The 1,153,433-nt window shown below is 43.9% G+C and overlaps 9 protein-coding genes, 1 long non-coding RNA gene and 4 pseudogenes across 58 annotated transcripts; 7 read left to right on the top strand and 7 right to left on the bottom strand.

Moving 5' to 3' along the window:
* Positions 1 to 40,587: 40,587 nt before the first annotated feature.
* On the top strand, positions 40,588 to 90,321 carry DCP1B (decapping mRNA 1B). 5 transcript variants are annotated; one of them, XR_009702490.1, is made up of 10 exons: positions 40,588 to 40,762; positions 44,559 to 44,599; positions 47,863 to 47,990; positions 75,903 to 75,969; positions 78,054 to 78,189; positions 83,473 to 83,601; positions 85,090 to 85,782; positions 87,781 to 88,029; positions 88,413 to 88,728; positions 90,119 to 90,193. XR_009702490.1 is itself a non-coding variant. In XM_061204719.1 (9 exons), the coding sequence occupies exons 1-9, from the start codon at positions 40,613 to 40,615 to the stop codon at positions 90,197 to 90,199; spliced, it is 1,674 nt and encodes a 557-aa protein (XP_061060702.1). In that variant the 5' UTR covers positions 40,588 to 40,612; the 3' UTR covers positions 90,200 to 90,321. The 5 variants fall into 5 exon arrangements, 3 of the variants coding, with proteins under 3 accessions (XP_061060702.1, XP_061060704.1, XP_061060703.1); XR_009702491.1 differs by lacking the exons at positions 88,413 to 88,728; positions 90,119 to 90,193 and adding an exon at positions 87,041 to 87,195 and having other exon boundaries at positions 87,781 to 87,858; XM_061204719.1 differs by lacking the exon at positions 88,413 to 88,728 and having other exon boundaries at positions 90,119 to 90,321.
* Positions 90,322 to 110,812: 20,491 nt separating this feature from the next.
* On the top strand, positions 110,813 to 195,170 carry CACNA2D4 (calcium voltage-gated channel auxiliary subunit alpha2delta 4). The gene is made up of 40 exons (XM_061206696.1): positions 110,813 to 110,840; positions 111,149 to 111,303; positions 111,489 to 111,682; positions 115,610 to 115,691; positions 116,982 to 117,098; positions 120,021 to 120,080; positions 120,706 to 120,868; positions 121,071 to 121,202; positions 125,100 to 125,160; positions 125,772 to 125,922; positions 126,701 to 126,775; positions 127,040 to 127,129; positions 127,205 to 127,318; positions 127,657 to 127,735; positions 129,114 to 129,263; positions 130,343 to 130,419; positions 131,183 to 131,263; positions 131,964 to 132,038; positions 135,344 to 135,430; positions 135,927 to 135,998; positions 145,772 to 145,833; positions 146,853 to 146,920; positions 148,792 to 148,837; positions 148,912 to 149,009; positions 150,366 to 150,459; positions 158,414 to 158,509; positions 160,446 to 160,573; positions 164,138 to 164,218; positions 185,662 to 185,723; positions 186,103 to 186,147; positions 186,338 to 186,400; positions 189,957 to 190,027; positions 190,425 to 190,500; positions 190,918 to 190,970; positions 191,237 to 191,292; positions 191,629 to 191,649; positions 192,459 to 192,576; positions 193,852 to 193,964; positions 194,271 to 194,353; positions 195,066 to 195,170. The coding sequence occupies exons 1-40, from the start codon at positions 110,813 to 110,815 to the stop codon at positions 195,168 to 195,170; spliced, it is 3,582 nt and encodes a 1,193-aa protein (XP_061062679.1).
* On the bottom strand, positions 168,494 to 174,288 carry LRTM2 (leucine rich repeats and transmembrane domains 2). Its single transcript, XM_061204696.1, has 3 exons — positions 174,222 to 174,288; positions 171,456 to 172,046; positions 168,494 to 169,081 (listed from the first exon to the last, which is right to left on the bottom strand). The coding sequence occupies exons 1-3, from the start codon at positions 174,286 to 174,288 to the stop codon at positions 168,627 to 168,629; spliced, it is 1,113 nt and encodes a 370-aa protein (XP_061060679.1). The 3' UTR covers positions 168,494 to 168,626.
* Positions 195,171 to 200,055: 4,885 nt separating the features above from the next.
* Positions 200,056 to 251,862, bottom strand: ADIPOR2 (adiponectin receptor 2). Its single transcript, XM_061206064.1, has 8 exons — positions 251,672 to 251,862; positions 229,976 to 230,228; positions 215,413 to 215,532; positions 211,591 to 211,762; positions 208,616 to 208,802; positions 208,257 to 208,444; positions 205,146 to 205,339; positions 200,056 to 202,780 (listed from the first exon to the last, which is right to left on the bottom strand). The coding sequence occupies exons 2-8, from the start codon at positions 230,144 to 230,146 to the stop codon at positions 202,652 to 202,654; spliced, it is 1,161 nt and encodes a 386-aa protein (XP_061062047.1). The 5' UTR covers positions 230,147 to 230,228; positions 251,672 to 251,862; the 3' UTR covers positions 200,056 to 202,651.
* On the top strand, positions 246,939 to 248,611 carry LOC133101776 (protein SDA1 homolog; annotated as a pseudogene).
* A 34,651-nt stretch (positions 251,863 to 286,513) lies between the features above and the next one.
* On the bottom strand, positions 286,514 to 378,036 carry WNT5B (Wnt family member 5B). The gene is made up of 5 exons (XM_061205058.1): positions 378,021 to 378,036; positions 298,520 to 298,673; positions 297,212 to 297,459; positions 292,479 to 292,771; positions 286,514 to 287,886 (listed from the first exon to the last, which is right to left on the bottom strand). Exons 2-5 carry the CDS (start codon positions 298,603 to 298,605, stop codon positions 287,428 to 287,430), a joined length of 1,086 nt encoding a protein of 361 aa, XP_061061041.1. The 5' UTR covers positions 298,606 to 298,673; positions 378,021 to 378,036; the 3' UTR covers positions 286,514 to 287,427.
* On the top strand, positions 315,353 to 315,481 carry LOC133101809 (U6 spliceosomal RNA; annotated as a pseudogene).
* On the top strand, positions 329,004 to 332,039 carry FBXL14 (F-box and leucine rich repeat protein 14). Its single transcript, XM_061204936.1, has one exon. It carries the CDS (start codon positions 329,235 to 329,237, stop codon positions 330,435 to 330,437), a length of 1,203 nt encoding a protein of 400 aa, XP_061060919.1. The 5' UTR covers positions 329,004 to 329,234; the 3' UTR covers positions 330,438 to 332,039.
* Positions 378,037 to 399,838: 21,802 nt separating the features above from the next.
* Positions 399,839 to 821,487, bottom strand: ERC1 (ELKS/RAB6-interacting/CAST family member 1). 10 transcript variants are annotated; one of them, XM_061206045.1, is made up of 19 exons: positions 821,215 to 821,486; positions 784,530 to 785,355; positions 733,703 to 734,119; positions 722,149 to 722,223; positions 716,768 to 716,923; positions 715,440 to 715,532; positions 712,263 to 712,430; positions 698,690 to 698,857; positions 671,526 to 671,663; positions 670,125 to 670,265; positions 669,040 to 669,180; positions 663,102 to 663,295; positions 647,524 to 647,659; positions 628,663 to 628,794; positions 588,584 to 588,744; positions 485,865 to 486,009; positions 457,300 to 457,398; positions 431,566 to 431,754; positions 399,839 to 403,374 (listed from the first exon to the last, which is right to left on the bottom strand). In XM_061206045.1, exons 2-19 carry the CDS (start codon positions 785,196 to 785,198, stop codon positions 403,237 to 403,239), a joined length of 3,360 nt encoding a protein of 1,119 aa, XP_061062028.1. In that variant the 5' UTR covers positions 785,199 to 785,355; positions 821,215 to 821,486; the 3' UTR covers positions 399,839 to 403,236. The 10 variants fall into 10 exon arrangements, with proteins under 10 accessions (XP_061062028.1, XP_061062027.1, XP_061062030.1 ...); XM_061206044.1 differs by having other exon boundaries at positions 821,371 to 821,486; XM_061206047.1 differs by having other exon boundaries at positions 715,449 to 715,532; positions 821,371 to 821,485.
* Positions 513,576 to 529,655, bottom strand: LOC133101315 (small ribosomal subunit protein uS13-like; annotated as a pseudogene).
* Positions 695,097 to 695,876, top strand: LOC133101313 (5-hydroxytryptamine receptor 1D-like; annotated as a pseudogene).
* A 370-nt stretch (positions 821,488 to 821,857) lies between the features above and the next one.
* On the top strand, positions 821,858 to 897,967 carry RAD52 (RAD52 homolog, DNA repair protein). 15 transcript variants are annotated; one of them, XM_061206041.1, is made up of 14 exons: positions 821,858 to 822,188; positions 828,767 to 828,909; positions 877,815 to 877,939; positions 878,308 to 878,406; positions 879,497 to 879,598; positions 879,986 to 880,079; positions 880,262 to 880,389; positions 881,937 to 882,055; positions 882,915 to 882,990; positions 894,141 to 894,364; positions 894,504 to 894,649; positions 896,055 to 896,123; positions 896,474 to 896,689; positions 897,143 to 897,967. In XM_061206041.1, the coding sequence occupies exons 4-14, from the start codon at positions 878,326 to 878,328 to the stop codon at positions 897,202 to 897,204; spliced, it is 1,317 nt and encodes a 438-aa protein (XP_061062024.1). In that variant the 5' UTR covers positions 821,858 to 822,188; positions 828,767 to 828,909; positions 877,815 to 877,939; positions 878,308 to 878,325; the 3' UTR covers positions 897,205 to 897,967. The 15 variants fall into 15 exon arrangements, with proteins under 15 accessions (XP_061062024.1, XP_061062021.1, XP_061062014.1 ...); XM_061206031.1 differs by having other exon boundaries at positions 821,859 to 822,188; positions 828,836 to 828,909; positions 896,052 to 896,123; XM_061206027.1 differs by having other exon boundaries at positions 821,859 to 822,188; positions 896,052 to 896,123.
* Positions 897,968 to 898,892: 925 nt separating this feature from the next.
* Positions 898,893 to 1,031,543, bottom strand: WNK1 (WNK lysine deficient protein kinase 1). 19 transcript variants are annotated; one of them, XM_061205990.1, is made up of 30 exons: positions 1,030,680 to 1,031,543; positions 972,035 to 972,207; positions 965,661 to 965,881; positions 963,180 to 963,337; positions 946,621 to 946,709; positions 944,723 to 944,942; positions 943,018 to 943,351; positions 942,055 to 942,242; positions 936,339 to 937,580; positions 934,033 to 934,116; positions 927,231 to 927,380; positions 925,808 to 925,895; positions 925,455 to 925,642; positions 924,431 to 924,709; positions 923,644 to 923,741; positions 923,370 to 923,532; positions 922,843 to 922,959; positions 922,342 to 922,515; positions 922,084 to 922,141; positions 921,825 to 921,947; positions 919,887 to 921,304; positions 918,665 to 918,748; positions 916,973 to 917,056; positions 916,402 to 916,462; positions 912,773 to 912,846; positions 910,914 to 911,560; positions 910,131 to 910,330; positions 908,540 to 908,734; positions 902,237 to 902,424; positions 898,893 to 901,815 (listed from the first exon to the last, which is right to left on the bottom strand). In XM_061205990.1, the coding sequence occupies exons 1-30, from the start codon at positions 1,031,448 to 1,031,450 to the stop codon at positions 901,498 to 901,500; spliced, it is 8,187 nt and encodes a 2,728-aa protein (XP_061061973.1). In that variant the 5' UTR covers positions 1,031,451 to 1,031,543; the 3' UTR covers positions 898,893 to 901,497. The 19 variants fall into 19 exon arrangements, with proteins under 19 accessions (XP_061061973.1, XP_061061975.1, XP_061061967.1 ...); XM_061205992.1 differs by having other exon boundaries at positions 925,862 to 925,895; XM_061205984.1 differs by having other exon boundaries at positions 925,455 to 925,895.
* A 41,906-nt stretch (positions 1,031,544 to 1,073,449) lies between these two features.
* On the bottom strand, positions 1,073,450 to 1,106,644 carry LOC133101330 (uncharacterized). 4 transcript variants are annotated; one of them, XR_009702617.1, is made up of 3 exons: positions 1,106,595 to 1,106,644; positions 1,105,550 to 1,105,688; positions 1,073,450 to 1,073,475 (listed from the first exon to the last, which is right to left on the bottom strand). It is a non-coding gene; the product is annotated as an uncharacterized LOC133101330 (long non-coding RNA). The 4 variants fall into 4 exon arrangements; XR_009702614.1 differs by lacking the exon at positions 1,073,450 to 1,073,475 and adding an exon at positions 1,093,329 to 1,093,593; XR_009702615.1 differs by lacking the exons at positions 1,073,450 to 1,073,475; positions 1,106,595 to 1,106,644 and adding exons at positions 1,093,329 to 1,093,593; positions 1,106,101 to 1,106,145.
* Positions 1,106,645 to 1,153,433: the final 46,789 nt, after the last annotated feature.

Here is a 1,153,433-nt window from a genome sequence, read left to right as displayed (position 1 = left end):
ACTACTTATTCATTCATTGTATTGTTTATTGTCTGTATTCCCCACTAAAATGTAAATCCCATGAGGGCAGGGATCTCTGTCCTTTTTGTTCACCAGTTTATCTCAAGTGTATAGAACAATGTCTGGCAGAGGGTAGTTAATAAATATGTGTGGAATGAGTGTATGAGTACCTGAGATGCCACCATTCACTGCATCAAAATGCCTCCATCGGCACCCTCGTTCATGTCTGAAACCTCACTGCTCCAGCCCCATTTCTTTGGCCAAGGGTTTGGGCCCCAGCTTAAAATGCAAAGGCGCCTGTGAGACGCATTAAGCTTTATACGTTGTCTTCAGTATACTGTGAACGGTGGTCTAGAGAAATCTGGCCTCTTTACCATTCTGGTGTGTTCATCCTCAATTTTAAGCTAAGAGAGAAAATCAGAAATGACACAAATCCGAATATCACTTCCATTTAGCTTTAGGGTGCATTATAGGCCTGTGTCTCAGAGACCCGTGCGCCTGTTTGTTTAAACTAATATTAAAATCAGTTTGCCCCCCTTTACACACTGCAGTACAGGAATAATAACAGTAGCTAACACTGCTGAGTGCCCCGGGCTGTGATAGGTGTTTTACCGGCGTTATCTCCCTTAATCCTCGTTGCAAGGATAAGGCTGGTATTACTGTTGTGATTACTATCCCCATTTTACAGATGTGGAAACTGAGACTTAGAAATTTTACGTGTCCAGAATCATCCAACTGATAAACTGCAGAGCCTGGACTTAGCCCAGGAGGGTCTGACTCCAAACACGTGTTGGTACTGTGATCCTACGCTCAAAGGGGTGACCGAGGGTCAGCTGGGGCAGGGCAGGGGACCGAGCAGTTTAAAGTGACAGTAAAATGATTGCAAAGTGTGACCGAGGGAATTCACAGGGAGCCCGGTAACTGAGAGCGGGTGCCCTGTGTCAGGGGCACAGATGGGATTTGCAGCCAGGCTTTTCTCAGGGTAGGCACCGTGTAAATCTAGCAAGTAAATATTACCTTCATGCCTCTCTAGTTTCGTTTTTCACTTCTCTTTCCAGCTGTGAAACGTGTTCTTTCCCTTCCAGAGAAAGGTACTTCCTAAATATTTGGTCTTGCAATGAGCACCCATATCTTGGCTTCTAACTTTGGAACACAGCCTTCAGTGCTCCCTTTCCAGGGAACAGATTCTCAACGTGACATACGGAAACCATCCTGAATTCCGAGTGGGGGTTTGGGAGATGGTGGGAGCCGAGGAGGAGGATCTTCCTATCTTTCGTGGAGTGATTTGACTCTCTGGTGAAGGCGCTCTCCCCTCTGCCCTCCCTGGGCGCTGTGTGTGTGCACTCTTCCCGCGTGGTGTGTGGTGTAATGTCTGGATGCAGATGTGCCTTTTCTCCACCCCCCTTCCCGCTACATCTTAAATGTCTTCAGAGAGAGAAATGTTTCATTTTTCTTTGTGCAAAGCATAATGCTTGGTATATAGGGACACTCACTGTATGTTGAGTGCCTGATTCACTCTGGAAAAGATTCCTTAAATGACCACAAATATTTCCTTTGGAAGCAATTAAGACTGTAATGAATTTGTTAATTACAGTTCATTTGTAAGACTGAAAAACTTGGAAACAATCTAAATATCCAAAAAAAAGGTAGTTTAAATGATAACAGTAAGAGATTATTACAGCAGCCACTATGGAAAACAGTATGGAGTTTCCTTAAAAAACTAAAAATAGAGTTACCATATAATCCAGCAATCTGACTCCTGGGCATATATCCAGAAAACTCTAATTCGAAAAGATACATGCACCCCAGTGTTCATAGCAGCATTATTCACAATAGCCAAGACATGCAAGCAACCTAAATGTCCATTGACAGATGAATAGATAAAGAAGATGTGGTATATTTATACAATTTCTACAATGGAATATTACTCAGCCATAAAAAAGACTGAAATAATGCCATTTGCAGCAACATGGATGGACCTAGAGATTATCATACTAAGTGAAGTAAGTCAGACAGAGAAGGATAAATATCATATGATATCACTCATATGTGGAATCTAAAATATGATACAAATGAACTTGTTTATGAAACAGAAACAGACTCACAGACAAAGAAAACAAACTTATGCTTACCAAAGGAGAAGGGAGGGAAAGATAAGTTAGGAGTTTGGGATTAATATATACACACTACTACATATAAAATAGGTAAACAACAAGGACCTACTGTATAGCACAGGGAACTATACTCAATATCCTGTAATAAACCATAATGGAAAAGAATTCAAAAAAGAGTAGATACATATATATGTATGTATAACCAAATCACTTTTTTGTACACCTGAAACTAACACAATATTGTAAATCAACTATATTTCAATTTAAAAAAGATTATTACAGTCATTTGCTCCCCAGAACATCCCTATGAGGGAAGTGTAATTATCCGCCCTTTACAGACACCCGTGGATATGGAGGGCCAACTCTACTACCCCATGTTATATAAGGGTCATTTCACAGAAGGCTCAACTAGCTGGCGGGAGTCTTCACAGCTGATGAATTTTGGAAAACCTGGGATTTGAACCCAGGCACCTGTCCTCAGACACCGAGGCAGCAGCCTCCATAGACTCGTCCCCTGGGCAAGGTCGAAGTCCTGTACTCAGCCGCCACTCGACGTGCTCCCTCCATCAAACCTAAGGACACACCCGAGCGGTACTCCCAACTTTTACTAGGCTACTTGCTTAGATGCTTTCATGAGTCAGTAGTTAGTGCCAGCACATAGGTGCCCTCAGCATATACCTGTTGAATTCACACTAATCACCGTCATTGAATAACACCTGCGGTTCAGAGCCTGGTCTTTGGAGATGGGCCAGGCACAGGGCCAGGCTCTCCCTGCTCTCAACCGTGGGAGCTTGGACGCCTGACTTCACTTCCTGATGCCCAGTTTCTAGGAAATGGAGCTAACAGTGGTACCTCCCTCTCCGGGCAGGGGCAAAAATTAAATCAAATAATCCAGGTGAAGCATGTGGAACGTGTGTGCTGGCTGTTACCATCCTTCACCCCCACAAGAAAACCATGTCGAGGGGCTACTCTGGGCCCCAACCTCTCCCCAGCCCGGCCAAAGAGCCTGACCAGCCCCATTCTGCAGGTGTGAAATGGCAGCTAAGAGGTTATCTTTCTTCCCCAAGATTGCTTGGTCAGTAAGTGATAGAATTGGAATTTGAGCCTGGGTCTATGCAGATCCCCTCTACACGAGACATTTCAGGCTCGGAACTAAAATGGAGGGGAGGAAGGGGAAAACTCTCCCAGCTCACGATTCAGAGAGCAGGGCTGACGAGGGTGCAGACTGACCCCGACATCAAACTGAATCTCTCCTCCTCACCTACTTGTCCAGAGGCCACAGGACAGACCAGATCCCTGCAAACCCGCCGGGGTGTCTGTACGTGTTGCATTTAAGGAAAAGGCTCCTGGCATCCTACCCCACCTGAAGCCCAAGGGGAGGCCATAGTGTTTGGAGGTGAGGGGGGCTCAGCCGAAGCATTCTCAGATCACAGGGGTGACAACGGGGGATCACGCCCACCTTTGTGATCTCCAGCAACTTAATCACCCAAGACAGGCAGCGGCAAGACGGTGGCCAGCCTGCCCTGGCGACTGGCTCTCCCTGTGGGAGAATTCATACCGGATGTGTGGGTGCAAATTGTGGGTCTCTCTCTGGGTCAGCAAGACACCAGTCCAGGCCAAGTCATGCAGCTGGCCAGTACCCCTCCTCTGCAAAACGGGGCCACAGGGTCCCATGGCCCACAGCTCTTTGCAAAGAGAAGCTGATGCAAGAAAAGAGCTGAATGGTTGAAATGATTTTCTTAGCATCTTGTCAAGGCCCCGGAGAAGTTCATTTCCTGTGGGTGACCTGCTGACCCCTTCAGACCCAGCTGCCCACTTCTGAGGGGCTCAAAGGCCACCACGGACACACGTTCCAACACGTCTTACTGTCCCTAGGGCTGCCCAAACAATGACCACACACTGGGTGGTTTAAGACAACACACATATTTTGTCTCTCAGTTTTGGAGGCTAAAAGTCTGAAATCCGGCAGGGTCCCACTCCCTTCAGGGGCCCCAGGGGACCGGTCCATTGGCCTCTTCCATCTTCTGGTGGCCACAGACACCCCTTGGCTTTTTTTTTTTTTAATACAAATTTATTTATTTATTTATGTTTGGCTGTGTTGGGTCTTCATTGCTGCACACGGGCTTTCTCTAGTTGTGGCGAGCGGGGGCTACTCTTCGTTGCGGTGGCTTCTCTTGTTGCAGAGCACGGGCTCTAAGCCCACGGGCTTCAGTAGTTGTGGCACTCGGGCTTCAATAGCTGTGGCTCGCGGGCTCTAGAGCGCAGGCTCAGTAGTTGTGGCACACGGGCTCAGTAGTTGTGGCATGTGGACTCAGTAGTTGCAGCACGCAGGCTCTAGAGCACAGGCTCAGTAGTTGTGGCGCACGGGCTTAGTTGCTCCGCGGCGTGTGGGACCTTCCCGGACTAGGGCTCGAACCCGTGTCCCCTGCATTGGCAGGCGGATTCTCAACCACTGCGCCACCGGGAAGCACCCCCCTTGGCCTTTGACCACATCCCTCCTGGCTCTGTCTCTTTGTCCCTTTGCCTCCTCCTCATGGCCTGTCAAGTCTCTCGAGGACACTGGTCATTGGATTTAGGGCTCCTGGATAAGCCAAGATGACATCTCCCTCTCGAGATCCTTAAGGTAACTAAGTATGGTCACCGTCAAGGTTCTGGGCATCAGACGCGGACGCACATGTTGAGGGGCCACCATTCAACCCGTGACACGGCCTTAACGCGCCCTAAGTCTCTTCACCACATCCTTTGAATCCCACGTCCAACCGTTACTAGTTACGGAACTTTGGCTAACTCCCTCTGGCTCTCTCTCTCTCTCTCTGATTTATAAAATGGAAGTGATGGGTGTATGTCAAGACTTAGTGAGTGGTAAATAAGTCCAGTATTGCCGCCTACGTTGAAGGCACCCCTTTCCCTCAGTGCTCAATCCCACACTTAAAACAACTCTGTGGGGAAACATTACCCCCCAGTTTCTAAATTAGAGAAACTGAACTCCTGGGAAGTTAAGTAACTTGGCCACACAGCTCAGCGGCTAGGAGTGGACCTGACTTTTTTAAAAGTTTATTTTATTGACGTATAGTTGATCTACAATGTTGTGTTAATTTCTGCTGTACAGCAAAGTGATTCAGTTATACGTATATGCACATACTTTTTTATATACTTTTCCAGTATGGTTTATCACAGGATATTGAATATAGTTCCCTGCGCTATCCAGCAGGACCTTGTGGTTTATCCATCCTATATCTAATCGTTTGCATCTACCAACCCCAAGTTCCCAGTCCATCCCTCCCCCACCTCCTCCCCCTTGGCAACCACAAGTCTGTTCTCTGTGGGAGTGGACTTGACTTTAAACCCAGAGCTCATCCTGCTATCCAGCCTCCCTACCCCTTTACCTTCCTCACTATTCCAGGCTGGGGAGAAACTGTTTTCTTAACGTAATCCAGAAGGTGCCCCCTTCAGCAGGCCTTCCAGAACCTTTCTCCTCTAACCAGCTTTTACAAACGTTCTCTCCTCTCCTTCTATCTTTCTGGATGCATCCTGAGTTCTTGGTTATCTTCCAAACATGGTCCTGAGAGTAAACACCTTTCTCTGGCCATCAGAAGTCAGCTGTTAACTCTTGTTCAATTCACAGCCCTCCTATTAATATAACTCTTGGTCATTTCACCTTTCCCTTGATAGTTCAGCTGGCTTTCAATCTATAATGTCTTCTCTCTCTGACCCTGGTTTTTCCCCTTCTTGCCCATGGAAGAAGAATAAATGATGGCTCGGTTCATATTTGTGCTCTGGATTATTCCTTCCTGAAGGGTCACTTTGCATGCATCTCTCTTAGAATTCCACGGCATTAATTTCCAGCTTGCTTTCCTACAATATCAGAAATTATGTTAGACTAGAAAATTTCTGCTTCCTGATCTGACATAGGTCAGGTAATGCTTTGCCTGACATTTGGGCAAGGGCACCTCATTAAACAAAAAAGGATATTTGTTCCCTAAGCCTCTTTTTTAAAGAGATGTTCTGTTCTTTTTCTTTTTTTTTAATACAGCAGGTTCTTATTAGTTATCTATTTTATACATATTAGTGTATATATGTCAATCCCAATCTCCCAATTCATCCCACCACCACCCCTCCCCCACTTTCCCTGCTTGGATGTTCTGTTCTGATTGTAGACTCTAGGGCTCTGTTAGAGGGATACCCTTGGGTCAAACTACAGCAGTCTCTTCCCCGTATCAAATCTACAGGAATAGTAATACAGACCACGCAGATTGGAGTCATTCCAAATATTTACATTCTCAGGAAGAAAACCCAAATGCCCTCTGACTAATTCCACCTTGGTACCAGACCTGGCTTAGTCACTCTATCTTCTGAGCTGTTGAAAGGCAATTTTCCAAGACCCGGGGGTAGAGAAGTTATCACTAATCATCACCACCTCACAGTGAGTTCAGTGCCCCATAATACAACTGGATAGCAACTCAGACAAAGCCAAGTCCAGGGGCTTACACAAAAAGGGTGCCTCCTGAGAGGTGACCGTCGTTAACTTGCCAAATGACTTCCATTCAACAGCCAGGTGGAGCCCAGTGCAACCAAGATCTTGGCAGCTTTCAGGCATGGCAGGTCACTCCCAACCATCTCCTCATACTACCCTGCAGAGCTAGCTCTGCCCCTGGAGAGGCCTTAGGTCAAGGTCATACTTGAAGACAAGCGTCATTCCTGCAAAGTTTACCAGTTTTGCCATATTCCGTTTCAGATTCAAATTTTCTGCCCTTCTCATGTTCCGCCCTGTTTCTATAATCACTGTTGGCAATGAATATAACCTCATTATTTTATTATTAATCACCAAACCTTGGGAATCACTTTTTTCCAAACTGACTAAGGCTGCTTATAAAGTGACACCTAAATAAACTTCTACTACAGTTTAGTTCCAAGAACATTCTGTTTGGCCACACGGAAGCGTTCACGTCTCACCTGTATTTGGACACACTATTGGGCTGGTTCTGACCAGTGATACGCGAGTAGAGTGAGGTGTGTCACTTTCAGGTTGGGATAATGAGAGGCCTGTTGGGAGGCTCCTTTTCTCTCTTCTGCCACGAAGTTCAGACGGAGCAGCTACAAGATAAAGAAGGCTCCATCGGCCGGGATCCCAGAGTGGCTTTGTGAAGCAGAGCTTCTCCCACTGACCCCGTCTGGACATGCAGCACAGGCCAGAAATAAGCTTTTATTATACTAAAGCCCCAAGAATTTGGAAGTCATCGCCAACGTATACCATTGCGTATCCTGACTAGCACACCGATGTAAGCCAGCAACTCCGTGTGTGCCCCACGTGTGCTTAGAGGTGCACCAAGTTCCGATGAGTTGAACTGGTTTCCATTCCAGTCATCATAAAAATCAGTCAATGATTCTAATTCATAAGAGGGAAGGTTGTAACCATAAAGATCTTGTGACGGAGGAATGCTGAGAGCGTTTATAATTTATGTAGCATACCATTGTTTTTGTTTGTTCTAGATAAATCAGTGACAGTATCCATTTCAATTGATTTTACAGACAAAATACCCCCAAACACATTTCCTTCTTTAAGTCTGCTGAAAGTACAGGTGTATTTATGCCTATATTTTTTTATTCCTCTCTCAATATGTTTTCTTAAATTTATTTTTATTGGAGTACATTTGCTTTACAATGTTGTTAGTTTCTACTGTACAGCAAAGTGAATCAGCTATATGTATACATATATACATCTTATGCCTATATTTATATTGAATAACTTATGAAAACTATTCTTATGTGGGTGAATCAGCACACGTTGACACTTTCCCAAATGGGCTCAGAAAGTGTTTGGAGTAGTTTTGGGCATCTTCAAACTTGTACGAGGAACCCATGTGGTACCTGGAAGGGTTTTAATAGAATCAGTTTCCAGAGCCTCAAATTTCCTACATACCCAATCTTAACACTGGTCTGAGGACAACCTGGGGCGGCCAGGACAGCCATCCATCTCCCATGCTACAGAGGAGAGACATACCTGTCACACACACCCCCATCCATCCATGTCCATCTCCCTGTGATGTGAGTCTCTCCAGGCACCAAAGATGGAGGCATTTGAAACATCCGTGTCTAGAAAGCCTCCTTTTATCAGGGCCCACACCCCTCCAACCATCCGTCTCTTTAAGAGATACATTTCTAACACCATTTAAATTTTATATTGATAATTACTTTTAAAGCTCATCATGTAATTGTGTTGTTTTGCTCAGTTGTAACACTAATGATATTTTTAATGATAGTTGAACCCAGAAGAAATTGGTGGCACCGAGCCTTATAGTCACAGGAATTTTATTTTAATTTAAATATCAATTTATATCTCTTTTTGTGGCAGAGCAGTGTGATAGTGTGATCAATGAAAGACTTTCAAGCATAAAAATATCTTGTATCGGGGTAAAACTTTATGGAGGGAATGGAATGGAACAATGTTTCCAAGGAGAAAAAGAAATGATGCGAAATATTTGTTTTTAAAAAAAAGAGCTTTTATATATTTTTGAACAGATAATAGAAGGTTTCAAATAGCTCGGGTGTTTATATTTCATTGGAAACTTTTTAAAGAGTGATGCAACAATTTTATTTTACTTTAAACTGTCAAGATCTACAAAGCACCAGAAATTGCATCACTTATAACCATTTAAACTTATCATGAAAATTTGGCAATGTCACTTGAAAAGCATTATGAGGCACGTACTTTTTCAAAACTCTTTTTGTGGGCTATGCAAGCAAAGCGGTGTGGAGACTCCCGATTGGGCACAGCCCGAGGCCCTGGGAGGCCGCAGCCGGCCCGGCCTCTGAGCCTGTATTTATATGGAATAAAGGCAGGCGACAGGCGACATGTGAACAGCCCTGGTTCCTGTTCTCACTCTGCCTTCCATCCCCAACACGGTGTTGAAGGATTTGCCTCCCTTCCCAAGGTTTTTACCCTGAGCTCCTTGGAGAAAGAAATGCAGTGTCACGCGGTCACGTTATCCCAGAGGGGGCACGGCCCCGCAAACCCTCCCAAGGGGTCTTTTTGACCCCAGATTATTTGCATTTTACTCCATGACAGAATCGTTCCATCTGTAAGTATGGTTTTCATCAGTAAACGCCAAACAGAACAGGCCCTGGGACTTCACTGCTTGTATTTATCCTTTCAATGATATGAGACTGAATTCTGCCAGCCTCAGAAGCCATACTCTCCATTCTGGACTCCAGTCGGGATTCATCGGGTGGATGTGAATCTGTTGTGCTTTCGGTCACCGTCAAGGAGCCACGAGGGTTAGGTATTGGAATGAACTCTGGGTTCAAAGCCTGCTCCTGCTCCTGCCCAGCTGTGTGACTTTGGCCAAGCCTCTCATGGCCTGTGAGTATCAGCTCTCTCAACCACCAACTGGCAGACCCCCCAGGAGAGGGGTCTGAGCGCAAGATGACGTATTAGTATGAAAATGTGAGGTAAGTAGAAGTATAGACACAGCGGGGTATTTATTACCGGGAAGATGGGATTTTACAACATCTCTGACCATTGATAGCAGGACCCAGTGATCACGCCTGGCCCAACCTAAACATCATTAACCACAGTTCCAGCCCTTTTCTTTTCGTCTTTTTTCCCTCTTTGGAAAAAGAGAACAGTTGGCCTCCATCTCTTACATAAGAGCCTGTTATCTATTCAAACCAATTCTTCAGAAAGTCAAGAGCACTTAGCATCTCCACGTCACCCGGCCTACACTAGACCTTGATAACCAAATCCTGCCAAATTTCTCAGGCAATAAAATTTCAATAATTTCATCTAAGTAACCATTTTCTGCCTGGAAATTTCCCTTCAAACTCTGAAAGCAAATCCTGGAGGGGTAGGAGTTGGATTAACTAAATTGTTTGCTGTCAAGTCTATGCATTTAGCTAAGGCCCCATCAAGATGGATTGTTCTGCAGAGGGCAGAGCAAGCTCCATTTCCAGGGGCTCATCAATGTTACTCCAGTTTGGTAAGTGCGGGGCTAAAGCATTTCCCATCATACAAAGACCTGTGCCATTGTCAATACTTTTTAAAATGCCCAAATTATGAATGTTTTTTTAAAAAAAACAAAAAACAGATAGAGTTTTACTGTCCAACCTCAAAAATCTGCTGGCTACCCTTCTCACAGCTGAGGTCATGGGTGAGCCTCCACTGGGCAGGAAAGCAGCACCTGGGCGGAGGGGCAAAAAGTTGAATGAAGAGGGGATGACTTGAAAGAAAAACGTGGTGCTGTCATGCTTTCAACAAAGTGGCCAAGCAGACAAATGGATCTCTGCCATCCTGCATCTCTTTGCATAAACCCTGCCCCCCATCTCCAGAAGCATCTCTCAACAGCTACAAGATGTTCCATGGAAACCCAAGGCCTGTAACCCCTGCCCCGACACAGGGATGTTCTCTGCTACCCTGAGGGCCCCATGGTCCAAGATCATCCCTCCTTTCTTCTCTCCTTCATCCTGGCTTCCAGCCCCCACCCTTGGCACCTGTCTGGCATCCTTTGCTTCCTGTAAGTCGCAGCTCCATCACGTCCCAAAGCCTGCTCAGGTGGGTGAGACTCCCCTTCCTCTGTCCCCCATAGAGCCTTGTAGTCATCTGTCTCAAGCACCAGTTATACTGCTTATTATTTATTATTTGTTTATTTGGTCATTTCTTTACCTCCTGTCTCTTCAACTAGACTTTGAGCATCTCAAGGGCAAGAACCATGTTCTACTTGCCTTTAAATTTCCTTTCCCAAGGATAGTGTTTGGCTCCTAGTAAATGCTTAAGAAACATTTGATAAATGAATGATGTCCTATAATCCTGAAGGTGGTGAGGAGTTGATCCAAAGGAACCATCGCCGGCCTGTTGCAGGCTGGTAGAGGAGATATTTCGGGACCAGGAGACCTGCCCTCCTTCTCCCAAACATTTCACAACAGTATATACATGAAAGGCTGGCCTTGGTAGCTCATGTTCCTAAAAGTGTTCCTCTCTGGTAGTTCCCCAGGGAGATTATTTTAGAGAGAGGTTGCTTCCTTTGTTCTCACATCATTATGTAGTGGGCTACCTAGCTAAAAAGACCCTCTTCTGGGGGGCTGAGGCTCTTTGTGAGAGTTTCGGCTCTTATTTGTCTAGTAAGAGGCCTGTGTCATGTATTAGAGACAGATGTTGCCCACAGCCCATCACTCACAGCGTCTGCCTTTTGCAATTTCCCACCTATACAAGCTGCGTTTACTTACCTAACGTGTGTCATCCCTGCATTTGCCAGTGTCCCATCTGTAACACCTGATTTATCCACTTCTTCTCCCCAGCATCTGTCTTACAAGCTCTTATTGACAAAATTCATGTTTAGGGATTTCACCTCTGAAAACACCTGAGCCCAGGACAGGCAGGGATTGGATCTCTGGGAGGTGACCTGAATGAGAGAAAAATCACATCCAGCAAGAAAAAGTAGAAATTCCACCCAGGCCAGATCTGTTCCCACAATGACTGGAAAGGAAAAGGACACTTGAAGACCTGTGAGTGCTCCTCATGTGTCAGAACACCGGCCCCTTTGAGCATGGGTCCAACTATCTCCAGGAATAGTTCCGGAATCACATCTCAGCAGTCCTCTTCTCAGGGCTTCCCTGGTGGCGCAGTGGTTAAGAATCCGCCTGCCAACGCAGGGGACACGGGTTCGAGCCCTGGTCAGGGAAGATCCCACATGCCACGGAGCAGCTAAGCCCGTGCACCACAACTACTGAGCCTGTGCTCTAGAGCCTGCAAGCCACAACTACTGAAGCCCACGCACCTAGAGCCTGTGCTCCGCAACAAGAGAAGCCACCGCAATGAGAACCCGCGCACCACAACGAAGAGTAGTCCCCGCTCGCTGCAACTAGCGAAAGCCTGCACGCAGCAATGGAGACCCAACACAGCCAAACATAAATAAATTAATTTTTTTAAAAAAACAATCCTCTTCTTTTACATTTCTTTGGCTTATGAAAAACCTTTCAAAACCCATTACTTATTTTAAAATCTGGACTCTGTGTCTTAAGTGGCCAAGAATTCCCAAGTAACACAGATAAGAATAAAGTATCTGTGATGCAGCGCTAAGAACTCAGTAGTGTCTGTGAGCACTAATGAGGATTTAGGGGTCTGAGAAGCTTAGGGGTCACCCTTTCCAGAAGGGCCAGCCCGCGATGGCGTGAGGTTAAGTGTTCGCCCACAGAGTGTGAGATGAGTGTGTAAGGAAGCCAGCCTGTCCCCCAGACACTGACAGTGTGTCCCCCAGGCTCCATCAAAATGCCACAGGGACTCGATCTCTATGAGCAGAAATGCAATCTTTGGGTTACACGGTGATTCATTAAGTGTCCTGTTTTAGAGTACAGTAGCCCTACGGGAAAGAACTCCTCCAGCTTCTAAGTCACTGACAAGTCAACAGGAATGATTTTCTCAGGTCTCTTTTCTCCTGCATGGAAGGGAGACTCCATGGGGGCGTGGCGTGCTCTGCCCTTTCTTTCCCCTTCGGGGGCCCAGGGCAATTTCTGCTGTTCCCAACAACTGTCTTTTGTTGTTTTCTTTTGCTTTATTTTGGTTTTTTAAGGACTTTGTTTTTTAGGACAATTTAAGGTTTACAATAAAATCGAGAGGCAGGAGCAGAGATTTCCCCCACGCCCCTCTCCCATTAGCAACATCTCCCACCAGAGTGGTACATGTTTTAACAAGGGTGAACCTATACTGACACATCATAATCACGCAGGGTCCATCGTCTGCCTAAGAGCTCCTTCTCAGTATTGTACTTTCAGTGGGTTTGGGCAAATGTGTGATGACGTTACCCACCATCACAGTATCATGGAGAGTATTTTCACTGCCCTAAAAACCCTCTCTGTTCCATCCACCACCCCCCCTTGCCCCCAGTCAACCGCTGATCTTTGTACTGTCTCTGCAGTTTTGCCTTTTCCGGAATGTCATATAGTTGGAATCATACAGTGTGTAGCCTTCTCAGTACCCTACAACTTTTAACAAACAATTTCAAGAGTGAGCTGGGTCCCGAATACACTTTAACTCCCAGCTACCTCGGACAGCTGTCAGCAGACAGCGAGCCCAGGGCAGTGTCTGATGATCCAAGTAATAAGAGCAAGAGAAATTCTACAGTCTCACATTTACATGTACAGAGGATTAAAATGCCTCGCATGCCTGCCCAACAACGGATTCTTTATTTCTGTCTCCTTTTAAGCGCTTGAGGAGGTAAGGGTATCCAAGAGAAGGGCAGGTCAATCTGTCCCAGGATGGGATCCAGTCACTGGCTGAAGCTGTGTTCACAGGTGAGGCCGGATGTTGGGCGAGCTTGGCTGGTGGAAGCCGGCCTCAGATGATCTGCGTGGGCAACCGTCCTCGACAGCAAGGTGACTGATGCTGGCCCGGAGTGAGCTGGTCCCTGGGGGTACGCATGCCAAAGGCAGCAGACAAGAACGTGCTTAAAAAACTGGGAAATAAGCATACTTTGTCTTCAGTATCCTCTTGCTTCTTGTGTGGAGACTTTGTCTCTGTTCCTGGCAAACTGCCATCCTCAGGGTCCCACGTCCTTCAGAGCCAGGGGCTACTGTGACGGCCCCCTTCTCGGGTCACTACCAAGTTCTGTGAAAATGCCTCGAGGTATTCCCCTCCCTGGGGCAACGGCCGGCGAGGTAGCGAAGGGTGGGGAGCCCCCCGCGCCAGGGCCCTCCTCTGGGTCGCCTTCTCGGCTGCCAGGAGCTGGAGCCTGGGCCTGTCACTTCTCTGCAGTGACTCTGAAACGTTTAGCTTTGAGTGACCCCAGCCCTCCTCTGCTCTTCCTCCCCAGAAGAAGGGAAAGATGGTTTTCCAGGCTCGGTCTCTGTGGCATCATTTCAAATTTCAGCTACAAGCTTGCCATGTGACAAAGCATGATTATTTCCACGGGGTACTGAATTGCCTGGGATACCTAGGCAGCACTTTTTTAATTTGAGAAGTCACAGCTTTTAGAGCTGGAGGAGTCCTTGGGAATCATGCCTAGCTCAGCCCCCATGTTTACCAATAAAGGAAATAAACTCCAAGAAGAAGGGTGTCAAAATAGAGTAGATGATTCCCAAAGGCAGCAAAATTAGGACCAGAGCCCTCCCCTCACCCGACGCAGAAGACCACAGCATCTACTGTCAGGAACAAGACTCAAGTCACAACCAAAGAGATTTAGATGCGGCCTAAAGGAGACCTTGCTGGCGATGAAGATGATTAAATACTAGAACAGACAGCCACAGGGATTGTGAAATCGTCCTCCTTGGAGATCTTTTAAAATAGGACAGTTAACCATCTGTCTGAAATGGTTTAAGTACAGCCCTGCCTCGGAGGTAGGAAAATAACGGATGACCCTCCTCACCGTCACGTTTTGGGTTCTGTGATCACACCTGGACGAAGGCGCACCATGGGGACCCAGGTGGGTCTGAGTTGCCCCCCACTGGGATTCAGATGCCGGAGCTGCCGAGAGGGTGGGAGACGCAGTGCTCTGGGTGGATGAGGGGCGACTGGGGCTACACAGCGGAGGCTTGTGCCGGAGCTTCCGGGGGAAGAAGGTGCTGCAAGAACCAGAGATGTCTATTTCCCGGGACCCTCCCTGGCCTCCGACCGCTCCTAACCCCCCGGGCACTCCCTGCCACGCGAGTCCAGGGCTCTGCAGCCCACGCCAGCGGGACCAAGGGACCCCCGAGAAACGCAGGGATGCAGCAGCCTTGCTTTGTTTCCAAGTGGCAAAGCGTAATACCCCGGGGACAAAAGAGCAGTCTCCCCATTTCTTTTTAAACATCCAGAACTACGCTGGACTCATGAAAATTCCAGGGGAAACGGCTCCCACTCAGGACTTCCACGGGGAAGTTTTGGAGCAGCAGAAGCCTCCCGGCGGCGGGGGGCTCACCCTGCGGCGGGGCCAGGGCCAAGCGGGGACTCCGCCCTGTAGGGGCGCCCGGTCCTCCTGTGCCAGCAGGCAGCCTGACACTTGCGCTGCACGACGGGGCTGCTGGAGCCTCGGGTCTGGGCCCCCAGGGCTCCCCCACGGGCCGTCTCCTCTGCCCCTTCTCCTCGCCAGCTCCTGAGTCTTTCCCCCTTTCCGCAAAGCTGCGTTGGGCATGTCAGCGCCCTGCACCTTCTTAATTATTCCCACCTGTTCACACATCTCTGGGCCCTGCTGGTCTACAGACTCCTGGAAGGCAGGGACTGTGTCCCTCACCACTGTCTCCAAGGCCTGGCACATAGCGAGCACTCAGAAACATCCTTGTCGAATAAGTGAATGAATGAATGAATGAATGAGAAACCATGACCTCTAACACACTGGAGGGCACCATTCGCCCTCGAATGTTTCCGAAGTGATCGGGTACCGGCCCCACGAGTTCCTTTGCCCTTCTCCCTGAGCTGTGTGCTGGGGTTACTTTGCATAGAGCAATGAAGCAGGAAGGCTCACTGGGGTCGTCTGGTGGCCCCGGTGACGGTAGACGACCCCACTGCACCCTCACCCTTAGCGCCTCCGCCCCTGCCTGGAGACCTCGGGGGACAGGACACTCAGGTCCAGCTGGCTTGTTCCTTCCATCTCTGGACGGCTCTGGCAGGGAGCGAGTTCTCCGTTACGCTGAGTTCAGTCTCTTCCTTTGATGTCTTCCCTGTGGTTCTGACTCAGCCCCCAGCTTCACACGGAGGTCATGCACTCTCTTCCACGCTCCAGGGGGACACGGGAGATGGAACGTGGCCTTTGGACCTCGAAGGACTTGGAGGTGAGCCTTACTCTGACACTTGCTAAGTGTGAGTTTGGGCGAGTCACTGAACCTCTCCAGGCCTCAGTTTCGTCATCTGTGTAATGGGAATAATGATCCCACCCCACGGGGGTGTTGTGGGGACTAAAGTGAGTTAACATGTTCCAAATGTCTAAGACACAGCAGATATTCACGGTGTGATGCTTACTATTAAATAAATGTTCTGATAGAGATAATATATTTCAATTCCTCCTCTCTGCTCCACGAATCTTTTCTTCTCCAGGCGGAAGTGTGAGCTACTGTCGCCTCCTCTGGCATCCTCATCCCTTTGTCCATCAGCGTTCCTCGCAAAAGGATTGAGCTGCCTCCCAGGGGGTGTGACTAGCTCGGTACAGCCAACACCACCTTCGTTTTGGACGCTGTGCTTCTGTTAATGGAGCCTAAGGTGACTTTAGCTCCATTGTTGGCAGCTGCATCTGCTGTGGTTCCTGTTCCTCTTGTCTCCATAGTGAGATAGTTGCTGGAGATCTGACTTTGGGGGTGATTCGGTGAGGACAAGCTGGGGATTGTTGCTGGTTTTTTTCTCGTCTGTTTTAGTGTGAGATTGCCAGAGAATCTTTGCCCTCGGGATTATAGTAGGAGTCATATCCAAGGCCCTGAAGGCAATGTCCTCAACCCCACGAGGACAGTGAAAGGCCCTGGGAGACATTTGGCACAGAAGAATGGGGGTGAGGCCGATTTTCGGGGAAAGAAGGTAGGGTTAGACATTTGTGTTTTGAAGGTGTAAAAGCAGCCTGAGGGGAGGGATAAATTGGGAGATTGGGATGGACATAGACACACTACTATATATGAAATAGATAACTAATAAGAACCTACTGTACAGCACAGGGAACTCTATTCCGTACTCTGTAATGACCTACATGGGAAAAGAATCTTTAAAAGAGTGGATATTTGCATACGTATAACTGATTCACTTTACTGTACAGCAGAAACTAACACAACATTGTAAATCAACTATACTCCAATTTAAAAAAATGAATTAAAAAAATAAAAACAACAAAAATCAAAGCACCTGGGTTTGGAGGAGAAAGAGGACCCGTGTTCCGGGTTCCTGAGCCCCGTGCACCACCCCAGGGTGGCCTGTGGCCCAGGCAGAGCTGCACGTGTGAGGGGGCCAAGGACCACTGGGAGCAGGCATCACGCGGCAGCCGCTCAGGAGCCAGAAGGAGGGGGTCAGCTGGACACAGCGATGGCACTCCACGTGGTGGGGCACTTCTGCCCACACTTGCCCTGGGGTTCCCTGTGAGTCCAGGAGCGGGCAGCCCACGCCCCCTCCAGGCCAGCGGGACACCAGGGACGGTTCAGCTGAGCCTGTCACTGCATTTCCCTGCAGCCCACCCATCTTTAGTTTAAAACCCTTTGGATCAGATGGGCCAAGCCTTAGTTTTTCACGAAGCAGGCGCCCCAGGAGCCAACATTGTGGAGGTGTTTCTGGGGAGGAAGATTCTCTCTTTCCTGATGTGTGTTATTATTTCCACCGCCAGGGCTTCAGCAACTGTTAAATCAGAACCTAGTTCTGTAAATACTCCTGATTTGAAAAGCCACGTTCCCTCTCTCTACTTCAAAATCCGAGCCCGAGATGGCAGCAGCAAGTCACCACCAGCAGCACGGCAGCAGACACGGCACCATGGTCAGCACATCTCCTGACGTCCCGCTCGTAATTCAGAGGATGAGGCAAGGTCGTTAATAAACACCACCGAACCGTGTCTCCTTTCACGCATTCTGCATGAAAATATTGCAGCCCCAGTGAACAGCAAACAAGTGTAAGGGATTGGTCTGGTTCACGTCTGAACGCCCGCAAACACCGCCCTGTAACATGGCTGTTTCCAGCAGCTTTCATCTGAAACATCAATTGTCCTGACTTTGACTTCAGCCAAAGTAAAGATGCATTAGGGAGGTTTAGTCAGTAAAGGAAGGAAGACCCAGACGCTAACTCCATTCTTTAAAAAAATCCTTTTTGAAAGCAGCAGAGCCTATTCTCAGCATGTGTCACCAGTGAGCACGGGCTGAGCCTCCTGGCTGGAGGGGACCCGAAATGAGGCAGGTGACAGGCTGGTGTCCTTGCTGGGAACTGTCTATGACACTGAGCCCGGCAGAGGTCACGATGATATAAACACTCAGATAAAACCCACAACCAGGAAGGACCTCCAGCAGAGATGGGTGAAGGGTGGGACCACAGGAATGCCCAAGCTGTGCTCCAGGCATGCCCTCCATCTCCAGGGGCCAGGCCTCCGACGGGCACTTGTCCCCCCAACTCACGTCGCGTCAACCTGCGTGGAGGTTCGGATGGGAGCGTGGGCCGCCCCCTTCCTATCCGCCAGCGCACACACGCGGAAGGAGCAAACATCTGTCTCAGGACAGAGAAAAAGCGCAAACCTGCGGGTGACACACTCACGGTCAGACTGACCACAGGCCGTCCCCCGTGGGACTTCCGCTGCTCGGGGGGCGCCACTCTCCGAGCGTCCCGGGAAGGGCCAAGCAGGACTCGGAGAGCTCTTCGGGGAAACAGAAACAAAGGCACCAAAGAAAGCCCCTGGGCCCTTCTTGTGCGCGGAGCCCCGGAGATGTGAGAGCTGGCGCCCCACACACACAGAATCGGCCTCCGCGTGCCCCGGAGCCCGCGACACATGGGAGAGGGCAAGAGGCCAGCGGGCACCTTCATGGGGAAACGGACGCTAAGACAGAAGAGAAACCAGCTGAAGTTTACTCCAGCAAGGAGGCTGTGTGAAAACAAAGCATCCTGTAACAGGTAACAAGCCTCAGCCACCCTGCCGTGGGCAGCTTCTCCCTTCAGTCTTTCCCACAATCACTCGAGGGACCCCTGTCACCTTCCTCACCTGCGGATGTGGAAATGGGGCACAGGGAGGGGCAGAGTCACGCTCCAGTGGTCATGGTCTCCTCACCGCTGTGCAGCCTCAAGTACAGAGCTGACTCTGCACTGGAGCCTGTCCCGGTGACCCCGACCAGCAAGGCAGGGCGGGAGGCCGGCTCAGCCCAGGCTGGCCCATTGCCGGTGAGTTTCACCAGGGTGGTCCCGACCGGGGCTGTGTGCGGGGGGAGCTTAAACACATACCTGGAACCCGGTCCGGAGGGGCCCACTCAGCCAGCCGGGAGCACAGCCTGGCTTTGGGGCTTTAAGTCACCCCAGAACCTTTGCTGTAGAATAAGGGGGAAGCAGGAGAGGAGAAGAGACAGGGACCCAAGCTGACCAACTTTCCAACTTCACTTCCAGAGAAAATAAGGGTGGAAATAAAAACAGAACTTTCTTCAGGCCCTGACATGGAACCAGGAAGCGGGGAAGAGACAGGGAAGCACCGTCCTCTGCGTGGCTGAGCCTGGAGGACTCACACCTGGCCCGGCAGGGAGCAGCCCAAGCCCACCGGGACGGCAGGATGCTCAGGGAAGGGGAGAAGGACGAGCCCTTGAGTTTCCTGCACTGAGACCACACTGATGAGAAAGCCAGGATCCAGGCTGGACCCCTAGGAGAGTGAGGGTGTCTGACCCTTTGGATATTCCAGTTTTGAGGATGAGGAGAGGATCTGCCTGGTGGGGAGGACCAAGGTCACCGCAGGCAGGTAAGCAGCGGGGCTCCAGATGCCTGTGTGACAACAGAACCAAGTCTGCTGCTGGCAACTCACGTTAGGTGACCTCTGAAAGGTCTAAGCCACTCTATCCTCAATCAGGGCTGAGATGCACTGTGGGACCTGGCTTGCCTTCTGGCAGCCAACACACACCTGTGGGTCCTTGCCTGACACAGGGACCAAAAGGGAAGGTGTAAGCACAAAGCTCGCCTCTGCCTTTGGACCTAGTGTCACGGGGAGTGTCCCCATCCTGCTGTCCTCTCGCTGGTGGTCCAGCTGCTACCGACCTCCCGTCTGGTACAAAAGGCCACGTCGGATCCTTTCTGCCTCGGCTACTCTCATTCAAGCTCATGCTGCCTGGGCGTCCAGCACTGCCTCTCCACAGTGCCAGCCCTGTGCACCGCAGCCTCATGCCCGCCGGAGCCCCGCTCCCGTCAGACCCCCGGCTGTCTGCCCTGACCCCGTGCAGATGGCTCTGCCCCGCTGTGGCCCGTGCCTGGGCTCTGGAAAGATCAGCACAAATAACCCCATCAACAGGACAGACACAGCTTCACAAGCACCCCAGGAACCAGGACTCAGGCCCCTGCATGTAGACAAAATGCAGCCCCTGGGGACGGCCAGCACAGTACAGCCACCCAGCGTAGGATCACCGCCCAAATAAAGACCGAACCCGTAAAATCCGGCTTTAAAAATACGTTTTTGGCGAAATAATCTATGAAGTTCTTGGTTTGCGAGAGTAAGGAAATTAAACCCCCCAGCCAAAAAAAATCTATGTTGGGCAAGAGTTTATCTTGACAATGTTCCTTTAACTGATGTAAAATGTGAAGAAATTGACTGTAATTGATTCCAAGGGACGATGCCAGAGATTCCTCAGCAGTAGATCCTAGCTTAAAATAGGGATGACTGGGCCTGATGAGTATGTGGATGCTATTTTTTTAAATCTCTCCTCTGCAGTTCAGACATCCTTACAGCCCAGGAACTCACCCATTAGCAAACGGGTCGCCCCAGCGTAGGGCCACGACGCCGACTCAGGACCCCATAATCTGCTTTGTGCCATTGTCGCCGAGACCCGGTGAGGCTCCCCTTCCAGGCCGGGCGTGTGACAACCAGCTGGCAGGGGTGGTGTTGACACAAGTGAGACTCTCCACTTCCCGGTGGGTCTGTACAAAACCCAGGGACCATCCAGGGGCTGAACTGTCCCCTCCCTTCTTCCTGCCGTAGCGGTCGGTTCACAAACACCTGGACACCCACATGGTCTGAGCGGCAGGCAGGGGCTCCCTCTGTCCTTGGTCTCCTGCCCCGAGAGATGGGGACAGGTTTGTAGTAAGAAATGGAGCCGCGGTGGGGCCCCTCATCACGACTGGAGTGGAAGGAGGGAGAAACGGTGACCAGAAAACTGTGTGGCGGTCAGCTCGCCCCACGTCACGGGGTGAAGGGAGATGGTGGGTGGGGGGAGGATGGAATCCTTTCAGCAAGAGGCGACATAAAGTGCACGAAAAGGAGTGAGGTGCTGCTCCGAGCTACAGTTGGATGAACCTGCAAACGTCACCCTTGGTGAACAAGCTGGACACAGAGGTCCACACACTGCATGATGCCACTGGTACAAAAAATCCAGAATAGGTAGATCTACAGAGACAGAAGGCAGTTTAGTGGATGACAGGGGCTGGGGCACAGGGGCATGGAGAGTGGCTGCTAAAGGCACAGTGGTCCCTCTGGGAGGGACGAGAGCACCTTGGGTCTAGAGAGAAGTGGCGGCCACGCATCGTGAGTGTCCTTAATGCCACTGAATTGGACACTGTAAACTGTCTAATTTTATATTCAGTGAATTTCACCTCAATAAAGTAATGAAATGTTGTAAATGCAACACGAACATATAGTCCAGTGAACAAGAAGTGGTGTCCAGATAGACTGTGCCCCGCAGCACTGTGTTTGGTGTCTCTCCTTCCTGCCCTGTGTTCGGAAAACTCCCTAAAACTGAGCAAGCCATTTCCAATCTCGGGGTCTTAGCTCCATAACGAAAGACAACAGCCTGGGATCCTGCCCCTCCCGCCACACGATGACGGCTCTGAAGACGCACAGGAACACACCGCGAACGTGCCCACCCTCAGCCCCAAACGGCACAGGATCGACAGGCGGCAGTGCGTCCAAGGGCGAGTTACAGAAAGCTGGAGTTCAAGAGGCCTGATGTACACACTTTTAAACAAAAGCTCATGCTCACTGGGTATTTACCTCCTGCCATGCTGTTGGCAGTGCTCGTGTTTGCCTTGATTTATTTCACCACCGTAACAACCCCTTTACGGATGGGGAAGCAGAGTGCTGGGAAGGCGGCAGGGCTCACACAAGGTCCAACAGCTGATGAGGTGGACCAGAGGCTGGAACCCAGACCGGCCAAGTCCAGACCCTACACCTCTCACCTCTGAGCCCCTCAGCTTCTCCACAGACGGCATCCACTTTCTTTTAGGTTCTGTTTTAGTTCTAAGGTTGGCGCTGATATAGGCCCGTGCTGGTCCTGGCCACACGGAGGGATCCAATGGTCACTGGGAAAAGTTAAGAGCACTGGACTGATAGACAAGAGGTCAGTGTTCTAGATCCATCTTGGTCATTGGTATTGTGACTTTGGGCAGATCATAAAACCTCGCTGGCCCTCAGTATCCTCTTCTGTAAAAACGAAAAGTTGGACTAGATCAATGCTTTTCCAACTATCTAAGTAGCAGAATTCATTCTTTTTAAAAAAATTTATTTTATTATTTATTATTATATTATACTATTTTATTTTATTTTATTATATATTTATTATTTTTTTATTAATAGAGTTGATTTACAATGTTGTGTTAATTTCTACCGTACAGCAAAGTGATTCGGTTATACATATATATACATTCTTTTCCGTATTCTTCTCCATGATGGTTTATCCCAGAATATTGAATATAGTTCCCCGTGCTCTGCCGTAGGACCTTGTTGTTTATCCACTCTCTATATAATCGTTTGCATCTGCTCATCCCAGACTCCCAATCCATCCCTCCCCCTCCCCACCTCCTTGGTAACCACAAGTCTGTTCTCTATGTCTGTGAGTCTGTTTCTGTTTGGTAGATATATTCATTTGTACCATTTTTTTTTTTTAGATTCCACATGTAAGTGATTTCATAAGATATTTGTCTTTGTCTGACTTACTTCACTTAGTATGATAATCTCTAGGTCCATCCATGTTGCTGCAAATGGCATTATTTCAGTCTTTTTTATGGCTGAGTAATATTCCATTGTATACATGCATCACATCTTCTTTATCCATTCATCTGTCGATGGACATTTAGGTTGTCTCCATGTCATGGCTATTGTAACATTCTTAAAATTAAACTTGACTCAGAAGCCCAATCTATAAAACAGATGAAAGCGTGGAGCAGTTCTGGCTTCAGGTGGAGGAGGGAGAATGCAAAACCTCTCTCCACGGCCCAAGCAGCTCCCTGGAACCCCTGTGACTCTGGGGAACACAGTTTGAAAACCGCTTGAACAGACATTCATATAGTCCTTTTGAAATTGAAACCCGAACGCCTTAATGTCAAGTGCTGCTCCTTAGGCATCCTTTAACACTGAGGGAAAACTTAGAACGTTCTAGTCCCTTTGCTCAAAGATGCTCCTTTGTCTTGGTGGCCTTGTGCTGAGTTGGCGAAGGTTTCAGGGAAGAATCCCTCTAAACTAAAGGCTGAAGGCCACCAGCCCAGCAAAGCCCTCTCAGGAGACAAGCTACCCAATTCTGAACATGTATGTTTTCTCTAAAGAGCCCTGAAATGATGAAGCTGGATGATTTATTAGGGTTTTCCATCAACCACGGTAGCATCACTTCATAACTTGATGCTGTTATCTTGCTGGGTCCCTGTAATTAAAAGTGGTCAGTGAATAATTGGGCAAGAAATGTCAGGGAGAATAGGAGTCTCTCGTACTTGCTCTGGAAAGATCAACCGACAGAGGCCCCCAGGGAAGGAAACCTCTGTTTCAAACATCTGTGCTCAGGTCAGCACCATCCTCCCAGCTCGCTCCTCAGGCATTTAGAAGTTCAAGTTTGCTGCAGTGCTTGGAAGATGTTATACAACTATTATGATGCAGTGTTCAAGGCAGACAGCAACCGGTAACTCAGAGGCCAAGACAAACAGGAATATATTAATAGTGGCCATAACATAAAGATAATTTATTTTCAGTATCTGGGAGCTGAGGGGATCCGCAGATAGGCTGTGAAGAATTTAGGCATTAAAGCCAAGGTGCTTAACAAATAGGGGAAACACAGGAGAAAGATGGAGAGGAGACAAATAGATCTCCTTCAGAGGTGATGGAGCATCTGAACCAATTAACTTAAAAGCAATTATGTGGTTCGGGCAACACCAGACAAAAAGGAAAAGACGAATGTCTCCCCAGCCCCTCGCTCTGCCATTCGGGTGGCGTGTACCGCCCAGCAGGCAGAGCATTTCTCTCGGGCTGGTCTCGAGCTGGAAGAGAGATTATACAGGAAACACTGTCCTTTCCTTCACCGCCAGCCCCCAGCATCATTTTCCAGATTGCTGGCCTGACGGCAGTAAACAAACAAAAAACCGCAGTTTGAATTTAGTCAAACATCACAGTACCTTTCTCTGGGGAATGGCAAGAAAGCATTAGAAAGCTATTCCTCTGCTTTTTTTTTTTAAACCCATAAAACCTGAAGGAAAAGAATCACTTGGCAGTTTTAGTTTTTCTTTTAAAACGTAGCAGGGAACACATTTTGATGGTGTTCTCCCAGAATGTATATTGTGCACGCCCCCAAATGTCACAAGTAGTCCTTTTTTTCACTTTTAATTGATTCCAGTCAGAAAAGTTAAAAACAGTGTTTTGATGTAGGAACCAAAAAAGTTACTGAAGAACCTCAGTTTGTAAGTAACGAAAAATAAAATATATTGATGTCATATCTGTATTAGTATTTTCTGATAAACATACTTTTTTCCTTGATCTTTGTTTTGTTTTCTTCCTCTTTTAACCAGACTATCTTTTGTGGTATGGGAGAGTTACATATTGAGATCATTCATGACCGAATCAAGAGGGAATATGGACTAGGGCCCCTCCAGGTGGCACACCGAGAGATCATCCGAAACTCAATTCCAGCCACAGGCAAAAAATAAAACAATAAATAGTCCTTAATAAGAAAATAGTCTTGAGCACCACGTAGGCTGCTTGTCAACATTGCAAAATCTTGTACTGGGCAGTAAACTCTCATGTGAAGCTTTATGATCAACTTTTGAAAATAGTAACAACCCTAACAACCAACATTGTTTAAATCTTACAAGTTAACATCCAACGTTCACGGAAGTATACATCCTTGGTTCACAGTGTTTAAAATCACAGTGGAGATTTATCAGATACGAGGTGGGACATGGCCTCAGGCAAAGGAGCCGCGGCTCCACGGTGTCTGTAGCTTCTTGCCCGTCCAAGTAGCCGTGTGCTGGGCATCTCAGACAAGCTCCTTTGTGCATTCCCACCACGGCCTTTCTGTGGCCCTCACTGCGCTGGTGTCCCAGTCTCACTCCCCAACCCCATCAGCCTGTTTTTCATGCTGAATCCAACATCACCATCCTAAAACGCAGCTGTGATCACGCTGCTCCCTCCCTAAGAAACTCAAAGGCTCCCTATCACCTGTGGGATAATCCAAAGCCTGTAGCAGAGCCTCTAAGGGCTACAGCATCTCGCCCACCTCACCTTTTCGGCCCCGCGTCCTGCTCCTCTTCCCCTTTCCCACCAGAACGCACACAGATCTCCACCCCCCCCCTCCCTCAAACCACAGACACGACGCTCTGGCTCCCTGGTCCCTTCCACCCACTAGGCCGTTAGCAATGTCAGCTCCTTCATGAAATTTTCCAACGTTCCCAGGCAGCCGGTTTCCTTCTGGTCTCTCAAGATGTTTGCACAGGTGTCTCCCAGCAGAGTGAGCCTTTGTTCTGTTGTTTCCAGGAATGTCCTTCCCTCTCCGGTTACCTTAGGGAGGCACGGGACAGGGGAATGGCTGTCTTGTGAGCCTGCGTCCCGCATGGTAAGCACAGGCCCAGGAGGTGAGTGATAAATGTGGGGAAAAACGAAGTCAGGCATTTACAACCTAACTGATAAAGGAAGACAGAAGTATGTGAAGTTAAATACTTAACAACAGAGATCAGTAATCATTCAGCTCAACCAAGGAAAGACCCACAAGGGAGAATCTACACGTGTCGGAAACGTTCTGAGGCAGGTGTCTGGGGCAGTCTCCCACGGATGAGGAAGGAGGGTTGGAATCAGAACACAGACGACAGAACTGCATCCCAGGAGGTGGGAATGAGAGGGAGAAAAGGGAGGCAGGGAGGCTCAAGCCTCGTTTGGAGGCTAAATATAAGGCAACCCCAGAACTGTGTTTGGAGGCTGAGAGTGAACTAGTCCTCAGCCAGGAAAAGCACAGTGAGGAGGAAACGCGCACCCCACGTTCGCAGCCAGAGGCCCTCAGGCCCCCCCCACCGGCGTCCCCACTGCCCACCCGGCAGATGTGGCCTTGGGGGGGATCAGACAGCACCGCCCCTGCCCTGCTGCCTGGAACCAGCCCTTATACGTGGTGCAGGGGACAGGGAACCACAGACCACGCTTCCCTGCCACTGGAGGTCATTTTTCTGCTCTAAGTAGGAAGTAACTCTTCCCACCAAAAGGGGGCCCTTCCCTTCCCTCCGAGCACAGAAGCAGAGAAGCAGAGAATTCAGGTTAGCGGAACGGGAAGCCACAGCGCTTCGCAGAGGGTGTTAGAAGGAGGCTAAGCCGCCTTCCATAGAAACCTGTGGCGAGGGACCACACTTTGACCTGATGAAGTCTAAGGCCTGGTCAGACGCATTGTAAAGAAAGACGCTGACATCCCAGCACCGTCCAAACGAGACCCTGCGGGGTGTCCGGAGAGGCCCACCCTGGCCAGCTCAGAGTCACACCACAGCCACACGGGCTCGGAGGAGGGGTGGGCAGTCGGGGCCGTGACCCGCCTCGGTCTTCCCACTTCGTTGCGTGGGAGTTCACACGCTCAAGTACACAGAGGTCTGCTGGCCGGTCAGGAGAGCACATGCTCCCAGCAGACCTTTTGTTCGCCTTAGTCACATCCCGACACGAGAACCCGTGTGAGCGGCTGCTGCTCGCCCCCAGCATGCTCTGGCTCGCACCCCGCGGTGCTGCCCAGAGTCAGGGTAAGCTTCCCCTCTTCCCGAGGCCCGTGTGCCGGCCATGGGGCTGAGAGCGAGGGGCGGTGCAGCCTGCCTCCTGCTCCCCTCTTTCGTCCTGTTGCCTGGCCCGTGAACACGGCCGGGAGCCGTCTGGGGCCACACGGTGAAGACAGCAGTTCAGGGGCAGAGGGGCAGCAGGGAAGAAGGGGGCTGGGGGCCTGACCCCAGGAAACCCCAGGTGGATCCCACCTGACAGTCAGAGCCCAGGCTCCAGGCCCTAAGTGGGAAGCCAGGAAATCAACCCCTTCTGGAACCTTCTCCTAACTCGCCCCCCGCTTGCCTGGGCAGGCTTCTCAGCTCTGGGATTCGGCCCTCAAGGTGCAGTAAAGATCCACGAAAACACCTCTTCGTGGATGGAAACCTGTGCGCTTTGGGCCAAGCGAAGGGCACTCAGGCTCAAAGGCTGTCCATTCCCAAAATACGAAGCCTCGTAAAACCCCTGAGCTGGATACGAAGTGAGGGCTCGAAAGTCGCCGACTTCAATCCCTCTCTAAACTGGGGCAAGATTAAGCTCCCAGGAGCCCAGCATTTCTGATTCTCAGCCCAGTGATCTTTCCAAGACACCTCCCGCCACTCGGAAGGAATCCACCATCTAACAGGCAGGGAAATGTCATTCAGGCACTGATGTCACAGAGGAGGTGTTGGTGGATGCGTGTCATTACATGTCATCTGGCCTTTTTCTCACCTGGTAGCCCTGGGCTGAGCCACATGTACTCAGAAAGGCACACGTTTGTTCAACTGGATTTCCTAAGACAACTGGAAGCGGACATAGGGGGAGCACGGCCATGACCTCTCCCGGCTGCTTTTCCCGGGACGGTCTCGGAGAGCCACACCCCTGGCACCCGCCACAGGCCCAGCCAGGAAGGCGCCGTCGGCTCCCAAGGAAGCTCTCGCTCGGCAGGTACAGATTCCTCTGAGGAAACCCTGGAGGCTTGTCCTCCCTGTCAACTGCTATAATGTGTCCATAAATTTCATGTGACTGAACACACAGTGTCAAAGGAGTAGAAAGTAACAAAACCCTGAAATGGAAAAATATCCCTGCCGGAACACAGCACATGCCCCAAGCATAATATTGAAGATACAAGGAAGGAGCTGGCCCCGAAGCCCCACCCTGGCCGCCGGCTGCCCGCTGGGCTTTCCGGGTGGTGAGATTGGGAGCCCCCGACGGGAGCGGCTTCTACAGGTTACCCCGAAACACACTGACTGTCAGACGCACGGAGCACTGCATGCACCCGCCCCCAAAATACACGGCTTATTCGTCAGCTGGATCGTTTGTTTTCCATGCTAGACCCAGAACCAGTTAATAATTCTCAGGGCTCCGTGCAACATGAAAATGCAGGGCTCCCTGTTCAAAATGCATAAAGAATTTCAAGACGGGGTCTGCAGAGCATTAAACCAAGCTCAGAGCCCTTCTAGGTGGGGGATTGTACAAGTTACACGTCCTCGAAGCCAGCCCCAGGTGGACCCTACCTTCCTTCTGTAACGGTCTCTTCCTTACCAGGTAGAGTGGGTTATTTGTTAGGTTCTCTAGCTCTGGATCCAAGCCACCTGCATGCAAAGCCCAACTCCTCCATCTATAACCTGGGTGACCCTGAGCACGTGGTAAGCACCTATTATCAGCTATTATTGGTGCTACCTGGTGGAAGCCAGCTGATTAAGGACGCACTGGGTGATAATCAGTGATTAGGGAGCGTCTGTGAGCTCAGTGTCCAGGAATAATTTCACTACTGGGGAAAAACAGTCAATGTGTGGCTATCTGTGTACTTAGCCTTGGAACTATTCTGTGAAAGACTTGGGGGTGGGCCCGAGAAGTCAGATCCCAGTAGGCAAATTTGGATTTTATACAAGGAAAAACTTTCTAATACACCATCTGCTGAGATGGTGTAATGAGTCCTCCGTCTCCAAGGGCATCCGAGGAGGCTGAACAAGCACCTTGTCAAGATGCAGAGCAGATTTATGTATTAGGTAGATGGCGTTCAAGTTCCCTTCCATTCTCGAGGTGCTGTGGATTCAGGGGGTTTCAGTGTTTCTATTCTGCAGCCACAATGTCTAATTGTATTCCCTCCATGGCCTTCCACCAGATCAGCCCTTCCTTCTTCCCTTCTCTCCCATTCAACCACTCGCACTAAAAAGGAAAAAATCTGTGAGCAAATCAGTCAGCGCTCTGGTTAACGGGTCCCCTCGCACAAAGAACACGTCACCTAGCGGCCACCCCGCTCCACCACCATCCTCAAGCATCTCAACCTCAGCATCTCCCCTTCCTCCTTCCTTCCTACCCAACCCTCCACCCACTCCATTTAGACTCACACAGTTTGAAGCCAAAATAACGACCCAGGGACTCACAGTCTAGCCTCTACTTTTGTCCCTTCGGTAATCGGGAATCACATCTGTCAGTGGAGGGGACAGATTTTACTCCCCCCTTAGGCAATGTTCCAGGGAGGGTTAAGCGTTTTTTAAAATGAGGGACTTGGGACCACTGCTTGCGTGTTGGTAAGAGAGCTAGGTTAGGACAGAAACCCCAGCGTGATGGCTAGGGAAAGGCTCTGCCTTTGTCTTACCTGGTAGTTCTACTCACATGGACATTCGAGCACAGTGTGTTTAAAATCAGATTTGCCACATCTAAGTCAAGTTCTCTATCCCTGCCTGGTATGGGTCAAACTGAACTGAGTTTTCTTCCCAAATTAGTCGAGTCACGCTTGTTAAGACAGACGGCCCGAATTCCCTCTGCAACAGCACCACTGTCTGTGCAACGCCAGGCCTGGCTCCATCCCAACTGACGGCGTGGCTGTTTGTCCACGGCCTCGAATGTCATGGTTCGTGGCCCCTTCGCTTTAATCCCCAAACGCCTCTCCACACCCTGACTTCCCTTTTCCTAGAAAAGGTGTGCAGGGGCCGACTTGAACCAGCTCAGAGAGGAGATTGTTAAATTTTCAGCAATTGTGTGAACCGATTGTCAAGTAGAGCCAGCATTAAAATCAAATTCTGGGGGCTTCCCTGGTGGCTCAGTGGTTAAGAATCCGCCTACCAATGCAGGGGGCGTGGGTTCGATCCCTGGTCAGGGAACTAAGATCCCACACGCCACGGGGCAACTAAGCCTGTGTGCTCTGGAGCCCACACGCCGCAAGGAAGATCCTGCGTGCCACAACTAAGACCTGACGCAGCCAAATTAATTAATTAAAAAAACAAGAGTATAAAAATTGAATTCTGTAAGCTTACGATGAAATAGATTACATTAAAAACTCAGGGAAGAAATACTCAAAAGCTCATCACTCCTCAACCGTTTTACTGCGTTTTACTGTCACCTCTGTTCTCTGTTTAGTCCATCGCATCTTTGTGGTGGAAACACCTCCCCACGCTGGACCCCCGGTCTCCCCGCAATCCCACGTACGGCCAGGTTCGTGTCGCTATTTGAAATCAAGTCACAGCGAGAGTATTTACAGCAGGGAAATCAGCAAATGCTACCCATCTGCCCTTGATGTGTTGTTTTGTTAATTGTTTAGGCCAGGCGTCTGCAGACTGGCCGGTGGCTTGGTTTTGCAGACCCTCGAGCCCAGAATGGTCTTTACACGTTAAAGGGCCGTGAAAAGTACTTGGAACCTCACTCTTGGTGGGACGTGAATGTTGTGTTGTGTCCGTTTGGAAGGTGACCGATGGTTTGTGTAAGTTGTGCTGAGCCTTCCGGCCGAGACGGCAGCGCCAGCCAGGCTCGTCCGAAGAGCCTCCTTCTCCCCCGGAGTGGGTCGGCATCAGGACTCGACTGACAACTGAATCTGATGGAGCTCAAGGCGAATGAATCCTACCGTCTCGCCACCAGACTCACGTCAGCTCCACAGACCTAACAACAGTAAAATTATGTTTGATGACTAGAAGCATTAGGTAAGGGGAAAAAAACCCAGAAACAGCCATCTCCACATCACAGTGTTAAGTGGATATTTGGCCATTATCCAGGTAATTGGATCCATGTAAGCAGCCACGCCACCCCTTCTCTGCCCTCCCTCTGAAAGTCTATTTGGAAGCGTAATGATCCGCTTTGCCAAAATTAACCAAGTAATTACGAAATCTGACTGTGTCCTCTTATTTTTGTAAGGGTGGTAATTCATCTCTGTATCATTCTGAAACCCATACATGCTGGAGAGCTCTTGAACGAGCCACCCTCATTTAAAGACCGACCTCGTGAGTATCAGCAGAATTCCTTAGATATTTACGGAGAAGGCAGTAATTAAATCTCAAGGCCGAAAACCAGCAGAAGCAAACATCTCAGTTGCCGAGACTCCTTTTCTCCGCGCCACCCACCACCATGTGCCTGGGTTTCCGCTGGTACTGAGCATCAGGGTCCCACCACCCATCCTGTTCAGGCCTCGGGATCATCCCTTCTCCTGACAGATGACTCTGTCTCCGGCCCTACCCATTCCCACATTGCAGCCAGAATAGTCTTTCTGAAACTTCCACGTCACTTCTCCTTTAAAAACCTTCAAGTGAACCCCATTGTCAAATCCCAAAAGGCGAAGCCAGATGCCGGCTCCAGTCTGTCTTTCCCAAGTTCTATCCTTAATGAGCAGGAAGCCTCTATAATACATCAGTGGTTCCTACACTTTGATGCACATTAAAATCACCCGGGAGCTTGAAAAATCCCCACACTCAGGTCACGTCCCATCTCAATTAAATCAGAAGGTCATAGGGTAAGCCAGAGTATGACACCTTAGTCAACACCAAAACTGAAATAATTTTTTGGTCTCCCAGATTGCCTGGAGAACCAGAAACTGTTCTTAGAAATTTTTTTTTTTTTTTTACAAACCTACTGTCATAATAAGTACACGGTACAATCATTTGTTTTAGTGCTTCTCCTCCATTAAACTTTAAGGTCCTGGAAGGCAGGGTCTATATTTAATTTTTTTGTTATATTGATGATATTTAGGTAGTACTTGGCACCTAATAGACACCCAACAGATGTTTGTCAACTCAAAGAACAAATGAATGAGCAGATAAGCAAATGAATTATATCAAGCAGGAAACACTGAAATAGAGTGAAGCTTAAGAGGTCTTGAAAATAAGGAATAAGGAACAAGGCCACTGATGTCATTTTAAAGGACAAAGCACCCATTTTACACCGAATTCATCACCATAGGCCTTGATAAATGTCCATGCTGGAAGGAGCACTGCCCGGAAATCAGGAGGCCTGATGTCTTATCCTGTTCTGCTATTAACAAATAACATCTCAGTCATTTATTTTTATTAAGTACTTGATACATTTCAGATGTTTGTATTTTTTGTCTGATTCTCAACAACAATCCTACAAAGTCGGTATCATTAATAACCTCATTTCACAGGGAAGGAAGCTGAGGTCTACACGGGATACGTAAATTGCCCAAGTTCCCACCCCAGCTGAGCCAGATTCGAACCCAGGGGGGCTCGGCCTTGGCACAGAGGCTGCAGTGAGAACCACTTGGAGGAGACTCCCAGGCCCGACCTCACGGCTGCATGCAGGAGTCTGGCTGGGCCCCGGCCACGGCTAGTCCTGTTTAAATGCCCTCCAGCAATCCTGAGGCGCCGGGATGGAGGATCTGCCTAGGCTGTCTCTCCTCTGACCGGGGTTGACCTCAGCCCTCCAGCTCTGCTCCTTCATACAAAGAGGTGGCTGAAACCGCTTTTCTGCGTGACGATTCTAACTGTAATACCTAGGAATTACCCCTGCCTCTCCTCCACCCCCAACATCAAGCCCAGGAAAAAAGGGGGCTCCTGGAATCTCCATACGTGGACACCCAGCCAGCTACTCCTGGACTTTTCAGCCCCCACTAAAGGGAAATTGGGGCTGGGATGGGCGACCACCATGGCTTTCTTTGTGAGATGCAGGGAAGGACATAAAAGCTCCTTAGAAAGAATAAGGAGGGGACTTCCCTTGTGGCGCAGTGGTTAAGAATCCACCTGCCAACGCAGGGGACACGGGTTCGAGCCCTGGTCCGGGAAGATCCCACATGCCGCGGAGCAACTAAGCCCGTGCGCCACACCTACTGAGCCTGCGCTCTAGAGCCCACGAGTCACAACTACGGAAGCCCATGCGCCTAGAGCCCGTGCTCCGCAACAAGAGAAGCCACCGCAATGAGAAGCCCGTGCACCGCAAGGAAGAGTAGCCCCCGCTCGCCACAACTAGAGAAAGCCCGCGCACAGCAACGGAGACCCAACGCAGCCCCCCGCAAAATTAATTAATTAATTATTTTAATAAAAGAAAGAAAGAATAAGGAGGAATCAATGTAGCCCAGTGAGTTAGCCCTGCCTGAGGACGGTCTCCCAGCCCTGGGGAGGGGCAGAGTACAGGAGGGTCCACAGACGGATAAACCAGCCTCCCCCGGGGACTGACGTGGTCGTTCCTGCCCTGCCTCAGAGTGACAAGACAGAGAGGGCCCAGCCTGTCCTCTTGGGAAGGGAAACCCCAAGGAGCAGACGAGAGAGGGCTGAGCAGTGAGACCACTGGTGGTTCAAGTTCACGTGGGAGACCTGGGCCACAGCCCCTGGGAGGGTCTCACTCAGTCTGCTGAGCTCCACGGCCAGAGGGGATCGAGGTGGCTACGGGATGCCGCCGACAGCGCCACTCAGACCAGGCTCAAGATCCTCTCTAAGGTCAGAGGCTCAAACCACCCAAGAAAAGCCTCAAGGTCTAAGAGCAAAGGGGCCCAGCCGCTACCCGACAGGGCTGGTCCCCCATCTGGGCACAATCACAGGACATGCAAGGCCTTCATTCTGTCACACTTGGCAGTTCATTTACAGACACAGAAGCCTTTCTGGCGCCTCTGCCGTGTGTTCCCACAGCTCTCCGAACCTCCACGCAGCGCTGGCCCCGCTTTCTCGTCCTGACCTGTTTGTGCGGCCATTTCCCGGTCAGACTGTGGACGCCAGAGGGCCTGGCGTGCCCGTCTTGGTCTCCGCAGCATTCAGTGCCTGTCCTGTTACAGAGCGTAACAAATGTTCATCAAGTGAATAAGCAACTACCTGTAAAGGTTTTCAGACAGACAAGTGTAGAGACACTTACTACCCACTTCTTGGGTGCTCTCGGGGCACAGACATGAACTGCTCTACTTATTATCAGAGCTCTCCCAGTTTAGGCTAAACATGGCTTATTTGGGTTAAATAAAGGTGTTTGCTTTCCTGACAGTTTCTAGTTTTCTTATCAAGCCAATGTCATTCTTAATAAGAGCAAACAAAACCAAAAAGTGACTTCAGTGTTTGCAGTTCTTAAAAAATGTACTTAGAATAGATAAACAGCAAGGACCTACTATATAGCACAGGGAACTATATTCAATACCTTGTAATAATGTATAACGGAAGAGAATCTGAAAAAGAATAGATACATACGTATAACTGAATCACTTTGCTGTACACCTGAAACTAACACAACACAGTAAATCAACTATATTTCAATTAAAAAAAATTTTTTTTAATATATTAACGCTATAGGCCTCAGAGGCAGCCCCCGCGTCGTCATGCCGTGAGCGGGCTCCCCAAGTCTGCACGTCAGCGGAGAAGGTCGAGCACTGGAGAAGCCATTTGTCACCAACAGGAAACGTAGAAAACACCCTGCGCTTTAATCTTCGAATGACCTCCAGGGAAACAAGTAAGGCTGTCGTCAGGCTTTGTCCATAGGGGAAGCAGAGCCCGCCCTGGACACTCAGACCCGGTTTAAAGCCTCGTGTTCTATGATGACATCAAAACACAGAGTGTTCCAAAGAGCTCGTTCAGCAATACTCACACAGTCACAAAAATGTGTTACTATCTCCTTATTGCAAACCAGGAAAACTGGTCTGGTTTTGATTCACCCACAACCGCTGAAATGGGTGAGAGCATAGGAAAGCCTCTCCCCATCAACAAGGCCATCCCACCGCCAACCTGCCTGACCTCCAGAGGGAGTGGGTACAGTCCCCAGGAACACCCGTGATTCCTGCAGGTGTAGACCCGAGGCCCTGTTCCAAGATCCCCAAGACACCACAGAAATAGCTGGTGGCCTGGCAGTGGCTGTTATGTGAAAATTAAGACTCCGGGCTATTAGTAAACAGCAGGCAGCAGTCATGTTGCACTTGGCGTTAGAGTATTCTGTGCTCTACACAAATTGTCTTTATAAACAATAAAGAACTAACTTTTGTTCTGGAAGTGAGGATGGCTCCCTGGAACAGGACACATACCCTGCTGTTATGCAGGGCAGTGGTCAGTGGCTGACCATCCACACAGCCCTGCCTTGTACAGTCTGAGCCCTTCACATGACTTTGTTATCCAGTTCTCACGACCACGCAGACAGGCAGACGTTATCCTTATCCCTACTTTTCAGATGAAGAAACTGAGACCCAGAGTGTTCCAGAGCCCCTGAGGCTCCACAGTGCAGAGGGGATTCAGATCCAGGCCTCTGACCCCAAGCTCATTACACTATATTGTCTCCAAAATAGAACGACACCCTGCCACCGTGACTAGATTAAATTCTCTGCAGTTTAGGGAGATGGAAGGAATCCCAAATCCTAGGAAAATCAGTCAGCTAAAGTTACTCAGAAATATTTCTGGTCATTAAGGCATCCCCTAAACAGCAGGCCAGAAATATCAGTGACTTAAATGACATGAGTAGGAATAGAGGTCAAATCCAATCATAGAGGATCCCAAGGGGCATCCCAGCTCTCGTGTGTCCTGGGACTTTATTCCATTCAACGTCGCTGTCTCCAGCTACTGGGGCTCTCGCCGGCCCTCCCTCCCTTTCTGCAAACCCTAGTGCTTGTCTATACGTCACAACTTAACCCTTGATTATATGTCGCCTTTTATTGTCCCCATCTTTTCACATAAGCCAATCTTCGTCTCCTCGACCAGATTATAACTCCTTGAGCACAGTACCGAGGCTTCATCCTTGTCCCCTTTCCAATCCATCGTGTGCTTATGACGGACACAAACAGGTGCCTACTGGCGTGTAGAGGGTCCCTGACGCAAGTTACTCACTGATTTGTTAAATAACATAGATCAGGGATCAGCAAACCTTGTCAAGGAGCAGAGAGCAACCGTTTCAGGTATCGAAGCCCAGGCCGTCTGGTTTCATCACCTCCGCTGTTGCCGGGTGAAAGTGCCACGGACAATGCGGTGGGCGTGGCTGTGCCCCAATAAAACTTTATTTACAAACCAGGCATAGGGCCAGACTTGGCCTGTGGGCTGCAGTCTGTGGGCTCATCAGAGACTATTTATGCCGGACCTGCAGGATGAGACACCACAGCGGCAGGTTCTGTCCCCAACTCCGGCCTCCAGCCCCTCCCAGGGTCCCAGCTCCTGACCAAGCCAAGTGTCTTTCCAGAGCCTCTCACCTTGGACTTAAGTGTAGTTCAGCACAATATCGTGCAGTTCATTTTCCTCTGGGGCTTCATACATCAGTTTAGAAAGAGAAAAGTCAATCACAAAGTGAAGAGCTGACATGGTCGGTTGTAACAATAACAAGTAATTAGAAAATTCTTCAAACGCATTCCACCCGGGGGTCCCTGACACCTTTTCCAGACCGCTTCTCATAGACCTCCATGGAAGTCATCACAGATAGGTTGAAATCTGCATTTCACCTAGATTAAAAATCTGCAGCGAGGGGCTTCCCTGGTGGCGCAGTGGTTAGGGATCCGCCTGCCAGTGCAGGGGACATGGGTTCGAGCCCTGGTCCGGGAAGACTCCACATGCCGCGGAGCAACTAAGCCTGCGAGCCACAACTACTGAGCCCGTGTGCTACAACTACTGAAGCCCGCGCGCCTAGGGCCCGTGCTCCGCAACGAGAAGCCACCGCAATGAGAAGCCCATGCACCACAACGAAGAGTAGCCCCCACTCGCCGCAACTAGAGAATGCCTGTGCGCGGCAACGAAGACCCAATGCAGCCAAAAAAAAAAAAAAAAAAAAACCTACAGCGAGGGCCAATCACTCTGGCAGGAGGCCATGTGAAGGAGGGCGAGGATAAACATTCCTTTCTCCCAACACGACTGCTTTCCTCTGAGAACAAGAAACAACCAAGGAAAGAAGAAAACCCTTTCTCTTTCTTGGCTAAAGCATTCAGCCCTCAGCTTTGATATAACATTTCAAAGTCCTTAACAGGCTGCTCCTTTGACCTAATTTCAAGACCTATTAAATAGATTATTCATTATTGTTTCCAGGCTTAGCTCCGTGTTTGTTAAGATGGCTGCATCTGACATGCACAGGGGTGGTCCGATAAAGCAGCGCAGAATCTGGAGCTGGGAAGCATCCTTCCAACTCAGTCCCTATGTTCCACAGAAGCGAGGTGACTTGCCCAGAACTGCGGACTCTGCTAGAATCAGATGGCCATCAGGCCATCCCTAGACGACTTAGCACCACTGCGATGAAGGACTAGATTTCACGGGACTTGCAGAGAGAGGCAAACAGGGATCAGAAGAGAACATGCAAGAATGGTCCCCGCTCTGAAGAGCTCTGAAGAGATCCGGGCCCTTTCCGGGTCAGGTGAGCAGAGGGTCAGTCCAGGCAGCTGCTGGGCCCAGACCGGAGACGTTCTAACCCTTTCTCCAGGCTACCTCCTATCCCCACCCATCGGGCCTCATTCTGTTCCAAGTCCCTCTGATGAGTGTTTCACATCTTAACCCTTGTGCAATCTCGTGGAACATCGACCTGTATTTCCTACATCATTTCTTCCTCTAATTGTGGAGCTCCTGATAAATATGTCTTAGCTCACATCCTCCACCACATAAAAATATTGGGAATGAACCGCCATGGGATTTAACGTGTTCCTTGTCGCTTACGCAGAACTCCGCTGAGATGATTTGAGCTCTGGCTGGGTACTTAGACACGAAGAATCCCTTCCGGGCTTCTATGAGAAATAATAATAATGATGATGATGATAATTATAACAGTAACAGCTTTTTCATTTGCAGAACATTTTACACATTGCAAATCTTTTATGGGTACATTTTCTCCTCATTTGATCTCATTTACCCTGTGAAGTTGTGATATTATGATCCCCAAGTTCCAGCTGAGGTAAAAATAAGTTTAACCAGTTTCCCTTTCCAAGGGGGTGCCCTTTCTGCTGTGCTCTGCTGCTTCAAAAAGAAACAAACCGTGCATTGAAAACAATTGATAACACACAGCTTCAAACCGTTTTCCTCCACTGGGAGAAAGAGGGCATTAACTGCCCACTTCTGTCACCATTTGGTATAAAATTCCCAGCATGAAGGACAATTCATACAGGCAGCACCAGCAGGGCATCAGAGGCTGTGTTAGCCATTTTAGAATCATAAACTCTTAGGTGCATCCTGGAAGCTCCTCTTTCCCCTCCATTCCAATACATTCTACTACCGGACAAATGCAAAACTTAGAGGTCCTTTACACAGTAAAGAAAAGAGTACTAATAAAGCAGACTGTGTATTTACATTTCTAGACAATCATGCCATAAAAAGTCAGTTTATATTTGTATACAAACATCCATACATGGCTACAAAACCAAACATTTTCCAGTTCTATATCTATTTCCAAACAATTTAAACATACTGTGTTCTTACAATTACCTTAAGTGGTAAATTTTATCTTAGTCATTGCAATGGCATAAACATCCTGGACCCAGACACTATTTTTTAAATCATACTATAACTTGTTTTAAATTGTGGTATACAACTTTGTAACACCAACTGTTAGCACATATTTTATCTCATTATGACAATTATAAAATAATCATGAAACCCAAAGACTCCAATATTTGTTCAAGGTATCATGATGAGGCTTCTGGAAACACAGGGTAAGTATGACCACACTGTGGAAGCCTGTGGAAATTGAAGTTATATGGATTTTAAAAGAATTTGCTCATTTTAAATGGCCTTTTAGAAGATGTGGTACATATATGCAATGGAATATCACTCAGCCATAAAAAGGAACGAAATTGGGTCATTTGTAGAGACATGGATGGACCTAGAGACTGTCATACAGAGTGAAGTAAGTCAGAAAGGGAAAAACAAATATCATATATTAACGCATATATGTGGAATCTAGAAAAATGGTACAGATGAACCAGTTTGCAAGGCAGAAATAGAGACACAGATGTAGAGAACAAATGTATGGACACCAAGGGGGGAAAGGGGGTGGGTGGGATGAATTGAGAGATTGGGATTGACATATATACACTAATATGTATAAAATAGATAATTAATGAGAACCTGCTGTATAGCACAGGGAACTCCACTTCGCTGTACAGTAGAAACTAACACAACATTGTAAAACAACTATACCCCAATTTTAAAAAAATGGCCTTTTACTAATAAAGAGCCTGTAACTTAGTATATTTGGATAAGTGATGATGCCCTGATTTTACAAACACAGATTATTCAAGTAGAAATTAGGCAGAACTCTGTCTTCATCCTAGAAGGTTAGATCTTTAAGAACTTGGGGGAAAAAAAGAATTTTAAGAGAACAAAGCTCTGGGGCCAGGAGATAAACAACATTGCAATGCTGAAGCCATTGCAGCATTATACATCATCTTTTTCTGAGTGTGATCTCTAATCTTCAAGGTCTTTTCCCTTTTCTTTCTTGTTTTCTTTGTAACATGGAAAATTAAACAAACCTTTCCATTTTTTTCTCTTTTTTAGAACGTAAACTCTGAAAGATCAGGACTTGTTATTGTACGCTCTTTCATGCCAACTTGGATCTCAGTATTCTGTAAATCATGAGCTCTTTTAAAAAGCTGATATTTAATGAGTAAATTCGACTAACTCATGGTTGAGTTCAATAGAATTGGCATGTAACAATTTCTATTCAGCACAAGGCATTGGACCAAGTACTAGAGAGACAACTAGGGTGTGTCTATGCTCCCTGAAATTATCAAAAGGGAGACTTGGCCTATAGACTCCAAGCCTCAAAGATATAAAAGAAATTTTAAAGCTTTATTGAAATATTTTAACAAAAATGTACATCCAGGTATGCATGTACCAGAGTGATCAACGTTCACCTTTCTCCCAAGTTTTAAAGAGGAACTCCCTCATCACAGGCTTTCCAAATACCCAGCAATCTCATCAGAAAAGACTTTAAGTATTGAGAAGCTGCCAAGCTCATGGCGGTGGATACACATTTTGTAAACTTCTCATTCTCGCTTGAAAGCTCAAAAATTATCATTGGTGACAATAATTACCCCTTGTTTTCCTGGAAGTGACAGGTGCACGTTATTTATTTTCTAAAAAAATGTCTGTCAAATGCCTGTCTGAATACCCATAGTTTGTCCATCTTTCTTTCAAGTAAAAATAGTGTTCCGTGAAAATAAAAATAAAAACACTAGCTCAGCTTGCGACTTAAGCACTCAAGTGTTTTCCTGGAGGCAAATATGGCAGCTCCGTGTTCAGGGCACGTGCTCTGTGTTTTCTTCCTCTTTTTTTCACACAGAATTTTTAAAAGTGTACCAAAAGGTTGAAATGTAATAAAATTAATAATTTTTCTGCCTTATCACTGGCCTGGACAGCGTGGCTCCTGCCTGGATTCCTGCTAAGACACCTGCACTTTCTCCCACCATTGTTTTTGCAGCATTCGTGCAAAAGTCAGCACAGGGCACGAGTCAGGTGAGTTTTAGGATTGTCACGAAAACGGTTCTGACCCTCAGACCCCCTGAAAGGGTCTCGGAGCCGCCACCCGGCGTCCGCGCACGAGAAATCGCAGTTCCCTCCCTGTTCAGTTACGCACGCTCGAGGCGTGTTTATCACTACAGGTCTGACCGCGGAGCGCCGAGGAGCAGACGTGCGCGGCGTCCAGCGATGGTCCGGTACCCGGGACGCTCGCAGGACCACGCGGGGGCCGCCTTGCGGTTGCCGTGGCAACGATCGCGGGCGGGCGCGGCGCGGCCATCGACCAGTGACGCCTGCGCGCTCTGCGCTCTGCCGAGAGGGCTGCGGCGCCCCGCGGGCCGGCGGGAAGATGGCGGCGGCGGCGGCGGGCGGCCCAGCTGGGAAGGGGCGCGACATTAGCCTGGCGGCCCTGCGGCGCCACGACCCCTACATCAGCCGCATCGTGGACGTGGCCAGCCAGGTGGCCCTGTACACCTTCGGCCACCGGGCCAACGAGTGGGTGCGTGCGGGCAGGCGGGGCCGGGGACGGGCTGCGAGCGGGCGGGGAGGTCCCCCCCCGCGGTCACTAGGGTCCGGCGTCCGCGGGCACCTCCCGCCGCGTTGAACTGAGTCGCGGAGCGCGGGCAGGACTCAGCCCCGCGGAGCGGGTCAGACACCCTGCTCCGGCACGTCCCGGCGGTCAGCTAGGAGAGCCCCCCGACGGGACACAGCCCCAGTAGTTCACGTGGCCTCCCTACCTCCTTCCGCAGCCGGTCATGAAAGTTTACCCGAAAACCACTCACAGAAGCGAAGACACTAAGAAGTAGGTCCTAACATGGGAGAGAAGAGAATAGCTTTGCCCTAAGTTCGTAACCGAGGAAATTCACCGAAAAGAGGCAGGAATGGAGGGACGTGGGGACACCTGCCCCGCGAGGTCCCGGGGGAGGAAGCGCGCCGCTTCCTAGCGATGTCTCCCTAGTTTTCGGGGCATGTGTCGCCTGGGTCTTCGTATCAAGGACGTTGAGTGACGAGGTGGACAAGTTTCAACGGCAACTTTTAAAATGTAGATATTCTACGTGCGGCTGTATACTGCTCTGTAGAAAAGCGCCAAAGGCATGATGTCCTAATTCTGCTGAGGAAATTCCGTAGTAGAGATGAGGATCGGGGGTGTGTCGTTCTCTGGACTGACTTGACACCCGACCGAGAGTCTGGGGAATTCTGAGAAGTTAACGGGCACAGGAGAGGTTCCCCTTGAGTAGCGGTTGTTTCCTACGGGCGTTGGACAGGGTCTCTGAGACACGTGTTACCATAGTTACAGAGGCGGCCCTTCTACAGCCTCATCAGAAGTCACAAGTGGCACAATGCATTACTTACAGGAGTTATGTTTTTATGCTTCCTGGACTTGTTGCTTTCAGACAGCGCATAGTTCATCCCTTAGAAGGTCATTCTTTCAAAGTACTCATATTCGAGGCTGTGGTAGCCGCGAAGAAAAAAGACAGAGACCTAGTTTAGCTGCAGGGCAGTTGCTGGGGGCAAACAGATTGATGCCGCGTCTCCATATGCCACCACAATGGGAGCTTTTGAACATAAGCCTAATAGAAGTGTACAGGACAGAAGAGAAGAGAAAGTATATGTAGGTGGGACGTAAAGGAGGGGAATTCTTATTACACTGAATATGGATGAAGGCTAACTTAAGGCATTCAGCAGGAGGAATAGGAATGAAGCGGGGACAGAAAATGAGCTGCTTTAAGGAAGCTTCGGAACGATTATGTCAGGACTGGAGTAGGAATTTTGGAACTAGACCTACTTCCCATTGCCAGGAAAGCCCACTCCCCCAAAACACCAGTGTGTCTTAACGCTGGTGGTATTTTCACCTCTCAGCCCTTAGAGCAGTTGTTCTTAACTGGAGTCGATTTTGCTTCCAGGCAGCACTGGCAGGGTCTTGAGAAAATTTTTAGTTGTCGCTTGGAGAGGGACCACGTTACTGGCATCCAGAGGGTAGATGCCAGGGATTCTGCTAAACATCCTGCAGTGCGTGGGACAGGCGCCCACGACACAGGTTAATCTGGCCCCAAATGTCAAAAGTGCTGGGCTTGAGAAGCTGCCTGATAGTGGGAGTGCTCCCTTTGTTTCTAGCTAGTGATTGTCTGAGTTCTGTGAGTCAAGATCATTTGGAGTTTTAAAAAGTGCATCCCACCAAATCAAAAATCTCAGGGTATGAGGCCCAAGCATTTGATATTTGTTGAAAGCTTGTTAGGTGACTCAGATGCTACATATATGATTGAGAAAGGCAGATTTAAAGGGTAAATGGAGATTTACTTTTTCATTATTTTGACAGAATAATCAGATGTAGATTGTGTTGTTTTTAAAGTGTCAGGTAGTCTGCCAAGTCTCAATAGCTTGCAAACTAGCACTATTTTACATTCTACTTCATTATTTTAAATTTTGAACTGCTTAATTTTTTAGCACTTGTTAGTTTTTATAAGAGTGTAATATTAAATCATTAAATTGTACTTCTAAAATTTAAGCTAAAATCCCCCAGAACTGTGAACTAATACTTTAACATAAAAGTCTTCTTTAGGGACTTCCCTGGTGGTCTAAGTGCTAAGACTCTGCACTCCCAATGCAGGGGGCCCGGGTTCAATCCCTGGTCAGGGAACTAGATCCCACATGATGCAACTAAGAGTTCCCATGCCACAACTAAAAGATCCCACGTGCTGCATCTAAGACCTGGCACAGCCAAATAAATAAATATTTAAAAAAAAAAAAAAAAGTCTTCTTTACTTGCAGGACCTAAGGAGGAGCTAATAGAATCTTGCTTTGACTGTTGCCCAAAACCCCAAACCTGGGCTTTGCCCAGAAAGAAAAAAAAAAATCTGGTTACCCCTGGATAACTGTGGAGCGAGGGAGAAAGTGCGTGAATTTGAGCTGTTTCAGCCAGAATAGACCAGAATTTACATTTCCAAAGACCTTTTTATCTAGGTGTCATAGAGCCTTAGATGAAAAATATGTTTTTAATCCAAAGATCTGCGTGGTGTAGGTTTGTTATCCCTTTTCAGTGGAGAAACTGAGACACAGAACAATAAACTAATTAAGAATTGCAAATTTGGAGTTAGAGAATGATTTCAGGAGAAGCATGCCTTTTACATTTCTGATTCTGGATTTTCCTTAAGGAACAGGTAATTTCTGTTACTACTTCATTAAAGAAGGAAGGAAACAAGTCAAAGGCTATTAGGTTTCTGTGTGCTGATCCGCAGAAACATCCTGACTAGGATGTCTGAGATGAAACAGTCCGGGGTCAAATACTGGAAGACAGAAAAGTGTTCTGTCCTCGTAGCAAGTGGTCACTTAATAGTAAATCCAGTTTAGGGATGATGAAATTACTCAAGCATGGAAAGGATCATGCTTGCAATTTTTTGTGTGCCTTTTCAGAATCATCATTTTAATATACCTTTGTTTCTTAAAGAGAGTATTTTTCACCAAAATTACAGCGTACTTAAATTTTGAATGACTTTGCTAATGGATATATAAATAACAAAATATTGAGAGGTTAAATAGAATGCTGAAATTAAACCACGTAAATAGCAAAGATAAATTCTAAATTCTGAGTTATAATAGTCTGATTACTAGTTAATCAGACAAATGGGTACTTAAATTTTTTTTTTAGTAAGCTGAACATTTTCATCAGGGCCTGGGGAGATGGAAAAGAGCCTTTCCCAGTGAACTGAAATGATAGTTTATCATTTTAAGTTTACAATTTTCCCAGTCCCTCTCAGGCAGAGTTCTTGAGTCCTAGCTTGGTAATGTTTCTGTCTAGTTGTATTTCAAAAATCAGACTTGACTCTGAATATTCCACATCAAATAGGCGATTAAGTTGTCTGAAAACTACAGCAGCATGGCTGTCTTCTGTGTAGTAGTCAGAGTAGAGTTATCGGCAGGTCCGCTGCTCTCCTAGGTGACAGTATACGACAAGAGAAAAGGGAACCAGAAAACAGAGGAGGAGAAGGAAGTACAGACAGCGGTGGTTTCTGCGGCTGGCCGTGTCCCCAGGTCAGAGGGGAGGACAGCACTCTGGTTTAGTTTGTAAATGACGGTAGGAGGATGCTTCCCACTGCTTAAGCAGCAGAGTCACAATGGGCAGAAAACCTGCTTTTCCTTCCCTAAGAGTTACCCCTCCGTTACGTAGGTTTGACCCCGCTTGGAACTGATCGAATTCCTGTTCTCTAAGGTGCTTATGTTCTCTGACCTCTCTGAGTGTTTCCTGTTAGTGAACAGAATATACATGTTTTGCTGTTTGTTTTGTTTTTATTTTTTAGGAAAAGACTGATGTGGAAGGAACCTTATTTGTTTACACAAGGTAAGAGTACTTCACTTTCATAAAGAAACTGATGGTCTTTCACTCATGTCTTAGCTCTGTTGTGTCACCCTTCAAGTGTAGTTGTATTTCAGAGAAGTGAAAGAACTTAGTTTGAAGTTATTAGTTTGAAGTTATTAGTTGACATAAAGAAGGGAATACTGAATAATGTCATCTGTGTGGTGTGATGAATACTAATTTCAGAATATAATGTAAACTTCAGTATAGATGAACTTCAATCTTTGTGTTCTTATAAAAGCAGTATTAACTATTTATTCTTTAATTCAAATGAATGGTACAAAGTGCTTGAGTATAATGGATTGGCAAGGAGCTAGAAGTACACTGGTAAGAATGTTAGATTATTTAACCAGCATTTGGAGGAGAGCATTATTGGTCACGCCCACCTCTTGACTCTTTGGAGAAGCGTGATCCGAAATTAAAGATGTCTCTTAGTCCTCCATTGTATAGCTAATGGAATATGTTTCAGGATAGATTTAATAAATTCATGATTTTTGGTAATTTTTATCAGCTGTTGTTAATATCACACACGCACACAGAGATGTGTAGTATGTATATTGTCTTCACAGCTAAGCTGTTTATTCACATAAACATCCACGTAAGATCTCATAGCGGAGGCCCATCACCATCGGTGGGTTACAGAGATGTAATACAGAGGCCTGGTACAAACCCTTCCCACCCCACCCATGCTCATCTGTTTTACACACACATTCACCTTTGAAGGTAAACCACAGTGTGGATAGACTACCCCCGTGCCAGTTGGCCCGTGACAAGCAGTGAGTGGGCGGGTGTGGCCTTGGGAGGCTTTACAGAGCTGCCAGGTGCGGGAGGAGGAGCTGAACCTCACGGAGGCAGAGGCAGGGGCCCCGTATCACAGCACAGTGAGGGCAGCGATCCGGGGCGGAGAGTGTGTACCGGTTGGCATGAGTTAGAAGCTGACAGTGAGAGTAAAGAGATTTTGCTGGCTTGGAATATCAGACTGAAGGTGCTGAAATCTGTTTCCTGAGCAGTAGGGAGCCACTGAAGGTTTACGAGTGGGGGAGTAAAGGAGTGATGACAGACATGCGGGAAAGTCGGTGTGCTAGCATTATGCGGACACGGAGAAGACGGTGGTGGCGGAGCAGGTGTGAGGTGAAGTGGGGAGGGCTTATTGGGAGACTGCATGCAGGGGGTGGTGACATTTTAAAGCACTGGTGAGATTTTGAAATGGAAAACAGAGAGGATGACAGACTCATTGGCGGAATGGAAAGATGGGAGGTTGAGAACCTGGCTTGAGGATAGTTTTAGTTTTATTTTGAAATAGTGATTCTGGGGTGATGGCAGGGCGTTCCAGTGGTGGCACCAGGCACTCGGGACGGGGCAGGGACAGAGGCACAGAGTGTGGAGGCGTCGGCATCGTTAGTTTGGTCGTTGGAACCAGCAGAGAAGCTGAGGGGCTAATGGCTGGGTTTCAGGGCCAGCAGGATGCAGAGGAGAGTCACCACGGAGACAGGCAGAACTAGAGCAGCACACACAGGCCCCTGCGGCCCAGGGCAAGTTCGGCGTGGAGGGTGGGCAGGAGGCAACGGTGGGAGTGGAAGGAGAGCATTTTTAGTGGGTCTTCTTTTGTTGATGCAGAGGAGTAACAGATTATGCAAGTATTTTCTGTTTTGTACCAAAGCCAAACGTAGGTTGGTATTTTCAAGTACTTCTTAATATACTCTTGAGTTGCTCATGGAGCTGTCAGTTAAACAAACCTTTAAACTGAGAAGCAAATCCTTCCCTAGTCCTTAATCTCTTCCTCACATCTAACTCCTTAAGAGCAGGACCCTCTCTCCCATCCCTCTCCCCCACCCCAGCCGCACCATCCGATCCCAGTAGAGATCCCATCCTCGGTAGAGGATGACAGACAGCTCATGGAAATCACAAGGGAGTTTTGGGTACAGGTGATGGAACTGCCAGTGATGTATTTTGACTTATAGATGTTGCTTTAGAGCAGTTGGCACATGTATCCCCTGAGTCTATTTTATAAATTGTGAGATGGTGTAGTAACCGTACCATTAGAGGGGTGAAAGCCTGTTGTAATAATGAAACACTGGAAGAATCAAATTCTGATTCTGTATAAAAACACCTAATCCCATTTTAAAAATTATGTCTTTGTTTCCTCCCGTGTCTTTCTGTAATAGAGTTACACCCCCTGGTGATTTCCTGGGGATCCTCTGACAGGGATCTTTGGAAGTCACTCTTCATTCTTCCCCAGAATTTAAGTTGAAATGATCGTCATGACTATTTATGGTATTCATTATATGCCCAGCACCACTTTACCACTTAGTAAAATAAGTTAGGCAAGGATTGCCTTCCATCAGTTTTAAAATTAGAAGTCTCATAAGAAAACTGTAGGTAGTAAATCAAGTGGTTAGAGGTGAAATAAAACTGAGCTATAAACCCCTTTTCTTCCTGTTGCTCACAGCATTTCTGTGGGCGTGTTACCCTGTGCCCCAGATTAAATCAGTGGCCCTGCCTGTTTCCGTTTCAGTGTGTGAGCATGTGTGTTCCAGTTTGTCAGCAGAAGTTGCACAGTTGGTTTGGTATCTGGCCTGTCCCCCAAGGGTAGACAGATGCACTTGTAGTTGTTAGTTTCTGTTTGATGTGGGTTCTTCCTGCCTGACAGAGACTAGGCACTGAAGGTTTATTGAATGAAATTAAAAGTAAAAAGTTACTAAAGGCACAGTTTTGTGGATAAAAATTTTTGTAGTAGCTTATCTATGAAGCTATTTGCCTTACACTGAAGAATACTAAATATCTGCTCTTTGCTTTAAATTGTATAAACTTTTAATTATACTATATCTCCTCATAAGTTCATTGACCAGAGTTACATCATTTCTCTAAGAAATTACACAGCTTTCAATTTCAGACCAACACTAACATTTTCTGTAATTGTGATGTACGCTCTGTATTAACGGGCAAGATTGTTTAAAGGTGTCTGTCGATAATTTTTTTATCAGTAGTTACCATCTCTGCCTTAAAGGAACTTACAGCGTAGGTAGGGAAACAAGCTGTGTATATGTACATACGCACACAGTTAAATAAGTAGGGCTGAACTTTACCAAAGCACCAGCATGGCCGGCGTGCCGTATGCGTCCCGCACATTGGTGCAGCCCACGGTGAAGGGGCGGAAAGGTTGAAGGCGTGTCCGGATGCCCCTGTCCTGGAAGTGCTCTGCTCTGAACGGCATGTCTCTGTGTCCCCCTGCCCCCGGCGACCTTTAGGTCTGCTTCTCCGAAACACGGCTTCACCATCATGAACAGGCTGAGCATGGAGAATAGGACAGAGCCCATCACGAAAGACCTGGATTTCCAGCTCCAGGACCCCTTCCTTCTCTACAGAAATGCCAGATGTGAGTCTGAACGCGTGTTTGAGACTGTGTGTGACTGTTGTGTTTAGTGTCAGTGACTGTAGGGGTCAGCACGGGTGGCCTGGGAGACACGCCTCGGTGCGGGATAGCTTCTTCCTCGGGGGAGTTTACACGGAAACTGTGTGAATGTGATGACGTGAGCATTTAAACCTCGTCCTCTGCAGCTGGACCACTTTGTGCTGTGAGCCTGAGCGGGGCCTGGGGGAGGCGAGTCCTTGGCCAGGAGACCGCAGAGGGCACCTCGGTGGTGCTGCAGGACCTAGACTAGCCATTCAGCTCGTGTGTCGCTTCGGCTGAGCATCCGATGAGATGCTTGAGGGCGGGGGCCTGTCTTCCAGAAGCACCACCTTTTGAATACGTAGTAAATGAAAACCAAAGTCCAAAGAGTTTTGGTCCTTAAGAATTTCATAGCACTTGGTAAAGCTGAAGTTCTATTAGGTAACTAAATGGTCCTTGTCAGGTTTGAAATGAGGTAGCAGTCACCTGCCCAGAATTCTGTCCCCATTTCTCTCTTGCATCCCATCTGACCACTCGTGCTGGACTGTTGGGCGGCCGACAGAAAAGTGGATGAGAGCGTTAGGAACTGCAGGAGCATCTCCACACAGAACACAAGAGCACGCTATAGCTGCTTAAACGTGTGTGCACGTGCTCCGTGCTGGCTTTCAAAAAGACCTTGCAGTTAAGAAATGGTTACCATACATTTTCCACCCCATTCTTTGAGCTCAAGATACAAGAATTTGCCTTCTGTGTACTACTCAGTGTTATCTTAACAATGTAATACAAGTAATATATAATGTTTCAACCCCACTGAATTGTTCTGAAGTAAATATAGCATCATTTTAATGCTATATTTACTTATATTCACATGTAACTAAGTTGTCGTGATAGGTGGTCATCCTATTTAGAAAATACAGTTAAATTTTTATGAGAAAAAAATTATAAGAAAGCTATTAAAACTATATAACATGACTTTCTAATGGCAGGTCCTATGAAATGAAAAATTTAGTAATACAGAGAAATATTTTGTTTACTATGCCTATTTCTTTGCCAGAAGGTGTAGTTTAATCAATTGTAGCTTGTAGTTGTTTGAATTTTTTTGTGTGCTTGTTATGTCAGGTTATATTTTCTTTTTTGGGGATTATTAGATTCTATGTCAGATTAATATGTAACTCAAATCCTAATAAACAAAATAACCACAAAATTAAATATAAAATGAATGAATATTAGTGGCTTATAATAATTTTTGGTTGCCCTTATTTTGGATAAATACTGAGTCTAGTTGGTATAGATAATATTTTAAATTCTTATTACAATATTACATATTATATATTATATTATGTACTGTACCGAAGATATGAAAATACAAACTCTCTTTAATGTGGTCGATTTTAAAAATAACCTTCCTCAGTCCCACAGGGTTTAGCTGCTAGGATCTAGTAAACGTGCTCAGCCCCACCTGGGTTCCAGGCTGTGCTGTCCAGTACCGCCCCGCGGGCTAGGGCGGCTGGTCTGAATTTTACACTCCGAGCTATGAATGTCAAAGACACACCGATTTTCACAGACTTGGTACAAAACAAAGGAATGTGAAAAAATCTCAGTAGTCTTATATTGATTTACCTGTTGAAATGGTAATATTTTGAATATATTGAGTTAAATAAAAAGTATTATTAAAATTAATTTCACCTGCTTCTTTTTATTTTTTTATTTAAAAATTCCATTTGTGGCTCACGTTTGTGGTTCACCATATGTTTCTACTGGACGGCGCTGTTCCAGGCGTTTTCATTCATCTTCCCACACTTCCTCATCACAGCTTTGAGGGGCAGACACTCTCCCTGCTGTTTTGCAGATGAGAAAACTGAGTCTCAGGGAGGCGGCAGCCCTGACAGACCCACACATTCTGATTTCAGGTCCGTTGCTTTTTCTACACCAGCCTGTACTGCTCTCTCCACTGTTGAACATGAGTGCAAATTGAAGGCAGCCTTTGGGCTGCGTATTAAAATGTTTCTAATGAGCTTCCATAAGACAAATGACATCAGTTGAACAACAAAGAGGGGAAGGGAATGGATCTATTTACCTTCCTGAGTTTATTTTGCTTCTTTTCTCCTTAATATTTGGCACATCTTGACTTTGCAGCCATAGTCATTTGGATTTCGTTTATTTACAAAAGCCTTTTCAGTCTCTGACATCAGAGGTTCCCAGAAGGTTTTGCTCCAGGTGCTTTCAGCATGTCAGATGCCTCTCAAATGTTTTTAAATAATTCTGATACTCTATGGAATAATTGCATCTGGTTTGCATATTCTCTGATGATGTATAGATTCATTCATCATCCTTTGAACAATGAACCCAGCTTCACTCAGGACTGGTCTTCAAGACTCTCTACCTCTCGAGATCTGTCGAGTCAAGGATCTCCCTGTTTTAGTCCTGACATTTCACTTTGGCCAATATATGTCATAGGCCAGGTTGGGACATGTCAAGAGGCAGAGCTGATACAGGTTTGTGGTGAGTTTTTTAGATTCACTAGGTTCAAAAAATTGGTACGTGAGGAGATAACTATCCCTTTCTAGAATTGTATGGATTCAGAAGAGCAAAATAAAGAAGTGAAAACTCAAACTTTCTTCATTTAACTAAAAAAAAAAAAAAGATGTATAATAAGTAACTGAATTTCGTCCAAACACAAAATGTATGGTTTTATTACAGAAAAGGATTTATAGTGTTTAAACCTGGTTGTCATAGAATTTGACCTCTGTAAGCTTTATAGGTAAATAAGGCGCCTGTTGAATTAGGACAGAAAATATTTACCCAACAAACATTTACTGAGTGCTTACTGTCTCCCAGGCACTGTGTCAAGGCTCTGTACGGGTTATTTAATTCTCATCACTTTTCCTTAGAAATCCTATTATTCCTATTTTGTAAATGAGGAAACTGAGGTTAAAGGGATTACATAATTTACCAAGGTCTGTGACTGTTTTGAGATGGAAAGAGCATTTGAACTGAGAAAGCCTAGCTCCAGAAGTCTAGGCCCAAGCAGTGGAAGTGCCAACACATGAGTGATGGGTCTGAGCAAGGTTTACCTTTTAAGAAATGCTTAGTCTTGTAGTGTACACTCCAGAGTTAAAAAGCGAGTTTCTTTTTTTTTTTAAGTTGAGAATCTACTGTATCTCCATTATTAGAAAGGAGAATATCAAACAAAAACTAATGTAACAAAAAGCCGAATTTGACTGTTTCTTGTGTATTATTACCCTCTAGCAGCTGTTTGCTGTATTTGCCATTTCAGAACTAAATAAGATTTTGGTATAGGGAGGTACAGTTTAGAACTGTACTTTCCCGAGTAGATCATAATATTTAAGATAAGTTACAGACAGCAGTGACAGGTAGATTTCAGAGCTAGGCCAACATGTTGAATATATTATTGTCTGTGATTACAGAATTAGAATGAAATTCTTTTGGGCTGCTTGATTTCATTGCAGACATAAGCTTGGAGCTTAGCGCAAATCAGAAAAGGCAAAAATCAAGACACCTAGATCAAAGCTGTTTTAGAAAACTCCTCAGTTTTAAAGTGAATTTACCATATTGGGTAGTTTTGTATTCATAAAGAAATACGATTTAAATTCTTTATTGACATTTGTAGGATCTGAGAAAAACTGCTATAAATAATGAAAAATGGTACACTGAATGAAAATTGTAATTACAGACAGTCCTCATCTTTCAAATAGACCATGACTTAGAAGTTCCCTTTTAAAGTGATTGGTTGGTAGACTTTTGGCTCAACATGGCAGATGGAACACACTCCTGAAACTGTTGAAATGACAGTAACGGAGTAAAAAAAGACATAAACCCACAAGGGTGGAGGGTGGATTTCATGAAAAAAATGGCATAAACGAGAAAGAGGAAGACATGCCATGACAGCTTCGTTGTTCACAATTGTTAACCTTACTGCCCTGCAGAAGACTCTCTCTGACCTGTTGATGTCGGACTTGACAGTGCGATTTGGTTCTTCCCCCACTGACCCTTCCGGGAGGATATTGTGTAGTTGCCCTTTGGACTCAAGTATGGTTGTGTGGATTGATCTGGCCAGTGAGATGTGGGTAGAAGTGGTACGTGTGACTTCTGAGCAGATAAATGTTCGACCACGTCTCTTTCCCTTCTGCCGTGATGACTCGCGGTGTTCAGGCAGAGGCTGCTCTATCAGCCTGGTCCTGGAATGAAGGCACAGAGGTGACCCATGATGGACTTGTAATGTCTATGAGAAGTAAACCTTTGTCATTGTAAGCCATTGAGATTTGGGGGTCATTTGTTACTCCAGCATAACTTGGGCTGTTATGACAGATACACAAGCCATCCAGGAAAAGGGGGATCCAAGCACAAGTTGGAGGTAAAGGAGTTCTGAGAAGAGTGGTAAAGAGGAGTCCCGTCATGATCCCTATGCAACTGAACTAAAGATGAGTCAGTCTAAAAGTAGGGAGATGGAAGGCTTCAGGAAGCATGTCCAAGAAGAAATTTACACCTGAGAGTTTGAATCTCTTGGGACATTTACAGTTCCGTTTGCAGTGATTTTGGTAATGATATAAGAACATTAAAAACTGAGAGGGTAAAAAAAAAACAAAAACAAAAGGAGGCAATTCTTAATTCCTGGGAAAGCAAAATACTGTACAAGAAAGGAAATATAATCATAGTACACTATTTGGCTCTGCTGATCATAAATGATAACACTAAATGTGAAATGGTGTTATACTTACATTGGAAGGAAGGGGGAAAGTGTGTGTGTGTGTTTGTGTGTGAGAGTGTGTGTATTGTCAGAGAACTAAATCCTCTTCAATGGATTTTTCTTAAGAATCGAGGTAGTGTATACATGATATATAGGAAAAGAGGTTTACATACTAGAAAAATAATTGGATGAGAAATAAATGGAGAGCAGAAATAACTGTCATGGAAAAGGTTGCTTTTAGGGAGTGGTAATCAGGATTATAATGGCTAGAGAATTGATCTGCTATTTGTTATAAAACCTTACAGTATTTGATATTTAAAATTATAGGTATGTTTTATTTTGATAAAAATATCATTGGATATCAGAATACATTCATAAAAACAATATTTTAGTTGGTGGTTAAGTTTCTAAGTCAACTGATAATAGCACACTGACATTATAATGATGTGCATATGAAATACAGCACCAGTTTGGATAGCATTATTTCTGTAGGAAAATCAATTCAAGAGTAAAACCTCCTTAGCAGTGAGGCAGAGGACTTCTAGTGCCCATGTATATTCGCAGATCGTTTGTAATGCTAGGTCTTCCTGGGACTTCCCTGGCGGTCCAGTGGTTAAGACTCCGTGCTTCCACTGCAGGGGGCACAGGTTCCATCCCTGTTTGGGGAACTAAGATCTCACACGCTGGGTGGCACAGCCAAAAATAATAATAATAAAGGCGTTATTACTAAAAAGAAAAAATGCTAGGTCTTGTATGAAATGCATTTTAGCGTGTGGTAACGGTAAAGTGAAGCTTGAGGCCTTCCCAGCCCGTTGCCAGGTCTCAGCTCCGTACTGTTGGCACAGCCCTTTTCTCCTTCTAGTCCCACATCCGTTCCAGCCCAGGCTTCCATTACCTGTTATCTGGGCTGGCTCATAGCTCCTGAGAACGAGAGCATAAGCTTCCAGCACCAGCCAAAGTAGCGTAAGTTCACAACGACATACCTCTCCCACTGGTTACAACGAAAAGTTCTGGACAGAATACAAAACAAAAAACCAAAAAGCCTGAGAATTCTGAAAGTAAACAGTAACAGGCATATTGGTGAGGGAAGTCAGAACTTGAAGAATAACCAGAATGGTGGCTAGTCTCCTGACTTATTCTTCCCTTCTTTGTCTCCTGACTTTGACTCGAGAGTGAACCACGTCACAGAACTATGGACAAAAACAACAAAAACCAAGAGCAACATCTCTGTGGACTGAGGACTGGAGAAATGGACTCCCTCTTTCCCTCCCAGCCCTACTTGAAGCCAGCTGCGTCGCTAACCTGAGCTGCCACTGCGGCAGTGACAGGCCCATGAGGATCCCAAGAAAAGCCTGTGTCTGCCAGAGGAACTGCAAACAAGGGCTCCTGTGGTCTCAAGAGTGTAGTTGGTATTTCTTTGCTTCACCCAGTGAGTAGCCCAAGCTACACAGACCGTCTGACAGTGTGAGAAGCTAAACTCTGAGAGAAACCCTGACTTTGTGGCCTGAAGACTGGGGAGAAGGACCCCCGTGAGCTGGAGAGAGAGCTGGATGAGGAGATCCCCTAATTCTGTATGGGAACTGACATGGGTGCTGGCCTCACCCGTGAGTATCACATACATGTAACAGAGCCAAAGAAGCATAGCCAAGGCTTTGAGAACTAACCCACGGTGTAGACAACCACCCAGCTCCAGACCAACACCTGAGTGGTGTATGCACGGGGCAGACACAGCTCTGAAAATGGAGCTGACATGGGAACCATTGCCCACAAAAGGCAGGATGGAGCGTCCTGTCTAAATCTGAACAAATCGATTGCCTTCTAAACAAAATCAACACTCTTCGGTGGGTTTTCAGAAGACTCAGAGTCTTACAACATCATCAAGATGTCCAAGATACAACACAGAATTACTGCTCATACAAAGAACTGGGAAAATCTGACAACTCTCACTGGGAAAGTCAGTCAGCAGATGGCCACCCAGAGATGACCCACATGCTGGAGTTATAGGACAGTGGCTTTAAGGCTGTTACTATTACTGTACCCTGTGAGATAGAATGGAGTCCTCAGAAATGAATGGAAAGATGGAAATTCTCAGCAGAGAAATAGTGTAAAAAAACCAAAGGGAACATTCGGAACTGAATAATAGAGTACCCAGTGAGTGGCTTTGATAGCAGAATAGAGATGGCAGGGGAAAGAAGAGTCAGTGAACTTGAAGACCCATCAATAGATATTATCCAACCTGAAGAATGTACAGGAAAAAGATTAAAAAAAAAAAAAAAAACAACGGCCTCACAAACCTGTGGGGCTGTACCAAAAGGTCTGAATTTGTGTCACTGGAGTCCCATAAAAGGAGAAAAAGACCGGTGTAAAAAAAATATTTGAAGAAATAATAGCTGGAAGCTTTCCAAATTTGGTGAGACACAAATGTATGGATTCAAGAAACTCAGTAAACCCCAAACAGGATAAACCCAAAGAAAACTATGCCCATAAATATCATAATCAAACTGCTGAAAAACAGATTTTAAAAAACAAACAAAAAACCTTGAAAGCAACCAGAAATGATACATATAGGAGAACAATGCCTTGAATGACTACAGATTTCTCTTGGAGTCTGGAAGACAGTGCCGAATCAACCTAGAATTCTGTCTCCAGTGAAAATGTTCCTTAGGAAGGGAGGTAAAATAAAGGTACTCTCAGATAAAGGAAAATTTACAGTCCTTTTTTGTCAGCAGACCTGCTCTAAAGCAAATGCTAAAAGAAATTCTTCAGACTGAAGGGAAGTGATACCAAAGGGAGGTCGGGGCCTCGGGATAAAGGAGGAGCAACAGAAGTAGTAAAAACATGGGTCAGGAGAGTAGATTTATTTTTTCTACCCTCAGATTCTTTAAAACACAAGTGACGATCGAAGGCAAAAGTTATAGGAGGGGTTCATTGTAGGTAGATGGGACATGTGACAACTGAAAGGTTAAGGGGAAGAGGACAGGGACCTATATAGTTGTAAAGCCTTTACATTTTGCTTGAAGTGGTAAAATAAAAACTGTAGTAAACTGTGAAAAGTTAGATATGTATAGTGTGATTCCTAGAGCAGCCACTTAAAAAGAAAACAGAGAAAGAACCAATAGATAAATGAAAATTGAGTACTAAAAAAAATTTAAATAATCCAAAAGAAGGCAAGGAAGGAGGTACCAACAGAGCAAAAAACAGGGGAGACAAACCATGGAAATGCTAATTAAAAGAAAGCCATTTGGGAGTAACATACACACACTACTATATATAAAATAGATAAGCAACAAGGACCTGCTGTATATAGCACAGGGAACTATACTCAATATTCTGTAATAACCTATAATGGAAAAGAATCTGAAAAAGAATATACATATGTGTGTGTGTGCGTGTGTATATTCCACTTTCTATAATTGGTAGAATAAACAAAACAGCAAGGCTGTGGAAGACTTGAACAAGACTGTCAACTCACTTGATGTATGGACATTTATCGAACATTCCACCCAGCCACAGCAGAACAGAGCCTCTTTGTAAGCGCTCATGGGACAGCACCCAAGGTCAACTTTATCATGGGTCATAGGAAAAACCTTAAAATTTTTAAAGAAATGGAAATCAAACAAAGTATGCTCTCTGACCACAAAGGAATTGAACTAGAAATCAGTAACAGGAAGATACCTGGAACATCCCCAAATATTTTGAAATTAAACAACACACTGCTAAAATAACCCATGTGTCAAAGAGGGAGGAAAATTAGAAAATGAGCTGAATAAAGATGAAAATACATGTCAGATGCAACTGAAGTTGGGCTTAGGGGGACATTTATAGCGTCAAATACTTAGGAAAGGGGAAAGGTCTCAGACGAGTAATTCAGGTTCCACCTTAAGAAACTAGAAAGAGAAGAGCAAAGTAAACCCAAAGCAAGCAGAAGGAAGGAAATCAAAAATAAGAGCAGAAATCAGTGAAATAAAAGAGAGAGTAGAGAAAATCGGTGAAACCCAAAAGTGGTTCTTTGAAAAGAGTAAAACTGATAAACCTAAACCCCTGGCCAGACTGATCAAGGGAAAAAAAGAGAGAGAGAGGGGATGCAAATGAGCGGTGTCAGGAATGAGAGCGGGGTCTCCATGGACACTGAAAGGACGAGGGAAATACTGTGAACCACCCCATGCCCATAAGTTTGACAACTTAGATGAAATGGACTAATTCCTTGAAAAACACAAATCACCAAACCGTACTCAGGAATAAATAACCTGAATAGTCCCATATCTATCAAAGAAATCAAATTTGTAGTTAAAAGCTTTCTAACAAAGAGAACTCCAGGCCCAGACAATTTCACTGGTGAATTCTACCAGACATTCAAGGAAGAAATAATACCAATTCTGCAGTCTCTTCCAGAAAATAGGAGTGGGAAGAACCCAACTCATTTTATGAGAGCAACATTATCCTGAGACCAAAACAAGGCAAAGACATTACAAGAAAATTAAAGACCAATATCCCTGGTGAATATAAATATAGAAAATCCTCAACAAAATACTAGCAAAATAATGTTCATAGCAGCATTATTCACGAGAGCCAAAAGGTGGAAACAACTCAAATTCATTGATAGATGATTGGATGAACAAAATATGGTATATACATACATTGGAGTATTATTCAACCTTAAGAAAGAAGGGAATTCTGATACATGCTACAGCATAGATGAACCTTTAAGGTATCATGCTAAGTGAAATAAGCCAGTCACAAAAGGACAAATATTGTATGGTCCACTTACATGAGGTACCTAGAATAGTCAAATTCATAAAGACAAAATGTAGAATAGTGATTACCAGGGACTGGAGGAGGGGAGAATGGGGAGTTCTTGTTTAATGGGTACAGAGTTTTAAGTCTGGGGTGATGGAAAAAGTTCTGGAGTTGGTGGTGATGGTTGTGCAACATTGTGAATATACTTAAAGCCACAGAACTGTACACTTAGAAATAGTTAAAATAGTAAATTTCATGCTATTTAAAATTTTACCACAATAAAAGAAATACTAACAAATTGAACCACTTGCCATATAATTTGCATCCGGCTTATCCCTTCCGTACAAACCCGCTGCTAGATTTATCTTCCTAAAGCACAAGTCTGATTGTCATTTTTCTGCTCAGAATCTTAAATGCCCACCAGGTAGACTTTCTCACCTGACAGTTAAGCTTGCTGTAGTCGGGTCCCAGTTTACCTGTCTAGACAGGTCGACGTGACTGCTGTATACTTACCTCTGTTCTAACCAAACACAAATATGTGCTTTCCTAAAATACTTTTAAATTTTTTATCTCTGTGCTTTTAAACGTGGTCCTTTTTTTCCCTTGAATTCTTTTCCTCACCCTAACCAGTCTCTACCAGATACATTCTACTCATATTTCAAAAGCAACCGAAACTTGACATCTCCCTGGTGTTGTCATCCTCTCTCTCTAGTTCTGATTTCTCACTGCAGCATATACCTCTCCCATGTTGACTTTCCTAGTGTTTATTGACCACTTGCCTATTGATACTGATTCTGTGCTGGGTTGGGGGAGTTCAGTAATGAATAAGACGCATCCCTTCCCTCTGATAGTTTGCTATCCTAGCACAAAAGACAGATTTACAAATATATATGTTCACAATAATATGCTAAATGCTGAGCTAGAACAACAGGCACTTAATAGTACTTATGTTTTACCATATATATAATATTTGTCCTAGTTTCTCTATCAGAGCACAAGCCCCTTCAAGGCAAGGTATCTCTCTACTTCCCTTCAGCACTTAAATCCTTGCATTAAGTGTGTACAGTTAAATATTTGCAATGAGTTGTTTTTTATTAGGTTTCTTTATTCAAGGCAACCAATAAAGCTTAACCAAAATTTTCACTACTGTATCTTCAGTCTTTTTTCTTTGGGGACATAAGCCAACCAACAATAAGCAAAACCTTAAACACCGTGTGGTTCCTGGGTAGAAAAATACTAAATAATTTTAGCAGCTTACAGAGGAATTACTCTGCTCCTCAAGGCTGATTTTATACAGATATTAGTTGCATTTACCTAAAAGTTCCTAGAAACATAATAATTGCAAGTTGTGAGAATACCATATATCCTCATCCTGAGAAATTTAATAGTTCTAGGAAAGGATATATAATGTGGGAAAACGTCAATTTCATCTGTGTGAAAACTTTATAAAACTAAGTTCTACAAAACATTTTATAGAATATTTCTTTCAAATTGATTTACTTTTATCGAGCTATTCTGATTTGATATTTAAGAAGTTTGTTTACTACTACCAAGTTGGTATTTTAATTATGTTACAGGAACAGAGATCATGTCCCTGTTTTGCAGTGGCCCTGCTAAACCATGGCCGTGTGGTTTAAACAGTAAAGCTTATGCTATAGTTATTTTATCTGAGAATTAAATAATAAATCCTTTTTCTTCATTTTTTGTAGAAGCAACTAAAATATAACTCCTTATTGAAAATGTTTAAAAACAGGTAGTATCACCAAACACTAGATTTGAATAGAATCTTAGGAACATTTACTGTAAAAGAAAAAAAAATGATAAATTGTACCTCATCAAAAGTAAACTTCCAGACTTCCCTGGTGGCTCAGTGGTTAAGAATCCACCTGCCATGCCATGGAGCAACTAAGCCTGTGCGCCACAACTACTGAGCCTGCTAGAGCCTGCAAGCCACAGCTACTGAGCCTGCACGCCCCAACTACTGAATTCCGAGTGCCTAGAGCCCGTGCTCTGCAACAAGAGAAGCCACCGCAATGAGAAGCCCATGCACCACAACAAAGAGTAGCCCCCGCTCGCCGCAACTAGAGAAAGCCGTGAGCAGCAATGAAGACCCAACACAGCCAAAATAAATAAATAAATTTATTTTTAAAAAAAAGTAAACTTCCATCAAATTAAAAACGTCTGTTCTATACCTAAAGGTGTATTACCTTTAGGAAAATGAAAATGCAAGCCACAGACTGGGAAAAAACATTCACTGTACACACACACGCGCACACACACACATCTGACATAGTACTTATATCCAGAATATATAAATAACTCTTAGAACTCAATAATAGGAAGATAAACAGTCCAGTTTAAAGATTGGCAAAATATTTAACAGATGCTTTACAAAAGAAGATACACAGATAGCCAATAAAGAGATGTTCAGTGTACTCATCAGGGACTTCCACGTTGTCGTGTCCAGCAGAAGTTATCCGTGTGTATTGTGCAGTACACCATAGGATCAGTACATTGCAGTCTACTAATCCATTCTCCATTGATGGTATCTGAGTTATTTCAGGTCTTGAACTATCGTGAGTAAAGTTGCCATGAACATTCTGGCTCATGTGTTTTGGTGGATATATGCACTTATTTGTTTGGGGTTTATACAAACACCTCATGTACAGTGTAGGGGTTTGTATAGCTCTGTGGATACTGCTGGACAGTTTTCTAAAGTTGTGCCCATTTATACTCCCTGCAGTGATGTATGAAAATCCATTGTTCCATATCCTTGTCAACACTGGATATTGTTACTCCTTTTAATTTGAGCTGTTCTGGGAGTTCTGAAGTGATATCTCACTGTGGTTTTAATTTGCATTTTGCCGTAACTGAGTTGAGCACTTTCTCATGTGCTTATTGGACACTGGAGGGATATGTAAATTAAAACAAGCATGAGAACACCACGTAATTTACTAGAATGGTTAAATTAAAAAGACTGACATTACTGGGGACTTCCCTGGTAGTGCAGTGGTTGGGACTCGCGCTCCCAACGCAGGGGGCCCGGTTCGATCCCTGGCTGGGGAACTGGGTCCCACATGCATGCCGCAACTGAGAGTTCGCATGCCGCCACTAAGGAGCCCATGAGCTGCAACTAAGGAGCCTGCCTGCCCCAACTAAGGAGCCCGCCTGCCACAACTAAGGAACCAGCAAGCCTCAACTAAGGAGCTCGTGAGCCACAACTAAAGGAGCCCGCCTGCTGCAACTAAGATCTGGTGCAACCAAATAAATAAATAAGTAAAAGACTGGCATTACCAAGTTTTAATGAGGATGTGGAGCATCTGAAGCTCTCACACATTGCTGGTAGGAGGAAAACATGGTGCAGCCCCTTTGGAGAATTGTTTGGCAATTTCTTATATACTTAAACATAATTATCATATGACCCAGCAAGTTCCACTTACAGGTATTTACTTAAGAGAAGTGAAAACATATGTTCACACAAATACTTTTACGCAAATTCTCATTGTAATTTTATTCATAATAGGATAATAGCAGTGAGAAAATCAAATTTGCAAATAAAGATAGGTCATAATTTGGAAGCAACACTGCTCACTAAGAATGCATTTTGTGAGACGTTTGCTCTTGCATTATGCTACCATTAATGAGTTGGTTATTGATTACCTAGACTATGCAGAAAGCAGTGGCATGAGTAATAGATTACAGGCCCCTTGTGGGCAGAGACCACATATTATATTTTATTTGTATTCTGTGGTACCAAATAAACACAGAAAATGAACAGATCTGGATAAGAAATAGAGAGGTACAATGTACTTAAAGTAAATCCCCAATTCTTCAATTTGTTACTGAGGTGTATCACATTGATTTGACTCGTAGAAATTGAAGAATAAAATCATTATGGTCGGGACTTCCCTGGTGGCACAGTGGTTAAGAATCCACCTGCCAATGCAGGGGACACGGGTTCAATCCCTGGTTTGGGAAGATCCCACAGGCCACAGAGCAACTAAGCCCATGAGCCACAACTGCTGAGCCCACGTGCCACAACTACTGAAGCCCTCAAGCCTAGAGCCCATGCTCCGCAACAAGAGAAGCCACTGCAATGAGAAGCCTGCACACCGCAACAAAGAGTAGCCCCCGCTCACCACAACTAAAGAAAGCCCACATGCAGCAACAAAGACCCAACACAGCCAAAAATAAATAAATAAATAAATTTATTTTTAGACAAAAACATTACAGTCATCTCAATAGATGCAGAAAAGGCTTTTGACAAAATTCAACATCCATTTGTGATAAAGACTTTCCAGAAAGTTGGTATAGAGAGAACTGAACAGAATAAAGACCATATATGATAAGCCCACAGCCAACGTCATACTCAGCAGTGAAAAGCTGAAAGCATTTCCTTTACGATCAGGAACACAACAAGGATGCCCACTCTCACCACTTTTATTCAACATAGTATCGGAAGTCCTGGCCATAGCAATCAGACAAGAAAAAGAAATAAAGGGAATCCAAACGGGAAAGGAAGAAGTAAAACTGTCACTGCAGATGACGTGATACTATACACAGAAAATCCTAAAGACACCACCAAAAAAAACTACTAGAGTCCATCAGTGAATTCAGTAAAGTTGCAGAATAAGATACAAAATTAATATACAGAAATCTGTTGCACTATACACTAACAACAAACTGTCAGAAAGAGAAATTAAGGAAACAATCACATCAAAAAGAATAAAATACCTAGGAATAAACCTCCTAAGGAGGTAAAAGAACTGTACTCGGAAAACTGTAAGACACTGATGAAAGAAATTGAAAACAACAGAAACAGATGGCAAGATATGCTGTGTTCGTGTATTGGAAAAAATAATATTGTTAAAATGCCCATACTACCCAAGGCAGTCTACAGATTCAATGCAGTCCCTATCAAAATACATGGCATTTTTACAGAACTAGAAGAAATAATTTTTAAATTTGTATGGAAATACAAAAGACCCCAAATAGCCAAAACAATCTTGAGAAAGAAGAACAGAGCTGGAGGAATCATGCTCCCTGGCTTCAGACTTTACTACAAAGCTACAGTAATCAAAACATTATGGTGCTGGCTGGCACAAAGACAGACACATAGATCAATGGAACAGGATAGAAATCTCAGAAATAAACCCAAGCACTTACAGTCAATTAATCTATGACAAAGGAGGTGAGAATATACAATGGAGAAAAGACAGTCTCTTTAATAAGTGGTCCTGGGAAAACTGGACAGCTACATGTAAAAGAATGAAATTAGAACATTCTCTAACATCATATACAAAAGTAAACTCAAAATGGATTAAAGACCTAAATGTAAGACTAGAAACCTTAAAACTCCTAGAGAAAAATAATGGGCAGAACACTCTTTGGCATAAATCATAGCAACATTTTTTTGGATCTGTTTCCTAAGGCAAAGGAAACAAAAGCAAAAATAAACAAATGGAACCTAATTCAACTTAAAAGCTTTTGCACAGGAAAAGAAACCATCAACAAAACAAAAAGGCAGACTACTGAATGGGAGAAAATATTCGCAAATGGTATGGCTAATAAGGGGTTAATATCTAAAATATATAAACAGCTCATACAACTTTTCTTGATAGAAAACCAACAACTTGATTAAAAATGGGCAGAAGACCTGAACAGACATTTTTCCGAAGAAGACATACGGATGGCCAAGATGTACATGAAAAGATGCTCAACATTGTTACTCGTCAGAGAAATGCAAATCAAAACCATGGTGAGATATCACCTCACACCTGTCTGAATGGCTATTATCAAAAAGACAAGAGATAAGTGTTGGTGAGGATGTGGAGAAAAGGGAACCCTTTGTGCACTATTGGTGGGAATGTAAATTGGTGCAGCCAATGTGGAAAATATTATGGAGGTTTCTCAAAAAACTAAAAAATAAACTATGGTATGACCCAGCAATTCCACCTCTGGGTATATATCTAAAGGAAACAAAAACACTAATTGGAAACGATACACACACCCCCAGTGTTCATGGCAGCATTACTTACAGTAGCCAAGATACAGAGGCAACCCAAGTGTTCATCAGCAGATGACTGGATAAAGAAGATGTGGTGTTTTATATATGTGTATACATATAAATATATATATATATATATACACACACACACACACACACACACCACACACACACAATGGACTATTACTCAGCCTTAAAAAAGAATGAAATCTTGCCATTTGCAGCAACATGGATGGATTTAGAGGGCATTTTGCTAAGTGAAATAAGTCAGACAGAGAAAGAAAAATACTGTATGATATCACTTACATTTGGAATCTACAAAATAAAACTAGTGAGTATAACAAAACAGAAACCGACTCACAGATACAGAGAACAAACTAGTGGTTACCAGTGGGGAGAGGGAAAGGGGGAGGGGCAAGATAGGAGTAGGGGATTAAGAGGTACAAACTACTATGTATAAAATAAATAAGCCATAAGGATATATGATACAGTGCAGGGCATATGCCAATATTTTATAATAAGTATAAATGGAGTATAACCTTTAAAAATTGTGAATCAGTATGTTGTACACCTGAAACTTATGTAATATTATAAATCAACTATACCCCAATTTTAAAAAGTGGAACCATCCTGTAAGTACTCACTTCTAAAAAAAATTTTATTGGAGTATAGTTGATTTACAATGTTGTGTTAGTTTTAGGTGTACAGCAAAGTGAGTCAGTTATACATATACATATATCCACTCCTTTAGATTCTTTTCCCATATAGGCCATTACAGAGTATTGAGTAGAGTTCCCTGTGCTAGACAGTAGGTCCTTATTAGTTATCTATTTTGTATATAGTAGTGTGTATATGTCAGTCCCAATCTCCCAATTTATCTCTCCCCCCCTTACCCTCTGGTAGCCATAAGTTTGTTTTCTACATCTGTTACTCTATTTCTGTTTTGTAGATAAGATCATTTGTACCCTTTCTTTAGATTCCACATATAAGCAATATCAGATGATATTTGTCTTTCTCTGAGTCAAGTACTCACTTTTTGTCTCTCACTCAGTGTAACAACCTTGAGATTCATTCATGTTTATATATCAATAGTTCTTTCCTTTTTATTAATGAGTAATATTTCATGGTTGTTTACTCATTCACCTGTTGATGGCATTTTGTGTTGTTTCCAGCTTGGGGCTATTATAAGTAGAGCTGCTATGAACATTTATTTTAAAACGCGGGTAATAAAATGTAAAATAGATAGCTAGTGGGAAGCAGCCACATAGCACAGGGAGATCAGCTCGGTGCTTTGTGACCACCTAGAGGGGTGGGATAGGGAGGGTGGGAGGGAGACGCAAGAGGGAGGGGGTATGGGGATGTATGTATATGTATAGCTGATTCACTTTGTTATACTCCAATAAAGATGTTAAAAAAAAAAAAAGCTGGTAATAACCCGAATGTCCATGGTGAGTAAATGGATGAACAAATTTGGTGGATTCATACAGTGGAATACTACTTAGCAATAAGAAGGAATGAGCTCCTGACGTGTTCAACAACATGAATCTCAAAACATTATGCTGAGCAGAAGCCGTTCACCAAAAACGTATGCGCCGTTTGGTCCCATTTCTGTGAAGTCTAAGAACACACAAAACTAATCTATCCTGATAGAAGTCAGAAAATGGTTGTCTCTGCTGGAGCTGGTGGTAGAAGTGGTGCAGGTGTTGACTGAAAAAGGGTGTTGAAAATATTTTATATCTTGTTTTGGGTGGTTGGTTATGTGAGAGTTTACTGTCAGAGCTCATTGAACACAATGCTTTAAGTTCTGTTAAATATTACTATATTTAAATATATTATTTAAGCAGTACTATATAAAGTACTTCTCAGTTTTGAAAAGTAGGCATAATTGAGCCTTATAAAAGAAGACGTTAAGGAAATCAGTACTCAAGTATAATTTGTTACTCTCTTCTTTATCCTGGCGTTTCTTAACTACTCTTTCATCTAACCCTGATCTCCTCTTCTAAGTTGATGAGGTGTGATGCTAACTTTTCTCACATTTGTATCTTGCTTCCTCAAATTAAAATACAACAACCTTAATAAAACACATCTTCAGGACTTTAAACCAACATGATACCAAAGCCTACTGTGTAACTTGACTTCAGCTGAAAGTTTTAAGTAATCTGAGGTGATGGGAATGGTTTATTTTGCATTTCTAGTTTTCAGATTGTTAGAAAGACCCTGCCCCCTTTCCTCTGGCCTGGGACATCTGCTTTCTCCACGTGTTTCTGAGAGGAAAGGTTTCCTTTTGCTGCAAATATGAAAACCGACACAACTTAATCTTTTCCTGAGTAGAAGGATTTAACTTTCCACTTCTTTCTTAAGAGTCCATTTTTTTTAAAAGTCAATTTTCCTTTCCTTAGTCTACAGTCCTTTCCCTAGAGCAATATGTATAGGAAACAGTAAGATTTAAAATATAACCATAGGTCTCTTCTTGACGGCTCTTACAGAACATATTAGGAGGTGTATGCTTTAATTTCTTCCAAAGCTCCAGTTGAAATGTACCTCTACATACCCATAAAAAATAATAGCAGTGAGAAAGTCAAATCTGCAAACAAAGAGGTCATAATTTGGAAGCAGCATTACTCACTAAGAATGCATTTTGTGAAACTTTTGCTCTTGCATTATGCTACCGTTAATGAGTTGGTTATTGATTACCTAGACTATGCAGAAAGCAGTGGCGTGAGTAATACATTACAGGCCCCTCGTGGGCAGAGACCACATCTTACATTTTATTTGTATTCTGTGGTACCAAATAAACACAGAAAATGAACAGATCTGCATAAGAAACAGATAGGTACAATGTACTTAAAGTAATTCCCAAATCATTTATGTATTCATTCTAGAGTTGTTATTTATGTACATAGGTCTGATGTTTTTGTCCAGCTTTGAAGATGTTCTGCTTGGGGTGATCGAGAAAGAGCCACAAAGTTGCCCAGCTTTCCCAAAATTCCTCCCTCTCCCCGAGTTCATGATAGAGACTGAAACAAAAATGCCACCTCAAGCTTCTGGAGCTGTGGCCGAAGCTGAGCGCGTGGCCAAGGACGCGGAGGGTTCCCTGTGCTGTCACCCTCTCCTTGGCTTCAGGCCGCCGGGAGGAGTAAAAGCTCTTGCAGTCCAACAAATTCTAAGACCTTGAGACTTTATCCTCTGTAATCTTAACCTTGGAATCAGTTCAAGCAATTATTACAAAAGCAATTTGAAAGGTTAAAAGTGTCCCCTGTGTAAATTTATTACTAAGGAAATGAAAGCCAAGTTATCTGCCCACAGATAATTGCGAGTTTATTTTTCTATTTCGAGATATTTGCTGGTATGTTGATAGCCTCAAATAGTCGTTCTTAACCTTTTGGGGTCACAAACCCCTTTGAGAATCTGATAAGCTTCCTGCCTGCCTGCCCCCCTTCCCCACTCCCTCAAATATGTCTTCTTTTCCTGCTGTGTGCCAGGCATTGTTTTGGGGGGGCTATGCTTTGTACCGCCCCACCTCCAAAAACGTCTGTCTGCACATGTGCACACCATTTCACATACAATTTTAGGGTTTGTAGATTGAACTCCTGAAGCTCTCCTAGAGTCCAAAAATATCTTAAAAGTAATTGTATGGCTAAAAATACTTGACACTCTTACTAGACAGAATCTTAGTATTTGCAGGAATAACAACAGAGTGTCCTTCAGTTCAGGACCTGCCCAGGGAGACAAGATCCTTAAACTCCTTCAGATCACATGGGTGTGGGGTAGGAGACAAGGAATTTCACATTTCACTCCAATCAGAATAGGTGACCTGTGCCTGATCGGCAGGCTGGTTCCTGTGTGTGAGAGCAGCGGCTAGGGGCGGCCTTCAAGGATGCTCTACCACCTCAGTCTGTGCTTCTTAGAAAGGAGGAATTTTAAAATTATATTGTGGTCACCGAATCTGTGTCTGTAAGCCTCCTTTGCCATTCTAACTGAAAAATTGACCTATTTTCTACAAACCATTGCTCAGGAGCTGATGTGTTTTCATATGTGATAAAGGGCTGCACATCTGCGGGGACGTGAGTGATGACACCTGTCACTCTGACCTTAAACCCAGAATTGCTTTTCTGTTCTCTCATCAGTATTCAGCTCATGCTGAAAGGAAGAGATCTAAACTCAAAAGGAGACTGTTTATCTAAAGAACTGGCATTCTGGCAATTCAAGAAGGCTCTGAAAAGCCTCATGGAAAGCAAACTCTCACTTTGGGTTTTTGTGTTTCTGTGTGTTGCGTTGTGATACCTGACAGCTCCTTGGAGCACACACGCTCTCCGGGTCCACAGTGCCGCCCTCGCCCGGACCGCCCGGTCCACACGGCCTTCACACGTCACCCTTTAGGGTTAGGGGACTCACTGCAGATAGGACCTTCACACGGAAAAGCTGTCATCTCGGAACTTATTTAACTTAGCGATCTGGCATGCGTAGATGAGGAGGACCATGTGACAGCGTCACATAAGGTGATGTACAGACATGATGTGAGAGTGAAATTAAGGAGAGGTCACTTTTATTTTATCCTGAACCATAGAGACTTAACGTTCTCGACTTTACCGAGGAAACATCTGCATAGTAATGCTATTTGGATTCATGCACTTCATTTGTGGCTTGGAGATGACTGTATTTTATCATTTGTTTTTGAGAGCCCAGCTTGACATGCTGGAAGTCTAAATCTTGGCAGAGAAAAACTGGATTCCAAACATTTTCTGAAATGCTTAACGAGTGAAGCATCTTTTAGTTTCCCTAACACAGTGCCTTGCGTGTGGCTACATTGAGTGTTCATGTCTGTTCTCTTAGAGTCTATTTTTTATGTTACTGATTTTTGTCCAGAAATCACTTAGTAGTTTCAAATAATCGATTTAAAACTATTGGGTTATTACTTCTTAACCCACAGAAGGACAAATTATAATTTTTTTCATGTTCTTATGGGTTTTGGAGAAAGAAAACAATTTTAGGCAAGAACTGGTGTTAGAATTATCCTCTATTCAGCCTTAGAGCTCTAATTTAATAGTAGAACAAACCATGATTCAACTATTTATAACAGAAAGGCCTTTGGGAAAAGTGGGGTCTGCTACTTCCACAATTATAGATTAAGGTCAAAATGAAAAAAGTACAGAAACTTGGGCTTCCCTGGTGGCACAGTGGTTGAGAGTCTGCCTGCCAATGCAGGGGACATGGGTTCGAGCCCTGGTCTGGGAAGATCCCACATCCCGCGGAGCGGCTGGGCCCGTGAGCCACAATAACTGAGCCTGCGCGTCTGGAGCCTGTGCTCCGCAACAAGAGAGGCCGCGATGGTGAGAGGTCCAGGCACCGCGATGAAGAGTGGCCCCCGCTTGCCACAACTAGAGAAAGCCCTCGCACAGAAACGAAGACCCAACACAGCCATAAAAATAAATTAATTAATTAATTAATTTAAAAAAAAAAAAAGTACAGAAAGTCCGGCTCACTTTCTCCCAATCACAAAGTAGCATTAGGGTCCCTTTTGCTAAACCACCACCGTGTAAAATCTTAGAAATTTTTCAGTGATCATGTATTTTTATAGTTAGTGTACTTCAGCGAAGCTATTCCTATAACTAGTAAACACTTGATTAAATAACCTGATTCAAATATGAGGAAGTCTGTTTTTCATTGGAACAAGTTTTTTACCTATAGAAATACTCTGTTTTATGTTTACCTTAAACATATATTTCTCAGAAACTACAATTCTCTGAGACAAGACTTATTTTGCTCTATTGAGATTCACTCCAGGTAACACATTTTCAGTGTGTTGCTGGAATAATTGACATTGTATATCAGTCTTACGTTTTTAAGATAATTTAGGTACTTGTATATGTAAGCTTCAGAGTACTATCATCAGACATGACTGGAATACAAATAAGTGTGTTTTCTGCCAGATCAAAGTACTGTTACTCATACTCTGAGGAGAAATGCACGTGATTTTTGCAGATTAATTGCATTCTTTGAGCTCTTAGTTGCCAGTGCCTGACAGGTACTCCATCAGGAAGACTGGTCTATGGTAGCATTGTTATAATAATAAACACACAGAAAATGAGAACGTCAGTGCCTACGCAGTGCTGGATCAATAGAATATACAGTCCTAGGGAGCAGATGACAAAATCCCATCAACATAACTTATGCCTAAGATTATCAGATGTTTGAAGCAAATTCTGAGTGAGGTCAGGAGAATAGAAGGGATGATGTGAGGAAACCCTGTGCTGTGAGCCCCAGGCAAGTTGTAGTCGGTCCCTGGGGAGGACCTAGCACATCTAGACTGTGACGTTTAGTTAAGCCAGAATAGTGGCAACCATCATGTAAGGTGGTACAAGATCTTGACGTCTTGGATTTCAGCTCAACTCAGCAAATACCTGTTGAACGTGCCACTTGCTGGTCATTATGCATTCAAGTCCCGCCCTCCAGGAGCTCAGGTCTAGTGGGGGAGCAGTTCGGTAAACACTTAGTTATGACACATGCTTTTCTTTTTTTTTTTTTAAGTCCAAGGATGTGTGAAAAAGTATGGGAGCAAAGAAACACTTGAGACTGTTTCCCCCTAGAGGAGTCTTGAAGGACAAGGGCTCAGGGAGGGAAGACACCTCAGGAGCCCACGCTTGTTATTTGACTCCTGGGAGATTTGGGGATTAACCAGCAAGATATGGGCAAATGAAAATATAAGTTTAAATGACCAACAAAACGGAATCAGTTGTTCCTATTTATTTTTATTATTACCTGCGACTTTTTCTGCTTCCTAATTTTTTTTTAATGTTTATTCACTCTGTTAAATCTCCTAGACTAAAGCAACTTTCCCCTGAAATAAATAAAATTAGGGAGTTAGTATATAATGGAGAAGATCCCACGTGACCTTTCATGAACCTGAGGGCAGTAGCAGACTTTAAGATTTCCATTTTGGGAGGATAAAGCCCTCTGTGGAGACTTGGACGGTCTAATGACATAACATGCATTTGTTAGAAATGAAAACTTTTTTGAAAGATAAATCCATCTTTTTCTTTGGAGATAATAAATTCTCATTTATAGTTGGAGATTAATATTAATTTGATCCAAATTAGTGCTATGCTCTAATACAGAGGCTGCTTCTGTTACTGTTTATGGCATTAACTTTGTAAGGAAGTTAATTTATTTAGCAAAAGGGAGGCTGTTCTTACTTCACAGTATTTGTTTAGGTTTTCTACTGTTTCCCCCAAAATGTTCATGAGTATTAGTCACGCATAAAAGAGAAGCTGCTTCCCATCTGCTGTGAACCTTCCAGTATTTGGAGATCATGGGACCACTGATTTGTGAGATGCAGTTAAACTATGTCACATGAAAAGAACCAGACCAGGGGCCAAAGATAACAGTGCTATGTAGACTCTCGGGGGCCAGCGAAGGTTTTGTTTTACAAGATCGTGTCCGTGTTTGGTCAGTGAAGCTGAGGCAGAAGGTGAATGAAAGAACGTTACTTTAAAGGCATTAAAGAACATGCCGGAGGAATGCATTTTTAGTGCAAAGCGTTCCGAATGGGGTAGAAGTACCGGGTCAGCACAGAGCAGCCAAGCGCAGCCTGTTTCCCTCCCAGCTGTGGATGCCAAAGCTGGCCTCGCATCCCCTGCCCTCAGATACCCCGCTTCTCGCATGCCCTTCCTCCTTCCTCCCTCCCTCCCTTCCATCCTTCCTTGGGACCTTTTGAGAGTTCACATGAACCTTAGGTTAAACAAGATGGATTCGCATCTCTTGTAACCAAGCCTACAAATCATTCAAACATGAAAATTGTTTTCACACTTTATGTATTTCGTTTGTAAGGCTGGGGGAGGGGCGTATTTTATGGAAACAGATTGAACCAGGAAACATGACTGTGGCCATGAGAGAGAGACCACCCTCCTCACTAGTGAAGAAAGTGTTTGAACCACACACCTGTGCCTAACCTCCAGCTCTGACATTTCATGCCTTTCACCGTCTAATTGCTTAACTATCTTGCGATCTTTCGGTAGGATAGTAGCTGTGTGTATGTGCTTACAACCAAATGCCAGTCACCAGTCACCATCCGTGGGTTCGAGCTACAAAAACTGGAGCGGGGTAAATGGCAAAAGGAATTCTGTATTCGAGCAAAGTCTCAAAAACAAGTGTCTACACCAAACATGTGATCACGTGTTCTTGGTCCTTCCACTGGGATTATTATTCCACTCGTTTGAGAAAGACTTCATGAAAAGAATGGGGTTTGAAGGAATTTGGAGATTTTTGGCTTATCCTTAAGTGCCCAGAAGAGGTTTGTGTAATTTACACTGCCAGGTTTCCATGGCTTTCCTAGTGAACAGAGAGAACTTAAATGCCTTCTTTGCTGCCTACTGACTAAAAAAAATATATTTCCTATCCTTCTGAGAGAAATTACTGAGATTATTTTTAAAGAGAGTGAGGGCGGGATGGGTTGGGGAGCGGGGAAGAGAGCATTACCGAGTCAGACACCCTTATCCTGCCTACATAACTTCACCTATGCAGTCATGTCTCATCTGCTTCCTAACTGTATGGAGATAGGCCTTGTATTTTAAAGTTGCACAAATAGTAGCATGAGTGTTGTTAAAAGATTTCAAGCCGAGGCTTCCCTGGTGGTACAGTGGTTAAGAATCCACCTGCCAATGCAGGGGACACGGGTTCGAGCCCTGGTCCGGGAAGATCCCACATGCCGCGGAGCAACTAAGCCCGTGCGCCACAACTACTGAGCCTGAGCTCTAGAGCCCGCGAGCCACAACTACTGAGACCATGTGCTGCAACTACTGAAGCCCGCACGCCTAGAGCCCGTGCTCCGCAACAAGAGAAGCCACCGCAATGAGAAGCCCGTGCACCTCAACAAAAAGTAGCCCCCACTCACCACAACTAGAGAAAGCCCGCGCCCAGCAACGAAGACCCAACGCAGGCAAAAATAAAATAAATAAATAAAATAATTTTTTTAAAAAAATTATAGTAATAAAAAAAAAAGATTGCAAGCCACCTTCATGATTTGGAGTTGAAAGGTATTTGAAGTCAAATATGGAACAAATGACAAATGTCTTAAAAGAAGAGATTTATAGAAATATTTGTTAAAACATAAACTAGAGAGGTAAATCCCCAGAGAACTTCCAGAATGAACTCATACACCATGCTAACGAGAATCAGAGGTTTCCTAATGAAGGCGCATCAAGGACATTTGCCGTTCCTTCTGTGACCCTCTCAACTAGCCTCTTAAAATTTGATCAACTTTGGATTTTGCTGCTAGAGACATTCAAAAAGAAGAAAATATTTGTATCGAATACCATCAGCTTGCTCTCTCTCATGTCTGTTGTACCTACAATATTCAGACATGAAATCTAACATGGAAAATTTGCTTTCCTAATCTTTCTTGCAGAATTAAGAGGGAAATAGAAGATGTTAATAGACGGTGTTTTAACAGATATGACCAGGCGATGGTACATTGCCTGTTGCCTCAAACATTGCTTTTTTCAACCCCAAATCTCCAAAGCATGACGTAAACCAGGACAGGGCAATTTTAGGCAGAATTTCACAGCTCTGCTATTGAAGTCCTGTGTTCATCAACAGGAAGAAGATTGCCCCCAAATGTGTTCTTAGCGTGGGGAGTCGCATGTGGGCATCATTAGGCGGTTCAGGGTCTTCCTATTCTTTGCTCCACTGTGGGGTTTCTTACCTCCAAGAGTGATGTAGGAACAGCTGAGCTGAGCTTCACGCACCACAGTGCCCTTAAAGCCCACCTGGATCTCGGCGGGGCGGCTGGGCAGCGGCCGGTACCCAGGCGTGGTGGGTGGGAGGAAGGCTCGCAGCATGGCGGGTCCCAGAGCACTCAGAGCATCTCTGCTGGTCCCGTCTCGGCGCTCCGCGAGGCTGTGCCCCGTGTCAGGTGACGGCGATCCCTCCAAGTTTGAGAATGCCAGAACCACACCACCTTCTCCGGTCCTTTTCAACCTGGTCTTCTTCTTTCTTCCCTGCGGCGCCCGCTGCCCGCCCAGGCCGGCCTCGCCCCGTGGCCGTCCAGGAAAACTGGGGGTGAGACGTGAGGGTTCTGTCCGCCCATCAGCACCTCACCTCCCTGACGGTGACAGGCTCTGGTTTGCATGGGTCACCACCAGCTGCTCCAGTGCCCCTCGTTCAGGACAGAGATAGGCTTGTCCCGGCTGGAAACGTGCGCCTGACAGGCGGGAGCTGCGGTGGAATGTGGCTCTCTCTGTGAAACTATTTTAAGGAGAAAAAGTTAGGCCCAGTTCTACTCGTTATCTTGCCTTGCTCTCAGGAGCCAGGACTGTTGGTAAATCTGTTTCTCCTCCTTGACTATTTAAATTGTACATTCAAACTGCATATTAACTGGGGTGAAAAGAACTGTTTCTAAATGACCCCATTTTAATTTTAAAGTCACGTCGCTTTAGAGATAAATGGTCAGGTCCTAAGGAAATCTCCACAATGTCTCAGTGAGGCTTCAGACCCAGCCTTCCCTTCCTCCCCTTCAACACCTGAAAGATGTGTTCACAGCATCTTCCCCCTCCATCTGCATTTCAGTTTCTCGTAGTAATAACATCGTCAAACCGCTTTTCTATTTTTATCAACAGTTTCCTTGGCATCCAGTCCTTATGAGAACCTAGTTCCTTATGTCAAATGCCACAAATGTGTAACATCCCCCAAAAATGGCACCCAAAATATTTCTACTTATATGTTCTACTGAAGAGACACAAATGGCTGTTCTTCCCCTGCTAGTGGGCTTCGAATTTCTTAGTTGTGTGTTTCTCTCCCCTGTTACCTCTTTCCTGCTTTGATAGTTTTGGAAAATTCCATCTCCAAGGAAAGGAAGTTTTCACTCTAACCAAAGAATAGAGCAGGATCCTGGTTTTGTAACGAGGATTAAAGCCTCCAAAACATACAACGTCTTCAGATTTTTTAGTCGCTGAATGTCGGTGATCCGATCCCCTCTCGCTCAGGGGAGCACAGAGCAGGTGGGTCGGCGTGTGGGAAGCTGTTGGGGCAGCTGGCGCTGGGGATTAGGGTTGATGGACCGGGAACAGCCTGGAATCAAGTTCTCAGAGACTCACTTAATGATCTTGAGATGAAAGAATTTCTTTTTGATATTAAGGCTCTCAGCGCATAGGCTTTAGAACTCAGACGTTCTTTTTTCCAGAGTATCCATGTATCAAAGAGGAGTATGTGTGTGTATTTCTAAGAGGACACAATGGTTCCATCAAGAAAAAGCTGCCCCCCTCCCCCCACACACGCAGGTAAGATAAAGATTCCTGGTGCACGCATCACACAAGGAGTTGACGCCATTGCCCCCTTTTGGCAAGTTGATAGTTCAAACTTATAGGGTCCTTTTAAAGACATCTGCTTAACACAGCACTAAAACGACATCTCCTGTACCCTTTGATTTCTGAATCTTGACTAACAAGAAGCAGAAACGCCCACCAAGTCATTGGTCAGGTGAGTGGGGGGGAAAAGTTGTCAAAATATCACAGCTGTTTTAATGACCAAATTATATTCATATAATTAAATATTTTGTAAGTTTAAATTTTAAAAATAATTTCTTTTAAAAATATGTTGGTTTTCATCGCCCTATCATAACATGGCAGCTATTTCAGTGAAGTTTTTTTTAACATGTATATATAGTTAGTGTATTATTTATATGATTAATACCACCAGATCCTCAACTAGATATTTATAAATGTATTTTGGACCTGTTTAGCCTTTGCTATAAAAATGACCTAGACAGGCACATATTAAGGTATACAATTTGTTTGAAAATTGTTAAATGAATCAATAGCAGCTATATTATGCCACATTGTTCTTTCACTACTAAATCATTCAGTCAGAGTTGTACCTCATCTTTCAACAGTTGTAAACATTACGTGCAGACACTTTGGAGTCGGAGATTTATTACTGAATTTTGTTTTTCCTCCACCGTGTCCTCACTTAGGGCTTTCAAAGCCAATCTTTCAGTTACTAACACCTTCCTGGGAGAAGGGGAAGGGAGGGAGGCTTCCAGGCCTAATTTGTGCTTCAGGTTTCCGATACTTAACAAAGAAGACGGAGTGTGTGTGAGTGTGTGCCGGGCCTGTGGCGGCAGTGATGTTTCAGAGCTGGAGCTTAGAGTCGAGGCTTGTTTTCAGTCTGTTCATCCATTTAAGAAGCATTCGCCACGTGCCTGTTGTGTTCAGGTGCTGTATTTTTAAGGACAACATACTTCAGTGTGTGTCTGTGTGTGCGCGTGTGTGTGTGCACATGTGTGTGTTCTCTGTGGGCCTAAAAAGCCCCAGTGCGAGGTTTTCAAGCTTGAACTCCAGTGGCTGGTTTCATTTATTCAACAAGTATGTATTTCCCTCAAGATGGAAACTGAATTTCTTTCCATTTTGTAGTTTTGAAGATGCTCATAATTGGTTTGATATGTTTTTTGCAGTGTCCATTTATGGAATTTGGTTTTACGACAAGGAAGAATGCCAAAGAATTGCAGAGCTTATGAAAAAGTAAGTGCTGCGGGCTGAGTATTTGTCAGGACCTGGTGCTTTGTATTTCTAAGTGTACGTAGCTACACTGTAATCTAAACAGAGCACGTCTCTGACTGCAGTCCTTTTCACCATGGTTAGGAACACATTCACTATTACTTAATAAATGAAAAATAAACATAAATGACAATGTTTTACATTTCCACTAGGTAAGATTTATTATGTAGAAGGGTTCCCCTCATTTCTTTTCTGCACGTGTGAAGAATCTGTAATATGAATTTTTCCAGACGGCAGTTTTCCTTAATATCATCCTCCTTTGTAAATTAGCAGCTTTTTCCCTTGAAAAGTTATCAGTATATCTCAGTGAAGAGAACATTCAGAGCCCTTCTAAAAGGCTGCCCCAGATTCTCTGGGGTGCCCACATCCTTCCTGCCCTGAAGTCTGCCCGTGGGGCTCAGACCTCCCTCCCTTCTGACCCTGCGAGGGCTTCGGAGAGTCTGTATTTTCAGTTCCTTTGGGAGTATCTGAGCTAATACTAGTTTAGTGAGCAGTAGACAGCCCCTCTCTGTCTCTCTCTCTCTCTCTCTCTGTTACTAGGCTCTTTTTTTATTAATCTCACGAGGCCTTGCGATTCACCCCAGTCTGCACTGGGGGAAACTGAAATGACTGTCTGCCTGTCCCGCTCTTGCCCCCCTGAGGACCCTGAGAGGAGGCCCGGGTCAGCATGCTGTCTCCTCTGGGATCCATCAACCCCTTTCACCGGTTCTTGAGCCCCAGGCCTGCTCACTGGGAGGCAGTTATTTCCCTGCGCTTATGCAGATGGTTTAGAGCCTCAGAAGGAAATGAGTTTCCTGCACGTGCTGGATCTGACCCAGGACTGGACTCGGCCGAACACAGGGTCTGGCTGCCACCAGCGCAGACTCGACAGAGCAGCTCCGTCTGCAAAAGAACCATTTTTCAATTTTAAATCCCGGGTCAAGGAAATGGCTAAAAAGTGACCCCAAAATATGGAATGTGGGGAGTACTTTTTTATAAGTAAGACTGCTTTCTGGAAAGCCTGGCTGGTGAGAGCCAATTTCAGGCAACCAGCTCCAGCTGCAGGTGGTGATTAAGTGTGTTCAAACTGGTATTTACCACCATAACAGCGAGTTCCTCGAACACCCATGTGATTGTGAACTGTGCAATGGATGATAATCGCAGGATTTCATGCAGATTAAAAAATACCCTGTTGCCCAGCCAAGAGGCCGCGTGAAGATTGTCAGATTCCCCGGCGATTCCTTCACAGCTGGGGCTGGGAACTGATCGCTGGTGAGCAACAAGCCGCCAATGTGTGTGGATTCCCTACCTGTCCTCACTTAGAACTGAACGTCTCACTGAGTCCTCAGGTCTCCTTCCCCGTAAACTTCGCGGCAATTATGAAGGCGCGTGAGCTGCGGTCAGAGCCCACGCGGGGGGCCTCGCTGTAGCGCGGAGGAGCGCTCTGGCCTCCCTTCTGTGTTGTTTTCAGGAAGACAGACGGCGCTGCTTGCTGCTCTGTTTTCGTACCCCTCTCCTGGGGTGGAACCTTCGCTCTGTTTCTAAACCACAGGATTCGAGGGGCTGGAATCAGCCGCGCTTTGACTTCAAGGCCCTTTGGAACCAGGGGCAGATGCCCGATTTGCCGTGCGGTTTGCCCAGGGTTTGAGAACCCTAAATTGGGTTTCCTCGGCGACACATGAGTCCTTTCTACTGCTCTCAGTGAGGAGTTGGCACACTTTTTCTGAGAAAGACCAGTAGTGAATACTTTCGGCCTTGCAAGGCCAACCGGTCTCCATCCCAGCTGCTCAGCCCTGCCCTGGCTGTGTGACCAGCTGCCACAGGCCATGCGTCATTAACTTTCTGTACAGAACAGGCCTGGGCGGGGGTGGCCCACCCCACTCTAGAGGTGTACGTGTGGTCAGCGTACTCAGGACCTCAGCTCCCATTTTTCTTCTTTCAGTTCCAGCAGTCTTATGTCTAACATGGTTATAACAAGATAAAGACAACTGGGTGAGAACTGGGTAGTTTCAAAAACCGGTTGTGTTGACTTGGCTTTTCTGGTGTGGATTTCCCTTCTGATTCTCCAGCCTCGCTCAGCACGAGCAGTTGAAAGCCCACCACGGAGCGGCAGTGGGCGCGTCGCCCGTGAGCCTCAGCTCGGGAGAGGGCAAGGAGGCGGACATCTTGCGGATGCTCACCAAGGCCAAAGACGAATACACAAAGGTGAGTCCTGTCTCCCTGTGATGCATACTTAAGTTCCACGGGGGGGACCTGCGCACCGAGACGGACTTGGTGCCGTTCCTTCCGTCAAACAGAAGTGCAGGAGAAATACAATCTTTATTGGCTTTTAGTAGGCTGAAGACTGTTTGCTTATTTAAGTGGATTCAAAGGCAGCCCGAGAAATCAGTAACCTTCGTATATACAAATAGTCTCCAATAAGAAGACCCCATTGACAGTAGCAACAAATTAATATAAAATTCTTTGGGATAAAATTAACAAGAAATGAGCATAACCTGTGTGGAATAATCATGGCTATCCTCGGTGGTACTAGGGCACTAGCAGTAGGAAGGACGGCCGACCCCCTTCCTCTGAAAATTGGCGGTCGGTGGAAAGAATTAAGCATTTATCCTGCCTGGCCAGGGGCACCGGATAATCCAGGTTGATGCGGGAAAGGCCTTCTCCACCACAGAGCTCCAGCTGTTAAATGTGGACGGAATGACAGAGCCTAAAGCCCTGGTGGAGTAACTGAGTCAGGCACGGATCATCAGTAATATTAGTGCTGTGAGAAAGGCGGACGGAAACGTGACCACGGGCGGGTCGGGCGGCCGCGCACAGCGGCTGAACGTCAAGTACGCGGCACGCCTGGAAGTGTTCCTGCCAGAAGAGCTGATCCTGAACCTAAGTCTTGAGCACTAACAGAAAATGACAGGGGAGGGGAACAGGGCAGGTAGAAACAAGTTAAATGACACCAGGAAGCAGTCAGAAAGGCCGTGTGCAGCGTGGGTTCCTCGGGGACAGCCTGCCAGGCTTCTGCACGTGCCTTGGAGGCGGGGCCCGAGGCTGCACTACTGGAGACAGACACCCCCGCGGGCGTCTCTGTGCGAGTCCCGCAGGTGGTCAGCGCTGCCCGCCCGAGGGCTTGTTGAACGAATGTGAACAAAGCACGGTTTCACCCGCCCGCCCTGTCACGGCCCCGACCCAGTTGCTTTCTCCCCAGCTTCGGCCAGTAACAGCGAGCTCTGGATCCGCTTTTCATTTTGTTTGATTCTTCAACAGCCGTGAAAAAATGTCCCAGTGACTTAATTATACTTTACTAATTGTACTATGTCAGGCACAGTGAAGATTCACCTTAAAGGCGCCATTTTTGCCCTCGAGGAACTTAGGTTCTGTGACGACGGCATAACAGTGGCCAGTACAGATAAGAAATGCAAACGCTGAAGAAAAATTATTTTCTTTCTTCTCCCTCCCTCCTCCCAACACACAGACACATATGCAAACACACATACTGTATTGTTTCTATTTTATGATGTTTTGACTTGTTAAAAGTCTGGCTGGGGAGAGACTGTCCCTCCCCAACCAGCCAATTCTCGGAGATACCAGAGGCCTAGCCAGGAGGGTGCCTGTGACCGGGAGACCCAGCCCTGTCTGCCCGCCTACCCCGGGGCGAGAGTCCTCCGCCCCTGTCGTATCAGGGCCACTCCTGTCATCTGGAGCCCCTGAAATGATTCAAACACACCAGTCCTAAAGTGCAGAGACCCCGGCAAAGGCTGCAGCCTTGGCTCTGCCCTCACTCCTGCTGCCTGCCCGCCCGTCACGAGGCACCCCCTGCAGCAGGGGGCCCTGCGGGGCTGCTGAGCCTCTGTCTCCAGGCCCGGGGGTGGGAGCGGGTGATGCACTGCTCCCTGAGCCTCTGAACGCAGAGCTCACGCACACTCAGAAGCACCGGTGCCCGGTCCTGGGGACTGGCCTCAGGCCATCACTTTGTACTGTACCCACAACTTGCAGTGTTTCCCTATTTTGTTTGCCCTTCAGAATCTACATCTCCTTCGAGGCCCAGGAAAAATGCCACTTCTTACATGGAGTTTTCCCAGATCTCTTCATTCAAATTGATTGTCCCTTCCACTGCACTCACCAGTGTGTTACTCTTTAGAATGTATTTTGTTCTTCCTCATTTGTTACGCTCACAGCAGCCTCTCCCGCTGCGCATAAACTTGTTGAGGTCGAAACAACGTTCTATCCGGTTGTGACAGTGTTGACATGAAGGGAAGACAGAGGTCTAATCAGTGTGCAGACTCTGCTTTTCTGTAAATTCAAATACATGTCACATGCATAATGTTCATCGCTCCAACTGTGCGAGAAATAACAGAAGAAGCTCTTCCTTCTGCCGTCACAGGCCAGGTACCGTCACATCCCGTCCAGAAGCGCCTGCACGGTCCTGTGACCCCTGGTCCACATCCTGCTCGGTTTCTCACCGCCCAGCGTGGAAACCCCGGGCCCCTCCGAGCGCCCTGCCACGCGGGCTCGGGTGACCCTCCCAGCCTCGCTGCGTTGTGGTCCCGCTGCCCCTGCAGGCGCTGGGAACTCCTCCCAGACAGAGTGACCGCGTTGCTCCCTGAAAGCCCCTTCCCGCCTCTCCGAGGCTGGCCCTCTCCTCCCGTGCTTACCTGGCAACAGGTGACGCCTCTGGAGGCTTACTTCCCGCGTTCCTTGTCCCTCGTGTGGCTTCTGATCTGCCCACCGGGTGTATTTGCCCCCGAGGAGTCCCCTTGTGTGAGGAAGCCCTGCTTTATCCTTGCCTTACGCTGTGTCATCTGCTCTCCCAACACATACGGACACGCCAGACAGTGTGGGGATCAGGAGTGGACCGGGCCCCAGGTGCAGGAAAGGGACATGGAAACACAGTCTTTCCTCAGGATTCTTGCTGCGAGGAAGTGGATTTCCTGTTACCGGAGGTTTTCAAGAAGAGACAGAATGATGAATACCAGGCATGTTACAGAAGAACTTCACGGCTCTGGATGCGTATTAACCGAATGACCTCTGAGGGCCTCTCCAACTCTAAACCTCGTAAATGTGTGAAAATCCCGAAAAGTAAGAGGAGGAAACATTTTGAGCTGGAGGAAGATGATATTGATAAAGTGAAGCCTGGCGACACCAGACGCGACTTTTTACGCAAAGTTAATAAAGTAATTTAAAAACCTTGTTTTGGCCAATATTTTATGTTTTCTCCCCGAAGAAACAACTTTCTGTGAATCTGCTGTGAAGCAGCAGTGCTGTGGCTCTGAGCGTCCTCCTCCCGGTTAGGCTCGGGGCTGGGGTGCCGGTGAGCGGGGGAGCAGCCGGGCCAGAGCGGTCTTGGGCCGCGGGGCTACGTGCTGAGCCTTCAGAAGTGGACTGTTTTGAAGAATACGTTTATACATGTGTAACTGAATCACTTTGCTGTACACCTAAAGCTAACACAACATTGCAAGTCAACGATACTGCAAAAAGAAAAAGAAAAGAGAAGAATAAGTGGACTGTTTCATATTTAAGACTGTTTTGTGTTTTGTGGCCTAAGGCAAGAATGAATAGTTGTCCTCTAGCTATGGCTCTGACTTATTTATGAAATTAAAGAAATTACTGTGTCTTTTGATGTTCACTGAGAAAATTCAAGAGTACAAGAAAGAAAATAAAACTACCCATAATCCTACCACTCAAAGATGTCTACTTTTAGCACTTCTAGTGTATTTTCCCCCAGACTTTTCTCCCCTCGTGGACACATGTGTTTGTGTGATAAAACGGGCTCATGTGACATTGTTGTTAAGGCCTTGGGTACTCTGTCAAGAATCCATTATACTTTCTCCAACTCTGCATGTTTTTCCAAGTAGTTTAAAGTGTTTGGGTCGAGAGAGGCATAGAAACTTAAACAAGTGGAAGACGAGCTGCAGACTGTCGAGATCAGTGGTGTTTCGTTCTGGGCACTTTTTACATGACAGTGAAGCCTCATTGGTAGGTCGCCCGTCCTAGTGACGCAGAAAGCAGCTTCTGGCCATTTTCCTCGGAGGGAGCTGTCTGCGGCCCACATGAGTGGGTACACAGTGAAGCAGTTTGCAACCCAGGGTCCCTGCGCACAGACAGGGCCACTCGCGGAAGTGAGCCGAGCGGCCACTTTCTCTGCGCGGCCAGCCGGCGGTAAAGGCTTTTCACGCCAACATTTTATCAGTGACTGTATGAGGCTACACTCTTGTCTTGCGTGGGTGATCCACATCTTAGAATCCAGGCCAGTGGGTCCTGCAGCCATCATTCGCCCAAGAAGAATTAGAAATGACATTTGGACTTCCCTGGTGGTGAAGTGGTTGGAAATCCGCCTGCCAATGCAGGGGACACGGGTTTGATCCCTGGTCTGGGAAGATCCCACAAAAAAAAAAAAAAAAAAAAAAGAAATGACATTTTATGACTCATAAAGTGATTTCACGTGCCATTCAATACTAGTGCCAAATATACAAATTATTGGCAGAAAATAATTAGTCCTTTGTGCAGTTAACTTTACGAACCTAAGTGAGCGTGGTGGTAATCAGCCCCAGGCCCCTACATCCTTGAGTAGAAAATACAGCCAATAGCCATAAAGCACACCGGGAACCGTGGGACCCCAGGGACAAGGTTGCATTTGCAGCCACTCCACCTCGGGATGGTGAGGTGTGTCCTGGCCCGAGGGCGCAACTCTGCAGCTGAAACTAACAATGCCACGGGGTCCATAGTGCGGAAGGCCGCGTTTTACAGTGAGTTTTATTTGGTGTTTCAACAAGGGAAACCCAGACATCACTGCTGTGCCCTCTCTGTCATGAATCCTACTGTGTGAGTGATCGCATGGTTGGTTAGATTAATGTGTGATAATGACTCAGGGTTTGAAACGATGAGGCTTGTCTCTCGTCTCTCTCTCTGTGAAATTCTAATTTGTAGCGAGCGGCTCCGGGCACTGGGATTTGAATTACTCTGTTTGTGCAAAAAGCCATTTGTTAAATAAAGATGACGTTAGTAATTTTTAAATCAGCGGTTTGGGTCGGCTTGACTTTTTGGTTTGTCGACTAAAAAGGGCTGGTCACTGTGAGGACGCAGTGCTGCAGCCTTCAGTCAACTGCCAGCCGCGCGCAGAACCCTCCCGCGGCCAGACAAGGCACCGAGGGGGCGCTTCCTCCACCGTTTATCCCGGAAGGGCAGGCGGGAGGCTGCGGCTGCTTCCCGGCGACCCGCGGCCTTTCAGGCATCCGGGCGTCTCAGGGCCTCCAGGTCCTGCAGGCCGACCTAATACTTTAGGGCACGGAATTGCGCAAACTAAGAAAAATTCGACCTGAATTTGACTTATACTCAAACGTAGCTTATATCAGAGGAGAGTAAGGGATTTTCCTTTGTACATGGAGATCTATTTTTTTTAAGTACCAACTAGATAAAATAAAGAGCAAGAAGATGTGTTCTTTTTAAAAGATTAAAGCTTCTTTTACACCAAAAATGAGGTTCTTTTTTCCATTTCAGTGTAAAGCCTGTCCTGAGCCCAAACAGATCAGCAGCTCGTCCGCCATCTACGACAACCCCAATCTCATCAAGCCGATTCCAGTGAAGCCCAGTGGGAGCCGGCAGCAGCGCGGCCCTCGGCCCGGCCAGGTGCACAGCCCTCTCTCTCCGCCCGGGCCTCTGTGGGGCTCCTGAGGGACCTTGGCCCGGAGCACGGTCAAGGCGGGGCCGATGCTCTGCAGGTGCCCTAAGGTCAATCCAGGAAAGAGAGATTTCAAAGTAGAGGTTTTGTCATTATTAATAATTTACTCTTCCTAGAAAGGGGTTGCAGTTTTTCCTTTTGGCATTTCCCTTACTCTGTGCTAATCCCTTGTGGACTTGAACTCCTTAGAGGATAACGTATTCTAAAAAGACAGCAACCTAATATCATGTCAGAGCTGACAGGACTGTTACACATCAGGCTGTATTCTTCCGAGGTGGAAAGCTGGTGTGCCACGGCCCCTGAGGGAGCCACAGCCCACGCGCCCCCGTGGTGCCAGGTCCGGGGCCAGGCGCTGTGTGTGTATATGGGATTCCTGGTCTAAGGACTGGTGTCAAACCCCCCTTTAGAGCCCATGGCTTGTCATTGTTTTTGCATCTAAGATGTCAGCATGACAGCAGTTTCTGTATGAGCATATATATTTTTCAGAAGAGTCCAGCATTAGCAAAATTGCTAATCTGCAAGTCCCATCACTGAATGTGGCTGCCTCCGGTTCTTATGGTTATTCCTCACTAAAGGTTTTTTATAAAGGGAATTGGTTTCAATCAATTTCAAAAAAGTGAACATGGAGACCAAAAACATAAAGACTGTCTAATGCAAGTCTTATATTGAATTTTGTAAAAAATAAGTCTTTTCTAATTATCTTTTAGCTTTTATTATAAGTTTGCTTTTCATGGACATTTTTTATTTTAAGAGAGAAACCGGAATATGTTGACTTTAGGAGAATCTCATGTTTTCTTAGCCCAGCAAGAGAGAAAGCAGCAGGGAGACGCCAGATGACAAGGGCGGGAAGGAAGCGGGTTGGTTACCAGCCACGGCGGCGCAGGCGGGGCAGGGATTGGGGTGTTACGCATCTGACGGGTTGTTATCGCTACTGTTACGTAGTTGGAAGGATCAAGTTAGACTAAATGACTTAGGTTTCTTTCAGCCCTCAATTTCTATAGTTCTGTGGAATACTGCCAGGAATTCTGAAAACCTCACATTTCTGCGTATCCTCAGTGTCTTCCTGTACTTTGCAGGGATAGATGGGCTTCCTGTTGAAGAGATCATTTGCCTTTTAGTGTCTGTAGCTTTGTGCCACAGTGGTCCCCAGCCTGTGAACCCCAGGCCCAGCAAGGATCATGTGCCTGTTTATCAATCAGCAGATACTGATCGTATAACAGCCGTCTTGGGGGTGGGAGGGAGAAGGCTGTGAAAATTTTTGACATTGAAAAGGAGGTCCCAAATGTGTAGAGTTTGTTGTGACTAAGCTTCTTCATCCTTTCTAATTGACTCTTTGTAAATAGAAGAAATCATCGGGTAGGTAAGTTATGTTTCACTGCCCCCCATATAACCCAATTACATGTGGCCCCATTTTCAGACGTGGTTATTTGTTCCAGACCTTAGACCCTGAACCCCAACACCTGTCCTTGACGGCTCTCTTCGGGAAGCAGGACAAAGCTACGTGTCAGGAAGCCGCGGGGCCTCCAAAGACCCTCCACCAGCAGCAGCAAGAGAAGCTTCCGATCCGGCAGGGGGTCGTCCGCTCCCTGTCCTACGAGGAACCCCGCAAACGCTCGCCCCCGGTCGACAAGCAGCTCTGTCCCGCCATTCAGAAGCTCCTGGTCGGGAGCGCAGACCTGCAGCCGCTGGCAGAGCTGCCCGAGAGCTGGCCCTGCAGAGACGCCGCCCGGCCAGGGTCTCCCCGCGGCCCCGAGGTCTCCCGCCGCGCGCACGGTGCCCCCAGGACTCAGAACGCGCCGGACCAGCTCCAGAGCATCCCCGGGGCGCCGGCACCAGCCGCCTCGGCCGCCACCCTCCCGCCGCAGACGCCGGGGCCCCGGGCACTCCCGAGGCCAGCGCCCCCCGGCCCTGGGCCCGGCCGTCGGCCCCCGGGGCCCAGCGAGGTCTCCCCGCGGGAGCTGCTGTGGAAGCTCCAGGCGGTGCAGCAGGCGCAGCAGTTGCCGGCGCCCGGCCGCCCCGCCCTGGCGGCCAAGTTCCCCGTGGCCACCCCGAGCGCCCGAGCACAGGACCCCCTGGAGTCCTGGAGGGGCCAGACCCCCAGCGCGGAGCAGCAGGTTCCCCTCCATCAGGTAGGCGCTGCCGGCCGGGAGGTGCTGCCGGGGCGCGGGGTTGGCGGGACGTTCGCGTGCAGGCCGCGGGCCTCAGCCCCGCCCCGGCTGCGCATCGCGTCCCCGCCTTCGCCGCCTGCCTGCAAGGGAGTCTGGCCTTGGCCCAGCAATCTGGGAGCTCCTCCCTTCAGAGAGGCTTCATTCCTACAGTTGAGCCTTCATGCGACGAGGGTTGACGTGGCCGTGGGAAAAACCCAAATCTTTGACCTCGGAAACCTAGGGTCTGAAATCATTTGAAATCATTCCGGGGATGCCAGACACCTGACCTCGTCTGGTTATTTCGGTCCACAGCAAATTATTGTGTGTTCATTATCCAGGCCGTGCTTACAAGCACTGACTGCGTGCCCCGCCCCTGCTGCACGTGGTACGTGGAGATGAGGAGCTGGGTGCCCTGCCCCTGCGGACGCCGCAGCCCGTGGGCGCTTGAGGTCAGCAGAAAAGCAGGTCACTGACCCCGGAAGGTGCAGCCTCCTTGTCTGTCTGAGCGGGTGTAGCTTAATGAGGGTCAGGAGAGGTAGAAGGCTCTCTCCCTGCCCGCGACATACACACTGGTTGGCAGAGAGGGGAAATGTTGTAATTCTTAGAAATGTTCTGTCCTCCCAGGGAAGACGGTTCTCTATAGTCACTAATAACTTAGAACAGTGAGAAAACCGAAAGCTTTTCCATTTTTTCACTGCCTGTGGGTAACATCTGGAGATGAGATGGATTTTTTTTTTTTCCATTTGGATTGGTACAAATTCACTGAAAATGCACTGGGTTTAAAAATTAAGAAGTTCTCCCTATTCATGACGTTGGTCCTTCTGTCGTGTTTTGGCAAGTAGCTTACGACAGTGCCTCAGAAATCTCTCACTTTTTGGAACAAAGACCATCGGTGTGGAGCACAGTCTTCGTGTATGTAAGACTGTGGGTCAGAGTGTTCTTGCCTGTTACTGATGAAAATCTCAGATCTGAGTTCCTGCTGCCCTGGAGACACGGCTGTTCCCTGCCCTCGTTCTCACTTCACTGTCACATTGCCCCCCTTCTTCTGCTTTTTCCCCTGCGGATCTAGATTAGACCCTAGGAAGTCGGGGCTAATCGTTGGCCATCCCCCTCTGCAGGCAGGTCCCCTTCCACTGCTCGCGGGGTGCGGGGCCGCAGTGCTCTTCTGACTGCCCGCGAAGCCACCGCTCCTCGCGACGGCACACAGGGACAGTTAAGCAGACCACCCGCCCTCCTCCAGGCTACTTGGTGCCCAAGACGACGCCCAGGGAGCTTCTGAAACCGCGGCTGGCCCTGTGCCTGTTCTCATGAGCCCCTGGGCCTCAGGAGGCTAACAGTAGCGCCCTTCCCTCTCACCTGAGCTGGGGATAAGTGAGAGGTGGCTGTAAGCGTCAGGTGGGTCAGCTGTCACCTGCACAACTGGAAACACTATTGGGACCCCTGGTTTTAGGCCTGGTGGCCAAGACAGGCGGACAGACCCGCCCAGACAGATGGCCACCTGCACGCCTGCAGGAGTGGCCCCAGGGCTGCCCCCGAGACCCGAGCGTGGAGAGTCAGGAGGTGGGGTGGACGGTGACCCCGCCGCCTGCCCGCCCCGCCGCACCAGGCGAGGGGGCAGGCAGCGGCCGGTGGGTCCCTCACGGCGGAAGCTCAGGGCCGCAGCCGGGCAGGGACGCAGACGGACAGCCCCGGCGGAAAGGCTGGGGTCCTGGCCTGTGTCCCCAGGCAATGACAGGAAGCCGGAGAAAGGAGGTGCTGCTCAGAGCGCGAGCTTTGCCTGCCATGGGGAGCATAGTCAGGACAGAGGCGCCGGCCGCCGGTGCCCTGGAGGGAGGAGCGGGCAGATGGAGGCTGGCCTCCCGTCGCCCGCAGCCATGGACGGTTAGCACTGAACCCGCTGTGTCCTCCGCGCCCTCTGCACCCGCCCTGTGCGCGAGCTGCCCTCACCCGCCCGCCCGTCGGCCCGTTTCCCACCCGCAGGTCCTCTCGCCCCGGCGCGCCCCGCCCGCCGTGGGCCTATCTCCGCTCATGTCGCCACTGGTGTTCGCGCAGCCCCCCTGGGCCCCGCCGCCAGAGAGGGGCAGCGGGCTCTTGCCCCCGGGAAGCCAGGACCCAGCGGCCACCCCCAGCGGCCCCCTCCTGCCTCTGCGGACGCCGGAGCCCCCCAGGACGCCGGGCAGTGCCCTGACCAAGCCGCAGCTCCAGGAGGCCCTGCTGCACCTCGTCCAGGTAGGAGGGCGCCGCCTCCCTCCTCATCGGCCTTTGCCAGCGGCCTGCTGCCCTGCTGGTGCCTGTGCCCGCTCCCCGCTCCCCAAGGGTAAGAGAGCGCTGCAACAGCTCACCCCGAGACCAGCACTTCTGCATGCGTCTCAGAGACCCAGCGTGGCTCTGGGCGTTGTGATTTGGAGGCCTAAGTCCTCAAGTGCCACCCGGCAGAAGAGGCGGAGGTTAAGCCGCCCCTGGGAGGGTCCCAGGTCTGTGGGGCCGTCGGGAGCCAGAGGGGAGTGGAGGGGAGGGCTGCCCTGAGCCCGTGGCAGCGTCCAGGCCGTTCCTCGGGGAGGATGCAGCTGGGGTGGCAGGAGTGGCCGTGACAACCGTGGCATGTTTTATAGATGACCTTGAGACCTGCCAGTGAGGAGAGGCTGGAATGGCTTCCTCGTGCCCCTATGAAGTAATAAGGGTGATGACGCTTGTACAGAGCTCTGGGCCGGGCACGGTGTTAGAGACCAGGACGCCGAGGCTGAGGGCCCGGCTTGAGGTCGCCAGCCAGTAAATAGCAGAGCCGGGGCCGCAGCCTGGCTGCCGCGCCCCTCCCCACTGCGCGACGGGCCAGGAGATGGCAAAGCCCACCCCAAACGCGAGACAGGCCTTGCAAAGTGCAGGGCGCTCACCCAGGCGGACCGCAGCCTCCTCTGCTCACGTACCGAGGTACCTTTTTCGCAGACAGTCCGTAGGGTTTTTGTGGTACTTTGCTTGAGTGTCAGGCAACCTTGAGAGCGGCCGGCACTTTTGCTCTGTCTCATCTTACTCAAAAAGACAGTAGTCGCCGTTGGTAAGAATGTTTTTTTAAAGGTAACAAATTTTAGAGAGAAGGAACGGAATGGGGCCAGAAATCAGCATCTGAGTGTGAAAGCAGAGTAGCAATCTGCCAAAGACGGACGAGAAATGACCGCACCTTACTAATTCATAAATAAGGGTCTTTTCCACCTTTTCTAGAAGCCATTCATGAGAAGTTCGTGAGGACTTAGGTAGGACATCTGTAAGCTCCTTTTCTGTGAGCAATAAACAAAAACCTTGAATGTAAAAGTTCCACATTTTTTTTCTGGCTTATTCCATTTAATAACACTGTTCCAAAGATCTCTGTGCAGTAATGGGGACCCCTAAAGTCTGGAACAGCCCCTGGACCTCGCTCGTTAGAGACCATATGTCCGTTCCCTCCACCCGGCCTGCGTTTCACGTTCCCCGTGCTCTAGACGGCATCTTCCCCATGAGCTGCTGGGAGTCACTCAGGCATTCAGCTTTGCTCTCTGCCTGCTGTTAGGACACAGACTCGTGCTCGGAGCCTTTACAGGAAAGCCAGGGTAACCTGGCTCCAGGCCAAGCGGGAGTGTGAAACGCGGGTGAATCGCCAGAGCGATAAAGGACGGGGTGGGAGGGAGCCGTCTCCAACATCAGAAACAGAGAAAACCACCGATGGGACTGTGGCTCCCTCGGCCCTGAGAGTGGCAGGAGGGGCCCAGAGCCCGCAGTCTCACCGCTGCCGGCTTGCCAAGGCCAGAGCTTTCCGTAGCTAATGGGGGTGGTGCAGGGGGGTGGAGATGCACTGGCTCTGGCAGGGTACCAGCCAAGCACATTGCCAGTGAAGTCTTAACTTACGCCCAACAACAAAGGCACCCCTTGTGGGCGACTCGGGGGCCTCTCAGAGCCACCAGTGACCTCCCAGCCAGGCTCAGAGGACTGAGCTGGGTTATGTCCTCCCCGTGCAGCCTCCCGGGGACCCCAGGTCTCTCCACACAGGAGGCCAGGCTTCTCAGGAGCCGGCCCGCTCTGTGCTGCCCCGAGGCTGGTGCCCGCCTGAGCTGCAGGCCACGAGCACCTGCTGTGTCCCGGGCTGGCCACCGAGGACCGGCAGCTGACCCTTCTGGCCTGGCCTGCAGCCCCACTGACTGTTCAGCTTAAAAACTGGCCGCTGTGAGCACGCGCAGGTGGAGGGGAACATCTTAGGATCAGGTGCCAGTTCAGCCCCAAGACACAGAAAGCCTCTCGTTTCTGCCAACCAAATCACATCCCCCTGGGGCTTTTGATTTTTGTTTTCCAGAATGACGACAACTTCTTAAATATAATCTACGAAGCTTATCTCTTCAGCATGACACAAGCGGCCATGAAAAAGACTCTGTGAAAGCAAAACATTTTAAGACTGATCTCCAAGGCCCTCCGGCTCAAGGTTCTTTCATGTCAAATGTTGTTTCCCTAAATGTTTCTGCCTTTTTTAAAAAGTATGTATTATATGAAGTAAAATGCTTCAGGCTTTTTTCAGTCGCGCAGTTTTTTCATTACATTCTTCAGTGCACCTGGTACCAAGAATTGAGTGGGTAGGAAAAGTCCTTTGCTCATATCACATGGTAAACACGCAGCTGAAATGATTTTTTCTTACATGTACTGGGCCATTTCTAGATGAGTTGCCTCTCTGTGGGAAGGGCTGTTCTGGGAACGTGGTTATTAGCAGCCCCGGTTATTTCTGGAACTCGGAGAACGCGCCGACCGCCAGGTGGCAGTGTCAGCCCGTGACCACTGACGCGCCCCGCCAGCCTCTTCCAGGCAAAGTAAACCTTTCCTTTGTAAACATCCGTTGGGCCTTCGAAGGGAAATGATCTCTAAAGATGTTTATCGCCAGTCTCCAGGGGGGAGTTGTTTAGGGGTCCACAAATGGCCCAGATTTCCAGCAACACCGCGTCTGTCCGCTCCTTCCGGCAGAAGCCTGCCTGCTTCCAAAGGAACGTTTCATCATTTTCAGCAAGACGTGCTGAGAGGAAGGTCACAGAAGATTTTGAGGCCGGTCCTTAGCCTCTATGGGGAGGCAGCGGAGTGCGGGCACGACAGCAAGGATTCTTGAGGTCGTGGAGCAGACTGACGACTGGTGTTCACAGAGACGAGGGCCTGCTCTCCCCCCAGCCCGCCCCCGGCTTGAGTCGGCCCCGGAATTGGTCCCTGCTGCGCACTGGAGATAAAGTGAGCTTTGTGTTTCTATAGCCCTGTTTATTCCTGGACCATAAAAAGATCTCTAGAGGCCCACACAGGAGCCGGGCCTCGTTCTCCTTCCAGGGGTCACAAAGGAGGCGGGGAAGGAGGTTTCCTCACAGCTTCTGATGCCCAGACCTGAACTGGAAGCTCAGACCTGGGGTAGGCGCGTAACCAGGCGAGGGCGTGCAGGGAGCGCCTCCCCTCCGCCCGCCCGCAGAAGAGCGCCTTCCCTTCGAGGAGGGGCCCACCCTGCCGGGCCGCCCTGAGGCCGGGGTGCGGGGCTGCTGTTCCCTCCTGAGTCAGGAAGGGAGGCTTCCCTCTGCTTCTCCGTCTCCTACAGCGCCTAACGCCCTGACAGACCACAGAATCCCCGAAGCTCGTCATTGCGTGTGCAGCGTTTCAGGGCTCTTACGGGGAGTGTGGGGCAAGGGGAGACACACGGCCCCGTTGCCCCGCATCGGTGACGCTCACCTCGGCGGCACACACTCAAACCCAGACCGCGGGCGACCTTGAAAACCCGCGGGCACGTCTTTGATCTGAATTACACGTTGAGGGTGGCTTCCCCAGCTGGGGAGAAATGAATCCCACTGCAAATTCTTCTCATATATTTGTGGTAGCAAGTGGCTAATTTCTGAAATATGTATTTCTTTACTTGATTGTTATATAAATAAAATAGAAATCTCAGTTGCAGCATCTACTGTGAAAAGGGGGCTGTGCCCTGTGGCTGGAGGGGCCCCCGGTGCCCGGTGTGGTCAGCCCCACACCGCAGGCTTCACTGGGCCTTTCTAGGTCAGCACCACAGTGGTCTGTTTTGAAAACAAATTCTCCATCCTTTACTGGAATCAACCACTTTGAAAGTGACAGGCCCAGTTTGTTCAGACCAAAGACTGAGCCCCCTTTCAAAAGGCTCGGAGATGAAGAGCTGATTTCCTCTGTGTGGGAAGCAGGTGGGAGCTGCTTTGTCCAAAGACCTTTCTCTGGAGGGTCCGGAAAATGGATTGCAGTGTTATCTAAGCACCCAGGACTAGATCTCACATGTAAACTCACTTTGCTTTTTCCCACCTCACCCCAAATTCTGAGACCATCCTGTATGCCCACCTCCATGTCGCTGGCTTCCGGCAGCAGCTTGAAGCCAATTGAATTCCAAGGGGAAGGAAGCCTGAGATGGGTCCCTGGGCAGTGTTATCCCAGGCACTGGATTTCAACCCTGGAGAAGTGACCGAAGTCGGTTCTGCCTGGTGCAGGGACAGAACACGGGGCCTTGGTCAGGCGGACTTGCCCTCACGTCCTGGACGAGGGACCTCGTCTGAGATGCTGTTCTTTCATCTGTAAACGAAAGCAGTACGCAGCTCTCAGGTCCTCACAGGGATTAGATGGGAGCGATGTAGGGAAATGGCTCCTCGGGCTGAGAGGCACAGGCTCCATCCTGCCCGACGGGGCTCCCACTGGGGCGAGGCCCACGGTGGCCGGAGCGCCCTCGCCTGCCGCCCACAGGACACCGCTGCACTCTCTTCTCCCTCACTCCTTTATGGATGATGGGGGACAGTGCCCCTCACCCCTTCCCTCCAAGGGAGGCGCCCTGACCTCCTCAAGACACATACGTTAGTCCGAGTAACCCAGGGCCTTGCCCTCCGCCGGAGGAGGAGGTGCTGTCAGGCCCTGCAGTCCTGGATGGTCCCTGCAGAGACACGCGGTCTCATCTCCCCATTCAGAGGGTGAGAACCCTCGTCAGCACCCTCAGGAACCTCCCGATCCCCAAGCCTGCGACTCCCACCCACCCTTTCCCCAGGCGGCTGGCGGAGACTCCAGGCTGGGTGCCGCGTCGCTTGCATCCCAGGTGTCCCTTCTTCCTCAGACACTGGTCACAGCCCGCGGGTCCTGGCCCAGGACGGGCAGAACTGTGGTCTCTTCTCCTGAAGGGGACGTGCACGTCGGAGGACACACGTCCTGCAGAGGAAGTTCCAGCCGCTGACCGGCCCCAGCCAGAGGACACGTCAGCGGACACCATGAAGACCGGTGTCCCTGGCGTGTGGCCCCAGGGACGGGAGCTGTCACGTCAGGTCCAGGCCTCTGAATGCCAGGCTGCACGTGTCCGGCAGGATGTCACCCAGACTCAGGCGGGAGAGGAGCCTAGGACTGACCCCCGCCCCCCGCCCCGGGTACAGCGTCAGGCACGACGTCTCCACAGCCCAGCTGCTCGCTCACACCAACTAAATAGCCACCTGCCTTTCCACCTGCTGCTCCGTTCAGACCCGTGCCTCCTTCTCTCTTTTCAAAGAAATCAGGTGCTTCCAGGCTTTGGAGCTTGGAGCCGTCTTTGAGGTCACACGTGTCGTCTGCAGCCAGCAGGCGGGAGCAGCTCTGCATCGTGGAAAGTTGCCGGCTACAGATGGGTGCATCTCTGGATGCTTGGTTTTCACGTGTCAACTCCTCAGCACCCACCTCTCGTACAATTAGCGGGGTGAGAGAGGCGGTTACAAATACTTGGTATATTTAACTCAACCTTGAGTATCTCAATAGATTTCCACCAAACTGAGTTATGAGTAATGCCTCCTAACAGAGCCTTGAGAAAAGCACACAAATAAAACCTGTGTGTGCAGACTGTGGTCTTACAACACCGCGGGGCGGTTGAAAGCAGAGCACTGCCGACCGTTCCCCTGGCGGCGGCTCTGAGCACTGGCACAGCTGGCCTCCTGGGCGAGGTAACTGGGGGCACAGCAGGGAGGAAGTAGAGAATGTTCTAGACGGCAAGAGAGAGGTGGGTGACCGGCAGGTGTGAGCCAGAGTCTAAAAGACTGGGAGCACCAACCTCCTGGGTGCAAGTCAAGGTGGGGCTTCCCCGAGGTTGGCAGGTGCTGGACGGACACTGGAGCGGGTGGCGGGACCTCCGGGCTCAGGATGTTGGGCTGTGAGCCCCGGGCCTGGAGGACGAGGTCCCAGCCAGCTGTGCCCACACACGAGTCTGGAAGGCGTAACCCGACACCTGGCTGGGAGGCGATGCCTGCCGTGGCGTTTCTCAGCACAACCCATCTACCGGCTCCACGGACCAGGACAGCGCCCAGGCGGCCACGCTCTGTCTCCTGTGACGACGAGCCCTCGGAGTCAAGGAGATCTGGGCTCTGCTCCCAGCCCCCGTGTCCTCCCTCGACTGTAAGCCCCGGGGAAAAGCCGTTCCCCGTGTGTCTGTCGCGAGAACGGAGAAGTCGTCGCTGGGCCAGAGCCCGCCAGTGTCCCGGGGGCGTCTCCTGCTGGATGGCGGCCTGGGTGTGCCATGGGCGGGAGGGGGGTGCCCTTCGCGCCAGCAGCTGGGGTGGGGCCTCCCAGCCCGTCTTGGTTGCCGTTCTGGCTCTGCCATAGATCCGTGCAGAAATCTCTTTTCTATGTTGTGCCCACAGCGCTTTCCAGGGTTGTAAGCTCCTTAAGTTTCGTTCTCCTGCTGTGTACGTGTCAGTCGGCCCTGCGTGCCCAGAGGCCTGACAGCTGAGTGGACAGGCTGCGCTGCCAGTGAGAGGCCCAGCCCAGAGCGGGCGTCTGCATCCTGCCGGAGCCGCGTCTCTTCCAGGCCCCTCCGGCCGGACCCCCACCTCCCACCCATCACTGCAGGGCGGGGCGGGGGGGGGGACTCGGGGAGAAGATGGGCAGCGGAGCGGAGGCTCCTTTGAAGGACCAGGGCCTGGTCCAAGGCAATGGAAGCTGAGATTTAAACACAGAGAGAGGACGCGGACTGAAGAAATATTTAGGAAGCAAAGTCCGTAAGACCTGGTTATTGCTCATGTGTGGATGAGTCGTGACGGAGCCGCCAGGGCTGGTTCCTGGCTCGGGCGGCGGTGACAATGAGGTTCAGTGAGCAAGTGCTGGGAGTTAGTAATGATAATAACAGTACTAACGAGAGCAGGCAGCCCCTACTCAGCCCCCCCGCGCCCAGCACCGCTCTCCCCACTCGGGGCCGCACCTCGTGTGTCCCTCCCTGGAACCTGCCAGGCTCGGCGGCTGAGGCGCCTGAAGCTCAGCGTTGGTTTCTTCGTGCTGCTGCCCTTCCCTCCGTCCACTCAGAGGCAGAGCTGTTCTGTCCCCACCCGGCCGAGCTGCCCACGGGCTGGCGCGCAGGGGCGGTGCAGCCGCGATCGCAGGCCGGCCCGGGCTGGGGGAAGGAGAGCCCACGCTGGTACCTGTACTTCCCAAACCCGGCGCCCTGGGGCGCTGATGACAGCAGGGCAGGGTCAGTCTCAGGAGTGAGGTCCTGGGTGCCCTGGGCCCCAGGCCGACGCCTCCGGGGTCGGATCCTGATGCTCCGTGGACGTCCGGCCTCTTGTGTCCCTGGGGGTCGGTGTGTGGCCTTCAGCAGCGTCTCTCCTGAGGGCTCCCCCTCCTCGGGGTCGGTGTGTGGCCTTCAGCAACGTCTCTCCTGAGGGCTCCCCCTCCTCGGGCAGAGCGGCTGTGTCTCTGCGTGCTTCCCAGACGGGCCCCCTGGCGGGCCTGGCCCCCGCCCACCCAGCTGTCACCCCCCCCCACCCTGTCCTCCCAAGGGAATGTGCTCCCAGCAGCACTTCGCACTGGGCCCCGCAGATGTTCGCCTGGCTGACTAGATTGCAACGGGGTGGCGAGCGGCCAGGGACCGCCCCCCACTTCTCCGGCTGCCAGCGGGACCTGCCCGACGTGAGCGCCCAGAGCCAGAGCGGCGGAGGACGGAGCAGGGCCCAGGAGACCGGCTACACGACCTCTCCCCGCTCTGGACGTCCGTGTCCCCGGCGAGAAGACGCGGGGTGGTGGGCTTGCTAACAGAAGGTAACGCCTCGCCCAGGGAGCTCTTTGCTGTTCCAGGCCCAGAAACCCGGAGACCCAGGCGCCGCTGTGGCCGTTTTGTGCACGAGTGCTGGCCGGTGGGGACCGCCCCTGACTTGGGGTGCGGGCCCTTTTCTCACAGGCCCTGGGGTACCTCCCTTCTCTCCCTCACACCCCACCCCCGGGGGCAGAGTGAACCTCTCCGCTCAGCACGACATCAGCTGAAGCCCAGAACCTTTGGGACGGGTTTTGCGTTGGACAGAGGTCCTCTCCGACCTGAGGCCAAGGGTCCTGGGCCTTCAGCCTCATTCTCGTGCCACCCAGGTGCCCGTCAGCAGGGTGACCACGTAAGCAGTCACCCAAGCCAGGCTGCCCTGAGCATGAGCTGTTAGTAAGCGCGCCGGCCAGAGGCCCGGATGCGGGCGGCCTGGGCCCACGGGAAGGGCGGTCCCCACCTGCGTCCCCTCCCCAGTCCCCGTGTACCCAAGCCAGACGGCCACGCAGGAGGCCCCGGCTCGGCCGTGCAGCGAACACTGGTCTGGACTTGGCCTGAAGGGAGTCGGGCTGTGGGCGAGCGGCACGCCGGGTCGGGAGGCCAAGCTCGGGGCCTGGCTCCGGGGCTCATCTTTCGTGTGGAACATAAGCCAGGCCCCAGCCACGGCCTCCTTGTCATCGAAGGGTTTGAACTGAACGTGGCCTCTTTCAGCCCTGACAGCCAGCTTGCTTTGTCCTTTGAGGTCCTTCCTTTCTGGTTAAGATGTAAGTTCAGGGAAGGCCACCACCAAAGCCGGCCAGGGTGCTGCAGGGTGTGAAATGGCCACCGCTTCCTCTGCCTCCGCGCCCAGGACAGGGGTCTTCGAAGGACACCGAGTGGCTTTGCTGTCTGTGTTGCCTCCACGGGGTCACTGGGCAAGTGGCGTGCCTTTCATGGGCCTCCCTCAGGGATCCAGTGTCCCGGTGGCCACATCACTGTTGTGGGCCAGGCTGGCCACGTGGCCCCCGCCTGCTTCCCCCAAACCCCTTGGAGCTGAGCTGCAGCCCAGGCTGTGACCTTGGCCAGAGGCGCCGATGGTAGAGGAGCGTGAAGATGAAGATCCAGCCTTGATTTTACTGCTGCAGAGGGGCGGAGTCCTGACCTGGCCCCGTGCACCTCGTCGTTCTCCGTGGACCAGGGAGGGTCCCAGCCTCAGCTCCTCTGCCGCCCCTCCCCCAGCCCCGCACCACGCTCCCCTCCCCCGAGGGCTCAGGCATTAGTCAACCTTCAGAAGTCTGGGTTTATTTATAAAGCTGCTGTTGCTGCTTCCAGCGTCTGAAAGCATTTTACAGGCATTAATTAAAGAAGGTTCCCAGCAAGCCCAGGAGGGAAGCGAGGGAAGCGGCCCGGGGTTCTCAGAGGACCAGTTTCCCTGCTGGTGCCTCTCCCTGTGTTTCCCTGTAACTTCTCAGTCTCCTCAGGACATGCACACGGGTGCACGCAAACGCACACGCGCGTGCGTGCACTGGCCCCCTTCACCCGCCCCCTGGCATCCTTCCTAACTGCCTACCTGCCCTGATCGCCCTGCCACGCCTCCCTGACCCGTGCTGCCCCGGGGGGTGCCCCGCAGTCACCCCACACCCCTTCCAAAATCCACCCCCGGGTGTCCCCACCCTTCAACTCAAGCCCCCTCCCGCGCAGTGGGGCAATCATCCTTGATTCCCTCCCATTAGGTGGGAGGGTCCAGGACCCAGAGGGAGGGATTCAGACCCTGGTGGCCCGCCTGCACCGGGTTCCTTGGGCCGCAGAGCAAAGCGCCACAGGCTTAAACAACAGAGATGGATTGTCCTGCGGTCTGGAGGCCAGAAGTCAGACCGCGATGCCGGCAGGGCTGGTTCCTTCTGGGGGCCGCAAGGAAGAGCCTGGTCCGCGCCCCTGCTCACTCGCCGTGGTTTCTGGCCATCGGCAGGGCTCCTCGATGCTCAGAAGCATCGCACCGGCTCTGCTTCACCCTCACGCGGGATACCTGCCTCTGCCTCCAATGTCCCCTTCGTAAGGGCGCCTGTCGTGTGGGATTAGGGCCCTCCCTGCTCCAGCAAGACCCGAGCTCCAAATGAGGTCACGTTCGCAGGTCCTGGGGGTTAGGACTTCAACATACACATCTGGGGGGGCACAGTTCAACCCAAACCACTATGTTCCTGAAACACCACAAATCAGGGGGTCCTCCCAGACCAAGAGTTGTCACTGGTGGCCTGAGTGACTCACACAGAAGTGTTCCTTCTCAGACACCAAGGTGAGCACTGCTGACCGGTGGCCGGGAGTTCTTAGCTGGGACCTTTATTTTCACGATGTCTCTCTCAGTCCCTGACTTGGGCTAATTAGTCATACGCCTTAGTGTATATAACCCTCCATTATCGGTTTGAACAAGAGCGCTTCTCATTCTGGTCGTCTCTTCCTGTGCCTGTCCTGACCCCGAGTCCAGTCCCTTCCTTCCCAACAACCCACAGCCCTTCTGTTGGGCCGACATGTGCCCTGCTGTTTGCATGTGTGCTTCCAAAGCGTGTGTTGTTCTGTGCGTGTGAATGCATTTCATTTGCGTGGAGCTGTCACACGTACACATCCACTGTGCAGACTCTTCACCGGACGGCTCAGTGAGCCTTACACACACCTGTACGTGCATGTCTGGGCGCGTGTGGTGACCCACGCCAGGCTGAGCTGTAGAACATGTCCTGCCCGGCCTCCACCAAGATCAGCCCCTGGAGAGTTCAGGCTTCTGACTCCTGTCATGGTAGATTCCTTTCCCGAATTTCACAGGCATAGGTAACGCAGCCTGCAGTCTCTGTGGCTTTCCCATCCGCCTCCTGCACGCAGCTCTGCCCTCACTTCTTGTCTGAGGCATCGGTCTCAAGAGCCTCTGACCTGCCGGACCTGTGGGTGGGCCTTCGAGGGCATCTGGCCAGGGCTGCCGTGAACATTTCTGTGCACGGCTCCTGGCACACGTCTGGGCTTGTCCCCGTGGACGGAGGGGTCTCAGGGAAGCAGGTCCCCCGACGGGCTGCACGTCATGCCCTGTGACCCTCCCCGCCAGCAGCACAGCCAGTTCTAACAGGTCCCCTCTGGCGGGGTGTACGGTGTCTGGTGGTCTAGTCTGTGTTTCCCAGGTGACCCCAGGTGTGGAGCACGGATGCTGCATGTGTGGTCCTGGCCGCTCATGTGTGGTCTTGGGGACGCACCCGAGCACTTTCTAGCCCGTTTTTCAGTGTGGATTTGTCTTCATCCGCTATGTGTCCCCGTGGAGTCTCTCTTACTGGAAAGAGAACCACGCCTTCTCAGTGGGCTGTTGCCTTTCGATCGTCTAATGGTGCGTTTTGACACAATTATAAATGCTCTTAATCTTCATGAAGCCTAAGTTATTAATTTTTCTCTTACAATTAGTGCTTTTTGTGTTTTAAGAAATCCGCCAAGCCCTGGGCATATATTTTTAATTTACGTCAGGGCTCTCGTGTTATAAACCTCCCTTCTTCCCACTAGGGCTGTCTTCACTCCTCCTCCTGTGCCGTCCACACGTCGAATCTGCCCTTTCTAGTCACTCTTGACTCTCCACCATGTGACTGTTTGTCCCCGTGCCCTGCACTCCCTGCGCGGTCACCCCTGTGTCGCACTGGATGATGCTGCTGGGGACGGAAGGTGCTCGGTACAGGGAACCTTTGTCCTCACACTGGATGGCTGTGCAGAACCTGGTCCCCCGCTGACCACCCGCTTCCCTCTGCTGAGTGACTTTCCCGCGTCTGTGCAGGACGGCCGAGGAGGGGCTCCAGGCGCTGGGCCCGCAACACGAGACCTGGATCCGCAGGCCTGGGAGGCGGCCTGGGAACCTGCTTTTCCCGCAGGCTCCCTGGGGGATTCTGATCTGCCACCAGGGAGGAGCATTGATTGAGCATTTACTGTATGCCGGTACTGATCTAGGCGCTGGGAATAGCGAGCAAAGCAAACAGGATTCCTCCCGCGAGAAGAAGATGGATAATTAGCAAGAGAGACAAGTGACCGACATACGTCCAGCAGAGACGCTGAGGAGGATGCTCAGCGGGAAGGAGGACAGCAGGTGCCGTGAGGGCTGCCGGGCAGCTGAGGAAGGCCTCGCTGGGAGGGAAACGACTGAACAAAGAGCCAACGGGCCTCGGGGAACGAGCTGCGTGGGCGTCGGGGAAGCGTGGGCAGGCGGAGGCCACGCCGCTCCCCACCCGCTGATGCTCTGCAGCTTCCTTGCGGACTGGCTGCGCCTGGAGCATCGCTTGCTGTGCCCAGACCGTCCTGAAACCCTGAAGGGGACATTCACTGGCCGGAGACGGCCTGCCGCCCACCGTGCTGGTTGATCACACAACTGCCGTCCCCCCACCCCCGGTTCCAGCAGGCCTCAGGTTTGGGGACACTTTCTGCCACCACATTCTTGGGGGAGGTGGGCCCGGCCACAGCCAGGAGGGGAGTTGTGATTGGTTTGAGCTTATCATGGCTGCATGTCCTTCAGGCGTGGCATAGAGTGCAGTCTGGCCACTGCAGAATGAGGGAGTCTGCTAGGTGATGTCTACAGGGAGGGGTCCTCACGGATGAGAGAAGCACAGGTAAAATCAGTCCCCCTTCTCCTCAAAGATCTTACCACATCTGAGTGCAATGCCTGGAACAGTGGCAGCCATCCTGTGACCATGACGGGAGCTAGCTTGAGGACAACCCCAAATACTGAGGATTCCAGGGAAAAAAGATGGAGGAAATGGGATCTTTGGTGACACCCTTCAGCTGCTGTGTTAATCAACCCTGGAACCACCTAGACTTCCTATGTGAGATACTGAATTGTCATTATCTAAGTCAGCTGAGTAGAGGTTTTTCTGTTACTTTCAGCCCAAAGCACTAACTGAGACCCACTCCTTTCCCACACCCTTGGCATATTTAGGATGCTCCTCTGACAGCTCCCTGAAGATGCAGGTCAGGAAGAGTCTACTTTCTACTCCTAGGACCTGGGGCCCACAGTGCTGGGGACTCTCAGGCTGCTGTCAGACTTGTCCTCCTTCGTGGGGCACAGAGCCGGGGCGAAGGCCGGGGCACACTGCTCCGGCCCTGGGTACCCACACTCCCCTCAGGTCGGAAGGGTCTCTTGTGTAGAAGGTTCCCCAGGGGTAGAAACCACCGTCATCCTGGTGGCCCTAAGCCCCAGCCCGCTCAGAGCTGGTGCATGGCAGGGGCTCGAGAAACGGCAAAACAGGAAGAGAAAATGAGCAGAGAAATGTGGAGGGGGGAAGCAGGGGGGGAAAGTGAGGAGGGGCCCGGGGACGGCTCGCAGGCAAAGCTACACGGAATGTGGCTTCCCCGGGGCACCGGCAGAGGCCCCACGAGGGGAGAGGTCAAGGCTGTGAGCCAGAAGGACAGAGACCAAGGGACCCAGAGGCCAGTGGTCACAGCTAAGTGAGCCTGCCAGCACCTGATACCAGAGGCCCCTGGTGCCCCCTCCCTGCCCTCTGCCTCCCGCCCCCGTGCTCTCCCCTCCGCTGCCGGGAAATGAGGGCACGGCTTAGGCTTAGGCGGATGAGCCTCCAGCTGTGCTTCCCTAAACTGCCGTGCGCCCCCCCAGCGCCAGTAGCTGCCTGTGTTCGCTCACCTCCACCACTCAAGCCGCGGCTCGGCACAGCTGCTGACGCAGGCGGAGGAGCTGCACAGACGTCCCCGGGGATGCTGCTGCCGCACACGCTTCTCAGGGGCCCGCCCTCCTTCGCGGGCGACCGGGGGGAGGACAGTGACAGGCCGGGGGGGGGGCCACAGGCCCGAGGGGCGAGTGGGCGCCGCCCAGCGCGGTCAGTGAGTGGGGACGAACCGCGCACCGTCCCAGGCTCCCAGCCCCGCGGGACAGGCGCCACTGCCTCGTCCTGTCGGGGAACCGAGAGTGAAAAAAACCGAGGGGCTCGACTCTCGTTTCCCACCTGACCTTCTGTGACTCTGCTCCCAAGGCAGAGCTAGGGGCCGCTTCCCCAGCCCTCTGAGGCGCTCAAGGGCATCGTGGATGGAACTCCAGCCCACCCCACCCGAGGCAAGACCCGGGACGTCCCACTGGAGGACGCCGGCCGGTGAATGAGCATCCTCCCTGCCCCTCCTGGCGTACCTGTGTTTCCTCCTCTGAAAAAGAGGGGCACACCAGCTCCCCTGAAGGTGTCCTGGGGGTAGAGGTTTGCCCATCAATCCTTGCACAGGAAGAGAACTTACTTGTGACTAATAATAGGGAACGTTTCTGAGTGCCAGGTCCTGAGCTGAGAACTTAGGCAGAATCTCATCCATACTCAGGGCATGAGGCAGGCATGCTGCCTGCGTGACACCCAGCCCCTGCTCTTCCTTGATAACAATGCCCAGCCCCGGGCGAGACACCGGGACTCGTTAGACGGGGTGGGGCCATCCCCCTCCCATCTCTCCAGCCTACCTTGCAGCTCCTGGTAACTGTGCATCTCACTTCTGGCCAGTGGGTCAGAGCTTAATCTGCCAGCAGAGGGGGCCAGTGAGATTCTTGGGAGACTGTTTGCCTGCCTGCTAAAAAAAAAAAAAGAACAGAAGCATCTGGCAAGGCCCTTCTTTTTTCCCCTGCCTTGAACTCAGGCGTGATGTCTGGAAGGACAGCAGCCATCTTGTGGCAATGAGGTGACAGGCATGAGGATGAACGCAGCATGCAAAAGAGGGAAAGGTGGAGAGAGGGAGCACCCAGACCCTGGCTCTGTGCTGACAAGTCCTCATTTGTTAGGTGGGCTTCCTGTTACTTGCACTAAATACACCCCTGCCTGACACAGACAGGAAATGTCATATCTGTTCCACAGACAATAAAAACGGGGTGCCCTGGACAACAGAATGAGGAAGAAATGGAGCTAGAGTTCAGACCCAGAGCCCGGACACCAGAGCCTGAGCTCTTATTGCCTATAAAGTGTGCTAAACAAACGACTCATATAAATAAGATTGCAAGGAAAACATTTATCTTATTTAAAAGGGTAATTACAGGCTAATTACAAATGAGTCCTGCCTTCCTATTAAATCCAGTGCAGTGGCCCCGGCTCTCAGGGCCACTGTGTCCTTCCCTGGCCATGGTCACTTGGATGGCCCCTCACGGCAGATCTGGGACTCACCAGGCTGAGCAAGTGCAAACCCTGTTCTGATCCAGGCCGTCTGCAGCGGGGTGGGGCCTTAGGCAGCCCGCAAGGACGCCACACCCCAGCCCAGCCTGAGCTGTCCAGCCCGCGAGGGAGCCTCTGCCCTGAGCCCCGCCTCCAGTTACAGGCACTTTCGGAGCCCCTCCCCGAGCTGCCACTCCAAGCCCACTTGGTCAAGACTTGACCGCAGCCTGAAGGACAGAGCCTTTGGGTTCCCTCTGTGTCCCCCAAGTGAAGCTGCTGTCCTGTCCTGTCCCCGCGGGTGCTGCTCGACCTCTGGCCTGGACCATGTCACATTGCCAATGCCCCATGTCCCACCCACAGCGTGTCAGATGGGGCACACGGCCTGGCTCAGAGCAAGCCCTCACTTGTGGGTCAGGGGAGGGACGCGCTGGCTGGTAGCTTGAACTTCCCCTTGTGCGCTGTTCCTGGGGCTGAGAGAGCGTGGAAGTTCACCAAGTGCTTTACCACAAGTCCCCCAGCTCCCCAGGCCCCTCGGGCCTCCTTCCCTCCCCCTCCCAAGCACACTCACTTCCTCCAACTGTCCTCTTCCTGGTATTTAGAGACCCAGCAGGTCCCCAAGGGGCCTGGCCAGCCTGTAATTAGCCCGCGCTCTCTGCCCCCGGGCTTCGAGGGGCCTGAGACTCTGCAGGCAGAAGTCGGGGGCCTGGTGTCCTGCGGCGAAGGCACCAGCAAATCTAGGCTGACGCCAGGCTGATGCTGACACTGTCACCTGTATCCCAGCCGCGTTTCCTGTGACCGGTAGGGAGGATGCCTGTGGGACTAGAGGAGGCGCGTGTGAGTTAGACACACAGCATCCTGGCCTTGCTTCTCCGCCAGTCCTCCAGGTTAAGAGCAGGGTTGGCTGAGTGTGATTAAAGGCATTGGGAATCTGAGCACTTACTCTCCCCTCAGATCTCTAGAAGCCAGAACCAGCACTTTGTAGCAGTGGATGTTTTAAAATGAGAAGCAGTCTCTGGGGCACCGAGCAGGGGGTCCAAACTCTGGCTCTGCCCAGGGCAGCTGTAGATGCCTCTCCCTTTTCCCCCACTTTTTAAAAAATTGTGATTTAAAAAAAAACCCACGTGACATAAAATTTACCACCTTAATCATTTCTAAGTGTACAGTTCAATACAGTTAAGTACATTCACATCATTGTGCGACCATCTCCAGGACTCTACATCTTACAGAACTGAAGCTCTGTCCCCACTAAACATGAACTCCCCGTCCCCTCCCCCAGCCCCTGGCCTCACCCTTCTAATTCTCTATGATTTTTCACCTCCTCCAGGGACCTCATATGAGTGGAATCACCCAGCACTTGTCCTCTGTGACTGGCTTATTTCATCGAGCACAACGTCCTCAGGTCCATCCACGGCGCAGCAGGTGTCAGAAGCTCCTTCCTCTTTAAGGCCGAGCCATATTCCACGGTGTGCAAAGACCACAGTGTGTTTATCCATCATCTGTCAGTGGGCACTCGGGCCCTTCCAGCTTGTGCTAATTGTGGGTGATGCTGCTCTGAGTGGGTGCAGGTATCCGTGACATCCTCTGGGTCATCGGAAGATGATGGGGAGACGGTTGCCCCTGTGTGGCTGCCCGGTGGTTTCCAGGCTGGGCAAGAGCCCTGGGGGAGCTCCTCAGAGGCCCTGGAAGGGAGGGAGGAAGAGCCCTCACCCTCTCCTCCTCCCAAAGTGACCCCAGTCCCAGCCGTACTCCTTCCCCACAAATCCACCTCCCTGAGCTGGACACTGTTTCAGGGGGTGGCAGGAGCACAGCAGGGACAGATCAGACCGCAGTCCCTGCCCCCACGGAGGTCACACTGCCGCGGAGGAAACGCCGTGAACACGAGACATGGGGAAAATCCCGTACGTGCTGTTTGACGGCAGCCACTAAGGAGAAGGTGCTGGAAGAGGGATGAGAGATGTCAGGCGCGGGTGATGTTTCAGACCCTACGGCCGGGACGGCGTCGTCATTGAAAAGGGGGCTCATTACAGTTGAAATGTAATTCCCACGCCATAGACTGCACCACGTTAAAGCAGAGAGCCTGGCGGGTTCATTGTGTTCACGAAGCTGTGCACCACCCCATGGGATTCCAGAACGTTCTCATTATGGAGGGCGAGGTTTTGAGTCAAGATCTCGTGCTGCACGTCTCGTCTCCTCTCAGCCCTGGGGGGCGGGCTGGTGGGCTCCCCGGGGGTCTTTGGCTGAGCGGCGGGCGAGAGAGCAGGGCGTTGCCTCCTGCGGCTCCTCCGGTGGGTCACCGTGGGCGGCTGCTCCCCCCGCCCCACCGCGGGCCCACTTCCTTTAGGACAGCTCACTCCGTCCAGGTTCTCAGGCCCGGGGATCGGCTCCCGCTGTTTCCTGCCCAGGAGTCTGCGGTGCCCAGGGTTTCCCTAATACACTGTCCACACCTCTGTAAAGACTCCCTTTATTAAACTCTTCCCAAGTCAACTCAAATGTGCCGTCCCTCCTGCCAAGGCCCGACCGACCGAGTCCTGATGGGAACAGGGACAGAGGCCAGGCAGAGCCACAGAGGGGACTCAGGCCCCCGGTGGAGCCGCTGTGGGCCGGTAGTGAGGGCAGGCAGCAGGTGATAGGCCAGGGAGGAAGGCAGGTCCGGCTCATGATGGGTCTGGGGCTGCAGTACAAGCTTTGGCTTTTACTCTCAGTAAGGTGGGCAGCTGCTGGGGCTTCTGAGCAGAGTGACGTGGGCTGACTTTAAAAGGACTCTCGGTGGCTGGGTTTAGAATGCACGGAAGAGGGGTAAGGGCAGAGTCGGGAGGCCAGCTGTCAGAGGCCCTGCAGGAAACAGGCGGGACACTCATAGTGGGATAATTGGGGAAAAGTTTCTTCACAAACGTATGAATGGAGAGGGCACGCAGAGTAACCCAGGGCTTAGGAGCAGCTGAGCTGTAACTTCCTTCCGAGTCATGGGAAGGAAGCAGTTACTCCTGGAGTCTAAAGGGGGTGTGATGGGCAATTCCATGTGTCAACTTGACTGGGCCACAGGCACCAAATGTTTGGTCAAACATCACGCTGGCTGTGACCATGAGGGTGTGCTCTGGATGAGAGGAAGAGTCTATAGTCTACAAATCTATAGACTTGGGACTTCCCTGGCGGTCCAGTAGTTAAAACTCTGCTTTCCCACTGCAGGGGGCACAGGTTCGATCCCTAGTCAGGGAACATGGTGTGCAGTGTGGCAAAAAAAAAGAAGAAGAAGAAGAAGAAAGAAAGAAAGAAAGAAATCTATAGACTCAAGGAAAGCAGATTGCCCTCCCTGGTGTGAGTGGGCCACGTCCAATCAGTTGAGGGTCTCAATGGAACAAAGGCTGACCCCTCCTGCAAGTAAGACAGACTCCTGCCTGACAGCCTTTCAGCTGGCATATCGCTTTTTCCTTCCTTTGGACTTGAATTGAAACATGGCAGCTCTCGGAGGTCTCCAGCTGTCAGGTCTTTGGACCCCAATGACACCAGCGCTCTCCGCGTCCCCGGGTACAGAGCCTGAGGCTTGGTCGGCTCCACAGTCGTGAGAGCGCATTCCCTGTAATAAATCTGTTTCCCTCGCTATACACACCCAACCGGTTCTGGTTCCCTGTAGAATCCTGACTAGCGCAGGGAGGAAGCCACGCAGGGGCGGCAGCGAAGAGGAGCAGTAGCGCTGGGCCAGCCTGGACCACCCCGGCTCTCTCCAGGCTCCTGCTGGCTCCCCGCTGGACTCGGCTGAGTGGTCCGTACAGACGACCCCCGTGGGCGGGGCAGGAGCCTGGACACCAAACCGAAGGCGCGAACGTGCGCAGAGGGCAGGACGCTGCTGTGAGCCAGGGAAGGAGCCGGGCTGGCCGGGGCCCGGGGGGCCTGGGCTGGGCAGCAGTGGGCGGGCTCTGGATGTAGTCACAAGGTAGAGCCGGTACGAGAAAGAGGAGTCACGGCTGGCCCCAAGGGTGGTGCGGGGCAGCCAGAGGATGGGGTTGCCAGTGGCCGAAATAGCCTTCTTTGACGTCTGCAAAGATTTCTTTGGAAGAAAGGACTCAATTGCTAAAGAAAATGTTATGAAACCCCTGATGTGATAGTTGACGTTTTGTCGACACACATCCCTCTATCGCCACCTGGAGCACGGAGGGGAGGGATTCAGTGATCGGGGAAACTGAGCCTGGGTACAGGGCCTCCAGTACAGCTGTGTGTGTTCATAGTTGCTGGATGAAGGAAGGAAAATTGACGTGGAATAATGGGAACTACTGACCTTTCCTCCTCTGCTGTGGAACTAAGCCTGGAGCCCTTATTCCTTCCATCTGTCTGTCCTTCCATTGCTCAGAGGATATGTGGGTGCTCACCAAGCATTGCAGTGCAAGGGTGTGTGCAGGGGGGGGTGTGCAGGGGAGTGTGTGCAGGGGTGTGTGTGCAGGGAAATGTGTGCAGGAGGGGTGTGTGCAGGAGGGGTGTGTGCAGGGGAGTGTGTGCACAGGGAGGGCAGGGCTGGGGGCACACACTTCTCTCCCGCAGCACAGGCCCGGGAACACCTCACTAGCCAACGCTCTCTGGGCAAAGGTGGGAATGTGTGGTCTGTGCGCACAGGAGCTTAGCTTGGGTTACAGACTCTTTTACATCTTTTGTGACCCTGTTCTTCTTCCTTCCTGCCCCCCTGCCTCCCTGTTCTGCCAAACTTGTAAATCACTATTGTCCCATGGATGCAGGGTTGCAGCGGGTGAGATTTAAGTTTGATTTTGGAGAGAGATAATATAACCACTGCCCAGTCTAGGAACAGACTGACTTCCCCCAGCGTCCTCTCCCCCCTGTTCCGTTCTCTGCACCCCTAACCCCCCCCGAACCCTCACACCCTCCCCGGCTCCCACCCCACTACCCTCGACGTGGCGGTTTTAAGACAAGTGTGCAAGTGTTTGCTGTTCTTCCCATTGAGAGGGGGGACCCGCATCTGCGCCCTCGGAGCCCGGCCCAACCTGGCTACCAACTGGTAGCCCGTGGAATACATGAGGCGAGGCTCCGTGACTTCCAAGGCAGACCACAAGGCAAAGGGTTCCACTGCGTTCTCTTGGGATCTAACTCTCAGAGCCCAGCCACTGTGTTGTGAGGAAACCCAAGCAGCCCCTGAAGAGGGAAAGTGAGTCTCCCAACCCTTGGCCCCTGCTGAGGTCCCAGCCAACAGACAGCATCAACCTGCCAGCCGTGTGAGCACACCATCCTGCAGGGGGATCCTCCAGGGCCCGTTAAGCTGCCCCAGCTGACGCTGTATGGGATAGAGATGAGCCTTTCCTGCTGAGCCTTGCCTAAAATACCCATTTGGGAGCTAAATAGATAATTGCTTTTATTTTTAAGCCACTAAGTATAACTTAGTATGCAGTAATAACAACTGATATCTCACTATTTCCTAAAAAGTGTACACAACATAGTATGCCCATGGTTTCCTACTTTTGTTCCTTCTGTTTCTTATACCCTATCTGTTCCTTAAAATGACCCCTTCAAGAGGCTCCTATTGGTGAACTCCTATTCATCCTTTAAAGCCCAATTCAAATGTCCCTTTCACTATGAAGCCTTCCCTAAAATTTCTCTCCCTCTTTTTCCCACCATAAGGAGAAAATGATTGTCCCTTCCACTATGGTGACAAATGTTTCACTTATGCATCACAGCACTCAGCTTGATTTAGCTGACTGGTGGGTTTGAGACCAGCCTCCATGGATAGACTCTAAGTATGTATATCAAGCATCATGTCCAGTCTTCCTTCCAACACTGTGTCTCTCATCTCCAGTGCCTGGTGAGGGGCCGACACCAGGAAGATGCCCTAGGAAAGTGGGTTAAATTTATGGGGGTTGAGATGAAAGACTGACCAAGGAAAAGCTGGGATACTCTTCCCCTCATAGCCCTTAAGAATAAAGCCGCATGTAAGTTCCCTCCTCCCTGGCATGAGTGATATGCCTTCCTGGCCGACAGGTGAGGGGTGAGCCCTGAGGTCTGAGGGCCAGAGGGCTCTCTGAGGTTGGTGATGCCCTTAGCTCTTGCTCTGGTCCCACCCTTCATTTTATTCCTGCTAAGAAATCCCTCCTCTGAAGGATTCAGCTCTGAAGTCCTCTGCCCTCCCCACTGCACCCCACAGCCCCTGGGGTTTCACAAGATGCTGCAGTAAGAGGGGCCCAGTGGCTGGAGTGGGCCACAGTCGGCAACGCATACACAACAAGATATATTTTAGAGCTACTGGAAAGGCGTCTTTCTCTGCACAGCTGGTAGGGGCAGCACCTCGTGCTTTACCCACCACCCTAGTTTCTCTGCAGGAACTCTGAGGGCTTCCCAGCAGGCTGGGTAGACCCAGGCCACCACCATGCCTGTAAAATGAGCCATGTGACATTGACAGAGATTTCTAGCAGCTCCCAGGCTTAGACTGTTAGAGTTGGTCATGGCCGCGGTCAGCAGGTGCTAGAACAGGGAGGGCCCGTTCCGGGGGTCACAGCACCCGTCATGTGGGGATGGTCACCCACAGTAGAGACAGAACACAGATACAGAAGTGGAGAGGAAAGTGAGCATTTATTTAAAATGGAAGAGTCCGGAGGAGGGATAAATTAGGAGTTTGAGATTAACAGATACCCACTACTAGATAAAATAAACAACAAGGACCTACTGTATAGCACAGGGAACTATATTCAATACCTTGGAATAACCTATCATGGAAAAGAATCTGAAAAATATATATATGTATATCTATAACTGAATCACCTTGCTGTACACCAGAAACATTGTAAATCAACTCTACTTCATTTTTTTAATTTGAAAAATTTAAAATTTTTAAATTAAAAAAATAAAAGAGTCACTCCATATCACAAATTTTAAGAAGTTGATGAATACCGCAAAAATCACAAAACCTAGAAAAATTACACATTCTTTTTATTTATTAATTGACCAACATGCCTCTATGGTAATTTTTCTAATCTTGGTATGATTCATAATGAAAGATACGCAGAATCCATCTGAAATTCAGCATTCCTAGGAACAATTCAAGTGCCTGTAGAAATCGCTGCCCTGCCGAGCTGAGCCTGGGAACAGCCCCCCACCCACAGCGCTGACGCCCCGCTGGGGACACACAGGAGTTCGTCATGGGAACACTTGCTTCTCCAGGCATTCCCCTGCGTCGGTGGCAGCCCTGCGTGCCGTTCTGCTGGAACCAGCAGGTTTTGTCAGGACAAGATACACCAGGAAGCCCTCTGACCTGTGGAAGGCGTGGACTGTGGCCTCACGTGGTGCTATCACCAGTTTGGACCCACAGACATAAGAATTTTGATCAAATTCTGTCACGTGTAATTCCCGTCGGAAGAGGAGACAGCGTATGGCCTGTTTATGATTATGGCCATTCAACATCAACCCCTTCCTAACAGGACAGCCAGGCCCTAATGAGAACCAGGCCCTCTGCTGGCAGCTTTCGTCTTTGGAAGAATCTTCCGTGGACCGGCTTGTGGCCTTTTTTCCGTCCCCTCCCGCGCGCTGCCGGCGGGGCACTGCGGGGCGGTCACGCGGCCGCTGGGTGTCCTGTCACGAGGCCAGCAGCCCCGCAGGCAGGCAGGGAGTGTCCCTGGAGCCGCCCTGCCCTGGATGGCTGCACACAACTGTCTAGGTGGCTACGCAAGCCAAACCGTTTCCCCATTGGCTTCCTCTAAGCTGGACCCCCAAGGCCCAGGGCCCCTCTGGCATCACCCGGCAGAGGGGACATCGGTCGGAGGAGAAGCTGAAATGCAGACGGACGGAGGCGTTGAGCAGCGGGCCTTGCACTATCTTCCTTTCACGTGCATTAGGTGCTCATTCCATACAAGGGTTGGGGGCAGGGGAGGGGCCTGGAGCTTCCCGGAAAATGGGTCCCCAGCCTAGAACCGGGGCAGGTGAGACGTGGGGGAGGGGAGGCCACAGGCTGTGGACGTTACCTCTGACCTGGCCGAAGTCAGCGGCCTGGACACAGGAGCCAGCACAGGGCCCCCTCTGTCCCCTAGCCTCCCCGAACCAACACGGATGCTGACACTGACCCCCCAGGATCGTTCTGAGGTTTAAGGAGAGCGTTTGTCGCAGCTCCTGGTAAGTCAGAGCGCTGGACACATCCAGGGCCAGTGTCACTGTGGAAGGGTGCTCTCCGGGGACGGCTCTGCCTCTTTAACGCAGGAGGCTGTGCTCTGACCCTCGTGGGGTGAGCCAGCCCTGCCTTCTGAAACCCGGGTAATCCCGCCGCCGTCGCCGCCGCCGCCCTCCTCCTGCTGTCAGGCGGGGATTAGAGAGGAGGCCGGTGGATTAACCAGTTCATTCCGTCACACCTTCTCCCACCAGCCGCTCTCCTGGAAACCTGCTGCTGAGGTAGGGCGGCCCCTCTGCAGGGCAGAGAAGGGACCCCCACACACGCCGGGCATCGAAGCCAGGACCTGACTGGAGGCTGGGGAACACCAGGCTTGCCCCGACCCGGAAGGCAGAAGGCTCAGGGCCGTGCCAGGGATCTGGGCAGACAGAGCTCGGGGTCGGAGGCTGCTCCGTCCTCTCCCCAGCCTGACCGCAGCAGGGGCACCTTGCCCAGACCCCCCAGGGTCCACCCAGATCCCAGCTCCACCCACGGCAGGATGCCCTCGCACCCGTGGCCAGAGGCCTGGGCCTCCCTGCAGAAGACGGTGGTCACCCTGTGCCTGCTGTGCAGCACGTCCCTGTCCCCCACGCGGGGGCAGGCCAGGATTCCTCTGGAAACGTAAGCCTCAAGAGCACCCGCACCCATAAACCCTTCCCTCCCTCCCCTCCGCAGCCGACCTCAATCCTCGCCTCCCCCAGCCTCCAGGCTCTCCCAGGGCTCGGCTGCCCGCTCCCCCTGTCTGGCTGTGAAGATCTTTTCTTCTCTTCCCCAAATCTCTGCCACATGGGGCCCTACCCTCACCCCCTGCCCAGACACCTGACAGTCCTAGGAGAACTGAACCCAGGGGCCCACACTCCTCCTGGGATGGCAGGCAGTGTCCCCAGCACCTGAGGGCGAGGCTCCTTCCAGGGTGATCACACGATGAGGCAGCTGGAGTGGGAGCTGAGTTGCTGGACGTGACCATCTCGGCTCCGCAAGGATTCGTTAGAAAACATTCTGAGAGGGTAAAGCGGTCCTAAACCGACCAACAGCTCGTGCAGCCAGGAGCCAGGTGGATGTGCACGGCGGGGGCCGGGGGGTGTCTCCATTCCCTTTCTACACCTGCCTGCCTGCCTCCAGGCCCCAGTCCTACATCCTGTCACTAAGACCAGCTCCAGGGAAGCTCTCGGTCATTCACACTTTGGTATAATTTAACTTGTGAGACTCTCCGGGGGTGTCTGGTCTTTAGTCCTTAGTTCTGGCGTTTCCGTTAAAGACAGTTCCGATCCGTGTGGGAGCAGAACATTCTGGACTAAAGGGGCTACCTGCTCATCACACCTGAGCCCAGGAGGACAGTCAGGCTATTGCCAGCCTCGTGTCTCACAGAGGGGGGCCTGCAGCCCCACGAACGCCTGGGGTTTGTGTGGAGCTGAGCTGAGCGCGGGGTTTGAGCGGCTCTGTCCCCATCGAGGGGTCCCACCTCCAGCTGTTACAGGCCTGGTGCTGCCAGGTCTCCACAGAAGACCCTCCAGTCCGCACAGTGAGGTGGGGAACCGTCTCCTGACTCTGCAGTAGAGGAAACGAGCTCAGAGAGGTTAGACGGCCACCCCACGCTCACGCAGCCAGCAAATGGCAGTGCCAGACTTGAACTCTAGTCGGCCTGGCTGGGACCTCACCTCCACACCCACTGCCAGCCTGAACTCTTCATCGTGGAGGGAGGTATTGAGAATAACCTTCGTCCCCGGAGCACAGCCCAGCTAATAGCACAGGCAAGCTCCAGGGACAGGCTGAGCGCCGGCTAGAGATGGCCGGAGCCCAGGCCTGCGGAGAGGGGACCGGCCACACCGGGAGCCCAAGCGTCCGCCGAGAGGAGGGCCCACAGCCACGCCCGTGTCTGCACGCGCCCACCACCCTGGAGCCGGACCTCCCCCGGGCTCCTGATCCCTGCCCCCCAGTGAATCCTTCCCAGTCTTCCCCCCCCAGCGACCAGCATCTCCCCCATGCCTTCCCCTCCCACTCAGCGCTCAGCCTCCTCTGCCTGCCCGGCTTCTGCCGCCTCCCAAATCTGTCCCCACCAGGATCCCCAGAGATCTCCCTGCCCAACCCAGTACACACGCCTGGCTTCACCTCCTGGCCTGCTCTGGACACCCGGCTCTCCCTTCTTCTTGAGTCTCAACGCTCTCCCGGGTCTGCTCGGGCGCCCACGTTAACCTTTGTCTTCCTCTAACGCCCCTTCCCCCCCACCCCCCGTCTGCCCCGGGAGTGTTGCTGCTCCCCCGGGTCTGTCGTCCACTCACAGACCTTCTCAGCCAACACCACCCCCTTGTGAGCCCGTCTGCCTCAGAATCCCAGCTCCCACCCACCAACCAGTAACCCTCAGCCCTGACTCCACCTGCTAGACCCACATACCGTTGCCACGGGCTGCTCTTCCTGAACATCACTCGAGCTTTTAAATTCAAGTTTGTGTCTTTCCAGATACAATACGAGGGACTTACCTGGCGGTCCAGTGGTTAAGACCTCACCTTCCAGGGCAGGGGGTGTGGGTTCGATCCCTGGTCAGGGAACTAAGCTTCCACATGCCTCGCAGCCAAAAAACTGAAACATAAAACAGAAGCAATATTATAACAAGTTCAATAAAGACTTAAAAAATGGTCCACATCCCCCCCCCCGAAAAAAAAAGATGCAATGTGTTGGGCGCCTTCTGGAGCTGGGCAGTTCACAGCTGCCCAACGGCACCCAGTAGCCCTGCCGCAGGGACCTCACCTCCTGCCTCTCCCAAGCTGCACGCATCACCTTCTGCCCTCCCCAACTTGTTCCCCAATCGTCCTGATAGTCTTAATTTTATTCAATTATACCACCATCGGCTCAACCACCCAAGCTGGAGACCTGGAAGTCATTTTGTTACCGAGTCCAAGCTCGTACAGCTCACCACACAACAGGCCAATCAATGGAGAGACAAGTCGTTGGGGCAAAGAAATAGTGACTCTATTTGGAAAGCCAGCAGACCGAGAGAGTGGTGGACCAGTGTCCCAAAGAACCATCTCACCCGGGTTAGAATTCAGGCTTCTTTTATACTAAAAGGGGAGGCAGTGTGTTTGGTTGTTGCCAACATCTTGGTGCCGGAATCCTTTGTTCTTACAGCTGCCCACATAGGTCAGGTCATGCTGTTCCTATAAACCTCCAACAAGGAAATTCCCTGGTGGTCCAGTGGTTAGGACTTGGTGCTTTCACTGCTGTGGCCTGGGTTCAACACCCTGGTGGGGGAACTAAGTTCCCCCAAGCGGTGCCTCTCAGCCAAAAAGAGAAAAAAAGAAAAACCTCCAAAAAGGCAAATGTTACTCTCTCTTCTGCAACTTTTTATCTCTATATGCATGAAAAGTGTTACACCTTTAAAGGTCAGAGTCTTGAGAATGGGCTGTCCTGTATATTTCAGGCTGTAGGCAACATTCTTAACTTGTAGCAAAAGCAATAGAATACAAAGGTTAAAATAAAAGAAACAGATCCACTGTGGAGTCAGGTTTGTTCATCCCTGTTGCAGTTTTTGACCCCTCCAAGCTCCTCTATCCTCTCTACCTAGAGTTCTCTGCCAAGTCTCTCTGATGGGGGAGACTCTCCCAGACTTCAACACTGAGTCAGAGCCCACCTCTGCCAGGAAGCCTTCCCTCACCACCACCACCCCTCCCCCAGCTTCGACGGCGCCCCTTCAAACGTGGATGGCGCCCTCCGTACATGGAGGGGTGTTGCTCTAACTAACGGTTCCGCAAAGGCGAGGACTGGGTATGGCTCATGCCCGTGCACAATGCCCAGCACATAGTAGGGCCTCGGTAATTGTCGGTTGAGTGACCGAATGAATGCTGACCTTGGCGTGATCACACGCGGAAACTCCTCTTGCTCCATCTCGAGAGGCTCAGGCACAGCCCCGCGTGGCCTCCCCCCCAACCAAGGGCGGGATCTCGGGGCACTTGTGGGGACGGGTCTCCCCGTGAGGCTGCCTCACCCTCCCTGCCCGCCGGCCCCGGCCTCTCAGACTCGGCTCAGAGCCTCGGCCTCCCTGCCTCACGCTGCCTGCGCAGGGCAACTGGGGGACGACTGGCCGAGGAGCTGCAGCTGTGTGAGTCCTCGCCGTCCCCCACCCTGCCTGGTCAACCCCGACCTCGTCCCTTCTTCTCCAGCCCTCTGGGGGCGGGGGGGTAGGCTTGGCTCCGGGCGGACAGCCCCTGCCCCCCAGCCAGGGGTGTTGGGATCACAGTGTAGCTGCCAAGCCTGATGGGTCCTCTGGGTCCCTGCCCTGGCCGGTAGGGACCACAGCTGCTGGTGTGTTTTCCTGGGTGTACGTCAGTGTGTGTGATTGCGTGTGGGCCTGTGCGTGTGTGCATCTGTGTATATGTGTGTGTGTTATGTGTGTCCCTGCATGTTTGTGCGGGTTTGTACATGTGCATCGGTGGGTGTCTCTGCATGTAGACACTTGCCTCCTGTGTGTGCGCATGTCTGTGTGCATCTCTGCATGTGTCTCCTCGTGTGTGCTCATGCGTGAGTGCACACACCCGTACTCCCCCCGTCCTGCAGAGTGAAGCTGTGGGCAGACACCTTCGGCGGGGACCTGTATGACACTGTCACCAAGTACTCGGGCTCCCTCCTGCTGCAGAAGGTCAGTGACCGCCCCCCCCTCACCCTGGGGCTCCCAGGGCAGCTGGGCGTTAAGCCGTCCTGGTGGAGAAGCAGGATGTCTGAGTGTGAGGGCTCTTGGGGGTCATCTAATCCAATCCCCATTTCAGATAGGGAAACTGAGGCCCAGGGAAGGGAATGATTTGCCCAAGACACAGAGCAAGTCGGGGGGGCAGTACGGTCGGGTGGCCAAGAGCGTAGTGTCAGCTCAGGAGCCCGGGAAGCCCGGGCCTAGACGGGATCGGGGGAAGAGATGGCGGGGTGAGGAACAAAGGGGAGAAAGAGCAGGGGCAGGCGGGCCGGACACAGGCCTGCTGCCTGGGGGCGGAGAGAGCTCGGTGCGAAGACCCTCGGACGGAGAGCCGCCCACCCAGTGCTCAACCTGCCGCCACGTCTCCGGGCACTGGAGAGCCACCGGGGCCCGGCGAGTCCAGTCCGGCCCTGCCTGGCCCCTGGGCAGGAGCTGAGCTGCCTGTGCACGGGCTGACAGCCGGCTTCTCACTCAGCTCCCACAAGCTCCCGTCCCGCTGGTATCCCGACTCCCAGGCCAGTGCTGAGGACGGCGCTGCCGTCCTGCTGCGAGCCGCTGAGAATCCATATTCACCATCTAAGCCTCACTGCAGCTTCAGCACCATTTTCTAAGTGCTGTGGAAAGGGGAGCCTCCGGCTTTTATGGCTGTGCTTGTTCCCTCCCCCAGGCTGGGGGCCGCTGTCCTGACCGCAGGGCCGCAGCAGCAATGCCGGGTCCCCTCGCCACCCCACACCTGCTCCCCCAACCCTGTGGCCGTTCTGGGTAAAAGCCTTGCACGTGACGCATCTTACAGTTTGGGGGACTGCGTAACTCGTGCCCAGGTGGCACTCAGGACACACGGTGAGGGAGTGCCTCCCGGGGGCCCAGATGGTGACTCAGCGGCCCTCTTAATGCCCCCAGGCCCACTGGCCGAGAGTCAGGCAGCACCCACCCCTGCAGCACATGGGGGGCACAGACACCACGAGCCTCACAGCCCCTGAGAGCAGCCCCTGCGCTGGCTGTGTGACCTCGGTCGAGTTCACGACCTCTCTGGGCCTCAGCCTCCCTCTGAAGGATGTGAATCAGAGGACATCTGATAAGAGGCGTCTCTTGTCGGTTGTTGGGGGAGGTTTTACGAGGACAGAGGGCGGTCCTGGCCCCAGTGTGAATGCACCAGTGGGGAGGGCGGAGGCCGCCGGCAGCCGGGGGTGGACGTCCGGGTACAAGACGACAGGCGTGTGTCTCTCCACGTCCCCTGAATAGAAATACAAGGACGTGGAGCCCAGTCTGAAGATCAAGGAGGTGGATGGCTTGGAGCTGGTGAGGAAGTTCTCGGAGGCCATGGAGACCATGCTCCGCAGGAAAGTGGCGGCCATCCAGGTGCTCAGGCCTGCGGGCTGGGGATCTGCCCGCCCCGGACACGGAACCCCCTCCCTGAGCCCCCCTACACCACCTTCTCCTGCCTTGTAGCCCGTGAGCCACAAGACCCTTGTAAAGGAGGGGGTGGGGGGCAAGGGGAGAGAGGGGAGGGCCGGGCGGGCACCCTGCCTTAGGGAGCAGCGTCCAGGGCTGGAGGGTCAACCCACGGTGTTAAGAAGGACCCTGCGTCAGGACCTCCGGTTCGGTGATGGGACAGAGCAGAGTGAGGGCGTAGGAGTCACGGGCTGAGTGAATGGTGGGGGGCGTGGAGGGTGGGAGCGCAGCGGGGTGAGAGCGGGTGACGTGAACTCCCTCTCTCCTCCCCTTCCCTCCTCTCCTCCTCCTCCCCCAGCCTCTCCCCTCCTGCCACACAGACCCGCCCTTCGTGGCACCCAAGTGCTGCCCTGATGGGGGCCCAGGGACCAGGCGTTTCGTCACTGCACAGCCACCTGGCTTGGCCTGGTAGAAACGGGACGTGTCACTTCCCTGGCATGAAGTGCTTCCCTGACCCCTGTGGGGACCTGGCTGGCGTAAACCAGCAGGTGCCGTGTGCCAGGAATTGGCCACCCCAGACCAGCGTTATCCCCAAAGGAACTCCTCTTGGGGGTCCAGGAGAACAAGGAGGGAGGAGAGGGTCTGGGCTGGTGGACCCGCAGGAGAGGCCGAGGCTGCACAGAGGATGGGCGAGGGTGGCCATGGTGGGGGGACAGGCTGCAGCCCCAGCGGTGTCCGCCCATCTCCCCACCTCCCCGCAGGCTGCCGGGGCCCCCTTTCCCACCTGTGACGATTTGCAGCCTCTTCTCTGCAGGCTTAGGGCGGGGGCTCTTAGCGTCAGGAAGCAATGAGGGATACCTGGGGACCGCCCACAGCAGGCGAGGCTGACCCCCCGGGAAGCCACACAGCAGTAACACCCGCCTCCTTCAGTCGGCTGGTCTGGGCGGAGTGCAGACACCGGGGCACAGGGATGCCCCTCTTTAGGTGCCGGCCCTCCTGGCGCCAGAGCACAAGAGGTCCTGAGACACCTCCAGAGCCCAGGGCGCTGGGCTCCGGTGGCTCCAGGGGCACCGCGTCCTTCCCACGGCCTCAACATGGAAAACCAACCCAGGGGGCACTTGCTCTGTGGACCTTCTCCAAGCTTGAGGCCCTGCTCCCTGCTGGGGGTGCCCCCAGGGCCACAGCTGCGGACCCTCCTATGAGGGTGCCCGTGGGGAAATTGCCTGCAGAGCGGCACTAAAATAATCTTTGCCGCATGGAATTTCTTCATCACATCTCGGCATTGGGGGTCGGGAGTAGGGAAGCAAGGAGGGCCCTCCCTCCTTGTTGGGGATAACGCTGGTTCTGCCCAGTTTACAGGAGTATAAATAGAGACCCAGAGGGCAGCGGCTCCCCCTGGCAAAGCCAGGATAGGAGCTCCGGTCTCCTTTCCCCCACCCCCAGGTTTACTGAGGTATAATTGACAATCAAAAGTTGTGTATACTAAGATGTGCAACCTGATGACCCGATATACACATCCATTGTGAAATAGTCACCCCAACCAAGCCAAACACCTTATCCATCACTCACAAATGGTAATTGTATTAAGGATACAATGCATTAAGGATAAATGGTATTTTCCTCCCTCCCTTCCTTCTTCCCTCCCTCCCCACCCCTTTCTTTTTGTATGAGAGGTGAGAACACCCAAGAACTACCCTCTTAGCAAAGGTCAAGCACACCCTACAATATTGTCACCTAAGCCACCTTGCTGTACATCAGTTCTCCACAATTCACTCATCTTGCACAACGGAAACTCTGTACCCCTTGACCAGCACCCATTTCACCCTCCCTCAGACCCTGGCAACCACCATTCTACCCTCTGTTTCTAGGAGTTTGACTAGTTTAGATCCACACATAAGTAACTTTATGCAATATTTGCCTTTCTGCATCCAGCTGATTTCACTTGGCCTGATGTCTTCCAGGTTCATCCAGGTTGTCACAAATGGAGGAATTTCCATTTGGAAATAGCCCAAATGTCCACCAACTGATGAATAGATAAACAAAATGTGGGATAGCCATAAAATGGAATATTATTCAGAAATAAAAAGAAATGAATACATGTTAAACATGTCTGATACATGTTAAAGTATGGATGAACCTTGAAAACATTGTGCTAAGTGAAAGACTCCAGATACAAAAGGTCAAATATTGGCTGATTCCACCTTTTGGCTGTTGAATATGTACAGATTGAATACAGAGAGAGAGATAGATACACATACACACATTTTAATAGACTTTATTTTTTAAAGCAGTTTCAGGTTGACAGCAAAATTGTGAAGAAAGTACAGAGAGTTCCCATTTACCCCCCGCCTCTACAAACACAGCCTCCCCAAAACTATCCACACGCCCACCAGACGGTGTGTTTGTACAATTAACGAACCTACACTGACACGTCATTGTCACCCAAAGTCCGCAGTCTGCATGAGGGTTCACTCTTGGTGGTGTACGTTCCGGGCGTTTGGACAAGTGTATAACGACGTGTCTCCATCATCAGAGATCATATAGAGTAGTTTCACTGCCCTAAGAAATCCTGTTTGCCGGCTACTCATCCTTCCCTCTCCACAAACCCCTGGCAACCACTGACCTTTGTGCTGTGTCCCTAGCCTCACCTTCCCCACAAAGTCACGTAGCGGGAAGGACTCAGTGTGTCACCTTTCAGACTGGCTTCCTGTCCCTGTGACGTGCACCTGCCTTCGGGCTACTGTGACTAGTGCCGCTGTGCGCGTTCGTGCGCAGGTGCTGGTCCGAGAGTCTGTCCCCAGTTCTCGCGGGTGGACCCTGGGAGTGGACCTTACGGGGCCTCTGGCCTCCTTCCCCCACTGACTCTCCCCTTCCCGTCCCCGCCCGCAGAATCTGGTCGAGGCTGCTGAGGAGGCCGACCTGAACCACGAATTCAACGAATCCCTGGTGGTGAGTCCTCCCACTCCCACAGCCCTGGGAGGTACGGTGACTAATGTCCCAACGCCCCGGGGGCTGGGGTCACCTGAGGATGGGACATGGGGTGGGAATTGCATAGGCCCGGCTCTATCTTTCAATGTGCACAGGTTTGTACGAAGCTGTAGAGGTTTGATTCTGAACCACTGTGAGTATTTGAGGAGACATTTATGGCTGGCCGGAGGCCAGGCTGCAGGCCTTCTCTTCAGAGGGAACCCCCCCTGCAGGGACCCCCATTTTGGTCCCCCAGGAGCCCTCCCCCTCCTGCAAGATCTCGGGGTGCTGGCCAGGCTGCCTCCGTCTGTCCCCCTCCCCCTGAATCTGTGTCCGCCTGTCAGTCTCCAACGCTGGCTGCGTCCACACACGCCGAAGTGGGGACTGAAGCCGTAATCTAGACAGTTTACACCAAAACCCAGAAGAATCAACCATCCGATCCAATGTCTGGATGGATATTTGCCCCGAATCAGTGATCGTGGCCGGAATCCTCCACCAGTGTGGACGTGGCAGTCAGTCTGTCTGATATCCATCCCATGTGACGCTCTCTCTCTCCCCTTCCCCTCCCTGGGCCCCCTGCCCTCCCATCTCCTCGGTGTCGCCCTAGTTTGACTATTACAACTCCGTCCTCATCAATGAGAAGGACGCAAGCGGCGCCTACGTGGAGCTGGGGGCCGAGTTCGTCCTGGAGGCCAACGCGCACTTCAGCGACCTGCTGGTGAACACGTCTCTGAGCAGCGTGCAGCTGCCCACCAACGTCTACAACAAAGGTGCCCGCCGGACCCCCGCCCGCAGCCCCGCCCGGAGCAAGCGGGGGTCCCCGGGGAGGGGGAGGGGGAGTGCGGGTGTGGACAGCAGTCGTGGGTGGCGTCGCTGCAGGCTGTGTGCACACGAGTGTGTGTGCATGCGTGTTCAGCGGGGGAGGACTGATCTCGTTTCCCCTGCACTTCCTCCTATAATCTTACCCTTCAGACCCGGATATTTTGAATGGAATCTACATGTCCGAAGCCTTGAACCCTGTCTTTGTGGAGAACTTCCAGAGAGACCCGACGCTGACCTGGCAGTACTTTGGCAGCTCGGCTGGGTTCTTCCGCATCTACCCAGGTGAGGCTGCTGGGAGGCATCTCCACGGTCCTCGGGGCTCCGTCTCTGGGAACAAGGCGACGGAGGCACTGGAGATGGACCCTGGTCCAAAAGCACCTCCAGCCCCACCTGCATCCCCTTCACAACCTGATAAGCACACTTTCAAGCTGATGAAGGAATGAACAAACGACGCCTCGGTAACCAGCCAATAAATGCCCACCTGGACTCTTGTCCTGTGAGAAGCACGTGGGAGGTGGAAAGGAGGGCAAAGCAATTCCGATCTTCAGAAGGCTGCATCCTCACTGGAGAAGTGGGGCAAAGTCACTCGTTCAACAGCAGGGAAGGAAGTGTCACAGGCTAGCGGCCAACCCAGCAGGCAGCGGGGAAAGCTCCCTTGTCTACCAGCGAACAGAAGACAGAAGCCCTTCCACGGGGCCTTCAAGAGCTCTGCCTTCTTTTATTTCTCATTTAAAATAATTCACCACCATAGCTCATGCCCACTCTTCTTATTTTAGCCCCCTGTCCAGAAAGCCTTAATATTGCCCTGTTTTCTGAGATGGGGACCGGAAAGTGTTACTGGCCAGGGTTCTTGGCCTTCCCCAGTCAATAGAAATTGATAAGAGGCCAGACAAGAAATTCAGGCAAGGCTTTACTGGGGCCCCTGCTGCGCAGGGAGAGTGAGAACAAACAACAGGTTCCCTCGCTCACTCCCTGGGGGGTATAGGGGCGGGGCGAGCTGGTTCCTTATATGGGGTGAGGGCAGGGGTGTGTCCAGGGGTCGGGCTGGAGCGGCGGCTTAGGTGTTTTGCCCACCCCTTTCTGGTGTTGAGTGCAGGGGGCATGCCCAGTACCTTGCTTTTGCTCCCGGCCCTTCAGAAGTGGCAGTTGGGTTTTTTTGGTCTTTTTGTATCGTGTTGTCCATAATTTGCCCCAGCTCTGCAGGCACGCAGGTATTTTTAGTCCCTCATAGTTTCTTTGTATTCTGTTGCTGGAGGAGATGTCTGTCCAGGTGCAAGCACTGCAGCAAAGGATCCCAGGTGCCAGGTCCCAGCCTGTCTCAAAGGGTCCTGAGGACAGCCATGTGTGTCCCCTGGGCCTCTCTTAGGAGGAGTACAAAGCGACCTCAGGGCTCACCGGTTCCCTCAGTGGTACCTCTTGTCTCTGCCCAAATCCACAACAAGCCATTTGGTTCTTTTTCTGTTCTCTGGAGTCTTGATGAACAAGTTCATCCCTCTTCCATGGAAAGCCCTTCAAAGGCTTGAAGACAACGCCCATGTCCCTCAAGCCTCCCCCAGGGCGGAAATCCCGCCACCTCAGGGCGTCCAGAGCCGTCAGCTTGTGTGCAAACACAAAACGTGCCCATTTCTAAACGAGGTTGTCACTGTTGTTGCTGAGTCGCAGGAGTTCTCTATACATTCTGGATATTTCCTCCCATTCTATGGGTTCCCTTTGCACTCTGTTGACTGTGTCCTTTGATACACAGAAGTTATTGCCTGTGCTTTCTGGTGTCAGGGTAGTGTTTTAGTTATTGTTTGCTTCTAAATATTTTTGTATTCCCCTGTGATTTCTTCTTTGACCTTTCAGTTATTTAACAGTGTGCTTTTTTAATTTCCAAATACATAGGGATTTTATATTTATCTTTTTATTATAAATTCCTAGCTCGGTTGCTTTGAAGTCAGAGGACACAGTGTGTGTGGTACTGATTATATGAAATTAGCTGGGATTTAGTTTAATAGCTAGTATGTCATCAAGTTTTGTAAATATTCTATGTGTGCTTCAGCAGAATATGTGTGCTTTAACTGTTGGATGAAAAATTCTGCTTACGTCATTAGATCAGGCTTGTTAATCGTATTGTTTAGATTTTCTATGTCTTTGCTGATTTTATGTCTGCTTGACCCTTGTTGGCCCTTATGACACTTTTTATTTTAAGTCTGTTTTGTCTGGTATTCATAGAGTGATACCAGTATGCTCTCAGTTGGTATTTGCCAGAGATATAGATATATATATTTTTTCCATCCTTTTACTTCCAATCTTCTATGTCATTTTGTTTTAGCCATATCTCTTGAAAATAGCTTATAGCTTTTTAATTTTTATGCAAACTGACAATCTCTTTTACTGTTTCGCAAGTTAAGCACATTTCCATGTATGATGTTGATATATTCGGACATGCTATTATCTTATTTTTTAAATTTCTGCTCGTCCCTCTAGTTTTATGTTTCCTTTTTTCTTCTTTTCTGTCTTTTTAAAAGATTTATCTTTTTTGATAAATCTCCCCTACCCCCTTACTTCTCTTTTTTCTGTCAGTTTGGAACTTATTCCTCTGTTCCCTTTCTTTTAGTAATTAGCCCTGCTATTTTATCAAGCATTTTTGAGATATAACAATTAAAATAATATTTTCACCCTCCTTGCAGTCAAAAAAGGACTTTAGAACTCTCCCACTTGCACCTCCGCCTCCCCACCCTGACTTATTTTCATCTAATGTTTCCCTGTTTTTATCCCCGCAAATTAGATACTCTCACTGTTATTTGATACAAACATCCCTTGTTTGTGTTCCCAGGCGCTCTCTCTAGATTCTGGGAAAGCAAGACCATAGAAATGAACATCACTCCCACAAGACTCCTAGGCGAGCAAAGCTTTTTTATCGAAAGGAGAGCCGGTGCACCAGGGAGAAGGAGGGCAAGGGCTCCAGCTCCCTGCGGACGTCTAGGGAAGGGGTTAAAGGCCGTGTCGGGGAGGGGTGCAGGGGCCTGATCAGTTCGTGCGCAATTCTCGGATTGGCTGGCATCAAAGTGAGGTTTCAAGCCTCATCCGCCTGGTTTCATCCGTCTGGGGTCCATGTGCCTGCGGTCAGCAGTTTTCATCGGTGGTGTCTGCTTCCTGCAGAAACAACTCAGGAACGTGCTTAGGCCTTTCTCTGTGTCTCTCAGGGAACTGGGGGTTCGGTGGCTCTGCTAGGTGGGGGATTATCGCCCGCTTTGTCCTTTGCAAACCACGTACTTAACATCAGTGGAGCAGAGACAGAGCTCATTTCCTACTCCTGTGGGTCTCCGTTCACCGAGCGCTTTGCTTCACGGGGCCTGCGGAGCCCTCTTGCTCGAGGCCACCCCTCGGTCCTTTTCCACAATGGCCACGCTCTCGTCTGCCCGTCTCAGCAGCGCCCGTCATCCTGGGAGGACGCATCTCACGGTTCCTGCCTCGGCTGCCTCTCACCCACAGGGGCCTCTTTCTAACGCACGTGGTGACCTTGGCTTGTGAGGCCCGACTTGAGAAAGCTTCCCTCGAGAGGGTTGACCTCTGTTTCTGCTCGGGGTTGAGGGCACCCCACCCGGGACCACCAAAGCCCTCTTCTAAGGTTTTGGTTCAGAGCCAAGAACTTCCGCCTCAGCTGCCCCTCTCCGTTGCTGTACCGGGAGTCCCTGCAGACCCGCCGGGCACCGGGAGGGCCTGACCTTGAGGAGCTTAGTCTTGTAGCCAGACCACCTCCCCCGGAAGCTAACAGGAAGGGCGTGGGCACCAGCAGCGGATCCTGCCTGGAGGCAGGTGGGCTGCAGCTCAGAGCCCTGGCTCGCGCCGCTCTGTCCACACTCTGCTGGGTGGCAATGACGCTAAATACAAGTCACACCCCTGTGCCTCCCCGTCTAGTTTGATGGGAAGTTTAGCCTCACCGATGAGTCCCAGGAACCACATGGCTGGGCGGGGGGTCGGGGTCCTACCTATGAAATGAACCCGACTCTGGATCAGGGCCGCTGGGAGGTGAGTGTCCCTCCAAGAGCCGGCCTCCCTCCGTGCTGCAGCCTCAGTTCGCAGGGGCTGACCTACTGCCCTGGGGGTCCTGGCCATGCGGGGTGTCAGCACCCAGCCAGAAGCTCTGGAGCAGCCTCTCTGAGCTAGCGAAAAAACCAGACTTTCTTTCCCCAGGCATCAAATGGACGCCTGATGAGAGCGGAGTCATCACCTTCGACTGCCGGAACCGCGGCTGGTAAGCATCCCCGAGGCGAGGCCTCTGGGGCCGGCATCTTTCTGTAGCCTCGGGTTTTGCCTCATTCTCCTCCAGGGCCTGCCCCGAGCCCACCCCAGGGCCGCAGGTGTGTAGAACTAATCCAACACAGGAGAAGAAGGGTGTCCTTCTGCATCCCTCTCCCCCCACCCCGTCCCCCTACAGCTGCTCTGCTCCAGCCCTGACCACATCTGTCTTCCCCGCCCCAGACCTCCTCCCAGGGCTCTGAGCTGTCTTCGCACCAACCCTCAGCCAGGCTCTCCCCTCCTTCCTCACCCCTTCTCTGGCAGATCTGTAACCCAGTCTGAGGGGGCATCCAGCTCCCTCCCTTCCCACTGCCAGCACCCCGGGACCAGGGCTGGTCCGAAACAAAGAGGACAAGGGTCACCGTGAGCACTTGACCATTCGATGGGCACAGTCCCAACTACTGCACCCGAAGCGGCTTCAGAACGGAGTGGTTCCGGGCCTGAGAAACCCTGGGCGTTGACCTGAACTTTCAGCCAGAGTCTGAATGGAAATCAGGGAGACCCGGTCGGCGGCGGTTTTGGCTCTGGCTCTCCCACCGTCAGCCTGTCCCTTCCTTTCTGCTAAAGGTACATACAAGCCGCCACGTCCCCGAAGGACATCGTGATCCTGGTGGACACGAGCGGCAGCATGAAGGGGCTGCGGATGACCATCGCCAAGCACACGGTCTCCACCATCCTGGACACGCTGGGGGAAAACGACTTCGTGAACATCATCTCGGTAAACTCGGCTTCCTGTTCCAGAAGACCCGTCCTCTGCCTGCACCAGAATGACCTGTACTTACGGTCACCTGATGCTTCGTGCTGTGAAGGACCCTGTCCCCTGAAGCTGGGGCTTCCCACCCAAGACAGGCTTCCAGGGGTCCACAGTTTCTGAAATTACGTGGGAAACGCGTATGTCCACTTCTCGGAGTTAGTAGATTTACTCAGGTTCTCAGACGAGGCTGGGGTCCAGTCCAGATGAAGGGGTATCTGAGTAGATCCCTAACTCAGCCCCGCCCGTGTGCCCTTGCCTGGCGCCACCGAGGGAGGAGCCTCCTCCATCTGCAGGATGGGTGATCCCAGGGTCCTACTTCCTTCCTCCCCAAATCCAGACAGGTCCGGAGGAGGGGCCAGCAGCCCCTGGTCCTGCTACCACAGCGACTCTCCTGAGGGTCGCTCCACCTGCCCCCAAAAGGTGATGAAGTGGGGGGACAAACAGAAGGAAATGGGAGAGGAGAGTTAGGTAACTCCCGGTCTCCGTGAGCCCCAGGGATGGACGGCACCCAGCTGGCCTCCTGGGAAGATGCCAAGGGCCAGGATTTGAGAGAGAACGTTTAGAGTTAAGGCCCTACTGTTCCCTCCCCTCTACTCAGAGAAAATTGCCAGAAACCTGGGGTCCCCCAAGATCATATTACACAGGAGCCCGGGTGACCCCACCCCTGGCCCGCCGTGAGTTGCGAGCTCTGTCACGGGGCCCTGACTTTCCAAACTGATCTTGTGTGTTCTGCCCTCTGCAGTACAACGACTACATCCACTACGTCGAGCCTTGTTTTAAAGGGATCCTGGTCCAGGCGGATCGGGACAACCGAGAGGTGAGTGTACCTGGCGCTGGTCCAGCATCTCCATCCAGCGGTGAGGGTGGCCTTGCACCCGGCCACTCACACCCTCTCGGCTTATCCCGGGGGCATGTGAGAAACATCCGCTGCAGGGGTCCAGCCGTGAAAGTAGGGGATGGGTCCTGCAATCTCGTTCTTCTGGGCAAATAGCTCTGCGCAGCCTCTGAAAGTACGACCAAAGGGGAAGGCTCCCTGGTCCACTGACCGGCTGACCCTCCCCTGTCTTCTTACCCGGGACAGCACTTCAAACAGCTGGTGGACAAGCTGATGGTCAAAGGCGTGGGGGCCGTGGGCCAAGCCCTCAGTGAGGCCTTCCAGATCCTGCAGCAGGTACGGTAGCTGGCGGAGCAGGGGCGCCGGGGCGGTGAGGGGAGATGGGGAGTCATGGCCACGTCTTCCCCGCAGTTCCAAGAGGCCGGGCAAGGAAGCCTGTGCAACCAGGCCATCATGCTGATCACCGATGGGGCCGTGGAGGAGTACGAGCCAGTGCTGGAGAAATACAACTGGCCGGACCGCAAGGTTCCTCCCTGGGCAGGGGGCCTGGGGCCGGGGGAGCGCCTCCTTCTGCCGTGTCCATGCGCCCCACCCCGTGAGCCCCAGGATGATGTTCCCACATCAGGGTGACCCCAGAGGCCCCGAGCGAGGGCACGGTAGAGATGGAAGACTGCCAGCTGTGAGCCCCGCCGGGCAAGCCTCCACGCCGGGCGGGCATCCCCGCGAGCCTGGGCCCCGGGCCCTTCCTGACGCAAAGGGGTGAAAGTGCAGAATCCACAGACCCGGCCCCAGATTCAGACGCAGACACGGTCAGGCCCCTCGCGGCCGGGACTCTGCTGAGTCCGCCGTGTCTTGTCCACCAGGTCCGGGTCTTCACTTACCTGATCGGGAAGGAAGTAAGTTTTGCCGACCGCTTGAAGTGGATCGCGTGCAACAACAAAGGTGGGTGACGTCACGTGAGGCAGGGCGTCCGGCGGCCTCAGCTGAGCGCAGGTGGGAGGGCATCCCCGGACCCCGCAGGTGCTGAGCCAGGCCTCCCACAAAGGGGCCCAGAGCAAAGGTGACAGCATCCGCCCCCTTCCTGCTGAGACAAAGCAAGACCCATGTCGATTGCTCCCTGCGGGGCTCTCACCCCCATGACACCTCCCGCAGAGCGCCTGGAGGTGGTGACTCCAGTTCGGCTGTCTCTTCAAATAAGCCTTATCCAAACCGCCACACGGAAAACCATGTAGACATGGGCCCGACCTTTCAATGTCAGTCGTCCCTGATGTCCAGCCTCCATTCCTGCTGCTGCAGATGAAGCCCGTGTGCCCTGTTTCTGCTCCAGACAAAAGGCAGAGGCCGTCATTTTCTTTAGATTAATGTTTTGTGTGTGTGGCAGCCCTCATCTGTCTCTGGCCAGAACCCAAGACCCGGGCCTCGAGGTGCCAACTCAGGCTCCTCGATCCCAGCAGGACGTCCGAGTGCCTGCTGGGGGCTGCTGACTCTCCCGGCCCTAGGGGGTCGACGTGGTCAGGAAGGCCCGGTCCAGTCGGGGCGGCGCACACATGAGCATCCATGACGGGACCATCTGCACCGCACTGAGGGGCAGAGGGGCACAGGCTGCCCAGGGTGCTGGGTGAGGGGAGAGCCCTCCCGCGTTTGGGGGGTCCAGGCGGGCCTCCTGAAGGACGGGGTTCTAAGGTGAGACAGAAAGAAGTGGTAGGAGTGAGTCAGATGCAGAGAGCGGGGAAGGGTGTTCTGGGCCGAGGGAAGAGCATGGTCAAAGTGTCCGAGACAAGAGGCACCCTGGGAATGAAAGCTGTCCCATTCCCCAGAGCTGGCAACAGTGTCCTGTGGGAGGTGACGAGCGGTCACGTGATAAATTGTCACAGCCTTGTAAGGCATTTGTTCTTTTAAATACCACCTCGGCTGCAGCCCCCTCCCTGTAACTGAGGGACGACAGCAGTCAGGAAAACGAGGAGGTGGGGCTCTCAGAAAACAGACCTGGGACAGAGCTGCCTGCAGGCACCCCTGAGGACAGCCCTGCGGGGAGTGAGGGGTGGCCTCGCGCCCTGAGTTGAGGCCCTGCTGCTCCTGGTACAGCTCTGGTGCTTGGGCTGGGGGGGACCTCAAGGTTCTCCCAAGTCCAGGCAGGGCCAGGTCTTCGTGTCCCCGCAGCACCACTGGCCTCCGGCTGCCCCGGGAGAGGGCAGCCTTGGGAAAAGTGGTGCCTAGTGGCCCAGGGCAGCTCCCAGCCAGGGGCCCGGCTGAGAGCCGTCGGCAGCTGGGGGGTGTGCAGGCCCTGCATCCACAGCCGTACGCCCCCTCCCCTCCACAGGCTACTACACGCAGATCTCCACGCTGGCGGATGCCCAGGAGAATGTGATGGAATACCTACACGTGCTCAGCCGGCCCATGGTCATCAACCACGACCATGACATCACCTGGACGGAAGCCTACATGGACAGCAAGGTGGGGCCCCCAGGGAGTGAGAGATGACTCCTGGGTTGGGAATGGGGTGGGCAGAGCACTTCCTGGGGAGACACTGGGGGAGCGACATCTTGGCCCGGGAGCCCTGGGAGCAGACCCCCCACCCAGGGCCGCCCCCCGTGGACAGAGCCATCTGCCCCAGACTCATCCCTCCCTTTTCCCATCATCCTCACCTGCTCTGGGAAGAAAGGGGACCAACCAGTGGTTCAGGACACTACAGCTTAACCGGCGGCCTCCCTCAGGGCCCGAGTTTCCAAGAAGACCTCCTGTAGTTCTCCCCCATGCAGGACCAGACATGGAAGGTAGACAGTCAGATGAGATGTCGGGGAAGGGGACCTTCCTGACACTCCTCAAACCCAACACAGACGCAGACCCCTGCTCCAGCAGCGTCGTAGCAGGCTGGGATTAAGAGAGATCTGGAAATAGTGGCTTCGATAGGAGAGAAGTGTGTTTCCCCCTCACGTAAAAGAAGCCTAGAGGTGGATGACGAGCCCCCTGGCCCCTTCCCGCTGCCCCCTGCCCCCTGCCATCCCTGAGGTCCACATAGTCCAAGCGGCTAGTGGGGCTCAGGACGACTGCGGCCGAATTCCAGGCTTCAGGTGGAGGAAGGGAGGGGGGCACACCCCACCTTTAAGAGAAATGTCCAGGGAGTCTTACCTGACAATCTGGCATCTCAGTGACCAGAACTTGTCCCCTGTTGACTCCTCAGCCTGTCCTCTTGCTGTCTGAGCCTTTGTTTCTGGGCTCATGCACAGATGGGCTGGTCCCATGGGTGCACCCTCATCCTTGGCATGGCTGAGACCAGAGGCCTGGGTGAGCGTGCTCAGGGGCTGGGCTGCATACTCGGGGGCTCTGGGACCCGCTCCGGCTTAGCGCTTCATTCGCTAAGTGATGTCAGCCCGGTCCCCTGTCCGGCCTTCCCCCCTCCAGCCTTTCCCCCAGCTGTCTTCATGCAGAGAAAGGAAGCCTCCTTGGGGATTTCTTCCTCCCCTTGGAAGGCGCCCCTGAGTTGTGGTTGAAGTGGTGACTTGGGTCCCCAGTCTGTGGACGCTGCCCTTCGCTCGTCCCCCCTGACAGCTCTCTACCCGCAGGCACAGAGCCTGGCGCTGCTGACCACCGTGGCCATGCCTGTCTTCAGCAAGAAGAACGAGACAGTAAGTGGCTGCTCATGAGCGGCTGCCCGGCTTAGAGCTCCGGCCGCTGCCTGGCGTCTTTAGACCTGTGGTTCTTGACGTGGCATCAGAGCCGCCTTGGGAAGGTTTAAGTTCAGGTTCCAGGCCCTGTGCCCAAGTAGCCACGTCGGAATCTCTGGGTCGGGAGGGGCTGGGGCAGGGTCCGCACTTCCCGAAGCTGCCCCGTGATTCTGTTCATCCAGCCTGGCGCTGACCCACTGCTCTGGACTTGGGACCCTGGCTTGCGGATCAGGGCCAGAGGGGTCACCTGCCAGGCTTCCAGCAAAAGCGCATTGAACCTTCCAGTGTGGGCAGGCTGTGGCTTGTTCGTAAAGGCTCTGGTGGGGGAGTGTGAGAGCCGTCCATCCTCCACCTGGCCAGGGAATATTTCCTCGCGGGCCCTGGGTGTTTCAGGGTCCCCCTAGATTAGGGGCCCTTGGGTCCCAGTACTTCAGCCTCTCCTATGAAAGTTCATATTTCATTCAACTTTGTATTTCATTTAAATATTACAACTTAAATATTAATACTGGACATTAATCTTCCCAGTGGCTGAGATTACTCCTGGGGCCTCTTCTAGTAGGTTCTAGATTTTTATTCCAGGGAACTCTGCCTAAAATCTAACTGCAGAGGAAAGACCACCTTAGGTCCAAGTGGCTTCCTCTTCCGGCTCTGGAAAGGCCGTGGGTTCAGTTTGGCCTCGTGCATGGGAAGCCTGGTCCCCCCTGAAGCTGGCATTTCCTTCCAGCGATCCCACGGCATCCTCCTGGGTGTGGTGGGCTCTGACGTGGCCCTGAGAGAGCTGATGAAGCTGGCGCCCCAGTACAAGGTGAGCCTGGATCAGTCCCCCAGGTAGGGTCACAGGCCCCCCGGGAGCCACCCCACCAGGCTCCGGAGGCTCCCTGCAGGCAGTGCAGCCAAGCCCACAGCTGGGACGGGGACTGCGGCCCCCTCTCACCCCCGCCCCGATGTCACACCCCCAGACGTCCTATTCCCCCTCCCCAGATACCCCACCCCCCGGATATCCTCCCCCCATCCTGCCCCCCACATCCCCCTTCGCCAGACACCCCACCCCCAGACATCCCCCCATCCTGCCCCCCACATCCCACCCCCGGACATCCCGCCCTTAGAGACGTTTGGGCACAGAGCAGGGGAACCGAAACTTGGGCCCCTGGGACGCTTGGTCACAGCAGCTGCGACGTGCTCTGTGGCCTTCGGCACCTCTGTCCTGTCCTGGTCCTCCTGCCGGCCACGCAGCCCCATCCGGGGAGGAGCGAGGTTGTGTAATCAAAGCCCCAGAGCAGTGGCGGGAAGGACGCGGGTGGTGACGTGCATTGTTAGGGTCACTGCCAACTGTAGCATCTGGCGCAGATTTCAGAGTGAGCGGCTGGAAGCTGCCCAGCGCGTTCATATCGCGGCCGAGAAACGCGGCTGTGAGAGGCCGTCTTCCCGCCCGGGGCCCCGCCCCCTGCCCGGCCCCGTCCTCCTGCACAAATACCCTCTGACCCCCTCCATCCCTGTCTTCCTAGCTCGGGGTGCATGGCTATGCCTTTTTGAACACTAACAATGGCTACATCCTCTCACATCCTGACCTTCGACCCCTGGTAGGTACCGATCCTATTTGCCTTGGGGGTCTTAACTGTACGGGATTTGGGGGTAGTTCATAAAGACAGTTAAAACAATGAACACGCATTCAGCTCCATTTAAGAACCCGATGGACTACAAGAAAAAAATTGTCATGGTCCCTGTTTTCACATTGTTTATGATCTAGCAGGAGAGACAAGGCAGAAATACACGAACTGGTAGCAGCCAGTCTCCAGGGAGCCTGTCATGAGTGTGCAGTGTCCCTGGAGGACCCGTCCCCTTCCCCGTTGTCACCCCCTCAGTCGCCCCACGCTCCGTCTTGGAGTCTGACCATGTGTCCCCAGATCGCCAGGGGCCACCCAAAGGGTGTGGGTGCCGAGTTAACACTACAAATGGCAGGAGGCGTCTCCCAAGAGGTGGGGAGAGAGCTGAGGCTGCCCTGAGGTGGTCTCCCTGAGGATGTGTTCCCGAGGGCTCCTGCCCCCTTCCAGCTCCCTCCATCCCAAGGCGGGGGCTCATGGCATTTTCACCTGCGTTCAGGTGAGCAGCCGAGGCCAGGAGAGAAAGCAGCAGCCTTTTATCTAAGGTTCTGCCTCCCCGGCCGGGGGGCTCCCCGAGGCCTCCATCCGTGGCAGTAGTGGCCACACCTCCCAGTGTGGTTGTTGGGAAGCGGGGAGGGGAGTTGGGGTCCCAGCGGCGTCGTGACCCTTCCCCTCCACGAGTCTCCTCTGGAGTCAAGGTTGGCACTGAGGACAGCAGCACTGAGGGCGCCTTTCCGAGCGCTCACCTGCCCAGGTGCCATGGAGAGACCAGCCTAAGCCACACTGCTGTCCGTTCGGGTCAGACAGACGCTGAGTGACCAAAGGCACTGATTGAGCTATTTAAGGAAACGCTAGGGGTTTGGAGTTGAGAGAGAGCAAGGAACACTGGAGACCACTCCTTCTTCCCAGTTCGGACTCTGCTGAGCAAGCATCTGAACCCATAATGGGTCACTGACCGATACCAGCAGGTCCGGGGGGGGGCAGCCCCAGGGCCAAGAAAATGACTCATTAGGGAAAGAACAAAAATGTTGACCCTGGAGGTGACTTTAAGGATTAAGGGCCACCAGTCCGAAACCTGTCTGTCAGCATCTATGTAGTGTGGATGAATATAAGGTCTCAAGCAACCAACGCGTACTGTGGGCCCGTCGCACACCCGACCTAATCATGCTCCGAGAACGCTATCAACAGACATTTATGGTCCAGTTAAGGAAACAGACTTACACAAATGAAACGATTAGAGAGCTATACCACGCAGAACATTATCCCATACGGCAAAGCCAATGCAATGAGATTCCTGCGGAGAGAGCGATCCATTCATGACAGGTGTCGAGGAGAACAACAGCTGAGTTTAAAAAAGAAAAATAATAGAGGATACGCCTAGTAATAAATTAAAAGAGGGGCCAGAGCCATACCTTTGGCCTGAAATCTTTCCATGTCAGTGCCCAAAATATGAGTAATGGAAGCGGAATTATGGTTTTCCTATGAGGAGCCCAGGATGACCTTTCAGGTACCCTCAGGGATTAGGAGATGGCAATGAACCAGGAGGGTCACTTCTTACTCAAAAGGAGCACAGCCCGTGAACAGGAGGGCAGAGCAGGGCTGTTTGTCATGAGAATAGACTTTCAACAGGCCAAGAATGGGAACATCATTCGAGCACAGGCAAGAAACTGGAGACACTTTCTTGAGCAAAGAGGAAACTTGCTGAAGCAAAATACACAGTGATGGGGGACTTCAGCCATTCAAGCATCTGTGGGGGGCCTCGTCCTGCTAAATAGAGACGCTCTGCTTAATTCCTAATGACCCTGATGATAAACTATCCTCTTTCCTTTTTTGATCTATCACCAAATTAAACCTGGGGAATGCTGCACACCTAACAGCAGATGACTTGACGATATCTCTCTTGGTGTCAGAGAGAGAGAAGTCAGGGCCAGAAAATGATAATAACACTCAAAGAATGTTGATGAATGTTCCTGTCAAGCTGGATGGAGGGCTTTATTGGGCTCTGCGGAATCTGTCTGTCCTTGGCTCTGTCTCTCTCAAAAATTCTATCAACAAGGACTTCCCTGGTGGCGCAGTGGTTAAGAATCCGCCTGCCAGTGCAGGGCACACGGGTTCGATCCCTGGCCTGGGAAGATCCCACATGCCACAGAGCAACTAAGCCCGTGCACCACAACTACTGAGCCTGCGCTCTAGAGCCCGCGCGCCACAACTACTGAGCCCGTGTGCCTAGAGCTTGTGCTCCACAACAAAAGAAGCCACCGCAATGAGAAGCCTGCGCACCACAACGAAGAGTAGCCCCCGCTCGCCGCAACTAGAGAAAGCCCGCGCACAGCAACAAAGACCCAACGCAGCCAAAAATTTTTAAATAAATAAATAAATAAACTGCACACAAAAAAATTCTATCAACAAGATGAAAACACAGAAGGAGATGCCACGAGGTCTGGAAGGTATGGCTAATACATGAAGGGAGAAAATTAGTATTCAGAAAGTATTCTTCTAAAACAATGGGCTGGAACTAAGAAGATGAAATATATTAGGAATGCATGGAAAGTTGTGCAAAATACTCAATGCTCAAGCATAAGATGGAAAAGCTGTGATTTAACAGTGCATCACGAGGAAGGTCAAGGAAATCCAATGGGCTGTAAACTCGGTTTGACCTGTCGGGCGAGGTAGCTGTCCTGGATTAACAGAATCAGAGGCAGCGGTCAGAGCCGTACGATATTCTGGTCTGCACGGGTCACACCCCACCCCACACTGGTCAGACCCCATCTGAAATAGCGATTGTCCCAGGCACTCTGCTTCGAGAGTGACATTGACAAAACAGAAGAGAATCAGAGGAAACTGAGGCATCTGCAAACCGGGAATGTTTAGCTTGGGGAGGTGACGTCTTAGCAGTGACGAGCATCCCCGAAAACCCTCAGGGTTGTCGGGTGGAAGCTCTCTGTGTAGCTCTGTGTAGGGAGAGGCCTAGGACCCACGGGTAAAGTCACAAGGAGGCAGATTTCAGCTCTGCATGAGGAAGAGCTTTCTAACAACGAGAGTCCAAAACTAGGACAAGCGTACTCACAATGGGAGCTCCTTGGTGTGTGAGATGCTCTCCCCGAGGTCGGGAGACCATCTGACTCAAATGTTGGCAAGCGCTGCTCTGCCTTGGGGGGAACGTGGCCCAGACGACCACGAGGAATCGCTGAGGTTCTCTGGGTTATGACTGCACCAGACAGGCTTTCTGGAAGGGCTGGGGCTTGTGTTAACCTCCTGTCTCTCCCCTTGACTGGCCCACTCAGTACAGAGAGGGGAAGAAACTGAAGCCCAAGCCCAACTACAACAGCGTGGACCTCTCGGAAGTGGAGTGGGAGGACCGGGCCGGCACCGTGAGTGGGCGGCCGGGAGGGGGTTGGTTGGCTGGACGGTGGGTCCCAGGGCCACAGGCGCTGAGCTCAGCCCGCTCCCTCAGCCCAAAGCAGAAGCAGTGCCTCTAACGGGCAGTCCTCCCACCGTCCACAGAGAGAACAGTCTCTTCCTCTGGGGCTGAAGGAGCACATGTCTGTGAGCCACAGAGTTTGGGTGTGAGGGCGTTGTAGGCTGGCCTGGGTGTGGGAAAGCTTGTGTCTCAGAGCCCGGCCACTGTGTTCCCTCGCCCATCAGCCCACTGGGAGCATCCTCTGAGTGAATTCCAGAATTCCAGCTAAAGGGAACCTGGCAGCAGGTCTGTATTCCCACCTGTACCCTGCTTGCAGGAGGAAGGGGAAAACACAGCGTGTCCCCAGGGGCCACCTCCAAGCCAGCGCTCGTTGCCTTCATGATCCAGTGTGAGCCAAGATTCTATCATCTATTCTATTACTAATTCTGTTATCTTTCCCCCTGAAGCTGAGAACAGCCATGATCAACAGGGAGACAGGGTCTCTCTCCATGGACGTGAAGGTTCCGCTGGACAGAGGGGTAAGGCGCTCGCGGGAAAGACTGGGGTCTGCTCCCAGGAAGCGGCATCGTGGTTAACTGGGGTTGGCAGTGGTGACCAAAGACCTGGCTGAATTCGAGCTAAAGCCTTGAGAGCTTGCTGGAGCCTGGAGGGCCCTCGTGGGGGGTCTGGCCCAGCGGGCATCGGCCCCACGGAGCACCGGCCGGGGAGCTACCGCTCTCCCGGGCCTGGTTCTTGGGGCTGCAGAGTGAGGCAGCGGCCAGCCCAGCCCTTCGCAAGTCTTCCTTCTGCCCTACGCTGCCTGCCATCTGGCCCTTTTGTTGTTCATGGTGGAAAGGGGGAAAGTGACAGTTAATTTTGCCAATTGTTAGCAGCTCTTGTAAAACATGTTATATGGGAAGAGGTTGAAAAGAATTGCTACTCCGTAGAGCGATTTCCACCCATGGCAACCACAGATAATCAGGACGGGTCCCCACAGCTACGCCATTCCTGTCCCCACAGACCCGCGCATCACTTACAAAAGACCACTTCGTCTTCTCGTTGAAAAGGTCCCACTGCGTTTGCACTGACGCTGCTTTGTCCCTTGACATATGTGCAAATGTCACCTCCTCCCTCGCGGCCACCCCGCATCCCCCTCCCGCTGCCGATCGGCCTCTGCGGGGAGAACGCGGGCATCGGTCGGCAACAGTTAGACCCAAGTTCTTCCACAAACACGGACCTCCGTGGAAGCCTAACAGGAAAGAGCTGGGAAGGAAAGCAACTCTGCATTCCTCTTAGATGCATGGGCTGGTTTTCACTGGGACGCGTCTCATTTCTGTGGCATCTGCCTGCTGTTTATAAGCTCCGGGCTGAGAGGGGCCTCCCTCGGGCAGGCTGGGCAACATCCCTGATGTCCCACCAGGCCCAGCAGGTCCTTCTCTTGATCCAAAAAGGCAGCGGTTTCTTCCACGCGCCTCCACCCTTATCCCAACCGGACTCCTGCTCACGGGTACCAGGGAGCTCGCACCCACCCGGCGCTGCCAGAGCACATCAGGTGGGACCTGTTTCCAGGCTACAATGTGAGTTCCATGCACAGGGCGAGGTCTCACTCAGACCAGCTCAGGAAGGGCTGTGGTTCGTCCTCCATTCTTTGCTCCCAGCGCCATGTCCTCATGTGGCCTTCACGCTTCTCAAAGCCACCGAGGGATGGTCCTAACCAGATCCAGGCAGTCTGAACGTCTCCTGAAACTGCTGTCTATCCCTTCAAAATGTGTTCATTGCTGTTAATAAACCGTCCAGGTGAAATTTGCAATTTGACAAAGGCTTCCTGGCACGAGGTGCTCTGACATGAAGAAATAGGGTGATGCTGACCGTGGTCATGACCGTGGTGGACAATTTCCCAGCACATCGTGTTCACGCCTTACCTCTACTACAACAAATCATGATGATGATGCCAGCTCACATTTATTAGAAGCTGGACTAAGCACTTCATAAGCCTTCACTCACTTCCCACAACCCTGTGATGTACGTCCTGTCCTATCCCCATTTTACCGATGAGGAAATTCAGAGAGCAAAAACTTGCCAGGGTGACGTAGACCAGAGGTCCCCAACCTTTTTTACACCAGGGACCGGTTTCGTGGAAGACAATTTTTCCACGGATCGAGGCGGGAGGAGGATGGTTCAGGCGGTAATGCGAGTGATGGGGAGCGAGGGGTACTGCAGATGAAGCTTCGCTCACTCGCCCGCCTGCCACTCACCTCCTGCTGTGCAGCCCACTTCCTAACAGGCCATGGACCGGTACTGGTCCACGGCGCAGGGGCTGGGGACCCCTGACGTAGACAATCAATCTCCAAGCCTGTGTGTTTGGGTCTGATTCTGACCACACACTCCCGACCACGGCTGTGCAAGGCCTTCCTGTAGGACAGGCCCTGACTTCTTCACTCACTCTCCAGACTTAAAGATTTCCCGAGTCTCTTTAGAGATGCCTTTCTGTCCCGTCTTTAAATTCACTGTCTTCTCCTCTCCCTCCACCCATTACATCATGACTCAGCCCTCTTTAATCAGTCGTTCCTCTCTTTACTCTCATGCCCGGAAGCTACCGTGCCTGCCCGTGTAGGCGGGACACTTTGCTGGTACGAAGGACGCCGTGGTGGAATCCAGCCTCTCACTGCTGTGGTGACGGTGCCCCTCCCTCAGCTCAGCCTATGTCTACCTTACGGGGTCCTCAGCAGAAACACTCTTCAGGTCTAGGCCCAGGGAGGCTTTCTTAGAGCATTGTGGGAATATCCGTTATCATTCAAGCCATTCTCCTGGCAGGCCATGACCTGCTTGGTCATTTTCTCCAGGGGATTTTGCATGCGTCCTTATTTCCCAGGGATTAATTCAGACCTTTCTCCAGCTCCCCTAAACTCCAGACAGGCAACTATGGTGGTGCTGCTGAGGACAGTGGTAGCAACCCAGCATGATTAGAGCAGGACTCACAGACTCAAAAACCTGCGGGGCCAGATAAGCCGAGTTCAGGAATGCAAATGAGAGAAGCAGACAAGCCTCAGTGCTGGGGAGCCTGGGAGCCACGGCAGGCTGCAGAGTGTGGGCCCCTCGGAAGGATTCGGCTAGGAATCCATGCTGTTGAATGTGTGCAACTAATTCCAAAAATGTTAGAAACACAGTCTGGCCCAGTATCTAGGGTCTCCAACTTGTGAGGAGCCCACGTGGCCTGCAGGCCTCCTATCTGCTGCTTTGACAGTAGGCTGTTTGCCCCGAAATGTGGGCCAGCGGCAGGTGTCATGATTTCTAAGCCATCAGTAGCATCCTCATCAGATACCCTGGGACATGTTTAAAAGAACAAACCAGAAAAACAAAGTATCCTAGGGACCCTTTTGCTCATTCTCATGTTGTTTTGACAGTTTGGAGCAAATAATTAGCAGTGGGGGGAGGGAGACAGGCAGGCAGACGTAGTGTCTTTACCAGCCTTTGGGTTGTTCCAAGGACCCTGCTCACTCAGGCGCGTGTGTCCACACACCTGCCAGCAGCTGGCAAGGCGCTGAGGGCAGCTTCACCCCACGTTCCTCCACTGCCTTCTAACCCCTGTGCGCTGGCTTCAGGGAGATGGGGTTAAAGTGCTCCGGGGCCCCCCCGCCTCACACTCTCACACACACACACACTCTTTCTCTCTCTCTTTCTCTCTCTCTCTCTTTTTCCAGCAAAGGGAGGCAGTCTATTAAAGGAGGAGATCGTCAGACACCTCTTTACTCCCAAACCTCTCCAGCTCTCTTCCTGTTAACAGGATTCAGGAACCACCACCCCCCCCTTCTCGCTTCCTTTTGCTTCATCCTTAAAAGATGATCTCAAAGCTCTGATTCTAGCCATAAGAGAGTAGCTTGCATTAGACTAACCTTCCCATGGATAATTATAAATCTGGACAAAATATTAAAAAAAAAAAATTCACAGACACTTGAAAGTGACCCAAAGCAGGCAGAAACAGAGATAAAGAGGCTTCAACCCTTGAATCAAGAGAAGTACACTGGGTGAGATGTACGCTTATATGGCTTTTTCCCCAAAGGGCATACCCCAGTCCATTTGGAATGGAACAGCTAGAATTCAAGCAGAAATCTGTTGTTATCATCTTGAAGTGTCAAGAGAACAGAATTTGGGCTCCCAGAGTATCAGAAAATGAGGGGAGGTACCCCAGAAATGAGGGATTCACAGGTGGGCTGGCCCTAACATATGTATGCAAGTTCCTCTCAAATTCCTGGCTGACCTTGAAGCTACACATCTCCAGGGAGACTCTAGGCAACAGCTGGAGAGCTGAAAGTCAGAGCAGGGACTTCACTGCTTCCTGTGGTCGTGGGGAAAATTTGGAGTCACACCAGGGTGAAGAGGCTCAGTAAACACCTCAGAATTTTCTTTGAAAGCACAGAAGAACTACACCTTGGGAGTAAAGACTATGTCCCAAGACCAAGGGATTCACCCGAGACCTAAAGACAAAGTTGAAACAGACCCACCCTAACGAAAATGTAATCAAGTCTCTGCAAGCTCAAGGTGGTCAGCCATCATTTATCTGCTGAGTAAAATAGAAATCAACACTCCCTGGAGGAAGACAGAGTATCTACAACCTATTCTCCACAACAGCCAGTAGACAAAAGTTATCAGACACATGAAGAAACAAGATGATGTTTCCTTTATTAACAAAGAGTTAAAAGAAAAAGCAGTCTTATGTGTGATCCATAGATGACCCAGCTATTGAAATTAGAAGAAGGACCTTCAAGCAGATACGATAAATATGCACAAGGAATTACAGGAAAAGATGGTCATCATGAGTGAACAGATGGAGAATCTCAGCAGAGAAATGTTTAGGATTTAATCAAAGAAGCAGAACCACTGCAAGTGATATGAATATAGGGTTTTATTGTAGGGGGTAGACCTAATGAAATGGTGGGCGCTGGTAAAAATGTCTACAGAAGGCAGGTGTCTCTGCCTCTAGTCATGAGCTTGAAGTCATCGTAGGTTGGCAGGGCCAGCGATTGGGAAGGAAAACTGGATGAGATGTGGGGGAAAGCAAGAACAAACTGGAACCCATGAGGAAGAACAGGAACCCATGAGGACAAACTAAAACCAGCATCTGTCTCTATCTCCAGCCACAAGGATGGTGGGACCTGGAGAAGGAGCTCGTGCCCTTCACCTGGGCCTGCATGCTCACTGGCTCAGATCTCAGAGAGGCTGAAGGAGGAGGCCCAGTGGCAGCTGCCCGTCCCAAGAAGGGATGCCAGCAGCAGAGAGTGAGCTGCCGCAGGGCCCGACGTGCCGTAGCCACCTCCAGCGCGTAACACGGCCGCGGCTCTGCTCTCCCTTACAAATCTCATGCAGACTCCTCATCTGGCCAGCCCTAATTTGGAACCATACAGGGAAGTGAGTCTGAAAAAAATGTAATTCCAGCTTAGCTGATTTGACACAGTGTAAAACCAGCACAAGAACCAAGTGGAAATCCTAAAACTGAAGAGTACAACATCTGAAAGGAAATTTCTACAGGGTGGAATTAACAGCAGATTGGAGGGGAAAAGGGCAGTGAATGTGAAGACAGATAGAAATTATCCAATGTAAAGAACAGAAAGAAAAGTTTTTAAAAAATTATTCCTCAGTTACCTGTGGGGTAATATCAAGTGGTCTAACATATGTCCTTAGAGTCCCAGAAGGAAGGAGAAGGGATGGAACAGAAAAAAGTATTTGAAAAACTAATGCCCCAAATGTCCTGGGTTTAGTGAAAAACATCAACCAATAGATGCAAGATTCTCAGCAAAACCAAGCAGAATTAAAAAAAAAAATCCACACCTAAACACACCATAGTCTACCTGCTGTGAATCAAAGATAAGGGAAAATCTTTTTTTTAAAAGAAATTTATTTATTTATTTATTTATTTTTGGCTGCGTTGTGTCTTTGTTGCTGTGCGCGGGCTTTTCTCTAGTTGCGGCAAGTGGGAGCTGCTCTTCGTTGCAGTGCAAGGGCTTCTCACTCTCTCGTTACGGAGCACGGGCTCTAGGTGCGAGGGCTTCAGTAGTTGTGACACGCGGGCTCTAGAGCACAGGCTCAGTAGTTGTGGCACACGGGCTTAGTTGCTACGCGACATGTGGGATCTTCCCGGGCCAGGGCTCGAACCCGTGTCCCTTGCATTGACAGGTGGATTCCTAACCACTGTGCCACCAGGGAAGTCCTGGGAAAATCTTTTTTAAAAGCTAGGGGAAAACAATAGTAAGAATGATGGCTGACTTCTCATCAAAAACAATAACATATGTTTTTAAATACCAAAAGAAAAAACTGTCAACCCAAATTTCCATATATAGAGGAAATATCCTTCCAAAAAGAGGTGAAATAAAGACAGTTTCAGATAAAAGAGATCAGAGTTCATCACTAGGAGAAATGCTTAAGGAATTCTTCAGGCAGAAGAAAAATGACACAGATGGAAACTCAGATCAACACAAGGAAATGAACAGCATTGGAAATGGTAAATACGTGGGTGAAGTTAAAACTTCATTCATTTTTTAACTTCTCAAAAAGACAACTGACTATTTAAAGCAAAAATGTTGACATTGTATTGTAGGGTTTGTAACTTGTAAGATACATGGCAACAACTGCACACAGAGGAGTTATCCCCTTACATGAACAGATTAAAGGAAAACACCACATGGTCATCCCAATTGATACTGAAAGAGCATCTGACAAAATTTAACTGGGAACAGAAGGAAACTTCCTCAATCTGATAAAAGCCATCTGTGAAAAAGCTCACTTTTAATGATGAAAGATTGAACACTTTCTCCCTAAGGTTCTGAACAAGGTAAGGGTATCTGGTTTCACCACTTCTGTTAACACTGTACTGGACTTTCCAGGACCTATCTTTGCAATAAGGCAAAGAAACAAAATAAAAGGCACAAAAATCAGAAAGGAAGAAGTAAAACTCTCTTCGTTCACAGTAAGATGATTGTTTACATAGAAAATCCCAAGAATCTGCAAAACAACTGCTGGAACTAACAGGTAATTAAGCAAGTTCACAGAATACAAAGTCAATATTATAAAAATCAATTGTATTTTTATATATAGGAGCAAACATTTGGAAAATGAAATTATTTTTAAGTTCCAACTTCAATAGCATCAAACAATATAAAATACTTAGGAATCAATTTAACAAAGACATATACAACCTCTACATTGAAAATGACATAACACTGCAGAAAACATGTCAAAGAAAAAAATTAAATAAATAGAAAGATATAACCATGTGTATGGGTTGTAAGATCAATACTTCTAAGATGTCCGTTCTCCCCAAATTGATCTATAGATCCAACACAATCCCAACAAAAAGTTGAACAGACTTCTTCTAGACATAGAAGACGGTGATTCTAAAATTTATATGAATATGCAAAGGACCTAAAATGGTCAAAACTGTCTTGAAAAAAAGAACAAATTTGGATGATTCACACTACCTGATTTCAAAATTTACTACAAAGCTGCAGTAACCAAGCAGAATGGTATTGACATACGAATAGACAGATGGATTGATGGAATAAACTCCAGAAATAAACTCACATGTCATCAGTAGATTTTCAGTAAAGACACTTTGGCAAATCAATGGAGAAAGGAAAATCTTTTCAACAAATGGTGCTGGAACAACTGAATAAATGTATGAAAAAAATAAACGTTGAGACACACTCACACCGTACACAAAAATATTTGAGATGTACCGTAGCTCTCAATGTAAATGCTAAAACTGTAAGCCTCCTACAAGAAAATGTAACTGAAAAGTCTTCACCACCTGAGGTTATGCAAAGATTTCTTAGACAGAACACCAAAAGCACTAAACATTAAATAACATTTGATAAATTGAACTTCATCGAAAGGCACAATTAAGAAAATGAAAAAGCAAGGCACAGACTGTGTCCAGACTATAAAGAACTTCTCCAAATCATCAACAAAAAGACTAACAACCCAACAAAAATGGGCAAAATACTTGAGCAGACATTTCACGAATGAAGAAACAGACATGACCCACAAGCCCACAGAAAGATGCTCAGCAACTTTAGTCATCAGGAAGATGCAAATTAAAATTACTTTCATACCCTCTATCATGGCTAAAATTTAAAAGACTGGGAACACCAAATTCTGGCAAAGATGTGCGGAAACTGGAACTCGTACATTGCTAGTGAAAGTACAATAAAATAACTTTGGGAAATTGGCAGTGTTTTATAAAGGCAAACATAATTCACCATATGACCCAGCAATTCCATTCCTGGTATTTACCAAGAGAAATGAAAACACATGTCCACAAGAAGAACGTTCACAGCAGCTTTATTCATAATAGCCCCAAACTGGAAACACCACAGATGACCACCCAGGGGGGAACATAGAAGCAAACCGTGGTGTGTCCACACTGGAGTACTTACTACTTGGCAGAGGGAAAGAACACACTGCTGACACACTCAACAGCACGGATGGGTCTTAAGGACATTACGTTGAACAGAAGAAACCGAGAAACCGACACAAAAGGATATGTGATGCGAAAACAGGGACACCTAACCTGCGGGGATGGAGCTCAGAACAGAGCGCGCCCATGGAAGGTGCGGGGATTGAAACTGAAGGAAGCAAAGAGATTGCAAGGGAAGCAAACATTCTGCACCTCCACCACGGAGGTAATTACATGGCTGTGTACATTTATCAGACTAATGGAATGACACACTTAGATGTGTGCATTTCACCTTTTTCTTCCATTAAAAAAAAAAAGAGAGAGAGGATGAAAACAATTTTTAAATGCTCTCCAGTTCCAGACTCAAGCCAGCCGCACTTGGAGCCCATCTCCGCCCTTGCTGGGCCCCAGCTGCCCCATAGCTCCCAGGGCCTCCCCCAACTGCCAGAAGGTCTGCCTGAAGCAGCGGGGGCAGGGGGGCGTCATGGAGGAGGAGGCCCGTGCTGGGAACTGATCTTTTGGGTTTGGTCCACAGCTGGTTTCCTATAGAAGCAAAACTTTTTTGTCACCTTCTCCTACCACGTCCCCTGCAACATCTCACTCCAGTTTCCAACATGGAAGTAAAAAAGCCAGAAAGAGGTGAAGGGAATAAGAACAGCTCCCGAGCCCAGTACAGTGTATAGCTTTCCTGGAAGCATCCGCTGTGTCTGCGGACGGCACAGCCGCAGGGCTTCGGAGCCCGGCGTGAACACTGCTCTTCCCGTACCGGCCCGCTAGAAACACCCTCACCACCTCCCAGTGGCCTGTGCAGGGGATGCTCCCGTTACTCCTGACTTACAAGCAAGAACTGCGATGCCCAGGTGAAGCCACTTACCCAAGCGTACACAGCCTGTGAGTGGCCAGCTTGGCTTAGACCGGGTCTGTCTGATGCCCTTGCCTGTCCTTAGCCACTGTGCCCCCCTCCCCACGCCCTGACTTGTGCAAATTCAACTAAACCTAAAAATGGCAGCTTTGAAAGGAAAGAGCTGTCAAGGGCACCGTGGCCTGAGGGGTCTGGACTCCAGAGCCGGGGTGGCTGTAGGTGGGGCGTGCAGGTGGCTCGTACAGGTGTGAGCTCCAGCCAGCAGCCTTCTCTGGTCCCACCTGAACCACAGTCGCTGCCCAGCACAGGGACTACCAGCCACCGAGGCTCTCTAGTTAACTGACATTTACTAAAATTTGAAACTTCTATTCCTGAGTCGCACATGTGGTGGCTTGTGGCCCCGTAAGGGACAACGCAGGTCTGGACCGTGGCCCTGCAGTCAGACACCCCCCCAGGGGCTGCAGCGTGCTGGTGGGAGAGGCTCTGCCTGTGGCGTCACTGAGAGGAGATGTGAGGGGGCGGGGTTGGGGGGGATGTAAGAAGTGGTGGAGAAGCACCAGGTGTCAGGTAGGAGGGAGGAAGGGGATGGTCGGGAGGGAGGGGAGGGAAGGGAGGGAGGGGCATGGGAGGGAGGGAAGGGGATGGGAGGGAGGGAGGGGGATGGTTGGGAGGGAAGGGGATGGTCAGGAGGGAGGGGGTGGGAGAGAGGGAGGGGGATGGGAGGGAGGGAAGGGGATGGTCAGGAGGGAGGGGGATGGGAGGGAGGGAGGGAGAGGGGTGGTCGGGAGGGAGGGGGTGGGAGGAGGGAGGGGGAGGGGGTGGGAGGAGGGAGGGGGAGGGGGTGGTCGGGAGGGAGGGGAGGGAAGGGAGGGAGGGGAGGGGAGGGAGGGAGGGGGAGGGGAGGGAGGGAGGGGAGGGGAGGGAGGGAGGGGGAGGGGAGGGAGGGGAGGGATGGTTGGCGCTCCCTCCCCAGCAAGCACCTTTCCTGGTGCCTCTTTCAGAAGCGAGTTCTTTTCCTGACCAACGACTACTTCTTCACGGACATCAGTGACACGCCTTTCAGGTGAGGGGCCGGGTCTTGTTTGCAGGGAAGGGATGGGTGCAACATGAACGCCAACAGCTCAGGTGGGACTTTCAGGTCTGGGGGTGGATTTACTTATAGGTAATTGGCAATTTTGTGGTAACAGAAAAAGATTCAGGTCTGCATTCTGAGGTCTACACCTGCTTTGCCAGTGCAGCCCGGTATGCAGTATAGCCTGGTGTGCAGGGCCTGGAGCTAAACTGTCTGGGTTGGAATCCCAATTCCACCACTCACAGGCTGTGTGGCCTTAGTCAAGTTTCTTAACCTCTGTGCTTTAGGCTCCTCATCTGTAAAATAGGGGTAATAACAGCTGTCTTTTGGCGGTACTGGGTGGATTAAATGACATGATCTACCTAGAGATTTAAAGCAATGCAGTCATAAGCAATTGTAAGATGAAAGATGGGATTTGAAGATCTCTCAGGTTCCCTCCCACCACATAAATATTCACTCTAGTATCATACAGTTTAGGGAACAAATGGGGCTTCTCTCTGAATTACCCATTTCTCAGTGAAGGGTGGTTCCCAGCCCTGACTGAGCCTGGAGCACCTGTGGGTCCTTGTAACATTGCCAGCGTCCAGGCCCTCCTCCTTACCTTACTGGGAATTCCTGGGGTGGGCCCGGCGCTTGTACCCTGTAAAGCCCCCCGACCCAAGTGGTTCAGGTATCCAGGCAAGGTTCAGGCAGGAAGGGCCTCCCGACTGCGGGACGCGTGGGACACAGAGACCCCTCCCCGTCCCTGGGGGCCCCGATAGGTCCAGGGTGAATCTGACAAAATGAGAGTGGAGGGGGCCCTTCTCCCATCGTGTCAGGGTCCTTCCCAGGAAAGAGGCTGATGACAAAACAGAAGTGCTGCCTGGGTTTTGGAGGGGACGCCGAGGGCCAGGGCAGGAGGGGGCTGGCTGTGCGCCCTGTCGTGGGTGTGGGAGGCTTGGAAGGTCAGAGGACGAGGCTGGGCGGGGCACCAGCTGGTGGTGAGCCGGCGTCCTTCACTCTGCCAACAGTTTGGGAGTGGTGCTGACCCGCGGCCACGGCGAATACGTCCTCCTGGGGAACACGTCTGTGGAAGAAGGTGGGTCGGCCGGCGCCCAGGACTGGCGGACAGTTCGGAGGAAAACTGGCTTCTCCGGGAACACGGGGCAGGGCCATCCCGGCAGGGGCTCTGCGGGCAGGGCTACGTGGCCAGAGGGGCCTGGCATCCCACGTTCCAGGGCCCGCAGGGTCTGCTGGACAGTCGCCACAACCCGCGGCGTCTAAGACCTGCCAGACAGGTGGTCAGATTCCGGGCGGCCTTGCTGGACGGGGCGGGCCACGGGGCGGGGGTTACCTGTCAGGCCATCCAGAGGGAAAGAAGAGGGCTGGGAGGGTGAGTGGGCAAATCCGTAGCCGTTCGCTGGGGCTGCCCCCCAAAACTGGCCGGCTTCTCTGTTTTGGGAGCACTGCTCCACCCAGCGCCTCCAGGGCAGGGTCCCTCCTGCCCCTCCCGGCTCCCACAGGCCCTGGGTTTGCGGTTGCCACTCTCCCATCTCTGCCTCGGTCATCACACAGCTTCTCCCCTCGTGCGTCTCAATTTTCCCTTCTTATCAGGACACCAGTGACCTCATCTTAACTTGGTTACATCTGCCACAATCCTATTTCCAGATAAGGTCACGTCCACAGGGACTGCGGTTGACACTTCACACGTCTTTGGGGGACACAATTCCACCCATAACAGGGAGCCTGTGGGATGTGAATGGGGATGGGGGGAGGGGCGCTGCAGGAGGATGGGAGAGAGGCCCTCCACCCCGACCCGCCCTGACTTGCAGCTGCCTGGGCGCCCTGGGAGAACAAAACCCATGTGGGCCCTGGGACATGTCAGGAGGTCCTTGGACGAAGCGGCCACAGTCCTTGAACCTCACATTCTGTCTGGTCTTCCATTTCCGACCCTTGAATCATTGCATCCCCCCGTCTTTCCCCTCCGTCCTGCTCACTCTCACGCTCTCCTGGAAACCACACCCGCAGGTCTTCCTTGCTCTGACCTTCTCCAGAGGGATCTTTCTATAAATCCAAACTGGAGAGTGCCGCTGCTAAAGACCTTCCGTGACCTCCGGCCCCTTTTCGTCTCTCCTCGCCCGAAGCTTCAGGGTCTGCCCTGGGCTGTGCTGCCCCACCCTCTGACCCCAGCCCACCCAGACGCATCTGCGGGTCACTTTGCCGGGAGCTGTCCCAGGAGGAGCCTCCCCCAGGCTCCTCTCACGGCTCGTGTCCATGACGCCAGGACACTGTCCTTCCCTGTCTCCCACTGTCCCCCCAACAACCAAACTCCCTGGGCCGCCTCCTTCCTTCCTCTTCCTCTCTTCCTCTTCCCAGACGTGCCCAGATGTCACCACTGCAGGACAGAGGGTACATCCCTTACCCTCTCTGTGGTGAGACCCACCAGGCGTCCAGGGGCTTCCGGTGGGGAAGGCCGTCGCCCCTGAACTGTCCGCCTGTGTCTGTCTGTCCAGCACCACGTTCAGTGACTCCACAGAGGCCCTCGACATGTCCATCATCCTTTCCGTCCATTAACAGACCTTAACTGAGCACCAGCTTATCTCTGAGCGCCAGTGGGCGCACAGGAGGGCATTCGTCCATCCAGTCGGTCGACAAACACGTGCTGAGCACGCCGCCGCAGACACGCAGGGCCCCGCGGCTCGGCTGGGTTCAGTGAAGCCAGGGGAGCCGAAGCCTCCTTGAGGGCGATCCCATCGGGCGGGGTACAGGAGGCAGTGGGGAGGAAAGCGTTTCGGAAGCAACGTGACAGTGACAACGGCGGGATCTGTGCTGACCCAGCCGTCCTGTGGGTTGAGATTCCGCTCTGCCCGAGAACAAGGCAGAACACGGCCCGGCCCTTCCCCGACGCTGCTTCTAGAGCACTCGGTACGCAAACTCCGGGCAGTGGGTGAGCGTGGACTTTGCTTTCAGGCCTGCACGACCTGCTTCACCCGGACCTGAGCCTGGCCAGTGACTGGTGAGGACGGGGGCTCGGGGCGGGGGGAACCGAGCAGGGTGTGGGCTCGGGGTAACGGGCTCCGTGGGTTCCAGGATCTACTGCGTCACGGACATCGACCCCGAACACCGCAAGCTCAGCCAGCTGGAGGCCGTGGTCCGCTTCCTGACCGGGCGGGACCCAGCCCTGGAGTGTGAGTGCCTCTCCGGCCCCGAAGCTCGGGACTCCGTGGGGACAGTGGGCTGGGCGGCGGGCGGGGGTGGGGGTGGGAAGAGGGGCCCCGTTTGCAGACCTCACGATGGCTTAGGGAGAACAGGGAGTCCCCGAAGGAGAGGACAGAGCCAGCCTCACTGGGGCCACGTCGGTGACTGAGAGCGCTGGGACCTGCAGGGGCACAGGTGTGTCCCCACAGCAGGGAGCGGGGTCTCTTTAAGCGTCTGTCACCCAGGCACTGTTAAGGCTCCCACAGTGAAGGATGCTGGCCTGCCCATCAGGTCCGTCCCCGCCCCCAGCCAGTAGCTGTCGCTCCGTTCCCTCAAGTCCTGTCTCTTGGACGCTGTGTCTGTTGAGTGTTTCCTAAGCCGGGTTCCCAGGTGACCGCAAGTCCCTGCACTAATGCAGCTGGGGAGCCACAGGGCCACCCTCCACGTGGTCCCTCTTCTTCCTCTTTGGAAGGAGGCACGGGTCATCCTGTCCCATCAGTGTCCCACCCGGGAGAAGACTCCGCTTCCCGTGCCAGCCTGACAAGGCCTCATTCATTCATTCATTCATTCCACCCACAAGTCTGCACCAGGCCTGGGGGGGCAGAGGGGCAGTGAAGCTACCAATGACCCACAGGCCAGGCCCTTGTGCCCACGGGGCCTGTGCTGTAGGGGAGAAGACAGGGAACCGGGAAGCGGCACGTGTGTCGATGCAGGGGGTGTAAGGCCGTGAGTAGGTGCCATAGGGGGAGAGGGGGCTGCTCTAACCGTGGTCGGGGGCCCCTCGTCAGGAGGCGTCACTGCAGCTGAGGACAGAAAGGAGCCACCGAGTGGATCTCCTCGGGGGTCATGAAAACGTGCTGTGGAGGTGAGGGCTGCCCGTCTCTGTGCAAGTGTAAATGCCCAGACTGCACACTCTCGGTCGGGTGTGTGCTGTGTGGATTTCACCGCAGTGAACATAAAGAATCGTGTTAGAGAGGCGGAGGGAAAAGAAAGGGCCATCCGCGCAAGTAGGAGGCGGGAGCATCCGGACCAGGGTGTGCACAGGCCCCGAGGCAGGTTTAGGCGCTCGGGGAGGCGAGGCCACGAAGGAGCCCAATGGCGAGAGGGAGGGGAGGGCGGCTGGCGGGTGGGCCTCCTGGTTTCATGGAGCCCGAGCTGGAAAGGCCTGGCGGTCCCTTGGTTCTGCCCGCACGGCGGAGGCTGAGGACGCGGCCTCTGACCCCCTAAGCTGACCTCCTCCAGCTCAAAGCACGGCTCGTGCCTGAAGTTCAGGGCCCCTGGGTGGGGGTGAGCTGAGCTCCCGACCACGGGGGGAGTAAGAGGGTGGTCTCCGTATTTTGCCCCAGGCGACGAGGAACTGTTGCAGGAGCTGCTGTTTGACGCGGTGGTGACGGCCCCCATGGAGGCACACTGGACCGCACTGTCCCTCAACACCTCCGAGTACGTCCGGGTGGGGCTGAGGGTCCCGCCCCTGGGGTCCCTGGGCTGAGGCAGGGCCTCCCGCTGTGTCCTTTGTCCTGAGAGGAGGATGGGAAGGTGTGGGAGTGACGGCCCCGGGACAGCAGGGACTTGGCAAAGCTTCCACGAGGCCCCTGCTGCTGCCGCCTCCCCTCCCATTAGCCAAAGAGCCCGGAGAGAGCGGTTCAAGCCGACTGGGGCCTCGTTTCCAGCAGGGAAGGTCGAGGCCCCGTGCAGTACAAACGTGAGTCCTAGCCCCGTGGGTTTCCTCTCTCCCTCATGCTCTTCTTCACCTGGGGCTCTGGTGCTTAGCAGGAAGGTAGAAAGAAGAGATGAATGGACGTGAGTGTGTGAGCACGTGTGTGCATGTGAGTGCCAGGAGGGTGTAAGGTACTAATGAGGGGAAGGATGCAGGGGCCACACCTGTTCCTGAACAGTAAGAGTCGACTTCGACATCAGGACGACGTCAGACCTCTCCTAGTGCTGTCCTCGTGAAAACACCGACAGAATCTTGTAGGAACAAACACCTGTTTAAAAAGCAAGATGCAGAACAGTGCCTGGTGGTACGCTACCATTTCTGTTAAAGGGGGAAAAACATAATATAGGGGGGTGTGTATGTATAAAATATCTATGGAAGGCTATATAGGAAACAGTTCTCACTGGTTGCTTCTGGTTAGAAGAATGGGTAACTAAAACAGGGATGGAGGGACACTTTTCACTATATAACTTTTTGATACCAATTTGAGCCATGTGACTGTATTATCTATTCAAAATTAAATAAAACTAAAGAATGAAGAAGAATACAGAGGGCCAGGCACTGTTCCAAGTACTTAGTGTACATTAAGCCTTTTGATCCTCACAACAACCCTACAATATAGGTCCTATCATTATCCCCACTTTACAGATGAGGAAACCAAGGCAGAATGAGATAAGTAACTTGCCCAAGGTCATCTGCCTCATAAGTGGCCGAGCTGGAGTCAAAACCAGGCAGCCTGTTTCCAGGGTCCAGACTCTTGGCCCCTGTACTGTCCTGCCTTCTACAGTGGGGGCTGGCTCACTAGGTTTGGAGAGAAGACACAATCTTTATCTTTCCAAGTTCAGAAATTAGCTGAGTTTTTAATGTTGGGAAACATTGAGAACACATATTCTTGACCAGGGAAAGAATATTTCAGGAAAGATGACCTGGGGTCATCAAAACAGCATGGTACTGGCAGAAAAACAGAGACATAGATCAATGGAACAGAACTGAGAGCAGAGAAATAAACCCACACATATGTGGACAACTGCTGTTTGACAAAGGAGCAAAGAATATACACTGGAGAAAGGATAGTCTCTTTAACAAATGGTGTCAGGAAAACTGGACAGCCATATGCAAAACAAAAAAAAAAAAAAAAGAAAGAAAAGAAACTAGACCACTGTCTCACACCATACACAAAAATCAGCCTAAATGGATTAAAGACTTTAATGTAAGACCTGAAATCATAAAACTCCTAGAAGAAAACATAGGCAGTATGAAGTTCATTTGGAAGAACAGGCAAGAATAGCCAGGAATCCCTGGTGGCGCAGTGGTTGAGAATCTGCCTGCCAATGCAGGGGACACGGGTTCGAGCCCTGGTCTGGGAAGATCCCACATGCCGCGGAGCAACTGGACCCGCGAGCCACAATTACTGAGCCTGCGCGTCTGGAGCCTGTGCTCCGCAACAAGAGAGGCCGTGATAGTGAGAGGCCCGCGCACCGCGATGAAGAGTGGCCCCTGCTCACCGCAACTAGAGAAAGCCCTCGCACAGAAACGAAGACCCAGCACAGCCAAAAATAATAAAATAAATAAATTTAAAAAAAAGAAAAAAAAAAGAATAGCCAGGAAAATGCTGAAAAAGAAAGGCAACGAAGGAAGGCTGGTCCCACAAGATAGTAAAACGTTACAGAACCTCTGCAATTTATAAAGTGTGGTTTTGACACAGGAATAGACAGGCAGACCAAGGGAATGGAAAAGAAAATCCAGAAATTCATCTAAATGCATGTGGAAATTTAGTGTATGACAAGGGCATTGTGTCAGACCAGGGAGGGAAAGATGGACTATGTAATACTAACCGGTTTGAGAGCCATCTGCAGAGCAATAATGCTGTATTCTTTCCTCACACCGTATACCTGGATAAAGTCCAAATGACTCAGAGATTTAAATGTAGAAAATGAAACCATATAAGCGCTAGAAGAAAACATGAGCCAGTTGCTCTACAATCTAGGAGTGGGGAAAGCTTTCCCAACGATGGCTCAGAATTCAGAAGCAATAACGGAATGACTGATAAATTTAACAACATAAAATGTTTATTTGGCAAAAAAAAAAAAAAAAAAAAAAAACATGAGCAAGGTGAAAAGAGAAATGACAAACTGGAAAAATGTTGGCAACTTAAAAAAACAAAAAGTGACTGTCCCTATATTATATATTCGTGATAGATAACTTCAACAGTAGAGAAGTGAAAGACCAACCACTTACAGGGAAAACGACCAAGAGACAGTTCAGAGACTTCATGCAGCTAGTCCTCAGTTGTATGAAGAAGTGCTCAATCCAGCTCATAATAAAAGGATTGCAAACTGAAGGTAGACTGAGGTTGTACTTGTCATTTAGACTGACAACCATTTACGTTTGTTGACGGGCATTGTTACGAGACTGTGGGGAATCAGACACTCTTGTGCGCTGTTGGTGGGAATGCAAAATGTTTCAAAGCCTGTGGAGGGGAATCTGACAGTATCTACCAAAGTGACATACGCATGTACACTCTGGCCAACGATCCTGCTCCTGGGAATGAATCCCAAAGACATACATGTGAGCTATTCGTTACAGCACTGTTTGTAACAGTAAAAGATTGGAAATAACCTAAATGTCCATCAGTAGGAGCCTAGTTAAATAAACCCTGGTGGATCCACCTAATGGAATACTATGTAGCCTTGAAAATTGAGAACTATATATATTGCCATGGAAGGTCTCAGCAATGGAGAAAATTGTGTATAATAATACCCTGCTGTTTATCTAAAAGAGAAAATGCAAATATATCTTCATTGTTACTTACACGTATATAAACATATATATGTATGTACATATATATCTACATATTTTAATGGAAAAATAAACAAGCAAACAAAAAAGGTTACTTGTAGGAAGAGTGAAGGAACAGAGGGATGGAGACAGAAACAGACTTCTGAATATGCCTTATTTTGCATATTTGACTTTGGAACCATGTAAATGCTTTATATCATTATAAAGCAAAATTAAATTTTAAGAAATAAGCTCTAAAAATCTGAAAGCAAATGAAACAAATAAACCAGGCTGTGTATCAAGCTCGTGCAATAACCACACATCGGAGACTTCTTTCAAGGGACTTGGAAACACAGAACTGTAAACACTAAACAAATAAAATCTTAAAACCTGTGTTCAATAAGCACATTTCTAGAAACTATATTTATTGGCACTGTTATTCTCAAACTACATGGACAGACAGAGCACATAGTATTGTTCATGTCATTAGGAACAAGATTTTCAACAAACGAGAAAAGAGTTGCAAATTTTTTAAATCAAAGAAGTTTAGATGGGACCCTAAATATGAGTTGGAAATATCAATAACTCATGCATTTTCCCTGAAAGAAACAAAGAGGGGATCCTCGTCCACTGAAAGGACCAACCTCAGTGAGCACCCCAGACCCAGCTTGTGGACTTCCAATGCCCGCTTTAAGAAGTTCTCACTAAAATGACTCAGTGATCCCTGGAGAAGTGTCTGATTCCAGGTCAGAGGCAGGGGGTGGACAGAATGAGCTGGGGGCATCTTGTCACCCCAGGAGCAAGTCACCAAAGACTAAGGAGGTTTTGCCAACAGGACGTCAGAGCCACACTGAAGGGGCTCTCACCGGCCAGACGAGGGGCAGTCAGAGCAGGACCACTGGTAACAACTGCAGTGGGTAAGAGCACATTAAACGTGCTAAAATCCTGTGTGCAAAGTAATACTGAAGGAAAAATCTTCTTGCTTATCTTTGGAAGATGTTAGGAAACCAATTCATACTTGTACAAACTGGTGAAGAAACAGAGACACAATTCTTTATCCTGCCTCTTCTTAAAAATTATGCCTCAGGATAAACAGATATTGAGGAGAAGTTTTTCTTTAGTCAAGTATAAATAGAATAAAGAAGAAACCAAGGGGACTTCCCTGGTGGCACAGTGGTTAAGAATCCGCCTGCCAATGCAGGGGACACAGGTTCGAGCCCTGGTCCGGGAAGATCCCACATGCCGTGGAGCAGCTAAGCCCGTGCACCACAACTACTGAGCCTGTGCTCTAGAGCCCGCAAGCCACAACTACTGAGACCGCAAGCCACAACTACTGAGCCCACGTGCTACAACTACTGAAGCCCATGTTCCTAGAGCCCATGCTCCGCAACAGGAGAAGCCACCGCAATGAGAAGCCTGCGCACCGCAATGAAGAGTAGACCCCACTTGCCGCAACTAAAGAAAGCCCGCGCGCAGCAACAAAGACCCAACGCAGCCAAAAATATAAATAAATAAATAAATAAAATTTACTAAATAATCTAGTGGAGGGTCTGGGGGTGCTGTAGATGACAGAGGATTGGCAAGGATGGTAATTGTTGAAGCCGAGTTATGGGTGCAGTGTTCTCATTAGCTATTCTCTCTACTTTTGAACAGAGAATTGCATAGGGAAGCTTGTCAGAGATGCACAGGGGCATAGGTCCCACCCCCAGGGACTCTGGTCTCTACACCACCGGAGGGGGGCAGCCCCGCCCACACCCCATACCCTTTCCTCAGTGATTTTCCAGACTGTGGACCAGGCGTTCCAGTCCAGCTCCAGGTACTGTCAGTTGACAGTGCACTGTGCAGCCTCCAACACAGAGTCCTTAGGCGACCCCAGCAGCCACAACATCTGAGCCTCGAGGAAGAAGTACTTCCCCTTGGCAATGCTTTGGATATTGCCTACCTTATACACTCACTAAAAAACACCGATCTAGACACTGAGAGAAATCGGGTAATAGCCTGCAATGAATTGGGCTGGGGCGAGAATATGAAAAAAGTTAGAAGTGATGAAATAAAAGCCATATATAATAAGCCCACAGCTACTGGTGAAATGGTGAAAAGTTGAAAGTTTTTTCTCTAAGATCAGGGACAAGACAAGGATGCCCACTTTCACCACTTCTATTCAACCTAATAGTGGAAGTCCTAGACATAGCAGTCAAGCAAGAGAAAGAGATGAAAGACATCCAAATTGGAAAGGAAGAAGCAAAACTAACTCTATTTGCAGATGACATGATATTATAAATAGAAAACCCTAAGGACTCCACACAAAAAAACTGTTAGAACTAATAAACAAATTCAGTAAAATTGCAAGATACAATTTCAATTTCAATATACAAAAATCAGTTGTGTTTCTGTACACTAATAACAAATTATCAGAAACAGAAATTAAGAAAACAATCCCATTTACAATCACATCAAAATAATAAAATAATTAGGGATAAATTTAACTGAGTTGAAAGATTTATACACTGGAAACTATAAGACATTGATAAAAGAAATTGAATGTCAATTGGATTGAAATAATTAATATTGTTAAGATAGCCATACTACCCAAAGCCATCTACAGATTCAATGCAACCTCTATCAAAATTCCAATAGTATTTTTTCACAGAAATAGAAAAACCAATCCTAAAATTTGTATGGAACCACAAAAGACCCTGAATAGCCAAAACAATCTTGAGAAAAAGAATAGAGCTGTAGGCGTCGTGTGCCTTGATTTCAAACTATATTGCAAAGCCACAGTAATCAAAACAGTATGTTATTGGAAAAACAAAAACATAGATCAATGGAACAGAATAGTCAGAAATAAACCCAGGTAGATATGGTCAATTAATTACAGCAAAGGAATCAAGAATATACAATGGGGAAAGGATAGTTTATGCAATAAATGGTGTTGGGGAAACTGGACAGCCACATGCAAAAGGATGTATTTGCAAATCATATATCTGACAGGGGGTTAATATCCACTATATATAAAAGAACTCACACAACTCATTAGCAACACAACAATCTGATTTTTTTTTAAGGGCAGAGGAACTGAATAGACATTTTTCCAAAGAAGATCTACAAATGGCCAATAGGGACATGAAAAGGTGCTAAACATCACTAATCATGAAGGAAATGCAAGTCAAAACCACAGTGAGGAACTTCCCTCGTGGCGCAGTGGTTAAGAATCTGCCTGCCAATGCAGGGGACACGGGTTTGAGCCCTGGTCCAGGAAGATCCCACATGCCGCGGAGCAACTAAGCCTGTGTACCACAACTACTGAACCTGCACTCTAGAGCCCGTGAGCCACAACTACTGAGGCCTGCGTGCCTAGAGCCCATGCTCCGCAACAAGAGAAGCCACGGCAAGGAGAAGCCCGTGCACCGCAACAAAGAGTAGCCCCTGCTCTCCACAACTAGAGAAAGCCTGTGTGCAGCAACGAAGACCCAACACAGCCAAAAATAAATTTTAAAAAAAACACAAAAACCACCGTGAGATGTCATTTTATACCTGTTGGAATGACTATTATCAAAAAGACAAGCAATGACAAGTGTTGGCGAGGATGTGGAGAAAGGGGAACACTTGTGCACTGTTGGTGGGAATGTAAACTGATTTTGACACTATGGAAAACCGTATGGAGATTCCTCAAAAAATTAAAAATAGAACTATCATGACCCAGCAATCCCACTTCTGGGTGTTTATCCAAAGAAAACAAAAGCAGACTATTGAAGAGATATCTGTACCCTCCTGTTCACTGCAGCATTATTCACAGTAGCCAAGATATGGAAACAACCCAAGTGTCCACTGATGGATGAATGGATAAAGAAGGTGTGGTGTGTATATTCAACGGAATATTACTCAGCCTTTAAAAAGAAGAAAATCCTGCCATTTGCAACAACATGGATGAACCTAGAGGGCATTATGTTAAGTGAAATAAGTCAGACAGAAAAAGATGAATACTGCGCGGTATCATTTATATGTGGGACCTAAAAAAAAAAGTGCAACTCATAGAAACATGGAGTAGAAAAATGGTTTCTGGGGCTGGTGGTGGGATACATGGGGAGAGGCTGGTGAAGGGCACGGACTTCCAGCTGTAAAATGAGTAAGGCCTGAGGCTGGTGATTCTAGTTGGAACACTTGATTGTGTAACTGAGATTAGCTAAGGGAGTAGAACTTAAATGTTCACATGCACGCACCGTGTGCACACACGCGCACCCGCAATGGAGGGAATCCTCTCACAATGTGTACCTGTATCAAATCACCATAATGTACGCTTCAACTATCTTACAGTTTTATGTCCGTTATACCTCATTAAGGTTGAAATTTCAAAAAAGGTGACTCTCCCGGGTGGGTCATGGTCCTCACAGGGCCGCTCGGGGACCGTGAGAAGGATCAGCGCCCTCCAGCCCGCGGGCTCTCCCAAGTCTTGTTGGCAAAGGCGTGAGGTCTGCCCAGACTCCTCTTGGTGGATGTGGACAGTCTTCTCCTTCCCCATCTCAGGAATCAGGCAAACATTTGAAAAGGGCTTCACATGGCGAGGTACTAAGTGTGTGCTGGTCACAAGGAGTTACTTTCCTTAGGTCCCGGGACAAAATCTCTCTTCCTGGGTTCCTTCTGTCTTCCAGAGCTAACTCCCCGCAAAGCTGCATGCACGCAGAGGGGCAGAGGCCCAGGGGACCCACGAACGAGGGCAGGTGCAGCCCAGGGATGCTCACAGCGGACGGCCAGCGTGCAGCATCCCCCCGAGAGACCAACCCACCTGCCCCCACCCACCCCAGTCGGAGGGCCCGGCGCTGGGAGAGGCCTGCAGGTCCCCCCGGCCCCCCCATCCCTCCTCCCCGGGCCCGCGGTGATGACTTCTGCTCTGTCTGCCCGCAGTGGGTCCGAGCATGTGGTGGACATGGCCTTCCTGGGCACCCGGGCCGGCCTCCTCAGAAGCAGCCTGTTCGTGGGCTCCGAGAAGGTCTCTGACAAGTGAGTCCTGCCGGAGGCCAGGGAGCGGGGTCCCTGGGGTGCCCCTGTGGTTTGCGGGCAGACCTGTGCTGGACTCCAAGAGTACGGGGGGAGGAAGGGTTCGGGTTTACAGACTGGGACAGCCGGAGAAGCACCCCTTCCAGTCAGGCTTGGTCCCATCCTGGGCTCATCCCCATTCACTCCCAAGAGGGGAACCAGATGCGGTCTTCCCGCCGGGACAGATCTCTGAGCGATGGGCTGAATCTTCCGGCCGCGCCCGTCCTTCGTCGACAACTTTCCCCTCCCCCAAGCCCGAAATTCTCAGATGGGGGTGATTCTGCCCCCCACCCTGGAGACAGTTCTGGACGTCACAAGTGGGGGAGGGCAGGGGGTTGCTACTGGCATCCAGTGGGTAGAGGTCAGGGATGCTGCTGCACAGCCCACAGTGCACCGGACGCCCCCCAGCGGTTGCCGGGCCCAAAACATCAGCGGTGCTGAGGCTGAGAAGCCCCGCTCCCAGCAAAGCCACCCGGGACCAGCCCACCAGGGTGTCCCACCCGGCACTGCAGCAAAGGGGGTGCCCGGGGGAGCGTGCTGTGGGTAGGGGAGCGAAGCCACCTGCCACTCTGCAGACCACGAGACTCAAGTAGGTGGGCCCGCCGGGCACCTGGGGGGAACAGCCAAGAGGTCTCCTGCACAGACCTGACCCCAGTGTCCTTGCCTCCTGCCCACCCACGGCCCCAAGAGGGCGCCATCCGGGGGGGGGGTCTTCCTCACGGACTCCAAGACAGACCCGCCATTTCCAGGAAGCAGAGGCTTCTAGGAAGAGGCATTAAGTGGCCCTCACCCTCCCCACTCCCTCCCTGAGAGGTGGAAACCCAGGAAGCATCCTGCCTGGCCAGCCCTTCCTCCGCCGGTTAGAGACACGACAGGTGACCCAGGTGGACCAGATCCAGTGGGAGAACTGCAGACTCGCCCGAAGGCCTCGAGCCACCTGGGAACTTTCCTCCCCAAGCTCAGCACCCTCATCCCCTTAAACTTCCTCCCCCAGTAGGAAAAACGTACATCCACGTCTTCCTGTGGCCCAGGCTGGACCAGGGACCACACCGGGCAGTGTGAGGGGAGGGTCTCGGATACCCCTGCACCCTCTCCAAAAGGCTTCCGAGAACGGAGGAGGGAAGTCGGTAGAGACAGACCCTCCTGAGTCATGAACCAGCCCCACGAACGGCTGCGTGTGCACTGCACACCTCCAGGGGGCTCCCCTTGCCTGGCCCCTGGCGTCGGTGCAGCCCAGGACAATGCAGCCAGGCAGGTGGGCTTCTGAGAGCCCTGAGCCAAGCACGCCCAGAATCAAACCTCAGTTGTCCACCTGCAGGTTATCCACAGTCACTCTTTTAATCCCTACTAGATTCTCCCTGCTTCCCTCCCAGTCTGCTCTGGGCCAAAACTCCCTTCTGTCGGCGGGCTGAGCCCAGCAGTGCAAAACCATAATTAGCAAGGTAGAGCTGCCCCCCAAAAGAAGACTCTACTGCCTGTGGCAGTAGCTGTTGCAGTAACCATTTGGGGGAATTTATGCCCCACTATGACTATACAGTTCCCTCCTGTAGACATGCTAATCAGCTTGACAAAGAGAAATTAGGCTGTACCCCAAAGAAATAAACCCTGCAGGCAAGGAGTGTACAGAAAGGTGGAAAGGCTCTTTCATCACACAGGCCCTCCACTCTTCCTACGATGTGCCCTCAGATGCACCAGCATTTGATTCTGGAAAAGGCAGGAACTGCTGGGGAGCATCCTCTGTGGCAACACCCATTCAGGGGTTAATCTTTTCTTCTGCAACCCCACCAAGGCAGAGGGGAGTCGCTCCCCTGGCCCAGCCAAGTTGACCTCGTAGGAACGAGGAGATAGGGAATACCGTGCTCCTGGATCTGGGGGAGGTGCCAGAGCCTTCTCCTTGCAGGAGGTTCCTGACGCCGGCGGACGAGGCCAGCATGTTCACCCTGGACCGCTTCCCTCTGTGGTACCGCCAGGCCGCCGAGCAGCCTCCGGGCAGCATGGTCTTCAACCTCTACTCGGCAGAGGGACCAGGTAATCCACACCCCAAGCTCCAGGGCAAGGGGCCAGGGCATCCCTCCTCCCGCCGCGCTTGGGGTGGGAAACCGCAACGAGATACAGCACCGAACGTCCAGACCTCGGCGTCCCCTCACCCCGCTGGCCTCCACCTGCACCCTGGGTGGATCATTTCATTCCCTGGCCGGCAATCAACGATGCAGTTTAAAAGTTCAACCGTGGGCTTCCCTGGTGGTGCAGTGGTTAAGAATCTGCCTGCCAATGCAGGGGACACGGGTTCGAGCCCTGGTCTGGGAAGATCCCACATGCCACGGAGCGACTAGGCCCGTGAGCCACAACTCCTGAGCCTGTGCGTCTGGAGCCTGTGCTCCGCAACAAGAGAGGCCGCGATAGTGAGAGGCCCGTGCACCGCGATGGAGAGTGGCCCCCGCTTGCCGCAACTAGAGAAAGCCCTCGCACAGAAACGAAGACCCAACACAGCCAAACATAAATAAATAAATAAATAAATAAAATTAAAAAAAAAACACAATTGATTTAAAAAAAAAAAAAAAAAAGTTCAACCGTAACAAAGGAAAGGGGTTTGACCCGAAAGTCAGGAAGAGCTGGATTCTAGCCCAAATTCCGCATAGGAGGACATTGGGACAGTTGGTCTCTGGAGAGTCTTGTATTTCCAAACATCTGAGTGTTTCTGAGAGTTGCTCAAACCATGAAAGGAACAGACTTTATTCTGTGGGGGGCTGCTCTGCTGTCTGGAACAGACTACATCCCAGGAGGGTGGCTGAGCCCTGGCCTGCTCCCCGGCAGCTCCTGGTAATAACGGGGCACCTCCCGGCCGCCAGGCCTCTGGGGGCTGCAGGGCGTGAGGTGATGGCTGATGGGGCCTCAGGCACCCAGCCAGCACAGGCCTGCTAGTCCAAGGGCCAGGGGGGCTCAGAGCTGGAGCCCCCAACTCCCAGCCCGGCCCCCACGCTGAGAAATAACCCGAACAGGAAACGGTGAGTGGCCTTAACAGAGCGCCGAGAAAGCCACACAACGTTTAGGACACAAAGGACCTTGGAGCTGCAAAGCCTCACCCTCTCAATTCGCACTTGAAGTGACCACGGCCCAGAGAGGGTCCCAGAGTCACGTCTGGGGGTCCTGACCTCAGCACCGTGGGGTGAGGGGGCCTGCAGGTATCCTCGTCGTCCTGGCCGAGCGAGCCAAGGTTGGGGGTGAGGAGGGGAGACGTGGGGAAGAGGGCGGCCGGGTGCCGACTTGGGATGAAGCCGTGTCCTCCCTCCAGGCCGCCCGTCCGCCAATAGCCTCCTGCCACCGCCGCCACCAAAACCACCCTCAAGCCGCCCGACGGGAACCTCCCCGAGCTGAGCTGCCGGCTGGGGAGGCCCAGGCCCCGGGGCCCCGCCCGCGGCTGCAGGCAGCACCTGCCCTCTGGATGCCCTACCTCTGCATCCTCCGCCCGGCGTGTCGCTGACGTGCTTTACAGAACGCTTCTCCACGTGCCGCTCATCCCGTGTGCGCGCCCTCTTCTTACACAGGGAGAGTCTGGGGTTCAGAGAGTGCTGTGGCTCGCCCGGACCACACAGCGGGGGGACACCGGGGGTCTCTCCGCACTTCACTGTGTGCTGCGACCCCAGGGCGCGCCCGCGAGGGGCCCCTTCCCGCACCGGCAGCGGAACCACAGAGGCAGCTTCCCCTTCCGGCGCCACCCGGAACAGGAGGGCCCACGGGGTCCCGGGGGGTTCTGGGGTGAGGCCCTGCACTCCTCCACGGTGACGGGCTCCCTCCTGCCCCAGTGTCGCCGGGATGGGCCTGCGGGCTGCCGGGGGCTCTCTGGGGCGGGGGCAGGAGGGTGGTGGGCGGGAGCAGAGAGCGAGATGAGGAGGGGCGGCTGGGGGCCGGGCGGGGGGACCCTGCACACTCCCATCCTCCCCCAAAGGGAGAAACCGACAATTTTAATGGGGGGGTAACCCTGAGGAGGTGGAGGGGCGGCTGCAGGGTGAGGGGAGGGCCCCGCCTGCCCAGGCTGACTGCAGCCCTCCGCCTGGGCCCGGTGGGCGAGCTCTGCCCACGCGGAGCTGCCTTTTGCAGTCGGTGCTGAGAAACCTGCCAGCACAGAGCAGAGTCTCGGCGAAGCCCCGACGGCTCAGGCCTGGTGCCCCTGCATCCACAGCCCTGCTTCCTGGGCCAGCCCCTGGGCCTGTCCCCCTACCACCTGGTAGCCGGCTCATTCACCCGGGTGCCCGGTGACGCAGGCCCTGAGATCCCTGATATCCACAGAAACCGCGTCATTAGCGCCCCACACCTTCGCTTGGGTGTCTCCTCTGAGCCCGTGGAGCACACACAACGGGTCTGTCCTGAAAGCAGCTTGCGGCTGGGAACGGCGCAGGGGTCACCCCATCAGGATCTTCCAGACATTTCTAGAAGCAAGGTGGGGAAGCCAGCTTCTGCGGCTGTTGTGGTCTCTTGTGTCTTCGTCATGGCCAATTCCTAGAGCCAAGGGCGACCTTACATCGTGTCAGTTCCTAGAATCAGAGTAATTTCTGATTTCTGTGAGATCCTTGGTTCCAGCGAGGTGGGATGGGTAATCCTGGCAAAACAGCAGATACAAGAAACCGGTGGTGGATTTAAGTTTCACTACAACTGACACTGTAAGAATCTCACGACCTGTTGGTTTCAAGCAACGTTTGATGTAAAGACATTCTAATAAGCGAGCACGTGGTAAAACTGTGCCCCTTTCTCGGGGTTTTTAGTGACGCACTTGATCCGTAGACAAGAGTGCCTTTTCCAGGGCTGTAAAATCCAGAAGCCATGGGCATGCACTCGTCCGCGCCCCTTCAGAGCCAGAAAGCTCTGTGCTGATGCAGAGCTGAAGCTGCCACCTGAATTCTGCGCCTGGCGGCCTGGCTCTCCTAAGAGGTGGGGAAGTACCTCCAGGCAGGTCCCGGAGCCTGGCTGTGTCCCGGACATGCAGCGACCAGCCGGGCAGTGGCATGCAGGCCACCAGGATTCACAGGGCACCTCGGACGTGTCAGATGCCAGCCAGCCTTATGTGCCCATCGCAGCCCTGGCGTCTGGCTTCCCGAAGGGGCTGTCATTGTCACCTTGACTCATGTAACTGATGAAGGACAACGCAGGGTCAGCCAGCACTGCGTCCAGGAGCGCAGCCCGTCCCCTGCTCGAAAGGGCCCCTTGACGCCACGCAAGTCTCCTGGGTGGGGCCCCGCAGGGTCCCCTAGCTCCAGTGGGGCAGCTGCATGCAGATAGCTTTGCGGCCCTGAGACAGAGCAGGCCCGCAGCATCAGGGACCAGATGGTGCGGTGCTGTCCAGGCGGCCAGGGGCCACCACACACTGACCTGGCAGCTTCGGAGCTGCATGGAGAGGTGGGCGGCAGCCAGCACATCGGAGGCAAGCACGAGGTGCTCCGCAAAGACCCGAGGTGGTGGTAGCAGGCAACCTCCCGGGCAGCCCCTCGCTCGCTCAGGGAATGTCCTAGCCTGCTGTTTACTGGGCTTCCCAGCCCACACCACCACCCCGGCTCCTCCTCAGGCGCGGAGAAAGTGAGTGGACAATTTTTCCCCCAGAAAATGCAGGCAAGCCGATGGTGGTGACCGTGAGCACAGCTGTAGCCGTGACCATGGACAACAAGACAGCCATCGCTGCAGGTAGGAGCTGCCCCTGGGCCGTGAGGCCGGGCAGTTGTGAGTCCGAGTCGAGAACGAGGCACAAGTGATGGAGGCGGCCCTGCGTGTGGTTTGCGGGGCCACAGTCTGTATGTTTTCCCAGATGAAATGTGGGGCTGAGGGGAGGCGGAGTCTTCCTGAGCCATTTTGTTTATACAGCTGTGAGGCCTTAGATCTAACAGAATTCATGCGGTAAACTGAAGCCCAGAGAGGTTGAGAGATCTGCTCAAGGTCACACAGGACAGAGACTGCCCAGACCTCCTTCCCACCCTCTTCGCGTCGCTTCCGCCTCCACTGCCCACTGAGGGGAGGAGTGGGCTTGTGACTCAGACGCTGAAGTCCGAGCCTGTACGTGAGTCCAGTGCTCCCGTGCACGTTCTCATCCAGCCCTGGGGTGACCTGGTTTGGCTCCATTTTACAGATGAGGAAACTGAGGCCCAGAAATGTTATTTGCCCAAAGTCCCACAGCTAATAGTCAATGAAGCTAGAATTTAAGCTCAGATCGCCTCTCTTGAAGGCCCAGGATCACGACCCTTTGTTGCAATTGGCCACAGAAGCCATGAGAGTACCCGGGGAGCCTCACGAGCTGCCCCGGCTTTGTAGCTTTTTGGAGCCTAGAAGGGCCTTGGCACCTCTGCCCACTCGTCTGAGAGCCCTGAGGATCCTGCCCTCGGTCTCCGCGTCTCAGATCCCACCGTGTTCTGAGAAGCTGTGATTTCCTCACAGCTCTCAGCCATCCTGGGCACTGGGGTCGGGCGCCTGCATTGTGGGGGACCCCGCAGCTGCCAGGGGCAGGCGAGCGGGCCCCTCGTGTCTTCTCCCCCAGGCTGAGTGCAGGGCAAAGGGCAGGGAGGAGCGGCCCAGCAGGCAGGCTGCCCCTTTGTCCGCCCGCCCCAGCAAGGGCACGGCCGTCCACGCTGGGATGGATGAGGGAGGGAAGGGTTTGGTCTGGTTGCTCGGAGCCTCGTTTGGAAACACGTGTGTCACGGGTCCTGAGGCTGCGCCGCCGGGCACTTTGGGGGGACCCGTGCCTTCCCAGCCGCCTTTCTGTCCTTCGCCTGGCCTGCTAATCCCAGACCCTAAAGACTGTCCCGTAGCCCCCGCTCCCTCCATGACGTGGCCTTCTCAGCTCCCGCACACCCGAAAGCCCAGCAAATAGAAGGCACGCGGGGTCAGCCTGCTGGCTGCGCTCCCCTGCACTCTCCAATTATTTGACATCATTTTTAACTCAGCGCTGCATTAGAGCCAGGAGGGGTTGCCATGGAAACCGTGTCCGGGTGCCTCTGGTTTAACTCACTGCAGACAATCGCTCTGACGCTCGGGGGGCACGGATGGGATAGGACAGGGATGAGGCACTGGAGACCTTTATGCTTCAATTATTTTTTTTCAGTCTCCTTTTGTAATTTCCTCCTCCTAGCCTGTGGCTCAGCCTCCCTGACCCTGGACCAGCTAGCCTGCGTGTGCTGTGCTGGCAGTTCCTTTCCTCGTGTGTTCTGTGACGGACAGGCTGCACATTCGATGTTTGTGCCCTGGGCTGGGGAGAAGGAGGAAGGGCAGCTAGGGGGACAGCCAAGGGCCAGGCAGATGCATGAGGAGGCGTCGTTTAACCTCTAAGCAGGTATTTCTCAATGGTTCACACAACATTTCTAGGACTCTACTGTTTAGATCAGGATCCACTTTCAGGTCTCTGTGCCCTCCAGGCCCCGCTTGGGAAACATTGCCAAGTGTCATGGTGGTGCCACAACCTGCAAGTGTGTTTCCCCAGCCCAGCGGCCTCTGTGCAGAGGGCCTGCTGTCTGGAGCTGCCTGATGGCTCCCCTCCTTGGAGTTCCGCCCGCGTGCGCACGGCCCAGCCTTCAGACCGCGGGGCGCACTCAGAACAGTGCATCTGTGCGTCCCCCACACCCGTGCAGGCTGTGCAGGCGGGGCTCTGCCCCCAAGGGGCCTGGTCTCCCAGCTCCGCTGTACCAGTCAGGGCCGCAGGAGGGCACCTCTCCCCAGTTACCCCCACCCAGGAGGGGGTCCAGCCGAACTCCTGGAACAGGGACCTGCTGGTTCCCGTCTCCCCGGGGTTAGCTCCTGGCTCGCTGGGGTGTCACCCCAGGGAGGGCTCCTGGCTAGAAGAGAATCCCATCTTGGTCTGAAGACTGTGACCCGTGTAGCCCAGGCCCGGCCAGTCAGGCGAGGTGGGGCACGCGGGCCTCAGGTGGGCGAACAGCCGGAGGCCTTGCCGTCCGCTCACTCCTCCCCCGCCCCCGCCCCAGCCCTCCGGTCCATAATTCTGATACCGCGCCTGCTGAGCCCTGAGGAGGGGTCGTCTGTACGTCAGCCTCAAAAGCACAGGACATTAAACGGGGCTCGTCCTGCAAACCCAGCGACACCCCTCCAAGGCTGGTGAAACCTAGTCCCCTAAACTGCTCTCGGGGAGCTGCCCCTCCCGGCAGGCAGCAGGGTCCCCAGGGCCAAGGCGCGCCTCCTACCCCGTGGCCGTCTGCCCTTGACCGCAGGGCAGGCTCGCTCGGAGCAGGGCTGGGAGCAGGCCCGGGGCTTCGCGCTCCCCCGCTGCCCTTCCAGGGGCGCCCCAAGGCCAGGCCTCGGTCGGGAGCTGCCGTCCTCCTTAGGGGCCTGGGGACACTCTGTGCACCTATCTGGGGAGGTCAGGGGGCAGGAGCCACCATCCCGGCTCCTGGCTCCTGCGTCCCCTCCCGCCCAAGGAAACCAGGAAGTAGATAGGAAAATACAGTCTTTATTGGTCATCTGAAACAACAAACCAGAAATATAATTTTGCCTTTAAAAATCTTCTGTCTTAGGCTGAAGACACCACCACTGACAACGTCCAGCCTTCCCTGACTCCCTTTAGAAAATCCCCAGGTCTGGTGTTGGCTGGCACCCCAAAAGAAGGAAGACTGCAGGCCAGCCCGGTGGGCAGCCTGCACCCAGCCCCCCCCACCCCTGTCCTGCCTCAGACCATGTTCTGACGGCCTCCCCCGGGCCACTCCCTAGACTCCCGGCCGTTGCAGAGCCAGAAACCGGCCTGCTGGCACCTGACCCTCCGTAAGCAGCGGGGAGGCTGATGTCCGGCAGAGGGAGGCCCAGGACTCACCGGGATCACACTCCCCAGGAGGGCAGACCTCGGAAAGGGGACCGGTGGACCCCACCCTGCACTGCCCCCTCCCACGCCCACCCCCAGCCTCTGTCCCTTTGTGGGGGGGGGTTACAGGTAACGAGCAGATGGGCCCCTGGGCCCTTGCTCTGGTTTGGGCCCCAGTCCAGGTGCCACGAGGTCTCTGGGAAGCCAGACTGAGCTGACAGAACGCTGGAAAAAGGACCCCATTACTGAGACCTCTGAGCAGAACGGGGGGGTCCTTTCCCTGCTCCTGGGGTCTGTTTGGTATATGCTGGCAGGAGGGTCACGGAGGAGGAGCCAGTCCCCGCCCTGAGGTCACGGGCCCAGAGATGCTGAGGGTGGGGCATGGCAGTGAGAGGTGCAGAGCAACGGTTCTCGGGCCGCAGGCTGTGGGAGTGGGAGTGGTGCGGGTCCCCACGGGGCCTGGCAGGGACGTACTACGGCAGCGCTGAGGATGAGTCCGGTGGTGCGTGGCCGGGCTCTGGGGAGGCCACCGTCCACACACGCCGCAGCTTCCAGGCCTCTGGGCAGGCGTCCCTGGAAATCCCAGCAGGAGAGGTGTGAGCGGGTTACCATGGTGACGGGCAGTCTCATCCGGCAGCACCACCTTGGCCTCTTGAGAGGCTCTGGCAGGAACCCTTGTGCCGTGGCTTTGGGTTTCTCCCCATCCGCTGCAGGAGGCTGCGTGGCCCGAGGGCTGAGACCACGGGGGACGCCTGGCTCTGCCCCCCGAGGTCCCATGACCTCTGTCCCTATGTGACTGCGTGTGTGATGCCGAACTTGAGTGAGAATGATTAGTGACCCGGAGCTGGGTGGCTGGTGATGCAGGGACAGATGGCTTTGGCGAGGGCGTGGTGCTGGGTTGCCAAGTGCTGGTCCAGATGGCTGGGCTGGTCTGAATGCACAGTGGTACCAGCCATCGGGAGCTGGGCCCAACATCTTCCTGGCTTAGAAGAGAGTCGCAGAAACCGGCTCCGCACCCCCTGGATGCAGATAAGGTGGGGGGCGTCACCGGCTGTGACTGTACCGGGAGCCGCAGGGGCACAGGGGCGCTGGGTCCAGGAGCCTTTGCTCGCACACACGTCTTTTCTGCCCATGGTCCAGAGCGTCGGTGGTCCAGCGAGGAGCGTCAGCATACTGGTATCTTCCGGACGCTCCGGAGTCCGTGGAGACACGGGCCCGTTTGCTGGCAGGCTGGGAGGAAGGTGGAAAGGGGGCGGGAGAGGCAGGGCTGGCGTGCTCCCCCGGCCCCTCCCCGGGCTCTCAGGCCACAGAGGAGATCTGCTTCCGGTCCTCGTGCTCGCCCTCCGGGTCACCCATCAGGGGCTGGCGCTTCTTGAGCTCCCGATGGTACTTGGCCATGAGGGAGGCGTAGATGCAGCCGTAGGCAGCGGCCACCACCATCATGATGCAGACCACACCACAGACCACCCCCGCGATGATCACGGTGCCGATGGCCCGCCGCACGCTCACGGGCCGCGGCCTCTGCTTCTGGGGGCAGGCGGTGCTGGGCTCAGGCTCGGGCTCAGGGCCCGGCTTGGGCTTGGGAGGCTCCGGGCTGGCCTTGGTGCAGGGCGGCCCGGGGACCTCCAGCCCGGCTGAGCTCTTGTGGCCGTCCAGCTGGGAGCAGTAGTTGAACATCTCCATGGGGACCGCGCGCATGTCCTTCCCCCTGAGCTCCTTGGGCAGGGTGCAGGTCAGCTGATCCAGGCGCCCCCCTGCATCAGGAGAGAGAAAAGGGGGGCTGAGGCCGGCACGCCCTCCCCCAGCCCCAGGTCCCCACACGAGGCCCGGGAGGCCGAGTTTCCATCCGCAGCACTACCAATCCTGGAGTCACGGCGACAGGAGAGGAAGGGGGGAGGTTAGGGGGACTGGCGTACGGCGCCCAGTGACAGGGAGGCGGGGACACGTGTCACGGCGTTTAACCCGCGCAGAAGCCTCATAAAATGGACAGTGTCCCTGATCCCATTTGATAGAGAAGCAAACATGTCCACCTCTCCTGCTCCCCAGAGTCAAGCTGGCCCCGGGTGCTCAGGAAAGAGGGGCCAGGAGCCCTGCCAGACAGCAGCCCGTGCCTCTCCTAACTGACCTCTCCACTGACCGCCGTCCGTGACCCCCGGCTCTGTTCTCCCCAGCGACTCCGCCCCCCGCGCTCCTCCCGCCCCCACAAAGGACAGAAGTCAGAGCCTCGGCCCTGCTTCTCCACGCGGGCGGGACCTTGGTTCCTAAGGCTCCTCCTTGGAAGAGGGAGAGGAGGGCCCAGGGATGGCAGTTTCCTCCTTGAGGGCAGCGGTGGCCCCCTCAGCAGCCCGGCCACAGCACCTGTGAGCGCAGGGGCATCTTGGGAGGGCACCCTGAGGACCCCCGAGGGCAGAGGAGGGCGTGCGGGCAGTGCAGGCTCACCCCGCGACCGGGGTGGGGGGAGGGTGCAGAGCACAGGTGGGGCGAGAGGAGGAGGAGCTGCCCAGACGCCCCCCTTTTGGCCTCTTCCGGCAGCCCGAGATCTAGACGCAGGCGCGGCCCCCATGGAAGTGCCTGGGCTCCTGCAGCCCCGTCGCCGCAGCCTCCTCACACAATAGACATCAATTTTTCCCGGGTGCGGAGGAAAAGAGCCCAGGTTTTTTGTTTTGGTTTGGTCTGGATTTTTTTGGAGGAGTGCGTGGCGGGAAATAACTCTACTAGTGAAAAGTTCCTAAGATGTACATTCCCCCTCCGTGCTCTTTAGCTCCCGATGACCGATGACTGTCTGAGGGGCAAGGACGTCCCCTCCAGATCACACATCGCTCTGGCTCTCCAGACCCCTGTCCAAGGCTTACATCCCGTGAACTGTGTCCAGGGCCTTTGCACGGGCGGGGGCTGGGCGTGGAGATGCGGCCACCTTACATCCCTGCTCCAAAAACCTGAGGCTGACTCCCTCCCGGCCAGGTCATCTTGTGCAAATCACTTTACTTATTTAATTGCTTATGAGTCTCGATTTTCTTGGCTGTCAATAAGAATGGCCATCTCAGCTGCAGTTAGGGTTCAAGTAGGTCATGTACATGGTAAGATATTTGGAAACTGGAAACCATGCAAGTGTTATTATTTCTCCTCTCACAAAAATGGGAGAAATTATCACAGTGACTAACATTTTATGGCACTTTATCGTTTGTAAAATGTTTTTAATTAACACGTGAGAATATCATGCAAATAATTAAATTGTGGAAACACTATGAAACAAAAGGAGTAAGACTTTGACGAAAGCATTAGCGTTCTTTCCACATCGATTCACTCATTCAGCAAATATTCATGGAGCCCTACTTCGTGCTGGACACCAAATTGTATCTAATTAAGCCCGGTTAATATTATGACTTCCACCAGCAAGTGGACATATAAATGAGTAAGTTTTATTGCGGACTCACTTTATGCTGAGTACTTTTCCAGACGCTTTCCATGCGTTACCTACCTAATCTGCACAGTGGTTCTCTGAGATAGATATTGTTGTTTGCCCCATTTCTCAGACGAGGGTACAGCCACAGAGAGGTCAATCAACTCTCTCAAGATCACACAGCTAGTAAGTGGCAGAGCCACGAGGCAAACCCAGATCTGGCGCTTTTAGCCAGTAGGCTTACTTCTTTGCCCTCGTTGTCCATTTCATTTAATCATTTCGAAGGTCATTCTAGAACTTTCCCAGGTCACCGAAAGGGGGAGCATTTGGCTTCTTAGTAAAAGCTTTGATAACAGAACTTCTAGGGAGAAGGAGTTGAGATCATCATCAAAAAGAAAATGTGACTGCATTTGTGGCTTTGAACTCTATTCCACCCTCCCGACACTGTGGGTACTTAAGAGGTGGCTGCATTATTCAGAGGAGCGAGGGTGGTTTCATCCCTCCTCCTCCGGGGCCAGGGAAGCCTAGAGGCAGAGGACAATGACACTGTGTGTTTAAGTCCATCCCGAAACCTACAGAAGTGAGAGCAAGTTACAGAGAGTCAGCCTGAGGAGAGAGGGCAGAGAAAGGCGGCTGGGAGCGGAGGGGATGGAAGGAGGGGGCCGCGGAACCCCTCTGCCCGCCGGTGGCCAGGCTGGGCCACTCCTCCCGACCTGACCCGTGCTCACCTCGGTAGGAGAACCACTCTAGCCAGTGCTTGAAGTCCCGCAGGTGGCAGTCGCACTCCCAGGGGTTGTCCCCCACCTGCAGCAGCTGCAGGCCGGCCAGGGGCTCGAAGGTCCGCCGGTCCAGGCTCTGCAGGCGGTTGGCGCGCAGGAACAGGGAGCGCAGGGCGGGGAGCCCGTCGAAGAGGCCGGGCGGGAGCCGGGCCAGGCCGTTGAGGGACAGGTCGAGGTGGCGCAGGCGCGGCAGGGGCCGCAGCAGCTCGGGGTCCAGGGCGCGGAGGCTGTTATTGCGCAGCTGCAGCTCCGTCAGGTTGGCCAGCTCCCCGAAGGCGGTGCGCGGCAGCCCGTCCAGGAAGTTGTTGGAGAGGTCCAGCCGCTGCAGGCCCGACAGGCTGGCGAAGGCCCCGCCGGGCAGGAAGCTGAGCCTGTTGTTCAGGAGCAGGAGGGTGCGGGTGGTGGCCGGCAGGTCCGGGGGCAGCGCGGTGAGGCCCCGGCCGCTGCAGTCCACCTGCAGGCCGTGGCCGTCACACGTGCAGGGCAAGGGGCAGGCGGGGAGGGCCTCCGCCGTGCACAGGGCAATCCAGCAGGTGAGCCCTGGGGGACAGACGGGGGATGGAAGGACAGCGGGGCGCCAGCTCCCGCCGCCTTCCCCTCCCATCCAATTCCCAGCACGCGGCCTTGCGCTGATCCCCTCTGCTCCAACCACGAGCGGTGCCTTAGCGCTTGCTGACCACGTAAAAACAGAACTAACCCCTCGCAGCACGTCCATGTGGACGGACACCGCCGGGCACCCGGGGTCCCCACACGGTGGATCCCCTCGGGAGCCTGCCCCCCGCCCTGACACCACAGACGCTGACGCGACAGAGGATGTGAGGATGTCAGAGAGCCGCCCCATGTTCCTCTCCCAGGGCCACTGCCATGGAAGGATTCTGTCCAGAGAAAACGACTCTGCTTCCTTCCCCTCTGCGCCGCCCCCCGCCACCTGGAGCTGCATGGGGCTGACGGCGTGCACGCACGAAGGGGCACACTGACCCCTGCCACCACTTCCCTGGTCTGCGTGAGTCCCACCTCCAAGGTGGGCCAGTGACTCAGGGTGAGGGGGGAGCCCGGGCCCGCCCGGGACCCACCCCAGAGACCACTGTGGAAACGGCGGGGTGAGACGCCGAGTTCCACGTCCACGTGGAGGACGCTGGGGCGTGAGCCCCGAAAGTTGTGGGCCCGGGGCAAGTCCCACGTCTGTTCTCACTCTACAGCCGCCTTGCCCTTAGCCTGGGCTCCTGTCCCCAATTTCCGCAGGACAGATCTGTTGACAGCATTCCTTTCACGGTCCCATGTTTTGCCCAGGGCCCCTGTGGCAGGGCTGCAGGGGGACGGGTGCTCAGAGAACAGTCCCGCAGGGCAGCTCGTTCCGTGGCCCACCCTTCTAAGAGTGGCTGCAAAGCCCCCAACTGTCCCCAGGGTGTCCCTGTGGAAGGGGAAGGGAGGATCCCACCGGGCCAGGAGGAAAGGGCCCAGCCGAGGAGTGATGGCCGCTTGCCTCCACCTGGAGGGGCAGCAGCTGCCCTGACCAGGGGTCTGGAGGGGACGGTCCTGAGTCTGTGTCTAGTAGGGGTCTGGTGTCTGGTGTCCCAAAGGGCAGACCCTGAAGGAACAGGGTGGGACTGTACCCCCCTTTCCTGGAGGATCAGTGACTCCTGAGAGGCACCTGCCAGGCTGACACCTGAGCGTCTTTGTTCTCGGGGGGGGAATGAGCACAGGCACGGCCATGGACGCCAACTGGAAGCCCTTCCGGCCACCTGAGGTCACCTGCTGGGCCGCTGACCCTCTCGCTGTCTGAGCTGTCTGCGGCCAGGTCAGCCTGTCAGACTACGCCCGCCGTGCCTTCTGGAAGTCACCTGAATTCCTCAGACCTCACTTTCCCCAGAAAAACATTCAACCCATCCAGCCTCCCTCTCAAAAGGACCAGCATAACTACGGGTCACTGCCCACCCACCTCCAAGAAATTCAGGCTGGCGTAAAAGCTCTAGTGACAAGAAAACAGAGCCCTGTGTTGCAAGGTGTTGAGTGATTCAAAAGGAGGTTGAAAGGGGAGCTGGGTCCCTCGGGATCAGCTGCTCTGCGTGGTGAATAATTCAGGCCGCTGTGTCTTGGGGCGGCAGCGTCACAGGGCTGACCGTGCGAGGGCAGAAGTCAGGCTGAGGGACGTCCCTCGAGACCATTCTTACCTCTTACCCTGTAGCCTTGACCCTTTACCTCGTGAAGAGAATTCCCAGGGCTTCCTTCACCTGACAGCTCACGAGGTTCCCTTGTGGGAAGTGGGCAGCCTCGGTTTCCCCATGTGCAGGAGGAGGGGCTGGACCCCCTCCCTAAGGTCCCTTCCAGTGTCACGTCCCCAGAGCCCACTGGTTCCCTCCGTCTCGGAGCTACGGGGGCTGAGCCCTAAGAGAGGCCTCCAGGCCCACGCAGCTGATGGCCAAGCAGGGAGAGGGAGGTTTGCCATTAGAGCACCAGACGCGCAGGGGCTGGGGCCACTGGGGGCAGGAGCAGACCCACCTGGGGGGACAGAACTGCCTGTGGAGCCCCTGCTCCCGACCCGCCCACCACAGAGCTCAGAAGCAGCTCTTCCCCCGGCACCGTGGGCAGGGCTGCGGGGACTGGGCCCTGCTTCCCAGACCCAGGCCATGGACGCCTGGGAAGAGCATCCCCGCATCGCCGCAGCTGGGAAGAGCATCCCTGCATCGCCGCTAAGCCGACCCCCCCTCCACTCACAAGAGATCTGCCTCCACAGCGGGGCAAACCAGGTCCTCAGCTCGGGGCCGCTGCCCGGGGCCAGCATGGTGGCTGCACGCTGTCAGGCCCTGCACCTCGAGGGGGAGAGGATCCCCTTGTCCGCTCGGTCAGTCCTGAGAGAGAGGGAGAGAGAGCTGAGCGGAAGCAGGTGTCAGGCCGCTCTGGCCCGGGGTTAGGCAGGGGGCCCGGTGTCTCTTTACCCTGCCCTCCTGTTCGTCTCGGCTCTGATTCCCTGGGCGGGGGTGGGGGTGGGGGGGTGGGAAGAGGAGCCGCCAGGGGGCCGAGAAGCGTCAGCCTCCCTCGACAGCGGGGGGCGCGTGGAGGGGCAGGCGGGCATCCCAGGAGCCCCGGGGCCGGAGACAGTGCTGAGGCCAGTGCTGGGCGAGGCAGGAGCCGTCCACCCCCCGCCCCGCACCCCTCACCTCCCGCCCAGCCTCTCCCCGCCTCTTCTTCTTGTCTCCCTGGATGATCTCCTAAATGTGTTTGGAGCCACGTGGCCTCCTCTTCCTCCGGGCTTCCCCCACGTCCCAGGCGTGGAAATCATCAGGGCCAGCTGGCTCCCCAGCCCCACTGCACTCTTACCATGGCCCCCGAGGAGGCAGAGACCAGGCCCCGCGCAGGGGCAGGCGTCGGCTCGCGGGTGAGGCCCAGGCCCGGCTCTTGCCACGCGGAAGCCCCCTGCTTGCCCTCCGCCGTCTCCTGGGGGGTGAGCGGCCCTGCTCTGTCTTCCGCCACTGGCAGGTCGGGGATAAACCTCATCAGCTCAGGGGCTCTGCTGCAGCCGCTGCCGTCGGGGGACAGGGGAGGGAGAGGGCGAGGCTGCAGCGCAGAGAGCGGCTCCTCTTCCCGAGGGGCGAGGGGCCTCCCCCTGCCCAGGTGACCTGCCCTGCCCCAGCCCAATGGCACAGGCCCTGTCCCGGTCCCACTCCCTTCCAGGGCCCCGTCACAGGGGCGGGAAAGGGGACTGCGGGCCCCCTGCAGCCGGCCCAGCGCGAGGTGGCGAACGGACAGCGATGGGCCGGCAGCCTCCCCTGCTCGGTGGCCACGCTGGACCCGGGGGCTCCAGGCTGCAGCCTCCCGCTCCCCTCCCACAGCCGCCTTAATTCTGGGAGCCCGACGGGCCAATGGCAGAGCAGAGCGGAGCTGAGGGGTGGGAGGAGCCGCTGGGACCTCAGCATCTGAGCAGGGTCTCCCTCAGGCACTGGGGGCCTCTCCCGTCTCCTCCCCGCCTTACCGCTGCCAAGCAGCCTCCTGGCCCCATGAGCCCAGGAGCGCCGCAGCCCCGGGGGCCCTCAACTGGGCCCCGGCAAGGGCGCCCGCTCAGGATGGGGGCCCGCCGGGGAGGGGGACCGCTGGGGGGGCCTGTCTGTCGCTCTGGGCTTCACCCCCCCGGGGGGCTCGCAGCCTCTCAGGGGCTGCAGAGCAAGTCGCACTGGGCAGATGTGGGGCGAGGGGTGCAGACCCACGTGCCTACAGGATGGATCCGGGGCCCTGGCTGGGGGCGGAGGAGATGCCCGGAGCAGCTGAGCGGTCTTTTCCAGCTACCCTCCCAGGGCCAGGTCCCCCGGGCTCCTGGCTCAGACTCCCAGGTCAGGGAGGGCTCTGGGTTCGAATCCCTGCCGGCCGCTCCCTTGCTGTGTAACTTAAACAAACCACGGAAACCCTCTGGGCCTCGGTTTCCTTATCTCTAAAGGTGATGACCAGAACACACTGTCCTCCGTGACGGTCAATCTAATCAGGGGAGGAGAGTTAACATTTGCTGAATTCAGGACACATTATCTTGCAAGACAGTCTCGGGGACTCCAAGCTTGGACTTGAGCCCCAGGTAGACGTAGGGAGACGTCAGTGCCCTGTATCCGCGGGGAGGGGCGGCGGCTTACAGCGCGTCTGCAGGACCTCTCTTTCTTGGCCCCCCAGTCTCACACCTGGGTCTCCTTCTCTGTGCCTGGGCCCGTGCCAGGCCAGCAGCCATCACATGGCGGTCACCGTGGGCTGCGCTCACACGCAGCCTCCCAGGCCTCCATCACTGAGGACGCTGCCCACCCTCTCCATGAGCCTCGGCCCCGACCCCTGGAAAAATCCCGCACTCCTCTCGCCAGCGAGGACCCGCAGGTCAGCAGCTCACAGCGCCCACACGGTGTCAGGCAGGTCAGCAGCCAGCCAGGCTCAGAGATGGAGACCAGCATGCCTGGTCACACGGCCGGTCAGGGACGGAGGCCCGCTCCCTGGTGACTGTCCCCCAGCAGTGGCCCCTGGGGGGAGACACGTGTGTGCACTGAGCGGGGTGCACACACGGGCTCCCAACACAGCATGTGATGCAGACCACCCCCCCAGAGAGCGTGCAGCCCGGCACGTGCTGACACACACATGCACATGGGTGCACTCACGCACATGCTGGCAGCCCTCCAGCATCCTCAGATGCTATCACTCCCGCAGTTCCTGCGTGCCCCGGGCAGACAGATGCACGGGGGGACCTCCAGCCTAGAAGCAGGGTCTAGAGAAGCCCCCCGAGGGCCACCCTCAACCCAGGACCCTTTCCACACTCAGACCCACGCCCTGGGATCTCTGGAGAAACGTGACGAGAACAAGGCCCCCCAGGTCCATGGGGATGTAGCCTGTGCTCCCTGGGGACCACAGAAGCATCCCTCAGGCGCTGTGGGGTCCAGCACCCTGCCCTCCAGCCCACCTCCAACCCAGGACCCCTTCCGGCCCCCAGAAGCATCTACCTCGTCAGGAAAGGGGTGACCTACATTAGGATGCTAGGAGCACAGCGGCTCAGGCAGGCGTGGCCACTGCGGAATAAATTCACACCGTCTGGGAGGGAAGTCCCCACCCAGGTGGGAGAACGACGGGCAACGGAAACGAATGAGGTGGCGGTCTCGGGGCTCCAAGCCCCACAGCCTGTGGGCATTTCTGTCCCAGTGCCAGGGACAGGGACACAGAGAGGAGGGTGGACCCAGCGGGGTCCCCAGCCTCCTTCACTGGGCTCTGCTGAGAGAATCAGGATAGAGGATGGGGCTGAGGAGCTGCAGGCCGAGTGACCCCGCCCCCAGCATAGAAGCATGGGCTCTGCGCCCCAGCCCTCTGCTACTCAAGCGTGGTCCACGGACTATCGGCACCCGCCTCGCCAGGAACTTCCTAGACCCAGCCCAGGCCGACTGGGTCGGGACCTGCCTCTTAGAAAGATCTCAGGCCATTCACGTACCTGGTCATGTTTGAGAAGCACTGGGCTAGGTCACTTCTCTCCTGGCAGGGCAGACCCCGGCACCTCCCGGGAGGCCCCGGCAGGGGACGGCGGGGCCCGGGCAGCGGGGGGCGGCGGTGATGGGGGATGCTGACGGTAACAGCTCCTGCAGGAGGACTCCGCATGGGGAGAAACCATGCCCGCAGGGAAGCACCTGTGTACGGGCTCTCTGGGGTTACAAGCGCTGTTAACGCCATTCTGCGGATGGGGACACTGAGGCTCGGGTCATGTAGTAACTTGCCTCCGGGCAGGCAGTGGAAGAGTGCAGCCTCGGGCCCAAGCGGCCCGGCGACAGAGCCACCAGCCAGCGGCCTCACAAGCCTGGAGGCCGGCTCTGCCTGACCCGCCTGCGCGCGGAGGCTCCTGGAGCTGGAGCAGGGAGAGGGCTGCACCCTCTGGTTTGTGCCGCCCTTCACGGCCCACCGGCCTTTCCTCGCCCTTCCGCTGCCTCTCTGCGCCCTACGCGGGTGCTGTCATCAAGCCGGGTCGCCCCCTCCCCGCCAGCCTTCTTCCCGGGGGCGTCACAGATGCAGTGGGGAGAGGGAGGCAGGGGTCTTGCTGGGGAGCGGGGGACGCGCTGAGGTGAGGAGGTGGGCTGGGAGCTCCGCGGGGGGGGCAGCAGGAGCACAAGGGCGCACGGGCTCCTGCGGAGTCGCATGGGGTGCGGCAGCCCCCGGAGACTGGGGTGGGGGTGGCAGGGACAGCTTCCCTGCCCCACGGGAGGAGCAGCCTGCCTCGCTCCCACCCCCGCAGACGCCCAGCTTAGGGTGGGAGCCCTGACCCCTCTGTGCTTCTGCCCCCCACTCCTCCTCCGGGCAGGGTTGGCTCAGTCTCCAGCCAGAAACCTCCAGCAAACCCACGTGGGCCTGGTGTCCACGCCCTTCCTCTGGTGCTGCGTGGTCACGTCCACCCCCCAAGTCAGCGTCCAAGCCGCACAGCCATCAGCGCCCACTGTGCCTTGACCTGGGGCTCCTGCCCCCTGGGACGTCTTGCTGGCCTGCCGTGTCCCCCCTCCCCAGGGACCTCCCTTTGGCCAAGGTTCCCCAACCCGGAACAAGGCCTCTGCGCCCCTTCATCGTGCAGACAGGTGAAGGTCACGGGCTAGCGAGAGGCAGGGCCGGGACGGAGGCCACGCCTGGGGCTTCAAGGGCAGCATCTTCCCGCCCACCCAGCCGGGCTGAGAGGCACCCGGACAGCGGACAGGGGGACAGCGGGCGCCCGCGCTGAGCCCTGGAGGTGCTGCCCAGGCTGCGCGCTCCACCTGCAGCCGCCGGTCTGGCCTTCCGGGCCCTTCCCACCTCTTCCCTGCCTGGCATCCCCGTAACACACGCGGCTCAGGCAGCGCGGAAGCTGGTTTTTTTAAATCTCTAAATTTGTACTTGGAACAGACAAACCCCCTGGTGCATTTTTAAACGCGTGCCCCGTTCTCATGCCCGCCTTCCTGCAGCCTCGTTTCCTTGTCATCCTTCCTTGTCAGACATTCCCAATCCCAACCAGACCCTCTGGGAAGTGGAACAGAAAAGCCCCCATCACCCCTCGCAGGAGCTGCTCTTGGGCCCGCGGGCCTGGCTCGGGAGGTGGACCCGGGCAGGCAGGGTGGAGAGGCCTGATCTGTGTAGGAGGAGGGGGGAGGCCTCCCCAGGCACCCCAGCCCTAAAACACCCCCCTCCCCGTGCCCCTCAGTTTTAGGGGGCTGGAAATGGGAGCAGGGTTTGCTTGTCCCAGGCGCAGCTTCCAGCCAAACCTCAAAGGAACCTGATCGGTTGCTGAAGAAGCTCCTCGTCCTCCTCCTGCCACCCCCAGCTGGCTTCCCTGGTCTCCCTCTCTTGGCAAAGCTGGATGGAGCCTGTGCCGGTGTGGAGGGGGACACGGCCGCGGGTCCCCTCCCGGCTGCGCTCCCCAGCCCATCTCCACACGCTCAGCCCGCCCCCCGGCCCTGTAGTTAGCTAAGCTGCCGGGTGTCAATCTGAGCCAGACCAGGCAATGCCCCAGGCGGCCTGACAGCCAGGTGCCAGTGTCCCCACCAGCCACCCCAGACAGGCGGACAGCAGCTCAGGGAGAGGACAAAGGGCCCCGAGAGTGAGCGGGGAGGCTGGGACTCCCGGTCAGACGGCCTCTATCCTGTGTTGTCCTGCCCCGGCCACGTACCACCCACCCCTAAGCTGAGTCCACCCCGCCCCCCAAGGCCTCCTGAGCTGTTCGTAGGTAGAGAGGGTGTGCAGCTGGGGGACCCCAGCCCCACCGGGCCTGGGCGGGCTGGGGGCAGAGCTGGAGCCTCGAGGAAGGGCCGGAGGAAGGGCTCCGAGGCTCCTCTCCCGCATCCACTCCTGGCCACGCCCCCCATATGAGCCGGGGACTCAGGTCCAGCTGGGGGGGCCCTCTGCACCCCTGTCCAAGGACAGCCTCCTAGAGGCCAGCGCCCCTCGCTGAGGGTGTCCTGTAGAGGCCGGTCAGCACCCCTGGTCCCTCCCCACGCTTCGGCGCCAGCCCTCCAGCCTGCCATCACACAGACGTCCTCTGTGCCGGCCCTGTCACCAGCGCCCCCTTTCCCCTGGCACCCAAGTCCCTGGGGCTGGCTGCCGAGCTGGGCACGCAGGCGGCACAGGGCTCCTGGCTGGCGCCCCCCATGCTGCAGGGACCGGTTTCTATGCCACCGGGCCTGTCATCTGGCACTGGCAATGCCTCCTCCTCCTCCTTCCCCAGCAGAATCCCACCTCCTGTCCCCAGCACTGGGAGGTCAGAGTTCCCTGTGTCCTTTGGCTGCCCAGGGGTCCGGTCCTGAGCATCGCCCCAGCCCCAGCCACTGCCGCCAGGCAGGAGGCAAAGCAGCTGTCCGTGTAGGCAAGGAACCCAGCGGAGATGGGCTCGGGCCCCAAGCCTGGCCCCTGCACCCCCCACGCCCCTGCCCAGCGCACGGCACTCACCTTCCGCACCCCAACGAGCGCCCTGAATCAAGCGGTCTGAGCCGTCCAGTGAGCCCCTCCTGGGATTCCTGGAGAAAGGAGACAGCGGGCGCAGCGGTACCAGCCTGATCCCCCAGCAGGACCTGGCACGCAGAGCCCCGGCGGGAGGAACGCCTGAGGCCGTCTCCCAGGGCAGGCAGCCGGGTCAATAACACACGGCGGAGGAGAGGGAGGGACGCGGGAGCCGTGAAGAGGGGCAGGCGGGGAGGGGGAGCGCGTGTGCGGAGCAGAGAGCAGCGGAGTGACAGCGGGGGAATATCCGTGATGACAGCGACAGGCGCGCACACGGGAAGGCGGGCCCACGGAAGGCGGGCACACGGGCGCACACACACCGGAGGCGCTCACCCCTGAAACGCTCCCGTTTCAGGGGGAGACGCGGCCATGAACTCCAGCGGGAGGAGGACTGTTTACCAGGCCCCTCTATTTTCCTTCCCCACCTCCGCAGGCTCTCCCTGCCCTGGCTGCCGCCCCCTCTGGCTTTGTCCCCCCTCCCCTTGCCTTTGGGGACACAGGGGCAGGACCCAGGGGACAAAGGCCCCAGGAAGCTGGGTCTGAATCCTGTTCGGAGGTGGGGGCAGTATCTCCCACCCTGCCTGTAGGAAGGGAAAGCTGATCCGGGTCTCTGTCAAGGGGCGGCTTATTCCAGAGGGGGTAGCTGGAGGGGTGCACGGGGACCCATCTGTCTGGTGGTCCTTCGGAAAGGGGCCCCAGGCCACACAGCCGGTGGCACACGGTCACGCAGAGGTCACTGAGCCTTGTGACCCCAGACCGGGGCTATTTGGGGAGGGAAATGCAGGCAGGCTGGGCCGGGGGCCTGCGGTCAGGTTGTCTGGAGCACCCTGGGGTGAGCCCTGAGGAGGGGGCCAAACCCACCCCGCCTCCCCGGCCTGGGCTTCTGCTCCTGGCTCTCGGCTGGATGGGAAGAGACTGGTATCAAGAACTCAGAGACGTCTTTACCAGCCAATCAGAACAAAGGAGTTGGAGAAATTGATATTCCAAGGGAAGGCAAGTGTTGATCCAAAGGAAAGGAAGCCAGGGACCAAGTCAGGGGAGGAGCCGCCGGCCAGAGCTGGACACGTGGCATGTTTCTGGCGTCCCTTTTCCATTTTGCCTGCTTTCTGGGGGGTCCACTGTCAGCCCTGGGTGCAGGTTGAGAGACCCCCTTGACTCAGGACGCTCCCACACCCTCTTCTGTCTGCTCCGCTGTTCAACACAGCAGGGATTCCCTGTCTCCCACCCCACGCCCATGTCACACGCACCTCACCTGCCCCCAAACACGCTTCCTGTCCCCCAGCTGCAGGAGAGTGTGTCCTTCCTGGAGTCTGGGACCCTCTCCTCACCCATGGGGTACATCCCGCTCCTTGAAAACTCAACCAGAACTCACGTCCTGGTGCACCGTCCCAGGCTAGTGCCCGCGGGACCTTCTCCTCTGACCCGTATCAGAGGACGCGTGGCAGCTTTCTGTGGGTGGTTCACCCCCTCTCCTAAACTGGGGGCTCTCCCGGAAGAGGGGTCCACCTCGCCAGGCTGAGTGAGGAATGAGCTGGAGGAAAGAGCCCAGCCGGGTGTCAGGGCCCAGAGTCTGGGCTGTGTTGCTCACTGACCAGCCGTCAGCTGCCTGTTAGCCCCACAGCCCGGGGCCGCCCTGCAGTGAGCAGGAGGGGTAACCAGGTCTCCAGGGTCCCTGGGCACCGGCTCCCCAGCTGGTACCTAAAAGGTGGGCCCCCGCTGACCCCGCAGCCCTCGTACAGGTCAGCACAGCCTGCAGCTGGGTTTCAAGGACCAAGTGGATGGGAGGGCGAGGGGGAAGATGGAGTTTCTGGCCCCCCCGGGGCATGACCCCCCCAGGGAGGGTTTCTGTGTGTGCAGCACAGCTGTTCTGTTTTGCCGTCTGTGATGACAAAGCAGCAAGGAGGTGACAGCCAGGACGCAGAGCAAAGAGGTGCATCTTGATAAGCCGTCTGCCGCCTGTGGCCTTATTGAGGCTCTTTGTCTGCCAGTCAAGCGGCATGGGTCTTAAAGAAAAGCTGCTTTGCAGGAAGGCAGGCAGAGGGAAGGTGGGACTCAGCCCCGGATGGGGGACAGGCCGGGCTGGGGCAGGAGGAAGGGGGTCCAATCGCTCCTCCTCCATCAGATTGCGGTAGGTCCCCCTGGGGACCGAGGTCGGGCTCTAACACAAGGACCGCCAAGCACAGGCCTGGAGGGGGAAGCAGCCTGGAAGGATGGAGGCCTCGCCTGCCCTCGGCCCGGGCCTGGCTCTCTCCTCACCATGCGCTCTGCCCTGTCTGCAAAGCCCAGCACCAAGGGCTATTCTCTGCTGCACACAGCAGGCTTCCAGGAGGTGCCGGGGGCAGGGTGGCCAGCCTGGGGTCCACTGGAGCGAGGGAACGGGGGCCGAGGGCCGCCCTGGAGTCTCTCAGGAGAAGGCTGGGCTCTCGCGGTGTCTGGGGTGGAAAAGCACGATTTGGGTTGTGAGGCAGGCGTTGAACAGAAGGATGTGAAACAATTCGAGCCCCGAGGTAAAGCCGTCAGGCGTGGCAGAGCACGGCTAACAGTTCTCCCTGGAGGAGGTTCTTCTTGTGTCTCACCTGAATTCCCCATCTCTTTGTGGGTTCCCTCCTGGGTCCTCGAGGGCACCAGAGCCCAGCTACATCGCGAGCATCCCGTCCCGCATCTATAGAAGGGCGGGGCTCCACGTGGATGAAGGAGTTCAGCAATGTGCCCACACCGGAGGTAAGGGGAAGGCTTGCAGAACTGGCTTCCCAGCCAAGCGGCTGACTCAGTGGAATTCACAAGCATTTACTTATTTAGCTCGAAAAATATTAATTGAGCCCCGATGCGTGCTAGGTGCTATCCTAGGTGCTAGGTATCGGAACTCAACCCCCCACCCTCCTGCCTGCTCTTAGCCCCCATTCTAATGGGGCAAGACAGACTATAAATGAGAATAAAGTAAATAAGTCATGCATCTTAGAAAACAAAAAGAGTGATGAGATAGAGGGTGAACGGCCGGCCGCAGGGAGGACTGCGTTATCTGGGAAGTCAGGACGCCGCCCCAGGAGAGGCTGTTTGGGCCGAGATCCAGCCATGAGAAGGAGCCTCCTCCTAAAGTTCTAGGGAAGAGCATTCCCAGGGGAAGAAGGCAGCTGGTGCAAATGCCCCGGGGTGGGAACAGGCTTGGCCTGATTGAGGGAGAAAGGGATTTGGGCTGAAGTCAGAGGTAGGGCAGTGGGGCCAGCTCCCTTGGGGGCTTGGACACCAAATTACAAAGGCATTTCAATTTTGTTCTAAGGGCAGCGGGAAGGCCTTGGAAGGTTTTGAGCAAGCGAGAGACGTGATTTGATCTTCAGGAAGGTCACTCTCGTGGTTCTGTGGGGAGCGACCTGCTCAGGGGTCTGTGGCATTAATCCAAGTGGCTCTGGGGGGTAGCAGTAGGGGTGGAGAGAGTGGGCAGATGCGTGACGTTTCGGAACAAAGGCGGCAGCACTTGGGTGGGACGCGGGAAAATGATAACAATTAGGTAGAAGGTGTGTCCCCACGTGGGGAGGTTTGGGGAGGAAAAGCCAGAGTTAGGTCTTGAACTTGTGAAGTTTGAGATGCCTACTGGTGAGCCAAGGGGACTGGCACCAGGCAGGTGGAAGCCCTAAATCCTAGGAGCGGGGCTTGCCTTGGAGGAGCCCGAGGTCCCACTGACATGGAGCCTGGTTCCGGGGAACAGGCTTGAGGTCTCACTCCTCCCATCTCTACCCACAAGCCTCAAAATCCTGCTTCATTAGAGAAGCACTAACCCCGCTCTCTCAAGACTCCCTGTGGTGGAATCACAGAATTTCTCCCAGCTCAGAGATGCCGGGACTCCAGGAGACTTGGCGGCAAGACATCGAGAGGCCAAGTCTCGCTCCAGAAAGAGTCTGAGAGCTTTGACCCAGAGGCCAAGGTCGGGGTAAATAAGCGTTCCTAAATCCCAGAGGTTCGAACATCCTAAGCTTTCATGTGACTCCCCTCTGACAATTGTTAGGCGGTTCCACTCTTTCATGCAGCCTTTTTCTACAGGTGAGAGAAATCTGTCTAAAGTGAACATCAAGGGTGGTCCTAACAGGAAGAACGAGGGGCCTCCCGCAGCCTTAGAGAGAAATGGGGGAGGGGAGCACGCCTCACCTGCTGCTCAGGTGCTGCACCTGGGTCTGTCCTCTTTGTCATGAACCGAGATGTGGGCCTACCCGTCCCCTTCAGGCCCACGCCTTTTACCCGCCCCCCGGACCTTGCAGCAACAAAGCCGCCCCCGACTGTGATGGAAAGTCTCTCCAGTGAGCCGTCACTGGGGTGACTGCAGAATGTCTCGTGAACATGACATAGCGGCTGGAACCCCGACCCATCCCCACGTCACAGACAAGGGGACCGGGCCCTGAGCGGGGAGCTTGCCCAGGCCTGTCAGCCCCCTCCCGACGGGGGCTCAAGTCAGGCCAGAGGAGAGAGGTGAGGTGCCTTAGAGACACCGGGCGCGTGGGTCCTGCTTCTGTGTTCAGGGGCCAGGCGGCTCGGGCGAGGCTTCCCCAGCCGTGAAGCCCCAGCGATAGCAGAGCCGGCCTGCTGTGTGGACACGAGCTCAGGACGCAGGGTGCCTGGCACTCAGCACACTTTCTATATTCTTGTCTCTGATGATAGGAGGCCGGCCTCGTTTCTTTGTTCTTTTTCTTTCACTATAACCTGCCTTTCTTTCTATTCTCTGGCCCCAGATTTCTCTTGGCATCTGGGCACTGGCTTGCGTTCTCCAAGCGTTTGGGGACCAGAGAGGCGTGGCGGCCCTTGTGAGCGGCGGCATCAAAGCCTGGTTTTCTGGGGCTGGGAGCCTCCTGCAGGCCTGGGCGACAGGGTCTCGACTTGCGAGGAAGGAGCCTTCTTACAGATCGGGGTGGGGGGCCGGAGCGGAGCGGGTGGAGGGGCTGTAACTACCCACGGAGGCCCTGAAATCCAGCCTCGGTCTCTGTGGGAAAGGGGAGAGCGGCCTTCCCGGGGCGCCTGCCTCGAGCTTCAGGGATGGAGAGACAGAGCCACCGGTGCCCCCCACCAGGAAGCTAGTCTGCAGGCTGCCTAGTGGCCCCCCACCCCCTGCTGATGGGCCTCCTCCCTCTGACTCAGATCTGACGTCTTCTCTTGCCATCCCCCCCAACCCCGTCCCCAAACACCCCCATGGCCTTGCCTTCCCCGCTCCTGGCAGCCGTGGGCGTGCAGATGAGGATGGAGTTCCTGCAGCGTACGTTCTGGGTGGCCACCCGGCAGGTGGGTGCCAGGGGTCGGGGGTGGGGGGCGGTGGACGCTCAGGGTGAGGACCCCCGACCTGTGCACCTGGCTGCTGCCACCAGCAAGGCCCTGCCTGCACCTCAGCGCCCGGGCCCCCCAGCAAACACTCCCCACGCATACACGCAAGGCACACACGCCAGGCACGCGCCACGGGCGCACCACACAAGCACACACACACATCACACAGTGCACACGCCCCTTGAGTGCACACCACATTCACCAAACGGGTATGGGACACACCCCTGCACACACATCACAGGTGTGCTGTGGACTCCATCCCCACACGGATGCATCACACACACGCACACACACCACACACACACACGTGCACAGCTCATGGTTCCCCTCTTCCCTCCAGTGCGGCGCTGCGGAGGGTCCGTGCCCGGAGAGCTGCCAGGACAGTGTGAGCTCCCCACGGGGGGAACACGGTGGGAGAGGGAAGCAGCCCCCAACCCGCGTCCTCCCGATGGGCCAGCCCCTCCTTCCCTGCAGCCCGGGCTCCACACAGAGGGCCTCCCTATGCGGTCGGGTGGGCAGGGACCAGGGGTCAGCAGCAGGGCCTGGCCTTGACCTCCTTCTGGGTTTCTTCCCAGGACCTGGACTGCTTCGTCATCGACAACAACGGATTCATCCTGATCTCAGAGAGGCCCCAGGAGGTAAGGCACGCGGGAGGCCCAGCGGCCTCGATGGTTGGAGAAAGCTCAGAAGCAATCCCGGCCCAGGGCCAACTAGAGGAAAAGGTCTGATGAAAACGGAGTCTCTTCCTAGAACCACAGCCAGCTCCGCAAGACCCCAAAATCCAGACTTCTAAACTCAGACGCCCAGAGGAAATCTTACGTCTCTGGTCTTCTCCCACGATTGTTGGTAGGGAGTTGTCCACATGATGAGGCCCCGGCTTTTCTGTCTGCAGCCTTGCCCTGGGGGTCCTCCCCCAGAGTCCTACACCCCCTCCTGCTGCCCACCCCCTACCCCCCTCTGCCTCTCCCCTCTCCCATCAGGCCGTTCAGGCGGCTGTAACAAAACCCACAGACTGGGCGGCTTACAAACCACAGTTCTGGGGGCGGGAGGTGAGAGACCAGGGTGTCAGGGGCCGGGGTGGGCCCCGTCCAGGTTGCAGCGTTCTCACTGTGCCCCCTCCTGGCGCGAGGGACAGGGAGGCCTCTGGGGTCTCTTTTCTAAGGGCACCAACCCCACTGTGAGGGCTCTGCCCTGGGGGGTATGTTTCAGCATGTGAATCTGGGGGACACACAGGCCATGGCGCCCACCCTTCTATCTCCTTGGGGCCGGGTCCAGGCCTTCCCGCTTCATGCGCGCTTCCCGTCTGGACCTCCCTTGTGGGAAATTCTGTCCTAACCCCCCAACCTGGCTTTGCTGCGAAGGGGAGTGAAGGGTGACACTCCCCATCACACGGCATGGCTGTGCACCCAGGAACCCCACGTGCCCAGAACGGCCGAGGAGAAGGGACAGCCACAACCTTGTCTTAGCTGAACCCCAGGTTGTTTATTTAGCCAGGAATTACACCTGAACCGACCCTGAACACATTCACCTAAAGTGATGCCTTGAAATGAGCCAGAAGCATCAAGGGGCCTCCAGCCTCAGGGACACGGTGTGTGGTCCAGCAGGAGCTTTGCCACTAATCAGACGTGTGGTTGGGTGGCCTGGGCCCATCTCCCCCTGTTGGAATAAGGGCCTGGGCTGCGTGATTTCTCAGGTCTGGGTGCCCGGGTGCCGGCAGAGCCGCGGGGAGCGAGCCAATCTATGACAGCAACGTTACTCAGATGTCTATTTCTCTCAGTACTTGTCTACTCAGCGTATTTACCCTTATTTTCTCAGCCATTACATTATCTTATCACCCCGTGTGTAGTTTTAAAAGCCACCTCACATCCTTTGTAAAACAGAGGGCGTAAATGAAATCTAATTTTCATCACAGGGTTGGGACCTTCCAGGGGCCTCCACACAGCCCCCTCTCCCCCCCCACCAACCAGGCCCCATCAGGGGTGGGACGTCCCTCCATCATCTCTGGTGACATTATTAGGCTCATTTTATACCCGAGGGACAAACTGAGGCTCTGCCAGTTTAGGTTACTAACCCAAAAGCTCATGGCTGCAGAAAAGCCAAACTTTGAACCTAGAGATACAAGTAGAGAGCCGTGACTGAGGGGAGGTTCTAGAAAAGCCCTCCTGGGAGGGAGACCAGGCTGGGGGAGCAGTGGCTTTGATGGGACCGAGAATTTGTAGGGCGGGGCTGGTGTCCTCGCTGGGCTCCTGGGGGTCATCCTCCCGCCGAGCCCCTGCCCCAGGTCACCTGCTGCCACTCAGGGCAGAGTCCACTCCCCTGCTGCCTCGGCGGAGTCTTAGGAATTAGGACCCAGAACGCCTGCGTCAGTCTCCAGGTCTGGTGCCCGGGCTCTGGGGGCGGCGGTCTCCGCCCCCTGGACGGCTCTGACCCCAGACCCAGGCTGTGAGGCTCTGAGAGGGCTCGAGGGGTAACACAGCGTGTGCGGGCAGCCCTGTGTCAGGAGTCACGACGCCTGTGCCCGGTGGACACTGGAGACTAGAGTGAGGCTTGGCCTGAAGGTCCGCGGAGGACGGAGCTGGAAGCCGGGCGCTGACTGTCCAGCCATCCAGCCATTTCTGCTTTTTTTAAACTCATTCACTCCACAGCCCTGCAGCACTTACCTGTTGCTCTGTAACAAATCACCCCCAGCGGGAGGGCTTACACCCCAAGACCCACGATCTCCCAGCCTCTGTGGTGAGGAGCCCGGTGTGCTCGGCGGGCGGCCCAGGCTCGGGGTCTCCATGAGACATCAGCGGGGCCTGACCTGCGAAGGGCCAGCCTCCGCCCCAGATCCCGCTGCCCCGGGGGCCTCCTGGAGGGTGGCTCGCCCCACCAAAGCGCAAGGCTGAGGAGAGCCAACGAGTGTCAGCTGCATGAGGCCACGGTCCCCTGCGACCGGCTCTCGGAAGGGACAGCGCCACCTGGACCATGTTCCGTTCACTAGAAGCAGGTCGCTGGGTCCAGCCTACACGCAGGGGAAGGGTACAGAGCCGTGAGGCCCAGGAGGCCGGGCGACTGTGACCCGTCCAGACTCTCCCACCACAGACTCCTACCCGCTCCCCAGACACACCCAAGAGCCTCAAGGGCCCGTGACCTGGCCCCTCCCCCCTCATTAGCCCCTCCCCCTTTCATCCCTGGGCCTCAGAGTGCCGTAGGGGGACAAGTAGCCTCTGGGGGCTTGATAGAAATGCAAGTTCTCAGGCCCCACCCCAGACCGAGCGAATCAGAAACTGGGAGTGGGCGACCACCTGCCCTGCAAGCTCCCCCCACCCCCGAATGTAATGAGGTCCGAGGACCACTGCCCGGGCCTCAGCGCTGGCTGCTGGTGGTCTGGATGCACCTTGCCGCCTGGGCTCACGTGCCAGAAGGCCCAGGTGACACTCCCTGTCCTGCCAGGTCCATCCCGGGGCCCAGGGAGGGAGGCCTGTTGCTTCCATGGTGCCGGGGGGGCTGCCCTCCTGAAGAAGAGGTGGGTGCTCTCTGCCAGGGCAGCCTGTCCTCGAGGTCACGTTGAACGGGGGACACCTTTCTCCAGGGTCCAGGAGCTTGTCTTACTCTCAGGAAACTCCCCTTCCAGAATCAGGGGTCTGGACAGTGGGGATATCGGTGAATAAGCCTGGAGTCAAGACAGACTGGGGGGACAGGCTCGTGGGGAGGGAGCCAGCCTCACCAGGAGCCTCGGTTCCACCGGATCAGGAGACTCAGATCACTCAGCCTCACCCTGGTCGCTTCACTCACTCTGCCCATCAGCAAATGCGCAAACAATCACCATGGCCTCTGGGGATCCGCCTGCCAGGATCTCGCTGTCTGGTAACACAGACACACACACATGCCACGCACATGCAGGTGCATGAAACACACACGACAAATCAAGTTTCACCTTCCTGCACGCGATTCACCCGGAAGTGTTCAAAGAATTCTGCACCTTTTAAAAAACAAATCTGATTGCAACGCCTAGATTGATTTCACCCCAACTTAGAATTTAAAAGCACTGAGAGGCGTGGCTGGTGCCGGCCCAGGAGAGGGGGCCCGTGGAGTGGAGTCACAGGGACCACGATTCGAGGGCGTCTGGAGGGGAAACCCAAACACAGGTAAAGCCTGGCACTCGGAGCAATGTCCTCACTCATCCTGCTGTCCCCCCTCCTCCCCTCACAGACGGGACGATTCCTGGGGGAGGTGGACGGCGCCCTCATGACCCAGCTGCTCCGCATGGGGGTGCTCAGCCGGTAAGTAGGGCAGGCGCCACACCCACCCCCCCGAATACACACTGAGGAGGGGGGATCGGATGCTAAATGGGCCAGACAGATTTCAGAGCCCGACCTCAGAACCCACAGTGAGCCCCACAGGGCTCCAAAAGCAGCCTTTCTGAAGCCCGGAACTTGATGGGGGCGGGGAGGGCGGGGAGGGGGGAGAGGGGCTGAGGTCATGTGACCCTTAGCAGGAAAACCAGATTTGCTGTTCGTTGTCTTTGAAGCAGCGCAAGAACAGAAATGTCATTTTCTGACCTGCCGATCACGCACCGCCCCGGATCTGGGTGACCAAAAACCTGGCTGCAAACTCCCCCAGGGTGGGGGTGGGGCAGGGGATGGGGTCCAGACTGCCATGCCCTGCTTCTGGTTTCAGAGTGACCATGTACGACTACCAGGCCATGTGCAAACCTCCGACCCACCACCACAGCGCCTCCCAGCCCCTGGTCAGCGTGAGTGTCACCCCATACCCCGCCCTGCCGGACGCCAGCCTGTCCCTTTCTCTCCAGGGCCCCAGGGCCACTCTCAGTCCTCTCCCAGTGCCCCCGGAACGCAGCCCGCTCCCCCGCACCAGGGTCTCATCTGGGGGCCCTCAGGGCGATTGCTCTGGCAAAGGAACAGGTTGCAGCCCCTTTCTTGCCTGGTTCCCACCTTCACCCCCAGTGCTGTCCACACATCATCAGGGACCCCAGAGATGCCACCCAGTGTGATGACGGGCATCGTCCGCCCTACAGTAGGAATTTCCCAGAAAACGCAGCTTTCCGCTGCTTCCGCTGCTGGGAAGGGGTGGAGGAGAGCCCGGGGTGTGGTCTCTGATGGCGCAGAGCGAGGGGGCCCTGGGGCTCACAGTGTGTTCCCTCTCCTCCCAGCCCATCTCTGCCCTCCTGACTGCTACCAGGTGGCTGGTGAACGAGCTCTTGCTGTGAGTGAGGGGCTGGGGGGCTTCGTGCAGGGGTGGTTTATGAGGGAGCCCTTTGAGGGGAGCTGCCGACGTCCCCACGACCCCAAAGGAGGAGGGTGAGGTCCCCAGGTGGAACCAGCCAGGCCTGTATGGGACGCCCCTCCTACATGCGGCTGCCACCAGGAGCCTCCAGCAGGGACAAGGGTGTCCTGGGGGCGAGGGGCAGACAGCTTGGGGGCCCACTGGAGAGGGCAAGCAGGTCTCTGAGATTCACCTGTGCCTGACAGGCTCCTGCTGGAGTGGAGCGCCTGGGGCTCCTGGCGTGGGGACAGCGGGGCCGAGGGTGAGTGTCGTTCCAGCCTCCACCTGGAAACCGTCCCCTCAGGGGGAGGGGCAGGGGGGCTCCGGAGAGTCCACCGCTCACATCCATCCTGTCGGCTTCTCTTATCACCTTCCCTCACCCCTGTGTGACGTCACCCCATCCCGGGGCACCACCGATCCACGTGACATCATCCATCCCGTGTGATGTCATTCACCCCGTGTAACATCATCCATCTCGTGTGACATCATCCATCCCATGTGATGTCATTCATCCCGTGTGACATCACGCCCACACCATGTGACATCAACACCTGTGTGACATCATCACCACCCCATGCCGTGCGCGGGTCCTGGGCAGCCAAGGCCGTCTTCCATCACTGTAAGTAGGGCAGCCAAGGAGCTGGGTGCTGTCCCAGGAAGCTCTCTCTATCTGGACCCCCTGACTCCAAAGGCCCCTCCCAACTTGCAGCCCTGCTCCTTCGGGGTGTGGGTGTAGCCCAGAGCTCAATCCCACACAAGTGCAGCTCTGCCCCGGGGAAACGGAGCCCCCCAGCCCTCTCCTGGGCTGAGAGCGCTTACAGCACCAGGAGGAAATCTGTGTGGTCCCGAGGCTGTGGCCCCTCGCGGGCGAGCGGGGTCTGCTCCCCCAGGGGTGGACGTGGGCCCTCCGGGGCGGCTGCCAGGCCTTTGCCCTGTGTTTGCTGAGTCCTTTCTAAGCCGACTCTAGTGACCACACAGGCCCCACTGAGGAGCCCGGGAGGCTGGGCGCGGGGCCCCCGCCTGGCTCTCCAAGTAGCCACGGGGGCAGGGGGCGGGGGCGGACCCAGGGCTTGTCCAGGAGCTGCCCGTGCAGGGTGCCCGCTGGGCCCCCCGCAGGGAGGAAGGGGGGAGAGGACGAAGGGCTGCCGTCTCCCAGCGCCCCCCCCCCCAGCCCCTGCCCTCCTCTCAGCCCCTGGATGTCACTGCTGACGGTGAGGAGAGAGACGGGTATCCCCAGGGTACCCAAGTGTGTCACCCACACGCGGCCACTCCCCTCCCCCGGCCCCAAGTCCTGACCGGAGAGCCACCTGCCAGTGGACGGACGTCTCACTCCTGGCGCGGTGACCGCACTGCCCGGGGCGTCAAAGCCCATCCCCGCAGCTGTGGCCGAGGCGCCCCTGAGTCCACGCCCTTTCCGTGTCCCCGCAGCCCACAAGCACAAGAAGCAGGACGTGCTGCAGCCCTGCGACACCACCTACCCCGTGTTCGTGCACCAGACGGCCATCCGGGGGGCCAACGGCATCGTGGAGTGTGGGGGCTGCCAGAAGTGAGCGGGGCTGAGCGGGACGGGGGAGGGATACCCGCAGGCGAGGCTCAGCGGAGGGACCACAGGCTGGGCGCCCAGGGAGCCAAGTGCGGGGCTGGCCGGGGACGGGAGAGGCCCCAGGATGCTTCTGGGAGTGGCTAGGGCACCTGGCACTTCCGTCTCTGGGTCCCACTCCCGAGGGGAGGTGGCTGGTCCCCCAGCTCCGCCAGGCCCTGACCCAGGGAGGAAGGGAGGCCTGGCTGAAAGTTCTGACTCTCACCTGGACCCCGGGCCGCCCCACCCCCAGGAGGTTCTGTCCTGACCCCGAGGCTATGGTCTTCCCTAGGCTGTGCCCCTGGCCAGCATGCCACTCCCCCGGGGCTTCCCGGGATGTCCCTGAGACCCAGGCCTCAAGCAAACTACCTTCTAGTGTGGTGCCTCAGACTTTGGCATCAGAGTCAGGCCCATCTCGTGCGGGCGTGTGCTGGAGGGAGGGATTCTACCCTCACCGCAGCCAGTTTCTCGGGAATATTGTTATTTGTACACTTGTCTCAGAGGCTGGCAGTGCGGATACACGAACAGTGCGGGTAAAGAGAAGTCCTCAGAGCAGACGGACTTGATTTAAGAGGAGCTGTGTGACCTCGGGCGCATTACTTAACCCTCTTCTGGCTTCAGTTTTCCCACCTGCAAAACAGGGATAATACCAACCTCATACGGCGCGGTGAAGGTTAAATATATACGTGTGCCTGTGTGCACGTGTGTATGTATGCATGTGCGTGTACACGTGTGTGTGTGTGCACGTGCATGTAGGAAGTCCTCCACCCCATAGCAGACGCCGGGCAGTGGCTGTCGCCAACGCACTGGCCAAGCGAGGGACCACGACCGGCTCGCACCTGCTCTCCCTCCCCTCCAGGCGGCGTGTGGGACTGTGGGACCCCCTCACGGCCAAGCGCGAGCACTGCATCCCCGCCCGGAGCAGAGGCGGCCATGCAGCCCTGTTTGCTTGGGACAGTCCTGACTTGCTGTCCCCATGTGTGTCAACAGCAGCTCCTGTCCCCTCCCCCGCAGATGTTTGGGCTTCCTCACTTCCAATCTGCTAGGAAAGGAGCAGAGCAGCTGCGAAGGCTCGTGGGGAAAATAAGCCAGGCAGCCCATCGGTTGCTGGGACGGTTCCCGGGCTGCCCCCCCGGGCTGACCTGGCCCCGAGTCCTCACACCCGTCTCCAAAAGAGCCTCCCCTACAAGCCCAGGGTCCAGCTGCCACAGGAACCTCCACAAGCCAACCTCTCTGCCGCAGGACATTCGTGATGCAACAGATTCCCACCAGCAACCTTCTCCTCCTGGTGACGGAGCCCGCCTGTGACTGCAGCATCTTCCCGCCAGTCCTGCAGGAGGCTACGGAAGTCAAATATATCCTCCCGACCCTCCAGCGTGTACGGGCGAGGGAGGGGTGGCGGGTAGGACATGACACTGAGGGGCTCAGACTTTGAGAGGCAGGGGCCAGCCTCCCTTTTGCCATCAACACCTCCCCTCCCCCAAGAGCATCGCTACCAGTTCTCCCACCCTCCCCGGGGCCCCGGTGCTGCTCCTGACCCCGGAAGCCGCTTCCAAGGCAGCTGGTCCCACCAGAGGTAAGTTCTTCCAGAGCTCGGTCCCCAGAGTCTCCAGAATTAGCTCCGTCGGCAGGTGTGTTCACCTTAACAGTGAATTCTGCACATAACGCCACAGTCAAGTGTGACAAGATGCGCTCCCGGAAGCTCCGCCGGCGACCGGATGCCTGCCACGCCTTCCATCCAGAGGTAGGGGCTTGGGGGGGGGCTCCATCCCCAAACCCTCAGCCCTGAGCTTGTGCCCTTCAGATTTGAGAGCGTCTGGACACGTGGATGCAGCTGTGAGGGCACCTGCGTGGATGACTGGAATCACCCATACGTGTGCATTCACGCTGGGCCCCGTGTCATTCAGATACTAAGTCAGCAGGAGGGACCCAGGGGTGTTTTACAAGGAGAGCCGCATCTCCCAGGGTCGGGGCCCTCCGTGCATTATAACACAGCCTCTCCACACGGCCCTCATTGCACTCAGCTCCACGTGGTCCAAGCAAGTAGGAGGAAACCGTTAGGCACATAATACCGCTGGTGACCGGCCCTGTGCACCCACCACGTAGCTGGGCTCCTTGTACATGGGGCCGTCCTTGCTGGACATGGCTGCCTCCACACCCAAGATGCTCCCACAGTCCAGGGCTTCTCTGAAGTCCTTCTAAGAGGATGAGCCCACAGCCCCTCCAAGGCTGGGGCCAGCGAGAAGGCTCGAGCCCAGCTCTGGGGCTGAGTGAGCAGCCTCTGCCTTCCCCTAGAAGGCAGGGGTCTAACAAAGGGGGCAGTGTTCCCTCCGCTTGCTGGAACTTCCCTCTCTCCCCAGCCCCTTGGCCCCTATTAGTCCCAGCGATCCCTCTCCAGACTCCTGGCCACCTCTGCCTGGGGCGGTCGCCCCATCGTGAGTGCTCTGGGTTCACAGGAGAACGCCCAGGACTGCGGCGGCGCCTCGGACACCTCAGCCTCGCTGCCCCTGCTCCTGCTGCCCCTGGGTGCCTGGGTCCTGCTGCCCCGGCTGCTGCGGTGACACCTGCTCCGGCCGGCCGGTTTTGACAAGGTGACCCTTCCAGAGACATTGTAAAGAGTCAGCAGCTGAAGTGGGGTCCAGCGCTCTACAGTTGGGTTCTCACCCAGGTCCAGGCTCATCCAGTCTTGGGCTGATGGTCCCCCCTCCTGAGATTGCTGGACGGAACCAGAAATCACTCCCAGAGACCTTCCGGGCGCCTGGTACCATCCACCCCGCGTCTCAATGGGCGGCCTCCCTCCCCTCCTACCTTCTCTTTGGAGTCCAGCGTGAACTCAATTTGGACCAAGACAAAAGAGTTTTGTTCTGTCTATTCCCCAGAAGTTCAGACCCAGCCAAAGCAAGGGGCAGCTCTTTCTAATGAATCTGGTTGGTCTTCAGTAGAATCCAAGGACTTAAATGTACTGAGAAAGAGGAGAGGAATGAGGGCCACAGCAGAAAGGGGAGGAGGGCAGGAACGGGCCCCACGGGAAACGCAGCTTCCCCAGGGTGAGATGCCTGATGGGGGATCAGCTCAGTCTCCCAGCTGCAGCTCAAAAAATGTGTGTGTGTGTGTGTGTGTGCGCGCGTGCGCGAGAGAGAGACAGAGACAGAGAGAGACAGAGGAAAGGCAGGGTCCTTTACATGAACATGGCCACGCATGATGTCCACAAACTGTTGCTATTAAAATTTTTTTTCTAAAAACGTCTTTGCAAAGCCCTAACTTAGTGTTTGCATCTTTCTAAGAAAAAGCCAGTAGGATGAGCTATACAGCTGCTGCCTCGGAAGAGGATGCGAATTCAGGGGAGGTGGCAGGAACAGCTGCAGCCAAGCAGAGGGGTCCCAGGAAAAAGAGGGGTCTTCACAGTGGCATGGCCAGGGGGCTCCTGAGAGCTCCAGGCCCCCAGGAGGTCCAGGTCCCAGGCTGGTCTTTTTCTGGCCACTGATCTACAAGAGAGACTACCTGACTCTGTCCCTGGGGTTGGAACTTTGGGGAACACTGCAATTTGCAAAGCGGAATCCAGTGGGAAGGGAGATGCATCTGGGTACCCCTCCCTCAGGGTCTCGGTGCCGGGGCTTCCTCCCCCGTAGACCCGGCTCCCCAGGGACCACAGTCCCCACTGTGGGAGCAACACTGAAGGCGGAACAGTGTAGAAACTCTGGGGGTGGCCTCCGATCTCTGAGCTTAACCGGCCTCCCAGGAGGAGGTCCAGCCCAGCCCCATGACGGGCAAGGACCATGCGCGCCGGGCCTCTGGGGACCCCTCCCAGCCCCCCACACTCGCACATGCAAGCTTCCCACCAGCAAACAGCCTCGCCAACTCCTTCAAACACATGATGTTCATGAAGCGCCTGCCACGCGAGGACACGTTACTCTCACTGCTGTCACGCTCCCCGTATCTACCTGTGAGGTGGGCACCAGTGGCCCAGTAACAGCTGAACTCGAGCCTCAGAGAAGATGAGGGACAAGCCGAGCTCGCTCGGCAGCCCGTCTGCGAGGCAGAACAATGCTTGGAGAGCCGAACGCACCGTGGAAGTAACAGGCACCAACTCATCCAACCCGTACAACCACCCTCTGCCGTAGGGCCTACTATCCGCTCCTAGACCAGGAAACCCAGGCTCGGAGGTGAAACCTGGCTCCAAGTCATCCGCAGAGTATTGTGAGGCGTGAACGGGAGGCTCACGTACTGAGCCTGAAACGGCGTGGCCTGCAGTCGGCACTAGTTACATGTCACCTACTCGCATCTATCAGAGCATCTTGTTTCGTGGCGGAGGGCCTGGAGAAATGACCATTTGGAGGTCAAGAACAACAGGCGAGGTCACAGGTGCCCGCCTGGCGCAGGTGGGCGAGGAGGCAGCGGGGGGCCCGTCTCCCGCCCCCTCGGCTGCTGCAGCCCAGCTCCCCACTTGGTGTCCCAGAGAGCTCGTGGCAACAGCCCCTCCCTGCTGGGGCCCTTAGCGACCCTGCGCCCTTCTGCAGCAACAGTACGAGCCCAGACCCCGACCGCCAGCCTCTCTCCAGGACAGCGTCCCGTTCCCCACCCAACCAGGGAGAGCCTTTTCAGGCAAATTTATCAACTATCTTGGCCACGTAATTTTTTAAAATATTTATTTATGTAGGCTGCGCCAGGTCTTAGTCGCAGCACACGGGATCTTTAGTGGTGGCCTGCGGACTTCTTAGCTGTGGCATGCGAACTCTTAGTTGCAGCATGCATGCAGGATCTAGTTCCCCAATCAGGGATCGAACCCAGGCCCCCTGCATTGGGAACACAGAGTCTTATCCATTGGACCACCAGGGAAGTCCCGGCCACATAATTTAAAAACCAAGCTTAGGCATGCCCTAGAGCCCTCGCGCTGCAACTACTGAGCCCGCGTGCCACAACTACTGAAGCCTGCGTGGCTACAGCCCGTGCTCCACAACAAAAGAAGCCACCACAATGAGAAGCCCGCGCACCAAAACGAAGAGTAGCCCCAGCTCGCCGCAACTAGAGAAAGCCTGCGCGCCGCAACGAACACCCAATGCAGCCAAAAATTTTAAAAATGAGGGACTTCCCCGGTGGCACAGTGGTTAAGAATCCGCCTACCAATGCAGAGGACATGGGTTCGAGCCCTGGTCTGAGAAGATCCCACATGCCGCTGAGCAAATAAGCCCGTGCTCCACAACTACTGAGCCTGAGCTCTAGAGCCCGCGAGCCACAACTACCGAAGCCCACGCGCCTAGAGCCTGTGCTCTGAAACGAGAAGCCACTGCAATGAGAAGCCCGCACACAGCAAAGAAGAGTAGCCCCCACTCGCCGCAATTAGAGAAAGCCCGTGTGCAGCAGTGAAGACCCAATGCAGCCAAAAATAAATAAACTTAAAAAAATAAATAATTTATTTTAATGTAAAAATTAAATAAATGAAATCCAAACTTAGGAAGTGCTGGGGCAGCTCCTGGCCTCGTCTGCTTCACCCCCGTCTCTGCATGGCCAGGAGTGGACTGTAAGGCCTGAACTCCCTTTCAGAACCAACGGAAGCAAAAACCTTTTGATACACTATGGTTCTAACCGCCCCCAAAGGACAGCAGGGGGCAGCCTGGCTCAAGCTAAAGAGCCATCACCTTGATTTCAGAGGATGACAGGATTCTGGGGACAGAGTCCTGAAATCCCTTTTCCTATAAACACCGTCACCTCTTGGGTGACCGAGAGCGCAAGGTGCTGCCAGCGCCTTCCTCAGGGCAGGGATATACTAACTCCTAAGCCTGCCTAGTAATGTGTGTATTTTAATGGAAGTGCTGCTATCAGGTAAAAGGCTCCAACCACCGCTTCACAATGCCACGTGGAGTTTCGGTTTGGGAGGGCAAGGGAGCAGACACCTCTCGAAGTCAAAGCAGCAAACACGGGGGAGGAATGAGAGCAAGAGGTTGGCAATCCCTGCGGCTCATCTGAGGGATGCTGACCTCGGGGAGCTGGGGTCACAGGCGAGAAAGCGGGGCCGGGTCCCAGCAGGCCCGGGCGCTGTCCCCAGGCCAGGGCAGCAGTGAGAGGCCTTCCCTCCCGCGTGGCTGGACATCTGCCATCCCTGCGGAAGGCAGGGCTGGCCTGGACTTGTTTGCCCCAAGTCAGGCAGCTGAAGGTGGGGAAATCCCTGCAGCGGGACCCAGGGACTGGGGCAGTGCTCCGTGCTGAGCAGAACACTCTGGAGACCAGGGATTATTCCTGGGGTGATTCGGAAGCAACGGCACCTGGATCCTTCTCCAGGCCGCAGAGCCCTAGCAACCGGCGGCCCAGATTCAGACACATCCCTATCCACTCCCTTTCCGACGCCACGGACGTCGCTGAGAAAGCCTTCCAGCTCAGCAAAGGACTAGGGAAAACCAGGGGGTGTCTGTAGGCCTCGAGGACTGTCACCAAGAACAGGGCGCCGGCAGTTCCCATTCCCGGGTGACCTGCGCAAAAACCCGCCAAGTTATTTCTACACTTAAAATGAGAATTCATCCAAACACTGGAAATTCCCCTGAAAAAACGAAATTGACCTAAGGCAAAAGGGTTGGGATTTCCTCTCTTTTCTCACGTTACATAGAAGGACTAACAAACGCCCAACCTTTGGGTCAATATACATGAGACCCTTTAATCTGGGTTTTCTTCTTAGTGTGAAGAATGCTGGCATGGGCGTCAGACCTCCCCCTGGTAGCCTCCTCACCTACAAAACAAGAGTGAAATAACACAGACGTGTTCGGTGGGTGCTGCTTCCAGTTAGATGAGGCATTGAGTCCTTTAACAGACCCCTCTGCATGAGGCACTCCTTAGGTAGTATTTTTGTAACTTTAACAATAAATTAAGAACTGCCCCTTAGAGCTAGCTCTCCCCTCCATTCTACACCTGGTACCCCCAGTTATGATGAAAGTGTGAAGGCTGGGAAAACCTGAGTTGGGCGTAGGCACTTTGTTTTTTAAACTGCACCATCTTTATTAACTCATTACTATCCTGCCTGCCATTGTAACACATTACGAAAATTAAATGGAAACTCAAAATACACAAATTACAAGACTATCTAAAATTGCAAGAGAATAAATTTTCAACTTCCGCAAACTCTCAACATTATATGTGGAAGTGACAGTATACGATATAACTTTCAAACAATTGGTAGCCCAATTGAGTACACACACCCCTAAATGTCCTCAGATACTCTATTCAGTACAGAAAATACCCCTAGTGGCCAAAGAATTCTATTAATAATTCCACAAGATCTTAACTTGTTGAAAAGTTAGTCCACAGAGAGCTTTTTCAGAATGGTCTTCAGCACTCAGACTGGGACGTTTCCGAAAATTTAAGCTTCAGTGTCTAAGTTAAGGCTTCAAGTAAGAAGTACCAAAAGCTATGGAAAGGAAAGCTGAAGCAGTAAAAAAAAAAAAAAAACCAACAAAAAAGTTCATATTCCATTTGGTTCTTTTTATTAGAAGGTGAGCAATACAGCAAGTAGGGAAATCCCATGATGAATGGAACCATCACATAAATGCCTTTCTGGAATCCCAACCCTCTACGATCCCCAAAAATGTGCTTTGTGGCTTCAGCAACTTATAAACGGGAAGGGGGAAAATACTGAAAAGGCCACTATTTAATGGTGAAAGGATGAAGCTGTAGCGGTCCTAACCAGCCTAGGACCCAAAAAGAAAGTTAAAATCTGCACAGAGCAAGCAAGCCTCTGCCTGCTGAGAGTAAGGCATCCAGGCGCCAACCTGTGAGAGTTCTCAGCGAGCTGAGACGTGCGCGAACGGCGGGGTAGGAGCTGCAGACACACCCGTGGATGGGCGCACACGCCGCCACGCTCCCCAGAGCGGGGGCTGCTACTGGAGGACGTCTGGGTGGTGGTAGCTTCATTTTCCTAAGGGTTTGTGCTATGTTGAGCCAGATTCCGCTCCTCCTTTGGAGTGTGGGGCGACCGGGCCCGGGACTGCCGCTTCTGTTGGTGGTGTCACAGGGCTGTGCAGACACACGCCCTGTACCCCGAGGTGCGTGACCGAAGAGCAAGTGTGGCTTCTGATATGTGCTGCTGCTTCATGAAGCGAGGTGTGCTTCCTCCCAGCTGGGCCTGTCCTGCTGGGCTGGGCTTCCCCATGGGAGTGACAGCGCTCGTCCTTCTGCCGGCACGGCACCAGCTCACCCACTGAGTCTTTCGCTGAGCCCACCCGGCACCCAGGGCAGTGACCTCACTCAGAATCAAAACACTCCTAAGTTCTTCGCAAGTTCTACAATGGATTTTCTTCCTGGCTCCCAGCTTTTGCTGGAGATTGGAAGGGGCGAGAACGGAGAAATATAACCAAGGAAAAACCCCACACTGAATAAATAGGAGAGCCTTCCCATATTCCCAAACAGCCCCTGGAGGCTGCCGGCCCCCATGCTCAGGGCCTCAATGTTCAAGTCTAGTCCCTGCCACCCCGAGGATGTAATCTAACCCCCTGCAATCTTGGCTGAGTAAGTAACTGGACTCAAGGGCTATGCTGATGGTCCTCCCATGAGCCCGGGTCAGGGTTCCGTGAACCAGACCCTCCCCTACTGCCCCCTGACACCCTAACAGGGCACCTCTGGGACATGAGCAGCCTTTTTCACTTCGAGCAGCTCTTCAAAGACGTGACAGCTTCCAGAATCTGGCCAGACCCCATGGCAATAACACAGCATTTCCTTGTAAGACTCGCCACCACACTAGCCCTGAAAAGTGGGGTCCTGTGGTGCTGGCCACTCAGGCACTGGCGGGGCAGTGGGCTCTGCTTTAGGGGCATGCCGCTGGCTTTCCCGTTCGTGGAGAGGTGATGCACCTGCCACCCGGGGTCACCAGGACAGCACCGTAGGCAAACGCTCTCTCACCCACGTAAATGTGTCAGGGGCACCTGGAATCCCTCTGTGGCTGGCTCCATGCCAGGAACTATGATGCCAGGAAAGGTCGATTTTTATTCCCGAGGGGAGGAAGGGTAGTTAGTTAGGGCAGTGATTTTCATGGAGGAAAACGTACGGGGCGGTCCAGAGCTCCACAGCAAACACACGGAACGCTCTCACGCCCGCCCCACCCCTGGCAGCCAGCCAAGTCACCACCAAGTTGAAGAGGACGCCAGGAAGCACTGCGATGGGCCCCTGTGCCAACAGTGCCCCCCTCCACCGCCCCTCTGCCAGCCTAAGTGATTTTCCCTAGTAGGTGGCTCTCTCTAACGACACAGTCACTAGAGCCTTGATCTAACACATCCCGTTAGCCTTTCACGCGCTGTTTCCACTGAGAAAACGCACGCTGCTCCGTCCACCTCGGGGCTCCCGAGGGCTCTCAGGTGCGAGAGCGGCCATGCGACTGCCGGGCTGGGCCGTAGGCTCTGCCCCACCAGGGCCCAAGGTATGCCAGCCTTTAGAAGGCACCCTGGTGCACAAGGCATTATACATTCTGGGGCTGTCACCTGATCATCCTGCAGTCACTTGTGCAAAATTGAAACAGTGTGTGGTACTTGCATGTTTCATTCTATACAAAAATCGTCCCTCCCTCCCCTACCCCTATGTTTTAAACATTTATATAAATTTTTATTTAAACAGTAAGTTAGAAATCTTATTTACATTAATTTCTTTGTTCTCCCAAAAGCACACCCCACCCCTTATAGGATATAAATGTTCACCGAAACTGGTTGCGTTATTGTTTTCAGGAGAGAGGAGGGAGAAGAATGAGCCTCCAGCTAAACTGTCCCGACACCTACAAAGAAGCAGGACACGGATCAGAAGCCAGTCTGCCCGGGTCTCACAGTGTCCTCACTCAGCAGACCCAAGAACAAGGCAGGGTTTGGGTCGTCTCTCCTCTTCTCCACCTCTGAGGTGTGATTTATTTTTGTTTTCTCTTCCCAGTCGCGGACCACCTGGAGCCCTGGGGCGTCACAAAGCCCACGAGCCTGCCAGGGTTTGGGGCTCCTCCGGTACTGGCGTCACCGGCCAGTGAGGGAGGCCTGCAGGCACCGCAGGCTCTGGGTAAGGGTCAGTCCCCGGCCACCGGCAGGTATCACAGTGCATCTTCTTCACTGCAGCCTCCGCCGATCATGAAGCGGAACTCCTGGAGGTTCGAGACACCGTGGAAGTGAACGAAAGCGCCAGCCACCACGAAGATGTGGAAGAGCTGATGGGAGTGAAACTGGAGCGGGGCAGGTGGGGGGCGGGTAGAGAGACACATGATTAAACGTTGGCAGAAGGTCCTGAAGATCATTTACGCTGAGCAGGGGGCGGGAGTGGATGTGACAGCTCAGACTCCAGGCACCCACAGACCTCGGAGCATCCAGCATGCATATCACATTCTGCTGAGTTGAAGGCCAGCTGTCCCCACAGAAATCAAGCTGCGGCCCTAAGCTCGAGACATGAACACATGCACGCCTGACACTGGGGACCTGGCGGACTCGGGGCAGGTGCTGCCAACAGGCCACAAAGCCCTGAGGACCCCGTGACGCCGAGCAGCAGGCGATGGTTAGACACGGGGGTGTTTTCCTCACTGCTGTCATGGACTAGAACATCATTTAAATGCTGCTCTCCTGGGAAACAAAGGGACTTCCAGGATGGGGTAGAGGGTCAAAATACCTGGTGGCTAGAGTTTCCTTCAGCTCTAAGACGCCACAATTACATGAAGATACGACATCAAAAGACTAGGAAAGGGGGACTTCCCTGCTGGCGCAGTGGTTAAGAATCCACCTGCCAATGCAGGGGACACGGGTTCGAGCCCTGGTCCGGGAAGATACCACATGCCACGGAGCAACTAAGCCCGCGTGCCACAGCTACCAAAGCCCGCATGCCTAGAGACCGTGCTCCGCAACAAGAGAAGCCACCGCAATGAGAAGCCCGCGCACTGCAACCAAGAGTAGCCCCCGCTTGCCGCTACTAGAGAAAGCCCGTGTGCAGCAATGAAGACCCAACGCAGCCAAAACTAAATAAATAAAATAAATTAATTTATTTTTTAAAAAAAGACTAGGAAAGGGGGACTTCCCTGCTGGCGCAGTGGTTAAGAATCCACCCGCCAATGCAGGGGACACGGGTTCGAGCCCTGGTCCGGGAAGATGCCACATGCCGCGGAGCAACTAGGCCCATGTGCCACAGCTACTGAGCCCGCACATGCCACAACTACTGAAGCCCACGCTCCTAGAGCCTGTGCTCTGCAACAAGAGAAGCCACTGTAATGAGAAGCCCGTGCACTGCAACTAAGAGTAGCCCCGCTCGCCGCAACTAGAGAAAGCCCACGCGCAGCAACGAAGACCCAACGCAGCCAAAAATAAATAATTTTTTTTTTTTTTTTTTTTTTAAAAAGGACTAGGAAAGCAGGGCCTTTTACTTCCTTCTCAAGTCAGAAGCTGGTCTACAAGCATGTGATGGTTCTGATTTAACTTGTTCTGTTGAATGCTAGTTCACATCAAAGGGGGTTATTGCTCAGTGTACCAAATATCACTTCAAAACTTACACTGTTCTCTCATTATAGTCTCAACATGAAAAATGGCAAAACTAATTATCAAGGGAAAGACATTGATTTTAGAAGTGTAAACTAGAGGGATCCATAAGTCACTTCCCAAGAGATACTTCCTAGGAAACCAAAGGGGGTTCATTTTCCAAAAAGGCGGGGAGGGGTGTGAAAATTTCTCCATATCAATGTCAAAACCATGATGAGGCAATCTCAGAAAGATAAATTTGATCATCTGAAGTTCCAAAGATGACCTAAGTTAGCATTTTCTTCTATATGAATAGCTAATCTTTGAAGAGACTAGAGGACCAGCTCAGTCTGTGATAATCAGTAGCTGGATGAGGAGCAGAATCCTGGAAGGTCAGATTCCACGTCAGACAGCACCGCACTGTTGACATGCCTCAGGCCACCTTCAGTTACAAGAGTGGTCTGTCTACTGGTCCCTTGTATTTTCTGCCCCCTCTCTCCTCCTTTCTTACCATTAACCACATCTAGTTCCGACCTCCTCTTCCAGCCAAACACGTATATCAGTCCCTCATTACAAATCACTGAATTTTGGTATCAAAAAGGACCTTCGTAAAAACCTGGTCTGTCAGCCTGATCTCATACACGAGGAAACCAGACAAAGAAGGACTAGAAGACCTGCCACACAGCGTAGGGCACAGCAGCACAGACTGAAATTCCACTCCTGCCACCTAATAGGCAGGGGTGCTGGATAAGGAGTTACCTAATCTCCCAAAGCCTCATTTCCCAAGCTGTCAAGTGAAGGCACTGATAACAGCTGTTACACTTTATGGGGCCAGTGAATCTAACGAGGCCGTCCCTGTAAAGTGCTCCCTCAGCTTTCTGCCAGGCACCAACACATGTCAGTTACCAATAAACGCTAGTCAATACTGTACTTACTGTCCAGAGAGATACAAATCATGAGGGAGACTGAGGGCTAGGATACACATCTCTGGATTCTGAGTCTGAAACTTCCTCAACTATTCCACTTCCCCGTCTGCCAATAACCCACTAACAGATGGACGGACAGACACTGACCACCCCTGACCATACTCACCCAGATGTCACACTTGCCGGGAAAGAAGCGCTCGGGGATGCGGGCAGCATACAGGGCTGCTCCCGTGATATACAGGCTGGCCATCAGCATCAACCAGCCAATCTGCCCTATGGTGGCAGCCTTCAGGAAGCCCTCCGAGATGACATAATGCAAGGTGGGAATGACACCACTCAGGCCAAGGCCCAAGAACACTCCTGGGAATTGTAAGAACACAGTGAAAATGAGGAAGAAGAACTTTGGCACGGTACCAGTGATTGTGTAAACTGAATATTTCACAGCAGGATGCAACAACATCAGCTTTTTGGTCAAAAGGAAAAAGAAGGTTCTTCAAACTCTGTGATTCTGACATGCAAGACAGCACATCTAAGTTCTAAAAAGGAGATCTATTTACACATGCAAAGAGCCTCCTGCTGAGAAAGGCTTAGCTTAACAAGTCAGCAGTCTTCAAGGGGTTTGGAATTATGTTGCTGAGTGTTTTAGAAACAGACAGCTCTAGGGGTTTGCTCAAAGCACCCCTAAATGCTGCTTCTTTAAAGACACAGATTACAGTACAGAGCAGTTTTACATATTTCATCTTCCCTTTGAGGCACCAGACATTCCTGGGGTGAGAGTAGGGTGGAAAGGACGGAGGTGGGGATGAGGAAGGGAGAGGGCCCCAGAGCACCAGTCGACTCCACCACAGCCGACTGCCCTCAGCCGGCTGTCCGACTGCAGTGTTTTTCAAACTTCTCGATATGACCTAGGTTATGAGACAAACTGAGTCTGGATGAGCATTTTTTTTTTTTTTAATGAACTAGACTAAAATAAAAAATATCAAAAATAAAAATCAGACTGTGTCAAGTGGAGGATTAAGTGCCATTTTGTCCAAGTTTTATAATTTATATATATATATATATATATACACATAAAATAAGACATGTTTAGGGTTGTAACAGAAAATGTCACGATCAAAAAAAGTTTAAAGGTAACGCGGATCTAAAACCACTGTGAAGGGTGTGGGTCAACAAAGCACCACAGGGACGTCCCCCCAGCAGCCAGGAGCTGCTCCCACGTCTGACACACAGGTAAGAATGACCTTTGCCAAACAAACCACCATCTGGTAATAAGCTTTCTCAAAATCAAGGTGCCTATTACTTGCTTTGGATGTTACAAGCAAGCGCCCACCGATGTGCACCAATACCTGTGCACCAATGCCGAGTGCACACTCGTAGATGACACGGGCGTCCCCGAGGGCGGAACAAGGGCAGTGCTGTCTCAAGAAGAAAGGAGTCAAGAGGGCCTATTTCCTACCCCACCCCCCGAAAACATCGTGCTCCTGTCTCTTCACTGCGCTTTTCCTCCACGTGCTAAGCAGAGGCTGCTCATGGTCGTGCCCATCACTCCCAAAGCCAGAGGCTCAGGAACGTGGTCCCTCTGATGCGCACAGACCGCAGGCCGTGCAGCTCCACTCAGCCGGAGCGTTCCCATCGCTCGTGCTCCGGGCTGAACACCACAGCTGAGCACCGCTGGGGAAACCGAGTTCTCTGCGAGTTCATGATCAGCCTCTCTATTCAAAACGTTGTTTTCTTGTCCAATACCCGTTCCCCCCAAGATTGAGGCATATCACAGGAAAGGGGGGTACTCAAACCCAGCAGGACCCGGTGGGGCCCTCCCGGGCACAAAAGCCCTTCCGTGTCCCCCATTTCTTATTCGCAGGAAAAAGGTTTCAGCCTCCTAGACCTTTCCTGAGTTCCAAAGGGCAGATTCCAACAGTTACTAACGAGAGAAGTGAGGGAACGCAGAAGCAAAGGCGGAGCAGTCGAGAACCACAGGGCAGGAAAGGGGCGCGGTCCCGTTCCTCCTCAAGGGACCCAACCTGATGCATGTCTCAGAGCTCTTCTACAGGAACTGGGGCCCCGCCCGGTGGAGGATGGTGACGTCAGGCTGAGCACAAGCACAGGCACCCCAGACGGGTCGGAACCAGAAGGCCAACGATTGAGGCTCCTGGAACACCACCCCGTTACCCCCCCCAACAATCAATCAGAGGGAGGTCACACATCATGCAGACCTCCCCCAAATTTTGCCTATAAAAACTGTTCCCCCAAAACCATCGGGCAGTTCAAGTTTTCTGAGCACTAGCCGCCCCAGACTCCGTGTCTGGCGCCTTACAACATAAATGCTGCACTGTCCTCCACCACAAGCCGGGGTCGGCAGGCTGGCACGGCAAGCACACCCAGGTTTGGTTCAGTAACACTGGGAGCCAACCCTGACCACTGCTCATGTGCTCAAAGAAATCCTCAAAAGGAAAGAGGACAGAGTTACAACAGTGCTCATTAACATGACGTTAATCCTAACTTCTAACCTTCCAGGTAACTGCAGATAAACTGTGGCTTGGAGTTTGATACAAAATGGTTTAAAACAAAAAGGTTGAAAGGAAAAGTACTCCTTCTAATACTTCCTGTTCATTCTCAGGAGATACTGGGTTTGACACTGGGGGGTAGAAAACTGAAGACACAGCCCTGGCTCCAAGGGGTCAGTCGCCAGTCCAGGCCCTCACACAGGAAGAACTCACACAGGAAGGGGCTTTTGGCTTTCCACTGATCTCCAACTAAACAGGCATTATCCTAAATACAAAAAGCTTCTTTATCTCTACATCAGAAAAGGTGTGTGGTGCCTCTTTAGAACACAATCAGTTGGGAGTGAAGACTTTTTTTTTTTTACACATCATAAAATGAAAATACATAGGAAAAAAAAATTTTTTAAATAAAATGAAAATACATAACAAAACAAAAAAATGATAACAAAAAAAGAACTAATCACTATAAAAAGTACACCTTGAGCTGAGAAAGAGGAATCATGATTTTAACAAAGGTTACGGAGCCACAGCCATAAGGACAGTGCACGGGCCTAAACTCACGTACACTGTATTGCCCCAAATACGTCAACTGCGATAGCTCAGCACCCACTCCACTCTGACACCCCTACTACTTTACGAGGCCCTCGAGAACGGGAACTGTGATTTCTCCATCTCTGCATCACAAGTACCTCGCGTAACGCTTGGGCAACGGTGACCCTTTAACAAAGCCTGGCAAATAGACGCGCGCCCAGTGTGGGCCCTCTGCGAGCTCTTACCTGCTCTCACCCCCCGGTACTGCGGGGTAGCGAACATATCCCACTGGGAGACGATAATGGCTGCGATGCCCAGCCCACAGATGACAATCAAGTAGATGAAGCACGGTTGTGGGTTACAGTAGAAAGAATAATAAAGCCAAGGGACAAAGCTTCCCATAATCAGAAGAGCAATACCAGAGTAATCCAGTCTAGGACAGAAAAAAAAAAATCCATTTAATGTTAAATATTACTGCCTGCTACAGGTTCCGATCAAAGTGCCCAGCGGATGGTATCAAGGGTTCTGCCACCTCTGCTGGAAGTTCTCCCCTAGCCCATGGACTCTCCATCACTGATCAAATATGGACTTTGCAGATACTTACTTAGAGAAGACACGGGAGACCCCTTCTGAGTGGCAGTAGACCGTGTGGAACAGCCACGAAAAAGAAAGGCAGAGAATGGCCCCCAAGAAGAATAATCCAAAGACCACCTTCTCTTGCACGGGGGCCACAAAGGAGATGTTTGGACGAAACATATAAAAGATCCCCAGGCACAGGAAGAATACACAACCTAGGAAAGAGTACGGGAAGAGAGAAAGGATTATCCTTTTGAAGATATACTGAAGTGTTATATACTGATTATGTTTTCAATCCTGACATCCAAATCGAAAGTTCCATGAGAACTTTCCAAATTTTTCCAAATAACTGAACCTTATCCAAAATGTTGGTCTACTCCAAACACTGTTGGTATCATATGCTCCTCAGTTTCACAAACTCAGTATACAGAATAACTTACTACTAATCCAAAAAAGAAAACAGACAATGCCTGCTACTTCTTAAAAAACCAGAAGAGAGTGGCATGGACTTATATATACTACCAAATGTAAAATAGCTAGCTAGTGGGAAGCAGCCGCATAGCACAGGGAGATCAGCTCGGTGCTTTGTGACCACCTAGAGGGGTGGGATAGGGAGGGTGGGATGGAGACGCAAGAGGGAAGAGATATGGGGATATATGTATATGTATAGCTGATTCACTGTGTTATAAAGCAGAAACTAACACACCATTGTAAAGCAATTATACACCAATAAAGATGTTAAAAAAAAAAAAAGATTAAACTAAAAAAGTAGAAAAACCCACTTCTACCTCTAGATCCCATGTGAAATTTCATTTATAAAGTTTTTGGCATATATGTTGTAGCCCAGGTTTCAAAGGCCCATTCTGCATTTTCTTCTGCAGTGAATGCTGATACCTCCAAACTCTGCTAGGAAATACAGCTTCTCTCCACCAATAGCTGTCAAGGAACCTTATGCTTCTCTGGTCCTCACCCGTTGGCCCAACAGATTCGGGAGTTAAGGACAGTGAAATGCCCATTTGGGCCATTTCATAACCAGTTTTTAAACTGTTCTTCACAGTGAGATACCATGTTCTTATTGCCTAGGGAAAGGCCACTTAACACAAGACAGGCACAGAAATTAAGAAGTTAAACATTTACTAAGTGATTCTGTTTGATCCATTTAATAAAGCATTTACCCTCGAGTAGAAGTCAGCAACAAACTTGACTGTCTATTCTACTCTCACTGCACTAGCAGTCTGGAACTTGCAGTCATAGTGGAAATCAAATGCGGGATAAGAAATGTACATCAAATCGGGTAAGGCCAGACTATTCAGTATATTCACAAGGTTGTGCACATCACCACTATTTAATTCTAGAACATTTTCATTACCCCAAAAAGAAGTCCTATACCTGTTCAGCCATCTCCCATTCCCCACTAGACAACCCTAGGCAACCACTAATTTACTTTCTGTCTCTATGGATTTTCCCCATTCTGGGTATTTCATGTATATGGATCATACAATACTTGGCCTTTGTGTCCGGCTCCTTCCATTTCACATGTTTTCAAGGCTCACCCATGTTGTAGCACATTATCAGCAGCTCACCCCTTCTATGGCCATTATATGGATATACCACATTTTATTCACCCTCAGCTGATACATGGGTTGTTTCCACTTTCAGCATTATTATGACTAATGCTAAGAACATTTATGTACACATTTTTGTGTGAACATGTTTTCAATTCTCTTGGGTATATACCTAGAATTAAAATTGCCGGTAACTCTGTTTAACTTTCTGAGGAACTGCCAAACTATTTTCTGTGGGCTGCACCATTTTACATTCCACCAGCAATGCACGTGAGTCCTAACCTTTCCACACCCTGGCAAAGACTTGTTATTTTCCATTTTCTTGATAACAGCCATTCTAGTGATTGTGAAGTGGTATCTCACTGCACCTCCTCAAATGACTCAGGATGTTGAGCATCTTTTCGTGTGTTCCCTGGCCACTTGTATGTCTATTCCGATGCTTTCCCCATTTTTAAAACTGAGTTGTCTTTTTGTTGTTTAGTTGTAAGAGTTCTTTACTAGACCCTTACCAGATATATGATTTGCAAATATTCTCTCCCATTCTGTGGGTTATCTTTTTACTTTCTTGATAATGTCCTTTGACATACAAAAGTTTTTATTTTTATTTTTTTTAATTTTTTGGTCACGCTGCACAGCATGTGGGATCTTAGTTCCCCAAACAGGGATTGAACCTGTGTCCCCTGCATTGGAAGGCGGATTCTTAATCACTGGACCACCAGGGAAGTCCCAAGTTTTTAATTTCGATCAAGTACAATTTATTTTTTCTTTGGTTGCTTATGCTTTAGGTGTCAATTCTAAGAAACTGTCACTTAATCCAAGGTCATAAAGATTTACATCTATGTTCTCTCCTAATGGGTTCATAGTTTTAGCTCTTATGTTTGGGTCTTTGATCCATCTTAATTTTTCTATATTGTGTGAATTAGGAGTCCAGCTTCATTCTTTTGCATACTAGTTACTCAGTTTTCCCCAACACCATTTGTTGAAAAGACTGTTCTCTCCCCCACTGCATTCTTTCTTTAATGTGCAATCATGATGGAAAGAAATATCATAGATCACATTCTACTTCAAGCCAAACTGAAATTGAATTGTGAATATTCTAAGTAATGACTTTCAAAAATCAGCTTACTTCTATTAAATAACTACCGTCCTCTCCATGCTCATTAAAATATTATACCCCATTCTGTACAGTGCCTTTTCCTTTGCCTGGTTTAAGGACATGTCTGAAAATCTAGTAGACAGAAATACAACCTAGCTATAATAAAATCATCGTGTCAACGAGGACTACCACAGAGACAACCACTGAGAAACTTCATCATTAGAAATCCAGAAAACAAAAACGGCAAATCCAAAATACATCTTTTAAGTTCCGTCCTTACCCTCAAATACACTGGTGAGGGGAGAAACAGAATGATCACATTATATCACTGCTGTTACATACCTAAGAGATGTGTCCAGATGTTGCCTGTCTCAGTGTGTATTCTGAAAATGCTCTTAAAACAGGCCCGGAAAGAAGGCATAGGGGGCCGGTGTCCATGCAAGAGGAAGTCGTTATCCTTGAGCCAGTCGGGTAACACATCATGAGGGATTACTCGCCACCGACCTTCCCAGACCTAGAAGAATATTAGCAAATACGTCTGAGTTTAATGTCAACTGAGCAATACTGACAGCTATCTCTTACCACACTGGCTTATAATGAGAAAAAATACCTTATCTTTAGAAAGACAAATAACATTCAAAGGTATAATGTCCTATATTCTGAGGTTTTAAAAACTTGATTGAGGAAAAACATTTTTTTAAAGGCAGGGGATGGGGGAGTGGGGACAGGACTTTTCTTAGGAAAAGGGAAGAGCAAATGAAATGAAGTTATAGAAAATACCCAAAAAGAGTGCTTTCAAGCTCTGTTTCAGTCTGGCTAAAGGTAGGGTGAGGAGGCTGAAGTCCCACCCATACAGACGCCCCCTCCTTCATCCTCCACCACAGACTCTACCTCTGAAAAATCCCTGTCGTGTTAAATAAGACCATTTTTATACTTAATATTCCTGTTGGTGAAAAAAGAACATAGAATCACACTTGTGTACCTTCCGCTGAAGTCTCTCCCTCTCCCTCACTCTTTCTCTTCCCATCACAGCAAATGCGGCAAGTAGAGAAGAGCACAGGGGTCAGAAGATCTTGAATCTCTGCCGTTAACTAGTTGAATGAGCTTTAATTAATTACAAAATCCTCAAGCCTCAGCGTCCGCATTTATAAAACGAGGACACGAGTGCTTCGATCACTTGGTGAGGAAGCTGTGAGGATCACAGGAAATGACCCAAAGCACCTCATAAATGAGGCGGCAAACCCCAGCATCCACCCCACAGGTGATGCGCAGTCCTGCCGTCCCCACAGGCTGCCACCTGAGAGCTCAGGACCAATGCTGGGGAGCCGGCAAAGGGGCTCAGCCCTCCTGCCGTCCGGGTCCCCTCTTTCCTCGCCGTCAGGCCCCCATCAGACTCTAAAGGAAAGGGGTCAGGAGTGTGGAAGCCCCTCCTAAAAAGGGTGTGTCTTCACTCTGCTCCTAATCACGTCTCTCAGCCCAGTGAGCTCACACCACAAAATCACTTAAGCCTAAACTAACCTGCTTCTGCTGAGCCAAAAAGATGCAAGGAAGGATGTAGGAACATGTCTACCTGTGGCTTCCACTCTGACATCGACGTCCCTGTGACCAGCAGCACGGCTGAACCCCACACTGGCCAGCCACCATGCCCACCCTTTCCCTCCACAAGAGTCTGCTGTTCTCTGCTCCCCCTAATCCTTCCTTAGGGGCATTTTCAGAGAACTGATCCTCTGTGGATCTCCAAAGGGAGTGGACACAAACAACTGAAGAATAGCAGTGACACTCTTCATACTCAAACTCACTCTCCCTTCTCTCCCTACCCTCCCCGCTGGCCCTTTCACCTTCTAACTCAAAACCTGAGGCCTGGGCTAATCTGGTCATTCCCTGCTTGTTCCTAACATACAACAAAATAAAATAATTTGTTACAAGATGCTGCTACTCTGTTTTATTTTGGTAGCATTTTATTTTCTAAGATAGAAATCAATCCTCACCTCCCTCAAGGCAGTTCACAACATGGAAACAGCTCTGCTGTGATCATATGAAAAGTGCTACTGTGTCATCCATCACACAGCCAAAATAGTCAAAAAGAATGCCGAGTTTCTTACTAGTTACATATGCTTACAATGTCAGAGTGACTTTCCCCATTGTTTCTAAACAAACATTCTGGTGTCTAAAGACTGGACCAAGGAGCTGTGCTTTCATAATTATACTGTAATAGTGTCATTTTCAGACACTGCACCCGCGTGGTTCAACTTGCAGTGTAGCCAAATGCCAACCCAAACAGGTATTCTCTTTCCCCTCCTGGGGAAGAATAAGGTCACAGCTTAGTCAAACACACATTTATTTATAAGCTTGACAAGGACAATGCCTAACTCAAACATCTTAGCAACGGTCCACTAGGTTTGTATTAGACCATATAATGCACAAAACTTAATTTACAAAAGTGACCCACAGAACACCTCCTATCCCACATGGGCCTGACAATGCTCGTAAACAGCAACTACTGAAGGCTGGGAAAGAGACACCAAGATCAAACTTGGATACTCTGTAAGCCTAAACGGTTTTATTCCCTATCCCTACAAGAAAAGCTTTTCCAAAAGGGAAAGTACCTGGACCAGCAAGGTGACAGGACACTTACTTCATTTTAAACTGTCTGTTTACTTGTTTCCAATCCAAGAAAGAACCCTGTGTCACTAGGTTTATCAAGGACAGTCAGGTGCTGGGCCGCGGTGTGTGGGGCGACCCAGGAAGCCTCTCCCTCTGATCACAGACACACTGCTAGCGGATGATAAAGGGCTGGTAATAATCACTACTTTTCCTTCAGTAAATTATAGTCTGTAGCAAAAAAGTGCCCATTTATTCACCCATTAGCTCTTAAACTGGAAAGTTTTATCTGCTTTATTCTCTACTCTTGGTTCAGAAGGGAGAACAAAAAGACAGTCAAGTTAGCTACAGGACCCCACGGATCCATTAATATAAAAATCCCTAATGGCCGGACACTGAATATTGAACTTTGAGATTTAACACCAAACTTGCTTTTTGAAAAACAAAATATATCTTTTGTATCCCTTTGTGCCAATTCTCCAGAGACACTGATTACTAGAATGGGTCTATTGTTTTGCTTGGCTTTTTCTTCACCAGTTTTCAAACACCGATTCAAATTTCCGAGGCTCTACAAGTAGATCCATAAATGTTTAGACCCTCCCACCACTCCTCCCCGCCCCCTACTCCCCCCACCCCCCAATCCCTCTGTCTTGGAAGAGATGTCTATATCCAGATTATAACATTCTCTTCTCAGCTCTGGTCCAAAGTATAGGACTCTAAGTCAACTGGCCCCAATTATTTCTAGAATCATTGTGAATGTAGGAAAACCTAAATTTAGTTTTCAGGATCTACGACTACATGCATAAAAAGTCTTGGTTTCATAAAACTCATGAAAAAGCTAAGTGTCAGAAAAATTTTTCTCTAAATGATCAAGAGTCCTTCAAAAATGTTTAATAAATGAATTTACACACACACACACACACACACACACACACACACACGCACACTGAACTGTGCTGACCTGAGGTCATGCCTGCCAGGGCTCCTATGGATCAGATGGCCCGAGCGGCTATACCCGTACCAGGGTCCCTGACCATCTTCTCTAAACAAGCAACCCCAATTCCAGTTACCATTTTAGGGGGGAAAAAATCCCCACATGGATCCTAATGAATCAGAAAACACAGCTACACTGAAGATACTAGATGTGTGTGAAAACTGGGCAGCTCCTATCTGAAGAGGAGTCTGATTAGCCACACAAGCCCTAGGAGAGTAGCACATTTGCTATCACAGTAGAACAGATTCAAGGGACTTGGAGATGGCACTTCAGTATCTCCAGGCATCGAACACCCCCAATTTTTTTCATTCTGTTTGTCTAAATGGTCAACAAGACATCTACTCTGTGAACCTATTTTCAGGAAAGCCTTGTTTCCCAGCTGGATAATGTAGTGTTAGCAAACCTTTATCACGGCTGTGCAGGCAAACAAAGAACTTGTGCCATGAACAGGGTTAAAGTCTTGACCCTGCTTCTGCCCCCCACACCGCCACACGCCTCTCTCCTTAAAGGTTCCTGTTTGGGAAGGACTAAACATACAGCATGGAAACAACAAGAAAGGGCCACCTTACCTTACACACAAACTCTTCCATTCTCTCCATGGCGTGGTGGGCTTGTAAGAGGGGGGACATGCCCATAAACCCCTCGTCCTCCTGAGACGCTCCATCATCGCACCGACGTTCCTCCAAGCTCTGCAAGGCAATCACAGAAACAGTGAGGGACAGAGACCAGGAGCCAAAGGAACCAAACAATACCTTTTCCTTGAAGAATTACAATGAGATTCTCTTAAGGTCAAAACAAGGCTCAGACACGTAACAATATAGGAAGTAAGGTCTGTTTATTATAGAATTGTTATGAGTACTGAAAATGAACAAGAGGTGCCTGATTCTTCTCTGACAGACAACTGAACTATGGCAGCAGCATTCCTATTCAAGGAGTAGCCTTGAATGCTTTGTTTTTCGTTTTAAGAATTATACCCATAGACCACATAATACTATTACACATATAAAGTTGAGAGATTATTGAGGGGAAATCTCCAAGAATCCCACCTGGCACATGTAAAATAAATACAATGTGGTAAGTGCTCTAGCGGAAAAGAAAGAAAGGAGGAAAAAAACTACATTTACTAAATTCTTAAAATACACCAAGCACAAAGGAAAGGCCATCTAACTTAATCCTGACAACCACCTTACTAGATTAGTATTCTTATCTAAACACATAAAGAACATTAGGCAAAGAGGTTAAATAAATGGCCCAAGGTTAAAACTAACAAAGTGGAAAAGTAAAAAAAGACGAAACCCCTCGTCTTTGCACACAGGTGAGGAAATGATCACTGTGTCTGGGGAAATGCAGGAAGACGTGACAACCTGCAGTCTTCAGGTCCAGGTGCCTGCTGGTTTAGACGAAGTGAAGCTGTAAGAAGGGCAATGAACTAGAACTCAGGAGACGCCAGGAGTGAGCCTGGTTTAACCGCCAACGTCGATGGTCTTCTAGACAGGTCTCTCAACCTTTCTGAGCCTCAATTTTCTCATTTCCATCTAAAAGGAGAAGTTAACATCTCTCCAGTCTTCTCCATTCTCTACAATTTGGTGGTTCTGTCACTCAGTGAATAATGACACCACAGGAAACTACTTCCTAAGCTAAGTGTCTGCCAGGTGAACAGCGCTGCTCACATAACTGCCTGCCTGAGGGAGTGAACTGATCCTCTCCCTGCAATCAGAAAACCAGCCGGGGAGGCTGAGCGCACGCAGGTCATCTACCACAAAACTTGAATTTGAACATGTTTCAAAAGAAATCCTAAGATTTTACTTTCTTTTCTTCACTTTTCAAGATAACTAGAGGCTATTAAGCAGCATGTGAGACATGCTATGCACCCAATCTCAATTTTTTAAAAATTATGCTCTCCAAGAAAACTATCTTGAATCTGCTTCTCTACTATTCTCACCAATAAAACACCCTTCCCTTCTCTACTTACCTAAAACTTACCTCCCTGCCCCTCCATGCCAGCCCATCACCATCATGCTCCTGTTTAAACCTCTTAACTACTCTCGCATAGTGTTTCTCTACCTTTCCTCCAAGAAGGTTCCACGTTTCCCTCCCACACCCCTCCACCTTTCTAGGAACATTTTTTAGATTGCTTCCCCCAATCCTGTGAAATTTCAATGACACAGATATTAACACAGCTGTCTGGAGGGCTACAAACCATTGTAACATTTCAATGTGTTTCACTCCCCGCAAACAAGAAGCCATTTTCACCAGAAAATGTAGGCTCCACCTAACCCATAACATGCCTTCTCTTCTGAATTTCTTCAGCACTTCAAGTCCAGACTGCTCATTTGACAACTAATATACAGCTCTTGTTCACTGGCTTACACTGTTTTATTTCATATTTGATAGAATGTTACTTTTTCACTGTAACGCTTCCTAAACTAGATTTTAGTGTATGTTTGTCTTCTTCCATTGCTCCCAGAACAGCTCTGTGCCAATATTTTATATACTTACAAAGTTGCTAGATTAATTAATGCTTTAAAAGATTTAAGGATTGTGCCTTATTAAACAAAATAAAAGTGATAAAATTCCATTAAATCATCAATTATATGAAAACTGAAAATAGACAACAGCTTGAAATGATTAGCGGACTGATTTTTTAAAGTATAAAATGTAAATTTATATAAAACATAAAATAGGTCCAATATTTATGCATGTTTAACATGTTCATTCTTTACAAAGAGAAACAGAAACATGGATTCAATCTTGATTCTCAGACAAATAAATCATGCCAGCAGTTTCCAATAAAACTACAAATAAGCACATAGAACACAGTTAAATGTTTCCTGTACTATCAAAAGTAAAACCTGACTAAGTTGCAGACAGTCTGAGATACCAATGGGATCAAGTGCACTTGGCTTCATGGAGGACCACTGATAGGGAAAGGCAAGGCAGCCTCACTGGCAGAAGCAAAGGCACTTCACATAGGTAACCTTCACTATAGACTGAGGTAAGGAAGATGAGGAGAGGGTGCCTCTCTGGGTGGGCACCCACCACTGTCCACGTCTACAGGAAAGAGAGATGAATGCTTCAACTCCCCGTCACAGGGAGGGAGGAGAACAATGGCACTGCTATGGGGAAGGACAGCTTTGCTTCTCAGCAGTGCTTAACACATGTTTATTACAAGAAAACAGAAAACATTGAGAATGCAAGATGTATGGTCTCGGTTGAACACCAGAGGAAAAAATTGTTCATTCACTTAAACAGTTTTTAGGAAAAGTTGGCTTCCCAATGGATAAAAGTGAGTCTGAAGCCAGATAAACCTTGACTAATGATAAATTGTATAATCTTTGACAAAACTATATACAATCTCACTAAGCATCAGTTTCCTCATCTGCAAAATGATTTTAACAACACTGCACTACACTGCACATCTGTTTAAGGAACAAAGATAATGAATAAAAGAAACTATCCCAGGGCCTAGGACTCGGGCAATAAATAAGTGATGGTCTTTCTCATGATGATGGGCTATGTACTGAGAACACTGAAGTAGGTGCCACAGCCTAGTGGCGAAGGCACCCATGTAAGTAAAAAAAAAAAAAAAAAAAAACCACAGCAATGAGCTAGTCTATAGTATGGACAAGGTCTGATGCAAACAGAAAAGAGAAAAGTTAACTCTGGCACTGCTAGAAAGTTTTCCAGAAAGGTAACATCTGAAGCAAGCCCTGGAAAATGTGTTAAGAGTTCACCAGTCAGGGCTTCCCTGGTGGCGCAGTGGTTGAGAATCTGCCTGCCAATGCAGGGGACATGGGTTCGAGCCCTGGTCTGGGAGGATCCCACACGCCGCAGAGCAACTAGGCCCGTGAGCCACAATTACTGAGCTTGCGCGTCTGGAGCCTGTGCTCTGCTACAAGAGAGGCCACGATAATGAGAGGCCCGTGCACCGTGATGAAGAGTGGCCCCCACTTGCGGCAACTAGAGAAAGCCCTCGCACAGAAACGAAGACCCAACACAGCCATAAATAAATAAATAAATAAACCCAAAGTTTAAAAAAAAAAAAAAGAGTTCACCAGTCAGACATGACAGGGAAAGGTAACAGCCCGAATCCAAAAACACAGAGGGAAGAAAAAGCTCCATACAAAGAGTACAGAGTTTAGCACAGCTGTGGCAACAAAGTAAACGTGATGTGAGGTCAAAGGAGGTGAGTAAGGAAACAATCCAAATGCCTGTGGATGACGGAAGAGACCCAGCCTAGCTAACAACAGAATACTAGTCAGTCATACAAAGGAATGAAGAGTGGATACAGAAGATGTGGTGCACATATACAATGGAATATTACTCAGCCATTAAAAAGAATGAAATAATGCCATCTGCAACAACATGGATGGACCTAGAGATTGTCATACTGGGTGAAATAAGTCAGACAAAGAGAAATATCGTATGCTCACATGCAGAATCTAAAAAAAAAAAAAAAGATACAAATGAACTTATTTACAAAACAGAAACAGACTCACAGACTTAGAGAACAAACTTACGGTTACAGTGCGGGGGGGGGGATAGTTAGGGAGTTTGGGATTGACATGTACACAAGGCTATATTTAAAATAGATAACCAACAGGGACCTACTGTATAGCACAGGGAACTGTGCTCAATATTCTGTAACAACCTAACTGGGAAAAGAGTTTGAAAAAGAATAGATACATGTGTATGTATAATTGAATCACTTTGTTGTATACCTGAAACTAACACGTTGTTAATCAACGATACTACAACATAAAATAAAAAGTTTAAAAAAAAAAAAAAAAGGAATGAAGTTCTGGCGCAGGCCACCACAGGGATAAACTTTGAGAACATCATGCTCAGTGAAATGCACCCCACACAACAATTCCACTTACATGAAATACCTAGAATAACCAAATTCACAGAGACAGAAAGTAAACTAGAGGTTCCCAAACACTGGGCTGCGGGGAGGAAGGAATGAAGAGTTACTCCTTAAGTCTTTCTGGGGCGATGAAAAACTTTGGAAGTAACAGTAATGGTTGCACAACATTGTGAATACAATTAGTGTCACTGAATTGTATACTTTAAAGGGGTTAGAATGGCAAATTTTACATTATAAATTTTGCCACAATAAAAAATTTTTAAAGAAGGAAAAGACGCACAATGTAGCTTTATTCATAATAGTGAAAAACCAGAAATAACCCAATTGTCTAACAATAAGCAACTGGATAAACAAGTGTGATATATTTATATAACAGAATACTCTTTCGTAATAAATAACTGACACAAAACAATATGGGTGAGTAGCAGAAACATGCCAAGTGAAAGAAGCCAATTATTAAGACAGTGTGTATCACATGATTCCATTTATATCAAGGTCAGCAACAAGCAAAACAAATCTACTGTGGCAGAAGTCACAATAATGGCAACCACTGGGAATGGGGGTGAGGGAGGGGTTACTGACTGGAAGGGCATAAGGGAAGTTTCTGAATGATGGAAATAACCTGCATCTTGATCTGCATGGTTGTCACACGTATGTAGTGTCACTGTGCTGTATATCTAAGATTTGGGCATTTTACTGTGTTTAAATTACCCCATAATACAATGTTTGTGTAAATCATCCCTCAATAAAATGCTTAAAAAAAAAAAAAAAAGGAGGGAGAGGAATGGAGGTGAAGTTAGGTAGGAATCAGCTCCTTAAAAGCTTCTGATGCTACTGGGCTTCAGGCTTTATCCTGCAGGCAAAGCTGAGCATTTAATGGATATGAGAGCAGAGCAAGCTGAGCACTAGACTTGCATTTGGAAACTATCACTTTGGCAACAGAGAGAAGGTCCGGTTGAAGAAGGGAAACAGGAAAGGAGAGAAATAAATTAGAAAATACTTTAAAAGTCTAAAGCAGTTTGATCTCAGCTAGGGGGAATTTTACCCCCACCCCCTCCCAGGGGACATCTGGCAATAACTGGATTCACTTTTACATGTCACAAGTGGTGGGAATGCTACTGGCATCCAGTAGGTAGGGGCCAGAATACTGTTAAACATCCTACAATGGCAAAATGTCACCAGGGAGTGAGAAACTCTGATCTAAAGAAATAATGAGAGGGTCTATACACCTCAAATTATGTATGTCACAGTTCAATACTGTGTTCACATCAGAAAAAAAAAAAAAACAACTTATCAGATCCTTCACTGTGAAAGATGCTAATAAGTGAGCTACTTACTAATAAGTGGTTACTAGTGCCGGGGCTAAACGGTAAGCATTCATTCAAAAAACTCAAGAAGTATTCACTGAGCAGCTACCACTTTAGAGATGAGAAACCTGAGGTTAAATGATGTGTTCAAGGTAACACACCTAGAGTCAGAAATTCAACTCAGGTCCACAGAGTTCCTGCTCTGTTCATTCCCCTCACGCAGTTTTCTAGTTATGAAACGGCCTGTTTCTGTGGGTAACAGACATTGGGCCAAAAGGCCACGACACATACAGACAGCCCTCGTTCCGCGTGGTAGCTCAGCATGTAAAAACTGTGCAAGCCAAAATCACACACGGCAATCTTAATGACCAGTGGGGACTATTCCATGACCTTAACAAAATGCTGTCAAAACATTAAAATCTCTGTCAGTTTTACATGTACAAAGAAACAGACTAGTAAAAACCAGTATTTATTTAGCATGCTATATTTTAGAACAGAAACACTGAGAATTAAGTGTTTATTGGTTAAAAAAAGTTACCAAGAGTGATGTGAGCAGTGTGTGCCTTCTTGTTTAACTTGTAACACACAGTGAGCATATTCTCTATGCCTTGGCAAACTGTCGTACTTTCTAAGTTTGGATCAGGGTTTCAACGTTTTATTCTTTGCACTTTCAAAGTCATGAAACATCCTTAGGCATTCCTTTCATCTGACCTTTCTGTCTGCCACTGGCCATCCACATCCTCTGTCACACGATACTCCTTTATGGCGACAAGCCTGCCCTCACTAAGATCCTCTGGCTGCAGATCTAGAATCTCTTAAGTGGCGGCAGGCAGTGCCAACATTCCCACAGTCAGCTATTGCTTCTCTAACTCCTATTTATGTTTGACTTGATCTTCACGCTCGCCATTATCACCTTCATTTCTTTGCTTCACTTTTATCTTTGTCATCCAATTCCCTCTTTTGATTATCCATTTTTATAAAGGGTCACATGGGTTTATCACTGGGAAGCAACACACTTTGCTGTTTCATGGATTAAGTGAGTAACAGATGTACACTGACCAGTCACTGACAGACTTTCAAAGAAGTCATCAATACAATGGACATCTACTATTTGCACCATCATCTGTGGACTGGAGAGACAGCAGAGAGTTGGTACTTTAAGAATTACTTCACAGTAAATATACCACAGTAACTAAAATTTGAACCATACTGTGGAGGGACTGGTATTATTTAACAAACGCATGGTAGCTGAAACTCATGCATGCCGGAAACTTGCAAAGCATTAGGACTGCCTGTATGCATTTCTCTTCTCATCTTTTACAACTGCCCTTCTATCCAAAATGGTGCTTCTAAAAAGCTAACCTCAATTCAAAGAATGCGATCCTATATGTAAGGCAAGAATTTCACTGTAGATTACATTACTAAGATATGTAGCTTCATCCAGGTTTTTTTTTGGGGGGGGGGGAGTCAGTTTTTTATTAATAAATACCACCAACGGTAATATTTCCACCTCCCATGGTCCAGTGTATGTGTTATGAAGCAGAATGTGGTCAGTGGTCAAATACACACCCCAGTAAAGATAAATACTTCCACCCATCCCAACATGTCAGCAAGATTTCTGAATTTTTATAAAAGAACATTTCCTTCAGAAGAGCAAAGTATTAATAAGTCTGCTGATCTACCAAACATTATCCCCACTTCTCACCCTCCTATTACAGAATACTCACCAACATGTCCTCAAAAAACAAATGTCTAAAACACTAGACCATAAATAGTTACTTGTTGTGTTCAAGCATTGTGGAGTTGCTAATTAGGGATCTACACAGAGTGGGTGGTGGTAAATATAGTTCCCCTGGTTAAACAGAGGATAACATGTAGGAATTAAGTGGTAGAGTCAAGCAGTGGCTAGAACACAGGACAAAAAAGTTTTCTCTGGGGCACACAGGCAAGTTTATAGCTCTGCCACATAATGAAGGTTTGGAAAGTCTGTGCTGAGCACTATATATATAAAAGTCTCTGTCTTCCAATATTAATTCTAAAGAACTACCTTGTCATGAGTGGAAATTACTTTTAATTTCCCTTCTAGTAGCCACTAAACCACAGCACCCAAAGATCTGTTTCAATACTAAACTGCATCTATACTAAGATGATCACATACAAGGGTTAAACATTTGCTCTGCTCTGCTCCTGTTGTCATATCTCTGTTATCAAAACAAATTTTGAAGAGAAACAGGACATTGTAAATGATAAACAATTAAAACCAAAGCTGCCTAAAATAAAGGCATAAACCTTAATTCTCTAAGGTTTTCTATGAATAAATCACTATATTTAAACTTAAAGAGAGGTCAATGCTCTGAAGTGAGTACAAAGACACTTCCAAATCTTTTTCTCCTGCTATCTTCAGTGAAGTCCATCTGTGAGAAGAGTTAAAGTGGGTTATATCTCAAAACACAACAATATCCAACTCTGATGATCCATACAAACTGCAACCTAAAATGTTAATTCTCTGGAGTGTATTTTACCTTTGGAAAGAGAGAACCAGAGTGATAAAGATGAAAGTCCTTAAAGATAAGTCTAATATGAAAATAATTCATCAGTCTATTGGGCATTTATCTGCTTTAGCCCAACTCAGTTCAACATAGTAATTCAGTTTAATAAATATTTATTAAGAGGATTTTTAAAAAGATGAGTAAAATATAGTCTCTGTCTTCCATGGGCATACAATCTAATAAAGGGCTGAATTAGCTACATAAATGACTAAGAAATAAGGTACAGCCAGTTTAAAGGCAGGGAGTGTGGAGCTCGGGAAAGGCTGCATGAGGAATAGAATTTTGGAAAGACGAAATAAAAGAACTGTCAAGAGGGAAAAGCAAAAGTACCATTTTGAAGAAAAGAGACTAGTTCAGTTCAGCTGAAACTTAGGGTGCATTTAGTGGAGTGGCAAGACATAAATTATATATTTAAGTACTAGTTGAAGTCAGTAGACAAAGTGCCACAGAGATCTACAATCATAACACCATCCACAATTAGAAGATAAAGGTCAAGGAAATGTAAGATACCCAGGGCCAGGACAGCAAATTTTGATTAAAATGTATATGCCCCTACAGAGGTCAATGAGAACTGAGGCTCCTGCATTCACATAATTATGAGGACTAAGATCTAAGGCCCCTATACAACATGACTTCATTTGTTCAGGAAATCCTTGCCCAGGAAGGTTAAGAATACAAACCAGTAGGTAACTTTGCTGTTAGCTTTAGGAACTTCTCAGAAATTCACTTAACATTAGACTGCTCAACCAGATCCTTAGTATAATAAATTGCTGAACTGGGCAAACCTACTCATTTATCAAGCAAGAACTTGCTCACTAGACTTGCTCCAACTGTCCTAATCTATCACAAACTCTGCGCAAGGTTAATGTGATCTTTGTATTGAAAGACCTGCTTTAAACCACTAGAAGTCAGACCCCACACCCTACACACAGCCACCCATGGCCTCTCCTTTCTAAAGCAAGACCCTTTAGAGTGATGCTCACTCTCACTGCAGTAAATAAGAGACTTCGCTTAGTCTCATCAACAGGTTATTTTTCGTTTGTTTGCTTTTTTTATTAACCATTTTTTAAACTGAAGTACAGTTAATTTACAACGTTGTGTTAGTTTCAGGTGTACAGCAAAGTGATTCAGTTATATAAATCAACAGGTTATTTTGATGGTCTTTTTGGAAAGTTGACAGGTTGAATCCAGCCTTAAATTTAGAAATCTGCAATGTGTAGTAAGGGCATTAGCAAGCTGATATAGCTAACATACAAACACAGGGATTAGTAGAAATTAAGGTGTCTTCAAAAAATGATAGCTGAAAGAGTAAGCACTGATGACTGCATCTCTGGTGTCGTCCAACAGAGGAGGTACAACAGCCAGTCTATCTGAACACTCACTTTGGCCAGCCTAGAAACATACAGACTCACCCTGTAAAGACTAGTTATCTCTATCAAAGATTGATGGAAAAGACCTTTAAAATCATCCAAGTTTTTTTTAAAATTCTCACAAAGCAACTGCCTCTAATCTTAACTGAATTTCCTAAGTAGACCTCCTCAAGAAAAAATGAAGTGACTGGCAGACGGGAGTCTAATTACAAGTTAGCTTTCTTATGATAAACTAATATACAGTGGCATTCTTATAAGTTTGGTTAAAGCAAATCAGTTCAAGAAAATAATTCCTAGGTTGAATGAATGAAAAGTTGGCTCCAGTCCCCATTTATGAAGAAGAATTTGGAGCAGAGGAAAAGTAGGACAACCATAAAGGCTGCTCTCTTTATTCAACTTAATACCTTAAAAACTCAGAGATACGAAATAAAGCCATAAAACTAAAGATCAAGGGTAACCTGGTTTGAAATGCCTCTTTTGTGTTTTTATCTATAGACGGTTACAAAACACAAACTATGAAGTTCAGCAAATACAGTTAAAAGAGCTGATGCTTTAGAGCCAGAGGCCTAGAAGTAATGGTCTATCTACTTCAACCAATACACAACACTACACATTTCAGAAAGAACTTTGGAGGGTGGAAGAACACTGGACTGGGAGGCTAAAGATCTGGATTTTAGGCCCCGATCGTCTAGGCTCACTTGCTAACAAACCGACTCCCTTGTACCCTTCACTCTAGCTATACCAGACATTTTGCAGGTTCACACATCAATATACACCAATGTATACTCAAAACACGTTAGCTATTATCATTATTACTATTCCCTAAAAGCATCATGCTATTTCTTACTTCTGAGTCTTCACATCTGCTATTCCCTTTGCCTGGAATGCCTTTTAGTCCTTCAATAACCAAGTCAAGCCTCATCCAATTCTGCTTATTACATTTCCACTTCCTTTTAGATAACCCCAGTCATAGAAAAAACAATCCTAAAATTCATATGGAATGACAAAGGACTCTGAATAGTCCAAACAGTCCTGAGAAAGAACAGCAAAGCTGGAGGCATCACACTTCCTGACTTCGAGACATATTACAAAGCTACAGTAATCAAAGCAGTATGGTACTGGCATAAAGACAGCCATATAGACCAATGCAACAGAACAGAGGGCACAGAAATAAACCCACACATATACAGATCTTCGGCAAGAGTGGTAAGACTACACAATGGGGAAAGGATAGTCTCTTCAACAAATGGTGTTGGAAAAACTGGATATCCACATGCAAAAGAATGAAACTGGACCCTTAGCTTACACCATACACAAAAACAAATTCAAAATGACTTAACTAAAAATAAGTTAAATGAGTGAATTCCCCGGCAGTCCAGTGGTTAGGACTCTATGCTTTCACTGCCAAGGGCCCTGGTTTGATCTGGTCGGGGATCTAAGATCCCACAAGCCACGCAGCACAGCCAAAAAATAAAAAGTTAAATGTGAGACCTGAAACTATAAATATCCTAGAAGAAAATGTAGAGGAAAAGCTTCATGACACAGTCAATTTTAAAACATTTTCATCACCCCAAAAGAAACCCCATACCCATTAGCAGTGACTCCCCATTTCCCCATCCCCCCAGCACTTGACAACCACAAATCTACTTTCTGTCTCCATAGATTTGCCTATTCTAGACATTTCAAATAAACAGAATCATTAAATATGTCGTCTTTGAGACTGGCTTCCTTCATTTAGCAGAATATTTTCAAGGTTTATCCGTGTGGTAGTATGTAACAGTATTTCTTTTTTTTTTTTTTTGCCAAAAATATTCCATTTTATGGATATATCTCATTTAATATATCTATTCATCAAGTAAGTGATGGACATTTGAGTTGTTTCTACTTTTTGACTCATAAATAGTGCTGTTAGGCACATACATATAAAGTTTTTGTTTTGATGTATATTTTTATTTCTCTTGGGTACAAACCTAAAAGTGGTATTGCTGGGTTATATGATAACTCTGTTTAACTTTTTGAAGAACTGATGACAGTTTTTCTAGAGCAGCTATACCATTTATATTACCCTCAGCATATATGAGGGTTTGCATCTTCTGAATGCTTGTAATTGTCCCCCTTGCAAAAAAATTTTAACCATTCTTGTGCATGTAAAGTGGTATCACATTGAGGTTTTGACTTGAGTTTCCCTAATGATTAAAGATGTTGACCATTTCCTAAAAAAAAAAGAAAAAAAAAAAAGCTTCGTGACACTGGGCATGAAGAAATATGACACCGATATCACAACAAAAGCAAAATTAGAAAAGTAGGACTATGTCATACCACAAAGCTCCTGCATAGCAAAGAAGACAATTGAGAGTGAAAAGGTAACCTAAGGACAGGAGAAAATATCTGCAAACCATGGATCTGATAAGGGGTTAATATTCAAGATATATAAGGAACTCCTATAACTGAATAGCAAAAAACAAACAAAAACAAAACAAAAACAAACCCAACTTAAAAATGCGCAAAGGACTTGAATAGACATATCTCCAAAAGACATATAAATGGCCAATAGGTATATGAAAAGGATGCTCAACGTCACTAGTCATCAGAGAAACACAAATCAAAACTACAATGAGATACCACAGTCACATCTGTTAGGATAGCCATTATCAAAAAAGAAAATAAAGTGTTGATGAGGATATGGAGAAATTAGAACCCTTGTACACTGCTGATGGGAATGTAAAATGGTTCGGCTACTATGGAAAGCAGTATGGAAGCTCCTAAAAAATTAAAAACAGAACTACCATATGACCCAGTAATCCCACTGCTGGATATTAATCCAAAAGAACTAAAAACAGTACCTTGAAGAGATATTTGCAGCATTACTCACAATAGCCAAGAGGTGGAAACAACCTAAACAACCATCAGCAGATGAATGGATAAAGACAGAGTGATATATACATATCAATAAAATATCACTCAGCCTTAGGAAAAAAAGGCTTGTCTTATGCTACAACATGAACAGACGTTGACGACACTGTGCTCAGTGAAATAAGACAGTCACAAAAGGACAAATACTACATGATTCCGTTTATATGAGGTATCTAAAGCTGTCAAACTCATAGAAGCAGAAAGTAGGATGGTGGTTGCCGAGGGCTGGCGGGGTGGAGAAAATGGGGAGTTGCTATTCAATGGGTAGACGTTTCGCTCACGCAAGATGGAAAAGCTCTAGAGACCTGCGGCACAACAAAGTGCATACGGTTAGCAATAACGTATGTGCAGTGTTTACTACAATAAAAAAGAAAAGATAACCCAGTCCTCATCCCCACCTAGCTACAGTTCTTACTACTTGGATGACTGCTTAGGCCTAAGTAGCAGCGGAGGGAAAGTCAAGTTGCTCAGCCTGACTAGGGAAGTCTTAGCTGCTAGTACATGTTATTGTAAAACATCAACAAGAAAGCAAAGCTGTAAGCAAGGAAGACAGTTCTTACCCCAGATATCTGTCAAACTTCTTTTAAAAGCGTCATGGTAGGGCTTCCCTGGTGGCACAGTGGTCGGGAGTCCACCTGCCAATGCAGGGGCCACAGGTTTGATCCCTGCCTGGTCCAGGAAGATCCCACATGCCACGGAGCAACCAAACCCGTGCGCCACAACTGCTGAGCCTGCGCTCTAGAGCCCACGTGCCACAACTACTGAAGCCCGTGTACCTGGAGCCCGTGCTCTGCGACAAGAGAGGCCACCGTGATGAGAGGCCCGCACACCGCAGCGAGGAGTAGCCCCTGCTCACCGCAACTAGAGAAAGCCCACGCGCAGCAACAAAGATCCAATGCAGCCAAAAATAAACAGATAAAATGAATTAAAAAAAAAAAAAAAGAGTAATGGTAGTTTGAAGGCCAAATTACACTATACTCATAGTAAGCAAATCTTGTTTTTAATCCTGCCCTGTGTATGCAGGGGCACATGCACACACAGGGACACAAATAGTCTTTCAATGTAGCACAACTAGCCAAGAGTATGAAGCTGGCTTACAAAGTATTACCAAGGGTAAAAGAAGAAATAACCTTAAATTTCCTGCCACAGTAGCCTGTATTTCTACAGTGCTCTGGTGAAATTCTTATAAAAGACCTGAAAAGACAAGACAATCCTCTCGAGTTCCAACCAGCACCACTATTACTCACACAATAAGCTTATCTCTTACGATGGTAAAGATGCAGTTCCAAATAGAGGCTTTCAATATGTTTCTAACTACAACCCACAGTAAGAAATGTATATATTATTCATATCTATAAACACATACATATCTAAATAAAGCTAAACAATTTCATCAAATAACACAGTTTAAATGTATATTACTACATACATGCACCTTAATATCTTTATTTGCTGTCTAATTAACACTGCTTGTAGTACCAAAATAAATTTCACAAACTACTAATGGGCATAACCTACAGTCTGAGAAACACTGTACTAGGAGCACAACGCTGAACGTGCTACACAATTGCAAGGCTCCAAAGCACACGGCAAACTGTCTATTAACAATGACACTGGGACCTGCTCACAGATATTTACACCTTTGCGCTCTCGGTATAGCTGCTTGAATCATTTAAAAGCTGCTCTTTTCTCTGCGAGGTAAAAGGAAAAATTAGATTATTTTCCCAGAATTCTACTGGCTCCCAAGGTATGCACTGGAGATAAACTCTATCTGAGAAGTAGTTCCAGCATGCAATTAGGATTTCTCCAAAAATATAAACGATAATGTCATTGCTAAATCATGGCTGAATTATAAAGGATATATGGTAACTACAAAAACCCATTTCCTTTCTTAAATAAGATAGAGCAGCTTAAGTACGGTTTTACGTGTCAACAGAAAGGGCATAACTAATTCCTAGCTACCTTAAGAATAAGAGACTTCAAAATCTTACAAATGTGCTCAGGGTTCCTTTTCAAAACGCCATCTTCTCTCCAGCAGAGTCCCCCTACTCTTTCTTTTTAATATCCTTCCTCCAGCTACATTCCCATAAATTTGTTTTACTTACCATCCTTCCACTTAAACTTACTTTTTTATGATAGGAAGAAAGGACAGATGCCTCTACAAGAGGCTCCAAATCTCCTTGGTGGATGTCATTGTCACCTCTCCTTGTACCATCAAGTTGGTGCCCTTTTCTGAGCCTTATATCTGGCTCTGGAGTCCTGCTGTACTCCAGTCGGTTTTCTGCTGTCTCGTTCATGGGATACCCGCGCCTTTCTTACAAAGAGGTCTTTCTGTTCCTTCTTCTTGGGAGGATGGACTTTTAGGATAGTGAGTTGACCCTAAGGAGAGAAAGTTTTGAATTAACATATTTGAATGAGTGATGGGGGAAGACATATGTCGTATTATTTATTATACACTAAAACTAGAATTTTCTGCAATCATTAAGAATAAAATAATAATGTATTAAAAATACCTACATTTGTTGATAAAGAGGACTGCCAAAATCGACTTTTAAATGAAAAAAGCAGGATACCAAAGACGACATGTATAATGTTCCCACTTATACATTATAAAAGTATAAAATCGTGAATAAGTATACATGTGTACATAGAATACCTACTTATTTGAAATTGTGCTCTTGGTCCAGAGGCACACAGGGAAGAACCTAGGGTCTGGAGTGAGAAGGCTTACTCTTCATTTTGTTCTGCCTGCATTGTTTTTACCACATGCCATCTAATATTTTTTCAATTAAAAACATACCTAACTGTAGAAAGAATATATGTGGATTTTATGTACTACAACTAGGTTTTACATATCCAATCTCATTTAAATCATCACAATGACCCTTCAGGGTATTTTGAGTTCTACTTCACAGGTGAGGAAACCAAAATTCACCATACTTTTATGAAATAAGACAACGTCTCTGACTGACATGGCACATATTATTGGTTATGTTTTGCATTTAAGTTGCTTAATGTCTGAAATTTCAGTATTTTTGAGCTGCTTTGAACTCCAAGTAGATTACTCTGGAAGGCAAGAGCACACTCCTATTATATCCCTGAGTTCCCAGAAAGTGCTACACACATAAATGTTTAATGAACATGACAGATGATATTTAAATGTCCTTAAGTGGTAAAAACACATTCAGAGATCATCAATATTTCTCTAAACTGGATCACATAAGTTTCCTAGGAGTTCAATAATTTCAAGTCCTTGGCCCTCTACCTCATAACTCACAGGACAAAAGCTTATTTTAGAGATTTAAGTTACATATCCAAATAAGGTGATTATCACAGCCAATCCAACTAGAAAGACAAAAACAGGAAGAAGCCAAGGTACATGTTATGCTCATAAATCCTATGGGATTCAAAATTTTTACTGCGGCAGAGGAGGAGTGGGGCAATGTGGGAGGGCCTGGATAGTATGAAGAGAGGGTAAAAGATGCACTTAGTGTTCATATGTGGATACACAAAACTAAGAATTAGCTCAACAGTTTGAATTAGACTAAGAATTAGCCAACTGTTAGTTTCATAAATCATCTGAGTTTGTTGTAGGAGTTCTCTCAAGTTTTTAGAACAAGAACAAACACAGTCTTTAAGGATCACCAAATCTGGGCCTGTGCCTATCACATAAGGGCCTGAGCCAGCATATTCTAATAATGAGATTATATACTATGCTATTAATACCCAATGCTGAAAGAGGAAACAATGCTAGTGATTTATATTTATTTACAAAGCTGTTTCACACCCACCATTTCACTTTGTTTCAGGGAAGAGGGAGCTAACATTTACTGTGGATTGACAAAATTAAATTCTGTACCAGAGAATTTACAGACGGTATCTCACATAATTCTTACATATGGCCCTCTGAGGTATCTTATCCCCATTTTACAGATGTGGAAACTGAGGCTCAGAGATTAGGCAACTTATCCAAGGCCATTAATCTCTAAGAGTAGCTGGAACAATGAACTGTCCAGCTGTACTTGAATAAATTATTTTCTTGCTAAGAAGAATAAAAAACAGGGAAAGTATTCGGAACTAGGCTTTAACTTGCTCTGATTCTTAACAGTAAAAGGAAGTGAGATGGGAGATGGAAATTAAGCCTTCAGAGTACCATTATCTGTTAACCAGAAGAGTTCATCTCTATTCTACTTCCTCAGAAATTTTTCGTTGGTCAGGATTCTAAGAATACTACGCTATATTACATAGAACTAAGATTAAAAAAAAAGAGAAAAGAAAGGAATCCAATACAAACAGCTGGCAGGAAGGAACAAGTAACTGAGAGGTGCTCTGAATTTATCAATAGACATAGAAGTCCAACACAAACCCAACCGGGTGCATTTTCAGCAAGTAGGGCAGATCTAAGGTCTTTTAAAATCTCTGAGTGGCCAGTGGGGATGAGGAAAGAAAGAAAATACTAACGTGAGTTTTTCAATTCCTACACCTCCTCTACAGGTTGCAAAGCCTCTTGCCCCCAATATCTAGATTAAATATACTTTTATTGAATGAATTATTATACCTGCAGGGTCTGTTGGAAAAGAGACTCATTTTTTGTATAAAATTGCTTAACATGCACCCTATTACTTTTTTTAAATGTTTTCACAAACTAATTTAAGTATTGGCATAAATAACTTATTTTTAAATTTGCTAAGGCTTCTTCCCAGTAGACAGAGTCTGTTCTACATATGATCAAATATGAAACTATAAAACAAAAGAAGTAAAATGGAAACTTGACCTCACACGCTCTAGGAGCAGAGACACAGGCGTCACTAACTCTGCCCAAAAGCAATGGGGATTTGCCAAGCAGAGTAGAGGAAAGGTATTCTGTACAGAGAAAACAGCATATGCAAGGCAAGGACTCCAGGGTCTGTTCAGAAATCAGAGAACAGGGATAAGAAAGAACTCAGATGACGCAGGCTTTTTGCTCAAGCAGCCGAGCATATAGAGGATGCCATTCACTGATGATCCAGGGGAGAAGCAAATTCACAGCAGAAGAAGAATGAATTTGTTTTCAGAAATGGTGTCTGAAGTGAAAGAAATGTTCACTTGGCACCAGGAAACATAAATCTGGAATTCAGAGGAGAGAATAAGCTTGAAAACAGAACTAGGGATTACTAGGATTAAAAGTGATAATACTAGGGACTTCCCTGGTGGCGCAGTGGTTAAGAATCTGTCTGCCAATACAGGGGACATAGGTTCAAGCCCTGGTCCGGGAAGATCCCACATGCCGCGGAGCAACTAAGCCCGTGTGCCACAACTACTGAGCCTGCGCTCTAGAGCCCACGAGCCACAACTGCTGAAGCCCACGCACCTAGAGCCTGTGCTTCACAACAAGAGAAGCCATCGCAATGAGAAGCCCGCGCACCACAACAAAGAGTAGCCCCCGCTCGCTGCAACTAGAGAAAGCCCGCGTGCAGCAACAAAGACCCAACGCAGCCAAAAATAAATAAATTTATTTTTAAAAAAGAAAAGTGACACTAGCATAATAATAGTTAACACAGGACAAAATCCTTTAAAAAAAAAAAAGTTATATAAAGAACTGAGGAGGGGTAAGGATCAAAGTAAAAAAAACCCAGGAGAATACCAAATATTAGATGTTAAAGTCAGGACTGGACCCTCATCTGTTGACTCCCAGTCAAATGTACTCACACCAAGTTTCCTTCCCAGTGGGAAAGCAATGGAAAATTTAAAACTCACACTTCTTAGACTTCACTTTCCCTTCAAATAATACTGCATAAGGTAAATTATTATGTTGCTTAAAAGCACCAAGGTTGCTTAAATGGTACCTCAAAAGCAATTTTCTCTACCTGAACAAACTGCTAACTTAATGGTTTGATACTTCTGGTCTAGAAATTTAGCTCTATCCCAGGAAAGGTGTTTTCTAAAAACCAGTACTTGTCTGCATGTTCCATGAGGCAAGGGTTTCTGTTTGCTCACTGCTGAGAACCAAACTGCAACAGATACACAGTAGACATTCAGTAAAGGTTTCTTGTATGAATGAATAAATGTCTTATTCTCCAGGGGAAAAACAGAAGAAAAGGAATTAATATTATTTATGTCATATTTAATCAGTTATATTGGGCTTCCCGCCAAAGGTAGACTATATTATAGTACAATGTATTACTTCACCTATTTCATAATTTTAATTTTTATGTTGCCCCCAATTTTAAAAGAGCAGGCAAGCTGTGGAAAATAGTACGGCAGTTCCTCAAATAAATTAAAAATACGTTTACTATATGACCCAGCCAGTTCCACTTCTGGGTATGTACTCACAAGAACTGAAAGCAGGGGGCTTCCCTGGTGGCGCAGTGGTTGAGAGTCTGCCTGCCAATGCAGGGGACACGGGTTCGAGCCCTGGTCTGGGAGGATCCCACATGCCGCAGAGCAACTAGGCCCGTGAGCCACAACTGCTGAGCCTGTGCGTCTGGAGCCTGTGCTCCACAGCAAGAGAGGCCGTGATAGTGAGAGGCCTGCGCACCGCGATGAAGAGTGGCCCCCACTTGCCACAACTAGAGAAAGCCCTCGCACAGAAATGAAGACCCAACACAGCCAAAAATAAATAAATAATAAATAAAATAAAATAAAAAACAATGAACAGGTTTGAGAAAGCATAATTCTCAATAACCTGATTAAAAAAAAAAAGAATTGAAAGCAGGGTCTTGAAGAGACATTTATACACTCATGTTCATAACAGCGTTATTCACAATAGGTAAAATGTGGAGCAGCCCAAGTGGATAAAGCAGCCCAATGGATAAACAAATAAACAAAATGTGGTCTATACATACAAGAAAATATTCAGCCTCAAAAAAAGAAGAAAATTCTGACACAAGCTACAACCTGAGTGAACCTGAGGACCTTATGATTCCACTCACCATAGGTTATTTAAAGTAGTCAAATTCATAGAAAGTACAATGGTGGTTGCCAGGGGCTGGGGCAAAGAGGGAATGGAGAGTTACCGTTTAACGGGTATAGCTTCTGTTTTGCAAGATGAAAAGAAGAGTTCTGTAGATGAATGGTGGTGATGGCTGCAACAACATGGATATACAACATGACACTTAAAAATGGTGATGATAGTAAATTTTATGTTATGTATATTCTGCACATTTTTTAATGGGGGGGTGGAAATATACTATAGTACTATATGGCCTCTTTGTCTAGTAAACTTTTTACTGATGTAAAAAATACATTCAGAAAAGCACACAAAGGACACAAAGTTGACAAAGTATAAATGCTGTGTAACCAGCAACAAACAACATTCTAGCACCCAGAGGGCCTCTCTCCCTCATCACTGTAAAGCTTTTTAAGGTGTTAATTTTAAGAGGTCCAACCCCTTTCCTTGCCAGTTAATGTGATACAATCTTCCAGCAAGGTTCTCTAAAGACTTGCCAACTGCCATGGACCTTAAGTCTTCAAATTCTAAGGGCCAGTGGTATAATGTCCCTTTGTATTAACTGGGACACAGCAAGTAGGGTGCAGTAAGTAGTCTGAGTCTAGTGGCATCGCTTTCTAGTTCTATAATTAGATTATTCAGTGGTAGAGGACAGGCTGCAAAATATGTCCCATGATTTTGTTGGCTTCCTCTAAGTTGAAAGTAGCCAATTTCAAAGTGACTTGAAAGTTGTATACTGAAATTATTCCAGTGTGGTCTGTCATTCCACACTGAAGTATGTGTTTGAAGTTAGTGCATGGTTAATAAGACTTTTGGTATCAAGTTCATGCTCTTCCTTGATTGGAAACCTGAGTGGCACAGAATGTTCTACGTGGAAGTATCAGTATGTTATGCCCCTCATGACCTCTTCTTTCAGACTTCAATGTGAAGTAAAATATGTGATGCAAATCTGAACTACTAATAATGAAACGAGATTATTTTTTTAGGATGGAATAGTTTATTTCAACAATGGGACCAGCAGGGATATTAAAGGCAGCAGATTTTCTTTTGAATACTAGCCATTTTTTCTCTTTACAAATCATTATTAAAAATAAGTACTAGATGTGTTACCCTGATTGGCTTATAAATCTTTAGAGAACCTTGCTGGCAGATTTCTATCACATTAACTGGCAAGGAAAGGGGCTGGACCTCTTAAACTTAACACTTCAAAAAGCTTTACCTTCTGTTCTGGGTGGGAGGTTGGAATAAAAGTCACCACCTAACTCTTTAAAAAAAAAAAAAAAAAAAGCTTTACCGTGGGAATTCCCTGGCGGTCCAGTGGTTAGGACTCGGTGCTTTCACTGCCAGGACCCAGGTTCAAGCCCTGGTCAGGGAACTAAGATCCCACGAGCCGCTCGGCGCAGCCAAAAACAAAAAAGAACATAAAAAGCTTTACAGTGATGGGGGAAGAGGGGTCCACACCACACAGCCCAAATCTACCTGTTTCCCTCCACTCTTACTTTCTGGTTCAAGCCACCAGCATCTCTCACCTGTCCTAATACAACAGCCAGTAAAGTCTCCTGGGTTCCACTTCTGTTACCCACCCACCCACCCCACCCCTTATCCTCCAAATCCAGTCCTCACACAGCGGTCACAGCAGATCTTTCTCAAAACACACTCCCTTACTTTTTGAGCCCTCCAATGGCTTTCCTTTACATCTAAGGGACCTCTTACCCTGGCTTACAAAACCTTAAATGACTTAGCCCCTAACTCTGGCCTCATTCTGTACCACTCTCCCCCTTGCCCACTACATTCCAGCCACAGTGACTTCCCATCTACTCCCCAAACACTCCAAAGGCTCAAATGGCTCTATGTCACCTGGTTCCCAAGGCCTGGAATGCTCATCGCCCAGATCTTCCCATGGCTGGGCTCCTTCTTCACATGCGGGTCTCAACTTAAGGGTCACTTACTCAAAGAATCCTTCTCTGACCACATAATCTCAGTCACTCCTTATCACATCACCTTTTAATCTCTTCCACAGCACTTGTCTCTGGTATTTTTATTTCTTTGTTTACTTACTACTGGTCTTTTCTCACTAGACTGAAAACTCCTGAAAGAAGAGACACTATATTGGGTTGGCCAAAAAGTGCCTTTGGTTTTTAAGTAAAAATAAAAAACACATTTTTCATTTTCACCAAGCACTTTATTGAACAACATATTCACCCTTTTGTTCCACTACCTTCCGCCATTTTTCAGGCAACTTCATAATTCCATCTTCCCAAAACTTTTTATCTTTTTGAGCAAGGAACTGGTCCAGGTGCCTTTTACAGTCTTCCAGGGAATTGAATTTTTTTCCTTTAAGAGAATTTTGTAAAGACCGAAATAAATGGAAATCTGAAGGTGCAAAGTCTGGTGAATACGGCGGATGAATCAGAACTTCCCAGCCAAGCTGTAACAGTTTTTGTCTGGTCACCAAGAAACAGGCGGTCTTGCGTTATCCTGATGGAAGATTACACGTTTTCTGTTGACTAATTCCAGATGCTTTTCATCAAGTGCTGCTTTCAGTTGGTCTAACTGGGAGCAGTACTTGTTGGAATTAATCGTTTGGTTTTCCGGAAGGAGCTCATGGTAGAGGACTCCTTTCCAATCCCACCATACACAAAACATCACCTTCTCTGGATGAAGACCAGCCTTTGGTGTGGTTGGTGGTGGTTCATTTCGCTTGCCCCACGATCTCTTCTGTTCCACATTATTGGACAGTATCCACTTTGCATCTCCCATCACAATTTGTTTTAAAAATGGAACATTTTCATTACGTTTTAGTAGAGAATCGCATGTGGAAATATGGTCAAGAAGGTTTTTTGCATTTAACTTATGTGGAAACCAAACATCAAAGCAATCAACATAACCAAGCTGGTGCAAATGATTTTCAGCACTTGATTTGGATATTTTGAGTATGTCGGCTATCTCCCGCGTGATATAATGTTGATTGTTCTCAATTAATGTCTCGATATGATCACTTTTAACTTCAACTGGTCTACCCAACAGTGGAGCATCGTCCAGTGAGAAATCTCCAGCACAAAACTTCGCAAACCACTTTGGACACATTCAATCAGTCAGAGCACCCTCTCCATACACTGCAAAAATCTTTTTTTGCGTTTCAGTTGTGTTTTTACCTTTCTTGAAATAATAAAGCATAATATGCCAAAAATGTTGCTTTTTTCTTCCATCTTCAATATTAAAATGGCTACACAAAAATTCACCAATTTGGGTTTTTTTTTTTTTAATGCACACTGATATGTCAGCTGTCACAATACAATCTAACAAAATTGTTTCGAATGAAGTTAAAGACAACTAAGTGCTATTAGAGCCACCGAACGGAAAAAAACGAATGAACCTTTTGGCCAACCCAATATATCTTCTTTACACCTATATCCCCAGTACCTAAAATAGCTTCTGGCACACAGTAGGTGTATTCACTAAATATCTGGTGAATAAATATCTGGTGAATAAATAAATATTCACTTCAAGAATAAGTTCATAGGCAGAAACTAATTTCCCTGACTTCCCCAGGCACCTGACACTAACTCCTTTATTCTTCTCATTTACTAATGTTTCTATTATAGTACTTGTCAGAATTTATTGCACTTCTTTGTTTACGTGCCTGTCTTCCCCTCCTGCAATGCAAAACTTCTCAAGGTCAGGGAGCCTTTTTTGGAACCCATTTTTGTATCCACAACACCAAGCTTGGTCTGGGATGCAAAGGAGCTTAAAAATCTTTGCTGTATGATGAGGAGGAGGAGGGAGAGTGACAGGAACAGCTAACATGCAATGAGTGCTAACTACATGCAAAGAACATTTCCCATGGATTATCTCTTTAAATCCTTGCAACAATCCTGGAGGATAGGTACAATTATTTCCTCCATTTTGGAAATGACAAAACACCCAGAGAAGTTATAAATAACATGCCTGAGATAACTACAGTAATAAGTGGCAATCTAATCTATCTAATCAATCTAACACCCTAGTTAATGCTCTTATCCCCAACCTTCGATGTTAGCATGAACCATAAGCTGTTCTCAAATAAATGCATGATAGCACTTAAGTGACAAAACCAGGAGTTAACACTGACAGTACACTGTACTTTACAGCGATGTTGAAAATATTAAGAAACAATCAAGAAATAGGGAGGAGGGCTTCCCTGGTGGCGCAGTGGTTGAGACTCTGCCTGCCAATGCAGGGGACACAGGTTCGAGCCCTGGTCCGGGAAGATCCCACATGCTGCGGAGCAACTAAGCCTGTGCGCCACAACTACTGAGCCTGTGCTCTAGAGCCCACAAGCCACAACTACTGAGCCCGCGTGCCACAACTACTGAAGCCCGCGCGCCTAGAGCCCATGCTCTGCAACAACAGAAGCCACCGCAATGAGAAGCCTGTGCACCTCAACAAAGAGTAGCCCCCACTCGCCGCAGCTAGAGAAAGCCCGTGCGCAGCAACGAAGACCCAACGCAGCCAAAAATAAATTAATTAAATAAATAAATTTATTAAAAAAAAAAAAAGAAATGGGGAGGATCATGGAGCCTTGCCACATACCAGAAGCAATAAAATGATTGGTTAAAATTGGAATTCTTCCCAAACACTCAAAACATTTCTGAGTAGAAAAATGTCAATAAAAAAACCTGATAACTGGGAAAAGAATAACTGATAAAATGGGAAAAGTTCCCAACATATGTTACTAACTGATACAGCTCTTCCAAAAATGATACACTTGATAACTGAGAAGGAGCAACACCTACGTTTCTAAGACAGGCAGTACCACGCGTTCATGTTCATAAAGTCTTAACTGATGTAAGTGCAGAGAAACATTTCAAATCAAATGCAGTTTATTTTGAAGCTATAAAGACAGGCAACACTCTGTATCATTTACACTACTTTCTTTCCTAGCATGAAGTAGGGCAACTTTTAAGTACAATCACCAGGAACTTCTTCTAACTTACTGCCCAACCCCACTGACCAACTTTCCTGAGAAGAAATCAGGCAAACCTTATGCTGTGAAGTAGAGTTGGGGGAAAAGCCAGTGAAAGCCTACCTCTCTCAGTCTTGAGACCTGCTTCAGAAGCACAGTATTACTGCCTATCACTATAAAAGTTTAGAGGCTAATTTAGAGGTTACCAAGTGCCAGATAAAGTGAGCTTTTATACATACTCACCAAGTGCCAGATAAAATGAGCTTTTATACATACTCTCATTTAACTTTAAAACCCTGCCTGTTACAGATAGTATGATCTCTGTTTACAAACGAGAGGACTGAGGGTAAGACTATTCAAGGTTATACAAGTTACAAAATAGAGAAGCAAGAAGTACCCAGATTAGGCCCTCTCCATTATACAACACTGCCTCCCACAAAGGTAAGTGGTTCCATTTTTCCTGGTCATGGTCATGATGTTATCTCTTTGAAGGGAGGTGAATTGCTGCTTAACACTTACCGGAGCCAACTTTGAACCAGGCTAAGTAGCTGGACTTTCACCCATCATCTCATTTAATCCTCCAGCTATCCTTATGAAACGGGGTCCCATTTTACAGATGAAAAAACTGACACTAAAGGAGATCAAATAAGTCATCAATGACACAAACTTAAGTGGAGACTATGAATTCAAATCTGTATCTAACTCCAAAGACCATACCTTACCACCATGTTACAGGGCTTCATTAAAGGCACAAATAGTCCATTAAAGCCCCTGGTCATGGTCACGGATAAAAAACACCCTTATAAAAAGGATTTGAGGACCTGGTGGCACAGTGGTTAAGAATCCACCTGCCAATACAGGGGACACGGGTTCAAGCCTTGGTCCGGGAAGATCCCACATGCCGTGGAGCAACTAAGCCCGTGTGCCACAACTACTGAGCCTGTGCTCTAGAGCCCGCGAGCCACAACTACTGAGCCCTCGCGCCACAACTACTGAAGCCCGCGGCCTAGAGCCTGTGCTCCACAACAACAGAAGCCACCTCAATGAGAAGCCCGCACACCGCAACGAAGAGTAGCCCCCACTCGCCACAACTAGAGAAAGCCCGCGCGCAACGAAGACCCAATGTAGCCAAAAATAAATTAATTAATTAAAGAAAAAAAGGATTTGATACAACTCTTATAGCCATGTTACAATGGTTTCCATTTCCCAAGATCTATAAGTAACCCTGAGTTTCTAAAACAAAGAACAGTACACAAAAATGCAAACGTACATGATAGGAACAACAGTCCTGAATGTTATAGTCAGAGAAATCCTGACAAGCCCATGATATATAAATTGTCATATCTACACTAAACCAAAATATGTAAATTATGCAAAGGCTTCCTTTCATAAATCATCTGCACTATAATACCATATAACCACACTCTTGCTCCAACTATTTCAGAAATAAAATCTGTCCAGGTAAAATATCTGATCTGTACAGTCAATGTTTCAGGCAAAATCAAAAACCCTACTTTGGCAAAGACCTGTCTCCATAAGTAAATAACAGTCATTCAGGGCCCTATCTCATCCTGCATAATACCCTCCACAACATAAGTTTCTTTTTTGTTTTTTGTTTCTACAATGCTGCAGATGGAGAAACCAAGAAGTGATTAGTTACCTTTCTCAATAGCACAATCAGAAATCTACAAATAAAACTGGTGTCTACAACCTTTCCCAATATCACTAAATTCCACTAAACCACAAGGTCTTCTTTCAACCACAAGTGTAAAAGAAAAGGAATGGGAAAAAAAAAAAACAAACCTAGAATATATAACTATCTGCAGACCTCACAGCAACTCTTCTCAGACTAAAAACCCTTTTCAAGCGGAAACAAAAATAGTTTTCATTCTTAAATTAAGAGATTTGTAGCGATTTCTATCAGACATTTCAGAAAGATCCAAATTTACATGTATAATTCTAAAATCAAAACTGAAAGTCTCGGACTTCCCTGGTGGCACAGTGGTTAAGAATCTGCCTGCCGATGCAGGGGACACGAGTTCGAGCCCTGGTCCGGGACGACCCCACACGCCATGGAGCAACTAAGCCTGTGCACCACAACTACTGAAGCCCATGCACCTAGAGCCTGTGCTCCGCAACAAGAGAAACCACTGCAATGAGAAGCCCACGCGCAGCAACAAAGACCCAATGCAGCCAAAAATAAATAGATAAATAAATAAAATTTAAAAACAATTTTTTTTAAAAAGACCCAACGCAGCCAAATAAACAAATTTATTTAAAAAAAAAGTTTATCCTCAAACCGTCTGAAACCTAGCTTCTATTTAAAAAGTGGTTGAGAGCTTCCCTGGTGGCGCAGTGGTTAAGAATCCACCTGCCAAAGCAGGGGACACGGGTCCGAGCCCTGGTCCGGGAAGATCCCACATGCCACAGAACAACTAAGCACGTGAGTCACAACTACTGAGCCTGCACTCTAGAGCCTGCGAGCCACAACTACTGAAGCCCGTGCGCCTAGAGCCCGTGCTCTGCAATAAGAGAAGCCACCGCAATGAGAAGCCTGCGCACCGCAAGGAAGAACAGCCCCCGCTCGCCGCAACTAGAGAAAGCCATGCACAGCAACAGAGAACCAAAGCAGCCAAAAATAAATAAACAGAATAAATTTATTTTATAAATAAATAAATAAATAAATAAAAAGTGGTTGAGAGAAATGACATTTGGATGAGATCTACAAAATGTGCTATATTTATCTACTCCTCTAGGTTCTGTTTCTGGATCAAGTAATCCACCAATCAATTACTCTGGCCCAGAAGTCACAAACTTGAACATTTGAAGCAACCTGATGAACGGCAAAAAGGCTGTTATTGTGTTGAACCAGAAACTGCTCAAAAGATTTACAATTCAAATTTAAAAACACAGTGTTAAACAGTGCTGTGGTAACTGGCTATGCATATAAAAAATTAGATCCCTGACTCACATCATATACAAAAAAAATTTTTTCAGGCAAAAATCAAGATCTAAATATAAAATACCAAATTTCTAAAAAAAAAAAAAAAAACCAAATTTCTAAAACGTTTAGAAAGAAATGCAGAGACCTAAATGACACTGGAGTATGGAATAGATTTCTTAAATAAGGCACCAAGGACACAAACCAATAGGAAAAATGATGATAGATTTGACAATCCTTTCTATTCAACAAACCATATAAACAGTTAACAGATAAGCCACACAGACTAGAAAATACCTACAATTCATTTCACAGACATAACCAGGATATGCAATAAACTCCTAAAAGCAATTTTAAAAGGACAACCCAATTGCGGGGGGAGAGACAGAGGGACAGACAGCTAAGAAACAGAAATCTGAATATTCACTCAACATTTCAACATGCTCAATCTCATAATTAATCAAGAAAAATTTTAAGATAATATCATTTCACACTCATCTGACTTGTAAACATGTAATAAATCTGACAATGCCATGGATCTATAAGGATTTAGATACAGCAAGTCTCATATTCTCATGCTAAAAAAACACAAAGTGACTCAATTCTGAAAAGCAATTTGGCAATATCTGATAGAACTTTAAATTCCCATAATCTCCATAACCTCAAACCCAGTAATTCCACTTCTGGGTAATTTACACCAGAGAATTCATTTCAAACTTAGTAACCACACACACACACACAAATTTCACAAAACATTTAATCCTTACTGCAAAACAACCTGATATTTCTCTAAACTATTTTAATTCCTAAAGTGGTTTCATAACCGATTAATGGTTCCCAACATGCAGTTTGAAAAACTTGCCAAAGATCTTAAGTATGTGCACAAGGATTTCTAACCAGGAATGTTTAATGTAGCATTGTTTTTAAAACAGGAAAAATGGAAACAACCTAAATACCTATCAACACGAAAATAAATTTAAACTGGCTGTATTCGCATAATAATACAACTATACAGCAGATAAAAGTGATGACTATAGGATGAACCATATGAAACTACCATTTTTGTAGGTCAAAAATGGTAAAAATATCAGCAATTTCATGAGCCTAAAAAAACTTGTTTCATGAAAAACAAGTTACAGAGTAGATAAAATATTGCTTATATAAAGTTTGAAAATACCCAAAACATAATACTGATTTGTTTCTGAATATACTCCTATGTAGTAATTATATAAAAACAGGTATTAGAAACATCAAATTCAAGATATCATTACTTCTGGGAAGAAAGTGAAACGTAACCCAAGAAGGTGCTTCAACTGTACGTGAAAGGTTTTTCTTTAAAAAAAAAAAAAAAAAAACAGGGAAGTGTGGGAAAACGTTGAGATCTGATATAACTGTATGATGGATGTGTGAAGATTAATTATATTGGTCTCTGTATTCTCCCGTATGTTTGAAATACGTTAAGAAAAAATAAAAAAATCTGTATTAGCCAACTAAAACACACATCTGCAGCCTAAATTCAAACCAACTGCTCCATATAAAATTTCTTTCATTGGCTTGAAACGTTAATGCATCATCCTCACCTTTTTTTTAACAAGGGCCTCTAGCCAAGAAAATAATAAATAAATAAAATAAAGCTTTATGTAACACCCAATTTAAATAGTTCCTTAAAATCCATCAAGGGAAGATTTATCCCTGGAAAATTGGTCTTGTTCCTCCTTCCAGTTCAGTGCTATATATTTTACCATATTTCCATTTTTATCTCAGCTGCCAAGAAAATTCAAATCCAAATTTTATTCTTAGTCATTGAATTATGCTGCCACTTGGAAAAAGAATATATGCCTTCTCCTTTTCCTCATTTTTCTTTAATATATATATATAATTATTATATTTTTGGCTCTTTTAAGTTACAGAAATTCTGCAATGAAATAAAATGTAAATAAATTCCAAGAAAATAAAAATAAACTTTCTGTTCCACCATGCTAAGGAGTTTTCACCACCATTGCTTCTTCCTGGACCAGAGGAATGGGTATGCAAATACAACTACGCATACATGTTCACGACACTAAAATTTCAGGACATACAGGATTAAAGTCAATATGCTACCAGTGAAAAATAATTAGCTAATATACTAACAAAAAAATGTATACAAAAGAAAACGTGAAGTTGGTCAAAATTTAATAAGCTAATTATTTCTTTCTCTTCAAGATCATTTTGCTTTGTATGCTTTGTTTTCCTGTGCATGGATATTGTGGAAAATTCATAAATCCAATAAGAATATGTAACATTACAAGTCATATATAAAGAAAGTTCTGTGTTTTTTGTGTGTGTATGCGGTCTTCTATTTAAAAACTTGAAGTGTCCTTTCCCACAGGTACTTTCCCCATGCCTAAAGATATTCTGGCAGTTTCCTGAATTTGGCTTCCCTTCTCCTTCTGTCTGGAGCCTCACAATGTCTACTGAAGCCAAGCATACCATTTAGGCAGCACACATCCTCTCTAACACATGGTATACCCCAATACAGCAAATTCAAAACCATGGGTTACATGAAACAAATCCCCTAATTAATCCATTCCTTAACTTCCACAACTGAATACCAAATGTTCTTATTAAATAGGTTTAGTTAATTATTTCCTTACAAACAGGGCCTAGGATGTCAATCGCTCTTATTTATCTCATTTTAGAAATAAAGGATAATACAGAGGGACTTCTCTGGCAGTCCAGTGGTTAACACTTTGCCTTCCAATGCAGGGGATGCGGGTTCGATCCCTGGTCAGCAAGCTAAGATTCCCACATGCCTCGCAGCCAAAAAAACCAAAACATAAAACAGAAGCAATATTGTAACAAATTCAATAAGGACTTTAAAAATGGTCCACATCAAAAAAATCTTTTTAAAAAAAAGGGATAACATAGAGAATATACACCAAGATGACAATTCTGTGCTGCAATTTTTCAAGTTTACATTTCACAAAGACTTTGAAAAGGTTATTTTTAACAAAGTTAAAGCACTTTACTCAGCAGTAAGCCCAAAACAACATAATCCAATTTAGGTTTTGAAAAGAATATAACATTTACTCACCACCAGGATTACAACAGATATGAATAAAGTTATATGCTCCTCATCTTCAAGAAATATATAGTCTACTGGGCAGTCGCCCAGATTCTTTTAACAGGGATGGCAAAATCACGCTGCTTTCCAGGACTAGATAGGGAATCTAAACAGGTGAGCAGCTCTGTCTAAGGGGTAAGTACTAGAAAGAACAACTACAGAATGTAGATTTTGCCTACAGTAATTCTAAATCAACTTCAAAAGAATGCTATCAAAACAAAACACATCTCCCAGTGAGACAGAACACATCATTTCAAGATATGTTTAACTGGGGCTTCCCTAGGGGCACAGTGGTTAAGAATCCGCCTGCCAATGCAGGGGACACGCGTTCGAGCCCTGGTCCGGGAAGATCCCACATGCCACGGAGCAACGAAGCCCGTGCGCCACAACTACTGAGCCTGTGCTCTAGAGCCCGGGCTCCGCAACAAGAGGAGCCACTGCAGTGAGAAGCCCGTGCACCGCAAAGAAGAGTAGCCCCTGCTCGCTGCAACTAGAGAAAGCCCGTGTGCAGCAACGAAGACCCAACACAGCCATAAATAAATAAATAAATAAATTTATAACATAAAAATAAAATAAAATACAGACTGTTTTAAAAAAAAAAGATATGTTTAACTGCCAATCAGATACAGACTGAAAAAAAAGTTGGAAATGGCATGGAGAAGCTAGACCTCGGCCACATTTCTGGTTAAGAGTTTACATTGCTGTGGCTTTTCTGGATGGCAGTCTGGCAATATACATCAAAAAGAAAAACATGCATTTCCTTCAACCCAGTAACTAGACTCTTAGAGAGCTACTCTAAAGAGCCATCAGCCTGCAACAATTGTACATACAATGCATATGCATAATATACAATAAATTTAAACAATCTAAACATCCAGCAATAGGAACACTATTAAATTATGGTGCACACATTCAATAAAATACTAACAAACGATTTAAAGAACAGAGTAGACACAAATGTATTGACCTGGAAAGCCATCATGAGTGTTGGTTTTTAAAGCACACTACTATGAGCCAAGATGGCGCCACGTGCCAAGCTCCCTAGTGCTACTTCCGGTCACACCTGGAAGCAAGATTCCAAGCCACAGCCTGAGAAGGGTTGGCTGGTGTCAGTGGTGTAGCTCTTCTGAGAACTGCTCAAGGAGAGCCAGTCTGCAGCCAACTTGTCCAGCAGAAATAAACACTAGCTGCCCAGCAACCTGCAAGCAGTTACAGAATTAATAAAGTAGACCCTCTGGCCTACACTGAGGAGTTTCCACAGCAGAATATTCACTACAAACCCAACGTGGGAGATTTTCAAGTTGCAACCAAATAAACCCAGCAAAGAACTGGCAAAGCTGGTGATGTTTATGGCACAGATTGGTCACTGCCACCCAGAACATCTAGATAACTTTCCTCAAGAACGGAAAGATCTGCCCTCCTACAGCTACACTGTTTTGAATGTAGGTCTTCCAATAACATTTTGCAATACTCTGATCTTGCTGAGAACCTCATCTATCCATCAAGGTTGCCAGAGATCTTCTTTGAACCTCGACGCTGCCATGTAAGTTTCTACGACTCTGTACACTCATTTTGTGACCGATGAGAATAAAAGTGCAAAAACAAGAATAAGGTGAATATAGTATTGCAGAATTACACATGCACATGTTAAGGGACAGCAATGCAACTGCACCCAAGATATCTTTGGAAGTGATGACTAAACTACAGAAGAAGCATCTGAAATGACGCCAAGACCGTCAATGTTATCACAACCGTATGCTTCTGTCTCTTTTTTCTGTAATCTTTTGGCTGTGCCATGCAGCACGTGGGATCTTATTCCCCAACCAGGGATCGAACCCTCTCACTCTGCATTGGAACCGCGAAGTCTTAACCACTGGGCCGCCAGGGAAGTCCCACAACTGTGTGGTTCTCTAAGGTCACCAAGGTATTAGTCGCTGCCTTGACCTTCTTACAAGGGCAAGATGAACAAGAGGAAGAGGACAACGACTCAGAATGCTAATGCAGCGTGCCCTGGGGGAGAGGCCCTAAACACAAGAAAAGATGCTTACCAAAGTACTTCAGAAACAAAAGAAGAAAAAAGTTACAAGTGTTTAACTTTTCAGCTATCCATTTGATTCATGAGCCCCAAGAATTTGCACAAAAACTACTAAAGCAGCTGAAGAGTTATAAGGAGACATCTGAAGTGAAGTTAGTGCTTCTGAACCTTATCTCCAGATTGGCAGGAATTCACATGCTTTTTCTATCCCCTTGTGCAAAGGTTTCTGCAGCAGCACCAAAGAGAAGTAACAAGATCCTTCGGTCTGCTGTATACGCTTCTCAGCACCTGGGAGTCCCAGAGCGCATGCCGGTGTTGCTCATGACCATGCCACCCATTCTGTTATGACAAGAACTCTGGGGAAGTCATGACAGTAGGAAACAAAGCTCTGAAAGAGATAACAGCTCAATGACTAAAAAAATTCCTCAAAACCTGGCCCAGTATAAAACACAAAGAAAGAATGTGATGATGTCTCCTAGGACTCTGATTCAGTTCTTCCAAAAACTGAATCCTCAGATACTGCAGAAGGAATTCCAGGGTAAGACTACAGAGGCCTCAATAAAATCAAAGGTACAAGAATATGGAGAATTAGATGCTAACGATTACATTCCGGGAACAGATGTTCTGGAAGTTGAGGAAGAGAATGCTGAGAACGAGCAAGATGGGTGGGGAAATACCAGTCTCAGTGAGGAGGAAGCTGATGCTAAGTGGGGTGATGGGCACCACTCTTCCGATGAAAAACAGCAAGAAATCTCCGAGAAGCTGAACCGCTTCACAGAGGAGCCAGAATGTCCCATCAAAAAATAAGATTTTCTTCAGAGAAAAGCAGCTGGTGCTACAAGATAAACTTTTGAAAAAGAGAAAACGAAGTAACTTCCAGGCAAGTTTTCCACTCCAAGGAAAAGGCTAAATTTGTGTCATTAATCTGAATGTTAGTGAATAAAGACTGTTTATTTCCATTAAAAAGTCCAGAAGCACTATATTTTGAAAATCACCCAAAAAAAGCACACTGCTGAACAATGGTTGGTTTGATCCCATTTTAGAAACTCTGCAACAGGAAAAATGAGCCCTAATATGTAGATTTTAATTAACAATGTAGCAATATTGGTTTATCAATTGTAACAAATACAGCATGTTAATGCAAGGTGTTATCAACAAGGGAAAATGGAGGGTGGGTTATATGAGAACTTTCTTTACTATCCACACAAACTTCTGTAAATCTAAAACTGCTCTAATGAAGTCTATTAATTTTTTAAAAACCTACATGTGTACACAGATTTGCAAATAAACATTTGCATATACAGACAAAGAGAGCGGGAAAGCTCTGTATCAAACTTATTAACAGTGGTTTTCTACAGAGAGTGAAGAGCTCAAGGAAGACTTTTCACATTATATATCTCTGGACTGTCTAAAAACTTGCTACACTGAGCAATACTCTAAGAGGCTCTGCAGCACATGGAGAGCCTGGGTCCTGAAACCAGACTGCATGGATTCAAATCCCAGCTCCACCATTAACTAGCTGACAAACTCGGGCAGTTAATCTCTCTGTGCCTCAGTTTCCTCATCTGGAACTAGGGATAATAGTTTGCGTACCCACACAAAACTGCTGCAGGTATTAAGTTACTTACTACATGGTAAGTATTGGAAAACTACCTAGTCCATAGTAAGTGCTCAATAAATAGTGTCCTCCACTGCCACCAAGCATCCACTGTGCCTCAGTTTTTTTTTAAATCTTGACTGGTAAGACAAATCAGGAAAACTTGGCTCATCAAGCCCTTTCTAGTGAGATCACAATCCAGAGAATACAATGTATTCAACAGCCAAATAAAAATAATCTGAGTTTTTAACATTACAAGTCAACACTAAGCAATATAAGCCCATTTATATGAAAACAATCACTAATAGATTCTATAAGGATAATCACAAAAACAAACCCCTCTAAGTGCTGTGATTCTGGATATTTACTTTCTCCTTTATACTTTACTGAGTCATTTTAATTTTCCACATTGAATATGCATCATTTTTAATGAAATAAAGTAGGAGTCGGCAAACTTTTTCTATTGAAGCCCACAGAGTAAATATTTTACCCTTTACAGGCCATAAGAGTCTCTGTCCGAACTATTCAACTCTACTGTTGCACCACAAAAGCAACCAGACAATACCTAAATGAACGCATACGGCTATGTCCCATTGAAAATTTAATTTACAAAAACAGGAAGCTGGCAGGACACTGCCCACACTTGCCCACGGCAAGCTGTCAAGTTTGCCGACCCTGAAATAAAGAAGGAAACAAAATTGTTTTCATTTTGGAAAACAAAATATAATTTACAACAAAGAAAGTGCATGAGCTAAATTGACACTATTGATGGGGAAAAAAAACCCTATTCACTTATTAATATATGTGAATGTACGGACAGAAAAACACAAACTCTTTCATTTAGGCTCTGGAAATCCTCCTCTCATCCTTAGTGCCCCAGTAAGAGAAAACTTCCTGAGGAGCCTAAAGTCTAGATAGGAACATACACTAGTGGGTAGGCAATCACAAACAGAAACTAAAAGAAGTATGTCTTTCATATTTAAATCAACTTGAAATTTCTTCAAATTTCATAATAATTCACCAAGCAGCAGCCACCACAGGCGTGGAAGTCCCAACTACTGATGAAAGGATTTTAGTCGTGGATAATCACAATCAACACCGACAAATTTGTAAAAGGAGATGAAAACATCTATGGACATCTAACAGCATTAGAAGTGAAATTTCTATGAAATAAACATTAGAAATGAAAAAGTCAGGAATGAAAAATCTATGAAATTCTAACGGAATTAGAGTCAGAGGGTGGTTAAGATGAGACATGCAAGTGGCCTTTGATAGGACACTTCAAACTTCAAAACTGACAAAGTTTCTGATCTCTGCCCCAAAAATAAAGCTTTGGGTTGAAGGAAACTATTCTTAACATTTCACTTGGAACATGGTTTGAAATATTATGACATTTCTTGGAGTTTTCAATGGTTTCTTTGGAGGAAGGAAGAAGGACTGTTTGGGGAAGAGCTACGAAGGCTGCGAAGTCGAGTCTAAACCTAAAGACGTTAGAGGACCACTCTGCTAAAAAGACGCCAACACCCTGCAACGCAGCCAGCGTGCCCGGTACAACCGCAGCGGGACCTCTCAAGCTTTCTGCTGGGCGACCTCGCCAAGTTGTCAAACCCCAGAGGAGACGGTAAACAAGACCCGGAGCCAGCGGTGCCCAATGCGAGCTCTCGCACAGACGCCCAGACCCACCGAAGCCGGCGAGCAGCAGCCTCAAGGGGCGACACCGACACACGGCAGCCCGACGCCCGGGACACCAGGCCCAGAACGCGGTCCAGCCGGCCGCCTGCGCGCGGGCAAGCACCGGTGAGGGGTCTCCCCGCCGCAGGAGCCGGACGGGGGCCCAAGCGGAGCCCACCCAGGAGTGCGGCCAGCGGAGACGCGGAGGGGCGCTAGGGCCTGGGGGACTCGGGGTGGGGGGGTGGGCCCGGGCCGAAGAAAGCCGGGGCCGAGGGACCCGGGGCTGGGGGGACCGGTACCAAAGGGAGCTGGGGCCGAAAGGAGCCGGGGCTGAGAGGACCCGGGATGGAAGGAAGCCGGGGACCCGGAGCTGAAGGGACTCGGGACTGAGGGGACCCAGGGCTGGGGGGGCCGGAAGGGAGCCGGGGCTGAGAGGCCCGGGGCGGAGGAAACCCGGCCCTGAGGGGCGCCGGCCCGGGGGTCGGGCGGACCGAGCAGGGGATGGAGGAGCGCGCTCCCCGCCCGCCGCGCTGCCGGGACACCCGCCCTCAACCCTCGCCCCCGCCGGCCTGGCCCGTGCTCCCACTCGAGAAACTCACCAGAGTTCGCCGCCGCCTCGCCACGCTTCTCGGGCTCCTCGGAACCGCAGCCGCCGGGACCCCAAACCAGCGGAGGGGCCGCCCGCTGCCGCCGCCGCGACCCAGCGTCCGGGAGGGTCCTCACACCGCCGCCGCCGTGACGCGAATCGCAAGAGGCGGCTCTGGCCAATGAGAGCGCTCCTCGTGCGCAGCCGCACTGGCCCAAGCCGGAAGCGCCCCGCCAGGCCGCTCCCGGGCCTGGAGCGGCTTGGTAGCCGCCGGGGGGTCCGCAACACGAGCCGGCGGCGCCGAGCGCCCCGGGACACGGAAGTCCTTTCGCTTCCCTGCCGCCGGAGGCGGGAGCGTGTGCAGCGGAAGAGGCGGGGCCGCCCGGCTCGGGAAGCTTCCCGGTCACTATGGATACAGCTCACACGCCTTGGGCGGAACCGAAACTGAGGGATGGCTAGGCGTAGTCTGTGGAGGCTTCGGACCTAAATCCGAAACATCTTGCCCAAAACAACAGCGTTTGCCTTTTATTACCTCCCGAAGACGCTACCATTTGTGCCCCACGACTTTCAGAAAACGAATGTGAGCCCGCTCCTCTTAAAATATATGTAATTCAGAGCGATTTTTAAAATGTTTTAGCGTAATAGCAGGTCGGAAACTAATTCAGCAATAAATACCGTGTCGTTTTCTACTTGTGAGTTTCAATTGAGCTCTAACTTCTTAGACCCCAAGATCGGGTTTCGCTACATATTCTACAAGAAAAGGAAGTGTAGGAGTTGGCCGGTGTAGAAAATGTTTTCTTCACATTCAGTTCTAAGAGGGATTTATCACGCTCCAAAGAGGTTATATTGCCTTAACTGTCAAAAATCTTGTTACACTGATTAAAGGAAACCCATAAGCTTTCAAGGCCATCCATGCCCCAGGCCTGTCCCTCCCTGGAACCACACCAACCGAAAACGAAGGAGGCTGGAAAAAGTGTCACAGATCTATCAAAAGACCGAAGATCCGATACACAATATAAGGAAAAATGTTTAAAATAGAGAACTCTCCAGTCTGGAAATGTAAAATCTAAGAAGTGATTAAAGTTACTAAAATCAGAAAGAGCATGAATAAGATGGTCTTAATACTAGTATTTTAGAACTAAGTCCACCCAGTTAAGCTTGAAAGATAAATCAAAGCAGACAAACTTACACTTCCACAGCACCTCAGAAACAACACCAGTGTATTTGCAGAGCGAATCTGACCCGTGTACCGACTCACACAGGGCACAGATGAGAACAAGGGCCTCAGGCTTAATAAGAGGTCTCCTAAAGAGGACAGAGATACATAAAAGACCATTAAATAAGAGAGTGTTCAAAGACCTCAAACCTTTTCTGCAACCTTCTCTCAATATTTTGCTTTGACAAAACAAAGTGCTTTCCTCTGGAACAGTCCTTCGTGGGCTGAAACATGTGAGAAAGATCCTTATAATTTTCCCACCAAGATTCTTCCTCTCATTCTCTGTCATCTTGTTCCCAGTCCCAGATCACAACTGCCAATTCCTGATGCTCCCAGTGATGAAACAAACCCCATCATTTCCTCAGAATGCTCACACCTTCTCAGCCAGTGAAGACACTGACACCATCCCTGACCTGAAGGACCATCCCCTGAGTCCCACATCCACAGATGGCTTCATCCATATCTCTTACCTAAAGGTCACCATTAAATGTCCCAAAGCAGATATTTCAGGTCTCTCTCCCCAACTGTGCTTCAGTTCATAATCTTTATATATTGTCTTCTAACTAGCAGTCCAAAAACCAAGGGGAATTCAGTAAAATTCTGTATCCTCCAGCACCTCAGAAACAACTGTGTCAGCTGTGGATTTTTAGAATGTCTGTTCCCTCCATCCTAAATGTGTCACACTTCTCCAAAGGAGGGTGGAGTACTTCTTCTTCTGCAGCACCCAGGAAAGAGTCCCTTCCACTCCTACTCCCCATCCTAGTCACGAGTGACCCAACAGTGCCCTGAGGCACAGCTAGTCTGATGTGGTCATCTCTACAATGATCAGATGTTGTTGACAGAGAAGCGCATCACTGGGTAAGTGACATTCATAATCCGGTTTTGGAAACCCCAGAATGAGGCGTCAGTGGCGCTACAGTATGCTGCAGAAATGGTGATGATGGCCTTGCTCTGGGGACAGACTCAGCCTGCATTGTGATCTGCAGGTCAACAGCCAATGAGAACTGAAGAGGTAACCAGAGCGACCAGCAAATGAAGGTGCAGCTTTCAAATGCTAAAGGACAAAGAAAATGCTCCAGACCCCATTGTGAATTTAAGCTTGGAGTTCCAACTGGTTTGTTTTGTTTTGTTTTGTTTTCCTTCTCCAATAAAGGAAAGAGAAATTATATTATTTTTCTAATCAGAACAATTGCTATTTTTAAGGAGAAAAAAGAGACAAATTATTCTACTAGTGACAATCAAAGTTAGCAGTCTTCTTTGAAAGAATTGTCTACTGCTTTTCAAAGAAAAAAAAATTACAAAGGGAGATTAACATCTTCATCATTACAAAATACCTAAAACCAACCTAAACTCTTCTCTTCTCCCGCAGTATCTATAAGCTTCTGAAATATAAACATTAGAATTGAGGGGAAAAAATCTGGACAAAGTGAAAGATGGACCATAAAAAAAGAGAAACCAAGAAAAAAGAGCAAGAAATGTCAAACCAGTCCTTGTGTTTATCTCATACATATGTTGTAGGAGAGGAAAAATTTCTTTCTACCCCCTTAGGTTCTGCAGCTGGCCTAAGAAGTAAACTGAGATAAAACATTACTAACAAGAGAAAAGCTTATAAATTGAATGTTTTTACATGCACACAGGAGTCTTCAGAAGGAAAATGAAGACCTGAGGAGGACATTAGAGCCAAAAGCTTACACACCTTTTTACATAAAGAACAAAAAATTGTGGGGATGTGGCGAGACAAAGTGGCTTGGACTAGGGACAGTAAATTGGGGGACAATGCCTAGGAAATATATGGGGAGGGGGGAACTCATGGAATATCAGGCTACTTTAGTAGGGTTCTTAGCACAGGTCCATTTTGGTTTAGGTCAACTCCCAGTCTAAGAATGTTCTACAGAATCATCATGTTGCACACCTGAAACTTATACAATGTTAAATGTCAATTATATCTCAATAAAACTGGTAGAAAAAAAATAAAGAATGCTCTCTTCCTGGTACAGGGAGGTACCTTTTTCATGGGAAATGTTATGACCTGGTTTTAGGTAGAAAGGGGGAGGTAGGACAGAGAACCCTTCCTGTATCTGCTATTTCCCAAGTGCCCTCAGCTCAGAATAATCAGTATGCCAAAGTAGAGTATTTTGGGGTTGTGTGTTCTGTACCCCTTCAATGTAAAACAAACTGTGAAATGCAGCCAGCTAATTGGATTTTTTCTTTAACACAAGCTTTTTATTATTTATTTTATTTTATTTTATTTTTATTTTTGGCTGTGTTGGGTCTTCGTTGCTTCGCGCGGGCTTTCTCTAGTTGCTGCGAGTGGGGCTACTCCTCGTTGCAGTGCGTGGGCGACTCATTGCGGTGGCTTCTCTGGTTGCGGAGCACGGGCTCTAGGCGCACAGGCTTCCATAGTTGTGGCGCACAGGCTCGGTAGTTGTGGCACACGGGCTTAGTTGCTCCGCGGCATGTGGGATCTTCCTGGACCAGGGCTCGAACCCGTGCCCTCTGCATTGGCAGGCAGATTCTTAACCACTGCGCCACCAGGGAAGTCCAAACTAATTGGATTTTGAAGCATTGGGATTCCATGGTATTAGCTGCTTTGAAACTAATCTAGTAATGTCTATGGCAAATTTAGAGGGAAACACATAAATATCTGTATTCTGGCTTGTCATTAAACTGATATCAAATAGCTATAGTGATAGAAATCACATTCATCTTGGATTTGAAAGTTTCCAAGCAGTCCATTTTAAACACTTGGAGAAACGTCACAACACACTAAATTCCCATTTGTGCCCGGTAGTAGTCACGTTTCAAACCGAGGATAAAGAGCGGTGTAAACATTCTCGTAGTTATGTAAATTACATGAGCAGCTCCTGAAACACAAGTTAGGTAACATAGCTCTGGGGAAAGAGCATCATTACCAGCTGTGCTACTGACTCACTGTTTAACTATGGCCTGTGCATTAGTTCTCGCTAAGCTTCAGTATCTTCAACAATGAAATGAAGGCGTTTGTTAATACATTTTTTTTTTAATGGACAGAAAGGAAACACACAACGTTATGAACGTGCTTGACAGTGGGGAGAGGTAGGAAATAGGTCTGCGAACTAAGAAAACTTCACCTTTATCAGTAATATTTCATTTCTTCTATGTGAGAAAAGCTAAAGCAAAAGACAAAAATGTTTAACATTTATTAATCCTGGGTGATGTGTATGTGGGTGTGGATTAGCGTCTTTTCGGAACATCTTTTGTAGTTTATAAAAATAGGCTTTATTGAAGTATACTTTACATACAATAAGATGCACGAATTTTTTGTGTACAAAAGGATTCCCCCCATCAAGTTAATTAACATATCAATACCTCATATATTTACTTTTTTTTTCTTTTTTTGGTGAGAACATTTATCTTCTACTCTCTTAGAAAATTTCAATTATTCAATCAGCTGTTACCAACTATAGTCACCATGTTTTACATAAGATCCTCAAACTGATTCACCTTATACCTGAAAGTTTGTACCTTTTTACCAATCTCTCCCTACCCCCTACCCCCAGCCCCTGGCAAACACTTTTCTATGGCCTGTATTATGTTGAAGTACATTCCCCCTATACCAAGTTTGTTGAAAGTTTTTATCATAAAAGGATCTGAATTTTGCCAGTTGCTTCTTCTGCATCCATTGAGATGATCATACGATTTTTATCCTTCATTGTGTTAATGTGGTCTATCACATTGGTTAAATTTGTGAATGCTGAACCATCCTTGCATTCTTGGAATAAATCCCACTTGATCATGGAATATGATCCTTTTAAATGTACCGCTGAATTTGATAGTATTTTGTTGAGGGTTTTTTGCAGCTATGTTCATCAGGGATATTGGCCTATAATTTTCTTTTCTTGGAGTGTCCTTGTCTTATTTGGTATCAGGTGATGCTGGCTTCTTGAAATGAGTTTGGAAGTGTTCCCTCTTCTATTTTTTGGAAGAGTTTAAGCATTGGTATTAATTCTTCTTTAAATGTTTGGTGGAATTAACCAGTGAAGCCATCTGGTTTGTTGGGAGGTTTTTGATTACTGATTCAATCTCCTTACTAAAAATTGATCTGTTCAGATTTTTCTTTTTCTTCATGATTCATTCTTGGTAGATTGTTATGTTTCTAGGACTATATCCATTTCTTCTAGGTTGTCCAATAGCTTGGTGTATAATTGTTCATAGAAGTTTCATGATCCTCTTTTATTTATAATTTAATTTGAGTCCACTCTCTTTTTTCTCTTGGAAAGTCTAGCTAAAAGTTTGTCTATTTTGTTTCTCTTTTCAAAAAAATAGCTCTTAGTTTCTTTGATCTTTTCTATTGTCTTTTAATCTCTATTTCATTGATTTTTTTCACTCTGACCTTTGTGATTTTCTTCCTTCAACTAACTTTGGGCTTAGTTTGTTCTTCTTTTTCTAGTTCCTTTACATATAAAGTTAGGTGATTCATATGAATTCTTTCTTTTTTCTTAATATAGGTGTTTATTGCTATAAACTTCCCTCTTAGAACTGCTTTTGCTGCATTGAGTAAGTTTTGGTATGTTTTGTTTCCATTTTCATTTGTCTCCAGGTATTTTTAAACTTCTCTTTTGATTTCATCCTTGACCCATTGGTCGCTCATTAGCGTGTTGTTTACTATCCACTGAAAGCTTTGGACTTAACTATTGCCATTTTGTTAATTGTTTTCTGGCTGTTTTGTAATTCCTTTGTTCCTCTCTTGTCTCCTCCTTTGTGATTTGATGATTTTCTATGGTGGTGTGCTTTGATTTGTTTCTCTTTATCTTTTTTGTTTTGTGGTTACCATGTGACTTACATAAAGCTTTTATAAAAATAGTCTGTTTTCAGGACTTCCCTGGTGGCGCACTGGTTAAGAAGCTGCTTGCCAATGCAGGGCACACAGGTTCAATCCCCGCTCTGGGAAGATCCCACATGCCGAGGAGCCACAAAGCCTGTGGGCCACAACTACTGAAGCCACGTGCCTAGAGCCCGTGCTCCGCAACAAGGGAAGCCACCACAATGAGAAGCCTGCGCACCGCAACAAAGAGTAGCCCCCGCTCGCCACAACTAGAGAAAGCCCACGTGCAGCAACAAAGACCCAACGCAGCCAAAAATAAAAATATGATAAAATAAAAAAAATAATCTTGTGCTCAGCCTGAAGTTACCATCCTCCACTTCCATCCTCTTAGTTCCTACAGAAAGACTCAAAGGTATTATTAAGTATATTCCTTGAGGGGGTGATGGTGGAGGAACCAGGACCTGCTCCCCCACCACCCCCCACCCCCCCACCCCCCCCACCCGGCTGCACTATTGTTTCTTGACTGCTCCTCATTTGTTTCCGCATTCCTTCCCTTCCCTGATTAGCTACTGTCAATTCTGCCCTTTGGAACTCAGGGAAGGTCAAGGAGGCTGAATGAAGCCTATTTCCTATGAACAAGAAACAGGGGTCACAGAAAGGATTTGTACCCGAGAGGTCCCCATAGGGTCCTGCTCCATTTCAGTTTAATTAATACAGGCATGCCTTTAGAGTCATCGACATTAAGTACATTATTTTTATTGTAGGTTTACTAGGAATCAAACTACATCTTTTTATTCCTGTTACAAAGTTTGTCAACAAGAAAAATAACTTGGTATGATGAAACTTTTAGATAAATAAAATAGAACTAAATGAGATAAGAGCTTTTAGATAAACTCTTTAGGAATAATTACGTTTGGGAATGTCTATCTAAAATAGTCTCTTCAGGGACTTCCCTGGTGGCGCAGTTGTTGGGAGTCTGCCTGCCAATTCAGGGGACACGGGTTCGAGCCCTGGTCCGGGAAGATCCCACATGCTGCGGAGCAACTAAGCCCGTGCACGACAACTACTGAGCCTGCGCTCTAGAGCCCATGAGCCACAACTACTGAGCCTGTGTGCCACAACTACTGAGCCCGCACGCCTAGAGCCCATGCTCCACAGCAAGAGAAGCCACCGCAATGAGAAGCCAGCACACTGCAACGAAGAGTAGCCCCCGCTCGCCGCAACTAGAGAAAGCCTGTGTGCAGCAACCCAATGCAGCCAAAAATAAATAAAATAAATAAATAAATAAATAAATAAAAAGAAATGGGGGACACAAGCCCGACAAGGTCCTTCTCGGTTTCAAGGGTAATTTGATAAGAATTCTCTCACCAACATATGGGAATGAACCCGGAGCCCTGGGGCTTGCAATTCGGTAAAGTGACAATTTGCAGAAATAAGTTCCAAGAACTGGCATTTACTGTGGAGGGAACAGGACTGATCCAGAATTGAATTCTGATGCATGTGACCAGAGAGTCACTGAGGAGGGGGCTATGGGGTTGGGGTGGTTTTCAGAGCTTGTTTCACTGGCGCTTTGTCCTGTTCTGTTGCTTTAGGTTAGAAGTAAAAGCAAACCGGGAGGAGAAGGGGGCTCTGGGAAAGACGTGATTCCTGCAGAACAAGTGCCCAGACCATCCAGAGTCTCCCCCTCCCCTCCAACTTTCTGTCTGATGGTTTTATCAGCCCTGCCAGGGCGTGCTCTGACAGGCCCAATCAGAGCAGAACAGAAGAGGAAAAGGAGAAAGTTGAAGGACGTCCTCACTCCCTGTTAACACAATCGCTGTTTCTTCTTCCCAAGAAAATGAGGAAAAGAGGCGGAACTTTCCAAACTTTTGTGTACAAAATCAACACCTGGAGGGCGTGTTAAGAATGTCGATTCCCAGGAGGGATACATGAGGAGTTTGGGATTAACAGATACACACCACTATATATAAAATAGATGATCAACAAGGACCTGCTGTAGAGTACAGGGAACTGTACCCAGTATGCTGTAATAACCTATATGGGAAAAGAATCTGAAAAAGAATGGAAATATTTAAATATATATGTATAACTGATTCACTTTGCTGTATACCTGAAAGTAACACAACATTGTAAATCAACTGTACTCCAATATAAAATAAAAATTAAATTTAAAAAATTTAAGAAAATCACAAGAATACCAGGTGAAAATGGCTTATATACCTCTAGAAACTATAAAAGCAAAAATGTATGACCATTGCCAATTTCTTAAATGTACCCAGTCTTTTTTTTTTTAATTTATTTATTGTATTTATTTATTTTTGGCTGCATTGGGTCTTCATTGCTGCACGCAGGCATTCTCTAGTTGCGGCGAGCGGGGGCTACTCTTCATTGCGGTGCAGGCTTCTCACTGCAGTGGCTTCTCTTGTTGCAGAGCATGGGCTCCAGGCACGCGGGCTTCAGTAGTTGTGGCATGCAGTCTCAGTAGTTGTGGCTCGCGGGCTCTAGGGCGGAGGCTCAGTAGTTGTGGAGCATGGGCTTAGTTGCTCCGCGGCATGTGGGATCTTCCCGGACCAGGGCTCGAACGCGTGTCCCCTGCATTGGCAGGCGGATTCTTAACCACTGCACCACCAGGGAAGCCCAATGTACCTAGTCTTAATAAAAAAAAATAAATAAATAGAAAATAGAAAGTGAAATAAAAAAGCAAAGTTTTGGGGGTATTTTTTTCCAGGCATAGGTTTATTTTATTACGTCAGGGGTCAACAAACTTTCTCTAAAGGACCAAGGAATAAATAGGTTTTGTTGACTACAGAGTTTCAATCCTAGCTATTTAACTACGATTATAGTGAAAAAGTGGCCATAAACAATATGAAAACAAATGAGCATGATTATGTTCCACTAAAATTTTACTTATAAACACTGGGGGAAAAAAAAGGATATCGATTCCCAAACACTGTCCCCAGAGATTCCGATTCATTAACCCTGTTAGGCCTCAGAAATCAGATTTTGTTTGTTTGTTAGTTAGTTTGTTTGTTTAAATTTATTTATTTATTTTTGGCTGCGTTGGGTCTTCGTTGCTGCACATGGGCTTTCTCTGGTTGTAGTGAGTGGGGGCTACTCTTCGTAGCGGTGTGGGCTTCTCATTGCGGTGGCTTCTCTTGTTGTGGAGCACGGGCTGTAGGCGCGCGGGCTTCAGTTATTGTGGCACGCGGGCTCAGTAGTTGTGGCACACAAGCTTAGTTGCTCCGCGGCATGTGGGATCTTCCTGGACCAGGGCTCGAACCCGTGTCCCCTGCATTGGCAGGCAGATTCCCAACCACTGTGCCACCAAGGAAGTCCCAGATTTAAAAAAAAATTTTTTTTTTTGGCCTCACCGCATGGCATGCGGGATCTTAATTCCCCGACCAGGGATCGATCCTGGGCCCCCTACAGTGGAAGTGTGGAGCCCTAACCACTTGACTGCTGGGGAAGTCCCAGAAACCAGTTTTTTACCAGTCGCATTCTAGCGACTCTGATACCATGGGCTCCATGCAGGCTCAGCTTCCTGGCCATCCCTCCTGCACACTGGCACAGGGCCCTGTACTCAAAAGGACACACACGTGGTTTAGTGTTCTCTTGTCCCTGTCCTGAAATTCTGAACAAGAGGCCCTGGGCTTCCATTTGATGCTGGGTCTTGCAAATTACATAGCTGGTGCTTTCTGTCCCCATGGACCACATTTTGAAAAACACAGCAGTGGGGGTTAGATCTTAGCCTTCAGTCTTCCACTCCTGAATATATTCAGGCATTTATCTATAGATCTATTGGACTTTAGGTGTGATGGACAGCCAGCAACCGAATAAAATCACTTTGCACAATTTCTACTTGACACTCTAGGATCAGGGTTTCCCCGAGTGTTTGTTTCCAAAGGGAGAGCTCAGGGAGATATGCAGCCATTGCTAGAGGGGTTGTGGCCGGGATTGGGAATTACTTGTGCAAGGAAGGGATAAAGAAAAAAGGTAGAGACCTCAGGTCTATATCGCTCTCAGGTATTTGGGGGAAGGCCAATTCAGCCCAACAAAGGTAAATAGATAACCCTGAAATTCAACTCTCCTTTTTTTTTTTGGCCGCCCCACACGGCATGTGAGATCTTAGTTCCCCGACCAGGGATCGAACCCGTGCCCCCTGCAGTGGAAGTGCAGAGTCTTAGCTGCTGGACCACCAGGGAAGTCCCTGAAATTCAATTCTCTAAAGAAAACTTCGGTCACTGAAAGCTGGACAAAGTTAAAGACCTTTGGAACAAATTCTAATCTAATCTAATTCGAGGAACCCGTTTAGCAGTTGACATCGGCGGCTGGAGGTGTGGGCTTAAGGAAAATGTTAGATTGTCACAGTATTTTGTGGGAGGACCGGAAGAGAGGAGCTTTAGGACAGCTAATCAAAAGTTCACGCTTCCCCATCCGTCCTTTATCACTGGTGGAGCGTCAGCAATGCTCATTCCACGGGGTGAGAAACCAGAACCGTGGCAATGAGTCAGCTCCATCCCAGACTGAAAAATAGAATCAGTATACATTTTAGTTAAGTCTAAAAACCAAATTGCTTTTTCCACTTTAATTGTCGTTATAATTGAACATACTTATCTCCACAGTCAAGTCAGATTGCCCGGGCTTAAGAGTCTGGCTGGCCGTCAAGGGAGAAGCTGTGTTAGCTTTATCCGGAAGAGTCAGCTGGTTATTCAGCATTTCTTGCGGCTGTTCCTTCTCATTCAACTCAAGTGGCTTCAGGAAGGTATCAGTCATCATGATTTTTACCATCATTATCATCAGTGACACGTCTATGTAATAATTATAGTAACAATAGCTGATATATATATAGAATATTTACCATGTGCTAAGCATTTTCTGAGTTATGTATATACTCATGTAATCCTCAGCACAACCTCATGACATAGTACTATTGCTATCTCCATTTTACAGATGAAGAAATTGAGGCACAGAGAGTTTCGGTGACTTGTTTAAGGTCACACAGCTATTAAATAGCAGAGCCAGGATTCAGACGCAGGGGCTATGACTATATTACCCAAGCACTTAACCAGCAGACTATGTAGCAAAGGGCACTATGCAGGGAGCTTAATGAAGCAAGGAAAACAGAGTTGCTCTTAACATTTTTGGCGTTACAGACTCCTTTGAGAATCTATAACCCTCAGAAAACTAAATATATACACACATATTTACAAATTGCCAGAGGACTGTCCCTGCTCCTCCAAGACCTCACGTCGAACTTTATGACTCAATCCCAGGTTAAGAAAGCCTGCTCCAGGCACTAGTTGCTTAAAAGTGTAAAATGGTTACCGCTGCCAAAAGACAAAAGGATTGTTTAAAAGCTAATGGCTCTGTGAAGGGTAGACTCAGAGCAATAGTCAAACTGTAAGCCTTACACTCGCACCACATCACCAAGTCCAAGAACTGGCTAATTTTTTTTTTTTTAATATTTGCCATTTAAGTTTTTTTTTGGCTGTGTTGGGTCTCTGTTGCTGCATGTGGGCTTTCTCTAGCTGTGGCGAGCAGGGGCTACTCTTCATTGCAGTGTGCGGGCTTCTTATAGCGGTGGCTTCTCTTATTGCGGAGCACAGGCTCTAGGCGCACGGGCTTCAGTAGTTGTGGCACGTGGGCTCAGTAGTTGTGGCTCGAGGGCTCTAGAGCACAGGCTCAGTAGTTGTGGCACATGGGCTTAGTTGCTCCTCGGCATGTGGGATCTTCCCGGATCAGGGATCGAATCTGTGTCCCCTGCATTGGCAGGCGGATTCTTAACCACTGCACCACCAGGGAAGTCCTAGAACTGGCTAATTTTAAATAACAAACTTTAAAGCTTTTCATCAACTGCCAAAGTATTTCAAGATGGAAGAGCAAATCACTGTAATTTTCAGCATAGAACACGGTGCTTGGCCTGCGCTGAGTCCTTAGTAAATGTGAATAGGGAGAAGGAAAGCAGACAAAGAAGACACAGGGATCTTGATACTTGTTAATGGTGAATGCAATGTGATCTAAAAAATATCATTCAACTTCTCTTATTTTTTTTTCTTTTTCTTTTCCTTCATTCCACTTCTTTTTAATGGCATTCACTCGTTTGTTCACTTATTCAACTAGATTTGTTGAGTATATCCTATGGAACAACAATGCTAGGGCATCAAGTGTGTGAATTTAAAAGTTACTGTGGGGAATTCCCTGGCGGTCCAGTGGTTAGGACTTGGTGCTCTCACTGCCGAGGGCCTGGGTTTGATACCTGGTCGAGGAACTAAGATCCCACAGTCCACCTGGCACGGCCAAAAAAATAAAAATAAAATAAAATAAAATAAAAAGTTACTGTGGAACAAACACACCAAAAACATGAAATAGGAGGAATGCCAGTTGTCGTGTAATAAACAAAACCAGCTATTAGAGAAGCACATAAGGGAGTATAAGGAGGTTAAAGCAAAATCTATAAGGATGTTGCAGGTTTGGTGAGGAAAAGGCAGGTAGTATTTGCCTTACTTCCCTGATGACTCCTCCTCCCCACGCCCACATCATGGTCACTCATTCTCAGATCAAGTTATTCGAGTTCTTTTCCAACAAACTTCTTATCTTCCTAGTCCTACTGTTTTTCAGTTCACTCTTCAATTAAATAAGCAATGTGGCATCTCTAACTGGCTGGTGTTCCTTTAAATTTAGCCAATTAAGAAAAAAGCTATAATCTAATCCACAACAATTTGGGAAAGGGAAACTCACACACAGCACATGGATGAAAATAACCTGAGAACACGCCAGGGTAATGTTGAAAGCAAGTGCAAACCCAGCTGGGTTACCACCGTGCCAACTGGATATATGACCCAGGAGGGACCAGTGATTAAATTGGCCCTCTAGAAAATCTGGAGATGGAAAGTCCAGAGCAATGATTTTAGAAGATCTTGTTAACAACAGAAGCAGACAGCAGGAAATCCCCCTAGAACTGTGCTGATGCTAAGGAGAGCTGTTTGTACTCTGTAGAGCTTTGGCTCTCTCTGTTATACTCTACTTTCCCTGTTTTAAAAACCATTCTGCAAACCATGCGGACACGTGCTTTTCAAGCCTGGGTGCAATCACAGGAGAACTCTGAAATATACAATAAAAAAATATACAGTGAAAAAATATTTATATAGTGAATGCATAAATCTAGATACGCATTCACTGTATACTGTATATTATATTGATGATGGCTATATATAAAAAAGTGGAACTAAAGTACCTCACAAACTAGCATGCAAGATAGGGTGGTGTGTACAGACTTAAAGGATGCTAAGGGGCTTGTATTTTTCAGGAGGAGGGGAGGGTTGCTGAGTGACAGGCTGATGAGCAGACGGTCCATAAACAGCATGTCTAAGAGTTCATAATGCCACTCCATTGGGAAGCAAATTAGCTCTAGAGAATGCTGTCATATGCCTACATGGGCATCTTCTCTTGGCCCCAATTTGGTTAATAACTACAACTATGCTTTGGTCATTTCAGCAGCTCTGAGCCTTTATCAGACCTCACCCCTATTAAGGGGCACCTTCTTCTTGGGCTCCTGCAATAAGTTGCTAATTGGTCTCCCTGCCACCAATCTCACCACAATCCAAACCATTCTATAAACTGCTGCCCAGATTACCTTCCAAACGAATTAAAAAGAAATGAAGTACTAATAAATGCTACAGCATGGATGAACCTTGAAAACATTACACTAAGTGAAAGAAGCCGGTCATAAAAGGCCGCATATGCTATAATTCCATGTATATGAAATGTCCAGAATAGGTGAGTCCATAGAGACAGAAAGTATTATAGATTAGTGGATGCCAGGGTCTGGGGTAAGAGAACGGAGAGTGACTGCCAGCCGGTATCAGATTCCTTTTTGGAGTGATGAACAAGTTCTATAATTAGCTGGTGAAGATGGTTGCACAAACTTGTGAACAGACTAAGAACCACTGAACTGTACACCTTAAAATGGTGAATTATGTGGCATGTACATTATATCTCAATGAAAAACAGAAACAGCAACAAAAAGCCCTGTGATATCTCTTACCATGTCAAAGCAGGAAGGGGTCTTAAATATCATATGATCCAACTTGATCATTCTAAAGAGAAGGAAATTGAGGCCCAGAGGACGGAAGTGACTTGCAAAAAGTGACAGAGCTAAACCACTGCTGGGTGAGCTTGGGGAGGGGGGAAAGGACCCCTGCTGCCAGTATGGTGCCTTTTCTTTTTTTCTCGATTCTTTAACATGTATGAAAATTTTTAATCACGTACAAAAATAGAGCAAATGGTATAAGCTCCCTGTATCCATACCCAGCTTTAATAATTACCAGTATACAACCAACTCTATTTCATCTATGCCCTCACCCACTTCCTATCCTCCCAGATTATCTTGAAGTATATCTCAGACATCATATTATTCATACATAAATACTGTAGTATGTGCATGTTTTTATGTATTTTACCTATATGATCTACTTCTCACACACATATATGTGAATATACACAAAACTAAATAAATAAATGACCCCTCCAAAAAAAAATAGAAAGATAGAAAGAATCATGACCAAAGAAACAGGTAAAACTTTATTTTTTTTTTTTTTGGTTGGTTGTTTGTTCTTTTGGCCACACGGCAGCTTTTGGGATCTTAGTTCCCCGACCAGGGATTGAACCCGGGACCTTGGCAGTGAGAGCGTGGAGCCCTAACCACTAGACCATCAGGGAATTCCCAGAAATAGGTAAAACTTTAAATAAATCTAAATATGCATTCACTGTATAACTGCATATTATATTGATGATGAATCTATATTAAAAAGTGGAACTAAAGTACCTCACAAAATAGCATGTAAGAGAGGGTGGTGTGTATAGACTTAAAGGATGCTAAGGTGCTTGTATTTTTCAGGAAGAGGGGAAGGATGCTGAGTAACGTGATACTGCATGGTGCACTGGAAAACTTGTACAGCAATGTTCATGGACCAGCCTTTGTAATGGCAAGAGAACTGGAAACAACCAAACAATGCATCAGTAGAGGAATGGATATATAAATATGATATGTGCATCAAAGATGACATAAACAGATGGAGAAATATACCATGTTCTTGGATTGGAAAAATCAATGCTGTGAAAATGACTATACTACCCAAAGCAATCTACAGATTCAATGCAATCCCTATCAAACTCAAACTACCAATGGCATTCTTCACAGAATTAGAACAAAAAAATTTTACAATTTGTATGGAAACACAAAAGACACCAGATAGCCAAAGCCATCTTGAGAAAGAAAAACGGAGCTGGAGGAATCAGGCTCCCTGACTTCAAACTATACTACAAAGTTACAGTAATCAAGACAGTATGGTACTGGCACAAAAACAGAAATATAGATCAATGGAACAGGATAGAAAGCCCAGAGATAAACCCATGCACATATAGTCACCTAATTTATGACAAAGGAGGCAAGAACATACAATGGAGAAAAGACAGCCTCTTCAGTAAGTGGTGCTGGGAAAACTGGACAGCTACATGTAAAAGAATGAAATTAGAACACTACCTAACACCATACACAAAAATAAACTCCAAATGGATTAAAGACCTAAATGTAGGACGAGACACTATAAAACTCTTAGAGGAAAACATAGGAAAAACACTCTTTGACATAAACCACAGCAAGATCTTTTTTGACCCACCTACTAGAGTAATGGAAATAGAAACAAAAATAAACAAATGGGACCTAATTAAACTTAAAAGCTTTTGCACAGTGAAGGAAACCATAAACAAGACGAAAAGACAACCCTCACAATGGGAGAAAATATTTGCAAATGAAGCAATGGACAAAGGATTAATCTCCCAAATATACAAGCAGCTCATGGAGCTCAATATCAAAAAAACAGACAACCCAATTAAAAAATGGACAGAAGACCTAAACAGACATTTCACCAAAGAAGACATACAGATGGCCAAGAGGCACATGAAAAGATGTTCAACATCACTAATTGTTAGAGAAATGCAAATCAAAACTACAATGAGGGACTTCCCTGGTGGCACAGTGGTTAAGAATCCGCCTGCCAATGCAGAGGACACAGGTTCGAGCCCTGGTATGGGAATATCCCACATGCCACGGAGCAACTAAGCCCGTGCACCACAACTACTGAGCCTGCTCTCTAAAGCCCGTGCTCCGCAGCAAAATCCACTGCAATGAGTAGCCCACGCACTGCAACAAAGTGTAGCCCCCGCTCTCTGCAGCTAGAGAAAGCCCACGCACAGCAACAAAGACCCAGTGCAGCCAAAAATAAATAAAAATAAAATAAATTTAAAAACAAACAAACAAAACTACAATGAGGTATCACCTCACACCGGTCAGAATGGCCATCATCAAAAAATCTACAAACAATAAATGCTGGAGACGGTGTGGAGAAAAGGGAACCCTTTTGCGCTGTTGGTGGGAATGTAAATTGATACAGCCACTATGGAGAACAGTATGGAGGTTCCTTAAAAATCTAAAACTAGAACTACCATATGACCCAGCTATTCTACTATTGGGCTTATACCCTGAGAAAACCATAATTTAAAAGGACACGTGTACCACAATGTTCACTGCAGCACTATTTACAATAGCCGGGACATAGAAACAACGTAAATGTCCAACGATAGATGAATGAATAAAGAAGAGGTGGTACATGTATACAATGGAATATTACTCAGCCGTATAAAGGAACGAAATTGGGTCATTTGTAGAGATGTGAATGGACCTAGAGTCTGTCATACAGAGTGAAGTTAGCCAGAAAGAGGAAAAGAAATATCGTACATTAACGCATATGTGTGGAATCTAGAAAAATGGTACAGATGAACCTATTTGTAGGGCAGGAATAGAGATATAGACGTAGAAAATGGACATGTGGACAGAGGGTGGGGGGAAGGGGGGCTGGGATGAATTGGGAGATTGGGATTGACATAAATACACTACCATGTGTAAAATAGGTAGCTAGTGGGAACCTGCTGTATAGCACAGGGAGCTCAGCTCGGTGCTCTGTGACGACCTAGATGGGTGGGATGGGGGAGGAGGGAGGTTGGTCCAAGAGGGAGGGGATATAGGTATACATATAGCTGATTCACTTCATTGTACAGCAGAAACTAACACAACATTGTAAAGCAATTATACTCCAATAAAAATTTAAAAAAAGCAAAACAAAAAACAGGACTGGAAACGACCAAACAATGCACCGGTGGAGGAATGGATATATAAATGCGTGTGTGCATACGTTGCAATACTACGTATCATTAAAAAGGATAAACTGCATCCATGCAGAACAGTGTGCACAGATCTCAAGAACACAGGGGACTAACACCGAGTTGCAAAACAACATGAAGTGTAAAATGGCATTGATTTGAATTAAAAAGAAAAACGTACCAGCTTGTAGAATGGAGAGAGAAAGGGAATAGGGCTGAGAGCCCTGGTTAAAGGGGTTTTTAGCGACATTCACAATGTTTTATTTCCTTGGAAGAAAAAAAGATGATGCGCATGTAGCAAGAGTATAACCATTATAAATCTAGCGTTGTGAGACTAGCGGTGGTGGTTATGTTGTTTGTGTTTTATATGTTATTATCTGTGCTTAAATTATTAAAATATCTTATAAATTTCTGAAAATTTTAAACCTATATATATTTTAAGAAGAATTATGGAGTCTGAAGAGCAATCTAAAATTTTGGCCTGATATCATCTGTATTGTGTAAATAATCCCTCTAAGACGTGGGTTTTATTGGCGCTGCACACCAGCTCCACGGAAGGATACCCACCATGTTTGCTCTGCATTCCCCCATCTCTAGATTCTGACAAATTGATGCACGTATTCAGCTTTTCTATCCTCATGAATTTAACTCCAGCATGGAATTCAGGGTAAGTTAGAAAGGAGCATTCTGTTTGAAGTAACGTCAAAGATAATGTCATGAATTAAGGAGAAATGTTTCTCTTGCATTCATTTTTTTTTTTAATTTGCATTTTTAAAGTATTTTGTTTTATTTATTTATTTTTGGCTGTGTTGGGTCTTCGTTTCTGTGCGAGGGCTTTCTCTAGTTGTGGCAAGCGGGGGCCACTCTTCATCGCGGTGCCTGGACCTCTCACCATCGCGGCCTCTCTTGTTGCGGAGCACAGGCTCCAGACGCGCAGGCTCAGTAATTGTGGCTCACAGGCCCAGCTGCTCCGCGGCACGTGGGATCTTCCCAGACCAGGGCTCGAACCCGTGTCCCCTGCATTGGCAGGCAGATTCTCAACCACTGCGCCACCAGGGAAGCCCTTGCATTCATTTTTGATATTTACCATATTAACAGTGTCATAGTAGGAGTGGCTGCTGTTTGAGAGATTTGTGGGTGAGGGCGCAGCCAGATACCAAGTGGACCTTTCACCAGGCACCACGTGTAGTGGCCATCGTGGACTCATGACTCAGAACACTGTACCCCAGTGGAGTACATCAGGTAACACACCAACTTCATACGGAAAGAAAAAAATACAACACAGTCAAAGTGAGAAAACTAAATGAGTAGTCTTTTCAAGTGAGATGTAAATTATGTCATCTCTTCAGGGAAACGTGGCAGGGGAGGGATAAATTAGGAGTTTGGGATTAACATACACACACTACTATATATAAAATAGGTAAACAGCAACTGTATAGCACAGGTAACTCTACTCAGTATTCGGTAATAACCTATATGGGAAAGGAATCTGAAAAAGAATGGATATATGTGTATGTATAACTGAATCACTTTGCTGTACACCTGAAACGAACACAACATTGTAAATCAACTATACTCGAATATAAAATAAAAGTTAAATTTAACAAATAAAAAATAAATTATGTCATCTCTTCAATTAATGGAAGTCCAAACCTTTAGTGATTTTTAAATTTTATGCTCCGAATATATATGGTGAATCAATGAATAAATTTTTGGTATTTCCTCCATTGACTAATTTTTTGTTTTGTTTTGTTTTGGCCGCACTTGCAGGATCTTAGTTCCCCGACCAGGATTGAACCCGTGTCCCCTGCAATGGAAGCACAGAGTCTGAACACTGGACCGCCAGGGAATTTTCTCCATTGACTAGTTTTGTAAGACGTGTACTGCTGATGTGAGGAGGGAGGGTGAAAACAGGAGAGTGAATGGGGGAGAGGGCGCCAGCCTGCTGGGCCGTGCAGACAGCTGCCCGCAGTGACACGAGGGCAGACCCTCAGAGCCGAAAGCCAGTGAAGAGAAGGTGATGGCACAGCACCTCCAAGGTGAAGACCCTTCTGCCTCCAAGCAATGTCCTGTCAAGGGGCCGGCACCCCTTCTGTCTTGTTTAACTCTCGCTCCCGGGAGCTGGTTCTCCTCTGCCCTCAGATTCTCCGCCCTCAGAAAGGGACGTGATGTTAGCACCTGCCTGTCTATGTTCTTCCAGAAAGAGGGTCAGATTGGAGTGTGGGAGAGGCCAAATGTCCCTTCCAGCCTGAGTTTTGGAGATAATGTGAGACTGTAGAATGAGCCCTGCTTTTTCTGACACCAGAAAAAACAAGCTGTGTCGAGGGGTTCTTTGGTCTGGGAAAGGGCAGTATCCCAACAAAAGCTTGAGATGTTCCTGACAAATTATTAGAGATCATTTGATACAAAAAACAAAAACTAAAACAAAAACGTGTCGAGGATTGAAATTTTTAGTGTTGTCTACTTTTCCCAGCTTCTGTATGGTAGCCAAATAAACCGCAACTGAAGGAAAAGGTCTTTGAGGCCGAGGATCAGCCAGATTAGAACTAGTTTAACTGTTTCCCGAGCGGCATCAGGTGTTTCCATTTCTCCCCGCTCTGAGTCCGATGGCAATGACGTTTCCACGTCATCAGGCCCATGCTGATCCCATGGCACCAAGTGGGAGGCTCAGGGTCCAGAGGACAGGCCTCAGCGGGCACCCCCAGGGGTCCTCTCATTGGTGGAGGCAGTGTGGGGTGACAAGCCACAGCCACCTGGGCTCCCATTCAGACGGTTATTTCAAAAGCGAAAACAGAGCAAAATGGTCTGATGAACCCTGAGGCCATCAGGGTTGGGCCATCGCTGCAGAAAGTTACAAAACCAAGGTTGGGCTGGCGTCAGGCGACCGACCATGGTATCTCTTCCAGACGCCAGACTCCCTCTGCCCCAGTTCTGCTCCGTGTCCAAAGATCAGGACTCGCCCTAAAGCCCGAAGCAGCAGATAGGCTTGCGCACATAGACTATGACACCGTCTTTGGAAAGAAAGCCAGCTGGGCACTGGTGGAAAGGTCACAGAGCAGGGGAACGCCAGCCACCTGCCCCGGAGTGAGGGCAGCTTTGCGGGGATGCACGTGGGGGGAAGGGCTTTCAGCTGCAGCTCTGCTCTCTGGGCCCAGAAAACAGGTGGGCTGTTGGGATGTTTCCACCCCGTGCTAGGGAGTCTGCGGAAGACTCACTGCCTTTGTCACTTGAGTGTTGTTTGCTGTTTTTAGTTTGGTTTTGTTGTTTTGTTTATTTTACATGTATATGTTATGTTACATATGTGTCACAGTAACATACATTTGTGTGTCTATATATATGTGTATATATATATATTTGTATATGAATGTCAAAGTTGTATTTCACACTCTTGTCAGGAAATGTGTAGGAAAAAAATATAAGCTGGTTTGGTTAAAGATCGTGAGGCAGTTCAAGACTGGTAAAGCCCTGTACCTTTGAAAGTCCATCAGCTGGATGGGCAACTTTTTAAAAAATTGTGCTCAAATAAGATAACATTTACCATTTTAACCATTTTTTAAGTGCACAACTCAGTGGCATTAAGAACATTCACACTGTTGTGTAACCGTCACCACCATCCGCCTCCAGAATTTTTTCATCTTCAACTGAAACTGTCCGCATTAAACACCAGCTTCCCCTCCCCCTCCCCCAGCCCCGGGCACCCACCACCCTACTTCCTGTCTCTGTGACTCTCTTTTGGGGACCTTGTAGAAGTGGAATCACACAGCATCTGTCCTGCTGTGACTGACTTCTTTCCCTCAGCACAATAGCTTCAAGGTTCCTCCATGTTTGTTAGATGTTACAGTTTGTTTTCCATCGATCGGACGGTTTGTTTTTGTTTTCTTGCTGAGAACTCTGACGTTGAGAACAGGACAACCACATGAATGTTTGCCTGGCCAAGGGGCTTCTCTCTCACCACCCTAAAATATACTTACCTTTGCCACAGTGGACATTTTTCAGTGTTTTTTCCTGCCCATCCACTACATAACTGGCGTGTTAATAGCTGCTCACGGGAATTCCCTGATGGTCCAGTGGTTAGGACACTGTGCTTCCACTGAAGGGGTCATGGGTTTGATCCCTGGTCAGGGAACTAAGATCCCACATGCCACACGGTACGGACAAAATACAAAAGAAAAAAATTTTTTTTAATTAAAAAAAACAAAAAAACCCAGCTGCTCACCACTCTCAGTACAGTCCGCACTGCAAGGGTGAGGTTGGAGGGCGTGCAACCCCTGCCTGCTTGGGCAAAGTCTCCGAGAACCCACAGAAGTCCTTTCTTTCTCCAGGAACATGAGGCCTCTTGATCTGGAGGGCAGGCCTGTGCTCACCTTCCTCTCCAAGTAAAACAGGCTCTTAAAACATGCTTCTTGTTTGCTTGTTCTTTTTTTTTTTTATTATTATTATTTTTAAAATAAATTTATTTATTTATTTATTTTTGGCTGCATTGGGTCTTCATTGCTGCGCGTGGGCTTTCTCTAGTTGTGGCGAGCAGGGGCTCTAGGAGCACGGGCTCAGTAGCTGTGGTATGTGGGCTCAGTAGTTGTGGCTCACAGGATCTAGGTGCGCAGGCTTCAGTAGTTGTGACACGTGGGCTCAGTAGTCGTAGCTCGCGGGCTCTAGAGCGCAGGCTCAGTAGTTGCGGCACGCAGGCTCAGTAGTTGTGGCATGCGGGTTCAGTAGTTGTGGCTTGTGGGCTCTAGAGCGCAGGCTCAGTAGTTGTGGCGCACGGGCTTAGTTGCTCCGCGGCATGTGGGATCTTCCCGGATCAGGGCTCGAACCCGTGTCCCCTGCATTGGCAGGCGGATTCTTGACCACTGCACCACCAGGGAAGCCCTGCTTGCTCTTTATAATTATTATTTTTAAGCAGTATGTTCAGATGGTTAAACATACACACAGTAAGAACGTGCAGTGAAAATTCATCTCCCACACTGACCCGACTTCCTGGTCTCCTCCCCAGCTGCCCAGAGACGGTTCATGGGTAGCAAGCACATGGGTGCTTTTTTACACAAAAGATTTCATCTCATGCTCGCTGATCTAGATAGTGCTTTCTGAAAAAATACATAGAAGTCAGAGTGTAATATGAAAGGTTCCCACCACCCAGAGCTGATAAAAACTAATCTTTGCTGTTTCTTTTTTTCCTTACATAAAAGAAGTAAAATGTTACAGATAAAGTTGAAACATTCTATGACATTAACAGACAATCCTATTCCCTTCCTTCTCTCCCCAGAGCTGAGTACTGTCACTAATTTGTTATTCCTTTAGTAATTTTGTATATTTTCACATGCATACATATATATGTCTGTGAACAACACACAGTATTGAAACGGAGCAGGACCCTGTGGTCCTTGTCCCCCATGTCCTGCGCCTGCCTTCTGTCTGTGGAAAAACTTTAGCCAAAGAATAAGTTCAATTGGAGACGTGAGAAAATGCAGAAACAAAGGAAAACAGTCAAAGGAGACCAAATAATAATAGTTTAGTCATTAAGCATAGCCAAGGACATTTAGTTCCTCCTCAAGGGCTATAGATAATATTCTGAGCCATATCCTGTGAGCTGTCTTATAGATACTGAAACCTCCACCAGGTGGAAGAAGTTAACTACATGATGACTAGACTCTAGCCATGACATAAGCTGCCACAATTCCAAGAACTGGCCTCAAAGAAATGGAAACAAACCAACCCTGGAACTGAAGATTAATTGTACCTAAAACAATCAAGATGGTGCTGGTCAGACCACCGATGACCAACTTCAAGATGACTATCAGAGAACTTCCTTGGTGGCGCAGTGGTTAAGAATCCACCTGCCAATGCAGGGGACACGGGTTCGAGCCCTGGTCCGGGAAGATCCCACATGCCGCGGAGCAACTAAGCCCGTGTGCCACAACTACTGAGCCTGCGCTCTAGAGCCCACGAGCTACAACTACTGAGCCCACGTGCTGCAACTACTGAAGCCCGTGTGCCTAGAGCCCGTGCTCCACAACAAGAGAAACCACCTCAATGAGAAGCCTGTGCACCGCAACGAAGAGTAGCCCCCGCTCGCTGCAACTAGAGAAAGTCCACGTGCAGCAACGAAGACCCAACGCAGCCAAATATAAATAAAAATAAAAATTAAAAAATTTATTTAAAAAAATAAAGAAATAACGTCTCTATGAGGTGATGGACTTTTTTTTCTGACTTGCGGGATCTTTGTTCCATGACCAGGGATTGAACCCAGGCCCCAGCAGTGAGAGCGTGGAGTCCTAACCACTGTATCGCCCGGGAAGCCCCTGGATGATGGATTTAACTAAACTCATCGTGGTCATCATCTCACAATATGTGTAAGTCAGGTCATCATGCTGTTCCCCTAAAACTTAGCGCTGTGTGTCAATTATATTTCAAAAAAAAACTGAAAGAAAAAAATAAAGCACTTCTCTACATGCAAAGCAAAAAAAAAAAACCCAAAATGAAAACCTCAGTGTTCTGATTTCCAAACAATTTCCCTCCCCGTTTTTTGTTTTTTTAATAAATTTATTTATTTATTTATTTTGGCTATGTTGGGTCTTCGTTGCTGCGCGTGGACTTTCTCTAGTTGCAGTGAGCGGGGGCTACTCTTCATTGTGGTGGCTTCTCTTGTTGCAGAGCACAGGCTCTAGGCGCGCGGGCTTCAGTAGTTGTGGCTCACGGGCTCTAGAGCGCAGGCTCAGTAGTTGTGGCGCACGGGCTGTAGAGCTCAGGCTCAGTAGTTGTGGCTCACGGGCTCTAGAGTGCAGGCTCAGTAGTTATGGCGTCTGGGCTTAGTTGCTCCACGGCATGTGGGATCTTCCCGGACCAGGGCTCGAACCCGTGTCTCCTGCATTGGCAGGCGGATTCCTAACCACCGTGCCACCAGGGAATTCCGGAGTGAAGTCTTTTCTTAACATTTCTGACCTGGATGATTTCTGAAGGTGTGGACTGTGACGTTAGCAGAGGACACAGTTACCCAATATTCTTCAGCTCAGGGAGAGGGGCAGGTGGTACGTGAGCAGGACATGCCACTGCCACGTGCACAGGGTGTGTTCCTCTGGGCAGATTCCGACCAGGTCGGCCCTGTGTGCTCATGTTCTGAGCAAACACTGGGACACAGCCGGCTTTGTAGGGGTGACACCCCACCCACCTCCCTCTCCCGAGAGAGCTGTAACTGCCCAGCCGGGAGTCACCAGAACAGAATGTCCCCGTCTTATGAATGGGCATCGTTCTCAGAAAGAGAGCTCGTAAGTCAATTGTTCAGAATCGGGAGGCATTTCCCCAGATAAACAAGGGTATGTGTAAGCTTTACTATTCAGGACAGGCCCAAAGAACTGCTTGCTCCCTGAAATCAAGGCCGGGCCGATGGTAGCTGAATCCCTGCCCGGAGTAGAGACGTGCTGCTCAGAAAATGCCTTCCAACTTGTACCCTCTGTGACTGGGGAGCAGGGGTCTCCCCAGTTCTTGGCCCTCGATGTGGCTGCCATGGCCTGGGGTGCAGGCCAGCGAGGAGAAAGAGCTGCACCCTGCGGAGGGCGGAGTAAAGCCCTGGCTCCTTGTCCACATCTTCTGGAGGCCCCGGTACGGCCTGCTTCCCTTCTGCTTCTGGTCAAGGTTTCTCTGTCCTCTTGAAGTTCCCTAAGGTCTGGAAACAATGGTAAACAGACTTTAAAAATGGCTTCCTTGGGCTTCCCTGGTGGCGCAGTGGTTGCGAATCTGCCTGCCAATGCAGGGGACACGGGTTCGAGCCCTGGTCTGGGAAGATCCCACATGCCGCGGAGCAACTAAGCCCGTGCGCCACAACTACTGAGCCTGTGCGTCTGGAGCTTGTGCTCCGCAACAAGAGAGGCCGCGATAGTGAGAGGCCCGCGCACCGCGATGAAGAGTGGCCCCCACTCGCCGAACTAGAGAAAGTCCTTGCACAGAAATGAAGACCCAACACAGCCAAAAATAAATAAATAAAATAAATTAAAAAAAAATTAAAAAAAAAGGCTTCCTTTGGAGGAGCACAGTGGTCATCTTCTCAGGAAAGACCAAGGTTGACCTAGGGAAGAACAGTGCATTTCTAGGTGTACGAAAGGCCAAAGAAATCCGGGTTAGATTCCTTGCATTTGTGGTTGGCTTTGATCAAGGGATGATTCCGAAGATCTTATGTGTCATAATCACGTGCTTTTTAAAAAATCATGTTTCCTTTGATCTTTCTTGCCATGATACAAGTTCGATGTACCAATATCTCAGTCTCTAAAAAGACTTTACGTTTTACAAAAGGCTTTCGCATCCTGTATCTTATTTGAGGGAAAGATGTTATGATCCCTGTTTTATTGCTAAGCAAACTGCCTGAGATCACTTAGCTGGGAAGCCGGGCCCTTGGCACCCATTCCAAGCCCTTGCTGATGTTAATTCCCGAAGGGAGACAGGACCCACAGTCCTGTAGCTGAAACGAGTCTCCAGGGAATATCTGGTTTTCTCCATGTCTCCAGACTCTTCCAAATTACCCCAGACATCTAAATATCCCTTCTTTTCTTAAACTTCTCTAGGGAGTGAAATCTATAACTCTCGCTTACCCGTCCTGGTGACAAATAGCCTCTCTCTGATTAGAAAGATATCCTTTATTTCCACCTTGGTTCTTTTTGTTACCAAAAAATCTGTTTGGCCGAGAGAGCGTTGTTTTTTTATTTTTTCTGCTTTGTTGGGAACATACAGTAAGGGGCTCAGAAAACAAGCCTGGGATTACTGGGTCCGTCCACAGCAGACCTGAAATGACAGCTAACGCAAGAGTGTGATCGGGTACATGTTCCAAAGCACTTGCCCAACTTCTGTTGCAGCCGAGCCTTACCAAGCCCCTGAGGGGCAGGTGGCACTGGATCACCCAAGGCCTGGCAGCCTGGTGCTGCGTCCGGGGCTCTTGCACAAGCCGACAGCAGAGCCAGACCGGAATTCTGGTCTCTGACTCCGGGATTAAGGAGCAAGTGTTTATGCCCGTCACAAAGTCGTCTGACTTGATAGCTTAACAAAGTTCTTATCTGGGTGAGCTCTCAATTCGTGCCCAAGTCCAAATTCAGGACTCTGGAGGCAGAAGCAGAGGTGACCCTGGGGACTCTCTTTAGAGAGAACACAAAGCCCCCGTTGGCTTCTGCCGGCGGGTCCCAGGACAGTGGCTGGCGGAGGGTGCGCAGTGGCCGGCTCTGCCCTGAGCAGACCTGCGTGGGAACCGGCAGCAGCAAAGGCTCCTCTTGGGCTGTTGTCCACGTGGTCTGGGACAGTCTGAGCACAGGGCCGCTCTGGTGCATGCCGTGTCCTGTGCGTCTCTCCAAAGCCAGAGGAGACAGACCAAGACACAGCCAAGGTCAGGGCTCAGGTCTGCCTCCAACAGACGCTCTCCTCATCTGGTCAGACAATGTGGTCCATGGACCACAGCAGAGATTAGAAACACGTCCAGGAAGTTATGTCCACACATCTTACTATGGAGGAGAGTTTGGGGACAGACTCTACTGATGTTAGACTTTTGGGGAGACGCTAATTCAGGATGGCCCACCGTCCCCTAGTCCAGGGTCAATCTTGAGGATGTAGGCACTGACCTCTAGCAGCCTGATGCCCTGCACATGCTACCTCTAAACCCAGCTCCTCTGCAAACAGCCGTCTCACTTGTGTGCAAGGCTTGCTTGGTCAGACCTAATAACCTGTCAGCAAGTCTCAAACTAGCCGCAGAGCAGAATCGCCCAAGGCATCTTTTGAAAACACAGATTCCCAGACCTGACCCCAGATTCACTCAATCAGCGTCTCCAGGTCTGGGTCCTGGAAGTCTGAATTCTTATTTTTTATTTTATTTTATTATTTTTTCGGCCGCACCGCACGGCATGCAGGATCCTAGTTCCCTGAGCAGGGATCGAACCCGCGCCCCCTGCAGTGGAAGCATGGAGTCCTAACCACTGGACGGCCAGGGAAGTCCCATGAATTCTTTTTTTTTTTTTTTTAATGTTTATTTATTTATTTGGTTGCGCTGGGTCTTAGCTGCGGCAGGCGGGCTCTTTAGTTGTGGCATGCATGCGGGATCCTAGGTCCGCGAGCAGGGATCGAACCCGGGCCCTCTGCATTGGGAGCACAGAGTCTTAACCACTGGACCACCAGGGAAGTCCCATGAATTCTTAAATCTCCCCAGATTTTAACAGCCAGATGGAGGACAAGCTCGGGCCCTGCAATTATCCAAGCTCCACTCAACGTCCAGTTCGAGCTTCCTCTCCCGGGATCCATGGACAGCATCTTGCTTGCTCCTGGGCTCCCTTCTCTCCAAACAGATAGAGGATGGGGGCCCAGAAGTGCAAGCGAGGCTCTGAGTCTGCAGCAGGAGCTGCCCTTCCTGCTCTTGCCCCCGCGGTGGACACGGCCTGGGAAGCGCTCGCACTTGGACACCCCCCCACCCCACCCCCATGCCGCAGCCCCTCGGTCCAGCGCAGCAGGAGATTCCCAAGGCGTCCTGGTCCTACTCGGCCGCCAGCACATCTGAGCCCAAGAGTGGACTGAGCAGAGGGGGGAGGGCTCTCCAGGGCTGAAAATATGCACGTAATTCGGAAGTATTTTAGGGCGTCTCGTTCTCTGTGGTAGAAGGTACTTATCTGTGATGGAGAGGCGGGTCCTGGCGTGGAGGCTGAGAGCTGGAGGAGCAGCTTAGAAGAGGGCTTTCCAGAGCTCGGCTCACGGCCTGGTCTGCTGACGTCACACATTCTCAGGGCCCTTCTGAATGTTGAAGAGCACCATTATTCCAAACCTCAGACTCATCAGACCCGGGAAAGGCAATGGGGTTTGTGTAAATTCAGGGAAGTGCCCAGTGGAGACCACCTGTCCTCCATCTCTGCTGGGGGCCTCGGGCCCCTCCTGAGGGCCGCATGTCCCCATCTCCCTGGGTAGATGAGCTCTGGCCCTGGGGCTGAAGTCCAAGCCCATGTTTGACTTGAGGACCCAGGGGATGTGTAACCTCGTCCCCCCCACCCCGTCCCCCTCCAGATGATTCCACTCTTGTCCTCTGCGCTCAGATCTACAACCTTCCCATGGTCATCCCTGCGGCTCAGGCCTCTCCCACCAAGAGGCCATCTTATCGCTCCTGCCGGGGGCCTCCTCCAAGGGCCGCTGTCTCGCCTCATCTGACGGCTGAAGTCCTTCTTCTGTGTTAGTTACATCACCAGAGCAAATTAAAAATTTCAGAGAATCAAAAACAAAAAACGCAAAAACGAAACAACAACAACTGTCTTGTGTAAAACGAACCGTGAGGCAGCTCTGTAATTCACCCGTAAGGCGAGTGACCTAGTCAGTTCCGCTGTCCTGGGCACACAGCAAGCGCCAAGCTCAGCACCCACCATCCGTCTTTGCTTCAACATGTCTTTCAACACCCTCTCTTCCCTTTGTGCAGATTCTCTGTGTCCTCAGCTCTGCACACCGTGTCCTCTTCCCTTAGATTCAGGATGGCCAAGTTCCCTCGGCCACGTGCCTCTATCAGAAAAAATTTCCCTACTCACCCTTCTCATTCAAAATTCATGGTAGCGGGACCTCCCTGGTGGTCCAGTGGGTAAGACTCTGTGCTCCCAATGCAGGGCGTCCGGGTTCGATCTCTGGTCGGGGAACTAGATCCTGCATGTGTGCCGCAACTAAGAGTCCGCACGCTGAAACTATGAGCCCTCGTGCCACAACTAAGACCCGGCACGGCCAAAATAAAAATACATAAATAAATAAATAAATAAAACATGCATATATATTACAAAATTCATGGTGGCAAGATGGGGAAGATTATTGTACACACCTGAGGCTCAGAAGGAAATGGGCACCTCTTACTTCAGGTGACTACATCCTGTGATCACCCAGAAATCCACTGAGGAACCGGAAGGGCCTCTGGAGTTGTTCGGCATCAATTAGCAGCTGTGTGAGTCAGAGGATGTTACTTGACCTCTCTGAGTTATAGTCTTCCCATCTGTAACATGTGGATAATAACACAGACCTTGCAGAGGTACTGAGAGAATTATACATAATATATGCAAAGCAGCTGGTACAGTCAGCCAGCCCTCTGAATGGTAGCTATAGTTACTCCCCACCTCTGCAATGATGACCTTCAAGCAAGCAGAGTATTCGGCTGCCTGGAAACTATTTAGGGGCAGGGGATCAGCTCCCAGCCCGAGCTCCACTGCTGTCACGGATGTCTCGGTGGCCCATCCCAGCAGGACTAGGCACTCCCCTCATCTTCCTTGCACACTCAATCTTTAAAAAATTAGTAAAATATGGGAATTCCCTGGTGGTCCAGTGGTTAGGACTCTGAGTTCTCACTGCTGAGGGCCCGGGTTCGATCCCTGGTTGGGGAACCAAGATCCCACAGGCCATGTGGCGTGGCCAAAAAAAAATTAGTAAAATTACACTGACCTAATTCTTCCCAAATTCGTCCAAACGAAACATCTGAAACTCAGCCGTGCTGCTGTCCAGAGTCTGTTTCTGGCATCAACCCGCAAAGACCCCACGCCCAGCTTTTGAGCTAAGGTGCGAGCCACAGATGCTGGGCTGGAGCTGGGGAAACAGCGACACTGTGTGGCCAGGCGGAAGGGGAGTCCAGCGCAGAGTGGGAGAGGAGAGGCCCCGACAGTCAGGAAGTAGAAAGAGGAGGGAACACAGCACCTTACACGTTCGAGTGGACCCACTTCCTACTCAATGCTCCTCCCGTCCCCAGCCTAAGACTAGAAGGCAGGGCAGTGCACACTCTCAGATCAGAAGGGACAAAAGCAGGCTGCCCGCAGGGCATTTGTAAAGTTTCCAGTGTTTGCTGCCTTTGCTCCCGGGAGCCGTGGGAGATTTACAGAAACATCGGGCCATCTTCGTCCCTCTCAGATATTTCTTTTTTGGTGAGGACTCGGACCTTGCAGAACTGAGGAAAGTGTGAAGGAAGCCGTTGGTGCTGTAGAGTTATTACTGTCAAAGGGAAGTATCTTTATTTTTTGTTCTTTGTTTCTTTTTCTTTAAAAATATTTTTTGTCTTCTTTTTCAAGGGGAAGTATCTTTATAATTGTTTTTTGGGGGGGGGTTTTGGCCACAAGGCATGCAGGATCTAATCCCCAACCAGGGCTTGAACCCTTGTCCCCTATATTGGCAGGCAGATTCTTAACCGCTGTGCCACCAGGGAAGCCCTCAGATCAATTTCTGTCACTTGGAACTTTGAGAGAACAAACTACACTGTTTCCTCATCTGTTGAGTGAGAATCATCATTCCTCCAGCAATTATGTATGGAACCGTCTCTCTGAAAGGCACTATTTGAGATTCTGGGAGACAGAGCTGGGAACAAAAGAGATTTTTTAAAAGTCCTTCCTTTATGAAACTTCCCTTCTACTAAAAAGGTCTCTGGAAAACCAGTAAATCTAAGGGAGACGACAACGTCAAATCAGAGACTAGCCAAAGGGCTGGTTGACCCAACAGACAGAGCACAGCCCCCAGTCCTAGAAAGCATGCTAGAGGGCCGGGGCCCTTGAAACAATCACATCCTTTTTGGCTTTAAAATAAAATTGGTTTAAAGGATGCAACTTTCTTTTTTATATATTTTTAAAAAGTATTTATTTATTTAGGCTGCACCACGTCTTCATTGCAGCACACGGGATCTTTCTTTTAGTTGCAGCACACGGGCTTCTTAGTTGCAGCATGCAGGCTCTTAGTGGTGACATGTGGGATCTAGTTCCCTGACCAGGGATCAAACCTGGGCCCCGTGCTTTGGGAGAGCAGAGTCTTATCCACTGTGCCACCAGGGAAGTCCCTAAAGGGTGCAACTTTCTATAGTGTCTTTCCTTTTACATCTTAGAGCAGCTGCTGCGGCCCCTTCTGATGGTTTGCTGACAGGGCCCACACTCGGGCCAGCTCTGTCTGTACTGCGGTTTCCTACCTGCTTTGGGCGTGGCAGCTTTAAGGCTATTTCCAGTTATCCTGGGAGCAGTAGAAATACACCTAAGTGACAAGTTAAATTTGCAGATCATTTAAAAACCTAATTTCAGCCACCTCTTCTCCCACTCCGTTATTTATGAAAAATACTCAGGAAGCCCAAGTTAACTGATTTGGTTCTATCTTCTGTTGCCACCTCGGGCAGAGCCGCAAATGGACAGAGCTGCAAATGGACAGAGCAAAGAGCAAAGGGCAGGCGGCAGGGGAGAAAGCAGAGTGTGGACAATCTATGTGAAAATCAACTGTGTGAAGGCTCTTCCACGCACCGAACATCTGACCCTCATTCCTGGGCCAAACCTTCTTACTTAGGGGCAAATTACCTGGCATTCTATGTAAAATCAGGAATTAAAGCACCTTTCCTTATTGTTTGGGTATAACTACAGTGCAGATTCTTACATAACAAAGGACTCACAATAATACTTAGCAACCACGGCTAGGGGGGCCCTTCTCAGCCCCCCAGCCTTCTTCCAGAGACGTGAAGCTTGTCCTCCCAACCAGAGGGCAGGGGTTTCCAATAAAGACAGACAATCCATGTTCTGCAGCGTCTCAGCCAGAAGCGGTGACAGTTACTTTTATTTATTTTTTTTACATATTCCATGTCTCCAGTGCCTCTCTAACTCCCCTCCAAAATTAATGAAAGCGTTCATTCCTGTGTACATGGTGGGCATGGGCGTGTACAAGCGCACGCACACGCACACATACCCCATGCACGCGCACGCACACACTAAGGTCCCAAAATACATGTGACCAGGGTCAGTGGGGTCTGGCAATGCGTCAGAGCCTGTTTTAAGATGGAAATGAGGACTTTTCCCACCTTCTTGGGACAGTGCGGCTCTCCTCCCAAGAAATGGGCTTCTTTCTTGATAAATCACTGGAGCTGTAAGATCACTGTCTCATGGAGCAATTTCAACCACAGATGTCTTGCTATGGGCCCAGAGCTCCAGGGATAACAAAGCTTAAATAAAATTATATATATATATATATATATATTTTTTTGGCCGCATGGCATGCGAGATCCTAGTTCCCCGACCAGGGATTGAACCCATGCCCGCTGCAGTGGAAGTGCAGAGTCCTAACCACTGGACCACCAGGGAAGTCCCTAAAATAATAATGATTTAAGGGAAGAAGCAGGGCAGAATTTCAGAGGAAATAACCAACTTGGGGATTTAATACAAGTAGCAAGTTTTGTTTCTCAGCTCAAAGGATGGAGCGTGGATGACAACGAAATGCATTCTCCAAACTAGGACTTCGAATTCAGTTCCTGAGACTCTGGTCACAAAGCCTTTGTGAGTGGAGGCCTGGCCTCATCTTGACCCCAGCTGTGGCTGTCTTCCCACCCTCCCATCTACTTTAAGTGGAGGCAGTCAGGCATGCCTTTCTCCGAATTTCATCTTGAAGGCAAGGTGAATGCCTGCACACAGAGCTAAGTAAATAACACCTTATTATATTCATAGTGGATCTGTAGGCTTCCCCACCCCCGTCCCGGGTGGAACATCCCAGGGCAGATCGGTTCTTTCCCCTCTCATCAAAAAGGCTCTCTGGGGAATTCCCTGGCGGTCCAGTGGTTAGGACTTGGTGCTTTCACTGCCATGGCCCAGGTTCAATCCCTGGTCAGGGAACTAAGATCCCACAAGCTGCGTGACACAGCCAAAAAAAGAAAAAAAAGAAAGGCTCCCCAGGATGGCTGCTTGGTCCAGGCATTTCATTAATTCAATTAGGCTACAAGTTAATACATTTCAGGTGCCAGGGAATTCTGCACAGTGTTGCCAAGAGCACCAGGTTGGGAATTAGGGCCCAGCTGCCTGTCTCCCTGTGGGTCCTGGGCTAGCTCTCAATGACTGTAGGTGCAGTAGAGTCTCTGGACCACCAGCGCAGGGTTCCCTCAGGTCCTTGATGAGGACAGTGTTCCTAGCTCCACCCCAGACCAAGTGAATAAAAATTTCTGGCGTTGCAGGTCTAGGACTCTGCATTTTCACAGCACACTAAGGTTTAGGACCTGCTCATGATTTGGAGGTCCTTATCTGGACACACAGGAGCTGGGGGTCTGACTGCCACACTCTCTGCTCAAACAGTCTACGGTTCTGAGCAGAAGCTTTTTTTTTTTTTTGCTTCGCCACACAAGCTTGTGGGATCTTAGTTCCCCGACCAGAGATCGAACCCTGGCCCCTGGCAGTGGAAGTGCGGGGTCCTAACCACTGGACCGCCGGGGAAGTGCCCAGAAGCTCAGTTTTCTAGGGCGGTCTCCATATTCTCCACCCACTTCCCACCGCCTCACCGGCCGCATCACAGGCAGCTGCCAATTCACCAGGATCCCACAAGCGTGTGACAATAACTCTAACTTCATCCCAACCCATTTTGAACATTAAATAATCCTGAGACCTGGTTGTCAGCGGCTGCAACAATCACATGGGTGTTTGAACATACAACCTTCTCCCCAGTTGGAAGGAAAACATTGACTATTCGCCCATTCCCTTGCCAGGACTCTGCAGGAATAAGCTCGGCATGACAGGGGTGATCCATCTCCCTTTGTGAACACGGGGCCACTTTTTGGGATTGTGGGCGAGTCACTCCCAACTAACTTTCTGAAGTGTCTGAGGATGAACTGGGTCTCAGCTCTTAAACACTTTGAGCACCTGATACAAGGTAACTCTCGGGGTCTGTGGACCAGTGATGTAGGCAAGGGCAATGAAGCCAGCCAGTGTTTCAAAACCCTGACCGTCACGGTTGATTTGGGTGACTGGTTGGTTTATTTGGTTAAATGCCAGCGATTGAAGCCAAGGACGTGGTTTTGATCTTTTGTAGACCAGTTGGTTTAAACACTTTCTCTCATGGACCATTCCTCTTGAAAATGTCAACCAATCTGGGTAACCGTGCGAGGAACAGTTACAGGGAACACAGCCCTACTTCGGATGTTCCTCGGTGTCGGGTCAGGAGGTTCTTCTTTAGGCACTAAAGACACAGCAGGATATGGGACCGTGGATACCCTCAGGCAGAATCTCTTTTACACTGTTCTGCAGCATCATTTGCTCATTATAACCAAGTTAATTCCGTAATCCCATCACTTCCCCAGAAACAAACTTTTCTAACATAAAACTGGTGTCTTTTGTGGCTTCTGGCTCGCTGGACAGCCTGTCTCAGTGTCTCTCCCAGAAACTCCCGCCTTTTCTAGGGTGCCTGAGCTCTGCCTTATTCTCTCCTGTCCCAGATACTCCAAAACTGAAGTTCTGGCCCCCAAACCGGCCATGGCAACACAGAGAAGCCAGCAGAGGGCATCCCCAACGCCTGTGGTCACCAAGAGCCCAAGAGGACTGGTGGGAGGTAAAATGGGGAAGATGGGGAGGAGGAGGTAAATGTGAGGTCTAACCCTAACTCTGAATTCTGTTCAGAGCAGTGATATTAACGGCCATCATTTAACTCTGTGCTGCCCTTGGGGAGAAGGCGTGCACGCACGCGTCACCTTATGAATTCTCACGATGTCCCCCTGTCCCTGTAACACCAGACTAGGGCTCTGAAACGTCTCCATTCTCTTGCCCTCTTCCGTGCGTGCACCCTGTAGCAGGGTTCCAAGGATCAGATCGAAAATAAAAGGACCCATGAAACATAACCGTGTGTCCAAGTAAGGAAAGAGAAAGTTCAGTGGAGGGTGTTTAATGTCAGAGGGAAACTACATCTGGGGCACAAGAGAAGAGCCCGCAACAGGCCGGCCGAGCAGGGCCGCGCCTGCCCCAGCTTCCCGCAGCGGGGCGGGCCGGCAGCAGCCTCAGAGCGTCCGCTCCCTGCGCGGGGGCACGGCGCCATCCGCCCTCGCCAGTCACCACCTGGCTTTCTGCAGCTCGGGCACAGAGAGGCCATGTCTTTCCTGACACGTCAGGTCAAACGACCCCTCCCTCCTGGTGCAGGAGCCAGTGCATCGGAAGGAAAAGTAGTTCTCGCTGGAAAGGCAGGACCCGGAGTCTGGGGAGGAGTTGCTTAGGGCGGATGTCTTGGAAAACAAATCCCCTGTGGTCCCCAGAGACGGCGTGGGGCCGGTCCTCTTTCCTGTAACTGTGGATTCTGCAAGTACGCACACGGACGAAAGTGCAAGGAGGCACTGGGCCTCTCATGGAACCAGTCGGTGTCCTGGACGAGACCCAGAAGATGCCAGGCGTGAGGCGGGGTTCCCGCCACTCCACGGGGCCGCCCGGCCCAGAGGCCAGGGTCGCAGGGCAGTCACCCACCCAGCAAAGACTCCAGACATCATCAAGTTCCCCCTCCAAGCACCACCTCTGTCCTCAAGGCCGCGGTGGGTAGACAGGGAACAGTCCCAAGTCCCTACCTCTTGAGAGGCCCCACCAGAGGCGGGGACAGAGCCCTTTCCCCACCCACTGGGAGCAGAGAACCAGCAAAATCCAATCCTCCAAGGTTTCCAGCGCCTCTTAAATAGGCTTTTCCTTTCCGTTTTCTTCCTTCAGTTATTTACCATCCATCCTTTTCTTTATACAAATATAAAATAGATTTATATAGATTTATATCCTATAGACTCTGTGCGGCAGTGCGGAGGAGCACCGGAGAGCGGCCCTGGCTACTTGCAGACGAACTGGTCCACGACCTGCGTGCACTTCTTGCAGCGGACGAAGCAGCACCAGTGGAACTTGCAGTGGCAGCGCTCGGTCTGCACGCTCTTGAACTGGTCGTAGCCGCGGCCGCAGCACATGAGCGCGCAGCCGTCGAGGCCCTCGGACGTCTTGTTGCACAGGCGGCCCTGCGTGCCCAGCGAGCCCGTGCTCTGGTCGCGCAGGCAGTAGTCCGGGCTGGGGTCCACGTAGACCAGGTCCTCGGGGGTGGGCTGCTTGAAGCGGCTGTTGACCAGCTCCAGCTTGCCCCGGCGGGTGATGCGCATGGCAGCCGCGCTATCGTACTTCTCCTTCAGCTGGTCCCCCACCTTGCGGAACTCCGCCAGCTGCAGCCAGCAGGTCTTGAGGCTGCAGGACCCCGAGACGCCGTGGCATTTGCAGGCCACGTCTGCCGTCTTATACACAGCCTGCGGGGAGAGGGGGAGGAGAGAGAAGGGGATGAGAAGGAGCATCCCTGACGGAAGATGCCCGGAGGCCGGCGAGGGCGAGCGCAGGAGAGGGCCGGCGGGGTGCGAGTGCGGAGGGGCGGTTTTCCAACCGTGTCCAAAGGTCTTTCCAGGTTGAAAGTGGATAAAAGGAACAGCACATAGAAAACTTCTGGGGAGGTGACGGCCATGTCTGAGTCACTACCAGGATGGCACACTTGCCCTTTTTGTTACCCATTTATTATCACTTGAAATTTGTCACAAGAAATGTGTCATCGTTACCAGCAGGAAAAAAAAAAAAAAAAAAAAGGCTATTTCTATCTTGATCAAAGTCTCAAACAAATAAAAACCAGCAACATGAGTCTAGATTTTACACAATATGGAGCCCAGTCCAGAAAAAAGAATCAGCCGTACCAGGAGCCTGTAACAGAGACTGCTGGCACGGCCCTGGCTAGCCGAAAGCTATCCCCAATCCTGTCAAGTCCCCTAAGAATTAAACGGTCCCTTTTTCTGTGTTAACAGTTGTCACTAGCTCCACAGAGCCATCGGAGCCTCACCATAAACCACAGCACATCTGTGACAAGACACCCCCTGGGAGTGGCTGTGATGCAGGGGAGGGGCAGGCCCTCTGCGATGGGAGAGCAGACTGGTGGGTCCATCTTAGGGCGGATGTCTTGGAAAACAAATCCACCCAGAAGTCACTGAACCACAAAAATGGGAGGGGACCTGAACGTGGGCTACCCCAAATCCAAATGGAACAGCAACAGCAGACCAGAAAGCTGCTTACAAAGTGCCTTTCAGCGAAAGCATACGGATGCATTGTGTCAACTAGCCCTGGCAGCCGGCCCAGAAGTGCAGATGGCAGGATAAAGATGCAGGTCTGCCGCCCAACATTTTCTTCTGCCACAGCTATTGTCACCGACGCAGGCAGGACTCATTTGTCAAGGGTTTCTCTCGGCTTTCTTTTCAAGAGTCCCCAGATTGTGTCTTTATTCAGCACTGCGGCCGGGACCACTGCAGGTGCAAGAGGGAGCTTCAGCTGCATCAGCTCACATTACTCCTGTCCAAACTCTTCCTGATTTTTTTCTGGTACAGAACTATTCCCACTATTTTAGGGTGGAGAAACTGTCGCTCTACATGAGGCTCAATAAGCTGTGCAAGGGCCACCCAGGAAGGCTTGCTCACCAAACTTGGGGCTTAAAAAAGGATTAGGGTGGAGAAGTCAGGCAGCCCCCTCCCCAAGGTTAAAGGCACCAGCACTTGGCTGGCAGCTCCAGGCCAAAGGCAGAAAGGAACTGATACCCCATTCCGACAGGGACTTCAAAGACGGGGCCCGCAATCGTCCCCTGGCGCAAATCCCCCGGGTCTGAGCTGGAGCCTGACATTCCTTGGAAATGGTCCTCGGTTTAGAGAGGGATGTCAGGCAGCTGGCGCTGTTAGAAGAAGGAGGAAACATTAAGGGCCTAAAACTGTGTACCCGACACTGAGTGACTGGGGGTGAGGGGCGGATAAGCATCTCCAACGGGGAGCAAACACTTCAGGAGATTTGGGAGGGACAGGAATTTTAGTAAAACAAATCCAGAAGGGAGAGCGTCACTGACCCTCACTATTTAGACGTCCATTCTACCTTCTTCTAGGAAGAAAGACACCATAGAGACGGTAATGTTTGTATTTTAAATATTTTACTGTTGCTAATATATAGATGCTCCTCTTGCAAGAGAAGGAGGTTGGTAATTTTGGCCCTTGCTGCGAACTGAAAAAGCAAGAGAATGTTTTAAAATTTTTCTTAGGTCTACATCTCGCCCCCTGGCAGAGCCCCTGGCCCCTCTTCCGCATCTAACGGTGTGACAGAGCTTGGTCACTGGCAGGAGTGTCACAAGGACGAGGCAGCTTTCATCTGGAAAATGCTCAGAGGCCCTTGAGTGACAAGGCAGTATCAACCCACCGCCCCTGGCTTCAGTATTGTAAAACAAGGTCATTAGAGGCTCTCAAAGGCCAAGAGAAATTTCTTGCAAAGTATGCCCAAGATTTACTCTGTGGTCAAGATGTCAGATCCTAGATATCCTACCCTTTAAAAAGATCTGGTTGTGTAATACCGGTCCGGGGCATTTTCAATCCCGGCCACCGCTTAGTCCTTCCTGAGGAAGGTTCTGTGTAGGTGTGAGGAGGTGGGAGGTGATTGATGGCGAGGCCTGCTCCTTGGAGGGGGGATAAGACATAGAGAGGGACAGAGATTCCCCACCTGGAGCAGGTGGAGGCTGGGGAGAGATAAAGGGCTGTGCAGAGGTGAGGAGGCTGCAGGGAGGAGACAGAGGAAGCCGGGGAGGGGGTCGGACAGGCTGATGGAAGGCGCAGCCGAGATAAGGGCTGGAAAAAGCAAACAAACAATTAAGGGTGAAGAAATGAGGAGCCAGCAGAAGTGGGGCCCGGATGAGGATGAGCGCCTGGTCACCTCCGCATCTGCCCCGGGGCCCCAAGCGCGGCTCCAAGCAGAGACAGGAAAGCCTTCCTGAATTTGACCTCTTGCTAGGAGGCCACGGGGAATTTTCCCTGCACTGTCACGTGCACACCGCCCCCGCCCCCAACCAAGAGCACAGCAGAGGTCCCAGGGCACCCCGGTCCTCAGGAGCTGGAGGAAGCAAAGTCTCACACCTCAGCCAAGTCCGCAAGGCTCCAGTGCGCCTCAGATGCAGAGACGGCTAGCCATGGGGAATGGGAAAGACTGTGGGAGTATGTGGTATTTGAACTGAGATCTCGAAAAATGGGTAGAATTTGGGCGTTCAGGAGATAAAGTGGAGACCTTAACCTTTTTTTTTCCAATCAGTCTTTCACGGTTAGACTCCCAAAGACTGGCAAACAGGAAGTCGTGGGAGACTGAGGCAGCTCCACAGATGCCCTCAGAGCAGAAGAGTTCTGGTCTCTCCACCCGGATTTATAGCACAATAGCCACGGATCAGAGCGACGGCCCGAACTCCTGACACGCCACAGCTAAACACCCATATCTGGCTAAACAAAACTAGCCTCTGGACGTGGGCTCTGCAAGGAAGATGCTGGGCAATAACCAATTCTAATTCTGATTTGATGTCACGCCAGTGATGGCGCTAGGTTTACACACGGGTACCATGTTCTACCAGCACCACAGGATGCTAAGTCATAGAAAAGGCATTTCCAATCCCCTTTGTTTGATATGTGCTCCTATGAAACGAGTTAATTTAAAAAAAAAATTAATATATTAACACTTTTTAGAAGTATATCCATATCCTGTTACTGAATCACCAATGAACCAACATTAAATTTCTGCATTTATTTCTCTTCCAGAAACTGCTGCTCCTGTTTTTTCGTTAGATCATCTTTGGCCTCACTAAGTACCTTGCTGGGCCCCGAGCCCGGGCTTGACACAGACCTGAGTGTGGACAGCTCTCCCAGAGAGAGGTCTGTGTAGTTTCCTGAGAGGTCCGTGGCCCCGGCCCTTCGCCAGGAGGGCCTCCTGCCACCCAGCACTCGGGCCTCAGACCTCTCTCCAGGGAGATCTGGACGCACATCCACAGTGGACGCCTGAAGAGTGGAAGACAGAGCTTGTGGCTGAGAGAGGCCTCCAGTCGGTAGCAGAGGCAGACCCCGCTCAGGAGAGAGGAGCAGGCCGTGTGCTCAGATGTGGGGGCTTCCTGAGCAGGTGCCGGCAGATGAGGCCCAAGCTCTCCAGCACCCGTGCAGGAAGCCCAGAGCCCTGGCCCAGGTGTGCTCTGCACAGACAATAAACCCAGCTCTCCCCAAACCTACATTTTAGTCTCCACTGAAACTGAGGCTCAGAAGACCCTCGCCTCTTACATGAGATTGATGAGACTGGGCCTTCAAAGGATGGTTGCCTTCCACACTGCCACTTAGGTTAAAGCACCCAAGTGTGTTTGCCATCGGTACTGAAGTGTGCTTTTGGACTGGGTCTCGGGATATGCATGATGGCAGCCCTGAAAAGTCAGTTCTGCTTTACCTGAGCCTCTAACAAACCATAAACCCTAGACGAGGTCTGATGGCCGAAACTTCCAATCATCCTAGCTGTTCAAATGACACAGGAGGGGCAGCCAAGACAAGAGGTGTCTGGGATTCTGATGATGAGACTGCACCTAAGTCCTACAGGCACGGATGTCCTGTGGAGAAACAGATAAGGCTAAAAGAGTGACAACTGCGTGTGTCTTGTGGGAAATGGAGCCTTTGGAAATCAAGGATGAGTTCCACAGTGTGGGAATCTAGGTCAGCATCATAAGAACCTCTGTGGTCAGACTCACCCCCCTTCCTGGACCAGCCGCCATCACACAGCAGAGCCGAGGAACAGCCGATGGTCTAGGTGTGTGTGTGGGCGGGCCCTCTGTCCATGTGTGTGCGTGGGCGGGGCCCTCTGTCCAGGTGTGTGTGTGGGGGGCCCCCTGTCTAGGTGTGTGTGGGGCGGGGTCCCCTGTCCAGGTGTGTGTGGGGGGCGGGGCCCTCTGTCCGGGTGTGTGTGTGGGCGGGGCCCCCTGTCCAGCTGTGTGTGTGGGCGGGGCCCGCCGTCCAGGTGCGCGTGGGGCGGGGTCGCTTACCCTCCGGCCGGCCTCGTTGTTCTGCAGGTTCATGAGCACGCGGCCCTGCTCCTCCGAGCCCTTGGCGAAGTTCTTCTCGCGCTCGCGGGCGTCCACGAACTCCTTGGCGAAGCGGTAGCCGTAGTCCACGTTGTCGCCGCAGCCGCCCCACAGCCAGTCCCGGGGCAGGTCCTTGGGCCGCGCGGCCCGGCTGCAGCCGCACGTGGACAGCTCCCCCTCGCGGCAGGCGCGGCTGATGGCGTTGACCACCCCGGCCGCGCTCACGGCGTAGGTGAAGGCCGTCTCCCGGCTCCCTGCGGGTGGAAGGGAGACGGGTGAGGCCCCTGCCCCCTGCCGCCCCGCCAGCCCGCACGCCCGGAGGGGGCACCTCTCCCTGCCGAGGCCCCCGGGGTTAGAAAGCGCCCGGGACCAGGAACCGAAGTTGACTCGTCTGCCCGTGAGTCCCTTCAGCCCCGGCCTGCACCTCATCCCTTCCGGAGAGGTTTCCCCGGCTGTGCCTTCCTAGGAGGCCGGCCTGAGTGGACGGGAGCGGGGGGCATGGAGGCATTGGTGGACCAGGTGGGACGGCCGGAACGAGACTGGGCACAAATCATGGGACCCACAGTGCAGCTCTATCCTGGCAAACACCTCTCCCTCACAGGCCTGTTTCTCATCCTCCACGAGTCACACATCTGTCTTTTTACGCCTGCATTATCTAGCTGGACAGCGGCCGAGACCAGGAGTAGAAATGAACTAGGATGACAACATCCAGAACCGTCTGAGCCGTTTCCCTCTGTCCCCTGAGGTCCACACTGCCACCCAGCCCGATGGTACTGGGGCACCACCTCCACGGACACTCAGCACGGTCTTTCTAAATATCCAGATCATTTCCTGTAAGAAACCCAAACTGTGTACTTTATTGCTATAGTGAACCGCTTAAGAACCCATATGATGGATGTTCTACTTCAATAAAAACGTTGATAAAAAATAATACTCAGCCACCAGGGACATGCAAATCAAAATCACGAGACATCACTTCACACCCACGAGGATGGCTATAATCAAAAAGGCAACTAATGACAAGTTGATGAGGATATGGAAAAACCGGAACCCTCATGTGTTGCTGGTGGGAACGTTTTAAGGCACAGCTGCTTTGGAAAACAGTCTGGCAGCTCCTCAAAAGGTTAAATGTAGAACTACCATATGACCCAGGAATTCCACTCCTAAGAATATATCCAAGATAAATGAAAACATATGTCCACAGAAAAACTAGTACGTGAATGTTCGTCACAGCATTATTCATAATACCCAAAAAGTGGAAACAACTCATATTGTCCATCAGCGAATGAATGGGTGAGCAAAAGGTGGCATTATCCACGCAATGGAATATTATTCAGCCATAAAAAGTAATGAAGTGCTGCAGACAGGCTACAACATGGTTGAACCTTGAGTTATTATGATAAGTGAGCCACTTGGCATTTTGTGTCTGTATTGAACAGACACAAAAGGCCATGTATTGTATGATCCCGTTTATATGAAATGTCCACAATATGAAAATTCATAGAGACAGAAAGATTAGTGCTGTCTAGGGTTTGGGGAAGAGGAAGAAGAGGTGGAGAGTGACCACTTGTGGGTATGCAGTGTCTTTACAGGGCTGTGAAAATGTCCTGAGATTAGAGGGTGGTGATGGTTGCACAATCTGGTGAATATACACTGAACTGTACACTTCAAAATGCTGAATTGTACCATACGTGATTTACATTCAGTAAAATAATACTTGTATGGACTCAGGTATGGAGGGAGGGGAGGCGTTCTTAGCAGGGAACTGAGATTCAGTCCTGATCTCAGCGACTAAACCAGGCAGGATCTTCTGCTCCCCACGCCCCCCCTCTTCTGAGCCTCCAAGGTCAGGGGTAGCCATCCCACGATCCTGTCTTGGCAGGTGGTGAGGAAGGCAGTCTGCAGTCACTGCACCTGGCCCTACTTCTGGATGGTCTAGGCACAACACAGTGAAGTTTGCAACCAGGACAGACAGGGCAAGTCAGTTTTTCTCCAGTAACCAGGGGTCAGCTTCTGGTCAGGTGTGGAGCAGGAGAGGCACCAGGAAAAACCAGGTGATGTGGGAAGCCACACTCATGATTCAGCCCTTGGGACTGATGTTTGAGCCAGTGTGAACCACAGCCAGAGACAGGATCTATGGGTCTAGGGAGTTAGACTATGTGAGCTCCCAGGACGGTAAGATGGCCAAGGGGTCTTAGGGAGGAGGGCCTGGGCACCCCTTTGAAGGAGTCATGCCTGAGAAGTCTCCCTAAAACAGTTCCTCAACCCCCAACCTGGCATCCAGGGACAGGAAGGAGAGTCTGAAGCTGGGCCCAGATCTACACTCCATCCGCTGTGAGCATCGCTTTTACAACATGCCTTGGAGAATCGGGTTGGATTCCCAAGGCCACCCACTCCATCTTTTTAAAATGACTCTAATCACCAGAATGTTCTTTCTTAGAGTAAGCTGAAAGATGCCTCCCTATAACTTCCCTCTTCTGGAGCTAATCCCTCTTCCATTTGACAGCCCTTCAGGATTTGAAAACAACGAATATGCCTTTTATGTTTTCTCTTTTCCAAGCTACATATGTCTGATTTCTTCCACCACCGTTCTTTAGCAAACATGCTTTGCAGAGCTGAGTCACCCCTCTCAGAATTGCCTTTTAAAATAACGTTCCTGCAGCTGAGCGTAATCCTGCAGACGTCAGGGCTCTGAGGGTCCAGCCCACCATGTAGTTGGATCCCGGTCTGTCCCGGTGAATCCCCTCAGGATCTCCCGTGGTCACTCTGTCTCCTTTGGTTGGGGGCATCATTCGGCCCTGAGTGCAGGCAGCTCTGCCTTCCTGGGGCAGCACGTGGGCCTCAGGGAAGCCTAAGGACAGACCTCGTGCTGCTCTCAACAGCAGAGAACTGGGGGCGTCTCTATATGTGAAACAATACAGAGAGGACAAAGGCTGATAAACCAGCAGCCAGGGAGCTCCTGAGAGGTCATGCATCTTCCCGGGACACAGAGACAGCAGGACAATATCACGTCCTCTGTTCCACAGCTGCCCAGCTACCCGTAGGAACCTCCCACCTCCCTGGCCTCCCTGGCCTCCAGGCGAGGGGCCTGGTGCCCTCCAGGCCGCTCTGCTGCCCTCTGGTGGTGGACTCTTGCAGTGACTCAAAGGAAGGCATCTCAGAAGCCACCCGCCAGACACAGGGAGAGGACTCGCCAGAATGCCTGGGCCCAGCGGGAGGCGGGAGGACAGCTTCCCAGGCAGCATAAGCCTGCAGGGAAGCTGCGAAAGGGGACGGTGAGGATAAGGCAAACAGAGGGGTTCCATTTGTAACAGAATAGGGCAGAGACTGGTAGCGTCTGCTTTCACTGGTCACTCCACCACGCAGACCTGCACCCCACGGAGTCTCTATTCCCGACACGCCTTCTTCCCTAAAGCAAAGCCGTGCTTTTGGGCCTTCACGCAACAAAATTACATGAAAAGGATCTGGCCAACGTCAGGCATTCACTAGGTCCCAAAGAAATATTAGTTCCCTGACAGTGATTAGGGGATGCCTCTCTCTGCACCTGGGCCATCCTAGTTCCCTCACCTGAAACCCAGCAGGCAGGGAGAGTGGCTAACCAAGACCCTCACCAGGAAGAAGGGACGGACACTAAGCGCATTTGAGAAGAACTGATCAACTATGAATGAATCCCATTTGACCCCCAGGCCTATTGTTTTGGGAAAGTTGCCCAGCAGGACTGTTGCAGGAACTCATGAGCATTCCTTTCAAGGACCTTGAGTTGATGCTGAAGGAAGAAGAGAGAAGCAAGTTTCAAAGTGTAATTTCCCTGGACCTCACTTCTCAATGTGGGGCAGGGAGGGAGGGGAAAGGGGTCAGGAGAGGGCGGGGCCTTCGCAAAAGAGGCGCAGAATCCCTAACTCCCCTGGTCCTGGCCTGCTAGAAACCGCAGCCTCAGGGAACTCCAGAATGTTGCCTTTGGGGGGAAGCTGTTGGGGGAGAATGTGAGCTGGGACGTGGTGCTCTAACACCTTCCTTTTATGGCCCTGGGGATAAGAACCAGTAGAATAGGGCCGGATTTCTCAATTTCTTGCCAGGGAGGGAAGGACTGCATTTCAAAAGGACCTAAAACAATTAGACCCCAGATCACACCTCCATCTAAGCAATAGGGTAGCCAAAGAATCCTCGGCCAGGAGTGGGAGAGGGGACAGGACAGGAATACAGGCAGGGGTGGCCCTCTCATCTTCCTCCTTCAGTCTGCCCCTCCCCGCCCTCACTTTCACACACATCCCCTTTCAAATGAAAAAGCTGGGACTGGATCTGGGTCGGGTTAATGACAGCCATCGCCAATTTGGCCCAAAGTTTCTCTCTCTCTCAGTGTCCAAGTGGAAGAGGCAAAACTCTCCAGACACTCAGGGCTGCAATTTTCAGCTCTCTGCCCACAGCTCTAGAGGAGGCCCTGGAGCTGAGACAGGGGTCAGTCGTGGTGGGCGGGCTTCCCGATCCGCTCTAACTCAGCTTAGACCCCTGCCCCCTGCCCAGAGGGAGCGCCTCTAGGCTGCCTGCTCGGGGCCGGGCGGGAAGCAGAGGGCCAGCTGACCCCGGGGCTGGGCGCCAGTACGCCACCCAAGACCACCCCCTTGCACGCCGGTCCCCGTGGAGCCCTGGCTCCCAGGCCGGGAAGCACAGCTGCTCCAGCCCCACCCCCCGCTCACCTATCTGCATGACTCTCCCAAAGACGGAGGCATCGTCCACGGTGCTGCAGTTCCACCGCCGCTGCCGGAACTGGTGCTGGCACTCCCTGATGCCCGTCCTGGCCCCCTCGCCTATGTAGGCCATGTGCTCCTGGTACAGCTGGCACAGCTTCCGCTGGCCGGCGGAGAGCCCGGGGAGCTGGCTGCACACGGGCTGCGCCCCGATGATGAACATCTCAGGCCTCTGCACCGGGTTCATAGCCAAAGACCTGCAGCAAGAGGGCTGGGAGTGAGCGCGGCCCAGGGGCAGCGGCAGGCCTCGCACCTGACCCCCTCCCAGGGGAGTTTTCCGCGGGCAGGCCCTGAGCCGGGGGCTTGGGAAGGAAAGTCACCCAAAACCGAGTTCCTGCCTTCAAAGGGAAACTGAGGCACGAACGCAGGCGACGTGTGAGATGTCGAATGCCCGAGACCACCTTGGGCGTCTGGATCCACAGTGATCAGACAGGGAGGAGCGCTCAGAGCTGGGAGAAGGCTTCAGGGGGGATGGCCGGAGTGGTCTGCAGGGTGGGCGCGCTGTGCGTGAGGCCGCTTCTCTGCAGGAGGAGGGTTAGGCCACTGTGGCCCAAGGGCAGGATGTGTGCGGAAAGCAGTCCATTCCTTTCAAGAAAACTCCCCTTAGGCCTTTAAAATCGAAACCAGTTTACATACATGGCCATATATTCTAAAAGTCTGCACTTCCTTCTCCGCCACACGGCCCCTGCCCCTGCCCTGTAGGGCTCTCCTGCTCATCTAGCAGATATAATAAGGTGCTAAGTCACAGCAGAAAGCTGTGGTTTTGCCATCTGATCAAAAATGAGAGCAGAGCACAGACCATGCCAAACAGGGGGCGGGGGGCATGCCTGCCATTCCCCTGTCCACCCGGCAGTGACAGTAATCTTAACAACACAAAAGGAAGCCACACACGCTCCTGCAAATCCCTCATCTGGTCTTCAGACTTAGAAACCGGGAATCCTACTCTCCTTGCCCTCGCCAGCAGGAAAAAAAAAAAAAAAAAAAATCAATATTCGTATTGATCCGATAGCAACAAAAGAGCTATTTCTAACAACCCATGGAGATGGAGGAGGTCCAGGGAAAGGGGATTTGGACAGGATCAGAGAAAAAGCCAAATGAACTAATCCTTTCTCTTCAGGGAACCTTTACATAACTCTGGGGGCTCGGGAGAGAAAGAGCGGTCCCCGTTCTCCTGGGGTTGCTGAAAAGGGAATGGCCCCTTCTCCCCTCTTCTATGGCCCAGGTGGCCAGGCTGGGAGGGCTTCAGCCTGCACTCACCACCAGGAGCTGGCCGCGGCCCGAAGCGGGGCCCAGCAGGCAAATAGCGCAGCAGCAGCAGCGAGCAGGGCAGGCGGGCTGGGCATGGTCCGCCTGCGCCCCCCCCAGGGCCCGGGGAAGACCCCGGGGACTGACGGCTTCCGAGACGGGCTCCCTGGAGAGAAGAGACCAAAGGGAGCAGTCAGTGTGCGACGCAGACCAGGGGGACCAGGAGGGCCTGCTTCCCAGGGAAGGTCCATCTCTCCCCAGCCTCCCGTCCCACCCTCCCCTTCTCACCCTGAGGGTCGCTCCAGCCTGGGGAGCCCTGCTCGGGACCCACTGCTTAAGGAAACAGGGGACTGAGAGACCAGGAAAGGGAGGAAAGCAAGGCATTTCCAGAGCAGAGCCGCTCCTGGCGGCATTTAGGGAGATGCTTTGGCTGCTGCTATGCACACCTGCCCTCCTTCCAGAACGTCCAAAGAGACAGGACCATCCCACCGGCTCCTCCCAGGGATGCATCTGTTGTGTGGAGCTAAAAACACCTGGCGAGTTGATTGCCTACAGCCAAACAGGAGCCTCCGCTCTCCATCTGCACCCTTCTCCCGCTAAACGCGCTAAACGCGTTTTCCAAATCCCAACCCGAGTCCGCCAGGACAGACAGTAGGCGAAGGGAGGGACTTTTCACTTTCTCGAGCCAGCTCCTCTGGGAAATGTAAAAGCTGCCCCCAGGATGTGCCAGCGGTGTGCCCTCGGTGGCCCATGCCTCCTCTGTGCCCTCCAGGAGGGATGGGTTTGCCACCCTCGCATCAGACTGCCTGTTCCCAGAGAACAGCTTTCCCAGAGCCCCTGGAGACAGACGGACCCTGAAGCAAGCCTCTGGCAACGCAACCCCACCTCCTCTCCTCCCTGAGCCCCCATCCAGGGCGTGACCACACCCCCAGGGCCCCTCAGCACCCCACCTCAATGAAACACCCGCTCCCACACTCCGAGACCACCCCCATCTCACCGAGCAGCACAGGGCCTCCTGGCTCTCCGGGAGGGGCTCTGGGTCATCAGCCTGGGAGATATATCTGTCCCGGGGCCACCAGGAGAGGAAGGTGGCCGAGCAGGGCCCGGGGGAGCTGGGGCACAGCTGTCCCCACCCCCTCCGGGCTTTTCTTCGGGAGGTCTCCGTCGGGGCGGGGGCACCCGCGGGCAGGTGTGTCGGGCTGGTGGGGGGCAGATCAAAGCCCCTTTGTCATGCAGAGCCAGCTCGGAAATGATCCGGCCTGGCGGCCGCCGGCAGCTCCCCACACCCTGCTTTCCTAACAGACCTCGCCTCCTCTGAAGAGGCCCTCCCCCCCATAAATCCTCCCCGTCCCCCAGGGCAGGAGGTCTGTGAATGCACCGACAGGGCCCAGAGATGGAGCAGAGATAGGGCTGGCACCAGAAGCTAATGGCTTTATGGAGGGGAGGGGACCAGGGCCAGAGTGGGAGGACAGGAGAGAAGCTTCAAAGCGCTTCCTTGTGCAAACACCCTCCACCCCACCACCGGCCCTTCTCGGGGACTGGAGGGCCGGGGCCACTCCCTGTGGTCCCCTCCCTCCCCACACCCGCGCCCCGCCGGCCCATCCCCACCACTGCGGAGCTGAGTTCTCTCTCCCAACTGGTGCCACTTCTCATCCCCAGGTCCCTCTCTCTCATTTCTGTCCCACCCTCTCATCGGGCTCCTGTGAAGCCTCTCCTGCAAGTCCCAGGTTCACCGGAGGCCACGCTGGGCCCGTTTCCGAGGACAGGAGTCAGAGCGGCTCTGACCGCCCAGCTCCAGCACAGGCGCTAAGGCCAAACTTCCCCGAGCCGCTAATCCCGCCCTCGTAAACATCATCCAAGGTGGGAATCACTCGGGCAGCTGTTCCTACCGCCCTGTGCTTTCCAGCAAACCCTCGGCTCATTAAAAAATATATGTTTTAAAAACGTAGAAAAGGAAAACAAAAGACCCTAGCATGTGTGGTGGCTTCTTTCTCTGCTTTCCAGATGTCCGGCACCTGAAATTGAACACGTGTCCCCAAAACACACACACAGCAGCCCTCAGGACCCGCTCTCTCCCACGGACAGACGTGACCCACCCCCCTCCCCCACCAGCGACTGGCCTCATTGGCATGGGCAGAATGGAAACGTCTTGCCCCACCCGGCTGGGGAGGAAGGAGGCTGTGAGGCCCATGGTTTGGCCGAACGAGCCAGCGGACAGGGCAGGATTAAGCAGGGGGGGTCCAGGGTCTCTCTCTTCCGGACCAGGGGAGGATGCCACATTCTCACTCAGGACCCCTCCTGAGGGCCAGAACGAGCTGGTCAGACATCTACTCTGCCCTCCGGCCGCATTATTTCATTCATTCAAAATAGTCGTTCGCCAAATGTGTCTTGGGGGCCTGGTATGTGCCAGAGATACAGCCATGAACAAATAAGTACGTAATATGTCAGGTCCAGTGAACCTCGAGGAAAAATCAAGGGGGGACAAGGATCCAAAATGAGGGTGATGGTTTACCCTGTTTCGGGTTCTTGGGGGGAGCATCCCCCAAACCACTGAGTGGCCAGGTTGGGTGCAGCCCTGCTGTACCCGGGCCCCTCTGCGCACGTCCAGGGTCCTTACTGAGACCACTTTACTGTCACAGCCAAAGGGGTGCATGTTTGAATTGGGACTTTTCCAGCCACAAGTTTTCATTCCCTAAGAGGCCGTGTCCACCCCAGCAGCCGGCAGACCGGGAGAGGGGCTTGGGGACTGAGGCCGACGCAGCAGCTCCGCCCTTGAAGGGGCGTCTCCTTGCTGTCCACACACCAGAGCAGTGACGCCACAGAAAACCCCACCCGCGGGACAAGCGCCCGCCAAGATCACTGGCTGTTCACAAAACCACCCCTGGCTGCTCAGGACTGGCCTCCCCCAGAGCCCGAGGACTCAAGCAGCTTAGGTGTCCCCTAGGAAGTGATGTCACCTCCCACACCTGCCCCCTGGCCCCAGGTGGGCCCCCTCCCCACCTGGAAACCTACCCAGAATGAACAGCCTGCAGGGACCCTTTTCCAGGTCGCCACTGGCTACTTCTTACTCTTTTACCCAGCGAGGAGCTGCTGCCTTGTAATTCAAAGGTCATTTGCAATTTTGTTAACAGTCCTGGCACAGCAGGTAGACAAGCTCGGTCCCTGTGTGAACTCCCGGCTGCTGTCCAAGTGCTGCCCTTGGTCCCAGGAGCTCTGCAGGGGGGGGGTGGGGGGGGTGGGGGGGGGGAGGGGGGAAGGGAGGGGGTACCAGAGCTGCAGGCCTGTGCCTTCCCTCCCCTCCCCGCTATCCACCCCCCCACCCCCACCCCCCCCTCCCCCCCCATCAACCCGGCCACTCCATTTCCACCTCTGTAGAGAAAGGCTCCTCATGGACCTCAGGACACCCGACAACACCTCCTGAGATGCAGGTGCCTTCATCCCCCTTCCCTGCTTTCCAGGAAGTGCTGTCTGCTGTCTAATCCATGGGGCTCCAACACCAGCTTTCCTGCAGCACTGACTGTGCATCATAACGTTTCCCCGGTTGAAAATTCACGGTGGCTCCCAGCCCTTGCACCCCCGAAACTTCCCAACCTGGCCTCATTCTACCCCCCAACTCTTTGCCTGAAGTTCCCGCCACGGGGTCCCTATTCCTGTCTCCTCCTGCTCTGAGAACAAGCCCTGCTTCCCCGCCCAAGACCTCATCCTGATCCTCTGCCTCTCCGGCAATCAAACAATCAAACCTCAAATGACTCGCAAGTCCACCACCAAGGTTCACTTCCTCCGTAAAGCTGCCTTTGATTAATCCAATGCCAGGAGGCTCTTTCCCCTGACTTGGCGTTTCCTTAGCCCCTGGAGGATGGTGTCCAGCCTGCACCACCACGCCTGCACACGCTGCCTTGGAACTGTGTATGTTCCTACTTCTCCGGTAGGTCCAGCGTTTGCTGAAGGTCGGATGTGCCCCCCTCCTTCTCCTGGGTGCCCCATCCTGCCTGCTGTACGTACACCTGTCAATAAACAGCTCCTGATTGATGACCAGTGACAATACCTAATACTAGTGAGCATTTATTAAACACCTTCTACATGCACTGAGCCAAATGTTTTACACCCATTTTCCTCATTTAACTGTCACTAAAATTCTATGGTACAGGCTATTTTTATCCTCACTTGGAGCAGGGAAACCACAGGGAACTAAGGCGTGGAGGGGCCCGGTAACTCGGTCCTACAGCGATTGAATGGGAGACCCTGGCTTGGAATCGAGACATTTCCCCTCTTCCCCAAACACATCACGTACCATCCCTGGAGCAAAGGGCTTCTCTGCTCTGCTTCCCTGCTTTTCACCACTGCCCTCTTACCAAGAGGAAGGCTGTCCGAGGACAACATCCTGATTTGTAGGAAGTAGCCCCAAAAGCAATGTTTATAAAAAACAGGCTGATTACAAAGTGACTAGTATAAACACACACACACACACACACACTCACACACACAGCCTTGTGGGTGAAAAAAAGCAGACTTTCCCCCAAACAGAATGATACATGGATTGAGAACAGGTCAGGCTGTTTAAAGCTGGAGAAATTAAAATAGAATAATAGGATTTTTTTTTCACTTTTATTTGAAGGATAGTTGATGTATAAGAAATAGAATGATGGTTTTAAAGAGCTGGTGTTTATGTTGAGATGGGAGATCCCAACCAGGCTGAGAGATGAGGGTCGGGAGACAGACCCTGTGAGGTGTGAGGGGCGCAGAGGCGAGGAGCAGTGTGGTTACGGGAAGAATGCAAGGTTCGGGGAGAACGTGGAAAGAAGTTTCAGATAGCTTGTAACAGGGACTGACCAAGGGACTGTGTCTTCGGGAGGAGAAGGCCCTACACCGATGGTGGAAAACTGCATTGCCTTTCAACGAATACGGCTGCCATGGAGCTCTTTCTATTTTATGTATTTATTTTTAATTAATTAATTTTTTTTGGCCACCCTACACGGCGTGTGGGATCTTAGTTCCCCGACCAGGGATCAAACCCGTGCGCCCTGCAGTGGAAGCGTGGAGTCTTAACCACTGGACCGCCAGGGAAGTCCCGAAGGAGCTCTTTTTAAAACTCAAAATCGACAAGAGACTTCTCTGCTTTTTTAAGAAAGGCTCCCCGTCTCCTAAAGGATGAAGTCGGAGCTCCCCAACACGTACGCGAGGCCTTTCAAGAGGCCCCCCCCCCGGCCGGGCCTCCCACCCTCTCCTGGTTTCCACTCTGCTGGAGGAACCCCCGGCTGTCTGAGGCCTGCCTCCGCCCGTCCCCACGGTTTCTCCCTTTGCACTTGGCTGACCTCAGGACCAGCTTCTCCTCTCTCTGTGCAGGGCAGGCTCCTCTGGCCTTGAGGTCACATCTTCAACTGACCGCCCGCTCCAGAGAAGGCCCCTCCGTCCTCCTCATCTCCAGCTTCCTGTGAGTGTCTGCAGCAGCACTGAATGTAATGCGCAAGAAGCTGGCCTGCTAATCTGTTTATTCGTGGTTTTGTGTCTTTGCTCTGGAAACGATCTTGTTCACCATCTCCTCCCCGTCATTAGGACAGAACCCAACTGAAAGGAAAGAAAAGCCTTCCTTTGCTCTCAAGGAAACAGGAGGCGGGACACTAAGGCCCCCACACGCGGCAGCCCACCGACCAGCGAGAAGCTGCTTCGGTTCCTTATCCTCTTATTTGGGAACCACTGTCGGCTGCAGATGGAGATTTCAGAGACGCCAGCCGTGTCTCTACCTTCTCCTCAGAGACTCGAGCACCATCCGGCGTCTGGAAATGTGTAAGGTGCTGCTCCCCCAAGGCGCCGTGGTCCAGCAGGGATGACAAGCCTACTGGAAAGGCAGGACGGATCAGCCCAAGGACGACCACGTCAGGATGTAGACTTGGAGAGGGACAGAGCAAGCAGCAAGGCACATAGCAATGCGCTTTCGTCAGAAAGAAAACTTCAAGTTGCTTTTGGAAGGGTCCGAGAGATATTGCAATAAAGAAGGAGTGCGAGACTCCCCTGGTGGCGCAATGGTTAAGAATCCGCCTGCCAATGCAGGGGACACGGGTTCGAGCCCTGGTCCGGGAAGATCCCACATGCCGCGGAGCAACTAGGCCCGTGCGCCACAGCTACTGAGCCTGAGCTCTAAAGCCCGTGAGCCACAACTACTGAGCCCACGTGCCACAACTACTGAAGCCCATGCGCCTAGAGCCTGTGCTCCACAACAAAGAGAAGCCACCGTGATGAGAAGCCCGCGCACCGCAACGAAGAGTAGCCCCCGCTCGCCACAACTAGTGAAAGCCTGCGCGCAGCAACGGAGACCCAACGCAGCCAAAAATAAATAAATAAATAAATAAAAAGGAGTGCAATAATTTCCAATGTACTCAGAACAATTCTTGTTTGTTAAAGTTACAAGTCCCTCTGAAATCTGATATTGAATCCCCACTGAGCATGTAACATCCGTGGTCCAGGGAAACTCCCATGATCACATGCTTCTAGTTTCTTAGGGGGGTCAGTCACCTTTTGACCACGAAATGATGGTTGAGTAAGTCTTCTTAGAGAGCCAAGAAGTACAGACATGAAGATACTGATTGGCTACACCTCTTCCTTGCAATCCTGCCTGTTCTCTGTCCTCCAATTCTCCTCCTGGATCCAGGCCTGAAATCTTGGTGTCCTTCTTGACCCCTCCCTCACCCATACCCTCCGTGTCAAAGCAACTGTCAAGGCCTCTTGACTGTGACTCCCTAATTACTTTAAAAATGTATTCCTGACTCTCCATTGCTACTGCCATACTCTGAGCTACTACAAGAGCCTGCTAACTGCCCTTTTCCCTCCAACAAATTGTGTCTCATACCCCATCTCATCTACTGAATGATTGAATGAATTCCTTCCGCACGCAGTCCTCCAACTTCCAAGGTAACAGCCGGCTACAAGTGTCTCGAAATATGGTCCCCCACTAACAGCATGAGCATCACTTGAAAACCGATTAGGTACAGAGATTCTCAAGCTCCACCCAGACCTACTGAACCTGAAACTCTGAGGGTGGTGCCTAGCAATCCGTTTTTTGTTTGTTTGTTTTTTTTTGTTTTTTTTGTTTTTGCAATCTGTTTTAACAAGGCATCCGGTGGGTCTGATGCCCAAGAAAATGTGAGAGCCACTGTCATAGAACCATCCATAGTAATACGCAGCGAATTAAAGCATGAAGTCTTTCAAATAACATATATATGTATGTATGGATGGATGGATGGATGGATGGATTTTAATGGCAAATTTCTACATGAAATGCCTGGAACCAGTGGCTCCTCCCCTGGGGGCTAAAGACATCTGGAGACCACAGAACCACAGAACATGCAGACCAAGCATTGTCTCCACAATGAGTAAATATGTCCACGTACTTCCACTCTGACAGTCTACGTATATGTACATCCTTGTAATTAATAAAATACTAATTCACTTAAAAGTGCTACTGATGACTGTGGTGATGCTAGTATATTACAAGTCAAGGAATATATTAAAACCATTGGATGATACACTTTGAATGGGTGAATTATATGGTATGTGAGTTATATCTCAATAAAGCTGTGACATTTTTAAAACATGTTCCTGAAGACACAGCAGTTCCACTCTCCTGGAGGAATCTGCCACGTGCACACCAGAACATGTGTCAAGACTAGAAGAGCCTCAAACTGGAAATAACACGCATGTCCGTTATAGTTTATTACAAGGTACTGAGTAGAGTTCCCTGTGCTCTACAGTAAATCCTTGTTGTTTATCTATTTTATATACGGTGGTAGGCATCTGTTAACCCCATACTCCCAATTTATCCCTCCCCACCACCTTTCCCCTTTGGTAACCAGAAGTTTATTTTCTAAGTCGGTGCGTCTGTTTCTGTTTTGTAAATAAGTTCATTTGTACTATTTTCTAGATTCCACATGTAAATGATGTCATATAATATCTGTCTTTCTCAACACAGATATTTTTAAATGGGAAAATACCTAATGATTTGAGGGAATCTTTACATACTATCTCAGTGGAAAATATAACTATTTTGTCTCCTGGGGCACATAACTTTTTTTTCTTGCTTAAAAAAGGGTCCTCACACTTAAAAAGAAACCTCTGCTTTCAGTGAACGTTGGAAAATTTAGGTACAGAGACAGCTGGCTGGAGGGCAGGTGGAGCTGGCAGGGAGGGAGGGGCTCAGGGGGTTCAATGCAAACCACGTGGGCTGGTTACACAAGCGCAAGGCCTGGCCCAGCCATGCAAGAAACAGCAGCTACCTCGACCACTCGCTCCAGGAAAGAGGACCTGGCAAAACCTCCTCTGTCTCCCCTTTTTTTTGGGGGGGGGTCAATAATTGCTGTTTAGTCCTGTAGCTAGCTGTTTCTCCGGCGTGCGTTTCTCTCCATAGACACTTTTCTCTTTAAAATATTTTCTTAAGGAGAGACCAGAGATTAATGCAATGATGAACCCAGACTTTATCAGAAAGTCCCATAACCTTCTACAGAATCCCCTGGTGACTGTTCTCCTTCTCAGCTCAGTTAAGGCAGCCTCAGCAAGTTCCCCCACGGGTCCCTCTCTGTCCCTGGGTCCCTCTCTGTCCCTGGGTCTCTCTCTAGTTCTTCCTTCTAAGCTTTGCCCAATGGACCCTCTCAGCCTTAAGGCATATAGCATTCCTTTGTGTGATATTTCTCAACAGTTGGTGGAGATGAAAATAAGTAAGTTTTGGGTTTTTTTGGAGGGGGAATCCCAGCTCCACCACCTTACTCTTTGCAGCCCCTTGGGAAGCCTTATCTCGCAAACACTGTGTCGTTTCTCCTGTGTCTCTAGCTTGCAGGACAAATCACGTCTTGGGGGTGAGGTGAAGGGTAGAGAGTGGGTAGGAGTGGTGAGGTTTTAATTGTGGCCTTTTAGAGAAATGCAAAACTGCCCTTCCCCAGAAATGAGTTTGTCCTTCACAGTGGTAAGTTTGCCAGTGACAAACTTCCCACTGTTTGGGAAGGAGAGAGCAAACCCGCCCCAACTGTGGCGCAGGGTGTCAGCACACACAACCGGATCCTGAGACCACCCCGCTAAAGACTAATTCTTTTTTTTTTTTTCTCTCTTTTTTTTTTATGGCTGCGTTGGGTCTTCGTTGCTGAGCCGGCTTTCTCTAGCTGCGGTGAGCGGGGGCTACTCTTCGTTGCGGTGCGCAGGCTTCTCATCACGGTGGCTTCTCTTGTTGTGGAGCACAGGCTCTAGGCACGCGGGCTTCAGTAGTTGCAGCACGTGGGCTCAGTAGTTGAGGCTCGTGGGCTCTAGAGCGCAGGCTCAGTAGTTGCGGTGCACGGGCTTAGTTGCTCCGCGGCATATGGGATCTTCCCGGACCAGGGCTTGAACCCGTGTCCCCTGCATTGTCAGGCGGATTCTTAACCACTGCGCCACCAGGGAAGCCCTAAAGACTAATTCTTGATGTTTCAGGGAACCATGATTCCCCAGGTCCCAGGACCTCAGGAAGTGTAAACGTGTCCTCTGTATCTGCTGCAATGCGATCCAAGGAGCAGGCGGTGCAAGTCCCCAGACTCCGGTCCCTGCAAGTTTCCCAGAGGGGCCGATCCCTGCTGACTCCCCCTCACCTCACTTGGAAAAGCAGAGTTTTCTCCCTGGGTACCAAGCAAAAGTCCATTGGAAGATGAGAAAGAGGAATTTTTCCTCCTCACGAATCCTGATAAATTAATTTAAAAAGATGCTCTAGAAAAGAATGGCCAGAGGTAATTGTGGTACAGGAAGCATGGCAGCCACACTTGTGGACTTCGTTTTCAGGGGAGCGGGGAGGGGAAGGGAGAGATGTCTGGGTGCTCCCACCTTTCTCCCGTCATCTGCTTTCACTGGGTCTGTTGGTCTGGGGAAAAGCATTTACCTGGGCAAGTGTCATCCACTTCTGCACATTCCTTGGTTGGGATAGAGTGAACAAAGCAATAAATGGAGCTCTGGATCCCCATCACCTGCAGGCCAATGACCTCTCTCTAAGCCATGGGCTAACTAGAATTTAAATGTTTATCTATGTTACCAAGTAAATGTGTTCCTGTTTTTGCAAACCAAAGCGTATTTTAAAAGGACCTGGGGAAATCATACTATTTAAAAAAGCAGGAATCACCAACTGTCAGCCAATCAAATCTCTTTGACTAACATAAAGTTTCAAAATTTTTGAAATATAAATGCCTCATGGATGGGGGAGGGTACACACAGGCTAATTTTCCAAACTCCCCACCGCTCTCTATCACCTCTCTCCTGGCTGCTTCACACATTCATTTTGCTTGTCAGGTTCCCAAAGGCTTTTAAGTAAGTGACTCTCTTATTTAAAAGAACATTACTATATGTATTATATATTTTTATATATTACATATAATAGTCATTTTACCATGTGAACAATCATTCTGAACTATTTATAAATCTGGATTTGCACATATGGGGTTTTCTGGAAGCAGTTACATATACTGGTTCTTTTTTCTAAACAATTCCATCGTTCCATCCCAGAAACAGAGAGTTTGGTTAAGTCACTGCCTCATCTCACTCCAGTCTTCTTGTGCTCTTACACTCTTACTGAAGTTGCCAACCTTCTGCTCCCAAAATGGGCAATTTCCATTTGCAAAAACAGGATAGTTACTTCATTCATTTTTATAAACAAGCAGGAGATGCCTACTGCAGTGAAAAGAATAGTGGAAGCAGCAGCCTGGATCCACAGGGCTGGAATGGTGATGCCAGACACCTGGGCCTCCACCTCCACCAGCCAGGTACCAGGGACACGGCTGAGGAAGGACCGGCCGGAGGGGCTCCAACCCAGAGCAGGAGAGGAGGGGGCATCTGACTGTCCCGGGACTGACAGCCCACGCGGACGTGGCCCCCTGGTTGCCAGCAACTCTAGGTGATGCAGTCTGCCCACTGCCGCCTCTAGCTGGTCCCCCGGTTCAGACTGACCCTTAGACTGTGCTGCGGGAGAGGTAGGTCCTCAGAGGGAAGAGGTGTCGAGCATCCTTCTAATGGGACCAGAGGCATAAAGTGCTCACCCCTACAGGGGCCCTCACTTCCTTCCTCACGGGGAGAACATCACAGCCAGGCGGCCCCCTTCTTCCCTCCCTTCGCTAGCACAATACCCACATCTCCTTTCCCCAGACCAGAGTCACCCTGGAGTCCTTCAGGTCAGGTCCCGGGGCCTCACAGGTTCTGGGTTTTGGAATTAAATGACTTGTGCGGTTGCCTCTGGAAAAAGCAGGATCACCCAATTCAAGCCTGGGCAGGTTGAGGGTCTCAGTTCACCACCGAGATTCTTCTGTTTCTTTTACGGCTCTGCCAGGCCCCTTTCACAGGCTCCCAGCCCTCCTGCTAAATTGCTCCCTGGTGGCCTGCTGGCCTGGCGAAGGCTGCAAGGACAGAGGCCGAGCCGGGTGGCCATGTGGCCTGGGCCGCCTCATGGGGGCTGCAGAGAAGGCAGGTGACACACAGACGCCGGCAGGTGACACACAGACGCCGGCAGGCTCCTTGAATTCTGTGGCCCCTGGTGACTGTTCAGTGCCCATCACTCGACGGATACTGACTGTGGGCCACTGAGCGCCTAGCACCGCACAGGAGAGGACAACAGGCCCGTAAGATGTCACTCCCCTAGGAATGCAGCATCGCCGTCCCTCCACTGCGGTAGCCACTGGCCACTCGTGACTACTGAAAGTTAAAATGACTCAGGACTTCCCTGGTCGTCCAGTGGTTAGGACTCGGCGCTTTCACTGCCGTGGGCCCGGGTTCAATCCCTGGTCGGGGAACTAAGATCCCGCATGCTGTGGGGAGTGGCCAAAAAAAAGCTAAAATGACTTGAAGTTAAGCATTCCGGTCTTCAGTGGCAGTGGCCACATTTCAAAGGCTCAGTACCCTCGTGTGTCTTGTGGCTGTTTTTTTTGTTTTTTGGGTTTTTTTGCCACATCGCACAGCATGCGAGATCTTAGTTCCCCAACCAGGGATCAAACCTGCGCCCCCTGCAGTAGAAGCGTGGAGTCCTAACCACTGGACCGCCAGGGAATTCCGTGGGTCTTGTGGCTTTTGTTGGGGACAGCTCAGGTCACAGCACGTTTCCATCATCACAGGGACTTTACGGACTGAGCTGGTCTAGAGTGGCAGCCAGGCAAGAAAAACAAATCATCACCCCCATCATCAAAACCACAAGTTCCATCTGAAATCTGTGAGTTAGTTACGTTTCGTGTAGTAAGGGCTATAACAGAGGTAACACGCAAGATACTACAGGCACATGGGTAGTAAAGGCAGCCAACCTAACCCACGGCCCAGGGTCACCCACCTACCAGCCAGGGAGATAAACTTTCTATTCCAGTAACTTCTCATCCTTACAGTTAATCACTAGGAAAAGCAGATGCAGTAATGACATGGGGAGTAATTTCCCATCATCAGAACTAAATGACTAGCTATTTCGTATTTGCTACTCAGTATAGGAAAAAGGTCAGACCCAGCGAAAATGCCAGAGAGTAATTCAAAGGAAATTCTTTCTGTGACTCCAAATCAATAAATTTTATCAAGCATCTACTACGTCTTGGTCAAAGATGAGTGAAATTGTTCTCATCATTCAGGGGCGGGGCAACGGGCCAGATTACAATACTGAGCAGAGTAACACGTCACAGTGGACGTACCAAATGGCTGTTCAGCTGTCATCCTAGTAAGTGTGTCCGATTATTAATCCTAAGAAAGACAGATTAACTCCTAAGGAGGGGATGCTTCATGATGGAGGTGGTGGTTTTTTTTTTTAATTCTTTAAATAATTAATTAATTAATTTTTGGCTGTGTTGGGTCTTCGTTGCTGTGCGCGGGCTTTTCTTTAGTTGTGGTGAGCGGGGGCTACTCTTCCTTGTGGTGCGCGGGCTTCTCACTGCGGTGGCTTCTCTTGTTGCGGAGCACCGGCTCTAGGCATGCGGGCTTCAGTAGTTGTGGCACGTGGGCTCAGTAGTTGTGTCATGCGGGCTCAGTAGTTGTGGCGCACGGGCTTAGTTGCTCCGCGGCGTGTGGGATCTTCCCAGACCAGGGCTCGAACCTGTGTCCCCTGCGTTGGCAGGCGGATTCTCAACCACTGTGCCACCAGGGAAGCTCTGATGGAGGTGGTGTTTGAACTTGTCCCTCAGAGGACGGGCAGGATTCCCACGGGTGGACATGGGAGGGGAAGGCCTTCCCACTGGACCAAGGTCAGAAACACGTAACACATTTTGAGAATGACAAGAACATCATATAACAATTTCACGTCCAAAATTCAACTTTAGAAAACACAGAATGAGAAAGAGAGAGAGAGAGAGAAAACCAAAATTCAAAGAAAAACAAAAGTCATCAATTCCTGGCAAGGCGGGCTCCCTCATCCTGGGACCACCTGATTGAAGACCCCAGGACACCCCCCCCACTCCAGGAGTCTGGGCCTCCGTCTGCAATCTGCAGGACGCCCAAGACACTCCAGCAGGAGAGAGGCAACATCAGATCTGCACTCAGGAAGGCCGGCGATGTTTGCTGTTCGTGGAGTGACAGCCCAGAGCTTGGGGCCCAGCTGGGAGGGCCGACCCCGCAGGAGCACAATGAGGGCAGAAGGAGAAGCTTGTCAGCCCGCGTGGGCAGGTCTGTGTTACACAGCCGTGAGGGTGACAAATGTCAGGAGTGGGGACCAGCCACCAGCACAGGCCCTCAGACCGCTTGCCTTCGGTCACGGCTGAACTGAAATTGAGAATACTGATGGGAGAGGACTTCCCTGGCGGTCCAGTGGCTAAGACTCTGCGCTCCCAGTGCAGGGGGCTGGGGTTTGATCCCTGGTCAGGGAACTAGATCCCGCATGACGCAACTGAAAAAAAAAAAAGATCCTGTGTGCTGCAGCTAAGACCCGGTGCAGCCAAATAAATAAATAAAAATTTAAAAAAATACTGATGGGACCATGTCTGCATGTGGCTTTGGGGAGAGTTCACGATTTTCATGCTCCTCTCCAAGGCTACATAGGGTGGTTGGGGAAGGTTTGATCTCCACTGGATCCGGCCAGCTTGCAAACATGTCCTCGACCCGAGAGAGGCACCACAACTGAAAACACAAACGGCCTGAAGTGTGTATACACCTACGAGGAGTCAGCAGAGATGCATTTATTAAAATCAACAAAAATGATAGTTAATCGTAGAAATAAGTATTAATAACTTCTGCAACCCTGGGTACCTATGCATTTATTTTCTGAGATGTTACTTCACCCCATAGACATCTTCCCACTTGGGACCCTCACAGCTATTCGTGGCAGAGCTCACGGGCTGGTCACATGGCTCAATCACATTTTCCAGCGCTCAGATGTCCTAAAATGGTCATAGGACTGAGCTCTTCCTCGTGGAATGTCAGAAGAAATGATGTCGGCAACTCCCGAGTCTGGCCCGTGAAAACCCCCCACAAGCTGCACCCCATGCTCCCTGCTTCTTTCAGCTTCATGTGCACAAGCACGGCGGGTTCAAGGAAGACTAAAGCCAGAGTCACAGACAGAAGAAGCCCAGGTCCTGGAGTTGCTGCCTGGAGAGCTGCTGGCCGATAAGGAGCATGCATTTTGGTTTTCACAGGGGCTAGAAATGAACTTCTACAATTTTAGAGCCGATTTACAGCTGGCACTTGTTCATGACAGGAGCTAGTATGAGCTTGACTAACACCAGCTCTCACAGCCTATCCTACTTTGTATTAGACTCATGTATAGACTTTTAAAAATCCCCTTTCAGACTGTAAACACCTCTGTGTATTTGGAGTTGCTCAAATGGTTGCTAAGTAAGTCTACCGAAGAGACGGCAACTGTGGTCAGGTGGTAATCCTCATTAAAAATACAGAGGGGGGAGGGATAAAGTGGGAGACTGGCACTGACATACACACACTGCTATATATGAGATAGGTAACTAATGGGAACCTACTGTCCAGCACAGGGAACTCTACTCAACACTCTGTGATGACCTATGTGGGAAAAGAATCTAAAGGAGTGGATACATGTATATGTATAACTGATTCACTTTGCTGTACACCTGAAACTAACCCAACACTGTAAATCAACTCTAACAAAAATTTTTAAAAAATACAGAGAGGCATCCAGACACACAGTCGTATAAGGACAGAGAGTGGACGGGAAAACAGGCCTGAATTCCTGTTTTTTGAGGCCTATGACATTTTGTCTGTCTGGAAAGACAGTAAAGCACAACATCCTAGAGATATTAAAAAAGAAAAGAAAGCATAATCCTATATTAAGCTATTCACCTACAGCAAGACCTAAGCAACAGCACATTGTGTTTTACTAACGCAGGTCTAGCCCTTCATACTTGGGACTGCAGACACACCTGCTCTACATCCCTGATTCCTCACGGAGATGACGAAGGGCTGAACCACATAAGCCCTAAAGTCCTTTCCAGCCCTCACAGCCCTGGCATCTACTGACCAGTCCACCAGTCCAGTTAAATTGGCTTATTAAGTCTATTAGGCAATTTATTATGCTTTCAAAATAAATTGTCTAAAAAATTTCCAACCTTTCATGAAGGTAAAGCCTAATAAAACACTAAAGTAATTTTTAGTTCTGAATAACAAAAGTTAATTAAGATGATTGGATAGTGTCATTTAAAAAAAAATCTCATCTTGTGATAGGTAAAAAGTATTATCTCATTTTGGGCTTCCCTAGTGGCACAGTGGTTAAGAATCCGCCTGCCAATGCAGGGGACACAGTTTCGAGCCCTGGTCCGGGAAGATCCCACATGCCGCGGAGCAACTAAGCCCGTGCGTCACAACTACTGAGCCTGCGCTCTAGAGCCTGCGCGCCACAACTACTGAGCCCGCGAGCCACAACTACTGAGCCCGTGTGCCACAACTACTGAAGCCCACGCGCCTAGAGCCCGTGCTCCACAACAAGAGAAGTCACTGCGATGAGAACCCCACGCACCGCAACGAAGAGTAGCCCCCGCTTGCTGCAACTAGAGAAAGCCTGCGCGCAGCAACGAAGACCCAACATAGCCAAAAATAAATAAATAAATAAATTTATTTATTTAAAAAAATACAATCTCATTTTAAACTGCATTTCTTTGATTATTCACAAGGGCAGACGTGTTTAGATGATTCTTAGGCATTTTTATTTCCTCTTTCATATGTCATTTAGTTTTAAGATGAGAACACTTCAGCAGGACCACATCTTTCAGCCAGCGGCCAAATGAGGGAGGCCAGAGGATCCTGCCCAGAACTGTCACCAGCTCTGGGGACAGAAGTGTAGGACTCCTCGCCTTGGTTCAGCTCTGCATCTCTGAGCACACACCTGACTTTCATTATGTGTTAAATGCAATGGAAGCACAGCATTGGCGGCGACCAGGGGTCCATATTTATTCTCTTTCTGTGACAGCCACATCCAATGAAAGAAAAAAACAGGGTTACAAATTCCACCCAGGATCTGGAAAGCCAGCTGGGCTGCTGGAGCTTCTTTCTACTTCTCCATGAATAAACATTCTACAGAGGAGCCCTGAACAAACAGTGCCTCTAATCACGTGTGAGGCAGACTGGGCCCCCAAACTCCACTAGCCAGGTGACGCTGGCTTTGCCTGGCGAACTCTAGCGCAAAAACGTGTTTTTGCCAAAGAAAGCCTGTGACTCTGTAACTGGATATGGGCTGAAGTCACTCAGAGGGCGGAAGTGTTGAACCAGGGGGCATTTTTTGGCTCCGCTGCTTTCCCAAAGCTAACCATGCTCTGTGGCCACAGCCCTATCCCAACATCACCCGCTGGGTTCCACCAGCAAAATAAAACAACATTGTGGGTTTCAAAAGCAGTTAGAAATTTCGTTTACAAAAACGGATTGAAGTGCCCACCGCCGCTGCAGCAGCAGATCTACTAAAATTGGAAAGACACAGAGAAGATCTATATCCTCTGTACGTACCTTCGATACTAGCATGGCCTCAGCAAGGGTGATGCAGGTTTGTGACAAGGTCCCTAATTTTATATGTCGGTTACACCTCAGTAACAAAACAGATTTAAAAAACGGCCAGAGGGCTTCCCTGGTGGCGCAGTGGTTAAGAATCCGCCTGCCAATGCAGGGGACACAGGTTCGAGCCCTGGCCCGGGCAGATCCCACATGCCGCGGAGCAACTAAGCCCGTGCGTCACAACTACTGAAGCCTGCGCGCTGTGCTCCGCAATAAGAGAAGCCACTGCAGTGAGAAGCCCGCGCACCGCAACGAAGACCCAATGCAGCCAAAAATAAAAATAAATTAAAAAAACAAAAAACAAAAAAAACTGCCAGAGAGGAAAATTCTAATGAGGACCCTCATTAAATGGGTCTAATGCCCAGTAGCCAGTGCCCCCAAGTTCAAGTCAAGGACACATTAGCAGGCGCAAGAACAAGGCAGGAGCGTTCTTGCTCTTCTGCAAAGGGCCTCACCCTTGCGGATGCCACCATGTGGGGTGTCAGGCACTGGCAGGCCAGCTGTGTCTGGCGCTCTGACGTGTGCCACGGCTTTCCTGTGGTGCCCTTGTCCTCCTGGTGGCACAGAGCGGCTGCATCCCCTGCCCCGCAGAAAGGCCTGTGTTTTTCACCCATAGGAACGCGAACACGAATCCCGATGACAATTTCCAGCTTACAATGGCCGGACCCCTAGGAAAATCTCAGTGATAAAAGGTACTCGTGTTTGTGTCAAGAGAAACCGCACACCCAACCTGAAAAGCCAGTATCAACAACCAAAATGACAATGGAAAACTGCACAGCAGAACCCAGCAAGTATAATGTGACCCAACAGGGCTCCATAGGGAACAGCATGGAGCGGGGTACAGCAACGATGAAACGAGTGTATTTTTCCAACATTAAGGAAACGTCCTCAAAGACGGAGGCAGATCCAGAAAGGTCTGTGCGTTCTCTGTCCCAGCTCCTGGCCCGTCCCGGGATGCTCCCCATGACACAGAGTCTCTGATTTAGGCTTTAAAAAAAGCTTCCTTTTCCCTCTCTCTCCCACTCTACTCCCCACCTGCAACACAGATTAACCAAAGAAAAGTGATCAGACTGAAAGAATATTTATCGAGTGCCAACTGCATACACTGTACCAGGGGCTGCAGGATGTGGGTGAGCAGAAATGCAAACTCCCTGCCCTAGTTCAGCGAGCGCAGCCAGGCCAGAAAGGTCCAGGGAGGGTGTGGCAGTCACTGGGCAAGGGCGGCCGCAGGGCTGCGGGTTAGGGTTAAGGCACAGTGCCCGGCCCTTTGCAGCTGCCGCAGAACCTCTACCCGTTTGATTGGCCCGTTGAATAAACAGAACTTGTGATCATTTGTACGCATAGAAGTAAACCTCCCTTGACCTGTTAAGCCCCCTCTGACTTAAACAAACAAACAGCTTAAAAAAAAAAAAAAAACGTAAACAAAATATACATAGAGTAAAATACACAAATCTTAAATACACAGCTTGATGAATTTTGACATTTGTCTACACCCATGAAACCACCACCCAGATCCAGGTGCAACTAACCATGAAGCAAACCAAACTGGTATGCTGCAGAAAAATGCAGAATAGAATCTGGTGGATCTCTGATACGCCTTTTTAACGTTGTTTTATTGCTGATCTTGATTTTATTTTGATGTTTAGAGATAGTTTACTCTTTTTTTGGGAGGGGAGGGAGTGGGGGAGGTCCACTCAAGCAGGAGCTAGGAAACATTCTCCTAACAGGCACTAGGTGACACTCACCCAGGATGGAATATTCTGCTTGTTTAATCTTTCAGGATCCCTAACATCTAAGAAATGTTTAAGAAAACATTCAGGCTCCAACCTAATGCTGCCATATATTTGCATCCTTCCTGTTTAGAAAGGGGTGTGAAGCAGCTCAACTTTCATATGGAATCTGGGTGCTTTCTCACGTATAACACCGCAGACTTAATCCCTCCAACTTTTATTTTTTAATTTTTTTGCGGGCCATTGCTTTTCCTGGGAGAATAGCAAATGATAGACAATGTTATTTTCAGGTCTTTTTTTTTTCAAATTGAAGTATAGTTGATTTACAATATTGCATTAGTTTCAGGTGTACAGTATAGTGACTGAGTATTTTTGCAGATTATACTCTATTATACATTATTACAAGATAACGGGTATAATTCCCTGTGCTGTACAATATATCCTTGCTGCTTCTCTAGTTTATATTGGGTTGGCCAAAAAGTTCGCTCGGGTTTTTCCATAAGATGTTACAGAAAAACCCAAACAAATTCTTTGGCTAATCAATATACAGTAGTTTGTTAATCCCATACCTCTAATTTGTTCCCTCCCCTCTTCAACCATGAGATTCTTTATGGTGGTTAAGGATTAACAAATGCTCAAATCTTAAGCACTTCCTATCTTATACTATATAACACAGAAAAATATTAGCATATTAATTCACACAGTAGCCACGGCTTTCCGTCGGTGTATGACCCCTTACAGGGTGTTTGTAGTAAATGCTACGTTTATATGGAACATTATGATGGTCGGGTAGTAGCCTAAGGAAGCAGATGCGCCGTTTCTAACAGGAAGCGTAACACAGGCTGCTGCTGAGGTCACAGGGCAGCGCACTCACTTCCACTCTGCCTGCTAGGGCAGCTTCTTAGCTTACATATGATTTTTCAAAGTATGTCAAACTTTTAACATCTATATATAAAATTGGGAGAATGGAGAACCAGGCAAAAAGGGGATCCCAAAGGTGGGGATTCCCGTTTCCCCACAGCACTTTTTCTTTTAGGATATTTTGTAATTTATTTATTATTTATTTATTTATCCGCCCTCCGCCCAGCACCTTTAACGGCCACTCCCACCGTCACTCTGTTTGGAGTGGCTGCTTTTCCTCGCCTGCTGCGGTTTATCAATTAGCATCCCCCTCACTTAGTGCCACAAGTGAGCCCACGTCTGTGGACTTCTGCCCACGTCTGATTATCCTTCCAGATGCACAGAGCTTTAGTGAAACATCGCGTACAAAGGCAAGCCTGTGTGCGGGGTTCCCAGAAGCTGTGCGGGCCCAGGAAAGACCCCATGACTTTGACAAGGTCACTTCTCATTCTCCGCCTTGTTTTCTCCACTTGTAAAACCCAGTGCTGTCCTCACACGTCCTCACGGCGCCCTTGAAGCTTCAAAGGGAAGCATCGTCCAATCTCTAGGTTTCCCTCTTCTGCCCAAATGCTGACGGCTTAGTCCCCGCAACCAACTAAATCAAGGAATTCTTGATGGTTCACAGCAGGCACGGACAACTTGAAAGAGTTACCTGAACTTTTTGGCTTTAAACAGTACGTGAAGTTTAAAAATAAACAGCAAACAACAGACAAAGAACCTCACTGAGTTCAGGGCTGAGACGAATTTTTCCAGCTTTAGGGACAGTGTGGACAGAGTTTCTGTGCTGTTTTCATGCCCTGACACAGGGGGAAGCCATGCTTGGAGTTAGTGGCCTCTTTGGGAACGATGGCAATCAGGAAAGCTGCGGATCCCATGATGTAAAGATGCGATTTTTATCTCCAACCATCTTTTCTGGGGTGTGAAGGGTTAAAACCAGCAAGGCGAGATTGTGCTTTTGTACCCCTTGAGCTTCTGGCTTTTTTAAAACCTTTAACCCTATCCTCTTGGCAGAAAAGGGGACCTGGCTGTGAACTCGGCATCAGGGCCGACCCTTAGTCCTCCTCTGGGTCTAACATGATGTAAGAAATGTAAATGCTCTGGTTCATCCAAATAGGGCTTTCCAGCAAAGCCTGGCTCAGTGCCAGCACCCTTCCAGAAGGGAATAACCTTCAAACTCCGGCCCCATAAGGCTGCAGACAGCAGAGTCCCAGGCCCGATATGGAGTTACAAATCAGTTCTGAGTTGATGGATCTTAATCCCCTCCCTGCCTTTGAAATATTTATCAAGATATGACAGACCTACGAGGATCCTGACAAAAATGACCTTTCCCGGCAGAGAGAACATAGCCTCAGGCCGGGGAGAAGCAGTCAAGCCAGCTGTCCACCCAGGTGGTGAGAGTTTGGAATTTACTCAGCCCTTGTGAGTCCCGCGGCCTGTGCCTACTTCCCTTGGAAAAGAGAACTGAAACTGGTTAAAAATAGTTCTTCTCCGACCCCACCAGCCCTCTGCACTGAAGCTCCGGAGAGAGCCCGGGGTGCAGTACCCATGCCCACAAACAAGAAACAGCGCTCGATAAAGATGGATACGCGCTCTGTTTCTGTAAATAAGTTCATTTATATCATTTTTTTAGATTCCACATATAAGTGATATCATACAATATTTGTCTTTCTCTTTCTGACTTACTTCACTTAATATGATAACCTCTAGGTCCATCCATGTTGCTGCGGAAATAGACTCACAGACACAGAAAACAAACATAGGGTTACCAGAGGGGATGGGGGGGAGGATAAATTAGGAGCTTGGGATGAACAGATACACACTACTATGTATAAAATAGATAAACAACAGAGACCTGCTCTATAGCACAGGGAGCTATATTCAATGTCTTGTAATAACTTATAATGGAAAAGAATCTGAAAAAGAATAGATACATATGGTGTACATATATGTGTATGTATATGCATAGATATGTGTGTGTATGTATATATAGCTGAATCACTTTGCTGTACACCTGAAACTATATTGTAAATCAACTATACCTCAATTAAAAATAAAAGGTTAGAAAAATTGATGCGTAGGAACTCCTCCTCTCTCCAGATGTTCTGCCTTTCCCACCTCCCCCTTCTCTGCAGGAGTAAACTAATCCTTATTCCCGGAGCACTTTGCCCTCTCCCGATCGTGCCCCTCTCTCCTTGCCCTTGGCCACACTCCTCTTTTCCCAGCACTGCCTCCCTGCAGCCCCCCCAAGCTCCCCGAGGGTCTGCTCACCCAGAGGTCACCTGCACCTAGAGGGAGGGGCTGCTCCGCGGATAAAGGGCTAATAGGGAAGTAACCACTAGAGGGTGACATAATTACACACAAGCGGCTTCCTGGGGCCTGAGCGAGGCCAGAGTCGGCCGGGCGTCCCGCTGGAGGCCCGGAGATGGAGCCTGGCGTCAGCACGTCACCCCAGGGAGCACACTCACAGCGGTGCCCGCAGGCTCCGCCCTCGCAGTCTCTGTCTGTGTCTCATACACACACACACACACAGACCCACTTTGGCAGTCTACCAACCAGGGCCTTAGGTGTTGCACACGAAAGCCACCCCTTGTCATGGCCCATGACCGTTCATGGCGGGGTCAGCATCTCAGTCACCGGCAGCGGCTGCTTTCATGGACCCTCCTCGTTTGGTGTCGCACAGAAACTGCACCCTAGCCAGGTGGGCTGACAAACTTACATACATCCTCAGGGCAGCGGAGCAGTGATTTAGAAAGTGGCTCTAGGTCTAGACCATGGCGTTGAAATCCCAGTTCTGTGGGCCGGATTGTCTCGAGCACTTACCTCTGTGCCGTGGTTTCCCCACCAGGAAACAGAGGTAGTAATGGAACCTACTTCACAGTCATGTAGGTGGACCTATGGGAGGAACAGCTGAGTCATACTCGTAAAGACCTTCAAAGAATGTCTAACACACAATAAATGCGCAATAAATACCAGGTGTTCTGGGGACTTCCCTGGTGGTCCAGTGGCTAAGACTCCGCGCTTCCACTGCAAGGGGCCTGGGTTTGATCCCTGGCTGCGGAGCTAAGATTCTGCATGCTGCGTGGTGCAGCCAAAAAAAAAAAAAAAAAACTAGCTATTTTCACGACGGCCAGAGGCCGTACTAGGGGGTTCCGTGCATTATCCCGCTCAATCCTCACAAAGCTCCCAAGATAAGAAAATCACTAGTCCTATTTTACAGACGAGAAAACCAAGTCTCCAAGTGATGAAATAGCTCGTCCAAAGTCACAGAGCTGATACGTGATAAAGTCAAGGTTTTGACCCAGAATCTGTCTGACTAAAAACCCACGTTCTATCAGTACATCACGGGGAAAACTTTGGACTTCACACCAGAGACTCAAAGGCAAAAGATGGTAGGGGGGGGACATAATTATTTTAAATATTATTTGTATTTTACTAAAAAAGGAGAGACTTCAAGAAGTATAATTTCACAAAGTTTTAAATCAGGAGAAGGAAAACCGGGGGGTGGGAGGTTCTGGCAGCACCTGGGAAACCCGCTGGACGTGCAAATTCTCAGCACCACCCCCCCCCCCCAGACCTCTGACTCAGAGACCTTCGAAGTTACTCTGATACACATGCAAGTCGGAGAAGCCCAAGAAAGCATGAGAGTTGGTGATGAAAACCTAGGTCGGACGAAAAAGGATGGATGTGTGTCTGGCAGAGTCTGGGACTGTCTCCTGGTTTTCTGAACGGAGCACGACTCTTCCCGGCTCAGGGAGGAGAGAAGGAGGGGCACAGAGACAGGGGGCTCCCCCCATGTGAAGGGCCGTCTCACCACGCTCTTGCGAGTTTGCTGTTTCCGCTCCTTTAACCTGCGCATTTCTTAAAAACAGGAAATAGCATTTTTAAAATGTTTAACTGTCAGTAAGGATGTATCTGTACAATTTGGGGGCACATCCATGTGGGGCTTTTTTTGATGGTTCATTTATAAAAGAAAAAACCAGAACAGTGTTTATTAGCTCCCTCCTAAGGGCCAGGTTCCCACGAGGGCCCTCCCTTTCCCCTGCGTGGTTTTTCTCAATGAGTTCTCACCACAGTTCTGTGACAAGGAGTGACTTTTCATTTTACAGATGAGGAAATTGAGGCTCAAAGCACTGAAGCCACGCTGCCGGAGGGCACGCAGCCATAATGGAAAAGCCGGGACTCCAGTGCACAACTTGGGCTGCAAGTCTGGGGGACACTTAACTCCTCAGGACACTGCCTGGGGAACAGCCCTGTGTCAAGGGGCCTCGAGTCACGGGCACCTAGGGGAGCCCCCCTCAGACCTGGGCCATCCCAGGGGTCAGTCAATGTCTCAGTGGTCCCCTTTCACCCCCCCCCCCCGCAGTGTGTGAGGCACCAAGCTCTATTGTCGGGCAAAATGAGGAGAAAGACAGCTGATTTAAAATAATTTTTTCCCAAGGCAATCTCTGTTCTAAAAACAGTAGCAAAGTCCAAACCATGAACTAAGAATTTCTGACTTCAGATGCCAAATTCCAGTTCCGGATAGACAACAGTTAAAATAAAGTTTCTTATTCTTGAAAGAGAATAAAGAGAAAAAGCTAAGAATTCTTTGAAAAGGTGACTCTTTTTGGGGGGTCATGTCGCACGGCTTGTGGGATCTTGGTTACCCAACCAGGGATTGAACCCGGGCGCTCAGCAGTGAAAGTGCCGAGTCCTAACCACTGGGGCGCCAGGGAATTCCCTGAAAAGGAAATTTTCAATATTCTTCAATACTGAAGAATCAGAACAATGTATGACAATGTATGTTTGCTATTATGGCATTATTTTTTCCTAAACTAGTAAAGTAAAGCCAGCCTGTTCTCTAAATAAATTTCCACCCTATGTAATGACTTGCCTCTCATCAACACTATTCAAATTCGAGGCTTCTCTGTAGTGGTCCTCTAAACTGAGAACATTTTATTTATAACCATCACTCCATTGGCACTTACCCCACTGATAATACGGAAACTATTTCGTAGCGCGTTGCCGGGTCCTGAGTCCTAAGAAGCAGACATACCCTCTGCATCTTTGTCTACTCCAGGGCACAGAGCCGTGCACACCAGCTGTAGGAACATTTCCTGAACCATCACATGATTGAAAACCCACCTTCTCAAGTGTTCAGTGCTTGGAAATGGCTACATTTACAAGATGGCTTGTTTTATTTTAGGGTTGTCATAGCTACCTGCTTGGTAACAAGTACCTAAGGTGTTTGTTAATATTAACAACTAATAACTGATACTTGGGGTTATTCGATCAAAGTATTTCTAATCCTTTCGTCGGGCGCCTGAAAATACGAAGATATATGTTAGGCTTCCCTGGTGGCGCAGTGGTTAAGAATCTGCCTGCCAATGCAGGGGACACATATTCAAGCCCTGGTCTGGGAAGATCCCACATGCTGCGGAGCAACTAAGCCTGTGCACCACAACTACTGAGCCTGCGCTCTAGAGCCTGCGAGCCACAACTAGTGAAGCCCGCGCGCCTAGAGCCGGTGCTCCGCAACAAGAGAAGCCACCGCACCGCAACGATGAGTAGCCCCCGCTTGCCGCAACTAGAGAAAGCCTGTGCACAGCAACGAAGCCCCAACGCAGCCAAAATAAATAAATAAATAAATTTTAACAAATAAAATAATAAAATAAATAAATTTAAAAAAAAAGAAAATATATGGTACGGTTAACACTCAAAAGTTGCAAACAACAAATTTCAAATGCAGCCGCATTTCCAGTGTAAAAGGAGGGGGTGTCCATTCATCCGGGGGCGATTATTAATAGCACCCCGTCTCTTTCGCATGAGTTTTTCCAGTTTGTACATGAAAGGGCCCAGTCATCCTCAGGAGAGGGCGCCAGCTACCCAGACCTCAAGCCCTTATTTTTATTGGGGTGGATAAAGCCCTTGTTTACAGGATAGAACGAACTAAAAATCTGGGAGAGAGTAAACAAATATTTCGGGGTGTTCCAGGAATTTGTTGACGTGAGGACAATTTTCACCTATTTTTCCTATTTATTTACATCTTCATTTCACAGTGTTGGTTCTGTTTAAATCTTTTCATTTTTAATTGTGGTAAAATATATATAACGTAAAACTTACCATCTTAACCATTTTAAGGTGTACAATTCAATAGTGTTAAGTACATTCACATTGTGCAACAAATTTCCAGAACGTGTTCATTTTGCAAAACTGAAACTCTGTGCCCCGAAACAGCTCCCCTCCCTCAGCCTCTGGCAGCCACCCTTCTACTTTCTGTTTCTGTGATTTTGACTATTCTACATACCTCTTATAAGCGAAATAATACAGTATTTGTCTTTTTGTGACTGGCTTACTTCACTCAGCATGATGTCTTCAAGCCCCCTCCATGCTGTGGTGTGTGACAGGATTTCCTTCCTTTTTTAAGGCTGAATAATATTCCATCGTATGGATAGACTGCCTTGTGTTTATCCATGATCTGTGAGGGACACTTGGGTTGCTCCTACCTTTTGGCTGTTGCAGATAATGCTATGAACTTGGGTGTACAAATGGTGCGTCTAGACTCTGCTTTTATTTATTTTTGGTATACGCCCAGAAGTGGAATTGCTGGATCATAAGGTAGTTCTATTTTTAAGTTTTTGAGGAGCCTCCATACTGTTTCCCACAGCAGCCGTACCATTTCACATTCCCATCAACAGCACACCAGGGTTCCAATATCTCTACCTCCTCACCAACACTTGTTATTTTCTGTTTTATTCATTGCAGCCATCCTAACGGGTATGAGATAATATCTTATTGTACTTTTGATTAGCATTTCCCTAATGCTTAATGATGTTGAGCATCTTTTCACCTGCTTGTTGGCCACCTGTATGTCTTCTTTGGAGAACTGTCTGTTCAAGTCCTTTGCGCATTATTCAGTCACGTTGTTCTGTTGTTGTTTCTAGTTAAATCTTCTCTTTGCAGTCAGTGAATCAAGTCCTCACTACGTCTTACCTTTTCTCTAATCAAGAGGTGCCCCAGGATACTCTCCTGCTAAGAATTACTTAGGAATAGAGAGAATGTGGCCTTGAAGTGGGGAAGTAGTTGGAAAGGCACGATTTTATAAACCTCAGATATCCATTGTTACTGGTGGTCCAGAAAAGTTTTGACATGTATGAAGTCTTTCGTAAAGAGATTATATAATTGTTATCGTTCTCATTCACTTCAGTTCAACCGCATTTACAGAGCGCCTACTGCGAGGCATCCATTGTGCCATGGATACATTAGAGTTAACATAAAACACACACAACATGTTTTAACTCCTCTGATCCAACGCCCACCAGCTAGACTCTGGGTCACTGTTTCTGGACACCTACATTCTTTTTTTTTTTTTTAAATAAATCTATTTTATTTTATTTATTTTTATTTTTGGCTGCGTTGGGTCTTCGTTGCTGCGCACGGGCTTTCGCTAGTTGTGGTGAGCGGGGGCTACTCTTCGTTGCAGTGCGCGGGTTTCTCATTGCGGTGGCTTCTCGTTGCGGAGCACAGGCTCTAGGCACGCAGGCTTCACTAGTTGTGGCACGTGGGCTCAGTAGTTGTGGCTCGCGGGCTCTAGAGCACAGGCTCAGTAGTTGCGGCACACGGGCTTAGTTGCTCTGTGGCAGGTGGGATATTCCTGGACCAGGGTTCGAACCCGTGTCCCCTGCCTTGGCAGGCGGATTCTTAACCACTGTGCCACCAGGGAAGCCCTGGACACATATATTCTTGAATGAGGAGTTTAAAAGCTACGGATCTCTTCTGATCTTTCCTGCCTCTCTGTGTGAGGAAGCATACATCTTTTTTTTTTTTTTTTTAATATTTATTTATTTGGTCGTGCCAGGTCTTAGTTGTGGCTCGTGGGCTCCTTAGTTGAGACATGCGGGCTCCCTAGCTGTGGCATGAGAGCTCTTAGTTGCGACATGCATATGGGATCTAGTTCCTGACCAGGGATTGAACCCAGGCCCACGGCATGGGCAGCGTGGAGTCCCAACCACTGCGCCACCAGGGAAGTCCCAGGAAGCATACATCCTTAAGTAAGCCTGATCTTTGGGTTGGGCCTCACAATTTTCCCAGGCCCTACCCAGATGAAAAACACACCCTATCTGAAAAACCAGTGTCTTTAAAATTCTTGGTAAAGTTTTAGAGACTCTGTACACAGGGCTATCACCTCTGCTTCTAAACAGAATTTCAGAGCTCATTCAGAAAAAAACTTCACCTTGGTTGCAAGCTGTTGAATCATATACAAAAGTCTCAACCTGGGCTCAAAATATGAGTAGCTGTCCACAGGACCCTCTACATTGATATACATCTTCTCCAGACCACCAGTCTCTGGTCCATAATTCCCTCCACCTATTTTTGTGTCCTAAATCACAGCCTAAACTGAAACCCCCAAGAAGCCAGTGCACGTGAAACTATCCCTACTCTCGGGGTTGCATTAGGAACAATGCAAAATGTCGGGCTGAGACAGGACTCAGAGAGGCTCATGGTTTCCCAGAGGGTAACTGTTGAGAAGATCCCTGGAGATTATCCAGTCAATCTGCCCTAGTGAAACACAAGGAAACTGAGCCTCGGAAAGGGGAGACACTTCCTCCATGCCCCAGACTCAGCAGAGGGCTAACCTGATGCCACTCTGTTTCCCCACTAATGTGCATTTTCTAAGATACCTCTTGATGTTTATTCTCCTGTTTATTGAACGTGAACACAATCATATCGCTGAAAATCCTTGTCATATATGTTTGAACGCCTTACATAAAAGGTCCTGAATTAATACCATTCTAGAGTTAAACTCAAGAAAAAACTTCGCGAAAGCTAGGAGCAGGTGGTCCACTTCTCGAGAAAGTGCTTCCGGGCACCTCTGAACTACTTTTCAGACTTGAGAGCAGCAGCGAGTCTGGAGGAGGGACACGGCTAACTAAGCTCCTTCTCTTCAGGTCAGCCCCCCCGCCCCCCACTGGTGGTCTAGCACTTTGTTTTGTGATAAGGAGGATTAAGGTGTTGTGGATTAAGACCTTGATATCAACACAAACACATCTACATCCACAGAACAACAAAAAAAGTCACTTCACGTAGCGTGTAAGGTAAAAGTTTGGGCAGCAGTGACTGAGACCAGTGTATGCCTAGATACAGCCCAGGAGAAGAGTGCCAACCCAGGTGCAGCCCAGAATTGAGACTCTCACTGCACAGCACATTTGGAATCCTCTAGATGACCAACACAACCCTACATGATTCCAGGAGGGTTATAAAAATCTCTGGGCCTTGCACCACGTGCATGTGGGTGAAGGATTTTGCTTGTGCATTTCCTGATTTAGGAACAGGGGAGGTGGGTGGCAGTCTAAAAAGGTATTATGTCTATTACCTATCTGTATGTACTTGGCCCGCTACTGGTCTCCTGGGCAAAAGAGAAGTAAGTGGCCAAAAGGAAACCTCATATACTGAATATGGAACCCAGTCAAAACCTTGTTCAGGTTCTCAAAGAATCAATGAAACCATTCTCCTTTTTTGATAGCTGAACCAGATTGTCTTGCATCTTGTTGTGTGGATCCACAAATTCCTTAAAAACACAGAGGGTCATTTTTCTGGTTCCAAAATTCTTGGTTTGAAGGTAGTTAAAATGAAACTCTTTTGAAACCCTATCCTCTGAGTGGGCATTTAAGACCCAGGAGCCACGCTCTAGACTGGAGCATTCCATGGTTCCAGAGAACACAGTTTGTAAACGAACAGACATTTGCTGGAGCACCTTAAACCAAGCCCAATCGTCACTCTGTTTTGTCAAAAAATAAAATTGTATCGGCACATACGAACACACTGACTGTCGGCACAACTGGGCCCTTCATCGTCTAAGAGGTTGACAAGAAAGAAAGCGGTGGCGGTAAGGGTTGAGGGGAGGCTGCTCCCTCCGGGCGCGAAGCAGGCGGAGGCGACGCGGCGCAGCCCAGGGCTGCCGGCCGAGTGCGGAAGCGGACGGAGTTGTGATGGAGAAGGAGCCGAGGGAGCGCACTGGCGGCGGTGTCTGGAAACACCCGGAACATGCTAGAAGGAAGTGGTAATGGCTAGATTCAGAGCGCGCAGTGGGGGAGGCCGTGCTCGGCTAAGGGACGCGCGGGTAGTCCTGAGTTTCTCCCCAGTTTAGGGCACAAGACTGGAGAGAAAAGAACCGTGGGAAGCCGCCCACTGGGGAGGACCGAGGAGGTGGCTGCACAGACGCGCGGCGGGGCCCCGGGGACGGAGGCGGGGAGGAGAGCGGGGCGGTCACCGAGCAGCGGTCCGGGGAGGAGTGTCTTGCGGGAGGATAAAGGGAGCGGGCGGGAGGCTGGGCCGGGAGCGCGCGGGGAGGCCTCGGACCCGGCGGCGCGGAGCCTAGACGCGGGCCGGGCGTGGCCGGCGGCTCCTTGCGGGCGGTGGAGGCGGCGGAAGCGTTGGCGGCGGCGGGCCCGGCCGGCGCCCCGACGGCGCGCACAGGGTTAACCCGCGGCGGGCCGGCGCTCGGTTTCCAGGACAACGCCGGCAGTTCCGGCGCGCAGGCTCGTACCATCGCGCGCGCGCGGGGGAGCGCGGGGGGCGGGGGCGCGGAGGCGCGGAGAGCAGCGGGTCCGGCCCGGACGCCCCCGGCGCGGCCGCCGCTCGCCCCGGGTCGGCTCCGCGCGCGCGCTCCGTGCCGGCCGGCGCTGCCCCGCGCGCGGACGCGGGGGCCGAGCGCGCGCCGGCCCGAGGTCCCCCCGCCGGGGCGGCCGAGTGCGGGCGGCCCGCTGGCAGCTTTGAAAAGCGGGCGAGGACAAAGGCGGCCGCAGCCTCCCGGCGCCCAGCCCGAGCGCGCAGCCCGGCCCGCGCGGCGCCGGAGGATGCGGCCGGGGGCGCGGCGGCGGCGGCGGCGGCGGGGCGCGCGGGGCGGCGCGGGCCGGGCGCGGTAGGGCTGAGCCCAGCGAGGGCCGGGCTGCGGGGGCGCCCGCCCGGGATGTGAGCGCCGAGCGCGCCGGGCGGGGAGGGCGGGCAGGGCGGCAGGAAGGACGCGCGGACGGGAGGAGGAGCGGCGCCGAGCCGGAAGGCGGGAGGCGCGTCCGTTGGGCCCGCGGCGCGGCCGGCCAGCCGCCTCGTCGCTCGGGCGGGAGCGGGGCCCGCGCCTCCTCCCGGGCGCCGCGGGGAGGAAGATGGAGACGCACATCTCGTGCCTGTTCCCCGAGCTGCTGGCCATGATCTTCGGCTACCTGGACGTGCGCGACAAGGGGCGCGCGGCGCAGGTGTGCACGGCCTGGCGGGACGCCGCCTACCACAAGTCGGTGTGGCGGGGGGTGGAGGCCAAGCTGCACCTGCGCCGGGCCAACCCGTCGCTGTTCCCCAGCCTGCAGGCCCGGGGCATCCGCCGGGTGCAGATCCTGAGCCTGCGCCGCAGCCTCAGCTACGTGATCCAGGGCATGGCCAACATCGAGAGCCTCAACCTCAGCGGCTGCTACAACCTCACCGACAACGGACTGGGCCACGCGTTCGTGCAGGAGATCGGCTCGCTGCGCGCCCTCAACCTGAGCCTCTGCAAGCAGATCACCGACAGCAGCCTGGGCCGCATAGCCCAGTACCTCAAGGGCCTGGAGGTGCTGGAGCTGGGCGGCTGCAGCAACATCACCAACACCGGCCTCCTGCTCATCGCCTGGGGCCTGCAGCGCCTCAAGAGCCTTAATCTCCGCAGCTGCCGCCACCTCTCGGACGTGGGCATCGGGCACCTGGCCGGCATGACGCGCAGCGCGGCCGAGGGCTGCCTGGGCCTGGAGCAGCTCACGCTGCAGGACTGCCAGAAGCTCACGGATCTGTCCCTGAAGCACATCTCCCGGGGGCTGACGGGCCTGAGGCTCCTCAACCTCAGCTTCTGCGGAGGCATCTCGGACGCAGGCCTCCTGCACCTGTCGCACATGGGCAGCCTGCGCAGCCTTAACCTGCGCTCCTGCGACAACATCAGTGACACGGGCATCATGCATCTGGCCATGGGCAGCCTGCGCCTCTCGGGGCTGGATGTGTCCTTCTGTGACAAGGTGGGGGACCAGAGCCTGGCTTACATAGCGCAGGGGCTGGACGGCCTCAAGTCCCTTTCCCTCTGCTCCTGCCACATCAGCGACGACGGCATCAACCGCATGGTGCGGCAGATGCACGGGCTGCGCACACTCAACATCGGGCAGTGTGTACGCATCACGGACAAGGGCCTGGAGCTGATCGCCGAGCACCTGAGCCAGCTCACCGGCATCGACCTGTACGGCTGCACCCGCATCACCAAGCGCGGCCTGGAGCGCATCACGCAGCTGCCCTGCCTCAAGGTACTCAACCTGGGCCTCTGGCAGATGACGGACAGTGAGAAGGTCAGGTGAGGGCGGCAGCACCAACTCCCCCGGCCCCGCCCTGTTCGTCCTCCTGCCACTGCCGCGGCCCCCCGCGCTCACTCGACACGCACACGTAGACCCAGAGCATTGCCGCGGACGCGGTGGGGGCCGTGACGCGGAGCCCCAGGCTCGTCCTCCCCTCCCCCTCCCCCCCGTTGCGTCCGGGGTCCCTCCGCCACCCACACCCACACCCTCTCCTTTTCCCCGAGGATGCGGAGATGGACTCGCCACCCACCAGCCACTCCTCCCAGCAGGGGTTTGGAGAACGGATTGAGCTACTGTATCCCCGCCGCGCTGCATTTGGAAACGGGGGGTGGGGAGTGACCAGTCCTTTCAGCCCTGGGGAGTTGGGGAAAATGTCTGCCTTCACTTAAGCTTTCATTTGAATACTGTGATCTGGTTTTTATTTCGAAACGTATAAAAGCAAACCCAACTACAACGGCCTTTTCACCCTTCTTCCACTTCGTAACTAATCGCAGTCTCTCCTCATCAGTCCTTTGACAGTACTCTGCCACTCACGCTCATTTCATTTGTATTGTCTTTCTTTTTTTATTTTTTGAAGAAAGTTGACATCATGGTCTCTTTTTTTTTTTCTGCTGAGTATAGTCTATATATTATATATATATAAATTATATATATATATGTGTGTGTGTACATATATATACATATATATATATATGGGTGTGTGTGTGTGTGTGTATGTCTGGCTACCTCGTTTTAGTTTACTTTTTTCTCTGAAGCCCTGGAGTTCTACAAGAGAGATATTTTGAGACTGAAACATTTTTGTGCCTAGACTGGAAAGATGCCCATCGGGTTTGTACATCTTTTTTGTTTTGGCTTCTTCCCAAACCCCATCCACCCCGTGTATCCCACTTCACATTCTGGCTCTGCTTTCCTTTTTCTCCTTGTCCATAGGGATTTGAGGGCCCAGCCGTGATCCTAAATCTTGACTTAATTTATAGCACACATGTGTGGGAGACATGAGAGTTGGACTGTTTTGTTTTTTGGGTTTTTTTTTGTCTGTTTGTTTGAGATGCAGATTGTGTCTTGAAAATGATGATTAAATATGCAGATTCTGCCCTGCCCTCACCCTCTTGCAAGTTTCCCCACGAAAAGGTCACACAGCGAGGGTTCCTGTTGGGAGCAGAGGAGCCGAGTTGGCTTCCAGAGCCCCCGGGGCTGTAATGTGAAGGGAAGGAGACTGAAATTCATGTCTTATCTCTGTTCTGTTAATAAAACGGGAGTTTGTGGGTTTTTAAAAATTCTGTTTCTAAATGGAGGAGTAGATGCCTTTCTTTATTTTGATGGGGGTTGGGACTTGTGGCTTTAAAAAAAAAAAATCACTTTTGTGTAGGATGTACATTTTTGTTGGATTTTTTTTGGTTTATTTTTTTTTAGAATCCTCCACAGCAACATGCGAGACCATGGAGTTAAAGAAACCCAGAGACCTTTATCAGTTAATTGTACTGTTTGTGAATTTGTATAAATAATAACAAAGATCCTCTTAAAACATTTATATTCTTACAGTAAAAGGTTAAACTGATATTTATATAATAAAAGAGGAAATATGAAGTATGTTTTTGAAAAAAAAAAAAACCAAAAACAAAAGCCTTGTATCTGTGCATTATTTTGAAGGCAGTGTGTGTTTGGGTCCAGGCCACAGTAGGAGGTGCTGTTTTGCGTGTCTGAAGTAAAAGTATAAGATGCAGAGTTCCGTGCAGCCTGTGTGGTGCGAGCTCATGGTGAAAAATTTATCCTGTATAAGGTTCACCACTGACATCTACATGTTTTGTTGCTAGAAATGTGATTGGAATGGAGATTTATATAATTTCTGGTTCTGAACTGTCAACAACATGGAAATTTAAAGAAACTGAACAAAATGAAACTTCTTCTTAAACCAGATTTGTAAGAGTCACAGTTTCACCAGGGTGGCCAGTTTTTCTCTACATGGATATGAGATCTAGGGGTGATGTTCAAGAAATGCGTCCTGAGATGTGGAAGTGGGAAGAAAGATGGGTTTCTTGACCCTGAGGGGGTGTGGGGAGGCTGCGAGGGGGCGGGGAGGGCGCCAGGGCCATTGTTGGGAAAGTGAAGGGCGCTCAGTCACGCGGACTGAGGCTCAGTGTGAGCCGTGGGGCAGGGCGGGGGCGGGGGCGGGGGCCCCTCCTTAGCATTCCCCGCCAGCCCCGCCAGCCCCGCCAGCGCCGCCGGCTTGGAGCACTTTCCTGGGGGCGGGGAGGTCGGCCTGGAGTTCTTGCACATTTGCATTTTAAGAAGGCGGCCACTCGAACCCTGGTGAGGGTTCTTAGACTGAATTGGGGCTGAATACCAACAATTCCAGCAAAGAGCGCCCTTTGGTAGACAATAACTAAATCATCTGACAGCCTGTGGTTGGGCTGTGGAAACGGAAGTGTATAAATGCTCCAGCAGTGGGGTTTTTCATATTCCTGTTTCGCAGAGGTCTGTCTGTCTTGTTTCTGAGGTTTTTTTTTTTAAAAAATACTGATCCCAGGAAGAGCCGATAAGAATAGCACAGAACTTTCCTGGATCAACACCTCTTTCCAGGAAGAGAGCTAGAACCAGGTTTCTCTTGGGTAAGACTGTTTTGTAAAGTTTCCAAGCTTGCTGTACGGGCCTGTCACAAAAGCTGCATTGTTCCTTCTTGGAGAGCCATCACAAGTGGGTTTAATGGAGCCTGACACTAGATCCATCTTCCTTTTCTTTGGGGAAGGTGTGGATCTCTTTCTTCCCTCTTACGTTACAGTGCTTACTGCCTGGAAAAAAAAAAGAAATGTGTGAACCCCAGTAAGAAGGGACTCTGAATCAGGGTCAGCTTTCTGATTTAGCATTTGCCTCTACAGCGCGTGAAGCTTCCACAAGCTGTGAGTTCTTAGGCTGTTTTTCTTCTTCCAAGAGATCGTGTGGCTGTGCAGATTCAGTCAATAAGAATCTGGGCAGCTCCTAAGTCTTAGGCTCTGTGCTCACCTCCTTCATTTAATACGAAAAGTAATCGTACCAACTATAACTAGAAGGTTTTCTGCTTCTCTGCTTTGTCTTGGTTTTTACTTTAAAGGTTAAATATAAGCTTGACTCAAGGCTAGTAAATTACTGTTTGGAAGTTAAGATCACGGGCCTGGTGTCCTCATCCTGAACTGGGCCTAGTTGAGAATGTATCTGGAGTGTCTCGGGAAAGATGAATAAACCTCCTTGCATCAGTCAGAGGTGACCGCTTATCCCTCAACCTTTTTTGACAGAAAGAAAGGAATCAGGGTTGAGAACCAATGGTGTGCTCTGCCTGGTACTTGAAAATTTCTCCTAGTCCTCAAAGCAACCTGCTGAAAGGTACCTTCTTTTCCAGATAAGAATACTGCTCGCCTAAAGTCAGCCAGCCACTAAGTCCAGCCCCCTTCCACTCCAGGAGAAGGATCAGCTACTGATCGCACCTTGGTTTCCAGGAAGGCGACCTCCCAGAAGCGAGTGGTGGCTGTCTGAACCCAGGATGGACAAGCTCAGGCCAAGGGCACCACTTGGAAGGGAGTAAAAGTGGATTTGGCCTCACCATACCTACAGGAATGGAAGGAAATGCTTTTAAAGAATAGAGGCACTAAGAACATGAGTGGATATGTAATATGTGGGTGGTGCACAAGTTAAGAGGCACTTCAGGGCAATTTTTAGAATAACAGAAAAAACCTGGCTCAGGTACTTGCCAAAACTTCAGAACTGAAAAAACAAAATAGGAACTTAGTGTAAACTTTATCATCTAGAAGCAATAAACCTCCGTAGGAACTGTGTTGGTGGCAGTCAGGAAAGGGTTCCACGTACTTGTCCAAGACTCATGGGGCAAAAGCCATGAAACATCTGCTGAAAAGATGATGTGTAAGTGAACGGCGGGGTTCAGTGTCTGCAGCCCCCTCAGGACCACGACAGGCCTCTAGCTAAGAGCGCTGGGTGTTGCCGAATAATTCTCCCTGCCATAGACGCCTTCCTGCCCAATTCCTCCGTCCTAAGGCGTGGAGGGCCCACTTGATTTATCCCACCTCTGGCAGCAGTGACAAGGATGCTTGCCTAACTTACGGTACATCCTTAAACAGTTAAGAAAATTCAAACTGATCGTATTCTTTCATGATTCAAGTCAACAGCAAAGATCTGAAAAAGCCAATGTTCCTTTTATGGCAGTTTCTTCTTAAAGGTAAGAGCCTTCTCTTAAACGGAGACATACGATACGTAAATTGAAGCATGGCTTATGCCCCAAATCCAGGTGCTTTCCCGCAGTGGTTATTAGACAGATGCTGATCTTGCAATATAAGTAAAACCCTTCCCTTCCGACTTAGAGAATCTGAACTCAAGTTTTCAAAGGGGAGAGGGGAGTGGCCCCCAGGGACCACCGTGTTTCCAAAGGATAAGACCCTCTTATTAAGAGATCAGATTGGTAAAACAAAACCAAGACCTCATGCAGCTTCTGACAACCGTTCCTCTGCTCCCAGGGCTCTGCTGCGGCCAGGGGGCCAGTGAGTCAACCCGTCGTTGCCCCCTCTGCTGCCCTTCCCCCCCTGCATCAGACGTCACCCCCTTTTAAAAGTTAATTCTGTCCCTTTAATAGAGGGCAAGACCTAAATTGTGTGCCACCGTGACCCCTGAGGAGTCAGGGGCGAGGCTTTTGGTGAAATCATGTGGGTCCTGGGCAAAGCGTAGGATTAGAAATCGGAAAGCTGCATCAAATCCCGAGCCAGTGCCCAGGCCACACCTCCGTCTCATCTTGTCAAGGTGCTTGCTCAAACGGTACGGAGCCAGTTAAGTTTTTTGAAAAGTGAATGTTGTCAGACAGAGGAGACCTCATATTTGGATCAATGCCAACTATTAAGACTTTAGAACGTCTCCAAGGTGAGTGCACAGCTGGGAAAAGAGCGAACACTCAGGTCTCGGACAGAAAAGGGGTATTTCCAGACATCTGTACCTTTAAATGTCCACAACTGATCAGTTTCAGCCTCTTCCTCTTTTGCAGGGGTGGCTCTGACGTGGCCTGGTGGAGCTGCCTGTACCACCTGGCGCGCTGGGTACCATGGACAAAGCTGCTCCTCCCGTTTAGGGCAAGAGGAAGTCGGCATGAGAGCAGAAGTAACGGCACGAGACGGGGTACGCTGACATCCCCCCCAAACAAAACAATCCAAGTGGAATTCCTCCATCTCCTGTTCGTTAACCCAGGAAAGTGCACACATTTTCTTCAAAGAAGACTTAAGTTTTTTATTGTCTCATCACTCTTGCACTTCGTGTAAAGGACGAATGCCCCATGTCCTGTGCGTGCGCTTTCATCTGTGAGAGCGGACAGCATCCTGGTCACACAGGCGGGGTGTGGCTGCGGCCCGCGGACGCACGGAGTCTCGACCGTGTTTGGCTTCCCTGTCTCCGGATTTGTGTTTCCCCAAAGCTGGTGGATTCCGGACATTTAATTTTATAAATGGGGAAAGAGGCTTGGTGAGGGTGAAAGACTGTGCCCGGGTGACCGCCCCAGACTCTACCCATCACCGGGGAGGCGGGTCCCCAGCAGGAGGGAGCCGGGGGTCCTTCCCTGAGCTGCTGTCAAGCAACACCCGACCCCCTGCTTCTGAAGAGAGCTGAGCTAGAGCACATTATTTTCATCTGGAGTAAACACCCCGAATGCTGAAAGTTACTATTATTATTTAATAAGCATTACTTATGCAAACTCAGACGTGTACGTTACTTATGCAAACTCCTTTTTCAAGGAGCCGGAAAGCTAGTGCGAGGAGTTGGTAAACGGGCTTAGGGTACCGGGTGGCCCGAGCACGAGTGAGGGTCCAGTCGGTCCCCTGTCGTCCTCAAGCACCTGGGCCAGCTCTCCAGCACTGCTCCGTCACGGACAGTGACAAACAGTGACAAACAGACTACGCAAACGCCCGCATGCTGAGAAGTCACAACTCCACACGCCCAGGGCCGCCTGTCACAAAGGAGAACTGAGCTGTGGGAGCACGAGGTGTTTTCTCATCACTCAAGGATAAAACGTCCTGACTTTACAGATGTTTTACCTACAAATCCCTCCCGTCCCGAAAGAGTAAAAGGGTCTAGTCTAGTGTGTTCACATCAGCACCGCTTCTGTTCCCTGCTCTCCGGGGGATGTAACCCGCCCTCCAGAGGCTCAGGCCCGCTCATGGCACCAGCGGTGAGCCCCTGCCAGACCAGGGCCTGAGCGACAGGAACGGCACAGACACAGCGGGGAAACAGCCCAGTCCAGATTCATTTCTTATAAATAGTGTGGAATTACTCCACATGGTTTGGAAAGCATTGTTTTCCTCATCTAAAAAGATGATGCCAATATTTACTACAAATGTTTGTTGGTAAGAGTGTTTCTCCTTAGCAAAGGTTTACCCCAAACTGGCATTTTTATGCACACGCTTGTGTACGTTTGTGTAGGAACAGCTACCGGCTTCCATTTTGCTTTTTGAGAAGTGGTCTCTAAATAGAGAGGAGCCCCCAAAACTCGTCTTCATATTCCTTAGAATCTTCAGTAAAATCACCGAGGCCAAAACTGGACAGATGGGTGAAATAAGGGGGCAACTGGAACAGCTAAACCCCTCAAATTCTTAGCCTTCTTAGATGCAAGATACACTAACCAGGGCCTTCCATTTTTACCTCAGTGCTTTAAACCTTAGCTTCCCAGCTTCAAAGCCCACTGCTATGAACTACCAAAAAGAAAAAGAAAAAAGGCCAGTAGGTGTGCCTTGAGCAAACTATATGAAAATACAGCATTAAAGTGACAACTTTGAGCTCTTCTAGTTCATTTCGAATGCACAAAATTTAGCGTCTTTCAGGGATCTACGGTACGGCCAGGTTCTGTGGCCTGAACGTTGTGGAGCTCCCAGCGCAGCTTCCTGACATAGCGGGCAGAGAAGCTCTTCGGGTTTTCTGAGCCTGGACTGGATAGACGACTGGCCTTCCCAGCCTCCCTGACGTCCAGACGCCTGGCCATTGTGCTCGGAGTCAAAGGGCGACAGGACAGTGACCCATAGCAAGACAGCTGGCCTGTCTTTTCCCCACACGCCAGGGTCTAGTGCTCAACGGAATCACAGGAGGACCCGCGGAAATTCACTCCAGTAGAGCAGGGCACAGGGTTTCGCAGTGACAGCCTCACCCCTGCTGGCGTCGGAAGCTAAGCTGCGTCTCTGTAAGTTAGGAGACAGGTCGCACGGCACCTCGTGAAAGGCAGGGGTGGAAAGTCAATCTTGCCTCTTGCTGCGTTGTTCCTCGACCTTCCCATCCCCCGCATACCCTCTCCCACCTTCTCCCACCCATTCACCCTCCCCGCGGGGATGCAGCCCTGCATCGTGGCCACACCAGTGTCAGAGCCGGGCGTCTGGCCTCGTGCTTTCCTTTACCCCAAGTGCACTAAGACGATTTTAGGATCCGCTGTGGGGCAGAAAAGTAAAGTACGGTTCATGCAAAACTCCACGTATTTGTTTTCCACGTGGAAAGACGGACTGTCTTTATCCACGGCGCCTGCTAGCCCCGAGACCCGTCAGCAGGTGGCAGCATTGCCTGTGAGCTGGATGCCCTCCGGCAGGTGCCCCCGGTCGCCTCCCCACAAAGACCTTCCCGGTGTGAGTGAGAGCTGGCGAGACAAATCTCATGTCGCCAAGAAGATGAAATGGAATTTTTAAGTATTGGTGGAGTCAGGGACCCCGTGCTGGGCACTCGTTTTGGGAACAGGTATCAGATGTGCCCTCGGGACGGTTCCCTGATGTAGCTGGCGGGAATCAAACATCAACTCCTAACTTTTCTTTAAGACCATCTCATACAGATCCTGTTAGATTGCCATATTCGGGGAGTTTGGGAGACCAACTTGGGAAAAAGTTTACACTCATACATGGAAACATCCATTTTAACAGGAGGAGCAAAAGTGCTGGCTTTTTTTTATTACACACACACACACAAACAAAAATATTAAAAAAATTTTAGGAGTATCAATTTTTAGTTTTTTATTATCAACATGAGTATCTTCTAAAGGAGCCCATGAAAGTGAGAATGATTAAGAGCCCTGATAAAGCAGTGAGGTTGCTCACATACCTAAATTCCTCCCCTGGAAAACAGACATTAGGAACAGGAAGCAGAAATTAAGACAAGGAGAAAGAACTGAGCCAACTTGGCCAGATTCCGTAAAATGCCACAACGAGGGGCAGGCTGGGGTCTCCGGCCCTCTTGGCCCCGATTGTCTGGCCTCGGGGAATGAAAGCAAGGATCTGAAGGGCAGTTGGTGCAGATGTGGAATAAAAGTGTGGAAAGTGGAGGTGGCCGTGTCCCATGGCTGCTCCTGCCACGCCGTGACATCCCAATGAGGCTCAGCCACCAGCACGGTGACACAAAGGTCATTTTTGGTTAGAAAATGGGAGAAGAGAAAGGAGAAGCTTCTGGAACTCAGGGCCCAGGCACGAAGCAGATCACCGCTCCTGCCAGCAACCAAGAAGGACGTAGGAAACCAGAAAACCTCCCGGCAGCTTCGTGGACTCCCAGGCTGAAATACACTGTTGTCAGTGACACACGGAACGAATACAGATTCAGGGAAACAACCTGGATAAAGAAAAGAGGTGGCAGAGGAGAGAAAAGAGGACACGGATCGCTCACGTCAAGCGGAGGGGACCAGGGCAATAAACGGAGACCAGGTGAGGTGAGTGCAGGGGAGGCCAACGGCCAGCATGCCCAGCCTGGTCCCCAGGAGGAGCTGGGAGGCGTGCTTGGGGCCACCATCTCCGGGAGCAGCGTTCCTGGGCTGCTCGTGTTTTCAGGAAGATAGTCCTTCTTCCTCTGGTTGTGTGAATCGGACACGAGACAAAAATTCCGACTACCAGGTCCCCGGGCTGGCCTGAGGAGCTGGCAGTAGGGTGTTGGGCCCCCCGGTAAGGCGATGGGTCCCACTCCCAGAGCCGTCACCGTCAGGACAAAGGTTCTGTGCTACCCACTCTCCCCATCCTGCAGAGAAAACCACCCAGAAGGACAGCGTCCCAGGGCTGTCGTCTGACACCTCCCGTGTCGTGAGGCTCCCCTGGCCTGGACTCTGTCCCTCGATCCCCAGGAGTCGGGCCTCTGCGCTCTGTCCTGGCCAGCACTCGAGTCACCCCAAGGAGACAGCTTGTGCTTTAGGTAACGTGCCCAGCCCCAGCCCCAGAGGCCCCGGCACAGTGACAAAGCCAGGCCAGCACCGCACGTGCACTCACCCCTCACCTTCCTCTGTCCGCTCCGTCCTCCCCACAAAAATACAGGGGCCACGCGGCCATCACTGGCCCTCTGGAGTGGTCCGGCCGGGCCACCCGGTCCCCGAGTCAATGGAGACCACGACGGGGGTGCAGGCTGGCCTGCGGTGGGAGCCAGGCACGCGGTGGGCACGACCTGGAGCAGACAGGCCCCTCCGCGCAGGCCCCAAGCCCCTGACCCGGCGCCTTCTGCCTGATGCCCGGAGGGAAAGCCCCACGAGCACCCCGTGCCTGGGGGTCCCCGCGCTCTCGGCCGCTCCTGCCTCTGCACCTGCCGTGAACTCGCGGGGCCGCCGAGGCCCTGTGGGCAAGTGGCCGCCGACACCTTCCCGCCTTCCCAGAGCCCAGACAGGCCGGCTGGTGCTAATCCACCCGCCGCGCAGCTCAGCAGCTCCGCTCCCCTAAGCCCCTGATAACGGTTTTACTAAAATCCTCTTTTGATGGAAAAAAATCCCAGCTGGACATTTCAGGCCTCGCACAATGTACAGGCCTGCGGGTCCCTTTCCCACCTCACAAAGGCCTCTAATCAAGTGGAAAATGTGCTGGAGGCCAGAGGTTGGGTCTGCAATTATTTTTTAAGGGATTACGGAGAAGAATAGGGGCAACGAGGCCCTCCCCCGCTTTGTTTTCCATTTGGTCCTGCTCGAGATGCCTGGGGCTGGGGGAAGCCACCCAGATCTCCGCGCACCAGGCCTCACCTCTCCCTACCCCGTGCAAGGATGGCATCTTTGAACACCATCGCTTCAGGAAGATTGAGAGAGTCTGGAAGCAACATGCAGGCCCTATTCTGACCCCGTTTAAGCCCCTATTTATAAAACCACTATGGAGCGGGCTCCCGTGTGTGGGGAGAGCCCTCATTCATTAACCTCTGACCCCGCTCTGTATGCAGAGGGGAGGGTCCATACGCTGCTGGGGCTGGGAGCATTCACTGGGGCTTCCCAGGCTTTGGAGGGCAAGAGGTCGTGTTCCCAATGTCGCCAGAGCCCCTCCTCCTTATTTATATACATTGACCCTTCCCCTCACACTGAGCAAATATCCAGGAAACAACTAAGGCAAAACATGGATAAAAATACAAGACACCAACCATTTTTATCAGCCTATTTGGAATCTTCATTTTAAAATGCACACTACAGAAGGGAGTCTGTCTTCCCTGTACATTGGGAAGGACCTTTTCTGATGTCATTCGTACAGGAACGTTCATTAAAGATCAACTGATAAAAGGTGAACATCTCAGGTTGGCCCTCTGTTCTCATCCTTCTAAACCAGCTGGTTAGTGATGTATGCAGATCCCCAGTAAAAAGGACATGGTCACAAATTCCTAAACTCATTCTGGGATGATCAAGGATTAGGCTGTTTGGCTCTGAAAGTTAGAGGTCAGCGTATATTTCAAAATAAATACCAGGCTGAGTGATAATTTTCAGGTCCTTTCTTCAAAGTCCCTAAAATAAAAGCAACTACCAAAAGCAAAACAATACCTCTGGCCTGTTTTCATCAGTATTTATGACTTACTGACATGTTTTGCCTCATTGATTTTGCAGTTCTCCCTCAGAAGGACCCTAAACAATCAAGAAGTAGATGGAGAGAAACACAATTATTACATTTAATATCTTACACGAAACACGATGCAGATATCATACTAGTATTTTATGTTGGCCTTCATAGTTCCTTTGGTGGGTATTACAGGAGGAGAGGACCACATAGTTCCCCTAAAGAAAGCAAGTCAGGATGGACCCTGTGGGGTCCTCTCCCCAAACAGTGACAAACACGTTTGCTGAATCACTTCTGCTGGTTTTCAAAGCATGACAGCTTTCTCCAGGAATGAGTAATCTTCACCCTGCTGTAGAAGAAGATGAGCTTCTCTGGAAAGGTGAAGTGATACATTTAAGGGCATCGCAGGAGACAGTGGACCATCTCTAAAGTATAGCCTGAGGGGGCCTGGCTCCTGAAATAAGGGCAACTCATGAGATAAGCCTGCCTTACAGGGGAGGGGTCCCAAAGCCTCCTCTCCCAATATACTTCCTGAGTCACCACTCAGAATGCTGGCTTACCTCTGTCCTGGGCTTACCACCATTATTTTGGTATTCGTCATTATTCTTATACTTCTCCATCCTTTTAACATACTCTGTTGAACAGAATATCAGTTGTTTTCAAAGCCACTCTTCTTACCAAAACCAGTTTGGGGGAGAGTAAAATAGTAATTTGGAAACAATAATCTGATAAAATAGGGACAGCAACGCATCTCAGATTTCTCAGGGCAGATGAAACTTTTCGTACTTTGGAATGTAAACCTCTTTCAGACTCTCATCAGATCACAAATGTTTCTAAAAATCAACTTAAGACCAACTCTCTTAATTTTCCATTCAAAATACAAGATGAACATACTTAGAATTAAGAAGTACAAACTATGGGCTTTCAAATTAACTACGAGAAAGTTTTGTTCAAGGTCTAAAGAGAGAAGGAAATTATCTCTTGAGGTTGAAATGTTATCAGTCCAGGAATGAATAGTCTTCATCCTGCTTTAGGAGAAGATGAACTTCTTCTCCTAAAAGTGAAGTGATACATTCAAGGGCATCACAGGAGACAGTGGACCATCTCTATCCCGAAGAAGATATGAAACAGTGCTTCTCCCGATCACACTGGGTGGGGAACTACAGGAGAAACGGAGCCTCATTTCTCCACAGTATTTTCTTCAGCTCTTCCTATCCTGCTCTTGATGAACCAGGTGACATCTCACTCTTGCCCCAACTGTCTCCGCGGGAATTGCTTCATATTTCTGAAATTCTCCCGTTCACTCGTTTTCCATCGTTACGGGCGCACTCATATTCTGACTCACCCAATTCTCTAAACCACCATCTCCATGCCTAACAATCTCAATTCAGCATCCGCAGGCCCTGCGGGGACCACTGCATTCCTGACTCTGAGGCCCTCGGCTTCCCTGCCCTGCCCTACAAGCCCATCCCCAGCACCTCCCAACAGCCACGGAGCTTCCCAGAAACATCCAGACTGTGGTGGCCAGAGAGTGATGGCTGCCATTCCTGTAGTTGACTGGCAATCTCTACACCGAAGCTTTTAAATATTATTATTTCTACAATATGCCTGCCTATTTAAGGCTGTTCTTAAAAGTGATACATAAATCTTTATTTCAAAAATCTGTGGACTTCCCTGGTGGTCCAGTGGTTAAGACTCCACACTCCCAATGCAGGGGGCCCAGGTTCGATCCCTGGTCGGGGAACTAGATCACGCATGCCCCAACGAAGATCCCGCATACTGCAACTAAGACCCAGCGCAGCCAAATGAATAAATAAGTATATTTTTTAAAAAGACCCAAAAATCTGTATTAAAAAAAATCATCCAGAATAGAAAAATCTGGACGGCAAAGCTGCCTTTTGATCTTCATCTGATGCCACTTCCCTCCCCTGAGGGGCCCCGTGACAGTGGACCGTATACTTTTGGACCCAACTCCAGCGTTCAGAGTTGACAACAGTGGTGAGGTGACAAATGCCCCCAATTTGGGGCTGATGATCTTATTCTTGATCTGTATAAGATCTTGACATTAACCATCTGTCAGCACAGGTTAGGCCCCCAGAGGGTCCACGGTAATCGGGCAACTGAGGCTACTTCCCCCTGGGTCTCCAGCTTCAGAACCTCTTCCAGGTCTTCCCTGGGACGATGATGAGTTTGTCTACGTGGTGCTGACAGTCACGCGGCAGGGCTGATAGCGCTTGAGCCCGGCTTTATCAGTTATGGAGCTAAAACCGCTTTCAGAGCCTATAAAAACGCTGACAAGTATTCCTTCTGACCAACCCATATGACGGTGGCTTCACATCACAAGAGCCTGCCGGTTTATTGGGATTAATTCCTAATTAATAGTTAAAATGCTCGAGTTTATGAATGACTTTTTAAAAATACAAATTAGTGTGGGCTCAAGGCTATCTTTCACTTGGTAAATGTTTATTTGGCAGTGATCATGGCAGAGGCCCTGCTCGGGCTTCCTTGCAGACCCCCTTCTCGGTGCCCAGAGGAGTGTCTCCTGTGTGTTTCAGGGGGAAACACAGTGGGGGGGGGTCCTGCTTCCCAGAGCGCTCGGTGCAGGAGGCCGGGCCGCGGCCCAGGAGGCGGAGCTGAGGTTCACGCCATCCAAGGCCAAGTTCCCTCCAGCCCAGACCCCTGGCTCGGGTCAGCCAGGCCGGCCCGGACTTTGTCAGTGACGCACAAGCTAAAGAGCCTCGAGGGAGGCCAGGATGGCCCAGGTCCCTGATGTCCAGGATGGTTTGAGTTGTCCCTGCATCCCCTCCGGTCACTCTGTTCTATTAGAGAAAGGGTTTGTGAGAAGGAAAGGAGTGATTTAACGGTTCCTCCTGCCCTTCGAAGTCAGTGAAATGTAGACAGAAACCCCGCTGGGCTGTGCGGGGAGGGGAGAGGCACACCTCTGTGGGCATCTCCGGGTAGACACGAGCCCAGGGCGCAGGCCCCCGGGTCGGGGGCTCCCCTGCGGCCGGGACCCCGTTGCCCCAAGATCCCACAGAGGGAGAAGGTTGGGGGCTCGAGCCCAGCCTGCACGCTGGGCTCGGTGAGCCCCAGGACACAAGACGCTGCCCTGAGGGCGGCACCTGCCCTCACCCTCCCTCCACGAGTGTGAAAACCCAGCACACGCTCCGCTCACCGTGGCTCCCTGGAGGCTGCCAGGCACCTCCGTGGGCTCCCAGGACCATCAGCTCTGATGCAGACACAGCTGGACAGAAGCCAACAGCAGCTCCGGGGGCAAGGACCCCGGTGCTGGGGGTGGAGAGGGTCCACCGGATCCCAGAGCATCCTGCGTGAGCTTCACATGTGGGCTTCTGGGGCGAGCGGGAGCTGGGAGACCAACAAGGAGGGGGACGTGGTCCCAGGGCCCCTGTCAGTGTTTATTTAAAGTGCCTTTAACCCCAGTCCTGCACAAAGCGCTGTGCTCATGGCTGGAATACTCAGGGCCAGAGACAGGGAGGTAGGTAGGTACCTACTAGGTAGATAGTCTGTCTAGCCTGACTTTCTTTTTGTTCAGCTTTTAATCAGCATCTCCTGAGAAACTGAACTACTTTTATCTCAAAGTGGAAGAAACGAACCCCAGTGAGCAAAGGAGGATAAAGCTGTGGAGGATCTTCATTTTTATTTTAATAGAAGGTTTTTTTCTCCCTCAGGGTTTTGCTTATCTGTCCATATACGTCCATAGGAAATATTATTCTTAGAGTCCAGAGTCTGTTCACATTTGTTTGTATAGATTTTTAAGGGCAAATGAAAGACAAGCAGAGTATGCTTTGATTCTAAGTGTTGTACTTAGATGGTGTGTTTAGATCTTTCTCATCTAGCTCAGGAGCAATTTGTCCATCATGACTGACCTAAAATTACTTTTGAAACACACTATCGAGTTCATCAAAGACCGCTTGTAAAAGAAGGCCCCTAACTTTTCCAACAAACTCCTACCAACCTCTCGATGACCTTGACGATGCTGGAATTGTACTGAAGTGCTCAGCGGAACACTTGGGGCTGTGACCAGCCAGGTCCCTAGGGAAGGCAGGCTCCTGCCTGCTGCCCACACCCGACCTTTAAAGCAGGCACAAGGCAGGCCTGCAAAACTTCGTGGGGTTTATTATCGCCGAGGCCCCAGATTTGGAACCCTCAGAGGAAGGGTCTGGAGATCGCCCCGGCCAAGCCGGCCGCGTGGCCCTCATCAGCTCCTGGGTGCGTGCGCTGGCCCCGCTCCGCCACCAGCCTGCACGCACCCCGCCTCTGGTTCACACGCCGCTTCTCCAGGTGTGGTCTCTGGATGACCTTTACACGGGAGTCACCTGGGTGCTTGCCAACAATGCATTTTTCAGGGGGAAGGGTTCACAACCTCTCTATCCCCAGAGATGTCTTCTAAAAATGGATACCGATCACATTGCTATCCTGCTTAAACACCTCCACTAGCTTCCTGTCGGTAAAGAATAAAGTCCCAGCTCCTCACTAAGGTCCTGAAAGCCGTCAGGGCCCCAGTCACACCTTGAGGCTAACCCCCCACCAGCCCTCATCCTCCTCAACTCCAGTGCATGCTATGCCCCAGGCCTAGAATGTTCTTCCCCTCCGTCTGATTGGAGAGCGCTTCTCACCCTCCAAGGCCGGGCTCACGTGAACTTTGTGAAGCCCCCCGTTTCTGTGTCCCCACGTTGTCTGAGGCTCCAGTATCAGCACTTCTGACACTGCATCGTGTGTCTTCTTTGCATTTCTCCCTCGCCCTAGAAGGCTCTCCCAGTCATGGGCAGCCGGATGGCATTCAACTAATAAGTATGAGAGTCTGTATCCAGTGTCCACCCGGTGCCGGCTCTGTACCAGGGGCTGAGGGTACAGCAATGAACCAAGCTTCGTTCCAGACCCACAGTGCTTACAGCCTTTGTGGGAAGAGAAACAATTAGTAATTACCAGAATATGCGATGAATGTCTTGACTGGAAAGGTACCTGGTCCAGCTGGGGGCGAGGAAGCCACATCGAGAGGCTCTGACCTGGTCCAGGGGTCAGAGGATGCCTCCCCGACCACGCCAGGCCCTACTTTGCACCCCTGGCACTGCTGCTGGCACACTGGGAGGTTCTGAACAAAATGTATTAACTGAAGTGTCAATAAGCCGCAATACTCAGCCCCAGGCCGCTGGACCCACAGGCTCCACTATTAGCCATCTCTACTCATGTATCCACGGACAGCTCGACCCAACACTCGGAAAACTAAGAATCTTCCCTCCCAAACCTACTCTACCCACCCGAATAATCTACAGCCTCCATAAAAGGCACCCCCGGGTTAACCAAACAATAAGCCTGGAGTGTTATGTGATTCCTCTCTCTCGTATTGGACCCTGTGCTGGACCAGAGCATCCCGGCCCGTCAACCTGCTTCACCCTCTTCTCCGTCCCCACCACCATGGCCCAAAGTCAATCCTCATCACTTGTAACTTTGACCCAGCTTCCAAGAGTGATTTTTCTAATGTACGAACCTGGTTCTGTCACTTCCTCGGTCACAGTTCTCCAATGGTTCCTTCTTGCCTTAAGGTTAAAACCTGAACTCTGCCACACACTGCCTGAGGCACTGGGGGATCTGGCCCACACCCTCTCTCTCCACGGCTGCTGCCAGCACCTGTGCCAGCCCGCAGCTCTGAGCCCCTGCCGTCCTGTTCTTCCGACACACGCATCCTCTCACGCCCGGCCTGTGTGCCCTGTGACCTCCTCGGGGGACGGGGCAGGACCCCTGGTCCCAGTGGTCCAGTGCAAGGGACTTTTTGAGGCACCAGATGGGCTGAGACCTGAGGGCAGTGGAGGTGCCTGGTGCATCTTACTGGTAACTGAAAAAACCAAAATATAGTTTTGTTTTGTTTTTTTTGAAGATAAAATAATGTTCACCAATGTGAACTTTTAATATTATAAAGATATTATCCCCCCCCCCCAAGTGAATGTATTAATTCAATGCAATCCCAATGAAATTCCCAGCTTTTGTTTCACAGGTAGGGATTCATGGAACTTTAGAAATCAACTTGGCTGTATTGAGTAAAGATGCACATTTCATGAAACTTAAATTTTTACTTCTAGGAGTATGTTCCAAGGAAAAGGCTTATTCTTATGCACAAAAAGACATGTACAAGAATGACCACTGCCCCATGCTTCTAAAAACACCAATAAACACATAAGTTGCTTTTAATTATTTCTGATTGCTGAACTGTTTCTTCATAGTAGGAGAACTGGTCTGAATGAAGTTGATTCTTTAGAATTTAATGATAAATCCCTTGTGGCCTAATTTGATGGCCAATTATTTTAAGTAATCTTTTTTACTCGAAATGATATGCATTCTGTGTGGAATAGCGTTTTTTGATCAGACGAAAATGTTCCTACGTTAAAAGGGGCACATCGTTTGCATTAAAGTATTCCCTGAATCTGATTGCAAAGGGGCAGGAGGAAACATTTGGGGATGAAGCAAAGTTCTGTATCTTGATCGTGGTGGTGACTCCATGGGGGTATAAATCTGTCAAAACTCACCATATTGTATACTTCAAATGAGTGTAATCTGTTGTACATAAATTATATGTCAATAAGGTTGTTACAAAAAATGTTCCCTCCATCAAAACTAACCTTTGCATGAATTGTCATACTCTCCCCTAAAATGCTCTATCCTGCTGACCTGCCTGCCTTTCCTGACTCCCCCAGGCAAAAAGCTTGGGTGTCTTCTCTTGTGCCCTCAGTTTTGGTCACTCCTCCCCATCCTTGCTGATGAATCTCTGAAGTCCCCTGGGTGGAAGAATTTGCAGTTATGGAACTTACGACTTTATAGAAATACTAGGCTTCGGTGGCAAGGTCTCGAATGACCGAAGCACAGAACTGCCTTCGTTTTGGTAACCGCTGCACTCAGGAAAGCGCTCGGGATACAGCAGGCGTTCAACAGATACCCGGGGAACAAGCGGAGGAGAGATACACACTCTGCACACAGGCTCAGGTGACTCTTACTTGAGGAAGACAAATGGGACAGGGACAATCTTGCACTAACCTTGCTAATGAGAAACCTACTAAAAACCCAGGTTTTTAAAAAGTCACTCTGATAACTGCTGTGTTCCTGTCCCAAGGTAACCATTTCAAAGTCAAGGAAACAACATACATGATTAGAATATTTCAAGAATCTTTTTAAAGCATGATTTCGGTTTATGCCATTGATGAGCTCTGTTGCTTAAGCTTTGCAAATTGAACAAGTCATCTCCTGGAGAGACGACAGGCGATCACCAAGAGTGGAATAACCTCGGCTCTGCGAGCACGTCCTGCGGTGCAGAGCCCGCGGTGGGAGCCCTCTCCCGCGCGCTCAGGGCACAGAAGCCTGCCTTCTAATTCCAGAGCCTGCATTTCTGGGCAGAGGCCTCCTTGCCCATCCTGGTGGGGATGAGTGCTCCCTGGGAAAGCCCCCACTCCAGCCCCTGGGGCGTGTGTCCCATCCAGGTGGAGTTCCCCAGCGGCCTCCGTCCGGCAGCCCAGGGAACCGGCTTGGTAGCCCTCCAGGATCTGATGGCAAGGACTACGTCTAGTATTTTGTCTGGTTTTACAGGTGAAAAAGTGAGGCAGGGGCAGGCCAGTCAAGCTGAGCTGTGGACTAAGTGAGCAAAGCAGAACAGAACCCAAGTTTCTTCACCATTTTGCCCATTTTGGTCCGGGCATACACTAAATATTCAATACATCTTTGATGATATGATCGTGGGGACCAAACGGTATTAACTTTCCTCTGCTGCTCTTGATTTTTATCCCCTTGGAGATCTCCCAAGTGGCCATGGTAACGGTGGCCAAAGGACAGACCACCAGTGCCGACACGTGGCCCTGCTCCTCTTACCCAGGTCTGCTGAGTCTGGGGTCAGAGGCTACTAAAACACAAGGACAAGTTAAGTCTGCCGTTATGGTCAATAGTCCTCATGCCGTGTGGCATTTGTTTGTCAATGGCAGTCAGTCATTGCTGTGACCGGCCACCTTCCCTTCCTTGTCTCACTCTCCCTGATCTCACAAATAATCTACCCAAACAACCACCACCTTTCTCCACCTTAGAAAGGGAAGGAAAAAGAAAAGGAGGAAAAAAAATAAGGCAAGACAAAGAGACAGGCTGGATTTAGGCTACCCCATTCCTTTGACTTATATACAGTCTCCATTACTACAACACTGATTATGTTCACTTGCATAGAGTTGAAGAGGCACCCATCTTTTCCTTTTAGTTCTGTAAATTTCAATGCATTCTTTACACCCCACCCTTATGAAAATGTTTTTAAGATGATTATTATTACATTATTAAGGATAATTATTCTGGGTTTTTTTTTTTTTTTTGCTGCACCACGTGGCTTGCAAGATCTCAGTTCCCCGACCAGGGATTGAACCCGTGCCCCCTGCACTGGAAGTGCAGAGTCTTAACCACTGGACTGCCAGGGAATTCCCAACTCTGGGTTATTCTTAATGTCTCAGGACTATACTTTGTGTTGCCCAAAGTGACCTCAAGGAAGCACACTTTCATTATAGACATGTGTATGTATATGTGTGGATATATGTATACGTGTGTCTACGTATGTATGTAAATCTATATACATAAGATGATGATATATGTAATAATGATATATGTTTCTGAGAAAGCAAACTATGATTACACAGTGATAGCTGGACACACAAGGAATTCACAACTCCCCAAGGAAAGCACACCTGGATGACCTGCCTAGCAATTCCCCCCAGGATATAGAAATGTCTCCGTATTTCATTCCCCTGGTCCTTCCCTGAAACAGTTTCAATCACTTGACAAATCATTATCATTCATTAGTAATGTTTCTGAGTGTCCCTATGTGAAAGAATTCCGCCACACATTTCACACAGATGCAATTTCTCTCCCTGTGGAGTTTTCCTGTTAATGGAAACAATGTAGAATATATACATCTTCCATTTACATCTTCTGTTTGTGTTTGTTGTTGCTTCTGGTTTTGTCTTTCTCTCTCTCTGGTCCCAAGGAATAATTTCCTGGTTTTATAAACCAAGGTGCTCACTTCCATGAGTGAGGGGATGCTTTGTGAAAGAATACAGATTTAAAGAGGGCTGGGGTAAGCGACGGAAGAGAGCCAAGGAGAGGTGAACTAAGCGGGCTGCCCTCCCTCCCGGCATGGAGAACACCCCTGGTGGGGGCCCCCTCCTGCAGGGACCAAGGAGAATCGCTGGGGACAAAAGGAGGGAAAACTGATAACTAGCAAGCTGTGTTCCACCATCACAGTTGTCACTGCCTCTTCTCAAATTACCTGGTCAATTTGATTCATCAAATTCTCCTGGTCCACATTTCCTAGCCACAGGGCCTGGATTCCACAGGACACAGCTGAGGAAGCCCAGAGAGGCTCAACGTTCACTAACATTCTCTTCCAAAGCTCTCTACCAGCTGTTAGTCCAGCTCTGACAGCCACGGGGTTGGAGAACTTTGTCTCTTTTGATTGTTCTAGAAACTGCTGCCTATACCCCGTCTAAGGACACTGATAAGAATCCCCTTCCTGCTGCCCAGTGGGCCTTCAGGTTTGGACTCTGGTGTAAGGGTCCCAGGGCATGAGCTTCCCTACATGTGAACCTGGCAGGCTTAGACCTGTGGTGTAGGGAGCCTTCCTAAAAACGTGAGAGTAGCATCCAGGGGTGTGGACAATTTGAGGGTAGACCTCGTATTGAATCACAAAGATTTAGAGGCAGTGATTATCTAGTCCTGTGGCTTTAAACTTATTTTTTTTTTTTTTAAGAAATAGAAGTCTGCTTTTCTACTGATATCATATGTTGAAGCAAAAGAAATAAAGACATGCGTGTAGTTGATATCTGGGGAGGGGAAGGGACCTCCAGACTGGCCCCTAATTAAGAACTGTCTCAAAAACATCTTGTCTAGCCCACTCAACCCATTTTACAGACGAGGAAATGGGTACACAGGGAGATCAGGTCAATTTCCAGGTCACAGAGCTAGAGACCAGTCCAAGTTCCCTGATGCTTAATCTCTGCTCTTTCCACTATAACACCCTGTCTTTGAGAATCTATTCTGAACCTACGGAATTACATGTGGCAATATTAAGCCACAAAAATTACTAACTCAGTGCTTTCATTAGAGACTCCCTCCTGTTCATTTCCTCAGAATAAGTTTTTAGTTCTTTGTACCACATTAACTCCAATCAGTAATTTTGAATTCCTCTTGGCAGAGGTAATATAGGTCAGATTCCATTAAACACGTATCACTACAGTAAAAAAAAAACTTCAAACCCAGCTCGTGGTCTACAGACTCCAGTCAAATTTAATCAGCGAGAGTTTAGTACTAAACTATAAAAGAATTTGAATAGTGTTTTGAATTTTACTGTAAAGAGATCTGCCTATAGTATATCCGTTGGCCTCGTGTTGGAAGATTTGATCATTCAGACAGCAGTGGGCTTCCAAGCCCTCCACCATCAAAGTGGCTGCATGTTACAGAATCTGACACTAGGACATCCTGGCCAGGACCCCTGAGGAATTTACCCCCCTCCACTTAGCTCCCCAGGTAGTCAGACATGATATGCAATTTGCTGCCCTGGCTCAGAGAGAACAACCGCCAGCCTTCCCCAAGCCCCCCATGGTCCCCCATGGCCCCTGCCGCACCCTCTGGGATGGGCTCTGTAATCCCAGCTTCGTCAGTAAGGAGCTGGGTTATTTACAAGACCGGAGGGCTTGTTAAAGCAATAATGTCCAAGGCAGTTTAAAAGAAGGGAAGATGAGTGAGAACTGGAAAGAAATGTATTTGCATATTTGAAAACTAGGGGCAGGGCAGAGGCAGGCTGGGGCGGGTATGGGATGGGGGGCTGGCGACTCTGTGAATGTGCCTGGGAGCGGGGGTCCCTCGGACTCAGCCCTGTACCCTTGGGGTCGTCGGGTGGGGTGATGCTGCAGTGTCAAGAAGGATTGGTCATGGAAGGAACAGCAACGAGAGGGAGGCCGCAGGAACGAGGAACTCGTCTACACGGAGTATAAATTCAAGGCCGAGATCCAAGTCAAACATCGTATTGGAAAGAAGAAAAATAACAGAAACATTTCAGATGACAAAGCTGAAACTCTGAGATGAGGCTCCTTAGATCTGCCTCTTGTGCCTGACGGCTAGAATCAGAACCCTGTCATCTCCAGACACCGAGTCCCGGACACTCGAGGCCCCGGGGGCAGAGGGATCCCTCCCGCCACGCAGGGGATCCGGGCAGGGGACGAGGTGTACGGGGCCAGCGCACCCCCTACTCAGGTTTCTCAACCATTAGCTTGTACTTGGAACCTGGTATTAGAACAGTTCACGCTGGGACGCTCTCTGAACTCTTGCCCTGTCTGGCACTTCTTGCCATGCAAAGGGAGGAGAATTTTAACAGCACTGAAAAAACAAGGGAGAGAGGATGAAACACTTGTAAAAGCTTTTGCTAGCATTGAGTCATGCACGCACAAGCCTGTAAGTGGTAAGCGGACTATATGTTCTATAACACGTCTGACCTCACGGGGCAGCCAGGCTAAGTTAGGGCTGAGAACCAAGCTGAAGTTCTAAACATCAGGGGCTTTTAAGTACCTCTGAACTACATGTACGCAGGGGCTACAGCTTTCTGAGGGGGGCTGAGCTCTGGGAGCACGTAAAGTCTGCAGCACAGAGGACAAGAGCACTGGGGTTGAAAACTCAGTTACATCGGCGGCTTCCCTGGTGGTGCAGTGGTTAAGAATCCGCCTGCCAATGCAGGGGACACGGGTTCGAGCCCTGGTCCGGGAAGATCCCACATTCCGCAGAGCAACTAAGCCCACGCGCCACAACAACTGAGCCTGCACTCTAGAGCCCGCGAGCCACAACTACTGAAGCCCACGCGCCTAGAGCCCGTGCTCCGCAACAAGAGAAGCCACTTCAATGAAGAAGCCCACGGACCGCAGCAAAGAGTAGTCCCAGCTCGCTGCAACTAGAGAAAGCCCACGCGCAGCAATAAAGACCCAACACGGCCAAAAAAAACAAAAAAGAAAAAGAAAAAAAAAGAAAAAGAAAACTCAGTTACATCAACTGTTCGCTACATGACCCTAAGCAAGTGAGCTACCTTCTGGTCCTCAGTTTCCTCATCTGTAAAATGGGAATATTAAGACCTACTTCATAGGGTTATGGTTGGAATCAGTGAAATGAGGTGATGTATGCACAGCATCTACCACAGTGCCTGGTACCCACCAGATGCTTCATCCATTCAACCAGTATCAACTGAGCATCTCACTATGTGCTGGACACTGGAAAGAAGAGTCAGGAGAGATGGACTGGTACCTGTCGCCTTGGAGCTTTCAGGATGGCCACTGGTCTAGGCACCAAATAGCACTTTCTGTGAACTGTCTTGACTGAGGTGTGCCGGGGGTACCAAGTAGGTAACAGAGACAAGGGAGATGCAGACTCTGTTCCTCAGCTGCTTAAATCTGATTGAAAACGTAACAGAACCACATCACTGATGGCTCTGCCACCAATCACGGCCCTTGCGGAAGTCACTGTGGCTCAGCTTCTGTGTGAGTAGGACAAAGAGGCTGGAAAGGATTTGGGGCTCACAAGCCTGGCTGTGCATCAGAATCTCCCGGAGGAGCTTTTAACACTCCAGGTTCCAGGGCCCCTCCCCAGACCTGCCGGATCAGAATCCCTAAGGGTAGGGGCTCAGGGATCTGCCATGATTCTTAAAATGTCCCAAGGAATCAAATGCAGGTATCTTGGTCTCGGTCCATCTGTGAGACACTTCTTAACAGTAAGGTTCTGCGATAAATTGCTGTAACGCAAGTTGAAGCTAGGGGTGCCACAGAAAAGGCCTAGGAAAGTGTCATGAGGGTTAGGAGAAGGGGAGGTGGTAGCGTCATGGAAGTGGAGCTGAGCAGGGCCTTGGGGAGGTGGCTGGAACCCAAACTTGAGGTCTAGAAGGGAAACAGAAGCCAAATGTCTGGCCGGAGGACAAAGCCCTTGAATGGGAATAATCGGACGGAGGTTGGAGAGGGAGGTTGAGACCAATTTCACACACTCACTCATTCATTTATTCATTCATTCACTGTGTGACCTTATTTGGAAATAGCGTCTTTATAGAGGTAATCAAGTTAAAATGAGGTCATTAGGGTGGGCCCTAATCCAGTATGACTGAAGTCCTTATAAAAAGGGGAAATTTGGAGACAGACAGACATGCACGGGGGGGTTGCGGGGGAAGACGATGTGAAGACACAGGGAGAATGCCAGGTGAAGGTGGGGGGATGGGAGCGTGAGTCTACAAGCCAAGGACCCAAAGATTGCTGCAAACCACCAGGAGCTGGGCCAGAGGGCTAGAGCAGATCCCCCCTCACGGCCTCGGGAGGAGCCAATCCTGCAGACGCCTTGATCTCAGACTTCCAGCCTCCGGACTGTGAGACAATAGGTTTCTGTCATTTTAAGCCCCCCAGCTTGTGGTTGGTGCTTTGTTGCTGCAGCCCCTGGAAAGTGATACGCGATGGAACAGCAAAGGGAACAGGGGCCAAAGAACCGTCAGAGGCTGTACAGTACAGCCCTGACTGCTCCTTTTTGCTAATTGTGCACCCAGGGGTGCCTGGGACCCCCTCACTGAGTATAACCAGCGTCTGTAAGTATTTGCTGAGTAATTAAGGAGATGTCGGGGGAAAAGGGGGCATAAAGAGGGGTGCTCGGGGAGCGTGATGGGACGCAGAGGAAACGTACACTCAGTCCCAGACGCGCGAAGTTCTCCAGGAGAAGCTGACGCGGGAGGGGACTTGGGGGAGAAGTCTGGGCAGAAATGAAGTTTCAGGAATCGCCCATCTAGAGAGAATAGACCAGATGCACTTAGGAAAATATATAGGAGAAGAAAAGAGTGTAATTTAGGGTCTCAGAAAAGAACAGAGGAAGTGGAGAGGGAAAGGAGATGGACAAGCCGGTGGCCCAAGTACAAGAAGGATGCAGCTGCGGGACCCTGGACGGGGATGTGGGCTTGACACGTGTCAAGTCATTTCCTGTCCAGGTAACTATGGGTCTGTTTTCCTTCCTTCTTTCCTTCCTTCCTTCCTTCCTTCCCTCCCTCCCTTCCTTCCCTCCCTCCCTTCCTTCCCTTCTTCCTTCCTTCCTTCCTCCCTTCCTTCCTTCCTTCCCTCCCTCCCTTCCTTCCTTCCTTTTTTTAAACATAAATCCATGGCAGGTCTTGAATGGTTTTAAATGAAGTGGCTTTTTTTTTTTTTTTTTAATTTATTTTTGGCTGTGTTGGGTCTTCGTTGCTGCGCACAGGCTTTCTCTAGTTGCGGCGAGCGGGGGCTACTCTTCGTTGCGGTGCGTGGGCTTCTCACTGCGGCGGCTTCTCTTGTTGCGGAGCACGGGCTCTAGGCGTGCAGGCTTCAGTAGTTGTGGCACACGGGCTCAGTAGTTGTGGCACACGGGCTCAGTAGTTGTGGTTTTCGGGCTCTAGAGCGCAGGCTTGGTAGTTGTGGTGCACGGGCTTAGCTGCTCCGCGGCATGTGGGATCTTCCCGGACCAGGGCTCGAACCCGTGTCCCCTGCATTGGCAGGCGGATTCTTTTTTTTTTTGGGCTGTGTTGGGTCTTCGTTTCTGCATGAGGGCTCTCTCCAGGTGTAGCAAGCGGGGGCCACTCTTCATCACGGTGCGCGGGCCTCTTCACTATCACGGCCTCTCGTTGCGGAGCACAGGCTCCAGACGCGCAGGCTCAGCAATTGTGGCTCACGGGCCTAGTTGCTCCGCGGCATGTGGGATCTTCCCAGACCAGGGCTCGAACCCGTGTCCCCTGCATTGGCAGGCACACTCTCAACCACTGCGCCACCAGGGAAGCCCGGCAGGCGGATTCTTAACCACTGCGCCACCAGGGAAGCCCAAATGAAGTGGGTTTTGAATTTCTTAAATTCACAAAAAGGTTCTGCAGGGGGGGAAAAGTGTTATTGCTAATCTTGAGTGTTTCAACAGCAACCTTAACCTGAAAAGCTCAAAGAGCATAGGATCAGGCAAATAATCGAGTAGCAAAGATTACCTCCCTCATGTCACAGATAAGAATGTTCAGGAAGTACAGATTTGTAGCTCAGTTTAACCCAGAAAATCAGGTTCAGGTGAAGAGCTGGGTTCTGACTCCTGGGCAAATATTCAAATCAAAGCACCAGCCGGTTTATTCATTCATTCGACCCATTACTGATCAGTTGGCACCTGCCCTAGAGGCACAGAGATGAACCGAATCATCCAGGCACTTCAGACAGGCACATTGTCAGGTAGTTTTAAAAAAATGTTAAAGACCTTAACTAGAGAAACTTTAAAAAACAATAATGTTCCATTGATGACTGACTGGGTAAACAATATATGGACTCATGCATGAACCTTGAGGATCTTGTGCTGAATGAAACAAGCCAGGCACAAAAGGACAAACACGATGAGCCACTTATCTGAGGTGCCGAGAACTGGCAAATTCAGAGAGACAGCAAGTAGGACGGTGGTTACCATGGGCTGGGGGAAGGGATGGGGACCGAGCTAACGGGGACTGAGTCTCAGTTTGGGAAGATGAAAACATTCTGGAGATGGATGGTGGTGATGGTTGCACAGCAATGGGATTGTCCTCAAAGTCACAGAACTGAACACTCAGGAACAGTTACAACGGTAAATTTTACGGTATGTACATTTTACCACAATTAAAAAAACCCACAATAATGTTTGTGAACCTATCAGGTAACTGAACAAATTGAAGCTCTTTTTCCAGGAGCCGCTATCTGAACACAAAGCCTTTCAGCTCAGTGAATTGCTAAGTTGTTATGCTTCCAGATTCTACGCTGAAAGGAAAGTATTCCACTTTCTCTCGCCCAATTTGAGAGCTAGCAGTGCCCCATGGATCAAAAGCCACATGGAGGCCTTTGTGCCTGTGAGTCATGTGTGACAAGTTCTTACCCTGCACAATTAGGCAGCCGATGATGCTGACACAGAGTTCCACCACCAGGGAGAACGGAGGCTCCCTCCGCCCTGCTGCCACAGAAGGGAAACTGCTCCAGGGCCCACGCAGAAAGAGACCAATTCCCACCCCGACCAGGGAAGCTGTCCTTTCATTTAAATTGCGTGTCACCACCGACAGTAACTATCAACATTGGTCTAATAACTGGCATTTGAAGCTTCCTTTTAATACACAGAGAAGGTGTAATTGACCTTACTCAAGTAAAGAGGCCAGGTCTAAGCTGCTATTCCAGGACACGCTACATATTTTACAGCTTTTATCACAATTAATTAGCATTTGCATGGTTAAAAGTAACTTTTGGCTTTTACTTTATTACATGTTTGCTTCCAGAAATGTTAGAAAGTAAGAATAAGAAAGGGGAAGAGATAGCACTTAAAACTGTCACCTAGAAACTAACGCAACTTTGTAAATCAACTATACTTCACTTAAAGCAAACAAAAAGACCCTCTATCAGCTAGAGAGAACCACAGCTAACACTTTGCCACAGCACTTTTAGCTGGAGCTTGCCCTCTATTCCATTTTCTGAAGTTCAACCCCTTGTACGGAATTTACCACCCTCCCAGTTACAAATGGCAAGTGTGATCCAGAAGGAAGGCGGGGGTGACTTTCGCAGCAGCTCACAGTCTGGAGGAAGGGGAGTCAGAGTCAGAATTCAATTCTCCTTTGGCCGTCCACGCCTCCTGCCACTCCAGTAACCATGTGGACAGTTAAAGCCACCGCCAACCACAGCCAGAGCTGCTGGCTGAAAACACAACCTCCTCTGAGATGGTTTCCGTTATTTGGATGTTTGAGAGCCGGCCAGAGCCTGGCCTGGGCGCTGAGTGAACATCTGCGTGAGAGACCGGCCAGAGAGCCACCCGGCAGCTGGGGGCCATATGGGCAAGGAGCCTCCCAGCCAGCAAGGCTTCCCTGCACCCCCTCCTCCCTGTACCCCTCCTCCCCCTGCACCTCCCTGCTCCTCCCCCTCCTCCTCCCTGCTCCTCCCTGCTCCCCCTCCTCCCTGCTCCTCCTCCTCCTCCCTGCTCCTCCTCCTCTCTGCTCTCCCTCCTCCTCTCTGCTCTCCCTCCTCCTCTCTGCTCTCCCTCCTCCTCCCTCCTCCTCCCTCCTCCTCCCTCCTCCTCCCTGCTCTCCCTCCCCCTCCCTCCCCTTCCCTCCCCCTCCCTGCTCTCCCTCCCCCTCCCTCCCCTTCCCTCCCCCTCCCTCCTCCTCTCTGCTCTCCCTCCTCCTCCCTCCTCCTCCCTCCTCCTCCCTGTTCTCCCTCCCCCTCCCTCCCTTTCCCTCCCCCTCCCTCCTCCTCCCTGCTCCCCCTCCTCCTCCCTCCTCCTCTCTGCTCTCCCTCCTCCTCCCTCCTCCTCCCTCCTCCTCCCTGCTCTCCCTCCTCCTCTCTGCTCTCCCTCCTCCTCCCTCCTCCTCCCTCCTCCTCCCTGCTCCCCCTCCTCCTCCCTCCTCCTCTCTGCTCTCCCTCCTCCTCCCTCCTCCTCCCTCCTCCTCCCTGCTCTCCCTCCTCCTCTCTGCTCTCCCTCCTCCTCCCTCCTCCTCCCTCCTCCTCTCTGCTCTCCCTCCTCCTCCCTGCTCTCCCTCCCCCTCCCTCCCCCTCCCTCCTCCTCCCTCCTCCTCCCTCCTCCTCCCTGCTCTCCCTCCTCCTCCCTGCTCCCCCTCCTCCTCCCTGCTCTCCCTCCTCCTCCCTCCTCCTCTCTCCTCCTCCCTGCTCTCCCTCCTCCTCCCTCCTCCTCCCTCCTCCTCCCTGCTCTCCCTCCCCCTCCTTGCTCTCCCTCCTCCCCCCTCCTCCTCCCTCCTCCTCCCTGCTCCCCCTCCTCCCCCCTGCACCCACTCCGTGGATGGAGAGTAGTGCCTGGGCCTTCACAGTCCTTCACAAAGCACAAAGTCCTAGGAAGCCACCATGCATCAAAGTCGACACTCCAGAACGTTCTATCACAGTTTAACAACTCTGAAATCAAATGCAAATTTCAATGCTGTCAGCCAAACACATTTCAGTGACAGAACTGTCATTGCCGCTGAATGAGAGAAACTGGTCACAGTTGTTCATACTGTTGTCGCTTCAGCTGAGCAATGGCCACTGTTGGTACCACACACACTGAGTTTAACTGCAATTTAAAATGTCTTCAAAAAGATGACGCCAGGATTCAGCATTGAAACACAAAGTTCTTACAAACACTGACACTGCAAAGCAGGAGGGCTGTTGTAAATTCACTGTTTCATGGGACTGTCTGAAAGGCCCTGTATCATAGGCAATTGGCACTGTTTTTCTCTCTTTGCCACAAAGAAGCACAGCATAAAACCGAAGGAGTCCAAGAACGCTTGGTTCATGTCAAGCTTAGCATCTCAGTAATTTTCTCGCGGAGCCCCCGGGCCTCCAGAAATAGCTGATCATTCCATTGAGTGAGTAGTTAAGTCCAAACAATGCAATAAGCGTTTATGTTCCAACAACTTAGAGCCATTTGAGAAGATGAAACACATAATTTGAGAGAAAACTATTTTCATCTCATTCTTAAACAACCTCACAATAACCCCTCAAGGTGAGCTCTCAACCCCCTTCAGAGATGAAGAAGTTGAAGGTCAGAGAAGTTCAATGCCTTTCCCAAGGCATCAGAGCTAATAAATGCTTCTGCCTTGTAATATGTGTCTTTCGGTTTTTTTGTTTCTCCTTTGAGGCAAGGACTGTCTTAGCCGTGTCTGCTTCAGCGGAACCTAGCACAGCATCTTGCCACAAAATAAAATAAATAGTTCTTGAATTAAATAATCTCTTCCAAAGAACTCCTCCGGTTACAGCATCTTTGGCATTTTGAGTAGCTAACTCTGCACTTGCCACATTGAAGAGGATGATGAGAAAAAGATGAAGGGAAGAAAGGAAGTGAAGGGAAGAAAGCACGGTTGGTTGCAGAGCCCGGACAGAGGTGGCCGAGAGTCACCAAGTGGAGACCCTCATGGGTCTGTGAATTCGTTTCACTCGGCACTTCTCCTCACGTGCCCTCCCCACATCCTGAGCCTGAGCGCGAGATGTATGGTTACCATGGCGCTGGCAGAAACTGTCCCCGGGAGAAAGCCTGGGCGGATTGGTGGATGTGACACAAGATGTGCCCACAGGCCCCTGTGGCTCTGAAATGACAGCAATGTGGAGAAGCGGGGGCCAGAGAGCTCCTGAGACCTCAGGACCCATCCACTGGGAGCCACGTGTGGACAGAAAGCTCAGTAAACAGGACTGAACGGAAACAATCTGGGAGCCACCATGAGCCCTAGAGTGAGCAGTCCCCACACCCCTTCTCCCAGGCCCTGGGTCTCCCCCTGCCCCCCCCGATGGGGGGCAAAACGAAAGCAGCCTGGCAGTGCCTGCTGTGACCTGGGCCTCTGTGGACACGAGTGTCCTCACATGTCACTCCCTCGGCAAGTGGCAGGGCACACAGCGGTCACGAAGGCAGGTGCTGGCCTGAGGTCGGACAGCCTGGTCTCCAACCCAGAGCCTCCGAGTCAGGACTGTCCCCCTCACCTCTAATCCTCAAAGCCTTCTCACCCCCATAAAGAGGGGCATGCGGCACAGTGGATCGATTGTCCTAGAATACGAAGCATCAACCTATTCCCACCTGCTCTCGGCAAGTGATTCCCATGAACGACAGGGCTGCCAGTGGACGGAAAGAACTGCCTGGCATGGAGAGCTGCCTGACCCCCAGTGACAGTCATGCCACTAAAATACGACAAACACTTCTCAGGATATTTAATATCCAATTAGAATTTCATGTTATCTCTAATCAGCTCCAATTATCTTAAGAGGCATCATGAACACACAACTCCATGAATTTCAATTCACATTTATATAAAAGGCATAAACCGGGTAGTATTTTGGGAGAAGGGAGAGAAGAGTTGTCACAACACATAATGATACATGTTGCCTTTCCAAAAAGTCTACTTTTATTTTCAGAGGGCTTTCATTCACCTCTAAACTTCTAAAATTGTGCAAGACACAAAGGGCGTGAAGCTCAGGTGACTGTGGAGTTTGAACATCCCTAAGATCCCCGAGCTCCAATGGCAGGTGCCTCACTTGGTCAGCGTTCCCCTTCCACAAGCCAACTGTCAAAGGGGCTTTGGTGCAAAAGCCATCTGCCCCAAAGGAAAGTCCCCAGGCTTCTGAGATCCTGCAACCCTCAGGATACCAGGTAGTGACAATTACAGGATTTCCTACTTATTATCTAAGAAAACAACATTAAGTACTCCAAATAATATGAAGATTTCTATTTTGTCAATCTGTCACGGCTGGACTGGATCTTCTAAAGATGCTCAGGTTACTTTCTCTATCGATAACTAATGCAGGATGTCTCAGAGACCTGTATTAACTACTCAAAATATTTCTTCTTCAGTGACACAATGCACCCAAAAGTAAGGAACCCACAAAACAGGAGAAAGGATTTGCAAATCATATATCTGATAAGCTACCATATACTAATAACACAACTCAATTAATTAAAAGACAAAAAATCTAATTTTGGGGGGCTTCCCTGGTGGCGCAGTGGTTGAGAATCTGCCTGCTAATGCAGGGGACACGGGTTCGAGCCCTGGTCTGGGAAGATCCCACATGCCGCGGGGCAACTAGGCCCGTGAGCCACAATTACTGAGCCTGCGCGTCTGGAGCCTGTGCTCCGCAACAAGAGAGGCCGCGATAGTGAGAGGCCCGCGCACCGCGATGAAGAGTGGCCCCCGCTTGCCACAACTAGAAAGCCCTCGCACAGAAACGAAGACCCAACACAGCCAAAAATTAATTAATTAATTAATTTAAAAAAAAAAATCTAATTTTTTAAATGGGCAAAGGATCTGAATAGACATTTCTCCAAAAAAGATACACAAGTAGCCAATAAGCATGAAAAGATGCTCAACATCACTAGACATCAGGGAAATGCAGATCAAAACCACAGTGAAATACTTCATACCCGTCTTAAGTCTGTCATAACCAAATACCATAGACTGGGGGCTTAAACAACAGAAACATATTTTCTCACAGTTCTGGAGGCTGGAAGTCCAAGATCAACGTGCAAACACAGCTGAGTTCTGGTGAAGGCTCTCCTCCTAGTTTGCAGATGGCCGCCTTCCCACTGTGTCCTCACATGGCAGAGGGAGGAGAAGCAAGCTCTGGTGTCTCTTGCTCTTATCAGGGCACTAATCCTCATCATGACGGCCCCACCCTCATGACCTCATCTAACCCCAGCTGACTCCGAAAGGCCCCACCTCCTAATATCACCACACTGGGAGGAAGGACTGCAACATGGCAATTTGGGGGGAAATAATTCAGCCCATGGCCTTACCTATTAGGATGGCTATAATAAAAAGACAGATAATAACAAGTATTGACGAGGTGTGGAGAAATCAGAACCCTCATACGCTGCTGGTGGCATTTTACAATGGTACAGCCACTTTGAAAAACAGTCTGCCACCTCCTCAAAGGGTTAAACATAGAGTTACCAAATGACCCAAATTCTAAATTTCACTCCTTGGTATCTGCCCCAAAGAAACGAAAACTTATTTCCACACAAAAGCTCATGCACAAATGTTGACAGCGACGTTATTCATAATAGCCAAAAAGTAGAAACAACCTTAATATCCATCAACTGATGAAAGAATAAATAAAAGGTGGCCTATCCATAGGCCACAAAAGAAACGAAGTACTACGACATGGATTAACCTTGAAAACATTATGTTAAGTGAAAGAAGCTAGTACAAAACACCACATATTGCATGATCCCATTTTTATGAAAAGTCCAGAATAGGCAAATCTATAGTGATAGAAAGTGGATCAGTGTTTGCCTAGGGCTGGTAGGGGAGTTGGGAGAAAATGAAGTGACTGCTAATGGGTGTGGGATTTCTTCTGGGGGATGAAAATGTTCTAAAATTGATTGTGATGATGGTTGCTCAACACGGTGAACATACTAAAGACCACTGAATTATACACTTAAAATGAGTGAATTGTATGGTATATGAATTATATCTCAATATCTTTAAAAAGTAAGTAGTAGTTAACACCCCTGGAGTCCAGCTGAGATATGCCTTAGGAGTAAGGACCTTGCCCTTGAGTAAGACCTCTTCTAAACACAGTCTAATAAAATCTCAAACCAAGCCCTAACAAGATCTACAGGAAAGACGGAGTTAGAGTTTGAGCCCTGCCAAGTTAAAGTCTGGGCTGCTGACAGATCTGTACTAAAGAGTACCTAAGTACCTAAAGAGTACTTAGAAGAGTACCTAAAATGGTAAATAAGCATGTAAGTATAAAAGACTCTTTTCTTTCTTCAAATAATTTACTTAAAGGACAACTGACTTTGTAAAGCAAAAGTTCGAATTCCATAAGGAGGGGTTTATAACATATGTAAAAGTAAAAGATGTGACAATATACGAAGGGTTAGGAGCAGGTAAGTAGAATTATGCTGTTGTAAGTTTATCATATCTGCAAAGTATGCTCTGTGAAGAGGTACTCTAAATAGACCTGATTATTTAAGGATGCTACAGTTAGCTCTAGAGCAACACACACACCCCTTGCAAAAAAAAGCAGGGAGGGGATGAATGGAAAACAAATATCAACGTGGCAGACTTTAACCAAACCATAACAAAAGTTGCATTAAATGATCCAAAGTTAACATCCTCAGTGGTAGGAATGCCGACATCATGTGCCCCAGAGAAGATGCACTGAGGGGACAGAGCGTCCCTTCTGTAGTATTCCTGCCCAAAATGTACAACCAGACCTGCTCGTGAGGAAACACCAGGCAACCCAAACTGAGGGAGGGACAGTCTGCACGTGTACACATCCAAGTGTCAAGGTCAAGGAAGACAACAGAAACACCAGGCAGTGTCACTGACTGGAGGAGACTGACGTGACATGACAACTAAATTTAATGCGAGACTCAGGACTGTATTGGACTGGGGGCCAGAAAAAGACATTAGGGAAAAGCTGGTGAAATTGGAAGAAGATCTGTGAAATACTTAATAATACTGTAGCAATGTTAACTTCCTGTTGTTGGTACCTGTGCTATGGTTATGGAAAAATGTTAACATTAGGGGAAACGAAACTATTTTTTGCAACACTTCTGTAAAAAAGCTCAAATAATTTCAAAACAGAAAGTTGAAAGATGGTACTAAATGTAAATAGACTAAACAGGACAATTAAAAGACAGAGACTATCATATTAACCAAAATCTAGAATAACCTAAATGTCCATCCAAAGTGAATTCAATGGTATATACACAGCAATTAAAAGGAATGAACTACTAATACCTCAACAACATGGAAAAATCTCACAGATACTATGCTGAGCAAAAGAAGCCAGACAGCAAAGAGCTGAAACAAAAACCCTGAGAATTCTGGTACAATTCTGCTTATGTGAAATTCTAGAACAGGCAAGACTAATCTAGAACGACATCAATCAGATCAGTGGTTGCCTGAGTTGCAGTGGGTGTTGGCATGGAGAGACTGTAAGGGGACCAGGGGACTTTCCAGGGGAATGGAAATATCTTGATTCGGGAGGCAGTTGCATGGGTTTGTCCAAATATATTGAACTGTACACTTAACAATGGATGAACTTTATTGTATGCAAATTATACTTCAATAAAGTTGATCAAAAAGAAAAAGTAAGGGAAATCCCTGGTGGTCCAGTGGTTAAGACTCCAAGCTTCCACTGCAGAGGGCACGGGTTTGATCCCTGGTCGGGCAACTAAGATCCTGCATGTTGCGTGGTTTGGCCAATAAATAAATAAATAAAAAGAAAAATGGAAAAGAAAAAATTGCACACACACCCCCTCCCCCATTCAGCTGTGGCAATACAGGGCAGCACGTGAAGAAACTGAGGGCAGAATGCATGAAGCTTATGAGTTTTGAGGCCACCAAGATTTCCCCCAGCCTCCAGATGCAAACAGCGTGTGGAAGGAAGCTCAGCACGTTTCTTCAGAAGCAGGCCTCCCAGGTTGCACCCATAAAAGCTAGACGTCACTTAAGGCTCTTTCTTAAGGACGATTAGCAGTGCACCTCAACAATCTCACTCGAAAGAAAACAGTTCAAAACTGTCTGGCAAAGTTGAGACCAGGATTCTCCTGATTTAGTTACAGTATAACACTGTATCTGAAAATGCAAAGTCGCTGAGGTCACATTACTGTGCAATTGACAGGTTTGTGCAGTTTATTAATGCCACGCCTAAATGTGAAAATAACACCAAGGTGACCCCTTCTCTCCAGACGTAACCCAGCCTCGGATGATGTAGGCAGAGCTAGTCACTGGCTTTTGCACAAGAGTGGCTTGCGAGGTTGTTTAGAAGCATAATTAGAGTGAACACCTGCTGGGCACGGCTTTCTACGGGCAAGGCCCTGCTAAGTGCTTTCCATGTGTTTCCTTTAATCCTCTCAACGGCCTCGAACAGATGAGGAAACAGAGGGCAAGAGGGTTTGGGTGGCTGTTCAAGAGCACCTCTGTGTGTGGTCACACTGCTGGTGATTTTGTGTTGTTTTGTTTGTTTGTTTTTTGTTTTTGTTTTTGTTTTTTTGGCTGCATGGCTTGCGGGATCTTAGTTTTCTGACCAGGGAATCGAACCCGAACCCTCAGGAGTGAAAGCGCCGAGTCCTAACCACTGGACCGCCAGGGAATTCTCACTGCTGGTGAGTTTCGGGGCCGGGACCGGCCTCCTACTGAGCTGCAGAAGTTGATTTTTCAAGCACTGCACATGGAGACTAGACTTCCTCTTTCATGATAAACACATTTGTGTTCATGTTGATGATATTTTTTCTGACATACTTTCCAATGCCAAGGCAGTGAAACAGGAAAATATAAAATGGAAAAAACAAAAAGCCCGGCGCTCTAGTTATAGGATGTAACTTCCTTTTGATCCTTTGGGATAGGATTTTGCCTCACCAGACAAGCTTCCACAAAGTTTTCAAAGACTCTCTCCTAGAAATAGAGAAATGAGAGGACAGGTGCCACGTAGGAATCACTGTTGAGTCACCAGGGGCTGTGTCTCGTCAGTGGATTTAAAAAGTCTCTGGGTCACCTATCCACTCTGCCCATCCTGCAGGGATGAACGGTGCCTCCCAGTGGTTATACGCCACTTTCACACACATCTTCTCACTTAATTCTACAGCTTGGTGAGGTAGGCATTGGGGGGTACACTGTGAACCCCAACAAACAAATTACAAATGAGGACAGGGAGGCTTGTCCAAGGTCCCTGGGAACACAGGGGCAGTGACCCTGGACTTCTGATTCACAGGTGACCACAGGGGGCCGACCGTCCTCAAGCATCTGGGTCCAAGGTCTGTGGGACATCTGGTCTTTGCCTAGAATTTCCCACCTCAGTTCTAACTCTTAGTCAATAGATGGTCAGCATGGAGGTGACACTCTGAATACTCTATTTGGCAAACAACAGAAGCACATTTCCTAGGGAACACCAAGGCAGGCACCAGGAAATGACAACAGGTCATCTTCGTAAACAGTGATCAATGACATTGACTTATGTCACCAAATCTAAGATTCCATTTATCTTAAAATGCACCATTATTCCATCCCACTAAGAGAGAAAAGTACTCCCAATTAAACACATTGATTTTAAGATGAATCTTACAACAAGGTCCTACTGGATAGTGCAGAGAACTATTCAATATCCTAAGATAAACCCAAATGGAAAAGAATATTTTTATTTTCTTAATTTTTTTCTTATTTTTTAAAAATTATTTTATTTATTTTTTGGCTGCGTTGGGTCTTTGTTGCTGTGCGCGGGCTTTCTCTAGTTGCGGTGAGCAGGGGCTACTCTTCGTTGCGGTGCACAGGCTTCTCATTGTGGTGGCTTCTCTTGTTGCGGAGCACGGGCTCTAGGCACACAGGCTTCAGTAGTTGTGCCTCACAGGCTCTAGAGCGCAGGCTCAGTAGTTGTGGTGCACGGGCTTAGTTGCTCCGTGGCATGTGGGATCTTCCCAGACCAGGGCTCGAACCCATTTTCCCCTGCATTGGCAGGCGGATTCTCAACCACTGCGCCACCAGAGAAGTCCCAAGAATGTGTGTGTGTGTGTATATATATATATATATATATATATATATATATATCTGAGTCACTTTACTGTACAGCAGTAATTAACACAACATTGTAAATCAACTATACTTCAATAAAATAAATTTTAAAAGATTATTAAGCTAGCTTTATGTTAAATTTCAAATGAATCCCTTAAGATGCATCCTGACCTCAGATATGTTAAAATGTGTCTTAGCATAGAGAACAGACTTGTGGTTGCCAAAGGGGAGGGGGTGGGGAAGGGATGGATTTCGAGTTTGGGATTAGAAGATGCAAACTATTATATAGAGAATGGATAAACAACAAGGTCCTACTGTAGAGCACAGGGAACTATAGTCAATATCCTGTGATAAACCACCATGGAAAAGAATATATATATATATATATATATATATATACACACACACATATGTATAACTGAGTCACTTTGCTGTACAGCAGAAATTAACACGATTTTGTAAATCAACTATACAGCAATAAAATAAATTTTTACAATGTGTCTTAGTATGGATGAAATATGGTAATCCATGACCAGCTTTCTCCAACCGGGGTGATAACCTTCTGAGGCGTCACTGGCTCATTAGTTTATCAATACTACTGAGTAGTCACGATGCTGAGTGCTGGGACTACTCCTGGGACCCACTCAGGTTGGGTCCTTCAAGGAAAATTCCAAGAGCCTGGAGCCGTGAGCCCACAACAGCTCCTTGTGAGAGCAGCTGTCATAGAGGTGAACTTTCAGATTTCCTTTGTCTCCTCACTGTCAAAACCAGCCAAGTTACAAACACTCAGTTCTTCTGGACCAAACTGAGCAGGCACTGAGCATCTGGGTGACGGCTCCTTGACGCCTTCAATTTCTTCAGCAGAGAGTTAAGGAAGGGGGCTGACACTCACCACGTGCAGGAATTGCCCTAATTCACACGAACCATCCCAGTGGATCCTCAGAATAAACCTGTGAGCTGGCCGCTATTACCCCTGCTTAAAAGATGAAGAACAGGGAGCTCAGAAAAGCTCAGCAACCAGGGTGAGGTCCATCAGGTGCGAATGGCTGAGTGGGGATTCAAACCCACGTCCATCCACTTGCCCCCAAAGGCCATGCGCTTTCCACTACACGGGGGACAGAAAGCAGGGAGGGCAAAGGCCTTTACAAGCCTGAAAATCACAGCCGTGCTAACCTGAAGCCTGGAAGGCTTAAGCTATCTAAACAACTGCACAGCAGACAACAACCCTTCTGCTGCAGAACGCCCCACTCTCAGGGGACCTGCCGGTCAGCAGGAAGGCCGGTCACCCCCCTGAGGTGGTTCCCTGCACAGCCCCAGCTGCACGTAGGGCCTCCCCTAAGATCTGCTGAGAACACGGCGTAACCAGCCACGTGCCTGGTAGGGAGGATGAGACGTGAACACAAATGATCACGATGTACGACAAAGTGTGAAAAGGGCCACACGGATGACCTCTGAACTGCAGCGGCCTGCAAGCCAGCTCCCAGCCAGAGAGGTCATTTCTGACAGGGGCGGGCAGGGGGTGGCATCTGAGGGGCACCTTGAAGAACAGGCGGGTTCCCACAGGAAGAGGGGAGGGGGAGGGTGCCTGGCTCGAGCAGACATCGGGGAGCAGGACTCCGGTTTGGCTGCAACACAGAGAAGCAGAGGAGAGAAGCCTGGGAAGGTCGGTAGGGTGAGGACTGAAGGCTACCGAACACCAGAGTCAAGATATTCTATCAATTCAGTAGGGTCACGAGGAGTCACTCAAGAATGCTGAGCAGGGGACGGACCCAGGGTGGCAGGGTGACCGTCCGGGAGCAGGTGAGCGATGTCCCTGGGGAGTGGAGCAGGGACCAACAGCTGGTGGGAGAGCTGGGGCCGTAATCCACATCCCTCCCATAAGGGCTCACACCCGGGCAAGAGCCCCCAAACAGGATGCAAAATGGATAATAATTCCAAAGGATTTAAGGGAAACGGAAATAAGGAAAGATTCTCAGGAAAGGAATAGACACACTTTAGAACAGTGGTTCTCAACCAGGGGCAGTTTTGCCCCCAGGGGATAACGGGCAACGTCTGGAGACATTTTTGGTTGTCATCACACCGGAGGGCAGGTACTGCTGGCATCTAGTGGGTAGGGGTCAGGGATGCTGCTAAACACCCCACAATGGACAGAACAGCCCCTACTACAAAGAATCATTGGGTCCAAAATGATCAACAGTGTCAAGGTTTAGAAACATGGTTTGGGGACCATAAGGAGAGGAAAGTGGCACCCATGTTCCACTCAGCAGGCAGCTCATGAGCCCAAAGGCAGAGGAACCATGGGGCCTTCTCTGCAGAGACACAGCTACTCACGGGGACCAGTACACACCTCTCCCCACGCCTTTCCTCTACATTCCTGGGCACGTGCTACGGCCAGGCCCGACAGGCACCGAGGGTGAGGACAGGAGCAGCCCCTGCCCTCAAGGCATCACCTTCCAGAAGGGGGACAAGCACATAAGAAGCACACACATGTGTCTGAAAATGCTTACGTGCTTGCACATGTCTGTGTGGTAAAGACCGAAAAGGGACGCCTTTTTCCTGCACGAGCCGGGAGGCCAGCAGAGCACTCAGAGCAAAACAGTGACACGATCCGACCTGTCTGAGCAGGACGGCTGCGGCTGCAGCAGGGAGACCAGTTGGGAGGCTGCTGGTGGTGGACTGAGCCAGGAGGAGGGGGTGGAGGGGGTGAGGAGAGGCCGGGGATCTGGGGATCTTCTGGGAAATTAGACATGTCAAGATCCACTGCTGGACTGGATGTGGGCCGTGAGAGGAGAGAAACCAAGAAGGATCCAGGGCTTACGGCGCGAGCGACTTGGAGGGTGAGATGGAGCAGGCAGTGCGAAGAGCAGGTCTAAGGGGAAAGGTCAGAAGGTCAGGCTGGGATGCCCCTCAGACCTTCTAGAGAAGGTGCTGCTTGAACAATCAAGATACCAGTCTGAAGGTCAAGGGAGAGGGGCCAGCAGGAGATGACGGTGTGAGATTAGCAAGAGGGCGGACAGTACTTACAGCCATCGCAGTGTGTAGAGAAGAGACGAGGTCCAGGGAGAGGAAGAAAACCCAGAAAGCCTCAGCCAGTGAGGGAGGAGGGAGCCTGGGTGAGTGAGGCATCTGGGGGCCAAGCCAAGACCGAGCATCAAGGACGGGGCGATGGTGTAGCCGCCCGAGGCAAACAGAGACCCTTCTTATAAGGTCTTCTCAAATTATATTCAGTGGGGCTTTACTGGACACTGGCTGGGCAACCTGGGACCAAAGACATGCGTGCTAGTAACTTCTAGATGGTGCCAGTCGTCTGGAATGACAGCCTAGCGAGGTAGATGGCTGTGTGCCTGCAATGCACTCATGGAACTCCGAACCCAGTTCCTTCCCCACCTCTCCATCTGGTCACACATGGGTGGAAGATGTCCTGCTAGCAATGGCACAGGGAGGAATGTTCCAGGTCCCCCTGGGAGCAGCTGAGCATCCAGCCTGAGCAGAGGTCAGGTCAGCGCTTCCTCTCTCGGATCTCCTGCTGGCCTGGACCGCTCCTGTGGCTTCCTGTTCTTCTGTGTTTCCACTGTCTGCTGCACCCCCAAACCACCCGCCATGTGTGTGCATCGTCACAGATGGGTCTTAAGCACAGGGTGCGGGAGAATAAAAGACTCAAGAGGTTTTGGAATTCTGCACACTTGCTGTCTGTACATAGAAGGAGTTCCTAGAACAAAAGCTGCTGAGGTTCAGGGACTGTATCTTATATCCCCAGCGCCTGGGACTTGCCTGGACCAATATTTGTTATATGAATAATTCAATCCACAGAAAAATCATTAAGGATGCCATTCTTTTTAGGCAAAATAGGCCTTTTTCTAGCAAAGAACATGCTATAAAATTACAAAGCTCACTGCCCTAAGATCAACAATCACAGCTATTTTGGGAGCACCTTTAAGCTCAGGCGCCGTCAGCACTGTTTCAGCCCCGAGGACGCAGTGGAGAGCAGGACAGACACAGGGTGGCTGACGTTTAACAAGAACTAACACGAAAGAGAGTTCGAGACGGTGATGGGTGCTCTAGAGCAAAGAGCCAGGAATAGAGAATGTGTGTGTGTGGGGGGCAATTCTGCCGCTGGGGCCTGAGGGTAGGGATCCATCCAGCACAGAGAGGATCGCCCACAGCATCACGTGCGCCACGTGGACGGGAGGGCGGGACCGGCCACAGGGAGCTTGGCAGACCATGGTGTGTGGTCTGGGTTATGTTTAACTGCAGCGGAGCTAAGGAGGGTGTTTTCTGGGAAGCGTGCAAACTCCCTGTTAATCCAGTAAGTCCCCTACATACGAACGAGTTTCGTTCCAAGAACACGTTCCTAAGTCCCATTTGTTCGTAAATCCAACAGAGTTAGCCTAGGTACCCAACGAACACAATCGGCTATATAGTGCTGTACAGTGATAGGTTTATCATACTTCTCACACAAATAATACATAAAAAACAAACAGAAAATAAAGAAAACATTTTTAATCTTACAGTACAGTACCTTGAAAAGTACAGCAGTCCAGCACAACAGCTGGCACACAGGGGCTGGCATCGAGTGAACAGGCAGGAAGAGTTACTGACTGGAGGAGGGGGAGGAGGTGGGAGATGGTAGAGCTGAAGGGTCGTCAGCAACAGGAGACGGAGGGCAAGCTGCAATTTCACTCACGCCTGACATTGATGGCACAGGTTCTGGGCTGGAAATAAAGACGCTGTACTACTGGACTCTGTACAGTACTGTACAAAGTACACAAAAGCACAACCACTTGTAGGGGATGCACACACGTGACAACGTACTCCAGACACGTGAACTAACTTACGTGATTGGACATGCGAACGCACGTCCGCATCTTTGACAGTTTGTAACTTGAAGGTGCGTATGCAGGGGACTTACTGTATCCGGAAAGATACACAAAATCTGCAGGAAAGCCCATGTGTGATGGCCCCGAACCTGGCACTCTGAGAGGTGGGGCTCTGGGAGCAGCTGGACACTAGGTTAGGGGCAGGGCTGGGGACGGCAGCCTCTGGGCTTTGACAAGTTAAAGGACTTGACCCAACCCCCTAGGTGAGGCCTGACCTCCACCCTGGAGAAGGGCCTGTCGCCTGGAAAGCCAGTGGGTCCCCGCTTGTCAGCGCGAGGTCCCCCGTGGTCACAAGGAAAGTCTGGGACAACGTCCAGCCAGCAGAGGCGTTTGGTGGGCGGAGTCAGTGGATTTGAACACCTCTAGGTGGGCAAGCCTCTCCAGTGTGCACTCGAGCCCTGCCCCACCGCTGGCTACCACCACCGCCCTCCCCTCCATCCCGCCGTTTGGCCCTGCCGGCTCCTGGGCGCACCTGAGGGCGAGGCCCTTCACAGGTGCTCTGCGGCTTGTCTCAAGGGTGGACGGACCTGGCCTGGGGAAAAGGAAGACGCCCTCGGGGGATCTCCCCCTGTGTATTTAAAGCGTACTTCAGATTTGATTTTGCAGAGGTTACCTTTTTAAGCACAAGAAAAGACAACGTGTCAAGATCTTGAGTGGTTTCCAAACGCAGGGACTTGCCCGGCATCTGCTTAGTTAAAAGGATAGACTCGTGTGAGACGGGGCCCTGCTCGACCCCCAACCCCACAGGCCCCATCAGCATCCTGAGAGCGTCCACTTTTCCTTCCCTTCGTAACAGCCAACGCTGAACACCTATCCCCTCCCGTCGGTGGCCGCTCCACAAACCGGGACCCTCCATCCCACGGACGTCACACCGGATGGGATGCGGCTGACGCCCACGAGAGTCATTCCCTTCCAGGAATGGCGGGCACACGCCGACACGGGCAGCTCTGCTAACAGGAGCGGGGGGGGGCTCCAGGCTCCTCCCTCACAGCTCGCAGCCAACGACGCCCAGCCCTGCACAGCCTAGTGCCCTGCACACCCAGATCCTCACCACCAACTGCCTCTCGGCAACCAGAGGAGAGGAACAGACAGTTACTGTTTCCACTTACAAGTGAGGAAACCGAGGTACAGAGAAGCCAGGTTACGTGGCTGGTTTCTGAGGGCCGGGCCACAGCCGCAGTGCCACCGAGGCCCAGCCTCTAGCGTCTTAGCTTCCCGCAGCCTGCGGACTCGGGGCATAAGCCACAGGGCCACCCAGGACCCTCGCCCCGTCCGCCAGCTCCTGCCCCCCAGCGGGACAGGACATTTCTAGCCCTACACTTAAATACAAAATCTCTTTAAAGGTTTAATTACTTTGATTGCAGGTCTTATACGCCAAACAAGAGCTGTATGAAGTATTTAGTAATTCATTACTCAGAGTTTCCCAGGAGAAACTTCCCAACGAGCATGGGTGAGGTATATAATCTTAGAGACGATTCCACAAAGGGAATCAACTTCCTTCAACCTCCCTCAGCGACAGGAACGCCAGCATCTCTGGGTATCTGCTGGGAAGAGGAAGGGGGGGCCCAGCAGGAACAGAGCCCAGGGCTGCTCTGAGGCTTCTCCCCCAAAGTCCCCTCCAAAAGGAGGACAGGGTGAGACTCGGCAGCGAACAGGGTCACCCCGAGCCCGTGTCAGAAAAGCTTTGTTCTCATTTCTTTGGCTCTCCCAGCAGGGCTCAGAGCAGATCTACTGACTGGACATTCCAGATAACTCGGATGTGACCTTCGGGGGCTAAAGTTTGTAAACCAAGAACTTCTCAAACTGAAGCCAAGACCTCGGGAAATCCACCCCTGACCCTTTATCAGTTAGTGAGACACGAGTGACCCTGGAGGGGTTAGCATTTCTGGGGCTCAGGGACCCTGGGTGCCCCCCAGGAACTCAGGCCCTGGCCCCTAAGTCACCAGCGGCTGGAGACAGGGCCTCGAGCCATCCTTGGGAGGCCGACTAACCACAGGGGCCCCTCCGGGCTGGAGCCCAAAGCCAGGAGCACAGCCTGAGCCTCCAGCTGGCCCACAAGCCCTGCCTGCAGGCCTGCAGGGGGTGAAACAGTAACTCTGCGAACGCAGCCCCGCTGCCCCTCCGTCGCTGCCCCTCCGTCAGAACGGACGCCTTTGATTGGCTGCCTCCCCACCCCCAGGCCTGGTCCACAGCAGAGGGATTTCCAAAACGGAACCAGCTAGAGCTATTTGAAACAACAGACTGTTAGAACTGGAAGGGCCTCCAGGGCAATCTAATCCCACGCCCCACATGACGGGAGAGACAACTGAGCCCCCCAGAGGAGATGCTACCATGCACCCCTCCCCCCAGTACACCTCCCCTCGAAACCTCACACGAGAACAGGACATACAGGCGGGCTGGGTTCTCCTGGGCTTTGGAGGGTCGGGGTGCAAAAAGAAACACCCCTGTGTCTGAGAAAACACCCCTGTGTCTTTAGGGCCTGCACTTGCTCCCAAGGGGGCCCTGGGGCCCTGGGCTGGGCTGGCGACAATTACAGTCAGCATGAGGGTCTCCGTGGCAAGGCTTGAGCTCCCTCCCTGAAACTTCTGTGCCTGCTATTTGGAGGGCTCAGGGGAGAGCTTCCCCCAGTACCAACCAGCTTCCAAAAAGAGTTGGGAAGAAAGCCTCGTGGGCAGAAGCCGGGAGGAGAGAGGCCAGCTTTAGAAAGTGTGGAGGAGAACTCAGGCTGCACAGTTGGGAAAGTCCCAGCTGCAACCACAGGGGCAAGAAAGTCTGGAAACGCTGCCCAGCGGCCAGGAGGGCGAGACCAAGAGCCAGTGGGTCAAGCTGGGATGAGGGGGTGGAGGCTTAAATTTACCCAGGTAAACAGAGCCGACTGGGGGGCTGGGAGGAGCGGGCTGTCACTGCCAAGGCTGGCCAGACTGGACCAAACTGCAGGTCCGCTTTCCCAGCTCTGCCAACTCGCTGCCTGGGGGAGTGGACGGTCGCCCCTCAGAGATGGGGAGAAGGTGACTTTTTTTTTTTAACATCTTTATTGGAGTATAATTGCTTCACAATGGTGTGTTAGTTTCTGCTGTATCACAAAGTAAATCAGCTATACATATACATATATCCCCATATCCCCTCCCTCTTGCGTCTCCCTCCCACCCTCCCTATCCCACCCCTCTAGGTGGACACAAAGCACCGAGCTGATCTCCCTGTGCCATGCGGCTGCTTCCCACTAGCTATCTATTTTACATTTGGTAGTGTATATATGTCCATGCCACTCTCTCACTTCGTCCCAGCTAAGCTGGGAGAAGGTGACTTTTACCATGAAAGGTGCTTCAGACGAAAAACGATAGGGCCTTTCATCTTCATCACAGTGTCCGTTCCCAACCCCTCTGCTGGATTTCTCTGGACTGCTGGAAGCAGTTTGAAGACACTTAATAGAAACCAGCCAGGGATGCCCCTGGGGTGAGGACAGGGAGCCCCCATGTCCTCTCCTCACTCGGGAGACTTGAAGGGGCTACAAAAACAGCACCAACCAACCAACCACTGAAAACTCTGAGGACCATGTTCAGGTGTGGGGATGGAGCACGGGTGGCGTCTAAGGACCTGTTCGGAAGATGAAGGGGATGAATGACAGGCAGGTTGGAAAGGAGCTTGGGAGCACAGACCAGAGCAGCGAACAGGAAAGCTTTGTGGGCTTACTGGCGCTTACTTCGGAGGCGGCGAGGACTAGCGCTTCATGTAAAGCCCTCCTCCCCTGCTAGACATGCCGGCCGTGGCCGTCCAGGACCCGCAGAACCATCCCAGGAGTGAAAATTAGAACAGCCTCGGCTGGGCTCCTGTCCTTCTTGAAGAAGAGCCAACAAAAAATCTTCCAGCTGCCGCTAGAGCAAGACCAGGGTGAAATACGCAGGTGAAGAACAATCCCAGATTTTTTTCTTTTCACAGCATATGGCTCCCAGCAATTTGGCTTAAGCTTTGGGCATAGAAAATTTTTTTTCAGAAAACAGTTGTTTCAAGCCAACGAGACACGCTTGGAGACATTAGCACGACCGAAGGACATGAAGAGGGCTGCTTTCAGGCACACTGGGCAGACGCCTGCTCACACATTCATACTGGAATACACGAGAAGTCGGAGCCTGGGAAAGCAGGGCTGGCTCCTGCTCCCCGGCAGGCAGACCCCAGCGGGTCCCACGCCTGAGGGCTGGTTTTCTTTAGGAAAGGAAGGGGGGCTGCCCTTAGGTCCTTATCCACATGTCACCTCGGTAGGTCCTTTGCTCCATGAACCTCCTTCCCTGCGCCTGCTACACCTGCGCCTTTTGGGGCAGAGACCTGGCCCCAGTCTGCCTCTGGCCTTGGGATCCAGACTGGACCTCCCCACAAAAAGCCCAGCCACATCACTCCTCCCGCAAGCGTGCAGAGGGCTCTGAGCACTGCCCTTCCTTCCCAGGAGACGCACCTCCTTCCTCCTGCTATTTATAACCACAAATCTTCTGTGTGAAGAGAGAACAGATGCTATTTTGAAACAGAGGAAACCACCACTCAGCCTTCCACGTTCCACAGGTCGGCGGGTCTGCCGGGGGACGCGCGTGTGATCCTGGCGGGCGTGTGGGCACAAGCTCGGGGCCGGGCCTCACTCACCCATGCCTGAGATTGGAGCCTTGCCTTTGATAAGTAAACTGCACATCTGAATCAGCAGCAGGAGGGCCGGGGTCCAGGAAAGGGTCCTCGGCTTTCCCAGGGTGTGCCCACTGCTCCCGGCCCCTATGTTGCCTTAGGGCCAGCCTCAGGAGGGGTCACCCTAAGCTTCCAGCCCTGTGCCTGCCTGGGTGCTGGTGTTTGGCCAGGAGCGTGACTCTGCCCCACTGGAGTTTTCTGCACCCATGCAGATGGCATGGCATCACAGCTCTGGCAAGCGGGCACTTCCTTGGCCGCTAGACTGGTAACACGATCCTGGCCTTTCTCCTCCAGGTACCAGGCTGAAACTCTGCCCAGGGTGGTAGCAACTGAAAGCTGTTGCCAAGCAGCCAGGTGGCAAAAGCAGTGAAGAAGGCCCGGGGGAAAGTGGAGAGCAAGCTCCCCAGAAAAGCTGGGTCACCACTCAGCTCCCCTCTCTGTAAAACAGAAGCAGTCCCGCCCCAAGCAAGTGGAATGGTCTCTCACGAAGACTTGCAGGATGAGAACATCTAGGAACGGGGGCTCTAACTAGAGTGCGTGGCCAAATATCCCCCGAGGCTCCACGAGGAGGTGGAGAATGGCCACCCCGCACCTCTCCCGGCTGGGATGGAAGAGGCAGGGCGAGCGGAGGCGCAATTAAAGAAAACAGAAAACTGGGAAGACCAGCCGGAGACCTGCTCGGGCTTAGGCAGGAATCCAGGCACCAAACTAGCACTGCTCGCGGGGGTTAAAAGAATCCAGATGCAGCTCTCGCCACAGTCTGGCGGGCGCGGGGCGCAGACCCCACCGCGGACCCCAGCTGGGCCCGAGCGAGCCGGGAAAAGCGCGCGGGAAGCTCGGGGGCTCGCGGCGCGCGGACGGGCCGGGGCCGAGCCTGCGCGCCCGGGGGCGGCTCCCCGCGGCTCCGTGGTCGCCGCCCGGGGACGGAAAGCGGCGACACCCGCCCGCCGGGAGGGCGGGGACCCTCGCTACCTGCCGGCTGGGGGCGGCCCGGGCGCGGCGAGAGCCCGCGGCCCCAGCTTTGTTCGGCGGCGGGGACCCCTTTCCCTGCGCGCCCCCCGCGCCGCCGGGCCCCGGCCCCGCAGACCCGTCCGGGCCAGGCTCGCGGTCCCCGGGCGCGGGGGGTGGAGGGGAGGCCCCTCCCGGACCGCACCTCCCCGCTCCCGATCCGGTCGCCCCGACCGGCCCGCGGGCGCGGGGAAGTTGGGCGGCGGGGCGCGGGCTTCCCTTTCCCGGCCGCCGCCAGGCTTACCTGCGCGTCCGCGGCTTGTCAGGCCCGCGGGCTCCGGCTCGCTCTCCGCCCGGCCCGGCCCTTCTAGCGCCCGCGGGGCCGGGGCGGCCGGGGGCGCCGACTCTCCGCGCTGCGCTCCGGTCCCGCCGAGTGTCCGCCCGGCCCCGGGGGTCGGCCGGTCGCCCCCGCGGAGCCCGCGCTCCTTGCCCCGAGGGCTCCCGCGCGGCGCCCGGTCCGAGCCGATGGGCGGAGGCGGGGCGCGGGCAGCGGCCGAGCGGAGGAGGCCGGGCCCTGCGCGGGGCTCGGGCCGCCGGCTGCGCACTCCTCTCCGCCGCGGCCGGGAACTTGGGCCCGAGTTGGCTGCGGCGGTGGCGGCCGCGGCTCCGAGTGCAGGGCCGGCGCCGGCCGGCGGGTCCCGGGCCCCGCGCTCCGCCCCGCGCCTCCTCCCCGCCCCCGCCCCGCCGCGCCGCGCCAACCCGCCCCCGGGGCTCCTCGCGGGCGGCACCCGGCCTCGCACCTGCCTCCGCTCCTCCGCGGGCCCCAACCCCCGGGCGCGCGTGGGGAGCCCCCCCGGACCCTCCGCACACCCACCGGCCCCTTCGCCGGAACTCGACCCGGTCCTCCGGGAGCACCTGGGGCCTCACGCGCCAGCAGCCCCCAGGGCGTCCAGCGCTCCTGCGGGGAGCCCCCAGCTCAGGAACTGCGGGGCTGGAGGCTCTGGGACTCACGTAGTAGCTTTTCTACTCACATCAAACACTCACACGCGCTTTATCCTCCTTGAATCTCCCCAAGGAGAGGAGTGATCTGTTATTTCTGCCTCACAAACCCCAGCCATTCCCTCTGGCCCTGGACCCCTTTCGACAGCACCCAGCAGAGCCATCCCTGGGACAAGGAAAGCTGACGCGGCGCGGGTACACCAAAAAGAGTGCTTCCACATGGGAAAGGCGCGCTCCCATCGCTTCTGGGACAGCGTCCGGCCTGAATTAATCCATAGTCACTGACGGGATTTGGTGCCTGAAAAGTCACTAGAGCCTCGGCTGGGACCGATGTCCCAAGTCTGGGTAGTGCACCCTGGGTGAGCTGCCCCAGAGGGAGTAGCCAAGGTCCCACGGAGGCAGAGCTCCAGCTCCAGCCCCAGCCCCGGACCCTATTCCAGACCCCAGTAACAGGGCACCAACCAATGGGGCCAGCATGGTTTGAGGCCGGCCCTCCAACTGCTTTTTTTTTTTTAAAGTTCTGAACCCCCCTTCTCTTCCCTGAGTGAGTAGGAGGTCGCTCTGCTAAAGAAATTGCCTTTGAATGCAGTACAGTGAGAAGAAAAAAAAAAAACAATAGCAGTAATCGAAGGCTTGGCCTTTTTTAATTAGTAACCGAACAGGGTGACAACCTTCCCCTTTCAGTGGGGGAAGGGACCGCGGCGGGCGGGCGGTGGTCAGGGAACGAGGGACCAGGAACCCACCGTGCTGGGCTGGCAATAAGGAGCTATTGTCCTCTGGGTTTATAATAAGGAAAGTAAGAGCAGTTGTAGCAAATACCAGACTAATTAGAGGGAAAGTCTTCCTTGGAATTGTGCCGTCTTGGCCGGAGGTGCCTGACGACTCTTCTCACCTTGCAGTGAACGGGGTTTATGAGACCAGGTCCAGCAACCTGAGGTGAATGGCCTATAATTGCCATGCCCCCCCCCCCCGCTCCCCTCACGGAGGGGAACTAGTTCAAGGCTTTATCTTTGGGGACAGATGAAACACAGAGGGTAGCTGGCCTCATGCAGGATGAAAGCTTTGAATCCACCTTGTCAGATTACAAATAGGCTCAGTTCCTCTCCTCCAGAGAAGAAAGCATTGGCTCTGGGGTTAGGGTCTTTGTGGGAGGGCAAGGGAAGACCTCATGCAGGAGGCCCTGATCATTCCAGAATGCAAACTGGGAGAATTTGGGGATTCACTTCACACTCACATTTCTTGAGCCCTAAACACACAGAGATGGCTGACAGCAGTTCCCAGCCACAGGAAGTTTAAAGTCTAAAGGAAGGAGCACAAGAACGGGCCACTTTGCTTGCCCCCCCACAGCTGACCACCCAGGGGGAGGGCAGGTGACAGATGACAGCAAACCCAGCTGAGTGTCCCTGGAGTGGTCCTGAACCTCCCACCTCCATCTCGGTCCAAGATGAGTCAACAGTTGTGGTCCAGCGAGGGGGGCTGCAGCGCCCCCCCAGGAAAGGAGCGTGTGGCTGAGTAGCTGGGAAAGCATTCACACGAGGAACCCCGAGTCCTGGGCTGGATTCCCAAGGGAAGTGGTGAGCGCCCCACTGCCTGAGTCAGCCCGGAGATGAGAGCCGATGGGACCGTGGACAGATCTTGCCCATGTTTTGTCTGTGATTGCTGGGTGGGGTCTCTTGCCTTCTCCCCCAGATAAAACATACCCTGACTTGGCATTTGTGGTTTAAACAGAGAAAGAGAAAGCAAGTATTTGGACACATGGAAATTAGTAAAGACTCTGGCTCTTTATTGGAGACCGTATTCCCCCGTCCTGGTCATGCCCTCACAGGCCACCAGCCACATTGAGAGGCCCCTTCCAAGCCAAAACAGCTAACGAAACCGCATCAGAAAGAGACAGGAGGAGCCAGCCTCCTCCGTTTCCTTAGCTCCTGTGGCTCTCCTGTCGGGGCACTAGGTCTAGGGCTGACCTCTGCCCCTTGGGCTGTGCACGCTGAGGGCAACCGTTCCCTTTCCATCCCAGCACTGGGAGGAAGCACTTCGGGGAGCACAGCTGCTCCAGACGGAGGAGGAGAAAAGCGCCCTGATGTGGGAAAGTCCTCCCCCCCACCCCAGTCTGCTTCCCTAGCCCTTTCTAAGGGTTTATAGGGATGCACAGAAAATTTCTTGGGGGCACCAGCCTGATGAGCCTTTGAAGCGAGAAGACAGAGAGGCAAAACTAGTAACCGCTCTCCCAACAGCTACTTCATAGGCACATTGCCTGTGCCATTCGGTGTTCATTTTGTGCTTCTTATCTGGATGCCTTTCTGAGAACGAGGGCTGAAAAAAATGGTAGATTCGGACCCAAATGTCCAGATACCATCCATAGATTCCCCCACGGACTCACGGTAGCTGAGACATTCTGGGACGTGTGGGTCAGGGGGATTCTAAGCACTGAAGGCAGCAGGTAAGAAGAAAACTCTGCTGTCATGAGCTCGAATCTGGTTCTGCAGTTGACTTCTTGGGAAAAAGTTCACCCCAAGAGGCCAGCAGCCCAAGGAATCTGTATAAAGGCAGAAGGAGGCTAAAGTATTGGCAGTTTCAACCGCTGATACGTGCAGAGTTACGTTTTATCTTGCTTGAGATCCATCAAATGAGGACAGCCCCGCTCACCGCACTTGGAGGGGTCTCCTGTAACCAATTCTCCCCAAAGAGAGGCCAAGTGCCCTCCAGGGCGAGATCTAACGAGGGTGCTGAGCAGGGGGCTCCACGTCAGCCCCCCCGGGAAGTCCGGACTCACTGCCTGTGTGATCTTGGGCAAGACGCCACTGCTGTCTCTCAGCCCCGGTTTCCTCATCTGCAAGGGAGTAAGACGGCAGCCTGCCTGGGGGAACCTGAGGACTAAGTCAGGCAATGCAGGTGAGGAAACCGAGAACCACGTCTTGTATGTGGTACACACTCAATAAAGACTAGTAACAGTATTACTACTCCAAAGTAGACAGGGCCTGAGTTCGTTCCCATTTGGACAATCTGCTGTGGCTCTCAGCCCTTGAACTCCTGGATCTTCATCCCCATTTTTCTCCTACGAGAAGACATACAGGGTCCTAAATTGTTCCTTGAATGAATTACTGCTTCACAAATATGTAGAATGAGGCAGCTGAAGTTGTCACTAAAAACTGGCAAAATCCGGAGACCCCAGCCCCTGTCAGCATCACCTGCCAAGGCCCCAGGGTGCGCAGACAGGAAGCCCTCGCGGGCGGGGCCCCAGGAATAAACTGCTCCAGAGTATGGCCCACAGGGAGGCCCTGTTTGGAGTCGCCAGGGACACGAAATGCTACATCCCTTTTGAGATGCCAGTGTCCCCATGTCCCTCCTGTTTCCCCTTCTCAGCTTTGACTGAAATCCTTTCGTGTGTTCTGTACGGACGGATGTCAGGAGGGCACAGGGACACGGTGCCCGTGTCAGGAGGTCTGCCCTCACGGTGGGGCTGGGGGCCGCAGAGGGGCACACAGCCAGGTCAGGTGCCCCGCTGTAGATCCCGGTGCCCTCAGGACGGGGTGGACCCTGCGCGGGTCACCTCCTCTCTTGGGGCCGCAGTGTCCTCGCAGTAACCTCACAAAGCCAAGATTGGGTCAAAGGGAAAGGGAAGCGGCTGGAGGTGTGGGTGGGAGACGAGACTCTGACCCCACGTCCATCTCGTTTTGAGGGTCAGTGGGGCGGTCAAGTGTTGATGGCAGGAAACAGCGACCCGGAGCGGGGTTAGAGGTCAGCGTGGCTGGAGACGCAGCTCCAGCAAACTGAACTGATAACTATGAAAGCCAGACGGCCAGGGTCGAGGTGGGAGGGGATGGAGCCTCAGCACGGTTAACTGGGAGGAGAGCCGGGCCGGCAGGGGCCCTGGGGTCAAGTGATGTGCTCTTCACAATACGGGCCCCTGGACACGCTTGAAATCAGAAGAAAAGTGAGGCGGGTGAGAAATTCCTGGTGTTGGAGGAGGGGGCCAGGAGCTCTGCGGGGTGGTTAGCAGTCCACGCCCTGAGGCGCCTTCCTCCCTCCTCTCCAGAGGATGTTGAGTCTTGTGACCAGAGGGTGTCTCACCATCCTCGGGCTCCGAAATTGCTGCTTGGGAGCCTTCCTAGGGCCCTGGTGGGTTGGATTGCCGGTTTATCAGAATCTCCCAGGAAAGACTGTTACAAACACAGACTCCCAGGCTTGCACCTCAGGCCTTCTGAGCAGGTGTGTCTGTGGTCTGTGCTTTTAAGGCCCCACAGGTGATTCTGGTCCTCAGCTCAGTCTGAGACTCGGCCACAGGGTCCCATAGGTCCACACCCAGCAAGCCTGAGAGGAGAGGAGAGGCGCCCTGGCTCCCAGAGGCCCAGGCGGACGGCAGGGCGGAGGGGAGCCCACCTGGTTCCCCAGCCCGACTCCAGCCCACCTTGGCCTTGGCGATGCATCAGCCGAGACTGGGCTCCAGGTCCGCCATCACCATAGTGTTTGAGAGTTAACTTTCGCTAAATGGTACTAATGAGGATGATAAAGGAAATCCACAGGTAATCCAAACATCTCACGGTAAGTAATGGTTTGTCCCCCGACCTATAATTATCATCAAAAGCATTTATAAACTCCTGAATTCCACCTTCTGAGCTGGGAAGCTTTGCTGGCAGTTTCCTGGCTGGAGCTTTTGTTTGGCTTGAGAAAAAATGGTTGTACCACAAGAGGTGAAGAGTGACACATGGGAATGTATCATCGTAATGGACAAGAGTTACATTGGACAATGTGAAATTTTAAGCACTGAGCCCAACACCCTCCCCTGTTCTCTGATATTTTTCACTCTGTCTACAAGCCTCTGGGTCCTAACACATAACTAAATTCAGCACCTGCCCTAACCCTGGACGCCCTTAAACAGGCTGATCAATGAAAACAACTCACAGAAACAGCAATCAGCTTCAACGCGAATTAGGCTCTGAGGAGTCTGCCTTCCTAGAAGCCCTTCTTGAGACTTCATGCTCTGGCCGTGAAGACAGTGAGAGAGAAAGATGATGAGCAAAGAGACTGAAATTATACTCAGTGTTTCCTTTCACGCTTCAAACATGGGCCTTAAACACCTTCGATTCTAAGAGAAGAAACATATAAATGCCATTGGCTTTGAGAGACTTGCTGGTGGGCTGGAGGGGCTGACCCGTGTTTCCCAAACCTGAGTGGGTGGGAGGGAAACTGATAAGGAGAGAACAGGGTGGGAGGTGACTGCCCAGGAGGGGTAAGTGCTGGCTAGTGACCTCACCCCCTCCTTCATCAAACTCCTAACCGCCCCCCTCCCCCCAGCCCTGCTTCATTTCCTTTTTGCCTTTCTTGTAGCCTGGTAACCACACCTGTATCCCGTTGGCTGATTTCATTCGTGGGCTGTCATCTGGGGTGCATTTTAAGCAGGAATTTCTGGAAACAGAAGAGCTATCAGACCCACAGCAGATTCTCCAGTGGTGGAATTTCAGGCACCGCGGCATCTGGATGGAGGAGACGCTTCAGGGCCCCGGGGGTAGGCGGGACGCTGGGAGCCTTCCCAGCACCTTTAGATCTCAACACCCAGGCGGCTGTCTACCTCCAGTTCGCTCCCCAAGGCACCATCAGGGCTCCCCCCGGCCCAGCTGGTGGCAGGCAGCCAGGAGATGCTCGCTCAGCTTTTCAGTTTAAATGTCCACCTGGGTGTGCAGTGAGTGACAGGGACAGGGTCTCCGGAAGCTGACAGAGAAGGCCCAGGTCATCGAAACCCAGGCCTGGCAATCCAGGGTCCCCAGGAATTTCACTCGCTGGGATGGGTTTTGAGTGTGTGTTTCAAAGATGCCTTCATTCTAACAGTTAAAGGTTCAGACCCGACCCGGTCACTATCAATATTTTAAAAGCCTCTCCCTTTGCACTTAGAGAACCCTGCGCATGGCCGCTGTGACAGTGACCCGGACAGACAGAGGACACTCTTGCTTCAGCTATGGAGCACGTACGATTTGACTTAGGGCCAAGCCCTGGCCCGAGAGCCTTTGATGTGGGGAGACAGAGATGAATCAGGCGGGCGGGCGGTTGGGCCGGAGAGAGGGAGGAAGGGGAGTCTCTCTGGGGAGGAGCTGCCGGAGGAGGGCAGGGAGGGCCGGAGCTGGGGGCCCGGGCAGGGGCGGCCCGAGAGCGGCAGGAGTGGGTGGCCGGCGGGCTTGCTGGGAGGGCCTTGGGTCAGCCGCTCAGCAGCCAACGCCACGGGCTGGAGGGTCCCCACCAGCTGAGTGGAGTCCTCACTGCTTGAAACAAAAGAGTGAACTCTCAGCCTTGGCCCCTGGGGGCCGAGGGAAGAGAGTCGCCCCCAGTGAGGGAGGGGTGACAAGGAGGCCCCTCACTGCCCAGGACTGGGCTCCAGATTCCCCGCTACCGAGAGGTGGTCCTGAGACCGACGGTGCCGAGATGGTGCATCCTGTCCTGTTCTGCACGGGCGGCCCCATCGCCCCAGCCCAGCCCCACGCCGAGGCCCAGCTTTAACCGCAGAGCCCACTCTGACTTTCTTTCCCGTCTCAGTGGGCTCGGGAGGGGCTAGCGGGCTGGTAGCAATAAGCTCGGCTACGGACAAGCTGTGGGGCAGCCCCAGGGCACCACGCCTCTGCTCATTGCCCAGGGCAGCCAACAGGAGGAAGGAACCACCTGGGCCGTGTTCCTAACCAAGGGAGATGTTCACCTGCTTGCAGACCTGGCCCGGCCAGCCCTCATCGCCCTCCAGTAGCCCCCTGGGTGTCCCTCCACCTTCTTCGGGGCCCTGGTGCGGTGGTCGGGTGGGGCTGCCGGTTCTGGAGTCAGGGAGGGAACACCCTCTCCAGCACAAGAACCACTGTTTGGGAAGCGCAGACCCTGGAGCCCGGCTCTTGGGAAAATCTTGCAGATTAGGATAGTTTCCATGGCAACGAGTGAGGGTGCTCTGTCAGTTACACCGTGTCACAGGGATAACTGTTAGCTTTTATGGATTTTCCACTAGTATGTGGTGCCAGGAAGTGTGTGGAGGGACACCTGGTCGGTCCAGAGATTATATTGTAACAGCGTCAGGACAGCACTGACCAGTCCTAACGGCGTGAACCACGAGCTGAGGAATGTGACCCTCCCAACAGCACTCTGAGGACAGCACCCTTGTCATCCCATCTTGCAGGTGAGAACGCTGAGACCCAGCGAGGCCAGGGGGACCCAGGTCAGGCCTCACCTGTCCCCAGGTGTACAAGAGCCAATGTGGAGACAGAGGCTTCTCCAAACTCCGCCCCAAACACCCCAGGTCTCCATCCCACGCCCACCATCACTCAGGGGCGGGAGTCACGCTGGCCCAGTTCTATAAATAGCGGTGGGAGGGGGGGCGGGCTGGGCTGGAGACCGTGGGAGAAATGCAGAAGATAAAGTGCTTTTCTGCGTAATCTGTTCAAGCTCACAAGGAGGCAGGAAACCAATTTCCCCCAAACTAAGAAAAAGGGCAGTTCTCTGGCACCTGGGGCCGGAGACATGATGCTTTTAATAAAACAATTCTGGGGCGGTACCTGGAGCTCCGGGGAATGACCCCTACCCAACAAGCCGCTCAGGCCGGGTCAGGCCCTAAGCAGCGGGAGGCTGCTGCTTCCTGTGTGCTGGGTCCCCTCCTGCCCCCACCAGCCAGAGGCTGCAAATAAAGCAAAGACCCACTGGATCCCAGGGAGGGAGGCTCCCCCTGGTGGCCCCGTGGACCCCCTTGCTGGTGGCCCCTGGGGTTTCGACGGGAGGAGGGAAGGAAGCAGAGGTTTGAACAAGTCCAGAGTCTGCCATAGGAGAGGCCGGTCCCCTCCTGGGCGTGAACCCAGGAATTGAGAAGATGCATCGGGACCCCGAGTTCATGAGAGCAGAGGGGTGGAAACAGCTCAGACATCCACTGACTGATGGATGGATAAACACAATGTGTAGAAACACACAGTGGAACATTATTCAGTCTTAAAAAGGAAAGAAAATTTGACTCAAGCTACAGCATGGATGAAACTTGAAGTCATTGTGCTCAGTGACATAAGCCAGACACAAAAGGACAAATATTGTGTGACTCCACTTATATGAAGGCACCGAGAAGAGTCAAATACATAGAGACAGAAAGTAGAACAGTGCTTACCAGGGGCTGGGGGCGGGGCGGCAGGAGTCTGTACTGTTTAATGGGAGCGGAGCTTCAGTTGGGAAAGATGAAAAAGTTCTGGAGACGGATGATTGCACAGCAGTGTGAACGCACTTTACACTATTGAACTGGACACTTAAAAATGGTTAAAATGGTAAATTTCATGTTATTTATATTTTACCATAATAAGAAAAAACACAAGAAAAGAAAAAGAGGAAATGTGTCCATCTATTCTTGTGGGGAAAAACACACCTTCTTCCAGAGTCCTAAAAAATTTCCCAAATCACCCAATTTGTGTTGAAATTTCCTGAGCTTGTCTCAGCCTAGAATGGAATCTAGGGGGAATATTGTCTTAAAATCTACTCAGTTTGGAAGAATAAATTGGGAGGAATTACTGTACCTGATGTGAAAACTTACAATATAGTTGGAGTAATCAAGGAAGCATGGCTTAATGGAAGGACAGACAAACCAGTAGAACAGGGTACGGAGCCTGGGAACAGACCCACACAAACACCCCCAAATGCTGTTGACAAAGCTGCAAAAGCAGTTCAATGGGGGAACGGTTGTCCCCAGCAGTTCAGTCTTTTCTTTCTTTCTTTTTTTCCCCCAACATCTTTATTGGAGTATAATTGCTCTACAATGGTGCGTTAGCTTCTGCTGTATAACAAAGTGAATCAGCCATACGTATACACATATGCCCATATCTCCTCCGTCTTGCGTCTGCCTCCCACCCTCCCTATCCCACCCCTCTAGGTGGTCACAAAGCACCGAGCCGATCTCCCTGTGCTATGCGGCTGCTTCCCACCAGCCATCCATTCTACATGTGGTAGTGGGACAAACAGTCTTTTCAGCAAGGGGTGCTGGGGCCACTGGGCACCCATAGGTTGAAATGTGAGCCTCAATGTCATACAGAAATCAATGTGCTCGTCACCAGCCACTAGGAACACGCCAGTGAAATCCATGGTGAGGTGTCCCCCCAGACCCACGAGAACAGCTAAAGTGCACAGAGCGACAATACCAAACACTGGTGAGGCTGTGGGAAGCTGGCTCTTTCAGAAGTTGCCAGTGGGAATGCAAAATGGTGCAGCCACTCTGGAAAAGAGTCTGGCAGTTTCTTTAAAAACTAAACATACGCGCACCGTACAATCCGGCATACGCACACCTGGGCATTTATCCCAGAAAAATGAAAACGTGCGCTCCCACAGAACCTGTACCTGGAAGTTCACAGCAGCTCTATTTGTAACAGCCCAGACTTGGAAACGGCCCACATGTCCTTCAACAGGTCAGTGTGTGAACAAAACGTGGCCCGTCCATACCACTCGGCGACCAAAAGGAACCAACACTGATCCGTGCAACAATCTGGGTGGATCTCAAAGACAATCTGCTGAGAAAAGCCATTCTCAAAGGTTACAGACCGTGTGATTCCATTTATGTGACAGTCTTGAAACGATGAGGTGGGAGCAGGTGGGTGATCTTTGCGGCCAAGGAGCTATTCCGTATCTTGACCGACTACACATCAGATGAAATTGCAGGAGCACACACGCACGCACACAGCCCGCGTAAACCGCTGACACCCGAGGAAGGAAGGTCTGTAGGCTGTACTGTCAGTTTCCTGGTTTTGATCTGCTATGTGAGATGTGACCATTGGCACAAACTGGATGAAGGGTATGAGGACCTTTCTGTACTATTTTTCTAACTTCCTGTGACTCCATAATCATTATTTTTAAAAAGACTAGGAAAAAACATCCACTCACCTCAAGGGACAAGGGACAAAGGGAAGTGCGTGCAGTGGGGCGTTGATGCCAGCCGGGCTCTGTCCATGGATCGTCTGGTCCAGCCACCCCTGTGGTCCCATGAAGTCTGTCTTGTCCCATTTTAGGGACAAGGACACCAGGGCCCAAAGTGGAGGAACTGTGCTTCAGACCAAGTCTGTGTGCCGTCTCTGGGGAGCGGAAGCATCGTCGGGCAGCCTTTAAGACGGAAGAGGACCAAGGAAGTGGCGGGTTTGCCACAGTGGCCGTCACCCCGGAAACAAGCTCCATCTCGGACTGAGCAGTTCATCCCCTTGGGTTCCTGTTCGACGTCATCGTGTGAGCTGGCCAGTGTCCCTGCCTCCTGAAGTCTCGTGTCCTCTAAACGCCCCCTTTGCCACCACGCTCTCCAGCCATCAGCCCATGGGGCCCTGACTGAAGGCTGATCTCGGCCTGGTGCTCGGCTGTCCCCTCAAGGAATGTCCCTGTTTCTTCCCGCTGCTCCAAATGCCCTCTCGCTGAAAGAGCTGGCGGTCCCACGCGGACGCCCACAGTCCTTTCACAGCTCTCAGCTCATCTAGGCTCCATCCTCTTCCCTGACCTGCCTCCCAAGCACCCAGGGTGTCCCCGTGCTTCACCCTCAAGAATGCGCGTCTCCCTGGCACAGGGCGGGTGGTCTGGGTGGGCTCGTCCGACGAGTGATTGTGAACTTGCCACGGTGGCCTCGTGCTGACAGTAACCGCGTGTCTATAGGTTGGTCTTACCTTTGCCACCCGATGGCGGGTCCCTCAGCCGCCCAGTTCCTGCTCTCCCAGCCCCAAGCCCAGGACGTAGCTTTAAAGCAGCCACGAACCATGAGCCCCCCTCGCCCCCTTGCTGGACGCGCACCTTCGCCCCTGGGTTCAGGCCTGACCTCCCGCGCCCCTGACACAGCACCCGCTGCATGCAGTGTAGACGCACAGCTCCGTCACTGGTAACACCCACTCCTGCACCCACACTGCAGGTGGCACTTGGGCACCACCCGTACAGAGCAAGCCCTATCAACCCCTGAACCCGGCCCCGGTCCAGAATTGTGACAAGAGGAAAATTCCGGCATGCCCTGGTCGGGGGTCAGCAGACCACACCTCAGGGGCCAAATCCAGCCCACTGCCTGTTTTTGCATGACCTGCAAGCTAAGAACGGCTTCTACATTTTTAAGTGGTTGGAAAAAATTTTTTTAAAGAATACTATTACATGACACGTGAAAATTAGATGAAATTTGAATTTCAGCGTCTACAAATAGAGTTTCATCAGAAGACACACTTTTATCCACAGCCAAGCAGAGACTGTATGGATGGCAAAGCCTACCATCAAGACTTCCTACAAAATGAAAGCACGGGGCCCTCGTTTAAAAAAGTGGTTAAGGGGCTTCCCTGGTGGCGCAGTGGTTAAGAATCCGCCTGCCAATGCAGGGGACACGGGTTCGAGCCCTGGTCCGGGATGATCCCATATGCCACGGAGCAACTAAGCCCGTGCACCACAACTACTGAGCCTGCGCTCTAGAGCCTGCGCGCCACAACTACTGAGCCCGTGTGCCTAGAGCCCGTGCTTCGCAACAAGAGAAGCCACCGCAATGAGAAGCCCGCGCACCGCAACGAAGAGTAGCCCCCGCTCGCCGCAACTAGAGAAAGCCCGCACGCAGCAACGAAGACCCAACGCAGCCAAAAATAAATAAATAAGATAAATAAATTTATAAAAAAAAAAGTGGTTAAGAATCCCATGATGGTCATAGTAGAGCAGAGGACGAGTGTGGTGGCCCCTCTAAACCCAGGGTCCTGAGTGACACCTGTGAAGCTGGCCTGTCTGTCTTACTACAGAGGAACATTGCCAACATCTGCTCTGGGGGGTCAAACATCAACTGCTTTTTTTTAATTTTTATTTTTTAATTAATGTTAATCTTCCAGCAAAACATTTAGAGGCGGTTATTAAAGTGTTTCTGGACACACTTTGAACAGAAATTATTCAATACGAGGACACAACATGGGTTCACTAAAAATAAATCATCCCAGATTAGACTCATTTTCCTTTTTGGTGGGATATCTGTTGGGGGTGGGAGGTGCCATGCATGCGTGGGTGCCCCAGCCCTTCCGCTCAGGCAGTCACCCCACACTCACCCCAGAGTATCAGGGACAGTCTGTGACATTCCTTCTCTTCATGCAGGAAGTCAAAATTTTAAAGTGTAGTTTTGAGTTTTCTCATTTCTCAGATATCTTGATAGCTCCTTTGAAAGTCTGCTCCATAAGCCTTGTAGTTGGGTTGAGAAGTTCTGTTTGAAAGCTACTTCCAAGTTATTTGGGGTTTTTCTCAAGCCGTTTCAGAGGCCGTGCGTGAAGTTGAGTATGTGTTGGTGTTTTTGTCGGATACAGCAATTAAATTTGGTACAAATGTAGGTAGCAGCTATAGTTTCTGGCTCCACAGTGGGGAGTGGGTGAACCCCCATCTCATCCCCAAGGTTCACATCTACACTTTGCAGTTGCTGGCAATTTGAGAATCCCAGTGAGCGCTATAGTTTGGAAGCATCAACCGCCTTCTGCTGTCTCCGCCGGACCCTGGATTTATTTATTAAACAAAATGTGAGATGCTGCCTCCATGGGTGGCATCAGTGGGGTACCCGTGCCTGGTCGGAGTAAACAGCATTGACCTTTGCTGCTTCTGGTAGCGCAGACCGATTCTTGCTGAAGTAGGAAGGGCTGGCGATGGATCCAGGTTCAGCCTGTGCCTGGCCTCCAGTCAACCGGCTCTCAGGCGGACCTTGGGGAAGACACGCCCCGAGCTGGGGCCACGGCGGGAAAGAGCTGTAGCTGCCGTGTGATTCAGGCGGGGCTGGGGCCCCAGCGCAGGGGGCTCGAGTGCGGTGCTGGAGGGGGCCCGGCCTGCAGGGTGGGGATCTGGGGCTGCCCCCGAGTGGCCATGGGGCCACGACCACCGTGCTTAGTGTTTCCAGACCTCCTTCTGTTTAAAATGAAGACACCGGACAGGATTGTTTTTAAGATCCTTTCCAGCTCTCATCACCCACAAGTCTACAAGGAAGAACTTCCTAACATAAAAATCTGTTCAGAGATAGAACTGGTGGCCTCAGAGAGTGCGAGGGGCTGTGTGTAGTCCAGGGCATCCTGTAATAAGAGGGGAGTTTGGGCAACCCCTTAATAGAAAGCAGCTTCTCTCTACTTCCGATATAAAGTGAATTCCTCACAGGGTTTCTGCTCTAAACCAAACAAATCTAATAAAAGGTAGTTTACTCAACCTCCTTATGCCCTGTTCCCTGTTTGGAAAGCAGAGGAAGCATGCAGGTGTCCTTTTAGGGCAGACCAGAGGGAGGCAAAAGAATGACTGGACAGCCTGGGGCTACAGGGAGGGTGCGTCTGGGATGGGCCAGCAAGGAGCTGCCAGGACACTGTCAATGTTTCAGGGACACTGGCCCTGAACCGGGGTCGGGGCTGAGCAAGGGAGAGGGGAGGCCCCGGGGAGGCTGGTGCGGGGGAGCCGAGGAGCAGTGCCCGGGCAGTGGACAGGCCTTGGTGCCGGGCGGACCGGTTCAGGCTTCATCCTGGGCTAAGAGGAACCTTGAGAGATTCTAGGCAAGGGAGCAACAGTGACCAAAGCAGTGCCCAAGACTGCAGGGATGTGGTGTGGAGCAGCCTTTAAAATTAAAAAAATGTCTGTGTGTGTGATAAAAAACATATAACATAACATTTATGATTTTAACTATTGGTAAGTACACAATGCAGTGACACTGAATTCACAATGTTGAATCATCATCACCACAATCTACACTCAAAAGTTTCATGTCATCCCCAACAAAAACTCCATTCTACATTCTGTTTGCATTTATTTTTTAATTATTTTTTTTATTGTGATAAAATTTACATAACATAAATATTACCATTTTAACCGTTTTTTAGTGCATAATTCAGTGGCATTAAGTACATTCACATTGTTGTGCGACCATCACCACGGTTCACATCCAGAACTTTTTCATCTTCCCAAACTGAGACTGTCCCCGGTCAACGCTAACTTCCCATCCGCCTCCTCCCGCCGCTGACAACCACGCTCCTACTTTCTGTCCCTGTGAATTTGCCTATTCTAGGGACCTCCGTAAGAGGAATCACACAATATTTGTCCTTTTGGGTCTGGCTTAATCACTTAGCATAATGTCTTCAAGTTTCCTCCATGTTGTATCCTGTGTCAGGATTTGTTTTGTTTTGTTTTTTTCTTAAGGCTGAATAACATTCCATCTTATGGATACTTTGTTTCATCTGTTCATCCATCGGTGGACACTTGGATTGCTTCTACCTTTTGGCTTTTGTGAATATGCTGCCATGAACGTGCGTGTACAGGCATCTCTTTTAAGACCCTCAGTTCTCTGGGGTATAGACCCAGAAGTGGAGCTGCCAGGTCATCTGGTAGTTAGTTCAGTTTAATTTGGAGGGAATCACCATATCACTTGCCGGTAGCCTTTGAAAGAGCCCCACAAGCTATACCCAGAGAAGAGGCAGAAGAGCCTGGAAGGCAGGAGAGGTGGAGCCAAGCCGGGGGCCGGGTAGCCTGGGGGTCTACCCAGCGGGCCACAGCCGGGCTGCGTGAGCCCGTGTATGCGGCATCCCGCTCTGAGCTCTGTTTCCTTCCCATCCATTCGTGGAGATGCTCCGGACGCTCTTGTATGCAGAGGGTACACTGATGAGAGAACAGATGTGAGCCGCATCCGTCTGAAACGCAGACGGGACCCCGGTCCGTCGCGCGGGCAGGGCTGGCTTGGCGTCCAGCTCATCGCAGGCACTTAATTAGCAGCCCCTTCCTGCCCTCCGCTTGCAGCCGGGCGACCGAGGGCACTGCATGTGCTCTACAAGTAACTCCCTTCTCAGTCTTGTTTCTTAAACCCACGGGGGCCACCCGGCAGGACGACCACGATCCCTAGGGCGCTTTGGTGGTGGGGGGAGCTGGTGGGCCGGGGGGCCGCCCCGGGGACGCGAGTCACCCCCGGCCACGGCGACTGACGCAAACCTGGACGCAGACCTCACAGGGGCCCCTGGAAGGGCTGGTGAGACACAGACGTGAACCCCGGCGTCGGGCCAGGAGAGTGCCCAGCAAGCTGCCCGGCTGCCAACAGCTGGGGTTCGGAGTCCGGGAGGCCGAGGAGGGAGCGTGAGGGCGCGCGGAGGGGAGAATCCCGGCACGCAAGCCGCCCCGCGCTCCTGCCGGGCCGCGGCCTCCCCCTCTGATGCCTTCTGGATCAGCTCAGGAGCCTCGCCCCAGACACGGTCCAAGTTGGCAACAGCTACACGTTGGGCTGTTTGGCTTTTAATAAAGTTTATGATTTAAATCTTGCGCTCTTAACACCTTCTTTGCAAGCCTCCGAGGGGAACAAAAATGTGGAAGTTGTTTACTCATTTCCTTCATGGCAGGGAGACCCTCTGGGCCAAAGCCTGCGGGTACGTGTGCGTGTGAACACGCAGTTCGGTTGTGTGGCTGTCCGTACACACATGCACACACATCCACATGCACACGCTCGGGGGAGGGGAGGAACCTTCAGAGAGACTGGCTGCCACCGCAGTCCCTGGCAACTTCCCCGAACATCAAACGAGCCTTCGGCACGAAGACCCACCTCTGAAGAAGCAACACCTGCCTTAGGCTCTGGGTCTCTGCTCCCCGCGGTCGGCGACGTAGGAAGGAGCCTCGTCAGACTGCTCGGAAGCTGCTGGAAAGAAAGGAAAGTCCCAAGGCCCCAGAGGACCCGATCCCAGGGGAGCCGACGGTGAGGCCACGGCAAGACCCTCAGCAGGGTCCCGGGCTCCGGGCTCAGTCCCAGCTGCCCCCCTCCCAGCCTGGAGGCAGGATTGTGACCGGGCGGGGGGCAGACAGGGTCCCCCCAGGCTGGCTCTGACGTCCGGCCCTCCGGGGAGGTCTCCTCCTGACAGCCACCCGGCCAGTGCACTTCCAGCGACACGGGCCGGAACCGGGCCCGCTGTGGGACGGTCCTGGCGTCAAGGCTCGTGGGAGGCCGACGCGCGCACAGCAGTCCCAGTGTGAGTGCGAGTATGCGCCCCTGCACGCAGGGGCCCCAGGGAAGGAGCAGCCGCACGCCTGCCCTCGGGGGCCTTCCAGCCGCAGGCCTGGGCGGGGGGGCAGGGGTCAGCGGTCCCCCCGCCCACCGAGCTGGGCTTGGATGGGGACACTGCACCGCCTGCAGGTTCCGGCCCACGTCGGGGGCTGCGGGCTGGACCCCACGGCGTGACGTCCTGGCTCAAGGACCCGGCATCAGGCTCCAGTCTCCCAGGTCCCTTTTGCCACTGTGACTAACAGGCTGGGCAGACAAAGTCCGCATTCAGGACCCATCCCCGTGGGAGGATAGCACGGCCACGGCTGATGAGGCAGGCGCGTTGGCATCTGGGTTTTTCCCTCTACAGCGGAAGCAACATGACAGTTGGCATCTGACGCCCCTGGGGGAGGGCACTGCAGCCAGGATGGGGGGCCTGGAACAGGGCAGGTGAAGAGGCCCGTGACCCCCCGCAGGAGACTTCCCACTCCAGGTCCCGTGTCCCCCATCTGTGGGAGTGGGCATCCTTATCTCTATTTTAAAAAAGAGGAAACTGAAGGTGAGAGAAGCCAGGTGGACTCTCCAGGGCCACACACCCGACGGGGACCCCGTCTTCCGACTCCTGGCCCACTGGCCTTCCCGTTCATGGCCAAGGGCCCCAAGGGCCAAGCCCTACTTTGCCCTGGTTGCCTGCCCGTCCAGCAGGGTGGGTATCCTGCTCCCCGCACCTCCGCAGGCCCCGCAGAGGCCAAGCGTGGGGAGGGGCCGGGCAGCCTGGAGACTCGGTCCGTCGATGGCCCCCCGGACAGGAAGGCTGAGTGGCTTCTCGAGTTTTCTTTTCCCCTAAAGCATCAGGTGGCTCATCCTGACGTCCACACTATGGTGACAACCCAAGGAGAGCCTGACCGAGCCCTCCAGCCGCCCTCCTCCTCGAGCTGGCCGGGCGTGGAGGCCCTGCCGTCGTGCTCGGGAGGCCGCCCGCTGCCCACCCAAGCTCCGGGCAGGGATGCCGCAGCTTCCCGCCAAAGCCCGACGGGAATCCTGAGAAATAAATTCATGGGTGGATGCTGTCCTCGCCCTCCCAGGACCGCGGAGCACGTCCCTCCAGGCACAGGCAGCCTGGGGACGCCCAGGATGGGCAGCGGGTGCCAGGCGCCGCGTGGATGGCGGCGGGAAGGCAGGGCGTCCCTCTGGGCCCAGGCCCCTGGGGGAGCCCCCGCCCGGTTCCTGCTGGTGAGAGCGTGGCTCCCCTCTACCCTCTGAACCCCCGCTGTCCTCGATGCCCCAAACCCTCCGGCCAGGGGAGGTGTCCCCACATCCTCAGCCCCTCCCTGGCTCTGAACCCTGGACTGGCCACTGGCCACTCAGAGAACAGGGAGGGAGGCTGGGGACACCGACGGGGGTCAACCCCCAGGCCCCTCACTCCCTGCTGTGTAACTGGGACCGGCCCCAGCCTCCTCCCAGCGCGTCCCACAGCCTCGGGCTGGCGGACCGCTCCCTCCCAGCCCGGACACCCAGCTGCCTTTCCCTGGTCAGTTCCCCGCGGTGGCTGCAGGGGGAACTTGGGTGCGTGTGCCACGCTCCCTAGCAGGCCTTCCTCTCCAGGGCATCGCAGGCCTCCGGGCACTGACCTTGGGCCCCGCCGTGCCCTCCAGCCGAGCGAGTGACCTTGCCCTGGGGACACCAGACCACTCGCCCGTGTCCCTTCCTGCCTCCCCCTCATCCTTGAACCCCTGTGCTGGCAAAACTGTCTTCTAAGGTCAAACTTGAGGCCTGTGAAGAGCACAGCCTGACCTCCTCTGCCCACCTGCCCTCCCCAACCCGCCCCCGTGGACCCCGCGCGCCCAGAGAGGTGGCCACTGAGGGGGGTGGAGAGCACAGCTCTGGAGACAGAGCCCCACCGTGGACGAGGGCGCGGCCCTGGGAAAGCTGTGTGGCCGCCCTGGGCTCATCTGTGAAATGGGGCAAGAGGACCTACCGCACGCGACGGCCACGAAGGTGCCACGAGACAAACACGTGATGTGCCGAGTCCTGAACTGGCGCCCAGGCCACGGTCCCGATGCTGGAGCCGTTGAGTGTGGTGAGGGAGCCGGGGGTCTTGGGGGAAGGCCCGTGTGGGATCCCCGGCAAGCACAGCTGCAGGGTGTGAACGTTTAATAAGACACACACGGTAGACAGCAGTGTGAAGAGCTGGGTGCCCAACGCCCGGCTTGGACAGACTCACAGCCAGTCTCCATGTGTCCACGTCTTGCTCGTCACTGCCTCCGCGGCACACGGGCTGGATGATCTTAAAGCAAGTCGCGGACGTGAAGAAAGCAATTCTATGCTTCACACTCTTAAAGCAGCTTTCAAACAGGTGAAACATGATCATCCATTGTCCCCGTTATGGCTTGTGACCTAGAGAAGGCTGGGAGATGAGGTCGAGGGCGGCCGAGGCTCCGGGCTGCGAGTCCAGGGTCCCCCCGGACACCTGGGAAAGCGTGTGGATCTCAAGCCAGCGTCCTCAGAATGGTCCCTCACCCCAGGGTCTAACCAGCTCCTAACGTCTTTGGGCCAGCCCGAGATGCTCCAAATAATTGCAATCTTCTCCGGATCCAGAGAAAAAACCAAGTTAATGGATGGAATTCTCCACTGAAACTTCTCCTCTCACGTATTTTCCTTAAACCTTGGGGTCTCTGCATCCCTTTGTCTGCAGCTGAGCTGGTGACCACGGGGTGCATCAACAAGCAGTGAGACAGGATGAATGGAAAACCCTGGGACAGCGACCACCGCCACCTGACGGCTGGCTGTGGACACATCTGCTCGTGCTGGTGATTTCGTGCAGCAAAATCCACGTCCTGCCAGCGAAATGGTTCCCGCTTTACAAGGGAAGGACGGGCAGCAGCTGGTCTTCAGTCCTGGGAGCAGCGCTGCGTCCCAGGCTGGAGGGGGTGAGGCCGGGCAGAGCCGGGCGTGGCAGGGCTACGGGGTGGTGGCACTCGGCCCCCAGTGCCAACGCCCGGGTAGGGGGGCAGCAGGACCTGCACGAGAGCAGGCCAGCCCCGCCGTGGGGGACACACAGAAACAAGCGAAGCAGAAAACCAACTCTCACCAGAGTGCCCAGAATAATTTCTCCCTGAGCATCAGGCCCAAGACAAATGCCAAAGCTGGAGATTTTCTGAGCAGATGCTCTCGGCAGCCTGGTACTCCTGGTACCTGCCTTCTGTCGGCTGACGCAGCTCACACCTCTGAGTCTACACGCGGGCGCACGCCCCAGGGGAGCTCCAGCACCCCCTGAACCAGACCCTCTGAAGCCGCGCCCGCCCTGTGGGCACTTGTTCTAAGCTCTGGACCCGTCGGAGCTGAAACGGGGCCTGGGGCTTGGGCCTTGGTGTGCGGACTGTGAAACACAATGAGGGGGTTGCCAAGCTGGAGTCCAGGTGGGCACCCAGAGGGGTGCCCCCTTCTCCATGTCAGGGCCAGGGTGCTGTCCACTCTTCCTCCCTCCCCTGACCCGGGCACCCCTGCATCCCTGGTACCCCAAGTGGGGCTGACCTCATGGGGACCGCGGGCCTCTCCTGCTGTGCAAGCATCTGAGGACACATTCCACTTGGATGAGCAGACTGCATGAGGCTCAAAGAAAGACACAGCACGTGATTTTTAAATAACTTTATAATTTCCTGCTGGATTTAGTTTGTGAATAAAAAAGAAAAAAAATGAACAGAGTGTTTACAATAATTATCAAGGCAAATTCGACTCTAACTCAGTTTCTCTGCTGCGTCGTGGTCGTGTCAGCCACACGACGGGGCAGGTGCACAGCTGAAGGCAGTGGCGCGTTCGCTCACAGACCCCACCCCTCGGCCGCTACTGTTGCCAGAAGGAACTCAAGCTACAGGGGGTCAGTGCCCGGCGCCCTGGGGCCTCACCAAAGGGCAGCTCTCCCTCTGGAGCGGGGAGCCGTCCCAGGAGGCCCGAGTCCACCCGCTGCACGCCCGCTGGGCTCGAAGGCCCCGGGCCGCCCCCGGGGGTCCACCGTGCCAAGGTGGAGCACAATACTGCTGTGGGAGGGTGGGGGGCTGCCCCAGCCCGGGGAGGGGCTCGCTGGCTTCGGCAGGGGCCACCTCCCTTCCTGGCCAGGCCACTGCTAGGGCCCAGACGGACGGCCTGCGCCTGGGAGACCTGGGGTCTAAAAAGCTTTCAGGGAAAGGATCCAGGGACTGAAGCCAGAGGAACTGGGCTCTGAGGAGGACTCACCCACCCAGATCGTAGGCTCCAGGCTGGCCGGGGCTCGGCCCGTCTTGGACGGGCCACGGGATGATATAGCACCAAGTGGGCAGGAAGAGGTCCAGCGCCAGGCCCAGGTGACCACACGGCGTCCGGCACACGGGGCTGCGGCCAGTGTGGGCTCACAGATCTGGAAACCTCACGCAGAGGTCCTGAAGATGGACGGGCAAACCGGGGCCCAGGAGCGGCTAACTCAGCGGCTGCCTCCTTCCCTGGGTGGTCGCCTGCCTGGACCACGGCCACCGTGTTTCCCCAGCGGCTGGCTCAGCTGCCATCTCAGCCAACTAGGGGGACAGAAGGAGCCTGGCTGCCCCAGAGCTTGAATTCCTTTATTAACATGATATTGGTGGGATTTTTTAAAACACAGCTCTTTAATTTTTCAGTTCTACAACTACTTTGTAATATCTTAATAATCTCAACAATAGACACAATGTAACCGCCCCAATTCTCTGAACCACACAGACAACACCGACAAGCAGAGAAACAAAAGGGGAGGTGGGTGTGGGACAAAAACCCACTCCCCCAAATCAATTCCTAAAACCATCTCTCCCCCAAGAGTCAGGAGGAGAAATACCTACAATAGGGTCACAGCACTCGCCAAACACATTGGAAGAAACCAGGAGACACTTGGTTACAGTTTTGACACTAAAAAGTTTGGAAAGTTTTGCTTAAAAAGAGTAAGACAGCCACTTTGTTCAGAAGGATTCCCCTGGATGTTTTCTTCTTGCCCAAATGTTCCCTTAGTTCAAGTGGGGGAAACACCAGATTCCTCTGAAGACACTTGACGGTGCGTCCCTGCCAAGAAGCCGGGGCCGGCAGTGCGGGTGGGCCCAGGTCTGCTCGGTCCAGCTGCCCACCCCCACCCCCAGGCCCCCCGCACCCTCCCCTCTCCTCCCGCAGCCCTCGGCTCCCAGCGGTGGGAGATGAAGCTGCGGGGGCAGGACGCAGGGTTCGTGGGGACTCGGGAAAAACCACTCGAGGGCCACATCTGCATGGCCACTCCCTCCTCCCCTGCTCTTGCCTCAAAGGCCCCGAGGCCACCCGTGGGCCTGTGCTTACACAGTGGGCTCCACAGGAGGGCGCGCGGGTGGGAACAGCAGGACTCCAGCAGCAAATCCCGATCCTGACCACCAGCCATCGGCCAAAACTTGGAGACGCCTTCCTCTTCTCCCCTCCCTCTGAGGAGCGGGTGAGCCAGTGGCTCCTGCGGAAAACCCAACAGACCTTTATGGACACAAAGGGCCGAGCCCCGTTGCCGCCATCCACACTGGAGGTGCCTCGGGTTCCGTCTGCTTCACTAGTATTTCTAAAGCCCAAGTGTCAGGAAGAGAGGAGCCTTCAGGTGGTAAGGTACAAGGTCAAGGTTAGAGCTGAGATGGATTTGGGGATTCCCATTCACATTTCTTCACATGTTAAAGCCCACTTAAAATCTTTTCCATTTCAAACGGTATCCAAGTCCTTGCAAATCTCAATCCAGACGCTGCATCAAGAGCTCAGTGAATGCCTGGGATGGAGGTACATGGGAAGAGGAGACGGTCGCATTGTCCTTCTTCTGTCCTGAGCCCCAGGGCGGATGCCACCCACCCCCCTCTTGCTTCCCCCTTCATGATGACTTTGATCTGGGTACAGATCTTCAGGTGCTAAGGGGAACGAGACTTGCCAATGGGATGGAGGAGTTTGGTGAACATCACAGGTAACCCGCAGTGAGTTTTCAAGGTTACAGATCTTCGGTAGCAGCTGCATGAACTTGTGAAACCACGAATATCAGAAGAGGTCACGGAACGACAGATCTCGTGTGGTGGGAATTGTGCATTTAGCAAATGTTGGCTCAATGAACGACCTAAACTTAGTAAGACACTCTAAATGCTAGAAACTATGTTAACTTTGCCTGTGGTGTAAAGGCAGGTCCTTGTTCACTCTTAAACTTTAGCCAGAGCCGACTTTCATCCAGGACCAAACAGCCCCTAGAACCATTTGAGATGCTAGGATGACCACCCAAGATGCACCGAGGAGAGTCCCGCTGTGGTTCAGAGACAGACAGATGGCGTCTGCCCAGAAACTGTCCTTCTCAGAAGCACTTGCCCAGAGGAATCCCATAAGGCTCTGGAGGGGAAGCACAGGAAGGAGAGCAGGCAGGAGGGCAGGTGGCAGGGATGGTATCTGACGGGTAACGTGGAGGCAGCAGGACCCGGGACAGCAGCTGGAGAAAAGCCGGCCAGGCCCACCGCTGCTCTGCACGGGGCCTCTGCTCCCGCCCCCCGTCTGCTGTGGTCCCGGGGAGGGTGTCGTTCTACCGCAGGTCTTGCACTGTGGTGGACAGCGTGAGATTCCGAGACTCCAGCCCTAAAGTACTGGGGGCTTTCTACATGATTTATGGGCCGTGCCATAAATAAACGGGATTGAGGTAATTGACCACAAACGGCCACCACTTACTGTCTAACCTCCGCTGCACCCCCTCTCCGGCCAGCCTGGCTGTCAGGAAGCATCTCAGTAAGAAATTTATGAGCAGAGTCCATTTAAACCTTCGATAAGGAGCACTCCACAGCTTCTCACAGGCAGAGCTTGTTTTACGGCAGGGCGTCAGGGCAGCTGGAGATGTGACCATATAGGTTAATGGCAGAGTCACAGGCTGCTGGCGGGAAGATACAGGACTGACGGCTGTGAGGACCTAACAGGCAGCATCGGAGAACTTGGGGGGAGAAAGGAGAGAACGCAAGACAGACCCATCTAGCCCAGCAACTCTTATCAGGATGTGAGTGTCTGGTGGTTGTCTGGCCAGAGAGGTGGTCAAAGGGCTACAGAGCTGGGTGAAGTGGTCTACTTCTCGGTGCCTGATACTTAAGACTGCCATTATCTACGCTCGGGGAAGATGTCAATACCTTCCACAGGATTTGCAACTTTGGGGTCAATTTTCTGATTTGCAACATGGACCTGGCCGAGTTCGACAAGGTGCACCTGGACGTGTAGAGAAAACACCATCCACTGTTGCGCAGCCCATTAAACAGTCCACTCTCTCAGGGGACAAAACCCCGAATCCCGAGTCACCAGATGGGATCCTGCAGGCGAGTAAGTGACTCAGCCCTCTGCCCCCCACGACCCATAAATTCCATTATAACGAGAAATGCTGATTTGTGGAAGATTTTTCTGGAAAAGATACCTTCTATTAAGATGGGGGAGGGGAAGGGTATGCCTTGTACTGTTCTGACTTGACCAGGTGGGTCTCACAGAATCCTCGACTGCCCTCCCTCCCTGCAGAGAGGCTTTCTTCCAGGATGGGTGCCCGACAGCGACTTGCACACAGTAGGCACTTCATAACGATTATCCGAATGAAAGAAAGGGGGAAGGAATGCGTGCGGGATGAGAAACACGCATCCGAAGCAGAAGCTCTGGGCCAGGAGGAAAGCTGAAGGGGGGAGGCTGGGCCGCTGAGCGTGGCGCACGGGCGCTGGGGCGAGGCAGACGCATGCTTTGGGGCCTAGCCTGCTGACGAGGGAGGGGTTTGGGAGAAGCCGGCCCGACCCCGAGGACCGGTCGCCTTCCACAGAAGCAGAGCTGCAGGGGTGACCACACTGCCCTCTTCTCTGTCAGTGACAGATGTGATCTGACACACCAAGCCAAAGGTCCTCAACAAGAGGGACTCGCCCCAGAGGCTAGGAGAAGCGCAGGGACCGGTGAGGCCCGGAGGCCAGGATCTCCGAGCCCCGGCGCAGCCCGCCCGCAGCCCCGCACAGGCGGCCCTCGTGGAGAGCAACCGGGACGGATGGGAAAGAGAAGAGTTGGTCGGCTCTCTGTCCCTGTTCTCTCTCCCCACCGTCTCTTCTTTTAACACTCTTTTTGAGATTGCTTTTTGTCTTTTTTACCCTTTTACGAGAAAGCACCTGTTGGGACATTAGAACACGCGGCACCCTGGTTTGCAGGGAAGGCGTCTCTCAGTGAGCTGAGCTCTGCAGAGTCCAGACTTAGTCCTCACGCCACAGACAGAAGGGAGGAGGGCTCTCCCCCGTGTCCCTCTGTCAGGGCACAGCCGCCCGCGTCCACGGTGTCACTGCTGATGGCTGGATGGCAGCTCTCCACGGAGGCTCGGCCACTCACCCACCCTGGACAGCAGGACAATTAGCGCAGAGACAACAGCGGAAGATAGGAAGACAGACGCAGAAACGGTGCTGGAGCCACACTCGCGGGACTAACCAAGACAGGGCAGAGTCTGGAGTGTGTGTTTGCTGCCAAGAGCCGTCTGAGCGCCCCCTCCTCGTACTTCTCCCTTCTCGGCTCCTGGGCTCATCGAGCGGGCTACTGGGCTGGCCGCTCCCCACGGAGACGGTCATGATGACTCTTCCAGGGCGCTGACCACCTGCTCCAGGATGTCGGGGCAGTGGTCTGCTATCTGCTGCAGGATGGCGTTGGCAAACTCCTGTAGCTCTGAGTTGTCCCGCTCACCCTTCTCTAACTCGTTTTGAAGCTGCAAGGAGAGATGGATTCAGATAAAATAAAACAACCCTGTTGGCACTGAGTTAAGAATTATTGTTCACCAATAAAGAGATGACATCTGCAACATCGGGGATGAAACGGGAGGGCATTGTGCTCAGTGAAATAAGCCAGACAGACAAAGATACATACTGCGTGGTGTCACTTATATGTGGAACATGGGGAAAAAAATGTCAAATCAAATTCAGAGGAACAGAGAGTAGAACAGCAGTTGCCAGGGGCTGGGGGTGTGAGAAGTGGCAGCGGGTGGTGAAAGGGCACCGGTTATGAGGTGAATGAGGTCTGAGGCCTAAGGTACAACACCATGACTAGACTGCATGACACTGTGCTGCAGACTTGAGATCCGCTCAGGGAGCAGGACTTAAGTGTTCTCATACAGAAACAAAGGAAATCGTGAGATGACGTATGTGTTAATAACGCGACCGCAAGGATGGAGAATCCCTTCATGATGTCTGTGTACATCACACCATCAGGGTGTATACCTTGAATATATTACAATCTTGTCAATTTTAGCTCAATAAAGCTAAAAAAGAAAAGAGAAGTGACAAAAAAGAGGCAGTTTCTATGTGAAGTCTTCCTGTGTCAAAATTAACAATCAGGAAAGTGTAAAAGTAAACATCAAATGTCTCTTCCTGAAAACGAAGGTTAGTGACTGGTCCAAGGCCCCGAGAGGGTGACTTGCAGAGCTGGGCTCCCACCCCAGGGCTCGCACTCCGGGAGTATCCTCCCACTGGGCGACACCATCACTCACAGGCCCAGGAGAGGGAGGGGTACACGTGTGATCAGGCAGGATCTTCATCTTGCACCCTGGTCCCCACCTGAGGGAGGCTTCCCCCACCGGCCACGTGCCACTCCCTTGCTGACTGAGCCAAAGAGAGACGCTCTAGTCCTCTGTTTGTTTACAAGTATATTTCCTACTGTTTTAAACACTCTCTCTGACATTCCTTGAGGCACCAAACCAGCATGTACTGAGGGCCTACTATGTGCTAGGTGCTGAAAGATGAATGGATCTGCACGTACACTGATGATTATGACCCAGCAGGGAAAGGGCCATGACCGAGGCCTGAACACGCTTCGGGGGAGACAGGAGGATGCCCGCTTCACCCTGGAGGGGTCCGAGATGTTCCCGAACAGGAGTGTGTCCAGGAGGTCAGAGACAGAAGAGGCGGTCAAGCAATAGCAAGTGCAGACGCGCAGAGCCACCTTGGGGCTTGGTGCAGACCTAGGGCGAGGGAGCCTTCCCTGCGGCTGAAGCATCAGGTAGGGGGCTGGGTGCAGAACGACAGAGGTGAAGCTGAAGGGACAGACTGGGGCCAGACAGCATACACAGAGCTATGGGGTTCAGATTTCATCTGGTTAAAACAACAAGGACGACAACAACAGCAGCAAGTCCGAGACCTTTAAAACAGCACAGTGACACGATCAGCTTCATTTTCTCAGAAGACACTAGGAAGATAAAGCACGTCAGCCTGAGTGGAAGGAGGGACATGTCGAGGGAGGTTACTGTCACGAGCCCGGGGAGAGTGAAGCAGGACTAAACCTAAGGTGGGCCCAGGAACGTGGGGGGACCAGGTGGGTGGGAGATTTTCCAAAGGCAGGACTGGCAGGAGGCAGGGTTACGTGAGAGAGAACAGAGAGTCAGACAACTAAGACTGAATATACAGGAGGCAGAGCAGGTTTTAGGAGAGGAAGTAAATTAAAAATTGAGTTTAGGGGCTTCCCTGGTGGCGCTGGTTCGAGCCCTGGTCCGGGAAGATCCCACATGCTGCGGAGCAACTAAACCCGCGAGCCACAACTACTGAAGCCCGTGAGCCACAATTACTGAAGCCCACGCACCTAGAGCCCGCGCTCTGCAACAAAAGAAGCCACCGCAATGAGAAGCCCGCGCACCGCAACAAAGAGTAGCCCCCGCTCGCCGCAACTAGAGAAAGCCCACACGCAGCAACGAAGACCCAACACAGCCAAAACTAAAATATATATTAAAAAAATTTGAGTTTAAAGTGTAGTTAAAAACGTAGGCTCTGGAGTTAGGCTGCCTGGGACTCAATGCCAGCTCTGCCAATTATTAGTCTGTATGACCTGGACCCCTCGGAGCCTCAGTTTCCTCATCTGTAAAAAGAGGCAATAATATTTATAGGGTTGTTTTAATGACTTAATGAGATATTCATATAAAGTACAGTACAATGCCAGACACACAGAAAATGCTTGGGAAATGTTAGATGTTGTTGTCATTATTGTTACTCTTGTTTTTATTAAACAGATAAGATTACCCAGAAAAGAGCATGTAGATTAAAATGCAAAAAGAACCCAAGTTTCAATTACACTGTTGACAGAATCTAGATGCTCTGAGCCAAGAATGACTATGCTGCTTTTTCAAACATCAATATAGCAAAGAGCTGGGAACAGATTTGGCAATCTTCTTTCTGCTAAATGTTGCTAAAAGACCAGGACGTGCAAGGGCCAGATTCAGACCACACGAAGTCTTGGTGTACCTCAAGCTCTGGCTGCATCATATGAATAAGAGTCTCTGAAACGGGGAAACCAGAGAGGCAAGGGGCCTTGTGAACACGGCTGCACAGGCCAGAAACCAGAAATACTGCTCGGTGAAAATGCTGCTGCTCTCAGGTCTCTTCAACCAGCTGAAGTAAGTGAGGAGGTTATGAGGTTGTACTGCTTCAGTTTCTTACCTTAATCCTTCCCAGGAATTCTCTGGACAACTTTGGTTTATATTCTGAGCCAGGAATCTTCACAAGTCATGTAGTTATTGCCCATGAAATATTTTTTATTCTAATTTGGGTTCTGTTAAGTTGATAATCATGAAGTTACTAATGAATATATTTTAGTTTAACAACATTTTTTCAAGGGTTTTATTTTTCTGATTTAAAAAGTATTACACGTGCATTGTAGAAAATTTAGAAAAAAAAGGCACCCCCCAAAATCACCTATAATATTAGCATCAGGAGATAACCACTTCTATATATAGTCATATATTCCTTAAGACTTTGTTTTATTATACATACATGTAATTTTAGAAACAAAATGGCAATGATATTATATAGATTATTTATAAGCTGATTTTGTTTTCACCTAAAAATATACTCTAAACACATTTCCAAACCAAATCCCAAAGGCTCTTTTTGAACCTTGGTAACTGATTCTAAAATTTATCCTGAAGTGTAAATATATAAAAAGAGCCAAGAAAACATTTTAAAGGAAGAAAAATGATGTAGGACTTGCCCTACCAGATTATAAAACAGTATAAAAGAACACTAATTAGAAGAGCATTGTATCGATAAGATTAGGTCAGTGGGATTTAGAATATGATCAAGATGCATTTGAAATCAATGAACTGTATCAGGAAAACTGGGCCCAGTTGTGGCTAGATTCCTACTCATGTCATACGTAAACGTAAATTTAAAACTGGCTAAAGATCTAAATTTAAAAATTACAAGAGGGAAGAGATATCGGAACATATGTATATGTATAACTGATTCACTTTGTTATAAAGCAGAAACTAACACACCATTGTAAAGCAATTATACTTCAATAAAGATGTTTAAAAAAAAAAAATTATACTGGGGTTCGCTGGTGGCGCAGTGGTTAAGAATCCACCTGCCAATGCAGGGGACATGGGTTTGAGCACTGGTCCAGGAAGATCCCACATGCCGCGGAGCAGCTAAGCCTGTGCGCCACAACTACTGAGCCCGCGTGCCACAACTACTGAGCCCACACGCCTAGAGCCTGTGCTCTGCAACAGGAGAAGCCACCGCAACGAGAAGCCCGCACACCACAACGAGAAGCCCGTGCACCACAACGAAGAGTAGCCCCCGCTCACCACAACCAGAGACAAGCCTGCGCGCAGCAACGAAGACCCAGCGCAGCCAAAAATAAATAAATAAATAAAATAAATTTATGTAAAAACATTCATTCAAAAAGTATTGACTGATTCGCCCATGAAAAGGAAGGCAGTTCTGATACATGCTACAACATGAACCATGAACACATTATCTGGACTGAAAGAAGCCAGTCACAGAAGACCACACTGTACTATTCCATTTTTATGAAATGTCCAGACAAGGCAAATCCAGAGTTAGAAAGTGGATCAGTGGTTGCCCAGGGCTAGGGTGGGATGGGGTGATCAGAGGGAATGATGAAAATGTTAGAAAGCTGATTGTGGTAATGGTCGCACAATTCTGAGAACATACTAAACCTATTACATTGTACGTTGTAAACGGGTGGATTGTATGATGTGTGAATTATATCTCAAAAAACTGTAAAAGCATACAGAGTCCTGCATGCAAAGCGCTGTAAAGGCCACAGAGAGGAATGAATGAGTGCTATGGCCTTCAGCTTGGGTAGAAAGGGGGGTTGGCAGTAGATGTTAGAGGACAGAAAAAAGGGTCATTCCAAACAGACAAACAGTAAGAGCTGACCAGGCGCGGAGGAGGAGGAGATGCGCTTGGCTGGTCCCCGAGGTCTGGGTCTCTGCAGAAGCAACGCCAGGTCTCCCCAGGCCGGCCAGGCGCAGGCACTGCCCCCAGGACCCCCCAGGCCACTCCATGCTCTCAGTGAAGCGAGCACCTCTTTACCAGAACAGCGGAGACAAACTGGCGTAAGTTAAGAGAACGATGGCAGGTACGGCTAAGACGCAGGGTTAGAGGAAATAAACAGGCGACCTGGAGGAGCGGAGACTGAGAGTGGGAATGTGATTATGACCCACAAACATCAGGGGTGAAGCAGAAGTGGGAAGGGTGACAGCACTGGAGGAGGACGCAGAGCCAGAAGTGATGGAAGAAGACCAGGGGAAAAAAGCAGAGGTCGACCATAAGGCTACGCTTTTTCCAACATCTAATGAATGGTCTGCCTGGGAAAAGGTGTTTAAACACAGAGAGGGTCAGAAGAATCAAAAGTTTAGAGAAGGCAGTGTTCCTTCATTGGTGGGAGCTGCTCTCCATCCCGCAGGCCTTCCTCTGTCTCCAGGGGTTACTTTATCTGGAAGCAGCATTAAACGTGGGCGTGGCTGAGCAGGGAGAGACTTCACCGGCACTTGATCCATTATATGCTAAAATTTCCTGTCTTGAAAAGAACTCTCAAAGATCAACCTTTCTTGTGGAACTGGAATTACTTTTTAAACGAGGATTTTTGTTTTGACTTTGAAATGCAAAGCTTTAGTCATCCTGAAGTCCAAGGAGCACAGAATGTGTCGGGAACATGTGGTTAAAACTTCAGACCACTTACGAAAGAAAGGCAATGTGAAGAAACCAAACGAGCAGCTTTAGACAGCTGTATTATACAGCACAGGTGGGAAAACAAATCTTGAGATGGATTAGTACCTCGTGATTTTAAAATATTTCATTAGCACGCGCAGTGTGTGTAAAAAAGGAAGTTTCTGCATGGTTTCAGATGTGGCAGGTCCCGTGGATGAACTGGGAAAGGTATATTCCAGCTTCTGAAACTTATCAGATCTCACTCAAGATATTCCTGTCCCCACCCCTGCTCCCACCCCTCAGGTCTGCCTATCCATCCCTCACCACCTCCCCAAAGAAAGGGCCCCTTAGACTTCACACCAGGAAAGAATTTCCCAAAATGAACACACATGTGATATTTGGGATTTAATGAAAATGCTTATTACATCTTAGCCACAGTGAATTATATCCTTCTCTGTCCCTCCCCTCTTCCCTTCCTTGTTAAAGCTACAAATCCAAATTTGGTGGATATAAATATGAGTGAATAATCCAACAAGATCTTCCATATCCTACTGTCTTCTTGTTTACTTTCTTAAAAACATTGTAGGGCTTCCCTGGTGGCGCAGTGGTTGAGAATCTGCCTGCCAGTGCAGGGGACACGGGTTCGAGCCCTGGTCTGGGAAGATCCCACATGCCGCGGAGCAACTGGGCCCGTGAGCCACAATTACTGAGCCTGCGCGTCTGGAGCCTGTGCTCCGCTACAAGAGAGGCCGCGATAGTGAGAGGCCCGCGCACCGCGATGAAGAGTGGCCCCCGCTTGCCACAACTAGAGAAAGCCCTCGCACAGAAACGAAGACCCAACACAGTCATAAATAAATAAATTAAAAAAAAAAAAAGTATAATGACATTTAACTACAGAATAGTCTCACTGCCCTAAAAGTCCTCTCGTTATTAAAAAAAAACAAAAAACAAAAAACAAAAAAACATTGTAATTATACATAGCACGCAGGTTTACACAATCTCCCTGCTAGATATAGAGATGCAATTTTCCCTGTATGTATTGAAAGCTTTGCATCTAAAGACAAACAACAACAACCCTAAAAACATCTCCAAGTAAATTAATTTCCACTAAACTGCAAAACAAACTTGTTCCCACGAATCCCGCAAGCTCCTTCTGTAACGTAAGCATTAAATCCCGTACCTCAGCATCTTCGTTTCCTCCATATATAGAATATCTAACACAAAACCTTCCTCAAGTGTCTTGGGCCTCTTTCTACTTAACCTTAAGTGAATTAAGATGCTCTGGAGGAAGGGACTCTTGTAGTAAGAGGTGTACAGGTATGTGCCTCCAATAGAGAAAACAGAATACAGGCTCTGCTAAAAGAAACAGGGGCTTGGAAATGTGGGTCAGGATGACCGGGAGGGCAGCGTCCTGCACGTGGGCCTGCTGCTGTCAGTGGCAAAGGGCACAGCCCAGGACAGCTCAGGACGGCTCACGGTGCCAGCAGCCACGAGCCTGAGGACTCATTACTACGGTAACGCAGGCCTGACACAGCCTACCTCAAAACGACCCCACGACACTGCTGTTCCTCCTCCTTCTCCAGGCTACCTTGACCACCTCCCACGTCTCTGTGCCGTCAACTAACTCTGTTTCCAACCTCTTCCCTCCCCGGTCTTCGACCACAGCCTCAGAGGGCACTCTCACCCCAAACTTTCTAAGTCTGCATCTCACAGGCTAGACCAATTTTCCTCTCCTTCACCATCAAACATCTAAAACAACAGTCTACATTTGCTACCTCTGTTTCTCATTTCCCTCCTTAACATCTAAGAATTTAGTTTTTGCCATTTCACCAAAATTGCTCTCTCCAAAGTTTGCTAAACTAAGACTTCCACGCTGAAAACCACACGGCATTATTTGGAGAAGTAACACAGCTCTGAAGTGTAGGGATACGACATGATGACAGATTGGAAGACTCAATACTGTAAAAGTGTTAGTTCTGCCCAAACTGCCTATAGATTCAGCGTAATTCAAATCACAACCGCGGCAGGTGTGTGTGTGTGTGTAACTGACACGCTGACTCAGAGTGTGAGAGGAAATGCAGAGCCCAGAACAGCCCGAGCAATCTTGGAGAACGATCATGGAGAAATCTTGCTACCACACAAAGCTCTCGTTATTAACACAGCTTGCGACTGGCACAAGAACAGACGTAGAGACCAAAGGAACAGAACAGAGAATCCAGAGAACGAGCCAATCCTGGGAGTAACACGAATGTCCATCAACAACTGAATGATAAACTGTGGATATTCACGCGATGGAGTGTCAGCGGTGAGAATGGATGAACCACACCCACGCACAACGTGGATCTGAACAGCAGATGCCAGACAGCAGAGTTCACACCGGGTGATTCTGGGCATGCAAAGCTTAGAAACAGGCAAAACCAGCCTGTGGTGCTGAAGGCAGGCTGCTCTGGGAGGGGGCAGTTGTGGCTGGAAAGCGGCTCTGCCTCTTGTGCCCGGTGCTCGTTCCACGAGCGTGTAAATTCACAGACCTGTACACATATGACTCATGTAGTATTCCGCGTGGGTGTCATACCTCAAAACCTAAGACTCCAAACCAAACCGAACCTCAAGGATCCCCTAACAGCACAACCTGTCGGTCGCCGGCCTTCGTCCAACACAAGCCCCCCTGGACACCTGGCCCTGGGGACACCTGCTCTGGACTCCCTCCCGGGCTGCCTGGCTCTCCTCTACCTGTCCGTTAGCCCATCTGTGTGTTTCTTCCCTGTCCTGCGGCTGCTCCTCCCCGTTCTGCTTCCTGCCCGACACGCAGGGGTTCCCTGAGGCCTAAGGAGACCGTCCTCTGCTGCCCTCGGGTCACCCTGTCCGTCCTCGCTCCATGAAGTTCAATAGTCACAGCAACTAACCTACTGGACACGGATCCCGGCCGGGTCTGCTCTACGTGCTTTAGTGAACCAGCACATTTAATCTACTTTCTTTGCCAACTTAATTATTTCTTTTCAGGTGGGTTTTGTAAGAGTTTTTTATTTAGCAGAGAACTGCACACATATACAAAACAGTGTAATAACCCTCATATGACCTAAATTTAACCATTTTCAAGGTATGTATGAGTATAACTGTAGCTCCCTTCTTTCTCTCGAGCTTCAGACTAACATTCAAATGCCTGATAAACACTTTTTTGTGAATGTTTCACTTATACATCAAATCATAGTGTTTATACTGTTTAATAAACTGTTCTTTTCACTTAATAATGACTAAAAATAGTTTTTCATGTGATTAAGTATTCTTCTAAAACCCAATTTTTAAATGGGTTGCACTGTAATCCTTTTAATGGATGTATTATAATTTATTTAACTAATTCCATTATTAGAAATGTAGTTTGTTTTCAGTTTTTCACTACTATAAATATTAATGTGTTGAAATTTTCTGTACATAAATCTTTGCACGTCTATGACTGTTTTCTTAGAATTCCTGGGTCAAAGGATATACACCTTTTTAAAGTTTTTGACCTGTTACCAAACTGTTCAGAACAGTTGTACTAATTTTCAGTCAACAAATAAGGGTGACCATTTCCCAGCCTCCCGGTCCACTGGGGTCACACACACACCCCAACCTTGCCAATATGACAGGGTTGCTTTCGTTTGCAGTTCTTTGTAGTTCTTTTCATTTGTGGTGAAGCCAAAAATAGAGGCGAAACATTTAAAAATATATTTATTGGCCATTTCGTCTTCTGTGAAATTCCTGTTAACGCCCTTTCCAGGCCATGTTTCTTTCGGTTTAGTTTCTTCCTTGCTGATCTCCTGGTCACAACCCTAACACAGGCTCTCATATCGTAGCATCTTTTGCTTATTGCAATAGCTTCACAATCATTTCAACCTTGGTTTGTAGGAGTAATCTTTCTAAAACAGGTTGGATTAGGTTCACTCCTCTTCCAAGATCTTAAGCGATTTCCTACCTACAACAGAGTCCAATCTCTTTGGCATGGCAGCCACCCTCCAGCCCCATCCTACTTTTCCAGTTTCATCTCCTGGTATGTCCGTGCCACCCTCTGTCTTTGCTTTCACTCTGATGTGGTTCCCTCACCCTGGGGTGTGGACAATCTTACCTCCTACACCTCCCTCTTCCCCATCTAACTTATTCTTCCTGGTGGAGATCACTCGCCCCCTTTGTCTGTGGAGACATCCCTTTTCAGAGGTGAACACTGCTGAAGTATTCATTTTGTCTCCTGTTTCAAGAGTTCGCTACATGTGCAATTCCCCAACTCTTCAGCAAGCTCCTCGATGAATTCTTCTTTACATACCAAGTCTGCCTAGCAAGACAACCTGCACGTAGCAGACAATCGAAAAACAACTGGAGAATGAACTAAAGGAAGAGATGCTAATCCTGGGGGAAAACACCCATAACTTTCCCAAGAGCTTTTTAAGATAAATCTGAAGCATCTCCAAATCAAGACTGCCTGATGGTGCAGGCCTTGTAGCAGGACACAGCAACTATCCATGGTAACACCCACGGTGCTGAAGTTCTCAAAGGACAGGATGTGGCGCAAGCACAGGATACCAAGGTGGCCTCTGGCAGGGACTTCCTGGCTTTGTCTGCTGAATATGTTATGATCATGCATTCTGTTCTTAGTAGCTCTTCCAGCCCTCAGGGTAGTAATATGATTTCTAGAGGGACTCCAGCCAAGAATCACAAATGCAACAGCAACCCAATCTGGATGCTCAAAGCAACACACATGGGGAGGGTGTGTGGCAGAAAGGCAGGGGGGGGGGCGTGTCAGCCTCCACCGCTGCCCAGGGAAGAAGGCATTTCAGAGAGGATACCTCACCACCTCACACTCCACAAAAACACGTCATGAAAGGCTGACTGTGAGAGAGACCACTGCAGCTCCCTTCCTGCTTTCCACGTCAGGACAGCTGTCAGACAGCAGAGCTGACAGTGGAAGGATGATCAGGACACAGCCGGGTGGGACGGAGGGGCAGAGGCACAGCGGAGGACGGGCTGGCAGACCTGAAACTGCCCAGAACATCCACCTCCAGCACAGGCCAGGGTTTCAGGGCAGGGGCGGCCTCTCTCCACAGCCGAGTCAAGGCCAAGGGAGAGCGAACAGAAACCCGTGAAAAAGGGAAGGCTTAAAAGAGAGAAAAAGCTTTATTTCAAGGCACATAGTTCTCTATTCACAGACACAGGATGAGGTGAAAGAGGAGGATGGAGGGATGGGTTTAAAGGAGGGATGGTTACAAGAAACCTGACTGAACAGATTCAGTCGTGCTTGGCAGTGACTCAGATTAATTCGTTTCTGCAGCTGGTTTGGTGGTGGGTGGGAAATTATACAACAGATGCTCAGTTTGGTTTAATCAGACAAGAATCTGAACTTGAAGTTTTTGACAGCTAGGTCCCAGGATGCAGAGGCCATGAGGTCTGAGCTGTAAATGGACATGATGACTGGAGCCTTCCAGAGGTGACGGTCAAGCCGAAGTCGTCCTCTATCCTGGCCAGATCTGGGCTACAGTCCCCAGCTCCAATTAGCAGGCTGCTTAACTACATTTACCCAGGAGATATGAAGACACGAAATAACCCGAGTTTGGATTTTCGAACAACTAGAATAAATTGCAATGTATTTTGTCATAATTATCTGCTGAATAAAACATAAAACTTACATGGTCAGAGGGACCTGACAGCATGGTGGATATTTCATGCCCAGGTAGTAAATATTTCATTTACTTTTCTACAGGAATTGGGTCACTTTTTTGCTCTGTAGAATCTCTCTAGCATTTAGTAACAGGGAAAATGAAAGTTGCCCTTGAAGAATCTGTCCTACGATTACTCCCCACAGATTACGATAAACTCCAAGGCCCTCCCTTCTTGTATTTCAAGTCCGAGCTTGCAGCTTGAATCCCCCAGTTTCCTTCCCAAGGTCTCCCCCAACCCCAGCTGCTTACTGTTAAGAGCCTGAAGCAGCTGCCGCCCCGCCCCGGACTCTGCAGGATGACCGGATGCGGTGGTGACCGTGAAGTTGCCGCTGGGCCTTCCCCTCCCCCTTCCCTGCCTTGCAATGAACCCCTCTGCCCGGCAGCGTCTGGATTTGTCTTCCTAAAGAAGGAAAGACTGTTGTTGCTTAGGCCAGAAGTAAACAAGGTGTCATTGCTCCTCCAGGACGAATCTGGAACAAAACGATGCAATAAAAACGAGAGTCCTTTCCACCAAGGGGATCCACAGTCAGTTCCACTGATGACAACAGGCCACTGCACGGCGATTTCCTCAAGATTCACTTGGTGAAATAAAGGAACTTCCTCCTCTCCTTCCCTCACCTCACGACAGGTAGCAAGGTAGGAGGAAAGCCCTGGCACTAAGGCCTCCCGAAGCATGAAAATCATAAATGACTTCCCAGTAATGCCAAGAGCACGTTAAGCCTGGCACGTAGGGGGTGCTCCCTAAACAGTTACTGAATGAATGCTTGCCATGTGCCTTAGGGGAGCTAGATTTTTCAATGGTTAAAAACTAAACAAAGGTAAAAACAAACCAAGAGCTTCTCTGCTTCCCGGCTACGGCACTGAAAATCCTGCAGTGTGGTACTGGCAACCCCCGAGCCCCGAAGGAAATAAGGCAGAGAGGGTTTTTCGTGACTCTGTATTAGTACAAAGCACACAATTTAGTTTCTACACTAACCCCCTCCCCTACAAAATATCAAACAGTGGAACTACCAGACCTAAAAGCAGGCCGATTCCAAAACTGAGAATCAAAAGCCTGGAAGAGAGCTAACAGAACCCGCAGTTCAATTCTCTAACCTTAAAGTGAGGCGAGCAAGGCCTCAAGAGGTGACGGGCCTGCTGCAGTTTAGGCTGATGGAGCGTGCACCCCAGGAAACCTGGGGCTCGTCCTTCACGCCCTGCCAGCAAGCGGTCAGGGACCAAACTGCTGTCTCCAGACGCACAAGTGCTCCGGAGAGAAAAAGAGGGTATCTCTCCTGCCTCAGAGGCAAGTTTTACAAGAAAGCTGGTCTTGCTGGCTAACCACCGGACCTCTTAGAGTCGGCATGTCACTGCTGCTTATCATCTTTTGAAGGTTAGTGTCAGTCACGGTTTTGTGAGAGTCAACAACCTGGAGTCAAGTGACCCAGGTGAACTGGGGTCAACGGATCTAGGGACCAAAACACAGGTTGCTAACACCTGGATACAGCAGGAGCTGGAACCAGGCACAGACAGTGATGCAACAGTCCAGGTTTAGACAGTTATCTGTACATAAACCAGCACAAACTTTTGCTTGCCGATAATTCCGTTTTGTACTTGCAGATGTCACTAACATACTAATGTCTTAATTTCTAACCTACTTGGGTCTAGACACTTCTAAAATGCTGGATGCATTCCTGCCTGAAGTATTCTTCCCTGGCTGAGATAATCTGAGTTCTTCTTCCTGATATTCAACCTCCCAGGTTACTCTCTTTCCAGAAAGGTTCTGTCTTGATATAGGTGTTATACCTTCTCTGAACTAGTTAGGGAAGGGAGTGAACAGAGGAGGAGACAGAAGACATGGCTACAAAAGATAAAAGTGGGAAGAGACCACACCCCCCAAACCCAGTAGGAGGTTTACATTGGGCTGATTGGCCTCCTATACATTAAATTTCAAGAATCAAGAGAATGGTGGGGGGGGCGGGGAGGGAAAAGAGAATGGGGAATCCTCTCTTGTGTAAAAACCTTCCAGAACACCAAAGGAATCTGATGTATCATCCCGTTCAAACAACAAGCCAGTTGTGACTACAGTTGATAACACGGTATTGTGTAACTGAAATTTGCTAAGCAGAACCTTAAAAAAGGTAAGTAATGTGAGATGATAAATGTGTTAATTAACTTGATGAGGGGAATCCTTTCACAATGTATACGTATAGCAATCATCACATTGCCCACTTTGAACATCTTACAATTTTATCTGTCAGTCGTATCCCAATAAAGCTGAAAAGAGCAAGCCAGGTACCCATGTGGGTGGGGCGTTTAGATGCAGTGCGTCCTGAGGCAGAGACGGACCGCTTCCCAGTCCAGACTTGCTGGGACAGCACTGGAGGCTGGAGAAAGTACGGAGGTTTAAATGGGGAAGCAGAATTCCTGCCAGGCAGAATTTTAACTGGTAACACCTCACACCACCTCTTACAAACCTGTTAAGTGACGTGAGTAGAGACATTCACTTTAAGAGCCTGTAGTTATCCACACGGGGAAGAATGTCCCTCTCTGTCAAAGGGACCATCAGAGCACCAGCAGGGTTCTGAGAATCTCGGACATGGCCAGGCCAGGCCAGCCAGGCCAGCGTGTTTGGTTTGGCTTTCAGAAACGGAACGTGTCAAAGGGAGAGGATTAAAAACAGAAAACAAACCACCCAAACAACTAAGAAATCTAATGCTGAGGCCATCAGGACGATAAGACCAAGGCTTTGCTGCAGCTGAGATTTAAGTGCTAAACCAGCACACAGCTAATCCACGCCTATGAATCACTGCGGCTGAGCAGGACCAGAGAGGGAAGCGGCCTCCACTGCAGTGGCACGTGCTCAGTGCACGTTCCACGTCCAGCATGGGGCACCCGACTCTAGGGCCAGCGTGACGGGGAGAGACTGGCAAGGCTCCCTCAGGGAACCATGGATCTTGTTTGATTTTTGCTTGTTTTTAGTGCCAACCTGACATTCCCTGGGTGGTGTCTCCCAACTCCCTGGTGAGATGACAAAATGACCTTTTACAAGCTCCTGGCCCAGCAATTCAGAAGGGCCATGGAAGGGGTGCCACTACCGCCTAAGGCTCCGGGGCCGTGTGGGCTGTTCTGAGTGACCCTCGGGTACACACGACCATCGTCTGGAGGACCATGCACGGTGATGGGGTGGGCACAACGCGAGGATAGGCACCTGTGCTGACGTGGAGAAGGCTGGCGGGGCGGGGCCTGGACGGTTACTAATTTTGGGTGCTAAAGGGAAGAGGATGTGATGTGATTTGAAAGCTCTGGGGGAAAGCTGGATTTGAAAGAAAAATATTCCCATGGCCCCCTAAAGCTCAGGACTTCTGCAGTCGTGTATCCTTAGGTGAAGAAGGGTGAGAGGAGAGACCCAGGGACCTTCCAGGCCCGTCTGGCTCAGCGGATGCTCAAGGCTCAGCACACGGGAAGCACAGTCCCCTGGAAAGCGTGGGCGAAGCCACGGTGCCGCAGGGCCCGAGCGGCCTGGCACAGCGTGGTTTCCACGCGGCAGGAACGGCCGCGGTGAGAAGGGAAGTGCACAGCACTCCCGGGAAGCTTCTCCCAGCCCCTGCAGAGGGGATCCCCGAGCTTCGTGAAGCAGCAGCTGGAGAGGGAGGCGGGCTCAACCTTCAGCAGCGGCCCAGTGAGCCAGGATGCTCTGCGCGGGCAAGAGGAGACGGGGATGACGGGGTGGGCGCGGACCGCCCCCGGCACACGGCCCGGCGGCCCCTGCGTGCGGCTCTCCGGCCACCCCGCGGCCCGTGTCACCAGACAGGACAGCGCTTAGGAGCCGACCGCGCGGGCAGCAGGCCAGGGCTGGCAAAGCCGCAGCCCCGAGGGAGGCTAAAGAAATCTCCGGACGGGCATTTTAATGACCTACAATTCACGTTTCTCCCCGAAGAAAGTCCCGGTACTTGGTCGGCACACGGGGCCTGGGACAGACAGGCGTCCATCCCTCCACACACGCGGCCTGAGCCCGACGGCGACGCCCGGCAGCCGTGTAACGCGACCACCGAGAACACGCCTGTCTCGGGGGCGTCCTCTGCCAGGCGGAGGGGGTTTTCTCCCCCGGGGACTACAGGGGGATGGGGTGGGGACAGGTCTGGGACGGAGAGGAACGTCCAGGCCCCATCTGGCCACTCGGCTTCATCTTCCCAGGCAAGTCCCGTCGTGCCCGCCTCAGCTCCCTCACATGCAAAGAGCCAGGGGCAGGGGATGAGGCTGAGTAAATGCAGCTGCTCCTGACGGAACAACACGGGACCCAGCTGAGCTCCCGAGGCCGGAGGGTCGGCAGGGTCTCCTCTCCTGGCTCCTTGTCTGGCTCTTATCACAGGCCGCTCCAGAAAACTCGATACCCTGTCTTTTCGGTGACACCCTGTCTTTTCGGTGACTCCCTGCCTTCCCACGAGGTGCATCCTGACGCCCATCTGTGCTAAACTTAATCTTATGAATAAATATCTGTGGACTCAAATTTAGGCTAAACACTTGCAGAGGGCTGGTGTGGACTTCAGCTGTGCGACAGGCCGACATCAGCGAGCCCAAAGGACGATGATGCTTTATCACCAGGCCTGGGTCACAGTGGAGACTAAGCTGGTTTTTAACATGGCAGCGTTGTCCCCTTCTGAACTCTCCTCTTCCCAGTCACTCACCGTTCCTATCAGCCTAGTGTTCAGGAGCCTTGGGCAGGCTAATGTGAGAGACACCGTGCTGCCCTTCCTAGAAACGCCTGCATTTAAAAAGGTACTACCTCAGAGAGATGCTTGATTCAAAGGAATAAACTGAACCAGTGACCATCAGGCAGGGGCTCCATCAAACACCCCATCCCCCTGCCACCATAGCCTGCTTTTCTGTTAAGTTGGCAGTAAGATCTTAGCATTTAAGTTTGGCTGAAGGTTTCTATTAGAAAAAGTTCTCTTTCTTTTTTTTTAGTTTGATAACATTAAAACAACTATTTATCTTTAAAAAGAACCCCATGAAAAATCCTGTCCATCAAAACCTGATTTTTAGGGCGACTTGAGTATCCCTTCAATTTACGGCAAGATCTGTTATCTTCAGTGTTAAAATTACAGGCTCCCTTTCACCAGGAGCACACGCTAGGTGGGGGGCATGTTCTCTTGTGCCGCAGTGGTCTTTAAAAAGAGGTAGACAAAGCAGTAAGATAGCATTTATATGGTGCAGAAGAATGCCACTATCTTATCTCCAGAAAATTCCTGATTTCATTCATTCACTAAGCAAGTATCTGCTTCATACTTTATGCCTTTGTGTCTATTACACGGCTTTTAAAGAAAGGTCCAGTTTCTAAGTTGTGTCACAGGGCACTCTGGACTGACATCACCAGCAGGCCCTGCATCCCCACCTCCCCCCACCCGAGGGAGGATTCTGTAATTAGTGGATGTGAGCAAGTCTCTCCAGCACCCCCTGCCTCTTAATAGGCGGGCCCCGTGATTTATGTGGAAGGCCGTTTCCAGAGTTTGCTTGGAAGTTGGTTGTTTGAAACGCTGAAACAATTACTTAAGTGGTAGTTAGGGCACCAGGAGGCCCCATGGGCTACTGGCCATAATGTTATGGGCTGAGTCACGTCCCCTCCCCCAACTCACATGTTGAAGCTCTAACCCCCAAACCTTAGAATGTGACTGTATTTGGAGAAGTGATTTAAAGTGGTTAAGTTCAGATAAGGCTGTTAGGGTGGGTCCCACTCCAATCTTACTGGTGTCCTTGTGAAAAAGAGGAAACTTGGACACATACAGAGACACCGGGGATGTACCTGCATGGAAGAAGGACCACGTGAGGACACAGCAAGAAGGCGGCTGTCTGCAAGCCAAGGAGAGAGGCCTCAGGAGAAACCAACCCTGCTGACACCTTGATCTTGGACTTCTACCTTCTACCTTCTGTTGTTTAAGTTACCCAGTCTGTGGTACTTTGTTATGGCGGCCTTACAAACTAATACAGTATTGTTGGTGAGCAGTGTCACCTAACCATCACAAAACCTAACCATCACTCGTAACATTTTATATATTGGAAGATGCCTTCTGAGTCCCAACTCCTGCATCAGAAACACATCTTCACTTGCCCCAGTGGCAAGTGAGTGTGGCCTGGTCCCATCTTTCCCACTTAGCACTGGAAGGGGTTCAGGGAGAAAACCTCACTGCTCCAGCGGCCCTGATGTTCTTACGAGGGGCGCAGGAGAGTTGCTTAGAGGCTCAGTGAGTAATAGGGACAACAGCCAGAACAGCAGCGAGCGCGGACTGGGTCACTGGGAAGAGGGGACACCTGGAGGGAGGCTGTGGCAGTATTTCCCCCCTCCCTGGGGGAAGCAGCGCTTTAGGTCAGGGGGCACAGGGGGTCCAGTGGGGAAAAGCAGCACTGTCTGTAAACTGGGAGAAGGGTGTGGTCCAACACCTTCTCCTTTTTTGAAGCTCACACAGGTCTCCCCTAAGAATTCTGCTGCACATACATACGGCCAGCGTGACGATGGAGCTTGGCATTGTGCAGGTGCACTGGGGCAGAGGTGTGGCTGGGGCCATGCTGGACGCTGCCCACTAGACGTTCAAGTGACTTCTGTTTCTAGACTGTCCCACCAAACCTTTGGTAAACAATTAAATAGTGGTTTGAGGAAAGCTAAGGACAATTTATTTCAAAGTTCTGACGAGATGGGAAAACTGCCGTTTCCAAGGTTTCTCCGCTCCACGGGCTTTGGGTGGCAGTGCCTGCCCCGGGCCAGTTTCTGGACGTTCGCAAGGATAAATTTCCTTGCATTATCTCTGGAAGTCAATGTGCTGGACTGCAGTAGTTGTCAAGACTCATGAAAACTCCAAGATGGTAACTAACTGCTCCTGCAGGAGCTCCGGGGAATCACAAGTGCTGACCTCCTCCTTCCGTGGGAATACTCTCAACACAAAGGAAAAACACAGGGCAGCTAAAAAATATTAATATCTCTATAAATACAGAGCTTCATAATTAAAAAATGTTCCATATTCCTATTTCAGAGCTCTAAAGGGTCCAGTGCAAGATCAAGCTTATGGAAACAAAATTAAAGGTTCCTGCCCTCTTTGCTGCGAAGCTGAGGGCACAGGAGACCTGAATTCAGAGTAGGTGTTTCACGTTCATGTTTATTTAGTCCAGGCCAGCTGGGGGCAGGCCCTGGTGATGAGGGTCAGGATGGGGAGGGAGAGACTGTGGACAAGAGAGAAACAGCAGAATCCCCTTCTCTGAGATAAGTTAAGGGAGGAGATGGTCTGGAGGGATCTTTTGTATCAAAAAAGTTCTGGTCTAGTTCTGATCTTTTGTATCAAAAAAGTCTCTTAATACAGTATTCTCTCTCTCCACAAACAAGATGATGTAGCACGTTTAGCACAAAGCCTTTAAGTTTGCTCCTATTTAGGTGTATCCTTTCACATGTCCACCATTCAGCTGCCCTCAGGTCGGGAGTGATTTGCAAAGAAGGATTAGCATCTGTGTCATTTCAACTGTGTGAGAGAGTTCCTCACCTCCTCTATATTCAAATCCTGACTTCCTCTTCCTCCCCGCAACCTTGTTTTAGGGGATTTTACCAGAAGTCAGGCAGCAGGCTCAGGGTCTCAGGGCCCAAGCCAGCAGCTGGCCAGGCCCTGTCCTCTCTCGTGGGGTCTCCCAGCGCTTCTACCTCTTTTTTTTTTTTCTTTTTAGAACAATCTCTTCTCTGCCAGATTTTCAACATCCAGCTGGCAAGATACTCTGCTCTTTGCATGAAAAGGTTAATGGAAGCTGTCAGAAGGAGGGGAGAGTGCCAGACTGTGAGAGCAGAAGGGAGAGAAAGAGTGAGGCTGCCCCACAGGGTTTTCTCATAAACGTAAGACAGACAGACAGACACACACACACACACACACACACACTCCATTCCCGAGCCCAGTCAGGCACAGACACCCGTCTGTCTTCAGGGCCTGCAGTTCTTGTTGCTGGATCGCTGGTCGCCTCTCTCAGCCTCTCATGCTCCGCTGCTCTTAGTCTTTTTGGACAAGAGTTCAATGTCGGAGCCGAGGAAACAAGTTCAAACATCGCAAAGAGAAGAAAACCAGATCAGAAACATGCAGGCTGGGAACCAGGAAAGAGTTTGCTGCCCATAAATAACCCATTCTTCTCTTTTCTCTCTTGTTTTCTCTCCCTGTTGCCCCCAAAAGCTCCCGTGTCCACGTGGCCCACTTGGGGGCTACGACGATCTGCGCAGACGCATTCACGAGAGAAGAGTGTCATGCCGTGACTGATGGCCCACGACCTCCCAGAGTGAGGGCCCAGTGCCACCCCGGCATCGACAACCCCAGACTCACCGCCCTGAAGAGAGAGGGTACAAGCCAAGCAGCCACTGATCAAAATCGAGAAAACAAACGGAAGAAGGACTCCGAGGAGACGAGGTCTGAGCCAAGTTGTGCAACAATACTTCCCTAAAGGTCAAAACTGGACTGGGTGCTGGGAAAGGGGCTGGAGTCCACAGCCGTGACCCACGGAGCGAGCTGGCTAGTGAGGGCTCATGCCAGCGTAGTCGGCCGTCAGGGGGCTGGCATTCGTGGTGGAAAAAGGACGTGTGCTCCAGGGAGAAATTCCACTTTCAGCTTTTCAGCAGAATCTGCCTATCAGCTGAACTGCTTCGAAAAGTTCGAGAGGAGACTGGAAATGGGGTGTGACTTTTCTGTTTTTGTTTTGAATTAAACTATCATTGACATACAGCAAGATGCACAGATCTCTGTACATCAGAGTGTACAATTTGATGAATTCTGATCAATATATACGCCCACATGACCAACCAAAACACAGAACATTTCCATCGTCCCAGAAAGATTCCTGGGACCCCTTTCAGTCAATTCCCATAGGCGTCCAGTGTTCTAGTTTCTGTCACCACAGATGAGTTCTTCCTGTTCTGGAAATGCCATACAAAGGGAATCAGACATTAATCAGATATTCTTTTGCATCTGGCTTCTTTTGCTTAACAGTGTTTTGAGACCCATTCATAAAGTTGCTTGTATCAGTAGTTCGTTCTTTTTCGTTGCTGAGAAGTACGCCATTATATGATATATGGTAATTTAAAAAAGATCTCTTCTGTTAGTGAACATTTGGGTTGTTTCCAGTTTGGTGCTTTTACGAATAAAGCTGCTCTGAACAATTTTGTACACGTGTTTTCATTTTTCTTGAGTAAATAAGGAAGAGTGGGATTGTTGGGTTATAGGACAGGTGTGTATCTAACTTAATGAGAAACTGCCTAACAGCTCCTCAAAGCCTTGGACCATTTTAACTCCTCACCACTGCGCGCAGAGTTCCAGCTGCTCCACATCCTCGTGGACATTTGGTGAATTTTAGCCGTTTTCTTGGAATTGCACTGCTATCTCACTGTGGCTTTCGTTTATGTGAGCACTGTTTTCATGTGCTTGGTTTGTGTATTTTCTCTTGTGAACTGTCTGGTTCAAGTCTTCTGCCCATTTTAAAATTATGTTGTTTTGTCTTTTTGTTTCTGATTTTAAAAATATCTTCTCAATAGAAGTCCTTTGTTCAATATATACATTGTGAATATTTCCTCCCAGTCTTCTGATGAACAAAAGTTTAAAGTTTTAAAAAAGTACAATTTTTCATTTTTTCCTCTCATGTTTAGTGTTTTATGTCTCTGTGCTTTCTGAATTGGGGGAAGTTTCAGCAACATATGTGCCATTAGGCTAATGCCTAGAATTAAGACACAACGTTCATTTATCCCACTACAGGTGACGTTACCTTCAGTCATTTGGGTTTAGATGGTGTCTGCCAAGTTTTTCCAACGTAGATCAACTAAAAGGATTTTGTGCTAATTAACTGAAATAATTTTTTGTGTGCGTGAAGAGACACTTTTAGACTATGCAAATATCCTGTTCCTCAACCAACTTTCACCCGCTGGTTTTCACGTTCATTGATGATTCCAGTTCAAATCAGTTATTACTCTGATGGTTGCCAAGTGGTGATTCTCTAACTCCACCACTCTTTCTCTATGTGTTAGGTGGCATTCTACTACAGGGCATGGCCCCTGCCCCACCATGTATTTGCTTATTGATTTCTCTACACTAGTATAGACTCATAGATTCCTGTTCTACTCAGTGGGCTGTAATTTGTTACTATTATTAATTTTGCTGCTCAAATTCCTGAAGATTTTGCTACTGGGAGCCCCCCATGTCCTTCTTCTTCTTCTTTTTTAAAAAATAAATTTATTTATTTATTTATTTGGCTGTGTTGGGTCTCTGTTGCTGTGCGCGGGCTTTCTCTAACTGCGGTGAGCGGGGGCTAATCTTCGTTGCGGTGCGGGAGCTTCTCATTGCGGTGGCTTCTCTTGTTGTGGAGCACGGGCTCTAGGCACGAAGGCTTCAGTAGTTGTGGTGCACGGGCTTAGTTGCTCCGTGGCATGTGGGATCTTCCTGGACCAGCACTCGAACCCATGTCCCCTGCATTGGCAGGCAGATTCTTAACCACTGCGTCACCAGGAAAGTCCCCCCCATGTCCTTCTGACATACCCCCACCACTCTTGGAACACTCTGTTACTTTCTGGTATGAGATGCTCTGGATTTATGTTGTACTTTGCCACACACAGTCCTAGGCTGAGGCATGTCTCCAAGGAGCCCTGGTTCCTTTCGGTGAGAAAAGGCATCTATAAACCAAGAGCTGGGAGCTAGGTGAGCTCCTTGTTACCGGTGTGTCACTGCTTCTAGGTGTTTCAGCAGATAAAACTAGGAAATACACACATGTATACATGTAGATGAGCACACAAATGTACACACAGAGAAAGTTAAATCTATTATTTGTCAAAAACCCTGAGTCCATATGGACACCTCCAACAGCAACTGAACACCACTGGACTTGCCTTCACCCTTCTGTATTTGTTACTTCCTCCTCCTGGAGTAACAAGCCTGCTCCCATGAGCTTCAATATACTTACTCATTTGTTCAGTCTCCTTGTATGTGGCCAGTCTCCCAACCATCTGCACCATCATCTTGGTCCTTGCCTCCAAATGCCACCATGCCAGCTGAATCCTCAGCCCTGGCCCTGCCAAAAATGCTGGCCATGTGGGCCGAATCCTTGATCCCAGCCTGCCAAACACACCAGAATCTTTGGTCCCACCAAATATACAGGCCAGTGTTAGTGCCAGATTTATGGAAACACTAACAAGGTTTCCTGCCCAGGAGCTGGCAAGAGGGCCTGGCAAAGAAAAGAAGACACCTTCTGTAGAAGGTGTTTGGTGTGGGAAACGTGGACCTGGAATTTCAATTATGAGCTGTGATTCTGGAAGATAACAGACAGTGGTCAAATATGGGGCTGTCCTAGAATCAACAGAGAAGATGTTTAAATCTAAAACTGAACCTAATAAAACCTTTTTCTTCATTCTAGCCACCTTGTACCACTACAGCATTCTACTTTGACACGACCTCAATCTACTTTTTCAAAGAAAGTTTCTCTAGGGCTCCAGAACCATACTTAAAATGGTATAAGACTTACATTTATCTGAAAAATTTCAGCAACATCTTTTCTTCCAATAGCAAGTGACTAGAAGGCTCAGGTTCAGTAAACACTAATGAACAGAAAGACAGCCTGAGTAGTATGATGTCATTTATTTCAAATTTATATCACACTGAACAATACTGCACATCGTTCGTGTAAACAAATATGTATATTAAAAAGGTAAAAACGTGGACTGTAAAAATGCAAACCAGTTTAGTACAGTGGTTGCCACTGCAGATGAAAAAAGAAAAATGCAACTGGGTACAAAGAAGACTTTAACTATATTTAGCATTAACAGGTAAGAGCAGCCTGCACTGGGAGAGGACAAGAGTGTGAAGGGGGAGCCCTGTGGTGTAGGCATGAGGGAACTACTGAAATCCAGGAAAAATCAGCACTCAAGAATTTGCACTAAATGTACAATTCACCACTGGAAAATTTAAAGCCTGTGGAGCGATGAAGGTAACTCAAACCCAGCTCAGTTACTGACTTACTTGACTCAGTTCCCAAATGCTAATGGTCTGACAGAAGAAGAGGAATTGCCTATTTCCAGACATAAATGTTATTAATCTCAGTTTCTACTCTTCTTTTACATATAATATTTACCACTTAATAAAAAATAATGAGACACAAAAAAAGCAAATGAACTTAAAGACATATCCATAGAAATTATCCAAACAGATAGTAGGAAACTCCAAACATAACATGAAAAAAAATCCCCAAAAGAAACAAACAAAAGCCCCCAGACATCGAAGAGATGTGGAATGATATCAGATGGTCTAACAAATACATAATTGTAGATATAGAAAGGGAAGAGAGAAAGGGATGAAAGACATATCTGAAGAGATAAGGGCAAAGAATCTTCCAAAATTAATGAAAGACAACAAAACATAAGCCCAAGGGACACAGAGATCTCAAAAAGGATTGTAGCCCAGACAGGAAATATAACGTAAAATACAAATAGGCACATTATTTTCAAATGGTTGAAAACAAAAGTTAAAAAAAATCTTGAAAGCAGTCAGAGAAAAAAGAAACATGAGAGGGTGGGGGGAGCACACATAAATACAGCTGACTTTTCAATAGAAACTATGGAAGCCAGAAGAAAATGGAACAGCATCTTTAAAATATTTAAAAAACAGGAAGTCAACCTAGAATTCTATACCCAGAGAAGAATATCTTTCAAAAACAAGGTATTAGCTTGCAGGGGCTGCCATAAGAAAATACCACAGACTGGGTGGCTTAACAACAGAAATTTATTTCTCACAGTTCTGGAGGCTAGATGTCCAAGAGCAAGGTGTTGGCAGGGTTGGTTTTTTATAAGGCCTCTCCTTATCTTACAGACGGTTGTGTTCTTGCTGTGTCCTCACGCTTTTTTTTTTCTCTGTGAGCACACAGCCCTGGTGTCTCTGTATGTCCCAATCTCCTCTTTTTACAGGGACACCAATCAGATTGGATTAAGGCCCACCTATCAGCCTCTTCTTAACTTAATTACCTTTAAAGGCTCTATCTCCAAATATAGTCACATTCTTGGAGTCAGGGATTCAATATATAAATTTTGCAGGGGACACAATTCAGCCCATAACACCCTGCCTTCTGTACCCCACAAACTCATGTTCTTCCCACACACAAAACACATTCACCCTCATCCCAACAGCCCAAAAGTCTTAACCCACTGCAGCATCAACTTTAAATCCCAAATCTCATGTAAATATCATCTAAATCAAGTGTGGGTGAGACTTAAAAAACATGATTCATCCTGAGGCAAAATTTAAACGTGGACCTGCTGAAACCAGACAAGTTATCTGCTCTAAAATACAATGGTGGGACAGGCATAGGCTAGACATTCCCATTCCAAAAGGGAGACCCTGGAAAGAAGAGAAAGGGATCGTGGGTCCCAAACAAGTCCAAAACCTAGCAGGTCAAATTCCATTAGATTAAAAAAAAAAAAATTTATTTATTTATTTGGCTGCGTCGGGTCTTTGTTGCGGCAGGCGGGACCTTTTGCTGCAGCGCTCGTTGTGGCTTGCGGGCTTCTCTCTACTTGTGGCATGCAGGTTTTCTCTTCTCTAGTTGTGGCGCGTGGGCTCCAGAGAGCGTGGGCTCTGTAGTTTGCGGCACGTGGGCTCTCTTGTTGAGGCGCGTGAGCTCAGTAGTTGTGGCGCACGGGCTTAGTTGCCCTGCAGCATGTGGGATCTTAGCTCCCCGACCAGGGATCGAACCCACGTCCCCTGCATTGGAAGGCGTATTCTTTACCACTGGACCACCAGGGAAGTCCCTCATCAGATTTTAAGGCTTGAGAATAAGGCTCTTTGGCTGGATGCTGTCCTCCAGGCCCACTGGGGTGGCAGCTCCAGCCCTCTGGCCCTGGGTGGCAGCCTGGCCTATTGAAATCAAGGAGGAAGAGACAGCCTTGCCCCCTAGACCTGTGTCCTCTAGGCTGGTGAATATATGTTATCAACAAGAAACTCACTGTAGATATAAACACATCGACAGCTTAAAGGCAAATATATGAAAAAAGGTTTATCGTGCACTCACAATTCTAAAGAAAGCTGGAATGGTTACATTAATGTTAGACAAAACAGACTTCAGAGCATGGAGTATTACCAGCTTTGAAAAGAGATATTACATCATGATAAAAGAGTCAAGTCATCAAGAAGATAAAACAATCCTTAATGTGTATGCACTCAATAACAGAGCTTCAAGATACATAAAGCAAAAACCGATAAGGTAAGAAAAATAAACAAACCCATAAATTTAGTTGAAAAGACAGCCAGCCTCTAAGAGGGCAAAGGAAACAAAACAATTCTGGGAAATCTTCAGATGTAAAGTAATATTTCTGTAGGCCAGGCAGTTGCAGATAATAGGGTCATAACTCAGGATGGAGTCTGAGTGGTTCTCCTGACATCAATAGTCAGATTATCCAAAGCTACTGAATGGCACTGAGGAAACTGTCTTGGGTCACCAAATAAACAATCAGCAAGGTATATACTAAGCATTCTTTACATGTACAGTACTGTGCCAGGCACTTTAGAAATATAAGACATGGTTCTGGCAGTGAAGAAACTCATCTAGTTAGGAAATAAGAATCATAACTATGAAATACAGAATAATAAACTATGCAGAACTCACTAGAATTCACTCACTCATCTGAGTTAGTAAGCAAGTACCAAGTACCTGATGTGGTGCGAATTTTAAGATGAAAATGATATGGTTCATGTCCTCAGCTGACAGAAAGCCTAGACTAACGGGAAGACAGATATGAAAACTAGTAAGTACGAGTGTCACAGGTCCTACAGAAGCCCTAAGGAGGGAGCGGCACATTGGGCCTGGGGTTTCAGGAAAGAACTCATAAAAGAAATGATGTCTGAGCTGAGTTTAAAAACTCAGATTCCTATTTAGGTATTCCCTAGGGAGACAAGGCAGGAAAGGGCAGAGCAGGCAGAGGGACCATTATGAGCAAAAGGACACAAATGTGAAAACTGTAAGTCAATCACCAGTTTAAAAGACTGTCAGTTGTTGTATGCTTCAGGGATAGGGTGAGAAGAGATGTGCATTTAAGAATTAGGCCAAATGAAAGGAGGCCTTGTGCGCTTTGATAAGAAGTATGGACTGTATCCTGCCTGCCTTTCTCCTTCACTTTCTCTCATTCCTTCAACAAACCTTTACTGAGCAGATACTATGTGCTAGGCATTATTCTTCGTACAGAGAACAGTGTTGAAAAAGACAGACAAGGCTCTTGTCCTGTCCTCGTGGGGGTGTGTGACCGAGGGGAGCATGGTGGCAGTGAAATGCACGGGACATACAGAGTTGAGTAACACAAATGTCAGGTGCAGAAGGCTCTATATCCCCAAAGAAAACACACACACAAAATAAACCAACATGCATATTTAGCGGTGATATCTATCTAATGTTTCTTGGGCTTCAAAAACTGAAGTCAAACCTTGCTCACAATAGGCAAGTCATTTTGTATTATCACAGGTCATCTTTCTCAACAGCCTGCACCACTCCCTTAAAATCTTACTTGGAGAGAGGTGGCAGAAAATGGGTTGGTTTCTCCACCAAACGCTAGCTGCTCTGGAGAAGCTGATGGAAGGTGTGGTTAGTTGCTGTGTCCCTTTACAGATGACCCTAGTCACCTGCTCCACAGGTTTTCCAGGGATGCTGCTGAAGATACAGTTTCATACACCTCATGCAACAACTTCAGTAACTGAAGCAGGTTCTCAGCCAAGGGGAAACGTGACAATATTAACATGATTCATGTATGTGAGCAAAACTGCTTGGATGATAACATGTGGGATGGCATGCCTTCTATTGAATTCCTGGTTTTTCACTCAAAACTTTCTGAAAAACTCTTAGCTTGAGATTTTCTACCTTGGCCTCACCCTGAAGGTATTTTTTTTTCCCCTTAGAAAGACTGATTACTTCCATTCAGGCATATTTGGAAAACAGGACTGAGCCAAAATACGTTTTTTCATTTCAAAGACAAGTTGTTTCACAAAGAAATAATTTAATGCCAGTTAAACTTTGATACATCACTGTTCGTGCTTTAAGATGCCCTGTCTCTCTGCAAAATTTTGAAGTGGAGTTTCTAAAATTAACTGGCCGTGTGCTCTGTTTCCAGCGGGCTTCCAGTGGCATGTTAACTTCATGGTTATTAATATCAAAAGGAGCTACTAGAAATTCGATTTAATTCTGTCCTTTAAATTTCTCCCTCTTTTGAAAAGAAAGAAATTAAAATTTCCAAGGCAACACGCTAAATTTGAGAGGTCGGCCTTACCTTTTCCATCACACAAATCAGGTGGGTGACTGACAGGCCGTTAAATGGGTCTGTTTTTAGGCAATGTCCACACCCGGGAGTCAGTCCTGCCCTGACCCCAGCGTGCAATTCTCGACCCGCGGCTGTCACTGTTCCCTGCAACCTCCCACCACAGGAGGTGTCCTATTCGACACAGCCTCTGCTCACGCATTATGGGTGAACAAATAGGAGGCATTCAGCTGGAAGACAGTGCACAGCTTCGACACTCTGGTGCAGAGCTTTAGCAGATTGATGGCACAATCACATCTACCAGGGGCTGGGACACCATCAACCCCGTTCTGTAGCCGGGAACAAAAGCAGCTTAGGATTAATGTTCTAAAGCTGCTCGATTTCTTTTTTTCTATTTTTATTTCTCAGTGTTTATTCAATTTTTCTTTTACTTTCCATGTCTGCCCTCATCCCGTTTTCTCCTTGTTTCTTTTATTCGTGGTTTTTGTCTCCTTTTAGCCTTCTCATTTTCTCTATTGAACTAAAAAAACCACGACATGGAAAAAAGGGAACCGATGGATTTTACAGGCAACAGTAACAGAAAGTGGAGCAGAGGAGGGTAACCTAAGCTCATGCATCTAATGGTCCTTTTACTGAAAAACTTAGTAGGCTGTGACCCACAGTTCCCTAGAGACAGCTGACTTGTCAAGGATCCTCATCCAAATATCCCCACTCAGAATTCCTTTCCGTGGTCACAAGCATGAGTGGCCATCAGTTCTGTGAAATAACAGATTCCCCTTAACCCTCTCCCTTCCGAACCAGCCCTTTCTGATTCTTTGGCAAGTTACACTGAGGGAAGAATGAAGTGGGGCTCACTTCAAATGGTAGCTCCTAATATCTACTGAAGAACCAACCACTGTTAAGAATCTTGACTCTGAATCCTGAATTCTCCAAGGCAGCTTCTATTGCGTCAACCTAAAGAGCAGCTGAATTTTGTGAGGGTGTCGCCAGAGCTCAGGTGAGAGACTTACCTGTTCCTGGGTCATCTTCTGCAGCTCATTCTCCCATGCTGCCTGGTCATCGTCCAAGTTATAGGAAGCTGGTGGAGTGAGTCCTTGAAGGATCAGGGGGTCTCGGTCATGGCAGAGGGCTGTCAGGTGTCCAATGTACAACTTTAGTTTGCTTCTGTTTTGGTCAAGTTCTAAGAGGGGCTGGATGATCTGAGGTGAAAAAAAATGAGGAAAGTCAAGGTCAATCTGAAACAAGAAGTTCCAGTCTTTTTATGCCTCCCAAGGCAAAGAAACAGAGCAAGACTAGAGCTCCTGTATTCACTACCACAATCCTCGGGACTGTAAAGAGAAGCAGGTCCATACACCTGCACGTGTACACGGTCACACCCACCCACTGCTCTGGGGGCCGCGTGGGGACCGCTGCATGTACATCAACGCGAGATGCAGTTCTGACTTTGGGCTGGAGATCAAGTACAGGGTGAGCTTGTTTCTGCAGAGGTGACATTCCTGATACAGAAAGACTCCAGTTACTTCACAATTGCTCATCCCATCTATTTACAAGGAGGTTACAAAAAACTGCTAGTGATTCATTTTGTTATGAAGCAGAAACTAACACACCATTGTAAGGCAATTATACTCCAATAAAGATGTTAAAAAAAAAACCAGAACCTGCTAGTGAAAGGTGCCCATCTGAAAGCCTGATGCCACATGCTGCGTGTGTCCCTTCACCTCCTGCAATGGAAGGAAGGTTCTGCCTCTGGAGAAAGTGTGTGTTTTTCTCGGCCACGAGATGTGGTGAGTGAACTCATGACTAGCTCTGCCTCCTGGCTGGAGCTCCCTCGTTCACTGGGCCGAGGCCATCGATCCTCCTTTTAATGGGTGACAGATAAATCCTTACACAACGCCAGACCCCTGAGCCTGAGCCCGGGCCCAGTGTGACGCTGGGTCTCTTCTCGTGAGTAGCAGTCCTGCGCTAACTCTGCTTTGCGTTCCCTTTACCCTGGATGAATAACTATCACCTCGGATCCCTCTGAAAGCACATCAAAGGACAGATGACTTCATCGGGCAGCTCTTGGGCCCGATGACACTCTGGCCAGGCACTCGGTACTGGCGAGCCTGAGGGGCTGAGGCGGAGCTGGGCCGGCTCTCCAACGCTGAAACGCTGGCACAGCATCTGCCTGACACACAGCAGCTGGGGGAGCCGCCAACCCACCAGATGCTGGCAGGCCCCAAACGTTCCCAGGGCTCACAGGCAGGGTCTGCACCTGCTGTGTGTCACCGGGCTGGCACTTTTCACCAACAGGACACCTCTGACCCACCTAATGAACAAGGAGCTCACTAATCTTCAAGTCAACAGAAACAAGGCCTGGTATTACTTTCAACAGTGACGCTGATTTCTTCCTGGCCTCCTCAGAGGACTCCCCTGCTGCTTTCCTTTATTTCCTTTTAAGAGTTTCTAAAATAAAGTTTTATGTTTTTTATTGCAAAATCAATGCATATTTTACTCTGAAAAGTATGGGGGAAAATATAAAAGAAATAATAAATAGCCTATAGGTATTCCATCAAGAATACCACTTGCAACATTTTGCTGATTTTCTTCCAAGTCTTTTTATAAACTTACATAAATCAACCTTTAACAGTATCATACTTCACGTTTCGCTTAATACCCTGTTTATCCATTTAGTGTTATATTGTGAGTACTATTCACATTACGTATTCCTGGAAAACATGATTTTTAATGGTTGCTTTATAAATATATCACATTTCCTCTGTTTCTAATACTATTTCCATAAAATAGTTAAGAGAGGGAAGAGCCAGGGCTTACTGTCTAGAACAATCTTTAACTTACTAGAGAGATCAGAGTTCAGAGTTTAGGCCTACGTGGTATAATACAATATAGAAATTGGAGCCTGTCTAGACAAACCAGAGAAAGTGAATAAATTCAGCATTATTATTGTTTTTAAAACACACACACACACACACACACACACACACAATTCTCTAAGGATAAAGGTTACACATTCAGGGGCTGGGGTGGAAGGCTCTGGGCTCTGTAAGGGACCCTTAATCAGCAGGTTCGTGGTGCGAGTCCTGTGTTACCCGTGGTATCAACACTGCCAACCACAGAAGGACCAGACTGTTTTGCAGAGGATTTGGAGAGTGGGGAAGTTGGATAGGTTTCCACAAACAACACTAATCTCTCAAAAAAGACTTGTATTTTATTCCTGGCCACAAATGCACATTCAGTGTAGAAGATTTAGAAAGAGTTCCAAAGCAGAATCCTTAAAGGCAAGTTCAAGGCAACTCTCCTTTAAATGCATGTTCACCTTGCACATCAATATCCCAACTGTCTAGTCATGGCTCTCCTACCACACCCCTCATGCCTCCGAGCACTGCAGCCCTATTTCATTTCCCATGTTTTTAGCTTGGCCTCCTCTAGCTTCTTTCATGGACACATTGATTTAAAAAAATCACTTTGGGGATTTTCATTGGATTTGTGCAACTTACTCCCATTCTTTGTGTGTGTGTCTGTGTATAGTTGCCATCACATCTGGGCTGCAAGGCTGAAAGAGCTGGTATCTTAGGTAATTACTGTTTGAGTTGGAAAACTGACATAAAAAAGCACGAGCACTGAGGAAGAAGACAATGTGATAAATGGTGGTAGTGGAGAGGTCAAATTTTTCACAGTAAAATGGAATCTGGAAAGATACTAGCTCACTGCTGTATGACTGGGAATGAAAAAGTGGACTTTTTAGGTCCCTGTTCTTAATCAGAGATGAATCTCAAACTGATTTCAATGTATCTCATGCTGAGGTGCTGACAGATTACAAAATATGTAGTGTTTTGCACTCTGAAATTTTTCAAAGTCCAATTGAAAAGTTAAAAAATGATGGAATTTGAAAAATTTTTCAAGGATAAAAATTCATTCCATGCAATGACCAAGATGCCTTTTCTTCTCATGTCAAAAGGAGTCGCTTTTTTAAAACAAAACAAAAGAACTATAGAGCTTACTCAGTGAAAGTGTATGAAACTGCCCAACCAGCAGAGTTCTCAAATCTATCCATCAAGAAAAAAAAAAAAAAAAGTCACCATGGCCTCTCTGGGACACATTTAACCATGTCAATCATGTGGGAAATGTCCTTATCTCTTCCTTCTCCCCATCTAACTTGGGCAGGCCACTCAGAAAAGAAACTGCATTTCCCACAAGGTAGAACTGCCACTGCCTAATCTCAAGAGGGAAGAGGGACATTTGCCAAGTAGGAAGAGGATGCCTTACAGGATCCAGAGGTTATGTCTTTTGTCCACATACAACCTCAGTACATTGGCAAGAAGTCCTACCAAAAGCTGTCAGTAAGGCGGTCAGACCACATTAGTTCTACAGCTATGCAGAATTAGAATTACCTATCTTTTTTTTGGCATAAAGAATTTAAAAAATGAACTTGTCAAGATAACCTCTGCTTTTATCAAATATAATGCCAAAATGTCAATATCCCCCCAGTCCTACATTTACCGAGCTGTTAAGGAAAATAATTTAAATTATAAAAGGGAATGAGCGCTTTCTGGTTGACGTACTGAAAGCTTTGTTTCTTCTTGCAAGGATTTATTTATGTATCAGACCCTCAAATTGGCTTCAGAGGCCAGCATTTGATGACACATGGTGATGGAAGACAGTGACCTCCGGAAGGTGTTTATTTTAACCTCCCTTCCACTTGAGCAGGTTAGATGGCTAGAGATCTTTTGGAAGACAGACCAGCTGCTCCTCTATTGTTCGATACAGATTGCAACTGAAAATTCTACAGCATCCCGTTTCTGCAACCCATTTATCTAAGACATGGGAACACATGTTCTTGGACCAGGATGGGACGTTCAGTGAAAGGCCCCTCCAGTCAATTCCATGGCCTGCCCCCTTCTCCCCACTCCACTGTTTCTGTACCAGATCTTTAATCTAAGTATAGGTGGGTTGGTTACGGCACATTCTGGGAGCTCATTCTGAGAGGAAAGGTATACCTTGTACTGAATATCACTTGGGACTTAAGGCATTTGCCCTCGCAGTACTAATATTTTATTGTTTGGAAGATGCCACTGTTTTTTCAAGCTAACGTTTATTGATCGTTTACTGTGTTCCTGGCAAATTATTTTTATATTTACTATGGTTCCTCTGTCACTCCAAAATCCTCTTACTCTTCTTTCTATCTGCGGAAGTCCTCGGAGGCAGGTTCAGCTGTCCCTGGATTACTGCGTAAACGCCGGTAGCAGTTCTCACTTCTCACTGGGTCACCATTACACCACTGTCCCCCAGTGTAGGTTCACCAAAGAAGTTCCAGAACAACTAACGTATTAACTTCCCAGAAACATTATTCTTTTAATGACATTCTTGTCCAGAGGCCCCAGCAGAGAGCTAAACTCTGAAAAGTAAAAAAGGAAGCAAGGGAATAAAATTCAATGGTCTAGCCTCAAAGTCTTTTCTCTCAAGAACTGACTTTACCTTCTTGGTCACAGTGTACGTCAGGATCAGGAAGATGAAGGACGGTACTAGGTCTCTTCACAAAGTTTTGGACCTTTGTGTTACTTTCTCACTTAAATGCAGCTACTTTGTGCAAGAATGTGGTTCTTTGAACAAACATAGTAAACTGTCATGATATTTTTGCTACATTAACTAGATATACTGCATATCAAATCACACACAGTGACACCAAAAAAATTATGCAATTCACTTAACAAACATTCAGTGAATGCCTTTGTGCCACGCCATAGCCAGCCAGCTTTTGCTGGCAGGAGTATTAAGAATGAGATGTGGTCCTGTTCTGCATTAAAAAAAAATCATGAAATAATGGAACTAATGTGTTGAGTGTATATAAGAATTAAAATGCGTATATTCAGGATTTCTCTTTGTTTTAACTTTAGTTTTGAAGTTTACTTTAGGCAGAGCCTTAAATTGCTAAATCAACCTCTTTACCTTGATTTGAGGCTTAGTTTGACTTTGTCTTCACATATAAGGTTATAAAATTCAACAACCTGTTTATTCTTGGTGGTCTCTGAGATCCCACCTTTTAATTTAGCCTTCCCATTTGGAGCACAAACAGAAGGGTACTCAGTGGATCCCCTACATGTTTTTGGTGTTATGGTCCTTACTCATCTGTAATCCTAGCAAGCTGAAAACAAACGTGCCTTCAAGAATAGCCCTCTATCTTATACTTCTCCTGCAAGAGAGACACTGGATAAACATATGCCTCTGAGGTCACACCCTCATAATAACTGATATAAAGCCAGGCTACAGAAGGGTTCATGAGATACACCTGCATGACCTTCATCAAAAAACAAACCTTATTGTTAACAATGGGAATCTGGAAAGTTTCAGTAGCTTTAGCCTGAGTTTGTGCTTAGTGAGAGGGCTACAGTCTTTGAAAAAAAAAATCTCTTTTAGGGGGAAGTCAATTTCTAAAGTTTCATGAAAAGTTAAAAAGATAACCTAAAGCTAAAGGCAAGAAAGTTCAGAGCTCCAAATCCTGAGCCCCACTTCATAACCATTTTTCATGTGTGTCTATTTGACTCCTCAAACAAACTTTATAGAATGGGACTGTCTTACATTTATCTTCCAAAACAAAAAGTCACGACAAATACAAAACCCAGAATGACATTTCTTATGCTATAAATATTTACTAAGTACTTAGAATATTAGTTCTGTACTAAGCAGGGTCCCTTCCTCAGCATCTCTTACAGATAATCTACTATTACCACTTGTTTAGTTAATGGAATAACTAACCAGGCAATCACTTAGGCTCAATTAACTTTCTCATTCCCCTCATCTACATCCTGGGGACAAAGGTCTTCTCGTTGACCAAATGTGGGTCAGGCTCCCCTGACCTCTCTTCTCAACTGGGCCCTGACTTTTGGGCATTCATGTTCATCTCTATATTGTCCAATTCCCCCAGGAATTCTAAGTTGGTTTGCATCTGATGGGGTCCCTCATCGCCCACTATCCCCAGGGCAATGTCTCATTACTCTGCCTGCCTTAGGCAAGAGTCCAGTTAGGTTGGTTTAGCCAGAATCTCCCCCTATCCCTGATGTTTCCTCCTTAGGAAGTGTCCATCCACTGACCCCCACCTGCTCCTTGGCTGTAAATTCCCACTTTTCCTTGTTGTATTCAGAGTTGGGCACTGTCTCTCTCTCCCTCACTGCAAAACCCCACTGCATTGGCCCCTAAACCCATCATGATGGTCCTGAATGAAGTCTGCCTCACTGTTCTTTAACAAGTGAGTAAGTACCACTAGGAGTTCATATCCAGGGCCACTAGTGAAACCGAGTACCCCTAAAACTGACCTCCTCTGCCGACAGTTTGTGATTAACCTCTCTAGGGGAAACTTTATCCCGTTTCTCGTCCTGAAACTGTTCCCCTAAGAGTGAGGAGCATCAAAGAAAAGGGGGTACTGAAACCATGTGCAAGCCCCTGTGTCCATGTCCTTCGAAGTAAAAGCCTTTTGCTTTAGTCTCTCAGCCCTCTCCTGAGTCTCAGGAGGCTGACTCCAGAGTGAATGACCAGGAAATGTGAAGACGTAGAAGCAAAGAAGAGCTCTGGGTCAGGAACCTGGTAACAATTCAGACTGCACACCAGCCACACAGCAGAGCCACCAAACTCCCTGTTCCCTGGAAGATACGGATAAAGGCCTGACACACGTTCCTAAGCTGTTTTTAGAGGAAGCAGACACCCACAGATGAAAACTACTGACCATCAGAGAATGTAGACCCCAGGCTGGTTGAAACCGGAAGACTGGTGATGCTCGAAACTTCACCTTGTTGCCAACCAATCTGAGAACTGCACACGAGCTGATCATGCATCCTGCGACCCTCTCCCTCACACACACTGCCTTTAAAACTCCTTCCCTGAAAGCCATCGGGGAGTGTGGGTTTTCAGCACGAGCTGCCCGTTCTCCCTGCCTGGCCCTGCAATAAACGCTGCACTTTCCTTCACCACAACCTGGTGTCAGTAGACTGGCTTTGCTGCGTGTGGGTGAGCAGATCCAAGTTTGGTGTGGTGACACTAGGTGACTGAGATCAATAAACATTAATCAGAAATCTTACCACATATAGAAATGCTGGGTTCTAAAAGTAAAAACTCTCTCCAAAGGTTTCAGATTTAAAGAGCTTTATGGTTTGTTAAAGTTAAATGTGTCTTTGAAAACGGCAAAAGGTTTGAAACATGAAAAAAACAGTGGGAATCATTTAAAAAATAAAATGTGATCATCTCCTCTTAGTTTTACAACTCAGAAATCTGTTGTCAATTTTCCTTTAAGCATGCATTACCACTCCAGCAAAACAAAACATCCCCTATTTCTTGACCCAGATATGGAGACAAATATTCTGTACTCAAAGTTGTAAGGAGATAGGAAACAGAGTTTAGAATAAAATGAATCTTGAAATCTGAACTACAGAGCTGCTAACTGCATTTTACCTATTTACTCCTTATTCAGTTAAAACCTATCCTATTGTATACGGTACAAGGAATCCTACTCGAATAGAGAGCAGAGTGTGTGGCCCTGCCAGTGAGGGAAGAAGCCTTCTGCTGAGCCCACCTCTTCACGGCCATGAGAGCAGCTTAAGGCTGGAGGTATTGCAAGGACTTGCTTCAGTATCTGGAAACTTGTAAAATAGAGGAAAATAAGGTCATTCACCAACAAGAAGGCAGACAAGTGAGTACAGACGAAGACAGTGCACATCAATGGGCAGTAAGTGGAGAAAATGCTGCATGAGGCACCGAAGCCATCACGCGCTGACTAGTGGAGGGGACAGGAGGGGACGCATAGTGTGCACCCTGGGGGGGTGGGCAGACGAGGCACAGGGAGGTGACTATCAGCGCGACTAGACTCAGAGATGCCAGTGGCGCGTGTCCCGCAGCTCTTCTTCCCTGCTCTTTCAATAGAGATGGGAAAGCACCTTCGATTTAGTTCTTGGCTTGAGGCTTGCCTTTCCACAATAAATCATTTACTGTACTTTAGTAAACAATGTAGTGGGTTAAATATTTGTGTGTGTATGTGTGTATATATTTTACAGGACTTCCCCACAGTACAGTGAAGTTCCAGGGCTATACACTAATGAATTACAAATTATGGGGAAAAAAGTCTGGGCATGGGAAAGAAAATAAGGCAAAAGAGGGAGAAGAGAGGTTCACACTTTTTGAACAGGCCAGGCAACTGAAGGCTGATGCTGAATTTCAAAGGAAAAACCAGGTAGGCAGTTGGCCACAGGTGAAAACGGTGGCCTCCACCCTCCCGTGCCCGTGCACACACCCGCATGCTGCGGCTGACGACACCTGCTCCGCCTGGTCCTCTGAGCTCCGGCGCCTGAAGGGCTCCTGCTGTGCTAGTGCTGCAGTCAAGCACTTCTCAGCATTATTACACCTTCACAAGACAGAGAGATGGATGTGAAAAGCAGTAACACGCTTGTTGCCTCCTGCGTGGAACACAGTAATGACCTTAACAGGACAGTTCATTTTCTTCTCTCTCTAGCCAGTGGGAGTAGAAGGAAGGCCAACCTGAGCTGTGCCGGGTGCACAAAAGGAACCTCCTGACCTGGCTAGGGTCTCGATAAGTAACCAAGGATGCTAGATTACAAGGAGTCTAGATTACAAGGAGTCTAGGTTACAGGGAGCCCACCCAATCGCTCCGCCTTGCGGGCCACAGGAAGACAGAGGGGCAAAGAGCCAAGTACGCTTATCTGGTGACTAGGAGATTTGATAGCTTATCTGTACAAGGGCTCCCAAGCAGAGGCCAGTCTCTGGAGGAGACTCCCCTGTGATTGGCAGTTACTTCAAGGCTGGGTTAAAAGCAGGTGTATGTGCGTGTACACACAGAGAAGCTGGAGGAGCAGACACGGGGCAACGGGCCATTAGTCACAGCATGACTGCAGCTCCAGCATCACATCCCACAGCACAGACCGCAGACACGCAGCGTCTCCAGCTGAAAGCTTGCGACGGCTGCAGCTCCAGAGAGTCACTGTGCGTCCGCAGGCTTTGGCTTCTCATCACACAGTGCTTCACAGGAACCTGGCTTCACAGGAACCTGGCCTTGGGGGTACAGGTGGGAGGGAGGGGTTCCCTATCACCTGGAAGGCAGGGGAAGATAGACATGTACCTGTAGCTGTGTGTACACATCAGAGACGGGTATCTGTGCTACTAGAGAAAGACAGGCTACACACAGGAATTGAATCTCTTAATGCTGAAGTCAGAAACAGCCAGGACACGACCTGTGACAGGCTGAAACACCTGTGAGTCGGTGTGTATAAGGAGGCACATGTATACACCTGCAGTGGCGAGAGGAGGCCGGCAGGATGGGAAGAAAGATCTGTGCAAAATGGCCCTTAGCCCGGAATTCAGCTTTAGGATAGCTTAGCACTCTGCTTAACTGGGAGGATGGAAATGTTTCAGAATATCGTAAAAGAGCCCTTCAAGAACAGAAACCAGTACCAGGGCAGGGGGCACCAAGGGCATCTCCTTCACTCACTCTGGGCTGAACTAGTGCTGGGTTCTGGGGGCTGGCCTGGTGCGCCCCACCTCCACCCGCTGCTCTGCTTGTGCCCACGCCCCCCCTTCTCCATCTCTCCTCCTGACCCACCTACAAGAAGAATCTTCATTTCCACTCCACACACACACACCAGAACTGTCATATATCTGAGAATCTAAGAGGGATCTTGGCTGCTCTGACAGAGCTGTCCTTGCTGGATTTATGTCTGCCACAGTCAATCAGGAAATCATATTGCAAAAGCAAATTCCTTCTGAAAATTTTATACACCATGAACAAAACCCATGGATTAACGATTTCCAGACATCACCCCTTCCACCTTGGGAGTAATCCAGGCTTTGGGTGGAAGAAAAAGATTTGGGAAAAACAAAAATTAGGAAGACTGTTTTTCTCTACCCATTTTCTTTATTTGGGAATAAAACCTCCACACAATCACTGAATTAATCTCTCCTCCCCCTACTTCTGAAAGTTAAAATTCCTTAGCGTGACACAAACTCTGATAGACATCACCATTTCAATGTTTCTAGTTGCTGAGGTTTAAGCAAAGCTTTATTACTGGAGGATATAACAGTGACTATGACAAAAGAGGTTCAGCTCAGAAATACCAGAAGTCCTACAAATTGTGGCTGATATTATATAAGGTAACAGCCAGGGTAATTCAAGATTAAATAATCTGGGGCACTCCAAGCCCTTCTCCGGAAGAAGGGCCCCTGTGCCCTGATTCCCCGGATCCCCCTGATCCAACACAGGGCTCAGTAAGTGCTGACTGAAGATCAATTCTGAAGTGTAGGGTCAGAGCAGGGCGGCCCCACTGGGATGCGAGATATGGAATGGTGAGAAAGAGCAAACCCACACATTCCGATTGAGCCGAGAGACCCTGAGGGAAAAACCGCCGAGTACGGCAAGTAAAAAAATGGGGTGCGGGCAGTCCAAGGGGAAAGTTCCAAGGAACTAGAAATGGGGGTACATCTAGACTGAAGCATGTGAGGCTACCTGATGTAACAAAGAATAAGCAGCTTCTGGTATAGTTGTAAAGTGACCTGATAGCGGGGGAAAAAAGTTAAGTTTGTGCAGAATCTTTGTATTGGTTTTACCTGCCAGGCTCTAGCCCCACCTTTTAGTACTCATAAAAAACCTATCATGCACATGGACCCACATCCAAATTTTGTAGCAATTTTAGTGAGGGAATACAAAGGATAGAGACCATGTTTCTGATAGAATCAGAGGACCTAACACTTTATGGGTGTTTAGAAAACAGAAAACACCGGACAAGTGAAACAGAAACTCCCAACTCTAGAAAGCAAGCAAAGAAGAAAAGGGAGAGGAGAACGCAGAAACACCTTTCTTCACTATGTTAATCTGTCCATGTTATTAGTGCTTTCCCTGGCTTCCTTCCAGGGAGTATACTTTTGGTGTTGTGGACTTGAACAGCAACGAACAGGAGGAAAAGCTCTCTCTGTGCTTTAAGCAAACTGCCCAAATGTATGCATCACACAATTCTGGGGGATTCTTCATACTCAGTTGCCTTGTGGGCTCTAGCAGCTATAACCTTCTTATATGTGAGATGCTACTGCTGACAAGAAATAGAAACATGGGGAGCAAAGTCTCTGCCATCTTATTCATCTAAGCAGTAAAAGCTCATGACACTTGGTCTGATACATTTCTGTCATTTGTCTAACAAGCCATCCACATATCATTTCCCAGATGTGCCATTTCAAAGAACAGTGCAGAGTCATCCTATAGTGGGCACGTGTGTTTCAGACTATCCTGTGAGTCCAGTGCTGCACGTTCTATGCACCTGGAGGTGTTCAGCTTTCCCTGACTCCATTACCATGCCTGTCTCAATGATCATACATTTCTGTGCACGAGAATAAAGCAACAGGTTCACGTGTTAAGACACACTCGTACGTTTATGTGCGCGCGCGCACACACACACACACACGGAATGTGGTCTGACTGGGAGGGCCCAGGCTCCTCTGAACTGGAACTCCTGCATCTTAGCATCTCTTGCATCAACGACAACTTGTATGTTCCAGGGAAGCACGGTTGTTTGCCCAGCTGCTTCTCTTACCTATGATTAGGTTAGTTGCTTCCCTCATGGAAAATTTTTGTTAATTAGCCGTGGAATTCACTGAGGTGGTCCTCAGCATCTCATGATCTTAACTAGGAATTTTATCTACTTGAACACTTCTCTGGCAAGAGCAGCTGTGGCATCTCACACCTTACAGCACCACATGTTAAGCAGACACAGTGGTGTCACTCTTTAGTGCCAGGGAAGGCAATGTGACTGGCTGTGGCCAGGGCAACGGCCACGGCCATTAACACGACCATTCAAACACCGCAGCCATATGCATGCAGGCCCTTGGCTGGTGATTATGTTAATTACTGGGCATCTAGTTTCAGAAACTGTGGTGAAAAAAGGTTTTTTTACCCAGAGGCTACCCTTACCAGAGACAGATTTGTATCACTCATGTTGTGTGCTACAATATCTTTGCACTGCATTGATGACTCTGTGAAACACTGCAAAGCCACAAAGCAGTTAACAGCATGGGCTCTGGAGACAGACTGGCTTACCTCTGGGGCCTGCAACCTTCTAGCTATGAGACCTGGGACAAATTACTCTGAGGACAGTATACTTTATGAGACTGTAATAATCCACGTGTCCATCACATGGTAAGCTTCTTCAATAATTATTCACCATTATTATTTCCAAGAACCTGTTTTACCATCTGTAAAATGGGAATGACAATTCTCATCCGTGTGAGGATTTGAGCACATGTAAAATGCAAGGTACTCTTGATAACTCCAGCTGACATTCTGACCCCGAGGACACCTTAACCCTATCATTTGCACTGAGCTCCACCAATGACCGGATGGCTACAAAATAGCACATGAAGAGATGAGAAGCACAAAGAAGAACTGGAAAAGCAACACAATAGACCAGAGGTCGGTAAATAAATGACAGTCCATGGACCAAATCCAGCATCACTGCCTGCTTTTGTACAGTCCATCACTAAGAATGGTTTTTCAAATGGTTGGGAAAAAAATCAAAAGGGTATTTGGTGACATGTGGAGATTATCTGAAAATCAAATTTCAGAGCCCATGAATAAAGTTATATTAATCATAGTCATATTAACCTTCACTCATTTACATATTGTCTGAGGCTGCTTTCCCACTGCAAGAGCAGAGCTGAATAGTTTTGACAAAGAGTAAAGTTCACAAAGTATAAAACATTTACTATCTGGACCTTTATAAAAAGGTTTGCCAATCTCTACAGTAGACCTATTCCAGGTAACAGGGTAACTATAATATTAGGGAGGAAATGCTTATAATTTTCTTACAGATTACTTAAGAAATAAATAATAATTACTGTTCAAAAATTCAATTCACAATGAATAGTACTTGTATTAATAGTAATATCAACACAAAACAAAACATTGGCTAAATAGAAAACTGGATTTGGCAATGGGCATAAAAAGAAAATTCACGGTTGCAGAAAGTTCTAATTAGTAAAATTTGATCTGGACAAAATCCCTGATTGATAAATAAAGTCATTATAAAGTTTAAATATGGAAAAGAATTGATACTAAAATGATTCAGTCAAATAAGAATATGGAAAAAGATGGACATTTTCAACCGCATGCATGGAAAACTGATAAAGAAACTGAATTAACTTAGTTTCAGCTCCAGCAAATATTCAGTGAAAATCCCTTGACATTGGTATAACCTGATTTAGATGTTTGTGAACAGATTAAATGTTTCTATTGAGTCAAACATTCTCAAGGTTAAACAAGGATAAAACACTAAGTATATCGTTCTGAGCACAGAGAAAGTTATTTTAGCGATCATTGAGGTCATCGACACCTGCCTCCTTGCCCCACTTTCTAAACGAAAAATTCAATGCCCGGGGAGGTGACCCGGGCCGTGAATGTGGCTGGACCGAAGTCACTCGGCGTCCAAGCGCCATAGCCACCATGGAACACGTGGGCTTGTGCAGGGCTGTTTATGTGAACAGTGCCTGTAGGCAAGTTACCTTTCTGAACCACAGTGGGGCTTTCGGGCTGTGTTCCCTGTCTGGGATGTTTCTGAGAACCAAGCTTCCCGGTGATGAGCACACTGGCGATCCTCCATCCCTTCCACCGCCGCGGCATCCAGGCCGCATGGCCTCCTCCAGGACAGAACCAGAAGCTCTGACATCCCTCCTGGCCACCCTCCACAGGTCGCCACGGCACACAAAGGTCATCGTGATCCACCCGCGCTGGCAGCACCAGCCATGTGGCTTGTCACCCTGCCCCAACGCCTGTGGAGGTTGGCAGTAAGTCCACACGTGCTTTGACATGCCTCCCCTCAAAAAGTAAAGCCTAAGACGCTCTGGCCCATTCAGCACAGATGGTCTCAGTGCCTTGCGCTGAAGGAACAGAACACAGTAGAGGTGGTGGTGTGTGACTTCCGATAATGGGTCATAAAAGTCACTGTGGCTTCCTCCTTGCTCCCTTCTCTTGAATCACTCATTTTGGGTCCGGATGGTGAGGAACTGAAGGTTCCTGCCGGTATGAGCTGTGGGTGAGCATCCTGGAACGGATGCTCCGTCCCCACCAAGCTTTGGACAACTACAGACCCAGCTGACATCCTGACTGCAACCCCGGAGACACTCATGCAAGAGCTACCCAGCCAAGCTGCTTCCGAATTCATGACCTGCAGAAACTACTGACCTAACAGGGGTGTATTGCTTTCAATGCTGCCAAGTTTTGGGGTAATGCGTTATGCAGAAATAGAGAATTAATTCACACCCTAAGCAGTATCCACAGGGAGCTACTGAGAGTTCAACAGATTTACAGTATATCTGCTTGGCAATCGCCTACTGCTCCTTCAAGATGCGGCACAAGTGTTACCTCCTCTGTGAGCCCTTGAGTCTCTGGTGCAGACTTGGGTTTTCCTACGGCACCTCGTATAATTTTTTCTGTTGGAGAAAATCTGTCCTTTAGTATTTGTTTTTATAGTCTTGAAACATGTATTTCAACCCATGTACCTAGTGCAGTGTAGGTACATAGGAGACTCCCAATAAATATTTTTGAGTTAATTTTCTCATTTCAGTCAGTTTTAAACCAAACAATAAAAACTTCAAACCGCACTTACGGACTTATTCTGTATGACCTCAGGACCCAGGTGTCAGTAACAGACTGTGGAGAACGTGCATTTTAGTTTGTAAAAATATGAAGTCAGGGATAAACACTCCGGTTTAATTCTGGAGGATGTAACAGTGCGAATACTAGATTTCAAATAGTGACCCACCAACAAAATGACTATGAGAATTTAAATATTTAAGATTTTTTCATTTAATACCCAAAATGCCAAAAGAAAAATCTGAATAACTTGTTTTATATTCACATGAAAAGGAACCCAGACAGTGTAACAGCTTTTGGGGTTTGCCAAATCCCTCCTCATGCAGAAAGTGTGTGATTCTAGTCTTGAAGAAGAGAGAGAGGTATATGTTCAGTGTTGACTATCTTTCAATGAAAAGAAATGAAGTCTTGCTAACAAGTGGTTTGCCTTAAAACCTGAATTTTCACCACAAAGAACTAGCCATCTGTTTTGAATATTTTAAAGACTAAGCCTCTATTTGTGCTCAGCTTTGATCTCCTAGGATAATAGGAAGACAGTGATACAGTCCAGCTACACCTCAATCAAGTGTGCTCACTTAATTTACCCCAGAAATGCTGACTGACAGATCCAGCTGGAAACTTTAGTCTCGTCATCCCAGGATCAGGAAGAAGGAGGCAGACACATCAAGGGAGAATAGCTTTTTTGTTTTGGTTGATGATGCACTTTTGTGTCCAAGAAAATATTCCTTTAACCCAAAACAGATAGTAACCCTAAAGACAGAGAGAATGTAGAGAAAATAACAAATTAGGGAGAAGCTGAGGACAAGTTAATGAAAGAAATACTGTAGAACCCTATTGTAACAAGACTGTTGTTAAATAGTTCAGATAAAATGTGAGTCAAATCATATCCTCCAAAACATAACTCTATAAAATAAAAATGTGATATAATAGGCAAGTGTTAGGCCTATCTTCCAAAACTGGTATTAAAAGGGGTCCCACCACATGTTACCTGAGGGGTGGCTGATAAACCTGACAATGTATTCTAGAAGGTGGACTGGGAAACCGGCAGTCCACGTCATAACCATGTCAGACCACAGGGTAACCTGTTAGGGTACAGAGCAAATTAAAAGATTACAATATCTACTACAAATGCATAAAACTTTAAATAAAATACGTGCAACTTTTCTTTAGGGTAAAAGCTCACCAGTTTTTTATTTCAAAAACTATTTATTGAGCTCCGTAGGGTCCCCCCATTTTCAGAGGACTGTGAAAAACAATTAGGATGTGAAGAATTTTATTTTGCATGAAGTACAAGGATATTTTTATTGTCCAGGAAGAACGTCTGAGTCACGAATGATACCACAAACAGGAGGAAGACGGCACTTCCTTATTAGTCAAATGCTGGTAATTGTTAAGGTAAGAACCCATGCATCTGAGAGCTTATGTTCCAGAGATGTTTAAAACACTGCAATTTTCAGTCTAAGAAATACATCAAGTGAGTCACAGGACAATATCACCTTAAATCATTCAGCAGAAACTACAAAAATGTAGGATGTACCTGTGGAACACTGTAAACTCTGTCTTAAAAATACATTGAGAGAAAGGTCTCTCCCCCGGATTACTCACAACTCACTCACGTGGCCTAAGAAGAGGTCCCTGCCTCACTGAGCTCACGTGATCACCAAGCCTGTCAAGAATCACTTACAGCCACCGTGCAGGGGTGGTGCTCCTGCTTCTTTCTACGGCCTGAAAATAACCCTCAGGTCAGAAAACTTCAGAAGAAAGTGTCACCTGCCGCCAAGGGTGGCAGGGTGCTTCTTAAAGGTGATTAGGTCTGACAACGTCTGTGGCTGACCTCCCGCACAGATACCTGGGAGAGGTGTCTACACTGTTGCTCAGGCAGTACTGGTGACATCATTGACGATTCAGTAAAGAAGACATTTCTTTTGCTGCAGGAAAAATTAATTACTAGGATTGTGGGTTACTTGTGCAATGGGAGGAATGTTACTATATTAGGAGAGAGGAGAAATCTAAAAAGGGAAGAGGAGCATCAAAGAATCTTGTAAATATTTGACGATTTTTACCACAATCACTATCAATGTCACACAGTCCTTTACTGAGCACTTCCTGTGTGCCAGGCAGAGGGCTAAGTGCACTGAATACATTATTACATGTAATCCTTCCAAGAACCTTCACTATAGGTTTTATTACTGCCATTTAACAAATGAGGAACCTGATGCTTAGAGAACAGGTTGAGTGACCTGTGGGAAATTACACAGCTACCGAGCTGGACTCAAATCAGATCTGGAGCCAAAGCATGTTATTTACCACCAAACTAAACGCCATAAAGTAATATAACTGCCGTACAGGGGACACAGGAGAAAACATGCTTTGTCAGTTTCACAGGTAGGACGTGATAGGAGAAAATAAAAGAGACAGGATAAATAAAATCAGAAACGAAAGAGGAGACGTTACAACTGATACCAGACAAATACAAAGAATCATGAGGCTACTACGAACAGCTATATGCCAACAATTTGGACAGCCTAGAAGAACTGGATTAATTCCTAGAAACATACAACCTACCAAGACTGAATCATGAAGAAATAGAAAATTTGAACAGACCAATAACAAGTAAGGGAACCGAATCAGTAATTAAAAACCTCCCAAGAAAGGAAAGCTGAGGACCAGCTGGTTTCATTAGTGAATTCTACCAAACATTTAAAGAATTAACAACAATCTTTTAAAAACTCTTCCAAAAAAATACAAGAGGAGAGAACTCTTCCAAATTCATTTTACAATGCCAGCATTACCTGATACCAAAACCAGAAAAAGATGCCACAAGAAAAGAAAATTACATGCCAATATCTCTGATGAACATAGATGGAAAAATTCTCGACAAAATATTAGCAAACCAAATTCAACAATACATTAAAAGGATCATATACCATGATCAAGTGGGGTTTATTCCAGGGATGCAAGGATGGTTCAACATCTGCAAATCAATCAATGTGACATACCACATTAACAAAATGAAGGACAAAAATCACATAATCATCTCAATAGGTGCAGAAAAAGCATCTGACAAAATTTAACATCCACTTATTAAAAAAAAAAAATCTCAACAAAGCAGAAACAGAGGGAACATTCCTCAACATAAAAAAGGCCATATAATGACAAGTCCACAGCTAACATAATACTCAATGGTGAAAAGCTGAGAGCTTTTCCTCTAAGATCAGGAACAAGACAAAGATGCCCACTCTCACCACTCTTATTCAACATGGTATTGGGAGTCCTAGCCAGAGCAGTTAGACAAGAAAAAGAAATAAAAGGCATCCAAATAGAAATGGAAGAAGTAAAACTATCACTGTTTGCAGATGACATGATATTATATGCAAAAAACCATAAAGACTCTGTCAAAAAAACTGTTAGAACTTATAAAAGAATTCAGTAATATTGCAGGATACAAAATTAATACACAGAATCAGTTGCATTTCTATACACTAATAACACACTATCAAAAAGAGAAATTAAGAAAACAATCTCATTTACAATTGTATCAGAAAGAATAAAATATCTAGGAATAAATGTAACCAAGGAGGTAAAAGACTTGTTCCTTGAAAACTGTAAGACACTGACAAAAGAAATTGAAGAAGACACAAATAAATGGATAGTCTGTGCTCATGGATTTAAGGAATTAATACTGTTAAAATGTTCATACTACCCAAAGCAATATAGAGATTCAATGCAATCTCTATCAAAATTCCAATGGCATTTTTCACAGAAATAGAACAAAGAATCCTAAAATTTGTATGAAACCATAAAAGACCCCCAAATAGCCAAAGAAATCTTCAGAAAGAAGAACAAAGCTGGAGGCATTATGCTCCCTGATTTCAAACATATTTCAAAGCTATAGTAATTAAAACAGTATGGTACTGGCATAAAAAGAGACATATAGATCAATAGAACAGAATAGAGAGCCCAGAAATAAACCCATGGATATATTGGTCAATTAATTCATGACAAAGGAGCCAAGAATATACAATGGGGAAAGGACAGTCTCTTCAATAAATGGTACTGGAAAACTGGACAGTTACATGCAAAAGAATAAAACTGGACCAAAATCTTACACCATACACAAAAATTAACTCAAAAAGGATGAAAGCCTTGAATGTGAGACCTGAAACCATAAAACTCCTATAAGAAAACATAGGTGGTAAGCTCCTTGACATAGATCTTGGGGATGAATTTTTGAATCTGACACCAAAAGCACAAGCAACAAAAGCAAAAATAAACTAGTGGGACTACATCAAACTAAAAAGCTTCTTCACAGCAAAGGAAACCATCAACAAAACGAAGACAACCTAGTGAATGGGAGAAAATATTTGCAAATCATATATCTGATAAGGGGCTAATATCCAAAATTTATAAAGAAGTCATACAACTCAATAGCAAAAAATTCAACTAAAAGTGGGCAGAAGATCTAAATAGACGTTTTTCTAAAAAGACATACAGATGGCCAACAGGTACGTGAAAAGGCACTCAACATAACTAATCATCAGGGAAATGCAAATCAAAACCACAATGAAATATCACCTCACACTTGTTGGTTACTACCAAAAAGACAAGTGATAAGTGTTGGTGAGGATGTGGAGAAAAGGGAACCCTTATGCACTGTTGGTGGGAATGTAAATTGATGCAGCCACTATGGAAAACAGCATGGAGATTCCTCAAAAAATTCAAAATAGAACTACCATATGATCCTGCAATTCCACTTCTGAGTATATATCCAAAGGAAATAAAATCACTATCTTGAAAAGATATATGCACGCCTGTGTTCCTTGCAGTGTTATTTATAATAGCGAAGACACACAGACAACCTAACTGTCCACTGATGGATAAAGAAAAATGTGGTGTATATACAGCTACCCTTGAACAATGCAGGGGTTAGGGGCACTGACCCTCTGAAGAGTCAAAAATCTGTGTGTAACTTATAGTTGGCCTTTTGTTCTGTGGTGCCTCTGTATCCATTGTTCCATAACTGCAGATTCAACCAACTCTTGATTGTGTAGTACTATACTATTTACTATTGCAAAAAAAAAAATCTATGTATAAGTGGACCTGTGCAGTTCAAACCTGTGTTGTTCAAGGGCCAACTGTACACACACACACACACACAGAGTAATATTATTCAGCCAATAAAAAAGAAGAAAATCCTACCATTTGTGACAACATGGATGGACCTTGAGGGTATTATGCTTAGTGAAATAAGTCAGACAAAGAAAAAGACAAATACTCTACAATCTCACTTACATGTGGAACCTAGAAAAACCAAACTCATAGATACAGGGAACAGATTTGGCAGTTGCCTGTGATGGGGTTTGGGGGTGGGTGAAACGGTTGAGGGGGTCAAAAGGTGTAAACTTCCAGTTATATGATAAATATGCCCTGGGGATATAAGGCATGGTGTCTATTGTATATTTGAAAGTTATTAAAAGAGTAGACCTTAAAGTTCTCATCACAAGAAAAAAAACTGTAATCATGTGAGGTGATAGATGTTAACTAAACTTACTGTGGTGATCATTTGGCAATATATACATCTACCAAATCATTATGTTGTGCACCTTGGATTAATACAATGCTATTTGTCACTTATATCTCAAGAAAATGGGGAGGAGGGGGTTGCGATGTAGAGAATGAGCTTTGGTTTAAATAAACGTCAGGAGAATAGTCAAAATGTAGGCAAAGATCATTAAAGTCAGGTGCTTATAAAGCTCCCATTCTTCCATTACCTTTCTACTGAAACCATTCTACACTGTGTGTGCAACCAGATTATTATTTTCTCCTATGATTTAACTTAGAGTACCTCCTCATTATAGTATTATAAGGTTCTTTTTCTTTTTCTTCCTTCAGTGTTAAATATCACAAGGCTAGGGCCAATGCACAGTTAACCTGGGAGGTTACTAACTTCCTAAAGTAAATACCTTTTTATCCATAGCATCTCATCCTCTATGACAGGGGTCCCCAACCCCCAGGCCACGGACCGCTACTGGTCATGGCCTGTTAGGAATCGCGCTGCACAGCAGGAGGGGAGCGGCGGGCAAGCGAGCGAAGCTTCATCTGTATTTACAGTCGCTCCCCATCGCTTGCATTACCGCCTGAGCTCCACCTCGGGTCAGATCAGCGGCGGCCATTAGATTCTCACAGGAGCGTGAACTCTACTGTGAACTGCGCATGCGAGGGATCTAGGTTGCGTGCTCCTTATGAGAATCTAATGCCTGATGACCTGAGGTGGAGCTGAAGTGGTGATGCTAGCGCTGTGGAGCGGCTGCAAATGCAGATCATCATTAGCAGAGAGGTTTGACTGCACAGAGACCATAATAAATCAATTATTTGCAGACTCATTTCAAAACCCTATCAGTGAGCGGCAAGTGACAACAAGCTCCCACTGACTCTGCATTATGGTGAGTTGCATAATTATTTCATAATATAGTACAATGTAATCATAATAGAAATAAAGTGCACAATAAATGTAATGTGCTTGAATCATCCCGAAACCATCCCCCCAACCCCTCAACCCCCAACCCCTGGTCTGGGGAAAAACTGTCTTCCACGAAACCATGGGGTGCCATGGGGACCACTGCTCTACGAGATGTCTAAAATAACAGCATAAAAAAGAAACATATACTTTTATATATAAAGGAAATGACGTTATCTGGCAATTTGTTCTCCAGAAAACACTAGAAAGTCAATATTCAATAAGTATTCATTGAACGCCTGTTATTGCCAGACAAGACAGAGTGACTTTTCGTGTTAGTTTACACTGCTCCTTGTTGACTTAAGACTAATCAAGTAGATATGAAGACAAAGAATATTCCTGGAAAATAAAGAGGGATATTTCATAATGACAAGGAGGTCAGTTTATCAAGAGTATGCAACAATCAAAAATGGGTGTGCAAATAATAACAGAGCTTCAAAATACATGAAGCAAAAATTGAGAATTCAAAGGACAAATAGAATAATTCCAATTATACCTGGAGATTTTAATACTCCTCTCTCAGCATTTAATAGACTGCCCCCCACCCCCCCGGCAATTTTTAGTAAAGTCATAGAAGATATGAACAACCCTGTCAGCCACCTAGATCTATCAATATTTATAGAACACTATATGCAATAACTAAAGAATATCATTCTTTTCAAGAGCACATGGTAAGTTCACCAAGACGATCATTTTCTGGGCCATAAAGCATAAGTCTGAGAAATGATTACATCTAGTAAGGCTCATACTTTGCTGGTACACATGGTGTTTTTAAAAATTTTTACACACAAAACATTATTTATGTTCTTAAGTTTGATAAGGCAAATCATCAACTTCAAAAGCTTGAAATTTTGTTAAGAATATCTGTTCTCTGTAGAATTAGCAAGTAAAGTGGATAGCAAGTCAAGACTTGGGCAATGTTTTAGGGATCACTCATGCATTTCTTTAGGTAAAACCTTTATAATATAATTATAATCACAGCACATTTTAGAAAACTTGAAATACTCTACCATAGAAACTCCGGCTGCGGCCAGCTAATTGCAACTGCACTTTGTTAAACCAACGACTGTTAATATTTTAGTGCAGTAAGATCAATAGTGCAATAATTTTTAAAAAAATCGGTAGCATTTGAACACTTGTTAGGAGTTAGATTCTATTGTGGGAGAAGAGAAAGGAGAACGGAGACTCAGGAACAAGGTCATGTGAAGGTGGCTCATTTCTCAGTCTCCTGGTGAGGTTACCTATGGGCCGTGTTTCCTATGACACCAACGGGGCTGGGCTTCCTGCTAAGGCCTGCACAGAAGCTCCTGTGTTCTGCCAGAACAGACAAGGCAGCTTCACTTTGGGGGAGGAGCCTGCTGAACTACATTCAACTCCTGCGTGGCCCCCACAGGCTCCATGATGACCAACTCCACCCACCCCCCGTAGGGTGTAGTGTAGATAAAGAGAATTAGCACACAGACTTTCTCAGCTTCAGCTTTGTCTGGCGTGCAGGGTTCAAAGAGCTTTTTTTAAAAAATTGGAGTATAATTGCTTTACAACGTTGCGTTAGTTTCTGCTGCACAACGAAGTGAATCAGCTATAGGTATACATATATCCCCTCCCCCTTGGACCTCCCTCCCTCCCACGCCCTCCATCCCACCCATCTAGTCACCACTGAGCACCAAGCTGAGCTCCCCGTGCTATACAGCAGGTTCCCACTAGCTATCTGTTTTACACATGGTAGTGTATTTATGTCAATCCTAATCTCCCAATTCATCCCACAACCCCTTCCCCACCCACTGTGTCCACACGCCCGTCCTCTACTTCTGTGCAGACGGACCTAGAGTCTGTCATACAGAGTGAAGTAAGTCAGAAAGAGAAAAACAAATACTGTATATTAATGCACGTATGTGGAATCTAGAAAAATGGTACGGATGAACCTCTTTGCAGGGCAGGAATAGAGACTCAAAGAGCTTTGTGGTTGGCATCACGCATTTCAGCTTCTTTCACAGCCTCAGGATAAAGCCACGTGGAAAGTTTCCCGTCTTCACAATGCCCGCCTCTTTCCACAACTTACCTCATTGTTCTCCTCGGCTGTGTTTGCAGCGAGAGGTCTACATGACCCTCATCATTTTAAGGAGGGTAACACCAAGACACAGACTTTTCAGGAAGAACCAACTCCAGCAGAGTGAGATCGCCAAAAAGCACGGGCAGTGAATCCAGGGGTGCAAGGCCACCAATACGTGTGAACTTACTCATCATAATTATTATTTTTTCTAAGGAAAGGATTTCCTCAGTCAAACCTCCAGGGCATCGGATCAAAGATAGATACTGACACAGCTGGACTATATTTTCTAGCCAATTGGCCTGGAAAGGAGAATCTAGACAGTGTCCTGGCAACCGTTTAACACAGCAGCAATCCATAAAAGAGGGAAAAAGAGCTCTGTAGACCGACTTTTTAAAAAGTCTTCTTTTGCTTGTTTATTCCTCTTTATTTATAAGGACAGTTTGGGGTAATACCCAGGCTCTAGGGGTTGCCCAGGGTAGGCACTCTGGAAGAATGACTGGCCCCGAGGATGCAGAGCGTTCTTCTATAAACAGAAACTCAAGGTTTTAGCCCACAGTACAGGTTTTTTTTTTTTTTTTTTAAGACTATATACTTTAACTTATCATAAACAGTATATCCCAAACCTACTGGCAGAGTATCTGATCAATTTTCTACTTCCAGTTTGATGTAAGTCACTATAAACCTTACCAGGACACTGTAAAATCATGCTAGACAGGGTAGTTCATAAATAAAATAACAACAGGAGAAATTTATCAATAGTTACATGCCCTGGAAGTTCTCCCAAAAATGCATGAAAGAAATTATAAAAGTGACTATTAACACACAACAAGAAAAAAAGCCACAAACCCCAAACCCCACTATGTCAGAAGCATAGCAATACACACAGGAATCAGGTGAAATGAGAAGGCAGAGAGCACACCAAGGATTTGGTGAATTACAGAGAAACAAGACGTGAGATGATCGTGTGAAAAAAAGTGACGGCAAACAAACAGAACGCATGTCTGTAGTTAAGGAGAGCCGTTTCTCACCGTGCTGAACAAATGGCTGCCCTAGGAGCACGTGGACGGCTATGCCCATATGCCCTCCTCCTCGTCCTACGGGACGGCAGAGACCCCAGAGCAGCGTGGGAACGAAAAGAGCTGGTTAGTATTCAAAACAGAGACACAAGCACACTGTAGCAGCAGCAAACGGTCTCTAATCTCCTGACCCTTTTTACATCAGGCTCTGACTCGTAATTAGCTTGTCACTGTACTTCAGCCTTCCGACCTCTCCGAGACGCTCTCTCTATCCACTGCTGGATCTGGGCAACATTATCAAGTGGGAGGCTTTTCTTTATTTTTTGCCTTTTCCTCAACCTTTCCCCATTCCTGTTTGCCTCCCACTACTGCGAGGTATCCAATTCCTTGTATGTATCAGCGAAACCTGTTTCAAGGAAAGGATCTAATACTCATCTGATATACACTGGCGTAAACTTAATTCCAGGTATCAAGAAGCAGGCAGAACAAGCAAAATGATGTCTTGGCAGGGACAGACTGCTGACATCAAGGCAGACAGTTCTCCATTCTGCCTGTGTCAAAGATTGCACTGTTTTCCCTCTAAAATATAAGGCCTGCCTCAACTGGCTAAGAAAATGTCATCAAACCATGACTATACCTTCTGAATCTTAGAAAAAAATTGCATTTTCCATATTATTGCTGCTTTCACCTGCAATATTTCTTCTTCTTCTCCTAAGACAAAGCTATGCTATCATTTGGAGGAGATGCTCAGTGGGGGAGTTTTCCTTGACTCTTTAGTCATATGGATGTAATTACTTAACTATTATTTTTCTCCCTTAGCTGTATATTTTAAGATTGAGTGTGATGGAGATGTTGAAATCTGACTTTTGGCAATGGGATATGAGGTAATCTGTTCACTACTCTCCCCCATCCATCATATTCAAGATCTTGGGAGAGTTTCCTTCTTCCAAAAAAACTGGCATTGAATATGGTTCCCCTTCAGGCTGACTCATCACTGCCTCTTTTGCACTGATGAGAAGTTGAAGGCAACAATTTAAGAATGACATAGATGGAGGGATCCACCAAGGAAATGGGAGCGAAGAAACTAAGTTTCAATCTTCACATCTATTAGGTGATGAGCAGAGATTTTAAAATTTGCAATTAAATAATATTCAATAGTTAGCGTTACCCTGCACTGTGCGTGCCTCACTGAGCTTACAGGGAAAGTTTTGTTTTTCTACTGAGGCACTGTCTCTTAAATAAGAAAAGCAGGACAGTTACAAATTAGTGAGTATCTCTGAGAAGATTAAATTTTTTTCTCATCTCAAGGATTCTTTAGTGTCCTCAAATCTGCTGAGTATCTCCTCTTAAAATATTCAGAATCAGGTACCACCTTCCTCTACAGAAACTGACTCTGTGTTAAAAAAAAGAGTTTTCAGAAACTGATTATTTTTATTTTTCTAACTTGTACCCCAGAATCTGTAATGTGCTAGTACAAAAGACATCAAAATAAAAGCATACTGGTTTTCACAAGACAATCAAAAGCAGTCTTACCTGGTCTGGGGAGGGTTTATGATTGGTTTGACTGGAATGGGAGGATCTGAAGTGGTCATCCTCATAATTGTCGGCCATGAGCTTCATTCGATTTTGTGTCTAAGAGGAAATGATGCATAAGGTTAAAGTTAGGTAAAATTTCTGTGACACACTGCAAAGTAACAAGGCCTTAAGAATGTCCTAACAAAGGATAAAACGAATCCTGTCTGGAATAAAATAAATTAAACATAGGATTTCTGAGGATATTGGGGGAAGAAAGTTTGGACACTGTTATGGACTGAACTGGGTCCCCTCAAAATTCATGTTGAGGCCCTAACCCCCAAGGCGACTGTGTCTGCAGACAGCCTTTAGGAGATAAGTTAGGGTTCAGTGGGGTCATAAGGTGGGGCCCTAATCTGATGGGACTGTGGCCCTGTAAGAAGAGGAAGGGGGAGATGAGTCCCCCTGCCGCATGGGGACACAGTGAGGAGGAGGCCTCCGTGAGCCAGGAAGAGGGCTCTCACAGGAACCAAGGCAGCTGGCACCTTGATCTTGGACTTCCCAGCCTCCAGAATGGTGAGAAAATAAATTTGTTGTTTAAGTCACTCAGTCTATGGTATTTTGTTACGGCAGCCCAAGCAGGCTAAGACAAGCACCTAAATTTCCACAGGAATTTTGGAGGAAGGAGTAATCTCCCTAAATTAAGCACTTTATTGCAGTGCTTGTTTTTATTTTTTAAAATAAAGACTGGATTATACTACATATAGGATAGAACTCTGCTAACTCTATTTTTTCACTTCGTGATATCAATATATAGGACCCATCTTTCCAGGTTACCATAAAATTACTCACCCTTTTTAACAACTATTCCATTTGAGGGAGATGTTATATAACATAAAGACCATAAATACTGGGGGGAAAAGTTACCATTATCTGTAAATGAAATGATTATATACCTAGAAAATCCAAGAGAATCAATTGAAAAACGATTACAATTTACAATAAAGTTCAGCAAGGTGATCAGACAGAAGCTATATATTAAAATTCAATAGCTTTTCTTTACACCACCAATAAACAATTCAGGTTTTGGAAATGAGTTGAAGATTCTGAAATCCTTCTCTTCAACCCTAGACCAGAAGAGGATTATTATCCCACTGCCTCTTCTCCACGTTCACCAAAATGGAGGACTGGATTGGTAATTCTGTGTGCTTGGTTAATTTAAAACCCAGGTGAATGTAATATATATATATACATATAAAACATTTTAGAGAATTCCCTTTGCAGAGCAAGCAATTCAGAAAATGCACGGTACAAACACTATGCATAAAATCAAACAGCAATATTGTTAAAACCTGAAGTTTTAAAAGCATTAAAAATACATTTGCTAATATTATATGATTCAAAAATGTTCACTGTAGATAATCTAAAACACAAAAAGAAAAAAAAGAAAAATTACCTGTAAATCCCTCTAACCAGTGATAATCATTGTTAATATTTAGGTGCACCTGTTCAGCCTCTTCCCTAGGAACATTAAAAAGCATGCTTTTCTGCTTTATTCTCTATTTCTGCTACGACATGGTATTTTTTAAATTGCTATATCTTATGGTATATTTTGATATCTGGTCGGACATGTTGTCCTTCTCCACCAATTCTGCTTTGTCAAAATCTGATTGGGTATCTTTGACACATTTTCTTTTCTAGATGAATTTAAGACATTTTGTCTAGTTCCATAAAAAAGTTTAGAGAGGTTTTTCTTCGGTATTTTTTCACATAATGGTGTCTGAGCAAGTGTCGGGCCGAAGTGCCTGGGCCTCAATTCTAGTTCTGCCTCTTACCAGCTAGCTCAGCTGGGGCAAGCCACTCAAATGCTCGGAGCCTCAACTTCCTCACCTTTAAAATGAGAATAACAATACCTTCTCCCCATAAGACTGTTGTTATGATTAACCGAGTTAATACAAGCTCTTAGAAAGGTGCGTCGCATACAATCAACACCCAATAAATTTCAGCTATCACCATCATTATGAACATTTCTTTTCATGTCATTAAGTATTATTCTAAAACCTAATTTTAACTGGCTGCATAGTATTCAGTTGAATAGATGTTTGACGAGTCCCATATTGCTGGGCATTTGGGCTCTTTACATTTTCACCTAGTAATATATGCACATTTCTAAGCCAGTTCCTCCCTCCAGGATATAATGAGAGCAGAGAAAATACTTATCAAGAAATTGTCTGTGATATCAAATTTCTCTTTTCTGAGATGACGTACAGGGACCTTGAAAATATATAGGGCACTGTTTCTTATGTCAAGCTGTACTTATGACAAACGGAGAGTCGTCTGCAAGGCAGCTCTGGGGAAGCAGGCGAGAGAGAGCAAAGGGCAAAGGGGCGCACCGGAAAGTGACAACATGCTGCACCTCATTCACTTTCACGTGGGTAAGAAACATTTCCCCGTGGACTTTAATAGGACCCTGCAGCAAAGGTACACTTGGATAGTTACTATCTTAGAACATGACATGCAGTCTTTAATGCCTGATACCTAGTGTGAGTTTAAAAACTTAGAGAAGAACTAATAAAGCACATGCAAATCCACTTTCAAGGCAGGATGTATCTCAAGTATTTCTCAGGAATGAGAATGAAAGCCTCGCACAAGAACTGATCACGGGAGACAGATAAGACCACAGGTTACTTATTTGATCCATGTAAGCGAATGAAGAAATAGTCCTAAGAACTGCTCCATTTCTGAAAGACGTGAGGCTTATCAAAGTTTAGCTAGTGTCCCCAGGTCAAATACTCATTAATTTGGTGTGAAGTCTGTCTCCTGCAGAGTCAGAAGTTGAGCACCAAGTATCTGACAGCTCACAGAGCAGTAGACATTATACAGATCATATAAACGACCCTCTGCTCAAGAACCTCTTGTTCTACGCTCTTCTTAAGATTAAGACCAGCAAGCATGAAAGGTACTTTATACCCAAATATTTTCCCTCTTGAACCATGCCATGTGCACGTGCAGAGAGCCGAACTCCCATGGTCCCATGACATGAAGAATAAAGTTGTTTGAAGGAAGGAAGGAGAAAAAAAAAAAAGGACAGGAAGAAGCTTGCTGAGATAAACTTTTTGAGCTGTAAATGCATATCTGTGTATATAGGTATACATACCCTCCCAGAGGAAAAGTTCATCATTTATTCTGTTAATCTTTTCTTTTAGGACTAAGATGTCAATGCTCAAAAAAGGTGGTACAGAAACTATATATTTCACAGAAAAATAGTTAGGCTAAGAAACAGTATATGTTGGTTATTCAAACCCAGGTATTAAAAGAAAAGGTTTGAATTCTGATCAGAGTTACCTGTTTGTTCACTAATCTTTCCTTTTTGGTTTCTGATAACGCTATTAACCTACCTAAATGAGTTTTAGAAATACTACTACTTAGAAATATTCTGAGATATTTTAGAAAACATATCATAAATAAGTCTTAACCTAACTAGCATTATTTCCAATTATAATTATCTTTAAGAAAGCATTAAAATTATTTCTGCCTACATTTGTTAAACCTTGGAAATCATTTTATTATAGTGAATTTTAATTAAACTTTAATTTGCTATTTTGGTATTTGATATACAAAATGAGAAAAGCATAATCTTCATCGTTTTCAGGTGGGTCGGCCTCTGTTGGTTATAAACTTAGCAAAATTTCAACAAATTACCTATGAGCTTTATTTTAAACTTCATTTCATGAAAAAGTATAAGTTAGTCATTAATTATTCTTGAGTTGTTCATTTTATACACACTTGACTGAAGATTATCCTTCTAGCTGGGAAAGCTCCTTTTCCACTGGTTGGACAGTTCTGGGGGGACTCCCGTGAAGCAGTGTGGTGGGCAGGGGATGGCAACTAGATTAGAGGAGACAACTGTGCTGAATTTAGCCCGACAGCAGTCATGGTCAGACTACCTTCACATCCTATTTATTTTCTCAGCTGGAGTGCAAGGTCTAATAGAAAAGTGTGTTTCCTACTGCTTTTGTTTTGCTTTTTAAAGAAATCAGTTAGATAGTTTAATTTTGGTCCTGATTAGGACCAAAATGTGGAAGGAATAACCATCCTGTGTATTCTGTGTATGGTAGCAGACTTTCTGTGTCCTTCTGACACGACATTACTCTTGCGTTCTGGCAAACATGCGCTAAGCTCGTCTTGTACATTTCTTGCCCCAGATCTGGAGTCAGCTGGTTTACCAAAGAGCTCATTCATTCAGTGGGACAGGAGCGGGTGCTGGGTGCTCAGTGCTGCTGGATTACTGCTTTCTGGTTGTTTCAGTTGAGAGCTAGGAAAAACTTTCTTTCTTTTTAAGAGGAGAAAATTATAAATTAACAGTGATATTTTCAATTTAGATTTAAGATTCTAGATCTGCATCTTAAAGAATAAGTTTTTACTTAACTTCTTTGATTTTATACTTTATATATCTTTTTTCCGCTTATGCTGAAAAACCTTGGTTCCTAACAATAATGACATAACTACTTTTTATTTGCTTTTTCCATCAATTTAATTCTTGGAAAATACCAATACCAATGTAATCACTATCGATATGCCTTCAGGATGAACTTTAAAATTTCTTTGCATTATTTTTTCTTCTCATTGGAGTATATCTTACTGAGAATGTACATAGAAAAATCTGTAATATATAAGGTTAGTTGAAATAATTCTCTGCTGTATGTGGCTATGCAACAATTTAATAAATAACTAGATTCATTTGTTTCAGTTTGTTTACAAAATTCAGGAATTGCTTGCCCCTCTTTCTGATGTAATTTTATTTTTGATTATGTAAAAACATCCATATGATTCTAGAGTCAAAACTATGTAACTAGGTACTCTCAGAGAAGACTTGCTTTCAATCCTGCCTTCTCTATCCTATTCCCTTCCTCTTTTCATAGGAAATTTTTGGGGTAAATTTAAAATTTACCTTTAAATTGTTCTTTACGTAACTGTAAGCAAGCATACACTCTCACAAAATTTATGAATTTACCCACTTTTCTCACATAAGAAGTAGAATATTAAATACACTATTCTGCATCTTGCTTTTTCATTTAACAACATATTCAAGTAGTCACTTCATAACAATAGAGATGTTTCCCACTCCCTTCTACAGCTGCACAGTACTCTACTCTGTTGGATGTATTGTAATTGATTCAACCAGTATCCCACTGTTGGGTATCTGACTTATTTCTAATCTATTGCTACTACAAATACTGTAGCAAACACTATCGTAGCACACACAGAATTACCTTGTATATGTGTTATTTTGTAATTTTGAAAACGTATCTTTGGGACAGATTCCTAGAAGTGAAGCTTCTGGGTCAAAAAGTGAAAACATAGGTAAGTAATTTTATTACATGTTGCCAAATTCCCTCCACAGGAGGCGTACATTTTGCGCTCCCACCAGTAGAGTTTTAAGAGTGTGTGACATGCGCAGCCCTGTCAACTGAATATGCTGTTAAACCCTTCCTTGATTTTGGCCAAATAGCACCTCAGTTTGCCTTTATCTTAATATGAGTGAGGTTGGGCATGTATTCATGTTTAGAGACTATCTACATTTCTTCCCTATGATCTTCCGTTCCTATCTTTTGACTATTCCCCCCATCCCCCATTAAATTGTTATTTCTTCTCCATTTTTAGGAATGCTCTTTTTTGGGATATTAGCTCTTGGTGATGTAAGCTACAATTTCTCTTCTGAAGTCTGACATCTGTCTTAATTTTCAGAGCCCACTCTCAACTACGACACTATCCTGTATCCACTCTTCTTCCTTCTGGTACTTATACTTCCTCTCTTTAGTTATTTTAAAATCTTCAAGAAAATATTGCGCGTCTAGGATCTTAAGTCTTCAGAGAAGTAATCTCCTCTGTTACATCCTCCTCGTTGTGGACTGACTGTGAGCTCATCCTAAGGGTCACCTGTTTTTTTCCATGGGAATATTGTGAAGTCTGGGCTGTTGAAGGATCCCAGCAGTGATACTGTAATTGCTTCTGCTAGGCTCTAATGGGGCATACATTTTTATTCTAATATTTCAGGTAGGAGCTTCCCACACCCAGTGGCGGTATCAATTTGTACTCTAAATCTGCTGGAGATACAGGCTTCAGAATTCTGACATCTTATAAGGGACCTGGGGTTCCTTCCCAAGGTCACGGCAGAGAAAAGCTTTTCTCATCTACCGGTGGTAAAGGTTTGACTCAATTAGTCTTACTTCCTTTCCCTTTAATGGCACTCGTCTGACTGTCCCACCTCGCGGCAGAAGTTCAGTTCCAGGTCCCCAGTTCATGTCATCCTAAAGTCCCATCTTCTTTCCCTGTGCGGGCACTAAAACCCAGCCCCAGCCCTAACTGGTCACGACTGGTCATAATGCCCAGGGCTGCTGCTGCTTTAGTTCACACCCCTCTTTGCTTCTGACACCTACAGATTTTTTCTGTCAATGAGCTCAATCATGCATCACAAATTCTGAGAGGGGGTTAAAGCTTATCCAGTATCTTTAGGTTTAGAACAAAAGGATTTCAGTGTTATCTGGAACCTCTGTCAGATTCTAATAATCTGTCTACATGTCTTTTCTTCCCATGGATTGTGAGTCTGTGAGGGCTGGGACAAAGACTCATTCACACCCGTGTATCAACCTAGTAACTAGTAAAATTGCCAGTATATATATGTATTCCTTAACATATGTTTGTCAAATTCAAGAATCTGTTTTCCGTGGTTGTTACATTTGGGATTATATTTTATTATTGTTCCAGCAATGAGCTTCATATTTTGAAAGCTTTTTCTATGAAATTACCTTTATTAAATAATGCTCTTTTCCATTTGTATTAATTAAAAATAGATATACTTACCAAACACAATTTCTCAGAACTATGAAAAATTACCACAATGAGTTATCTCAGCCAAAAGAAAAGAAAATAGACATTTTAACTAACTAGCAGAGTTTTATCTCAAATAAAAACATAACCGCTGTTACTTATAATAGGTTCAAAAAGAACCCCAGCATCCAGGCACTCTGGTTTATAAGCACTTATAAGGTTCTTTTCTTTGATTTCCTCATATACAAATTGATTTATGTGTGAAAAGGAGAACTTCTGACTATAGATATTCAGGTATTTATTTTGTTACTCAGTGGATTTTTTTTTCTTAAGGTTTCATGTAATCTCTTATCTAAAGGATATACTTGGATACATCACCATTTATGGCATTAAGCTCATAGGATATCTGTTCTTTCTACATATTCTGTATTTCCTAGCAAAACTCTACTTTTTTTTCCCCCTCTTGGTAGAAAGCAAAGAAAACAAATACACAGCAAATTTTCTGATTTTTTTTTTTTTAAAGGAGCCTAGGTTTTTCCATCTCATTATAATCATTCCTTAGTTCTTAAAAAGGTTTGTGTGGGATTCCTTGCTTCCCTAACTCAGAGACGCACATATTCCTTCCTTCTCAGCCTCCAGAAAGTATTTATCAATCTTAATGCTTAGTCCTGATTATTATGTACGTCTAACACTTTCCTATATGCCATGCAGACTGTAACTTTGAACTCTGAAGGACGGAAGCTTATTCTTTCTCTCTTTCAACAAATATTAACATGAGAATAAAGACATATTCAGTGTTTTAAAACTAAAAAATACTTTATAAGAATTTCTATTCTATTTCTAAATTTTGAGAGCTGTCCTGTTTCTGGCAGGCCCGTGGTGTGTATCTGCAGTATACTGGGGTGAAAAATCAGAGGCAGATCCACAAAGTTATAGGAATGAAATACCCTGTAGGTCAACTTGTTTATACTGACCCAAACCAATGCCTGAAATGAGACTGTTTAAAACAAAGTGCGATTGAAACTTTCTTCCTGATCACTGCCTCAACTTTCTAGCACATACTTCTCATCCTTGCAATAAACCTAAAGTAACCCTTTAGGTTTACTTTTTTACTTGCAATAAACCCAGTTTTAATGTTATAAGGATCATTTCTTCCAGTTGTATCTGTTCTCAAAGAAACAGAAGCCCTACATTCTGCAAAATAACCAGAATGTTATTTAGGGGGAGTGTTAGCCAGATCCAGTGAGACTCACCATCATATCTAAGAAAAGAACAAAATGTAGGTAGATGTTTTCTGTTATTCTAGAAACCAGTGAACAAAGGTCAGGATCCGAGAGCATTTACCACAGTTTTGTTTATGGATTATGCGATCTAGGTGGCTAAGTATACAGTTAAAATTTTACAGATACAGAGGCCACGAAAAAGAGAAGTGACACTAAATTTCTTCACATGTAACAGAAAAGACAGACCTCTCCCCCATTTAAAAAAAACTTAGATTGTGTTAAACACAAATTTAAAAAAATCATTTTCTCAAGGATGGTGGCACAAACTATAGGTGTCAATTACAATGCATTCCAACCCAACGATTTAGTGCTGCAAAGCAGGAAAGTTTAGCATTCTCGCTTCAAACAGGACACCCTTTCCTTAGTAAATACACAGAAATTAACTTTAAGTTATTTGATGCTTTTTATATAAAAAAAAGTAAAAACATTTTCCCCTGTTTGAGGAATAGCTGAGCAGGCAAAGGGGTAATCTTCAAGAATTTGAAGCACTTTTAAGCACACACACACAGAAAAAAGGTGCCTTTTAGATAAGAAGGATCAAAATTCTTAAAGTAAGAAGTTTTGAGGGAATTTTATGCTTCCTTTTTACAAAATCATGGTCCATGTGTGGAAAAGGAATGAATGGAATTGACTCAAAATAAAGTTAACTATAAATTGTACACTCATGAGCACGTACACTGAAGTATCTTTAAACAAACCCAGGGATGTGAGGGCATTTGGGTTCTGACTGGAAACCATCCATACGGAGAGCAACTGACAGAAGGCCAGACTCTGCAATACCACCTGTTCTTCCTGTTCTGTGAGGCTTCATTATAAAAGGATTTCTCTGTACATATGTGCGTTCACAAACCTTCATACGTGGCTACGCTGGTAAAATCAGCAAATAACGACCAATGCATTCTAGGTGTCTTCTCTAGTCTCCAAAGTTACTTCTTTTTTTGTGAAATCGAGCTAAGTGGCTTTCAGTCTTTTGTGTAAAGGAAAAAAACCCCTGATGTTTATTAGAATCAGGCCTTTCTAAGACAAAACCAAAAAAAGATTAAATTTTAAAAAGTATCTTAAACGATCTCATATTTAAGGTTGTGGAAATACTTCACTGATCATTTCAATAAACTCAAGTATTTGAAAAACTCTGATTTCTAGAAATAAACAAGAAGCACCAGGCATAGATAGGTTCTAATAAGGAATGAATACCCATTAAGGATCATTTAAAAGGCATCAGTGGCTGAATAAATTAGCGAAACTAGACAGCAAAACTTGTCTGCTACCAGAGGTATCATTTTCTAAAACACATCAATAAGTGACTGGGGCTGGCGGGTAGGGTAGTGATGAAAATTGTGATTTCAAAAAAACTGGGTTATCTGAATACTGGCACTAAAGTTCAACCTCTACTGAGGTCACTTAGATATCTAAACCTAGAACATAACTATTGTCTTACTAAAGAGAAAAGGTAGTTTTGCCTAAGTCTTCCTTCAAAAATAAAGGTTAGCTTTAACTTCTGCTTCTAGAAGATGGAGCAGACATACTTTTCCCCATACCTCTGATAAGTACCAAAGTAAAACTAAAAACTATCTGTAAGCTATACATACAAACGTAAAACTACAGCCACACCAACATAAAAAAGGTGGAGAGAAGACAGACTGGTTAAGGACACTGGGACCCAAAGAATGTCACAGGTGGTAAGTTCCCTGGATTTTCTTCTTGCCTCATATATCAGACCTGGAGCTGGAAACCAGCGACCTGGAAGCATCAACAGTCACAGACAACAAAAGCCTGAGCTCTCTAGCCCAGGAGGCCTAGAGGGGAAAGGGGCAGCCTAGCAAGATAAGAACATTTTAGACAAAAATCAATCTACTCTATACCCCACGATCAATCCCTAAAAGAGAAGAGCAGCATTAGAAGCCCATGCATTGTTTAAACCCAGTCTTCAATGCATTTCAATACAGATACAAGAGATACAGAGCCATTCACTTATTACTTTATGTTGGATGACCCTGCATACTATTCAGAAGTAACATCAAGGACAAACTCACCTTGTTTTACACTGCTTGCCATTTAAAAGAATATTAAAACACTGGCGAATATAAAGGTCAAGGTTACAACATGTTTCAGAGGAGCAAGTGAACAGTCATTTTAAATAAAAATACACCACACTGTCAATCAGTAGGTGTTTGAAGAAAAAAAAAAAAAAAAGGTCACAGGAAAAACTGCCACCCGTGGCAGCAAAGCTAAATGGTGAGCTGGGGTCTGTACCCCACAGCCTCTCCTCCCCCTGGGCAGGTGTCAGAGGAAGCCAAGGAGGGGGCATTAACCAAGCCCCCTCAGTGGCAGCGGGGACAGGCTGGGCAGAGCGGTGAGTCCCACCCTGGGAAGTGTCAGAGGAGGCCCAGTGCTGCACAGCAGGAAGGAGGCCACCCCGAAGTGCTTATGGAGGGAGTCCTACACATCCCGGCAGGGATTAGTCATGGGAGGCCTAGCAGGGGTACAATTCATACCTCTGCCCGGAGTGACGGGGAGTCCCACTCCCTGGGTGTCAACAGAGGCAGAGGGGAGCCTGGATTTGCCTCCACCGGGCAGTAATGAGGCCCCACCACCCTCTCCTCTCTGGAGTGCACCAACGAAAACCAGCTGGCAGAGATGGTTTAAACAAGATCCAGAGTCACAGGGCGTGACCCAGACCCCAAATGTCCAGGCGCCGATAAAAAATCACTCATACTGAGAACCAGGAAAATCTCCAACTGAATGAAAAAAGACAACTATGGTTAAAGGCACAGGGGAAGCGAAACCTTCTTCTTGACAACAGACTCAGGTATTTGGGCAGCAGCCTGATTAGCTACCGCAGCTGGACTGTGAGGGGCCAGAAGCAGCCAGAAGCTGCCCCGAAGGCCTGCCCACAGAGTACCCCCCTCCCCAGCAAGCCTTGGTTCACCTCCTCCCAACCCTGGGACAGGTCGGGGAGTCAGGCAGTGGGGGGCTGCTATGTCTGCAGTAGACCTAACTCTTAGCAGCCGCTTCTGGGAAAGTTCTAGGTCAGGAGAGCCTATCCAGTCCAGGTCTCTGTAGCCATGTGACCACAAGTTAGTGTGCAACTGGGTTCATCTAATCACCCAAAGCTACAGCTTTATCTTGGTGGTCAGGACACCCCAGCCCCGAGAACCAACAGCACCCCTGCACTTCCCAGGCACGTGCAGGCAGGTCCTTTCGACTAGCCTCCCTGTTTTCAGGTTAAAAAAGATTCCTTCTTTCTCACACACGTAGCTCCTTCCATTTAGATAAACAATAATAGTAAATATTAATTTTATCAACTCATAAGTTATCAATATATTTTTACTTTTATTGATTTGAAAATTACTTTATTAATTTTGAAACATTGATTTATTAATCAATATTAATGGACAGCTGGTGTTTATAATATAATTGATTTTTTAAAATTCTTAGTTTATGTCACTGAGGATTATACTGTCCTAGAAATACACAGAAATTTACTGGCTAAGGATCAGTTCTAATTATATCAAGATGTGAAGTACAATTTATTACCCAACTATATGAAAGACTAGTTAATGAAATAACTGTGGCACTTAAAGTGAATAGGTTAACCTAACCAAGAGTTAAAAAAAGAAAAGGTACTAGATATTTTTGCTAAGGGATCAAATGCAGAAAGATTTAAAACTTTAGGTTCTTTAAGGAAAATAGAGAAAATAACCTGAAATCGATAGCATTTAGACTGAATTGTTTTCGGTAAGGAATTTTTTTACCCTACATTTATTTTACCTCTTCAAAATACGGCTGTAGCATTTTTACCTCCCATCCTCCTTGTTTCCAGGAACATATCTTTAATTTAAAATGTCAAAACAGCAAAAAGCCTGTGGGGTACATAATATCACAATTACCTGTGATACACTGTGCCATAAATGCTCAAAGCATTCTCAACACATGCAAATCATCGAAAAAAGATCTTAAAAGCCCTGAAACCTTATAAAAAACTTCCAGCAGTTCTTATCCAATAAAGCCAATTCTGAACTTTTAACAATAGGGTGGTGTACAGAGGGCATCTGTTTGCTGAGTTATATTATGTAAGGATTAAAAGAATGGCATGTGTTAATATTTTCACGCAAGGATCAGAAAACAGTAAAAAGTAAACATAACGCCTATATTCTCTCTTGAGTAAGCAAATACATTTTTTATGGCTTTAACTGGTACTTCTATTTTGATGACTCCAGAAATCAGTATTTCTAGCTCTCACCTCTATCTGCAGTCTAACTGCCTTCTTGATTATTTCCACCTAGGTGTATACACAGATACCTCGTCACATTCCAAATATGGCCTTTCCTCTGGACCATTGGTCCCAACTAGCAAAGCCACCTCCACTTACGTGCCTCAGACATTCCACGCTGGCCAGCGGTGTGTGGGTGGGAGTGACCTCAGGGCCCAAGTGCGGAAGCAGCAGCACCCAACCCGCCAGCTCTCCCTTCCTCTGCTGCAGTGACTAAGGAGGCCTCACGCTGAGAGATTAGCTACAAAAACTGAAGCAGGCCTGGATCACGGAACTGCTGCACGCAGAGACCCGCAGTGGACCCCACATGACTGAGATGCATTAAACCACAGTGATGAGCCTAGACTAGGCACCACCCCCCATCTCAACTGCCCTCTATCTTAAAATTTTTAATTAATTTTTCCTCTTTTTTTTTTATTGTGGTAAAACATATATAAAATCTGCTGTTTTAACCACCTTAGGTATACAGTTCAGCAGTATTAAATACATTTTCACTGTTGTGCAGCCATCACCACCATCCATCCCCACAACCCCTCATCCCGTAAAACTGAAACTCTATACCCTTCAGACGATAACTCCCTATTCTCCCCTGCCCCACCCCTGGCAGCTACCATTCCACTGTCTTTACGATTTCGATTACTCTAAGTACCTAGCATATGTGGACTCATACAGTATTTGATTTTTTGTGATTGGCTATTTTCACTGAGCATAACATCCTGAAGTTTCATCCATGTTGTAGCATTCTGCAAATTTTTTAAGTCTGAATAATGTTGCCTTGTATGTATATACATTTTGCTTATCCGTATTCTTTGACTGATGGACACTATGCTTGCTTCCACATCTTAGCTATTGTGAATAATGCTGTTCTGAATATAAGTGTACAAATATCTTGTCAAGATCCTGCCTTCAATTCTTTGGATAAACACCCAGAAGTGGAATTGCTGGATCATATGGTAATTCCATTTTAAATTTTTTGAGGAACTGCCATATTGTTTTCCACAGCAACCATACCACCTTATATTCTAATACTGCACAAGGATTCCAATTTCTCTGCATCTTAGCTAACACTTGTTTTCTGTTTTGATAATAGCCATCCTAATGGGTGTGACATGGTATCTCATTACAGTTTGATTTGCATTTCCCTAAGATTAGTGGTGTCGAGCATATTTTCACATTCTTATTGGCCATTTGTATGTCTTTGGAGAAATGTCTATGCAAGTCCTTTGCCTACTTTTGAATTGGGTTTTTTTTTTGTTTGTTTGTTAGGTTTTAAAAGTTCTCTATATATTCTGCATATTAATCCCTTATCAGATACATGATTTGCAAATATTTTCTCCCATCTGCTGGTTTCCTTTTTATTCTGTTGTGTCTTTTTGATACACAAAATTTTAAAATTTTCAGAAGTCCAATTTGCCTATTTCTTTTGTGACCTGTGCCTTTAGTATCACATCCAAGAAATCACTGCCAAATCCAATGTCATGAAGTTTTTATACTGCTTTCTTCTAAAAATTTTATTGTTTTAGGTCTCATGCTCTGGTCCTTGATTCAATTGGATTTAATTTTTGTATATGGTGTTAGGTTAAGGGTCCAAAGTCATTCTTTAGCATGTGGATATCCAGTTTTCCCAGCACCATTTGTTGAATTGACTGTCCTTTTCCCATTGAATGGTACTGGCACCCTTGTCAAAAATCATCTGACCATGTTAAGGGTTTACTTCTGGGCTCTCTATTCTATTCCACTGGTCTATACATCTGTCTTCATGCTAATAGCACGCTGTTTTGATGCTTTTAGATTTGTAGTAAGTTTTGAAATCAGGAACTGTGAGTTCTCCAGTTTTGTTCTTTTTCAAGATTGTTCTGGCTTATTCAGGCTCCCTTGAGAGTGATTCCATATAGATATTAGGATGGGTTTTCTATTTCTGAAAAAAAGCATCTCTGGAATTTATATGTGACTGCCTTAATCTGTAGATTGCTTTGGGCAGTAGTGATATTTTAACAATTTTAAGTCTTCCAAAACCATGAACCAGGAATATGTTTCCATTAATTTATGTCTTCTTTAAATTCTTTCAGCAATGTTTTGTATTTTTCATTGTACAAGTCTATCACCTCCTTGGTTAAGTTAATTCCTCAGTATTTTAATCTTTTTAATGCTATTGTGTGTGAAATTGCTTTTGTAATTTCTTTCTCAGGTTGTTCATTGTTAGTGTATAAAAACGCAAACAAATTTTTATATGTTGACTTTTAAAAAATTTTTTTTTGAAGATTACTATTATTCTATTTTATTTATTTATTTATTGGCTGCACTGGGTCTTAGCTGTGGCATGTGGGATCTTCCATTGCGGCACGCAGGCTCTTCGTTGCAGTGGGCGGGCTTCTCTCTAATTGTGGCATGTGGGCTCATCAGTTGCGGCACGCATGCTCTCTAGTTGTGGCACGTAGGCTCCAGGGCGTGCGGGCTCAGTAGTTGCAGCACGTGGGCTCCGAAGTGTGTGGGCTCTGTTGTTGTGGTGTGCAGGCTTCAGAGTGAGTGGTTTCTGTAGTTGTGGCACGCAGGCTCTCTAGCTGTGGCATGCGAGTTCAGTAGCTGCAGTGTGCGGGCTTACTTGCCCCATTGCATGTGGGATCTTAGTTCCCCAACCAGGGATCAAACCAGCGTCCCCTGCATTGCAAGACAGATTCTTAACCACTGGACCACCAGGGAAGTCCTGTATGTTGACTCTTTGCATCCTACTTTGCTGAATTCATTTACTAGTTCTAACAGCTTTTTTTTCTGTGAGAAATCCTTAGGGTTTTCTACATATAAGTTCATACCACCTGCAAACAGAGATAATTCTACTTCTTCCTGTCCAAACTGGAGTTCTTTTATTTATTTATTTATTTATTTTTCCCTAACTGCTCTGGATAGAACTCCCAGTACTATGTTGAAAAGAAGTGGTAAGGGACTTCCCTGGCAGTCCAGTGGTTGAGACTTTGCCTTCCAATGCAGGGGGTGTGGTTTCGATCCTTGGCTGGGGAGCTAAGATCCCACATGCCTTGCGGCGAAAAAACCAAAGCTTGAAGCAGAAGCAATATTGTAACAAATTCAATAAAGACTTTAAAAATGGTCCACATAAAAAAAAAAAAGGCAAAGAAGTGGTGAAAGCAGGTATTCTTGCCTTGTTCCTGATCTCAGAGGAAAAGGTTTCATTTCAGTCTTTCACTATTGAGAATGATGTTTGCTGTGGGATTTTCATATATGGATTTTATTATGTGGAGGTAGTTGAGTGTTTTTATCATAAAAGGGTGTTGAATTTTGTCAAATCAATTGAGATGATTGTGTGATTTTTTTCCCCTTTATTCTGCAGATGTGGTTTATTACATTGAATAATTTTTTATGTTGAACCAGCCTTGCACTCTGGGAACAAATCCCTCTTAGTCATGATATATGATGTTTTAATATGCTGTTGAACTCTGTATGCTAGTATTTTGCTGAGGATTTCTGCAACAATGTTCATAAAGGATACTGGTTTGTAGTTTTGTTTTTTTGTAGTCTCTTTGCCTGGCTTTGTTTTCAGGGTAATGCTGGCCTCACAGAATGAATTAGGAAGTATTCCTTTGCCTTCAATTTTTGGGAAACATCTGAGGAGGATAGGTATTAGTTCTCCTTTAAATGTTCTACTTCAAAGAATTCAGGAATGAAGTCATCAGGTCTAGGGCTTTTCTTTGTTGGGAGATTTTTGATTACTGATTCAATCTTCTTACTAGGTCTAACTCAGATTTTCTATTTCTTCATGATTTAGTCTTGGTAGTTTTTTTGCTTCTAGGAATTTGTCTGTTTCATCTAGGTTATCCCATTTTTTGGCTTACAATTGTTCACAGTACTCTCTTATAATCCTTTTTATTTGTGGAGAATCAGTAGTAACGTCTCCATTTTCATTTCTGATTTTAGTAATTGAGATTTCCTTTTTTTCCCTTAGTCCATATAGCTAAAAGTTTATCAATTTTGTTGACTTTTTCAAAGCAAAAGTTTCATTGGTTTTACTGATTTTTCTCTACTGTTTTTCTATTCTCTATTTTATTGATCGCTGCTTAAATCTTTATTATTTCCTTTCTTCTGCTGGCTTTGGGTTAGTTTGCTTTCCTTCTTCTACTTCCATAAATTATAAAGTTATATTGTTGATTTGAGATCTTTCTTGTTTTTTAATGTAAGCATTTGCAGCTACAAATTTCCCACAGCACTGCTTTCACTGTGTCCCAGAAGTTTTGGTAAGTTGTATTTTCATTTTCATTCACCGCTAAGTATTTTCTAATTTCCCTAGTGATTTCTTCTTTCATCTGTTGGTTGTTTAAATGTGTATTGTTCAATTTCCACAACTTTGTAAATTTTTAGGTTTCACTTTCATTACTAATTTCTAACTTCAGCCTGTTGTGGTCAGAGAAGATACTCTGTATGATATCTATCTTTTAAAATCTATTGTGGTCTAACATATGGTCCATCCTGGAAAACACCCCAGGTGCATGTGAGAAGACTGTGTACAGGCATACCTTGGAGATACTAAGCGTCAGTTCCAGACCCATGCGATAAAGCAAATACTGCAATAAGTGAGTCACTTATTGTGACTGTGAATTTTAAAGTGAATTTTTTTCTTTCCCAGTGCATAAAAAGTTATGTTTACACTATACTGTAGCCTATTAAATGTGTAATAAAAAATTACAGACTTTAATTAAAAAACATTGCTTAAAACTGCTAACTATCATCTGAGCCTTCAGTGAGTTGTAGTAGTAAAATCAAAGATCACTGATCGCAGATCACTGTAACAAATATGATAATAATGGGAAAATCTGAAATATTGTGAGAATTACCAAAATGTGACATAGAGACACAAAGTGAGCAAATGGTGTCAGAAAAGTGTCACCTACAGACTTGCTTGATGCAAGGTTGTCACAAACCTTCAATTTGTAAAAAAAAAAAAAAAAAAAACAACCAAAAAACCCCCAACAACAACAACAAAACATAGTATCTGTGAAGCACAATAAAATGAAGTGCAATAAAATGAGGTATGCCTGTCTGCTGTTACTGCTGGGTAGAGTGTTTTGTATATGTCTGTAATGTCTAGTTGTTTTACTGTGTTGTTTAAATCTGTTATTTCCTTACTTATGTTCTGTCTGGTTGTTCTATCCGTTACTGTCAATGGGGTACTGAAGTCTCCAACTATTACTGTAGAACTGTCTACTTGTTCCTTCAATTATGTCAGGTTTTGCTTCATATATTTTGATGGTCTGTCCATTGGTGAGTAAATGTTTATATCTGTTTCACTGTCCTGCTGTATTGAACCTTTCATTAATATATAACATCCTTCTTTGTCTTTTGTAAACTTTTTCAATTTAAAGTCTGTTTTCTTATGTTAGTAGAGCCACTTATGCTCTCTTATGGTCACCATTTGCATGGAGTATCTTTTTCCATCCTTTCATTTTTAAACTTTTTTGTGTCTTTGGACATCAAGTGGGCCTCCTGATGACAGCATGTAGTTGGTTTATCTGTTTTTATCCAATCTGTCAATCTCTGTCTTTTGATTGGAGAGTTTAACCAATTTACATTTAAAGTAATTACTCATAAGGAGGGGCTTACTTCTGCCATTGCGCTATTTATTTTCTACAGGCCCTATAGTTTTTTGTCCCTCACTTCCTGCATTACTGTCTTCTCTTCTATTTAGTTGATTTTTTTTTGTAGCAAAATGTTTAAATTCCTTTCTTACTTCCTTTTGTGTATATTCTATATCTATTTTCTTTGTGGCTACCGTGGGGATTATACCTAACATTCTAAAGTTATAACTGTCTAATCTGAATTTACACCAGCTTAACTTCAATAACATATAAAAACTCCGCTCCTTTACAGCTCTGTCCCCACCCTTTCTAGCTGTTGATGTCACAAAACTACATGTTTATACAATGTGTAACCCAAAACATAAAAGTAATTCTTTTTAATGCACCAGTCTCCTAAGTTATGTAGAAAACAAGATGTGGAGTTACATACCAAAGTTATAGTAATATGAGCTTTTACACATAATTTTTTTCCCTTAAATCTATTAGTCTCTTAAATGATGCATAAAACAAAAACTACAGTTACAAACCATTGCTACAATACTAGCTTTTATAATTGCCCATGTATTTACCTTTACTGAGATCTTTATTTCTCCATGCAGCTTCATGCTACTGTCTAGTGTCCTTTCACTTCACCCTGCAGGACTCCTGTGAGCATTTCTTGCAGGGCAGATCTAGTAGTCATGATCTCCTGCAGCTTTTGTTTAACTCAGACTGTCTTAATTTCTCCCTCATTTTTCAAGGATAGTTTTACTGGATATAGGATTCTTGGTTTTTTTCTTTTAGCTCTTTGAATATATCAGCCTCCCCAAAAAAGTCTTCTGGCCTCCAAAGATTCCGATGAGAAATCTGCTGAAAATCCTATTGAGGATCCCTTGTATGTGATGATTCTCTCTTCATCTTTTGAAAGTTTGATTATAATATGTCTCACTTTGAATTCATCTTACTTAGAGTTTGTTGAGATTCATGCATGTTTATATTTATGTCTTTCAGCAAATTTGGGAAGTTTTCACCATTATTTCTTCAGATATTCTCCCTGCCCCTTTCCCTCTCTCTTCTTCTGGGATTCCCATGATGCGTACGTTGGTCCACTTAATGCTGTCCCATAGGTCCCTAGGCTCTATTCACTTTTCTTAAACCATTTTTCTTTCTGTTCCTCAGCCTTGATAATTTCCATTATCCTATCCTCAAGTGCATCGATTCTTTCTTCTGCCTGCTCAAATTTGCCTCAGAATCCCTCTAAGTGAATATTTCATTTCAGTTAATGCACTTTTCAGCTCCAGAATTTCTTTTTACTTTCTTTTTAGGTTTTCTGTCTCTTTATTGATATTTCCACTTATTCACACATCATTTTCTTGACATCCTCATTCCAAAAGGGAGAAGTTGGAAGGAGTAAAGGGGTTGTCAGTTCCAAGCACGTTTGAAATCCAGCAGAACACATTCCATTAGGCTTCAAGGCCTGTGAACAAGGCCTCTGTGGCTCAAGGCTGTGCCCTCTGGCCACGTGGTGGCTTCACTGGCCTCTGCCTCCGGGCACCCAGCAGCTCCGCTGACACAAAATCTTAAATTTAAAGTCTTGATTTTAAGGTAAAACTAATCAATACTATCAGAATTCAGGCAAGCAGTTACTTGCAGGACTGAGCAGGGTATAGAGCCTGAACGGGAGCATGAGGGCTTGGTTTTGGGGTGCTGGTAATGATCTGCTTCTTGGATGTGTATGCTGGTTATATGAGAGTGTTTCCTTGTGAACATTCACTGACATGTACGCTTAGATGTGTACTTTTCTATGTGTATATTTCAATAAAAAAGATTTTTTTAAAAAGGTTGTATAACAAGAAGATTTCAGCAATAGAGGAAATTATCTCTGGACAGAGAGAGTTATTTCCTTTAATTTAGCTCATGTTTTGTCATTTTCTACAGTTAAAACATTATGGTAATGAAAAGAAGATGTTAAGTTATGGCTGCTCCTACCAGCTGACATAAAAGTGAGAGACCTATTTTAGTCTCAGAGTATTAAAAGATATAATTTAGCTATTTTAATATTATATAGTAAGAGAAATAGTTATTTCAGTGCATGGCCATAAGAACAGTTGTAAGCCAGTGGCTAGTAATATCATTACCATTCAGGAAGATAATCCAGGATTAGGAAATACTGCTATAAACAGTGAATGTCTAAATACAGTTAAAGATGGCAATCAGCTGAATTAGAACCAGCCTTGAAAACTGCTTTCCTGTAGCATATAGCTCTGCCTGGTTATTTTTTCTAAACAATAAGGTGGATAGGGAGGCAACCGTTAGGAAAACTGTTGCAGAGGTAACTTGATCTTACGAGTCTTCCATTTAGCAGAGACTGGGACAGAGCTGACTAGAGGGATAGCACACAGTGCGTCCTTTCTCGGGATCCAGGCCAGTGACTGAGAGCCGATGAAGAAGTCAACCAGGCTCTTACAGGTGTTTAATGTGAGTCTTAATATACAGCTAGGTATTGGTTTCAGGCCTGCAAGGTGGATACATTTGCGAAGAGCACATACATATTTAAACATAGTTCAATCTCTTTGGATATTTCTGATGAACTGGCTCATTAAAGTGCTAGGGAGGCCTGAAAGGTGCATGTTCAAACCTATTTTCAGAGACCCCCTAATTTTAGAGTTGACTACTATTAGGCTGCAATTTCATACAAGTCCAGGAAAAACACCATACCCAATTCAGAATGCCATATTGAGGAACATGACTGGCAATACCACAAACTTTATTTTAAGCATTCTCTACCTTGAAAAACAGCTACCACAAATCCTGTTTTAGTACTAAAGCTCATCAATTTATTTAGTTAATTAAATTCTTACACTGTATAAAATCTTTGAAATACAGGGGGAAAAGCTCTTGAACCTCAGGTATAATAGATGTTCATTCTTTGGCAGTCACTATTTTCTAGGCGCTTCTAACAGCTTTTCAATCTCTATTTGCTCTTCTTAAGAATGCAAATTTACTGATTCTTAAAAAATTCTGCTGTTCAAAAGATATCTTAATAAATGATGTGTAATATTTTGGGGCCAGATTTCCATATATCTGCCCATGTGCATATATATGATAGTAACAGTACTTTCACGCCAGAATCATTTGTGATGGTAATTTAGGATTATGACCACACAGGTTTTCAAACTTGGCTGCTTAAAAATGGGTCTATCTGATTTCAGATGCTCTCTGAGTTCTCAATCAGAACTCTCTCTCATTAATTCAGTCAACAATTTCTAAGATGACTGTTGAAAATGAGAAGGTATCTGTTGACGTAAGATGGGGAATAGATTTTGGCCTGTCAAGATTCTGACTTTTTAAACTGAGCACAGTCCATTATGGTAATTTATTTTCACTGTAATTTAGAAAAGAGCTTATTAAAGTACTATTTATCACAAGAGAGAATTACTGCGTCATTAATAATACAGCTAAAGGCTACTGAAATCTCTAACCAAAAGCCCACAATGATGGCAACACATTTCAGTGTAGTGACCAGCAGTGTTCGCAATGGAGTGACATGATTTGTTCTGAATCCCAGCTCCATCACTTACTAGCTATGTGACTTTGGGCAAATTACTCACTGTCTCTCTCTTAGCATCTCCTCTGTACAATAAGGATAACTGTACTTCACAGGGTTGTTGTGAAGAGTATATGAGTTAATTCATGTGAAGCACTCAAAACAAGAGTTAGCTCATAAATTTTAGATATTCTTATCTTTGAATAATGTTTTCAAGAAAGCCAGATAGTACGGGTGATTTAATTTGGTCATGTACATTGTCCATGGGAAGGGCATTCTGTAACAGGTAATGTTATAGTTTAATATCACTCCTCTCGTCCTTGAATACAAATATCATTTAATTCCATATTCACTTTTAATAAGTATCCACATTGGTTCAAAAGGGACCAAAAGAGGCAGTAGGAATAGATCCTGTGGAGTACATTGGTCTGAACTGATTCCTGCCAAGAGCAGTTTAGTGGGGGAAAGGGGAACCACCCTAAACCAGCCTTCCTTTTACTCATGTTTAATGAGATCCTCAGACCAAGGTCAAGGAGCACAGGAAACAGTTATAAATCATGCCACCTGACAGGAGAAGGAATAGGAGGGGCACGTGCACTGGGGCAGGAAATCTAGGTTGATTTATTTGCATTGAGACAATTCAAGAGGGATCAGGAGACTCAGAAGGTTTATAAATTCCCTGTGGCATCATAAAAGGCAGCGGTCTGACAATAGGAAGGGCAAGCTAGATTTGATGCTAGAAAAGAAGGGAAGAGTCTTATCAAATTTTTGTGAAGAATTTTTCTACATCTGGAATTGATGACAAAAAAGATGGAAGAGATGGAAGAAAGGAGGCTGGGAGGATTCCAGATTTCCCCACATCTCCCAACCTCTGGACTGCACTTAACTCCAAGCAAGCAGAACTCATCAAAATATGATCTATTTCTTTGTAGGATACAAAAACGGTTTCAAGGGGATAGTGAGTAACCAGGATTTTTTCTTAACTTTAAAATGCAATACTTACTACTTTCATAAAGTAAGGAAATTTCTATAGACAGATTTAAACAATCCGTACATATGTGTTTTCTTATGCTTTACAATTCCTTCTTTTAAAACTGTTCCCAATGTCAGCAATTACCAGGTAACATAGCTATAGGTAAATATATTGACTTGTCAAAAACTGGAAAATACAGAACTTTAGACCTCAAAATTAATTTTATCTATCCATCTAATATTATAGATGAGGAAGGTAAGACCAGAGAGCTAAGTTAGGAAGCTTGTGACCTGATTCATTAAAAAAACCGAAAGAATAAATTAGTGGCCAACACTTAGATATCGAGAGATTTGTAAGTGAAGGGGGTCAGAAAGTACAAACTTCCAGTTATAAGATTAAGTCCTGGGAATGTGATGTACAGCATGGTGACGAGAATGAACAATACTGTGTTGTACATTTGAAGGTTATTGAGAGTCAAGATCTTAAAAGTTTTCATCACAAGAAAGAAAAAATGTAACTGTGTGGTGATGGATGTAAACTAAACTTACTGCGGTGATTGTTTCACCATATACACACATATCAACATCATTATGTTGCACACCTAAAACCAATATAATGCTGTATGTCACTTACACCTCAATTTAAAAAGAGAGATTTATATATATGGATTCTGTGTGTGTGGGGGATAACGCAGGGCTCTCGTCTTGCACGGTCACAACGAGCTGGAATTAAAAGCGGCGGCCTCTCTGGACAAAGCACGTGGCCCCCAGTTCATCATGGTCTCTCCTCTCGTCTTACATGCGTCCCTCCCCTCTTGAGTTATGGCATCTGCCTGGCCCACACAGCCCTCGGGCTCGGGGTTATAAGGCATCTGAATAGTACTCTGTAGGTTGTGAAGTGTATTAGTTGATGGGGCTATTACTGCTCCAGATGATACACTTAGTTTATCAACAGAGTTGGAGCTGGAGCTGAGGTCTGGAGCTGGAGCAACAGTTACCGGTGGGGATTCCTACATTTGAAGAGGACACTGTGGCTCAGAGTAAATAAGCAACAACTCGTAGGACAGCAAGTGAACAGTGCTGCTGCTTCTTTCCTCCTCCCTCTCGCATTTCAGCTTCTGCCCAAAGGAGGACGAATGTGTGAATGAAGAAAAGCAAAGAATGGCTTTGCTAATGTAAGGAAAAAAACCAATTCCATGGCTAGGAAATTCCAAACTACAAAAATGAGTCTTGAAGTGAAGATTAAAGCAGAGATTAAGCTGAGGAAGTGGAAGACAATTCCAGAGGTGAGGGCAGTGAACAGAAAATGCTTTGCATCCAGTTCCTTTCAAATAAATCTGGATACCATCGGCAGGAAACATGTAGCTGATGCTAATGTCTGTGGTGGTTTAGAGGAAGAAGTATGTATATTGAATACTTAATATGTGAGAATCTAGAACTGAAGGGAGGTAGGATAATTAAAACGAGACGAGCACGTTTATCTGACCAAGTCAATACGGGCTGTCAAGTCATGAAATAAGGATTGAACTGTAATCGTCTACTCTGTCAACTTCTGGATATTGGATATTCTAACCAGCAGAAGGTTTTCACTCTCTATGATCACCACGTACCAGTCACCTTCAGGGGATAACGCCACACAGATGGCGGAGAGGCTGGCTCGTGGACACGGCAAGTACAGGACAGAGAGGCAGGCCAGCACGACACACAGGGGAGGGGTCCTCCGGCAGCACCAGACGCCCGTGTGTCCTCTGAGAGATGCCTGCTGCGTCCCAGCACCTGGCATCGTGGGGGCGTGCTGAGTGGATGCGCGGACGCTGCCCTCACCACCAAGAAGGCAGGCGCTTGGCAAGGCGGCCAGACGCCTCCGGCTCTGCCCCCCACGAGCAGCCTCTGCAGCACTCCCAATACCTCAACACTTGCTGTTTATTTTTTCCTTTGTTCACTGACAACTCAGGAGCGCTCTGTAGCTTTACCCTATTGCTGTTCTCTTTTCATAGAACGGAAAATCGTTTTGTTTTTCTCTCTCCAATGTTAGATGTCACTTTTAAACTAGTTTTAATGCTACGATGAATGGCTTTTCCCAGCTGTTCCAGAACTGGTGGCCCGGGCCCAACGCCGGGGACAAAGGAGAGCTCAGCAGGTCCCGTTCTAGAGAGCCCACAAAGGGGGTGGGGGGTCAGAAAAGGCACCACTGTGCACCAGGCCAGCCCCTCACAGCACATGCCTTTTCTGGGTTGAGACTGGTGTGCGGTGACGCTAAGTCTGGCAGAAGGAGTCTTGACGTCACGGGGAGCAGACAGTCATGCACAAGGGGGGCCCCTGTGCTCAGTGAGAGAGGCTCAAAGAGAATTCAGCCCTAAATCTTAGAGTCTTCAATCTTGAAGACGGGGTGTGAGTAGAAGAAAAGGAAACAGGCTTCTCCTTCCTTTGTTTGGTACCTACTCAGGCATCGGACTTGTTGGTTTGCCTTGTGCTTATCTGAGGAGGAGAAGGGACACCTAGAGACAGAGGGCAGGATGGACAGAGGAGCACGTGGCAGCCGACACGCTCCCACTCTTCAGCCCAGCAAGGAGCAGCCAGGTCCGCGTCTTCCGGGCACTGCTCACCCCTCGGGGGTCAACGCTGGCCAGAGAAGCAGCATCAAAGTGCTGCAATGGCATCAGAGGACCCCAACGCCAAAGGAAGAGGGAGAAAGGCATGAAGAGGACAGAACCTGTCCCTTCCTGCTGCAGGCCCCTCTTGGGGGCGGAGGCAGGCAAGAGAAGATGAAGCGAGCTCTGCTCTGATGCCTCATCTGCCTTCTGAGGTCAGAGAGTAAAGTGGCCTTTTCTAGAGCTGCACATACACATGGAATCACACAGCACGTTCTCCTCTACATCTGAGCAGTGTCTCACCACAGGAGGACACCACTGTTTGCTTGTTCACTCACTGCTCGCAGCAGCCAGCCTTCTAGGCCGCCTGCACTGGTCCCCCCACGTTGTAGGCGGCTGGTGTACGTGGTCAACAGGACAAGGGGAAGTGATCGTGTGCCCCTTCCGAGACAGGTTATAAGGACATTGTGGCTGCTCTCTTCCCCTCCCCTGGATCATGTGCTTAGGGGAAGCCAGCCTCATGTCCTAAGTAACCCCATGGAGAAGCCTAAAAGGTGCAGAGCCCCGGGCCATGCGAGTGACCCTGGAAGTGAGCCCTGTAGCCCCAGCCAAGCGTCAGGTAACTGCAGGCCTGGCCAAGAGCCTGACTGCAAACTCATGGGGACCCTGAGTGAGAACGACCAGCTTGGGCCGGTGTCCTGGGCCTGCTGAGCGGCTGTCAGAACCCTTAGTTCTACCCGATGAAGCAACAAGTCACGGGAGAAGTATCATGCAGGTACCCCGTGTGTCACGGGCAGCTCCCTGGAGACTAACCAACTGGTAACAGGAGAGCGGGCAGAACTTAGTGAAAGACAATTACTGAAAGCAAGATTCACTTAATTCAGATATTTTTTCATACTGGACCTACTGAAAATACTTGGGGCAACAGTGAAGTCCCCCCTTTTCCATTAAGAACTTAGGGATTAGGGAAATTAAGTGGTCTTGTGAGGCTAAAGAAGTAAAATACACAAAACACAACAGAAAACTAAGGAAGTCTGTGAAAATGCTTGTCTGAAGAGGACAGGATCCCCCCACTGCTGCCAGGACCACCCGGGGGTCACGCAAGGAAGGAGAGGGGGGATTGCTGGGAAAAGACTGCAGGGACAGAAGGGCGGTGTTTGGTCTGGGACAGTGAAACAGAAGACCAGAGACCCTGTGAGCAGGCTCGGCCAGGTGAGCAGGTGACAGCATGTCTGTCTGACATCAGCTCACTTCCCCAGTGACAGACACGTTTCCACAGAACATGCACCAGGAGACCTCAGCTCATGGCGCAGCTCTGCACGGACACGCTACTCGTCTCAAGATCTTGGTCCTCTCTGAAGACACTGACTGATCCTCACTAACTGCTCCCTAGTGGAACAGGAGATAGCATCCACTTCCTAGCTGGGAGGATGAAGCACAGACCCAGGGCAGCCCACCCGAGTTTTCTGCGCCCACTACACAAGCACAGATGCATTGTTTACGACCCCTCCAGCCTCCTCAGTCAGCTGAGCTAGCCTTACCCATTCATAATTCTCCTATTGAACATAACGGAAACTGATAATTTGTTCAGAAAATATGAAATAAGGGCCAATTAGAATTAGTTACAGTTCTTAAAATGAGACAGATTGAGCAATGTGAGCCGGGGTGACAGACTGCTGATAAATTTTTTTGCTCAGTTCTTCTGTAATATGAAAGAAGTCTATCTCTCTCTCTCTTTTTTTTTTTTTTTGTCAAGCTAGGTGACCTGAAAATGTTTATGTGGCAGAATTCCCACAAATGATGGATAAAGTGGTTGAACTTGCAATAAAGGGAGGCCCCCAGAGCACCTTTGTTTTGCTTTCCCTTGTGTCACTGGCACCCAGGAGAGGGTGAAAGTTCACAGTGAATTCCAACTCTTAAAGGGATGAACGTCTAGGGGTCCCAGAGCTTAAGTGGGTAAAAGTTTTCTTTCACTTGCAAATGAGCACTGGGTTATTTTTGCTGGTCATCTATCTATCTTGCAGTAGGGAACATCTTCTGGTGTTTTCTCAGCAAAGTCAGCCACATAAATAAAGTCTATTTATAAGCAGTTTTATTAGTCTTTAAAATAGAGAAAATATCTTTACTGTGTAAATAGTGATTCTTGTTTATTTGAACATTTAATATGATGCTAGGACTTCCCTGGTGGCGCAGTGGTTAAGAACCCGCCTGCCAATGCAGGGGACATGGGTTCCATCCCTGGTCCGGGAGGATCCCACATGCCGTGGAGCAACTAAGTTGGTGCGCCACAACTATTGAGCCCTCATGCCTAGAGCTGGTGCTCCGCAACAAGAGAAGCCACCGCACCGCAACGAAGAGTAGCCCCCGCTCGCCGCAACTAGAGAAAGCCTGCGCATAGCAACAAAGACCCAACACAGCCAAAAATAAATAAATGAAAAATGATGCTATCAATTGATGACTGATCCTCTAAAGTAGAAAAAAAGAAATTCCTTCACGTGAAAACTCTTTCCTACTCTGATTACTTCAGGCAGAAGGGCAAATGTGGGCAGCCCAAATGTACAGAAAAGTGGCGGAGGATGCAGGGGATGACCTGGAAGGCAGGAGGCGGACACTCATGTAGAACAGGAATGGCAGGAACAGCATTAGAGATGAAGAGGACTCAGACTCTGAAATTCAGCTTTCTCCTTGTCTTCAAAGGGGAAAAAGATTTGCCCCAGTTTTAAAATTGTGGTAAAGTATACACAACATAAAATTTACCATTTTAACCATTTTTAAGTGTGCAGTTCTGTCCATTAAGTACATTTACATTGTTGTGCAACCATCATCAATGAGGAAATTTCTAGCTTTTATTTTCACAGATGAAAGGTCTCATGTAAGTATTAAGCATTAAATTTGGGGAAGGTTTTGGGTGGAAAAGAAAAGGGCAAAACTTTGCTCTTACCATCAGAGCTTACCCAGCCTTGAATACCAGGAAATCACTTAAATGAAAATATCCTTAGTGCCTTCTGTAGCGGGAATCTGACTGGACGTAAGGAATAAGACTTTTCACCCGCTGGTGGTATGTGCACACCACCACCAGCTCCACACCACTGCTGCCTGCCCTTACATGTGGCCTCTGCCCCTGGAGGCACCACTGAGGACCCCAACAGCCCTTGCAGATACCCCACAGCGCTCGCCAAGGACCACGCAGTTGTCAGTGCTGTGGACGACCCCTGCGGCCTGACCCCGAGAGACATGCAAAAAAAACCCAAAAAAACCTTTTTCATTTCAAATGGGCAGAATTTCACTAATTTCATCCAGCCATTGCAAAAGTTAAAAAAGTTCTCCTAAGACGTGTGACACCTTCTAAACCAGTCCTCTTACCAAGAATGCTCTGCGCTTCCTAGACAAAGCAGAGATTTGAAGGCTGAAGTCTCTGCTGGTGAAGATCAATTAGATAAAGATCAGACATCTGGCCCGAGATGGGAGAGCTGAGTGCATGAGCTGGCACGGACGCGGGCAGCCTCCCCCCAGCCCCACTAGTCATACCTGCTGCTTGAGCTGCTGCACGAGCCGGTCCTTCTCCCGCTTCAGGGCAGCCACTTCTTCCTGGGTCTTTTTCTTCGAGGATGAAAGCTCCAAAAGAGCTATATTGGCGTCTTTTTCACTGATGGCGGCCAGAAGGGCTTCCTGCCTGCAAAAGAAAGAAAACATCCAGATTTCCATCTAGTCCTCACAGCAATCCTCAAGTTACTATTACCATTACCCCCATTTTATGGGTGATGAAACTAAGGCTTAGAGAGTGTATGCGGCTGCCCAAGTTCACACTTGAAGCAAATGGTCCGGGCAGGAATCCCATTCAGGGCTTCTCGACTCTAAATGTCTTTATCAGGTCGTTATACTGACATCTTAATAAAGAGTTCCCAGATCTAGTTGTAGTTAAACTTGGAAAGTAAACGAAGTTAATGACTTTTTTTTAAAGTAAGAATTATCCTGTCATCTATACATTTTACCCATTTGACTCATTCTTTTGATAAGTATTCTGTGGCTTCCAGGCAAACGAGGCACCACTAAAACTGAAAACATTTTTATGTACAGAATGTATAACAAACTGTAAACATTAGTAAATAGGATTCAGGAAATCAGCCAGCTGTTCCCGGGGCACTCTGAACATCTATGAATCTTTTTATCTCATCAATGCAAATAAGTTTCCAGTCAAGGCTTTACTTGGCAATGATCTGCACATTTTGAAACAACAATTTAAACTTCACTGATTCCTTGTGGTTTACCTAACAACTATTTTTGGGTTCATATCCAGAAGGAAAAGAAGGTGGGACTTTAGGGGAGGGGCGTTGAACTGAGAAATTTACAAAATAATCAGAATGAAGTTGGTGAACAATTAGTCTCATAGTCCAAATGCATTCCTCTATAGCTCATCTTTTATGTAATAAGTCATCTGGAAGAAGACAGATTTGATTTACAGGAACTATAAAAGTGGCCTGAGCTTTTGACCTGAGGAAATGCTGGATCTGAGAATGCACTGCCCAAGTTTAACCTTGCTTCTGTCTCTTGTTAAGATAATTACGTTTCAACAGCAGTCATATGGAAGAGTTTTAGTTCAGCCACAAACTGGAAGACTATCTTTTGCACATTCTGACAAGGATATTCCGTACTCAGATGGGTAGGTCTGGGGAACTCTGAACAAGCAGTGCTAACAAATGGAAGACGTAGATCAGTTTACATCATGGAAATGAAGATTTGTTTAACTAGTCTTTGCTGTTGGAAGGGAAGATTCATTGACCTCAGTATAACTTTCCACTGTCCTCACTCTATATGAGTCTAAGAAATGGCAGATGGCTTATCCCATGAAGTCAACACCAAAGGGATAATGACAGTCTAAATATATCCACTGACCACTTGAAAAAAATATGTTAAGTGGTGAAATGAGCTTAAAGGTGAAGGAGTTCAAGATGGTCTCACTCTGCGGTTTCCTGTTAATTGCTGTCATCTGTTCCCTTTTGGGGAGCCCAGAGACTGAGAAGCTGGAACAAGAAATGTGCCTTCTCAATAAGGGGGCTGCATTTCTGTGCATCAATAGTCAGAATGACACATTTAGCAGCAGGCAAATAACAGAAGACGAATGAAAGATAAGTTACTCTGTCCAGTTAGACCAAGTCATGAGAACTTCTGCCGAGTGCAAGATACAAGGCGATAGGACCTGAGTTCCATTCTGTACTTAAGGAAAGAAGCATCATAATACGAAATGGTAAAAATTATCCTATAGTGTTGAAACATCTTGACTGAATTCCAAATTCTTTTATAAATGATATACTTGGCCAGCTAGTGTGGTACAGTTAATCTCTGGGGTAAAATGTCACATTCCCCAAATGCAATATGATATAACAGGTGCCAATTCATATTCTAAATTTTAAAATAAAGGATGTGGCACTGGAGTCTGTGCCATTGGAATGGTGCCTTTTTTAATAAGATATATATTTTGAAGTCTTTTTTTCTTTTTCTATACGATTCAAATAGAATTTTTATTATGTCACTGATGCTATTTACTTTTTATTGAGCACTGATAATATACTGTGAACTGCACAGAATCAAATTTTCTCTCCCATACCCAAGGCTCTCACCCTCTAAAAATTCCCTAGCAGATTAACATACCACTGTCCTTTCCATTTTAAAACTATACTCTTGATATTGACTTCTACATGTGTATGTGCCTAAAAAGGGCAATTCACAGTCAAGAGAATGAAATGTTTTGATTACATATTGCACATATGATCATGTAAACTCTGGGTAATGTTAGTATCTTTTGTGGGTTTATTAGCTTTCAGGTTTTTCTCTTGTTTTTGGAAGTGGACAGAGATTGTACTGTTTCGCCTATAATTTTGGTAAATTTGCAACGGACACCATGGGAAGAACAACTTCTTGAACACAATTTGGAGGACAGGAACAAAACTAAAGCTAATAAATAGTAACAGCCATCTAATTTTTTGGGAATAAGAAAAACTCTTGTTCCCTCAATACATGTGATAGTAAAGACCATATTTGCAGTTGAGCTTATGTGGTTAAGTTTTACAAAGAACATTCAAGTGTCCAAACTAAAAAATTTTAAGAATACCCTGCTTGTCAGAGGGAATGGAATTTAGAGTGAAAAAAAAGCAAAGAGCAAAAAGGATTTTATTTTAGTAGCCACCTATTCTTAATATACCTGCTTCTTTGAAAAAAAGGTATTTGCTGATAACAAAGTAATGTTCATTCATTGGCGAAAAATGCAAAGATACAGAAAAGTGTGAAGAAGGAAATAAAAATACCTGAAATAATTCCCTTCTAATCAGAGTCAATTACTTGAGAGCTGAAAGTCAGCTATTCTAACGCTAATATGGCTATTTCAAAGAAAATGAACCTTGCTGGGGATTAATAATCAACTTCAAAAGCTTTACCAATCCAAGGCTCTCCACAGAAAAGGAACACTTGCTGGTGGAACACTTCCTGACTTCATTTCCCATGAGCCCATAGGGAGTAACACAAGCACATGAAACACAAAAGGGAACATACATAGGCCACAAGCCCAGAGAAAAGAAGAACTAAAATGCTCTTCCTGCCAAATCACTCTCCTTGTTCTGTTAGTGGCTTTTCCTCAGTTAAAAATTAAAAAAATTGAAAATGTGGACACAGAACCTTTCAAAGTGATTAGTAATTCCCTACTGCACGACTAACAGGCCCCCTGACTTGCATAATGAGTAGGTAGTAACAGAAATCCAACTTTAAGTCATTAGTCTAGTCACGCCATCCCTGGTGCTGTAAACTACCAGAACAGTTGAACCTGCCCTTTGACCTGCGAATTCTAATAGAATCAAGATGTCTCTAAAAGTTCTGCTGTGGCATTTGAGCTTCAAGAAATGGTAAGACCACCTTCTCTGTCCCCCTCCCCCTTCCAGCAAATTTCAGAAACAAGAGGCAAATAAATACCCAAGGCAAGTGGAGCACAAAATCCTGCTGGTAACTCCTGAATCCTTAAGGACAACACACGAGCCCTCTCTTACTAGTAAACGACGGTGGTTAGCAATTTAAGAGTGAGTCCTAGGTAAGCGTGTGTTTAACAGAAATGCAAGACAGAAAAGGAGTATGAATGAAGGGATATTACAACAGTTTATTTTTCCCTCTTCCTCCAACTGGGTATTCCAAACGGAATGATTAAATAATCGTGTTTCATAAGTTTTATAATCCAAAAAACACGAGGAAAGAGAGCAGATGAAGGCAACAATGAGATCAGTAGCTTTGGACATATTACTGTCCAAGACATGTAGGCACAGTTTACTCCAATTTTAAGATGAATCTGAAATCCAGATTCTCTTACTGATGCCTCCTTTACTTGTAGTTTAACCGGTTAACTTTCCGGAGTGAAATCTCTTTCACCCCTTCATTTCCCTTGGCGAGGAGGTCCTCCAGCCTCCCTCACGGAGGCCTCAGAGAGTGTGGCAGATACGCCACCTTACGAAAGCTCAGTGGGTGAGCTTGGCTGAAATACCTGAACTTCCAAATCTGGTCCCTGAACATCTCCTTATGTCCTCTCTAGGTAGCCTTTACTTAGATACTCAGCATTATCTTTAATATAAAATGTCTACACTAAGTCAGGTTTTCCATCCATCATAACGAATCTCCCATTCAATGTTAACTGAATCACCACATTTCTAGGCCCACAGCCTGAGAACACTGAAAAAATTTGATTTCCTCTTTGTTCCCCAGAACCAATATGCAAGTTTTGTTGATTCTTCCTTTCTGATAGTTTTTAATGAACCCACCACTTTGTACCTGCATGTTCACTATCATGGTCCCCACCATCCTTTTACCACGGGCCTGCATGATTCTTAAAACGCCTTCTCCGACCTCACTGCTGTTCTCACCGTCCTGCTTCCAGCGTCACTTTCATCAGGTTTCTTAATGTATTAAACACTTGGGCCTAACATCTGACCAGCTACAATTTTCTATCTACTTCTTCCTCACTGTCTTCCAAGGACTGTGTGTCACCGAGACACGACTTGTTTTCACTTAGTTTTATGCTACACGCTCTACCTGAAAGGCCTGAGCTTTCTCCTCACCGGCTGCTAACTTTTCTCTGTTCAGCATTTCCTTCCAGCACTTTCACAGTTTAGATTAATAGGCATCTGCTCTGTGAATGTCCTTCAATTCTTCTACATGGGTCTGCTTCCCCAACTATACTACGCTTATGGCTATGTCTTTAAAGTTTTCTTTTTATGTTGAGTTTATTGGTCTTTCAGTTTGTTGGCTTGCTAATTTAAAAAATTTTTTTCTTTTTAATTGTGGTAAAATACACATAAAATTTACCATCTTAACCGTTTTTTAACCAAGACCAGGGACAGGAGGCTGTCACCTGAAGCGGGGGTGGGGTGGGCGCGCCCCCAGGACGGGAAAGCGAGTGGTGCCAGGCCTCTGCCGCCCGCTGCCTTGCTGCAAAGTGCTCCCTGGGCTCCCAGTGGCCAGGGTACAGCCCAGGTCCCATCTGCTTAAGCACCATCCATTCTCCCTGAGTCAAGAACTTGACCACAAGGGCCACGTTGGCCAGTGGCACAAGGTTCCAAATGCTGTTTCCCAAGCTGGCTGATCAGAGGCTGCAGCTAGGATTCCCTGCCAGGGGTCTGTGGGTCCCCAGGGACCTGAAACAGATTTTTCCAGGGTTTAAACATTTGTAAAAAATGTTTGTTTTCATTTTGATTACTCTAAAAAAGGACCCCCTTACCAGTCACAAGGACAGAACTATTTTGTGACAATTAGAAATGAAAAGGTTTTCACAGATAAAAAAAAAAATACACATAACATTGACCATCTTAACCGTGTTTAAGGGTACAGTGCAGCAGTGTTAAGGACATTCATACTGCTGTGCAACCATCTCCAGAACTCTTTGTCTTGCGCAACTTAAACTATGTATTAAACAATCCCCATCCTCCTTCCCAAAGTCCCTGGCAAACCACCCTTTACTTGTCTCTATGAACCAGGCTACTCTAGAGCCTCACGTAAAGGCAGCCACACAGTATTTGTCCTTTTGTGACTGGCTTATGTCACTTAACATAAAGTCCTCAAGGTTCATCCCTTGGGCAGCATGTGTCAGAATCTCCCTCTTTTTCAAAGCTGAGTAATATGCCACTGTACGCAGCCATCACACTTTGTCCATTCATCAGACGATGGACATTTGGGTTGCTTCCACCTTTTGGCTATTGTGAATGCTCTTATCTTTAATTTTTAAAATGTATTATTTTCCTTCTAGAGTCTTGGTTCACGACTGTGAACACCAAAAGCTTGCACATATTGTTAATTTTCTACATTGCATGTGCCTAAACCATTTACACTTTTTTCTCTTCTTTTCTTTTGGCTGCAGTTACTCTGTACTCTGATATTATCTGCCAGTCTTCCTTTTTTTTTTTTTTGCCTAAAGTCTTTGCTCAGAAACAGCTGGAATACAAGCTCCACGAAGGCAGGGTGTCTGTCTATTGTGCTCACTATGTGTCCCAAGCACCAAGAACGGCTCCTGGCACCAGCAGGCACTTCATACACACACCCTGAACCAGCAGCTCCTCCAGTTCTGACTCCATTCCCGTCTGCTGTAGTGGTTCCCAACTGCTCCAATGTTTTCACTTATTCTGAAGCTGGGCTTCACTGTATTTTTAAGGCTTTTTTTTTTTCCAGTCCAGTAGCATGGAAAGCAACTGAGCAGAAGGTTGGAGGAGGGGATATCAAAATGTGAAAACATGAAAAAACCAAGACTAGAAAGAGACCACTAGCTCTGGCCAATTCACATTTCATTCAAAGAAGAGTTTTGCTTTTCTCTAACTAGACAGAGGACAACTGGAGAAGTAGGTTCAATTCTGGCGGCCATTATTTAAGAGGCAATTAAAAGTAGAGGGATCCAAAGGAAGGTGACAGGATGGGGTTATACAAGGGCATATTAATCCAAAAAGATTTACCCACAGAGCATGACTGATACCTAGAATAGCAAAAACAGGAAAGGCAGAAATAGGATTTTAATCTGTGTCTCTCTAGAAAGCACATATGACACTAAAGGGAGGACAGTCACAAAGATACAGATTTCAGTTTATAAAGTGATCATCTAACGTATTATCTCCTGTTAATAAGTAGAACTGGGGAGCCTAAAAAATGACAGGGCTTCTCCTGACTAGGTGTGTAAAGAGGTTACCAGAGGTATTGTATAAATGATTTTGCTTTGAGTGGTAAGTCTATTCTTTTTAACTGTAAGATTTCAGCACAACGAATGAGATGAAACAAAAATGCTAAGTGCCAATAAATCGTATGGGCCATACGTGCTGAAGTAAGTGATACAGCAGACAAAGAAAATCACCTGGGGCCGAGGACATGGGAAGTCAGTGGGCCTTATTTTGACAGAGATAATAAGAAAGACAGAGAAAGTGATATGTATAAAAGCACAGGTCGTGTGAGGACACACGGCATGACTGGATTAGAGGGTTTCTATAGGGAAAGGACAGAGCGAGGGGGATGCTGAAAAGGTAGCTTTGAATCGGAGCACGGATGGTCTGGAATGGCAGGAAGGAGTAAACACAGACTGTGACACCCTTGAGGGTTCTAACCTGAACCCGGCAGACAGAGGGTACTCAAAATGCTGAATAAGGAATGATTTGATTTTGAATATAATATAGAAGCATCAAAAGTTCCAGAAAAGTAAAGCAAGGTCTTAGAAAGACTGACTTACAGGCAAAGAGGAGAGATGAAATGATTCTGGAAGCAGAAGGGTCAGGAGGCTCCTGCTAGAGATGTATCATGAGCAGAATTCTTACATTACAAAAAAAGTTGTTAAAGAACTAAGAATAGAATGCTGCTGTCTGACTCCGGATTCCAGAGTCACAGGAGGACTGTGATAAATCGCTACACTATTCAGAGAATATGAAACACACCATCAGTATTGGATATTTGTTTTGATGCTGGAAAGAAACTTTCAAATGTCACCAAACATAGACTATCTGAGGGCATTTGATCCAGCAGCACGAGCTGGGGTCCTGCCTCATGTGACCTTCTCACAGCAAGGGGCCAGCCCTCTGCACACGATCCTGCTGCCTGTTTCGTCTCCACCTCCTGAAACAGGGGAAAGAGACACACTGGCAAGAGAATGGGTAGAGAAGTTATCCTGGTATGGACGAACTTGTATATTTCAGAAGTCCTTGAAAAGAATCAAAATTAACATAAAGGCAGAAACTGCTGGTAGTTACAGCTCAGTAAAGGAGGCTGAACAAAATTTTGTGCAGAAAAGCTGTATTCAGTTTTTCTCCTCACTTTTTCTGAAAAATGAGCATTTTGATATATCCAACCCACCACAGGCTATGACAAGTTTGGAAAACGGAGTTTTACTGTGATATTGATACTTCTGCTATAAAGCTTCTGCCTGCTTCTCAGACGGGCAAAAACTTGATGACTGTATTCCATGTGTTAGGAAAAAAAAAACAAGAGCCTATATCTTTTCCATTTGTTTAAATATAAAAATTGTAATCTACTCCACAGAGAGGTAGAAAGCAGATCAGTGGCTGCCTGGGACCGGGGGCGGGGCTGCAGAATAACTAGGAAGGGCCACGAGAGCTTTTGGAAGTGGATTATAGCTCGACTGTGGTGGCAGTTACAAGTGCATACAGTTGTCCAAGCTCACCATACTGTGCACATGGGCACCATAAATACGGCATAAACTACATTCCATGACTAAATCGGCTTGCCCCAAAGTAAATGTCCTCAATTCCAGCTCCCTTGGGACTACTGAAAGTTTAATATTACCAGTATATAAAGATGATTCTTCTTATCCTATGTTTCCTTAAAATATAGCAAACATCCGGTTGCTTCCCTCATAAAATATACCTGTACTTATACTTCAAATGAAAGATAAGTTTTTCAAAGAATTCATTTTAGGAAGTTACATAAAAACATTTATTCAATAATGCTGCCAAATTTATCTTTAAAACTGACTTCAAAATCTATTACATTATTTAAGTATTTGGAATTATGACAAACATCCTTTTTATTAAACTGAATTTAAGTTCTGACATCAAGTCTGGGCATTGAAGTTAGACAACCAATCAAGATGGTATGCTTTTAGGACCACAAGTGAGGTATAAGAATATATTTATTTTCAGGGGCACCTCGTTAACCAGCTCTGGAAGCAACTGCCAAGAAAAGGATTACAAACATATTTTTAGCAATGACAGCACCAAGGGAATACGTGTAAAACTGTCTAGGTGACTATTTTGAGACCAGTCGGATCCTCAGTTCCTACATTCGTATTTAAGAAAAAATCCTTACCACTTCATAGACAAACCTTATCTTCATGATAGATCAGGACAACACAATCTCCTCTAAACAATATTGTATCTAGAGATCCCCTTCTGCTGAGTATGACTTCCAGACTCTTGTTTTTGATACTCTAAGTTCCTTTCCTTTTGAATTATACTTAATCAAAGTAGCTTATTCCTTGTGTAGCTCAGTGTGCCCTCCCCTCCCCACTCCTGCTTCTAGGGTGCCATGCGTCAGTGAGCCACCGTGGATGACGTGAATGGGGGTTAGGGTTATTAAATGTTTTAAATCCACTTAGCATTTTGTATACAAGAGGGAAAAATCTATGAAAAGTCTACAAATAGCAAAATGACAATATAACTGGAATCTAAAAATTAGAAGAGAAATTGAGATAGGAATTAACCGCACAATACATTCTTTAAAAAAAAAAAAAGAAGCTAGAAGAGAAAGGCATACCTTGTTAAGATAATGTCTGCTCATTTAATATGTCATTTTACTTACTGATTAGAATAAGATCCACTAAAAATTTAGAGGATACAAATTCAGTTGGAAAATACTGGCACACAGTACCTTTCTTTAAAAGAAACCTAGAACTATAAAATTAGTCAACTATCAAATTGTATGTAAAATGTATCTCTACATTCTCCATGTTAGAGGATTCGATTGATGATGTATCTTTTGTGATACCCAAAGATGTGGAGACCAACAGTCCCTTCAACATGTTAAGCAGGAATTACAATTTATGGTGAAACATTACACCAGGAAGGAAAACAGTATCATTCAGATGAGTGTCTCAGGCTTTGTTCTCTATACAATCACAGCTCACTAGTGATTTGTCTCTATCTCTGGTTTAGTGTAGAAGTGATTACTGAATTCTACCTAATGTCCACCTGTTTCCAGAGAGAACTCATAAAAAGGAAGAACGTGTTTTATTTGATCTAAAATGATTTATTGTTCATACCACAATTACTGATGCTCATCTTAAAAGGAAAAAAGCTTCCACTGACTTACTTTCCCCTAAAGCTGCTATGCCTTCTCTTTCCCCCTTCTGGTCAAAAATTTGGGGACTCCAATACAGTATTGGATTCCTGATTTCAAGATGGCAGAACAAAGACCTAGCAGCTCCCATTTCCTCTGGAAAATCACCCCCAAACACCAGAACAGCAAAAACCAGAAACAAACCCTATCTTTGAAGATACAAGATTTATGTTATGCTGAAGTGTAATATATAAAGAGAAAATGGACATGGAAATTCTTAGCACAAGAAAGTCAATCCAAAGTGCCTACAGAGGGAAGGACTTATGAGAGGGAAGTAGATTTACCTGCAGAACCAAGAAGAGCTCAAGAATGCTTAAGTCCACCACTGTGGAAAGGTGTGTAACTCAAAGAAGTATATCAGACTTGCTTTACAAGCAGTGGTTCTCAAACATAACAGAAATTATTACAAATGGAAGGCTGTTCTCTACTCCTGACCTACCGAATCTGAATTTCAGGGGACAGCCAAGCCACCTATACTTTTAAGAAGCTTTGCAGGCACTTTTGGAACCCACTACTTTACAGAAACAATTGATCGATTGATTGATTTTTTAATAAATTTATTTATTGATTGATTGATTTTTGGCTGCGTTGGGTCTTTGTTGCTGCACGTGGGCTTTCTCTAGTTGCGGCGAGCGGGGGCTACTCTTCGTTGTGGTGCGCGGGCTTCTCATTGCGGTGGCTTCTCCTCTTGCTGAGCATGGGCTCTAGGCGCACAGGCTCTAGAGTGCAGGCTCAGTAGTTGTGGCGCACACGCTTAGTTGCTCTGTGGCATGTGGGATCTTCCCAGACCAGGGCTCGAACCCGTGTCCCCCTGCATTGGCAGGTGGATTCTTAAACACTGCGCCACCAGGGAAATCCGAAACAACTGATTTAAAAGACCAACAGTAAGGTGTTAGGTTTCCCTGATTCCCCACATCCTTGCCAAGACTGGGTTTTTAATATTTGTATTTACTTTTCCAAATTCACTAAGTACATACAAAATCTTCCAATTCCACTGTAAAAATGATCAGCTTTTCAAACTCTTAAATTCTGACGACACTGCAGATACTCATAAGACTGACCATCACTGAACTTAGAGATATCATGCAGAGATGACTCCTGTGGTGTGGTTCTACCCAACAGACTGTCTGAAAGGCGAGCATTTCATGATGTATTTATAGGCAAATTTCCTCCTATCTTCATGGCAAGGGCCATCACAAGATAGACAGGTGAATGTAGGATCTTCTGCTTTCTAAATTCTGCCTTTAAAAATAGCTGGCAAGCCAAGGGAGTTTTTGTTGGGGATTTACTCAAATCCTACCAAAATCCCTAGTGAATTATGTCTTAAACCCAATGATTTGTGTTGGAAATCCGGGGGGGTAAAAACCGCTTAGCATGAGCCTCAAGAGATGAAGTTAAGTAGTGGGTTCACAGTAACATCTGGGGATGATGTGTACAGAAAGATTTATATGGCCTTTTCTTTCATTTTGTCTTTACTATTTCATAATAGTATGTCCTTTATGCCTCATGTTTGATAGTATAATATGAACAGAACACTTCAGCATATGAACTTCCCTTATAAAGATACAGTCCCTTCAAAATAATGGTCTGCTGGTTATTGCTATATTCACACTTTGGGCTGCATCATTTACTGTGTCTTCTTTTCTTAGTAAGTTTCTGTTTCCAAAGGAAAATAAAGTTTTCTTACATTGTTTCTCAGAACTCAAACACCAGAATCCCTCCATTTATTTAGATGTCTGTTTTAAGAATCATTGAATGCTTTAAGCAATTAATCTCTGCACTTTGTCACTGTCCCACTGTTTACTTAACCTTTTCCAGTTGTAGATAGATAACATGTCCATACCAGCTGTCCACATGGTGCTACCATGGGGACTGTCTGCCTTGCCTTTAGCTTGCACTGCATTCCGAGTCTGTTTGCTATGACATCTGCTAGAAGAATGCCAGTGTATCATGGCACTCATTCTCCACCTTCTAGCACAATCAAGAGCTCAGTGTGCCTTGATTTCACAAAATAGCCAACATTATACAGAACATCTAATGTCTGGATTTGTGGTACACTGCCTGAAATAAAAAGTAGGAACAGTTCCAATGAGTAAATATCCCAGATACTCTTCACGCTGTCTATGAAGCCTATGAGAGCTGTAGGGATACATATGCGTGACTGCTGGGGTGCTGGGAGGGGCCTGAAGATGCTGGGCTGCTGAGATGCTGAAGGTCACCAAGGTACTTGCTGGACAAAACAGCTGAAAGCAAACTCTGCAATGTATTAATGATTCAACAATTCCATCATTCACCTCCTATCAGTTTGTTGGCAAAAACTGTAAGAACAACTCCTCTCCTACGCAGGTTTCCAACGAAACATCTGGTGGGGAAATTCTATAGGAATACACAAGTGACTATGCTTGCATTCGGTAGATGAATTGTTACTATTGTCAGCTGGGATCCCGTGTTCTCTGCATCCTCCCTTAGGTTCCAGCTGCTTGTCAAGTGACAGACATAAATTAGAAAGCAGGGCCTCTACACCTGTTTTTCCATTTTACATATAAGGGGCACATGGTGATGGTAGGCATACAAGGAGGGGAGATGTAGAATCTTCTGATAAAAGTGTTTTTTTTTAATTTTGAAGTTTTTCTGCATTAGCAATTGTATTATTTTTAATAGGGAAAATATGTTCAAAAATAGTAAAGCAATAACCATCGCTTTACTTCTCAAAGATATAGGAAAAGGGCAATTGAAAATATTTCAAAATAAGTTTTAGAATTTACTGTATGTAAACTAAAAAAGCTTTTCAACTTTAAAAATTTTGCTTATTTTAACACGAGTAGTAAACAGTTTAAAACCATCAAAAATGATAACTATTACTGCTCGTATTTTGTTATGGCCTCTGGATCGCTTCCTCCTCAACTGAGTATTTTCTCTCTTACAGCACCTCTGTTTGCCTTATGTTATAGCAACCTATACACTTTTCCCACTTCTGAAAGCTGATCAATGACATGAAATTTACCATGTCCACTTCAACTCAGCCAATCTTTGAACCAGCTGTAGTGAGTGCCTAACTGGTACCTTCCTCGCAGGGGTAATCCCATTTTACTAGTCACTCTGTGACTAGTTAGCTCAGCTGATCAGAGCAAGAGTAATAAAGACAAGATACTTTCTCTTATTTCCGGTCTGTTCCACAACCAAAATTTTTACCTCTAGCACACATTTCTCAAAAGTGTTCTCCACAGAAGTAAGGCAAGAGATATTAACAAATGTCCCGTAAAAAAAGATTTCCATAGTCAAACAAATAGGAGAAACACTGGACCTAACAGGACACTGGCGCAGACCTTATAAGAGCTTTTTATGATGTAAGTTACATATCTTTAATCGGAGGCCATGTTTTAAAGCACGGTTCCCCCAATTACTGCCCACAGGCCAAGTCTGTCCACCACTTGTTTATGCACAGTCCATGAGCAAAGAATGGCTTTTACATTTTTATATGGTTGAAAATTTAAGGAAAAGAATATTTTTGTGATATAATATAAAATAATATTTTGTGAAAATGATGTGAAATTCAAGTTTCAGTGTCTATAAATAAAATTTTAATGGAACGCAAACATACTCATTTGTTTATGTATTTTCTATGGCTGCTTCAGCATTACAACAGGAAATCTGGGTGGTTTGACAGAGACCAAATGGCTCTTAAAATCCAATATATTTAGAAAAGGTTTGCCAATCCTATTACAGACCATTTCCAAACTTACTTGAATGGAACCCTACTTCCTTCCTTCCTTCCATGTCTCAAGTAACACCTTGAGACGTAGTATTCCAAGAAAACAGTTTGGAAAGTGGTGATTTAAGGATAAGCCAATGGTTCCCCAAGAGAATAAATAAAGAGTCTTAATGAACTGGGTAAAAGTTTACCATGATCAACACTGCCATGATTAGTACACAGCTAGACGCTTTGCTAAGCACTTTACGTGGATTAAGTAGTAAATCCTTACAACTACCCTACGAACTTGAGAGAGGAGACATCTAGTAGGCAGTTGTACTGATGGGCCTGAGTTAAAGATGGGTGTGGAAATGGTCAGCATAGAAGGTAGCTGAAATAATACACAGGTCCACCAAGATCAGGAGGGGCACATAGCACTGGTGGAAGAAAAGCCTGTAAAGAACTGAGGGCAAAAGTCTTAGTTAGAAAACAAGGTGTGAGTGAGTGGTATCTTGGAAGCCAAAGAAAGTTTCAAGAAATAAGAAGTGATCAAACACTTTAAAGTGCTTATGGACAAGTCAAGACAAAGAATGCAAAATCTCCTTTGGGTTTAGCTTTTAGAATGTTACTGGTTAGTTTGGAAAGCAGTTTCAGTGCTGGGAGCAGAAGCCACACTGAACAGGGTTGAGGAGTAAACAGCAGGAAAGAAGTGGAAAGAGACCATAAGTTAGTCTTTCAAGATCACAGAGAGCAAAACTAGAATCACAGACTCTTAGAACAGCAAAAGACCTTACAGACCATCAAATCCATCCACGAAAATCATTGCTTGATTTTGTTCCATTACATTCCTGTCAAGTAACCCTCCAGCTTACGCTTAGCCACATTTAAAGACATGGAATTCTAGCTATCCCAAAGCGGCCTACACTAGCTTTGATAACCCCGCTCTTAGAAATTACTTTATAAAATCAATCCTGAAAGCTTCTCTTCTAAATTCCTTAATTCTATCCCTTTAGGCCACATTAAAGAAATTGAATCACTCTTCCACATAACTGTCTTTTTAATATTTAGAAATGCTATTCTTTCTCCTTAGTGCTAAACAATTGTTTGCCAAAAGTTTGTCCAAGGTGCCGTGGCCTAATTTAGCTCTTCCTTAAGCCCAAGTACACTGAATACAAGTCTTACAGAGCCAGGTGATCTGTATGAACTGGCATTTGATGGGCTAATAGGCTGATGAATTTCTAAGATAAGCAAATATGTCTAGATATTTTATTTAAAGCAATCTGTAAGCTGAATCATGTGTAAAGTCTACTCCTTAAATCTCAGTTAAGCAAAGAGCTGATAAATGTTGGACCTCTTGCCTCGATTATCTTGGAGAACAAAGTAAGACTTATAACCAGAGAAAACCATTCGAAAAGATATACATGCCCCCTCTCTTTGTTCATGGCAGCACTATTTATAATAGCCAAGACATGGAAGCAAGCAAAATGTCCCTCAACAGATAAATACAGAAGATGTGCTGTATATATATATACACACACACACACATACGCACACACAATGTGTATATGTATATGTATATATACATACATACATGCGCACACACACACACATACACACACACACAATGGAATATTACTCAGTCATAAAAAAGAATGGAACAATGCCGTCTGCAGCAACATGGATGGACCTAGAGATTATCATACTAAGTGAAATAAGTCAGAAAAAGTAAGACAAATACCATATGATATCACTTATATGTGGAATCTAAAAAAAATGATACAAATGAACTTACTTACAAAGTAGAAACAGACTCACAGACTTCGAAAACAAACTCATGGTTACCAAAGGGGAAAGGTTGGGGGGAGGGATAACTTAGGAGTTTGGGATTAATATATACACACTACTATATATAAAATAGATAATCAACAAGGACCTACTGTACAGGCAACTCTACTCAATATTCTGTAATAACCTATATTACCTATATTCCTGTTATTACCTATATTCTGTAATAACCTAATATTGGGAAAAGAATCTGAAAAAGAATATATATATACATATGTATGTATAACTGAATCACTTTGCTGTACACCTGAAACTAACACAACATTGTAAATCAACTATACTCCAATATAAAATAAAAATTAAATTAGAAAAAGAAATTAGTATAAAGAGTACAAATAAAATGTGGATTTTCAATGGCTCTTTCATGATCAGACTGATATTAGGAAACTTTACAGGGATTAAAATACAACATTACTGGGGAATGTTCCTGCTTGAGCCATATGAGGCAAAATGAAATGACCTCCTGTGAACTGTATCAAAGCTGACAAAGGGCCTTATTATCTTTTACTGATTGGCTAAGAGTTCAGATATCTTCTCTATGTTAGTTTCTACAGCAACCTCGGCAGAGCAGGAATCCTTAATGTACCATACCTCTGCAACTACCCTAGGAAGTTAAGAAAATTAAAAGACTTTTGCAAAGAAAAAACAACAACATAACATTATATCTTAGTTTATGAAGTTCATTATTTGATTTGCCCAAATACACCTCTGGGTGAGATGACCCATTGCTTCTCATACCCTAGAATTTTATCACAATGAGAACTAAGAGATCGGGTTGAGTACACATGCTTAGATGGCATACAAGACAACATTTTAAAAAGAAAAAAGATATTTCAAACAAAGTAGTCCTGTTCTAGAGTAAATACGCATTGTCTTACACAGGAGATCATGAATATAAGATTTATTTGTACATACTTTGAAAGAAACCAAAAGAGAGAGAGCAACAGAAAGTAAAAGTAAAACTCCCCAGATAATCTCTACTATGTGTTTTATTTTAATTTTCACAAATTTCTGTGACTACTCTGTGCATGTCCCATCATACTTGAGGGTAACTGCTTTAAGAGCCTAAGACCGAAGGTGCAGGGAATGAGAGATTATTTGAGGATCTACTGACAGATCTCAATTTGATGTTTTCTTGATTAAGATTATGAATTCGAAGAACATTCTAGCCACAAAAATTCACGATTCTATGTAAAAGATAATTATACAAATTCACAAACTACACATGATAACATTCAAACCATTTGCAGTTTGGCTCCCAACCAATTTTCCCAGCCCGATGCTTAAGTATTTGGAAAATTATTATGTTCCCCAAATATATGCTTCCCTTTCTTAGTGCCTTTTAAATTCTTTTCACTTAAAATGCAATCTTCTAATCCCTCTTGCCTCTGCTGGTTCAGGTCAGTTCAGTACACATTTATTAAATGTCTTCTATGTAACGAGGTCACACTAAGCATTGAGCCAAGATAAGAACTCAATCCAAAGGTGTTATCCTGAGAAACCGTCTAGGTGAGTGGAGTGGGGAGGCATGATGCAGTCTTGGGTGGATGGAGTCCGGTGAGCCCTAAGAGCCCCGGGAAGCAAGGAGGTGGGTGAAGCCTTAGGCCTTCTGAAGCTCCAGGGAGAGCAGGGGATTTCCATATATTGTGTTGGATGGAAAGGAGGCCGAATGGATCTTTGGGCCTTTTGAGGCAGTATATACTAAGTAGTGATTTATTTATCAACTGTTTAACCACATGAGAAAAGGAACTGGTTGTTTTCTTCTAGAAAGTTATTTGTAAATGACACTTGTAAAACTGGAAAATAAACCTTTTCCGATTTGACTGGTTAATCACATACACCTAGAAATTATTTCCCCCTGCATTTCATTAATAATGTCTCTGCATTAAAATAAGAGAATCTTAAATTCTTTAAGCACATAAATCTTTATATTCTGGATACTTTTGCTGAGAAGCACGTACCATTATTTTATTTTAAAAAAAATGTTTAAAAATTTCAAATATCAAGAGACTGAGAAGTCCAGTCACAGACTGGGAGAAAATATTTGCAAAAGACACATCTGATAAAGGACTGTTACCCAAAATACGCAAACAGTTCTTAAGACTCAACAATGAGAACCTGATTAAAAAATGGGCAGAACTCCTGGGCACGTCACCAAAGACGATGCACCCATGAAAGATGCTCCATATCATCAGGGAAATGCAAACTGAAATGATGAGACACCACTACACACCTATTAAAATGGCCAAAATCTGAACACTAACAACACCAATGCTGGTGAGGATATGGAGAAACAGGGACTCTCGTTCACTGCTGGTGGAAACGCAAAAACATACAGCCACTTTGGAAGACAGTTTGGCAGTTTCGTACTCACAAAACTAACCCTACTCTGACCACATGATCCAGCAAACACACTGCTTTGTATTTACCCAAGTGAACTAAAAACTATCTCACACAGAAACCTGGACAGGGATGTTTACAGCAGCCTTATTCATAATTGCCAAAACTTAGAAAATCCTTCAGTGGGTGAGTGGATAAACTGTGGCACATCCAGACAATAAAATATTATTTGGTGCTAAAAAGAAATGAGCTATAAAGCCATGAAAAGACATGAAAGGAACTTAAATTCGTATTACTAAGTGAAAGAGGCCATTTGACAAGGCTACATACTATATAATTCCAACTATATGACATTTTGGAAAAGGCAAAATCATGGAGACTGTGAAAAGATTAGTGGTTGCCAGGGGTTGGGGGGAGGAAGGGATAAGGAGATAATAAGGAGAGCACAGAGGACTCCTGGGGCAGTGAAAATACTCTGTATGATACTACGATGGTGAGTACATGTCACTGTACATCTGTCAAAACCCACAGAACATGCAAAACTATGAGCGAACCCTAATGTAAACTATGGACTTTGGGTGACAGTGATGCACCAATGTAGGGTCAATGATTATGATAAATGTGCCCACAGTTGTCACTGGGGGAGACTGTGCGTGTACAGGGATGGGAGGAATGGGAACTCTCTGTCCTTCTGCCCAATTTTGCTGTGAACCTAAAAAATAAAGTTTATTAATTAAAAAAAAAAAAAGTCCAACAACTAAAGCCAGAGTTAGTTAAAAGTCTCTGTTGAGAGGATGAAAAGATAAGGTACAGACTGGGAGAAAATATTTGCAAACCACATATCTGACAAAAGACTACTATTCAGAATAAAGAACTCTCAAAACTCAACAGTAAAAAAAAAAAATCTCATTAGAAAATGGGAAGAAGGCTGCAAAGCATATAGAGGGCAAATAAGCACATGAAGAAGATATTCAACATCATTCTCCTTTAGGGAAATGCAAATTAAAACCACAGTGAGAGGGCTTCCCTGGTGGCGCAGTGGTTAAGAATCCGCCTGCCAGGGCAGGGCACACGGGTTCGAGCCCTGGTCCGGGAAGATACCACATGCCCCGGAGCAACTAAGCCCGGGCGCCGCAACTACTGACCCTGCGCTCTAGAGCCCGCCAGCCACAACTACTGAAGCCCGTGTGCCTAGAGCCCGTGCTCCGCAACAAGAGAAGCCATGACAATGAGAAGCCCACACACTGCAACCAAGAGTAGCCCCCGCACGCCGCAACTAGAGACAGCCCGCGCACAGCTACGAAGACCCAACACAGCCAAATATAAACACAAATAAATAAATTTATATATAAAAAAACAAAACACAATGAGATATCACTATACAACTATCAAACTTGCTAAAATAAGAATAGCGACAACGGCAAATGCTGGTGAAGATGGAGAATAACAGGATCATTTGTACAGTGCTGCTGAGAACATAATATGGCGCTGCCAGTCTGGAAAACTGTTTGGCAATTTCCTAAAATATTAAACGTGCAACTACCGTATGATCCAGCAACTGTATACCTGGGCATTTATTCCAGAAAAGTGAAAACTTGAGTTCACACAAAAATCTGTACACAAATGCTTATAGCAGGTTTATTCATGATGGCCAAAACTGGAAACAACCCAGGAAAATTAAACAAACTGTATTACATCCACACTATGCAGTATCACTCGGTAATAAAAAGGAAGGAACTGCTGTAGACACAACAATCTCGATGAATCTCCAGGTAATTACGCAGAGTGAAAAAAAATCTGAGAAGATTACATACGGTATGGTTCCATTTAGATAACATTCTTGAAATGACAGAATTATGGAAATGGAAAACAGATCAGCGTCTGCCAAGAGATGAGGAGGGGGCAGGGATGAGAGGGAAGTAGGTGTGGTTATAAAAGGGAATCTCCGTGGTGTATCTTGACGACATTAGCATCTGTGGTTGTGATACTGTGCACAAAATCACATCGTGGTTTTGCAAGACGTTACCATTGGGGAAACTGCCTTAAGAGTACAGGGGATCTCTCTGTATTATTTCTTACAAATACATGGGAATCTACAATAATCTCAAAATAAACAGTTTAACTAAAACAACAAGACTATTTCATTCAGGTTAAAATGAAAAAATATCATGCTGTCTGTATCTGGCTCAGTATTTGGCTACCCATATAAATCCTAAGTGCAATTCTAACAGATCTCTTTATTAGAGCTGGGGAATCAAATGAAGCTCAAAAAGCGAGGTAGAACTCTAAGCTTATTGCAACACTGGCAATCATAAATTTAGGTACAAAAGAGGATGACTGATCGTGGCTTAGTAGTCCAGTGAAGAATTTTCCAAACAAAAATTTCTTGAAAAGCCTATGAGTGACAATCTAAAATATTCAAGTCAGTTCTACTTTATAGAAGTAAATTCAAGAGAAAATATTAGTGACAACTACATTTCAGAGCTATTTTTTAGGTCTGTAAGCAACAAATCGAAGATTGGGTAGACTGAAACAGCACACAAAAAGCCTGAGGACACATTCCGAGAAGGATGCTGAACTTAACCAGTTCTGGACATCCCTATGAAACAGGAAGAGATCTCTTGGACATGACGTGAGCTGCGGCTGGCTCTGCCCTATCTCACTTCATGGATTTATGGCACTTCCCCCGTCAAATACCCATCCCAGAAACCATGTGTGGCTTACACGACTGTCATTCCTACTATGGTATGGCATAAATAAATCACGGGGTTGGGTCAGTACAGCCAGCCTGGAAAGTGACTCAAGGAGTCAGCAGTACCGTCCCTAGGGCTGTGTGCTTTATCACAGTAAACCTCGGAACAAGATACGACTTCCGGACTCAAGAAGCAGCCTTTAAGTCAGGACACCTGGGCAGCCCTGGAATCACTTAAAAAATACAATAGGTCTCAGTCCACTGCAGTTCCTCAGTGCTGGCCTGCACTCGCCCCAGGCCAGTTGCTTTTAACACTATTCAAAATGAATCCTTTCTGAGTGAATTATTATGGTGACAGAACTATAGAACAAACCTAAATGCATCCCATCCTCTGATCTCCTTTCCTTTGTCCTCCGTTTTTCCCTGACTTTATTTACCCATTCAAGAAAATAATATTCCCCAAGTCAAATTTCCCTCTTGAGCCTTTTCCCAGACTTTAAAACTCATAAACCAAGAAGGCCACCTTTCGGTGCTTAAAATAAAACAGCAAGGGACCGTGAGCTTGGTTTCCCCCTACGTAAGGCAATAAGGAGCACGAGTGGAGTAATGCTGGGGACGGACCTGCCAGGGCGTCGCTGGGCTTGGAGACCTGCACTGCCATCAGCGCGACCTGTGCAGACAGTATAGATACTTCAAACCAGGACTGGCAATAGGGCCAACCTCTCGTCCAGGAGAACAGGAAATATAACCAGCTGTAAAGGTTATGTGTTGGTTGAAAAGGGCTTTTGACATTAAGCTCTAAGTATAATCACCAAGCTATCTTTTATGTTCTCAACTGTTTGAATAAAATGCTTAATGCCACTAAGACAAACAAAAACCACATTCCTAGTTATCAAAAAGAACTACTTTTAAGCCAAGATGCCAAACAGTTTTTAGCTAGACAAAAAAACTACTAATCCTAGACAGCTAGTGGGAAGCTAGAGATCAGCTCTGTGCTTTGTGACCAGCTAGAGGGGTGGGATAGGGAGGGTGGGAGGGAGGGAGATGCAAGAGGGAAGAGATATGGGAACATATGTATATGTATAACTGATTCACTTTGTTATAAAGCAGAAACTAACACACCATTGTAAAGCAATTATACTCCAGTAAAGATATTAAAAAAAAAAACAACTACTAATCCGAATCAATCTCACTTTACAGATTTACTGAAGCCTCCAAGCCAAAGGCCAGTCACATACTAATATTAACTTATGCTTCCCCTTGTAGAAACCCTGTATCATGACCATAGAGCTGACTCCAATGCCCCGATCCTTTGGGGGTACACTGAGACAAATTTACTTTAATTCAGTAAAGACCTACTTGATTGTATATATTTGGGAACGACAGGTACAAAACAGTAAGAGACAGGCCGAGTGAAAACATGGAGTCTGGCTCATGAGCCCCGCCACACTGTCCCCTGTCACGGAGATGACTGGACTGTACACATGCCTCAGGTGTTCAAACCCTTAGCGTGAAACTGGAGGCCCAGGGGAACCACGATTAAATCGCAAACGTATCAAGGCTCAAGGCTTTCCAGTGAATCAAAAAGACAGAAAAGAAATGACATTTTGATGGCAATGTGATTGCTCATATCTCAAGGGACAAGGTCTTCCTAAGTCCTGATAGGAAGTCTTGTCACATTATATTGTAAGATATTATACATTTTTTTCCCTTAAGCTGATTCTTCATCATTGACCACACAGTCCAACAAGTTTCCTAAAAAGAACTCAGTAATGTAAGTTCTTTAATTAATGAATACTAAAACTTCTGGAAGCAAGAGACACAGACATTTCCTTCTTAATGACCTCTGGCTGTGTCCTGCTAAAGAAGACATCCAGGGCTTCCCTGGTGGCGCAGTGGTTGAGAATCTGCCTGCCAATGCAGGGGACACGGGTTCGAGCCCTGGTCTGGGAAGATCCCACATGCCGCGGAGCAACTAAGCCCATGCGCCAGAACTACTGAGCCTGCGCGTCTGGAGCCTGTGCTCCGCAACAAGAGAGGCTGCGACAGTGAGAGGCCCGCGCACCACGATGAAGAGTGGCCCCCACTTGCCGCAACTAGAGAAAGCCCTCGCACGGAAACGAAGACCCAACACAGCCATAAATAAATAAATAAATAAAAATTAAACTTTAAAAAAAAAAAAAAAGAAGACATCCAAACCTGGAAGAGGCAGTGGCAGGTCATCTGCCCTGGTCATGGAGTGTTCTTCACTAGGAAGGGCCACACGCCTTTGCAGCCCGCCAGGCAGCGTAAAACACACTGCAAAATGAATCACACTCTAGAGAATCAACTAATTGGAGAGATACATGAGAAACTGGCATTTAAAAAAATAACGTTCCCTTCTAGATAAGCCTTGAATTCTTAACCTGGAAGCAAAAAGGATGATTTTTGTGGCGTATGTGAAAATTGATACCAATCACAAAATTCATTTAGTAGTTTGTAGGAAATAATATCTTAAGGACCATCAAAATGTCAGTAGATAGGTTTAAGTTGTATATAATTTCTCTACATAGCAATTACTACATTATCTCAACTTCCCTCTTCAAAGCAATTAATTTTTATTTGGGTGCATTTTAAACTGACTAGTAAGTTAAGCACACTTTGAAAAAGGAAAAAGTTCCTGGCATTAAAATGTATCTTAGTATTTTGATGACGTATTTCAAGAAGATACATTTGAAAACTGCAAACAGTACGTCTTGACAAAGATGAATAACTGTTTGTCTCATTTCTATTACTATTTAAACACTGGGCTACAAAATACCATAGTCAATCGATCCTAGCCCCAAGTCTAACCACCCCCCAAAAACAAAAAAACCTCAAGATTAAATAAACACGTCACCACACAGTTTCCCGGACACTACAGTAACTAGGTATAGTACAGTTAACCAATCCAGGACCCATGTGGACACCAAACCCAGAGATGCTCAAGTCCCGCACCTAAAATGGTGCGCTGCAGCCGGCCCCCGCATCTCCCGGCTCCGCATCTCAGGATTCAACCAACAACACCTGAGCTGCTTCCGCCCTTTGGCTACTGTGAACTGTGCTGCTGTGAGCATATGTGTACAAGTATCTGTTTGAGTGTTTGTTTTCAGTTCTTTGGGGCATATACCTAGGAGTGGAACCGCTGTGCCACGTGTAATTGTAAATACAGTTGTACTGGAGCACAGCCGCATTTATTTATTCACATGCTGGCCACGGCTGCTTTCACACCTCAGTGGAGAGTGAGCGGTTGTGAAAGAGACCGTGTGTCCTACGAAGCCTAACACGTGTTCTCTCTGGGCCTCAACAGGGAAAGTCTGCTGGCTCCTGTTGCAGTGCATTCGAGTAAGATGCAGAAGGGGGGAGAAGCAGCTGGTTTCGCCTCATAAAGTTAGGAGGCCTCTGTGTGTGTGTGTGTGTGTGTGTGTGTGTGTGTGTGTGTGTGTGTGTGTATTCTGAAGGGGGCAGTGGGAAGGGGATCATTAGGTCCTAACAATACTACCTTGGAAAAAATCATTCATATTCTGTTTTGACTTTGAGGTGAGGGTCATCATGCTAACCCACTACATTAAAGCATTTGCTGTGTGCTTTTCAAAGGAGGCTTCAGAGCGAGACTGAGCTTTACATTTTATGACTACAGGTTAACTACAGTTCCTCATTTTCTCGACACTGTATTCTCCCTTGACTATTTATTTATTTATTTATTCATTCATTCATTTATTTATTTATGGCTGTGTTGGGTCTTCGTTTCCGTGCGAGGGCTTTCTCTAGTTGCGGCAAGTGGGGGCCACTCTTCATCGTGGTGCGCGGGCCTCTCACTGTCGCAGCCTCTCTTGTTGCGGAGCACAGGCTCCAGACGCGCAGGCTCAGTAGTTCTGGCGCATGGGCTTAGTTGCTCCGCGGCATGTGGGATCTTCCCAGACCAGGGCTCGAACCCGTGTCCCCTGCATTGGCAGGCACATTCTCAACCACTGCGCCACCAGGGAAGCCCAAGAGACAAGTAATTTCTTGAATCTCATTTTCCTATCCATAAAATGGTAATACAAATGCCTAAATTTCCCAGAGTAGCTGTTAAGATTTTGACAGCTTAAAATACGACACCTCTATTATAGCTGTGAATCTGGCACGAGGAAGGCACTTAACAAATTTTAGTTTTCCTAGAGAGCTCAGGTTGTGACAACAGATGTAGAAAGAAGAAACCCACTTATACTCTTGGTCTTATATTTCTCTCCAATTATATCTTTTAACCTTTAGTCAATAGTCAAATGGATATGAGTTGGTTTTTTTTTAAAAATTTATTTGTTATTTTTATTTATTTATTTTTGGCTGTGTTTGGTCTTCGTTGCAGTGCGTGGGCTTCTCATTGCAGTGGCTTCTCTCGTTGTGGAGCACGGGCTCTAGGCGTGTGGGCTTCAGTAGTTGTGGCACATGGGCTCAGTAGCTGTGGCTCACGGGCTCTAGAGCACAGGCTCAGTAGTTGTGGCACACGGGCTTAGTTGCTCCGTGGCATATGGGATCTTCCCAGACCAGGGATTGAAGTCGTGTCCCCTGCATTGGCAGGCGGATTCTCAACCACTGCGCCACCAGGGAAGCCCTGGATATGAGTTTTATATCCCAAGATTAGTGTGCCTAAGGGCTGTTAGTTTTGTTACAACATGATGATGAAAATGTACCAGAAGGAGTTTTCAATATAAACTTCCATGTGGTTCCCGAGTCTTTCCTTTCCTCCTCTTGAGAAATCAGTCTCTTCTGGACTCAATGCAAAGAGAATATCACATTTAAAGTGCATTAAAAATATCTTTTCCTCCACTGAGATTTTGACAGAATCTACTGAATTCCGAGAGCAAAGGTCATGATTAGCAAAGAAAAACAAGCAGCACAAAACCGATCAAGTTATCTTAAAAAAAAAAAAAAAAAAGCTCCTCCCCAAAAGGGGACAACCCCCTCCTCTTCAGGCCCATAAAACGATTTTAACATAGTTAGATGTTTTATTTATAGATAAAGATGAAAATGTTTTAACACATGAAGTCCGTAATTTAAAAGAGAAGCCTCTCACCGCAGCTCATTTCAGCACATCAGCACGTAGCTCGGAAGCACTAGGACAGGGAGGCCCAGCACTAAACGGGAACCAGGGCCGTGCGGAAGGAAAGGGAAGCAGCTGAGACCCAAGACAGAAGGGAGAGAGCCAAGAAGATTCAGGACACACGTGGTCAGAGGGGTAGAAAGGGTAGTTAAGTGATTGAGGGATGAGTTAGTAACAGCTACATAACTTCCTTTAAAAATGGCTCCAAATCAATACCAACATAACTAAACTCCAAAGTGACAACACACAGTCTTCTTCAAGGAAGAATAGACACATAGTTTTTATAGTAGATATAGTTTTCCTGATGTAGCTTATAGAAACCTTTTAAATTAAAAGTAGCATGGGGACTTCCCTGGTGGCGCAGTGGTTAAGAATCCGCCTGCCAGTGCAGGGGACACGGGTTCGAGCCCTGGTCTGGGAAGATCCCACGTGCAGTGGAGCAACTAAGCCCGTGCGCCACAACTACTGAGCCTGCGCACTACAGCCCATGAGCCACAACTACTGAAGCCCGCGCGCCGAGAGCCCGTGCTCCGCAACAAGAGAAGCCACTGCAATGAGAAGCCCGCGCACTGCAACGAAGAGTAGCCCCCGCTCGCCGCAACTAGAGAAAGCCCGCGTGCAGCAATGAAGATCCAATGCAGCCATAAATAAATAAGTTAGTAAGTAAGTTAAGTAGGTAGGTAAATAATAAAAAAATAAAAGTAGCATGATGACTGAATGGAATGTTTTCATGCCAAAATAATGAGAAGCAGAGTTCCCAAACTGTAAATTACAAAGATTAATACCAAAACTGCTATCATTTGAATGTGCCATGAAATATTTTAAAATCAATGATACAGGTTAACTAGTTGCAACAAATGGTACTCTCCTTGGTGTGATGGAGTCTATAACGGAAAAAAACAGTCCTTTGCTTCGGAAGCTTGTCTGCACAGGGCTCTGCTGGTCTCATGGTGCCGACACAAGAAATCCCAGAAGAGCTGCAACATCTGCTTTAAGCCCAGGAACTCCCACACCTGTCTGTACAAACAGGGACGTTTCTGGATAAACACTTCAAAGCTGCCGAGTGCCAGGACTGGTCAGTTCAGGGGCTGTCAGGAGTTGTGGACAGCATGAGTGACAGGCAAAAAGATCACCTAGGTATTTCTCTCATTACTCTTCGAGTGTGCTTAATTCTTAAGTTTAGAGAGTATTCCTGTCTGGACTCATCCAACGGATTCCTTACTGGCCTTCTGCTCTGGTCTCTCCCCATTCCAACCCATCCTTAATAGAACCAGCACTATTTTCCTGAAATATGGATCGGATTGTGTCACTTCCCTGTTGCCTGTGTCTACAGAATAAAAATTTTAATTAGTGGCATAGCATACAAGGCTCTTCCAGCATCCTCCTTCAGAATTTGCCTCAAATGTTCTTTGCTCCAGCAATACTAAATTTCTGATAGTTCCTCAAATACACCTTAGTATTTCATACCTCTATGACTTCATTTTCTACTTTATTTGGTCTATTAGTACTTTCAAAGCTCTCTTCTCTTATTCCTCCTAAGAGACAGCTAGGGGGTCTGTGACGCCTGCCTTAACCATCCCAGGTAGACTTGGTTCCCTCGCTTGCTTCAAGCTCCCATTGAACCCAGCTCATATGTCTTTTATATCTATCAACACAATATATCATGATTTCCTGCCTTCCATGCCTTTCATACATGAATTCCCAAGACAGACCAGTAACTGGCACAAACTGTTTATCTCTCTATGAAATACAAGAAAAAATTCTGATAAATACTTTTCCAAAGTTCAAACAAAGATTTGAATAGCCACTCAGTGATTCAGAAAGAAACCTGTCCACAGAATTACCTTAAGTATGCCAGGCTGATCTTGGAGCCTCAAATTAATCCTGACACATGCTACAACATGGATGAAACCTGAGTTCATCATGCTATGTGATAAAAGCCAGTCAAAAAAAGACATACTGTATGATTCCACTTAGAAGACTTATCTAAATTAGTCAAATTCATAGAAACAGAAAGTAGAATGGTGGTGACCAGGGGCTGGGGCAAGGGGGAAAGGACGAGCTCTTTAATGCAAGATGCAATGTTCTGGAGATTGGTTTTACAACAATGTGAATATATGTAACACTATGGAACTGCATTTAAAAATGATTAAGATGGTAAATTTTATGTTATGTGTTTTCTTTAACTGTATAAACTATTAACAGACAATGCCCACAAATTTATTTCTTCTTGGGCACACCTGCAGTACGGCCATGGCGGCCCGTGGTCTTGGTGTGCTGGCCTGGACACCAAGTCCCCAGAAGTGGCACAGCCTCTGTGGGTCCAAGTCTTCTCCGGTCGCTCCAGGTCTTCCCGGAGCTTGTTGTCCAGACCCTTGCCAGGACCTGGCTGTGTTTTCCATCCTTCAGGTCCTCTGTCTGTCTAGAACCAGTCTGGGGTCCTGTACTGGTGTGGATTCTGCATGATGGTGACCACACGTTGCACCTCATCCTCAGTGGGCTGTCCTGGTCAGGTCCACGTCTGCTTTCCTCAACACCACAAGGGCGGATCTTCGCCCCACACCCTTAATTGCAGCGATGGCAAAGGCAATCTTCCATCGCCCACCGATGTGGGTGCTGAGTGCTTGCGAATGTGGTGGACCTTCTCAGGGATCGCTAGGGAAATGGTGGCAGTGTCAGCGGTGGCGTGCAAGCCTCCAGTGAAAGAGCTATGTTTTTTTTATTTCAATAAAAAATTTGAATTTGGGACTACCCTGGTGGTCCAGTGGTTAAGAACCCACCTTCCAATGCAGGGGACGCGGGTTTGATCCCTGGTCGGGGAACTAAGATCCCACGTGCTGCGGGGCAACTAAGCCCGCATTCTGCAGCTACAGAGCTCACACGCTCTGGAGCCCATGCGCCACTACTGAGCCCATGCACTCTGGAGCCTGCACACCACAACTAGAGAAGCCCGCACACCGCAACAAAAGATCCTGCATGCCGCAACAAAGATCCCGCGTGCCACAACTAAGACCCGACGCAGCCAAATAAATAATTAATTTTTAAAATTTGAATTAAAGAAAGGCAACTGCAAGTTAAAAAATATAACTACAACGCCTAGGAAAGCCTATTCTAGAGCAATGCCTAAACACATGGTAGACACACAACAGTTTTCATGACTGAATATGTTAAGTAACTAAATTTCTCTAGTAGATGATACGTATTTCTCGGATATAGTTTATATCTCTGGGAATCCTCATTTAATCCCCCAATTCTGTCACGTATTTCCTATAGTATAGAATGAATGGAATTTCATGGGAAAATAGAAATGTTAATATCCAATGTTTTAAATCAGTATTTATTTGTTTCTCTGGAAGAACAGTAAAAACAGAGGTGGAATGAAGTGGCAATATACCACTTAGAGTTAAAATAACAGGAACTGGAAAACACTATCTTTAACAAAAGGAGACCAGAAAAATAGCTTGTGGTGTATCATTCAGTGGAATATTATGATATTTAAAATAATGATATACATCATTAACTGATTTAGAAAGATTTTCATATTTATTGCTAGGTGGTAAAAATATATGGAGATACAAACAGAATGAAGAATAGTCATACAACAAATAATTAGTTAGCTCTAGGGTAGGATTACAAGTGATTTTAATTCCCCTCTCTAAATGTTTATGAAATATCTGGATTTAAACATATTAGCATGTACTCTTTTATAACAAGAAAAAAATAAAACCTTTCCACTCTGATTCAAGTCCAGTGTTTCCTTGTTGATTTTCTGTCTAGAAGACTCATCCACTGTTTAAAGTGGGGTGCTGAAGTACCTGCTTTTATGCTGTATTCTCTACTGCTGCCTTCAGATCTGTTTGTATTTGCTTAACATTTTCAGGTGTTCCAATGTTGGAAACATATAAAATTATGACTATTCTGTCTTCTTGATGAACTGACCCCTTAATCATTACATAATGATCTTTTTGTCTCTAGTTACTGTTTTTGGCTTAAAGTCCATTTTGTCTATGTAACTATACCTGCTCTCGTTTTGTTTCTACTTTCAGGGAATATCTTTCTCCAATCTTTCACTTTGAGCCTATGTGTTTCTTTAAAGCCAAAGTGAGTCTCTCGTAGGCAGCATATGGTTGGGTCTTGTTATTTTATCCATACAGCTAATCTATGTGTTTTGATTAGAGAATTCAACCCGTTTGCATTTAGAGCAATTATTGTAGGTAAGCACTTCCTAATATGCCATCTTATTGATAGTTTTCTGGCTGTTTTCTAGTTCCCTTGTTTCTTTCTTCCTCTCTTACTGCCTTCCTTTGTGAAATGGTGATTTTCCACAGTGCTATGCTTTGATTCCCTTCTCTTTATCTTCTGTGAATCTACTGTAGGTTTCTGCTTTGCCGTTACCATGAGGCTGAAATAAAACATTTTATAGCTCTAATAGTCTATTTCAAGGTAGTAACAACTTAGATCATACATAAAAACTCTACCCCTTTACCCACTCCCTTTTATGGTTTTTGATGTCACATTTTATCTAATACTGTGTATTAATTAACAAATTACAGCAGTTACAGTTATTTTTAATACTCTTATCCTTTAACTCCAAAATTTTAAAACTCTTGTTTTATACCAGAGTTAAAGCGCCACCATTTTACAGTATTAGAATATTCTGAATTTGATTATATATTTCCCTTTACCAGTGTGCTGTATATTTTCATGTCTTCAAGTCACTAATTAGTGACCTTTCACTTCAGCTTGAAAAACTCCTTTCAGCATTTCTGATAAGGCAGGTCCGGTGATGATGAGCTCCCTCAGCTTTTGTTTGTCTGGGAAACTCTTTATCTCTCCTTCCTTTCTCAAGGACAGCTTTGCCAGGTAAAGTATTCTTGGTTGGCAGTTTTTTTCTTTCAGCGGCTTGAATGTATCATCCCACTCTCCCCTGGGGGTAAGGTTTCTGCTGATAAAGCAACTAACAGCCTTATAGGGATTCCCTTGTAAGTTATTTAAGCTTTTTTCCCTCCTGCTTTTAAGATGCTCTGCTTGTCTTTGGTTTTTGACAACTTTATTACAAAGTTTCTTGGAGAGATTTCTTTTTTCTTTATCAGTTTTATGGAAACAGAATCAACATAGAACACTGTATAAGTTTAAGGTACATGACATAATGACATATAGAGAAATGATTACCACAATAAGTCTAGTTAACATCCATCACCTCACATAGTACCGAACATTTTTTTCCCTCGTGATGAGAACTTTTAGGGTTTACTCTCTTAGCAGCTTTCAACTATACCACAGACCAGTGTTAACTGCAGACTCCATGTTGTACATTACACCCGTGGTGCTTATTAATCTTATAACAGGAAGTTTGTACATCTTGACCACCCTCACCCAATTCCTCCACTGCCCACCTCCAGTAACCACATATCTAACCCTTTTTGATGTTTTTTTTTTGTGCAGATTCCACACGTTAAGTAAGATCTTTCAATATTTGTCTTTCTTTGACTTATTTTACTTAGCATAATGTCCTCTAAGTCTATCCCATGTATTGCAAATGACAAGATTTCCTTCCTTTTTCATGGCTGAATAATATTCCTGTGTGAGACATTTTCTTTAACCATTCATCTGTTGATGGACACTTAGGTTGTTTCCATGTCTTGGTTATTGTAAATAATGCCGCAATGAACATGGGGATGCAGCAGATATCTTTTCGAGATAGTGATTTTATTTTCTTACAATATATACCCAGAAGCAGGGTTGTTGGATCATATGATAGTTCTATTTTTAATTTTTTGAGGAAACTCTGTCTTCCATGGTGGTTGTACCAATTTACATTCCCACCAACGGTACACAAGGGTTCCCTTTTCTCCACATCCTCACCAACACTTGTTATTTCTTTCTTTTTTTTTTTTATTATAGTCATTCTAACAGGTGGGAGGTGATATCTCATTGCGGTTTTCATTTGCATTTCCCTGATGATTAGTCATGCTGAACACCTTCCCACATACCTGTTGGCCATGTGAGTATCTTCTTTGGAAAAATGACTATTCAGGTACTTTGTCTATTTTTAATTGGATTATTTAGTTTTTTTTGCTATTGAGTTGTATGAGTTCATATATACTGGTATCAACCCCTTATCAGACATGACTTAAAAATATTTTCTCCCATTTGGTAGACTGCCTTTTCATTTTCTTGATGGTTACCTTTGCTGTGCAGAAGTTTTTCAGTTTGATGTAGTCCCACATATTGGTTTTTGCTTTTGTGGCCTTTACTTTTGGTATCAAATCCAAAAAATCATTGCCAAGACCAATATCAAGAGCTTAACCCCTATGTTTTCTTCTAGGAGCTTTATGGTTTCAGGTTTTATGTTCAAGTCTTTAATCTATTTTGAGTTGATTTTTGACTTTTTGTGTATGGTGTAAGACAGGGGTCCAGTTTCATTCTTTTGCATGTAGTGGTCCAGTTTTCCCAACATGATTTATTGAGAGACTTTCCTTTTCCCACTGAGTATCTTGGCTCTTTTTGTCATAAACTAATTGACCATATATGTATGGGTTTCTTTCAGGGCTTTCAATTCTGTTCCATTGGTCTATGTGTCTGTTTTTATGCCAGCACCATAGTCTTTTGATCACTATAGCTTTATATATAGTTTGAAATCAGGAAGAGTGATGCCTCCAGCTTTGTTCTTCTTTCTCAGGATTGCTTTGGCTACTTGAGGTCTTTTGTGGTTCCATACAAATTTTACAATTGTTTTTTCTACTTCCGTAAGAAATGCCATTGGAATCTTAGGAGAGATAAGGTGTCTATAGATAGCTTTGGATAGTATAGACATTTAACATAATGTCCACATGTTAATTAATATTGAATATTAATTCTTCTAATCCATAAACACAGGATATCTTTCCATTTATTTGTGTCTTCTTCAATTTCTTTCACCAAAGTCTTCGAGTTTTCCATATACAGATCTTTTACCTCCTCGGTTAAATTTATTTTTAGTATTTCATTGTTTTGATATTATTATAAATAGGATCATTGTCTTTAACTCTTTTTCAGATAATTTGTTGTCAGTGTATAGAAATGCAACTGATTTTTGTATGTTGATTCTGTCCTGCAACTTCACTGACTTTGTTAATTAGATCTAAGTTTTTTGGTCATATCTTTAGGATTTTCTATATATAAAATCATGTTATGTACAAATAGAGACAATTTTACTTCTTCCTTTTCACCTCTGATGCCTTTTATTTCTATTCCTTGTTTAATTGTGCTGGCAAGGAATATCAGTACTATGCTGGATAGGAAGGAGAGGATTTCTTTAAGTTGTTTTGTTTGGTGACTTATGAGGTTCATGTACTTCAATATCCAAATCTCTCCCCAGATTTGGCAAGTTCTCAGTTATTATTTCTTTAACTAAGCTTTCTGCCCCCTTCTCACTCTCTTCTCCTTTTGGAACCCCAATAATTCACAAATTGGTCTCCTGATGGTAACCCACAGATCATGTGGGTGTTCCTCACTCTTGTGTTATTGTTGTTCTCCTTTGACTGGGTAATTTCAAAGTTCCTGTCTTCATTCTCACTGATTCTTTACTCTGCTTGACCAAGTCTGCTGTTGATGCAGCAGACTTTTCATTACACTCAATGAAATGAATGAAATTCACTGATCCTCAAATGGATCAATCTGGCCTCTCTTAGCCTGTCTAAGTCTGCATCTCAACCTTTCTCCCTTCATGATGCAAGAGACACAGTAACTTCCAGGAGGCGAAGAGCCCACACACAAGGAATCCTTCAGTTAGAGAAGGGGAAAGAGAGGAATTTCTGTTTGGTTCTTTTTCATGATTTCTTATCTCATTAAACTTCTCATTTTGTCCCTATATTATTTTCCTGATTTCACCAAATTGTCTTTCTGTTTTCTTGCAGTTCACTGAGTTTCCTTGAAACAGATATTTTGAATTCTTTACTGAGTAAATCATGGATCTCCACATCTTTAGGCTCAGTACGGAAGGTTACTGTGATCCTTCAGTGGTTTCATGCTTCCTTGATTTTCGATGTTCCTTTGAGTTTTGATTGCTGCCTTCACTTTTGAAGGTGCAGCCACCACCAGGCTTTACTAACTGCCTGCTTCAGTGCATCCTAACTCACTTTTTTTTACTCCAATGGAGTGCTAGATCCTCTGTAAACCTGGACTTCCACAAAGGCTCTCTTCTCTGTGGGTGACTGTTTAAATCAGTGTTCTCCAGGGGCTCCCAGACTTCGGTCAAGAGGACCTGGAGCTGGTTCACGAGTCACTTCAGGGTCTACAGCAGGGAATGAGGTCTGTCTGCCTATTACATACACAATGCATGGGTGGGCGATATTCCTTCCAGATCTCTTTGTGTATGATGACAGATCCTACAGCTCCCATAAAGACACTTTTATTCCTAGATGGATGCTGAATATTTGGGGGGGAGTGTAGGTGGGACAAAAACAGGAAACGTCTTATGCCTCCACAATGCTGATGTCACTTGTCTTTCCACTTTGAAAAATAAAAATTTACTGCTCCCCCACAAAGAACTGTGGACAAGATTAGAGAGATACCAGAAATTGCTTCCCGCAGTCTATATATGGTTTACACAAGTGTTTCATCTGCATGGCATTTTGTTTTTAAGTGATCATGAATGCTTTGACACTGTCCCACTTTAATCATTTATATTATTTTCCATTTCAATAATTTACATTATCTGCTTAGCCTTTGAATACATCTGAATTTGCTACTACAGGCTTTTAAGATTGAAAAACTGGACCAAGCAACCGTGGCAGAATCTTCTCACTTATGTAAATTGAACAGTGCACTCCTCACATTCAGGTGGCTGCTTTAAAACGTAGAGTTATCTCAAATTCAAAAGCATGACAGTTTGGTGGGAGAGGACTACTTCCAGCACAGCATACTGCTAAGCCTGGAAGTCCCTCTGGTTCCATCCATCCTGGCTAAGCTGAATAAATGTCTGAGCACTTGAGTGTAAACTAGAAATCTTGCAACCTAAGTAAGGGTCACCACTGTGGCCAGTGCTAAAATCTGGGCCACCCAGGGCACATCACCAGAGCAGAATAAAAATATCCATAGAACTATACAGGATCAATTATTCAAGCCAAAACAAAATGAGCAATCCTTGATTCCTCCATTTCCTTCATCCCCAATATCCAATCCATCAGAATGCCAAAGGCTCAACTTACAAAATATATTATAGATCTATAAACTTTAAAAACATAAATTACACCATGCCACTACCCTGGTCAAAATTCTCTGACGGTTTCCCACTCTATTTAGAATAAAATTCAAACTCCTTTAAGACCTTAAATGACCTGGGTCTTGCCTACATCTTTGGGCACATTTCCTATGAATCCCCTCATTTATTATACTCAATGGTTTTGTTTCTATTTTTCTAACAGACCAAGTTCAATCCTGCATCAGGGCCTCTGTATTTGCACCAATTTATGCCTGGAATGCTCTTACCCCAGACAGTCACATGGCTAACTTCTTTACAACATTAAGGAGATAAAGTTCAAGGAAGACCTAAAAGAAGCATTCTTAGACCTCTTAATCTAAAATTTTCCCCAACCCCAACATACTATAAAATCCCTCCAGCAGTCAATTTCTATGAAAGATCTCTTATATTTTCTTCCCGTTACTTAATCCTTGTCTGAAACTATCTTATTTGTTTACTTATTGTATGTCTAAAATACACTAAAATGTATCCTCCACCTCCATAAAGGCAGGGCTCTTATCTGTCTTGATCACTTGTGTATCTCTTGATATTAGAGTACTTTCTAGCACATAATGCTATTTAATCAATGTCTGGTGAATGAATGAATTAACTGATCTTCAATAACTGTATCACTTGTCAGTAGCAATATGAACTTCCCATTATCCCTTTCAGCTTGGTGTCTGAAAGCTCCTCCAATTCAATGGAGACTCCATTAAAATGATACTGAAGAAAGATAAACAGGAAATAACTTCTGTTATGGGTTTATTTCCTATCTGTACTTCTTTAGTATCAATATCAGATGGGAGCATTCAAAGAATTTCTAAAAGAAATAAAAAGAAGCAAGTGTGCTGCCAGATGAACAGGAGTTGAGGAGTACCCTGCAGCCCAGGGAAATGCAGTAGGAGGCTAACGGTGAGATGGGAGCAAGTGCTCCCTGAAAGACTCCAAAGAAATTCAGGACTCAAACCAGCCTGTGGGTGGGACAGAAAGGAGGAGCCAAAAATAAGGGAATTCATTCAAACTCTAACTACTGAATCACTGCAACAGCTGCCCCTCCTCACTTTCGTATCTTCTTATACAGGACATGCGGCTTATTATTTTCCCCAGCTATAACAAGCAAGCAAGCAAGCAAAGAAATATGATTGGGTCCTCTATGATACTAAATAAACTACTTAGGGAGATGTAAAGCTCTCATGTCAGAATTGGTGCCCCCGAGTAAATTCTTCATTCTAGACTGGGGGGACCCTCCAACCTGGATCTATGCCCATCCATCCCAACGAGATGTCGACAGTTAACAAGTTCTGTTTATGTAAATAAAACTACTTGCCAGCTGCCTCATTCAGAGGAGAGGCCTAGCAGGAAAGTAAACCTATAAACACCACTAAAGGAATCTCAATCCAGCCACCTACTGCAATCAACTCAGTTCTTAAATATGGATGGACCATTAAGGATCATCAGACGTATGTGGAAAACCTCCAAAATGAAAGAGAAAATAAATAGTAACTGAGGTAGAAGGAAACACAACTCAGGAAACAGATGCAAGTTCTTAAAAAGGTCTAATTACTATTCTCAGAGAAATTCAAGAAGATATTAAAGCTACAAAACAAAATCTAGGAGGTCATGAAAAAAGAACATTCAGATTATAAGACAGTTAAAACACTCATTACTAAAATAAAAAAAATTCAAAAGGACTGAGAGAAAGTCAAGAAAATACCCCCAAAACTGAAGAAATAAAACCCAAAGAGTTAAAAATGTAAGAGAAATTGAGGATTAATCTAGGAAGGCCCCAAATCCAACTACTAGAGGTTTTAAAAGGTGAGACCAGTTGAAAATGAAGGAAAGGAAATGGCCAAAGAACTAATATAAGAACTTTTCTGAGCTTAAGCAAAGATATGGATATACCCTCAGGTGCAGAAGTCTTCAAAGACTTATGGTCAAAGTGTTTTAGTAAGTTCATACTTTGAGGCACAAAATACACAGCAATGGCAAATAAAATAAAGAGCAATCTAGAAAGCCATACCTGAGCTCAAAACAATTTAAACAAACGTGTGGACCAGAAACGGAGAAGCACAAAGTGATATGCAGGGCTGAAACCACGCCTGCCAGGAATCTGGATTAGCAAGAAGGCAGAGGTGACGAGGAATCTGACTTCTACTGGATGTTGGGGACTAAAAGCACTTTATAGGACATACAGGCTCGTTACTTAAAACCAGGAGCCAAAATTCCCTGTGTCTCACCCATCCCAATTGTCAACTGCTCTCTAGAATGAGGACACAGAAATCAAGACGACAGCCTCAAGAACACAGATAGAACCAAAATATTTACCGGCTCTGTGACTTGATCTTTGTGAAAGCTTCAATATTACCCTGGGTCAGAAACCACTATTATAGTGGACATGTTTGTGGTACCACTATTAATTTTTAAGTGCCCCAAACTAAATAATCCATGTCTCCATCAACACTGAATAAATTATTAGATAGTTGCTAGATAAATAATATGTTACACAATATAATACTAGATAGCATGAGATTGAAAGAACTATTAACTACATGTAACAACTTGAATAAAAAAATGTAAAGTGAAAGAACCCAGACACAAAAGAGTATTTACTCTGTAATTCCATCTACAGATAATAAGAAACAGGTAAATTAATATATGCTTTCAGAAGTCACAAAGCTGGTTTCTCAAAGTAGGTGTTACTAATGGGAGGGGAGCACAAAGACGGCTTCTGGAGCACTGGTAATACTCTGTGTATTTAACTTGGGCCAGATTACAAAGGTTTTTCAATTTGTCAAAATGTAGCAAACTGAACAGACAGTACATACATTCTTCTGTAAGTGTGGTATACTTCAATAAAGAGTTTCACAAATAAGTTATTGAAATTTAAAAAAAAACTAAACAAGTGAGAGACATCATTGGACACAGCTGAAGATGAAATCCAATGAACTAGAAGACAGTAACAGGAATTCACTTGGTACACAGAACAGGGAGATAAAAGATTAAAATAGACAAGAGAAATTAAGAGACATGGAAGAAAGGTTAAGAGACTCTAGGAGTTGCAAAAGAAAAGAACTCTAGAGAGAATAGGGAAAGAATAATATTTGAACACATAATTGTTGCTAATTTTCTAAAATAGAAGAAAAAGTTGAGTCTTCTTCTTGAAAGCATTGATGTACGTCTTTTACAAAATGAGTGAAAATAAAAGTTCAACTGTGAGAATTTAGGAGCTGAAGGCCAGAAGTGGAAGGAAGCGTAGAGGTTCTGATAACCTTATTCTGCATAGTGCTAGTCAAAGAGAGCCTGTGAGAAGTTGATGGAACACAAATTAGAGTTTTAAGTGTATGATTTACAGTCAGAAAGGAAACAAATAATAAAGCCTATTACTAAAATAATGCTAATACTAGTATGAAAATCAGGAGAGTGAGGGAAGGCAAGCAGTAGTTTAAGTGAGCTAAATCTTAACCTTCTGTAGAGCCAGCAATCAACAGAAATAACAGTATGAGCTTGAAGTCCAGAGTGACAAAAAATCTTCAAAAAGAATAAACACTTCACTCTAGAAGGTGGAACTGGGGGCAGGAAAGGTAGTACTGAGGCTTTTCTTTATAAGTCCGTCTACGTTATTTGGTATTTCACACGGTCCTGCAGTATGTTAATTATATATCTCACAAAAGAAAATAATGGAAAACGTTTGTCCTATGAAAAGTGAAGTTGCTGTTCTTGGTCACATACCAGGGGCTTCTGGTTCTCAGTCATAAAGCAAGGGTATTACTTGAAACCCAAGCACTGGGTCCACTGTTGCTGGTTCTAGGAGTTAACTATCCTCATCTCAGCTCTTATAATCTGCTTCCATTGGGAACTGTTAAACTATTCTCCAGAATCTCCTTAAGGAGAAACCAAGCATACTAGAAAACTGAGGTCAGAAGTCTTGGGAGCTTTTAGCTTAAATCATCTTTGATCCTCCCTTTCCTTCAAACTCCATGCATCCTCGTCATGATGGATCTGTTCCTTCTGTTCTTTCTACCTCCAGTTTTCCTCATCCTCCACCTCTAACATAACACTAATTCATTATTTCTTGCCTGACTTACTTTAACACATCCTCTTTTAGTTTGTTTATTTCTTTATTTACGGCTGCGTTGGGTCTTTGTTGCGGTGCGTGGGCTTCGCATTGTGGTGGCTTCTCTTGTTGGGAGCATGGGCTCTAGGTGCGTGGGCTTCAGTAGTTGTGGCACATGGGCTTCAGTAGTTGTGGTACGTGGGTTCAGTAGTTGTGGCTCACAGGCTCTAAAGCGCAGGTTCAGTAGTTGTGGCGCAAGGGCTTAGTTGCTCCGCAGCATGTGGGATCTTCCCGGACCAGGGTTGGAACCCGTGTCCCCTGCGTTGGCAGGCGGATTCTTAACCACTGTGCCACCAGGGAAGTCCCCTCTTTTAGTGTCTTAATTATCCATACACTTTCCCCATTCTTCAACTAGGTAAGATTTAGAAGAGCAGCATTAGCTGACAAAAGGAAAAGAAGGTGTTAGATCTGTTCTTTTCCATTTATTAGTATAACTGGTAAAATTACTCACTTTATTATGGCCTTGGTCTTCTCAACTATATAATGAGTACACTGAAGGCAGCTCTCTCATAGGTTGCTGTGAGGGTTCCATAAATTTACTCAACACAATACGTACTTGCAAAATGTGAAACGATATAACAATTTATTATTACTGTATTTATTACATCTTTTTACATACCAAATAGGATTTCACTTACAAGAGAGCTATCATTAAATATTTGTGATGGGGACTTCCCTGGTGGCCTGCCAATGCAGGGGACACGGGTTCAAGCCCTGGTCCAGGAAGATCCCACATGCCGCGGAGCAACTAAGCCCGTGCGCTGCCAACTACTGAGCCTGCGCTCTAGAGCCCGAGAACCGTAACTACTGAGCCTCCGTGCCATAACTACTGAAGCCTGCGCGCCTAGAGCCCGTGCTCCGCAACAAGAGAAGCCACCGCAATGAGAAGCCCGTGCACCGCAATGAAGAGTAGCCCCCGCTCACCGCAACTAGAGAAAGCCTACGTGCAGCAACGAAGGCCCAATGCAGCCAAAAATAAATAAATAAATTAAAAAAAATTTGTGATGTATTGGCTCATTTGGTTTAGGCTTCTATAAAATTATTTTTGAGATATTTAATGAGTCTATACTGAAAAACTGAGAAAAAAATACGACTTTTTTTTCTAAGATTAAAAAAACCTGTAACTTTTAAACAGATATTCATTCATTTATGAAATGAACTATTTAGGAGTTCCTAGAATGAAAAACACAAGAAACCCTCCCTTCCTCCTTAAGATCAGAGACCGTGTCTTATTTCATATTTATACTGCCAGGATGTAGAACAGCTCCTAACACTGACTCAAGATGCTAATAACTTAATAGAAAAGAAAACATGCACACAGATCACTTCAATCCATGGTAGGAAATGGTAGGAAATAAGAGAGGTTTGTGTCAAACTCAGAGAAAGTGGTGACTACTTCCTGCTGTGGTAGGTATCAACCTGACAGAAAACGGGGTCGGAGGAGAGAAAAGAACAACAGCGGGGGAAGTGAGGGAGGAAAGGAAGATACAGAAAGAATGAAGTGGTACTAAGGGCCAGGGAGTGTGAACAAAAGGGAGGGGACAGATCAGAACCTTGAACAACATGCCAAGGAGCCTGAATTTTATCCTGAAAGCAAAGTCTTTGGAAAAGTTTAAGGGGATATAACATGACCATGTATGTGTTTTAAAAAGTATTCATTTAGAAGTAACAGAGAAAAAAGGACTAGCAGAAAAAGTAAAACTAGTTAAACGATCAATTAATTAAGATGCTCTTGAAAATATAAAAGTGATAAAATATGAGAAACACTGTTATGGGGAGAAATAGAACAACATGGAGATATAATTCAGAGGTTGGATCTCTAGGATACATGACTGAAAAAGCTGCGGGGGGAAAGGAGAAAGTAAGTAGTTAGGAATTATTTACTAGTGTCTGCCTGAAACAGCTGAGTGAATGGATTACATTTACTGATGCCGAAGATACGGAAGAAGAGCGTTTTTGTGAAGTAAATGGTGGGCATAATTTTAGACATGTTAAGATTGTTTGTGGAGTGTTTAAGAGGTCACTTACAGTTGGCAGCTGACTCTGAGGTCCAAAACTTGGATGTGAGATATGGAATAGAGCATCAATGTACCTGTGTCTATTTGTACTTGGAAGTCATCAGCACTTATAGATGACAGCTGCAGCCAATCAGGTAGCTAAAATTACTTGGAGGGGGTGGGCGGGATAGAGGTGGAGGAAGTACAGAAAGACAAGCGAGCTGACAATGGGGAATGCTGCTCGCGGGGAGCAGCAACCATCATGGGAAGAAAAAGGGGTCCTCTGAGGAATTGCCGAAGAGATGGGAGGGAAACCACGTTCAGTAATTAGAAGAACCAAAGATCAATTTTCCAGCAACGTAAAGAATTTTCAATAGAAGAATCTATTTGGGGGCTGGCTATCATTTAATGCTTTATACTCATTAGGGTAAAAAGCCTCTAAATGTTACTCTAAGTAAATAAAATGCCTATGTAAATATATATTTATTCTGCTAAAAGAAATTTATAAGAAGTTCATTGTTAGAACATAAAGATACGAGAAATCACTCTGAAGGGACAGGTCCACAAAGACCTATGAAAATCATTCTTGTTACTTTAATAGGAACGTGTTATACTTTCCTCCAGACTAACTGGCCCTTAAAACATAAAGGGCTTATAAATTCAAGTTAATGTAGGGATTGGTAAACTGAGGACACAAGATTTAAAAGTAAAGCCAGGCCATAAAGATATGAAATAATTTTAAATTGTGTGGATTTTCAATATTAGATATAAAAGGTGAAAAAAACAAAACCTCCCAGCACTCGTAGACCACTATACATGAGTTAACATGCTACGTGCTATACATTTACTATCAACTGAAACACTTTAGTTCTACTAAAATGTAGGTCATCTTATAATAGCGCATCCACAGACCTTTGAAATGATTATTTTTTAAATAGCAGAGTAAAAGATTACCTAAAATTGACCCTTTAGTAATGTGATTGTGCCACACTCTTCATTTTGGTGAAAGACATGTAGAAACAGGAAGTTCTACTTTCTGTTGGCCGTCTCTAACCTTTCCAAGATTGAGAAATAATGAATTTTAAATAACTGAAGAAATCACCCTATGAACTATTTATAAACAGGAAACAACAATAAAAAATACTTAGTTTTTAATCTAAAGCATTTGGCCTTATAAGCAGTTCCTATTAAAATTAAAGGGAAAGCTTTTCCTTTATGTCTAAAGAATCACCTTTCAAACACAAAGAATGATGGCACCTAATCTGTCCAAGTTCTTCTTGCATATAACCTTTCTGGCTTTGATAAAGAATGTTTAACCAAGTTCAATTTGGAAAGAGTACTGTCATGTAGGATCAAAACTGAGTTTGCATTCTTTTGAGAAACAGACTAACTGCTTTTCTGCATCAGAGGCATGATACTAATGAAGAGCTTCAGCTGCAGGATTATCCAAGACTGGCTAGAACTCAGCACCTGATGGGCAGGGAATTTAGATGGAATAATGGGACGTAATGCAGTTAGTTATTCAATCTAATTTGTGAGGTCAAGGACTGTTTGGCCAGACTCTGGCTTACCCCTTTTCAATTAATGGGCTTTGAGAAAAAAGTCTTGCTTCTAACCTTGCTGCACTTTGCAATAGGCTGCAAATCAGTATCGTGAGGATTCTCCTACCTTACCTTCACAAAGTAAGGATTCAGGTACAAACTTGTAAAAGATTTAGAAAAGAAATCAAAAAGTATTTTTAGGACTACTGACCGACACATTCACGTTGGCTCATTTTCTCCAAAAGAATGAGAAGTTTTCAGATCATGAATATCAAAGAAGAAGATGGATGGTTTCATATTACAAGCAGGTCCCTAAAACCAATATAGGGTTTATCTGACTTCCATATGAGTTTGTATATTATGAAATCAAAGCAAATGTCAAATTGAAGTAACTGTATACAGTGATAACAATTAATGACCAAATAAAGAAATAAGACACAATCAAAGAAGCAAGCAGAAAAAAAAAAAAAAAAAAAAAGAAGCAAGCAGGCATGGGCAAGTGGAGAGGAATGACCCATGATCCGTACCTTGTGTCACGAAAGAGATAAAAGATAAGCTACCCTCTTGAAAGAGGAAATGCTGGTCTGTAACCCTTAGATTATTCTTTAATGTCTACATATTTTTACTTATCATTTTATTTTCCTCAAGAAAGAGGGATGAGTGATTAGTGTGGTCAATTATAAGAATTGCAATCCTTAAAAATCTAATCTGAAAAGCAAATGGAGTCAAAAAAAGTTTATATATATATATATATGTGTGTGTGTATATATATATATATTACTCCCTTTACTTAACTGTCTTCTCCAACTTCTGTCCTTCTGATGTTAAATTTACAAAATTTTATGAAACGTGCCCTCATTTACATACTTAACGATAAAATCAGTTGCCTTGGCTTCTGAGGGTTGTTTTACTACAGCAGAGAAAATGCTATTATATAGAATAAGAAACAAAGCCAAACTCAACGGTCACTGGACAAGATCAGCAAATCTGACTAAACCTGTGGATACATAATCACTTGGCACTTTTCAACCTCTAATCTAGTTAAAAACAGCACACTATGGGTCCTTTGAATTTATTAAGGGAAGCTAAACAAGAAAGGCCCTGAGAGTTTAGTGATGCACATTAATATACAAACTGCTTTTACTTGTAAAATTTTCTTCTTTAACATGTGGTTTTCTGTTTTTTCCTTATCATGCCTCCTAAAATGCTGGACCACTACTGAAGATTAAAGACAAAGGGAAACCTTGATGGAAATAATAAAATAATTATCTTAAACTTCCCAAAGTGAGGTGCGGGATTCCGGACTGGGCGACCACCAGTGCGGACTGTGCGCGCCAGTCGGGAGCCAGCCCGCTGGCCGGCTGAGTCAAATGATACATCAGAACGGGAAGCAAGAGAGCACTCGGCAGAGGGCGGAGTCACCATGGCCACTGGGAGGACGTGGAATTCGCATCTCTGCACAACTAGGGCACCTACCAGGCCCCAGTGGGGGACCACGGACAGCTAAGGGGACGGGAGGAACCCGCAGCGACCGGGGAGGACGTGGGACGTGGGGGGAGTGAAGGGGGAGGAGAGGTGGAGGCTGGACGGAACCGGCGCCCCTGAGGGGAAGGGATCCCACGCCCGAAGGGGGAAACTGGGGAACCACTGGGAGGACAGAGGACCAAAAGGGGGCGTGGGAAGATTTTCCCTACCCACTTGGGCCCCCGGGAGCCTGCTGAGATCCCTGGCCTGATCCTCTGCCCACCGAGGCCCCCTCCAGCTACGCAGGTCCTGAGGGAGTGGGAGGGAGGGAAGGTGGAGCAAAAGTAAAGGCCAGACCTCTGGGACCGGCACCCCTGAGGGGCGGCTGGGGGAGGGGAGGAGTTCCTACACCCAGCGGGACCCACCCACGGTTAGGGGTCCAGCGGCGACTGGGGAGACCCTGGGGGAGATGGTGGGGGAGGGGCGCGAAGGAACCGACGGGAACGGGGCCAGCGCTTTCCCTGTCCACTCAGGCACCGGGGAGCCTGTTGGGCTCCGGGCCTAATCCTCTGCCCTCGGAGCCTCCCTCCTGCCGCGCAGAGCCCAAGCCCCGCCCGTGCACCCCCAGCCAGGGCCCCACCCACACACGCTCACTCAGGGCCCTACTTCCAGACTCCAGAACCCCACACTCCAGAGGCCCTCCTTTCCACGTGCTGCCACTCCCCTTCTGGGCAGGTCCTAAGCAGAGGCCCCGCCCCATGCTGAACGTCGCCCCCCCCCCCACGTCACCCCCCACCCCCACCCGCCTCGGTCCTGCCCCACCCTAAACCCCACCCATGCCTAAGTTCCACCACCCCACCTAAACTCCGCCCCAGAGCCAATGCTTTTTGTTTTTTCTTTTTTCCTCTTTTAGATCGGGGTTCTGTTTTACCTTGTAGATTCATTTATATTTTTATTTTTCCTAATAAATCTTTTATTTTTCTAATTTTATTTTATTCTTTATACTTCGTTATTATTCTCTCCTTTTGGCTTGTTCCCCCGGGCCCCCCCCTTCTTTTACTTTTTTCTGTTGTGGTTTTATTTTCTAATTTTATTTTGTTTTTTATTCTTTGATATTGCACTGCTTTTCTTCTTTCTCTCTCTTTTTTTTTTTTTTTGCCACGCCATGCAGCTTGCAGGATCTTGGTTCCCAGGTCGGAGGTCGGGCCCGAGCTCCTGTGGTGGGAGCTCCGAGTCCAAACCACTGGACTAACAGAGAACCTCAGACCCCAGGGAATATCAATCAGAGTGAGGCCTCCCTGAGGTCCTAATCTCAGCACCAAGACCTGGCTCTATCCAACTGCCTACAAACTCCAGTGCTGGACGTCTCAGACCAAACAACCAGTAAGACAGGAATACAGCCCCACCCATGAAGAAAAAAAAAAAAAAAAAAGAAATGACAAAAAATTTTTTACAGACAAAGGAGCAAGGTAAAAACCCACAAGACCAAATAAATGGAGACAAAATAGGCAACCTACCTGAAAAAGAATTCAGAGTAATGACAGTAAAGATGATCCAAAATCTTGGAAACAGAATGTAGAAAATACAAGAAACATTTATCAAGGATCTAGAGGAACTAAAGAGCAAACAAAGAGTGACAAACAACACAATAACGGAAATTAAAAATACTCTAGAAGGAATCAATAGCAGAATAACTGAGGCAGAAGAACGGATAAGTGAGCTGGAAGATAAAATGGTGGAAATCTGCCAGGGAGCAGAATAAAGAAAAAAGAATGAAAAGAATTGAGGACAGTATCAGAGACCTCTGGGACACCATTAAACGCACCAACATTCGAATTACAGGGATCCCAGAAGAAGAAGAGAAAGACAAAGGGTCTGAGAAAATATTTGAAGAGATTATAGTCGAAAACTTCCCTAATATGGGAAAAGAAATAGTCAATCAAGTCCAGGAAGCACAGAGAGTCCCATGCAGGATAAACCCAAAGAGAAACAGGCCGAGACATATATTAATCAAACTATCAAAAATTAAATACAAAGAAAACATTTTAAAAGCAGCAAGGGAAAAGCAACAAATAACATACAAGGAAATCCCCATAAGGTTAACAGCTGATCTTTCAGTAGAAACTCTGCAAGCCAGAAGGGAGCGGCGGGACATATTTAAAGTGATGAAAGGGAAAAACCTACAACCAAGATTACTCTACCCAGCAAGGATCTCATTCAGATTCGATGGAGAAATTAAAACCTTTACAGACAAGCAAAAGTTAAGAGAATTCAGCACCACAAAACCAGCTTTACAACAAATGCTAAAGGAACTTCTCTAGGCAGGAAACATAAGAGAAGGAAAAGACCTACAAAAAAAAACCCCAAACAATTAAGAAAATGGTAATAGGAACATACATATCGATAATTACCTTAAATGTAAATGGATTAAATGCTCCCACCAAAAGACACAGACTGGCTGAATGGATACAAAAACAAGACCTTTATATATGCTGTCTACAAGAGATCCACTTCAGACCTAGGGACACATACAGACTGAAAGTGAAGGGATGGAAATAGACATTCCATGCAAATGGAAATCAAGAGAAAGCTGGAGTAGCAATTCTCGTATCAGAAAAAAACGATTTTAAAATAAAGACTATAACAAGAGACAAAGAAGGACACTACATAATGATCAAGGGATCGATCCAAGAAGGAGATATAACAATTGTAAATATTTATGCACCCAACATAGGAGCACCTCAATACATAAAGCAAATGCTAACAGCCATAAAAGGGGAAATTGACAGTAACACAATAATAGCAGGGGACTTTAACACCCCACTCTCACCAATGGACAGATCATCCAAAATGAAAATAAATAAGCAAACACAAGCTTTAAATGACACATTAAACAAGATGGACTTAATTGATATTTATAGGACATTCCATCCAAAAACAACAGAATACACTTTCTTCTCAAGTGCTCATGAACATTCTCCAGGATAGACCATAACTTGGGTCACAAATCAAGCCTTGGTAAATTTAAGAAAATTGAAAGCGTATCAAGTATCTTTTCCAACCACAACGCTACGAGACTAGATATCAATTACAGGAAAAAATCTGTAAAAAATACAAACACATGGAGGCTAAACAATACACTACTTAATAACCTGAAGAAATCAAAGAGGAAATCAAAAAATACCTAGAAACAAATGACAGTGAAAACACGACCACCCAAAACCTATGGGATGCAGCAAAAGCAGTTCTAAGAGGGAATGTTTTAGCAATACAATCCTACCTCAAGAAACAAAAAAAATCTCAAATAAAAAACCTAACCGGGGGGGTCTGGGCAAGATGGCGGAAGAGTAAGACACGGAGATCACCTTCCTTCCCACAGATACAGTAGAAATACATCTACACGTGGAACTGCTCCTACAGAACACCCACTGAACGCTGGCAGAAGACGTCAGACCTCCCAAAAGGCAAGAAAATCCCCACGTACTTCGGTAGGGCAAAAGAAAAAAGAAATAACAGAGACAAAAGAATAGGGACGGGACCTGCACCAGTGGGAGGGAGCTGTGAAGGAGGAAAGGTTTCCACACACTAGGAAGCCCCCTCGCGGGCGGAGACTGCGGGTGGCAGAGGGGGGAAGCTTCGGAGCCACGGAGGAGAGCGCAGCCACAGGGGTGCGGAGGGCAAAGCGGAGAGATTCCCGCACGGAGGATCGGTGCCGAGTAGCACTCACCAGCCCGAGAGGCTTGTCTGCTCACCCGCCGGGATGGGCGGGGGCTGGGAGCTGAGGCTCGGGCTTCGGTCGGATCGCAGGGAGAGGACTGGGGCTGACGGCGTGAACACAGCCTGAAGGGGTTAGCGCACCACAGCTAGCCGGGAGGGAGTCCGGGAAAAAGTCTGCAGCTGCCGAAGAGGCAAGAGACTTTTTCTTGCCTCTTTGTTTCCTGGTGCGGGGATTCAGAGCGCCGCCTAAACGAGCTCCAGAGACGGGCGCGAGCCGCGGCTATCAGCGCGGACCCCAGAGACAGGCATGAGACGCTAAGGCTGCTGCTGCCGCCACCAAGAAGCCTGTGTGCGAGCACAGGTCACTCTCCACACCTCCCCTCCCTGGAGCCAGTGCAGCCCGCCACTGCCAGGTTCCCGTGATCCAGGGACAACTTCCCCGGGAGAACGCACGGCACGCCTCGGGCTGGTGCAACGTCATGCCGGCCTCTGCTGCCGCAGGCTCTCCCCGCATCCGTACCGCTCCCTCCCCCCGGCCTGACTGAGCCAGAGCCCCCGAAGCAGCTGCTCCTTTAACCCCGTTCTGTCTGGGCGGGGAACAGACGCCCTCAGGCGACCTACATGCAGAGGCGGGACCAAATCCAAAGCTAAACCCCGGGAGCTGTACGAACAAAGAAGAGAAAGGGAAATCTCTCCCAGCAGCCTCAGAAGCAGCGGATTAAAGCTCCACAAACAACTTGATGTGCCTGCATCTGTTGAATACCTGAATAGACAACGAATCATCCCAAATTTAGGAGGTGGACTTTGGGAGCAGGATATATTAATATTTCCCCTTTTCCTTTTTTTGTGAGTGTATATGTGTATGCTTCTGGGTGAGATTTTGTCTGTATAGCTTTGCTTTCACCATTAGTCCTAGGGTTAGGTCCGTCCGTTTTTTGTTTTTTTTTTTCTTTTACTTAAAAAAATTTTTTTCCCTAATAAATGTTTTCTTAATAATTTTTTCCTTATTTTCTATTTTTAAAAATTAAAAAAATTTTTAAATAAGTTTTTTCATATTTATTTTAAAAAATTAAAAAAATTTTTTCTTAATAAATTTATTCTTAATAATTTTTTTCTTATTTTTTATTTTAATAGCTTTATTTTATTTTATTTTATCCTCTTTCTTTCTATTTTTTCTCCCTTTTATTCTGAGCCGTGTGGATGAAAGGCTCTTGGTGCTCCAGCCAGGCATCAGGGCTGTGCCTCTGAGGTGGGAGAGCCAACTTCAGGACACTGGTCCACAAGAGACCTCCCAGCTCCACGTAATACCAAATGGCGAAAATCTCTCAGAGATCTCCATCTCAACATCAAGACCCAGCTTCACTCAACGACCAGCAAGCTACAGTGCTGGACACCCTATGCCAAACAACTAGCAAGACAGGAACACAGCCCCATCCATTAGCAGAGAGGCAGCCTAAAATCATAATAAGGCTACAGACACCCCAAAACACACCACCAGACGTGGACGTGCCCACCAGAAACAGAAGATCCAACCTCATCCACCAGAACACAGGCACTAGTCCCCTCCACCAGGAAGCCTACACAACCCACTGAACCAACATTAGCTACTGGGGACAGATACCAAAAACAACGGGAACTACGAACCTGCAGCCTGTGAAAAGGAGACCCCAAACACAGTAAGATAAGCAAAATGAGAAGACAAAAAAACACACAGCAGGTGAAGGAGCAGGGTCAAAACACACCAGACCTAACAAATGAAGAGGAAATAGGCAGTCTACCTGAAAAAGAATTCAGAATAATGATAGTAAAGATGATCCAAAATCTTGGAAATAGAATAGACAAAATGCAAGAAACATTTAACAAGGACATAGAAGAACTAAAGAGGAACCAAGCAACGATGAAAAAGACAACAAATGAAATTAAAAATACTCTAGACGGGATCAATAGCAGAATAACTGAGGCAGAAGAACGGATAAGTGACCTGGAAGATAAAATAGTGGAAATAACTACTGCAGAGCAGAATAAAGAAAAAAGAATGAAAAGAACTGAGGACAGTCTCAGAGACCTCTGGGACAACATTAAACGCACCAACATTCGAATTATAGGGGTCCCAGAAGAAGAAGAGAAAAAGAAAGGGACTGAGAAAATATTTGAAGAGATTATAGTTGAAAACTTCCCTAATATGGGAAAGGAAATAGTTAATCAAGTCCTGGAAGCACAGAGAGTCCCATACAGGATAAATCCAAGGAGAAACACGCCAAGACACATATTAATCAAACTATCAAAAATTAAATATAAAGAAAACATATTAAAAGCAGCAAGGGGAAAACAACAAATAACACACAAGGGAATCCCCATAAGGTTAACAGCTGATCTTTCAGCAGAAACTCTGCAAGCCAGAAGGGAATGGCAGGATATACTTAAAGTGATGAAGGAGAAAAACCCACAACCAAGGTTACTCTACCCAGCAAGGATCTCATTCAGATTTGATGGAGAAATTAAAACCTTTACAGACAAGCAAAAGCTGAGAGAGTTCAGCACCACCAAACCAGCTTTACAACAAATGCTAAAGGAACTTCTCTAGGCAAGAAACACAAGAGAAGGAAAACACCTACAATAACAAACCCAAAATATTTAAGAAAATGGGAATAGGAACAGACATATCGAAAATTACCTTAAATGTAAATGGATTAAATGCTCCCACCAAAAGACACAGACTGGCTGAATGGATACAAAAACAAGACCCATATATATGCTGTCTACAAGAGACCCACTTCAGACCTAGAGACACATACAGACTGAAAGTGAGGGGATGGAAAAAGATATTCCATGCAAATGGAAATCAAAAGAAAGCTGGAGTAGCAATTCTCATATCAGACAAAATAGACTTTAAAATAAAGACTATTACAAGAGACAAAGAAGGACACTATATAATGATCAAGGGATTGATCCAAGAGGAAGGTATAACAATTGTAAATATTTATGCACCCAACATAGGAGCACCTCAATACATAAGGCAAATGCTAACAGCCATAAAAGGGGAAATCGACAGTAACACAATCATAGTAGGGGACTTTAACACCCCACTTCCACCAATGGACAGATCATCCAAAATGAAAATAAATAAGGAAACACAAGCTTTAAATGATACATTAAACAAGATGGACTTAATTGATATTTATAGGACATTCCATCCAAAAACAACAGAATACACATTTTTCTCAAGTGCTCATGGAACATTCTCCAGGATAGATCATATCTTGGGTCACAAATCAAGCCTTGGTAAATTTAAGAAAATTGAAATCGTATCAAGTATCTTTTCCGACCACAATGCTATGAGACTAGATATCAATTACAGGAAAAGATCTGTAAAAAATACAAACACATGGAGGCTACACAATACACTACTTAATAACGAAGTGATCACTGAAGAAATCAAAGGGGGAATCAAAAAATACCTAGAAACAAATGACAATGCAGACACGACCACCCAAAACCTATGGGATGCAGCAAAAGCAGTTCTACGAGGGAAGTTTATAGCAATACAAGCCTACATCAAGAAACAGGAAACATCTCGAATAAACAACCTAACCTTGCACCTAAAGCAATTAGAGAAAGAAGAACAAAAACACCCCAAAGCTAGCAGAAGGAAAGAAATCATAAAGATCAGATCAGAAATAAATGAAAAAGAAATGAAGGAAACAATAGCAAAAATCAATGAAACTAAAAGCTGGTTCTTTGAGAAGATAAACAAAATTGATAAACCATTAGCCAGACTCATCAAGAGAAAAAGGGAGAAGACTCAAATCAATAGAATTAGAAATGAAAAAGGAGAAGTAACCACTGACACTGCAGAAATACAAATGATCATGAGAGATTACTACAAGCAACTCTATGCCAATAAAATGGACAATCTGGAAGAAATGGACAGATTCTTAGAAATGCACAACCTGCCGAGACTGAACCAGGAAGAAATAGAAAATATGAACAGACCAATCACAAGCACTGATATTGAAACTGTGATTAAAAATCTTCCAACAAACAAAAGCCCAGGACCAGATGGCTTCACAGGTGAATTCTATCAAACATTTAGAGAAGAGCTAACACCTATCCTTCTCAAACTCTTCCAAAATATTGCAGAGGGAGGAACACTCCCCAACTCATTCTACGAGGCCACCATCACCCTGATACCAAAACCAGACAAAGATGTCACAAAGAAAGAAAACTACAGGCCAATATCACTGATGAACATAGATGCAAAAATCCTCAACAAAATACTAGCAAACAGAATCCAACAGCACATTAAAAGGATTATACACCATGATCAAGTGGGGTTTATTCCAGGAATGCAAGGATTCTTCAATATACGCAAATCAATCAACGTGATACATCATATTAACAAATTGAAGGAGAAAAACCATATGATCATCTCAATAGATGCAGAGAAAGCTTTCGACAAAATTCAACACCCATTTACGATAAAAACTCTCCAGAAAGTAGGCATAGAGGGAACCTACCTCAACATAATAAAGGCCATATATGACAAACACACAGGCAACATCGTTCTCAATGGTGAAAAAGTGAAACCATTTCCTCTAAGATCAGGAACAAGACAAGGTTGCCCACTCTCACTGCTATTATTCAACATACTTTTGGAAGTTCTAGCCACAGCAATCAGAGAAAAAAAAGAAATAAAAGGAATCCAAATCAGAAAAGAAGAAGTAAAACTGTCACTGTTTGCAGATGACATGATACTATACATAGAGAAACCTAAAGATGCTACCAGAAGACTACTAGAGCTAATCAATGAATTTGGTTAAGTAGCAGGATACAAAATTAATGCACAGAAATCTCTTGTATTCCTATACACTAATGATGAAAAATCTGAAAGAGAAATTAAGGAAACACTCCCATTTACCACTGCAACAAAAAGAATAAAATACCTAGGAATAAACCTACCTAAGGAGACAAAAGACCTGTATGCAAAAAACTATAAGACACTGATGAAAGAAATTAAAGATGATACAAACAGATGGAGAGATATACCATGTTCTTGGATTGGAAGAATCAACATTGTGAAAATGACTATACTACCCAAAGCAATCTACAGAGTGAATGCAATCCCTATCAAACTACCAATGGCATTTTTCACAGAACTAGAACAAAAAAATTTCACAATTCGTATGGAAACACAAAAGACCCCAAATAGCCAAAGCAATCTTCAGAAAGAAAAATGGAGTTGGAGGAATCAGGCTCCCTGGCTTCAGACTATAATACAAAGCTACAGTAATCAAGAGAGTATGGTATTGGCACAAAAACAGAAATATCGAGCAATGAACAGGATGGAAAGCCCAGAGATAAACCCATGCACATATGGTCACCTTATCTTTGATAAAGGAGGCCAGAATATATAATGGAGAAAAGACAGCCTCTACAATAAGTGGTGCTGGGAAAACCGGACAGCTATATGTAAAAGAATGAAATTAGAACACTTCCTAACACCATACACAAAAATAAACTCAAAATGGATTAAAGACCTAAATGTAAGGCCAGACACTATAAAACTCTTAGAGGAAAACATAGGCAGAACACTCTATGACATAAATCACCGCAAGACCCCTTCTGACCCACTTTCTAGAGAAATGGAAATAAAAACAAAAATAAATAAATGGGACCTAATGAAACTTAAAAGCTTTTGCACAACTAAGGAAACCATAAACAAGATGAAAAGACAACGCTCAGAATGGGAGAAAATATTTGCAAACGAATCAACGGACAAAGGATTAATCTGCAAAATTTATAAGCAGCTCATGCAGCTCCATATCAAAAAAACAAACAACCCAATCCAAAAATGGGCAGAAGACCTAAACAGACATTTCTCCAAAGAAGATATACATATTGCCAACAAACACGTGAAAGGATGCTCAACATCACTAATCATTAGGGAAATGCAAATCAAAACTACAATGAGATATTATCTCACACCAGTCAGAATGGCCATTATCAAAAAATCTACAAACAATAAATGCTGGAGAGGGTGTGGAGAAAAGGGAACCTTCTTGCACTGTTGGTGGGAATGTAAATTGATACAGCCGCTATGGAGAACAGTATGGAGGTTCCTTAAAAAACTAAAAATAGAACTACCATATGACCCAGCAATCCCACTACTGGGCATATACCCTGAGAAAACCGTCATTCAAAAAGAGTCATGTACCACAATGTTCATTGGAACACTATTTACAATAGCCAGGACATGGAAACAATCTAAGTGTCCATCGACAGATGAATGGATACAGAAGATGCGGCACATATATACAATGGAATATTATTCAGCCATAAAAAGAAATGAAATTGAATTATTTGTAGTGAGGTGGATGGACCTAGAGTCTGTCATACAGAGTGAAGTCAGTCAGAAAGAAAAAATCACATACCGTACGCTAACACATATATAGAATCAAAAAATTAAATGGTTCTGATGACCCTAGGGGCAGGACAGGAATAAAGACGCAGACGTAGAGAATGGACTTGAGGACATGGGGAGGGGGAAGGGTAAGCTGGGACTAAGTGAGAGAGTAGCATTGACATATACACACTACCAAATGTAAAATAGCTAGCTAGTGGGAAGCAGCTGCATAGCACATGGAGATCAGCTCGGTGCTCTGTGACCACCTAGAGGGGTGGGGTAGGGAGGGTGGGAGGGAGGGAGACGTAAGAAGAGGGGATATGGGGATATATGTATGCATATGACTGATTCACTTTGTTGTGCAGCGCAAACTAGTACAACATTGAGAAGCAATTACACTCCAATAAAGATGTTAAAAAAATTTTTTTAAATAAAAAAAAAGTAAAAGAACTGACACTATATATAAAAAAAAACTTCCCTAAGTTCATATTCCGCCTAAAGCCAAGAAAGGAAAGAGGAGGAGCCTCTCTGTGAATATCAAAAAGACAAGTGTTTCATCACATAATAAGTAGGAAATGACCTATCAAATATTTCCTGAAATCAGAGGACCAATTTTAAGCCATTGATACACCTTTTGATTACTATGATCACAACCATGACTGATAACAATGTTGATTGAATTCTCACAACAACCCAAAGAGGCGCTATAATTATTTTCATTTCAGAGATGGGAGAGACACAGATAAATTAATTAACTTATTTGAATTCACACAGCTAAAAAATGGCTGAGATTCTAACTCTAATTTTGACCTATATGATTAAATAGCAACATTACCAACAAGAATATGATTACTGAAAACATTTTAATCTGACAAGCCTGTAAATCTAAGAATCAATTTATAATAAAAAATTCTACTAATGGAAAAATGTTAAATGTCTCCATAGTGATGCAATTAGCCAAACCCAGAATGCAGGGCTAAGAACTTGGTTTTTTTCAACAAATATACTGAAAGGGGTAAAAGAGATGGAAGGGAACTTAAAATAGACTTAAGAGACATATAAAGCAGCTTCAACATAGACATTGGTTTGGATGCTGAGTTCCACAAGCTACAAATAATCAAAAGTACAAACCATTTAGAAACAGCCTGGTAAATGTTTACACTAACTTCGATGAAAATAAAGAATTACTGTTAAGTTTTTTCAGCTGTGATAATGGTACTGCTGCCATGTTTTAAACAGAACTCTCATCTTCTAGAAATATATACTGAATGACTTAGGATAAAATAATATGTCTACAATTTGCTTCAAAATAAAACAGAATGGGGGAAGTAAGAATACAGATAAAATAAAATTAGTCATAAGTTGATCACTGTTAAAGATGAATGACAAACACCAAAGTTCACTGTTCTACTTGTTCTACTTTTAAATATGTTTAAAATTTTCCATAAAAAAACCCACCCCATATCTTGAATCTGGAATCACACAAAATGTCATTACTTGAATTATAGACTGAGTATCAGAAACTGAAAAACCATCTTATTGCATTTGATTGACTTATTAAAAAAGAAAAATCACAAGACACAAAGCAACGAGTTGCCAAAGTAACGGAAGAGGCGCACAGCTCTTCTCGCCTAGTACACGGTGACATTCCAACTCATCATGTAAAGGTTTGCTGTTCACAAGTAAAGATTTTTGGTTACAGGAGTGTTTATGAAAGGAACATTGAGCAATGCAGAGGGTATCACACATTACAAAAATAATAAATTTTTTTGCTACACATAATTGATTATTTTTAAATTTTAGAGACTTTCAGAGCCCAGCAATATGGCATGTTTAGTAAGCATTCATTAATTAAACAGCGTTTGCCTGCTCACACTGAGCTGCCACTGTGTGGGGCAGAGTGTGTGCCCGCAGTGCCGCTGCCCGCAGGGGCGCAGTATGTGAGGTGGGGAGGGGTGCACAGACGGAAGAGGGAGCAAATGCTTCACTGTTGTGAGACCTGGAGAACAATGGTCAGCGGAAGCATAATCTCCATTTAGAATAATGAGAGATTCACCAGCATCTGAAACTGAAAACAACACTGGAAGGTTTAAGTACTGACACTGTTTTCAGTTGCGTTTGAGATGGTTCGAAAACATTCCCAGAAATCAAATAAACAGGTGTAGCTAATAATTCTGGGATGTGTAATTTGGCATACTATATGCAGTATCAGATAGTTTTAAAATATATTTATCTCCCTCATCCTCACCCTGGGTAAAATGTGGCCACAGTTAGTTCTCTGCACATAATTCATTCTCATTCTCTCTCTCTCTCTCACACACACACACACACACACACACACAGTCCTTCCAATGTTTCCTCTTTGCCTGGATTACAGTGACTGGGCCTATAACCTCTGACTTGCTATGTTGAGAGTAACACGATGTATACTCTTCTTTGGTCTCCATGAGTGACAGGTACCCTGGCAAGTCCACCTGTTAATCTTCTCGAGATGCATTCTAGGAAGAAGTAAAAATCTTGGCAGGCTCCAGAGCGAGGCAAGTGCACTGTCTGGGTTCCCCTCCCACTCGGCCAGGAGGGCAGACTTTCAGGTTCATTATCACCTCATCAGTATGCCTGTCAGCTGCCAAGGGTGAGAGAAGGCTGAGCTTCTTAAGGAGTCCTGGACTTTCTGACTTCTCTAAAGTAAAAGCAAATCCATAATAGACAGATATGTTTTAAACCTACTGCACCCATTTATCCACTTTAATTTATTGGATCGATTAGCTCAGAGTAGGAAATGCCTAACACTGGATTTGCCATTACATGGGCACCATTCGAATACCCTATTATCAGGACTAAGGGTGGGAAAGTGGACATGTGAGTTTGGGGGAGACAGGAGCACTGACTCACCTCTGATATGACCCTAACAACGTGGGCTCAAGTCTGACTGAGACGCAGAGCTTAGAAGGTAACACAGCAGAACTGAAATCCTGGTAAAGAGAGTGAAGCACAGTGGGAGGGAGAAACAGCTAACAATGGTCTCAAGAAGTACTTTCGTGTTGCACATTTAAAAGAAGAAACACGTGGGGTTTTTCGTTTTTTTGTTTTGTTTTTTAAAGCAGACAAAAACAAAAAGCAATCATTCCTTCTAAGCAAAATATTTTCCCAACGTCTTTTCTATTTTGGAATGTGGGTTTAAGTCTTTAATTTTTCTCTGGGTGAAACGTGGCCACACAATTTCTCTACAACTGATGTACTATTCTTTCTGCCCACACTCAGACTTTAAAATTAGAATTATTCAGGTTTCAGACACTACATACTTATGCCCAACTTTATTGTCAAAAGTATATAGAATATTCACATTCCTCACAAAACATATACTGTATACCAACTTGGACCCTCTTTTTTAAGATATAAGATTACTTTACAAATGTAATTTTTCCTATTGTGATGTTGAAGAAGCCTAGCAATAAAAAGAGAGATGGAAGAAAAAGAAGGTTTCTCAATTCCTAGACTAGAATTCTCTTTATTAATCCACTGTTGAGGCACACGAACTCTTACTAATTTTTAATCAGCAAGAGTAAGGAAAATCACATGTGGAAAAGAAAGTCAGAGGTAATTGAATTAATCCAACAAAACCTGAAATGGACAAATTGAGGTTGGCAAACTGGAACACCAAGTTGGAAATGAAAGTTTAGCAAATACAAACAGGCTCAAAATGGGAAAATGACTACTGAGGCAAGTTACAGCAATTTTCAATAAAGATAAAAGTTCAGAATTGGAGAACTGTACCAGTTGAGAAAAGGTGGACCTAAAAGAAACTGCTGAGAACTGTGGAATTATCATCACTGAAGATGTTCATATGCTGGAATCCAACACCCGCCTTTCTGGAATGGGGTCAGTGTATGAATGCTTAATTCACAGCAATTTCTATAAGCCCCAGATCTTATCAAGATAGAAAGAAAAGATGAACCAATAGTTTTTTTTTTCTCATTGAAAACTGTACACATGAGAATAAATGAATATGGATGTTTCTTGGAATAGTGGAAAGAATCCAGTGGCAATCAAAGTGGGACCTGGCACCAGTTCTGTCACTAAGTTGGCTTCTGACTGTGCATGAATCACTTGGCCATTCCGAATGCCAGTTCCCTTACATGTAAAGTAAGAGAAAGGAAAGGAAGGAAGGAGACCAAAGTGCATCGGGAGCTGGTCCACACCATGCTCTCTTCTCATGGCAAGATGCTGACAGCATCCCTGTGGGTAGTTACTGCTCTGTTCATTCTCCTAAGTGATGGAAGTTGGTTCACAGAGGCTAACTTGCCCAAGGTCACACCTACAGAGTAGGCAGCAGAGACAGGGTTTGTGTCCAGCCCTGTTTGACTCTGAAGTCTGTAATGTAAAAAAAACTGTACTGCCTTCTCAGGAGTCTCAAAAGGTACCAGTGACCTAAATTCTCTATGTTTTACTCTTGAGAGACTCGCCACCCCTTCTGCCATTTCCTGACTGAAGTCGCTTCTTCGGGCTCCCGTACCCACTCCCGACAGGCTCTCGTTGCCCGGTCCCCATCCTCATCTACAGCCCACATAGTGACCAGAGGGTATTCCTAAGAGATACAAACTTGTTATTTTTATATCCTTACAATAAAGGCTCGAAATACAGGAAAAATGCCCAAAGCTTGGGAAACACATACTGATGTCTTCACAGTGTGCTCCCAACTTTGTGCCTGCTGCTGCCCGAACACAGCCATGCCTTTAGCGCTGCAGACTGACCGGGATCACTCTTCCTTTCATTCGCACAGAAGACTTCCCCAGCCTTCAAGTACAGTCTGTCTCCACCGAGCAGCTCCCTCCGTCCACGCAGCTCCAGTGCTGACCAGCCCAGAATGAGTCTCCCCCTCCTCCTCCTCCTTCCCTCTGTGACGAAAATCTTAATCTTTAAACCATAACTCATTTGTCATCATCTCCTCTGTGATCTCCTCCCCATCAAATTCCCTGTGAGCTGGTTCTTCCTTTGAGCTTCCATACCTTTACCAGATACCATCTTACATTCGTTTTGAGCCTGTCTTCTCTATTGTGAACTCTCGGGGTTTTATTTACCTTTGTATTATTGCCCCCCCTCTTATCACCTATCAGTGTCTGACCAATAGTAATGACCAGACTTAATAATTTAAGTTTGTTAAATGAATTAATAAATCTGAAGAGGGGAATGCCTTCCTCAAAAGTAAACATCACTGCTTCCTAACGGACACTGCAGTGGCCCCATTTCCAGCAAACCAACAAACCACAAGAGGTCAAAAATCATTGTGTTTAGGATGTTTGCGTGTATGGTGCAAGGGTAAGGGGCAGGAGAGGAGGAGAGAAGAGAGGGTAGGAGAAGGAGCTAGGAAGACAGCTTAGACTAGATTGCGCAGGGCTCTGTAAGAAGTTGAGGTTTATCCTCCCGGAGATGGGTGCTACTGAAAGAATTTTAAGTTGGGCAACGATACCGCCATATTTACTGCGTGAAAAGCTGTTTAGCAGCGAGTGAAGTCGGAATTCAAAGGTGAAAACAGGCTGAAGACAGAGGACTCAGGAGGCAGTCTGGTTCCAGAGCTCCCCTTCTTCAACACAACCTCTCAGTAGTAAAGGGAGGGAAGCCTGCCCAGAGTGAGTGCGGACGGCAGACGGGCAAGCTCAGGCCGAAGGGAGCACCAACACCCAAGGAGTGCAAACAGTTCACGTCCATAATTACTTACTATCTACTATATATGATAATAATCAATGTGTGCTAGGTATTGCGATGGAGAGAGATAAATGAGAAACGATTCACAGTCAAGTGGGGAACACAGATTTACAAACAAATAACTAAAATACAGAATTACGGTTCAAAACAAAAAAAAAAGGTCATTACCAGAGATAAATAAGAAGTATGAGAAAAGGGTACCACAGAGTCAAAGGGAGGAAACAGTTTCGAGGGAAAAAAAAAAGGAGGGGGTTAACTAGTAGGGTACAAAATATTATAGAGCATCCACATACAATGAGGACAGAAAAGATAACAGTTTGCTTCTTAACTTTTGTTAAGTAAATAAATTCTGAAATTTCATATTGAAAAAGGTGGTGTCTCCAATTAGGTATTTTCCCCCAGGTGTGGATTAGAAATTCCCATAGTTCTAAACACTGCGTAAGACTAATTCAATGTCAAATACTTTAACAGTGGGGGATCTAAGTCCCTTACTGTATCAAGCAGGTAGATATCAACGCAAGTATATAGTCCTATGTGAGCACAAGGGCATTTATGCAATCTCCTACTAGAAACTGGCAAGCGTATGACTGACTACTCCTCAAAGCATTAAAACACAGAAGATGATCTGATCACTGGTTCTAAAAGGACTGGTATGGAAAGAAGTAATTCCTTATTTCTAGGAATATGCTATTAACATGGGAGCGATTATGTATTTATTTAATTTTATTAGCACGAAAGGCGAGAAATGCTCCACACTATGTAGTTGGGTACAATGAATTCAATAAACTTACGGAAGCAGGAAACAGTAAAGGAAGACAAACACTTATTATATAAGCACCCAAGTGTTATTTATAAAGATTTCTAAACCAACTGCCTGCTTTCCCAGTATAGTACCTAAAACCACGGGTAAAAGATACTCCATCTGAAGTGCCCATAGAGAATCTTCATCAGGAGTAGAACAAACTTTAAAAGTCTCAAGTTTCTAGGAATGAAGCCAGTTTGCCTTTAAATTACACTCAGAAGTAAAAGAGATAATTCAAAGCAGAAGCTACATTTTCTATGCTGATAATTCAATGTATAAATTGATGACTTAAAAACATCATTGACAATCAGGCTCCATGGTGTATGAGCAGCAGGCAACTGCCACTTTCACAAGAGGTACTTGTGTCTCATGAGAATATGCAGTAAAAAAAATTTAATCCTGAGATAAAGTTACAAATATGTGTAGCAAAGTGAAGGTCAATTGATTTGTAATAGGTGCTGGAGGGAAAAGACTGAGAAAATAGGAGTAAATGCAGCTTGTTAACAGCAGGAGTAAAAGGCAATCAAGCACAGACAATGCTCCTTACTCGTGGTAGTGATGCTCTATGAAGTGGCTGTGAACACTGAACTCACAAGTGCTGACCCGCTGCTCCTAAGGGAAATACAGGATGAGGTTCCTGCGAGCTTCTGGGTACAACGTTTACACCAACCAGTCAATACCTAACCATGTTTTATGTGTGTTTTTGTTAAAGACACCATATTTAACACATACTGTTGACTCATTAACACTGGACTCCAGGCCAAGAACACGACTTACTGCTCACGCCTGAATGGAGCTTCACCAGCACACGTGTTTCCTCCGTAAGGCACACCAGAGGTACGCCAGGCAGCCCTTCGTGCAAAGAAGGGAAACAAGTGGCCTCCACAGGCCGTGAAGAGGACCCTGTGTGGAGTGTGAGAGCCGGACGAGAAGGCAGACAGCATGTGGCTCAGCCCCAGCCGGATGTGCACGGACGTGAGTCACAAAGCCCGGCCACCCTGCCCACGTCCACGAATGGCTGTGAGAGTGTCTGAGTGCTGCGTCTGGAGTTACAAATAAGTGTTAGCAACAGGTGAATTGGCACATACGGAACCCACAAATAATGAGGGGTGACTTTACTTCTCTCTCAAATGTATTAAAAGAAAACAAACCTTTATTTTCCACCCCATTAATCAATCCTGCTTCCTATTAGAGTGACTGTGAACTGACAAGGGCCACCTCTCTTTGCGTCAGTTTTGCTTCCAGTTTAGAAAAGACACAATGTAGCTGCATATCAAGAAACTAAGTTAAATCCAGGACAAAATCCTGAGGGATTCCCTATGCTTCAATCACAATATTGTAACTTCTTGAATAAGAACATGTAAGGAAAATTCTGGATGAACTCAGTAAAGACTGAGTTCATGAATGGATCTGAACAACAAACTGGAATTCTTAATTCTGTATCTCCTCAGATTACACTTTACATGATAAGGATTCCCTTTTTCAAATTCTAAGGTTAATCTCATTCCTAGTGGATTCCTGGCATGGAAAGGTTCGGAAAGGTACAGGTCTGATTCCATTTGACATCAGTATTCTTCCACCAACTGTGAGAGCTTAATTTTATATATGAACACTCTACCACTGATTTCACGTAGACAACTTTGTTTCTAAGAGAAATAAAAATGTGCTCCATAGTCATGGGAGTGGAATACTAAGTAGAGATAATGGGAAAGTCACAGCTTAATAAATCCCTACATTTTAAAAAGAGGTGCTGAGAATTCACTTTTCCATTACAAAGGCCTATGAGTGAACACAGCTGCAGGAAGCAGCCTGAGAAATATATGGCAGATTTTGTTTTTTTAATGACCATTCTAGGGCTTCCCTGGCGGCGCAGTGGTTAAGAATCCGCCTGCCAATGCAGGGGACACGGGTTCGAGTCCTGGTCCGGGAAGATCCCACATGCCACGGAGCAACTAAGCCCGTGCGTCACAACTACTGAGGCCTGCGCTCTACAGCCCGCGAGCCACAACTACAGAGCCCGCGAGCCACAACTACTGAAGCCCGCGCGCCTAGAGCCCGTGCTCCACAATAAGAGAAGCCACCGCAATGAGAAGCCCGCACAAACAAAGAGTAGCCCCCGCTCGCCACAACTAGAGAAAGACTGTGCGCAGCAACGAAGACCCAACGCAGCCAAAAATAAATAAATTTATAAAGAAAAAAAATTACCATTCTACGAATGGTGATGGATATTGTCTAATTCATTCTACAATAATAGAATAACCTTCCTCCTCCCTCTCTCCATTCTTTCAAAAAACACTCACAGGCCATGTAATGTACTAGAAGGTACAAGATGAAAACAATCTGGCCTCAATAAATAGTGAACCTATTGGAAGAGACTATAAGTAAAGAGGTAAATAAAATCTAGTGTGGTCTTTCTGTAAGATATCCAAACAAGTTTTGATCTACAGTTGAATGGATAAATAAGCTAAGGTACAGTCATAGACTGGACTACTACACAGCAACAAGAATACACGAACTACAAACACATGTACGGGCGGCAGAAAGCAGGAGAGGGATCACGGAGAGCTACACACACCATACTAAGAAAAGTAAGTTTTCTTGTGGAGGATGTAAAGGGAGGAGATAGTGACGCTGAAAAATTTTAAGGAGAAGACTCAGCAGATCTGAATTTTATACCAATCATTACGTCAGGCAATGTGAAGCATGCATTACAGTGAGACAAGAAGACCACTTAGGAGGCAATTAAGGAAATCCAAGCAAAAATCACCATGAAGGTACAAATTATGGTACAGAGAGGACAAGAGAAATCAAGTATTTAGAAACAAAATGTTTGTGAGCAGGAGAGTCAAAGAGGAGTCCCAGAATCATTCTAGAAGGAGCATGTGGCATTTTTGTTCTATGCAATATTTTTTTGTAATAATAAGACTCTTTAAGGGTTAGCTAAGCTTTGCGGCCACAGAAAAAAATTGTAAAATGGAAATTGCAAAAGTTACCCCCCCAAATATTTTTGAATGTTGTATACATTGGCTAGTTATTCTATATTATATAGGTAGAACAGAATACAAACTGCAGACCTGATGCGTAATTGTGTATGTTGTAGTCCGCACGTAGAAACTGTCATGTTTATAGATAAGGTAGCCCATGTGGAAGCTGACCTTCTGAGGAAAATATGTGAAAACCTTGAGGTTTTGTAACATCTTCAAAGAGTTAGAAATGGTGGACACCAGAACTCTTGATAAACAAAGTAAAGAACACAGTAGTATCCGTTATTTTAGTGCTGTTCTAACTGTACTGAAATAAGTGAAACAGTATAAAATATCAAAATGTTCTACATGTAGAAAGGAAAGTATTATTAAGTGAAACTTCCTTCAGTAACACAGAATGCAGTATGTGTGTGTATACATATTACATGTTTAGATATTTTAGTGAATTTAAGCAGAGGTCATCCAAAGACTTATAGGCAAAGAAGTAGATAGTATATTAACATAAGAATGAGTTACAGCATTTGAGTATGCTTCTGAATATGAATTCTTGTAACATTTCAGAAGAAAGTCTGGACAGTAATTAGATTAATATCCTATGAAGTCCATTTAAATCACCTAAAATCACTTTCTGTTCTCTTAAGTAGTAAATATAAAAAGAAGGACTTTCATAGCTACACCTTTATTTGTGTCAGTGAATAATTTATCTTTTATAATTGCTGACCATCTGAAGTGGTGAAGAGACTGGAGTGGGTAATCTAAAGCACTCCCAACCAAACTGACGTAGAGAAAAAGGATAAAAGTCATATGCAAGATGCAAAATTTTGGGAAGAGAATAAAAGAAAAAAGAAACAAAACAAAACAAAAAGAATTGCACTTAGGATCTCTTCGGTTCTTTGGAGTTGGAGACCAATACTCAAGGCAGCTTGGATGTTTATAGAAACCACTGGTTTCTATAAAGTTTTATAGAAACTTGCCAAGAGTCTTTTCTAATTTGATATTCTTGACAAGGAAAGTTTTATGAAGTCCTTGAGGTACAAATGACTTGGGAGGGAAAACTAATGGAGTAAATTTGGAAGAAACACAGGACATTTTAATATATCATAGTGATAACATGTACTTGTTATTTTCAAAAGCTGATATTCTTCCGCTATGCGTATATACACAACACTAATTCAAAATTTATTTCTTTGCAGGAATTACCCAGAAGCTATCACTGGCTAAATTATAGTGGCTTATAAGTAGATCCAGCTTACACACACACACAAACACACACACACACACACATCAATACAAGACTACAACATACATGCCTGATAACATATGAGCCTGGCTTAAGGGTTGCTCATGTCAGCTTCTGAATAAATGTTTTACTCACTGTAACAGCTCTATTCTCTCTGCGTGTGTGTGTATATATATAAAACTAATAAATATATATTAGTTTCCCACTCGTATTCATTTTTCCATTGTCTGGTAACATAAAAGAAGTCACCGTCACAAAGATCAAGCCTGGGTAATGGCCTCCTTCTGAGAAAGATAAATGGTTCAATTCTGCCTCTATATTCACATTTAAATAGAGTGCAATAGACAACAGACATTCTCTGATTAAGCTTTATCCCTCTAAATACTACCTCTCAGGATTTCATATTACAGAAATATCTTTGGCTGAAAGAATGGAAGGAATCCAAAAGAACTTACTCTCTGCTCAAATGCAGCATGAGCTGGCTACTGTGTTATCCACTTTCCCACAGTTTCTCATTGAATTACGCAACTCCGCAAGACAAGCATCTACTAGTTTCATTTACATACATGAGAAAACAGAGATTCAGAGTAAATTAAATGTTTATGCTGAAGGTCACACAGTGCACATTTAAATTTAGTTCTAATTTGAAAGCTCATGCTTTTACTACTATGTTAAAGAAATATTTAAAATATTACATAGGTAATACATTCACATGGTTAAAAATTTTTTAAATGATTGAAAATTATATATTTATGCATGTGTGCTTGTCTGACCTTTGTCCGTCATTTCCCTCCCACTGACCCAGATGATAACACATAAGCATGTGTGTGCCTGCATACGCATATGCTTTTGCCTCCCCCTTGAAAACACTTTGCACACTGCTTTCCGTCCTGCTTTTTCATTCAACAATATTAGCTAGAATTACAGATGCATATGCTGTCTTACCCTACAATTCCACTGCTGGGGTTTTATGCTACAGAAATACTCACACATCGGTTGAAATACCTTTTATACAAGTTATTCTTATATTTATGAAAATTCTGTCTTATTATGAATGTGTTAATATTTTGCAGCAGTGTGTGTAAAATAGCTAAGTGTCAGAAGTAACTTAAATGGCCATCGGTGGAGGACTAAGTAAGTACAGTACTGTGGAATACCATACTGCTGAAGGAGGACGAGAGGGAGTAACGGAAGGCATCCCAAATACAGAAATGGGTCAGCAAAAACTTAAAAGCCAGATAATACACAGTACACGCAGGAGTCTGTGGTAGAGCCTTTTGTTAAGAGGAGTTTAGCAACGGGAATCAAAATAAAATTTGCTTCACGTTTTGACTCAGTAATCCCATTAATGAATCTCTCCCAGAGAATATGCTTAAATATGTGACAAGACGCAAGTATAACAATGTTCTTTGCAGTACTGTTTGTAATTTTGCAAAACTGGAAAAAAAATCTGTATGACCTTGAGCAGAAAAATGATAGAAAAAACATTGGGACATCTATACAAGGGAACACCAAGCAGCTGTTAAACAGAATATGCAGATCTTTATGTTGACATTAATAAGTACACACGACACTTTTCAGTTAAAATACTAACTGCAGAACAATGTGTCTAACATTTTGTTTACATATGTAAAGTCAGAAAGACAATATGTCAAAGAAAATGAACCGAGAGGCCTCCTCCCACCATAAACACACAAGAGTCGCACGAGTGTTCTCTATGCTTTCCCAGTCCTACCAGAGCTTTAGCCACTCTGAAAATTAAACCTTTTTACAGGTTAAGTAAAGAAATCCAGGATTTAAACATGCCAGGTACATCTCTGTGATGGCCACAAGTGTGAAACAGAAGTCAAATTATGTAAACTTCTAACGATAAACTCAACTCACAATGCTTCGGCAATGATACCAAAAGGTAATATAGAAGAACTTAAATGGAAAGACAAAGTCTGAAGTGATACCTCATCACAATGAAGTCCTGCCATCAACCCAAGCGACACTTTTAGCAACGCAGGTTTATGGGACTGACCAGCAATGTGTGCATGGACACCGGACACTGCCCTGTATCCAGAGGGCTTAGCACATCAACAGCAAAAATCAATGTGAGGAACGGAAACTCAATGAGTCATGTGATTACAACAATCACCTGTTTTGGGGCTTTCAAATCAGTTACCAAATCCAAGATGGGGCAAGGATTAAGAATTTTCTTATTTGCTATGTGAGCAAAGCAGAAAGCTAATCAACAGAGGCAAGTGCTAGCCTTAAACCACACGTGCAAAAACATACCACGTGTAATATCAACAGTAAGGATGAATTAAACATCAAAACTGATTCTTAAATTATACTCTCAGCATACCTGGGTAATAAAACTGACACTGACTTGACACGAAGGAATGAAAAATGAAGAAATGATCACTGCGGACTATAACGTAGCAGAAATAACAAGAGCTATCATCAAGCAAGCATCAGTAAGGTCAAAAGTCAGGAGCATGGAAGAAATATGGGCTGAAAGTTCTCTTCTTTGGGAACTCTTCCCTCTTTTTGTTGGGTATAACATGTTCTAACACTTAATTACTCCCACAGAGGAAATGCTTTTCTAGAAAGTCTTCTTCACAATTACAAAGAGCTGAGAATCACACAGTAAATTTTTGGTAGTTAACCTGGGCGAGACTGTTGCTTGGAGCTGCTACCTCCAAACACTAAGCTTCCCAGCGAACAGGGCTGCTGTGGCCCGTGAACTCATCTCTGTGGATGGCCCCATCGAGAGCCCTGCGTGTTCTACAGCTCGTGCCAACACCCCTTTCAACTCTCCAAAGGCTCACTTGCAACTCTGCATAAATTGCCAGTGTCTCTTGGCTCCAGAGACAGCTTCACCTGCAGGGCTTCATTTTTCTGTTTGACACCTACTGTTGATTTTCCTGCATACTACAAAAGAGCCCTCTTCAGTGTTTCTCACACAATGACACAATCACTCCTCTGTAACTCAGAGGAGGATTAATGATTGGGTTTTATTTGATTGTAGTTTTGATTAATCCTGACTTTGTTCAATTTGTGACCTTTGCTGGAATCCCAAGGGCTGGGAATTAGAAAATGCACACTGTACCACTGTACTCCGAGCAGCCTGAGCTTGCCAATTTACTTCATGCCTCATTCGCCACAAAAGCTATGAAATTGTCGTCCAAAACAGCTTCACATTTTTTCAGGGTATGGGTACAAAATTCTGTATGAGCTTTTCTTTCTGATTTAAATATAGTAAGCCAATAATTAAGTCTATCCTGGTTAAGCTCATAGGGTCCTAATTGCAATTGGCAGTTACCTCAGTAAATTATCAAACCCAGGCAAGTCATATCATGATGTAGCTGTCCTGACTTCCTGAGGCTTGGAATTATTAATAGTTTTTGTGAAAGGGTGGGAAAAAAATCCAACTTTTTGGATTGCAAACAATTACAATATTCTTTAATAAGTTTGTCTTTGGCATTAAACCGAATTTATACGACTAAATTTATCCTAGTTTGTGTTAAATCTTAAAGATATCACACTGTGGAAAAGTTGCTGTAGTTTTTCATTATTTACTATTCGAGAATCAGCTATTTATAATGTTTTTATAAATAATTTATAATACACAACATTCTACATAAAAGTGTTACCTTTTGGAGCTCCCAGAATCAACGAATTATTTATAAGAAACTGTAGAAGATGCCCCTTTCTGTAATAATTCTGCTATGGATTAACTAAAAAAAAAGCTCATTAAAGAATGGAGAAATTATACATATAAATGTACACTGCTTCACCAATTTTTGATGCAGGAGAGGTCCAAAGCTCACCATGTGATACAATGCCTTAAATTCTGCATTGTACAAAAAGGACCCCTCAAGTTCCAGTTTTGTTAAAGTAGGGCTACTACTTAAAGACATTTGAAAGTAATTTCAGTTTAAAACACTTTTAGATTAAAGAAATTTCCCCCCATAGTCAATGATTACCTCACTTTTACCTAATTCAGAAATGATTTTTAAACAATGATTTTTACTCTTATCTTCTTTCCAAAACATTCAGCTTTAGTTTCACAGAAATATTTTTTTTCTTACAAGTATGTCATTGGTTCCATATAAGATAAAAACACATAATTACAATATCCTGAATAACTGGAATAAACAAGTGTGGAAAAAACCATAACTAACTTTCAGTAATCACTCAACACGTTAGCTGAGATGTGTGGGGTATATTTCAGGATCTGGATTGTGAATGGGACAGTACAAGTAAAATGTTTAAAATCAAACTCAATTTGTGTGAAAGAATGGACCAACTCACAAATAGAGTGGATGATTCAAGCCTAAAAATCAATGTGATTTAACAGAGAGTGGTCTTTTTTTTTAGGAGTAAGGGAAGAATCAACCAAAGTTAATATATTAAATTATATATTTAAGTATATTAAAATATATTTTAAAAACAACTGCTTTTCTTCTCTGAGAAGCAAATGCATTTTAGAATCACCCTCAATGGGTTAAGAGATCACAAGCAAACATACTACCCTCTTTTACTTGTTTCTGTCTATCACCCTTCATGCTTAAGACCAGAGGTCAAGCTAAAGGTACTGAAGGGGCATTCAGCAGTACTAAATTCAGAACAAAAACTCTAATGGTGTATGCAATCACACCCCTGTCACAGATAAACAGCCCCACTTATTCCCACTTATTTCCTTGTATGAGGAAATCATACAAATAGTAGCCACAAGCAGGAGAAAATGCACTGTTAAGAGAAGAAATTATGCTATCCAACCCCCAAACTGAGAAGCAAAAGACAAAATGATGTTCTTGGGGGAAAGGGGGGTTATACTGTTTTCAAACAATGCAATTATGTAACCCTGGATAGCATAAACAAGAATTGGAAAAAAAAAAAAAAGAATTGGTTTAGTTTTCCATACTACAAATTCAATCATAGAAAGCCAATGGAAAAGTTTTTATATTACTCAAACTTAATTAAATTCCATTCCATTCAGCTGTTGAAAACACTTATTTTTGGCTATATAACGTATCTCCACAGGAAGAAAGAAAAGCATGACTAGTTCAAGAGAAACAGCCAGAAAGATAATTGATAACTCTATGTAATAAAGCAACTGCTCTTTTTTTTGAGCAAAAAAATAGAATAGTGCTTATAAAGTTCCACTCCAAGAAATTTCTAGTCTAAAATAAGTTGTACAAGTTAAGTCCTGGTAACCCAGAACCTAGACAGAAAAAAAATTCTGACTGTGATGCTTGCAGGCAATAAAGCAACAATGGATCTAGGTTAGAAGTGACAATAAAAATTGTATTGATAAATTATTTTCCCAGACATATGTAGAAACACCAAAGGCACATCTCTCTCTCTTGTTCTCTAAGTTCATAAGGCCTTTCGTATCTCACTACCAGAAAAAAATTCCTTACACTTGATCACCCCAGTTCTACTATTTTAGGTTTTTGCAATTGATTCTATTAACCAACAACCACCGCCACATTAGATTTTTAATGACACTTATCAACCTACTCCACATTATGTAACTGAAGCAGTAACCTGAAGAATCTGGTTCATTACAAATGAAACCAAAGACTCTGCATTGTGTTTCTTAAAGAACAAAGTCTCAATGGGAAAATGGAAAAGGAAATAAGAAGAAGACATTCAAAAACAGTATATCCATGTCAGTCAATACATTATATTAAATCATAATTTAAAAGTTCTACATGAAAGATGGAGAAGATTAAAATTCAAGCAAATTACCTCAGGATTTATGTATAAAATCCGTGACATGGGCTCAAAGGCCCTGCATGATGTAAATCTTGTCCTTTTCACACGTTCTGAATACCTAACCCCATTTTCTACACTTGACCACACTAGCTCTTCTTCAGATCCTTGAACACCCTAAGCCCTTCCCATCACTGGACCTCTCTTTATGCTAATTCCTCTGCCTGGAATGTTCTGCTCTTCCTCCAGTTCCTTACTGGCTTCTCAATCAGATGGCACTCCTACTCATTCCTCAGGTCTTTTTTCTATCTAAATCTTTAAATACTTCCAATATTTTTTTTCAGCTTATTGAGACATTATTGATGTATAACATATACAAGTTTAAGGTGTACCACATGATGATTTGATACACAGTGATGCACAGCTTGCTTCTTTTAATGGTATCTCATAATTCATGTTGGCTTTCTTCACTCCTTTTTATTCCTTTTGCTCCTCTGACTGGACGATTTCAAGTGACCTGTGTTCTAGTTAACTAATTCTTTCTTCTGCTTGGTCAGGTCTGCTATTGAAACTCTCTAGTAAATTCTTCAGTTCAATCAATATATTTTTCAACTCTAGGATTTCTGTTTGGTTTTCTTCAATGGTTTCTCTTTCTTTATTGAACTTCTCATTTGTTCATGCATTGTTTTCTTAATTTCATTTAGTTGTCCAGCTGTTTTTTTAAATTGAAGTATAATTGATTTACAATGCTGTGTTAGTTTCAGGTGTACAGCAAAGTAATTTAGATATATATATTTTTTATATATATAATTCATATATATATACATTCTGTGTGTGTGTGTGTGTGTGTGTGTGTGAATATATATATTCTTTTTCAGATTCTTTTCTCTTCTGGGTTATTACAAAATATTGAGTATAGTTCCCTGTGCTATACAGTAGGTCCCTGTTAGTTATCTATATTACATATAATAAAATTTATATATTTGTTAATCCCAAACTCCTAATTTATCCCTCCTCCTCTTTCCCCTTTGGTAAACATAAGTTTGTTTTCTATGTCTGTGGGTCTATTTCTGTTTTGTATGCAAGTTTGGTTGTATCTTTTTTTTTTTTTTTTAAGATTCCACATATAAGCAATATCATATGATATTTTATCTTTTTCTGTCTGGCTTACTTTACTTAGTATGATAATCTCTAGGTCCATCCATGTTGCTGCAAATGGCATTATTTCATTCTTTTTTATGGCTGAGTAATATTCCATTGTATATATATACCACATCTTCTTTATCCATTCATCTATCAATGGACATTTAGGTTGCTTCCATGTCTTGGCTATTGTAAACAGTGCTGCAATGAACATTGGGGTGCATGTATCTTTTCAAATTATGGGCTTTTTTGTAGTTCACTGAATTTTTTAAAGAGGATTATTATTCTAAATTCTTTCCCAGACAATTCATAGATCTCCACTTCTTTAGGGTCGATCATCGGAGGTGAATTAGTTTTCTTTGGTGGAATCATGCTTCCTTGATTATTCATGATCCTTTTGGCCTTGCTTCGGTGCTGTGCATTTGAGAAAGTAGGCACTTCTTCCAGTTTTTACAAACTGGCTTTGGCAAGCAAAGCCCTTCATTGGTCAGCCCATCCAGAGATTCTGGGTAGGCCGTCTGGCGGTATCTGCAGGCAGACTGGCTAATGGAGTCCCTGAACAAACAGATCAGGTACCTGGGTCAGTGGAGATGAGCCTGGTGCTTGAGTCTGTGCTGATGGGCTGGGACCTGCATCTGCATGGGAAGATGTGGATCCTGGGTCCACTGGGGTGGACCTGGTATTTGGGTCTGCAGGTATTTGCATCTGCAGGAGCCAGCCCAGTGCTGGGAAGGGCCAAGAGCCTGGTTTTACAGGAGCCAACCTGAAAGCTGTGGCCACAGGAGCTGGCTGTAGATTAGGTCTACAGGGGCCAGTCTGGGAGTCTGGATCTGTGGGAATCGGCCTCGAAGATGGGGCAGCTGTGGTAGCAGGGGGTCCGTCTTGGTCCTGGAATGAGCTGGGAACCTGTGTATGCAGGAGCTGGTCTGGAGTCTAGACCCACAGAGACCAGCCTGGCACTGGAGTAGCTGGGGGTCTGGAGCCATGGGAGCTGGCCTGGTGCTGGGGTGGGTCAAAAGCATGGGTCTGTGGTAGTTGGCCTGGCACTAGGTCTAGGTAGGACCTGGGTATGCAGGTGCCCCCCTGGAACCTAGGTTCAAGAGGGATGATTCTAAGCCTGGGGCCACAGGAACCACCCAAGGCTTCAGGAGCAACCTGGTGCTAGGATGTGCTGGGGGCCCAGGTTCACTGGAGCCAGAAGGCACTGGGACCTGGGTCTGCAGGAACACACAGGGAGCCACTCAAGGCTGCAGGAGTTGGCCTGGTGCCAGAGTGGACCAACTCTGGGGGTCCATGGTAAAGTTGGTCACTTTCCTTTCCCCACAGGGTGGGTGTCTGCACTATGCTGTCTGGGCTTGGGGGAAAGGTAATGGGAATAGTGTAAATCTATCTTTCCTACCCTCCTCAATGTACCTTTATTTCTGTGCTTCATGCAGGGTTGGAATCCCTCACATGAATCCTTGGCTCTTATAAAGGTATTTTTGTGCAGGGACAGCTGTTCCAACTGATGTTTCTGGCAGGGGCAAGAGTGCTAGGGAGCCTTATGCCACCATTTTGCTGACATCACTCTCATTCCTCAGGTCTTAAATGCCACCTCATACGGAAGATCATTGCACATTAGCTCAGACCCCTTATTATAAATTTTAATTTACTACTATACTTTTTGTTAATTAGACATTATAATCATAACTAAATTATTATTTGCTTAACATGTCATCTTACCACTAGACTATTAGATAAAGGGACTGAATACATCTTCTTCAAAATCACATTAATGTCCAGTACGGTTCCTGAAACACAGGTACTACTACAGACACTTATTAAAAGACAGAAAAAAGAAACAAAGAATAGGAAGGAAGAAGAGAGAGGGAGGAAGAGTAGAGGATGAGAGAAGTGGGAGCCAACTGAAACACTTACTTGGAAAACTTTTCCTATGTTGAGTATGTTTATAAAAAATAAGCCAAGATATTGCACCACTTTTTGTAATGAAAAAGATGGGTTGTATATATATTAACATAGCGTAATTTAATAACCTGGACCAAGCATTATATACTACTCTACCAGCTACAAGTTCACAGAAATCATCAATTAGAATTGAATGTAGAGACAGACTGATGGAAACATGCTGTTAGAATAACTACTGGTCAACCAAGGTAAGTCTCATGCTTCTAACTCTACTGCCGTTTGATAAAAGCAAACACTAATACATTTAACACTGTACGAATGGAACAGGGAAGAGAAGCTAGTGGTCCCTTTTTCTTGGAATGTAGTTGTGTCTGTTTTAGGGCTCCTGGAAATTCTAGGTTGCCCTAGCGAGCGCAGTTAAGTAAGACAGGCAGGATTCAGATCCCGGTATATCTATCCTTAAAGTTCATATCAGAAAAGACAGCTAACTGCTGCAAGTTATGAAACATGAACTTGATTACAGGCCTCCTGTACCCCTGAGAAATGTTCCCACTCTTCGGGTAACATTCCTCATTCTCCACATTTCTATGCCTCTGTTCCCAGTCTCACTCCCTTGAGAGTTATCTGATTGGCAAGTTTTGAAGAAAGAGATAAACACGCTCATTTTAGCCCTTCTGCTCTCCTGTCTTCAGATTCGTCTGTCTGTGCAGAACGTACACCCTGTTCTGCTCTCTGCATGGAGTAAAATGCCCGCAGTTATCTAGCTGTGCTCTACTTCACGAGTGAGATCGTAGGAAGGCTCCTTGGCTGCAAATATAAAGTCGTGTACTCTAATCAGCTTTATCAGTATAAAGATAATAATACTTTTATCTCCCTTTTTCTGATTCCTCTGTTTATCCAGAAAATCTTTGGCAAGGGATACAAAACATACCTGCCCAGGAGTAAAAATCCAAAAGAAAATTCATCCTTTTTACTATATATAGTAGCACTTTTAGAGGTTGAAACTGTTGTTTCTTTCCAATCCCCAAATGTTCTAACCTCTGATTATTCATTAAGATTCTAGTAATAAGTAATACAGCAGTAATTAACAGCCAAGGACTGTTTTAAGTGTTTCACATGTAGTAACTTATTTATTCCCCTCAACACCATGTATTATTATTAATCCCCATTTGATAGATGAGGAAACTGAGTAACTGAGAGGTTAAATAATCTTGCGTGTGGTCACACAGATAGGAAATGGTGATGGCTATTTTAAAACCAAATTGGGCCCCAGAGTCTATGCCCTTAACTAGTCCTCCTCAGTTTAGTGGGTCTTGAGGGTCTTTACTTTGTTTTAAAAACAAAGTAAACAAGAATAAAAAGGAACAGAAAATATCAGTGCACAGCAAGTGGAAGTCCTGTTTTGTTTGGTACTTGTTTCAGTTATTTGCGTGTGTTTGTGTGTATATGAGTGAAAGAGAGACAGGAGAAAGGAGGGGAGGGGGAGAGAGAGCGGGAGAGAGAGGAGATGTAAAAAGCTCTTCCTCCTGGGGTCAGAGTCTCTGTTCTTAATTAAGATGCCCGCTGTCTCCCCACAGGCTGGTGAAGAGTCCTGGGTCCTCTGGTAACAGCCTGGGACACACTTTACCCTCCTCCCCTAGAGTCTGGCATAGCAGCCATTTTTCCTGAACTAGGGTGCCATCGAGTCTTATTAGCTAATATCATTCCACAATACTACCACGGTTCCCACCCTGCCCCAGGGAACTCAAAGGGGCACTGAAGAATATTTTCAATTTGGGGCAGAAACAGTGACATCTGTTGGACAACATATGAATCACTAGCTTGAGGTGGTTTCAACACTTGCATCACACACAGATACATGTGTCAAGACAGTCTCCGTCTGTGAACCTGAGTTCCGATGTTTGCTGTGATGAAGAGCCCAGCACAGGAATGCACAGAAATCAAGGTAGAACAAGAAATGAAGGTGGCAGTGGCCAATCTGATCCCAAGATCTGAAAACTGTGCAGTGTCCAATAAGCACACACTCCATTAGTAAGTTACTGTGGTGATTAGAGAACAAAACTAAAATATTTTTGTCTTTCAATTTATATATTATTTTTGAAGTGATCAGCAAATCGTTAGGACATAAATACTTAAACTGTACAAGTATAATTATTATTAAGAACTGTTAGGTATTTATTTTGGCCTGGAGGCCATGAAAAATTGACTGACTGCACTGAAACCAAGAAAACTTTGGGGACCTCTGCCCTATGATAAATAAACACTTCCCTTAAGAAGCTGTAAGACAAAGTCTAGCATTCAAGTTGGAAGAAATTTCAAGTACTCCTTCATTTTGTGCATGTGGAACAACATAAATGGCTTTTGTTTTTCATTAAAGAGTCCTCATTTAATATAACTGAATATGAGCTCTCAGGTCTTTCTCTGCTTCTAATCTGCTGCAATACTCGGGATCCAACAGAAAAGTGCCTATGGAGTCATCACTATTATTCATGCAAAAAACTTACTGCTAAAAAAGAATAAAAATATCAACTGTAAAAATATGACAATTCAGCAGCCATTCACCTCTCATCTTATCCCTGTCCCTGGCAGAGCTAGGACTCTGCCCTACCTGACAAGCAATTCTATTTTCAATAATGAAGTAAGGTCTTCCGTATGCATGATGAGTGTTCACACAAACATGAGCTTTGGGATTTAACTCCTGATGTTTTGAACCATGTTGTCAGTATCCAAATGGGATTTACAGTGGAGCAAAGCCACCACTGTTCACACTGCATTACAGCTACACTAGAACACAACAAGATACCACAATATCTTCATCTGGAACTTTTTATTAGCCTACAGTTCAGTTCAGTTCGAGCCCATGAAATGCGCAGTGCTTTCTAAGTTGAAAGCCTCTATTTACAGTACTTCTTTAAGTAGCTGAGATGGAGGAGGAATACCACACAGGATATGATCCCTCTGACATAAAGAGCAAGTAAAAATGTTCAATTTTAAATAAAAACTCTTGGGTAGCATAAAGGAATCATCAACTTAACAGTGACTGGTGACTAAAAGACTGCTCTGGTCTTAGTTTAAAGTAAAAAACAAAATACAGCTCTTGAGTCTTCTTACGCTTTAAATGTGAAAACAAAGATGGGATAGGGAAGCACCCAAAGCTAAAAAGTGGTAGGATGAGAAGAAGCTGCTATGGCAAAGAAATGCCTTCACACTAACGACACCCCAGGGTGAACTGAAGGGAAGAGTCAATTCATTCAAAATTCAATGTGCAATTTCTACTCAATGCGAAGCTCTAAATAACAACCGACACCCTATCTAACATGGTTCTAGAGCCTGCAGACTCATTAAAGCATCTGTTCAAAACTGCAGAGCAGAGGTATGGAGGTGGGGGTAGGGTGGGGTCTCATTTTATGCACCACTTATTAAACTGAACTATTCCTTCTTTCTTTACTGGCCCAAAATTAAGTGACATGATTAACTATCTTCAGGGAAAAAAACAAATTTAGTTTATCTTCATTTTCAATTCAAAGACACTGACAACAGCTGACATTTGCTAAAATAGCCCTCATCTTAGTGACAAAAGAAGTGGGATACGAATGAGCACTGGCGGGTAATGGATGGGCTCTGGGGCCGTTCCTGCTCTGGGGCCCATCGGCACTTCCCAGAATGGTGACTGGGAAGAAGAAAGGATCTGCCCGCTGTCCCCAAATGAACCTTCCTGAAAAGAACTATGCTAAAGTATTTCTATTGTTTGCATGTGATGGATACATCATCATTTGTATGTGTTGTGCAATTATCTGAATACTTTCTAACAGATGGAGTAACAATAAAATGAGAGGAAAACACTCTCTTAATTAGCACAGGCCCAAGATATGCACATCTGTCCTGGTGAAGAAACCCTCTGATGAGGCCCTCTTCCACATGTGGAACCACTGACAGCTTTGAGCCTTATTACACTTCATCGCAGTAGGGCTTCATCCCCAGAAAGAAGGGCTGGAGGATCCACTTAATAACACAACAACTTAACCCTGGTGTCTCAGAATTTTCGTACCGAGGGGTTTAGTCACATTAAGCCCGCCTATAAAATAAAAATAAAACAAATAAAAAATCAGAGTGAGAAATAATAAGAAATGTCCTCAAGCACAATTTTACATGGAGAAATGGAAAAACACAAGCACGTGTGACTGTCTTATCTCTCCAGGAAATTAGTAGCCAAAAAGCTTCACTCCTCCAGTTTCTACTTCAATACTAATAGGTTCTGCAATTACTACATGGAACAAGCCCCCTGAATACCACCTGGTCTACTTCCCAGCTGTAAATTCCACTCCCATGCTTGTCATGGCTCATTTAGATAGCACAGTGAGTTTCCTCTGTGAGGCTGCTCCCAGAGCTCAGAGTTGAAGATATAATGAGATACGAAGGTGTTTATCATGAAGTAGAATGGAACTCTGAGCCAAAGCAACAGGAGATGGATATCATGAGCAGGCTGAGAACAGAAAGGTTTTTTTCTTTAAAGTATATTGGAAAAATAAACTATTCCATAAGACACAAAGTTTGGGTGAAGATGAAAATTTTTAAGCAGAAGTAACTCTCCACCTTACAGAAACTTAAGAGAACAAAATAACATTTCAGAAACAAAGTAGGGCCAGCACATCTTTCATCATTGCTTCTTGCTACCTTTCCACATAAAATTTTGGTTCAACAGAGTTGTAATTTACCCCATCCCACAAGAAATGGCAAAAATTTTGCAACAGATGTTCTGTCTAAAAAGTAGCCATCAAAATCCTTGTTATGGATTTTGAAGACTTCAAGAAGGAAAAGTATGCATATAAAAATAAAGCCCAAAAAAATAAATTAAGAGAAGGAAAAAAACCTAAATTCTGAAAACCAATTTGGTTTAAATTGAAACTTACACTTCTGATGAACACTATGAACTAAGCCAACATATAAGGACCCTTCCCTCTTGCTGCAAACTCATGAAACACTGCATAAAACAGAAAATAACAATGAGGTATCAAGCATGAGCTAAAATAAACTGGAAGTGCCAATAATGAAGATACAACTCAAAGTCAAAGCACTGATGAGAGATAAAGTAGAAATGGCTCGTAAGGGGTAAAACACTGGGCTATAGGCCTTAATAACTAAGGGCTAGGGAAGAGGTTCCTGGATTCAGGCTCCGCAGGAGACAGAAATAACCTATGCATTACAGCTAAAGAAAGTCACAAAGGTTGGCTCCATCTGTAAAACAGGGACCAGAAAAACTCTGCCTACCAGCCCAGTGGGGCAGTGAAGAGTCCAGAGCTTTGGGTGTGAAAAGAATCACCCATGAGAAATCACTAGTAAATGAGATAAACAAAATTCCAAGCACAGAAACTCACATAAAAACTGGTCCAGAAACAGTGAAACTCACTGTTTCAGACAAACTCAAAGCTGATCTGAAGGAATAAGACTCCCAAGGTTAAGTAGCCCCACAGAAGATGAGCTCATAGTCAAAGATTACAAACCATATAAGAAAACAAATCCTCATGAGGAAAGTTAAGAGTTACAAGAGACTTCACATTGTAAAAACTAGAAATAACTGAACTGTGTTAAAGGGCATTTAAATAGATATGAGAAGCTCTCCTAACAGAATGCCATGTATCAGACTCTCCAGATTAATCAGTATCCTTTCTCCCTTCCAATAAATTCACTGATGTCCATATTGACATAGGGCATCTAGGAGGCAACTGCAGAAGACTGTATCGGGCTGCCTTCCAACTTTGTTCATGGATCCACCCCTTCTTCAGCATGACTCAAAGACAAACACCCTCTTTCCAGACCTCAGAGGTAGGTACTAATAGAGTAAGACAAAAAAGGTGCACTTTTCCCTTCCCAGTGACTTGGCATGTGACTCAGTCTGGCCAAACGGATGATGAAGGTTAGTTAGTCTGCTGTGGAAGGAGGCTGTGAAGGACTTCTGGGAAAGTTTTTCTTACATGTAAGAAAGAGACCTAGGAATACCTGGAAATGATGTCATCATCCTGATTCCAGCCTGAGGGTAAAATCAACATACCATCTAATGCCAGGATACCTGGTCAATTGATAATTTTAAACATTTCTACTGTAGCTGTATTCATGCCTCTTTTGCTTACCTTTTATAGACTATTTTTTCTCACTACAATGTATTCAATAATAATATTGTGAAATCAACGCTGAATACACCCCCCTAATTTTATGAAATTAAACCACCACACCCTGGATAAAACATGAATGAACGGGAAAAGCTCAGGAAACCAAAAGACCTAAAATACACAAGAAGAAATTTCTACATATCAAAATTTGGATATAGCTAATGGGAGGCTTAGAGAAAAATTTATAGCCTTCCATAATAACTGACAATATTCAAGTAATTTGGAAAAAAATAAACATGGTAAATGTAAAGAAAATAGAAGGAAATGATAATAGACCAGAAACTAGTAGAGTAAAAACAAACATAAAATAGAGTTGAACAAAATCCCAATCTAGCTCCTGAAAAAAAAGTATAAAGCACACAAACTTCTAGTAACACTAAACAAGAAAAAAAAAATACAAAAGTCACAAAGCATATGAATTAAACAGGGCATATACACAGTACAGATTTAAAAAGCACCACCAATCAGAAATAATAGCATTGGCCCATTAGATCCACTGAGAAATAAACTTTTACTGTGTTAAGTCACAGAAAATTTTCAGCAGGCTGTGCTACTCTAACTAACAAAGCTAATAAGGGGTAACAGGATATATATAGAACAGCAGTATTTTTTTAAAGATAGCTTTTTACATACCAGGAATAAAAAAGTAGAGAATTTAATTGAAAAAATATATCATTCATGATAGCAGCAAATGAGGTATCTAGAAATAAATCTAATGTAGATGTGTGAGAATTTTGCTGAGAAAATGCACAAAATACTAATGAAGGTCATAAAAGAAAACTTAAATAGATGGATAAATAGGCTATGTCAGTGGATGACAAGACTTACTGTTATAATAAATATCTAATTTTGCCTAAATTAGTGTATTAATAAATGCAAATTCTTATCAAAGTCCCAAAAGGGTTTTTTGTTTTTTTTTTAAGAACCTAGTCAGTATCATTATAAAATTTCTATGAAAGAGTGAAGTTCCAGGTGATGCTGACTGAAGCACACTGAGGAAACTTCTGTCCTGCAGTACACCAGAACTTAAAAGTAGAACAGTATATAAAACAGTAATGATCTAGCACGGCCATAACAGGTGAATGGAAAACTGTACAGAGCCCAGGAACAGACTCAGGCACATATGGGCACTTATCATATTATATAGGGGATATTACAACTGGCTTTCCATAGAGAAAAACTAGAATAAAGAACTTTCCTCACACAATACATTTCAGGTATCTCAAGGATTTACATGTGGAAACAAAACTTTAACACACATAAAAACAGTCTATAAAAAATATAACACCCCTTCCAGGATGTTTTATCTAACGATGCACCCCTCTCATATGGCCGTTTATGTTTATCTTCACCCACAGAAATCGTGTGTGCATAAGTCTATGAGCTCTGTGATGTGAGGAAAAATACATCATCTCAGTGAATATTTTCTCCACGGTGCTTAGCACAGTTTTGGAGCACACAGTCTAGAAACAAGGTGTAAATGGTGTAAAAATGCTCTAAAAAACAAAACAAAGAGCAAAGTGATGGGGGCACCAGTGTTGACTGGGAAGATTTAAGCTGGTTTCTTTACAGGCAATGTGATTTGGTGTCAGCCTTGAGAAAAGGGTGGAACCATAAAAGACAGAATATGGAGAAAGCATTTAAGACAGAAGAATGGTTTTAGCAAAAGTATTAAGGAGGGAGAATGTAAGTTTGAACAGATCTGGGATAATGGAGATAAGAACCAGAGAGGGAAATAAAGCCAGAAATGCACCAAGGGACAAAATTATGGAGAGTTGATTGAAATATGGAGCTTTTGAAGGTTTGTAAACGTAAGTGCAACATAATTAGATTTATGTTCCCAGTGAAAGTAAGAAACTTCTTATTTCCATTGAGCAACTGGTTAGAAAAAAAATGTTTTGAATATACGCCTATATATCAGAAAGGTCATGACTACTTTTATCCAGTTCATATTCAACTCAGTGATGTGGACTACACTGCCCAAAGATTAAAAAAAGAAAATAAAAGCAAATGAAAACAGTAATATAAGACTTTATTATATTTCATGTGATGGGAGAGAGAACCACGATATGAAATGAGTATTTCTAATATATGCCTTTCACAAAAGAAAAAAGAGACAGTGAAGAGGTCTTGATTCTTTTTTTAAAAAGTTAATGAATAATATCCATACGCATGTCTGAATCAATCACACTTCCCCCCCTTCCAATGTATAGCCTTTATTTTATCTAACTCTAAGAGTAATACACCCTCATTATGGAAAATTAGAAAATGCAACAAGTATGACAAAGAAAAAAAACACCCATATTTCCACCATTCAAAGATAAGTACTTTTAACATTTTGGTGATTATTCTTCCCAGCTTTTATTTTTTTGTTAAAAAATGCATCTACATATACACACAGAAAAATCAGTTTTATGCTTTTTTTTTCTCACTTAACATTGTATCATAAATGTTTCCCCAATTTGTCAGATATTCTTTGAATGAATCGATCACACTTTTATGAGAGAACTACCCTATTTTTACTGTCTCTTTTTATAATGTTAACCCTCAACTCCAGATTTTGATCATTGGATAAAGGCAATTAGACACATTCTCAAATTATGAATACTTTATAAATGAGCTAAGAAAATGTAAGCAAAAAGAAAATATAAACAAGCAAGACAGTATGATAAAAACAAGAAATGATGAAAGAAAACGAAGATATGCAGGGTAGATGTGGCTGAAGATAAAGGAACACCAATTGGATGACTATATGTCTGGGGTACTGTGAGCTTGAGAGACAACACCGACGTTGAGGCCACAGCCCAAGAGGGCACATGTATTCTGATAGGTTCACTCCAGATGTGTACGTTGCCCCCCTGTGAAACTAAGCTTAATTTCAAGATCAAACTGTTTGCTATCTCTGCTAGGTAGTAACCACCTTGCTCTAAAAAGCAACAGTATCTCTAACAGAAAATGCATGGCCACAAACACTAAAAAGAAATAACTTAATTCTGGGTGGAAAATTATACCAATGTCCATGGATGCTGTAAGAATGTCATTATGTGGAAGAAAAGGCAACGAAGAAAAAGAATAAATCCAGTCATAACTTCTTTCACATGCATAGCAAAGACATCCTCTGCTAAAAGGAGGGGTTCATCTGTTTCCCCCCGACAGTGACTCCTATATAAAACTGATGTGTGCATCACAGATATTTCCCTTAGCAAATATTCCTAAACAAACAGGCATCCTAACCAAATAGCTTCCTAGAATATTAAACCACAGAGAAAAGAAGAACTCTGGATCTGAACAATGTTCAATCTGTCTTGAAGATCTAACTTGTAGAAATGACAAACAACATAAAGGCTGTTTAAAACCATCAGTAATTTGGTTATACATCCTCTTAGAACACTTAATGTGAAAATAATTCAGTACAATTCAAAGAATATTTCCTGAGTGCCAATGTGTTGGGTACTGTGCTTGTTTTTTAGGATTCAAGAGAGGAACACTTCTGAATGTCACGAGTCTGGAGGAAGATGATAAAGCTTGCAAATAAATGACTGTAACACGATGGGGTAAATCCTATAGAAACAGACATAATAGAGATTTAACTGTCATCTGCAAAGTTACATACAAAATCCTTTACACATAAATATCTTTCACCTTTATCATTCAATTATTTTCATTTTCTTAATGGTGTCTTTTGAAGAAAAGCCTTTAATTTTGATGAAGTACAACTTACCAATTTTTTCTTTTATGGTTAGTATATTATGTGTACTAAAATAATCTTTGCTTATTCCAAAGTTTCCAACTTTCTTCCAGAAGTTTATGGTTTTTCCTTTTATGTTTAGGTCTATGATCCACTTTGAACTAATTTCTGCATATAGTATGAGGTCCCTACCTCACTTTACCCTACAGACATCCAGTTGTAGCTGCATCATTTATTGAAAACACAAGTGTTTCCCCATTAAATTACACTGGTGCCTGTGACTGTGTATCTATGAGTCTATTCGGTACTCTTCATTCTGTTCCATTATTCATGCCCTAACCATACTTTTAATTACTGTCGTTGTATACCAAGACTACACAACTGGAAGTGAAAGTCTTCCGACTCTGTTCTTTTTCTTTCTTTCTTTCTTCTTTTAAATTTATTTTTTATACAGCAGGTTCTTATTAGTTATCTATTTTATGCATATTAGTGTATATATGTCAATCCCAATCTCCCAATTCATCCCCCCCTACACTTTCCCCTCATGGTGCCCATACGTTTGTTCTTTACATCTGTATCTCTATTTCTGCCTTACAAACCAGTTCATCTGTACTATTTTTCTATATTCCACATATATGCGTTAATATACAATATTTGTTTTTCCCTTTCTGACTTACCTCACTCAGCATGACGGTCTCTAGGTCCATCCACGTCTCTACAAATGACGCAATTTTGTTCCTTTTTATGGCTAATATTCCATTGCATATAGGTACCACATCTTCTTTATCCATTCGTCTGTTGATGGGCATTTAGGTTGCTTCCTTGACGTGCCTTTGTAAATAGAGCTGCAATGAACATTGGGGTGCATGTGTCTTTTTGAACTATGGTTTTCTCTGGGTATATGACCAGTAGTGGGATTTCTGGGTCATATGGTAATTCTATTTTCAGTGTTTTAAGGAACCTCCATACTGTTGTCCATAGTGGATGTATAGATTTACATTCCTACCAACAGTGCAAGAGGGTTCCCTTTTCTCCACACCCTCTTCAGCATTTGTTGTTTGTAGATTTTGTGATCATGCCCATTCCAACTGTTGAGCCCATTCTAATTAGTGATGTTGAGCAGCTTTTCATGTGCCTCTTGGCCATCTGTATGTCTTCTTTGGAGAGATGTCTATTTAGGTCTTCTGCCCATTTGTTGATTGGGCTGTTTGTTTTTTTAATATTGAGCTTCATGAGCTGTTTATATATTTTGGAGATTAATCCTTTGTCTGTTGATTTGTTTGTAAATATTTTCTCCCATTCTGAGGGTTGTCTTTTCGTCTTATACAGGTTTCCTTCACTGTGCAAAAGCTTTTAAGTTTAATTAGGTCCCATTTGTTTATTTTTGTTTTTATTTCCATTACTCTAGGAGGTGGGTCAAATATGATCTTGCTGTGATTTATGTCAAAGAGTGTTCTTCCTATGTTTTCCTCAAAGAGTTTTATAGTGTCCGGTTTTACATGTAGGTCTTTAATCCATTTTGAGTTTATTTTTTTGTGTGGTATTAGGGAATGTTCTAATTTCATTCTTTTACATGTAGCTGTCCAGTTTTCCCAGCACCACTTATTATTATTATTTTAAAATTTTATTTATTTTTGGCTGCATTGGGTCTTTGTTGCTGTGTGCGGGCTTTCTCTAGTTGTGGTGAGCAGGGGCTACTCTTTGTTGCGGTGCGCGGGCTTCTCATTGCGGTGGCCTCTCCTGTTGCGGAGCCTGGGCTCTAGGTGCACAGGCTTCTGTAGTTGTGGCACGTGGGCTCAGCAGTTGTGGCTCGTGGGCTCTAGAGCGCAGGCTCAGTAGTTGTGGCACCCGGGCTTAGTTGCTCCGTGGCATGTGGGATCTTCCCGGACCAGGGCTCGAACCCACGTCCCCTGCATTGGCAGGTGGATTCTCAACCACTGTGCCACCTGGGAAGTTCCCCCAGCACCACTTATTGAAGAGACTGTCTTCTCCATTGTATATCCTTGCCTCCTTTGTCATAGATTAGTTGACCACAGGTGCGTGGGTTTACCTCTGGGCTTTCTATCCTGTTCCACTGATTGATAATTCTGTTTTTGTGCCTGTACCATATTGTCTTGATTACTGCAGCTTTGTAGTATAGTATGAAGTCAGGGAGTCTGATTCCTCCAGCTCCGTTTTTTTCCCTTAAGATTGCTTTGGCTATGCAGGGTCTTTTGTGTCTCCACACAAATTTTCAGATTTTTTGTTCTAGTTCTCTAAAAAAGGCCATTGGTAATTTGATAGGGAGTGCACTGAATCTGTAGATTGCTTTGGGTAGTATAGTCATTTTCACAATATTGATTCTTCCAATCCAAGAACATGGTCTATCTCTCCATCCGTTTGTGTCATCTTTGATTTCTTTCATCAGTGTCTTATAGTTTTCTGAATACAGGTCTTTGACCTCCTTAGGTAGGTTTATTCCTAGGTATTATATTCTTTTTGTTGCAATGGTGAATGGGATTGTTTCCTTAATTTCTCTTTCTGATCTTTCATTGTTAGTGTATAGGAATGAAGAGATTTCTGTGCATTAGTTTTGTATCCTGCAACTTTACCAAATTCATTGATTAGCTCTAGTAGTTTTCTGGTGGCATCTTTAGGATTTTCTATGTATAGTATCATGTCATCTGCAAACAGTGACAGTTTGACTTCTTCTTTTCCAATTTGTATTCCTTTTATTCCTTTTTCTTCTCTGATTGCTGTGGCTAAAACTTCCAAAACTATGTTGAATAATAGTGGTGAGAGTGGACATCCTCGTCTTGTTCCTGATCTTAGAGGAAATGCTTTCAGTTTTTCACCATTGAGAATGATGTTTGCTGTGGGTTTGCTGTATATGGCCTTTATTATGTTGAAGTAAGTTCCCTCTATGCCCACTTTCTGGAGAGTTTTTATCATAAATGGGTGTTGAATTTTGTCAAAAGCTTTCTCTGCATCTATTGAGATGATCATATGGTTTTCATCCTTCAATTTGTTAATATGGTTTATCACATTGATTGATTTGTGTATAGTGAAGAATCCTTGCATCCCTGGGATAAATCCCACTTGATCGTGGTGTATGATCCTTTTAATGTGTTGTTGGATTCTGTTTGCTAGTATTTTGTTGAGGATTTTTGCATCTATGTTCATCAGTGATATTGGCTTGTAGTTTTCTTTCTTTGTGACATCTTTGTCTGGTTTTGGTATCAGGGTGATGGTGGCCTCGTAGAATGAGTTTGGGAGTGTTCCTTCCTCTGCAGTTTTTTGGAAGAGTTTGAGAAGGATGGGTTTTAGCTCTTCTTTAAATGTTTGATAGAATTCACCTGTGAAGCCGTCTTCACAGGCTAGACTTCACAGTCTTGGACTTTTGTTTGTTGGAAGATTTTTAATAACAGTTTCAATTTCATTACTTGTGATTGGTCTTTTCATATTTTCTATTTCTTCCTGGTTCAGTCTTGAAAGGTTGTACCTTTCTAAGAATTTGTCCATTTCTTCCAGGTTGTCCATTTTATTGGCATAGAGTTGCTTGCAGTAGTCTCCTATGATGCTTTGTATTTCTGTGGTGTCCATTGTAACTTCTCCTTTTTCACTTCTAATTTTATTGATTTGAGTCCTCTCCCTCTTTTCCTTGATGATTCTGGCTAGAGGTCTACCAATTTTGTTTATGTTCTCAAAGAACCAGCTTTTAGTTTTATTGATCTTTGCTACTGTTTTGTTTCTGTTTCATTTATTTCTGCTCTGATCTTTATGATTTCTTTCCTTCTACTGACTTTGAATTTTGTTTGCTCTTCTTTCTCTAGTTGCTTTAGGTGTAAGGTTACATTGGCTTTTAAAATTTATTTATTTATTTTGGCTGCGTTGGGTTTTTGTTGATGCACACGGGCTTTCTCTAGTTGTGGCAAGCAGGGGTTGCTTTTCGTTGCAGTGCACAGGCTTCTCACTGTGGTGGCTTCTCTTGTTGCAGAGCACGGGCTCTAGGCACACGGGCTTCAGTAGCTGTGGCTTGTGGGTTCTAGAGCGCAGGCTCAGTAGTTGTGGTGCACAGGCTTAGTTGCTCCGTGACATGTGGGATCTTCCTACAGCAGGGCTTGAACCTGTGTCCCATGCATTGGCAGGCGGATTCTTAACCACAGAGCCACCAGGGAAGTTCCAGGTTAGACTGTTTGAGATTTTTCTTGTTTCTTGAGGTAGGACTGTACTGCTATAAACTTCCCTCTTAGAACTGCTTTTGCTGCATCCCATAGGTTTTGCATTGTCGTGTTTTTGTTGTCATTTGTCTCTAGGGATTTTCTGATTTCCTCTTTGATTTCTTCAGTAATCTCTTGGTTATTTAGCAACGTATTGTTTAGCCTCCATGTGTTTGTTTTTTACGTTTTATTCCCTGTAATTTATTTCTAATCTCATAGCGTTGTGGTCAGAAAAGATGCTTGATATGATTTCAATTTTCTTAAATTTACTGAGGCTTGATTTGTGACCCAAGGTGTGATCTATCCTGGAGAATGTTCCATGTGCACTTGAGAAGAAAGTGTAACACACTGTTTTCGGATGGAATGTCCTATAAATATCAATTAAATCTATCTGGTCTATTGTGTCATTTAATGCTTGTGTTTCCTTATTAATTTTCTGTTTGGATGATCTGTCCATTGGTGTAAGTGAGGTGTTAAAGTCCCCCATTATTATTGTGTTACTGTCGACTTCCTCTTTTATAGCTGTTAGCAGTTGCCTTATGTATTGAAGTGCTTCTATGTTGGGTGCATATATATTTATAATTGTTATATCTTCTTCTTGGATTGATCCCTTGATCATTAGGTAGTGTCCTTCCTTTAGGACAGCGTCCATTAGGTAGTGTCTCTTGTAACATTCTTTATTTTAAAGTCTGTTTTATCTGATATGAGTATTACTACTCCAGCTTTCTTTTGATTTCTATTTGCATGGAATATCTTTTTCCATCCCTTCACTTTCAGTCTGTATGTGTCCCTAGGTCTGAAGTGGGTCTCTTGTAGACAGCATATATATGGGTCTTGCTTCTGTATCCATTCAGTGAGCCGGGGTCTTTTGGTTGGATCATTTAATCCATTCACATTTAAGGTAATTATCGATATGTATGTTCCTATGACCATTTTCTTAATTGTTATGGGTTTGTTTTTGTAGGTCCTTTTCTTCTCTTGTGTTTCCCACTTAGAGAAGTTCCTTTAGCATTTGTTGTAGAGCTGGTTTGGTGGTGCTGAATTCTCTTAGCTTTTGCTTGTCTGTAAGGCTTTTGATTTCTCCATCGAATCTGAATGAGATCCTTGCTGGGTAGAGTAATCTTGGTTGTAGGTTTTTCCCTTTCATCACTTTAAATATGTCATGCCACTCCCTACTGGCTTGTACAGTTTCTGCTGAGAAATCAGCTGTTAACATTATGGGAGTTCCCTTGTATGTTATTTGTCGTTTTTCCCTTGTTGCTTTCAATAATTTTCCTTTGTCTTTAATTTTGCCAATTTGATTACTATGTGTCTCGGCGTGTTTCTCCTTGGGTTTATCCTGCCTGGGACTCTCTGCACTTCCTGGACTTGGGTGGCTATTTCCTTTCCCATGTTAGGGAAGTTTTCAACTATAATCTCTTCAAATATTTTCTCTGGTCCTTTCTCTCTCTCTTCTCCTTCTGGGACCCCTATAATGCGAATGTTGGTGCGTGTAATGTTGTCCCATAGGCTGTCTTCATTTCTTTTCATTCTTTTTTCTTTATTCTGTTCCATGGCAGTGAATTCCACCATTCTGTCTTCCAGGTCACTTATCCGTTCTTCTGCCTCAGTTATTCTGCTATTGATTCCTTCTAGTGTAGTCTTCATTTCAGTTATTGTATTGTTCGTCTCTGTTTGTTTGTTCTTTAATTCTTCTAGGTGTTTGTTCTTTAATTCTTCTAGGTCTTTGTTAAACATTTCTTGCATCTTCTCGATCCTTGCCTCCATTCCTTTTCCAAGGTCCTGGATCATCTTCACTATCATTATTCTGAATTCTTTTTCAGAAAGGTTGCCTATCTCCACTTCATTTAGTTGCTTTTCCTGGGGTTTTATCTTGTTCCTTCATCTGGTATATAGCCCTCTGCCTTTTCATTTAGTCTATCTTTTTGTAAATGTGGTTTTTGTTCCGCAGGCTGCAGAACTGTAGTTCTTCTTGCTTCTGCTGTCTGCCCTCTGGTAGATGAGGCTAAGAGGCTTGTGCAAGCTTCCTGATGGGAGGGACTGCTGGTGGGTAGAGCTGGCTGTTGCTCTGGTGGGCAGAGCTCAGTAAAACTTGAATCCGCTTGTCGGCTGATGGGTGGGACTGGGTTCCCTCCCTGTTGGTCGTTTGGCCTGAGGCAACCCAGCACTGGAGCCTACCCGGCTCTTTGGTGGGGCTAATGGCAGACTCTGGGAGGGTTCATGCCAAGGAGTACTTCCCAGAACTTCTGCTGCCAGTGCCCTTGTCCCTGAGGCGAGCTACAGCCACCCCTGACTCTGCAGGAGATCCTCCAACACTAGCAGGTAGGTATGGTTCAGTCTCCTATGGGGTCACTGCTCCCTCCCCTGGATCCTGATGCGCACACTACTTTGTGTGTGCCCTCCAAGAGTGGAGTCTCTGCTTCCCCTAGTCCTGTCAAAGTCCTACAATCAAATCCTGCTAGCCTTCAAAGTCTGATTCTCTAGGAATTCCTCCTCCCGTTGCCGGACCCCCAGGTTGGGAAGCCTGACGTGGGGCTCAGAACCTTCACTCCAGTGGGTGGACTTCTGTGGTATAAGTGTTCTCCAGTTTGTGAGTCACGCACCCAGCAGTTATGGGATTTGACTTTATTGTGATTGTGCCCCCCCTACTGTCTCATTGCAGCTTCTCCTTTGTCTTTGGATTTGGGGTCTCTTTTTTGGTGAGTTCCAGTGTCTTCCTGTCAATGATTGTTCAGCAGTTAGCTGTGATTCCGTTGCTCTCGCAAGAGGGAGTGAGTGCACCTCCTTCTCCTCCGCCATCTTGCTCTCCTCTGCTCTTTTTCAAAATGGTTTAACTCTGCTAGGTCCACTGAAATTCAATGTAAATTTAAAATTCCAAGTATAAGTTTCTACAGAAAGCTCCCTGTGATTTTGGCTGGGATTGTGTTGCAATAATAACTGAATTTGGGGGAAATGGCTAGCTTAAAGTTTGAATAATCAAATCATGAACTAGATATATCCCTATTTTTGTTAAGATATTTTTTATTTTCTCTCAGTAGTATGGTTTTCTGTGTAGAGATCTTGTACAATTTTTCTTAAACTTATTCTGAAGTACTTTATGCATTTTGCTGTCACTGTAAATAACATTTTCTAAAATTTCAGTTTCTATTTGCTTGTTGTTAACATATAGAACTACAACTGATTTTTATGTGTTGCCCTACTTAGACGATCATACTGTCTGTGAGTAAAGACAATGCTACTACTTCCTTATCAATTTTATTATCTCTTGACATATTGCATAACTAGGACCTCCAAATATAATAATGAACAAGGGATTGAAGTGGATGTCTTTGTGTCCTTTGCAATCTCATGGGAAAAGTGTTCACCTTTCATCATTTGGTATGACCTTACCTATAAAGTTTTCATAGGTGCTTTTTTTTGAGCTGAAGAAATTGCCTTCTCTTCCTAGTCAGCTGAGAGTTATTATCATAACTGATAATATGGATGATAATAATATGAATGGATGTTAATGATTGATAATATGAATGGATGTTAAAAACATTTTCTGAATATCTGAGATAATTATATGATTTTTTCTTTATTGTTAATGTAGCTGAAATTAGCTAATTCATTTTTGAATAGTGAACAACCCTTGCATTCCAGAAATAAGCCTAACTTGGTTATGACATATTAGTTTCTTATTTACATTAGATTCAATTTGCTAAGACTTTTTGTGGGAATTTTATGTCAATGTTCATAAGGGAGTTTCTCTTTATATAATGTGTTTTTCAGGTTTAAGTGTGAGAGTAATTCTAGTCTCATAAGATGAATTAGGAAGTATTTCCTTCTTCTCTATTTTCTGAAAGAGTTTCAGTAAGGTTGATATTATTTCATATTTAGACATTTAGTAGAATTCACCAGTAAACTAACCTGTGCCTGGAGTTTTCCTTGTGGAAATATTTTTTATTACAAATTCAATTCCTTTAATAGATACAGGCCTGGTCAACTTTCTATTCCTTTTTTATCCAGTTTTGATACACCATATTTTTCAAGGAATTTGTCTATTATATCTAAATTATCGAATTTATTGGCATAAAGTTGTTCAAAATATTCTCTTTTTAAATGCTATTAGAGGGACTTCCCTGGTGGTCCAGTGGGTAAGAATCTGCGCTCCCAATGCAGGGGCCCGGGTCCGATCCCTGGTTGGGGAACCAGATCCCGCATGCATGCCGCAACTAAGAGTCCCCATGCCACAACTAAGAAGCCCGCATGCTGCAACTAAGATCCGGCACAGCCTAAATAAATAAATATTTTTTAAAATGATTCTACTTAAAAAAAAATAAATAAATGCCATTAGAACCTCAAGTGATATCCACTCTTGCCCTCTTTCATTACAAAAATTTGGTAATTTATGAGTCTTCATTTTTCCCTTGATCAGTCTTGAAAGGGGCCTACCAATTCCATTGCTTCTTTGAAGAACCCACGGTTGACTGTAAATTTTCTGTGTTGTCAGTTTTCTATTTCCTTGATTTCTGCTCTTATCCATATTATTTCCTTCATTCTATTTACTGTCATTTACTTTACTCTTTTTTTTAAATTTTCTTAGTGTGGAAACAGGTCACTGAATTAAACTTTCTTATTTTGTAATATAGGCATTTAAAGGTATAAATTTCACTCTAAGCACTACTTGAGCTGCATGACACAAAATTTCACATTTGTGTTTTCATTTTCATTCAGTTCAAAATGACTTCTCGTATTCCTTATGACTTCTTCTCTGAGCCATGGTATTTAGAATTGTATTATTTAATTTCCGAACATTGGGGGATTTTTCCAAAAATCTTATTATTACCTTCTAATTTAATCCCACTGTGGTCAGAGAACAATTCTGACATATTTTAGTCTTCTGAAACTTATTAAGATTTGTTTTTATGGCCCAGCATATGGTCCTCATTGGTGAACATTCCATACATATTTGAAAAACATATATATTCTTCAGTTGTTGGGTGTACTACTCTATAAATATTAAATAGATCAAGTTGACAGTCTTCAGAGCTTCTATATTTTTACTGCTTGTTTTTGGTTCACTTATTCTATCACTTTCTGAGAAATCGGGGTTATAAGCTCCAGCAATGCCTGATGAGTATGGATCTGTCTGGTTTTCCCTTTAGTTCTGTCAGTTGGCTCTTCATGAATTTTGAAGCTCTGTACTAGGTGCATGCATATGAAGGATTGTTATGTCCTTCTGGTTAATTATCTGCTTCATCATTATGACATGTACTTCTTTATCTCCAGGAATACTCTCTGGAAGTCTCTTTTACCTGATACTAATATAGCCATACCAGATTTCTTATGATGACTATTTACAAGGACTATCTTTGTACATTCTTTAAATTTCAACCTACTTGTGTTTATTACACTGTATGTCTTGTAGACAGCAGTTTCTTTTTTAATCAATTCTAATAATGTCTGTCCGTTAACTAGAGTGTTTAGTCCATTTGATTTTGACCTAACTACTGATATGCTGAATTTATATCTATCATCCATTTACCCCTCTCTGCTTCACTCCTCTCTCGTTCCTTTGCTGTCCTTTTTCTTCTGGGTAAATGAAGTAATTTTTAGTGTATTTTATTTCCTCTATTGGATTTTGAGCTTTTTGTTTTTGGTTTTGCTTTTGGTAGTTGCTCTACAGCTAACAATATGCACCTTTAACTTATCAAAGTCTACCTAGATTAGAAATTATAAAACTTTGGGACTTCCCTGGTGGTCCAGTGGTTAAGAATCCACCTTCCAATGCAGGGGATATGGGTTCAATCCCATATCTTAGGTCAGGGAACTAAGATCCCACATGCCACAGGGCAACTAAGCCCGCGCACTCTAGAGCCCGCGTACCACAACTAGAGAGCCTGCACACTGCAACGAAGATCCCGCATGCCGCAACTAAGACCAAATGCAGCCAAATAAATAAATATTTTTTTAAAAAAAGAAAATGACTTAAAAAGAAATTCAAAACTGATAGTTTGTATTTTCTACTTCACAAAGTTAACAACCTGACAACCATATGTTTCTACCCCCCCAATCTTTTGTGCTATTGTTGTCATATCTTTCAATTTTACACCTATTATAAACTCCACCATACAATGATATTATTTTTGCTTTAGAGTCAGTTGTCTATACATATCAGCTTATTTACCACGTGTGTTCTTTATTCCTTCCTGTAGATTCATGCTTCCATCTGGTTTCATTTCCTTTCAGCTGGAAGAACATCCTTTAGCATTTCTTACAGAATGTGCTTTTTTAGAAATGAATTTTTTTTAAATTGAAGTATAGTTGATGTACAATATTATATTAGTTACAGGTGTACAATATAGTGATTCACAATTTTTAAAGGTTATACTCCATTTATAGTTATTATAAAATATTGGCTATAATCCTGTGCTGTACAATATATCTCCATAGCTTACTGTATTTTTCTTTCTTTTAATTTTTTAATTTTTTTAAATTAATTTTTTAATTGGAGTATATTTGATTTACAATGTTGTGTTAGTTTCTGCTATACAGCAAAGCGAATCAGCCATCACGTAGACATATCTCCACTTACAGATGAATTCTTTTCATATTTATTTATCTGAAAAATGTCTATATTTAACCCTAGTTTTTGGAGTTTGTTTGTTTGTCTTTTGGTCCTAGAATTCTAGGCTGACAATTTTTCTTTCAGTACTTTAAAAGAAGTTCCATTTTATTCTGATCTCCGATGTTTTGGATAAGAACTCAGCTATCATAGTTTCCCTTTACATACTGTGTTTCTTTCTTCCCTTGCTGCGTCTGTTTTTCTCTTTATATTTTGTTTCTAGCAATTAAATTATAATGTTTATAGGTGTGGTTTTCTTTGTATTTATCCAGCGTGGTTTCACTAAGTTTCTAGGATCTGTAAATATACACGCTTTTTAAAAAGACTATTTTTTAGAGCACTTTTAGGTTAACAAAAAAACTGAGAGGGATGCACAGAGATTTCCCATACACCTTCTTAAATCAATGTATTTTAAATCAAAGAAATATTTCAGCCATTATTTTTACAGACTTTTTTCTACCCCCTTCTCACTCTTTTACCCTTCTGGAATTCCAGTTACATGTAATATTAGCCCATTTGGTAATGTCCAACATGTCATGGAGGCTCTATTCATTTTGTAAAAACCCTTTTTCTCACAGTTGTTCACACTGGATAATTTCTATTGATCTGTTTTAAAATTTATGGACTCTTTCTTTTGAAAGCTCTAATCTGTCATTAAGACCATCCACTGAATTTTTTCATTTAAATTTCAGTTTTCAAATTTCCATTTTTAAAATGTTTTCCTTTCTCAGCTGAGATTTCCTATCTGTTCTATCATCAACATTACATTTTCTTTAAGACTTTGAAGCACACTTATAGGAGTGACTTTAAAATCACCGTTAAATCCAATATCTAGGACTTCTCTGAGTTGCTTTCTACTGCATGTTTTTGTTCACTATGGGTTACATGTTACTGTTCTTTGAATGTCTGGTGATATTTTTTAATTGAATATAGAATACTGTAGATGATACACTACAAAGACTCTGGATTCTGTTATTTTCTTCTGAAAAGCAATGATTTTTATTCTAGTAGATAATTCAGTTAATAGCTGATCTCCTTGACCTTGTATAGGCTTGGATTTATCCTTTGTTGGGCTGATCTGTTGAAAGCTCAGGGTATTTCCCAGACCTCTCTATCTTGATGGGACTCATCCTCCAAATTCTACTGTCCCTGTAGACTGCCTTGGGGCTTTCAGTTTTGTTACACTACATCTATAGTTAGCTTTATTGTAGGTCATGATCCCTACTCCTAAAACCCAGACTTTCTGTTATCTCAGCAAGATGCCTGAAGTTTTAACAAGACTTTTGCCACTGACTGGGTTGGAACTGAAACTTCCCCAGCACTGCTGCTCTAACTCCAGCATCACAATTCCACTTCCATCCCCAGAGCAGCTTATCTCTGATAGGCCTTGGGTAGTCTGATCCAGTGAACGTGAGGCTTAGTCCTCAGCCAAGGAATTATGGACATCTGACCCCCAACTTCTGCTCAGTATACTGTTTATATATAAATTACTTCTCTGATTTACTCAGAGCATTTGCAACTATAGAATCAAGGATGTCAGAAGGTCACCTAGTCAAAGAATCATATGATTTTTAAAATGACAGGAATCTTAGAGATGTAGGAAACCCTTTTGTTTCAGAATGAGAAAACTGCCAACCTGAAAAGTTAAGTGCAAACTTAACAATTTTCAGTTGTGAGTATCATGCTTTGCAAATATTCAGCTTGACCAATTTCAAAGTGTTTTTATCACGTTATCTCATTTAATCCTCACAACAACCTCATGAGGTGGGTCTAAGTATTATAACCCCGGTTTATAACTAGCTCAAAATGTAAACACATTCTTTGCTACAAAGAGCATCTTATAATACTCTTTTACTCAGAATCTTCAGCCAGGAAAAGCTTATGATTAAATAAATGGATTACTATTTCTACATACAAAGCTTGAGGGAAGTTTTATCCATTTACAGAATGAGTAAATACCTTTATGGTACTCTGAGGGACACAGAGAATGAAGATCCTAAAAGGAAAAGATTTTTTTTTTTAAATCCCAAACTAAAAAAACCTCTCATAATGGTATATTATGTAAAAAATTTTCTTAAAATGAGTATTGCAGTTAGCTTAAGGCATTAGGTTATCTACCTGGAATAGTTGTCCCTTTAACTGTTTCAACTGTATTAAACAGAGGGACTAGGGTTCATCCTACACCTCCAGTAGAGAAAAAAATAAAAAGATAAGTAAGAAGTAGGACAATAATCCCACTCCTTTCCCCTTTAGGAAAAAGAGGATGACCTATATTCTTAATTTCATCCCTGCACAAGCGAGGACATTCTTGCACACAAACCATATACTGATGGGGGAAAGACAGAAATATAAAAACTGGAAAAGAGAGGGACTTTGGGGCCTTTATCTGAAAAGTTCCGCTCTTTACTTAGAGATTACCACAGCCATTTAGGACATTTTAAATGAAAAAAATGATTAGGAAGCATGATTTCTTCAGGAAAGTGGTTTTTTCTGTTTGGAATTTACATTTGACCTTAAATGGCTAAAAGGTGGAATGGATTTAGGATTAAGGGAGGAGAACGGCAAGGGATATTAGGGTTGTTTGTAAATGATTCTAATTCAGGTCACAAGAAAATAAAACGATTTGAGAAAAACATTTGAAATACTCGTGCCTCATCTTGTGAGAAGCTGAGCATCATGGTCACCATTTAGGAGCAGGGAGAGGTAAGGAACTCAAATACTGTACTGTAAATACTGTAATTACTGTACTTAATTAACCCATCTCCATCACTGTCCTGTAACAACTCAGAGCCCCACCTAAACTCTTAGTTCTGATGAGAAAAGATGTTTGACAGTTGATACCACACATTCTGTGAAGTAGGAAGCATGAGAGAGCTGGATGTGAGGGTAGAAAAAGAGGGGACAGAATTAAAGAGTTAACCAAGGCTAGTATGGAAGTCCCCAAGTCAAGAGTTAGAAACTTTTCTTTATAATTTTAATTAGGACCAGTCCCACTAGTGTTATTTATTGCTATACTATACAGCATACTTTGTTTTCTTTTTCAACTCAAGTGTAGGAAATTTTCATAAGAATTTATGTGATTTCCCACAAAATATTTAAAGCTCAGTATTTCAGGCCACTGTGAAAAATGCTTCCAACTCCACTAAAAGTCCTTTGTCATATGTCCAATGACTCAAATAAAGGCATTCGGTGGAAGTATACATAAGTGTGGCTTTGCAAAGAGTATACATGTTCTAATTCTTATGTATCTTAAAAGGCATTTCAATTTGTTACTCGTATATAATTTGCACAACTATTATCAATTTTGTGGTAATTTGGAAGACTGTCATAGATTCCCCAAGTGGGATTTTACTTTTTAATGTCAGCAACTCTACAATAAATTTTAAAATGAAATTCTACAGAATATTAGGAGATAAAATAATTTAAAATACCGTCTCATTTTAATTATTCAAAGTATAACAGATTGATCACCTAACTATACTAACCCCAAATAGCCTGAACTTTTCCCAGTAACCATTTTCTACAGCTTCCTTAATTCCAAGCATACTGCATTTTTCTCTCAAATTAAAAGGCAAGTATTTTTTAAATGCCAGAATTCAGATTATATTACTGAACTCTTCTTAGGTACATATGAAAATTTATTTTACGTGGGTGGGAAGTTAGATCTTTCTGTAGGCAGAAGTCATCTCACGAGTATATAATGTGGCCCACAGCGCTTTGGACTTCTCTTAGCAACTTTATTAATGGGATGCTATTTATCACACAGCTCTAGATTCTCAAAGAAACAAAAGAGCGATTCCACCACCACCTTCCGAAACAAACCAATTCTCAGTATAGTCAAATGCGTAGTTTGATAAAAGTTTACTCAAAATGAAATGTGAGTCTTTTGAGCTGTATTCATAATGCTAACATAGGGTGACACTGCAGTAGGACTCTGAATGCAGGGCAGTGGAGAATGAATCAGCTCATCTAGAAATCTTGATAGTGAAGCTTGTGACCTGAACTGATACTCAGAATTTATTATGGTTGTTATTTTATTATTTTCCTCCCTCCCCCGTTCATCCTTTCTTTCTTAGTCAAAGAGGTTAACATAAAAGTGAAGTGAAAAAACAGTGATTAACAAAACCACAGCATAAGGAGAAGAACCAATATGAGATATGCCAATGAAAATGTCCCTTCTCCCCAGGGCTAGCCAAGCAACTCCAGTGCTTCTCCTGAGACACTGGCAGGCTACCAGGCGAACAGTTCCACATCTTCCCAAACGCACGGCCGTCTGTCTGTAACAGACACTCAAAAATTATAATCATAAATACTAGGGATAAAAGAGAACTATCAGGGCATTCCTTTTGGTTTGACTAGTTCAGGATTATCCCAGAAAACTAGACTATTCTGGTGCTTTGCTGAAGGACTGTCTCTACAAATAGGCCAACTATCCTTTCTTCAGGGAAGACTTTTCTTATTCCAGATTCAGAGTCACACATGTGCATGTTTCAGGCTCTTGTGTACATTGCATTCCCTTCATATTTCTTCTACATTTCAAGTTCTCTGGTTATAGTAAACAAGTCCTTTTAACTTGTTCAGTTATTATTAATAAAACAACGAAAACATTTAAACTATGGTGGGTCCTGCCATAACTACAGAAGGAAGAATCTTTTTGTCACTGCCAACAGCCACAGATAGGATATTACCTTTCTTCTTTTAAATTTTGCTTAAATACTTTTCTGTTTTCCTGCAAATCGTTGCCAGTAAATACATGCAGCAAGCCAACAATACCCACTACTAAGGGCTTCCTATGCCAGGCACTGCTCTCAATCCCATATATTAACAATTTCTTATTCTACTGTCATGAAAATGCTATGAAGCAGGGACAGTCATTATTGCCATTTAACAAATAAGGAGACTGAAGCACAAGAAGGCTAAATAACTTGCTGAAGTCACAGAGCTAATAAGTGGCAGAGTTAGAATCCAGATTCAGGCTCTTTCATTCCAGGAAGTATGCTCTCACTATTTGCCATAAGTAATTAGATGCAGATATCATGCAGAACTACTTGGGGGGAGTGAACTCCTTGCAAACTGACAATGAACGAAGCAAATTCTGAGCAAAGTTGTAGAACTGAGACACTCCCAACCCAGGACAGATGATTAGCAGAAAGTGTTCAACATATGGAGAGGAGTCCAGAACATAGCAGATGAAAGTCTATTCCCTTGGTCAGCTATGCAGTGAAAAGGAATCAAAAGTTTACTGTATCAGAACCCGCAATATGTCATTCATAGTGTTTTGTGTATAATGATTAGGTTAACTGTACAGCTTTTGATTGAGGTTTTATGAATTATTACTTAATATTTGTATGCCAAACTTTAAAAAATTAAACTATAGTTGATTTACAATATTATGTTAGTTTCTGGTGTACAGCATAGTGATTCAATATTTTTATACATTATACTCTGTTTAAAAGTTTTACAAAATAATGGCTATATTTCCCTGTGCTGTACAATAAACTGCTGTAGCTAATCTCCAAAATATACAAACAGCTCATACAGCTCAATGTCAAAAAACAAACCACCCAATCAAAAAATGGGCAGAAGATCTAAATAGACATTTCTCCAAAGAAGACATATAGATGGCCAAAAGGCACATGAAAAGATGCTCAACATTGCTAATTATTAGAGAAATGCAAATCAAAACAACAATGAGATATCACCTCACATCAGTAAGAATGGCCATCATCAAAAAAATCTACAAACAATAAATGCTGGAGAGGGCATGGAGAAAAGAGAACCTTCTTACACTGATGGTGGGAATGTAAATTGGTGCACCCACTATGGAGAATAGTATGGAGGTTCCTTAAGAAACTAAAAACAGAGTTACCATATGATCCAGCAATCCCACTCCTGGGCATATATCCCGAGAAAAACATAATTCAAAAAGATACATGCAACCCAGTGTTCATTGCAGCTCTATTACAATAGTCAAGACATGGAAGTAACCTAAATGTCCATCAATAGATGAATGGATAAAGAAGATGTGTTTTATATATTTATACATATATATGTATACACACACACACACACACACACACACACACACACAGGAATATTATTCAGCCATAAAAAGGAATGAAATAATGCCATTTGCAGCAACATGCATGGACCTAGAGATTATCATACTAAGTGAAGTAATCCAGATAGAGAAAGACAAATATCATGATATCGCTTATATGTGGAACCTAAAAAAAAAAAGATACAAATGAACTTATATACAAAACAGAAATAGACCCACAGACATAGAAAACAAACTTATGGTTACCAAAGGAGAAAAGAGTGTGGAGGAGGGATACATTAGGAGTTTGGGATTAGCCACCACTCTCAACAGCATGTTTGGATAGACGATTAGGCCTGAAGTGCTTAATTTGTTAAAAGAAAGGTATTAAACAACCATTTTATTAAGATATGAAAATGAGAGACAACAACAAGGAGAAATTTAAGTGCAAATTAAAGCAAAGACTACTTTAAAAACTTTAAGTCAGTAAATCTGCATGACAAAAAACTTGTAGAAAATCTAAGAACAGCATGATGCTGTAGCAGTATCTCCTGAGCAAATGAGGAAGGTGATTTAAGAGACAGGTCACCTGTCAGAGCCAGGTTTTAACACCTTATTTCTAGAACTTTTATTTAATGTTTATTCATCAAATTTCTATACCACTTATAAATTCTCTGAATACTTCAATTACTTATCCCATGCCTTAGTGTGTGAGTGCTTGATCTTACCAAAAACAGTTTTGCAAATCACAGTATTTTTCTGAAATGTAATCTCTAACCTGGGCTGGCAAGGGAAGTCCATAAGAAAGTTTAGTACTGTGGTTCCAAAAATAATAACAATAATAAAACAAAAAAAAAATCACACGCAATTCCCTTTTAATGGTTTAAAGTGAAGCATTCTTTAAAAAATTCTTTCATATCTTTTCAAAGTCCTAATAATAAAGGAAAATTCCTTTACAAATCCACCACTGTTTTGCTATAGACACTTGAACTGAGTGGGAAAGATGTGACAAGTCAAGTCAAGATACTGGTACACAGAGAAAACGAAACAATACTCCTATACCGTTGCTTTAGCAGGGCCTGTTTGTGCTTAGGAGTATCACATCGATACCTTGTATTCCCGAATACTATATCCATCCTTCTTCTATGTTCTTATCATCAGTGATAAAACCTTGTCTTAAACTACTTCTACTAACCTGCTCATAAGAAGCAAACTTTCTCATCATGATACTCAGAACCCTAAATTCTCCCCGTTCTCCCTGCGTATCAACCTATTTCTGGCTCCAGTATCTGTCACTTCCGAGAGCACATCACCTGTAATTCTTTTCTAAAAGATCAGGCTCTCTTAACCTCCCACTGTGTCCTAATAATCCATAAGCACAGGGGACACTCCGACATTTGTTTCCTCAACTCCTGGGCTGCCGTCCTGATATCAAAACAATCATGCCCCATGAAAATTCATGCTGAGGTGTCATGGCAAGATCCTCTGCTACTTTGTAATTCTCATATTCAACATTTATTGATAGTTCAAAGTAGCAGAAAAGAAGAGGGGATGTTAGCTTCAAGCACTGGCTGGGCTCAGAAAGACTTTACTTTAGGTCAGAGAGAGTGCGTATTTATTGCAGAGAAGAAGGAACTAACAGAAAGTGAGCAAAGATTATGTGAAAGAAAATTAAGGTAGACAGATTGCAGAGGAGGGAACCAGAGCTTAAATCTGTGATAGAAATAAGAAGCGAGCTTGGTGAGGGAGAGACAGTATCTCCTCTGAGTCAGAAGAGAAGACGACAAAAACACAGGTAACTGCTGAGGTGATGAAGGTAATTGAGGGGTCCCAGCATAGACTTGGTTTCAGTAAAATGAGAGCAGGACAATTACATAGGGGTGGGGAATGGAGTGACGGAGAAAGTACTAAGGGACTTAAAAAAGAGACATACTTGTTCTGAAGAGAAGGAAACCAGAACTTTTCAAAGTCACAGAGGAGAAAAAGAAGCAGCTGTATTATGCACAGCAGATATATACAGCCTTCACAACAGATTATCTCAAGGAAGCTGCAAGATGCCTGGAAAGTAGGAAAATGATGTAAAGAAAGGTTCTGCTAAAAGTGACAATTTTGTAAAAACTGACTGGAGAGTGTGGCAAATGTTAATGGTTAAATATGGGGGATGGGTATAAGGAGGTTCACTATGCTATTCTCTACTTTTGTGTACCTTTGGAAATGTTTATAATAAAAAATGTTTTTAAAAATTGCCTAGCCATCGTATGACCTCAGGAGCAATGGTTATCTTCCTCAGAAAGCTCAACAACTTGACAGAGCTTTCCAGAAGGTTTTAGGAATTTCAGAGACACAATTGCATACGGATACATACACTCTAGAGGACTGCAAAATTCAATGACAGGGAGGCAAAAAAAGTTTCTATTTGACGAGGATTTGTCCCAAATTTGTTCTAAGGAGTGAGAAAGACAAGTGAGCATTAAAATTAGGCTAAGTGTGTCAGGCGTGACAAACAGGGCCAGAAGATGAAAGCGATGAGGACAAGTATTTCTACTAAGCATATGCCTGAAGAACAATATTATAAAACTTACTTCATCTCCAGAACTTCCTCTAAGTGTTTTCTTCTCTCGGCCCGAAGGTTGGTCAAATGAGTTTCCTTCTCTGCCAGTGACTGCTGAGTGCAGGACAGCTTCGCCTTCATGGACTCCAGCTCCTGTTTTACCTTCTCCATGGCCATCAGTAACTCCTCCACCTACGATCAATACAGAAAAGACAGAAACTGAGCATCTGGGTCAGGTATAGTCAGAGGAGCTGGGCAGTGGGCAACGCCTGGGTCCACAAAATTGAACACACACTCATCAAAAATTCTGTACTCTCGCAGGATCAGACATAAATGGCAGTTAAAGAAATACATCTCTCATCTTCCCTCCACTATAATTCTTCTCAGTTTAGGTCCGAAAAACCCTCATTTTCTTTTTGACAAATGTAAGGGCATCAGAAGTTAACAGTGTGCCAGAAACAATCCCTTCTAAGGAATTTATTTGGAAACAGTCCAGAAACTTCCATGGAAATAACAATATAATGCAGATAAAAATATAAGGAACAAAATCATAATAAATATTTCTAGAAGGATTTTAGGAAATAAAAGCCATAAACCTGACTAATACCAGATGCAGAATAAACATAAATGAGTCATTTTTATTTGTTCAAACTAAGATTCTTCTGTTTATACCATTACAAAGAATTTCTTGTTAAAGAAACAGCTGGAATTCAATCGGATAATTTCCTGCTCTAAAGCTAGGTAGGTAGAGATTTTTTGAGGAAGGCAGGAAGAAAAGAAAAAAAATATATGACCAGATAGAGAAGAGACAGAATGCTTTTAAAAGACCTGTAAAGGACTTCCCTGGTGGCGCAGTGGTTAAGAATCTGCCTGCCAATGCAGGGGACACAGGTTCGAGCCCTGGTCCAGGAAGATCCCACATGCCGTGGAGCAACTAAGCCCGTGCACCACAACTACTGAGCCTGTGCTCTAGAGCCTGCGAGCCACAACTGCTGAGCCCGTGTGCCACAACTACGGAAGCCCGCATGCCTAGAGCCCATACTCTACAACAAGAAAAGCCACTGCAATGAGAAGCCCGCGCACCGCAACGAAGAGTAGCCCCCGCTCGCCGCAACTAGAGAAAGCCCACGTGTAGCAATGGAGACCCAACGCAGCCAAAAATATAAATAAATAAATAAATAAATAAGTTTATTTTAAAATAACTAAATAAAATAAAAGACCTGTAAAAACAAGAGAGAAAGAAGACAGAATGCTAAAACACAAGAAACTAAGAGAGCAAGGTCTGTACTTCATCAGTTATTTCCACTTACTCTGGGTGGTTCCAAAATCAGATTTAAATAAACATGTTCATCTTAATTCAGAGGCAAAAATATGCTGCCAAAATATCTGTTATTACCTAAAAACAACCTCAACCAGATAACCAAACAGCCAAGTATACCAATCACAAGAGTTTACAGTCAGTTTGCTACCTGACAAGAAATAATCTTGGTTATAATCCTTTCCAGAGGTAGAAGTGAGTGTAGGTAGATGGATTAGTGTTAAAAACAGTTACATTTAGTTTTTTGGCACTTGAATTATTTTACTTTGGGTATCTTCTCAGAAGTGATCAAGTTAATGCTCTCAGCTAAACAGCACCCTGACAGTCCCAGTTGCTGTGAGACTTTTTCTTATTATGCAGATCTCTTTGGATACGTATTCACATATCAGCAAGCTTTACAAGAACATATAACTGCCTGCCTTTTTGAAAACTGTCAATAAGGATGATTCTACATTATCAGTTTAATTCATATAAAATCTTAGCAAAAACGAGATTAAATTATGCCCCAAGGTATACTCTTATAACACAAAATCAGCCATCAACAGCATCATTCATAGAAGGTCTAATAAGTAGTGAGATGTGTCCATCTTTTATGAACTTAAGCGTATCTCACAAAATCTCCCTCCCATCCTGTCCTTCACTGCTCCAGGCAAGCAATGGTATCAGTTTCTTATATAACTTGAAGAGATATCTTATACATACACAAGCAAGCATGTATAAACTATTCCTCCTTCTCCTATACAAAGGTAAGCCCACTCTATACATACTCTTTTGCATCTAAAATTTTTAGTAAACTTTTATTGAAATACAACATAAATACAGAAAAATACACAAAAATTATAAATGTACAACCTGAAGAATTCTAAGTGAACAAACCTATACAAAGAGCACACAGACCAATAACCAGAACATTACCATCACCCCAACCCCCCCATATCCCTTTTCTAGATTAAGAGTAACCATTATTCTAACACTCTAGATTAGTTTCGTCTATTCGTTTTAACTTTATACAAATGGAATTACATAGTATATAATTTTAAGCACAGATTTTTTTTTTCCCCCACTGGTGTTATATCTGTGAGATTCATCTACACTGCTGGGTAAAACTGTAGTTCTGTAATTCTCATAACTGTATGATATTCCACTGTGCGAAAATAGCAAAATTTACTGAAGGCACTTTTGATAAACAGAAGTTTTAAATTTTAATGGCGTTTAACAAAATTTTTCCTTTATACATGTTTATGTTCAGAGCTTTTTTTTTGACATTGCTCCAAGTTCTTTTATTCATTCATCTAATCTCTCAACAACTCTTTTTTTTTTTTTTTTTCACACACACTGTATTTTATTTTTACAAGAGATAAATAGACTGACACCAAGCATTGTACATGGATGACCACAACAGAGCTTTTTGTATAATGAATATGACAATTTTGTTAACCTCAAGGCCATGAGGATATTATTCTTTCTTCTAAATCCTTTATTGGACTATACATTCACATTTAAATATACAACATATATGCAATTGATTTTTTAATATGGTATGATGGTCAGACTCATTTTTATCAACATGGATATGCAACAGACTGAGTGCTGCAAACAGCAGAAGGACGTCACAGTCACGGGAGGAAGGTACTTTGGCCTACTTGGCAAAAGATCAGAAATTACTTAAAGACAACTTATAGAAAAAATAATTTAACAATGTTTTATATTGCACATAACCACCTTTAAATTTCATAAATGATCAATCTGAAATATCACATGCACTGATAAAAGGTATATGTATATATTCCAGAGCTAAGAGCAAGACACACACTTATATACTCACGACCCAGTAGCTTTTGCTAAGTGCAATTATCCAACTGTACCCTCTGACTCTTCTGTGATAGGTAATCACTATTCTTAATTTGTGTACTTATTTCCTTGCATTTCTTTATTTTTACCTCTGATGCATATATTCCAAAATAAATCACTACTCAGTTTTATCAGTTTATGAACACTGAAAAAATGGTATCTACTGACTTTATTTCATCCAAAATTATGTTTATTCATGCAGATAAAAAAAGGGCCCACCATAGGAGTATAACCCGGATCTAAGAGCAAAACGCACACCTACGTACTCACCACTCCAGAGTTAAAAGCAATGACAGTCAACAGCACTAAGGACCACAGCGCTAAGATTACGGTTTCTCACTAAACTGAATGGGCTCCTTGGAAAAATTATTGATTCCAGATTAGGAGGCAGAAATATACAAAAGACGGACTTTGCACATGTAGTGCCAAAAAAACAAGAGAAAATAAGGATCATGACACAGAAACTCTGATAAAACCAGAAAAAACACAGCCGAAGAAAGAAAAAAAGAAAGCTTAGAAGAATACCCCTTATGACTATAGATGCAAAAAATACTATAAAATCAAAGCCAGCAAGATATAAAAATTGAGATTTATCCCAAGAATGCAAGGTTGGTTTAACATATAAAATAAATGTAATAAATCATATTAATAAAATACACAACAAAAACCACATGATCATTTCAAAAGATGTAGAAAAAGCATTTGACAATTTCCAAAACCCTTTCATGATAAAAATATTCAAGAAACTAGGAATAGAGGAGAACTTCCTCAAGCCAATAAATGGCATCTATGAAAAACTTTTAATGATGAAAGACTGCTTGCTTTCCCTCTAAGACCAAGAACAAGACCAGGATGTCTGTTCTCACCACTTCTGTTTAATATTGTACTAGAGATGATAGCCTGTAAAAAGTAAGCTGCAAAAAATTTAAAGGCATCCATATTGGAATGGAAGACATACAGTTTTCTCTAGCTGAAGATGATATAATCTTATAAAGAGAAATCCTAAGGAATCCAGTTTAAAAAGTAAACAAATAGGGGCTTCACTGGTGGTACAGTGGTTGAGAATCCGCCTGCCAATGCAGGGGACACGGGTTCGAGCCCTGGTCCGGGAAGATCCCACATGCTGTGGAGCAACTAAGCCCGTGCACCACAACTACTGAGCCTGCACTCTAGAGCCCGCGAGCCACAACTACTGAGCCTGTGTGCTGCAATTACTGAAGCCTGCATGCCTAGAGCCCATGCTCCACGAGAAAAGCCACCGCAATGAGAAGCCCGTGCACCACAACAAAGAGTAGCCCCCACTCACTGCAACTACAGAAAGCTCACGCACAGCAACAAAGACCCAACACAGCCAAAAATAAATAAATTAAAATAAAATTTTAAAAAAGTAAACAAATAAGTATACAAAGGTTACAGGATACAAGATCAATATACAAAAATCAACTGTATATCGATACATAGACAATGAACATTCCAAAAGTGAAAGTAAGAAAACAATTCCATTTAATATAGCATAAAAAAGAAGGAAATACCTAGGTATAAATTTAGCCAAAAAAAGCAAGATTTCTGTTGAAAACTATAAAAGATTGTTAAAAGAAATTAAAGATTTAAATAAAAGGAAAGACAACACGTTCATGGATTGAAAGACGTAATATTAAGATGGCAATACTCTCCAAACTGATCTACAGGTTCAACAAAATACCTATAAAAGCTCTTTTTTTCCCAGAAACTGACAAGCTGATCCTAAAACTCATATGGAAATGAAAGACAGCTAAAATAAGTAATCTGGGTGGGCGGGGGGGTGGGGGGAGAGGACTCATACTTCTTGACTTCAAAACTTACTACAGAGTTTCAGGATGGTACTGGCATAAGGATGGACAAAGAGACCAATGGAAAAGAATTGAGAATCCAGAGATAAACCCTAACGTTTATGGTAAACTGATTTTTGACAAGAGTGTCAAGGCAATTCAATGAGGGAAGAATATTCTTTTGATTGAAAGGTGCTTGGACAACTGCCCTATTGCTTTCCATTTTAAAGTTCCCATGCCATTAACTTCTTAGCGAAAATGAGTCACTTGTTTTATAGAATGACCCACATTTTGGATTCAGTTGACTGTTTTTTTGTTTTTGTTTTTAATGATACTATTTATGGTGTTGCTCTGATCCTCATGTTTCTTGTAAACTGAAAGTAATAGGTAAAGGCTTCATGAGATTTGGGTTTGTTTTGTCTTTCTGACAACAGTACTCCATAGGCAAGGTGTGTACATCATATTATATCACATAATGACTGTCTGTCTCACTTTTAGCAATAACACTGATCATTGTCTCAGTACCATTTATTGAAAAATCCATTCTATCTTCACCTTTGACATCCATCCAGTATCCCCGGAAGCATGGATATGTTTCTATGCTTTCTATTATGATCCACTGGTTTGCCTATTCCTACACCAAAACCACATTATTTTAATTATTATAGCTTTATAAGGTTTGACATCTAAGAGAAATGGTGTTCTCTTTTCAAGAGCATCTTAGCTATTTTTGAATTTCTGCAAAAAATATTTCCTGAGTCTAGCATAGTCCAGGCACTGTTCTACAACAGTTCATGGAAGAGATATATATTTAGGACTTCAATATCTTTCAGAAAAGATTTATAATTTTCCCCATAATGATCTTGAACATTCTAATAATATTTATTCCTTGGAACTTTATACTTTTTTAAATGCTATATTAAATAGTATCTTTTTTAAAAAATGTAATTTTCATTTTGGTGCAGGCTATAGAAATGCAACTGATTTCTATAAACTTATACTGTATCTAGTGTCTACTTAAATACTCTTTATGGACTTTTTATGTAAACAACCATTCATATCTTAATGATAGTTTTCTCTCTTACCTTCCAATCCTTATACTATTTACTTCTTTTACTTGCCTTACTGCAGAGCCCAGAAAGTCTACAAAGATGTTGACAGCATGCACTCTGTCTCATTCCTGATCATAAATAGAATACTTTAAAAGTTTTATCCATAAGTTAAGTAGTATAATTTTTAATAGCTGTCCTTTGACAGGTTAAGGAAATTCCCGTCTACTACTAGCTAGTTAAGAATTTTTTAAAATTATAAATTAATGTAAAGTTTCTGCATTTCTTGAGATGATTATATGACTTTTCTCCTATCATATTTTAATGTGGTAGACTACAGTAATTAGTCTTCTAATGAAACCAATATTAAAATCCTGGAATAAACTTAACTTCTTCAAGCATATCTTTCTTTTTCACATACACTCATTTTGGATTGGCAATATTTTGTTTAGGAATTTTTGTATTTATGTTCGTGCTTGAGACAGGCCTAAACTTTTACTTTCCCGTATTAACTTTGTCAAGTTTTGATATGAAGTTATGCTGGCCTTATAAAATATGTCCCTCTTTTTTATTTTTCTGGAATTGTTTCTATAAGACTGAAATGATTTGTTCCTTGTAAGCTTATTAAAAATCACCAATATAACTCTCTGGGCTTGAAATTTGTGGGAAAAAATTTTATTACCAATTCTTTTTTTTTTTTCAGGTTTTCTTTTTCATATTTAGCTAGCTTTGCTAAGTTTCATTTTCCTTGGCATTTGCTCATTTAGGCTAAATCTTCAAATGTACTGGCAAAGATATCCTTGTATCTTTTCAATACTGGCAGGACTTGTAGTTAGGAGCCCTTTATCATTCCAAAAGTTGCTTGCTCACTGTGCCTTCTTTCTTTTTCTCTTTTAGTCTCACCAAAGGCCAGTCAATTTTCTTAGTGTTTTCAAAGGACCAATTCTGGGTGTTATGGATCCTTTTTATAAAAAGGGGGGAGGTTTGTCTCTTAGACTCTCTACCTTGGGCTGCCATGGACATTTTCTTTTGTCCTGCCAAGATACAAAAACCAACGTTCAAGTTCAACAGCTTACCAAGTACTTATCTTTGAATTCCCTCTCTATTCATCCCCTGGCCTGAGAATTTTCTACATTCTTGACAACTTATGAATGCATATTTTATCAGCCACCTTCAATTGTTTCTGTGGAAGTTATTTTCCCAGCATCTAGTCTGCCATGGTTACAGATATGTTTTATCTTTCATTCCAAACTTGAACTTACAGAATTTTGCCTGTTAGTAAAACATAATTTTCTTAAAGATTGCTTAATTTTCCCATCCATTTGAGTGCCAGATCAAGGTATCAAGGTATTTCTACCTCAGATCATACATACATCCAAATAAGCTTTAAAGCACTTTAGCATTTAAGGCAAGAATGGTGCCATAAACCAGGATTTCCAACTAATCACCTGATTTGTGCTCTGGTTCCAAGCCAGGGAAACAGCTTCAAAGCCAGATGGAAATTCTTCACTTTCTGTTGCTTTCCCACAGTCCCAGAGAACACATTCAGCTGTCTCCACTCGGACACCCACCCCGCTCTGTGCCCACCACACAGCAGTCGTTGTGTAGTTTTGGGTACAGACACTGAGAAATGAAGGTAGTGAAAGCCGAGTAGAAGAAGAGATACATACCACACCGAACAATGAAGAAATTCTCCACAGTTTTAAAATGTGCTCCAGGTCACAGTATGATTTTCAAAAGCACACGCTATAAGACATTTAAAAAAAAACAGAGCTGGGATTCAAGTATGTAACCTAACTGCCTCCACTAAAATATTAAGGAGAAAGTTCAGGGCTGACAGTGTGCAGTGCCAGCAGGACCAGATGGTTTGCTTAAATCACAAGCTAATAAACTTTTACTCAGAATAAGAAGGGAACAAATTATGGCTTTACCACAGACCCATTTTCCCTAAGAGAGCAAAGCAACTGGGCGCTTCAGGTAGGTGCTGGCAGAGCCCGCACCTTCAAGTTTCCCGCCTTCTTCTGTTCCACAACGAAGAGCAAAATACTTTTTGTAGTTTCCAAGATGCTTACGGAAAATCTTGTTACAGTTTCTTGGGAGGATAAGACGCATACGTCTCCAAAGGAAAAAAAAATGATTAGAAGAAAAAAGGAGGGGTACAAAAAGATTATCTAGAGGTTAAGCCTTCATTGTGTAAGTCAGATTTTCATATGATAAGTCCCCTAGTTTTCCTGATTTCAATGAAATTCTAGATTAAGACCCACTCTGTTACACAAGCCCCCCCCCAAAAAAAGTTATCTAGCTCTTGAGTTGAAAAGCATGTTTGAAGTATTGATGAGAACTTACATACATACCTACATACATATATTCCCCTACCTTCTCCTAACAAACTGCTTTAGGTACCTCACAACCACTACTAATGAGAATTTGAATTCACAGAATTCCCGAGAGATTTATGCTAATATTTATACTAGAAATCTTCTCTTTATCCCCATATGTTCTCTTTGCCAAAGCATGGTAATTCTTTGACCAGATATATACCAATAGTGTAGTATTTTATGAATATGGAATACCTATAGTTATTACAATAATAATAGCAACTTACATTATTTGAATACTTTGAATGCGCTAAGCCTTTTACATACGTTGTCTCATCATCCTCGCAAGGATCCTATGAGGTGGCATTATTGTTAGCGTCAGTTTTACAGAAGAGGAAGCAGGTTCAGAGAGTTTAAGTGCCTTACCCCAGGTCACACAGCCGGAGGAGGCAGAGCTAGGGTTCCAACCAGGCGGTGGGACTCCACTGCTGGTCACAGTTAATGCAGCTTTGCTACAATGTATCAGTGTTCAAAAAGTCCTAAAACAGCCTCCCACAACTGTATCTAACGAATCCCTCTGGCGAGTGTGCCCATGCCCACTTTTGCATCTTTCTATCCCTCCTTTCTCTCCCTTCTCTCCCATCCGCTCCCCTCCCCCCCAGGTACTTAACTCCCTCCATGTGCCAGGCACTGCGTATTATACCACCAGGGCTTAATAGAAATACACGTGCTTCCCTAGTGCTCCATGTAGAGATACAGTCATTAACTAATAATATTTGTAAATGTATAATCATAAATCATGAATAGTTTTATGTAAGGAAGAACAGGATGCCATGAGAATAAGTAACATGAGGCTTTGATCTATGTTTTGGGGGCCTAGAGAAAGTTTCCCCAAGAAAGTCAAGGAGCAGATGGGGAGGAAAAGAGCATTCCAGCTCCAGGGCCCAGCAAGTTTAGAAACCCTGAAGTGGGAATGCATATACCTACAAGAGAAGATGAAAAAGATGAAAGTATCACAAGCCCTGAGAGCAAGGGGAAGAAGAGTGCACACCTGGCAGGAAAGGAGGAAGCGGGCAGATGCAGGGCTGTGCAGGCCATACGAGGGGTTTTTGGCTTTTCTCCCCAGAGCAACAGAGGTACCAAAGGATGTGACCAAACAGAGGAGCGAGATGATTTAGAATGTTAAAATCAGAATGACTAAAATAATGGGCCAAGGAATCTAAGCTGAACAGAGAGGGACGCAAAGCCAAGGCCAGTGGATTGGTCTAAAGCAAAAAGAGACAAAGAAACTCAAGAAAGATAGTTGCAGTGGAAACCTGAAAGCTCAAATGACAGGAAAGTGTGATCTGAGAGGACGACGCTATAATGAGTGGGCTGGAGGTGGACTGGGTCAGCAAGGTCTAGGATGCCAGATATGGAATGAAGAAAGGCGGCGACCTCTCGGGCCAGGAAGCAGAGAGGACAGACAAGTGCGTTATCCACACAGATGCTGAAGCCGCCGAGGCAGCAAAAGTCTGCAGCAAAAAGCTTCGCACTACAGCTGAACAGCATGAGCCCTGAGGAAGCAGAGGCTCTTACATGGGTGTGATGGACCAGTGGTCTGAAGGGTAACAGGAAGCAAGACGGAATTAACATTTACTGACCACCAGGAAGGGCTGTGGGGAGTTTCCAGGGGAGAGGCCAGATTACACTTCGGGCAAAGAAGGTGAACGTGGTCCAAGAAGTAAAGTAAGAATGTATGTGCCAGGGCCAGGCACAGAGCAGATACTCAATGAATATTTGTTGAATGGGTGAATAAATGGAGATAGATGAATCTGTGAATTCTGGTGACCTAGCAGAAAATGTAAAAGGGATGAGAAGAGTGGAAGAGCTGGGTTAGGGCAAGAAAGCACTGAACAATATGGGGACGAAGGTGCAGAGCACAGATGCTTGGGGGCTTTCGGGGGTGGGGGGCAACGTCTGCTAAAATGCAGGATGAGAGGCACAGCAAAATTAACTCCAATAGGTTCTCTGAAGAGAGTGGGCACTTCAAAATGAATCAGATGCCCCTAAAATAAGAATTTAAATATTTTGGTTTTTTTAGTCCCCATTTGAATGCATATGACTTATATGATAGTGTTGATTATAACTCCCTGTTTATTGAAAATAAGATATAAGTGATTCTTGAGGTAACCTAATGGTAACAGATACCACTGAATTCAGCAGAATGTTAGACTTAGGGACTGTCAGCCACTACTACTATCTTTTATTCTGGACTTTATAAAGAAGAACCCAAATATGAGTAGAAGTCACAGATAACAGTACTGAAGAAAAAAACCGCAGAAACCACAGTTCAACTTTGGGAGTCACTAGATTCCTTGACTTTTTATACATAGTTGGATTTCTCCACTATTCGACAATGCCAAATAAAATCAGCAAATGACACTTTTAATAATTAATGTGCTCCATGGGTGAAGAATTTACAAAGTGTTTTTACCGTCCCTCGAAATATGCTTCACATTCCCTTAGGACACTTAATAATGCTTAACAATGCATGTGGCTCACAAGTACCCACACAGTTAAGGCTGACATGCAGGGGAGCTAAATTCACACTGCCTGGCTGTATTCCTTCACTGGTAGCTGCCTTTAAGTTTCCAGTAACATTACGCTGTGGTAACAAATCTTCAACTGAAGATCAATTTTAAAAGAGTGGAAACACAATAATGTGAAAGAAATGCTTCTTTTTCAAACCATCTCAATTTTCTTTTTTTTTTTTAAACCAACGCAGAGGGCTTGGGTAGACAAACCCTATGATAAGCACTCATCACTCCAAAGTGGGGCTTGAAAAATCAGACATCAATAAAATGCGGGTGCACATTTTCAAAGCAAAGCAAATGTCCCCCTACTGGTAGGACTCTCATCATCTGAGTGACTGAGGGTGGAAAGAGGCTTTGGAAGGGCCAATGTTTATCTCACTGCCAATTCTCCTTAGGTGATTTCTTGGTAACACAGCATCAAAACTAAAAGGTAAAAATCTGAATTAAGCACTGAAAACTATTTTTTCCAGAGACTGTTACTTGATTAATGTCTGCTATAATTTGCTTATCTTAGCAACAAACAGGTTGTACCAGAATCAAGTAAAATACAAAATTAATAATTTCCTAGGTCCACATAAACTCCACGGCTCCTATTCTATGCCTATAAGAAAGAAGGACAGAAATAATCTAAATAACATCACATTTTCTTTCTCCAGCAAAGAAGATGGGATAACTATCATTTTGCACTCTTCTGCATCTGGGTAACTCAGGAAAAGAAATACAAAAAGAGGAGGAATGACAAGACTTTCCCTTGAACTTCAAGCTCTGGTAAGTTCTCTCCTGAAAAAAAACTTTTTCTGCATTGCTGGGAAGTCAAGGTAACAGGATACAGTACATGATAGGAGGGCTGTATAAGCTGCCTAGGTTTTGGAAAGAAATTTCCTTAGTTAAAATTATGTATTTGGTTATTTCACATGGAGAAAACCTTAATTCACCTTTATTACAGGAAACAGCAGTCCTCTCACTAGCATGAAGTCACCAGCAGGGAACAGAGCATTTACAGCTCAAGTCCTTCCTCTAAGGTCAACTGAACAATTTGAATAAAACAGCTTCAGACTGTTTCCTTAATTTTTCAACAATGAAACCAAAAACTTACTGGCATTTTAACTGGAAATGTTAATCCTCATTTGCATTGCTAAAAAAAATCAAATAGCTACCTAAAAGTAAAAAAGTGACATTTCATTAATTAGAGATACATTTTGTGGGGAAAACATATTTGAATATAACCCCTGAAAAATGGTTACAAAGAAAATATTGACCAATGACAGTTATTTGACCTTATCAAAAGTATATTATTAGCCAAAGGAGTAAAGTAAAAGTGTGGGATTTAATGTCTGGCAACCCAAGGATACCAAGAGGGAACTCATAAGTATCTCACACACACACACACACAGGATTATTCTGGTCTGGCCATAATAAATGAGGCTCAACGTCTGTGTACTGCCTTTAGAGGCTGCCAAAACACTTGTGGGGGAATAAGTTACTCCACACAGGTGAGAGTACAGAGCCCTAGAAAGACTAGAAACTCGCCCTACATCACAGTTAATAAACAGAAGAAACCGAACCCATGTCACTTGATGCTGGCTCAAAGCCCTTCACACCCACCCTCGCTGCCTCTTCATTAATTCACTAAAAAGGGTGGAGGTCAGAGGAAGGGACACAGGAGCACCGACGCAGAGCTCGGGCCACGCCACACACGAGAACTATCTGCTGTGTAGGGTAAGTGCCGCTGTGTAGATTTCTCTAGGAAAATATGTTTCACTGAAAACATCCAGGAAGGCACAGCCAAGGAGAACATAAACTGCATATAAAGATCAGCAGGAAGCCATCTGGCTCCCACGATTTCACCTTCAGCCGTATCCTGGATGACTGCCTCTATCATCAATAACTTGGTTTCTCAAACTGCACAGCAGGAGGTAACAGAATAAGGGCCAGACACCCCAAGAACCATTACAAGCAAACTAAACATCATCTGTTACAGATCTGCCACAAAGATTCCAAAAGCACTTCCCAGTGTGGCAGTGGTTACACAGTTTAGACACAAGTATAAAAACACGCCTACTTTGAAAACCAGCATCTACAGACTCCGGCACTCAACTGTGTGGTTCATTTTGGGGTGTGCCAAGGTTTTATTTCTTCTCCACTGCAGTTAATTTTTTCATCTGATTTTCACTTTTGAAAACACAGATGTGGTCCTTTTGTTGAATAAAAAGAAAAAATCAACCTGAAATTCAGAGACACAGATATTTCCTGAAGTTCCAGGATGACATAATGATGTACTATTTTTTCAAAACTTTTCAAAAGTAAGAAACTAACCACAAAGACAACCAGAAGTGTACTATTTTAAGAACTACTTTACGAACTACTGATGAATATAGGGGTTTTGTTTTGTTTTGTTTTGCTTTTTTGTCATAACCATTGCATGTGGTTACTTCCTGGAGGCTTCAGTTTTCCTTCAGACTTTCTTTAGCTGTTGTCTAGTGACCCCATCTGGCAAAATTATAGAGGAAGTTATATTGGCCCAAGCTTCTGGCAAGTCAAACTTTTTAAATTTTATGTAAGAAGGAAATAAGAAAATAGAAGTTCAGGGTGAAAGAATTTTAAGGATTTTTAGCTTCATCCTTCTATAATACATAGGATAAGAGGAAAACCATGTAATTAAGAAAAGGTCATGCCATTCTAACTGAAGGAATTCATGTTGCTGCCTTTTCCTTGTTATTCTTGAAGATGCTTGTTTAGTATTCTGATCTTCTATTAAAGGTTGTATTAAAACTCTGAGATTTCTGCTTGCTTGTTTAATACAAAGATGAAGTAATTAATTCAAAAGTGTATCCAGCGTAACTGGATGAATAAGATTTTGAATAGCACAAAGTTGTTTAAATTTTTAAGTACAGAGTTACTAAAAGTAGAGAAATGTCAGTTTAAACCATGAAAATCGGCCTTGAGATGATAGGCTTTAGTTGTCTCTCATTCTAACTATCAACATTCAGAGCTTGATTTTACTAAACGGGGTAAAAATTACAAGCAGAAACTGAAGGAGCGCTTTTAAAACACTGAGAGTTTCATTTTAATTCACCATCTGACTTATTCCGCACTTGTGAAGGTGGCTACAACATTCACACAGTTTCAACTCTTCTTTTGAACATTCGCTGTCTGAGACAGTTTTTAGACATGCTGTTATTTGAACATATTTGGGTAATTTCCGTTAATAAGTGGATTGAAATGCAGAATAATATTGGGTCTCTATTACCGCAGACTGTATCATTCCTTTAACTTGAAGCCCATTTCATACATCTCTCTAAGATCAAAAGGAGGAGAAGTCTAAACATGGAGATTTCTGCTATGGCCGGGTACAGCCATTTAACTTCTTCTTTCAACAAGCCAGAGATGGCAGAACTCTCTTTGAAGTGGCAGCCCTGTTGGCCTTTGAAGTCCCTTGTCAATTGCAGAAAGGCTCTGGTGGGGTTTGTTTTGTAGCCAGCTGTCACCGTGAAGGCAGACATGACGTATTTCCAGCAGTCTCACTTCAGGGTCTGTCAAGTGACTGATCTCATAACCAGTCACCATAACAAAGGAGATTCAAACTCACTGACATGAGAGCAAGAGTCCACAGTGAAACTTACTAGGTTCCTCTTGACAGAGCCTGATTTAAATACTCAAGTGATTACACAATGGCAAAGAGATGACGGCTGTGAAGTTAACTGTCACATCTCCTCGGATCCTTGAATATTAAAAATGTACTTTCCATATGTTTATCAATAAAATGTTTCATAACAACAGTATCTTCAATCTTTGCACTGATGAAAAATGATGACTTCTGCAGAAATCAGTAAACTGCTTTAAAAGCACAGTTTACATTGCTAACTTACAACTAGACTTTCTTATATAAGACAATGATTCTCTATAGTTCTGAGACACATGTTTCCATTTGTAATGCTTTTAGACTGCTCAGCTACTCAATTCAAAAATCCCCACCACTCCTGACACAGAAATCAGTTTAAGACTTAAAAGGATAAGACAAACAATTTAACATGTGTTGAGAAACTTCTATAAGCTATAAATATAGCCCATGATAGCACTATATAAAAGGAAACAATCTTAATAATATTACAAATCTATTTTTAAGGTGGGGAGAGATGATACCAATCTTGAAAAATCAAATGTTAAATTTACCAATGATGATCAGAAGTATTAACCCCACTGGAAGGAAAACAGGAACAAAAAGATTTTCACACTAATCTGACCATAGTTTATATCTGTTACGTAGAATGTTTTGAGCTTTCACATGTTTTTATGAACATGGCTTGCTGCTATCAGAGCAGAAGACTAGATGTACACAAGACGTTTAGCTCCCAGGGGCTCTCAGACCAACCTCAGTGTGGCTAGTGTTGCACGTTCGTCCCAGGAAACACAAGTCCTCTATTTCCCACTGAAGAACAGGTCACAGGAATCCCAAGGATGATTCCTAAATTTTACTTTTCCATTCTGGCTACCATGCTTTAAACTCAAGCAACAAAAAAAAGGTAAATTACGCTCAAATAACGATATCTATTCTAAGTCTTTAAATCTACAATTCTGAAATCTTTTTTGAGTTTTTCTGATCAGATGACAAAGCGCTTCATTAAATCCCATGGAAAGGAACTGCAGCAAAGAATAAAAACATGTATTAATTTAAAAAAATGTTTGGTAATGTCTGTAAAAATCATAAACTTACCATGAAACTTTAAATTGTTTAGTAAATAAAGTGATGCTGCTGTTATTAGGGGTATAGACACTCAGGTGGTCAGAATTAAATTTCATTCACTGACTCATGCACTCAAAAAATATTCATTGATTGCCACTATGTACCAGACGTGACGGTAGGTATCAAAGATACAACAGTAAACAAGACATAGCCTGGCCCTCACGGAGCTTTCATTCTACTAGAGAAGACAGAGAGTCTCTTCGGTGACAGTAAATAAATCATAACAACACAATAAAACAAACAGTGAAGGATGCTGCTGCAAAACATGGGGGAGACACACAACTCAGACTTGGAAGGTCAGAGAGGGCTGTATGGAAGGAGAAGTGGGATTTATGCAGACAAGAGAAAAGGGCAAAGATGAAGACACTGCTTCATACAGAGGGAAATGTAGTTTCATAAATGCAAACCAGTCTTCACCCTTCTGAAAAAGGACCCAATGAGCACTGGTGCTCTTTTTCTATCCAAGAAATATTAAATACATCCAAGATTTTATTATTGAAATGATTAAACAAGACTACTGAGAAAGCATTATCGTGGTGACTGGCAGTTAACAGGTAATCAGTAAAGGCAGTACCCCAAGCAGTAGTTGTATTAAGAGAAAGATGCTATGTACGCTTCCTGTGTGTCACATTTTCTGGTAATAAGCCAGTCACATATTTATGGAGTCATCAAAAGCTTACTTTGCAGAAATATACAGAGTAAACAGGTACTTTCTCAGTTTATGTGCATTTGAGGTTAACTGGAAGAGGCTTGTATGTTGTGAATGGCAAACACAAAGCTAAAGTGAAGAAAGAAAAGCCAGCCATACCTCATCGCCCGACTTTATATTCTGAGCTCAGAGCACTCTTCTGAGCTAAACCTGTATATCCAACTGCCTGCTTGACATCATGAGAAACAGAACACAGGCACCTCCAATCTAATATGTACAAAGCTGAACCCCTACCTTAAACTCCTCCTCCTCCAGCTTCCGCAGAGTCGAATGAACACCACCGCCCTCCACTTACACCCTCACGGCAGAAAAGGTGGGCGTCGGCCCCGCCACATCCTCCTCCCTAACCTGCCACACACAGACCATCAGCAGATCCTGCTCATCCCACCTCCAAGCAGCCAACACCCTCCCACGCCCCTGCATCATGCAGTATCTTCCTGACAGGTACGGCCCTCCTACCCTTGCTCTCTCTCTATTTATTCTTCAGATAACTGCCAGAATAGTCTCTCAAAACCTAAAATGGATTTTCATCACTCTTCTGTTTAAAACGATTTAAACCGCAATCCGGTTTCTTCCTACCTCTCCAGTTTCATGTCAGACCATCTGTTCTCACTTGTTTATTTACCCACTCGCCTGCCTACCCGCTCAGCCACCAGCTCGCTTCTACTCACTCCTCTCCACTAACTGGTTTTCCTTTGGTTCTCTGACTGCACCTCGCTCTTCCATCAGGGTGTCCACACACCGTGGTTCCCTCGGAGGTAAACCTCTGGCCATTCTTAATCTCACTAAGTCCTGTACACTTTTCCATGTCTCAGTTTAAGCATCAATGCCTTTGTGATGCCTTCCCTGACCATTCATTCTAAATAAGGTCCTCTTGTTATACTCTTTCATAAAACCCTATACAGGACTATTATTTGTTTGTGTCACAACTTTAAAGAATATGTTTAAATCTGTGATCACCAGATCTCCCTAACATATAAACGCCATTAGGAGAAGGGACCATTTTGTCTGGCTCACAAAAATAGTCACAGCTTCTAGAACATAGCAGCCTCTCAATAAAATTAATTAAATGAACAATGGAATAAATGAAATAGGTGATATCTCTGAGGCCATTAAACTCTTAACAATGCTGGGGTGGCACATACTCCTGGTGGACAGACATCTCCTTCTCACTTGTATAACTATTCTACTCCTTTTTCTGACACTAACTCCAATGCTCATGCTATAAATTTAAGTGTCTAGTTATATGAATATGGGGAAACACACATGATTATGACATCTCATATTTCCCCATTATTTCTTAAAGGAAAAATTACTTTTGACAAACATGTAGACCACGGACGTTTTCCCAAAAACAAAAGTGAAAAAAGGACCAAGGACGAGCAAAAAAGTGCATGTACTTGTATATTTCATTTCTACAACTCTGACAGGCTCAGGAGAAAAAAACTAAGTAGTAGCTGCTAAGTACATGTGTGTCTATGTATTTATCCGTTCATCTAACACATCAGAGAATCCAGCTGTCTGATAGACTGACCACTGGACAGATTAATTAAATAACTATAAAAACTCAGTCCTGCCGGGGCTCCAGCCACAGTTGAGGTATTCAGCTGGAACACGTGGCTGGGCTGTCATCCTACTCACATCTTATAAGACATACCCAGTGTCTCCAGGTTCTACTGGATAGTGCTCCTATAAAGACTTCGGAGGCTTCAGCAACCATCAAGCACTTGTAATGAAAAATGTATATCCACAGAATTTATGTCAAACGTGAAAAAGCAACCTCTGTTTAGAATTCAAATCCTTTTAATAGGGAATGGGATTTGGATACCACATGTGAGCACCAAGAGTGTACACTGCTACTGAAAAAAAAATCTGTTTTCTAGGTACTTTCAGTACACAGGAAGTGCATGTGTGTACATCTATGTGTTTAAGGGGAAAAAAGTCATGAAACTTCAAACAGATATTTCCAATTGTAATTTAAGGTTATGAGGATCAAACACAAATATTTTAAATCCTAAATATTTTGTTTCTTCTTATTTCTAGGAATAAGATATAAGCATAATGTTCTAAAATCCATATTTTGCTTTAAATAGTGCTAAAAAAGTATTCTTTTCTTTCCCTTTCTCCTTCCTAAAGGAACCCACAGAATACATGACTTTGTAAAACTGAAAAATATTTAGCATTAGGATAGGATTTCACAGTACACATTTCTAGTCCTTTACTAAAGCTACCCAAACTATCTTCATGAGGAAAACCTAAAAGTAAACTGGAAAATAATGCACAGACTACGATCCTGCACTGACTTAAGACACACTCTCAGAGAATGAACAACCCAATGACCAAAACCATGCCCACCTGAGCAACCTGTTAGCTGGCTGTGGCATCCTCAGTTGATATAGATACTACAAATTCTAGGCCAGGAAGGGGAGAGGACAAGGATTTCCTCAATTCACAGGAATTAAAACTTCACATATATGTAACTGGGAACTTTTAACAATAAGCGTGTCATCACTGGTACCGAAACAACCAGGTATGGTCTACAGATAGCAAGTTTCTCTGGGGCCTAGCCAGGTTGGACCAGTCCTCCCCTTGGAGCTATCGAGGGCAGTGGTGGTAACGAGAAGTATCAGTAGTAGCTAATGTTGACTGACTACTTCTCTCTTTACACATACAACAACCTCTCTTCATGTGGCAGATATACCACATTATGCCAGCACCTTTATAGCACTATATACCAGTACGAAGTTTCTTTGACAGCTCAAGAACTGACACAGAAATAACTCGCCCAAGATCACAATTTGTAAGTGATGGAACCATAATTCCAACCAAGGCTTCTAACTCGAGAACCCACTTTTCTAGGTACTATAGTTTCCCTGAAGTTCTGGAGTGGCCTTCTGAACTAGAGGGTCACAGTATAAAATCTCTGCACCTAACATGTCACTTCTGCCTTTCTTGGACTTGATTCTCCTAACACTGATGATGCCTAATTTCAGCTTTGTAGGATAAGAGTATTTTCTCAGATGAGATGAAAAAGCCTGAGGGAGAAACTGGTTTGAGGGTAAGAAATAAAGAGTTCTGAATTTGGATGGTTTCAGGTTGAGATTTCAATGAAATACTGGAGTAAAGATAAAAATTAGATATGAAGTAGACTTAGTTTGGATCTCAGAAGAGAGAACTGGGCTGAAAGTACAAACCTGACGTGGTAGCAATTCTACTACTACTACTACTAATACAGCTAACATTCTTCAGCACAATTTCTTAGTTCTTATCCTTGAACAAGTTTTGTGCTAGGGCATTCTCATCTCAGAAAATGGAACCACCACCTCTCAGGCATCCTATCAGAAATCGGACGATCATTTTTGTTTCTTTTTCACCCTTACCCATACATGCAATTCATCAAATCTTTTTAGCTCTGCTTCCATTCTAAACCCGTTCACTTTTCTCCACCTCCGCTGCCAGTATATGAGGTACTCAGCCTAATCTGCCCGCCCTCCCCTAGACCAGGAGTCTTCCACAATGACTGTGTTTGTATACATCTTAAAGAGTTTATATAACTAGGATCTTAACTTGATATATGATTTTTTTGCATCATAAGTTAAAGAGTTGGTATCGCATCATAAGTTAAAGAGTTGGTAGACATCGAGGGAATTTACCTCAACATAATAAAAGCCATATATGACAAACCCACAGCCAGCATCGTTCTCCATGGTGGAAACCTGAAACCATTTCCACTAAGATCAGGAACAAGACAAGGTTGCCCACTCTCACCACTATTGCTCACATAGTTTTGGAAGTTTTAGCCACAGCAGTCAGAGAAGAAAAAGAAAAGGAATCCAAATCAGAAAAGAAGAAGTAAAACTGTCACTGTGTGCAGATGACATGATACTATACGTAGAGAATCCTAAAGATACTACCAGAAAACTACTAGAGCTAATCAATGAATTTGGTAAAGTAGCAGGATACAAAATTAATGCACAGAAATCTGTTGCATTCCTATACACTAATGATGAAAAATCTGGAAGAGAAATTAAGGAAACACTCCCATTTACCACTGCAACAAAAAGAATAAAATACCTAGGAATAAACCTACCTAAGGAGACAAAAGACCTGTATGCAGAAAACTATAAGACACTGATGAAAGAAATCAAAGACGATACAAACAGATGGGGAGATATACCATGTTCTTGGATTGGCAGAATCAACACTGTGAAAATGACTTGACTACCCAAAGCAATCTACAGATTCAATGCAATCCCTATCAAACAACCAATGGCATTTTTCACAGAACTAGAACAAAAAAATTTCACAATTTGTATGGAAACACAAAAGACCCCAAATAGCCAAAGCAATCTTGAGAAAGAAAAATGGAGCTGGAGGAATGAGGCTCCCTGATTTCAGACTATGCTACAAAGCTACAGTTATCAAGACAGTATGGTACTGGCACAAAAACAGAAATGTAGATCAACGGAACAGGATAGAAAGCCCAGAGATAAACCCATGCACATATGGTCACCTTATCTTTGATGAAGGAGGCCAGAATACACAGTGGAGAAAAGACAGCCTCTTCAATAAGTAGTGCTGGGAAAACTGGACAGCTCTATGTAACAGAATGAAATTAGAACACTCCCTAACACCATACACAAAAATAAACTCAAAATGGATTAAAGACCTAAATGTAAGGCCAGACACTATAAAACTCTTAGAGGAAAGCATAGGCAGAACACTCTGTGATAAAATCACAGCAAGATCCTTTTGACCCACCTCCTAGAGAAATGGAAATAAAAACAAAAATAAACAAATGGGACCTAATGAAACTTAGAAGCTTTTGCACAGCAAAGGAGACCATAAACAAGACGAAAGACAACCCTCTGAATGGGAGAAAATATTTGCAAACGAAGCAACTGACAAAGAATTAATCTCCAAAATATACAAGCAGCTCATGCAGCTCAATATCAAAAAAACAAACAACCCAATCCAAAAATGGGCAGAAGACCTAAATAGATACTTCTCCAAAGAAGATATACAGATTGCCAACAAACACGTGAAAGGATGCTCAACATCACTAATCATTAGAGAAATGCAAATCCAAACTACAATGAGGTATCACCTCACACCAGTCAGAATGGCCATCATCAAAAAATCTACAAACAATAAATGCTGGAGAGGGTGTGGAGAAAAGGGAACCCTTTTGCACTGTTGGTGGGAACGTAAATTGATACAGCCACTATGGAGAACAGTATGGAGGTTCCCTAAAAAACTAAAAATAGAACTACCATATGACCCAGCAATCCCACTACTGGGCATATACCCTGAGAAGACCATAATTCAAAAAGAGTCTTGTACCGCAATGTTCATTGCAGCTCTGTTTACAATAGCCAGGACGTGGAAGCAACCTAAGTGTCCATCGACAGATGAATGGATAAAGAAGATGTGGCACATATATACAATGGAATATTACTCAGCCATATAATAAATGAAATTGAGTTATTTGTTGTGAGGTGGATGGACCTAGAGACTGTCATACAGAGTGAAGTAAGTTAGAAGGAGAAGAACAACTACCGTATGCTAACACATATATATGGAATCAAAAAAGAAAATGATTCTGAAGAACCTAGGGGCAGGACAGGAATAAAGACGCAGACATAGAGAATGGACCTGAGGACACGGGGAGGGGGAAGGGTAAGGTGGGACGAAATGAGAGAGTGGCATGGACATATATACACTACCAAGTGTAAGATAGATAGCTAGTGGGAAGCAGCCGCATAGCACAGGGAGATCAGCTCAGTGCTTTGTGACCACCAAAAGGGGTGGGATAGGGAAGGTGGGAGGGGGACTTAAGAGGGAGGGGATATGGGGATATATGTACACATATAGCTGATTCACTTTTTTATACAGCAGGAACTAACACACCATTGTGAAGCAATTATACTCCAGTAAAGATGTTTAAAAAGAAAAAAAAATGATCTGTGGGAGGGAAGGGGGCGCGGGGAATAAGTGCACGCAGTCAGATGTGCCGAATCTTGTTTAGTCTTAGACTCTGGAATTTTGACTTTGTATTCAAGGCAGTGGAGAACTGTTGAAGCATTTTAAGCAGGGAACAGTATTTATGAGATTTCTGGTTCATTCATTCATTCGGCAGATCTTTATTGAATATCCGACGGTGCTGTGGTAGCCTGAGTAACACACCTTGATGAGCAAAGCAGCAGTGGTGTCTCCAGTAAGAGAGCTTGCAGTCCACAGCGGGACACAGACACCAGCCTGAAAAATGACACTTAATTACAGGTTATCACCAAGTACTGTAAAGGGTAAGAACAGGTTTTCTGGGATAGACGATAACTGGATGGAGGTTGGAGAGGGTAGAACCTATTTTTGACTCAATGCACAGAGAGGGTCCTCTGAGAAAGTGCCTGAAGGGTGAGAAGCCTGCCTGTGACGAGTGGGGAGGACCTGGCAGCAGTAGGTGGGGACAAGCTGACCTGCGTGAGGACAACCAGCACGACTGGGGCAGGGGCACTGCAGGGTACGCAGAGGTGAGTGGAGGCAAGCAGTTCGTGTTTTTCTAAGCATGTTGGATGCCACTGTGGAGGTTTAAGTCGGGCATGACATCCTCTGATTTGTGTTTTGAAAAGATCATTGTGGCTGTGGGTTGGAAAACAGATTCAGCGGAGCTGAGTGGAAGCAAGAAGGTCCGCTGGGTAACTAGAGTAGCCTAGGCCAGAGATCTTCAAGCTGAGGCACCCACGCACCTGGAACTGCACCAGCCTTTTCCCCAGGGATCCGTGGGTCCAGCTCCTCTGCTTCTAAGCATACTTTTCCCTCAAATCGCTCTGCCTACGTAGGCATCTGACACATGCAGATTCTCTTGTTTCATTTCCCCCTTCGCAGTTGTGCATCCCTCACTCTGCGGTGGGCACTCCTCTCCTAGGTCTTACTCTTCTGTGTTCCTCCGGGGAGGGGAGAAAACCTCTCGAACAACAACAAAGGGATAATTCTAAAGGTTTGTATTGAGAAACTGGATGAGGAAAGTCAGATTGTTTACAATTCTTTGTTTTCAACAGAATCAAAGGACACCTGATTGAGATGCTGGCTGATAGATAATTATCCGTGATTTTTGATGATAGGCTACTCTGTGATTTGGGGCATATAATTCTGAAGGAGTGCCAAAAGTCAAGTTACAATACCATAACAAAACTCCTCTTCCTATTTGTTTTCATAAAAGTTTGTTAGTGCTTATGCCTGTGAAAATGAAACATATCATAGAATTGATACTGAACCCTGAGTTTTTCTCTCAGTAATATTCATCAGGAGATATCTCACCTAATAAGAGTAAAAGTTCCATTAATCTCATTGAGATAAGTATGCTTAAAGATAAGTTGTTGATAAAATTTTGTACTCTTCATGTTTTATAGTTATTCTCTCAAAATATCTACTATTTATATTGATTTTAATTGATCATGTTACTAGTAATGATAACTCAATCCAAAAGAATTTTTTAACAGAGTTATGACCATAGGAAACTTTGTGAATATCAAATTTAAATTTATATACATAGTTTTATTGCAGAAAAGTATGAGAGAGGATCCATACAAAAAAATCTAACATAAAATAAATTTCATTAGTATAAAATTTTAGGGAGAAGTGGAATTGAAACCCAAGGTCAAAGAGCAAATATAAAAAATAAAAATTTTAATCATTAAAGCACAGTTTGTCCTTATAGTTTTTAAATAGATAGTAATGGATATCAAGTCACCATGGTATTTATATTTCATCAAATACTTTCTGTTTTAAAAAGAAGTGGTGCTTTATTTTTTGAAAACAATTTAAAAAATACCTAAGAAATTACAGTCTTTGCAACTCTTTAACACATTGTGGTATAAGACTCTTTTTGAATTATGGGCTTCTCAGGGTATATGCCCAGTAGTGGGATTGCTGGGTCATATGGTAGTTCTATTTTTAGTTTTTTAGGGAACCTCCATACTGTTCTCCATAGTGGCTGTATCAATTTACATTCCCACCAACAGTGCAAAAGGGTTCCCTTTTCTCCACACCCTCTCCAGCATTTATTGTTTGTAGATTTTTTGATGATGGCCATTCTGACTGGTGTGAGGTGATACCTCATTGTAGTTTGGATTTGCATTTCTCTAATGATTAGTGATGTTGAGCATCCTTTCACGTGTTTGTTGGCAATCTGTATATCTTCTTTGGAGAAGTATCTATTTAGGTCTTCTGCCCATTTTTGGATTGGGTTGTTTGTTTTTTTGATATTGAGCTGCATGAGCTGCTTGTATATTTTGGAGATTAATTCTTTGTCAGTTGCTTCGTTTGCAAATATTTTCTCCCATTCAGAGGCTTGTCTTTCGTCTTGTTTATGGTCTCCTTTGCTGTGCAAAAGCTTCTAAGTTTCATTAGGTCCCATTTGTTTATTTTTGTTTTTATTTCCATTTCTCTAGGAGGTGGGTCAAAAAGGATCTTGCTGTGATTTTATCACAGAGTGTTCTGCCTATGCTTTTCTCTAAGAGTTTTATAGTGTCTGGCCTTACATTTAGGTCTTTAATCCATTTTGAGTTTATTTTTGTGTATGGTGTTAGGGAGTGTTCTAATTTCATTCTGTTACATAGAGCTGTCCAGTTTTCCCAGCACTACTTATTGAAGAGGCTGTCTTTTCTCCACTGTGTATTCTGGCCTCCTTCATCAAAGATAAGGTGACCATATGTGCATGGGTTTATCTCTGGGCTTTCTATCCTGTTCCGTTGATCTACATTTCTGTTTTTGTGCCAGTACCATACTGTCTTGATTACTGTAGCTTTGTAGCATAGTCTGAAATCAGGGAGCCTCATTCCTCCAGCTCCATTTTTCTTTCTCAAGATTGCTTTGGCTATTCGGGGTCTTTTGTGTTTCCATACAGATTGTAAAAATTTTTTGTTCTAGTTCTGTGAAAAATGCCATTGGTAGGGATTGCACTGAATCTGTAGATGGCTTTGGGTAGTATAGTCATTTTCATAATGTTGATTCTGCCAATCCAAGAACATGGTATATCTCCCCATCTGTTTGTATAGTCTTTGATTTCTTTCATCAGTGTCTTATAGTTTTCTGCATACAGGTCTTTTGTCTCCTTAGGTAGGTTTATTCCTAGGTATTTTATTCTTTTTGTTGCAGTGGTAAATGGGAGTGTTTCCTTAATTTCTCTTCCAGATTTTTCATCATTAGTGTATAGGAATGCAACAGATTTCTGTGCACTAATTTTGTATCCTGCTACTTTACCAAATTCATTGATTAGCTCTAGTAGTTTTCTGGTAGTATCTTTAGGATTCTCTACGTATAGTATCATGTCATCTGCACACAGTGACAGTTTTACTTCTTCTTTTCTGATTTGGATTCCTTTTCTTTTTCTTCTCTGACTGCTGTGGCTAAAACTTCCAAAACTACGTGAGCAATAGTGGTGAGAGTGGGCAACCTTGTCTTGTTCCTGATCTTAGTGGAAATGGTTTCAGGTTTTCACCATGGAGTACGATGCTGGCTGTGGGTTTGTCATATATGGCCTTTATTATGTTGAGGTAAATTCCCTCGATGCCTACTTTCTGGAGGGTTTTTATCATAAATCGGTGTTGAATTTTGTCAAAAGCTTTTTCTGCATCTGAGATGACCATATGGTTTTTCTCCTTCAATTTGTTAATATGGTGTATCACATTGATTGATTTGTGTATATGCAAGAATCCTTGCATTCCTGGGATAAACCCCACTTGATCATGGTGTATAATCCTTTTAATATGCTGTTGGATTCTGTTCGTATTTTCTTGAGGATTTTTGCATTTATGTTCATCAGTGATAATGGCCTGTAGTTTTCTTTTTTTGTGTCATCTTTGTCTGCTTTTGGTATCAGGGTGGTGGTGACCTCGTAGAATGAGTTGGGGAGTGTTCCTCCCTCTGCTATATTTTGGAAGAGTTTGAGAAGGATAGGTGTTAGCTCTTCTCTAAATATGTTTGGTAGAATTCGCCCGTGAAGCCATCTGGTCCTGGACTTGTTTGTTGGAAGATTATTAATAACAGTTTCAATTTCAGTGCTTGTGATTGGTCTGTTCATATTTTCTATTTCTTCCTGGTTCAGTCTCGGAAGGTGTGTTTTTCTAAGATTTTGTCCATTTCTTCCAGGTTGTCCATTTTGTTGGCATATAGTTGCTTGTAGTAATCTGTCATGATCCTTTGTATTTCTGCAATGTCAGTTGTTACTTCTCCTTTTTCATTTCTAAATCCATTGATTTGAGTCTTCTCTTTTTCTTGATGAGTCTGGCTTATGGTTTATCAATTTTTTTAATCTTCTCAAAGAACCAGCTTTTAGTTTTATTGATCTTTGCCACTGTTTCCTTCATTTCTTAGCCTCCATGTGTTTGTATTTTTTAGTTTTTTTTCTTGTAATTGATATCTAGTCTCATAGTGTTGTGCTCAGAAAAGATACTTCATACGATTTCAAGTTTCTTAAATTTACCAAGGCTTGATTTGTGACCCAAGATATGATGTATCCTGGAGAATGTTCTGTGAGCACTTGAGAAGAAAGTGTATTCTGTTGCTTTTGGATGGAATGTCCTGTAAATATCAATTAAGTCCATCTTGTTTAATGCATCATTTAAAGCTTGTGTTTCCTTATTTATTTTCATTTCGGATGATCTGTCCATTGGTGAAAGTGGGGTGATAAAGTCCCCTACTATGATCATGTTGCTGTTGATTTCCCCTTTTATGGCTGTTAGCATTTGCCTTATGTACTGAGGTGTTCCTATGTTGGGTGCATAAATATTTACAGTTGTTATATCTTCTTCTTGGATTGATCCCTTGATCATTACGTAGTGTCCTTCTTTGCCCCTTGTAATAGTCCTTATTTTAAAGTCTATTTTGTCTGATATGAGAATTGCTACTCCAGCTTTCTCTTGATTTCCATTTGCATGGAATGTCTTTATCCATCCCCTCACTTTCAGTCTGTATGTGTCTCTAGATCTGAAGTGGGGCTCTGGTAGACAGCATATATACGGGTCTTGTTTTTGTATCCATTCAGCCAGTCTATGTCTTTTGGTGGGAGCATTTAATCCATTTACATTTAAGGTAGTTATCGATATGTATGTTTCTATTACCATTTTCTTAATTGTTTGGGGTTTTTTTTTGTAGGTCTTTCCCTTCTCTTGTGTTTCCTGCCTAGAGAAGTTCCTTGAGCATTTGTTGTAAAGCTGGTTTTGTGGTGCTGAATTCTCTTAACTTTTGCTTGTCTGTAAAGGTTTTAATTTCTCTGTCGAATCTGAATGAGATCCTTGCTGGGTAGAGTAATCTTGGTTGTAGGTTCTTCCCTTTGATCACTTTAAATATGTCCTGCCACTCCCTTCTGGCTTGCAGAGTCTCTGCTGAAAGATCAGCTGTTAATCTTACGGGGATTCCCTTGTATGGTATTTGTTGCTTTTCCCTTTCTGTTTTTAGTATTTTTTCTTTGTATTTTATTTTTGATAGTTTGATTAATATGTGTCTTAGCATGTTTCTCCCTGGATTTATCCTACCTGGGACTCACTGTGCTGCCTGGACTTGACTATTTCTTTTCCCATGTTAGGGTACTTTTCAACTATAATCTCTTCGAATATTTTCTCAGTCCCTTTCTTTTTCTCTTCTTCTGGGACCCTTATAATTTGAATGTTGGTGCATTTAATGTTGTCCCAGAGGTCTCTGAGACTGTCCTCAATTCTTTTCATTCTTTTTTCTTTATTCTGCTCTGCAGTAGTTATTTCTACTATTTTATCTTCCAGGTCACTTATCCGTTTTTCTGCCTCAGTTATTCTGCTCTTGATTCCTTCCAGAAAATTTTACATTTCATTTATTGTGTTGTTCATCATTGTTTGTTTGCCCTTTAGTTCTTCTAGGTACTTGTTAAACGTTTCTTGTATTTTCTCCATTCTATTTCCAAGATTTTGGATCATCTTTACTATCATTATTCTGAATTCTTTTTCAGGTAGACTGCCTATTTCCTCTTCATTTCTTATGGGTTCTTACCTTGCTCCTTCATCTGCTGTGTATTTCTCTGTCTTCTCATTTTGCTTAACTTACTGTGTTTGGGGTCTCCTTTTCACAGGCTGAAGGTTCATAGTTCCCGTTGTTTTTGGTGCCTGCTCCCAGTGGGTAAGGTTGATTCAGTGGGTTGTGGAGGCTTCCCGGTGGAGGGGACTGGTGCCTGTGTTCTGGTGGATGAGGCTGGATCTTGTCTTTCTGGTGGGCAGGACCGCATCCGGTGGTGTGTTTTGGGGTGTCTGTGACCTTATTATGATTTTAGGTAGCCTCTCTGTTAATGGGTGGGGTTGTGTTCCTATCTTGCTAGTTGTTTGGCATAGGGTGTCCAGCACTGTAGCTTGCTGGTCATTGAGTGGAGCTGGGCCTTAGCGTTGAGGTGGAGATCTCTGGCAGAGCTTTTGCCGTTTGATATTACATGGGGCCGGGAGGTCTCTGGTGGACCAATGTCCTGAACTCGGCTCTCCCACCTCAGAGGCTCAGGCCTGACTCCTGGCCGGAGCTCCAAGACCCTGTCAGCCACACAGCTCAGAAGAAAAGACTCCCACTGATCTTGACGTTCATGTGGAACCTAAGCCGTAACTACTAACCGCTACCTAAAATTCCCCAATGCTTCCAACTTCTACCTATGCTGGTCCATTCACATGTAGTACGTCGAACATCCTTCACCTCTTTGCCTAACTCTAAGACTGAGCTCGTGCATAAGCCACCTCCTCCAGGAAGCCTTCTACGGACCCCTCCAAACTGGATTACATAGAAAGCAGGTTGATGTAGAGAGAGATACACACTCCACAGGGAGAACGTTGTCTGTCTCAGAAGGTGAGAGCAGCCCTACCTGTTCTACTCTTAAAGCTCTCTATGCAGATCCCTGCCAATGGAAGTTATCAAACTGAACCATAATTATAGGTTCATTCTCCAGGCTTTCCCAATAAACGTGTTCTTGAGGCAGAGGCTGTATCTATTACCTTTTTATTTTCAATCCTTAGTGTGGTATCTGGAAAAATTCATGGCATTCAATAAACGTCTATGGAAAAGGTAGTGTAAGTAAAGGTATTTTATTTTCTGAGCATTACTGCCACTTAATTAAAAACTGAGGAAAATATCATTTGCTATAAATATTCAGATCAGTACAGGATTCTGTTTATAAGACCAAATAATAAATTGTCCATTTTGGGAACAGCTGAAAGTAGAAGGCAATGGGAAGGCCTGGGGAGTCCAATTACAGTCCTGTCACCATACACCATCTTCTCTAGGCTGCCCAGCTACCAGTGCTGCTTCGCCGTGGTAACTGTTCCATTTGAACAAGTATTTACTCAGGTATCATGGTGATAACTGCTGTGTAATTGGCTGGGTAGATTTGCAGCTAATAGGGGATTTAATAAACCTTTAAGAACAAAAACAGATAGGACACTCGGCAGCAGCCACTGGGCAGGCCCCACTGTCCTGTGTCCAGCGCCACCTCCTCTGCAGCCACCTCGACACAGCAGGTGTGGCTGAGATTCAGTCAGAAGTGAGGAAGACAGAAATATGGAGAAAAACCCACCACCTGCAAAAGAAACAATGGAACAGGAGAAGCAAGCAGGCGAGGCGCAGTGAGGCGTGTGCTCCCAATATGCACCAGACTTCCCACAAAAAGATGGATCAAGTTTAAATGACTGTGCTGCCCACTTTCACATCAAAGAACCAAAAACTACTGACAAGGAAGCATGCCTGCCTCTCCCGTCTGCCTGCCTGGCTGACAGGGAAGGGAGAGGCCTTGCAAGTTGAAGGAAGCACCTGGGTGGGATGACAGAGAAACCTGGAGTGAAGGCCACACTGGTCCAGGGTGTCCTGCAGGTTGTAAAATGAACTTTAATTAAGTGTCACTTTTTGTTCAAATGATTTTAATTAGATTGCACAATTTTTAATATGCAAAGAAAAAGTTTTAAAACCTGAATTAAAAAAGAATAAGAAAAGATGTAATCCTTAAAAATGCTCATTCATCTATAACTATCTAGCAAATCATTGGTAAAACACTACGATCTTCTAGGTCAAGAATTTACACTTAACATACACACCAGATAATGGCAAAATGGCAATTTGAAAAAAATGAGTATCACTATTAAAAATGAGCTTTGAAATGAGAACTCGTGCAAATGTTAGTCATATTGACAGGATATATCTTTTTCATTGCTCAAAACGTTAAAAAATATACTTTAGGGACAGATATAAATCCACCTTATTGAGTGACAAGAAAAGGTCTTATTACTTTAGAGGCGTTTTTGAAACATTTAGCTAGCAATCTGCAAATGGCTCCTTCAAAAAATAAATTTATTCTCAAAGAATACCAGTGAAGATATTTAAAACATTCTTTTCAAGTGCTAAAAACCAAAGCAAAAACACAATCATGTCAAAAATGTTAAGTTCACAGCAACACTGCTGAACAAAAGACACTGCTCCCAGCCCCTTGGCAATTCTGTGACCTATTTAAGGGAACAATCTTTACTCTATGTTCATATAGACGCTTAAATTGAACACAACACAAAACCTCTCAAAAGTTGAGCAGAGAGAAGTTTCCAAAGAAGAAAACCCATATGGAAAGGAACAAAGCAAAGGTAAAAGGAGCCCTTGAGGGCTTCCCTGGTGGCTCAGGGGTTAAGAATCCACCTGCCAATGCAGGGGACATGGGTTTGAGCCCTGGTCCAGGAAGATCCCACATGCCGCGGAGCAACTAAGCCCGTGCACCACAACTACCGAGCCTGGATTCTAGAGCCCACGAGCCACAACTACTGAGCCCGTGTGCCACAACTACTAAAGCCCGTGCACCTAGAGCCCATGCTTCGCAACGAGAAGCCACCGCAATGAGAAGCCCGTGTACCACAACGAAGAGTAATCCCTGCTCACCGCAACTAGAGAAAGCCTGCGCACAGCAACGAAGACCCAACAGAGCCAAAAATAAAAATAAATAAATTTATATAAAAAAAAAAAAAAGCCCTTGAGTCTTCCCCCACAGAATTATTCACTTTATTCTCTCCATTTGCCAACACAGGTTAGAGGAGGTCTTCCTTCATTAGATCATTGGACAACTTCTTTAAATTTGGGGCATTGGCTCAGTGTAGAGCAGCACATATTAGGAATAAAGACATGTAAGGGGATCCTGTAAGAATACAAGAAAGGCATCAAGAGTCATTTTCCTTTGAGAGTTTTTCTCTGCTCAAACTTTAAAAGGTTCTGTATTTTATTTTAATAAGAGAAATGGTTCCCAAACAATTTTACGTTGCTCCTTGAGAAATTCAGAGATGCAGCTACCCTTCTTCTATCAGAGGGAGGCATTTCTTCTCAGAGGCTAAATTTAGGCAAGAGACATAAATTTTGGACCTGAGCAAGATAATAAGTATAATGTCCCTAGCCATTAGGGACATTAAAAGCCATTTAAGATATTTCAAACAAATATTTGTAGATTACTTTGGTGCATACAATTAATACATATAAGCAAAATTAACAGTAGGGTTAGAAGACAGAAAAAGATACAATAAAAGAATAGAAGATGGAAGCTGGAGAGGACAGTGAATGACGGGTACACAGCCTCAGAAGTACAAACATAAAAGCAGTTTCTTCATACCTTAAACCACTTAAAGCCCAAATGACTGGTCTCATGCAATATTTCACTCAACAGCTTCAGACAGGCAGTGAGTAGCAGAATGGACGAAAAAAGATAAACAGGAAAGAGAGAAAGAAAAAGGCATGCAATTAAAAGCAAATTATTTACAGCCACTTCAAAAGATACTTTTTTCAGTTTCTTACAAAGCTCAATACAACCTAGCAATCACACTCCCAGACATTTACCTAAATGAGTTGAAAACTGATGCCCATACAGAAACCTGCACATGAATGTTTACAGCAGCTTTATTGACAACTGCCAAAAACTGGAAGCAACCAAGGTGTTATTCAATAGGTAATGGAATAAACAAACCATGGTACGTCCATTCAGTGGAATATTTTCAGAGATAAAACAAGATAAACTCTCAGGCCACAAAAAGACATGGGATTACCTTAAACGCAGAGGCTAAAGGAAAGAAGCCAGTCTGAAAAGGCTACAGGAAAAAGATCAGGGATTGGGGAGATGGGGGAGGGATGAAAAGGAGGAGCATGGGGAATTTTCAGGGACTGAAACTACTTTGTATGATACTGTAATGGTAGATACATGCCATCATACATTTGGCAAAACCCATAATATGTGTAACATGAGAGCGATCCAAACTGTAAACTATGGACTAGTTAATAATGTGTCAATACTGGCCCATTAATTTTAACAACTGTATCACACCAATGCAAGATGTTAACAAGGGAAACTGAGGTCTAGGAAGGCGTATATGGGAACTCTCTGTACTTTCTCCTCAACTTTTCTGTGAACTAAAAAACTGATCTAAAAATAGCCTATTAAGATAGACTCATCCACCAGAGGGCAGACAGCAGAAGCAAGAAGAACTACAATCCTGCAGCCTGTGGAACAAAAACCACATTCACAGAAAGATAGACAAGATGAAAAGGCAGAGGGCTCTATATCAGATGAAGGAACAAGATAAAACCCCAGAAAAACAACTAAATGAAGTGGAGATGGGCAACCTTCCAGAAAAAGAATTCAGAATAATGATAGTGAAGATGATCCAGGACCTCGGAAAAAGAATGGAGGCAAAGATCGAGAAGATGCAAGAAATGTTTAACAAAGACCTAGAAGAATTAAAGAACAAACAAACAGAGATGAACAATAACTGAAATGAAAACTACACTAGAAGGAATCAATAACAGAATAACTGAGGCAGAAGAACGGATAAATGACCTGGAAGACAGAATGGTGGAATTCACTGCTGCTGAACAAAATAAAGAAAAAAGAATGAAAAGAAATGAAGACAGCCTAAGAGACTTCTGGGACATTAAACACAACAACATTCGCATTATAGGGGTCCCAGAAGGAGAAGAGAGAGAGGAAGGACCAGAGAAAATATTTGAAGAGATTATAGTCGAAAACTTCCCTAATGTGGGAAAGGAAATAGCCACCCAAGTCCAGGAAGCGCACTGAGTCCCATACAGGATAAACCCAAGGAGAAACACACCGAGACACATAGTAATCAAAGTGGCAAAAATTAAAGACAAAGAAAAATTATTGAAAGCAGCAAGGGAAAAACAACAAATAACATACAAGGGAACTCCCATAAGGTTAACAGCTGATTTCTCAGCAGAAACTCTAAAGGCAGAAGGGAGTGGCATGATATACTTAAGGTGATGAAAGGGAAGAACCTACAACCAAGATTACTCTACCCAGCAAGGATCTCATTCAGATTCGATGGAGAAATCAAAAGATTTACAGACAAGCAAAAGCTAAGAGAATGCAGCACCACCAAACCAGCTTTACAACAAATGCTAAAGGAACTTCTCTAAGTGGGAAACACAAGAGAAGAAAAGGACCTACAAAAACAAACCCATAACAATTAAGAAAATGGTCACAGGAACATACATATCGATAATTACCTTAAACATGAATGGATTAAATGATCCAACCAAAAGACACAGGCTTGCTGAATGGATACAAAAAGAAGATCCATATATATGCTGTCTACAAGAGACCCACTTCAGACCTAGAGACACATACAGACTGAAAGTGAGGGGATGGAAAAAGATATTCCATGCAAATGGAAATCAAAAGAAAGCTGGAGTAGCTATACTCATATCAGATAAAATAGACTTTAAAATAAAGAATGTTACAAGAGACAAGGAAGGACACTACATAATGATCGAGGGATCAATCCAAGAAGATATAACAATTATAAATATATATGCACCCAACATAGGAGCACCTCAATACATAAGGCAACTGCTAACAGCTATAAAAGAGGAAATTGACAGTAACACAATAATAGTGGGGGACTTTAACACCTCACTTACACCAATGGACAGATCATCCAAAATGAAAATAAATAAGGAAACAGAAGCTTTAAATGACACAACAGACCAGATAGATTTAATTGATATTTATAGGACATTCCATCCAAAAACAGCAGACTACACATTCTTCTCAAGTGCGTATGGAACATTCTCCAGGATAGATCACATCTTGGGTCACAAATCAAGCCTCAGTAAATTTAAGAAAATTGAAATCATATCAAGCATCTTTTCTGACCACAACGCTATGAGATTAGAAATGAATTACAGGGGAAAAAACGTAAAAACACAAACACATGGAGGCTAAACAATACGTTACTAAATAACCAAGAGATCACTGAAGAAATCAAAGAGGAAATCAAAAAATACCTAGAGACAAATGACAATGAAAACACGATGATCCAAAACCTATGGGATGCAGCAAAAGCAGTTCTATAGCTATACAAGCCTACCTCAAGAAACAAGAAACATCTCAAGTAAACAATCTAACCTTACACCTAAAGGAACTAGAGAAAGAAGAACAAACAAAACCCAGAGTTAGCAGAAGGAAAGAAATCATAAATATCAGAGCAGAAATAAATGAAATAGAAACAAAAGAAAACAATAGCAAAGATCAATAAAACTAAAAGCTGGTTCTTTGAGAAGATAAACAAAATTGATAAACCATTAGCCAGACTCATCAAGAAAAAGAGGGAGAGGACTCAAATCAATAAAATTAGAAATGAAAAAGGAGAAGTTACAACAGACACCGCAGAAATACAAAGCATCCTAAGAGACTACTACAAGCAACTCTATGCCAATAAAATGGACAACCTGCAAGAAATGGACAAATTCTTAGAAAGGTATAACTTTCCAAGACTGAACCAGGAAGAAACAGAAAATATGAACAGACCAATCACAAGTAATGAAATTGAAACTGTGATTAAAAATCTTCCAACAAAGAAAAGTCCAGGACCAGATGGCTTCACAGGTGAATTCTATCAAACATTAGAGAAGAGCTAACACCCATCCTTCTCAAACTCTTCCAAAAAATTGCAGAGGAAGGAACACTCCCAAACTTATTCTATGAGGCCACCATCACCCTGATACCAAAACCAGACAAAGATACTACAAAAAAAGAAAATGACAGACCAATATCACTGATGAATATAGATGCAAAAATCCTCAACAAAATACTAGCAAACAGAATCCAACAACACATTAAAAGGATCATACACCACGATCAAGTGGGATTTATCCCAGGGATGCAAGGATTCTTCAATATACACAAATCAATCAATGTGATACACCATATTAACAAATTGAAGGAGAAAAACCATATGATCATCTCAACAGATGCAGAAAAAGCTTTTGACAAAATTCAACACCCATTTATGATAAAAACTCTCCAGAAAGTGGGCATAGAGGGAACCTACCTCAACATAATAAAGGTCATATATGACAAACCCACAGCAAACATCATTCTCAATGGTGAAAAACTGAAAGCATTTCCTCTAAGATCAGGAACAAGACAAGGATGTCCACGCTCACCACTATTATTCAACATAGTTTGGGAAGTCCTAGCCACAGCAATCAGAGAAGAAAAAGAAATAAAAGGAATACAAATTGGAAAAGAAGAAGTAAAACTGTCACTGTTTGCAGATGACATGATACTATACATAGAGAATCCTAAAAATGCCACCAGAAAACTACTAGAGCTAATCAATGAATTTGGTAAAGTTGCAGGATACAAAATTAATGCACAGAAATCTCTTGCATTCCTATACACTAATGATGAAGAATCTGAAAGAGAAATTATGGAAACACTCCCATTTACCATTGCAACAAAAATAATAAAATACCTAGGAATAAACCTACCTAGGGAGACAAAAGACCTGTATGCAGAAAACTATAAGACACTGATGAAAGATATTACAGATGATACCAACAGATGGAGAGATATACCATGTTCTTGGATTGGAAGAATCAATATTGTGAAAATGACTATACTACCCAAAGCAATCTACAGATTCAGTGCAATCCCTATCAAATTACCAATGGCATTTTTTACGGAACTGGAACAAATCATCTTAAAATTTGTATGGAGACACAAAAGACCTCGAATAGCCAAAGCAGTCTTGAGGGAAAAAAACGGAGCTGGAAGAATCAGACTCCCTGACTTCAGACCATACTACAAAGTTACAGTAATCAAGACAATATGGTACTGGCACAAAAACAGAAACATAGATCAATGGAACAAGATAGAAAGCCCAGAGATAAACCCACGCACCTATGGTCAACTAATCTATGACAAAGGAGGCAAAGATATACAATGGAGAAAAGACAGTCTCTTCAATAAGCGGTGCTGGGAAAACTGGACAGCTACACGTAAAAGAATGATATTAGAACATTCCCTAACACCATACACAAAAATAAACTCAAAATGGATTTGAGACCTAAATGTAAGACCGGACACTATAAAACTCTTAGAGGAAAACATAGGAAGAACACTCTTTGACATAAATCACAGCAAGATCTTTTTTGATCCACCTCCTAGAGTAATGGAAATAAAAACAAAAATAAACAAATGGGACCTAATGAAACTTAGAAGCTTTTGCACAGCAAAGGAAACCATAAACAAGACGAGAAGACAACCCTCAGAATGGGAGAAAATATTTGCAAATGAATCAACGGACAAAGGATTAATCTCCAAAATATATAAACAGCTCATGCAGCTCAATATTCAAGAAACAAACAACCCAATCCAAAAATGGGCAGAAGACCTAAATAGACATTTCTCCAAAGAAGACATACAGATGGCCAAGAAGCACATGAAAAGATGCTCAACATCACTAATTATTAGAGAAATGCAAATCAAAACTACAATGAGGTATCACCTCACAGCAGTTAGAATAGGCATCATCAGAAAAGCTACAAACAACAAATGCTGGAGAGGGTGTGGAGAAAAGGGAACCCTCTTGCACTGTTGGTGGGAATGTAAATTGATACAGCCACTATGGAGAACAGTATGGAGGCTCCTTAAAAAACTAAAAATAGAATTACCATATGATCCAGCAATCCCACCACTGGGCATATACCCAGAGAAAACCATAGTTTAAAAAGACACATGCATCCGAATGTTCATTGCAGCACTATTTACAATAGCCAGGTCATGGAAGCAACCTAAATGCCCATTGACAGACGAATGGATAAAGAAGATGTGGCACATACATACAATGGAATATTACTCAGCCATAAAAAGGAACGAAATTGAGTCACTTGTTGAGACGTGGACGGATCTAGAGACTGTCATACAGAGTGAAGTAAGTCAGAAAGAGGAAAACAAATATCGTATATTAATGCATGTATGTGGAACCTAGAAAAATGGTACAGATGAACCAGTTTGCAGGGCAGAAGTTGAGACACAGATGTAGAGAACAGACGTGTGGACATCAACGGGGGAAAACCGCAGTGGGGTGGGGATGGTGGTGTGCTGAATTGGGTGATTGGGATTGACACGTATACACTGATGTGTATAAAATTGATGACTAATAAGAACCTGCAGTATAAACAAACAAACAAACAAAACAACTAATACTAAACTTTCTTTGGGTTATTTGTATGGAAATACGTTAATATAAATGTTTCAGACATTACATGAAATTCCTAAAAATCTTATATGTTCTGGTATAATGTTATAAGTCATAATTCTAGTTATTACTTTAAAATTTATATCTCAGAAATAACTAAATTTCCTTGTCAATTGCATTACTATGAACTTTCATCAAATCTTTCACTGTGGTCATTTTTAAGTCTTTTGTCATTTATAGACAGTTCTGGGTGTACTCTGATGCTTTTGCAAAAATGTTCCTATAAAAGGGTTTCATCTTCAAGGAATTCATGGCAAAGACTCTGACAAGCACAGGTTTCTGGTAACTGACTATACTGCTGAACTGAATGAATAAGCACTTTCAGAACTCTAATGGAAAACTGATGAATTCATAAAAGTGCTAACAAAAGATCAAGATGAAAAAAAAATTAATTACATGGGACCGAGTGAACTGATGAGGATGATTATAAGTTTTGTGACTTTCTGTTTGAATAAAAAAAAAAAAATCCCACAAGGACTCAGAGGCAAAAAATATACAAATCAATTTTCTCTGCAAAGTAAAGGATCTGTTACAGTGGAGGATTACTGGACTGAATGTCAATATTATGACATAGTATCAGTGTGTTTCGTGTTTGGTAGTTGCAATCATTGTTGCTTTTGTTGTGGTCATCCATTTAACAATGCTTGGTGTCAGTCTATCTCTTGTAAAAATAAAATACAGTGTGTGTGGGGGAAAAAAAAAAAGAAAGTACAAGAAATAAATAAATAAATAAAATAAAAATAAAAATAGCCATTAATATCAATCAATCAGCCCCAGAAAGCAAATTATAACCAGTTCACACTATAGCTTAAAAAAGAACATGTAACAGCAGTCTATATACCATGACATGATTTATTATTAATTGCCAAAATGTCTACATGATGTCTGGTATGTAAGACTTGTCACTAAACAATGATCCCAAAGCAGAAAAAAAATCTTTACAGAAAGACAAAATGGGGAACATTTTGAAAACAGAGGGAAGAATGTAAGAAAGGTAAAATCAAGATACAAAAAAATCCCTCCTCACCCTGGAACAATGGCTGACACTACCCCTTCTCTGAGGCTCTCCACTACCCAAGCTCTGTTTAACTGTACATTAATAAATATTCAAATAGAAACTGGACCGAGGCATTTATCTAAGAATAGGGCACTGAAAGAAACTCATTCTGGAAAGATCAATTTTCCTTCAGCTTTGCTAATAAATGTCAGTTTCTCTTTCTACACTTGACACTAAAGAAACCAGATCCTTGTATCTAAGTTATGAGGGGACTCCCTGGTGGTACACACCATGACACGTCTGCTATGAAAGGTACCCTTCTTCCTTGCTATGGAGCTACCCTAGCTCACAAGAGCTCTGGTGGTATGACCAAAGGGCTCCCCAAAAGATTCATGTCACCCTCTCACTGAACACTTTTTACCTGTTTGGCACTTATATTTCTCCAACAAAGAGATGGAAACAACGCTGGAAAAACGGCACTCTCGTAATGGGAACTGAGATTACAGCCTTCACTTGTTGAAACTATTTCTTCCATTCAGACCTCCCACCTTTAGTTATTCTTCCTAATAAAAAGTTTAAAGCAAGGGTAGAGAATCTAAAAAGACATATAAAAACATAGAAAACAAACAGAAACAGCAGAATTCTTTAACAAGTCACCTCCGGGTTGAGATGCTGATCTGGGACTCCCAGGTGTCATGACATGTATGTCCTTCATACCTCTTACCAACCTCAACTTGTTATAACTTTAACGGCTCTTGTGAACAAGACGGGCTATAAAATAAATAAACCTTTTGCTATTTAAATCAACATCTTTGACTCAGAAGTGTTTGTGTTTTCCCATTCAACTTAAAAGCAGGGTTGTGCTCAGTCTGGTGACAGACAGGCAAGTTAAATTTCATCTCATCAGATGTGTCAGCATATACAACATCAATATATACAAGTCAGCCCCAAATATGTAACGCACAGACGACTGCATTAACATGAATCAATTCTTAATACGGCTATGTTTTAATTCGTATTTAACTCTAAATACTTACACTCGGTGAAGTGCTTTGAAACCCTGCAAACATACATTATGTACTGTTCACCTAAGCCATACTGGCTGGGCTTCACCCTCCTTTAACCAGCAGCACTGCCGTAACTGTAAAAAATCGCAGACCTGTTTTTCAGCACTGGTCCTGGCTGACTCCTCCTGTGCCAGCACCATCTCTCGCTCTGCAGTTATCTGTACACTTTCTCTTAGTGCTTCTTCCAGCTCTTCAATCCTGTCATCCTTCTTACGGAGACTGTCCTGGAAAACGACGGAAGACCAGGTGAAGGAGACTAATTAACTCAAGGAGAGCCCACTTATCAAGAAAGGGCTATGTGCTTATAAAATGTTCTTCCCTTCAGAAGTACATCTAGGCCAAAAAGATATGGACACAAAGGAAAGAATAAAACAGGGGAAGAAAGATGTAAAGAGGTTGAAGAAGTATATTATTAAGAGCAAAGGGTCAAGTTAGTTAAGCAAGAGAAACCTGTGATGGACTTTCTCCATAACACACAGAAGAAAATTGTTTGTGTTAGGCAGATAGGCAGCAGGGGCTTGATTATTTAAAAATGCAAAGCTGTTTTTGAACTACTCTCTAAACTGGGCTTAAAGCCAGCTTTGATGAAGCCTAAGTCACAAGACTCAATAGCTAAACATTCTCTCCCTACAAAGTTAAGCCTAGATGAAAAAGTTAAGTAAACAGCATGATCAGTCAGATTATATGCTACATATAGACAACTGTTGGCAAATTCATTTTTTAAAAAAGAAATGCAAAAGGAGATTTTTCCTAATGAATTCAAGAGAGTAAAGTTTTCTCTCAATCTCATATAAGAAAACTAAAAATAACTGGTGATAAGTAACTGGTCTGGCTAAGGATGAGTAATTTGGTTAGACAACCAAAACCCACTAGGCCTAATATTCTACACAAGTCTAAGAAGTAACTTTTGGGGAGGTAAATATGGATTTCTACCAGAAAGACAAACAAAATCCTACAGGACTTTAAAATCATGTAAGATAGACGATCTTAAAATAAGAAGAATAAATGAAACAGTTTTCAAGTAGTATGAAGAACTGGATTCATCAGATTATTCTAAGCATTTCTTCTTTAAATTCTTATAGAACCAGAAGACTAAGAATAAAGTGCTGCCTTTTATTAATAGATGAAACAAAGAACAAGATTTGTCCATTCATTCTCCAACTTTCTGAACACTCATACCAGCAAAAGATACCAAAGGATTTTGTCTTTTATCTATGCAACTCTTATTTGATCTTATTGTAGTTCAGTTTTCATAAGTACAAAGTACAAGAAAGTCCTTTTTTGACAACTCTGTCTTCAGAAATCTAGAACTGAAATCTCTCAAAGGTAAGTCAGATTTTTCTCCCAACTTTGATGGAATGGCATCTATTATTTAACATCCTTCCTAATAAAAAGTTGTTATATCTTTTGCTCTCTCCCATTTTGCTCAATTAAAAAAAAGAGATTTAGGAAAAAGAATATTCACATTTTGATGATGTATGTTCATTTTTTTTTTTTGTAAGTTTTCATTCTTCTCAGAGATAATGTTATAAAATACTCTGAGTTAGTCCCTAAGTAAGGTTCTGTTTTATGCAGGGCAGTTTAGCTACATCAAAAAATGCTCTTTGTTGAAATCTAAATGCTTCCAGTTTGCTTGCCATTAACAGCGGAGTACAATAAGGGTTTCTACAACGAGGCCAAGCAGAGAGAGACAAGGAATGACTCCCGTGAAAACAAAGTCCAACATAGTTTCTCTTGATTCAAAGAAAATGAAATGTAACAGAAGGATTAAGTGGAAAGGAATGGATGCAATGATCGGCGCAGTCCTGTCAAATCCTCTAATGAATAACTACATCTGTAGTAATACGGGATTCTGAATTACAGATTCCTGTAAGCAAATAGAAACACAAATGTTTCCCGTTATCAATTAGCTGTGAATAGCTCAGTATTATGTTTATGTCCAGGCTACTGCATCCTTCACCCTTAAACTGTCTTCTGGAGATCTCCTGAGAGGCTTCTGGTATCCTAACCTAAAATGAGGCTGAAAAAGTTATTCCAAATAACCTCCCAGGAACCCAATTTCAAGCAAACAGGTTTACTTGCTCTTCTGCACGGGCCAAAAAACGGCTTTGAGGCTTTATCAGTAAAACTTTTTTTTAGAGCGAGAATAATTAGTAATTTGTCATAAGGCAGATGATCAGTGCAGGTTTTCATACTGAAAGTTTCCCTGAAACCAGTGTTAAAACCAGACGAGCTATGTGTGCAAGGTCATTTATTTAAAAGTTTTCTGGACCTAATGGCAAAGCCGGGTTCAAAATCTTTCTCCATGACAAAAACGAAAAACAGAAGCCAAGTGAAACCACAAATAAAAAGAAAAGGAGAAGACTGTTGAATAATTTTTATGAGATACTGTAAGTCATGTTACATCTCAGTATAAAACTAAGTATGGGACCATCTGCTCTAAGGAAATCATATTAAACCAGGGCAGTAACGAGAAAAATGAAGATAGCAAATCAAATACCCCCCACCATCTTTAACAAAGTCCAACTACTGAAACCATATAGTGAATAAAATTTGGCTCCAGTTTTGTTTTTGGAATCTTAACAGATATCTGCTAAGGCAAACCAAGGAAGTTTCCTTTGTACTGAACAAAACCTTGAATCTGTTTCATTTAATAAAATATTGAGCCAATGCCAGAAATAAATAGAACCTTTTAGTTCTACAAATATTGGAGCCCTAACCACACTGCTAGGTCATATTTATAATTATTCTTTCTTGTCCTCACTGTTTCTTCAAGATTAAATACATTTTTCTGCACTTAGATTACAATATGGGTACTTTTTTGTAACGTTTAGAATACTAGAGAAAAGAAAAGATCTTAAAAAGTTTAGAAAGGCCAAAAATGATCACCCACAAAGAATAAAAAAATGGAAGGCAGTGGAATTTTTAATGGCAACACAGAAAACTAGAAGGCAATTGAGGTGATGCCTTTAAAACTCCGAGGGAAAGATGACTTCTGATATAGAATTCTACATCCAAACTATCAATCTAATGTGAGGGTGGAATGCAAAGTCTGAAAAACTTTACCCCACATCACAGACTCTCAGAGAGCTACCAGGTCTGTGCTCTGTCTCAAATGCATGGTGAAGGGAACTGTGGAGGTGACAACAAGCCTGGAGAATAAGTACAGTTTGGAGTAGAGGACAGAAACTCCAGGAAAGATGTTTCCAAGAAAAAAGTGCATGTAGAGATTACCTGAGGTTAATTAATAAGGGATGATGTATTTTACAACAGTAACAATATTGGGAGGAATGTCATGGTTGGAGAAAGGAATCTGGGAATAAACTGGTGATATGTATATAAATAACTAATAAAACAAACAAACCAATTACCACCACCAGGAAAAACTACAAGTCCAATAAAGGAAATGAAGTCGTAATACGCTACGTGCCTTGGTCACAATAATGCAAAACTTGATATAACTATATTGGAAAGACAGAGAGGGAAGAGTGTGGGGTGACTTGTGTAAAAAAGCCAATTCCTCATCACTCAGGATAAGAAGTCAGTATATAACTAATGTCCAAATGAGAAAAATAATCAAATAATGATAAAAAAGTGGAAGTAAACAGCAGAAGAAACAACCCAAAGAGGTGAAAGTGGTCGTCTCCGAGGGGCAGGAATCAAGGTTAGACAAGAACGAGGCAGATGAGCCGTGCAGTACTGCCTTGCTTTGTATACGATATAAATATATATTGTTCTGAAAAAAATCAAAATGAAATTAAAAATGTTAAAAGAATAGCGCACACTGCCAAGTAAATTAATAAGAATATAGAGAACTTTTGGAAATAGTTATAAATGCGGTGACTATTTCAGATACTGATACTCTAAACATATTAACTATTTATCATGGAAAGAGAAGAGCTGACCGGACAAATGTGTCACAAGTCAGTGCTAACGGCAAAAAGGAATAAAAGTTTAAAAAAAAAACATGTATGAATTTTAAGCCACTGTACTCTTCAGTTTTCTCTTCAAAAGTCCTGTGAAGACACAGAGAACAGACTTGTGGTTGCCAAGGGGGTGGGGGGACGGGAGACGGAGGGATGGGGAGTCTGGGATGAGCAGATGCAAACTATTATACACAGAATGGATAAACAATAAGCTCCTACTGTATAGCACAGGGAACTATATTCAATGTCCTCTGATAAACCATAATGGAAAAGAATATGAAAAAGAATGTACATGTATAACTGAGTCACTGTTGTACAGCAGAAATTGACACATTGTAAATCAACTAGACTTGAATAAAATAAAATTTTTTAAAAGTCCTGTGAATTTCTTCATGCCAATAATTTGCATGAGTGGGTCAAAATGATGATGATAAATTCCTTTCCAGTCTTTAGGTAACTGTGGGATACTCCAAATAATAACATTTTTCAAAGGAATGATAATGTTGCCATAAGTTCTGCTATTAACCCAAAGATTCTGAAGATATCTAAAGCTTAAACATCTCAACAGCCGAGGTCTGAGGCACCAAGCCAAGAGCTTTCAAAACTGTCCCCCGTCCCCTTTTCTGTGCAAACGGTTTCATATACACACACACACATATATACATACACATACCTACAAAAATAGTAGTGAGTAGATTTCGGTAATAGAGTTTGACACAGAATTCTGGTGATAAAACTGCTCGTCTATACGATACTTAACAGTGTGTTTTGGTTTGAAGAGAAAAATCTCTCATCTGTTCACTGCCCTGACTTTGAGCAGAAGTGACAGTGACCACCAGCTTCTCTGAATGTGTGGGACGCAATAAAATGTCACTTGGTAAAGTGGTGGACTTCAGAAACTGTGAAACACAACAGACTCGGTACACTCCTGCTCTCAGGCCCAGGCTCGAGGAAGTAGGGGCTGTGCTGAGCCCCCGGCAAGTACTCCTTGGTGGCTCTGAGAGTGATTGTACCAAGTACAGCCTAAGGCCTTGAATGTGCTTTACAGTCTTAACTAGACTTTCTCTTTCAAAAAGTCCACATTCACCCATCTTCAACATATACCATGAGGCAGCCACGCCACTCAAGTCTGTAATCCTGGAGAAATCTACACAGAACCTCCGAGATCCCTAATCCCTTCTATCCCTGGGATGCTCCACAGGCTTGAAGGCTCTGAGGCATCCAGAAAGCAGAAAGATGACTTAGTGGAACTAAATGTAGACAGAGATTAAAGTTAAGTTTGAGAACTTCATTCCTGTTGTTTATACGCATTATTGATTTGCAGCTAGCCTGGAATAAAGTCATAACTTCTCATTTGTCTTGTCCAATGCAACACAGCCACTAGCCACATGTAGCTAATGAGCACTTACAATGTGTCCAAACTAAGATGTGCTATAAATTCTAAAGACTTACTACCTCCCCAAAAAAGGAATGTAAAATATTTCATTAATAATCTTCACATTGATTATATGTTGAAATGGTAATATTTTGGATATACTGGATTAAGTACATTATTAAAATTAAAGTCATCTGTTTCCTTTTAGTTTTTTTTAATGATGCTATTAGAAAATGCAAAATTATACGTGTGCTCACATTGTATTTCTACTGGACACCGCTCAAGTTTTTACATATGAAATGCATCTATAAAAGGCTATACAACACACCATGTTTTACATAAATTCATAACTCTTCTCTTAGTTCATAGCCTGTTAGCACATAAATATGAGGTACTAGGTGAGAATCCTTACGGAAAACACTGTCAAAAGCTCTAACAAGTGATTGAAAATTACTGCAGTGATAACATGAGTAAAAGAAATTCAAATAGCACTTACTGTTCTATCAACAGAGAAAACCAAACTGTGAATTGAAAGGAAAAAGAAAAATTCAGGCATGTGGCAGATCACTTTAGTACCTAGGATATAAAGTGCCTATGTTAGCTATTTATTATATCAATATAACAAGTTACCTCAATACTTAGCAGCTTAAAAGAACAGTGAACATTTTTTGTCTCACACAGTTTCTGTGGGTCAGAAACTCAAGAGCAGCTTAACCTAACAGTCTGGTTCCAGGTTCTCTCACTGGGGGACAGCTGAGATGTCGGCCAGGATTCAGTCCTCTGCTTCCTGTTACATGGTTGGCAAGTTGGTGATGACCACTGGCAAGGGGCCTCTGCTCCTCTCCACATGGCACCTGGCATTCCTCAGAGCAGGTGACCCTGGAGAGCAAGGCAGGGCGTCCATGTCTCTTGTGATCCAACTTCAGAAGTGACATGTCATCACATCTGACACTTTCTACTGTGCACAAAGACTAACCCTGCCACAAGACTACACAAGGCCACAAATACCAAGAGGTAAGGATGCTCTGGGGCCATCTTGGAAGATGGTTTTCATAGTACCCGAGGATATAGCTCCAGTACAAGAAAACTGGATTATCAACGAAGCAATGAAGAATGAAAACAGTGATTAACAAAACTGCTTCTGAGAGAAAAATAACTGTTAGGATAACAGAGCTTTTACTACAAAGACACAGCTTTTGTTATGAGATTATATTAAAGTGGAACCCAAATGATACTAAATTAAAACGAAATCCAAACATACCTAAAATGTAAAAGGCAGACATTCAGAAGTCATCACAAAATTGGGTTATGGATCAGCATATCATTGGATATGAGATCAGCAAAATATGCATTCTGTCAGGAATTATTTAGAAGAAAGTCTGCAACCGGACTGAGTTCTAATGAGAGATGTTTTCTTGTGATTATGGTAAACATTAGAGTAACCCAACCTAATTCAATGACAGTTCAGTCCTAAGAATACACAACAATATGCCAGTCAATCAAAGTTTAACTGAAAAAAATTACTGGGTCAATGTTTAGAGAGCTATACAATAGAGGTTTATTAATACGTTTAGCCTCCACATTTTTGGGGAATCAAGCCAGTTTTTTAAGAAAATATGAGAATGAAATATTCAGAGTCTTGCTGGCTCCCACTGAGTAAAGCCCTCTATAAACTCCTGATCCCTCATGAATTTTGATGATAATTAAGTCTACTCTTTACGCCAACTCTACTTATTAGCTGGGGTCCAATGAGACCACTTCATTCACAGAGGAAAGGGTTCAACGCAGGTGGTTTTTGTGACTAGTTTCAGGGGAATGGTAGAGGGAGAACGAGAGGAAAGGGGAAGCTACCAAAGAATTCCTCATATCTTTAAACAAGAAGCCTCCTATACTCAAACAAGATTAGGGCAAAAGCTGTGACAGCTGTAACTTCACTCAGGCAACTGAAGAAGAAGACTGGACCTGACCCTTTAGCAAATCCCATAATCCCACTCCCCTAAAACACTCCTCTGAACTTTACTTCTTGACATCAGCTCTGTCAACATCAGCTATAAACCAGCTGTAAGACTCTACTCCCCACTGCCTTGCCTTCAGATCAAACGTTCAATAAGGAAAGCTAAGGCAAAAGGCAAAAAGGAACAACAGCAATTAAAAATTAATTTTTTGTTCTCTTCAAATAGCTCCCTCAAAATTAAAAGAAAAAAATAAAGGCTCACTATACAGTAACATAAAAAGAAATCGCTTGATATGGACAGATCTCATTAAGCTTTTCTCAGCAGCAGAAGGAAGGTCACTGCAGATTTCATGAATAACTGAGGGAACAGCCCCCCACGTCCACGCATCCCCCTGCCCTGGCCCTGCCAGTGGAGGTCATTCCCTCAACTTAACATTAAGAGCCACTTCCTCTGGGGTAAACACCACTTACCAGAGTTTAACATGCTCTGAAAGATATTAATGTTAACTGCTATCCATTATCCTTACTGTGAAGATACCATGCTTCCTTCTTCATCACCCTCAACCCCACCGCTACACCTCCTCCCCATCCCCCAAACATAAATACACATGCGGAAGATTTCATTAAAATCATTCAACAGGTCAGAATTCAATTACCAACTGCTCAGATGCTTAGTAGGGGGGAAAAGTTGAAGCCAGATGCATTGATGAAGTCAATTTTAAGAAAAGAAAGCTAGCCTAACACAGAGACAGAATTTGGTTACACACCAACCACTTTTTGGTTTAAGGAAATGTTTTGGGTTCAAATGTAAAGATATTTTCTCCCCCTGTTCTCTTTAAAGTCCCTCAAACATCTCCCACAGTTCAAATTGTTAAAAATCAAAGTCAAAACAAAAGCAGATGCATTTCATTAAGGAAATGGAAACATATACATATAAAATGATGCTTTATATAAATAACTTTTATGGAGCATCGAGTACAAATATCCCACATATATTGGCCAGGTTCTCATCTTGAAAATTCTGGTAGCTGGTAACAGAAGCTCAGGCAAGGACATAGGGTTTACCTAATCGTAGGACACGTCTCCTCTGATCAGTAATGCTTATTAAAAAGAACAAGCACAAATTTTCAAAGTCTTCCCGCAAAACCCCAAAGATAGTCTTTTACTTAATATAATAAACAACTGATGTGGTCCATAAGAGGCTGTTTCTTGCCTTTGAGGTCTTGGCAAAGGTGCTATATATACACCTGTTTCTGCTCTCTCTTAAAAATAAAAGGTATCTCTTTGGAGATTCTACTTTCCAAATGCAAAGGAGGAGTTTCCACAATAACACAAAGGAAAGGATTAAACCATATGTTTCACTGAAGTGAGACCCTAGTACTTGTGAGAAATTTCATGACAAATGTAACTTTAACCACTTACTGTTTTATGGGGAGCATTCCTGAAATAAGCTCAAATGATGTGATTAAAAGTTCCCATAGAAGAGGGCTAAACTTAACTGCAGGTAATAGCTTAGTAGGCTACACAATCGTACTATCAATAAACATTCTTTCAGTAAATTTTATTGGCTATCAAATGGAACTGAATTTTGTCCAGAGGAAAACATGTCTATTGAGGACATTTCAAACATGGCAGAATTTCTTAAAGTCATTTTAAGACTTGTTTTGCTTTTTTCCTAAATGGTAAGATGTGGCACAGTTTGAGCCAAAAGCTTTAAAAATTTGCACATGTGCCAACAATATGAGTAGGTGCTTTACCTGCAGGAAAACACAATTTTCAAGTTAATTTCAGCAACTATCCACAGGGTTGTAAAAACAGATGCTGATTTGTATGTACACTTTTCCTATATAATCCCTAACTCCATTTAATATTTGTTGAGAACCCCATAAAAACCCACTTATGCTCATATGCTAGATAGAAAAAGCCCTAAGAAAAAAACTAATCCAAAGGGAAGAAAGGATATAGAATTAAATCTTTAAATAGGTCAAGAAGGTCTGTTAAGAAGAAATCAAATTTTATTTTTACAAAAACAAGAAGAACATTAATACATCAGAGGTATCTTGCATGTGACACATCACATACTATTTCTGGAAGGATGTCAGATAATCAATTTTTTAAAAGTCAATTTTTTAAACCATTATCCCCATGGTCAATGGAAAAAGCAAGGATAAGTGGTCTTCATTTCAGAAAGAAAGAAAAAAAAAATCTCTTACCAAAATGGAAGAAAAAAAATTTTTGTAGGTAGAGCAAATAAAATACAACTGTAAAGAAAAACACAAATGTTTCACTGATTCTGCATCTAAGAGGAGAATATGCCTAAATACATGTAAAGCTGCTTTCCCCTATCTCTATTTCTACTGTTTTCACTTTCTTTGAACTTTATTCTTAATAGTCATTGGTCTCAGGAGAGCTGGCTCACAGTGTTCTTTCAGCAGTCCCATTAATCTCCCTGACAGTCCTTTCTCTCAAGGTTAAATTCAGATACTTATCTTTGTCATAAATAAAAACAAAGCACCAAACCACTACTGATATGAGCCACCATCCCCAGTTCAGTCTGCTTTGCCATATTAGAACCTGCAGTTCTGTCAAAAGACAAAGTGTCACTGCTGAAAGAATAAAAATATAAAAGGTAAACATCCTGAACCAAGGGAAGATGGCATTTCCTTTGTTAAAATATGTGAGGCCCTTAGAGGGTAACCTGTGAAATTTTAAAGAATATTAGGGTGCTAAATATAATATCATTATACAAAATTTTTTATATTTGTAACTAAATTTTTAATTTTTATTACTTATAACAATAATTGTAGCTGTAATTAATGAACAGCTGCCTCTGTAAAAGATTAAGAAAGGCTAAAAAGAAATTTTAAAAATAGCACTTAACCTAAGGCAGATATAAATTAGTCGGGGGGCGGGGTGGAGAAAAATGATTAAATCACATAGGAACAATTCTAAAACAATGTATTGAAAAATATAAAACAATAAAATATAATTAAACGTACAGGCTGAGGAACAACAGATAAGACAATAACAAGAACAGGGTAGAGTTCATCAACAAAAGTTAATTTTAAGCCAGAATCTTCAGGCAGTAAAACTGGATATCCACAGGAAGAAGACTGCATAAGTAGAAGAGCATAAATTAGAAAACCAATAAACTATATTTAAGGAACACCAACACTATCAGGTTGTATAGAATAGAGTAGCTATGCTAGTGAGTATCTCACCTAAAAATGAGGCTAGAAATACTTAAAGGATCTGGTTGACAGGAAGCTCCCAAGGGCAGGCTAAGATGCTTGTGAATGAGAGGTCTTGACATCTATTGATGCAACTGAAATCAATAAACAATTTTATAGAGAACCAACAATGGGCAAAGTACCAAGACAGGGTTCCCAAACTCAAATATACGGGGAAACAACACACAAACTAACAGCATATAATACAAGGTAAGAAAATAAGCCTTGAAATCAAAGCAGAAACAAGCTGTAATGGAACTGCAACACAGAGTGTGATTAATTCCCACTGCAAGGATTTAGGCAGGCTTTACACGGGAGGGAACATTTGATCTGAACCTTAAAAGATGGATAGGCTTTCAGTACAAAGCTTTTCTAATCCCAAAATGACCATCAGTCAAATCAGCTAAGATTATGCTTCCATATAATGCTTGTTTGGGAGGCTCTTGTTGCTGGGATTTACCTAACTCCAGCTCTCCACACAGCAATTACTTATGAATTCCACTACAGCACATCTTTTCACATATCCAGCACAAAAAAATGTTTTAATAAGCATATCTAATGTTCACAGGGGGAAAAAAAGTCTTATTTATCTCTATATCCTCACAGCACTCAGCAGAATGACAATTCCACAACGGGCACTCAATAAATGTTTACTGAGGATAACCACAGATTATTCTGAAATCTGATGTAGCCAATTGCAGTGAAACATGGCTTACAGAAAATGTAAATGAAACAACTCAGCTCTAAATGTAACTAATACAGAGCTAAGTTCTTGAGTAGTGGAAACAGAAAGCCTGGCAAAATTCAATGCAGACTGTCAACAGAAGAGGCGCTATAATCGAAAAACATTATAGTAGGAAAAACATGATAGTAGGAAAGGCCTGTCACCAATCTGTGCCTCATTGCTTTTATCATTCATGTCCTTTATTTGTGAATATCAACTGAAATTGTAAAATAGTTTAAATGTTAGTATGCAAGGACCATGGCAGAAACTCTTTAAATACCCATTGTATAACCACGTCTTAGAATAGTCACACATATACCTAAGATATTCCAAAGATCTTGCGAGGGGCAGTGAATTTTGGTGAGCGTGTGACAGAAATACTGGCCAAGGCAAGTATCTGGATTGATGTGGGACCATCTACTATGCCCAAGGTCAACAGGGCAGAATGTAAGGCACCCCTTTCCCCAGACCAGGGGGGATCGCTGGGTACTTTCTCTCTTGACCATCCTGGATACACTGGATCAGACCACACACGGATGCTGTCCTCTTTCTCAGCCTCTCAGCAGCATTAACAATCCTCTCCTGCCTTCAGTGATGCTATACTCTCCTTTTTCTCTCCTGCTTCAACTGGCCTCTTCATTTTAGTTTCCTTTCGAGCACCACCCTCTCCTACTCTGTCCCAGCTCTAAACCGTGAGGATCCTAAGGGTTCAGCTCTAACTCCATTTTCTTCTGTCAATATTTTATCTCTAGACGGTATCTGATTCATATGGATTAAAATACGATTTTTAAGCTCAAGTCTCCAAAATTAATTTAACTACACCAGACTTCTCTAAACTTCAAATCTGCACTTCCAACTGCTGGCTTGACATCTCCATTAGGATATCTCTCAGATACAGTCACATGTTGAAAATGGACTTGTTCTCTTTCCCTGGAAACCTGTTGACCTCACCCTCAGGGTTCGCCCATCTCATCACTGAGCATCGCCACACACCCAGTTCCACATGCCAGGAAACCTAGGAGCCATCCCCCTTCCTTCCTCTCCTTTAGTGCCCACATTCCAACCCACGAGAAATTCTTGCCTGTTCTACCTAAATGTAACAAATCTCAAATCCACTTTTTCTCTCTTTTTTTTTCTCTTCTGAGCCTCCAAAAAGCTCTGTCATCACCTCTCATCCTCATTATTACTACAGGGCCTCCTACTATGACCTGAGCGCCTTTGGAGGAGGGACGTTGTTCATCATCACTATTTACACAAAGCAGGTGTGCAAGACATATTTACTGACATACACTTTCTTCATAACCACTTTTATCCCATTCTAATCCGTTGTCCAAATACTGCAAAAAAAACAGTACTCTCAAAATGCAAATCAAATCCTGTCCATCTTTACTTAAGGTGTTTCGCTACTTATAAAATTTAAACTTCATACATGGCCTACAAGGTCCGGCATGACTAACACACACGGGTGCCTGTGTTCTACCTCACTCACCACACTCTGGTCCTCGAACAACCTAAGGTAAGGTTTTTCTTACCTTAGGGATGCCCTCCACTTTAAACCCTGTTTCCTCTGCTTTGCTTTTTAAGACCTCATCTTCATGTCATACCCTCAGAAGGGACATCTCTGATGGCTCTACCTAAATTTGCTGCCCACCATCTTTCCCTCCCCCACTATCTTTCACATGCCTGGTTTATTTCCTTACAGCACTTACCATAATTTCTACTTACTTGTTCACTTAGTTTTATCATTATATTCTCCTCCATGAGACAATATGCTCCAGAGGGCAGGGAACATGTCTTTTCGTAACCGCATAACCAAAGTTTAGCAACAGAGTTCTACACTTAGACAGCATTCAATAAATTTATATTGAATAAATGCAAGACATCAAGTATGGCTAAAGAAAATGAGCAAAATTAAACCTGATATCTTGGAGGGATAGAGACTTGTCAAGACATATCAACTCTAATAATAACAGCCTATTATTGATATCATCATGGCTTTGAAATTTGGGTCAAATCTTTGGAATAGTCAACTTGCTAAACTGAATTCTAAATTAAATGATGGCTTTAGGATGTCAAACAATATGGAGAACACAATAATATCTGCACTGCAAATTTAGAGAGGGTATATGAAAAAAGCCCAAGATATCTATCCGATATCTATCCTGTATCATTACGTTTGGTGGTAAGATGTTTCTGAAATTCATAACCCACTTGCTTAAAGGAGATGGGAAAGTGAAGTGGGTGATTAAAAGTGCTGAGGAAATATAGAGTCAATGACTATTTTTAATAAAATTTTAATTCTGAACTATTTACAGACATACAGAAAAGTTGCAAAAATAGTACAGCGTTCCCATACACCCCTCACCTAGCCTCCTGTAAAGAGCTTACATAACCACAGCACAATGATCAAAGCTAGGAAATTCACATTGGCACAATACTATTAAACAAACTACAGATCTTATTCTAATTTCATCAGTTTTTCCCTAATGTCCTTTATCTGTTCCAGGATTTAACCCAGGATCCCACATGTCATTTAGTTGACATTTCTTCTAAGTGTCCTCCAATCCATCCAGAACAGTGCTCAGTCTGTCTTTCCCTGTCTTTCAAATTCTTGACATTTTAAAATATACTGCTCAGTTATTTTGTAAAAAGTCCCAGAATTTGGATTTGTCTGGTATTTTCTCACGATGGGAATGAGGTTATGCATTTTGCAGACACACATCAGCATCTCTATACCTCCCTGTCTGCATATAAATTGAACACCATGAGTTCTTACTAGTATTTGATTCCAGTCTAGCACCCCAGGTGCTTTTTCATTATTCTTTCTTGAATAATGAAAAAACTCAACCTTCATTATCTACAATATATTTATTATTACAACATTTATGTACAGTTCTTCTGTCTTTAGCTTCACAGTATTCAAGAAAATGGCTTCCAAAGCTCCTTAGGTCCGTTCCCTTCTTTCCCACCCCTCTGAGGGCAGTTATGTTACTCATTTATAAAACTGGTTCACCTGTTAGGGTCTGCACTCCTTCTGGGGTTCCCCCAACTCCACACCTTGACTGGTTTTGTTTATCTAGTTTTTGGGAAGGGTAAAGAGAAGAGTCACTTTCTCCTCAAACCTACCAGCCCCATCCCCTTCCCCCTTCTTTCTACTAATTCCCTCCCAACCACTCCCTTAGATAACTGGTCTCTTTCGTTTCTAGCTTATTGTTCCTGTTTTCTTTGGCAAAAACGATCAGATATATGTGTGTTCTCTCATAATGAGCAGCAGACTACCGAGAGTCTTTTGTGTACCCCTCACCCCCCGCCCCGGCTTGACAAGATGTCCTGGAAATCACTCCACATCAGTTCGTTAGAGATCTCCCTCATTCCTTTTTGGAGCTGCCAGTCTCCAATGTGGACGCACCACAGTGGATTCAAGCACTCCCCTATCTATAAGCAATTAGGTTGTCTGCAATACTTTGCAATTAGTACAATACTGCAAATAACCTTGTGTACATGACCTGCGAACAACACGGGGCTTAATCTGAGTATAATTATAGTCAGCCCTCCGCATAGGAGGTTCCTCTGCATCCATGGCTTCAAACCACAGACCGTGTGGTACTGTAGTATTTACTACGGAAAACTGTCCGTGTGTAAGTGGGTCCTCGAGTTCAAAACTGTGTTGTTCAAGGGTCAGCTGTATATGTATCTTTATACTGTTGGAGATGTGTCTTCAGATACATCTAGACATTGGAGAGCTGGGGCAGTAAGTACCTGCATATGTATATGAGAATTACAACCCACATAAAAAAATCGCTCTGGGGACTTCACAAATTATTAAGAGCACAAAAGGGCTTCTAAAACCAAAAAGTTTGAGACTAGTTAATGTAGATCATAGTAATAACTGTTCAAAACACAAAAGTACAAACAGGATGCAGTCGAGTGCCTTCACAACTAAGGCCATGCTAAACAGCAGCAGTGTTGAGAGCCTGTGAGATCCCGCGATTCCCTCTGTTCTCAGGCAGCATTTTCATTTCATATGTAAGGAATCTGTTTAATCTCTTCAGGACACTTTTAATGTGTTGAGCCAAGAACAAAGTAACAGCTTATCTCGAAACTCACTTTATGCCAAAAAGAAATACTTTTATTTCCACCTGAAGTATTTTAAAAAATGGAAAATTAGAACAAAATGAAGATACCTTTTCAGAACACTTTCAAAATAAAACATGGAATTTTGAATTAAAGAAAAAACACACAGAAGAGCAAGGACAACGAATGCACAAATGCTACGCACAACTGTCAAGGATAAGCCTCACACATGATGCTGAACAAAAGAAGCCACAAAAGAATAAATATGATCACTCTGTTTACGTAAAGCAAAAATATGCAAAATGAATCCATACTTTTTAAAAATATATACACAGGTTGTAAAGAAAAGCAAAGAACAATAAAAGTCACAATAATGAAGGAAGGGAAGAAATGATGATTGGGAAGGAATATATAAATGATTTCTGGGATGCCAGCAGTATTCCAATTCCTTGAGACAATCACTCTAAATGTATTATTCACACCGTGCATGTGAGTGTGTGTGTGTGTGCTTTATGTACTTTTTAAAATGTATATTATGGGGGCTTCCCTGGTGGCGCAGTGGTTGAGAATCTGCCTGCCAATGCAGGGGACACGGGTTCGAGCCCTGGTCTGGGAAGACCCCACATGCCGCAGAGCAACTAAGCCTGTGAGCCACAACTACTGAGCCTGCGCGTCTGGAGCCTGTGCTCCGCAACAAGAGAGGCCGCGATAATGAGAGGCCCGCGCACCGCGATGAAGAGTGGTCCCCACTTGCCACAACTAGAGAAAGCCCTCGCACAGAAACGAAGACCCAACACAGACATAAATAAAATAAATAAATAAATAAATATTTTAAAAAAATGTATATTATTCTTCAGAATAAAGAAAGTTAAATGAAAAAGTAATACCACTGCTTTGTGACCAACTGTAACCAGAAAGAGTGAGGTCACCAATGAACTTAACACCATAACTGGCAGTCACTGAATAACAAAAGGCAAAAACGAACCTTTTCGTTTAAATCAAGCTTTACTCTTCACAAACAAAAGAAAATACACTGTGTGTTTATTAACATGATAAGCATAATTAATCTTTGGAAGCCAAGGTGGCATCTGATAAAGATTAAATATTCATTACTCATCAAAGTTCAAAACATTAGTTATAAAGCATTTGTTTTTAACATGATAAAAAATATTTTTTAATCCTTGAATTACTATTTTGCCCATACTGGAAATACTACAATAATTCCTTCCCTTCACTTCACCTATTTCATGAAAACATCAGTAATGGACCCATATGTATATTCAGAAATTTAAAACAAAAACAAATTCAGATAATGAGAACTTTTAAAAATACAAATCCTCAAACAATTGCTTTTCTACTCCCCTACTCCCCCATGGAGTCTACCATTAGCCATTTCTCCAAGAATCCCTAGTGTCTTTCAGTGGAGACTCATATTTAGAGATCACAGTAGGGTCCTAGGGATACTCACCACCACTGGGTTGTCATTTGCAATGACACAGTTAAGAAACAAGTAGCAGAGCTAGTGAGTAAAAGAGCTGAGATATCAGATCCAAAGCGTCCCGCTTGTAGTCCAGTGCTCTTTTCACATATTTGAATGAATTGCATCCATGTGTATCTTGCATATGGCCGCCAGCTATCATTTTTCATAAACTGAATATCTGTCACTTACTGAGACACCTTGGAAAAGTCACTCATCCACTCTAAATTCGTTTTGTCTACATGTAATATATAAACAAATAATCTGATTCACTTATCTGTTGGGTTATATAAAGAGGAAACAAGAGATGACCTATGAAAGCACTTTTGGTGTTACTGTAACACCTGACAGAAGATTAAAAGGGCACGCTTCGGTTTACAAAGACAGACTGGTAGCAGAAACCATTATCTGGCGGGGGTGGGGGGAATGAGACAGATGAAATGGGTAAGGCGCTGCCATAAAGAAGGGCTTGTCTTATAAAACAAATAAATATCCTCTATAATTAAAAACAATGCGATCCTAGTCCAGAAAGCAGGTTGAACTGAAATCCTAGAAACAGCCTAATGATTAAACAATTTCATAAATCATAAAGATGTCAATTCAAACTTATGAGCAGTGAAATAATTTTCTATAAATACTCTAGTGAAATTGTTAGCAATGAAGAAAAAAATAAGACCCTCACAACACAAACTACCCTAAGATTATTTAAATTAAAAAGTAAAGGTTAAAAATGAAAGCCCAAAACAACTTAAAAATATTTACAGGTAAATATTTATATGTTCTCAAAATGGGGATAAACTAAGCAAAAAATCCACAGGGAAAAAGCCACCGTGGAAGACAGAGATAGATTTAATTACATTAATAAACAAATGAAAATATAAGACATGAAAAAATACTCTGCCTCACTGGTAATCAGAGAAATATAAATTAAAACAAAAATTAAATATTTTCCACCCATCAGGCTGGCACTGAAAAATAAAAACGGAGGAAGAAAATTTATAGTTATCAACCGTTATTGGCAAGGGTGAGGGAAAACTGGTATGCTGCTTTTTGCAAAAGTTGGTAGATTTGAGGAAATTTATACTGTTTCTATAAGGAGTATGTATTTTATAATCAAAGTTATATAAAAGAGGAATGAAAAAGGGAATTAAAAAGTCAGATTTTCAGGTCAGAAATGAATTTGTTATAAAGCCTAAAAATGGTTTCTACTTAACAGATAACTCCTCCAAATCTCTCCAGTAAAGATTTCTGTGGCTATGCAATGTGGCATAAACACTATCATACCAGTTAGAAACTATAATGAGAGAAAAACAACCTGGCAGTGGCTAGCAGTCTTGGCAGGAGTTTTAGAGATTTCCACCACGTCTATGGCATTCTCTAAACTTAAACTTGCATTCAGACAGGCGAGAGATCCAGGGAGTCTCAGTTAAAATCACAGCTGAGCCACTAAGGAAGCTGTGTGCACGTAGGTAAGTAATTCAATTTCTCTGAGACCATTTCCTCATCTGTAAAATGTGCAAAACCCATCTGCCCCTCTGGACTAGTGAAGGTTAGAAACAGTGAATGACCAGGCCCTGGTTTCAAGCTCTGGGCACACAGCTGGCACTTACATGGTCACTGCTACTCTTGTTACTGAGTCTGGTTTAACTTAGTCTTGTGAATAATTAGGTCCAAACATCGATTATGTCTCCAGTGAAGTAAAAAAGTATGTTTTAATACATCCTGTATGACTGAAATACACTCTCTAAACTGAACTTTTTTAAAAGTAAGGAAAGAAAGAGGGAGGGGGGAAAAGGTAAGAAAGGTGGGGGGGAAAAAGGAAAGGAAGATGGAACAAAGAAGGAAGCCAGGCACAAACCAAGACTGGCAATGCACTTTAATGAAGGAAAATGGCCAAGCGTTACGCTGACCACCTGAAGCTCAACAGACCCCACTCATCACACAGACACTGAACTTACCAAGGAGGCGGGATCCCCTTGAGGAGACGGACTTTCTCCTTTGCTGAGGTTTCCTCACAAAGCTGTGGAATAAAACTTGCCTTTTCTATTTAAAGCCATCCCTTCACTGCTAAACAGTTGGTCTGAGAGGAAGGTAGCGGGCAGGGTTAGAAAGAGAGGAGGAGGAGGATGGCGAGTGAGCCACGTGCAAGCGGGGAGGGAACCTGCTCGCCCAGGGCCCGGGCCCCCTGCCCACCTGCAGCTGCTGGGAGCTGTCGCTGAGGGTGTCCTCCCTGCGCCGGGCCTCCTCCAGCATCTGCGCGCTTTTCTTCTTCTCCACCTGCTCCTTGTGCTTCAGGTTTGCTACCTTCTTATTCTGGTCTTTCACTTGCCTGTGGATAAGGGGAGAAAAATCAAGCTCTTCATATATACGCACAGGAAAGAATGTTTATTCACTGACTTACACCACTGACCTCCAAAGACACCTGAGAACCAGCAAGAGTTCCTGCTGCAAAAAAATCCCCCCAACATTGCCAAGCTCTTTCCCATCAATGGCAGCAAGCTGTTAACCAGGATGTTTCGGGAGCACGTATTTAACTTTATGAAGCACAATGAAATCATAAAACAAAAAAAAGGCATGGGATAGTGTGAAATGGCAGAAAAAGGAAATAAAATTCAGAGATTTTTGTTGGAAATATGAAAACAGGCTCTTGACATCAATGCTATGAAACTGTAGAATGGTTATTTAAGAAAGGTTTGTAATACAACTCTAATTTTACTGTTATTAAATATTTGAAACTTTCAAAAAGCTATATATAACATATATGTATATAAAACAGTCACATAAAGATCCAGGGCCCCAGCTTAAGCAACAGATCATCCTATCTACTTCTGAAGCTCCCTATCCAACTCCACTGCCTCCACAGTAAGATAAGAAAACTAGACCAAATGCTAGGTCACAGGTAAAGAAGACTAATTTCACCAGACTGGAATCATGATTACCAATCAAAAAATATGTTTAAGGCACTGCCCAGGAGAACATGGGCTCTGGAATGCAAGAGGATCTACATTTGTCTATGCTTTGACAGTCTGTGAAGGTCTTTACATTCTCCTTACTCATTAGGTAGACAAGTATTTGTTTAAACACCTCGCTCATGTACCAAGCATGAGAAATACCAATCCACGAATAAAAATAGTTCCTGCTCTCAAACACCTCCCAGGCGTCCAAGCACATACAGGGTATACTAAGTGCTATAAGAAAGTGCCCAGAAAAGGGGTCAGGGGTGGTCGTGATGATCGGGAAAAACTTCCTGGAAAATGATCTACCTCGGAACTTTCCTAAGGGATTAGTCCAAAGGTTACTAGGTGAGAGAACAGCAGGACTAAAGCCCTGATAAAAGGAGAACGTGTCCCGTTGGGAGAAGCCACATTCACTATGACTGCAGCTTAAAGCTGGAGCAGAACAAAGGAAAAGGAAGCCAAAGGTAAACGAAAGCCACATAATTATATCATGCTGAGCAAGGAAGTTGCAGTTTATTCTAAGTGTGTAAGACTTTATGTAGGGAGATGATATAATCAGATTTCCAAACTTTTGGAAACAAATCGAAGGGGATTCATGGAAACAAATCAAAGGGAGGATGCAACAATTAGAAAAGAATTCATTCAACTCTGCCTGAGAGTTGCATCAATAAACTGAACTAATAATGAGACCATATAAGCCACCATGGTCTATATTTAATTAACATCCTTTAAATCAGGTAATGACAGCCTGTGGTGAGGTCTCCTCTCAACACATTCTATAAAAGTTGCTTTGTCTGCAAACCACATCATCATGGTTTGTCAGATAAAATACAGGACATCCAGTCAAATTCATATTTCAGATAAACGACAAATAATGTTTTAGTATAAGTATGTCCCAATATTTATGACATATTAATACAAAAAATTACTCAGTACATATCTGAAATTCAATTTTAACTGGGCATCTCATTTTTTTTTTGCTAAATCTGACAACCCTACAGAAACGCAAATCTTGACTAATTGTAAAGTTAGTCGTTCCTCCCTTCTCTATTGAATTTGCCATCTTTAGCTCATCTACAGAATACCAGGTAGTTATCTACAACTGCTCTCTAGAAAAGCAACATTTACCACTTCTCAATGCATAATGGCGTAAAATTCAATACTCTTCAGTGGAAGAGTTAGGTAGATCAGCACAAGTCTGTGTTCACACACTTATTTCTACCAACGAATCATCCAAAACAGTAACACTATTTTATTTTAGGAGAAGTTAGTTAACAGAGGTGTGGCTACACTGTGCTTATGTGGCCTACTACAAAAAACTCCAGGCAATATTATTGCTTGAAAGGAAAATAAATTAGCAAATATACTCTTGAACAATAAAGGTATTTAAGAACGCCAAAAGAATGACAAATGGAAGCAAAAAATGCAATTAACAACAGATCATTCTCTCAGATGATAAACTCTTGCCCATACGTCGAACTCCTTGTAAATAGATCCCACAGGGTCAGAAATGCTCTTGGCCTATAGAGCCCTGAACACTTTGGCTAAAAAGTAAGAAAATAACTAAGCCCTCACAATTCTACTAGACTTCTTTTTGTAAATGACATCTTATGAGGTTTTAGTGACTAGCATCAGTCAATAATGAAAAAAATTTTCTAAAATGTGCAGAGAAATGGTTGTATGACCCAGTTTGATTTTAGAAATCAATGTAGCACTCTTTCAACAAACTAGATGAAACAGACTATAACAACAGGAATGTACTTGAGCAAGTCATAAAGTATTTAAATTTTATTACATAACAATACAGGGACTCTGGTCTTAACACAGTTAGTAGGAAGCATCCCACAGATTCCAAACATTTGTCATGAAGACAGGTCTGCAAAGGCCACTGCTAAATAAAACATGGGTAATAATAATATTGTGCTTAATCTGTTTAGATCTAAGAGTGAAAGAGATGACATTTATAGGCCTCACTTCCTGAATGTCTTGCCTTTAGCCAAAGGTGCTGCTATATAATAAAAAGCAAAGATGAATTATGGACTGAATCATGTCTTTTCATCTAAACATGGAATTCGTTCTTTGTATTCATTCTCTGGGGCTAATGTCACTGAACAGGAACTAAAGAGATGTGTGTTTAAGTATACAGAATGTGAATCTTTAGTCATCGTCACTCTAAATAAAATCTCTGCTCTGTACTGAATGGAAAGGCGGACAGAGGAGGGCAGGGGAGGAAGAGCAGAAACAAATCCATTCAAAATGGAAAAGCTCAGTGGAGACACGAAAATACAACACTACAGGTAATTGTCACTATTAACACAAAACAGGCTAAAACAAACACTGAATGATTAAGTACCCTGCCCAAAGTCATACAATGAAGTCGTCTAAACATCCAATCCAATCTCAAACCATCAATAAATTATATTCTCTTGATGACTTATTCAACTAGTCTTGGCAAAACCGTAATTAAAATGGTGAAATGCTTCTATATTAAAAAAAAAAAAAGTGCACTAAATTCCAATCTGGAATGACAAGAGGGTTTTTTATATATTACAGCCAAAATGATCCTTGCCACTGGAAAAACAAAACTTGTTTTATTTTTTATTACTTGAAAAATAAACTTATTTAGAAATAAGTATAGTTTAATGGCATTTACTGTTAACTAAAAATGAATCAGCTAAGAATATTATAATTAACCTAACTTGTAACTCAGAGAATTATGTCTACACCAATGACTTCCGTGGACAAATTCTTCTGGAGCCTTTCATAAGGTTTTGTTTAGAGACATTTAGATCAAAATCTGTCCTGCAAAAATCAAAATACACAACAAAGTGATAAAACTTCCCAATAAAACTATGAGAGCACTTGAAGCTTAAGTTAGAGAGGAAAGTCCTCCAAATACAAGGCAAAAACCTTCATGATATTTTTCTCCTAAAGCTGAATTGTGGTCGGACTTGGAATTACTTAAGTGGTACCCTAACTGTTTTACTACAATGTGGAGAAAATATTTAGAGTAGAAAATTGGAAAATCACTTTTTAAAATGCAGTATTTGTGCTTGCTACTTTTATTGCAAATACTGTAAGATTTCTTCCATAATGAATATGGTTTATTCAAAGTAGAGTTCCATAAAAATGTTTAAAAAACAAAACAAAACTGAGTCTTTGGTAGTAACAAGTCAGGTGACCAATAATGGAGATGAAAAAAGGAATTTTTTAAAAGAACATGAGAAACATCAAGAATTAAGAAACATGTAAAAGAAGAAAAGCAAAACAGGCCAATAACTGTCAACAAGGTGGTAAGAGAGCTAGCAGAAAACAATGTCACATAAACTATTAAAAAGCAGAGCTCCAAAAAGAAGAGAGAGAGTCAAAAATCTAACACCCCAGAAAGGCCGGTAGGCCCGAGACAGACAAGTCCACTAAATTTGGCAGAGAGTACCACTGAAGCAATTTTAGCACAGCACTGAGAGAAGATTCCAAATTATATTGCTTTGGAAAATAAATGGGAAGTGTGAACGTGGAGGCATCAAGCATAAATGATTCTTTCAGAAACTGTGCAAATAAATAGAAAAGAAAAAGTAAAAGATAAAAGTAAGATACTGTAGTGAACTGAAAGCAACGAAAAGACACTGGAAGGATTGCTTCCATGTCTTTTTAAGAATGGGGAAAACCAGGATATGTTTTATGTTTGGGAGAGTCAGTGGGAAGAAAGAGAAGAGAAACAGGGAAATAAGGAGAAGGAGGATTCAATTTATGGAACAAGGTTTTGAAAACTGGTCAGAGGGAAGGAATGAACAGGAAGTTTAGCCTCGGAACAGAGCTGGGACATTAGTCCCACTGACAAATGTAAGGTAAGGATGAGCGAAGAGCGTCATTCTGAGACTGCTGATACGTAGAGAGAAGGAAGAGGATGGTTAAGAACCCCTTCATGAATTAGATTCGTATAAGTAATTATGAAACAAAGATTTATTTTTTTAACATACTCACTCACACCCCAAACAAACTGCTTATTTTTAAAGAGTCAAAGGTAAGAAGACTTTTTCAGAAATATCGTTAAGCACTGAGAAGAAATATCAGGGAGAGAGATTTGGGAAAGAGAACCTTTTTCCCAAAAAAAGCCTCAACTTCATCTTTCTACCTATAATAGAAGTTTCAGCACCTGAAAAATAGAGTCTGAAAATGTCATTACGGAAGGGACACAGCTGCTTTTATCATCTTCTACACATAACATACACAGCTTTGCACTTTCTATTAATACTGACAGGAGTCAAGAGCACAGTGTAGTGTTTTAAAGACCCTGAAACGTATGGCACCGTACTATGGTATCCTGGACCAAACAGGACTCCATGAAAAAAGCAAAAAGGAGTAATCATAACAGCTCCATTTACTGACTGCTCACCCGGTGCCAGACGCTGTTCCAAGTGCTATCTGCATTAACTCATTCAAAGTTTACGACAACCCTTCAGATATTAGAGAACTACTCCAATTTTACAGATGGGAAAATTACAGATGAGAAATCTACCTAAGAACACCTGAGCAATCTGGGACTCCAATTCCTAGGCTACACTGCATATCATATAAAAAGCCCTGAGGCTGAAATGAGAATATCTGGCTTCAAATCTAAGTACCACCACTAACTAGTTGGTTCACCCTAGATGTAGAAATCATGTTCCCTAATGTTATCAGAGTAACAATCTGTCCTGTGTAACCCACATGCTGACAAGTACTTTTATAAACAGTAAACACATATGATGTCGTTATTATTAGAAAACAGCTGCTAGGTAAAACGCATGTGGTATTAACAATATTTTCTGAACCCTATCAGAAATTCTCACACCTTAATTTACATTGCCATGGCTCATATGCAAAATAAATAACTTTTAAAATGCAGGTTTCTGATTGTTTTCTGCCAGCTTCCCTTACTAATTTACTTACTAATGAAGATGGATGAGTTACTTAATGGACTCGGTACTTGTGATACCTGCCTAAAAAATGGAAATTCACGAACCTCTCTACATACTTGCTGGGAAGATCAACTGAAATAAAACCTGTAAAGCTTCTCCCATAGAGCCTCTGACACATGAACAGCAGGACTGGTGGTTGTTTTTGTCACCACCAGTTCTACCATTCAGCAGAGTCACAAAACAAACCCCAAACTGAAAGGGTATGTGTAGGTTTGTGTACGTGAAATAATTCAAAGGTTCTTATAAAAATCCACAGACTGTGGCAATTTTCCCTCCCTCCTTCATGCTGCACTTTACCTACTAATATAACAGCCAGAATGTCTCTGGATGAAAATATAATAAAATTAAAGCAATATTTTTCACCTCCTCATTCCTCTAGTGGCTTCCTTTCATCTTCGTTTCTCTCTCAGTCCAAACCTGGTCAGTCTGATTCTCGCTTTCTGACCACTCTCACTATCTTTTGAAGCACAGAACCGTGAATCCACTCTTCCGATAAATCTAAGATTCATGACATTTTCTGCACTCATAACTGAATTTCTAGACAACTCTTTCCTGGGATAAGTTCCATCATTTCAGTTGCTTATAGGAATTCAAGACAACGTTAGTATACAATGTTCTGTTACATATCTTTGTTTTAGGACAAGCATACTGACCTTGAGGTGAGACTGAAGGAAACAGCAAATCCAGGAAGAAAGTGTGAAAGAGAAAGTTAGAAAAAATTAGTGAGGGCGATATTCAGAAATAATATTATTCACAGACATAGACAAAATATAAAGCACAGGATCAGAGAAGGGAAAGGAGTCACACAGATTCTGCACCGGCAACAAAAATTAGTAATTTCAGATTTTCAACAAGTGTATTTTCATATTAGATTATACCACTGTACCTTAATGTAAGTTTCTAAAGGAACAAATTTTGTCTAAAATTTACCATTTCCTAGAGCAGGAAAAAAAGTAGTTTCTTAAACACAAAGGAAAAGAAAAGAAGGCTAGCTGCTCCCCTTCTCGCTTAAGTAGCTAACTGTGATCCTACAACGTCAGTCAGCTTAGTTCTATACACACCCATCTTAGAACTGACAATGCCTTTACCCACCCCAGTCCATTTCTTAGACCCAAGTTATCCAGGAGCAAAAGCAGAAAAACACTGACAGCTTCAGTTATTCTGTAGAATACAGAACTCTAATTCATTTGGAAAATTTTGAAATGATCTTCTCAAATGTGAAAATAATGTTTTCCTAATTACACCCATCGTTTCTCATTCCAAATCTATCAAATCCACCCCCAAAGGCGCAATCTAAAAGCAATAGTGAAGACTATACGGCTCTATAAACACCAATTCATTTCCAATACTGCTCAGCAGAAAGAGGTGCGAAGTAGCCATGCTTCCTATTCCCACCCTAGCACGAAGCCCCCGAGGTTCATTACTGCTTTTCATAACAACAGGCAGTTTTCCCTTTTTAAAAATTTATCAATTTCATTGACAGTAGTATCGATATTATCCTCCAAATACTTAAGACTTCTAACAGCCAGTGCCATCCAGCTTACCTTCAGGACCTAAATTTTACTTTAAGAATCTAAAACAAGAAGTTTATTTCTTGAATGCAAGCACCATTTCAACTTGCACTTTAATGTTTTCTAATATTTCAGTACTAAAACGAGAGTTTTTTAAAACTCATTGTCAGAATAATGAAAGGCAAGGATAACAAGATTTATGATCGCCATTATATAAGATAAATAGATGAAAAACAGAGAAACAAAATGACAAACAAAACTCCTCACAACCACACAGCGAATACGTGGTGGATCCGTGAGAGGAATGTAGGTCTGCTGACACACCTCCTGGACATACTTTATATGTCCTATGATGCTTACAGATTCCTGAAGGGATCTACAAAAATCCATGGATCTTTGGCATATGGAAAACAGTGTAGAATGCAGAGGCCAATCATTTATCTAAATGACTGTTCCCAATGATCTTTTTTATTTTTGTTGGTTATGACACATTACGTTAGAATAATTTTAGATCAATGATGACACTCACTGAAATCTCATATAGATGCAAAGCTTTATATGAGACACGAGAAAATCCCTGAAAAAAGAAAAATTAAGCTTATTCCTGCCGAGAGTGAGCAAGCTTAAGGATCTTTTTAACTATCTTACAGTTCAGGAGTCATATTTCACTTCGGCATCCAACTTTAGCTCTTGGGAAATAAATTTAGGAGAAAAAAAATCTGCATATAGAATAACTATATATAATTCTAATGTTTCCAGTGTAAAGTAAAAACTTGAGGTAACCATCAAAATTTCTATCAAGACTGTAATAAATTACAAGGTGCTGTGCCCACAAGAAACTTTAGGAAGATGGCCTAATAGAACTGCCTATGTAAAGCGGTGTGATTTATTCTTCTTTTAAATGAAATCAGTGAAATTCATCTAGGAGGAAGAAGGAAGAAACAAGCGGCCCTCCCCAGAAAGCAAGCTGAAGCCAGCAGGATCCGATAAAGAACCAGTCGCCTTCCGTTACAACACTCGCAGCATCTCGTTTTCCCTTTTTCTTTTCATTTTTTTAAACACAACCCATTCTCCCTCAAGAAAGCACACACAATCACCACACTCATTTCTCCTCTATTCCAACTACGTCAAGACCACATTCACCAACACTGTCCTTCGTGGATCAAAGATACATGACTATAAATTTAAAAGTAAGGAAATGCTTTAAGGAACCATTTTCCTCATGAATTGTATACTAGTTTACGCCAAATCTATATACAGCTTAATATTAATTTCCCTATGGGAGATTTCTGAAGACATTAAGCTGAATGATCAATTCGGGATTTCTTTACAGAAAAAATATTTACAAATATGAAGATTAAATATGTAGGTTTATATTCTCAGGTTATACTGTGCCTGAATATACTGTGATACCAATATAAAATCACAAACATAAAACCCACTTTCCAAATGAAAATGTCAAAAAAAATTTTAGGTCAACCTAAGCAAATAAACTTTCAGGATGCAGTTAAAACAGTCAAATATCTAATTATAATAGTAAACATATTCATCTGGTTACACACATTTAAAATGGAATACATGAGAGATAATGTTAATTTGGAAATACTTCCTTCCACCCCCAGTCACTGAAATAATTTTATTCACTCTCTTTGCGCACATCTTCAATATCAATTCACCAAAGGAAGAAGATGCCTTCTTCCTTTGTATTACCAAGAAATAAAAAAAAATACCTATTAAATCACGCCATTATTTATTCACGTATCCCAGTTTCAGTGATGTTAAAATGTAAAAATACAAGTTAGAATTGGTATTTCACTGTGACAGAAGAGGAGAGAGGTTATCTATACTTTTGTTTAACCTGCAGATAGAAAAGTAATCCTACTGAATTATATTAAATAAGAATATTTAATGCATATGCGTTTACTTATATTTTTATAGAAAGAAAAGTATATGTGCAATGGTAAACATATTACAAACATATAGAAGAAACAAATATAAAAATATATTCAATACAACAAACAAGGGTATAAGGGACTATTAAATCTCCATCTGTTTGATGAACGGTCTGAATGTGCGGGGGATGGAAAGATAAAAGTGAAGAAATGTGGGATGATTAGACAGTAAAATGAGAAAGGAGCTGTGTCTCTATGTTTTAACGTATGTATTTATTGGGCCCACAACAATGTACAGTCCTGGGACAGAATGTGATAGATACTATAACAAAAGCACAAAAAAAATAAAAGGAAAGAGAAATTACTACCTAAGAGAGGTCAGTAAAGTTTTTTTTTCCCCCCAAAAAAGATAACAATTAAAAGGGGTCAAATTCCCACAAATGAATAAGGGGAAAGAAAATTTTAGTCAAAGAGAAAATACTTAGAAAAAGCAGATAACAAAAAAGCATTCATCTCCTAATTCTAAAGCCCAGTTTTAAAGAAAACAAAGAGTTAAATCTACTAATATCAGAAAGTTGGAAATATCCTGTAAACTCTAAGTTTGCCAACACATTTTGAAAGATTTATAAAAAATAAAAATAACTCCATTTTCATTACATAAAATTTCAGGTACTAGTAAGCTTTAAAAGCAAATAAAAAAACTTAAAAGGTCATATCCTCCAGCCATGAGGATTTAAGCCTAGCAACTATCTTTCCTAAATTCTCCAAATACCACCAGAGAAGTACTTTCTCTTACACATGCACGCATGCAAATAACACCACAGACTAAATCTCACTCCCGGCATGATGGGAAAACGACCCCATTCTTTGTGTTCAAGCTCAGTTCATTATGTTGATCTTGAACTACAGAAGTATAGATTGCTCTCACTTACCGAAATGAGGTTAACAGTTACTGCTTTAGCAATTTAGACAGTTAATTCAGGGGCTAACTACCTTGAGCCTGAATTCTGAGCAAACTGGGAACACCCTTGCTTTAAAAAAAAAAATCAAGCAGCTCCAAATCTTATGAATACATCATATACCAGTTTTTTAATAGAGCCAGTTGTTTATAAACCAGAATGTAGTTCCCTTGGAAACATTATAAACACAGGTTAAGTTTTCTTGCTAGTCCACAAAATTTAAGTTTAATCATGATGTAAAAGCCTAGAACTAATAGCTCTAGATGAGGTCTGGAAAAGACAGCAAAGAAAATGAAAGCAACCATCACAAAGCAGAAAAACGAAGTTTCCACCTAATAAAAACCGAATATAAATCTACTTACGAGACTGGCCCCAAAATGTGCTTATGTACCTATACATATATGTGTGTGTGTGTGTGTGTGTGTGTGTGTGTGTGTGTAAATAACAACACTGATTCCTGGTTCTCTTGCCTTTGTCAGAATAGTACCAGTAGCAGCACACTATCCTGGCTTTCCCTCTCCATTTTACATCTCCTTCTACGCTACAGTTCTAGGACCTAAAATTAGGAGCCTAGGATCCAAAACAACCTGCTAGCCTTCTATCCAAACAACCTCTCAAGCCATTATCATTTAATACTGGTCACAAAAATTAGAAGACCAGACTTAAGAGTCTGAAGTTCAACAAGAAGCCCCTTTTCTATAATAATTCTGTACCCTGGGGCACACATTAATTGAGTATGTTAAGTATTACTTCCCAGGAGAGCTCAACCAGACCGCAAATGGAAACCTCCTCACTGAAATTTCTAGGTACCGGCAAGCTGTGGAAGAACGCCTCTGCCAGCATCGCCTACAGAGGAAAAGTCCGCTCCTTGCTGGAGCTTTCGTCTTCTGAGGCTAGATGATAAACTCCTTGAAGGCAGAGATTTTGTTTGCTTTGTTCCCTGTTGTGTCCCCAGAGCCCAGAATAGTGACCAGCAAATAAGAGCCTTCATAAGTAGAAAAATTAATTCATTAATTAATGAAGAAGGAAAGGGTATATTTTGTGGCAAAGAGGAGAGTGAGTTATGGAGAGAAAAACTAAACTCACAGATTGGCTATTATTCTCAAGAGCTTGATAACTACAAATCTTACTAACAGTAGTGTTTTTAGAGATGCATATTTAAAGGGAGAGTAACCAGGTAAAAGGAATAAGGAATAAAAAGAACTTTAGGGTTTTCAAAGATTAAACATGTCTAAGAAAACATGTCCTTTCTTCTCATCTTTTAATCCCTCTTATAAATTTCAAAACACAACCCCAAATGAAATCTACATCCATTAAAATTCCAGTTTTTATATTCCCACAAATCAGGAAATATAGTAAATCCAAATTTCTTATAAATTATTTAAGTTACACAATAATATTCTATTATTCTTTACATCACTGAAAATTCCTAACTTTCATAAACCAAAGGCAATCCTTGATACCTAAATTATGTGAAAAATCAGAAGATGGGTGTCATTCTCCAAACATAAAAATTTGTAAGTGGGATGCTGAATGTAATTTAAATAAACCTCACATTAGAGTAAATTGAGGATTTCTAGTGCAAACACCAAACTCTGCAGATTCATTAGTGCTTCTGTATCAGAAAAAAAAATGTAATAAAGCAAATACAGAAGCAAAATTATGCACGGGGGATAATGCTCCCAGTATACTGCCATGGCATGGGTATTTAGCTAAAGGGACATGAGTGAAAGAGCAGACAACAAGCAATTCTTTCAGGAGTCTGAAAAGATACTACTATCAGAATTTCATCAGCCTACATTACTAAACATTTTAAACATTATGCCAAAGAAAAGGCTATTCATCATGCATCTAAATAGAAACTATAATATGCTCACTTTAGAAGAGAAATATTCAATTTACATTTTGGGTTCCTCATGCTAATCTAAATCAATCTACTTATATAACATGTCAATCTTTAGGTTTGTTTTTACTATTATTTTCTCCCTTAAAATCATCTGTGGAGACTATCCAGAACCACCAGGTGATGACTTTCTTGAAGTGTCAACCTGGGTAGGCTACAGCACCCAGTTAACTTAATCCAACACTAATCTAGATGTTGCTATGAAGGTATTTTGCGGATATAAGTAAAGCCTATAATCCATTTAAGTAAAGGAGATTACTATCCCAGATAATCGAAGTGGGCATATCTCAATTCTTTGGAAGGCCCTAAAAGCAGGTTTCCCAAGGAAAGAAAAGAAATTTTGCCTGCGGACCACAGTTCTGGCCCATGCCCACGGGAGTTCTATCCTGCAGGTGATCTCCTCCTGACAGCTTTCCCATACACATTTCAGACTTGCTTAGCCAGCTGCTGACAATCATGCAAGACAATTCCTTGTAATAAAACTGATATATATGTATCATATATATATAAATACATGTATGTATCTCTCTTACTGGTTCTGCCTCTCTGGTTGAATTCCAACTGATACACACCACAGTACGGAATATAAATTTAGAAATAGTACTTCTTAGATTTAATTGGAAAAAATATTTTGTATTTGCAGATGTATGGGTAGGCCTACATAATCCTCGTTTTAAAATTGCAGTAGCTCAAGACACAGGTACAACACTAAATCATCTGACAGGAACTACTGTTGTTCTGTAAGAGCAGTGTAAGGGACTATTTGTTTTTCTCAAGACCACAAAGAATAAGTCTGGGAATTCTTCATGATTTAATCTAAACCTATTAATACTGGAGAATCTTACATAAGTACTAGGAAATTTTTAAAGAATAATAAGAATTTTCTTTAGCCCAATGATAACATTCCGCTGTCATTTTTGCACTTAGAAGGTTGCTGAACACCCAGTAAAAATGCATGCTACTTCCTGAATTAGGGTGTGGCACTACAGCTGCATCGCCTGAGAGGCTACTACTTAAAGGGCACTCCAGCAAAAGAACCACCACATAAAAGATGGGCTAGAAACCAAGAATAAGACAATTATATCCAACAATATCAGAATCTTACCAGAGAGAACACATACTTTATCCACAAGCAATGGACCTAAGAGGCACTGTTCAACTGGATATATAACCGGCTGGTCTTTAATTCTGATCAAGCAAAAGCCCCAGCAAGCCCCAGCAGCAGCAAGAGTGGCAGCAGCAACTCCTCTAGTACAGAACTGTAGCCTTACTTAACACTCACTTTCCCAGGAAGTCCCAAACAAACCCCCCTGACGGTGCAGGGACAGAAACGTGGCGTGGAAGGTACAAAGTGCAGGAGGCTGGCTTTCTGAGAAACAGCACGGCCTCTTGGATATGAACACAGACAGACACAGAGACCAAAACCCCAATGGAATAGGACCAGGATAAGACAAGCCAAAAGAAAGGTGAAGAAACTCAGATGATAAATGACAGGGAGCCAGACACCCACACCCAGGAAATAGTGGAATAGCAACATAAGAAGCAAATGGTTAGTAAGAAACACAGCAGCCACGCACACGCAGCTCAGTACTAAAACTCTGGGAAGAAAAGGCATAAAATAATTCCAATCATCTTTTATTCCCATCTTAAACTATGCTGCTCAGTAACAAATTACAAAGCCAGTAGCAATTGAGTTTTTAAAACTGTTTCTTTTCTTGGTAGCCAAGAAACTGTGCGACGAATCTTAAAATAAGATTACAATGTTACATGACCAGAGGACAAAATTCTATAGTACTTTTTCAAATTTATAAGTAATATTCTGTGGAAAGAACAGATCATTTACAACTCTTTCCCAAAATGTGAGAAATATAGTGGCTAATAAAAGCTATCTGGTGTGCTTTGGATATCAAATATAGATTTAATTCTATTTCTTACTCTCGTTCAAATCACGTCCATCTCCCAAAATCAGTATTGGGTCCAAAAATGAATTGAAACATTTTTCAAGCAAGGTATCTGGAATAGCAAGCAATAATTTCAATGCAGAGTTCTAATACAAAAAAATCAAACTGAAAAATAAAACTTTATCAAGAAATTTCTTTTCTGAAATACTGAAATACATTTAGTGGGAAGTCACTAATCCATCAGAAGTATCGTATTTTAAAATCTATGAAATTAAGATTTGAATAAAAGTCTGATTTCAAAAAAAAATAAAAAAATAAAAAAATAAAAATAAATTAAATCTATGAAGTACTGCTGTTGATTTCAGGGTGACACAAAAGCAAAGACAGGCATGTAGTTATGTAAGTATGTAAGGAGAGAGTGTGTGTGTGTGTGCACGTGCACGTGTGCTGGGGGTAAAGATGCAGTGCAAACAGGGAAGACATACAAAAAACATACATAATCTAATCTTGAGACTCTGATAATTTGTTAATTCTGACTTAAAGAACTTTATCCACCCATCTTATCCAGAACCAGACCAGAAAACATGAATAGAGTTAATATCAAAATAAGAGGAAACAAATGAGTAGGTGATCAGCTCATTTATTCACACTTTCAACTTAGTGAAGAAGAATTGTGAGGGCTGGACTTTATCCTTTTAGTTTTTTGAAAATCAAAATTCTATGGGTACAGAACAAGAGGAAAAAATTACTTCTAGGGGAAAATATCAAGTCTACCAATATCCTAAAAATTTTAAACTTAGTAAACAACTTATGAAAGTAGTCTACTACTTCCCAACATTCAAGAGCATGAAAATAAAATACTTCTTTGAATCAGGCTCAAAGGAGTCACACGGATTAATGACTTCATTCTGTCACTGCCAGTCTCTCTGACTGTTCAGAATACAGTGATTAATGCAGTTCTACTGGAAGAACTATTTCTATGCACTTGTGAATTTATGTTAAATACATGGTGTAAAGGAAGAGGCCAAGAGGCATACGCTTTATCTTTAGTACAAAATACCCTAACAAGAAAAAAAGGCAAAGAAAATTCCAAGAGAGCTATCTGGCTGGTTCTGTTTAAGCAAAGCTCATTTTGAAGAAGTCAAAGTCAGAGCTCAATAAAAAATCACATCCAAGTCTCCTAAATTGTCCTCAAAGTGTCCCTCCTTCTAAATTTGACCTATGTACCAATGTAATAGCTTGCTTCTCCACAATACAGAGTCTAAAAATTCACAGCCCAAAAGAGCAACGGCTCAACATAAAAGGTCTAAACCAATTAAAAATTTTAACTCCTTGAACTTGAGGTTCATTTGTTCCTTAAACAGATAAATAAATAATGAGAGAGCAAGTGGCTATCTGCACTCTCTTGATTAGCCAGTAGAAAACTTTAACTTCTTAATCAATGAATACTTTCTCTTTCCAGTCAATGATGCTGAAGTCCATAGCTTCCCAATCTATTCCCACTCTGTGTTGCCATTCAGAGACTGCAACAGTGAAGTTACACTGACTTAGAATAAAAAGTAGGTAATAAAGTAAATTCAGAGAGGCAGATATATTGGAAAAATATGTCCCGAAAAGTACATAGTTTTAAAACCATCCTTCAACCTCTCTAACATAGAGAGTTCCTCTTCAGCTTCCCCTTCCTTACCTTTCCAACTCAGCAATCTTCTTATCTTTGTCATTCTTCTCATTTTCCACCTCCTTCAAGATTTCCAAGAGGCGGTCAACTTCTGCCTGGGCCTTGCTAGAGTCATCTTTGTACCCGGCAATCTCTCTCTCCAATTGCTGTATTCGATCACTCATCTCTGGACTGGCTCTGGCTTCCAATGCTGCCTCGTGTGCCTACAAAGAAAATGTCCAAATTCTATCAGATATACATACAGTGGCAGTGGGCAAACCATGTCCCCAAAAGCCACCTATACTCCAATTTCAACAGGGTATTATCAAACATCTAATAGCTAGTCTTCAATTTATAAGGTTCTTCTCTGCTTAAATATTACATAGACAAAATATCACTACACAGTTACATTTTTTTTTTTATAACTGGAAGTTTGTACCTTTTGACCACCTCCACCCATTATACAAACACACACACACACACACACACACACACACACACACACATAGCCCTCCATTTCTGACAACTACCAATCTGGTCTCTGTATCTATGAGTTCAGTTTTTGGTTGGTTTTTGGTTTTTACATTCCACATATAAGTGAGATCATACAGTATTTGTCTTTCTCTGCCTGACTTATTTCACTGCCCTGCTTTCAAAATGTAATAATGCTAGGGAAGCACTTATCTACTAGAATGGGATAAAATCCGAAATATGATATTTAACAATTATTCTGGGTCTTACATTTTATTACTAGACTCTTATCTCAATCTTACATTAGGAAATATGCTCTCATTTATTTTAAGACATTTTTTTAAAGTCAAAGGTTTTTTTCTTTTCAATAAGGCAATTTCCAATATAAATTAAGTTTAGAAACAGATATGATAAAATAGTCAAATTCATTCAACATCTAGCAGAACTGAAAAAGCTGTATAAGACAGGTATATTGTTAATTAAGATCTCTGTGATCTACTTTCAAATTCCTGGGCATAGGTTAACTTATTGCGTCCATAAACAGTTACGTGTTAATGAATAAAACTAAAGCTGATTCCCAAATATAATTAATAAATTGTTTTTATTATATTATTATTTTAGATTTTATTCTAAACAGCAAAATTCATACAAATACCTTCATAAAACAAGAATGAGTAGGCCTGTTCCATACGGGAAGCTACTGGAACTTCAGTTCCAACATGTAAAAAACTCAGAAGTCATCACTACTATTCTCACAAGAAAAAGTTGTAAAACAGAAAATCAATGACTTTTCTAGGACCTATCAGAGAACTGAGGTCACAGGAAAAATTACCCCTCCAACATCAAGAGACACTGGCAAACCCACAGAGCTGAAGCTGAGATCTGCTCACCTGGAGCAGAAGCTGTGAGCAGAAACACTTAAGTGGTAATTTTAAGGAACTGCTGGGGGCTGTGTGGACGTACAAGCAAAAGAGTGAGGAAAGTCCCAGGGCCGGCGGTTTTAGGGGGGCCCATACTTTCATGGGCTTTAATCCAGGAACCACACCAGGGTCTCACAGTGAAGAGCCAACAAAAATCCCCTTCTGGTTCTGGCTGCAGGAGGGGAAGAGTAACAATTGTGAAATATGCCCAAAGTGTACTCTATCCAAAGACAGACCCTCAGGAGTAAAAATTTTAACAGAGCTTTATCCTACCTGGGGAAAGGGCATTTCTCCCACTGTAGCCCCTGCTAGTAAAAAATAAGACTCATATATTTGACACAGATGTTGGAATTATCAGACAGGGAATTTAAAGTAACTATGATAAATAGCTAAAGGCACAGGACTTCCCTGGTGGTCCAGCGGTTAAGAATCCGCCTTCCAGTGCGGGGGACACGGGTTTGATCCCTGGTCAGAGAACTAAGATCCCACATGCCGCAGGGCAACTAAGCCCGCGCGCCACCACTACTGAGCCTCCACGCCTCAACTAGAGAGGCTGCATCCCACAAATGACAGAGCCCATGCGCTCTGGAGCCCGTGCGCCACAACTAGAGAGCCCGCACATCACAATGAAGATCCCACGTGCCACAACTAAGACCCAACGCAGACAAAAAAATAAATAAATAAAATAAATAAATATTTTTTAAAAATAGTTAAAGGCGCTAAGGGGAAAAGGAGACAACACCCAAGAATAGAGGGGCAATGTAAGCAGAAAAATGGACACTCCAAGGAAGAATGAGAAGGAAATGCCACATATTAAAAACATGTAAGATCTTGCTTATAATGCGGAATCTGAAAAAGGTGAACTCATAAAAGCAGAGGGTAGAAGGGTGGTTGCCAGGGGCTGGGGGTGGGGGAAATGGGAAGATGTTGGTCAAAGTGTACAAATTGTCAGTTATGAGATGAATAAGTCCTGGGGATCTAACGTATAGGATATTGACTCTAGTTAACAATGCTGTGTTGCATACTTGAAATCTGCTAAGAGAATACACCTTAAAAAGTGTTCTCAACAACCTAAGTGTCCATCAGTGGATGAATGGATAAGAAAATGTGGTATGTACGTATGTATGTATGTATGTATACACACACAGGAATATTACTCAGCCATAAAAAAGGGGGAAAGTCTTTTCATTTGCCACAATATGGATGGACCTTGAGAACATGCTAAGTGAGATAAGCCAGACAGAGTAGATAAATATCATTATGATTGTACTTATATATGGAATCTAAAACAAAAACAAAAAGACCAAGCTCATAGATAGAAAAGACCGGTAGCCTGCCAGAAGTGGGGAGTCAGAGGTGGGCGACATGGGTGAAGGTGACCAGAAGGTACACATTTCCAGTTACAAAACAGTAAGTCCTGGGGATGTGATGTACAGCATGGTGACTATAAATATGTGCTGCATGTGTCAAAGTTGCTAAGAGAATAAATATTAAAAGTTCTCATCACAAGAAAAAAAATTTATAACTATGTATATTGATGGATGTTCAATAGATTTACTGTGGTGATGATTTTGCAATATATACAAATATTGAGTTGTTACGTTGTACACCAGAAACTAATAAGATGATATATGTCAATTATACTACAATTTTTAAAAAGTGTTCTCACCACACACACGAAAAAAGGTAACTACTTAAGGTTGATGAATGTGTTAATTAGCTTGACTGTGGTAACCATTTCACAATGCATACATAGATTAAAGCATCATGTTGTACACCTTAAATATATACAATTTTTGGCATTGAAAAAGCTGAGGAAAAAGAAAAGAGTGAAAATGTATATTGCAAACTCTAGAGCAACCTATATTTAGGTTGGAGGAGGGCATTGTGGGAGCAGTGTAATAGGGAAACATCACTAATTAATTAAAATGAAAAGTTACAGTTGTCCAGAATGAAAGAAGGGAAAATACGAAAAGTAAAATGGCAATTAGCAGAAAAACAAGTAATAAATCAGAGTAGGGGGAAGCCACCAAGTCCTCTACCCAAAGATAACTTTATTTTTTCTCATGAACCTAAACACAAAGTTTAAGAGATCATAAAAATGACCAGCTATAGAAGTATCATAACAAGGAGATTAAAAATAAACAAAGAGAAAATGTGGGATTGTCATAAATAGGCGAGTTTGGAATATTAGTGAATAACATTTATTACTCTTGACAGTTACTGCTCAGTTTCATAATCCTAAATACATCTAACAGTCTTACCTTCAATATTCCAGTATTAAATAGAAAATTACCTCCATTTATTTAGTGAGGGGGAAAGAAGTCAATTACCAAATCTGAATTAGTTAATCTCAAAAAAAGTATTTTCCTACTTATTCACAAGTAACTTTAAGCTACTGGATTTTCTTCCTTTCCTTAGCTTAAGAATATGACTTCATTTCTGGCATACCCTAAATAATGATTCATCACGAGGTGTTCATGCTGAACACACCCAATATATGTCAAAAGAACACCACCAAGTCTCTAGACTAGGCTGGGCCCCCTTCTCATCAGTAATCACATGAACTGGACCCAGTTAATAAGAGTTGGTAACTCAGAGATAATAAGTATGAAAGTGCTTTGAAAACTACAAACTGCCATATAAATATTAGAGAGGTATAAATCAGTGAAATGGATAGTAAATACCTGTACCAAATTCTAATATTCACCGGTATGGGTGACTATCACTGTTAAATTATCTCTTTCCAGGAAGCCTAATGCTAACAGAAGAAAAATATCAGATAATTGAGATTTTTACATTGTGGTCTTACATTTCATCTATAAAGGAGCTGCATATTTTAATCTTACTCTGAATTGCCAATTTTCTAAGAGTTTGGGGACTCTCAGGAGTAAAGTAAAATAGGATAAGAATGCCAAGAGAATTAATCAAGGTATAAATGGTATTTTGAATTTCAGGAGATTATTACTCCACTGGTAAGTTACTCCATATGGACACTATAGAGTTTTCTACTATGCTGTTATTTAAAGCAAAGCAAGAACAGTCATCAAGACAGTATGGGACTGGCACAAAAACAGAAATACAGATCAATGGAACAGGATAAAAAGCCCAGAGATAAACCCACTCACATATGGTCACCTTATTCTTGATAAAGGAGGCAAGAATATACAATGGAGAAAAGACAGCCTCTTCAATAAATGGTGCTGGGAAAACTGGACAGCTACATGTAAAAGAATGAAAGCAGAACACTCCCTAACACCATACACAAAAATAGACTCAAAATGGGTTAAAGACCTAAATGTAAGGCCAGACACTATAAAACTCTTAGAGGAAAACATAGGCAGAACACTCTCTGACATAAACCGCAGCAAGATCCTTTTTGACCCACCTCCTAGAGAAATGGAAATAAAAACAAAAATAAACAAATGGGACCTAGAAACTTAGAAGCTTTTGCACAGCAAAGGAAACCATAAACAAGACGAAAAGACAACCCTCAGAATGGGAGAAAATATTTGCAAATGAAGCAACTGACAAAGGATTAATCTCCAAAATACACAAGCAGCTCATGCAGTTCAATATCAAAAAAACAAACAACCCAATCCAAAAATGGGCAGAAGACCTAAATAGACATTTCTCCAAAGAAGATATACAGATCGCCAACAAACACATGAAAGGATGCTCAACATCACTAATCATTAGAGAAATGCAAATCCAAACTACAATGAGGTATCACCTCACACCAGTCAGAATGGTCATCATCAAAAAATCTACAAACAATAAATGCTGGAGAGGGTGTGGAGAAAAGGGGCCCCTCTTGCACTGTTGGTGGGAATGTAAATTGATACAACCACTATGGAGAACAGTATGGAGGGTCCTTAAGAAACTATAAATAGAACTACCATACAACCCAGCAATCCCACTACTGGGCATATACCCTGAGGAAACCATAATTCAAAAAGAGTCATGTACCACAACGTTCATTACAGCTCTATTTACAATAGCCAGGACATGGAAGCAACCTAAGTGTCCATCAACAGATGAATGGATAAAGAAGATGTTGCACATATATACAATAGAATATTACTCAGCCATAAAAAGAAACGAAATTGAGTTATTTGTAGTGAGGTGGATGGACCTAGAGTCTGTCATACAGAGTGAAGTAAGTCAGAAAGAGAAAAACAAATACCATATGCTAACACATATATATGGAATCTTAAAAAAAAAAAAGTTCTGAAGAACCTAGGGGCAGGACAGGAATAAAGACGCAGACGTAGAGAATGGACTTGAGGACATGGGATGGGGGAAGGGTAAGCTGGGACGAAGTGAGAGAGTGACATGGACTTATATACACTACCAAATGTAAAATAGATAACTAGTGGGAAGCAGCCGCATAGCACAGGGAGATCAGCTCGGTGCTTTGTGACCACCTAGAGGGGTGGGATAGGGAGGATGGGAGGGAGACGCAAGAGGGAGGGGATATGGGGATATATGTATATGTATAGCTGATTCACTTTGTTATAAAGCAGAAACTTAAAAAAAAAAAAGCAAAGCAAGAAATTGGAAAAGTTTTCTTTAACCTTTTTCAACTGCGAGTCCATCTTCAGACACTCTTCCTTCTTCTGCTCCAAAGCAATTTCTAGTGTCTTAAGCCGTGAGTCCTTTTTCAGTCCTGCGGAAGCCAGGGAAGAAGCATGCTCTTTCAGATCCAAGAGTGAAGCCTAAAAGAAGCAACATACATCTAGAATAAATACTATTTATTAACAAAATGGAGATTTAAATTCTTAAATTTATTTTCCTGGTGGTTTGTAGTTTCTTTCCATTAGCATATACTGACATATTTCCATTTCAAGAACATGAAATACAGAACAACAACATTAGCTCTGGCTTTCAAGTTCTAACTAAAACAGAATGAATTCCCAAGAAATACCAACTGAATAGTGATTTAAAGAGTTGTACCAGTACATATCCATTCCCACAAAATAAATGGAAGTAGATCAAGCTTTGTGAATGTAAGCAGTCAACCTTAGTAGCTACACTGACTTTTTTCTTCTCTTCTAATTTTGGAAGAAACATTCTATTAGAAACTTAAATTCCCATAAATTTTCCTAAAGATATTAGAAAGAAAACCCTGAGAATGTCCCTAAAGCTCATTATTATCTGATCACAAGGCATTAGGCATTTCTGCTATTTAGGTGACATCGACAAGATTCTTCAAAAGTAAAATCAAAGTATATTAAGTCACCTGATTGGTCAACAATCATTTAAGATTTCTCTGCCAATGTTGAGGTGATCGTTAAGAGCTGATGTAAATAAACTCTCCTCCTTGTGCATATTCCGTTCGTCTATCAGCTTTCTCACCATTAGCACAATATTTCTCCAAATGTAACTGGAGAAATACTGTTATTTTAGGATCTGTAAAACGTCATTAACAAGTAAGAAGCCAACTCATAACAGTTGGAAAAGGTAAGAGGTAAGACTTAGGAAATAAATGATTCAATCTACTATATCTCTGCCAAGCTTCCTGAAATAATTCCTGCTATAAGAAGATTCTTTAAATCTTCCAACAGACCCTTTTTTTATATGCATTATGTAAACACCAACAACATATACACACAATGCACTGGCTAAGCAAACCAAATAATTCCATTTTGGTGATCTTGACCTCTTTCTCTGAGAGGTCGCCTTGCAATAGGCTGACTTTTTCTTTCAGGTCTTTAAGATCTTTTTTGTAGTTATCAATTTCCTCCTGCTTTTCTCGCTCATCTCGGTCCCGCTGGTCCTTTAAGCGTTCGATTGTCCGCTCCTGATAAGAGAGCACATCAATACATGAGGAAATTCCTTTCATACTTCTATCATATGACTGCAATTCAACTTCTAGCTGATAAAATTTCACACTTCCATCCTCCATTCAAAAGACAGTGATAGGTCGTTAATAATTTACCTTTTAAAGAATTCAACCTTCCAACCTATCTTGCCCTAACATACATCTGGTTTTATTCTTTTGATTTCCCTAGGTTTCTTTTCCTATAACCTTGATTAGTATTAGATGTCCCTAGAGTATTCTTTTGGAATAATCTCATTTATTCAAATCCCAAGCAACAAAAAACTTATACATATACCCTAAGGTCAATAAGTAGCAAATATTTCTTTTCTATATATAATTCACATGTTGCCTACAAAGCAATGGAAACAACTCACAACTCACACAGCAAACAGGAGGAGGTTGGAGAGATTATGATTTGTTGAGCTTAAAGCATAAAGAAGGATAAAGAAAAGAGAAACCATTAAAACTTCTGTCAACAGATACTCAGGAAGTTTGAAAGTTGAAGCAATTTAAGTATATTTATGGGTATTATTTCTGAATATATTCGGGGATCAAGCCTTGATCCCTGGGCAGGAAGCCCGAAACATTCTGAGTCCAAAAGGCTTAAGGAACAGTAACCCTATCCCTTAAAGAAAAAATAATAAGAAGAAGAATCCAATTAAAATGCCCCACCAAGAGTCCTTAAACCTCCTCCAAGACATTAACACTTGTCATGTTGGGCCACTTCTTTATTTAGTCAACCATTCCTGAAAAAACTAGGTTTGCTCATGAAGGCAAAATGAAGTGGCAAGGCCACGACTAGAAAAACAGCAAGTACACTGTATTAATAACTAAAACCCACGAATATATTAGATCCCAATGCGGCACAGTAAAAGAGAACTAATGTTGCCTCCTGATGGTCAGTGTCTGACATTCCCACATCACCGAATTCTAGCTGACCATACACATAAAAAGAAGATAGTAAACAGGGAGCACATGGCTGATTCTTTAGAAACTTCAGCCACTGCCCTCCAGTACGGAATCCATCCTGCCTAGCAACAGATGCTTAAATTGGCAACAACAAAACGAATCTTCTTTCCCTTACACTGGGTACATCAGCAACAGTACAGGCAGCTCTTTTCCCTTTTGCCAAAGCGACTTCTTTTGTCTTCTCTAACAAGTCTCATCACTAAAGTGACTTTCAGATTAATGAGAATGCAGAAGAAATGTGCCTGTGAGGAGTCTGGGCCAGTCACCCACCTTCTCGGCAAGGGCCTCCTCCAAAGTAGTCAAGGCGGTGTCAGTGTTGGTGGTGTCAGCCTGCAAGGATTTGACTCGCTCCTTCAAGCTGCTCATCTGCTTTTCCTTATCTCTAAGTTGCTCTTGGAGATTTTCAATCTGAGTTGTGCACACACATTTAAGGGGGAAAAAAAAAAGGAAATTAAGAGAAATACAAACAATCACAATAAAAATCATTTTAAGTTGGAAACAGGTAGGTCAGGGTTGTCAGTGTGTGCTCTGTAGAAGTAATTTAACCCTAAGGGTCTTAGAACTTCATGCAAAGCTTTAAACTGAGAACTTATAGCCAGAAGAGAGAAAAGACATACACATGGGTATGGTCATACATGCAGAGTCATAAATCTCTATAAAGAAATAAGGAAAGTAGCTAGGGAGAAAAGACCCAACATATAGGGATGGGGATAAAGGGAAGACCTACAGAGAGGAAAGCCATGAGAAACTGGATTACTTCCAAAGCAACAGTGTAAATGCCCAGAGAGATTCCTTTAAAAAATGCTGAGGGAGGACAGCAAATTGAACAGCTGGATGCTAAGAAAAACAAATCAGCTGTAAAAAGGAAAAACTGTTCTTAAATGCTAGTGTTCAAGTTAGGTTTTTATATCATCTTTTATTTCAACAGCAAGCATTTTCAATGAAATTTATTATTATAGTTATTCATTCCTTCATATACACTAGTACGCATTCATTTACTCAAAAAACTATTGGTGAATTCTCTATTATATGTCAGGCACTAGTGACACAAGGAAAAATGAACAGACCCATTTTCATTATAAGATGGGAAGGGGACTTTATGTAGCTGAATCCAAGCTATGGATGGGCTCCCGTGCCATCCTAACGAGCACACATTTTACTCTAGACAGATGGGCACTATTAGGGACTTTTAAGCAAAGAAACGGTCCGGTCAGTTCTGTATTTCAGACTGATAATTCTGATAGCTGTGGAGAAGATATTCAATATCTAAGGGGAGTTACGTAGAGACATGAAAACAGCTAGGAGATCGTATCAATTCAGGTAAGAGAGTTTGGAAACTAAATGAGCTAAGAGAGATGGAAAATAGGGGATGGGTTTGTGAAATAGTGTGGAAACAGCATATTATCACTAGGGAGACTCCCGTACACACAATGAAAAATAGTAAGCAAAAATATGGAGGAACTGTAGAGAGATATTCTTAATAAGCAAAAGGAAAATAAGTAAGACAACTATTCTAAAACTCACAAACTTCATTCTTTCATTCAGCTACGTGCCAGGCAGTTTTCTAGGTGTTGAGGATATAGAATTAATCCAAAGAGACAAAAATCCCTACCCTCAAAGAGCTTAATCCTAATACAATAGACAAGGAATGAATGAATGAAATGAACATAGTATGTAGGATGGTGATAAGTCCTACAGAGAAAAATGAAGCAGGAGAATATAATATCATCGTCTACTCTTGAACTAGCTGGTTTACTTCACATGGCTTTCAAAAAGCAACATAAATGTTATCTGCTTTGGGACGACTTTCTTGCTCTTACCCCCATGACAATAAGATGACCACAGTCTGTATGCCATCACACATGAACAAAGTATTGATCTACATACATACATATACACATCCCCCATTCTTTTCTCTATCTATACATTTATCTCCATTCTTCCATCTATCCATACATTATAACACGAATCTCCAACCATATTGTTATTACTCATTCTATACACATCTCCACAAATAGACTGGATCTTACTCCTCTACCCCAGCTTTGTATCTTCATATCTGGCACACATCAGGTCTATAATAAATACTGGTTCATTAGTCTGTAAATAATACATAAGCTTGGACTTTTATAAACTGTATTTAGGCATACACATAAACTTCTGCCAAGAAAAGAACTACAAAAGAACCTAAATCCAACCTTCAAATAATTCCTGCATCAATCAATTTAATATAAGCTCTTTAAGGGTCTGCTTCATTCCAAGCAGACCCTTCCAAGGGGAAGAAAAAAAGGTCCCTCTCTACAGTCCCTGAGAATTCCACAGCAGAACAAATAAGCTAAGCAAAGAGATTCAGCGAACTCAGAATAGGGAACCATGAGTACTGTCAGGCTTGGATTTTCACTCTTTAACGAAGGAAGAATCCTACAGGTGAACCACTGAAACTGGCCCCAGTCTTTTCCATGCCAATAAAGTCCAAAGCATTCTGTGAGAGAAAAGACCATCACATATGAAAAGCATTAGTTTCCTTTAGTTTAATCAGACACTCCTATTGGAATCTCATATGGATCAATACTTAGGTAAATTCACAACCACTAAAGAGATTTTGCCACTTAAAAATCTAGTACTCCATAACATACAGAAGGCAATGCCCTGGTGTTTACATATTTAACCAGCTGTGCAGGTCATCCTAGTTGCTGACATATAAACCTTACACACACAAAAAAGATATGATCATTCTGTTGATTAGACTTTTTTTACCAAGAAAGAGCAGTACAACCACCTTTTTTTAAAAATAAAACTTCATAGAACCAACCAAGTTTTACATACAAGAAAACAGATTTGTTTTATGAGCCCACCTAATATACAAACAGCCCTTACATGCATAATAAGGATTATACCCTTCTTTCTCCTCCATCATCAGCATCTAAGAAATAATTAAGACGTTAACTGTTAACAATTCCACTTGTATAATCTGTATGTAGTCCAACTATTAAAGGGATCCATTATTCTTTGCCAGCAAAAACAAACAAACAAACCAACAAACAAAGACTTTTCCTGATATACTCAGGTGCAGAAGCTGCTAAACCAGGTAAAATCCCCATTAACAAGTTCTCCCTAAGCTACTTTCTTATCCAATTACCCAGCTGTCTAAACTGTTGAGTTGGAGGGGAGGAAAAGGATGGCTATTCCTGGAGAGCAGAAATAGCCATTCCACGGTGAAGAAAGGGCAGCGCTCACTAGAGCTGTCTCCTTTGGGCAAGCTGCTATCGGCAAGGAAGACTTGCAGTAGATGCAGATATGTGCAAACCAGCTGCAAGAGCATTAACCCAAAAGAGGCTCTGTGTGGTGTGTGGGAGGATGGGTGTGTACAAAGCACTTTCCATTTACCCAGCATCATGATGGACAGCAGCTGAATCCTACTGAAAACTCCTTTTATATATCCTCACTTTGGTTGTGACTCAAAATCGTGATTTTGTGATCAAGGCTCTCTGGGTTCAGACTTTGCTAACCAAGGGGTGTATGAATGCTATCATATTAATCTTGCCATTATTCTCTTCTTTTAACTAATCCAATATAGAGGCTGTGAAAACTGTTCACCCTAATAGTCCCATATCACACCATTTCAGTATTTACTATGCAATTTCTATAAAATATATAGTGGAAATCCCATTCTATACCAAGTTCAATTATCCACAGGATCTAAAATATACTATTTACAAAAGCTTTGAATATAACAGCTAAGAGAAAAACTGGATCAGTTATGCACATACTCGACTATTAATGATAAAGATGACTGTTTCAGAATCATGCTAAGTGGAAAAATACTCCTTTAAATATGCTCAGAATATCTACCCAAGAAAAAGAGGAAAACTTTCCATTTTGTAGAAACAGAAACCACAGAATCCCTAAAATGGCAATATGATAAAAACAACAAAAAATTACTCGTGATGGGGGTGGTGGAGGAGGCGGCGGCAGTGGTGACAAGAGGGACCACTAACACAGAGTGTGGTATGTGTCAGGCACTGTTTTCAGAAATCTATGTATAACAACTATTGAAGCTCCACCACAAGACTATAATTATTAGGCAATCTAGCTCCAGAATTCTACTCTTAATCACTGTGCTATAAATAATATGTTCTATGATGGGGGGAAAATAAAAAAGAAGAATCACACAAAGATGTCTCAAGCATCTTTCCATAAATGATTCCTTGTTATTAAGTAGTGTTTATCAATAAACACAATGTTATTACTACGGTCACATATGAAAATATTCTCCCCTACAGAAGCGAAGAAGGAAGGGTTGGAGGTACCAAACCACTGCCAATGCAGAAGAGCAACTTCCATGTACTTCCGTGTATAGTCAAACATAACACACTAAAGCTGGTGGGCAGAACCAAAGGTACTTGATATCAGGATCAAAATCATGACAGTATTAAGACAGTCTGTTTAGCCTTTCAAGGGGTAGAAGGAGGCTAGTTTATTTATACACACGGACTAAGGAGCACTTAACAATAGCTAAAAAAGCTTTTCTTCTTTTACTTGAATAACTTATACTTAATAATATTGAAAATTAATAAAAAATTGTTGCAGAAAATAATGTATTTTATAATTCTATGGGCTCTTCCTACTTTATGCATAACCAATCTGTATTAAGAAGAAATCATTAAGCAGCTATTAACATGTATTCAATTTCTGCATGAGTAAAATTGTGTAGAGATCGAAGGAATTGGTGTTTATTCTATATTATGTGTCCCTGGTGATAAATAGGGAGGGGAAGGGTCAATCAGGTTTATACATACAGCCTAAAATCACAGAGAAGAAATAAGAGTGAAGAATTCAAGAAGGAAACACTTTTTAAACAACTATTTAGAGAAGGAAGGCGTTTTCCTTAAAATGACCTCTCTAATTAGAGTATAACTCTGTTAACTGGGCTAGAAAGAAAATAGAAATAATTATTATATTATATAGAGCCTTTCTTCTCCTCGTACAATTTTTATTTTACAAAGAGAAAAAAACCGATGAAAGAGGAGGAAGACTAATGCAGAATGCATGCTGCACGTGAATCCATCAAATCTGCACACCAGCTCCACACTGGCACAGATTTCTTAACATCTTTTGTTTTGGTTTTTATCAGCATTGCCAGTTGTCAGAAACTATCATGGTTCAACGTGGGTGATTTATTCCTAGTCAAGTGGAACTGATTACTCTGCTGCTGAGGCCCTAATCACTGAGCAAACGTAGAAGGGACTTCCTATAGGATGTAGTTCTAAGGACAAGAAATCCCAAAATACTTCTTGCAGTCACCTAGCTACCTGGAACATCATTTAAAGGAAAGAATATTTTTGATGATGCCTCCACACTTGTTCTAAGCAGCCATCAGCGTCAAATGTATTGTGGAAAGCAAGTTACTCAGAAAGGCTCTGACCTTTACCTTCTTGGTTAATAATACCTCTCAGTATCAGTGGTAAAAGTACAGTCTGGATGAACCGGTCATAATCAGCTGGCAAAAGAGATCTACAGTAATCAATGGAATCTAAAAAGGAAAAATTCACTAAGTCCCCTGATCTACGCAATTGTTTGTCTACCATCCTGCAGGCCTGTGAAATGTACTAACAAGGCACAACTATACTTTACCAAAATGATCAGGGTTTGCCCAGACTGTACTGGCCTCTAAATTTTACTTGTCCAGTTATGTGTTTCCAACGATTAGAGGATACAAGAGCAACAAAGTCATGTGGAACTCTAAGCAGTGTTTTAAACACAATTTAGGTTGTTAAAACTCCCATATCTATATTCTCAATTACTGTTTAGGGTCTTTAATAAGCCCAGCAAAGATTCTGGCTGACAACCAATTATTTCTTTGGTTGAGTTTCCCTCCCAATTGTGCTATTCTCTCATCATGTAAGTAATGGACGGATTACGGTGATGAATAAATAGCTAGCTATGTCCCACTGGGCAAGTTACTTGTTCTTTCTAATTACCTACCTACAAGACAAAGACCACTAATATTCCTTTCAATTCTAAAATACAACTGTATTCTTATGATGGGAAAGACGAGAACATTTAAAAAGTAATAAACTTCAGCAGAGTACTACTGTATTTTATCTTAAAAACTGTTCAAATTGAACTATACAGGAAGTATAGGTATGACCTTTAGGAAAATACAGAGTCCATTGCTCTGGTTAGATTTTATTAATTGCTGGGAGGGAAAGTAAGTTCCTTGATAGACTTGCTCATGGTACAGATAATGGAACTAGGGACCTCTTGAATTAAAATAACTGGATAGTATGAAGCAAAAGTTGGTGAGACCAAAGGTCACACTGCTAGTCAAGATCTGCTTGGTAGACAATTAAGGAAATGGCTCAAATACTTCTTTTTATATCTGGCAGGCATATATAAAACCTTGACGGATATTCATATGCTAAAATTGCTCAAAAAAAAAAAAAAAGAGGACCCATAAATCCATGGTGGCTATCCTTGTGAAGCAGCGGCAATGATGAGACTGTACCTAGGACCTCAATTCACACCTATACGAATGGCATCCCTTGAAGCTGTACGATAACAATAGATAGAACACTCTTAGATCTAATAGTTCACTACATTTTAGTGATGAAAGAACTCAGTATTTTTAAGTAACTAATTAAAGCAGACACACTAGGCTTAGATTCTGCCCATCCCCCCACAAAGAACCACTATTCTTTGTATTACTTATTACCAATAACAAAGTCAGGAAAAATCAAGTACATAACAATAGAAGGCTAGCTAAATTAAATATGCTCTATCAACCATTACAGTTCATATACTTGATGATTAATTAAGGATATGCAAACTTCTTTATTATATAATATTACATGAAAAAGAAAAGTTATCAAAATGTACATTATCCCAATTTGAAGGAAAAGTTTATTTTTACATAGAATTTTCCTTGTTATACCTTTTCCACATTTTTCAAATATTCAGAATGGACATACATCATTTCAATGATAATGACAAAAGCAATAATTTTCTAACTCCTATCTGAGAAATCTTAGGATTTACAAGAAATATGATTAGGATCATGATAAGAGAGATTCTCCTAACATATGCACTTACCAACATGGGAAATCTCTAGGGGTTTCTGTGGGACATGTGAGCATTTCTATTTAACCCACACCTTCCACAGGTTCATACTGTGGGACCAAACCAAGCTGTCAGAGACTTGGGGGGTTTTCCGCAATGCCAAAGGAAGACTGAGAGATAACAAATGAATCCAGAGAAACCAAGACTTTCAAAACCTATTTGAAATATAAGGTCCAAAGGAAACAGCAATAGGATGCTTCACATATTTTAAGTCTAAATTCAAGTTCATCTCACTCAATTTTTATTTTAGCCAGGCCTACTTTTATGGCCTGAAGTAAGCTAACTTGTACCAAAAGTCAATCCTAGTGTGACAAGGCTGGGTTTCCCAAGAAGCAGACCTTGAGACAGATTTTATTGTTCAAGAAATTAGAGGGTGCGCTTGGGATCAATACCAGTGGAAAGGAAGTGGGGGGGGGGAGCATGATGGTGCAGAGGGAGAAATTAGGCTGCCACGAAGTCCCAAAGGATTCAGACAACCCCATGGGGAGCTCTGAATCTGCGATGACCTTTCAGAGTTGCCCCAAGTCAGGGCAATGGATTCAAGCCCTTGTACCCTACAAGGATCAATCATTGGATACCAATGGGAAGGGATGTGGCCTTGTACAAGGTAGGTCTCTTTAGCCAAAGCAATCTACACAGGGGATACTTCCAGCACCTGGGGGAATACATCCTTCAACCCTCAGGGGGGATCTGGGTCACTCATCACAGCATCCATTATACCCAGCAGCTATGTATGCTCCTTATAGTTAAATAATATTTAACATGAAATTGTAAATGCCCTCAATTTATGCTGTATTTGAACCATATACATAATTTTATGGCTTTGTAAAACCTAGAGACCCTTGTATCCCAACTTGATTGTTTCACCAATGGTGGGCATTTTGAAGCAGGAGTTCAGGGATGGCCTTTAAGGTGTGTCTGACATCCCAGTCCACACAAATGAGCCATGTGCATTTTTACATGAAGAGCACCCACAGCTTTCATCAGATTGTCAAAAGGGTAGGAGAAAAGTTAAAAATCATTAATTAGTGGCATTCTTTTCAAATACCCACAATATTTTCTAAAACGAATAGCCACTTCACTTAAAATTGCTTGCTTAGCTGTTTTACAAAGATACTGTGTTACCAAATTTGCTGTGTAACATTGTCTCTGACTTTACGGCTCTTTTGTAAGTGGCTTTGCCACTCCTCCAGTAAGATGTGGAGTATTTTCCTTGACGCCCCCGCCACCAAATCAAGTTAGGTCCTGTGACTACTGTGACCAAAAGAGTATAGACAAAAGTTTGGCCTGGTTGGGATGCAGGGAGAACAGATCCAAACAACAGTTCCTCACCTATATGCAATGGAAGCCCAAGAATCTTATTAAATTTAGTAAATTCTCCTTGGTCAACTTGAATGATTTTTCTAATCTCAAAAACCCCTGTAGGAAAAAAAAAGTGTTAGGAGAAAAAAGTAAGGAGGTCTGGCAATTACAGGAAGATAAAACAGATAAAGGACAAAATACATGTCTGATGCTGGAAGCTATTTTCTGGTGAGGGTGTACATATCGGTATGGCAGAGAGAAGGAAGAGCACAAAAAGCTACTTCATCAAAGTTTGATTTAATAATTTCTTCAGGAGGTTAATTATTTCAACTTCTCAACTAGAGTTGACAGGCACCTAGGCGTCTATCCAAACAGGCATTCCCACAGGTGAGAACGCAATGCAAGTTAATTCATGCCAAATTATAAGCAGTTTTAAGCAGAAGAAAATATTAACTGTGCTTCAAAACTTTGATCAAGCATTTTTTTTCCAAATCCTTTGCCTCTTTCTAGATACTTATCTATGTAATATTTATACTCTGACAAGTTCCTGCTACAAGGTCTCCTGAGAGACTACTAAGAACAACCTTTGTTCCAAAAGGAATCTGACCCTTCCATATTGACTTGTTAATTACCATTTTTCAAGTTTAAAATATGTTTTCAGTCAAAACAGAAGTCAGGGCACTCCAAACTAGAGCTTGCAAGACTCTGAGAATATTAATATGGCATACAATCAATAGAAAATGGACACATTACATAAATCCTCAAATTATTCACGAAGCTACTTAGAAGTCCAAAGAAATGATGTTTTAATAAGAGTCAAAATTAATTGTGTTGTACAAAGCATTACACTATAAGCCTTTGAATGCTTCTTGTTTATATTATACCCTAGCACTTGAAAATAAAGCATTTATCCAAAGGCTATGTTCTCTCAGGTCCATTCCTATTGCCTCCATGATAATGGTGGTAGAACAAGTTTCTACCTCTCTCCAGGTGAAAAATACAAGGCTCTTTAAAAACACATCCACTCTTATCCCAGGAATGCAAGATTGATTCACCATATAAAAATCAATCAATATAATATACCATATTAATAAAGAACAGAAACCACATGATCATCCCAATAACTTCAGAAAAAGCATTTGACAAAATCCAACACTTCTTCATGATAAAAAACACTCAATAAACTAGGAATAGAAGGGAACTTCCTCAACTGGATAAAAGGCATCTGTAAAAAACCCAGTTAACATCATACTTAAGGTGAAAAATGAAAACCTTTCCCCTAAGATAAAGAACAAGACAAGGATGTCCACTCTCACCACCTCTATTCATCATTATACTGGACAATTAGGGAAGGGCAATTAGGGAAGAAAAAGAAATAAAAGGCAGCCACATTGGAAAGAAAAGGTACAGCTACCTCTATTTGCAGATGGCTTTATCTTATACATAGAAAATACTAAAGAATCCACTAAAACATCATTAAAGATAATAAACCAATTTAGCCAAGTTTCAAAACCCAAGACCAATAAACAAAAATCACTTGTATGTCTTTACACTAAAAATAAATAATCTAAAAATGAAGTAAAGAAAATTCCATTTACAGTAGCATCAAAAATAATAAAATATTTAGGAATAAATTTAAAGAAGTGCAAGGCTTGTAAACTGAAAACTACAAAACATCAATGAAAGAAACTAAAAACAACCTAAATAAGTTAAAAGACATCCTGCGTTGATCAACTGAAAGACCTGATGTTGGGGGGAGGGGGTTACTTCTTTTTTTGGACTCCCAAAAGCCAAAATGATCTTGAAAAGGAACAAAGGTAGAGGATTCACAGTGTCCAATATCAAAACCTACTACAAAGCTACAGTAACCAAGACAGTGTGATGTGGGAAACAAACAGACATATAAATTGATGGAACAGAACTTAAAGTTCAGAAATGAACATGTGTGTCCATGTACAACTGATTTTTAGCAATGGTCCCAAGACCATTCAGCGGAAAAAGAACAGTCTTTTCAACAAATGGTGCTGGGACAAATGGATATCCACATGCAAAATAATGAAGTTGGATCCCTACCTTACACCACATACAAAAATTAACTAGGAATGGACCAAAGACCTAGATGTAAAAGCTAAAACTATAAAACTCTTAGAAGAAAACACAGGAGGAAATCTTTGTGACCTTCAATTAGGCAATGGTTTCTTAGATATGACGTCAAAAACATAAGCAACTAAGGAAAAAACAGATAAATTGGACTTCATCAAATTTAAAACTTTTGTGCATCAAAGGATGCTATCAAGACAGTGAAGAGATAACCCAGAGAATGGGAGAAATATGTACAAATCACTTATCTGATATGGATGGAATCTCCCGAATAAAGACTTTCTAGAACTCAATAAAAAGACAAATAACTCAATTTAAAAATGGGCAAAGGATCTGAATAGACATTTCTCCAAGGAAGATACACAGATGGCCAGCAATTACATGAAAAGACATTCAACATCATTAGTCATTATGGAAATAGAAGTCAAAACCACAACCACATACCACTGCACACCCATTAGAATGGCTATTTGAAAAAGAAAAATAACTAGTGTTGGCAGAAATGTAAAATGGTTCAGCCGCTTTAGAAACAGTTTGACAGTTCCTCAAAAAGTTACAGGTAAAGTTAACATCAATTCCATCCCCAGATATAAACTCAAGAGAAATGAAAAACATATGTTCATACAAAAACTTGTACATAGATGTAACATAATCATTATTCAAGTGGAAACCACCCAAACGTCCAGAAACTGATGGATGGATAAAAAAAAATGTGCTGTATTCATTACAATGGAATATTATTCAGCCATAAAAAGGAATAAAGTACTGACACTTGCTACAACATAATGAACCTTGAAAACATTAAGTTAAAGAAGCAAGACATAAAAAGCTACATATTATATGATTACATTTATATGAAATGTCTAGAATAGGCAAATTGATAAAGACAAAAAGTAGGCAGTGGATGCAGAGTACAGGGGTTGTGACAGGTACGGGTTTCTTTTTAGGGTCATGAAAATGTTCTGGAACTGGACAAAACTGATGGTTGCACAACCTTGTAAGTATACCAAAAACAACTGAATTATATAGTTTAAATTAGTAAAGTTTATGGTATGTGAATTATATCTCAATTAGGGAGGAAAAAAAAGCATCAATCCAATTAACCCCATGGTGCTAGCTTTCAAAGTCAAGGTTCCCCCCTCCCCCCCTCCACCCAGGGGTTTTTACAACCAAAAAATGTTTCTAGACCTTGTACAATGCCCCTTTTGAGACAAAACTGTCCCTCCCTTCCCAATTAAGAAACACTGATATAAATGGAATGAAATTATAATCTATTAATTTGAAGCATCAATCTTTAAAAAGCATAGTTTCTGTGACAGAATATGAAAACAGAAAAAAAAAAAAAGTCAAGGTTCCCAATATCCATCAACGAAGCGTGAAACTACTCTAGTAGTGAGATTTATCTGGCGTTATTCCCCAAATAACACAAATACAAATAACAGTTTAGTCAAGTTTCTCTGTTCTTAATGGACTTAAAAATTCTCTTGCAATCACTGTGTCATCCACGCACACACTCAGTCTGACGCGCTTCTGGACGGCATCTCTTCCACGTTAGATCACTCATACGCAAAAGTTTTCATCTAGACGGCTGTGCTGCTCACCTATGATGATCTCCAAATTGAATACGTAGCATTAATTCACCTTCTGCTGTCAGCCTGCCCTTTCCACACACCTTATTCCTCTGTACCCTTTTCCTATCAATTATTTTCATACCCAGTGATAATGCCTCAATTGGGTAAAACAATTTAAAACTGTTTAGAATTCCTTCTGGTTTGAAGTGACTTCTGTTGACAGCAATGGATGATAGTAGAAGTCCTATGAATAAGAGATTAAAACACTGAGCAGAACAGGGAAATATACAAAAAAGTCATACGACAACAGAAAAGAAATTGAGAGCTTTGTTACCATACCACACAAACAAAATCTCGCCCTCATGTTCTCAATCCTTTATCCAACATTTTTATTCAGCTGGAGCAGATATTTTGCACAGACGGCCGCAACAATGTCTCTGACTTTACGGCTCTTTTGTAAGTGGCTTTGCCACTCCTCCAGTAAGACGTGGAGCATTTTCCTTGACGCCCCCGCCACCAAATCAAGTTAGGTCCTGTGACTACTGTGACCAAAAGAGTACAGACAAAAGGAATCCCCTGTTGCTTCCAAACCAACTCCTAGCGTAACCCTTAACTGGCCACGGAGCCACAGAGCCAGAGGCCAAGGAATACCCAGGCAGGATGTACGCAAATGAAGAAACCATCCTGGTAGTGGGTCACCCAGCTGCAGACACCCCCAGCTGTCACCAAACAAATCAGGGACAAACTACGGAAGAGAGCCCTTCCTGAATTCCTGATTCACAAATAAAATGACTGTTTACTCCACTAAGCTTCAGCGATAGCTTATTATGCAGCGAGAGGTTTTCCTCCCCCGTCTATCTTTACAATGCTATTGCTCTTTCTGTTTTAATCACTGATATCGAAAGTGTATTGTTTCTAGATAATCAGAAGATAGGGATGAGGCATGTTGTGTTTTCTTTTATTGTTTTTATTTTTTGGAGAGGGGTGTTCTGGAAGAGGAGGGATGGTGAGGAGGAACATATCATAATGAAAAGATATTTTGTAACAAAGTAAACTAAGATCCTCCCTTTTTTAGGGAATAATTCTTCAATCATTGTAAGATGTCACTTGTATAATACCAGCATCATTTAAAAACAGTTATCTACTGACAAATGGAAGTTAAATCAGACTTTGCAAGTTCAACTATCTACCCTCCTTAAGGTTTACTTGAAAAAGTGAGGGGAGAAAAGTTATATGAAGCAAAGTAAATCCATACGGAGCATATTCCCCAGCAGAAAAGTTATCATCAGTCAGACTTCATTTACTATGCATTGTTTTTTCAATAAAATATTTCAAGAATTTAGCTATACATATTTTCCACTGAGGAAAAAATTTTTTAATTAAACTGAGTTCTATTAAAAAATAATAAAGAAAGAAAGAAAAGGGAAAATTCTAATGCCTAAGTATATTAAGTTTCCAACTTAAAATCCAATTAGGGCCTGACCTGCTCTTCTTTCAACTTAGCTTCATTAACAGCTGGCTTGCGATTTAAAAATAATATTTAGAAAACATTACAATTAATCCTTATTAAAAATAAAGGCACAATTTTTAAAATATTAATTTTCTCAGAATAAATTAGTAAATATTGTTTTCAATGATAAAATATATTCTTTCCATTTTATGATATGGAAAAAGTGAAGAAACTAACATGTCCTTAAGTCAAGACTCTACAGCAAACAAATAGAGTATATAAAGAACCTATTCTTTCTGACTTCCTACCGAAAACAAAATAACAGGAGACTTAAAGAACCAATCTAGGACCACAAAAAGGGAAAACTTTCTAATTCAATTATCAGTTAGCTTTCTGCTACTGATAAATCTAAACTCTAAATACCAAAACCTAGGAAACTGGAGATGCAGGCAAGGTGAAATAAAGAGAAGTTACAGAAGCATAGAAGGGAAAGATGATAACGTCTGCGTCAGCAAATTAAACTCCAAGCTACATTACCATTTATAATCAATCAAGCAAGAAGCTGTACAATTTTAACACAGATTCTGAATGCAGCTCAGATTCAAATGCTCAATTACATTTTCCAGGTCAGTGATTTATTATAAAGATTAAGAAATTTACTGTAACACAAAACTACTTTAAACCATAGGGGAGAGCCCTGGAAAGGAGAGGCCAGTGCTAATCCCATTGTACTGCATGCTTGGCCATCTGCTATTGTCTCATTTCATTCTCTGAGCACAGGGCTATCCCCGTGCATACAAATACATATACTACCTAGAAAGCTGGAAGCCTATGGGCAGGCAGCAGTGGCCCAGACAGAGCCATAATCGGTCCAGAGTACGTGATTCACAATCCAGCCATTATCAGAGCTGCTACTATTTTCAGAAAACAAGGATTTTTAATGCACATTTAATACGCCAAAGTAATGCCAAAGTAATACATTGTTTCCTGGTATTCTCCTTAAATATTAAAATAGTTAAATATTACTTAAATTTACAATTATAAGTAATATTTGTGAGAAAAATGATAGAGAATGCAGATGCCAAGAACAAGGAAAGGATGAAAGCAGAGTTACCATCTGCTCTTCCTTATGGAATAAGTGTCTAAATCAAGAAGCAAACTAGGGACCTCCCTGGTGGCGTAGTGGTTAAGAATCCGACTGCCAATGCAGAGGACACGGGTTCGAGCCCCAGGAAGATCCTACGTGCCACGGAGCAAATAAGCCCGTGCACCACAACTACTGAGCCCGCATGCCACAGCTACTGAAGCCCGCGAGCCTAGAGCCCATGCTCCACAACGAGAGAAGCCACCGCAATGAGAAGCCCGCGCATCGCAACGAAGAGTAGCCCTCGCTTGCTGCAACTAGAGAAAGCCTGCACGTAGCAATGAAGACCCAACACAGCCAAAAATAAATAAATTAAAAAAAAAAAAGAAGAAGAAGCAAAGTAGGTTAAGTGTTGGATAGAATTAAGACATGTCTCCAGGGACTTCCCTCCTGGTCCAGAGGTAAAGAATCCGCCTTACAATGCAGGGGATGCTGGTTCGATCCCTGGTCAGGGAACTAAGATCCCACATGCCGCAGGGATAACTAAGCCCATGCACCACAACTGCTGAGCCCGCGTGCCACAAACTATAGAGCCCATGAGCTCTGGAACCTGCGCGTCACAACTACAGAGCCCATGCGCCCTGGAGCCTGCACACCACAGCTAGAGAAGAGAAAACCTGCTGCCACAACTACAGAGAAGCCCACGCGCTGCAACGAAAGACCCTGCGTGCCTCAATGAAGATCCCGCATGCTGCACCTAAGACTTGATGCAACCAAAAGTAAATTTAATTAATTAATTAAAAAATAAAAAGACATGTCTCCAGGAAAATCTCAAGATCCACCTGTAAGGTTATACTTCAATATACCACCGCAGGTAAATTTCTAAAGTTTCTGATGGAAAATCTTCAGGGCCAGGGGAAAGAAAAACTGAATTCTATTTATCAGTTTCCTAAATAAACCAATAGGACAATAAAGATGAGTATATTCTCTGAAAACCTTCTCATTATGTAAGAAATGGGAATAATTTTCCCAGAGACCAGGTAATATGAGAGATCATAATAAGAAAGAAAAGGCATTGAGAGACAGAGCTCTACCAAAAATTTTTAGGAATCCGTATTACAAATGTATGAAGTACAGAGGTGAAATTCCAGGGCATGACCCTCTGGAAAGGACACTATTCCCCTTTTTCATTCACACCGCTCTCTCAGCTTGGGATGTCTTACCCCTTCCCCATCTGCCTAGCAAACTTTCACACACCTTTCAAGACTCGACTGCTAAGACTTCTCTTAGACTCCTTTCACACAAGGTCGAATCTGGAATGCCTTGCTTTGTGCCCACTGTACACCATTTGTATGGTAACTTCTTTAACTGCTACAACTCCGAGACTCTGAGAGCAGAAACCATCCTCTCTGTGTACTTAGCACAGTGCCAGGTGCACAGCAGAGGGCAATGTTGACTGCATGAATGAGACAGCTGAGGACGCCTGGGAAGACTGGGATGCCCACAAGAACATAAAGTGACTGTGCAACTATAAATGTACTCAGTAAGGGGGGAAAGGAGAGAAGCCAAGAAGATTCCAGTGTATAGAAATAGACACACTGCTTAGAAAGCTAGGCCAACGTGTACATCATCATGTGGCTCACATCACTCTAAGAAGGAATTATACAGAATGATAATGAGTCCAATGGACTCAGATTTTCAAGACAGATTTCTTCTGGATGAAGAACAGAGGAGAAAATGGATTTACAAAGGAACTATACTGTATAGCACAGGGAACTCTGCTCGATATTCGGTAATAACTGAAATGGGAAAAGAACCTGAAAAAGATTAGTTACATATATATGTATAATTGAATCACTTTGCTGTACACCTGAAACTAACACAACATTGTAAATCAACTATACTCCCATATAAAATAAAAATTTTAAAAAAATAAAAAATAAATTAGACCTGCAAACAAACTGGGATTACCAAAAAAAAAAAAAAAAAAAAAATCCTACAGACAGCAAAAGGAGGTCTTAGAATTGTTTGGATAAACATATCAACCTGATAGAGTTTTCCTACAATATACCACAAAAGTCTTTTCTGCGCCTATGCAACATTTTATCACCTACATGGACGTATAAAGAATATATTCATGGGCATCCCTGGTGGCGCAGTGGTTAAGAATCCGCCTGCTAATGCAGGGGACACGGGTTTGAGCCCTGGTCCGGGAAGATCCCACATGCCGCGGAGCAACTAAGCCTGTGCGCCACAACTACTGAGCCTGCGCTCTAGAGCCCGTGAGCCACAACTACTGAGCCCGCGCTCTACAGCCCGCGAGCCACAACTACTGAGGCCGCATGCTGCAACTACTGAAGCCCGCACACCACAACTACTGAAGCCCGTGCGCCTAGAGCCCATGCTCCACAACAAGAGAAGCCACCGCAACGAGAAGCCTGTGCACAGCAACAAAGAGTAGCCCCCGCTCGCCGCAACTAGAGAAAGCCCACGTGCAGCAACAAAGACCCAACACAGCCAAAAATAAATAAATAAATATACTTTTTTAAAAAAAAGAATATATTCATAAGGGTTGAAGGCATAAAACTGAAGGAGATAAACAGACTAAATAAATCAAGTTTCAAAAGATTCTCAAAGATTAGAGTCATTGGCTGAATTTAGCAAAGTAAAATGTAATAAGAACAAACAATATTAACACCTATTAATATATGCATGGTATATAACACTTCATGGGTTCCAAGGTGCTTTTATACACATTACATCATTTAACAACCCCCCCAAAGTAACTATTATACCCTGTCTACAGATGAGGAAACTGAGGGTTAGTGAGTTTTCCCAATACCACATTTCAGGGAGGGCCAAGAACAGATCATCTTCTAATCATCTCTCTTGCAACTAGATCCAAAATTCCAAAGAGTACAAGTATGGAGAAAAAATGAGTGTAGAAAAACAACTGCCATCAGAAAAATTAATCAGGGCAAGTAAGAATAATGGGAGGAACAGCAATATTTCACCAAGGAAAATAAGATTTGGGGGCTGTCAAATATAGGCTCCCAATATCTAAAAAATCATCCTGCTGAAGGAGGATTACACTTGTTCAATACGGCCCAAGTTAATCTTAACCAGCAAATACGATAAGTAGCCAAATTCTGGTTCAAGGAAAGAGGTTCAAAACTGTCCAAGCCATTCATTCATCTTAATTGGACATATCTGACCATAAGCTGAATAAATCCATTTGCCAGATTTTGTAGGAAATTTTAATCAAACGAACAGCTGGGCTTTATCAAATGAGACTCTACATCTGCATCAGACATTGTTTCAAAATATACAAATAAACTTCTAGAGAAAGGTGGTTCTAATTTCACAATTATAAAATTAGGAATAAATTTAAAGTAAAACATAGGAAAAATTCTTTCTCAATGAAGATAGATATGTAGGTACAGAGAAGGTTTTTTCTAGGCATTTTTATTATTCATATTCAAACAAAAGGAAACATATAAAGTATATAATAAGCACCCATGTACCAGCAAATTAAACAGAAGTAAATCTGCCTCCAGGTATTTTAAATATATTTCTAATATAAATACGTATCTATATGTTATGAAGTATGTTAAATTACACACAAACGCATTACCCATCGTAAGAATGAGAATTACCTAAACTACTTAAGATACTCATATATTCTTCCTTATCCCAACCCTCCTCCCTTCCCTACCTCCAGAAGAAATACCTTTGCTGAATTTTTATCCTAAATATTCCCTTGCCCTAAAATGAAAAGAATAATATATTCCACTGTGTGACTATACCACAACTTACTAACTCAATCATTCTGTCAATAAACGTTTGCAAAGTATTTCCTCAGTTCTGTTTTGGTTTTTTCCTTAATCCAAACAAGGTTACTATGAGCATCCTGGAGTTCATCTACAGTATATGTATCTGGCAGGGTACCCTTATGTTTAGTAATTGCTTTCCAAAATAGTTGTACCTATTTAAAAACCCAACAGCACTGTGTGAGAAATTCAGTTGCCATATTTACCAACACCTGATACTGTCAGACTTCTTAATTTTTGCGAACACAGCTTACAATGCTAAGTATAAAATGGTTTCTTAATCTGGTCTTATTTTACATTCCACTGATTACAGTGAGGGTACATAACTTTTCATATTTATTTGCCATGTATATTTCCTCTTATATAAATTTTATTAACACATACACAGGTTGTACAAAAACATGCATCCTGACCCAAGATACGGGTGCATGCATAAACACCAAAGCAAGCGTGTATTTCTGGGAGAGAATGGAGGGGAATACTCTCAAGAAAAGATATGCCAAAGAACTTTGACTCTGTTTGAAATTTTACTTCCTAAGTTGAGTAATTACCATTACTTATTATGTTATTCTCTATGCTTTTTGAATCTCACAAATAATTAAATTATAAAATGTAAAAAGATAATATAAATGCATGGTCAACAAGCAAGCACCCAGCGGACTTCCCTGGCTGTCCCGTGGTTAAGACTATACTTTCCAATGCAGGAGGTACAGGTTCAATCCCTGGTCAGGGAGCTAAAATCCCACATGCCTCGCAGCCAAAAAACCAAAACATCAAACAGAAGCAATACTGTAACAAATTCAATAAAGACTTTAAAAATGGTCCACATTCAAAAAAAAAAAAACAAAAAATCTTAAATAAAAAGGTACACTTTAAAAAAAACCAAACAAGCAAGCAGCCAGGACCACTCTTGAAAAAGTGTTCAAAGGAGTTCTTGGGGAACCAAGAATTAAATGAAATGTAAACCTTGGGAACAGGTAAGCCATGGTGCTACAAACAGTGGTAAACATTAAATTCACTTAAACACAGAAATAAAGGCTAAACAATATGAATCACGATTACAGAAAAGACTTTTTCCCCTTCAAAAAGCAACACAATGTAAATATGAAAAGCACTGTGGACTCAGCAAAAGACAACAAAGCTTACCAACAAAAATCAGGAAGGGCGATTATAAACAAACTAAGTATTTTTCATAAAAAGCAGTCAAAGAAACAGAGGCAGATAAATGGAACAGACCAGAAACAGGCCCAGATTTAAACGACAATTTATTTTTGGCATTTCAAATCAGGAGGAAAAATGTAGATTATTTAATAAATATTATAATGATGACTGGCCACATATAAGAAGAAAAAGCTGAAATCATTAAAGCCAATATATAAATTTTATAAAACAATTTTTAGGTATAAAGAAAAAAGAAACTTTAAATGTACCAGAAGAAAGCATGCGTGAATTACTTAATAACCTTGGTGGGCATAAGGACTTTCTGAGCATGATCGAAAATTGAGAGGACACAGAGGAAAGGACAACTAAATTTGACACATAAATTCTAAAACAAATACTATAAAGGAAGTAAAAAAGGAAATGACAAACAAGAAAATATATTTGTAAAACATGAGGAAAGAGGCCAATTCACTTACTAGGGAACCCCTATAAATCAATAAGGGAAAAAAATAAACCATCTAATAGAAAAACGTAGAAATGACATGAATATGTAGCTTCAAAATGAAGAAAACCCTATGAAAAAATGCTCAACATGCACTCAAATTTAAGTAAATATTAAGCAAGAAAGTAGATATTTTTGGAACTTCCCTGGTGGCGCAGTGGTTAAGAATCCACCTGCCAATGCAGGGGACACGGGTTCGAGCCCTGTTCCGGGAAGATCCCACATGCCGCGGAGCAACTAAGCCTGTGTGCCACAACAACTGAGCCTGCGCTCTAGAGCCCGCAAGCCACAACTACTGAGCCTGCGCGCCTAGAGCCTGTGCTCCACAACAAGAGAAGCCACTGCAATGAGAAGCCTGTGCACCGCAACGAAGAGTAGCCCCTGCTCGCTGCACCTAGAGAAAACCCACGCACAGCAACAAAGACCCAATGCAGCCATAAATAAATAAATAAATAAATAAATGGGGGGGCGGAGAGAGAGGAAGGAAGGAAGGAAGGAAGAAAGGGAGGGAGGGAGGGAGGAAAGGAGGGAGGAAGGAAGGAAGGAAGAAAAGGTATTTTAAAATTATCTACCAGGTCAGTGGAAATTTTTAAAGGTTTGGCAACAAATGTCTGATGAAGCTGTGCAGAAACTCATCTTAATATATAAAAGCACAAGCTTTTTAGAGAACTGGGCATCCATCAATTTTTTTAGATGCATACAATATCAATTCATGAATGAGGTATGTTTATGTCATTAATTGTTATGCTACTAGAACAAACATATAAACAAGAAGAAAACCCTATAAATATCTACTCATACAGCTATAGGACATCAGTTAATTATGGTGCAAGTAAGACACCGAAAACTAAGCAGACATTAAAAACAATGAGATAAAGCTACGTATAAAAAGATACAAAAATACGTTTATTTTTAAACGAATAAAAAAGTATGACCCCACTTGTCTTTTTTTAAAAAAAGGTGTGCAACATACGTATGCCTATATATGAATAGATATTTTATAGAAGAGTATACAAATAATTATTAACAAGTTACATCTCTAAGGAGCTGCACTGAGAGGGTCAAAGGATGAGAAAAGATAAGTTCATTTCATATGTTTTTGTACTTCTTGAACTTTTTTTTACCTTGAACATATATTACTTTCATAATTTAAAACTAGCTAATTTTTTAATCCACATTGTCATTTCTTAGTGTCTTTTCTTTAATTGAGGTGTAACTGACATGTAACATTGTGTAGTTTCAGGTGTACAACATAATGATTCAGTATTTGTATATACTGCAAAATATCACCACAATTAAGTCTAGTTAACATCTGTTACCATATATAGTTATGAAATTTCTTTTCCTGTGATGAGAACTTCTAAGATCTACTCTCTTAGCAACTTTCAAACATGCAGCACAGTACCGTTAACTATAGTCACCATGCCATACGTAACATCACCAGGACTTATTTATTTTATAACTGCAAGTTTGCACCCTTTGACCCCCTTCTTAGTGCATTAAAATCTAGATTTTAAAACAGTTGAGTACATTTACTCAATATTTCAAATATTTCAAAACAAATATATTTCAAATATACTAGTGATTCTACATTATGCATAAAAATTAGACGAAAAAAGTTTCAGAGGCTAAACTTTTACAATGATTGTACAACTCTCTCCCCCAAAGTATACTTCAGAATTATTTTTTCTATTAAAAAAATAATTGTGGGCACACTAGAAGTTAGTAGCAAAGTTACAGCAACAATCTACAGTGGGAATAACCCAGGGATTTACAGCAAGCCAAAACATTAATACACACTGACCAAGAAAAAAAAGAATACTCAAGTGTATAACACGTTTTGCAAAGCTAATGTGTTTCAAAGTTCCCAATTAAAAAGCAATATAGGGACTTCCCTGGTGGTCCACTGGTTAAGAATCCACCTTCCAGTGCAGGGGACATGGGTTCGATCCCTGGTCGGGGGAATAAGATCCCACATGCCACGGGGCAACTAAGCCCACGCACCTCAACTAGAGAGCCCATGTGCTGCAAACTACAGAGCCCATGCGCTCTGGAGCCCATGCGCCACAACTAGAGAGAGAAAACCCACATGCCACAACTAGAGAGAAGCCCGCGCGCTGCAACGAAAAGCTTGTGCGCCGCAACGAAAGATCCCATATGCTGCAACTAAGACCTGACGCAGTCAAAAACAAACAAACAAACAAAAAGCAATATAGGGGAAGTTTCTACAAGCTAAACATAGTCTAACCATATATCCAGCCATCATGCTCCTAGGTATTTACCCAAATGAGTTAAAAACTTGTGCCCACACAAAAACCTGTATGTGAATGTTTATAGCAGCTTTATTCATAATTGATAAAAATTGGAAGCAACCAAGATGTCCTTCTGCAGGTAATTACATAAACAAACTATAGTACATCAGACAGCAGGATATTATTCAGCGATAAAAAGAAGTGAGTTATCAAGCCATGAAATGAAATGGAGGAATTTTAAATGCATATAGTAAGTAAAAGAAACAAGTCCTGGAAAGGGTGCATACTGTATGATTCCAAATACATGACATTCTGGAAAAGGCAAAACTATAAACAGTAAAAACATCCGTGGTAGCGAGCTGGGAGAGAGATGAATAGGTAGAACACAGAGAGCTTTAGGGCAGTGAAGATAACTCTGTATGACGCTGTAATGGTGGATTCATGTCATTATACATTCGGCAAAACCCACAGAACTGTACAAGACAAAGAGTGAAACCTACCGTAAGCTACAGACTTCAGTTAATAATAATGTACCAATATCGGTTCATCAATTTTAACACATGTACCACACCAATGCAAGACGTTAATAACGGGAAACTGTGGGCAGGGAGTAAATGGGAAAATGCCCTAAAAGTAAAGCCTGTTAATTTAACAACAACAAGAAAGCAATGGGGGCATCTCAAAGGCATAGGGACGGGAAGAGCCCAGCGGAAGGTGCTCGGCTGGGGGTTGTAGTTAAGGTGGGACACAACCAGGTGACAAGCAAGGAGGAAGGGGGAAGGGCCGCACCACAGCACACACAGCACTCGTGTGGCCAGGGAGGGGCTGCTGACCCCGTGCTCCTCTTGGGGAACTCACAGCGAGCCATTTGTTTGTGTTCTCCGCACTCACGCATTCTTCAAGTCTTGGTAACTGGAACATTTCTCTCTCCCAGCTCAGAAATGATCAGTGGAAAAGGAACCAAAACAAGTACCTCATTATGTGTCAAGATTAACCTGGGAGAACTGTGGGCTGTTGACTGAACTGCTTCTCTTAATCGGCTGGTGCTCTAGATTTAAAAGTTCCCAGGAGACAACCTGAAATCCAGAATCTTCTCAAAATAGAAAAGAGTGGGGGAAATTCTGAATACATCACCAAACAGTAAGAGCCTCAAGCCTTTGGAAAGAGCCCAAAGGCCAAAAGCAAGACCTGTAGAGCTCTGTCCACACTGGTGGGTAACCTGATGATTATCTAACAAATTCAGCATGTGTCTACCAGAGTTCCAGAAGAGTGAGAAACCTTGGAATTCGTCTGAGTTAGAACAATCCTTGATTACAGCTGAGTCACCTCCGTGTTCTTAATACAAGTAAGACCTGCGGTCTTTTCACTGTGTCTATTCATGTGATAAATGTCGCCCTCCAGTGTGAAATGGAAGGACGCCCTTGTTCTGTGGGGAAGACGGAGCTATGAGTATGGAGAGAGCCACCTAGAATGCCCCCTCCAAACCCGTCAGCAGAAGGCCTCTTCCTGGGGGCCTCTAACAGATCCTGAATGCTGCAGAAACCCCAGAGGCTTGGGATCTGGGACCTTCCAGGAACTCAAGATCTCTCTTGCTGAGGTCCTTCCCATCATCACATGGACCAAAGTCCTCACCGAAGCCTTTGTGCTTCTCACCGTCTTCCTTACCAGGAAGCTCCACACACCAGCCAACTATCTCACTGGCTCCCTGGCCAAGACCAATCTCTTGGCTTTCATCTTGGTCATAGCCATCTGCATCACATATACCATCACCCACACCTGGAACTTTGGCCAAATCCTATGTGACATCTGGCTGTCTTCTGGAATCATGTGCTGTGTGCATCTCTGCATCACTGCTGTGGACATGTACTGGCCATCACCAACATCCTGTAGTACAATAAACGCCAGATATGCGGCCTCCACAGTCACCATTGTCTGGGCCATTTCATCTCCATCCTGTCGCTCTTCTCCCAGATCTCCTACATGATCTACTCCACAGATGGTGCCTTCTACATCCTGTCCGTGTGGCTCATCACCTTTCACACAGCCTCCTGAAGCCACCATATCACCACAGCCCAGCTCATCAGAGTTCACTCTACTCCCTCAACCCCCAGTCTCGCACTCAGCCAGCTCCCCTCTGTCAACCACCTGAAAATCAAGCTTGCTCATAGAATCCTGGAGCAAGAGGATGTTTGCACCTCAAGAAAGGAAAGCCATAATAAAAATAACTATAGCTCTCTTGAGAACCTTTAACTGCCTCTAAACTTACTGTGTTTTTTTGTTTATTTTATGTGGATCCAAAAATTAAAGCTATTTCTATTTTATCAGCAAACAATGGTCCAGGAAACACATCACAAACGCTGAGTCTAATGATGTTAGTACAGCAACTTCTACAACAAAGTAAGTAGGCAGAACAGAAAGGCTCTAAGCACTGAAAGTGACAGGTAGAGAGGCATTATCTTAAAAGAAGCAGTAATAATCTAAACCAGTTTTGAAAGTACCTGTGCTACCTATTTGATAACTGTTTTAAGACAAATCAAAGTCTATAACATGACAAATTAGTGAGGCAGCTAGTGTACTAAAAAGAGCACAATTACCGGCCCTCTAGAGCCTACTCCACTGGCCCTCCACGGCGAAAGGCAAAGAGACTAGACAAAGCATAATACGTGTCATATTTGTATAGTGTCAAAAAGCTTGAACACATACTACTGCCTAATCCTCCCAACAGGAAAGTTGTTGTCATGGGAAAAGCTGCATTTTGGAATAAGACCAACCTTGTGACAAAACCTGAAGGTACCACTTTTTTAGCTAAACAAATTTGTACAAATTTGAACCTCCCTTATTATGTAATATGTCTCGGACTTTGTTGGTTTGGGGCTTGTTTTTGTTTTGGGGGCAGGAAAGGGGAGCATGGGAGAATGGATACCAAGGTATAAAAGTGTTTTATTAGTGAGTACTGAAATAACTTAATGGATTGGGACTAACATTTTTCTATTTCCTTTAAGAAATGGGAGAAGATAGTTCAGAGTACATTTTGTGAAAATTTTGTTTTAGCTGTATCTCTAAGCATGTATACTATACACTGATACAGATTAACGTAACATATATTTCTTATTATGTGTCATGGCCTAAGAATTTAGCCACTGATTATAACAGAGCAATCAAGATCTAAAATCCACTACCAAAAAGTTGCAAGGATTAAACAAGATTACAGATATAAAGTGGCTAACATAAGTGCTGCCACTCTATTTTTACAAACTATGATTATTCCAGGATAATGAGGTGTTATTTCTAACTTCAAACCCCTGTTCACAGTTATTAAAAACTTTTTTTAATGTTTATCTAGTTAAAAATAAGACGTGCATTAGTTTGAAACAACCTTTGGGTTCTAACCAATGTACTTGTGACTTGGCAAAATCCACCAACATTACAAATGCATATCCTTTCACCCAGCAATTCTACTTTAAGTACTTTACCTAGAAATATACTTCACATATGAATAAATTAAATATGCACATTTTTTAAATGCAGCATCATTTTACATAACAGCAGAAACTTTAAGCAGACTGTCCATCAGTGGAAACCTTGTAATAAACCGTAGCGCATCCACACAGGTGCTATTGGTAACAATGAAGAAGCCCCGGAAGAAGTTTCAAAATTCATTAATGGGAAAAAAGGAAAGGAAAGGGAAATAAAGGAATGGTAACATTTGTGTTTAGAGAAACATTTTTGCTTTATATGGATTATGCATAAAATGTTTATGGAAGAACACAGAAAGAGGTAAACAGAAAAAAAGAGAATACGTATTTGCCTGTGTATATGTAAACTGTGCCTGGAAGCGTATACAAGAAACGGGTAAGGGGAAGTGAGCAGTTGGGGGTAAGGTGAGAAAAACATATGTATAAAAATGTAAAACAAAGTAGCATCCACTAACAAGATACTACAGTCACCTATCTAGAGTGATCAAATTTTTATGCTTACTCATTGAAAGCAAATGAAAACCAAATTAACAGAGGACAAATATTGAACATGGTCCTCTGTACACAAAAGAAAAGCTGAATTTGAGGCTTAGTGAAGAGAGTTTTATTCCTGGGCTATTGTTAGAGGTTAAAAATAAACTGGGACAATGTCAAATATTTCTGATCTATCCCCTCAGCGGAGAAGAACAATAAATACCAGTGTCTACTATAACTATTATCTCAAAGGTACCCTTTAATTTAGCTAAAAGGGGGAAGGGAAGACAATTATTAGTACTTTCCTTATTTATTACAGTGTTAGCCTCTTTCCAGTTATGATTAAGGTAAAATAGGAAAGAAAGTCTTCCTTTCCTTGACATATGTAGATTAGATGTCATTATAGTAGCATGTGTTTCTATTCAAAATTGCAGTCTTGGGCTTCCCTGGTGGCGCAGTGGTTGAGAATCTGCCTGCCAATGCAGGGGACATGGGTTCGAGCCCTGGTCTGAGAAGATCCCATATGCCGCGGAGCAACTAGGCCCGTGAGCCACAACTACTGAGCCTGCGCGTCTGGAGCCCGTGCTCCGCAACAAGAGAGGCCGCGATAGTGAGAGGCCCGCGCACCGCGATGAAGAGTGGCCCCCAATTGCCACAACTAGAGAAAGCCCTCGCACAGAAACAAAGACCCAACACACCCAAAAATAAATAAATAAATTAAAAAAAAAAAAAAAATTGCAGTCTTGCAAGAATCCTGGCCCACGTACTACACTAATTCATGGCCCTACAGTTGCCATACAAGACAGAAGATTAGGAGAGGTAGAAGAATGCCAATGCAAATACTCTGGCAATTTACAAGGCACTTTTCAGAGACAGTAGCATGGAAAATACTACTGAAGATACCAACAGTGTTTACTTCGAAAGTTTAAAAACTGAATATACAGAACAGTTTTCACAATCTACCTCCTGCAGCAATGGTTTCAATTACGACCTGCAAAAATATAAACAGAGGAATGAGAGAGAAACTCTGATAACACTTAGGTACAACTCAGTGGTAGGAATGAGGACGTGGGTCTGATGCGGGGCCCTGGGCTCAGAACACGTGCACCTCACCTTCTTCTGAAGGACATTAACTTTCCGCTCCTTCACATCCAGCATGTCCTTGAGGTCATGGATCTCTCCAGCTTGTGTCCCCTTCTCCTCAGCCATGTCCTGGATTTGTTTTGTCTTCTTATTCAGCATGGTTTCCTTCTCTTCCAAACGCAACCGCAGAGCATCCACCTAAGAATATAACATTTTTACAAATGATTAATTGAAAAGAAAGGAACGTAATTCCTTCCAAATAGATGTGTACAGTTGCCTAAATGATACTTTTATAGTAAACTTTCATTAGAATCAAATAAAATACCACTCTAAATACAACTGTGACTATTTAGAAATGAAACCCTAAAATTTTGTGAGCACTTCCATAATAAAATAAAATTTACATCCGTTAAATTACGGTGTAATCAAAATAAACAGATCTGAATAAAGGGGACAAAATTGGAGAATTTATATAAAGGGGTTGAGCTTTGCTACCTCTATAAAAGTGGTATAATCTATTATGTTTCTCAAATTTAGAATCATTTGGAGGATTTAAACAGAATGCCAGGCCAAGCCACCAGTTTCTAATTTGGCAGGGTTGGGGCTCAAGAATCAGTATTTCTAACAAGTTCCCAAGTGATGCTACACTGCTTTAGAAAATCTAAAATTAGAAAGAAAACCGTAAGCGTCACCAAACATGACACTTGCTGTATCAGAGAATACAATCTAGCTGCAGCTGACAATCCCATAATGCACTTAGAGATCTGTAAGGCAAAGCAAGGTCTACTTTCAGATCTCAAGACTAGTCAGCTAAAGCTTGGTATCCAGGTACCTTTATCACCAAAGTTTAATACCATCCATTAGATATAACTTTAAAATAATTAGAAATCTAATATAAGTACTTATGTTTTCTTCCAGTTTTGAGATATAACTGACATACGGCACTGTGTAAGTTTAAAGTGTACAGCATAATTATTTGACTTCCATGCGTCATGAAGTGATTATCACAGTAAGCTTTATGAACATCCATTGTCTCATACAGATACAAAATTAAAGAAATAGAAAACAACCTTTTCCTCATGACGAGAACTCTTAGGATTTTCTCTCTTAATGACTTTCACATACAACACACAGCCGTGCTGATTATCTTTATCCTGTTGTGCACCGCACCCCTAGTACTTATTTACCTGATATCTGGACGTTTGTACCTTTTGACTGTCTTCATCCCATCTCCCCTCCCCTGATTCCTCACCTCTGGTAACCACATATCTGGTTTCTTGTTCTGTTTGTTTTTCAAGTATAACTGACCTACAGCCCTATGTTACTTCCTGAAACACAACAGTGTTAAGTTGATTTTACTACACATTTCAAAAAGTCTATTACAATACGTCACCACACAATAATATTCCATAGTTACTGACTGTATTCCCCACACTGTACATTTCATCCCCTTGACTCATTTATTTTTGTAACTGGAAGTTTGTCCCTCTTAATCTCCCTCACCTATTTCTTTCCTCTCCCCATCCTCCTCTCCTCTGGCAACTACCTGTTTGTTCTCTATATCTATAATTCTGTTTCAGTTTTGCTATGTTTGTTCATTTGCTTTTTAAGATCCCACATATATGCGAAATCACACAGTATTTGGCTTTCTCTGTCTGGCTTACTTCACTTAGCATAATGTCCTCAAGGCCCATCCATGTTGTCACAAACAGTAGGATTTCCTTCTTTCTCATGGCTGAATAATAATATACACATACACAGACAACATCTTCTTTATCCATTCATCCACTGATGGACACTTAGGTTGCTTCCATATCTTGGTTCATTAATGCTGTAATGAACATAGGGGTGTATGTATCTCTTATAATTAGTGTTTTTGTTTTCTTCAGATAAATACCCCAGAGTGAACTGCTGGATCATACAGCAGTTCTACTTTTAATTTTTTGAGGAATCTCCATACTGTTGTCCATAGTGGCTGCACCAACTTACATTCCTACCAACAGTGCACAAGGATTCCCTTTTCTCCACAGACCACAGACTCACCAGCACTTGTTATTTGCTGTCTTTTGGATAATAGCCACTCTGACAGGTGTGAGGTGATATCTCATTGCAGTTTTGATTTGCATTTCCCTGATGATTAGTGATGTTGAGCATCTTTTCATGTGCCTGGTGGCCATCTGTATGTCTTCTTTGGAAAAATGTCTACTCAGATCCTCTGCCCATTTTTTAATCAAGTATTTTTTTTTTGATGTTGAATTGTATGAGTTCTTTGTATATTTTGGACCCCTTATTGAATATATTATCTGCAAATATCTTCTCCAATTCAGTAGGTGGTCTTTTTGTTTTGTTAAGAGTTTCCTTTGCTGTGCAAAAACTATGTAGTTTGATGTGGTCCCACTTGTTTAGTTTTGCCTATTTCCCTTGCCTGAGGAGACATATCCAAAAAAAATTACTAAGACCGATATTGAAGAGGGTACTGCCTATGTTTTCTTCTAGAAGTTTTATGGTTTCAGGTCTCACATTTAAGTCTTTAATCCATTTTGGTTTTTTGGTTATTTTCTTAAATTAATTAATTTATTTTTGACTGCGTTGGGTCTTCGTTGCTGCACGCAGGCTTTCTCTAGTTGCGGCGAGCTGGGGCTACTCTTTGTTGTGGTGCGCGGGCTTCTCATTGTGGCAGCTTCTCTTGTTGTGGAGCACGCGCTCTAGGCACACGGGCTTCAGCAGTTGTGGCACACGGGCTCTAGAGCGCAGGCTCAGTAGTTGTGGCGCACGGGCTTAGTTGCTCCGTGGCATGTGGGATCTTCCTGGACCAGCGGTCAAACCTGTGTCCCCTGCATTGGCAGGAGGATTCTTATCCACTGTGCCACTAAGAAAGTCCTTTTAATCCATTTTGAACTTGTTTTTGTGCATGGTGTGAGAGAGCAATCCAGTTTCATTATTTTTCATGTAGCTGCCCAGTTTTCCCAACACCGTTTGTTGAAGAAGCTGTCTTTTCCCCACTGTATATTCTTGGCCCTTTGTCATAGATTAATTGCCCATATAAATGTGGATGCATTTATGGGCTCTCTATTATGTGCCACTGATCCATGTATCCATTTTTGTGCCAGTACCACACTGTTTTGATTACTGTAGCTTTATAATATAGTTTGAAATCAGGGAGCATGATACCTCCAGCTTTGTTCTTCTTTCTCAAGACTGTTTTGGCTATTTAGGGTCTTTTGTGTTTCCATACAAACTTTAGAATTATTCTAGTTCTATTAAGAATGCCATTGGCATTTTGTACTTATTTTAAAATCTATTCACAGCAAATTTCATTAAACATACTCACACACCAAATTCTTTTGTTTTTTTGCTTTCCCACTAAGGATTTATAATTCAGCAAATAGTTACACATTTGATTACAGAAAAACAGGGAGGTGGGTTTCTTTCTGTTCAACAAAAATATAACATGAGTCATACATGCAAGCCACTTCTGAAATTTTTAATTTTCTAGCAGCCACATTAAAAAGTGATAAAGGAACAGGTAAAATTAATTTTAATAATATATTTTATTTAATCTAATATATATACACATTATTGTCATTTCAAACCTGTAGTCTATATAAAAAAACTATTAACAAGCTATTTTACATTTCTGTTTTGTACTAAGTCTTCAAAGCCCAATGCATATTGTAATTGACACTTATGTCACATCTCAATTTGGACTTGCCATGTTTCAAGTGCTCAATAGCCACATGTGGCTGGTGGCTACACACTGACAGTGCACATCTAAGATAACAAGTATGTTTCTACAAAACATCTTTAATCTTGAACTTGTCCTATATTATTTTTCCTGTCTGAATGTAGAATAACCCACAAATTAAAAATAGGTCAGACTTCCCTGGTGGCGCAGTGGTTAAGAATCTGCCTGCCAATGCAGGGGACACGGGTTCGAGCCCTGGTCCAGGAAATTCCCACATGCCGCGGAGCAACTAAGCCCATGCGCCACAACTACTGAGCCTGCGCTCTAGAGCCCATAAGCCACAGCTACTGAGCCCGTGTGCCACAACTACTGAAGCCTGTGTGCCTAGAGCCCGTGCTCCGCAACGAGAAGCCACTGCAATAAGAAGCCTGTGCACCGCAACAAAGTAGCCCCCGCTCGCCGCAACTAGAGAAAGCCCACATGCAGCAACGAAGACCCAACACAGCCCAAAAATTAATTAATTAATTAATTTTTTAAAAAAAATAGGTAATATGGGTAATGACTCACAGAGAGAATACCAAAACATCAGGAAATATTATTACCTTATATCATAACTATATTATTACATCAATAACATATCGAAACTATATTATATCAAAACAGTAAGGTATCTGAGAACCAGTACTGTATGTTTAGTGGCACTTACTGCTCAATAAGTATTGTGGAAAATTTCCTAGGAGACCAGTCTCATTTGAGACTGATATAGATAAGCCATCATTTACTTACAAATTATGTTGGACCACACTGGAGAGGAAAAACATGTAAATAAACAACATTTCACTCTGCTAAACTGTATTTCTCTCAACCACTTCAATGCCACCAGTCTCACCGAGCCAGAAATTGGGGAAGCCGTCGTTTCAGGTCCCATTTATAATTCATCAGCACAAGTTCCACTGCCCCCTCAATAAACACTCTTGCACCTGTAATTTTCCTCTATTCTACTTTAATTAATGATACAGGGTAAACCTTATTACATTCTGGAAAGGTCCACCTAAGAACTTTCAAACTCTGAAAATCTTATTTCTGAAACACGGTTCTTTCCTTTCTTCTATGCCTACTAAATCTACTCTTTGTCCATAGTATAACCTCTGATCTATCATTCCTAACTTTTTGTTATTCACCTCCATTCTGGTTTCATTTGTTTTTCTCCCAGCCTGAGCAATCATTTCAAATACAGCCTCACATCATCTTTTTTTTTCCAGTCATGTTTATTTTTACAAACCTTTACTTCTGTATTAAACAGTTTTCTTCATTCTACCCTCAGACTTCTGAACCTTCCTGCACGTGGTCATGTATATGCTTGCCAAGCACATACACAGTATATCAAAAGTCCTCAGAATTCTATTCTCAAGCATCGAATTTTCTTCCCTTGTATTTTCCCTGTGGAAAATTTCAATTTCCCATGGTAACCGGCAAAACTGGTACTTTGAGAAGAAAGCAGACCCAAGATCTCAAAGCTAAAAATAAGTGATAGAGCATGGATTTAAGATTAAATGGTCTGTCTTCAGATCCTAAGCTCTTAACCACTAATTCTGTAAGATTTCATATATGTAAAATTCTAGAAAATGCAAACTAATTACAGTAACAGAAAGCAGACCAAGGGTTGCCTGGATATGAGGGAGGAAGTGGGGAGGAGAGAAGAATATCAGGGAGAGGCAGAAGAAAGGGGTTACAAAGAGGTACAAGAAAACTTTGGGGACAGGTGTTCTTTATCTTGACCGTGCCATTGGTTTCAGAGGTATATGTGCCGAAACTTACCAAACTGTACATTTTGAATATATGCAGTTTATTTGATGTCAATAAATTTGATTTTTTTAAGTAAGCAAAATTAGAAAGCATGGTATTAGAACAGGAATAAACCAACAGACGTTTGCCACAGAAATGCAAGCCCAGACACACACACTCACACCATTTAGTGACCCATACACATATAAACAGAGGTGACACTGTAATCAGTGAGGAAAGGACAGAGTATCTGATAAACTGCTTTTAGACAACTGGCTACCCATACTGAGGGAGGGGGGAAGAACCCTGACTCGTATCATACACAAAAATGAATTCTAGATGAATTAAAGCTTTATATATAGAAAGCAAATCCTTAAAACTTTTAGAAAGAAAGATACTTTTTAAGTATCTTTTAAGACAGGGCAGCATGGAAGGATTTTTTTTTTTAAAGACCCAGAAAGGATACATCATAAAGAAAAAATACTGGTAAAGCCAACTACGTTAAAATTCAAAACTCCTGGGCTTCCCTGGTGGCGCAGTGGTTGAGAATCTGCCTGCCAATGCAGGGGGCACGGGTTCGAGCCCTGGTCTGGGAAGATCCCACATGCCGCGGAGCAACTACGCCCATGAGCCACAACTACTGAGCCTGCGCGTCTGGAGCCTGTGCTCCGCAACAAGAGAGGCCGCGACAGTGAGAGGCCCACGCACCGCGATGAAGAGTGGCCCCCGCTTGCCACAACTAGAGAAAGCCCTCGCACAGAAACGAGGACCCAACACAGCCAAAAATAAATAAATAAATAAATTAATTTAAAAAAAAAAATTTCGGGCTTCCCTGGTGGCGCAGTGGTTGAGAATCTGCCTGCTAATGCAGGGGACATAGGTTCGAGCCCTGGTCTGGGAAGATCCCACATGCCGCGGAGCAGCTGGGCCCGTGAGCCACAATTACTGAGCCTGCGCGTCTGGAGCCTGTGCTCCGCAACAAGAGAGGCCGCGATAGTGAGAGGCCCGCGCACCGCGATGAAGAGTGGCCCCCGCTTGCCACAACTAGAGAAAGCCCTCGCACAGAAACGAAGACCCAACACAGCCATAAATAAATAAATAAACAAATACTTTAAAAAAAATTTAAAAAAAAAAAAAATTTCAAAACTCCTACACGTCATTTACCATCTTACAATGTTTTAGTATTTTACCTATATTTTAAGTGCCTGAAATAGTTCTTAGTAAAAATACTACTAAGGAAAATAGAGGCATATTTATACTAGCTTTTTTTTTTTTAATTTATTTTATTTTATTTATTTTTATTTTTGGCTGTGTTGGGTCTTCGCTGCTGTGCACGGGCTTTCTCTAGTTACGGCGAGCAGGGGCTACTCTTCATCGCAGTGTGTGGGCTTTTCATTGTAGTGGCTTCTCTTGTTGCAGAGCATGGGCTCCAGGCGCACGGGATTCAGCAGTTTTGGCACGCAGGCTCAGTAGCTGTGGCTCGTGAGTTCTAGAGCGCAGGCTCAGTAGTTGTGGCGCACAGACTTTGTTGCTCCACGGCATGTGGGATCTTCCTGGACCAGGGATCGAACCCGTGTCCCCTGTATTGGCAGGCGGATTCTTAACCACTGCGCCACCAGGGAAGTCCCTACATTAGCTTTTTAAAATGTTGATATTTTGTGAACTGGTCAAAATAAATATGATGCAATACTGAACTTCAATTTTCAAAATGTATGACCATTTACAATCACTCCAGAAAAATTAAATACCTAGGTATAAATCTAACAAAACATGTATAGGCTCTGTATGCTGAAAATTACAAACGGCTAATGAAAGCAACTGAAGAAGATCTAAATGAGTTCTTCCCATGAATAGTATATGAAATGGAAACTTGACATGTGTAAAGATAGCCAATCTACTTAAATTTTTCCTCAAAGATGAGGAAAAAGAAAAGATTACTCAGCAGTGACCAAAAAAAACAAGTGTTTTACTGACAAACAGTAGAACTACAATAAGCCAAGCCCAGCGAATCCAAAAGATGTTACATTACAAATTTCCAGTTTTGGTGCCTGAATTCAGCACTAGAGAGCTCAGAGCAAGAATTAAAATCCAATGCAGAACAAACATGGAATACATGATCACCACTGAGTTCTCCAATGGTCCTTTCTAAAGTGCAAGGTGACAAAATTCCTTAAGTTACCCCCAGTTTTCCTTCATCTCCCTATTAAAATCAGAAACACTCCACTATGCAAAGAAGGAAAAAAGGTCCAGAAGGGAAATGTCAGAACAGACTGAATATTTATTCAACAGGGAGAAAAGAACTGCCACCACAGAGCAAAGATTCTTGTGAATAGGAAATTCAACGACCAGGCTGTCGAGATGCCAGAAGAACTCACTGACCCTTATCCACCTGGCGTTTGTTGAGGCTCAGCTCCAGCCGGCCTACATGGCTACTAGTCCCATCTGACAGCATCAGATGTGGCTCCTATTAGTGAACCCATTACAGGGCATCCATCAGTCAGGGCGAGTCAAGAGGGAGCTCCTTGAACCCTCTGACCCGCTGCACAGTTAAAGAGGTCAAAGTCTTAGAAAGTACACATGCCAGAAATCTAAAAATAAATAAATCTCATGCCAAGTCATTTCTACCTAATTCTTACATTCTCATTTGTATTCTGTAGCCTATATATTCCACCTCTAATATGTATTCTATATATTCCAATAACCACAAGCAAAAGAACAAAGCAACTCACCTTAAAAACATTTTACCCAATACCCCTGAAATACACTATTAAATTCTTATTGCAGAAGTCAAAAGCCCAGACATTTAAACCTGTAGATAAGCCTGAACTGCCTTGTCTCTCAGTTCTTCTCAGCATTAATTTCAGAAAAATGAAAGGCTTTCCATCTGTGGGTCAGGAATCAGAATACAGCAGGAAAACGTCCCTCATCACTTCGAAGTGTTTCTCATTCTGATGGGACCAATGTCTCAGGATAATAACTGTGAGGCCTCATATTGCTGCTTCTTTACCAAAAGTACCCAGATGCCCCCGCTGCACTTTTACGTTAGATCCCTGACTCTGCTAAGTGACCTGGAAATGGGCCTGCACTAACCACTCATAAATACCCGCATGCTGATTTGAGGGAATGTCAGGTATGAGACCCACAAGAATTGGTGACTGAAAAAGGTAAAGAATGAAAACTCCTGTTATAAACATACAAACCTTTGGTGTTACTGCAGTGGGAAATGCAGGTTTTGATATTAAAAATATTTCATATCACAAATATTAGCCACAGAAACTACCCAAGCTCACAGCCTAATTACTAAGTGATCTTTTCAATTCAAATCACCTGTGTACACTTTTTCTTGACCTGCTTTTTCATGCAATGCAGAATTTAAATGGGCTGGTCTGGAGAGCTGAGATAAAAATAACCACAAAAACCACTTTGCTACTACTAGATTAATTGCTCTGAATTCTACACTGATCTTTTGGTTTGGTGTGAACTAAATTCATAGTATAATTTTGCGTGAGGTCCGTATTTTGCAAACCACAAAAAACATATTCAGGAAAACCCCTCAGAGACTAGCAGGACACACAGTCATCACCCTAACACCATTCTTGGCAGGAGGAATAAGACCTTTTTTATTCACATCAACTGAGCTGGAGGAACAGCATCTAACCAGCTTGCCAAGCATCAAGGTCTGTGGCAAACAGGTTATGCCAACTTCAACAAAATCAGAAGGTTTTTCCTCCACAAGACTTTCTCTACCAAAGGACATGAACAGAAAAATGGCTACCTTGCTGTTTTGGCCTTTTACTTCTGATCACAAAAGTATTAATTATCTCAACCCATCTTAACCTTCTTTTGTTTTACATCAATAAACAGATCTACCTAAGAGCACATTAGCACTAGTAACTGCATGCCAGTAACAATGGCATGTTTCCTATAATTCCTCTTTTGCAGTTATATGACTCACTGCCTTTCTAACTCTCTGACCACACCTTTCAGTTTTCTTCACTGGATCCTCTGTCATTTCCCCCTCTTTACATCTCACTCGATACAACCTTCCTCTGGAGAAACCAATTCATCCCTAAGGCTTTAGCCACTACCCCCATAATGACAGCTTCCGAATATTTATTCCTAGCCTATTCCTAGCCCCAACCAGTTCTAGAAACCTGAGATTCTAACAAAAGTTTCTGCTTTCACTGAATATTTAGTTTAGAATGAGTGCTTTTTTTTTAATCTTTTCTTTTAAAGGACCTTTAAAGATCACCTAATGTGGTCAAACATAAATGTAAGTTAAATCTGAGTACTGTCTACTATATTATTTTCTGCATTTTTCCTGTATTTCATAAATTTTTTTTAATTTATGTATTTATTTATTTGGCTGTGTTGGGTCTTCGTTGTTGCACGCGGGCTTTTTTTAGTTGCAGCGAGCGGGGGCTACTCTTAGTTGCGGTACGCGGGCTTCTCATTGCGGTGGATTCTCTTGTTGCGGAGCACGGGCTCTAGGTGTGCGGGCTTCAGTGGTTGTGGCACATGGGCTCAGTAGTTGTGGCACACGGGCTTAGTTGCTCTGCGGCATGTGGGATCTTCCTGGACCAGGGCTCAAACTCATGTCCCCTGCTTTGGCAGGCGGATTCTTAACCACTGCGCCACCAGGGAAGTCCCCATAAATTTTTAAAAAATTAAATAATCTAAACTACTCCTAATTTTAAAGCTGAGGAAATCAAAGCCGAAACTAAGTGACTTGCCCAAGATCACTAAGTATAATTTCCTATCACCACATCTCCCACTGTTCCCATCTAGAAAGGAGGATGATTGAAGGGCGTTGGGTCATGAGACTGAGAGTGTACACAAGCAGACCTTTTTAAAAGGCTATTTCAACTGCACTGAGTTCTGTTTGACATCCCAACAAAAGGTTGAAGAGCTCAGAGAAACTTGCAAAAGGCCACAGGCAGAGATGTGTCATTCAACAGTGCACAGTTTATCTGTACAAAGGTGGGAAGGGGGCTACAAAGTTATCATCTAAAAAAACCAGTGGTGATATTTTAAACCCACTGATATTTAATATTCACCTCCAAATTCAGATAAGAACTTCATAATTAAAAAAATCTATTCTAGCCACATTAAACATCTATTCTAACCTTAGGAAGTTGGTATTATTATTATTCTCAGTGACAGATGAGAAAATGGAGGATTACAGAAGTAAAATAACTCATCCAAGGTCACATAACTAATAAATGTAGAAGGCTATTTCAAGCCTAGGTCTGACTCCAAAGCCCATGCTTTGACCACAGTGCTACTAAATCCAGACCACCTCTGTGAAGGTCAACCGATTAAAGGAGATGTTTATAAAACTGGAGCAATTCCATAGATACTATATACTGTACACTGCCCAACACAAAAGGACCTCATTCCATGGACCTGAACAGGAAAAAAAACAGGTCTTTTCCCACATCCCGTTTTTCCTTCAAGAATTTTAAAATTAAAAAAAAAACCAAAAAACTCCTGAATCCATGTTCTTTTTCATATGTGCTTAATTTTGTGATTTGAGAGCTGGATGAAAGTCTAGGGTAGCTTCAGAGAGGAGGATGAGATCGATAAAGAGCAATGATAGGGGGCCTCCCTGGTGGCACAGTGGTTAAGAATCCTCCTGCCAATGCAGGGGACACAGGATCGAGCCCTGGTCTGGGAAGATCCCACATGCCGTGGAGCAACTAAGCCCGTGTGCCACAACTACTGAGCCTGCGCTCTAGAGCCTGCGAGCCACAACTAATGAGCCCGCGTACCACAACTACTGAAACCTGCAAGCCTAGAGCCTGTGCTCTGCAACAAGAGAAGCCACCGCAATGAGAAGCCTGTGCACCACAACAAAGAGTAGCGCTCGCTCGCCGCAACTAGAGAAAGCCCACACACAGCAACGAAGACCCAACGCAGCCAAAAATAAATAAATAAATTTATTTTTTAAAAAAAGAGCAATTATAGGAACAGAAAGATAGCAATTATAGAAATAGGTGAGAACTTTCAAAGAGCTGGTTCAAACTGTCTTTTATGAGATCCAACAGGAGAAAGCTGCTTTGCAAAAAGTGAGCCTTGTCAAGTGTCACCAGAGTAATTTAAGAAAAAATAGCAAATCCTGATAAACAGGCATATAACATTCATATAATCACCCCAAATTCAAAAGGAAGTTAGCTTTTCTACTGTTATCTTTTAGAATGAGACCCTTATATTTGAGCAGTTGTCCTAATAACTTACAGGGGTAATTGCTGAAACTCAGTTAGTCCTAAAAACAAATATAAAAACCATCCAAGAATGACCACAAATACAGTCTTTGTTCTCTATGGTACAAGAAACCAATCACAAGCCCATCTGTGTGAGACCTAGCTAATAAGAACACTATTTCAGAGGGGGGTACAAAGAGAAGGATGGATTGCCAAGGGGAAGAAGTCATCTATTAGACTGTGACAAGCTTTTAAGTGTTTGCATTATCATTAACCAACTGCCTGGTTCCCTGGTTCCCACACCTGCCACCTCCATCCAAAACTATCACAGCAGCACTTGGCAACAGGCTCAGCTCCAAAACACTGGCGCCCTCTTCTGACCCTTTTGTAGTACTGCATTCATACCAGGCATTGATGTGAAAATCTCTAATAAAGCCACAAATTAATAAATTTGCAGGTAACATTTTTCAGATAATTCTATATTTGCAATTCCCTGAATAAACCTTAATTTAGCTTGATAAAAATGTTAAATAGCAGACCTTCTACATAAAATTTATGCCAATGAAAAGAAAAGCAACAATGTTCTCTTACCGTTTTAACAGTTTACATATATTAGCTGATAGTATTACAAGAATTAGAATGATGCCAATAACTGACAGACAAAGACCTTACTATGTGCCAGGCACTAGGAGTGAATAAATTAGTTTAATGCTAACAACCTAATGAGGCAGGAACTCCTCTTCATCTTACAGATGTAAAACGAGGCACAATGAACTTAAGTAATGTGCCCAGGACCCTGGACCTGGTAGCAAGTGGTAAAACTGAAGTTCACACTCAGTAACTGTGACTCCAGAGCCAGAGCCTTATTTACCCCAAAATATCCCTCTGAGGTATCATGATAAAATGAAACGTGATCAAAATAAAAAAAGTATAAGTTGTAAGGAAAATTATAAATACATCATCCAAATCTCTCATTTTCAACAAAATCCCAAACTGTAAAAAAATAAAATACTACATGAAACATTTTGGTCATTTTCCCATTCCTCCTCGCTTGAAGATTCTGAACTTCTGGGTCTAAGATGTTTTTATGCATTCTTTTTACTACCCATTCTTTTTTTCATTACACTATGCCTTTATTTATCTATTATCTTGTTATTTAAAAGAAAAGAAAAAATTAATCCATACTATACGCTTCATTTTTCTTCTATACAGCAGAACTGCTTACCTATTCCTACCTAAATTCTCTATTTCATTGAGATCTTTAGAAAATATTTTCCTTAAGACAGTAAATCCAAATAGCATCATCAATTCCTTCTCATTGCAAATATGAGAGATTCTCATCTGCCTGGAATTATTTAGTGTGTTCCTACCTCTAATCAAGGCTGGCAGACTAGATAATCTTCTAATATTTCTAAAAATGCTAACTTTATTTTCAAACAGGCCATGAAGGCACGTGTCTAATAATCTGCAGTTCAAAACAAGGTTTATCGCAAACATTTCTAGATTCCACAGTTTGCCTACTTAAAGCTATTCGTAATACCAAAAATTAAGGACACTTAATAACCCAACACAGGCTGACCAAGCTCACTCCCATTCATGACTGAAACATTTACCACGGGTGAAAACAAATGCTTTTACAACTATCGTTTCATTTCATAACATTAGTTTAAAGTCTACTTAGAAGCACAGACTTAGTCAAAGTCTGAAGTATCAAAAACATATATTAACTGCACCGGTTTAATTTGTTAGATACGAGAACAACAGAAACAAGATGGTTATAGTTTAGTACTGTAACTGACCACATGGCTAAAGAATCCCTCATAACATTATTCATAGCTCCCGTGTCTCAACACAACAAGAAGTGCACAGGTAATACACAAGAAAAGGGGCCAAGGAATGGGCTCCGTGCAAATCCCACAACTCCTTTTACCTCGGTCTGCAGGATGGCAGCCCTCTGCTCCTTAGCAGTCAAGGACTCCTTCAGCACTTCAATGTGTTGCTTGCTGTCTGAGAACTGGTTGGTGAGTGTTTCTAGCTTTGTCTGTAGGGCTAGTAGTTCTGTGTCCTTTCTGGACAGCTCCTGCTTCACCTGACCAATCTAGAGGAGAAGAAAAAGCAGTGTAAGGAAAAAAGAAATAAAAGCACCACCTCTGATCTGGATCTTTGACAGATCCACGTCAAGATATACAGCATTAACTTTATGACAGGACACAATTCATCTTTTTGCACCATCTAATCTTAGCTGACCGCCCCCCCCAAAAAAAAAACAAAGCTTATTCAACTAATAGCAAAATTTCCAGTTTTCATTTATTGTCTCCCCTAAACTTTTGAAATCCATTAGAAAAGGAATGGAAGAAGAAAAATCCCAATTCACTTAGATGACTATGAGACAGCAGTAAGCATCTGAACACAACTAAAGCAGTTTTCATCTTATTAAGTCATGAGAAACTTCAAATCATACAGCAGGATTAGTGTAGATGGAATACAGAAAGAAAAAAGAAACTTCCTATTATTGCTATTTAAACTCAAAAGCTGCACATTTATTTTTTCATTGTTTTTTTTCATTCTCAAATGAAAGTATACATAAAGTCCTTCTTAAAAAGCCACTTTAGTGTTATAAGGCATTATAAACATGTGCTTTCTAAAAATTATATAATTTTGAGGAGTTAGGGGTACTGACCTAAAAAAAAGATTCCACCTACAAAGTTATATTACCTACAACATGTCATATCAACTAAATGGATAAAAGCATATAACCTAAATAAAGAACACATAAAATCTCATTCTGTAAGAATCTACATGTGTAATCAAATTTGAATTACTCTGACAGAGTAATCCATAAATCAACAGGTGCCACTCACTCCCCCATAAATTTTTCTCATCTTAACTTAGAAAACATTTAACATCAAACATCTTTACATTTCTACTGTGTTTCTAAGAATTTTTACTCTTTTATTCTAAATGTAAGCCAAATTAACAGAAATCATATCTGTTTTTACATTGTATCTACTGCCTAAGCAAGGTAGCTATGCACTAAAATATAGACTCTTGGAAGTATAAATTTGACAAGAAGTCAGTAATCTCAGTATCACTGATGAAACAAAAAATACTTTTTAAAAAGTTGAATGTATCTAAAGTATTTTGACTGTAATAATCTTAGGCCCTTAGGGACAAAGTTTTTGAGAACAATTTCCCATGAGAAAGTATGAAATAAATTTTACAGTAATTACTTTTAAGGAGCACTAAAAATAAACTTATAATTTACTGTTCTGTTTCATCAGGAAGACAAGCATTTTTCTCATATGCATGAAATCTCTACTTACAAATATAATATTCATTCATTCAACAAACATTTCTGTGTGCTCACTGTATGCAAAATACTCGCAGCTGCTAAGGACATCAGTGGAAGATAGCTGTAAACAGCAGCTACTTCCATCCTGTAACACAGATACGTACCCAGGAGCCGCCACATACTGCAATGGTGTAGCATCCTTCATGACATCCCTTTACCAACATCCCACCCCTAACAAACAGAATGCACTAAAAACGCACTTGTGGTATGAATGAATAGTCAGGAGAAACGTTCAAAATGTTCTCACCTCATCAGCTAAAGAACTATGGCTTAAAGATTACTCAAATTTCCAGCTACCTCTAGACCATGTGATCAAAAATAAATAGAAAATCTCAGTTTCCTCATCATCTGCATTACTAAATAATCCTCAAATAATGCTATACTGACCATAAAGACTGAGAAAAAGAAGAAAATATCCTAAATAGAAGAGTTTAGAAGCACAAATTTTCCTTAAAAGTTAGAAGCATAAGGCTTTTGCAGTCAATCCCATGTGAGAACGAACGAGTGTATCTTCTTGGGTAACTACCTCTCTAAGCCTTGGTTTCCTAATCAGTAAGATGGAGAAAGCAAACCAGTGCCACTGTATTGCGTACAGATTAAACCAAAAAAATGTATAGAATGCTTAGCCTGTTGTTTGACACAAAAAGAAATTAATAATACTAGCTGAGGAAAAAAAAGTTATAGATCAACTTCTCCTCTAGACAATACATGGTTACAACAAACCAAATTGGACCCTTTTAGACAAAATATCTCACTTTTCTATCTATACTATAAAGTGGTCCATAAATAGCAAACACACTAAATTAGCACAAGTGGTTTTGTTTTTTTTTTTCTTTTAATGCTGCATTCCAGTCTTATCCTACCGTAATTTTCAGAAGCAGTTTTTTTCCTGACACTTGTGAGACAAATGTGTGCACAGCCTACTATAGGGCAGTGGAGTGCAGAGCTTACCAGCACAGGTTCTGGAACCAAATGGCTTGTGTAAAAATCAAACTCTGCCTCTTACTAACTGTGCTTCCTGAGCACCACTGTGTTACCTCAGCTTCCTTATCCATAAATTGGGTTGAGAATATACCTACCTTAGTAGGTTATAAAATGCTTATAATAAGTACTCAAGTGTTAGCTATTTTATTATAATCATTTTATCACAGTTTGAAATGGAATTTCAAGTTCTCTAGACAGATGATTGAGCTACTGAACAGATTTAGAGACTTTAAGTTTCATGCTACTTCTAACTGACTAGATAACTAAATAAGCTAATCACTTCTATACATCTGTTCCAAAGAAAGTAAAATTTGTTGCAAAATCACCTATCGGGGACTTAAAGATGATGTCTACATATGAAGGTAAAGCACTTCACTCAAGAAATCAGATTCAAATAAACCCTGGGTGATGGACCTAGAACATCTGCACATTCTTTGTACCTAAGAAGAGAAAGAGACCATTCACATAAATCAACAAGTTTCTGGTTAACAGGAAAGGAGTCGAGAAAAAGCAGCTTTGAAGCACCATCCACACAGTGACAAAGCAACAATAAAAAACCAGGGACAGGGCTTCCAGAGCACATGAGGGCTTGCTGCACACAGGGTGGCACGTGGGTCAAACCGGTGAACAGGAGTCAGTTAAAGAGCAGAGCAGGCTGGTTAGTGCTAGTCCCGGGCAAAGCTGCCAACCACAGAGTGAAAGTGTGAGCACCCAGAGCCAGAGCAGCAGGGTCCCACTGTGGGATCACTGCACGCAAAGGGTAAATCTTACGGCAAAGACCTCGGCCTGAAGACCAGCCGCTCTCTTTTTCAGCTCCTCCCCTTGAGCCTCTTTCGAATTTAGCTCCTCCTTCAGTTGCTCTACCTGTCACGACATTGTTATTCTTTTTCACTCATGTGTCAACTTAGGTCTTCTTATTATCTGCTTTTGAGCCAGAGCAGTAACTGGAAATAACAATAACTCATATAACACAATCAAATCTGTTCCCCTAATTTCCTCTTCAAAGGACCCTAGATGGGCTCACTATTTTCACAGGGTAATGGACTGAAATGTGCTAATCAGCAAATGGGAAGCAGAGATGACATTTTATTTTGTTCTCAAGTTAGAATGATAAATCAAAACTAACAGAAAGTTGGATATGTGAATTTTTAAGTTCTAAAAGTTACATGAAATTGGCCGTAGTCATTGTTAACAGATTCTTAAAATAACAGAGGAATATTCTACTGATTTATATGCAGGTATGGGTATCACAGAAAGAAGCCAGAAACTGTATCATTAAAGGAACAGTTTTCACTTCTGAGAAATTAGGGAACTAACACAATTGGGATATGGGGGGCAGGGGGAGGGGAGGAACACTTATTTTCTAGCTAATATTTTATAATTGAAATTATGATCTTTAAAACACCACAGACCTGATAAACTGATAACTGTAATAAACTAAATCCTCCAATTTGCCTAAAATAGTTTATAGGATCAAAATAAATGCCTTTGGCTCTAAAGAAGGAATACTGTGACTGAGGTTATAATACAGACTGATATGTCTCAGCAATGCCTATCCTACTGTACATACACCCCAAGTGCACGTGGGAAACAATAAACCTGATACACATGGGTCTTCTCCAAGGGAGAGCGCAAAGGGCTTTCCTTTAGGGAACTGTGTTTGAAGGGAAAACACGATTTTATTTAAGCCATTTCAGGAAAAAAAAGGGGAGGTGGATTCAGTCTCTTAGGCTGAATTTGACTTCTAAATTTGTTCACAAGACATAGAGAACGTGATGTTTCATATAGTGAGAAAAACTCATCTGGATGTAATCCTACTAATTGCCTCAGAAGTACTGGTAGACATGAAATGTTAAACTGTAATAATACACACTTAGCCTCATACAAGTAATTTTCTTTTAAGTGAAATTTGAAATAACTATACAACATCAGTAATTCTGACTTTAATTCTGGGAAAGTTCTATCTGAAAGAATTACGGTACAAGTATTCTTCCCTGAAGCCTGATAAAACAGCATGAAGTCCATCATCACTAAAGAAGTAGGAACATGCATCAATTTTTCAAACCCCATTTAAAAATTACAGTATCACACACCATTACCTTGTTTTTCATAAATTTAGAATGGCTCCGATAGACCTCCATTTGCTTCATTTCTTCCTCTCGTTCTTCAGTACTCAAAGCCCCGTTCGATTTCAGCATCTGAATCTCCTCTTCCAAGTCTCGGAGCCCACGCTCCATAGAGGAAATTTTTGAATCCTGAGGACAAAGGAAGATTTAGACATTAAAGTATTCGCAAAAAGTCAGAGAGGTTGCACAAGCCTGTCTTTACAGATGTGAAATTTAATAAAGATAAACAAATATGTAGAAATATTGCAACTGGTGCCTTGCTTCTAAAATATATCCTTCATGGCCATGTGGTGGAGAGGAGGAGGACTGAGATCTATAGTATGATTTTTCCTCTATCCTTTCCTCTGCACCCTTTTGATTAAAGTTGAGAGTATTAACTAAAGAAGTAGAAGCAATGGAAAACTAGTTAAAGTTTCTAAGTACTTTACGGTCAACAAACTTCTAGTGAAAACATCTGTAATATTAACAGTAAAACCTTTTCTAGCTATAATATTTTATCGTTTTACTTGACCCCTAAAAGGCTTATTTCTGCCCCCAAAGGAGTGGGGAAAAGAGTAAGAAGGTTTCAAAGATTTACACAATAATGCGTATAACCGTATCTACAATAAGAAAGATCTGATAACCTCCCACTGCAGAAAAACAAAGGGATGAATAATTACGTTAACAGTTACACTTTATCACACAGTGGTCCCGCCTTTTCCACAGTTTTACTTTCCGTGGTTCTGCTTTCTGTGGTTTCAGTTACCTGAGGTCAACTGCGGTCAGAAAATATCAAATGGAAAATTCCAGAAAAAAACAATTCAGAGGTTTTAAACTGTGCACCGCTGTTCCAATCAACATGATGAAATCTCACACCACCCCATTCTGTCCCACCGGAACGTGAATCATCCCTTTGTCCAGTGTACCCGCGCCCGTTAGTCACTCACAGCAGCCATCTCGGTTATCAGACGGACAGTCCTGGCATCACAGTGCTTGTGTTCAAGTGACCATTTTTATGTGACAGTATTTTATTTAATACCGTCCCCAAAGCACAAGAGTAGTATGCTGGCAATTCAGATTTGACAAAGAGAAGCCGTAAGGTGTTTCTTTTAAGTGAAAAGGTGGAAGTTCTCACTAAGAGAAAAAATCATATGCTGAGGTTGCTAAGATCTACAGTCAGAACGAATCTTCCAGCAGTGAAATTGGGATGAAGGAAAAAGAAATTCGTGCTAGTTTTGCTGTTGCACCTCAAACTGCAAAAGTTACGGCTACAGTGCATGACAAGTGCTTAGTTTAGATGAAGAAGGCATTAGATTTGTGCAGTAAGATACTGAGAGAGAGAGAGAGAATGAGACCTATTCACATAACTTCCATTACAGCATACTGTTATAACTGTTCTATTTTACTATTAATTACTGTTGTTAATCCCTTACACACTGTGCCTAATTTATAAAATTAATCATAGGTATGTATAGGAAAAAACATAGTATATATAGGGTTTGGTACCATCTGTGGTTTCAGGCATCCACTGAGGGTCGTGGAACCTATCCCCTGCAGATAAGGGGAGGCTACTTACTGCATTAGTAATCTTACTTATTCGCTATACTTCACCATGCATTTCAAATATCTCATAATGATTTCTAAAGAGAAACGTCACTGTCCTTGTAAATCAGCATCACCACGAATATCACCTCCTAGTACAACATCCGTCTATACGCATTTTCTTGGTTTTGTCTGTCACAGTATCTAGTTTATCCACAGATAACTTTAGATGTCATCAATTACAGAAAAACTCCTACAAAGAATAGATACTTTTACACCTATAGTTGAGTATGCTTATTCACCTAAGAAGTAAAGACCTTAAAGAGCATAAATTCAGTATAGCTTTATTTTATTTGGAATTTTAGAGAAACCATTCCTTTAGGAAGAAATTTTGAGACTGACTTCCTCTTTTCACTTTACCTCAAGCCTGTCTCGACTGACTTTCCTTGTTATCTGAGAGTATGCCGATAAGAGTTAAAGGATTTATCATGAGACAATTACAGCTAGCTATTTTTAGGTTCGGGGGAGAGGCGAGGGCTGTACTCCTCTGACTTGCATTGCATTACCTTTAAAAATAACACAACAAAAATTTTCTTTTACAAATCTATTCAAATGAAACTTACATTTGGTTCAAAATTAAACATATTAAATTAACACAATCAGAGACATTCTAAACCTAAACCAGGATTTTGATTTACTCGTTTAAAACTATCCCGGCCCATGAAGAATAAATAAATAAACGGCTTCAAATGCACTATCTGAAAATCCCAACACAGAGAGAGAGGCAGCTCTTGACCAAATCAGACACTCATTATCAAATCATGCACCATAAAATCTGCACCTAAAAAGGGACCATAACTGCAGCTCTGAAAGCCATGAGGCAGAAAAAGAACCTGCCAGGCTACTTTCTGGGATGAGGCCAGAAAATTAACGCCTGATATGTTGGACTAGTTGTAGCACCGACCAGTACTCAGGCTGGGTTTATTTGAGGACAGCCCTTTCCAAGGAGGTTTCTTACTCCTAGAATGTATAATAACTAAATAAATAAATTCTTTATCATCTTACTACTCTATATACTTCCCCAGCCCTGGGTCTCCCATCATTAATCAACCAACCCCACTGAGTCCACTGAAATCCTCTTTTCCTTGTTAAATTTCCCAAATGCTCAACTTTTTTTCAAAAGTTGTCTCCCTGCTCTAAGTAAACCCAGGCTTTCCCAAAGGATATAATTTCCCCGAACGCTCTCCAGTGAAGTTCACTAATCCACCAGCACCACAGAGTGGCAGGGAGAAGTGTGGGCACCCTCCAGGTTCCTCCATGCTGCTCCCATTTAAAGCTCACACTCCTCTTCACTCTCCCTCCGCACGGCTGCCATCTAGGGGCTTCCCCGTCACTCCCGCCCGCTGAAGAAGTCTTCAGCACCCGGCTGACAATAGATCTCTCCTTCAAATGCCACTCTTGCCATAATCCTAGGATTTCAATGTCCGAATTCCTTGACATCCGTAACGCCAACGCCCTCATCCTCCGGTCCATTTTAGCTATCCAGTTTACAAGACCACATCACCCAGGCCTCTCCTCCCAGGCCTGACACACCGTCACTCACATTAACTGCTGCTCTTGCATCTCACAGAGTCCTCCACCTCCCTAACTTCTACATTTTCTCCCAACCTGTCCATCCATTCTGAATTCTCTTCCTTCCTATCCAGGCTACATTCCTGGACTCATCATCCCAACTGCTCCTTCACCTCCACCCTCAATTCACCTGCATCCCAGTAATTCTGCCATATCTACCCAGCAAAACTCTAACCCTAGAGCAGTCCAGTAATTCCTCCCTGCTCCTCCACTGCTAAAGGGAAAAGAAAAAGTTAGAGAAGGGAGAAGGAAGCAGAGGGAAGAAAGTGGGAGAAAGGAGGAGGGAGAGGAGGAGGAGAGAGAAAAGAGTATTACGTCACCTTGAAGACAGCTGGGCTCTTTTATAGTCCACCATCACCTCCTTTCCCATTTCCCCCAAAGACCAGTCTAGGTCTTCATGATCCTCTCAAGCTCATGCCACACTCTCAGCATCTCAGCTATTTCATCTGCAATTTCAGCATAACATCCACCTGACCCTACTGGGCCACCAGAATCTCAGTCTCTTGCTTCTTAGCAGAATGGCTGGAGGTTAACACAACTTAAAATAGATCTATTGCCAGTTAAAACCAGTACACTTCCCTGTGCCATCAAAAGGCAAGCAAAATAATTCTGTGAACACAGGTACACTCGTGTGTTTTTAGGTTCCAACAGGGATCAGGAAATAACATGTACAAATAAACTTGTGGGAAATGTGAATATGCAATTAAACCTTTCTAGAGGCTGTTTACAAGATTATGTTCAAGACTATGAATTGTCTAACTATAAAGAACCAGAATCCACTAATTTGGTATTTGTTTGGTAAACCCTTTCCCCAGTGAGAATAAAGATGTATACAACAATAAAAACAAAGTTTTAAGAAGAAATCATCTAAATTAAGAGAACCATTCTGATAACTGTACTTGAGAAGCATCTATTTACATAAAACTATTTATATACCAAAAACTAAAGGTTCTTGTCACATCAACAAATATTAAACAAAGGCACATGATGCAAAACACCGTGTCAAACTTTTTAGGGGATACAAAGAAGTTAAAAAAAGAGACAGAGAGGGAAGGAGGGGGAGAGGGAGGGGTCCCTATCTGTAAGAGTCTTCTAGCTCTTGCAAGAAAGAATATGTTGTTAATAAAAATAATAATAGCATAGCAGCTAACACTGACTGAATGTTTACTATGTGCCAGGTCCTGTTTAAAGTGTTTTACTTGTTTTAACTAATTTAAACCACAAAAGAACCCATGGGATAGGTACTATTGTTATCACCATTTATCAATAAAGAAATTAAGGCATGGAGAGGTTAGGTTACTTGTTTTATGTCATACAACTGGTTAAATAAAGCCAGGTTTTGAATCCAGGGAATTTAACATAGAAGGCAAGTGCTTAGTCACCAATCACCATAACGTTCAGCCTAAAGATTTCTAACTACTCAGTAACTTAAAGCAGAAGTTTTCAAAGTATAGTCCGTGAAAACCTGGGGGTGCCTCCTAGCCCTTTTGAGAAGTCAAAACTATTTTCATAATAATACTATGACTTTATGTGCCTTTTCCACTGTGTCAACACGTGCACTAAAGGTATAAAGGACAGGCAAAAGCGCTCGTGCCTCTGGACGACAGCGCCAAACCGTGCCAGCGGTCGGTGTAGTCTTCAGTGTCAGCACTCTCAGACAGAAACGAAAAATAAGAAAGAACATTTTTGAAACACTGGCTCACTTAGGAATGTCCCTGGTGACTCTTCACATGCTCAGCCCTTGAGTATGTACCTCTGTACCATGCTGTGTGACGACACAGGAAGGGGCCAGGCCCGGCTGCTGCGTCCTGGGTGTGACGCCGCTCCCAGGACAGCACTGGGTGCTCTGTGAGCTGCACGCTCAATCAGGTACTTTTTTCACGGAACCCTATTCTTAACTCGAGAGAAGAACTGACACACACACTTGGTATTTGGCAGACATTTTCTTAAAAACAAATGAAATGAGTCATTTTAAGAGAATAAGGGGCCCTGATATCAAAAGGTCTGAGAACAGCTGACTCCAAGAAATGCTGGACAAGAGGAAACGAAACTGAAGTTCTTTTAATGTGTCATTTTCATTAAGTCTTACTATTTCTTCTCAGTCTACAAAATGAGTGAACTATTATTACATACCACTTTCTTAAACTCACACATTAAAGTGTGAAATGACACATAAGATTCCTTAGGAAGTTCTCACTTACCTTCATTTCGATAACAGTTTGCAGAGCTTTAGTTTTGGCAGAATCGGGGGCATTCTCAAATCTCCGATGCATCTCCTATACAAGAGAAGCAAAAAAGAGAGTAAGTGTCCTCCTTTTCACTCTCATTTTTTCAAGAGGGGAGTGGAGAGGCGAGGGAGTAGTAGTTACATGCAAAGATGACTACCCCGGCCTTGTAAGACACTCTGATCCACTTTCTGTCTTCCTGACCTTTCCCTGTGGACCAGGGAGCACACAGACTGCATTCAGGCTAAGGGGTACAGGAGGGTCCCCGTCTCTGCACACCTGGTTATACACGGTAAGTCACACAGACCCCAGCCACCACAAGAGGTGAAGCTCTGGCACATCCCCAGGTTGTGTGTCACTCTTCCACAAGACTCCAAGACATATTATCAGAACTCCAAACAATCCAAAAAGGGGATTAGAAATAGTCCCTTTTTAAAAGGAGAAATCAGGACTTCCCTGGTGGCGCAGTGGTTAGGAATCCACCTGCCAATGCAGGGGACACTGGTTCGAGCCCTGGTCCGGGAAGATCCCACATGCCGTGGAGCAACTAAGCCCGTGCGCCACAACTAGTGAGCCTGCGCTCTAGAGCCCAGGAGCCACAACTACTGAAGCCCGCGCGCCTAGAGCCCGTGCTCCGCAACAAGAAAGGCCACCGCAATGAGAAGCCCGCGCACTGCAACGAAGACCCAACACAGCCAAAAATAAATAAATTTATTAAAAAAAAAGAAAAAGGAGAAATCAAAGTAGCCACAGTCCGCACTGCACAAAACAACTGAAAGCATTTGTGTTGACAACCTCCTTTGCATAGCATCCTCCCCCAGAGCAACAACCACCGGGCTACCTACGATGGAAATCTCTCTCCGGAGGGGCTACAATCAGAAAAAAAAAGAAGGTAAGACTGCTGAACAAGTTTCCTAAACAGTCTACAGGTAGCAAATGGCAGAAAAACATAGCTATTTTTTTCAATCCAAATGTCAGTGCGTTCAGGATCAGAAAGGAAGGAAGGAGATGGCAGAATATCACAGTTAGGGTCTTCAAGGATCACCCTGAAGTTACCAGACCTCCTCAGGCTATTTTCTTGTCAGATTCTGTGAATGTCTCTGAGTCAGCCAGTACTTCCAGAGTACCCTGGTACAGCCCCTAGTGATGGCAGAGAATACAGATGGATATTTTCCATCTGAACAGTGCTGGTGAAATTCTAGCCCTGCCCTCTGCTCTGCCCATTTGACATGTATATAGATGTTTACTAGGTCACTCAAACTTATTTCATCCAAAACAAAACTCGTGATTTTCTCCTCTTTAACCTAGCCCCTCCTCTGAAGACTGATGAGTCTTGCCCATCTCCTTAAATGGCATTACCCTCCCGGTGGTTCAAGCCAAACAGCACAGTGTCTCCTTTCATTCCTCCCACATCTTCACTTCCTACCACCTTCTAGAGCAGGTCCTAATTGTTCCAGCTTCAAAAGATTTCTTGAATTTATCATTTCACTCCACTTCCAGTCTAGTTTAAGCCTAGATTACTACAACAGCCTCGAGTTAAGTTTCCTTTCATTTCCTCTGTCCATTTTAAAGAAAGCAATGGTGTACTCTAGATGAAGCATCAACAAATCATGGCAATAGTCTGTTTTCAATCCTTCAACGAGTTTCCTATTTACTTCTCACCCTCTACAAGGTCAACACAATCTGATCATAACAGACAGAAGACTAGCCCTCCTGTCATAAACTATGTTAAAATTAGACAAAAATGCATAAAGCAACTGTTTTCAGACACTGGAAAACAAGCAGCACAGGAGTATGATCCTTGAGAGAAGAGAAACTAACAAGGTTATGGTCCGGACTTGCTATCCAATATGTGATGCAGGGAGAGGAAGACCAAACAGAAAACAGCAGTCCCGCAGAGCTCAGAAGACAGATCAGTGGGTAAGAGTCCCAAAGACAGGAGAAATGTGCAGAGCAGAATGACACAGAGGAAGAAGCTAGCCAGAAAAGCAGCAGTGTCTGATCTGACAGGGGTCCCCTGGAGTCTTTGACCAAATACTAAGCCTGCACGTACAGGGAAAGACTCCACAGTGTCAAAGAACAACTACCAGAGAGCTATGAGTTGAGCAACTACCTGACCTCACGTGGGGCTGGGAAGAATTCAAGCTCCAAAGAGCCAGAGTGGAGAGAACATCAGAGGCACTGAGCAGAGACACCAGAAAGGCCACGTCTTAGGAGTACAGACAGTCTAGCCCTGGAGGAAAGGCTACCTAGACTAGAGCCAACAGAGTGTAAAAGCAAGTCTCGTTAAGGATCGAGTTAATCCACAATTAACCCCTGCAAGATAAAACACTTCATTAAGACAGTAAAATGCAGAACACATTAATCCAGGACAAAATCTGAACACATTAGTTCAGGCCATAATCACCTCTCACCTGCATTAAAACAACAAACTCATCAGTTACCCCCCCAGCCTCCAGTCTGTCCACACTGGATCTACTCCCTACACTGTAAACAGGTGATAAATTGGGCACACAGATATTTAATAATATGTTTAATAAATGACTGCAAACTTTAAAATGCAACAAAAATAAAATGAATCCTGCTAATTGTAAATAATCATCACCTCTTAATAAAGTCCTCTAACCTACACTTCACATTTTTCACTTAATATTTCTGTATCTACTTGAAATACTAAAACTGCATGTCTTTGAAATATCTCACAATTCAGACCCTGAACTAATTTCATATGACGTCTTTCCCATTACCTACTTCCAAATTAGGGAAATTTCCAAATGCTTTACAGTGAAACTATTACAATTTTCATTTTAAACTCTAGCAAGCGTATCAGCAATATGTAAGGAAAGAAATCCATTTGAATAAAAAAAAATCCTCCTCTGCTAAGGAACTAGGGTGCACTTTAAACCATTCGCAGGCATAAAGCTTTCCTGTTAAGATCTTGTAAAACCCATCAGTCGTACCAGATCTCCATTCAAAGGCCTGCGCATTAAAGCTCATTATGACCACATCCTGCAGTCAGTGGGCTGACCAACTCGCCTTTCCCAGAGAGCACATCGAGCCTCTGACTCCTGCACTGTTCATAAGGGGAGAGGACTCTGGGAATAAAAAAGAATGTACCATTCAGACAAATGTAAGAAGTCGAATGTGCTAGTGCTTGCTTTATTCCGCTCTTTTTAGCCTGAAAATTTTCACTCTACACAAATTAAAGAAAGCCCAGAGATTCATACAGGTAGAATTATCTGGATCTTGTTATACTGTCAACTGTGGTACACGGTAGAAAATGTGTTCAGTTCCTCTCACTGATTTAATAAAGAATAATGACTAGAGAAAGAAAACAAACAAGTTAGGAACAAAATTTCTCCGTTGTTAGTAGTTTCTTTCTTTTTGAAAGTAAGGCAACATTTACTTACACAACTGAGAGAAAGGAGCATTTGTGACTGAAAAGTAGTACTTATGTCTGAAATTTCTTTCTTTCAAGTTTCAGGTTTTAGCCTCCAGCACCCTTGGTTCAAGGGTAGATGTCCCTTCAGCAGATTTCAATCCTCCACACAAGTTCTGGGCTTACTGTACTCCACACCGAGAAGTGAAGAAGGAACCCTCACTACTACTCCTGTACCTCAACTCCGCCGTTGTCAGACAGCACTGCACTTTGACCCTTTACCATCTCAAGTAACGGCATGCTTCTGAGAAAACATATCTTCCTGTCAAAATGGAAATGAGGTACAAATGACACACCAAAAAAAAAAAGATGAGGAAGGATAACCTGAATCAGTAAGTTATGCGATGCAACTGTTCACACTTTCCAAAATCACTAGGAAAGGGAAAACTAACTAGGGACCCTTTTTCTTTTTTAATTCTTCCCACTCTTTGTCCAAGGTTTCTATTTTTTTTCTATATATGTTTATTTCTCTTTTTTTCCCTCTAACCTCCTCTGCTTTTACCTTACAACTGTCAAAGATACAGACAGGCATTCCTCAGACATGTTAGAGCCAAAATTCCTAGCCTAGAACCTAGTTAAAGAATAGGGCTTTTTTTTTTTTTTTTTAAAACATCTTTATTGGAGTATAATTGCTTTACAATGGTGTGTTAGTTTCTGCTTTATAACAAAGTGAATCAGCTATACATATACATATATCCCCATATCTGACACCTTTTTTTTTTTTAACATCTTTATTGGAGTATAATTGCTTTACAATGGTGTGTTAGCTTCTGCTTTATAACAAAGTGAATCAGTTATACATATACATATGTTCCCATATCTCTTCCCTCTTGCGTCTCCCTCCCTCCCACCCTCCCTATCCCACCTCCACGTTTGTAGATTTTTTGATGACGGCCATTCTGACTGGTGTGAGATGATATCTCATTGTAGTTTTGATTTGCATTTCTCTAATGATTAATGATGTTGAGCATTCTTTCACGTGTTTGTTGGCAATCTGTATATCTTCTTTGGAGAAATGTCTATTTAGGTCTTCTGCCCATTTTTGGATTGGGTTGTTTGTTTTTTTGATATTGAGCTGCATGAGCTGCTTGTAAATTTTGGAGATTAATTCTTTGTCAGTTGCTTCGTTTGCAACTATTTTCTCCCATTCTGAGGGTTGTCTTCTCATCTTGTTTATGGTTTCCTTTGCTGTGCAAAAGCTTTTAAGTTTCATTAGGTCCCATTTGTTTATTTTTGTTTTTATTTCCATTTCTCTAGGAGGTGGGTCAAAAAGGATCTTGCTGTGGTTTATGTCATAGAGTGTTCTGCCTATGTTTTCCTCTAAGAGTTTGATAGTGTCTGGCCTTACATTTAGGTCTTTAATCCATTTTGAGTTTATTTTTGTGTATGGTGTTAGGCAGTGTTCTAATTTCATTCTTCTACATGTAGCTGTCCAGTTTTCCCAGCACCACTTACTGAAGAGGCTGTCTTTTCTCCACTGTATATGCTTGCCTCCTTTATCAAAGATAAGGTGACCATATGTGCGTGGGTTTATCTCTGGGCTTTCTATCCTGTTCCATTGATCTATATCTCTGTTTTTGTGCCAGTACCATACTGTCTTGATTACTGTAGCTTTGTAGTATTGTCTGAAGTCAGGGAGCCTGATTCCTCCAGCTCCGTTTTTCGTTCTCAAGATTGCTTTGGCTATTCGGGGTCTTTTGTGTTTCCATACAAATTGTGAAATTTTTTGTCCTAGTTCTGTGAAAAATGCCAGTGGTAGTTTGATAGGGATTGCATTGAATCTGTAGATTAAGAGTAGGGCTTTTAAACCTCAAACACTGTTGCAAATCTTAACATGAGAGCAGTTGTACTAAACAAGGTTTGTTGACTAAAATATTATAGAGACAAAAATTAACATACTTGTAAATGTTGTAAAACAAATTAGTATTTTAATTTCTTTCTTTTTGGCCATGTCGTGCATCATGCGGATCTTAGTTCCCCGACCAGGAATCGAACCCGTGGCCCCTGCAGTGGAAGCACGGAGTCCTAACGACTGGACCGCCAGGGAATTCCCAACAAATTAGTGTTTTATTCATCACAATAGGATTTACATTTCAAAAAAACAGGAGCACATATAGAACTGAAATATTTATTCAGCCTATAGACAATGCTTGGTATGCATATGGATAGCCAATCCAAAAATTCCATAGCCAATTCAGGTATGTTCTGCCAACAGACTGAGAACCAAACTTTGGTGTATCACAGAATCACCTGTAAAGCCTGTTAAAACTCCATACGCCTGGCCCCAGGCACTAACCACGTCTTGACTGTAGTTCAGTATGTGTCCAATAGATGTCTTCACGCTTCTATCCATCAAAGGAAAGGCACTCCAGTAAACAATACAAAGTCTAACAATAAGTCACGTAACAATGTAATTTCAGTACAAACAGAAAATACAATGCTTAATTTAATTTTTGTTTTTCTTCTTTGGCTTTTATTTGGGGGAATTATTTACCTGCTATCTACAGAATCATGTTCATAAACAAAATGGAAAACTAATCACAAATGTTCCTGGATATGAATGCCATTTTAATGTTACTGTATTTCATCAAATCTAAGACGCCACTGATTGTAAGGTAAACCACTGTTTCATGTGCTGGAAAGAAAAGAAGGAAATGCCTCCAAATAAACCATGACCCAAGCTTCTATCATTCAGAATTTTTATTTTATACTGATTGCAAGACCCTTTTTTACTTATTTAACCATAAAGTTTAATCACATATCATTTTGAACTGTTATATAACTTTCTCCATACCAATAACTGTTTCAATGCTGGTTCACAGCATAATATTACTGAAGACATACTGAACAACAGCTAAAGTTAACATGAGAAATAGCAACAATGCTTACAACATTGACTAAAATGAGCAGCTGTTAACTGTTTGTGAGTACACAGGCAAACAAATCAAGGACTGTGGCCTTGCTGACAGAGATTTTAAGATGCCATCAACGATAAGACTTATTAACTCAATTTCATACTGTTGAGATGGGAAAAACTATGAGTCTTGGAACTGATGAAAACCCGCTTTTTTAAAAGATGGACAATAATCCAATAATAATAAAACCTATGGATATCCCAGTGTTGCCAGCTCTCAATTCTTTCTGCCTTTCTTGACACACTAGTGATATAATGCACAATAGCCATTTCAAGTCACCACTCACCCAACCTAGAGTTAAGTTCTTTATTCGACTTCCTTGTTCACTCATAATTCTCCCTCCCCCATTTATTCTCAACACAGCCAGAGTAGATTTTAAAAGCTAAACTAGATCACTCCCTTGATTAAACACTGGCACAGTTTTCTCTTGCACTTTGAATAAAATTGTTGCATTACCTGCAGGGATCCTGAAGGCAAGTGCTTTGTCTCCTAGAGGGCATGGATTTTTGTTTTGTTCACTGCTACTATATTTCCCTGTGCTCTGCACATGGATTAGTGCCCAATAAATATCTGATGAATGGAATGAATGACTCTGGCCCTGGCTACCTCTTCAACCTCTCATCTCATGCCTGTCTTCCCCTTAGACAATATGCTTTTGTCCTCTAGTCTCCTTGCCGTCTCCTGAAAACTTCTCATCCGGCCTTTGAAACTGTTAACCTTCTTCATGAAATGATTTTACCCAAATGCTCAGCAAGACTGTTTCAAGTTTCTTCAGATCTCCCTTAAAGGGCACCTCCTCAAAGATGCTTACCCTGTTTATCCCCTCTCCCAACATAATTAGACTCAACTAATTTATTTCCTCTCATAATTATCAGTTTATTGTCTCTCACCAGATTTTTAAGTTCTAGGAGGGCACAGACCACGTGTTCTGACATGAAAAATGTATACCCAGGGCTTCCCTGGTGGCGCAGTGGTTGGGAGTCTGCCTGCCAGTGCAGGGGACACGGGTTCGAGCCCTGGTCTGGGAGGATCCCACATGCCGCGGAGCAACTAAGCCTGTGCGCCACAACTACTGAGCCTGCGCGTCTGGAGCCTGTGCTCCGCAACAAGAGAGGCCACGATAGTGAGAGGCCCGCGCACTGCGATGAAGAGTAGCCCCCGCTCACTGCAACTAAAGAAAGCCCGCGCACAGCAACGAAGACCCAAAGCAGCCAAAAATAAATAAATAAAATAAATTAAAAAAAAAAAAAAAATGTATACCCAGCGTGTATCCCAGGGTCACATACATTCTAGAAGCTCAATGGATGTTTGTTGAGTAATGAGCAAAGAAAGGCTGTGGCGAGTGCCTCTAGCACCTTGTCACTCTGGAAATGAAACAGTCGAGCCACATGTTACAAAGCTTTACTCCAAATTACCATTTTAGCTTCTGTTACCTGTATTTTCTAACATACACAAATTTAATTGTTTAAGCCTCTTGCTATGGCAATAAAAGATTCCTTCCTGTCTCAAGATTGTATTAAAACCTTTTTCTTACATTCTCTTCTAGTGTTGTTATTTTTTTTTTTTAATTTATTTATTTATTTTTGGCTGTGTTGGGCCTTCGTTTCTGTACTAGGGCTTTCTCCAGTTGCGGTGAGCGGGGGCCACTCTTCATCGCGGTGCGCGGGCTTCTCATTGCCGTGGCCTCCCTTGTTGTGAAGCACAGGCCCCACACACGCAGGCTCAGTAGCTGTGGCCCACGGGCCCAGTTGCTCCGCGGCATGCGGGATCCTCCCAGACCAGGGCCTGAACCCGTGTCCCCTGCACCGGCAGGCAGATTCTCAACCACTGTGCCACCAGGGAAGCCCAGTGTTGTTATTTTTTAACAAGTAGCACTTTATTTCATCTAGATCTTAATTTGATGTAACTGTGTACTGTTTTCCAAATAGATGGCGATTATTCCCAAACATGTATCATATGCTTAAAACTATATTATTTCTGGGTTCTATTCTGTCTCATCAATCTAGCTATCTATTACTGTGCCAGTACCACACATTTTAATATCACTGGGTTTAAAACACATATATCATGAGCTGCTTAAACAAGTGTTCCCGTACTGTTCTTCTTGCAAAGAAACTGCAACATCATTTGGGCACGTGTCAAGAATATTCCTATTGGGATTACATTAAATTCACAGAGCTGGGGGAAAGCAGCATCTTTATATTAATGTTCCCATCTACATTGTAATGAAAATTTAGCCCTATCCTTTCCATTACCGTTACTGATATTATTTATTCCATTTTCCTTATCTAACAGCACTGCGTAACACTTCCAGAATAATGTAAATACTGATGAACAGTATCTTTGCCTCTCCCTAACTTTAATGGATGCGTCTTAGTATACGTCAGAGTAAGCACAATTCTGGCTACTAGTTTAAAATATGTTTATAATACACATTTACTGAGTTGTTTTATTTAAATCATGCTATAAAAGTATCATTCAATTCTTATTTTTAGTTCATTTGGTTTAGTTTTCAAAGTGTCTAACATTTTATCTAATGTCTTTGAGATAGCTATCAAACACTACAAGGTTATCTTTTCCTTTCACCTATTACAAATTATAACTGTGAATGACATATTGAGCCATTCTGGGTTCCTAGAATAAACTCCTTTTGGTCAGAATATTATCCTTTTATCATAATGCTGATTTTATCTGCCAATATCTTACTTATAACTTCTATACCTAAACTCATAAGCAAAACTGGTTTGGGGTTTTTTAGTTTGTTTTCTAACCTTCGTTAGGTTTTAGTATCCAGTGGTCACACTGGAGAAAAAAGAATTGGAAAAGCTATCCTTCTTTCTGTAAGCTCCAGGCTTAAACTTATTTCCCTACATTTCAACTTATTCAACCAACATTTCTTGAGTACCCACTGTGCATTTGTTAGACACTGACAAGATAAAATTTCATATCTATATATATATCTATCTACATCCTTGGTGCAAAAAAATTAAGTGAACAATGAAGAAACACACATGGAAGTATACTATAATATTACTGGCTCATCTACATATATGTATAGAGCTGCACAAGGAAGACTTCACAGAAGAACTGAAATTTGAGCTAAGTCTTGAAGGCAAGTAGGAGAAAAAGAAAGGAGAACCAGCATTCTAAACATGTGTTCCTGAAGCAATCACTTCTACTTGCTCTTAAATAATTTTAATCCATAGGACTGTGTTTCCTGTAAGATGACGCTACATTACTAATGGCAACTGGAACTGTGTATTGATACAACTAACAAGGCCTATATTTCTTTCCACATTATGTTCAGAAGTGGGACTTAATATTTGTAGAGCTTGTTGCTTCAAAATTAGTCTTAAATTCATGTTTTTTCCTACTACTTGTTCAAATTCACCATATTCCTGGTTGTTCTCTGCCAGAATAACACTGTGGCTTTTCATAATCCTTAACTATTCACTATTTATTAACTCCAAAACTCAAAAATAAATGGGCACAGGTTGAAATATTCAGAACAGAAGGAGTAAAAACGTAACATTCAAAGTTCATCACGATGCTGGTAGGGTTTTCATGCTGCATGCTATTTGAGATGATTACACCTTCTCTTACAATGTTCTATGGCCAGGCTCCAGGTTACCTCATTAAAATATAAACTCTTTAAAGTAAACTGAAAGAAACTCAGGATGGTGCCTACAACACAGTAGTTGATAGAAAATTTTCTAAAACAATACAGTCCAGTAATTTGAAGATTGTAACGTACATAGCTGCAGATTAACCGTAAAAATACAGTATATGCTTCTGGGAGGATAAACTGGTCCAATCACTCTAGGAGACAAGACTGATATTCAGGGTTTTGAAAACGTACACACCCTGAGCAAATTCATTTCTGGAAATTTATGCTAAAGAAAAAAATTAATGTACAGGGATATATGGTTAGGGATATTCAGTGCAGCACAGTTTTATAATAATGAAAAATTAACAGTAGTCTAAATTTTCAACAGTAAGAAATATAAATAAATGCAACAGAACATTATAAATTCAACTGAAATTACAAAACTCTACATGTACTGACAAAGAAAGATGTTCAAGACAAATTATTAAGAAAAGCGGGTAACATTACATTATGCATCTCTGCACTACCTAATACAGTAGCCACTACCCAAACAGAGATACTTAAATTTAAATTTGATTAATTAAATTTAATTTTAAATTAGTTATATTTAAATAAAATTTAAAATCCAGTTCCTCAGTCACACTAACCACATTTCAACTGCCCAACAGTCACATGCAGCCAGTGGCTACCGTACTGCAGAGAGCAGATACAGACCGTTGCCATCATCAGGGGAAGTTGCTGTTTTGCTGCTTTTAACCGCCTTCCTCACCCTTCATTTAAAAAGGGATTATTCAGACTGGCACTAAAATAGTTCTGAGATTTTTTTTCCCCCTATCCAAATGTGAAAATTATCTGAAGACTCTGACCTCATATAGAGAAGTAGAGCTGTCATTTTTTTAAAATTCAATGTAAGATGAATTCTTCACTTAAGCTTTCTTAAAATGAAGCATTACATAGAAAAGTGAAAAATTATCAGTAGTCACAGTGGTCAGCTAAAGTCTGAGTTTCCTCTCTAAAAATAAGTGACAGCATACCTCTGTATCATTCCCTCTAGCTGTGCCTCCAGGGCAGCAAATAATTTTTATCACGTATCTTTTACAGCAAGGCAACAGTTTCCATGGAAACCACAGGGCAAACATCCATTACTGCTGCCTAGGACTTTATAAGCACACCGAAACTGAGGGAATCGCTTACTTTCAATTATTAATATTTTTAAATTGAGCAGTAGTTAGCTACCCTAATTCTGGTTTTGTTGTGTGTGTCTCTATGAACAAATCAATAGATGAGTAACAAATCAAGAAAATTCTGTGCCCCTCTAGCAACAAAATGAGTCTACAGAAATCAGGAGGGGGAAAAAAAACCCCAGAAAGGTATTAAACCAGCATACATGCCAGCCAATGTCATCTCATACAAGACAGCAAATCAGAACAGAAATCAGTGCAGAACTTAGGTAAGAAAGAAGAAATTCCCTTGCACTAGCTCAGGAGAGCACATAAGTTTATCTAGGTCAAAATGCTGACTAATCAGGAGAAAAAGACAGTCGTAACAACTGAGAAAGCGGCCACTCACCTCTCTCAACAGAGCGCTCTCTTTTTCCTTCTGCTCCAAAAGGCTTTCGAGGTGGTGGACGTGCATCTCTGCCTCTGCCAGTCTCCTTGTTCTCTCGTGGTCCTCCTCAGTAGCCTTAGCAGAAAGCCCCTTGCTCTGCAACATCTCCAGGAGCTTCTTGATGGATTCGTCCCGAGCGTTCAGGGTTTGCTTCTGAGTCTCAATCCGCAGCTCCATCTCCTCCAGAGTCTTTCGAAGGAGGAACAGCTCCTTGGCCTGCCGCTCATGCTCACTGTGCAGCCTCTGGAAGTTCTCCTCCGTCAGCTCTGCCACGCAAGGCTCACCAGTCCTACTGTTACTGTCCTGTTGAAACAGCTGGTTCAGGTCCCTCTGGATCCGCAATTCATCCTGGAGAGCCTGGATTGTCATTTGCATGTGCTGGTATAAAGACAAAAAAGAAAACCCAAATGAGCTTTCCTCCTCAAGTAGCAGAAACAAAGCAGACTACGGGGAGTGAGAGAGCAGCTACCACAGCTCTCAGAACCCTGCATTTAGCAAATGAGGATTCACGTTATTCTGTTTTACACTGTCTTTAAAAATGATTGAGATAATCTGTAAAATGTCAGTAATTTAATTTGTGTTTATTACCAACAGGAAACAAGGTAAGTCTGGCAGCTCCTCACTTTGCTTGACTAAATAAAGACACTGTTCAAGATTAACAGAAGGTATTACATGGAACTGAAGGTGAGGAGAGGGGAAAGGCAGGGGAAACCTATAGGAATACGGACACATCATACAAAAAATTTCACCAAAAAACACAAAGGATGTCAAAATACAAAATGACTTTTAAGTGTTTTACAATTAAGTTAGCACATTAAATAATAAACTATCATAAGAGTGCATGCCAGAATGTGCTTAGCACTCCTTATGTGTTAATTCATTTAATCCTCACTATAACACATGTACTATTATTTGAATCTTATTGATGATGACACCAGGCATACAGAGACTTAAATAACTCACCCCAAGATCACACAGTAAGTAATAGAGCTGGCATTTGAATTAAAGCAATTCTCGCAGCCCACTGAAGCTAATACCCAAAGGTAATTAGATAACTTGAAGCTTTAAAAACAAAACACAAAAAACTGAGGCTGTGTGAGCTATTTATACAGAAGAAGATAACAATATAAGTGAGTAATTTGAGTAATTGAATGAAAATGTTAGTGCAGATAAGCTAGTAAAATGTTTCAGAGGGTATACCTTTAGCCTGTATCCCTAACGAAGGTATATGAACCTTTAATCTGAATGGATAAATTCTAGAACATTATACAAAGAACCTAAAAGGAAGTTACATCAAGAATCATGTTTTTAGAAATGAAGAAGCAACAATAGAAAATCACCCTTTGTATTCAAGGTATTCAAGGTCTGGCAGTGTGCCGCAGTGGAAGGAAACTAACCCACAATCAGAAGACAGGAGTTTTAGTTCCAGCTCTCACACTAAAGAGCAACCTAATTTGGAACACATTGCCATCTTTCTGGGTTTCAGATTCCTCATATTTAAAGTGAGGATATAAATGCCTGCACCATCTTTTCACAGAGCTAATAATATCATTGAAATCTTTGTGGCATATATGTTAAAACATACATTGTTTAAAATTTTTGGCAAACTGCAAAACAGCAGTAAATATCTCAAGGAAACGATCTGGCAAGTGTACAAAGACGCTCACTGTTGTTTATACCAGCGACAAAATTAGAAACAACCTAAATGGATATTAATAGGTGATGAGTTAAGTAAATGAGAAATGTCCACCCAGTTTAATACTATGCATCAATTTTTTTAAATGTAGATTTATATTTACTGATAAAAACTACAGTTACAACATATTAAGAGTAAAATAACAGATATATAATAGCAAGTATAGGATGGTGGCGATTCTAATTTTTAAAAAGTATATACATGCAGAGAAAAGTCTAAAAGGATGCAAACAATTACCAGTGTCTGGGTATGGGTAGACTTTACATTTTTCTTCATACTTTTTTGTACTATCTAAATCCCCTACAGTAAGCAAGTAATCAATAAAAAGGGACATTTTTACCTTTAAAAATAAGAGAAAAGACTTCAGAGATGCCTGCTTGGCTGTGTTCAATTTGCTAACACTTTGGGGTTAAAAGGGAAGGAACAATAAATAATTACTATTTACTATAAATAAAAAATATCATAAGAAATAAAAATACTTCTGTAATGTTACACAAGAAATAATTAATGGTTATTTGGGGGAACGGAGGAAGGCAAGAAGGAAGGGAGGAACGAACTGGAATCACTGAGGGACAACATGTAAGAAAACTTTATTCTATTCCGCATAAAAATTTTTTTAACTGAGGTGTAACTGACATTGAAAATTTTTTAATAATTGCTTTATTGAGACATAATTCACACATACCATAAAGTTCACCGGTTTAAAGTGTGTAAGTCAGCAGTTTTCAGCATATTAAAAGTTATACATTGATCACTACTATCTAATTCTAGAACACTGCCATCACCCCTTAAGAGAAATCCCATATACATCTGCAGTCACATCCCAGCCACTTCCCATCTTTCTCTCCTTCTAACCCTCCTCTTGAATTTGAACTAAATGTATGTAACTACCCACTCAAAAATTAAATTCAAAAAAATGCCTAATGATATTTTTCAGCCTCAAAAATGAAGGAAATGCTGACACACGCTGCAACATGGATGGACACTATGCCAAATGAAATAAGCCCGTCAGAAAAGACAAATATTACACGAGTCCACTTACATGAGGTCCCTAGAGCAGTCTACCTCACAGAGACAGGAAGCACAAGAGTGGTTGCCAGGGGCTGGGGAGACGGGAGACAGGGAGTGACTGTTTGATGGGTGCAGAGATTCAGTTTTACAGGATGAAAAGAGTTGTGGAGATGGATGGTGGTGATGGCTGCACAACAGTATGAATGTACCTTATGAACTGTACACCTGAAAATTGGTTAAGATGGTAAATTTAACATGGTGACTGTAAGCTGTATTTTACAATGATTTTAAACACTGGGGGAAAAATATGCCTGCCATAGAACTCCAATGTGTTGATATTAAATAATTTACTTATAACTATTGATAAATATTTAGTTTGGTTCTCATTTTCCACTATTATAACAGGCACCTTCACATGTATATCTCCGCACATTTATCCAAATTTTTCCTGGAGATAAATTCTGAAAGGTGGAATTCCTGGATCAGAGGGTATGCAGTTATGATTTTAATACACACAACAAATTATCTCTAAAAGGGTCTGTACAGATTTAAACTTCCACCAAACGATGTCTGAGCACTTTCCTATACCTTTTGACAACTGGGTATTTTTCTTTCTTCTCTTTCTTTTTTGGGCTTTTCTTTGATTACAAGTAAGACTGACTATTCACATATCTACAGGCGCTTTGTATTCCTTCCTTTGTGACTCATCTGTTCTTGTTCTTTGCTCATTTTGTTTTGGGGACATTTAACCTTTCTCCTAATCCACTTTAAGATCTTTTTATATTTGGAAAACAACCTTTTGCCTGCTGTGCATGTTACAAATATATTTCCAAATCTGTCATTTTTCTTTTAACATAGTTTATGGCAACTTAAATACAGAATTTTTTTAGTGCAAAGATAAGAACCTCTTCTTTGATAGTTTCTGGTTTTGGTATTATGCTTAGCAAGTAGTGAACTCTCAATTATGGCAGTCTTCAAACTCTCGAAAAGCATTGGCTTTTTCTTACGAAAAATAAATTTACAATAAAATTATCAGGTATTTGAATTCATGAATATGATTCTTTAAATAAATTTAACTACCCGCATCATGCTCTCAACAGTTGTTGGAGTTCAAAATCCTTAATAAAAAGATGTGTCAAAATGCTAATTCTCTGAAGCCTATAATCAACCTCCAGTTTCATTCTTTACCTTTGGAAGTCAAAAAATCCAAATAAATTCTGAGCAAGTTTATCCCACAGGGAAATATCAGAAGTTAAATTCAACAATGAAACTGATTTCTAGGTACAACTGTCCCTCCTTTCCTGGACACTCATCACCAAATTCATTCAAATCAGGAGAAACAGATGTTGACGATAGCTAACAGTCTCACATACACTTTAGCACTTGTGATTATACTCGTATGGCAAGCACTGCTTTGGTGAAGAAAGAAAATACAACGACTAATGTGCCCTGCTTCTTCAGCTCTGCTTGCACCCATTTTACTAGAATACAGAATTAAAATGATGCTCTGACTGGTAGCCGAGAAGGCTACACAGCAATTTTCTCCATTGAAATGGGAATCAGCACCCCTTCTTTAGGCTATATTCAAGCTAGATTCACTTTATAAAAATTCCTGCCAACTCCCCTGGGAGAAGAAAGAAGCAGCAGGCAATAAGCCAGGCTGCTCTTTCTCTAGCACATTCATACTGAAGATAAAGTGAGCATATCTGCACATATCACAGACATTTACCATGACCGACCAAAAACACATGCTGAATTTAGCAGGACAATCTCAGTTGTCAGATATTAGGAAAATTTCTATTTGGGAATTCTGCTCACGACACTCTCCAAAATGATCTCACACTTCTCACATTCCAAGCTGTACACCGACACTCACTAGCCTACCTCTGCTCACTCTAACACTCAGCTTGAGGTGGAAGACTGGAAAAATAACTGCTTAAAATTTAGTCCAAGGATTGTGCTAAAATTACACCAAGCTGTATCTCAATGAAATGGTAGGATGTTGTGAACAATAGTAATGAAAATTCTTAAATCTCTCATAGGGTTTATGATCATTTTTTAGAAAAATACATCTCAAAAACAACAAAAGATCACAACAATGCTTTATATATTTTAGACAAATATCAGAAGCTCTTCTGAGGCAAAACTTCCATTAGTTTCTCTGAACAAGAGAACGCTTTGATCCAGTTTATCCTGATTTCTAAAATGACAGAACCAAGGAGTCTAGAGCTATTTTTAGTTACAGAAAAAGAATATTATGGATACATGAAAATGGTCATCATCACAAACATTATACTGTGTCCCAGAGAGTTCAATGCACTATTTGTCAAGATAACCATTAGAAAAAATACCAGTACTGCATCCTATTATGTTAAATTAAGAATGATTTTTTTTTCTGAAACATGTAAATACATCCATTGAGGAAACTTTATCAATGCAAGATGCAAAAGAGTTTATAATAATTCTTACTAACATCACCCAAGTCGATCCTCAGGCTCTGTGACATTCTGATCTGTGCTGTACTGTATGTGTCCCTAAGAACAGCACTTACCAGCCCAATCTGCAATTTATTTCTTTGTACCTGTCTTCAAGAAAAACTTTCTAGAACTTGGGACTTTCATCTTTTTACCCTAGGGCACGGCACAGTGTTTGGTATAGTAAGTGCTCAATAAATTTTTGATGAAAGATTGACAAAAACAAATTTTCACGCATTATTTTGAAAGTAAATGGCTACTGGATAGTAGATGCAAATCAAGTCCCTGGAAAATTATATCTTTCCCCTATAACAGAGAGAATTACTCTTATTCTGTAACAATTAGTTCCTTACTAGCTAACGCAAAAAAAATTCTATCTCAAATACAAACTGGCCAAAATACTAAATGCAATCCTAATTTTAAAAAAAATGTTAGGGGCTTCCCTGGTGGCGCAGTGGTTGAGAGTCTGCCTGCTAATGCAGGGGACGCGGGTTCGAGCCCTGGTCTGGGAAGATCCCACATGCTGCGGAGCGACTGGGCCCGTGAGCCACAACTGCTGAGCCTGTGCGTCTGGAGCCTGTGCTCCGCAACAAGAGAGGCCACAATAGTGAGAGGCCCGCGCACCGCGATGAAGAGTGGCCCCCCGCTTGCCGCAACTAGAGAAAGCCCTAGCACAGAAACGAAGACCCAACGTAGCAGTCAATCAATCAATCAATAAAATAAATAAATCTTTAAAAAAAAAAAAAATGTTAATTATACACTCTGGATTTATTTGTGTTTGATCTGAAGTGAAGAGAAGCATTTTCAAATAATTAATTGTCAACAAGAATCTTTTATACTTTTAATACTATACAACATACACCAAAAGTGTAGGATAGAGTTCTTATTCAAAAACAGAGCTTACAAAGTGGTAAAACTTAATAGCTATATATACACACTCACACACCAGCACTATACCTTACTATAAATTTTAAATTAAGAATATTCAAGAACGAGAAATGGGACACATAAGAGCACTTATTACATATGCAACATACTCAAATGAAGTTTAGATTCTATAAGATCACTATGATTTGGATTCATGAATCTTTAATATGAAAAGAAAGTATTCTAATTTCTATCATTTTAGAAGAAACTCAAAGTTTTTTAATGAGTCTGAATCTCCAAGACTGAGACAAAGGAAGAGCCTCTAAGGTAGTTCATTTCGTCTGATCATTAGTCTAGTATTCTTTCCGTTGATTCTTTCAGTTGATGACAAGGATTTATTTTCTGTGCAGCAAAGCACACTGCAAACTCTCAAATATTAAACCAAAACCAAGTTCTCAGACTGATCTAAATAAACACCAGCAAGAGACATACTACAATGCAAGAAACAACCACACCAGAATTCAAATGGATAGATTAAATTGTTTAAATGAATGCTACTTTGAGCTTATTCTCCTCTAAAAAAGATGTCAGAGTCAAGAAAATGAACAAGCAATTATTCCAGATTCCTAGCAGCTACTCTCTGCTACTGAATCCAGGAGAGAAAAAAGAACATCTGCCTTTATGCCAGCATAACCCAGAGGAGAAATTAAAGAATAAACAAAACAAAAAAACTATCAAAATGGGGAAGTCCCGAGGTCATAATACATTCTATTATTGTGTGCTCATCAAGACAACTCAAGTGACAATAAACTGATTTTAGTACAAGTTCTAGAAATTCCAAATAGCTTTCAGTTACCCAAACTCCCATACCATTTACTTACCCCTTAGCCTCTACTTAAAGAGCATATGTATATGTATAACTGATTCACTTTGTTATAAAGCAGAAACTAACACACCATTGTAAAGCAATTATACTCCAATAAAGATGTTAAATAAATAAATTAATTAATTAATTAAATATAAATAAATAAAGAATATCCTCTACCCGTTCCCTCACTTTCACTCCCAGCTAAATCCTACCTGTCCTGTCATCCTTAGATCAGGCATTATCTCCTCTAGAAAGCCTGTCTGACTCTCAAACTGAACAAAAGGCAGAAATAGAGAGGAAGGAATGGGTGGAGGAAGAAAAGTACAGAAAGAAGAAAAGATAACATCCCAAACCAGGTATTACAATAGTAAAAATATCATACTAAGCAATGTCAGGATTGAAGACGTCATTCCATTAAAAAATAACATCAAAATAAAAAATTTTTTTAACCTTAAAAGTAAAATCAACCAGCAGAGGGATCCTATAGTAACCATTTCCATAGTGTTTAATTTGAGAATGCTCAGTACTAACAAAGCAAAGGCAGAATTAAATACAAGGGACCATAAAGGTACTGTTCAGTCTAGCAGCATTTTAAGTATCAACCTCACTTCTTTCTTCATGCTCTACAACCCAAAAGTTACAAGCACCTGCAACAGACGTCAATGAGGTTAACAAAATTCCCAGATTTAGTCCCTGAAATACTAGTATATAAATCAAGAAGAAAGAAGGGTAAAGAAAGAAGAGTTAAGCAATACCCATCAGCTGTGAACATGTTAAGAGCTAACCCTGGCAATGCTACAACTGGGAGTGGATTCCGCTGAATAAACACACACCGGAGGCAGCAGCTTGGCTGTGAGGGGGGGGTCCCTGCTGACATTCAGCTGCAGCGCATGGCATAAAGCTAACAGGGGCTAATGTCTGTGTCCCACAGAGCTATGTCAACACTGAAGTCACTGTGTGCCCAAAGCTTTCCAGAAGCTATAGAATTCCTTTTTCCTTTTTTTCCCCTCCTTTTCCTCCAGAGAAAGAGAAGAGGCAAGGAAGACTGATATTGAGGGAGAGTACAAAGAGATCATGACCTTACAATCTTACAGAAAAGCACTCGTGTACACTGCCATTGTTTAAGATGCTTTCACACACACTATCACTAAACTGTGTTAAACTGAAATGAAGCCCATCAAAATTATTTACATAAATAATTCTGTCTTGGGGAGAAAATAGCATAGAACATATACAAAGAACATCAGCTAACCAGAATAAACCAACCAAATTACTCACATTTTTTTTCAAGACTTACCCCTTTAATAATGGGCTTTCTTGTAAAAATCAAATCTACACTAGGCAACTGATAGACTACAATAGTCCACTGTTGTATTTTGTTCTAGAGATACTAAGACCAAGTGCAGTAAGACAAGAGAAGGAAATCAAAGGTATAAGAATGAGAAAGCAAGAAACAGTCATTATACAGAGATTGTAGGATGAAAACTCAGAAGAAATTACAGACAAAATATCTGTATAATTAAGAGTCCAGCAAGGGACTTCCCTGGTGGTCCAGTGGTTAAGAATCCACCTTCTAATGCAGAGGACGTGGGTTCTGCATCCCACATGCCACGGGGCAACTCAGCTCACATGCCACAACTATAGAGCCCACCACAGCCCACGTGCTCTGGAGCCCGCGCACCGCAACGAAAGATCCTGCATGCCTCAAGGAATATCCCGCGTGCAGCAACTAAGACCTGACGCAGCCAAAAATAAAACAAATAAATAAATAAATATTTAAAAAAAAAAGAGTTTAGCAAGCCTGGCGCATATAAGATCAACATATAAAATTTAACTGCATTTCTCTACAAGGAACAAATCTTTAAAAAGTGTAATTAAAAAGAGAGAGAAAGAGAATCTTGATAAATAAAACCAAAGAAGCATCTGGGGATAAAATAACAATAAAAAGTCAAACTATTATGGAGAAAATCATAATTGTTTCAAAAGCAAAACACCAAGGTATAAATATTATTTTTTTTGTATACAATCCCTTAATTTTTCCATGGCAACCATCAAATAAGGCATATCAAAGACTCTTTTGCACATGCTTCTGTAAAAATATTAAGTAGATAAAAGAAATCTTTAAAAATTAATAAAATTTTTTTGAAAATCAATTTAGGTAGTAAACAGACAATACAAAAGATTGCTTCATGTTTTAGCAGCATGTTGACAGGAAATAAAACCATATGGGATCTTCATGGGGTATTTAAAAGGAAAATACATTTGTTTTCTTGACTCTCACCAATTTTATCACATAAACTCCAATAAATACATGTGTTACCATTATCTTCATTTATCTCCTACATCCATATTTACTCATCACGTATTTTCAATTTGAATACTTAGGTCTATGACCACAAAATCTTTCACTTCACTTCAGCTGACTGCATACTTTTAGGGGAAAGTTAAACATGCACTTACCCTATGACCCAGCGATTCCACTCCTAGATATTTCCGCAAGAGAAATAAAAACATGGCCACAAACACATCTGTATAAAAATGTTTACAACCTCTTTATTCATAAGAGCCAAAACTGGAAACAACCCCTTCAACAGGAGAATGGATAAATTGATTATGCAATATCCATGCAATGAAAACTACTCAATATTAGGATGACTATGGATACATGCAACAACACGAATAAACTTAAAAAAAAATATATAGTACACTGAGCAAAAGAAGCCAAACACAACAGAGTACAGACTATATGGTTCCATGTATAGGAGGTTCTAGAGCAGGCAAAACTAATCTAAAGTGAAAGGAATTAGAACACTATCTATGTGCTGGGGGCAGGGAAAATACTGATTGGGAAGGAGCTCAAGGGAACCTTATGGGATGATGAAAATGTTCTATATCTTCGTAAGACTGCATTATACGACTACTGGCATTTGTCAAAACTCATGGAACTATGATACTGAAGATCCATGTATTTTGCTGTATGTAAACTATACTCCAACAAAAAATAAATATATTAAAAGAGAAAAAAGTAACAGATATAGGTCAGAAAAGGGAAAAGTAAATAAATATTCAAGAAAATTTCTTAACAAGTAGGAATGACTTCACTTAAAAGAAAGAAGGATAATTTAGTTGATTTTAAGAACACTTCCAGTTCCAACATGTATTATGCTCTATCACCTAATTCAATTGTAACCCTGCATTCTTAAAAAGGTTAGAGAAGAAAGCAGAAGCTTGGGGCTACAGAGACTCATTCAAATATACAACAACGTATGGAAATCACCATCAACAATTTGCCTTATTTGCTTCAGATATCTCTCTCTCTCTCCCCCACCCCTCACTGTTGCTTATTTAAAATTCACATAAGTGATGTCATCTGTTCTTGATTCTCTTTGCAAATTGCTCATGTTACTCAACATAATGTGTCTGAGAATGTAAACTGGTATAGCCACTATAGGAAACAGTAATGGAGGTTCCTCAAAAAATTAAAAATAGAACTGCCATTAGATCCAGCAATTCCACTTCTGAGTTTTTATCCAAAGAAAACAAAAATAACTAACTCGAAAAGATATCCGCACCCCCATGTTCACTGCAGCATTATTTATAATACCCAAGATATAGAAACAACCTAAGTGTCCATCAATGGATGAATGGATAAAGAAAATGTGGTGTGTATATCTATACACATATGTGTATAGATATACACAATGGGATATTATTCAGCCATAAAAAAAATAAAATCTTACCATTTCGGGGGGGGTGGGGAACCACAAGCTCACAGATAGAGAACAGATTGGTGGTTGCCAGGGGTGGGGGACAGGGAGTGGGTGAAATGGGTAAAGGGAGTCAAAAGGTACAAACTTCCAGTTATAAAAATAAATAAGTCCTAGGAATATAACGTACAGCATGGTGACTATAGTTAATAACACTGTATTACATATTTGAAAGTTGCTAAGAGAGTAGATCTTAAAAGTTCTCATCCCAAGAAAAAAAAGTTCTTTGTAACTATGTGTGGTGATGGATGTTAACCAGACCATGTGTTGATCATTTTGTAATGTATCCCAATAGCAAAATATTGAAACTAATATAATGTTATATGTCAACAATACTTCAATTTTTTAAAAACGTGTTTGAGATTTATCCACACTGATATACATAACTCTAGTTCATTCACTTTTATGAACTGTATAATACAGGTTTCACAATTCCTTATCCAAAATTCTAAAATCCAAAGAGCTTTAAAAAGACTAAATTTTTCTCCAAGCTTAATGCAAAAACCTGACTCAACTGCTATGAGGCTATTTACCATTTATTTATCCAATTTAATATGAATATTCCTAAGTTTTGCTACAGATTTAATATGTTTGATTACTGGGTATTGTCCAGATCCCAATGGGAGTATTACACAATATACAGTTTATATACTGGATTACCTTTCAAAATCTGAAAAAAATCTAAATTCCAACATACATGTGCCCTAAGTATTTTGGAGGAAAGGACTGTGTACTCATATTCCATTTTGTGAATAAATACCAACTTATCCACTCACCTACTTGAGGAACAGTTAGATGTTTTTCCACTTTTTCACTGTTACAACAAGCACATGTACATCTACCGGTCTCCTTGTGCACATGTGCAAAAGTTTCTCTCAAGGAGACACACAGAAATGAAACTGCCAGGTAGTAGAGCGTGTCTTCAACCTTACTGGTCATTTAAATGTACCTTTTTCAATTTACTATAAACAAGATGCATGACACAGATGATAAAAGGGAGCAGATATCCAGCCTATAACTTTCATATCTACAGAACCATTAATCATATAACATTTTCCATTAATCATAAAACCACTTTCCTAGAAGGAAATTTTTGGTGGAAATGGATTGGGTTGCTACTTAAAAAAAAAAAAAAAAAAGCTAAATGAGTGTGCATTCAATTCCATCCATAAGGAATAAAGACAGTGTTTTCAAAGAAAGTTATTACTTATGAAGCTACTTTAATTAGCAGAGCCCTAGTATCGCTGTAAGGCTTGAGAATTTTTTTTAAAAAGAAAAAATTCTATCCATAGGATCTTTTCTCTCTGAAAGAAGGAATGAGAGAAGAAACAGAAAAGATTGGAAAGAATCTTAATTTCTCTCCGCTCACCCTACTTCCTAAAATGGCATCTTTCCCTGAGAATCCCCACAAAATACAACTACTTTAATCTCAGTACCAAAATTTTGATGTCAAAGATTCCTATAAAAATGATCTTAGAGATAAGGACACTGAAAATCTGAAAGCAACAATAATCAACAGTTTCAAGAATTTCCTTTCTATCCCTTTCATATTTATTGGAAAATAAATAAATAAGCAGGCTTCTTTTTTCTCTCAGGTATTTGAGAAACAAAAAAGTAACACAGGGATACCTGATTCATTACTAATGTTTAAAATATTTTTAAACTAAATTTATGAATTGGGATAGATGCTTATATAATTCTTTTTTTCTGACAGCTTTTAAGAACACATTCTTTGATCCCCATATTATACGGAAAATTGGCTTTTTAAATAAAGCTACTTGCTTAACCCAAGGTATCTAAACAAAAACAAGAAACCTTAAATGAGAGGTTCACAAAGGAACATTTGATGACGTTAGTGAACCTAAAATATTTCATATTTCTTATACAGACTTAAGCAAAAGAAAATATGAATCCCAACGTATAGACAAGTGCCACAAAAACACAAAACCTACAGGAACACAAGAACAGCACTTTATCCTAGGCGGAAAAACGAACCCCTAGCCTATTTCAATACCAGAAGAATGATAGATTCTGAGAGGGCTCTGGCTACCTTGGGAGTTCTCTCCATCAAGAACAAGAACTAGTAATTAACATGAAAGAGTCCATTTCAGACAATTCTGCCCACAAAGGAGGCAGTGCTGTTGAAAAATAAACTTAACCAAACATTGGAGAACAGAAAAAAAATACTGAAGTATAATCCTTCACTGACGGAAGAAAGATCTTTAGTTAGTAGCAGGCATTAAGCTCCCTGACAGAGATACAATGGCAGGTGGGTATAATAAACATGGTCTGTCTCCATATAAAGGTAGATAAGACAGATAACGGTGGATAAGAGAGTCATCAATCCCAACAGCAACAAAAATACACAATTATAACTGCAAACAGTTATAAGTTTATAGCTTATAAAAGCTATAAATCCAAGGTAGTAAAAGATAAGAGAAGATTTGGGGGCTGAGTGAGATCTGAAGAATGAGTTAACTTCCATTAACTATTTAAAGACACAACACTTCTACTGTGAGGAGAAGACTACTTATGTGAATACCCTCAAGAAGGAGGGGGCACAGCACATTTGAGGGATTAAGGAGACTGAGCACCAAGGAAGTGTGACAAGAGTTTCGGACTTTAACAGGAAGCCCTGAAAAAGTTTTGAGCAGAGTATGATCATCTCTACCATCATCACTAATAGTGATGCCGGGCACATACTACCACATTTAATTCTTAGAACAAGTACATGAGGTAAGAATTATATAACCATTTTACAGATGAGGAAACTAAGGTTTGGAAAGACTTAGCAGCCTGCCAAGCTCACATAACTAGTGAGCGGTGGAGCCAGGATTCAAACATCACATGAGCACTTTCAAAAGCTCAGACTGGCTGCAATGAGGCTGCACATCAGGGGGAAACAGAAAGACTGGGGAAAATTGGGAGACCACTGCAATAATGTCAGCCAACAGCGACATGACCAAACTATGAAAGTGGCTGTGGGGTGGGAAAATGGATGGCTTACAGAAATACTTCAGAGAAAAAAGATCACCAGGATTTGACTGTCAGGGTGGGAAACGAGGGAGTGAAGCAATCAAGGAAAATTCTGAAGTTTCTGACTTAAACACCATGGACAAGTTGGTGGCACCATAAACAAAAATGGGAAAAAATAAGGAAGGACCAGAATTGAGGGGAAATCTTGAGCTGAATGTAATGTGCTTTTGAGATGCTGAGAAAAGGTTTGAGGGAGCAACTGGGCACGTGGGTCTAGAGCTTAGAGGAATGATATGAGCTAAAGATGTTAAGTGTGGAAGCTCTGATACACAGATGTTAACTGAGGCCAAGGTAGTGAATGAGCCTCCCTAGGAAAAGAAAACACAGCAAGAGGAGATAGTCATAGGACTGATTCAACATTAGATGGCAGGCAGAGGGTAAGAGGCGGGCAAAGGAGACAAGAGGAGCAGTCAGAGAAGTGGGTAGAAATCAGGAAAACAGTGTCACAGAAACTGAAAGAAGTTGCTAAGGACCCTTTCTCTAAGGGGAGAACACAGACCAAGAAAGATTTGGCTCTAGGTTCAATTCCTGGTTCCATCAGGATGACTTCAGTGAAGTTAACTAAATACTCTGAGCCTTAATTTATTAATCTATACGATGAACATTATGAAATTTAATCTACAGGGTTATTATAATAATTAGCAGTAAGACAGAACACCTATCACACTGTAAATTATCAATAAATGGCAGTTACTGTTGTTGCTCCTGTTTGTAAAATCAAAAGGTTTGGTTAGTGGCTTATTGAACCCAGCCCTGGGAAGCCCTAGGGGTTCTAAAGAACATCTTCAGGGAATGCCTGGCAGGGCCACACTGGTCCTGTCTCAATCAGAACAGCTTTGCCTTCTTTTTCATTTTACTTCTTAAAATAAGTTTTAGGGACTCCCCTGGTGGCACCGTGGTTGGGAATCCACCTGCCAATGCAGGGGACACGGGTTCAAGCCCTGGTCCAGGAAGATCCCACATGCCGCAGAGCAACTAAGCCCGTGCACCACAACTACTGAGCCTGCGCTCTAGATCCCGGCTCCACAACAAGAGAGGCCACCGCAATGAGAAGCCTGCGCCCCACACCGCTCGCCGCAACTAGAGAAAGCCTGTGCGCAGCAACGAAGACCCAACACAGCCAAAAAAATAAATTAATTAATTAATAAATAATAAGTTTTATTTTCATATCTGAATAATATTCATTTGAAAAAAGGGGTCTGCAGCTTAAAGTATTTTTCAAAAAGCAATGACTGGATCATCTCAATAGTCCCTTCAATTCATTTGGATTACAGCTTGTAATTCTTTTTTTTTTTCTTTTTTTGAATTTTTGAAGTTTATTTTATTTTTTTATACAGCAGGTTCTTATTAGTTATCTATTTTATACATATTAGTGTATACATGTCAATTCCAATCTCCCAGTTCATCCCACCACCACCCACCCCCCCGCCACTTTCCCCCCTTGGTGCCCATACGTTTGTTCTCTACATCTGTGTCTATTTCTGCCCTGAAAACCGGTTCATCTGTACCATTTACAGCTTGTAATTCTTCACCAAAGTAAAACATGTGAGAAATAAGGACAAAACAACACACTTGATAACATAATCCCTAACATGAACCTTATTATTTATGATTATTTAATTAGAATAATGGTTATAAATCAATTAGCTCTGTTTATCTACTGAAAACTGTACTAGGGTCAGTGCCATTACTGCCATTGAAGCACCACAGCCTTATAATAGCAATTTTTTGTTTGTTTGCTTAAGATTATAACCGCATGAACAGTGAAGAAAAGAGTGAAGCAGCATTAAAATCACAAAGGGCTTTCTTTTTTCATGAAAAATAAAGTTGGTTAGTGTGCTCAAATTACTTGTTTTCTTTTTGAAAGCCCTGCATGAAGAAAACCAATTAGTAAAGAATCAAAATATCTCACCAGCCTTTTCTCATTGAAATCAGTACCTCTAAAAACTTTCTTTTAATATCCTTTTCTTATGCTATTGATTGTTTGTAACTAATCACTTTCCATGTCATCATTGTGTGTGGTCCTCTTGTGATCATTATCCCACACTCTCCAGTTTAGTCTGTTGAGCAATCACCACTCTGGTGCAGCTGAAAATTCTCAGGGACACTAGCTTGAATCTCTATGGCACAGAGGTCCTAATACTTCATTTTAAAATGGGACAAAGGTTTTACAGAGCCTTGCTGATCTTTTGTCCCAGACACTGGCTGTCTTTTTCATCTAGGACATAATTAAAAATGTACTGTATTAAAAAAAAATGTACTGTATAAGTTTTTTAACTACAACTCTAGAATTTATACTCTTCAATAGTAAGTCAGTTCTCTTAAATGACAGAATTTGCTCCTATTTAATTGCTGGAAATTTTAAGCAATTAAATAGGAGCTGACGGTGGATCAATAGTTGTCTTCATTTTAACAGCTCACCCAATAATGAGGAACATGAGAACTGCATCTGGAAGATTTGGTGTGAAAGGAAATGACTTCTGAAAGGCTGACTGATTTATTTGTGCTGATACTGGCACAGACTGCCCTACTTTAGGCAGGATGGTTAGGGAAGGTCTCTTTGAAGAAGTACCATTTAAGCTGACACCTGAGGCAGCCAGCATATAAGAGTGGGGTAAGAATGTCTGGCAGCACATAAGAATAAAGAGTTAAGAATAGCATATATATATATATATATATATATATATATATATATATATATATATATATGTATATATGTGTGTGTGTGTGTGTGTGTACATATATATTTGAAGGACATTTTTTTCAATGCCCAATCGGCCATTAATACAAATTGAAAGCCTGTTATAATCAAATCAATGCAGTCCTGGAAAAAGAGTATCAACAAAGAGATCAATGGAACAAATCTCACAATAATTAAGCACTTAAGAAAGAAAAAGGAAATACCACAAACCAAAAGAAAAGAGACTGATCACAGTATTTAGAAAGCTTTTCAATTATTAGGGAAACATCAAAATAAATACGTTCTCCCCACACAAAATTAAAAATAAGTTCCAGGAAGATTAAAGAACTAGGTATAAAATGCAAATTAATTAGAAAATAAAAAGAATAAATATAAACATATTTAATGATATTCAGATAGGGAAGGACTTTCTAAACAAAAAAAGAAATGTAAGAAATTACAAAAAAATTACAAATTACAAATGTAAGAAAAGTATAGTACATTTTACTGCTTAGAAATCTAGAATTATAAACATCAAAAGTCAAAAACTAATGAGCAAATGACAAAAACTAAAAATTATTCACAACTGTGAAAGTACTTTATCCTCACTATTGAAAAAGCCCATAAAAGTCAATGAAATACTAAGACCTTCCTGTCCCCAAGAGAAATTAATAGGAATGTACCAATCACAGACAATATGCAAATTGACAATAAACACATGAAAATGTAAACAAAGAATTGCAAATGAAAGCAAGGTAAGACAAAACTTTTTAACCTATGAAAAAGGTAAAAGTTTTTTTTCAGGCAAAAGATTTTTAAACATTATATGAACAGGTAAGGTGATACATGCATTCTTACATGCCTGATCACCTAAAGTTGTCCAATCCTTCTAGAAAACAGTGTGTCAATAAGTATATTCATCTCTTTTATTTTATAAGCACAACTGTATCATCCTCAGGAAGCAGAAACTATCTTCTAGCAATGTTGCTTTTCTCTCCAAATATAAGGTGGATAATATAGTAATTTGTAGGGTCATTTTTATAACATTTTCTCATTACAAAGTAATAAATGTAAGTGTTAAACATTTTAAGAATACATAAATTTATATGGGAAAAACTCTCCTATAATTCCTTTGATCCCCTCTGATGAATAGATTCAATTTTTTAACAACCGATCATAGGAAAATAATCAGAAATGTGAAAATGTATTAATAAAGATGGCCATAACAGTAATACATATGACAAAAAAAACTGAAAAGTGGGGAGACCTTTAAGACGGCGAAAGAGTAACACATGGAGATCGCCTTCCTCCCCACAAATACATCATAAATACATCTACATGTGGAACAACTCCTACAGAACACCTACTGAACACTAGCAGAGGACCTCAGACCTCCCAAAAGGCAAGAAACTCCCCCACGTACCTGGGTAGGGCAAAAGAAAAAAGAAAAAACAGAGACAAAAGAATAGGGACGGGACCCGCACCAGTGGGAAGGAGCTGTGAGGGAGGAAAGGTTTCCACGCACTAGGAAGCCCCTTCACTGGCGGAGACAGGGCGTGGCAGGGGGAAGCTGCAGAGCCACGGAGGAGAGCGCAGCAACAGGGGTGTGGAGGGCAAAGCGGAGAGATTCCCTCACAAAGGATCGGTGCCGACCAGAGCACACCAGCCTGAGAGGCTTGTCTGCTCATCCGCCGGGGCGGGTGGGGGCTGGGAGCTGAGGCTCGGGCTTCGGAGGTCAGACCCCAGGGAGAGTACTGGGGTTGGCTGCGTGAACACAGCCTGAAGGGGGCTAGTGTGCCACAGCTAGCCGGGAGGGTGTCCGGGAAAAGTCTGGAGCTGCCGAAGAGGCAAGAGACCATTGTTTCAGGCACGTGAGGAGAGGGGATTCAGAGCTCCTAAATGAGCTCCAGAGACGGGCGCGAGCCGAGGCTATCAGCATGGACACCAGAGACTGGCATGAGACGCTAAGGCTGCAGGTGCAGCCACCAAGAAACCTGTGTGCAAGCACAGGTCACTATCCACACCTCCCCTCCCAAAAGCATGTGCAGCCCCCCACTGCCAGGGTCCCGTGATGCAGGGACAACTTCCCCGGGAGGACATACGGCGCGCCTCAGGCTGGTGCAACGTCACGCCAGCCTCCGCCACCACAGGCTCACCACGCATTCTGTACTCCCTCCCCCCGGGCCTGAGTGAGCCAGAGCCCCCAGATCAGCTGCTACTTTAACCCTGTCCTGTCTGGGCAGGAACAAATGCCCTCAGGTGACCTACATGGAGAGGAGGGGCCAAATCAAAAGCTGAACCCCGGGAGCTGTGCAAACAAAGAAGAGAAAGGGAAATCTCTCCCAGCAGCCTTAGGAGCAGCGGATTAAATCTCCACAATCAACTTGATGTACCCTGCATCTGTGGAATACCTAAATAGACAATGAATCATCCCCAAATTGAGGCAGTGGACTTCGTGTGATTTTGCCTGTATAGCTTTGCTTTTACCAATTGTCCTAGGGTTCTGTCTGTCCGTTTTTTGTTTTTTTTCTTAGTATAGTTTTTAGCGTTTGTTATCATTGGTGGATTTGTTTTTTGGTTTGTTAGCTCTCTTCTTTTTTTTATTACTTTTTAATTTTTTTATTTTCAATAATTATTTATTTTTTATTTTAATAACTTCATTTTATTTCTTTTTTTTCTCCCTTTTCTTCTGAGCCATGTGGCTGACAGGGTCTTGGTGTTCTGGCCGGGTGTCAGGCCTGTGTCTCTGAGGTGGGAGAGCCGAGTTCAGGACATGGGTCCACCAGAGACCTCCCAGCTCCACGTAATATCAAACGGCAAAAGGTCTCCCAGAGATCTCCATCTCAACGCTAAGACCCAGCTCCACTCAACGACCAGCAAGCTACAGTGCTGGACACACTATGCCAAACAACTAGCAAGACAGGAACACAACTCCACCCATTAGCAGAGAGGCTGCTGAAAATCATAATAAGGTCACAGACACCCCAAAACACACCACCAGACGTGGACCTGCCCATCAGAAAGACAAGATCCAGCCTCATCCACCAGAACACAGGTACCAGTCCCCTCCACCAGGAAGCCTACACAACCCACTGAACCAACCTTAGCCATTGGGGGCAGACACCAAAAACAACGGGAACTACGAACCTGCAGCCTGTGAAAAGGAGACCCCAAACACAGTAAGTTAAGCAAAATGAGAAGACAGAGAAACACACAGCAGATGAAGGAGCAAAGTAAGAACCCACCAGACCAAACAAATGAAGAGGAAATAGGCAGTCTTCATGAAAAAGAATTCAGAGTAATGATAGCAAAGATGATCCAAAATCTTGGAAGTAGAATGGAGAAAATACAAGAAACGTTTAACAAGGACCTAGAAGAACTAAAGAATAAACAACAATGATGAACAACACAATAAATGAAATTAAAAATTCTCTAGAAGGAATCAATAGCAGAATAACTAAGGAAGAAGAATGGATAAGTGACCTGGAAGATAAAATAGTGGAAATAACTACTGCAGAGGAATAAAGAAAAAAGAATGAAAAGAATTAAGGACAGTCTCAGAGACCTCTGGGACAACATTAAACGCACCAACATTCAAATTATAGGGGTCCCAGAAGAAGAAGAGAAAAAGAAAGGGACTGAGAAAATATTTGAAGAGATTATAGATGAAAACTTCCCTAATATGGGAAAGGAAATAGTCAATCAAGTCCAGGAAGCACAGAGAGTCCCATGCAGGATAAATCCAAGGAGAAACACACCAAGACACATATTAATCAAACTATCAAAAACTAAATACCAAGAAAAAATATTAAAAGCAGCAATGGAAAAGCAACAAATAACATACAAGGGAATCCCCATAAGGTTAACAGCTGATCTTTCAGCAGAAACTCTGCAAGCCAGAAGAGAGTGGCAGGACATATTTAAAGTGATGAAAGGGAAAAACCTACAACCAAGATTACTCTACCCAGCAAGGATCTCATTCAGATTCGACAGAGAAATTAAAACCTTTACAGACAAGCAAAAGCTAAGACAATCCAGCACCGCCAAACCAGCTTTACAACAAATGCTCAAGGAACTTCTCTAGGCAGGAAACACAAGAGAAGGAAAAGACCTACAATAACAAACCCAAAACAATTAAGAAAATGGTAATAGGAACATACATATCGATAATTACCTTAAATGTAAATGGATTAAATGCTCCAACCAAAAGACATAGACTGCTGAATTGATACAAAAACAAGACCTGTATATATGCTGTCTACAAGAGACCCACTTCAGACCTAGGGACACATACAGACTGAAAGTGAGGGGATGGAAAAAGATATTCTATGCAAATGGAAATCAAAAGAAAGCTGGAGTAGCAATTCTCATATCAGACAAAACAGACTTTACAATAAAGAATGGTACAAGAGACAAGGAAGGACACTACATAATGATCAAGGGATCAATCCAAGAAGAATATAACAACTGTAAACATTGATGCACCCAACATAGGAGCACCTCAATACATAAGGCAAAGGCTAACAGCCATAAAAGGGGAAATCGACAGTAACATGATCATAGTAGGGGACTTTTAACATCCCACTTTCACCAATGGACAGATCATCCAAAATGAAAATAAATAAGGAAACACAAGCTTTAAATGATACATTAAACAAGATGGACTTAATTGATATTTATAGGACATTCCATCCAAAAACAACAGAATATACTTTCTTCTCAGGTGCTCATGGAACATTCTCCAGGATAGATCATACCTTGGGTCACAAAGCAAGCTTTGATAAATTTAAGAAAATTGAAATTGTATCAAGTATCTTTTCTGACCACAATGCTATGAGACTAGATATCAATTACAGGAAAAAAATTGTAAAAAATACAAACACATGGAGGCTAAACAATACACTACTTAATAACCAAGAGATCACTGAAGAAATCAAAGAGGAAATCAAAAAATACCTAGAAACAAATGACAATGAAAACACGACGACCCAAAACCTATGGGATGCAGCAAAAGCAGTTCTAAGAGGGAAGTTTATAGCAATACAATCCTACCTCAAGAAACAAGAAACATCTCAAATAAACAACCTAACCTTACACCTAAAGCAATTAGAGAAAGAAGACCAAAAAACCCCAAAGTTAGCAGAAGGAAAGAAATCATAAAGATCAGATCAGAAATAAATGAAAAAGAAATGAAGGAAACGATAGCAAAGATCAATAAAACTAAAAGCTGCTTCGTTGAGAAGATAAACAAAATTGATAAACCATTAGCCGGACTCATCAAGAATAAAAGGGAGAAGACTCAAATCAATAGAATTAGAAATGAAAAAGAAGTAACAACTGACACTGCAGAAATACAAAGGATCATGAGAGATTACTACAAGCAACCATACGCCAATAAAATGGACAACCTGGAAGAAATGGACAAATCCACAATCAACATTGTGAAAATGACTATACTACCCAAAGCAATCTACAGATTCAGTGCAATACCTATCAAACTACCAATGGCATTTTTCACAGAACTAAAACAAAAAATTCCACAATTTGCATGGAAACACAAAAGACCCCGAATAGCCAAAGCAATCTTGAGAAAGAAAAACGGAGTTGGAGGAATCAGGCTCCCTGACTTCAGTCTATACTACAAAGCTACAGTAATCAAGACAGTATGGTACTGGCACAAAAACAGAAATATAGATCAGTGGAACCGGATAGAAAGCCCAGAGATAAACCCACGCACATATGGTCACCTTATTTTTGATAAAGGAGGCAAGAATATACAACGGAGAAAAGACAGCCTCTTCAATAAGTGGTGCTGGGAAAACTGGACAGGTACATGTAAAAGAATGAAATTAGAACACTCCCTAATACCATACACAAAAATAAACTCAAAATGGACTAAAGACCTAAATGTAAGGCCAGACACTATCAAACTCTTAGAGGAAAACAGAGGCAGAACACTCTATGACATAAATCACAGAAAGATCCTTTTTGACCCACCTCCTAGAGAAATGGAAATAAAAACAAAAATAAACAAATGGGACCTAATGAAACTTAAAAGCTTTTGCACAGCAAAGGAAACCATAAACAAGATGAAAAGACAACCCTCAGAATGGGAGAAAATATTTGCAAATGAAGCAACTGACAAAGGATTAATCTCTAAAATATACAAGCAGCTCATGCAGCTCAATATCAAAAAAACAAACAACCCAATCCAAAAATGGGCAGAAGACCTAAATAGACATTTCTCCAAAGAAGATATACAGATTGCCAACAAACACGTAAAAGGATGCTCAACATCATTAATCATTAGAGAAATGCAAATCAAAACTACAATGAGATATCATCTCACACCAGTCAGAATGGCCATCATCAAAAAATCTACAAACAGTAAATGCTGGAGAGGGTGAGGAGAAAAGAGAACCCTCTTGCACTGTTGGTAGGAATGTAAAGTGATACAGCCACTATGGAGAACAGTATGGAGGTTCCTTAAAAAACTAAATATAGAACTACTATATGACCCAGCAATCCCACTACTGGGCATATACCCTGAGAAAACCATAATTCAAAAAAGAGTCATGTACCACAATGTTCACTGCAGCACTATTTACAATAGCCAGACGTGGAAGCAACCTAAGTGTCCACTGACAGATGAATGGATAAAGAAGATGTGGCACATATATACAATGGAATATTACTCAGCCATAAAAAGAAACGAAATTGTTATTTGTAGTGAGGTGGATGGACCTAGAGTCTGTCATACAGAGTGAAGTAAGTCAAAAAGAGAAAAACAAATATAGTATGCTAACACATATATATGGAATCTAAAAAAAAAAAAAGGTTATGAAGAACCTAGGGGCAGGACAGGAATAAATACGCAGACGTAGAGAATGGACTTGAGGACACGGGGAGGGGGAAGGGTAAGCTGGGACGAAGTGAGAGAGCGATATGGACTTATATACACTACCAAATGTAAAACAGATAGCTAGTGGGAAGCAGCGGCATAGCACAGAGAGATCAGCTCGTTGCTTTGTGATCACCAAGAGGGGTGCGATAGGGAGGGTGGGAGGGAGACGCAAGAGGGAAGAGATATGGGGATATATGTATATGTATATCTGATTCACTTTGTTATAAAGCAGGAACTAACTCACCATTGTAAAGCAATTATACTCCAATAAAGATGTTAAAAAAAAAGAAAATGAAAAGTCCTAAATGTCTTACAGTAGAACGGCTAAAAATATGGCAATTTTATGTAGTCATTTAAAATAATGCTCCTGAAGAATATGTACTAAGATAGGAGAAATGCTTACCTCATATTAAATTTAAAAAATAATACAAAGAGAGAGAGAGATAGTGTGTGTGTACACACACACAGACAAACAGACACACAAATACAATCCCAACTGGGTATGTCTATGACAAATGCGATTACAGGAGAGTTTTTTTCCTACATACATTTATGTATTCTTAAAATGTTTTACCATATGTATTTATTACATTGTAATGAGGAAAAAAATGTTCTAAAAATGACTCTACAAGTTACTATATTATCTACCCTGTGTTTGGAGAAAGAAGCAACATTGCTAAAATAGAATATCTCCTTTCTAAAGACAACAGAATTGTGTTTCATAAAATAAAAGAGACTGAATTAAAGAACACACAGAACAATATTCTTAGCAGCGCTACTCTGATAACAGGCCCTTCCACGTATTTCAAAGTCAGTCTTCTAGGAGTAAAGTTAGTCTCCAGTCAAGAAACTTTGATTACAACCACATAAACTATGAAATTCGCTGACCCTTCAAATATACACTAATGAGGGACATTTAGAAGCTATTAAGCAATAGTTTTCCTTCCTATATGTAAAATCTGCCTGTATCAAAAATCCCTTCCCCACTGTCATCAAGGTTCTAATCAAGTTCAAAGTTCACAGAATTGTAAAACTTAGGCAGCAAATAACATGAAATCAATATATAAAAGCTTCATTAGGCAATATAAATATGATTTGTATACTCAAGAGAAACTCTCATTTAAGCAACACACATAAGAGTTTACAGACACAGACAGTAACAAAGAAACTGTAAAATCATCTTATGCTTCTAACAAAAGCACTAGTAAGAGTTTATGCCTATCATTCAGAAACTCTGAAGTCACTGTTTGACATCTGGAACAAGACTATAACAGGATCTTTGATATCAAAATGTCAAGCTGACACAACCAGCTATGGAAATTACTCTATAAAGCAGTAGCTAAAATGGAATACAGTCAAAGTGGCAAACTCCAAAGGACACACACACAGTCTGTTTTGCTATAAAGTGTGTTTTTAATATTACGAATTAGCTCACACATGATCATGATAAATAGAGGACTAATCATTACATCAAAGCTCTGTTGGTTCATAAGCAATTTTTCCAAAGCAAAGGAACAACAGAGGGCAGACGCAGAATTACACCCACCGGCAGGAAAGGAGAATGCCCTCAGGCTGGCTGCTGCATAAACAGGAATCCTTTCAGCTTTATTTCAGGACAATTAAAAATGAGCACCTGCAGCAGGGCTCCCTTCTTACAGGAGTGCACCCTGAAGCGCTCACAGCTCTCAGTTCAAGGCAGGCTGCACTTGGTCTTGTGCTCAGAGATCTACCTCCATCTGCATTGTCTCAGCACTGCAAGCAAGCATCTCTACTGGATAATTTTTATGAGTTTTCAATACCCGCAGGAGCAGCCTCCAGCCACAATGACCTGCAATCCTGGGGCAATCCAAGTTATCTCCTGAGGTACCATTTATTATTTCTTTTAACTGTTCTGGTTACAAAGTTGCACAGATTTTTGAGGAGTCTCCCCCAAACCTTAACTACTTTCCTATAGCAAACTTTCATAGACACTAGCAACTTTTCAAAAGTCAATCTAGTGGTTGACAACCTACATATTTTTCAGTAAAATAGTAAAACTTAAAATATCTAAGTACATCTCACATAGAGAGAGCAAATGTTTTATCATGAAGCTTATGTTTTGATTATTTAGGCATATATATATGCCTATATATGTCTATATATGACATGATATAACATATATTTCTACAATGGATTATGATCAAAAAAGTGCTTAGTTTATGCTAAATATACATTACTAAAATAATTCAAAATATTAGCTAGGGAATTCCCTGGCGTTCCAGTGGTTGAGACTCTGCGCTTTCACTGCAGTGGCCCAGGTTCAATCCCTGGTCAGGGAACTAAGATCCCGCACACACAGCATGACAAAAAAATAAATTTAAAAAAATTAATTAGCTGTAACTAAATAGCTTAAAAAGAAATATTAACTACTAAATGTTACTGAGTTTTCATTAGGGACTTCCCTGGTGGTCCAGCGGTTAAGACTCTGCCCTCCCAATGTAGGGCGCCCGGGTTCGATCCTTGGTCAGGGAACTAGATCCCACATGCCACAACTAAGAGCCCGCACGCCACAACTAAAAGATCCCACATGCCACAACGAAGATCCCACGTGCCGCAACTAAGACCCGGCGCAACTAAATAAATAAATATTAAAAAAAAAAAAAAAAAAACTCCATCTTTGTTCCCTGCTAAAACCTACATTAAAGAAACAAAAACAAAAAGTTTTCATTAAATGATCACAAGTGTTTAAACTCAAAGTGCTACTGAAGGAGGCAAACATTCATTCACATAACAATGGGGTCCCCGACCCCCGGGCCACAGACCACTACCAGTCATGGCCTGTCAGGAACTGGGCCACACAGCAGGAGGTGAGCGGCGAGGGAGCGAAGCTTCATCTGTATTTACAGCCGCTCCCCATCGCTCGCATTACCACCTGAGCTCTGCCTCCTGTCAGATCAGCTGCGGCATTAGATTCTCACAGGAGCGTGAACTCTACTGTGAACTGCGCATGCGAGGGATCTAGGTTGCGTGCTCCTTATGAGAATCTAATGCCTGATGACCTGAGGTGGAGCTGAGGCGGTGATGCTAGTGCTGGGGAGTGGCTGCAAATGCAGATCATCATTAGCAGAGAGGTTTGACTGCACAGAGACCATAATAAATCAATTGCTTGCAGACTCATTTCAAAACCCTATCAGTGAGTGAGCGGCACGTGACAACAAGCTCCCACTGACTCTGCATTATGGTGAGCTGCATAATTATTTCATAATATAGTACAATGTAATCATAATAGAAATAAAGTGCACAATAAATGTAATGCGCTTGAATCATCCCCAAACCATGCCCCCCCCCCCCCCCCCGCTGGCTGTGGAAAAACTGTCTTCCACAAAACCGGTACCTGGTGCCAAAAAGGTTGGGGACCACTGATACAATGTTCTCAATGGACCAGTCATGCCTAAAACAGCGATATCTCACAAACCCCAAAAACAGTATATTTAACCAGGATTTAGAACTAGGCACCAAAAGAGAAAAAAGAAAAAGGGAAAAAGAAAATAAACTATCAAAACAGAAATTCCTTTCCGAGTTAAAAAAATTAATTTACTATTTCTTTTAAACAAATCACATTTAAACTATTTCATACAACATACATATTTTTGTTAAATTTTTAAGTATAATTTTTATTGTTTCTTTTAAATCAAAAATATCAAACTTAGGGAATTCCCTGGCGGTCCAGTGGTTAGGACTCTGAGCTTCCACTGCAGGGGGCCCGGGTTTGATCCCTGGTTGGGGAACTAAGATCTCGCAAGCTGTGCAGCACGGCCAAAAAAAAAAAAAAAAATCAAACTTAAATACATGAGGTTGCAAACACAAACACTTCTTCTATAAGGGAAAAAAAATCTTTTCAACTACAATACAGAAAACTGGAAGATTAAAAAAAGAATTCAAAAAAGTGCAAGTTCATAATCAGATGCTTCAAACTGGCAGTTTCCAAAGTATCAGATTAATACAACAAATCTAAATTTATGACTTAAGATGCTCTAAACATAACCAGAGCAAGGTAAAGAACAAGAGTGTTCCCTACTGGCCAGTCTTTGATTAGATTTCAAGAGCTCACTCTTAATTTGATCGATAAACTAGGTTTAAAGTGATTCAAGTCAGTATCTTTAAGAATTTTTTAAGCCCACTAATACAGTTCTTTGTTTTTCTTGTTCCTAATACCTATCTTGCAATGCTGCCATAAGGATTAGAATAAATACATGTGAAGTCTCCAGCCTATAGTAAATACTCAATAAGTGACAGTTATAATCATCATCTTCATAAGATGATGATGGCTGCTCATAAACTTAAAAAAATAATAATTTATTGAGATGAAATTCACATAACATAAAATTAACCTTTTTATTTCTTATTTATTTATTTATTTATTTTTGGCTGCATTGGGTCTTTGTTGTTGTGCGCAGGCTTTCTCTAGTTGTGGCAAGCGGGGGCTACTCTTCGTTGTGGTGCACAGGCTTCTCATTGCGGTGGCTTCTCTTGTTGCGGAGCACGGGCTCTAGGCGCGTGGGCTTCAGCAGTTGTGGCTCGCGGGCTCTAGAGCTCAGGCTCAGTAGCTGTGGCACACAGGCTTAGTTGCTCCATGGCATGTGGGATCTTCCCAGACCAGGGCTCAAACCCGTGTCCCCTGCATTGGCAGGTGGATTCTTAACCACTGCGCCACCAGGGAAGTCCCCAAATTAACCATTTTAAAGAGGACAGTTCAGTGGCATTTAGTATATCTGCAATGTTGTGCAACCACCACCTTTATCTAGTTCCAAAATATTTCCATCACTCCAAAGTAAAACTCCTTCCTTACCCATTAAGTAGTTTCTCCCCACTTCACCCTGCCCTCACCCCCTGGTAACCACTAACTGGTGTTCTATCTCTCTAGATAAATCTATTGTAGATATTTCATATAAATGGAATCATACAATATATGACCTTTTGTATCTGGTTTCTTTCACTTAATATAATATTTTGGAGTTATACCCACATCACAGTGTGTATCAGAACTGAATCCCTTTTTACGCCTGAATAACATTCTGTTTATGCATATACCCATTTTACTTATCCATTCATCCATGATGAGCACGTGAACTACTTCCACCTTTTGGTTACTGTGAATTTCTTCTATAAACATGCATATACATGTACTTGTCTGAGTGTCGGTTCTCAGTTCTTTTGAGTATATACTTAGGAGTGAAACTGCAAAGTTATATGGTAATTTTATATTTAGCTTTTTTGAGGAACTGCCAAACTGTTTTCCACAGTGCCTGAACCACAGTGCCCTGAACCAATGCAGGGGACATGGGTTCGATCCCTGGTCTAGGAAGATCCCACACGCCGCGGAGCAACTAAGCCCGTGTGACACAACTACTGAGACTGTGCTCTAGAGCCCGTGAGCCACAACTACTGAAGCCCACGTGCCCAGAGCCTGTGCTCTGCAGCAAGAGAAGCCACCGCAATGAGAAGCCCGCACACCACAATGAAGAGTAGCCCCCGCTCGCTGCAACTAGAGAAAGCCCGTGAGCAGCAATGAAGGCCCAAGGCAGTCAAATAAATGACTTAGGGGCTTCCCTGGTGGCGCAGTGGTTGAGAATCTGCCTGCCAATGCAGGGGACACGGGTTCGAGCCCTGGTCTGGGAAGACCCCACATGCCGCAGAGCAACTAAGCCTGTGAGCCACAACTACTGAGCCTGCGCGTCTGGAGCCTGTGCTCCGCAACAAGAGAGGCCGCGATAGTGAGAGGCCCGCGCACCGCAATGAAGAGTGGCCCCCACTTGCCGCAACTAGAGAAAGCCCTCGCACAGAAACAAAGACTCAACACAGCCAAAAATAAATTAAATAAATAAATAATTTTAAAAAAAAATTAATAAATGACTTAAATTTAAAAATAAATAAATAAATACAATTATTTTTAAAAAAAAAAAAAAACAGTAAGAAAAAAATCCATTATACTCCAACTGAGAAAAACCACTGAAAATGTTTTGGTGGGTATCCTTGAAAACATTTTTTCCTATGCTGAAGTTCACTTTAAAGAAAAAAAAAGATTATAATGCTTACCACATACCAGTCCCTATTCTAAATGCACTATGTATTTTGACTAATATAACCCTCACATCTCCCCCATGATGCACTATTATTATTTTCATTTTACAAATAAGGAAACCAAGACACACAGAAGAAAATTAACCTGCCCTAGGTCACTTGGATCATAAGTGGCAGAACCACCCAGCAGTCTGACCCCATAGTTCTGTGGGGTTTTTTTTTGGTTTTTTGGGGGTTTATTTTGGCTGCGTTGGGTCTTCGTTGCTGCGCGCAGGCTTTCTCTAGTTGTGGCGAGCGGGGGCTACTCTTCATTGTGGTGCGCGGGCTTCTCATTGCGGTGGCTTCTCTTGTTGCGGAGCACCGGCTCTAGGCGCACGGGCTTCAGTAGTTGCAGCACGCAGGCCCAGTAGTTGTGGCTCGTGGGCTCAGTAGTTGTGGCTCGCGGGCCCTAGAGCGCAGGCTCAGTAGTTGTGGTGCATGGGCTTAGCTGCTCCACGGCATGTGGGATCTTCCTGGACTAGGGCTCAAGCCCGTGTCCCCTGCATTGGCAGGCGGATTCTTAACCACTGTGCCACCAGGGAAGTCCTGTACTTTTAATACTATATTATAATGACTCTATACCGCCTCCAAAAAAATTGACCATTATATACCTATATACCATTTGTAATCCCCTAGTATATTATATCTTTCCATTCCAATAACTTTCTTAAAATCCTGAAATCGGGGGACATATACTACATATTTTGATATACTGATTTTTTAAAGCTATATATAAAATATCAAATTTGAAGAAATCCTTAACATTAATATTCTGCTCTTATGAATAATCCAATTCTTGAAGCTAGTCTAAGCCAAAATACTCTGGAATTCCACCCCTACAAAAATTCATCTTTAAGAAACCCCAGAGCATATCTATTTCATGATAACATGCTTTTAAACTCCTCAAATACCTGTCACCGTTTCTTTCTCTTTCTCCTCGCTCCCCTTTCTTCAAAAAAATCCCTCAAAGCACCCAGCATACTACTGGGCATTCATAGTAGGTACTCAATAAATATTTATTGATAGACTGGCTAGATAATGCTATGTTGGATAGAGATCATGCAGAAACAAAGGTCATCTTGTGAGAGTGAATGCAGCTGGACCTCCTTTCTCTCATCAGAAAACCACATGGATACCCACAAAGCAGTCCATCCCAGATAATGCGCAGTGACACAGCACTAGAAAAACAGCTAACGCTCTCACTCACTTTGCGTAAATGCTGAACTTTGCACTGAGGTCAGTAAATACACAAACAGGCAAGGTACAAACCAAGAGAATTTTTTTTAAAGTGGGGTGAGGTGAGAATCCTAGTAACACACAAATGACAGGCAAAAACAAAAATCCTAAAGGGCTTGGTACACGCAATCCTAGCCAATTCCAAGTGCTCTGTGATGTCTGTCACACCACAGGGCATGCCCAGGTCCTGGAGAACCATTTGGCCTTAGAGCAGCCCCCTGCAAAGAAGGAAGGCAGTCCCTGATGAGCCTCAGATTTCAAAGTCTGGCTAATCCTCGTGAATTGAGACTCATGATGGTTCAAACATTGAATACAGAATTTTTATAGCATATAACATTTAAATAATATTCTTTGTGAATTTTCAGATCCTTATCCATGAATAAAGGGAATTCAGTTTAAAAAATAATAGCCTATATATTTTTTCTGAATCTAGAAGGCCAGGGCACTAGAGATAACACAGGTACTACACTTTGACATGCAAATTACTGGAAACACTTGAAACATGAGCAAATACTACCTAGAAAGCAGGGTAGCTTGAAGACCACACTCCCATTTGTAAGGGATATAAAGGTGGTTTCCAAGAAAAGACACCAAATTCCCAGACTGTATGATAACTGAAGCAGACACCTCAGTAATGTGCAAAGTCTCTACTTTTGTCTTCTACATATACTTAGTATGGGGGCTGCAAATACGAGCTTGCCTGCTTGTTAAAACAAAAACAGAGAGGATTATTTTCCTAAGGTCTACTTCATGAGTGAAGATAAAGACTTCTAACAAGAGGGAACAAATAATCCAAGAAGGAAAACAAACAGAAAGAGTTTGGAAGAAAGTAGAAAGAAACAAGTGTGTCAAGAGGATAATTTACAGGAAATATGTGATATTTAGAACATATGAATAGATAGGTGGGTGGATGGGAAGGAGGGAGGGAAGGAGGAAGACAAATTGAAGCTATACAAAGCTTTTCATCAAATAGTTAGTCCATACTTTCCAAAGCCACATACAAAGCCTCACTTCAAAGAATGGTGAGGAAAACTCACAGAATCTAGCAAGATCAGGGAATCCTGTTATTAGCTTCAAGATGAAAAAATATACAGAGGTGATTAATAATGCCCTTCAGAAGAATATAACAACAGCTTAATTTCAATCTCACAAAACTAACTTGGCTGGGGAGGTCTCTAGCAAAATGAGCCATCTATTTAAAGCAGGAGAAAAAGCTAGGCTAGACTAATCAAAACCACTTTCACTGTTCCAGAATCAAGTTGACAGCAGTAATTATGAACTCAGTGTTTTTTCCTCATTTTGTACAGAATGTCAGTTATATTTAAGGAAAAACAAATTGTTTTAGAACCGAACAAATGATACAGTTATCCCTTCAGGTTCTAGGTTCCTATGTTTTCACAGCTGTCACATATTTACACCACTGTACAGAGCAGCTTACCCTTTTCTCCTCCCAGATGTCTAGACATACAAATGGACTCCGCTTATTAATTCTGTCAACTATTCAAATAAACAAATTACTTAAATATAAAACAGGGTACCATGATTGCATCTGACAATTTCATTTTTAAATATATAATACTTTTTGATGTTTTTCTCAGATTGAGCATATAATCAGGATTGTACTTTTTTTTGTCCTTATTTCACTTTGTTGCCTAAAAGACTGATCAAACAAGTTAACAGAGCACAGTTACCTCTTCAAGATTATGGTAGTTCACCCCAAGGAGCACTGATCTCAAGCCCAGAGAAGCTGCCATACTTCACTCCTTGTAAAATTGTGAAATAAGTTGAAATTGTGAAATACATTGGAAAAGTGTGAAATAAGATACAGCAGCCTATTAAGACCAAAAAGGGAATACTAATTCATAAGGAATATTTCTCTACACACTGCTAACATTTGCTAATTCTAGGTAATGTATACATGGGTTTGTGCTTGTTTTATTATTTTTAAAGTTTTCTGGATATACATAGAGAAAATAAATCTAAGTCTAATGTTCGAGGTTTCTAGCTGGGTTGACTAGATTAGTGTTTCTTCAAGAGTGACAGCAAAGCGTCACCTGGGAAATTGTTAAAAGCGTAAATTCTTGGGCCCCGCTCCGGGCCCACTCAATCAGAAACTCTCAGGGTGAGGCCCAGCAATCTGTGCTTTAACAAACCCTCTAGGTAATTCTGACGCACACGTACGTCTGAGCACCATGTGACTAGGTAGAAGATCTTACCATTCACCCAGAACAGAAAACAAGAGAAGCAGGCTGGGGCAGAGGAGATAATCAGGATAAATAAAGAGCCTTCGTGCTTCACCAACTTACCTTCTTTTCCCTCCTTCCTGCCACACCCCTAGGTGGCCACTGTCTGCCTTCTAACTCTCCCAGATAAATTTATTTAGGACTCATGAATTTATGCTTCTTAGTCTGTTTACATTGTACTTTTTTAAAAAACCTCTAAATTCTCAGCGCAAAATATACATTACAATTACCTGGGAGAATGTTTTAAAACTACTGATGCCCACCGCTTCCACCATATGAGGACAAGCGAAGAGAAGGCAGCAACCCGGAAGAGGGTGCTCGCCAGAACCGACCCTGCCATGCGACACCCTGATCTACAACCTCCAACCTCTAGAACTGGGAGAAGTAAATGTCTGTTGTTTATTTAAAAAACAAACAAAACTGATGCCCAGGTCCTATCCCATACCAATTAAATCAGATTTTCTGGGGCTGGGGACTGGCCAAAAGTATTCAAAAGCTCCCCAGGCAATTCTAGTGTGCAATCAGCAGAAAACCACTCAGTCTAAATGAAAGTTTTTGTCTCTATTTAATATATTTCCAAGTATGATGAGGAAAGTACTTGTATCAGAATCACCAGGGGCACATTTCTCAAAATGATAGTCAAGATAATCTTCAATGATACATATATATGACCTTTTTAAAAAATAGCTATGTGTTTACTTGTACAGGTTTTTTTTTTTTTTTTTGCAAGTGATATGATTTCCATGTATGGCAGTGAGAATTTCATTTTAAAATGCTTCCATTTTTTTAAAGTGTGCCAACTTTTTAAAAAAACTAAATAAGAGAATAGCACCAGGGATGGGGCAAACATTGCAAAGATGCTAAGGGAACAAAAGAGTTTGGTTAACCTTGACCAAGGTGCTTGTTAAAGATACAGATTCCTGAGGCCTACCCCCGCAGTCCTAAACCAGAAACTTGGGAGTGGGGTCCAGAAATTTACATTTTTATCAAGTGCTCCCAGGTGATTCTTATTCACTAAAGCTTAGAAATGCTCTAGTAAGAGGTATTTGAGCCTTTTGCCACTAGGCAGAGAACAAGTTTGGATGTCAAAGGGAACCCTCTCATTCCATTCATTTCACTACCACCACTTCCTGGTCTCACAGGATGAGCCCAGCTACACCTGCCGGGTGAGGAAGAAGCAGTCCCTAGGTGAAGAGCCATCCTGACCTCCCATTCCGTCCCTTTACTGCAAGTCTCTCGGAAGCCAGAGCTCATTCTAATTTTGCTCTCTTCTTCTCACCCACACATCCTCCTCAGCAACAGCCCTATGCCTTGAGCATCGCCACTCCAACAGACTACCTCTCGTCCTGCGCTCATTCACCTCTCCAGCTACCCTGTGAAGCTAACGCTTTTGAAATGTCACAAAACACTGACATAATCTAATCACCCCAGGTTATATTTGTGCTCTCAGATTCCAATGATAAGCATTCTCTATCCATTCAAATTGAAATTGTTTTTAACTACTTGTCTATTGTAGCTTGGAAACAAGTCACCCCACTAGACAGAGGACTGAGAACAGGTTTCAGTTCACCTAGCAACTCTTATCCATTAGTAGTAGCCAGTGGTTCTTGACCTTGACAGCACATTAGCATTACCTGGGGAGCTTTTAAAACTCCCCACATGGAGGCTGCGCCCCAGCCCCAATTAAATCAGAATCCCCGGGTGCAAGGGTGAGACCAGGCATCTTTTTTTTTTTCCCCCCTCCCTTAGGCTTCTCAGGTGATGCCAACATGCAGCCAAGGTTGAGAACCACGGAGCTGGGTTCAGCTAGCAAGATTACCAGGACAGGCTTAGAAGCTGTCTGCCATGGGTGGGCAACGCTCTTGCCATCACTGCGCGAGATTCACTTAGCCAGATACAGGAGACTGACACGACAGTGACTTCTGAGGACAAAAATTCCAAGTCCCAACACTAATATTTAAATATAAGTTCAAAGCATATTTAAATACAAGTTCAAAGTTCAATACCATACAGCACAAACGATTTCAATTGTTTTTGGAGTCTCTGTGATACAAATCCCTTTCATCTTCATTATACTCAGTAAAATTAGATCTATTAATTCAACATCCTGGACAGACTGCAGTCTAATATACTGTAAATCTTTTGAGTATGTGGAATTCAGATTTTAAAACCTATTTTGTAATAAATATGCCACAAAAAAAATTTACTAGACAACATCAAGTGAAAAGTATATTCTTCAAAAAAGTAGTAACATTCATTTTACTCTTGGTGTGACAAAGAAATGATGTTTAATTTTAGGAAGCTACAATTCTTCTAATAAATGAAAACCTGGCAAAGAGAGTCACAGTTGTATCCACTTCCTGCCATAAATGCCAACAGCAAGTACATCCAATTTCAAGTTCCTCTGAAGCCAGTGAGTGGGCAGGAAAAAAATCATAGCCAAAATGGGAAACACATGGCATTCATTCTTTGAAAAAAGTCAGCAGTGGATTACAACCAGGAGGGGAAGCCATCTGTCACAAGAAAAGGAGGTGGCAGTAGCTATCAAGGACTAAAACATGCCACCTCAACCGGGGCAGGGTCAAGTCTTAGATTTTAATTCCAGCTAACTTTTGTAATTAGCAACAGTCTTCAAAATTATTAGCGTCAAATTATGGATGGAATGGGTAAGAAGAAGAAAAATCTACCAACACAGTTCAATTCTACCAACACTGTAACTCTTGCCTTGCTATGAGGAAGAGCAACAACATAGTAGATGGAAATCACACATACGTAAAAATCAGAACAAGTCAACACTTGGACAAATTCAATTTCCTCTAGTGTAAAAAGGACTGGCGGTTTTATCTGCGTTGTATTTCTAGCCTATAAACACTGGCCCAAAATGAAAAAGGAGAGCAACTTCCCGAACAGGAGAGTAAAAGTGAACCCAAGTCAAAAATCACCTTTGCCACTGCCCCACCCTTCACCTAGCCCTCCAGCCACCCTAGCCATGCCCAAGCCCTGCAGAACACTGGAGCTCCTGCTTCGGGCTCCACCTTTAAAAAGGTAAACTCTTTGGGCAACTTCAAAGATTCGAAAAAATAACCTTACTGAAGTGTCAGGCTTATCTTCTCTACGGTCCTAAACCCACTAAAATTGGTTTCAGACACAGTAGGCTTCTAGGCTTCAAAGGATCCCAACAGTGAGTGTCAGTTACCATAATTTTTAAATCTCAAAATACAGGTGATGTTTAATTCAGATAAAGTGTAGCCACTAGACCTCTATTTACTGAAAGCTGCATTTTATACTGTCGTCAGAATGTATAAAAGCTGTTTCTGAATACGATACAATATTTGTGAAATTAGAATTGGTCACACTAAGTCCAGTTTAGTCCCTCACTTGCTAACATTCCTTCCCTCATTCTAGCGGTTTTTGAAACCTCACTTCCTCCCCTCAGAGCCTTCTTCCCTAAAAGGAAGACAATGATTTCCTCTAGAATAGATTCATCTAAATATCCAACTACTGGTGATTCAATTTTTTTTCAGACTTTGGCATACAAAGCCATATTTCTTCTTTTTTTTAAAACGCCATTACATTTTTTAATTAAAACTTATCTGTTTGCATCAACAAAAGTTTAATTTTTAATATAATCGACTCGGGAGGTATACCTTCTGCTCCTTAAGAACAAAATAATAAATGTTTATGATGACGGTGAAGAACAGTTACTCTCTACCAAGGTAATAGTTATTATTCTAATTATACCAAAAATTAGACAATACGGTCCAGAAATGACCTTCACTATCTCAAAAGTTCAATAAGGAGGACGTCAATAAGTAGATCATCTCAATCAACAAACCTCTGGGAAAAATCTACGGAGTCCAACGAACAAAAAAGTTCATGAATCATGAAGCAATCAATGTTGATTTCTTCATTCTACTCCTCAATAACATTTTGAGCAACTATAGCATAAGGCTACTTCCCTCTTTCCCTGAAATAATTAAGGTAAATGTGAAGAATGCATTTAGTGTCCTGAAGTGTCCTATTTGTTTCTTCTTCCTGACCATCTAGTACAGTAGTAAGGAGCACAGACGTGGAGCTCAACTTCTGGGCTTGAATCCTGCCTCTGCCACTTAACTGCTGTGTGACCTTGGGCAAGTTCCGTATTCTCTCTAAGCCTCTGCTTCCATATCAGTAAAATAAAAATAACAGTACCTACCTCCATAAGATTGTTATGATGATTAATAATATAGGCAGAGCACATAAAATGGGGCCTGCTTCTTAGCAAACACTATACAAGCTATTACTACTTTGAATAGTAGTAGCCGTTAGTTATCACTACTTATTCTGTTGTCTAAACCAGATGTCAGCAAACTTTCTCTGTAAAGGGCCAGATTAAATATTTCAGGTTTAAAGGACTCTGTCACAAATACTCAACTATACCGCTGCAGTGGGAAAGCAGCCATAGACAATACACAAATAAATAAGCATGCCTATGTTCCAATCAAACTTTATGTATGGACACTGAAGTTTAGATTTCATGTAATTTTCACATTCACAAAAACTACCCTTCTTTTGATTTTTTTTCAATCATTTAAAAATGTAAAAGCCATTCTTAGCTTGCAGGGGATGTATGAATCCTCTGGACATGATTTGGCCCACAGACTGTAACATAAAACCCCTGTTGTAAATCAATGCATCTTAAATGCCAGTCCGTGACCAAGTTTCCACCAATCCTTAATAAAATCGTCACTGTAAACTTAAAAGCTGTATTTTCTTGGGAAGGACTGTTCTTTACTCTGTAATTATGCAATTCCAACTCCTTTGGTGTTACAATGTTTTTCCTCTTATAAAATGATACTAAGAGTATGAGGTCATTTATCTTTTTTTAATTGTCTTTACTTGACAATCCCATGCCAGGTCTGCCCCACTACTTTTTTGGGGGGTGTGGGGGGTGGTGGTTGTTGTTTATTTATTTTACTGGTGTGTGAACTCCAAGTCTAGGAATCATTAACCTAAAGCTTTCTGCCTAATCAAAACAAGAGAAGTAGTGATATGTGTCACTGACACCTGCTGATAGTTAAACTAACCAAATTACAACTTTACCATCTGCTAAGCTGTTCACCTGTGTCTCTTTTCTCGGCCCTTTCTCTTAACGTTGACTCCTTCCCAGAAGCATTTGGATCCTATGATACTTCCCATCTTGTATTTCCTCCTCCAAATAAAATATTCACATTTAATAAATGACTATGTACATGTTAATTTTTCAATAAATATTTTAAACAAGTATCTGCATTTCACTCAGTTGTTCTTAGTTGAAAATGCCACAATGACATTTTATTTGGCTTTGTAACCAGAAAGACCAAGATCTGTCACTTCCCAGATATGAGATGTGAACAGATTACTGTCTTGATTTTTAGTTTCTTCACCTATAAATGAGGACAGTATCACTTCCCTACAGGATTTTTGTTAGAATTAGAAATAACATATGAAAGAATCTAGTATGGCATTTGTAAGTGTTCTATAAAAGTAGTTATTAACATGTCCATTGGGTTTCTACAGGAGGTACTCAGAGATGTATTTGACAACAGTGTCACTGTAAGACTTCATTTTCACTGACAAATCTACTACACTATTTTTAAAGGTACAGTAGATGATATATAAAAACCAAAGAGAACACCACACGTAACACTACATTTTCAATGGCAGTGAAGTAATAACACAGATGTGAGCAAAGAGCACTTTTTAGTGACATATATTAATATTTATATAAAAATTTCAGCTAGAAAAAAGTAACAGCACAGAAATAAATAGTTTTAAATAAACACAAGTAAATATAAACATTCTGTGTTGTCCATCCTCAAGAATTCTCCACTGTTTTGTAAAGGTTAAGTCTTCTTCATACAAAGTCACATAGTTTAAATTATTTACAGAGAGTTTTGGGTCCAACTAACCAGCCAGAAACTCGTTACCACAGAGATAAAACAGAGCAGTAAAAAAATTATTTCCAGCAATATTACATTCCTTTTGGGAAAGCACTCTATAATTCATGGATGAGTCATTGTGGAAATAAAAATGTTAAATAATGGGTAAGACTGTAACTGAAAATCCTGAGAGCTAATTACCCTACTCAAAATTCCTGGTAACTCCTTCAGGAATATTAAGGCTACACTGGTAATAGTTAGTTACCCAAATGAAACTTATTATCCATTGTGACCCACTTTCTAGAAAAACTGTATAGGTCCCATGCTACTGCTTCCCTCCTCACAGCAGATTATAAGATACATCCCATACTTCAAAAAATGTTCTACAACATTCTTTGTATTTATGAAATATGAGACTTGGTTCCAATTGACATTGATTGCTCTGTATACCTATTATGGCACTTAGTCTTGTCCATAATTTTATACATATTATCTCCTTTAATCTCATTTAATTATCACAACAATCATAAAAGCATTTTCTCCATGTGACAACCGATGGAACTCACAAGAAAGCTCTTTGCTCTTTATATGCAAGCACTGATTTTATGCTGCCTACCTTAGAAAGGACATCAACAGTCAAGTATTTCTCATTCCCAGAACGGCCTACCTTGGTTATGTGAATCAGTCTTGAACCAGGGCATTAAATCAAAGTGAAGAGATTCTTAGAGAGAATTCCATTAGGAAAACTGACAAAAACAAATCAGATAACTGGTGGGACTTCCCTGGTGGTCCAGCAGTTAAGACTCCACACTCCCAACGCAGGGGGCCTGGGTTCCATCCCTGGTCAGGGAACTAGATCCCGCATGCCGCAACTAAAGATCCCACATGCCACAACGAAGATCCTGCACATGGCAACGAAGATCCCACGTGCTGCAACTAAGACCCGGCACAGCCAAATAAATAATAAATAAATTTTTTTTAAAAATCAGATAACTGTAGAAGTAAGAAAGAATCTCTAGAGACCACCTTGTCCAACCCTCTAGGGTTTACAGATGAGAAAACGGGTCCAAAAAGATTAAACCATGTACCTATGGTCACACACCTAGTTACTACTGACTGGCAGAGCCAGGATCAAAATGAGAATGCAAGTCTCCTTTTTTAGAATCAGTGTCCTATCCACTACACCAGTGATTCCCAAGCTCATCAGACCCAAGGCCACCCTTCCCCTTCTTATAACAAGTATTTTGTAATGTGCCCTTTACTATCTTAAAATAAAATTCAAAGATAATAAGCCTACCCTCACATACAATCCAAAAAAATTAATATAATGCTCTGTGAAAGAAAGATAAGGAGTTTTATAATAAAATAACATGTATTTTAACATGTGAAATGCTGACATGGGCATGTGCAGAGAGAGGCTGCTTGGTGGATGCATTGGTCAACAATGCAATGTTGCTGCTTAAGTCATTTTCTAAAATAATAAAAACTCTACATAAAGTTCCAAACAAAACAAAGTACGCTCTTCCATCAACTTACACAGTAGTCCCAGTGCTAGAAAATTCAATGTACACTGCAGCTATTCAAAATGATGCTAATGTATTCATGCGCATTTATGTATATAGTTAGGATCTAGGCTCAGGTAATTATAAACAGATTTCTCATCTATACAAATTTCTGGCAAGACGTTTGAAAATCATATGGAATAAGGGAGAATTTTTCAATGCAGGGCTATCCTAAGCATTTCAGGGTATCTAGGAATCCTGGGCCCTCTCTACCCTAAATCCAAAAACTGCCTTCTGCATCCAAATTATGCTTCCAGCCAATGTTCCCAAAACTTTCCAACAGTTGAGAACAACAAGTACCTATCACCAAAAATACCAAGAGAAATTCAGGAATTTATCCACTACCATTTAAGTAGATTCTCTTTTAACTGCTTCGTTTCTTGAAAATGCTCTGTACCATGGGTAGCATGTTTTCTCAGAGAAACAAGAAATATACCTCATGAAATTACAGGATAGGAAAGGTTGGAACTCATTAAGTATGCTTCTCTCCTAAGAATCTGGCACCTATGCTAAGTGCCTATGCCCATGAAGAGCCATGTGGCTCTTCGAATAAATTACTAATTACTCAGATTATCAAATCTATGAAAGATAATTAAAACTAAGAACGTTTTCTGAATATATTCTTCTACTTTCTCAGTAGATTTTAAATCCTACACTACAACAGTTTTCACTTAGCTCCCAAAAAAATGTTTTTCTTTGAAATAGAGTGAATTCTGTAGGACATTTATAATGTAAACAGTGCAATTGTGTAAAAATAAATAAATAAAAATACTATGCTTAAACAAAGATTTATCTGTGAACAGCTAATCAAAGCAGATTTGCTTTCATTTTAATACCATTATCTCAGACCAACAACAGGAATGATACTGGTGTACAAAGAATAATATATATAAATACCAATCCAAAAGTCTTTACAGATGGTATGTAAGTCATCTATAACATACCATTATTTATATTTTTTGACAATGAAAATATCTGAATTACAGACACATATCTCTTCCTAGATTTCACAAAACATAGAAGGAGAACTCAATATAAATAATGAAGAAACTTAACCTGAAAAAATATTTCTCAGTTATGCTTTTAAGGACAAAGTTCTTCATCACAAAATTTTACAGCACAGAGGAAGATTTAAGAGGTTAACTTGTCCAAATCCCTGCTCTAAGGCAAAAAAATGTATTGTGTGATAAACGAGTGGGTGCCAACCTCTCATCATATCTTATGCTGGCAGTATCAGAAAATAAAAATATATATTTTCTCTTTTTTACTATTCAGAGAATTTAAAAACCAAATCAAGATGAAACATACAAAACAATAGGCCTAAACATTCACAAGGTAACTTTAGCAGAAACCAGCACATTATCATGGGCTCTGCACTCAACAACAGCTCCCTATTTTAAGTTTAATGAGTATTCCTCAAGCACAAACTAGTTAATTAAAAAGTTACATAAAATTTTCCATGAGAATGGCTTAATATGCATTGCCTGCCAATATTCTTAGTCTTTAAAATTGAGCTCTCTCTCTTTCAGAATTTTACAATGCTTTCTAATAGTTAAGCAATAGTAATACAGATTCCTACTGTCAAGGAATTCTTGATGATTTGCTCTCATTTTCAGGGCAACAAATTATAATGTTGAAGCACTGCTCACAAGTCAATTTTTAAAGTATGCAGTAGTTCTTGAAGAATTTAAGGCCTCCTTTATTTAAGGTTATGGATATTAAATGGCTCCCAGAGAGTGAACAAATTTAAAAATCACAATTACAACCAAAAATTGATCAATATATCCTTTTCCTTTTTTTAGCTTCTTCACAGTAAAAACTGGGTAACTGATGAGACAAAGAGGAATCCTTACTGCAAAACATTCAATAAGAAGAATATTTACTGGTTAGCCAACTGTAACTACTGGCTAAGATAGCCCACCCAAGGCACCTCTCTAATGACAGAAAAATATATGCTATCAACAAACAGCAACAAGAAGAAAACATTGGATCTTTTGACCTTTTTCAACTTGTTGCTACTCCTTTCACTGATGTTTCTACTAAGGGGTACTATGTATTTCTAGAAGTCTATTATCCTCCTATTCATTTTACCCTACAAGATAAGATACAGTGTGAAAAGAACAATCCAGGAGAAAATGTAAGTATTCTTTACATAGATCCTCTAAATCACTAAGACACTTTAATGTTAATGTTAATTCAGGAGTCCAAAAATTCAAGAAAGCAATTTACCACCTTAACAGTTTTCACATTGCTTACAGCTTTATTTCTAGTTTAAGGGCAGTTCAGCAGAAAAATACAATGATACAAAGGGGGTGCTCAATATTTGTTAAATCAACAATATTAAATATTAAACATTAAAACTAGTATTTAAAAACAGATGAACACTTTCATAAGCTTGCCAGAAAAAGAGTGGCATCTCTAACCACGGTTTATATCTGAGAACGCACAACCAAAACAATTAAGGATAGATCTCAAAGCAGGAAGTTTCATTCAATGCACATGGAGAAATTCATTCCAAAACTTTGAAGAAGCACTTTTCCAGCTTTCTAAAACAGCAAAGCTTTCTATTATTTAATACTGTCTGGGCTGAATTTTGGTATTAGGTTTTATCCAGTCTTTTCCCATTATTTACTATTACTGAAGAAATAGTACAATTTCCTAAACCATGGTGAAGAAGCAAAAGCCTTGCTGATGTCAAAGACCACGACGTTTTATTACAACACAACAGATAAGAGAAGAGGGGTATTATAGCTAAAGAATAAACTAATCAAGACCCTTAGTGGCAACCTCTTACCAGAGTCAGAAGACCCCAGTAAGGCCTTTAGACTTGTAGTCCGTTCTGCCTGGAACATTTCACCCCAAAGAGTCACATCATTCAGGTCTCTCTTTCTCAGAGGCATAAAGCACTTCTGCTGCACACTGAAATACAATGGCTGTCTCAATGAGCACCATTTTAATTTAAAAGACTGAATTCACAACCAATGATTATTCAGACTCAGGTATACGGATAAATTGTTCTCAAAATTTAAACTAACCTGTCAACTCAAAGACAATAACTGGCAATACTTCTTGCCAATGATAGAATCCGAGTTTCAAGGAAAACTCAGAATTTTGGAAAACTTGTATCTCCTGCCTGGTGAGCTTACCAATACTTGAAGACTTTTCTGATGAAATAGGAAGTGTTATTAATGAATGAATTTTTTAAATCTGTCTAATGAAATGTGTCAACATTTGGAAGACCTACATAACTCAATGAACCAATATTTTCCAAATGACCAATACACAGTGTTACAAAAGCAGGAGAAGGCATATGTATTATTCATGTATATCCTCTACATGTAAAAGATCTGTTCAAAGTGCAAGACAGACCAATTTATTTTAATGTAACAAAGTATGGAAAGGTCACTGATAGGATTTCAGATTCCACACTGCACTAACTGTAAGAAACTACCACTCACTGATGAAAATGTTCTAAAATTACATTATGGTTTTGATTGCACACCTCGCAGTAAATTTACTAAAAAAATTAATTGAATTGTACACTTAAAATGGATGAATTTTATGGCATGTAAATCATACCTCAATAAAGCGTTAAAAAAAAAAACTACCACTTGTCAAATTTTGGTGTGGTTTCAAAACATATCCACGGGCTTCCCTGGTGGCACAGTGGTTAAGAATCCATCTGCCAAAGCAGGGGACAGGGGTTCGTGCCCTGGTCCGGGAAGATCCCACATGCCACGGAGCAACTAAGCCTGTGCACCACAACTACTGAGCCTGCACTCTAGAGCCTGCGAGCCACAACTACTGAAGCCCACGTGCCGCAACTACTGAAGCCCGCGTGCCTAGAGCCAGTGCTCTACAACAAGAGAAGCCACCGCAACAGAAGCCCACGCAATGCAACGAAGAGTAGCCCCTGCTCGCCACAACTAGAGAAAGCCTGCGTGCAGCAATGAAGACCCAATGCAGCCAAAAATAAATTTTAAAATATATATATATATCCACAATTTTCTGAAAAGGCTTTTAAAATACTCCTGCTGGGGGGGCTTCCCTGGTGGCGCAGTGGTTGAAAGTCTGCCTGCCAATGCAGGGGACACGGGTTCGAGCCCTGGTCTGGGAAGATCCCACATGCCGCGGAGCAACTAGGCCCGTGAGCCACAACTGCTGAGCCTGCGTGTCTGGAGCCTGTGCTCCGCAACAGGAGAGGCCGCGACGGTGAGAGGCCCGCGCACCGCGATGAAGAGTGGCCCCCGCTTGCTGCAACTAGAGAAGGCCCTCGCACAGAAACGAGGCCCCAACACAGCCATAAATAAATAAATAAAATAAAATACTCCTGCTGGGACTTTTCTGGTGGCGCAGTGGTTACGAATCCGACTGCCAATGCAGGGGATACAGGTTCGAGCCCTGGTCCGGGAAGATCCCACATGCCTCAGAACAACTAAGCCCGTGCGTCACAACTACTGAGCCTGTGCTCTGGAGGCTGCGAGCCACAACTACTGAAGCCCACGGGCCTAGAGCCCGTGCTCCACAACAAGAGAAGCCACCGCAACGAGAAGCCCGCGCACCACAACGAAGAGTAGCCCCCGCTCGCCGCCACTAGAGAAAAGCCCGCGCGCAGCAACGAAGACCCAATGCAGCCAAAAATAAATAAATAAATATTATAAATAAATAAATAAATAATAAAATAAAATATTCCTGCTTTTTCCAACTACTTATTTATACGAAGCCTGAGTTTCTTCATATACTTCAACCCAAACAAATTGCAACAGACCACTGAAAGCAGAAGCAGATATGACAGTTAGCTGTCATCTATTAAGCCAGACATTAGACTTGCAAAACTATTTTTCATTAAAAATGTTATTTATGTTAACATTTAATGTGTTCATTATTTTTAAATATATCAGTAAATATTTTTTGAATTTCTATTTTAGTCTCCAATATGGCAAATATTGATAGATAAACACCTACATAAACAAAAGCTACTTGAGGTTCCTTAATAATTTGTACAAGTGTACCGCATCCTGAGGCCAGTTTGAGAACTGATGCTAAAGGGGACCATACCTGAGTGCCTGAGGGCTCATCCAAAATCAGAACAGTTCCAAGGGTGGTTTCAAAGCAAAATAGGTCCTGCATATCACATGCTCTGGAAGTAAATGAGCCACTAGCCACAGCTAGGGATGGTACAGTATGCACATCAAGGCTGAATTGTTTCTCACCTTCTCAACCTACAAGGTCCACAGATGAAATTAAGCTGGACAGGTGTCATTTCAACCAAGTATTCTCTACCAATTGTCAAAATGCAACAGAACTTACCATGAGCCTATTAGGTAGGAAAGACTGCCAGAACAAACAGAAAGGAAGGTAGTTTCAGTAAGCATTACTGCTGATAATATGGAAAAATAAAAGGAACACATCTATGTTAAAGACTAGCTTTCCAACTCCAGAAGGAAAAATAAGTGTTTTTGGAGATGCACATGGCAGCACAGAAAGTGAGAAAAAACAGTTCATGAAAGATTTCTAATCTTGTCCTTAGGGAAGAACAGAACATTTTCAATATGAAGATAATCATTTTCTTGCTGAAAGCACATTTCCACAGTACTTCTCTTTTTGACAAATTTACTCCAAATTCATCATGCAGAGGTACCTAATTTCAATGAACTTGTTAACTAAAACAAAATAAAGGACGTCTATTAGCAAAAGTTTGTTCATGACAGGAATATAAACATTCACCTTTCTAAATGAAGAGTGACTTTCAGTAATCGAGAGAGTCACTCAAGTTATCTACCATCAAAGAGAAATACCACAAGAAAGACAGAAGACCAAGACACAGACACAGCGGGTGATAAACCATACATAAAACATGTGCCGTTTAATGGCTTTTCTCTTCCTCTCCACTCCTAACTCCCGCAAGTAGGGACATTCAGCTTGTGGGACTGAACTAACTAGATCAGTAAAATTTCCAGCGTTAACAAGCAAACATATAACAACATCCCTGTGCCTGTACCTGAGGTCACAGTCACTAGGCTCTTATTTCCAAATGCTTACGAAAAACTTCTCCTCAAATAATGAAAACTAAACTCACCATTTCTTACCCTTAATCTAGTTCTACTTTCTAATCTCTAACCATTTACCATCAATGGCAAAAACATTTCCTCACTCTCAATACCACAGTTCATCGCAGTCTTCTCTCTTGCCATCACAGTCTATATCCAAACATCTCTTTGAAAATACTTCGTGGATGTGCACCTCCTTCCCCATTCCTATCACCCAAATAAATCCAGGCCTCCTGCAACGAACTCACTCGCTTTCCCTGCCTGCCTTCCTTCAATCTGCTCTGCAGACAAGCAATAGAAGCTGCTCCTAAACAATTTTTTTGGTTATGTCACTCATTCCCTTGTTCGAGAACACCCTAGGGCAACTTCCTGTTACTTTCTTCAAATTCTTCTCTGAATAAGTCAGATTAAGAAAGAAAAAAGTTACACACTTTTAAAGGATGAATTAAATTATACCTCAATAAAGTTGTCATAAAGGGAGAGAGGGAGGAAGCTAGGCCGGGAGCAGCAAAAGAGGGTGGGAGGAGGGGGAACTCTCTAAATGGCTGCCAGAGAAGTCACTGCAGGCACCCTGCAGAGCTGAAAGACCAGGAGCACCCACATAGCTGTCAGAGGCATCTGGCCTCCCAGGAACCAATTCCAGTGACGGTCAAGCACTGGACTGTGAAACTGACTCTTGCATCAAACGGATATAGCTTTGTTAGAAAATACATTCCTCCATGGAGCCAGAACCTAAAACCTTCATATCTGTACTCATTTTTCCAGTACTGGCTTTCCAAAAAAAATACCAAAGAAGAAAGAAAGGGAAAAAACTTCCTTCTTCATGGCTGCCCATCGAAACACAGAATATAACTAAAATGCCACACGTCTCTCCTTTAGAGTTCCCACAACCACTTGTTATAAAGCATGGTTTCCAGGCCCCTCCAATACTCTTCCGGGCAAATAGAGCAGTGGTAACATGATAGCAAGTTCCAAGGACAGCATGATTTTAAAAACTAAAATGGAACTATGACCTCCCTTGATCAATATTAGTGTAACTAAAAAAACCAAGTTCATTTTCTGGTTTCTTTTGCACGAAAGAATAAAAAATGGGTTTCCCAACTCATATCTAAGCTGCTATCTTCATAGATTCTGTAAATTAGCAAACCCATAAAACCAATTCTATCACTGAGATGAAATCACACATTAGACCACACTGCAAAATGTAATAGAGGGGAAAGAGAGACTGCAATCCTCTGGCAACTTCTCTTATTTCCTCACAAGTAAGCCCTGCCAGGTATTTGTACAACAGCTTTTATTAGATTCACTGGATCATTTTCCATAATACTCCACTACATCCCAGGTAAGCAAATTTACCAGCTCTACAAGAAGGCAATTTCCCACACGCATTTATATACCTTCGCACATGACAAAATCCAATGGATGGGTAGCTTATATTTCTATAAGCCAAACATGAACAAATTTTGCTTCTCAAAATGACTGTTAACTCCCCAAAAGGAGCATATCTATCTTACATTTGACTTAATTTTCTCAGGACATTCCCCACAGTGCCTCTAACACATGCCATTTCTGGAATACCAGAAAAGATCAAATCTATCTGGAAAAGAGACTAGAATACCGATTTATCCACAGTACTCTGAATAATCATTCATAATTCATCTCTGTGTTAAAACGGGATTATCAAAAAGAAAAGTTAAACAAATAGTCCAAGACAGAGATCCCAGATTTTGAAATCAGATGCTAAATGACAGTGAAACAATTAGCAACCTCATGAAAAAGCTTATTTAAATTCAAATAATAATGGCTTTCACCATGCGACAAATCAAGGTACAACCTAAAATTATTAAAATGTTAATAGTCACGAGTGTCCAAACAGTGAGAACAAATGACAAAACAAAGATTTACAGAGAGCAAGTCTCTTTTTTAATTTCTAAACTTCAAATTCTCTTGATCCTTAAATAAATAAAATCAAAATCAAAAAATCAGAATCCTGAATAAAATCAAACTCCAAGAGCAAAAAAATACAAAAAGCCAAACATTAAACTTGGGCTTCCCTGTTGGCGCAGTGGTTGAGAATCCGCCTGCCAATGCAGGGGACACGGGTTCGAGCCCTGGTCTGGGAAGATCCCACATGCCGCGGAGCAACTAGGCCCGTGAGCCACAACTACTGAGCCTGCGCGTCTGGAGCCTGTGCCCCGCAACAAGAGAGGCCGCGACAGTGAAAGGCCCTCGCGCTGCGATGAAGAGTGGCCCCCACTCGCCGCAACTAGAGAAAGCCCTTGCACAGAAACGAAGACCCAACACAGCCAAAAATTAATTAATTAATTTAAAAAAAAAATTTGCCAAAAATGTCACCCGCTGCCTCAAAAAAAAAAACAAACATTAAACTCACTTGCCATACTATAATATTTTTTTAAATGTACTGTGATCACACAAAATTCCAATGAAAGTGGTTTAAAATAATTATTTTAAAAATAAGCTTCCAACTGAACATACAGGAATATTACAAGGCATAATAACCAAAAAGAAGTATGACAGTATCTTTATTAGATGCTGGTTAGAATAAAATTAAAAAATATAAATCATCCAAAGCCTTAGCTTTGCAATTCAACCAAGCTCACAGCTGGACTTTTATTCTTCATCAAGTAAACACACCAAAAGCCTTCCTCATTCTCAATTTAAAAAAAGAAAAAGAAAAGGCTTTTCCTGTTAAAACATATATTGTTCCATTTCTCCAACCACCAGTACTTGAAAGTTCAGTAACAAAAGGAGTACAAAACATAAAAACAGCTGGATATTTATTTTTGAAACAATCTTCTAAAAGGACTTCCTAATAATGAACCATACACATTAGGCAATTCTAAGCAAATGTGTTTTTTCATTTGATAGGATTCTAGACCAAGATCTCTGTGGTCCAATCAGATCAAACATTTAGAATGTGTCTAAATCCCCAATCTCAAACTGAAATGGGGAAATTTGTTTAATTACTGTAAATCCTATTAAACCAATCTTCTTTGTAAAATGGAAAATGTCCAACCTCTGAGGGCTATGGAGGGTGTAATGAATGCAGAGTTTAATTAGGGCCCACTGCCGGCTCACTATAATCTATTAATTAGCATTCTCAGTTCTCTGTATCTCATTGCAGTGTCTCACTTTACTTTAAAATTGCACCCTTCATTTTTTGGACCAAAGTTATACAATTTTGGGATTGTGTGGTAATTATAGTGGGTGCAGGAAGAATACACTCCTGCCAGCACTGGTGTGTAATTAGGGCAGGGGGCGGAATCTCGATAAGGCATTGTTCACCCTCCTTCAGCGCATATGGTTTTTTTGGCATCAGAGCCCTGTGGACTGTTTCACTTCCACTGGACTAAAGTGCTGAGTTCCCACCACAGTCTTTTCAGAAGATTCAAATATTTGCCTTTGAATGTAGCTTGATAATTAGAAAGGTTATTGTCACTGCTTTTTATCCACACAGCTTTTAAAGTATAGGCATAATTAGCTGCCTGAATTATTTGAAAATAAAGAAGTAAGCCAATAATTTTTTTTCCTCATTAAAATGGACTGGAAATTTCCAGGTTGCTGGATAATTAAAACCGTCTTGGTGATAGGCATATTTTCAGCACCATCAAAAAGGTACACTGAAGGCTAGCTAATTCAATGATAAATTCAATAACCTCAATTTAACATTCAACTTCTACCAAAATCTAATTTATATTTTATATATAACCAATCACAGCAAGTTGCCTTTCTTCCACCTTAAATCCTCAAATGTGAAGAATTAAAGAATTTTTTCTAAAAGGGATCCTGAAGTTAAACTTTCCTAAATGTCAAGAGAAAGAACTGCTACTCATTGTTGGTACTTAATAAATATGTACATCATCAATGTTAACTTTTTAAAATTAATTTCCGTTCTGTACTGTCAACATATTGATTTGCCTTGTGACAGGTTTTTTTTTTAAGATTGACTTTTTTAACATTTACTATGGTAAATCTTAATGCTATATCCCACACTTAAGTTACATAGCCTGAATAATTTTGATAATGGATCTTAGAGCATGTGGCAAAATTACATTCTCATAAGAAGTGAAAAAATATAATATATGCTGAAAGAAAAGAGAGGAAGAGAAAGAGAAGCTAGGGAAAAGAAACAAGCAAGAATTGTGAGCAAGCAGACATGGCAGCCAGAAAAAAATTAAAGCACAGGACCAATCTGGAAAAGGCGAAGAAATGGAGAGCACAAAATACTAAGAAAAACAGGAAGAAGGAAACTAAATGAACCAAGAAGGGAAAAACCTAAGAAAGAAAAGAGACAGAATGGCTCATTTCATTTATGTACATGAATTGTTTCATACATACAGAATACAGAAAGGCAAACATATATATATAACTAACCTGGTTTTCCTCCTGCACAACTCTATACTGTTCCTTCCAAATAGTGATTTTAGAAGCTTCATCTTTTCTCAGGGCTCGTTCTTTCTTCAGCTCTGGGCTCCAGAAGGTCTTGATGCTATTCATTGAAGAACTTAATTTGCTCTCCTTTACTTCCACATCCTTTCGCAAGAGATCATTTTCCCTTAATACTTCCTTCAGCTGTGTCTGCAGATCCATGATTGTGTTATCTCTTGCTTGACGAAGAGAGTGAGGAACGGTGGATGCCATGCTCACAGGAGGGAGGTGATGCTCTCCAAATGCTATGGTGTCACTAGCAACCCCACTGCTAGCTATATTGGGGCTACTGCCCATAGCAGTCATCCTCACACCATAAGGCAGACGTCCTCCAGAACAGCCAAGTGTCATGGTGCTTTTCGGTGTTTCTGAACCCACATTTTCATGGTCACTTAGGTACATAGGGCCAGAAGTGGCATAGGCAGCATTTAAGGACTGGATATTCTCCATTGAAAGGGTTTTCCCACTGCCACCTCCGACACTGCTTCCAGAACTCCCTCCTGTACTATTGGTTCGACGATGACCCAAGCGAGGGGAACGTGGAAGCCGAGGTGATCGCCCAGGGCTCTGGTTGCTTGGTTCCACCTTCCCAACTGAGCGAGCACTTCCATACATGGTTGCAAGATGAATTCAGGTGCCAGGAAAGGTGTAAAGCAGAAAACAAGATAACGGAACTCTGTGAGGTTTCTCTATGGCTATAAGTCTGCTGAAGGCTAATCAGAAATACCAGGTCCTCAGCTGTCCAATCTTGAAGAAATAGCTTACACCATATCTGTAATGAAAAGATCACACATTAACTCCTCCAGTAAGAAACACTTCCCCTCTCAGACACTTTTCATTGCCCCCCTTGAGCAAGACCTCCCCTTCAATCATTTATTTGCTCCTGCCCCTGTCTACAGCATAACTTATTTCTCAGTAAACATCATTGTAAAAACACTCAACATGTCTCAAAACTGAATACTGAAACCATACCAAGCAAAGGGAAAAGAAAAAGAGATAAGAGGTATAAAGATTGACAAGAAAAAGATAAAACTCAGTGTTTGAATATATGATTTTTCTATAACTGGAAAATCCAAGATCATCAGCTGACAAGTACTAGAACCAATAACAGAACTCAACAAACTGCTTAGGCACAGATCAATATATACATATCAGTACTTTTCTGTACACTATTAATAACAACTAGAAAATGCAATTTAAAAAAAATCCCATTCACAATAGCAACAAAACCATAAAGACACTTTGCTATATAAATATAACAAAAATGTGCGAGAATTTTTGGAAAAACTACAAAACACCCCTGAACAAAAGGGAAGTTATCCATGTTCACGGATGAGAAGACAAACATTGTAAAGGTGTCAGTTCTTCCCCAACTACTCCACATGCCAATGAAAATCTCTACAGGATTCCTCACATAACCCAACAAGCTGACTCCAAAATTCAAATGGAGGAGTAAAGGTACAACAATAACCAAAACAATCTGAAATAGAAGAACAAAGGAAGATGTCCCCTAAATAGCAAGACACATTATAGGTTCATGAGCCTTTATTTGCAATGCAAAAATGTTTTAAAACTCTGAAAATAAGGTTTTTTTTTTCTTTTTAACTCATTTAGTGGCAAAACCTGGCATGATTTGATATGAGGTCACTTATTGTTTATACGTATCTCACCTAGTGTGATTATTCGTACACGTCACTGGGAAAACAATGTGTATGATTACAGGATACTGCATAACGCCACTGGGCATTATGGGGAAAAAACCTGGACTCCAAAACCACATCTGACCCCTAGGATTTCTTATAAGGACTCGGAGCCTTTTAAAGCTATAGTGATTAAAACTGTACAGAAATGGCCAAGAATAGTCTCTAAATTATATATGTGAATTTAGTATATGCTAAAAGTAACATTTCAAAACAGTGAGGAAAGGACAAATCATTCTATAAATGGAGTTTGAACAACTGGTGCTCTTGGAAAAAAATAAGTTACATCCCTACTTCACACAGTACACAGAAATAAATTCTATGTACACATTAAAGATACAAATTTTAAAACTATTAAAAGTACTAGAAGAGGGACTTCCCTGGTGGCACAGTGGTTAAGAATCGGCCTGTCAATGCAGGGGACACAGGTTCGATCCCTGGTCCAGGAAGATCCCACATGCTGTGGAGCAACTAAGCCTGTGCGCCACAACTATTGAGCCTGCGGTCTAGAGCCCGCAAGCCACAACTACTGAAGCCCATGTGCCTAGAGCCCGTGCTCCGCAACAAGAGAAACCACTGCAATGAGAAGCCCGCGCACCGCAACAAAGAGTAGCCCCCGCTCGCCACAACTAGAGAAAGCCCGCGCGCAGCAAAGACGACCCAACGCAGCCAAAAATAATAAATAATTTTTTTTTAAAGTACTAGAAGAAAACTTAGGTGAATATCCTTGTGAACTTGAGTTAAGGTAGGGCTTCTTAAATAAGAAACAAAAGGCAAAAAAACAAAGAAAAATGACAAATATTCAATTATGTCAAAATGACAAAATACACCAAAAATTAAAAGAAAAACCAAACCCTTGGTGAAAAAATATCTAACGTATGTATAAAGATTTGTATACAAAATATATAAAGAATTCCTACATGAGAAATGCCAAATTTGAAACAGCAGTGGTTAGAGGGGAAGGTAATTTGCCTTCTAAGGTTGGGGGGGAAATGTTTGTGGAGGCTTTAGCTTCACTTGTAAAGCTTTAGACTCACAATACTCAAATGCTTGAATTTTTTAATAGGAAAATATGTTCATATTCTACAAGTATAGTAATTAAGACAAATTTTAAAAACACATATCATAGCTATCTACTTTCTACACTCCTCTCAAACCTAAATCAATACAGATCTAAACTAGATCTCTGTGATTTCCTAATATCATTCTACCAAAGAATTGGCTAAGGTCAAGAAACAGATTTCAACATATTAAATAATATTTTAATATGCAATTGAGAATGCAATCCAAGCAAATCACATGGTCAAAAGATTTTAAAGGGTCTAAATATTTGAACCAAACTCAAACAAGTTAAAGATCTTCAGAAATATGAATATACTGGCAGTCGCGTCTCTAGAGATCCAGTAAAGATAGACCTAAGGTAACAACAAGCAGGACAGCAAAAACACAGAGTCTGAGCCTTCCGTCTCAGAAATAGCAATAGTACACCAAGTTCAGATATTGCAATATTCTGCTAGTAATGTTAGGAAATTCCTTCCCAGGACTAACCTAGCTCAGAAAGTAAACATTCCTTTTCATGATTAATCTGGACTGTAAGGTAGGTGACATACTACTGTTCAAGTGAATTCTATTTCAAGACCAAAGAGGGATGCAAAGTTTTTTCTTTTTGTTAAGTAATCTGAATATTGCTTAAAATAAGAGAGCTATTCATTACCCAGAATCCCTTGAATGATAACAGAAGCTAACATATAGTAAGTGTTTACCATATGTCAGGCACTGTGCTAAGAATTTTATAAGATTTAATTTGATATTTATAAGCCCCCTACAACACAGGCATTGTCGTTATCTCCACTTTACAGACGAAGAAAGTGAGGCCTATAGGTGTTAAGTGACTTAGCTATTAAGTGGTAGGTGCCCTAATTCCAGAGCCCTGGAAACCCTTAACTACTATGCTTATCCACCATCATCTGCTGATGTTAACACCTCAATTGTCCACAGGATATTAAAGGCCTCCAGTTTTAAGGCAGGGTATCCTGCTAATCTAGGACTCTAAACCTAAACTTTAAGGCACACCTTAGGTTTTCCATGGCGTAATGCTTAAATAATCACATTTATCTTTCTATTAAGGAGAAAGTCTTTTTTAAAAGATGGTGGGCAAAAAGAACAAAATAAGGAAAACTAACAAAATAAAGAATAATAATTCAGAGTCTCAGGAATCATGCCATCAGAACTTTAAAGTGCCACAGTCAAGAAAAAAATTCCCAACTGTGCTTTTGTGCAAAACTCTATTTCCCTGTAGTCAGGTAACTAAGCCACACTATTAAATAGGCTAAGATCTAGCAACAAAAATCCACATCAAGTTTTCAACATTAGCGGGTGCACTCTAATGTTCAAGCCACTTTCAGACCCAAAATGGCATTTGCATGTGGAGTCTTTTGTTGCTATCAGTACTATATTCATTTCTACAACAAAAGAAGAGAATTCACCAGCTCTGTCTAAAGCCCTCATTCTGGCTTTCTAATATGAGCTTCAGGAAAGACTGGGTTTAAAAATGTTTAATTTCTTTTAAAAATCTGCCAGATCCACCACCACCAGACAATAATTCTTGCACTTTAAACAGCTAACAAAAAAGAATTCTGACCAAAAAAAAAAGTTAAGCCATATGATTCCATTTATATAAAATTCTAGAAGAACTCCATTATGACAGAAAGTACATCAGTATGTGCCTGGGGCTGGGGCTGAGGGATGCATGGATCATGAAGGGGTAGGAGGAAATTTTTGGAGTGATGAAAATGTTCACTATCTTGACTGGGGTGAGGCTTCCCAGGCGTATACAGGTCAAAACTCATCAAACTACAGACTTTAAATATGTTCAGTTTATTGTACATAAATTATACCACAAAAGTTTAAAGAAAATAATTTCACATTCCAAACTCCCCTGCCCTTGATTAATCCAAAAGAAACACCTTCACCGATTACCTACCTGGAGTCCCGACTGCTGCTGGAAAAAATCATGCAGCTGTTCAGTTTGAGCCCATAGTGTTGGCCCCAGAGTCCTACAAGTCCCTCAGTTTGCTTCCTATCCAATATTTTGTTAGCTCCCTATCTAGTATCTGTTGTGGTTACTTCAAACCTTCTCCTTCTACTTATCAGACAGAACACATGAGTCTCCTGAGTCAGAGACAAAGAACTTTATTACTCACAGCACAGCCAGCAGTATGAGCATCCTGTCACCCCCAAGTCACACAAGGTGACACAAGGGGGCCCAGACAGATGCTACGCATGCAGTGGATTTGCAGAGGAACGCTGAGTTTAGGGAATCCACCACTTTTACAGTAAGCAGTAACTAAGCCTGGTCTCCCCCAATGGGAGACGTTACCTCATCCCTCAAGGGGGCTCGCTGCAAACACAATCCTGAGAAACGGCCCAGGTTAAGAGCAGTCAGGCCCTCGCATTCAGGGCATGCAGGAAAGAAGAGACCCATGGAGGACTTACTCTCCTGACAAGTATTTGTGGTAGTTTTAAGGTACCTGAATAAATTCTTTGATACTCCTCCCTTCAAGAGGGGAAGCAAAATTCCTCTCCCTTTGAATGTGTACTAGACCTAAAGGATTTGCTTCTGATGATGTATCACTTCCAAGACTAACTCATAAAGACACCGGGGCTTCTGTCTTGGTCACTCTCTTGGATCACTCGTTGTGGGGGAGTTAGCTACCATGCTGTAAGGGTACTCGAGCTACCCTACAGAGAGCACCATGCAATGAGGAACTGAGGCCTCCTGCCAACAGCCATGTGAGATGGCTTGGAAAGGGATCCTGCCACCCCAGCCAAGCCTTCAGAACTGCAGACTCAACTGATATCTTGACTGCAACCTCATGAAATACTTTAAGCCAGACCACCCAGCTACGCTCTTCATAAAAACTGTGAGTTAATGTCTGTTTTTTCAATCCAATAAGCTTTGAGACAACTCTTTATACAACAAGAGGTAACTAACACAGCACTGTTTCCTGAAACTTTTGTTTCAAGTGTGCATATGAATACACATGTGCGTACTGGATCACAATTTAAAATGTGTTTCTTTTTATAGGTTCTAAACAATTCTCAACACCATTGCCAGAATGATCTTCTAATACAACAATTATCCAAGTAAGTCAGAATCCCTGTTACCCCCAAGTCCCACAAAGTGACACAGAGGGGTCCGAACAGAACCCTTCAGGAGGTCCAAGAGAGCAAAACTATTTTCATAATATTATGACATTATTTGCTTTTTCACTGTACATTCTCACAAATATATAGCAGTGTTTTCCAAAGGCTACATGGCATGTGGGGTTATCCCAATGACAGCTAATGGAATGTGTACTTGTGTACTCTTACGTTCTAAAAATTTCTCAGTTTTACTTTCTAATATGGTAAATAGTATAGCCTACATAAACAAAAGCTATTTAGACCTTCATAATTTATAAGAGTGTACAGGGATGCTGGACCAAAATAAAGTTTAAGACCCACTGCTCTAAAATTTAAATATGACATAATCGCACACATCTACATACTTCCTTTGATGGCATCCCAAAATGAGAATCCAAAGTCCTTGGCGCTGCATATAAAAATTTTCTTGATTTGGGCCCTGCCTACCTCTCTAGACAGGTTACTTCTTAACCACTCTCCTTTTCCATGTGCCAACCAAGGTCAAGTACCTGCAATTTCCTGAAGTACCATGCTCTCTCTTGCTTCCATGACCTTCCTCTTCCCCATCAACTGGCTAACTACTTACTACTCATTCTTCCAAACTAAGTATAATAGTCACAATCCTACACAAACCATTAAATCCCTCAGTCTAATTTAGGTGCCCCGCTGATGGAATCAGGGGCTTTTAAAATAATACACTTACTATGTTTTAATTAACTACTTCCTTAAAGGCAAAGGAATGCCTTATCTCCAAAACCTAGTACAGTGCCTAATACAAATCAAGTATGCAAAAGTGTTTGCTGACTCCACAAGTTAACCTAAATACTAGTAAAATTCATTAAGATAGTTCTTATACATTCAGAAGGTGGTAGTAATCTTGAAATTAGTTTATAGGACCTGAAACTAAATGCAATTAAGACAAATATAATGAAAGCCTTTTGAACATTTCCTTCATGTTAATAAACTTTATTTTAAAATTTTAACCAAATTCCATAAACTGACAACCTCCTTCTCTATATTTATTGCTATGTAGTTTTGTCCTCTAGTATCATGTCCTGAAAATCATAAAGAAACTTACTGAATAGTCAAGATTTCAATTTTTAAAAAATAAATTGTTGGGACTTCCCTGGTGGTCCAGTGGTAAAGAATCCGCCTTTCAATGCAGAGGACGCGGGTTTGATCCCTGGTCGGCGAACTAAGATCCCACATGCCACAGGGCAACTAATCCCACCCGCCACAACTACTGAGCTTGCCCGCCTCAACTAGAGAGCCCACGTGTCGCAAACTACAGAGCCCACACGCTCTGGAGCCCGCATGCTGCAACTAGAGAGAGAAAACCCACACACAACTAGAGAGAAGGCTGCGCACAGCAATGAAGAGCCCCCGAGCTGCAATGAAAGATCCCGCATGCCTCAACAAAGATCCTGCATGCCACAACTAAGACCAGAAGCAGCCATAAAAATAAAATAAATAAATAATAAATATTTTTTAAAATAAATAAATAAATTGTTCTTCTTGCATGAATAAGAATAGGGAATTCTGTACCCAAATCTTAATTCCAAGAAAACAGCATAAGCTCAACAAGAACAGACTAATACCCCTCATCTTCTAAGAAAATTTTTTAATTCATACACACACACACACACACACAGCAATCATGCAGAAAATATCGTGCCTATGTGTATGTATCTGTTCTCAATACTGAAAAATCTCTTGTCAAGTTAATATTATAGCAAGAGACTTATCAACTACCTAAAATGAGTTGTTTTATCCTATATTTTGAGTTTTAAAAAATACCTAAAAAACCAGCACAACATTTAAATCTCTGCAAGTCTGCTCAGATTTAAGTTTTTAAAAAAGTTCCTAAAATCTAATTCCGATAAGAACATTACCAGAAATCTGGTTTATCTTAAATTTGGTGTTTATTAACAACATAGTTCCACCATCAATTCCTACTTCCATATTCCCATAAAAAATTTACAATTTTTAGAGCTCTTCAAGTTCACCAAAGAAGTATTCTTAACTCTAAAACAGCATGAAAGCCTTAAAATACTGGGGCTCCCTATCAAGAGAAGGCACAATTGTTTCTCAGAAAAGAAAGTCAAGAAAACTAAAAAGAATTCAGTTCTGGTGACATACACCTATAAGCAAAGATTTTTTTCTAAGATATACAAGACAGTCAACATTCAAAAAGATAGGTTAATTTTTAAAACAATGAAGTCACTTTTTTCAAACTTACCCAAATGAAGTGGAATGGCAAAAGTTAAAAATACAATTCCAAATCATGAAGCAACAGTGCTCAGGATACATGGACATGGTAGTTTTTATATTTTCCTCCTTAATTAACACTGCTGCCCTCTGTATTAAAGCATATTAGTAACGCTCTGCTCAAGTATGAAACCAAAAATGTAACCTGAAATCTTTTCTACAGGGTAAGTGTAAAAATGTGCAAAACAAAATGCAATGCATAGACCTTAAATATTTACATTTCACCCTAAGAAGTCCCCTGTGAAGTAATTCTTATTGTGCTCCTGAGGCTTAGTTGTGTAGCAACTAGAAGGGAAGGCTTGGGCTGGTTCAGCTCCACTACTTAAACATTGTAGCTTTCAACAAATTAATAAATCTCACAGAGCCTCAGTATCATCTATGAAATGGGCATATCATCTTCCTCAAAGGATAGCTAAAAAGATCAAATCAGTGAGTGAGTATAAAATATCTGGTTCCTGGTAGGTTTTCAATAAATGTTAGTCATTGCATGTCTAGGAATTTATCTTACACATATTTTCACACAAGTGGGAAAACTGAGTAAAAATAAACTGCAGACTTCTTTGACATAACAAGACTCTGGTAATAGTCTATATAATTACGGGAATACTGTGCAGCTATTAAAAAGAATAAGGTTAAGTTTGCAAGTAGTGATAAGAAAAGAGATACAAGATATACAAGATACATTTTTTTTAACATCTTTATTGGAGTATAATTGCTTTACAATGTTGTGTTAGTTCCTGCTGTATAACAAGGTGAATTAGCTATATGTATACATATATCCCCATATCCCCTCCCTCTTGTGTCTCCCTCCCACCCTCCCTAATCCACCCCTCTAGGTGGTTGCAAAGCACCAAGTTGATCTCCCTGTGCTATGCAGCTGCTTCCCACTAGCCATCCATTTTACATTTGGTAGTGTATATATGTCAACGTTACTCTCTCACTTCGTCCCAGCTTACCCTTCCCCCTCCCCATGTCCTCAAGTCCATTCTCTACGTCAGTGTCTTTATTCCTGTCCTGCCCCTAGGGTCATCAGAACCTTTTTTTTTTTTTTTAGATTCCATATATATATGTTAGCATACGGTATTTGTTTTTTTCTTTCTGACTTACTTCACTCTGTATGACAGACTCTAGGTCCATCCACCTCACTACAAATAACTCAATTTTGTTTCTTTTTATGGCTAATATTCCATTGTATATATGGGCCACATCTTCTTGATCCATTCATCTGTCGATGGACACTTAGGTTGCTTCCATATCCTGGCTATTGTAAATAGTGCTGCAATGAACATTGTGGTACATGACTCTTTTTGAATTATGGTTTTCTCAGGGTATATGCCCAGTAGTGGGATTGCTGGGTCATATGGTAGTTCTATTTTTAGTTTTTTAAGGAACCTCCATACTGTTCTCCATAGTGGCTGTATCACTTTACATTCCCACCAACAGTGCAAGAGGGTTCCCTTTTCTCCACACCCTCTCCAGCATTTACTGTTTGTAGATTTTTTGATGATGGCCATTCTGACTGGTGTGAGGTGAAACCTCATTGTGGTTTTGATTTGCACTTCTCTAATGATTAGTGATGTTGAGCATCCTTTCATGTATTTGTTGGCAATCTGTATATCTTCTTTGGAGAAATGTCTGTTTAGGTCTTCTGCCCATTTTTGGATTAGGTTGTTTTTTTGATATTGAGTTGCATGAGCTGCTTGTATATTTTGGAGATTAATCCCTTGTCAGTTGCTTCGTTTGCAAATATTTTCTCCCATTCTGAGGGTTGCCTTTTCATCTTTTTTATCGTTTCCTTTGCTGTGCAAAAGCTTTTAAGTTTCATTAGGTCCCATTTGTTTATTTTTCTTTTTATTTCCATTTCTCTAGGAGGTAGGTCAAAAAGGATCTTGCTGTGATTTATGTCATAGAGTGTTCTGCCTATGTTTTCCTCTAAGAGTTTTAAAATGTCTGGCCTTACATTTAGGTCTTTAATCCATTTTGAGTTTATTTTTGTGTATCGTGTTAGGGAGTGTTCTAACTTCATTCTCTATGTAGCTGTCCAGTTTTCCCAGCACCACTTATTGAAGAGGCTGTCTCTCCTCCATTGTATATTCTTGCCTCCTTTATCAAAGATAAGGTGACCATATGTGCGTGGGTTTATCTCTGGGCTTTCTATCCTGTTCCACTGATTTATACTTCTGTTTCTGTGCCAGTACCATACATTTTTAAATTTATAAAAAGGATACAAGAATTCGTGGGGAAAAATGGGTTTTCACATTTTTCTTTTCTGCACTGATTGAGGTTTTAACATGAATATGAATTACTTTTATAATTTAAAAAGTAATTATAGACCCATACATATATAGACAACTCATTTGTGACAGAAGTGCAGAGGCGATACAGTGGAGAAAGTGAGGCAGTGGGGCTCCCACGAAAGGAGACCTGAACGCACACCTCCACGGCTGCCGCAGTCCACCCCCGACCCTGCAGTCACTTCTGCACACAGGGACGGGAAGCAGCTTCTCCAGGATTCTGATGGGCCTCTGTTCTTGAGGGGATCAGAGAAGAGGAAGGTTACTGGAAGAAACCAGAGCTGCCGCTGGTCTCAGGAGCACAAATGGTCTCATCTCTCCCTCCTCCACTACCCTAAACGGCACCCAGCCTCAGTTTTCACCCAGCAAGGCTTAGTGGCTTATCTGATGGCAACCCAAACACTCCTTCCTAATAGGCCCTCGGCAACCATGTCTTTCTCAGGCCAGGGCTGCTGCACATGTCCGTTCACAGTTAAGATGGGGCAAGGGGGTACCAAAAGGTGTCCAGCTGAATCACCTCGGTTCTACTACATGCATCATCCCTGCCCCCATTATGGTCACAATAGTGAAAAGTTACGATCTAAATGTCCAACAATGGGGCACTGGCTGTGTAAGTTAAGGCACAACTATAAAATGGGTTACTATCTATAATGAGTTGAATAGCATCCCCCCAAAATTCACGTCCACTAGAAACCCCAGAATGTAACCTTATTTGGAAATCAAGTCTTTGCAGATGTAACCAAGTTAAGATGAGTTTATACTGGATTATGTTAGGTTCTAAATCCAACTGGTGTCTTTCTATGAGGAAAGAGAGAGATTCAGTCACAGAGATGCACAATAAGAAGACCATGCAAGAAGGGAGGCTGAGATTGGAGTGATGCAGTTACAAGCTAAGGAACACCAAGGATTGCCAGGAGCCACCAGAAGCCAGGAAGAGGCAACGAGGGATCCTCTTTAGAGGCTTGAGAGGGAGCTAGGCGCTGCCTACACTGATTTTGGACTTCTAGCCTCCAGAATTATAAGAGAATAAATGTCTATTGTTTTATGCCACCAAGTTTGTGGTAATTTGTCACAGGAGACCTAGAAAATACACCATGTCATTACAAATGATGATGTGGCTCTATACTTAACAACAGAGAAAAGTATTTGTGATCTATTGTCAAACCAAGCAGAAAAAAGAAAAAGTTATACACACAGATTCCACCTGAGTTTGTTTTTTTAACGTTACAGCAGGATACACGGTTCTGGGTAGTAAGATTTGGGGGTGATGATCTCACTTCCTCTCCAAGCCATAAATTTTTTTTCTATGAAGACATACTATTTTCATAATCAGGACAAAACAATAAACCAATTTTGGGAAGGGTAGTGTAAAGATATCCAACAGAAGTGGTATAGATAAGGCTCTAGGTACTAAAAACTCCCACTACCACTTCTAGAATAAAGCCAGAATGGTTTCCTTATAGCCAAATTCAATGGATTCTCTTCACTTCTACTGCATTTGATGCTACTGAACACTTCTTTTTATTTTTTTAATAAATTTATTTGTTTGTTCATTTATTTATTTTTGGCTGCGTTGGGTCTTCGTTCGTATGCAGGCTTTCTCTAGTTGCGGTGAGCAGGGGCCACTCTTCACCACGGTGCCCGGGCTTCTCCCTGTGGTGGCCTCTCCCAGTGCGGAGCACGAGCTCCAGGTGCTCGGGCTTCAGTAGTTGTGGCACGTGGGCTCAGCAGCTGTGGCTCGCGGGCTCTAGAGCGCAGGCTCAGCAGTTGTGGCGCACGGGCCTAGTTGCTCCGCGGCATGTGGGATCCTCCCGGACCAGGGCTCAAACCCGTGTCCCCTGCAATGGCAGGTGGATTCTCAACCACTGCGCCACCAGGAAGTCCCGCTACTGAACACTTCTATCCTGAAACTCTTACCTGGGTCTAATACTCTTCTGCTACTCCTACTATCTCTCCAAGACAATTCTTTTCTACTACATTTTATTGGCTCCTCTTCCTCCGCCTACCTTTAAAACACTAGTATATGCATATGGTATCACTTATATGTGGAATCTAAAATAAGACACAAATGAACCTATATATGAAACAAACAGAATCATGGACATAGAGTACACACTGGTGGTTGCCAAGGTGGAGGGGGTTGGGGGAGGGATGGAATGGGAGGTTGGTATTAGCAGATGTAGGCTTTTATATATGGAATGAATAAACAACAAGGTCCTACTGTATAGCACAGAGAACTGTATTCTATATCCTATGATAAACCATAATGGAAATTAACAAAACAATGTAAATCAACTATACTTCAATTTTAAAAAATATGGATAAAACACTGGTGTATGCCTTAGAGCGCTGTCCTCAAACATGTTCCTGGGCAATCTCATCCACAGCCACTGTTTCAACTAGTTTCAATTATTACCTATTTTAAGTAGGTACTTATTTTAATTTAGGTTATCTCAATATTCCCAACTCTGGCTTCTCCCTTGGGCTGCAGACTTACATGATCAACTACTTACTGTACATATCTGCCAAGATTTCCCATAGGCAACTCAACAGCTCTAACTGAACATATATTTTCCCTAAATATGCTCCTCTCCTCCTATGTTCCCTATTTTGATAGAATTCATTTTGACTCCCCCTTTTCACTCCTCTATTCAGCTTCTCATTAACTAATCAATCACTGTGCACCATCAAGCTTATCTTTCTAATATATTTCCTTTCTATCTCTACTGACTCATCCTGTGTGGCCAGTACTATCACAAAAATCTCCGAAAACAGTCTCCTTGCCTATACAGTCTTGCCTCTTTCCAATCTACTGATGATCCTTAATTTTATTTTCTCAACCCAACATATTTAAGGGATATGACACATTATCATCATCAGTAACAGCAGTTCATTTTGATAGACATTCTCAAATTGAGGGTGGGGGAACATGAGGTCAGAGGGTTATTTTTCATTTGATAAGCGCTCCATATTCTAATATCCTACTCTGGACGTGTCACATAAATACAACATGAGGCCTTTTGTGTCTGGTTTCTTTCATTTAGCGTAATGTTTTCATGGTTCCTTTATTTTGTAGCCTGTATCAGTACTTCATTCCGTTTTATGCTGAATAGTATTTCACTGTATGAATATTCTACATTTTGCTTATCCATTCATCAGCTGATGGACATTTGGGTTGTTGATATTATGAATAATCCTACTACAGACATTCGTGTACAAGTTTCTGTGTGGACAAAAGTCTGCAACTCTCTTGGGTATACACCTAAGAGTGGAATTGTTTGGGCAATATAAAAGCTCTGTTTAGGGAATTCCCTTGTGGTCTAGTGCTTAGGATTTGACACTTTGACTGTCCTGGCCCGGGTTCAATCCCTGGTTGGGGAACTGAGATCCTGCAAGCCACAAGGCGCGGCCAAAAAAAAACAAAAACAAAAACTCTGTTTTAACTTTTTAAGAAATGTCAAACTGTTCTCCAAAGCATCTGCAACATTTCACATTCTTAGCAGCAACCTATGAGGGGCCCAATTTCTCCACATCCTCACCAATACTTGTTACTGTACGTCTTTTTTATTACAGTCATCCTAGTGAATATGAAGTGTTATTTTATTGTGGTCTTGATGTTATGACTTTTCATTTAAATAATAATCTTAAAAAAATCACAAGCATATTTGGAGTCATTTGGTGTACTTTTTGGTACACGTTTTGGTATTATGTGTTATTAACGTATTTAACCTATGACATTAAACGTTACTATTAAATGAGTGATACATGCATGTAGAAATAAAAATTCAAACAATAAAAAGTAAAAGTCTCTCCCCACTGAGTTCTCCTCATTACAGATAACTACTTTTAACCATTCTGCTTTTAATTCTAGTGGTTACCTCCATAACTCTAAATTATTTAACTCCTAATCACTAAATTTAATCTCCATAACTCTAAATTATTTCTTCATAACATTTATTACCATATAATATGCAATTTATTTCACTTCTCTGTTTACTGTCAGTCTCCTTCACTAGAGTGAAAGCTCCGTGAGGACAGTGACTGTTCCCTTTTCTGTTCCCTGCTGCACCGCAGCACCTAGAATGGGGCCTGGCACATAAAAGGTAGCCAATAAATTTATATTAAATTAAGGAATAAGTATCTACTTCTTGATTTATCTAAATCTTTAAATACATTTTCTTGAGTCTCTCCCTATAAAAGGTGAAGAATTTTGTTCATAACCCTTTTTTCCCAATTTTTGTTGAATTATAGTTTACTTTTAGTTTTCTAATGGTTATCTTTATAATTTTAACTAATATACCTTAACTTTCCTCCATAAAATGTAAACTCTTAACCTCCCACCACCATCTCAGTATATGATGAGGAAAAGAGAGTTCCAGTACACCCAGCTACCTCACATTAATGACCTACACCGCTACTTTTACATTGTATAGGTATGCGACATTTATTCTCTGATCTGTAACTGTCTTTTCTTTGTCTACAAATCAATTCTGAAGACAGAAAGCCAATAAATAGTTTACAATATGACGATAACGTAAACAACACTCACTGCAGAACCAGGTAGTAATTGGAACTACAGAGAACACACAATTCCATTTGTTCCCTTCCGAGGATTTACTACAATTTACAATTACCCTCTTTACATGTTGTCTGTATTTCTTATTACACCATACTCTATGAAAATAGGATTTTTATACACACACGCCCCCTTGTTCATTACTGTATCATGCACAGCCCTTACTACTATACCTGGCACACAGTATGCATTCAATAAGTACATGTTTGTAAATAGATGGATAGATTTGTGGAAGGAAGGGGAGGGGAGAAAAGAGGGAAGGTCAGATCATCAAGGATATCAAAGCCAATCTACTTTAGACATTATCTTTATACAACATCCATCCTCCAGCATCAACCTGAGACAGAGTTAAAGTGGAAGGAAATGAATCTACATACCCCATGAGATCTATCAGTCAAGCAAATGTCAACTAAACATTAAGTTAGAATTTTTTAAAAAGTGGTATTCTGTTTCTGTAATTATAAAATTTTTAAAATTTTTATTGCTTTTAATAACTCATTTCTCCTATTTTTAAAACCCTTCTATACATGGGGGCAGGAAGGGGGGGGGATTTTGAGTTTTTCTCCCTTAGTTATCCAGTAGAGTTCCTTCTGAAAAACTTCAATCTTAACTGCTAGAAGAAAAGTGCTTTTTCTATCCCTTAACCAGAATATACAGATGGCCATAAAGAAGCAGTAATAGTGAGAATAATCCACTTCAATGCCTCAAAAGGAACTAGGGAAATAAATGCTGCTGAGACAAAACAGAAAAACATGGAAGGTGGAAGAGGTATAACTGCAGAGGTCAATTCTTTGTGATCTAAGGTTTTTCTTGACACTTTAAATCCTACTACTCATATTCATTACTGTATCACCATGAGTTCTTAAAACAGCAACAACAAAACTGGGTTCAGACCTGGCCACTTCTATATACTCACACCACAAAGCCTGTCATCTAGGTCAGGAAAACCATAAACGGAAGAATACTAGAAAATTCCAGGATCATTTTTCCCTACAAGAAAAGCACTGGTTCAAAAATCTATGTACTGCGAGAGAACACCCGCTTCCGCCCCCAGGCCGGTCCCACCCCACAGACACCCATATATACCCACTTAGAATCCTGGAGTATACCCAGGGGCCTAAAATTTTAAAAAACTTCCACACAATGACTGCATGTTAGCCTTTCACTCTCACTCTTCCCACAAATAGCTACAAGCATAACATGCAACTCTCACTCTTTCCTCACAGATTAGAAGGATAATAACAGGTCTCTACAACCTGAGTCTCCAAAGGAGCACCAAATATTCATAAATCAAAGGAAAGCAGAAAATCCTTTAATAGCAACATAGTAACCTACTTCAAATTAATTACAACTGGAAAGGCCGACACAGATGTGCTATCAGATAATTTATAAGGTGAACTAGAAAATACAAAACGTCACCCATTAGCTGTTTAAAGCTTTCTATATGAAATTCTGACATAAATCTCAAAATTACTAGTCCAACCTGCTGTGATGGGTTATACTAGTACTAATTAGCATCGATTATCAGAAAATGAGTTGAATATTTTAAAATGCTGTATTTCAACATTTTTTTTATTGAAGTATAGTTGATTTACAATATTGTGTTAGTTTCAGGTGTACAGCACAGTGATTCAGTTTATATATACATACATATATACATATTCTTTTTCAGATTCTTTTCCTGTATAGGTTATTACAAAATACTGAGTTGAGTTCCCTATGCTATACAGCAGGTCCTTGTTGGTTATCTATTTTATATACAGTAGTGTGCATATGTTAATCCCAAACTCCTAATTTATTCCTCCCCCCCAACATTTTTTAAGATTCTGTTCATTTTGTTAAAGGGTTAAATATGTCACTAGGGACAAGAAATGTGCTGCTATCTTAAGTCCTCTAGGAAAAGATTAACAATAGACCAAAATTTTTAAATCCAATTCAAGTACAATTTTGCAGAATCTATCAAATTTTAAATGTGTATGCCCTCTGACCTAGAAGTTTCACTTTTAAAATTATTCTCTGTGAGACATATTTCACAAGTTTAAAGATATATGTACAATGATGTTCAATTATTGTATTATTTTGTACCAGCAAAAAAGAGAGAACTTAAATTTCCACCAACAAGAGACTGGTTAGATAAATTATCATCTCTCCACACTATAAAATAGAATACAGCTGTGAACAAACATTTTAAGTAAATCTCTATATCTGACAATCTCTATAAAGACATCTATGACGTACTGTGAAGTGGGAAAAAAAAGCAAGTTACAGAAGAACTGTATAATACAATCCCATCAGTAGACAAAAGTATAGACATGTATGTTGGCAAACACACAGAAATGATTTGGATAGCAAGAAGCTATTTCTGAAAGGTCAGATAGAGCTACTTTTTCCCTTGTATATATAGGTACTTCTTTTTTTTTTTTTTTTAAAGCGAGTGATTTTTGTAAATTTATTTATTTTTATTTATTTATTTTTGGCTGTGTTGGGTCTTCGTTTCTGCGCGAGGGCTTTCTCCAGTTGCGGCAAGCGTGGGCCACTCTTCGTCGCGGTGCACGTGCCTTTCACTGCCACGGCCTCTCTTGTTGCCGGGCACAAGCTCCAGACGCGCAGGCTCAGTAGTTGTGGCTCACAGGCCCAGCTGCTCCGCGGCATGTGGGATCTTCCCAGACCAGGGCTCGAACCCGCGTCCCCTGCATTGGCAGGCACATTCTCAACCACTGCGCCACCAGGGAAGCCCCTAGGTACTTCTTTTTTTCTTTTCTTTTTCAATTGTTTTAACAGTGAGCATGTATTACTTTTATTCACACACAAAGTCTCCCTACAGCTAAGGGCTTCAGTAAGCCCCTCAACCATTCAACACTATAATATGGCAATGAATGGGCTAGGCCCCTTACTAGGAGGTTATAAACAACCCTACAAGTTAAAGGAAGCACAGATGTCTCTGCTTCCACCCTCAGCCTGTGGCATATCAGTTTTGCTAACACCAGACATCAGGTTGTATGATCTTAATCTGATTCTCCTGGAGACCAAAAAGGATAGAACTGTGAGGCTAAAGCAGCACAGTTTTGATGCCATACCAACAAGAAAGAGCACCTCTGCAAGGAGCAGCCATGACACACCTGTCACAGATTCTTTTCTAGGGAAGGGTGAGAAGGTTGAGTAACTCAGTTACAATCAAGGTAATTGTGGTTTTTAATAATTGTTATCAATCATTTAATCAAGTTAATTGTAAGGTCTATCAAAGTTCTCACCATGACAAATATCTCGTCAAGCAGATACTTAAAGCAAACACAAGGTTATTTATTAATCACGGTTGTTCTCTACTTATATCAGCAACCTGAGCTACTTAGTTCAAAAGAGCCAAGTTCTAGGTTGTGTAGCCTTCCACAATGACTCCAGTCCTCACTGCTATCTGATTTCTAAAAATCCTAAAATATTAAATTGTTTGGATGGTAGTTACATTGTCTTCCATTTTATACCACATCTCATACTACATTACGATCAATTCAACAAATCCTACCAGACTGATTAAACTGAACAAATACACTGAATAGACACACATGTTCCCAACCACGTATCTCAATTCTAAAAATATCTGAAAACCCCAAAATTCTGTAACTAATTTGGTGACAACATCACACCTGAACTCATACCGAAATACCAATGTGTTTGATGAAGGAATTGGAGGGTGCCCCCCACCTTGCTTGGAAAGTTAGATAATATATATAGTATATGCATCATATCACCTTTCTAAAATCTGAGAAATTCTGAATTCTGGCCCAAAATATCTTGGATACAGACCTGTGTTATTGGATAAGAGTAAACAGTCACATCACTGTTGGTAAAGACATTTATAATCAGCAAGAGCTATGCAAAAAGTTTTTAACTCTATAATTATTTATTAAACTAGGTAGTGAGTACACAGATATTTATTAATTAGACAATTCTATCTTTTTGCATGTCTGAAACATTTCATAAATGTAAAAGTTTAAGTGAAAAATTATAAGTACCCAATGTTTTATTTTCTTCCTTAAAATAATAAAAGCATTTGTATCGAAAGTGTTTATTTTCATCCTTAAAAAAATAAGAGCATTTGGGAAGCAGCAAGTTTGAAAATGGTTAAGGGTCTTAAAAACATTCATATCTTTTGATCCAATAATTCCAAAAACAGGAAACCCATCTATTTAAATGACCCAAAATGTAGAGAAAACCAGCTACATTATGACTTATGATATACAAGCTTTACTAGTACTCATTCAGTTGCAAAATGTTTAAGTGAAATCTTTATGATTTAACATGCCATCTACAAAAAACATTTATAACCAATGTCTGACATAAAAAATGTTTATAATACAGTAAGTGAAAGTGGATACACATTTTGACATACAGTATACTCTCAATTTTGAAAATACAGTTGACCCGTGAACAACACAGGTTTAAACCTCACGGGTCCACTTACATATGGATTTTTTTTCCAACAGTAAATACTACAGTATTACACAACACATGGATGGCTAAATCTGCGGACATGGAGGAATCCCTGTCATGGAGGGCCAACTGTAAGTTATACACAGATTTTCGACTGTAGGGAGGGTCAGAGGCCCCCACTGGTTCAAGGATCAACTGAATACATATAAGCATAGCAAAAAGAATGGTAGGAAATCTGTTTACTTTCTTCTTAACAGTTGCCAAAATTTTCCAAAAGGAAAGAAAAAAAATGTTTAAAAAGAAACAATATTTAAGCCACTGTAAATTAAGGTGAGCATTTCTTCCTTTTGGACCTGGTGTCAAAAAACCTGCCCAGCACAGCACTTCTGTGAAAGCCCGCGTGCAGCAACAAAGACCCAACGCAGCCAAAAATAAATAAATTAAATAGATAAATTTATTTTTTTTTTAAGTCACAATTCCTTCCTCTTTGACCTAGTAGAGTCCATTTTTCTCCTCTTTGTTACCATGCTTCCCTGAATACCATGAATTACCAAGGGATTTTTTTCATCATAATCCCTTACATGTTTGTACCCAAATGTAGAATTATAGACTCTTAAATTCTATAGATTTAGCCCAGAATACAATGAAATCATAAATTTAAAAGTATCCAAAGCGATTCAAGCAGAATTCACCAGTTCTTGGAACAACTAAGAAAAACAATGTGACCATAATACATTTCAAGGTTCCAGAATTAAAATAGTTTTTCTATTACAAAGTCCACTTAAGTGAAACTTTACAAAAGAAATACCATGTTACACTGCACATTAAAAAAAAAAACAAAACTTTTATATCATTGTATAAGGCATTTAACATAGTGTGTGGCCCATAATGAGCAGTCATCAGTATGAATAATTAAGTGTATTTCCTCTATTTTAAGATATACTTTTCTTCATAAATTAAAGTTTCAGAAATTGGGATTCAGCTCATAACAACATATAAAATTAAAATAGGGTTTTTTCCCTAAAAAAAAGAATAAATTATGAAATTGATGGTACACTCCACAAAAAATGGCAACTAAGAAATGAGGAGACATGGCACTATACATGGTAAATACTTTCCATGAATACTTCCTTTAACCCTTCTGGCAAACCTTTCAGGAGAGAGATTTTATCATCCCATTTCCAGATGAGGAGACTAAGGCTTAGAAAGGCTCAGTAAGTCGCCCAAAATCACACATCTGACTCTAAACTCAGACTCTCAACCACGGCAATGTGCTGCATTCTCATCTACTATTTTACTCTCACCAGATAGATTGACAGATTTCTTTTTTTAATGGAGCACGGAGAACTTAATATTGGGCTGTCCTAAATCAAGCTTGTTTTTTTATCTCCACATTCCTCACAGTCCCCACCATCTACCTGTCTATTCCTACACCTCTTACCTGAGCTCCAGACCTGAATTTCCAACTATCAAGTGAACGCAACTGATTATTCCAGAGCTGCACTGTCCAATGGTAGCCACTAGCCACATGTGGCTGCTGAGCACTTGAAACGTGCTAGTGAGACTGAGGAGCTGAATTTTTAATATTATTTTATTGGAATTAAAAGTTAAATGTAAAAACTGGTAATTCAGTTACTGGAAAATTTTAAGCATGTTTGAAACAAGCTGGATATGTGAATCTATTTTTTCAACTGTAAATTTTTATGAACTCTAAATACAGATCAAGTATTTGATACAATCTTCGCATCTGAATTAAGATATGCTATAAAAGTATACAATTGATTTTAAATACTTAGTATGAAGAAATAATGTAAAATGGCTCATTAATAATGTTTTAAATGACTGTTTCAACATGTTGAAAATGACATTTTGGATGCACTGGGTTAAATAAAATATATTATAAAATTATGAAATCTAACCATTTCTTTTTACTCTATAATGTGGATACTCAAATTTTCATTACATAAGTGGCTCATACTACATGTCTACTGGACAGTGCCCTTCCTAGAGATTCCTGTTGCCCTCACCACAGCCATCAATAGCTCAATGAATGGCATCACCATCCCTCTAGGGCACTGCTGTCCTACAGAACCTTCTCTGATCATGAAAGTGTTGCATATCTGATGATGACTGGATGGTGGTGGTGATAACTGTTTCTGACTCACAGAATCCCTAGGTTATTGTGGAGACAGAGTTCTTAGGAGACTGGAGAATACCACCTATCATTTTGACTTTCCTCTCTGGGAAGAGGTAGTCAGTACCAAAAATTGCAGACCAGAGCTATGCAGCAAAACTGTGACAATGACAATGTTCTATATCTGCACCATCCGATACAGATGCCACGAGTCCCATTTGGCTACTGAGTACATGAAATATGGCTAGTGCACCTGAACTAAATTTTAAATCTTAATTCATTTAAATCAGTTTAAATTTAAATACCCGTATATATAGTGGCTACTGTATTAGGCAGCACTGCTTCTAACCTACCTGCTCCATCTGTAAGTCTGGAAGTCACCTTAGTCTCCTGCCTCACCACCAACTGCCCCTTCTCCCACGAAAGTACACACACACACACACACACACACACACACACACACACACACACACACACACAGAGATATTCAATTAGCCAGCCCTGTGTTCTTTAAAGCTTTCATTTCGGTATGCTTCTCTATCCCCACTGTCACTACTTTCTTTTTCAGGCTTTAACAAGATTAAGGCCACAGCCTCCTAGTTGGCCTCCTCACTTAGCCTCCTCCTACCCACTCCTTGTAAAATGTAAATTAAATTTGTTATTTCCTTTACACGAAAGTCTCCAAAGTCTTGGCATTGCCCCAAGGTAAAATTCTAGACTCCAACATGATTGACAAAGCCCTCCATGATCCAAATCCCATTTCCAGCCTCATCTTTCACCACTCCCGTCCACCTCCCAATTCTTGCTCATATCATTAACCCTCATCATGCTCTATTAAAATTCCCTGTGTACGTGTCTCCTTCAATGTCTCTAGCATCCTGAGAGCAGAGACAGTGTCTCAAAAATTATATTGCTAAGATGGAACACAATACACAGTACACAAATGAAGCGTACTAGAGTTTCTATAAATATTTTTTGAATGAGGGAAGAAAAGGGAAAAAAGAAAAAAGGAAACAGATGTGTACTCTGGGACAACTATGAAAATAAAAAATTTGTAAAGCAGATATTTTTGCTATATTATTTAAAAGAATTTTAATATGAATTTAAGTAAAGAAGCAACCCCTAATTTCAAGGAAATCCTGATTGGTGCTTTGTAAAAAGGCATATAAAAAACTTGCTATGTACGGCTTCCCTCGTGGCGCAGTGGTTGAGAGTCTGCCCGCCAATGCAGGGGACACGGGTTCGAGCCCTGGTCTGGGAAGATCCCACATGCCACGGAGCAACTAGGCCTGTGAGCCACAACTACTGAGCCTGCGCGTCTGGAGCCTGTGCTCCGCAACAAGAGAGGCCGCGACAGTGAGAGCCTGTGCACCACAATGAAGAGGGGCCCCCACTCGCCGCAACTAGAGAAAGCCCTCGCACAGAAATGAAGACCCAACACAGCCAAAAATTAATTAATTAATTAATTAAAAAAAAAAAACTTGCTATGTAGAAATACATACTATATTACCTGCATTTGTGAGTTTAAACCTAAAGAATAATTTATATCCATTTTCTTTTTCTTTTTTAATATTTACTTTTATTTATTTATTTGGTTGCGCTGGGTCTTAGTTGCGGCAGGCATGCTCCTTAGTTGCAGCTCGCCGGCTCCTTAGTTGTGGCATGCGAACTCTTGGTTGTGCCATGCATGTGGAATCTAGTTCCCTGACCAGGGATCGAACCCAGGCCCCCTGCACTGGGAGGGTGGAGTCTTATCCACTGCACCACCAGGGAAGTCCCTATATCCATTCTCAATTAACTTATTTTCAATAACCAGGAATATAAATAGAAATTGCTGCTCTATTAAAACAAGAAATACTAAGCCTAAGCAGTACTCCAATTATTTCAGAATGGATTCAGAAACTTGGCAATACTAGAAAATTAACAGCAAACCACTAGAAAAACCACCAGAAAAATCAAGTGGGGCTTCCCTGGTGGCGCAGTGGTTGAGAGTCTGCCTGCTGATACAGGGGACACAGGTTTGAGCCCTGGTCTGGGAGGATCCCACATGCCGCGGAGCAACTAAGCCCGTGCGCCACAACTACTGAGCCTGCGCGTCTGGAGCCTGTCCTCCGCAACGAGAGGCCGCGACAGTGAGAGGCCCGCGCACCGTGATGAAGAGTGGCCCCCGCTCGCCGCAACTGGAGAAAGCCCTCACACAGAAACGAAGACCCAACACAGCCAAAAATAAATAAATAAATAAATTTATTAAAAAAAAAAAAAAAAAACAAGGTCTGTTGCTAATCAAACAAAATTTTAAAAAGCATTATTTGCCAATACTTAAAATTAAAAAAAAAAAAATCAAGTGAAATGTCCAATAACGCCACTTTCAATAACTCCTTCTACTTTATAACTTTCTACTTATGCATGGGAGAAAAATATCAAGCAAAGTTCAGCCTAAATTTGATACAGCAGTTCAGAAAGGGATGCAAAACTATCTGAAATACTCGAAATTATCTGCCACAAATGAAAGCGAAGTGAATACTGCCATGAGGGTAGAAAAGTCACCTGTGTGGCATCTAAAGGGATGGGTCCTGAGAGATCTGAAGGGATGTACGCAAAAAGACTGTTGTAAAACACAGCTACTTTTTGTTTCAGAAGAAATCCTGAGCCTCTCGGATCTTTAATAACTTCTTACTGATTAATCATAAGTTCAACTTAGTCTTTCTTCCTTGAAAGAAAAGGTCAGCAACAGTAAATTCTATATGTATGAAGAGAAAAATCATACATATACACAAGGGGAAAAAGTCAGGTAGAAATGAATTTAAAAACCTGTGTAATCAGCCACATTAACAGGTTAAAAGAAAAAAAGACTGTCTCAATAGATATGAAAATGTATTAGCTAGATTTTAACATTTATTAATGATTAAAAATATTAACAAATTAGGAAGAGAAGGAAACTATCTCAATCTAACAAAGGATAGGTGCAAAGGCAAATAAGTGTCTGTAGGGGAACAGGCACCTCTGCTGTTGCATGTCTGGTGACCTGTAGCATTCTGAGTCTAGGCAGAACGCTTCTGACCTCCTCCTGCCCCCCCAGGCACCATTCCCACCCCCGCCCCACGGCCCAGAACAGGAGAGGATGGGAGGCCTACAAGAGGCAGCTACCAGGCCATCTTCCACAGTTCCCCTCTCTCCCTTGGAGGCTGTCATGAGAGAGTTTCTCATTGCTGCCTGGATTCTGATGAGGCAGGAGACTTTCAGCCCCACCCATCTGAGAACAGATCTGTAGAATATGAAACCACGTAGGCGCAAATTTGAATGGGCTCCTTAGCAATAAGGGCATCCCACAACTCACTGTAGTCATCAGCAATGGTTTTGTTTTGGTGTCATCCTTTTTGGCCTGTGGGACAAGAGTCATAGAGAGCTGGCACCTTTGGATCCACTGCCCATGTAAGTGATAAACTGCCTAACCCTGAAGCGTTCATTGTATCCATACCAGTCAAATCAGTCAGGCCTTGGTCTTGGCCTTGGCCTTGCCTTGTCTTGTGTGTGCCTGACAACACCATACTTCACAGCGAAGAATGAGCTGCCCCAGCAACCACTGATGTGCCTTTTCTAGAAATTTATGTAAATAAAATTATAAATGGCAGTTTTTTCCCTTAGCAAAACATTTTTGAGGTTCATTTATGTTGCTAAATGTATCAGTAGTTGTTCCTTATTACTCAGTAGTATTCCATTATATGAATATACTGTATTTTGCTTATCAACTCATCAGTTGATGGACATTTGGAATGCTTCTGAGATTTGCTATTAAGAATAATGCTGCTATGAATATCTGCACATAAGTCTTTGTGTGGACATATGTTTTCATTTCTCTTGGCTAGATACCTGAGTCAAATGGTTGAGGACATACAGTAAATACATGTTTAATTTAAGAAACTACCAAACTGTTTTCCAAAATGAGCGTAATATTTAACATTCTTACCAACAACGTATAAGAATCTCAGTTTCTCCACATTCTTGCTAATACCTGGTACTTCAATCTTTTGACTTTACCATTCCAGTGGGTATGCAGTGGCATCACTCTGTGATTTTAATTTGCATTTTCCTAACGAATAACGATGGCGAGCATCTTTTTCAAGTGCTTACTGCCATCAATATATCTTCTTTGGTGAAGTGCCTATTCAAATCTTTTGCCCATTTTGGGGGGGTGATGTTTATCTTATTTTTTTGTAAGAGTTCTTTAGATATTCTGAACATAAGTCCTTTACCAGATATATGATTTGCAACTATCTTCTCCTGATTTGTCTTTTGTATTTTATTAATGAATTCTTTTGAAAAGCAAAACTTTAAAATTTTGATAAAAGCCAATTTATCAATATTTTTCTTTTAGGAGTCATGTTTTTGGTGTCATATCTAACCCAAGGTCTCAAAGATTCTCCTATGCGGTGAGGCTTGAGGTTCACTTTTTTTTTTTGCATATTGAGATCTAATTGTTGTAGTACCTTTTGTTGAAAAGTCTATCCTTTCTTCCACTGAATTACCCTCCCACCTTTGTTGAAAATTAATTAACCATATATGTGTGTTTATATCTGGACTCTCTACTTAATTCCATTGATGTCTACATCTGTCTCTATGCTGATACCACTCCTCTTACTGACCATGACAGTCGCTGACAATGAATGTCAAGACATTCCTGGAAAAAAACAAGGTGGGGGTGGGAGCACTTACTCTACCAGGTATGAAGACTTACTATAAAGCTATAGTAACTAAGACACTCTGGCACTGGAAACCAGTAGAACAGAGAAATAGAGAAACAGTAGAACAGAACAGAGAAACCAGAATAGAGAAACCAGTAGAACAGAACAGAGAGCCTCAATTTATTACAAAGCAGTTGAAAAAGGAAGGAACTGTCAATAAATGATGCTGAGAAAATCAGGAACCAAACGGGAAAAAAATAAACCTCACAGCATATGCAAAAATCAATTATAGGCAGATCATGGTGCTATATGAGAAAGGTACAGCAACAACACTTCCAGAAAATAACAAAAGAGTAACTTCATGACCTTAGGGTAGGAAAAGATTTCTTAAACAGGACATAAAAAGCACTAACCATATAAAGGAAAATACTAACTGGACTACACTAAAATTAAGAATCCAGTTCTTCAAAAGACACCATTAAGAGAATACAGCAAACCACAGAGTAGAGTGGAAATATTCGCAACACAAATAACCAAAGAAGGGCTCATTTCCAAAATACATAACTCCTATAAATTAATTAGAACAAGAAAGAAAATCCAACAGAAAACTGAGCAAGATATCTGAATAAGCACTTCACGAAAGGTTCTCCAAATGACCAAAAGACAGAAAGGTATTTAACCTCATTTGTAACTGGTGAAATGCAAATTAAAACTATAAGATACCACTATAAATCAATCCACCAGAATGGCTGAAATTAATAACACTGACAATAATGGCAAGGATATAGAACAAAAGAAACCCTCAAATACTGCTTCAGGGCATGTAAGTTTGTACAACTACATAGGAATAGTGGGCACTTACCTAGTAAAATTGCACATACGCATACTCTATCACTGAGCACTTTTATTCCTGGCTATGAAGGCATCAAAAACACATGCACCAAAAGACTTGTGTAAGAACGGTCATAGTGGCATAATTCATAATGCCCCAAAACTGGAAACAACCTAAATATCCATCATTAAAATAATGAGTAAGTTGTGATGAACAGAATACTATTTAGCAATGAAAATGACTAAACTACAGCTACACACAACAAATCTAAATCTCACAAAATGTTGAGTCAAAGAAGCCAGACATAAAAGAATATATACAACATGATTCTATGTATATAAAGTTGGAAAAACAGATAAAACTAAATAATAGAATTATATGAAGAAAAGCAAGAAAATGATTCCCGTGAAAGTCAGGACAGTAGTTACCTTTATGGGGGAAGGAATGGGTTGTGATTGGTAAGGGGCAAAGAAAGTTTTTAGAACGCTGGCAAGGTCCTAATGTTTGACCTAGATGATGGTTATACCAGTGTTTATTCCATAAGTTATCAAGCTATACATTTGTTTTATACACTTTTCTAAATGTGTGTTACATTCAAGAAGCGCTTCAAGAGGGAATTAATTCCTTCAATTGATAAGCTATAATCCCATAATAAAATTATGTTTAAGGTCCAAACTTCTACTTCGTGAAATGTTTTCACAATTTCAGAGATGTTTAACTGAAGTTCAGACAATTGAGTTACCTAATTTCCACGAAAAGGGCTTTTAAACAAAAAAGAAAAAAGAAGGAAAAAACGAAAAGAATATATATACACACACATAAAGGGGCTGTCAGATGAAAACCATTGTCTACTCATCTCGCAGCACACCATATTAAAGAAAGCTAAAAGGAATACAAGGTTTAGTTTCATTCTGGGTGAACCACTAAAAATGAGAGTTCATATGGACTTCAGGTGACAGTGATGTGTTAATGAAAGTTCACCAGTTATAATAAATGTCCCACTCTGGTGCGAGACTGATAATGGGGGAGGCTATGCATGGGTGGGGGCAGGGATTCTATGGAAAATCTCTACCTCCACTCAATTTTGCTGAAAACCTAAAGCTGCTCTAAAAAATAAACTCTTCTTTTTAAAGTGTTCAAGAGTTGCTGTATCTCTAAAGCACAGCTCTGATCATGTGTCTCCTAATTAAAAACCTTCAATAGCTAGCAACACAGTATCTCAAGATTGGAAGGAACCTTAAAAATTACTCATTCAATGCCTGGAACACAACAGGGGATGCAGTACCTCATAAAAACATTCACACCATCACCGGACAGCAATGACTTACAAAGTCCATAGGGAATAGTAAAATAGAAGGTTGCAGGAGAGGGAAAATCAAGAACACTACATGTATTTCTGGCTTGAACAACTGGTAGTGTCATTTAACAAATTAAGGAACACCAGAAAAGAGAGGAATCATACATTTAGTTTTGGATGTGCTGAGTGTAAGGGGCATCCAAGTGGAAATACTGGATAACAATAGCCCTTAGACACAGAAGAGAGGTAAAAACTGAAGACAGAAAAATGAATACTCAGCATACAGATGAAAAATGAAATAGAAAATGAGATGAATACGACCCAACAATCCCACTACTGGGCATATACCCTGAGAAAACCATAATTCAAAAAGAGTCATGTACCACAATGTTCATTGAACCACTGTTTACAATAGCCAGGTCATGGAAGCAACCTAAATGCCCATCGACAGATGAATGGATAAAGAAGGTGTGGCACATATATACAATGGAATATATTACTCAGCCATAAAAAAAACGAAATTGAGTTATCTGTAGTGAGGTGGATGGACCTACAGACTGTCATACAGAGTGAACGCAAGTCAGAAAGAGAAAAACAAATACAGTATGCTAACACATATACATAGAATGTAAAAAAAAAAAAAAGGTTCTGAAGAACCTAGGGGCAGGACAGGAATAAAGACACAGACGTAGAGAATGGACCTGAGGACATGGGGAGGGGGAAGGGTAAGCTGGGACGAAGTGAGAGAGTGGCATGGACATATATACACTACCAAATGTAAAATAGATAGCTAGTGGGAAGCAGCCGCATAGCACAGGGACATCAGCTCCGTGCTCTGTGACCACCTAGAGGGGTGGGATAGGGAGGGTGGGAGGGAGACACAAGAAGGAGGGGATATGGGGATATATGTACACGTATAGCTGATTCACTTTGTTATAAAGCAGCAACTAACACACCATTGTAAAGCAATTATACTCCAATAAAGATGTTAAAAAAATAAAAATAAAAGGTTTGTACTAAAAAAAAAAAAAAGAAGAAAGAAAATGAGATGAGCCAGAGAAATTTAAACATTTAATGAATGGTAGAAAAAGATTCAACAAAGGTGACTGGAAAGAGAGCCCAGAGAACCAGGAAGGAGAACAGAAGCATAATCTAAAGATCCCAAAAGTGAGTTTTACAAGAGAAGGAGAAATCAACTGTGTCAAACACAGCTGTAGTGGGCAATCTTAAAAATGGATCTGAATGATCTCTACCTCTGAGTACTCATGCTCTTGTGGAATCCTCTCTTGCCTGTGCTGGACCTAGTGACCCCCTTCAAATGAACAGGATACAGCAGAAGTGACAGAATGTCACTTCTGAGGTTAGGTCACAAAAAGACTGGCTAGTAACTCCCCTCCTCAATCTCCTTGATAGAGGGCTCGACCCATGTTGTGAGTAATCCTATGCAGAGACCCAAATGGCAAAGAGACTGATTTCTCCATCAAACAGCCAGCAAGGACCTCAGGCCTGCCACGAGCCACACGACTGAGCTGGACTCAGACCCTCCCCCAGCTGAGCTTTGAGATGACCAGTCCTAGTCAACACCTGATTGCAGCCTTATGAGTGACCCTGAATCCCACACTCCAAACCCAGATGCCTGCCCAAAGAAACTGTGAAACAATAAATGTTTGTTGTTTTAAGTTTGGGGGTAATTTGTTACATAGCAATAGACAACTAGTACAGATGCTAAGAGGTTAAATAAATGGATAGAAAAATAGCCAGTGTATTTAAAGAAAGCCATTAGTAATCCCAGCAAACATTTCAGTGAAATTTTGGCAACAGAAACAAGACAAATAGATTGAGAAGAAAATTACAGGTGAAGAAATGGAAACATAAAGCAAACGTAGACAACCCTCTCAACAAATTCTGGCTGTAAAGCAAAGAGCAAAGCAACTTAAAGCAAAAGGCAAAGAAAGTATGAAGCTGGAGAAGAATCTGTTGTCAAAAATGAGAGACTTTACTTAAAGTTTAAGTGATGATAAAAACAAGCCACTTGGGGGACTTCCCTGGTGGTCCAGTGGTTAAGACTCCGTGCTCCCAATGCAGGCAGTCCCAGTTCGATCCCTGGTCAGGGAACTAGACCCCGCATGCCGCAACTAAGACCTGGCGCAGCCAAATAAGTAAATAAATATTAAAAAAAAAAAAAAAAGAAGCCAGTTGGGTGGGGAAATACACTCTCAAGGAACTTCATTCCATTACTAAGAAACTCCTCTAAAAGTTCTCAGTACCTCTCTGCCTTCACTGAAAGCTGGCTTTCCCAGGATGCCTCTTCCCATGCAGCCCTTTCAAGTGGAGGCTATGAAGTCTCTCACGTGGCACACCCAATATTGGGAAACGAGGCAGGAACCCTTCTTTCTTCCACTGCCACCTCCAGACCACTATTCCTGAACCCTCATATAAAATCCTTGTTACTCTGATTTTCATGCTACTCAGCAACACAGTCTTCTACCTCCACCTCTTCACTATCAGCTAGTGATGACCTGGACACCCTCCACACTCAGCGAGGATATGCTGGCAGCTAGTTTACATCGCCACTATCTTCTACGCCACCACTCCTGGATCTTTCCAATACTATAAACCTGGATGAGGCAGCTAACACCAGTTCCTCTAACCCAGAGGTCCCCAACCTTTTTGGCACCAGGGACTGGTTTTGTGGAAGAAAATTCTCCCACGGCCGGGGTGGGGGTCGGGGGGCTGGTGGATGGTTCAGGTGGTGATGCGAGCGGTGGGGAGCGGCAGGTGACACTTCGCTCGCTCGCCCGCCTCTCACCTCCTCCTGCCGTGTGGCCCAGGGGTTGGGGACCCCTGCTCTAACCCATCATCTGCAGTAAGCAGCTCTCCATTCTCTGCGGATAGCCATTTACAACTAGTTGTGACTTCACTTAATTGTACCATTCTCCATTCAGTCATCAAATATTTAGTAAGTATCTGTTATTTGTTTAGTAGAGAACACATGACAGTCCCTGTTCTCGTGAAATCTAGGACATAATTTTTCATATTTTCCACAAAGACAGCATGAAAAGATCTAACTGAAGTCTAGACACATTACAACTACTACAGTTCCTTTATTTATCAGTCTGGGAACCATGTCAGTTCTAGAAAACTAGAATTATTGTCTAATGTGACCTAGTGAATCCATGCTGTATCCCAGCAATCACCTTTCCCCTGACAAGGCTTCTAAAACTACTTTTTAACTTTTTAAATAATCTGTTCTAAAATATTGCCATAGTTCAATTAGATTCCTCAATCTACAAGTGTGTAACTGTCCTGCCCAAAACAGTAGCCACTAGTCACAGTGGCTATTTAAATTAATTGCAATAAAATTAACAATACAGTCTCTCAGTCACACTGGCCACATTTCAAGTGTTCAAAAGGCACATGTAACTAGTGGCTACTGTATTTGATGGTCAAGGATAGAACATTTCTATCATCACACAAAGTTCTATTAAACAGTGCTGGTCTAAAGTTTTTGGTATTCACTTCCTTCTTCCCCGGAAAAAAGTTAAAATGACAGATCATTTTCCAGTCTCCTGAGCACTCTCTGGGGCTCCAAAATATCCTAAGGAATTCCATACTTCAGGATCATTATCACCATCATCAAAGTCACCATGATCAAAATCACCACCACCACCACAATGTCATCATCAGGGCAGCCGATTTTTATTGAGTACTTACTGTATTCCAAGCATTTTATTAAAAGCTTTATGAGCATTAGCTCATTTATTCTTCACAACAATCACATCAGATAGGACTATTATTCTCATCTAATGAGAGTTTAACTGAGTTTTAGACAATAAAGTTTCTCATCCAAAGTTATATAGCTAGGAAGTGACAGCAATCCACAATTAGTTTAAGCAGATTAATCATGTAATTATTTTGCCTTTTTAAGACAACACACTTTTTCACAGAAAGGAGAAGTGATGCCCACACCTCACACTGGCACTCAACATTCCAGCCAGACCGAACTATCTTCAGATCACTCTACCTGCCCTACAGCTTTCCTGCCTTTGGGTCCTGCACATGCTGTTCCCTCTGCTTGCATCCTTTGCATCTGGCCAAATACTACTCATCCTTAAGATCTCATCTCAGATCTTCCTACAATCCATCCTATGAGCCGATGTAGAACCCTGTATATCACCAATTGAAGCACTTATCACAGCAAACCACAAAATCCTGTTAACTTTTCTTCTTCTCCCACTAGAGTGAAACTCCTTAAGAATAAGGGACCCTGTCCCTTATGTATCATGGAATCCATCTGGCCTAGCCCAGGACTTGTTGGAACACAAAAGATACTCAATAAATATTTGATAAATGAAGGAATAATGAAAACAAGACACTTAGATAATCAAATCAAAGTATTCATGCAACTAAATAAACCACTAACTAATTTGACTTTTACACAAACCTATGCTCCTATTCAATCAGAGAATATTAAAAGTAACACTAAATGGCTTCACTACCATTTAACTGGAAACAAAGTAATTCACAAACGTTTTCCCCACATAATACGCAAAACAATACTTAACTTAAAAACCAAAGGTCGGGGCCTCCCTGGTGGTGCAGTGGTTAAGAATCCACCTGCCAACGCAGGAGACACGGGTTCAAGCCCTGGTCTGGGAAGACCCCACATGCCACGGAGCAACTAAGCCCATGCACCACAACTACTGAGCCTGCGCTCTAGAGCCCGCGAGCCACAACTGCTGAGCCTGCGCACCTAGAGCCCACACACTGCAACGAAGAGGAGCCCCCGCTCGCCGCAACTAGAGAAAGCCCACACGCAGCAACGAAGACCCAACGCAGCCAAAAATAAATAAATTAATTAATCTTTTTTAAAAAAAGAGAGTTTTAAAACCAAAGGTCAGGGGAATGACTGCTAATGAGTTTGGGGCTTCTTTTTGGGAGGATGAAAATGTTCTAAAATTGATCGTGGTGATAAATGTACCAAAAGAATTTAATTGTACACTTTAATGGGTGAATCGTATGGTATGTGGATTGTCTCTCAATAAAGCTGTTATTTAAAAAAAAAAAGGTCTGCAGGTAGCTAGACTTAAATTACAAAAACAAATATTAAGCCTGCAAAAAAAAAATACATAGGAGATAAAAATACTTGTTATATTTATGCAATTTTAAAATAGCTAAATGCTGTGTTATTGCACAAAATTTCACTGGTTAGGAAAAACAACAAACTGGAAACAGTGTCTGCCTTCAGGAGTAACTGGATGGGACAGAAGAGACTTATTTTTTTCCCTGTATACTTTTATAACTTCTGATTTGATACATGTATTAAAAAAATAAGTGTACATATAATTAGTAACAACAGTGTCATACCTCTCCTTAGTACAAGTATAAACTCCCAGGTTGCATATTTTGTTCTGAAAAGAATAAAGAATGAAATATATATGTTTTTAAAAATCAGTTGAAGGAAGTAAAAAACTGAAAGATTCTTACATTTGTCTCATCTCACACTAAAAAGCACTTAGTCATTTCTCTGTTATTAGACATTATAATCAGGCAGAATTCTTTCTTACCCAACAGTCTGACACATCTTTAAACAATGACACAGTTGACCATTCCCTCCTCCTTGAAAACTTCCCTTCCTTCATTTCTAGTACATCACACTCTCCTGGTCTTCCTTCTACCTCAATAACCTCTTATTAATCTCCTTTGCCGAATTCCTCTTCATTTCCCAAGAAGGTGTCCAGAAGGTAAGTTCCATGAAGGTGGGAATTTTTGTCAGCTTTGTTCACTACTGTATTCCCAAAGGCTAAAAAAAGTACCCAGAACCATACTCAATGAATAACTGTTGAATGAATAAATGAATGAATCAGCACCTCCAGGCTCACATTTTGAAAAGCCATTGAAGTAAACTATATTCCACATAACCTTTATGCTTAATTTACTTTATTACATTATATTTCTCTGAAAATTGATAATCAATACGCTGTTTATTATTTGATTAGCCAAAATACTTCATTCCCTGCTCTTTCTCCATCAATGTGTTTTACACAGTATGTGCAAAACGCACATTTAACAGCTCTTATACTACTTCTAAAAGCATAAACGTAGCATAGAAAAAGAGCAGCTGCTGCTATGGGAATTTTCACTTTTGTTTCTAGTATTAACGTTGAATTAACACAATGACATACTTACTTCAGTAATTAAAAAAAAGGGGGGGGACACCCCACTAGACTTAACTAAGATATCACAGTAACGACTAGCAAGCCACATTTCTTGAAAAATAAGACATACCAGTTTTCTCAGCCTTAAGAAATTCTAAAGAGAAATAGAACACTTCTACCCTACATTTTCCCCAAATCATATGATTGCATTCCAACAAGGAGAAGAATCACATCCCACTGTCAGCCATGGAAATGTCATTTTAGCACTATACAAAGTTTCACCGCTATTTTAGTTCACATTTGTCCCCATGTGTACCCCATTAAATCAAAGTATAATTTATAAGCCAAAACCAGATATGTGAATTTTAATCTTTCCTTCTAAGTGACTAATTCAATATCAAAACTATTATTGTACCAACTTATAATTTGACCTGTGGGAATACAATTAAATCTTTAGTTTATAATTACAAATTGGACCACACCCTTTCTCACTTAATAGCTATTATATCATCTGTTTCCTACAAGTTTCCTCAAGCAGAAATATTTGCTAGAATAGTGTGCTCATTAAGTAGGCATGTTAAAAAAGGCACCTACTGACACTCACTCTGTATATTTTTCTCTCGGGTTATGGGAAATCACTTCCCTGGCTATGTTCCCAAATAAATTGAGTAAGCCTTTGGAAAGTCACTGCTTAAACTCCATTTCATGACGGTTTCTCTTCCTCCATAAATGAATTACTGAGAGTCATGCCTACTTCCATCCATTACATAACAAATGTCAATCTCAGGGCCTGTTTTCCGAGGAAGAAATAGCTTAAATGATATTAATTGATAGGTAAGGCCAGTGAATACTGTAATCTAATAGGGAGCAGGAATCCAGAAAAGAAGATTCTGATTTAATGTGCTAGGTTGTGAAACACTGAAGTGAAGAACGTTGAACACTGTTTACTCTTACTAACATCTCCCTGTACAACGACAGACACATGCCCCCAGAATATTAGTAAAGAGCATTTTAAAAGCACCTGACTCCAAGAACGTTTCTGAGAAATTGAGGGACCTACCAAAAAAAAAAAAAAATTATTCCACTTCACTTTTAAAGTGTCTAATAAAGACATGTGCAATTGAGAAATTTTAGAAATCTCCAATAATTCTTAATTAAGTGTAAATTTACAACAATTAAACACAAAATAGCTGTCAAGGTTTACTAAAACATGAGTTGCGAAAGACAGTTGTGCTTCAAAACATTTAAGCATGTTTCGCATAATTAGCGCCAACAGAACTATTCAAATTGTTCATTGTATCCATGCAAAGCAGTCAACCAGAACCACGTGCGACTACTCCTCAGAAACGTGTCTTCCAAAGCCACCACCTGATCCTCAGGCCCTCTCTTAAGGGGCCAGGATAGAGTTCGGAAAACGAGGTGGCATAGAGATCGTTCAGGCACAGAAGAAAGACTGGAAGATAACGCCTTTAAGGAACTAAGTGTACTGGGACCTATTCCCCAATGTTGCTGCCAGAAGGAAGTTGTCTAACCCAAGATCTCGCTCTTCTTGAACGGTGTAGAACTCCAAACCCATCCACACTCACACCCCGAGCCAAAAGCAGAGGGATTCTCCCCCGCCCCTCGACGCCCCACCCGCTCCGCCTGGAGGAAAAAAAGAAAAAAAGACCCCAAATCCTAAAGTAGAGATGTGAGACCTAGTGCAATAGCTTCTCCAACTGCCTCAAAGGCAACATCCACAGCTCATCTTCCTTCTGGAAGCCAACCCTCCATCTCCTACCTGACCACTTCATAGCAGGAAAAAAACCAGAATCCTCGTCTCTTTCAACGCTGTACATCAATACCCAAACCCCAGACCCAGCCGACCGCACCCCAGCCTCCCGGGGCTCCGCGAGGCGTATCACCTCCCCACCTCGCGCGCAACACCACGCCTCAGAAGCCGGGCGCCCGCAGCCCCCGCCGCCGCCGCCGCCGCCGCCGCCACCACCGAGCTCGTCGGTGGGCTGGGTGGGGCCGCCCTCCCGGACGTCCCATCCCCCCCGCAGGGCGCGGAGGGGGAGGGGTCCCCGCGCCTCACCTACGGCTCCGCCCTCCCCGGGGGCGCGCTGCCGGGACCCAGCCAGGGCCGTGAGGAGGAGCGGGCGGAGGAGAGCCGAGGGGCCTAGCGCCAGCGACGGGCGGGAAGCTCCAGGCGCCGCCCGACCCCGAGCTGCCGCCACCGCGGCCGTCTCACCCTGCTCAGGGCTGCCGCTGCCGCTGCCGCTGCTGCCCGGGCGCCGTCGCCGCCGCCAACGCCGTCGCCACCACTACCGCCGCCGCCGCCACCACCACCACAGCCACAGCTCGGCCCGGGCGCCCGACGTCACCGCGCCCCGCCCCCTGCGCGATTCCCCAGCCCCGCCCCTGGATGACGTCAGCGCGAGCCCCGCCCCCGCCCGACCGCGCCCGGTCGGCGTCCCGCAGCCTCCCGGGAGCGCGACTCGGGCGCGCGCGGGCCTCGGGCACTTTCCGGGGGCTGGCTGGCGGGCGGGGGGCTGGCGGGCGGGGGACTGGGGGCTGCGGGCGGGGGGCTGGCGGGCGGCTGCGGGCGGGGGGCTGGCGGGCGGGGGGCTGGGGGCTGGCGGGCGGGGGCTCTGGGCTGCGGGCCGGCGCGGGCGCACACGCGCACACGGCAGGCGCCGGGCGGGCGGCGTCTGTCTCCTGCCGCTTGCCGTAGGAGGCGGTGCGGCGCAAACGGTGGGCCGCCGCCTCCGCCGCTACCTCAGTGGGCCAGTCACGCAGAGCCCGGGGCGGGCCGCCCCGAGGAGCCTGGCGCCCGCGGACAGGTGGGCTTCCCGCCCGGAGGCCCTCGGGCTGCCCGCGCGGCCCGGGAGACCCCGCCAGAAGCCTGTCCGCGGTTCGCCTCGGCGGCCTGGGAGGGAGGGTGGCGCGGACGGCTGTCCCGGTCCTCGCGGGCGGCAGCTGGCCCGGCGTCGGGCTCCCCAGTTTCTGGTACCGAAGCGCAGACGGGTTTCCTTGTCGGAGCCACGCACCGTTAATGTAAGGCCGTAGGTAAGCTATCGCTGCACTAAGAAAGTAAGAGTGATTTGAATCGTGTTTATTCCCGGCTGACGATTGTTTTATCAGTAACTCTAAACGCCCCTGAGAGCAGTTGAGTCACCGCCAGCGTCCACGCCCTCGTGGCCCCACTGTCACTCTCCCGTCCCTCGTCGGGGTTCTCGTCCCTTCATTCGTCACCTCATCCCCATCCCGCCCAGCGTCCCCCGGCCTGCTGTACAGTCGCCCCCTTCCGTAGGGTCCGCACGCGGCCGCCGCTGTCAGGACCGCTGCCGGGGGACGCTGGGTCCTGCCAAATGAAGCATCCTAAAGTGTTTCATTTTCTCGGGCACCCGACCTCACTCAGGAATAAGCCAGCTTCCTTTGACTGTTTCTCACGATCCTTCTTATCTGACTGCTGATGCGCTCCCCAGCGGCGTGGTGAGATGAAGGGAAAGCAAAGTGGACTCATCTTATCTTTCTGGTTTCCATTCTGCCGGTGTCTACGTGTGTGACCTTGGGAAAATCCCATTACTCCTGGGTCCTGCTTTTCGTAACTGTAAAAGGGGGTGTGAACGAGATGTCTCAGATCTATCCCATCCCTGAAATGTGGGGATCTGAAGAGTGTGAGGTGCTAAGCCTTGTTATTCATGCACGGGAGTACTGTCAATATCACAGACTCAGAAATTTTTTTGGTTTCTTTTTGTCATTCCACTGTTCTTTTTTCTTATTTCCTACTCTGCCCCACATATCTTTTTTTAAACCTACACTTAGGATTTTTTTTTTTTTTTTTTAAATTAAAGCTGGCTGAGTGCATGCATTCGTTGCCTCTTCTTCCTGGAACCCCATTAAAATGCTAATAAAGGAATGAAAAATGATACAAACCCGTACAAAACAGAAAATGGGAAGGGAGCCACCAAGAATTTTTTTTTTTTTTTCCTAATTTTACACACAGAAAGTGAGTGAGGTCTGATTAAACAAAATGGAAGAAACCATAATGTGGAATAGGCGTGGGGGGGGACGGTACTGTAGGTGAAGAAGGAGGCCTACCTGCCAGAAGTGATTTAGAGAAATTGAAATTTGGAGACACTGACAAGACAGAGCAAGAGTGAGAAGCAGGGCTGAAAACAAGGACACTAAATAAAGGTCTCTGTGTAGAACAGCAGAACCCGCCCTATACCTCAGATACAATAGCTAGGCATTTATCCCAGGCTAAAAGTCAAGCTTTTTCATCGTCTCTGGGGAGCATTTAATGACTAAGAGTAAAACATTCTTTAGTCTGGCACAATAGCCAGTTTCCTACCCACTCACCCTAGAGTGAAGTTGTGCAAGTTGGCAAGACCCTCCCAAGTTCTAAAGATGCGTCATCAGCATCCAACTACTTCATCTTAAATATGAACGGACAACCAGGGACTGTTAGGTGTTTAAGGGAAGTCTCCAACTTGGGGCTGGGGAAGGGAGGGAGAGGATAAGGAGAAAATGTGACCACAGAGGAAAAAGAAACTTCAGAGAACTTAAAAATATGCTCACAAACTTTTATTACAGCTATGAAACAAGGATAATGTACTCAGATAAGTAACAACCCAAGAACAAAAAGTAAGTCTTGAAATTAGAAATAGGAAAATGCCAAAATTATAAATTCACTGGAAGTGTTGAAAGGTAAAGTCCGTGCAATTTTAAGGAGAATAGAAGAAATACGCAAAGAGATGGAAATTGCAAGAGAAAATATAAGAAAAATAAAGAGTCAATCCAACAGGACTAATATTACAAGAGAAAGAGAAAAGAGAGTAAATAAAAGATGGAAAATTACCCCAAAAATAATGGAACAAAATTTCCCAGAGCTGAAAATGTCCATTAGTGGAGAGGAAAAACAACTTTGTGAAATGTTAAAACTCTAAAGATATAGAGAAAATCCTGAATTTCCAAAGGAAAAAGGTGACCCATAGGCACCTCCCTGGTGGTCCAGTGGTAAAGAATCTGCCTTCCAATGCAGGGGACGCAGGTTCAATCCCTGGTCGGGGACCTAAGATCCCACATGCTGTGGAGCAACTAAGCCGGTGTGCCTCAGCTAGAGCCCACATGCCACAAACTACAGAGCCCACGTGCTCTGGAACCCATGCACCACAACCAGAGAGAGAGAGAAAATCTGCACACCACAACTAGAGAGAAGCCTGCGCACCACAGAAAAAAGCCCGCACACCTAAAGGAAAGATCCCGAGTGCCGCAACTAAGACCCGACGCAGCCAAAAGTAAATAAATAAATAATAAATTAAAAAAAAAAAAAAGTGACCCGTAGAAGAGTAAGACTCACGCTGCAATTAGAATTCTTACCAGCAACACTAGATATGAGAAGATAACAATGACCTTCAAGTTTCTGAGGGAAATATTTCTTGAACTTCAAATTCTAAGAATTTTTTTATTAAAAAAAGCCTCTATTCCTAGCTGAATTATCATTAAGAGAGCAAAATGAAAACATTTTCAGATATGCAGAGACTCATAAAGTCAAACTCCCACATAGGCTTTTTTTCAAAATTTAAAGATGAGGTAGAAATGAGGTTTCTGACAGCATCACTATCCAGGATTCACTAGATCTAATTCAGTAGTAAAGGGAAGTCCCAAGAGCTAGGCTAGATTCAGATGGAAGGATAGGAGTTCTGGGAGAGAATTCAACTGAATAATTACTATGATAAAAAGCTTAGAAAATGCTGGTTTCTGGTGTTCAACTTTTAGACCAAACCTGTTAATAAATTATAATCTTGCTGTAGTTAAAGCATAGTTTATAAATTATACCAGTGTTGACAACATAAAGGTAAAAATACAGCTGGCAGTTTAAGATGTGAAACATAGGAAAGGTAGAGGTAAAGGGAAAAGCACTCAGGAGACGATGTGTGTAGTTGGCAGAATAAGAAGCGGTTGCTAAAGTGTACTGTTAGAAGTAGGAAAAGTGACCAGTGGAGGAGCAAGGAATTATTAGGCTTACTGAGAGGATAGGAAGACACGAGGTACAGGGTTTATAATTAAGCTAAATCGTCATCAAGAAATAACAGAAGACCTAATATCGTTAAAATAAGCAGTACTCCTCCATTTGTTCTGCACATTCTATGCAATCCTATCAAAAATCCCAGCTGCCTTTTTTTATTTCTAGAAATTGACAAGCAGATTCTAAAATTCACATGGCAATGCAAGGGACTCAGAATAGCCAAAAGAATCTTGAAAAAAAAAAAAGTTAAAACACTCATTCTTCCTGCTTTCAAAACTGACTACAAAACTACAATAATCAAGATGGTGTGTTGTAGCAGAATAATGATAGACGTATATATCATGGAAAAGAATTGAGACTTCAGAAATAACCCACACATTTATGGACAGTTGATTCACTGGGAAAATAATAGTCTTTTCAACAAAGGGTGCTGGGACAGTTGTATAACCACATGCAAAAGAATGAAATTGGACCCCTACCTCACAAACGCAAAAATTAATTAAAGGAACTTCCCTGGTGGCGCAGTGGTTAAGAATCCGCCTGCCAAGGCAGGGGACATGGGTTCAACCCATGGTCCAGGAAGATCCCACATGCCACAGAGCAACTAAGCCCGTGCGCCACAACTATTGAGCCTGCGCTCTAGAGCCCACGAGCCACAACTACTGAGCCTGTGTGCCACAACTACTGAAGCCCACGTGCCTAGAGCCTGTGCTCTGCAACAAGAGAAGCCACCGCATTGAGAAGCCCATGCACCGCAACGAAGAGTACCCCCGCTCACCGCAACTAGAGAAAGCCCGCGCGCAGCAGTGAAGACCCAACGCAGCCAAAATTAATTAATTAAATTTTTAAAAACTTAATTCAAAATGGATCATAGACCTAAATATAAATGCTAAAACTATAATACTCTTAGAAAAAAACAGGTGTAAACCTTCATGACCTTGGATTAGGCAATAGTTTCTTAGCTCTGAAGCCAAAACCGTACGTGACAAAATTTTAAAATTGGACTCCATCAAAATCGAATATACAAAACTTTTGTTTATTCAGCTTTAAAAAGTATGGTGAGCTTTTAAGACATTATGCCAAATGAAATAACCCAATCACAAAAGGACTGTATATTGTATGATTTCATTTATATGAGGTACCTAGAATAGTAAAATTCATAGAGACAGAAAGCAGAAGGGTGGTTGCCAGGGGTTGGGGGAAGGCAGATGGCCATTTGCAAGCCAACCAAACCTGCCAACACCTTGATCTTGGATGTCCAGCCTCCAGAAATGTGTGAAATAAATTTCTGTTGTTTATGCTGCCCAGTCTGTGATACTTTGTTATGGCAGCCTCACCAGACTAATACAGATTTTGGTACTGAGAAGTGGGGTACTACTGTAACAAATACCTTAAAAATGTGGAAGGGGCTTTGGAAGTGGATAATGAGTGGAGGGGAAGATTTCTGAGGTGCATGTTAGGAGAAGCCTAGATTGCCTTGAAGAGAGACTCTTGGTAGAAATGTAAACATTAAAAGGTGACTGTAGTGAGATCTCAGAAATGAGGAGCGTGTTACTGGAAACTGGAGGAAAGGTGACCCTTATTATAAAGTGGCAGAGAACTTGGCCAAACTGTTTCCTAGTGTTCTGTGGAAGGTAGAAATTAAAAGTGATAAACTGTGATATTTAGCTGCAGAGATTTCTAAGCAAAGTGTTGGTGGTGCGGCCTGATTTCTTCTTACTGCTTATGGTATACAGGAGGTGAGAGATAAATTAAAGGAGTTGTTAAGCAAAAAGGAACCAGAACCTAAAGATTTGGAAAATTCTTAGCCTATCTGCAATATTGTAACTTGCAAGAAATATATACTGGTGAGCATTTTGTAATATGTTTAAATGTCAAATCACTGTGTTGTACACCTGAAACTAACATGTACATATCATACAATACATCAACTATACTTCAATTTAAAAAAAAGAAGTATACATTTGGTCATTCAGATGACCAAAATATATCTCATATTTGGTCTTCATCCAAAGTTCTTGACTCACAGCTCCCAAAACCCTTGGAATTTCCTGAGGGATAAGACCAATGGGAACTTCTCTTGTCATAATGTTTGGTCTCTACTCCTCAGTTCCTGAAATCACTTTCAGAGTCATAAAGGTAAAATGGATGTCTTGTTATTTGTAACAAGCCCCTTTCTACCACAACAGGATTTATGTTAATGAGGTGACTTTTGGAAAGCCCTAAGTATGGGGGCTGGTCAGCAAAGAACCAACCATGAATACAGGATTGGAACTTTCAGTCCCACCCCCTGACCTCCAGGGAGGGAAGAGAGGCTAGAGGTTGAATCAGTTGCCAATGACCAGTGATTTGATCAATTATGTCTATGTAATGAAGACTCCACAACACTCAAAAGGGCAAGGCTCAGAGAGCTTCCGGTTGGTGAACACCTGGATAAGTGGGGAGAGTGACACACCAGGGGAGGGTGTGGAAGCTCTGTGCCCTTTCCCCATACCTTGCCCTATGCATCTCTTCCATCTGGCTCTTCCTTTTATAATATCCTTTTATAACAAACCAGTCATCCAGTATGTAAAAATGTTTCTCTAAGTTCTATGAGCCACTCTGGGAAATTAATCAAACCCAAGAAGGGGGTCATAAGAACCTTTGATTTATAGCCATCAGTCAGAAGTACAGTTCACAACCTGGGCTTTCAATTGGCATCCTGAGTTGGGAGAGATCGTTGGAACCTCCAGTTTGTGGCCAGATGGTCAGAAGCACAGGTAACAACCTGGCTTGCACCTGGCATCCTGAGAGGGCAAGAGGGGTGTACAGCAGTCTTGTGGGACTGAGCACTTAACCTGCAGAACCTGATGCTGTCTCTGGGTAGATAGTGTCAAAATCGAGCTGAGATGCAGGACACCCAGCTGGTACCCAGAGACTTGCTCCTTGGTGATGTTGGGAAACCACCCCAACTCCTCACATGTTGGAATTAGGTGTAGAACCCAATTACTATCCATATTACGAAAAAAGAAGAAGTATGTTCTGGAGAATACGTCAAGGGTGTGGCTGGACAGTCATTTGATAAAGAGGTCATGGGTGCAACTCATGGATTTAATCAGTCATCTCATAAGTAACCAGGAATAGAAATAAGATTATACCAGTAGAAACACTGCCAGTTTGGACTAAGGGGCATAGAGACAACAAAATGGAGGAATACTGTCAGGCTTCTGGGAGTCTACAGGACAGGACAATAGAGCTATCTGGCTGCCAATTCACATCACCCTTCAAGAAAAGTGAGAAATGACACCAAAAGTGATTCAGAGATCAACAGGGCTGCTACTCCAGCCATCAGCCCAGAGAGAACAGGTCTGGGGGGCAAGCTGTCTCCTTGGTTTCAGTGGGGCCTGCTACCAACCAGTGCCTCGGGAATAAAGCTGATGCCCAGGGCTGAGGGGGTGGAGCTACCACCCAGGGCCAAGGGGATGAGGTTGCCACCCCAGTGGGCCTGGAGGGCAGAGCATTGAGCCCAAAAGGATTACTCTTGAGCCTTAAAATCTAATGAAATGTGCCTTGCTGGGTTTTGTACTCGCTTTGGACCCATTTCCCTTTCTTCTTCCTGATTTCTCTCTTTTAGAATAGAATATCTCTCTATGCCTGTCTCACCAGTGTATTTTGGAACCACATAACTTGTCTGATGTCGCAGGCTCACAGCTGGCAAGGAGTTTTGCCTTCGAGTGAATCACATCTCAAGTCTCAACCATACCTGATGATTTTCAGGTGAGACTCTGCACTTAGAGTTGATGCTGGAATGGGTTAAGACTTTGGGATGTGGGTGAATGTGTTTACCTGTGAGAAGGACAAGAATTTTGGGTATCCAGAGGGCAGACTGTTTTGGACTGAGCTGCGTTCTCCCAAAATTTATGTGTGGAAGCCCTAACCCACAATGTGACTATATTTGGAGACAGGGCTTTTAAAGAGCTGGTTATGGTTAAACGAGGTCATATACAGTCTGTGGTATTTTGTTATGGCAGCCCTAGTAGACTAATTCAGACACCACCAGGAAAGTGAGAAGACAATACACAGAATGGGAAAAAAATTTGCAAGCACATATCTGATATTATATCCAGAATATGTAAATAATTCTTACAACTCAACAATAAAAAGACAACCCATTAAAAAATGGGTACAGGATTTGAATAGATATTTCTCCAAAGAAGATACATAAATAGCCAATAAGTACATGAAAAGATGCTCAACATCATCAGTCATTAGGGAAATGCAAATCGAAACCACAGTGAGAAACCACACCCACTAGGATGGCCATAATCAAAAAGAGTGTAACTGTTAGTGAGGATTTAGAGAAATCAGAACCCTCATACACACCTGGTGGAAATGTAAAATGGTGTAGTCACTTTGTAAAACAGTCTGACAGTTCCTTGAAATGTTAAATATAGAGTTACCATAAGACCCAGCAATTCTACTCCTAGCTATATACCTAAAAGAATTTAAAATATCCACACAAAACCACAAACTTTTGTGTATGAATATTATAGCAGCATTATTCATAATAGCTGGACAGTGGAAACTAAATCATGAATAAATTCAAAAAAAATAATAATTCTTAACAAATTGCTGACCTGCAAGAAAGTAAAGGAATTGCCCTCAAAGACTCAGTGGCTTATAAACAGCAAATATTTATTTCTAAGTTAGTTGGGATTTGACAGCTGGAGGGAGGGGCAGTCAGCTGCTGTGGTGTGCTCGAGGTACGAATCAGTTCCACACGTCTCCCATTCAAGGAACCAGACTAAAGGAGCAGTAGTCACCTGGGTTGTATTTTCCTCATGATGGAAAACAAGCATACAAGAGGCTAAGCCACAGAATCACTTGAAGGTTCTGCTCAGGTGTGTCACATGTCCTGTGTGCTCACACTTCATTAACCAAAGCAAGTCACACAGCCAGGTCCAACATAATGGTGCGGGAAAGTATACTCCTTTCATGGAGTAGAGGAAAGGAAGAAAAAAGGGAAGGAAAAAGACATGCCTTTCCCTTTAAGAAAACTTCCTAAAAAATTGTGCACACCACTTCCTTTTATATCCCATGGTAAGAGCTTAGTTCATGGTCATTCCTTGCTGAAGGGCAAATTGGAAATATAGACTTTATTGTGGATGGTCATGTACCCAGTTAAAATTAAGAAGTTATATTACTAAAATAAGGAGAAAATGACTATTGAGAGACAACTATCAATCTGCCACAAACTTCTAAAACAATTAACTGATATTTAAAAACTTAATAGGGACTGCCCCGGTGGTGCAGTGGTTAAGAACCTGCCTGCCAATGTAGGGGACACGGGTTCCAGCCCTGGTCCGGGAAGATCCCACATGGCGAGGAGCAACTAAGGCCATGAGCCACAACTACTGAGCCCGCGTGCCACAACTACTGAAGCCCGCCTGCCTAGAGCCTGTGCTCTGCAGCAAGAGAAGCCACCGCAATGAGAAGCCCGCGCACCGCAACAAAGAGTAGCCCCTGCTCGCCGCAACTAGAGAAAACCCATGCGCAGCAATGAAGACACAACGCAGCCAAAAATAAATAAATGAAATAAATAAATGTATAAACAAATAAATAAAGACAGGGAGGATAGAAAAGGCAGTCTCCTACTTTAAATCTACTTAGAGTCCCTTAAGGAGAATCTAGAGAAAGGAGGTAAGCATCTGTTCATATAATGGGTTCATACAATGGGTGAGGACTTTCCAAACCAATAAGAGACATAAATCTATAGATCAGGAATCACTAAGAACAGGACCAGTAAAAAGAAATCCAATCTAGATACAGTGTAGTGAAACCGAGAACATAAAAGGCAACACATCTTAAAGTCAGTTGCATTAGTTTCCCAGGTCTGCTGTAACAAAGTGCCAGAAACTGAATGGCTTAACATCACAGGAATTTATATAGTCTCGCAGTTGTAGAGGCTGGAAGTCCAAACTCCAGGTGTCAGCAGGACCTTGGTCCCTGTGAAGGAGAGGGGAGAACCCTTCCCTCCCCTCCCTAGTTTCTAGTGATTTGCGGCAGTCCTTGGCATTCCTTAGCTTGCATCTGCAGCGCTTCAGTGCCTGCCTCCCCATCACATGGCATTCCCCTTTTGAGTGTCTGTGTCTCTCTTCCTCTTCTGATAAGGCACCCAGTTATATTGTATTAAGGGCCCACCCTTCTCCAGTACGGCCTTATCTTAACTAATGGTGTCCACAATGACGCTCTTTCAAAATAAGGTCACGTTCTTAGGCACTGGGGATTAGGGCTTTAACCTATCTTTCTGAGGAATACAATTCAACCCATAACATGAGACAAATAAATATCAGCTTACTTACAAAGGAACAGTAATTGGCTGACGACAAACTTATGAACACACAAGGGAAGCTGGAAGACAGAATAATCTCTCCAAGTGCTGTGAGACAATAACTGTCATCTCACAATTGTGTACCCAGTAACACTAATTTCTAAGATCAAGGACAAAATAAAGACATTTTCAAGTAAACAAAAGCACATGGTTTATTACCAATTGATCTTCATTAAAGGAAAATCTAAATGATACTTCAAAGGAAAATAATCCTGCAGATGAGGATCCAGAGGCATACACAGCTGCAGTCTGTGCCAACAAAAGGGGTACAGGGGGACTTAAAGGGGCCAAAGCTAAAAACAGAATCTGACTACCAAGTGGGAAGCATGTCTGCACTGATAGGAACCCAGGGTTTTTCTTCCCCCTGGGGGTCTCATGATCATTAACCATCTGTGTCAGCAAAAGGCAGTCTTCCAGCTTTCACATCAGATGGAGGCAAGGGTAAAAGTTGATAGGAAACTTACATGACTTGGGTGCATTCCTGTGAGTGGGCTATAGCTCAGTCATGCAAAAAGGGGAGGGGTAGGACTGTGGGCCTAAGACGGGGCTGACAAAATGGATTCAGTGCGGTTCAGCCACACAGCATCACTGGGGACCATGACAAGAGCAGTTTATTCAGGTGGTTGAGTTGAAAGTTTGATTAATTGGTTCAAGAGAGAGTGGGATGGGTGGAAGTACAAGTTGTGAGTATTAGCAATTCTTTAGAGAACTTCTGTTATAAACAGGAGTGGGGAAATATGAGGTCAACATTATGTTCCCCTGTACCTTTCTCCTATTCCCAAATTCCACCTGACGTCATCCACTTCTGGTCACTTCTGGTTTGGGATACTTGTACGTGGAGGCATACTGGCTGGTATAATAGTTTGGGATTCCCCCTTTATTACCTATTTTATTTGTATAATGAGAAGATAACTAAACTTACGTATTAAGTGTTACGTATCTCTTACAGCATTTTAACTCCAAAATTGCAGAGAGGAGTATGAGAATAGTTTTTTAATCATTATTTCACCATACACAATATTATCTAACTTTACCTCTTATATTTGAAGTTTTTTATACCTGATTAATGTCCATATTTATGTGTAGGTGAAAAATAATTTACCACAGGAAGGTTTATAGTTATAGTTTTATGTCAAATTATATAACCACAAATACTAGAAGGCAGTATAGCAGAGTCTCAGGGGCAAGAGCTCTGGAATCAGACTGCCTGGGTTCATATTCTGGCTTAACCTATCCAGGCCCAATTTCCTTATCTAAACTGGAGATAATAATTGTAAAGGTATTATAAGGATTAAATGGGGAAATACATGTAAAGTGCTTAGACTAGTAAACACTTACTAAGTATATAGTTAAGTCCTTGATAAAGTTAACTAGTGTTATTACTAAGCAGTGAATCAACTGTCAGTAAGAGAAGACCTGACTTACAGTGGCTTAAATAAGAAGGGTTTGTTCTGCTCACACAGCAGGCACCCTGAAGATAGGTGGCTGCTAAAATTTGCTCATTTCTACAATGCCAGGGCTTGGCCTCACTTCAGTTCCCTTCGACTTTCCCTCATGATTACACCACCACCAATCACCACATTCTCAAAGAAAGGCATTCAAAGGCAGAAAGCAGGAGGCAAGGAAACAGAATTTCTGCCCCTGCGCCTTTCTCCTTTTAGGGAGGAAACCACCACTCTGTGTGTTGTGTTGTGTTCTTCAAGATTGTCTTAGTTTGAGAAAGCCCTCTGGCTAAGAAATGGAGGTGCTGCCTTTTGGTGGTCAGGCAGTCCTAAGTGCACTGATGTGGTCCACGTGAGGGGCACGGAAGGGCGAGGCACCAGCTTGCTGCTACAGCTGTCTAAAGGGCATCTGATGTGGTACATATATACCTGGAATACTGCTCAGCTGTAAAAAAGATTGAAATAATGCCATTTCAGCAACATCAATGGACCGAGAGATTATCATACTAAGTGAAGTAAGTCAGACAGAGAAAGACAAATACTATATGATATCACTTATATGTGGAATCTAAAATATGACACAAATGAATTTATCTACAAAACAGAAACAGGGCTTCCCTGGTGACGCAGTGGTTAAGAATCCGCCTGCCAATTCAGGGGACACGGGTTCGAGCCCTGGCCCAGGAAGATCCCACATGCCACGGAGCAACTAAGCCCGTGCGCCACAACTACTGAGCCTGCGCTCTAGAGCCCGTGAGCCACAACTACTGAGCCCACGAGCCACAACTAATGAAGCCCACGCACCTAGAGCCCGTGCTCTGCAACAAGAGAAGCCACCGCAATGAGAGGCCTGTGCACCACAAGGAAGAGTAGCCCCCGCTCGCTGCAACTAGAGAAAGCCCGCGTGCAGCAACAAAGACCCAACGCAGCCAAAAATAAATTAATTAATTAATTAAAAAAAAAACAGAAACAGACTCACAGACATAGAGAACAGACTTGTGGTTGTCAAGAGGGAGAGGGTAGGGGGAGGGATGGATTGGGAGTTTGGGATTAGCAGATACACACTACTATATATAAAATAGATAAACAACAAGGTCCAACTGTACAGCACAGGGAACTATATTAAATATCCTATAACAAACCATAATGGAAAAAAAAATTTTTTTAATAAAGGGCATCTAAAATCTTACACATTCAAGAACACACTTCTAATTTCTACTCCCAAACCTGCTCTTCCCACATGTTCCCCATCTCAGTAGGTGGCAACTCCATCCTTCCTGTTACTCAGACCAAATGTTGGAGTCCTCCTTAATTCCTCTGTCTTACACATCACATTCAATTACACTGTAGTTAATTAATCCTGTCAGATCTGCCTTCAGATTCTGTCCAGAATCCAACCGCTTTCATCACCCCTGTCATCACCATGCTGACCCAACCCACCATCGTTTCTTGCCTGTATTATTTCAGTAGTTTCCTGACTGCTCTCCACTTTCTCCCCCACCATCCTTTTAAAAGCCAAATCATAATTATGTCACCTTCTTGCTCAAAACCCTGCAGTCTCACTCAGAGTAAAACCCAGTTTCTTCTCATGGCCTGTAACTCTTCTAAGAGATTTAGTCCTCTCCAGCTCTGCCCTTGCCTGCTACTCGCCCTCTAGCTCAGGCTGCCCCAGCTGCACTGACCTACTTGCTGTTCGTCAGTCATGCCGAGCATGCTCCCACCTCAAGACCTGCCCCTTCTGAGGGGCACAGTCTTCTGCCACAGAGCTTCCAGGCTTGATTCCTCACTTCCTTCAAGTCCCCGAAGTCACCACCCTGAAGCCATCCCTGCCCCTCTCCGTACTCCCTGCCCCCCTCGCTGTTTTAGTTTTCTCCATCTAACATGCTATACATGTGTATTTATATACATGGATGTACTATGCTTCTTTATTTATTTTCTATCTCTCCCACAGAAATGTAAGTTCTGTGAGGGAAGGGACTTTCTTTTTTTCCCTGTTTTACCCCTAGTGCTTGGAACCTAGTAGGCACTTGGGGGAAAAAATGCTGAATGAGTAAATGAATGAGAAAACAATATTATTTAAAAAAAAAAAAGCTAACTGCCTGATGACCGGACTGCAGCCGTGACACAAACTGCTCCCTCTTTTTTTTTTAACAGAAACCATTCTATTTATTTTTTTTTTATTTATTTATTTTTGGCTGCGTTGGGTTTTAGTTGCGGCATGTGGGATCTTTCTTTGCAGCGCATGGGCTTCTCTCTAGTTGTGGCACACGGGTTCCAGAGCGCATAGCCTCAGTAGTTGCGGCATGCAGACTTAGTTGCCCTGCTGCGTGTGGGATCTTAGTTCCCCAACCAGGGATCAAACCCACGTCCCCTGCATTGGAAGGTGGATTCTTAACCACGGGACCACCAGGGAAGTCCCAGCAAACAATATTGAACATTCAGGTTGCTTCAAACTTTGTGTGTACAAGGCCTTGTGCATTTTCTTTCCGTGTTCTATGATTAATACCTTTTATGAATAATTCTCAAAATGAGATTATTGAATAGGAAGGTAAAGGCATTTTTTGGCTTTTAATAAAAATAATCAAATTGTTTTCCAGAATATTTAAACCAGTTATGTAGAGGGCACCAGTTATATGATGGTCCTGCTAGGCATTCTACGTTTAAACTTTTCCATAAATTTTATAGGAAAGACTAGAAAAATTGATTATTTTTCCATATTTATTTATAACCATCAATAGTACTGTTACTTTTTTCTTTTCAGTTTTATTGAGATATAATTGACATACAGCAATGTATAAGTTTAAAGTGTACAGCATAATGATTTGATTTACATACATCGTGAAATGATTATCACAATAAGTTTAGTGAACATCCATCACCATATGTAGATACAAAAATTAAAGAAAAAAAAATTTTTTCCTTTTGATGAGAACATCAATGTATTTTTAAATAAATTAATTAATGTAATATAAATATTACTTTAAAAAATTAAAATCTCACCCACAGGCTTTCTCAGGTTCTTTCACCTTTTTGGTTCTGACCTATCCTTAGCTGACCTTAATTAAAGGTGAACTTAGTAACCTACTTAAGACAATGCTTCCTATGTTCCTCCACTAAGTGTCATACTGGCCTCACAAGTTCTGGATTCTAAGTCCTGTTTATTAGCTTTTATCGTGGTTATAGATTCTCACGCTGGAGGGAAAAGCTGTTTTCTCTGCCTCCATGACTATATGCCCTTTTTAAAACTACCATGCCCCTGTCCGCAATACGTTCTTTATCCTCTAATAATATGAATACAAGTATAGCTTATACATGCACACTTGAGTATACTTTATACAGCTGTAAATATTTACATAGAATGAGAGTAGTTATATATAATCATACATGTATTTTTTGTGGTTCAAGATCTCAGCAAGGGATGTACCTGGCTTTGGTTATCGATGAGAAACGTAGCCAATAGAACATTCAAATTACTCTGATACCCCATCCAAAATAACTCAGTTGTTAGGTCACTTTCTTCAGATACCACCTTGTCTCTTGATCCACCTACTCCCAGATGTTATTCTAAATTACCATTTGCAGTCACTTCTCACAATGCCCACTCCCAGCTGCCTTTCTAAATCAACATTTCACAGTTCCTGCTTTGTTGCTGTTCTTTCTAGTTGTCATTTTAATCTGAGAGCTAATTATCTTTGTCAACCACCATTCCTCATAAGCCAGACTTTCAAACTGCAAGGCTTTCAGGAAGTCATTTGGTTAAATATTCCCTCATTTTTGGTTATAAATGCCTTGCTTTTTATTTTAAACTATGGAAAGCTTCATGACTGTATTAGATTGTGCTAGATAAGAATCCAGTGACCACACTAATCAGCAAAATGATTGTGACTCTGGAAACCAAGACTAAATTGCAGTTATATCACTGGAAGTATAGGTGGGATGTATGAAGACCTTTCTCAGTGCTCACTGATGTGACATTTAAGTCAATAGAATGGAAGTAACAGTTCCTAAATTATCATCTATAGATAGATAGATAGATAGATAGATAGATAGATAGATAGATAGATAGATAATTGTGCCTAGTAAACCTTTCTACATAGTTTCTTCATTTTGCCCTTTCTAGATTTTGTACTTCACTCTTAATATTGTAAAAACATACTTGTTTTTTGCATTCTTGTAATGCAAATAACATGTTCAATTATGAATATATATATAAGTGAATATTTTCATGTTTTATCTAACATTTGACATATATAATTCAATTAGTGCAATCCCACCAAATTCTCATTTAAATAAAATTATTGACCATTTTACTTTTGGTATGAATCAATTCTCATTGTTGGAATGTTAAATGATTCTTTGGTGTTGCTCGGATGCAAAAAAAAAAACAAAAAAAAAAACCCTAAAAGCATGTATTTTTTTTCCTACAAAACTCACTAATTCTTCATTTGTTCAACAACTATTTATTGAATTTCTGCTGTGTGCAAAGTATAGTTCATGATAGTGAGGATATAGTGGACAAACTCTCTGCCCCCACTGAGCTTGTATCCCTATAGGGGTACTATATTACTAGTATTACTAGTATATTACCAGTATTTACTATTAATATAGTTATACTATAACTATATTACAAAGCTATAGTAATCAAAACAGTACAGTACTGGCTTTAAGACAGGCACATAGACCAATGGAACAGAATTTGGAGCCCAGAAATAAGCATATACAGTCAACTAATATTTGACTAGGGAGCCAAGAATACTCAACAGGGAAAAGATAGTTTCTTCAATAAACAGTGCCGGGAAAACTGGATATTCACATGCAAATAAATGAAACTGTATCCCTATCTTACACCACTCACAAAAAATTAACTCAAAGTGGATTAAAGACTTAAATGTAAGACCAGAAACAGTAAAACTCATAGAAGAAAACGTAGGGTAAAAGCTTCTTGACATTGGTCTTGGCAACAATTTTTTGAAAGACAAGCAACAAAGCAAAAATCAATAAGTGGCACTATAACTGGGAGCTCCCTGGCGGTCCAGTGGTTAGGACTCAGTGTTTTCACTGCCATGGCCCGGGTTCAATCCCTGGTCAGGGAACTAAGATCCCACAAGCTGCGTGGCACGTAAAAAAACAAGTGGGACTATGACAAACTAAAAAGCTCTGAACAACAAAAGAAACAATCCAAAAAATGAAAAGACAACCTACAGAATGGGAGAAAATATTTGCAAACCACATATCTGATAAGGGCACTAATATCCAAAATATATCAGGAACTCCTACAGCTCAATAGGAAAAAAAACAAATAATCTGATTAAAAATTAGAGAAAGGAGCTAAATAGACATTTTTCTAAAGAAAACATACAAATGGCCAACAGGTACATGAAAAGATGTTCATCAGGAAAATGTAAGTCAAAGCCACGAGATATTGCCTTACAACTGTTAGAATAGCTGTTATCAAGAAGACAAGAAATAACACAGTTGGCAAGGATGTGGAGAATGTAAATTGCTACAGCCACTATGGAAAAAAATTAAAAATAGAACTACCATATGATTCAGCAATTCCACTTCTAGGTATTTATCCAAAGGAAACAAAAACACTAACTTGAAAAGATATGTGCACCCCCATGTTCATTGCAGCATTATTTACAATAGCCAAGATGTGGAAACAACCTAAGTGTCCATGGATGGATAAATGGATAAAGAAGATGTGGTACATACATACACAATGGTATATTACTCAGCCATAAAAAATTAATGAAATCTTGCCATTTGTGACAACATAGATGGACCTTGAGGGCATTATGCTAAGTGAAATAAGTCAGGCAGAGAAAGAGAAATACTGTATGATCTCACTTATATGTTGAATCTAACAAAACCCTCAAACTCATGGAAACAGAGAGTAGATTGGTGGTTAGGGAGTGGGGACGGGGAAGGATGTCTGAAAATGGTCAAAGGGTACCAACTTCTAGTTGTAAGATGAATAAGTTCTGGGGGTGTACGTACAGCATGACGACTGGTTAATACTGCATTGTATACTTCAAGTTGCTAAGAGAGTACATACTAAAAATTTTCACCACACACACACGCAAACACACAAAGGTAACAATGTGAGGTGATGGATGGGTTAACTAACATTTTTCTGGTCATCATTTCACAGTACATGTGTATATCAAATCATCACATTATACACCTTAAACTTACATAATGTAATAAAGGGAAAAAAAGAAAAATGTGTAAATATATATTGGTCTCTGTCCCTGCTTCCTGGCACAGAGCTCCTAAAACTCTTGTATCTTCCTAAGTGGTAAGAGTGCTAAGAGCATCTTTTGTTCTAACATTTGGTTGTTGACCCTGGTTTGTGACACAGAGATTTAGGAATCCTTTGGCATTTCCTGCATGATAGGAGTGTCTTTTGTTCTAATGAGGTGACTCTGGGTGGGCTTCTAAATAACTTCAGGATGGGGCAGGGGAGGTGCTGGTCACCAGAAAGACCAAGCCATGATTAGAAGGTTGGAACATTTAGTCCACACCCCCCATCCTCTGAGAAGGCAAGAGGGGCTGGAGACTGAGCTAATGATCGATCATGCCTATGTGATGAAGTCTCCATAAAAATCCCAAAATTGGGGTTTGGAGAGCTTATGGTTGGTGAACATATCCATGTATTGGGAGGGTGGCACACCCCAACTCCATGGGGACAGAAGCTCCTGTGCTTGGGACCCTCTCGACCCAGTTCCTACATATCTTCTCATCTGGCTATTCATCTTGTATCCTTTATCATGTCCTTTGTTACATAATAAACTGGTAAACCTAAGTAAGTGTTTCCCTGAGTTTTGTGACCTCTTCTAGCAAATGATCAAATCCAAGAAGGCCAGTAGTGGGAACCTCTGATTTGTAGACAACTTAGAATTGGTGGATAGCTTGGGGACCTATTATTTGCATATGGCGTTTGAAGTGAGGGGCAGTCTTGTGGGACTGAACCCTTAACCCGTGGAGTCTGCCTAACTCCAGTTAGTGTCAGAACTTAATGGCGTTGTAGGACGCCCAGCTGGTGTTGTAGAGAATTGCATATGTGGAAAACCCACACATTTGGTGTTGGAAGAATGAGTGTGTCAGTATTATGAGAGTAAAGGAGAAATACACAGGAGGAAGAGGGTAGTTTTTCCCTTATACCTTCTCACTCATTTCATTTCATTCTTTGCAAAGTCACCTTATCAGAGACGCCTTCCCCAAATCATCACTCGCATCTAAACAGTACCACCGTTCTCATCATGCTAGCTCCTGCCTCAGTCTTCGTCATAGCCCTTCCTTCTACCAGCCATACCGTATATTTGTTTGCTTGCTCACCCTTTCTCTGCCTTCTAGGATACAAGCTCCATGGGAGCCTGGACTTTGTTCTTTGCTCCATCTTCAGTGCCTGCATTGGTGTCTTTCACATAGGAATGGCTTAATAAATATTTATTTGATGAAAGATGAATAAATGAATGAATGAGAAATACTAACCATTTACTATACTATGGGAACCCTTGACTGGTAAAATATTTTGAAGTGACGTGTTATACAGCACTCTACACAAAACAGAAGAAAGCCACACATCTCACATGGAAGCTTAAGACCATTTTAACTACATAAATGAACACTTTCCTTTAAAAAAATTGTTCTTCTATGTCCAGCAAAGGAAAACGATCAACAAAATGAAAAGACAACATGTGGAATGGGAGAAAATATTGGCAAATGATGTGACTGACAAGGGGTTAATATCCAAAATATATAAACAGCTCATATAACTCAATATCGAAAAAACAAACAACCCAATCAAAAAATGGGCAGAAGACCTAAATAGACATCTTTGCAAAGAAGACATACAGATGGCTAACAGGCACATGAAAAGATGCTCAACATTGCTAATTATTAGAGAAATGCAAATCAAAACCACAATGAGGACTTCCCTCGTGGCGCAGTGGTTAAGAATCCGCCTGCCAATGCAGGGGACACGGGTTCGAGCCCTGGCCCAGGAAGATCCTACATGCCGCGGAGCAACTAAGCCTGTGCACCACAACTACTGAGCCTGCGCTCTAGAGCCCACGAGCCACAACTACTGAGCCCGTGTGCCACAACTACTGAAGCCCACGCTCCTAGAGCCCATGCTCCGCAACAAGAGAAGCCACTGCAATGAGAAGCCCGTGCACCACAACAAAGAGTAGCCCCCGCTCGCCACAACTAGAGAGAAAGCCTGTGCACAGCAACGAAGACCCAATGCAGCCTAAATAAATAAATAAATAAATGTATTTTTAAAAACCCCACACAATGAGGTCAGAATGGCCATCATCAAGAAGTCTCCAAGTAATAAATGCTGGAGAGGGTATGGAGCAAAGGGAACCCTCGTACACTGTTGGTGGGAATAAATTGGTGCAGCCACTATGGAGAACAGTTTGGAGGTTCAGTATAGAGAACAGTATGGAGGTTCCTTATAAAACTAAAAATAGAGCTACCATATGATCCAGCAATCCCACTCCTGGGTATATATCTGGAAAAAGTGAAAACTCTAATTCAAAAAGATACATGCACCCCAATGTTCATAGCAGCACTGCTTACGGTAGCAAAGATATGGAAGCAACTTAAGTGTCCATCAACAGATGAATGGATAAAGAAGATGTGAGATTTTATATATATATATAAAATTGGGTATTACTCGGCCATAAAAAGGAATGAAATGATGCCATTTGCAGCAATGCAGATGGACCTAGAGAATATTGTGATTAGTGAAATAAGTTAGACAAAGGCAGATACTGTATGATACCACTTATATGTGGAATCTAAAAAATAATACAAATTAATGTATATGCAAAACAGAAACAGACTCACAGATATAGAAAACAAACTAGTGGTTACCAAAGGGGGGTGGGGGGACAAATTAGGGGCATAGGATTAACAGATACAAACTACTGCACATAAAATAGATAAGCAACAAATATTTACTATATAGCACCGGGAATTTTACCCAATATCTTGTAATAACCTATAATGGAATATAATCTGCAAAAAAAAAAAAAAAACCTGAATCACATGCTGCACACCTGAAACTAAGGCAATATTGTAAATCAAATGTACTTCAATAAAAATTAAAATTACAAATTGCTCTTCTGTTTTTGTTAGGGTCTCTCATTCATGCTCTTTAAATCTGGTTTGGTTTCTCCTGCGGGCTCTCTCCTTGGCTTCCAGATGGCCACCTTCTCGCTGTGTCCTCACATGGTCTCTGTGCTCCTGCATCCCTGGTGTCTTGCTGTGTGTCTCAGTTTCCTCTTCTTATAAGGACACCGGACAGATTGAATTAGGACCCACCCTAACAGCCTCATTTTAACTTAGCCACCTCTTTAAAGGCCTTGTCTCCAATCACAGTCACATTCTGAGGCACTGGTGTTAGGGCTTCAACATCTAAATTTTGGTGCAACACAAATCAGTTCATAACAAGTAACCTCCTGGCTCTCTTCCTTACCTCACTGGCCATTCTTTCCATTTTCTTTGTTCCTTCTCTTTTGTCTTGCCTCTACGTTAGAGTGCTCAGGACTCGGCCTTGGGATTCCTTCTCCTTTTTGTCTACACTTTATTCTTACATTATCTCATCCACTCCCATGGCTTTAAATATTACCTACATACCAGTGACACCTACATGTACGTGTCTAGCTCTGACCTCTCCCCTGACTCCTACTCTGATACTCCCTACCCTTGCCAATTACCTCACCTCTTTAAAATGCAATTTTCTTAACTGTGAAGTAGCAATAACAGTGCCTAGTTCTTAGAGTATTTTTGAAAATAAAATGAGATAATGCATATTAAACACAGCATGCTGTTTAGTTAACAATTAATGTTAACGTTATTTTGATATCTTTGGAATGTCTCTGTGAAAGTGTTAAATCATACTCCTAAATGCTTCTTCCTGTGGTGAGCTGAGTGGCAGTGACTTGATAAGCAGTAGAGCTGCCATCATACAGTAGCCAAGGACAGGAAACAAAGAGCACTCTATCCCCTGGAGATCATGGCTGAATTCAAATGAACACAATGTTATTACTGGATTGGGAACCTAGCTGAGTCACTCACACCAACATAGTGATGCTTGAGGAAAATGCCTCCCAACCTCCAACAGCCAGACTCTATCCTGTCACTGAAGCACCTGCTCTCTCTGTTTTTACATAAAGCATTAATAAAAGGCCCTGTGAATCACCACGCCGGTTCCACACCACCCAGATGCTTCCATTTGCAGCCTGCGTTAAATGTAAAGTACGTATAGGCCAACCACTTGCCGACCACGTCATATCCTGTTCCAAGTCTGCTGTGGCATACGGTATAAAAAAAAAAAATCAAAGAGGAGAGAACACTTCCCACCTAATTTTATGAGATAAACTTTAACCTGATACTAAAACTAGACAAATATAAGAAAACTTCAGACCAATATCTCTCATGAGTATACATGCAAAAATCTCTAGCAAATTTTAGCAAAACAAATCTAGCAAAATAAAAACCATCATGGCAAAGTGAGTTTTTTTCCCAGGGATGCAAAATTGATATAACATTGGAAAATCAATCAACGTAATTCATGTTAACAGACTGAAAAAGAAAAATCATGTGATCATATTAATATATGCAGAAAAGGCATTTAACAAAATTCAACACCAATTCATGATTAAAACTATCAACAAAGTAGTAATAGAAAGGAACTTTCTCAATCTGATAGAGTACATCAATTAATAAAAAACAACCTACAGCTAATTTCATGTTTAATGATGAAAGACTAAATGCTCTTCCTCTAAGATTGGGAAAATTTTAAGGGTGTCTGCTCTTATCAATGTTCAGAAGTCTAGTGGGAATCCTAGCCAGGGCAAGAAGACCAAACAAACAACCAGAAAAGCACACTGATTGAAAAGGAAGGCATAAAACAGTCTTTATTCACAGGTGTGACATGATTGTCCTTGTAGAAAATCTAAAGAAAACTACAAAAAGCTATTAATAAATAAGTTTAACAAAGGAAGAGGAAAAAAAGTTCAATTACAAAATGTAGACGAGTAACAAACAATTGGAAACTAAAAAAAAAAAAAAGCCATTTCAACAGCAGCAAAAATATGAAATAACAGGGATAAATTTAACAAACTGCAAATATTGCTGAGAGAAATTAAAGAATACCTAAATAAATGGAGGGATACACCATATCTATGAACCAGAGGACTCAATATTGTTAAGATATCAATTCTTCCGCAAATAGATCTATAGGTCAACATAATCTCAAGAGACATTCCAGCAGGATTTTTTGTAGAAATTTACAAGCTTATCCTAAAATTTATATGAAAATGCCAAGAGCCTAAGATAGGCAAAACAATTTTGAAGAAGAACAAATTGTAGAACTTAAGCTACCTATTTCAGGATTTATTATAAAGCTGGAGTAATCAAGACAGTGTGGTATTGGTATAAAGATAAGCATATAGATCAATAGAACAGAATAGAAAGTCCAGAAATACATTCTCAAGTATCTGGTCAATTGTTTTGTTTTGTTTTGTTTTGGCTGTGCCGCGTGGCTTGTTAGATCCTAGCTCCCTGACCAGGGATTGAACCCTCGCCCTCGGCAGTGAAAGCGTGGAGTCCTAACCACTGGACGGCCAGGGAATTTGTTTTTTTAGACAGAGGTGCTAAGGCAATTCAATGGGGAAAGGATAGCCTATTCAATAAATGGTGCTAGAACAAATATCTATATTCAAAGGAAGAATCTTGACATTTATCTCATACTATATATAAAAATTAACTTGAGAAGGTACATAGGAGCTAACACTAAAAGAGTTCTTGAAGAAAGCATAGGAGAAAAATTTTCTGACATTGAGTTAACCAAAGATTTAAAAACCCAAAAAAGCACAAACTTAAAAAATGATGTTGGGCTTCATCAAAATTTAAAACTATTGTTCCTCAAAAGACAAACCACAGTTTAGGAGAAAATATTTGCAAAACATATCTGATCAAGGAGTTGTAATCAGAATATATAAATAAGTCTTACAACTCACTAATAAGAAGACAATCTGATTTTTTTTAAATGAACAAATAATTTTACAGACACTTCACAGAATATATGAGGACAGCAGAGGCACATGAAAACATGACCATCGTCATTAGGGAAAAACAAGTTAAAATCACAATATGGAACAACCAACTACATCCCTACTAGAATGGCTAAACTTAAAAAGATTGATAATACCCATTGTTTATGAGGATGTGGAACAAGAGTGACTTCAAAATATCGCTAGCAGGAAACAAAAATAGTACAGCCACTCTGGAGAAATAGTTTGGCAGTTTCTTGCAAAGTTACCCATCAACATAGCCATTCCATTCCTAGGTAATTATCCAAGATAAATGAAAAACACATCTACACAAAGACTTGTTTTGGAATGTTTGTGGCAGCCATACTTATAATAGTCAACTGGTAAATGGATAAACAAACTGTGACACATCCATACAATGGAATGCTGCTCAGTGATGTAGAGGGACAAACTCCTGATACATGCAGTAACACGACTGCATCTCAAAAACATGTACGTGAAGGAAGCCAGACACAAGAGACCGTAAATTCCATTTGTTTTAAATTCTAAAAAGAGCAAAACTGTAGTGATAAAAACTAATCAATAGTTACCAGGGGCCAGAGGGTGGAGGAGGAGTATAAGGAAACTTATGGGAGTGATGCTTGCAAAGGACACAAAGTAAGTTTGCAGTGATGGAAATTTTCTACGTTTGGATTATGGTAGTGGTTAAATGGTTGCATGTAATTTGTCAAAACTCATTGAAACTAATATTTCAAACTGGTAAATTTCCTTGTATGCAAATTACACCTCAATACAGTTGATTAAATAAGGAAATTAAAAATACACAATTTGCAAGAATTTGCCAAAAAAGAGATATACATTAAACACATCAAAATGATTGCTGGGGTGGAGGAGGGAAATAAGGGTGGTTTATTTAAAGGGAATAAATAGGGTCTTCCCTGGCGGTCCAGGGGTTAAGACTCCGTGCTTCCACTGTAGGGGGCGCCGGTTCGATCCCTAGTCAGGGATCCCTGCAAGCCGCGTAGCCAAAGGGAATAAACAAACAATTAAATAAGAACAAAAGAGACCAATGCTGTTAATGTATATGAAGTGGAGAGTATGTATGATTAACAGATCATACTATATGATTAACTCAACCTTATACATCTGAGCTTAAGAGAAAGAAAAAGAAAAAAAACACAATTCTTACAGGGCCAGCCTAAATAATTTTGGCAGGCACTTCTAGATGTATAACCAAAACCTATTCTGGCCTTCTTTCTTACTACCAGAATCCTGACTTCATTCAGGATGGTAATATGCCCGGATGGAAATACTCAACTTCCCAGGTAGGGGTGTCCATATGACCTTGTTTTGGCCACTATGATGTAAGTGTAATGCTTCATGGGGTTTCTACAAAAGCTTCTAAAAATCGTCAGACTCAGCTCACATGTCCTTTGCCTTTTTACTGTCTGGAACCTGGGTATGAGGCTGAGGTGGGACAGTCACACTGTGATCAGGAGGCACACATGGGGTGAAAGCCACATGTTAAGATGATGAGTCCAAAAGAGAGAAGGAGCGTGAAGCATTCACGACTTTATGAGGATACCGTACTAGCTTTAGACTAGACCTCTAGACTTCTTACTCTGTGAAAAAAATCTAGTTCCACTTGGTTAAAGCCACTGTAGTGGGGTTTCTGGTGTACACAAACAAGTGCAATCCTAATTGCTAGAATAGCTGTAACATTTCAATGACATAAATCCGGTTGATTCTTTTTTTTTTATTGAGATAAAATTGACGTATAATATCATGCAAGTTTAAGGTGAACAAGGTGGTGGTTTGATACACTTGTATATTGCAGTATGATTACCACGGGAGCATTAGCTAACAGCTCCATTACATAATTATCATCTCTTTTTTGTGGTGAGAGCATTTAAGCTTGAGTCTCTTAGGAACTTTCAAGTATGTAAAACAGTATTTTAAAAAAATTTTTATTGGAGTATAGTTGATTTAAAATGTTGTGTTAGTTTCTGTTGTACAGCAAAGTGAATCAGCTATACATATACATATATCCACTCTTTTTTAGATTCTTTTTCCCATATAGGTTATTACAGAATATTGAGTAGAGTACCCTGTGCTATACAGTAGGTCCTTATTAGTTATCTATTTTATATAATAGTAATGTGTATATGTCAGTCCCAATCTCCCAATTTATCCCTCCCTGCCCTTTCCCCCTTGGTAACCATAAGTTTGTTTTCTACATCTGTGACTCTGTTTCTGTTTTGTAAATAAGTTCATTTGTACCACTTTTTTAGATTCCATATATAAGCAATACCATATGATATTTGTCTTTCTCTTTCTGACTTACTTTACTCAGTATGGGAATCTCTAGTTCCATCCGTGTCACTGCAAATGACATTATTTTGTTCTTTTTTATGGCTGAGTAATATTCTATTGTATATATATGTACCACATCTTCTTTATCCATTCCTCTGTCGATGGACATTTAGGTTGCTTCCATGTCCTAGTATTGTTAACTATAACCGTAAGGCTGTACATTAGAGCCCCAGAACTTATTCATCTTCTAACTGTTTTACCCTTTGACCAACATCTCCTCATTTCGTCCAACCCTCCAGCCCTTGGTAACCACCATTCTACTCTGTTTCTACAAATTCAGGTTTTTTAGACTCCACGTGTGATATCGCACAGTATTTGTCATAGAATAATGCCCTCAAGGTCCATCCATATTGTTGCAAATGGCAGGATTTCTTTGTTTTTTATGGCTGAATAATATTCCATTATATATATGGACTATGTATATATACATTTTTATACACACACACACACACACACCCACATCTTCTTTATCCATTCATCATTCAATGGATACTTAGGTTGTTTCCGTATCTTGGCTATTGTGAATAATGCTGCAGTAAACATCTGAGTGAAGATGTCTTTTTGATATCCTGTTTTCATTTCCTTTGGATATATATCCAGAAATGGAATTGCTGGATTGTATTGTAGTTCTATTTTTAATTTTTTGAGGAACCTCCATACTGTTTTCCATAGTGGCTGCACCAATTTACATCCCCACCAGTAGTACACAAGGGTTCCCTTTTGTCTATACCCTCACCAACACTTGTTATTACTTATTTTTTGGATAATATCCATTTTAACAGGTGTGAGGTGATATCTCATTGTGGTTTTGATTTGCATTTCCCTGGTAATTAGTGATGTTGATCATCTTTTCATGTACCTGTTGGTTGTTTGTATGTCTTCTTTAGAAAAATTTCTATTCAGTTCCTCTGCCCATTTTTTAAAAAATAAATTTATTTATTTATTTTTGGCTACATTGGGTCTTTGTTGCTGTACGTGGGCTTTCTCTAGTTGTGATGAGTGGGGGCCACTCTTCATTGCGGTGTGCGGGCTTCTCATTGCAGTGGCTTCTCTTGTTGCGGAGCACGGGCTCTAGGCACGCAGGCTTCAGTTGTTGTGGCACGTGGGCTCAGTAGTTGTGGCTCGCGGGCTCAGTAGTTGTGGCGCCTGGGCTTAGTTGCTCCGCAGCATGTGGGATCTTCCTGGACCAGGGGTCAAACCCGTGTCCCCTGCGTTGGCAGGCAGATATTTAACCACTGCGCCACCAGGGAAGTCCCCTCTGCCCATTTTTAATTGGATCACTGGGGGTTTTTATTCTTCTACTATTGAGTTGTTTGAGTTCTTTATAATTTTGCCTATTAAGCCCTTATCAGCTACATGGTATACAAATATTTTCTTCCATTCCATAGGTTACCTTTTCATTTTTTTAATTGTTTCTTTCACTGTTCAGAAGCTTTTAAGTTTGATGTAGTTCCACTTATTTTTACTTTTATTGCTTGTGCTTTTGAAAGCTGATTCTTTTAAATGAAACATAAAAACTAAGGCATTGAAGGGACAGTTTTTGAGGGCTATCTTTAAGATTCTGGACTGAGAGATAGAAATGCTTACATTGAGTCATTCCCAATACCCTGTTCCCCTGCTCACACAACAGGCATTTACGGGTCTCCTGCTCTGTGCCTAGCATTGTACAAGATTCCTACTAGGAATTCAGTCTTAAGGAGGATGCATACAAGCAAACAGATAAATCATGGTACAGCACAGTGAAAGCCTAACATAGATAAGGAATTTTTCAGCTAGGAAGACTGAAATGATGCCAGGCACAGAGCCCAGATTCTTGCAGATTTCCTTCAGAACTTAAACAAAGGTGCCTAAGTTTTTCTTTCTGCCACTGATATGCAAATTATTTCTTCCAACCTTTCCTTAGCTCAAGAACAATTGCATACAACCAGCTCCTAATTTTACTTGGGAGAGCTGATAGTTCACGGACAATCAAAGTCTACAGGAATTCCCAGATCACCATGAAAGCAATCATGTCAACCTAATCTACCTATTGTTTTACAATGTAAAACAATGTAGCAAAATAAGTTGTAGTTCTGTGCCCCCTTTTTGGTAGAAATATTAGTGAGTTGTGAAAAGGACCAAACTGTAGTCATTCAGAGGTGAAAGGAAGCAGCCTGAGTGATCCAACACTACATATACATTAGTGCCAGAATAAATAAATAAGGATCACCACCTAATATGTGAAATAGATCAGCTCAACTATAGATTCAAACACAAGAAATTGCTGATATTCGACCATTTTTGACCTGTAAAAAAAATGACTCTCTCTTATGGTTCAAACTAACACGTCAGGCCGAAGTAAAAACACATCAGAAACAGAGAGGAAGAAAAGGTCCTAGATCAAATTTGCAGAAGTCCTACCCTCTACCGTCTAGGGTTCGTTCACTCAGTAAATATGATTGAGCACCTACTGTGTGCCAGCCCACATAGTGCAGTCAATTGGCACAGCATCCTGGTTCATCTCTGGGATTATACAAGGACAAGAGGACCAGTTCTCACACCCAAAGCTTTTCTGAATTATTTTTTTTTAATCATGAAATTCCAGTGTTGGAAAGAGACTTGGAGCCCATTTAGTCTCAGGAAGAAAATGCAGAACAAGAGACAATTTTTCAGGATATAGATTTACTGTAATAAATGAGGTAACAAAGTTAGTATTGATCACCAAACCTTCTAAAACAATGAAATCAAAGGGCAATCCTTTTTGACTGTAAAAAGCTTTCTCTCGGAGGAGAAATAGTTGAGTTAATGGATACAGAACTAGACTTATTCTCTGTAGAAGCCACAAAAATGCAGTAAAAATCATTGTTTTACATTTGTAGAGAGCCCTGTCATTTATAAAGCTCTTTTCAGTAGTAATAACTATGTTTTACATTTGTAGGGAGACTTATAGTTTACAAAGCTCTTTCACTCACAAGATTTTATTTTGTTTTCCCCCAAATTCTGTGATGTTCATAAGCAAATATTATCTATTTTAAAAGCATTTCATTTTAACATAATTTCAGTCTTAAAGAAAAGTTGCAATAGTACAAAGGATTTCCACATACCCTACACTGAAACTCCAACTGTTAACATGTTACCACTTCTGCTTTATAGCTGTCTAACATGTTTTTTTCTGAACAGTTTGAAAATTGCAGTCTTTTACCTCTAAATACTTCAATGTGTGTTTTCTAAAAACAAGTATATTCTTTTACATAACCATCATGTAAATTTCAAAATCAGGTAATTATTATCAATATAATGTTATTAGCTAGTTTACAGATATTATTCAAATTTTGACAATTGTCCCAATACAATCATTTATAGAAACAGAAAATTCCAAATCACAGGTTGCATTCAGTTTTCATGTCTCATTAGTCCTCAGTCTGGAACAGTGCCTTAGGTTTTTCTTATCTTTCATGACCTTGGCATTTTTAATGAGTATAGGCCGGTTATTTTTTAGGATTTCCCTCAATATTAGTTTTTCTGATGTTTTAATTCCATTTAAAAAAAATATTTACTTATTTATTTATTTGGTTTTGCTGGGTCTTAGTTGCGGCAGGCGGGCTCCTTAGTTGTGGCATGTGAACTCTTAGTTGTGGCATGCATGTGGGATCTAGTTCCCTAACCAGAGATTGAATCCGGACCCCCTGCATTGCGAGCATGGAGTCTTAACCACTGGACCACCAGGGAAGTCCCTAATTCCATGTTTAAATTGTGGAAGATAAGACTCAAAGTTTGAAAGATGGACAGTAAATGGCATAGGTAGGACTCAAATATGGGTCTTCTGACCTCAATATGATTGCCCTATACCTTCAAAGTAATAATAATAATGAACTTATATGTATGTATGTTACTTTTGTATGTATCATAACAATCTATCAGCACAAATGTTCAAAGATGAGCTGCTTGACTATTTGCCAGTTAAGCTGAACCTTTGGATGGGGAGTGGGGACTGATTTTCAGATTGCTCTGCAGAGGTGCTTCAAGCCCAGGAGGGCTGGGCTGCAGGTTCCTGTCCCAGTTTCGCTAGGACAGAACCACTGTGTTTTCTCTGTTGGAGTTATATCTACAGTTTCATTTTTTTTTAAAAGGATACTGCTTCTAAGATTTTGAAAAACATTAAAGGAGATGATCTTTAATTATACTGTTAATCAAGAGAAAGAAAAACAAACAAACAAAAAACCCACCCACGAATGACTACAATTACTCTAGAAAAACCAATTTCTAAAAATTCAATAGACATTAGGAGACTTCCCTGGTGGTCCAGTGGTAAAGAATCTGCCTTCCAATGCAGGGAACATAGGTTCGATCCCTGGTCGGGGAACTAAGATCCTACATGCCACGGGGCAACTAAGCCTGCATGCCACAACTACTGAGCTCCCACGCCTCAGTGAGAGAGCCTGCGTGCCGCAAACTACAGAGCCCACGCACTCTGGAGCCTATGCACCACAACTAGAGAGACAAAGCCCACATGCCACAACTAGAGAGAAGCCTGCGCACTGCAACGAAGAGCACGCGCGCTGCAACTAAGACCCAACGCAGCCAAAAGAAAAAATAAAGGAAATAAATAAATAAATACATACAAACATACATACATACATACATACATACCCCAAGGTGATATCTTTAAAAAAAAAAACTTTAAAATAATATTCCTAGGTTATAACATCAGGTGTAGTATCTATCATTCTACACCCTAGGTTCTGCTATCAGTCCAGATACTGAATTCCAGTTCACCTGTTGTTTCCTCCATGAAGTCTTCCTGATGACTCTTTAGAAGTAACAAATTCATTCATCTAAATTCCATTATCTAGATGTCTCATCACCCACTACTTTTAGTATGTGTTATGTCTGTGTATGTCTTATTTCCCTGCTCTACTGTAAGTTCCTTAAGAGTAGGTGCTGTGTTTTATTCTCTTTGTATTCTCTATACAGGCATAGCTCAGGGATATTGCAGGTTTGGTTCCAGACCACTGCAATAAAGTGAATATTGCAATAAAGTGAATATTGCAATAAAGTGAGTCACATGAATTTTTTTGGTTTTCCCAGTGCATTTAAAAGTTTACACGATACTGTAGTTTATTAAATGTACAAGAGCATTATGTCCTAAAAAACTATATACATACCTTAATTTAAAAATACTTTATTGCTAAAAATGCTAACCATCTGAGACTTCAGCAGGTTGTAAACTTTTTGCTGGTGGCGCGTCTTGCCTCAGTGTTGGTGGCAGCTGACTGATGAGGGTGACGGTTGCTGAGGGCTGGGGGGACCACGGCAGGTTCTTGAAATACGGCGACAGTGATGTTTGCCCCATTGATTGACTCCTCCTCTTACAGTTTCTCTGTAGCAGCGATGCTGTTTGACTGCATTTTACCTACAGTAGAGTTTCTTTCAAAATTGGAGTCAGTCCTCTCACACCCTGCTGCTGCTTTGTCAACCAAGTTTATGTAATTTTCTAAATCCTTTGTTGCCATTTCAAGAGTCTTCACAGCATCCTGACCAGGACTAGATTCCATCTCAAGAAACCACTTTCTTTGTTCGTCCATAAGAAGCAACTGCTCATCCATTAAAGTTTATCATGGGGTTGCAGCAGTTCAGTTCCATCTGCAGGCTCCACTTCTAATTCTAGTTCTCTTGCTGTTTTCACCACATCTGCAGTGACTTCCTCCACTGAAGTCTTGAACCCCTCAAGGTCATCCATGAGGGCTGGACTCAACTTCTTCCAAACTCGTGTTCATGTTGATATTTTGACCTCTTCCCATGAATCATAAATGTTCTAATGGCATCTAGAATGGTGAATCCTTTCCAGAAGGTTTTCAATTTATTGATACTTTTCCCAGACCCATCAGAAGAATCACTATCTATGGCAGCTATAGCCTTATGAAATGTATTTCTTAAATAATAAGACTTGAAAGTTTAAATTACTCATTGATCCATGAGCTGCAGAATGGATGTTGTGTCAGCAGGCATGAGAACAACATTCATCCCACTGTCCATCTCCATCAGAGCTCTTGGGTGACCAGGTGCATTGTCAATGAGCAGTAATACTTTAAAAGGAATCTTTTTTTTTTCTGAGCAGTAGGTCTCAACAGTGGGCTTAAAATATTCAGTAAACCATATTATCAACACATGTGCTGTCATCCAGGCTTTGTTGTTCCATTTATAGAGCACTGGAGAGTAGATTTAACATAATTCTTAAGGGCCCTCAGATTTTTGGAATGGTAAATGAGCATTAGCTTCCATTTAAAGCCACCAACTGCATTAACCCCAACAAGAGAGTCAGCCTGTCTTTTGAAGTTTTGAAAGCCAGGCATTGACTACTCCTCTCTGTGAAAGGCATCTTCTTGCAATATAAGGCTGTTTCGTCTACACTGAAACTCTGTTGTCTGGTGTCGCCACTTTAGCTACATCTTCCGGGTAACTTGCCGCAGCTTCTAGCTCAGCACTCGCTGCTTCACTCTGCACTGTAACGTTATGCCGGCGGCTGCTTTCCTGAAACCTCATGAGTCACCCTCGGCCAGCTTCAGACTTTTCTTCTGCAGCTCCCTCACCTCTCAGCCTTCATACAAGTAAGGAGCGTTAGGACCTTTCTCTGGATTAGGCTTTGATTACACGAATGTTGTAGCTGGTTTGGTCTCCTATCCAGACCACTCAGACTTTCTTCATATCAGCAATAACGCCATTTTACTTTCTTATTATTCCTGTGTTCACTGGGGCAGCACTTTTAATTTCCTTCAAGAACTTTTCCTTTGCATTCACAGCTTGGCTAACTCTTTGGTGTAAGTAGTCTAGCTTTTGGCCTGTCTCGGCTTTTGACATGCCTTCCTTACTAAGCTTAATTCATTTCTAGCTTTTGATTTAAAATAAGAGTGCAACTCTTCCGTTCATTTGAACACTTAGAGACCAATATAGGGTTATTAATTGTGTCTCAGGGAATAGGGAGGCTCGAGGAGAGGGAGAGAAATGGGGAACAATGGGTCAGTAGAGCGGTCAGAACACACATGACGTTTATCAGTTAAGTTCAGTATCTTACATGGGCACAGTCCATGGTGTCTGCAAACAATTACAACAGTAACATCAAAAGTCACAGATCACAGATCACCATAACAAATATAATAATAATGAAATTTTTTGAAATATTGTGAGAATTACCAAAATGTGACACAGGGCCACGAAATGTAACAGCAAATGCTGTTGGAAAAATGGTGTCGATAGACTCACTCGATGTAGGGTTGCCACAAACCTTCAATTTGTAAAAACAAAACAAAACAAAACCGCAGTATCCACGAAGTGCAATAAAATGAAGAGCAATAAAATGCGTAGTTCCCTGCCCAGTATTTTGTACCTAGTAAGTGATCAATAAATATTTGAATCAGTTCTTTTTTTATTTGGGAAAATAAAACTAAACCACTGTCATGAGAAAGAGGCATTCAGCTTGTTCTGTGTAGTCCCAAAGCATGGATCAAGAAGTGTAAAACTGATATAGAAGCACTTTCTTCCAGTTACAGTCGTCCAACGATAGATTTACTGACTTGTGAGGTGAGATTTCCACTAGCAGAAATGGGATGATTATTGAAGATGCATAGAGTAAAATTTTATTCAGTTCTGAAACTCTCTTAGTGGTGAAAGCAATAACTCTGAAGCCAGACCACCTGAGTTCAAAGTCTGGCTAAGCCACTTAGTGCCTAGGTGGTTTTTGGCAAACAACTAAATCTCTCTGTGCCAGTTTCTGTGTTTGCAAAGTGGGGATGATTTCTTTGACTCTAAGATACAATTATTTTATTTTAACATTTCTGAAATCAGGATGCTTATTACAATCATTGTCAGCCAGATGGCAGTTTTGATATAGTTGTCAGTTCATGTTGTTCATACTTGAAATGAGCTTATGTGCAATCTTAGTACACCATGTGTACTGAGTTTGACTTTCTTTTAAAATGTCTTTCAAAAGATTGTGGCATAGATTGGTATTGAAAATAAAACGTTTTTGTGTATGCAGAAAGACAAGGGAACAGCAGTGGGTGTAAATTTCAGATTAGTGAACAGTATTTACTGTTGATTAGAATTTTTTTCTTTTCTTAATGGTAAATTACATAATGGTAAGTCTTGAACTCGACAACATCTTAGATTCAGTGAATCTGGTATCTCATTGGTTACCTCATGAGGTTATTATAAAGTGTAAGGATTAAATGAGTCAATACTTATCTGGAAACTGCTTAGAACAGGGCCTGGTGCAAAGTTAGCACTGTGTGAGTATATTGTTATTATATTTTTATATACTTAGACACAGTTGATTTCAACAGTTGCAGCCTCTAATCTAGCATCTAATGGGGAGCCATAAGCAGTAAGGTTATGGAGATTGCAAAAGGACAATTAGGGGTTTCCCCAATGTGAAAATATAGCCTTGGGAATTTGGAATCGATGCCACTGAAGCTGAGGAAAGCCTCTGACAATACAGGAAGTTCTTGTAGAACCAGACTCTTTAAACTCTTCTCAATGAGACTGAATGCAAATGAAAAGACTCTGGAAATAAAAAATCAAGGTTATGGTGGCAGCACCAGCCTTCTCTCTCTCTTACTCTCAACATTTTCTGTGCTGACCCACATTTCCATCTGCCACGTCACAGCCTGGCAGGAGTTCCACCATTCTGAAGATAAATCACTTATAAAAGACTCACTTTCATTTTGAACGCTGACTGAGTCTGCAGCAACAGGAGGAGGGCCAGTGCTTCTCCAAACTTCCTTGCCTGCCACTGCCTCAACTCCAGCAAAACTAACTTTTCCCAGGGAGTAGATTAGTTGGGGAAAGGTGTTTTGCACTGAAGCAAGGTAGTTCTGGTCCCAGCTGGCTCCACCTCACAACACTTGTTTGGGTGGGTGGGCTTCGTGGAATGATAATTATTGAAAGAATGCAACGTGGAGATTTCCGTTTGACAACTGCTACTTGTGTTCTCAAAGCCTCTTACTCCCTTGTTAAGAAAAAGACAGTAGAATGTACAGGAAACCAAGGGAAATTGTGTGTATTGATTGGGCTGAGACCCACACCTGTATATTAAATGTCTCCTAGTGTGTCAGCTCCTGCTTTTCAACAAACAATAGTTAGCCAATCAACTATTAAAATGTCACCTGTCTTATTCCAAGCACTATGTTCACTTCTGCCTTAACTTCAGTAGGGTCAAGCAATGGGGGGAAGGCTCTAGGATTCGGGGAAGGTATTGAGGGTCTAGGGAGACATCCTGCCACCTCTCTCGCTCCAGGATACCAATGGACTACCGAAATGAAGGATCAGTAAGCTCTGAAAGCATTTTAGATTGCTACCCACTCTTCTCCAGATCCCTCCTTTCTGGCTCCAAAAGCATGAAGGTATTCACTCATTACACCAGGTTGACAACCCAGGTAAGAAAGATGGATCAGTTTTCCAGTATGGCTGATTTAAGTGTGTGCTTGAAGGCAGATTCACAAAAACAATCAGCAGTACTGGAAAAGCCTAGAATTTGCACACCTCACTGCAGTGTGCTCTAAGTCTATGAAATAATGCCCTTGTTTTGAGGTATGACTCAACCTGACCTGTCCCTACCACAGAGAATGAGGCCCAGGATAAAGTATAATTATAAAATCCTGGAGCATCTTAGAAGGAAGTCATTTGATAAACACCAGGTGTTTTACTATTGCTAATTCAGTCATTGTGAGGAAACTTGCAGAAGCTTCAGGCTGTCGATCCGCTGCAGGGTGTAGGTGGTACTGAAAGTGTGTACCAGGGGAAGCAAAGAATGCCTCTGCTGCCATATGAACCATATATTTTTTGTGGTTATAAAAAATAATACCTGCTTCACTAATAAGAACCTGCTATATAAAAAAATAAAAAAATAATAATACCAGCTTATTATGGAGGGATACAAAAACGTGTAAATTTATAGAAAAAATAAAGTCACCTATATTCCCATTGCCCAGAAAAATTTGATGTTTCCTTTTCACCTTAAAAAGATTAGTAGGGACTTCCCTGGTGGTGCAGTGGTTAAGAATCCCCCTGCCAATGCAGGGGACATGGGTTCGAGCCCTGGTCCGGGAAGATCCCACATGCCGCGGAGCAACTAAGCCTGTGCACCACAACTACTGAGCCTGCGCTCTAGAGCCCGCGAGCCACGACTACTGAGCCCGTGTGCCTAGAGCCCATGCACCCCAACGAAGCCTAGCCCCCACTAGCCGCAACTAGAGAAAGCCCGCGTGCAGCAACGAAGACCCAATGCAGCCATAAATAAATAAATAAATTTATTTTTAAAAAAATAGGACAAGGAATACCTGTATACCCTTTACGCAGATATGCCTTACAGTTAACACTTTACTCCATTTGCTTTATCTGTGTTCTATCTATCTATCTATCTGTCTATCTATCTATCTATCCATCTATCTATAATTAAAGGGTGAGTTTCATCCATTGTGGCTCTTTAACCCTAAATACTTCAGTGTGTATTTACTAAGGATAAGGGTTTTTCTCCTCTAACATAACCATAGTTGTCAGCTTTATAAATTCATAAGATTACATTGATTTAAGAATTTAATCTATCATCCATATTCCAATGTGATCAACTGAGCCAAAAATGTCCTTTATGGCATTTTTCCCCTCCAGCACAGGATCCAGTCTAGGGCTGGGTACTACATTTGGTTGTCAAATCTCTTTACCCTCCCTGATCCTGGGACATTTTCATAGCCTTTATCTTTTCTGACACTGACATTTTGAAGAAGGCAGTGTCTACCACCCCTGCGCCTAACACACACTTTTTCCCGTGTAACTGAACGTTCCTCATTCTGCATTTGTCTGATGTTTTTTGTGATTAGACTGAGGTTATGCATGCTCTGTTGGAACATGGCGAGGGGATGCTCTGTCCTCCTCGGGGTATCGCATCTGGAGACAGTGTCCAGTTATCCTCACTGGTGATGTTAATTTGATCACCTAGTCAAGGTTTGCCCAATTTCTCCACCGTACTATTACTGTTGGTTTTTTTTTTTCCTTCCTCCTTTGCAGTTTATGTCTATGGGGAGACAATTTAGGATCATGCCAGTATTCTCCTCATCCAAATTTCCCCTCAGATTTAACATCCATTGATGATGCTTGCCTGATTCAATCTTTACCACGACAGTTGCCAAATGATAATTTTCCAACTCCAGCACCTCCTCAACATTTGCCAGTTGACCCTTGTCATTCTGCTATTTTTTTTTTAATTGGGAAGGACTCATCAATTCTTCTCAGTACAATTTTCCACATATCCAAAAAGTCTCATAATCTCTCAGCACCGTTTTTCCCCCTGTAGACATTCCATCTGGAGCTCTTCGTCCTCTCCTCCACTTCAGACTCGTGGTCCCCTGGCTGCTGCATAGCTGCCTTCCTGAGATTTTCACTCTTATCATCTAAGGAATTTCATGGCCTTTTTTCTGTGTTGGATCCTGTTTCCTGAATCCTGTGCCTTCCTCTTTCTTAGTTTCCTTTTATGTTTTGAAGAGAAGAGACATTCTTCTCTAGCTTTCTGAGAAAAGGTAGGCAAAAAGTTAATTTTTTTTGAGCATATGTGTGTCTAAAAATATCTTTACTTATTCATTCACTTTATTGATAATTTGGGTATTGAATTCTAGGTTAGAAGTTATTTTCCCTTGGAATCTTTAGTGTCTTTTAGCTTCTGTTGCTGCACGGAGGAAGTCCAAATGCAGTCTGATTCCTGATACTTTTGATATAACCTGATACTTTGTATGTAACATACTTTTTTGGTTTTCATTCCACATATTTTCATTTAAAATATTTCCTCTACCTCTTATGGTATAAAATTTCTCAGTGTAGCTCCTTTTTAATTCATCATTCTGAGCCCTGGGGTGGGACCTTTCAATATGAAGACCTATGTCTTTCAGGTCTGAAGAGTTTTTTTGTGTTTTCTCTGTGTTAATTTCTTCCAGGTGTTTTCTTATTCTCTCTTTCTGGAATACCTATTTGTCAGATGTTGGACTTGATTGATGCTTTAATTTTCATATTGTTTCTCTTTTATTATCCATCTCTTTGACCAACTTTCTGAGAGATTTTTTTAACCTTATCTTCCAAACTTATTAGTGAAATTTTTATGTTAGGTATCATATTTTAAATTTCTAAGTGCTTTCTTTATCTAATACATTTTTTTTCTTTTTTCTTAGAGTATACTGTTTTGTGAACTGAATACATATATCTTCTTAGCCTAGAATGTTATTTATGTTTTCTTTGGAAAAATGTTTTTCTGTTTGCCTTCTCTCTTGGGTTCCTTTTTCATTTGTTTTAATAGCTTTTATCTCAAAGATATTCCCTGTGATCCTTTACTGTCTTCATATTTAAGAATGAGGTATTAATCAGCTCATTGGAAGATTTCTGAGCGTATGGAAGTTCTCTGATTTGCCTCATTGTAGGCAAGCTTTTAAAAATTATTTTATTTTAATGAAAAAATTTGAAATTGCAGTAAGATACACATAATATTTACCATCATAATAATTTTCAAGTGTACATTTAAGTGTACATCTCAGTAGTGTTAAGGACATTCACATTGTTGTACAGCCAACCTCCAGCTCTTTTCCTTTTGCAAAATTGAAATTCAATATTCATTAAAAAACAACTGTCCATTTTCCCCTCCCTCCAGCCCCTGGCAACCACTCTTCTACTTTCTGTCTTTATGAATTTGACTACTTTAGGTATCTCCTATAAGTAGAATCATACTGTGTTTATCTTTTTTGACAGGCTTCATAATGTCCTCAAGCTTCATCCATATTGTCCCATGTATCAGAATTTACTTCCTTTTTAAGGCTGAATCATAGTCCATTGTGTGTACACACCACATTTTGTTTATCCATCATCTGTCAATGGACACTGGGGTTGCTTCCCCCTTTTGGCTATTGCAGATAATGCTGCTATGGGCATGGATGTGCAAATATCTGTGGGTGTGCTATGGACATGGGTGTCTGTAAAGACTCTGCTTTCAATTCTTTTAGGTATATAACTAGAAGTGGAATTGTTGAATCATATGGTAATTCTATTTTTAATTTTTTTGAAGGCCCACAATTGTATTTGCACCATTTTACATTCCTATCTGTAGTGCACACTATTCCAATTTTTATACATCTTTGTCAACATTTGGTATTTTCTGTTCTTAAACAGTAGCCATCCTAATGAGTGTGGGTAAGCTGTTTTAAGTGTATAGTTTTGGGCCCTGCTTTTTCCACAGAAAATGATGTTGAAAATTCTTTTTTCCATGTCAGTAGGGTTTTTTTGTTTGTTTTATTTTTAGGCCATGCGGCATGCAGGCCAACCAGGGATTGAACCTGGGCCCCCTGCATTGGGAGTGTGGAGTCTTAACCACTGGACTACCAGGGAAGTCCCCTCAATAGGCATTTTTTTAAACATGATTTTTAATGGCTGTACTATTTAACAGATTCCATAATGTAACATTTTAATTAGTTTCCAGTAATTTTTCAGGGTATAAATAATGTTGTGCAGAATATTCTTATAAAGAAATTTTTGTGTACATCCCCGATATTTTTCTTAGTTGCTAAGGTCCTACAGGTTGAATTCTCGTATCAGTGGGTATATGTTTTTGATATATATTCCCAGATTGCTTTCCTGAAAGGTTGCATCAGTTTATATTCCTACCAGCAGTATGAAAGTATCATCCACACTGAATATTATCAGACAAAATTATTTCAATGTATGATCATAAATAGAAGGTCAGTAAGACTATATACATCAACAGATAACAGTGGTCAACTCTGAGAATAGTTCTGGTTTTGACATATGAGTGGTTATGTAAAATGTTAGATTAATTTTTATTGTTTGTATTTTTCAGTAAGAACATATGTAATAATTATATAAAAATAAATATTTCAATTTTCTAATTTAAAACGGAAATGGTTGAAATTATATACTTATTTTATTTTATTTTTTTAAATTTTTATTTATTTATTTAAATTTAAATTATCTATTTCTAAATGACAAGATCGTGTAACTCTAATAAGAAATTTTCTCATAACTTTTTCTGAGAGCAGTGCCGCTTAAGCAGTGCTAGAAACCTTGAATTTTACCTTCTTTATTTTTTTTTTAATTTTCTTGATTTAATTTTATTTATTTTTTTATACAGCAGGTTCTTATTAGTCATCCATTTTATACACATCAGTGTAGACATGTTAATCCCAATCGCCCAATTCATCACACCACCACCGCCACCCCCCCGCCGCTTTCCCCCCTTTGGTGTCCATACGTTTTTTCTCTACTTCTGTGTCTCAATTTCTGCTCTGCAAACTGGTTCATCTGTACCATTTTCTAGGTTCCACATATATGCGTTAATATACGATATTTGTTTTTCTCTTTCTGACTTACTTCACTCTGTATTACAGTCTCTAGATGCATCCACGTCTCTACAAAGGACCAAATTTTGTTCCTTTTTATGGCTGAGTAATATTCCATTGTATATATGTACCACATCTTCTTTATCCATTCGTCTGTTGATGGGCATTTAGGTTGCTTCCATGACCTGGCTACTGTAAATAGTGCTGCAATGAACATTGGGGTGCATGTGTCTTTTTGAATTATGGTTTTCTCTGGGTATATGCCCAGTTGTGGGATTGCTGGGTCATATGGTAGTTCTATTTTTAGTTTTTTAAGGAACCTCCATACTGTTCTCCATTGTGGCTGTATCAATTTACATTCCCACTAACAGTGCAAGAGGGTTCCCTTTTCTCCACACCCTCTCCAGCATTTGTTGTTTGTAGATTTTCTGATGATGCCCATTCTAACTGCTGTGAGGTGATACCTCATTGTAGTTTTGATTTGCATTTCTCTAATAATTAGTGACATTGAGCAGCTTTTCATGTGCTTCTTGGCCATCTGTATGTCTTCTTTGGAGAAATGTCTATTTAGATCTTCTGCCCATTTTTGGATTGGGTTGTTTGTTTTTTTAATATTGAGCTGCATGAGCTGTTTATATATTTTGGAGATTAATCCTTTGTCCGTTGATTCGTTTGCAAATATTTTCTCCCATTCTGAGGGTTGTCTTTTTGTCTTGTTTATGGTTTCCTTTGCTGTGCAAAAGCTTTTAAGTTTCATTAGGTCCTATTTGTTTATTTTTGTTTTTATTTCCATTACTCTACAAGGTGGATCAAAAAAGATCTTGCTGTGATTTATGTCAAAGAGTGTTCTTCCTATGTTTTCCTCTAAGAGTTTTATAGTGTCCGGTCTTACATTTAGGTCTCTAATCCATTTTGAGTTTATTTTTGTGTATGGTGTTAGGGAGTGTTCTAATTTCATTCTTTTACATGTAGCTGTCCAGTTTTCCTGGCACTACTTATTGAAGAGACTGTCTTTTCTCCATTGTATATCCTTGCCTCCTTTGTCATAGATTAGTTGACCATAGGTGCATGGGTTTATCTCTGGGCTTTCTATTCTGTTCCACTGATCAATATTTCTGTTTTTGTGCCATTACCATATTGTCTTGATTACTGTAGCTTTGTAGTATAGTCTGAAGTCAGGGAGTCTGATTCCTCCAGCTCCATTATTTTCCCTCCAGGCTGCTTTGGCTATTCGGGGTCTTTTGTGTCTCCACACAAATTTTAAGACTTTTTGTTCTAGTTCTGTAAAAAATGCCATTGGTAATTTGATAGGGAGTGCATTGAATCTGTAGACTGCTTTGGGTCGTATAGTCATTTTCACAATATTGATTCTTCCAATCCAAGAACATGGTATATCTCTCCATCTGTTGGTATCATCTTTGATTTCTTTCATCAGTATCTTATAGTTTTCTGCATACAGGTCTTTTGTCTCCCTAGGTAGGTTTATTCCTGGGTATTTTATTCTTTTTGTTGCAATGGTAAATGGGAGTGTTTCCTTAATTTCTCTTTCAGATTTTTCATCATTAGTGTGTAGGAATGCAAGAGATTTCTGTGCATTAATTTTGTATCCTGCAACTTAACCAGATTCATTGATTAGCTCTAGTAGTTTTCTGGTGGCATCTTTAGGATTCTCTATGTATATTATCATGTCATCTGCAAACAGTGACAGTTTTACTTCTTCTTTTCCAATTTGTATTCCTTTTATTTCTTTTTTCTTCTCTGATTGCCGTGGCTAGGACTTCCAAAACTATGTTGAATAATAGTGGTGAGAGTGGACATCCTTGTCTTGTTCCTGATATTAGAGGAAATGCTTTCAGTTTTTCACCATTGAGAATGATGTTTGCTGTGGGTTTGTCATATATGGCCTTTATTATGTTGAGGTAGGTTCCCTCTATGCCCACTTTCTGGAGAGTTTTTATCATAAATCGGTGTTGAATTTTGTCAAAAGCTTTTCCTGCATCTATTGAGATGATCATATGGTTTTTATTCTTCAATTTGTTAAAATGGTGTATCACGTTGATTGATTTGCGTATATTGAAGAATCTCTGCATCTCTGGGATAAATCCCACTTGATCATGGTGTATGATCCTTTTACTGTATTGTTGGATTCTGTTTGCCAGTATTTTGTTGAGGATTTTTGCATCTATATTTATATACTTATTTTTAATATGTATGCTTTTTGGTTTTATTAAAGTTAAACCTTTTTTCCTATTTATTATCTTTCTCCTTTTGTGAAATATCCACTGACTTCATTTGTCTATATTTCCTGAGTTGTTAGAACTTTTTATATATGAATTCTCTTCACCATACATGTCAATAATAGTTCCCCCTTTTTTCTTGTTTATTTTCTACTTCCAGAAGCTAAAGAAGTTGAATGTAGGTAGCTACATTTATCCATCTTTTACTTCATGATTACTTTATCAGCTTTTATAGTTAGAAAGCTTTTTTCTCCGTTCTGAGGTCGGATATTCATCTGCATATTTTTTTTACTTTGTTTTATGTGTATCTGCGTGTATTTAACATTTCAGCCTTGAATTCAGCTGTAATTTATTTTAGTGCATATTTTGATAAGGAATCTAACCCCAAACAGTAACTAAGTGTCCCAGCACCATTTGGAAGCCAACATTCCTTTCTTTACCAAATGCACTGGGGGTGGGGGGGGGGGGCGGGGGGTGTTCCCGGGAGGAGTGAGCAGTCAGCCCAGCAGGAAGTGACTTGCCCAGGGCTTTGCTGCTCACATCGGGGTCCGCGCGGCTAGAAGGGCGCCGGGGCAACAGCTGGAAAACGCAGGGACTGATTTTGTCGGAGTTTTCCGCAATCAGCTCGGAGTCGCGATGACAACTTTTTAATCTTGCTTTGCTCGGTGCCGTAAGACGTCCCGAACGCAGGTCGCCACGCAGCGTCTCCCTCGACGCGAGCGCCTGGGAGTCCTGCAGACCCGGGGGCAGGGGTGGGGGGTGTGCGGGGAGGTGGGCGTGTGGGGCGGGGACGGGCCGGCGTGTGCGGGGCGGTGGGCGTGTGCTGGGCGGGAGCGGGCGCGCCCTGGGCTGGCGGGCTCCTCGGCCTGCGATCCAGGCCGCGCTCTGACGACCGGCCTTAGCAGGATGCAGGGGAACGGTCCTCTCCCGCAGCAGCCTAGGGGCACTGAGCGGCGCCGAGCGGTCCTGCCGCCCCTCGTCGGGCTCGGGCTGCCGGGCTGGGAGCGCTGAGGGCGGCGCCACGAGGCCGGACGAGCTCGCTGGCCGCCAGGGGCAGCAGAGATCCCGGCGGCGCAGGGCCCGCGGGAGCCAAGCGGAGGGAGCGGCGGCACGGAGGTCAGGTTCGCGCTGTTAGCTTGCTTTTGCGGCTCTCGGCAGACGGCTCTGCTCCCTCTCCGACTTGATTTGCGGCTCCTCTTCCTGTGCCCGGCAGTGGCCCGCACGTTTTCGGTCGGACCTTCTTCCGAGGGCCCTTCCGCGCGTTCAGGCAGTTATGGCCTGGGGTAGAGCGGCCCGGACCTTTTCCCCAGCGTCCTCTGCGCGGTCGTGCCGGAGCGCCCTTTTCCGCGTTCAGCCCACCCCAGCCAGCCGCGCTCTCCCGCCCGGCATTTCTTCCCAGCGTCCTCTGCGCGGCCGTGCCCGAGCGCCCTTGCTTGCGTTCAGTAGGGACGGAGCTCCGTGCGCGCTGCGTGGTCGAGGCGCGTGAGTGGGGTCTCCGACGGGTGGGGAGCTCGTCTTGAGAGTCCCGGTTCAGTGGTCCCAGGCCCAGTGGCGTGTGCTGAACCGCGAGGGCGCTGCGGCCCGAGGGTGCCGGGACTGGGCCGCGGGGTAATTGGCGCCCGCGGGCGGGGACGGAGGGTGTCCGCGGCTGGGCCGCCGGGCGGGAGAGGCTGCGGCGGGGAAGGAGTTAACCGTTTAGGAGGAATTTGACAGGTCAGCGCGTCTTCAGCCTTTCTAGACCTTTCTTTAAAAATTGAGAGAGAATTCACATACGACTAAATTCATCTTTCTAAAGAGACCAGTTGAGTGGTTTTTAGTATAGTCAGGTGATTGGGCCGCCATCACCGCTGTCCAATTGCAGAGCGTTTCATCGCCCGGGAAGGAAATCCCGAGCTCATAGCAGACGCTTCTCCTGTCCCGCTGCCCAGCCGCACCGGGCCGCTTTCTGTCTCTGAGTTTACGGGGCCAGGATAGTTCACCTCAGTGCAGTCAGACGGCGTTTGTCCTCTCGTGGGCGGCTCCTTGCGCGCGGCAGAGGTCTTCGGGGTTCGTCCGCGCTGTAGCAGTGGTCGGCACTCGCTCCTTTTTACGGCCGAATGATAATTGTTCAGCGGAGGGAGAGACCATGTTGTGTTTCTCCGTCAGTCGATGGGCATTTGGGTTTTTGCACCTTTTGGCTTCCGAGACCTTTTGAGGTCTTTTCCTCCACGGAACTCACAGTCGGAGGCACAGTCAACTTAAAACTCTTCTCCCAACATTGAACTCTGGGATCGGATCAGGTAGTGTTCCAGTGGCGTCGGGTCAGCTGTCTTGCAGGAAAGTTTGCCAGGGTTTCTGTCCTCGGCTCAGCACTTGCTCGGCCGTCGGCTGCGGTGGTCACAGGCAGAGAAGCGTCGGTGTGCAGGTGTCATCAGCGATGCCGCCAAGACCTGTTGGCGTGTGATAGGAACCGGGTGGACTCGGAGATGAGCGCCATGAAGAAGGTGGCTGAGAGCTGTGGGAGAAGTCTGACCTCCGAGCACGCCCAGCTCATCTGCGTTATTTGCGGATGCACGGCCCGGCTAAAACTCCTCCAAGTAGATAGCCGCCAAGTAGATAGCAGGGCCGACGCGCCCGTCCCCAGCTCAGGTCCACCAAGGCGTCCCCCTGCCTTGTTGTCTCCGCTCACACTGTAAACCTGCGTCCTTGTTGTGGCATGTTTAGTGCCACAGTTTTATGCTTTTCGTTAGTGATTCCACTTTCTTTAACGCATTTTAAAAAATTGAATGAGAGATTCTTTAAATTCTATAGTTCTTTACAACTTTCAGAAGTACCACTGCCCCGCTTTTGCCCCTCCCTTCTTCCCTCTCCCCACTGGTAACCACTGGTTTGTTCTCTATATTTGTAAGTCTGCTTCTTTTTTTGTTTTGTTCACTAGTTTGTTGTGTTTTATAGATTCCACATATAAGTGATATCATACAGTATTTGTCTTTGTCTCTCTGACTTATTTCACTTAGCACAATGCCCTCCAAGTCCATCCATGTTGCTGTGATTTCACGGTTTAGAATGTTCTCCAAGCTTAGTGCTGAAGTGCTGTCTGGTGTTCCTCAGAGCAGGGTGGCTGTGATGTGCCCTACAGAGACACAGCAAGCTTCTCTTAGATGAGCTTTGTTCGGGCCTGAGTTATGTGCTGTTGGCTGTGAGTTCAGTAGTTATGCATCAACAATACATACTAAATAGGGTGCCTTTAATAGAAACAGGCAAAGCAAGCTTTTGTATTGACTGGTCGATGAAAATGTAGTGACTGGAGGCTCGCAGGAACCTAGGCCTGTATTTCTGCTAGGAGCAGTGGCTCGGTATTGGATTATTGAGTGTTCATGGTAACTGTAGAACATGAGTATCATGAATAGTGAGAATGGACTATGTAACCAATTTAATTATTCAAGGGCAGAAAGCCTAGTGGGGATATTGATTCAACTTCTGTGACTTTTAACATTTTTCCACTCAAGGTATTCATTTTTAATAACGTTCTGGCAGTTTTGAAGCGGAGGGGAGCTAAAATAAAGCTAAAATGCTCTTTATTCTGCAAGCTGGGTAGGGACTCTGTTCAGTCCTGGAGATTCGGTAGTCAGTACACGGCCCCGCTGTTCTCCAGCGGCAGAGTGTGGGTTATGCTGTGCTGTGATAAATGTCTAAATGCTATGGGAACATAGGGTTAATTCTGTTGAGAGTGTAGTGAGGTGTGTAAGGCTTCAAGGAAGAGATGACAATTTGAGATCTGTTTCCTTTTTACTTAAATAATTCTTCTTTTTCTACTCTGTTGCTAAATTTTGAAAAGTATTACGAACATGAGAGTAGCATGTACATACATGAAAATAAAGAATTTTGATACCCAGTCCTGTTCGTCTTGATCTGCACAGTCAGAACTTCACTGGTCACTGAGCTTGGTCACTTCTGCCTGTGACGCAAATCCAGAGTCCACCCTTTCTCTCCGTGGCTGTTACCTTGGTTGAGCCTCTGTCGTTTCCTCTCTGGACTGTTGTAACATAGACTTCAGCTGCTCTCTCCAGCAGTTACTCACTGCTGACACAGACCTTTAATTCTCAGCCTAAAATTTCCATTGCTCTCCCATGTTTACAAACTAAAGTTTTAAGCTTTTAAAGGTGGCTTATTTAACCCTTCATGATAATGCCCTGCCCTGTCTTTAATAAAGATGAGGTCAGACAAAAGAGGAAACTATCCTTATGTAGCATGCCTTCTTTCCTCTTCACTCCTTCCTTCCTTTCTCCCTCCCTCCGCATATAATTAGAAACGCTTTTAGGTGATAAGGAAATAGATAAGAATAAAAACATTTTTGCCAGTCTTTTTAATATCTTGAATTCATCAGTTTCGTGCTTACAGCCACTATCCTAGCTCAGGCTCTTACCCCTCACCCCCCAAAAGTCTTTTTTTTTTTTTTTTTTTTTTTTTTTTGGTCATATGTTTTTATTTCTTTGGGAAAATACCTATCAGAAGAATTCTTGGGTCATATGGCAAATGCATGTTTAATTTCTGAAGAAATGGTCAGATTTGTTTCCAAAATTATAAAACCATAAAGCTTCTAGAAGAAAATATGGAAGAATATCGTCATGATCTGGAGGTGTGCAAAGGTTTCTTAGACAAGACTCAGAAAGCAATAACCACTGGGGGAAAAAAAAAGATAAATTGGATTACATCAAAATTGAAAACTTCTCATTTAAGATAACTCTAAGAAAATGAATAGGCAAGCTCTGACACCTGTTTGACAAGGAACTGATATCCAAGGTATATAAAGAACCATTAGGGTTCAAGGCCTGGGACTAATCCTCTGTGGCCTGCTGCTCTAAACTCTGGAATGCTGGCTTCATCTTCAAGTCATTCTTTTTTCATGAAGGGTACCATGTGTTTATAGCTGAGTAGTTTTATCAGCCTGTTTCCTGCCAACAGTGTATGAGCATTCTGGTTGCTTCACATCCTTGCCAACTTTTGGTGGTGTCAGTTTTTATTTTTAGCCATTCTAGTGGGTGTAGAGTGGTATGTCATTATGGTTGGTTTTAATTTTAGTCCTTGATTACTAATGATGTTGAGCACTTTTTCCTGTGTTTATTGACATTTTTATATCTTCCTTTGTGAAGTGCCTGCTCAAATCTTTTGCCCATTTAAAATTGGGTTAATTGTCTTTTTATTATTGAGTTGTAGGAGTTCTTTATATGTCCTTTTTATATCCTGGATATCAGTCTTTGTGGTTGCCTATTCATTTTCTTAGAGCTGTTTTTGATAAGCAAATTTTACATTTTGATGTAGTCATATTTGTCATTTTTTCTTTTATAATTATTGCTTTCTGAGTCCTAAATAAGAAATCTTGGCTACCTCCAGGTTGTGAAGGTATACTTATGTATTTTCTTGTAGAAATTTTATAGTTTTAGCTTTTATGTTTAGGCCTATGATCCATCTCTAGTTTTTGTGAATGGTGTGAAAATTATTTTGTGAAGAATATTAAATGTTCTTCCCATACAGATATCCAGTTGTTTCAGCATCATTTGTTGAAAATGCCGTTGTACTGCATTGGTACCTTTGTTGAAATTCAGATGACTGTATACATGGCAGTTGATTTCTGGACTCTTCTGTTCCATTGATCAGTCCTTATGTCAGTACCACCCTGTTTTAATTATAGTAGGTCTTTTTTTTTAAATAAATAAATACATTTATTCATTTGTTTATTTATTTTTGGCTGCGTTGGGTCTTCGTTGCTGCGTGCGGGCTTTCTCTAGTTGCGGCTAGTGGGGGCTACTCTTTGTTGTGGTGCACGGGCTTCTCATTGCAGTGGCTTTTCTTGTTGTAGAGTGTGGGCTCTAGGTGCGCGGGCTTCAGTAGTTGTGGTTCGCGGGCTCTAGAGCACAGCCTCGGTAGTTATGGCGCACGGGCTTAGTTGCTCCATGGCATGTAGGATCTTCCCGGACCAGGGCTCGAACCCGTGTCCCCTGCATTGGCAGGTGGATTCTTAACCACTGCGCCACCAGGGAAGCCCTATAGTAAGTCTTGAAGTCGTGCAGTGTAGGTCAACAACTTTGTTGTTTTTCAAGTTTGATTTGGTTAGTTTAGATCCTTTGCATTTTCCACATAAATGTTAGAATCATCATCTTACCAGTTTCTAAAAAATGTCTCGTAGGATTATGATTGCAATGGCATTGAATCTTTAGATCAATTTGGGAAGAATTAACATATTAACAGTATTGAGTCTTCAAATGTATGAACGTGGTGCATCTCCTGTTTAATTTAGGTCTTTAATTTCTTCTGGTACTGTTTTGTAGTTTGAAGAGGTCTTATGCATTGTTCATTAAAATTACTCCTAAGTATGTTTTTTTAAATCACAGTGGAGCCATCATTCACATTGTTACTCTGTATACACTGTGCCATTTTTTTCTGACTGCTTTTAAGGCTTTCTCTTTATTTTTGATTTTTAACATTTTACCTGTGGTGTGTCTAGGTGTGATTTCCTTTGTGTTTATCCTGCTTTGAGATTTGCAGATCTTCCTAAATCTATAAACTTGTGCCTTTCACCCAATTTGGGAAAATTTGAGCCATTATTTTAAAAAAATTGTTATCCCCGTTCTCTTTAACCTTTTCGTTTGGGACTTTGATTATATGTGTTAGCCATTTTGATGTTTTCTCCCAGGACCCTGAGGCTCCTTTGTTATTTTCAATCTTTTTTTTTTCTTCTTCTTCAGATTGTTTAATTTCTTTTGAACTATCTTAAGTTCACTATTGAACTATCTTAAGTTCTTTTTTATATCTAATTTTGCATTTTGTGAACAGGATTGACAGATTGGGGTGATTTACAAGATTCCTACTTTGAGTATTTCCTGTTCTTTTTTTTTAGTAATTTTATTATTTATTTATTTATTTTTTGGCTGCGTTGGGTTTTCGTTGCTGGGCCCCGGCTTTCTCTCTAGTGGTGGCAAGCAGGGGCTAGTCTTCGTTGCGGTGCGCGGGCTTCTCATTGCGGTGGCTTCTCTTGTTGTGGAGCACGGGCTCTAGGCGCTTGGGCTTCAGTGGTTACAGCACGCGGGCTCAGTAGTTGTGTCTCATGGGCTCTAAAGCACAGGCTCAGTAGTTGCGGCGCATGGGCTTAGTTGCTCCGCGGCATGTGAGATCTTCCCGGACCAGAGCTCGAACCCGTGTCCCCAGCATTGGCAGGCGGATTCTTAACCACTGAGCCACCAGGGAAGTCCCCTTATTCTTTTGTAAGTGTAGTGAGTATGTTTCTTTATTAGAAGGCATTTGGGGGGAGATGGTTATATATCGTTTGACTTTTAAATGTTCTCTTGTCTTATAGGATCCTAAATTTCCCCCTTTTTGCCCTTCACAGGACAGTCTCAGAGGGCGTCCGTCATTCCTTTTTCCTTCTTCTCAGAAACCCCGCCTTGCCAATTCTGCCTCACCGAGTTCTACATACACTTGTCTCTTTCTCCATAGGCTGCACTCATCTCCCAGAATGTTTCGTCGGTATCTTCATACTTAGTGTGGGTCTTCTTTTTCCGGGAGTGATTTTAGTTCTATCTTGGGCCTTCCATCGTCCTCTTCTCCCTTCTATGCATTTCTCTTCCCATCTGGGTCCCACCTTGCTCTCCTCAAAAAGTCGAGATGAGAGTTCGAGAACTATCTCCACCAGAAATTGATATGTATGTTTTTTTACTTCCAGGCAATTTGAAACTTCCATTTTCAGTCTTCTGATTATGTTAGGAGATACAGGATATTTGTGGTTTTATTTGTTCCTTTTGTTGGTGCATATAGTTTTTGGCAGATGTATTGGGATATTTGGATTTATGTAGCTGCCATAACTTTGGCTATCAGGAAGTCTTTCCTAACATTTTTTTTTTCTTTCCTAACATTTTATTTTGAAAAATTTGAAGCCTCTAGGAAAGCTATACAATGAATGCCTGCATATCTATCCTTCACCTAGATTCACAGGTTTGTTACTTTATCTCTTTCTCTCCCTGTATTTACAAATCCACACATTTTATTAGTTGAATGATTTGAGAGTAAGTTGCAGAAAACATGACAGTTTATTCTAATACTTCATCATGTATCTCCTAGTAACAAGTTCATTCTCCTATATGACTATGATAGAGTTATCACACTCAGTATCTGTAACAGTGATACAGAACCATTGTCCAATATGCAGTTCATCATCAGATTTCCCCCATTGCCTTAGTCATGTCCTTTACAGATTTTTTTTTTTTTTTCTGATCTAAAATCCTATAAAGGGTCACACAGTGTGTTGTCCTGTCTCTTTAGTCTCCTTTAATGTAGAAGAGTTCACTCTCCTTTTTGTTTTGCTTTGTTTTGTTTTTTGAGGCACTGATATTTTTGAAGAGTTCAGGCCTGGTAGATTTCAACTTGTCTGATTATTTCCTCATGATTAGAGTCATGATTAGATTGGTAGAGATGTTGGTGATATTATTATGTTTGACTGCTTGGTTAAGGTGGCTGCCAGATTTCTCCATTGTAAGGGTGTCTTTTGCCCCCCCTCCATTTTTTCTCCAAGTGCAAGTAGTTTATTTGGGGACTGACCTCAGGACATACTGGGAGAACAGAGAGGCAGTGAGAAGGGACAGAAAAGGCAGTCAACAAAGGGTGCAACCCAAGCTGATTCCACCGGGAACCTGGAGCCAACGCAGAACTCACGGCTTAGCTTATCCCACAGAAGGGGTGAGAAATCTAGGGTCTTTAAACAGCAGCTCCTGTCAGTCACTGTTTGAGGCCTGCTCCCAGGCATCCGTTCTCTGGTACTTGCGGCTTACCCTGAACAGGTGTAGAATGGGCCCGATGCCAAAGCAAGCCCGCAGGTAAAGAGATGCAGGTGTTGGCGTGTGGAAGTTAGGCTGGGCGTGCGCTGTTGCGGTGAGAGCTGATGGGATAGTCAGCACAGCACCCCTAGTGTCTGCTAGGCCTGGGGACCCCGGGACCTAGAGCTTGAGGCAAAAGCTTATGTGCTATTATTTTTTAGGAAGTGTAATTCCAGGAAGCAGAAGTGAAGGAAAAGGGGATTGAGGAGAGATGGAAGATTAAGTCAGTTCAAGCATGCATTTCCAAGCTGGCCACCCCTTGGTAACAAGGACAGCTGATTGCTTGGTTTCCTTAAGCTGTCTCCCAGGAGGAGGTATAAAGTGCCACACCCCAGGACAGCCACCTAAATGAGGGGAGGAGAGGAGTTACTCCTCAGCGCCTTTGTCTCCCTGGTAGAAGGTTTGCCCCGTGGTACATCAACTCCCCCAGATGTGCAGATTGTGCACGTGTGGGCATCAGGTGGGTTCTACGGGTTCTCACACCTCAAATGCAGGAGGGAGGCCAAGGGTGGGAGGTAAGAGGCATCCCTGTGAGCAGGAAGTAGGGGCTGTAGGGTTGTGCCCGTGTGCTGCTGGTCGGGACCCTCGCGTATGTGGTCCTCCTAATGGCAGCCAGGGTGGAGACAGTGGTCTGAGGCCTCAGAGGCAGGCAGGGCCAAGACTTGAGGTCCCGTGTAAGATATGCCTGATACATTGGGAATCTACTTTGGTTTAACAGATACGCATGTATATACACATAAAACACACATACACAAGCACAGTCATATGTGAAGAAGATAACAGCTATCTGTTGCTGGTGGGGATCCAGCCACATTTTACTTCTTCCCATATTTTTGATATGTTTAAAGCTTTCTACAATAAAGACATTTTAATTTTATAACAGGAAAATGGTTCGTGGACAGTTTTAGAAAGGGAGACGGAGCAGTAAACGTTTTTTCCAAAGTTAAAACTGGCAAAAAGAATAATTCCAGGGCTTCCCTGGTGGCGCAGTGGTTAAGAATCCACCTGCCAATGCAGGGGACATGGGTTTGAGCCCTGGTCCAGGAAGATCCCACATGCCACAGAGCAACTAAGCCCATGCGCCAGAACTACTGAGCCTGCGCTCTAGAGCCCGTGAGTCACAACTACTGAAGCCTGTGTGCCTAGAGCCCGTGCTCCACAACAAGAGAAGCCACCACAATGAGAAGCCTGCGCACCACAACGAAGAGTAGCCCCCGCTCGCTGCAGCTAGAGAAAGCCCGCGCGCAGCAACAAAGACCCAACGTGGCCAAAAATTAATTAATTAATTAATTAAAAAAAAAATTTCCATGTTTTAGTCTATGGGCAGAGACTAGTTGTCCTTTTTTCAATATATTGAATCTTATAAGATTGTTTAGAAAAGTAGAAACAAATTGCTTTTTAAATATGAGAAGTGTAACTGTTGCCTTACAAAATTAGTTTCTAGAATTAAAAAATATACTTTGTCTATATATCCTGCATTATGTATTTGTTTCATTCACTGGTATATCCGTTCACTTAATATTCAAACACTTCCCTTCCTGACCACCTACTATGAGCAAGGTACTATGCTAGGCCCTGGGGCTGCCACAGAGAGGAAGAATCCCCCACCTTCTAGCGGCTTCTACTGGAGTGGGGAGAAATGGATGTGGTAGAGACAGTACTCACCAAATATTTAAATGCCTTCTTACATTTCCCAGCCTCTGGGGCCATGTGACTAGTTCTGTCTAGGGAACTGTGACCGGAGTGATGCATGTCACAACTAAGGCAGCTATGACTGCTCAGCTCTGCCTACTCCTGCAGCGATGACCTCAGGGGTCACGTATGCCAGACAGCACAGCTATAAGATGGACAGGGCCGCCAGACTGTATTAAATCTTTCATGAGTGAGATAGAAATCTTTTCTGTGTTAAGCTATTCCCCTCCTTTTTTTAAAATTGTGGTAAAATGTACATAATGTAAAATTTATCATTTTAACCATTTTTAAGCATGCAATTCAGTGGCATTAGTACATTTGCAGTGTATACCCTTGTTTTTAACAGATAACCAGATAGGCTCTCATTTGAAACTTTGTGAATATCCTGTTCACCTACAACTTTTTAGTATCCCACTCCGTGACCTATGGGCCAAATCTGCCACCTCTTTTTGTAATAAAGTTTTTGTTTGTTTCTTAGTTTTTATTTTATTTATTTATTTTTGGCCATGCCGTGTGGCACGCAGGATCTTAGTTCCCTGACCAGGGATTGAACCCATGCCCCCTGTAGTGGAAGCACCGAGTCTTAACCACTGGACCGTCAGGGAAGTCCCTAAATTTTTATTTTATATTGGAGTATAGTTGATGAACAATGTTGTGTTAGTTTCAGGTGTACAGCAAAGTGATTCAGTTATACATATACATGTATTTATTCTTTTTCTATTTCTTTTCCCATTTAGGTTATTACTGAATATTGGGCGGTGTTCCCTGTGCTATACATTAGGTCCTTGTTGGTTATCCATTTTAAATATAGCAGTGTGTATATGTCAGTCCCAAACTCCCAATCTATCCCTCCCCGCCAGCCTTCCTCCCTGGTAACCATAAGTTTGTTTTCTAAGTCTGTGAGTCTGTTTCTGTTTTGTAAATAAGTTCATTTGTGTAATAAAGTTTTATTGGGACACAACCACGCCCATTCATTTATGTATTGTCTATGGCTACTTTCACGCTAAAATGCCAAAGTGAAGTAGTGACAGAGACCATATAACCTGCAACACCTAACATATTTACTCTTTGGCCCTTTATGGAAAAAGTTTGCTGACCCCTGCTTTATGGAACAGGTATTTAAGTTTTTATTTTTATTAAAATAATACATGCACATAATTTGAAAAGGAAATAGCACTAAAAGTTTTATTTTTTTTATTTTTTTAAAATTTTATTTATTTATTTATTTATTTATTTATTTATTTATTTATTTATTTATTTATTTATTTCTGGCTGTGTTGGGTCTTCGTTTCTGTGCAAGGGCTTTCTCTAGTTGCGGCAAGCGGGGGCCACTCTTCATCGCGGTGCGCGGGCCTCTCACTATCGTGGCCTCTCTTCTTGCGGAGCACAGGCTCCAGACGCGCAGGCTCAGCAATTGTGGCTCACGGGCCTAGTCGCTCCGCGGCATGTGGGATCTTCCCAGACCAGGGCTCGAACCTGTGTCCCCTGCATTGGCAGGCAGATTCTCAACCACTGCGCCACCAGGGAAGCCCAAAAGTTTTATTTTTAAAAAGGCAAGCCCTGCTGCACTGTTCTTCACACCAGCACCACTCCTCAGAGATGTTTCGTTCTTTTACTTGTCTTTTCTGGCATTTATAGTTCTAAGTAATATCCTCATTCCACTATTTCTTTTTTTTTTTTTTTTTTTAATTTATTTATTTATGGCTGTGTTGGGTCTTCGTTTCTGTGCGAGGGCTTTCTCTAGTTGCGGCAAGCGGGGGCCACTCTTCATCGTGGTGCACGGGCCTCTCACTACCGCGGCCTCTCTTGTTGCGGAGCACAGGCTCCAGATGCGCAGGCTCAGTAGTTGTGGCTCACGGGCCTAGTCGCTCCGCGGCATGTGGGATCTTCCCAGACCAGGGCTCGAACCCGTGTCCCCTGCATTGGCAGGCAGATTCTCAACCACTGTGCCACCGGGGAAGCCCTCCACTATTTCTTGATTTAACAGTTTTAGACACTAACTATTGACTGACCTAGTATAGGCCACTATCCTACTTTTTAGTGCAAGATTATAAATAAATTTACCATTTCTTAGCTGAAAGGTAATGTTTTATGATCATTTAGTTTTCTGCATTTTCATCATAATGTATGTAAGAAAATTAACAAGAACTTAGCAATAACTAACATTTATTTAGTATTTCATATGTGCCAGGCACTCTTCTGATGTAGTTTTTTTTTTAAGTTGAAGTATAGTTGATTTACAATGTTGTGTTAATTACTGCTGTACAGCAAGGTGATTCAGTTTTATATATACACACACACACACACACACACACATTCTTTTTTTTATATTCTTTTCCATTATGGTTTATCATAGGATATTGAATGTAGTTCTCTGCTGTACAGTAGGCCCTTGTTGTTGATCCGTTCTCTATATAAAAGCCGACATCTGCTCACCCCAACCTCCCACTCCATCCCTCCCCCAAGCCCCTCCCCCAAGCCCCTCCCCCTTGGCAACCACCAGTCTGTTCTCTATGTCTGTGATTATGTTTCTGTTTCGTAGATAGGTTCATTTGTGTCATATTTTAGATTCTACAGATAAGTGATATCATATGGTATTTATCTTTCTCTTTCTGACTTAATTTCATTTAGTATGATAATCTCTAGTTGCATTAACGCAGTTTTTATGCAGTTTCTCATTTAATCTTTACAGAACCCCTAGGAAATGTAGGTACTATTGTTATCTCCATTTTCTAGATGATGAAACGTCATTTAGAGAGATTATGTGATTTTTCTCTTGGTCAAGACCTCGTGCGTGATGGAGCCAGAAATCACCATTTGGAATGTCAGCTCTTAAACACCGTCTTGGAACACTGCATGGGGAGTCATACTGGTTGACGTTCATAGATTTGTGGTCCTACTGTGAGCGAACAATCTGAAGATTTATAGCATGCAGATGTGCTGAGGCCCAACTTTGTTGGATCTGAGGCGGGTGGGGCACTCAGGTAGCGGGTCAGCCAGCTGCAGCTGCTTTTTCTGAGGGTAATTCTCTTTTCTAATAGACTGCACCTTTGCGTGGTCTCAGTCTAATGCAGTGGCTCTCAAACTGGAGCTTGTGTCAGAATCATGGGGTGGGCTTGGTCCAGCACTCATTCATGGGCCTCGCCTCTGGTTTTGGATTCAGTGGGTCTGGGGTGGGGCCTGAGAATGTGCATTTGTAACAAGGTCCCAGGCGGTAAAGAAACTGCAGGGACTACTAGTGGTTTAATGCTGTGCCCTTTCTGAACACAGGGTCTTCTGTGCCATCTGGCTCTTCCATTGCGTCATGTCCGTTACACTCCTCCCACCTGCTGGCGTGTTGGCTCCGACAGCAGTTCAGCTACCGTGGCCTGTGTTTCCTCTTCAACCCCACAGAGGTCAGGGTCACGATGCCCATATAGTAGGTGGTCATAAGCTGGTTGTTTGCTCTCCCCTAGCATGCTTTTGTAATTTTGACTTTTTCAATTACGAACATTGTAATTATGACATACAATACATTCTTATTGTAAAAATCACCTTTAATAGCACCACCACGCTAGCAAAATTTTAGCAGAAAGGTAGAAGCAGACCCTAAAGGATTTTCAGTGGCTTGTTAGGTGATAGCTAAGCACTGAGGAACTTGGCCCTTGAGGGTCAGTGTTTAAAGTATGCAAGGAAAGTTACTTCATCTGATTTTTAGTAGAGGCTCTTGCCTTTTACCACTAGCATTCTTTGAGATCATTTTTTTAATCTTCTTTTTATTTAGAGGTCAACCTGAATCAACATGTCTGGGACTGAAGAAGCAATTCTTAGCGGCCGTGACAGCCATCCTGCTGGTGGCAACTCTGTATTATGCTTTGGTCAGGTACGTGTGTTTTTTTCATACCTGGAAGGAATGAGGTTAAGTGAAAAAGGTATGGGGAAGCCATTGGTAGAGCACCATCATATACATGTAAGCTGTTTTATTGTTTTTTTTTCATTTAAGTGCATCATTTGGGAGTCTTTGACAAGCTCTGAGGGCATTTTGGAACTTTAGCAGCACTGGGGGTTACATTTAGATTTAAATTTTATTTTTTGGATAGATTACATTTTCATATGCTGTAGCATTCAAAATGAAACAGACTGTATGTAAAAGTCTCACTATTTCCTATCACTCTTGTCCACATGTCACCCAGATCTCTTTTTTGGAGGCATCCAAAGTTTCTGGGGTTGTACTCTTTGTGGAGATATTCTGTGCATATAAGGGAGATTCTTGCTTTGTCCCCCCAGATTCTATCTTTGTCTTACCAGAAGTCTATTTGTGTGTATTTATTCCATTTAAATAGGGCAAGGGGAAAAGTACTGAGGGGATGAAAATCTAAACAAGTAGGAGTGCATTTCTCTATGTGTAGGATGGGAAATTGTTGAACTAGAGAAGAGGACAAATGGAAGCAAGGCTTCCTGTCATATTTTCTCCTCTCCTACTCCCTTGCCTATATAAATGTCATATAGACTCTGAGGAGAGAAGTTTCAGTTTCCCAGTTCTGGCTCGAGAAAGTTTTGTAGGGATGGTAACATATTAGTAACATCTAAGGCAGTGGTTCTCAAAATGTGGTCCAGTGACCCCTGGGGGTCCACAAGACCTTTCAGAGTCTGTGAAATCAAAATTATTTTCATAATAATACTAAAATACTCTGTGCCTTTTTCACTCTCATTCTTTCATGAGTGAGGTGGAGTTTTCCAGAGACCGTATAACATGTGCTGATATCATTGCTCTGATGGTTATTGGAATGTGTGCCTGCAGAGTTTCTCATTTTTAATTCCTAGTATTGATAGATATAACCCACATAAACAAAAGCTCATAGGATCCTCAGTACTTGTGGAGAGTGTAAAGGGGTCTGGAGACCAAAAAGTTGGAGACTTGCTGATAAGGAATGGTGGAAATGTCAGTTTAATTTTCCCTTTCTGGATTACAGTACCAATACACAGCAGAAGAGTACCAGGCCATCCAGAATGCTCTGAGGCAGAGGCTGGGCCCAGAATACATAAGTAGCCGCATGGCTGGAGGAGGCCAGAAGGTAAGAGAGTTTACATGCCTGAAAAGTGGGCACCCACAATGCCGACTATTTCCATGAACTTGCCAACTCCTTCTCTGGTCCTCATGGATTCAGAAGGTCTCTCATTCACTGTTAGTGGACGTTTATTTGTGTCTTTGGGTGGGGATGGGTTCCAGCCTTCACTGTCATCTGCAGTGGCCCAAGCATGGCCTGGCCCAAGACACTAGTTCTAACTGGCTCCTCTGGAAGATCTTTGAATTAAGTTCACTGAGAAATTCTCTGGAATGTTTAAGGGTGGTTTTGCCAAAAAAGCTGGTAAGGAATAAATTAAGTAAATTTTGATCCACATTTAAGTATGGCAAGGAATTTTAACAAGCTTTTTTTTCCTTCTTTAAATTTTTTTTCCAGGTGTGTTACATCGAGGGTCACAGGGTAATTAATCTGGCCAATGAGATGTTTGGCTACAATGGCTGGGCACACTCTATCACACAACAGAACGTGGGTGAGTATGCTTCCTGGCAGTGGCTGCTTCTTCGTTTCTCTTCCTCAGCATCGGCTGACTTCTGGCAGGAGTGTTTTGTGGGCAGGGACCTAGGGAAGGTGTGCTCCGTCGCCAGCAGGAGGAATACAGGTGAGGCACAGGGACCAGTATCCTCTTCACCTGGGTCTCTTTCCCACTCCTAGATTTTGTTGACCTTAACAATGGCAAGTTCTCCGTGGGCGTCTGTGCGTTTGTGAGAGTCCAGCTGAAGGTGAGGGTGATGGAGGGGACGTGCTGCCTGCAGGCACGGGGCAGGTGGGAGAGTGAGCAGGTACGGAGGCCTCTGGGCCCAGAGAGGGGGTGGGGTTGTTCAGACATCCTCCCTCATGTGCCCCTAAGAGAATTTTGAGGAACTCTGTTCTCTTGCACGTTTTTAAGCTGACTCAGTTTTCACCATATATATAAACAGTTGTAAGGGTGTATTTTTTGGCATGTTGTAGAATTTTACATTCTAAAATAAATCTGTTACATCTTTTTAACATGTACCAATGTATTCTAAATACCATAGAGGATTAAATGCTGTCATCCATTTAAAAAAATACATGCGCAAGCTATTTTTCTTTTTCTTTCTTTCTTTCATTTTAAATATTTATTTATTTATTTGGTTGCACTGGGTCTTAGTTGTGGCGTGCAGGGTCTTTAGCTGCAGCATGCAGGATCTAGTTCCCCAACCAGGGATCGAACCCGGGCCCCCTGCATTGGGAGCACGGAGCCTTAACCACTGGACCACCAGGGAAGTCCCTTTTTTTCTTTTTTTTGAGCAAGTTATTCTTCGGTCATCAGATATCTTAATGTTGTTTCTTCTTGAACACGTATTTCCATTCCATTTCCCCTCTGGCTTTTATCCTAATATAAGATATATGATTGAAAATCTTTTATTAATAATAACCTTATTATACTTCTGTGTGTGTGTGTGTGTGTGTATGTATGTAAAAGTTTTAGGGGATAAATTTCCAGTGACCTTAAGGCTCTAACTATTGAGAAATTTCTTCTGGATTGAGTTACTATTGATATTACAGGTGCTATTAGTACACAATTTAGTCAGTTGTGTTTATGTTGAAGAGACAACATAACTACATCAAAATATTTATATTTAATAAAATTTTATGGAAAATGCATTTATTGGTAAGATGGATGAGCTGGTTTTTCCTATTCAGTTAGTTTGTACATCCATAGTTAATATTACTTATTCCTAGACTAAACATTTAGCATTAATTCTGTTCTGACTTACTTTTATAAATACTACCAAAAACCTTATTCACATAAACAAACTGAGAATGGAACGAGTTTCGTTATAGTGTCATTCATTTCTTTCACTACTTGTGAGTTATAGATCAGAAATCACAATGCTATCATCAAACATTATACTCAGCTCTCTGTCAGATAACAGCTTGATCAGGCCCACCTTTACTTTTGGTAGAAGCCGAGAAACAGGTACCACCTGACTTGTGAGAGGATTTGCTATCCAATCGTTAGAATCTGTTAAATATAATATTTCAAATTTTTGGTTTGGTGCCCCAGAGGTTTTCATAGTGTGGGTAATGTGTCTTAGTAAGATGTGGGGCGGGTCAGGTGTGTGCCTGGTTATGTGACAAGGAAGGAGAATTGTCTTGCACTTGGAGCACAGGCACATCTCTAGGCAGATCCGGTCCAGGTAGTAGCCCTGGAAATGGACTCTGGCAACTCCGCCTGTGTTCCAGGCCCTGGGCTCTGTCCAACCAGTCTGAACACTGATGCTTGAGTTAGAGGAGAGCTCTGCAGCTAGGGACGGGGCTGCAGCTCCTCACGTTGGACCCTGAACTCCTTTTCTGCCCCCAGGATGGTTCGTATCATGAGGACGTGGGCTATGGTGTTAGCGAGGGCCTCAAGTCCAAAGCCTTGTCTTTGGAGAAGGCGAGGAAGGAGGCAGTGACCGACGGGCTGAAGCGAGCACTGAGGTAGGCAGATCCTGTTCTTCTCAGTTCTGGGTAATAACACCCACGTGGTTCAAAAGTCGAAATAACATAAGTCTTCCTCCCACCCTTGGCCCTGTGCGGCCTGTTTTCCTGTTCTCTTCTGTCTTTCTGCAGTGCTTCTTTATGCTGAGGGCCCACTTTTGGGGGAATAAGTGGTAGAATCCTGTATTCTCTGTTCTGTACTTGACCTTGCCTTTCCCCACCCCTCTCATCAGCAGTGTGTCTTGGAGACCTTTCCACACGAGCACATAGATTGTTTCCTCATTCTCTTTAATATACCTACACAGTTCTTCATTATGTATATGTAACATAGTTAACTTAGTTTCATGGAGCAGGGTTTTTAACCTTTTTTGGGGTCATAGATGCCTTTGAGAATTGAATTACCAGAAAAATACATGTAAAACATGCACTAAAAATTTGCAATACCACAACCCGTGGGGGAATCCAGATATCCCAAGTAAAGAACTTTGGTCATGGAGGCTTGTGCCCCTAAAGTGTGCGTGCTCACTATTATTGGGCAATTGGAGCAGTCCTTGGGAAACAGTCTCTGCTGTGGAATTTGTGTTCCACGTTGGGAGGTGTAGCTGGTGGGATTTTGTGAGTGCTTGCCCAGTTTTTCTGTGCTCACTGCCTGTCCTGAGGGCAGGGGTTTGTGACTGTTGTGCTCACTGCTGTATTCTCAGAACCTAATGCAGATGCGTAATGAACGTCTTTGAATGCTTATCAGCGTCCGTTTCCTCTGCTGTGTTGAGAAGCAGCTTGTACAAAGGTTGTAGCTCTGTTCTCTGATATTTACATATAACGTTCTCAACCCCGTTCCCCTTTTTTTTCTTACCCTTAGAAGTTTCGGGAATGCACTTGGGAATTGTATTCTGGACAAAGACTATCTGAGGTCACTAAACAAGCTTCCACACCAGGTATGTCAGAAGTGGGGGAATGGAATGCGTGGAGTAAAGGTGGAACTGATGATGCTCTTGTGTCATGAGTGAGTATTTGGTGATGGAGAGAGAAAAAGTGAAGACTTGGCTATTTAGAGGGTCTGGGATGTGTATTTCAGACGTCTTTGAACATAAGAGCCAGCAGGAACCAATTACCTTAATGTACCGATGAGGAAATGGGAGCCTGGAGCATTTGTGTTACTTGTCTCTTAGGTAGAGAGAACCGTGCTTGGCCGTGGTCTGTGAGACAGAAGGAGCACGGACCCCTCGCAGCACCACTGCCATTTCTTACAAACACCCAGAGCCTCACCCGTTCACCCTTCCTGCTCTTCCTTAGCTCGGGTGTCTTTAAGGTTTAGATCTCCCTTGTTTCTGTAGTTGCCTGTCATGTGATCTGCGCATTTGCCTTCGGAGAAGGGGATCTGGAGTTTAGCATGACCTGGGCCAGTCAGGCTCTGGAGCGTTCCTGTTGCCTGGTGGAGTGTGGCTTCGTCTCTGGTTCTTTGGGTCCCTGCGGTGCCGCCACCCTGGGCAGCCTTCCCTCTCTGGTACTTGAGGGGTTCTTTTTCTTGCGCTGCCCCTAATAGAGGCGTGTGTCAATTGGCAGCTGTCAAAACTCCATTTCTTTCCTTTTTCTAAATCCTTTTTACATATTATTGGACTCAGTTTGCTAATATTTTGTTAAGGATTTCTGCATCTATATTTATGAGGGATATTGTAGTTTTTTCTTTTTTTAAAACATTGTGGTAAAAAACTCATAACATGAAATTTACCATTTTAACCATTTTTAAGTGTATAGTTCAATAGTGAAACACATCTCCAGAACTTACAACATGGAAACCTCTGTACCCATAAAACAACTCCCCTTTTACCCCTTCCTTCAGCCCCTGGCAACCACCATTCTACTTTCTGTTTCTATGAATTTGACTATTTTAAATACCTCATATAAGTGCAATCTTACAGTTTATGTCTTTCTGTGACTGGCTTATGTTACTCAGGATAATGTCCTCAAGGTTCATCTATGTTTTAGCATGTGTCAGAATTTCCTTCCTTTCTAAGGCTGAGTAATATTCCATTGTATGTATATATCACATTTCCTCTGTCCCTTCATCCATCAATGGATATTTGGGTTGCTTCCATCTCTTGGCTATTGTGAATACTGCTGTAACGACCATGGATGTGCAAATACCTCCTGAGGACTCTGTTTTCAGTTATTTTGGATATATATCCAGCACTCGGGTTGCTGGATCGTATGGTGGTTTTTTAAAAAATTTTTTGAGGAACTTCCATACTGTTTTCTATGATGGCTGCACTATTTTGCAACTCAGCCAACAGTGCACAAGGGTTCTGATTTCTCCACATCCTTGCCAACATGGTTATTTTCTGTTTTTTTGATAGTAGCCATCCTAATGGGTGTGATTTGAATTTCTCTGATGATTAGTGATGTTGAACATCTTTTCATGTGCTTATTGCCCATTTGTGTATCATCTTTGGAGAAATGTCTACTCAGGTTCTTTGCCCATTTTTTAATTGGGCTATTTGATTTATCTGTTGTCAAGTTGTAGGAGTTCTTTATATATTCTGGCTATTAACTCCTTATCAGAGATATGATTGCAAAGTTTTTTCCCATTCCATAGCTTGCCTTTTAAGTTTGATATAGCTCCATTTGTATGTTTTTGCTTTTTTTGTTGCCTGTATTTTGGTGTCATATCCAAGAAATCATTACCAAATTCAATGTCATGAAGTTTTTCCCCTGTGTTTTCTTCTTTGAGTTTTATAGTTTTGGGTCTTATATTTAGGTATTTAATCTATCTTGAATTTATTTTTGTATATGATGTAAGATACAGGTCTAACTTCATTCTTTTGCGTGTGGACATTCAGTTTTTCCAACATCATTTGTTGAAGAGACTCCTTTCCCCATTGTGTAGTCTTGGCACACTTGCTGAAGATCATTTGGTCATACATGAGGATTTATCTCTGGGCTTTCTGTATTATTACATTGACCTACGTGCCTGTCTTTATGGCAGTATCATACTGTTTTGATTATTGAAGCTTTGTAATATGTTTGGAAATCAGGAGGTCCTCCAATTTTGTTCTTTTTTTTTTTTTTCAAAATTATTTTTGCTATTTGAGGTCCCTTGAGATTCTTTATAAATTTTAAGATGAATTTTTTTATTTATGCAAAAAATGCCATTGGAATTTTGATAGGGATTACACTGAATCTGTAGATCACTTTGGTAGTATGCATATCTTTACAATATTAAGTCTTCCAGTTCATGAACATGGGAAGTCTTTCCATCTATTTGTGCCTTCTTTAATTTCTTTCAGCAATGTTTCATAGTTTTCAGTGTACAAGTCTTTCACCTTGGTTAGGTTTATTCCTAAGTATTTTATTCCTTTTGATGCTATTGTAAATGGAATTGTTGTCTTAATTTTTTGATTGTTCATTATTAGTGTATAGAGACACAGCTGTTATTTATGTGGATTTTGTATCCTGAAACTTTGCTGAATTTGTTTATTAATTCTAACAGTTTTTTTTTTGTTGAGTCTTTAGGGTTTTCTACATAGAAGATCAAGTAATCTGCAACCAGAGATAATTTTACTTCTTCCTTTCCAATTTGGATTCCTTTTATTTCTTTTCCTTGCCTAATTGCTCTGGCTAGGACTTCCAATATGTTGAGAAGTAGTGAGAGTGGGCATCCTTGCCTTGTTCCTGATCTTCCAGGAAAAGCTTTCAGTCTTCACCATTGAGTATGATGTTAACTGTAGGCTTTTAATATATGGCCTTTATTATGTTGAGGTTGTTTCCTTCTGTTCCTAATTTGTTGAATGTTTTTATCATGAAAAAATATTGAATCTTGTCAGACATTTTTTTTTTTTTTTGCATCAATTTAGACGAACAGGTGGTTTTGTTCATGGATCACATTGATTGATTTGTGGATGTCGAACCATCTTTGCATTTCAGGAATAAATCTCACTTCGTCATGGTGTATAATACTTTTAATGTGCTGTTAAATTTGGTGAGCCGGTATTTCATTGAGGATTTTTGCGTCAATATTCATCAGGGATATTGGTCTATAGTTTTCTTGTAGTGTCTTTTTTTCCACCCTCCTCTTACAGTGTTTTTGTCTGGCTTTGGTATCAGGATAATGCTGGCCTCATAGAATGAACTTGGAAGTGTTCCCTCCTCTTCAGTTTTTTGGAAGGGTTTGACGGTTGGTGTTAATTCTTTAAATGGTTGGTAGAATTTTCCAGTGAAGCCACTTAGTCCTGGGCTTTTGTTGTTGTTGTTGTTAGGTTTTTGTTTACTAATACACTCTTCTACTAGTTACTGGTCTATTTCTGTTTCTTCATGATTCAGTCTTGGTAGGTTGTGTGTTTTAGGAATGTATCCATTTCTTCTCGGCTATCTGATTTGTTGGTGTACAATTGTTCATAGTATTCTCATAATCTTTTTTATTTCAGTGGCAAGTGTCTCTTCTTTCACTTCTGATTTTAGTTATTGAGTCTTCTTTTTTTCTTAATCTAGCTAAGGGATTGTCAATTTTGTTGATCTTTTCAAAAAACAAACTCAGTTTTTTTGATTTTTTTTTCTATTGTTTTTCTGTTCTCTGTTTCATGTATCTCTGCCCTAAGCTTTATTTCCTATCTTCTCCTAGCTTGTGTCAGCTAGAAACTTCCCTGTTAGTACTGCTTTTGCTGCATACTGTAAGTTTTGGTATGCTGTGTTTTCATTTTCATTTGTCTCAAGATATTTTCTAATTTCCCTTGTGATTTATTTGACCCATTGGTTGTCTTAAGAAAGTACTAATTTCCACATTTGTGAATTTTCCATTTTTCCTTCTGCAGTTGATTTCCAGTTTCATTCCATTGTGATCAGCAAAGATTTTTTTGGGTATAATTTCTGTCTTCTTCAATTTAAGACTTGTTTTGTAGCCTAACATGTGGTCTCTCCTGGAGAATGTTCCATTTGTACTTGAGGAGAATGTATATTCGGCTGTTGTTGGGTGGAATATTCTCTATATGTCTTAGGTCCATATGGTCTGTAGTGTTCAAATCTTCTGTTTCCTTGACCTTCTTGTTTGGTTCTGTCCATTACTGAAAGCAGGGTATTGAAGTCTTCTACTATTATTGTCTTGCTGTGTATCTCTTCTTTCAATTCTGTCAAAGTTTGCTTTATATATTTAGGAGCTCTGATGTTTGGTATATAAGTATTTATAATTGTTATAGCTTCACAGTTAATTGACCCTTTTATTATTATAGAATGTCCTCTTTTGTCTCTTGTAACAGTTTTTGACTTAAAGTCTATTTTTTCTTATATTAGTATAGCCTCCCCTGCTCCCTTTTGGTTACCATTTACATGGAATATCTTTTTCCATCCTTTCACCTTCAGCCTGTGTATGTCTTTAGATCTGAAGTGAGTCTAATGTAGGAAGTATGTAGTTGTATCTTGTTTTTTGAATCCATCCAGCCAATCTGTGGCTTTTGGTTGGGGAGTTTGATCCATTTACATTTATTATTGATAGGGAAGGGCTTAGTATTGTCATTTTGTTAATCGTTTTCTGTATGTCCTGTAGCTTAGCTTTTTTTTTTTGTCCCTTCTTTCCTCTCTTACTGCTGTCCTCTGTGTTGTGTTGACTTTTTGGTAGTAACATGATTTGATTCCCTTCTTGTTTACTTTTGTGTATATCCTATAGATATTTTCTTCGTGGTTACCATCACAATTATATAAAACATTTTAAAGTTATAACATTCTATTTTAAACTGATAACTTGAATTGCATACAAAAACTCTAGTCCCTTACAACCCCACTTTATGTTATCGATGTTACAGATTACATCTTCATATTATTGTATGTCCACTAACATAGATTTATAGTTATAAAAGTTTTAATGGTTTTTACATTTAATATCTGTACTCATTATATAATTTTAATGGTTTTTTTCATTTAAATTCCGTGTACCAAAATTATAGTGATACAGGTTACTGTTTTTGTCCACGTATTTACCTTTACTGGAAAACTTTTTATTTTCATGTTGCTGCGCGGCATCCTTTTGTTTCAGTTCGAAGGACTCCCTTTAGCATTTGTTGTAGAGCAAGTCTAGTGGTATTGAACTCTCTCTGCTTTTGTTTATTTGAAAAAAATCTTAGTTTCTCCATTTTTGAAGGATACTTTTGCTGGATACACTATTCTTGGCTAAGTTTTTTCTTTCAGGACTTTGAATATATCATCCCACTCCATTTTGGCCTGTAAGAGTTCTGCTGAGAAATCTGATAATCTTAGGCAGGCACTCCAGTATGTGATGATTTGCTTTTCTCTTGCTGTCTTCAAGATTTCTCTGTCTTTGACTTTTATTTAAAAATTGAGATATAATTGACATACAACATTACAGGCATACCTTGTTTTATAGTGCTTCATTTCATTGCACTTCACAGATAATTGCATTTTTTACAAATTGAAGGTTTGTGGCAACTGCATTGTCAGGTGATGGTTGGCATTTTTTAGCAATAAATTATTTTTTGATTAAGGTATGTACATTGCTTTGTTTTGACATAATGCTGTTGTGCATTTAACATACTAGAGTATAGTGTAAACACAACTGTTATATGCACTAAGAAACCAAAAAAATTGTGTGACTCGCTTTATTTCTATATTTGCTTTATTGTGGAGGTCTGGAACCAAACCTGCAATATCTTCGAGGTATGCCTGTATATTAGTTTCAGTTGTACAACATAATGATTCAGTATTTTTATATATTGCAAGATGATCACCACAATAAGTCTAGTTAACATCCATCACCACACATAGGTGAAGGTTTTTTTCTTATGATGAGAACTGTTAAGATCTATTCTTTTAGCAACATTCAAATATACAGTGCAGTGTTATTGACTATAGTCACTATGCCGTACATTACATCCCCAGAGCTTATTTATTTTATAACAGGACGTTTGTACCTTTTGACACCCTTCACCCATTTTGTCCACCCCCCACCCCTGGCAACCACCAGTCTGTTCTCTTTATCTATGAGCTCAGTTTTTGTTTGTTTGTTTAGATTCCACATATAAGTGAGATCATATGGTATTTATTTTTCTGTCTGAATTATTTCACTTAGCAAATTGTCCTCAAGATCCATCCATGTTGTTGCAAGTGGCAAGATTTTCTTCTTTATGCCTGAATAATGTTCCGTTGTAGATATATATACTACATTCTTTATCAGTGGACATTTAGGTTGCTTCAATGTCTTGGCTGTTATAAATAATGCTGCAGTGAAAATGGGGGAGCATATCTTTCTGGGTTACTGTTTTTCTTTTCTTTGGATAAATACCCAGAAGTGACACTGCTGCATCATATGGTAGTTCTATTTTCAATTTATTCAGGAAACTGTTTTCCATAGTTTTTCTCATACAGTCCCACCAGCAGTGCACAAGGGTTCCCTTTTCTCCACATTCTCACCAACACTTGTTGTCTCTTGTCTTTTTGCTAATGGCCATTCTGACAGGTGTGAGGTGCTATCTTATTGTGGTTTTGATTTTCATTTCCCTGATGGTGAGTGATGTTGAGTATCTTTTTATGTACCTGTTGGGCATCTTTATGTCTTCTTTGAAAGAATATCTATTCAGATCTGCCCATTTTTTAATTGGATTGTTTTGTTTTGGTTTTGCTTTTGAGTTGTATGAGTTCTTTATATGTTTTAAATGTTAATGCTTTATCAGTTATATCATTTGCAAACTTTTTCTCCCATTCAGTAGGTTGCCTTTTCACTTTGTTAATGGTTTCCTTTGCTGTCAAAGCTTTTTAGTTTGATATAGTCCCACTTGTTTATTTTTGCTTTTGTTGTCTTCGCTTTTTGGTGTCAAATACAAAAAAATTACCATCAAGGCCAATGTCAAGGAGCTTACTGCCTGTGTTTTCTTCTAGGAGTTTTATGGTTTCAGGTCTTTAATCCAACGTTAATTTTTGTGTATGGTGTAAGTGGTCCATTTTAATTCTTTTGCATGTGACTGTCCAGTTCTTTTGTTTTTGTTTTAATAAATTTATGTATTTATTTACTTTTGGCTGCATTGGGTCTCCGTTGCTGCACACAGGCTTTGTCTAGTTGCGGCAAGCGGGGGCTACTCTTCGTTGAAGTGCGCAGGCTTCTCATTGCGGTGGCTTCTCTTGTTGCGGAGCAGGGCCTCTAGGCACATGGGCTTCAGTAGTTGTGGCACGAGGGCTCAGTAGTTGTGGCCCGCAGGCTCTAGAGCGCAGGCTCAGTAGTTGTGGCGCATGGGCTTAGTTGCTCTGCGGCAGGTGGGATCTTCCTGGACCAGGGCTCGAACCCGTGTCCCCTGCATTGGCAGGTGGATTCTTAACCACTGCGCCACCAGGGAAGTCCCTACTCTCCAGTTTCTTACAGTTTTGTTGAATAGACTGTCATTTCCCCATTGTATATTTTTGGCTCCTTTGTCATAAATTAATTGACCGTGTATGCGTGGGTTTATTTCTGGGCTCTCTATTCTGTTCCATTGATCTATGTCTGTTTTTGTGCCGATACCATTCTGTTAATTACTAGAGCTTTGTAAGGTAGTTTGAAATCAGGAGGTGTGATGCCTCCAGCTTTGTTCTTCTTTCTCGGGATTGCTTTGGTTATTCAGGGTCTTTTGTGGTTCCATACAAATTTTAGGATTGTTTGTTCTATTTGTGTGAAAAAGGCCTTTGGAATTTTGATATGGATTGCACTGAATTTGTAGATTGCTTCGGGTATGGACATTTTTATAATATTGATTCTTGCAATTCATGAGTATGGAATATCTTTCCATTTATTTGTATCCACCTCTTTATCAGTGTCTTCTAGTTTTCTGAGTACAGGTCTTTCATCTCTTTGGTTAAATTTATTCCTAGGTGTTTTATTCTTTTTGATGCAATTGTAAGTAGGATTGTTTTCTTAATTTCTCTTTCTGATAGTTCATTGTTGTACCGTCTTTGACTTTTGACATTTTGATTATAATATGCCTTGTTCTCTTTGGGCTCATCCTAGATGTAGTTCTTCGAGCTTCTTGAATTTAGACATCTTTTCTTTCCTCAGATTTTGGAAGTTTTTCACCAGTAATCTCTCTTCTCCTAAGACTTTTAAAATATGTAGCATGATAGTGCCCTTATAAGTCCTTTAAGCTCTTATTTTTCTTCATTCTTCTTTTCGCTTCTCTGAATAGATGATTTCAAATGACCTGTCTTCAAGTTGGCTGATTCTTTCTTCTGCCTGATCACATCTGCTTGTAGAATGCCTCTAGTGAATTTTTCAGCTCCAGAATTTGCTTGCTTCTTTGTTGTCATTTCTCTTTGTTGATATGTCATTTTGTATATACATCATCATTTTCCTGATTTCATTGAGTTGTCTATCTGTGATCTCCTAGTTCACTGAGCAACCTTGAGTTATTTTAGTTTCTTTGTCAGGCAGCTTATAGCTCTTCATTTCTTCAGGGTCAGTTTTTTTAGTTTCATTTTGTTCCTTTGATTGGGCCATGTCTCCCTGTTTCTTTATATGTGATCTTTCGCTGAGATCTGGGCATTTGAAAAAACAACCACCTCTCCCAGCCTTTCTGTACTGGCTTTGTGCAGTGGAAGATCTGTGACAGTCAGCCCAGCTGGAGGTTCTAGGACCTCTCAAGTCTTTTACAGTCTCCTCCTCCTTCTGGCATCTGACTGCAGAACTGCAGCTCTTATGTGCTGTGGCGCTCACCTCTTGTTTTTAGTGACTTTCAAACTCTGCTCCTGATTCTGTCAGCATTTCGTCAGGTGAGACAGAAACCAGTGCCTTGGGCAGCCTCCAGACAAGCCCCCAGAACTTCAGATGCACAGTCCACTCTTTCGTTTCCATCCAGAGGGAAGAGCCCCAGCGTGGGAGGTTTCCTCTGCTTGTACTGCTCTATGCCAGACAGGGGCATGGCCATGGGCAGGCAGGCATGCAGAATGCCGTGAACTTTGCTCCCTCCTTTGCTGGAATCTTGTCTTGGTTTTATGTTGGCCTGAGTGCTGTAGCCTCTCACCTGGCCACTGGGGTTCTTATAGAGGTATCTGGTCTGTGTACTGCTGTCAGCTTGGTATCTCTGTGAGAGAGACTTGGAGCTTCTGGTCTGCTGTGTGCTGACGTCACTCTCCATTTCTTTGTCACTTTTTTCTTTTAATGAATTTTTTAAACGAAGTGCAACATGTATATAGAAAACTGCATACATCATAATGGCACAGCCTGATGAATTTTTAGAAGTGAACACAGCTATTTACATCCTAGACAGGGAAACAGAATATTATCAGCACTCCAGGACCCCATTTTGCCCCCTCCCATTCACTACCTTGATTTTATCTTTTCAAAAGTAACTACTGTTCTGACTTTTTTATTCCGACTTCTAGTCTCAGATTTATTCCTGTTTTTGAACTTTATATAATGGGATTGTACAGTTTATGCTTTATAAAAAGTGACTGAAGTATTAAAAAGTACATACAGACATGCAGACAATGCACACATCGTAAATGTTCAGCTTGATGAATTCTAAGACCAGCATCTGAGTCACGGTGGAGCATCCCCGTGTCCCAGAATGTCTCAATTGTGTGTCCCTTGCAGTTGCTGCCAACCCCTCCCCTTCTCATCATTACCGAGGAAAACCACTTTTGACGACATAGGTTAGTTTTGACTGTTCTGTACTTTTTGGGATCAAATAGTATGAACTGTTTTGTGTCTGGCTTTCATTCCACATGTGTGCGAGATTCATTCTTGTTGCACGTAGTAGCATTTTCACTGCGGTATCTTCTCTGTTGCATGAGTCTACCACAGTTGACTTTCCCACCCTGACTTGATAGACATTTGAGGTTTTCATAGCCTTTGGTTGTTTTGAAGACAGGGCTGCTGTTAGCGTTCCTGTGCACCTCTTGGTGCACATACTCACCCATTTACCTTGGGAACTACTGGGTCAGCTCAGAGGGCTGGGCATATGCCTAGTTTTAGTAGATTCTTCCAGTTTCCAGTATGGCTGTACAAACTCACACTCCCACCTGGCAGTGTATGAGTTCCAATTATTCTATACATTCAATAGCACTTAGCATCGTCAGTCTTTTAAAATTTTTTCAGTGCTCATTCTTTTTCCCCAATTTCTTTTATTGTGGTAAAACATACATAACACAATGTACCATCTTAGACATTGTAAGGGTACAGTTCAGGGGTACTAAATACATTCAGAATGTGGGATACTCATCACCACCATCCATCTCTGTAGCTCTTTTCTCTTCTAACTGAAACTCTAGACCCATTAAACATGATGCCAGCACCCCTCTCCACACAGCCCTGGGCACCATCTCCTTTGTCTCTTTGGTCTGGCTACTCTAAGGGCCTCATGTCAGTGGAGTCATCTCTTGTCTGTCCTTTTGTGACTGGCCTGTTTCACCGAGCAGAATGTCCTCAAGGTTCATCCATGTCGTAGCATAAACTCATTTCTCTTTTTTTTGTTTCTTTTTTTTTCGGCAGTGCCACGTGGCTTGCAGGATGACCTCAGTTCCCTGGCCAGGGATTGAATGAACCTGGTCACGGCAATGAAAGCCCCGAATCCTAACCACTAGGCCACCAGGGTTTAACTTATTTACTTCTCAATGTCAGTACGAAATTTCACAGTATAATTTTCATTTTCAGGTTATCTTTATCCAAAATGTAGTCATCTCAATCCCTCATATTCCTTTATTCTATCAGCATCATATTATTAATTGAGAGAGAAGTTCTCCCAACTGAAAAATCTCTGGGTTTCTGTAGTATGGTGATGTGTGATCATTTCCATTAAAAAAAAAAGTAGACAGCATCAGATCCGGTTGCCAAGAAAAGATTCAAATTAGATTTTACAGAGCATTTGCCCTAAATAAAAACTGAAGTATGATTCCTTCTTATCAAAACTTCATTAATACAGAATGGCATAGGTGGAAAATGAAATTGTTTTATCCCTCATATAATTAAAATGACTTGAACTTATGGATCCCTTGTCCCAGCTTCTTAGGACCTAGAAGGAATGATGGATAGAGGATTGTGAAATGCCATTTTTCAGGTATCTAGATCCTTGAGGAAGGGGAAGAGCAGTTGGAAGAAGTTTTCTCCCCTTTTTTCCCTCATTAGCTGCCTCTTGAAGTGGACTTAACTAAAGCAAAGAGACAAGACTTTGAACCATCTGTGGAACAAGCCAGATATAGCAGCTGCCGACAGAACCTGGCTCTGGGACCCCCCAAACCACAGGAGGTGACGTCCCCTTGCAGACCAAGCCACCACGTTGTGATGTCGGGGACGAGGACAGCAGCTCCGCGTGTGGGCCGCGTGCCCTCCCCGCCCCTGCTCCTTCCCAGGTGTCTCCCCCCGCCCGCCCACTCCTGCCTTCACTTCAGAGCCAGCACAGTGGCTGGCCCGTGTGCTCCCTGGGGAACTATGTGTTGCTGCTCACCAGTCAGCTCAGGAGCTCACCTCCCTGTTGCTCTCCTGATGCAGAAGCCCGACCTCTGCTGCCACGGAGAGCGATGCCACGTACCAGCGGAAGCTCCGGCAAAGACAGCTGCAGCAGCGGTTCCGGGAGCAGATGGGGAAGCAGCAGCAGGAACCCCCGTCCGGCCCCCCCGCCGAGAAGCAGGGCCCTGGTGAGGGGACGGAGCGCGGGCTCTGGGGGCGGCTCTGCTCCCCACCTCTGCAGCAGGTCGGGTCCGCGCACAGCACAGAGGCGGCCACGGGCTCAAACCGCCACGTCCTGCCTTGCGTTTCCCCGTGACTGAAGGAAGACACTGGTCTTTTGGGGGAAGGAGACGGGCCCTGACAGAACCTGGAACTAGATGTCTCAGGGGACAGCTTTTTTTGGCCTCAGTTACTTTGGCCACGTGTACATGAGAAAGCCTTTCTGGGCTTTTTTTTTTTTTTTAATAAATTAATTAATTAATTTATTTATTTAATTTTTGGCTGCGTTGGGTCTTTGTTGCTGCACGTGGGCTTTCTCTAGTTGTGGCGAGTGGGGGCTACTCTTCGTTGCAGTGTGCGGGCTCATTGCAGTGGCTTCTCTTGTTGTGGAGCATGGGCTCTAGGTGCGTGGGCTTCAGTAGTTGTGGCACGTGGGCTCAGTAGTTGTGGCTGGCGGGCTCTAGAGCGCAGGCTCAGTAGTTGTGGCGCACGGGCTTACCTGCTCCGTGGCATGTGGGATCTTCCCAGACCAGGGCTCAAACCCGTGTCCCCTCCAGTGGCAGGTGGGTTCTTAACCACTGCGCCACCAGGGAAGCCCCTGAGCTGTCTCTGAACATAAAGCAAAGTTGGGTTTGAAGAGAATGGGTTTTTGGCAATTCTTTATCCGTGAACTTTCATTTATTTCAGAGTCCAGGTTCAGTGGGAGTAGTAGATGCAGATTTTTTTTGGAGTCTTTCTCAGAGACTAGAAACAAAGAAAGACCAAGTGGATTTTTGCCCAGCTTCTCCCTAAAAATTACGAAGGAGGTTCAGAGGACCTGCTTCATGTTTAGTTCTTTATAATTCCCCTCAGCACTGGCAGGCTGAGGTTAATGTAGGGAAAAAAAAAACCCAAAAAACTTACTGTGCTGGGGATGTTCTTAATAAGAATTATTATTCTAGGTCTTTAGCTTCCAAACCATTGCGGAAGCTCTGGGGGTCAGAGGTGGAGGAGGAGTCATCTCCAGGACTTCCCCCACCCCGAATCACAGAGTCATCATCTTGGTTTTACATATTCATGTCTGTTTAAGATTTTGTTTGTTTGAACAAGGGTTATAGCTTCAAATAGTAAAAACTGGACAAGACGGCTTATAATAACTCTTCCGTTCTAAAGGAGAAACAAACTTTTCAGGTTTTTTTCGCAGTTTGATGAGAAGAAAGAATATAGTATCGTCAGTCCTATTTTATATAGATCTGTAGGTAGGACCAAGATGCAGGGTCCCGAGTTCTACTGCTGGCCGTGCCGACGAGTGTAACCCTAGGCGGCTTTGCACGCACTTCCAAGGCCGCCCCTGGCCCAGCTTGGTTACGTGGTTTTGTCCTTTCTCTGCAGCAGCGCTGCCACCGGTGCCACCTGCCAGAACTGCTGCTTCAGAGCCGCTCACCCAGACAGACGTGCTTCCAGGTCAGGAGGGCTAAAGGAATGAATCAGTAAATACCTAATCAGTAAATACCTATCAAGTGTCTGTAAGTTACTGTGCTGTATACTTTCCGTCCTCACAAATACATGTCAAAAGAGGCATAAATATCTTCATTTCCATTGGTTTTGTAGAAAGTGCTGACTGATAGCACGTAGGCAGCTCCTCTACTGTCCTGACCCGAGAGAGGCTTTGGTGTACTTTCACGGGTCGGGGAAAGAGAAATTCCCAACGCCATCATATAGAGCTCTCATGATACGGCATTTCTCACGACCTGTTATTTTTCCAGCACCTCGTTTGTTGATGCTGCATTTGATTGTGACCTCTGTCCTTGCAGACAGTCTTGAAATGTGGGACATGGCTCTAGATGCAGGGGACGGTGTGGTCAAGCCCTTGTCTAAACCAGAACCACCACAAGCCCCTGCCACCTCCGTCCTGAAGAACGAGATGGAGACCTGGAACAGGACCCCGCAGAGCCTTTGCCACCAGAATCCACAGGCAAAATGTGGACCCTGGCACCTTCAAACTTACCACCTTAACCAACACATAACAGGTAGCAAAGTGTTTTAGGAGCAGAAATGGAAGGGAGAACCTGGGTATAATCCTATGAATCTTAAAGAAAGAATGACATTCCATTTTAAGAAGTCGGAGGGGACTCATGCCAGAGCAGGAGCAGTGTAAGAAAATGCAGTGTAACTGGATTGAGAGTCTCAAGTCTTCCTTGGGGTCCCGACTTGAGGTGCAGCTCTTTCTAGCTGATAGTAGTGGGACATTGAAGCACGGCTGCATTAAGAGCTTTCCTGTTAAAAGCAGGCCTGTCATGATCTCTACTGCAGCTTGGTCCAGTGTTTGTTAATAGAGGGACCTGTCCCCCTCATAACAATTTTCATTCTTGGCCTTTAAAGTAGGACAGTTAACTAATACGATTCAAAAGTTATTAGCTGTCAGTTTATTCCTTATTTTTAAATCATGGCAGCTGTAATGTGAACAATTTTCTCTTCCATAGGAGACTGTGATTCATACAGGAAGAACCAGGACACGAAGAAAAGGAAATTGGATCCATCTTGACCAAGGCTCAGGTCACCTCACTGGATTCTGTCACAAAGGGACTTTCAAAAACTGCTTCTTGGTCATGAAATGACTCGTCATTCCTAGGGAAAGAGCTTTACCTCCGGGGATTTACCTTGCTTCATGCTCAACTTCGCCAGAGGCTTTCACTATTGGAACCTGACGCAGATCAAGCTGGGCAGGCAGGGAAGCCCTGCGGAGATTAAACAAACAGGGCTTCCCTGGTGGCGCAGCGGTTGAGAGTCTGCCTGCCAGTGCAGGGGACACGGGTTCGAGCCCTGGTCTGGGAGGATCCCACATGCCGCGGAGCAACTAAGCCCGTGCGCCACAGCTACTGAGCCTGCGCGTCTGGAGCCTGTGCTCCGCAACAAGAGAGGCCGCGATAGTGAGAGGCCTGCGCACCGCGATGAAGAGTGGCCCCCGCTCGCCGCAACTAGAGAAAGCCCTCGCACAGAAACGAAGACCCAACACAGCCATAAATAAATAAATAAATAAATTTAAACAAACACACACACACCTTTTCTTTGGCTCTTCACTATTTATTTATTCCTAAGCTTTTATGTTAATAAAGGTAGACATTCTAGGAATCACAGTGGCCACCTTCCCCACGCACCAACCTCGACAGCGGCCTGCAGTATCTCACTCTGTGTGACCTCTGACCCCTTTCGCTGCCACTCATCTACAACAATCTGTCATTTATAGGCTCATTGTGAAACTACCTCCATTTTTTCCTAATAAGGAAATATAATCTAAGACCAAAGAAAAGGCATTTTAAGAAAGCAAAATAAAATCCTACTTTGTAACAAAGTAACAGGCATACCTCTTTCTTTTTATTGCGCTTCGCAGATTTTTTTTTTTTTTTTTTAAACAAATTGAAGGTTTTTGGCAACCCTGTGTTGAGCATTTTCCCAACAGCGTTTTAAAGTATATATTGTTTTAGGGACTTCCCTGGTGGTCCAGTGGCTAAGACTCCACACTCGCAAGGCAGGGGTCCCGGGTTCGATCCATGGCCAGGGAACTAGATCCCGCATGCCACAACTAAGACCCGGTGCAGCCAAGTAAATAAATAAATATTCTTTAAAAATATATTCTTAAAAAAAAGGTATATATTGTTTTAGATATAATGCTATTGCAGACATAACAGGCTATAGTGCAAACAACGTTTATATGTACTGGAAAACCACAAAAATCTGTGTGACATAAGCAGCTGTTCAGCTGTTTCGGATGTGTGATTATCACCCACCTTAACATAAATTCTCTTAGTGTTTGGATGTTTCATAATCCTTTCCCCCAACTAATGAGTGTGCAGTTTTACTTTTTAAGGGCATTTTGGGCTGGGCCTTGTACCCAGTCTTGAGTTTTTTGTTGGAACACAGGCCCATCTGTGGGAAGGTGTGCCCCTAGGCCACCGCCGTGCCTCTGGAAGACGAGCAGGGGGCTTTCCCTGACCTCCCTCCACCTCACCTGAGCTGCACAGCTTTGGGCATAGATTCATCTTCTGATTTCGATATCCTTACCATGGTCTTCAGAAAATATATCTTGCCTGTCTGCAGCATCTTAGTTCAGGTCAGAACTGCTGTTAAAAAAAAGGTCCTGGAGATAGGAGTCCAGTTATAAATTGCACACAAGTCAAATCAGAGCTAATGAGATCACGAAAAAGGCATGTGCTGAAAATGAAACCCCACAGCTCAAGAAAAGCAAGTTTGGTTTATTTGAATGGTTTCATCTACAAAGGTAACAAACGGAAGCAGAAAGCGCGACCCCCCGGGGGTTTATCCCAAACGCACGGGTTGACCGGCTACCGAGAATCCCCAAGGTTTGAATTTAGTTTGTTTTTTTTTAAAACAGTGTACATTGTTAAATAATGTAAGGAAAACATTTATAATTCAGAAAGAATTTTTTTAATGTGGAAAAAGATACTCAAAGTGTACTATTAACACAAAAATAATTTAAACAGTTCAGTAGCACTAGGTTCATTCCTCTAGGCTTCAGTTATTTCCATCCACAGGAGGGGGAAAAAAATCAACAGTAAATAAAAGCAGTTCTTACTTTCCACGTGTGAGTGAAGAGATCTCAAAATGATTAAACCAAAGAAACAAAATAGTCACGTGCTGCACTCTGGCTCCTCTTTCCTCTGCTGCAAAGCCCTGCCTCCTTGCCCAGGGGTCCGTTCCCCACTTCCTTGGCGCTTCTTGTTCTGTCCTTACTCTTGTCATCTCCCGAGGATTATAAGCAGAGAAAAAGTAAGTAAACAGTTTCGAAGCAAAGCTTGGAACGCCTGCCCTTTTCATTTCTACCTTCCTAAAACCTTCAGCTCTCATTTGCATCTTTGGGGTCTCGGCTAACTTAATAAAGAAAATGACCAACGGAGGACAGGACAGCCATCCAGGCTCTTCCTGTCATGGGGATTCCTGGGATGTGCCATTGAGGTGGGTACGAGGTTGGAAATAGGTCAGTTTCCCAGCTCAAGAGTCAAGACAAGAAGCACCCCAAAATTAAGAGTCCTGGCTTCTTTCCCACCTTCTGGGAGAACAGAGATCCCAAACTCAGGCAATGAGGAGAGCACTTCCTGAAAGTTCTGAAAGTAACAGAACTGCCCATTACAACTAGGCACAGCACTAAATAATACTGGCTGGTTGCAGTTATTATTACTTCAGGGGACTATCTGTTTACAGAGAACGTGAGAATATCAGCTGTAATTCTAGAAATAAGGTGGCGCAAGAGATTATGATCCTGCAACCATTTGGACATTATATAGGAAGTTGGTAGGAATAAGCATTCTTTCCTACAATGCTTAACTCAGATGTGGGTCCACTTTCCACAAACTACAGTACCCCAAGCTGAGAAATACACGGTACATTTGCACCAAGAGGGAAGCAATCCAAATGATTTTTCTTAGAGCAACTTTCTCCATCTGTGACATTTCACTATCACATTTCCCAGCTTAAAAACTAGCGCCCCCCCCCCCCCACCCCGTGCCCTTCCCTTTATATTCAGCCATTTCTTCCAGGTCTCCTCTGCTCAAGCCCAGCTCAGGTAAGTAAGGCTTATGGCAGCCACTGGCCAAGCATCACCTATCTTCAAAACAAGTCTGTTCTCCCATCCTGTAGTCTTTCTTTTTCTTTCATCACTTATTGCACACCACGCTCAATGTTGTAAATTGCCCGATTTTGTGACAACACCCCTCCTCACCTGTCCTGAAACAGAGTTTTCTGCTTTTAACCACTACTGTCAACTTCTCACCTGCTCATCTTACACCTGCTCTAGACAAAATTGTTAAATGACTTGAAAAAAAATACTCTTTCAATTTCCTTATTGCATAATCCACTGCTGGGTCACACGGACCCAAGGTTCCCTTCCATGCGCCCTGTGCTGACTGGGGTCTGGTGAGCAGTTGGTGTTAACGGCAGAAGCGATAGAAGTCCAAGGCACTGCGACATCCAGCAAGCAATACTGGGAGGACAGAAGTATTCAAGTACAGTAATTTATACAATTTTACACTCACATTTATTTATCTAATACAATGCAAATACAAAGGAGAAGGTAAAGTCTCAACAGGTAAAGGACAGAGCTAGCTTTTTTCAACTTTTTAAACCTTTCATATTTTACTCTTAAAACTACTGTTGTCCAACAACATTTATATATCACAGTGTTTCCACATCAAAACTGATGGCAAAGTTACATGTCCGCAGGGAACTTAATTTTTTTTTTCCTAATGGCTAATGCTGCAGTCAAAGCTGCGAATATCATTTGCTTAAAGCACTAATGACCTATCGTAAGAAAGGGTTGAAACCTCAGTCCCCTGGTGTTTTCACTGGGTTCTAAAGATTGGCTGGGGTGGGGACAGGGTAGGAGAGAGCCCAATAGTTTAATTTTTTGTCTTGCGGTTTATGTTCTTGAGGGGATAAGGGACTTGGGGTGGGTACCAAGATTAAGAGCCCCACTACTTGAGAACGCAGATGGGCTTTGCTTTTCCACTGAGCTCTCTAGAAGCTTTCTGATCAACACGATTCTCTTTCCGAGCGCTCACTGTTGGGGAGAGATAACAAAGCATACACAAGAAACCTGCTCTTTCTTTCCTTCTCATCCCACTCCAATAAATGGTGAAAGCAGAGGGAGATTCTCCACTCTGAGGGCTCTAAGCAGTATTAAACACATTCCTGTCTGGCAAGAAATAACCAGTTAAATGCAGCGCTAGTAGTTAGTATGTAGGCTACTTTCCCATCCCCCTCCCACCTGCCCCTCACCATTCCACCTCCTGCCCCCAAATCTACTCCGTTAACGCCTCTAGGTCTAAGTGGTCCTCAGGTTGGAACCTGGGGGGTTGCTGATGGACTTCTGCAAGTTGCTGATGTTGAAGTTCTGTAAGGAGGCAGTTCCCACAGGTTGGAACTGGCTAAGTGGCTGTGTTGCTGGGCCGCCCGTGCCGCTCCACTGCGTGCCGAAGGGGGGGGCTGGGAAACCGTACTGCTGTGGGGGGCACATGGGCTTGGGGAAGTGGCCTAGAGAGGTAGCTGATGCTGCAGAGATGGGGGCGGAGCCACCCAGGGTTGAGGTCATGGAGACGCACAGCTGACCAGGTGCGGAGAACTTCCTTGCCATGCCAGGGCCCTGAGGAGAGAACAACGCCGTGTGAAGCTGGTGTGGGTGTGACATGGGTGGGACTGAGACAGAATTCCAGAAGCGGGCTGCTCTCATCTTGCAGGGGACAGAGAAAACAACACCCAGACAACCTTCCATCATAATTATTGGCTCTTTATATTTACCAAATACTTGTCCTGATTGGAGGTGGGTGGTGTCGTGGGTGTGTAGTTCAGAGTGTGAAAGGAAAAGGGAAGAAAAAACTGGGCTGACCGATACAGAGCTCGGGATTCAGGGCAGGAAAACTAAAAGGGGACCGGGGTGATTTTTGTCTCGTTTTTTGAAAAGTGTTATAGCTCACGGGCTACTGAAGAAGGTCCCGGACACGAGCGAGACGCGTGCTCGGTGATACTCTGATGGATCCGGAAAATGGCAAAAGGGGCAGACTGACCTCGTAACTCATGTGTCCTTTGCTTCCTCTCCTGCCTGAGAGATTCATGGCGTCTCGGGCCCAGTTGTCCACCAGCTTGTGCAGGTCATCTGTGAACGTGCCCTTCCTGCTGGACGCCATGGCAGGAGGCTGAGCCTGGGCGGCCTGGCTGTTCACGGTCCCCCCAACGGTGTTCGTGCTGCTGGTCCCTGAAGCGAGAAGCAACAGAGCGCACGCGTTAGGGGCGGCTGGGCTGGGCTCTCAGGGAGGGAACCTCCGAGGGTGAGGAACGGCAAACCACAGAATGGGGGGATGAAGTGGGAAGCCGTGCAGGAAAAGGAAGGTTCCAGGGTCTTATGTAGCCAAATGCTCTGGCATCACAGGGTAACGAAAACAGGTTCTCTTCAGGAGCTCCAGACGAGGCTGAACAACTCCGGAGGAGGGAAGGCACAGAGGGCGGGGACCTCCTTCTGCCCATTCTCATGGCATCCTGGAGCACGGACACTCGCTGCTGGGCCTCTACGCCCAGCGTCCCCTGGGGGAGAGGAGGGCTGAGCGGTGTGGCCAGTGAGGCTGGCTGCTCTAGAATGCTGCAGAACAGGGCAAGAGAAGGGGATCCCTGGAGCACTGGGCAGGGTTCATGGAGGAGTTAAAGGAAAGCAAAGACAAGCCCCAGGAAAGATGGGCTCCCAAACCATGTGGGGACCATCATGGTCTTCAGCCATTCTTTCACAGAAAGGGGCGACAAGAGAAAGCATGCTCTGGTCTGAAACCTTTTTCACCTGGACCCATAAACGTGAATTGCAAACGCAAACTTGCGAGAGTTAAGGCTTCAACGTCTCCCCATTTCCTTTGAGTAAAGAACCACGAGCGCTCAGGAGGAAGGCTCTCTACGGTGTGCCTGAGTCTTTCAGCTCCAGGAAGGCGTGGCTTCCCGAAGACGACCTCAGTCCCACTGCTTCAAGGCCTCCACGGCCCCCACTCCCCAGAAGAGCAAGCATTCTCACGCGCGCCCGGCTGAGGCAGGGGTGCGGAGGGGGGGACGCTTTGGGGCTGTGATGAAGGAATTCTATTTCTATGGTTTGATGAGAAAGAAAGGAGTCTGTGTCCTGCCTGATTTCGGCTCTGCTGGAGGGCACACTGGCGATTATTCGAAGAGGCGAGTTTTAGGGAAGAGGGAAAGAAGAGTCACGTCTTGTGTTTTCCCGTCACCCCCCGCTTTCTTACCAGATCTCGCATTTGCTGCAGGATAAATGAAAGCTGCCGCGGTGGGCTGTGAGCCACCAGGACTTAAGATCCCCCAATACTGCCGGGGCTAGATATTTAAATGCATGCATCTTCCTGCTTTCAAGATCCAAGCGGCACCAGAGCACAGCAGCACACTGGAAGCAACTCCGCCATGTAGAAGCCCCCTGTAACCCACTGCTGCTCTCGAGGCCGGCTTGCACCCTGCCACCCGGGAATGGCACACCCGAGCACGCGTGTCCTAGAGGAACAGCTATTCTGAGGTGAAGCTGCAGAGTGCGAGGGGCACGTGCTTCTTATCACCAAGGCAAGACAACCCGGGACGACTGCACGTGTTGTCAGCTCACTCCCAGTGCCCGCCAGAGCCACGGGGGCTGCTACCACACACACCGTGTAAAGGGAAGAGTAAGCTCCCTGTGGAACAGGAGGCCCAGGTGCAAAGTGGAAAAGCACAGGAGACAGCGCTCCTCGAACAGCAGCAGCGAGACAGCGCTGGGGTGGGAAGCGCAGGCAGCGAGGATGGCGGTCGTGCTAATGGCGAGATCCCGAGAGCAAGCACATCACATGCATGAGGACCACCATCCTCCTTGAATGACAGCTGCTTCGCGAGCTTGATGGTGAGCGCGACGATGAAAACAAAACATAATCACAAGTGAGCAGAGCTGTCAAAAGCCAAATTCAGAAGCTTGCAGAGCTGAGCACTGCTGGCCACAAACTGCTCGTGCTAGAACCACACCCTCTGGTCTCATGCCAGTCGCCTCTGACGCTGAGGCCCCTTTATGGCCTCATCTTGTTACACGACACTGGATTCTGAATGTGGGGTTTACGCCACGGGGGAGAGTCAGCCTCCCAGTTCACCTTCTCATTCTGGCTTCTGAAAATAGCTTTCCCATTAAAGAAGGACACAGACAAACACACACATCGCTTTCTGACCAGGAATGAACTCCCGGGAAGAGCTGACTTGGCTAATAAAACCCAGGAGAATGGGGAGTGCGTCTGGCCCACTGTAGCACTAAAGCGCTGAAGAGCACTGGTAAAGTAGGTATTTCTGAGAATGCTGCTTGCCTTCCCGAGAGGATACTGACTATCCTTTGAACCCTTTTCAGTTCTGCTGAAAGCTCTAAAAGTCGTGCATCCTTTACCACCAGAAATTCACTTTCTGATGTTCTGCTGCTGTAATACATGCCCCCACCCCATCCCCGCCCCACCGCCTGATCCTAGTAACAAGGCCTACTATGAGCCACAGCTTACTGCCCAGTCTCCCAAGCACAGAGTTTTCTGGAGGGGCCTCTTGGTGGCTGCTGGGCTGCTGAACTGTCCTCGCTCTCACGAGAAGCCTCCTGTCTACACAGGGTGCCCCTGCCCTCAGCAGCCCAGCAGCCGCTCCCACTGCGATGTGAGGGCCCGGGCTCTCGCAGGCCGCGATCCCGGCTGAATCCCCGTGGGCGCACAGCGGCGGGCGCACGTTTCTGACTACAGGACTCCCTCCTAAGGAGCCAGGCCTCCCCGAGGCCCCTGAGCACATCCACAGGCGCCTCCACCCACAGCTGTCACAGAGCCGGGGCACGGGGCCGTCACTGAGAGCACTATGAGGCGACCCTGAATCTGGAAGGACAGCCAGTGGCAGCAACTGAGCATGTTAAAGACGACACCAGAAAAGGGTGCAGGACTAGCCGGACGGGAGCTGGGAGTCCGAGAGTCGTGAGGCTTCGGGATTCAAAGAACTCAAGGGCAACAGGCTTTGCAATCAAGGGCCGGAAGTAACAGAAAGAAAGGATAATTACTACAGAGCTGGTTGCAAGGACAGACTTTTTTCACCATCTTCCCTGAAGCACAAAGAGAGAGCAATGTGTTAAAGATAAGGAAACATCAGTGTAAAATATTTAGAATCTCCAAACAGCACACAAAGTCCCAGCAAGAGAAAGCAGGAGGGGAGACAGACTGGAGGGACCCGGGAGCCCTGCCACAGATGCCATTCTGTATGATGGACCCTCCTGGCTGTTGGTTCCCGGCTGGCAGAAGTGAGTTTCCACACCCAGTCTTTGTACCTAGAAGAGCGATGCCCTGCACCAAGGTTCGGGATGGGGAGGAACCCCAGTCTCTCTCTCTCTGGGTCTCACTGCTTGAATTTCAAACACCCAAGCAGTCTCTCCACCGACCCTGTCCCCCCGCTCCTGCTTCTCTTGCTGGGTTAACAAAGCACTCAATTAAATGCATTAACAATTCTACCACAGGAGGCTGACAGATGGTACCATTGTTACAGTTTTAATTTAAATTGGCTAATACTATATTTCCACATCCTAGACATACAATACTAACCCTTTCCCTCCTAGAAAAATCTTTAAAAATATGTGGAAAAAAAAAATGTGGAAAACAAGCAACTTTTGAACATAAATAAAGCATTAAGCCAAGCCGTGCTTCCAAACCATTATCTATTTTGAAAGCAAAGAGTAAAGCATCGGAGACTAGTTAAGACCCCATGCCTGTGAGCCCCGGTTCTCTTTCCATATTTGCTTTTTTGCTTTTTTTTTTTTTTTTTTTGGCCTCGCTGCACGGCTTCCAGGATGGGATCTTAGTTCCCTGACCAGGGATTGAACCTGGGGCCACGGCAGTGAAATCGCCGAGTCCTAACCATGGGCCCTCCATATTTGCTTTAAACCTGCCTCTTGTGATTTGTTCATCAAGGCTTGCATGATGTACACTGACATGCCTTCAACAGAGGTAGGGCCTCTCATTTTAAGACCCAAAAGGAAGTGATAAAATTTAATACTTTTAACCACTTTCACCTGAACAACAGTGTAATACCACCTACCTTTAAGAGTGTGATGAGAATTTACTGAATTAATTAATCTGAAGTGGTACCTGTCACACTACACTTCCTTCACAAAAAAGCCTTGGTTCTCTTCCTTCCCTCTTAGACATTTCAGGCTACATAACACAGGCCTGACACATCACATTTTACTTCAAAACACTTGTCTCCTACTGTTAATGTCTTTTCCTCTTTCTAGCTGGACATATAAATTAAATGCTTACTTAAGTGTCAAGAAGCTAATATTCTTGGTCCATCCTAGCCTTGCCAGAAAAGCTATTGATCTCAGTGCTCAAAAACCTACCAAATTGGGTAAGCCTTCCACCTCCCTCTTTGTTAAACAGCCCTAGACTAGTGCCCAAGGACCTGTGAACCATACTCAGAAACAACGATGGTCCGAGCACATGCATTTAAAAAGCACTTCAATAAACCACATCAGAAGTTTGAGGCCTTAGCAGAGAAGATCTTTACCTGAGCTCTAACAAAGGTTTTCTACTTGAGCCTTATTTTTGTTCAAGATTTTTATTTCAACATACGTTTACCGACTACCTGCTATGTGCCAGGTAGGTGTGGTTTAATCAGAGAGAAATAATGTCTTGTGCATGGGATCTTATCTGATTTGTGTAGGACCACCTTCATTCCACACATGGGGAGATGGGCTGGAGCGGGTGGGTGACTTGCTATTGTGCCTTGTTTGGGGGAAGAAAGCTGAGAAATCCCAGCATTCTTGTTAAAAAGCCCATTTTTGCTTGCAGGTGCTGGCCCTTCGGTCTTTAGTAAGCCTTATAAGAAGAACTACACTGAAACCCTTTCTGAAATTCTGATTTTATGGAGTTACAGGGTAGTGGTGGTGAAAACATCCAATGAAGAGATTCTAGCATCTTTTCAATTGATAGATGGTTACGCTTAATTGAGGGGGAAAAAAAAAAAGATTCCGACCTACTCTGAAGAAGAAGAGAAAAATGGGGTGTAACTTTTCCCGGTACCAGTGGCCAAGATGCTTTGTGTGGCTTCTAACGCCACAGCAGGGGGCAGTGCTGAGCAGGACTGTGAGCCCAGGCTTCGCATGCTGAGCGACCCCGTGCCCTCTGTCGTGGGCCTAGGAAGAGGCAATTCTTCCAGAAACTTATTTTGACGTTCACAGAAACCTACTGTTATTTCTACATCTTTTATCATAATTAACAGAGACCCAAACTTCTGAGGGTAACAGTAGTTCAGCCAAGACAAATGCACATGGACTGCGTGAAAGAACAGATCCAAGCGGCAGAAACACAAGGACAAGGAAGGAGTAAAGGTGTTACACACAAAGAGCCAAGCAGGGCGTACTCAGAAATCGGGTCCTCCTGCCACCAGGTTTGAACGTCACCTGCTCAGACGCACAGTTAAACTTCGCACAGCCTGTGAGAGGGGAAGAACGGGGAAGAACGGGGAGAGAAGAGACAGAACACAGCTACGAGACGTTAGAACCCGAGGCTGGAGAGTGAGATGCGCTAGGACAGCACACAGAGGAACGAGCTTCCAGGACAGGCCCAGACATGGGGCAGGAGGGTCAGGCCGCAGTCCCGCCACCTGCCCAGACCGAGCGCCTCCCCCAAGTACACTCATCCTGCTGGGAGGCGGCCTAACGCCTAACTTCTGTGGCGCTGTGGCGAAAGCACCTACTTCACTATCTAGATTCCTGATTTCACTCTTCTCCACCCACATGCCCAACTCCTTTCAGCTTCTGTTCTAATGTTACCAGAAGGTCTTTCCTCTACAGGAATGTTCTGAGTGATCACTTTATTAAACATTTGTTTATTAACCTATATTTGGGGAGTAGATTATAGGTAAAAACTTGAATGGACTTGAATTCATTTTAGTATGTGTCTCTCATACTTAGAAATTTTAAAAGTCTACACTGGCTAATCAAATGCATTCACTTTCAGAAATGGCTAAAACTCCTTAGAATGTGGTCCAGGAAATCCCAGTCTAGTATTAAAGCCTAAGCTCCAAATCCCAAAGGAGTCATTCATTTCACTGAGGCTTCATAGGGGCACAGATGTCACTTGAAAAAACCTATTTCCACCCGACGGGAGCAGTGACCCCACCTCATCTAGTCGTCACCCACTCCCCTTACAGCCCAAGGAGCCATGTGGGTACCGTGCGGCTGGTTCCTGGTCAGCTGCTCCTCCAACCCACCTGAACAGGTTCCTCACCAGGCTTTTGTCCCACGTATGGCAATATCTCCATTTTAATGTTCTTGGAAGATGCTGGCTGCTTTGATTTCTTACCTTGACCTGGAGCAGAAAGGCTTGGTACTGAAATGGCACCATCACTGGTGAAGGCTGAATACAGGTTGTCACTGGAGGGAGATGGCTTAAGGGGCTGTAACAGCTGATTCTGCCCCGTCTCTGGGATGTTGCCAGGAGCGGGGAGGGTCTGCTGGGGGTGCAAGACTGAAGCTGCACTCTGGCCAGACAGGTTACCTGCCAAAAGACACAGCGGCATGAGGGAACGTGCACAGCCTTCCAACCGCACCTGACAGGCACTGTTTTTCCTCCAATGTGTCCCACTGAGGGATTAATAATGGGCCAAAAACTATAGGAGATCAAAGAGCAAGGGTCTCACTGACAGGAGGGGAAGTGAGACGTAGCAGGAGACTCAACAGGCAACAGGGCTACAGGACCCCATCCCTGAAGATGCTGAGCCGTAGACAACCTGGATGATTCCAAGTCTGAGCTGAGTAAGAAGACTAGCACGTGCAGTGGACATGAGAGAATTCCATTTTGCAATCTCAGCATTGCCTTTTCTACCCTCTTATAAACACTGAGTTGGATCATGATACAAATTGGTTCCAGAGACAGTCTCTGCTTAGTCTTTCTGTACATGTGTCAGATCAAGTACAAAAGAGGTGTCAAAAATGATGTAGGGATTAGAGAGTAATGCATATTTAAAATTATTCTTAAAAGGTGGCTTCCAGTCATTAGCCAGGTGGCCTGAAATGGACTAACTTCTCTCTCCCTTAGCAGCTAGTGGACTAGGAGTCCACGCAAAAAGAAGGTCGAAATTGGGCTCAGAATCTAAATTAGCGGCTACTGCTTATAATCACATGTCTCCTAATGAACTGGTTCTCATGTGCTAGAGAAAAGGTTTGGGTCTCTGACAGCTTCCAGAGAATGGAAAGCTGTTAAGTTTACAACTGCTTTCCAACACATTTATATTAGAACTGAAGAGCAAGTACGAGGTATAAACTTATTTTAGCTGCTTTTACTTTTCAACTAGTTATCTGTTAACATTACCATAATTTCACCAAAGGGTAAAAACTCGCTATCATAATAAAAAATAGGCAAACTACAATTCATTTCCAGAGATTATGATTTAACTATTTTTTTGATTATAAACACTAGCAAGTTCTTTACCCCAATATAGATAAATAAAACAAAAACTTTAGCCAAGGAAATTATCCTATGACATACCCAAATTACCTATATGACATTTACATTCATCCCAGTTGTAATCATGACCAATTCATTCATTAAAAACGAAGAATCTACCTGGACTTTACTAAACAGAGAACAATGTATTTTCTCTCAACTGCCTACGAGCTTGGTGAAATGTGAGCTCCATGAGTTAGCAGGCAAAGCTAAGTGTTTTATCCTCAACAACAACTATAAATGGAGGCAATATGGATTACAAAGGAATAGGTCATAGCACTGACCTGTCTTCCATAAACTCAAAAGACGTTCTATAAATATGGGGAGTAGACAAGGCAAGGAATCAAGCATATTAGGAAAGTCAAACGCCTTCGAAATTTAACAAATGTTCCGTAGGTTACATGCACGTTTGGAGACAAAAACAAAAGATGGGACAGCCATGGCTGACCTGGTCCAGGGCTCTTATTCCCCAAGGAACTGCTGCGACTAGACTTGCTGCCTTTGCTTTTGGTGGGTCGCCTTCTTCTCCCTGCAAGGGGGGCAGCTGGGGGAATGATGACGGCAGGAGGAACCTTGCCCAGTTTGGTATACAAAGATTCAATTTCATGCTTCTGGCGACTCTGCAGGTCTTGAATCTCTTTAAGATGTCTATGAAAGATAACCAAGCATAATTCAAAAATAGTATAACCACCTTTGTTCAAACAAGAATTAACAACATTATTTAACCTCCATTCACGTATTTACTCACCAATGAATCCTTCCCCCAGATGTACTGAATCTAATTGCTATCACCTTGCGATTCTAGTGTGTCAGCTCCTCTTGCTGGCCTCCATTACCCAAGCCAAATTCCAGCAAGCTCCTAGCCAACCACAAATGGTTGGTGATGTGTTAGGAGAAAGAGATTTCCTGACTTGGAAGCTCTACACAGGAATACTGAACTTGCGAATCGGACCCAGTTCTTCAAACGTGACCAAGAAAACCTGCTATCGTAATCTATATCCCAGTGCCATTACCAGATTCACCTGGTAGACCAATAACAGCTAAGATGAGGTTCACAACGCAAAAGAGCCATTGACAACAGTAAAACGCTAAGAGTAATGCCAAGGCGCTGAAGCAGTTCTGTAAGAACCACACTCAGACAGCCAGCTCTTGTACACCGCCCCCTCTCGCTCTTGGAGCCGGCCCTCCACACAGCTCTGCCGGTACCCTTTCACAGGAGAAACGCACGTACTTTTCTCGTAGCCGCCGCAGCTCTAACTTCAAGTCCTCATCCTCAATATCTGACTCATTGTCGCTGCTCACGTAAGAGGAGTTGAAGGAATGACTCAGGCCCTGGACAGGGAGGCTCTGTGAGCTCAGCTGCGGGGAGTGCGGACTCCCTGAGCCATCGTCCACACCCCGACCGAGGAAGGCAGCCTCCAGGTCAGAGGACGGCCCGTTCAGATGTGAAGCCTCTGACAGTTCGGGCTTCTCTTTCTTTGGTATCACAGCAGGAAGAACATCATGTCCCAAATCCAGAAAAGGAGGAGATACCACTGGTCCCTCCTTCTTTGCCTCAGTGATCTCGTCTTCGGTTCTTGAAACAGAGAAACGACCGACTTTGCTTGCTGTAGTTGTCACCTGAAAACGTCCAACCTTGGAAGGCTGCCCAGTTTCTGACGTTGCTTCTGAGGCAGGAGTTTTACGGGCGCTATCCGGCATATCTGAAGAGACGCCACGGACGGCTATCCCATTGGGCTCTGGCTTCACCAGGGTACTCTCTGGACTACTGCTTGACAGCACTGAGGACTCTGAAGTACTGGATTCAAAACGAACAGACTTTACATCTTCTGACTTATTTTTACCCTCTTTCTGGGGATCATCCACTGCAACTGAAACCTGACGGAAGAGACCAAAAGCGAATCACTTTATTTCCCAGTCTGAGCAGGCTGATTGTTTACATAGCCCCTCCACCTCTGACTGTGAAAATAAACCGAATACCATTCACTGTAGAGCATGACACATCTATACTGAAATGTACAGATTAGATGTAGATTCTGAGCAGCTGGCTAAGCTAACTAAGTAAATTATCTACTTTCATATCTCATGTTGTGCACAGGACCCAGATTACATCTTAATGAAAATATAAATAACAACAGGTCATGGAATATTGAAGGTTGCTTGTGAACAAGAAAAACTACAAAGATTAAATCTAATAAATGTTAAATGCCAGCTAAGCTTCAAGAATCAGCACAACTAGCTGGTGCTGAAAGAAGGCTCTAGATTGTTGTCCGAGTTCGACAATGCATCATAAATACAAACTCAGGGCAGCGACAAACTCTGAGAACCTCAGTTTACAAATGAGAAAAATATGCCCTAATATCCCCAACTTCAAGTGCTATCATGAGAATAATTAGAAAGCAGGTGTGAAAACAGAAAAAGAAAAAAAAAAGATTTTCAAAGCTTGTATGGCCCTATGTACTAAGCCAGAAAATGTTCACTTGTTTCCCAACTGGGCAAATACAATTAGATGGTACTATTTGATGATGACTCAGTATTTTCACTTTGGAAATTAATCCTAAGAAAATTATCCTAAACATGGAAAATGTTTTTATATACAAAGATGTTCACCGTTACTTTACTTACTATGTTGGAAAAATTAGAAACAACCTAATGACTGAGAATAGGAAAATGGTTAGATAAACCTACTGCTAGATGGGAAAAAGCTACAAAGTATCAATATCATTCAGAGGAGAAGCAAGGCCAATTTTAGATACACACATGTACAGAGCAAAAGGAATAGAAAGAAACACACCCCAAACAGTAATCCCAGGGGTGGGGTGGAAGGATGGGCAGACAGTGTGACTATCTACTGTTTCTCTACTGTTCCTCTACTGTTCTAAATATTCTTTATTTTCTTTAATTAGCATGTATTATTTTTAAGAGGGGAAAATGATAAAGAGCTAAAAAGTGCTTTATATAAAAGAAATATATCATTGATGGCAATTAGGTCCCAAAACGTAGATAATAATTTTATTATATACACACTCCCCCCAAATTGGGACTCCCTTTTTTATTATATACACAATCCCCCAGCAGTGACTGTCTTACCTGAAATCGCCCCATCTTAAAAACACCAGTTCCTGAAGTGGGTGCTAGGATAGGACCTTCTGTGACTTGAGACACTGAAACAAGTACATGGAGGAGGAAAAGAACTTAAATCAGCATCTCTTTTTAGTTGGCTTCTTTTTGCTTCAGCCAGAAACACAGCAAAATGAGACTACGTTATCAGAAGAAGAAAGTTGTTACAGGCAAGGGAGACTTCCTTACCTCCCTTTCCCTGACCCTGTCCAACAAGGGGAAACAGTTACTATTTGCTTTCCTACTAGACACCTTGAGTGTGAAAGACTGTATCGTTGTGAAACCCTCTACCTTCCCTTGTACACTCGCACAGAGGACATGGCACTGTTTGGAGGAATAAAAGTCACACAGCAGCAAGGCGGCTTCACGGCGTAACTCAAACATGAAGAGATACTATAAAAACTAAGGCTAACAGGCAATGACACCACAATTTCATCCTATAATTCAAAGACAGAAATAAATGAAGCGAACAATAAGATTTTACCTAGGATACTAAAGGCCCACTTTTAAATGAAAACCAGCTATGGCAAACTGGTTTAGGCAACACTTAAGCAAAATCCTAGAACAGGACAGTGTCAGTGGCAGAATCACTGGTAAGTAGTTTTGAGCAACTTTAAAGCCACCGAGGTCCTCGTCTTTAGGGACAATCACTTGTTTGAGTTTCTTTCTAGAGATAATTAATATATACCAGCATTTTCTTTATTTTATACAACTAGTAGAATATTGATTTTGATATTTTCATTTAATGATGTAACTTAGAGATCCTTCCATATCAGTCTCATTCTTTTTAATGGCTGCATAGTGTTGTAGTGTAGGTATATGTTATATACATATGAAAAATTTAAAAATGTACCATATTTTATCCAGTCTTCTACTGATGGAAATTTAACTTATTCCGAACTTCCTGTTACTATAAAAGTGCTCTAATATGTATATTCTTATAGATCTGTGAAATAAATACCTAAAAATAGACGTACTGGGTTAGCCAAAAAGTTCATTTAGGAACCCGAACAAACTTTTTGGCAAACCCAATACTGAATCGCTGTCATTTAAAACGCTGACAGACATAAACTGATCTCCAAAAAGGCTGTACCAAGTCACCAGTGGCTTTTAAACTTCTGAATTTACCAAGGACAGGTGAGAAATACGGTCACTTGTAGTTTTTTTTTTTTTTTTTAATTTTTTTTTTTTTTTTAATTTATTTTTGGCTGTGTTGGGTCTTCGTTTCTGTGCCAGGGCTTTCTCTAGTTGTGGCAAGCGGGAGCCACTCTTCATCGCGGTGCGCGGGCCTCTCACTATCGCGGCCTCTCTTGTTGCAGAGCACAGGCTCCAGACGCGCAGGCTCAGTAATTGTGGCTCACGGGCCCAGTTGCTCCGCGGCATGTGGGATCTTCCCAGACCAGGGCTCGAACCCGTGTCCCCTGCATTGGCAGGCAGATTCTCAACCACTGCGCCACCAGGGAAGCCCCACTTGTAGTTTTATTCTGCATTTCTGTTACATGAAGGAAGTTAAATATCTTCATGTCTAAGTTTCTTTTTTTTCTGTATCTTTTGATTATTTCTTGGTCCATGCCAAATTTACAGAAATTCTTTATATTAACAAAAGTAGTCCTTTTTGTGATACGAATATACAACACACACATTTCCCAGTTTTCCACTTATCTTTGGACATAACAGTACTTTTTTTCCCCATGCAGAAATTTAAAATCTATTAATGCTTCTGGGTTGGGTATTAAATGTAATAATAACATCTTTCTCTATATCAGGGAGCAGCAAACTATGATCTGTGGACCAAATTTAGCCCACTGCTTGTTTTTATAAATAAATTTTATTGGAACACAGTTAAACTCCTTCCTTTATTTATTATGTATTGCTCCTTTTAGGCTACAATACGTTGGATACTTGTGTAGCTATGACAGAGACTGTATGGCCAGCAAAACCTAAAATATTCCCTTCCTGGCCTTTTACAGAACAAGTTTGTCAACCCTGCTCTAGACAGTTGGAAAAAAAAAAAAAAAGATTCCTTTTGTTTTCGTACAGTCCTATTTTATGACATCATTTTCCATCTTTGTTCCATTTTGAATTTACTTTGGCCTAGGCTAGTGATCTATCTTTACTTTTTTCCAGATGGCTGTCCAGTTGTCCCAAACCATTTACTGAAATATCCCCTTTTCTCACTGATTTGAAAGGCCACCTTTTTCATTTTCTACATTCCATTTTAGTTTGTCCATTTCTAGACTTTCTAATCTGTTCCACTGATTTTCAAGTCACTTCTTTTAAAATGAGAGCCAATTCAGATTGTGACTGCCTTGAAAATAATTTACTTTAGAAAGGTTTTAAGTGAAATTTAGCACTTAAGGAAGACAGGAAGAAGTAAGAGCATTCAGGTAATCTTATTAATAGTTACACAGGGAATTACCTTCATGTCAGGTGGTGTTGAGGAGAATGGATATAATAAAAAGGGGAAACTATTATTAAGCACGTGCTATATAAAATTACATTAAGCACATCTCATTCAGTTATTTTCACTTTTGATTATACATGATTCTGAAGGAAAAGGCAACAAAAAATCAGTGTTACACTTCCCAGGTTCTGTGGGACTGATGGTGAAAAGAGATTTACAACAAAACTTTACAGCACTAGTAGTTGATGATGAACTTATGACTAAGCACATGGTGATAAAAGTTCTAAGTAAACATTTAAGTTGTTGGTATGGACACTTTTTACAGAATTAAGTTGGAAATGTGCCTTTTTTAAAAAGAGATTATATTTATGGACAGGCCAATTCTAAAGACTCCAGAAATAGATAAAAATGTTTGGGGGCTTCCCTGGTGGCGCAGTGGTGAAGAATCCGCCTGCCAATGCAGGGGACACGGGTTCGAGCCCTGGTCCGGGAAGATCCCACATGCCGCGGAGCAACCAAGCCCATGAGCCGTAACTACTGAAGCCTGCGCTCTAGAGCCCACGAGCCACAACTACTGAGCCTGTGTGCCACAACTACTGAAGCCCACACGCCTAAAGCCCATGCTCTGCAGTAAGAGAAGCAATGAGCAGCCCGCGCACCACAACAAAGAGCAGCCCCCGCTCGCCGCAACTAGAAAGCCCGCGCACAGCAATGAGCACACAACACAGCCAAAAAAAAAAAATAATAATAATGTTTAAACTGATGATTTGAAATCTTACATTTGTATTTCTACCATCCATGCTGTTCAAACTTACCTATATTTCTATATATCTCAAAAGCCAAGAGGTGGCCAATAAATTAACTTTTATAAATGTGCTTGAATTTCCTTGTATCTCTTAGCAAGGATTTGGCTGAGCTAATAATAACAAAGGGTCTTATGCTAAGAAACTATCATTACTCCCTGGCATGTTACCCCTCAAAAAAAAAAGTAAAAAATTCACAACTCTGCTGATATTACATGCTCTCAATATTAGTATCAATGCTCCTCAATCATGGAATACATAAAAATGTTGTTCAACATGGTCTCAAGTACACCTACGAACTCTTGAGAATGTGTCTTTGAAATAGTAACCTCTACCATCAATTACAGGAAGGTCTGGAAGTGGGAATACAGAGGAAGAAGGATGCTTCTCACCATCCTTCTGAAGCTGGGCTCCTGCTTCCACAACTGCTGTTGGAGCCACCACGGACACGGGCTGCAAACACACACAGATACACAACGTCTTTAGCATCAGTGACTTAAAAAGAGTGACTTTATAACCTAAAAATAAGTCTGATGTAAAGAAAGACAGGCATTTTAGAGATTTTTAAAAGAAATTTTGAGTTTTAACCTTTCCAAACTGCTTTCTTAATTCTTCTCATGGAATGCTCAAAAGTATAACTTGGATATTCATAGAAAAAGTAGTTTTAATCAGAACATTATTGTGTCACAAGCCTAAAAGGAAGAAGCTAAGACTTCAAACTTAAAGTATATAGCCTCCTCCAAAGCATAAACACAAAGTCCATAGAACTGATCTGTGGTACGATTCTAACCACAGGTAAGACAAGAAAAGTGTCTCCCCAATCAAATTTTTTCCATAGTTACACTACCGGGTCAGTGTTACTCTTTCATTCATCGTCTCATTTCTGTGGACTGGAACAAGCAAAGACTCTGATTCCAGGAATATAATATGTCAGGGCTGTGGGGAGATTTTATCAGAACTCACACCAACTGCAGGCGTCAGCACAACGGTCTCTGGACTGAGCGTTCTTCTCAGCTGAGCGTCCAGATCCCCCAGGGGCTGCTGGGGCTGAAGGACACAACACGGTTAGCACAGCCCCGGGCCCAGCCAGAGCCGGCTTACACAGGGCACACCGCTTCCTGCTTCAGGGCCACACAGCAGAACACGCGTCTGCTCGCTCAACATCAAGCTCAATATCCTAAGCTCAACTTAGTCGTCCTGCTTGAATGAATTACCAAGCTCTCAAAATTTTACTGTCAAGTTCTCAAGCCACAGAAAAACTCAGTTATATTTATGTTTTTACAGTTTTGAAGTCTTCTTTCTTACCTTCTATGTTTGATGTTACTTAGAGATAGAAAAGTTAACTATTTGTCCTCTCCTTAAAAATATATTCTGAAAAATGTATCAAGATTGATTGGTAGATTAACTGTATTGTTCCCTATTTTCTTTTTCAGTTGGGTGCATCTTTCTGAGAGCCTGTCCTTATGAATAAAAGATGGTATTAACATACTCTGTCACTATCTTGGCTTCTATCAACCTATGCCTCTCCAGCCTTCATCTATGCTTCTCCCTCTATATGCAGCACCATCCACTTATCCTCACCCACTACGTATCTAATTTGCAGTTTCTCATCACATTTTGGGCCCTCTTAGGAACTGGAATACATGTTTTTAATGAGAAAATAGGTTCAAGACTTTCACAATGCTTTTTTTTTTTTCAAAATTTAACAGCTGATGGAATGGGTTCTCTATTGGAGTTATTACTTTATTATGGCAAGTTCCTCAAATTATGTTTTACTGTACATCTGGGATTAAAGAAGTAGGATAAATTCAGACTTCAAGTTAGCAATTTACCATGTTTTTCTTATATCTTATTCTAAAGTAAATTCCTAACTTATTTTCAATGTTTACTAGCTTGTCCCATGTCAGAAGCTTTTTCATAGTTACAATGGGCTCATACCAAGTACTTTATTTATGGGAACTCAACTAATGTGTAGGGTGGGGGGTAGGGTGGGAAAGGGAAATAATAATTTAAATATTGCAGGCAATTCTGACCCGTAGTGAGCAGAACTGTGAGATGGGACTCTCACACTCACGTCACCGGTCTCAGTTCTTCTCGGAGCAGTCTCATGTGAGCTGAGCTGTGTGGTTTTTGTACTTTAAGATATAATACCTGTTTTTCATAAACATGACCCTTACACCCAATTACTTCATTAGGTGGTCACTGAAAAAAAATGTCAAACATTCAAGAAAAAACAGGTTGTACTGAACTCATAGAAAAAGGGCGTTACCAGTTATCAGGGTGGTACCCTTTCCTCAGGAACTTTCAGTTAATTTTGATGACATATAAGTTTTTACTTCCACAATGGTCTAATCTTTCACTGTTCTACAAAAGTATGAATGACAGAGGAATTATATTTCTTTTGGCAAACTGTCACGTTTGCTATTTTCTTTTTTCGTAAGATATGAGAAAATATTAATATCAAATGATTTTTAGATGACTGGCTTCTTACTTTAAGTAGGGCCTGTATCATCAGCTATGGTGTTTTAAAAGAAAGTTGTTACTAAGTCAAAATCAAATAGAAGCCAGAAGGCAAGATCATGCAATGGAGAATTTAAATAAGCTTTGTGAAAGAAAGGAGAGGCACAAAAAGAAATCTGCCAAGTCTTGGGGCACCTGCGTTAGTGAAGGTCCTGGAAAAGGTGGCAGCTGCTCGCTGGGTGGAGTACCAGCTGGAAGTTCAGTACCCACTGGCAGCACCTACAGACACGAAGGGAAATTCAAGTCCATGAGACACTAAGAGTAAAGACTGCATACTGGAGAGCAAACCAACTAATTCAAATGCAGAAGCATAAGAATAAAATGTATCTAGTTAAGGCAAGCTTGTCACCTGGGTTACACTCTGGCATCTACCTTAAAAAAAGGACATTATAACCATGATACTATTACAGGGGTTACCATGACATACCAATAAAACGAACAGAAAAGTTTAGTAAAAGGCTATCCCCTAGGGAAAGCAGAGAGAACAAAGGCTGTTTAGACACAAGAGGCACAGTCCAGATACTCCTGAGCTTCTTATTTGTCCAGTATTATCAGGCTTTCCTGGGAAAACAAAACAGTTCAGAAATAACCATGGGGCAGGTCTGATAACAAAAGGCACCAGAAATCTAATACTATCAAGTAATCTGTATTTTGTCTGAGTGAAGCCTCTATATTACCCTGCTGTAAAAAGAATCTCACATCAATGGCAATGCAGAAAGATGGGCGAAGCATACAATACAGTAGGAGAAACACAGCCTTGTTATTTGGAGAAGATGAGAGACTGAATATGGCAGAACGAGAGGAAGCCACCATAGCAGAACCAGAAAACACATTCTAGTTATTTTATCCCTAGCATTAGATTCATTTCTCCTCCTCCACATCAAAGTCATCACCAACTTCCAACTTTTTATAACCCTCCAATTGCGCATGTACGGAATCTGAGCAAGGCAGAAAACGTGCTTCGTTCTCACGGCAACAGGGCTGTGAGCTGCTGTTACTGTGCACAACCGCCAGCAGGAACACTCAGCTCCCTTTTGGGAACCGGCTTTCTTCAGTCTGTACCAATTCAGAGATAATGCCCGTATTTTACCTGACTGTTACACACTCTCAGAAAATCTTACAACATAATTAACCCCCAATCCTGCCATATTCCATTAAAAAAAAAAAAATCTCATGTTCAATGTACATACATCCTAAAATCACCTTCAATCAATTTATTTAATAAATACCGAGTACCTACCACAAGCTAGGCATCTTTATAACTATACCGCAAGGCTGAATTGAAAAAAGTGTACTTTTGGGGGAGGGGGAGAAGAGTGATCATATTTTTCAAACTATTTCAAAACAAGAAGCTTACTGGAGGCTTAGTTAAAGGTGGCTTTGGTGCAGCAGTTCCAGGTTTCACTCCTGGTACAGTGCTGACTGGGGTGGAAACTTGCCCAGGAGTGACCGCTGGTATAACTGATGAACCAGTTGTTCCTAAGGGCAAACTGGTTGGTGGTAAGCAAGTACTTGTAGTGGAAGTCATGAGTTTGCTCGGTGCAACAGCAGTGGTTGGGAGGCCTGGTGTGACAGCGGTCTCCATGACGAGTGATGTGTCCAGCGAGACGGAAGCATGCTGAGCTCCAGAGGAGCTGTGCTCACTGAAGAGAGACCTCAGCTTCTCCTCTAAAGTCTTTATGTCATCAATCCCAGGAGCTTTGGGTTGAGTATCAGCATCTATTTCAGGACAGTGAGTATGGGGCTGGTTGGGAAGCAAAGCTGGTTGAGGTTGACTATGAATGAGTGTCTGCTGTACAGCAGGCACATTGGCAACAGGTTGTACCAAAGGTGGGATACTAGCTACTTGGGGTAGTAAAGGTGTGGAAGTAGGTCCTGCCTGGGAAAGGGCAGGAGTAGAAGCTACAGCTGATGGGATGACCAAAGGATGAGCCACACCAGGCTGAGAAACAGCACTAGATACCCCTGCTCCCAGGGAGGGAGAGGAAGATGACGCGGGGAGGGACAAAGCCAATCCGGTCATGCTGCTATGAGATATCTTATCCAGTGCGTGCGCACTAACCACCACAGTCTCAGCTCGAGTAAGAGCAGAGGTGCTGCTGCTGAGTGGAAGGGACGGCTGTGCAGCTAGGCTTGGGACCGGAGCGGTGGCCGACACGGATGTTAGCATGGCTGCCCCAGCCATGCTGCCCGCCACCTGCTGCGACGATACAGGTGAAGGCTTAGCGCCTGGGGCAGCAGCACTGCTCACTGCAGAGGCTGCCGTCACTGAGACTGGCACAGCGGGGAATATGCCTGTACTGGAAGCAACGCTCCCAGATGTGGGAGCCTGAGCTGACTGGAATGTCGCTGATACTGAGACGACTGCAGGCGCTGTGATGCTTGACACCACACTGGAAAGTATCGGGGATTCAGATGCAGGCGGTACAGGGAGGCCACTGGAGGGTATTACACCTGTGCAGGTGGCAACTCCAGCAATCCCCTTTTCAGCGGGCACTGCAACCCCAGACTGAGCGGCTGATGAGGGAGCGTCACTAAGAGGGCAGCCCGTGGCAGGGGCTGATGCTGAGGGTCCTGCTGCCGCTCCAGCAGGGCTGATCACGGGAGGGGGCGCTGCTGGGAACGCCGGCCCCGACGGACGGAAGTTGGCAGGTGCTGTGCTCGGCCCTTCTGCCATTTGCCCACGTCTAAGTTCAGAAAAGGCCTGCTGTAGACTAAGGGATGAAGCAGACTGAGACAAGCTCATTCCAGCGCCAGCAGGTGTAGAAGCAGCAACTGCAAAGGAAAATAAAAACTCAGAATCAGTTCTTTTTAAAAAGGTGGGTTCAAAAGACTGTCTTAACAATCTACTTTTGGGATTCCCAACAATGCCACATACCAACAAGGTATATAAAACCTCCCCCAAGGACACGATAGGCTCTAAAACGGCAAAGTGATAGAGCAGTTCCAGCAAAAGAATGATCTTGTATGAATATCTATTTCTGAAAAAACACGGAGTAACCTCAAACGATATACAGCAGCACTAAATGGAGATACAAACACACAGTGCTGAATCTACACAGTATCAATCACACGGGCTGTATCTAGTATGGCCACCCTTCTATGCCCTTTTGCTGAAATCCTCTCTATTCATCACCTATTTCCGTGTCTCCAAATGTTTATCTGTTGGTCAGTCTCAATTTTCTACTATTCTTTATTGTCTATGTCATCATTTGAACTACTGCTTGATGACCAAGCTTCCAATAAAGGAGAGACACAGGATTTATATATGTATGTGGTAGAAGCAATTCCTTACCTGTATCTGATACTTCACTGAAAATTTTTGATTCTCGTAATCGACTTTCTGGCACAGGACTTACTATAAACCGTCTTCCGGCAGAATGAACAACTTGAGTTAAAGAACTGGTAGGAAGGCCTGCTTAAAAAGAAACAAACCATTTAATCGCATTGTTATTATATACATTGTCACTAACACAAAGCTTCAAGATTCCATTATTAGCAGATAACTTCTTAGGTCAAAGGTAAGAACAAACAATGGAAAGAAAAAAATTCACCTATTTGCTGTGGCATGGAAGATGCAGGAATTGGCTGTTTGAACTCTCCTTCCAATTTCTACAACAAACAAAAGTGATTAAATTCATTCTCTCACTCAGTCTTAATGAGCAGGCAAAGCAAATCGCCACATGCAACAAGAACATAAATGTTGATAGTCTCAGTTACAGGTGTAATGTGGTACCGCTGGACATCGTGCAAGGCAAATTTAGCAAATATTTAACATAAACGAAGCTTCACTACGGGAACGGTGAACCTACTTGAGAGCCTGCAAAGCCATAGTCATCCTTTCCCTGGAGACTCTCCAATCCCTGGTCACCCTCTGGCTCCACACTGACGTCCTCACTGAGCATTTCATCAGCTTTTTCAATAATATCCCGCACTTGTTCCACAAATGCCTCTCTCTCCATTGCCAGAATAAAGTCATTGTTCACCTGTAAAAGAAACGTGACATTAGCTTAATTAGTCCAGTGTTTCCCAAGCTTTAGGTCATTCAATCACCACTTTCATGACTTCTGTCCTATCTGCATACCACCTGTATTATTATTTAGTTAATATGTAAGTTAGTTCTTCAAAGCCTAGTTAGACATGCCCGACACAAAAGCACCTCTAAATCACAGGTTTGGTGTGCTAGTTATATTCACATTGAAATAAATATTTAACTGTCAAAATAGTTTACAAAATACTGCATATTTGCCTAGGGCAGTGGATATGAAGATAAAGTATGAAGGAAAAATTTGGAACTCCAAAAACAGACATACCATAATTGTTGCTATCTCCTCAGGGTTGTCACCATCTAAATCAAATTTGAATGTAACCATTTTCCGATTGTGAGTCTCTAATTGACATTCTACTACCCGGTCTCCTTTATTTGAAACCTGAAAAGAAAAAAGAAAAAAGAAAAGGTACTTCCTATCTCAGAAGAACCATGCTCAGATCTGTTACTGAATGTGATGAAGTAATATAGGTTATCACTTGAACTTAAGCTGAATGTTACCACTATTCCTTGAAGCACTGCTACTTTGCCTCTTAAACTCGGAGCAAGAAAACCTTAAGAAAATATCAGCCTTTCAGCTACTTACACATCTTCCACTGAAGGGTCTGGTAAGAATGTTAAGATCTTTGTTTTACAAACAAAAACTCTCTATTTTTTTTTTTAGAAATATGGAATTTAACAATATCATTTGGGTGATACAAGATCCTAAACTTTCATCAATACACCCAAACCTTAGAAATATTTAAATGGTATGAACTAACTATATGAAACCCAGAAGTCAGCAATACTTACATTCAAAATTCTCAATTTTGGGCGTGAAGTCTTTTCATGACGAGAGCGACTTCTTACAGATTTTCGATAATGCCGTTTTGTAGTTCTCCCTTCATGCCTTCCACTGGATGATGGGACATTCTCATTGCCGTCACTCATACCTGAAGCAACATCTGAATGTGCACTTCGGAAAAAAAAGTTCAGTTTATGATGAGATTGAAAGGTGAGACATTTTAAAGTTTCCTACCATCCCATCTACCAGTCAAGAAAGGAGAACTGTACTACTGTCACATACCTGTCTATAGAAGAGACCAATGTAGCAGGCTGGGTAGGTTGCGGCTGAGCCACTGGAACTGGCTCTGGAGGAGCCACCTGAGAGACGCCCTGAGTGCTCTGTAAACAGAAAGGATAATTCACACCTCGGCAGTAATACAGTTTATTTATTGTCGACCATCCCCAATAAGCTACTCTTCTTTTCCTTATCCCTCCCCTAAGTCCTAGAAGCACTACATTTACTAATAATTCTTAATATTCAGCATCTACAGACAGTCATCTTAAAATTGCAAAGGAAATTTCTAAAGCTAGTCTCTGGTACAGACTGCACAGTGTGTCATCAGCCAAAACAGCTGCTAGGTAGTGAGAAACTACAACCTGCCATGCAGCCAGCATCTCACCAGAATGTGCAACAGGGCAGGCAGAGCAAAGTGCAAAGACAGCTCAGAGCTTTCTCTGAGCGGGGCAAAAATGATCACCGAGAGCACAGCAGGGTAAGGTATTCTGGTGACTGCCAATGGCAGGAGTTTGTGAAAGGATAAGAACAACGGCTGAAGGGCTAGCTAGAGAAGTGAAGTGCTAGCAGGGTTATCTCCTCCAAGGCACACTCACTTCCCAACAGAACAGCCAGTGGCAACAAGGCCCCACACTGGCAATTCACTCGGCTGCAAGAAGAAGTCATTCAGAAGTTAGTTCGCAATAGTTTCCAAGTGCATTCTAAACCAGGGGGGGAACCTATGTTTCTCCTTTGTCATTTTTATCCCATTATACATATAGTTTAGACATAAACATGCAGGAATTCCATTTACCTCCAGAGCTGCTTGCTGGGAGGATGTAGTGGGGGCTTGTGCTAAACTCACTGGTGGCTGGGACACTTGAACCTGTCCTCCTATACTGCCCACAGGAACCAAAAGGCTTGATTCCACGTAAGGCTGCACCACTGTAGGAAAGTAAGCTGGTGAAGCCAGTGCTTCTGCCGGCACGGGAGGGGACAGGACTGTAGAAGGAATGCACACAGAAGCCACGCTGGAAGCGGGAGCAAGATTTGAGTCTCCTGGGTACTGTGGTGGCAGTCGAGGTGGGAAGCCCTGTGACAGAAATGAGGAAGGGGAATTAGTGCAGGTTGGGTCATCAAATGAGCAAAACAGCAAGACAAGCAAGAAAAAAAAAGAAAAAAGTAAAAAAAAAGGGGGGGGAACATAGCGAAGAAAAAGTAGCCTGATCTCTTTCTAATAATTTAAAGAAGATTCTTGAAATGAAATGGTTAACTGATTTCAATTTAGGGGTCAAGACTGTACACAACTATACTTTTAAGTTGCTATTTTTTCCCCTCCTGGAGACTATTTAAATAGGAGGAATAGACATAATTCCTTCTAGAAAAATACCTACTTTCTACCCAAACAGGAGGATGCAAAAACTCTTCAAGGTATCAGTCATTCCAGTCATATAATGACTTGCTAATATTCTAAATCTAAACCCTGAAGCTTTTTACTGATACCATGTTGGCTACCCATATTTACTCTTACCATTAAAAAAAAGTAGCCTGATATATTCTATTATTAGCCATATCTAGCTTTCAATCAGCTTACACTGAATATTGAGAGAACCATTTTTCTCCCAAGAGACGTCTTGAGGAAAATGGGAATGAGTCATCAGACATCATCGCCCTGTCCTTTCTCAGAATTTTACTATTTTAGCATCTCTGGTTGAGATCAGCAACTTTTGTTATTGCTAGTTATTCTGATATTCAGTTATTAGGTTTTTAAGTCCTTGATGTTCTATCATTAGAACCAAACCCTCTGGTGCCCTCCTTCTCACCAGCCAACACGGTACCTGGTAGAGAACATCTCCAGAGGGGAGTGGAGCCTCAGCAGGCTGCCCGAGGTTAGCGGCTATCCCCATGGACTGAACTGCCGGCTGCAGGAGCTGCGGGTGAGCCTGACTCGGCAGCTGAGTCACAGGCTGCAGGAGGGTGGGAAGCTGACTGGGGACCACGGCGGGTCCCCCTGGGACTGCAGCTGCTGGAGCAGAGGAAGCCAAGGTGAGCAGAGGCTGATTAACGCCAGCTGCCACGGTGACAGGAAGCGGGGAGAAAGCTGGCTGAGGCGCCGAGGGCATCTGAGAGACAGGGTACTGGGGGAGTGAGGAGGGCGGGAGTGGCTGTCCCACAGGGAGGAAGTGAGCACCAGAATGGACTGGAACAACTGAGGGCTGTGTCGCAACTGGGATCTGAGGCTCGCCTTGGATAGCTGGTACTGGCTGGGAAACTGGAAGCTGGGAAGGTAAAGAAAAACAAAACAGACAGACTTTAAAAAAAAAAAAGCAAGGCTGCCAAAAGCAAGACTTACGTATTAGCCAAAAAGAAAGAAAATTAAAACAAACACCAAACCCCTGCATACATTAGTGTAAGTTAATGTGCCACATAAGAGCAGGGAGAGGACAACAGGAGACAGGGAGGCTGACAGACTGGCTGCTGTTCCAAATCTTTTGTGGTAGAAAATTTTGCTCATGCTTCCTCGTTCAACAATAAAGAGAACCCTTCCACATGAAAGGCTGTTTTCTTTACAGCCTGGCTGAGATGTGTTTCACATACCATAATCCACTGGCATGTTTGCTGCCACTAAATCTACAACTGATCCTACAGTGATTACTGAAATGCAAAGGACTTCCTTCCCAGTGGAGTCAGAGCTCATCCATAGTGCTTCCACAATTCTTAAGTCTAACACAGGCCTGTAAAAGTAGGTCTAATTACTATATTTCACTGATTGTACGATGCAATCATCCCTTTCCACCACCTGGTCATTTTAACATTTATGACATTAAGATATATCTTACAATTAATGGTATGTCAGTTCTCAGTGTTACATAAAATAATGGTGCATTTTACAATGGACAGTACCTCAGATGTGATGAAATATAACAGAAACAATACAAGCACAACAAGCCCCAATGTTAAAGCTGAAAGAAGGTCATTCAGAAGAGCTTATCTTCTACAGGGTTACTTTTCTTTCCTTTTTTTTTTTTTTTTAATATTTATTTATTATTTATTTGGCTGTGCCGGGTCTTAGTTGCAACACGCAGGATCTTTAGTTACAGCATGCGGGATCTAGTTCTCTGACCAGGGATCGAACCTGGGCCCCCTGCATTGGGAGCACAGATTCTTAGCCACTGGACCACCAGGGAAGTCCCCAGGGTTACTTTTCAAGTGACTAGAAGGATAACTTAGAAAAAAAAAATCATTCCATATAAGGGTTTTTTATGACTTCAGAAGGCAATGAGGGAAGGAAACAATGCATAAATCTACGTGAAAACACAGCATAATTGCAAATCTAGAATGATAGGTACAACTGACAATTCTAGAAAATGTCATAGGTTCAATTACTACAGCACCTTTATCAGTTCTATACCTGTCAAACTGATTTTAGGCTGATAAACCTAAAAGTTAAACATTTTTGGATTATCGCTGCTGTATATACCCATTTATATTAACCAATGCATATACACAAAAGAAGCAATTTTCACTTCATTTTTGCAGTGAAAATAACCAATTTTCACCATTAGGGAAGGTAGAAGTCATGTGGCACTCCTTTCTAGAAGTTAAGCGTTCACCTGTTTTCCTGCTGACACATGCGACAAGGACTGTGGAGGTTGAGGCTGACTTGCGGGCTGTGCAGTCATGGCCTCGCTGGAGGCTGACGTCTGGGGAAGTGAATACTGTGCTGTCTGCTGAGAGGGGGCTGTCTGCTGCACTCCCTGCTGCTGAGAAGAAAACCATCACTCAGTTTTATTTCAAGTCATTAACAGCATGTTTCTAAGGAAGTATGTTTGCCTATCAGTGTCTGTAAAAGATGGCAATTTTAGTAATCAAGACATGCACAAACCCAAATTCACCAATTCCCCTTTTTACACATCTTTCTTCTTCATCTGGTGTTCTTTATTTGTGATGGTACAACCAAGAACTAACCCATGTTTCAAAGTTTGAGTCACCACTGGTTCTTCACCTAACAGGATCCTTGCCCCAGTAGCAGCTCAGGTATTTACAAACACCTTCAGACACCATGTCCAAACAGACCCTCTCTCCTCCAAATTCCTCCCTCTTTGTTCCCATTTCTTGATAGCAGCTCTCACTTTGGTCCTATATTAAACTAATCCAATCTCTTTCCCTTAATCTATCAATATTTCATCAACTGTGTAATTAATTTGCTTAAAGAATAGCTTTGATAATGGCTACAAAATGGGAGAAAAGCATTGAATTTTGAACTTTAGCTTTACCATTTGCTAGCTGTGATGCCTTAGAGATTGCTCATTTTACTGCCAAAATGAGGTTTCCTTCTTTGAAAACAAGGACACTATCACTCAACTCAAAGTCCAGCAAAGGGAATGTCATCTGGAAATTAAGCATGTGCTAGGCACTCTGGTATAATACACCTAAACTGGATGAATGGCATGTAATTGTACCCAAACACTAAATTTTGCAATAAAATTAATGGCCCCCTCTAGCCTAACAAAAATCTGAACTTCATAGCTGACTTTCAAGACTCTTTAATACCTATAACTAATTTAAAATTTTTAATTTTTAAATACAAAAACAACAACTGTTTGTAATAAAAATTTTAAGCAATGTATTAGATTAATAGAGTTAAATGAAAATACCCAACTTCATTTCTCCACAGGCAATCACAATTAGTGGTTTGGTGCATCGACTTTATGGATTTCCTTCTATGCATAAGTGGTCATTTACACACAAGTTGATTTTGTTTTTAAAAACAAAACAGAAACACACCCGTTTTATAAATACTGTTCTCTGACATGCCATTTTCATTTTATTTATCAATGGCACTGATATCCTAATGACGAACACTTCGGTTGATTGAATTTTTTGTTACTTAAAATAATGCTACAACCAATGATAGCCTTTTACATATGCCCTGGTCCATATAACTAATTCGTTACTGCTGGTATAAAGATAAGGTATGTGTATGTGTATGTATCTTAACTGAGATATAACTGACATGTAACATAATGATTTGATATATGCCTAGTTAACATCCATCACCACACGTAATTACAAATTTTTTTCTTGTGATGAGAACTTTTACAATCTACTCTTAGCAGCCTTCAAACATATAATACAGTATTATCAACTACAGTCACTATGCTGTACATTGCATCCCCAGGACTTATTTATTTTTGTTTTTATGTCTATTATGCATCTACCCACCTTAACAAGCATCCTAGATTTCTTTGGGTGATAATCTGCAAATAATATTTTTGCTTTCCTGATATTTATTCCTCATTTCTTTCTTATTATACCAATTAAAACCATCAAAAGAATCCTGAAATGTAATAGTGACAGTAGTCATGTTTGTTTTATCCTTATTTATTTCTGAAAATGTATTCTTAAACTTAAAAAAAATTAGGAACAAATGGCTGTTGAATTATATAAAATTCATTTTCAGCAACTAAGATGTATCATATGTATCCAACTATAAGGCAGCTCTGAATATAAGACAATTTTGCCCATTTTCCCACTAAGAAAGAAGAACCAAGAAAGTAGAAAACCTTTTTGGTTAACTTGAATATATTTAAACTTTAAGGAATTCACCTTGAACTATCTACAGTTATCTAAGTCATTAATTTTCATACCTAAATAAGATTGTCTTTTATATAAATATACTAATTCAGAAATGTTGCTCCCCTTGCCTCATTCAAATTCTTCACATGTAATTATACATCAGCATTTTTATCTTCAGGGAAGCTACACTATGAAGGATCTCGCTTTTCTGGCGCATAACATAGTACTTTTTCTTTAAGTTATGTCTTGAGGTAAAATCTGCAGTGACAAGCATCTGCTTGATTATTAGTATTAGGACAGTTCTATTGTTTTTGCAATTGTCTTACAGGTGTATATTCATGTAACCTTTAAGTGATCTTTAAATGTTATTTACAATGAACCTGGAACAGTGAAGTTGTTCCCCTAAGAATAAGGACAAAATCTATGTTTAATGTCTTGGCGGATATAAAACCAATTCTGTCAGATATTGCCTATAAACATTTCCAACTACATACACCACTTAAGGTCCTTACAGGCACACTTGTTCTCAACAGTTTCACTTTATTCCATTAATATTTTTTTGTGTTACTGTTCAAAGCAAAGACCAGTAAGAGCCCCGTGATGTGAGCCTGATGAAAATTTGACTATGTGGTGATCCCCCTTCTTCGTAAGAGTTCAATCTGAGCAAACGCCCCCCCTTATATTTGGGTGCACGATTACCTCTCTCCCGCACCCCCATCAACGCAGACCCTTGTTTACATCACGATTTGGACTCAATCAGCTCTTTCCTGAACTCACACCTTCACTTATTTGTTTGTTTGTTATGTTTTAGGCCGTGCCACGTGGCATGTGGGATCTTAGTTCCCTGACCAGGGATCAAACTAGTGCCCCCTGCATTGGGAGCACGGAGTCCTAACCATAAGTCCTGACTTATCTGTATTCTAGCTACACTGAACCCAAGGTTTATTTGTTTCTGTCTCACAGCTTTCTACCTTTGTGCCTTCTACCTTGCTTATACTGCCCCCCTGCCCTTTTCTTTGGGCCTAGAATATTCCTCATCCTTCATCTGAATCTAACTCATAATCAGAGTCCAGTTCAAATGCTCTTTCATACACCTACTGATATCCCCCTCCCTGCTCAGAAGAGATACAGTCTCCTCCTTTCACGGAGTCAGACTACTTGGATTTAAATTCTTTCTATCTTTTAGAAGCTGTGTAAGTTTGGGTAAAGTACTCAGCTTCTCCAGATCTCGTTTCAGCTTTCCCATCCGTACAATGGAAATAATGATAGTACCTATATTTATAGGGTTCATAGAGGGATTAAATAAAAATACAGGTAGAGTGCTTTGCACACTGTATATATGTTAGCTATTATCCTTACTCATTTTGTAGGAGTTGACGTATGTGTTTACCAGATTATTCAGGCTCCCTGAAAGTAGCCTTATATGATCCATCTTGGTAGTCCATCCGTGCCTAGCACATGGTCCTTCAGAGCATGAACTCAGTTAGGAAAAAACTGTTTAATTAGTTGGGTGTGTGAGTGTGTAAACTGTTTAATTAGTTGGGTGTGTGTGTGTGTGTGTGTGTGTGTGTGTACTGTCAAAAATGAGCAGTTTTACAAACATATACCCTCACTCCTTGCTTAGAATAATTGAGGGTGTGTGTGTGTGTGTGTATGTGTGTGTGTGTGTGTGTACTGTCAAAAATGAGCAGTTTTATAAACATATACCCTCACTCCTTGCTTAGAATAATTGAGAGGCATGTATGCCAGTTATACATTAAAGCATTTATAGAGAAGTGGCACCTCTGGATAGGACAGGAGTATATGGTGTGTGTTTTTTTTTTTGCACAATCACACTGGCTAATAATCAACACTTTAGCCAAACAAGTACTGTTTAGCATAGCAACTTGGCATCATGCTTTGCATAAAACTGCCTCTTGAAAACAGCCTGTACTGACCATGTACTATCTGTTGGACAAGGGTGCTTGAAAAAAATGTTCATGAGCCTTAGTTGAACAAAAAGTAAGAGATACGTACAGACTACATGTGCCCTATGGAAGAAATTATTAAGGAAGCAGGGTAGCTCATGACCTTTCATGGCAGCAAAATACTCAGATTTCCAGTAGGAGAAAGCTATTTCTGGTACCTCATTAAGACACGATATACCACTAGAAGAGATTCTTGATAAAAACGTGAAAAGAAGCAATCCTTTATTCACTATATTTCAGAAACACAAGAAATAAAGTAAACTTTGGCTAAAGTTCATCTCTTTCCTCACACTAGTAAAATTAGAGAGATGGTTTCCTAAGGTGGTGTTGGGACGTGATGGTATGCAAAACGAAAATCAGATCTAAAAACAGACTCTAACTGTACAGTACAGAAAGTTTACAATCTTTCTTTTCTATATATGGAACCCCAGAAGATAAAACAAACAAATACAGCTCCTTGGGTACCTTTGCAGAATCATGAGTCCCTGTAGAACTTTAATGCAGAAAAAAGAAAACTACTGTAGAAATCTTGGATTCTGGTTTGTAATGTTTAGTTCTATCTATCTATTGGTTATGCAACCCTGGAAAAGTTAAATATTCTAGACTGCATACACTTATTTAGATGGAGGGCTCAATTTTATGATTCTACTTAACTCATCCTATATTTAAAATAACTCACAAAATAGAACTATCTGAAAAAAGCATCACTGAAACGGGAATTTTTATTTGTACTGTAGAGACAGCCATTTAGTCATATCTTTTCCCAGAAGAGACAAGCACCTGATTCTTTTAACCTGACATTTGTGGAGCTGCCCCCCGCCCCCCAACTGTGCATACTTTCATCACCATTAAACTCAATGGCTTATTTCACTGCTTCATAACAAATTCCTTTGGAAAAGGAAAAACAGAGCATACACTTAAATCTGCACATTTTACTGGTATTGGCCTGTGTCCAAAGATAAGCGAATTAGGAGACTGGTATCCATGATAGCGTTTCTGTCCTCACTCAGCTTTATGTAACTTTTAATTTGTATTCTTATCAGGGGTTGTTAATATAATTAAACCTGTTACGGTTGGCAAAAATGTGACTACTTGTACGTAACAATAATTATATATAGATTCAGACACTTGTCTGGAAGAAAGGGCAGGAGCAAGACAAAACATGTAATTCCCAGCCCTTCCATTCTATAAGATAGAGGTGTTGGCCACAGAGAAAATGTATATACAGGCACCTCGGAGATATTACAGGTTTGGTTCAGATCATTGCAATAAAGTGAATATTGCAATAATCCAAGCACATGAATTTTTTTGTTTCCTAGTGCATATACCTCACTGTAGTCTATTAAGTGTGAAACAGCATCATGACTAAAAAGACAATATGCGTACCCTAATTTAAAAAATGCTTTATTGTTAATAGATGCTAACCATCATCTGAGCCTTCAGCAAGTCATAATCCTTTTGCAATAGTAACATCAAAGATCACTGATCACAGATCACCATAACAAATATAATAATAATGACGAAGTTCGATATAAGTGTGGGAATTAGCAAAACGTGACACAGAGACACGAAATGAGCAAATGCTGTTGGAAAAATGGTGCCAACAGACTTGCTTGAAGCAGGGTTAACACAAATCTTCAATTTGTAAAAAAAAAAAAAAAAAAATGTAGTACCTACGAAGCACAAGAAAGCGAAGCCCAGTAAAGCGAGGTTTGCCTGTATAACCAAACTAATCTTGTACAAGGAACATCTAATCGTAAACTAGCATCAAACGACTCCATGATCACACGCTGGACTGCGAGCAGGCCATTTGTAACGAGAATTAAAAACTTAGTTTCAAAACTTAATAGAAACAAGCCAAGTTAGAATTTGGTGGTTTGAAAACACACCGCATAGGGAACTATCAACAAAATAATTCACTGGGAAGTTTTTATGACACATGTAGTGGCTATAAATTTTATTTGAAACAGATAATAAATATTCGATTGTGCCCCCAAAGCATTATTTCCATGTAAATAATTACTGTTAACTAATATCAGTGATGCACTACAGATATTTTAATTTTACAATTACCAGTTTTGCTGTTGAATACATCAGCATTATACTAATCCCTTGAGTTCTCTGAAACTTTGGGAACAAATTCCCCAAATCAGAAGTTCAAAACATTTTTTTAAAGTTCCTGAAGTAGTTGTTCTTAGGCTTTCATTCATTTTAGCATAAAATCTGATGCCCCACCCCACAGATTAGAAATAATTAAAAAGGAGCGGAGCATTACTAGAGTCAAGCACAATGAAAGCAATGGTAAGATGCTCACAAAAGGACAAATCGTGAAATACATACACACAAAATTGATATTCTTTGTACAGTTGATCCTCGAATAACACAGGTTTGAACGGCATGGGTTCACTTATATGTTAATTTTTTTCAATAAATACACACTTCAGTGCTACGCGATCCAAGATTGGTTTAATCTGTCGATGTGTAACTTCAGAGAGGGAGGACCCACCATAAAGTTATGCACAGATTTTCGACTGTGCAGAAGGCCTGTGCCCCTAACCCCCTGTGCTGTTCAAGGGTCAACCGTATTGTTAAAATAGTGTAGAATCATCTGTTTAAGAAGGCACATAAATTATGTCAGTAAAAATAATTCTTTTGAATTTCAATATATGTCTAATCTAATAGACCATTCAAAAATACATTAAACAAAAGATTTTCTAAAACGTTACTGAAGACAGGAAATGTTATGCCTCTGGATTTTCCTTTCAAAAACTTAGCAAGCCATTTACATCAGGAATCCAATTCATGAAAGACGTAAAACAGTGTTTTGGCTATTGCTTATCCATAAAATGTAGCAATGAGTTGCTCTCACCTGCTGAGAATGTTGTATGGGTTGGGAGGATGAAACCCCTGTTAAACTACTTGAAGATTGCTGACCCTGGCTCTGCCCCTGTGCCTGAAGGAGAGAAGTGAATACAAAAAATTAGAGAAGCCCAAAGGTACGTTTATACAGAGGTCAGGATTTTGCAATAAATATGTGAGCTCCTGAGAGTTTGCCTGAGCAAGATGAAACATTCGCTTGATTAAGTATGTAGGGAGAGACCGCTGGGGCATGTTTTTAAAGAGAAGGTTAGAGAAGGATCATATTACAGAACATACTCTGATTCCATGCAAAAACCACTGATGGTTAAAACCTAACCTACCCCGCTGCTCAGGCTATATTTTTTGCCAAAATAGTAAGATTCAAAATAAAATTATTATTGAAAATAATCAGGAAAAATAATGACTATCAATGTGAAAAAACTATCCAAACAATTGAAGAAAAAAGGGTATTTAATAATGCTATTTGGTTCCTTTTGCTATTTCTTGTAGTGCTATAGTGACTTTTGTCAAAAATGTAAAAAAAATTGTTATCATCATTACCTGCCAAGTACCTAGAGCAATGGCTCTCAAGCAGGGGCACTTTGGGAACCCCATGCCCCTTCCCAAGGACGTCTGGCAGTGTCTGGGGCTAGTTTTGGTTGTCACAACTGCTACTGGTACTTGGTGGGGGGAGGCCAGGGATGCCGCTAAACACTCTACAAATGCACAGGGCAGCCCTCACAGCAAAGAGCCATCTCACCTAAAATGTCCATACGGTTGGAATTTGAGAAACCCTCACCTAGAAGAGATCTTAAGTTAAAATAAATTAGGTGAGAACTGAATGCAGGACTTGATAATAGGTGAGCTAAGAAAACGAAAAGGCCCACCTTTGCTGTTTCATTTCAGTTTAGAGGGGCTTCTCTGAAGCTTACTTGGATAGAACATCACATTCTACTGCATCTTAACCACTGTGAGTATACATTCTTTCTGCACCTTTTCTGTAAACTACCTGATGTTTGAAATTTCATTTTGGAAAGTTTAAAGGAGCAAGGCTGGCAGTGCATACACGTTCACAGTATGGGCTGGCAACCAGTGTGTTAATGTGAGCGTACCATACCGCATGTGCACACAGTACAGATTTTCAAGTTTCTGGATCTTTTTGCTTCTCAGTACTGCTCTAGGTAACTGATACTTTATGTATATTTTGGGGGTTATTTATGCCCCTGATGGGGGAAGAACATAGGACGAAAGTACAAAGAAGAACATATAGTACTTTATAAAAGAGTGGGATATTTAAAACATCCAAATGTTATCTTGAATATATAATTGCAAAGTTTCCTATTTAACTGCATAGTCTCCTACATAAATTTTATAAGACTTATACATTTGACAAAATGTATCAAAGGAATAATATATGAAATAGTCAATACTGACTCCACTTCTTGAATGCTATTATGTCCATCACTTTGTCTTTATTTGCAAGAGGGTGCATATGCTCATATTCATAAACAACAAAATCTAAATTTGTTGAGGAAAAATCTAAGAACTGAGGTATCTAATGGTCTTTACCTTGCAACATGTACCACAAATCCCTAAAACAAAACAAAAAAACCCCCGTCACCCACACTAGATTCTAACTTAGTTGCTAAAAATTAGAATCAGTCAATTTTGTGGATTAACATTTTATTTGAACATATAATACATAGTGACCTGTCTGACTAATGCCATTTTTAAAAGGCATCCTCATTTGTTAAGACAAATTCCTAAGATGTTTCCTCTCTGTCTTTTAAGATCCTTCCATACTAATGAAAACTCTGTATATTCCTAACACTACTTAAAAAAGAAAAAGAAAGATTCCCTATTTTCCATTCTTTGCATTTTACAGGAAAAGAAACGTTACCTTCTCTATTTTTTTAAAAACTAGCCATGTTTGTTTCTAGGGAGAAAGAAATACTTCACATTAGTATTTGTAAATAATCAATGCTCAGTCAACTTTACAGACATTTATGTGTTCACTACTAGTTGAAAACTCTGTCCACTCTACATATGGACAGAAGTAACGGACTTCGATGAGTAACTAAAATTCTAAGTTTTTGTGCTCTCTTTTCCAAGGGTGTACACGTTATAGGTAAATCGGGCAGCTTCTGTCTCATATTTTGCTCTTAAATACAAGTAGTTTGAAATCACCCCCCCATGGAGAAACCCCATAATAAAATTAAACAACATCCCTCATGAAGGGAAAGGAGGGACAGAAAACTTAAACGTAACGGTGCACAGCGGGGTAGTGTAAAAGAACCGTGGAAGTTTTCCTATAACCTGTGGATGGAGTGCAGATCCTCCTGAAGAAAATGAGGCAGATAAAACCTGCGGAGATGTGGCTCCTTGGGGGAAACAGAAGAAAAGTGGGGATTCTTGTAACACTGTCTGAGGCAGACGGATAAAGGGTAATGAGACGTCAGAGCCAAAAGGTGCAGCTGCTCCCCCTGTAGGGGGAGGTGATTGAAAATCACTGGGGTCTGAAGAAGTGATTTGTGAGGAATCACTGGAATATTCTGGGCTTCCTATGGGCCAGCTCTGTCCGGTGGGCTCTACCACAGAGACGGTCAGTTCTGGGGCCTGGAAATCATGCTGTTCTTCAGTCACAGGCTGCAGGCGGCCGTGTAATCCTGTGGATTGAGGAGGTGGTTCTTCCTGATTCAAGTCCACAGCAACCTGTCGATTTCGGTAAATGCGCTGAGGTAAAACTCCTCCTCCTCCTTCTCCTGAAGAGGAGCTTGGAGTATGAGCATGAAACTCAAATACACCATTGCTTCTGCTCTCACTGTTATGAGTTAACACGGCAGGTGCAGAATGAGGAACAAAGACAGGGTGAAATTTCAAGCCTGTAGCATCTGTACTGATAGGTGCAGAAATGCTAGAGAGGGGAGATCCTGGGCTCAGTCCAGAATCTAATCTTAAATTCTGGAGGTGTCCTACCACGAAAGCCTGTCCGGATGGAAATTCAAAGACAGAACTTGAGGTAGGGCCCCCTTGCCCTGGCTTCTGTTCAGGTGTCTGTCTCATAGGACTTGACAGGACTGGTGAGTTGTACGGAATACCCTCAAACTGTTCTGCCACCTGGGCCTGGTACTGTACCCCAGCTAGATACACTGCTTCCTGAGGAATAAAGTAGTGAGCTTCTTCCGGAAGTACCAGTCCAGGTCTACAGTCACTGTAAACTTGAGTTGGTTCAAACATAGGTTGGACCTGTATCTCACATGGCTCTCCAGTGACTCTACTGGCTGCAGTACCCAACATAACTACAGCCTCTGGTGTCCAGTTAGTTGGGCTGCTACCAGGTGGAAGAAGATTTTGGCCAACAGTCCTCAGCAGGGGCTGGAAGTGGTGAGTTTGGGCTTCCAGGAAGGAGGTGCTCTTACGCCGCTGGGAAATGGCCACCTTCGGTGGACAGGTGGGAGGTGGTGAAAAAGAAACTGGACGTTCATGAATAGTTGGGAAAAATATCTGTGATTCTGGGTATGTTGGGGTCCCCCCACGCGGATGCGCCATGGACTGAGGCTGTATCAACATGAATAAGACAAGTAATTCATACATTCATATGTGAAATTACATTGACATGCACAATTGGGTAACTGTGTAATGCTATGAAACGGTTACACCAAATTTATAATTAATAAAGAAATAACAATGCTTTTGGAAATTATGTGCATAGTAAAAATCCATTAAATACATCCAGGGTCAATAAAACTATTCTGTGGGACTCTTTGCATTAGATAAGAGCTGCTTTTCCACAACTTTCCCCTCTCAAAGGAAATGGAAGAATTTAACCTTCTAAGTGATTATTCGGCTTTTACCTACAATTTATATGTTCACTTATAACTGTACCAAGTCTTCCTACTCTGAAGCCTTATTGTCTGCTGGTGTGTTAGAGGCTCCAGGGTTCATTTCTGATCAACTAACAGTATGTCTTCTGACTAGAAATCAGAAGAGATTTTTGGTGGATAGTAAAATATACACAACTTGGCTAGTGACTGTCATGTCTTTCCCCTGTCTGCCCCAAACCAGATGCAGTTAATTTTACTACACGAAACATGTCACAGATGCCAAATCATTGAATGTCCACTTTTCTGATTCTAGTTAAGTGTTGACTAATTTGGTGTTCAAATCAGGTGAAAAGGATAATTTAAATAAGAGCCAACTCGATTTAATAGCACTTTTTGTCACAGAGGCAGTTCTAGATTAAAAACTCTAAAGTTAGAATCGTACCCTGTCAAATGCAAACAGTACACACTGTAATAACTCACTTTCACGGACTCTTTTTTTAAAAGGTAGATCAGTTTCATTCTTTCAATAGGGAAGACCCCTATCAAATAGGCAAAATGGCTCCACTGTTACTTCTTCACAACAGCTAAAAGGAGGTTTCTGTTTTGACTCAGAATGCTCCATTTTACTGTTGTTTATTCAAAGAGTATCCCAAAGCCATAAAACACTATACAGTTAATCATTCTCCTAGGTAAAAATCTCAAGATTTGGGAGTTGCTAGATCAGAATGTTAACTAAATTCTCTATCTGGAAAAGCAGCAGCAAAGTACCACAGTGTTTAAAACAACTCTGAAAGATAGACTTTCTATAGACATTAATGGGGCCAAAGAAAATCACATGTACTCTATGTGTATCTAATGTATTCCATTAGAGTCAAGATCCCACCTTATTCAAAGAAAAAAAATTTCCAAGAGGGAACATTATGTGGCCTTTTAGTTTGTTGACACCTCATTTTAAACAGCTAACAAATTAAAAGCAACTTTCCCTCTTCAATTATTCTTCACTCACTATTGGAAAAAAATGGACTCATCCAGTGTCATTAGTGTCTCTTTGGAATAAAGTGAGCAGAAAACATGTTTGGGTAATGTTTGATAAAGAGAAAATTTGCTTTTGATTAAGCCAACGAGTTTAAAATTAAATAATACACACATTCTTTGCTAAGGTATGAAAATGCAAGGATCTGAATACGTTGGTGGGGGATAGGAGAATATAACAACAGCTCAATTTTATGGCTCCCCGCTGATAGATGCCAAGGGTGTTAGAAGCATTCTCTCTCACGGCCCCCTTGCTTTTCTCCCCCTTAAAGCCTTACATAACAAAAAGTTATGGGAAACCACAGGAAAAACTGGTAACGTAAAAGCATAATATATTACTAAGTCTAGCCCTGTTCTTTACTTAATTTGTATTAAAATTCTTGATGCCTGGATGTATTCACTGGTAATAAGTTTTGTCAGGAAGTTTATGTTACATACAGTACTGACAAAGAGGGAAGGCAGGCTGGAGCGTCGGTGCTTGCGCTGAAAGGCAGAGTGCATAGGCAGGACACTCTCCAATGCTTTAGAAAGCTTTTCGGCAAAGGTTTCCTCAGGGGCAGTCCGAAGGAGGGAAGGAGAAAGAGGTGCAGACAGCACTGGTGGTGGGGTGGAAGGAGCACTGGGAGAGATGCGGGACAGAGAGGGAACAGCAGAAAGATGGGGGACACAAACTGACATGCTACGGCCACAACGAGGCTAAACAGAAAACAAACACGCACATGAAAAACACAGCACTCTGAAAACAGGATAACCAAACGTACAATGGTAACAGGGCATACTTGACGTAAAGAAATGTTCCATCCTCCCCAATTCCACAAAGCCGTTTTTTGAGGAGAGACGGAATCCCGCAAAGCACACTTGGCAGATCGTAACTATTCTCTCTAGACTGTTGGTCACGTATGAACAACCACAACAATGACCAAGTATCTTCCTAAACATTCTGCAATAACATTAATTGTTATGAGTGTGCGAGTAAGAATGACCGACTGACTGAGGCAGCAGAACAGACAGGGAAAATGATGAATGTTGGCTTGCAGCTTCTGCAAACTTATTAAGATTAAACAAGAATGAATTCTATTAGTTTCACGTACATTATAAGATGTAGAAGATTTTAAGCCTGGATCGCTTTGCAGGAGCTCTGGAAACCTCAGACATAAAAGATTTCTCAGTTCTATTTTAGAAGGCATTAGACAAAAAAGTTGTTGGCTCACAGTATTTTACTTATTACACTTGCCTATCTTTATCTATAAAGCTAAAAAGTCATTTTCTACTAGGAAGAGCATTAGCTTTCTAGACATAATTCATAATAGACACAGGAAACATTCTGTATTTTTATTAAAGTAGTCAATGGAAAAATATCTGAAATGTGAATCTCTAAAGAATAACTTTAAATTTTTTTCAGCCACATCAGAGGTTCAACTTTGGTTTACAAAGTTAGAAAGTTTGAAGCACCTTAACATAAAGGTTTTAATATAGCTACAAAGCAGTAAATCTAACGCTGCAAGGCTGTCCTGAGCAAGTTCGTTATTTCCTTTTAGATATTGTGAACTGTGTAATTGATTACATTTTCTTTTTTTCCCACTCTTGCTTCTCTTTTATTTTATTTTTAATTCCACTTCTAATTGATACATACTGTTGCAAGCCACAGTAAATTTTTTCTGGAATTAGAAAGGAATAATTATAAAAGTTTTGAAAAATCCTCAATATTTAATAACTCTTCATGATACTTCCACAGAATATTGTCATTAAAAGGCAAGACTGTCATTTCATTAAAGTCTGCTTTTAGAGCACCAAATGTAGCTATATTTGTGGCGCAAATATTTAACATCTTCATAAATGATCAGTCCATTTCCTTTTCTAAAACAGAGACCCAAAGTTCATAAACCCTGTGATGAGGGAAGCCAAGAGATTAAAAATAGTTTTAAAAAAAATCTATAGTTATGATGATCCAGAAGAAATCAACAAGAGTAGAAAGTGACAAGAAATGCTGACAAATAATATGTTAGATCACAGAAATACACCTGTACAGTCTGTATAAAGCTCTTCTACCCTACCTACTTATTTTAAAGGTCACAGAAGTAGGTTGTTAGAACATTAGTACATTGGAAGTTTTCTTTCTGTTACTGTGGCCATCCATCTTGAGACCTAGCCAAACATCTTTTATTCCAAGCTGTAGGATAAGAGACCACAACAAGCAGAAGTATTTTCTTACCAGAAACAGATAGAGTTTCATTTAATGAAGAGCAAGAGTTCCACGAATTCAGATAAAAAGCTTTCTGAGAAAGAGGGACAATCTATCTGCCTGAAGATCTCACTAAACAAGGGCCCTACAGTGACCAGTAATTCTCAGTTCCTTCCTGAGGCAGAAAATGCATCTTATTCACCTCTGAAGACTTCACGGAGGGTCAACAAAAGACATGGGGCATTATCTAATGATCTATTTGAACATTCTCTATATGAGAAGCAAGAGTGGCTAATGTAAAACATGGGTAATAATGTGTGTATGTGTGTGTATGTATGTGTATATATGCATAGATATAAATGTATAAAATATTTCAGGATATAATTTCTATAAGTTGACATTGAAAATAAATCAGTCATAAAACAGATACCAAAATAACGGGAAAAAGCAAATGAACATATACTGGGGAAGGAACTCGCGTCCAACACAGACTTTAAGGCGAGAACACGCATAGCAACTGATGATTGAACACAAGCGCTAAATTAAATGGTCATTCCTTCACTATAGAGTACTCACATGCAGCATTCTATCATGGCCTGAAGGTCTTACCTGTGTTTCATACATTAAGACACCTTACAGAAAACACTCAGTAATTCTTTTAAGTAACTTCTGAAAAACTCTCCTTGCCCCCGCCCCCAAACCACTTGTGTGCCCGTCTTACACTGCTTGGAACAGTTTCAACACTGAAGGGCTACAGAGAGCATTATCTTTAATCAAACGCAGATCGGTTTAAATCTTGTAAACAGTGTCTTCACACATTAATGCAGGTGTCCTCCCCTGCCTGAACGACTCCGATTATACTCTATGATCAACCTGCCTCCTTTGGAGATGCGCCATTTGTACTTTTTACTCTGGACTCATGCTGTTACTCATTTGGCAGAAGAGTCTGAACCGAACACATTATAGGCTTACACTCTCTTGCACGGCTACTCACCATACTTGAGGGTGGATATACCCCATGGGGCTGAGCCTGTGCCTGGACAGCAGATGCTGTGTGCCCTGGGAGGGTGCCAGTGGAATGTGCCTGCTCATGCTGGGAACCATACGAAACTGTCTGTTGGCTGCTCACTCGAGACTCTGTGAAGACAGAAGATCCCTGACCACTGTCAACCGTCCCGTCAGCTGAAGGAGAAATAAATTGCCAAAAAACAAGACAAAGAGACAAATCATGAAAAGAAGGTTCACATTTTCCCATCACAAACCCCTGATTTTAGGGTTAATTGGTTTTTTTCTTTGCACAGACCTGAACTAAATAAAAAATAAATTCTAATTTTACTAAGTAGATTTCCATGTTTAAATGAGGGATCCATACAGAAAAAAGTTCTGTCTTAAAAAAAAAAAAAATTCCCTGGCTATTGCAGTATTTTCCCACCTGAAGAACAAGGGGAATAAAACAGAATGTTATTAGTCAGCCTGAAGTTTGACACAGCTTCCAAAGTCTTAACTGTGGAGACCAGTGGGTTCTTAGTATTAAGAAGGTAGTTCAAAATACTAACTAGCAGTCTCATTAGTTTCTAGTTTATACGTTATTCAGCTTTGCTAAAAGAGCTGAACCGGATTAGTGGGTTCAAAAATAAGCAGCTAAGATAAACTTGTCATTTTTCACTACTAATTATATTTTAAGGAATTATAAAAAGTAGAGATCTACAAATTAGAACTTTCAAGATGTTGGAACCTGTAGAATTGTTTTATATTCTAATCCTATTTCCTCACTGTCCCATCCATACTCTATTAGCTATGGACGTAAGAAAGGTAGATGGCAACCATTTCAAACTTCTTATTTACACGTTAGATTTCTACTTCATAACCAAGAGGCCAGTGCGAAATGATGACTGAGAAGATAAAAAGTCAACGAGGAGTATCGTTAGCAACCCTGCCCGCTTCCCCCAGGACTCACACAACACAGACACACCAGGTGGCTGGTGCTGCAGCTGTTGGTGCTGATCTGCCTCGGGCTCCTCCGGCTCTACTTGTGTGGAAACAGAAGCTGAAGTGGCAGAGGCAGCAGGTCCGCCAGTGCATGTCGAAGGGGGCTGCTGGGCTCCGGCCTGGGGAGCACTGGGCTGCTGCTCCCCCTGCTGCTTGAGGCTGCTCTCTTCCTGCTTTCTTTTTTCTTGCTCCGCCCGCACCAACTGACGCTGTTCTCGCTTTCTCTTAATTAATGACACTCTATCTTTGATGGCTTTTGCCATGGTCTTGTGATCACCTTCACAGACATACCCAGAGTCTACCTGAAGGATAAAAGGGTACATTAGGAAGCAGCAGGATATCAAAAGAAAACAAACCAAACACAAAAAAAGGTACTTTGGGGAGAAAAGCAGAGAAGAAGGGGAAGAAAGAACTCTCTAAGGACTGGTCTTAACCAAACTGTGAAACTACTGGTCTGCATTATGCACTTCACCACCATTTTTTGAGATACTCATGGGGTGGGTGCTATTATCTTTGTAGAAATTCATGGGGTACATGTACCTTCACTAACTAAAACAACAAAACAATGGGGAACCTAAACATCAAAGTTTTTATTTATATTTTTTTATTTTAAATTTTTATTTATTTAATTTATCTTGGTTGCACCAGGTCTTAGTTGCAGCATGGGTGCTCTTTAGTTGCGGCATGCATGTGGGATCTAGTTCCCTGACCAGGGATCGAACCCGAGTCCCCTGCATTGGAGGGTGGATTCTTAACCACTGCACCACGAGGGAAGTCCCAACATCAAAGTTTTTAAACCAAAAGGCTCATTCTATTACATTCACTCTATTTCCCGCTCACATGTAACCATCAATATTAATATTAACCTGTGTTGCTTTTACTTCCTTTCACTAGACAACCACTTAACCAGATAAAACAACTGTGGTAAACATATGAAGGTTAAAAATAAAAATCTCGAACAGTATAAAAACCTGACAATTAAAAATAAGTACCTCTTTCATACCTGACCCCTTCTCAGAGGTAAGTAGTACTGAATGGGTCTAACACATTCTAGCAGAGACAGTCTGTGAGTATCTCTGCACAGTAAATGGCTATTTAGGCACCATGGCAAGCCTAAGATGGGTGAAGAGTTTCCTTTTTGAACAGTGATCTTTTAGACATACTTCAAAAATGACTCACCAAGGGCTGCCTACTAATAATTGATCTTGAAAACTCCCTTTGAAGTAAAAACAATGTGTGATCTATTTATAGGGTTTATCCAGATGACTGATCAAAGGCTACTGTATCAGTATTTAGAAAACATACCTTGTCATTCTAACTAAATAGGTTATACTAATTAGGAGTCAGTCAACCTTACAGACTTTCAAAATTACTTCAGAATGCTTTCTGGTGCGTTCTCTCTCTCTTCCTGTATGTCTGTCTGCCTGCTTGCCTGTCTGTCCGTCCATCCATCCTTATACGTATCTATGTCTATACACATCTCCTAAAATACACGTATCTATGTCTATACATGTCTCCTAAAATAAAAATAACTTTTAGGGCCATTAATCAACACAATTTTATATCAATGGAATATGCCATACACACTGCTTCATAAACTGCTTTTCTGCTCAACAGTATCAATGTATATAAGTCTATATCAATTTTTAAATGGCTAATTAGTGTTAATTTACCATTTCTTGAGCAACCTCTTCTGGCACATCTCTCTCCAAGTCAAAGGAAAACTCAATAGCTTCATTGTCTTTGTATTTCCCCTTTAATTTCTTAATATCTTCAATACGTAGCCATAATTTAATGGCTATCTTTTCGCCATCATCTTCTTCTGCTAATTCTACCCGTACCCCTGTTTCCTCCTGGAAGAAGGCATGGTTCAAAAGGTCTTTGATAGAGTATCTTCAAAAGAGAGGGGAAAGAAACAAAAAACAAAATGCCATTAGATTTAAAAGATACTTTTCAAGTATGGCTGATTATTGTTATTGGAATAATGAAAACAGACTGCAAAAAGAAGAACAAGGGAAATTCTGTAACTCATTCTACATTGCTCCATTTGAACAGTGATTATAGTTATATTCAAGTTACAGAACATCAGAACAATCTCATTTATGAATAAGAGCTCAAAGTGATACTTTTAAAATCTAATGATCTAATCTCATCTTAGTTAATAGTGTACTAATAATAGCGAGTAATACATAGAATATCATAGCTTCAAAATACCACATAATCATTTACATAGTGCTTATAGTTAACAAAAAATTCTCGTATGCATGATCTCATCTGATCCTTGACCAACATCCAATGAAATATCATTTCCTGATTATTAGGAAATGGATCCTCAGAGAGACTGACAATCTTGCTCAGTTATAAAAGTCATAAATGGTGGAATCAAAACTCGAAAATCTTTTTATTTCTAGTACATTACCTTCTACTACAGCAACCTTTATTTACTCCAATAAATCCTCTCAATTCTTTGTTCAACACCTTGTGTACTAGGCAAGCAGAAGTCTGACTGTGGAACAATTTTCTCTAGATAAATGGTCTCAAAATACCAGTAATCTAGTAAACTGTTCCATCCAGAAAAGAAACAAGAGTAACACACTCTAAGACTGGAGACAAATATTCCTTTATTTATAGTTTTTAAAAAAGTTCTTAAAGAGATTAAAGACTCTCCTTTTCAATCAGTGTATATGAAAATAGAAACCCAACTAAATTTCTACTAGAAAGCCTTGAAGATCATGATGTTAAGTTCTTCCAAACAACAAAGTTATGAAAAGAATATGAGACTGGAGAAGTGAAGATATGGAATTCTTTAATTTGGTTGATGTACCTGATCACTCGCATTCTTCAGGAGGTAGATTATGCTCAATTTACAATTTCTAACTGCACTACCTGGTTTACTTTTTCTTCTTTGGAGGGTGAGGGGGGATGGTGAAAGTAGATTATTTTTCAAAAACAGACATTGGACCTTCGCCATGCCTAACGGGTGATGAATCAGCTATATGGCAGATCTGATACTTGCCCCTCCTCTGAGAAAAGTCCTCTGTAAGCATAAATGACTAAGCCAGCTCTCCTCCCAAGCTCTGGGTGAAGTTGTCTCTTTCTACTCAAAGGAATTTTGACATTTTGCTCTTCTTCAGTTCCGGCATAGTAACAGCAAATCAAGACCTGCATAGCTGAGTTGATTTTAAAGAGCCAATATTTTATTTCATCTTTTAGAATTCAATGGGTAAAGGACTAAGGAACAGATCTGCTGCGTTAAGGACAGAACCCTACTGAGTTTTACAAATCACGTTGATGCTGTAAGTAGTTCTTACTGAAGGCAGCAGCTATGTTTAAGGTGGTTTTGGTTTAATTAAACTCTACCAAACCACATTCTTACAACATTTCAGTATACCAAATCTGAATACTACCTTCAATGGACAGAACTCTAGTTTTAAAGATATTACAAGACATAAACAGAGAAACTAATCACAAGTAAAGTATTAAATACACCTTAGATTGAGTGTTCTATTGAGAGCCTATTACACTTGAAGTTTTTGTTTAAGCAATACCCAGGTCAAAAGAGGCAACTTACCTTTCATCTTTGTTTTGCCGTATGCACCCTTCAATAATTTCCTTCACTTCAGGAATTGCTACTTTGTCAAAACTGGCTGGCTTCACCCCCTGAAAATCATAAAAATAGCAACAGAAACATGTTAACGAAGACAGGGACTTTGAACTTTAATTTTTACTTGCCTCTTAAGGTTCTACTAGATTCCTTCTTACCATCCTGGCTTTTTTCTGATTTGCCTGCAGGATCTAGTCCATGCAGGGTCAGAGCTTGGAAGTGGCAATTTAGCCCCTACGAGATAACAATAGGGAATAGTTAAGACAGTGGAGTCACTTACTTCCATGGCTTCATATGGCTAGCAAAAAATTTAGGCTGTTGTTAACATCTTTTGCTGCGTTTCAGGTAATGGAAGTTACTGGCTAAAAAGAAGGCCAAATGTTCTAATTGGCTAGAAGATCTTCTGTTCAACCTCATTCCCTAACACATTAATCAACATAACATTTATGGGCATGAATTCGCATGCTTAGTTTGGCAGGTATTCTATTATTATAGTATACCTTAACAAACTCAACCAGAAGTTAAGAATTTGGATCGGTTTGGCATGATAACTGAAGAGCAAATTGTCTTGTACATATGAAACATAAAAGGACAAGTGATACATCAGACCCATATGAAAGACAAGCTCTCCAATTAATTTCCGAAGAAAATTCAATATCACTATTATATATAATACTAAACAGCATCACAGTAGTATTTTAGAATCTTCACAAAGTGTAAATTCTTTGCAAATAAAACTTCAGCAGTGTGTGGAAAATATATATAAGAAAGAAGAATAACAAACTACTCCTGTCTGAAAGGTGGTGTGGAGAAAAACATCTCATTATCTATTCTTGCCTCATCTAAGTAACCAGATGGATTGATATGAAGTAGCAACACGGATATACTGTCCAAGTGGCACTGTAAGTCTATAACCACATAACACACAGGGAGTAGGAAACAGGAGACAGGACTAGAAAAGTTAGAATATATTATAAATTATAATCAGCTACTGTCTCAGTGATGATATATATTAGAATTAGTGATATAATTTGATAAATCACAGAAATGAGTGTAATCTCTCACAGATTAAAATGAAATATATCAAATGGTTAGCTCTAAAGTCTTTAAATACTAGAGTCGTGGTGGGATAATTCTCATCAATTACTCACTACATTATTCAAAAGTCCTAAAAATAAATAAATAAATTAATTAATTAATTAATTTAAAAAGGGGGAGGGACTTCCCTGGTGGCACAGTGGTTAAGAATTGGCCTGCCAATGCAGGGGCCACGGGTTTGAGCCCTGGTCCGGGAGGACCCCACATGCTGCGGAGCAACTAAGCCCATGTGCCACAACTACTGAGCCTGCGCTCTAGAGCCCGCGAGCCACAACTACTGAGCCCGCGCGCCTAGAGCCCATGCTCTGCAACAAGAGAAGCCACCACAGTGATAAGCCCGCGCACCGCAACAAAGAGTAGCCCCCACTCGCCGCAACTAGAGAAAGCCCGCACACAGCAACAAAGACCCAACACAGCCAAAAATAAATAAATAAATTAATTAATTAATTAATCAATCAATTTTTTTTTTAAAGTCCTGATTTGGAGGATTCTCCCTCTAGGGCTAACTTTCCACAACACGAAACTGTCTAATAAGGCTGACCCTAAAGTTAAAAATCCATGTATTTAAAATGTTTGTTTCTAAGTAATGACTACAAAGATAAGTATTTGTATTTTCCTCAATCTTTTTATTTTTCAAGACCAGCTAAGTTTTCCAACTAGTCTTTGTCTTCACATAATCTTTCTAATGAAAACAAAAAATAATGCTGCTGAAGCAAAGTCTGCTTTAACTGAGCAAGCTGGTGTGGTATTTCAAATTAAAGCTAAAGAAAACAGGAACTGTTTTAAGGAAAAAAAGGATGATGCTCACTAAAAGTTCTCTGGTAGTAGAAACACTGGAGATTTTGTTTTATATTTGTTTTTCTACAATAAACATGTAAAAGTGTATAAAAGCAAACTTTTAAGATGCTATTTATAAATATAATGGGAAAAACAATCTAAAATACCATATATTAAGTTCTTAGAACATTCACTATTGGCAGAAAATTATCTGAAGGACTGTTCTTTGCTAAAATTGGACATTAATACACAGTTGGCCTTTGCATGTAAGGACATTCCATATGTTACAGGGAAGTAGTTAAAAGAGGATATAGACTATGATTAGAAAAAATGTTCCTACTTCCATAAACACATACACTTTAGAGTAATGTAGTTTAGCCTTCTGGCAATAAAACTCTACATACTGAGTTAATAAATCACACCTATACTGACTATATTGAAAGACTCTTCTGTTTCAATTTAGCATAGGCATATTGGAAAGATCAAAGGATGTGACAGAAGACTGGAATTCACTGTGAACTGGACAAGCAGAAGCTGCTCTTGGCTTCAGAGTCCCTGTCTAGCAAACGGGGATAACACCTGTCCAACTATATTCATGGGAACTAGAATCATATGTGATTATCTAGGTTGAAATCTCTTTGAATTATTAAGTTTGCTGACCTAAGGCACACCTTTGACTTCAAAGGCCATCACCAAAGATAATAAAGCTTACAGTTAAAAGGGAGCAAAGAATTCTCTTCGAAAAATAATCACCAAGATCCACAGTGAACCTGCTTTCATCCTTGGTTATCCTTAAAAATAACCCTCTTGTTAATCCTACCTATGCAGACATACATACATTCATGACTTTACAAACAGGAATTCCTATTTACAAGTAGAAATGCTAGTTGAACAAATGAGATATAAGGTCATAATGACAAAACCAGCAACTACGCATCATATAACACGTTGACTCTACTAGGTTAAGCTGCTTTCTCAACGAATAGCCAAGATTTAGGTACAGAAAATTCCATACCAATGCTACACAACATATTCAGATGCCACTGCTGCCTTAAAAAATGTTGCAGGTGCCAAGACAGCCAATAAAATGGAGACAGTCCAGCAGCTGGTATTAAAACATTACCCACTGAGATAATGAAAAAGACAAGAAGAAATCTCGGCAACCATCAAGAAACCAGAATTATCAAAATATCTAACAGAAGTATTCTGAATCATTTGCAAAGAAGCAAGCATATATAGGGATTATATACTAAAAATGACCAAAAAAAAAGTAACAATGAGCATGAAACGTCAATGACCCTGAAAGTGACCTACAGAAAATGCATCTGGGACACATGATGGAAAGCTGCTTAAAATAAACAAGCACAGGTTTCAATACACAGCACTCATCATACTTAGAGGCTTCTTGTTCGTAAGAGATAAGAGAACTCTAATATGTATAAAATGGATAACTAATAAGAACCTGCTGTATAAAAAAATAAAATTAAATTAAAAAATTAAAAAAGAGATAAGAGAACTGTTTTTTTATAATTGATAATTTTTTAAAATTAAAAAGTTGGTTTAAGATTATTCTAAAACACGATTTAAGCACCAGACAGAACAAAATAATGATGAGAAAATGTTTTAATGACAATATTTCATCTTTTTTCCTTTTAATTTATGTATTTCAACAAAGATAATCAACTTAGAGTCCGAAAATCCTTCAAATGTCACCTCTTTTCTATACTGTCTGATTTAGCCCCAGAGAGTCCTATTCTAGTCCTGTTCTGACCAGCAGAAGCCAAGTTTTGCTCACCTATTCTAAATGAGGTTCAAAAATACAAAACAGAAAAGTGCTAAGGCAGATAAATTGGGCTAATGTTTTACATATAAGAAAAATTAAGTTAGTTAAAGACATGCACCCTGTCACTCCATCCTTCCAGAGCTAGCAACCTGCCAGCTCTAGAAATATTCTTCCTTACTGTTGTAATTCACAGGATCTCTCTTTAGGGAGCAGTGCCATATTATGTTTTTTGACATGGGACAGTAGCATGTTTCTCTGCATTAAACAACAGTACTTTTTGAACAGCAAACGTACATTCATTTAAGACACTTGCGATTATATAACATTATACATTCTCTTAAACAAAAAAACAAAGGTGACTCTTGTGCAGTCTTAAATGGAGTACAAAAAGAAAACAATAACAACAATTGTGACGCTCCAAGGGCACACCAAGAGTTGATATTTAAAAAAAAAAAAAAGAGTTGATAAAAACGTTTATAAAATATGTTGCTTTATTTAAACTAAGAAAAATCCCAAACACATACATGCATCTTACAGACTAAGTTTTTCTGTCAATTCTCTATACTTACAGTTTGCAACTAATCTGCTGGAATAATAAAAGTGAGTCATAATAAAAATATAAGTGAGTCATAATATAGTATTCTCTGGTTCAATCTTCTAGCTCTTGAAAAGTGTCAGCACTTGCTTCTTAAAAATTTAAGTTTCAAACGTGTTAGGGTAACATTTTCCTTTTCATAAGAGCAAAACTTTTGCTAACCATTCAGAATTGAGAAAAGTCTCCTTCCTTCTCATACAAAATGTTGTGTAAGTTAACTAAACTACAAAACTAGATTATTTTAAAAAGCATTCTGAACTAAACACTCTCAATACTTTAACTGAAACTTTCCACACGTATCATCAAATGGCTACAACATACCTTTTGTATACACTGGAAATTCTTACCCACCTCATTTACACAATCCTTTTGAGGACAGCAGCAGCAATGAGAATTTACGATGACAAACACTGAGCAAAAATCTCTCTTTGTAAAATCCATCAGAAACGGCAAAATAGACTTGTTACAGTTAGAGGAAAATGAGGGGGGAAATATATAAGATGTAAATTAACAGAGTAACTTAGCCCACAGCATAAGCAAGGCAGACATCAAAATCAGGCTGAAGTTTAGTTTCTTGTTTAACACTAGCCATGCTTCCCCAACTCTCAGACATAAGTTTGCTCTGAGCCAACAATCTACTTATTCTAGATCGGCCCTTTAAACAAAACTACATGCCAAAGAGCAGGGAAACTTAGTCTGCTACTCCTCCTCCTGCTTCTCCTCCAACAGCAGCAGATCCCTAAACAAGCAAAGTAAGATTTTTTACTTGCTCGAAGCTCCACCCATTATGTCCACAGGTTCTGCCTCCTTGACATCAAAACCTACACCAGAAATCTGTTTATCTAAACACTCCCTTCCCCTTAATCATGTTGAAACTACGCTTTAAAAGAAAATGGGGAACGAATTCAATGACCAAAATGTAAACTAAGAATATATAGCCAAAAGAACACTGGACAAGGAAATCCCAATACTGGGAATGAGTTCCTAGTTCAACCTCTCATGCACCAAGTTGGTGTGACCTGGGCCATATTCCTTAAACTCACTTGAAAAGTAAGCATAATAGTTCTTGTTAACCTAATTTAAAAAGTGGTGACATTAAGGTAAACTGCCTTACCACTGTCTCATGGTACATTAAAAAAAAATTAAATAGCTGTGAACAGCTTATCACCCAGAAGTGATAAGAATTTATCCTTCTCCGTTCCCTCCTATTATTAAAAGCCTCAATATGAAGATCTACCTAAAGACATTTCTATTTGCCAGGAAGATCTCATGGACCCAAATGACTACTACTTTGATTTTAGTGATTAAGGAAAGGTTTTTCTTCATGCCATTAACAAAGATGGTAGAAAAAGCTGTTCATTGCAATATTATAATGGATAACATAACAAAGTGCTATCCCTTGTAATTTGGTAAGCCTGAATCCCCATCAAGACAGTGGGTACTAAGGCTTTAATTACTCAGTAACAGGAGGATAAGGGCTTAGAAGTTATTTGGTAGGATTATTTCTACTCGAAAGGCTAGAAATGACTATTATTTCTAACAAGCTATCTCAAAGTAGTTGCCACAGATCTCTTGCTCAACACAATTTGTCACTACAAAGTACACTAAGTAGGCAGTGTAGGATGCCAGCTATTGCTCATAAATACAGCAATGCGGTCCACCAATGCCTCTGACTTAGGTGTCTGACCAAAGCTGCTTAGGACTATGCTAAGCTAAATGAAATCGGAAGAGCCAGAAAACCGGCACCACGCTCCCTGCTTCAGAGGTTCATCAGACATAAACACGTGAGTAGGTTTTTAAACTTTACTGTGCAACAAACAAAACCAAAAATGAGGTAGCTTTTTTGGACAATGGTACAATGCAGGCACAAATATCTAGATCTATGAAGACGAGTCTTTTTTTAATATATCAAAATAAAAGTTTTCAATATATACAATAAAAATACCATTAACATACATGTAACAGTTTATATGTCTAAACTCTACTTCTTCCTTCTCTTCAAGTCAGTGCCTTTCTCTGGATTTCCTCCATTTCTTTCAATGGTATCATTATTTCCAGAATAGAAACCTTAGTCTTCTTGGATGCTTCTTCTCCCACAATATTTAAGTACTATTATTCTCTAGGAGCTCTTTAAACAATGAGAAATGTTTAAAACAGCGTGTATATAGTTCTCCTGCTAGTACTCCTACTGCCCCTCCAAGAGCCAAAGATCTCTGGTTGGACAAAATGAGATTTTTACTAGCTTGTTACTTCTCAAAATCACTGCTTCTTCTGCATAACAATTGTGACCACCAAAATCCAGATTATCAGCATCTCACCTCTTTAAACTTAGACCAATTTAAGATGGGTCTCACTGTTTCTATTCTCTCCAATTTGTATTTTACATTGTGGCCAGCTCAATCATCTGGCTTCATCTAATCATCTGACATTTAACCATTTCCAATTATCTGACAGCATTTAACTCACAACACATTACTCAAACATGGTTAGCAGTTCTCCACACCTACGAGATGACCACAGGATCACAGATCTAGAAAGAATCCGAGTTAGAGTCCCAACTTGTTCAAATGAGAAAACTGTAGATCAAAGAGATTAATGCCATGTCAAAGATGGAATTAAGTCATTAATTCACCGGCATCTATGAGGTGCCATGTCCAGTCTAGTCTAGTATGTGTAAGACACCTACTAGACATACTGCATTCCCTTCAGCACCTAGAATACACCAAATAGAGCCTATATTCTAGTGGGGAAGGGCCTAGTCAATGGCAAAGCAAAAACTAGAATCCAGACTCAACAATGTCTAGTTCAGTGTTACTTCTAGCCCACATTATAGTGCTTTTAATTTCCTTAATCTGGGGTGAAAAGCCCTCACAAGTCAACTTCTACCTACTTCTCTACTCCTACCTCCTCCCAGATAAGTCCAGCCATATTAGTTACTTTTTCACTGAATACTTAATGCACATTTTCACAAGAATATTCTTTCTACTGCCCCCTTTTTCAGTCAACTGAGTCCTACCCTTCTTTCAAGGTATACCTCAAATCACACATAGAGAGAAGGCGGCAACCTCAAAGTATTTGTATGAATCTTCTGGCATATAAATTATTTACAAGATACCAAGAAACCCAATACTATTATAATTTACTTAAACACAGTAGAAACCATCTCTCTATATCCTATCAGTTTTTATTCTGTAGTCTAATGCTGTGTGAATTATAGATCAACATTCAGTTGGGATAAGTAAAACTAGCTTTTCTGAGAAATTCTGAAATAGGGATTTCACAATTGTTTTTTAGCACCTAAAATGTTGGGAATGATACCCAACTGTATGGTTTAAGATTAATGGTCTGATTAAGACCCTTTAATATTAATCAAATCACAGGACAGTAATAGAATGACTCTGAAAATCATGCAAAATGTTCCTAAGATACACCCTATGATACACCAAGTTTTCTCTTATGTGTATAATTTAAATTTATTGGATGGAAATAGGAATAAACTTATAAAGGAATCATTTCAGCTAATTCCAGTGGATTCAGATCTCTGGGATATCACACACACACAAAAAAATCCAACTGCTAAAGAAAAAAATACAAAGTTTCTCCCAACTTTTCAAACCCTATCTATAATCAGGAATCAGCTTCACTTGCTTCTGTAAAAAAGTAGGGTGAAATGCAATCTGTTATATAAAAGCCAAAAGGAATTTCACCCCAACTGCTTTGATTCTGTTTTTCCCAGACAGAATGTTCAAACCTTGCAATCCAAAGGCTAATGGAATCAGTGACAAAGTCAAATTACACAAACAAAGTAATTAAAAATCCCCATTATTTCTAACTTGGTTGTTATAAGGCTGGATTCAGCCAGATTCTTACTGGTATGAACCATTAGTTTACAGGAATTTGAACATACCTTATGATCCCATTGGAAAACAAGCCTCTTCAACCTCCCTACCAAATCCAGCTAGCTCTATCCAAGGAAATTAGTTGACCTCATGATTCCCCAAGGCTCATTACTCTCTGGATACATGAAAGCTTGTGTACTGCTCCAATCTCAAATGCACTATCCTCCATATAAAAAACTGATGCCACTGCTTACCGTAGTTTCTATTCTTTTAATAGCAGACAAAAATTGTGCTAAGTACATTACTACTCTTATTTGGATCTTTTCATTGCCAATGGTAGAAAACTTCAAGATAAGTTTTTCTCTTTTGAACAGGGATCATGAACCCTGTTAAACAGGGGCTCAAACCTGTGATACCAATCTTAGACTTATGCTACCCATGTACCCTAAATTTTTTTTCCCTTGAAACCTAGAGAAAAAAGTTTAGAAAACAGAAACAGGAAAAGGAAAACATTTTAAGGTTTGTATTAGTGTTATGTTAGAGATGCTTGATTTCTGACCCTACTATTAGTATTTCTCCTTCATGTCCTTGGGCAAAATGCTTAACCTCTGAATCTATCTTCTCACCTGTAAAATGAAGGTATTATCTACTTATCAGAATACAAAAGATTAAAATAAGATAGTATATGTAAAGCACTTTGCAAGGTGATTGGCAAGAAGCAAGATGATAAATAAATGTGAGCTCATTTTCACTCATTTAAAACTTGGCTTTATTTTAAGTTCATTAAATACATTTTAAACACTGCTATTTGTTGAATGTTGCTAGGTAAAAGAATAGAACAAGAGACAACTTATTTCACTACTAAGCATGTCATAATGATGTTAATGGTAATAATGGCAATACCTATAAGTACTGACTGCTAACTGATTTAGGCACTTTTCTCATTTAATCCTCATTACCAGCTTAGGCTCAGAGAAGTTAATTAACTTGCCCAAGGTATCAGCTAGGAAATGACATTGCTGGGATCTGAACTCAAGCAGACCCAACTCCAGAGCCCATTTCCTCCACAGGCAACATTGTGTTTCACTCCCTATAGTTCTGTATTCGTGTATTCATCTCGCAAACACTGACTGAGTGCCTATTACCTGCCAGGCTCTAAGCACTAGGAAAACAGCCAAGAACAACTCAAATAAAACCCCCAACCCATAGAATTTATATTCTAATTGGGGCTTTAGATAAACACTGTAAGGCTGTGATAAAAGCCATGAAGAAAAATAAAACCATAGGGGATAGAAGTAAAGTGTGTGCACACGTAAGACTGTTTTAGATGGATGGGCAGGAAAGGCCTCTCTGAGACCTGAATGAAATGCATGTGCAGAACAATGACACACAACAGTTCTTTATCAGTGCACCACAGAATATAGTTATTAAACTGGTAAATTATACATTTACCCCTTCACATTGGCACTTACACAGACAGGTTTAAATGCCCTCAGGTCACAGACTGACACTGTACTAGACATTTATGAATTCAGTACAGAATTTTGACATGAGCAGGGGACATGGAATCAGAATAACAGAATAACTCTTATTTTCTAGATGTGTAATCATGGGCTAGCCATCCTGGGCTTCAGACTTTTTATTTTAAAGTATAGACAACAGTACTAGTAAACCACCCCCAATGAGGGTTGTTGGAAGAATTAAATTACATAATATATGCAAAGTGTTTAATGCAATGTCTGAGACATAGGATGTATACGTGTTAATATTTACACTGCTATCATCTGCTATTTACATGGCAGTTGTACCACTGCAAGGCCAGACATGTAGTAGTGAACTGGTCTACAGAGGGAAAAAAAACCCTGTCCTTGGGCTTCCCTGGTGGCGCAGTGGTTGATAATCTGCCTGCCGGTGCGGGGGACACGGGTTCAGGCCCTGGCTGGGAGGATCCCACATGCCGCGGAGCGGCTGGGCCCGTGAGCCACAACTGCTGAGCCTGCGCGTCTGGAGCCTGTGCTCAGCAACAACAGAGGCCACAATAGTGAGAGGCCCACGCACCGCGATGAGGAGTGGCCCCCGCTCGCCGCAACTAGAGAAAGCCCTCACACAGAGACGAAGACCCAACACAGCAAAAATAAATAAATTAATTAATTTATTAAAAAAAAAAAAAAACCCTGTCCTTGAGAGGCTCAGTTCTCATGGGGGGGGGACAACAGTTAATATCAATATAATTATCATTATAGTATATTAATAAGACAGAGGTTGAGTATGATGGAAACACTGAAGGGGCAACAATATTGGCATGACTTTCTTCAAGAATCCTAGGACTTCCCTGGTGGCACAGTGGTTAAGAATCCACCTGCCAATGCAGGGGACACGGATTTGACCCCTGGTCCAGGAAGATCCCACATGACGCGGAGCAACTAAGCCCATGTGCCACGGCTCCTGAACCTGCGCACCACAACTACTGAAGCCCACGCTCCCTAGAGCCTGCGCGCTGCAACTACTAAAGCCCGTGCTCTGCAATAAGAGAAGCCCGCACACCGCAGCGAAGAGTAACCCCCGCTCGCCACAACTAGAGAAAGCCCATGTGCAGCAACGAAGACCCAACGCAGCCAAAAAAAAAAAAAAAAGAACCCTAGAAATATTTCTGGTAAAGAGCTCCAGATGACTGGGGCTACTGGCTCATTCCTTCATACAGATCTGCCTTAGCATCCCTGACACAGGCCAATAAAGCTCTCAATTTAAACCAACTTTCTCAGGAATACTGTCTCTGACTATCTCAATGAGATCAAAACTCCATACCTCATTATGTCTATAAAATCCACGTGCTTTATTATATTTACTACTTCAATGTTTACCTTCCCTACAAGAAGGTGAAAGAATATTGAAGCATGTATCTTGTTCACTGCTGTATCCTCAACCTGGCACACAGAAGACACCTAACTAATGGCTGTTAAATAAGTGAATAATCGTTAAAATAAATTGAAAAGAAACTGAGAACTAGAGTTTATGGTTCAACTGACTAGAGTTCTGTGATCTTCAAACCTAAAAAAGTAATCCTGAGCTGTTAAACACTCTTCTTTGTATCCCATTTCTAAGATAGTGCCAAACCCATAGGAGGCCTTGTGAGTTTAGGAGGGGGCAGTTCACTGACTACTATTGGTAAACAGGGGGTGCGTAGTAGATCTGGGATGGAAACCAGGAATCTGGAGTGGCAGGGGGCAGTTTGCATTAGGGAGTTTGATGATCTCTCGATGGATAACCAAACATGTTTCCTTAATAAATGTGCAAGCGTTAGGCAGACTAATGCTGACATATCCTTTAAAAAATTAGTTAAATTTACACCCAAAGCAAACTTAAGGGAAAGTACAATACTTCAAGGTGTATTTCAATAGAGTCACCACTATTGCTTATACAATCATATAAATCATTGTATAATCAAGGTAAACTCCCCACACATTTATCTCAGCACCCAAAACATGAGAAAAACTTTAGAAAATTAAAAAAGGACATAGCCCTTTTTATTCTTCATTGGAAGCCAGAAGATGGGAATGGAGGTTAGTGAAACCAAGACAGAGTTTCCCAGATAAGAAATATAATAACTGAAGTACAGAATAACAGACTGTAGATAATACAGAGCTCAGTTTTCACAGCTGAGAGGAAAAACAAAGAACAAGTAAATGCCTGCAGTATCCTCAGAGACCAAGGGTTCCAAAAGTTCCAACTGACTTATTAACTCCTCAAGCTTTTTATTCCAGCTTTTCCACGGCTTGGCTTGACTTACTATTTTGCGTTTTTAAAAAGCAACTCCTGAATAGGCAGAAAAAATTGCAATTAAATAGGGTTAGATTTCTAAGTCAACTTGGTTACTTATAATGCTAGTAAAAAGGTTCCATGAACAATGGAACAAAAATTTATTCAAATAATGCTTGATACTACAATACTTAGTCTACTTTTTTTTTTTTTAATTTAACCAAAAATAAGGTATACAGAACTGGAAGGGACCTGAGGTGATCACTGTTGTAGCTCACACTTCTTAAACTTTAATGTATACACAAATCATCTTTGGATCTTGTAAAATGCTGGTTTTGACTCAATCCGTCTGGGACGGGGCCAAAATTTTACATTTTTATAATAACAAGTGTCCTAGGATGCCAATTCTGCTGGTTGTGGGGACTGCACTTTGCACAGCAAAAATCTCAATAGTGATTTGAGAATTGATGGAAGAGCATGTAAATAGATGACTTTTTCAAATGCCTTTCTAGTCCTGGAATTTTGACTCTATTAAAGTTACTGTTTTCTGCTCTAGTTGTACCAAATAGCTTTTCCCATTCTACAAAAATATATTGTATATGTACATATATAAAGTGTCTCAGTTTCTACTTGCTACTATTCAATTCCACGTTAGTAGGATAATTTTAGTATTTCTAAGGTGACCTTATTTTGCAGGGTAAACTCAACTGTCCCAAACTGACATAGTGTCTAACTTGACTATATCTGGGATTCCTTTAATTGAATCATTTATTCTTCAAAATATCACTGACTGCCTACAATGTGCCATATGCTATACTACAAACACAAAACTATAAACAAAGGTTTAATAAATCGGGCTCTAGGACAATACCTTTTAAAACACTGTATATTTCATCCTTCCTGTTCCCAATTCCTCTCCAGAGGTGAGGGTGGCTATAGGGTCAAACAGTTTAAACAATGAGAAAAGGAGGAAGAAACTACAGAAATAGAAGGAAATAAAACCTGTTGAACACTAAAAATGTGGTACATTCATACAATGCAATATTATTCAGCTACAAAAAGGACTGAAGTACTGATTCATGCTAAAACATGGATAAACCTTAAAAATGTTACGCTAAATCAAAGCATAACACAAAAACAAAGTGTAACACAAAAGGCCATATATTTTATGATTCTATTCGTATGAAATGTCCACAACAGGCAAATCAAATCCATAAAGACAGAAAGTAGATTAGTGCCTGCCAGGGGCTGGGTGGAAGAGGAATGCGGAGTGACTGCTAACAGGTGGGGGGTTTCTTTTTTGGGGAGATGGAGTGGCATTAGTGGTGATGATTGCAGAACACTGTAAATACACTAAAACCCACTGATTTTTACACCTTCAAATGATTTAAATGGAGAATTTCATGGTATGTGAACTTTATCTTAAAAAAACAAAACAAAACACACAACTCACTGAAAAACTGAAAAAAGGGTAAATACTACACTAAGACTATGGAAACAGTGATATTGGTCTTTCTAGGGTCTATTAAACTAACGCCAAACACTTTTTTCATTTGAGAAGGGGATTTTCTTCTCAACTGAGCTGGAGTTTGCATTTGCAAATAAAGATTCATTTATTGATTAGACAGTGTCTCAAATGCATTATCTTAAAAATCAAATTAATTTGTTTTCTTTACTTTTATCAAATAATTGTTTATATAAACTTTTATCTGATTTTATGGCAGTGCTGTGCCTGACAGTCTGAAGCCAAAGAACATTGCTTTTAGCCCTGAGCCTCTGGTGAGTAGATTTAATCAATAGGGTTTACACTATTTTTCACCTACTCATCCTACACAGTCATTATTTTTAACCAGTTAAACATATTTGGTGGGTAAGGTATAGAACAAGGTAGAATTTAATACAGGTCACCCATAAATTCTGCATTAAAAAAAAAAACAGTCCTACCATATAATTTATAACTTTATTTCTTTAAATAGCAGAGTTATTTTTTAGACTTCATTTTAGATAAAGAAACTAAAATTCCATGATCCCTCGAGATATTTTAAGTACCAACCTTTATTTGTTTAGAGAAATAATCAGGAATTGAATTCACAAGATTAATTAGAGACACCTATCACTAGACAACCCGGTAATGCCTAGGCAGTGTCTCTAACAGCAAAGCACTGTCTGATGGTTCATAACAAAATCTACCAAGTTTCAAAGTAGAAATATTGCAAGACCCACAAAGAAGGCTGGTGGCTGAGAGACAGCAGAGAATGTTTAAATATATGGCTATCTGATGGATACTTCATTCTTCTGGTCTATTCACTATCAAAACATTCAGTACTGCTGGAAGGTAAATAAAAGATATTTGTTAATAAGTCTTTGTGTTTAAAATCCAGAATGATCACCTCAAGCAGTAGTACTGGGTTTAAGATGCTATTTATTCTTAGACAATAGAAAGAATAAATATGGCCAGTGAAAAATGGGTGTTACATTAAAACCTCTTATGTTTTCGCCACAGAATTAAAGTGATAGTTCTACTCTCACCAGAGAGAAAAGACTGCCCACAAATTATCAGAGCTAATAATTTAAGTAACTACTTGCTCACACTGAGATTCTCCTGCCTACTCCAAGTACAGAGGCTAATAGCATTCTAATAGAACATTATCACCACTTCTGCAGATTAGAAATTATTTACAGAACTCTTCAGAGGAGAATTTTTTAAGAAGTTCTGGTGTCATGTGTTTATTTTGATTTTGTTTTGAATTTTTGAATTTTATTTTATTTATTTTTTTATACAGCAGGTTATTAGTTATCCATTTTATACATATTAGTGTATATATGTCAATCCCAATCTCCCAATTCACCCCACCCCACCCTGCCACTTTCCCCCCTTGGTGTCCATACGTTTGCTCTCTACATCTGTGTCTCTATTTCTGTCCTGCAAACCGGTTCATCTGTACCATTTTTCTAGGTTCCACATATATGTGTTAATATACAATATTTGTTTTTCTCTTTCTGGTGCCATGTGTTTAGAATCAGAGTCAGCAACTTTCTCCGTTAAGAGCCAAACAGTACATAATTTAGGATTTTTGAACCATAGAGTCTGTTGCAATTGCTCAACTCTGCCATTGTAATATGTGAAAACAGACATAGATAATACAGAAACAAATAAGTGGCTGTGTCATTACTTTCTTCATGGTCACTGAAATTTGAATTTCATATAATTTTCATAGGTCATCACATATTATTCTTCTTTTGGTTTCCCCCTCAACCATTTAGGAATGTAAAAAGAATTCTTAGCTCATGGGCTGTACAAAAATGGGTAGGAGGCTGGATTTGGCCCATGGATCATAGTTTGCTAATCCCTGGTTTAGAGTGTGATGGAGTGAAGAAGTTATAGACAGTAAGTTAGTAAATAAATTACACAAACCATTTTACATACAAATTGTAAATTTTATAGTCCTAAAATTTAATGTATTTAACCTCTTAATCAGGTTTAATATTCAGTTTGATCTCCTTAAGAAGATATGTATTTACAAAGGGTATTTTCACATTATTTGTTTTCATAAATATTAGGTGGAAAAGAACACCTTAGCTCAATTGAATTCAAATTCATAAAGAAAATCAATCTCTTGTCCATCCACTTTGGCCATCTCCACTTTAACTCCTTATTTCAGTCTATCGGTTATTTCTTCAGATTAGTGCAACAGCCACTTAACTGGGTTTTCAGCTTTCAGTGTTTCCTCATAAATCCATCCTCCACTCTGCAGCCAGAATAATCTTTTAAAAATTTAAGTCTGATCTTATGACACCTACCAAGTCTTTTTATTTTTTTTTTGGGCTGCACCTCGTGGCCTGTGGGATCTTAGCTCCCCGACCAGGGATTGAACTCAGGCCCTTGGCAGTGAAGGCACGGAGTCCTAACCACTGGACCGCCAGGGAATTCCCATGACACCTACCAAGTCTTATAGTGGCTGCAATCGTTCCCCCAGTGCTCAAGTATAGTCTAAACTTTCACTTTCCTCCCTTATCCCTTGTCTCTTCTTTTTCCTATTTTCAAACTGTAGACATACAAAGATTTTTCACATGCAACTCTTAGTCTTTCCCTATTTATTTAACATAATTTTCCTAACCTGTCCAAACTCAATTAGGCACTACTTCTGCGTGCTTCTGTTACGCACCTATCCCTAGAATAACTGCTTTTATACCCTATGGTAACTGTCTGCTTTACTTGTTTGTTCTCCTTCACCTAGTCATAAGCTCTTGAGAGACAGGTTTGTGTTTTACTTAACTATAATATTCAATACCTAGGATCTAGAAAGAAGTCTGGAACATAATAGAGACTTAAATATTTGTTGGATGAACCCATGAACTGTTACGGGTTGAACTGCGTCCCCTGCCCCCCCCCTTACAAAAGATATATTAAAATTCTGATCCTCAGTTTCTCAGAATGTGACCTTATTTGGAAATAGGATCACTGCAGGTATAATTAGTTAGAATGAGGTCAACCTGGAGTTGGGTGGCCACAACTCAATCTGACCAGTCCTTGTAAGAAGAGGAGACACGAGACACAGACAGATGAGGGGTGAACTCCATATGATGCTTTCTAGCGTTGTTCCCTTTTGCATGGTTTGATGTTATACAGCTTCTTAGATGTGGCCTAAGATCACCAGTCAGTTAGGACAAGACTTACACTGGTCACTCGACGGTAGATCTGCGCAGCATTTTGGCACTCGGAGTAAGGGTATTCAGATGTGGCCATCTCAAGCATGCACATCCCAAAAGCATAAACGTCAACGGATTCATCATATTTCTCCTCATACATCTCAGGGGCCATGAACTCTGGGGTACCTTAAATTAAAAGAATGATTCAGACTCAATGTGAGGAGAAGCTGCAGATGTAATTCTTGGGGAGGGGAACAGCAGAGGGGTTGACCGGTGAGAGAGAAGTGGAAGGGGGTAAGAGGTGAGGGAGGAAAAGGAAAGAAAGGTAGGTAGGTGGTGGGGGGAGAGGAAAGAAATCATCTTAGTATGTTCCATCAAATATGTTATAGATCTTACACTACAACTCCTTTATAAAAAACTGGCACAGGATCAAGTGTCTGTTTATTTACTGTTTCAAATGGATTAGTGTTACACAATGTCAAAATAGAGACTTGCACAAAAGATAAACTGATATAACTCACACTGAAAACAAATGGAAGGAAAAGGGAAGAGACTACCAAGGAATAAAGTAGATATAATGGCATCTACCTGTAAGACAGGATGATGGGTTAAAAAAGATCAAAATACTTGTCTGCCCCCTACTGTACGGTAGCTGTTAAGGTTAACATTCATATAATAGCTAGTCTCTTGCCATTAACATTCCATCTGATCAGTTTCACTTTTAAGGCGGCTTTTCAGTAAAAAAAAAACCCTGATATTCAATACATATTTAAAATGATAAAATAAACTGTAATTGTCTATAAAGGTCACTCACCAGAGCCCTTTTCTTCACACACTTACCACCCCCCTGCAGTACACAAACCTACTGCAGATGTAAGAAGTGTAGTCAGGCACATCCTATAGACACACACACAAATAATTCGGTCTGCACTTGAGTTCTCAGACTGAATTATGAGCACAGAGTGTATGATTCCACACACCAGGTTTCCAATGTTTCCAAAGAAATTAAGCCCGAATACCTCAAATTATAGGACATTTCTAAGAACAGGCTTGCACACTATGGTTTAAACAAAAAAAGAAAGAAGAAAAAACCCTCTTGGGACAGAGATTAAGATGCCAAAGACAATCAAAGAACTGTTCCCTATAAGGAGGGCAAAAAGGAAATTCATCTTTAAATAACTCTTTTCCCAGGAACACTATTTTGTAAGGATGTGCAAATTACTGGTGTTCAATGTTTTTCTTATTAAAACATAGGATTCTAGCCCACTTAAAAATGAATGGCTGGGGCTTCCCTGGTGGCGCAGTGGTTGACAGTCTGCCTGCCAATGCAGGGGACACGGGTTCGAGCCCTGGTCTGGGAAGATCCCACATCCCGCGGAGCAACTAGGCCCATGAGCCACAATTACGGAGCCTGCGCGTCTGGAGCCTGTTCTCCGCAACAAGAGAGGCCACGATAGTGAGAGGTCCGCGCACCGTGATGAAGAGTGGCCCCCGCTTGCTGCAACTAGAGAAAGCCCTCGCACAGAAACGAAGACCCAACACAGCCAAAAATAAACAAATAAATAATTTTTTTAACAATTAAAAAAAAAATTTTTTTTAAAAATGAATGGTTTTCTTGTTGTTATTGTTGTCACCTTTTGGGAGAGTAGAGTGTTTGTGAAGATTTCAAGTTTTCAAACTGTCATACCCTCTTCAGAAAGTGAAAGCTTATAAAATAATCAGCATTAAATTATTTTTCCAGCTGCAACTCTCTAACATACAGTTAAAGGCTGAAAGGACAGACTTGTTGTGTAGATCAGTGATTCTCAAGAAGGATGATTTGCCCTACAGGGGACATCTAGCAACCTCCAGAGACATTTTTGGTTGTTAACAACCGGGGGGAAGTGGGAAAGGGGCGTGCTACTGGCATCCAGTGAGTAGGACCAGGGATGCTGCTAAATCATCTTACAGTGAACAGACAGTCCTTACAACAAAGAGCTTGTCCGACCCAAAATGTCAATAGTACTGAGGCTGAAAACTGTTTCAGGTATATCTTCTGAAGAGTAGGAGTAATAAAAAAGTTGATAATGAACTATATTTTCACATTTTAAAATAAAGTTTTAATAGGCAGATATTTTTGAATATACATATATCCAACAGACGTCTTCAGAAACTAAATTATATATAAATTCAATTTCTTTTATGGGGAAAGTAACATACTTTATCTGTTATATAAATAAGTATATGATACTAAGTATCAATGAAATGACTCAGTAAGGTTAACAATTATTACATAATGTTTTGTCAGCAAAGTTAACCTTACTTCTCTTCATATAACTTTACAAAACAACAATGGTCTTCAAGATGATTCTAGAGGCAAAGAAATAGAGAACTCCACATCACTTCCTGGGTTCAAGTTCTGAATTTCTGAAGGTTTATTTCACATAATAAAAGCTCTGACAAGGTCAGGTTTCTAAATAAAAGGAATGTCAGAAAGCCAGTGAGACTGCAAGGTACACCTGAAACATACCTATCACGCTCTTGGCAAAAGAAGCCCGCTTCAGGGTTGCCAGACCTAGGTCTCCAATCTTGACTGAGCCTGTAGGACCAGTGATAAAGATGTTGTCACACTTAAGATCCCGGTGAATAATAGGTGGAGTTCGAGTATGAAGAAACTGAAGTCCTTTAAGAATCTGACGGCACCAGCTTCTCAGAACTTTGATCTTCATCACCTTAAACCTTTTCAGGTACCTAGAAAAGGCAAGGTACACCAAACAGGTTATCAATGATATGCATTTATTACTTTGAAGAATTCCATTAAATCCTAGCACATCTGAGATGGGAATATCAAGTTCAGAATATTAAGATTCAGTAAGCTTAGGTTAGTGCTACTTTCAGTAAGGTTAAAGGGGATAGGATAATAAGTAGTTGCCAAGCAAATTCTGATAACAAAGCACAAAAAATAAATTCCTTAAAATTAGATCACTGCTAAAATGATTTAAAAGTTAAGAGGCAGAGTTCGACTTCTGGTAATGGTGAAGCAACTCTTATTGGATGCAGATGTAATTATAAACTCTAGTAAATACACACACACACACACACAACTACTAGAAAGCTCTGGAGGAATCAAAATGAGGCATAAACTGGAAGGGAGTACACACGAGGGAAAAGGGAAAGCACTAGTCTGTGGGGGTCGCTCAAACCTGGACTGAAACCTGGAGCTTTATTGGCTGAGGAATGAATACGAGGATAGAGTTCAAGATTACCGCAGGGTCTAGAACAATGCTACTCAACAGAACTTTCTACAATGACAGTCTGTCCAATACAATATTCACTAGACAAATAAGAATATTCGTATTTAAATGAATTAATTAAAATAAAAAATTTTCATTTCCAGTCGCACTAGTCACATTTCAAGTGCTCAACAACTGCATTGTATCAAGTGGCTACCATTTTGGATGGTGCAGATTACAGAACATTTCCATCACCACAGAAAGTTCTGTTGGACAGCAGAGATCTAGAAAGTAAAGGAGGCAGGGCGGGGGATTGGAGGGTGGGGTTGGTGTGTAATCCCAGAAAGGAGGTACAGGGGCTTCCCTGGTGGCGCAGTGGTTAAGAATCTGCCTGCCAATGCAGGGGACACAGTTCGAGCCCTGGTCCGGGAAGATCCCACATGCCGCGAGCAACTAAGCCCATGCGCCACAACTACTGAGCCTGTGCTCTAGAGCCCGCGAGCCACAACTACTGAGCCCATGCACCGTAACTACTGAAGCCCGAGCGTCTAGAGCTGGTGCTCCGCAACAAGAGAAGCCACCGCAATGAGAAGCCCGCGCACCGCAACAAAGAGTAGCCCCCGCTCGCCGCAACTAGAGAAAGCCCGTGTGCAGCAATGAAGACCCAACGCAGCCAAAAGATAAATAAAGTTTTTTTAAAAAAGGAGGTATAGAAGGGGAGCTCCAAATTCTGCATATTCACTCTGCCTAAATCTCTGGCTGACCTCTGAAATATGTGTATGTGTAGCAGAGTCCAAGTAGCCCAGCTAATGCTAAAAGAACAGGACAGAGATTTCTGATGAACTGAGTTCAGATGCTATTTTATCTGGAAATATTCAGGGAAAAAATGAAGAGCACTGATGGTAAATATAAAAGACTACATTTTCCTATTACTATCTTTATGTTACATATGACTACTTAAAGGAAAATTTATAACACTGTATTACAGGATCTATACAATAAATGTAACATATGAAAATTATACCATAAAGTATAAGTACTAGAAATACATGGGCCTATATTTTTGCAAGTTTCCTTTATTTTACATGAAATTGTACAGTATCAACCCTAAACATGTTGTGAAAGTTAAAGATATAAATGCAGTATCTAAAGCAACCACTAAAAAAGATATATCAAATGCGCGCGCGCGCACACACACACACACACACACACACACACACACACACACGGAGTTTAACCAAAAAGCTAATACAGAAACTAAAATGAAATCTTAAAAATAAATTAAAAAATGAAATTCTGCTTCACTTGGGTGGGATATGAGGTAATTAAAGAAAACTAATGGTGAAAGTTGGTTTTATGGTTTAAAAAATATATATAAAAACAGAGTTACTTCTGGAGGGTGAGGAAAGGGCTGCCTGGAAAGGGCTACCTAGGAAGAGGTTTAAGGGCATGTACTGAGATGATGGAAATGTTCTATATCTTAACGGTTTCGATTACATGAGTGAGGTATCACATTAATAGGACAAAGGGGAAAACAACATGATCATTTCAATTCGTGCAGAAAAGGCATCAGACAAAATCCAACACCTTTCCATGATAAAAAAAAAAAATAATCAAACTAAGAATAGTAGAGAATATATTCAACATGATAAAGAGCATTTTATGAAAAACCCACAGCTATACTACAGTGGTGAAACACTGAAAGCTTTCCCATTAAGACTGGGAATAAGACAAGAATAACCACGGCTCTTCAGTGTTGTACTAGAAACTCTAGCCAGATTAATTAGGCAAAAAAAAAGAAAGGTACCCATACTGGAAAGGAGGAAGTAAAACTCCCTCTATTTGCAGATAACATGATTCTATATATAGAAAATTCTAAAGAATACATACAGACATGCACACACGACTAGAGTTAATAAAAGAATTCAGCAAAATTGCCAGAGTACAAGATCAACACGCACAAATGAGTTGTGTTGTACACCCCAACAATTAACAACCTGAAAAGGAAAGCGAGAAAACAATTCCATTTGCAACAGCATCCAAAAGAATAAAATACTTAGGAATAAATTTAACCAAGGAAGTGAAAGATTTATACACTAAAAACTAGAAAACACTGTTGAAAGAAATTAAAGGACACCTAAATAAAATGGAGAGATGGGTTCACGGACTGGAAAACTTAATATAGTGCAGATGGCAATATTAGCCATAGTGACCCACAGATTCGATGTATCTACAGATGGATTTGATTATATCTACAGATGCAATCAGAATTCTAACAGCCATTTTGCAGAAATGGAAAGCTAATCCTCAGGTTCATACGGAATTACAAGGGGCCCCAAATAGCCAAAACAATATCGAAAAAGAAGAACAAAATTGGAGAACTCACTTTTTCCAATTTCAAAACATATCACAAAGCTAGGTTTTGTAGTATTAAAACAGTGTGGTACTGGCATAAGGATAGATACATAGAACAGTGGAATAGCATGGAGGGTCCAGAAATAAACCCATGCATCTATGGTTAAATGATTTTTGACAAGGGTGTCAAGATCATTCAACAGGGAAAGAATAGTCTCTTCAACAAACGGTGCTGGGACAACTGGATATCCACATGCAAAGGAATGGAGTTGGATCCCACACCTCACACATACACAAATGTTAACTCAAAAAATGGAATGATCTAAATAAAAGAGTTAAACCTATAAAACTCTTAGAAGAAAAGTTAGGGGTAAATCTGCATGACCTTGGTTTTGGCAATGGATTCTTAGATATAACCCTAAAGGCACAAGCAACAAGGGAAAAAAAAGCAGATAAACTGGACTTAATCAAAATTTAAAACTTTGTGCATCACATGACGTCATTAAGGAGTGAAAAGAATGGGAAAAATATATTTGCAAATCATGTACCTGATAAGGGTTTAGCTTACAGAATATATAAAGAACTCTTACAACTCAACAAAAAGACAAACAACCCAATTTAAAAATGGACGAAGTGGGCAAAGAGTTGAACAGACATTTCTCCAAAGATGTATAACATGCACATGATAAGATGCTCAACATCATTACTCTCTAGGGAAATGCAAACCAAATGAGATACCATGTCACAGCCAGCAAGATGGTTATTAAAAAACCAAAAACAAAGAAAAAAACCAAGTGTTGGCAAGAATATGGAAAAATAGGAACCCTTATACATTGCTAGTGGGAATGTAAAATGGTTCAGCCATTGTGGAAAACAGTTTGGTGGTTCCTCAAAAAGTTAAACACAGAATTACCATATGACTCAGCAATCCTACTCAAAGGTATATATGTATCTAAAAGGCATGAAAACGGGTACTCAAATAAGCACTTGTACACAAATGTTCATGGTGGAAACAGCCCAAATGTCTATCAATAAGTGAGTGGATAAACAAATTGTGGTATATCCACGAAATATTATTTAGTCATAAAAAGGAATGAAGTACTGATACATGCTACAACATGAACCTTGAAAACATGGTAAGTGAAAGTAGCCAAACACAAACACGTATTTTATATTCCATTTATATGAAATACCTTGATCAGATAAATCCTTAGAGACAGAAAATAGTTAGTGGTTGCCAAAGGCTGGGGCAAAGGAAGAAAGGGGAATTGCTTAATGGGTTTTAGTTTTGCAAGATGAAGAATTCTCGAGATTGGTTACACAGCAACATGAATATATTTAACTAAACTGTACACTTAAAAATGATTAAGGGCTTCCCTGGTGGCACAGTGGTTAAGAATCCGCCTGCCAATGCAGGGGACACGGGTTCGATCCCTGATCTGGGATGATCCCACACGCTGCGGAGCAACTAAGCCCGTGTGCCACAACTTCTGAGCCTGCGTGCCACAGCTACTGAAGCCCGTGCGCCTAGAGCTGGTGCTCCGCAACAAGAGAAGCCACGGCAATGAGAAGCCCACGCACCGCAACGAAGAGTAGCCCTCACTCGCCGCAACTAGAGAAAGCCCGCGTGCAGCAACAAAGACCCAACACAGCCAAAAATAAGTATAAATAAAATAAATTTTTTAAAAATGATTAAGATGGTAAATTTTATATGTTTTTACCAGAGTAAAAAAAAAAATGCCCATCTATAAATCCTAGAGATCAGCTAGTCCAACCACTTATTTTACACATGGAGAACTGAGGGCCAGAGAAGGGGATCTACTTGCCCTAAATCACAGCTGGTCAAAGTCAGAGCAGATAGCAGACTCCTACTCGAAGTCTAGTGCTTTCTACTTTACCTCTTGCTGTATTTGCTTTGAGGCTCAGAAACTGAAACAGACAATGAAGGGGAAAAAAGAACTTTAAACTTAAAAGAAAAATGGTTAAAAACTTAGATCATGTGCAATTAAAGAGAAAATATACTACGTTGGAAGGGTAATGGGGAGTAACTGCTTAATGGGTATGGGGTGTTCTTTTAAGGTGATGAAAATGTTTACGAACTTGACAGATGTGGTTACACAACATTGTAAATGTAATAAATGTCACTGAGTTGTACACTTTAAAAAGGTTAATTTTATGTTATATGAATTTCATCAAAAATTAAAAAAAAAACTAACTTTATATCTATCTACTGACAGACTACTGACAACCCACTAAGTATTCAAACCAGAAAAAGAATCTCAAGATGCAGATATACAAACAACTACTACCACAGAATTTTCCTTAATTCATTCAAATATTTATCAAGTTTCAGGCATACTGCTAGGGAGCACAGTCTAGGAAAAGAAACAGACATGTGAATAACAAGAAGCGTGGACGACTAGGATAAAGATGTTGCCATAAATATTAGAAAAGTTGGATGGGAAAACTAGAATGTGCAGGAGGGAAATAATCTGTTGGCTTTTCAACATGTTAATTTTGAGCATCCAAGAGCATCCGGGATTTTGTACATCCAGGAAATACAAGACTATGTTTCAAAGATCTGGGATTAATCAGCTCAGTAGCATTAACTACGGAAGGTTATAAAGAATAAATACACACTACAGAGACAATTTTTAACAATCCAATTCTTCCACAAAAAATTTACACCATAAAAGTTACTCTTGTTTCCTCTCTGAGTACAAATAGATACTCTAAGAGACATGGGACTCCAAAGGCATACAGGGAATTTCTGCATTTGACCTATCCATATTCCTGAAAGGGATGATAGGTCTAGATGTTTTGGCTTCAATTTCTGATGCTTTGGGAAATGAAATTATCTAGTGATAAATGTCACAATACAATTTGCATTTGATACAATATGTGCATAGGTGTAGCAAAAACTGCCCAATATGAGGTGATAAAATAAATGGGTAAAGCTTGTCAGTAAGCTTCAATTTCATTTTAGCCACTAGAGGGCTACCTTGTCATTTGATTTCTGATCTCTTAGCCACTCAATTTTAGAAATGCCAATCACCATTAACTTAAAGCAACTAGGTTTATTCTGCAACAATTTCTCATTTAAATACTTACCAATACATAATTATCAAACCACTTTATACGTACGCCAGAGGACCTTGTGGGCAGGAAAATGTGCTCATATACTAACATTTGGAGTGACTATTCATTCCCTCCTTAGTATAACGGGTAACAACAGAAGAACTGATAAGGCTTGAAATAAGAAAATTCAAGTTCTCTCATACTTCTTGGTCAGCTTTTATAATATCGATGAACTTACGTTTTAAGTGTTCCAGATGTCATAAGTTCAGTCACCAAAACGATGCACTTCTTTCCCTTTACTGTGGATTCCCAGGAATCATAGAATCGGACAATATTGGGATGCTGAAGACCCTTTAACATTTCAGCCTCTTCTTTAAATCTCTGCCTCTCAGACTTTGTTAACTTCCGATCCTAAAATCAAAAAGCAAGACAGAATACAGTTCAAGATTAGGAGTTTGGGACTGACATGTACACACTACTATATTTAAGACAGATAACCAACAAGGACCTACTGTACAGCACAGGGAACTCTTGCTCAATATTCTGTAATAACCTAAAAGGGAAAAGAATTTGAAAAAGAACAGATACATGTATATGTATAACTGAATCACTTTGCTGTACACCTAAAACAAAAATAAAGAAAAAAAAAACAGAATATGCTTTTAAGATAATAAAACACCAAGTCACACAGTTACACTTAGATGCTAAACATGTACTAAATTATAATGACCAATACTGTTAAAATATAACATCCTAACACTGAAGTTACTAATAATTAATAATTTCATCAGCCCGTTATATGAGTGTGAGAACAGGCTAAAGTGTATTTAAGAAAACTCTTGATTATAAAGTCATGCTTGAGGGACTTCCCTGGTGGCGCAGTGGTTAAGAATCTGCCTGCCAATGCAGGGGACATGGGTTCGAGCCCTGGTCCGGGAAGATCCCACATGCCATGGAGCAACTAAGCCTGTGCGCCACAGCTACTAGCCCGCAGGCCACCACTACTGAAGCTCGCACACCTGGAGCCCGTGCTCTGCAACAAGAGAAGCCACCGCAATGAGAAGCCCGCGCACCACAACGAAGAGCAGCCCCTGCTCACCACAACTAGAGAAAGCCTGCGTGCAGTAACGAAGACCCAAAGCAGCCAAAAAATAAATAAATCAATTACTTAATAAAATAAAGTCACGCTTGAGATTATTTTAGTATCTTTACTGTTAATGTGTGCTTCAGATACACATTTTTTAGGTACAGTTAATTTACCACTTCCAAAATAAGTCACCTATTGACAGAGATATGCAATTTAATAATGGAACAAGTATGGGTTTTGGAAGTGGTGAGATCTAAATATAAATTCTGTCTTTGCTTCAACTAAAATTTCCTTCATGAATAAAGTCAAGTCCTCCGTATTCATGAGTTCACATACCCAGATTCAGCCAACTGCAAATCAAAAATGCTGGGGGTGGTGGGGGGTGTTGGGGGGATCAGAAAATACCAAAAAGCAAAACTTGAATAGTTTGCCCACATGCTGGCTACTATTTACATAGCATTTACATTGTATTAGCTATTATAAGTAATCTAGAGATGATTTAAAAGTATATGGGAAGATATGCAAATACTGTGCCATTTTATAAAAGGGACTTGAGCACCCACAGGGGTGGAGGGTGGGGTCCTGGAACCAATTCCCACCACCCCCTGGGATATTGAGGGATGACTGTGTATACCTTCACCTCATAGGACTCTTGTAAGAATTAAATAATCTACTAGATAGATTTCATTTAATTTAGTCTACTAGGTAGATTTATTTAAAGTGCCTGGCACTTCATAGGTTAATTCACTTCTTATCTGAGATAACTGGAGAAAAGCACTTAATCTGTTGTTCTTCCCTTAACAGAGTCCCATACACACAAACTCTGTACTGTCCTGTAAATTAAAATTGAAACTGTCATATAATATTCTATCAAAGCATATAATACGTATTTTAACGAAATAGTCCAGGCATACAATAACATAATGTGTCTATGATACAGTTAAATAATTAAACATTAAAGACATAATTTAAACCTTCCTATGTAACTAGATGGCCTTTCCCATCACTACTCCTCACCCTTGAATAACAACCACTACCCTGATCGGATATACCATTCCCATATGGGTTTTTACACTTTAGGTGAAATGTTAGGATTTCATAAAAAGAAGTTATAGAGCATGTACTATTTGGAAGGTGGCTATTTTCCACTCAACATTGTTTGAACTCACCCATGATGGTATAAGGAGACGTTACAAGATATCTACCATATTACCGTAACTCCATTCATTATCACTGCTATGCAGTTATCCACTGTCTGAATACACCACAATTTATATATAATCTCCTACTGATCAATCTTTAGGCGCTTCCCCATTTTTTTGCCATTACAATATGGCAAAGGTTTTGCAGTGTTAATCTCTAGGATGCAGGCGCTTATCTTGGAGTCTATAAACCCCTTTAAGGCAGGTTTGTGAACGTGTGTGAAAACAAATATATCTTTATTTTTCATTAACCTTGAATTGAAACTTATTATTTCCTTGAATGAATGTATGTACCTAATGGCATTCAGCAGTACCTGTGATTTGTCACCAACAGACCTAGGTATTTTCATATCACGTAACAGTGGTTGCAGATTATCTCAAAATACCACAGTAGGCATTACTTTGAAATTATGATAGCTATTAGATCTTCCAGTAGATCTTATTAATATACACTAATAATGCATACTATATCACAAATTTAAAAGTTTTGATTACTATTTTAATATAATTTGTTTCCAATATAATCCTATGTATTTTACTATATGGACTTAAAACAAAACATTTTTCTAGCCTTCACTAGCCTTCTGGGGCACAAAAAAAAGAGGAAGTACACCTATTAGGATATATAGCTAGTGGTAGAAGTGCATAGGGAATAGGCATCTTCAGTCTTCATAGGTATCAACAAATTGCTTTTCAAAGGGACTGTACCAACTGAGTTTCCCAATAGCTTTGCATGAAGGTTCCCACTGCAGTACATGGTCACTAGCAACTGGTATTATCAGACATTAACTTTCGTCAATTTGATGGGTGTAAAGTCATGTTCTATAGTTTAATTTACATTTTCAGAGTCACTAAAAAGGGTGAGAAACTTTGTTTTCTTTGCAGACTACTTAAGACCCCTCTTCTGCAAGGAACTGATGCTTTATCTTACTTGTAGCAGTTCTTAATAAGATTATGGATGCTAATCCTTTATTGGTTTTATGAGTTACAAATACCTTTTCTCAATTTGTGGATTGTATTTTCACCTTGTTTATGATGTCTCGATTTACAGATGTTTTTATTTCACTGTATTTCAATTCATCTATCTTTTACTTTGTGGTAGGTGGATTTTATGTCTTCAGTAATTTTTCCAGACACTAAGGTCATAAGTTTTTTTCTTTTCCTTTTTAAAATATAAGTTTGTTTTGTTTGCCACATCTGGGAATTGTTGAGGAATTTATTTGGTTGGGTAAAAGAAGGGCTGACTGTTATTTCTGTTCTGTATCAACCAATGGCCTCAATACCATTTAATGAACGATCCATCCTTTCCATAGAAGTACAGTTCCGTCTCTGGATTCTACACTCTATTCCATGGTCTGTCTAGTCCTGCGCTAATACCATACTTTCTTAATTGCTATCACTCTTGAATGATAGTTTAGATGGATGTAGAATTCTAGGTTGGTTTTCTTTCAGCACTTTCAAGATACTGTTTCATGGTACTCTGGCATCTACTGTAGCCCTCAGTATACATGTCCTCCTCTGTAGGTTATCTGTATTTTCTCCCTGGTTACTCTAAAGACTTCTAAAAAAAATTGTGCTCTGCACATTCACTACCATGCATCTAAGTTTTATTTTATACATAATGGGGCTAATTGTGCTTTTTAAGCCCAAAATTTCAGGTATTTGTCTTCGCATCAGGAAAATTCTCAACGATTACCTTTTTGAATACTGCCTCCTTCCATTCTCCATTCTCTTCTAAGATTTTCTATGTATGTCTGTATGTGTCATGTGTAAGGGTGTGTGTGCATGGAACCTTACTCAATCCTTCATATCTTTTAACTTCTCTCTCATTTTCCATTTCTTTCTCTCTGCTGCCTTCTGGGCAGTGTTCTCAGATCTCCCTTCTTGTTCATGAATTCTCTCAAGTTATTATCATGTCTAACCTGCTTATTACCTTAAAAAAATTTTTTTTAATTAATCAAACTTTAAAGTCTAAAGGAGGCAGAGATGCAAAGGACATGTGGCAAGGTCTCAGTCCCTGCTCCAGAAATAAGAGATGAACACAAACTAGACACTTGCAACTAGCCATACACGTCTTGAAGGGCTGGGTATACTGGTGAGTCAGACATATATTTGGACATCCATACAGAAAATAAAACAAGGTCAAGCAGTCAGTCTGTCACCAAAAGTACCCACCGGAGGGTTTGATAAAGGGAATTCAGTCACTACTTCAGTCCCTACTTTCCCAGCTAGCATCAAAAACAAAGCAAGGTGGGAAAAAAGGGGAAAAAAAGAAAATGAAAAAGAAAAAAAGTTGGGCACTAACTAAAGACTTCAGTGGAGAAGGAATTCTCCTGCCACTTCTCTAGGCCCAATGCCTGGCGGAGGGATTTGTCCCCACTCAGTGGTAACCCCACACGTGGGGTTTTGAATGAGAAATGCTAACTGGTGGCTCAATTTGCAATGATCCCCACCAACCTCCACCCCATCCCTGCTTCATGAACAGACAAGTTTTCCCAGCATCCTCCTTGGAATTTCCTCCCTCTCAGGGTTCATCTCCAAAATTATTTCCATCTCCAAATCATCACTGCAAGATTGCCTTCTCTCAAAGTTCTATAAAAGCCCACTTTCACAGCCCAGTATCACTTTTATTCCCACTCCTAACCTGAAGCTGCAACCATCCACAAAGTCACATACCTTGTCCACTGAGACTCAGATCCATAGCAGCAGAGCTGTTTCACCTTGGGCTATCTTCCTAAACCGTTCCTTTCCCAAAGAACAGACGGCCAAAGGGCCAAAGGACAAGTCGAAGTATCTGGGGCCAGATGACTGAGGAAAGTGGCACTTGTTACTTAGTTTTTAATTGCAATACATTTTCATTTCTTGAAGCTCTTTTTGGATCTTTATCAAATCAGTCATTCACTGCCCCCTCCAATACCATCGTGATGTTTTTGTGGTTTTAGTTTTTAATCCTTTAATTCTTTTAAAATAATGTGCTTTAGAGGCTCAATTCAATAACACTTTTATCTGAGTTACTGGGGATCTAATTTTGCCTAGTGTTTTGGCTGCTGACATTCATTCATGGTGGTTTGTTTCTTCACATGATTAACAATAGTGGATAATACGGTTATCTTAAACTGTGATTTGTCTGTTGGAATATCCTCAGTTGTGTGTGTATTGCTGTGGACAGGCTCTGAGTTTATTTATGCCTAGTGCTGCAAGGGATATTACTAGTCTTGGTGATGCCTGCATGTAATCAAGTTCAAATTTGAATCTCATACTTGTATGAATACAGGTCCCTGATTATGTATTCTCCGGGTGAACTTTTTTCAGCTGACTTGGGAAAAACTGTCTTTTCCCTGACTCAGAAACTGAAATTTTCTCTAGTCTGTCTTTATATTAAAGGTTTTGTTCCCTTTTAAGGAACAAGTTTATTGGATCTCAGTTCCAATACCTGCTGGGGCTTAAGACTTCATCTATCCTTGGGGAGACAGTAAAACCATGTGTCTTAGTTAGTTTTCAAGAAAAACCCTAGTGTCAATTCACACTTTTCCTACTCTGGTTTCTAGTTTCTTCTTAGTTTTTAGACCTTGGAAATTATCCTGACAGCCTTATAAGCTCAGCTATGCATTTAAAAGGATAGGTTTCTGTAGTTCCTCTCACCAAAATTTTCAAAATGTCTGGTATTTTACAGTGGGAAGAGTTTTCAGCTTGTTTGGTTTTCTATTTACTGACAATAGGGTTCCCCAATATATGTTTTAAAAAAAATATTGTTTACCATATATTCTTAAATGTTCCTCATTTAAGGAAACTTTATTCAAAAAATGAAGGAAAACCTAGATCACTTGCTGACTCTCTTATACATTACTGTTGAATTACAAAAACTTACTTTAAAGAAATTGTGAAAAGTTAAGCTATTCTCAAAACAATCAGAAGACAGTAATCACATGAGCCAAATGACATATAATATTCTACCTACCATTAAGTGATATTTAATTTTTATATTTTAATATATAGTCTACCTGATTGTCTTGATAACTACTCTTATTTTCTGTAGCATGCAACATTCATTTCAGTTTTAGCAATTAATGTATATCTTCATATATGTTTAATTAAATTTTAACAAATGCTTGAGTACCCTGTGTCAGACAACAGGACAGGACAAACATCAGAGACAAGGTTCCTGCTATTCTCGACCTTACAATGTAAGAGGCAGAGGCATTAATTTTATTAGGTATTATAAAGAGAAAAAACTGAGTGCTTTGAGAGTGTATCACAAAAGACCCAATTCTGTGTGCACAAGCTAGTGTTAGCCCCCCATATCAGCAGGTTACCCTAAGGGCTGAGATCATGAGCATGAAAGTACCCACAGTTCTAGTTTTACAATACTTGAAATGCTTAAGACCACAAGAGTCTGTAAAAAGTGCTAAAGGCAAACTTCGAAATGCAGGATAGACTGGAGGCGACGAGACTCAAAACTTTAATAACAGTGAGCTACAGAATTTAAATTTATTTATTTAAATTTGTTTATTCACCCAGAGTTTAGAGCTTCTGGAAAGTATATCACTTACAGTAGACCACTGTAGCTGAAACTTGGAACATACATTATACAGGATAAGGTAGTGTACAGTACTTAATAGCCAATGAAATGTTTTCTCTCAACTGGTATATAACTTTAGCCAGAAACTGTCACTAGACGTTAACCAAAACTGTAGCCTAATCATTCTACATTGTTACTTAAATTTTAATTTTAATTTAAAATCTACTTAAAGACTGTTTCTTTCACATCTACAATTCCAAGTTTTCAAAACTGCTTTAAAGTACACAAGGCTTGTAAACCTTTTCTGCAGAAACTCAAACCAAAGTAATTCACTCGTGTCTGTCTCTACTACCACCACCCTATTTCAAGCCGCCACGGTCTCCTCTGGATTTCTGCAATAACCTACTAGCTGTTTCCACACGGCTAAACTTCTCCCTGTACAATGTGTTTTTCCACTCTGTCCAAATACAACCAGAATATTTTAAGGTCAACTTAATCAATTCTGCGGTATGCGTACTTTATTAATTCTTAGCAATATCGTTTTCCACATTTTAAACATCTCTGAAATTAGAATGTATCACATAATTGAAATCTTAGACTCAGTGAAGTACTGTATGTCCTAATCCTGTTAGGATAAAGGTGGAAAATCATTGTGACCAATGAGGTCCCACACAATGCAATCCTTGCCCACTTTTCGAGACTAATTTCTTGTCACTCTCATGTGCCTTTCTCAGACATGTCATGCTTCTTCCCACTCAGGTCCTTCACACACGCTGTTCCCTCCATACAGGATGCCTTTCCATCAACCTTTTTTCCCTGGTTAATGCCCAGCCATCCTTCAAAGATCTGTCATTTCCACGGGGATACCTTCCTTGGTTGCCCCTCACTCTAGGTTAAATCACCCCCTGCCATATATATGTATAGTTTCATGAACTATGTATATGCCTCTTTCAGAGCTCTTAATCACAAGTAATATACTGAGACTTACTCTAAAAGCAGTGACAAAATGCCTTTTTCAGTGTTCTATCTTTAGCATCTGACAACCTAGCATTGTTCAATTGCCATGTGTTGAACGAATCCATGAATGTGCTTTCCAAAAAAAGGTGTGTATGTACATTTTTCTCAAGGAGTTAGCATTTCCCCAGGAACAGAAGAAATTCCTATGACTTAAAAGCAAGGTGAGGATTGAAATTGGGCCTCTGAGACTCAGTAACTTAACACAACTCAAACACTATGACCAACCTGCAATGGTCAATGCTGCCACCATTTTGATTTTAAAAAGTATTTGTTAAAAGCCATTGTAAAAAATCTGCCAACTACAAATAAGGGTGGGCGGGGGGACCAAACAGGGACTTCTTCCTTCTTCCAAAAACGTACAATCAATTTTCTTCTGAAGAATAAATACACTGAATGGCAACCTTAAAATTCTATGGGATTATTGTGTTTAACTTTTATCTAATTTTGCCTAGAAGTCATCTATACTGTAAACAGAGGCTATTTTATATGTCTATTATAGATTTTTATCCTCCCTGAAAGCTATTGATGATTTATTTTAAGGGGTCTGAGAACCTCACTTTAAACCTTTAACAGTAGAAATATGACTACAGGGACTTCTCTGGTAGCTCAGTGGTTAAGAATCCTCCTGACAATGCAGGGGACACGGGTTCGAGCCCTGGTCCAGGAAGATCCCACATGCCGCGGAGCAACTAAGCCTATGAGCCACAACTACTGAGCCCATGTGCCACAACTACTGAAGCCCGTGTGCCTAGAGCCTGTGCTCTGCAATGAGAAGCCACGGCAATGAGAAGCCTGCGCACCGCAATGAAAGAGTAGCCCCCGCTCGCTGCAACTAGAGAAAGCCCGTGCGCAGCAAGGAAGATCCAACGCAGCCAAAAATAAATAAATAAAATAAATTTTAAAAAAAAGAAAGAAAGAAATATGAGTACAGATTCTCAACTAAGTAGGGAAAAAACCCAAACAAATAATTTGGTGCTTCTTTCAATAATCTGTCAACTTGTTCTATCTATAAGCCTTCTATTTTTTAAATCTAGGATCATTTCGTATCTCAGAGAACTATACTATTTTAGCATCCAAAAGAATTTGTTAAGACAAAGTAGAATAGATCAAAACTAACATAAGCAAATAGACCTGTAAGAACAGCTGGGGTTTTAAAAATAATATTTGTTGGGTGTTTGCTATTTACACTAACTGGTTGTTTTACTTCTGTTCTCATTTTCAGAAAACCCTTGTGAGATATTAGGAAATATTACTTTATTTTAACAGATGAACAGACTCAGAGAAATTTAATATCTTCCTCCAATTCACAATGAAAAGCAGAACCATGAACTAACTGAAAATTTGATTCATAGCTCATGTTCCATTCACTATACTAGACAAACATATTTAATTTCTTCTAGAACATTTTTCAGAAAAGCCACGTTGATATTTCTGCTATTAACCAGGGATCACTGAAAAGAACTAGGCACTTTACTAAATTATAAATTATAGTTGAAGGTAAAATAAGACGAGTATATATTGTTTAAACATTATCAACTGTCAAATACAACAAAAAAGCGGACTCACAGATATATATATAGAACACACTAGTGGTTACCAGTGGGGGAGGGGGCCAATCTAGGGGATGGGGGAGTGGGAGGTACAAACTACTGGGTGTACCATAGGCTACAAGGATGTATTGTACAACACAGGAAATACAGCCAATATTTTGTAACAACTGTAAATGGACTGTAACCTTTAAAAAACTGCATCAAAAATTAAAGACTTCAACACTTAAAAAAGCATTACCAAGTGTTAAATATCGTGACAATGATAAAATTTATGTTTTATTTTCAGTATCAAATGAGATTTAGAACAGATTAGCACGACTGCTGCTTTTTGCTGCCTTCTCTCCAGCATTATCAAACTGGATATTCCTGGGGGCTTGATATACTATCCCAATTGCAACATTCATTACCTTCAGTGCAAACGAGAGCTGACGCAGCTAACCCGCTCTATTCATTTCATTCATTTCTTTCCACCTACATAAAATTGTTTTGACAGGCTAAATGAACAAAACCAAGGATCACTGTCACATGACCTCCCATAACACGCACAGCTCCCAGAGGCTAAGGGGTGGAGGTGGGGGCCCAGCAACAACTGAAACAATTGTTCATCTCAGTACCATCCAAATAACAGTGCTCAGTAGATTATCTGCTGATGCAATTTCTTCTTGGGTGAGTGAGAAACACAATGTTAGTATTTGGTACAATGGCCTTACAGCAATTTTACATCTTCAGTTCCTTGCTTTGTACAAAGTTATTTTATTTTAAATATCCTCTAGAGGCATCTTCTCTTTATCCCTAAATTTCGGTATTTTCTGAAGTAGCAATCCTATGCCTTCCTATTGCTTATTTTATCAGCCCCAGAAGCAAACCTTCCAAATAAATTGTGCAACTGCAACAGTGAGCTTGATTTTCATTAAATTAAACCAGAAATAGTCACTTTATTAGCTAATTTCTGTACCCCCAGAAAATTTGACCCTCTAGACTTGTTAACATTTAAACTTCTATTGCATTTTATTTTTAGCAATATTCAAAGTTTTACTACTAAATTAAGACCACATGTGATAAGTCTACATATCACAACATGGGTGGAGAGAAGTATCTGGAATTCCTTGATTAGAATATTTTAGGTCAATATTGGAGTCCTCCCTACTTATCATTTTCTGCACCACACTGACTTAGCAAAGACCTGGGCATCTATTCCATTTTTTAAAGTGATACTAATTTTGGGGTGTTGGAATATGGAAATAAAAACTTGTCTTCAGGCAGAGAGAACAGCAGTTTGAAACATTGCTTTCCAATGCAGCATGGGTTCCAGTTAACATTTGCCAAAAATTTTTTAAATTATTCTGTATTTTGAAAGAAGGAATCACATAGCTGACTATTTAGTCTGGCATACCTCTCTCTCATAGGCCTACATGGTCTCATAACAATCCAAAGACTGCAGAAAAGTATTTTGTACTCTAAATACTTCTATCTACTAAATACTTTGCCCTATTCTTCTTGAAAACTCCAAAATAATTAGACACTGAAGGCCTGGGGAAAGGTGGGAAAAATAACTCATAGAAGCAGAATAATGATGCTCATGCAAAAACTCTTAACTGTTAACAACAACAACAAAGATTAATAAGGCTTTTAAGGTGTTTTGAAATACAATATGAAAAGTAAACCTGGATTTCATGTAGCCAAATCTACAGAGTAAACTCCTACTACAAATTTCATTATGACCTTCCAGTCTGATACCCTTCGAGAGAAACAGGGTCTATCCCATAGAGAAGAGAGTCTATTTGAATTTTCCTCAATAGGTCAATAGACATGATCATTACAGGGCAGGGGCGGGGAGCAGATGGACATGTAAAAAATGACACTGTGTCCCTTGCTTCTCCCTAGCATCCTCTAAGAACTATTCTGCAATAGTCCCAGTTTCATAAAGACAGAAAAAAAGGTCATCAAAAGAATAGCAAAAAAGAACCTGGCTGTTCTATCTAACTCCTCCTCCACTGATCCCTTCTTCCTCTGGCTCATCTTTATTTGCATTTTTAAAAATTTATTTATAAAAAGGTTCTCTGTATCAAAGCAGGAAGAAAAAATAATTACTTACACAAGAAAATCTACAGTGCTTTCTCAAACCAGATGTGTGCCAATTTATATAGTTCTACCACTAAGCATCCTCTACTTCACCCCCAAACCTGGGCCACAAATATATAAATCTGGGGCCTGAGATTCTCTTCACCCCTCTCTTTTCAGGGGCACAAAAACCAAATGGAACTCAAAAATATCTAGAGCCTGGCACATATAGAAAGTTTTATGTTAATGCTAAAAATATAGCAGATACTTTTAAGAGCTGAAACACAAAAATGTAAACACATTCAGTCCTATTAGAAAACAGCAAACTATTTTCACTAAATGACTTAAAATATCCATTGTATATAATACAGCAAAATTCAGAACACTACCCCTAGCCATTCTCATAAATTTTAAAAGGTTTTATTGAGATAAATTAGATTCATTTGAATGTGAAGGCAATTAACTGACAGGGCTAAATTTCAATTGTTATAGGTAGGGCCTTATACTAAAACTTTCCAAAGAGAACAAAAAGGCCAAGGTGGGGACAAGAAGGGGAGATGAATGTGGGCACAAAGATCCAAAAATTCTTGCTTATTACAGGAAGAAAATTTTACACTTCAGAGACAAATGTTACTCTGCAATGGATATAGAAAACAGTGTCTAAAGTTTTTCTGAATGGGGTAATGAAGAGTTGCCAAAGGGGGAGACCAAGAAAGCAAAAACTTAGTGGGTCATCCTGTTAAGAATCTGCCACCATAGATAGGAAAGCAAACGTGGTGGGGACACATCACAAAAACAGCAAGAATCTCATCACAGAATTCAGAGCCTGATATCCAAACTTGTTTCATTTTGTTCAGGAAAGAAATCAATAAAATAAAGTCCAGTATATAAGAACACAATGTATTAGCTTTTCAGTGTGCATGACAAAATATTCATCTAAGAAAATAAGAACGCAAAAAAATTTTTTTAATTAGAAAAAAAAAAAGGAGGGAGGACTCCTTAACATACCTGTTCACGTAACTTTAAATACTCCTGTTATCTTTTCTTCTAGAACCCTCTCATCAACTCAGTCTTAACCTCTCTCTCTTTACCATACCACTTGAGGGGCATGGAATAAATATTTCAGCTTTCGAAGGAAACCCAGAAGTGCAGAAAGCAGTAAGATTTGAAGAGTAAGGAAAATACAACAACAAAAAAAAAACCTGAAAGCCTGATTTGCACAAGCACATCTGCCTTAACAGAGTTTTATACTGAGAATAAATACTTGATATCCTCATGCTTACCAAGGTCGGACTATTTTACTGTAATGTTTTACTAATTCTGGAGTTCAAATTAATATTTACAAACGTCTACTGCACATTTTACGACCAAAAAGACTCCATATACCTCCAAGCCTACAAAGTTTCTTCCACAAATCAGCTTATCCACTTCAATTTCCCTGTTTCTCTTTGTCTTCCCAAGCAGTAAAGTTGGAATCTCTTTTAATCCCTGAAATTCCATCATTTTCCACATCTCATTTACATTACTGCAAGCTAGTAAAAGGTACAACTACCTCCTATCAAAATAACTATTGCCTAATTACTCTTTTCCTGCTTCAATCTATCTCTTAGATGCAGATGATCTCCAAAACACTTTTTAATCATACCAAGTCCCCTGCTCTGAAACAGTGAGTGTAAAATTAGCCAATCAATTTCGCCCAATTACAAGAATCTTCTGGGGTGCTGGTTAACCAAGGATTCTAGGGCATTACCTAGTGAATCAATCAACAGGAGAAAGAACTTGTTATGACCAGTAAGTTTGGGAAATCCTCTATTACATCAAATCCATATTCCAAAGCCACTCAGATCCACCTTCTTTTTCAACACTTTCCAACACAACCCACCACAGGCAGGAGGGAATCCTATATTCTCACATGGCATACTCATCTCTTCTTCTACATGCCTATAACTAAAGAAACTGACATAAGTTTCTCTTTGTTGTAAAATGGAAACACCATCTTTCTTGACTAGCTAAGAGTTATTTTCAGGATTCAACATACTGCATGTGAGCTTTTAAGACTGTGAAAATAATTATACAAAGAACATAATTTTTATGTCAGATACTCCATTCATAGCGATTTATTCCTCTATACGTACTCCTGAATATAATTCACATTTGGCCGTTTTTACACTGCAGTGGAACAGACTACCTGAAGAAGTCATCTGGAGAAGTTAGCATTTTCTTAATTTGGGACTACAGACATATCAGGGGTGGGTAAAAGAATTCTGTGCTCTAACTTAGACAATTAATTACAAATTTATATATGTATATTCTGGCTCAACTAATTGACCAAAAGATTTCTTTCACAAGGCAGTTTGCTTTTTTAATTACATTAGCAACCAAATGATAACCTAAGTGGCAAATTATAAACTCAATGTATTAATTGTTAATTTCATTAATAAATTAATGCTGGCTGCAAGCAGGTTGGGCACACATGCCCTAATGTCAGCAAATTTCCCCATTAGTTACTCAGAAGTCCTTTACCTGTTAAAGATAATATTTCTGCAGTTATAATTTGTAATTGAAAAAGACATTCTCATAAGAATAAGTTATTTATAAAGGAAGACTGCAACAACTTGGTTTAGACTGGCAAGTAAACATTAATTTGATTTTAGTTGGTTTTAATTTGCATTAAATTGAAAGTCTGTTTTGATTTTATAGTTGTATAAGATCTATAAAGCACAGGGTGTATATATTTTTTCTTCTACTTATGCAAGTAATATTTTAATAATTTAAGTCACGCTAAGTGTCATAATTTTTTTTCCTTTAAAACATGTCTAACAACGAGATAGAACTTCAAATCCATTAGGAGGCTACTGTTAAAAACAAAAAACAAAAACAAAACACTTAGAGACTAACAAGTGTTAGCAAAGATACAGAGAAACTAGAACCCTTGTGCATTTTTGGTAGGAATATAAAATGGTGCAGCCACTGTGGAAAAGTTTGGCATTTACTCAAAAAGCTAAACACAGAATTACCATATAACCCAGCAATTCCACCCCTAGGTTTATACCCAAAGGAACTGAAGCAGAGACTAAAACAGATAACTTGTACACCAATGTTCACTGCAACAGTATTCACAGTAGCCAAAGGGTGGAAACAGCCCAACTGCCCAACAGCAGATGAATGGAAAATAAAACCCGGTAAATATGTAAAATGAATATTATTCTGCCTTAAAAAAGAAGTTCTGATACATGCTATAATATGGATGAAACATGAAGACATTATGCTAAGTGAAATAATACAGACACAAAAGGACAAATACATGACTCCACTTATATGAGATTCCTAGAATAGGCAAATTCAGAGACAGAAAGTAGGAAAGAGGTCATCAGAGGCTGGGGGGAGGGGAGAATGCGGAGGTAAGTATTCAATAGGTTCAGACTCAGTCTGGGAGGATGAAAAAGTTCTGAATATAGATGATGGTGATGATTGCATGACACACTGTTAATGAACTTAACAATTGTATGTACACTTACAAAATGGTACATTTTAGTAAACTGATGTCTATATCCAACCCCCTACAAGTCTAAACATTACTGGATTTTGTGGAACCCTGTTCTTGACACTTAAGAAAATGAGATACAAAATTCAATTCAGGGTAGGGCAGGCAGGGGGATGCTACTGGGGAGAAGCCCACTGAGAACTTCAAAAAGTATAAACAATGTTTCTACTTCCTATACTAGATAAGTACTTGATGTATATGTTGAAATATATGGGATATTGTATATAGTTCTTTTACACTTAAGAGAAAAATAATGTCTACTGATCACCTTTATCAACTCCCTAAATAAGAGAAAAATAAGTTATAAATTTCACATTTTCTTATTTTCAAGGCAAGTAAATAATTCTACCTCAATACCGATCTCTTCGTAAGTTTAACTAGGAACTAGACTAGTTTTTGCATTAATATTATTATTATTATAACCTAATCCAACTGTCATTTCACCCAATGAATTGATTTTAATGTACCTCTTTTTTAAAAAATCACTGTTAATAACATGATCAGTGGGTATACAGGGAATTTAAATATTTTAAAACTTTACATAAACTTTTTAAAGAATACAGAAATGTAGAACATACATATATCTATGTATGCACCTTCTGTATTTGTCACATCTTAATGTTTTGCCATATTTGCTTTAGATTATTTTGTAAGAAATAAAAATACTGTTCTTCCCTCCCCCTCCACATAGCTAGCCACTGTCTGGAATATGGCATTTATCATGCCAATGTACACTTTTATAGTTTTACAACATATGTACACATTCATGAATGATATACTGTACTGTTTTCTATATTCTGATTTTTTTTTTTTTTTTTTTGGCAGCATGCGGGATCTTAGTTCCCTGACCAGGGATCGAACCCGCGCCCTGTGCAGTGGAGGCGCAGAGTCCCAACCACTGGACCGCCAGGGAAGTCCCTTGATTTTTATATAAATGTTACTACTTCTGAACCTTTTCTAAATCTTACTTTTTTTGGCTGATCTTTTAAAATGAACTAATTTCCTACCCCAACAGAGTGTACCTGACTAAATAAAACACATACCCTTTGTCAAATTAGTACCAATAACTATGGATTTTCAAAGTAAGCATTATGTATCTAACTATAGTTTGCAATACAGAAAACTAACCTTTGAATTAGCATGCTTTTAGAAGCTGCTCCTTAATCAGAGGGAAAAGAATATGCATGTTTCCTTTTAGTTAAATCTTGTTCATAATTTTCAAAATATGGATACTATGGAAGACAGATCTTATTTATTGAACATATCCACCTAACTTTAAAAGTTAGATCTGACTGCATTTTATATTTGGCCTTCAGCTGGCTTGAAAGTTTTTCTGGCAAAAAGGAAATTAGTTGCTGCTTTAAAACTATCTTATTTACTACCCATCTTGACAATGAAGTTTTAGTTTATGTAGAAACATAATTCTTTCATTTAGAAACAAATATAATTCCTCAGTCTTAACCTTTAAACTCTGACATGAGAGATCAGTTCCAATCCCCTACATGTCCAGACTTATATTCAAAGAGTAACTGAAAATTAAGTAAAGGTTTTTTACCATTGCCTTCTTTTATTTCTTGAAGAGGAAAAAAAAAAATTGAAACAAAATCAGATTTGTTTCGTATCATGGCTTTAGCAACATGTTAAAGGCATCTCTATAATCAATCATAATGGAACTCTAGTATCAACTAATATGTTATTCATCCTAATGTCAGCTCTGCAATTCTTACTGAAATTATATACAGGGTTATTAAGTACCATGCTAAAGCACAAACAATCCAAAGTATAAGAAGGGGAGGCACCTGCACTTGAGAAACTTAAAGGGGGATGGGGTGGGGGCGCTCCAGGATAAAAAAAAAATTGCTGAATACAATTAACCATATAATAAGACTGAACCAAATAAAACTGTCATGTTTGTCAGTCATAATGACTGAATATAGACCAATGATTCAACCCAACACATGACTGAATTATTTTCCTTTCATTTCTTCTCCCAGTGGTTTGGAAGATACCCTTATTTAATTCTATCGGTGCTTACTTTTAGTTGCCCAACAACATTCTTTAACTTATATCTCGACTCAGGATCTTTGGAGTGCCTTACAATTGAGTTTAAAACATGTTTACCACCTTCCTTACCTACTTCTTGCTAAAGTTATCTGGAGATTGATTATTGCTTGCTTTTTGATTTCAGAGATTGTTCATCATAAGTTCCCCTTACAGCCATGCTTACATTTTTAACAATTTCATATATATTGTCAGTCATTATAAATAAAATGGCTTCAATTCTTGATGGCTTAATTCTTGTTTCAATACTCCAGTTCCTTTAAACACAGTACATGCCATGGTCTTCTGGCATCTAATATTGGAGTGAAGAGTCTGATTTTAGATCTTTAGTAAGTAACAGTATTTCTCTACATGGATATTTATAAGCTGCCCTTCTCCCAATCTTTAAAGTTCAATTATTTTGCTAGATTCTTTGTGTAAGATGTGGGTCTCTTCTTGGTTTTTGACTAGAATGAAGTAAGTTCTATCCGTCTGTATACAAATAACTTTTTGTTTTTAACTCAGAAGAGTCTTCTTCTAGTCTATCAGTTATTGGTCTCTTAGAAATCTCAATTATCCATAAATTGTTTCTCTCTTCTCTGAATTCACTTCCTATTATTATTGTCTTTCTTCTTTCATCTGCATTCTGAAAGTAACCTCCTTGTCACTAATTTGATTTTCCATGGCATCAGTTTTTTGTTTGTTTGTTTTTTTTTACCAAGTTCAATGTGGTTTTATATTCTGCTATTGTTTTCTTGAATTGCTTTCTCTAGCCCTCCTTAAAATATTCTGATTTTCCTTCTCTCGTGCCAAAAGCCAAGTCTCCATGTATCTTACTGAATATGTTGGCATTTTAACTTATACTTTTGGATCCTGCATGGTTCTTCTGGATTCTCTTCTTACACCCATGCTTTTTTCTTTTGGCTCTTTCTTGAACAAGGATAGATCTTCCACACTTGTGTTTATAGCCCCACTGTATGCCACACATGTGGGAGGCAGGTGACTGGGTGGGAAAATTGACAGCCACCCAGCAAGAAACCTGAATGCTAGAGAAAAGCTGAATGATTTTATTACTCTCTCTCCATACAATACCACAAATTCATTCCCAAATGAAAAGGTGATCGAAGAAGATGAAGCCAAAAATGCAGGGTGGGGGGAAAGGATTTAAAACTATGTCAGATAGTTACTAAAAAAATTTTCCCCTGGATTTTGTGATAATTAGATCTTTTAAGTTTGTAACTTGTGATTTCTTCTCTCATTTCATGTAAATATATATTTTCATAATTTCTTTAAAAAAAATTTTTTTAGAGTACATTAACAAATATTGTGACTATAAAACAGTAAAACTGGAAATGAAAGGGCAGGGAACTAGAAGTAACTCTTAGAAATTAAAGATATGCTCATCGAAATAAAAATTCAATGAACGCTTGCAAAAATAAATGCCAAATCAAAATAGCGGACAAGGGGGACTTCTCTGGTGGTCCATTGGTTAAGACTCCGCCTTCCAGCACAGGGGACATGGGTTCGATCCCTGGTCGGGGAAATAAGATCCCACATGCTGCGCGGCAACAAAGATCCCACGTGCCGCAACTAAGACTCAGCCAAAAAAAATAGGAGATAAGGGGTTGGTGGCAGAGATAAGGAGGTGGGGGTGGGGGAGGAGCAGAGTCATTAACGAGTTTCAACATACAAATAAATATGCCCCAGAAAAAAGAGAACAGAGAAAAATAGGAGTAGAAATTAGAACATTCCCCAAAGCAGAGAAACATTTCAAGGGTCCATTAACAAACAACCCAACACAATGGATGGTGAGAAAAAGTAAAAACAAAACAAACAGAAAGGACACCCATTCCTGTAAGTTTACAAAACCAAAAAATATCCAGAGCGTGGGGAGGAATATCAGCAGTACCAAGGAGAAAAAAATGATATTAACAGAATCCTAAACAAACCCAGAATTCAAAGTTTACCTTAATGCATACTTTTTTATTAGCAAACTTATTACCATACTTCCTTCTATTTGTCTTATACTGACAAATTTTAAAAAAAGAGAGAGGAACACAAGGGATTCAGGAAACATATTCAATCCATTAAGGAAAACAAACAAAAGCCACACACAGTTGTGCAGCATGCTTAGAGAGCACCAAGTCCAGAACAGGGGTACAGAAAACTCTGAAAGGAAGACTCAATGTATCGGGTAGGACAATGTAAAGAAGACTTTGAAAATGTGCTAAGAAAAACACCAAGGCAACTGGAAACTACATGAAAAACAAAGCAGTACAAATTAGTACAAAAAGGAACTGTATCCATACTACATGGCTCAGAGATAGATATGGACAGTCATAAATACTTGATTTTCACTTTTAGACATTTTTAAAGCACACAGACAGGATATTAATATTACTCATCTTGATCATTTAAAATACATATAATGAAGGTTAGATAGTAGAATTGAAGAGAAGATGGTACGGGTGGTATTATCTTCATCTTACAAAGTAGAATAGAAACTGCCTTTGATGGGACAATAACTACGCGTGTGGCATGGGCAGATTATCTAAAGTTGCCACTGAAACCATTTAAACTCTGATCATTTCCATACCACCATCAGGGCTGTGGCTGTATTATCACCAACTTTTTTTCTTTTAACCTAATGTTCCCTCAAAAATCCATCTTCTTATAAAACTTAAATTTATGGTTAAAAGAAATCTTATATTACTACTCTGAATAAAATCCAGTGATCTGAGGTTTGCACATCCATTCAAGGCTAAAATTAAAAAGATACACAAAAACAAATGCTGACAAAGACACAGAGAAGGTGGAACCCTAATTCACTGCTGATAAGAATGTAAAATGGTGCTACCACTTTGGAAAACGGACTGACAGTTCCTCAAAAGATTCAATATTGAGTTACTTTATGACCTAGCAATTCCAATCTTCAGTATCAGCCCAAGAGAAACAAAGTATATGTCCATACAAAAACTAGTGGCATTAATGTTCATACCCGCATTATTCATAATAACCAAAAAAGTGGAAACGATACAAATATCAGTGATGAATGGATAAACAAAATGTCGCATTATTTTGAAATATTACTCATTGTATGGATATTACATAAAAAAGAATGACATACTGATACGTGAAGTACTGATTCATCCATACAACATGGATTGAAAACATTATGCTAAGTAGAAGCCAGTCACAAAAGGCCACATATTGTATTATTTCATTTATATAAATGTCCAGAACAGGCAAATCTTTGGAGATAGAAAGTAGGTTAGCAGTTGCCCACAGCTGGAGGGTTGGAGAGAAAAGAGGTTTCTTTTGGGGGTGATGAAAATGTTCGAAAATTGACTGTTATGATGGTTGCACAACTCTGTGAATATATTAAAAACCACTTGATTTTATACTTTAAATGGGTGAATTGTATGGTACGTGAGTTATCTCAAAGCTGTTTTTAAAAAATGCAAATGGCAAGTTAATAAAATAACACAAACCATCATCAAATGGATTTAAAAACTGTCATATTTAGTCAAACCTATGGTCTGTCTAATCCAGTGCTCTGTCTCTGACAGTGCCAAAAAACAACAACAAACCATATATACAGTAAGAAGAAATGGTCCATTTCCTTTAGAAAAGATTATGGAGAGAGTTCTAAAGCCATACTATCACTCATCTAAATCCTTTAAAGAACTGTTATCAGCCTCTCTTTGTACTTGCAATGATTAGTTCCAATGTTTACTAGCCACTGAACAGAGAAATACTATCCTTATTTTTATCCTAAATTTACTATTTAGTTCTTTTGTGCATGTGTCATTTTAATAGATGACAGGAAGTCCAATATAATAATATATTCTCCCTCATAATTTTATATAGACTTTTCAGGTCATCCAACTTTGGTAAGATATGCTTTATAAAGTTCTTCCACATAGACAGCTAACAATTTGGTATCTCAATAATTCTAAAAACCACAAAGAAAAGGTCTGATTCGTTCTTCATGACACAGCCCCTTAACCATTTGGCAACAGCCATCATTGCTAGACCCCCTAGAGATTTTATTCTTTAGATGCAGAGGGTTGACTGTGCTCTACTGCTACAAGTTTATTTCTTAGCGAAAGAAGGATGATACAGAAGTGTTCTGGCCTTATTTCTTAATAATAGTAGCTACTATATGTTAGTATACCAAGAACTAGTTACCATGCTAGAGAGACCATACGTAGTCTCATTTAGTATTTGTAATAACCCTAAAAGGTACATGCTATCATTATCCTCATCTTAACAAATGAAGAAAACAGAGGCTTTAATGGCTTAGCTGGTAGTTGAATCCAAACTGTGTCTCTTTTCCTCAAGAGTTCCACAGAACCTCCACGAGTTAAAGTTAAGGATAAAAAAGCAAGTCACAGAACAATACGTTTACAATTTTTTAAAAAAATGTGAATATATATTTGTGTAAAGGCATGGAGAACTGGAAGCACATGAAAATATATGAAATATAAGGTTGCCTCTGGGCAAAGGAGTGAAAGCAGGAAGGCAGGGGCAAGAAGAAACTTTCAGGTTCTGCTATAAACATTTACACATAGCTTAAATATTAAACAATGTAAATGTATTCCTATTTGTATGTTTTTTTCTTACAAGAGTAACAAAATTACAAAAATAGAAAAAAAGAGTTTTATTAACCAGAACTAAGACTACTATAGTTTAGCACCAAGCTCTTCGACCTTTAGATCTTTGCTCTTCCTCAGCCTATACCCTACGTTTTTCCCTCCCGGGCTTTCATGTGGCTAATTTCTTCCTCCAGAAAACTTCCTTGACAAACTCTCTCACTTTTGAGGGGTAGGAAGTAGCAGTGTTTCAGTATTACCGAGATAGTTAAGGAAGTTCCTGTCCTTAGGCCTCAGTGGCGAAAAAGCAGACAGACAGTTTAGTGTAATGGGAAATCCCATAATTCTTCTCTTCTGTTGTGCTCAGTCTGGCCAAAAGTCCTGAGCAGAATGAAACTGCTATTTCTCACTGAAGCCCCGAAGTGGGATATTATGATGTGTATTTAAACCTGGACTAATAATTGACTCTTGTATTGCCATATGTATAAAAAATACAAAGACTGAAAACAACAAACATTCTCCCAATTTAAAATTAGAAATGGAGAGAAAATTATCAGGAAAGGACATATCAATCATATTAACAGTTAATGTTATATACTTAAGTACAATGCTCTGTGCTAAATAAACTACAAAAACAGACAATTTTATCTGCCCTCCTCAGTATCTTTCACAAAGTAAATCATTAATAAATACCTGACAAACTAAAATGGCTCACCATTTTACGGCAAGTTATGCATGAAATGTACCTTTTTTAAAAAAAAAAAAAAAAAAGAAGCAGCAGTCCTCTCAAGCAAATAGAAACTCTTGCTTGAGAGTTTACTTGCTTGGCCAAATATAAACTTAAACCAGGAACTACAGAAAAGCACAGATCTAGGTTTTAGGTAAATTAAGGACTGTGTTGTACAAGAAGTTCTTATCACATAAGTGTTACAAAGAACCAATATTTATAAGAGCATCCTGGTATTGCTAAAATTTTGTATATACACATAAAAATTTCCAGATGGGCCTCACTATTCATGCAGTAATTGCCTCTTTTTCTCTCAGATACAAGAAAGACCTTTTTTATATGTTCATAATTTTTTAAAAAACATAGTAAAATTCTATTACTGACATTTCTAGATTTCTTTTCCAAGTTTGACACTTAATTACTATATACTGTGCTACTATGACATCCACAAAATTTATAATAACCCACCAACCCTAACAGAAACAATTTTAATCCCTTCTAAACATATCAGGCTCTCTAGGGTTTAAAAAGATCAAAGACAATTGTCTCCAGCATCTTAACAGCACATTTTCCTTAGTTTTCCACTACAGCTGCAACTCATTTCCCTAAACAACCCCGCTTCTAAACCTAGCTCTACAGGCCAAATAATATCAAGCACATCATTTAACCTTTTTGGACTTCTACATCTTCACCTCTAAAATTAGAAGGACAAGATCAGGCAGAACCAAAAGATGTACTTAAGTTCCATTCCAAAAAAAAAGAGAGAGAGACAGAGAGAGAAAGGAAGAAAATGAAGATAAGGGAAAAGAAAGAAGGAAAGGGGAGTGAGGGAGGGAAGGGAGAGACAAAAGTATCATTTAGGCTGTAAACTCTATCTCCCAAAGTTAAAAAAAAAAGTTAATACTAAAGTATGGGACATGAAAAGATTTTTGTCATTTTAAAACAGTGATTAGCAGTTTCCTACAAGGCCTTTATCTCACAGAACACGTTTCATTCAACTAAACCAGTTGCTACATGTTCCTTTTAATAGAAGGTGAAGACAAATTCCTACGGAAATATGTTAAACATGTTTACTATTCTTAAAAAAAGAAAAGACAAGCAGCAATGAGGATAGCTTAGAAGGATAAGGGAAAGTCTTCCTACTAATCTCCCCCTGTCCACAAAACTCAGTTTAGAAACCACTTTATCCAAAAGTGGTTTCCTTCTACTCTAACTTCCTCCCCATCACTCAAGACTGAGTTAAGTAGCAGGTACTGTCAGCTGTCTACCAGCCATTCCCAAACTCCCTTCTTGCTAACAATATTCACTTATTTGGTTCAAGTATCTATCCTGTGACAGAAGAAAAGGAGGTCCTATCTCCAGTCCAAGGGAATGAATCATGGTTGGCCTAAACCAATCTCAGAGGTCCCATTTCCAGTACTTGATTTAGGCATAGGCGTGTGACCACAACTCTGGCTAGTGAAACATTAGACAATCTGAAAGAAACTGTTTCTGGGACTTCCCTGGTGGTCCAGTGTGTAAGACTCCACTCTCCCAATGCAGGGGGCCCAGGTTCAATCCCTGGTGGGGAAACTAGATCCCACATGCCGCAACGAAGATCCTGCGTGCTGCAAGTAAGACACGGTGCAGCCTAAATAAATAAATAAATAAATCTTTAAAAAAAAAAAAAAATAGAAACTGTTTCTTCTGCTGCTGAATACTGTCCAGGACGCATATGATGCTCAAGGCTGGGGCCATAAGGGGCACTGGTCTGAGAGTTGCAAAGAGATCTTTGATGACATAACTGAATCAACCTACCTGGAAATGCCCTACCTCTTATGAAAGATTATAAATCTTTATTCACTAAAGTAGGCCTTTCTGCTACTTGCTACCAGAAACATCCTGAAAACTCTCAGCATTTTCAGAAGACACTTTATCAAAGTAGAGTATCTAAAAATACTATCACAGGACTTTTCGCAAAGACTATTTGCAACTTAGAATGGCTTCTTGATCTTTGCAGTGTCTGGGCTGAGAGTATATCCTCAATATGTGTCCCGTGAATGACTGTGCTGGTGTAGGTGTGTAAAGTAGGAAAGAGATGAAGCTAAAAATGTCAGTTGCAGCAAAAACCTGACGAAGCTAAGGAATTTAAACTTATCTTGTAAAAGCCCATGATTTCCCCAAATGGTGTCACACAGAACACTGTTCTGACACATTACAAGACATAGCAAGAAAGAGTACCAAATGCATTTGGGAAATGTTGGTAAACCTAAGTTAAACAGGTTTCTTTAATGCAGGACTTCTTATGAATCTACAATACGCAACATGCACTCTTAACTCCCAAATGTTAGTCAGGAAAAAGCAATTTTAGGCAATGGAAAGTAACATGAAATATCAAGTTTGTTTCATAAAAAAAAGTCTGGTGGCAGTGCAGAAACAAAAGATTTTTATGTATGATTGGGTGGGGTAGTATGGTGGGTACATGCAAGGGGTGATGCAGCTGAATGCTGACTAGATTATCAAAACATCAGGATGAGATGATGGCCTAAATTAAGGCAATGGAGAGGGGAAAAGAGAACAGAAAAGAGAGAATAGGTAGGGTTTAATTAAATGGGAAGAAACAAGATTTGAAATATAACCACACAGTTTCCACCTCAGGAAATGTGACACAATTAACCTGAGCACTGAATAGAGAAAGAAGGGCTAATATAGGTAGTACAATTGGGGACAGAATCTAAATTTTTTGACTAGTAGGGCACATTATTTACCACACCATACTATATTGGTTAAAAGTTATGCTTTAATTTTAATAGCAAAACATTCTGTGGCTTTTTATTTTATTCTTTAATATTAACCGTCTATATATAGTACACTGTCACGCTTCTCAATAACTACAATGAAAAACCATTGGGATTTTGTGCTACATCTTTTTTCGGATTTATCATTCTTATTATGAAACAGCAGCCCTGTTTGGTGCCATCAACAAAAAAGGACCCTCTCCCAAAGTGATAGGCTGCCTGTGAATCTTACCCCCTCACCTCCCAATCTATTTCTATTCCAGTCCCTACCCTTTCCTTCACCCCTGGTTTCACCAACAAAGATGTAATGTAAGCTTGGTATCCTCTTTCATTAATGCCTTAGTTGAAGTGAGCATGTGGTCTTCATATCTGAGCATTAAACTATTAAGTATTTCCACAAAAAGTGTGATAAACAGAGGTTAAAGTCTAAACAACTTTTAAAGTTACTGGTAACCAAGCAGATAAATGGATAGCATTTAATGTTGTTCTCTTCCATTTTTAAATAGGTTTCTCTTGCATACGTAACATATTTCAGACAATGTGTGGCTATCAGCTTTTGCTGGCTATTCCAGGAACAATCATTTCTAGTACTGGCATTACAGGCCTTTTTCACTTAAAAGTCAACAAATGACCCATAAACTTTTAAAGTATGATCCATATATGCATAAGCTGACCTCATGTTAGCACTGTATACCTCTAAAATTATATTTTACTAAAAATCTGGATAATGATTAATTTCCATGTAGTATTACATATAGTAACTTTTTTCTTTTTTCATTTCAAGAGGCTGATGGGCAAGGACAATCTATCCTGAAACTATATGTCCGTCTATGACAGTTTAATGTGTTGACTCGGCTACAGTCCCCACTTATTCAAATGAACACTAATCTAGGTGTTGCTGTAAAGTTATTTCGTAGACGTAGTTAATACCTAAAATCAGTTAACTTTAAGTAAAGGAGACTATCCTCAATAATGTGAGTGGGTCTCATCCCATCATTTGAAAGGCAGTTGGTGTTGAAGAATTGCTTGGCAGTGTGGGAAAAACACACACAGTAAATAATCTCCTATTAGTTCTATTTCTCTGGAGAACCCTGACTGATACACTACCTCTCACACCCAAAGTACACTTACACACACACAAACACACACACACCATGTAATTAAAGCATTTAGATACCCATGACACCATCCAAGATGTTAATATTTTTAGTCGAACCTATCCAGAACGTAGAAGAGGGGATAAAGGGAGAAAGAGAGGGAATAAACAGATAGTGGCCAAAATAAAAAAATAAATAAAAGTAGAAAACTCAGCTGAACAGAAGACAGACTTGAGTCTTTACTAGAGAGCACCCAACACACAATACAGAATAATAAACATGGAATTGTAAAAAGCATGAAGATGAATTTCTTAAAACATACAGAAAGCAAATACGGATTAAGGACCAGGTATGCATCAACAAATGGGACCCACAAGAACTATGCTAATTAACACAGTTTCAAGCTTTTGTTAATAACTGACATCTAATAATGATAATAGCAGTTATCGAGTCCTTACAATATGCCAGGCCCTGTTCTGTGTTTTATATATAACACATTTAAACTTAGCAACGTCCCAGTGAGGTATGTACTGTTATTATTCTCTAAGGATGGAGAAATGGAGGCACAAATGGGTCACAGTCAAAAAGTAGCAAAGCCAAGCCAAGATCCAAACACAAGCTGTCTTGATCTAGAGGCTGTGCATTTTTTCGTTATACCCAAGGAATAAGAGAAATAGTATCATTTAAAAAATTAAAAAATTGTAATTAGTACTAAAATGTTATATTTCAACACAAATTTTAGGGTTATCAGTTGGATAATGAAAATATATAAAACATATAGACCACGAGGGATAAAAATGCATCAAAGAAAATCAGGCTAAAGAAAGGAAAGGCAGGGGGTTTCCCTGGTGGCGCAGTGGTTGAGAATCCACCTGCCAATGCAGGGGACACGGGTTCGAGCCCTGGTCTGGGAAGATCCCCACATGCCGCGGAGCAACTGGGCCCGTGAGCCACAACTACTGAGCCTGCGCGTCTGGAGCCTGTGCTCCGCAACAAGAGAGGCCGCGATAGTGAGAGGCCCGCGCACCGCAATGAAGAGTGGCCCCCACTTGCCGCAACTAGAGAAAGCCCTCACACAGAAACGAAGACCCAACACAGCCAAAAATAAAAAAAATTTTTTAAAAAGACATTCAAAATGTTTATTTAAAAAAAAAAAAACAGTGAAGTTATTAAAAAAAAAAAAGAGAAAGGAAAGGCAGAAATAAAATGCATAGAAGGCAGGAAGAAGACCAACTCCAAACATATCACTTACCACTATACATGTGAATAAGTTAAAGTTCTCTATTTTAAGAGAGACCTTTGGCGGGACTTCCCTGGTGGTCCCCTCCCAATGCAGGGGGCCCAGGTTCGATCCCTGGTCAGGGAACTAGATCCCACATGCTGCGACTAAGAGTTCGTATGCCGCAACTAAAGATCCCGTGTGCCGCAACTAAGACACAGCACAGCCAAATAAATTAAAAATATATTTTTTTAAAAAATTAAGAGAGACCTTCGGGACAGGCGCCTAAAAAACAAATCTACCTAAATGTTGTTTATAAGAAGCACATCTTGGGCTTCCCTGGTGGCGCAGTGGTTAAGAATCCCACTGCCAATGCAGGGGACACGGGTTCGAGGCCTGGTCCAGGAAGATCCCACGTGCCGCGGAGCAACTAAACCCGTGCACCACAACTACTGAGCCCGCGTGCCACAATTACTGAAGCCGCGCGCCTAGACCCTGTGTTCCGCAACAAGAGAAGCCACCGCAATATGAAGCTGCACATTGCAATGAACGGTAGCCCTCGCTCACCGCAACTAGAGAAAGCCTGCACGCAGCAACCAAGACCCAATGCAGCCAAAAATAAATAAATAAAATTTAAAAATAATACAAAATAAAAACACTGCAACAGAAATATTCATGTTAAAAGTTGAATTATGTAAGACACTCATAATCATATGAAAAACAAAAATAAACAAAACCATAAGAAAAACCTACACAACACAGCATATGAAAATTCACTACAATATTACCAGTATTATTTCTGGATGGCTGAAACTCAGGTAGTTTTATTTTTTAATTGAGTTAAAACTGGCATATAACACTATATCAGTTTCAGGTATACAACATAATGATTTGATTGTATATACTGAGAAATGGTCACCACAGTTAAGTCTAGTTAATACCCATCACCATACACAGTTACAAAAACCTTTTTTTCTGGTGATGAGAACTTTTAAGATCTACTCTCTTAGTAATATTCAAATATGCAATGCAGTATTATTAACTACGGTCACCATGCTGTATATTAAATCTCATTACTTTTTTATAACTGGAAGTCAGTACCTTTTGACCCCCTGTATCTGTTTCGCCCCCTCGCCCCACCCTGACTCTGACAACTACCAATCTGTTCTATCTATGAGCTCAATTTCTGCTGTTGCTGTTGTTGTTTTTAAGACCCTACATATAAATGAGATCATATGGTATTTGACTTTCTCTCTTCGATTTATTTCATTTAGCATAATGCCTGCAAGGTCCATCCATGGTGTCACAAATGTCAAGATTTCATTCTTTTTCATGGCTGAATATTTCACTGTTCATAAGTAACACAGGTAGTTTTTCTTTTCACCTCTAGATCTTCCAAAATGTGCATACCGAGAGAGTATTAATATTCTAATAATGAAAATATTTAAAATAAATACATTTTCTTCAACTTGAAACTGAGAACTCAGGAGATTCAGATTTCACCTATGCCAGCAACCATAGCCTCACTACTGATACAGCATAATCTAAAACTTTTATCACCAACTTCTTGAGATGGTGGGACAAGTTTGCTCAAGAACAGTTTAACAAGAGGTCCTCAGGATTCAGGAGTAAAAAAAATTGGAAACCTCAGAACTGAGTTGTCCAGTGATGGCAGCCACTAGATAAATATGGCTAGTAAAATATTTCTTTGAAATGTTGCTGGGAGGGAACTATACTCAATATCTTGTAATAACCTATAATGGAAGAGAATGTAAAAAAAAGAATATACTTAGAGATATATATATATATGTATAACTGAATCACTTTGCTGTACATCTGAAATTAACACTGTAAATCAACTATATTTCAATAAAAATATTTTAAAAAAGAAATGTTCCTTAAAAAACTAAAAATAGAACTACCATACGACCCAGCAATCCCACTACTGGGCATATACCCTGAGAAAACCATAATTCAAAAGGAGTCATGTAGCACAATGTTCATTGCAGCTCTATTTACAATAGCCAGGACATGGAAGCAACCTAAGTGTCCACTGACAGATGAATGGATAAAGAAGATGTGGCACATATATACAATGGAATATTACTCAGCCATAAAAAGAAACGAAATTGAGTTATTTGTAGTGCGGTGGATGGACCCAGAGACTGTCATACAGAGTGAAGTAAGTCAGAAAGAGAAAAATAAATACCGTATGCTAACACATATATATGGAATCTAAAAAACAAAAAACAAAAAACAAAAACATGGTTCTGAAGAACCTAGGGGCAGGACAGAAATAAAGACGCAGATGTAGAGAATGGACTTGAGGACACAGGGAGGGGGAAGGGTAAGCTGGGACGAAGTGAGAGAGTGACATGGACTTATATATACTACCAAATGTAAAACAGATAGCTAGTGGGAAGCAGCCGCATAGCACAGGGAGATCAGCTCGGTGTTTTGTGACCACCTAGAGGGGTGGCATAGAGAGGGTGGGAGGGAGACACAAGAGGGAGGAGATATGGGGATATATGTATATGTATAGCTGATTCACTTTGCTATAAAGCAGAAACTAACACACCATTGTAAAGCAATTATACTCCAATAAAGATGTTAAAAAAAAAAAAGAAATGTTGCTGGTGTGAATTGAGATATGTTAAGTGTAAAATATATACTGGATTTTGAAGATTTAATAGAAAAAAGGAATATAAAATATCTTTATAACTTTTATAGACTACATGTTATAATGATATTTAGATATACTGGGTTATATAAAATATATTATTAAAATTAATTCTACCTCTTTCTTATCTTCTTTTAACATGGCTACCAGAAAATTTAAACTACATATGTGGTACTCATTATATTTCTATTGGACAGTGCTGATTTAGGGCATTAATTTTTCTTTTTTTTTTTTAATGGTGAATACAGAGAGATGTCAGAGGCGCTAGTTAGAGTAGCAAATATTAAATTTATTTATTTATTTATTTATGGCTGTGTTGGGTCTTCGTTTCTGTGCGAGGGCTTTCTCTAGTTGTGGCAAGCGGGGGCCACTCTTCATCGTGGTGCGCGGGCCTCTCACTATCGCGGCCTCTCTTGCTGCGGAGCACAGGCTCCAGACACGCAGGCTCAGTAACTGTGGCTCACAGGCCCAGTTGCTCCGCGGCATGTGGGATCTTCCCAGACCAGGGCTCGAACCCGTGTCCCCTGCATTGGCAGGCAGACTCTCAACCACTGTGCCACCAGGGAAGCCCCAGGGCATTAATTTTTTAAACCTACTTAATTAGTCACGAAGTCTCTCACTACAATTTTATTTCCACCTTGTTTTCCTTGAATTTCACTTAGATTTCTAAACTCTAATCAATTTCATTGACTTAGGAACCCCATAGTGATATATTCAATGATATATTTACAACAAAGCCCCATGGGAGGATCCTCAATTTTAGAAACATTATTCCACCAAATAGTTCCCTTGGTTTTCTCATGTATAAAATAGGAATGACAACATACTATATACAGGGTTACTGAGAGAACTGAATGAAATGATGTACTACAGGACAAGTAAGTGGCACTGTTATAGACTTGCTAGATTAAATAGTCAGCTATGTTAACTGCTACTATACAATTTTCTCTCAGAATTCAGGATTCAAATTCAAGACTCAATGAAATGAAAATTAGGTCGTGAACTTTCAGGGTCACTTCAGGCCAAAAACCTCCAGAAGTTAATATCCAAAGACTATGATAATGACTTATAATTACATAAAATTTCACACTGTACTGTGAGTATACTGCATTTTGGATTATTTCTTTAAATAAATTTATTTATTTATTTAAAATAACCCAGTCAAGTACACAAATTATCATTTTGAGATGAGGAAAAGGGAGTGAGAGGTCCAGGGTCACAAATATTAAGTATTATTCCAAGAAAACTTTATTTTAATCCTTACATTAAAAAAGTAAGCTACAAATTTCATAAGAACTCAAACCTGGGGACAGGGGAGGCCTGTGGGGAGATAAAGGAATCTGATAGAACTAAAAGATTGCCAAGTTTGAGTTAAATATCTCTTTCTCTCCATAAATAGATAGATAGATCGATCTATCTATCTATCTATACATATATATCTCTTGAGGGTTAGAACACAAAAGCAAAGAACTTATTTAAAATAACAGCACATGTATGCCTTAAAATTAAATCTGTGTTTTCTACAAGATACCTTTAAAAACTCAAATCCAAAAAGGTGAAGATTTTTTGTGCCACCGGTTTGTGTCATAGCTAATGCCAGTATTGTGTCTATTAATAAGGGACTAAATAAAAAGCAGAAATAAAACTAACAGATCATTAAATTATCTACATTGAAGACTAAGCATATGCCTAACTTCGGCTGTTACGAAAAATCATTATCATTTGTTCCTTCCTGAGAATGAACACCATGTTCAGAGCTTGTGTTCTTGTTGACATTGTTAACAAACAATGGCAGGAGCTAAAATTCATATAGCCACTACACGTTCACTTTGTGGAAAATACTTACCAACAACTTACTGCTTGATTTAACTAGTTTAAGAAAAAAAAAAAAAGGACCCAGCTTCAAGTTTATACTCTAAATGGAGGGTTTTTCAAAGAGTAGATAGTAGATCACCTTGTAAAAAAAAATGAAATAGAAAACGTAAGTATTCTGTGAAACTTCTGTCATTTAAAATGTGTATGTGCTAGGTCATAATGTAAAATGTATTTCTTAGAATGAGGCTCAGTTAGAAAGGTTTGAAAGCCACTGCAAAGTAGTCTGTCTATAGCAAAGCTACTATACATTAAATAACTGGAGAAGTGTTGGGGAAATCAGGCTGACTCAAAGTAAAAATCTTCCTTTTTGATTGTTCAAGAGGACACAAAGCATATTTAAGGCAACAGACTAAAGTTGAAAGGATCCTTAAATAATTCTACCACTCATTTTATCAGTAAGACAACATACTTACCCAAGGTCATTCTTCTACAGTTAGCATTAGAACCAAGTTTCCCATTTTAATTCTCTTTGCACTAAATTAGGCTGCAAAAAGCCACTTTAAAAAACGTTATCAGCATTTAAGGGATAATTCTGAATTTCCTATTTTGGTTTCTAATAACCAAAAGAAACTGCAGTTTAACACATGCAACCATTTCCTCAAGTACTCTTCTACTAGATTAATGACCACATCAGCTCACCCATTTAAAGCTTTTCCCAGCTAGTTACTTGGTACTTAGCTTTTTATGGCACTTTTCTTTTCCCATTATGCTCAGTAGTGCATGCAACACACCAAGTTTAGGAATGCAACACACTGCTTTTGAAAATGCGTGGCCGGGGCCACAATATAATGAAAATTTCCTAAACTATATTCTGTCCAAATTTTAGAAGCAAAGTGCTACAAAATGTAATTAAATCAGATGGGTTTTTTTGGTACTCTGTGTACCTCACTCAAAATGAAATATTATAAATATTTTAAGTGGTCTCATTCACAACAATAAATCTGGGTATATATGCAAAATGCTTCATTCTCATCTCCTGACAAATAAATCTTCACCAATAACTGAGTCAGTAAGAAAAGAAAAGAAACATGTAATGACTGAAGTCTAAAGAGAGGTGATCTCTCTACAAAGAGCAAGAAAGATTAAACATTGCAAGTGGTGGGCAGATTATCACCATTCCATTCTACAAGCAATGGTTTATTTCTATATCCTTTCTCCTAATATCCATAATAAAGTCATAGTATTATTTGCAAAGAACCCCCAAAAAAGATGCCTCAAATTATTTCTATAAAGAACATTAATTGTTCACCCATAAACAATTGTTAATGATTACCAACAAAATTCCAGATTTAAAAAATTGCTAAACACTGGGAATCGCTGAGATATGAAGTTATTTCTTCTGACTTCTGAGCCTTATGCTGAGTAGTCAAACCAAGGTAGTACACAGAAATTTCAAACAAATGCACGGAAGAGGAAATGGAAGCTGACTGAGGTAGTGTCCTTCACACCCAAACAGAAGAAAATGTCTTAGTTATTCTTTATTTCTCAAACCTCCAGTATAGTGGGAGAGATATTTTTTAAAAACCAGTATTTTCATTCCAGTCCAGTCAATTCACAAGACTGTATATGAATTTTTCTCTTAGAAGATTAAAGGAAAGGGAATTTATATAAATATATGTGTGTATGTGTATATTTAAAGTTATACTCACAGCAACATATCTTAGATTATTTTCCCAGCAGGGAATTCTAAATCTGAAAGCAAGTACCACTCACATGCAAACAGAAGAGCTGCCGAAGTTCACTCACTCATTTTTCTAAAATATAACAAAAATAAATATATTATTCAACTCTTTTGAGAGAGTAGACAATATGATCATCACTGTTAGGAGAAATACATAATCAGTGGCAGTTTTAACAGAAGAGAATGCTATCCTCCTGAATGTGTAAAGGAAAAAAAAAAACTCAGACAATCCATTTTCCATTTTAGAGTAGTAAAATAAGCAAAACTGCAAACTCCCATTCCTCCAACACCATTCCCCATAGTTGCTTACTCCTCCCATGTTTATTCCTCCTTCAGTTCCAAGATTTTCTTAAAATTGAGCTTCCTGGCAATATGTGATTTTGATAATATTTTTAGAACCCCACCCTGGCCCTGTGGTGGGGTTCACCATGTTACCAGGGAGAAGTCATACCTATTACTAGACTACTACCAGTATTACTAAGAAGAATTTAACATTTTTGTTCTACAGTTTAAAATATATATTCCTAGTGGTTTTTTCTTAAAATCTTTCATTTTTCCATAGCTTGGTTATGTTAATCTCTTTGCAAAGCTGGTATGTCCTGTCCTATATTATTAAGTCATTCATAATCTTAAGCCCTAATCACAGTGAGCATTAGCACCATGAGTGTTTCCTTGCAATTTCCACAACTCACTTTTTAATAACAAATTACTCACCTAGTATGATAATCAAGTAGTCATAATATGTCAACTTTTCTAGGTTTATATTATATTTATATTTCATTAAAATATCTTACCATTATCATTTCTACACAAATTTTAATGTCCTTATAAAATTTTTTAAAAACTCAGGCACCAAATCATAATCACAGGTATGAAAAATCTAAATATTAAATACTATAAGACAACAGCTCTCTTCTGGTTTCTCACAGGTTAAGTAAACAGTTTAAACAAAATTTAGCCTTAATTATAAGCAAAGATGTGAAATCACTTAGCTTGCAAGATAATTCCCCTTAGGTGAAAACATTATAATTGAAATCATTAAGAAACCAGGAGCCAGCTACTACTACTTACAGATTTCTAGCTGGGCACTAAATAAGAAGTGAGGCTTGAAATCCATCTATAGCCACTAACAAGGTATCCGTCGCCAAAAGTTCTGAATTATGTTTCAGTCACATTTCCCTGTGGCTACAATTCAAAATTAAATACCACTCAAAGCTTAACTTTAACAGTACAATTCTGCCATATCTCAACAGGACACAAAGACAGATGAAAAATATTGTAAATTTTTGGATGCCAATCATTCTAAAGTTTCCCGAGCCTGTGGTAAATTGTTGTTTAAAATAGCTACCATGTAATATTAATATTTGTTTCATTGAGCAACTACAGTGAACTTTGATACTGAATGTTTGATACCATCTGTCATTTCAAAAGAAACCCTGAGAAAACCATAATTCAAAAAGAGACATGTACCACAATGTTCACTGCAGCACTATTTACAATAGCCAGGACATGGAAGTAACTTAAATGTCCATCGACAGATGAATGGATAAAGAAGATGTGTCACATATATACAATGGAATATTACTCAGCCATAAAAAGAAACGAAACTGAGATATTGTAGTGAGGTGGATGGACCTAGAGTCTGTCATACAGAGTGAAGTAAGTCAGAAAGAGAAAAACAAATAGCATATGCTAACGCATATACATGGAATCTAAAAAAAAAAAAAAAAAAATGGTACTGATGAACCCAGTTGCAGGGCAGAAATAAAGACACAGACATAGAGAATGGACGTGAGGACACGGGGTGGGAGGGGGAAGCTGGGGCGAAGTGAGAGTAGCATTGACATATATACACTACCGAATGTAAAATAGTGAGCTACTGGGAAGCAGCAGCATAGCACAGGGAGATCAGCTCCATCCTTTGCGATGACCTAGAAGGATGGGATAGAGAGGATGGGAGGGAGGCTCCAGAGGGAGGGGATATGGGGACATGTGTATGCATATGGCTGATTCACTTTGGTGTACAACAGAAACTAACACAACATTGTGAAGCAATTATTCTCCAATAAAGATCTATTAAAAAAAAAAAAAGAAATAAAGAAATAGCGCACTTACAGCAAGCTTTGCTTTCCCTCTCTTCGAATGCTTCCCATAGTATCACAATACTTGAGAAATTACGCAGCTGGGTAAAAGTTCCACAGTAGATCATATCTAGCTCTATATGTCAAAATTCTAGCAGACTACATTTGTCCCAAAGTAACACAAGCATCTAACTCTATGACAAAATCTTGATTTCACACAGAATCTAACTCCTTAGCTATTTAAAAACAGCAAATGAAAACCACAGATACTGATTTTATCCAATGAAAACAGTGACTAAAAGTAACAATGTACATCATGGAATGGGTTTAACATATGCACATAATTCTCAATAAATCACAGAACAGTAGTGTCAACTGAAAAAAAATGAGAACTGAGAATTCCACAGTAGCAATAAAAGGGACTATGGTCATGAAGTCCAGTCCTTTATCTTCCAAACTTCTTCTGGATGAGCACCTACTTCTGTGAATAGGTCTTTGTAAACATTCTAGTCAACAATTATGACTCAAATAGAGGATTACTGACCAATTTTCAATAGTTCATATTCTTTTCTAAATCCCATTTTCTTTTACTGCCTCTTAGAAGTCCTTGGAAACCAAGTAACTTCTCTCCGAAAGCACCAGCCCCGTTACAAATGCCATACAAAGAAGAACATATTGAGATTCAATTTTAACTTCATGTACTTAAGACATAACATCAAATGTCAGATTAAAAACTGAAATATTACCAATTTGGTCTTTGGGTCACACACAGACAACCTAAACTATTCATTTTAATGTCCACTACTAGGTAATTATAAAGTTTGAAAAGAAGCATGCTGGCTTTTAAAAGAAGAACTTGGGACTTCCCTGGCGGTCCAGTGGTTAAGACTCTGCGCTTCCACTGCAAGGGGCACAGGGTTGATCCCTGGTCCGGGAACTAAGATGCCACATGCTGCGCAGCCCGGCCAAAAACAAACAAACAAACAAAAACCATAAAACAAGAATGAAAAGGCAAAAAATAGAAAGAAACAAGAATGATTTGAGCTCAACTCCCACCTCTACCATTTGCTAGTTGTGATCTGGGCAAATCATTTAATTTCAGCCTCTTCACCTGTAAAATGGTGATTGATCTCTGTGTCACAAGAATTAAATGAGAATGTATGTAAAACACAGTGCCTGGTCCATAAACAGTACCAAATCCTCACCCCTCTCCCAAGTCCCTTAAACAGAAACATACACTTCAAACTTTCTATCAGATTTCACATTAGGCCCTAGAAGGAGTTGCTAATGAAAACACAACTTGTCATAATAAGACAGAAATTTAAAGCAAACTGAATGAAAAATCATTCTGTGTCACAAAAAATAGTATTACTTGATGTGCCGTTTACCTCATCACATTAAGTAATGCCTTAATTTACTCTCTAAATGCTAATAAGGAAAACAGAAATGAGGGAATAACGACTAATGTGACTGCAAAAGTAAAATTTTAAACACTGACGAGAAGCTATACATTTGTTAAAAATCTGTATCTGTATATAGAGTTAAAATTTGAATCTTAATACTATAGCATAAATATGTCCACAATGACAAAACAATTTTTTAACACCAAGATCAGAAAAATAAGAAATTAGAATCTTACTTATCAACTTTAGAGGGAAGACTCACTATAACGAAAAAGTAATGAAGAAAACAGAATCAAAGACAATATGAAAGAATTAGAAAAAAGCCAGAGATTACAAAAAAAAAAAATTAGCAAGGAATAAACTGTTATACAAACTCTTAAAAAACTCAACAATAAGAAAACAAACAATCTGATATAAAAATGGGCCAAAGACTTAACAGACACATCATCAAAGAAGATAAACAACTGGCAAATAAGCATATGAAAAACCCACGTATGTCATCAGGGAAATGCAAATTAAAAAAATAATGAGATACCACTACACACCTATGGCCAAAACCTGGATCACCAACACAAATGCTGATCAGGACGTGGGGCAACAGGAACTCTCATTCATTACTAGTGGGAATGCAAAATGGTACTTTGGAAGACAGTTTGGCAGTTTCATAACAAAACTAAACATTTCTTACCATACAATCCAGCAATCATGCTACTTGGTATTTACCCAAAGGAGATGAAAACTTCGATCCACATAAAAACCTGCATAGAGATGTTTACAGCAGTTTATTCATAATTGCCAAAACTTGGAAGCAACGGAGATGCCCTTTAGAGGTGAATGGATAAACAAACTGGTATATACAAACAATGGAATATTATTCAGCACTAAAAAGAAATGAGCTATCAAGCCATGAAAAGACAGAGGAATCTTACATGCATATTACTAAGTGAAAAAAGCCAACCTGAAAAGGCTGCGTGTACTGCATGATTCCGACTACATGATTTTCTGGAAAATGGAAAACTATGAAGACAGTAAAAAGATTAGTGGTTGCCAGAGGTGAGGATGCGAAAGAGATGAATAGACAGAGCACAGAAGATTTTTAGGAAGTGAAAATACTCTGTATGATATAATAAATACAATATGTAATTATATATTCATCCAGATCCACAGAATATATAACACCAAAACTGTGATTATGATGTGATTTGTCCTTGGTTTAAAAAAAAAAAAAAAGTACCATTCTGCATTCTGGTGAGTGATGTTGATAATAGGGGAGGGTATGTATGTGTGGGGGAAAGGGGTGTGTTGAGAAATCTCTTTATCTCCCTTTCAAGTTTTGCTGTAAACCTAAAACTGCTCTATAAAAATAAGTCTTATGAAGAAAAAAAATAAAAGAATATTGTACCGCTGACACTTAATTCCCAGCACTGGAAAAGATTTGCTAAAAATCTAATTAATATTAATTTTAGTAATACTAATTAGATTTGAAGAATTTATGAAAATTGATTAGGGGAGAAAAGCACTTGAAAGTAGGCAAAATATATCAAAAGACAAAAGAGGGAATACAATTTGTTATCAAGCATATGGGGACAAGTCCTGAAGACATAAAATATAAAGCAATGAGAAAGTTTTTAGATAATATATTGATAAATGGGCAGTGAAAATAAGAACTCTCACTTGGGTCACCGTATCTATTCTGGAAAACAATCTCACAATAGGTAGAAAGTACTTAAATGTTCATACTCTTAGAAACAATAATTCCATTTCTGAATTTAACACTAAGAAAATGGTTATCAACAGTGAAATCGGAGGTATTAATTTGTGTTTTGTTCTCAAGGCAATAGGTAAATTCCTTTCCCCTATTCCAAACCTTTGAAGTCCTTAGCCTCAGGGTCTTTTGTGTTATTTTAGGACCAGTAATTAGAAGACAATCCCCTCAGCTGGCTTCTGTTTGAGAAATCCCAGGCCCAAAGAGAGTAACCAGAGAGAGTGGGGATGAAAGGAATGAGGAGGAGTTTGAGGAGGAGGAAACTGGAGGGAAAGAAGGGGATTAGAGGATTCACCCAGACCAAGATCAATACCCTCAGCCCCACAGGGAGGTGAGCAGGTAATGGAGAGACAATGACGGTAAGAACTTTGTTTTGGAAAGTTCTAGAGAAGATCCTATTACCCAATAGTCTCTCTAACTTGGCCTTCAAAAGAACCTTCCAGGCTTAACATAAACAAGCATGTCAATGACAAGCAGTGTAGGCAGAAGACTAGAAAGGCCTTTCCTAATAAGGTTCTGGACTATATGAAGCTATCCAAGGATTGGGGGAAGGAGGAGGTGTACAGCAGAATAACAACCGACTAAATTAGGTGAGGACACAACACAGATTAATTTTAGTAAAATGGGAATATGATATTTCATAGGTACAACCTATAGAATAAGACTCATGCCTACTGTATTTATAATCAAAAATATAATAACCCTGGGGGTAAACTATGCTGTGTCCACATAAGGAACTATCATACAGCTGTTAAAAATATTTATACTAATTCTTATGTTACAATGAATTACAAAATTATCATAGTATAAAATTAGTGGGCCAAACATTCTAATTGATTTTGTCTTACTGAGAATTTAAAAGAAATAATACATACTCAAATAGGAATTCAAGTGTTGTACATACTAACTTAAGATCAAAATGCCAGTTCTGAAACTGATGTCACAACTGCATGTGCAGTAGTACTACGTATCAAAAACAATTGTAACAGTGCACAAACAACACCTTTTTTAAAATCTAAATATATATGATCACATACACACATACCTATGATCCCAGTAGAACATGAGTTCCATGAGGGCAGGGTTTTTCCTCTATTTGCCAACTAAGTACCTGGCACATAGGAGTTCAATAAATACTTGCTGAACAAGTATAAAACCCACCTTGAGGGGTAGGGAGCAACAAAAGGAAAATATTCCAAAATGATACATCAGCATTGTCTTTTAGTGATGGAAATTTAGAGGGGTTGTTTTGGTTTCTATTTTTCCCTGTCCTCTAAGATGTCTCTGCGTATACATACCTTCTATAATGGAAAAAAACAATTAGGAAGCAGTCCACTTTAAATGCATTAAGAATTTCCTATATTTTCAAAACATCTCTGTAGAGTTCTATAGCAGCTCTAGAGTACACTTAGCTGGAAATTTAAATAAAGGAAGCAGATTTAAGTTATCTGGAGTGGCTAGGAAGTAGAAAAAGCACACTAAGGCTTTTCCCCCCTTGTAGGTTAATCAATATACAAAACTAAACTTCCTCAAAGAACTTTTAATGTACCATAATTAAAGCCCCTAATACTCAACTTTTGTAAACCTTTCAACCACAGTAACTGTTCTAGAAGCAAACTACTGATTTAAAATATTCTGACCATGCCCAAAATCATAAGAGGCAGTGACTGAACTCTCTGCTAACCTCTCAACAAAGGCTGGAAGTGAAAAAACTTTGCAATATACCAACCATGACTTTTAAACTTCTGTTCAGAATAATCAAATGCATTAATGATCAGTTTCCAAGATTTAGCTGAAAGTAAATGTTGGCATTTGAGAGCCAAACATTCTAACTGATTTTCTCTGAGAATTAAAAAGAAATAATACATACTCAAGTAGGAATTCAAGTGTTGTACATACTAACTTAAGAGCAAAATGTTAGTTCTGAAACTGATGTCATAACTGCATGTGCAGTGGTAAAAAGCCAAAACCAATTATGATAACAGTGCACAAATACTTATTATTTTTATCTAAATAGTACTTTATCTAAAATTTCAAATTTTTAACATGAGAAATACCTTTTTCTATGAGGTAAGTCAAGCAAATTATGCCACCTTAATAGCATAATCACAGCTATATTAACACACACACACCAATTATGACTATAAACAGTATTTGTTGGTTTTGATCTAAAAACCTCAAAATTTTTTTAAATTTATTTTTTTAATTTTATTTTTTATACAGCAGGTTCTTATTAGTTATCTATTTTATACATATTAGTGTATATATGTCAATCCCAATCTCCCAATTCATCCACCCTCAAACCCCCCCACCACTTTCCCCCCTTGGTGTCCATATGTTTGTTCTCTACATCTGTGTCTCTATTTCTGCCCTGCAAACCGGTTCGTCTGTACCATTTTTCTAGATTCCACATATATGCGTTAATATACAATATTTGTTTTTCTCTTTCTGACTTACTTCACTCTGTTATGACAGTCTCTAGATCCATCCACGTCTCTACAAATGACCCAATTTCGTTCCCTTTTACGGCTGAGTAATATTCCATTGTATATATGTACCACATCTTCTTTATCCATTTGTCTGTCGATGGGCATTTAGGTTGCTTCCATGACCTGGCTACTGTAAATAGTGCTTCAATGAACATTGGGGTACATGTGTCTTTTTGAACTATGGTTTACCCTGGGTATATGCCCAGTAGTGGGATTGCTGGGTCATAAGGTAATTCTATTTTTAGTTTTTTAAGGAACCTCCATACTGTTCTCCATAGTGGCTGTATCAATTTACATTCCCACCAACAGTGCAAGAGGGTTCCCTTTTCTCCACACCCTCTCCAGCATTTGTTGTTTGTAGATTTTCTGACGATGCTCATTCTAACTGGTGCGAGGTGACACCTCACTGTAGTTTTGATTTGCATTTCTCTAATAATTAGCGATGTTGAGCAGCTTTTCATGTGCTTCTTGGCCATCTGTATGTCTTCTTTAGAGAAATGTCTATTTAGGTCTTCTGCCCATTTTTTGAGTGTGTTGTTTGTTTTTTTAATATTGAGCTGCATGAGCTGTTTATATATTTTGGAGATTGTTCCTTTGTTGATTCGTTTGCAAATATTTTCTCTCATTCTGAGGGCTGTCTTTTCATCTTGTTTGTAGTCTCCTTTGCTTTGCAAAAGCTTTTAAGTTTCATTAGGTCCTATTTGTTTATTTTTGTTTTTCTTTCCCTTACTCTAGGAGGTGGGTCAAAAAGGATCTTGCTGTGATTTATGTCAAAGAGTGCTCTTCCTATGTTTTCCTCTAAGAGTTTTATAGTGTCTGGTCTTACATTTAGGCCTCTAATCCATTTTGAGTTTATTTTTGTATATGGTGCTAGGGAGTGTTCTAATTTCATTCTTTTACATGTAGCTGTCCAGTTTTCCCAGCACCACTTATTGAAGAGACTGTCTTTTCTCCATTGTATATCCTTGCCTCTTCTGTCACAGATTAGTTGACCATAGGTGTGTGGGTTTATCTCTGGGCTTTCTATCCTGTTCCATTGATCTATATTTCTGTTTTTGTGCCAGTACCATATTGTCTTGATTACTGTTGCTTTGTAGTATAGTCTGAAGTCAGGGAGTCTGATTCCTCCAGCTCCGTTTTTTTCCCTCAAGATTGCTTTGGCTATTTGGGGTCTTTTATCTCCACACAAATTTTAAGATTTTTTGTTCTAGTTCTGTAAAAAATGCCACTGGTAATTTGACAGGGACTGCACTGACTCTGTAGATTGCTTTGGGTAGTATAGTCATCTTTACAATATTGATTCTTCTAATTCAAGAACATGGTATATCTCTCCATCTGTTTGTGTCATCATTGATTTCTTCCATCAGTGTCTTATAGTTTTCTGAGTACAGATCTTTTACCTCCTCAGGTAGGTTTATTCCTAGGTATTTTATTCTTTGTGTTGCAATGGTGAATGGGATTGTTTCCTTAATTTCTCTTTCTGATCTTTCGTTGTTAGTGTATAGGAATGCAAGAGATTTCTGTGCATTCATTTTGTATACTGCAACTTTACCAAATCCATTGATTAGCTCTAGTAGTTTTCTGGTGGCATCTTTAGGATTCTCTATGTATAGTACCATGTCATTTGCAAACAGTGACAGTTTTACTTCTTCTTTTCCAATTTGTATTCCTTTTATTCCTTTTTATTCTCTGACTGCTGTGGCTAGGACTTCCAAAACTATGTTGAATAATAGTGGCGAGAGTGGACATCCTTGTCTTGTTCCTGATCTTACAGGAAATGCTTTCAGTTTTTCACCATTGAGAATGATGTTTGCTGTGGGTTTGTTGTATATGGCCTTTATTATGTTGAGGTAGGTTCCCTCTATGCTCACTTTCTGAAGAGTTTTTATCATAAATGGGTGTTGAATTTTGTCAAAAGCTTTTTCTGCATCTATTGAGATGATCATATGGTTTTTCTTCTTCAATTTGTTAATATGGTATATCACATTGATTGATTTGCGTATATTGAAGAATCCTTGCATCCCTGGGATAAATCCCACTCGATCATTGTGTATGATCCTTTTAATGTGTTGTTGGAGTCTGTAAAAACCTCAAATTTTTGAATGGGAAAATGTTTTTGCTATGCAGTAAAACAGGCAAACTGTACCACCATACAGTATGATCACAACTATAAAAAGAAAAACACACAGAAATTATGTAACAATGCTTATCTCTGGATGAAGAGATACATTCCAGGTAATTTTTATTTCCTTTTTCCCTATAATTTACTAAGTTTTATAATGAGAATGTGTTACTTTTATAAAATTTTCTTATCTTTTTTTGTGTGTGATTATAAAAACTGTGGTAGAAATAAATGAAGCTTATAATTCAGATAATTGAGTCAAAATCAAATTAACATGTAGCTCTAAAAAATGACTATCAAAAGGTCCTTATACAAAAGGAAAATAGGTTTCTGGGGTTATTAAATTACCATATAGAGTTTGAAAAGTATTGTCTTGGCATCTCAAATATTTTACAACTTTATTAAAGCAGTTAGCTACATTTTCAGTAATCTTTTCATCCTTATTTATTGTACAGGAACAGCTAGTCAAAAAATTAACTATTTTGGAAAAACAACGCAAGTAAGTTGTTGAACTATAAATAATGTCTCTTTCTAGGAGCAAAAGACACCAAAAATCAATGAAAACTATTTCTCGACATCATGAAAACAGGAATATGGGCACTAAATTGGTCAACCAGGTTAAGGAGCCACAGTGGCCAGTAATGATCAAAGAATATAAATAAAGCAGCAAGTTTACACGTTCAATATATATCCAAACATGCATTAGCAGTTTATTTGAAATAGACAAAAGTGTTTACAAGTATTTCAAAATATTTGCCAAAAAAACTGACTTCTAACATTCTCTTGGCAACAACTAAAGTACCCAAAGAATAAGACCATAAGAAATATTTCTGATACAGACATGCTGGAAAACAACAAAAGATAAAATTTTAAAGAACTGGATGCCAATTTTCATAATAATCAGGTATTTAAAGCACCACAAACCAAAAAGAAAAGACTTTAAAAACCCAAATTTCAGTACTTCCCTGGTGGTCCAGTGGGTAAGACTCCGCGCTCCCAATGCAGGGGGCTCGGGTCCAATCCCTGGTCAGGGAACTAGATTCCCCATACATGTCGCAACTAAGACCCAGGGCAGCCTAAATAAATAAATAAATATTAAAAAAAAAAAAGAAAAAACACCAAATTTCTATGTTCAGCAACAGCAAAAGAATTATGGTTTGCAAAGGGTACTAATGAAAGAAACCACAAAAAGGAAGGTGCTAAGATATCTTTTAAAAGGAAGTAGTAAACTTAATTTACTGCAGCATCAGCTCTCTTACAACATTTTATTTTAACAGAATAGTCTAGGTCAGTGGTGGCCAACAGAAACATAATGTGAACCACACATGCAATTTTAAATTTTCAGGCAGCCACATTAAAAAAAGTAAAAAGAAACAGATGAAAATAATAATATATTTACCCAATACATCCAAACATTATCATTTTAACATGTAATCAATTTTTTAATTGGAATATTTTTACTTTAAAAAAAATACTAAGTCTTCAAAGTCCAATGTGTCTTTTTTATACACAGTGTGTCTTAATCTGGATGCTAAATTTTCATCAGAAAAAACTTAGAAAACACTAATTATGAATAATTTTGATACTAAGATTCATAGAAGTTATCTGTATTTATAGCAAATTCATGGCAGTTCATGTCACCTGTTTTCCTGTAAGGCTTAAAAAGAAAAAAGCTGCATCATATCCCCAAAAGCAGCAACAGACAGAATGTAAAAGGACAGAAAATAAATTAATTTTAAAAGAGTACTGCTGCCAAGATATAGAGAACAAATGTATGGACACCAAGGGGGGAAAGTGGTGGGGGTGGTGGTGGGATGAACTGGGAGATTGGAATTCATGTGTATACACTAATATGTATAAAATAGATGACTAATAAGAACCTGCTGTATAAAAAATAAATAAAATTAAATTAAAAAATTAAATAAAAAAAAAAAGATTACTGCCGCCAGAGAAGATGTGAGAGGGAGAAGGGATGGTAGCCCCACTGCAGTGAGAAGGGTGCCTGAGGGACACCAGTCCAGAGGAGCTAAGAGAATGGCTACTCTGAACTGTTTGTACTCTCAACACCCTGACACCAATGGCATGGTGTTTTTCATGCCACCAACAAATTTTTCAGCTCTCTGGTCCCCAACTGGGTGTCCTACGGATTCAATTCATTTCTGACACTAACCACCTGGAGTAAGCATGGACTCCGCAGATTAAGGGCTCAGTCCTACAACAGTGTCTCCACTTCAGATGCTTGCAAGTCCCAGGTTGCCACCTATACTTCTGACCAACGAACAATAAATCCGGGGTTTCCATGACCCCCTCCTCAGGTGTGACAACTTGCCAGAGTGGCTCAAAGAACTCAGGAACAGCCAAATGGAAGAGATGCATAGGGCAAGGTATAGGAGGAGGAGGGCCACAGAGCTTCCATGCCCTCCCTCTCTGGTGTACCCCCTCCTAGCACCTTGAAGTGCTCATGAACCCAGAAGCTCTCTAACCCCTGTTGATTAGGGGTTTTTATGGAGGTTTTACTACATATGCTTGGTTGAGTAAATCACTGGCCATCAGTGAGTAGCTCAATCTCCAGCTCCTCTTCCCCTCCTCCCACAGAGGTGGAGGTGGGAATAATGCTGAAAGCTACAACCCTCTAATCATGGCAGGGTCTTTCTGGTGACCAGCCCCTACCCTGAAGCCATCTAAGGGCCAGCCAGTCAAGAGTCACCTCATTAGAGCAAAAGATACTCCCATCCCTCTGGAACTTCCAAGGCATTTAGGAGCTCTGTCAGGAATCAGGGGTAAAAATCACATAAATTATTTCTAGATTATGCCAATTCATACATACATTTAGGATAATGAGAAGCAAGTCTGTCACTCTCAGAGAAGTGGGGTGTACATATATGGAAAAGGGGGAAAGCTAGAATGAACTCTGTGTTGAATGAGCATTAGAGATATCAACGTGAACTCATGGTTTTCAATAGATACAGATGTATACACACACAAAGAGGCAAAAACACATGCATACACATAAATATTTCCTAACTCTTCACTAGAAGAGTCTGGAAACAGCGATGCCCCAGGGGCCTTGTGCACACTTGACCCCCAGATCTCATTTTCTGAATTCTGTTCTACCATAAAAGGAACCAGCCTCCTTGGAGAAATGGCTGGTCCACTGCTGGGATGCAGAAAGAGGAAGAAGAACCTGGAATATCTTGTACAAAAAGTAAGATTATTATCAAAAAATGATTAAGATCATGTTAATTAAAAGGACACAGGAAGCAGCTTCTGGCCAGATGTGGGACAACTGCTATGTTTGAAAGTATTTCACAGTAAAAAGTTTTTTAAAAAGTATTACTATATCTGTCCATCATGTGAAGAGGGAAAAAATTATATTGTGTAACATTTAGTTAAGTACTGGTTGTTAAAGAAGTCATCTTTAGTCACTGTAGAGGGTAAGGATGATAGATGTTTAAAATATTAAACTAATAAGGTATTCAAACCAAGTGAATACTCAGTAAGATCTATGAAAGCCTGTAAGGGTGGTATTTATGGGAAGTATGGCAGTTTCACTTCTGTCCTTATAAGAGGAATGGAAAACAGTCAAGATTCTCAGCACAGAAATCAAAGCTATGCTTTAGCCATAAGATGCTCACCAGCAAAATATCACTAACCCTCCCCTCTCCACTTATGTTCAAGAAAAAAAAATCTGTAGAGACATAAGAAACTACTGGTACAAATGCAACACAGACAGTTTGTTCATGAAAAGTAAAATCTAAACTAGCACCTCTATGTAGTAGAGTGCTTGGTTAGGCAGAACCAATATCTAAATTGAGAGTCTAATATTTAAAAATTGCTGGTGGTTTTTTTTTTTTTTTTGTCCAGGCAAAAAAGAGCAATGTACCTTGGAGTCGTCATCTTTTTTCTGGAAGAACCACTCGAGTGGACCTTCTCAGTTTGTAGCTGAAGCAAATTCTCTGGACCAAGAGAAAGGGTACACAGCAGACTCTATTCTGACTTGATAAAAGCTATCCCTATGAATAATATTAAATAGTCCTGAAATAAGATAAAGTGTGTAGAAAGTATGCAAAAAAAGGCCAGAAAGTGTTCTGGTAAGCAACTAAGACTCCAAGGCGTTCCCTTTTAAGTTTACTGTTATTAGAAATTATCCGACTGACTTAAATGGCCCTGAATGAGGTCCACTGGCAGTAAAGTTTCCCCCATGTTATACATACACAATGACGCAACTTACCGTGAAATAAAGGAGAATGAAAATCTAACCCTATGCCTGGGGATGAAAGAGGGAGGGGCGATTTGCACAGTGTGTAGCTGAAGCTGAAAACCCTTAGAGGCCCAGCTACTCTAACCACAACAGTAATATTCTGTAAATCTGTCATATTTTGAGGTGACATCTTGTGTGCCCCAAGTATGGTTACCCCTGGTGTAATGGTGTAGGATTGTCTGACTTCAAAGAACCATTTTAGCCTAAACAATATCCAGGAATCCAGGCCTATGGGATGATATGCTTATTATTCTGTGCTGGTGGGTAGGTATATAAGCAAATACCACTAATGCACTTTAAGAGTATTACCAAACTTAATACAAAGTCTTGCTACTTGGAGAAGAAAACTTCACTTACCTGGAAATCTTACTGGAGATGAGGTAACATCTTATTTCCATAACAATGCTGAATAAATTAAACGTTCCAGAGGATTTCAAAACATAATTATGTAAGTTATACAAGATTTCTATTTGGAGTTCATAGAAACAAGAGAGCCAAATACTTCTCAATAATATATATAAAATGTCAAAGTAAACAGTGAAGAGACGGAAAAAAAAGAGGTAAGATTAAAAAAAAAAATCGGGAAAAAAGTCAATTCATACTGTCAGTATCAAGAACTAAAGCTACAAACTATAACCTCAATCTCCAAAGTAAATAAAACTAAGTCCTATGGAAATTATATAATAGCAATTAACATGTTGATCTATTCATTGTAGATCCAATATCCTTAAGTCTGCTTTCCTGGTGAGTAAAAGGTAGCCTTGATACAATTTTAGGAATTTATAAGTCTAATTAATTATTACTAACAATGTAAAACTTGAAAATGAGCAATCTGTATACACAGAAGTCATCTAAAGACCACTGACCAAAATCCGTACTACTAACACTATAACATTTCAATTTGTCTCTATTAGGTAGAAATTTGATACACATAGAACACTAGAAATAATATTCCTTCTCCTTAAAGATTTAAGTCTAAACAGAACGTTCTAGGGACCTCCCTGGTGGTCCGGTGGTTAAGACTTCACGCTTCCACTGCAGGGGGTGCGGGTTCCATCCCTGGTCGGGGAACTAGGATCCTGCACGTTGAGCGGCCAAATAAATAAATACATAAAATAAATAAACAGAACGTTCTATATCATAACCAATGTAAATAGCATCTAAAAAACCTTGGACACGCCAAGAAGTTAATAAAACAAACACGCCATCTCCCTCCTTACAGCATCTATATATGTACACTGGCTAAAAGGCCACTGAAGTGGAGAGTTATTTCATGAACTCAAAGTATAAAAGGTACATGTTGCTCAACGACAAATTATAATTGCTAAACAGAGCAAAAGGACTTAGAATTCCACTAGAACTCAAACTTCTTCCTGGTTTAACTGAAGTATTTTGCAGTGGAAAAAACAAGGACTCAGCCCATGTGATCTTAAACAAGTTATTAAACCTGAGTTAGCTTCCTCAAATATAAAAGTAAGAACATATCTGCCTTGTACTGTTGTTGTGAGAATAACAAAAAATATGATATGGTCATAGCACTGTGCCTGTCACAAGAAAAAAAAGTCCTATTAGGTAGGTATTGGTAATTATTAATACTTTTCAGATTAATTAGCAAGGAACACTCTTCAAAAAGACAAGGGCTAGGGCTTCCCTGGTGGCCCAGTGGTTAAGAATCCGCCTGCCATTGCAGGGGACATGGGTTCAAGCCCTGGTCCAGGAAGATCCCACATGCCGTGGAGCAACTAAGCCTGTGCACCACAACTACTGAGCCTGAGCTCTAGAGCCCGCGAGCCACAACTACTGAAGCCTGCGAGCCACAACTACTGAAGCCCGCGCGCCTAGAGACTGTGCTCCCCAACAAGAGAAGGCACTGCAATGAGAAGTCCGCACACCGCAACGAAGAGTAGTCCCCGCTCGCCTCAACTAGACAAAGCCTGCGCATAGCAACGAAGACCCAACGCAGCCAAAAATAATAAATAAACAAATAAACAAATTTTTTTTAAAAAGACAAGGGCTGAAGAAAGTATATGCAGTTATTTAGGCTTTTTGTCGTAAAAAAGTCCATTTTGACCACATCCTAGAAACAGTATAATAATTAAGAATCTTTCTCGTAATGGAGTTTCATTTGAGATCTGTTTCCTCAAGTGACACACAAAGATGGTCATTTTAGATGCTCCACTAATAAAGTATGTATCACTGGACTAATACGCAAAGGTAGCATTAATGCCAGGAGAGAAACAAACTGTTTAAGAATCAGCACGCACATCACTCCCAATGACTGAGTATTCTGGAAACTAGCTGATAAATGGCATATGAAGTATGAAAACTCTTTAGATTGAATTTAACCATTCATAAAGAATAACCAAAACTAAAACAGTAACTGGCTTAGAATAGACTCTTACGATAGATACTGAGGCAGAGAAAGCAGACAAAATATTATATTTCAATGCTTCAACTTTTTAAACCTTTCCTTGATCATCTATCCATGTCATCCTTGATCACGCCTTCCACTTACCCAATCTTTCTTGCCCCGTATTTGTTCAAACTTGTCTAAAGAAATGGCCTACTATTTTTGTCTCTACTTCTTAACCTCCCTCCGCCACTCTTTAAACCCACTGCAAAGTTTCCACTCTTCTGAAACTGTTAAGATCACCAAATATCTGGAGCAAATGTGACATAATGTTAATTTTTGTTAATTCTGCATGTATATGTGAGTTTGTGATAACATCCTTTGTATATCTTTTCCAAAAAAGGAAGTACTATTTTATTAATAGAGAGAGGATACATTTTTTAAAAATATTTAACACTTCAGTTATAAAAGCACCACACTATATGTTCTTTGTGGTGTGAATTATATCTCAATAAAGCTATTTCTTTCTTAAAGCACAACTTAACACACGATCTAGATACAGCACATTCCAACAGAACCTTCTGCCATGATGGAAATGTTCTATATGCGCCATCCAGTATGGTAGCCACACATGGCTTCTGACCACTTGAAATGTGACCAGTACAACTGAAGGATTAAGTTTAAATTTTTTATTTCATTTTAATTAATTTAAATTTAAATAGCCACCTAAGGCTTTATAGATAGAGAACTTTATTGGACAGTGACCAGCCCAGAAATCTAGGATATTAGCATAGACTTATACATCTACTTATGTGCTCCTCCCTTATGCAACCTCCCCTCTCGTGTAGGTAATCTTGAATGTTGTTGGTTAATGACTTAATAGCCAAATGCAATAAACAACTTCAACTGCCTAATCTCTACACTTTTTTTCTATGCCTTCTAACATCCATTATCCACAACTACTACTATGCAATTTGGACTTCTCTGCTATATTCCTTCCTGGAATTTTATTCCCTTGATATTACCATTCTCCTAATGTTCTACTTAGCCTAACCCCTGGGCTCCTTTTTCCTTTGCCCACCCATCAATTATTCCTATTTTGCCCTAGGCCCATTATTCTCCCCTGTCTCTTCCTCTACTTTTCTCTTCATATATATCCTCTCCTTAGATGATTCCATTTACTTCCATTATTTCAGCTATGACTAATATAAACAGCCTCTGTTTCTACCTCAGACCCATTCTTTGAGCTTCATGAATGTATCCAACAGTCTGGCTGAACTTCCTGGAGGTTTCACAAGTATCTCAAAGTCAACATGTCAAACTGAATACATCTTCATACCCCTTCCCCTCTCAAAAAAACAAAACTCCTATTCTTTCTTATTCCCTCCCTCAGTTGACAGAACCATCATCTATCCCCACCCACCCTCTTACCCATGCTTCATTTTTCCTCCAAACTCCACTTAATCACTAAACTCTGCATATTTTATCTACTAAATATTTAAAGATTCCAGTCCTCTATTACTGTCCTAGTTCAGGCCCTAGAAATCTCATACCCATACATAAAACTAAACTCTACATATCCCTCGTACTCCTTAAATCCATCCTCCACAATTACTACTATGCAAATCTGCCAAGTAACTTCTCTGCTTAAAATTCTCTCCACCACCTACAGCTGAGCATTTGTGTGGGAAGGGTGTGAGGACAGTTGGAAGACCATGTAAATATGATAATGTCTAGGAACTCTTCAGCATGTTAAAGAGATAATGTGTTGTATTTCCCAAACTTACCTTAATCCACAATGATCTACCAGTCCAAGTAAAAAGGATATCCACAAAGAGATGAATACAGTCGTCCACCAGGGACTGGTTCCAGGGATGCTCCCCAACCCCCACCCCATGGATACCGAAATCCACGGACATTCAAGTCTCTTCTATAAAACAGTGCTGTATTTGCATATAACTTATACACATCCTCCTGTATACTTTAAATCATCTCTAGATTATTTATAATACCTAACACAATGTGAATGCTAATATAAATAGTTGTAAACACGATGTAAGTGCTATGCACACAGTTGCTACAAGTGCAGCAAATTCAACTTTTGCTTTTTGGAACTTCCTGGCATTTCTTTTTCCTGAATATTTTCTATCTACAGTTGGCTGAATCTGTGGATGCGGAACCTGCAGATATGGAGGGCGACTGCAATATCATGTTATTTAGCTCAAAACTATTAGCCATGAAGATGATCCTATCATTATCCCAAACAACCTGTTTACTTCTATCGACTAATAGAGAAAATGTGTACATCAATAATGATATGATTCACTAATTCACCTCACCTCTGTTTGGTTTATATATTAGTGTTTGATTAACACAAGACCATTCACCATGTACATAATGACCAAAACACAGATCATCTGTCACTGAGAAACTGAATCCTGCCTGCACAAAAGGCATCTACAGAAACAGTGATTTTACTTAACCCGAATATGACGACTATACCAAGTAGATTTCCAAACATTTTCTTAAATTATTCTTAAAGTCTTAAATTTCTTAAGATTTCTTAAATTCCAGGGAAAACTGTATTTGCTTGTGATGACAAACAGCTTATCTGATGATTCTTTTTTAAAAATCATTAAGCACATTAATGTAGCACAGCACATTTAACATGTCAATCTTGCAATGCCAAGACTCAAGTCACAACATCAAAAACTAAATTCTTAATGAACACCCTCCTGAAAAATCTAAATTAATACAAATTAAGGTGGACATTATACAATCAATTAAGTCAACCACAAAACCAAGCAAATACTAAAGTTTCTCCTCTTCTGTGGAACATATCAATAACCAATCTTTTTAAAGCCACACACAAAATTAAGCCTGCCACCTGTCAAAGGCATAATCCTCTTCCAAATAAAAACACTCTTAAGAAAAGCTTCTGGCAATTTCTCTTCAGTTTGAAAAACTACTGCCCTTCTTCTTAAGATTTAATAAAATCCCTAAACTGACAGAAAAGCTCTTAAAACCCAACTTTAAGAAGTTTAAAATAATTAATTTGTAACAAGTGATAACTTAGAGCCTTCAAAATGGATTTTTTTAAAAGCATCATCGTTTACATTTTTCAAAGTACCCTCACATAGTATTTCAGTTGCTTCTCAGCAATCCTGTGAAGATAGTATTTCAGTTGCTTCTCAGCAATCCTGTGAAGTCAGTAAGACATGTTACTAATAATTCAGTGTTACAGATTAAGTTCCTTACTCAGGGTCAGGTAATTGGGTAACAAAGTTTTCTGCCTTTGAGTTGGTTTCCGTTATACAGTGTTGTATTATACCAGAGTCAATCTCCAAATACAAGATTAGAGAATCTGCTGTGGACCAATGAAAGGCAAGGAATATGGATGAAACAACCCCGAGATCTACAACTATTTCTAACTTCATAACAGAAAAAAATGTAATATTTATCAAAGTATATTGAGCATCTATCGATACTTGTATCTTCAAAAAGCCCAAAGACTAGTAGAGTAGACAAAGAATGTAAATGATTTTTAATCAATGTGAAGAAAACTATAAGAATGATCCCAAGAGGAAAGATCCTAGTAAATTCGGGAAGCTAGTAATTCAGAAAGGCTGCCATTTGGGAAGGTGACAGGTCATGAAATTAGAAAGTTAGGCAGAGGACAGCTAAAGCTAAGGAATTTGAAAACACCGATGACACCATGTTCAACTCCAACATTTCTCCGATAAGTATGGTAGCCAAATTAAGAGTTCTGCTACATTTTTCAAGCATAAATGTAAACAAATCAAAATTTTCATCAGTACCCTCAAAAAGATAGCCTAAAAAAGATGCTGCATCATCACAGTTAATATTTATGTGCCAGGCTCTGTCCTAAATGTTTTTTATATATACTAATTCATTTAATCATCACAATTGTAAAATAAGTGCTCTTATTACATTCCATTTGACAGATGAAAAACTAGCACAGAAGTCTACCCAAGGTTACACAATCATTAGCTGAGCCAGGATCTGAATTGAAAGTCAGGCATTTTAAGTTCTTAATCACTGTGTTACACTGCAGAAAAATAGTGCCTTCTCCAAATTCAGGTCATGCTAAGTCTCACCTATTCCTGCACACTTGATTGACTTTTTTTTAACACGGGACCAAACAAAATGCAAGATGCTAAAAATAAGTAAATATAAAGAACTGGTACAGCAAAACCTGATAACTAATTATAGTGAATTTTTCCCTGGTATATGAACATTTTCAGAAATTTTAATTTGAACATGACCACTCTTGCTGTTTTTACAGCTTTATCTAAAAAATTTAGAAGTTACCAGAAAACACAAATAACAGGTTTAAGATGATTTCTGAAAATGAGAGCCCCGTTTTAGTTGAACGTTTCCACAGGGATTAACTAGGATGACTTCCAAATGACCAGGATCTTGCACTAGCATCCAAATGTCAAAGAGTGTACTGAGTCACCAGGCAACAGAAGATTCCCAATTTGTTTTACACAAAAACAATCTCTTGGGCATCCCTGGTGGCGCAGTGGCTAAGAATCTGCCTGCCAATGCAGGGGACACGGGTTCAAGCCCTGGTCTGGGAAGATCCCACATGCCACAGAGCAGCTAAGACCGTGTGCCACAACTGCTGAGCCTGCGCTCTAGAGCCCATGAGCCACAACTACTGAGCCTGTGCTCCAGAGCCCATGAACCACAACTACTGAGCCTGTGAGCCACAACTACTGAAGCCCACGTGCCTAGAGCCCGTGCTCTGCAACAAGAGAAGCCACCGCACCACAACAAAGAGCAGCCCCCATCACTGCAACCAGAGAAAGCCCGTGTGTAGCAATGAAAACCCAACGCAGCCATAAATCAATCATTCTATATTTAAAAAATGGTCATCAAAAAAAAAATCTTAAAAAAAAAAAACCAAAAAAAAAATCTCTCTTTCCAAGTTCTTACGCTAGAAACAACTGTGATACTAAAGGTAAATAAGAGAAAAGGAAAACATTTAAGTCCTTAAGACTAAGTAAGAACTAACTATATCATTTAAAAAAAAAAAAAAAAATCAACCTAAATGTAATTCTTTTTCCTGTACCATGAAGTTACTTCTTAAGGCAATAAATCTACATATATTTTAAATTAAATCTTACCTACCCAAAATTATCCTGTCCTTAATTCTATTCTGTCCTGTTTAGAAGGGACAAAGGATTACTTCGAACAAGTCACCAATCATTCTTTAATTTGCATAGCAGCTACCCTTGAGTTACCTGAATTCTGCCCATACTCCAACAAATCAGTGACTCGGAGAATTTAAAAACAAACAAGAAAAACTCCAAAGACTATTCCCTGAAATTTAGTTCCTGAAACTAAAAGTTACTGCAGGTTCCTAAAAACAAGAAATGTGGCACAAATTTTAAAAATACAGGTAAGAAAAATCCTCAATATTCAAATGGGAAGATACAGTTCAATGAATTATTTTAAGAACTATAGCAAAAAAATGTTATAGTTTCTTAACCACAGAACCACATCCAATTTCTGCAGCACTGATAAAACTTTTCATAAAACATTAATATCATATACTCATGATGAGACATGAGCCTTAACTTGCAAAAAGCCAGAGAAAAGTAGACAGTAAGTATTTTGGAGCTTAATCAAAATTTATGATTTGACCTCTCCTTTCAGGTAGGTCTGGAAACAATCTCGTCAATATTATCAAGTGAACTCAGTATTTAGAAGTAGCATGGGGAGAAAAGTGCTTAGAGTAAAACAACCATTCTTGAATCTCCATGTTTTCTTCAAGCAAACTATGCTATGTTTCTTTAAAACAAAAAACAAAAAAGAACCCTCCCTAAAAAAGCAATGTAAATTCTGCAAAGTCCAGCAATAACATTTTCTGACCAAGCCAACAGAGAAGTAAAATTAAAGCACAGCCTACCTAATAAAACCAGGTAAAGAAATTTTCATCTTAAAAGATCTGTTGTCTCTTAAAATCCTGTGGTATCAAAGTATTACCTATATATTATTTATTAAGAGTCAATATTTGTTTTACTAAGTAACTATGCATATTGTGACTCTAAAAATAAGCTTGATGTAAACAAATTTGACTTATATACCACACTCACCCATTCTCCACCCCAAAAAGCCTATTTATTTCTCCATTTGAAGTGATAAAATCAACACCCAAATCAGAAGTCTGGAATTTCCCATGGTTACAGGATAGGATTTCTCCAAAAATCTGACAGTAACTTCCACGCCAAAACAGAACTGCTTCATTTGAGATTTACTAATTAACCATCTACTGCACTACAAATGCTTTAACATTTCTCAAATTATTAGATCCTAACCAGTCTAATTTCCGTTCTTTATCAACCCAAGCAAGTCATTTACCTGCTGCATGACTTCAGGTTCTTTATTTATCAAATAAGCAGCTGGGAAGAATAACCTAAGATTTCTTCCAGTTTTAATATACAAGATTTTTAACTCAACAACTGAACACAATATTTCTCCAGTCCTCCTACAGAAATATATGCATATTAATAAATACACATTTAGTGAAAAAAGCTTTCCTTTTTTCCCAGTGATTTAGTAATCCCTTGGCTTGTCCTTCAGTTTATATCCAAACACAAAAACCCAAACACTAACCTACTGAATAGGTTATTAGGCAAAAGTTCTGGCCAAAAAATCATAAACACTGTCCAACTACTGCTATAAAGGATCCTGGAGCTAAGATAATCACATTTTAAAAACCAAAAAGAAAAACTGTAGAAGTACGGTCAAATGACATGTATGGAAGGTTCCAAACCAGGGCACCACTCAATGAACTAGGATTCATTTGGTTCTCCAGCCAAACCCTGAACTAACGTAAAAATAATATGGCAATATTATTGTAATATATGTAAAGATAGCAGATATTCTTTTGTTTAACCATGACCATGCCTAGGTAGAGAACAAAAATCAAAAAAGTCAACAGTTCTAGAAAAAACTGAGAAGCTTAGACAAAATTCTTATTCTGACATTAGACAAATTGAGGGTTTTTTCCCCACTGTATCATTAGTTTCAGGATAATAAACTATCAGAAAATTCCAAGTGACAAAAAAGGAAAACACACACATTACATCCATAAAGTGCTCAACATTTACTTGGGTCTAGTCTTAAGAGAGTAAGGTAACTAATTAAGGGGAAAAAAAAAAAAAACTGTTAAAAAAGCACCTATTCAAATATGAAACTACAGAAGAATAAAATCCAGGACCAGTAGCAAAAAGCACCCGAAGTACAAAAAAGAAACAGGTGTCTGCCTGTAAACCAAAAGAAATCAGACCTAAGTTTCTGAGTATGACTGACCAACCAGAATAAAGTTATAGTTTCACAATTTTTTTTAAAAAAAGGCCTGCTACCTTCCCAACTCTAAAACACTATAAAATTGAGTAGGTTTTATTTCACAGTGCCTTAGAAGTTCTATATCACTAACTATAAAACTTAAGAAATTACATTCCTAAAAAACCTGTCAGTTTTGAAGTTTACTTCCTTCCACATGTTAATTTCCCTTCACACTTGATATAGCCTTGGTCATTTGGAAGGTGACATTCAAACGGTTAAGTGTTAACATATTAGTTCATGGATAATAGATAAATTCCTAGATCATTCAGGTACTTTCATATCCTAATTCAGCTTGGTCCATTTTCTTGGCAAGAAGAATATGGATACTGGCATTTTTCATGTATAATGTAAGTGGCTTTTTCATTCAGTTCAACTCTGCTTCTTCCAATAACCTATGTATGTTCACTTCCCGGTGAGGACAACATTCAATCAAGCTGCTACAGGTCAAGCAACAAGTAGCCCAAACCCAGCTATTTAAACCTAGAATATCCTTGTCAACCAGGATGACACACCATGAAAATCATTTCATTTACACCATGAAAATCTCCCAGAGAGGTGAAAAAGGAAGCTTTGTGACTCCTCTGTACTCCTGGGAAAGTTTGGCTTAAAAACTTTTTACAACAAAATTAAAACAACGATAATGACATGACGACTCTCAAAGCACATATACAATTTTACATAAGCTCCTGTACTACCCACAGTATAGTGAATGGGCTGAAGACATACTAGTTTTAATTAACAACGCCAGATCACTGCTAGGTATCATAAGTTTTATGCATCATTAGGTGAAACAGTATCAAACACTTACTATAACTTTCTAGTCCCAAATTATCCAGAGAAGGAAGCCTTTCTTATAGTTTATTAGATGCCTGTGTGATCACCAACTAAGATACATCCAAAGGAAAGCCAGTCAGGAACAGGTCGTTCTTAATTTAAAAGGACAGCCTGATCTCAGGAACGGAAACACGCACCTAACACACAGGCAGCTCATCACTGCAGACCCCCTGAGGAGCACAAGTGCAAGAAGACTGTACTTTCCTAACCCAAAAACTTCCCCACTGATTCCGTTTCCTGCCAGACGAGTAAAACAATGACGAATAGGCGATGCGTTTGTATCAGGATGACTTTCATCACTCCTCCCTAGGAACAAATCTCTTTGGCTACCAATACTAACTCCTATCCTATCCAAACACCTAGGTGCATGCCCCAAATTCTGGTTTCTCTTCCAAAAGGTGGCCTCCCCTCATTTCGGAGCAAACAATCAGAGAAAGACATGCAAAGGGCGAACTCGGCAAACTGGCCGAACCGAGCCAAATCGGGAATCCAAACCACCGAGAAATAAAGAAGTAGGTGGGGCATACCTGCAGTTCACACCAGGCGACCTCCACGGTGGTTTCGGTGTCCAGACCTTTGTAGACCGTCTTAAAGGAGCCTCTGCCGATCTCGATGTCAAACTTGAGAAAGCGGCCATCATTGGACATTCCCACGGCCTTGGTCTCCAGCTCTTCGATGTCATCCTGCTGCTGGCTCCGTTCCTCCTGGGGTTCCTTGGCGCTGCCGCCGCCGCTGCCGCTTCTCGATGACGGGGGCTCCTCTTTGCTCCCCGCGTGGCCGGGCTGGGCAACCTGGCGGTCTCTGCCGGCGCTGCCCGGGGCCGAGGCAGCGGCTGGGCCCGCGGCGACCGGCTCCCCGGGGGCGGGGGAGGCGGCGGCGGCGGCGGCGGCGGGCGGCTGCTGGGCCACATGGGCGGCAGTGGGGGTCAGGGTCTCCTCGCGCTGGGGCTCTGGGGGGCTCCGCTGCGGGACCACAGCGGCCGCGCTCGTCTGGGGCAGCGGGAGGGGGAGGCCGGGCAGCTCCAGCGCCGTGGCGTTGGAGTCGCAGATGACGCTGCGGCGGAAGAAGCGGTGCTCCGTGGTGGTGGTCGCGGCCGCACCCCGGCTGTCCTTGTCCATGGTGTGGCGGCGACGCCGGTACTCCTCCGTCCTGCCGGCTCCGGCGTCGGCCGCCGCGGCACCCAGTTTCTCTCCCACTGAGGAGTCCGAACTGGAGCCATTCTTTGGGGGAGGCGCCGGCGGCGAGAGGAACAGGGAGCCCGGCGCGCTGCTCTGCTGGTCGGCGGCGCCGCCAGACATGGTGGGAGCGGGAGCGAGGCGGGCAGCTCGAATTCGCGGAAGAAGGGGGCCGGCCCGGGGCGGCGAGGCTGCGGGCCGACGGCCCCTCACTCGGCACTGACTCGGCGGCCCGAGCGGGAGGCGGGGCCGCGGGCCCGGTTGCGGCGGCCGCTGCGGCTCTCGAGGCGCGCTGGTCGGGGGCGGCGGCGGCGGGGCGGAGGCACGGGGGCTGGCGCCTCACGGGCCGCAGCCATCGTGCGGCAAGCGGCTGCCGGGCGGGCTAGAGCGGCGGGGGCGCGCGGTCATGGGGGCGGCGCGGCGGCCCGCACAGAGTCCAGACGGAGGCGGCCCGGCTGCCCGCCGCCGCCGCGGCCCGGGGCGGGCTGGGCCCTGGGGCGGTGGCGCGCGCGGACCCCCGAGCGGCGGCGGCTCGGCGCGGAGGCAGGGGAGGCCGCGCCGGGGCTCGCGGCCAGGCGGGCGGCCGCTCCTCCTCCCCGCCCTGCTGGACGGCCTCACAGGCCGCCCATCGCCCGACGCGAGGGGCCGACGCGCGACGCGGAGGAGCTGCCCCCGGCCCCGGGCCTCGCCGCCCGCCCCGGGCCGGGCGGACCCCGTCCTCTCTGGGCCGGGGCCGGGGGCTGACGGAGGGAGGGCTGGCGTGGGAGGGCCCGAGCCTGCTGCTCCTCCGGGCCGAGGAGGGCCGGGAGAAGAAGGGCAGTCACCCGGTTGGGCACCTTCTGTCACGAAGACGGTGCAGAGACGCCGCGGGAGAAACGCGGCGTCCGCGGGCGAAACTCGGCGCTAAATGGCGCCGGGCGTCTGAAGCCTCCACACAGCCCGCTCGGGCCCCGCCCCCCGCTGCCCGGGGCGCCCCACCCCCACCCCGCTCGCGGGGCTCTCGCGCAGGCGTGCCCGCCCCGAGGCCCGCTGGGACTTGTAGTTGGCGCCTTGAGGAATGAATGGGACAGAGGAGGAAGGCGCCTACGACTCCCGTGATGCCCTGCGATGGCTTAGGCTGATGCCTGACGGGAGCTGTAGTTCTCTCTGAAACCGCCCCTTCTGGAAGGCGGATGGGAGCGTCACCGTGAGTCGCTAAGCCCCATCCTTCAGTGGGCGCTAGCTAGGAAAATCATGACTTAGGCATTAATTGTGGAAGGAGAGAGGGGAGAAGAAAAGGAGAGGGAGGCAGAACAAGGGGAGAGGCTCCCACCATGCTGTGGCGAGCCGAGAGCGAGCTCTTGAGGTTGCCATGGATGGAAAAAGAGCTGCTGTTCCTGTTTAATGCGGAGCGGCGTTGGTGCCGCGACCGGGGCGTGGGCGGAGAGCCGGGGGAGCTGGACCCCTTTTCTGGGGCGACAGACTTTGTGCATAACATTGATTGGATAGGTGGGAGAACCTGCCTTCCATGGCACTTAAGGCCGCATCCTCGGCTCCAGCCCAGGACAGATATTCTTACTCCCAAGAGACGGGCCGCCCCACTGCAGTCAAGGGTCACAGCGAACTCCGCCCGGAAAAAGCGCACAGCGCGCGCGGGAGGGGGCGGATTCAAGAAGAGACGGGGTCTAACGTATCTTTGCGGCTTTTACCACAAACTTGAGAGAGCCGAGTTGACTCGGATGAAACTTAATGTCCGCCTGTGTTTGCTTGGTGCTTAGTAAAACAGCATCCAGCTTCCTCTAGAGGTGCCTGCATGTACCCGTGTGATTGACACCACGGCTTTGGACGTGCGGCTTTCTCGAAAGCATCTTTGGGCTCCCGGGACCTTTGCTCCTCGCAGCCACTCAAGATGGTGCAGGTGATGAGCACCAGGGGGCGCCCGACGGAGGAGGAAGCCAAACCCAGATGGCGGTTGAAAGTCTAGCCCAACGGTAGGAGCGGGAAGCGCTGAAACGTGCGCAACCGCGCCGAGCGCGCGCGCTGCGCTCCGGCTCCGGCCCCCGAGCCCGCCGGGCACCCGCTCCGGAGCGCACGGCCCGCGCGGCCGCACAAGGAGGACAGCGGTTGGAAGCAGCCGGACGGAAGATTCCTTAGCGCTTAGTTTCCTAGCAAATGCCCAAACGGGCTGCATGAGCTCCACTTGGAGAAGTTTGTCTCTACAATTCATAGCAATTCATCTGATACGTAGAATAGTTTATTTCTCAATTTGTATCAAAAGCTACCCTTTGAGGTATACAAAAAAAGTTTGCTTTAAAACCGATGGTTGTTAGGTTTTATGAAGGTGGAAGATTATGAACATTTTAAAATGCGAGTTTAGTAGGGGCCACTAGAGTCTTCAAATGTTAGAGTTCCATTTTTTAAAGAATATCCCCTTCAGTCGTTTGCTATGGTAACGGCAAATATCATTATGGTATATGTATTAAGTGGTTTGTCTCAACCGTAAACTCGGTGCAAAGCAAGGGGAGAAATGTCTTCAAAGTACATTTGTATGGTACTTCTTGAGGCAGCTTCTTAGAACTTGCACAACTGTTGCTTTACTAGAAAAAGTAGTCTACTTTAAAACATGAGACAACTAATTATAAATTGATGAGTTAAAGGGAGATCAGTAAATCACAATGTTCGTGTTTTGGCACCATAAAAAAAATGAGGATATTTCTGTGTGAATGGTCATTAAAAGCCTTTATTACTACCTGGCCCTGCTTACTGGGCCATGAACCTTTGGCCACACTGCGTTGGACACAAGTCCCATGACAACCACCATGCTCTATTGACATGTTATTTCAGCAGGGAACAACTAAATTCATTGTAAATAATTTAATTAACTGTTGACTTAAAACTAGGCTTGCCTATGTGACAGCTTTTCCTACTTGTGTTATGTTAGCTTCACCAGGAAAACAGGTACAATGTTAGATTTAAAGCTTAAACTGTTTATGTGAATATTTTACTACGGACACTTACTTGTTCAGCTCCCTTTTCAACACTTACCCACTTTCAGTTAGCATGGTATTTTCTATTAGTCATTACTATTATATCCCTAATAGTTATTTTCCTTTCTCTGTCAGTTTAATTATCAAGTAAAGAATTGACCTCTCTGTAATCCATATAAAACATCAAGAGGTAGGAGAAAGAACCCAGGACACCATGGATGCACTAAGCTCAGAGATTTGACTTCCTGGTGGGTAGGTCCATACGAAGAATACAAGTATTTTATTTTCTCTCACCATGTTCTTAATTCACTTTAGTCCTTATTCATTTTCTCACGTTGATTCATGTTTCTTTCTAGTTCCCATCCATTCACATTTTATGTTTACATGGTCCCTGCCATTGGTAACTGGCCAGCAATGAAAGCCAGAGATATACCTTTGATTTAGACAGTGGCTGAATACACAAAATCTATTTTATTTTGTATGTGGCATAATTCATAGGGTAGCACCTTGAAGTGTAGAGAAAAAAAATACCATCTTAAGAAAATTCCTCTTTTTTTGTCTCTTTTCCCTCATTTCTCATGCTCTTTTGTCTTGTCTATAATACTTCTTATTTTACCTCCTTGTTATTTGCAACTCAAGGAAGAAGGGAGAATCAGACAGTTAAACAATGAAGAATAGATTTTTAAACCTTTTTAAATTATAAATGAAATAAAGGGGGATGAGACTTGCCCTATATCAAAGCAAATTGGAAAACCATAGGATTAAATCTGTATGGTATTGAGATAAGCATGGATAATGGAGAGAATACAGAAACGTGTATTGAGAGTTCCATGTGCGTATGAGCATCCCGTAAATGAGAAATACGGCGTTTCAAGTCAGTGGGGGAAAGGTTAATAAACAGTGCTTGATCAATTAGGTATTAATTTGAAAAACAAATTAGGTTAGATGTCTACCTCACACCATTTACAAAATGAATATCCACACAGTTTAAAGAGCTATTTTTTTTAAAGAGCTGTAAGAATTTTTAAAATATAAGGGAACATGGGATAGGAAAGGACTTCAAAGAACAATCCAAGAGCCATAAAGAAAAACATTTGACTATTATCAAAGTTGACAATTCTGGTCAATAAAGCACAAATGATGAGCTGGCAGAAAAACTTAGAACCTATATAACAAAAGCCTAATAACCAAAATACATAAATAACACCTTAAACCACAAAGAAAAAGACATCTATATAGAAAAGGGGGGAGAAGATAGGAAAAGACAATTGAGACAGTAGGAAATGCAAATGACTGAAAAAATTCTGGAATCCAGTAACTAGGGAAGTGTAAGCTAAAATAAGATATATATTTTTTCTTCAAAAAAATTAGCAAAATTTTTAAGGATTTATAATATCAAGTGTTGGTAGGGGTGTGGAGAAACTCGTGCTATTAATGATAACATAAATTAGTACAACTTTTTTTGAGGGCAATTTGTTAGTTAAAATGTACAATGTGTATAGCTGTTGATCCAGCAGTCTCCCTTTCTGGTACCTACCTGAGAGAGATACTTGCGCATGTGCATGAAAAATAAGAAGGTCCACTACAGCTTTGTAACCAAAAAGTGAAACAATCTGCATGTATGTTGACAAGAAAATAAACTATGGTATACTTAATTTTGACAACACCATGCAGCAGTAGAAGAGCAGGAAGTAAATATATATGTGGTCACATAAAAATAGTAAAAAACTCAAGTTGCAGAATAATAGGTATTAGATCATATGTTATACTTTTAAATTATGTGTCTATATGTATTTAAATGCACAGAGAAAAAGTCTGGGCAATACCCACCAAAATGAAAAGGGAAGTTAATTACTGGGAGTACTCATGTCTGTATAGCATGAATTTCTTAATATATTCTCATTTATTGCAGACAGTTTGAAAAATACAGAATAAAATATGAAAGTGAAAATCACCAGCAACTCTACTAGCCAGAGATATCAGCCTTTGGTACTTAGGTGTCCTTCTTTCCAGACTGGTAGAAAAATGTTTATAGTTATGTTATAAGCATTTCCAATGTCATTAAATATTCTTTAGAAACATAACTTTTAATGGCTGCATAATATTCCATCATATGACATTACCAAGTATAAGTTTATTAGATCATCTAGAAAGAACATTGGGGAAAATATTTTATTTTATTTTATTTTATTTTATTTCATTTTATTTCATTTCATTTCATTTCATTTATTTTTTTGGCTGCGCCGTGCAGCATGCAGGATCTTAGTTCCCCGAACAGGGATCGAATCCATGCCCCCTGCAGTGGAAGCACGGAGTCCTAACCACTGGACTGACAGGCAATTCCCAGGATTCAACGTATTTTTTAAAATTTTTATTTATTTTTTTTAGCCACACTGCACAGCTTGCAGGGTCTTAGTTCCGTGGGGGGGCAGGGATTGAACCTGGGCCCTTGGTAGTGAAAGCATGGAGTCCTAACCACTGGACTGCCAGAGAATTCCCTGGGGAAAATATTTTAAAATGGGAATCCATATCATCTTCCAGGCCTTAACAAGTTCTCACAAGAAGAGATTTATCAGAATTACCTAGGAAGTTATTACAAAATACACCTGTTGGAGCGTTTCACCACCACCACCCCACCCAACCTGGGTGTATTTTTGGTGAAAGAATTCATTGCAAGCAGACCTGCACTACAATAAAAGTGGTTTTTTTTTAAGTTCTTTAGGAAAAGAAAATGTTAGTAATGGATTAGTAAATTAGGATTTAAACAGGGAATGAGAAACACTGGAAAAAATAAATTTGTTGGGAAATAGAAAAGCATCCTTTTAAATCACATTAAAAGATAAATATCAATTTAAAGAAAATATAGTAATGTATATAATTTACATTTATAAATTTATAAATTACTTTTATATATAAAAGAAAAGGGATAACAGTTACAGCACAAAGGACAGATGGGGGTAATGGAAGAATACCATTATAAAGTTCTTAACACTATATGTGAAATGGCATAATATTATTTGAGGGTAAATTATAATAAGTTAAAAATATATACAGTAAACACTAAATCACTAAAATTATAAAACAAAGTTATAATTAATAAGCCAATAGAGATAAAATTGAATCATTAAAAAAATACTTAAAAGAAGGCAGAAAAAGAAGAAAAATAAAACACATGGAGCAACTAGAAAACAGAAAGCAACAGGAAAATTTCAATCCAACCATACTGACAGTATCAATAAATGTAAATGGTTTAAACTCTTCTAAACTCTATAATTAAAAGGAAGATATTGACAGATTGGATAAAAAAAGCAACATCCAACCATATGCTGCCTGTTTTTTTTAAAAAGAACACTTTAAATATCAAGACAGATTAGAAGTAAAAGGATGAAAAAAAGATACATCATGCAAATACTAATCAAAGGAAAACAAGAGTGGCTATATTAATACTAAAAAGGACTATTAACAGGGATAGAGAGGAATATCTCATAATGATAAAGGGTCAACTCGTCAAGAAGACATTTCAGTCCTAAGTATGTATGCACCTAATAACAGGACTTCACACTACATAACGCAAAAACTCTGAAAAGAAAAAGTAGACTAAGTCCGTAACTATGGTAGGATATTTCAAAATTCTTCATTCATTATAGAGCAAGTAGACAAAAAACATCATTACGGATATATGGTACAAGGTAAAAATTTGCAGGATAAAGCTAAAGCAGTGCTTAGAGGGAAATGTACAACATTAAGTGGTTATACTGGAAAAGAAGAAAGATCTAAAATCAACTTCTCAAGACTCTATCCTAAAAAATTAAAAAGAAAATGGGAAATTAGCTCAGAGTAAGCAGAAAGAAGAAAATATTAAATGAAGAGTGGAAATCAGTGAAATAGAAAGTGGAAAAACAGTAGCTCATATCAATGAAACCTCCAAGTTTCTTTGAAAAGATTGATAAATTTGATAAACCTCTAGCCAGATTAATCACAAATAGAGAAGAGTCAACTTACCAATGTCAGGAACGCAAGTGGGGACATCATAGTATATCCTGCAGAATTAAAAGGGTAATTGGAGAATATGCTGAACTACTTTATGTCAATATATTGACAAATAAGATGAACAAATATCTTGAAACACAAACTATTAATGTTCACTCACGAAAAAAGAAAACTTAGTGGCCCTATATCAAGGAAATTAAATTTATAGTTAATTTTCTCACAGAGAAAACTCCAGGCCCAGTGACTTCATTGGTGAATTATACCAAGCACATAAGGAAATATAATTGTATAATACAAACTGTATGCAAACTTTTCAGAAAACAGAGTAGAAACAATTCCCAACTCATACTATCAGGCTAGCATTACCCAGTTACCAAAACCAGACAAAGATATTACACAAAAAGAAAACTACAGTTTAATATCTATCATGAACATGATACAAAAATCCTGAACAAAATTTTAGTAAATAAAAACCAGTGATATTTTTTAAAAAAGGATAATACATCATGTTCAAGTTGGGTTTTTCTCAAGATATAATAATAAACATAATATAATACAAAAATAATCAGTGTGATTGGCCATATCAGCAAACAAAAAAATCATATGATCATCTCAATAGATGCATAAAAATCACTTGACAAAACTCAACAATTATTCATTATTAAAAAAATCCTTCCACTGACTATAAATAAAAGGGAACTTTTTCAATGTGATAAAGTTCATCTACAAAAAACCTAGAGCTAACATCATGCTTAATGGTGGAAGAACAAATGCTTTCTCTCTAAGATGGCAGACAAGGTAAGAATATTCACTCCCACTACTTTATATAACATGGTACTGGCAGTCCTGCCCAATGCAACAAGAGAGGATAAAAGATGAGAGGCATGCAGACTATAAAGAAAAAAGTAAAACTGCCTTTATTCACAGATAGCCTAAGGAATGTAAAAAAAAAAAAAAAAATAGCACTACTAGAACTAAGAAGTGATTTAACAAGGACACTGGATACAAGGTCAATATACAAAAATCAATTGCATTTCTATATACAAGCAATGGACAATCTAAAATTTAAATATATCGCTTGGCTTTCAGACTTCAGCAAGTTTCCAGTGATTGTCCCCTCACAGAAACATCAATTTGAACGAATATCCACATGCAAAAATACCTTCACAAGAGCTAAGGATTCCAGGTGGGGATTAGAGCACCTGGGTAGAGCACAGAAGTAAGAAAAGATGCATTGAGGAGGGAAGGAAAGACAGTTTCACATTATCTCTGTCACCCCTTCCCCAACCCCAGGCAGCCCAGTGTGAAGAGAGACACCCTCCCAGTGGGAGAAAGAGAATGAAATGAACACTTGACTTTACTGAAGCCCCAGGACCAGGCCTACCCCAATGCCAGACTGACCCCTGTGGCCCCAGGCTCCAGCAGAACCAGAGCCCCGGCCTGCCCCAGCAGACCTCAGCACTGGGCCAGCCCCCATGGGACCAGGCTTGATGCCTAATATTACAGTCCTAGACACCAGGCCTGCCTCTGTGTACTCAGGTCTTCAGCCTACCACCACAGCCTTAGGTACCAGACCCACCCCATGGATCCAAGTGCCAAGCTCAACCCAGTGGACCCAGGCTTCAGGCCCACCCCATGATGGACTGAGGCACTAGGTCTGCCCACCTGTTGACCCAGGCACCAGACTTGCTTGCTGAAGGGCTCCAGAGCAAGCCTGGAGATAACCAACAGATGTGCAACCCAGAATCTCTGGATGGGCTGCCTGGTGAAGAGCTTTCCCTGTCGAAATCAGTCTGTAAAGACTAGAAGAGGTGCCTACTTCTTCAAGTGTACATACATCAACACGAGGCCACAAGGATCACAAATAATCAAGTAAACATGGTATCACCAAAGTAAAATAATAGAGCTCCAATAACTGATCCTAAAGTAATGGAGATCTATGAACTGTCCGACCAAAAATTGAGGATAATCCTCTTAAAGAAATTCAGTGAAATACAAGAAAATACAAACAACTAAATGAAACTAGTGATTTCCTGGGTATGACACCAAAAGCACAAGCAACAAAAGCAAAAATAAACAAGTGGGACTACATCAAACTAAAAAGCTTCCGCAATGCAAAGGAAGTAATCAAAAAAATGAAAAGGCAACCTACAGAATGGGAGAAAATTTTTGCAAACCATAGAGCTGATAAGGGATTAATATCTAAAATATGTAAGGAACTCATACAACTAGACAGCAAAAAAACAAATAACCTGATTTAAGAATGAGCAAAGGACCTGAATAGATATTTTTCAGAAGAAGACATCTAAACGGCCAACAGGTATATGAAAAAGTGCTCAGTGTCACTAATCATCAAGGAAATGCAAGTCAAAACCTCAATGAGATAACACCTCACACCAGTTAGAATGACTGTCACCAAAAAGACAAGAAATAAGTGTTGGCAAGGATGTGGAGAAAAGGGGACCCTTGTGCACTGTTGGTGGGAATGTCACTTAGTGCAGCCACTATGGAAAACAGTATGGAGGCTCCTCAAGAAAGTAAAAATAGAACTACTATATGATCCAGCAATTCTACCTCTGGGTATTTATTTGAAGGAAATGAAAACACTAACTTGGAAAGATATGTGCACTCCCATGTTCGTAGTAGCATTATTTACAGTAGCCAAGACATGGAAGCAACCTAAGTGTCCATCAATGGATGAATGGATAAAGAAGATGAGGTATATATACAAAATGGAATATTATTCAGCCATGAGGTAAAAGAAAATCGTGCCATTTGTGGCAACATGGATGAACCTTGAAAACGTTATGCTAAGTGAAATAAGCCAGACGGAGAAAGACAAATACTATATGATCTCACTTACATATGGAATCTGGGGAAAAAAATGATTGAATTCATAGAAGCAAAGAATAAGAATGGGTGGGGGCAGTGGCAGTGGAGGAAACAAGGAGATGTTGGTCAAAGGGTACAAAACTGCAGTCATGTAGGATGAATAAGTCCAGAGATCTAATTACAGGCATGATGACTATACCTAATAATACTGTATTGAACACTGAAAATATGCTAAGAGAGTAGATTTCAGGCAAACTCATCACATCCAAAAATGGTAATTATCTGAGAAGATGATATGTTAATTAGCTTTACTATACTAATAATTTCATTATGGATATGTATATCAAATCATCAAAAACATATACAATTTTTATTTTAAAAAATATAAATAAATTTAATATTAATTAAAATAGTGTCAAGAACATACTATACTTAGGAATAAATTTAGCAAACTATGCACAAGATTTATATACTAAAAGCCACAAAATATTACTGAGAGAAATTAAAGACCTAAATAAATGGGAAGATATATCCTGTTTTGGATCAGAACACTCAATAGTGTTAAGATGTCAGTTCTCCCAAAATTGATCTATAGATTCAATGCAACCTCAATCAAAATCCCAGCAGACTTTTTAAAAATGAAAATTGACAGGGACTTCCCTGGTGTCCAGTAGTAAAGAATCCGCCTTCCAATGCAGGGGACGCAGGTTCGATCCCTGGTGGGGAACTAAGATCCCACATGCCGTGGGGCAAGTAAGCCCACGCGCCACAACTACTGAGCTCGTGTGCCTCAACAAGAGAGGCTGCATGCTGAAAACTACAGAGCCCATGTGCTCTGGAGCCTGCACCACAACTAGAGAGAAGCCAGCACGTCACAAAAGAGCCCGTGGCCGCAACGAAAGATCCCGCGTTCCACAACTAAGACCCAACGCAGCCAAAAAAAAAAAGAAAAGAAAACTGCTCTGATTTTTTCAATACCTACGTGTAAAAGAGACTAGGAAAATACAGCCACCGTAATACTTTAAGACAGCATATAATGGAGAAGTCTAAAAAAAAAAAAAATTGACAGACTGATTCTAAATTTACATAGAAATAAAAGGACCTGATATAGCAGAAACAATTTTGAAAAAGAACAAAGTTGAAAGACTTACACTACCTGATTTCAAGACTCACTATAAAGCTGCAGTCATCCAAACAGTGTGGTCCTGACATAAAGACTGACAAATGAACAGTTGATCAGAATAGTGAGTGCCAAAATACAAATAGACAAAGGTGCCAAGGTAATTCAAAGGAGAAAGGGTAGCCTTTACAACAAATAATGCTGGAACAATTGGGTGGCCAATCCTTTCCTCATACAGTACATAAAACTTTACTTGAGTTGGGTCATACACTTAAATATAAGAGTTAAAACTGTAAAACTTCCAGAAGAAAATGTAGGAGAAAATCTTTGTGATCTTGGGTTAGGCACAGAATTTTTGGACACAAAATGCACATAAAGAAAAAATTGTTAAACTGGACTTCATAAAAATTTTTTAAATTTGTTTTTTAAAAGAAATGTTATAAAAATGAAAAGGCCACAGAATAAACATTGCGAAACAAATATCTGGAAAAATATTTGTAAACAAAATATGTAGGGAACTCTTACAACTCAACATTAAGATAAATAGTGCAATTTTTAAAAAGTGTGCAAAAGATTTGAACAGATACTTTACCAAAGAAGATAAATGGATGACAAATAGGCACATGAACAGATGTATTGCATCATAATTAGTCATTGATGTAGTGAAAATTAAAACCACAGTGTAATATTACCACATACTTACTAGAATGACTAAAGGAGACAGAGAATACCAAGTGTTGACAAGGATGCAGAGCACCTGGTTCTAGAATCACAAAGCTCATAAAAGTATACACAATACAAGGAAACAATCGGGGCAGGTGATGAAGGAAGAGGAACCTGGGCCATCTAGGGCTGTAGTGATGAGACTAGCAGAACCGGGCCCTTCGCTGAACTGAATTCATAATCAGTTGGTTTTCCTTTGTCAGAGTGGCAAGTTACTTCAACCTACTCCCTTTGGGACTTCCGGTGAAGTTTCTTTATAATTTCTCTAGAAAAATCCTGAAATGATTACTTCTTTCCCCCTCCACTACTTTCACTCTCTCACCCTCTCCTAAAATACTTCTCAATTTCTTTTGTGTGAATCTCTAGACCACTGGAGAGGAAGCATGTCTGATTTCACATTTTATATGCAGTAATGATTTTAATTCTTGAATAAGGGTGCTTAAACACTAACACAAGTCACAGTGCTAATAAGAGCCAGGTTAGGGATGTGCGTGCGGAATCTAAGTCTGGAACGCGGGGGTTCCCTAGAGAAAGACAAGGCGGTGCTGCCTCACAGCTTAGTGCACCTTGGGAGCAGCTTGTCACAGTAGACCTTTCCTACTGCCGGGCTGACTTCAGCTCTCCATCCGTGCATCTCTGCAGCCCTTATCCCCAAGCTTCAACAGAGGTATTAAGCTATGACAGAATAGGATTGGGGAATCTTATCACTTATCTCTGCCTGTAACAAACCAGGACAGATTGAAGTGCTGGATCAGCTACCCAAGAATCAGGACATAAGGGCTAGACCTTGGTTAGAAAAAATAGTCTCAGGTAGTAATTAGAAGGGGCCCAAAAGGCTGAACCCTGGCCCAAAGAGAAATTTAAAGCCCTTGTAGAGCCTTAGCCCCTATCTTATTGCCAAATCAACTTTGGTTCAATTTTTTTATAAATGGGAAAAAAATCTTACCTCTGCAGATTCCTGTGACACACGGTTATTACCTAAAGACAGATAACATTCCAAAAAAGACTGACTAAGATGTTTTCAAGTGGACAGGTCCTCTCAAGAAGCATCTTCTGGTCATCAAATTACATGAACGGAACACCATGTAATGACTTGTGGAAAAACCTATCAGCTTGCTATGGGGATTGTTATTGACTTTTCCACGTTTAAGCCTTTTTTCCACATCTGATGTAGGCCTTCTGTAAACAAGGTCTGTGCCTCATAACAACTGTGTCCTCTGCAATACCTGGGAAGGGGCCCTGGTCATAGCAGATGTCAACCATGTGATTAATTTAAAATGTTAAATTTAACTCTGTGTATACAAGATCACCCCCCCAACACACACACACACACACACACACACACACACACACATTCATACATACACACAACAAACTAGGTCTATAATAAATTCTGTTCATCAGAACAGCAAAAGACATACTTTAAAAAATTACATTATTTTATCTCTATAAAGGCCAGAAAACCATTTTATTTGTTAACACTCTTTAAAAACTAACCTTCATTGTTTTATTCTTCCAGGAGTATACATTTTATATTTAGAAAATTTACAAAATAGAGATAAGCAAAAAAAAAAAAAAGTGTAAAAACCACTCATAATTCTACCACAGAGATAACCACATTAACATTTTGATATATTTCCTTCCAATATTTTTCTATGCTTTTACTTTTATATACGTTTCTTCCTTTCTTTTTTTTTTTTTACTTCATGAACATGTTTTATTTTTTAACCTAACACTATAATCATATTTCCATATTTCCATCAAAATTATCACTAATTTTTAAATATACAATATTATTTTAAGTGACAGCATAATCTTTCATCACATGGCTGAACTAAAACTTATTTAAACACTACTTCAGTTGGGACTTTTAAGTTGTTACTAATATTTCACTACTAGATACAAGGTGCTTGTGGAAGATCTGTCTCTATCCCCAGGCCTATGAGTGGAAGTTATGTGCAGTGGGGAATAGAGAAAGGGTAAAAATGTGAGCTGACTCCACTATGACAGAGACATCCTTCTTCTCTTCCAGGCCTGGCACATCAACAGACTTCCCTTAAGAAAGATCTTTTAAATTATCATTATTTAAATACTAAGTATAGGACATAGAGCTTCAATTTCTTTACCTCTGCATCCCAGCGTGGCTCACCCAGTCATCCAATTTGCCCTAACTCATATTTATATTCATTCCTCCTTTCCAAAAATTGGTTTCTGTCTTCACTAATACTAATGACAGTTTACTTCATGAGAAGAACACTTCAAACTTTATGCAATCCAATAATCCTGCTGCATTGTAATCACATGTAGAAAATACATAATTAGACTGGATATTATCACTAGCGCATTCTCTTGAGGAGCTGGGGGGAGGACCAAAACGAACTTCTTAATGAGATTCTGTTTGTCGGTACAAGCTTGTATTAGAGCCTTTAATTCTTACTGTTAGAGGCTCTGTAATGAGCCCGATTAGAAGTAGTTCAGTTAAGAGATGTTAACTAGACTTATTGCTGTGATCATTTTGAAATATATACAAATACCAAATCACTACATTGGACACCTGAAACTGATACAATGTTGTATGTCAATTATACCTTCACTAAAAAAAAACAAGGAAGAAGAGAAATAGTTCAGTCAAGGAGGAGAGATAATGTGACAAAAACAACACAGGCTGGCAGGTTAAGTCCCTCAAACTAACATATTTTTTTTTTCCGTGATCACTGAGAATAACAAGAGTTGACAATGGGGAAAAAGTGGGGAAGGAAATAAGTAGGAAATCGTGACAAATAGACATGAGAGCCAAGCTCCATTTAAAGGTCAACAAATCCATTTAGATATTACGATACCTGTCCGCTTCTAACACACTATAATCTTTCAGTATTTATTATTAACCAGAGTTTTTTTTTAAAGGCCTTCCTTTATTTTTTTTTCAGGTAAAAATAAGGCACCAGGGACAGTCAATGTTGTGTCGAATAAAGTCTGACCTGCTTAATCCTGACAAGAGTCCACTGCACAGTTAAAAATTGACAGTAGTCGCCGAACTTGCAGTGGCAATTTGAGTGACTGAATCTAAACGAGGCCAGCAGTCCTAATCCTCACATTTAATTTAGGATTAAACAGTTTTCTAGCTGGGTCTGCATGTCTGTGTGTTTGAAAGGTGATGCAATGACATACTCAAACCGGTTATTTTACGGTAGTTTTAATTCTTAAAATGTGTTAATTGGTCTTTAATGGTTATTGTTCAGAACAGATCCACTCTAATAGCATCCTGTATTTTCCTAGTATCTTTCAAACTAAAAGCTTTTCACATAGTTGACTCTTATTTTCATTTTCCCACACTCCCTTTGAGGAAGGGAGGGGTATGGGATAAAACAGGTGGGAAAACAAAGACACAGAAAGGGAAGCGTGTGGCCCTGGTCACCCAGCCAGTGACTAAACTAGATCAGTGGGTTCTCTTACATCCAAATTATAACGTCCAGCTAGACCAAGGCATTGGATCTTACGGATTTTTTTCCCCCTCATATTTGCTAGTGAGAAAGAAATCTCCTATCTGAAAGTATACCTTTCTGGGCAAATAGCAAGTGCTAAGGGTGCTCTTTCGTTCTCTCTGACTGATATGCAATCTGGAACCAGGGCAGAAATCCTGAGAGAGGAAACTAAATTTGCAGATGATGATCCAAGAGTTTTCCTTACACTGAATTTGGGATATATATTTTTTTTAATTTATTTATTTATTTTTGGCTGCATTGGGTCTTTGTTGCTGTGTGTAGGCTTTCTCTCATTGCGGCGAGCGGGGGCTACTCTTCGTTGCGGTGCGCAGGTTTCTCACTGCGGTGGCCTCTCCTGTTGGGGAGCATGGGCTCTAGGTGCACGGGCTTCAGTAGTTGTGGCACACGGGCTCAGTAGTTGTGGCACACAGGCCCAGCCGCTCCGCAGCATGTGGGATCCTCCCGGACCAGGGATCGAACCTGTGTCCCCTGCATTGGCAGGTGGATTCTTAACCACTGCGCTGCCAGGGAAGTCCAAGAATTTGGGATTTTTAAAACACAAAGCTGTATAAGCACGTGTATTCTCTAGACAAACTAACTGGGTGTCTCCAAAGGGCAGACTGGGAGAAGTTACAAGGAGACATATTTTAGCTTAATGTAAGCAAGAATTAATGTAATTAATGTAATCAAGAACTAATGTAAGCACTCACACTTTCTGATTTCAAAAACATACTACAAAGCTACAGTAATCAAGGTAAGATGGTACTGGGATACAGATAAACAGATAGATCAATGGAATAGAATTGAGAGTCTAGAAATAATCCCTCACATTTGTGATAAGTTGATTTTCAACAAGAATGCCAAGACCACTCAATGGGAAAAAATAGTCTTTTCAACAAATGGTGCTGGGACAACTGGATAGCCACAGACAAAAAAAAAGAAAGTGAATACCTACTTCATACCATACACAAAAATTAACGCAAAATGAATCACAGATCCAAATGTAAGAGCAAAACCTATAAAACACCTAGAAGAAAACCTAGGAGTGAATCTTTGTGAGCTTTAGCTAGGCTATGGTTTCTTAGATACAACACCAAAAGCACAAGCAACAACAACAAAAAATAGATTCACTGGACTTCACTGTTGTTAGGAATGTAAAGCGGTGCAGCTGCTTTGGAAAACAGTCTGGCACTTCCTCAAAAGGTTAAACACAGGATTACCATGCAATTCCAGCAACTCCAGCTGGAATTATGCTATTTATATATTTGATAAATGGAGATAAGAGGATAAAAAAGCTTAGGAAAATTCCACTCCAAAGTACATACCCAAGAGAAATAAAACATGTCCAAACAAAAAATTGTACGTGAATGTTCATAGCAGCATTATTCATAATAGCCAAAAAGTGGAAACAACTCAAATGTCCATCAACCAATGAATGGATAAATAAATTGTGGTATATCCATACAATGGAATATAATTCGGGCATGAAAATGAATGAAGTACTAACACATGCTACAACATGGATGGACTTTGAAAACATTATGAATAATTTGCTGTTAATCCCATCCAGTATACTCATTATCTCAGACATTACAGTTTTTATTTCTAGAAGTTGATTTTGGATCTTTTAAGAACATCTTCCACATCTCTACTTAACGTAGTCAATCCTTCCTTGAGCCTCTGAAGCTATGGAACGGAGTTATAATAGCTATTTTAATGTCTTTGCCTGCTAATTCTAATATCTGCATCAGTTCTGAGTCAGTTTGTTTACTTTCCTCATTACGGGTCATATTTCCCAGTATGCCCAGTAAATTTTCATTAATTCCATTCACTGTGAATTTACCTTGCTGAGTGCTGGATATTTTTGTAGTCCCAATTCTTGAGTTTGTTCTGGGGCACAGTTGTTTGGAAACAATTTGATCCTTTCAAGTCTTTTTTTTTTTTTTTAATTTGTTAGGCAGGACCAGAGCGGCGTTTAGTCGACAGCCAATTTTGCCCCACAACTGAGGCAAAATCCTTCTGAGTACTTCGCCTAATGACTTGTGAATTATAAGATTTCCGGTCTGGCTAGTGGGAACAGGCACTATTCAGGCCCTGTATGAGTTCTTGTTACTGTTCCCGTAATACTTTCAGGTGGTTCTTTCCCTGACCTTGAACAGTTTCCTCACATTCATGTGCTGGTGAGTATTCTACTGAATACCTAAGGGGGACCCTCTGAAGATCTCTAGATTTTTGTTGTTGTCATTTTTCTCTCTGTGTGTAGCTCTCTCCTATCTAGTATTCTGTCTTGCAAACTCTAGCTGTCTTGGTCTCTCTGGACTCTAGCTTCAGCACCTCACCTCAGGGAATCTTCGAGGCTCTACCCAGATTCCACCTTTCCGTGCCACCATCTGGAAAATCTCTCAAGGCAGTAGGCTGGGCACTCACAGGGCTTACGTCATTTGTTTCCCATTTCATCAGGCCTGATGTCCAATATCTCGAAAATGGCTATTTAAAAAAAATATTTTGTCTAGATTTTTAGTTGTTTCTGGTGGGTGGGTAAATTTGGCCCCTTTTACTCCATCTTGATAGGAAGTGGAAGTCCAAGCTCATGCTAAATTTAGCAAAAAAGTAGAATTAACTGGTTCACAAAACCACAGAAAGGAAGAAAGTATACTGGCCTTAAAGTTGACTGGATTTATTGACTCAAGTTTCACCAGAACACTTTCTCTTTCTCTCTCCCTCTGTCTGTCTGTCTCATTTCTACTTCTATATTTTGGCCACATTCGAGTGGAGGTCACAGCCGCTGTCAGCTCTAGAGCCCACCCTGACAGCCAGCATGCCAAGGACAAAGACAGAACTCCTTTTCCATCTCCAACTTGGATAATTCGGTGGAAGGAGGGGCCTGACTTGGATGTATCCCATGTCTATGCACCAACCACTAAGCCCTAGAGGGTATGTTAAAACACTGACCCAAGAAGCAACAATCAAAAATGTATATCATCTACCTTACTGTTGTACACGTAGGTTTGGGCATTTGTAAGTATTTTCTCATAATAACTTCCTGTAAATTGCTGTGTCAAAGGTTTTAGACAAAGCTTTTTTCATATTGTCAACTGTTCCACTGAAAAGTTGATACCACTTCACCCTCCCACCCACAGTGGGTAATTGGTACATTTCTCCTCACCATTACCAACACCAGGTACTTTTTTTTTTTTCAGTGTTACAAAGCTGGCCAGTGAAAACAATTTATTTCACTGTTATTTTAATTTGCAGTTCTTTATTATTCCTGAAATCAAATGTTTTTCATAGACATTCATTCATACAGTGGGTATTTACTGAGTGCCCGCTATGTGACAGTCACTATTCTAGACACTAAAGGTATATTAGCCTTTTGTATTTTTTATTTTGCGACTTTCCTATCATTTGGTCATTTTTCTACTGAGGCATTTGTCTTTTTCTTATTGATCTGTGAGAATTTCTTATGCACAGATGGCGTCAACTCTGTCACACACGTAGCAAAATTTTAAAACTTAAGTCATTTGTCTTTAATTTTGTTTTTTATAATATTTTGGTGTACAACTGTTTAATATGTCAAATCCTTTAGATCCCTGCCCTTGACGTTGATGTAGTCTTGTCACTTTTAAGCTGGTCACATCTGGCATGTTAGCCAGTTTCTGTTTGAGATTCACCAAGTCATATGTAAAAATCAGCTTTCGCCTTTGCCCCTCCTAGAGCTTAATCTACTCTTGCTCCTTATAAGACTCCTGGGGCTGCAGGCAGTGATTCAAAACAGGTTTTCTCCCAAAAGGCTAATTAAGAGAGGGAAAACTTCTGCTGTGTTTACCAAGTTCATCACAGACTTGGGTTATAAACAAATATTCTAGGTGATAATGTTATCTGCTTATCAATTTAGGAAAATCTATGAATAATGAGACTATTAAGTCAAATAACAACACATTTATTTTTCATTTAGGACTCTTTAAATTTTGACTTGCTCTGATCTGACAGCTGACATTTCCTGGTAGTCCCAGGAGAAAAGCAGGACAACAGCATCCACAAACGTATGTTTGCAGGAGCTGCTTCTCTCATACAGGCTCATTTATCTGGAACAAATATCCTGCATATTCAGTAAAAGTAACAGACCGATACATGAAGAATGTGGCTTCTTGGCTATGTTAGAAGGGGTCTTCTAGGCTCCAAATATGTATTTTTTTAATGTGTAAGATACACAAAACTTTCCTGCTATCGTTTGCTTGGCTAAGTTAGTGTCCAATAAAACTTCATGCAATGATAGAAATGTTCTATATCTGTGCTGTTCAAGATGGGAACCATTAGCCACATATGTGGCTACAGAGCTCTTGAAATGTGGCCAGTGAGGCTGAGAAAATAAATTTTAAATTTTTTATTACATTTCAATTAATTTAAGTTTAGATAGCCACGTGTGTAGGGTTACCAGATTTAGCAAATGAAAATATAGGATGCTCAGTTAATTATTAATTTCAGATAAGCAACAGATAATTTTGTAGTTTAAGTATATCCCAAATATTGCATGGGACACATTTACACTACAAATTTATTCTTTATTTATCTGAAATTCAAATTTAACTGGGTGTCCTATATTTTATCTAGCAACCTTATATATGTGGCTAGTGTCTACCATATTGGGCAATGCAGGTTTGAAGAACTCACAAAGTTCTTCACAATTACTCAAAGACTCTTGCAGGATTAAATAAAGGAGGAAAAATGGTTATGGTCATATCTTGGCAAGAAAAAGTAGCCTGAATTCTGAAAGAAAGCCATTAGATGCCAGGGCCAGGACACCAAACCAATGAAATTCAATCCAACAGTCGTTTATTGGAAGCCTTCTGTGTGCAGAAAACATACTCAGCTGTATACACCAGTATGGCTGTACAAATTGCCAAGACCAGTGTCCATTTGATTTGGTTGGTTCCTGTTCTGTACTGGGTGTTAACTATCTTGAATATCATCCCTGACTGTGAAGAAAACAAGGCAGGATGTCTGGAGATCCTCCTCTCCAGGCATTTACAACCTGATAGAACAGCAGCTTTAAAAACAAACAAAATCAAGAAGCCCTTTAACAAAAGATAGATGCTAAGTGAGATATACAAGGAAAATGCTATGGGAATGTAAAGTGTCAGCCACGGAGGGAACCACAGGTGGATGAGGTTGCTTGCTCCGTTGTGGTGTTTTGTTTGTTTTGTTTTCCAAGGTCTAATAAACTCATCTTCTTACCTTTTCTTCCTCGAGCTTGACACACTTTATGAACAAGACTTGTATACCCCCACACGATTAAATCAAGGTGGGCATACTGGTGCAGGTATACTCCAAGAAAAATTCCCCCACTTTCTGCAAAGACAGCCAATGGATCCCTCAGTCAGAAACGCCAAACCAGTGAAATGCTATTCAATGCAAAAAGACATGCGTAGAGTACCTGCTCTGATTCTGGGCTATGGGGTTACGTTTCCAGGTGTAGCAGTCCTGTTATTCTACTTCCTTAATTTCTGCAGTCGAGAAGAAAAACACAGACTTCTCCGTCAAGCCACAGACATAGCTGGCTTGTATCAGGCCATCTAGGCCTGGCTCTGGCCCGTCTCCACTGCAGAAAACTGCCAATCACACGATGGCCCTTTCTCCTCCCCTTCCCAAATCTCAGCTCCTAGATGAAATCTAGGACAGTTGTCCGTCTGAAATCTGTCTGTCATGTCTGACATCATGGCAGTTCAACATTTTCCCTAGATTTTGAACTCTGAATGTGGCTCACAGCTGCACGGCAGGTTAGAGCAGGTTAGAGCAGCTGCAGTGTTGGCTGTTGGTGGTTCACAGCTGAGCTCCCTCTGAAGGGCCCTTGGCGAGGGAGCTGCCTTGGCCAAGGTTCCACCCCTCCCTGGGGCCACCAGCATCAAATGGCTGGTCACTGGGGATGTGAGGCCACACCTCATTTTATTGGGGACAACTCTGAACCGTTATCCAGCCTCCACGGGCTAAGCTGAGGCCCCTGGTGCCACAGCATCGAAGTTCACCTTCTCCCTCTGCCCAGTTCTGCTTCCCTTACTGCCGTACATGTGTCATTCCTAAGAATACACTCCACCTCCAAAAAACACACACAAAAAACAAAATAACCCCAACACCCTGTATGCATGTCTCCATCTAGGAGTCTGTTTCAGGGGAGACTTACCGAAGACATAGGTTCTTGAAATATCTCTTAAGTAAACTTCCAGCTTCTTAGGACAAACTTCTCGCTTTGTTGAGACTGGCTTTTTCTATTGCTTGGGAAAAACATGGCCTGAACTGCCTTTTTCCAGACAGATGGGCAAACTTCACAGAGGCGGGAGACTGAGCAGTTTCTGCAATGAGAGGAGCCTTCCAGTGTTGGTTATATGACGTGGGATGAGCAGACAGGTGCCTGCAATTAATCTTCCTATTCCTCAGTAAAGTGCCGAGGACCCCGCGAGATACATAGATTGCTAAATACCCCTGAGCTAATCCAATCCTGCCCAGCAAAATAGTCACTTATTACAGGGAAGGCCTCCCAAGAACCAATTTCACACTCTGCTGGGAATAACTACCTCCTCTTTCTCCCAGGAGACCTCTCACTTGTCCCTCTCCTGACTAACTTTTCTTGCAAGAATAAAAGCTGCTCTTTGGAGTCTTGGAAGTGGACTTTGCCACCTCTGATTCACAGCCAATTTCTCTTGTGGAATTTGACCAACATGTCTCTTATTGCCAGCTGTCACCCATTCATCTTTCCTCTGGCTTTGTGCCTTCTTTCGGCTTAGCTGCAAAGTGGGAAACGAGGGTGGAGTGGAGGGCGGTGCTTACACGTATGGAGTTCCTACTGTGCACCAAGCACTGTGCTGGGCACTTCACATTATCTCATTAAACCTCACAATAAACCTGGAAGATATATAATATATATGTGTGTGTGTGTATACACGTATATATATGTGTGTGTATGTATATTACACATACAATATATATGCCCTTAGCCCACCCTCCAAACACACACAACAACAAGGTTCAAAGAGTTACATAATTTAGTTCTTTAAGATGTGTAACCTCTCCTCTTTAGGAAGTTATCAGTCTTAGCTAGGTTTCCGTATGATTGTGAAGCAGCATCCTAGGTTAATCCTAATGCAACTTATGTCCGTATTGGTCAAACTTGGTCTGATAGTGGTCTGGAGGCAGATCTAGCCCTTCAATAACCCCTAATTTTACTCCTAAATCCTTTACAGTCTAAATTGTCCTAATGCTGTAGGTCGGAGGAGGCATCAGAAACTGGGAGGATCTCCTACCAGCTGACCAACCTTCTTGTTGTATAACGGATTAATGAACTCATTTAACGAGTATTTACTGCACTGTTACTGCCTACCATGTGCAGGAAGCATGGTTGGGGGATGCTGAGGCCCAGGAACGAAGAGCATGGACTCGGGTCAGACTGCTTGAGTGTGAATCCAGGCTCCATAACTTAGGAGCAGCGTGACCTATTAAAGATCTACTATACTAGATACTAGATATTAATCTACTATACTAGATATTGTTAACCTCTTGGGTCCTCAGGTTTTTCACTTGTAAAGTAGAGATAAAGCACCTATGTCATGGGGTGGTGGGTAGTTGTGAGGTTTAAATAGGATTGTCTGTGTAAAAACAATCAGGATCCTGATTCAGGAAACACATGGTTTGGGAGGGGAGACAAGATGTGTGTGTAAATAACTTAATACAAATTTAGAAAGTGATGGATGCTATGATGGTAGAAATCATGCATGGTGAAATTTAGAGGAAGGAAAGATTACTTCTAGGTGAGGAAATCAGAGAAGACTTCTTGCATAAAATAGCATTCAAGTTGATGGATGATATTCACACTGACCAGTAATAAACCTGTGAGTGGCAACCCTCTTGTCAACCAGTAAGTACCATCTAAAGTTTAAAACAGCACCAAGGGACTTCCCTGGTGGCACAGTGGTTAAGAATCCACCTGCCAATGCAGGGGACACGGGTTCGAGCCCTGGTCCAGGAAGATCCCACATGCCGTGGAGCAACTAAGCCCATGTGCCACAACTACTGAGCCCACACACCACAACTACTGAAGCCTGCACGCCTAGAGCCCGTGCTCTGCAACAAGAGAAGCCACCACAATGAGAAGCCCGCGCACCACAACGAAGAGTAGCCCCCTCTCGCCTCAACTAGAGAAAGCCCGCGCGCAGCGATAAAGACCCAACACAGCCAAAAAAAATAAATTCATTTTAAAAAAAAGCACCAAGTAACCGAGCCCTGGAATACAGCATCATGAGGCTGGGCACCCAATGGGGATGATGAACGTGCCTATGAGATCAGGAGAGGGTAACACATGTCCAACCCACAGATTCTACTTTCCAGGCGGCTCCACAGGGTCATTCTGACCCAGGCAAGGTTTCTCCTGCCCAGGTGACTTTAGTCTGGGAAACACTCCAAATTAATGACTGTCGGCAAGAGTTTATAAAGCACACACCATGAGCCCTGAGCCAAGGTATGGGAAAGGATATCAAAAAGAGAGAGAGAGGGACTTACCTGGCGGTCCAGTGGTTAAGACTTCGCCTTCCAATGCAGTGGGTGCGGGTTTGATCCCTGGTCCGGGAGCTAAGATCCCACATGTCTCGCGGCCAAAAAACCAAAACATAAAACAGAAGCAATATTGTAACAAATTCAATAAAGACTTTACAAATGGTCCACATAAAAAAAAAAAAATCTTTAAAAAAAAAAAGGACTTCCCTGGTGGCGCAGTGGTTAAGAATCCACCTGCCAACGCAGGGGACACGGGTTCGAGCCCTGGTCCGGGAAGATCCCACATGCCGCGGAGCAACTAAGCCCATGCGCCACAACTACTGAGCCTGTGCTCTAGAGCCCATGAGCCAGAACTACTGAGCCCACGTGCCACAACTATGGAAGCCCGCGCGCCTAGAGCCCGTGCTCTGCAACAAGAGAAGCCACCACAATGAGAAGCCCGCGCACCACAATGAAGAGTAGCCCCCGCTCGCCACAACTAGAGAAAGCCTGCGCGCAGCAACGAAGACCCAACGCAGCCAAAAATAAATAAATAAAATAAAATAAATAAATTTTTAAAAAGAGAGAGAGAGAAAGAGAAGAAGGAGAAGAAGAAGAAGAAGGAAAAGAAAAATATGACCTCTCTTTCAGGGAGTTTATATGGTCTAGTTAGGAAGATAAGATTAACATACAAAATGGTTTTTATAACATTTATTGTTCTTTCTCTTGTCTAGAAAAGCAATACAATTTCACTGTGGAAAATTTAGAAAATTAAATAGAAGAAAAGCAAAACCATTGCAAATCTCATTACCCGAGATTAACCACAGTTAACAGCGTGAAGTGTGAAGTTTTCCAGCCCATCCTCCCCACGCTTGCAGACAGCACACTGTCCCTACCCTCACCTCACACTTGCTCATGGGAGGGGGTTCCTGGGGATCATAAATCCTCCCGTTTCCTCTTTCCCTTCTGGAGATGTCTGCCTGGGAATGTGATTTGGCTTAAAGCACAGAGAAGGGTTTTTTTAAACCTCTTCAGGCTCTCCGTGTAGCCATCAATCAACGACAGCTCTGTGGAAGATGATTCCCAGGCAGATGGGCCTCTTGTAAGGTGAGGACAAAGGAAGTGGCTGCCACAGCTCTGCACCAAAACTCTAAGGCTATTCCCACTTGGGTCAGAAAGCATCATGTTGTTTATGGGGAAATGGTTTCTTCTGTGAGGCTGCTCCGGAGAGCACCGTACTGGAGAGTTAATATTAGTCGTGTGTGTGCGCGTGTGAGTGTGCTTGTGTGTGATTCTGGATGACTAGGAAGAAACCCTAATTCTGCAGCTCTCAACGGCAGTGAGAGCTTAAAAGGACACAGGCCCACTTTGAGCAGACCTGCTTAAGGCAAGGCTCCCTGTGGCGGGCGTCTAGACTACAGGTCCTCAGCTAGTAGCCCCACGCAGTGTCGGAAGGTACTGCGCTTACAACTGAAATTAGTATTCAACGGGAAACCACCAGGAAATACCGTATACATTTTTGGATTTTCAGCTTTTATTGAAAGAAAGAGAAAGAGAAAGAAAGAAAGAAGGGAGGGAGGGAGGGAGGGAAGGAAGGAGGGAAGGAGGGAAGGAGGGCGGGAAGGAGGGAAGGTCTGATAATCAAGGGCTCTCTTTTTTTTTTAATTAAAGAAATTAGCCCTTTGGGTGTCATATTTTTTCCTGGTGTGCTGTCTTTTTAATTTTGGGGGGCTTTTAATTGTTATCATTTGTTTTTATTTCTGTGCAGAAATTTTAAATTATTATGTAGTCAAATTTATCAATCATTTCTTCTATGACTTCTGAATTTCATATCTTGCTCAGAAAGATTTTAGTCACCTGTATGAGTTTGCAAACCTGCCATAACAGAGTACCACAGACAGGGTGGCTTAAACAACAGAAATTTATTTCCTCTCAGTTCTGGAGGCTGGAGGTCCAAATCAAGGTGTCGTCAGGGTTGGTTTCTTCTGAGGCCTCTCTCCTTGGCTTTAGACAGCTGTCTTCTCCCTGTGTCTTCTCTCTGTGCCTGTCTGTGTCCTAATCTCTTCTTACATGGACACCAGTCATATCGGATTAGGGCCCACTGCTATGACCTTATTTTAAATTTAATTACCTTCCCTATCTCCAAAAGCAGTCACATTCTGAGATACTGGGGGTTAGGACTTCAACATATGAATTTTGAGGGAACACAATTCAGCCCCTAACATCATCCAAGATTATTTCCTTAAATTCTCCAACTGTTTTACTTTTATGGTTTTATTTTTAACATCCAAATATTTGATCCATCTGGAATTTGTTTTGGTATAAGGAATGAGGTAGGGATCTAATATTTTTTTCTAGATAGTAAGTTAAATGTTTCAACTCCATTTATTAATAATTTTCCCCCCAAAATCTTGACATTCTACCCTTTTTTTTTTTTAATTTATTTATTTTATTTTTGGCTGCGTTGGGTCTTTGTTGCTGTGCGCGGGGTTTCTCTAGTTGCGGCGAGCGGGGGCTACTCTTCGTTGCGGTGCATGGGCTTCTCATTGTGGTGGCCTCTTTTGCTGCGGAGCATGGGCTCTGGGCGTGTGGGCTTCAGTAGCTGTGGCGCGTGGGCTCAGTAGTTGTGGCCCACGGGCATTGTTGCTCCATGGCATGTGGGATCTTCCCGGACCAGCGATCGAACCCGTGTCCCCTGCCTTGGCAGGCGGATTCTTAACCACTGCGCCACCAGGGAAGCCCTCTACCTTTTTCTTATACACATTTCTCATGTATATTTGGCTCTATTTCTGGATACTATTTTATACCAGTAATCTGTCAATTCCTGTGCCACTGGCAAACTTTTAATTATGGTAATTTTATAATATATTTCAATCTTCTAGGGCTAATCTTACCCTGTTATTTTTCCTTTTCAGAATTTTATCACAATTTTTGCACGCTTACCTTTCAGCATTTACTTTAGCATTGCCTTGTCTAGTTCTAGAAAAGTTCTGATGGCATTTTTTGGGGGATAGGGTCAAATATATAGATGAATTTAAGAAGACTTTACATGTTTGTATAATTGGGACTCTACATGTCAATATCATTTCTGAGCATTGTTTTTACCCTTTTGTACCGCTTGACTTTTTAACCATGTACATGTCTTATTTTTTGAGACCAGGAAAAAGCACGTTTCCATTCAAATAAAAAACAGAAAAAGTAAAAGAATGCAGCAGAGGTAAACAATGATTAGCAGAGATAAATTTATCTAGAGGAGCCATTTTGGAGCTCCTTAAATTCTCAACCCCACAATTACATCTTCTGTTTACGGTCAAGTCTTGCTTTCTCACGGTTGGAGCAAAATAGACTCAGCAACACATTCTGACACAGTCTGCACGCTGCACCAATGAGAAATGTTAGTTCTCCCCTCTGCCCCATCTCATCTGTGCAAGTTCAAAAGAGACGCGGCTCTCTCAAATGTTGTCCAGGCTGAGAGAGGCCGACGGTAGACGTAGCCGGTTTCCCCAACCCTCCCCGGCCACGGCCATCACTGTGTGACCGCACCCAGGAGGGTCAGCTTCCCAGCGACAAAGAAGCTGCTCCAGGACCTCCTGCAGCCTCACCAGCGATCAGCTGCCCTTGTCACACGAGCTCCAGCGTCCTGCCTGCCCTCCCGGAGTACAGCCCAGGCCCCGTGCGCGGGCGCCCCAGCCTATAGCGCAGGGAGAAGGTGAATCCGGAGCCACACTTCTGAAGAGGCGGTTTCCAGCATTGTTGCTTGGGTGCCAAGTGAAGGCCTGCTAGCTCTCCCCTTTTCTTTCTTGCTTCATGCATTCCCGTTCCGCACACGTGTGGGAGGATCCTTTTGAAACGCAAGTCAGCACCGTGTCACTCTTGGGCTCACAGCCTTCCGCTGACCTGCCACCTCGCCCAGAGAGAGAACCCGAGTCCTCACAGCGGCTGACATCTGGTTCCCCGTGATGCGCCCGCCCATCCCAACGCCTGTGACCTCACATCCAGCTCCTCTCCCTGCTCTTCACTCTCCTCCAGCCACGCTGGCCTCCTCGCTGTCCCCTTAGCCCCCGGAGCCCTCTCACCTCAGACAGCCCCATGGGCCAGTCCCTCACCTCCTTCAGATCTTTATGCAAAGGTCACCGTCTCAGGGAGGCGTTTTCTGGTCACCCTACCTAACACTGTAAGCCCTGTGCTCCCCACCCCCATTCCTGACTTTATTTTTCTTGCCAGAAATAACAGCATACTTAAGTTTCTTAATTAGCATCTGTCTCCCCTCACTAGAATGCAGGCAGGGATTTTCGTCTGTTTGGTTGAGCGCTGTAGCCCCAGAGCCCAGCACAGTGCCTGCTGTAAAGGTGTTCACAGGCTCACAGACATCTGCTGAATGAATGAACCGGTGACGAATCCCTCTGGCTGGCATCAAGGAGATCCACCATCTCCCATCTCCCCAGAGCCACCCAGACTTTGAAGTCCCTGGCTCTGGCTCACAGAGTAAGAGCTTCACTTTCATGGAGCCATTCGACTGAGATCTGGGACACCTAGAGGCACCGCTCCCCTTAGCTTTTCAAGGAAACTGCCTTGTTTGCAGAGTGAATAATTAAGATCTCTTCAAAGATAAATCAAATCTTATTTTGCCTATAGTCAAACCTTCCTTGTTTAATAGGAAGGAAGCTCTGCCGGCCATGATGCATTTATTCATTGTGCATTTATTGTAATTTGATGCACAGCATTACTGAAATAAATCTGTTTGCTAGTTCCCTTAGTGAGGGGAGAGAGGGTGCTCAGATATTCATTTACTGAGTGCCAACTAGAGCCAGGATCTTATACGGCGCTGGAGATAACTCCCGCCTCCATGAAATTCACGGTCTCCTGGGCGAGACACACAATAAACTGACTAGTAAACATACAGTTACAAACTGGAAAAAGCACTATGAAGGTAACAGAGAGAATACTGCGACGGATGATAACGGAGATGGACCCTCTTCGATACGGGCAAGGAAGGCCCGTCTGAGGAGAAAGTATTTAAGCTGAAATTTGAGGGTGAGGAAGAGTCAGCCACGGCACACGCGGACACGGAGATCTGGTGTGTTCTCAGAGCTGACAGGAGGCTGAGGCAGCTGGGGCAAAGCGAACGACAAGAAGAAGGCCTCGAGGATGTTGAGGATGTTGGCAAGATGAGGCCAGACCGTGCATCCCCTTGCAGGTCTCTGTGCACCGTGCCACCACTGAGGAGTTATTAAGCGGGTGATGACCTAATCCAACTTGCTTCGTTAAAAACTCACTCTGACTCTTGTATGGGTATGGCAGCTACCAGCCACATGTGGCCACTGAGCACTTGAAATACGGCACGGCAGAGCTGAGGTGTACTGTAAGTGTACAGTATACATGGTTTGGTATATTTAAAATGACATTAAAAATGTAAAGTATCTCATTAGTAATTTTTATACTGATTACACATTGAAATGATATTTTGAATATATTAGGTTAATAGAATGTATGATTAAAATTAATTTCACCAGTTTTGTTTTGTTTTGTTCTGAGGTGGCTACTGGAAAAATTTTGATTACACACGCGGTCATGTTCTATTTCTGTGGACACTGCTGCTCTTGCTGTTTACGAAAAACAGATTTGAGGGACTTCCCTAGTGGTCTAGTGGTTAGGATTCGGCGCATTCACGGCTGTGGTCCGGGTTCAATCCCTGGTTGGGGAACTGAGATCCCGCAAGCTGTGCGGTGTGGACAGAGAGAAAAAGAAAAGCAGATCTGAGAGGGAGCGATGGCGGAAGTGAGCTGACCAGTGATGAGGCTCTCGCTGGAATTTAGAAATGATGGACTAGTTATCATGATGGCGAGGGTGTTAGCACGGAAAATGGAGAGAAGTATCAATAAATACATTTGAGGTCTGGGTTTTGGCGGTGATGGGGGATGGATCTGTAGGATTTACTGATGAATCAAGGATGACTCCCACATTTCTGACTTGAGCAGCCGGTTACATGGAAGTGCTGTTACTGGGATGAGTAAAACCAGGGGAGGGGTGGGAAGGGAATCCCAAGCCCGGTGTTGGACATACTGAGATAGCCCCTCCCAAAGGAGGTGTCAAGCTGGCAGCTCTGAGGCCGGAGCTCAGAGGAGAGGTTTGGACTAGAGAGAACATTTTGAGCACATAAGAGGTACATGGGGTTAGGAAGATGGTGTAGAGAAAAAGAGAAGAGAGCTGGAGCACAGGGCCCCGGTGGGCCAGTTAGTTCATGCGCCATAAAGACAAGGGCCCGCAAAGGGGAGCAAAGGAACAGAGACCTAAGAGGGACACAGGGGAGTCGTGGTGCCACCGAACCAAGGGAGGAGCCTGAGAAAGAGCGTTCCCAGCGCTGACAACTAGCCGGAGAGTCCAACGGAGAAGCACCGACAGAGTCCAGAGGTTCCAGGTACGTGGGGCCGGATTCAGCACTGAACCCGACGAGGCCACTTGTCGGCGCAGGAAGGGAGGGAGATGGCGGCAGACGGAGGGGCAGTCCGCGGTGAAGACTTAGCCCTTCCAAGAAGCTTGGCTCGAGAAGGGCACCCGGAGAGAGAAGAAGAGTGCGGGAACGGTGATAGCCGGGTGGGATTAAGGACACGGGACGGGACAGGCATGAGCGAAGAGACATAGCCCTCGAGTGGTGGAGGAGAGGAGATGGGCCACGGGGGCGGGAAGCTCCAGCCTCAGGGCTCCTCCCTGCCTGCGGCCCTTTCAAGGCCTAGTTTCGATTTGTAATTTTGTGTTCTTTTTCTTAAAGAGGGCCCCCAAGTTACATAGGCTGCGGGCCCGTGCAAAACCCGGCTCTTCTACACACACGCCCCCAGCGTGGAGGGACTGACTTTTGATAAGAGGAGAGATGGCCCAGGGTTTCTCGAACTTGAGTGATGACAGTAAATGAAAAAAGCCTCAAGACATGAAACATTTTGTCAGAGGGACCCAGGAATTTGGGTCCCCAGCTTGAGAGTCACTGACCTGCTGGAGGCGTTCACACACCGGACTCAGGACGGGAACCCGAGGCCAGGCTGGCTTCAGGGAGTGTGGCCTGCGTGGCCTCAGAGGCTCAGAAGGACCCCGGGCTCGGTTTAGTGGTCTGCTGTCACCACCTTCAAGTTCCTCGTAGTATCTGAACAAGGGGCCGCACATTTTCATTCTGTACTGGGCCCTGCAAGTTATGCACAGGTCCTGGCCAAACGTTGATATTTGACTTTTTTAAAATTGAGATACAATTCACATGCTGTCATCCCTGACCCAGTGGTGCCTCCGTTTCCTCATCTTCAAGTCACCGTGATGAAGCCCCTCTGAGGTGGGTGATGGGACAACGAATGTGAGTTTCGTGGGCTCCTCCGACCAGGTGACTCTTCCCACGGAGTAAGCCCTCGGCTGCGTCTGGGGCATCACTGCTCAGCGTGCCCTGGTTTCCCGCAGCTGAGGCTTTCTGTTCGTAACCCCACCGATGGGATTCTTTTCTTCGTTTTTCCACCAACAGCCTTTTCCAAACGAGGGTTAAATACGTCGATCGCATCACTCTCTCTCCCAAGCTGTCTCTGCTAGGGCTTGGGTCCATCAGTGACTGCCCCGTGCAGGAGGTACAGGCAGATGCAGACGCAGGACTGGGCTGGGCAGAGCTAGCGCTTTCGGTCCCTTTCCTCCTGTGAGGGGGCCTGAGACAACAGATCCGCAGAGTTAGCGAGGGAAGGAAAAAGAGAGGCAGGTCTGTTTCTGGCGTTTGCAGGGCTCAAGGCACAAATACAGACAAAGAAACACACTACAGAGTTAATATTTAAAATTTAAAACTTAGGCTAACAAGCTGTTAAAATCTCATATGCTTCTACTTTGACAAACATATTTTCATAACGCTGGCTTGGTTTAAAGTTGGAGTTTTTGCTGGAATGCGACAGCGTGAAGTGAGCCGGCCTCCGGTCCTCTCCACGTCTCTCCCCATTCGCGGCTGAAAACGTTTTGGAGGCAATGAAGCAGTAGCCACAGAGGGACGGAAGGCACTGGGGACAGAGAACTTCCAAATCTTGCCCTTGAGCCAAGCTGGGCTTGTGAGGACATCCTGGTTTTAGGATCACGATGGGGATTCAGTCCTCAGTATCGGGGAAGATGCAGGAAAGCTGGCATCAACTGAGGACAGCACTCAGGTTCACGCCATCACCCGCGCCCTGCACACCTTGGGGTTCACTCCCCAGCCTCTCAAGGTCCTCTCCGTGAATGACTGCCCGGCAGTACCAGGTGCCTTCCCGCAGGCTTGATGAGCGCAGCAAAGGTGCACATAGAGAAGGAAAGGCGCGGCAGGAAGTCTTGAAGAACAGGTCCCCAGACGCCGTGTTTTCCGGCCTTTCCGCAGCTGATCTCAGCCTGTGTCCTTGACAAGAACAGGATGAGGCACTTGCTCTCACACAGGAGGTGCGGGGGTGGGGGGGCTAGGCAAGGATGTCCACAGGAAGTCGTGGTGAGGAGAGCAGACCTTGGATGGATGTCCAAGGTCTCCCCCCTGAGAAGGATAAGCTTCAGCCTGATGTGAGGCCACCACGGTCACCAGCACGACGGTAAACGGAATTTAGCCAAGCTCCTGGTAGTTGCCTTGCTTTCCAGTATTTACGTCAAAGAGATAATGAGAAGCAGGTGGAGCTGCCAGGGGACGTCATACTGCCAGGTGGAAAGAATCTTTCTGAGAACAGAGTCAAGACAGAAGAAAACAGAGTCCACAGACTCGGGGAGACGGCGGACGTGAGCAACCCATCTCATGACGGTGGACCCAGCCTTGCTGAAGATGAGGACTTGACCATCTTGGCTATAGGCCAAGAAATTGTCCCTCTGCTTTTTTTTTTTCCACGAGTACGTTTAAATTGGTTTTCTGTCACTTGTGGATGAAAGAGTCCCGATTAATGCCTGGAGCAAGGCTCTATAATGTGCATGGGTGGAGAGTTGAGATGAGTTGATGGCACAGAGACGATCCTTCCAAATGTGAGTGTGGTATAAACTAGACACATCACTTTGAATGAGAACCGATCAACATTCTCCGGGGAATCTGTACAAGCACGTGACCAGAAGAAGCCACTCCTTCTAACTCCACTCCTCTTAACTACCACCCAACTACCATCACCACACTCTGTCCGTTCCCACAACATACACACACCAACCACTGCCTGAAATTTCCAGTGTGGAGAGCAAAGAAGCAAAGAAAGCCATATATATGTCCACCAACCAACTGACAGTAAGACTGTTTTTGCTACTGACTCCCAGGGTAAAGGGCGTATTGTCGTAATGACATGATCACACACAAATACTTACTGAGTTCCTACTAGGTGTAAGGCATTAGGATAAATACTGTGGCAGGTTCAGGGGAGTGGAAAACACTGGTCCTTCCTTCAAAGAGTTTATAAAGTTAAAGGCGAGATAAAGCCTAAATAGTGTATATAGAAAGTTTAAAAAAAATACAAGTGTTTGGGAAACAGTTTGGCAGTTCCTAAAACAGTTAAACATGGAGTTACCATTTGATTCTACTCCTAGGTATGTACCCAAGTTTTGCCCACACAAAACTTGTATATGAATGTTCTGTTCACATCAGTACTATTCACAATAGCCAAAAGGCAGAAACAACCCAAATGTCTCTCAACCGAGGAATGGATAAACAAAATGTGGTATATCCATACAATGGAATACTATTCAGCCATAACAAGGAATAAAGTATTATGGAACAATAAAAAATATATATCTAGTCTCTGTCCCTGGTTCCTGGCACAGAGCTCCTAAAACCCTTGGAATTTCCTAAGTAATAGGAGAGTCTTTTGTTACGCATAACAAGCCCCTTTCAACCACACCTGAGTTTAGCTAATGAATTGACTCTTGGTGGGCCCCTAGAAGGCTTCAGGTTGGGAGCTGGTTGCAAGAAAGATCAATCCATGATTAGAAAGTTGGACCTTTCAGCTCCATCCCCAACATCCAGGGAGGGAAGAGGGGCAGGAGATTGAGTTCAATCACCAACAGCTATTGATTTAATCAACCATGTAATGAAACTCCATAGAACCCCCTAAATAGTGGGGCTCAGAGAGCTTCTGGGTTGATGAACACATCAAAGTGCTGGGAGGGTGGTGTGCCCTGAGAAGGCTTCAAGCTCTGGGGTCTCCCCTCACCAAGCTTGGCCCCATGCACCTCTTCCATTGCCTGGTCCTGAGCTGGAGCCTTTATAATAAACTGGTTACTCTAAGTGAAGTGCTTTCCTCAGTTCTGTGAGTTGGAGTCATTCTAGCAAATTATCAAACTTAAGGGGGGAGTGGTCATGGGAACCCCTGAATTTGTAGTTTCCTGGGCAGAAATGTGGGTAGCCTGGGCACCCCATTTGCAGTTGGTGTCTGAAGTGGGAGCAGTCCTGTGGGACTGAGCCCTTAATCTGTGGGGTCTGGGGCTCACTCCAGGAGTTAGTGGAAAAACTGAATTGAACTGTAGGGCACCCAGCTGGTGGCAAAGAATTGGCTGGTGTCAGGAAGAAAGAACTCAGAAGTACTGACACAGGCTACAACATGGATGAACCCTGAAGCCATTATGCTAAGTGAAAGAATCCAGACACAAAAGGTCATGTATTGTATGATTCCATTAATATTAAATGTCCAGAATGGGCCAGTTTCTAGAGACAGAAAGCAGATTAGTGGTTCGTGGGGACCTGGAGGAGGGGAGAACTGGGAGTGACGGTTAGTGAATACGGGTTTCTGTTTGGAGCGATGAAAAGGTTTGGGCGTTAGATGGTGGGGATGATTGTACAACTTTGTGACTATACTGAAAACCACTGAATTGTACACTTTAAAAACAAATTAGTAAATAAACCTTTGATTAAAAAAGCAAAAGGAAGGCGTGTGACCCAGCTACACAGCAGAAGTTGTCACACTGGCGGTCCCTGCACAAAACAATGCACTGTGAAGAGCTATAATGACAGGCAGGAGAAATGATGGCTTCCGGTCAACTGACAGTGACTTCAAGATAGCTGATTCCATAATAGTGGCTATTTTCAGGCTATTGCTTTTGCTTAGCCTAATACAGAAACCAAGTATTTCTATCTTAACCACATAGCTAAATCCTTCCTTGCTGACTCTTAACATTTATTTTCCTTTTATCTTATATCGCTGGTCACAAGAAATCATTTGTTATTTTTGACTAAAAAAAAAAAAATAAGAGATATCAAAAGACTAAGGTTGCTGTATTAGCCTGTGTTCTTCCTGGAAAGCAAGGATTGAGACCAAGGCTTGAGTAAAAGCGTTGGAGCTGGCAGGGGCTAGGTGGGCAGTAATCTCATGGAACTGGGGAAAGCAAAACAGGAAAGGAGGGAAAACCAGTACAAAGGTGTGTTTTCATAAGGGTTGTTGAAGGAAACTGAGTCTCTGTCTCTTTAGGACTTTTTGAGGAGCCATGTTGAATGGCCTCAGAATTATCCACCTTAGATTGGGAAGGACTGGTTCCTGATCCCATTGGTCAAGGTTCTCCCCACAGGGCACTGACTCCCCTGCACTTCTGGGTTGTGAGTGCGTGAGTTCTGAGTGGATTCTGCAGGTATACCTCACCTCAGTCTCTGAGTTCTGGGGCAGAAGACAAGAATTGCGCCCAAGAAAAGTTGGTGGCTTCTCCATGGGACTTACACCATTGGCTCCCCTGGGTCTCAGGACTTCAGGTTTGGACTGGAGCTGCGTCACCAGCTCTCCATGGCCTCCATCTTGCTGACAGCAGATTGTGAGACTTCTCAGCCTGACACTGCATTAGAGGACATTGGATGCATGTAAAATCATGCTTAACGTAGATGCTTAACCTGACATTAAGAGAGTCATAATGAGCTGTGCAGCTACCGAGAGATCATAGGAGCCCCTTCCTTGGTCTCCTAGACTGCTCCTCTGGGGACAGCTAAGTACCATGTTGTGAGGACACTCAAGCAGCCCTACAGAGAAAACCTAAGAAGATCTAAGGCTTCCTGCCAACAGCCAGCACCAATTTGCTGAGAAGGTGTAGCTATAGAGAAGGTGTAGCTATAGAGAAGGTGTAGTCTAGGAAATAAGCCCTCACCAAACACTCTGAAAAATAAGTTTATGTAGTTTGTGAGAAAAAAAGCTGGGAGGCTGGAGTAAAAGGTAGCCAATTAATAATTTTTTAAAAATTATAACACCTTAACTTTACACAGTGTTAATGTCAAATACATTTCAATTTAAAAATGCATGCAAAGGGACTTCCCTGGTGGCACAGTGGTTAAGAATCCGCCTGCCAATGCAGGGGACACGGGTTCGATCCCTGGTCCGGGAGGATCCCACATGCCATGGAACAACTAAGCCCGTGTGCCACAACTACTGAGCCTGCGCTCTAGAGCCCACGTGCCACAACTACTGAAGCCCACGCGCCTAGAGCCCATGCTCCGCCACAAGAGAAGCCACCACAATGAGAAGCCCATGCACCGCAATGAAGAGTAGCCCCTGCTCACCACAACTAGAGAAAGCCCGCACGCAGCAACGAAGACCCAACGCAGCCAAAAATAAATAAATAAAATAAATAAAAATTTTTTAAATGCATGAAAAAATATATAGGCAATGAAAGTTAAGAGATCAATACAAGATGGAATTGTTTCAGGCTGAAGAAGTAGGGAATCATGAAAGAGGCAAAACTTAGACTTGTAATATTAACATAGCTCCATATAATACCTGGTTTCATTATTGTATTTACTTAAATATATTTTGTTTATATATTGCTTACAATTTAAGTAATTCTCACTTTCCTTATCTTAGCAGGAAACTTAAAAACATGTAAACATCAAAGAAAATAAGACTGGGGAAACATAGTCTTTTCAACAAATGGTGCTGGGAAAACTAGATATTCACATGCATGAAGTTGGATCCTTACTTCACACCATACACAAAAACTAACTTGAAATGGATGAAAGACCTAAACAGAAGTACTAAAACTATAATGCTCTTAGAAGAAAACATAAGGAAAATTTTCATGACATTGGATTCAGCAATGATTTGGCACCTGACAACAAAAGTACAGGCAAGAAAAGAAAAAGTAAATAAATTGGACTTGATCAAAATTCAAAACATTTGTGCATCCAAGAATACAACCAAGAGAGTGAAAAGACAGCCTATAGAATGGGGGAAAATATTTGCAAATCATATATCAGATAAGGAATTAGTATCCAGAATATATAAAGAACTCCTACATTTCAATAACCAAAAAAACACACTACTCAATACAAAAATGGGCAAAAGACTTGCATAGACATTTCTTCAAAGCAGATATTCAGATGGTCAATAAGCGCATAAAAAGATGATCAACATCACCAGTCATTAGGAAAAAGCAAGTCAAGACCACAATGAGATACCACTTCACATCCATTAGAATGGCTATTATACATATTTTTTTTAAAAAACGAAAGTGACAAATGTTGGTAAGGATGTGGAGAAATTGAAACCCTAGTGCACTGCTGATGGGAATGTAAAATAGTGCAGCCACTATGGAAAACAGTTTGACAGTTCCTCAAAAGCTAAACATAGTATTACCATATGATCTAGCAATTCCACTTCTGGGTATACACCCAAAGGAATTGAAAGCAGGAACTAAGATATTTTACACCCATGTTCATAGAAGAATCATTCACCACAGTCAAAAGGTAGACACAACCACAAGTTCCAAGGATGAATGGATTAAAAAAAAGTGGTCCATCCATGCATTGGAATATTATTCAGTCCTAAAAAGGAAGGAAATTCTGACGCGTGCTACAACATGGATGAACCTTGAAGACATTATACTATGTGAACTAAGCCAGACACAAAAGAACAAATCCCGTATGATTCTGCTTATATGAGGTACCTAGAATAGGCACATTCACAGGGACAGAAAGCAGATCCAAGGTTACCAAGGTCTGGGGCGGGAGGTATGTGGTTATTGTTTAGTGGGTACAGAGTTTCTGCGTGGGGTCACAAAAAAGTTTTGGAAACAGATATTGGTGATGGTTGCACAACACTGTGAATGTAATTAATTACCACTGAATTACATATTAAAAATGGTTAAAATGGTAAATTTTATGTTACATGTATTTTGCCACAATAAAAAAACAAAGTGCCAAAAGGAAGGAAGGAAGAGAGGGAGGGAGGGAGGAAGGAAGGAAGGAAGGAACAGAATGATGTCGAAAGTTCTTCAAAGGGACCCCTTCAGCAACATCCAGGGCAAATTGGTAACGTCTTAAATTAATAACACCATTTTTAGGGGCCTCTGGAATAGGCAATAAGGCAAACTGGATGAGCAGGACAGGTGACTGTCACCTGTGTGTCAAGTGGGGCATCTCTAGCTGCCATGCCTGGTAGTGAGAATGCTTTGAGAAAAGCAGCCTCAGGTTGGGCGGTTGGCTAGGGTTACTCTGAAATCGAACCCCTTCGAGGTTAAGCTTTCCTCTTGACCTCTTTGTTTGGCTGCTCTTTCGTTGCAATGAGCCAAGGCCAAGGCCAGATCCCCACCTGGCAGCCAGGATTCAGGAGTGTCTCTTCAGCTTCTGCCACGGCTGCTATTGATCCTGCTGTGTTATCTTTGCTTTTAAAACGTCAGTCTTTGAGCCCTTCTAGGCACTTTTCGCCAGAGGTGCTGAATGGGCTTCAGAACCGTTGTTCTCGTTCTTACTGTTTCGCACCTGTTATTGTGACTGCCCTCCGAGAGTCACAGCAAATGGGCCTTCCTTGCAGTTTCCTTTGACCGTGGCGTACGACCTGCTCCAGCTGGTGTGCGGCCAGGAATCCAGGCGTTCTCTCCACTCTCTTCCGCATTCTGCCTTCAGACTATCTTTGTTGGACACAAGAAGCGCCTGTCTTCACAGCCACCACACGTCCAGCCCCGTGGTGGGCATTCCTGCATGTGGCACTATTTTCCCTGAGAACTTCCTGCTCGCTCTTTTCCGTGATTCTTCAAGGCTTTGTCTTTCGTATCCTGTGGGGGGATTTAGCTCTCTCTTTCAAAGGCTTACGCTGGGCAGCATCAGATCTATGACCATTTTCAGAGAACTGTGTACATGGGAAAAAGTCTGAGAAATGTTCTCTTAAATGCTCTCTTGATGAAATTTAATTTTGACATTTTGCCACATGAAAGTTTTCTTTTTTTAATTGTGGTAAAATACACCAAACATAAAATTTACCATCTTAAGCATTTTTAAGTGTGCAGTTCAGTAGTGTTGAGTATATTCGCATTGTTGTGCAACCAACCCCCAGAACCCTTTCGTCTTGTAAAACTGAAACTCTGTCCCCATTAAACAGAAACTCCCTTCCCCCTCCTCCACCCAGCCCCTGGTACCACCATTCTACTTTCAGTCTCTGTGAATCTGACTAGTCTGTACCTCATGTAAGTGGAATCGTGCAATATTTGTCTTTTGGCGTCTGGCTTATTTCACTTAGCATAACACTTTCAAGGTTTATCCATGTTGTAGCATGTGTAAGAATCTCCTTCCTTTTTAAGGCTGAATAATATTCCATTGTGCATATACACCACATTTTGCTTATCTATTCATCCGTTGATGGATTCTGGGTTGTTTCCACCTTTTGGCTGTCATGAACAATGCTGCTATGAACATGGGTGTATAAATACTTTTCATTGGTTTTGGGTATATACCCAGAAGCAGGATTGCTGGATCATATGGTAATTCCATTTTTAATTTTTTTTAGGAACTGCTATACTGTTACATAAAAGTTTTAGAGGATAACAAAGTCACCCAGAAATGATCAATGGAGGAGACTGGATTAAAGTAATGCAAGATGATATCTTTGGCATCTTTAAAATTCATCATCAATATTTTCTTTATCCTTGGCTTTTCCTTAGACCCCTTTCTTGCCTTTCATTTTAGCTTACAGAGTGAAGATGGTACAGTTCTCTGAGTACCCGAGGCCTCTGGTAACAGTCTCAGTTTGTTGGAGAGTGCCTTTGGGATCCACAGCAGAGGAGGAAGGAGGAGTGAGTAGAAGCAGGAGTTGAGCTGCCATGCAGGTGTGATGGCAGGCGTGACGGCAGCCTCACCCAGACCCACAAGGAGCTCAGGCTCCAAAATGGCTCATCATGTAATTCCGTGTCGGGCCAAAACAGCGGAGTCTTTATACCCTCCTTGGTCACTGAATATGGGCTGCCTTGGAAAGGACACAGCGTTGAGCTAGGGAACCCTCTGCAGCTGAGACGGGTTCTGGAGCCAGCAGCTGTCAGCCACATTCCAGCAGCTGGGGCCACACGTCCATCCTTGAAGGGGGGTCGTGTGGCAGATCACCATGTCCACCACAGTAGTTTCTGGGAAAGACTACTGAGGAAAGCTTCAGAAGTATAGAAGGTCTTGGTCCACGGGTACCAGCGGGAATGTGGCCATGCTACCATATGATATCACTTATATGTGGAATCTAAAATATGACACAAATGAACTTATCTATGAAACAGACCCACAGACATAGAGAACAGACTTGTGCTTGCCAAGCGGGGAGTGGAGGGGTTGGGGGAGGGAAGGGTTGGGAGTTTGGGATTAGCAGATGAAAACTATTATATATAGAATGGATAAAAAAACAAGGTCTTACTGTAGAGCACAGGGAACTATGTTCAATATCCTGTGATAAACCATAATGGAAAAGAATATGAAAAAGAATGAATATATGTATGTATAACTGAATCACTTTGCTGTGCAGAAGAAATTAACGCAACATTGTAAATCAACTCGACTTCAATAAAAATACATTTTTGAAAATGTGGCCGTGTTAGTACAAAGCATGTCATTCGCTGTGAGTAGGAGGGTCTGTGTGTGGTGGTGAAGAGCACAGACCACCTGGGTGGGAATCCTTGGTTCTGTCCTTCCCAGCTGGGCAACCTTGGTCAGGTTATTAACCTCCTGTGCTTTAGTTTCCTCCTGTGACGAGGGGTCATACTAGAATCTGTCTCATATAAGCGCTTACCATCGTGTCACACCCATAACAAGCACCGTATGTGTAACTGTTTTCACAGATATACAGAGTTTCATGAAAGCTCTGAATGAAGATAGAGGTTTTAGAACCTATAGAATCCGCAGTAAACTGGAAGGAAGGTGAGGATTCAGAGAGCTAGGTGCAAAATGAACAATGAAAATGAACAAGGCAGGGACTTCCCTGGTGGCTCAGTGGTTAAGAATCCACCTGCCACTGCAGGGGACATGTGTTCGAGCCCTGGTCCGGGAAGATCCCACATGTCGCGGAGCAACTAAGCCCGAGAGCCGCAACTACTGAGCCTGCGCTCTAGAGCCCGCCAGCCACAACTACTAAAGCCTACGTGCCACAACTACCGAAGCCCATGCCCCTAGAGCCCGTGCTCCGCAACAAGAGAAGCCACCGCAATAAGAAGCCCGCACACCACAATGAAGAGTAGCCCCTGCTCACCACAACTAGAGAAAGCCCGCATGCAGCAACGAAGACCCAACGCAGCCAAAAATTAATTAATTAATTTTTTAAAAATGAACAAGGCAGCACAGCACTAGTGATAAATGAGGCACACAGAGAAAATAATAAAAATGGCTGGGAAAAGAGTGTCCAAGTGAACCTGAAAATCAAAGGGCAACAAATTAAACAATTTGAAAACACGACAGGGAGTTGGTGCTCTGAATATTTAAAGGATCTTACTTGTAGCAAAATTGTGACTCCCACTCCCTTTCCTCTTTCCAGTCACCCCACTACTTTCCATCTTCCTCCTCCTCCTCAAGACCCAACCCCTAGTGACCCATCCCTAGGAACTGCCCCTGTAGGCACATCTACTACAAGCACAAATGTAGTAGGACTTGGATGCTGCCATGAAGCAGGTTAAGGAGAAGATGAGACAAGAAGACCGATACACAATGTGTATAAAAGTCACAAACATTTCAAGCTAGAACATAAAGCAAAACAAAAGAAAAAAAATGAGAGCGCCTTCATACACTTGACTGACAAATGATCTTTAATTTTTCTGACTTGAATGGAGTCCTGCACCATCCCATGCACGTGAGTTGGATCTCTCCCCCTAGACGTCTTACTCCTGCTTCACTCAGGATCGTAGGAGTCTGCAGAGCTAAGCCCACCCAAACCTGCGAGAAGGGCCTCCTCTGGGCTAAGTGTGGTCTGAGTTCTGGTGTGTGTGTCCTCGGCATTGTATTGGATGCTGGATTTCCCCCCGACTTCCCAGCGTAACAGCACATCTTAGAAAAGCGGCTAAGCTCCTGAGAAAACTCCGGACGAAAGGAGAGAGCATGCAGGGATCCCCACGCTCAGAGCCCCCCTTTAGCCACTGTGCCAACAACGGAGCATTACTCTCCTCCCTCCGTCAGCAGGACGCATTGTTCTCGGGCTGCAACACGAGTGGGATAAACAGCAGCTGTGAGGCCCCTGCCCCTCCGCCTCGGGGGCCCGGCTGCGGAATGTGAGAAGCCCTGCCTCAGTACAGCCGGTTCTGACAGCTCTCCAAAGACAGAGTTCATGGAGATGGAGACACCAGACCACTCGTTACGGACAAAATACCACCTGCAAGGAAACAGTAGGAGGAGGCTGAGCCGTTAGCACTAATATTTTCCTATATTCTGCATATGCAATAGCTAGAGAAACAACATAGTTTTGCATAATTTATATACATATATTTGCATCTGCCAAGCCTTATGTAATCTCTGAGTCAATTTTCAAGTTTTTCTACTTTTTTTTCTTAACTTGTATGGTGCTTTCCTGCACCGCCATCCCTCGGATTCCTTAGATATGTGGTGAATTTGCACTTTCCAGGGTAGGTATGTTCTCTGAAGTCACTGCAGGTTAGGGCCCTGCACGTCTCTGGCCACGTTTTCGTCGACTGAAGTCATCAGCACTGAACTTAGGGCCCACGGCACGTAACTTGTGCTCACCGGGAGCGCTAGTTTCTCTGTGAGGCACAGCGCAGGCTTCTGCACTTAAGACCACGAGGCAGCACTTCAGCACGATGCCCGGAGGCCACTGTCTACAGCAAAAACACCAACAAAAAGTACAAAACTGCGAAAATGTGGTCCACAGCGTGGACCTCTTGTTTAAGAGTGAATAAGACACTTGTTTCCAAAAGGAGCAGAACCAAGAAGGCGAGCATTGCTTCCACCCACCAGAGCTGGGAACACGCGGGCGCTTGGGCTCTGCGCCTGTCTGCATGTCCTCGGAAGCCCTGCCAGCTCTGACTCTGGGGTTACAAATACATTGTAGCAAGCAGACAAATTCACAAATACAGAATCCTGTAACTGTACAAAGTAGAGAAGGCGAATGTTTTGTGGGTGAAATCTTGCATGTAACCAGAAATCAAGAAAACGTGGTTCTTCAGCTTTCAGAACGTGGAGAATTCTATTCCAAGTACACTTTGGGATGCACTAGCCTTCGTGCATAGAAGTGACAGTGCCACGTTCCTGAACTCCACTGTCATTAGACCACGTATTGGGAGATGGTTTTCTGTTATTGGCCACGTACTAGCTGGAAGCCAGCAATTCTCAAAGTATGGTCCTGGATGGAACTGTTAGAAATGCAAATTCTCTAGCAGATGCAAACTATTACATGTATTCAGAATGGGTAAACAACAAGGTCCCATTCTATAGCACAGGGAACTGTATTCAATATCCTGTGATAAACCATAATGGAAGAGAATATGAAAAAGAATGTGTGTGTGTGTATATATATATATATATATATGCACAACTGAGCCACTGTGCTGTACACCTGAAACTGACACAACATTGTAAGTCAACTACACTTCAATTTAAAAAAATAAAAGAAATGTAAATTCTCGGGCCCTACTCAGATCTACAGGATCAGAATCTCTGGCGATGGATCCAGCAATCTGGGTTTTAAAAAGCCCTCCAGGAGATTGTGCTGTGCCCGCAAGTTTGACAACACTGCTCTAAGCCATGCAACTCAGCTGGTCCCCCTGGTGGCTATTGGCCTGTGGTGGGCCTGCTTCGCTGTCCTTCCCTGTGGAAAGAGCCAGGGCTTCAAAGTCAGAATTGGGGTCAAATCCCACTTCTGCCTTTTGTAACGGGGAGACCTTAAATGACTGAGATACTCTGACCTTATGGTTTCCTCATCTGTGAAAATGCGGAGATTAAAAGAAATAGTAGATGAGAGGCCCTCAGGAAATGTTAGCATTCTTTTATTTCCCTCCCTTTCATTATTCATTCCTGAATGAAACATGATGGGTGATGGAAAAAACCCCAGAGAGACAGTGTTCTTTCTTTAGAATAGAACAGAGCTTGGGGTTTATCTCAGAGAAAACAATTACTATTTTCATCACTCTCTCCCTCCCCTTCCATTCCCCCCCCCCCCACTTCTCTTTCTCTCTCTCTCTCTCTTTGTAAGGAAAGCTGAGACTCTGCTCTCAGTGTAGCTAGAGGGGGGAAAACACACTGATGTCCTTTAAAGAGAACTCAGACTGTTGCACTGAGCTCCTTTACCTTCATAAACAGTCAAAAAGTAAGTCCCTGGACTCCCTGCATGCCTCCTATTTCCCTTCTGTCTTCTGCCTCTGCCCAGCCACTCCTCATTCTTCTCTCCTTTAGCCTAAGGCACTAGGAATTCCTTGCAGTTGGCTTACAAGGATCCTTGAGGGCTTTAAAATGGGTCAGTACAGTCTACTGCCAACGCCTCCCCTGCCGCCAACCCCCCAGATGGAGCTGAGGGAGAATCCAGGTCGCAACTTGCCAGCCCTTATCCTGAGCCACACGGTCACTAAAATCAAAATAGAGCCCAGCAAGGTGCTGTGTTCATAGAACGTAATTCTGCGTATTGGAAATTGCCTTTTTTGGTTCCTCTTAGGATTGCAGTTGATCTTCTTTGGCTGCCTGCAGTGACACTACCTTCCTGTAGAGCTGCTACTGCTGCCGGCGTATAAAATAGTTTGCCACAGTCTTGATTCCTTGCCCCCGAGCATTGGTAACGCATTATGCTCGGTTAGCATTCAGCAGGCTAACTGACATTTACAGTGAGGAAGAGAGGGTTGCAGTCTTGGAATTTTACTGGTAAAAACCAACAGGAATTGAATGGTAAAAACCAACTGCCCTGTTCTGAGCCAGGGAAATTCCTTAATACAGGTTTCGAGATATCTCACCAGCCCTCCTCACCTTAATTTTTTTATGCTTCAACTCAGACTCTGCTTCAGCTGGACACACCTATTACCATCTCCTTCCCCATGCAATTTCCTTCTCTAAAAAACAGAGCTGGAGGAAGCTGAGACCCAGAAAAGAGAGGAGATTGACCCAGATCACATTTGGGTCCAGGGCTCCTTCTCCAGCATCACATCTCTCTCTCCGACTCCTAAGCCATTATCTCAGGCCTTCCCTATAATTCCAAATCTTGCTTTCTCCTTTCTACCAAAGCCTGCCCTCAAACCTGTCAAATGTCTCTTGAAAATTCATCTTCTTTGAGAAATCAGACCTTTCTGGTCCTCACCTGACTCGGATCACCCCATTTACTCCGAGATCCTCTTTCTCTTTCAAGCAAAGAATTATAGACCGTAGGACCATAGCCATTTCTGACTTAGAGGATTATCCCAATGTTTATAGATAAGGACCCCAACTAGCTAAGTCATTTGTCTGAGGTCCCTAAACTGGTTAAGGAACAAAGCCATGTCCAGAACTCAAGTCTTTGAGTCCGTAGTTCAAGATTTTCTGTTTTTACTGCATGGAAGTCTCTATCTGTGCTTCTTTTCTCAATCAATATTATGTCTTTACATGAGGTCCCATCTTCTAATATCCTTTGTCACCATTACCATCATCATAATGTCAATCAACATCACGACTCAGCAGCTCCCCAGAGCACCCTGCATGGTGCCAGTGCGTGCTCTGTAACCATTACTGATGGCCCAGCCCCTTAACTCTTTTTCCTTATATCCCAAATGATTCCAGCTTTATCACCCAATGAGTGTCCATCACCCTCAAAACTCAAGGAGACCAGAGTTGGTACAATGAAAGACACATTGCTACTGATGCAGGAAATCCACTCCTTTATTTGAAACACCAAATATCAAAATACAACTTGCTGAACTGAAAGAGCCTGATAGATGGGGCTCATATGGGACATAATATCATGGAAGTTGACCCAAGTCTTGTCTAGTAGGACTCACAGGACCTGATACCAACGAGTGTGAAGGTGCTGGATTTCAGAAGAGCCTGTTATATCCTGGCTACAATGTACTGGCAGCAAGGAACTCCTGACTCAAGCTGGGCCAATCCGACTCTCTAATGGCAGTTTAGAATTGAGATCTAACACTCTGGTATGTGTCCTTTGGAGGCTAGAATTGTGCAGTGATGTAAACCTAGGGTCCAGGTGGCCATGCCTGATGAAGCTGTGAAAGAGAAAATGAAGCAGAATCTCAGAGAAGCAGAGGTGAGACACTCAAAGAAACAGACAGTGATCTTGGGTCCTGATTCCCACTCCTGGTTTCAGCTCTTTGTGGTCTGTAGGAAACCCAATAAATCCACCAAGCCCTCTCTATTCCCCTTTCTTCCTTTTTTTCCCTTTGGCCTGAACGAGTTGAGTGGGTTTCCTTTGCAACCAGGAAGTCTTAAGTAAGACCCTCCCCTTCTTCCCAGAGCTGAAAGGTGAATGGGGCAGCTGCCCCTGGCTGGGAGGTCAGGGAGAGGCTTGCCAAGGACTGGAAGGCAGTGATTGTTTCCGTCTCTGTAGGTGGTAGTGCTGGTCAGGCTGTGATTTTCTGTGAATCAGAGCTCTCAACCACAGGTGTTTCCCTTGGGCCCACCCCCATCCAGGTAAACACAGCAACTGTTGCCAGCCTTCAGCACTCACACAATTTAATTGCCTCTCATGCACTTCTTTCTGAAGCACCTGGAGGACACTTTTGTTTGGTTGGGGACAGAAATAAGCTCAAAGCCTTATTAAAGTGAATCCAACTGGTCTTGGCTTTTTCCCTCTAATCTCTGTTGGGAAGTAGAGATTCTCCAACTTTAGTCACTAGCACTGCTTTTAGGATTTTTGACATTTCCACATACCACCTGGACTATAATTTTCTTACTATTTAAAAATATATGTATTTTTAAAATTTTGTTTCTCCTAACCTATAATATTCATTAATGAAACCATAGGCTTGTAATGCATATTATATTTTTTCTAACGAATATTAAAATGCAAAACTATTACCAAAAAAAAAAAAAAAACAACACATTTTTTACCACCTAAGATCATTGTGTGTGCACCACCTCAGGAAACACTAGTATAATGTGGGTTTTGGAGTCAGGCCTGGTTAAGCACTGCCGCTTACTACCTGTATGACCTTGGACAAGTCACTTAATCTCTCTAAACTTCAATTTTGTCATATGAAGTGTCTTCCTCGGGATTTTGGTGAGGATTAAACGGGATAACGTTACGTATAGTGTATTTCATCCGTGTAGCACAATGCCTAGCACACAGGACATACTCGGTAGATGTTAACTACCATTGCTGTTGGTACTGTACCCTCTACTCCTTTACTTTGTTCGCTCCTCTTTATTTCCTTTCTTCTCTTCTCAGTCGAGGTTTGAAACAGGCACCAGCATGAAATGGGTTTGCTTACTGAAGTGTATGGAATTTATACAAATCCCTTCAGTGGCCAGGATAGAAAGCTAAGCATGCAGCCTCTGCTTGGTCCAGTCTGAGGTATCTAATGATGTGACTTACTGTTCTGTCTGCGGCAGTGGCTGAGATAATGACATTGTTTCCATAGACTCTAGTTCCTAAGGTGTTCAAAGCCCCACGGACATTGTCTAACTCGTCCCTACTGAGGGTGGACAAGCGTTATCTTCCACGTTTTTCAGGTGGGGGAATCAAGACCCCAACAGGCCTGGTCTGGTTATCAGCAACTCTGTGACAGAGCTGCACAGAAGCGTCCAGGACCCCCGGTTCAGAGGCCACGACACTGCCTTAGTGCACCACTTCCCATGTGACGTGGAATGTCATGCGAGTCTTCCAGAAGTGAGCAGGAAGAGTGTTCCGGCTCAAATAAAATGGGAACACTGGATTAAACACAGTTAAGACAGGCTTCTTTTCTGCAGCACTTCAACCTTTCACATGCCAATGTGCATTAGGATTCACCAACAGAAAGGCAGAGAATACTTACTTTTGCAGATGTGACCACAGCCCTACCTACTTAGCAATTCTTAAGATAGTTTTCCTCAGAGCACTAGTTTAGAAGCAGGGCCTGAGTTGAGGATACTGGTATGAATTCTACTCATCTGATTCCTTTCCATTATAAATTCAAGCTGCTCTTGGAATGCTGAAAAATAACCATGTCTGAAGTTATTCTACTCCCGCATCCCTCTGGTCCCACCCTGGAGACTAAGATCTCATTCCTGTATCACAAGTCATTACACACGCGGGGAGCTGATTCCCTCCACGGCTTGCCTTGGTCACACACTTGCTAATGTGCAATATTTCAGCTCTTTATTTCGTCCTTTTTAAAATTAAAAAGGGGACTTCCCTGGTGGCGCAGTGGTTAAGAATCCACCTGCCAATGCAGGGGACACGGGTTCAAGCCCTGGTCCAGGAAGATCCCACATGCCGCGGAGCAACTAAGCCCATGCGCCACAACTACTGAGCCTGTGCTCTAGACCCCGTGAGCCACAACTACTGAAGCCCGCGCGTCTAGAGCCCGTGCTCCACAACAAGAGAAGCCACCGCAATGAGAAGCCCGCGCACCGCAACCAAGAGTAGCCCCCGCTCGCCGCAACTAGAGAAAGCCCGCGCGCAACGAAGACCCAATGCAGCCAAAAAATTAATTAATTAAATTAAATTAATTTTTTTTAAAAAGACCACAGCACTCCTAGAAACAGAAGTGAAGTATCCTGTCTCCTGGCTCAAGGTCGGTTTTCACTACTGAAGTGATTCCTTGGCTTAAATATGCAGGTTAGGCATATGACTAAACCCTTTGAATTATCCGGACTCTGTGTTTCTCATTTGGATGTTTAGCATGAAATACTGTGTGGGGAGGGAAGGAGGAGACAGTCGTGGAAACATCTGCTTTAGAAATATAAAGTGGACCCAAAAATATATCTCCACAGGGGAACCCCCTTGTTATACTGAGAACCAATCCCGGGTAGAGAGTCTCCTTGGTTACGTCAGGCTCTTCCCTAGTTTAGTGGTCGTGCTAAGGATGGATGAGCAGTATTCCCACCCCCGAAGCTGGGGCTCCAGACGCTGCAGGAGAAATGGAGCGCAGTCAACAGAGCCTGAAGAGGAGGTCACGTGACAGAGGATTCATGCTCTATGCACTTTTGTTTTCTGAAGAGGTTTGAGACAGCTTGAAAAAGGACATGCACACCATAAAGTATCAGGATTGTTGAAAGTACGAGGAAGCAAAGCAGAAAGCCCACCATACATACTGAGGATACATTTGTCTCTGAGCTTTCCGGCAACCACAACAAAAAGGGAAACGTGTTATAAAGAAAGGTGGATGCCTACCAATTATCCACAATAGAAAAAGATTTTCCTGGAACTAAATTCTTTAAAAAATTTTTTTCACCTAAGACCTCCTTATTTTAGGGGCTACTGTGCAATATAATGGACAATGTCCTGGACAGTGGCTTTATAATAAATGCAGAAATTTTCAATCCAAGCTTGTTTCCTGTAAACAAGCTACGGCATCAGACTGGTCTCTGATGAAGAGCAAGATACTTACTATTTCTAGGCCTCAGTTTCCTCTCCTATAAAATGAAGGAATTGCCTTTTAGATCAGAGAGGAGGTAGGAAAACCTATCAAATTCATCTGCGAGTTTATTCAAAATACACGTTTTTTACATTCTCCCTACCACCTGCATATCAAATGCTTTGTGAAAAATCATTCCAGATGACTTAACAGTAATGAGGGTAACATAACACTCACGTACTACTCTCCACTTGAAATGAACAACTGTTAACATTTAGTCGTATGTTCTTTAGACCTTAAAAGTAAAAAGAAGGAATAAAACATTACAGATAAAGATGAAGTCCCTGTATCAGTTAGGACGGGCTAGGCTCTACTGCAGTAACAGACATAGAGCTCCATCATCTTAGGGGCTGAAAACAGCAAAGGTCTGTTTCTCGATCACGCTTCAGGTTCACTGTGGGGCATCTGGGGACTTTGCTGTGCGCTGTCCTCACTCCAGGACCCAGGCTGAAGAAGTAGCCTGAAACATCGCTAGTCACTACAGCAAAAGGAAAAAGGCACAGTAAATTGTGCATGTGGTTCTTTTTAATTTTTTTTTACATTTTTTAAATTGAAGTATAGTTGATTTACAATGTTGTGTTAGTTTCTGCTGTATGGCAAAGTGATTCAATTATACATATATATATATATATTTTTTAATATTCTTTTCCATTATGGTTTATCACAGGAAATTGAATATAGTTCCCCGTGCTTCTTAAATCTTCCACCCAGAAGTAACACCTCTACTCACATTCTTCTGGCTAAGGTAAGTCATAGGGCCATTCCTACCTGCTGAGAATGTGAGGAAGTACAGTCCTACCGCGCCTTTGAGGAAAGCCAGAATATTCATGAACAAACCCGACGATGTCCCCTGTGCTTCTCTCCCCAGATAGAGTTTCCTTTCTATTCAGCCACTACCATGAACTAGGTGCATATCTAGACCCTATTTTATATTTTTACTGCAAAGAAGCATTTATAAATAATATATACCATCAATTTGTGTGTTTCACAAAACATTTGTTAATGATATCACACTTTTATGTTATCCTACAATTTTTTAAATGAACATTTTGTTTTCAGGATTTATTTATGATGAGTCATATCGATTTGGCTCATTTACTTAATCTGCTGTATAGAATTCCATACCATCAATAGACTGTGACTTATTTATCCATCCCCTACAGATGGACAAACTGTTTCTAACTTTTTATAATTACTGGTAGTGTGTATTGTAAATATGTTTGGGAGTATCCCCTGGCAGTCTTTCTCAGCTGGGTTTAACAAGACGAATGTCAAAATGCAACCACTGTATGTAATGAATTAACTTCCCTCCTAAGCAATTAGAATAATACCAGTATGTACGATCCTTGGGAGAGTTGAGAAAGTAGTCACTCAAATAATTGTCTGTGTTCCGTGGTTCATATGAAGAACCCATATGAGAATTTGCTGAGAGTATAACGTAGAAGTAGATGGCAAGGTTTTAAAATATGGACATTTTCGGACATCCCTGGTGGCGCAGTGGTTAAGAATCCGCCTGCCAATGCAGGGGACACGGGTTCGAGCCCTGGTCCGGGAAGATCCCACATGCCGCAGAGCAACTAAGCCCGTGCGCCACAACTACTGAGCCTGCGCTCTAGAGCCCGCGAGCCACAACTACTGAGCCCACATGCCACAACTACTGAAGCCCACGCGCCTAGAGCCCGTGCTCCGCAACAAGAAAGGCACCGCAATGAGAAGCACGCACACTGCAACGTAGAGTAGCCCCTGCTCGCCGCAACTAGAGAGAGCCCGTGTGCAGCAACGAAGACCCAACGCAATCAAAAATAAATAAATAAAATTTAAAATATGGACATTTTCAACTTTTCTATGTATTGCCAGATTATTCTCCAAAACTTGTAATTCCCATCAGATGTGAATGAGTTCTCTTTTTCTGACACCTTTACCGACATTTGTTATTTTTTTTAATTTAAAAAAAATTTTACTGAAGTATAGTTGATTTACAATGTTGTGTTAATTTCTTCTGTACAGCAAAGTGACTCAGTTATACATATATTCTTTTTCATATTCTTTTCCATTATGGTTTATCACAGGATACTGACCATAGTTCCCTGTGTTATACAGTAGGACCTTGTTGTTTACCCATCCTATATATAATAGTTTGCATCTGCTAATCCCAAACCCCCAAACTTTCCCTCCCCCATCTCCCTCCCACTTGGTAACCACAAGTCTGTTCTCTAAGTCTGTGAGTCTGTTTCTCTTTCGTAGATAAGTTCATTTGTGTTGTATTTTAGATTCCACATATACGTGATATCACATGGTATTTGTCTTTCTCTTTCTGACTTACCTCACTTAGTATGATAATCTCTAGGTCCATCCATGTTGCTGCAAATGGCATTATTTCATTCTTTTTTATGGCTGAGTAATATTCCATTGTATACATATACCTCATCTTCTTTGTCCATTTATCTGTCAATGGACATTTAGGTTGTTTGTCTTGGCTATTGTAAATAGTGCTGCTATGTACATAGGGGTCCACGTATCTAGTCTTGTCTGGGTATATACCCAGGAGTGGGATGCTGGATCATATGTCAACACTTGCTATTGTCAGACATTCTACTTCTGGCCAATCCCATGAGTGGGAAATAGCATCTCATTGTTTTAGGTCATGTGCCCCTGATTACCAGTGAAATGAGCATTTTTTCATAGTTAGCAGTTGCATTTCTTTTTCTGTGCAACACTGTTCAAATTCCTTGCCCATTTCTCTTCTGGGTTGTTTGTGGATTTGTAGTAGTTGTTATACATGTTGAATCTAATGATTCATCTGTTACTATGTGGCCATCTCCAGGCGATTCTGGTACCTCCTCCAACTACACATCACCCGCCACTAAAGTCATTACTTTTTTTTTTTTTTTTTTTTGGCTGTGTTGGGTTTTCGTTGCTGCGCGCGGGCTTTCTCTAGTTGCGGCGAGCGGGGGCTACTCTTCGTTGCGGTGCACGGGCTTCTCATTGCACTGGCTTCTCTTGCTGCGGAGCACGGGCTCTAGGCATGCAGGCTTCAGTAGCTGTGGTGTGCACAGGCTCGGTAGTTGTGGCGCACGGGCTTAGTTGCTCTGCGGCATGTGGGATCTTCCTGGACCAGAGATTGAACCCGTGTCACCTGCATTGGCAGGCGGATTCTTAACCACTGCACCACCAGGGAAGTCCCTCTTTTTTTTTTTTTTTAAAGTCATTTTAATCTCTAACATTTTATGTATCCATGTCATGACTTGATACAGATACATATATACACCCAAACCAAGGACATTTTAAACCAAGCTACAAAGAGTTCTACTAAATATACAGATGCATTTTATATATTCCTTCTATCCCTAAGTAACCTCTTCCCTGAACAGAGGACATATTCTGGATTTGCCTAAATTACAAAGAACTTTGGAATGGCCAGATCTGGACACAGCTGTGTTTGTTACACACAGTTACTGTTACCTGAAGATCAGCCAGTCCAAATGCCCTCTTCACAGAGGCCTTCTCTGACCTCGTGGGCAAAAGAACTGTTTAAAATAAGCTGACCGGTCCTTTAAATGAAACTGGATTTGTGGTTACTCTCTAACAGACCAAGGCAGAGCCGTCAACGGTGCCCTGTGCTCATGCACTGTCAATAGTGTCTTGAAAAGGGAACACTAGCTTAAAAGACATTCTAAGGGCAAGATTACTGTGGTGAATATAGCAGTAAGCGGAGATTCAAATTTTTCCTAAAACCTTGTCATTATTAAAGTTGACTCTGTGCAGCAGTATATTAGGATCATGACGTTTCTACGGTATTTTTTTCTTTTTCTCTAGTCCCCAAACATCCTATAATAGACTTATACTATATTAATAATTCAAAAATCATAACGAGAAACAAAACCAAAATGTAACCCACTGCGATTACAAGGATTCTCAGTTTCTCAATTAGGCATTTACTTCAAGTGGAGGGAGAAATCAAAGAAAAGCATAAGGGCCTTTCCCATTTGTAAGTTTTTCAAAGTCAATGTGAAAGTGCTAGAAACCTGCAGGCTCACCCAGGATGGGGGAGGAAGTGGCTCAAATGCTGTGACTGAAGGTGCCGAGAAAAAGTGCTGTGATGGAGGGGGAGGACCAGAATGGAGCGAGGAGGCAAAGTTCAAGGGGGTCCTGGAAGAGGTTTTCACGCCTGGCTAGCAAGGCAGCAGGTACAGGGAAAGAAGGCCAGGAGATCTGGTGCAGAAAAAGTGTGAGCCGGGGCTCTGACTGCCCGTGGGCAGGTCACTCAACCTCGCCTGTGAAATGCAGGTAACGCCCAGGGCTGTCATGAGCCCCACAGGCAACAACGTCTGTGAAAGCACTTGGTAAATGCTGAAGTTCCCTTTAATAACTCAGGTGAGTTATTACTAGTGAGAAAAGGGTGCCAGTGCTTTTGCAAACAGCGGAGAGAAAAACAGCTCCAAGCCGGGGGCAAGACGGGAAGGTTGCCCACGACAGAGACCGGTGCACACAACACGGGGACCAATCCATGCCTGTCCCCGCCTTCTTCTGTGACTGACCTGGGGCCATCTTCCTGGGGGCACGCTCAGGACACGGCGATTTGGGGGAAGAACACGTTGCACGCACATTGTGTCTATCTAAAGTCTAACGATGCTATTCCTCATCAGATCTCCTTGTACAACATCGGGTTAAGAGTGCTTGCCAGCAAAGGGTTCCACGTCATCTAGGTCTACCCCAGTGCCCTTGACCTTCGGGGTGGGGAGAGGGGATGGCATCACCGGATACTGTTATCGAAGAAACTGGCCTCAGGCTGGTGTCCCTGACTCAGCTGCTTCAGCTCCCCAAGATTCGGTTGACTCCAGGGAGTGACAACTGCCACGACATGTGTGTTCTTTCCCTCACGCACCCCTAAGGCTGCATTTTGTAATCTTCTTTCCCCTAAAAGGTTAATTGTACACTGTCTTCCTTTAAACCACAGTTCACCAGAAAAAAAAAAAAAAAAAAATCGTGGCGTGTGTGACGTATAGGAGGAGGCCTTCAGGCCCGCCCCGCCCCCCAGTCCCCAGTTCCTGATCCCTGGCACCACAAATATGGTGGCAGTTTTCACTGAGGAACTAAGGCCTCCAAAGAAATTCTAATTTGCAGTGACTTAAGCTTGGCTCTTGGCTTAGAAATCCCTAGCTTTGGGAAAGTCCTACCTATTAGGACCTTTCCTCGTCACACTGTTGGAGGAGCTCTTATGGGCTCCATGTTACAGATGTGGCTACTGAGACTTAGAGAGATTATGTTTCCCAGAGTCTGGAATGGTGTATGGTAAGGTTTTTAATATTAGTTTCAGAACTGGTTCTTTTTACACGTAGCTCAGTGATTGCCAAGGGGGAGAAGGTAAGTGCACACCCCCTACAGGGATATTTGAGCATCTGTGCATGCGTGCGTGCGTGTGTAGGTGTGTCTCCAAGGGGAAGGCTGAAATTATATTCAATATAATAATTTTATGTGCGGTTGGAAAACAAACCCTATTGATTTCCTTTGGCAAACTGTAGAAAGTAAAATTTGACAAATATCTTCTTGGCTATTGAGGATATGCAAAGATATCTTCCTTAATATGGAGGACATTCTGAGCAGGGAGAGTGAGATGTTTATGGTCTACTTATCAGATGGGGGATGTAGGTTCAGTCTCCACTGGCTACATATTCCTGCTTTGGATCATTCATGCTTTGTATTTAATATCATCTTGCAGTGGAATTATTCTCAGTGTTGTACATCTGGAACTTCATTATTTGTCACAAATAGCCACTTCTAATTTTCTCCTGTATTTAATGACATAGTCTATGGTCTGAATGTCTTTGTCCCCTACCAAATTCACATGTTGAAATCCTAACCCCCAAAGGTAATGTTATTAAGCGGAGCCTTGGAAGGTGATTAGTTCACAAGGATGGAGCCCTTCTGAATGGGATTAGTGCTCTTATAAAAGCTCAAAGGCCCCTGGCCCCTTCTACCACGTGAGGTTACAACGAGAGGTCTGTAGCCTGGAAGACGGCCCTCACCCAGCCAGGCTGGCACCCTGATCTCGGACCTCCAGCCTCCAGAACAGGGAGCAATAAATTTCTGTTGTTCATAAGCTACCCAGTCTGTGGTACTTTCTTACAGCAGCCCGAACCGACTAAGACACGTTAGGAAAAAAGTACTCATGGTATAAAATGGAAAGAATGCAAGGTTTTACATATAGTATAATCTCAATTTGATGAAAATTTTTTTTTACTGATTTATAAGTTAGTATGAGAGGCAGGGTGCCATAGTTGGAGAAAGCATGGACCTGCAGTCAGAAAAACTAAGGTGTGAATATGGTCTCTGCTGCTTACTACCTGTATAAACTCTCTGCTCCCCTGTTGTCTTATCTGCAAAATGGAGAGGGTGGGGAAAGAACAACATTTATTTCAGGAAAGTTGAATTAAATTAGAACTAATTTAAGTGAAACACTTGACACATAGAAAGCACTCAATAAATGATCTCATTATTATTTTGAGGAGGGACTGGAAAGAGCCAGCCTCATAGGCACACGACTGCGGCCACGTGGGGCCTGGAACTTGGAAGGGCTCCGAACTTGGTTTAATGCTGTGCTGCTGCCATCTTAAAATTTGTAATAATTTTTTAACAAGGGGCTCCACATTTTCATTTTGCACTGGGACCTGCAAATTACAGAGCTGGTTCTGGGAAAACACATACACACACATACACACACACACACGGAAAAGATTGAAAAGCAATAAACCAAAATGTTAAGTTTATCTTTGGGTGATTTTTATTTTATTGCTTATCCTTCTGTGTATGCTACATTTTCTGTAATGAACATCTATTACTTTTTTAATCAAGAAAAAAAAAATGAATACATGTTCCTTTATAAAATTGTTCTCCCCATTTTGCAGATGAGTAAAACCAAGCTAACAGATAGGAAGTGACTCACCTAAGGCCACATTCTGACATGTGAGTAGGAAACTGGGCTTCTAGTTCTGCACCCCTCTCTCGGGTCTGAGTTACCCAGTGTTTCCAACAAGAGTCTCCTTGGGCCTCTGACTTGGTTTGGGAGCCAGCACCACGCTCTGCAGAAGGACCGTCAGAAGCCCGGGATCACGGCCCTGTGTGCACCCCCTCGGGCTGACTGCTCTGGGAGCTTCAGAAGCAGAAGCCACGGTCCTGTTCTCGAAGGGTTTCCAGACTAGCTGTACACAAGATGGTGAAGTAAATACTGCCGTGCGCACTCTAGATGCTGCGAGAACAGCGGGGGAGGAACCGGCTGTCAGAAGAGCAACTGAGAGCGTTTAGCACAAAGCCTTTTCAGTAGGGCTGCTCACCAGGAAAACAGGAGGGATGCTGGAGTTGGCTCCTTTGAATGCCCCCCACCCCGCTCCCCCCTGCGAAGGTATCCAGAGGTGAGCAGAGGGAAGGAGGGGGGTATAAACGCGCAGGATAATCCCGTTTGTATTTTCCACAGTTCGCGGCATTAAAGGTCTCTGACAAAATCCCACCGAGGTTTCTGTATTTCACACTCACAGAGCCCAAGCAGCAGCCAGCCCCGCCCTCTGACTTCCCCTCCTGCGCTTCCTCTTCCCCTCCTGCTTCGCTGGGTGAGCATCCAAATCCGAACTTTTGGTGCTGTTCCCCCACCCTGCCACCACGAATGTCCCGTGAAGGTCCGCACGCTTTATCCCGCTTAACCCAAACTGCATCCTCCAAGCACCAGACCTGTGTAGACCAGCGTCTTTAAGGACCTTTAGAACTCATCTCTGGCAGAATTTTCTAGGCTCAGACTCGAGGCTCTAGGCTGAGATGAAAACAGGGGAAGCTCTCAGGAGAGTTAAACAGCCAGGCTCACGCCGGTGATCCTCACATGAAAATTATCATTAGCTCCATTACGGAGTTCTTCTTACTCCGTGCCAGGCAGGTAGTTTGCTTTACATCCATGATCAGATTTAGTTTCATCCTCACAATGATCTTGATAAATCAGGCACTGTGGTCCCCGTTTTTACCAGGTGAAAGGAAGCAAAGTCACTTGCTCAACACAGCTAGTCAAAACCCATAGAACGTATGACACCAAGAGCGAACCCTAATGTACGCCTAGGACTTTGGGTGATCATGACATGTGATGTAGGTTTCTTGACTGTAACAGAGGTACCCCTGTGGCGGGGATGTGACAGTGGAGGAGACTGTGCACGTGGGGGGGTGTCTACAGGGACCCTCTATGCTATGTGCTCGACTGTGCCGTGAGCCTAAAGCTGCTCTACAAAATAAAGTCCATCACACACACACACACAGAACTAGTAAATAGCAGGACCAGGGGTTAAAACTAGGTCTGTGTCCTTAGGTGATGGTGAGACACTGTCTTCAAAAACCCGAGCTCTACTGCACAGGTAGCAATAATGATAGAGTGTGTGTGTGTGTGTGTGTGTGTGTGTGTGAGACATCCTACTGTAGATCACACTGGTGTGTCTCTGCGTGTGTTAAGCACTCACCCATGGAGAAAAGAGAAAGAACTGGAAAGAAGACATCTTAGAACGAGGCTTGCCTCCATCACCTGGAAGTTGCCTGATCCTGGGCTGGTCACTTTGGTTTCAGTTTCCTCATCTGTAAATTGCAACTGGGTCACTGGGAGGGTCAAATGAAATAAAGTACGTACAGAGTTCTTTGAAATCATAAGCAACTCTCCCCGTATTAGCTGTGTCACACACACGCGCACACACACATACACAAACACACACACTCACATGTACACGTCCACGGGATTAAAGGGGTAACAAGGAACCTTGGTTTCCAACTCTCGAATTCCACGTTCACCACTAAGCCGCCCGCCACCTGTAAGATGAAGTGGCTGGACCGGTACCTCGGCCTCAGTCTCTGGGCTCTGATTTCCGCGCTCTGCTCAGAACTCCACAGCAGCACCGCCTGAGCCCCGCCCTTCCCGCCAGTCTTGGGGCCGCGTGCACAGCCCCTCTCCCACCTGCTCCTCGCGGCACCTGCTGGCCTCCATCCTCCCCACACCCAAGCCCAAGTCCTGGTGCCACAGTGACACTCAGACTTCACTGTCTGGGGACACTCTGTCAGCAAAGAGGCTCTGTGGACCACCATCGACCTGCTGCTGGGGTAAACGGCCATAATTCTGACTGTGCTTTTAAAATGTTCTTCCTGTTCTTTTTTTCCCCTAATACGTCATTTCAAGACTTGAAAAACTCCGCACAATTTTGTGTGACTTGTGATCACCCAGCCCCGACACACCCAAAGGCCTTTAGAGGCTTATGAACCACGCTACCTGCTCAGAATTTGAGGGGTTCCCAGGAGGTACCTTAAGGGATAACTTGAGAAATAGAGGATGGGACAGGTGAGACGGGAGTGATGTGACTCCAGGGTCCCAGCAGCTTCACTTTAACCTGCTTTATAGTAATATCTGTACAAGATTTCATCTAAGAAACGGTTCCTTTGCTTTGAAAAGTTTGCAGTCTCTCTCTCCTACTACTAAGAAGACATCAGCTATTACTCTCCCTTAAGCCCCCAAGAGAGTGCCAGGCACCTTTTAATCACAGAGGTGAGAGGTGTTTCGTACCAACACGAGGAGGCCCTGTTATTAATCATTCAGAGAACTGTGAGTCACAGTTAAAATCCCCGTCCTCTGAATGCAAAAGAGCACAGGGGAATTTTACTTACCACGACCAAGAGCATCCCTGGGCTTCGTGGGGCATTCCCGTGAGACCTGTGTGCCCTGAGTTCCTATTCACGTCAAATCAGCCTTTGCCTACTGAACATCCATCAATAGATGCATGTCCATGGTGGGAATGTTTAATATGTGGTGGCCACTGCTCAGCAATGCTTTGAATATACGAATTTTGGTTTAGAACTTCACTGTCCAATATGGTAGCTACTGGCTATTTAAACGTAAACATACTGAAATTAAATAAAATTTAAAATTCAGATTCTGTCACACTAGCCACATTTCATGTGCTCAATTCCTCCATGTGACTAGTGGCTGTTTTGCCAAACAGTGAAGATGGAAATGTTCTGTTGGAAAGTGCCAGAGTCACCCAACCTCATTCTTAATGATCCCTTTGGCCAACTGGGCCCCTTATCAGTCCCTGCACTGGTAGCTCTCTCCAAAGATCCCCCCAAAAGTTTCCCTTTCCCATCCATCCTAGCTCTAGGATTCCTGGAGCAGTGACTTTGGAAGTGGCTGAATTAATGTGTAAGTGAGTATAAATGAGTTTGTAAGTATGTTCTGAAGTTTGCCTTTATTCTCACTTCTGTATCTTGTTTGTTGTATGTCTGCCCCGTCTCCACTAGCAGAGGTAACAGATAGGGGTGATTTTTCCTAAAATTTGCCTAATTACATAAAGACTCCTTGAGAAATCCTTAACTTTTACTTACTAAAATTCAGACCTGGATCTGAGATCTTATACTGTTACACAAGAAGTGTTTAATATAAACACACATTAGGAACAGAATTTAAGAGCTGAAGGGATTTAGGATTCATCTTTTTTGGCAGCATCACTTTTCACGAAGGAGAATATAAGACCCAGAGAGGTTCAGTGATGTGCCTGAGAACCTACAGTGACTCAGCACACACAGGATCCCAGGTCACCCGGTTTTCACCCCAGGGCTTCTCTCACAATTCAGCATTAAGGGGTCTTCTTACTGCTGGCTTCTGTAGGACCCGACAGCTCTTTGCTCCTCCTACATAGCAAGACAGCCCTCAGGTCTCACAGTAGGCCCCCTATTCCATGACCACTTCCTGAGTTGCTCTGAGTATTTACTTATCTATAAGTTCAAGCATATTAAAAAAAAAAAAATTCATACTTCCCAAGAGGCAGTTTCCCTAAAAATGTCCCTTGGGCTTCCCACTGCAGAAGTCACCCTAGCAGTAAAGAGAAACAGACTGAAGAGCCTCCTTGTAGGTATAGTTTCAGTATTACAGCCAAAGGTCAGAAGCACTCTCCACTAGAGCTTAACTTTCCATGCATGTGTCTCACAAGGGCATGTATTTTTTATTTCATGTCATATTATCCTTACAGTGGGAGCTCAGCTGTCACCTCTCAAGTGGGAATAAGACTTGAAAGACGTGGTCTGGCATAGAAAACAAACTTATGGTTACCAATGGGGATAGTGGGGGGGGGGAGCAGGGGGGATAAATTAGGAGTTTGGGATTGACATATACACACTACTATATATAAAATAGATAAACAACAAGGACCTACTATTTAGCACAGGGAACCATATTCAATATTTTGTAATAACCTATAATGGAAAAGAATCTGAAAAAGAATATATATATATATATATATACACACACACACACACACACATATGTAAATATATACACACACATATAACTGAATCACTTTGCTGTACACCTGAAACTAACACAACATTATAAATTAACTATCCTTCAATTTTTAAAAAAAGGTTATAAAAAATAAGATAAATTTTAAAAAAAGGACCTGGTCTGGGAGCTTGGACATGGCTGTGATAATGAAGACTCCAGATCCTCTTTCTGTTTAGAAACAGAAGTCAGCAGACTATGACCTGTAGGACCAAACTGGGTCCACTATCTGTTTTTGTAAATAAAGTTTTATTGAAACATGGCAACAGTCCCTTATTTACATATTGTCTATGGCTGCTTTCAGGCTGCAATAGCAGAGCTGAGTAGTTGCAACAGAAACCAGATGGCCTAAAAGGCTAAAAAATATCTGTTCTCTGTCCCTTTACAGAAAAAGTTTGCCGAGCCCTGGTCCAGAGTCACAGAAGATACACCACTTTCTAAATCCTGCTTGCTATTTACTTCCAAATGATGCTTATGAGGTGGGGAAAGGTCCAAATCCAGGAAAATCTTGCCAAACTAAAACCATTATTATAGCCAATTACAGCTGTTTCCTTTTAAAACCAATGTGGTTATTAATAAGGATTTGGGGGGTGAATATATTCAGGTGATTTTCTCTTTTGAATTTTCATGTTCTGATTTCCCCTCTATTTAGCCAGATACATCCATATTGTCTACAGGATGATTGGGATTGTTACAAATAGAACTGCAAGGAGAAATTAATAGTTGATATTTTGCTTCTGACATCCAAAATAAGGTTTTGCAGCAAGATGATATTTTTGATAGCCAGGTTTTGTTGAGAATGAGGATTTTCTAAATTTCTTTATTTCCTTTTTGAATTATTATCATAGAGTCCCACATAAGGCAAGTCCCAACCAAAGAGAAAAAGAAGACAAAGCCCACCTTTTCTGATCCTAGGTTATGTGGATTGTGGGAAGAAGGAAAGCAGAGGAAGAGAAAGCAGGTATTCCGACATGGGTGTCCATCTCCCCTCTCTGAGCCAAAATCATGGGTAAGAGCATGACTCTGAATCCAGATTGCCTGGGTTAAAATCTTGGTTCAACCCTGGGCAATTTAACCTCTTTGTGTTTCTGTTTCCTCATCTGTAAAACAGGGGTAATGGTATTACCTTCCTTGCAGAATTGTTATGAGAACAGAGTGAGTGAGTGTTGAAGAGCTTAGAAGAGTGTTTGTTTACTTAGTGGCATTGTGGTGGAGGATGCAGGGGATGGATGTTACAGTAGATCTTGGAAGGAACGCTGAGAAGAGGGTGGGCTCTATCTCTCACTCCCATTTTGGGGTCTGGAAGGAGATCACCCTAAAGGCTGCCCCTGCACCAACCTGAAGCAGCCCCATCAAAGCAAATTCTTCACCAGAAGTGGGGCTGAGCTTGTCCTTCTCCAGCGACTCAGGACCGAGAGCCGAGTGCCTGGTAGGAGGGTTTCCAGAGGGAATCGTCTTGGGGCAGGTGGGGGGTGGCGAGGAGACCACTGAGCTGGGACCACTGGGATGGGACCACTGGGAGGGCATCTGAGTCATAGGAGGTCTCAAATGGTCCAGTCACCACCAGAGCCCAGATGGGGCAGAGTCAGCAAGGGAGCCCACCACGTCCCTAAGAGCAAAGAGAGAAGGACCACGAGTTATCCTGGCCACAGCCATGAGCCACCGACGCCAGCAGGAGGCCCAGGAGCAGGCCCAGCCTCACCCCAGCAGTCACCAATCCAGGGGGGGCCTGGCCCCCGCCAACAACTCCAGAGTAGAAACCAGCAGAGATGGACAGGCCACCACCCCTTCACCACCAAGCATTTGGAAACCACACCTCTCTCCTGTGGGGAAGAGGGGTGGAAACTGGAAAGACTGTGTATTCTATCTAAACTGGACTGTTTACCATTTAAATTAAATCCAAGTATGTTCAGACTTCCCTGGTGGCACAGTGGTTAAGAATCCGCCTGCCAATGTAGGGGACACGGGTTCGATCCCTGGTCTGGGAAGATCCCACATGCCGCAGAGCAGCTAAGCCCGTGCGCCACAACTACTGAGCCTGTGCTCTAGAGCCCACAAGCCACAACTACTGAGCCCATGTGCTGCAACTAAAGAAGCCCGCACGCCTAGAGCCCATGCTCCACAACAAGAGAAGCCACCGCAATGAGAAGCCTGCGCACAGCAACCAAGAGTAGCCCCCGCTCGCCGCAACTAGAGAAAGCCCGCGCGCAGCAACGAAGACCCAACGCAGCCAAAAATAAATAAAATAAATAAATAAATAAATAACTGTTAAAAAAAAAATCCAAGTATGTTGATTAGATTAGGTTGAAATATAGTCCTCATCTCACGGTCCAGCCCTCCCTCTCATCACTTGTCCAGCAGGATGGGCACTTATAAACATATTAGATCATTCAGTAGAAATAAAGAAATTGCCCTTTTTATTGTTGCACATTTGAGGGTGGCGGGAGTACATCTGTGACTCTGCCACTCTCCCCCCACCTTTAAACTGGATTACACGCTTAACGTCGCCTCTCACGCCCACACACGCACAAGCTGGTGTCTAAAACCAGCTTCAGGAACAAGCCCGAGGAGTTTTCGGCTCTAAGGTAAACAAGAGAAAGAAAACCTTTCCAAAAAAAGGACTCATTCCTGGTAGCTTTTTTAAAAGCAGGGAAAATGCAACTCCTTGCATAAACAGAATTTGAAAGCACAACTTTTTCCTGCTCTCTTTCTAGCTAATCAAGGGAGAAAATGACAACCAACCTGTCAATAAAAATGTATTGTTCACTCACTTCGTAGAATAAGGCTTATGCTTTGGGTCTATCAGGTAAACTACAATTTTTTTTTTTAACTTCTAGGGACAGAGGGAACGAAGGAAAGAGCAGAAATCCCTAAGCCTCAGTCTTGGGAATATGCTGGAGGCCACCCACCCTTGGTGACTGGAGGCCCCACTCAGTTCCACCAGCGTGAAGTCAGACGGTGTCCTCAGGCTGTTCCTCAATTTCCAGGATAAATCCACAGGGTTTAGTAAAGCTCTAGCTCAAAGCAGACTGGGTGACCTCAGACGGCTCCTCTGGGGCAGGAGGGGCGTTGGGGCCACTGGGGGGGTAAACAATGCTGTCACCACCAACTCAAAAGGCCATCTGTCAACGTGCCACATGCCACTGCCTGGAGCGTGCACACGTGGGCACACACACATACACACACGTGTATGCACATGTACACTCCCCAGGGGCCGAGGCCAGGACGGCATCCCACATCAGATGGGTGGATAGCAGGTCTGTCCCGCCAGCCAGGAGCTCTCTCCCACCCAGAGAAAACAGCAGAGACCAGAAGGCAGAGCCTGGGCAGCCCACGCAGTCTGACCAACACTGGCCTGTGAAGGCAGCAGGATGGAACCAGAAAGCGGAATCATCGACCTTCAAGTAAGTTCCCTGTGGGAGAAAGGGGAGTGGAGACGGGGAGCAGAGGTGAAGTTGGGGAGGAAGGATGAATGTTTTGGTCACTTGATATTCTCCCCTTGCGCCTATTCCCTTTCTCTCTGCTTCCCTGCCTGGTCCTCCGCTTGTTCTGAAATATGTGAGAAATGTACTGTTTAAATCCCTCTTGGCCTCTGCTTCCTCCTGTCAAAGAGTTAATTACGCTGGTATTACCAGAAAACCATTTCACATTCCGAACGGTGCTTTTCCCCAAACCCCAGGACTTATTTGAGGGCTGCCAGGCAGTTCTCCAGAGAGGGGGAAAGATAGGAGTTTGGGGTTAGGGAGGGGGCAGCTGGCCAGCTCTGCATTTCACAGCTTGGAAAAAACTGGAGCCATTCCCCAAACCTCCCCACAGGACAGAGCGTCTCATTTGAACAGGGCAAGGGAAGGACATCAGTGTAATTGACCAGGAGGAAGCAGAGACCTGTGCTCCCCTCCCTGGGACAGGTGTGGCGGCACCCGAAGGTCCAGTCCAGCATCGCAGGAGGCAGAGGAGGGTTCTGGTGGGAGGGGGTCAGGTTGCTGGGATCAGTACTTTCTGACTCTGTCTACTAAACAGGGTCAACCTTCCTAATTTAGAGACCACAGAGGTTGATGAGAAACTTTCAGAGTCGAACAGTTGAAGGATGGAGGAGGACTCTGGAGATGAAGCATTTTTGATCACAGAATCTGTTCTTCAAGCGCAATCTCAAGCAGCGCCCCATACATGCTTCAGATCGAAGGGGAGCTGCTGGGTGTGTGGCGCAGGGCGCTGGGAGCCTCCGCCTCGGCCCCTCCGCCCCTGGGACAAAACCAGGGAGGTTCTAGGATTGCTTGGAGATCTGTGTGCAAACCATTGATGCAGTACGACCACATCTCAGTGTGCCTTTCCTTGTCATCCAGCCCCAAACGTGGTCCCACCTCGTTTGCTGGTCTCTCCACCTGGAATGCTCTTTTGCTTGCCTGGTCTCCTCTAACACATTCAGGTCTTGGCTGGAATGCCACTGCCGCGGGGAGACCTTCCCTCCCCCCTCTCAGAGGAAACCTCCTCCCAGTTTGTCCTTATCCATCACTATCTGCAGTTATGCTATTTGTTTATTGCTTACTTATTCAACCTGATCACTCTCATCAGGACATAAACTCCACGAGAGCAGGGCCTCCTCTGTTTATTTACTGCTGGATCCCTAGTGTCCAGGGCTGCACTTGGTACACAGCAGTTGCTCAGAAAATATCTGTTCAATGAAGGAGTTAAGGAAACCATGAGGGGGTCAACTATAAGGTTGTCAGTCAGGACTCCAACCCAAGTTTCTGAACAAGGGTGTTTTCTCTTTTTACTTCGTCTGGTTCTTGCTTCCACTGGATCCTGAGTAGCTAAGGAAACAGTACTGTTCATTTTCAGTCTCTGAAGAACAAGTTTCTTACGTGCGGGTGGGTTAAACAATCCTAAGTGACAGGCTAAGGACTCTGCACTTGAAAGAAAGGTTCAGAAAGAAACAGGTCGGTAGGACTGCGGAGGAAGGACCAGCCAGATCTTGAAAAACATCTCTCTACCTCTGGCAGGTGGCTGCCGTGAGGGTGCCCTTCTCTTCTTCACTAGAAGGAGAGTTATTCTCTCTCTCTTAATACACTTTTTTTTTTTAATTTATTTTTATTTATTTATTTTTGGCTGCTTTGGGTCTTCGTTACTGCACGTGGGCTTTTTCTCTGGTTGCTGCGAGCAGGGGCTACTCCTCGTTGCGGTACGTGAGCTTCTCATTGCGGTGGCTTCTCTTGTTGCGGAGCACGGGCTCTAGGTGCGCAGACTTCAGTAGTTGTGGCACGCAGGCTCAGTAGTTGTGGTTCGTGGGCTCTAGAGCACAGGCTCAGTAGTTGTGGCACGTGGGCTTGGTTGCTCCGCAGCATACGGGATCTTCCCGGACCAGGGATCGAACCCGTGTCCCCTGCATTGGCAGGTGGATTCTTAACCACTGCGCCACCAAGGAAGTCCCTAATATACTCTTTTATTCTGGAATCTTATTCACACCTCCCTTAGGTCATTTGTTTACTTGGTTGGTCAGAAGGTTATCCATTAGTTTCCACAACTTCCCGACCAGCTCTCTGGATCACAATAAGTCTTGGATCCTTTCGGGGAAACTGCAGTCATCTGAGAAGGTGAGCTTCGGTTAAGGACAGGTGGAGGTGTCTGTCACCTCGTGGCACGATTTCACCCTCTCCTCACATGGCAGCTGCCACGTGAAATCCAGAGGAAAGACATGTATAAAGACCCTGGGATATTACTGACTGAATAAATAGTTCCTGCTCTGTTTGGGGGATGGTTTCCCAGGGGTGGTAAAGCTCTATTGACTGTAACTCAGCATTTTATCCATTCATTCAACTCGTGTCCTCTGATCAATGAATTGACAATATACTTCACTCCACGCTTGCTAGGTATAGAAAAGTTATCTTATTTCATGAGGTCAATATAGTGGGTTGAATTTCTATATGAGCTAAATAATGTTGCTCTGTTCTATAACCCCAAGACTAATTCTTAAACTTGTAAATGTGTTATTTATTCCAAGAATGACAGCTAGAATGTGAACAATTTACTGTGTTCCATCCTAATCACCCAAGTCCAAATAATGATAGCACAGTATTTAAACCAGGCAACTTTCTTTACCATATAAATATTGTTCTCCCCTCTATAATCCTGACCTTAGAGACTTCACTTATGTTAAGTACATAGGTTAAGTCTTATTGCTCAGTACCCCATCACCAAAACAAACCAAACCAAAGGAAGAAAAATATTTATTGAGCTTCAGCACTCCAAGCACCAAAGAAACCATGATACCTGACCTTAGAAAGCTTATAATTAAGTGAAGGAAATATACACAATTAACTATAATACAAACTGTTTAGTTAAAACAGTGTTTCCCAAAGATGTAGTATAATTACCACCGATGGGTAGAAAAGGTACTACCAATGGCTGACAATTTTTTTGGAAAGATTTTTTTTTTTTAAGATTTTAATTTTTTAATTTATTTTTGGCTGCATTGGGTCTTCGTTGCTGCACGTGGGCTTTCTCTAGTTGCGGCGAGCAGGGGCTACTCTTTGTTGTGGTGCGCGGGCTTCTCCTTGTAGTGGTTTCTCTTGTTGCGGAGCAGGGGCTCTAGGCGTGTGGGCTTCAGTAGTTGTGGCATGCGGGGTCAGTAGTTGTGGCAGGCGGGCTTAGTTGTTCTGCGGCACGTGGGATCTTCCCGGACCAGGGATCGAACCCATGTCCCCTGCATTGGCAGGCGGATTCTTATCCACTGTGCCACCAGGGAAGCCCCTGACAATTTTTTATTGTCACAGTTATCGTTATAGTTTTAGTGTGTATTACAAAAAGTGTAACTAATCCATTAAACCTGTGATTTCAAAATTTTTACTGCTTAGGATGACGCTAAAGTAAGTGGCATGATACACTTTAACACCTTAGGCAGACCTTGCGACTCACGTGGTCACACCCTGAATGTCTGAACAATTGTATGTCTTACCTGTTCAGAAGTGTGATGGTTCAGATGATATGAATCACGGGTGTGTGTGTCTGTGCGTACTGCTGGTTTCTTTTCACTAAAACACTGAAATCTCAAACAAGGTACAGCTGAAGTTTGGGGAACTCCAATCTAAAAAGCATTAATTTAAGCTTCTGCAATCAACACTGCAGGTGCTTTCCCAGGTCAGGACCTGTGAGCCTGGGATGGCTGTAATGGGACAGTTCTGAGTGAAAAAGAGTGACACAGTCCTCAAAGCAGGTTGCCCCTACCTGGGGAACGACGGGACCCGCCCCTCTCCCAGGCTCTGGACTTGACTCGTTTTCCATCTTTCCCCAGCTCCCAGAGTCTGGATGTATGAAGGGGTGAGGACAATCCCTTTCTTCCCCTTCAACCAGCGTTGCACCCCGACCCGGAGTGTGGAGTCCAAGCTGCTCTCCCTGCTCCTTCCCAAACTGAGCTCTTCTCCTGTTTGCAGATTCCCCTAAATAGACTCAGTCCTCCGCCCCTTTTTTCCACCTGTGCTGGAAGTGGAAGCAGACAGGAAGATGGTCGGAGACAGTCTCCTAGTAGAATAACTAAGACTCGTACATACCAAATGCAAATGCAGTGTGGAAGGGGTGAAGTACAGCAAGAGACAGATAGAATGCAATGGGAGTGGAGAAAAAACTACTAATGAATAGGAAGCTGTAGACAAAGTGCTCGGGAAATATTTTCAAATGGAAGTCCAGAAAACAACTTGTTAGTATGTATCAAGAGACTTAAAAATGACCCAGTAACCCCACTTCTAGAATCAGCCTAATAATCAGACACATGTTCAGAGGTGTGAGGATGTTCACTGATATATTATTCATAACAAAAATGGAGTGTCCAACATTGAAGGAATGGTTAAGTAAATTTTGGTACATCTGTGAATGATATCATGGAATATTTTTTTTCAATGTTTGGGAAGACTATTTAAAGGAATACCAAAATGCTAATTATATCTTAATTCAAAAAAGTAATATATTCACAATGTTTATACAGAAGTATAAAAACATTTATCCCAATTTCCTTTAAAAATCATATAGAGTAAATACATGCAGGAAAACTATTCACAAGAAACACACCAAAATGTTAATACTGGTTATTTCTGAATTATAAATACTTATTTTCTTCTCTTACTTTTGTTATATTTTTACTTTTTATTTCCTCTACGTGTTTTCTACCAACCCATATATTATATTTAGAAAAGAAAAAAACCTGCAGTTTAAAAAAGAAAATCAAAGAAGCAGATGTGCCTATACGCAAATGAGAAGATTTGTGACCATGAGCCATAGTGGATATATATACACATATGTATTAATTTCCCATCTCTGATTACCACAGAAATAAACAGCTGACTAATCTTTTATTTAAGTAGGCTTCTCCTTTTAAGTGGTTGTCCCACTTTTTAAAAGTTTTACGTAGTATCGCAACTCTTGTTTTTCACATCTGAGAGTGCTCCAAGAACAGACTTCAGAAATGCAAAATCCAGGGACAAGCCTGCAGACCACTGAGCCCCTTCAGAGGGATACTGTCAGACACGAGTTGGAGAGTGGGGGGCTGCATCCCTAACTGAGTTACATTCTATACCTGACGATTCTAATAACATGTCCAGCTACCACCCACAGAAAAATGTAAAAATCACTTATATTAAATAGAGAGATACAGAGGTGATAGCTAGACAGACAGACAGACAGACCGATGACAGAAAGATCTGGGATGCCTTCTTGGAGGAGGTGGTCACTGGGTGAACTCGGAAGCACGAACAGGACTCTGAGCGGCAGAGGACATTCTAGTGGTGAGGACAGTGTGAACAAAGGCAGAAAATCATGGGGCATCTTTGGGGAAGGATGAGTAACCCAGTTCGTCTAGACTACATGGTAAATGGAGAAGAGACAGCGAGAAATATGATTAGAAAGGTAGGTTGGAACCAGATCATGATGGACCTTGAAGGCCGTGTCACCCTCCTCTGGGATGAAGTGACCAATGACTCTGGTGATGGATGTTCTGTGCTTTGCAGAATCACCTGGGCTCTCAGATGGAGGTCCTGGAAAGAGGTGGGAAAGGAATGAAAAACGTGGCTGTGTCTCTCAAGACCTAACCTCCTCCCAGAGCTGGGCTTAGAAATGGGACCTGGAGGGGCAGACCTAGCAGACCGAAGGCCTTCAGAAGAAAACTGAGGTCCAGAGATGTGTGATGTTTAATTGGGCCTTAGAATCCTCACAAGTGACCTGTCCAAATCAGCCACCACACTGGGCCGCATATCTAGACAGCAGACAAACTCCTCAGTAAAATAAATACTGTATCTGTTGACTCACCCACGTACTCAACTTGCCAGGCACAGTGAAAGGGTCTTTCGAATACTAGAAGCAAATAATCCTCCCACCCACCCCGTGGCCACGACTCCGCCTTTAACGGAGGAGAAACTGAAGCTCAGGGAGGCCACGGCAGCATCAGGGCAGGAGAGTGGCAGGGCAGGACTCAAATCTAGGTTTTCTTTTTGCTCTGCGCTGGCTCAGTGGTTTTCAGATGTGGTCCCGGGGCAGCTGCTTCCCGTCCCTTGGGAGCTTGTTAGAAATGCAAATTCTCAGTCCCCGCTCCAGATCTGCAGGATCAGAAACCCTGGGCACCGGGCCCAGCAATCTGTATCTTGACACGTCCCTTGGTAATTCTGATGCACATAAAGTTTCAGAACCACTGCTGAGAGACATGGCTGATTGATGCTGGGACGGCGGGCAGTATGGAGGCTCCAAGACTGGCCCCGTTTCTCCCAGGTAATGCTAGATCGATAAGCCAAGGGGTAGCACTGGCACCAGACCTAGAGGAAGGCAGCCCACCCAGAGTCAGGCAGGGAGGGTGGCAAAGCAAGGGCCCAGGCTGGAGCAGATGCCAGGGAGGCGGGGTTGCCAGTCACTTTCTGAGAGCACAAAGGCTCTGAGCCTCCCAAGTCCAAACTTCTCGTTTTGATGCAGGCACCCCACACTGTCACTGCTGCTACCTGCCTGCCACATACTTGTGGGGATTTACACCCACTCTGATGAGAGATGGTTTGGGGTTACTGCAGCCTGGGAAACAGGTGTTTTAGACAGGCCCACCCCACTAGGGAGATTAAGCATGATGAAGGGCACCGGTGAAGATGGATGTCTCTCTCCCGTCACCCAGCCCTGCATCTACGTGAGGAGGGCAACTCCGGGCAAGAGTGGGACTTTCCCACAGGGCGCCCCGCACGGCCGCCCGGGTCGGGGGTGCTCGCTTTCTCTTGGGGTGGAGAAAAAGAGGCACAGGGCCTTGGGGACAGGAGGAGGGAGGGCAGGGGCAGTTCTCAAACACCAGCCAGGTGGGGTCATGCAATCCGGCGCGTCACTACAAAAGGGCTGTGGTGTCCTGGACGGCCAGCCTCGGAGCTGGGAGCTCGCCAGGCCCCAGCCAGGAAAATGGGAAACCCCTGGGCCTCTCCGAGGTGACCTCCCTGCTTCCACGGCCCCCACCCAGGAACCGGGGTAGTTCACCCCCTGGTGCGAGGCTCAGGCTTCGGTCTTTGTTTTGTGTGCTTGCCTCGTGCCAGGGGAACACGTTTTCAGTCCTAATCTGTACGCAGCCAGGCTGCTCTCCTTCACGCAGCCGGGACCTTTCCCCTTCAGCTGCAGTTTCCTAGAAATGTGGCCGCCCAGTGTTATGATTCAAACAGCGCTCGGTCCCTATGGATAGCAGGGCAGGGCGGGGCTGGCAGTGCTGGACCTTTAGTGCCACGCCCTATCTCTGCCTCTGCCTTCCTGGTTTTCCCAGCAACCTACGTGATTTAATGCTGATCCACAACCCCTGCTGTGAACGGCCTTTGGGAGGGGGAGGGGTGGGGGTGGGGAAACAGGAGATCTTGCCAAACCCGTGATTGTTCTGGTTGCCATAGCAGCCTCTGTGAGCCGGACGGACTGCCAGGGCCTTCCCGGCCCCAGGCGGCTTCCAGGCTGCAGAAGCTGCAGGCTCTGGGTGAAAGCTGAGATCTCTCGTCTCCAGCAGCCTAGCGGGTGTGCAGGGAGCTGGAAGAGGAGGCGGGGGGAAGGAGGAGAGCAAGCGGTAGACAAGCTTCTGTTCAGTGCAGCGTCCACTGGTGTCCCCAGACCCCAAGAGTTCAGGATCGCCTGTACTGTCCCGACGTGCATTTCCCAGTAACAGTAGCCCGCAAGGGACTGTCACTGTGCAAGACTTGGGGGGGGGGGGAGATAAAGACACAGACCTACTAGAGAACGGACTTGAGGACATGGGGAGGGGGAAGGGTAAGCTGTGACAAAGTGAGAGAGTGGCATGGACATATATACACTACCAAATGTGAAACAGCTAGCTAGTGGGAAGCAGCCGCATAGCACAGGGAGATCAGCTCGGTGCTCTGTGACCACCTAGAGGGGTGGGATAGGGAGGGTGGGAGGGAGACGCAAGAGGGAGGGGATATGGGGATGTATGTATATGTATAGCTGATTCACTTTGTTATACAGCAGAAACTAACACACCATTGTAAAGCAACTATACTCCAATAAAGATGTTAAAAAAAAAAAAAGACGGGGGGACAGAGAGGCTGAGGGACAGAGAGACAGGGACAGAGGGGAGCCGTTATTTTGTTTTCCATTCTCCATGGGACCTGCAGTATTTTTTCCTCCTCCCATAAGAAGTCAGCGTCCTCCCCCACCACCCTGATGTGACCTACTTATCTACACCCTTTAAAGGGAGGGACCCTGGAAGGCATCCCAGTCCAGGGCAGTTCTGAGTTTCAAAGAGACGAGCTCTTTAATAAGGGAAATCCAGAAGCTATAAAATCGGGGGGCAAGGTGGTAGGGAGGTGAGGCAAGGCTGGGAAGAAGGGGGATAGAGGTGGGTGGCACTGGAGGACAGTGCTCAGCAGTGGCTGCTGGCCATCAGGCCCGAGTCATGCCATGACTAAGGGGAAGAGGTACGGGGCGCAGAAGGAGTGGCGGGAGAAGCAGATCCCGACTGCTGGAGAGAGTGCACAAACACAGGGAAAATCAAACAAAATGCCAGCTCGTGCAGCTTCCCCACTGTCTGCCCCTAGTTCACTGAGCTGAGGTATCTCATCTCTGAGCCCCAGTTTCCTCATCTGCAAAATGGGGATAAGAATTTCTACCTCAGAAGACTGATGAAAAGATTAAATTATTTACCCCACCCTCTGTTCCCTCCTAAAGAAAACTCGACTAGGTCTCAGAACAATGGCACCCATAGGATAAAAGCCACTACTTCTAAGCACTACCTATTCTGCAGGAGACGCTGTAAACGTAGTTTATCTCACTTAATTCTGCGAGGAATGTAATATGCCCGAAAAGGAATCCAAGGCTCAGAGGAGTTAAATCATTTATGCAAAGTCACGCAGCTAGGAGCAGAGCTGAGGTTCACATTCATGGCTGTCCACTCAAGGCATGTGCTCTTAAACACCTCCCCTGGACTGTAGCATCACTGGCCTTAATGAGAAAGGATTTGGCAAAACCTGTGTCCCCAAATCTTAAGTAAATTTAGAATGCTGAGTCAGGTTGGGGCTGGAGGAATCAAAAAATAACTGGACTGTATAATGCTATCGTTCTGTCCTCTTGGCACTCAGCAGAAGCTGTCCTGCAGTCTGGAGGCTGTAAACGGCTATCTGGTCTCGAGCTGCTGGGCCTCCAGCCTGGCCCCCCTCCAAGCCATTCTCCTCACTGTAGCCACAGGGAACATTTTCCTGCTCCCAGGAGTGGTTCCCAGTTGCCCTCAGGATTACATCCAGACCCAGTGTGGCCAGGGCCTCTCCTATCCTTAGTAGACCTTAGGCCTAGTAGGCAGGCCCTACCCCATTTTTTATAAAATGTACTAAAATACACACATATCATTCACTAAATATGAATTTTTTCATGTATAAAAATTTGAAAGGACTTTTAATAATTTGAACGTTGAAATGATTAATTTAAATATTCAGTTTTCATATGTAGGTGCCAATGCATTTTTTTTCAGGCCTCAAATATTTGGGGCCATTGGAAAGCTCAAAAGCACTATGCACATGGTGCCCTAATGGGTGAAACAGCCCTCTGGGTAGCCCGGGGCCACCTCCCCTGCATCCCTTTTGTAAATATTGTTTACTCTGCCTAGAATTTTGTTTCTCCTTCTACAGCTGTAAGTACTCACACCATTCTCCCCTCCCTCATTGCCCTGCAGTTTATTTATTTTGACCTAAGGTCATAGATACTTAACCTCTCAGTTTCCTTGTGTGTAAAATACGTTTTAATAAAACAGGAATAATAGCGATACCTACCTCATAGGATACGTTTTAAGAGGATAAGTTAAGAGGATGGTTCATGAAGTATGATTCATGAACCATCACCTGGAAGCTTGTTAGAAATGCAGAATCTCAGGCCCCCCCCAGATGGACAGAATCAGAACAAGATACCCCTGTGATTCAAAGGCACATTTAAGTGTGAGAAGCACTGCACTAAAGCACTTATGAAAATGCCTGTTACTTAATAAACACTCAATAAATGACAGCCATGTTGATTACTATCGTCATGACTATTAAAGGTCAAGCTTTCATAGTTGTCTCCAGTTTCCCCTCTTGACTTACTTTTAACTTCCAAACTCTAGTTCAGTGGTTTTCAAACGGAGTTCCTGGGGAACACTGGCATCCTGGGCGCATCCCAGCTAAATGCTGAGGTTACAGTCAAGACGTGTTTGTTTCCTGCACTCAGGTAGCCTCCCTCCATCTGCAGGAGATAGAAGGAAAGAGGTGATTGCAGTAGGTGGTGTGACACTGGCTACCAAGAAAAGGATGCAGAGGTGCTTCAGAGGCAGCTGACCCCGGCTTGCTGGGTCAAGGAAAGTGCTATTTAAATCTAAGAGCTGAAAGACGAGCTGGTAACTCAGGATTCACCCCCAAAGTGTGGTTCCTATTTAAACGGTGGACTGACTGCTCCCACAGTGTGAGAGGGGCTGGAAAGGGCTTAAACTTTGCTCTAGGGAGCAAAGATCTACTAAGTAGGTCCAGATCGATTGGCCTTGCTGTTTGCTCCCCCAGGCAGACAAGGGAGCCACGGGGATTTGAGTCTGGGCCCTACGTGGTGTCCTGGTACGAAGCCCAGGCACTTAAAAGAAATTTTGGCTACGTTGCCAACTGACCCTCAGTAGTTGTAGAGCTGTTACGCTGGGCACCTTGGTTTCCTCATTTGCAGGACGAAAATGATGTGCCCCTACAGGGTTCCTGTAAGAATTAAGTGAAAGGCAGGAGGTCCAGTCCCAGGAACACAGCAGGGCAGAGGCAAGGGTTCCCGAGTTCGGGGCTGTGCAGCAGCATCTGGGCCCGCGTGGGCTGGACCTCTGACGCTGCAAGCATTTCTTCCGACATGTACTTGGAAAGACCACCCCCCCCAGCTCGGGCTGCGGGGCTGAGCGGCCGAAACAGCCAGTCAGCGAGCAAAATGCGGGGCGGTCAGCTGTGGTCAGCCGGGGTCGCGAGTGGCTGGTTCTGGAGCGAAGAGAAGGCGCGCTGTTTCCCGGGCCGGGGCAGCCCCTAATGGATGCTCTGAGGGCCCCAGAACAGACTCGGCCCAGTGCAGCCGCTGGCAAGGGCCCCCTGAAAACGAGAACACTTTACAAACGAGAACACTCCTTACACGAAGGCTACCACGTCCTCTACAGGGCGTCCACTGCATCTGGCCTTTCCCGCCCCACGCGCCACGAGAGGCCGGCCGGCGCAGGGCCAGAAGGCCGCGCGCCGGGCCGCCGCCGATTGGCTGCGAGGAGCCGGGCCGCCTTCGATTGGCCGCAAGGAGGCCGGGCAGCCGCCAATTGGCTGCGAGGAGGCCGGGCCGTCGCCAATTGGCTGAGAGGAAGCCGGGCCACCTCCGATTGGCTGCGAGGAGACCCGTTGGACCACTCCGCGGGCCCGGCCCAGCGAAAGCGAGGTCAGCTGACTGGGTTGAGCCCGCGGAGAGGAAGCCGAGGTCTGGCGCTGGGCGGGTGGTGGGTTTGGCCTTGAGCTTTTGTTACGTGGCTGTATTGCTTCCTTCCCCAGCAGAAGGCGGAGGCCAGCCCTCGCCCTTTTCTGAAGCAAACACCCCCTCCCCACCCCGTGGCTCCGGCCCGAGGGCAGAGGGGCCTCTTCCCGCCGCGCCTCGCGGGGCGGACGCGCTGACCGTGGGCGGGGCCGACGGGGCTATTTCGGTGCCTTCTCTGCCCCGAGTCTTTGGCTTCCTGTAGTTTCCCTGCGCTTCCCTTAGGCCATTAGTGACCACAGACACCACTTTCCGAGCACTTACTTTACGTCAAGCAGACCCTTTGCGTATTTCTTTGCCTGATTTTTCAGGGCAACAGTGCGGCTATCATTAACCCCCATTTACAAAAGAAGAAACATGCAGTTCAGAGAACTTAATTTGCTGAATGTCACAGTTAAGAAGTGGTTCAGCTGGGATTCACCTCCTCGCTGTCTGACTGCAGCGCTGTGCACTTTACCCCTGCCTGCCCTCCCTCCGGGTGAGGCCATGCCAGGACCATGCTGAAGAATGGTTGTGGTCAGCCCCATTCTGCCCTGGAGTCACATTTGGGGGGCCAGGCTAGGAAATAACCCAGCTCTAGGGAATTGTTAGAAAAGATTTCCCCTAGAGCCTGTTTCTTTAGCACAGGGATCTAATCAAAGCTTGTGATCTGGAATTCTTTCCTGGCTTCTGTGAGAAGCACCCAGGCTTGGGGCACATTCCGCCTCCCATCCTCATGCCCCTTCCTGCCCCTTGACCCTGCAGAGAAAGAACAAGGCACCGCATTAGTCCAAAGCCTCTCCAATGGGAACTCATCTGCAAATCAGGCATAAACATCATGAACCTAGAGAAGGGGAAAGTAAGGCACAGGGCGCTTCTGGGCAGTCCCCCTCCAGTGGGCAGAGTGCTTGAGAAGGACAAGTCTCCCAGGTCCTCTCCCACTTGTCCCCACGGAGTAGACACATCTCACACCCCCAGAAAAACGTCTTCTCAGTGAGAGGGCAGGACTGTGTGAGAAGGTGTAAGTGACAGCTTTGAAAATCAGACACATTGTACACGTGGAAGACAGGGTTTTTGTTTTGATGAGACATCGGTAAGGCCATGGCTGGTTTTTATTATTTATTATAAAAATAGTACAAGCCAATCGCCAAGTAATTCCACCTTGTAAACATAACTACATAAGAGAAAAGCCTGAAAACCACCTGGAGGACCCATGCCTTAAGATCCCTCGACAAAGGGGATGCAGACAATTTATGAAGGTCACTTCTTACCCCATCTCCAACCTACAGCCCTCCATTCATCTAGTACTGAAGGTGGGAGATGTCTGCGGTAATAGAGCCACACAGGGGTGGGGTGGGAATGATTCTCCTTCTACATGTGAGTAAACACAATATGAACAGAACAATGAAAAATTTTAAATACAGTTAAAAGGGGAGGAGGAACAGAAGTTACCAGGCACCTGAGATGAATTGATGACTGTAGTTGAAGGCCCTGAGCCAGGGAGGGGAAGGTCTGAGCAGCCCACAGTGCCGTGGCTCCAGGTATACTGTATTTTTAAAAACTACACTTTATCAGGTGGAAAGCCCTTATAGTTAACCTTTTTTAAAGCTTCCGTTTCCACATTTGTAAAATACGGACTTCGGATAAGATGGCTCCTAAGCTGCCCCCAATTTGGAAACTCCTGATTCTGCAGCGTCCAGATATTTTCATTAAATGATGCTCACCTCCTCCATCTCAACAACGTGTTAATCATCTGACTAACTGTTCAGCTTCCCTGCTTTATGAGATCATCCGTGCCAGTTCCAAGTGCATTTGGCTGCCATAGAGCAAACATTCCTTGTGTGAGCTGGGGGTACATGTTGTTGGGATGCTAGGTCTGGCAAACTTGAGGCGTGCTGGTTTAACCTGAAACAGCACGAAACACAATGCAGTCCCCAACAGGCTACTGGGGGCCTGGGCCTGGGGCAAAGCCTCCCGATTCACTTTCAGGTAGCATTGGTTGTCATGCCTCGGGGCTTGGAGGAGCCAAGAACCTTCGCCTACCTACGATCCTCAAAAAGTTAACAGGCCTACCCCTACCTTCCGTCAGGTAGGGATCATTACACCCCTAACCATCAGCCTTGTCTGCTAAGTCAAGGTTCTACTTAATAGGATCCACAGTAGGGACTGAAATCGTCCTCAGGAGGCACTTGCCGGAGAATCTATGTATATCCCATGACTACACACAATCATGGCAAATGGGCATGATCTCTCAGTAGCAACCCACACATAGTTTCCAGAAGGCATCAGTAGCTCCTTATAGGTACCTCAAACCTTCAAATCCACAGATAAAGCCATAGGTTAGGGTGGGACACAGGATTCTTTTTTCTTTTCAGTTAATTGTCACACCACGTTCTGAGTGCCATCACTGAGGGAAGGCAGAGAAGGGGTGGGAAAGGGCACAGTTTTCAACACCTTCAGCACAGTGGTTAAGAAAACAGGCTCTGGAGCTAGACTGCTTGGGCTTGAATCCTGGGTCTTCAATTTTCTTGCTGTGCCGTCTAACCGAAGGCAAATTACTTAACCTCTCTGTGCCTCAGCTGCTTACAGGACTATTATGAGGGTGAAATGAATTAATTGATGTAAAGCACCAAGAGCAATGCCTGCCCCATATAAGTGCTCTGTGAGTGTGACTATTATCATGGCGAGTCTGTGCTGCCTTCCACGTATTATTTATTTAACATTATCAACAATTCCTTCTGAAAAGGAAAATACAGGAAGTTGCTGAGTTCTACACTAGTTATAACAATGTCTGTGACTGGGGGGATATATAAGAAAGGAAATAAACATATTTGGACCAAGGCCTTGTTTCTTCTATTAGTCCTTTCTATGTAAAGGGTTTCATACTATGCCTGATTATGCTTTTTTGACACAGTAATATGAATTGGAAATCTTTCCATGTCAGAACATGTAGATCCACCTCGTTCTTTTTAACTGCTGTGCAGTATTACATAATATGGATATAAATAGACTCTTTACCCATTCCCATATATTTCTTGTGTATCTAATGTTTTCTGTGTCCATACAGGATGTGGAAGGGAGCATAGGTGGCAAAGCAGCATAGAGCATGTTCCCCAAGAGGCTTGTAATTTTGTGGGGGGATTCAGGACTTAGATTAAATAATCAGAGACAAGTACAAGACAGTATGTAATAAAATATTAAATTGAATTTGTGTCCATGCTAGTGATTTAATAGGAATAACGACAGATTGTAACAGTGGAGCTGAGGGCCTGCCTCCTGGAAGCCCTGGCTGGGGTAGAGAGGAAATGTACCCATTAATTCTTCCAGCCTCATTGAAAAATTACTCAAGACAGGAAGCGCCAGCCTGCACTCACTTAACAACAGTGCGACACAGCAGCACTGGTGTCCCAGCTGGAGGTGAAATGCTGCAGGCCTGGTGTCTCCTGCAGCTGGCTAGGGGTGGGCAGCCCCTTCCTGCTAACGCGCTGCAGGGGCTCGTCCTCCCCTCCACCTTCTGACGAGGGCTCGTGCTGCTCTCCCTGAATCCCAGGTGGTGCAGACCCCTCCAGGCACAGCGACTCTGTTCCACGAGCCAGAATGAGAGCTCCCTTCTTTGAGGTCCTCAGTCCTCTGTTTGGCTCTGCTTCCTTGGGAAGAATTCACTGGGTCGTGAGAGCAGTTGCCCCATAGGCCCGGCTGGGGACATTCTGTGCGTAGGTACTCAGAAGCATTTGCTGAGGCTGTCTTTCTTTTACCCCAGCCCTGAGCACAGTCACTACCTAAATCAGTAACACTTGGCTGCCTCAGAGAATTAGGTGGTGTCAAAGCCTACACTTGACATTCCTTCCACGAGGCCCTACTCAGCGACATTTTCATACCTTAGTGGGGGTAAACCTTTCAGCCTCATCCTTGACCACTTATGCTTCCACACGTGCCTCTGTATGGACAAAGTCAATAGTCAATGAACAGAAAAATATTTACTAGGTACTTCCTATGGATTTAGCTTCATACAAAGCCTGGGGTTAGGGATTTGGGGGGAGGGAGGGTTATACGAAAAGAGAGACAGGGTCCTGCCTTAGGGGCTTAATACCTTGATACACAGAGGAACACAACACAGTAGGTCCCCAAGTGGTCACAGCCGGTGGCGTGGGAGAGCAGAGAAGCAACCTGGAAGGGAGTGGAGGGCCCCTACCAAGACGCTCTTGACAGGAGCGTCTATTCTCACCTCCCAAAGAATCCACGTCAGTGTCTCTGGGGAGTGAGTTCAGTAGGACAGGATGACCCAGTGTAGCAAACAGATCCACGTCTGGTCACAGGGTCACAGAAAGTCAGTGTTTCCCCGGTCATTTGAATGACTACTCCACTTTTTCCTCTAATTTTGAATTTTCCGATACAGAAAAGTGGAAAGGCTTGTGCAATGAATATCCTTAAACCCTTCACCTACATTCATCAATGCTCTCACATTTACTTTATCTCTTTCTATAGTTACGTATTTCCCCCTCATTTGGAAGTAAGTTGCAGATACCATCCCTAAATACTTCAGCACAGATCTTCTAAAAAAAAGTATTCTCCTGCATAGCCCCAATATCACGTTACTCTGAAGAAACTGAACACTGATACACAGTTCATAGTCACTTTTCCCAATTGTCCACACAATGCCCTCTATAGCTTTTCTCCTTTTTTAAAAAAAAATTGAAATAGAATCAAGGATTAGTCATTGCATTTGGGTGCCCTGTTTCTCAAGTCTCTTTTAATCTGTAACAGGACCCTACTCCCCTTTTTTTTGCCCTTTCATCATCTTGACATTTTTTTTTAACACTGAGACATTGTTTTATTTATTTATTTTTTCTGTCAGTTGAATTTTCCTATAGTTTATTTCCCTCAAAAAATATATCCCAGTTCTTTTTTTTTTTTCACACACACACACACACACACTGTATTTTATTTTTACAAGAGATAGACTGACACCAAGCATTGTACATGGATGACCACAACAAAAGCAACAATGATTGCAATTACCAAACATGAAACACACTCATACTATGTCATAATATTGACATTCAGTCCAGTAATCCTCCACTGTAACAGCTCCTTTACTTTGCAGTGAAAATTGATTTGTATATTCTTTGCCTCTGAGTCCTTGTGGGATTTTTTTTTTTTTTAAATTCATCGTCTTGACATTTTTTTTTTTAAATTATTATTTATTTATTTATTTATTTGGCTGTGTTGGGTCTTCGTTTCTGTGCGAGGGGTTCCTCTAGTTGCGGCAAGCGGGGGCCATTCCTCATTGCGGTGCGCGGGTCTCTCACTATCGTGGCCTCTTTTGTTGCGGAGCACAGGCTCCAGACGCACAGGCTCAGTAGTTGTGGCTCACGGGCCTAGCTGCTCCGCGGCATGTGGGATCTTCTGAGACCAGGGCTCGAACCCGTGTCCCCTGCATTAGCAGGCAGATTCTCAAGCACTGCGCCACCAGGGAAGCCCCATCTTGACATTTTTGAGGAGTGCAGGTCAGTCATTTTGGAGAATGACCCACAATTTGGATTTGTCTGTCTTCTCATGATTGAAAGTAGGTTCTATTTCTTTTTCTTAAAATAATGGTGGTGAAACATCTGTACCACAAAATTTACCATTTTAACGATGTTTAACTGTCAATTCAGTGGCAATAAGTACATTCATAATATGGTGCAACCATCACCACTATCCATTTCCATTATGTTTTCATCATCTCAAACAGAAATTCCATACCCATTAAACACTAACTCCCCATATCCTGAACCCCCAGCTCCTGGCAACCATTATTCTATTACCTTCCGTGTCTATGAATTTGCCTATTCTAGGTACCTCATATAAGTAGAATCATATGATATTTGTCCTTTTGTGATTGACATTTCACTTAGCATAATGTTTTTTGTTTTGTTTTGTTTTTTAAATTTTATTTATTTATTTATTATTATTATTATTTTTTTTTGGTTGTGTTGGGTCTTCGTTTCTGTGCGAGGGCTTTCTCTAGTTGTGGCAAGCGGGGGCCGCTCTTCATTGCGGTGCGCGGGCCTCTCACTGTCACAGCCTCTCCCATTGCGGAGCACAGGCTCCAGACGCACAGGCTCAGTAGTTGTGGCTCACGGGCCTAGTTGCTCCGCAGCATGTGGGATCTTCCCAGACCAGGGCTCGAACCCGTGTCCCCTGCATTGGCAGGCAGATTCTCAACCACTGCACCACCAGGGAAGCCCTAGCATAATGTTTTCAAGGTTCATCCCTGTTGTAGCATGGGTCAGAATTTCCTTCCTTTTTAAGGCTGAATAATATTCCATTGTATGTACCACATTTTGTTTATCCACTCATCTGTGGACAGACAACTTGGGTTGTCTCCAACTTTTGGCTACTGTGTATATTGTTGATATGAACAGTGGGGCACAAGTATCTGTTTGAGTCCCTGCTTTCACTCCTTTGGGGTAAATACCTGGGAGTGGAATTGCTGGATCATATGGTGACTCTGTTTATCTTTTTGAGGACCTGCCTGACTGTCTTCCACAGTGGCTGCATCATTTTACATTCTCACCAGCTTCTGATTCTCATGAGGCATCCAATTTCTCCACATCCTTGCCAACCCTTTTTTTTTTTTGTATTTATTTATTTTTCATAATAGTCATCCTAATGGTAAGAGGTAGTATCTCATTGAGGTTTTGATTCACATCTCCTTAATGACTAATAACGTTCAGCGTCTTTTTATGTGCTTATTGGCCATTTGTATATCTTCTTTGGAGAAATGTCTATTCAAGTCATTTATCCATTTTTTAATCAGGTTGTTTGTTTTTCTTTAAGTTATAGAAGTTCTTTTCATATTCTAGGCGTTAATCCCTTATCAGATATATAATTTGCGAATATTTTCCTCCCTTTCTGTGGGTCATCTTTTCGCTCTCTTCATAGTGTCCTTTAATGCACAAAAGTTTTTAATTTTGATGAAGTCGAAATTATCTATTTTTCTTTTGTTTGTGCTTTTGGTGTCATATCTTAGAAATCATTGCCTCATCCAGTGTCACAAAGATTTTCCTCTATGTTTTCTTCTAAGAGTTCTATAGTTTTAGCTCTTACGTTTAGGTCTTTGATCCCTTCTGAGCTAATTTTTGTATATGGTGTAAGGTAAGGGTCCAATTTCATTCTTTTGCATGTGGGAATATCCAGTTTTTCCAGTTTGCTGAAAAGACTGCCCTTTCCCCCATTGAATGGTCTTGGCACCTTTGTCAGAAGTCAATTATTTCTGGGTTCTCTATTCCATTGGTCTGTATGCCTGCTCTGTTCCATTTTAAGACGTATATGGTTTCTTCCAACCTCCTCCTAATACTTGTATCCACTCCCTCAAAGAGAAGGAGAATGAGGAGGAAAAGGCTTAACCACAAAGGAATTTAATGTTATGGGGCCCTGGATTTGAATGCCAGGACAAGTGCAACCTTCTTGAGGTGCCCAGTTTTCAGATAAGCATTCAAATTGTTGGTGTTGAGCAAGCTATTTATTCTATCTGAATCCATCCACTTACTAAGGCACAAACATTCTCTACATTTTTTCCCCTGTTACCAAACGTAGAGGACCCAAATATGCTTCAAGCCATGTTGTTTTGAAATCCCACACAATGCGAATGAGACTGATGTCATATGTGTGTTTAGCTTTTAACTCACAGAAGAAGGAGGTTTGCAATTAAACAACAGTTATTTATTGAGTACACTTTATGTGGGGCACTGTAACATAAAATTCATATTCATGGTGGCTTACAGTGTAGTTGGAGAGGCAAAGTATGTATATATATGTGTGACTTGATGAGTACTTGGAGATGGGAGAGATGAAAACTGAAATAGTTGGCAAAATCTCCAAAGGTGGGGTCTTCAGGGGATTGTTAAAGAGGAAGAGTATATTAAGATTCAGGGTTGAAAGTGAAGAATACTGGGTATTGAAACACAAAGGCAGGAATGAGTAAGCTCTCTGGGGACAGTGAGAAGGGCAGCCCGACTAGATTAGCAGGTGTGTGTGGGAGAGCACGAGTGGATGGGTGGGGTGCGGCTAAATTATGTAGGATTTTAAATAACCAGGCAAAGGAATGTGCACTTGATTGATTAGACAGGTCACCCTTAAAAGTTCTTAAATGATGTGATTAATTTTTTGAATGGAGGAGTGGGGCCCTGTTTTAGGTAGGTTGGTCCAAGAGGGGATGTGGGATAGATTATTGGAGAAGAGGAATTGATTCATTTCTCATTAGGGCTTCCCTGGAAAGAAAAGTAGTAGCTCTCTGCCCCAAGTCCAACTCCAGACTGAGGTGTATTGACAACCCTTCTTACTGAAATCTGCTGTTAGAAAATGCACTGGATCTAAGATCCTATGAGATCTTACCCACATTCAACCCAGCCCACTAACCTTTTGTGGCATAAAATTTCCACTGCCGGTTCTGTTTTGCTTTGGCACCCTCCCCAGACTGCCTCATCATGGTGCCATGTTTCCAAAGCTTCCAAGCTACAGGCAGGGCTGTAATTTTAGTTTCTTCATTTTTACAAAAGGTCAAGTTTTCTAAAGCTATTAGTGGGTCAGCTGGAATTTGTCTGTGTTGAGAAGGTGCAAGAAAACTGGGGGACACTGCAGCTGACCTTTAGAGCCTTCTCGCCGTTTCTCCCCCCTCCTCCCACCTCCCTTCCCGAGATGCTGAGCCTCATCAGGACCTGGTACTTCCTCTTCACTCAGTGCTTTCCCACAACAGCTGAAAACTGCCTGTGACACACACAAGGGATTCAAGCCGCTCAGTCCCAGACAGGAATGTTGAGCCTTGCCAGGTGACATTCTGGGGGCCACAGGAAAACAGAAGCTAAGCAGGAAGTGTCCTGTGGGCTAGAATCAGAGAGATGCAAGGACACCGGTGAACATTCTGGAGCGCAGTGCTGGACGACATTGTGGGGAGAACCATCAGGCTGACATCCCCTGTGGTCAGAGGCTAGCTGCATTTTTACCCTCCCCTCCCTGACTGAATACTCCCGACTCTGGCATCTCCTCAGATGGCTACCGTGTTTGGTTTTCAACCAGGACAAACAAAGAGAAGGGGTTTGTTTTCCTGTCTGCTTTTGCTGAATGGAATCTCTGATTCTATTTACCAGTCATGCTTCAGACACCCTGGGGCTGGTTAGGACTTTAAACCCTGAGCACACTCGACTCCTAGCTTTACTGAATCCTTTTCCATATCCTGAGCCTGGTACAAACTTCATCCTTCCCCTTCACCCCCAACGTCCCTTCAATCTGTGGGTGATTCTGCAGCCAATTCCTGGCTAATATTTTACCCACAAATTACTATTTCAGCTGAACTTCCCCAAACTTGAGCATCCTTACCAGATATTTTGGGCTTCCTCACAATGTAGTTATCTTCAAATCTGCATGCCTTTCTGGTATAATTCTGAAGTGGTGACAAATCTCTAATTTTAAAGGGCGTGCAGTAAGCTCAGCCCCCTAAGGGGTGTTGCAGAAATCTGGAGTTCTACCCTATTCATACCTAATTCCAGCCTTCCAGGAGTTTCAGACAAGATGTCTTAGAAAGCTTTGTGCTTTGGCGTTATATTTTTCACCTCTTTTCCCCTCTAACTGAAACTGGGGTGAGGAGCATGAAAAGGGGCTGTGAAGCAGAATGATTAGAAAACAGCACACACAATATGAGGCGTCTTTACCCTTCCTGCTTGTGCTCCCAGGGGTCAGGAGGTAGAGGCAGCTCTCAGGTAAGTAAATTTGCAGATGCCCACGCATGTCCAGAGCATTCCCAGTCATTAGAGACTGCCCAGCGGGGGCGGGGGGCCAGCCTTCCGTCTGGGGTTTCTTTTAGAACTTTTGTCCCGAGAGCATCCTGTTCTGTTATATACATACCCACGGCCGTCGCCAAATTGCTAGGTTGAGTACAGCCGTGCTCAAGGGCCTGGCACTGGGTTAGAAACAGAAACTGAGCTTCAAGACCCGGTCGGAGCCTGAGACGGGAGCTGTGGCCCAGTCCTCCCCACACGCCCTTTGCACTTGCATCTCCTCGTCGTCCTCCTCCTCCTCGAGATCCCAGGCTTAACCCCTTCCTCGCTCGACTGTTGAGGCATGTCTAAATGTTTTCAGATGCGCGGTCCAGAACATCAGGCATAAAGCCGAGCCCCGTCCATCACCCGCCCTCACGTGGGTGGGTGGCTTGGCTGCTCCCCGTCCGGGAGGGGAAGAGGCTGAGCTGGGGTCTCTCGGAAGGGGGCCCTTGGCCCAGACGCACAGCCCCTGAGTGAGGACGCCCACGAAGGGAAGGGTCGGCGTCCTGCTCTATTTAGAACCGGCTCTCCTGCTAGTACAGGCCAGAGGGCCACTCTGGCTATAACTGTGACTGGAGAGCCACTTTCCTTCAAAGCTCTATTTTCAGGCGTTTAGCATTTTCTTTAAAGCCTCACAGGCAGGCGGCCCCGGAGCACTCAGTCTCCCGAGGAAGGAGCCTGGGAGGAGTTTGGGCCAATTTCTCTGAGGGGCCGGAGAGGGCCTGTCCATCACCTAGATGGTCAGTGAGCCTCGGTTTGCTGCATGGACGGACCAGGAAGGCGAGCTACCGCCCGCTTTGCAGACCTGTGCTTTCTCCATCCAGCTGGCACAGCGGCCAGTGGAGCTGGACGGCCTGGGTTCAAACCCCACGTTGCTGGTTGTGAGACCTGCTTACTAGCTGTGTGAACTTGGGCAAGTTCCTCACCAGTGGCACCTACCTTACCGGACGGTTGTGTAGGACGGGCACTGGCCTATAGCACATAAGCAACACCATGACACGTTCTCTTTCTTTGTCTGTAAACTGAGGAAATGCTATTAACTGCTGTGCTGGTCCTTCTGCCCGGCGGACAGCAAGCGTGTCCACTGTGTGTGGGTGACGCCAGGAGGAGACGCGCAGGGAAGGAAGGGCCTGGCTCCCACCCTCTGGGAGGGCCCGAGACTCCCAGAGAGACTCCCAGAGACACTCCCAGAAAATACGCAATGAGGGAGAAACCCGCTCCCCACCCTCCCTCGTGGAAAGGGCCGTGACACAGAGGCCTGTCACAGGCTCGGGCCCTGGGGCACTTCCCCACCCCGAGCGGGACGCCAGCTCAGCCCGGGGTCGGATGGAGCTGCGGAGGGGTCTGCGGCCTCTGACACGGCCGGCCACTCCTCGCGCTGGGCGGCCTCCTGTCTGGCGCGGGATGCGAAAGAGGAGCTGGAGGACTGACAGAACTTGGCCTCGCGGTCAGAAAGAGGGACACAGACGTAGAGAACAAACGTATGGACACCCAGGGGTGGTGGTGGGATGTACTGGGAGATTGGGATTGACATATATACACTACTTTGTGTAAAATAGATGACTAATAAGAACCTGCTGTATAAAAAAATAAATAAAATTCAAAAATAAGAAAATAAAGACTAATATTAAATGAGTAAAAAAAAAAAAAAAAGAACTTGGCCTTGCCGACTGACAGAGATTCTGGCCAGGGTCTCTCGAGCAGCTAGCTAATGAGCTCCTGCCACTGGGCCTGAAATCCGCCCCAGAGACTCTGGCTCCGCCTCCGGGCCTGGCCCCCCACTCAGAGCCCACGCTCCGGGCTCACTGGTGCCATCCTCGGTGTGTGTGGAGGACCACAGCCATGTCTCCTAAGTCTGCCCCTGCCTCTCCTGAAGCCCCAGTCCACTCTGGGCTTTTACAATCAGAGTCCTTGCTTTGCTTTGTCCATCCAAATCCTACCTAAATCTGTCACGTCCATGTCAGTCTCACCTCCTCCATGAAGCCCTCCCTGCCTGCCCAGCTCACACCACCAGTCTCACTCCTAAGTTTCCTAGTTACCTGTTCCATTCATTTGGAAATTAGGAATTTACTTAATTATACGTCCCCCAATATTCGAGCACTCGTTTGACTGCAAGGCACTGGGGGAAGGTGTTGAGGGACATCTCTAGAAGGAAAGGTCATCTGCTATCAAGAAGCTTAGATTCTAAAGGGATGGCCTGGAAAACTCCTTCCTGCCATATGTTGCTTTTCAGGTCTGATGGTATTATTTAACTCAGTAATAGTGATAATAAACAACTGAGGGGTACTCGCTGTGTGTTGGTCCTGTTCTTAGAACTTTACGTGGACTATTTGACCTGTGATAGTCCTCCTGTAAGGTAAGTGCTATTATTACTACTTTACAGATAAGGAAACTAAGACTCAGGAAGGTTAGACGATTGCCCGGCGTCAGCTCGCGAGAGAGCCGGTGTGTGAACCAGGCTGCTTGACTCGGCTGCTAGGCTCTTAGTCTCTGTGCCGTATTTGCCCTGGGTTTCGCCTTCTCTGTCCAACGAGAGTGAAACCCCCAGAGGCAGGCACCTCGTCTCATCCCTCCTCACAGCCCTGCAGCCCTTGGTGCGTCGCCGCCTCCGTAGGTGGGGCTGTGTGCAGGTCGTGAGCGCTGTGTCCAGGGAGGCCGTGGCCAACAGGCTGAGCAGCACAGAGGAGAAGGGGTCGCCCCTGAGTCCTCAGGTCTGGGGCAACAGAATTGGGAAAGGAGTCCAGGACGCCAGGGCCCAGACACTGCTCTGTACTGACATCTGGCTCACACTGCCTCCTTGCTAACCCCGTGCCTGCCCCCAGCCCAGACCAGGCAGGCATCCAGCTAGGCCTTAGGAGGCCTTATGTGACGTAGGCCCACTGGGAACAGGCCCAGAAGCCATAGTGACTTCGGGTTAATGCTTACCAGGACCAGGGAGACGCAGACAGCGCCTGGAACCGGGACTGTCCCATCTCGAGGACAGACTCATCCACCCCCAGATGTACCAGCCTCCAGCATCTTCGGGATTTCTTACCACATCTGCCAAGTTACAGGGGTTGTACGTCTGAGAACAGAGAGCACTTCAGGCAAGAAAATATCTGCCCTCATTCATGGGACAGATTCCCTGAAGCTTAATGAAAATCTTGCTCACGTGCTAGTTACTCACCTATCATGTTATCTATTTCTTTCATATTCATTGATCGCCTGCTTAGTATAAGAAGCTATGTAAGCACCAAAGACACACACACACAAAACCTGGCTTCCTGCCCTCCAGCAGCTTACAGTCTCATACAGGAGACGATTCTCTCTCTAGACACACGTATCTACAACATGAGTTGTGTGATAATGATTATCCTAGCAACCATTTATTAACTGCTTACCCTTTGCATCTGTGCTAATAAATGTTCTAATAGAGTTTATCTCATTTAATCTTTATAACAAATCTGGATATAATTATCCCCACTCCACACATGGTGGTTAAAGCTCTGAGAAGTTAATTTGTAGCAGAGTTACGATTCAAGCCCAGGACCTTGGAGTCTGCTGTTCTCTTGAGAGGTTCAGACTGAGCACCAATGAAAACAGAGGTCAAGGTCACTTTTGGCTTAGTTGACCAGAGCATCTTGGTGGAAGAGGATCCTGTAGAAGTCTCTTCTAGATGACTCTTCCTTCTTCTTTTTTTTTTTTAACTTTTTCTCCAAGCTAGCCTCCACAGAACTACCAAATTAACCTTTCTAAGATACAGCTATGATCATCATGAACTCCTTTGCTCAGAAACCTTCAGTGATCCCCCTAAAAATCCCAAACTACTCTTAAGCCTGACATTCAAGGTCCCCAGGGCCAGGTCCATCCAGGCTCTCCAGCCTCCTTTCTGCTCCCTCCCCGTGTTCTTGCCAAATAGAACTGTTTGCTGTTCCGTGTGCCGTCACCACCACTGCTTCTCATCACCTTCAGGCCACTCCTTCCACCTAGAATCTCTTCCTCATCTTGGTCTCTCCAACTCTTACCCACCCTTCAAGGTCCCGCTGAAATGTCACTTGCTATGTGACAGACAATTACTAAGCTAGAGTATATATATTTATATATTTTAAAAACATGTATTTATTTATGCATCTTATTTTCTCCAGTGGACAGCTAGTTCTTTGAAAGCAGAATCCAAATCTCATTTGGTCTTCTATTTTCCCATATCCTAGTATATCTTTATGTTCTTCCATATCCTAGCATCCTAACCCGATTAGCACTCCATAAATATTTATTGGATAAGTTAATTTTTAAAATCAAAGAATAAAATAATTCAGTGGGCGGATCTGAATGTGTAGGGCCCTCCCCTGCCAATCTGCCTTCGAGGGGCTCCTACCATTACATGACTTGCAAAGATATCTAGACAAGTATACGTTTAGGGTCCTAGAAAGCTGGGACAGAATTGAACCCAGCAGGGTGAGATTGTGGAGAACAATGCATCATTTGCACAGCACATTGTTCAGGAAAAGGATGGGACTAGAGTTTAGGGTGGGGGAGAGGAAAGGCTGTAATAGAAATGAATTTCATTCTTTGCAATATTGCCCAACATCCTGGTATTTGGGGAATGTACCTCCCTTGTCCGGTGTGAACTGTGGCACCCTCGCCAAGCCCGGCAGCCTAGACTCTCCCTGGTGGACCGGTTGGTTTTCCTCTGAGCCCCTCCAGACCTCCTGCCCCCTCACTCATCCCGGGGCACATGATAGATACGAACTAAGTCTAAGGATGGATGCTCTTGGGCCAGTGGAGCTTGGGCCCGGCTTGATAAATGACCACTGGGCCTTTAGGTTCAGAGCGATGTCTTGTGTGGATGGGAAAAGCTCCTCCCTGACCTGAGCTCATTCATTCGGGGTCTCCCAGCACTGAGCATGCTGAGAGGGCTGTCTCGGCAGGAGGATGAGCCCCAGAACAGGCGTCTTTACGCAGGATCTGAAGGTGAAAGGGGAGCTGCACCTGCGGGGCGGGGGGGAGCCTGGTAGCTGGGGAGCCTTCCCAGAGATGAGACCAGCTTTCCATTTCTGGGACGACAGGGCTGCAGGCCCACAGTCTCGAGGGTAGAAATGTATAAAAACAGCACTGTTGGGGGAGGGGTCCTGCCTCTCGGGTGGATTCTGTTCCCAGGCCCCTTTCTTGGCTCCATTCACCTTGCACCTGCTGCCCAGAAAGCCCGGCCTCCAGGTGAGGTCTGCACATGCGATGCGCCACCTTAGAGCACGCGGCCTGAGTCTGACGTGTCTTTCCAGACCTAAGGAGCCTGTAATAGCAGGTTGGGAAATGGGATGCTTCGAGGTCCCATTAAAAGTCTTGTGGGACTTCAGGGTTTAGATCTGTGGAAAACGAGGAGAAGGTAAATGTAAACTTATTGAAAGCAACCCACGTGAGAGCAGGATCTCCTCACCCGGGGTCCACGGGGAATTCAGGGGATGGTGAACCCGCTGAAACTATGTGTGAAAATTATCAATGTACGGGTAGGTGTGGCTGCATTTTTTTCTGGAACAAGGGTCTGTAACCTTTATCAGATTCTTAATAGGTCTGTGACCTCCTGAAAAGTTAAACAAAACAACACAAAGCATTTTTCTAGAGGATAAAGGTGGGAACTGGGTGTCAGGGGAATTTGTAGGACATTCCAACTCCTCCCACTTCCCATGTGCTGCAAACATGTGTGCAGTGGGAAACAATGACAAATGCAGGGAAGTGACAGGTCACCTTTTAAAAAAGACCTTCAAACGGGCAGCATCCTGAGGCTTTCCGGGGTTTTCCTATAAAAGTTGTCCTCCTCCCCTCCAGTAACACCACCCTTCTCACCTGTCCCCATCCTTCCACCTTGCCGTCACCGCCACAGGACCGCCTACGCCACTCTCTGCTCCTTGCGGCGCAAGCGGACGGAGGCCAGGAGGGGAGGGGGCTCGTTTGTCAGGCCCGAATAGGAGCCAGTCCAGGAAAGGCTGAGCACGCCCTTCATCTGATCCCGTAGGAGCCAAACTCCTCAAGCTTGTACCTCTTGAACGCTTCAAAAACTCCTCTGGATTCCTCCAAGTAATTGTCACCGTACTTTTAGTGTCCGTGAATGAAAAGCTACACGCTGATAGAAAGCTACAGGGCATTCAATAATCCTTTTAATATGTACTTTTAAAGTTACAGCAGCATCTCTGTGTGCTTGGAAAACAGCACAGCACCTACTTGCAAGGTGATTTATTTGGTCTAGAGGCAATGCCTAGTGTGCATGTAGTGTCAAGGACCCCCTACTGTAACTGAGGACCCTCCCCTATCTCACAAAGCGGGAATCACTGGTCTAATTTCAGCTCTGCACTTCACAGTTGAGGAAACTGTGGTCTAGAAAACGAAGTGCTTCATTACAGAACCCAGGTCCCCTAACTATCTCCTGGGCTCTTTGTAGGAGGCTCCTAGGGCACCCAGTCTCCCATTAGCCCTGGGACTGCTCCCCCTCCCACATCTGTTCCCCGCACTAAGACGCCTCTGAAGGGCGCCCGAGGGAAGGAATGACTCCTCAGGGCTTGCGGGGTCTGGGAAACAATCAGAGAAGAGAGTCAACCATGTAATGCCAGGCCTTGGCAGCAAACTGGACCACAAAGCCCTGACGACGGCCGCCATGGGCTGAGGGTGAACGGGCTGGGAAAGCCCACCTCCTTCAGTCCTCACAACAGAGTTAAGAATTATCTTTATCATCTTCATTTTACAGAGGAGGAGACGGAAGTTTAAAGAGGTAATGACAAGGTCACACAGTCGCTGAAGGCTTCAGAGAGAGGATTCAAAGCCAAGTCTAAATCCAGACCCCGAGCTGGTGACCGCTTTGCAATGTGACGGCCCGTGAGGCTGGCTGGGCTCCGGATTCTCGGCCCCACTTTAGGACTAACTTATTTTGCTACCCCGGCACTCAGGGAATCATTCTAAACCCAGTCGCAGCTTAGCAGGAACGCAGAAGCCCCTCTCTTCCAGGAGCCTGGGGGTATCTTTGCCACACCTTCCAGGGACGATACTCCACCCTTGAGGGCAGGGTGCTGAGCCTTTCAAAGTCACATACAAAGGAGGCTGGAGAGGGCCAGCTGCCCTGCTCATTCCCACCTCTGCTCAGGCCACGCTCCGTCCTAAGACGCCCCCTCCCCAACTCGCTTACTAACTAAAGGGAATGGGCCCAGGTGAAGGCTTCCCTTCCCCAGGAAGCCCTTCGGAACTGCGTGATTCCACACTGATTTTTCATTCCTTCCGAAGCATCTTCTCTTTGGCCTTAAACACAGCTTCTGCCTTTTGTCTCTTCTGACTCATGCGTGAGACTCTGACACCCCAGCAAGCTCCTTGAAAGCAGGGGCCAAGTCTTAGATGTATTCTGTCTCCCCAGGCCCAAGCTCCCGGCTCGGGGCTGGACACACCATGGCCCGCAAATAAGAACTTGCTGAATTAAATCCAATGGTCCTGAGAACAAATGTCCTCCCTCCAGAAGGAAATATCATTTGGGCTACTGCTCCCTCCAGATGCTACGGGCCCCCCACTCCCTACCCCCTCCCCATGAGGCTCATGAACCTGCTGGGGTTTGTTTTTGGCCCCTTTTCAGAAAGAAGCCTGACCTTTCCGAGGACCTTTTGTCTGTGGGGCCCCCGTGGCTCTGCCTGGAAGACGTGAGACTGTTTCTCCGCGGCTCGGGAGTCCAGGGCGGTGTGTCAGAGGCAGAGACGAGGAAGGCGTGGTCAGCTCCACTCCTGTCACTTCTCAAGGGCTCTTGTGAACCAAGTGTGTTTGCCTTTTGCTACCCTGGGAGGCTGAGAGCCTCTTTTTCTCTGCAGACTGAGACGGGACGTCATGGGGTAAGAGGCAGTTCAGCTCCTGCTCCGACACCCCTGTCTCCCCCAAGCCCAGCTCTCTGGCACCGTGACTGAGTGGGCCCCTGGCCGTGGTGCTGTCCCCTGGACCTTCGCTGGGTCAGCCCAGACTGCTAACCGAGGCCTGCGGGAGTCTTGAGCCAGCCACACACCTCTCTGAACCTCAGTTTCTTGATCTGTAAAGTGAAGGGGTTGGGCACCATTGAGCACCAGATTCCTCCCTGCAGTAATGTTCTAGGGCCCTAAAATAACACGGCCTTCTCAACACCTCCCCCACTGCTACCCCCATCCCGGCACCGACTGCCCCAGGACTTTTAACCTCACTACAGTCAGGGCAGAGCCTCGGCATCGTCCAGCTAGGAGCTCCCATGCGCTGGGATAGGCCTGTCGACAGAATAGGGTTGCCGCCATCCCGCACCCTAGAAAACTGGGGCGCGCAGTGGCGGCGGGGACACAGGGGCCTTTACTCAGTTTGATGCTAAATCAGTAAGTCAGATTCTCCCCTAGTTACCTTTGGAAAAGTTACCTTTTGGTAGTCTAAAAGTTACCTTTTACTGCAGTACTATTATTCACTGAATGATTTTAATAACAATAACATCTGAAAATTTGACCTCCTCTTTATGTTTATGAAATGATTTTACAGCTACTAACTCAATTTAAAAATCCTCATTACAACCCCATGTAGAAGACAGGGGTTATTATTCCCATTTTATAGACCAGATGAATGGTCGGATTTACCTAAGTTACCCCACCAAAATGACAGCACTGAGAATGAATGTCCCAATAGAAACCATAGGTTCCTGGAAGCCAGGAGCAAATATACACCCTTTTAAGGATTCTTACTTTACCACAGGAGAAGTCAGTGGAGCATTTGAAGGAACAATCTCACTAATATATAAATTATATGCCAATAACACACAAGTGTGGCTCTGGAGGTTTTGAGCCAAGAGCTTGGAGGCCTCTTGCAAAGGGACATGGCAGCTCTCATTCAATCCCTTCCCACAAGCGGGAACCAGAGAAAGCCGAGGAGGCTGCGAGGAAGAGGATATGGGGCCATTGCCAGCCGCCTTTGTTCTCTCTCCTGACAGTTCTTGTCGGGGGAGAGAGGGAGTGGGAAGGGCAGCGGGGATCTGGGCCGGCGAAGGGCACAGAAAGAGAAAAGAGCTGCTACATGTGGCTCCTCTCCGCACCCTGCAGCTCTGCCCAGAGCTGGACAGGAAAAGAGAACCGGACTCGGGCTCTGGGTCCTTCACGAAGCTGTCCCCACCCCAGGAAGGCAGGGAGGGAGGGAGGGAGCTCCAGCTGTGACCCCTCCACGCGCCCCAGTTCTCTGACTCGCATGGGCCGGGCCCTGCTGGGACCGAGCCTCCTGCTAGAATGTGGCAGAGTCTAATTCTTCTCTCCAGAAAGACTTTGAAAATGGTGACCAAGTTAAAGTATACAATCACCTAAATTGGGCAAAGGAAAACGAGGTGACCCTTAAGAAGATGACACAAGACCTCTATACCCACATCATGTACCGTCTGGAGAGGCAAGTCAGGCGGCCTCCGGGCAGCTCTTCTACAACTTTATATACTGTCCCCCAGGACAGGAAGGAAGTCAACTGCTCTGCGGCAGGAAAGGCCCTGGGTCAGGCAGGAAAAGCCACTCATCTGGGTCATCCCAGGAAGACTTGCTGACCAGAATCCATAGGGTGACCGCAGAGCTACAATTGACAACATTTCTTAGAAAAGAAAACCACTGCGCTCGTACTTACTCAAGGCTAAACACTTTAAAATTATCTCATTTAAACCTTGCAACATCTCTGTAAGAGAAGAACTCTTTGGGACCTCGTTTTACAGGGGGTAAAGGTCAAGGTCGCTAGCCCACAGCAGAGCCAGGTTTACACTCAGGAAGGGTGACCCGGAGCTTGCACTCTTGCCCAGAGCACAGTGCTGCCTCCACGCGGGGGTCTTTGACCTGCAGCACCCAGAGGAGAAGCCAGAGTTGGGGACAGCCAGGCTTGGTGGCGACTGAGGCCTCTGGACAGCAGTGGCTTCAGATCAACCGGTGAAGCAGAAGCCAGTTCCGAGGACCCAGGGCAGTTGCCCAACTTCTGCGGCTCAACAGAGGGCTGGGGTGAGGAAATCAGAACATCCTGGGGTGCAAGCAGGGGACAGAGAACACGCCGACACCATGGGGGGGCAGGGACACCCTGCAAGCCTCCGCCTGCAGTCACCTCCTTGGAGACTCAGGGACCCGGGAGAAAAAGCACAGGGGCCAGACTGGTCCTTTCATCCCGAAGAGCTTGAGGGCTTCACAGACACCCCTTAATTACACGCCCAGGAGGGAAGGGGAGGTGAACTGTGCTTTGGCCGGGACACGGGCCTTAGCAGCTGTCGTGAAGACAGGTCTGGAGGTAGAGGGATGCTGGGCGGTGGGTTTGTGGGGGCAGGTGTTAGACATGGTTTCTCAGCTCAGCCGGGGCTTTGACTTCAAGGGAGGAGCCTGGGGAGCCTGTGCGGGGCACACACTGGTCCCTAGCATCTTTCTTCTGACGCCATCTAGGCATGTGCCAGGCTTCACAACAACCTTCCTAGGTTAGGGGACCCAGGACAAGAGCAGGGGTGACCACACTCCTCATGAAATGCAGGCAACTTGAGCATTGCAAGTGCCAGAGACTTGCCACATTCGTTTTGGAAGGCAAGCGCCTGGGGATTTTTAATCCTTTATTGGCATAACTAGGGATTCTTATCTCCAGGATTAGGTCAAGAAGAGTCTGCTGTACAGAAGGGTGTTCCATTTGGGACAAATCTTAAATGTATGAGGAAGGAGAGCACCATGCAGTTTCCTTGCACCATTCACAAGTCTTGCTTCTAATTTAGAAGTTGGGAGATAGGCCCATGTCATAGTTAAGAGGCCCCTGATCTTGGCACCTTGACCTCCTTCCTATTTGGGGACAGGGCAGGGGTGGGTTTCCTGGTGAAACTGTAACACTGTCGTTGTCGTTTGCCCTGGACCAGAGCATACATTTCCACTGTCCTGAAGAAAGCACGCATACGGATGATTTTCTGACATTCCATCCCTGAAAACTTTATGCTGCTACCACCCAAGGATCCAGACAAGGGTCCTCCCTAGATCAGGCCCTTGAACCTACACACATTCCTTTTCTCTGCAGTGCTACCCATAATTAATCAGCAGCATGCAAGGCATCTTGAGGCACAAACCAGAGAGAGGTTAGTAATTTGTAGGTACGCTACCCAGTTGCTCAATGCAGCGTGACACAGTTGACCCCAATGACCAGGTCATCATCACTGCCTCTGTTTCCTGCCTCTCTCCTCTGGCCCCGACTCCTGGAGAAGTCCAGGTCTGCTCCTAGAACTATTCTGTCTGTAGGACTCTGCTTCAGTCTCGGCCAGGCAGCCACTCAGGATGGCGGCGTGGTTCTGGGTTTCCACGTCCAGAAATCCCCTTGAACCAGTCCTTCACCTTCCCGAGAACTTCCTCTGCCCCCAGGAATTCTCATCAGCTTTTTTAACCAGTTTACCTCTAGCCCATCCCATTAAAAGAGCTCTCTGTAGCCCTTCACCCCAGATGGGGCCCGCTAGGATGGACACCCCACGTCTCGGAGAGCAGTCCTCATTTCTCAGCCCTGTCCTTCCCTGTGCTTCCCACACCCACACCAACCAACCGGGCCTGCTCTTGCCTATCCGTGGGTACTGAAGCAGGTACAGGAGATTGCATGGGGCACGTTTCCTGCGTTCCAGGAGCACGCAGCCCATGGGCTGAGTCTCACACGTAGCCCTCGGCGCTACCCCATGGTACACACTGTCCTGTGGGATGAACCCGATGCTTTGGGAGGATTGAGAAAGAGGGATAAATTTAGCCTACGGGGCTGAGGAAGGCTTCCCAGTTGAGCCGGGCCCTGAAGGATGAGTGGGGTTTCTTCAAGTAGAAGAAAGAACAGGAGACAGGTATAGCTTCTGAAAGGGCAGGATCAGTCCTCTTAAAAAATCATGCTCCTTTTGATAAACATAGTAAGTTCCCACGTATCACTCTATCACCTGAGATTCCGATGTGCCTTCCTAGTGGGGCCTGCATCTCTCCTTTGAGAATCACTCACTAAAGTGAGAGATAACTATAGACTGTCATTTCTACCACCACAGTGAAACCAGAAAGGGTTCCTCCGTGCATGCACATACACACACACACACACACACCTTTTGCACGTTCACACCACTGCTCACTCGATTCTTCAGAGAACCTCCCTGAGGTCCCTGCTTGGCCTCTGTGGTCACGTCAGGGGCGTGAGCATGTGAGTGGAAGAGGTCAAGACCTTGGGCTGGACCACAGCCTCCCGAGCCAGGCAGCTTCCTCGTCTTTGCCTGAGAGCTGTGCTGTTCTCAGGGCGCTGACGCTGCATGCCACCCGGCGTGTGAAGACACAGTCCTGCCCTCAGGCCCCGGGGAACCTGAGCTAGAGAGAGACTCAGCTCTGGGTGCAAACTCAGCCCGAAAAGAACAGGCAGGCTGGGCCCTGAGGTCCGAGGCCTCCGTCTCCTTGTCTGAGGAAAAAGCGAGCTGACTCAGGACCTCTCAGAAGAAGGCAACTCTCTGGCGGCTGCGGAGTAGAGGATAAGAGGGAGGGGGGAATCGGCCAGGACCCGGGCGCTACAGAATGTCTGGGGATGGGAGGGGAGGGTGGCCGTGGGTGAGCGGGAAACGCGGGCAGAGGCAAGGACAGGGGGAGGAGGTGAGAGGGCAGCATGTGGCCAGCGAAGAGGGCCACCTGCCAAGGCTCCTGCGGACACGGGCACACCTCCCTCCCCCACCCGCCCTGGGGCCCACAGCCCAGCTCTGCTGAGCAGGTGCCCCTGGAGAAGGCTGGAAAGCAAAGGCAAAAAGACGGAAGGGATGGGTCTTCAGGAGGAGTACGACCGGCATCAAAGACCCCCGTTCCCACTAGACCACCGACTCCCTCCCTGGTACCATCTCCCCAGCTGCACGTCTCGGGCGAGTTGCTTCTCCTCCCTCAACCTCATTTTCCTCTTCTGGAAGATGGGTTCTTGTAGGGTCTTTGTTTTTTTTTTTAATTGAAGTATAGCCGATTTACAACATTGTGTTAGTTTCAGGTGTACGGCAAAGAGATTCCAGTTTATATATCTATTCTTTCTCAGATTCTTTGCCCTTATAGGTTATTACAAGATACTGAGCAGAGCTCCCTGTGCTGTACAGCAGGTCCTTGTTTTTTATCTGTTTTATATATAGTGGTGTGTATGTGTTAATCCCAAACTCCCAATTTCTCTCCCTCACACTTGCAGGGTTTAAATGAGACAGCACCTTGGAAAGTGCCACATGCCACGCCTGGCACACAGTGGAGACACTCTCGTTACTCCTTCGGTGGAAGAAAAGCCATTTACTCTTTAAAATACATGGTGAGATTTAGAAGTAGAGAGAATGACCCAGAGACAAGAGAAAAGGATCTGTTTTCACTTTTCTAGGAGCGCAGAAATGGCAGGTTAGACACAGCCAACGTGGGGTTTGCTCATCAGCAGGTGGGTGGCTCAGAGCACCCAAATCAGGCCAGCCGGGGGGGCAGGGGAGGGGGTGTGAGGAGGAACCCGGGGGCCAGGGCCAGGGTCCCATCCAGGCTCAGCCACTGGACTGCGTGGCTTTGGGTGCATCGCTTAACCTCTGTGGCCACACTCTGCCTGGTGCCTTTTGTCCCTTTCACCCCGATTCCGCGATGCCATGAGGCCTCCTGGCATCCCTTGGACAGTCCATGGACAGTCTGCTAGCCAGTCAATCAGGCGATCAATCTATCCATCCATTTAGTTCACCTCTGACACTTCTATCATCGCAATGATGAAAGCATCCCAAGTGAGGGGTAGGGGGGCTGCAGAGGCGGGGGCCCCCATTTTACAAGGATACCCAGATCTTTATAAGGATCAGAGGAGACTCAGGCGCTTCTGGTTACGGGACAGAAATGAACCTGAAGCATCTAAGACCAGGAGGGGGATTTATTACAGGTGGCAGGGTCATTCCCAGAAACCACAGGCAGGGTGGTCCGGGGGCCCATCACTGGAAGCAGAGACCAGGACGCCCTGCCGACGCCAGCGGCTTCCTTCCCTGTGCCTCTCACTTCTCCTCCTCCCTGCGCATCTTGGTTCACGTCATCAGCACAGGCTTAATAGCAACAGTGACCTCATTTCCAAATGCAGGGGAGAGAGAATCTGATTGGCCCTGTCCTGGTGGGATGCTGAGTCCACTCGGCCTCAGCCAGAGGAGCCAGGCATGCATAGGCCACTGTGATAATCCTGTAGATACGATCTCACTAGGCTACCTCCTGGTGAGTGGATGGGGGGCGGGGGGGGGGAGATCTCAGAGCAGGGGAGGTTGTGACTGGCCTGACAGTCAGAACGCATGTTGGGCTGCTGTAACCAGACCCCAGAGAACAGAGGCGTAGGCAAGACGATAGTTTATTTCTCTCCGTGTGTAGCGGTGTCAGCGCAAACAGTCCAGGGATAATACGGTGGTTCCACAGTGTTGGGGACCCAGGCTCCTCTTGCTTGTAGCTCTTCCCTAAGGACGTCTGCCTTGTGCACATGGGTGAGGATGGCTCCCCACAATGTCCACATTTGCAGTCGAGGAAAGACGGGGAGGGAAGGCATGGGCCTTCCTTTTAAGGGCACAGTCACTGCTGCTAACTTCTCAACAGCCAGAACTTGGTAATGTGGACATGGTGCAAGAGAGAGATGGGGAAAGGATGACCAGCTAGGTGGTCCTGCACCCGGTCAACAACGCTGTGAGGTCAAGTAGGTGCTGGGGACGACGTCCTACACGGGGCGATATGGCCTTGGTTCCTGGGAACTCAGCGAGGTGTCTGCCTCTCCTGACTGTGGCTTTGGGAGGAGGTTATGCCACGGAAGAGCGTGGCCAGCACGGGAAGACCGTCAACGTGGGCCCTGCCAAGGAAGATGGGCTGGCCGAGCTCACACCAGCGATGTCTAAACGTTCTGCTCTCTTACACCACGGCGAGGAAGTGCCTCTTCCCCTCCCCTAATTCAGGGTGCAGAACAGGACGTTCTTGGGCCAGGTTGCGGAAGTCAGGGTGATAACAGGGGGTCCTGTAAAGAGGCGGTTTCCAGGGCTGCGGTTCTTGTGGCCCCAGCGCGGGCTGCTGGCCTAGGGGAGCTGAAGTCTCTTCCTGCAAGCACCGGACCCACACGCTGGGTTCCTGCCGGGCAACCCCGTCCCTCGGCCGTGCTGGGAGCAGCTGATCCAGCAGTGAGGCCGTGCGGAGCTCCTGCTGCATGCAGGGCAGGTGCTGGCTGCTGGGCGGGACCCGTGGCGGGGGAGGCTAAGCCCACTGTCCCTCCGCTCGGCCGCCAGCCTGACCTTCTCTTCAGCCACAAGCTTCCGGCTCACCAGTACTTACCTGACGGGCGAGAGGCTTGGCGTCAGCGAACGGATGGGTCACGAGTCATGGTGCACAGGGCAGTTTTGCGGCTGAACAGTCACCACCCTGCACTGCGCTTTGGGCCAGAGAGGAGATGCCAGGGGGGCCGATGCCCGTCCCTGGGCAGCACTGGTTCTGTGCCTGTTGGCTGTCGGGATGGGGGAGGCGGGGGGTGGATAAAGGAGCAGGAACTAGGGGTGGACCTCGCAGCTCTCGGTCACGGTGATGTCCAGGGCGGGAGGAGAGCCGGCGGCACAGAGCCGAGCCAGGGTCCACCTGCGGCCTAACACTACGTGGCTCCGACTCATCTGAGCGGCCTTCCACCTTCAAGTATCATTTCCCCCATTGTAAAAACCGGATAGGGACGTACCCCGTGGCGCAGTGGTGAAGAATCCGCCTGCCAATGCAGGGGACACGGGTTCGAGCCCTGGTCCGGGAAGATCCCGCATGCCACAGAGCAACGAAGCCCGTGCGCCACAACTACTGAGCCTGCGCTCTAGAGCCCACGAGCCACAACTACTGCGCCCACGTGCCACAACTACTGAAGCCCGCACACTCTAGAGCCCGTGCTCCACAGCAAGAAAAGCCACCACAATGAGAAGCCCGCACACCGCAACGAAGAGTAGCCCCCGCTCGCCGCAACTAGAGAAAGCCCGTGCGCAGCAACGAAGACCCAACACAGCCAAAAGTAAAATAAAACAAAACAAACAAACAAACAAAAAACCCAGATAATAACTGTCTTGTTGAATCTAAGGATTTACACAATGAAGAGCACCGGCAAAGGCCAGGTCTGTGCTCACTGGTCTCTGTGCCCTTCAGCACTGCACCTGGACACACCTCCGTGTGTGTAGTGACCCCTCCGTGCGCACCGTGTGGACCGAACCCCTGGGATCAACTGGTCCATTTACATGCAAGGAAACTGAAAGCCAGCAAGGGACGGAGACTGGCCTAGGTGACACGGGCCAGCGGGGACCACAGGCCTAGAGAGCCCCGGTCGGGACGGGCCTCTGCTCATCAGCACCAGGGCCCTTCCTCTCCAAGTGGCAGCGCCCGAGTCGGATTCCGATCTTTCACCTCCAGTGCCTCTGCTCCCACCCCTCACCGCACTGTCCCCGGCTTGGTTGGCTAACAGCATAAAGGCCGGAAAGGGATTGGTCTGCAGGAGAGCTGTCGCGGATCCCTGCCCGCCAGGGCACCGGTGCCCAGGGCTCAAGTACAGAGGCTGAGGAGCAGGGGCTCTGGAGCCAGACTGCCCGGGTTGGAGTCCCAGTTCGGTCACTCATGAGCTACATGACCTCATTTCATCCCTTTATGCCTCAGCTTCCTCATCTGGAAAATGGGGATCGAGATGATATTTCAGGTTACAAGGCTGCTGTGCTTAGGAAGGTCCTGGCGCACAGAGTGCCCGTAGTTAAGTGTCTGCGGCTGTTTGAGGTTGTTAAGTGTCAGGCCTTTATACAGGTGGTGACTACAGTTGGCCTTCACAGGACAGCCTTTTGCTGATGGTGGAGTTTGTTGTTTCCAGATAGGACGAGATTCCCACAGGTGTTTTAAAGGACTGGGGGCTCTGCAAACTCTTGGAGGACTGGGCGCTTCTCCCGTAGAGACGGTCAAGGACTGAGTACAGGGCCGTCCAGTTGGTGGACGGTTAGAAAGCAGTGACCAATAACTCCTGGGGAGGTACAGACCTGGGAGGACGTCCTCTATCCACACACCCTGAGGGCTGAGATGGGACACCAGCTTCCTACAGACACATCTCCTTTTCCTTTAAAAATCTTTAAAATCCCAGCTTTTATTCAAATTTGCTCAGCGTTGGAAAGTCAACGGAACCCTCAGCACAAAGAAGGTGGCTGAAAGCCAAGGGCACCAGAGCCAGGAAAACTGTGGTGCAGGCAGCCCTGCTCCTGCCAAGAGTGGGATGCGATTCCAACCCTACCCGCTCCCGAGCGCTGGGGCAGGACACCCGCTCTGCTGAGAAGGTGGCCCTAGTTCAGCCTCGCCCCCCTCCGCAGCCCACCCGCCAGGCGTCATCCCGGGCTCACTCACTCACTCACAGCCAATTGCCACACCTGAGAGGTGGTGTTCCTCATGGCTTCCCATGTCAACACCTGGCCTGAGTAACCTGACAGGTTCCTGGAGTAGAGCTGTCACCTGTTTCCTGCTATAAACATGCTTTCTGCCTTCTCTGCTGTACGCCTGTCTTTGTAATTTGGTCCCGAGCACCATGTGCCATGGTCCCAGGAACGCTTCCCGAGATGGTCACCCCAAAGTAGTCCCAGCTCCAGCATCCTCACCGTCATCATCTACAGAATACCTTGCAGAGGACTGGCTATGGGGTCAGGTATTTTACACAGTTTCTTTAATCCACCCAGCACCCAACCTCGCAAGGTTGATCTATTAGGACAGTGCTTCTCAGACGTGAATGTACATATAAGTCACCTGGGAATCTTGTTAAAACGCAGATTCGGCTGAATAGGTCTCGGGGAGGCCTGAGAGCCTGCATTTCTAGCAAGCTCCCAGGTGATATTGATGCTGCTGGTTCTAACTCTTTGAGGAGCAAATGTATCAGGCGGAACATTTTGGTTGCAAGTGAGTGAAATCCAATGTGAACTGGTTAAGCAGGAAGAGGAATTTATGACGAGGATGTCGAGTGTCTCACAAGGCCAGCTACGGCACGAAAGCTGGGCCTCGGGAAGAGCTGGAGCCCGGGGGGACTCTCCCGGCCTCCGGACTCTGCTTTCTCCTTGTGCCCACTTCATGGCTTTGTTCTTCCTCTGTCCCTTCCTTCCGTCCACTCTGTTCTGGTTAGCGCCAAGCAGCACTCCCCACAGGCGTGTGGATTCCGTGTCGTCTTCCTTGATCTACTCTTTGATTTGGTCGTGCATATCTTCCAGTAACTTCCTAAGAAAGTGAGCAAGGGAAGGAAAATTTTTGCTACTTACATAACTGAAAATACCTTTACACTTGATTGACAATCTGCCCGAGTACAGAATTTTAGCTTCCAGAGTGGCTATTGTGATAACCGATGCCATTTCCATTCTCTATCCTTTGTACCTCGTGTCTGAAAATTTTTAGATTCTTCTCTCTGCTCTCCAGTGTTCTCAAGCTTCACAGTGGTGTGCCCTGGGATGGGTCTTTCCTCGCTCATTAAACTGGGCACTTGACGAGTCCTTATGACCTGGAAACTTTTGTCCTCCTGCTCTAGAAAAAAAATTTTTTTATTATTTATTTGGTTATTTCTTTCCCTCTCTTTTCTTTGTTCAGTCTGCCAGGAGCCTGTTATTAGGATGTTGGATCTCCTGACGGGATCCTTTAATCTTCTTATCTTCTGTATCTAATTGTCCATCTCTATCTCTTTGTTTTAATTTCTGTGAGGTTTCACAAACCTCTAACTTTTCAAGTTGAGTTTAAAAAATTTATATTTTTATTTCATATTTTTAATTTCCAAGAGTTCTTTTTTTGTTGTTATTCTCGGAATATTCCTTCTTCTTTTTCTTTTTTTAAAATATTTATTTATTTATTTTCCTTATTTCTTTGGCTGCATCGTGTCTTAGTTGCAGCATGCAGGATCTTTGTTGCGGCATGCGGGATCTTTCATTATGGCGCTCGGGCTTCTCTCTAGTTGTGGCGTGCAGGTTTTTCTCTCTCTACTTGTGGCGCGTGGGCTCCAGGGCGTGTGGGCTCTGTAGTTTGCAGCACGCGGGCTCTAACTGAGGCGCACGAGCTCAGTAGTTGTGGTGTGCGGGCTTAGCTGCTTCATGGCATGTGGCATCTTAATTCCCCGACCAGAGATCGAACCCACGTCCCCTGAATTGGAAGGCAGATTCTTTACCACCGGACCACTGGGGAAGTCCCTATTCCTTCTTTTAACGGAATACTGTTCTTATTTCACTGATGTAATAGCTTCTCTACTGTCTCCAGGGATATTATTATTATTATTTTCCTTTTTAAAAAAAAATTTATTTATTTATTTATTTATTTTTGGCTGTGTTGGGTCTTCGTTTCTGTGCGAGGGCTTTCTCTAGTTGCGGAGAGCGGGGGCCACTCTTCATCGCGGTGCGCGGGCCTTTCACTGTCACGGCGTCTCTTGTTGCGGAGCACAGGCTCCAGACGCGCAGGCTCAGTAGTTGTGGCTCACGGGCCTAGTTGCTCCGCGGCATGTGGGATCTTCCCAGACCAGGGCTCGAACCTGTGTCCCCTGCATTGGCAGGCGGATTCTGAACCACTGCGCCACCAAGGAAGCCCCTATTTTCCTTTTTTGAAGTTTTTTCTCTCTACATTCTTTTCTCTGAGTTTCTGGTTTCTTACTTATGGTCTCTTTCATGTAACTTTCTATTTATATTAAAGGGCGAGGCACTAAACAGTTTACTGGAAGGGGAACTAAGTAGTGACAGATAGAAGACCTCTTCATTGTACCCTTTTCATTCCTTTGAACTCTGAGCCACATTAGCAGAAAGTGTATTCAAAAAACAAAAGTTTTTAAAGTTTATTTTAAGCTTTATGTGCATGGGTGTAGCTCGTCCATTGAAGAACTTCACTGTAGACAAATAGAGGGGACTTCTAAATGTCAGTGTTTAAAAGTCTTCTCTCTGGGTCATCAAGTCTTTTCTGATGAGAATCTTCTAGACCTGTGTCTGGGGATAGGTGTTGGGGGAGGGTATCCACCTGGCTGACAGTTTTCTTTTTTTTTTTTAAACATGTCCCATCACCCCTGCTTTCTGCTGTTTTCACTTGCTCTCCTTTTGTATGAAACGCCCCTCTTTGCATACTCTTCACGTGATTAGTTCCTTCCATTCGCAAGTCTCTGCTATCTACCTGTCTATCTATCTATCTATCTATGTATCTGTTTATTTATGGCTGCATTGGGTCTTCATTGCTGTGCATGGGCTTTCTCAAGTTGTGGCGAGCAGGGGCCACTCTTCGTTGCAGTGCATGGGTGTCTCATTGAGGTGGCCTCTCTTGTTGCGGAGCACAGGCTCCAGGCGCGCAGGCTCAGTAGTTGTGGCTCACGGGCTTAGTTGCTCTGAGGCATGTGGGATCTTCCCGGCCCAGGGCTCGAACCCGTGTCCCCTGCATTGGCAGGCGGATTCTCAACCACTGCGCCACCAGGGAAGTCCCTGACAGTTTTCTTGAATGAGGGTGGAAGGAAGGCTGAAAATCCCACCGTTCAGAATGCAGATTTTCAGCCAGGGACCTCAACCCTCTCCCAACTACACATACAACCGACCTGTCGGCCTCTAGCACCTGCTTCTCAAACTATCTGTGTTGAAGGACCAGTTATTAATCTCCCCATCTGTCAGGACCCACACATAGTCCTACTGCACATGATAGTACACGTGACCCACCACACGTGACCCACAGTAGGGGGTCAAACATCCAAACTGGCCTGTATCCTGTTCAGCAAGAAGCCACTGAGCATACACCTGAATGTTGAGGCAATTTCAGATTTCTAAAAGAATTCTAAACACTCTTACTTTTTGTACTTCTGTATCTTCTTGGGGCTAGTAACAAAGCCCGTGGACCTAAACCAGTTCACAACCACACTCTGAGAGCTGCTCTAGAAAAGAACAAATCTCTAGACTCTTGCCTTGAGGAGGAGCTGCCACCAGGCTTGCGGGGCCGAGGAGGGGAATCTGGAGGGTGGAACTGCTCTGTAAATAGGCTTTCGGGCCATCCCCCACCTCAGCTCTGCACTTCACTCTCACACGCCTTGGTACCCTGTTTCCAAATCTAGTGCCTTCCTGCACGGCTCTGCAGGCATCAGGACACAGCATCTACTGCTCAGCAGACTCATGTACGCCTCCTCGTTCTACCTGTTTCTGTTCCCATTCTCTTTGCCCTTGCAGTTTATACTTTTAAAAATACATATATTGTTGTTAAGATGGCAATACTCCCCACATTGATGTACAGATTTAATGAAATCCCTATCAAAATCCCAGCTGATTTCTTTGCAGAGTTGATACTAAAATTCATATAGAATTTCAAGGGACCCAGAATAGCCAAAACCGTCTTGAAAAAAAAAGACAAAGTTTGGAGAACTCACATCTCCCAACTTCAAAACTTACAACAAAGCTACATTAATCAAGTAATCAAGTGTGATAGTGGCCTAAGGATAGACATATGGGTCAGTGGAATAGAACTGAGAGTTCAGAAATAAACCCTCAGCTCTATGATCAACTGATCTTCAACAACGGTGCCAAGACAATTTGATGCAGGGGTGGGTGGGGGAATAGTCTGTTCAGCAAGTGTTGCTGAGACACTAGATATCCACATGCAAAAGAATGAAGTTGAACATCTACCTCACACCGTACACAAAAACTAACTCAAAATGAATCATAGACCTAAATGTAAGAGCTAAAATTTAAAAACTCTTAGAAGAAAATATAAGAGTAAATCTTCATGAGGCAAAGCCTTCTTAGGTATGATACCGAAAGCACAAGTAACATAGGGAAAAATAAATTGGACTCATGAAAATTAAAAACTTTTGTGTCTCAAATGACACCATCAAGAAAGTGAAAAGAGAAGCTACACATTGGGAGAAAATATTTGCAGATCATATATCTGATGAGAGACTTGTATGCAGAATATATTTAAAAAAAAAACTTTTACAATCTATGATAAAAAGACAAATGACTCAAAATTTAAATAAGCAAAGGATCTAAACGACATTTTCCCAAAGAAGATATACAACAGCACATGAAAAGATACTCAACATCATTAGCCATCAGGGAAATACAAATTTAAACCATAATGAAATACTTTATACTCACTGGGAGGCTATTATCAAAAAGACAGATAATAACAAGTGTTGTTAAGGATGTGGAGAAATTGGAACCACACATACTACTGGTGGGAATGTAAAATGGTGCAGCCACTTTGGAAAACAGTCTGGCGGTTCCTCAAAAAGTTAAACATAGACCATATAACCCAGCAATTCCACTCTTAGGTATATATATTCACGCAATGAACAACTGTCCAAAGCAACGTTATTCATAATAGCTAAAAAGTGGAAACAACTCAAACATCCATCAGTTGAAGAATGGATAAATAAAACGTGGTACATCCATACAATGGACTATTTTTCAACAATGAAAAAGAAATAAAGCATTGATACATGCTACAACGTGAATGAATTTTGAAAACATTATGCTAAGTGAAAGTCACAGTGGATCACTTTTGTATGATTCCATTTATATAAAATGTCCAGAATAGGGAAATCTATACAGACAGAAAGTAGCTTAGCGGTTGCCTAGCCTGGGGCCTTGTGGTGGGGAGGAAATGGGTATAGGGTTTCTTTTGGGGGTGATGAAAATGTTCTAAGATGGATTGTAGCGATGGTTGCACAACTCTGTGACCATACTAAAAGCTACTGAATTGCACACTCTAAATAGGTGAATCGTATGGTATGTCCATGAAGTGGCTGTAACGGAGCTGGCCCACCAGGTCTGACTGCAGGTCTCCAGTGCCATCAGCTTTGACTGTGGGCGTCTCCAGCATGTCTCACGTACAGGGCTTCTCAGTTATCACCACGTTAGGGGATCAAATCCGAAGTCACACGTTTGTTCTTAACCTAATGGTACTTTACCAGATTGCTATTGGCTTCATTAAGGGATGTACCTAAAAATGGTGTTTACAGAGTCAGACAAATTAATAAACTGTGCCTGACTTCACTCTCTTATTACATAGGAAACAGTTTCTTTTATTTTTAAAGAAGAGATCTCTTTTTATTAATAGCAAATAATACAAAGAGCACCTGCCTACTTGCCAGCCTGGCAATGCATTCTTAAATGAGGATACAAACCCAGTTCATTCATTTAATCAACAAATATTTATCGAGCATTCACTATGCACTGGCTACTCTACCAGATTCTGTGAAGGCAATGGTGAACAAATTATAGAGAGGAGAGAGCTAAATAAATAAGCCTTTAGGTCAGTGTCAAAGGACAGGGATCTCCCTGCCAGAGGACTTGGTGCTGTTTTAACTATTGAGACGTTCAGAGAAAGGTCTATCCATCTATTTTTCTCCCTTTGAGAACTCAAGGTTGAGTTTTTAAAATTACATAAATATTAGAATAAGACTAACAGAAATGGAAAAAAGGAAGTCTACAGCAATTCTGCCACCTGGCCCTCCCCCATCAATCTAATTTCAAAACTTTTCTCCACTCCACCCATTTTTTAAAGCTTCCAGCTCCATTTCCCCCAGAGCTTTGTCCACCTTCGTTGCATGTCTCTCCGAGGACCCAGTTCAAAGGACCTCCTGAGACTTACTGAGAATTTCAGACCTGAAGCGTTGAAGCCTGGTGTCAGCCAGGACTCCCCAGTTGCTCAGGAGCCTGGGGTGGGGGGCAAAGGAGTAAATGTGAATCCCAGCACCAGCTCACTTCTGGGCGCATTCCACACGACTCAGAAACCACGCAGCAGAGGCCAAAGGAGGGGGGCAGAGGGCTGCCGTGCCCAGCTCTGCAGAGGCAAGTCCCTGCCTTGCAGAAGGTTTGAGGGTCAGAGATGTGCTGTAAAGTCTGGCACGGCCTCGGTTCTCAGGAATGGTGGCTTGCGCTGTGTCTAGGACACCTACCCTATTCTCAGGGGCTGCGATCCCCCTAAATTTCTAGGAGTCAGCTTTGTTATTCTCATCACTACGGGAGTAGAATTTTTTTAACGTTAAAAGCCTTCTTTTGCAATATGACTACAAAGTAATACATCCTCTTATAGCATCTTTGAAATTTTTCAAAAAACAACACGAAATCAAAATAATCTATAATCTGACCACTCAGAAACAACCAGTTAACACTTTCACATATAGTCTCCCAGTATTTGCTCTATGTGCATAGTATGATAAATTACACATCTTTATGTCCTACTTTGTATCCTAGTGAAATTATTCGAACATTACCCATGTCATCATAATACTTATATAAAAGCATTTAGAATAACTAGCATTTAAAAATACTAATATCCCATAGCATGATTATAGCATAATGACTTAACCAATCTGGTATTGTTAGTTACATCTGGTATTCACTATTACAAATAGTACCATCAAGAACATTCTTAAAGCTAAATCCTTGCACACATTTCTGATTATTTTCCCAGGATAAATTTCTAAAATGGAACTACTAGGTCAGGCTTTTGAGACGCACTCACAAATTAACTGGGAAGGAAATACTTTTTAAGTTTGTGTTTTATCTGTTTAACATTTCTCTCTTTTTCTACTTATAAAAGAAATACATTCTGGTCCAAAAAATTTTTTTAATTGTAGAAATATATATTAAAAAGGATTTAAATTTCCCTGAACTCTACTGTCCAGAGATAATGCTACTAACAGTTTGGTGTATGTCAGGAGCACCTCACATGACACCAAGTGGTTGGACCCAACTGACGGCCACTTTCTAAACGTCTCCCCGCTTTCCCTCGTTCCTCACAAGCCCAGGCTGAGTCATGAGAGAGCTCCTTCTCTGAAGGTTGCCTGTGGCCAGGACTGCGCCATCCGCATACGTGGCTCAACCCAAGCTCGCAACACAGACAAGCTGGGGCGGGCACCTCGGCCCCTCTCTGGATCCACCGCCGGTCCCCTCCCCGGGAACAGGCGGAGAGGGAAGGGCCACCAGAACGGAGCAGAGGAGACATTCACCTGGTGGACGCAGGTTCTGGCACTCAGCCCCTTGCTGCCCAGGGGCAGTGAGTGAAAGCCCCTGTGATATGGCCAAGTCTGGAATCCTCCTAGGGCACACGAGAATCAGGTCACTGGAAAGTACTATCTGTACGTATCCACACACACATGGGGTTCACAGCCGTGGGCTCACACACAGCATCAGCACCTGGATTCTGTCCACCAAGCTCCCTACCCCCCCATCTACCAACATGCTCGTTTCTCGACAGAAAACTTATCTTCAGATACTTGTGAGATGTGTTTATATATGAGAGAGTAACTTGTCTCTGGAGGGAACCCCCCACCTAAACAAAAGAGCCCAGAGTCACAAAGAAAAACCCTATTGGTGATCATAAAAGGTCTCTTATGCTGGAAGGTTCAATATTATACTAGAAGCGCAGCCAGGCAAAAGCCTTCGGGCCCTCGGGCCTGTAACAGTGCAGCATCCCTGCAGACCAGCCTCACCCCAGTGCATCCTCGCCTTCCATTCAGAGTTCCCTCCACTTCTCCTGCTACAGTTCCTATGCCATCTCCTAGTGCTAATTGCTGCTGGTAATTCCAACTAGGAAATGCCCCTTCCTCCTCTATGACATCTTCTTGGCCAACGACAAGGAGTGGGAATTGCACTTGGCCCTATTCTACCTCAAGGTATAATTTTTTGGAGACTTTTTCAATTCATCATATGTATAAAACATCTCCTTGACTTTATGTAATATGAATAATGTGCGCTGCCTTTATTCCTTGATGTGTCTGACCTATTTTCACTTGTCCATTCCTTATAACTGGTAAGTCTGTCAGTGTCAATGTGTTACCATGTTCTCGGTACAACCCTTAGTATCCCTGCCAACAAAAAAGAAGCCCGTCTGTAACAGAGCATATGGTAACAGTAGCAATTCTAAGGGTCATTGAGCAGTTACTATGTGCCAGGCGCTGTTGAGAGTCCTTTAAGTGCATTAACCCATTTAGTCCTCACAGCAACCCTATCAGGAAGGCATTATTATTTTCATTTCACCTGTAAGAAATTTGAGGCACAGAGAGGTTAACTGTCTCGCCCAAGGTCACACAGGTGGTAGCACCAGACAGTACTCAAGAGCTCACTACCTCTAACTGCTAACATTTTAGTGTATAGCAGTCCACTTTTTACCTGTGTATGTAAACCATTTTGTTTTATTTTAGAAAATTGGGATCATAGATATACTTAATAGGTGTTGTGTGTTTCTTTGCTCAGGATATAAGTTTGTAATATTTGCCTTTTACTTTTAAGAAGTTCTTCATGTGGCAGAAAAGTTTAACATTTTGATATCTATTAATTTTTTTCTATGTGATTTCTGCCACATGAAGTCACAGGTATTTTTTTTTTAATGTTTGAAAAAATCCTTCCCCTTTAAAGGGTCATTATCTTGTCTTCTGGTTTTATTGTTTCTTTTTTACCTTTAGCAATATGAGCTATTTGAAATTTATTCGATGAATAATGTATCCCTTTCCCTGGGGTAAGTTTTGATATTTCCTTAAGATCTGTTGACTGATCTGTTTATTTAATAGATGTTATTTTGTAGGGCAAGTCTTCCCTCTTCAGTCTTTTTTTCTAAGTGTTTTAACATTTTGCCAAAATGCCTTAATATTTTGCCAAATGACCAATAGAATTATTACATCAAGTTGGCTTGGCAATAAACCTAACAAATTATTTTGAGAAGAGTTGACATATTTAAGATATTCAGATTTCTAATTTTTTCCATTAAAAAAATCATCTCCTACCATATTTGTAACATCTTTATCAATTGTCCTTTTGTCTACTTTTATTTTCTTTTTGTTTTTTCTTGATTACATTTACAGAGAATGGTTTATTATACTTTCTCTTTTTTTTTGGCCATGCTGTGCAGCTTGCAGGATCTTAGTTCCCCGACCAGAGACTGAACCTGGGCCACAGCAGTGATAGCGCCAAGTCCTAACCACTGGACCGTCAGGGAATTCCCAATATACTCTTCTTTCAAAAAACAAAAATCAATCCCAGAGGTTTATATACTAAATCTATTGACACTATGCTCTGTAATGTCACAAATTTCTGGAATCATCTTAATTTTGTACTTTTTTTCTATTTTCCTTATGTGTGTTTAACTGTTCTTTTCATAACTTTTCTGAGGTGAATTTCAGTTTGCTTATTTTCATCATTTCTTATACTGGCAGCATTTACCTTTAATACAATTTTGACTACATTCCATAATATGTTCTGATTCTCATAATTAGCTAAAGAGTCTGTAAATGATTTTTGTTTTTAAAGAGAAGGAAGTTTTATTCAGGGAGATACACACTCTGTAGACAGAGTGTGGGCCATCTCAGAAGGCAAGAGAGGCTGTAATGATTTTTTTTAAACAGCATTTTTGGAATATAATTTACATACCATCAAATTCACCTGCTTACAGTGTGCAGCTTAGAGAGCTGTACAACCAGCAACAGAACCTAATTTTAGAACATTTCTGTTAGCCTAAAAGAAACCCTGTACCTGTTGTCATTTACCTCTCACTCCTCCCTCCGCCCGACCCTGGCAACTATTGCTCTACTTTCTATCTCAATAGATTTCCCTATTCCAGACATTTCATATAAATGCAAAGATGTAATACGTGGTCTTTTATGTCTGGCTTCTTACACTTAGCATGTTTTCAAGGTTCATCATGTCATGGCCTGTATCAGAACTCCATTCCTTTTTATGGCCAAATAACATTCCATTGTATGTAGATCCTACATCTGATTTATCTATTCCCTGACTGATGGATATCTGGGTTGTTTCTGCTACAGCTATTATGAATACAGTGCTGCTATGAACATTCATGTACAAGTTTTCATGTGGACAAATGTTTTCATTTCTCTTGGGTGGACATCTAGGAGTGGAATTGCTGGGTTATATGGTAACTCTCTGTTTAGCCTTTGGAGAACTGCCAAGCAGTCCGAGGTGGTTCCCCCAGTTTACATTCCCACGAGCAATGAGAGTTCCAGTTTCTGCACATCCTCATCAACTGTTGGCATTTCAATCATTTTTACTGTAGCCATTCTAGTGGGTGTGAAATGGTGTCTCATTGATTTGCAATGATAACTTATGATGACTAATTATGTTGAGCATCTTTTCATGTGCTTATCAGCTGTTCATGTAGCTTTTAAAGAAAACGGCCATTTTAAATTAGGGTTTTTGTCTTATTTATTGGGTTGTAAGAGTTCTTTATATATTCCGGATATTAAGCCCTTATCAGACGTATGATTTGTAAATATTTTCTCCCATTCCGTGAGTTCTCTTTTCATTTTCTTGATGGTGTCATTTGAAACACACAAACAAAAAAATTTTTAATGCTTCATTTATGTATGTATTTATTTATTTTGGCCATGCTGTGAGGCATTTGGGATCTTAGTTCCCCGACCAGGGATTGAACCCATGCCCCCTGCAGTGGAAGCGTGGAGTCCTAACCACTGCACCACCAGGGAAGTCCCAAAAGTTTTTAATTTTGATGAAGTCCAATTAATTTTTCTCTTATCACTTATGTTTTTGGTGTCATTTCTAAAAAAAACACCGTCTAACCCAAGGTCACAAAGGTTTACTCCTATATTTTCTTCTAAGTGTTTTATAGTTTTAATTCTTTAATTTAGGTCTATATTCTATTTTGAGTTAATTTCTGTACATGATGTGAGACCAGGGTCCAAGTTCAGCCTTTTGCATATAAATATCCAGTTGAGATGTGCTCTAAGTGTAAAATACACACTGAATTCTACAGACTTAGAATTACTAACATGCTTAAAGGAATAAAGAAGAAGATTGAAAGGATAGAGGAAGAACAGAGACTATCAAAATAAACTTGAAATATTAACAAACTAACAAAATAGAGTTTCTAGAAATGGTGAAAAAAGCCAAAAAGCTGAATACCTCCAGCAATGATAGTAATTATCATTGGTAGTAACATCTCTGGCATGATTCCACAGGTACTGCACTATTTTACATATATTTTCCCTTTTCATCTGCACAGCAGTCCAGTGAGGTAGGGACCATTATTTGTCCCCATCTTCAGGAAACTAAGGCTCAGGGAACCCAGCTTGTCCAAGGTCACCAAGCGGGCAAGTAGGAAAGCCAGGCCTGACCCCACTCTGAGTTCAAAGTCCACATTTTTATCTGTTATAGATTCTTGCAAGAATGCAACAAGAATGCAAACAAGATATGCGTTTTGGCTACAGCCTGGCCTAGATTTTAGACAGTTGGAGGGATGAGCAGAGCAGGAGGAGTGAGGGGTGACTTGGCCAAAATGGGGGATCTCTCTGCCCAAAACTGACAGCTCATTTCACAGAGCACACCTGCTGTTAGCTGGTTCCCGCTCTCAGAAAGCTCTCCCATTAAAATGATGCCCAGGCCCTGCCCCCACGAAGCCTGGCAGCGCCCCCAACCCAGCCGCACCATGAGATAAGACACGCGGAGGGACCTGGGGAAAGAGGCCAGCCTGGTGACACCCGACTGCTCCCTCCATGAGGTCCGTCCACAGCAGACACCATCCCTCCAGGGACTCAGGGCTCAGCCCAGAGCCCTCTGGTTTAAGACCAGCTCTACGGAGCTCCGATAAGCGCTGCCCTTCCAGAGGCTTCTGCAATCAGAATTGCCCCCGACCCTCTGGCCAAGGCAGCAGATGAGCCAGCCTTCAGTCCTGGGCAGGGGGTTCTCAGCAGCTGCAGCTGGGAGAGAGCAGGGACCGTTGCATCAGGAGAGTCAGCCCTCACATGGCAGACATGAGCGGGGCTGGTGTGGTGAACGTGCAGGGCTATTTCTGCCCCAGCGGAGTGCTGTCAGCAGGCAGGAGGTGAGGGGTGACGCTGCAGGGAGTTGTGAAATCTAGGTGCAGTGCCGCTGGGACCTTGCTGAGGGCTGGGGCCCCATCAGCCTGTAGGACGTAAAGCTGCCTCCGCTGTTGGTTCACAAAAACCATGGGAAGGAGCGGGGCCCTGACAACCCTGACATCCAGGCAAGAGCCAGAGGACCCGGAGACCATCACACCACCCCCATGATCTGGATCGTGATGCACAATTTGCCACCTGCTCGGAAGTGGTATTGCCCTGGGTGGTGGACTCTGGCCCGTGACAGGCTTCTAGATGCCCTGGCGCAGTGACCCTGCTAGACTGTTGTCATCGGCACCAGGCAAATAGGTGCCCCTCGCCTGAGGCAGAGCCGCGCTCCTGGAAAGCCGTTCATGAGCTGAATCCTATAGGGCTGCACTGCTGCAGGCGAGATTCCAGACTGCGGGTTCAACCTGAAACCCAGGGGTCATCCTTACCCCTCCCTTTCCCACACCCTCCGCCTCCATCATTCAGCAGCTCCCCCCATTCCACTTCCATCCCCACTGCCCCGCCCTGTCTCCCGGACTCCTGACTCTGCCCTCCCATCCAACCTGGTGCTGCCTCCGTGGTGATCCTTCTAAAATGTAAGGAGGGCTTCCCTGGTGGCGCAGTGGTTAAGAATCCACCTGCCAATGCAGGGGACACGGGTTCGAGCCCTGGTCCGGGAAGATCCCACATGCCACGGAGCAACTAAGCCCGTGCACCACAACTACTGAGCCTGTGCTCTAGAGCCCATGAGCCACAACTACTGAGAAATTTTAAGTAAGATTCAGTCATCAACACCAGGTTAAGCTCCTGTAGATACCCCTGGAATGACCACAGTTTGCATTAATGTCTGGCATGGAATCGTAAAGGAATGAGGTTTTCATATTTTACTGTTTTTAGCACACCTAGGTCAAATCTTCACTGTACCCTACAATTAGTTATTTCAACCATTTTTTTCATCAACCACTTTTTACTCTATAATAACTATAGTTGCCTTGCCTAGTTGTTACCTATGTTCTCTGTGCTCATCTAAAATAAAGCATGACAGAAAAAAAAAAAGACGTGTTAGTTGTCAAAAATTGAAATTGAGAAAATATATAATTTAGAAAGGGAAAGTCCTTACTGTGAGATAAATTCCTTCCATATTTTATACTATGCTTACAGTAATGCACAGTAGTATGAAATAGATACTCTGAATATTTCATTTAGTTTTTACCAATATAAGATCATATCTTATAAACAGCTCATACAGCTCAATATCAAAAACACAACCCAATCAAAAAATGGGCAGAAGACCTAAACAGACATTTCTCCAAAGAAGACATACAGATGGCCAACAGGCACATGAAAAGATGCTCAACATCGCTATTTATTAGAAAAATGCAAACCAAAACTACAATGAGGTATTACCTCATACCTGTTAGAATGGCTATCATCAAAAAGACAAGAAATAACAAGTGTTGGTGAGAATGTGGAGAAAAGAGAACCCTCCAGTTCCAGTTCAACAGTAACACTGTTGGTGGAAATGTAAGTTGGTGCAGCCACTATGGAAAACAGTATGGAGCTTCCTTAAAAAACTAAAAATAGAGCTACCATATGATCCAGCAATTCCACTGCTGGGCATATATCCAGAAAAGAGGAAAACTCTAATTTGAGAAGATAGATGCACCCCAGTGTTCACTGCAGCACTATTTACAATAGCCAAGACATGGAAGCAACCCAAATGTCCATCGACAGAGGAATGGATAAAGAAGATGTGGTATATAGGTGTGTATGTATACACACACACACACACACACACACATACACAATGTAATACTACTCATCCATAAAAAGAATGAAATAATGCCATTTGCAGCAACATGGCTGGACGTAGAGATTATCACACTAAGTGAAGTAAGCCAGACAAAGACAAATATCATATGATTTAACTTATAGGTGGAATCTAAAATATGATACAAATGAACTTATTTACAAAAGAGAAATAGACTCACAGACACTGAGAACAAATTTATGATTACCAAAGGGGGGGGAGGGATAAATTAGGAATTTGGGATTAACATATACACACTACTATATATAAAATAGATAAACAACGAGGACCTACTGTATAGCACAAGGAACTATACTCAGTGTCTTGTAATAACCTATAATGGCAAAGAATTTGAAAAAGAATGTGTGTGTGTGTATATATATTTGTCTGAATCACTTTGCTGTACACCTGAAACTAACACAACACTGTAAATCAACCATACTTCAATTGAAAATATATTATATTCATAATGACTTTTCCCCTTTAAATACATTTCATATTACATTGTATATATCTTCCCACATCTATGCATGGGATCCCACATCTATCTCAATCTTTTTAAACTTTTTTTTTTTTAAATACATTTATTTATTTATTTATTTTTGGCTGTGTTGTGTCTTTGTTGCTGCACGTGGGCTTTCTCTAGTTGCAGCGAGCGGGGGCTACTCTTCGTTGTGGTGCGTGGGCTTCTCAATGTGGTGGCTTCTCTTGTTGCTGAGCATGGGCTCTAGGCACACGGGCTCAGTAGTTGTGGCTCGTGGGCTCCAGAGCACAGGCTCAGTAGTTGTGGAGCACGGGCTTAGTTGCTCTGTGGCATGTGGGATCTTCCCGGACCAGGGCTCGAACCCCCGTCCCCTACGTTGGCAGGTGGATTCTTAACCACTGTACCACCAGGGAAGTCCTACCTCAATCTTTTTAAAGACATACATAGTATTTCATTGTGTGGATGTAGTCTGATTTATTTAGCTAACATGTCATGGGTTAGAAGTTGGGTCATTTCCAATTTTATTGCATTCCCAACAATGATGCAGTGAATATCTTGTCTTTTTGCACTTTGGGGAACATTTTCTGTGGGAGAAACTCCTAGCAGCGGACTTATTAGGTAAATGGATAAGAATATTTTAAATTTTAATAGAAATTGTCCTTCAAATTGTCCTTCAAAGAAAGATTGTAGTAAATTTGGGTAATTTGGGTAATAATTTACATTCCTACCAAGTGTGTGAAAATGCTTGTTTATCCACATTCACCAACACTGAGAATGATCAGTCTCTTAAATCTTTGCCAATCTAAAAGGACACACCACACACACACACACACACACACACACGATATAGCTATTTGTGATTATTCTTCAGTGCTTGTTTGTCCATATTCTCTATTTTTCTTTTGGGTTCTCTTTAAAGACCTCTGCATAAAGCAGAGAAATCAGTCCTTTGTCCTATGTGTTGCAATTTTTGCTCACTTGTCCTTGTCCTCTGACATTTTACCACGTGTGGCAGTGTGGGGAGTGGCTGCAGCACAGAATCTGAAGGCAGACTACTAGGTACTCCGCGTTTGTCTCTAATTTACCAGCTCAGTGACCAAGATTCAGTTACTTAACCTCGGGTTCACGGGTTTTTATGAGAAGGAAATGAGTTAAATGTGTAGAAAGGGTCCAGCACAGTGCTTAGCATGAAAAAAGTGCTATGGGGGTATATGCTGTTGTTATTATTATCTTGTATTCAAATAGCTTTCATTTTCATGCAATCAAATTCACTGATCCTTTATGACTTCTGGATTTCACGTCATGCTTAGAAAGGCTTTCCTCAATCTAAGATTAGAAAAATATCCACCAAGCGTGCCATTTAAAGGAGTCTGTGGGGAGTCCATTTGCAAAATGGATCTCCCCTCCCCAGCCCTCCCTCACTGTGCTCCTTCTAAGTTAATTCGGGATGGTTTTAAAGGGGAGGCCTGCCTGTGTTTCCGTCATGTGCAAGGACCAGGGAAGGCAGAAGGCACAGTGCTTTGGGAAATGGATGACAGTAGCTGTCGTTTCATGTCTAAAGGGTGGGCCTGGGAAGATCACCTCTGCTTCATTAACTAAACCACTTCTGCTTGTCCATAAGTGGCAGCCTCATGCCAGGTTTCTGACCCTAAAGGAATTCATGGTCCAACAAGAGAACAGACTAGTCATCAGACGGAAGGTGTCACTGAAGGCCTCGTGGGGCGAAAACATCCCTGATGGGAGGAGACTTACAGGGTGGTGGCGAGGAGGGGTGCAGAGGACGTTCCCAACACAGGGACAGGATGTTCCATCAAGGCTCTGCAAACACACGCCAGACCCTCCCGCTACCTCTGCACGAGGCCCCGGGGTGTGGTGCTGGAAGGAGGTGGTGAGGTGGAGACCAGCCAGAGGCCAGAGCAAGGAGCCGAGACTAAGACAGGAAATCTGGCTTCTCTCTCAGTTCCAGGACTTAACTAGTCAGATGGTCTTAAGGAAGTGACTTCACTCCTCTGCGCTCATTCGCTCATCCTTAAAATGCAGCCTCAGCTTGTGTCCTTAGGCAGCTGTGCAAATTCTGTAAGATTACACATGTGCAAACATTCTGTCCTGTACAATGTAAATATCTGAGACCCTCGGGCACTTTCTGCTGCTAACTGGTGACTGCAGTTGTTCCTGCCTGGGGGCTTCACTGTGGGTTAGGCCACTGCTTTCCCTGGGGCTCCGCCCTGCTCCCTGAAGTGAGGCAGCTTCACAGGGACCCAGGCCTCCATGTTTGCACCCCTTCCTGGTTGCCTGCGTCTCCACCCCTGACTCTCCTAGTCCTGTTGTTGACCCAGATCAGGGCTCTACTCCAGCACCCTTTAACCCTGACAAAGCTCCTACACAGGAAGGGCTGAGCCTCCTCCCCTGACAGGTTTCGGTAGCAGGATTAGAAATTGCTCGCAGGCACTTTTGGCCTTGTTTTCCCCAGACACTAGTGTGGGCCCTCTCCATCCCTGGCAATTCCACCATCTGCTCAGATTAAGGGTGAAAGGGCAGCGAGCATCCGGACCTCAACTCCTCTCCACACCACTAGAGCCCAGCCAACAGCGTCCTCCAGTGGGCGGCAGTGGTTGTCTCAGGAGAGCAGAGTCCTGGAGGTCTGAAGACCACTGCGGAGGGCAGCCCCCGAGCCTGGCACCCACAGTCCAGTGCGTAGGGCTCCTTTGCGGGAAGGGCGCTTGGTGGGAGTTCGGAAACCTGGGTTCCGGTTTCAGCACTGGCTGGTCGTGTGACCTTGGACGGGTCCCTTGCCCTCTGTGGTTCTCGGTTTCCTCTTCGGTAAAAAAGAGGGTCGGGCACAGGGCTGAAACTGATGCCCTGCTGGCAGACAGAAGTGTGCACGCTTGGTTTGGGCCTGAACACCTTAAAGTGAGGCCGGCATTTCCCATGAGAAGCATTTCCTGCCGCTTCCACCATGGAAGGTATCTGTGTTCGTGTTCTTTGCTGCTCCCTAGTCCTGGCACTTGGGAAAGGAGCTAGGAGCCTCTAGCCTTTTTGGCACCATTATTTATTTAAGAGAGGCAGAAAACGCCACTGGCCACCAACAGGAAGAGCTAAGTACAGAACCAGATCTGGCAGGTTATCTCACCTCTAGAGGCCAACCTTAACCCGAGATGCAGTGAAGAGTCACTGGGTTTCCCAAGGGCGGTGGTCCTCTTGGCGACAGAAATCCTTAAGCCTTTTCCCCTGCACTTACTAGCAGACTGGGCTGGCTTCAAGGGGCCTGCTCAGAAGGGCCAGCACTGAGAAAGGGCCCGTGCTTGGTTTAATGCCATTACCATCTTGAAATTCTTCATACTTTTTTTTTTCCCGCTGCCATGCGGGATGCAGGATCTTAGTTCCTCGACCAGGGATCAAACCCGTGCCCCCTGGATTGGGAACGTTAAGTCTTAACCACTGGACTGCCAGGGTAGTCCCTCCTAATACATTTTGAACTAGGGGCCCTCAGGTTCATTTTGTACTGGACCTGCAAAGTATTATATGAACACCCACTTTGAAACTTTCACCAGTCTCTCCATTAGGGTACTGGTTCCCAAGGCAGGACTCTGTGATTTCCAGAGGAAGGACATCCTGAAGGATTCTTCTAGGCCCTCAAGATCAGCTGAGACGGCATTCAAGTCCACAAATTCTCCTCCAACCTCCCCAAGTGGGTGGTCTCCTGTTTCCCGCTTCATTTGTCTCTCTCACATGGCACCCACCTCTTTCTGTAACTCATCCCAGACTCCTCACCCCCAGGCCGTGCCCTCTGTACTCTGACTTCCTCAAAATAAGAGGATGCTCGATAAACGTTTGTTGACTGAGGAAAGCAAACAGAGCTATCTTCTCAGAACAGGGTACAGGGCAGTGCACACAGTGGGTACTCAATCAATGCTGCTGACTCATGCACAGAGCAAGCTGGGGCATTGCGCCACATGGCCGTGCCTGTCCTCAGCCAAGGCATCACATGGACCACCATTCTCTCCCCTTCCGACCTGGTGAGGAAGGAAGGATAGGCCAGGGTTTCCTGGAGCGCAGGTGGAAGGACTATTCCCTCCCCACCCCTGGGGTTCCAGTGCCAAAATGCCCTGCAGAAAATGGTATTAAGACCCCCCGACACTTGCAAAGCCCTTTAAAGTTTAAAACCCACTTTCATTAACTTTCTCCTCAAACTGTCTTGCAAGTCAAGATGAATACTCCAAATACCAACTGTGGGTTGTTGTTCTAACATTTTTTCTTTCACTGAGTATATTCCTGGAGGAAAAGTTAGGAAATGCAGATAAAGCCCAAAGAACAAGGACACCTCAAATCCTAGGGCCTAGAGATGACACTGTTAACATTTTAGTCCGTATCTCATGAGATTTATCTCTGCACATAATACATACCTGTCAAATAGGATAACACTGTCACTGCTTTGTAATCTTATTATTCCCAGTTTTACAGGAGGCTAACAGAGGTCGCAGGTCATACAGCTGCTAGGGGCAGTGCTGGGGCCTGACTCTGGTGTCCTGACTCTGATGCTGGTGTCTGTATCCCTGAACCCGGCTGCTACTCAGACTCCACAGGGGCCGGAGGGGCTGATG

This window comes from Eubalaena glacialis, chromosome 11 (assembly GCF_028564815.1).
Source record: "Eubalaena glacialis isolate mEubGla1 chromosome 11, mEubGla1.1.hap2.+ XY, whole genome shotgun sequence".
NCBI classification, from domain to species: domain Eukaryota; kingdom Metazoa; phylum Chordata; class Mammalia; order Artiodactyla; family Balaenidae; genus Eubalaena; species Eubalaena glacialis.
This window is presented reverse-complemented; position numbering and strand designations above follow the sequence as displayed.

Coding starts and splice junctions, on each gene's coding strand:
- FBXL14 (XM_061204936.1), top strand. CDS start 329,235: ATGGAGACGCACATCTCGTGCCTGTTCCCCGAGCTGCTGGCCATGATC.
- DCP1B (XM_061204719.1), top strand. CDS start 40,613: ATGGCGGCGGCGGCGGCGGGCGGCCCAGCTGGGAAGGGGCGCGACATT. Junction 78,190..83,472: donor CCAAAGACGAATACACAAAG/GTGAGTCCTGTC, acceptor TTTCCATTTCAG/TGTAAAGCCTGTCCTGAGCC. Junction 83,602..85,089: donor GCGGCCCTCGGCCCGGCCAG/GTGCACAGCCCT, acceptor TATTTGTTCCAG/ACCTTAGACCCTGAACCCCA.
- RAD52 (XM_061206038.1), top strand. CDS start 878,326: ATGTCTGGGACTGAAGAAGCAATTCTTAGCGGCCGTGACAGCCATCCT. Junction 880,390..881,936: donor GCAGGTGGGAGAGTGAGCAG/GTACGGAGGCCT, acceptor TTCTGCCCCCAG/GATGGTTCGTATCATGAGGA. Junction 882,056..882,914: donor GGGCTGAAGCGAGCACTGAG/GTAGGCAGATCC, acceptor TCTTACCCTTAG/AAGTTTCGGGAATGCACTTG.
- LRTM2 (XM_061204696.1), bottom strand. CDS start 174,288: ATGCTGGCCCCGGGCAGCGGCCCCGAGCTGAGGACCTGGTTTGCCCCG. Junction 172,047..174,221: donor GCTGTGGAGGCAGATCTCTT/GTGAGTGGAGGG, acceptor TCTGTCCCCCAG/GGCTCACCTGCTGGATTGCC. Junction 169,082..171,455: donor AGAGTGGTTCTCCTACCGAG/GTGAGCACGGGT, acceptor CTCCTGATGCAG/GGGGGCGCCTGGATCAGCTG.
- CACNA2D4 (XM_061206696.1), top strand. CDS start 110,813: ATGGGTCCCCAGCCTAGAACCGGGGCAG. Junction 127,130..127,204: donor CCTTCCAGATCCTGCAGCAG/GTACGGTAGCTG, acceptor TCTTCCCCGCAG/TTCCAAGAGGCCGGGCAAGG. Junction 146,921..148,791: donor GAACACGTCTGTGGAAGAAG/GTGGGTCGGCCG, acceptor CTTTGCTTTCAG/GCCTGCACGACCTGCTTCAC.
- ADIPOR2 (XM_061206064.1), bottom strand. CDS start 230,146: ATGAACGAGACAGCAGAAAACCGACTGGAGTACAGCAGGACTCCAGAG. Junction 215,533..229,975: donor TTTCTTCCTATCATAAAAAA/GTAAGTTTAAGT, acceptor ATTGCCTTGCAG/AGCTTGGAGGAACGTCGGTG. Junction 202,781..205,145: donor CCGGCAAGTGTGACATCTGG/GTGAGTATGGTC, acceptor GCCCCGCTCCAG/TTTCACTCCCATCAGCTCTT.
- ERC1 (XM_061206045.1), bottom strand. CDS start 785,198: ATGTATGGAAGTGCTCGCTCAGTTGGGAAGGTGGAACCAAGCAACCAG. Junction 734,120..784,529: donor TTGTGCAGGAGGAAAACCAG/GTTAGTTATATA, acceptor TCTTTATACCAG/CACATGCAAATGACAATCCA. Junction 715,533..716,767: donor CTAAATTTATGAAAAACAAG/GTAATGGTGTGT, acceptor ATGTCGTGACAG/GTAGAGCAACTGAAGGAGGA.
- WNK1 (XM_061205984.1), bottom strand. CDS start 1,031,450: ATGTCTGGCGGCGCCGCCGACCAGCAGAGCAGCGCGCCGGGCTCCCTG. Junction 922,516..922,842: donor AGGAGATAGCAACAATTATG/GTATGTCTGTTT, acceptor TTTCTTTTACAG/GTGAACAATGACTTTATTCT. Junction 902,425..908,539: donor CCTTTCTGCTCCAGGTCAAG/GTAAGAAATCAA, acceptor TTCTCGCTTCAG/GGACCAGCAGCACGAACACC.
- WNT5B (XM_061205058.1), bottom strand. CDS start 298,605: ATGCCCAGCCCGCCTGCCCTGCTCGCTGCTGCTGCTGCGCTATTTGCC. Junction 292,772..297,211: donor TGGGAGAGTCATGCAGATAG/GTGAGCGGGGGG, acceptor TTCCACCCGCAG/GGAGCCGGGAGACGGCCTTC. Junction 287,887..292,478: donor ACAACGAGGCCGGCCGGAGG/GTAAGCGACCCC, acceptor CTCTCCCCGCAG/GCTGTGTATAAGACGGCAGA.